At 40.3% G+C, this 1033732-nt stretch overlaps 10 protein-coding genes, 1 long non-coding RNA gene and 6 pseudogenes across 59 annotated transcripts in view; 7 read left to right on the top strand and 10 right to left on the bottom strand.

The window, feature by feature from the left end:
- SLC17A4 (solute carrier family 17 member 4) overlaps positions 1 to 30924 on the bottom strand; it is a 103293-nt gene extending 72369 nt beyond the window's left edge. For 3 of the 9 annotated variants that reach the window (XM_017957641.3, XM_003897144.5, XM_031666976.1), the window contains exons 1-3: positions 25161 to 25248; positions 21350 to 21450; positions 4300 to 5698 (exon numbers count right to left, since the gene is read on the bottom strand). The gene's annotated coding sequence lies outside the window, so the exon portion shown is untranslated. The other 6 variants (XM_031666973.1, XM_031666974.1, XM_031666975.1 and 3 more) reach the window with 6 other exon arrangements.
- The window catches only part of LOC103883540 (histone H2A type 1-A), a 134659-nt gene extending 57816 nt beyond the window's left edge, over positions 1 to 76843 (top strand). For 2 of the 5 annotated variants that reach the window (XR_004184244.1, XR_004184242.1), the window contains exon 3: positions 76101 to 76843. Coding sequence is in view for 1 of the 5 variants with exons in the window: in XM_031666984.1 (XP_031522844.1) it covers positions 31923 to 32318 (396 nt within the window). In the remaining 4 variants the exon portion in view is untranslated. The other 3 variants (XR_001901607.1, XM_031666984.1, XR_004184243.1) reach the window with 3 other exon arrangements.
- On the bottom strand, positions 25158 to 26216 carry LOC101011867 (annotated as a pseudogene).
- On the top strand, positions 26261 to 28331 carry LOC101008831 (histone H2B type 1-A-like). The gene has a single exon (XM_009204551.4). It carries the CDS (start codon positions 26541 to 26543, stop codon positions 26928 to 26930), a length of 390 nt encoding a protein of 129 aa, XP_009202815.1. The 5' UTR covers positions 26261 to 26540; the 3' UTR covers positions 26931 to 28331.
- Positions 30975 to 31669, bottom strand: LOC101008482 (histone H2B type 1-A). Its single transcript, XM_031666985.1, has one exon. It carries the CDS (start codon positions 31519 to 31521, stop codon positions 31138 to 31140), a length of 384 nt encoding a protein of 127 aa, XP_031522845.1. The 5' UTR covers positions 31522 to 31669; the 3' UTR covers positions 30975 to 31137.
- SCGN (secretagogin, EF-hand calcium binding protein) lies at positions 57075 to 109574 on the bottom strand. The gene is made up of 11 exons (XM_003897140.3): positions 106443 to 109574; positions 105460 to 105530; positions 97257 to 97349; positions 93868 to 93957; positions 89760 to 89816; positions 89250 to 89327; positions 76698 to 76753; positions 69227 to 69272; positions 68913 to 68972; positions 67327 to 67395; positions 57075 to 57637 (listed from the first exon to the last, which is right to left on the bottom strand). Exons 1-11 carry the CDS (start codon positions 106522 to 106524, stop codon positions 57509 to 57511), a joined length of 831 nt encoding a protein of 276 aa, XP_003897189.1. The 5' UTR covers positions 106525 to 109574; the 3' UTR covers positions 57075 to 57508.
- A 106-nt stretch (positions 109575 to 109680) lies between these two features.
- Positions 109681 to 110357, top strand: LOC101007411 (annotated as a pseudogene). The gene has a single exon (XR_645796.4). The product of XR_645796.4 is annotated as a 39S ribosomal protein L27, mitochondrial pseudogene (transcript).
- Positions 110358 to 140464: 30107 nt separating this feature from the next.
- CARMIL1 (capping protein regulator and myosin 1 linker 1) lies at positions 140465 to 482488 on the bottom strand. 10 transcript variants are annotated; one of them, XM_009204528.4, is made up of 39 exons: positions 482207 to 482488; positions 476608 to 476705; positions 339378 to 339428; positions 333815 to 333874; positions 324252 to 324373; positions 312215 to 312312; positions 311801 to 311871; positions 311510 to 311583; positions 296190 to 296265; positions 290927 to 291015; positions 289629 to 289723; positions 280391 to 280477; positions 274207 to 274310; positions 270947 to 271024; positions 270714 to 270790; positions 267629 to 267733; positions 262669 to 262738; positions 255213 to 255224; positions 252847 to 252928; positions 251981 to 252080; positions 251825 to 251879; positions 246791 to 246963; positions 245182 to 245250; positions 242284 to 242377; positions 232108 to 232206; positions 222659 to 222787; positions 220571 to 220702; positions 209493 to 209668; positions 206486 to 206573; positions 203228 to 203377; positions 178747 to 178813; positions 178292 to 178488; positions 166545 to 166657; positions 160325 to 160757; positions 156136 to 156217; positions 154757 to 154969; positions 150921 to 151052; positions 148213 to 148362; positions 140465 to 141544 (listed from the first exon to the last, which is right to left on the bottom strand). In XM_009204528.4, the coding sequence occupies exons 5-39, from the start codon at positions 324371 to 324373 to the stop codon at positions 141408 to 141410; spliced, it is 4029 nt and encodes a 1342-aa protein (XP_009202792.2). In that variant the 5' UTR covers positions 333815 to 333874; positions 339378 to 339428; positions 476608 to 476705; positions 482207 to 482488; the 3' UTR covers positions 140465 to 141407. The 10 variants fall into 10 exon arrangements, with proteins under 10 accessions (XP_009202792.2, XP_009202787.2, XP_017813123.2 ...); XM_009204523.4 differs by lacking the exon at positions 482207 to 482488 and adding an exon at positions 481620 to 482188; XM_017957634.3 differs by lacking the exon at positions 482207 to 482488 and adding an exon at positions 481620 to 482188 and having other exon boundaries at positions 148213 to 148359.
- LOC101007063 (cytidine monophosphate-N-acetylneuraminic acid hydroxylase) lies at positions 310313 to 661609 on the top strand. Of its 13 annotated transcripts, XM_009204538.4 has the most exons (17): positions 310313 to 310467; positions 390179 to 390312; positions 581997 to 582056; positions 602899 to 603102; positions 614715 to 614806; positions 627593 to 627702; positions 628914 to 629104; positions 632550 to 632697; positions 633073 to 633154; positions 633939 to 634076; positions 636124 to 636259; positions 645061 to 645201; positions 648579 to 648753; positions 650265 to 650381; positions 655367 to 655482; positions 658078 to 658174; positions 660792 to 661609. In XM_009204538.4, the coding sequence occupies exons 3-17, from the start codon at positions 582046 to 582048 to the stop codon at positions 660807 to 660809; spliced, it is 1776 nt and encodes a 591-aa protein (XP_009202802.2). In that variant the 5' UTR covers positions 310313 to 310467; positions 390179 to 390312; positions 581997 to 582045; the 3' UTR covers positions 660810 to 661609. The 13 variants fall into 13 exon arrangements, with proteins under 13 accessions (XP_009202802.2, XP_009202803.2, XP_021792324.2 ...); XM_009204539.2 differs by lacking the exons at positions 310313 to 310467; positions 390179 to 390312 and adding an exon at positions 539015 to 539355; XM_021936632.2 differs by lacking the exons at positions 310313 to 310467; positions 390179 to 390312; positions 614715 to 614806 and adding an exon at positions 539015 to 539355.
- On the bottom strand, positions 324456 to 324577 carry LOC116275606 (annotated as a pseudogene).
- Positions 376445 to 376544, bottom strand: LOC116275513 (annotated as a pseudogene).
- Positions 566667 to 567094, bottom strand: LOC108585386 (annotated as a pseudogene).
- A 43510-nt stretch (positions 661610 to 705119) lies between the features above and the next one.
- Positions 705120 to 954010, top strand: RIPOR2 (RHO family interacting cell polarization regulator 2). 12 transcript variants are annotated; one of them, XM_017957633.3, is made up of 23 exons: positions 705455 to 705551; positions 817434 to 817938; positions 879898 to 880024; positions 881923 to 882078; positions 882766 to 882844; positions 884812 to 884835; positions 886584 to 886637; positions 890302 to 890451; positions 894773 to 894836; positions 903664 to 903707; positions 905548 to 905673; positions 906306 to 906454; positions 908120 to 908249; positions 913216 to 913908; positions 917785 to 917966; positions 921171 to 921339; positions 924607 to 924742; positions 926322 to 926483; positions 928994 to 929152; positions 931886 to 932088; positions 934969 to 935052; positions 936569 to 936659; positions 942920 to 945114. In XM_017957633.3, exons 2-23 carry the CDS (start codon positions 817725 to 817727, stop codon positions 943018 to 943020), a joined length of 3297 nt encoding a protein of 1098 aa, XP_017813122.2. In that variant the 5' UTR covers positions 705455 to 705551; positions 817434 to 817724; the 3' UTR covers positions 943021 to 945114. The 12 variants fall into 12 exon arrangements, 11 of the variants coding, with proteins under 11 accessions (XP_031522822.1, XP_031522829.1, XP_017813122.2 ...); XM_031666961.1 differs by lacking the exon at positions 705455 to 705551 and adding an exon at positions 953933 to 954010 and having other exon boundaries at positions 817748 to 817938; positions 942920 to 943026; XM_031666970.1 differs by lacking the exon at positions 705455 to 705551 and adding an exon at positions 908583 to 908732 and having other exon boundaries at positions 817748 to 817938.
- Positions 705438 to 726150, top strand: LOC103883533 (annotated as a pseudogene).
- LOC103883534 lies at positions 805337 to 819855 on the bottom strand. 2 transcript variants are annotated; one of them, XR_645789.4, is made up of 4 exons: positions 819765 to 819855; positions 819477 to 819602; positions 815371 to 815578; positions 805337 to 805669 (listed from the first exon to the last, which is right to left on the bottom strand). It is a non-coding gene; the product is annotated as an uncharacterized LOC103883534 (long non-coding RNA). The 2 variants fall into 2 exon arrangements; XR_004184241.1 differs by lacking the exon at positions 819765 to 819855 and having other exon boundaries at positions 819477 to 819650.
- On the top strand, positions 949392 to 954455 carry ARMH2 (armadillo like helical domain containing 2). Its single transcript, XM_003897136.5, has 2 exons — positions 949392 to 950775; positions 953933 to 954455. Exons 1-2 carry the CDS (start codon positions 950478 to 950480, stop codon positions 954358 to 954360), a joined length of 726 nt encoding a protein of 241 aa, XP_003897185.1. The 5' UTR covers positions 949392 to 950477; the 3' UTR covers positions 954361 to 954455.
- Positions 954456 to 966338: 11883 nt separating this feature from the next.
- Positions 966339 to 977806, bottom strand: GMNN (geminin DNA replication inhibitor). Of its 3 annotated transcripts, none has more exons than XM_003897131.4 (7): positions 977623 to 977806; positions 975394 to 975469; positions 971877 to 971954; positions 971008 to 971152; positions 968535 to 968617; positions 967837 to 967947; positions 966339 to 966751 (listed from the first exon to the last, which is right to left on the bottom strand). In XM_003897131.4, exons 2-7 carry the CDS (start codon positions 975442 to 975444, stop codon positions 966590 to 966592), a joined length of 630 nt encoding a protein of 209 aa, XP_003897180.1. In that variant the 5' UTR covers positions 975445 to 975469; positions 977623 to 977806; the 3' UTR covers positions 966339 to 966589. The 3 variants fall into 3 exon arrangements, with proteins under 3 accessions (XP_003897180.1, XP_009202784.1, XP_009202782.1); XM_009204520.3 differs by lacking the exon at positions 977623 to 977806 and adding an exon at positions 977438 to 977596; XM_009204518.4 differs by lacking the exon at positions 977623 to 977806 and adding an exon at positions 977063 to 977400.
- Positions 977807 to 1033732: the final 55926 nt, after the last annotated feature.

Raw genomic sequence — 1033732 nt, 5'->3', positions numbered from 1 at the left:
AATGATCATTGGCTCAACAATGAAATCAAGATGAAAATTTAAAAATTATTTGAAATGAACGACAACCATGACACAACCTATCAAAACCTCTGGGATACAGGAAAAGCGGTGCTAAGAGGAAAGTTCACACCATTAAATGCCTTCATCAAAAAGTCTGAAAGAGCACAAATAGACAATCTAAGTTCACACCTCAAGGAACTAGAGAAACAAGAACAAACGAAACCCAAACCCAGCAGAAGAAAAGAAATAACCAAGATCAGAGCAAAACTAAGTGGAAATTGAAACAAACAAACAAAAAAATACAAAAAATAAATGAAACAAAAAGCTGGTTCTTTGAAAAGATAAATAAAATTGCCAGACCACCAGCAACATTAACCAAGGAAAAAAGAGAGAAGATCCAAATAAGCTCAATTTGAAACAAAACGGGAGATATTACAACTGAGACCAGAGAAATACAAAATATCATTCAAGACTACTATAAACACCTTTACGCGTGTAAACTAGAAAACCTAGAGGAGACGGATAAATTCCTGGAAACATAAAACCCTCCTAGATTAAACCAGGAAGAAATAGAAACTCTCTGTGCAAAGGAATGGGGAGGGCAGGAATGGCCATGCAGGAGTTGAACTTTGTCTTTGTTGTTTACATGTGTGACAACAATAATGTAATTTGAATTATTACTGTAATTAAAAATAAATTTCAGGGACACAGGTAGGCTGAGATGAAGAAGGTGAGTGTTTTAGAGTCAGTTGCTGGTATTCTCTGTCAGGTATTCATTTTCACTCCAGGAAAGAAATGAGGAGGGCACTGCCCCGTCACTTCAAGTCAAATGATAGGAGCTGCCCGCAAGGGGGTCATTCAGGGAGCTTGACCTATGTCCCTTATGTATGTGTGCTTGTGTGTATGTAAAGGTGAGTGAGACATGCCTCAGAATCTAAGGGCATGAGGTGGTGACTCCTGGTCTGAGGCTGCAGAGCACAGCAAAGGTCTACACCGCACTGGAGGCTGTGATACATTCCACAGCAGCAGGGGTGAAGACGCACAGGTAGAGACCAGCAGGTCCCTTATGAACCAGATATGGATGACTCAGGAAAAATCCAGTTTACAATCTCTTAAAATGAGAACTGTCTGGAGAGGCCACATGACCCCAAAAGAGAGGACAGACTATCTGATGCCCAGCACCTGAGAAAGGAACCCTAACTGCTGAGTTAGTGAACACATATCACCCCTGACATGGGAGGACTAATGGATGCCACCACTGGGGTACAATAAAGGATTCAGCATTGAACATTCATCCAACCCAGAGACCACCAATGCCAAGGCACAAGAGTTCCGGCTAAGAAAGACACTTCCTGCTTCTTGCTTCTAACTCCCTACCCACCAGCCATGGAAAGATCAGAAGCGACAGCTAGCAAGAGGGGTGAGAGTAGTTGCTGACAGAGAAAGGGAACAAGAAGCCAACCAAATGATCCCTTCCCTCCCCAGAACCAAGCTGGAGTGGTGGGTGGCGGGGCAGGAGAATGAAGGTTTACTTTTAGATCAAGTTTGGAATTTTCTGGTTTTCACTGGACTGGATCCATTAATTACAAAATGAGATTATTTGAAGACTACAAATAAACAATAAACCCATTACTACTGAAAATGATCAGAGAAGTTACAGCACCAAGCAGATATAAAGTTACAGCACCGAGCAGATGTAAAGGATACGATGAAGTTACAACACCAAGCAGACGTAAAGGAATAAAATGTAAAGGGATAAGCAGTAGGTGCTGGTGAAATGAAATCATTTTCCATGTGCTCTCTGTGAAGGACTCTTCTTATTAATATAAAAGAAAATAGACCTGATCCTTTGGTGCTATTGTGTTTAAAGATAAGTGGAAATGTTACATAATGTCACCACTAAAGTTGATAAGTGAGCAACTGACAGAGAAGTTGCCTCAATGATGTCCTTCAAAACCACAGATGTTAGACCATGGAGCCCTCTAGTCTGCACTGAAATTCAAAAACACACTCAAAATTGAATTAAAATCCAAACAAATACTCGTTGGCAAATGGAATAGTTCTAGTAACTCTGAAAAGAAACTTGGTAAAATGAGGGGACTGAATAGTCTGCTGGAAAAATAATTTGCTTATGATTTATTTTCACACCTCAGGGCAATTAGTTGAATTGAAAAACTCGTATCAGTCACAAGAACTAAAGACATAGCCTTCAGGGTAACATTTTTTCCCATAGGCTATACCCATACAGACTCTTCTAGTGTCCCAACATCTAAGAGTTCACTGACCACAAGTTCATTCATTGATTCAGTAAACATTTATTGAATCAATGAATGCAATGTTGTGCTTTCATAGCTCCATCTCCTGCATGACTGAAGGACTTAGTAATCATTAAATTGCCCTCTCCTTGTGCTTATTATAACCAGCAATCAATTGCCAGTTTTTTCAGTAATGGGCGATCATGGTTTTGCTGACGTTAATGAGAGCAGTGGGAACAGACAGCCGAGGGCGAAGGGAGGACAGTGCTGTTGTGGAGCAAGGGATGCAGGCACAGACAGTACACCTGTGAGAAAGTTACATCCCAGGAGGGGCACATATGAAAAGAAAGAAGTAAGAATGCCACATGGTATGAAAAAACAAGAGTAGCACTGACAGAAACTAGGTCATTAGCATCAGGAGAGGAGGGCAAGCACTCTGCTTAGTCTAACCACTTTACCTAGTGTGGTTGTGTGAAATGGTTATATTTGAGCTGAAATGGAAACACTGAGAAGGAGGCAGCACTGAGCAAGAACATGCCAGGCAAAGGAACCAGCAAGTCTGTCACGTTTTTCTAGGCAGAAGGTAGTCCAGCGTGGCGATGCAGAGTGAATGAGGAGGTTAATGGTAGGTAATGAGATCAAAGGGGTGGGCAGGGACCAGACCATTTTGGGTCTTATAGGCCAGGTAAGGGGACTGGATTTACTATGGCCACTGTGTGGCACATGGGCTATAAAGGACAAGATTGAAAACCAAGAGACTGAACAAGAAGCTGTTTCTTGACCTGTGCAAGTGTTGATGGTGGATGGGCTAGGCTAGCTGTGGTGAAAAAGACCACATTCAGGACCTGTTTTGGAGATATGCCACTAAGACTTGCTAATGAGGTGTATATGGGAACAAGAGAAAGGGAAGAATCATCAGAGACTTCCAGACTTATGACTTGAGCAAATGAGTGAAAGTGTTGCACTCAAAGTTGGGGAAATGAACAGGGAGGGCAGCAGGTTTCAGAGGAAAAGCAAGAACTTTATTTTGGACATAGGGGTTGAGACTCCTGTTAGACTCAGAAGGGAAGATTGACAGGTGAGTTTTGTGTCTGTGAGTCCATAGCTAAGAACAGAAGGGCCTTGGTAGAAATATAAATTTGTAAGTCATCAGCCTTATCTATTTATTTTGAAACCAGGTAAATGAGGAAAAAACAGCAAAGAAATGTAGCCAGCCATTCTTATATCAATTTCTCATCAGTTTTTCTTGTCAAGACTGCTTGTATCCGTTCTTTTTGGATTCATATGCATCCTGTTCCTCTGCTAGTCATCAGTTCACTGTAGAATGAGACTTTTCCTTAAGGTGCTGTGCAGAGCTATTAATAGCTCAAATGTCGGCTTATGTGGTCTCAGCACTGAACATTTTTCCTCCCTATGAGAAACAGCCCATGGCTCTCACTCACAGTTTGCAAATAAAGTCCTCTGCCCTAAACTCTTCATCATTAACCACTTCCCAAAGCCAGGTTAGATTTCATTTATTTTGCTTTCCCATAAATTCACTGGAACCAAACCAGAACAGTTTGGTTTTGACTGATATTTTAGGCATGATGAAAATCTTCCTCTGTGAGAATTCAGTATTGGCATTTATTGTTGCACTGTGGATTTGATCAATGCTTAAAAAAATTAATATATTTCACAAAAGCAATCCAAATATATCATTTAGTTTTTCTCTCTCTTCTTCTCTCTCTCTCTTCCTCTCTCTGTCTCTTCCTCTTCCTCTGTCTCTCTGTGTGCCTGTGTGTGTGTGTGTCTGTCTGTCTGTCTCTGTTCAGCTATACTTTTAGAAAATTTCATTCTCTTGAATTTATTCCCTGTAGTTCCATGGCACTTAATGCAACATCCCTTCTCACTTACCAGAATTATCTCAGGACACAGGCATTCTCTTCTCCACTCCCACAGTCTCTGCCCCCAAACAGCAAATTAAGCTGCTCTCTAATGGAAAAAGACCCATTCCCATCATCTCAAAAGCAGAATATTAAGTGTAAAAGTTTGAAAGCTAACTAACCTGAGGGAGGAAGAGTGCAGGATCCTCATTCCTTTCAAATAAATTTCTCTAAGCTCTTTGCAATTGTCTAATTCTGGGAGGTAAATAATTACCCAAAACCTTTAGCCCTTATGTTACCAGCTTGGAGGATTTTATTGGCTCAGTGGTTTAACTTTTAACTTTACATTTTATTGTTTGATTGATAAGCAAATCAAGCTCATTAAATCTTCCTCATGCTTCAAGCCCAGCTGAGGTCACCTATGTCTTCCCTCATCCTTAATCAGAATCAATGTCCCTTCTTATAAGGATCCTGACACCCCACATGCCTCACTGACAGCACTGTGCCCTTCTGGGGTCTCTCAGAGTTATTATAATCTTCATGGAGATGGGGTATATTTGTTCCCTTTGGGTCCCTTTTCCACCATCCTCCTATTTAATAGAACTGAGTTTTCCAAAGAGGAGAGACTTAATACATTTTGGTCGACATGAGTGATTTTTGTGGTTTTCTGATTGTAACTTTTTGCACAAAGGCCAATGAGTTTTCTGTGAAAATTAACTCTGTGATTCTCCTCCCTTTTATGGCAAAACATTTCAGAAGACTCATACATATTTGCATTCTGTTTCCCCACCTCTAGTTTTCTCATGAATCCATCAGCAACAAGACAGCCCTTAGCAAAGCCATCACCAGCCTCTCTGCCAGCAAATCCAGCAGTCACATCCCAGGCCTCATCTGTCAGTGCTTGACAGATTCCATCACTTGTTCCTTCTTGATGCCTTGTTTCATTTGATTCCATCGGATCTGATTTTCCTCGTGTCTCATTGGTTGTTCCTTCTCAATAAGTTTTGCTGAATCCTTACCTTTTCTCTGGTTTCTACTGTTGATGTGCCCAAGACTCTGTCCTTGAATTTCCTCCCTATCTAAACTCACTCCCAAGGAGATCCCAGCCAGTCCCCTTTCCTTTCACACCTGATTCTGACCTCTTCTCTGGGCTTCGACTTCAACTTCATCCGTCTCTCATTGAGTACCCATTAGGTATCACAGTCTTATGATGGCAAGCAGAACTGAATCCCCCTCCAACCCTACTCTTAGCCCAGGATTCCTCATCTTGGTTAATGGCATCACCATTTCCCTGTTAATCTTGCCAAAAAAAATCAGCCTTCATTCTATACTTTCCATTAACATTCATTCCAACAGTATGTTCTATCAGTTCCACCTTCATCTCTTTCCATTATTTTTTATTTCCTCCATTCCTATCACAATCATCTATCACCAGGGTAAATAAAATGATTACTTACCTGGCCCCACTGTTTCAATTCTCTCTCTTTTAATCCATCTCGCATAGCAGGCACAATATTGGAAATATACATATGCTCATGTTACTTACTGGTATAAAAGTCTTCCAAAGCCTTCCCAGAGAACCTAGGACAAAAGAGAGCAAATTGACCTTCCTGAAGGTGCTCCAATGCCTTACATCACCTCGGACACACCAACCTTACTGACCTCTGCCCTGTTGTTCTTCCCTCACTAAATTCCATCCAGTTCTGCCTTCTCCATGAAGTTCAAGGCCTCTGCACTTGCAGTTCCTCCTGTCAGTGATGCCCAGCTCCCCAAGATGATTGCAAATGTTTTACCAATGTTGTTAGAAAAATAAAACACATGAAAATAGATTTTCCAAGAAGCCTCTAATATGGTCTTGATTTTGTGTCAGTCTAGGCTAACTTGCGTATTTATGTCTTAGTTTTAATAAATATTTTTTAATTTTAAAAAATTAAAAATAGATCAAAGATTATAGAATAAGGGTATAAAGAAAATATTTTTGTATAGCAGTACAATATGTTTGTGTTTTAAGCTGTTATTACAAGAGTCAAAAAGTTCAAAAGCATTTAAAAGTTTATAAAGTCAAAATGAAATAGTAAGCTAGAATTTATTATTGAAGAAATAAATTTTTTTATAAACTTAGTGTAGCTTAAGTGCACAGTGTTTACAAAGTCTACAGCAGTGTACAGGCATGTCCTGGGCCTTCACATTCACTCACTGCCTCAGCCGGAGTAACTTCCAGTCCCACAAGCCCCTTTTATGAAAAGTGTCCTAGATGTACCATTTTTTATCCTTTTACTATACCTTTTCTATGTTTAGATATGTTCAGATTCTCAAATATCACTGTTTCAATTGCCTACAATATTCAGTACAGTAACATGTGGTACAGGCTTGTAGCCCAGGAGCAATAGGCTAGACCATGTAACCTAGGTGTATAGCAAGCTCTACCATCTAGGTTTGTGTAAGTGCGCTCTATGGTATCCACACAACAACAAAACTGCCGCACAGCACATTTCTCAGAATGTATACCCATGGTTAAGCATCGCACGATTGTATTATAGCAAATATACAGCACATACTCTGTGGGGAGAAGAAGCAGTAGATGAGTTTCTGTGGCTGGCACTATTAATTGGTTAAGCCAAACTACATTTCCAAGTTTCTGTGCCGTAGCTTGTATCTACTATAAGAAATACAGAAACAAAAACTTCATTTCTGTGGCTTCCTTGAAACAAATGGGATCTACACATTTCTGGCCATTGATGCATAAAAAGAAGTAGGCCTGTGTCTCATCTTTTTTTCTTTTTTCTTTTTCCTTCTGCCTTAACAGTGGATGTCAGGTCTCGAGGTGTGGCAAGTACCTGATGGCTCATGAGTCAAGAGCAAGATGAAAGCCAATAAACTGATGGTGGCTGTATCAGTCAGGATAAGCTAAGTTACACTGGGATAACAAATGACCCAAAAATCTCAATTGCTTATAATAACAAAGTTTTATGTGCTGTTCACAATTCATGACCATTGTGTCTTGGCTACGGCTTCTCACCATGTTTTCCTCACTTCAGGGCCCAGTTTGACAAATCAGGCTTTATTTGGAACACGGATGGTCTCATGGCAGAAGTAAAAGAGAAATTATGGCGAGCCAAGTGTTCGCTCTTACAGGTTTTGCCTAGGTGTCACTTCCACTCAAATTTAATGGGGCAAAGCAAGTCAGATGGCCAAGCCCAATAGAACCAAGATAGAGAAATATAATTCTTTCCAGGGGAGGACCAGGGAAAATTTTTGAATAATAATATAAGCTATCACTGTCCGAGCTTCAATTCAAAATTATTTAGTTAGTTAACTATCCCTTCTGCACACAAAACATACTTACTCCCTTCCTATGAAAAGTCGATTCAAAGTCTTATTTAATTATAGCTTCAGGGCTAATGTTGACAATTTTATGATATTCTCTCATCAGGTTGAATATGACTTGTCTTGCTCCAGAAACTCATGAACTAATGAGACAAGGTGTGTGCCTACACACCCATGCACACCCAATGTGTCATGCTAGGACACAGAAAAGATAATTGCAGACAGAATTGCACAGTAGTTTGTAGTTTAAAGAAATCTGAGATCATGTGGGTAGCTATTTCAGTCTTCGTCCTATCTCCCCACATGAGATAGTCGCTAATAAATCTGTGGCTGTGCACATCATGAGTAATTCCCCCAGGATATTATTTTTCACAGGTCTTGGCTTCACGCTCTGGTCAGTCCTTCCTTTTCCAATATCTCCTTTGACCATATTTGAATAGTCCTTGCAGACTGGGCAGAATGCTTAGCCCATTGCTGACAAAAAAAAAAAAAATTTTTAAAGAGGACACCCCACACACACACAAGTGATGTAACCCTTGATGAGTCACAGCCTCCTTTATCCAGGCTGGTAGTTCTGTGGTATTATGTCACTCAAAATCATAACCAGTTTCCTATATAAGTGCTTCTCTCTCCCTCCTTTCTCTCTCTGTCTCTCTCTCACTCTCTCTCTCTCTCTATGACATGGGTTACTTTGAGCCTACCAGACTTCAATAGAAAAGCCATCACCTTTGCTTCATTGTTTTTATGAATGGTTACCACCTTGGTTTGATGCTTGCACAAGGCCAAGCTTTAAAAGGACTTTCTTACTTAAATCATTTGTCAGTTTTAACTGTTGGGAGTTGAGAAATAGTGTCTTTCAACTCAGTAAGTCTAGAGTTTTTAGTTTCTCTCAATTTCCTTCATTCTGATTTTCAAACCAGCTAATTACTTTGTGAGATTATGTCTTGTCTTATTATACTTTGTTAAATATAGTCAATAGTAAATCACACAATTTATATTAATTATGCCAAGAATTTCACCAAAAATAGTAAGCTCAATAGGGAAATTACCTATAAATTAGTTTCTAAAGTTTTCTAAATGTTTCACCTGTGCAAATTAAGTACTACTGCCCTTCTAAACTCTAATAACAGCTGCTTTTCTGCTTCTATCCCATCCCTGAAGCTAATGCCTCAAAAATGGTGGTGCTTTGTCTTATTTTGTTTTTAATTTATGGCAACACCCTATGCTATACCTTGTACTAATTTCTGTATTGGTTAGAAAAGGAGAGTTATGCTGTGGTAAGATATGAAGCCTTAATTAGTGGCATACAATGTAATTTTATTTCCTGCTTCAAGATACATGTCTAGCACAGACCAGCAGCAGCTGTGATCCACATCATCTTCCTGTTGAGACCAGGCTTATGGACAGCTTCCATTTGAAACATTGCAGCCAGTCTCATGGCACAGAAAAGAGAGAATATGTGTAAAAACTTATGGCTGGAAACATGTTATTTGTAATTAAATTGAATTGATCAAAGTAAGTCACATGATCTAGATGGACATTAATGCAGCCAAGAAGTATGAGGAAGGCAGCAAGTATCTGCGAACAATAATATATTCTACCATGGGGTCGAGTAGAAAAATAAAAAAAAAAACTTGGGTCCCTCAGGCTTTATTGAACTGGTATACCAGTTCTGAACTGCCTATAAATTGGGAAAAATAAAAATCTATTTGTTTAAGCCATTACCTGCATACAGTTCAAGAAGTAAGCAGTGTCTACTTTGGTATTAAACTCACTTGTATTGAGTTTTATTTTCAATGCCTTCATTTTTTTAGGTTTTATTTGTCTCCTTGTAGGGAAAAGAAAGATCAGACGACATAGACACAATCAGATATTGTGTCTATGTAGAAAAGGAAGACATAAGGAACTCCATTTTGACCTGTACCCTGAACAATTGCTTTGCCCTGAGATGCTGTTAATCTGTAACTTTGCCCCAACCTTGAGCTCACAAATATGGAATCAAAGTTTAAGGGATCTAGGGCTGTGCAGGATGTGCCTTGTTAACAAAATGTTTACAGGCAGTATGCTTGGTAAAAGTCATCGCCGTTCTCCGTTCTCGATAAATGCACAATGCACTGCGGAAAGCCTCAGGGACCTCTGCCTGGAAAGCCGGGTGTTGTCCAAAGTTTCTCCCCATATGACAGTCTGAAATACGGCCTCATGGGATGGGAAAGACCTGACCGTCCCCAAGCCCGACAACCGTGAATAGTCTGTGCTGAGGAGGATTAGTAAAAGAGGAAGGCCTCTTGCAATTGAGACAAGAGGAAGGCTTCTGTCTCCTGCCTACCCCTGGGAATGGGTAGGTATGAAACCCGATTATACGTTTGTTCAATTCTGAGACAGGAGAAAAACCGCCCTGTGGCAGGAGGCGAGACATGTTGGCAGCAATGTTGCTTTATTATTCTTTACTCCACTGAGATGTTTGGGTAGAGAGAAGCGTAAATCTGGCCTATGTGCACATCCAGGCATAGTGCCTTCCCTTGAACTTATTTGTGACACAGATTCCTTTGCTCACATGTTTTCTTGCTGATCTCCCCACTATCACCCTGCTCTCCTACCGCATTCCCCTTGCTGAGATAGTGAAAACAGTAATCAATAAATACTGAGGGAACTCAGAGACCGGTGCCAGTGCAGGTCCTCTGTATGCTGAGCGCCTGTCTCCTGAGCCCACTGTTCTTTCTCTATACTTTGTCTCTGTGTCTTATTTCTTTTCTATCTCTCATCCCACCTGACGAGATATACCGACAGGTAGGAGGGGCAGGCCATCGCTTCACTCCTCCCATTTTTTCCCTTTTCTTTATAGTATTTATAAATAGTTTATTAGTGTTTTATATATCTACTTTCTTAGTTTCTGTAATTTCTTATGATGTTTTATTATCTGAAGATCTGGAGAAGAATGTCCAATCTTTTTGTGTTCTCCTGACTCTTGCTCATACGTGATTGTTTCAGGTGTGTTGTGTAATTTCAGATTGTGAGTTCATATTTAATGTTTCACCTCAGCTAACCCTGCCATGGATTGAGAGATTGTTTCTCCAGAGAGGTGTTGTGTTTGCCTCTGTTCAGTAACACCAATCTGAGACCTTTTGTGTTCCTGACTGTCATAGATATAGTACTGATATTTCACCATAAAACAAGACATTGGGGTTTAGGTTAAGATATATTTGGCCCATGTATTACGAATAATGTTATTCTTGTTTTACTAAGAATTTTTTCATGTAAAATAAGTAACAAATATACACATCTGCCCTTCTAGCAAATTTTGAGTTTTTTGAATTCACTTTTTTTAATCTTTTGGCTTGGAATTATAAATTCCATATTGTAGATTTCCAAATGTCAATATATCCTAGGCATCTTAGTCAATTTGGACTGCTGTAACAGAATACCATAGACTGGATGGCTTAAACAACAGAAGTGTATTTCTCACAATTCTGAAGGCTGAGAAGTTCAAAATACTGACAGACTCAGTATCCGATGAGGGCACATTTCCTGGTATGTGGACAACTGTGTTCTCCAACTCCAGAGAGTTGTATCCTCCAGTGGTGAAGAACAGAGAAAGCATGCTCTCGTGTCTCTTCTTATAAAGGTACTAATCTCATTCATGAGGAATCCAGCCTCATGACCTAATCATTTCCTAATCTCATCCCACTGGTGGTTAGGATTTTAACATATGAATTCGAGGGACACTCAAACATTCAGTCCATAACAGTAGGTTTCTTGGAAGAATATTTCTGGCTAAAAGATACTTGAAGAATTTGTGCAGCTTTGGAGGTGTAGTGTTATTTGTTGGCTGATTTACTGACATCCTAGAATCATATTCTCCAGACAGCTGAGCTAAAGGCTGCAAGTTTACAAGCCTCCTTTCATTGCTTCTAATCCAACCAGCATTTAAGCCTAGCTCTTACATTGTGGACATGCAAGCCCTAAAATAAGATTTCCCCATGGATCTACCATGATCTACATATTTATTCTTCTTTCTCAGGAACTGTGCTGTTGTCAGAATGTCAAAACAATTGCACTTTGCTCCTTTACCCTGAATGCCCTAACCCGGAAGAACGGCAATGTTGCTGCAGGAATACACTGGGCTGATTGCTCTGCTAACTGTAGGAGGTGCTAAAGTAGATCCACTTTGATACTGGCATCCTCTCTGCACCTTAAACATCATGAGTTTCTCTGTTGGTGATATTCTTGGTGAACCGCTTTGAGAGGCCCCTGTCATTACAATCGAAGGTACTTTTTAGCATACTGTGAACTTATAAAATAAGATCTGTGACAAAGTACTCTTTTTATTGTCAGTCTATCCCTGATGAATCAGTCAGTGGCTTTGTTGGCTCTGTTTCCTACTTTGTGACTAAAAGAAGTTATATTACGCATTAAAACCTAACCTCTAAAGTGGCATACCATCAATCCTGCCATATTGTTTTTCATTGGTTGCGCAGCCTGGTACAGGGTGAGAAGGGGATACACAGGGTTGGAATAGCAGGAGGCAGGAATAATGGGGTGCCACCTTAGAAGCTACCTATTATACTAGGACTACAATTAAGTCATCCAAAAGTATGATATTGTCTTATAGTTGACCATGGCTAAATTCTATGCTTAATAACTTGTCTAATATTCCACAACAAGGCATATGGTGGTGATAAGAGTTTGATTTTTTTTGAGGTTTCTGATTCTAATGGCAATAAAACTATCTTACTACTGAACTCAGGATGCTACGCCTTCTTTTGGCATGTATTCATTCAACAATTTTTATAATTTATCCCAATACCCTTAGTTTATTAAGAATTTTAAACTTTAAATGCATTTTTAATGCATTTTAGCAACTATTGTGAGGAATATAATATTTTATCAGTATTGACTTATTTAGTTAATTACCTTTATAAATGTTGTTATACCAGAATCATGGATGTCATTGCATTTTGAAGAACTCCATGAGGACTCCACCTGAAAATAAGCTGCTGAAGGATCATCAAAACTAAAGATTTTTTCAGAGCAACTAAGTTTTAAAAATAAGAGCTGTGATTTAACTATGGTTTCCATATTTATATGCTATTTATGAATCATACAGTTAATTTGATAAGACAGGTAATACAGATAAGACATGATGCATTTTTGTTTTAATTTATTATCTGAAGCTGCAGTAAACATTTAAGTTCACTAGACTGATAACAGCTAATACTATTTATTGTTAGGATTGCAAAATCTGCCTATGAGTGATCCTCTCTGTCTTTTAAGTCAAATATGTGAATTTGCTTCCCAAGTATATCTTTAAAGACTTCTGAAGCAATCTTGTGCAACGACACTTTTTCTACAAAGCCTATCAGGATCTGTTGGCTGAACTTTACAGATGAAATATGGTAGAACCAATTTTTCATGTAAGGGAGAAGCTCTGAAGAGACAAGCTAATAAATGCCCTGATGATGCCCAAACTCACATGGGTTTGGTCCCTCAGAACCTTTCAGCCACAATATCAGAGTATTGTGAGTAATGGATTAGTTCCTTCTAGAAAGAGGCCAGATCATCTGTTTTTGTTACTTTGATGATTCATTATTCTGTAAGTCTGAAATGGAAAGACCTGGAGCCTAAGAAAAGGCCTCCACCTTAGGGAAGTCTGTAATGCAGACTGAGCAAGTTTTACTTTTTCTCTGTGTTTTTTAGTGAGGGGAAAAGGTGTTCTTGCCATGATCTGGCATTACACCCATTGGAAAACATGTGTGAATTTCAGACCAAAGACCAAGTAAATGTTAAAGTATTCCTTTCTCTCTCATTGTCCTCCATACACGTATTTCATTTGGAGGCCTCTCTCAAATGTATAGTTTGTAGATAGTTATGTGCTGGTACATTTTTAACAACTGGCTCTAAGAGAAAAGTGAATATGCACATATACACGCACAAAACATTTACACACCTATATCCATACATATATATGTTAATAAAATCCATGTTACCACTTGCAGGTTAATGTAAAAACTTCCACTAACATTTCTGTATATAATTTGAGAAATAAATTTTAAGCTAAACTGCTTTCTTGATTTTCAGTTTAGACCTATAACTTCAGAGGAATTACTATTTCTTGTAAAAATGTTATCAATTTTAGAATTTTATTGCCAACAATAGTGTCACAAAATCAGACTGCAAACTGCTTGATTCACTATCTGTTTGATCAGAGAAGTCACTCACACATTAACTAATGGGTGCAGTCCTGACATAAATGTTATGTGCTTTTATTTCATATTTCAAAAAAATGAAGGAATATGAAAGTATGTCAAAACTTTGCTCAGACGTCAATGGCATGAGCAACTACTTGCTGAACTGGATAATAGTTTTTGGGTACTGAAATAATATTTCTATAATATTTTGGTCTATTCAGAATGTAATAGCTACAGATATGTCACACTTTTAAGATTAATCTACATTATTAACATTTTCTCCAAGATTTTCTTAAGTCTAGACAATCAACAATAAAGTCCTAATTTACAGTGTTTGTTGATTTCCATGGTGTGAGAATGTCCACCAGGCTAACTTCCAGCTACCCATACATTAGTGAATGCAGATTTGGGAAGAGATGCACAATAGCATACCACTAAATAGCATTTCTACCATTCAGATAGAATTGACATAAATAACCTCAAGAGCATGGAGAGCAAATAGTAAAATGTACTGTATTTTCATCTTTCTAAATTTAATTTAACTGTAATTTTTTATAATTTAATTTTTAATAATGGTGGTGTTTAACAACAAGGTTGCAAAATTCCTGCAATTTTAATAATTGGTCCTCGTGAGTAAGATTGCATTCATTTGAGCCAGCTCCAGCACAACCCTGGCTCTGTGACTGCTTATAGAGATTAAATGACTGCCTAAGAGAATCCCAAATTTCTGTTTCAAGCAAACTGGACAGGTGTGTTTCCTTATACTTCACCAGTTCCCCATTACAATCTATCCACATTGATGCCATCAGTTTCTTGATTACTCACACATCTGACCATTCACTCCTGTACTCAGAAGCCTTGGATGTCTACTTTTTAAATTAGAGGTTCCAGTATCCTTAGCATGCCACACAAAGGTTTGTGTCAACTGACATCAAGCTGCCATCCAGTCATATCTCCCCACTGTATGTCCATGTTCTCTAGTCATATTAGATTAGTCTTTACTACTCAAAGAAGCCATGGCTGGTCACACCTTAGTGCCTTTGATGACTCTCTTCTATCTCCCTGAATGGACCTTGCCCTTTTCTCTGCATGGAACTTAGTGACACCCTTTTCCAGATCTGACTCAAATATTCTTCCCCTTGGGAAACTTTTCTCACCCTCTTCTCCCTCCAGTCAGAACCATATGCTCAACCCAGTAATTCTCATGAACTTTTGTATATATATATATGCTATAGCACAGCTTTCTTTCACATTTATGATTTTCTGAAAGCATGTGGTTTATTTATTTATCCATTTTATTACACAAAAACTCCTTGAAATATTACCTAATTTTCCCAGGCCAGAAGCAGTATCTGTCACACGTGCATGCTCCGTAACCCTTGTTTAATGTGGATGACATTTAAGACCTTAACTATATTGGCATTGCAAGCATAAACCAAGTACTTTCACAATTAGTTTTTTCTTAATAAACTACTTAATGGAATTTCATATTATTCTGCTTAGTACTTCTGCATCTACTCTAGTAATCGAGATTAGCTTCAGGTTGTCTTGTGTTTCCTTCATCTAGTTTTGATTTCATGGTAACACTAGCTCACAGAATTACATAGAAGGTGCTATATTTTCCTATACTTTGAATTGGTTTACAAAACCTGAAAGTTTTTTTTTTTTAAAGTTTCTGGCAGAAATAGAAGGCATCTCATAAAGACTGTATCATCAGAGAACTATATTCAAAAGTCATTGGAAATAATCTATTCTCTGTGTAGTCATGTTGCCAATACAAAATACAATTTGTTTCATTCATTTCAGTTTGCTTATTTTCCTTTTGATTTAATTTTATTTCTTGAACCTGTAAATCATTAACATGGTTTAAATTGTTCCTCCTTTTTACCAAAAAAAAAAAAAAAGTAGTACTCAATACACAGTTTTTTCACCTTTTTTATAAAAACTTCAAATATATCATGGAGATTTCTGTACCAACACATGAAGATGATTCTCATTCATTTCCATGGCTTTCCAGGTGTTCTACTGTGAGTCTGTTCTAGACATTACTCAACATTTCTCTGTGGATAGACTTTAACATTATTTCCAATTTTTTATACTACAAATAATCTGCATGTACAACCTTGTACATCTTTGTTGTTTCATATATGTGGAGTTTTATTTTCAGGGTAGATTGCTAGAAGAATTCCTGGGTCCATGGTTAAGGCATATGTTATTTTGTTAGGTTTTACTAAATTCCCCACGAAATGTATTAATTTATGTTTTTATTTTATTATTATTTTTTGAGAAATGGGATTTTCCTCTGTTGCCCATTGCAGTGGCAGGATCATAACCTACTGCAGCCTTGAACTCCTGGGCTCAAGGAATTCTCCCACCTCAGCCTCTCGAGTAGCTGGGACTACAGGTGTGTGCCACCACATCCAGCTAAATTTCCCACCATACATATTATACCATTGTACACTTCCACCAGCAGCTGTATGAGTGTGCCTATTTCTATTCCAGTCTTGGCCTCCCCAGTAACTAGGATTACAGGTTCATGCCACCACACCCAGGTTTTTTTTGTTTTGTTTTGTTTTGTTTTGTTTTGGTGAAACAGCATTTCAGTATGTTGCCCAGGCTAGTCTTCATGGTCTCAAGCCATCCTCCCTCCTTGACCTCCCTAAATGATGGAATCATAGGCATGAGTCACTACACCCCACTGGATTTTGGTTTTATGACAAAAGTTTCCTGCCCAGGTTCCCACTCAGGGCCATTTATGCAAATAAAGATTTTAAATTCAATTAGTTCTGATTGATGAATGTAACTTAGCTCTGATTGGTCAATACAGTCAAGTCCTGATATGGCTGAACTCTGATTGGCTACCATTGCTGAACACTGGTTGGCTTCCAAGCCCAGAAGTCTCTGTTGGATGATCCTTTTAACCTTGGGAGTGGTTGCCCAGAGGCTCTGGCTGTAGTTTTACTTTGGCACCAATAACGACTGTTTTGGCTTGATTGTAGAAAGGGAGGCTTTGTGATACTTTAACAACATTTTTCTGAGAACACAGAGTATTTGAACACTCCCTCACCCAGCTATGGCTCTCTGGTTCTGTTTGAAGTTTTGAGAGCCTCAGTTTGTCACAGGGAGTCCGTTTTGTCTGCCAGTCAAGTGTATACTTCAATAATGTGATATTTTGTAGACTTTTTTTTTTTTTGAGACAGAGTCTCACTCAGTCTTGGCGTGATCTCCACTCACTGCAACCTCTGCCTCCCAGGTTCAAAGGATTCTCGTGCTTCAGCCACCCGAGTAGCTGGGATTACAGGCATGCACAACCATGCTCCACTAATTGTTGTTGTTGTTGTTGAGACAGAGTCTCGCTCTGTCGCCCAGACTGGAGTGAAGTGGAGCTATCTGGGCTCATGGCAACGTCTGCCTCCCGGGTCCAAGCGATTCTCCTGCCTCAGCCTCCCGAGTAGCTGGGATTACAGGCGCCCATCACCACGCCCAGCTAATTTTTGTGTTTTCAGTACAGACAGGGTTTCACCATGTTGGCCAAGCTGGTCTCAAACTCCTGACCTCAGGTGATCCACTCATCTCGGCCCCTCAAAGTGCCGGGATTACAGGCGTGACCCACCATGCCGTTTTGGGTTTTTTTGTTTGGTTGGTTGGTTTTTTTTTTTTTGTATTTTTAGTAGAGACGGGGTTTTGTCATGTTGGTCAGGCTGATCTCAAATTCCTGACCACAAGTGATACACCCACCTTAGCCTCCCAAAGTGCTGGGATTTCGGGTGTGAGCCCCAGAGCCCAGCCATATTTTGTATACTTTAACAATGTGGTATTTTGATACATGCATTCAATGTGTAATTATCAAATCAGGGTAATTAGGATATCCATCGCCTCAAATGTTTATCATTTCTTTATGTTGGGAACATTACAAATCTTCTCTTCTAGCTAATTTAAAAGATATAATAAGTGATTGTTAACTATAGTCACCCTACTATACTATCAAACAGTAGAACTTATTCCTTCTATTTTCTACCTATTAACCAACCTCACTTCATTCCCCACCACCTCCTCCACCTTTCAATCTCTGGTAACCATAATTTTACTTTCTATTTCCATGAGATCTACTTTTTTAACTCCCACATATGACTGAGAACATGTGATACTTTTCTTTCTATGCCTGTCTTATTTCACTTAACATCCTCCAGTTTCACCCATGTTGCTGCTAATGACAGGATTTCCTTTTTAAAGACTAAATAGTATTGCACTGTGTATATATAGCACATTTTTAAATTGCAGTCATCCATTGATGGACACTTAAGTTGATTCCATTTCTTGGCTATTGTGAGTAATGCTATAATTAACATGGAAGCGCAGACATTTTATATATTTTCTTAATGTGTTAGAATTGAGATGGGTTTTTTGAACCATTTCATTTTCAGGATTATCTTTGTAAAAATCTGAGAATAAACTCACTTTTCTGAGAAAGGAACTCATCAGTAACGTCAGTATCTTGCATTCCATATAGTCCATTCTTTGGTGGTTAAATTTTTTGCAACTTATATTTTATTGTAATTTTAAACCACCCCCATGGTTATTTATTCTTTTCCTAATGAAATTAGAAGTTCAGTCTAATAACTGTTGTAATCCAACAAATATATTAATCAGTAATTTCTAATATTTGAGAAACCCACATTTTTTTTTAAAAAGTGACTTCATAGATGCTTAAAGTTGTTATATCTTGTAAATATCCAGGTGCTTTGTTTGTTTGTTTTTTGCATTGTCTGGAGAATGTGGATCATATTTTAGTTTTCCAAGTAACTAAGGTTTAGGATCATTGTCTTCCCTTGTATCAGTCAGTTCCTGCTCCAGCCTGTGACTTTACATTTCTCTTCATAAAATTTTAATTTATTTTTATAATGTTATTTCATCCCAGATTTCTCCAGCTCTGGCTTTTTTTAAACCTAGTAACTAATGAATATGAGTTATACTGTCGCCTCGTAGCTAAAAGGGGCTGGTTTTCTTTAACTTTTTGTTTTGAAATAATTATAGGTTCACAGGAAATTGCAAGGCTAGTATATAGAGGTGCCCTGTATCCTTCATTAATTTTATCCCAATGGCCTTATCTTAATCACTATAGCACAATTTCAAAATCAGGCATGTGACATTGGTACAATGTGTGAATAGTTCCATATAATTTTATCACATGTGTAGATTTGTGTAACCATCACAATCAAAGTACAGAACAATTCTATCATCACAAAGATCTCCTTAATGTTACACCTTAATAACCACACCTCGTGCTATCCCGTCTGCCTCACTATCCCAAACCCCTGGAAACCATTGAGTTATTCTCCATCCCTATGACTTTATTTTGAAAAGTTATATAAATGGAATCATATAAGTATGTAATCTTTTAAGATTGACTTTATTTTCACTCAACATAATTTCCTAGAAGTCCCTTCTACTTGTTCTGTTTACCAATAGCTTTTCTTTTTTGTTGCTCAGTAATATTTCATGGTATAAATATACCACAGTGTGTTTAAACTTTCACTCATTAAAGGACATTTTAATTGTTTCTAAGGCTTACCTATTAAAAACAATCTGCTATGGATATATGCATACAGATTTTTATATGACCATAACATTATAGACTGAATATTTGTGTCCCTTAGTTCATATATTTGTGTCCTCTCAATTCACATGTTGAAATTCTAACTTCCAGTGTGATGGTATTAGGAGGTGGAGTTTCGGGAATGTTATTATGTCATAAGTGTAGAACCCTCATGAATGAGATTAGTGCCCTTATGAGAAGAGAATCCAGAAAACTTGCTTTCTATCTCTCTTCTCTCTCTGCCACGTGAGGATACAAGAAGGCTATCCATAAACCAAGAAGAGTGCCCTCACCAGAGATCTGATCTGCCAGCAACCATATCTTAGACTTCCCAGATTTCAGAACTGTGAGAAATATTTTTGTTTGTTTAAGCCACTCGGTCTATAGTATTTTTGTTGTAGCAGCCCAAACTGACTAAAACACATACATTTTCATTTCTCTGGGATGCATGTTCCAGAGTGGGAGTACTAGATCACGTGGTAAGTATATGTTATGATTTTTCAGAAACTGCAAAATATTTCCCACGGTGATCTGTACCATTTTATAGTTTTATCAGCAATGTATGGGAGATGAAGTTTTCCCATATTCATGCCATCATTTGATGTTGTCAATTTTTTAATTTTAGTTGCCCGATAGGTATGTAGTGGTATCTCCTCCTAGTCGTAACTTACACTTTCCTAATGAGCATTAATGTTAAACATCTCCTCATGTGTTTGTTTGCCCTTTGTATGTCCTTGGCAATGAAATGTCTCTTCATGAATATTGTTCATTTTTTACTGGAATAGTTTGGTTTTTTATTGTTGCGATTTGAGAATTCTTTATATTAATATAGATCGAGTATTTTGTCATATATATGGTTTGCAAATATATTCTGTAAGTCTGTAGCTTGTTTCTTCTTTGAGGAGACTTTCACAGAACAAAAGCTTTTACTTTTTTTTTTTCTTTTCTGGATTGTTTTGATTTCACGTCTAAGAACTTTTTACATACATCTAGACTCAAAAGACTTTTCTCCTACATATTTTTTCTAAAAGGTTTATAGTTTTACATTTTTCATATTTAAATATATGATCTATCTGAGTTAATTTTGTGCAAGGTGTAAGGTTTAAGTCAAGATACATATTTTTGCCTATTGCTGTAGCATCAGCTATTGAAAACACTTCATTAAATGGCTTTTTAATCTTTGTCAAAACTCAGTTGGTCATACTTGTGTAGGACTATCTCTGTGTTCTCTCTTCTGTTCCATTGATCTATTCTGCCATTACTACACAATATTGATTACTGTATTATATAGTAAGTCCTGAATTTGGTTACAGTGATCCCTACCACTTTATTCTTTTTCACAATAGTTTTAGATGTTCTAGTTCCTTTTCCTGGCACTTTTTAAAAGATTTATTGTGATTTTTCACATAAACAATCATATCATCTGTGAACACAGGGAGTTTCATTTTCTCCCAAATCCATATGCCTTTAATTTCTTTTTCTTGCCTTATTGTACTAGCAAGGATTTCCAGTATACAGTTGAATTTAATTGTGAGTGAACATTTTGCCTTGCTCCTGATCTTAGATACCAATCTAGAATCCAGGTAGAATCTGAATGTCTAGGATTAAGGGGAATCAGAAGAAACATGTTAAGAATGAAACACTTTATATAATGTAGGACTTATATTTCTCTGTAGTAACAATGGTAGAGAAGACTCTTTTGAAGGAATTCCTAATTTTGTTATTATATTTTGAAAGGGGGAAATTGTCAGTTATCTAGTAACATTGTTATATTTCATTGGAAGGCAGTAACTCATATTTCCAAAATCATATTATTTGGGTGCCATATGATGGTCATATATTACTGGTTGTAATAGCAGTTGTAACCACCCAATGAGGTTTTTTTTTCTTTTGCCTGCTGCCCAGATAAAGCCAATTTATCAGTATAAGGAAATTGCAATAGAGAAACAGTTTAATACATGTAAAACAGGCTAGAATGTAGACTGGAGTTTTATTATTACTCAAACTAACCTCCCTGAAAATTTGGAGGCTAGAGTTTTTCAAAGATAGTTTGGCAAGCAGAGGGCTAAGGAATGGGTGCTGCTGATTGGTTGAGAATGCAATCATAGGGATAGGGAAAATGACCTTCCTGAAGCTGAGTCCACTTCTGAGTAGTGGCCATAGGACCAGTTGAGTCAAGAGTCATGGGTCCAGTGGGGCCATCCAGTCATCAGGAATGCAAACGCCTGAAAAGACATCCAAAAATCCAATCTTAGATTCTACACTAATGACATTATTTACAAGAGTAATTGACTTGTCACCTATAGAATAATGGCTAGTAATGGAATAATGTTTTAACTACAAATTAAGACCCTCTCATCCTCCTAACCTGGTAGGCTTTCATTAGTTTAACAAAGGTGGTTTAATTTATTGAGAAGGGCTATTATAACTTAAACTACAAACTAAATTTCTCCCAAAGTTAGCTTGGCCCATGCTCAGAAATAACCAAGGGCAGTTTGGAGGTTGGTTAGGTAAGATCTAACAAGATCTAGCAAGATGAGGTCAGTTAGGTCAGATCTCTTTCACTGTCATAATTTTCTCACTCTTACAATTTTTGCAAATGTGATTTCATAATGAGTTCAGTTGGACCATGTAATTTAGTACAATTTAAGATGGAAAAGGTAATAGGGTATTAATTTTATTTTTACTGTGTAGAAAGACCTTGAGAACAAATTTAGTTAAATATGGTCCAGTTCTCATAAATTTCAGGATTTCAAAAGAATCTTGGTGTAACAGAAGACACTGAGAGTCAGACCTGCCCATCCTACTGGTCTGATAGGGCTTCTTAACAGCAGAAGGGAAGGAATGGGTTAATGACCTCACGGAAAGGAGTCAAAATGTTCTGAGGATTCAAAAATCTTCTCAAAGCGCCAGCCATACCCCTTGTTTGGCTCTAAATTTGTCTTCTAATTGGTTTACAGTGTTAAAGGAAAGAGAAAAGTTCCATCTTTTAGCTTAATTTCAGGCTTCTTTCTTATTCTTCATTTATCCCTTCTGGCACACCCTGATTAAGAGCAAAGCCATTTAATATCACCAACATGAGTACTGAGATATGGGGCCATGATTAAAGACCAAACACACTTAACTGACTATGATTTTGGGGAGGGGTTTTATTGTGTCAAGCTGAAAATTTTTGCTTAAATTTGTCAGACAGATGTGCTTACAAAAGAAACTCATTATTGAGATAAATTAAGGAGGAAAGGGTGGGGCCCATTAATGGTTCTGTTCTGGGGTAACTGTAGACTGGAAAGAAAAACTGCTGGGACTGAAGTCCTCAGAGAGTGGAATCTGAGATACACAGACATTCCCCCTACCACCCCACCCCCACTACCTTCTCTTTGAACAGCCACAGAAGTTTTTATTTCTGATGTCACCTTTATTTTTTAAAGTGCTCCAAGAGCAAGAGATTCAGCCACTGGCAGCTCTGGATTAATTTCCTAACATTTTTGATTTGTCCTGCACCCTATAAATGTGTCTGTTCAATCTCCAGGTCTGAAAATATCAGAAAAGATTCTTATTGGCTCAGCTTGGGTGGCATGCCCACCCTTTGAACCAATCATGGTACCCCAGTGAGTGCAGTTCCTTTATTGACTAAACCTGAGTGCAGAGTGGACTATCCTGATTGACCATTTTCATCATCCCAGTCTTGTTTGGAACAGCAAGTCATGAACCACTTGTGAAATACAACATACAAGAAAACAATAGAACACAACACAATAATTTAGAAAGGAATGTCAGAATGCTTCCACCATAGCATATTGTTTTTGAAAATTTTTGTCTTAGCTCTTGGTATGTGCATGTTTCCCTAACTGTGACTTTGGTCATGCAGTAAAAGGTATTTCTTAAATGTTTTTTGTAGTCAAAAAAAAAAAAAAAAAAAGGTGAAAAAACTTTTAGCTCTACTGTATAGTTTGGGTACTTGCATTCTGTCAATGTTGATGTTTCCAGATTAGGAGTTTGTGATGTGTTACAGCAGTAAGACAGTTCCCTTGTTTGGTCTTTTGCAGAACAGACTGCATTAGAGCATGATTGCTCACTTATTCACTGCTTATTCTCTGCTCCTCATTCACCCACTTTGGAGGATAATCAGATGTACTTATTTCCCTTCTGGGTTTTAATACCAAGTATTATGTGTCCTTGCTCATTCTCAATTTCATTTGTCTTTAATCCCCCTACATTCCCTATTTTCCGCAGTGTAATTACAGTAGAAAATTGTCATTTCCTTTAGTAAATGTTTACTATGGCTTTCTGAATTTATAAATGAAAAGCAGCCAACACTCACCAAAAATGTTCTGTTTTACTTATTAAAGTCCCTTGTCATGTAATACAATTTGCATGAACTGAGGATGACAGATTAATGCCATCATTTTGAAGCAGCTGCAGTTACTACATTGAACATCAGTGAGTTACTGAAATGATATTTTTTGAAACTTGATCACAGCTCCTTTTCTGAAAGGGTGTATGGCTCTGAGGAGAACTGATGATTTCCAATAATTATTTCTCAGTTAATTGTGGGGCATTGCCCTGCAGATGTTACTTAAATCTGATTTTATTTCCTTCTACCAATGTAGGAGAATCTTTTTAGTACCCTTTTTAAAGATTTGTCTAATCATCAAGAACATTATTAAATAACAGTGATTTTAAAAGTACTCTAACAAGAACTACCAGTATTCCACTAAGAAATAAAGATTATCCATCTAAACATATTAACAAATGTCTTTTAAGTATCTACTGAGTTTAAGATTTATTTTTCCTTTAGCAAATAGGTTTGCATTTTACTCAGCATTCAAACATCCTTACACTCATAGATGGATCCTGGTTTATCACTGTTAACTTTTTAATTGGCTATCAGAGTTGGTTGCTCATATGTAATGGAAGATTTGTGCATATTTACTTCTAACTGAGAACGTGCTGCACTTAGTAGCATGCCTTCTTCATTCACTTTTGGGATTTCTTAAATAATTCGAAACCATTTCATTGGCTGTAGATTTATCCTTTTCTTAAATGTCTAAGAAGAAGCCTGATATTTGAAGATGTTAACTCATTGGTGACCTCATTTTTTCCCCATTCATCTTAGTCCTCACTGCTTTCTAGGTTTAATTTAAGCAATTTCTATTTTTTCAGAAACTCTTACATTTCTTCAATATTTTTAAAAATGTTAACATAGGTTTTTTTAAACTGTGTTCTTGTAACCTTAAAACAATTCCTAAATATCTCTATCTAAATTAAGTTCCCAGAGGTTTAATAATTGTTTTCAACAAATAGTTCTTATGTTTATTTAATTCTATAAGTTTGGAGTAATAATTTTATGGACACAAGCATTATGAAGAAAATAACTTTTGGCCGTGCGCAGTGGCTCACGCTTGTAATCCCAGCACTTTGGGAGGCCCAGGTGGGCGTATCACCTGAGGTCAAGAGTTTCAGATCACCTAACCATGGTGGTGAAACCCCGTCTCTACTAAAAATACAAAAAAATTAGCTGGGTGTAGTGGCACCTGAATGTAATCCCAGCTACTCGGGAGGCTGAGGCAGGAGAAACGCTTGAACTCAGGAGGCGGAGGTTGCAGTGAGCCGAGATTGCACCACTGCACTCCAGCCTGGGCAACAGAGCAATACTCTGTCACACAAACACAGACACACACACACACACAGAGTACTAGGCTTTGATTTGGGATATAACCCACATATTAAATATTAGTATCTTTATTTATTTATTTATAAGTATTTATAAGTATGAAGATACTTATATCTCAGTGTGTCCGTTATATCTCAAACCAAAGCCTAATTATGGGTTTGTATCTTAGTGTGTAGCTTATAAACCTTATAAACATTATAAACTTTATTATAGTGTATTAAGCACTTTCACATAAACAAGGTATCAAATATCCATATGTACCTTTTATCTTTTGCTTTATTAACATGGCATGGCTACGGTCTTCTAGACATATAACCATCCTAGAATTCTCGGAAGGAAATTCTTTGGCAGAAGAAAACATGCGCCCTAGCAGTATGTTTAGATATGCCCATTCCTTGACTGAGTAGAGGCACACTCTCCCAACAAGAGTTGTACTGAAAGCTGCAAGCTTACAAATCTTCTTCCTTTGCTTCTAATCAGTCTAATTCAACTCACTAACTAAAATTCAACTCCCAAAATAGGATTCCCCATCTTCACATTATTTTTCTCAGGAAAGGTTGTCACGATAACGTCCTAATTTGTTTGTTCATTTTTCCAAGAAGGATGGCATTTCCCCTTCCAGGAGCCTGCTATGATGACTGCCCTGCCTACCTGAAGTAGGTGCTGAAACAGTTTCCCCCAGAAACATCAAGTTCTGCTGTCAATACTACCGAGTATTAAAGGAAACTGCTTCGGATACCCCAATAACCAGAACTGTTCTGAGTCCTGTTTATGAAAGCTGTAGTCTTATTGACGAAACAGCATTTTGTAATCCTTTTTGTAAACTAGTTCTTACTCAGAAATTGAGTGGCTCTGAAAAGAGCCTTTGATTTCAGCTTTGGGTTTTTTTTCTTTTTTCTTTTTTCTTTTTTTTTTTTTTCCTTCTTCTTCTTCTAGACATTAGACATTCAAGTCACTTCGCTGGCTTTTACAACTTGCGTGGTTATTCACACTGGACTTTGTGGTAGTGACTCCCAATCTTTTGGGGCAGCAGCACAGCTTGGATGTTGGGCAAGACGTCACCCCAGGCCATTGTCACTCGGCCCAGCCGCTTGTTGAGCTCGTCGTTGCGGACGGCCAGCTGCGTGTGGCGTGGGATGATGAGGGTGTTCTTGTCCCGACGGCGTTGCCCACCAACTCCAGGATGTTAGAGGCCAGGTACTCCAGAACCGCAGGCAGGTACCCTAGCGAGCCGCCCCCGACCCGCTCAGCATAGCTGCCCTTGCTGAGCAGCCGGCGGACACAGCCCATGAGGAACTGCAGAACCTCTCTGAATGAAAAGCGCCTGCCTTTTCCCCGAGCTTCCCCAGTCTAAGACATAGCTTAAAAATAAAAGTTATAACGGAAAAAGACACCCGTTAAAACGGGTAGTCAGCGTATTTCTAGTCTGACGGCAGATTGTGGCTTATTATCTGACTGATTGGCTGATAGCCATCTATCCAATCAGAGAACCTTACTGCTGTTGCCTTATTTACATACTTCCTCCACCTATTATCCAATCAGATGTTGGATGCAAATGACGTAGGTTGAGGGCCATCCCTGTAAATATCACACTTCGCTCCAGTCAAACGTCACTTACTGATCTCCCAGTGAACTTGTAAGATGAACATGCTGCAGCTTGCTTCAAAGGGCACTATAACTTCCAAAAAGGGCTTCAAGAAGGCAGTCGCTAAAACTCAAAAGAAGGAGGGTAAAAAGCGCAAGAGATGCTGCCAAGAGAGCTATTTTATTTACATTTACAAGGTGCTGAAGCAGGTCCACCCGGACACTGCAATCTCTTCCAAGGCCATGAGTATCATGAATTCTTTTGTTAGTGACATTTTTGAGCGCATTGCAGGTGAGGCTTCCCTCCTGGCGAATTATGATAAGCACTCGACCATCACCTCCAGGGAGATCCAGACGGCCATGCGCTTGCTGCTGCCCGGGGAACTAGCCAAGCATGCTGTGTTGGAGGGCACCAAGGCTGTCACGAAGTACACCAGCTCCAAGTAAAACATAATCCAGCCAGCAGATGAGCTCCACAAACCAAAGGCTCTTTTAAGAGCCAGTGAAAGCTTCTAATAGGGCTGTAGAATGTTTATTTTATTATAGGGTATGCGTCATTGCCAGACTGATAAACTTTTTTCCTGGACTAGACATACATGGTTATCTTTAAGTCTAAACTTCGCATTAACTCTTTCTGCAGCAGTTTGGGTGAAAGCTAAAATCTCACAGCTGAAGCAATCCAAGAGGAGCTCCCATAATCCTGGGTTCATGGGGATATTCTTTCTGTGGATAGTGCCATGGGGAAATTTGACATTTTGTCTACGACTTTTTCTACTACAAACCCTCTACGATGACAAAAAAGGCCCACTTAGGGAAGTCTGGCACTGAGCATTAGGCTCTTTGCTTTTTCTTGACTTTGGCCATAATGTGTGCAAAACATCCTCCAAGTCCGGGTGGACCTGATCAGCACTTTGTAGATGTAAATAGAATAGCTCTCTTTGCAGCATCTAGATTTGTGCTTTTTACGCTCCTCTTCTTGCACTCTATGAAAAGTGATCAGGCTAACTCCCCTTTATCTGCTGGGATTTGAGGTTTAAAGCCGCAGGTTTCTGCGTCTCTGTGAACTCCAGTAAACTGCTTACTCAATATCACAGTTCTTAATGTTGCTTAGCTACTTAAGAATTCTCTCCACAGGGATTTCCAGATGATTCCAACAGAACTCTTTCCTGGATATCTGTGTTCTCTATATCCATGAGTACCACCCTATTCACATGGTTGTCCAAACCAGAAATGTATTTTTTCTCTAATAGTCTCTGTTCAACTTCTATCCACTTCAATCTCTCAAGATATGGTAATTTTACTTCCTACATATTTCTGTTGTCTGATTATTCACCATCTCCACAGCTACCATTTTTGTCTGCATACTCATATCTCTCACCTGAATTACAGTTTCTAATTAATCTCACTGCTCTTAATCTTGCCTCCCTAAAATCCACTCTCCGCCCAACTATTTTCATTTCTTAAATTGACAAATAAAAACCATGCATTTACTGTGTACAACATGATGTTTTGAAATATGTATACATTGCGGAATAGCATCAATCTAATTAACATATGCATTACCCCACATATTTTTTGTTACGGAAACACTTAAATCTACTTTCTTTGCAATTTTCAAGAATAGAACATATTGTTACCAACTATAAACAGCATATTGTACAATAGAGCTCTTCAACTTATTCCTAAGTGAAATTTCATATCCTTTGACCAATATCTTCCCACCACTCCCCAGCTGTAGCCACTGGTAACCACCACTCTGCTCTCTACTTCCAGGAGTTCAACATTTTTTAAATTCCACTTATGAGATCATACAGCATTTGTCTTTCTGTGCCTGGCTCATTTCACTTAACATCCTCCAGGTTCATCCATGTTGCTGCCCATGACAGGATTCTTTTTCTTTTTTAAGACCAAATAGTATTCTATTTTGTATATATGCCACATTTTCTTTATCCATCTGCTGATGGACATTTATGTTCTCTCTACATCTTGTCTATTGAGAATAATTCTGCAATGAACATGGGAGTACAGATATCTCTTTGAGAATCTGATTTTATTTCCTTTCAATATATACCCAGTAGTAGGATTGCTGGATTTATATGGTAGTTCTATTTCTAATTTTTTGAGGAAATTCTATAGTGTTTTCCACAATGTATGCACTAAAATATAATTTTCAATCTTATTTGAAGCACAAATATTAGTATATCACAGATTTTTAAAAATATTTTGAAAACTCAATCTGGCATTGTTTCATTAATAATATTAAACATATTTTATTGCATGTACATAGAAATTTATATTAAGCTGTGTATAGGATCAGCTAGACTAGGAAAGAAATCCATAATACAATAAAGGTTTTGAATTTTGGAGCTTTTTGGGTTACGGATGCTCAACCTGTATTGCAGACATGTAAAACTCAAGAAAATCTACCAGGAAACCAATAGCAAAGTAAGTCAATTCAGTGAGGTACTAGAAGGATATAAAAAATAATAAAAATGCACAGAAAGCAGTGTTACATATATAACAACAAAATGTTAAAAAATAATGAATAGGAAATACCTCATTTACAGTAACAACAAAAACAAAGTACCCAGAACTATATTTAACTTTTTAAAATGCCAAGTATGTATGAAGGTAGATGATCAGTTCACACCCATCCTGTGGTCTTCTGTAGGTGAATGACTCAGGCAGCACCTGAACTAGGCTCAGTTCTAGAAAACGGACCTGAGAGGAATGGGGTCCTCTGGGAAGACTCCTTTTGCTCTCAATCCAAGACCCAGTGGAATAGAGTGACTCTTCCTGCCTTTACTTTATCATCTCTGCATGAACACTTGGAACTGTGACCAGTATGATGGCAAAATCACAATGGGGAGAAGGGCAGAGGCAAGACTGCAGGGTAGTGGAGCCAGGGCTGTGATCATCCTATTGGTGGAACTTCTCTGCCTTTAGGTTGTCCTGTTTGGTTGCATTACTTATTATCTCAACCAGTCCAGCTAGCATTTCCTGTTATTTGGAGCCAAAATACATCGATATAAAAGCTACATGAAGTTTAGTCTGAAAAAGTTTTTATTTGCTGGTATTCCTACTTATCTATTGCCCAAATAAGCCTAAAAGTCCTTGGATAATCAGGATAGTCTACTGACAGTGGTCACAAAGTTGACAGGTTATTTGGCAGTTATGTGATACCTGCTGTTTTCCAAGGTGTTAGAGAAGCATGAATACCTGACTGGAGATGATCCCATCCCCAGTACAAGGTGAGCATAGATGCTAGATGCACCTTCCCCCCAATTTGTCACCTCCTTGGAAGATTTCCCAGCTAAAGCACGCAGGGGCTTTGCAGGAACTGCCTTACTGTTCACAAAAGTGTGGGGGCACTTATTTTAACAGGTCTTGTACATCGATATATTCTTTTGTTGTTGTTTCTGAGACGGAGTCTTGCTCTGTCACCCAGGCTGGAGTGCAGTGGGATGATCTCGGCTCACTGCAACCTCTGCCTCCCAGGTTCAAGCGATTCTCCTGCCTCAGCCTCCTGAGTAGCTGCAATTACAGGCCGTGCCACCACTCCCGGCTAATTTTTTGTACTTTTAGTAGAGACGGTTTCACCGTGTTAGCCAGGATGGTCTCGATCTCCTGACCTCATCATCTGCCCTCCTCAGCCTCCCAAAGTGTGGGATTACAGGCGTGAGCCACCGCGCCCGGCCGGTACTAACTTTTTAATGTAAAGAAAGCACATACACACATCCAAAATTTCATTAAAAGGTTAAATGAACATGCGTTAAACAGATTGAGAATTCCCGCTAACCAGGTTTCCAAGAAGTAACATTTGATTCGTTTTTAAGGTGGCTGAAATCAGTTTAATGCTTGAGAGCCCTTACAGATGGAGGTCAACAACCAGTTAACACGACAATTAAGGAAACTATTGTAAATTTAAGAAAATTACAAGACACTTTAAATCTGTTTCATTCCTGCAAATCAGATTTGTGAGTTCTCCAGAGTTCCCAAAATGATTTCCACACCTTGACTTTCCTGTGGCACAAAACGTAACTTCCTCTCAACTACTGCCTTTTTGGGATGTCTATAGAAATTTGGAATCATAATGCAAGTTACATTGTCTACGTGGCTGCACTTTGTAGTTTAATATACATAATGCTAACCTTAAACATACCAATATCGATCAAGATGTAGCTTTTATACAAACTACCGTTTTTGAGAGAGTCTCGCTGTCACCAGGCTAGCGTGCAATGACGACCTCGGCTCACTGCAACCTCCAGCTCCTAGGTTCAAGCCATTCTCCTGCCTCCACCTCCCAATAAGCTGGGACTACGGTAAGCGATACCACGCCCACCTGATTTCCGAACTTTTAGCGGAGATGGGAGTTTCAGCTTGTTGGCCAAGATGGTCTCCATCTTCTAACTGCGTGAACCAGCCAGCGTCCGCCTTTTCAAATACTGGGATTACACAGGCGTTAACAACGGTACCCCGCCAGGCTGGTCTTGTTGGCACTAGTTCGTCTACCTTAAGCCCACAGCTGATTATCTTTGAATGGCTTTACGAAGACAGCCTTCACAGAAACATACAGTAAGTCCACAGCTCTTTCAGTATGTTTAAGTGGCTCTGAAAAGAGCCTTTGGGTTATAAAGACGTTTACTTGGCCGGCTTATTTGGAGCTGGTGTACTTAGTGACAGCTTTGGTGCCCTCAGACACAGCATGTTTAGCCAGCTCTCCCGGCAGTAGTAACCGCACTGCTGTCTGGATCTCTCTAGAGGAGATGGTGGAGCGTTTGTTGTAGTGAGCCAAACGTGATGCCTCACTCGCTATACGCTCAAAGATATCAGTGACGAACGAATTCATGATACTCATGGCTTTGGAAGAGATTCCAGTATCTGGATGGACCTGTTTCAGCACCTTGTAGATGTAAATGGAATAGCTCTCCTTGCGGGTTCTCTTGCGTTTTTTGCCCTCCTTCTTCTGCGTCTTAACGACAGCTTTCTTAAAGCCTTTCTTGGAAATCGTAGCACCTTTAGATGATAACTCCGGCATAACTGCGGCGCACTTCTGCAGTGTTAAGCAGCTCTTTTAGGTGTTAAACAGCTCTTTTAGGTGTTAAGCAGCTCTTTTAAGTGTTAAACAGCTCTTCAGTGTTAAACAGCTCTGTAACACCTCAACTCCCACCGTCACCAAGTAAACGAATAGCGCTGCTGGCTGAAAGGTGCGGTATTTATAGGCACGGCCCTCAAATGCCGTGTTGGGCATCTAAAATCTGATTGGACAATGCGAAGTGGCGTGAATGCAAATAAGGCGATTCTAGTAAGATTTTCTGATTGGGTAGAAGGCCATCAGCCAATCAGATAGCAAAAATTCCAACCTCAGTCAGACTATAAATAGGCCCAGTAGCGCCGTTAGGAATGATTCTTGTGTTGCTGTGATTGCTCTGTGTAGAAATGTCTGGACGAGGAAAGCAGGGGGGAAAAGCACGCGCCAAGGCTAAGTCTCGCTCCTCTAGAGCAGGCTTGCAGTTTCCCGTAGGTCGAATTCACCGTTTACTTCGTAAGGGAAACTATGCAGAGCGGATAGGGGCAGGCGCACCAGTGTACTTGGCGGCGGTGTTAGAATACCTGACAGCAGAAATTCTTGAATTGGCTGGCAATGCATCTCGTGATAACAAGAAAACTCGCATTATTCCCCGCCACCTGCAGCTAGCCATCCGCAATGACGAGGAACTCAATAAGCTCTTAGGCGGCGTGACCATTGCACAGGGCGGGGTCCTGCCCAACATTCAAGCAGTGCTGCTGCCCAAGAAGACTGAGAGTCACCACCATAAAGCCCAAAGCAAGTAACTTCGGGCTGTCGTTGGTATAGTGACTTTTAAGTGTCAGAAAACAAAAGGCTCTTTTCAGAGCCACTTACCATCTCAGAAAAGGCTGTGCCTTACAGAACGTTAAGTGCTGTTAAGCAGCCATGTTAGCTGGCACCTGTCAGAAGCAACACCCGTTTAAGGGCATTTCGGGAATGTCAGCGGATTGAATGAATTTTCAAGGATCGTTGCATCAACCATTAGTCTGAGGTAGTTTTGATTATACGTGTCACTGGGCGAGGTAGCTCACGCTTGTGAGCAGTCAGTACTTGCACCGAGGTTGAAGTGGGAGGGTCGTTTAAGCCCGGGGCTTAACCATTAACATAATTGAGACCCTATCTCACAGAAATTAGTCGGGTCTGGTGGTGCAGGCGTGTAGTCCCAGCTACACGGGAGGCTGCGGTGGGAAGGTTGTTTGAGCCCGAGAGGTGAAAGTTACAGTTAACGTAGATCGTTCCACTGCACTCCAGTCTGGGTGACATGAGCGAGACTGTATCTCAAACTAGTTATGTATGTCATGTTAAGGGTTACGTATGGAAGTGAAGATTGCATTACAAACAGAAGAGGTATAACCTTAGAGTTCAAGTCTAGGCGACATTAGTCTGGCTGGTTGCTTAAAGTACATTTTAGAGAAGAATTTCCTTTCAAATATGGCAGTCTCACGAAATACTCAAATGTGACGTGTAAGTAAAATAAGTTAATCTTAAAATTTGGGTAAGCATATATATATTTGATACCTGTGGCTTCATGCACTTTGTAAAGAATAATAGAATTATTTCTTAAAATGTAAATAAGATGTTAAAAAGAAGCCTTACACCATATGTGATGGTGAGATACTAGTGTCAGACTCAGGCAGGAATAGGACTAGAAGGCCTAACATAACTTGAAGTTTAGAAATTTCAGAACAGTATATGCTTCAAAAGTTTTGACTACTAAAAAGAGGCAAAATAGTTTGTTGAAAAGCAAAACCCATTCAGTAACGCTGCCAAATAACTAAAAATTACTGTACGATATTCAACAGCTGCCCTTACCTCAAAAAAAAAAAAAAAAAAAATCTCATTTGGTTACCAAAAAAAAAAACTGCTAAACACTTAATATCTACACATAATAAGGCATATATAGAAGCAAGTAAAGTTCTATAAAATAAAACATGCCAAGTAAGGACAATCAAGTCACAAAAGTCAGTCATCCCTTGAATTAACCTGCATAAATAATAAGTAAGGGATGCAATTAGAGAAGGAAAAAACTGAAGATCTTTGAAAACAGAAATGGCAACTATATGTTGAATAAAACTGGGTAATATTTAGAACATGGCAAATGTGAAACTTCAGGATATAAGATAAATCTAAACAGATGAATTCCAAGTAATTAATGTAGATATACTTTGTCAAGGAAGTGGCACTTAACTCTCCAGACGTGCCAAAGCAGAGTATGGAAAGGCAGAAGAAGAGGGACTTGGCTTTATAGGAGAGAACTTTCATATTCTTTTATTCCAAATGCACTACATAATACTTTTATTTCCATATCTAATGCAATCCTATTAAAATTACATTAAACTAAATGTTTAGATAGAATAAAATGTATAAAAAATGGTAAATACATGTTAAAGGAGACATGCCCCTTGATTTTTCAAAACAATTTACTTATAGAAGTTTCTGATTCTTCTCTTTTTTTGGAGCCAGAGTCTTCTCTATCACCCAGGCTGGAGTGCAGTGGCACGATCTCAGCTCATTGCAACCTCCAGCTCCCAGGTTCAAGTGATCTCCTACCTCAGCCTCCTGAGTAGCTGGGATTACAGGCGCCTGCCACCATGCCCAGCTAATTTTTGTATTTTTAGTAGAGACGGGATTCCGCCATGTTGGCCAGGCTGGTCTCCAACTCCTGACCTCAGGTGATCCGCCCACCTCAGCCTCCCAAAGTGCTGGGATTACAGGTGTGAGCCACTGCACCCAGCCTTGATTTCTTCTTACAGAACTTTCACACATTTCATAGAATTTATCTCCAGCTATTCTTTTTTATTAGTGTATTTTGGGGAAATATTAGAAGGGTTTCTTTATTATGTTTTCTGATTGACCATGTTTTACAGATAGAACATTCTTGATTTTTGTACTGATTTGTATTTCCTTCCTTATTAAATTCTGTCATTTCTGTTGTCTAGCTTTTTTCCTTTGTGGTTTTCCAGGTAGGCAGGAAAATCATATAATTTTGCCCTATTGTTTTAAATAGTTGACTTTCTTGTCTAAATGCATTGTCGAATAGTTATAAGTGATAACAAATAAAAATGGTGATATTGACTCTTCCCCCCCCCCCCCCCCCCCCACCCCCGACAGACTTCCTCTGTTGCCCAGAGTGCAGTGGCCTGATCTCAGCTCACTGCAACCTCTGCCTCCCGGATTCAAGCGATTCTCCTATCTCATTCTCCCAAGTAGCTGGGATTACAGACATATACCATCATGTCTGGCTAATGTTTGTAGTTTTAGCAGAGATGGGGTTTCACCACGTTGGCCAGGCTGGTCTCGAACTCCTGACCACCCACCTTGGCCTCCCAAAGTGCTGGGATTACAGGTGTGAGCAACCATGCCTGGCTGACTTATTTTTTATAATCAGACTAATATGACACTTTTAGTGCCTAATGCCAGGTTTTTATGTGATTGGTGTAATTCCAAAATTACTAAGAGTTGTTAATTAAAAATAAATATTGGCTATTAACAGTAAAACTTTAGCAGCAACGGAGACAAATATATGCCACTTTTTTCCTTTTGGTTTTTTTTCGGGGGGCGGGGATGGAGTTTTGTTCTTATTACCCAGGCTGGAGTGCAATGGTGCCATGTCAGCTCACTGCAACCTCCGCCCCCCTCCCCGTGCTTCAGGCAATTCTCCTGCCTCAGCCTCCTGAGTAGTTGGGATTACAGGCGCCTGCCACCACACCCAGCTAATTTTTTTTTTTTTTTTTTTTTTTGTATTTTTAATAGAGACAGGGTTTTGCCATGTTGGGCAGGCTGGTCTTGAACTCCTGACCTCAGGTGATCCGCCTGCCTCAGCCTCCCAAGTGCTGGGATTACAGGCTGGGATTACAGGCATGAGCCACTGTGCTCGGCCTCCTTTTACTTTTTATGATAAATCACACTGAAGAAATTCAGAACACACCACTCCAAAATATGTCACTCTGACATATTGACTATTTGGAATTAAAGACACTTGAAAAACAGCAGGTGCACAAACACTCTGACCTTCCTTTTGTTTCTTAAAAGTAGGAGATGAAAGATGCCCTTCCTATACCAGAAGGAAAGTATCATTCTCATCAAGGACAGAAAATTAAGGCCAAGGAAAATCTGTACAAATAAACCTTGTTACACCAACCCTTATCTCTCGAGTCACTTCTCCACCTAATTAATTACTGTAACCCAACCCACTTTGTTTGTCACATTTTCACAGCTTACTGCACTTTGTCAAATTCTTCATATAAGCATTCCATTCTTTGTCTTTGTCCTACTTCTGTGCCATGTAAAACTTGCATTCAATAAATTTATATGCTTTTCTGCTGTTGACATCTCTTATGTCAATTTAATTCTCAAGCCCAGCCAAAATATCCTGAGGGCAGAAGTAAAGTTTTGCTTCCTCCACTACAACATTATGGATTTCTCATCAGAAATCACAGAAGTCATGGAATGATAGAATAATACCTTCAAAGTTCTAAAGCAAAATAGCTCTCAATTTAAAATTATGTGCTCAGATGAACTGTTTTTTGTGTAAAGCTGAAATAATTTTTGGACAAAAACTGGAAAGTTTTGCCACTCACAGATTCATACTAGAAGAATTAATGCTAAAGAATGTACTGAAATAAAAAGACTGAACTCAGAAGAAAGACTGAGATGCAATAAGCAATAATATTACCAAGGAAGGGGTAAAAGTATAAATCCATCTAAATAAATATACTAGTTGTAAAAAAAAAAAAATACTTACTAGAATATTAAGAAAAAACAATGAACCAAAAACACTAGACAATAGTTACAGAAGATGAACAGGGCTGAAACAAATTAAAGCATGTTGATGTCCTTGTATTGTTTATAAGGAGGGCAGACATACTGATTGTTATATTTTCTTAAGTGAGGTTTATATTTTATGTTAAATGTAACCACTAAAATAATAAAATTAATGTAGACTAGAAAGAAGGGGGTAATAGCAAAAAAAAAAAAAAAAAAAAGTCCAATGGAAAGCAGGAAATCAGAAAGGACTGGCATGACAAATTAGAATGCAAAGTCAAATATAAGACATGAGTCCAAATATCAAAATGAAGGTTACCCAATTAAATTTGCCATTTAAAAGACAGTATTTGACTAGGAGTAAAACACAGCTATCCCTTGGTTATAAAATACCTAAAATTTATTGGCACAGAACACTTAGAAGTAAAGGAATGGAAAAAATACATTCCAGAAAAAACTGTCCCCCAAAAAAATTGTTTTGCAAAATTAATAGCAGAGATAATATTTAATGAAAATATAATTTGCAAATTAAAAGCAGAAAAATTATCTAGGTAGATACCCTATTCCTCATTGCATTAACACCCAAAAACAACTTTATAGAAAACGAACAGCAGCGGTGTCTCAAGCCTGTAATCCCAGCACTTTGGGAGGCCGAGACGGGTGGATCACGAGGTCAGGAGATCGAGACCATCGTGGCTAACATGGTGAAACCCCGTCTCTACTAAAAAATACAAAAAACTAGCCGGGCGAGGTGGCGGGCGCCTGTAGTCCCAGTTACTGGGGAGGCTGAGGCGGGAGAATGTCGTGAACCCGGGAGGCGGAGCTTGCAGTGAGCTGAGATCCGGCCACTGCACTCCAGCCTGGGCGACAGAGCGAGACTCTCTCAAAAAAAAAAAAAAAAAAAGGAAACGAACAGCAGAAATGTATGACAAAGAATGCATTCACAATTATAGTGTATATTTTAATATATCTGTCTTGGAAAAAGGTAATCACCGCTACCACATATTGGAATGTTAAAAACACACTAAAGCATAATTCATGAGTTTAATAGCAAAACCATAAACCTTTTACTGTGTGTCTGTCTGTCTCTGTGTTAGTCTACGAGTTTGCCTCTGTTTCTATCTCTGTCTCTAAAATGTATGTTATTAATTGTAATATATATGCTTAAGAGTCCCAAAGAAACCTGAGTCCTCTACCCTAAACTTCATTTTTTTTTTTGAGAGACGGAGGTTCGCTCTGTTGCCCAGGCTGGATTGCAGCCACACTATCTTGGCTCAATGCAATTTCCGCTTCCTGGATTCAAGCGATTCCCCTGCCTCAGCTCCCCAAGTAGCTGGGACTACAAGCTTGTGCCACTACACCCAGCTTTTGTATTTTTAGTAGAGACAGGGTTTCACTATATGTTGGTCAGGCTGATCTCGAACCCTGACCTCGGGTGATCCGCTCGCCTCCACCACGCCCGGCCTCTTCCCTAAACTTTAGAGTCATAGATTTATGATTTGTTCCACAAATATTGAGAGCTTACGAAGTACCAGTCACAGTTCTAATCGTTTTACTATTATAAATAATGCTGAAGCAAACATCTACATGCATGCGGTGTTTTCTTTCTCCTGCAGTGGTTCTTTGATAGATATTTCCAGCATTGGATAGACAGTGCTGTACAAATCAGATGAGATCCTGTCCTCCTGGAGCCCAAGTTCCTTATTCTCACTCACCACCCGTATACCCGCCATCATCAAATCTTAAGGTCTTTTCTCCCTTTGCCATTTCTCCGATTAACATCTCTCAACTGCTCCCCCTAGCTGTCTCACCAGGCTCTTACCACACTCTCCTGTGCTGTGGTCGTAACCAATCTACTTGCAGTTCCTTGAACCCATTGCGCTTTAATTCACTTGTGTCTTTATGAGTTGTGTAACTTTTCTAGAATGTTCTTGCTGTTCTTCGTTTAATTAGTTTCTATGCGTCCTTCAAGGATACACTTACACATTACGTCATTTGTGAAACTTTCCTTGACCATTTCCCCCCATCTTAGAGTCATTTAGATGTCCCTCTGGTGACCCTGTTGCACATTCTAGTTAAAGGTGTTAATGTTTATGCTTGTCTCTTCTACTAAAATATAAAGCTTTTTATATTTATGAAACTATAAAGTTTTTTATGAGAATGTTTTGTTTAGCCAAATTTTGCAGTGCCTAAAATACAGAAGACACCAATTAATGACTGGTTGAATACATAAATAAAAACACTTTTTTCTGGGTTCCAGCTGCTTATGTTTTAGTATTTAAGTGATAATAGTAAAATAGAAAATTCAGAGTGGAAAGGTCATCAATCATTTCCCATTTTGACATATTTATTCTTATTTTTGTATTTCTTCCAATATTTATGCTTAGAACATTTTTCTCTTTCAATATCATGTTTTTTAAAATATATCATAGCATTAGATTTTTAAGTGGTTATGTAATTTTATAATTCTTGTTTTTTAATTCTCAGTTTCGATAGCTGCATCAAGACATATACTGAGCACTTACTTTGTACCACACATTTTTTCTGAATGTGTTATGCACTTGATCTTGTTTAATCCTCAAAACAATCCTATAGCTAGGTACTACTATTATACCCACTTTACCAATGAAGAGATTAAACTTCTTTGGAGCTGTCATGGGCGTCCGTGTGAAGAGACCACCAAACAGGCTTTGTGTGAACAATAAAACTTTTTAATTACCTGGGTCCAGGCGGGCTGAGTCCAAAAAGAGAGTCAGTGAAGGGAGATAAGGGTGGGGCCGTTTTATAGGATTTGGGTAGGTAAAGGAAAATTACAGTCAAAGGGGGGTTATTCTCTGGCGGGCAGGAGTGGGGGTCACAAGGTGCTCAGTGGGGGAGCATTTTGAGCCAGGATGAGCCAGGCACAAGATAATGTCATCGCTTAAGGCAAGGACCCGCCATTTTCACTTCTTTTGTGGTGAAATGTCATCAGTCAAGGCGGGCCAGGGCATTTTCACTTCTTTTGTGATTCTTCAGTTACTTCAGGCCATCTAGGCATATACGTGCAAGTCACAGAGGATGCGATGGCTTGGCCTGGGCTCAGAGGCCTGACAGGAGCCACAGAGCTAGCACTGGTGCCAGCATTTCAACCCAGATAGTCTGACTGTAACGCCCACCTTAATTGTGACTATACTAAAGTGTTTGTACCATAATTTAGTTAAATATACCATCTTTCATTGTTTGGGGGGGATTTTTTTTTTCTTTTTTTTTTTTGAGACGGAGCTGGAGTGCAGTGGCACAACATCCCCCTCACTGCAACCTTGTCTCCTGGGTTCAAATGATTCTCCTGCCTCAGCCTCCTGAGTAGCTGAAATTACAGGCACGTGCCACCACGTGATGATTGACCTGCCTCAGCCTCCCAAAGTGCCGGGACTACAGGTGTGAGCCACCAGGCCAGGCCGAGCTGATCATTGTTAACTACTTAGGCTGCTTCCAATATTTTATTATTGCAATCAATGGTGTAATGAACATCTATGCAAAAATAGCTTTCACTCCTTCTGAAGTACTTGTTTAAACCATTCCTAGATACGGGATGATTAGGTCAAAGAATACATAAGATTTTATGCCTTTTTCTGCATATTGTTACTATTCCAGATTATTGCACCAGAAGGCCAGTAGCAAAGCATGACGGCGTTTCTATTTTATTTTGCCCTCACATAATTTGGTGTTATTTAAAGAAAAATTTGTTTAGTTGGTGGAGTACACCATTACCACATTATTTTAGTTTGCACTTCTTTTCATCAAAGTGAGACTGAACATTTCCATATATATATATATATATATATATATATATATATATACAGTCACACACATCTATCATACATATATATGTGTGTGTGTAACACACATCTATCATACATTGCTCAACAGGGATACACAGTCTAAGAAATTTATCATTAGCTGATTTTGTTGTATTAACATCAGAGTGTACTTACACAAACTTAGATGGTAGAGCCTATTACGCACCTAGGCTATAGGGTATAGCCTGTTTCTCCTGGGTTTCTGTACAGCATGTTACTGTGGTGAACACTGTGGGTAACTGTAACATAATAGTAAGTATTTGAATATCTAAACATAGAAAAGGTACAGTAAATATATAGTGTTATAATATATGGGACCACCATAATATATGTGGTCTGGCATTGAGCAAAACATTGTTATGTGGCTCATGACTGTATATGTTTGTTTTTGCCAGTTACTCCCATATTCTGAAATGTCTCTTTGGGTCCATAAAAAATAATTTAAACAACAAATTCAAATTAGTTGTTTTGTAACATTATAAAACTTAAGTTCTATTAGGCCCTTAAATATAATATTTGTAAAATCTGAATAAAACAATTTTATAATGTAGTCAATGAGAGCCAGTTGAATTTTTAAAACTGACTCTTAGAGAAAGTGCTCATTAATTTGAAATGCAGTCACACATGAGCTCCTTTGAAGTCAAATATAATCAAAGCTAACACCAGGGGGAGCCCAGTAGTCATTTCCTGTGAAAATACATCTGACTTTTAATATGTTTCTGAAGTGACACTGGAGAAAATATACAGTGAAACTATGAATACTGCATTTAATAGTCCTACGGAGAAAAAACAGAAGTCAGTGCTTAAAATATACATTCAGACTTCAACCTTTTAGTAAACTGAAAAAGACACGAGAATGATGATTATGTGAACAACAGTTGTAGAACACCCACGAATGCCTGTACAGATCTTGTTTCCATTGTTATTTCTGCCTCTTGTCAGCATAGGAATCAGACATGTCTACTTCAGAATCCAGCTCTGCTACTTCTAAGCTGAGTGTTTTTGAACCAGTTACATAATCTCTCTGTGACTCAGTCTCTTCACCTGTACATGGTAACACCTACCTCACATGGTTATTGTGAAGATCAAACTGAGATCATATCAATAAAGCATCCGGCACATAGCCCAGGCTCAGATGTGTTAGTTCATTTCTTCATCTAAATCAGTGATTCTCAACCAAGGCTGATTTTGCTACCAATGGTCATTCGGCAATGTTGGGAAGCATTTTTGGTTGTCACAACTAGCGGCAGGTCCGGCATCTCATAGTCAAGGCCAGGGATGCTACTAAACATCTTACATAGGACAACTCCCCAAAACGAAAAATTATCGGCCCGCAAATGCTAAAAGTGCCAGGGTTGAGTAATCTTTATCTATCTGGAGAAATCTAATGTCATCATTAATACTCCTTTGCTGAGAGCCTATTCTATGTTGGATTCAATTTGAGTTTCTGGAAATACCATGAAATATAAAGATCTTGCCATGCAGGGGATTACAGTCTAATAGTGGAACTATGGCTTTTCACCGTCTGCGAGTTTGGGGATGGGAAAGAGTGAGGAAAGTTCAGAGAACACCCCTTTTCAGTTTAGAGTAAGCACCTTCAGCACCTCCACCTCTGTGAGCACAAGGTTGCAGAGCACCCTGGGTGCCCTCTGGCTGTCTCCATGCTAGCGGAGCAATCCAGAAGAGTTTCCTTCCTGGGGTTTGCTATCCCTTAATTTAGGCTTGCTTCAGAAAGAAGTGCTGGTCACTTCCTCAGCCCTTCGTATTCAAGTGCTGGCCTCTGCTGCGGTAGATGTTGGGGCACAGGGGCTCTGCCCTTTCCTACAGAATGGGCCTATGTGAGGGTAGCTTTCACCTGCTGACCCTTCAGCACATCCCCTCCCTCAGCCCTGAGGCATTTCCTGCGGTTAGCTACGGAGGAGAGTAAGAGCCACTTCTGCCCACCGCACATGGCCAGTGGCTCATGAGAGAAAAGGCTTTTGAGTCCGAAGTCCTGTGTGAGTCCTGGCTCTGCTTCTTTCTTCCTGAGGAGCCTGGGGAAAGTCTTGATGTTTCTGGCCTCCACTTTATAGCATGGAAGGAGGAATCTCTCATGAGGTTTATGTGAACTTTATTTGGTGCTTTGTAAATATAAATCATAATCCCCCTCTGGGGGGGGATTTGCTTATTGAGTCCTCCCTGCCCAAAAGTTCTGTAACCAAGCTCAGAATTTGCCGCAAAATTACTCTAGTGTGGCCTTATGTTGACAGCTAGAGGCAGATGGAATCACGCTTAAAAGCACCTACTGTGTGTCCATTCTGAATTCATCACTTCGTGCCTATTGTTTAAGACACAAGTATGGAAAAGCACTCTAAGGGAGGCTACGGGGCTGAGTGAGCTGAATGCCTGGGAGCTCACTTACTGTCTCCTCCACCGCCCATGCTTCTGTCATCAGCCAGGTAGGGAGCTCAGTTCTCAATACACTCCCTTTCTAGTTTCATGTTTTTCTAAAAAGAAAGCAAACGCCTATATCATGTATCCAAAATGCATAACATTTGTAGTTATGACTGTTCCATCAGATCAGAAAGTTACCGGAAACATTTAATGAAACAGTAAGAACCTTACTGGGCCTAATTTTATGGATGTCCTTCTGTGCAGCTTCTAAAAGAAATCGATTTATGTGTGGTGTTGTGCAACAATAGTAAGGAAGCCAATTGGTAGACTCTCAGAGAAGGACAGCAGAGGCAAGTTTTGGGCTCCCTGCCTGTGTAGGAGAACAAGATCTGAGTCAGTCTGACCCCACACCTGCTGGGAAAGAACACCCTTGAAACTGACCTATTACTTCTAGAGCAGATGATCCAAAGGAAATGTACAGGCATTTTATGCAAACATACATTTTAAAATGAAATTTTGAGTAAAATAAACACTCACTTGGAGAGCACTTTCTCTTCTTGCAGCATCTCATAATTGACTCCACTGAAGTAAATCCTGCATCCCAGGCAGCAGCTAAAGGACTGAGGGAAAGGCCACTATACCTTTCAAACATTAACTCATGAATTGTGCTGGGTCATCTGGCACTACAATCCCTCCAACAGACTGTAAGCTCTTTGCTTACAGCTTGTCTCCTTGCCTAGCTTGGTGCCTCACTGAAGGAAGCCGTTACAGTGTCCCCACTTCCCCCAGAGAGGAGCCATCAATTATGTTTGGGTCTTCTCTCCGCTCTGCTTCCACTCATATATAGGTGTAAAAAGCGTAATAAGACAGCAGAAAATAAAAACGATAACATATGGAATCGAACATATGCATCCACTAAGCCACAGAACTAGGTAACTACCTACACTAATCCTTCCAAGGATTCTGTGAGTAGTTATTTCGACTTTACCTCTATTTTACAGGTCGGGAAACTGAGAGGGATTATTTTTTTTTCCTATGGGCCCTGTTACGGGTTGAATTGCATACTCTCCAAATTCATATCCTGAAGTCTAACCTTCAGTACCTCAGAATACAACCTATTTGTAAATAGGATCATTGCAAATGTACTTAGTTAAGATGAAGTCATACTGGCATAGGATGGGCCCCTAGTCCAATATGAATGGTGTCCTTATAAAAAGAGGAAATTTGGATACAGAGCCAGACATGCAAACAGGGGGAATGTCATGTGAAGATGAAGGCAGACATCAGGGTAGCACTCCTACTAGCCAAGGAACACCAAAGATTGCCAGCAAACCACCAGAAGCTAGGAGAGAAACGTGAAAGAGATTCTCCCTCATAGCTCTCAGAAGGAAACAGCCCTGCTAACACCTTAATTTCAGATTTCCAGCCTCCAGAACTGTAAAATGATACATTTCTGTTGTTTAAAGCCACCTAGTATGTGATACTTTCTTATGGAAACTCTAGGAAACTAATACAGTCCCTCAGTGAGTTCTTAGCAAAGCTGGGATTTGGGTTTAGCCCTTCTGATTCTCAGTCTAATGCTCTTTTCTTCATAGAGCAGCTGTCTCATTTCCTGAGGGGAAGTGACCACTTCCATCTGATTAATCAGGGACTGCCTCCTGGAAGAAGTGAGCTTTGAGCTGTGCTTGAAGGTGAAGAATGTTTTGATGTGTGGAAAAGAGAGTGGAGACTGAGGGTCACACCAAGAGTTAGGAAGGCTCCAGGCAAGTTAAGGCTAGAACAGAGAACCCGTATAAGGAAGTATATCTGGTTAAAACTTTTGTGTATGCTAAGTACTAGCGATATGGCCTTGCAGTGGTTTATAAATCTGCTGGAGATAAAAGTTGTGACCAATACAAAGCCATTTAGGATTTCTGTGAACCTGAGTGTGCCAGTAATTAAAGGATCAGGCTTTGTAAAATCAAGTTTTTTCTTTGGCTTCCTAATAAAGGCAGGATGGGAAGTAGAGAGGGAGAAGTTCCATGAAATACATCAAATAGCCCGGTCCTACTGCTAGCAGACACTTCTCTCCTGAGTCAGTTACTTGAATCTTTGACTATTACAAGTGATCCTCTGTCTCTGGAAGACTTTTTTGTGTACCTGTGTTAAGGTAAAAATATTAGGCAAAACATTTGAAAATGAAGTTTTCTTATCCAAAACAGGCAAAGGGAAAATTTTCAGAAAGTGTTGAAGGGACTGGCACAAACGAATGATTTTGGTTAAACTGATCCCTGGGATATCCAAGCATAAGATCACTGATGGGGCTGGCTAGTGTGGTCCTTTAAGAGATCTCAACAATGACTTGTTGTATCTCAACAGTAAGCCCAGAAAATGCTTACTCAAATGGAGATAAAAACATGACGCAGCCAGCTACAAAACTTGGTTCATTTATCTGCTTTGGACTGAAGGGTTTATATATTGAGAATCTACATCTGTAAAAGGTCATCCCCAACTCCTGAGCATGTGACCCAGGCCTGCCAGCCCCCTGGTGACAAACATGTTTAATCTAATTGCAGGCTGCCCTCTTTGCCAGCTCTTTTTGACTGAACAAGTGCTGGCTTTTTCACCCCTGCCTTAATTTGTGGTTGCACAAATGCTGTAATCCTGATGCAGCAGCTGAGAATGGCTCTCAGATAATCACTCTGTAAAGCAGTATCATTAGCAATATGAACGCTTGCCTGTGGATTGCTATCATTGTGCATGTAGTAATCAGTGATGAGTCAGAATGGCACAGATTTATTAAAAAAAAAAAAAAAAATACAAAGTGTGCACCAAGTAAGGGTTCCACACAAACTATCCTTCCCTCTCCCTCTTCCCAACTGTGTACAACATTCCCTAACTCAATTTTGCTACCATCTGCACTCAAATAACTAGGGGTGTAAAATTTTGCTTCATTGTCTAGAAAAAAATGGGCATTGTATTTTGACAGATGAAGAAGAGCTGTTTGACACTATTTGTTCTCAGATTCTTCTTTGCTATGCTTGGGTCACAGGGAACCCTGATGTGACACATGGCAGTCTCCCCTCCAACAGCTTGCTGTTTCCCTGGGTTTCTGTTATGAAGCTAGGCCCAATTCCACTGCTCTGGGACCCATAGGCCTTTCGGTCTTTCTTTCTTATTCTAGCTAAGGGATTTTTTTTTTTTTGGTTGACAGGAGCCCAGGTTGCTCTCCTGGTTCTCTAAGATCTTCTGATCTTCCCCCAAATCCTCTTCTTTATTCTATATCTTTTCCACAGACGAAGTTCTTAGGAACAACCTGGGAGACTTGCAGACCAGGGCTATGAACTTCCCAGGATGCAATGGGGAGAATTCAAGCTGGTAATATTTCTTGTTTTTTGGAAACGGGGTTTTGCTCTTGTCGCCCAGGCTGGAGTGAAATGGTGTGATCTCAGCTCACTACAACCTCCACCTCCCGGGTTCAAGCAATTCTCCTGCCTCAGCCTCCTGGATAGCTGGGATTACAGGCATGCGCCACCACGCTCAGCTAATTTTTGTATTATTAGTAGAGACGGGGTTTCACCATGTTGGCCAGGCTGGTCTCGAGCTCCTGACCTCAGGTGTTCCACTCGCCTCGGCCTCCCAAAGTGCTGGGATTACAGACGTGAGCCACTGTGCCTGGACAAGCTGATCATAATTGATTAACAAGGTAACTAAAAAATGCAAAGTTGTCAGTAATAAATATGAAACTGAAAAAGCCAGTCCTTCAAGATGGATCCTTCAAGATGGATCCCAAGTGGTTAACTGGACCTGAATTTAAAATAGAGCCAAGGACCAGTTGCTAACTAGAGATCACAAGGAGTACTCTGAGTTCCCAGTAAACCCACACCTCTGTTCAACTTTGGAATTTTCAGAGCTCACCTGAACCAACCAATCAGGGATTATCTGTATTGACCAATGAGGGCTCAGCTGTATCAACCAATCAGAACTAAACAAATTTGAATATTTTATTTGCATAAACAGACCTGACTAGGAACTTGGGTGGAACTTTTGCTATAAAACCTGTATTAAGGTATATAAGCCCCATTAAGTATGTTAGTACATAAAAGTAACTTTCAGCTCGGAATCTTCTTTAGGGCAGTTACAGTTTTGCAGTGGTGATTTCAATAGCACATAGCCAAGTGGTGGGCTCAAAAATTTAACTGGATTCATATACTTTCTCTCTCATTTACGTAGGTTTTTTTTCCTATCACATGTTCTTCCTGACCTGAAATATCCTAGATCTTTTCTAACTTTGAATGGATTTGTTTGGCCCAAATGGCTTGCATCTGCCGTATTAATGTATACAGGCCCCGTGAAGAATGTTAGTGCATAAAAGCTACTTTCCGGTCTGAATCTTCTTTAGGGCAACAATTATTAGCAAGTAGTTTTAAACAACAATATCTATAACTAAAGTACAAAATGAAAATATTGGCATACTTTTCCATCAGGTTATTAATTCTTCAACATGTGTTAGAACTGGAAGAAACCTTAGAAATCAATCAGTCTGGCCTTTCATTTTACACAAGCAATGTAATCCTGGGAGAGTCAGGTGACTTTGTCCAAGATAAAATGGCTTAAGCTGGAATTCACATTCAGGATTCCAGACCCCAGGTTCAATAACTCTTCCACCACACTATGTTTGTCAGAGGGAAGTTTCCAGCCCCTCGTAGAAGAAGATTCTGTATATATCAGATAGTCTCACTAGATGTTAACTCACCAGGCAATACCAATTACCAAGTGCTGCCCATTTAAAATTGAGCAGCCTTGTGGACCACTCATACATTTATTCCGGAAAACATCAATCTGACAGCCAAAAAACTTGAAAATTTTAGTCATTAGAACTATTTCAATAAACATCAAAGGAGATTGCCATAAATAAAAACCCAGTGAACTTTCTTAAACTTCTAGCAAAAGAAATTGTGCCAAAGTGTTGGCTTTGATCCTGTTGATTGCAAATAATGAAGTCAAATTAGTAGTGAAGGATCATATTTTCACTACCATGAAGTTTTTCTGGTAATAGGTAAGCACTAGATGGCAGGCAAGCCGTTGGCTATTGTGTCTCTTTTTATGATGGTATGAGAAGAAAGATGTTCCCTTGACTGTAATCTGGAGTGCAAAGGAAAAAAAAAAATGGAGTTTATCATTTCATGCTCTAACAAATTAGTGAATACAGTTATAAATCCCTGGAAATGATTTCCCTGTGAAAATGATTACCTCAACTCTGTTGCAAACGCCATCTTCATTTTTACATACAAAAAATTAAGTTGAGAAAATGTTTAAAACTAATTAGATTCCAGGAAAGCCAATTAGGCAAGCACTAATTCTATATTTAAAGGAAGATAATAGATAGATTATTATGACAAGATAAAGATGGATGATGGAAGAGGAGGAATCACAGCAGAAGAAATACCACAAAATGCATCAGGTTTTTTGAAGGTCGGCCCCACCCAACCCTCAACGTTCTTGCATCTCCATTGTCAGTCTCCACAGACAATTGGGAGTTTTTCCTTGTAATTTTTTTTTTTTTTTTTTTGAGACGGAATCTTGCTCTGTTGCCCAGGCTGGAGTGCAGTGGCACGATCTCGGCTCACTGCAACCTCCGCCTCCCTGGTTCAAGAGATTCTCCTGCCTCAGCCTCCCGAGTAGCTGGAATTACAGGTACGTGCCACCACACCCAGCTAATTTTTATTGTATTTTTAGTAGAGACGGCGTTTCACCGTGCTAGCCAGAATGGTCTCGATATCCTGACCTCGTGATCCGCCCGCCTCAGCCTCCCCAAGTGCTGGGATTACAGGCGTGATCCACCTCACCTGGCCTTTTCTTTCTAATTTAACATAACGGAATAGAGTCAAAATAGACCCATTTCTTTTTCCTAAAGAGTATCTCTAAATTGCTGGAATGCTACTTCTAAAATAGTGAATAATCTGAGCTTTACTTTGGGTGTAATTCCTAATTCATTCCTGTCCACTTTTAGTAACTTTTTGTTTGTACTCTTAATGATCTTAAAATGTCATTGCACTTTTTTGAGTTGCGTAATACTGGTATGGAGGGAAAGCGCATGGTCCCTTTAAATGATACCGAAGCGAAAAGAGAAGTGCAGGGTACAGGAGGGCGTGGTCCTTGGCTAGGTGTCCCCCCGCCCCCAGCCTGTGCCCACGGACCTAGGTGAGAACAGGCATTGTTTTTCCCATGACCAAATGTTGCATTTCCCAAGACCTTCTTGGCCTGCCACGCCCCCATCATGTGCCTGTAAAACCCCCCCCCCGCGAGACCGTAGTGCGTGCACACTTAGACAGGTGTTCATTCGGAAAAGTAATCTGCTGGGGCAACGCAAAAACGGGTACCAGTACGCCACCGGGAAGTTATCTACTTGGTTAGAAAGAGGCGGAGTTTGTTCAGAGCAACCAGTAGAACCCAGATTGTTCAGCGGGAGCTTAGCGCCATGGTAGAGCTTTATCGTTCCAGTCTACGACATTATATTTCTGCTGCGTTGTCAAAACTTTGCACTCGTTCTCCAAGCCCACCTACGCGTACACCAAATCAAGAATTTGAGAGAAACTTCTCTGTCCTTAAAGTAGAGAGTTTAATTGAGCTGTTTAACATAAACCGCCTATAGACAACAAGACAAACTACAGGGACCTGTAACAAGTCGGCTGGGGCTTCGGGAGTTGTAAACATTAATCCTCTAGGCACTGAGTTCCACAACCTGACCCTCTGTACTCCCCTAGAGAATTAAGCAGCGGGGCACTGAAGAAGCAGGCCACTTCATCGCATTCCCTGCCAGAAGGACAAGGGAGCTGCTCCTTTTCAACACTATACCTTGGCCATCTTTTTAAAGAAAAATATTTTAACCTCTACTCCCAGGAAAATAACAGGCCACAAAGACAGTTTCTGAGATTATTATGTAATACGTGAAAGACAGCTATTTAGGCCGGGCGTGGTGGCTCACGCCTATCCTCCCAGCGCTTCCAGAGGCGGGCAGATCACCTGAGGTACGGAGTTCGAGACCAGCCTGGCCAACAATGGAGAAGCCCCATCTCTACTAAAAAATACAAAACTATGGCGGACACCTCTAATCCGAGCTACGCAGGAGGCTGAGACAGGAGACTCACTTGAACCCGGGAGGTGGAGGTTGAAGTGAGCCGAGATCGGGCCACTGCACTCCAGCCTGGGCGACAGAGCAAGACTCTGTCTCAAAAGAAAAAGAAAACACCAGCTGTTTTAAAAGTCCAGATTTTTAATACAAATGAAGTGCTACAAAGGTTGGAGTAGCACTATTGGGCATCTTGGTTGTTTCTATACTTTCATATGTTATAGTTGGTACTGTAGTGAACATCCTTACAAATCAATTTTTAGCCAAATCTCTGTCCATTTTAAGGTTTAAATATTTTAAAATCAATTACCATACTCTATGCATCCCACACTTCCTTTTGGATTTAGTTTTCTGCTTAAATATAGCATTATCTAGTTCTTAATAAGAATATACGGTGGAAGTTGAGTAAAACCCTCAAAATATTTGTCTATGTAAAGTCTTTCATCCTAATTTTGAATGATAGTTTAGATAGGTAACATTTTAGATAAACAGTTATTTTCCTTTCTTACGTGGAAATACTCCGCTATCCATTTATTATCTGGCTTTGCTGATAAGAATCTACTGGCAATGTAGTTATTATTTAGTACATAATTTTCTCATTTTTCTCAGCTTTTGAGGTTTCTTTAGCCTTTGTTTTCTACATTTCAATGTAAAGTTTCTGGTGTGGGTTTATTTTTATTTACCAGGTTTAGAATTCACTATGTATTCACATTTGGAGGATTCATGTCTTCATTTCTGGAAACTCAACTGTTATCTCTTCAAGTTGTATTGATCCACTATTTTTATTCTCTTTGCAGTTGCTATAGACATATGTTGTCGACTCTAAAAACAATTATCTTCTTTTTAATTTTTATCTAGTGTGTGTCTGTGTCTTCCTATGTGAATTATCTGCAATATGTGTATTCACTGATTCCAACTGTGACCGGTCAAAAGTTATTTCTTGCACTAATATTATTTCAGTAATTATATATTTTATTTTCATGATTTTAATGGGTTCTTATTTATGTCCACTTGTTTATATTTCATTCTGCCTATTTTTAAATAATTGTTTTAATTATTATACCTTTATTATTGTAAGGGTTCTAAGCAAACATATACTGATATTATAATTATTAAATTTTATATTTATATATTTGGTTAAGTAGATAATACATTCATATGGTTCAAAATTCAAAAGGTACAAAGAATATTCCGTGAAGTCTCCTTCCTACTCTGTCACCCAGTGCCTCTTCCTGGAGGAAAGTAAATTACAGATTCCTTTATAAACATAAGTTACATATATTTTAGCAAACACAAACATATCTATTTTAAAGGTATTTTTATATGGCTGTATTGTTTTTATTTCATTTGTTTACTCCCTGAATATTGATTTTGTAATACTCTCTTCAGCATTAGCTTTTCTCATGAGCTTTTTTCCGAATGACCTTAAAAACTTTTTGTTTTATTTATTTTTAAAATAAATTGTATTGCGTATATTTGGGTCTTACAACATGATGTTACGGGACACATATAGATAGTAAAATACTTACTATAATGAAGCAGATTAACATATCTATCATCTCACATCATTTTTTGTGACAAGAGCAGGTAAAACCTATTTATATAACATAAAATCCTAATACAATACAATTTTATTAACTTTAGTCCTCATGTTGTACATTAGATCTCGAAATTTGTTCATCCTAGCATACCTGCTATTTTATATCCTTTGACCTACATCTCCCCACTGCCTGTGCCCTCCCCTCCTCATCTCCCAATCACTGTTTCATCCTCTATCTCTGTGTATTTGAGCTCTTTTTTACAAAACCTCAAATATTCCACATGTGAGTGAGATGATGCAGTATTTTTCTTTTTTGTGCCAGGCTTAGTTCACTTAGCATAATGTCCTCCAGGTCCATTCATGTTGTGGCAAATGGCAGGCTCTCCTTCCTTTTTAAGGCTAAATGTATATACCACATTTTCTTTATTCATTAACCTGTCAATGGACATTTAGATTGTTTCCATATCTTGGCTACTGTGAATAATACTACAATGAACATCAGGGTGAGATATCTTTACAAGATGGTGATTTCTTCTATTTTGGGCATATACTCAGAAGAAGGATTGCTGATAGTTCTGTTTCTAACCTTATGAACTTTAGAATTAAAGTTTGCAGGCTTATGTGAATAATGATCTCTTTTTTTCTCTTTCTCTTTCTATTTCTCTGTCTATTTCTCTTTCTCTCTCTGTCTCTTCTAAGTTCTTGTCAGGTAGTTTGGTGCTTACATAAGATTGGCCTCTTAGGGCCATAGCTAAAAACCTACATTTTGCCCTGGGGGCCTATGACTCCTTCCCTCTAAAAATACTCTGAATATTAGAGGTTGCATAATGGTGTAGTGGGTGACTTGGCACAGGTCCAGCTCCCTAGGTTTGAGGCACTTGTAAGCCTTTGGCCCAGCGGTGCCACTCAGCTTTTCCAGCCTCTTTTCATGCCTGTGAAGTCCATCTCCAGCCCCTGGTTTTGAGCAATGAGACCCACTCCTTTCTCCCTGCTCAGGGACCTTCCTGGTGCCTGCTGCTGCTCCTTCTTGCCTCAGAATCTGGAGCCCAGCAAGACCTCAGGCTCTGCTTTATCCTACAGGAAAAGTCTCGTCTTATTTGTGAGCCTTATTTTTTAAAATTATTTCTTATCGCTGATTCTGACAGTGCTATGCATTTGGAGTGGTGGCCTGGCAAGATGCTTTCTCAAATCCTGAACATACAGCATCATTTTCACTGGAAGTCAGTATTATTTTTCAGATAAGGAAATGGATATATAGAGAGATTTGTTGGTTTTCCCCAGGCTATACAGCTAGCAAAAGTCAGAATTGGAAATAAATACCAGGGAACCAGCCTCAGAGGCAAGGCTTTCTCCATCGCTCGGTGAGGAAAGTTTCTCATCCATGCTGGTAACTGTGCTAGGAGATGTATACTCATATAGTGGTCTGGCAGGGCCAGTTGGAGTTGCTACCAAAGTCTAAAACAAGGGTTTCAGATCTTACTGAAAGGTTTTCACCTCGTTGGAGATGACAGAGCCCCACAGATACAGCAACTACAAGAGAATCATGATTGAATTATGGATATTAATTAAAGAATAATAGAAATTGAGTGAAAAGAGATATGGAGAGTGGAGCAGATTTATGGAAAACTTGGGACTTAAGAAGATCCAAGAAGAAAGGGTACATTTTAATTGGTCAAGGGCAAAAGGGATGAAGTGGAAGGTGGAAAGAAGAGACTAGAAAAAGATCAAGAAGAGAGACTAGGGAGCTGTGAAGTCACTGCAGAGAGAGGAGCGAGGGTGGAGGGATTGTGGGAGCAGAGGAGAGTGGAACTGATTGATGTCAGTGGAAGGAGTCAGGGAGACTAAGATGGCCCAGAATGTTAAGAAAAACAAGGGAAGGTCCACAGTCGAAATAATTAGTTCCTTTAACCCTGGAGGGAATGAAGAGAGAAGGTCCTTGAGAAGGCAGAAGCAGGAGTTTATCTCCTAGGTTGTGACTGTTTGTTATTATAGTTAGAAACTCAACATTGTCCTAAAAGTCTCATAGAGGAGGTTATGGCTGTAAGTATCCCTAACTCTCATAAAGCAAAAGTAAGCTAACTATTGCTAAAATAAAAACCTGTAAGCTTTTGCCTTCAAGAACTTATAAACAAATAAGCAATCAAGAAGCAAAACGGAAGCTTATGGGTCTGGCAGTAGGGCCTCTGAAGTTGTTTTTACACCAAGCTTTGTCTAGGTTTAATCAGAAAGTCCGTTACTTGTGTTATATTAAGTCCACTCCAGCTACTGGGTGTTATAGAATTTGGGGCTGAATTGACCAGAAATTGCAATATCAAGAGATAAAGTAAAGCTGGATACCCACATCAATTTTACTGAAATTTTACAAAAATGAGTGATTGAGATCTATCACTTAACTATTTATTTTAGGCTACACTATGCAGCAAATATGATTACATTTTTATTTTGCTTTATAATCATGTAGACCCAATAAAAGATTACATTAAGCACTGCCCAATCCTCAACTATGTTGTGCAGTAGATTCTTAGTCCACCAACACCATCATCACCACCACCACTGTCAACAGCATTCTTGATTACAACTAAAATGCTTGATATACAAAGGACTGCAAGACACAATTCCTTGGTATCAATAACTTTACAATCCACTTAAGAAGAAAAGTATCCATAAATATAAATTAACACTATTTGGAGGTATAGTTGGCAGATGAGTAGGACAGTGACTACCTGGGATCATAATTCAGGGGAGGGAGTGGTATGTCTGAGGGCCTGACCAATTGAAGAAGGCTTCATTCATTCTTAATAGGTATTTGTTGAATGAATGGATGAACACACATCTTTGGACCAAAGCACAGCTTTCAGGATGTCATTCCACTTTTTCCCAACCCATCAAATACATACTACATGGGCTCTGATAAGAGACTTCTGCCTACTAGAAGCCTCTACTTCAGCTCCCTGATCTGCCTCTGGTTTTTCAACAAAAACCTAAGTCCGTTTATCTTCCTTGGTCATCCATAAATGAATCCACCAGCACCTACATTATAGGATATAGTTAACTCATTCCTCACGTGGAACAAACCCACCCTCTTGCTATTCAAAGATCTTCACCAGCTCTTTCTTTGCATGCTTGGAAAGGTCTTCATCAACTTAACATTGTAATAGAGCAGGAAACCTGAGGGCTTCTGATAGAGTTTCAGCTATGTGCCATGACTGAAAGCTTGCTGGTGCTCAAGGTATGTAGCTTCTTTCAATGGATCTGAACAAGTTATTCCTAAAAGAATAAAACATCCCTTCCCACCCTTATCCTCCACTCAGCCACCACTAGGTAGACACTGAGGAGGATGCACATCCTTAGCTAAGAATGCAGTACACCCATTGCAGGAGCAGCAAACCTGAAAGATTCTCTTCATGTAGCTAAAGGAAGAGTCATAAATTACATGGATGTGGCTCAGCCTTGGGTCCAGTTCTGATTTTTGCCAGTTCCATAAAAGCTCTATTTAGGAACAGGAGATTAAAATTAGAGCCTTCATACATTGCTAGTGGGAATGTAAAATGTTGCAGCTATATGGAAAACAGTTTGGCATTTCCTCAAAAAGATAAACATAGAATTAATATATGAACCACCAGTTCCACTCCTACGTATATACACAAAAGAATTGAAAACAGGGACGCAGATGTTCATATGACAATGTTCCTTGCAGCATTATTTACAATAACCAAAGGGTGGAAACAAACCAAGTGTCAATCAACAGGCAAATGAATAAACAAAATATAGACTACTCATGCAATGGAAAATAATTCAGCCATAAAAAGGAATGACATTCTGATATGTGCTACAACATGGATAAATCATGAAATTACAATGCTTAGTAAAGCAAACCAGACAAAAAAGGACAAATATATGATTCAACTTATATAAAATATCTAGAATAGGTGAATTCATATAGACAACATAGATTAGAGCTTAACAGAGAATGGAGAAGAGGGAAATTGGGAGTTATTGTTTAGTGGGTACAGAGTTTCTGTCTGGGGTGATGAGTAAACTTTAGACATAGTGGTAATCATTGCACAAGATCGTAAATGTAATTAGTGTCACTGAATTATACACTTAAAAATGGTTAAATGGCAATTGGTGTGCTAAAAACACACACACATATGTATCTATGACTACAATTATTTTAAAGTTTAAAAAAGTGATAGTGGAAGAGAATGCATTTGTGACATATAGAGTGGGTTTTCTCAAACCAAACATAAAGTATGTTGCGATAAATAAATATAAAATAAATTCAACTATGTTAAAATAAAAGGCTTCTTCTGTTATTTAAAACACAACAAGAAAACAGGAGATTAAGAGGAATTAATCACTGCAGAATAATGTGATGTCGTGGAAATAGAGAATGTCTTTTCCTCTTTGTGGGTTCAGGCGGTCTCAATTCTGAAAATAGTTGTTTGTCCTGTGAAGGGTGTATGTGTGCACAGTTAGCTCACCATTTGGACAATCAACAGAAGAATCTGGCATGTGTGGCTCACCCTGTGGTGCTTCCTGAACTCTCTTTAAGCTCCCACAAAGTGTACTCCAGGCTGAATGACCCAGACTTGGAGAATTGTCCTTCTGGGAGGTGTGGCAGATCCCACTGTGAGAAAAAACCTGCAGAAAGGGGCCAAGGCTTCCTGAAAGGTGCATGAAAATTGTCTGTTGTTGGCCAGGCATGGTGGTTCATGCCTGTAATCCCAGCACTTTCAGAAGCTGAGGCGAGTGGATCACTTGAGCCCAGGAGTTTGAGACCAGCCTGGGCAACATGGTGAAAGCCCATCTCTTAAAAAATAAATAAATAAATAAATAAAAAATAAAATGGTGGTTAGGAGCATGGGGTTCCAGAGTCAGACTCCCTGACTTCCCACTTGTAAGAGCTGTGATAACGAACATGTTGTTTAGCTTCTATCTACCTCTGTTTCTTCATCTCTGAGTATCATGATAGTACCTATCTCACAGGGATTTGGTGAAGACTAAATTACTTAAGGTATGGAAAGCACCTAGAAGTACCTAGCACATAGAAAGCACTTAGTAAATAGTAGTTCTTCATATGAATTATCTATATGTTGGAGGTAAGGGAGACCTGAGGGGAAGAAAATCAAGTTACGAAAAGGGTGTGTAATGAAGGGAACCCCTGTAAACAGAATTCTTGGGTTATGAACAGCTCTAAATACACTGTTCTACACTAATTTTTCTGAATTATCTATAACACTTCACGAAACCTGAAATTACTGCACAGTCTAGTATAAGGTAGGGGTGTCATGAAAAATAAAGGGTGAAGACAGTAAGGGAAAGTGGGGCCTGCCCCACAGAAACTCTGCCCTTGCCCCAGCAGTCTCCTTTCCATGGGGATGGCATCAGAGTTCCAGGAGAGAAGAGAGCAGGGCACATGTTGGGGCCAGGAGCATGCAGAGGCACCCATGAGAGACACTCAGGTACCTAGAAGAAGGCTGCCGTGGTCCCAGATTTGCTGGACAGCACTGTTGGAAAAGGAAGGGATGGAGAGGGGAGCCTGGGTTACTTGGGAAACATTTTCTTCATATTTCTTCTCTATTTCTACCTGCCTAGCCATGTGAGCTCACCAAGCACTTAAGAACAAAACCCAGTCCAGGATGAGTGTTCTGGTCTCCTCCTTCCAATAAAAAGTGATTATTGGCAGCTCTCACTTTAATGCCAGCTCACCAGGAAGTCAGTCCTAGTGAGGGCATGTGAGAACTATAGAAGGATTGGTGGTATGGATTTCTTTTAAGATATTGCCCTTCCCTCTCCTTCTCTACCCTTCTCCATTACGTCAGGGGTTTGTTAGTCAAACCACCAGCTAGAACATTTCAAAGGTCACAGGACAAAAGCAATTACCAGTACATTTTTGTTTCCAATTGCAGATTTATTTCCACACACACTAAAAAAATCTATGTTGAAGTTACAGAATTGCCATGAACGCTACACATCATTCAGACTCAGCAGAAAGCCCACAAGAAAAGCACAAAATGAATGCACTCAGCTGCCCCTGTCCCCCTGGTGACCAGGGAAGGACAGGCAGAGCCATGTAACAGGGGAGCTGACTCTTTGGGAGGATAGGAAAGCCCAGGGTCAAGGCGAAAACAACACAGACACTGCACAGTGAGGCAGGGATAGATCATGCCGGTGGAAGGAAGGCCCTAGCGTCCCTCCTCTTGCCCAATAATAGCACACCATTTGTGAGTTTGCCCACTGTGTCCCCAACAGCAATGCACAGATACAATTCTACCAGCAAGAGCACAGAAACACAGTAAGAGCAAAAGGCAAAGCAGTTTGGGATTATGGGTTGATTTTCAGCCCAAGACACAAAGCCAGCTCAGACTTCTGAATTTTTCCATCCTTGTTCACATCGCAGTGACGCAAGAGAATCTCGCGGAACTTATCAAGGTCCACCCCGCTGATGCTGGGCTGAGGGCGACAAAAGCAACATGTTAACAGGCAAGCCAATGGTGTTCCCACCCTTTAACACCCTCTCTGATGCGCTCTAAGCTCAGGGTGTCCTGCCTTGGAGGAGACAGGCCACGGGGAGTGAGGGAATGAGTCTATCGCCTCATCCCACCAAATGCTGCCAAGGATAAGTTTTCTGCCAACAGTTTCATTTCTCAACATGTCCCTTCAGGCCAAAAAACCTTTACTTCCACATCACTTCCCTGCAGTTCTTAGAGAAACACTGCCTTATTAGCAAGCATAGTAAAGATACGTTGCCTCAAAGTAGAGAATTATAATCATAAATTTCTGCCTTGCTGCACTGATGAGAGAAGACACATTTCATTATCTCCCTGTAGGAGATTTTTGTGCCTGTGGTTTAAAAAAAAATGGTTATACTGAATATAAATCTAAAACATGTGGTTGAGCTAGGGATGTAACATTTACTCCAAGGGATATGTTAGGGGGCAAGAAAGCATGTTAGCTAGAAATATGACACATGTTAGCTAGGAAAAGTTTTTTACTTCAAGCTCAAAGGCCTGCAAAAGTGAGAAGTGCTTTAACATTGATTCTCCATAGGTTACTTCATTTAAGCTTCACAATAATGCTGGGAAGTAAATAATTCCACCTCTTTTACAGATTAGGAAACAGAGGTGCAGAGAAAGCTTAAGCTTCCTGCCAAGCTGGAAAGTTGTGGCAGCATTTTTGAGCCCAAGAATAGTCCAACAGTCCTCTGACAATTGGAGATAGTCCTCAATAGTCCTCTGATTCCAATTGAGTGCTCATTGCAAAATTTCATACCATTCTTGTGGAGAAAAGGCTGGCCTAAAGAAACTACATGAGTGCTGATGCAACTGTGAATAAACGTCAAAATCAAAGAGCCCATCGTTCAAAATGGATCTCACGTGGCTCACTGGCCCTAAATTTTTTTTTTTTTTTGAGACGGAGTCTCAGCCGCCCAGGCTGGAGTGCAGTGGCAGTGATCTCGGCTCACTGCGACCACCGTCTCCCAGGTTCAAGCGATTCTCCCCTCTCAGCTTCCCAAGTAGCTGGAATTACAGTCACCCGCCATCATGCCCGGCTAATTTTTGTATTTTAGTAGAGACACAGTTTCACCATGTTGGCCAGGCTGCTCTTGAACTCCTGACCCCAGGTGATCCGCCCACCTTGGCCTCCCAAAGTGCTAGGATTACAGGCATGAGCCACCGTGCACAGCCACTGGCCCTAAATTTAAAATAGATCCAAGTGGTCCTTTTTTGACTAGAGATGACAGCTTACTCAAGTTCCCTGAAAACCAGCACCTTTTTCTTTTGGGGGCTTTCAGAGCTCATCTGAACCAACCAATCAGAACTCAGTTAAATTAACCAATCAGGGCTCAGCTCTATTGACCAATCAGAATTCAGCTCCAACAACCAATCGGAACTAAGCAAGTTTGAATCCTTTATTTGCATAAACAGAACTCGCTGGAAACCTGGGTGGGCACTGACTGTAAGATTCAAACCCCCTTTTGTTCTCTGCACCCTGGTTTACACTGAAAAGTGTGTCCTCCATTTTCCCGTTTTTTCTTTTTTTTTTTTAGACGGAGTTTCACTCTTGTCACCAAGGCTGGAGTGCAGTGGCTAATCTCAGCTCACTGCAACCTCCAACCTCCACCTCCCAGGTTCAAGCAATTCTCCTGCCTCAGCCTCCCAATTAGCCGGGATTACAGGTGCCCACCACCACACCCGGCTAACTTTGTATTTTTTCCATAGAGATGGGGTTTCACTATGTTGGCCAGGCTGGTCTCAAACTCCCGACCTGAGATGATACACCGGCCTCGGCCTCCCAAAGTGCTGGGATTAGAGGCATGAGCCATCATGCCCAGCCCCATTTTCAAACAATTAACGGGAGTAAAGCCTTTCCACCAAATTCCTTTTCAGAAAACTTGTGTTCACAAATCTAAATTTAAAAGTCAATATACAAAGAGAAAAAACAAAAAACAAATTTAGTCAAATTTCCAAGCCCCTTGATTACCGGAGTAGTTTTATGAGTGAACAGAGAAGGCAGCCACCCGCAGGTTTGATTTCAGGGGCTCTGGGAAGCACTCTCCATTACCCAACCCTGCCCCAAGGTTTTTTTCGTTTCCAAAAACAAAATCACTAAAAACGTCATCAGTAGGGGAAAAACAAACTGTCCCTTAACTAGCAAGCCACATTAAGACTCGTTAATTTGCACTGTCCAATGGAGCAAATGACTGACACCAAATCTATTATTGATAGCAGTTTTTAAATAGGAGGAAGGAGGAAACAGCAAAGGAAATTGGGAGCCAGACGGCAGAGCGGGAATAATAAACACCGGAGTAGGGCTGGTGTTCAGAGAGAGATCAGGAGCTGAAAGTCTGGGACCAGAAGATAAATTTGATCAACTTCACTCTTCTGTGGAGAGTGCCCTGAATGATTAGACTCTGAGGCCACAATGTAGCTCGACCTGTCAATAGGTTCTCTTGTAGTTCTCTGCCAGTACCAGGCAAGTATAGATGTGGCCCGAGGAAATGGGGCTCAGAGGTCCTGAAAACAGGCTGCATTCTGAGACCCCCCTGGTGGGAGTTCATTTGTGGTACAGTGCAATGTGGGAATTTTTGCTTTTCACCATCTTCAGTGACTTGTTGCTAAAACTTTTCTCCACTAAATGGCCCCAGGATCCTTTTGGCAAATCCCAAGATTAGAAAAATACTCAAGTGGTAGTCATTTACACATTAGTGTGAATTAATTTGCCAATGTATTTACCTCATTCAAACTATTCTAAGTTTGTTTTTGTTTTGTTTTGTAATTGAAGAATAATGGGCTTTGTTTCCCACCATAGTAATTATTTCCTTCCAGTGAGTGGAAAATATTTTTGGTGTATGAATGTATGTGTGTTAGGGGATGTGGAAATGAATGCGGATGTATGTAAGGGAAGTTCCTGCGGACCTTTTGAGTTATGTTTTTAATATTGAACAACTCAATATGAGTCAGGAGACCTAAATGCCACAGCTCAAAAAATGCACGTGTCACTGAAGACACATCACCAGAAACCCTTGGAGCCTCAGTCTTAACAAGAGTTTTTATAACAAGTGACTAATATAATTGCAGATAGGTTCCTGAGGTAAAAACTCTAATCTTCAGAACAACCCTAGGAGGTTGTATCTACTTTCATCATTAATTCATAGATGAGTAAACTAAAGCACAGAGAGGTTAATTAACTTGCCCACTGTCACACAGCTGAGCCATGTCAGAACCAAGATACAAATCCAGGCAGGCAGGTCCCAAAGTGTATATTTTTCATCACTACACTGTATCATAACCTTTCATGTAAAAGTGTAATTTTTTCCTCATTCATCTCATAGGACAGTGTGAGAGTGGATCTGAGATAAAATTGATTGAAAAATGCTGACCTGTTTCCCTTTAATCCTGGCAGTTGGGGGACCTTTGGGTCTGGCCTTCTCTTCCCAATTCTTGCCCGTAGTAGATACTCAATTATATCTATGAAATTAGTGAATGACTATCCTCAAATGCAGCCTTCCTGTTTTTGTCATACAACTACCCTTTCCTGTACATTCCAATTCTCTTAAAATAATTAAAGTTCATATCCAAGCCTTCTGTTAACCAGCACTCCACAAATCTCTATCTTAGAGTCATCATGACTCCAACACTGGACCATATTCTGACCACTAGAGGAACTGAATTAGAGTTTCACTGATGGTAAGTGCATTTTATTGTAATCCACTTAAAATAATTCTCTATCAATCAAAATATTTAATTAACCAGAAACTTATTCTCTAACCATGCAAAATTACAACATGTTTTCGGTCTCCAGTTAACTATTTATTGGCCACAGTGGTGTTTTAAAACATTGAGGCGACAGGCACAAGTTAAGATATTATTGCTTTAGATATCTGTTCAGGTCTCTACCAACAAGCCTCAGCTTGTTTACAAATTATCACCTGCCATTGCTTTTTAAAATGAAAATAAGAAATTACATTGGTGTTCCTTTAGGATCACTTTACTAGGCAAATGGAAATGTCTGCTCTGATACTGGGAAGTCTCCTAGCAGTGTTGTAATTTGAGAAGCTCCAGGAAGAACCTCTTCAATCTTCCAACTTTCTTCCCATCACTAGTTCCCACCACCCCAGATATTCTTTTGTTAGATATTCACTCTTTGGGATTACATTTTCTTCTCCTTGCCACCTATCCTCTCTTTTCAGTTTTTCATCACTCAAGAGATGGCAGCACTTTAAGTCCCTAACTTAATAGTGTGAAAACATATACTATATATACCAGAATGCTATCTTCCTTGATAGACAAAGCTAGGTCAAAATGAAGTCATCATCAACTTTCTGGGTAGTGAGGGGAAGAAAAGTCAGGTTGGAGGAAAGGACATTGAAGAACGAAATGGGAAAACACACCTGCTCTTTCTTCAGATGTTTGCTAAAACTTGACAATGGATCCCAGGAATTTTAAAGCATGCAAACCACTTGATTTAGTAATTTTATTCCTGGGACGAGGCCAAATATAGAGAAAGATTTTTGCACAAAGATATTATTGCATTATTGTTTTGAATCACAGACATGGGACACTATCTAAAGTATTAGTAATAGGGGAATGTTTAAGTAAATTATGATCTAACCACAGGTGAAATATTATGTGGTTACTGAATGACCATTACTATTATTCTATAATAGGCTATATATAGTATACTCTATATTACATATAATATACTATTATATTGTAATGTCTATTATTCACTATAATCTCAACCATATAAAAACATACATAGGAGAGAAGTCAGTTCACAGTCAGTCTGTTAGAACATAGAAGTTATGCTTCTGTTTTTTCTGGTTTCTGTTTTCTGATTTCTCTATGACACATGTATCATTTTTACAATTTAAAAGTGAAAAGAAACATTTTTGCGAAGGGCTAGCTCTTTAGAGAGGCACATGTTAGATTCAATCCTTTATTGAATCTATCAATAACAAGAGGTATTGTCCCCTCTTACCAACCATTTTCCTGTCAATAGCAGAGAAAAAGCAAATGGGGTGTCCATCAAGGAAAAGAAAGAACTTTAGGGAAGCCTGTGGGCAGGAACTCCCATCACTTCCAGGCAGCCAATTTATTTGGCTTCCGATGTTACCGTTCACATTTATACCTTCTCTTGGGAGATCTTGAATTTCTTGCCATTCTACTTTCTAATTTAAGTTGTGGATTTTTGTGTTGATTTTTATGCTGCTCTGAGTGAGCTACGGATTGTTAAAAAGTCTTGTAGGCCAGGCAGAGTGGCTCACGCCTGTAATACCAGCACTTTGGGAGGCTGAGGTGGGCAGATCACTTGAGGTCAGGAATTTGAGACAAGTCTGGACAACATGGTGAAACACCATCTCTACTAAAATTATGAAAATTAGCTGGGTGTGGTGGCGTGCACCTGTGATTCCCAGATATTCAGGAGGCTGAGGCAGGAGAATCACATGAACCCAGGAGGTGGAGGTTGCAGTGAGCCAAGATCACACCATTGCACTCCAGCCTGGACAACAGAGTGAGATTCCATCTCAAAAACAAACAAACAAAAATCTTGTACAGAAGTTATTGTGCATATGATTAACAATATTGTATACTTGGAAATTTACTATGAGGGTAAATGTTATGTTAAGTGTTCTTGACATAAAAGAAAACAAAACAAAACAAAAAGACAAAAAAAAAGGTGGAGGGGGTGGCTAGAGAAATGTTTGCAGATAATGGATAAGTTTATGTCATTGATCATGATGTGGTTTCATGGATGTATACTTACATCCAAATGCATCAAATTGTATACATTAGGTATATACAGTGCTTTTTTAAGTGTCAATCATATCTCAATACATTTGTTGGAAAAAAAGAAACCGTGTTTATTCCTCAGGGACCTGCTATCTTATCAGATTGACAGAGGAAAGACTTGGGTGCCATTTTTCAGAGCTTGGGGAATGAGGTGTTTTGATAACCAAATAATCTTGTTCATGTAAAGTCAATATATACATCATATATGATTGTCCAAGAATTAAAAGACTATAAGATAAGCTTACTTCAGAGTTATTACTGCAAACACCAAAAACCCTGACCCAGACTTTGTAACTGGGCCACGTTCCTGCTGACCCCATGGTATATGCTCTCTGACACCGTCTTTTAAAATAAATTCCAAATACTGATTTGTTTACTTCTCCCATGGCCCTTTTTTATAAAATGAAAATAAAGAAAAAAGTCACAGGAAAGACTCTGTTTATAAAGCCAAGAAATGTGAAATTCAACTACTGGTCATCTTTTGACTACAGCATACAAATTATATGGTGAGTATTTTTAAAGAAACCTAGAAGACTAAGGAAGGTCCAGTAAAGACTAGGAAAGACACAGTAAGTGTATGCACCTTCAATTATCGGAGGAGAACATTAATAATGAACTACTGTGTACATATGTTTTAGCTCAACAAATCATCTGGAGAATCCCAATAAATTCCTTCCGAATTACTGACCACAGTCTGACTAGGTCCCTAGGAACTAGCTCTGTCTCAAATTGGCCTGATGCTTACACTGAGAGGTGCCTTTGTGCTGCCCCAGCAGCTCCACAGAAACAGAGAGGCAAAAAGGGACAAGGATCTTCACCTTCCCATAGAGGTGATATAAATCCATTGAAGAATGAGGCTGATCTCTGCTTCCAACTAATTTTTTGCATGGTCTAGTATTTTTCCCATCTCTTTCATTTTCTCTGGAAAAAATGTCTTGTCTGCTACATTGTTGGTTTGGATTTTCCTCCTACTGGCCTTTGGAAACCATTGCCAAACTCAATGACAACTGAAAGGCAGAGTTATTGAAGATTATTAAGATTATCCAGATTCAAAAATCATGATTTTTTTACGAAGGGATCCAGTAAAATTACACTGATTACAGATATCTGGGCTTTCTCTTAGAAAAATCATATGGAAATAGCAAGTATCATAGTCACTAAAGTTATGACAGTTATATCACTTTCCAGATCAATATGTGGTAAAGCCAATGTTTTCTGTTTTTAATAATAATTTATTACCATGGTATTAATTAGTGAAGTAGCACAATATTAATTGCCTTATTCAGATTTTCCTTCTGTAATCTTCATGGCAACTTTATGGAAGTAGGATCTATGACAATTTCCATCTTCCAGATGAGAAAACTGAGGTTTGGAGATGCAAAACAACTTGCCCAAGGTCTCATGGCAGGGAGTGGTAAAATCAGGCCTGGAACCCCGGGGGTCAGCCTAGAATCTGAATTCTTAGCTTGAATTCTCGTCAGCTTCTTAACTTTTACTTGCCTTTATTTTCAACATTTTTCTATAGTATGCAGAGATAATTTTATAATCAGAAAGGAAGCAAAAATGTTCAAGCTATGCATACTAAAATATGTTAGTTAATTGCCATCTGACATACCTATCTTTTAGAAGTTTTCTTTTGTACTGGCTTTTTTTACATTATTGTTTTGGACAGGAATATCCAGTAGAATGGCATAGCCATGCATTGAGCTGCTGATTCCTTTTATGAAATTCTCTTTCAATAACTATTCTCAAGCTCAGAAATGTACTCCAAATATTACACCAGCTTTGTTCTAAGAAAATAACAAAGACTATTACTTTTGGGAATCATTCGATATCCCAGGGTCTGTGATCAGTGTTTATGTTATTTCTAGTCAGCACGCAACCTTGGGACGTAAATATTGTGCCCATATAACAGATGAGAAGACAAGTATCAGAGAGATTGAGTAACTTGCCCACAGATATACAGTTCATAAATGGCTGATCTGGAATTAAAGCTCAGATCTGTCACAGTCCAAAGCAACTGTCTCCCATTTTACACTGCCTCATCTACAAAAAAAATTCCAGTTCTTTTCATAGCGAGGGAAAAGAGAAAGAAGGGAGAAGAACTAAAATGAGGTTACCAAAGAGGAAGAGCAGCAGCCACCCCCAACCAAGGCAGCCCCTCTGGAAACCACTGCTTCAAATTCTGTAAATCAGATGTATTCTGATTCAAGCAGAGCCTAATCCCTCAGCCCAGCCCAGCTGCCTCCCACAGCCTGGCGAAGACGTGGGATGCCGCAAAACTGTTTTCAGCAACAAATGACACCTCTGACCTGAGAAAAAATTATTTCCCACAAGTTTGAGACTAAAGAAAAGGGGGAGCAAAGAAGAAGGGAGGTTGATTTGGTTAATGACTGATTGCTCACTGTGACTGTGCATCCACACTCACAGCTGGGCTGTGTGTGTGGGCCATGGAAGAGCAGAAGGCCAGAACCTCTGTGGAGGGTGGTGGGGTAGAGTGCAGTAAGGTTCCAAAGCCCCCAGGCTCTACACTCAGGCAGTCACTGCCCTTGGATCCAATGCATAAGAGACCAGGCAGCTCTCAAAAAACTGTCCCATTCATTCTCTCAAAAGCAAATTAAAACTCTAGTTCAGCAAATGCTGCCATGCAACTTTAATATTCCTATAGATAACTGCTCAGTTTCTATTACAGAAGCCATTCTGGCATTAAATAGATAATGGGTGAAATGGGATTTTCCTCTAGCAATCAATATAAAAAGCAATATCACACCAATACCCATCAATTATTCTGGCTGTGCAAATGCCTGTAAAATCTCCAACAGGAGCAACAAGAGAACGAGGAAAAGAAGAGGCAAGGGACCCGTTGGGATGAGAACAACAAAAGAAGGGAGTCACAGAAGACGTCTCATCAGGCTAATTAGACGTCAGAGAGGGTTTTATCCACGCCTGCTCTATCACAGTACACAAACTTTCTGGAGATTCATGCAAAAATTGATATCTGGACATTTTTCAGCTGCAAGGCTCCATAGTGTTAATCGGATTTTCAAAGAAGTCTGGAACTCCACAAACAGTTCATAATTGCTACTCTAATTTTTTGCCATCTGGGCTGACCAGAAAAGAATCATTGTGTTCTGAACAACTCAAAAACTCCCTGAGGATACAAGACTACTATATTCATTGTCTACACAATCCCATGGAAATGGAAGAATTGGAAATGATCTGCTGAACTGGATCATGTAGCTGGTCAATACAGTTCAACAGGACCTCAAAGGAAATTTTTTAAACGTTGTCTATCCTACATAAAACAGCTGTGTGATATAAATATAATCTAAATTTCATCCGCCCCCACCTCAGCAATGTCTTAACCCATAAACAACCATCTTAGGCTAGGTATTAGATAAGCCTCTTAGTAAAAATAAATAAATAAATAAATATATATATATATATATATATGTATAAAATTCTGAAGATCAGTTTTATTACATGAAATTCAATTAAATGTTTTAGTTATTCTAATAACCAAGTCTAAAGGGAAAAGGGACTTTCTATAACCAAAAAATAGAACAGAAAGATATTCAGTGGCACTGCGGTCCTTCGGTAAAATAGCTGGCCTTTAAATGATGGTAAAAAGATACCTGTATGATAACTTCAAGTAATTTAAACTACAATCTTAAGAAAGTGAGGGAGGTTTGTTGGGTTTTATAGCAATTCAAAGGTTATTCAATAAACTGCATCTCTAGATTTTATCTTTGACATTAACCTTCAGTCTCACTGATTCCCATACATAAACAATGGAATCAACCAAAATGACAACCCCAGTTCATAATAAGAAGAACCTGCACTCACCTGGACAAGCTCCATCATGTCTTTGACAAACCCATCCACTTCTGGACCTTCTAGGGCTCCCGTTTTACTCTGAAAAGGAAAAGATCCAATTGCCTAAAAATCATTTTCTTAAGCCAAAAAGCAAAGGAATAAATTAGATAAATAAACCGTATCAGTATTCTTGTGTGGCCGCAAATAGATTTAGAAGTGGCATGTTCCAATTTATGTTCTCCATGCAGGACGTGAATGTTCCACATGAATTAAAATAACTCGTTGAAAACTGCTCCATGTAACCAAATGAGAAGTCATACTTTTGAGTTCCTCGGCTTTTGTAGATTGCAGTCGTATGTCATATATTGACTTTATTTGCTTCCTGAGTCCTAGGCTTCAGTTTAGATAAATGTTAATTGTACATAATATTAATCCTTTGAGGTATAGGTTGAAACTTTTTTATCTTGCCCTATAATTTGGCAATGATATGGTGATTACTAAAATATTTATTTTAAATCCAGGGAGACTACATTGAATGAACATGTTAGAATTATCATTTGGTCTGTACATGAGACCCTTTATTCCCATTTTATAACACATGCAAATATGAACATCTATAAAATACAATACATATTAAAGTATTTGTTTATTCTCTAAAGTTCCACTATAATAACTCATCTGCTCTCTTTGTGATTTCTTAATCCTGAGCCTTTCACATATCATTTTAAAAATTCCATTCCCTAGTGTATTTACCAAACACTTACATAGTACTTATCAGGCACTCTCATAAAAGCTTTCTAAACCTGAATTCATTTAATTCTCATAACATCCCCAGAAGGTAGGTATTATTATCCTTATCACCCCAATTTTACGAATAAGGAAAACAAAGCACAGTGAGGCTAAGGAACCTGCCCAAGGTCCCATAGGTAATAAGCCATGATTCAAACCTAGGTAATTGGTCACAGAAGTCACATGTTTAGCCACCTCTATGCTAGACTGCCTCTCCCAGGTGATGCTGTTTTCTGCTCAGAACATGACACATAATTATCTAGTCTGATTAGTTTCAAGGAAACATCCTTATAATCTTTCCCAACTTTTTTCTGCTTTTCTACTTTTCTTCCTTCTTACATCATACTATCATGTCCTTAGGAAATTTAATCTCTTTGCCATACTTTGTACTTATAATTTTTATTTTCTCCCCTTTTCATCAAATAATTGGTTCTACAAGAAAAATAGTTTTTATGATAAATAGGTATGACTTGTCCTCTATTTCTTTGGGTTGAATACTGGGTTGGGGGGTTGTATGTTTTTATGCATGATATTATAAATGAACTCTTAGTCCTACAAGGAGAAAACTTGTAGTTTGGGTCCGAGGAGCCAAAAAAAAAGTTATCTTTTTTTTTTCTTTTCTCAACCATGTGTACTCCTTTGGCTCTTTTTACTCTATTCTCAGAAGGTCTATAGAGAAGTTGAGGGTACCTTGACCTAGAAACACACAGATGGCATTGGTATTCATCATGTAAGTTTAGGGTCTGTTGGGTAAGATGGTTCCACGTAGGGGCTAAACAAGTTTCCTACTCAAAGATGGCCAGCACAATATAAAGAGGCACACTTACAACATCATAGTGGGCAAAGATTTTCTCAAAGTCCCTTTTCCTTTCTTCAGTAGAACAAGCCTGTGTAAGGAAAAAACATTATGTCAGTCCAGCAATGTGACAATTCAGCTGTACAATTCTTCCAGAGTCCTGGACAACTTTTGTAAACTTTGAGTCAATGACCTTTAAGATCCCTTGATTCCACACTGAGCCTTGTCTGTTTCTAAATAAGTTATAAAGTAGAGCAAATAGATGCCTTCCCTTCTTCTTTCCTGCTCAAATCCGTAGAGAAACAGCAATGACATAAACCCATCTATAGAAATGTCACTACTTACATCCATTTTAAATTGGAGAAGGAAGTTTTCCTGAAGAGCCAGAATCCTAAATTTAAAAAAAAAAAAAATCCACATAAGGATCGTTCAGCTCTCAGTTATATGAAAATTTATAGCCCTGGTGTGTGGAAAGTACAGACAATTTCCTGCAAAACAGAATAGGTACTTGAAAGACAGAACTTCTTACATCACAAAAACAGAGAAATTAATTGGGAAAAACTCGTAGAGATTAGTAGTCACCACAGACTTTTAAAAGTTCATCTCGGTGGAAAATGCACGTTATGGCCTTCTGGAAATTCTCTCCTCCATAAAACAATGAGAAAACTGGAAAAAATAGTCAAAATAATTTTCCCAGAGCTCTGGAAAACAATTAAAGTCTTGCAGCAATCTGGGGAGTGTTTACTTTGAAAAAAAACAGCTAAATCTTTTTTTTTTTTGAGACGGAGTCTCACTCTGTCGCCCAGACAGGAGTGCAGTGGCTGCATCTTGGCTCACTGCAAGCTCCGCCTCCCCGGTTCACTATTTCTGCCTCAGCCTCCTGGAGTAGCTGGGACTCAGGCGCCCACCACCAAGGCCGCTAATATTTTTGTATTTAGTAGAGGCGGGCACTCTGGTCTCGATCTCCTGATTAGGATCTCAGCTGGCTCTCCCAGTGCTGGGATTACAGGCGTTGAGCCACCACGCTTAAGACACAGAGTTCCCACTCTGTCGCCTAGGTTGGAATGCAATGGTGCTTATCTCGGCCACTGTAAGCTCTAGCTCTCCTGTTCACGCTTATTCTCCTGCCTCTAGTCTCGAGTGGTTGGGACTAAGGTGGTGCCTCGCTACTACCTCAAGTAATTTTTGTATTTCTTTTAGTAGAGATGGGGTTTTCACTGCAGTTAGCTAGGATGGCCCCTCATCTCCCGACTCCGCGGATCCTCCCGCCTGGCCTCCCCCAAAGTGCTGGGATTACAGGCGTCAGCCACCGCACCTGGCCCCCAAAATAGCTGAATCTTGCCGGAAACCAAATGACCGCAGCTACTCAACCTGCCCCACCACACACGTTCCAAGCAAAGTTTGTTTTACCTACCGGTCCAAGACATTTTAGAAAATCTCTGTCCAATCATGAACTGACCATTGAACTAACCTAGCAGAGACTTCAGTGGACACACCTGACAAAGAATATAGACTTCATAGAATTAGTTCAGAAAAGTCACCAAATAAATAACAACAAAAATCATCAATACACCAAAAACATGACCTATAAGAAATACTAGAGGGAGTCCTTCAGGTTGAAATTAAAGGACACTAGACAATAACGTAAATCCACATGAAAAAATAAAGAGCACCAGAAGCAGTAAATATATAACCCAATATAAAATACGGCATAAATGTATTTTTTTGTGTGTAACTTTTTTGCTATCTGATTTAAATTACAATTTCATAAAACAATAACTAAAAATCTATGTTGTTGAGCACACGATATATAAAGATATAATTTTAACAACAGAAAGGAGGAGAAAGGCATTTGAACTATATAGAAGTAAAATTTGGGGTATAATATTGAAATTAAGTTGTTACTAATCCACAATTAGATTTGATCTAAATTAAAATGTTAATTGTAATCTAGCAGACAACCGCTAAGAAAATAACTCAAAAAAATAGCAAAAGAAAAATAAGGGAATTAAAATAATACATTTGAAAATGTCTGTTTAACGTGCAGGAAGCGGTAATGGAAGAATAGAGGAATTTTTAAAACTTAAGACAAAGAGAAAACAAATAGCAAATATAAATCCTACCTTCTCAGTAATCACGTTAAATATACACATATTAAATACTCCATTAAAAGCACAGATTGGCAGAATAGAAAGAAGTAAAACTATCTCTTTATAGATGATACAATCTTGTATATATAAAATCCTAAGGAATCCAACAAAAAACTACTAGAGCTAATAAACAAATCCAGCACACTGGCAGAATGCAAGATTAATATAAAAAATTCAATGACATTTCTATACATTAACAATGGCCAGTCCAAAAGTGGAATTTGGAATACTAATCCTTTTATGATAGTATCAAAAAGAATAAAATATTTAAAAAATTTAATGAAAGAGGTTCAATTTGTAGACTGAAAACTACAAAACCTTGTTAAAACAAATTAAAGACTTAAGTAAATGAAAAAACATCCCACGTTCATACATTGGGAGACTTAATATTTTTAAGGAGACAATGCTCCCCAAATTGATCTGCAAGTTCAAAACAATCCTCATCAAAATCTGAATTGGCTTTTTTGCAGAAATTGACAATCTGGTCCTAAAATTCATGTGAATATGCAAATGAACCAGGATAGCCAAAACAATCTTGAAAAAGAGGAACAAAGTTTGAGGACTCACATTTTTTGTTTCAAAATTTGCCTACAAATCTACAGAATCAAGATAGTGTGTATTGGCATAATGACAGATATGTAGATAAATGGAAAAGAATTGAGAGTACAGAAATAAACCCATACATATGGTCAATTGATTTTCAGAAAGGGTGCCAAGACCATTCAGTAAGGAAAAATATTCAAGAAATGGTGTTGGGACAAGTAGATATCTACATGCAAAATAATTAAATTGTGCCCCCACCTTACACCATATTAAACAATTAACATGAAACGGATTTACATAAAACAGAAACTTTATAATTTATATAACTCTTAGAAGGAAACAAAGGGGTAAATCTTCATGAGCTTGGATTTTGGCAGTGGCTTCCTAGATATGATATCTAAAACACAAACAACCAAAAACATTAGACAAATTGGACTTCATGAGAATTAAAAACATTTGTGCTTCAAAGGACATCATCAAGAAAATGAAAACACAACTCTCAAAATGGAAAAAAGTTTTTGCTGATTATACATCTGAGAAATGTCTAGTAAACAGAATATACATAGAACTCTTACAGTTCAATAACAAAAGGACAAATCACCCAATTTTCTAATTGCACAAAGGATCTGAACAGACATTTCTCCAAAGAAGACATACAAATGGCCAATAATACATAAAAAATATTCAAAATGCAAATCACAATGAGATACTACTTCACACTCACTAGATGTGAAGTAGTATCTTCTTTTTTATGATTAAAAAAGATGCAAACAATAACAAGTACTAATTAGAATATGGAGAAATTAAAATCCTGATACATTGTTGGTGGGAATGTAAAATGGTGCAGCCACTTTAGAAAACATTTTGGCAGTTCCTCAGAAAATTAAATGTAAAATTACTATATGAACCAAAAGTTCTGCTTCTTAATATATAACCAAGAGAATCACAAACACATATTTAACCCAAAACATGTAGCAACATTATTCATAATCTCTAAAAAGTGAAAATAACTCAAATGAACATCAACTGATGAATGGACAAAATGTGATATGTACATACACGGGACTATTACTCAGCCATAAAAAGGGATAAAGTTACAACATGGATGAACCTTGAAAACATTACTCCAAGTGAAATAGCCAGATAGGAAAGGCACATATTGTATGATTCCATTTATATGAAATGCCCAGAATAGGTAAGTCGATAGAAAGAGAAAGTAGATTGGTGGTTGCCAGGGTCTTGTGGGAGGAGGAAGAGGGGAGTGACTGCTAATGGGTACTGGGTATCCTTCTGGCATAATGAAATGTTCTAACATTAGATACTGGTGATGACTGGACTTTATGAATATATTAAAATCTACCAAATTGTATACTTTAAAAGGGTAAATTTTATGGTACTTAAATTATATCTCAATTTTAAAATAATCTTGTTTTTGTTTTAGAAAGCAAATATGTCTGTCTTTTCTGTATAATTATAATTATACTTTAATAGGATACAGTCAGTTTCAATAGATTCAACATTAGATTCATGTTGTATTCATAGTCGTGAGGATATATAGAAAAAGTAGAAAAAATGTAATACAACTATGTGGAAAATCTTTCCTCCTCCAAATGCTCAGAATAGAGGGAATTAATTTGAGCCAATTAGAAGATAGAATATCCTGGAAGTCTGCAAGGAATATTGTTCTTACTATTTGCTGGCCCCGGGCAGCCTAAATCATGTTGCCAGTCACAGCACATATACTTGGGAGGTGCTTTTATGTAGAGGAATTGAGCTGCATTTCAGAGCTGAAAGTAGAGAGAGAAAATTCCTATCTGCAAATGTTTTAAGGCCTCTTTGTTGTTGTATTAGTTTCCTAGTGCTGCTGTGACACACTGCCACAAACATAGTGGCTTCAAATGACCATAATCATTTACAGCACTTGCAGCTGAAGTCTGAAATTGATCTCACTGGGCAAAATTCAAGCTCTCAACAGGGCCACATTCCTTCTGGAGGCTCAGGGAGAATCCCTTCCCTTGCCTTTTTTCGGGTTCTAGAGACTGCCTACATTCTTTAGCCTCTTCTTCCACTTTAAAGCCAGCAACTAGCATTTTCAAATCTCTCTGTGACTCTGACCTTCTGACTCCCTCTTCCATATTTAAAGGATCTTTGTTATTACATTGGGCCCAATGTGGATAATCCAGAATAATCTCTATTTTAAAGTCTGTTGATTAGCAAACTTAATTATATCTGCAACTTTAATTCATTCTTGCCTTGTAACATGAAATAGTCACCAGTTTGGGTATTAGGACGTGGACACCTTTTTTTTTTTTTTTTTTTGAGATGGAATCTCGCTTAGTCACCTAGCTAGAGTACTGTGATGCAATCTTGGCTCACTGCAACCTCTTCTTCCTGAGTTCAAGCGAATCTCCTGCCTGAGCCTCCTGAAGAGCTGGGACTACAGGCATGCACCACCACGCCGGGCTAATAATTTTTTTTTTTTTTTTGTATTTTTAGTAGAGACAGGGTTTCACTATGTTAGCCAGGCTGGTCTCGAACTCTGACCTCAAGTGATGCACCTGCCTTGGCCTCCCACAGTGCTGGGTTTACAAGTGTGAGCCACCGCACTCAGCCTAAGATGTGGACATCTTTATTCTGCTTACCACAGTTCTCATTTTCAAATTCCATATCAAACTGGTTTTGAAATACACTTGGCACCCCATATCTGTGGGTTCTTCAGGGCCAACTGTGGGACTTGAGCATCCGAGGATTTGGGTATCTGGTATCTGCGGAGGTTCTGGAACCAATCCCCAGAGGATACTTAGGGAAGACTGTACTAACTGATTTTGCTGCCTTGCATCTTTATTCAGTGCTACTGTAACTCCATCAATTCACAACTACTCATTGAATCCCCCTCATTGCACAACACTCCACCAAGTGAGAAGTTATTCAAGGGGTTAAGGCATAGTCCCCGCCCTACCAGCAGGACCATAGCAAACCCGCCTCTACAGAGTGTTTGGACATATGCAGAAGGCCCTATTAGTTATCACAGTGATAGAGGGGGCACAACTAGCATTTTGTGCATAGGGCCAGGGATATTAGGTTTCTGGCATTACATGGAAATTTCCACAGAATGAAGAATTGTCCCATGTCTCACTTGAATTTCAAATGTCCAGGGGGGCAATCGTGTCTGTAAAAATCCTGCTTTTAATTATTTGTGCTTGGAACTGAATTCTTATTTGCATAAAAACTCAAGGTTTGCATAATTTACTACTTACATAAATTTTCCACATGGTAGATGAATTGTGTTGAGAGATGAATGTATTTTGTCTCATTTGGAACTCTGTCAATACTTATTTATTATTTCATGAAATCATATCAACAGCACCTGACTTACCAAAGTGCCACAATTGTATCAGTTAGCATCTCAGCTGCCCCATTTATAATTCTACACAGGTGAAAGCATGTGATCACTTCATTATATCTTCACTATGATTGTATACAAGCACTTATACACTAAAATGTGCGTTATTGTATAATTAACTGCTTTCCTTTTATTTCGCCTTTATAAGTTACAGTCTGTGCATGATGTTAGTTATTTTAGCATTGTAAACATAGGTAGGTCATATTGGATATGGACTAAGAGGGCAGAGAGCAGTCGCTCTGAGCCCTTTATTAACCCCAGCCTCTCAGGGCACACAGGGCTCCTCAACTCTCACTACTCTGAGGTGTGCACAACTGAATCAGCGCATGGATGAATAGATGCTTTTGGTGAAGGGAACCACGAGATTGCAAGCTTTTGTTTTCATCTAGATTGTCATCTATTGAATGAATTCTTTGGTTGCTTTGGGATTGGCTCTCTCACATAGCTCTCTGACCTGTACTTGAGAGGAACCCTGCCTCTATTGACCAAGAGAACCAGATGGGATCCAGGGAGCAGAGGCAAGATGCCTTCTGTGCCAGGCCTGATGGAGAAACACTTTTGTCCCTCTTTGGCTGGTCCCTCAGTGGCTCTTCTATATCAATGTGGCCAAAATTAGAACGAAGGTCCTAAAAAAAGTAGCCAAGGAGGACACACAGGCTGCCTCGCAATTCCTATGAGGCACAGATAGAAGGCCATTTAGTCTACTGAGGTCAACATCCTGGCTGTTACTGAGGAGATATTCTTCCTGGTGAGTCCCCTTTCACAGATATCAAAACCTGGCTGAGGTAGCTGCCAAGAAAGGAGATAGCTGGTATGGGATTTGGTGATTCTGGACTCAGGTTAATGTCTACTAAGAGATGAAACCAACATCTTCTTGTGACTTTATCGAGTTACCTCCTCATCATTAAAAATTTGCCTCAGTCCTTGGAATTCCTCCCTCCCAGCTATACTTGCTACTGCACTGCAGCCTGTAACTGCTGCGCCATTTACAATTACCATCGAGCGCTGCCCTGAAGTACCTGGTATTATATGTAGCTGCTCCCCTATAACGGGTGTATCTGTGTATTCCAGATCCAATTTCAACTCTGACTATTTGCTCAGAATGTCTTTCTCTTTTTTGTAGACAACTCCATGCTGTTTGGGATCAGCTGGACTTGACAAAACATACTGACACACCAATCACATGCCACAACACCAGACTCTCAAGACAACATTTTCATGGACACAGAGCCACTTCTGCTTTTATCCTGTCCTCCTCCACTTCTAGCCTTCAGGCACTTGGTGCCTCCCTGAGGATACACCAACACTTCAAGACCACAGAGTGCATCTGGCGTCTGGCTCAGTAGTCCTGTGTCCTGAAATAACTGCTCAACGTTCCCAGAGCCAGTGAATGGGATTTGGGACATTTTTGTCATGAAGTCACAAGGTGAGACTATAAATGTCTTGCCTTTAAGGGTAGGGGGATTTTCCCATGACCCATCCATAAAATTTGTGAAAATGTTATGCGTTGTACATTTTGGAGAGACGAACTTTTATTATCTTCACGAAGGAATCTGTTACCCTAAAAGATTTAGAATCACTCAGCTTATTTGGTAAGATGTGCCTATTCTTTTAGACTCCAGGTGAGGCTTGATCTCCAGTCTCAAAAGGAAATATATGATGTCATCAGGCCCCTAGGAAGGTATTTCTGAATGTATGATATCATTTCCATGTAACTCACCTTGCTAAGTCATTTAGATCCAACCGACCATCTTTATTTCTGTCAAAGATCTTCATCTGAAATGCAGAAGGGAAAATGGTTGTACTTGTAACAGGAATTAATTCTGAAAGTTATTAAAACACTTTACTATTTTGCTCTTCTGATTACATATTTGCCTAAATTGGCTGAGGAGCCCACTTGCCTGGGGGAAAATTAGTATTGGTCACAGAAGGAATTGCATGTCAGCCTCTCTGTTAGGATGAGTCATAGGAACCAAACCTCCTAAATCTCAGTGGCTTAACACAACACAGGTTTATTTTTCACTCATGTTATATGAGAATCAAGGGTTAGCTGGCAGGTCTACTTCATGTTGTCTATACTCTGGTGACATGGAATGACAAAGTAGTGACCGTCTGGCCACATTTCTGATTGTCATTGCAGAAAGAAAGAATAGTAAATAATTTACTTATTAAAATTGTATTCTCCAAAGCAGATCCCTGGTCACACCCACCTTCAAAGGGACAGAATAATAAAATCCTACCATGTGAGGAAAACTACTTATTTGGAGGATAGCAGCAACAACTACCAGTCTCTGACAGGCAAAACAGATAAAAATCTTTTATAAAGATTACAAGCTTGAAATGTGGGTTCTTTGTTTGAGTCAAGGTTTTCTGAAATTATTTTATAGCCCTCATTTAGCATATCAGCCACCAAGGAGGGCTTGGAGGGCTCATATCATAGGGTACTGTCATAGGGTATAGGAAAAACCTCATGTTTCCATGAAGGCAAAAGGTGTTGACGCTGAACCTTTCCTTTCATAGAGAGACTTAGCATTGTCCAAAGAAGTTGTTTACATTATTAGATCAGACTAAACTTTAAACAATATAGGACTAAAAGTTAAAAATTTGTGCACTAACCACAAATTAGAAACACAAGATTGGTTTGGGCAAAATAGACGAGATAGATTTCTTTGCACATCTGAGTTGAAATGTGAGTGAATTTTGTGACTTTACAACATTTTAATGCTACAGAATATCTCTAAACATATCCATATAAGGAGGCTGCACAGGGAAAAAGAGGGAGCGAGATAATCTGAAAATATATACAACAGATTTTTGCTTTAAAAGATACATTAGTCCCCCATCCTTCCTCTCTCTGCAAATACAGTTTTTTTAAATATTTAAAATGATTTTGAAAACCCATTATCCCTATTTTGGCACCAAAAATGTGTATTACAGAATTAAAACACAGGTTATATTTTTATACATTTGGACATATTACATGTCCAATTATGTCCCTTAAACATAAACACTATACAGAATCCAGTAAAAAGTCTGATGGGGATACACTTTGCTAGAAGATGAGCCATGAGTTATTTTCTGTGACACTTTCATTATGAGAGGTTCTATCTTAATAGAAAGCTAGGTCAGCTTGAGCTTTAAGCAAGTAACAACTCACCTTGAAAGACGTGGGCCTAAGTCCATTGCTGTGCAAACTTACTCCAAGAGAAAACAATCCCGTGCTCGAAATTGGCCTAGGATGAACTAAACATCAGTGTGCTAAATTATGCTTCTACCTATCAGAAAATTGGCTATGGCTCAAATAAGAATGAGAATCAGGAAAAAAATCATTTGCCTAATTTTTCCATCTCTGAGTGTATACCAGTGAGAATGAATGGCACACATATTCCACTGTATCTGCTCGTCTACTTTCTTGGGGCCTCTGTAGCTCTAAGTTCAAATATTAATGATGAGGGAATCTTGAAGCATGCCTGTAGCAGCAGACTAGAAATCAAATCCTGTGTGACATTAAGACATTATGCTTCTTTGCAAGCATAACCTTTAGTGAATTTTTGAATGCTTGGCATATTTGTTTGAGACATAATGGCTTCTTAATTTTTAAACTATAATAAAGACCATTTATGAGGGCTCAATATTACATTTAATTATCACAACATCCTTATAAGGTCAAAAAAAATCTGCATGTAACAAATAAGGAAACTGATATTTAGAAAGATTGAAGTAGGTTGTTTAAGAAGCAAGATTTTAATCTAAGCATATCTGTCACCAGAGCTCTTTCCATAAAACCAGGCTCTTAGCTCTATAAAGTCTGGGTATCTCATCCTGAATTTGATTTGCTTCATGTTTGGTTATGAAGTAAAACATCTGGTGCAGGCCGGGCGCAGTGGCTCACGCCTGTAATCCCAGCACTTTGGGAGGCCGAGGAGGGCGGATCACAGGGTCAGGAGATCGAAACCATCCTGGCTAACATGATGAAACCCTGTCTCTACTAAAAATACAAAAAAATTAGCCAGGCGTGGTGGCAGGCGCCTATAGTCCCAGCTGCTGGGGAGGCTGAGGCAGGAGAATGGTGTGAACCCAGGAGGTGAGCTTGCAGTGAGCCAAGATCACGTCACTGCACTACTCTAGCCTGAGAGACAGAGGGAGATGCCATCTCAAAAAAAAAAAAAAAAAATCTGGTGCCATAGAGCATACCAGAGATGTGGTATTTACCTTTTCTAATTGCCTCTTTTTAGAAAAAGACTATGTGGATTTCCCTCCAACTCAGTAGTCTGAATTTCCTCTAAAGAAATAGAAACTTCATGATAGTTGAGTCAACTCTAAGACTGCCAATTTTCACTTCACTGGACTCACGCTTATATAGTTCATTTCTATCTATTTTCTCTACCTTTGACTATAAACCAAGAGATATAAGCCTAGTGCCTGACAACTGCTCCAGGCAGTAGTGGCAGGTTGGTCACAGCCTGAGTTCCATGAGCAAGCGCCCCTGCCAGCCCTCAGCCCACAACCCAGCTCCCCTTCAATCCCCTGCACACACACCCCTTCCCACTGGGCTCCATGCCCTGAAGCTGCACGGGTGCTCATTTACCCTGGCTGGAATGATGATGAAGTATTCCCAGGCCAGAACAGGCTCCAGAATTTCTGAAACCAAATGTTCACTGCCTTGTGACATTGGTGCTCAAATTCCTATAGCAAACATGTTCTGACCAAAAACATAGAATATGAGGAGGTGACCCCTGCCCAGAAGCTCCTCTCCCAGTGACTCCTGACCAAGACCAATGGGATGTCCTGCTAGACTGAGTGGCTATTTGTTGCCAATGATGCTCACCCAGTGTCCATCCTGGAGGACTCTACCGGGCACCCACAGAATCAGAAGTGATCACCTTCACCTGTAGCATCAACCATGCCAAGCTGATGGTGGTGGAGGAACGATGTATTTACTGTGTGAACTCTGAGAACTGCACTAGTCCGAAATCCTCAGGGAAGCCTGGGTGTTCTCTAGCTTATCTAGTATCTCCAGAGCTATCCAGGAACTTGGTCATGCTCTTTTCAAAAACAACATGATTGTAACTGTGAAGAGTTTTCAGTATATCTTGGCCAAGCTGCCAGATGATGCACCTTCCGAAACACCTGCTGGGACAGCAAAGGAAGCCAAAGGGAAGGCAAAGGAGACAGCACTGACAGCTGTGGAGAAGGCCAAGGACCTAGCGAGCAAGGCAACCACTGAAATGCAATAACAGCAACAGTGCATGTAGCCAGCCTGGGCCCTGCCCACCACCGCCACAGCACCCCTGATGACCTGGTTCAAATCCCTCTGCCCTTTTCCAATTTACTTCCAGCCCTACCTACTGCTTGGGTTGTGGGTTGAGGGTGGGTGTCATGTTGACATCTACAGAACACCAGGCACACCCATATCTGAGCCAGTCCTGCTTATTTCCCCATTGGGCAGCTGAGGTCAGAAGCACAGAGAGGTGTGGTGACTTGCACAGGATCACAGACGGGATGCAGATAAATTGGTAATAAATGCTAGACTGCAAACTCCATGAGGGCAGGGATCTTTGTTTTGTTTTGTGATATGCCCCCAAGTACTTGGCACATATCTAGTACATAATAGGCAGTCAATAATTATTTATTGAATTTTTTAAAAAAGAAAATAAATATAGGCCTTATTTTTTCCTCCCTCTTTATCCTAATTCACTGCAGGAGGGCTGTGGCAGTTGACGATGGCAGCGGTAGGGGGCGTGCCTTCCATTCTGAAGGGCAATCGCTGAAAGGTGGAGAAGAGCCCTTCATCACTCTTCTTACCTCTACCACTGCTTTTCCAAGACTTGCACTCATACTCCATCCACACATTTTTGAGAATTAGCTACCTGAAAGGTGCTATCAAGGCTCCTAGAAATGGAACACAATGTCTTAATAACAAATGCCTTAAAATTCTAAGTGTGGTAGTTCCCATTCTCTGGCAAGAGACTCCTCAGGGACTTTGGAGTTACTCAGAATTCTCCTTAGATTGAATAATCTTTTAGTTTTTCAAACCTTTGTAGGTGCAGTAGCGATTGTAAAATGCAAAATCACTTAAAATCATTACTGGGTAACTTCCTGTCAATAGATATTTTCTTAAACAGTAGATTCAAAGTACAACTACTGTCATGTGGTGGGAGAGGAAGTCTGTGACTTTTTAAAACAATTCTTAATGAAGAATTTTAGTATAACGCCTGCCCATGGTGAAAAACATGCAAATAATTGAGCAGAGTCAAGAGTGTGAGTCCCTCCCTTGCCTGTTTTAGTGGTAACTACCATTCACAGAGTCTTATAGATCCTTCCAGAAACTTTTTAAGCATACAAGTATATGTGTATATATGTACACACACATATATCACATCTATCTAGTTTTTTGATGAATGGACCATATGCAATATACTATTTTGCAGCTTCCTTTTTCTATTTAATAAATTATTGGAAAAATCATTCTTTAGCAGTTCTTTTTTTCTTTTTTTCTTTTTTTTGTTTTTTGTTTTTTTTTTTTTGAGATGGAGTCTCGCTCTGTCGCCCAGGCGATCTCGGCTCACTGCAAGCTCCGCCTCCCAGGTTCACGCCATTGTCCTGCCTCAGCCTCCCGAGTAGCTGGGACTACAGGTGCCCACCACCACGCCCGGCTAATTTTTTGTATTTTTAGGAGACAGGGTTTCACCGAGTTAGCCAGGATGGTCTTGATCTCCTGACCTTGTGATCTGCCCGCCTCAGCCTCCCAAAGTGCTGGGATTACAGGCGCGAGCCACTGCACCCGGCCAGCAGTTCTTTTTTTAAAAAAACTTTAAAGGAGATCCTCATTCCTGCCTGGAAATTATTGCCATATGCTATTCCAAAAAAGATTAGAACCCCCTCCCATATTATCAATTGAGAATTATTTGTCAGGTAATTACTATGTCTAATAACATTCTACACACTATGGGACATCCCAAACAATTATTAAGATGGTACATGATTTTAGGAGTATACAATTGTAATTGAAGAGTGAAAAAGAAATATCTGAAATATACATTAACTAATAAGATTCAACATTATCTCCTTAACCCTGAGAAAAAGAGACAGAGCAATGTGACAGGATATTGGAGGAGACTGAGGAAGGAGATAAGAATTCAGGTAAGTTCTGAAGGAGGGATAGGATTTGGAAATGAGGCAGAGAGAAGAGAGGAAGACATTATAGACTAGCAAATGTAAGAACAAAGGCACCGAGATAGAAATTCACATGATAGCAATAGGTTAGCCATAGAGAGTCACCAGGGAGGACGAGGGCTGTTCTGGGAGTGGAGGAGAGAAGTTAGAGTGGGAGAGAGAATGGGACCAGATGATGCAAGAGCTTGAAAGCCATAAATAGAAGTTTAAACTTTTGTAGATCCATGCACAGGTGACTGACATCATTCATTCATTTATTCATGCGTTCATTCATTTAACAAATATTTATGGAGTGCCTACTATGTGTCAGACACTGTTCTATTTACTGAACAAACGAAAATTCATGCTCTCATGGAGCTGATTTGGAAAGAGGAGATGGAAGGGGGGAAGGAAAATAAGACAGATAAGTAAAATACTGACTGCTTTACATATGTAACGTGAAATATACATGTTACCTATGTTAAATGCTCTGTAGGAAAAATTAAGTAGCATATAGAATAGCAAGTTGGGGGTTACAATTTTAAATAGAATGGAAATGGAAAGCCTCAATTAAAAGGTGGCTTTTTCATAAAGACCTGAAAGAGATGAAAGTAAATCAAATGCATACCAGGGTTAAAAATATATTGGCAGGGATATGGCAAGTGCAAAGCACCTGTGGCAGCGCATACATGCATGTCAGAGTAACCAAAAGTATGACAGGCAATAGTGTGGCAAGACTAGGACTGGGGAGGAGATAAAAGGAGATAAGATGGGAAAGGTGATGACTTGGGGTATGAGCAGGTGGTGTAAGAACTTTGGCTTTTTCTCAGAGACAGAGCCTTTGGAGGTTTTTGATATGAAAAATGACACAATCTGACTCATAGTATAACAGGATCACTCTGGCTGCTGTGTTTCATAGAGATGGTAAGAGACAGGAGTGGAAATAGGGGGATTTGCTGGGAAGCATCTTACAATTCAGTTGAGAAATAATCATGGCTTGGAACAGGGTGAGAAATGATCAGATTTAGAATGTAATTTTAATGTGTTCAATAAGATTTGCCAGTTAGATGTGGAGTGATAGAGAAAGAGGCATCAAAGATGGTTTCAAGTGTCATGCCTTGAGCAACTTGAAAGCTTGAGGAAGACCAGTAGTGGAGCAGGTCTTTGGGGAAAGGTCAGAATTTCAATTTGAGACATGTTGAAAATGTATATTAGGCATGCAGTTCAAGTAGAGATACACATTTAAGTGTATCCAAGAAGTTTAGAGAAGTGGTCTGAGTCAGCCATATAAATCAAGGGTGGTCAGCCTTTAGCTTGTATTCAAAACCATGAGACTGGGTGAGATTACCGCGAGTGAGAGTGGACATAGAAGAGAAGAGATCTGAGGACTGAGCCCAGACGAGCGTCAGGTTGGCCTGGATCACAGTGATGAATGCCTAGACCCAGAGAAGGAAGCAGATATGAGCTGCTTTAACCCAGGCATGAAATATGAGAGCCAAGACCAGGATCATGGATGGGGACAAGCTTAAACTCGTATCATTCTCTTTGTCTGCCATTGTTGTGGGATTTAGGAGGATGAGAGTGACCTCGGGTTGAAACAGAAGAGTATTAAGTGCACTCAGGCCCAGCTGACTCATGTCCAAAAGACTGGGATCGGAATAAAGACAGCACTTGACTTTTACATACACTTTACAAAAGGGGATGGGCTAGCTTGAAGCAAGCTTACAGTGGCGTGAAAGCAGGGATACAGAGGCAGAACAAACTTAGGATTGCACATAACTGTTACCAAGCAACCCAGGTGTCCATTATCTTGGTTTGCCTGGGCACAGGCTTATCTCTTAACCTTCACTATGGTACCCAGGCAGCTGTAGTTCAAGCCTACTCAGGCTTCTTATGACCTTTGTTGTACTTCTTAGATAAAACAGAATACCTGAAGTCACTAGTTATAGAGAACAGGAATCTATAAACTCATTCCATAAAATAAAGGAAAATTTGTTTTTCTTCTCCGTATGTTGAGGGAGTGCTGGGAGAGTCTCCAGAGCACATTAGATAGTATTATCAAGACTTTTCCTGGGTCTGGGCTGTGCTTATTGCTGCCTCTGGGACAAGTCAGCCTAATACAGGAAAACTTATTTCTCTTTCTTTTTATTTTTCTTTAATTTACCACCTCACCATAGTCTCAGATTTAAATGTGTTATTTTATAAAAGTTCAAGTTTCCTGCTCTAATTTAGTATGTGATTTAACATCAGCCAGAAATATTAGCTTACATTTAACAAAAGTAAGTATTATCTAAAAATATCCTATCCAGACAGCTAAATCTTTCCTCCTGCCTGGCGTTGGCAGCACCTCTAAATTCAGTACCATAATTTGATTTTTAATAATAGGCTGTCTCCTTCCTTGTCCAGAACATTAATTAGGAATCAGGATAAGACAAGATGTGCAGACCTCTGCTTCTCTCTCCTGATTGGTCATTCTGCCTTAACTCACTCATTAGTCATGCTTCAGCCAGTTTTTAAATGTGCCAATCCTTATTCAGATCAATTTGAATTCATTTAATAAGTTACATCTCTTAAGTAAAGCATTTGATGCTAAACCTCAGAACAAAATCTTTAATACAGTATTGCCATGATTATGTCCATTGCTCAATAAAAATCCATTAAAGCAGCAATAACGTGATTTCACGCTTAGTATATCAGAGCTCAGGATGTAGAAGTCGTTTTTTAAAAAGCTAAGTTCCTAAAAGTTAGTACACCCAGAAGTTTCTAGGGAAATGTAAAAAGTCATTTAAAAAATCAACTATCAAGTTCCAAAATCTGTTTGTTGGAAAGTATAAGTCACCTCTATGACTTAGGGAAGAAAAATGAAATCAATTGGTCAAAATTTCGTTGAACTCATTTTGTCTTCTAATCAAACTCAAATATTTGGGTGGAAACTCTTTCACCAGCTTCCTCCACACTTGGCTGTCATCTCAGTGCATAAAAAGTCAATGAGAAGCTGATATAGCTTGGATGTCTCCTGTAAATCTCATGTTGAAATGTAATCCCCAGTGTTGGACGTGATGAATCATGGGGGCAGATTTCTGATGAATGGTTTAGCACCATCCCCTTGGTGCTGTCCTTGCTATAGTGAATGCTTTCTCCCAGCATCTGGTTGTTTAAAAGTGTGTGGCACCCTCCTCAGCTCTCTCTCTTTTGTTCCTGCTTTTGCCATGTGATGTGCTTGCTCCTGCTTCACTGTCTACCATAAGTGAAAGCTCCTGGAGGCCTCCTCAGAAGCAAAGCAGATGCCAGCATCATGCTTGTACAGCCCGCAGAACCATGAGCCAATGAAACCTTCTTTTATAAATTACCCAGTCACAGGTGTTTCTTTATAGCAACACAACAATGGCCTAACACAGGGGCCATTTGGAGTTTGTTTGATTATGGACCTGTCTCCATGGGACAATTTAGAACCAAAATGAGTACTTAACTGCAGCACACATGAGCAGAAGAGCTATGAGGTGCTGGCAATGAAACAGACATAGAATAACAGGACTGTCTTGGCCAATGGACAGTTCTCAAACTAGATACTTAAACATTGGGTAAGATCACTCTGATTTCCCTCAGCTACTTCCCAGGACTCTAGACTTACGAATCTAAGCTAAAAATGTTGCATACTGCCAAATTTTCTTGAGCTCAGGACATCCCATTGTAAGGTGATGCCAGCCTGAAGCTTCTTTAATTTAAGCCTGATGGCTGTAAAGGGAAAAGCTCTGGGCAACTGGCCTGATTTGTGATGTGCATCATCTTTCTTCAACCACATACTGCACCCTTTCTGATTCTGCCCTGGCAGGTTTGGTTTAAAGGAGAGGAGAAAAGGAGAATTTCAGAACATAAAGCTCTGCTTGGGGAAGATTGGGTCTGTGCAAAATGCTGAAATGTGCAATATGCAACCCTCCAAGCAATATGCAATATGCTCCCTCCAACCCAAAAGGGAGCAAGAGCCATAATAGGGGCACAGGGTCATAAGAAACACTGACAGGGGAGATAGGAGGTTCCCAAAGACAAATGTTCCTTATTTTGTCATGGTTTCATCATAGCTGGCTATTAGGTAACAACTGAAAGTTCAGTTTAATATGCATTAAGTAGCCTACTACGTGTCAGGTCCCATGTGAGGGCTGGGACAAGAAGGTTAGATGCTGTCCTCACCCTTGAGGAGTCACAGGCTAGTGGGGTACAAGAGCCATAAACAGATAACATCAGTGTCATCCTTGACTCCCACGTGATTCATCAGGAAATCTTCTCAAGTTTATCTTCAAAATATATTTAGTTCTCACCTCTTCTGCCACTCCAACTGAGTCTAAGTTGCCATCCTCCATCACCTGGATGGCAACAATGGCCTCTCAGCAGATCTTCCTGATTCCATACTTGCCCATTGAGGACTCTTCTCAATCAAGGGGGCAAATCTTGACATCCTCTGCATCATAGCCCTCTAGCCGTTTTCCATCTAACTAAAACCCAAGTCCTCACGATGGGCTAAAAATCCCATGATGGTCTGGCTGCCGTTTAGTCTCATCCTTTCTTGCTCTGCTCCAGCCATGCTGGTCTCCCCCGTTCTTAAAAATCCCAGGCGCGCTTTTGCACTAGGGGCCCTGTGCCTCCTGTACCCTCAGTCCCTCCTCACATCTCACCTTCTCAGAGGAGCCACCCTGACCACCTTATTGAAAAGTACCCCTTCTTCCCAGTCCCCTACCCCAACTGCTCCTGCTAGCACTGCCATTCCTGGCCCAACTCCACTTTTTAATTTTTTCCATAACACTCATCTCCCTCTGTTATGCAATATAATGAATTATTAATTACGTTTATTATTTGTTGTCAGTCTCTCCTTTGTCTATTTTGCTCACTGTTGAATCCCTGTTGACTAGAATAATGCTTGGGGCATAGTAGATACGTAATGAATATTTGCGGAATGAATTAAATTATTAAGAAGCTAAGATGATGATATGCACAAGGCACTACACAGGCACAGAGAAGGGGTACTGGGCTCACCGTGGAGGGAAGGCTACAGAAGATTTCTTTTAGGGCAAGTTGATATCTAACTGAATATTGAATGATGAGCAAGAACCAGGTGAAAAAAGTGAGGGGAAAAAAGCTGAGCTATATTAAGAAGTAAAAGAGTAGTGGTTTAGTATGGTTAGTTGGAGGTGGGGGCAAGCTCCTCAGAGTCAAAGATAGTCAAAGAAATACTGGCAACATGCTGGAGATTCTACATGAAAATATATTCATTAAGTAGGTCATGTTTTATAAGTCGATAAAATCGAGATAACAACAGCCAGTGTTAACATTCTGTTAAATCAATGTTAAAAATATGCTGAACTAGAAAAACACCTCCTTATTGTTCTGTACCCCAAGCAGTTTCCATCTAATTTCCTTTTTCATAGTATTCATTCTATTAGAGGGCTTCACTGGAGCTTAGGTCAAAAGGAACCTAGAGATTCTCCTGTAGCAGGGAAACTGCTTCCCACTGCTGGGGGATTTCCCACTTCACCCTTTGGTGCTGAGCACATATTTACTCAGGATTTCAGACATCATTTTGCATGCTATTAAAACAAATCAACATAGTAAGAGGCTGAATAATTTCCTTAATTGAGATCCTGCCCTGAGATTTGATTCTCTCCTTGGCATTTGCTTTCTCCTGTCTAGGCCAATTACAAGTTACCAGGGTCAAGAGCACTTGCCTCCTTCCCAACACAGACTCATTTGACTGGAGGCACATTCAGAGCAGAGTACAGAGGGAGAGTAGAGAAAGCTCCAGGGCTGAAAATCAGGGGAGCTTAGCTTCCAGCTTAACAGATGCCTTTAGCTAAGGAACATTTTTTCTCAGTTATCTGATCTTTAAAATGAGCTTAAGAACTCAACCTGGTGGTGACTTAGTCACTTAAAACGCTTTCTTAGCCTTAGTCATCAGATATACAAAATTGCATGAATAATACCAACACTGTAGAGAAGTTGTTGGAAATATTATAGTATTTGGAAATACCAATTAAAAGCCCAAATAGGTCAACATGGTGGTACACATTTTAACAAACTCTTCTCAGTAATATGTATCCCTGACTTCACCATAAGGCTCAATGAGGTGAAACTGCTCAATAACTCTTTATATAATAAATATAACAATCCTACAAGTAATTAAGGCTTTATCTGCAAATTTCCATGCTTACTAACTAAGAAACCTGAAGATTTTTATAGGAATGAACCACACACCTAGGGATGAGAAAGGGATAGGGGAGGAGAAAAGACAGAGGAGCCAGATACAATTTAATACAAATCATTGATGAGTACTGGGAGAAATGCATCAAGTTAGGTGTTGAAACAGAACATGAGGATGAGTTCACCAAAGGCAGCTTCCTACTTCACCACTTTCCATGGAGCTTGACACAAAAATAGTCTCAAGGTCACTTGGAACAACGATGACATGAGGGGATTGTGAAATAATGACAACTACTGCAATAAGAGCTAACTCATTGTATTCTGGATAGTATGCAAGTCCTTCAAATGCATCAACGCATTTGCCCTCACAGGAATTAGGTACTATTCATTCCCATTTTATAGGAGAAGTAAATAAAGTTGAGAGGCTTGACAGTTTTCTTACATCATAGCTGGTAAGTGGCAGAGGTAGGACATGCATCCTCCATCTATCTGACTCTCCAGCTGCACTAAATCAACATGCTAAATGAGGAGAATCATCCACTGTGGTGAGAGGCAGCTTCCATCTGTTTGGTACTGATTGTCTAAGTCCATGTTTACTTGCTTCCATGTGACTTCAATTAACATTGAGGTTATTGGCCTGGTGCTTAGAAACCTAATATTGACTGAACTTTTCAGGTTTCCCCACAGACTGGTGAACAGCTTTCTCTCTCAAATAGATGCAACCTGGTCACAAGAGAGAGGCTACAAGAGTTCAGTTTTAGCCAGTGTTTTTCAGAGTTGAGGTTTCCTCTTGCATTCATTTAGCCTTCAAATTCTCAAGGACGACCTCTCTAGCAGACACTGTTTCTGGGGTCTGGGGAGGGAGTGGGGGAGCTGTCCTCATGGAGGTAATTACTCATGGAGTAGTGAGTAATTATTCATTACTTACCATGGTGCCAGTGTATTCTTCCAGTTTAGCCTCAGAAATGGCCTTTCTGTGGTGAAGAAAGAGGTCTCGGAGGAAGTTCTGTGGCGCCAAGAGAAGAGTCATACTTCATATAGTGAGCAAATAAACTGCAAATGTCTTAAAAGGCCTTATTTCAAGAATTGTGGGTTGTTTGTTTCCAGGAGGAAATAAAATGCTTTTAGCAAGCAATAAATCCAAGAATTGAGGGCTGTCGCTGTTTATAGGGAGCTCACGGGGCCCAGGGACTAGCTCCATCATGAAAAAGTTATCATAAATGCTCAATTATGCTGCTTTTCCAGAGACAGCAATGTGACTTGCACTTTCTAAACATTTTAAAAATGAATATATATACATATATGTACATATGTATGTATTTTTTGAGTAACATATTCAAATACATCTTTCCTGGGCCCACAGAAATCAAACTCATGATACACACATATCAAATTCCCAATGATAAACAAACCCACCCCTTCACCCAGTGACACTTACGCGGAGCTCAGCAGCTGATATAAAGCCACTGCTGTCAGCGTCATATTTGCGCCAAATCTGAAATACACAAAAGTCATTAATTCATTTATCCTCAGATAAGTTGGAATAATTATGTGGTATCTACTACAGTTCAGCATCTGAAAACAGTACTTAACTGAATGGAAATTCCACTTTTGATGGGAAACTTTAGGCTTTCTTTGGTGACAGCAATTTTGGGCAGAATCCACCAGAAATGGATCACTGCATTCACTTGGAGCCACTTAAGGAGGGCCACAGTGGTTTCAATGAAAGCCCACTGAGTGGGCTTTAATCGAAAGGATTCTTTTGGAAAGTTCAGAATGGAAAGATACAAAGTGATGAACTTCAATTTGGGGCAATATGACAAACTAAGAAACCTCCTCAGTACTAACTACCTAAAAATGCAACATCCTATGTAAATAACTTTTAATTACATTGCATAGATCACAAGAAAGTGAAAGGACTCCTAAGAGACCCAACATGATAGGAAAGCACAAACTTAGAGTGGTAATGTAGGACTGAAACCAAAGCCTATCCCAAGTATATCTGCTGGTCCCTGGCAACAAAGTCTGCAGTTTTATGAGAAAACTGCACATGTGGTAGACAGGGAATAAATCATGGGACCCACACAGGTGGAAAATCAGATCAAGGTGCCCGCTTTAAACTAAAGCTTCAAAACTAAAACCTTAATGAAAGATGAACTTTAAAAAATTACACTGCAGAAAAGTCCCCTAAGAAATCTTGCCTGTGTGGTCTTGTCTCTGATGGAGGGAATAAAATAACTGATAATTCCCAGTTATAAGCTACTCCTGTCATTAGTGTGAGGCCAGCATTCATCCAACTGAAGATGCAGTTACTGAACTGGAAGACAGAACAGCTGAAACTCTTTGAGGAAAGCACCGAACTACTTTCTTTAATAAATTCTGTTACTCTCACCACCTCTGATTATTCCATGGACAAGCCTCACATCAGTTGGCAAGCTCCCTAACTCTTGTACAAAATGAAAGGTTACACTAAGTTGTTGTGGTTTTTTTTCCATTGACAGATTTTTCTTAGATCCTAGATGGATTGCCTGTGTTCTGTGTTAACCAACTGCAGGAACCTTAATTATTAACCACAATCAGTGTCCTGAGCTCAGACTCTGCAGGGATAGTAGGAGATGTTGATACTGATGCTATGTCGACACTGGTGCTGATATTTAGTGATAACAATTCAGAAATGTCACTCCTTTCAGACCCTGTCATTTATGTCTGAATTTAGTCCAATTTACACAATCAGTGAGTTAAATGTGATTTACATCTTTTATCATATGAATATGCCAAAACTATGAGAATTTCAAATAATTTTTAAAATTTTTTGCATGCTTTTTAAATGCCATTCTCCAACAATTTCCATCTAAATTATTGTGTAGTTTTACTACAGCTGAGTCATTGGAGAGCCAAAGATTTTTGTGTGAATATTCAGCAAGCCTATCTTTAAAGAATAAAAACAAAATAAAGACATTTCCAGACAAACAGAAGCAGAGTTTATTACCAGCAGACTCTCAATAAAGAATATACTCTAGGAAGAAGAAGGAACAGGAAGAAGGAAATCTGAGATACACAAAAAAGGAATGGTGAACAAAGACAATGGTAGCAATATGACATGTGGTGACACATGGGCAAATTGAAACAAATCTTGACTGCATAAAATTTGTGGGATTAAAGAAAACAAGATAGAACTAATATTCTGGACAATAATGGCACATGAGTTGGTGAGTAAGAGTTATAGTGTGTTAAGATCCTGTGGTTCAGGGGAAAAGTTAGAATTTCTTAAAATATGTAGAATGTAATGGGATATAAGACAGTCAATTCTTAAAAACGAATAATTTACAATGATAGTTTTAAAAACTGGGTACAGAAAGGGAAAGCTCTTCTTTACAGATAAAATCGACAAACTACAAAGGCAGGAAAAGTAGAATTAAAAAAAAAAAAAGATAAGAAGCCTCCATAGGGCCATGTGCTTTTCCCACTTCTCAAGGTTATTCAAGGCTACACTAGGCCTAACATTTTAATACTATTTTTCTATATTCATGATTTTTTTTCTGAAATCATGTTCACTGTACAAAATGAATGAAATACAAAAAGAAAAAATTTATAATCTCCAGAAATTCCTCTCCTGAGATAATTACTTATTGTTTCTATGTGTTTCATTTCTATCATGTTTCTACAACATACACTAACAAACAGAATTGGGGTCATATTATCTATACACTTGGGCAGTCTCTTTGTTATTTTTATTAAAAATGTTATCTGAGTGTTTTTAAACACAATTAGAATCATTTTGAAAATGTCTTAAAATACATTTTAAATAATTATGACTTTATACACAATTGGAAAATACAAAAGTACAAAGAATAAAATCACCTGAAATCTTACCACTTACGAACAACCGATATTTATTTGTGTATACTTACCTATTATCTTATTTATTCAGGCCTCAGGGTAAACAACTTTTAAACAAAGTTAAGATCAAATTCCATATACAATTTTGTTTCTTAATATTATATTGCATTTCCTTCATGTCATTAATTATTTTTTGAAAATTTGATCTTCAGTGATCAATAATGTTCAATACTGTAGTTTTTTGCTAATGAATCTGCAGCACCTAGAACAGTGCCTTGCATATTACAGTGCTGATAAGAATTTGTAGAATGAATGAATTATATGAATATATCATAATTTAACTAACTTTTCCACTATTGTTACACATTTATGTTATTTTTAGTTTGAACTATAAGTGACACTGCAACATTATATGAACATCATTGTACAGAAAACTTTTGTCTACATTTCTGATTATAGCCATAAAATAGATGCCGGAAAAAGTAGAATTTTTGTGGTTTTTTTTGTTTGTTTGTTTGTTTTGAGACCAAGTTTCCCTCTTGTTCCTGAGGCTGAAGTGCAATGACACGATCTATGCTCACTGCAACTTCTGCCTCCTGGGTTCAAGCAATTCTCCACCCTCAGCCTCCTGAGTAGCTGGGATTAGAGGTGCCCACCACCACGCCCAGCTAATTTTTGTTTTTTGTTTTTGTTTTTTTTTTTTTAATAGAGATGGGGTTTCACAGTGTTGGCCAGGCTGCTCTTAAACTTCTGACCTCAGGTGATTCACCCACCTTGGCCTCCCCAAATGCTGGAATTACAGGTGTGAGCCACCGTGCCCAGCCAGGACAAATTAAATTTAAAAAAAATAACTGTGGATAATGAAATTTTAAAGGATCGTGATTGAATTTTTCCAAAATTACTTTCCATAAAATTATTGCATTTCTTGAGTTACTGGCATAAATTCATGGTCCATTCAGAACTTCTTCTGTAAATTGCCTATGCAAAACTTATTATCTCCTAAATGGGGACATGGTAACTGTATCCATTGTGGGGCCCTGGATGCAGTGGCTGTCTTGAATCTGCTGCTCTGGCCTTGGGGAAACCCTTATCTGCCCTTCCCTTGTTGTTTTTCACCAACAGAGCAGTAACACTGAGAGGCTGAGAGAAGGGGTAGCCAGAGGGAAAGTGGTAAGAGAGGTTATTGATGTTGCCTTTAGCTTTTACTCTCCCATGATTATAAACAGAAGGCCTCCTGGCTGGACCAGCACTCTAATACATTATGTTCTGTATCATCATGCCTTCAAAACTAAAATTAGTTGCCGCCATTTTCTAGAGTCTAGATTTCTAGACAGCATTCTCAAAAGGCTGAAGCTCCATAGGGATATTGGCTTCAGATGGGGCACCTGCTCTCCTTTCCATAGTCCCCCACCTCCCCTCCCTCTCCATTCTTCAGTGTACCTGCCTGGCCTCTTGTCTAAAGTTTCCTCCAGCCCAAACTAAAGGAGCCTGTCAGCTCAGGAGCACCCCAGGACAGTACTGAGAGAACACTGGGGTTTGGGACCAAAGTCCTCATTCATCACTAAGGCATTTTTTGCTTGGTCTTATCCTCAGTGCTCAGCTCTCCCTTGACCACTGGGCAGGAGTGGTGGTAGCCACAGCAGGTGGCTAAGATCATAGCCTTGTCTCCATCCTCTTTCTCCATAAAGACATAACCAAGCACTCACCTGCATAAACTCCACGCTGCTGTCCAGTGGGTTTTCCCGACGAAAGACCAGAAGAAAGTTTTCATCCTCAGATAAGAACATACCAGCAAGCTAAAGGAACAGAAAAAATAACAGTCGGGGACCCTGGCCAGTGTCCATTTAAGAATGCTCTCTGGTAAAAGGCATGGTGGTACGTCTTCCAGGGCGGAAGGTCTCAGATCTTCCAGGATGAACAGCTCAGTTTGCAGTTCTGTGCTCTTGATTGACATTCTTTGATTCATTTATTCTTTCAGAAAGTATCACACTCCTACTAAGTATAAATCGCTATGGATATCTGCCTTCCACGAGCTTAAAATCTAAGATAATGATGAATATAACATTAATATCAATAATAAATTTGTTAAGTGTTGATATGTTCCAGGCACTATTCTAAGAACTTCCAATACTGAATTAATTTAATTCCATAGTAACAGAAGATAAAAATAGCAAATAATGCTTATGTTTGCCAGGCATTATGCTAAATGTTTGCATATGCGAATTCATTTAATCCTAATAACAATCTATAGGGTGCACAACATACCATTACTGTTATTTTCCGGTGCAGGAAACTGGTCTATACAGAGATAAGGAACTTGCCAACATTTTGTAATTAGTGTGTGGTGAAGTCAGTATTTCAGCTTGGCGATCTCAAGCCCACACTTTTAATCACTATGGTTTACTGGTGAGATGCTGTATATATACAGTACTTCAGTGCAAAAGCAGGAATAACTGCTGCCTGGCTTGATACTTGAGTGTTAGCTATGGTTTATATTCTTTTACATTATTAGTGTCTATAAGATACTACAACAGTTGACTCAAGTATGATAAATTCAGCCAATCAGCTTTTTAATATGAGCACCAGTTTGACTGATTTACTTCATGCACTCCCTTGAACAAAGGTATAATAATATCTTGTTCCCCTATGTAGTTATAATACTTTTTTCAGGTTTGGCTGTGTTCATTGCCAAGCCTAGGGTATTGTAGTATATATTGTCTTCTTTCTGAGCTGTTCCCATAGACAATGGTCATTTCTTCTCTAACTGAGTAGTTTGCTCAGTGTCTTGTACAATACCACAGAGTGAGTCCACAGCAGATGCTCCGGAAGGGATTTCGGTGTAATTAGCTCACATTCTCATTCACATTTTCTAATTGGATGTGGGTCAGCTCGAGGACACATCATGTTAACAATAACTACCAGATTTGGAGTGCCTGCTACATGGCAGGTACCAGCAAGATGCTTTTTAGTTATCATCTCATTAAGTCCTCACACCAGTTTTTCAGGATGAGTATAAATATCCCCTTTTTGTCAATGGGAGGCAGTGCAGTTCAAAGTGTAAATGATAGGCTTTAGAGTGAAATTAAATTTCTTCTCCATTACTTACTAATGATTTGACCTTAGGTAATTTAGTTAGTATATCTATGCCTCAATTTCCTCATTTGGAAAATGGAGATAATAATATTGATATCCTGGTCCAGATGGGAAGACTAAAAGTAAGATGAGCCAGTATTTATAAACTGTTTAGGAAAATACCTCATACATATCAAATAGTCAATAAATGATGACTGCCGTGTTGGTGAAGATGATAAAATTGAGGCTCAGAGAAATTAAGTAACTTGCCTAAGGTTTCATATTCCACCATATTGACTTCATGCTTTTCCCATCAACCTACACAGGGTCAACTGGAACAGGGAACTGTTCTTTGAGACTAACGGTGGCCTTTTTCCCATCTTATTTTTTACTAGAAAATCCAACATGAGCCAAAGTGGGCTGATTTTTATGTCACGACTACCTGTAATTGGAGTAAGTGAAAAGGTCAATAGTACAGCAAGGGAATGTAGGGGAAACAAAAGGCCTTGCTGCTCCTTAGACTCACAGACTCATAAGGTTTTAAGGAGCCTTGGGAACGATGCAGTCATGCACCATCAGCTTTCGTACAAACAACAACTTCAATGACACTCATATGCAGAATTACAAGACAAAAATGGTTGGCCAATTACTGGGGAATGTCTTCTGTTATTAGTAAGATAATGACATAGTTTTCAGTTATTTGCTATGTTTTGCTCACTCATTAATTAGGTCAAGAAATACTGAGCCCTACTATATGCTATGCTCTGTTCCAGGGTCTGGAAAATTACAACAGTGAACATATAGTTATGAATCTTTTGTTTAGTACACCTAACTTGCTGTTTGCATTTACTGTTCTGTTGATGCACACATTGATACTTTTACATCCAGTATAATCATAATTTTTGGTTACATATACAATTTTGCCTTTGATTAAAAGTTTGGAAACAGCTACACTCATAAATCTAGAGTTTAGTTTATTCGTTTTCTGAAAAGGCAGTCTCCTGGTGAACATGCACACTTTTTATAAAGGGAAATTATCCTGCGCTATTAACATAACTTCCTGAAGAAATTGTCCTATTATTCTCTTCAATAATATGGACTGCTCAGATATGGCAGTGTCACAACATCAAGAGACTAGCTCTCCCATTGTCAGGTAATATGTCTAACAGGCAGTTTTGACTATGAAAAAATATCTTAGTTTCAGATTGACTCATTTTCACATACAGATTTATAGCTACATAGTATGAACCTGTATAGATTCCTATCTATAAGCAGAGTTCCACTAAAACCATTGCCACTTATTTGGTCATGTCATTCTAGGAAAGTAACTCAAGTCCTTATCAGCAAAATAGGAATAATGTTCCATGCCTATCATCATCTTAACTACTACGGGAATACAGTAATAAAATATATGTGGAAGTACTTTCTAAACTGTAAACATTTTTGTAACTGGAAGGAGAAATGATCAGGTAAGTTGTAGACCATCCACAGCGCTGCACACGTAGCATAGTTACATGCTTTAGTATGTGCTCCATAAAAGTGGATTAAGTTGAAGTAAAGACAGCTATTGTCTGTCATGCTTTTAATGATCTTAGGGATAGATCTTTCCCATCTCCACTGGGAGCTGATGCTGAAGTTTAACCTTATTTATTTTCAGTAAGTTTTTCCTTATATCACTGCTCAGTTTGAACAGGACACTATATAAAGAGACAAATGGCGGATAAAGTAATTGCAAGGCCTCTATCATTTCAATTCCCCAATTATAAAATAAGTACAAATATTAATTGACCTAAATAAAATGATAAAAGAATTGCACACTCTTTGTTACTAAGTAGATGAAAAAGGAGAGATGATTACTTTTAAAATGTTATCTAAGCCAACTGCCTTTCAGAAATCTCCAATTTCCTGATCAAATGTAAAGTTTCCATTGTCTTCCAAAGAATATTACAGCCCAAGATGACAAAGTAAAGAAAAAAACAGTCAAGAAGAGTAGAGCCATGAAAGATACAGTCATGAAACGTACCTCTTTCATCTGAATGTGACCATCTTTAGAAGCATCTCGGGTAGTCATAAATTGCTGTTTCACCTTGTGCAAATTTGCTTTCATGACTGTGTCCTGCAATTGACCAAACAGAGCCACATTAAAGCCACTGGGATCTCAAAGATATAGTTGGGATAGCAAATATTCAAAACACACGGCATGATAATTATGTTTTTCGAACCTGGAAAGCAGGTTCCTTGGCCATTTAAAGTGATTTTATCCTTTTGTAGAAGAAAGAGCAACGCTGGAGATTTCTTGAGCAACCAAGCACTAATCAGAATCTTGACTAGGTACAATTTACAGTTAATTAGTTATTAAAATATTGATAAAAAGAAGCTTAGAGACTAGGGTGCTGAAAGAACAAATTTGAACAGTGTTATATTTGGTTGTGACAAAAGATTGTATTGTAATTACAGGTTTTCTTCCCAGTAACTCAGAGGTTTTACATTTTTTAACTGAAAAGTCTAGTTGTTCTGGGCCTCCAAGTGTATGTAACTCCTTTTTAATCTTCTTTTGTATTCTCTAAGGAAAAAAAAATAATGAGAAGGGAGAAATAATTAAAGAGGAGACCAAAGTAATAAGGTAATTGCTGAGTTAACCAAAGATGTTACAACTCCCTTCTACGTTGAACCTTAATTGTCTTCTCTGGTGGATTTTATGGTTACTACAGTAAAAGTGACATATGTAACCAACAATAAATAATGAATTCTGATGCAAGGGTTGAGAAGCATAGATAATCCCAAAGAGTGCCCAATTCTAAGATTCTAGACTTGCTGAAATTTATGCTAAATTCATTCTCCTTAATACTATCATGCTATCTCTGGTCCCAAGCCCTCCAGCTGTAAGTTAGAGGGACTTAGAAGAGGTAATCCTGTTGATTCACTACCCTCCCTGTTGGTGTTGGGGGTGGAAGTGACTCAGCCTTCAGGACACTCTCTGGATGCATCATCTGTGCACATGTGTACAGCACAGTTATCTGGGTGGCCTTGGGCTGACTCAGTTCTTCTGCTTTTCTTACTTGTATTTTTCAAGAATAACCCTAGCATGTGCTGGTGATGCAACATCCTGAGATAAGGAAAAACTTGCCAGAACAACCCAGGTTCAAGACGTCCTAAAACACTTTAGCCCACCACATGTTGCCTTCAGGTACAAAACTCAGAAAACACTGCTTTCTATCAAGCACCTACCATGTGCCAAACACAATTCTGGCCACTGGTGACATTATAGTCAGCAAAAGAGACCTGGTCTTTGCCCTCCATCACAGGCTGGTGGAAGGCATCTTTGTCTAGCCTTCCTTTCCACTGGGACCTCTCCCTAATGGAAGAAGAGAGGAGATGATGGAAAGAGAAATGTGGTGGGGAATTAACAACTGCTACATCCAATTCACAAGAATAGGAAAGAAGAGCAGGTAAATAAACATTTTTGGAGTGCCAGCCAGAGGATGGGCTCTAAGCCATGCTCTTTAACAAGTATTATCTCCCTGGATCTTCACAAAGGCCCTGGGAGGCAGAAAAAAATGTACTATACCCTTCAGCCCCTGGCTTCCTTGCTGGCCTACTAGCTTCTTCCTCTTTGGGAAACTTGTTTTTTCTTTTGTGCTCCCGCTTCTTACATGGAAATTCTCCTTTATCATTTTCCCATCACTAGCTGAGAAAATGTTTTTGGTTTTTTTGTATTCTTGACTCGGAGAGGCTGTCAGTCCTCACCTCTTCCCCTCAGGCTGTCATCGCTTCAGTTGACCTCTTGCATATGGCAAAGAACTTGCCAGAACAACCCAGGCTCTGTTTTAGTCCTTCCTAGAACAAAATGTCCTAAAACACTTTAGCATGGCACCACATGTTGCTCTCAGGAATAAAACCCAGGGAAGACTGCATATGGCAAATGTTTTTCAGGGAGTAGAAAATCTAGTAGAAAAGTAGTACAAACTCTCTACCTTCCAGATCTTAACATATGAAGACTAATACTCAAATTCATGATAATTTTATCCATTGCTGCACTATAAATCAAAACATATGATTCATTCAGATTAGTCTTCGTGATTTAGAAGCAAAAGAGTAAAGGAGAAAAAAATCAGAGGATGCTTGGCAATCTTTTCTAAGGATCTGAGACACTCCCCTTTCATTTTACTGATGAGAAAATAGGCCAGAAGGGTGATGCTGCTGAATACTGGCAGAACAATCTTGAAACCAGCACATTTGATATCTGGTCTAGTGCACTTTCCACCACACCTTGTTGTTGCTTGAGATGAGGCAGAGAACACCTAATGGAGTCATTGCATTCCAGCATTAAGTTGTTAATAAATGAGAAATGGTTCAAACAAAATGCAAGGAAAGCTTGATGACTTGCTTTGGGGATTTTTCAGGATAGGTTCTGGCAACTAGTTAGATAACCAGATGCTTTAAATATTATAAGAGCCTGAAGGTTTGAAAGCCTATTCTTAGAAAACCAGGGAACACTTTGGTCAGCAAGAACAATTTTAATGCTAGGGAAGTTCCTGGGCATTATGCTAGACCTCAACCCCTGACATTGGCATCCATCGTGCCAACTCATTGTAGGAGGTGGGTGCATAGCAAATGTTCAATGTAAGGTAGAAAAGGTGCTGTGAGCTGATATAATTTAAGCTACTGGATCCTCTAATATCTGATTCTCTAAAATTCCAGGATTGGTGTGGATACTGGATATATAGGGAACTGCCAAGTTTCATGTCAGTCAGTAGTTTGCCTCTTCCCTGTTCAATCATACACAAACTTTTGTCAGTAAGTATAAAGATAGAATTGTACTTCCTTTTTTTTTTTTCTTTTTTACTTGTTGCCTTTTGCTGCAGGGGATGATAAATAGATGAAATTCATGCAATAGAAAGAAGTTAATGAATTAATGGCTTGTATAGTTCCCAAATGGATAATAAATAGTGATCAATAAACTTTATTTGAAATAAATTGTAGTGAAGGTGAGTCTCTAAAAAAAAAAAACAAAAGTTATATGAATAAGAACTAAAAAATAGCATCTATATGTATAGCTATTTTTTGAAGTTATAAACCGAAACCACTAGCATTTGTGATTGAGATGATGTATCCATCAAATGAATCTGTGTATCCTAGCCATATCAAGGTCATCTGCTGTTTCTCTGGCTTTGGTCCTGTATTTAGAAACCCAAAATGATTAAAATAAGAGGACTTGGACAGTCTGACTCTGTAAACATCAACCAAACATATTCATATGGTGATTATAAATGGGGAACAGTGAAGGGTCTAGTTAAAAACAAAAAAAAATGAATACCAGCCGGGCGTGGTGGCTCACGCCTGTAATCCCAGCACTTGAGGGAGCTGAGGTGGGTGGATTATGAGGTCAGGAGATTGAGACCATGCTGGCTAACATGGTGAAACCCCGTCTCTATTAAAAATACAAAAAATTAGCTGGGCGTGGTGGCACGTGCCTGTAATCTCAGCTACTCAGGAGGCTGAGGCAGGAGAATCGCTTGAACCCATGGGGCGGAGGTTGCAGTGAGCCAAGATCGCACCACTGCACTTCAGCCTGGGCAACAACGTGAGACTCCCTCTCAAAAAAAAAAAAGAATACCTTTCTAAATGAACACACATCAGACTAAAAATGTGAAAAAATAAATTAGTGATTTGGAACCAAAGCATCAAATGAAGAAATGAGAGATAATGCCTGTATCATTTGTCTAAGACAGAGCAAGTCTAACAGGTCCCTGAGATGACAGTCTGTCTGTTGTCTTCTGTCTTCCTTTGAGTAGCCTCCTTTCCTCATGAAGGACCAAAGGTAGTGGTGAGTATGACTTAAGGCATCCTAGCTTGGAAAACTTGCTCTCATAAACTGGAAATCATATATATATATATATATATATAGATATAGATATAGATATAGATATACACACACATACATATATATATATGCGCACACACACATATACACACATATATAAATATATACAGTATATATATAAAATCTTAAAAGCATTTCAGTGTTTAAGAGAGTAAGCTTCAATGATCCTGTGTGGGATAACCGCTTGGTGGATCTGTGGCAAAGTGGGGCGTAGAATAAACACTGGGAAAACTAAGGACCCAAGAAGATATTGCATCAGCATAAGAATATACACGTTGGGTATTTTTGCAACTAAAAGCACCTTTCACTTATGTTATCTTATTGGTCTTCACTGTGAAACAGGCAGACCAAAACATTATTCTAATAATTATTATTTTATGGATAGGAAAATTGAGACACAGGAGTTTTAAATGGCATGTTGCTATCACGCAGCTCTAGGTGCAGAGATAGGGAATGAGTATCGGATTTCTGCCTCCACACATAGTTATCCTTTCCCCAACCATGAGCCTTCTTTGGAGTGGGCCTTCAGAGACAAGAGGCACATTTTTTTTATTCTCTGTAGAAGGTGAACAGGTTCTTTGAGACTCCAGGATCTTCTGTCAACCAGGTTTCCTCATGTGACACCCCACTTAATCATGGTGGGATTAACCTGTCTAGTCTCAGCACCAAAGATTTTGTGTGTGCTTACATTTGAGTGTTCATGTACCATACAGGAAAAGCACAATACTCAACAGGAAATCACTCAACAGGGTCGAACTTCACTTTGAATTTCAGCTTGATATTTTAGATTAAGAACTCCGCAAGTATAGCATTCATTTATTTATCTCTGGAACACAGGATCTGTTGGATGAATAAATGATTCTTTATGATGGGCTGGGCATTCCCAAAGGAAGTTAACTAACATGGGTCATGTTGGTGAAAAATTAGATTTTAAAGTAAATAAATGTGAAGCCAAATAAGCAGTAGCCAGATTCTACATTACCTTTAGTTTGAGGGCACAGAATCTTGGCTTCTATCTTCTCAGATCCCGAACCCCAAAGCTCATGACTATCCCTTTGACCTAAAGCAAAAGAAACTGGGGCTTCTTCTGTTGTAATTTCCTATCAGTCCTTATCTGAGACACTAGGCTCCAGCAGGGTACTTATAATCCCTGAAGTATTGAAAGAGGCCCAGGATGTGCTACAGTCTGTACATGAGGGGTATGTACACATAGAATCTGATGCTTATCCATGGACTGGCTAAAATCTCAGCATTTTGAAAGAAAAGGTTTGCAGGGAGTAACAGAAACAGCAGCAATTGCAGCTGATGGTTCCATTAAGTCAATCCCCTCCAAGGCTCTGAGGAACAGGTAATTACAAGCAAGCTGGTTGCTCTCCTGGATAGACTAGCAGGCAGCTTGCTGTTAGAAACCTCAAAATACCTTCTTCTGAGGTCTCTGTGACCCAGTAATCAGCAGAGGAAAGTAGAGCTATTCATGCCTTTGAAGGATGGCTTACCACTGCTGAACACCAGAGCGAGGGGCTGCCTGATTGTGGAGGCCTCCCTGCTGCTGGATTCTGTACTCACTGGGCATTACCAATCAAAAGTAGATGTCACAGTCAAATGGTGACTGTTCCTCAACTGAAAGGGCTTCCATTTTGGAAATCCTGCCCTATTGTTAAGAACTTCCTTAAGGCCTGCTTATTACTCATCGGAGACAAAACCCAAAATTAGGAATAGCTTCCTTAATCATGGTTGTCCAGGTAACATGGAGTGCCCAGTGAAGGTCCCTGCAAGCACACTTCCCAGAGTAGTGCCTCAGAATTTTGAAAGGCATCCAATGGCAGATGATATCATTTCTAGTTAAGAGTTCAAACTTATCATCCTGGCTCCAAAAGCTTTCTTCCCAGCCAAGTGCTCATGAGATGTGCCTGGGGCTCTTGCCACAACTCAGTGGGATTGGCCTAATTATATTAGAACCCCCTCTCCAAAAGTCACCGTTCCTGGAGGAAAAGAGGGTAAAAAAACATGCAAACTGACTTTGAGTGCTTTTAAAATGAAAGATCCTTGGCAGACCCCAAATGTACTTAAATACTTACAGGATGAGACCTAGGGGTCTGCATTTTAACAAAGAAAATATAACTCTCAGGCACACTGAAATTTGATTTGATTTGCACTAGGCTAAGGATTATGAGACCTTCCAACCCCCTTTCCAGCCTCAGGGACATTTGCACTGAATGCAGTTGCGCAGGACACCAGTGAGTCCTTTGTTATCCTCTTTCCTCAAGGATTATGCTTGCCCCTGTGTAAGAGCATTAGTCCATGGACCAGGTCTGAGATAGGGGCAGTGATAAAAACAGTCAAGCTGCAAGAGATGACATCCCTCTTTTCTCTCACAAAGGCAACAATGCTTCTAAGGTTAGCCAAGGCCTCAGATGAAGATCTCTCACAGCATCCTCAGCTTAGAGCAGACCCCAACTCGATGAATGAAAATTAGATACTCCAGCTTCAACACTGATAGCAATTTTTCTCCTCCCTTTTATAAATCACTAGAGCAAGGAGCCCTCTGAAAAGGTGAGAAGTCCAGGTCCCTGATGATAGATTTTTAGGAGCTGACCATCCCATTTATTCCAAGATTTTGAATGGTTTTAACTTTGTCTTTTTGCCTTCCTCAAATACCCATGTTCATGATAGATAAGATGGGTTCCTGGAGCACAATGAGCCTTACATTTACAGATATAAATAGAAGCCCTATGGACAAGGCTGGTGGGCTTCACCATGGGCTGCTGGCATGTGAAACTGGCTGCAAGATTGAGGCAGAAGCCTCACTTGGTGGAGGCTTCCTCAGCTCTACCTGTAGCTTGTGTAAGTACAAGAATGAAGGATAAAAACGAGTGTGTGCAAGTGGTCTGACGAGAGGAAAGAAGGGACTCATGTCTCTATCCTTCTCATCTGCTGATCCTTTCACTTCACAGGCTGCACAGGGTAAGGGGTGGAGTGCAAGCAGACAAAGAGCAATAAAAGGTAGAGAAAAAGGGAGATAAGAGGCAAAGAAAAGGGTGAAGGAGAAAATGATGAGGAAAGAAGTGAAAGTCAAAAAGAGAGATAAGAAAGAAAGAAGAAAGGAGAAATAAAAGACCTGGGAAAAGGAGAGAACAAAAGAGCTTTGAGAAGCAGAGAGACTGGAAAAAGAGTGGGAAAACAAAGAGACAGACAGATGGAGAAACAAATGAGAAACAGATATAAGAAAGAGACAAGAAAGATGAGCGACAGAGAGGTCAGAGAGAAAGGAAGAAACAGTGGGAGATGAGAGCCATGAAACACAGAGATGAGAAACAGAAGTGAGCAGAAAAATGACAGAGACAGACATAAAAAAGAGAGACAGAATATGAGAGGCAGACAGAAATAGAGGGGGACCAAGAGATCTGTGCGGCTGAAGGGGGCAGATGTCAGCCCCTTTGTTTCTGAACTGGCTTCCTTTGCACCCCCATCCCATACCCTTTCCATGTTCTCAACAGTGGTGAGGAGCTCCTTGTTCCCTCACTGAGCTCTCACATGAGAATGTGATGCACTTCTATTCTTCAGATAAACAGCTAAAGGATAAGGACAAATTATCTCCATCATTCATTTAAATTCAGTTGTCCCTAGAGCGTCTCCTTCTACTATGCATGCCCTGCTGGAGCTTTCATCATATCGAGCCCATCCCCAGGCTGGCCTCTGCTCATGTGTTTCTGTGTAAAATTTTTCTCTGCTTTGTTACAGAGACTTTCAAGAGTTCACTTACATCTCCCAAGGACAGATTTACCATCAGATGGACACTAGATAGATTGGCTTCCATTTATATCTGGGCTCTGGGTATGCTGGCTGTTTCCTGGTTTGTCATTCCCTGAAAAATCTGTAACCTCTTCTAATAAAATGAATAATGGAAAAATGATTTTAAATGGTTTGTAGTTTGCTATCAGAGGACTATCATACATATGAAACACCCAGAGCCTTAATGTGCTTAACATCTTTTCCAGCTTTTTGAACAAATTGGGCTACTTTATCCCCAGGTATAAATCAATTAGCAGAGACATAACCAAGGAGACATTCAAAACCAAGTTAACTGAGTCTACAGTTAAGATCTCTGAGTGGATGACAGATGTTACACTGAAAGTCAGTGACCAGCATGTCTAATGCTACAGTTGTGCCTTTTATAAAACCTGCCTAAATCCCTCTATGTTGCTAGGAGAGGGGGAGAAATTACATACATGCAAGGAAGAAAAGAGGTCAGATGGAATTAATAGGTACAAATCAACATAAGACTTGGATGTGTGTATCTTACTAAGAGGCATACATTAAGGCTTAGTGTGCAAGTACTTACATCAGTACCCAGTTTCATCAACATGTGGAGAAAGAAAGCATCAAGTTCCTTCTCTTCTATGTAACCTTTTTCTAAATGCAAGAAAATAAACATAAATAATAGTAACATATAAAATAACACATGACAGTATTTATCTAAATATGTTTTTACTCTCACAATTTATAAAGCTTCCATCAACACTATTTTTGTTATTCCAATAACAAAGTGCCAACACCTACCTCTAGAAGATATGGGTTTGAACAGTAAACACCGTTCCAGAATAAGTGCTTTATGCTAGGGTTTATATTAGTGTTTGGGAAAAAAAGGCTATTAAGTCCATGGATTTTAATCTACGAATAAACGTGAACTTAACAATAAAATGTAACCCAGAAATTTCTGAAGCCTGGAGAAACTTAACAGGTGTAAGTATTGAATCCCAGTTTGCAGAGTTAAAACACATCTTTTAGATATTTTGTTTCTTTATTAATAAAAACAGATATTAAGTAGTTTCATTTTATTTTCAAGTAGTTTTTTGGTGGAGGAGTCTTTTTTTTGGCGGAGGAGTCGTTTTGAAAGTTGATAAAATTTATCCTCATTTTGAGAGAGTGAAGGGTGTACAACAAAGTCACTGAGTGAAAGTGAGCCCATTTAGGGAAGGATGACTTCAAATAGCTGAGTCCCACAAGCCTTGAATGTATACAATGATATTAGTCATGATATAAACAATATATATGTTTGTCTACCATATATATGGCGCGCGCACACACAAAGAGAGATTGGAAAGGGGAAAGTGGAAATTCTACCACTTAGAATTTTAACAAGGTATATAGATGTGTATCACCAGTATGCCAAACGTCTGTTAATGATACTGTATTAGGTACAATGCATTAACAACCCAGGTCGATAACTTTCCCTACAGTAAAGGGGAAACTCTAGGTCCTTTCAGTGGGCTGAGCTTAGAGCCACGTCTACACCTGAGTGTGCAAGTAGCTTGTTCTACTCACCATCCGCATCAAAGCGCTGCCAGACCTGCCAGAAGCAAGCGGCGTCCAAGCGCCCCGGAGTCGGTTCGCGGGCGCTGTCCATGGTGTTGACGACGAAGACCAGGCACCGGCGCGGAAGGACCTAGACAACTTTGGTAAGGACTCCTTCACGGAATTTCTTGACTCCCTCTCCTGCTTCTTTCGCTATCTGATTAGCTTTGAGTAACTGTTGCTGTGGAGGACGCTAGCGCTGCTGGCCGTGGCGTCGCTGAGCCGTCCCTCAGCCCTCAGCAAAAACCAGCTGCTGGAAGCCCGCCCCGCTCCTGGCGCGCTGGTCCCCGCCCCGCCCTGCGCGCTGTCCTAGCAGATCCTGTCTGTCTCTGCGCGTGGGGGATTCAGGAAGAAAGAAACTGTCTCCAGGCGTCCACGGCTCACTGCTTTTGCCCTTTAACTTGTTTGTCAGACTCAGAGAAGACATCCCTCTTACGTTTGACTCACTTTCCAAACTTGTGTCTCAAGGGGTTTTCTAGGGAGAGCTGCCTCATTTAAAGGGTTGCAGAAAGTGTCAGTGTTAGGGCCCTTTGGGCTTGAGGATTTAGAAATGTAGTGTGTGGGGAGGGTAGGTGAGAAGAGATCGTGATGGTGGTAAGTGGTTCCCTTTAAGCAAGGAGTAAGTCAACAGCAATTATTGAGTCCTGATTGTATAGGACATACACATTGCTGTACTATAATGCACTATAAGGACTTGCAACTAAATAGGGATACTGCAAGTCACTGTGATTTAAAGTAGCATCATTAGGATGCTGAGGAAAAATAAACTAAGCCGTACTCTGCCAGAAGAGAGTCTGGGGGAGATGTGTCTGCCTGCAGGGTACTTAGGTAGAAGGCTTAGATGATTGTGTTTGGCTCCTAAGAGCCACATTAAGACCAAAGGATAAAAATCAGTTGGGGGAACACAGAGCTTTCTAACAATCAGGACTGTTCAAAATTGGGCAATGCTTTGTGAAAACGTGTACAAACTACACTGATACCTTTTGACTATATGTTTAGAACCTTTCGTTGGATAATCTATAGAAAATGCTTGGATATTAGATATTAGATAAGAAAGTTGAACCAGATGTAGATCTTCTTTACGGCACCCTGACTCTGGTTTTAGCATTCAGAATTATTTATAAAAAGCACACATACATAAGTCATCTAAACCAGAGTAGTGAAAAGAACATGACACTCATGGTCAGATAGTCCTGGGTCGGGATCCGAGTTCCATTATTTACCAGCTTTGTAACCTGCACCATTAGTTCTCATCTCCCTAAGCCTCGATTTTCTTATCTGTAAAACGAGAATTAAAACATCTGTTTTGGAAGGTTGCTGTGAGGATCAGAACCATACATAGCAATGTCCAGTGAATTATAGATGCTATGGTGTTGTAGTTGATGAGGGGTGACTCTATTAGAGAAAACAAGTAAAGTCTAAGAGATTGTCATAGCCAAGAGGAACCTAATGGATCATGACAAAGAAATGTAATGTTTTATCCTGGACATGATGCTGGAACAGAAAAAGGCCATTAGGTAACAATTAAGAAAATTTGAATAAATATGGACTTTAGTTAATAATAATGAAAAAAAATTGTTCAGAAGAAAATAGTTCTGGGTTCGGGGCCCAGCTTTGCCTCTTACTAGTTGTGTGTGATATTGGGCAAGTTACTCAAAAGAAGCCTCACTTTCTTTGACTGTAAAATGGGAATAATAGTAGTATTTACCCTGTGTTATTATCATAAAGGTCAAATAAAAAATCACATAAACCTATTGTCACAGTATATACAGTAACATTCAGTGTAAGTTAGCTACTAAAATGATGAATCTTCCATACATACATATTTGGAAGATGATGAAGTAAACTTCAGGATTTTTGAGGAGTGTGGCCTAGCCTAAAGAAGGAAAAGCAGTATCATCACCAATGAAACAAGTGCTGGATACAAAAATTGGAGAAAAGAATATGTAGCATAGGAGGGGTTAAGGGTTCAGTATCCATAATTATCATCTGTGACTTTGGTAAATTATTGGATACAATGTCAAGCACCAGTTACAAAAAGCAATTGGTATGAACTCACCAGGGCTGATCTTGTTTTCTGATAAGTAGTGGAAAAAGATAAAACAAAGCAGATTTCAGAAGTAATAATCAAGATCTAATGTGGAGGGATGGTTAAATAAATGATAGTAAATCTCTATGATGGGCTTTGCTGTATACACAAAAATCTCGATTTTGAGCTTGATGATCCAGAAAAATTCTCAAAACATAAGGTTAAGATTAAAAAGCAAGTTTCAAAAGTGTACATATATGATGACTCAATTCTGTAAAATAAAATCCATGTTTCTACACATAGAAAACATGGAAGATATACACTAATGACATTAATGATATATTTCTCTGGAGTGGTGAAGAGGGAGGCTCACAGATTATTTTAATTTTGATATTTGTAATTCTTTTGTCTTAAAACTTTAGGCAGTAGGCATATAATGCAAGCTATTATAACTTTTTAAAGTTGTGAAAGTGAAATGTAGGGAAAGAAGAAGAAAAGTACAGCCACAAAGATTATTGTTCTCAGGACTGGAGAACAAACAGATCTTGGAACACTTTCCAGGAACCTGTCATCTGGAGCTCTCTGGGGAGCTGCAATCTCCACTTGATAATTTATTTCCTGTTTTCTTTGCGTCCAAATATTTATCATGGCACTAGGTAGGTAGATACTGCTTAGGTATCCTGCATTCTCTCATATAAAGGTTTCCCTTTTAGAAAATCATCCAAGCCCTTAACAGAGAAGAGAGCCAGTAGGAAAGTATTTAAGGATCGTGTATCAGGAAGGAGACACCTGTAAGACTGTCTCATTGGAAAAGTTTTCCTGCCTAAACTGGAGTGATGGAGATGGGGATGAAGGAACCAGAGGTGGTTTATCAGAGTCCCTTCCTGTCCAAAAGGAGAACTCAGTGCAAAGCAAATATTCAGCAGTTGGAATCAAGTTGAAATACATTATGCATCTTATGGATTAATTAGCACTTTCCACAGAGATTCTGATTTTAATAGTTTGGAGTAAGACCTCTACATTGATTTTTTTTTTAAGAGTTCCCCTAGGGATTACATTAGAACCTCTGACTAACCTTCTGTCTATAAGTTTCCTGCTGCTCATATTCTGGTCATTTTATTAATTAGGTATTGTGTTTCTGAAGGATAATCAAGAAAAGGAAAAAACTTCAAAAGAATTAACATTACTTTCGAGTGAACGCAAACATGGCGTCTGTGGTGCTGGCGCTGAGGACCCGAACAGCTGTTACATCCTTGCTGAGCTCCACTCCTGCTACAACTCTTGCTGTCAGATATGCATCCAAGAAGACGGGTGGTAGCTCCAGAAACCTTGGTGGAAAGTCATCAGGCAAACGCCTAGGCATTAAGAAAATGGAAGGTCACTATGTTCATGCTGGGAACATCATTGGAACACAGCTCCATTTCCGCTGGCACCCAGGTGCCCATGTGGGTCTTGGGAAGAATAAATGTCTGTATGCCCTGGAAGAGGGGATAGTCCGCTACACTAAGGAGGTCTACATGCCTCATCCCAGAAACACGGAGGCTGTGGATCTGATCACCAGGCTGCCCAAGGGTGCTGTACTCTACAAGACTTTTGTCCACGTGGTTCCTGCCAAGCCGGAGGGCACCTTCAAACTGGTAGCTATGCTTTGATGTCCTGTTTGAGGCCATCAGACAGAGACTGGAGCCCAGGTGACAGGAGATGGTGATACCAGAAGTCAAGGGTTGGGGCGACGACACGGCATCCCAAGGAAGAGGTCTGCTTGATGGTGACTCTGCAGGAGACTCTGAAGTGACTGCTGGGAAACCCTTTGGGAGACCTGACCTGGGGCCAAAAATAAAGTGAGCCAGAGTCATGAACGCATGCTATTTAGGGAAAAAAAAAAAAAAAGAATTAACATTACTTTCTTATTAATATACTGTCTCTTCCAAGAAGAGGTTAGAATTTATACTTATATGTCATCCTGGTAAGTTTTGACAGTTGATGGCTGAAACTAGCGAGCAAAATCAGTTGTATTTCTTTTTTCCGTACTGATTTCATTTTCTCCTGCAATCATTTCCTGCTTTTCTCATTAGCATAGCTAATTGATGGTTAGTTGCACAAGAAGCGGCAGTGGTCTATAATCTGAAGCATTGCTAATTAACCCTGATGCATCCATTCAATTCTAAGCTAAAATATCTGCATCTTTTTACAAATTCAGAATGATATTTCTAACTGGAAACATAAACAGTACTCATCTTCCAATGTTGTTGAACATTCAAGCATTGTAGACACCTCACAGACTATACAGTAGACCTTAGAATTCAAAGAGACAGCCTTGCTTTAAGGCCACGTCAGTTCCAAAGGGCCATGCAAGCAGAACAAAAGAAATTGGACAGTGGTTTTCATAAGAAAATAAGAAAACACTAGAAATAGAGTCAATGTTTTAAAAATATATACATTTTACTGTTTCCTTTGCAATCACATGAATAGTACAGGTAATTTAAACAATATAGATTAGAAAAACTACAAAACAAGAAAGAAAAGCTTCTTCCATAATTTTGACACTTAGAGATAATCAGCAATAATAACGTATGGGTTTATGTCCTTATAGTAATTTTTTATATGCACAAAAAGTAGATTATACTGTTCTGTAACTTGCTTATTTCATTTAGTATTACGAAGCATGTCATTAAATATTCTTCTATGATATTATTTTAATGCTGGTATTATCATAATTTGTTTAACTAATATCCTCTTTTTAGACTTTTTAATTGTCCCTAGGTTTTCACAATCATAAACCTCTGCTGTTACAGCTAAATGTTTGCACACTCTAGTAATTATTTCTTCAGGATAAAGTTCTAAACCCACAAGTGCTGGGCTAAACAATGTATAACATCTTACATCTTTAGTAACATAAGGTTAAAAGTGGCCTCCAGCTGAATTTTACTGATTTATACTGCTCTTAGCAGTGGAAGAGATACCTTTTTACACCATTATTAATAATAAAAATAAAAATCTTTGAATAGTTTAACGTAGTAGTTAATAGTGATTTTATGGGTGGTTGTTTGGGTTAATTTGGGAGTTTTGAAGAGGTAGGCTGAGTGTTAAAGTTAAAAGCCTATCACACTTAAGTGGCTCTTCAAAATTTCTTGTCCTCTCTTCCCTTCCTACCCAACAGAACATAGCATCTGGCACAGTGTCTTTCAAACAGTGGCTATTTAATATTCTATATTACACCAATGATACCACCTTTTCTTAATGAGTTGATACACTAAATTATGAAAGAAGACGTTTGTAACTTATACTAAAGCACAAAACCAGTTCTTTAAAAGCTCTACGTCTCTTAAAGTAAGTTGAAACTAAGTATTTTTCCAGCCACTTAGACAGCCATCTTCTTACAAACTTAATAATACAAATGCATAATATAGCTTTTAAAATTTATTTTCTTCCTATTTTTCCCCTTCTGGGTCTACATTCCTAAATTACATGCAGGTTTATCTCAGCACCAAGTCTGATACATAGTACTTACTAAACAAATGGTAGGCATAGCCAAATCTAGGTGTCTACACAGAATAAGGACATTATTATATTTAATTCCCAAATAGTTTGTAAATTTTGTTCATGAAATATTGATACATTAATAACCATTTCTTTTTTAACTTAAATACATGTTCACTTAACTTGCTAATTTGCAGCTTTTTAAAATACAATCATTTCAAAGCTATAAATTTCCTTCCAAGTAAGACTTAAGACACATCCTATGAGTTTTGTTTAATTATAATTTTCTTCTGATTCCTGCTGTGATTTCCCTTGGCCCATGAGTTAAAATGTTCCTAAATTCTAGGCCGGGCGCGGTGGCTCATGCCTGTAATCCCAGCACTTTGGGAGGCTGAGGCGGGCGGATCACAAGGTCAGGAAATCGAGACCACGGTGAAACCCCGTCTCTACTAAAAATACAAAAAATTAGCCGGGCGCGGTGGTGGGCTCCTGTAGTCCCAGCTACTCAGGAGGCTGAGGCAGGAGAATGGCATGAACCCGGGAGGCGGAGCCTGTGCAGATAGAGCCGAGATCGTGCCATCTCAAAAAAAAAAAAAAAGTTCCTAAATTCTAAATACACATGGTTTATGTAACTATTTTGTTATTGATTTTTAAATCTAATTGCATTGTAGGTGGAGAACGTGATCTATAGCAGCCATCTTTTGAAATTTGTTGAGGATTGCTTTATGGGCCTTTATAAAGTAAATATTCATAAATTTTTAGTGTGTGCTTGAAAAAAATATGAATTTCTCCATCTGGGGATGTAGTGTCCTATATATGTTCATCACATCAGGTATGTTAGTTACATTGTTTAAACTTCTATATCCTTACTGATTTTTTGCCTGCTTGATTTAAAGATTATGAAGAGACATGTTTAAGTCTTCTGTTCTGTTGGTGGATCTGTCTGGTTCTTCTTGTCATTATTTGCATTTTTTTGTTTTATGTATTTCGAGACTATGTGACTGGGTGAATATTGATTAAAAGTTATCTGTTCTTGGTGAACGGATTCCTTTTATTATTGTGTAGTGACCTTTTATCTCTTGTAAACATTTTTGCTCTATTAAAGTTTATTTTACCTAATATTATTATAGGTGCATCCACTTTCTTTTGTAGTATTTGCTTCATCTAGCTATTTTTATCCATTTACATTCATCATCTTGCCTGTTTTAGATTGTATCCATAGAATATGTAGCTATTTTTACTTATGGTAATTACTGATATATTTGGATTTACTTCATGTTATTTTTCCTGCCTTCTGTATGTTTATTTTTCCCTTCTGTCCTCTCTGCTTTTTGCTTGATAAAGTTTTTTCTTTCATTTGTTTTTTCTTATTTATTAACTTGGAAATTATACATTCATCTTCTGTTTCAGTTTTTTTAATCCTAGAAGTATCAACATGCATACATGACTTTTAAAGTAAAAATTAATACATTTACAGCCCTTGCACATAACGTTAAAACCTTAAGATATTTCAGAACTGTCCACCCCATTCCAACTTACATACTATTGTTATTATGTATTTTAAGTGTATTTTAAATCCACAAAATATTACCATTATTTTTTCATCTAGTAATATTTGTTGAGATTTTCCCGTATATTTGTCTTTGTTTTTGCTCATCTAATTCTTCTTGCATTTCAGAAATTCCATCTGGGATTACTGTTATTCTTCCAAAAGTGCATCCTTTAAAATCCCCTTTAGTCAAGGCCTGTTGGAGGAAAAGTCATCATCTGTCTGAAAATGTCTTTACTTCACCATTGCTCTTGACAAAAAAAAAACGTTGTCAGATATTGATTTTTGTGTTGACAGCTACTTTCTCTTAGAACGCTGAGATTATCTTTCCCTCAGGACCTTCTGAATTCCTTTGCTGCTGTTGACAAGTCAGCTGTTTGTCTTTATGTAATTCCCTTATAGGTCTCCGTTGTTTTGCTCTGGCTGCTGTAAGGATTTTTCTCTGTCTTTAGAGTTCTGTGGTTTTAGTACAATATGTCTAGAGATTTTTTTTTATCTTGCTTAAAATTCATGGGGCTACTTGAATCTGTGATTTGATCTCTCTCATTAGCTCTAGAAAAGTCTTAGCCATTAACTCTTTAATTTCTCTCTCTCTCCACTCCTTCCCTCCCCCTAACCACCTCTCTCCGCTTTTCTCCTGGGATTCTAATTAGAAATATATAAATCCTTCTCACTCTAAGTCTCCTCCTCTTCATTACTATTCATATTTTCTGCCACTTTGTTTCTTTGTGCTGCATATTGCATAATTTTTTCAGATCCATCTTTTAATTCACTGATGCTCAGTGCAGCTGTATTTAATCAATTGTTAAAGTCATCATTTAAGTTTTTAACATTGTATATTTTGTTCTTTTTTAAATATGTTTGATTATGTCTCGTAGTTTCTTCTTCTCTCATATTTTCCATCTTTTACTGATTTGAACTGATTAAAATTAACTATTGAACATTCTACTTCTCATTTTTCCCATCTCTGAAGTCTGATTCTACTGTGTGTTATTCCTGCTAGATCTCACTAATAGTGACATATTTTCTTATGTTATTTTTATAATTTTGACTGTATACATTCATAAGTCTTGGAACTATATCTATGGGAATACTTTAAAGCCTAGGCTGAATTTCTCCAGAGAGGATTTGCATTAGCTTATACCAGATGTCTATGGCATTATCTGCCCAAGGCAACTTTAAACCAAATTCATAGACTGAGGTTTTTTTGTTTTGTTTTATTTAACACCCAGTTAGAATGAATTCAGGCAGCAAATATGTATGAGGGCCAATTTGTGGTTAGAAATTCTTATGTTAGGTGATTTTTCTCTTCCATCTGCACTGCAGTTTGGAATAGATATTTTTTAATGAAGTCACTTGGGCTTTATTATTTCTAGATTTCACTAACATTGATAGGACTCCTCCTTAGGCTTTGTCTCTTGATGCTGTGAAATTTGAAGGACAAATTCACCTGATTTGCTAAATATTTTCAAAGCAGAAACTAGATCCAGCGTACACTTACCTCTCTGCATTTCTATTTTCACTTAGCTGAGACCCTTAATATCTTTTACCAAATGGTCCGTGCATCAGAGCATTTTTGAGTTTGAAAATAGTCTATCAAACATTTTCAGTGTTTCTTCAGTGACTGGGTGTGATGGTTAATACTGAGTGTCAACTTGATTGGATCTAAGGATGCAAAGTATTGATCCTGGATGTGTCTATGAGGGTATTGCCAGAGGAGATTAACATTTGAGTCAGTGGGCTAGGAAAGGCAGACCCACCATTAATCTGGGTGGGCACCATCTAATCAGCTGCCAGTGCGGCCACAATATAAAAATAGGCAGAAAAATGTGAACAGGCTAGATTGGCTTAGCCTCCTAGTTTACATCTTTCTCCTGTGCTGGAAGGTTCCTGCCCTCAAACATCGGACTCCAAGTTCTTCAGCTTTGGGACTCAGACTGGCTTCCTTGCTCCTCAGCTTGCAGACAATTGTGAGACATGATATTGTGAGTTAATACTACTTAATAAACTCCCCTTTATATATATGTGTGTGTGTATATATATGTATACACATATAATACAGTGGGTGAGTCAGCATACTTCATCCACCACATTGTTAGAGGTCACTGAGTTCTTAATGTCAAGACTCCTTGTAAAAATTTCAGTTTTTCTGTGTAGATGCTAAATTAAAAAGTGTGAAACTTTATTTTTTGTAAATCTCAATCATTATAGTGATGAACAGGTTTGGTGTGGCTTCTTTCCTTCTCTCTCTTTCTTTCTTTCTTTCTTTTCTTTTCTTTGTCTTTTCTTTCTTTCCTTCTTTCTTTTTCCTTCTTTCTTTTTCTTTCTTTCTCTCTTTCTTTCATCCTTCTTTTTTTGTCTTTCTGTCCTTTCCTTTCTTTTTTCAACTCTGTCAAGTTCTTCTATCCGTGGTATTCTTTTTGAGAATAGAGTAGATGCCTGAGGCTAAAGACATGACAAAGGAGAAGAAAGTGATTTATAAAATTTGCTTGTCAAATGAAAGTGTCTTATCTTTGTCAGTCTTGGAATTTCAGAGATATTATCATTACAAACTGAAACATCTTCTGCAAACCTTTGAAGACTCAAATAAAGCCAGCTGGTGAATTACCATGCAGGATGGAATAAGTACAAATTTACCAGGTAATCTGGATTTAATTAGCTACTTGGCTTCTGCTAATTACAAACCTCCCCCACAACCCCACTAGGAAGGAGCTGCCCACAGTTAAGTCCTCTGAATGCGTAAAGGTGGAGAAAGTTGGACTGACAGCTACTGTCATGCTAAATTCAGATGATCCACCTAAAACTTCCATCACTAGATCTGGAAAGGATTTTTTCTTTTTTCTTTTTCTTTTTTTTTTTTTTTTGAGATGGAATCTCGCTTTGTCGCCCAGGCTGGAGTGCAATGGCGTGATCTCAGCTCACCGCTGTCTCCGCTTCCTGGGTTCATGCCATTCTCCTGCCTCAGCCTCCTGAGTAGTTGGGACTACAGGCGTCCGCCACCATGCCCGGCTAATTTTTTTTTTTTTTTTTTGTATTTTGAGTAGATACGGGGTTTCACCGTGTTAGCCAGGATGGTCTCGATCTCCTGACCTCATGATCCGCTTGCCTCAGCCTCCCAAAGTGCTGGGATTACAGGTGTGATCCACCGCGCCCATCCTGGAAAAGATGTTTTACAGCATTGAATTCAGTGTTTTCCAAACCTTCCCTGCTCATAGTCTAATTTGGGTTAAGGGTAGTCTAATTTGGGTTAGGGGTGCTCATACAATATAAAGATTCCGATTTGCTATCCAAGATCTGATGGATTAATATTCCTAGAGCAAGGGCCTGGAATCTGTATTTTAAAAAGCCATCTAGGAGATTTTAATCATCTATAAAATTTGGGAAACACTGATCTAGCATTGTTGAGAAAAACAAGACCCAGAAAGATGGGATGCCTAAGGTCACCCAGGCTTCCCGACTAGCTGTCTTGTATCCTTTTCTTGACATCTATGGAAGGTTGTGAGGAAGGATAAAACTGACTTGTATCATCTGCTTCCAATTGCCCAGTCATGGCAGTGGGCACATGTGAGCACTTGGACAAGTTAAGAGAGCACCAAACACATATGCGTTAGGATTGTACCTTCCCTAATCATGAAGGATCTTTTAAGGATCCTTATGAAAGATCCTATGGAGGATCTTTTAAGGATCCTTATGAAAGATCCTATGGAGGATCTTTTTAAGGATTAAGCAGAACAAACTACTCCATTCTTCAAATCCTAGTGGTTGAGAGTGAAGGTCAACAGGATTTCACTGGGTTGCTTGTTTTCTTCCAGTTTCTACCTCATTCAAACTGGAAGTCCTTCGCACACAAAGCCTTGCCTAGTATGATATCTGCTGATGCACATTTAAATGCCAGCCAAGGCTTATGCTTGGTAACTGGAGTTTTCTACGTAGAGAAAGGTGAGTGGCTTTAGGGCATGGTATTGTCTGTATGCCTATTAATGTCTAGAGCCAGCAGTAAGTGCCCAGGAGGGGTTCAAGTTTTCTGCTTGGGACTGAAGAGGACACTTCCAAGGAAAGAAAAAAGTTGGGGCATACACAGGAGGGCTCTAGCATTCTGACCTTTTGTGCCTGTTTTAAACTGGTATTTTCCCAAGAATGAATGCATTTGTGTGAAGCATGCCAAGAGTTGAGCCTCTTTTCAGAGAAAGGTTAATATTTTTCTAGGTGCCTACCCAAACTTTCATGGGAGAGTCCAACTTAATAAATTCCTCAGATAAACAGAACAAACAAGGGTTCACTTGTTTCCTGGGGATAGCTGCCTCTATGTTGAACAGAATGCATTTCATGAGGCTATAAGCAACTGCTGAGATGTTTGCATTTTCAGAAAGCTCAGAGATTCATCAATATTTACCTGGAGAGATTTCAAGTTGTTTTGCTGACATTATGTGGACTAATATTTCCTTGATAGAAATTTGGCAAATCCAGTTGCCAAATACCTCTATGCTAAATTTAAAAGGAATGGCAGAGTAACCCATGGGTAACAGTTTCATTCCAAGCATGAACTTGTTTTGTATCTAAAAGCCAAGCTCTTTGGGCCTTCTATTCAGACATAGACAGAAGGAAATACAGCACAGGACTGAAAGAGGGTACGATCTTAGAAGGAGCTCATGTTTCCAGCTTCTTCCCCTGTTTGTTTTAGGGAATTCATTAAATAACACCCCCTTTTCCCCAATTGAGATATACAACACAGAGCTAGGTGAAAAATCAAAATACTAGCTTTATCACTAATAAAAGCTAGAAAAGAGGATATGGCTAATATGTGAGCATCATAGGCTTCCTAATATTTTCTGATTTCCAAACAAAATGTACCCACAAGCCACAGGAAGAGCTAAGCAGCCACAGGCATCTCCATCATAGGAAGAGGCTAAGCTTATCATGTGGTACAGAAGAGGCCAGAGTGCACCTCGGGATAGGCAGAGCTATAGAGTCAGCATACTCATCCCCTCACAATTCATATGTTGAAGTTCTAACCCCCAATATGGCTGTAGTTGGAGACAGGGCCTTTAGGGAGGTAATTAAGATTAAATGATGTCATAAGGATGGGGCCCTAATCTGATGGGATTGGTGTCCCTATAGGAAGAGGAGGCAAGAACAGAGATTGAGTCCTCTCCCTGTGTGCATAGATGAAAGGTTATGTAAGCTCACAGCGGGAATGTGGCTGTCTTCAAGTCAGGAAACGAGGTCTCACCAGAAACCAACCATGATGGCATCTTGATCATTTTAGCCTCCAGAACTGTGAGAAAATCAATTTCTGTTGATTAAGCCACCCAGTCTGTGGTATTTTGCTGTGGCAGCCCAAGCAGACTAATATAGCCCCTTTTTCTAAATTCACCAATTTATAAAATCACTAAATTCACCAGTGAGAAGGTGAGAGGAGACACATGTGCATCTGAAGAAAAATGGCAATTATTTAGTCCAGATTTCTCCTTTTGGGGTATGGAATGGAAATAGCCTCCCTTTTGTGGAAATTTAAGGAGAGGAGAACAAGCATTCCTCCTTAACATGCTCCCCATGGGAATGCTGCCTCTAATTATTTCTGACAGTGGTGTGTCCAGCCTCTGACCCAAATACCAAGGAGAAAGTCCGTTCCTCCTGAGGCATCCCACTCCATCTTTGGAGAGCTCTGACTCAGGGAAAATTGCCTTCAATAAAATCTACGCCCTGCAGTGCTCCAACGTAAGCCACAGAGATTTGGCTGAAGCTTCCCTCACTTCACAGATTTACAGACATTTAAGGATACCTGTCTTTTATCTCCTTATTCTTCCTTTTCTTGAGTTAAACACACATGGGTCTCTTAATAGCACCAAGTGGTCCCCAGGACACTCTAGTGGGTTTCTAGCCTTTAGGTCCTTCTGCTGGGGACCTTCAGTCAATACTCTAGCTCAGTCTGATTGGACAGGGATGGGGAGAGTTCTTTGTGCTACTTAGTTACTACACAAACATTGAGGCGAGACTCAGGTGTACTTGCAGCCCCAGACCGGCCGAGTAGTTTCCTTCCATGCTCTGAACGTAGAGCCCTGTATTCACTGGTGCCCAGCTTAGGGCTCACAGGGCCCTGGCCAAGTGTTTCAGGTAAGTAAATATTTGGTCTGTTATTCACCTCTTAGTGAATGTTCTGCCATATTATTGAGAGCCCACAGAGAGATGTCATTGGCCATAATCTCCAGGTCTCTGACCACCAAGTCACCCTACTCTATTACTGTGCCCTTCTTTTTTAAACCTAAATGTAAGACTTTGGTTTTGTTCTGAATACGTTTTAGCACTTTGGTTCCAGTCTGATTATAGCCCTTTCTTTCAAAGTCCCAGCCTCAAATTCCCCTCACCTCCACTTTCTTATTCCATCCTCCTGCCTCCTGTCAACAGAGGATCTATTCCTAATATTTCACACTGGGTGTGATGTGGGCACTAAACAATCAGAAAGGACACTAACACAGTGCAGGGGGCTAAGGGAGGTGCCCGGGCCCCCTGCTGTACCAGGCTTTATTCCTTTAAGGGGGGTGGGGCTGGTGTCTAGATTACAGAAAGATCTAAGGGGTCCTAATGGAGAGGCTGAGTTTGCTCGGCTGGTAGGGGAGGCAGCCTGCAGGTGTTCTGGACAGTGGTTATTACCAATTGGTAAGGAACCACATCATATTATATCAACTGTTGTGGGAACAGCTGATGGATCTTTTAAATTTGAGTTCTTCCTAGACTGAGGCAGCATGACCCTAATGCTCCTGGCAGAGAAACGGAGTTCAGAACCGTGACTTGCTCACGGTCCACGGGCAGAGAGTGGCAGACTCAGGATCCTAACTCTGATCTCCAGCTTCCACGCTCCTGCCTGTGGCCAAGTTCCCATGATTTGCCAGTGAATATGACCAGGCAAGATGAAGTATAAGAGAAGTAACAGAAAATGAGCAAAAAATATTTTTCCCAGAAGCCAGACACAAAGACACCTACTATATGATTACAATGTACATGAAATTTCTAAAAAAGGCAAAACTCCACAGACAGAAAGGAGATCCATGGTCATGTCAGGGATATCTACTTTTTTGACAAAAAACAGGCAGGATGGAACTTTTTGGGAGATGGAAGTGTTAAAAAAAAAACTGGATGGTGGTGCTTGCAAATCAGATGAATTTACAAAAATTCATCAAACTATATTTAAAGTGGGTGAATATTATATTATATAAACTCTACCTCAGTAAAGCTGTTGACAAGGATTTTTTTAAAAAACAGGCCTGGCGCAGTGGCTCACACCTATAATCCCAGCACTTTGGGAAGCCGAGGTGGGTGGATTGCTTAAGGTCAGGAGTTCGAGACCAGCCTGGCCAACGTGGTGAAACCCTGTCTCTACTAAAATACAAAAATTAGCCAGGTGTGGTAGTGGGTGCTTATAATCCCAGCTATTGGGGAGGCTGAGGCAGGAGAATTGCTTGAACCCAGAAGGCAGAGGTTGCAGTGAGCCGAGATCGTGCCACTGCACTCCAGCCTGGGCGACAGAGAGAGACTCCATGTCAAACAAACAAACAAACAAATAAAATTTTAAAAATAAAAAAAGAAGGAAAGCATTTGCCAGCATGAATTCTACTCCATTCTATTAGTACATATTGTTTCACAGTTCTCTAAGCACAGAAGTTGGGCACTTTAGGGTTGGTGTTAACTCTTTCTCACAAGTGATCTCAGTTTATAGAGCCATTTTAAATGGCCAGTTTATTTCTAGCTGGTCCATAAGAAAAGAATTGGCCCCCTGAAATCCCTTAGGACAGTGGTAACTCACATTATACTCATTCAAGAAGTCAATGAGGTTCAATAGTCTAAATTTTTACTGATAGCCCACCCAGTGACAGGCACCTTTCAGGGGCAGTCTGGGACAGCTGCTGACAGCAGATAGTTGGCACTAAACTGAAAATAGAAGACTTGAGGTTTGTGGCCTGGGAGCCAGAGTTTTAAGGAATAGTAACCAAGAGAAGCAAACATAGTGCATATAACTTACTAATTAGTAAATGATCTGCAAAGACATTCTTTTTATTTAACATAATATGTTTTCAATGATTTTTTGACAATAAACAGCATGTAATACAAGTGAAGATTCAAATAAAAAACCCAGATCCAAGTTAATTAAAGTTAATTACTTAAAATGATAAAGCTTCCTGTTTTGAAACAGCAAACATTGAAATTTTTTCTTGCTTACAGGATGACTTAAAACTCATTTTCAGGTCTGGCTCCTTATTGCCAGACATTTCTCTCCTCAACACCATGTGTGTCTTGCTCTCTGTTCCATCTATGGCTTCCTTCCAACAAAGCCTGCCTGGTATCTGCCTCAGAGTTTGCCCAAAAGAAACTTGGCACCGAGGTATGTCCCATCTCTTCACCCGAACTGCAGCTTCTATGCAGTGGTCTCTTCCATTATTGATTGCTAGATAACACAGCATAGAGAACAGCAGTCATTTACTTGCTCACAAGGCTGTAATTTGGCCCAGACTCAGCAGGGGAGGCTTATTGCTGCTGCTTGTGGCATCACTTTGATTGGGCCTAAATGGCCTTGGGAGAATGGCCTCCCTCACCTGGCTCGCAGGTGGTGCTGTCTGTCAGCCAGGAGCTCAGCTGGAGCTGTCCAGCAAAATGGCCCAGTTCCCCTCCATGTGGCTCACCTGGGATTCTCATAGCATGGTAGCTGGATTCTGACAGATTCTTTACTTGACCAAACTTTTGACAGGCTCCTAAAACTTCTCCTAGGCTCATCTATACACTTTTTGTAAAATTCACTTTTAGCAAGAGCCTTGCTAAGTCAGTTTAGCAAGACCGTCCCTTACTCCTTTCTGGAGATCTGATCACTCTCAGTATCTGACTGGTTCTTCAGCCTTCACCATCCCTCAGATAATGTCTGATCATCCTGGCCTGCCTTCAGCAAGGAATCCTGTTAGGTCAAGTTAGTCAGAATCTTCCTTAGCCCCTTATGTCTTAGTTTAGTAAATTTTTATTCACTGACATCATCTTGCTCCTTGGAATTCAGAGTTGAGCCCAATCTCTTCCCCACAGCAAAATTCTATTACAGTGCTTCCTATACCTATAGAGCACACCCCCTCCGTAAAGTCTATAAAGTCTTTCCTACCATGCCTTAAGTGTTATTTAATATTGTTTTAATATTTAATATTTCCAAGCCGAAGCATTCTAAGAGACAAATATGGAGGCTGTAGATAGGCCCAGCCTCATAAATTGCACCACATCACTATTGCCACATTCCATTGATCAAAACAGGTTGCAAGGCCAACCCAGACTGCCTTTCAAAGCAAGGCATTGTAAAGAATTTTCAGCTACCTTTCCTCCACTGCAATATTTCTGACTCTAAAAAAAATACCTGTTCTTTTAAAATAGATTTCTTTTTTTTTTTTTGTCTTGTGGATTCTTTTTTCTTTTTAAATATTTACTTATTTTTAACATATTTATTTTAAGTACCATTCAGAATGCTTTATTATCACTGGCAGGAGGGTTTCCTTGTTGCTTTATAATCTTTGTTTGTGACTTCATCTTCATGAGAATCTTATGCCTGTCGCTTTGTTCATAGAGGCAGTCCCATATTGTGGATAAATCTCCAGTCCAAGGAGAAAGTTTTTTTACTGTACGCATACATGGATAGAACAATCTCTTTCTGGCTCCTAGATTTTTGGTGTTAGGTGTTAGGATGGGAGGGAGGGCTTCCCACATCTGCTCAGTTCATCATCTTAATTTGAAGTTCCCATGATAATCTCTTCTCAATGACAAATTTAAATCTCTCTTTTACTAGCTTGCCTCTGCCAGTATTTGCAGTTTCTTCCCAGATTTAAAATCATACCTAAACACTGTAGTGATTAATTTGAAAAGTTAGTAGTGGTTTGTTCACAGGTAGGAAGAAAGTCACTCTACTAGGATGAGGAAAATAGTAACACTATGCACTTAAATAATGAGGTGGCCAGTTTCTGTAATATAAGTTGCAAATATTTTTCCCAGTTTGTCACTTATATTTTAACTATCTTTATGACCATATTTTAAAATGTTTATGTATTAAGAGTTGGAATTATTAAAATGTTCTTTTCTGGCTTCTGGTTTTGTGAGAAAAGAAGGTTTTGATCATTTTAATTATTCTCATCAGTGTCTTAGCTATCGGACCAGCTTCCCATTTACTCACTGTATAGCACTGTGATCTTATTACTTTGTAAAATTGTTGTCATGGTTTTTTCCTATATTATGTGATATAAGTGAGGGTTATGATGCATTTCCCGAGCATGGGCACCATAAGAACATACTGTTTTCCCTAAAAAAGAACCAAAGCATGAAAACAGAAATACCACTATCATGGAACTTCAACTAACTAATGATACACTCATCTTCCCATGTTCCTTTTGATTTATTCTTCAGTCTCCATTTTCTGCACACTCCTCATCAGACAGACTGCTGGGGAGGCCAGAGGCAGCTTCTGCTGAAAGTCTCTCTTGGATGCTTGCTGCTGCCCCAGAGGAAGAGGGTGCAGTCTGCTTTGTCCAGACCTTAGGCTAAAGGTCAGCAGTGGCCTTTTTCACTCAAATGTGGACAAGCATGAGTCACCAGGATCAGGGGACCCATGGATTAAGAGCCAAAGGTCCCTAGAAACAAGTACCTTTTATTGCCTACCATTGTTCTCTAAGCTTAACTCCCTCTGGAACTTATCAAGGGAATCAGCAGTGGACTCAAAGACCTTAACTGGTTCAGGCCTATTGCAGTCACATAATGGCCCCTATGGCTGATTTTTTCAGGAATCATTTGTTGAAAAAAACAGGAATACATTTAAACTAGTTTAGGTAAAAAGGGTTTATTGTATACATGGGACAGTCACAGATATGGAGCACAAGCAAGGCTGATGTGTCTCACGGGGAAGGTTGTCCGGCCCTTTCTGCCCTTTCTTTGAAATGCTTGGTTCTTTTCTGCTTCTCCTGGCAGTCGCTCCTTCATGCTCTCTCTCTCTCTCACTTCCATGTCCCTGAGCGCAGTTTCTTCTGTTCTGAGGGCACACCACAGCCCTCCTGCCTCCAAATGGTGGTCTCAACCTCCAAGTCTCTGTAAACTTCTTGCTCTGGGGTTGGAAAGCTTTGTCTGTAAAGAGTCAGATAGTAAATATTTTATGCTTCCTGGATCCATAACATATCTGCTGCGACTATCAACAGTCACAGACTTTATTAAACTAGCAAGCATTGCCAGATTTGGCCAATGGGCAATAGTTTGCCAGCCCCTGAACTAGCTCTTCTCAACTTTTCCAAATTATCTGGAGAAGGAACCTGACTGATCCCCTGTGGGTCAGATGTTCATGCCAGTCATTTAGGGGAGAAGGTTTAGAATTGCCCCTTTGGCCTATGGGCTGGGAGGAAAGATGGACTTTTCCAGCAGAGTGGCTCAATTTTGCTGTCTGAATGGGAGCAGAGAGAGTGTGCATGGCTCATTTCCAGGCTTCAATATGAGTGTGGATGAGAAAAATGTCCTAAATACTGGGTCTGGGGCATGCTGGGTCTACATTAAGCTATATATACATATACATAAATATATATATACACACACACACACATATACAATCTAAGCAGTCCCAATTCAGAATGCTCAGATCCCTATAGTTGTGGCCTAAACCCAAGCTTTTCCATGTTTGCAGATGGTCAACAGAGCTACAGGGACCTTCAGCTGGCTGCATAGGTCAAAGAATGGAGTCTCTGGTGCAAGAATAGAGTTTTTTGACTGAATTGTTTTCATGCATCACACACTTAGATGTAACCTAAAAAAACCTTTTATATCTTCCACTTTAATAACATATCCATGTATTGAGTACAAGGAGTATGTTTGCCACAACTCTGACCCTTGGATCCTGTGTCATCTGTACAGGATGGAGAATGGAAGGAACTGAGGCTCAGAATGTGCTTGGTGTGTTACTTCGTTGGTAATCAAAAGTAGTACACTTACATATTGACACATCGAAATGTTCTTTTTGTACATTGCTGCAGGTTAAGAAAGACACAGCAGGACCTGTACAGAGTCAGAGAAGGGAAAAGCAAGTATAGTCTGAGAAGGGAGGACTTCCACTCCTAAATATATTGCAAAAACCTACTCATCATCTGCTGGGTGGACAGAGCCTGGTTTGTATCACAGGAAGGGACATGGGAACCATGATGCTGTCACCAAATCAGGTATCCCACAAAGAATGATCAGAGGAGGTCTTTGGAAGCTGAGAGGATATAGATGAATTTTAGGGAAGATTAACATCTCCTGTCTACACAATGGGAAGAAGTTAGCAGAGGTCTTTTACCTGGAAGAGCTGTACTGGCCAGCAAGTGAAGTGACTATGCTCTCTTCCCAATTCAAGTTCAATAGTTATTTATCTATGCAAGGCACTGAGAAGATGCAAAATCAAGTGGCTAGAGAAACAGAACCACATTTGCTGAGTACTTACAGTGTGCTGGATGTTCCTCACGTTATCTTGTGAATCCTCCAAACGGTCTTGAGATGTAGATATTAATTTTCCTGTTTTTAGAGATGAGCCAATTGGGACTCAGAGCGTTTAAGTAACTTCCTCAAAATTACTGTCAGTATGTAGCAGAGTGAGAGCTCAATCTTTGGTCTTTCTGAAGTCAAAGCTTGTTTTCTTTCTGCTAAAGTAGCCGTTTTCAGTCCCGTCAGACCCAAGGCCCCTTTTTATGACAAATATCTTGTAAGGTCTTCTTTACTACCCTGAAAAAAATCATTGATTTTTTTTCTTTCTTTTTTTTTTTTTTTTTTTTGAGATGGAGTCTCACTATGTCGCCTGGGCTGGACTGCAGTGGCATGATCTTGCTTCACTGAAACCTCTCCCTCCCAGGTTCAAGCGATTCTTCTGCCTTAACCTCCCGAGTAGCTGGGACTACAGTTGCGTACCACCACACCTGGCTAGTTTTTGTATTTTTAATAGAGACAGGGTTTCACTATGTTGGCCAGCCTGGTCTTGACCTCTTGATCTGACCTCATGATCCGCCCTCCTCGGCCTCCCAAAGTGCTTGTATAACAGGCGTGAGGCATCACGCCCGGCCTGAAAACTAATCTTACGTATAGTACTTGGGTTTTTGTTTGTTTATTTGTTTTGTTTTGTTTTTCTGAGACAGGGTCTCACTCTGTTGGCCAGGCTGGAGTGTAGTGGCAAGATCATGGCTAACTGTAGCCTCAACTTCCTGGGCTCAAGCAATCCTCCCACCTCAGCCTTCCAAGTAGCTGAGACTACAGCTGCACACCACCATGCCTGGCTAATTTTTATTTTTTCTGGAAATGGGATTTTGCCATGTTGTCCAGGCTGGTCTCAAACTTCTGAGCTCAAGTGATCCTCCCACCTTGGTCTCCCAAAGTACTGAGATTACAGGCATGAGCCACTCTACCTGGCCTAGTACTTGCTTTTCTTAAAAAAGCAATAATATCTACATAAAAACTTGTACACAAATGTTTGTAGTGGCATTACTCATAATAGCTAAAAAGTGGAAACGCCCAAACATTATCAACTGGATGATGGATACATATAGTCTATTCATACAGTGGAATATTATTCAGCAATAAAAATGAATGAAATATTGATACATGCTACAACATAGAAGACTCTTGAAAACATTATGTTGAGTGAATGAAACCAGTCACAAAGAACAATATACCGTGTGGTTCAATTTATATGAAATATCCAGAACAGGCAGATCCATAGAGATGGAAAGTAGACTAGTTGTTGCCTAGAGCTGGGGGATGGAGGGACAGGGGGTGAAATCGAAGGAGAGCAGGATTTTTTTTTTTTTTTTTGAGATGAAGTCTCACTCTTGTTCCCCAGCCTGGAGTGCAATGGCATGATCTCAGCTCACTGCAACCTCCACCTCCTGGGTTCAAGCAATTCTCCTGCCTCAGCCTCCCAAGTAGCTGGGGTTACAGTCACCTGCCACCAAGCCTGGCTAATTTTTGTATTTTTAGTAGAGATGGGGTTTCACCACGTTGGCCAGGCTGGTCTTGAACTCCTGACCTCAGGTGATCTGCCCACCTCGGCCCCCCAAAGTGTTGGGATACAGGTGTGAGCCACCGTGCCCGGCCGAGCAGGATTTTTTTGAAGGGTGTAATGAAAGTATTCTAAAACTGATTGTGGTAATGGATGCACAACCGTAACTATACTAAAAACCATTGAGTTGCATACTTTAAGTGGGTAAATTGTATGGTGTGTGAATTATATCTCAATAAAGTACTTTTTAAAAAACAATAAAATAATGTCTTGGCTGTAATGTAAATGAAACTAATTCATAATAAAACAACATAAACTATAACACGTAACAACATGCACAGCTACACCAGAAGACATGATCAAGTAGTCAGGGGCTTCAGCCTGTGTAGAATCCCCATAAATGTGACATTTACAAAATACAGACTGAATTGGTGTTTCATGTTGGTCAGTCAACTGTCATGAGCAATATTGCCATTCATGAAGTGATTTTCCAAAATGATGAGCGATCCTTGGGCAGGCAAACAATTTGCTTGAGTGAGTATGCAGCTTTCTCTCTTTCCTGCCCCCCAACTCAAGGTTTGTCTGGGTATTTCACTCTAGAACTACTTGCCTCCCCTGAGGGTGTTGTGGGCTAGAGAAAACTTTAACCTGGCTAAAACCATCTAGGGCCATTCTGCTCTGACATTCTACTGTCATCAGTGATAGTGTAGTAGTAGTCACTATTGTCATCATCCAAGTGGTAGTTATTATTTTTTGAACACTTGCAATGTGCCAGGCACTTTTTATAAATGTATGTTCAATTTTCACTGCAATCTTAAGAGACAAGTAGTCATTATTCCCGGTTTCCAGATGGAGGAACTTACCTGTGGATTTAAATAACTTGCAGAAGTCCATTAGTCACTCCTAGTACAGAGTCAGATTTCCTAGTCATTCCTCTTTTGCACTTGCAGGAGAGGGACAGTCTATGGTCTCTGCATACGTCCCTGCTCCCTTCTGGCATCTCTACCCCTTATACCCTCTGAATTCAGGACTGTGCATCACACACCTTGTCCTTCTTCCCTTCTTTCCCCATCTTATGACAGCCACTCCCTTAGCAAGGAGAAAAGCCAACATTCAGTGGCTGCACCAGGCAAAGATCAGCCGCTCTGCCCTACCGGCTGCCAGAGCACAGAACACAGCCCATGCTGAGGGCAGGTGGCAGAGCCACTGGACACATACAGCTGTCTCGATGCCCTGCTTTGCTCTGGACACCTTCCATGTTGTGGAAGAAAAGCCAAGTAACTTCTTCAAGTTCCCACAAGCTAGCTCGCACAGTCCCTGCACCAGCAAAGGGACAGGAGCCATGCACCCAGGGTGCTCCACCAACATGGTCCAGTCCTTCCTTCCCACCTACTTTCCTGCTCACTTAATCCCCACTGAGTGTGTGTCTGGAGAGTCAAGCAAAACTCTCCACACTGGGCTTTTAATTTTTATTTTTTTATTTTTTAAAGAGAGGACAGACATTTGAAACATTTTCTCCAAGTCTCCATAAAAAGCACTTTATGAAACAATCTAGGCTTACAGGCCTTGACATTTCCCAGCTTCCTGGACTTAATCACAAAGGTGGATGAGGCCAAGCCTCGGGGGGTAGAGTAGAAGAAAGTACAGGACTCCTTTGATGCCACCTACACATGTTAAATGGACCACTTCTCTACTTTTCCTTGTGAAGAAGTTTAAGTTAATCAATGTCCCTTCTCTGCATGAGATCAATACTAAAGCTACAATCAGTGCTTTTACCAGCGTAGCTGCCCTGGGCCCATGGGGCTCCTGATTGTAAGGAAATAACCTTCTTCTGGATGAGCCCTTCCTCGCTCCACCTCTCCCAGTGGGATCTCTCATTACAGAGGAAATGCTGGAGGAGGCTGGGATGTGATCATTTAGAGTGTACTTAGTGCCACGACACCAGTGAGAAAGGGCTTTTTTTCTGGCCGGAGACAGGATGCCCTTTACAAATAAGTGCAGTGGGGTAAACCTTGGGACTTACCTGACTGTGCACTTTCCTGTCACTCCCAACTGCTTCATCCTTTGCTTCCCACAACTCTGGAATGTCAATCAGCAGATGGGCTGGCATAACATGGTGCTTAAGAGTGAGTGGTTTCGGCAATAGACTGTGTGGGTCATGAGCTGTGTGACCTTGAATAAGTTACTCAACTTCTCCGAGCTTCAAATTCGTGATTTGTAAATGGAGGTGATAATACTACCTACTTCCCAGGGTTGCTCTGAGGATTAAATAAGTGAGAAGGTGTATAAGGTGCCAGGTACATAACCAAAGTTCAAATGTTTCTTATTCCTATTATCATCTTCTCCATCTTTCTGAAGGACTTTCAGAAGGCCCTAACCATTCTCTTTCTGTTTCTTCACCTGAAAATTATGGATTATAGTGCATTTGAAAACATTTCACAGGCCGGGCGCGGTGGCTCAAGCCTGTAATCCCAGCACTTTGGGAGGCCGAGACGGGCGGATCATGAGGTCAGGAGATCGAGACCATCCTGGCTAACACAGTGAAACCCCATCTCTACTAAAAAATACAAAAAACTAGCCGGGTGAGGTGGCGGTGCCTGCAGTCCCAGCTACTCGGGAGGCTGAGGCAGGAGAATGGCGTGAACTCCGGGAGCGAGGACAGTGAGCTGAGATCCGCCACTGCACTCCAGCCTGGCGACAGGAGGCCAGACCAGCCTCAAAAAAAAAAAAAAAAAAAAAGAAAGAAAAGAAAACATTTCACAATAGCCAGAAACTTTTAAGTATTAAAACCATCATATTGGCATATATCATAGAGAGTAGCAAGAAAACTGAGGGATAGAGGCTAGCGGAGGACCCACTGAGAATAGGAAGCTACTGTGGCCAAGAGAGAAAAAAATGACATGGAAAGAAACAAAATGGCAAACTCGAGCTGAGGGGTTAAGACCCTTCAACCAACTCCAGCAGCACTGGACAGGTTTATCGAGTTCTTTGGGGTGGTTCTCTGGTTGGACAGGTCTCTGGTAATGCTGGACCAGGTGTGGTTTCCAGGGAGAAGGGAGGTTCATAGGCTGGTGTTTGGCATATAGCAGATGCTCTGTAAATATTTGCTAACATTTAATGAAGAGAGCACTGCCCACCTCTTAGAGAGTGTCGAAGAGATGGCAGCAGCACTGAGGAGAAGGTGAAAGGGAACTCTTGGATGTTTCCAGAACCTAACGTATGCAGCATCTGCTAATGGAAGATGCATTTGCTCACCAAGAAGGCTTCCGGAGAAGACCTTCTCCAAAAAGTGCACCCTGACTCAGGCCAGGAAGCGCCAAGAGTCTGAATAAGAGGAGCAGGCTCTTCAGGTCTCCCAGTGCCATCCTGGGAAAAGGAACTGGATGCCCGTGTTTGCAGGCGAGGAACCCAGGTATACTAGGAGTTCGCAGAGCCTTGTTGAAGCCTATCCAATGAATGTTGAATATGAACTATAAATATATCCTGTTATATAAGTTCAACATAAATTTCAACCTCTTTAAACTCATTTTTTCAAAGTTTTCACAGGTTGGGTTCACCAGAAAGCTAGCTCTGAGATGGAGACTGGTGTGCAAGAGGGTTTTTAGGGGTGCTCTTGGAATCAACAGCTGTGGATGGGAAGGAAAGAAAGGAGGCAGGATTGGGCAAAGGGAAAGTTGAGCTGTGATGCTGTACCAATGGAGGCCTCAGCCTACCTGAGTTCTGAAGATGGGGTGACCTTTCACTGCTGTCCTGAGTTGAGGTGAGGGGTTGGACTTTCATGTTTCTGCATTGATTAGGTATTAGATGAGCTGCCGGGAAAGCGGTGTGACCTTGAGCTAGCTGGCTCTCAGCCAAGGCAAATCCCTCAGGGAGCTGACAGCTGAAGTTATCTGCCAGTGGCAGCTGAATTTACAAATTCATTATTCCTAAAGGGACATCTGAGTGGTGCATCTCAGTGTCCACCACAACTGGGGAGCATAAATTAATAGAAAATTCTAGTGAAGAAAAGCCCTTTCATATCCAAATTATTGTCCTAGCCATTGCCTAGTCCCTTGCTCTGCAGAGCATTTGTGAAATTATGTCATTCACTAATTTGTTTATATTCTCTCAGCTCCATGAATCAAAGCTCCATGAGCCAAAGGATGGGGATTTGGTCTGAGGTGACCAACACTCAGACCATATCCTGGTACATAATAGGTGCTCAACAAATATTCAACAAGCTAACAAAATGAGAAACCATAACTGGCAAAAAGCTTGATTTGTATTTGAGGTATTCTCAGGAGTCAGGGAAGGAGAGAGGGAATATGCTCCAAGGCCAGATTCAATGGAACTATGGCTGGGGGAATCGTTGAAACAGATTGGGTCATAGATATGCAAAATCTAATGCTGTGATTGAATGATGGCTGTCCCTTCCCTCTTCAGATGTCTTGTGTGGTTCTTCGGGCTTCTCCAGGAAAGGGAATGAGACAGTAAGGCACATTATCTTCCTCCCTTTTAATCCACAGTGCATCTTGTCATAGTAACAATGGCACCAGTCTTGTCTACCATCAAAGGGGAAATCTCAGCACTGGTGGACATTCAGCCTTGTTCCTTGTAGCCTGAACACCTGGAATTTCAAAAGCAGCATGCTAGTGTAAAACTTGCAAGAAGCTCGCATGGCACATGGGATTTTTGTGGCTTAGCTTGTGTCAGTTGCTGCCATTGGGGCTCCCTATGTATGAATGCTAATAACACGGGCAGTGCCAGGCATCTGGGCTGCACTGACATGCCCTCATTAACCTCAAGGTCTTGCTTTGTTTGCCTTTCAGCAGTGATTGGAGAGCTAACTTCTTCCCATAATTCAATTAAATGAAATTAGATTCAGGGAGAGGAAGTTTCTTCCTTTTGTCTTTTCCAAGAATAATCAATCTAATTAACATGTTCATGCCCCCAGAACTTTTTAAAATCTCTCCCTCCTGTTTCAATTAAACTCATTAGTGACACAGATTTCTTTTTTAAGTTATTAGAAGGTTGGAGTGGTTTGCAAGGCCTATTCGGAACAAGCCATTTGAATAGTGATAACGCCAGAGTGGGTGCTCCTGTAGCCAAAAGATTAAATCAATTGCTTTTCCTTCTTGAACAGGTCAAACATGGTCAACCCCAAAGTATTCTTTGGGCCAGCCACTTCTGGACCATAAGGTTGCCCTCAGACCCAAAGGCACTCAAGGGTGTTGGTTTCTAACCCTCTGCTCAGGCCTCAGAGGCACCTGGGACCCCAAAAGCCAGCAAAGCTGAGCTTCTTTTCCACTCGCAGGAGTAAGTGATATGGTGGAGGGCAGGAAGAGGCCAGGGTGCTGGGAAGATGCTCTAAAGACCTATTTCCATCTGAACATGGGGCTCTGCAGGTCCTGCATTTGTCATGGCTCAGGTCTCTACTAATGGATATTAATTCATTCACCTAAGAGACTGCAAGGGCACACCCTCTCCCCAGAACGCACCGTCACTTCAGCCAGGAATCCTAGGTGGCCTCTGTATTAATTACTCCTTTTGATTTTCTGTAATTCTTTTTTTCTTTTTTGAGAGGAGCCTCACTCTGTTGCCTCTGTAGTACAGTGGTGTGATCTTGGCTCACTACAACCTCTGCCTCCTGGGTTCAAGCAAATTCTTGTGCCTCAGCCTCCTGATTAGCTGGGATTACAGGTGAGTGCCACTGTGCCTAGCTAATTTTTGTATTTTTATTAGAGATGGGATTTTGCCATATTGGTCAGGCTGGTCTCGAACTCTCCGCCTCAAGTAATCTGGCCCGCCTCAGCCTCCCAAAGTGCTGGGATTACAGGTGTGAGCCACCGCGCCTATCCAATTTTCTGTAATTCTGTATCTTGGGGCTTTGCTGACCCTAAAGGGACTGTCTCTCCCAGGGCTAGCCTCTTCTCAGAGATAGTAAATGAATCACCTGGAAGTGTGCCTTTCATATGCAAACTAACCAATCCAGTGCCTCCCCATCCCACATCCTCCTCTAAGTGGAAGTGGGCTCTCACACTCCTGGCTACTATTCCCCACCGTAGTCACCCCAAGGACAGGTACTAGACAACTCAGGACAGTTGCTCTACTCTGAACCTTCTGAAATTATTCAAGCTAGCCAGTCCTAAGCCTGGTTACCTGACCTTGCCCATTCTTTCTCATAGGAAACAAAATAAGAGCACTTGCTCGCATTTCCCTCTAGCTCCCGCCGCCTCCTGACCAAACCTGCTGCTTCTCCATGTGGCCCTGCTTGGTATGGTGCGCCCTGTTTTCCTGGGAACTGTGAGGAACTGGAGATCTTTTCAATAGAAGTTGTCTCTTGATCTATTGACCTCACTATACCTGAATACTAATAAAACCTACGTTTAAAACAGCCTCCTAGGCCCTCTCTTGGAAGACAAAGTCCTGTAACCATTCACCATGGTGGAGGAGAGCCATCTCTCTCCCTGTGTCTGAACAGGGGCCGAAGGCACACATAGCTGAGCCCACTTCACACCCCCTCCCCACCAGCCACGAAGGCCATGCCTGGCAATGAAGTTTGAGATCCTGTTCCAACTTTGGAAACATTTTCTCCTCATAGGTACTGACTTAATTTTTATACATTTCCAAGACCCATTGAAGAAAATCCTCAGGGGCACATATGGTACAGGAGGATAGGAAACAGCTTGGAAGACAACAGAAAGGAATATGTATCCACAAGAAGAGCCTTTTCCAGTTCATTTCCAAAAAGAACTCCTCTCCTGCCCGGCTGGGCCTGGGGCCGCAGCTCTTAGAGCTGGTTTCTAACCTTGCTTGGACCGTCATCTCTCTGATAGTCTGATGAAGTCTCAGGACCCCTTCTTATCGTAAATATTTTATACAAATAAAGTAGAATACAGGGTATTACAGAAGAAACTAATAATATTGAGAATACAATTATTAGAATATTTTAAAACAAACTTTGATTTAGAAGTTAATGCACTGCTTTATTAATTCTTTAAATAACACAATGTAGTAGATGGTCTTATAAGTACCATAATTTTGAAGTAGTGGTGAGTGGGATAATGTATCACAATATCTGCAGTGTAAACTGATCTAAAAATGTTTATGATTTCCATTTTCCCAGGCACGGTTAATACTATTATAGTTTGTTGCACATATTCATAACTGAAAGAAATGCTAAATTGAAAAGGAGGCTAATGAAAATAAGTCATTTTTTTTTTTTTTTTTTTTTTTACAATTCAAGCTCACAAACAGATGCCCAGCATTCTCCCCAGCCCATGGTATGCAGGATACACACCCTGTATAGAGCTTTGAAAATTAGTAGCAGGCAGAGGAGCTGGTCTCCTCTGCTGAGTGTGCCTGAGCCACAGTAGTGCTGGCTTCAGCTGGGAAGTGTCCATTAGGAGCCCAGTGGTTTGGGCCAGCAAATCATATTCTTATTTGCAAAAGGTCCTCCCTTCCCTCACACCTAGTTATTGTAAGCAATGAAAGCTCCATCAGGGTGCCTGGGATAGAGTAAGAGCAAACTAGCTTAGCGACCTTTGGGCAAAGTCTGTCTCTGTTCTGTAGAAATGGAAAGACATGGGGGTTCTGGCCCTCTGTCTCCAGTGAGAGCTGAGTCTTATGAGCCCTGGAGATCTCTCCAGGTGTCATAAAATTGAATTATCTCATTTCCAGGCATGGAGTATGGTCACCCTACGCTCATGAATTATCTGTATTACATACAGAATTGCTCATGCCCATGGGTCACCCTAATGATGCTGCATAGAGACGGAGCTAAAGCAAAAGACGAGGGAGACATCACTGCAAAGGTGGGAATTGTAGCCTTAGAAGGGAGTAAGGCCACCTGGGGAAATGAGAAGAAGGTGCATCATGAGCCAGCCTCAAAATGACTTGATCACAGAGAGGACAGGCTTTGGTGAGGGTTGGTCAGGTCAAAAGGTCAAATGTCCATTTGAATTCTTTGCTCTCAGTAAGTGGAAAGCAGCCTGCCTTTTCTCCCCCTCCTCTGAGGACCTGAGGGAAGAGCATGGGAGACCTGTTGACCCTTTGGGAACAGTCTAGGAATGTCCCCAAGATGAGCTCCTGCCTGCATCGACACCTCCCATTCCGCAGGACCTAGACCTAGGGCCCTTCTTCCATGTCCTTACTGCCATGGGTTAGGACACTCCTGCATGGAAGAATCCCTGTGCAGTTCATGTCTGAATTCTCTGCCGGGATTCAATGTCTAGAAGTTCAAGCACATCTTCCCAGCAGTGGTTTTTCTGCATCCAGGCCCCTCTGATCACATGGTAGGCAACTTGAAGTGGCCTCTACCCTGACAATGCTTCTGTCTTTGAGATAATTCTTTTCTTCACACCTCCAGAGACTATGGTTAAGTGTATGCTCTTACTGTCAGAAGAGAGCTCATGATCACTATATGTCATGGGAGGTGCAAAGTTGTGCCTAATCCTCAAAGTAGTGGTTTGGGTGTGGATGCATGAAACAGGCCCCAGTGTAAGCTGTGTGTACACAGTGTAAGTGATGGCTTCACTTTGAGTTAAACCTAATACAAACTGTAATTGGAAAGTATAAATGGATTACCCTGGTCTTATTCAAATGTGCCACCACCCAATAACAGCAAGGTCAGTCCCCCTGGAGAAAACACATTTTGTTTCTAATGAGTTCAAGAAATCTCTGACTAGGGAGAGTTTCTAATTCATGAGATAGATTTTCAAGTGTGGCTAAGAGACTTAATCTCTATTATGTTGCCCTAAAAAGGGAAGGAAGCTACACATTTAATTTGTGATTATGAAATAACATACAATCTGACCTCAGACTAAGAAATTCTGAGATGCAATCTGTACATCCCAAATGTTTTGCCTTACATTTTGAGACTTAGTGATTTTGGTGGCAGTGGCACACAGTGATCAACATTTCAAAACCCAGGCAGACCACCTTGGCTTTGGGCCAATGATAACCACTTGCACAGAAGCTGAATTCCCCCATTCTCCTATGTCTGTATGTGATGCAAACACTGCATAGCTCTTAACTCACCTTAATTATAGCATCAGCAGATTAAATTATGGCCCATTTCAGTGAACGGAGACTTCTCCTACTCTCAGCTTTGTGACGTGTGACGTGTGAGCCAAGAGTCACAGAAGGCTGAGATGTTAAAATGATGTGGCTCACTGAGCAGACAGTTTGCCCAGCCTATACCATCAGAGGGGAGGAGAGACCAGGCTGCCTCAAAGCATGGCTTTTAGTTAGTTTTGCCTCATTCAATCAAACCTCAGGAGAGACAAACAAAAAATCAAAACACAAGAAAGAGGGAGAGGAAACATTATCCTCCTTCCATTGCTCTTTGTGCTCCCTACTTTGCCTCCCTGCTCTGGTTTTTAGCAGTTTGGCCAAGGGGTGGGGTTCTGGGCTAAAGAATTTAGGAAGGTAGGGTTCTATTTGGAATAATTTAGGAAAAGCAGGACTCTAAACATGGCAATGACAACAGTGAGCATCTAGGAAACCTCTACTGTTTTCTTAGCACCTTTTAAAGAGTAGAAATGAAGGCCAGCATCACTACAGCTATTGAAGGCATTGGTTCATGTTCTTGCTCTGAGGGAAAATGTAAAAGAGAGACTGAGAATGAATAAAGGCCACATCGTTTTTACTGCAGGGCCACACTGGGGCAGTGCTTTCAATCTAGCAAGTAAAAAAGTGATAAACAGAAATATCCTTTCAAGGCCACCTCAATTTAGGATTTTCACACTTGGGACTGAGAACAGGTATAATGTCTCAGTTGAAAATCAGGGCCGTTCTGCCTACTGAGATTTCCTGTTGCAATCCATTTATTTCTTCTCTGCAAAAAAAAAAAAAAATATATATATATATATGTGTGTGTGTGTGTGTGTGTGTGTGTGTGTATATTTACATTTATATTCTGTTTTCCCTTCAGTTGAAAAGCTGTTTTCTCTGGGAATGCTGTTTTGCAAATGGAGTGTTACAGTGAATAGTCAACAAAAGGAACTGGATCACCTGGGGAAATGAGCCAACACAGGGCAGGGTCAAAGTCATGAGAATATCTTACCCACTGCAAGCTGTTCGCCCCTTCCTAATTGAAGCACGTGCCCGTTATCCTCTTCTGGGATTTTTAGTTGCCAATTTTTAATTGCGATTGAGTTCTCTCCAACACTTGACACATGCCTGATCAACTGCTGGCCAATGGCCTGTGCTAGTAGACCCATACTGACCAATGTTAAAGAAAAACAAAATTGGAAAGTCAGCCTGTTGAAAAGCTGCACAATGAATGCATTCCCAAAATAAGTGATCAAACAGTTCCTAGATTATTTGGCCCCTGCTTAGTATATCCGAGAGGTGATTATGAAATCTCTCATTCTTTTTTGTGCTTGTGTTGATATTTTTTTTTACAGTCTGCATTAAAAAAATTTTTTTTTCTTTTTTATTATACTTTAAGTTCTAGGGTACGTGTGCACAACGTGCAGGTTTGTTACATATGTACACATGTGCCATGTTGGTGTGCTGCCCCCATTAACTCGCTGCCATTTACATTAGGTATATCTCCTAATGCTATCCCTCCCTCCCCACCCCAAAACAGGCCCCGGGTGTGATGTTCCCCTTCCTCTGTCCAAGTGTTCTCATTGTTCAATTCCCCAAAGGATTATAAATCATGCTGCTATAATGACACATGCACACATATGTTTATTATGCACTATTCACAATAGCAAAGACTTGAACCAACCCAAATGTCCATCAATGGCAGACTAGGATTAAGAAAATGTGGCACATATACAATTCATTATGGAATACTATGCAGCCATAAAAAAGGATGAGTTCATGTCCTTTGTAGGGACATGGATGCAGCTGGAAACCTTCTCATTCTTAATTTAGGTCTTGTGCATGGCACAAACAGAAAAAAGAATATGTGTGGTTTAGTATTCTAGGGGTTTTCTAGGAGGCTTCAACCCTTGCTCCATGACCAGCACCCCCCACCGCCATCTGGCTGGTCCGAGTGGGCTCTCTGGGACCTGCAGCTCCTGATGGGCTCCACTGCTGCTCCAGCACTTAGCTTCACTGGGTTCCTGGGTGCAAGAATGGTTCTCTTCAATTCTACTGGCACTCTACAACGGTAACGGGAATCAAAGTGGTATCTGTTGTGTCAAAATCCCAAAGGGCGTCGAGAAGTCAGTTAGTCCACTCTGCCTTAAGGGCACCTTTCTTTTAGGGACATAGCACAAATTATAATATATTCACAAAACAAACACAAAGGCCCACACATTTTGAGGAAAGATCTGCTAGTCACCAGCACAGCAGATGTACATGGTAAAGCTGCCTTTCCATGTGTGTGGTTTTTTTTTAAGACGGAGTCTTTGTCACCCAGGCTGGCATGCAGTGGTGTGATCTCAGTTCACTGCAACCTCCGCCTCCCAGGTTCAAGCGAGTCTCCTTCCTCAGGCTCCTGAGTAGCTGGGATTACAGGCACCCACCACCAAGCCCGGCTAATTTTTGTATTTTTAGTAGAGATGGGGTTTCATCATGTTGGCCAGGCTGGTCTCAAACTCCCTATCTCAAAGTTCATCCATCCACCTTGGCCTCCCAAAGTGCAGGTATTCTTGATCTACAGTGACAGAATATGGAGAAGTATGTCAGTTCAGGTTCTCCAAGAAGCATGTGCCCAGATGGGATTAGACCGCAGAATATTTATTTACTGGGGGAAATCGCTGTGAAGGATAAAAGTGGAGGGAGCAGTAGCAGGGAGTGCCTTCAGACCTTATTCAGGTTGATCACCTGTAAAAGAAGATTGGGAAGGAGGAAAGGAGATGTAGGTAGGGAGAGCTTTGGTGCAGCTCTGAGAAAGCCTTGGCCAGACCAGAGGAGGGCCCTAGAGCAAAAGTTGCTCAGTAGAGTCCTGTGTTGGGCAGCTCTAGTGAACCAACCATCCTCGGAGGTTGGCAGGGAGAATGGGGGTGGCCTAGCCGCAGCATGACCACTGTAAAGGGTCTTAAGGTGTTGCAGCTGGAAGCTGGTAGCCATGGTCGGCCCCCACGTGCTCCCCATAGCCAAGTTCTCTTAAAGGAGCATCTGAGTGGGCACCTCTTGACCACCATAAGGAGAGGGAAAATGATTAAGAATCCTTGCTCAGCCACTTCACTGGATGCCTACCTCTAGTCTATAGGGTTTACCTTTATAATCTTAGCTCTGATTGCATTATTGCTTTAAAAAATGCAATGGCTCCTACTGCATAGAATCAGGATCCAACTCCATAATAAAGCACCAAGGCTATTCACTACCTGGGCTTCTCTCGACTGTCTCTTTGAGAATAGTTCTCATGCTGAAACCCAGAGAGAAGTGCTAACCAGCAGCATGTGTGCCTTTTACCACATAGCATTCTAAATGAAAGTGAACCTGATTGCTCTGTGAGCACTTTCTGTTTTATGACAGCAGAGCTACAGCTGGAGGAAGCAATCTTGTGTCTTTCTGCCCTCATGAAGTCACGCAAAGGCAGCAAACCATCTGATCTACATTATGGGCACTTACTCACATGCCAGGCACCTGAGTTGGGGAGAGGGCTAGTGGAGGATGATGAGGGAAATAGTCATGTCATGCCAACCCCACCTTCTATCATTCTTCTTTCCAATAGATAACCACTGCTTGCAACTCTTCAAATCACACTTCTTCGCTCACACTTGCATCCCTCATATGACCCTTATGCATGGTAATGGGAGCTGGATCAAACGCATAATTCTATATTCTTCTGGTAAATTTTATCATTTTTCCCAAGGGTGAAAACAGGCAGTGGCACTGGTAAGTGATCTTTATTTTGAAGGTAATGGTTCCCAGATTGCTTATCTGAGAACATTGATTATTTTGGATTTTGGAAACAAAACCAAAGTTCACCACCCTGAGCCAGTCCAAACTAAAAATGTAACTGGAGAAGACCCCAATTCCACTTGTAAAATCATTTTATTGGTATAAATATACATATGAATAAAATACTTCCAGCCTGTAATGTAAGTGAATATTTGTGAAATGTCTTATAAAGAGTAGTATTTTGATTTTTACAGGTGTCAAAGTATTCTCTCTTAAAATTACACATTAAAAGCTAATATGCAGACAGAAATTAAAGGCCTTCAAAAACATGAATATTCATAAAACCTCATTCCAGTCAACTATATACATTAATTTGGGCACATGGTAAAATCAGCCGCAGGCCTCTCTCACTCTGTTCTTAACTGTGCTCGTTGACGGTATGCAAAGGTCACCGACCAAGCTTTAAATGTACAATTCCACATCAGGAAGGACGAAGTTCCCCATGGGAGAAGGTAAAAACCATACCCAAGATCTAATATATATAATTTATACAAATTATTAGTGTGCTCTGTTAATATAATTACAATGTGCAATTGCATACATCAAGAATAAATTGCTATATTGAGTCCTGTGTGGATTTGACACAGGTACACTCAGCAGTACTCTGAGGTTTGCTGTGGTGTTACTTGTGTGAGTGTGTGTCCAGTTATTTCATTTATCTCCAAAAACTCATCTTGCAGGGCAATCTGTAGCTGCCTCAGAGAAATTCAAGTAGGGCCCATGGGATAATTGCTGGCTTTCATTAAAGGCATATGAAGGAATGTTTAGAAATCAAATGCGAAGGGTTGGAGGAAGACCAAACAAATGTGATTTGATTACCAAGAAATGGATCTGTTTCTATACAAAAAAAAAAAAAAAAAAAAAAAAGCAGGGGAAGGGAGTAGGGGGAGAAATAAAGAAAAAGAAGAGAATAAAGCACCGAGAGAAGAACGCCTGGGAAGAAGAGGTGGTGCCCTTGGTTCCTCTCTGATGGCTACCAAAGCACCCTGCACAGAAAGACTTCTGCATGGGTGACCTTTACACAAAAATAAACTCTTTTTCTGCTTCTTCTCCAGAGTCACTAGATTTGCTGCCTTGATGGCCATCTTTACTGGAGGACCGTTGCTTTTGTTCTTGATACTCCTGGGCCTGCTGGCCCCAGCTTCTCCTTGAAACTGAAATAAAAAGAAAAGTCGCACAGTTTATTGACAAAATAACACCACTGGCCTGACTGACAATGGGCTGAGATGCAGTAGCCTTGAATGTTTGCGGGAGGAGAGGGGAACAGCGTGAACTTTCTCAGAAACAAACTTGCTATTATGTTTAGAGACTCTAGACAGAAATGTAAAACTAACCAACAAAGCAGAAACAAAAAGAGAAAACACACACAAAAACACAGTCTATGACAGGGTGAACCTCTCATAGATGTGGGCAAGAATCTGAGGTGAGGACCCCCCAGGCAAGGATGGCGGGGAAGTGGAGGGAGATGCCAGGAGGGAGGAGGGCTTTGAAGTGGTTCTGCCCCAGGTGACCTCCTCAGTCGTAGCTGCCCCCTCATGCAGCAGAGAGAACAGGGCAGACAGAGCCTTGAGGAGATGCTGGGCTGACAGATGTCCCATTCGATGCCTTCTGCAGATGACTTGGGGTTTGTCATTCCTGATTGTGGGGCAGGATATCAGCAAAGGCCTCAGGAGTCTTTGTCAGACCTTTCTGTGACTCAGAAAACCTCAGTTTCACCCTCTAGGAAATAAATACTGTAAAGTCTAGTGAAAATGCATTAAATATTGTCTATGACACAATCAACCATTCTGGAATCACCCTCCAGGTAAAAGCATTACCATTATTGTTGCCTGCTCTGATTACACACAAATTTGAAGAATCCACTGAGGCTTTATAAAGCAACGGTGGGAGAATCATTACTGGAACGGAGCCTCTGTTATGTGTCAGGCACTCTCTGTTTTATTATCGCTATTCCTCACAATTACCTTCTGTAAGGTAGGTTTTGTAAAACTTGAAACCAGGATTTAAACTAGATCTGTCTCTCCAAAGTCTATGGTCTTTCCAACTACAACATGGCTTCACTGCTGTGATACCTTGGGAAAAGGTTCGGATGCTGTACTCCAGCATAGCTATTAAGGATTATTAAATACTATTCATCTTGTCTATTGTATAGACAGTTCTTGAGCTAAAAATACTAAACCTATACACTTTGTGCCAGCTTGAAGGAAGAGTACAGCTACCTCATCACTTGGAAGTTCAAATGATCTAACCAGGAACACACTGTATCAGTCCTTCAAAAGCTATAGGATTCACTTGATGCTTCTAATCACTTGATTTTTGCATTCTGCTAAAAAAAAACCCCAAAAAACAAAACTCATCTTGCCAGGAGCTGGCTATTAAAATGTTGAACCCACTGAAGAGTGTTTCAGGAAGTGAAAGCTCATTAAACCTAATAGTCAAAATGCAAACCTAATAGAGTGCTTCTCTTGCCAATACTGGTATTAGAGCCAGATTCTGCTATTTAGACAATAAAAATTTAAATTTTTAGTTAATGACATTAAATTGAAATGACTCAAAACTCTGAAAAGAAAAAAACCTTTCAAATCTGATAATAAAAGTAGGTAATTTCTTAAATTATGACTTCTTTTTGTCCAACAGATTCAGGCAAATTCTCAAATCGGGGGAAGAAAGCAACAAACAAATATTAGCATTGATTTCTATTATTTTTTCTTTTCTTTTTAGAAATGAGGTCTTGCTCTATCACCCAAACTGAAGTGCAATTTCTATTTTTAAGTTTGTGTTTTTAAGCTTGTATTTTTAAGCTTGTGTTGGGTAAAAAAATTAAATGCACTTGTGTTGGGTAAAAAAATTAAATGCACTTGTCCTTTCAAAGCTGTCAGTAAGCCAGGTTTGGAGAATGAAGGTGCATAAATATCTATAAATATTTTGCTCTTTATCACAAAACCAATTTGATACTAATAGACAAAGAATCCTTTAATTACTAAGAACAAAAGAAAGTAGGGAAGACTTGTATTATCTTCATCCTGAAAACTTTTTACAATAAACCCAACCTCAAACTAGAGTATTTCCTTTGGTGTCTTCTAGAAAATATTTTTCATTGTTTTAAAACCAAAATAAGTTCTTCCTCTATATTAAATGACTCAAAAATACACTACAGGTTCAAGGGAAGAAACAAATACAATATACTGCTCTTTTGTCTTCAGAGCAAATATATTTGTTCTAATTCTTAGATTTAAAGGATAATCAAACTTTCCATTCTTCCCAATATTTTTGTTTCCTGGCAATCTTGGGTCTAACTCATGTTCTATGACATGACATAAGAGTACTTTCTAAAAATGGAGAAATTCAAGAAACCAAAAATGTTTATGTCACAGATAAAAAACTGAGATAACCCTATAGACCAGGGTCATTAGAGCAGGCATGATTAAAATTCAAAGAAATCCAACATATAAATCTTCCTGCTAAAAGCAGGTTGTCCTTCAGTCTCCACCTAAATGCTGATTCTTTTGAGTCACTGACACTGGGCTTCCGAATTCTCCAAGACTCAGGGATTGTAGGAGGAAAAATAATATATACTTTCAAGAGGGCTGTCAAAGAATTTCACTATGGTGGTGACTTTATTTAGAAATTCATTCTAACTATATTCACCTCCATTGATTAAACTCTACCAACTGTGAATGTGCATGTGATAATGAGACTAGTACCAGGCTGACATGTTCTTACTATAGTAGGTAAGCACCATTCAAGGACAGGAAAATTAAGGCACAGCGAGATCAAGGACTTAAAGTTAGGCAATTAATGTGATGAGTTTGAAGGTCAAAGCACTTGGTCTTCTAGTCTCCAGCCTTATTAGTCCAGATGCCTAATGTGAACAACTTTGTAGGGGGAATGTTCTTTGCCGTTTGCTTTCCAGCCCTTAAGGGAACATCTATTTGATTGCATGTAATTAAGATGTTGACTACAACTATATTGAAGTAGGTTTAGTCAGGCTTCTATTAAAAGATGGTCTCAATAGAATTACGTCCTTTTGAAACTTAAAACTCCAGAATGTATGCATGTATGTATGTATGCATGCAAGCATTTATTCATTTATAGATACTGAGTCTCACTCTGTTGTCCAGGCTGGAATTCAGTGGCGCAGTCATAGCTCACTGTAGCCTCAAACTCCTGGGCTCAAGTGATCCTCCTGTCTCAGCTTCCAGAGTAGCGCAGACTACAGGTGCACCTTCTCAACACACCCAGCTAATTTTTTATTTTTATTTTTGTATAGACAACTCATTTGTTGCCCAGGCTGGTCTCAAACCTCTGGCCTCAAGTGATCCTCCAGCTTCAGCCTCCCAAAGTGCTGGGATTACAGATGTGAACCACAGTGCCTGGCTAGAATTTATTTTTAAAATACTTATAAGATTTAGACGTTTTACAAATTCAGACAGACCTCCTCTTAGGCAGCTTGAGTTAATGCTTGCTTTTACACAGGGTGAAAAAAATCCAGTTGTTTCACAAACACTTCTTCAATGCAAGTATTTGTTAAGAGTGCTGGAGCATCTCTATGCATGTGTCTATATACATATTTATCACTATTTTAAATACCATTAAAGTTAACTAATAGAAGATACTCAAGTAAATGAACAGGTAATTTATTCAACACAAACACTCCATGTATATACACATCCTGTCTATAGTGGCAATAACTGGTACAGAGAGGCTCGAACATGAAGTCTGTCATTCTTGAAGATGATTTGATATTGCATATATGTGATAATTTTAAAGCTTCTGAAACATGCATATAAATGCAGAGTTAGAGGATCATATGAAAATTTGGTATTTTCTCCATTGTAAGCTCCACTGACATCCATATTTTCCAGGAGAAAAACACTATGATGACCTGAAAATAGTATTCAGTAGTTGGCCCTGATTTTTTATACTTTCTAGCAAGAGCCCAACATGCCAACTGTTAAATTTATCTTTAAGAACTCACTTAGTGGGAGCAGAACTTGAATCTGGTGGAAAAAGTAGAGCAGAGCACTGGCTTACAGACTGCAAGTCACAGCCAAGTATTTATTGGCTGTAGCTTGGATTATGGAAGAGGCAAGTGATATATAAAAGGAATCTTAGAATCAGATGCCCTGTACAAACAGGGGCCATTACAATGCACTCAAAGCCAAAATCAACTATTTTCTTCAAGAAAATAGGATATACTCTTATAAAAATATCACAACGTATAATTAAATGCAGAGAGGAAATAATATGAAATGGAAAAAGATGTGCTTACAAATATTTCTAGTAAAAGAAATTAAGCATTTTGTCTGTCAAATCAATATAATAGCCACACAAAACATAATATTCATGATAGAAATATGCAGCATGCTTTGAGAACAATATTTGAGAACAATAGCCTCTGTTTGTTTCATGAATACATACTTTAGGAAAATAAGGCTGTTTTAGCGTAAACAAAGCTGCTCTTAAAAGACTTAAAAGAAAGTACATGCAATTATTTAATAGAATTAATCCGCTAAATGTTATTTTTTTAAGCAGGAACTATTCAGAAAGCAGACTGCTACTCAATTCTCAAAGGTGAAGACAGTCAAGTGCTAGGAATCGGCACTAACAAAACAAAATTAAAATATTATGCACAAAATCACTTTAATTGAAGCTCCTGTAAAAATTACTTCTTAATGCCTGTCATTATTTCAAGAAATTAAAGCAGAAAAGTAAATACAAGATGGTCCTATTTAATTCCATCAAAATTTGACCAGCTCCTCACAATGAGAATTTTAAGCTAAAGAGGTTATGAACAAATCTGAGACAGATATAGAATCTCTTCTCCTTGCTTTTCTATAATGTGGGTTATCTCTGTGTTTATCCTCTTTTTACTCTAACGCAAAGCCTCACTGGATGATCAATAGGCACTGGGTGGCAGGTGGCAGGGGAGCATCTCTTTTTGTTTTGTATGAAGTGTTTTTAGTGGCCTCTTGAAGAAGGAAAATTGCATCAATGATGCTTTGTTAATAATCAAGTGATATAAGTCAATGAAAACAATAGTTCAAATGTAAAGCTCCAGAATCCAGAAACATCTATGCAACCTTAGGTGCCCTTAACAAAAGGGGCAAGATAGAGACAGAGATTCTGGCCTAATAAATTCTCAAAAATAACTCGTCAGAAAATAAATGTCTTAGGTATTCATTTATGTAACTTTTCTAGGACTGAAGATAGAGATTTTCTTGGCAATATGAGGGAAACTTTCTTGTAGAGAGGAGCTACTGTAACTATGTATCTATAAACAAATCCACTACATAGGAATTCTGTAAAAGTAAAGGGTCAACTCAATTGGCTTTCTCTAGGGCAGGAGCTACCCAGCCCAAGCAGAATGTTTTATCCTTATGTGTCCTGCAGACTTTGCTTTATGCTCTGAGAGGTATCTTTAACCCACCCCGCCACCTAGCTAGTACATGCTGGAACCCCAGGCAAGTGAGCACACGTGGCTGAGCCCACCGCACTGGCAGAGAAGGCAGGCTCCAAATATTGTCCCTGGCAGGCAGTTGGTAGATGCTTTTTTGTTTTAAAACCTGTATCAAGGAACGTTCTCAAAGACAACAGTTCCCACTTCAGGTGTCATAACTCATTGGGCTGTTAAGCTGTGAAGTGTATCACAAGAAGTTTATTATCAACAATAAAGTGTGAAAATTCAAGAATAGTTTATCCCTTTGCAGTAAGAGAATAAGAGAAGGTATCCCTATAATAAGGTCACTCCCATTAACTTGTATTCTGAAATGCTTTCTTGGGAGGCAGTGAAGGGCATGGTGTTACAGCCTGAATGCTGGGCCACACCTAATCCCTGGGAGCCTAAATACATGCATCTACTAACTCCTGATAGTTTCACAGAAAGAAAAGAGCCTCATTCCAAGAGCAGAAGTCCTTTAAAGAAATCTCACATACCAGAATATGTTACATTCTTTACAGGTACTAAGATTTCCTTTAATGGATTTTTGAAGTCATATTTATAAAAAAATTATTGTATTAACCAGGGAGGAGATGAGTACTTTAGGCACAAAAAAAGACATTTTTTCCTCTGAGTCAGCAATACTTGTTCTTAAATTTCCCATTGGAGGGCAAAGCTGATTTGAAATCTGTCTCCTTTCTGTCGCTTGGGATTGTTCTCACGTGAACAGTACATTACAGAATTTACTACAGGGCCAAATGAAAGACAGACGTCAGAGATAAACTTCTAGAAAATGGAATAAATTGTTCCTGAAGGTTGACAAGTTAATTGGTACTTTTTCTTTCTTACTAAAGGGTGATAAAATGTCCACTGAAAGATCATGTGCATGACCCAACGTCTGCATTGAGTCAGTGACTTTTTATTGATCCTTTTCTGAAAGAATGTAAGATGTTAGGCCAATATTCTCTAAGGATATAAACTCTTGTCATTCTAAGAATCTCTGATCCAACCACAGTTGAAACCTAACAGGAGAGTAAAGATATAAAGGAAGAGAATAGGAGGTCTAACCCCAATTATAAAAATAAACTTGCATGATCACAAAAATTTGAAAGGACAAGTCACCAAAGTAACTTGATCTTCCTCATAAGAATTTCTAATTTTAGATTTTTAAGTCAATATTTTTTATCCCAAATAAAAGGACCATCCTGTTGACATTTAGAAAAACCAAAAACCAAAACCAAAACCAAAAACAAAAAAACTCTCTCGTATGACTCTCTTGTATGACCCAGTCCCACGACAGAATTTACTCAATTACAGTTTGTTTTTGTTAGTGCCAGTTCATAAGCTTTGGGTCAGTGAGGGATGATAATCGAAGGCTCTAACCATTTGTTGGCTGTGACTTCCTGTGCCCAATTGCATTCACTTCCTCTTCTGCAATGGTGGAGTACAGTTTTGAAGATCTTTTCCCTCTACTGGAAGGCTTGCCACTGTCATGATCTGAATGTCTTTTGTAATAATCTCCTCTTTGCACTACTGAGGAAAAGGGATTTATTTTACCCTTTATATTAGCACATACATCAATGTGTTGACATTAATATTTAAAAATGTAAATATTAAAAATTAAATATCAGCTTACCCACCCCACTTAGGATTCAAGGAACCTACAGTGCTGGTCCTGGGCAGATATACATCATTATCTACAGAATTCAACAGCCAACATTATGGAAATGTCGTGCAAAATGAGGTGAGCTCTGATTCTGCCCCAAAAAAGTATTAACAAAAAGGCCCCAGTATTATCATTTTGATTCCATGATGGATTAATGAAAATCACATTCACTATGGAATAATCCAGAAGAATGATAGCAATTTACCTGCTTCAGAAATTAGTTGGGCACGCTAGTCCAAAGGGAGGCAAAGAACAGGGAAATGAAGTAACCAGCATGAATAACAGATAAGAAAACAGAAATGAGCACAATATGGACAGTTTATAAAGAAAAAGATAGGACTCACAAATGGCTGCCACTTCTGGGCCACCTTAGCGGACAAGCTGATAAAGTCAAAATCTTACTACCTCAGACATTTATAGCCTGTTCCCAGACTTCATGTATATTTTCAGTCCAATTTCTATACCAAGTGATAACATCAGGATGATGTCTTTGATTAACTTATTCTGGATCCCAGGTGGGAAAGTGATGGTCTCCACAGCTCAGCCATCCCTACCGTTCAACTGGAAAGAAGGGCGTGGGAGCCATTCCTAAGATTTGCTACTAGGGGAGGGAGACGGATGAGGAAGGGGATCAAACATCCACCCCTAAAGCTCTGAAACATTTAAAGAGCAACACATTCTATCTCTAACTTTCTGGGGAAAGAACACTCGACTTTTTCACAGCAGCTAAAAGCCTGCAGCAGTATCCACTATCTCCCCGACTTTGTTAACTAGAGAGGCTCCATGATATATATTTGCACTTGTTAGGCTGGTGGTTACTCTAGGCCCTGTTTTGATCATTTATAGGCATCTAGAAAACATCGTTTTCCAGAAATGTTAAAAGAATGATTTTTGTATTCAACCTGCTGATCTTTTTTCTACTTTTGTAAATCCTTCAATATTTCAATTGCTTCAGACAAGACAGATGAACATTCCTACTTAGCACTACCATCCCTTCCTCACCTTTCTTTTTCTCTCCAACTGAATTCTTTCGGGCATTTTCAACACTTCCTTAAAAGTAAAGATGTAAAGTTAGCAGTTGCAGAAAGGATGGAAAATTAGGGTAGGAATGGGGGAGGCACTTTGTGGTGAGAATTGGACTGTCAGAAAATACCTGCCGGCTCAAGTCTCTCTGAGCTGGCACCACCAAAGGTCCTTCCTTTTACAGCAAGTCTTCCAAAGGCTTCGGTTATAATACTGAACCCTGTATTTATTTACCTCATGTAAAATGACTATAGATACCAGCTACTTTTCGAAAGCTTTAGTTTCTCTATTTGGCAGAAGTGGTTTAGCAGCTTTGGTCTCAACCCTACCATCTTTTATTTATAGCAAATAGGTGAGTAAAGCTTCTACCCAACAAATAAATCTGTAGGATGGAGATGAGAAAGCAGGCAGTGTTACTGTTTTTATTAGATTTCCAAGCCACAAAGACAGTACTATGCTCAGTAACACTTTCTATTAACTTCAGCCCAATACTATTATCAATAAAAGAAAAAAGGCCATTGTAGGAAGAAAACAGTCAGAGAGATCAAAGGATTCTAAAGCATTAAATAAATCTAAAATAAAACACAGCAACTCCAAACCACAATGAGAGCCTTCTGGGTGTAGACGACTTGTGTAGCTCTAGAATTTCCTTATAGGTGGGGCTCAGAGATGGCATTTACACTATACATTACATACGACAGAACCCCAAAGTCGATCATACATTTAAAAGAAATGGCATGGGTGCTGAAGCCACAGCCATGCCTCACCTCTGACAGTAACTGGTAACAGCTCAATCTGATTTGGGAAGAAAGCATTCTTGTCACAGGATTAGCTTGCTGTGCTTCTACCTCAGCAAATTAGAAGGAGCAAACTGGTGCAAAGTCGCCTTGAGAATGTCCACGTCTGCACCACACTTCTGAGAGTGAGGAACATCTGACCTTGTGACTCAGCGAGCACCGTGAGTGAGCTGCAAGGTGGCTCAGGCCCGGGGGTGCTGCTGCAGAACTACTGCAGTAGTGATTTACCACAAGTAGGAAAAGATTTCGTTGAAAATAATGGGACTCAGAAATCTGTATTTAGCCCCAAATATGTCATAAAATCATGTTTAAGGAGCTCCTAACATGCTGGAAGTCAGTTCAGAAGCATCTAGAAATTACTCTTGCAAATAAGTTAGACCTTTGGTTGGGTATCTCAGCTGCTTTTTTCATTTGTCATTAAGATCCAATGTCACCAATCATGCTGAATCGTTTCTGAACTAAGAAACTACTCCATTTCCAAAAATTTAACCCAAGGAATGTTGACTTTAACAAACTCTAAGATATTAGTAAAGTCCAAAATGAATTCCTTTATTTTGAAATGTCCCTCCTTGGGGAGAGCTAATCCAGAGAAAAGAAATCCTTACCTTCCTGTGAAAATGTCCTGGGGCTGGGCTGGGGGCTACTCTGGCCATCTCTCTCCTTGTCTGAAGGAACTTTTTTCAGGACAGGTGGAAGAAGAGCAACTTTCGGGCTAGATGGAGAGTCTGGAATGTCATCTGAGGAGACACAAACACGTGACTCAAACCATCCTACAAACTGGATTCCAAGAACATAAAGCCTGGTAAATCTATATATATAAATAGGTCATTTAAAAAAAAAGCATCATAGAATTTTTCTGGCCAAAAATTAGTTTTATGTCTTTGCTCAGTGAAGTTACATCCACAAACAAAAGGGAAAACCAATGAATACTCATAAAAAGTTAGTATCTGAAAAGATATGAATCTATCCTGTAGATCAAGAATTTCAATGTGCTGATATTTGAAAATTAGACTGTAAGTAAACCACATGTTCCTTCTGACTTAAACACAAAGCCTGTTTGGTTTTCATAAAATATGTAATACTTACAAGACACTGCCTTTACCTGTTGTCAAACCCAGTACAACAGTCACTATACATATGTGTGTATGTGTATGCATGCATGCATATATGTAGGTCACTAACAAAAATTTGGAATCATGGTCTTTTAGAACCAGAAAAAACTCTGGTCACTGGACAAATGAAGAGCTTAAAAATAAGAAAGATGACAAAATAGCTAGGACTAGAATTCTAGTCTCTTTTCTTCCTTTTTTTTTTTTTGAGACAGAGTCTTGCTCTGTTACCAAGGCTGGAGTGCAGTGGTGCGATTCCGGCTCACTGCAACCTCTGCCTCCCGGGTTCAAGTGATTCTCCTGCCTCAGCCTCCCAAGTAGCTGGGATTTCATCGTGTTAGCCAGGATGGTCTCGATCTCCTGACTTCATGATCCACCCGCCTTGGACTCCCAAAGTGTTGGGATTACAGGTGTGAGCCACCGCGCCCGGCCAATTCTAGTCTCTTAATTCAAACACCAGGGCTGTTTCACCCTAATTGAAAGGATCTACCACAAGCTTGTCCAACCCATGGCCCACAGGATTGGACAAGGATGCGGCCCAGGTTGGCTTTGAATGCAGCCCAACAAAAACTTGTAAACTTTCTTAAAACATTACAAGATTATTTTGCCTTTTTTTTTTTTTTTAAAAGTAATCAGCTATTGTTAGTGTTAGCATATTTCGTGTGTGTCCCAAGACAATTCTTCTTCCAATGTGGCCCAGGGAAGCCAAAAGAGTGGACACCCCTGACTACTGGATCTTGCTCCTTCCTTTGCTGTTACCAGCAAGGTGGTTCTTAAGTTGGTGTGTGAGTGTCTGTGCACGTAGAAGACAATCTACAGCAAGGTTCTCTTCAGTCTTACACTTCCAGTTGCCTACTTGCTTAACCAAAATAAGCAGGGATGTGATAAGACATGTGAAGATAACACTATCCACCTTCACAAGCTGTCAGAGCTGTGGCGGAGAGGAAATGAGATGGTGTATTTGAAAATGCCTGCTGAATTCCCAAGCTCTATAAAAACATGGGTTTATTAACATAATTCTTGATACACTAAGTGCTATGAAATAAATGAACACATTTAGTAAATAAACAAAATAAAACTGCTTGCAACAGAATATTGGGAATTCAGCTAGTTTTATATTCAGCATTAGAAACTAGGGAGTGGTCCCCCTTTATCCACATGGGATACAATCCAAGACCTCCAGTGGATGTCTGAAACCATGGATAGTACTGAACCCTACATAAGCTGTGTTTTTTCCTACACATACACCTATAATAAAGTTTAATGTATAAATTACGCACAGTAAGATATTAACACTAAAACCCAATAATAGAATAATTGTAACAATATACTATAATAAAAGTTATCTGAATGTGGTCTCTCTCTCTCTCTCTCTCTCTCTCTCTCTCTCTCTCAATATCTGCACCATGAATAACTGAAACTGTAAAAAGCAAAACCTTGGATAACAGGGGCCTACTGTACTCTACAAACTAGTTACTCTACAAACTAGATTCATTTTATAAGAACTGTTTCTTTATTGTAGACTAGAGACACACCTAGCTGATGACAATGCTAGGAGCAAGCCTCCTTTTGAGAACTTATTTGCTTTGCTTTCTATTAAAACATTTTTCCATTTTCTCTGCCTTCATTCTCTCCACTCCTTCTACATGAAGACATTGTGTGCGTACCAATAAATTTTTTGTGTTCCCCATCATAAAGAACTTTGGTTTGGGAAAAAGTTTGAGTAGACTCAGGAAGTACTCAGGGGTTTGTTTCAAGGCTTAGTTCCTTGAGGTAAAGCCAGTATACCTCTTTCTTTGTGCTTCTCTTTGGAGATGGTTTACTGGTTTTTTCAAGGGACCAATGGACTATGAAGACCAGGGAGTGTCATCCAGGCTGGCCACCCGGGAAATGAAAAAAATACATGAGGGAACATGGGAAAGAACCACAAGTGGAAGAAGTTTGGACACACAGGATTCTACCTTTTTGCTCATTCTACCCAAATCATCTGCACATTGATAAATTATTAGGATGACCTGCGCATCTTACTTTACAATATGCATGTCCATGGGGGAGAGGTCAATAGAAACACAGTAACCAAGACAGTTGGTGGAGTCAGAACATCTGGCGGCTACCCAGACACACCAGCTGCGTGACTTGGCAAACTCAGTATCTCTATGCCTCAAATTCCTCATCTGCAAAACGGAGCAGTGATGAGGATATTGAGAGTTCATCAAAAAGCACTTACAACAGTGCCAAGGACACAGTTAAGTGCTCAAAGATTAGCCATGATGATGATGTGACTATATTATTTTTATCCCTGTTTGACTAATTTTTGTGGGAGAACAAGGGGAAGAGGTGAAGAATTGATGTAACTTTCGTTATATTACGTATCCTACTTTTGTGTATGTTTGAAAATTCTTACAATGGAAAGTTAAATGAAAAAAAAATTGCGTGTGTGTGTGTGTGTGTGTGTGTGTTTAAGAGATAGGGTCTTGTCACTCAGGCTGGAGTGCAGTGGTGTGGTCACAGTGTGATGACAGCCTAAACTCCTAGGCTCAAATGATCCTCCCACCTCAGCCTCCCAAGTAGCAGGGACTACAGGTGTGCACTACCACACTAGGACTTCTTTTGTGCAGGAGAGAATAAGGTGAAGACCAACCCATTTCTAATATTTTTAAGTTTCTTCTATCATTAGATTTTCTAAACTAATAGTCAGCAAACTTTTTTGTAAAGGGCCCAAGAGTAAATATTTTACATTTTGCAGGCCATATGGCCCTGTTGCAAGCACACCATTCGGTGACTGTAGCACAGCCACAGCCCCAGATGACACCAGTACAAATCGTATGGTTGTGTCCAGGAAAACTATTTACAAAAACAGGCCCATTGTTTGCCAAGTCTTGTTCTAAACCCTTGATACATCATAGAATACGGCATAAAAACTGAAGAGCTTGTGCTTTCCCCGTTTGTAGCCTTCATCCTTAAACTGCTGCTTTTCAGTGTCTGAACACCCTGGAGACAAGTATCAGAAAGCCAAGCCAAGCACTGCAGATGGGTCAACATGACAAAAGACGGATGTCCCTGTCTTGCCTACCAACCAACCTGTACCCCTGAAAGCAAGGATAGTCTCAGAGTCCCCAACTCTGACACATGGTGGAGCTCAGCATTGAATAAAGGAATCCCTCAGCTCTCATCACTTTCACAGCTTTGCACAGGTTTCTTGTGATCCCCTCCTGCAGAAGCCGCTGTACCTTGCTCACTAGCTGCCCCTGAAACAACCTGCAGCGTCTGATCCAGCTGGCTCTGGGAAGCTACCTGGTCACAATGCAACTCCCTAACTGCAAAACTCTTACCAGGCCGTGAGGCGGTTCTTGGTTTCTGCGGGATGACGGGCCGTGCTGCCAGGCTGGGTTTGGGGGACTGCAGGAGGGGCTTCGGGCTTGTAGGTGTGCTGGATGAGCTCCGAGACCTGGAACCTGCTTCCACTTTGGGTTCTGCTTTGGTATTCTTTTCTGGTGTTCCCAAACCAAAGCGGTTCTCTGGAAGACCTGGGTGCAGTTTAGGCACTAAGACGAAAAAGGCCACTTTAAAATTAATCAAAGGTCAAAGAAGCCAGTAACTTGAAACTAGAAGTCTGGTACAAACCGCTATAATCATTTACCATTGTTTCTCATCACGGATGTTTTAAGAATATCTTAAGAATATACTGTTCTAGCATGTTTTTAAAATCAAAACATGCTGGAGGAAGAGTAATGTTCTTTGTAGAAAAGCAATAAACTTTTTGGTTCTTTTCTGATCACCCCTGACTATTCCAGGGTTGACAAGCTTTTACATTTAATAGTGTACAGTGCTGTAATCACATACAAGGAGAACAGTGGTTCTTCAGGCATTTGAAGTGTTCAGGTCTTTCTCAGATCTGGCACAAGGTACAGGTATAACCAAATGGAAGTGCCTTGGTTCTGGACAACAAGCGGTTAGGGCTCTGGCTGCAGGTTCTAAGAGAGGAGGGCGATGCTGATGGCTGCAATCTCATGTTTAGTGAGAACAGCTCCAGAAATGTCATCTCATCCCCCACCTCCATCCATACTGCTGCCTTAATTTAACAAGACAACTGGTAAAAATAAGCCCATAAAATGTGATTTATCATCCAACTCTTACTGCACCAAGATACTGTAGCTATGCATAAGAATCTCAAATAGCAAAATGAGGATTCTATCACACAGTTAACACATTACTCTCCAGTTTTCATCTAAGGTATTTTCTTATTTTATTATACCTAAAAAGTCAGAGGGACAAGTGATATTGGATTTCATGTATATTCAAGCTGCAAGGGAAGCATATTTTCATACCAAATAAGACAGCCACCCATCTTCCATATATCATGCATGTCTTATTCTTAAATACATCAGCCATGATCCTGTATGCTGCCCCCACCCCTAACTTTGCCAAAATGCTCCAAGTTGAGGAGTTTGCAGTGAAAAAATAGTCAGGATTTCCTCCCTTTGGGAAATCAAAAAGTGCCCTGTCCAGGCACAATGCTACAGTGGGGCAGGATGCACCCCAGGGGAAGGTAGGTAAGGGATGTGGTCTTTCAGGTGGTAGCTGAGAACACACAACAAAGAGATCGGTTCTTGCCTCCCCATTTAAATTTTTCTTCTGTCAATCACATGTGACTCCTGCAATCAGAAGGTAAGCACTTTTCCGAAGGGATGATGGCAATTGCCTGACTTACCTGCCCCACCTCCATCCAACCGTTCTACGCTGCTCAAGGCTGGGCTGGAAGAATCCTGGGATACGGCATCATTCCCAAGCTTCTGAAAAATTTAAGCACCATCCCTCAAAAAAGTGCACATTTATTTAATGCAAAAGTGAAAAAACAATGCAGGTAATAAATGACAGCAAAGAAGGGCTCTTTAACTCAGCTGCTGTTACGGTGACTGTGCCTGACTTGCCTCCGTAGGCTCTCCTACTGGGACAAAGCTGTGAGAAACACATTCTATTCTGTGTTTACAGTCAGAGCCGTGGGGTCCAAAGTGTGGCCGGTTTGGTTCCTCGGAAGGCTCCTCACAGGAGAGAAGTGCACGGGACCAGGGAAAGTCAGTGGGCTCGGTGACCTTTACTGTTTTTCTTGTTGAACATCTATGCAGCTCTGCAGCCCCTGAAGCTTTATGTGATGAGGGCCCTTACACACTAGAAATTGACAGAATCTGCTCTAGGTCTGGTTTCCAAAACTCTAGTTTTGGCTGGGTGCAGTGGCTGTAATCTATCTCAGCACTTTGGGAGACTGAGATGGGAGAATTGCTTGAGGTCACAAGTTTGAGACCAGCCTAGACAACAAAGTGAGACCCCCCCCACCCCCATCTCTGCAAAAAATAGAAAAATTAGCCAGGCATGATGGCATGCATCTGAAGTCCCAGCTACTCAGGAGGCTGAGGCAGGAGGATCACCTGACCAACCCCAGGAGTTTGAAGCTGCAGTGAACTATAATCGTGCCAGTGCACTCCAGCCTGGGTGACAGAGCAAGACCTTATCTATTAAAAATACATATATATATAATTTTCAAAGCAGCAGCAACCTTTCCAACCTCAATGATAATATAGGTGAAAGCGGTCCTGAAACAGGCAAGGTCTTCCTTGCTTTGAGGCAGAATCACAGGACACAGATCTATTATTTAGGAGGCAAATACAGATGAACAGGACTGAACAAATTTTTTAAAAATCTGCAGGTGGGAGGAATTAGTGATGGCGAAGATGGTGATGATGGGGAAAGTAAAATGCCACTGTCTTGGGGTAGGAGTGGAAAGTTTAGAAAGTCTACACTAGACTGAGGCATTTAGATACCAAAAAAGATATAGAAAGCAAAGTCTGGTGTTTACGTCATAATATCTAAGAATTATATTGACAAAGATGGTCTACATCTACCTCTTATCTAACAGGCAAAAACAAGGTGGACCAGTAGACCAGGAGGCATGATGATTCCCAAGGCAGTCTGACCTTCAGACTACTGGTTCCTGCTCATCTCATGCTTCCGACAAACCTCAAAAGCTCTGCAGCCAGCCAATTCCTAACTTTAAACTGTGTTTGATGATACAGGAAGGATTATTTGAAATGCAGGTGAGAAAAGCCTCACTCCCTGAAATCATCAATCTACTCCAGTCACACACTCCCCAGGAGTGCCGGCTCTATCAGAAGGAAGCACCCAAGGGGCAGGAAGGCTGAGGAATTTCTCAGGAAGATGACAAAAGTTCCACTGTCATGAGTGCAAGGTGCTGAACAGGTGTTCAGGAGGAAATGTGTCTACAAGCACTGCAGCTAAAACAGGCACATTATTTGGCTTCACTATGGAAAAGTGATCTCCTAAAAAGGAGGCCCCATGCCAGCCCTCTGTGCCCAGGACAAGTGCCTGGAGGACTGGGCTGGGGACCATCCATGAAGTCCCCTTCCACATCCTTCCCTTTCAGGTTCCTCCAAGTGCAGGGCAGGCACCTGAAAGTGAGGACCTCCTTAAACTCTGTACCCGGGGCACCTCATTTGCCTGCATCTCTAAAACAATCCTGGGAGTTGTTTTCTTTTCCCTCCCATATTTTTAAAGTTGTTTATAAATCCCAAACTGACTGTGGGGAATAAGGATAAAATAATATAATGCCCACGGCCTTTGTGTGTAGACAGATGTCTTGGAGGCCCCAGAGGAAAATACATGAACTTTAAGTATTCACTGATTGTTTCTTTTGTCAATAAATGAAGTGTCATATCTTCTATATACATATATAGAAAAAGAACTGTAAGTATTATATATATATATAAATATATTTATATGTATTTTTATATATATATATAAAATGCCAAATATATAAAATGCCAACAATGCAAAGAGAATTGCTCAGAGGAGGGTGAGGACATCATATATTTTATCAACAGTATACTGATCATTGATGCTAATTGTTGCTACCTTTATAAAGAATACAGTCATGGTACTTTAGAAAAAAAATGTTCTAAAGCAAATTTTTGAAAAACTGTATTATTTAATGATTTTGACAGAAGACCCATGACTGAATTTTAAATAGCAATAATTTTTAACAATGGTGGTTTAAAACCCACACTAGATGGCGCTAAGAGATCATTAATACTGTGTAAACCCTAAACAAATATAAAACCATAAAGATTTTGTCACTTTAAGCTGATTTAGATATCAAATCCAAAGTACATGAATAAAACACTCTAGCACATGTCATCTTTACACCAAAAAGAAACTGTTAATCATGAAAAACAGAAACAGCATATTAATGAAAACCGCACATTCATTGTTATAAAGAAATTCACAACATACATTAAAATTTTAACATTTCCTTTGGCATCTGACTCACTAATGACATGGTTGTAGTATTATCCAGAATTCTGACCAGTGAGGGTCACACCATGCCTCCTTTGTTGAGCGAGCAGGATGTAGTTATGTGGTCTCTCCCAACTCTAAGGGTTTCTCAGTGCGTTAGGAGGGATCTATAATTAGAGAATTGCTAAATGATGTTGATGTTGGTGGGAGAACTTTGGTGAATAGTTGTAAGATCAGGTGGGAAGTGGAGTTTAATTTTTAAACATTGGTTGTTTAGAAGCCATATAAAAGAGCTCCCTACACCTGCCATTAGTTAATTGCTTACTTTCTGAAAGTCAAGGGCTCACCGGGATGAACTGTTTTATTGTGGTACTTCAAATAAAATAGACAGGTGATATCCTTTCTTTGGAGAACCAGTTGTGTAAAAATAATGGAGCTCAAGATAATGCACAGAAGCCATAACCTGACTTACACATGGGTATGTTCATTTTATCACACGGATACAATCCTTCGTGCAGTGACAGGAGAAAACAGAGGTAAAAAGGAAAGTGAAAAAGACTCCTTACACTTTAAAAGGAGGTTCGAAGAACAAATAATGTTTTAAGTCAGATTTTGGGGGAACTCAGCAAATTTTAAACTATGAAGTTTTTCTTTGTAGCAACAGATGATATATATCAGTGGTCAAATATTCAATTAATTCTAATAGAATACCTTGACTGTGATTTCTTTTGTCTTTTAAATCTGGAATATAGCAAGGCATTCTTAGGTTTGAAAAGAGAATAATTTTTAGGTTTGAAAAGGGAATAAGTCAGAAAATAGTTTCCATTTTTATATATAATCTAGTTTCAGTGTTTTTATTTCCCTCTGGTAGTTCACCTATCTTCAATATTACCTTCAGTCTTCCATTTGGATTCAGTTGACTGTCTTTTCCCCCAGACATGAGCATTTCCCCTGACCCGGGAACATCTCTGACATGCTTCCACGACATGCACAGGAGTCCCCTGGGCAGGTGGGAAAAGACTGGGGTCTTCAAAGCCTACCTTAGAATGCTGGCACTCCACAAAAGTGTGACCCTCAGGCCACAGTGAAAACGTGGCCATTTCTTTAGGGTCTGTGCTGCAGGTTCTTTAGCAGTAAGTTATAGTTTTGGATTTCTATTTAACCAACAGGCTATTTTTATTTTCTCACCCAAATAAACCAAGTGAGGGCAAAAACACAAACAAGGACAACCAAGTCAAAAATGAACCCCCACTTATCTCACGAAGACTAGGAGTAGATTGGGGGCTACCAGAGGGCAGGAAGTGTGGGGGCATGGGGGGAGATGAAAAGAGGTACAAAATGGGTACAAAAACACAGCTGATAAAAGAAACAAGATCTAGTATTGGACAGATCAGTGGGGTAGCTCTAGTTAACAATAATCTATTGTCTATTTCAAAATAGCTAGAAGAGAGTAATGTGAATATTCCCAGCATAAAGGAAAGTTAAATGTTTAAGGTGATGGACATATATAAAAATATCACATGCACCATGAAAATATATGCATCTATTATATATCAAAAAAATGAATTAATTAAAAAGAGGCCCACCCTTACCTTCTGTGCACATGCAGCTCTCTTCTCTTGCTTGGCTTTCATCTCTGCCAGCAGACCACTGCCCATCACCTGGACCCCATACCTCCGCCCTCCCTGTGGGCTGCTCTTGCTGTCACTCCGTTCCACCTTCCCTATTTCTTCCCCTTGACTCTCTTCAAAGGAGTCAGGTGTTTTTATCTCCTCTATCCGTTCAGAATTGCCATTGTGCTCGGTGGCCTTTGTGTCCTTCCTGGGACAGTCCACAGGTGGACTTTTGACAGCCCCTTTTGGTGAGGAGGGTTCTTCTGTCATCAAGATCGTTGGTGGCCGCTCAGATTTGGACCGGGATTTGATTAAGTTGAGAAAGCCACTACTTTTCCGAGAATCTCGCTTTTTCTTTTCATCTCCTCCTTCATTAAGTTCATGAGACTCTGAGCCTCTTGTTGACCATTTCCTGCATTTCAAACCAAGACACAGATCTGTTGTTTTTACTGTAAATAAGTTCCGGCAAGAATCAGTCAAAATATAAATATGGAGATTGCTACATATACAGTAACCATTCAGAAGCACATTTAAAAGCGGATTTGAGTTACTACCTTTAGGAAACAGAAAGGAATGTGGAATATCATCATCATATTCACATGTGAGAAAATTGAGGTGCGCAAACATTATGTATGAAAGATGAAAATATAACTGGTACAGCCAGTGTGCTAGCTTACTCTAAAAGTAACTCCTCCCTCCCTTTGTTTCTTGTTTTATATATGTATCTAACTACCTGCTCTGCTTGAGGATTCCAAAGAGTAATCTTGAAACAATCCAGGCATAAAGCAGAGGTGGTGGTGCAATTTTCTCCCTTCCGAGAAGAAATTGGTACGTAGTTAATCCATAACCTAACCTCTGTCAAGAGGAAACCAACCAGACCTCCAAATGGTCCATTACTCAAGATAGTCATCAGAAAACAACTAACACACCGGCATCCCACACCACTCCTGTGCATAGTTTTCATGCCTGCCGCCTTTCACCTTAAAACCCTTTTAGCCAGCCTGAAAATTTTGAGATGGCTTTTTGGGACTTGAGTCTGGCCATCTCCCAAGCTGTCGTCACTTGCATAAATCAAACTTCGCTTCGCACGTGTTTGGCTTTTTGAGCGGCAAGCAGCTAAACCTGAGTTTGGTTCCAAAAAGGCAGAGAGTATGCTCTGGGAGAGAGTTTTCAGAGGGAGAATATGCTGAAACTTGGGAAATGGAAAGGGAGAAACAGTCAATGAAATGAGCTAAGTAGGAAATATCACAGACAACTGTCTCATTTAAAGCTGGCAGACTGAATATCCACTTAGCTCCCCTGAATCTCCATTAAAATAATAGCAAAGGATTTATAAAAGAAAGTATAAGCCCTATAGGGGAGAAAAGGCAGAAACAACAAAATTTGGAAGCCAAAATACGCTAGATATGTGTGAAAATTGACTTAATAGATCAGAGAAAGCTGAAACCTAAGCCAACAGTCGGAGAGACCCAGAAGCATGTGATTTGTGCTGGCTCCAGAATGAGGAGATGCAGGTACCTCTGCAAGTGGACATGAAGGGGAAATGAAGACAGGACGGTTCTCTTCTTTGTGAAGCCTGTTCAGAAATTCATCAGATCCTCTCCCTAAACCACAGAGCCAATGATGCCCATCCCAACACCCAAGTTCACTCTCCGGAGAGAATGAACCAAAGAAGCTGAGCTGGGGGACACCAAATGCAGCTGAACTGAGTGAAGATCACGAAACAGGCAGGCTCAAGAAAGCCTGCACAGTGAGCAGTGACACCCCCGGGACCCTTTTTCTCACTCTGCATGCCAGAATCAGGCAGGCAGGTTTATACCTGCCAGGCAGGAGATTGAAGTTTCCAAAGCTCAACAGAAAAGACCTAAAGATTCTGAGAGTCAGGGATACCCCCTCCCCCAACAAAATGGTCCAGGAAGACCACCATACATTGAAGCCCACCAGTCGATAAGCTCTACCCACAAATTTCCAAGAAGCTCTTCGGTGCCCCATTCCTTTTCAACATGGAAGAGAAAAAAATATTGTGTCCACCAACATGAATAATAGCAAAATGTGATAGCAGAAGTAGAAAACTCAAGGTTGAAAGACACAACTGAGGAAATATTCCAGAAAAAAAAAAAAGGAATATAAAGAATAAAAAAAAAAAAAAATAGGAGAGAACAGGTAGGAATCAGTGGATTAACAGAGGAAATAAAAAATCTGAATAACGGCCTGGGCATGGTAGTTCATGCCTGTAATCCCAGCACTTTGGGAGGCTGAGGTGGGCAGACTGCTTGACCCTGGGAGTTCGAGACCAGCCTGGTCAGCATGGGAAAATCCCATCCCTACAAAAAATACAAAAATTAGCTAGGAGGGGTGGTCCATGCCTGCAGTCCCAGTTAAAAGAGTCTGAGGTAGGAGGATCACCTAAGCCTGGAAGGTCAAAGTTGCAGTAAGCCATGATCATGCCACTGCACTATAGCCTGGGTGATAGAGTGAGATGCTATCTCAAATAATAATAATAGAAGTTTAAGAAAAAAAGTACAGAGAAAAAAGGAAGAAATTATGAAATAAATAATTTTTAAAAATTCAGCAACAAAGGACATGAGTTTCCAGATTGAAATGGCTTATAAATGCCTGGCAAATCGGTTTTTTAAAAAAATTAAAAAATAAAAAATCCACCTCAGGGCACATATCATCATAAAATTTTAGTACACTGGGAATGCAGAGAAGATCCCAAATGCTTCCAGAGGAGAGGGAAAACAAAAGCAAGTCAGAAACAAAAGATCAGGACTCAAGTCGACATCAGATTCTCGTAGCAACACCGGAAGCTAGAAGATAATGGAGCAAAGCTATCAAAATGCTAAGGTACAAGGAAAACCAACCTACAGTTCTATACCTAGTGATACTATTAATCCAAATGAAAGATATGCAACAGTTACAGAAACTTGTTTTCCAAACTTCTCTTAGGAAGCAATTCAAGAATGTGCTCCACCAAAACAGGGGCATAAACTAAGACCAACATGGGCCAATGGAAACAGAAAAATGACACAGATGAAGTGAAGGGAATCCCCCAGCAGATGATGAAGGGAGATCCCAGAAGACAGCAGTGGGATGGACCTAGAGGACACACTGGAGCTGGTCAGATGCTGGTAAGACGTGTGTCAAAAAAAAAAAAAAAAAACTGAGAATACTTGAACAAATTGAAAGGAAATTTATATCTTTACTGGACATTTAGGAGATAAGTCAGTGAAAGGAATGCAGAAAACAAAGCAAATGAAAAAGGGGACAATTATTAACACCAAGGAAAACAAAAAATTCTATAGAAAGAAAATGTAATCACAGTATACAATCTAACACAGTTGTTAATATTTACATGGTTAGAATGAAGCAAACACTCAATATTGATCTAACCAACTGCTGTGGTTTGTCCCCATCAAAACTTATGTTAAGACTTGGGCTCAACATGACTTTTGATAGTATTGGGTGTTGGTACCTTAAAGAGGTGATTAGGTTATTAAAATCAATTACTGAGACTGGATTAGTTCTCATGGGAATGGATACGTTCTTGAGAGCCTGGGTTGTTATGAAGTGAGTCAGCCTCCTTTACCCCTCCTTTCTTTTTGCACACACTCAATTCTCCTTTCACTTCTCTGCCATGCCATTATGCAGCAGGAGGCCCTCACCAGAAGCCAACCAGTGTGGCCACCCAAACTTGAACTTCCCAGCCTCCAGAACCATTAGCTAAACAAAATAAATTACCCACTCACAAGTATTTTGTTATAACAACAGAAACAGACTAAGACACTAATCATGATAAAATTAAATAAAGAAGATGAGGCAAGGAAAAGTGTGTGTGTCTAAGTACATGTGTGTGCCTAAGTACGTGTATATGTGTGTGTGTGTGTGTGTGTGTGTGTGTGTGTGTGTGGTGACAGAGTATATAGGTTGAGTATCCGCAATCCATAATTTGAAATGCTCCAAAATTTGAAACTTTTTCACCACCAACATGATGCTCAAAAGAAATGCTCATTGGAACATTTTGAATTTCAGATTAGGGATATAAAACCAGCAAGTATAATACAAATATTCAAAAAAGAATCCCAAATATGAAACACTTCTGGTCACAAGCATTTCAGATGAGAGATATTTGGTCTGTATTATCATCATCTAAGAAAGAAGTTAATGGTTATAGTACTACCTAAAAATGAAACACAGAAAGAAAAAAGAAAGTATGCTATTAAGACAAATGGAAGAAACAGCTAAGGAATAAAAACTAGTTGCTTCTGAGGAATAGGGAGTGGGAAAATAACAAGGAACTTTTTTTAGGCCTTCGTAGAACATCTGACACTTTATGAGCATGTATAACTTTGATTTTCAAACTTTCTTCATACTACTTCATGATTTTACCTATCCCTTGAACTTTAAAGACTGGACTGACAATCTATTTATAAAAAATTTTAAAATCACAACCTAGTAGATTCCATCATATTATTTGATGATGAAAATTGATGTATTTAGTTCTATTTGTGCACTGAAACAGGAACAGAATCTTCCTTGAGCAATATCTTTATTAAAAAATATATTTTATACCTTACAAAATTTACCCAACTTTCATTCAGAGACTATTAAAAAAGAAAGTAGCATTAACGGGAGAGGAAATCACACTGGGGCAGGTTTAACAATACGTACAGTTTGGATCGAATGCTTATAAACCATCCCACTAACTGAATATAAATTTCAGAAGTTTAAAAAGATAAGAGCAAACAATGGTATCTATAAATTATATGGAGACGAGTCAAGATTTTCTCCACTCATTCAACCATCACTAATTGAGGACAGACTATATATTATGGGCTGTGTTAGACATTGAAGCTATAACAAAATAAGGCCCAGGTATTGCTCCTTAAGAATAGCATTCTATTTGGGAAAAAAGACTTGAAAGCAAATAATTAACAGCAATTTCCCATTTTGCAATATGTTTGTGTTGGTTTTTCTTGAATCTTTTACATTGAAAACACATTCATCTATTCCTTAAGTCGTAAAAAAATTAAAAATCCAACAAACTCTTAAAGGATGACGTAGGCTTTAACAGATGTGTGTGAAGGATGGAAAGAAAAGTAGTAAGTTAGCAGTAGAGAAACGGCAATTAATTCAGGGGTGGGTGGGAGGAGCAGTCCCAGAAAAGCTTCAAAGAATAAATGATATTTAGGTTGGTTCTTGAAAGATAGGAGAAGAAAATTTTGCTAAGTATAGTATGCTAAGCTTCAAGGCCAGTGTCAAAGAAGACAAATAATTGGGTCCTAAAGGTTGTAAGATTCAGTAAGTTACACTGTTATGGATATAAAAATTTAACTCACTGCCACTTCACCATCCCGCCGAGGCAAGTTAAGGCACATCCATCTACTAGAATTGATTAGTTGCTTCCCTACCTGTGCCCAGCCTGACGCCTTTGGCTTATCTGGCTTACATTTGTTCCTGAATTTGGTATCTCAAGGTGAAGAATCTTCATAAAGACAAATCCATGTTAAGAGCGTAGTTTGGGATAGATTTGTATTTAGTTGAGGATTAAATAACGTGGTACAAATCATGCTTAAAGACTGAAATGTTTCAAGTTAAAGAAGTGTTAACAAAAGTACCACTGAACTATCTTCTAAGGGAACTGCCTCAGTAGCAAGAAGACAGGAGAAAACTCTTCAGAAAATGCTAACTCTGAGGGCTCTTTACTAATTTTGCTGTCATTTTGACACTGTCTGTTAAATCATGCCATTTAGCAATGACTTAGCCCCCCAACCCCATAAATCAAATTATGAACAAGGAGAAGCTCAAAGTAAGTAATTCCAGCATAGCCATGATCAGTCCCCAGTAATGGAACTATCCAAGTGATGAAGCCCTGGAAGAATCTTGGGGTGGGACATTTTGTGGTCTGGTTTAGAATCGTACAATAGGTCTCAAACTGGAGCATGCCTCAGCATAACCTGGAGGGCTTATTAAAATATAGATTGCTGGGCTCAACCTCCAGAGCTTCTGACTCAGTAGGTCTGGGGTAGGAGTTTGAGAGTTTGCATTTCTAACAAGGTCCCAGTGGACACCGGTATTGCTGGCCCAGAGACCATATTTTGCAAGCTGTCAGAATAGTAATTTCCATATATAAAATGCAACTGTTACTAATTTAAATATGAATTAAACAGCATTATTAGTGAAATTACTCTGAACTCACTTGGAATCCATTTTGGTCACCTTCTTGGTGAAAAATTCATCTACACCTTCATCTACTCTCCCCATGAGACCATTCTGTTCACCATCTTGGGAGACTATGTTGGCAGCACAGACCTGCAAAACAAACAGCTGTAATGTTAATTCACATGCACCTTGATTTAGCAATCATTTATTACTAGATTTAAGACACTGTGATTAAGGGCTATGGGAGGGACAAGGCTCACTAAAATAGGGACCACGTAATCTACAGGAATAGAAGCCATATGTACAATCATAACATAGACAGGAAGAAACAAAAGTGAGGGATGCACTATAAACACCATGCCTTGTGGAGGATTCATGCTGACTGGTGCATCAGAAGCTGGGACCTAACAGATATGACGAGTTGAGTGTTTCTAAAGGCAGTGAAAGGCACTGCAGGTGTGTGTAAGGGGAAAGGGAATGCATGGAGAAATGAAATACGCACTGACTTCTGAGAGTGGTGATGACTCCAGGGGGCCTGAAGTGTGTGGGTGGGGCTGGCTGCTAAGGATGGAGCATGGCAGATACTAATACTGGCTTCCCCTAACCCTTTCCCCTGCCTACTTTCTTTCTTGCTGGAAGAGTCCTAGGGTCAGATTATGGATACTGATTTGCTTAAGCTACAGTCCCCTTCCTCTTGTCTGTGATTAATAGGCATGTGAGTGGGATATAATCCTGGTGTGTGAGATAAAAGGGGAAATTTGCTAGGGAGCTCATGGGGGCAGGTTTTGTCAGGAGGAGAGAATGTGTGTTTCCGCAGTTATGTGAGGGAGATGTGATGTCTGAGCTGTGGAAGGCCACTGGCATTCACCAAATGGGGAGGCCCAAGGATAAAAGGCCGCATGCTGGTTGACAATAACAAAGCAGAAAGGGGAAAGCACCTGGGTACCTATGCTCTGCTGCTGAATAAGCCAGGCCTGGATCCTGAGGCCTCTGGATTTTTTGTTAGGTGAGAAAATAAATATTTCTCATTGTTTAAGTCACTTTTGAGTGAGTATTGAGTATTCCATAATATCCAGTTGAATACTTTCCAACTAATAATACAAAAACCCAAAAGGAGTCTTATGCTAAAGAAGAAGGAATTTACTCCTTAGATGATAGGGAGACACCAACGCAGCAGCATGGACCAACCTGAATTCTGGGGAGGTAATTCTGGGGCAGCATGAAGGACCAATTGGAGACGCCAGAGAATATAAGCAGGAAAACCTGTTCAGGGGCTGAAATCAAAGACTCTTGTAGTAATTTAATCTAATCTGGAGGTGATGAGGCACACTAATGAAGTGGAGAAGTGAGAACGGAAAGACAAGAGCTGCCCAAGATACGGTCAAAGTTTCTAGGCCAGGTAAATGGGGGCATGGTTCCAGGGAACACGTTACAAAGATCATATTTGGGGAAAAAGCTGTGTCTTCTCTTCTTGAGTGTTTGAGGTATTGTGGGATATCCAGAAGCAGGTGTCCCGCAGGCAGCCAAAAACTCTGATCTTACGAGAGAGGCTGGTGGTGAGAAGCTATCATAAAGCTATACCAAGTTAGCATGTCTCTTTGAAAGGACAACTCAGAGTGAGCTTAGTCAGATGCTTGATTTGTGTCTGCAATGTATATTACTATTTCACAGATAGGTTGTGGATGACTGAGAAAAAGCATGCATCTTGCCCATGCTGTTGGATACAAGGACAAATTTTCATGTGGTTGGGATACCTGGTCTAGATGTCTTGCCATAGAGCGGTGGGAAAGCTGTTTCCTGTAATCTTGATTTGCAAGTCTCAAGGTGCCTAGGGGGAACATGGCTTATGTCTGTATGGAAATTGCTTAAAGAAAAAAAACCCTTGAACAATCATCCACTTCTTTCATCAGGAAGCTCTCATTATGAAAATGAACTGTGTGTTTGAATTCATGTTTGTGACATGCTGAAAAGTGAAGAGACAACAGATAATAGACAAAGAACCCTATGAAATAACAATTATACCTCTCATCTGAATGGTGCTTTATATTGGAGCAAGGATTTCCTTCATGTTGCAAAAGAGCAGAAAATTCGCAAAGTTCTATAATTCCGTTATGCAGAGAAACAAAGCTCAATGAATAACTTTTATTTTGATTACAAAAGATAAAGTAGTACAGAACTTGCTTGTATTATATTATTTTTCCCTTTTGGAAAAGAATGGAGCATAGAATCTCTATCGCAGTAACAGCTCCTTAAGTTAATATAGTACTTGATAGTTTACATGTGTTTTACACATTATTATGTCACCCCTACGTCTACCCTTAAACTGAAAGAGATAGTACTATCCTACTTTTTGGTTAGTCACAGATCAAACAGTGACTCAGAAGGTTAGTGGCACCCACACTGGTCACCTAATTAATGGATGAAGAAAGATGTGACCCCAGGACATACAGTCCTAACACACGGCTTCCTCCCAGCTTCCCCCAATGGCTCCTCTTTCCATTTTGGAAAAAAAAAAAAAAAAAAGGTAAGTTTTACTTGCATAATTTCTCCCCTCAGGAAAAATTTTTCTTTTCCCGCCTGGAAACAGAAGTCACAGCCAGCACAAAAGGTTCTCTGGGGATGTGGGGTACATCAATGGGTTTCAGTGATGGAGGCACAGAGCTGAACAAAGCAGTCTGCTTTCCTGCAGGACAGATCAGCTTTTAGGGCTGGACTGGCCCCTACAGATCCTCCAGTCCAACTCTGTCATTTTAGAGATAAAGGGACAGAGAGCAGACAGGTTAAGAGAAGTCCAGTATCACTGGGAGATCTTCCATGAGACATGGTTTAAAATGCATCTGTTAAAATAGGAAGCAGGAGGTGGCATCAGCCTACATGAAGAGCAGTAGAAAAACTGAAGACTGAATTGAAATGTAGTTTGCAAAAGAGTTCAAGGTCAAATGCACATGCTGTTTCAGCTCCTTTTCTAACAAAAGCAAAGGAAAAGACAAACAGTTATCAGAAGTTCTCAAAATCCTATTTGCTTTCAGTCTTCTCTGTCAAGGAAAATACATTTCAGACTGAAAAGGGTAGCACAGCTGTTGGAAAGGGAGTGAGCAGAAACCTCAGCAGTGAGCCTGGGGCCAGAACCCACTGCATTTGCACTCAGAGAAAGGTTTTTACAAATAAAATCAGGAATCGCTGTTGTTGATGTTTGATAAAGAAGGTTAAAAAAAAAAAAAAAAAAAAAGAAGGTAGATTTTGCACCGCCAGTGTGCAAGTGCTAAAAGGATAATTCGTGAATGGTGAGAAAATAAGGTGGTGACTGTGAGGACTAAAGACAATTCAGACCACCCTCTGTTTTCCCTCTGCCAGGATTATTACAGTGAATACACCAGGGAAAGACAGTAGGCGGTGCGCCTGGATTTTGATGTGGCAGCTGCCAAATCTCTCACAATGTCTTCATAGGCTGGATGGAGAGGAATGGACAGGAAGTAAGGACAATTAGGTGTATTAGTAACTCTTCGAACAAATATACCAAGGAGTGCTAATTAGTGAACTGAATAATCATGGAATGTTATGTGCATATATTAGAATGTAAAAAACATGGAAAATTAATTAGCTAAGCAGTCAAGAAATAAGGAACCCAAAGGAAGTAAAATGAAGAGCATATAATAAAAGAAAAAAATTAATGAACTTGAGAGGATTGATAAAACAGTTGACTCTTAGAAAAAGACTAATAAAAGAGATAATGACAACATTAAGAGAAAAGGCATTAAAAATAAGTTAAAATGAAATGGGACATAGCTATATAAGAGATTAAAGCTATTGGTATAATAAATTAAAAACTTAAAGGAATTTTATAAACAATTAAATGAACAATTAGACTAAATGGAAGATATCCTAAAAATACATAATTTATCAAAATGATCTTAAGAAGAATTAGGTAACCTGAACAGATCTATGACAAAAGAAATAAAATCCTTAGTAATATATCTACATACAAGTATCACATGCACACAAGCATATAGACAACACTTAGGGCCCATATAGCATCCCAGGAGAGGAAGAGACAATCTCTATTACCTGTAAACCGTTACAGAGAATAGGAGAAAAGAAAGAGCTTCCCAACCAATTTTATGAAGATAGTATAACTTTGAAAGTCAAACTAGATGGATGGTTTAGACAAGAAAAATAAACATGTTAAGTCTCTCTCATTTATGCATATAGATGCAAAAATTCTCATAAAATATTAGCAAACAAAGTCTAGCAGTGGATTAAAACAAAGTAAAAAATCATGATTAAGAATGTTATAACACTAGAAAAAGTATGTTAATGAGATTCACCCGAATTTCACATTAAAAAAGAAAAATTACCAGTGTCAACAAATACTGAAAAAAAGAATCAAACTACCATTCATTCCAAAACAAAATCAGCAAAACAGAAGAAAACGTTCTCACCTGAATAAATTACAGCAGAAACTGCTTTGTGTCTATTTAGTGTCTGTTCGCTCTTGTTGACTCAATAACAAAACCCTGACTTATTTGGAATATCAATGTGACCAAATGGCTATTTATCTTCCTAGATTTTTTTGTAGCTGGGGATGGAAATATGGTTCATTTCTGGCCAGTAAGATGCAACTGGAAGTATACTAGGACTTCTGGGTAGTTCAGATTCTCTGCTGCATGCACCCCCTTTTCCTCTGTCTGAAATATATGTATAAAAATAGATTATAGGCCTTGCCTGAGAATAAGATCAATACCAGTCACCTGGATGATACAGCCATTTTAAAGGTGAATGCAACCTGTGGTTGAATAAATAGAAGTGTCCTATTTAAAAGGAGAGAATCAATGGGATGGGTGTGGTGACTCACACATGTAATTCCAGTACTTTGGGAGGCTGAGGCATGTGGATCGTGTGAGCTCAGGAGTTTGAGACCAGCCTGGGCAACATGGTGAAACCCTGTCTCTACAAAAAATACAAAAATTAGCAGTGTGTGGTGGTGCGCACCTGTAATCCCAGTTACGTGGGAGACTGAGGTGGGAGGATCACTGGGGCCTGAGAGGGGGAGGTGGCAGTGAACCGAGATCACACCACTGCTCTCCAGCCTGGGTGACAGAGTGAGACCCTGTCTTAAAAATAAATAAATAAAAGGAGAGAAGAGATATGGCAGATCTTATTAAAGTACTCTATTTTGTCTTGGGTGCCACATTGCAATTTATTCAGAACAGAGTAACAAGACTTGTAAATGGATTCTAGACAATTTCATATGAAGAACATCGAAAGACCTGAAGAATTAAGATTTGACCCACAAATACTGTAAAGTCTACTAAGTGGAAGAGATTTGGATACCACGTGCCACTCCAGAAGACAGAAACAAGATGGCTAATTTCAAGCTATGCAGTTAAGAGTTTTAGCAACACAAAAAATAATTTGCTAATAATTAGAGCTTTAAGAACATGGCAGCTTCAGAGAAAGAAGTCATTGTGGATGGAATGGCCAATGAACAGCTGTGTAGGGATTTTTGAGCACCTGATGAGGGACTGAACAAGATGACTTCAAAATCCTTTTCAGCCTTATGACACTATGATTCAATGCATACAGGAGAAAACCTATTACCCAGGAGTTAGTCTATTTTAATTTGAGTTGGTTTGTTTCATCACTGGGCCGACTAGTGTAGGGCTACGCCTTATGCCAATATACGGCAAACTGACTGATACTGACATATCACACCAAGTGAATCCACTGCATGGTATAATATTTCAGAGAATGATCAAAGACAAATCAGTTATCTGCCCTGGACTTCATATTCCCTTGAATATTGAGTAATCTTTAAAATTCCTTCCACTAGGAGATGATTCCAGTTAGTGGTAGAGTCAGCATTATATCCCAGTCCAGTGTTTTATCCACACCTCTATGCAAATTTTTCAATGATTTTTCCTTAAAGGAATACTTTTCACCTATAGTTATGTTAGGAAAAAGTAGAAAGGAGCAATAGCTAACTGGCAGTGGATGAGTGAGTATAAGCACGCCTCCATCCCTGGTGGGTGTCATGGTTAGAATGCTCACTTGCAGTTAGCTGGCCACGTAGCCAAGTTCTGGAAAGTGGTATTCAAATGAATATGAAGCTCATCCTTTCAGACCTGGCCCATGAAACCTCAGGGGTATGAGCCTTCATGTTTTATGTCATCCTCCAGCTGAATGCATATGACTCGAAGGACCAAAAAGGAAGGTAGAGCCACAAAGTAAAAGTAGCCTGGATCCCTGACAACTATAGCATCCCCTGGCTGGAAATACTCACAATGGACTACGATATGAACAAGAAATAATCTCCAAAATATCAGAGATTTAACATAGTAAAAGTTTATCTCATATAGTAGCTAGTGTTACCCCACCTAATAGAGCTGAACTTCAGTATCAGAGGGGGATTGGTTCTAGGACCCTTGAGGACACAAAAATCCATAGATGCTCAAGTCGCTGCTATAAAATGGCATAGTATTTGTGTATAACCTACAAACATCCTTCTGTGTGCTTTAAATAATCTTTAGATTACTTATAATACTTAATACAATGTAAATGCTATGTAAATAATTGTTACACTGTATTTTAAAATTTATATAGTTTTTTTCATTGTTGTGGTTTTTCTAATTGCCTTTTAAATAAATATTTTCAATCCAGAGTTGGTTGAATGCTCAAATGCAGAATGTGTGGATATGGAGGACTCACTGTACACTACACATTTTCCCCTTTTTCTCTGCTGTAGCTGGAACATTCTGGTACCTGAGAAAATGGCATTTCCACTCTTAAATTATCCATGTGACGCTCTTTTCCCAAAAGCAAAGACTTTCTGACAGTCAATTCAACTGAGGAAATAATTTTTGAATAAAATTTTATGTAAAGTTAGCTAATCTGTTTCTTAGTAAACATGGGTAAGAATCCCTTTGAATTAATGAGGGTAAATGAGTGTGGTATTAAATCAGTTTCCAGGAATTTTTTTCTCTTCCTCCTCCATTTAAGTATAGAAAAGGGAGAATAGGTACAAAGGCAAAAGCAAATATAAGATTTATATTGTAAAGATAACTAAATTAATAAAATGGAAATACTGGCTTTGAAGAACAATGCTTTTACGTAAAGGATGGCATATTTTTATCCTATTTATTTCAATAAAATATCCTATTTTATTTCTATTTTATCCTATTTATTTCTATTTATCCTATTTATTTCATGACAACTCTACGATGTAGGCAATGCTGGTATTTAGAAACAAGTTGGCTCAGGTTTTTTAAAAAAAAACCCACAAGCCTCTGTCCACATATACACCGTCAGGGAGTGGGAGAGCCCACTGGCTGAGCCTGGCATCCTGCTCTTACCACTACAGTAGAAGGTTACACTCTATGGGCTAAGCAGCTATAATGTAATGTTTAAGAATTCTTTTATCTACTGAAAGAAAGAAAAGAAATGAAAAGAAAAGAGAAAAGAGAAAGAAAGGAAAGAAAGGAAAGAAAAGAAAAAAAGAAAGAAACATTCTATCTCTTGTTATTTAAAAAACATCTTTGTTTTTGTTATTGGAGTGGTAGAGGTGGAATTAAAACATATAACTAAAATATCTATATCCATTGTTCTTAAAACGACTGTGGTTTGATCTAAGGTTAAATTTTTGTGCCTAGTTTCTTGTTTTAAAAATAGGCTATCTACACTTCATATTTATATAAATATCTATTTGTACATTTTTGGCACAAAAATCGGTCATTACAACATGTTTGGCCTGGAAGAAACTGGCATGCTGGCATTTAACTCAGCCTTGGCGTTGAGAATTCTGACACCTGGAAAAGTTCATTTGAGGCATTAGGGTTCAGAGACAAACTCTAGAAAAGCTAAGACAGGCTTTGGATGAACTGATTTTACTCAATCATAGGAAGAAAAACAACGATAATTGTTAATAATTGCTCTTACTAAACACTAGTAATAAAAGTAAGCCACAGCATCCTCATTCTTAACTGAAAAATTTAAATAATGGTGCCTGTGTGGCAGCTTCACAGGGCTGTTAGACATGAAAGCACTTTGGAAATTGTAAGCAGTGTGATATCATAAGGTAATATATTTTCACTATGAACTCAAATAAAGGTGTGCTAATCTATACTTCTCAGTCCACCAGTACTCTGAGAAAAAGCCAGATCTATTTAGACCTCTGGCCATAATACATTATTTTGGGACTTACCTTTGTGTTACACAGTCCCTAAGGGAAAACAGCCTAGAGTATGCCAACCCTGTGAGTCCTGGCTGCATTATGGACAAAGGTGAAATCTCTCTAGAACAGAGTGATGAGGTTGGGACATGTTACCCCAAAATATAGCGCCTTGGCATTTGAGGAAATAAAAAAAGCAGGAAGGCCATTCTCATCTTCCCCTTGCCTTTCTCCCTTGAGGCAGGTCATAAAAGTTTCATTCAAGAAGCACCCTCCCTACAGGAAGATAAAAGAAATGTCCTCCCTATAGCCAGAAAAAAAGAAATGTCTCTGAAGACATGGGGAGAGGGAGAAGAGTCTGAACAAACAGGCCTTGCTAAGTGCCCCCAGTTTATTACCATTAGATCATATCCTCTTTGTCTAATCCTACTTCTCTGTAACTATTCACTTCATCAAACTTAGCATAAAAATACAAAAATACAAAAATGTTTCTTTGAGTTTGCATTTCTGAAGGTTTCCATGTCGTATAAAACTTACATAAAATAAATTCTCTTATGCTTTTCTCTTGATGACCTGTCTTTTTTTACAGGTGCTTCAGCCATGAAACCTAGTGATAGATGAGAAATATCTGTTCTCCCTTGCAATATCTAGTACGCACCTCAGATAGGACTCTGCCACAGCTTCCTTCCTTTCTTTCCTATTTTTCAAACATTTAGGGAAAAAAGGCTGGTATGGTAGCTCATGCCTGCAATCCTGGCACTTTGGCAGGCTCAAGCAAGAGGGTAGTTTGAGGCTAGGAGTTCTGAGATCAGCCTGGGCAACATACCAAGAGCCCACCTCTACAAAAAAATTATTTAAATAATTAGCCAAGCATGGTGGCATGCACCAGTAGTCCCAGCTACTCAGGAAGCTGAGGTGGAAAGATTGTTATTGCTTGAGCCCAGGAGTTCAAGGCTGCAGTGAGGCATGACTGTGCCACTGCACTCCAGTCTGTGTCACAGAGTGAGATCCTATCTCAAAAAAAAAAAAAAAGAAAAGAAAGAAGTACACAAGATTACCTCCTTCCATGAGTCACCATTTTATTAAGGATAAACTTAAGCCATTTTGCAGACAAGTTATATTGTTAATGTTATTCCATATGGAAAGATCCATAGAGAAACCATTTACTCAGTAACACCCTAGAACCTAGGTGTGTTCTAGAAAGTGTGGGTTGTTGTTGAGCGGGGGTGGGGACGGGGGTTGTCTTTTTATCTACCTACAAAAATCTTTCCCTTATTTTTAAAAAAGAAAGTATATCCCTATAAGGATATGTAATAATGGACTAAAAAAGTTAAAAATCAGTAAATTAGAAAACAACAAACTAGAATTTTTTTTGTATTTTGAAATGGTGTCAAGCTATTTGGATTCAAATGAGAGAAATTAACCAAACACAACAAAAGCCTGATCTAAAGTGAGGAAATTATCAACCAGGCAGGTAAGTTATTGTGACCTTCATCCATCTATGTCTCCAGCTATCCACCTACTTATCCAATAAGTATTGTTGAACCCCTACTATATTCAAAACCCAATGTAAGCACTGAGCATATTACCATGAATAATAAATCACAGGCCCTGCCTACGCAGAACTTAGAGACAAGGAGGAAGCTGAGAAAACTCTGTGGGATGAGAGCTGTGACAGAGTAAGCATCAGGCACCAGAGGAGGTGGGGCCTCCATGGAGAGTTGCTCAGGCTGTGCACTGTGCACAACCAGTCTGTGAGAACAACTTTCCTGGTGTCATGTGACCCTAGCTCTGCGGGAACACAGTGGGAGGGATGAGGAGGGCTTCCTGGAAGAAGCCTTGTCTTCTTTAGAAACAACTATGATCTAATGGTAATAAACTGGGGGCACTTAGTAAGGCCTGTTTGTTCAGATTCTTCCCTCTGTCCCCATGTCTTCAGAGATAAGGACATTTCTTTCCTCTGGCTATACAGAGGGCACTTCTTGAATGAAGGTTTTATGATCTGCTTCAAGGGAGACAGGCAGGGGGAAGATGAGAATGACCTTCCTGCTTTTGCCATTTTCTCAAATGCCGAGGCACCATATTTTGGGGTAGCATGTCCCAACCTCATCAATCTGTTCTAGAGAGATGTCACCTTTGTCCACAATGAAGCCAGGAATAACAGGGTTGGCATACTCTAGGCTGTTTTCCCTTAGGGACTGTGTAACACAAAGGTAAGTCCCAAAATAATGTATTATGGCCAGAGGTCTAAATAGATCGGGCTTTTTCCCAGAGCACTGGTGGACAGAGTATAGAGAAGTGGATAGTTCTCCACTATCAAAAGAGACGTAGTGGAGATGTAAAAAATCTGAAAGTAGTTCTCAGCCCAGAAGATGGAGGGAAGCAATAAGAAAAGAGATGCAGCGTTAGAGGGCTGGAGCTCAGGATGGGAGGTAGCCATAGCAAGGAGGAAGAGGGAGAGCTGGTGATCAGGATCGTATTCCGCTTTCTAACCTGTCAACTGATGATGTCCCAAGAAGAACAGGGGATATGAGAAGGGCAGGTTTATAGGGAAAGGTGGGATCTAAGTTTCAAATTTTTGAGCCCAAGGTACTCATTCAAATTTAGGAGGCAAGTGGATATCCAGAAATCTACAGTCAACAACAGAGACTGAAACCATGAGTTCAGATGACATCACCCAGACGGACAATAAAAAACTTAAATGGGTCTGACGGGAAAACTGAAAGGACACTGCTGGAGAGGTGGGTGGAAAAGAAAGGAGTGTGATGACTCAGAGATCAACGGGAAATCTCCTGTTGGGAATGACAGAGCTTTCTGTGTCAAGGAACTGCTGAAACATCAAGTAAGATGACGGACAGCTGAAAAGAGCCCACGGGATTTGGTCTGGAGTGACCTTGGGAGGGTGGTTTCAAGGGTGGGTAGATACAGAAGGAAGATTTTGGTAAATTGTGGAATGACAGGAAGGTGAAGAAGAGAGGCAGTAGAGACAGTTGGCACAAGCGAACTTTTTTAATGTCTTTATAAAGGAGAGAAAAGACATTAACCAGAGAGAGACACGGGTAAACTAAAATAAGGTTCATCAGCACACACAATTGAGTCTTCTACTGGAGTAGAAAGAGCAGGATGTCAAGAATCACACACCGGGGCTCCCACTTAGGGCTCTTCTCCAACACTTCAGTTACATCATTTTGTGGACGGGGGAATGCATGTGTGCACTCCAGAATCAAACAATTTTTAATTACCAATTAATTCTTTTGTTACTTGTATCTTTTTTGCCCTGACACTGTAAAGTGCTAGAGACATTTATCTAGAATAAGGATTTCCTACCCTAGATAATCCTTATCTATCTAAGGATTTCCAAGGGCAGCTCTGTTCTGAAGAATTGGAAATTTTACAGCATTGTCTTCTCCACAATTATGTTGTTTTATTTAAGTGACACAATCTGTTCATTCTCCAAAATTACTGAGCACCAAGTTGAGATACTTTGTATATCTCATGCAAAGAGGTTCTAGTCTCCTCAACCATAGCTTTCATGTTTGTGCAAAGCACTTTAGCAAGACCCTCCAAGTTTCCCCAGAGAAGAAAAAGTGTGAGAGATGGGGCCTCTCCAGTCCACCTACCGCTGCTTGGGTGGGTTGCTGCTTCTTATTCCTTTTTGGCCTTAACTTGGTAAAGTGTTCCAGCTTCTTCCCCTCTTCAGAAGGCAACTCAGAGATAAATCCCGAGCTCCGCTTCTCCTGTCTGAGGGATGGGAAGGGTGGGTCTTCGATGTGAATTGGTACCTCTTCTAGCGCTTTATCTAGATCAAACTCCATTTCTAAAATTAAAAAACAAAAAACAAAACAAAAAAAACAGCCCAAGGCCAAAGCTTAATGAATGGAGATGGATAAAAAATTCCTAAAAGTAATTTTAAGTTTAGCATAGAACAGCAAACACCCATTCACAGATCACTTAACTCTTTCTCAATAATTACCCATGCAGTGCATCCATAAGGAACATCCCTAAAATGGTCTAAGGTCTTGCTGAGGGTGCTTCACGGTGCCAAGAAAATGACTGGCAGCAGCAAAACACTTACCAAAAGCCCTAGAAACAGGCCGCAGCATTCGGCTATGGATACTCTTCCTTTTGGATTTAGGGGTCATCTAGAAATGAAATAACAATAATTAAAAAAAAACACTTATGTAGCCACAAAAACTCGCCTTTCAAACTTCTGAAACATTCTGGATCGATTGTTTAACTCAGTAGTTGTTTCTCTGCTTTAGAGGTTGATTGAAAGCCTGACTGAAAAGATCAAACTATTTCTAAATGTTTACAATTTCTCAAATGATACAGCTAACCTCTTTCTTTTGTTCCCCTATCCCTAACCAGTTGAATTCCACTTATATAGCTGAAAAGAACAATGAATGAATTTAATTCCAAGCTGTATAAGAGGATGTTAAAATGGATACAAAAATAAAAATCAAAGACTGTAAAAATCAGTCACGAAAAACTGAAAACACTACTATTCACTGATCACTGTCACAGTAACATCAGTGTAAGCAACCCTGACCTCTTTCTGTGTCACGTCAATGATTTAAGCAGTTTCACTCTCTTGTTTCACATTTTGCCCCCAAGATTTTGATCTTTACATCATGGGCAAAGACCAGGAAAAGGTGCTAGGATTCAAAAATCTGTATCTGTTGGCACTTCTCAGTGAAATGTCTTTGATCCTGTCAATCTTCTAAAAAATGAAACCCAAACTCAAATCAAGGGCTGAGACTGAAGAGCACTTTCCTAGCACTGGTGTCAACTGTTTACGGTGCAAAGCCAACCCTCAGAAAGGCACTATCTTCTCCCTCAATAGGATGACACAAATGTCAAAGATGGAGGGAAGCTTTGCCATCACCTACACAAATCAACTCCAAGGATGAAATCGAGTTACAGAGGTGACAAAGGCTAACATTCATGTTGTCAGAAGGAGCAGAGCCATGGACAGAACCCAGTGAGGAGGGTCAGGCCAGCATCCTTCCTGCCACATAATTCATGACCCACACACAGATGAACAGATGTTAGGGATGTTTTCACTGGTTTGATATCAGGAAATTGGTATGTGTATAAACTAGGAGGTAATGTAACTGAAAGAACTTAGTTTGCATACTTTCATTTCATTTAATAGGTTTTCATCTAATGCTTCCTCAAAAAAAAAAAAAATCTACATGATTGAAAAACATTTTTTAGCTCCAAGGAGAAACTGGCTGATACTGATCTTTAAAGCAAACAAATCCATAGTTTTGACAATTATGTCAGTTTTAATAATAATATCATTTTGCTATTATGTATTGTTGAGAGAAAAAGGAGAGAAAAAAATGATTAGCAATTGTATTGAAATCCAGACTTGTTTTCCTAAAATACAAAATGAAACTTGCTGATTTGACTTTTTTCAAGGTTTCGTTAAAGGCAGACAATCTGAGAAAAAGCTATTTATAAAGTAACAGGCTTTGCGGGTTCAATAAAAACTCAGCTAACCCAATGCAAATGGAAAGGAATCCAGTTTAAGGCAGTTCTCCCCAAAGTTAGCCATACAGTTGGCTGAAGAAGTTAGTGGCCTGCCTGGTCTATTCACAAGTGAAATCTCTGAAAATAATTCTCAGGAGATACAAGCTATCAAAACATATGCTGTGTTTGGTTGCAACAAGTTCTTCAGTATTCTATCCATCTTATGCACAACCGTGGTAGGTAAAATAATCAAGAAGTAGCTCCAGATATATTTTTTAGCCAATTTCATTTAGATTGTCACAAATAAAGAGGAAAGATGTTTAAAAATGCATGGACTGAAGATGTCTTTTTTTATTTCCCTGACTCTTGATTAGATTTTACAGAAAGTGTATTCATGGGCAAAAATAGTCTAGTTTAAGTTTCCATATCATGAAAGCCTTTATGATACCAAACACATGTAAAACATATAAAAATTATATTGCATATATATTACAATTTTAAACATATAAAAATATGTACTATATATAAAATAAATGACATAATATATAATATGTACAGAAAGAATCACATTTACAAACTCATGTCTATCTGTGAACAGGTTATTCAGCTTAATTTCATTTCATAGACATAATTAAGAAACACACAAAATCATCAGGATAATTTGACGGTTGATATCACTCAAAGGGGAGCTAGTTTTCTCCTCTTGGTCTTGTTTTCCAGTGCTTCAAAGCCCAATATAGGAAGCTTGAATATCAGAAAAACTCACTTCTAATGTATTTCACTTGCTTTCCTTTACTTTGCGTGCTTTTTACAAGGGTAAGTAATTTCTAATTACATTTCCCATAAAACTATACCCATCATATCTTTTAGTTCTGAGGTTCTGGCGCAGAGTCAATGGTCTTTTGTTAAAATAGAATTTGTAATCAGGCTAGTTTCTACAATTGGTATTAAGAAGGTAACCCAGCTTCTGTATCTTTCCCTCATGGGATTTAAGTGTGACAACAGAGAAAAAAAATCAATCTCATTTCTCTCATATTTTTATTGCTTGTCTTTGGAAGTAATTCTTCCTTAGTTTTACAGAAAATGTGGACTTCCTTAATCTTATTGGCTTATTCCTACAATGCCATTACATATAAACCTAAAGCAAGAGGAAATATAAAAACGTACTATAATTATCCACCTAAGGGTATATTTAGGAGCAAATTTTTAATGTTTGTCTAGAAATTTGGTTTATTTGAACTCCTTCCTCCTCCTCTCCACAACTGTTGGGTTGTTGAATTACATCCCAGAAAAAGGAAACAATCTGACTTTACCATCTTCTTTAACACGGTTAGCTCTCTTCTCTTTTGGTACCAAAATGAAAGGTCAATTTTTTCTAACTGTTTCTTAGTCCTTATTGACCTTTCCCTGACATCTGTTAATGCCTAAGTATTTTCTGAGTCAGAGAAATCACAAACAGTTCATCAGATGAAGGGGGTCAACATTTGAAAAAGAAGAGGTACATACTGCAAACGGACCTCTCATCAATCAATGGTTAACACTGTCAACTTGAGGCCTAGACAAAATTAACTTATCTTAAAAAATGCATCTTGTAAGCAATAAGGTATAATTTTCAATACCCATATCCTAAAGAAATATGAGGAAAAATGTGTTAAACCCTTATTTTAAATGTAATTTTAGCAGGAAAATCTTAAACACAGACTTCTTTCTTGTCCTAACATCACAAATCATCAATAAATCCTCATTGTGGCAGACACTGTGAACAAAAAGGTCATAACTCTATTTTCTGATAATCCAAAAGCATCAATGTCTACATTACTCTGAAATTGTACTCCTTTGATCAAATTTTTATAATAAATTTTAAACTATTCTGCACATAGCTCAATTGAGATATGTCTACTTTTACTACAAATTAAAGACTAATCTTGGAACCTTACAAATAATATAACCTTTTTCTTCCTGTCAAACCCACTTTTAACATGTAATTCCTAGACACGCTTTTTTTAAAAATGAGAGTCAGATCGCTGATGTCACTACAAAAATATAAAGAGATGCTTTGTTTTTGTCACCATTTGCTCAAAAAATAATAAATAACACTCTCATTCAAAGCTGAAGAATCCATAATTACTTCCCCCTCACCACCAAGGCTGTAGAAAGAAAAAAAAATCATAACAATACCAGTTGAGAAGAAGATTAGGAAAGTTCTTCTAATATAAGAAGCAAATTATAACATCGATTTTCTACAACCCTGGGCCCAAAACAAGTAATATGACAAGAATCAGGAAAAAACCTTAAAAGTAATGTTATTATTATTATTATTATTATTATTATTATTACATGAGTGGAATAAGCACTTGTCTCCTCTTGAATGTTTGTATCCTCTTCATCAACACTCTGCTTGCTTTCAGACACATGGCTGGAGATATTTTAAATTCATCGCCTGTTTTGCTAGCTGAACCATCTTGTAAAATCCAATCTTGTCTCTAAATTGTTGCCTATTTCATTCAGGATCTGCAGATGGACGACGACACTACAGTCTCCTGGGAGACCAGCCAGGCAGCACAGAAGCAAATGGAGCACAAGAATATAAAGTAGTAGAGCCAGAAACTGCAAAGCCACCAAAAAATACTTACACTTGTACAGCAGAGAGTCTCCATGCAGCAAAAAGAAAGAAAAAAATATGAATGGAAAAGAGATAAAGCAACAGCATTACTAGAAAAGGGGAGGGAGAGGGATACCATTCACAAACAAAGAAACAGAAAAGCTAAAACACATAAAAAGCCTTCATAGCAAAGGAATAAGGCAGGAATGAGGCCAACATATTAATGGCTTAAGACATCCAAACTGGCTTTTTATAAGCAGAAGCACAATTACAGCTTGAAAAATTTCAGAAACTCCTAACCTACAGATATTATTTCTCTCGCTAAATGTGTCAAAGTGATATTTACCAACCCCACAAGGCATTAACCTCATTCGGGGGATGGTGGCTTTATTAGCTCCAAAGCACATAATGGACAGAGCAGAGGATGGTTATTAAAGAACCCCATGCAAGTCCTGGCTCCTGGACCACAGGACCAGTCTCAAGAACTACGTGGGGACAGTGAATCTGCAGGCATGTACAAGAGTCTCTTCTGGGGCCATTTACATCATTCTGTGCTCACACGGCATTTTAGGAGCAGTATCTTTGAATTCTTTTGCCTCTTTAGTCATTAAAACTTTTCAGGGGGCCGGGCGCGGTGGCTCAAGCCTGTAATCACAGCGCTTTGGGAGGCCGAGACGGGCGGATCACGAGGTCAGGAGATCGAGACCATCCTGGCTAACACGGTGAAACCCTGTCTCTACTAAAAAATACAAAAAAAACTAGCCGGGCGAGGTGGCGGCGCCTATAGTCCCAGCTACTCGGGAGGCTGAGGCAGGAGAATGGCGGGAACCCGGGAGGCGGAGCTTGCAGTGAGCTGAGATCTGGCCACTGCACTCCAGCCTGGGAGACAGAGCGAGACTCCATCTCAAAAAAAACGAACAAAAAAAACCCCAAAAAATAAAACAAAAAAAACTTTTCAGGGAAAGATCTGATGCCAGGATTCAGCACAAGTTACCTACCTACAGTGTAATTCAATATTGATGATACCTTATACCTTAGTGGGAACTTCAGTCACCTTACATTTTACATTATACCTCTAAGTAAGTTATTTCTTTATTTTCTTTCCCTCTCCTTAGATGAAAAAAAAATCTCTAATTTTTAAAACTCCATTGGTCATCATTAAATTTTGTTAGGGCATCCTCTTCTTATTCTGAACATTTATAAAATAATTTTTAAAAACAAAAAAGAAGTCCAGTTATAGAATGTCAGTCTTCGTGAAAGCAAAGTGTCAGGGGTTGAGGCATCCTTTCCAAACCTCCTGAGGAAGGCCACCTACTCCTTCCACCTGGAGCTGGGGCTTTCTTTTTTCCAAGTTCTTTATTTTTCTCATGTCAATTGTTTTCAATATAAAATGGGATAGAAATACAGGGCTCCTCAATTTGTGAATGTAAATTATTTGTGTCTCTTTAAAGTAAAGGCAGCACATAAGTAAAAAGCATTCCCTATAACCATCACCATCACTGGCACCAGTATTACGTGCTTATCAGAAAGGCTTCCACTGGTAAAGTCCTGAAAAATTCTCGTTCTTCACATTTCTGATTTCATACTTGATAAGGCAATTTACTTCAAATGTAACTCATTCTATGACCCATTAAATTAGCATGAAAACATCCTTGCTGGATGAAAGGAGAAAAAGTAAAAATATCTTTTCAAATATATTTTCCAGATTTGCCCAAAACAAAGACTCTTGCCCTTTCCCAACACATAGCCCTCAGAAGCATTCTTAAAGGTATGACTACGAACACATACATAAGAGAGTTACAGTTGATGGTTAAGTCCCACAGATGACTTTTTACTTTCCTTCTCCTTGTGAAAGATTAATTCAACAAGATAAGTAGTCTGTCCCAATTATCTACCTAAAGATCATTGTAAGTGATAGTGAGGAATCTTTCAATTGATTCAACTCCTAAAATGACAGGTGAGCAAAACATGTGCCCATGAAGATGGAAAGCATGGCAACAGACATTTCAACTTTTTGACAGAAGGAAGATCGTTAGTTCATTGCGCTACTCTTGTCCACTTTTTGGAACTCATTTAGGCCACACTGACTTCAACATCCCTCCATCAGGACGAGGGAAGGAGTATGTCTCATGCTCATGGCTTCGGCATCCAAGAACTGGGCTTGAATCCTGAACCTGCCACTTCCTGGGTTATGGGACTTTGACCAATGTTTTTGAAAAGTCAGCTTCCAGTTTTCTAGTTTGTAAAATAAATTGTGAAGATTAAATAAGCTAATAAATACAAAGCGCTTGGCACAGTGTCTGGCAAACAGTGCCAATCAGTGACCTCTCAGTGCTTCAATAATTGGCTGTGATTATGAGAGATTAATATTATCATTTTTAAAATGCTTCTATTCCCAAAGAGAGAGAAGAAAGGAGGGGGACCATTAATAAGAAGCAGATTTATAACAGCAAAAAAGTCAGAACAATCGAAAAGCCAATCAGTAGAATGAATAACTAAAATGAAATATTTTAAATGAAGAAACATCAGTTAAAAGGAAAAATAAACGCTACATGTAGCAACATGAACAAGTCTCAAAATATAATATTGAGTGAAAAAAGCAAGTTTCAAAAAAGATACACGTGGTACAATACCATTTATGTAGACTCTAAAACATGCAAAACAATACTATACACTGTTCATGAATACATGTATGTTTGAACACAAAAAACAAACAGGAAGTGTCCAACTGAACTCATGAGAGTGCCTCTGGAGAAAGGGGGAGAAGTGTGGGACTGTTAGTAGTGATCAAATGATGCTATTACATTATCTGTGATGCCCAGTATTATTCAAGATTCAACAAATGCTACCGAGCACCTACTGTGCATCAGGCATTCTTGGAGAAAGGGGTGGGTCTAGCAGTGAATAAGACAGATGAGCTCTTGCACTTCTAGTGTGTGTGTTCCAGTGTACCTTGGCAAAACAAACATTCTAACATGTTAACAGGTGGCTCTTCAGGGTGGTAGGAACACAGGTATTTGGCATTTGTGAGTAATTTTTGTAATTTCTTAGGAATGCCCCAAAAATTTTATTTAGGAATACTTAAAGAAATCACTCTGGTCATAGCATTGACCGATTATCTGGACTTACACTACTCTGCAGACACTCTAATAGGAGCCTGTCTGAATGACCATAGACTTTCACCACCTTTGCTACCTCCTGATGGGTAACAATGACAAAAACACCAACCAGATCATAATAGCTTGGGGGTGGAAAGTGATCAACTATAACACATGGAAAGAAACTTTAAAGTTTCTTAAAGTAACTTGGAGTTCTTCTGTATGTGTAAGTGTTTGATAAGCATTAGTGCTATTCTGTGGAAGTGTTAAAAAGTGGCTGGCTTCCTGATATTCAGGAACTACTGTTTTCCAGAGACCAAGAACTCGAATTAAATAAAAATCCCAGTGCCACATCCTCCTTCTTCATGTTCTTTATCATGAACCTCACATGTAAGGAATTTTTTTAAAAAAATTAATATTAACCTTAATATAATTCACTCTATCAGAAATACACAAATGTTTTGCCAGTCATTTCAGCACCTCCTTTTAATACATAACTGAGATGGAGACATGATGGTCAGAACTGGACAGACTAGGTGAAGTGGGAAAAAGCCAGTTAGTTAGAAAAATAAGGAAATGAAGGGTTTACCTCTAAGTAAAAAAGAAATAAGCAAAAAAAAGGATTTTTTTTTTTTGCTTAGCGGTAAACCCTCCATTTTCTTATTGCTGGCAAAAAACTGGCAGAGGTGTCTTTTGGCCACTGTCTCATCAGTCCTCCCTCAGTCTCCAGGGGAAGAAAAAGCAGAAAACCTACAAGAATTTCAACTACAGAGTCACCTCATCAAGTATATTCACTTTAAAAAATGAGTTCAGAATAGAAACAGGAGGCGTGTAGGCAGAGATACATTCTTTTTATCTAATGGCCAACAAATTTACTATAGGATCCTTTCACAAAAAGTAATTTTTTTTCATTTTAAATGAAAATGGTTTTCATGTAATATACAGCAGAACACTTTTTGAAACATCTTAAGCAGTGTGTCAAAAACACATGATAGATAAATGGGACTAATTTGGGTGACATAGGGGAATGCCTAGAGAATGACTCAAAGGATTTCCTTTAGGTGCCCATCCCCTTCCTGATCCCCCTGGTCATCCCTGGGGAAGACAAAATGAACATCTCTTGGGTGAAAAACACAAGCCAGGATTCTGTCTTGTTCACCTCTAGATCCCCAGAGCCCATAGAGGACTTGGCATATAATGGGCCTTCAAGAAGTGTGTGTTTGAATGAATGAACTGAACACTGCTTTAATCCAGTGCGCCCCCCACATGCAAGTTCTATAGACTTGTTTAAAAACAAATATTACCAGTACTAAACATTGTTACCAAAAAGGGCATTTAGGCACAAAGATAAAATAGTAAGGACATGTTTATTATAAAGAATAGTCCTTTAGAGACATTTATTTTCATGAAAAATCTGGCATATTTTTTCTATTTCTTATTACACGGACAAAAACTTCCTCATGGACCCTAGTGGTTCATGTATTCATGTCCACCTCTTTATTTTTTTATTTTTTAATTTTGAGACAAGGTCTGGCTCTATCACCTAGACTGGAGTGCAGTGGCTCAGTCTCGGCTCACTGTCCAACCTCTGCCTCCTGGGCTTAAGCCATCTTCCCACCCCAGCCTCCTGAGTAGCTGGGACTACAGGTACGTACCACCATGCCCAGCTAATCTTTGTATTTTAGAGACGGGGTTTTGCCTTGTTACCCAGGCTGGTCTCCAATTCCTGAGTTCAAGCGATCCTCCTGCCTTGGCCCCCTAAAGTCCTGGGATTACAGGCATGAGCCACTGTGCCCGGCCATGATGTCCACCTCCTTAAACAATACACTTTTCAAATACATACACCCACTCTTTTTCCCCAACTATTTATTTTTAACATATTCAAATTTAGCAAATTAAAAGGACAAGGATAGTCTAATAAATACAAGTATACTCTTCACTTAGATTCAGCAATTGTTAACATTTTGTCACATAAAATTACTTTATTTCCTTCATTCTCATCTCTCTAACACAAACACAGAAAAAAAATTCTGAACCATTTAAAGGTTGTTGACATCTTGACATTTCTCCCTTAAATACTTCGGCATGAATATCCAAAGAATTATATTTTCCTATATAACCATACATTATTATCAACATCTAAGAAAATTAACAGCAATTGCATAATATCTAACGTACACACTATAGTCCATATTCAAATTCCCCCAACTGTCCCTCAGGTGCCTTAAAACATCCCCTTCCATTTTGGGATCTTAATAGAGAATATACTCATTATATAGGGTAATGTCTCTTCAGGCTCTTTCATCTAGCACATCCTCCCTCCCCACTCCCATCCCCACCTTTCTTTTTCATAATACTGACTTTCTCCATGAATCCAGGCCAATTGTTTTATAGACTTCCTCACACTCTATATTTGTCTGATGGTTTCCTCATAATTAGATTCAATGAAACATTTTTAGCATTAATACCACATAGGGGACGCTGTGAACTACTGAATGAATCACAGTGATTGGCATATATGTCAGGTTGTTCCAATACTGGTAAGACTGACCTTGATCCCTTGATTAGCATGGGGACTCTCCAGCTGTGCTCCATTGTAAAGTACTGATTCCCTTGGTAATTAATAGTAACTCTATGAGGTGATACGTTTAGTCCATCTGGATTTTAAAGCAACTATTGGTAATCCTTGCCTGAATTAATAGATATGATTGGAACTGCAAAATTATAACTTCCTACTTCTTTCATTATTCTTATATTTATTAGTTGCCATTCCTCTGAAAAGAGAAACATTTCCTCTCTTAAAATCCTCTGTACTGGCATTTCGATGTTTTCTGAGTATTACTACGAATGCATGGATCTCTATTACTTCAATGTATCTTAAACTACTATTCATTATTCTTTTTGGTGCTCAAAATGTCTCAGTGAAGCCCTTTCAACTGGATTTTCTGAGCTTTGAAATTGAATTTAGAGCTAATCATTGCTTTTTGATACAAAATATCCTAGACCTACCTTCCCTGTTTAATGAACTAGATTATAAAAACTAAATACTTACTACTAGCTTTTCAGCTCAAGGAGAAAACTCAGTAATTTTTAGTTGACTTTTACCCTCAATATCTAGCCAAACAGTATTATCACATTTGTAGTTTAAAAAAAGTAATTTTTGTGCACTTCCATTTAAAAAAGTCTGAGATGGTGTAAATCTTACTGAGAAAAAGAGATACCTAATTCTTTCTAAGACAATTGTTGGACAGCATAAAGTCTTCCTTTGCAAGCCTAGAAAGAAAAGGTATAGGGAAGTCATAACTCTGAGAAAGCTGCAATAAATCGATGGACAAAAGGAGGAATGATATGTAGAGATTTAGTGATGTGTCACATTTCCTACTAAACACAACATTAAATCCAGCTATTCATGTTACACTCATTAACTTTTATATCCAGACTCTCATTTCACATAAAAGTTAAACTGGCATCATGATGTTAAAACAAAAACATTTAGGGAATAGCACTGATGAGAGACTATTGTAAAGATCATGGTAGAGAACTATTTTGAAATTAAAATGGTTTGTTTCCTTATTTTCCAGATCTGCACAATTTTTTGATACAACAAAAATATTTATCTTCCTAACTTTGTCACGTTTTCTCCAGGAAACAGGAAATACCTCACTTTTTATTCCTTGTAACTCATCTTGCAACTGATGCAAAAGTGAAAATTCATGTTTGAATATTCTCCTTAAAAAGCGAATAAAATTTAATACATTTTTCTTAAGAGAAATCCAAAAACAGAATTCCCTGGCACTGATTCCAAGCAAATATCTTGCCACCACAATGTGTGTGACTCCTGCTGGGCACAGAAGCATGATGTTTATTACTACAAGATCAGGTATATGTCCCTGTAGCATTATAATTTTTTAAAAAGTGGGAAAATTCTTTAATTACTTTGTTGCACTATTAAGCATGATGTTAATCTAATGGTCATAAAAACTTGAATAGCATTTTAATATTTTCTTTATTGTGAAAACATAAACAAAGGGGGAACCCCACTGAGTATTAAACTTGAGATATTTTAAGTCGCAATCTTGGAAAATCCATGTTAAAATGGAAGGCAAAAATCAGGAATTTAGGAGAAGATTTAAATACTCTTCTTTAGAATGGACATCATTGTTCAGTAACATCAAGATGAATAATCAAAATTAGCCTAAATTCTTCAGGTAACACATTTGCTCCCTTCATGGAATATCAGCTTTATAATAATGACAAAAATTAATAAATTAATAAATAATAAAAATTAAATAAAAAATAATAAATTAATTTAATTAAATTATCCTAAATTGAATAAAATATTAAATTAAAAATAATAAATAATAAAATAATAAAAACTAATAAATTTATAAATTTAAATTTAGGATCCTAGTTACACAGCTGTGGTAATGAATCAGTAATCAGAAGATCTGGTTCCTATACTTTTTAACACAGAGCAAGTCGTTCCCCAAGCTTTACTGAAATTAGGTCCTCAAATCCCAACTCTTCAACCTCAAACAGAGCTTCAGGGAAAGATGGCTTACCACCAAAACTCTGAAACCTGCTCCAGCTTGGAAACCAAGATTTTCATCATGCTCAGTTTAACTCCTTTTAATCAACATCCCTACTAAATGAATTCTAAAGAGAGATTCTCAAAAGAGTGAATTCTCAAGACATCCCTCTCTAAATTACAGATCAATTATTTTGATAGCTATTTTTCCATAACTTCAGATCACCATTCATACACTCTATTCTACCTATGAGAACATCTGTCAAAAACAATAAGCAATGTTGTTTGCTGCTTTTGATCTTTGGTGGCTTTGATCTCGTTTTAAAATGAATTATCGATTTAGAGCCAACGTATAATGAAAAGTTGGGTACATTTTCTATCAAACATATGACTTATATGCCACTAGGGCATTATTTTCTAACAAAACAAAACTGGCTTTCGGAGCATAATGAGGGCAATCTCTTAGCTGTTGTTTGATTTAATGTTAAGTGGAACAAACCCCATATGACTCTTCCATTGACATTCTCCAACTTTTAAAGTTTCAACATCAAATAACCACAAACAGGTGGCCAATTCATTCAGTTACCTACAGGGAAAGAGGCCACACAGTGCACAACCAGAAGCATCACTAAGGTTTTGATGGACATGATAAAGAATGCTCTGAAATCTTTTTCAGAAAAGAGTCACTTTGGAATTGTTGAATTGAGTTTGGCATTTGGGGATTTCCATTGAGTACACGGCTCAAGGGCTGAAGTGGATTTGAAGCTGCTTTCAAAGAAAAACCCTGTCTCGATTTGCAGGTACCCACCCAACAGCTTGGCTCTGGCTAGAAGGTCTTCTGTCTGGACAAGAGAAATGATCACTTACCCCAATTTGGATAATCAAATGCTAGATCTAAAACTTGCAGCACTAGTTTCCAGGTTAAGGCTCCACCCTTAGCCAGCAAGCAGAAGAGAGCACCATGTGGTCCTAGCTGGGAATGGATCCTTAAGATTGCTGTATTAGAACCCCCTCAGGTTTTCTTTCCTCTTAAAACTCTGTTCACCCCACTTTATCTTTTTAATTTCTATTAATTATTAAATCTGCTACCTAAAATAGTTTCTCAAAGAAGTCAGAAACACATATAAATCCAAGAAACACATTTATATAAGGCTATATAATCTAGACAAGAATTTATAAAAGAAATCCCTTGCAGTTATATTTGGAGCATGGAAGTAATTTTTTTGGTCTAGTTTCCAAGTGTGATTTTTCAGAATGAAAGTCAATGTGATTTTCTTCAGCACATACATTAAAGGCCAAAGCTAAAAACCATTTATTTTATATTTTGATTTTTTTTAAGGGGTAGGCTTGTGATAGAGGTTTGACACTGGCCCTGAGAGATGGGAGAAATCTTAAATATAAATTCCAGTAGTGACAGGTTTCCTCTGAGGCACATTTAGGGAAACTGAGAATTTCACAGGCCCACTTCACTCTCTGAATGTCTACATGTGAGCTGAAGAATGACGCTTAACTCATCCCAACTTTAATTGATGTTTCTAAACTATAACAGTATAATTAGAAATTTAGACAGAATCACTTAATTTATCTACTGTGACCTAATCTTAAATGGTCAAAAGCATAATGTGGAGTGGAGTCATACATTAGTTATCTTTCTCCCTCCACCCACATTTAGGCCACTTCTTTTTGTCATTCCCAAATTTCAGCCCAAGTAAATCCACCCTACTTGTCCCCTCCTCAGAAAGTATTTAATCTCAGGGAATATTTGGTTAAACCTAAGATTCTATCAGGCAAGAAGGAAAACTATCAAATTCAAAGTTAGGGGAAGAAGTGCAGCCTGATTAACCACAAGGGCTGAATTTGGAAGGATCACATGTGTTATTGCATGTATGGGCAGCTTCCAGAAGCAGAGTCCTCTACCCCGGATCTTTCTGCTGTTTCCATCAGTTCAGGCATCTACAATCCACGCCATTGCTTGCCCCATAATTGGAGGAGGTATGGATTTTTTACCATATGTTAATATCTTCCCCAGTTCCACTGAGAATAACAATAAACCTCTATAAAGAAATAATTGGCCTGTGGGAGTAAAGATACTATCTGCTGAACACTCAGTGTAAGCCCTCAGTGCAAAGGCTCTTTCCCACCACAAACCTCCCCTGAGTCTTTGTTCCTGTGATTCAGGCCAGCCTGAAGACCATGAGTTCTGCATACAGAGAATGTGTTTGAGAGTCAGATCGTGTGGAGTTGGGCTCTCAGCTGCAGCTACTCCTTATTGCAATGCGATGGGGGAAGGTGTGTTAACATCTCTGACTTCTACGAGTCTCATCTGAAAAATGGGTTAAAATAGCTACCACACCTGGCTGCTATGACAAAACACTGGTTACAGTGGGTGGGTGGTTTTAATCTCTTTCTCCTAAGCAACTTGCTGACAGCTTGGTAATCTATAATCTTCTCATTAATTGAACCACATCAGTTTAAAGATAACTTTTCCATGCAAGAATTATTTTCTATAGCTCCCAGATTAATCTGCTACTACTGATAATTATTGATGGCATTAGCTATATAGAAATCAATAACATGGCCGGGCGCGGTGGCTCAAGCCTGTAATCCCTGCACTTTGGGAGGCCGAGACCGGCAGATCATGAGGTCAGGAGATCGAGACCATCCTGGCTAACATGGTGAAACCCCGTCTCTACTAAAAAATACAAAAAAACTAGCCGGGTGCGGTGGCGGGCTCCTGTAGTCCCGGCTACTCGGGAGGCTGAGGCCGGAGAATGGCGTAAACCCGGGAGGCGGAGCTTGCAGTGAGCTGAGATCTGGCCACTGCACTCCAGCCTGGGCGACAGAGCGAGACTCCATCTCAAAAAAAAAAAAAAGAAAAAAAAAGAAATCAATAACATGTAACTCCAGTTCTTTCAAGAAGCATGCAAAGAAAACTCATGCAGGTAATTACAATTCAAAGCCAGGAGGAGAGAAACGAACTTTACTGAACAATTTTGTGCCAGGCACTGCTCTAGATACTGGGGATATGTGGTCAACAGCACAAAGTCCCGGCCCGCCAGAAGCTTATACCTTCACGAGTAAGATCACTTCAAGTTCTGATAAGTGCTAAGATAATATAATACGCAAGGTGACTGGAAGGCTTCTTTGGCTCAGAGGATCAAGGACAACTTCTGAGAAAGAAACACTGGAATTGTGACCTAAACAGTGAGAAGACAGCCATGGTACAAGTTGGTAGAGAATATTCCAAGGTGAAGGAACAAGAGCTGAGATGGGAGCCTGGGCAAGTTCTAGGGAAAAGCAAGAAAACCATCAGTGGCTGGAGGGAAGTGAACAAAGGAGAGACTAGAGTAAGATTAGGAGACAGAGACAGAAGGCAGACCATGTAGGACCTTATGGACCAGGAGGCTTATTCTGCGTACAATGTGAAGCTATCAGAGGATTTGACACCTTAGATACCGATCTGATTTCCATTTAGAAAACTCTTCTGGATACTGAATAGAGGATAGATTGACTGCAGAATCAACAGTGAAGGTAGGCGTGTGAGGTACAAGCCTGTTTCAAGAGTCCAGACAAAAACCAACATATCTTGGATGAGGGAGGGAAGACAGATTTGGACAGTGAAAGAACAAGAGAGATACTGAGACTGACAGGTAGAGTTGGGAACAAATGGGTAGAAATAGAAAGTCATAAAGCTGACGGTGAAGTCTTAGGAAGGGAAGGCGGGAATGCAATGATTCTATTTGGGACATACTATATATGAGATACTTTTTGAACAGCTAATTGAAGATGTCAAGTAGGAAGTTGAATATATGTACCTGTAGCTGAAGGTAAATTTTTATTTTTAATTTTTTTGAGATGGAGTCTCGCTCTGTCACCAGGCCAGAGCGCAGTAACATGATCTCGGCTCACTGCAACCTCCGACTCCTGGGTTCAAGCAATTCTCCTGCCTCAGCCTCCCGAGCAGCTGGGATTACAGGCATGTGCCATCATGCCCAGCTAATTTTTGTATTTTTTGTAGAGACGGGGTTTTCATCATGTTGGCTAGGATGGTCTCAATCTCCTGACCTCATGATCTGCCCGCCTTGGCCTCCCAAAGTGCTGGGATTACAGGCGTGAGCCACCGTACCTGACCGCTGAAGGTAAACTGAGATAAATTTCATGAATGTGGAAAAAGAACACTGCTGACAGAGCTGAAGAGGCAATGATCACTTCAGGGAAGGCAGTCTGGTGAGCGCATCTGTACTGTGGCTTTACTTGGGCATGGCTGACTCCTTATTCAGACTTGACTACTGAGCCCCAGAGCTACTTCTGGACACTTCAACCAGGGCCTTGTGAGTACCTCAATCTCGATGAACAAAACAGAAGTCACCACTGTTTCTGCAAAAACCTAGCCCATCTTACAGCTTCCTCACCTTTGGTGGCTGCTTGCTGCCTTAAAAATAAACAAATAAATAACAAACAAACCCTTAAGTGAGATCTACCAGGTTCTGGTGATAAGGCTCATGCCTTCCCTTCCAGCCTCCCCATCTAATCCCCTCTCCTACCCTTTATTCCTATTATATCATAATACTATACTAGTTCCTCAAATTGCACTGTTCTATCTTCACTCCAGAGTTCTATATGTGCCACTCTCCCTACTAAATTTACTTACTTATTTTCCTTCCAGCGAACTTCTCTTTCTCATGCCATCTCTCATTGTACCAACAGCTACTGAGGGCCTGGTATGTGCCAGGCATGATGCACAGAACCTTCCTCCAGGAAGCCTTCCTTAACAACACCCCTCCCCTAGGCTGGGCTGGACACCAATTCTCTGTGCTTCCATAGCAACCTGCCTACCTCTATCAGAGCACTTGCCCACCATATCTAATTTTTCACTTTACTAATGTATAACCACTTCAGTCTGAAAATGAGCTGAGGCCCATATGTAACAGCAATATTTTTTTTAATGAGTAAATCAAGACAATGAAGAAAAAAATGAAGCCAGAATTACAGCTTAATACAACAAACTATACTTCTTCAGGCACTGCACACTTTTTATAGGTCAAATGCACATTCAGTTCTGAGCCTCTCAATTAACAATACCCAAGCGAGACACACGGCACAATCCATCGTGTCCGTAAGACAGAAGGTAAACTACTCAGAACGTCTACTACCCTTGCCTGCAATCTCACCTGGATTTAGCTGTAACAATTGCACTTTAAGATAAAACAGGAGTGACAGTAATAGTGGTACAAACAGTATAAAGAGTATATATGGTAACGAATTTCATAGGGATATTTATTAAAGTGGTCTTCAATGAAGATCAACAACATAAGGCAAAAGCACACTTCAGTAAAAGTGATTCCATGGGAGTGCAAAGCAATGAAACAAATGATGAGCCTATGTAGAAGAGGCTCTCCAGGGTACCAAATCCTCTTCTACTCCTGCGTCTCTGCTCAGGTCCTTTCCTGACCTGAACAGTGTAGTGGAGAAATAATAAGATCATGCATGAGCTGCTGTGTGCCTAATATTTTGAGAAAGCTGAAACACACCAGGGTAGAGAGAGTTATTATAGACTAAAGTTTCTCAAATTTTTTTGACTGTGACCTATTTGTAAGACGTATATGTTATTATGTCACACCCCAATTTACATATCCATGTATGCATAACTGAAACAAACATTTGGTGTAATATGATACTTATGGTTACATTTTGTATGTTACTTATGATACTTAGTATGACACAAAATATGTTCATACTTTATGTTAGATCATTTTTTTAAAATCCTGGTTGCAACCATTATACTGATTTAATGACTCCCTAGTGGGTTGTGACCAAAAGCTTGAAAGATGTAACCTATATGAATTCAAGCCTTTCTTGATGACCTCATTTCAGTGGTAGACTCATAGCTTCCAGCATCCAAGCAAATTCAAGTGATGGATTTACACAGATGGTGGTTCTGTGATCCACCAAAACTACCTTGCCACATCTGCCCCTCAATGTAGCAAGCTTGGTGGGTGATACAATGGTTCTTTCGCCTTCCATTCCTAGCAAGAAGCCAAGAATACCTGGTATACAGTGGATGAACAATAAGCATTTGTTGAAAAAATGAACGGCTGTCTAGCCTATTCTTGGCTTAAGGGATCTTCTGATAGCTCATCGCTACTTAAGACTTCAACATCAAGTACAACTGCCTCCTCCTCTGGGCTCTGTTGAGAGCCAGCAGCCACCTTCTTCCAGATGTTTCTTTTACCCCATCACCTGGGTAAACAAGTCCTCTTTAAGGACTTCCCATTGGGCAGGTTCTCTCACATACATATATACAGATAAGAAATACATCCTTAGTATCTAAAAACATTGTTTTCTCCAATTTGAAAATTGTTTAACCAGAAATTAAAGAGGAAACCTTTCATCCCAAAGGGATTTGATCTTTTATTCCAACTGGAAAGCAGTGATAATTTGAAGCTTTTCTGACATAAGAGAAATGTTGTTGACACAAGTGTCATCATGGCATGTTGAAAAGCACAAGGTTTCCAAGGGAGGAAACCTGAGACTGAGTTTAGAGAAATTATTTCACTTACTATTGGTTCTACTGTACTACACCCAGGAGTCATTAAATCTGTGACTGCTTATAAATAACTTATTTCATTTAGACTTCATTTAAAATTTTTCCGTATACTCCTACCTATATCATTCATACACACACACAGAACAAATCAATGGAATGGTTTCTGCTTTATAAATCTGCAGGTCACTAGAGACATTTAATATAGTTCATGTCTAGTTTACGATTACAAAATTACCTTTTATAATGATAATTACATGTCAAAATTAAGCTCCTAAGCATCACCATTCCCAATCAACAGGTCAGATGCCCAATTTGGGTGCTGGTTTTGGAATACCCCGAGTAGTCACAATTGGCTCATATTTGAAGTCATTTTGTGGAGGGATTTATTTAGTATGCCCCAACTTCTATCTTAGGAGTTTAGCTCCTACTGGGAGCTTTAGGGCTTTAGGGGTGAAGCCTGCTCTGTCACCTGCAGGGCAAAGGTGTAGGATTCATCTCTTTCTAGAAATAACTGCAATAAGAGGGAAATCTTTTGTCTCCCGGGTGGTCTGTGAGGGCAGTCAACACTGTACCTTAGGCCTTGTTTTAATCCTTTAAAAAAGATGTCTGGCTGGGTGTGGTGGCTCATGCCTGTAATCCCAGCACTTTGGGAGGCCAAGGCAGGTGGGTCATGAGGTCGGGAGTTTGAGACCAGCTTGGCCAAGATGGTGAAATCCCATCTCTACTAAAAGATACAAAAATTAGCCTTGCGCAGTAGTGGGTGCCTGTAATCCCAGCTACATGGGAGGCTGAGGCAGGAGAATAGCTTGAACCTGGGAGGCGGAATCTGGAGTGCCGAGATCACGCCACTGCACTCTAGCCTGGGTGACAGAGCAAGACTCCGTCTCAGAAAAGAAAAAAAAAATGTCTGAGTCAGATCTCTGGAAGCTCCCTGGAATAGGGCCTCTGATAGTGGTATTCATGTAAGTTAAAAATTAAAAGATTAACTCTGGGTCTTGAGGCAAGAATGAACTCTTCAGGGATAGGACATGTGTTCCTGGCTTTTCCACAAAGGACTGTAACAAATATTATTACATCAGAACAAGGATCTCTGAGGAAAGAAATAATAGTAATAGTAAAATAAAAAATAAAAAAACAAATATTATCACAAACTTTGAGGAACACACATTAACCATTTTAGTTGGACTCAGAGAGTGCACTAAAGTTCTGAAATTTAGAATTTGGAAATAAAGGCTTTTTAATCAATTGCTTTCTACTAGTTAAAAAGTTAACTCTGCTTTCAAAAGTAATATCAATAAGAAAAGGACATTACAGAATAAAATTATAAGAGAAAATTAATAATGATGACTTGAACACCCCTCGGCACATAGTTAATATTAGTGTAAACCATTTTAAATGAAACATATTGACTCAATAGTCTGTGTTTGGCAACACTGTGAATAGATTAGTTCAGTTAATAGCTGTTGGTACTTGAGAATAAGGCTGTCTGTTTAAATTTCTTCTAAACAATATTATTTTGACCAAGTCAAATAGACTTTTGCTGAATTTTAGTCTGTATTAAAAAACTTAAAATACATATATAGAAATTTGAAGCTGAATTTGTTAAAGGAAAATAATTGCTATTTTGTCATTGGAGACAGGATTCACAAAGATGCATTTGGTAATAATTCAAGCCTTTTAAGATTCTTTTCCTAGGAAATAGCAATAAGCAGACAAACTGCTCGTCTGCATGAATATCTTTTGATTTAAAACTGGTATGATGCTCATTAAAATAATTGAAAGAATTACATACAATTAGTAAGCTAGTTATGCCTAAGGAGCAGACACTGGCTCTTTACTTACTTGGCATACTACTTAAATCGCAAACTTCGGCTATTTTTAAAAGATGGTATGCTATATATGGAGATAAATTAAATATTTAGAGATAACTAATCAGTAGAACTAAAACTGCATCCTTCAATACCCCAAGGACCAATAAGACACCAAAGTTCAAAGATATGGCTCAGAATACTGATTTTCTAAGAGCATCCGACTGCAGAAGAACAGATGGTCTGTGAACAATAAAGATTCTAAAGAAATACACGTTTCAGCATGACATATAAAGCATGTGGGCTGAAATGATAAGCATATAGGAAAACTAATTAATCATTGTCACCAACAAAATAACACATAGAGAGGCTCAGGAGGTTTCTGGTAAGCCAAAAGTGGGCAACTTAATTTCTAACAACTGGATAACAATTGAGCACAGCGGATATTTGACACAGTTGTTTCCAACAATGTTTAAAAACTACAGGCTTCCATTATGGTTATACGACACTGCGCCTTTTACTTGTGTTTCTGTTCACATGTTCATTTCATCTGGGGCTAGTAAGTACCTATATTACAGAAATCAATGTGGTATAACTAAATTGAATGCAAATTTTAATCCTTTGGTAAGAAATACCATAGATGAAATCCACAAACTCATTATAGCAGACTGGTTAAATGCAGACTCTGGCACCAAACTGCCTGCCTGTGGTTAATCGTGGGTTACTTACCTTTTCTCTCCTTCAGTCTCCTCATTTATTAAACAGAAGGTATTAATAAGACCTTATTATTCAGGTTGCTATGAAGACTGAACTGGTTAACAGTGATAAAGAGCTCAGAATAGTGCCTGCACGTCACAGGTACTACATAAGTGTTAAATACATGAATAAGAAGGCTTTTTAAACCATCTGATTTTCTGCCCTACAGTTAGGGAGATACTACACTCTCCGGGACTAAGAGAATAGACACAGGCTAAAAAACAATGCCGGTTATTTTAATAGTTTGTGTTATCTTCCTCCCCACTATGTCCTACCACCTGAACTAGATTACCTCTTAGTTTCTTCTAGTTAAAAGGAAAAGATCATTTATCTTACTGGAAACAAACAAAATTCCCTTTTCTGACACTCGGTTTAAAAAGAATAGCCTTTTTCTTTAACTTTATAAAATTAAGTTTGATTAGCTTAGTTATCCTCCAGTAGATTACAGGTCCCAAGAAATCACTCAATCATTCTTACTTCAGCCTTCGTTTAGTCAAAGCAAAAGTTTAATTGTTGTTGACTAAGTGATGAACTTCTTTAAAAGAAATCAATCGTATGGATTATCGTTTCGAACTCCAGGAAGGTAAACGTTAAATCTCAAATTAATATAAATTTCTATACCTAACATGCCCTTAAACCTCCCCTAGTGCAATTACAACTATTGGTTTTTTAAAGAGACTTAAGCACTGAAATGGAATTGACATTTGGACCAGGGAGAAATGGAAGAAAACATGAAGATGGAAATCCAGGGGCAGGGGACAAAAGGGGTTCCCAGAATCTCTGCCCAGTTTCCTAAAGAAATGAGTTTAGTAGCTATGAACATCCTGCACAAAAAGTGCCAGGATCTGTGAACAAACTTAAATCTGTGAATAGCAGGTTGGTGATGTGTCAAAGTTCCTTTGGAATTCATAGGGAAAGTTTCACATCTTTGGGCTATAAACAAACATTTTTGCTAATAGTAAAATTACAACATCTCCCAAAGCAATCAAATTCAACAGTGCTGTAGCTCCATCTGTGGCACAAATTCTACCCACCAGGGTAGAATTTTTTTTTTAATTCCATGAGGGAAAGGTTGCATGCATGTACTTATGTACTTGCCCTTCTGATAGTTTTCTACACAACAGTTAATCTTGAGTCCTAACTTTCTGGATCACTTAAGATAGAAATGCTGCCAAGGAAAATGCATACATTCATTTTGAAAACCATCACGAATTAAATGCACCTCCCTTTGAAATATGGACTGCAAATTTTTTGCCCCAATGGTATCATATGAGGGTCACAACTTGAAATATCTGGTAATGGATGTCGATAACAAACAATAATGGTTTGCTACCTTGATTATGAAAGGAAGCATTAAGAGACCAATCTATTGCTCTACTCCTTCCAAATTAGCTATGAGTTTGTACCACCTAAAGCTCAGAAAATAGATTTCCTTTAGGAGAGGGATCCCTGCGCTTGGGGCAGCTGCTGCCATGTGAATGGTTCTGTCTTTGGGTGGCTTGGAATTGATGGTTAGGCTGAAAGTATACAGGAAATCATTATCAATAGTATAGAATCCAGACTTGCACTTTTTATGCACAAAAAATATTCTTTTTCATTACACTAACAGCAAATTTAACTCTGGTTTTCTACTACTTAACAACTTATTAGCCTAGTTAGAATAATGAATGAAGACAATATTTATTAGAAAAAAAGCTACTTTCATGACTTAAAAACTCATGCCTACCTATATATTCTTTTTTTGATGAAGAGCTCAGCCTCGTGTTTCTCTGTCACTCCCTCAACACCCAGGGTCCTGCTCCTCACCCCAGGACTCAACACATGCTCATCTCAGGAACTGCCCTCCCTGCTTATCTCCTTGGCCCTTTAAACCAGATAAAGTCTACCCTCCTAACTTGGCTTGTCCTGAGAGTTGAATTCAAAGAGACCTGCATCTACTCCTGCCTCTTTAGGCATCATGGCAACATGAATGTTTTTACAATGGAAGCTGCCTCACAGGGGCTGTGCCTGCTGCAGGGCTGTCCCTTAAGTTCTGAGGGTGGTCTTCCAACTGCATTTTAAAAAATTATTCCTTTCCTCTACCCTCAACTCACTCACTTAAAAAACAAAAACAAAACAAGAAAAGAAAAACCTTTTTCTTCCTTTCACAAAACTAAACCAAATTAATAAAAACAAAAACTTACTTCCAAACAAAGCTTACACATTTAAAATCAACGTTACCGTAGCTGAGTCGGTCTTTCATAACCATTTCCTCATTCCAAACCACATCATCTATAAACCCAATAAAATACATTTTACTAGCTTGTTTTTTCCTTCACCCTTTTCCAATTTACACATGACCAAATAAATTAGGAAACGTGATATGCAGAATTAATTTCAAATTTTTAATTCAATTCTATTTCCTATTATTTATTTTCTTTTAGGACTAGTCTAAGAGCTTTCCAGAACAATTGTCCTATAACATAGTGTCCAACTTCTAATGCCTCAAAAGGCAAACAAACTCAAAATACTTATGAAATATAAATTTTATAATGAGCTGGACAACCAAGTTTTTAAAAACTTGACAATTTCCTCCACGCAGATTAAATATATGTGTAGTTTTATATAATTATATAGAAAATTGTTTTTCAGCTTTATTTAGTGATATGAGGATGTTGCTTGAAATCTTGGATTATACATTAGGCTTTCTTTGCTATTCTCCTTGTATAGGACAGGACTTTACATGGAGAACCCTCAAATATTTTATTCACAGACTTTAAAACACGGTAACAGTGGTTTATAAATAAGTAAACTTCTTAACACACTACATTCTCTCCTAAGCTAGGAAAGTAATATCGGCCATATCAGATCCTTGGTGTTCAAAGTTAAAACAAGTACTGTTTCTTAACAATGGTTTCATCTAAAAATTACTAAAATCACAAGCTAATGTAGAAACATTTGGACATACAAGTAACCAAAATCTAGTCTTACCACCACCACCTCAGATTATAAGGAATTATTAAAAAGCAAACATTTTGTAAAACATAAACATATTAAATACAGAGGATGATACAGACACAAACAGTTGTTTCATGGTAAAGTGAGAAGTAGCTATGCTGATTAATATAAATTTTAAAATAATGAAATAGGATTCAGATATAATTTTCCTCAGACTGAAAAGGTATTAACGACCTACATACTCTAGTTATAGGGCCAGATGGATATGTTACATGAAATTTAGAAAATGGATAAGAAATTAAGACCTACAGTTAGGTAAACACTATGGTGTGCATTCGATCTTCTAAAGCACATCAAATCAGGTTAACGAAACACAACCTCATCTAAACAGGAAGCCCAAATTTAAGGGTTTGTCAAAAAATTGTGTAACAAAAGAAAACCGGTAAGACCAAGAAAGTCACCCTATATATATTTTTTATTTGAAAAAGTCTTTCTCCACATTTTTAATGGGTTACTTATAATTTTAACTGATGATATTTTCCTGTCACAAAAACCTTTAAGAGTTACCTAATCTATTTTTCCTAATTAGGAATTTTCCCACTAGGGATACCAGGCTTTAGACGGGTGCTAAAGCTTCAGCTTATTCACTTCATTAATGGCCTCTTTAGGACTTTTCTGAAAGAATTCTCTGGGGGTGGGGAGAGTGTTTTATTTGGTCTGATTTCAAAAACTGAGATTTGTTTAAAAAAAGAAATGGCACAATCCAGTGAATAGGGTAACGGCGCCACCAGAGGATGTGTCTTACCATACAGGTATCCAGATCTTCCAAACGCTCTATCTCTGTTAGCTCCTCCACTGTGATGATGGAACGTTTAACTGGCTTCTCCTCAGTCAGCTCGATCTCTAAGGATTCTTGTTGAGGAAGGGTCTTGCCACGTCTGCTGAAATGGTCAGCCTAGAAGGTCAAGACGCATATGAGGAGAAATTAAAGCACAGAGACCAGAAGCGCTGGTTAGCTGGATTTCTGAAGACATATTCCACAAGATGGCGCAGTGGAGCACAATGTTGACAAGTGATAAGGACAATTCTTAATATATGAACAGTACAGTAACTTACCTCTTTTATTATCTTTCTTTGGAATCAGAGTGTTTTAAGCAATAAATTATAAATCTCTTTTAGTAAATGAAGAGACAACTTAGTAGTGTTTTTATTAATTTTGATATTTCCTCTGAAGAAATTTCCTTCTATATCTAGTACTAAAAAGTATCTGAGAGCAATAAAACAATTCCAACTTTCATTATTTTTAAAGGAATGAAAGGAAGGAAATTACTAGCAAAACTTTAATTACTGCTAGCTTTCATTGTTTTCATATAATGAATACCATATTTGATATGATTTCTTAATTTCCAGTGTTACACTTTAGGTAAACATAACAAATTAAATAAGAGGTAGAATAAACTTAGCTGAAATTAATAAACTTCAGTGCTGAGCTGATCTGACACCAGAAACTTTGATTTAATTCTGAAACACTGAAAACCAGTCGGTAAGTCTATGGAAACTTTGAGAATGTTTACAAACTTAAGTTAGTGAAAATGGTATCTGAAAGTCATTGAAAACAAGGTTTCATTTTGAAGATAGTATTTCCTTCATATGGGACTTAATCTCTTTCCTTACAATCTAAATCAGCAGTACTAATGTTAAAATGAAATGCAAACCAAAAGTGCATTCAGCAAATTTTTTCTCAATTAAAAAAGTCAATACTTTCTGAGTAAATTCTTTAAGAAAAAACAAATGCAAAAAAGTGAAAAATTCAAACCTTCAGTGTAGTTCTCACATGAAGATTTCTGTTAGTATAATATGTAGTATTTGTGTCATAAGCATTTTAAGGCCATTCCTGGAGCTATGGGTTATCAATAAACTTTCTAAAAAAAAGCTTATTTTAAAAGGATGCTCTAGGCCAGGTGCAGTGGCTCACACCTGTAATCCCAGCACTTTGAGAGGCTGAGGCAGGTGGATCACTTGAGGTCAGGAGATCAAGAAAGGATTTCACATGGTGAAACCTCATCTCTACTAAAAATACAAAAATTAGTCAGGTGTGGTGGTGCACACCTGTCATCCCAGCTACTCCGGAGGCTGAGGCAGGAGAATTGCTTGAACCTAGGGGCGGAGGTTGCAGTGAGCCAAGATCACACCACTGCACTCCGGCCTGGGCGACAGAGCAAGACTCCCATCTCGAATGAATGAATGGATACTCTATTGCTTTTGTTGGTACTTATTTACAAAAAAGAAAAGGCTGAATTAGGAGCTCTAAACAATCATGTAGCTCTTTACTGTGCCAGGAAATAGAAAACAGTGTTTCTTACATTCAATGTGGTGATAAACTGTTTTTTTATATTTCCAATTTAGCACAAAACAATTTACTGTTAAAATACAATAAAAAGAAAAATCAGAAAAATAACATGTGTTTGGAGACTCTATCTTTTTTTGGTGCTATAATGAAAAAACACATTTTTTCATATGCACTGATATTGGAAGCTCAAGAAGTTTTTGGATGCTTCCTCTGGGGAACCATCCATTAGTGGGCCACCTCTGGTCCACAGGCAGCACTTGAATCGTGCTATTAGAGATGTCTGTCTTGTCTTTTGGATTTTAGAAGGCAGTCTTGCACATTTTTCTCAAATGAATTTTTCAAAAACATGCATTTTGTCTGCTTCATGTAGAAGAAGCTGTTGCTACTCCTCCCATTTTAGGATTCTCTAGTGTCAACCAATAATTCAATACCATGAAACTGGCATCTCCATCCCACACAGTTAAGAAAACATTGAAGAGTTATTTTTCTTGAAGGAAACATTGCTATAACTTTCCTGGGAGACTTCCACTGCATCATATTGAGACATAAGATATAACCAGTTATAAAAGCTTCATCTGTACTTCAGAGAACTTCCTCAAGTTTGCGAAACATTGAGTTTCTGACACATTTTTTCATATGCACTGATACTGGAAGTAAAGTCCCCTACCTAATCATGCTGCTATAAAGACACATGCACACGTATGTTTATTGCAGCACTATTCACAATAGCAAAGACTTGGAATCAACCCAAATGTCCATCAGTGACAGACTGGATTAAGAAAATGTGGCACATATACACCATGGAATACTATGCAGCCATAAAAAAGGATGAGTTTGTGTCCTTTGTAGGGACATGGATGCAGCTGGAAACCATCATTCTCAGCAAACTATCGCAAGAACAGAAAACCAAACACCGCATGTTCTCACTCATAGGTGGGAACTGAACAATGAGATCACTTGGACTCGGGAAGGGGAACATCACACACCGGGGCCTATCACGGGGAGGGGGGAGGGGGGAGGGATTGCATTGGGAGTTATACCTGATGTAAATGACGAGTTGATGGGTGCTGACAAGCTGATGGGTGCAGCACACCAACATGGCACAAGTATACATATGTAACAAACCTGCACGTTATGCACATGTACTCTAGAACTTAAAGTATAAAAAAAAAAAAAAAAGGCACAATCCAGTGCCATTTTCTAGAGACAGTGCCAGTCTCTAGATGAAGAAAATATATATTTTTTTACCTTGGTTATATCCAAGGCACCTGTTGGGCAGTCAGCAACTATCCATCACTAAATTATGCCCATTTTGTTCTTGCACTTTCTTTATTCAAATATTTTTATTTTCTACCATATTTTTAGAATAGTCCATTATCAGATAATCATATCAGCAACAAATGAGCAAAGATACATTAAAATGTTAATTTTTAGACCTCAGTCTTAACATTTCTTCCCCAAACTTTTGACCTTCATTATAAATAAGATTTCTGGATATAATCAGTTCTGCTTTCCCTTATCATTCTCTCTGGAGAAGTTCTAACATGCTCCAGAATGGCTAGAAGCAACATAGAAGAGAAAGGAGGAAAATCAAGATCACAAACCATAAAGCTGTAATAGTGTGAAAGAAATCACATTCCCACACCGGAAGTCATCTTGCATCAGAGCAGAGATGAAAAAGGAGGTCCTGCTCAAGATGTGCACAGCACTCACCAGTTTATGATGGCAATGTGAGAGTGCATCCAGGATTTCGTCCACAATTCGATCAGACAGGAAGGAGGCCACTGTCAACTTTACTTCACTATGTGAAAATCAAAAGGACAGAGTATTATTTTAATTTGTGCAAGGGGGGAAAAATCATCCATCCTTGCTGCTACAGTGATAAGGTCAATTGTGATTCCATTTCTGTCTTTGAAAGTAGAATATAAGAATGTGTGAACAGGACTAAGGATTTCCAAAAATAAACCTTAAACACTGCCATAAACACACAAGTAATAGACTTTCTTTACCAATTTCAACCTGCCTCTGCAATTTCAAAACTCAAGATTTAATGGTAGAAATGAAAAACATCTGGATAAAGACAAAGTTAATGGGAACCATATGTACCATGTGGTGAGGAACAATTCATCCATTGACATAAAGGAAAACAAACCTGGGCTGGAGTAAATTAAGAAAGTCTAGCCTGGTTGTTAAGTCTTAGTTACTGCTTTAGTATGCATATCACTCACCCTTTTAAAAAACTTTTCACCAATCAAATGATACCGTAACTGCGTCTGCTTTGACTGACCATCTTACTTTGAATATTTACAAAATCATCTACCCTTAACTTTTATGAAGACAGGTTACTGAAATTTGCAGTTCTGGTGCCTGTTGCCTGACCTCAGAAAGTTGTCTACACAGCAGAAAGTGGCTTGTTGTTTTTACTAATAAACAGACCCAGCCACTAAGAGTCTGTCAGATGGCTGGTATTTTTGTTTGCATTTTTGCAATTTGGTATTCCCAAGAATTCCACTTTTATGTGTGTTCTCGGTCTGAATATCTTAATGCACATATGTACAAATGTACATTAAGCACAATATATTTAAAGGTAAATATGTGAGAGAAATACATACCTATATTCCAACATTGTCTCATAAGCTAACGTTGAAAAGATATTCGTGTAACACGGAAAAAATCTTGCCAACCTAAAGGCAATAATTTGCATGGAAATTTCTCTGCCCGGGGAGATTTTTGAATAGAAGTACTTTTTACTTACAGTAAAAATTATCTTAAGCTAAAGATAAAAAATACGTTTAATTTCTGCCCCTGAAACAAGGTATCACTAGCTATTTGCTTTATCTGATACTTTCCTATTCCCCAGAGGTGTCTACTGATACAAGATTCACCCAGGTCTCATATTAAAAATACAAGTTACTGGTCCCACTCCAAACTCTCAGAGGCACCTGAAAATCTAGTTTTAAGTACTTCCTCTGATTCTTTTTAGGCATGTTTAGAAATTATACGTCCTCATAAAACTATAGGTTCAATAGCTTCTCCTTCTCTCTGAAAGTGGGTAGGAGTGGTTTATCTATTTCAAATTGTAGCACCAAAAAAGATAGAGTCTTAAAAACGCAATTATTTTTTTAATATCTCAGGATCGTTCTATCATTTTGCTATTGGATACTATGCTTCCTTACTGGTTAAGCTTCCAGTCTGCAAAGCTTTTAGAGGAAAAGAGTCAACTTAACCTCCCCATGCAAACGTGCATATTATATGAATGTATACATACATGCATGTGTAGGTGTAAATATTTTCCTTCTATCAATGTTCAGTATAATGCATTATAAAAAGCCAAGTAAGGAGTTAATGGACATAAAATTGATTCATTGATGTGTGTTCTATACTGCTGTTCAACTTTCAGAATCTGCCTGTTTTCAAAGGAAATGATCATATTTGACAGAATTTGATACTCAAATAAAGCTATCAGAATAGGATCTATTTGTGGCTGAAACCATTATTATGAAAGAATAGTAGCCAATATATTATTTTCTCCTTAATGTTTAGGCATCTCCAACAAAAAAAATTCTGAAACCACCGGTTATAAGAAAATGTGAGCACACTCAGTGAAGGGCTAGAGTTTATAAGGTCACTAATCTATGGGGTCCTATAAACCCTCTATAAGTCTTTTCTAAAATTTCTCAAGTCCTTCTAATTGCCTTACAGTTCAGATGAGTAGGATTTAGGGGCTTTAGTTAAACAAAACAAACAAACAAACCAACAAAAACAAGACCTGAGATTATTCAGTTACCGCAGAATTTCTGAATCCTCAAAGTTCTATAATCTGGATTTAAAGTCATCAGCCTTTGATATCTAGTTAACGACAATATAATTTGGGGCTTGTTTTGGTTTTGACTCATTTTTCTCATGGATTGTCACTTAGCTATATCATTGTGTGTTAGTACCACCCCCAGCTCTATAGACAGGAGCTATTATTTCTGCTACATCTAAATATCTTTATCAATATTCAAAAATGGTTAAAATGGAAAATTAAAAAATGTTTCTGAACTTAGTTTTTAGTCATCTGATTCCCCAACTAAGAAACATTATGAGAATTAGCTGAGCTGTAATGTAATATTGGTGATGGACCAAGAGTCTCTATGTAAAAATTCAGAAAAGTTTGCCAGTAATCACAGCTTCTAAATATTTATATCTTATCATATTTTTCAAACTTTTTCAAACAGAAATCTAGGTAAACACTGCAAAGACACCATTAATACACACATAGTATTACGGACCCACCAAAATAACCCAGAAGGAACACATGCTAAGGTCAAAGTGGGCCTCTGCCTATTTATAGGCTGTGCATTTGTTCACAGTTTATGGTGGTGAAAAGCAAACTGATCTCAATCTTCAAGCTAGTGACTTATAAAGGTGAAAGATAAACTTCAGAAACAGAAAACAGGGATTACAAACATGTACCCCCCTCTTAAATATAAAACCCTTAAACAGAGCAGATAATTCTATGTCCTTAAGTAATGCAGGCATTTACGTGATCATCTTATTTTGGAAATGTATAAAACCTATGCATTTATGCACAGTTATATTTATATACAGTTTCTGCCTATTAAACATGCCTAAACATATTATATATGGATACAGCCAACAATAACCCTCTTTACAGCTGCCTCCACTGCGTTTACAGAAATTGCAGCTCCTAGGTTTATTAACATTATAAACCTACCTAATTTTGTTAAGGATATCAATTCCAGACTGCTCCAACAGGACATTTTTAACAAAGGTACGTGGAATAGAAATCTTTTCGGTGCTGGCATGAATCAAGTCTTGTCGAATGTGGGCTTTTTTCATCACATTGGGACAAAGATTCTCAGCAGCATCAACCATGGACTCAAGCAACGCCTGCAATGCAGCACAAGTGAAGGGAAGAGATGATGACACTGCACCAGAGACGCCCGCCATAAAACTGAAAGGTGGTAATATATGATACGGAGCCCTCAGAGAACAGGAGCACGACAGAGTCCCAGAGCACAACCAAGAATTCTGAGCTGCCCCGGAGTGACTTGTGACTGTTGGATGATCATTGATCTCTGGTAATCACTTTAAATCGACACTTGGCAGAACCAAGCAAGCTTCACGCTGGCATCTGAAGTGTTATGGTGTGTCAGCTGTATTTAACACAAAGCCATTAAGGAGAAGATTAAAAAATACAAACATCAAGCCTTTATACACACCCTTACCACAAGAAATTGTTTTCCCTGGTACTAGAAAATAAAGTCACAGGCAACCCTAGCAAATATATCATATTTGAATGTTTCTGAGATTCTACAAATCACAGAAACCCCAAATTAGGGTGAACCATTCAATGGCTCTATCAAAACAGCAGTAGCAGAAAAATCACAGAAACTACTGCCAATTTTACTCTTTTAAAAGAAAAGCTTTAGTGTTAGGTAAGATATTAATTATTATGACAACAATAAACAACATGAAAAATAACAGACAAAAACATCAACAGCACTTTATAGACAGCATTAATAGTAACAGTTGAAAGACATTCATACAGCACTTTAGAGTTTGAAAAATGTTCTGCACATTTTATCCTTCCAACATCTGTGAAGATGGGAAGGGCAGCTATTCATGAGATCACCATTTTACAGTTGAAGAATGTGAGCTAAGGGAAGTTAAATGATTTGTCTGAGATGGGTGATACGGTTGGAAAGTGTGGAAAGGGCATCAGCGTAGGTCAGATCTAAATTTGAAATCTAGCTGAGTGACATCGGACAAAGTTACTGATCTCTCCATTTTACTTTCCTTGCCCATAAAATGACAATAAAAACGTTCTCACCTTATAGGATTATTGAGGATAAATAATATTACATGTGTAATGTGTTCCATAGAGTGTCTAGCACACAATAAGAGCTCAGTATATCACAGATATTAAAAGCTCAATATATCACAGACATTATTATTAATCTGATTTCAAAGACTGTTCTTAATGATAAGAAACCCAGTTTTTGAAAGTGAGGCTTGGATCCTATTAACTGGTCCAGTGTGAGTAAGGACCAATGAAGCACTATTATCGAAAGACGAGTACAGTGGTTTATCTGCTCACATATTAAAATGCAAAGCACAATCCACCAGTAAAATTTCTCATTGCACTGCAGTATGAGCAGCAGAGTAGCACGCTGTTTACAAGGATCATGTGGAAAACCAGGGGAAGAGAGGAGGGAGGCAGCTGTTTGAGAAGTTTCCAAAAGCCCTTCCTATTTTGACAGTGGTCTGTCCCCATTATAACTCTGGTTGAATAATCACTGAAGTAGTACATTTTCCAAGAAAGCTCCTATACCAATCATCTGCAAGAGATGCAAGGAAGTCAGTTTAAGGCAAATTAGTTTCCTCTTTGACACTGAAATAAACACATTCTGTTCTAGATGGAGTAATAGTCTGGCACTCCTGATACGAACAACCTGAGGAATCAATACTCTGTTTTAATTCTGTCATGTTCTTCAACATATCAGTTACTTTCTGAAAGGTCTCCCTGCATGACAGTGCTAATTCAGTTTGAATGAACTCCACACCTAAAGGGAAGAAGCCTGGCTTCCAATGTAAACTCTGACATGAAATTTCTGTGGAATGTTAAGTAAGTAGTATTAAGTGAATAATCTGCAGATCTCTGCATTTCAATCTATAAAATTATATAAGGTCTCTTTCTGCTCCATGAACACATAACTTTGACCCTATAAAAAGGAATTTTAGCCTGTCTTAGGCATTTAATTAATCCAGCAAATATTCTGCAGTTAGTTCCTTACCACCACCTTTATCCCAACAGTACAATACACCACTTTAAAAGTAACTTCATCCAGGATTTCCTTTGATCCACACAACTACTCTGTAGGTGAAGGTAGACTTTAGATGAGGGAACTGGGGCTCACAGGATGTAAGTGACTTGCTCAAGGTTGCTCAGCTGGTCACTGGACTTGGTGAGATGGGGAATCAGGTCTTCTGTTTCCTACTCTTGTTTTCTGTTCTACCCATCCTCATTTAATGGCCCTGATCAGCAGCCAAAAGAATGTGCCTTTCATCTCTGCTTTATTACTTATAAATTTGTTCCCTTGTTCTCTTAAGTAAACAGTATCTAGGGCTGCCAGGGTGAACTTTGCAGTGGTAGGACTGGGAGGAAGATGAGAGAGGACTGTAGCCTCTCCTTCATGCCCCATGGACCTCTGCACACCAGACCCTGTTCAATATCCATCCTTCCCATGGCTTCAGAGTGTTACTTATATTCTAGTGAGTCTCAACCAAATGTTTATCTACAATCACCTATACAATACATATGACACATACACAATAAAGCCTAGGGAACTTTTCCACCTGCATATTCTGCCATGGAAAGTTCAACTGCAATGTGTTGTCCTCCCTTCCCCACTCAAACAATAACAACTACAACAGCAAAATCAGACTTTCTTGCTAAGTTCTTTACTGTGAAAAATGGTATCAAACTAGGTGAGAAATCTGCAAGTCTCACTAGACTCTACCTACCCCAACCCCTTCCACCACAACTATCTCCAAAACATGCCAAATTTATTCCTAGATATTTCCTCAAAAGTGGAAATATGTCAAAATTATTATTCTTTAGCACAGAATAAAAATCCCTGAAGTATCTGGTAGATGCTGAGCTTGCCAGCCTCATTTCATGACATATCTCTCCATTTCCTTTATAACTAGTCATAATCCAATCATGGTTGTAGCTCTCCATATGATCCAGGCTCTGTTTCCATGCTTTATACACACTGTTTTCTTGACCTAGATTCCTCCATTTCCCCCTCTGGGCCAGAATAAAACATCTGTACTCCTCTGTACTCAGTTCAATATTTTTCTTTGAGAATATTTTCTTTCTTCCCCTACTCTCTTCACACTCTAAGCTGTATTTGATGACATGCACTCTTTCCTGATGCCATACAGTGGGAACCTCAGTAATCAAAAATAAAATAAAATAAAATAAAATGCTCAAGAAGTTAGTGATTTTTACCCATTTTTGGGTCAAGACACTCCTTTGAGGATCTGATGAACACTTATCCAGAAAAATTTATATACAATTTTAATAGAATTCTGGAACTTCACGGAGAGCTAGAGTCATCAGACTCTAGATACAGAGTTAGAACCTGGTGACAATTGTGAAACCCACCTTACATCCCCAGGGCCTGGCACACTTCTTAAAACAATCACTAAGGAACATATTAAAAAGTATTACAGGCCCAAGGACTCACTAAGTATGAGTACTATATAGTCCATCTTTTCTGTACTAAACTTCAGTGCTACCTCTGTCATTTCTAACATCTGAATATATGTATCGGTCTATTTCTGGGATCTGTTTTTTGGTTCATCTACCTCTGCATATTGTCCTAATTATCCTAAGTCTTAACATGTAGTAGAACAAGACTACCAACCTTCTTGTTCTTTATATGTGTCTAGGCTATTTTCGAGCACTGCTTTTCCATATGTTTAGAATCAACTTTGTCAAGTTCTATTAAAAATCTATTGGAATGTCTATTAGAACTGTCAAATAACAGATAAAGTTGGAGAAAAACTGACATCTGTAATAGCAACTTTTCCTACCCACAAATACGACACATATTTTTATTTTAGAATTTCTTTAAAGTCTCTCAATAAACTTTCTCCATTGAGGTGTTAGAGATTTTTGTGTGATTTATTTCCTAGGTACTTTAGATTTTTCGGTTATCATTTTATTATTATTATTATTATTATTATTCTGAGATGGAGTCTCGCTCTGTCACTCAGGCTGGAGTGCAGTGGTGGCGTGATCTCGGCTCACTGCAACCTACACCTCCCGGGTTCAAGCGATTCTTCTGCCTCAGCCTCCTGAGTAGCTGGGATTACAAGCACCTGCCACCACGTCTGGCTAATTTTTTTGTATTTTTTTTTAGTAGAGATGGGGTTTTGCCATATTGGCTAGGCTGGTCTCGAACTCCTGACCTCAGGTGATCCACCTGCCTCAGCTTCCCAAAGTGCTGGGAGTACAAAAATGAGCCACCATACCAGGCTCTCTGTTACTATTTTAAATGGTGACTATTTTTAATGACATTTTCTAACTAGTTGTTGCTGACATATAGAAACACAATTATATTTATATTTATTTATTTATTTATTTATTTATTTGAGACAGGATCTCATTCTGCCACCCAGATTTGTATGTGTGCAGTGGTGCAATCATAGCTCACTCCCACCTTGCTGGGACTACAGGCACGGGCCACCATGTCCAGCTAATTTTTAAAATTTTTGTAAAGATGAGGTCTCACTGTGTTGCCCAGGCTGGCCTCAAACTCCTTGGCTCAAGTGATCTTCCAGCCTCAGCCTCCCAGAGTGCTGGGATTACAGGTGTGAGCCACCATGCCTGGCATCATTTTTTACATATTGTTCTACATCTAGAAACCTCACACAAATTCAATAACTTACCTGCAGATTCTTTTGGGTTTTCTATGTAGGACATCATAAAATCTGCAAATTCTGATAATTTTTCTACCTTTTTAATTCTTACATTTCTCATTTCTTTTGCTTATCATATTGCACTGGCTAAGACCTTCAGTATAAAGCTGAATAGAAGTGATGAAATAAACATCTTTGCCTTATTCCTGACTTTAAAGGAAGTATTTCCCCCATTAAAAAAAAAAAAATCTAGACCTAGCAAAAATTGGAAAAAATAGGACGAAAAACATCTATTACCCTAACTCTTAAAATTCACCAGTTGCTAATAATTTGCAATATTTGTTTCTCCCTCCCTCTGAAACACCTGAAAGCATGTAGGCATCATGACCCTCCCTACTAACTTTTTAAGTTATCCATTAATAGCTCATTAGTTTTCATCCTCTCCTCACTTCCAATATTGGTACTTAAAATTATGTATTTCACCCTAAGTACTGGTTTAGTTGCCTCCTACAGGTTCTCATATTACTATTTGCATTACTGTTCAATTCCTTATATCCTCTGATTTAAATTATGTCCTCCTCTTTGACCCATGAGTTAGAAGTAATTTTTAAATTTATAAACATGTGGGGTCTTTTTTTTAGCTATCTTTTGTTATTAATTTCTAACTTATTTGAATTGAGACGAGAAAATATGGTCTCTGAAATTGTGCAGATGACCTTAATGACTTCATGGGCATTTTTCATAAATATTCTACGGACACCTGAAAAAAATTTCACATTCTCCTTTTGTTGTGCACTGATTGAATAGTTGCATTAGATTGCAATTGAGATTTCTGTTGTTCAAATCTTCGTCATCGTTTTACTTGATCTATCAGTTATGGGCAGTTATTTTAAAAGATCTCTACCACAATGGCAAATTTGTCCATTTTTCTTTGCAATTTTGTCCACTTATTCATTTATTTATATACAAGCCATATGATTAGATGCTTACACACTTGAAATTGTTACATATTTCTGGAAAACTGGACCATTTGTCATTATTCACAGACCTGTTTGTCTCTGGTGATACCTCTTCTATGGCCATTTGGGTGGGATCAATTCTTCTGGCTTGGAACTCAACCTTGTATGATATTTAGGATTACTGTCACCTGCCCATGTCAGTCACTATGACACCAAAAATAACCCAATATTTCCTAATGCTCTTCTAGAAATGCAGCATAACTTCTAGTTTAGTGCCTCTGTTTTAGTGATTATACTAGGAATTTTAACATGCGTATTTTACTTCATGTGTAAAGCAACACAGTCCAATAGAACTTTGAGATGATAGGAATATCTGTGCTGTCCAATAAGGGAGGCAACAGCCACATGTGGCTACTGAGCTCTTGAAATGTACATAGTGCAACTGAGAAACTGAATTTTAAATTTTGTTTAATTGTAATTTTAATGGCTACATGTGGTTAATGCGTTAACACATTGGACAATGCAGTTCTAATGCTGAATTCTTAACACTTCTCCAGAATAAAACTAAGACCTTGGATTGCTTTAACTGACTTTCTACTAACTTATACACTCACTTTCAGTATTTGCTTTTTAAAATTTTACAGCACATTAGACATTAATGTCATTGTTTCATGTAATGTTACCATTTCCTCATATTTGGACCTTCCCGGCTCATTAGTCTTTCACAATTGTAAGCTCAGACTACATTTTTAGATAATTTTTCTTTGTCCTAAAGTATATCCTTTAGTGTTTGGTGTGTGTGTGTGTGTGTGTGTGTGTGTGTGTGTGTGTGTGTGTGTGTAGCCCAGTGACAGTAAATGATCTCAGTTTTTGAAGTGATGAAAATGCTTTCACCTTCATTTGTAAAAACCAGGTCCATTGAGTATATAATTCTAGATTGCTATGTTATGTACTCTCTAAAGTTTAAAGATACTATTTCATTGTCTTCTGGATTCCATTAACTATTGAGAAGTGAGCTGTCAGTCTTAATATTGGTCTTTTTTTAAGTAATAAAAAAAGAGCCTCTCCCTGCCTGCCCCCAACCACCAACTCTGGCCTCCTTTCAAGATCTTTATCTTCAGCACTCTTCACTTTTTATTACAACGATTCTAGATGTAAGTTTGCTTTTATCTATCCTGCTTTAGGTTTCACTGCGCTTCCTGCATCAGAAGATTCTGGTCTTTAATCCATCTCTGAAATTCTCAGCTGTCATCTCTTCAAATGTTGCCTTCCCCTAGTCTCTGTTTTCTTTTCTGGGGGGAAATCTAAATTAGGCTTATGTTAAATTTCTCATTCTATCCATATTTCCTAACTTTTTTTTATATAGCCTTCATTTTGTTAGTCTCCCTGTTTTATTACCTTCAGACAACTTGCAGTGAACAGGCCCTGTTTTTGAAATACGATAATCCAATTTTGTTTTGATGTATCTCTAATGACAGTTATGAGGGTCTATATTTCTTAACTGAAAAAATAACTAATGGTACTTAGGAAACCTGTTTAATATTTGTAAAATAAATTGGATTAATATCCTTAACATGGCAGCTATGCTCTTATATTCTTGCAGTGAGCCAATGACTTGTAATTCATTACCAGCAAATACAACTTCCATAGTAAAATGCCCTGAAATCTTCCTTTCTTTTGCTTTGGAAAATATAAAGTCTAGAAAGAAGAAAACTCAGAGAACTCTTCTGGCTAAACTGAGTTAATAGTTGACAAAATGTCACCTAAATCCCTCAGGCCTCATATCCTAAGTAAAGCTGAAATTTACCAGTCAAGTATTTTACCATTTAAGCCCTGAATGAAATTAAGAATTTCCTAGGCCAACACAAATACCCTAGACTTTAAGTCCAGAAGGGAGAAATGAATGTTTCCTTATGTTAAAACATTCGATTCCCCTTTGTTCATCTACTACTACTCCAGGAATGAACGTTAGGATCAAAACAGGGAAAATAGGGGACTGTTGTCATTCTGAAATACCTAAAACAGGCCAGTTTAGAGAAAACATCATCTCCTTCAAAGAAGGAATTTCTCCAGACTTACTGCTTTATTCTCCTCCAGGAAGTATACTAAGAAGGCTGGCTTATCTGGCCATTTATTTTGCTTTCTGAAATAATACTTTGGAAAGATGGCTTAAAGAGTTATTTGAACTTATTCTCATTCAATGTTCAAAATGTCTATGACTGGCCATGGTACAGGATGATCAAATATTAGAGCTGGAATAAATCCCCCTGATTATCATGAGGCCAAGATAATCTTGCAGAAGGAAACGTGGTCCAAAAAAGTTAGGCAACTTGTTTAGAGCACATAGCAGGAAACCCAGGACACAAATCTAGGCCTGCTGGCTTCCTTTTTTTAATCTACCACTTCCTATAATAAAAACTATTTTTACAAAATAACTTTTAAACAAGATAATCCATCGACTTTAGCTCTTGTGAGTTTAATATGTTAATTTTAGAGAATGTGGGAAATAGAAAAAGGAAACTTTTTAACTAGGAAAATTTGATAGTAGTAGTGAATTCAATAAGAGACACAATAGTTTAAAACTGAACACTGGTTATATTAAAAATACACTTTGCCTACATAATTTTAAGAAAATCAATGCATTAGAAGTTTATATAAATAGATAAATGGTATTTTTTAAAAAATAGTAAAAGGTTGTCCATTTGTCATGTAAACTGGAAGGAAATATAAGGAAGTCCATTAGAAGTATCAAAACTGAAATGTGCACCCAGTTAAAAGAACATTTTAAAATACATTTAATTAAGATGTTTTGGTTGAGGATTTTCTCTGCTTCATTCCAGACATCCCCAAAGGAGAAGAAACTTGAAACTCAGAAGGATGGAGAATAATAAAAACAAGTAAGTAGGGAACAGGAAAAGGTGGGGAAAAGGCCATTTGGAGGCCCGGGACCTTCGAAATAGTGAGAATGAGAGAAAAGCATGCTACGATATTTGCAAACAAGGAGGCGATGATGAATGGAGAACAATGGGGATGTTTAAAGAGGGGTCAGAGAAATCGGCCTGAAAAAAAAAGTAGGAAATGCCTATTTACAGAAAATATTTTGAACCCTAAATATATTTATATTATTTTAGGCTTTTAAAAATACATATAGTTATACTTCGGATATTCTCCTTCTGCTCCCTCCTAAGAAAGAGACTGGCAAGAATCCATTTCAACAATTCCATGCAATGAGAAGAAAATGAACACCAAAGATATAAGGGGTGGTTTGTCGTTTAGACCAGTTGAAATGACAATTTTGAAGCTGTTTGATAGGAAAGGTCCTGTTACAAATGTTTCATGCCCATTTAAATTCTAGCCAATTTTCAGTATGGAATAAGTTCTCACAAATGAAACAAATTAGGCAATAGATATGAATACATAATTTACAGAAGAAGAAATACAAAGGGGGGATGAAATTACTTGATGCATCACTGAGTTATTGAAGAAATCCAAAAAACACAATGAGGCCGGGAGCGGTGGCTCATGCCTATAATCCCAGCACTTTGGGAGGCAGAGGCAGGCAGATCACTTGAGCTGATGTCAGGAGTTTGAGACCAGTCTGGCTAATATGGTGAAACCCCGTCTCTACTAAAAATACAAAAATTAGCTGGGCATGGTGGCCGACACCTGTAGTCCCAGCTACTTGGGAGGCTGACACGGGAGAATAGCTTGAACCCAGGAGGCAGAGGTTACAGTGAGCTGAGATCATGCCACTGCACTCCAGCCTGGGTGACAGAGCTAGACACCATCTCAAAAAACAAACAAAAAGACACAATGAAAAAATTTTTTTCCCCATTACATTGAAAAATATTAAAAGGTTGATAAACTTAGCGTTGTTAAAGATGTGGCAAAATCAGCAATTGCCTGCACTAGTGAATAGCAGTGTGTGAATACATATGAAAGTATAATACTATTTGACATAACAATGGGTCAGTTATAGACATTTACCCTAACTAAATTAATCAGAAATTATAAAATAAATTATGCTGGTACATCTATGCAATGGAATACCACATAGCCATTAAAAATGATTATTCATCAACCTATAATTGTATTCATGACATTGTACCAAATAGAATAAGGTTACCAATCAGTATGTATAGTATGATCACTTATATAAAAAACTGTTTATATAGGCACAGAATGTCTAGAAATTCACTAAGATATTAACAGAGATACTACCTCTGGGATCTTAGGGAATTTTTTCACTTTCTTTTATTCCCTACATGTTAGTATTGGTTAAACATTTCACAAAGAGTAAGTCAGTTTTTACAGTTAAAAATAAACAACAAAGCCAATTTTGTTTTAAATATGTTATCCTTCATGGAGGATAAAACAAGTGCTATTAATTAATAAATGGTCTAGCAGAACTCTACCATCCACTCCTTTTTCTGCCCATTTGTCTCTGCTCAGGATGGATTAAAAACAACCATGATTAAATAAAATAAAAATGACACACAGAGTCTCTCTGTATCATATGCACAGGAAGACAGGGGATTAAACTCCTTAAAAAGAAAACCCCACATTTTCTCCTTCATTAACTTAATTTTCAAAGAGAGTAATTAACATGCTGCAAAGTTATTACTGATTTGTACTTCAAATCCCTATATGCTGTAGTTAATTGTGTTCTCAGAAGAAAACCGGCCAAATACTTACACAAATTCAGACACAGTTTTTACAAGCTGCCTTGATAGGCAGATTGGAAGTGATGAAAAGTTTCTGAACGTGAAATTTATCTAGTGTAGGTGTTTCTTGAAGTTACTTTAAGCAAAAGCTGGTCTTAGATTAGTCTATTCCCCTAAAATTTCAATAACTTCTTTTTTTTTTTTTTTTTACCTTTTTTTCACCTTTTTTTCAGTGAATCTATAGGCAGGTCTCTGCAACTTTGAGTACCTTGTAATTACATTTAAATACCTTTCCTAGTCTTTCAACCAGCTCCTTACAAGATTATCTATTCACCCAGTGGCAGACTCCCCACATAAGCACTATCTAGGTAATGTAAATGTACTTACCATCATTTTTCCCATTCTCTAAATCAGATGTTAATAACAGAAGGTATTTTTTCCTGAAGCACACTTCTCTTTCTACTCCCTTAATAGAAATCAATCATTCCTTTATCAGTGGCAACCCATAATTTATTAGGTACATTTAGAGGTTTGCCATCAAAAATGATTATGTAAGAAGTCTTTCCAAAACTTATAATGAAGCTGCAAAAGACACAGTATTCAATTTTTACTACAAGTACATCTTTGCAGCATGCACACATACAAATCTATAAAACACAGATAGCTATGGAATAAAATGCTATCACACATAGTTAAATCTTAACAATTTCATTTCCCAAATAACAAATCCCACAAACCTTTAGTTGTTCATCTACTACTCTTGTAACTTCTCCAGCCATTGATTCCAGGGTCTCCTGAATTGGACTGGATAACAAGCCACTGGCTCCCGCCCAAGATGCACCACCAACATGGTATAAATTTGGTAACAACTGTGAGAGAAATAAAAAAAAAAACCTCTTTATAACTGAGTAAATATTTCAATCAAAGCCATTGCAGAGTGAATGAGAAGGGTGAAGACATACTGTTAGGCATAATCTCTTCTCAGTCAAAGGCTCTTTGCACGGATTAATAAACTGATATCCAGACTATGGGCATTCATTTTTATTCAATGAATCATGGCAACCCTAAGAAACACTAGACTGGGTATTAGGAGACTTTCACATTGACCACTTCTGTCATTAAGCAGCTTTGAAACCACAGGAATAATACATTACCCCCTCATGTCTTTTTTTTTTTCTTTTAGAGATGGAGTTTTGCTTTTGTTTCCCAGGCTGGAGTGCAATGGCACGATCTCGGCTCACTGCAACCTCTGCCTCCCGCCTTCAAGCGATTCTCCTGTCTCAGCCTCCCGAGTAGCTGGGATTACAGGCACATACCGCTGCACCCAGCCCCGCTTCGTGTCTTAATTTCTTTATCTGAGGTATGAAAGCTGAGCTGCTTTTACTTACAACACTTCTGTCACCAAAAGTGTAGGTGTTTGCCACACCAGACAAGTCTCCAGTTCTCTGCAAACACTAAATAGGTGTCCTACAAATCTATTCAATTCAATTCTGACACTGTCTACCCAGAGTTTGCCTCGGATCCCAAAAGTGAAGGACTCAGTCTCACCAGACTATCCCCAATTCAGATGGCAGTCACAGGTCCCAGGTTGTTACTGGTACTTCTAACAAGCCTTAAATTCAAGGGGCTCCCATAAATCCTTTCTCAGGTTCCGTAATTTGCTAAAATGACTTACAGAACTCAGCCAAGCATTTTACTTATGATTACTGGTTTATTATGAAAGATACAGCTCAGGAGTAGCCAAACAGAAGATGTATAGGGTGAAGTACGGAGCTGGGGGAGCTTCGGGGGCACTCTCCAGTTATACAGCCCTCCCAGCATGTTGATGAGTACATCAACCCAAAAGTTCTCTGAAGACTACTGTTTAGACATTTTATGGAGGACCCATTACATAGACATGACTGATTAAATCATTGGCCATTGGTGTCCATTCAATCTCCAGCCCCTCTCCATTTCCATGGATTCCAGGGGGTGGAGCTGACAGATTCAGTTCACTAATAACATGGCTGGTTCCTCTGGCAACCTTCCCTATCCTGCAACTTTCTAGGGGCACAGGAAGAGTCACCTCATTAGGATAAACTCTGGTGTGATGAGAGGGGCTTTTCATTAATAATAAAGATGCTATTATCATCTCTGTCACTCAGGAAATTACAGGGATTTTAGAAGTTCTGTGCCAGGAACCAGGGACAAAGACCAAATATTATAACAAAAGATGCTCCTATCATCCCTATCACTCAGGAAATTACAAGGGTTTTAGAAGCTTCATATCAGGAACTGGGAACAAAGACCAAATATACATTTCTTATTGTATCACAAGAGTATCTGATTGATCTACAGATTCCTCATACTCATGACATTCAGTGATTGTGTGATTCTAACGGCAGAACCAAAACCAGATCTCAGTTTTTCTGACTCACAGTTAAGTCCTTGCTCTACTAAGTCACACACTGGGAACCAAAGTCTAATGTGAAAGAAACTTCCTTTTAGAGGCAACAGAGGGGAGTTTCATGTTATCAGCTTAGAAGCAGAATCATTTTAAATGAGCTGTTACTCATTTAAACTACAGCTCCCTTTCAGTTGTTGAGGGCCCAATCACACCCTCTGGAAATCACACTGGCCCTCTGCTTTTTATTCTATATCTTGATTATTGGTAATCAGCACAGGTACAGAAAGGAGGTCAAGGCTAATTCAGTTCACTTTGCCACTTGTTAGTAAACTTGGAATTGGGTAGAGAGAGAAAGAAAGTTGAAACTGGTTTCTAAAACTAAATTTTATTAAACGCTTTTATTACACCAGACTCTCACACAGCCTGAAGTGAAACTCACCGTTTTAGAGTTCTTAGCATCACGCATGAGCCGCTCTGCTGATTTTAAATCTTCCTGGATAGCATCTCCCCCACAGTTTCGTAAGGAGTTGAGATGATCTTGTACTTTCACACATATTCTGTCAATCATCTGCTCCAAACCAGAAAAAGGCAAGCATCCAAGTCAGCCCCGCCGATATTCAGATAGAAGGAAACACAGAATGAAGGAGTATGAAAACAACTTCAGCAAACCACAGAATGCATGAGGATGAAAACCTCAAACCCTTCTAACTGGAATCGTTGAGAATGCTGCTTATAAGCAATTATTAATTAACTTTATTCATGCAAGTAACCTTTGGCAACTTTGACGCCAGAAAAACATTGAAGGCATTTCAGTTCCCTTTCCTGCCTTAGGGAATGCAGCACCTAGAACAAAAGTGAACACTTCTTGATGATTCAGAAGCTCACTTGGTGACATTCTGCTAGATACTAACTCCTTCATTAACTTTCAGTGAGCACCCTCTATGTGTTAGACATAGAGTTAGGTACTGAGGAAACAGAGAAATAAAATGTGCAACACTGAGACTGTTGCGATGACTACAAAATGATGCCCGACAGTCAGTTGGTCTCAATACTATAGAAACCAGAGTAACTCTTAAAAATTGGTATTTTAAAAATTGATTCAATTACATCAAGTATTTTTCTTTGTAAACTAAGAGCTACCAAAAAACAAAAACAAATTGAGGTTTTATTAAACTGACATAGGTAATAATAAAGTCAATATCGTCTAATTTACAGTAAGATGCCTCCCCTGCCAGGTTAATTGCACCTAAATCATTCTCAACTGTTTTACGGATATAAATACAAAACCCAATGGGAGATGGTGGATCCCTATGGTAGACAAAAAATATTACAAAAGGTAAGATTATGCTCTTCTATACTTATACAAAAAAGCATGAAGGAAGCCAAGAAGTCTGAAGAAAAAGATAACCACAGTGTGGTTTTAAAAGTGTCTCCAATATTTTCGTCAGAGCTGCCGGTTGTCTATTTATTTCATGTTCTTAAAAAAATTATTCATGCTTCAAAGACCTTACATGTCAAGAGTCCCCTTCCATCTGATAATTCATTTGGCAGAGGAGACAAACAATATTCTTTTTTTAGTTAAATTCGCACTTCTCTATTTTGAATTATTTGATATCATAACTATAGGAAACTAAAGTTTGCCCTTCTTCCTCCATAAATTTCAAAATGATAAGAGACTTTTACACACTATTCTGAAGACTTCAAGTCTGATTACAAAGCCCATGTTTACTTGCTGCAGCACTGCCATCTCTCTTGCCTTTTTCTTTGTAAAGTCAGGTTCATAATATCTACCGCACCTTCTTTACTAGCGTGTTATGAAGACAATTCAGTAAAATAACACCATTCAAAGCACCTATTACTGATAAAGGGCCAGTAATGCCAAAGTTCATGTATAATAAAAACAGCTCCTATTGCTGTAAAATATATTGAGGTTACATAAGTTAGTATCTTGAGATCCCCATAGGAAAAAGAAGTTATATGAATATTGCTTCTCACATCAAATTCTCTGCCTAAAATCCCTAAAATTTAAGATAAGAAAGTTATGATTCCTGCCTATGATTGTAGGCAGAAATCATATCTTTCTGCATTTACACAATGCCCTGAATAGAGCTAACTATAAGTTTTTAAAAATCTTAATTGATAGAAATCATAACTCTTCTAACTATTGTATTGATCTGTGCTTCCTGAAGCAAAAAGAGTCATCAATAATTCATATTTTACAAAGAATGAATGCCCAATTTCAAGAGACAAATAAGCCACACACTAAGAAAGAAATTGATATACATTTGGGGCCGCAATAGGCTAATTTGAGAGGCATGTGGATGAGGCACTATAAAGCTGATATCTTTAATCACCAAGAGAGACCAAAGAGATGCTTGAAATGTATGCATTCACCAAAGAGACAGGGTTTACAGGAACTTAACAAAAACGGTCTTTAAGTAGAACATTTTAAAATGTCATCCAAAAGAAAAATCAAAATTAAGTTCTTCAATTCAAAGGAGACATAAAAATCTCACGTCTCCAAGATTCTTCTGAGCATAGCTCAACAGACCACATGTAGATCCTTTACCATGAAAGAGCTCAAAGCTCAGAAAAGGTAAACTATTTAAGATGACATACAATGATTACACAGAGTACAAATTGAAAATTTTGAAAAAAGTAAATCAAGGGTTTTATCAGTTCATAATTCATCTCTCAAGTACATAAATATGAAAAATAAATGAGATGCAATCTGAAAGGCTATAATCTCTTGGGTTACTCCGTTAGAAGACCTCATAGAAGACGGTTGTGTTAGGGCTGTTTAGTTTAACCTCTCTACTTCACCCTAACCCTATAGTGTTCAGTTTCTCTAAGCTACACAGAAAAGTTGTTGACTGCCATAGTTTACGAAGTTCAATTCCTCCCAAGAAAATGTACCCTGTCATTCCCAGACATGGTTTTGAGTCTCAATCTGTCTTCTTACATCCATCCTGCAGTTCCCATATCTTCCCCTTGTGAACACCCTGCACAATCATATGATCTCTTCCAGTGACAGTCTTGCACATATTTAAATACACCCATCTTTTCTTCCTTAGCGTTCTTTTCTTCAGGTTTAACATTCCCAACTTCTTTTCCTATGCCTACACTGACACAGTTCTGCAGTCCTTGACCTCCTTTCCTGTAAGTCACTTCTGTATTCTGTCTTCCACCTAGAACCTCATGAAGTATGCCCTCCTCAGTGAAATGGATTGTAACATAAGAGTGGACTGGTAAGCACAGAGCTGAGCTTCCTTACTGTAGAAAGTATACCTTCATTAATACAGTACAAGTCAAATTGGTTTCTTTGGCAACTATGTCACACCATTAACTCATATCATACTTGCTGGTGACTACCTAGACTTTTTCAAATATACTGGGCTATTGAACCCACGTGTAAGAATTACAACTATTAGCGATAAATGTCATCTGTTGTTGCTCACAAGTTGATACAACTGATCTTACTTCCAGCAAACAGCTTATTCATAGAAAATTTTATCACTCTCCACATCTGTTTCTTTATTCCATTCAATAGAAATAAACTGAACACCTGGCATAGAGGAGATACAGTGTTGAAAAACGTTACCCCTTGCCATCAGCAACTTAAAAACCTAGAAGTGGGAAGAAATATTGACAATTAATAGTAACGTAAGACACAAAGTGCTACATAATATAATATCCACAAGGACATGAACATTTTATTTTCTTCACTGCTGAATTCCTATTTCTTAAGATAGTGCCTGCCATATCATAGACCTTTACAACTGTTTATTCAATGATAAATGAATGATATAAGCTTTTAAAAAATTTTAGCCACAGGAGGAATCACACCTAGGTGAGGTTAAAAATAACTTTTATTTATTTATTTATTTTTAGCTGAGTCCTGAAAGATTTGTACAGATTGAGAAAACAGAAGGGATTGTTAAGCAAAAGAATGAACCCAAGCAGTGGTACATCCAGACACTATGACTCCTATCTCCTGGTTAGGAACAGAGGCACCTTATAGTGGGAGATCAGATTGGAATGATGGGTTAAGGTAGGATATTATAGCACTCCAGTGCAGGCTAAGAGGTTGAACATGGTGTCCAAGGCACAGATTGCCACTTCCCCAGCTCTCCCCCACAATTGTGAGCTCTAGAAATCCCTTACCATAAAAACATTCATGGTGGCTCAGCTTCCCTGATACAAAGGGCATGGGGCTGTGGAAAGCAGGAAGAGACACGGAAGATGAAAAAACTAGTTCTTGCAGTTCTTGTTAAAAAAAAAAAAAAAAGACGTAGAAGGTAGTTAGTAAAAAGACCTTAGCAAGAGGGCTGGTAGTATAAATAAAAACAAAAGAAGTATCTTTTGCAGCCACTGGACAGTATATAATGGGTAATGGATGGGGAAAGCAAATGAAGAGTTCAAGATGATTCCAAAGGTTCAACTCTCAGTGACTGATGATTTTCCTGAGTGAAATGGCAAAATCAAGAGTTCAAAAGGATGAGTTTGGTCTTAATGACTGGTATCTCAGAATGCCAAAGGAGTGGAGATGCTGAAAAAAATAAGTGGCAAGATAGGGCTCTCTGGAAAGAAACAGGGACTGAATGGTTAGATCCAGGAGTCATCTACAGATGAGAGAGTTAAAACAGAAGTAAACAGCCAAAGGAAAAGAACACTAAATACAAAGCTTTGAAAAAAAATCCTGCATTGGGGATATGAAAAGAGAAAGAGTTGTGTAGAAAGCAGAAGGTAAGACACAAGACTGGCAGAACATTCAGAATGGCACATTGTCCAATGAACTAAGAATTGAGTTTTAAGAAAGATGAGATGGTCCATAATAATGATAGTAACTGTAATAATAAAAATAACAGCCCAAAAAAACCATTAATGTTTACTGGTAAGAAGCCAAATACTTTTCAAGCATTATCTCAGTTACTCTTTACAGCACCTTCATAGATGGGTACTATCATCATCCCCAATAAACAGATGAAAAAACTGAGGCTTAAAGAGGTTAGTAAGTGACTAACTTAAGTTCGTACAGATAGGGAATAGCAGAGCCTGGATTTACATCTGGGGTCATCTGACTTGACAGCCCAGATTCTTAACCATAATATTCTGCCTCCTTTTATCAAGAGACGAAGAAGGAGAAAAGGCCCCGGCACTTTGTGACAAAGAAACCAATGAAAGAGCCATTTCAGTAGATAAAGAGGGACAGAGGCCATTTTTCAAAAGGTTGCAAAGTGAGTGTTTAACAAAGTTAGGACTGCAAATGTAAAGATGTGCACATGAAAGAGGAAAGGGAATATACCAAGCAAATAGCTGTAAGCAGTAAAGCCCCCTCCCCCGCCTCCTCTTTCTTTCTCTCCTTCTTTCCCTCTTTCTTTCTCTTTCTCTCTTTCTTTCTTGGTGAGAAGGCTAAATAGAAGAGCGTGGCGAGTGGCAGGCAATTCTGGGCCTGTTTTTATAACTACGGTTTTATTGTAACACTCATTCATTTACATATTGTCTGTGGTGGCTTTCACCGTACCACAGCAGAGTTGAGTAGCTGCAACAGAGATCCTATGGGCTCTAAAACTAGTAAAATATTTACTATATGGCTTTTTACAGAAAAAGTTTGCTGAGTCCTAATTAAGAGGCTTTCTCATCTGGAAAAGAAGGTATCAAAAATGAAGGTAGAATGTTGAGTCTTACAAAAATATTTCCTAATCAAAGTCACTAGACAAAAACAAATACAAGTAGTTATGAGACTTCAATATTTCATTAAAACATTCTTTAATGCCTTTGATGTCACCTGAGAATGATGACTGAGAATGATGGCTATTAAGTTGGCAGGGGCATTAGTCACAGAGGGTCTATCCTTTCTATATTCAGGTTTTTGGAATCTTCAAGGTAAATCTCTCCTGAAGTGACTAAAATGATTAAAGTCTAAAAACTGCTAATCATAATGTCCTAAGAAATTCCCAAAGTGTAAAGGTGGCAATATACCTACTACATAATGACTTAGATAATTCAGAATAATGCCATCTATGCAGAATTAAACATCCACCAACTGCTCTTGTGTACAATTTTCTCTCAATTGATGAAACGTACTTTTAAGAATAAGCATTAAAGGGTGCTGCTGTAATTTCTTTTGGATGGGCAAAATCTGCTCTGAATTAGGGGGAAAAAGTTGGAAAGATATTATATTAAGAAAAGAAAGGCTGAGGCAGGAGAATCGCTTGAACCTGGAGGCGTAGGTTGCAGTGAGCCAGGATCGCGCCATTGCACTCCAGCCTGAGCGACAAGAGCGAAACTCCGTCTCAAAAAAAAGGGAAAAAAAAAGAAAGAAAAGAAAAGAAGTCTTGGGCCGGGCACGGTAGCTCACACCTGTGATCCCAGCACTTTGGGAGGCCATGGTGGGTGGATCACTTGAGGTGAGGAGTTCGAGACCAGCCTGGGCAACATGGTTAAACCCTGTCTCTACTAAAAATACAAAAATTAGCCGGGCATGGTGGTAGGTGCCTGCAATCCCAGCTACTCAGGAAGCTGAGGGAGAAGAATTGCTTGAACCTGGGAGGCAGGGGTTGGCAGTGAGCCGAGACTGCGCCACTGCACTCCAGCCTGGGTGACAGAATGAGAAGTCTTCATTATTGTAGCTCAAAAAGGAACACAAGACAAAGTTTCAATGTAACTATCACTGCTTTTCATATTAAACACAAAAACCTGTTAATAATAGTAAACCATAAAATACTAGGCTAGTATTAGTTCTTTGCAGGAAAATAAATTAGATTTTTAAGGGACTGGTAAGGTCAAAATAATAGCTTTCTTTATCAAAAGTCCTGCTACTTCACCAGTACAACTTTTCTTCTCAACACATATTGGTTTACTTTTTCTTGCTTAAACAATGCATATTTACTGTAAAACATTCAAACCATACTGAGAAGTATAAGAGAATAAAATACACCTTTCATATCACCTAAAATAACCATCATTAATATTGTGACGAACACCCTTTCACATGTCTCTATGCCTATCTATATAGTCATCCATATTTTACCTAATTGGAATATTATACATGACATTTTTATTATGGACATCTTTCTTTCATTCTCTGTTAAGAAGAAGCAACAAAAAATTAAATAACATTTTTAACAAGGTAAGAAAATAATGTGAGTCATTCAACATGGTCTAAAATGACAAAAATTTCCCTACTAGTCAATTCTTTTCAATTTGCAGAGAAAAATTCTTTTTTTTTTCTAAAGCCTCTAAATTTCTAATTTCTCTAATTTCTTCTAAGCTTCTAATTTCTCTAAAGCCTCTGCTCCTTTAATTCCTCTGGTGGCTTCCATTTTAAATTTAAATAGGATACTTATTTTTATGTTTTTGATTTATGAATTATAGAAAATAGCAGTTAATTCCATGAAATAAAAACTAAACATTTAGCATACTTACAATACCATTCAACTTTCTCCCTCTTAAACTTCTAATTTTAGTATCTTTCATTACCTTTACATTATTGTGATTTTCAACATTTACAATCTGTTATGTAGCAATAATTAAGATTGCCATTCGCATGGATTAGAGACTTAAATGTTAGACCTAATACCATAAAAACCCTAGAAGAAAACCTAGGCAATACCATTCAGGACATAGGCATGGGCAAGGACTTCATGTCTAAAACACCAAAAGCAATGGCAACAAAAGCCAAAATTGACAAATGGGATCTAATTCAACTAAAGAGCTTCTGCACAGCAAAAGAAAATACCATCAGAGTGAACAGGCAACCTACAGAATGGGAGAAAATTTTTGCAATCTACTCAGCAGACAAAGGGCTAATATCCAGAACCTACAAATAACTCAAACAAATTTACAAGAAAAAAACAAACAACCCCATCAAAAAGTGGGCAAAGGACATGAATAGACATTTCTCAAAAGAGGACATTCATACAGCCAACAGACACATGAAAAAATGCTCATCATCACTGGCCATCAGAGAAATGCTTGTCTAATATTAAAATTTTAAACCCTCTAAAATGTAGTTATAAAGTTGTGATTATGGCTGCCCCAGAGAAAGACATGCCAATCCCATGTCCCTTAACCCCGTAGCTCAAAGTAGATTTTCCCAAAGCAGCGATTTTTAAAAACTTTCTTTCAGCTTGTAAAACTTCTACGATTTCATATCTGCTATCATATCCTATTTATACCTCATATTGCATACTTTCCTGTTTGAGAATTTATTCAAGTAACTTTTTTTCATATATGGAATACAAAGGGAATAGATTTTCTGAGTTCATGTCTGAAAACCGCTAGGTATACGATTCTTGGTCCAGAATAAATCCATTTCCAAACTAAGAAGACATTACTTCGTTTACATATACTAATTGGGATTGATGCTAAGAAATGATTCTAGTTCCCTTGTAAGATAGCCCATTTACTCTTTCTGGAACTTTTTTTTTTTTTTTTTTTGAGTCAGAGTCTCACACGCACTTGGCCCACTGCAACCTCTACCTCCCAGGTTCAAGTGATTCTCCTGCTTCAGCCTCCCAAGTAGCTGGGAGTACAAGTCTGTGCCACTACGCCTGACTACTTTTTCTTTTGTACGTTCAATAGAGACAGGGTTTCACCATGTTGGCCAGGCTGGTCTGAAACTCCTGACCTCAAGTGATCCACCTGTCTCGACCTCCCAAGTGTTGAGATTACAGGCGTGAGTCACGGCATCTGGCCCGAACTCTTTAAGATTTTTTTTTCTTTATTCTAAGTGTTCTGAGATTCCACCAAGATATATTTAGGTGTGGATCCCTTTGCCTACTCATTCTGATCAATTCTAGTGGGCTATATCAATTCCAAGACTCATATGAAATGGTTTTCTATTATTTTCTGTTCTCTAATATCTCTCATTTTTATAATAATTTTGAAGCTCCATTAGAAGGCTGTTGATTATTCTAAGTCAATTAGCCACTTCACTTACTTTGCTTTCCTATTTTTAATCTTTGTCTTTTTTTTATTATAAGCTATAAAGATTTGCTCTACTTTTTCTTCCAGAGGACCAGCTTAGTTTGGTCCTATCAGTTTATTTAATTCTGTACCAGAGTATCATAATTTTAATTGTTAAGCACTGTTCTTATTCTCTGACTACTCCTGTTCATAGCAGCCTATCCTTATTTTATGGACATATCATTCTCTGTAGTCCCAATGAACTTACAATGACAATTTTTTTTTAAAGCTCTCTGCTGTACTCTGCATTATCTGAGCTCAATTCCTTTGTTCATCTTGCTCTTTGACACATAAATTGCTTTCCTCAAATAGCTTGTGATTTTTGGTTTTGGTTAATTTTTTGAAAAGAAATAGTTCACATTTTTTAAAATTATTATAATTCCATTTCCTCAGTAAAGCTGGGTAGAGCGAAGAGGAATGCAGTATAAGAGAAAAACACCTCAGTTTCTCTTCAGCATGTGTTAATTAACATTCATCAAACTTTTCTTCAAAAGAATCTCGGAATTTTTTTTTTCTTTTTTTAATGAACCTGACATTGTCAACATAAAATCTGAGAATCTGTATTCTACCCATGGAAGTGTGAAGGAATAATGAGAAAGGAACAGAATGTCTCCAAAGTAGCAAATTTGATCACTTTCAGATTTTGTTATCTATTATAAACAAAAGTTCCTAATATTTGTATAGAAACCTATCTTACTGGCAATTGTTGACTGATAATTAAAAGTGCATATTTAGCATTAGAATTAGCCTACCTTTTCCTCCTTCAGTATCTTCCCTAAAACTCTACTTAGATTTGTTGTCATTTTCAAAAACTAGTTCTTATTGACCCGTTGGAAATGATTCAAACGCTAGAAGTCTTTTGCTCTCAGAGGGTCAGTTAAGAACAGAAGGAGAAGTCACAAGCACTGGCTCGCTTACCTGCTGGGTGGTGCTGGTGACAATACCCTGCTGCAGGCGGTAAGCCTGCTCTTGAAGGTATTTTCTAGTCTCGTGATTTCGTAGCAGGTAGTTTTCTATCTGGAAATAAAGCACAGGTATCCCTCAAGAATACATTTCAACCCAGCAGAGAATAAAGTACAAGTGAAACAGTCAGTTGCTGAACTTAAAAACCAAAGCGCTAATACACAGATCCTGCCAGTGCCTTGACCCCACAAAACACATGGGATGGAGAAACTGGCTTTCATTGTGAGTACTGGTGGTTTTAGTTAGAGATTCAACTTGCAGGTAATTGGAGTAATTTTTGTGTAACTCAGTAGCTGAAAAAGATAAGCAGGTTTTTAATTGCCTGCAGGGTCAGAGACCCCACTTCGTGACTTTTCATCACTTTCCGCACACAACCTCAATCCTTCTCTCACATGAATTTTTAACTACCCAACAGTTCAGAAGTTAAATAAATATCCCCAAGGAATAAGGGTAGTGCTCTCTGAATCTCTTATAGCCTTATTCCAGCTGTAGAATGTATCAGCACTTAGAAAATTCTTTATTTTAACGTAAAAAGAGACAGAGAGAATCGCTAATACATTTGAAGGATACAGGCTGGTACAACTCAAAGACATATACTAATTTCATTAACCCATCAAATTTTCATATTTTCTCAAAAACAGGACTGAATTATTAAAATTATAGCAAATAAAAAATGGATTTCTGTATTTTTATACATAGATTATCTACTACGAAAAATTCAAAGGTACAAATAACTAGATTAAAATAAGCATTCAAGAAGAACAATATGTAATAAATATTTAACAAAAATGCAAGGTTAACTATTAAGAATGATAGGTACTATAAAGACGTTTTTAAAGGAATAATCTGAGGTTGGTAAATTTTGTCATCTATTTTTAAAAATTTGTTCTTTTTGTTTGTTTTTAATAACATCACTTAACCATTTGGCTTTTAATTTGTCACAGCAGTTCCCTGGTTAAGAACTTCTAATAACTGCGAAGCTCTAAGTATTTTTACATTTTAATTTTTATTTTCCATATGCTAAAATGACTACTACTTAATATCAATTAGAAACTATTAAAATACAGACTATAATTATGATCATCCCTTGAAAATATAAAGCAGAACAAAATGTACCTTTCCATTATACATAAACGAAGAAATTATAAAAACGAAAAGATACCTGAAATGAAACATCATTAAAGTGACACATTAATGCCTTGATAGTATATTACATTACTTTCTCTTGCTGCTTCCCAAGAAGTCATCTCTTTCCAAGGTGACATGACTATCAGTGTAAAATATTTTGCTGAAAAGATTCTTGCCTGAAATATATGACAGGCACACACCACCATCCAGCTTCCGGTCCTTTTGCTTTATCAATTCTTATACATTTGGCCTCACTGCAGCACTGGCTGTGGCCGGCTCTGAGAGAAGTTTGCTTTTTCAGCAGGCTCATCTCACACATAGGCAGTGCATCCAAGGCTGGCTCATGCCTTCCAGCCATTTCCCCAGATGCACCAGTGGTGCTTTATAGACTTAAACCAGGAAGGAATTTTTTTTTAACAGTAATACTCTAAAGCTTGCTTCTAAAAACCAGTTCAAAAGGAAGAAACAGTAACAATTTTCAAGTGACTTTAATATCAGGCCTGTATACACCACTACCAAAATTATTTGCATCTTAGATTAATAGGGTAAACTTTGCTTGCATGTACCATTTCAGACTAAGGACAGAAAACCCACCTCCTGAAGGATCAAAGGGGTCATTATCATGTTTACTGGGCTCCCCTGGACAGCTGAGAGCAAGCTGGGAGATAACCTAGAGCTAGTTAGACATCTCTGGTCCCACTGCTGAAAACAGAGCAAGAAGCAAAAATGAAACAAAAAAAAAATCTGTATTTTAGTAAAGGAATCGTGTGTGTGTGTGTGTGTGTGTGTGTGTGTTTTTTAAGATTGAGTACTGAATCAGTATTTTTTTCTTCAGCCGAGTAAAACTAAATAGTCATATTTTTTTCCAGAAGACAAAAATCTACCTGTTAAAATAAAAACAAATATATAAGAACACAGCAAGTTTTACAAGAAAAACCAATAGGCTGGGCGTGGTGGCTCACGCTTGAATCCCAACACTTTGGGAGGCTGAGGCAGGAGGATCACTTGAGCCCAGGAGTTGGAGACCAGCATGGGCAACATAGCAAGATCTCACCTCTACAAAAAATTAAAAAAGTAAGGCATTATGGCTTACTCCTGTAGTTCTAGCTACTCAGGAGGCTGAAGTGGCAGGATCACTTGAGCTCAGGAATTTGAGGCTACAGTGAGCTATGACTGCGCCACTGTACTCTGGCCTGGGCAAGAGAGTGAGACCTTGTCTCAGAAAAAAAAAGAACAGAAGAGGAGAGGAGAGGAAAAGGAAATGAGAGGTGAAGGAGGGGAGAAGAACAGGAGAACGAGAGGGAAGGAGAGGGGAGGGGAGAGAAGAGAAATCAATAAATACAAGCTTTAAAGTCACCTATTTTTTATTAACAAAGCACAAATGTTACAGTTAACATAATCTGCATACTTTGTCCTGAATGTCCATTTTCTGTACCTATTTTCAATTTTCTGGCCTGTCAATTATGTGTTAATATAGTAGGATTCATATCTACCATGTTTGTAACTGTTTTCTATTTATTACGTTTGTTCTTTGTTTCTTTAAGCATTTTGTATGGTTATATTTCTCTTCTCTCCTAGTTTATCAATTATAGTCCTTTTAAAAAAGTTTTTAGTGTTTGTCTTAGTGTTTGCAGTATGCATTTATAAATAATCCAAGTCTACTTTCAAATAATGCTATATTGATTCATGAGTAGTGTAGGTACCTTAGAACATAAGATTGTCAGTTCCTTTTCCATCCTTTATACCACATTCACCCAGTACACTGTGGTTATTACTACTCTGAAAAAACAGTCATCTATTATATCAATTCATAATAAGAAAAATATAATATTACCTTATTTTATTCCCTCTGATGCTCTTCCTTTCTTTATGCATATCCAATTTCTAATCTATACCATTTTCCTTCTCCATGAAGAATTTTTAACATTTCTTGCAAGACAGATCTACTAGTGCTATATTTCCTCAGTTTTTGTTTATCCTAGAAAGTCTTTATTTCTCCATTACTTTTGAAGGATAATTTTCCTAGATACAGAATTCTAGGCTGCTGGGGGTTTTTTGCATCAACACTTTAAATATTTCACTCCACTTTCTTCTTACTTACATGGTTTCTGACAAAAAGAGTAATTCTTATCCTGGTTTCTCAATACACAGGTTTTTTTTTAGTCTACATTCTCTAAAGATTGTCTCTTTGTCGTTGGTTATCCACATTTTGAATTTGCTATACCTATGTGTGCTTTTTTGGTATTTATCCTGCTTGGTGGTCTCTGAGCTTTCTGGATTTGTGGTTTAGTGTCTGTTGTGAATTTCAGAAAATTATCAGCCATTATTACTTCAGATATTTCTTCTGTTCCTTTCTCTCTTTACTTTCCTTCTGGTATTCCCATTAGCTGCAAGTTTCATCTTCTATAATTATCCCACAGTGCTGGGATAGTCTGTTCTTTTCTTTTCTTTTTGCAATTCAGTTTGGGAAGTTTCTACTGAAGAATCTTAGAGCTCAATTATTCTTCCCTCAGCCATGTCCAGTCTACCAATAACCACCTCATCAAAGGCATTCTTCATTTTTGTTACAGGTTTTTTATCACTAGTATTTCCTTTTAATTTTTTTTTTCTTAAGAGCTTTTATCTCCTGCTTACATTATCCATCTGTTTTTATATGCTGTCTGCTTTTTCCACTAAAGCCCTTAACAAGTTAATCATGGTTATTTAAAGGATCTGATAATTCCAAAACTAGTATCATACATAAGTCTCGTTCTGATGCTTGTTTTGTCTCTTTCACACTGTGCTTGTTGCTTTTTAACATGCTTTGTAATTTTTGGCTGAAAGCTGAAAATGATATATCTGGTAATACAAATTGAGGTAATCAGCCTTTTAGTGTGAGGTTTTATATATTAACTGGCTAAGAGCTGGGCTCTGTTTAGTATTTGTTGTAGCTGTATGTGCCAGAGGCTTTGATTTCCTCTAGTGTTTTTGCTTTTGTATCCCGTTATTTTGGGGTTTCCCTAGAAATTCTTTCTTAATTACAATCTGTGTCTTGCAGTTTGCTCAGTTGTAATCCACTGTTACTTTATTTGATGTGGTGATAAGGTGTTAGGAAGGGGAAGTATTCTATAATCCTATGATCAGTTTTTATTTGTTTGTTTGTTTGTTTTTAAGTAATCCTGGTCCCTGGGCTATGGCTTTCAGAAATATTTCTTATTCTTTTTAACCCTATCCCTTATGTGAGACAGAAAGGCTAGAGAGGGAGGGTTGTTTAATTATCTTTCCCCTGTTCAGGTAAGATCCTACTAAAGTGGTTTCTTTGGCTGGTAGACCTTTGTTATTTAGAACAAAATGCTCTGAGTATATTTCAAAATAGTTATTTTCCTCTTCCCCCTGCCAGAAAAAAAAAAGGAAATTTCTCTCCAATCTTGACTGCGATAGCCTGATGGGACTCGAGGAAGTAAAATCATGAAAGGGTGGGGGTTCCCTAAAACTGGACCCCTAGGAGTTTTTAGCTCTCAAGCTAGTCTATGCTAAGACTCTGGCAATTCATCACTTACTGTTTACATGCTCCTATAAGTTATTATTCTACTAGCTTCTGCTCCTGGCTATCTTGGCTAGGATTCACTGTGATTGTCTGCACCTCCCTTTCCAGTCCCCAGTTTTCAGGGTGATAGTTTTCCTTGTGGCTTAAGTTCTTTGACAGATCTAAGGAAAGTCATTGATTTTCTGTTTGTTCAGGCTTTTTTGCTGTTTTGAGGATGGGAGTGATAACTTCCAAGCTCTTCAGAGTTCAAATCTGAAACCAGAAATCTAGTTTCTCTAGAATATGTCATTTTTTCAAAGCTGATTAGTATCCTATTGGAAATTATAAAGATATCTAATATTTTTATGTAGCTTTTCACAAACGCCTTTTCACATATACTGTGTCACTGGATCCTCATGGTCACCTTAGGCAAATTAATCTTCCTGCTCTTTGTTTTCTGTATCTGTAATAATAGAACCTACTGCATAGTTTTTTAAGGAATACATGTATTAATGTATGTAAAACATTTAAAACAGTGCCAGACACCCAGTAAGAATTATATATTGTCAGCTAAACCGTTATTACATAGTTTTATTTTTCCTATCTATATAGTTGAAAAAAAATAAAGTTCAGAAAAATTGAGTGACTTATTGAAGGTTATAGGAAGAGTTTAATTTTAAGTCAGATATTCTAAATTCAAATCTTGATTTATTTTGCCATACTACAGCTTTTCCCTCTCCCATCTCCAATCATATTGTCTTCTATTCAACATATGCCTAAAAAGTATTCAAGTGACCAGGCACAGTGGCTCACGCCTATAATCCCAACACTTTGGGAGGCCAACGCGGGAGGATTGCTTGAGTGCGGGAGTTTGAAACCAGCTTGGGCAACATAGCGAAACCTCATCTCTATAAAAAATTTGAAAAATTAGCTGGGCATAGTAGCATATGCTTGTAGTCCTGGTTGAGATGGGAGGATCACATGAGCACAGGTAGTTGAGGCTGCAGTGAGCCATGACTGCACCACTGCACTCCAGCTTGGGCAACACAGTGAGACCCTGTCAACCAATCAATCAATCAATGAAATATCCAACCATACACACCAGGCACTGTGCTAGCTGTGAGAATAAACAAGATGAAAAAATACATAAGCTCTGCCTTCAAATAACTCATAGACCATTAGGAGAAAAAAACATGGAGCCAGGTAACTTAAATCAATGTTGCAAGGCCAATGACAGAGAGGAGCACAGGAAATCCAAAGACCATACACCTAGGGAAGGAAAGGGCCTCTGAGAAGCCTTCCTAGATGAGCTGACACTTATTTCAATCTCAACAGACCTGCATGGTAGTCAGGAAAGAAAAAGGATGTCTGGAACATAGCAGGGATTCTCAAACTTTACAAACACCAGGAAAGCTTGTGAAAACACAAATGCGAAGTCCTACCCCAGTTTCTGAGGCTTAATAATTTGCTTTTTTCTTTGACAAAATTCAACAGCCCTTCATGCTAAAAACTCTCAATAAATTTGGTATTGATGGAACTTATCTCAAAATAATAAGAGCTATTTATGGCAAACCCACAGCCAATATCATACTGAATGGGCAAAAACTGGAAGCATTCCCTTTGAAAACTGGCACAAGACAGGGATGCACTCTCTCACCACTCCTATTCAACATAGTGTTGGAAGTTCTGGCTAGGGCAATCAGGCAAGAGAAAGAAATAAAGGGTATTCGGTTAGGAAAAGAAGAAGTCAAACTGTCCCTGTTTGCAGATGACATGATTGTATTCTTAGAAACCCCATCGTCTCAGCCCAAAATCTCCTTAAGCTGATAAGCAACTTCAGCAAAGTCTCAGGATACAAAATCAATGTGCAAAAATCACAAGCATTCTTATACAACAGTAACAGACAAACAGAGAGCCAAATCATGAATGAACTTCCATTCACAATTGCTTCAAAGAGAATAAAATACCTAGGAATCCAACTTACAAGGGATGTGAAGGACCTCTTCAAGGAGAACTACAGACCACTGCTCAACGAAACAAAAGAGGACACAAACGAATGGAAGAACATACCATGCTCATGGATAGGAAGAATCAATATCGTGAAAATGGCCATACTGCCTAAGGTAATTTATAGATTCAATGCCATCCCCATCAAGCTACCAATGAGTTTCTTCACAGAATTGGAAAAAGCTGGTTTAAAGTTCATATGGAACCAAAAAAGAGCCTGCATTGCCAAGACAATCCTAAGTCAAAAGAACAAAGCTAGAGGCATCACGCTACCTGACTTCAAACCATACTACAAGGCTACAGTAACCAAAACAGCATGGTACTGGTACCAAAACAGAGATATAGACCAATGGAACAGAACAGAGTCCTCAGAAATAATACCACACATCTACAGCCATCTGATCTTTGACAAACCTGACAAAAACAAGAAATGGGGAAAGGATTCCCTATTTAATAAATGGTGCTGGGAAAATTGGCTAGCCATAAATAGAAAGCTGAAACTGGATCCTTTCCTTACTCCTTATACGAAAATTAATTCAAGATGGATTAGAGACTTAAATGTTAGACCTAATACTATAAAAACCCTAGAGGAAAGCCTAGGTAATACCATTCAGGACATAGACATGGGCAAGGACTTCATGTCTAAAACACCAAAAGCAATGGCAACAAAAGCCAAAATTGACAAATGGGATCTAATTAAACTAAAGAGCCTCTGCACAGTAAAAGAAACTACCATCAGAGTGAACAGGCAACCTACAGAATGGGAGAAAATTTTTGCAATCTACTCATCTGACAAAGTGCTAATATCCAGAACCTACAAAGAACTCAAACAAATTTACAAGAAAAAACCCCATCAAAAAGTAGGCAAAGGATATGAACAGACATTTCTCAAAAGAAGATACAGCCAACAGACACATGAAAAAATGCTCATCATCACTCGCCGTCAGAGAAATGCAAATCAAAACCACAATGAGATACCATCTCACACCAGTTAGAATGGCAATCATTAAAAAGTCAGGAAACAACAGGTGCTGGAGAGGATGTGGAGAAATAGGAACACTTTTACACTGTTAGTGGGACTGTAAACTAGTTCAACCATTGTGGAAAACAGTGTGGTGATTCCTCAAGGATCTACAACTAGAAATACCATTTGACCCAGCCATCCCATTACTGGGGATATACCCAAAGGATTATAAATTGTGCTGCTATAAAGACACATGCACACATATGTTTATTGCAGCACTATTCACAATAGCAAGGACTTGGAATCAACCCAAATGTACATGAGTGACAGACTGGATTAAGAAAATGTGGCACATATACACCATGGAATACTATGCAGCCATAAAAAAGGATGAGTTCGTGTCCTTTGCAGGGACATGGATGCAGCTGGAAACCATCATTCTCAGCAAACTATCGCAAGAACAGAAAACCAAACACTGCATGTTCTCACTCATAGGTGGGAACTGAACAGTGAGATCACTTGGACACAGGAAGGGGAACATCACACTCCGGGGCCTATTATGGGGAGGGGGAAAGGGGGAGGGATGGCATTAGAAGATATACCTAATGTAAATGACAAGTTAATGGGTGCAACACACCAACATGGCACATGTATACAAATGTAACAAACCTGCATGCTGTGCACATGTACCCTAGAACTTAAAGAATAAAATAATAATAATAATAATAATTTGCATTTTTAATGAGTTCCTCGACACAGGTCAAAACAAAAGAGTTGGCCAAAGATGAAGTAGGAAGTGTATAGGAGGTAGATTCTGAACAGAATTTCCTGCTGTGTTACGGAGACCCGGCTTTATTTATCCTGAAAGCTACTAGGAAGGGATAGAGTGAAGATTTTAGTCTGCTCAGATTTACCATGAAATAGGATGGCTATTTTTTTTATTGCAACATGTAAAGCTGACAAGAGGAGGTAAATGTGGCAATAATCCTGGTAAGAAATGATGAGACTTGAAGGAAGGTATCCATAATGGGAACAGAGGGAAGAAAAGCTAATGAAGGGATTTATGCTACGTGATGGTAGACTTGCTGATTGATAAGCTAAGGAAGAAATGAGAGAGGAAAGTCAACCCTGGAAGACTAGATGGAAGGTGGTAACACTGTGATCTGAGCAACTCCTTCATCAACTAAGATGGACCCTAAGGTTAAGGAAACAAAGTTACCTATGGGGTAAGGGTTCAGGGCCAGCTGGCAAGGCAAATTTCTAAATTTCTATAGCTCTAAACACCCTAACAACAGGAACTATCAGATCCCTTCTATTCTGATTTACAACCCAGACAACTACGACTCTGACTGGACAGAGGGCTAGCCTTACATTCTTTTTTGATAAGTAACTGCAGACCTGAAACTAGTTTCAGCCAGTGTACAGAGGCTGCACACAAACTGTCTTCGTGTACTATAGTTCTAACATAAAGAACCAAATTCACCCTCATTTTAATGCTAAAACCTCACCCCAAAGTGAATATGAGATGTATGTTACATATGTTTACCCATTGCACATGCACTCTGCTCCCCTCATAAATATGTGTAGCTTCTACCCAAGCCTGCTGAATATGTACAACTCGACTGTATGATGCAGGCCTTGTGAGGCATAAAACTCAAACTGCCCTTCCCTTCTTTGAAGAGAGGAGCACATTCAGCACACACTAGAGGCTGTCTCTTCTTAGTTTGCAAATCATCATTAATGAAGCTATCCTTTCTAAAATTTAGCCATCTTGGTGGTCTTTCGGATGACATCACCAAGGAGAAAGAACAAAGCGGGAGGAAAAGTTCAAAGATTCCTCAAATAATATCACAGTGTGAGTGGAGCAGGCTTCTTCAGATGGGAAATATTTGAGCACATCTAAAATGCAGAGAAAGGTGGCCATAGAAAGAGAAGGATGAAGATATGGGAGAGCAAGGGAATGATTCAGAGGTTTCTAGCACAGGGCAGAATAAGGGAGTCAAATGCACCACGGAATGGCTGGGCTTTGAAGTGGAAGGTACCTCTGAGTTTGCCAGTACAGAGGCAGGAATGGGTGTGGATTTATATACATTTATAGATGAGGATGGTAAAGTGAGAGCTCAGGAATACACTAAATTTCTTGATGAAGACAGAAGAGAAGGATCCATCTGTTGAGGATGAAGAGGAGGGAAGCTGTGCAAACTGATATTCAGTTCCACACACTTCTCCGACAGCCAATCAGGAAGTTAACTATACTTTAACTATACTTCAGCTCCGGCATGTTGATGTTGTAAGAATGTTAATTTATTCCACTTAAATTGCATGACAAGCTTTAGTGTTCCTTAGTTTACTCCTCCCCCAGTCGTGCATTACCCCAGCTGTGGTCACAAGAACGCAAGACAATGTGAAAAAAATAAAATAAAATAAAAAAACTTTGTAAAATAACAAAGTATTGTTAATACCTTCAGGAACATAACCACAATTTAAATGTGAATTGCTTATAATTAAGCTACTGATTCTTTAATACCTTTTGCAGAGCCTCTTCTGTTTTTTCAGGGTTTGTTTTCAGGGCTTGAGAAGCATCATACATAGGAATTGGCATAAATCTTAACGTGTAGTTCCTAGAAAAAGGAGAAAGTAATATACTTATTTAAAAATAACTTCCTATTACCTTAATTAGTACTCTTTTTTTTAAAAAAAAAAAAAATCCAAAAGGATAGCTGTAAGAGTAGCTTAGAAAATTCCAAACCACCAGACCATTTAGACCACTAGATTGCAGATTATCCTTTGTAATAACCACAGGTCCAATACCACAGGCAACCACATTAATTCACACTACCTACAAAACTGACACAACTTTGAGGAATGCAGTTTTGTTGTTTTGCTTTTAGTTTTGGATTCCATCAAGGGCAGAATTTTCACACTAGGATTGAAAAGATGAACAGAGGGCAAGCCTAGGGAAAGTCCAACATCAACTTGCTACATGGGTTTTAGTAACCAATAGACCTGACTGTACCTGGGTCCCCACAGTGATTATGTGTGACAACCAGCCCCAAACTGGTAGAAGGAAAAACAGAAATAAAAACAAAACATTTGCTTGCAAAGCAAGCCATTAGCGCCCACAAAACAGTCTGTTAAGTTTCTGGGCTCCATTAAATGATGAGGTTCAGCACACATAGGATTGTCTCTTTTAAAGCTGCTAGGAAAGGGTCTGCTGCCTGGCTAAACACTCTGACCTCTGCAGGTCCTTTCAGCTGGAGTTCAAGAGCTGCTGTCCACCAGGCTCTAGAAACCAAATGAAGCAACTGTTGATTGCTGTATATTATCCCATTGCTACTGGCAGGCCTATTAAACACAAACATGCAGGAGTGAGCCATTTTTGTGTGAGGAAAACACACAGAACTCTGAATCTGGTCCCTGGCCTTTGATCTCGACTCTGCTGCAAACTGCTATGTGCTGAAATGACCATTAACACCTGCTCACCTACCACAAACTCCAGTATTAGAGATGACTTCTGTCCTCCACCCCAAAATGCATCTGTCCATTTCTACAACACGGTGTTCAGGAAGAGATCAACTTCACCTTGGGCTACTTGGTAGCAACTGGGACATTAAAATTGCACAGTCAGCTGCCTTGTTTTAGGACTCTAAACTATCAGCAGCACTCACAGTGTGCTTCTGGGGCATATTTAGATGACATCTATTGGAAGAATAAATTAGCAACTAACTCCTAAAATAAGGTACTAATAAAGAATAAATAATAAAACCATCAACTTAATAGTAGCAGTCTAGATGGACTACTGAAAAAAAAAAAAAATTCACCCAGTCCAACTTATAAGGTAGCTTCATGTAAAATAATCAGACAAACAGAAAGTTGCAATTTCTATAGCTCTGATTTTTAACTTAGCTTTGTTTTAGCAAAATTGTTTTTGTTTGCCTTCAGAAAATCCAGCCAAATGAAACTAAGAGACAATATGTCTTTTTTATGGCCTTCACAAGTCTTCTTTCCCTCATCCAATTTTTATCATGTTACAGACCAGCATAGTTTATTTAAACCAAATGTGATTTTGAAGCATTGGCATCTTGGAGCAGAGCATACGTAATCGACTGTGATCAAGGGAGTGTGACAGTCTATCTGGAAATGTTGAGTATTGGTTGTCCATGCTCCTGGCTTCTTCCAAACACCAGCCTGAGCTGGCAGTCTACAACATCAGGGTGGCAACTGTGCTGTCAGCATCCAGATGCAGGGTAAATAAATGTTTCCATTTGGGGTTTTGTGGTGCAACAGGAGTAACCATAGGGGGGTCTACAATCATGCAGTGGCAATGCTAAACTGATGGTCTAAGCTGCTTAACCCCTATTTAGTGATGGCCTGGGGTCAGTACAGAGAAGGCGCTGAGAGATGAGTCTCTGTGATTTTGTAGTGGCAGTAACTTTGAACTCCTGGCTAAAGTAGAGCCACAGGATTTAGAAATGGAAGGGACTTGGAGATCATTTATCCTAATCCTCTCACTTCATGAAAAAAGAATTAATCAGAGAGATTAAATGACTTGATCAAGATCATAGGCTTGTGGGTGACAGAACTGAAGACTGAATGAAGGACTCCTGATTCCTAGTCTAGGGTTGTACCACAATACCATGTCAGGCATGAGAGGCCCTCCTGGGAGGCCTCATATATACAAGGAATCTGAAAAAACACAAAATAATGAGCATTTCCTCCCCTTTCCCAGGGAAACGGCTTCTATGCTATCGGCCCCTTATTTTTCACCCATATTTTATAGCCTCTCATTTTTAATGGTATAAATCTGCTTTGTTCACTTCTGTCTTTATAATACAATATGAGGACTGAAAAGCCCAGAAAGAACCACATTCCTAGTTTTACTTTCAACTAGGTCTAGTATTATTTTCTCATTTAGTTTACTGGGAATGTAAATTCAACAATAAATAATAACTGCAGGCTTTAGTTACTGAAGTAATGAAGAAAGTCTTTCACAGTAATGACACAACTTAGCCCTGGGCTTACCATTTATCAACTTCATCTTTATTTTCTGGACCTCAGCTTTCTTCTCACCAGTGAATTCAAAGGTGTCACAATAGGCAAAAGAACAAGACCCAGTACAGATTGTGAAACCACAAAGGGGAAAGGAAACAAGGCAAGTGTCACACAGCCCCTTGTTTAATTTTCACGACAGTGTGGTGTTTTTAGCAGAACAGGCATCTGTGCCCTCATTTCATACATAAGGAAACTCCCACCAGGGAAAATTCAATGTCTTCCAAGATCCCATAGCTGGTTAGCTGTAGACTAAATTCAGACCCAGATCTTCTGATGCCCAATAAACAGTTGCTTCTGTTACCCCACAGATAATACATATACCATTGGTTTTGTTTTTTTATTTTCCTAGAAAGAAATCCTAATTCAAACTTACTTTTCCATAGCAACAGCTATATCCTGAAAGCCTTGTGCAGTGATGTTGTTCTTGTCCCATATTACAGTCCTGTTTGAAAACCAAATCACATAAATGATCAGACACTTAGAGAAAATGATTCTCACATTGAATATAAACCTCTTATAGACAGCACTGTCTAGATATTTCAGTACAGCCACATTATATGAGCAAGGAATAATGTTCATCTTCATTTCTAACAAAACAAGGATAAGCATTTCCCCCAATATTATATTCGTAACACATTTACCATGCAAGTAGTGTGGAAAAACTGTACTTAAAAGCAATAGCACATATATTAACTTACTATTATGTTATCTAACTTTCACTAGACAGAAAACTCTAAATTCCAATATTTCTCTGATATTCTCCCAATAATATTCTCATATTTATGTCTGAGGTGGAAGCTTTTACAAAAGATGCTAACCAGTTCCATGCCCAATATAAAGAATTTCAGCTACTGAGATTTTCCCCCGTAAACAGTAAAACACTAGTGTTTCTAAAACACTAGAGAGAATCTGTCATAGTTCCTTGTGTTTTCATTACTTCCCTGACATGGCTTAATTAGTAATCCTAGGAATTTCCTCACTCTGCTGGCAAAACATCAGTTACTATAAACAGGTAATGTTACTGATGTTACCTGTTTATAGTTTGCTTATAGTTTTGTTTGCTTTTTAAACACAAAATGTATTTGGAGAGAAAAATACTACTTTACCTTCAGAATGTGTATACTTCAGAGATATTTAGGATTTGTCAGTTCACCCTGACACATAAAATAGCTTTTATTTGTCTGGATGATCCCAGCCTCACAACTTTCACTGCCTTCCCTTCCTAATCTCGATGACCTTCTTTACACACATACTGACCTTCAAAGAAACTGCTGCAGATTTTGGCTTTTGGCTTCAGTTTAGACAGAAAACTCAGACTTTTATGCCAGAGAATAGAAAAACTTCATAAAAGAGCCCTTGAGGAGCAATGTGAATTAACTCTTCATTCACCAGACTGTTGACCTAGGTAGCAACTCCAATCTCTCTGAATGATGGATGGCAACGAGTTAACAGTGGATCTAGTCCTTGAGAAAAGCCACACTTAGGAAACATGGAATAAAACTGCTAAAGAGAACAGCTAGCACCCAGTGTGAGTCTGGTTTTGAACCAGCAGACCTTTCGTGCCCCTTGTTTCTAAGTCTTTATATTGGCAGGGATGAGCAAGGGGGTTAAGACCTTGCGCTCACAGCAAAGCATGGGCTCTGCTCACTTAGTGCTGCCTACAAAACCCTCGTAGCTTTTCACTGCCTTTACCCACACACTGGTCAGCTATCAACACTGATGTGAAATAGGAAATCGTGGCAGTTCTCAGTCAGGTTCTACCTTTACAATAGAACTATAAGACAACAGACCGAAAGAATCACGATGTCTAAATTTGGGAACACCCTCCTCATTATTCTGACAGAAGTCTTGACATTGTCACCTCTTCTCAGCTGGCCTCATGGGAAGCTCAGGTCCCCTTGGGCCCAGCGGCTCTGCAATGCTTGCTGTTCAGAATCTGCTCCAAGCCTTCCTCATGAGCAGGGAGGGCAGGATCTCCCTACCTGAGCTTAGTGTTGATCTGCAGTGCTTTGGCCAGCATCTTCGCTCCCATGTCCCCCATTCCGTTCCCGCTAATGTCCACTTTGGTCAGGGAGGTGTTGCTTCCCAGGGCATTGATGATGATGGTGACTTCAGTCTTGAGTTTCGAGTCAGCCAGGGACAAGGACTGCAGAGGCTGTGGAGCAAACAACATGCGGCACTCAGCAGTCTCATCAAAGCAGCATCCGCTCTCCACGATACATCTCGTGGAGAGTGACAGGGGATGGACCCACTGCACGTGTCTGATTTTAGAACTGCTACCTAAAAGACACCCATGGATAGAAACTGAAGGTTCTGGCACAAAATGGACCACTGGAGTCAAAGATGGAGAACTTGTGTTTTAATGCTGAATACCTACCACTTCTCTCTTAAGGGAAGCCAGGGAAAGACAAGTAGGCTGACAAATGCCAGCTTTAAGCAGAGGATAGGATGAAATTAAAAAAAAAAAAACCATAACATAAAAATTTCTCAGCTTTAGTATGATCACCCTTTATACCCATTTTATTTTTATACAAGGTGAAATGATACCTTAAAATACTAATAGAGGGCAAATGCAAGATAAAAGCCAGCCAGGATTAATAATAGCTGACAATTATTGAACAATTACTATGTGTAACCACCATTTAAGCTTTTCATGTGTATTAATTCACTTAATCTTCCCACTAACTCATTACTTAGATGCTACTGCTATCCCGTTTCCCAAACCAACAAACAGAAAAGTTAGGTGACTCAACCAAGGTTACATTGTTAAAAAGGACCTGAACTAGGATTCAAACCCAGATGTACTGGTTCCAGATTTCATGCTCCTAACCTTATACCACATCTCCCTATTAGCTTATTGCAGATCTTTTTGATCATCACCCTTTAATTTTACCTTTTTTTTGAGACAGAGTCTCGCTTTGTGAGGAATGTACAGGCTGGAGTGCAGTGGCACAATCACCACTCACTGCAGCCTTGACCTCTTGGGGTCAAGCCATCCTCCCCACTCAGCCTCCCAAGTAGCTGGAACTACAGGTGCGTGCCACCACGTTTGGCTCATTTTAAAATATTTTTTTTGTAGAGACAGGGTATCACTATGTTGCCAAGGCTGGTCTCAAACTCCTAGGCTCAAGTGATCCTCTCACCTTGGCTTCCTAAAGTGCTGGAATTACAGGCATGAGCCACCGCACCCAGCCTTAACTTTAACTGTTAAGTTTCAATCAGAAGATACATCTACAATTCTTTTTTTAAGTCAAACTTGTGTGTGGCTTTTTTTTTTTTTTTTTTTTTTTTTTGAGACAAGGTCTTGCTCTGTCCTCCAAGCTGGAGTGCTGCAATGGCATAATCTCGGCTAAATGCAACCTCCACCTCCCGGGTTCAAGCGATTCTCCTGCCTCAGCCTCCCAGCTACCTACCACCATGCCTGGCTAGTTTCTGTATTTTTAGTAGAGACAGGGTTTCACCATGTTGGCTAGGCTGGTCTCAAACTCCTGACTTCAAGTGATCCACCAGCCTCAGTCTCCCAAAGTGCTAGGATTAAAGACGTGAACCACCACACCAGGTCTTGTGTGACCTTTTTATTTGACCATAAGCTGTATGGTGAATCCAAACCAGCCCACTCATTGTCCATTTAAACCAGATATTGAAAGCCACTCAGCCTAAAGGCAGGTTTTGTTTGTCCTGCATGGTATCTGACCAAAATAATAATAATAATAAATTAATAGAGCTTCCTACTTACACCCAGCTCACTTTACTAGTTTATGTTGCGTTCCTAGCCCTGTGGACATTTGAGTTTGCATTCCTTGATTTAAGCCATAACTTACTGAAGTGGGGTAAGAATTCCAGGTTAACCAGGTTGAACCAATGTGGCTCTAAATGTCAGAACTCAGACTTCCCTGGGAGATCTGGATGTCTCCTGGGTTGCGTGGAGTGCTCTATATTGTCCTAGCCATACTAAACAAATTGTATGGTTATTGCATAAGCAGTCCCAACATTACAGGAAGTAGTGATAGAAGCAGCTTCTGCAGTAATCTATGACCAAGTTCCACAATGGCCTGGGGATTGGAGCTCTCAAGGTGTGCCTGGGTGGTCTACATGACAGCCCCCACACACAGCCTGGGGTTTATCTATGTCTACTCAACCACTTAACACTGACTACCAAAGCAACATCTGTGAGAGGTTCATCTACCAAAGGGCTACAGGAGACAGAATGAGGGTGTTGATGGTTTCAAGACTCAGATATCAACAAAGCATTATTTTATGCATGTGGTTGGTACCAAGAGACAATATTATCGTCCTTATCATCCAAATTTACCATGGCTTTCAAAGTTAATACGTTTATGGTAAAATCAAAAGGTAATGCTGTATTAATCAGAATCAAATTTATAAAAGTTAAATGGCCTGGTAAGTGCTAAGGCAATTAAAACCTGGGCCAAAAAGTCTGCATGCATTTAGACTCAAGTGGGTTTAGCTTGGTTTCTTCAATTTTCTTAACATCCTACATACAGGTAAGCAGAAATGACAACTAAAAATGCTTCAGGCTCAGGAAACTTACTGTTTTAAAGAAAAACAAACACAATATGCTTTTAAAAAGATGTAATCACATCTTTCATCATTTCAATAATCTTTAATATTGGAAAACTGCCAACTCTCTGAGCTATCAAGCATCAATTCCAGGACTATATTCAAATTCTAATACACCCCAGTTAATACTTAAAAATAATAGATAGTCATTAATGTGAACAGAACAGCCTGAACTGCATGCATATTTATAAGGTCATCCCTTCTTGATTTATTGTACTTCTGTGTAACATTACTATTTGAAATCTTACTATTTCTTTTTCATAGCTGAACATGCTTAATTTGAGAATCTGTCTCCTGGCTACAGGCACTCCCAGGAGAAACACATCCTGTTCTGCTGGTTACAATATGGGTTCATATGTATAATACTTCAGAACAAACTCCCTGTCATCTTGGCCCCTCTATGTTACTGTCCCATGACTCTGGGTGCAGCAGCCTGAAAACCACTGTCTATAGAGGAAGGTGACACTGGAATCCACCAGCATCTAGGTTTTTCAACTGAACATAATGTACAATACTGGGTGAATAAGGTATTCCATAGGCTTGTCAAAGAACAAGCTCTACAAACACCAGGTCAGAATGTAAAAAGCAAAGAGATTACTTTTTTAATAGGTAAAACTCATAAATAAATAAAACAAAAAATGATCCCAATTGTACCAAGTATCGATAAAATTTTTATCATCACAAGACTCATCTCCTAATCATTTCAAATTGTTTTGCATATTACCGATTTAAAAGTAGAAAAAAATAGAAGGTAACTGCTTTCTGAAAAAGCCATCTACTTTTCAATGGCAGGAACATAAAAAGCTTTTCATTGTACAGCATTACGAGCAACACTCTATTCACACTTCTAACTTGACAAAATTCACATTCATAAAGCAAACTTCATCATCTGCAAATATGGTTTTAGGTATATTTTAACTATTATCTTTAAGTAACAGACTTCCAGAATTATAGATGGTTTGAAGAACCTCACGTAATGACCAAAACATAAAATTTATATACTTTTAATAAAAATACAAATTTTCTTAAAGTATGTGTTAAGAAAAAAAAACATTTTGGGGTGAATATTAAGTATAATTACATAATATTAGCTTCTGTAATCTGTTAAAACTGGGCCAATACTGGAAAATCAGAAACTCAGACAAAGCAGAGTGATGCAAAGTCAAATTAAATATGTAAAGCAAACAGCATAAACTCTGAGAAGTCTAAATTACATTCTAATTATATCCCTAATTTCAATAACCCAGCATAAGAGCAACAAAATGTGGGGTTTATTAGCAAATGAGGGTAAGGAGAAGTGCTAAATTCATTAAATAATAATGAGATTCATTTTCTAGCCCACAGGTTGAAAATTACATGCACAATGAAGAGGAAACAGAACAGAATTTTCTCCTGCCCACCAGCTCAGAGCCCCGCCAAAGAAGTGGGGGCAACGGCAAGTGAGGAAGTGTCCAGTGTCCATCCCTCCTGGTCTCTTAGCTTTCACAGAAAAGTCAGCTTACAGCTGTAACAGAATTTGCTATTCCCTGGTATGAATTCAGAAGGGAAAATTACACTTTTTCAAAATGTGACATACTCCACATGATTAATATAAAAATCACCCTCATGACCTACAAAGGCAGCTATTACAAAACACTAATAATATAACTCTTCATAGTAGGAATACAAACTGATCTGAGTTTTAGGAACTGGAAAAGCTGAGTCTGGTGACCAAATAGGACTTTGAGAGGAAAGGGACAAAATTGTAAAGAGCATCAGTAAAGTATAAGGTGTAACACACCAGCTCTAAGTTAAATGGATTCATGGTAGACTGCTTCTTACTTTGTCCATAAAATAACTTTTCTTTCTCCTAATCCATTTTAAAGGGCAGCAAAATAAGATACTATTTGAAATTAAACTTCTTTACCCTGAACTAAATTTTGGTCAGGAGCAACTAAAGGGAATTAAAAATACAGAGCGCTACTAGACTTCAAGCAGCAATTAAAGATGAAAGAAAACTTCCTTGGTCTCCTATAATGCCACATAATTATTAGATGAAATTCAAATTAGCAATATGATATTTCTCAGCATTATATAAGGTCATGAAGTCAACTAGATTGTAAAAATTCATGCCTGCAGATTAGATTATTAGCTAAAGTTAGGAAGTAGTAAGGCTAATTAAAAGATAGGCCCAGGAGTCAATTTATACTTCTTTCTATCTATTAGTGACAATCTTCCTTTAATTGACAGTGAGTTGAATGAAGTAAAAAAGTGAGTTTTTAAATACATTCTACAACTCTACTAAAGCATATTTATTCCATTTTTAAAAGGTAATGGAAAATGTACACATTGATAACACTATCTGAAAGGATTTCAGAATTAATCCAGTAGAAATAATCAGTAAGAATGGCAACAAACAGAAGATTTTAGTAAAAAATGTTTAACATAATACTCACTGATTCTTCATCTTGAATCATCTGTACTAAGTTGTCCAATACAGGTGTCAGATTTCTAAAGAGATTTTAGAGATGTGGACAGTGGAATCAAATCAAAAGCTTTCAGGAGGTTGGTTATTTTCATCATTGTCATATAAAAAAATTCAAAACTCTTACTTGGATTTCATATTATTAAAATTTTTGCCTAACGCCAGGTGTTGTATTGATCTGTTTTTACTGAGCCACACTATTAAGGTAGATAGGTCAGATTCTAAACCTGGAAAGAATCAGAGTAAATAAAGCATCAAAACACATGTGTATAAATTAATTCTCAGCTGGAACACAATTAAGCAAAGGTGACATGTAGTTGGATGACTTCCTTTACCTTCCTGAGGGGCCTGGGATTCTAATCTTTCATTTTCAAAGGCACTCTTTGCTCTCTTTTCATGTCCTATTATTTCACAGGGATAAACTCATTCTCTACAAAGACTTATCTAAATCTGTTATACAATCAGTGGCTAAACCAAGTCAGCAGGAAATGGGATGAATAATGGCAGAAAGTTTCATCTCTCCCCACCACTCTGTTAGAGAAGATTCCAACAAACTGTTCACTAGGGGGTAAGTGGAGTTAAAGTTGTCTATGCAAATTTCACAGGTTCATACTAACATGATACTACAATCAGCAGAAATGAAGCTAATGAAATAAGCTTCTGAATAAATAAACAAGAGTACAATTTTATTATCAGCAAGAATGCAAAAAGTTGGGCTCAGACCTTTTTCAATGTACTGGTGATATTTTTGTAACTGAGTTGTTTTACTGCATAGACTTTGCATAGTTGGCCACAGAATCAACTTAGTAAGACTCTGGCACAGTTTTATTCTACAAATAAATCCTATTGTTAAATTTAAAAGCCCTATTAGTTAAGAAATAAAATAACATTTTTATTAAGGTATGTCTGGATTTGGGTAGAAGATTATTTTCCCCTTATTAACTTGCTTCAAAAAATATTTCAGTTTCGTTTCTTTTCTGATACCTGACTTACCATTGTCGGAGATGTCTAAGCTGGTGATGTTGTGTATTTCAGCAATGCAACCTTCTAATACTTGAGCACCTCCTGATCTCAGCTGGAGAAACACAAACCAAACACAGAGTAAAGTCTTCACTCTACTGGAAGTGTAATCAAAATATTAAAAATAGGAGAGATAGTCAGTCTTAAAATAAACTTAGTACCAAAGAAAAAGTAAAAGCTTATCAACTCCAAAGAAGCCTATCACTAGCCATTGCTGCTGTAAAGAGCCTATCACTAGCCACTGCTGCTGTTTCCTGTGCCACATGATCCCACATTAAATCCTAAAACCATTAGAAAAAAACAAAAGAGAAACAAGATGACCACCACGCAGGCCACTATAATAGCAAAGCAGTGTCAACCCGGAAGAACTTCTTCATTTCTGACTTTTGGAAATCTAATAAATTCATTGTATACATGAGAAAGTTACTGTTTTATTTGACTGTTACCGATTCCAAGGTATAAACTCTCCACCCAACCAAAGGAGACAATAAAGACTTACTTTGATTGTCAAACATTTCAGGAAGGACCCATCCCTACCTGTTCTAAGAAACGAGTGTGAGTTCTCACTAATAATTAGCTAACTAAAGATGACTGCAAAATGATTTGTAGAAATGCTTCGAGTCATGGAGGGAAAAATGTTGAATTAATATAAAATATCATTATGATGATTATTTTAGAGCAAAACTAAGTGCAAATGATTATTCTCACTTCATTTGCAATTTTATTTAAAAGAGAAAAACAACCTGAAAAACCCAATACAGCACTTTTCATCTTTTCCTATGAAACCAAAGCATATTTTACAGGAGTCATAATATCTTTGTATTTTCCATTCAGCAATATTTGTTGAGTTCCTACTCTGTGCAAGACACTGTGAAGGATGCAAAGTTCCCTAAGCTGTGGCCCTTTTGCTCAGTAAACTTATTATCTAATGAGGAAAAACAAACTATCATTTATTGGAAACCTGTGAACCAAGGAACATGGCAAGTCCTTTACTCATGTAGGAAAATTAAAATTTATAAAAATGTTGACAACAAATTTACAATACAAGGTGCTATTTTCCACATGTCTAGGTTTTGATGTAAGAATTAGAAGAATCCTCATTTCCCTATTTTGGATGCAATATTTTGCTGTTCCTTGGATAGAACTTGCCAACTTCTCTGGCTTTTTGTATGGTAAGCAGAGAGTTCTGCACAGATCTTTGAGAATGCTCTCTATTCAGAAGAATTTCGGTGGGGATGTTTACATTCAGCCATTCTTACTTTTCTGAGACAGTATCTCATTGTGTTGCTCAGGCTGGTCTTGAACTCCTGGGTTCAAACAATCCTCCCACCTCAGTCTCCCAAGTAGCTGGAATTACAGGCATGTGCCACCGCATCTCGCCATTTCTACTTTTTAAGGTGACAGATTGCTCTAAGGTGAGCTCTGAAGTAGAGTATTGCAGAGAGGCAGACCTCTCCAAGGGACTGGTTTACATACTTCAGGGAAACCAAAACCAACTTCACAGCTGAAGGGCTTCTAACCTGTGTGTGAAGCTATTGTCAGGAATGAGTGGCGGGCCCATTTCACTACACCTGTTTGTTTTCTCAGGAGCTCTCCAGCTTACCCAAATGCCCCATCAGGCCTGTCTCATCATGACACCTGGACATCTTCCCCAGCACCTTGCTACTCAAAATCTGAGATGAATAAGTACAGAAATTGAGTGTAAAAATTTTTAGAAACCTTAGTAGTAAACATTTTAGATCTGTTGTATCTAATCATAAAAATTGGGGGATTGCATATCTCACATCTTTCTAAATCTTTCTTGTATTTTATTCTTATTATATTTTATAAAGGTATTGGTTTATGATAGATTGGAAGTTTAAAAAACATAAAAATTTATTTACTACAGATAGTTCTGAAAAGCATGGCTCTTGGTCACAGCTTGTTTAAACTTGAAGAATTAAATGTGTACATACATTATGTCAAAGCTAAAACAAGAACTAATTTAAGTAAACACTTCTCCAAAAACAATTTGATTTTTAGAGCAAGAAAAAAGTATGCTTTTGAGAAGGTAAGTGTAAATGCGCAAGTCTTTACAATTTCATATTTGCTGAGAGTTATTTACTCGTTGAGAAATAAAATTTCTGTTAGAAAATGTCTATGTTCTATCATTGTAAAGTATAGTAAAAATATTCCATTTATAGAAATAGAAAATATAGGTAACATTTAAAGGTTTAACTTTGCTTATACATACTCCTTACTGATAATATTTGCAGCATATATACATAAAACATATTTTCCAATACTTAAAAAATAATCAAATGTATCAATATATTCTAATTGATTCATAAAGTACTTACACAATGGCCAAGCTAATGAAAGCCCAAGGAGAAAAAACAGAAAACATTATCAGCAGTATGCAAAACAAGAATAAAGAAGAAGCTAAAGTCTCTATCAATACAAAACGTAAAAAAGCAGAGAGTCAGGAAAAATACTTCTAACTAAAATTTGCTCCCAAAACAAAAATTTAGATACAAAAATAACTGCGCTTCAGTTACCAAGAACATTCAATTTAAGTCACAGGTTATTAAATGTTTAAAATTCTCCAAAAGCTAAAGCTTTCCCAAAACAGTAAAAGCTTTTTCATTACTGTAAATGAAAATCCTTTTAAATGAATTTGCATAATTAGAGGTTGTCTGCATGTGTGCATGTAAAACTGGTTTTTAAATTACCCTTATTTGGATCCCACACACTAGCATTATTTAAAAGAAAGCAAGATCAAAGAGAAGTAAATGTGACTAAAATGACGAACACTTTTTGAACTGTTAAAAATAAAATCACATTTCTTTCAAGAGAGTAGTATCCTCTCACTCAAGGAAAGTGGAACATTTCTGATCTTACTCATTACTAAGGAAAAAGTAATATCAAACACTCAAATATCCATAATGGGGATAAGGACAGCAAGGAAAATTAAAATCTAGAAGGAACTTTCAATAATTTACTTTCCTTCCTTAATATCATTTATCATTTAAAAAGATGCAGCAAAAATATAAAATGACCCCCAAATTATCTACTATTCTTTCATAGGGGTTCCAATAGTAATTTTTTTAAATTAATTTTTATCCTGGGAAATTTTCATACATAAAACTGAATGGTATAGGTTTCTCCAAGGACAGAAAAAATGATTAGACAACATCCAGTTCATAATGCCCACTTTCTAGCAGGATTTGATGCCAAATAACAATCTAGTACCTAAGAAGGATGTATATAAATACAGTTGTTTTCTTGTTTGTTGGTTTGTTTGTTCGAGACAGACTCTCACTGTCTCCCAGGCTGGAGTGCAATGGCACAATCTCGACTCACTGCAACCTCTACCTCCTAGGTTCAAGCAATTCTCCTGCCTCAGCCTCCCAAGTAGCTAGGATTACAGGCGTGCACCACCATGCCTAGTTAATTTTTGTATTTTTAGTAGAGACGGGTTTCACCATGTTACCCAGGCTGGTCCTGAACTCCTGACCTCAAGTGATCTGCCTGCCTTGGCCTCCCAAAGTGCTGGCATGACAGGCGTGAGCCACCATGCTCAGGCAAATACAGTCATTTTCAAGGTGCAAATAGGTGCAGATATTCATTGCTTTCATATATGCATCCTGTCACGTGAAACATTTGCAATTCTGCACTCCATACCTGGCCTAACAGGGAAGTGATAGGTGAGGGGAACTACAATGATGCTTGCCTCAAGGTTGGTCGAATGATTATCAAACGGAATGAAACTGTAAAAGTTTCTATTCAATTGCTGCAAAACTCATTACAAATGTCAGTATTTGATGTTCTTTTTTCTACTCATCATGAATTGCAATAAACTGTAGGATCATCTTCAGAAAAGTTTCCACTTCAAGAAACTAACTCCCACACCCAGGCCTGCAACTAAGCCACAACTATAATTAATTGCCCTTTGCATCTTCTCTGAAGTATTAGAGATTTTTGTCTCTCATTTGGAGGGAGATTAAGTTTGAAGAATTTAGTCCCATCATTTACCAATTCTTCTCTTAATGTATAACTATGAAGTTATAAGATTTTTAAACATATAAGAATGCACATGGCCAGGCACAGTGGCTCAGACCTGTAATCCCAGCACTTTGGGAGGCCGAGGTAGGTAGATTACTAGAGGTCAGGAGTTTGAGACCAGCCTGGCCAACATGGTGAAACCCTATCTCTACTAATTATATAAAAATTAGCCGGACACAGTGGCATATGCCTGTAATCCCAGCTACTCAGGAGGCTGAGGCAGGAGAATAGCTTGAACCCTAGAGGTGCAGGTTGCAGTGAGCCAAGATTGCACCACTGCACTCCAGCCTGGGTGACAGAGCAAGACTTCGTCTCAATTAAAAAAACAAAAGAATGCATAGATCCATTGCCTCTCTTCAGATACTTGGGTACATGGGAAGAATACTCATGAATGACAATATCACTACTGCCATATAAAATGGTTTTGAAGCTCTTCAGAACTAACCTAGAGGGCAATGGAGTACACACATTTCTCTGAACATCTGTACTGACACTAAATCCTAACCCTTTGAGAATGAATAAGGATCAGCCACAGGCCATCCTGAAGCTAATCTGGCCATGAAGTATAATACTGTCTTGTGTCAAAAAAATCAGGTTTCAAGAAGAATTTGTCTCACCAATAAGCTGATGAGAGTAATCCTTATTGAAAGATGTAAAACAGCTTTGAAGGCAATTCCCAAAAATTTTTTGGTAAAGATTGAATATTCATAAAGCTGCTAAATAAAAATTTTTAGAAGGGCAATACTGACCTATGATACCAATTCTGACATTCCAAATAAAGCTCCTCCATCGCAAACCTTTTACACCCTAGATGATGGCTCACATATGCTGGGCTGGCGTAGTGACATTGTGCCAGACGCTAGCATTGAAAACCATTATTTCCATTCAATAGATGAGCAACAAAGGCTGAAAGAAGGTGAGTCACCTAATAAGCCAAGTAAGTGAGCCATGTTTCAAAGGGGGCCTTTTGATTCCAAAGTGCTCACCCTTGGCTCACTCTTTTGCCTCCCATAACTACTTTGAGTCATTTTCCCATACAAGACAGACTCCTTTTCCATACTAAAAGACCAAGGGAAAGAAACAGAGGTGATGATGTCATTAATGCAAAATGCCTTAAGGAACATAGAAGTTTTTTCCTATAAGTATAGAAGTTACCTGAAAATGTAAGGTTAATTTCAGTGCTTATTACCTTAGTTATCACAGATCCAAAAGACTATAGACCAACATTTTAGATTTAATTTTCCAAATAACAATGATGTTTGTATTGTAAGAAAGCAACTCCATACGTTCTAAATACCCACAGGGCACTTTTTTTTTTAATAGCATGAAGTGTAAGTCTCCTCTCTCATTCAAATTAATGAGTGTGAAATGCCTATTTCAGGGGAATAAAGAATACCCTGAGAACTACGAGCCAACTTATTAGGAAAGGTGAGAACGAACAGTAAAGGAACCAGCATATGGCAAAATCAAAAATAATTTGCTTAAGTTATTCTAAGCTCCCTGTCCAAACACTTTTACTTCCTACTTTAAGACTATTTTCCCTTTCCTCCCAATAATCTCAACTACCATATTTTACCATCATTTATCCTCTATAACACTCATACTAATCTGATTTTAAAATCCATCACTGGATTTATTCCTCCTACCAGGAGAAGAAATAAATCTGGGTCAAAAATTATTTACAGTAGCCAGGCGCGGTGGCTCACGCCTGTAATCCCAGCACTTTGGGAGCCCGAGGCGGGTGGATCACGAGGTCAGGAGATCGAGGCCATCCTGGCTAACACAGTGAAACCCCATCTCTACTAAATATACAAAAATTTAGCTGGGTGTGGTAGCAGATGCCTGTAGTCCCAGCTACTCAGGAGGCTGAGGCAGGAGAATGGTGTGAACCCGGGAGGTGGAGGTTGCAGTGAGCTGAGATCACGCCACTGCACTCCAGCTTGGGCAACAGAGCGAAACTCCATCTCAAAAAAAAAAAAAAAAAATGAAACTGCAGGACTGCAGGACTGCAGGACAAACCCTCCCTATCCGTCTCCATCCCCCCAACCCCCGGCCCTCCCCACCTCCTCCCCCAACCCCAGCAGGATGATCAACACCTGCCAGCCGAACGCTCTGGACCTTGACTTGTCCCAGGTCTGCCAGCCCCTCAGCCTGAGTAAGTCATCCTCAGAAAAGTAACTTCCCAAGATGACAATGGTATCAAGGAGAAATTTCATTTCTTACCACCTTTTGGATTTTAAGACTAGATTTATATGATCATCGGGAAAAGTCAAGGGCTGAAGCTGCTATGATTTTGACTGGTATGCTAAGAGTGGAGAGGGTTTGTAGTTAAATAGAGAACAGGCAGAAAGAAAATATACATATTCATGATTTTAAACTTCTGTGATAGAAAGAGCTTCTAAGAGGATTACATAAACTCTGCAATATCAAATACAGATGATTAAAGACTCAAATAGTTAACACTCAAAGTGTCAAGCATTCCAGCATGAATTATATTGGAAATCCAAACACTTTTGGGGGGAGATATATTATATCATGAAGAGAAGTAAACTGAAATCTACTTAAATGTGGACATCTAGGCCTAAGAAACAAAATGTGATAAAATACTATGACATAGTTTAGAAAAATAATTTTGTGTTTTACCAACTTTCATGAGCACCAACATAACATGTGACTTTATAAATGTGGTCGCCAGTACCGTGATTCAAGTTGTAAGTGGGGAGAACATGGTACTACAATACTTTTAAGACTTCCCCATATCAGCAGTATCAATTTATCATATAATGCATAAGTGAAAGGCCAAAATGAAGTTGGAATTATCATAACAATACTGTTCAATCCCATCATCAGAGATTAACCATTTGACCTGAATTCCTGGCTTCATTAAAAAAAAAATTATAAAAGATTAAGTCTACTAGCAATTAGGTTGAACTTTACGAAACCGCCAATAGTCTGCAATTTTTGACATGCAAAATATCAGTTTTATACAGTTCTTCTACTATAACTATCTAAAAGTTATTCTCAATAGATCACAAAGGAGTTTAAGGAACAAGGTATATAGCAATCTTTGGGAACACGGCCCCTATCAATTTATTTGAGAAGAAAATACCTAACCATACTTAGTAGTCTAATAATTATCACTGTCAATATAACTATTAGCAACAGAGAATCAGGACAGTATTTTCATCATGGGTCTGCCATTGGTAGTTATATTATTTACACCTCTTTTGACCTCAGTTTACCTATAATTAAGGAACTATCTCAGTTTTATCACAGAACTGAATAAAAGATTTTAGACTGCTGGCAGTCACGATATTTAATCAGGACTGTAAAACCACATTAGAAGTTATTGCTAATTTAGTAGTTTGATCTAATAGAGCAGTAAAGTTTACACCAACTTGCTTTTTTGTTTTTTTGAGACAGAGTCTCACTCTGTTGCCCAGGCTGGAGTGCAGTGGTACAATCTCAGCTCACTGCAACCTCCGCCTCCCAGGTTCAAGCAATTCTCTGCCTCAACCTCCTGAGTAGCTGGGATTACAGGAGCCTGCCACCACTGCCAGCTAATTTTTATATGTTTAGTAGAGACAGGGTTTCACCATCTCGGCCAGGCTGGTCTTGAACTCCTGACCTCGTGATCCACCTGCCTTGGCCTCCTAAAGTGCTGGAACTACAGACATGAGTCACTGTGCCTGGCCTGTTGTTTTTTTTTTTTTCTTTCTTTCTTTCTTTCTTTCTTTTTTTTTTTTATACGGAATAACCTATCCCACTGGCTTCGTCTTTTACTCCTCCCCCAATTAAAAATAAAATTACTGGCCGGGCGCGGTGGCTCACGCCTGTAATCCCAGTACTTTGGGAGGCCGAGGCGGGAGGATCACGAGGTCAGGAGATCGAGACCATGGTGAAACCCTGTCTCTACTAAAAATACAAAATATTAGCTGGGCGCGGTGGCGGGAACCTGTAGTCCCAGCTACTCGGGAGGCTGAGGCAGGAGAATGGCATGAACCTGGGAGGTGGAGCTTGCAGTGAGCCGAGATTGTGCCACAGCACTCCAGCCTGGGTGACAGAGGGAGACTCTGTCTCTAAAATAAAATAAAAAATAAAATTACTATTGGCATGCCCCTCAGTAAACTGCTGGCAAACAAATAATTAATTAGTATTACCAGATTTGGTTTCTACTATAGTCTATTTTTACAAACGAAAGATAATTAATGTGCATATGAAAATTCCACAATGTAAGATTAGTTTTTTTAGGGTTCTATTGTCCGGGTTTTTTTTTTTTTTTTTTTTTTTTTTTAACAATATGTCTTTCTGTATTGTTTTTGGCTTTTCTTTTTTCAAAACAATAAGACTGTTAAATCACATAATTGGTGTTCACTCCAGCTTGAAACTAATGAAAAATACTACACTAACAATTTATATGGTACAAATTCAGACTTGTCCATTTCTAGAATTTTCATAGAGGCAAAGCATTAATTTTACTCAATATTTAGTATGGGCTTGGTGCCTGGCATTTTGCTAGGAGATTGGGGAAATACAAAATATAGTATGACATATATACTGCCCTCCAGAAAGTTACATCCAAGCATACAGGAGTTAATTTAATATCTATGCAAGGTACGACTGGCGCTTTAGCATCCAAGTGCATGCTATTATCATTAAGGGTTAGATAATTAGAAAAGATCAAGATCACAAAGGCTGAAGCAGGCAGGAAAGAAATTTGGCAGACAGATAGGAAACCAGCAAGAGCAAACAACTTTTCTGCGTACCAGATACCCTAAGAAGCACTTTTCAAAAAGAGCTCCTTTAAACTTCATAACAACCCCTTGGGAGAGGTACTATTATCTCCATTTTGCAGGCACAGAAATTGAGACTTAGTGATAATAACCAATTCATCCAGGATTGCATAGCCTAGGAGGCTGATGCACGTATGCAGGAGACTGCACGTGAGTTAATTCCTCAAAGAGAGGGAGGTCTTGGGGAGGTGGAGGAAGAGGGACATGGTAGGAGTGCTGGGGAAGAGAGAACAGTGAGTGTAAAGGCCCGGGAATAGGAATAAGGAGACTTCTATCTCCTTTCCTGGGAAGAAGTGGTAAAGTTTGACATGTTAAGTCAGGCTCTGAACAGGCCATATAGTTTGTATCTGGGTATCTTCTTACTAGCCACACAAAGTAAAAGTTTCAAAGATAGTAAAAGTTTAGGTGTCCTGTAAAATATAGACACTTTAGTCTCAATTCTTCTCTATGAGCTCTTTGATAGGAAGTGTTAGAAATTGCTGTACTTTTTAGAGGTATGTTAATTTTCTTGTTTTAAATCAAGATATTACAAAGTAAAATTAATAAGACAGCCACTCTCTTTCACGCTCTACAAAATCCAAGTTAAGTTATACACATTTATCCCCTGCAACAAATGCTGCATGTTTCATTTTCATGATGGCAAAGCAAGTCTATGGTTTTATATCTCAAGGCTTCATCATAAAATACTCAGCCATCCGGCACCAAGAATGGAACAACAACAACAACAACAACAAAACCCAAGTCATTAAAACCATACTTGAAAGTTTTCTAAATGGTGTTCTGTGGCTGTCTGTAGAAGAAACTTGCAAAGTACAGAACGTTATAAACTTGTATAATGTATTTTTCTGCTTCATTTACACCCTGTGGAATCACACTATCTATCACATTTTATCCAGGAAAAAGACAAAGCGGTTGAGGCTATTATCTATTCCAGTATACAATCTAAGGGTGTTCTTACCTCACAGTTGCTGAGATCCAGAGAAACCCCCTTCAAGTTATGATTACAAGCCAGGCCCAATAACAGTGCTCTGAGGGGAGGAAACACATATATTAGATACACATTCCACACATTGCCCAAAAGAAAAAATGTAAGCACACTGAATAAAGTCTAGAGAAAGCAGACTGCCTTTTCTGAATCACAGGTCAAGCACCAAGCACCCTCTTACTTTTTAAAATGCCAACTGCATTTCTGCCTCACAACAACAGTGAAAGACTGACTCTGCAGCATTCTTTTGCCTGACAGGCAGTGAGCCCATCATAAATGTAAAACCTGGCAGGATTGCTATTCCTATGCAAATAAACCAACAGCACACCTCTAATTGCATATTGAAATTAAATTGTGCTCATCACAGATAAATTCCCACCTGCATCTGCTTGAGAAGGGCTTTAATAATGTTTAGAATATTATTAAGCAATTGTTATTAGAGTTGCAAAGTAAAGCTAGTTTTCCCTAAGGAACATGTAAGTGAGGAAGTCAGGCTCCATAGTATACCAGGATGTGAAATTACATCTAGATGAGTTTATTAAATGACCTACAGTAGCGGGTGGGCAAGGGTATAAAACAAAGCACATGTCTTGAATCGCAGTCCAGGATCCTGCCTGTCCAACTACCTGCTGAGCCGGGACAAATCATATATCACTGCTCTGAAAAGGAATTTTCTCATCTGCAAATTGAGGAGATTAGTCTAATCACTTGGATCCACTCTGACAAGTCAGTCCTATAAAATCCAACACCATCAAACAAGCTTGAAACAGAAAATTCACACAGGCACACACAACCACTAAAGTACACTAAGTGGACAGAAGACCCTAAATCAGACTTTGTGAAAAAGACAGAGATGAGCATAAGATGGTTCCTGCTCTCAAGCAAGGAAAACAGATAGGTATGCCAGTAACTCTAACACAAGGCTGCCAGTGGTAAGTACTAGAAGAGTGGAACCCAGGTATTTATTAACTGGGGGTGACTACCTGTTTTCCATGTTGCCAGGAAAAGGACCTCTACTCAGCATACCCCAAAAATACCCTAGGGTAAGGGTGAGGTGGGAAGGTAGGGAATTATTTTATGCCCAAGTCTCTGAGATTTTCTCTTCTAGTGATTCTCTGGCTTTATCTACTAAGAGAGAACCCAGCAGTGGCATGGAACACACAGGGGCTTGGCTGCCTCTAGCTATGAAAACCCACCTCCTCCCACTCCCTGACCCTGTTGGGAGGCTGGAAGTAAGTGCCTTCCTTTTCACTTTTTAAATTCAGTTCACTAGTCCCTTATTCTAAAACACTGTCCTATGAGAAAGGCTGGGTATATCTCATCTATGTACTTGTTCAAATACTTATTAAATTGCTTCTCTTTCCTAAAAATTACTTATGTGCCCTTTCTTTCATGGGGGCAGTATTGAGTCACTGAAAGCGCTGGACGCTGAAAACCAAAAGGCCAGTCCTCATGTCCCAGCTCAGCGGCTACTGGTTGAATGACCTTAAGCACATCACTTTTTGTGTGTGTCTTAAGTTCTCATCAGTAAAATGAGAGAGTTAGGATATTACCAAAGAGGCCCCTTTTATTTCCAATATATGCTGAGTTTCTAGGACTTAGACACATATTTCAACATTGTATTTTTATGATGCTTAGACGGAAGGAAAATACTTCCTACTTTTCTCACATGTGAATTAAGGCCAAGAAAACAAATGATATGCTTTAAGGCATTTAACTACAGAAGGCCAATGATTAGGAGACAACAACTCATGAGACTAGTAAAAATAAATAACCCATAGAAACTGTCCCTAGTAACATAAAAGAATAAGTACAATAAAGCATACTGGGCACTGGGGAAAAATTCTATAGCAAAATATGATGTTTATTTTAACCTAACGATGGCAAAATTGCCTTAACAATCATCTTCTAATTCCCCAATCACTATTGCAAAATTGCTTAAGAGAACAATTTGAATTTAATTCTTCCAGCTCTAGATCAGTGGCACTGGTTATAATTTCAGGGTGGCACATTCAACAGGTTTATGAAAAATACTCAGCCAGAGAGATGGGGTCAAAGAGAAGGGGCACCACATGGCAGGGAGAAAGGGGATGTCCAGGAAGAAAGACTTGAGGGAGGGAAAACAAAAGACCAAGAATGAGCAGTAAGCAGGAACTCACACTGCACTCTGAGTGATGCTGGAGCAACGAACATCCCTGTGACACACATGGACCAGACTATTCTAGCAATTTTAGAAAACACCAAGGAACAACGTCACCATGTTCTCTAACCCCCCTTGAAATACATTAACATGGACCAAAAAAGGCCTCAAAGGAAAATCGCAACAATAAAGTAAGCAGTCATATTCTTTGTCTTCCTTCCCACCTCCACCTCCCGCAAGACACTCTACTTCCCCAATTTGCTTGTAAAAGAATCTCAAATTAAGTGGGAAACTTGTGGGGAAAAATATTGTTAGGTCCAAACTTAAAGCGTTCTCTCAAACGTAATTGTGTTGTTTTAGTTTATTCTCTCACTGCTACTAATCCCAAACCCTTAGAGAAACAAGGGTTTCTGCCCCTCTTGGTGTAGTTGAAGGCGGAATGAGGTAGGGAACACTGCTGAGCCCATGACACTGCTAGGCACTTCCCAGAACCCACTCTGGGTTCTTCCTCTTTACTGGAAGAGCCTCCCAGTGCAACTTCTCCCTTCTGTCTGATCCTGCTTTCTCGATCCCTCTTCACCGATGGCAATCCCAAGAGAATGTCCTTATAAATATCCTACTTGCTAATCTCCATCTCAAAGTTGGCTCCTCAGGAAACCCAATCTCCAATAGTGATTTGGGACAAATTACTTAGCTTCCCTGAGCCTCAATATCCTCAGCTGTAAAATGGAGATAATGATACCAACTTCTCATCACTGTCATCAACATTAAAGGTGATAGGCCATATGTAAGCACCCAGCGCAGTGTCTAGTTTAGGGTAGTACTGTGCAAATTCCTTTTCATCCTCACCCTCTCACATATAAACCTGAGAACTTCAGTTTTGTGTTGTTTTCAAATAATTATATCACATTAAATGTGTATGTGGAATTTTATTTACATAATCTTCAGCCATGAAGCCTTTCTCCCCATATTAAAATTTTTACTGATTAAAACACAGAGCTGAAGAGACTACTGACTTAACATTATCAAACATTCACACCAATAACATCAGGTCCAAGATTTAACAATTACAAAATATCTCTGAAGTACAACATTTACAGGTATACTTGTGCAACAAAGTACATTAAGTCCAGCCTTGTTGCAAAGTGAAACATTCCACAAAATCAGTTACACTAACCAATAAAATGTTACTCTATATTATACAAAAGTCAATAAGATTGAAAGAATTAAAAATAGAAAACTATTTGAATATGCTAATTTCCTGCTGATACATTACCAGGACAAGGACCCTCTCTGGTTTTGCTTCCTACTCTGCCATCCAGTGTCCAGCACATTGTAGATGCTCAATATTACTTGAATGAATATGTAAATGAGTATGATTATAATGGAACTTTAGAATATGATTCTCATAGCTTTCTTAATATCCATACAAACAGCCAAATCATGAGGTGTTTATTATTTGTGGCTATTATATTTAGGGATCCCAAATATATTAACTCAACATTTTTTAAGCCTGCTATAACATAACATCAGACTTTTTTTTTGGAGATGGAGTCTCACTCTGTCGCCAGGCTGGCATGCAATGGTGTGATCTCGGCTCACTGCAACCTCTGCCTCCTGGGTTCAAGCGATTCTCCTGCCTCCAGCCTCCTGAGTAGCTGGGAATACAGGCATACACCACCATGCCTGGCTAATTTTTGTATTTTTAGTAGAGACAGGGTTTCACCATGTTGGCCAAGCTGGTCTCGAACTCCTGACCTCAAGTGATCTGCCCACCTCGGCCTCCCAGAGTGCTGGGTTTACAGGCATGAGCCACCACACCCGGCCTGGATCTACTTTTTTAAAGGCATCCATTGTTTTGATCATCTGGTACTATATGAAAACAATAACCTCATACCTCTTAAAACAGAAATAAAAAAGGAAAAGAAAAGATAATTTATAAATTAAATGAAGCTTAATTTTCTAGTAAGATGAATAGCAGACATTAATTTTAACATTTCATACACATTATAAGTGAAAAATTAAATGCTGATTTACAGTCAGCTGGGAAGGGAGAAATCCATGCATATAACTGAACATATCTGACAACTTTCATAATCATTACTTCAAAATACCTTCTTTAGACTCAAAGAGAATTTGACCCTAAAGTCAAATTCACTGAACTTGTACAGTAAACTTTTGACTATTTCTGGCAATAGTGAACGGAAATCTCAAGGATAATAAATTATTCTCAAACCTCAATTTAACTAACAATTTTAACTTCACCACTACACCTACACTAGGGATATTAACCCATAAGTTGGCTGCCAAATAAAAGTGCCAAATAGCCCATACTAACCTCAGTAATTCAGAAACCAAAGTAGCTAAAAATTCATTCTGTTGCATACATACAATGTGTTTAGAGTTTATTACTATTAGTAGAAAGATTTAGAGTAAATGTTAATGAAAACACGCACATACACACACACACACACGCATGAATATGCCTGAAATGGAATGAACAGAGGTTAATATAAAAGCAATAGTAAGTACCTGGGAATACAACTTTTGTAGATCAGTGACTCCTGCCAAGGTCATAAACCAAAAGATGTTTTCTCTTAGAAGATGCAATAATATCAATAGTGCACGATGTATTTTTTAAAATTTTAATTTATTTTTCTGCCCCACAGTAAAAAGGTATTCTCATCTGTGGTTTTTGTCTTTGGATTATATATCTTTCTCCCTTGCCTCAAGCACATTCATAAAAACAAGTTGAACTTTAAAAGCTCTGGAGAAAGTGAATTAACCACTCACTTTAAGGGCTCAGGAGACAGTTTTGTGCCTGAAAGGTTGATGTGCATCAAAGCCAGAGAACTACTAAAAAATTGCTTGAAAGATGGAGGTACTTCTTTTCCTTTCCTGAAAAAAACACCAGAGTTATACAAGCGGTTATACCTTCATCAAACATATTCATTGATTATTCAGACACTATGAAATCTACAAATCAGTCATATTCTCTGTAGAAATTTAAAAGTAAATAGAAACAAATAAATGTCCAAAACCTAAAGCCATAAAGCCAATATTATTAAAGGAACCACTTAAGTGAGGTAAAGAAATACTTAGTTCATAAAATAATTCATTGCTATTCTTCATATCCAATCAATTCATTGTGTTTTACCTCTTGATCAGGAAACTCCATGTTTGGAATTTTTAAAAATAGGAGGTCAGAGAAGATGTATATTTCTCACCAATTTAAAAGCTTTCCCACTGGGTGGCACAAAATGTTAGAGATCAATACCTGCATTTGGCAATATTTTTAGATGTAGCAGGTTTCACATGCAACAAGATTGTGATCTGATGTTGAGCTAAAACAGCACAGAAAGTCCAAATGGCATGAAGCCTGCATTACAAATAGCCTATTCAGCTACTATGTCCATACCACAAACCTAATCATTTCAGGCCAACTATTAGAACAGTTAAAGACAAAACTACAAAATAAAATGGCTATAACCTCCGAATACATCCCCTTGCTATTATGGAGAAAAGTATGTGGATCAAATCATACAGCCCAATAATGAGGTAGCATCCACACTATATGATAAGGGTTTAAGAAAAACAGGATTCAAGAGTCCAAGATGGAATCTGAATGAACATTTTGCTTGTTCTGTTCTATCTGATAGAAATGATGGAAGGATTGAATAAGTCAGTATATATAAAGCACTTAGCTGATGCAGAGTAAGCACTCATTTAATGACAGTTATTCATATTCTGTGGAGGGACTCATGGAATCTCAGGGCAGAGAGCATCCTAGTGGTTTAGCTCAATCACATAATATTCAATAATATTTAATGTACAGAGATCTGGGAAAATCTGTCAATATTTGACAGTTGTTTTTTTTTTTTTAAGTTTTAAAACAGGACAATTGAAGGCTATTTGAGAAGAAAAATCGAAACAACAAAAATCTCTATCTGAGAAGATGAAAAATAAAACTAAGAGGAAAGACAATTCTGGTAGACTGTGTGATATAAGAAATCTCAAACAACTCTGTTTCCATATGGTGGAACAATGTAAGCTTGTATATTTTTGTTCACTTTCTGCTGAGAAAATACTGTTAACTTACTCTAAATACATTTCTCCTCCTACTACTCTGTCTTAGTGTTGAGTATTCCAGTGTTTCCAAATATTCACTGCCCCTTTTTGAAGGAGGATGATGCTTCATCCCTCCACTGACAGCAGGCTTGGCCACGTGACTCTCTTTGGCCAGTGAGACGTGAGCAGAAATGATGTGTGTGACTTTCAGAGAGAAGCCTTGGGAGCCAGTATGTGCACTGCCATGATCTCTTTTGCTCTGCTATATGACCATGAATGTTCTAGATAGGAGGCCACTCTGCCTCCTGGAGTGAAGGTTATATGCCAGCCCACAATGGACACGTCACAAAATCACTGTTACTGAAAGCCATGGACACTGGGGGAAAGGGGTCACTGTTACTGTGGAACAATCTAACTTATTCTGACGGATACACTTATGAAATTATCTGTGAATAAAAGAATGAAAAGCCTGGCTGACAATCCACACCTCAATGTAAATGCAGTAATTTCAAGAAAATTACTAAGGGCTTTCTACAACTATATCTAGGTAAGGTATTAGGTATTAAACAGTTTAATCACAACCTTTCATGTGGAAGACAAGACAATTTGTTAGCGCAATTCTGTTCTATAAGCTTAACAGCTCTACTGAAGACCAGTCATCACAGAATTCACAGTATTGTGAACTCAAAAGTGCTGATTATACAAAAACCTTTATAGTCTGTGCTTTCATCTTGTAACCCAGTTCCCCAGTCAATTACTGCTCCACCAAAGCATGGCTTTATAAGCTGGCTTCAAATATATGAGTTGACTAGGTTTCAATTAAAACTCTCAAATGTTCCCCAAAATATAGTTACCATGGAAAATTCTACTTTTCCCACCATTATATTTTCAGACGTAACACTCCCTAACTTTAATCTATGGAGGTATTTGTGGCATATTTTTGCTACTGTAAAGATTTAATCAATATTGAAGTAATAAAAAATAGTACTTTAATATACAAAGTAATTGATTTGCAAGGCACAATTATGGAATAAAGCATGCTACAAAACTGAATTTTCCAAATAAGTGAGGGTTATCCTTTTAAATATATAAGGCCTTTACAAATTAGCAAAAATAAAAATATTTCTAATATTTACCAATACCCATATTATTTAAAAGCATATAATAACTAAATATATTTATAATTTGTGGTCATAATTATAAATGCTAAGTGTTGAACTGTATTAATTCTTTAGATATTCCCAGATTCCATACCTATACAACCCATGTACTCTTCATAATTCCTCTGATAATTCCTCTACAGTCTCTTTGCATTCTAAGTTGCTACTCTTTGTGAATCCTTGTTGCTTCTAATCTACTGCCTTATTCTGCAAACAATTATAGTCAGGAGTATATAAGTGAAGTAGTCAGACTGGCCCTCAATTACTTTTACAAGTAAAATTGCATGACTTTGAGATAACTATTCTCTTTACTCTCCAAAAGTAGTTTATACCTACATCCAACCTCATTCATGCAAAATACCTATAAAAGTTTCTAAAAGGGTTTTTCCCATATTAAGACAGATTGCCTGACCACATATGAGAAATACTGCGCTATCACATAGTTCACGTAGGCAGGCTGGAATTATTGATAAGAACATTAACCTACATTAACAAAAATGTTCAAGGCCTAACATTCATAAATAATGCTTAAAGCCGCCTTCTTTCATACACAATATTCACCCTTTATCACTCCATTTTCCTTATCACTACAAGTTTTTCTCAGAAAAAGACACTTCCAGATGACAATGAGAGCAGAAATAAATCTATACCGGTGAGAGAAGACAGTTCTGGAGAGGTTGAGCACAGCTAAATATTGAAGGCATCCACGGAGAAGAGCTCCACAGACCTGAAAAAGAAATAAGGTACTCTTCTTTTCAAATATTTCTAGGTCCAGGAGAATCTTTTATTAGAGGTCCCCTACATCCCATCTAAATAGCTCTTCTGAGACCCCTCAGAGCAATATATACATATATATATGTGTGTGTGTGTGTATTAAATTTACCATGTCCAGGGAACATTCGGTATTGGATAAATCCAGATGAGCAATGGCATTTGGCTGGGCCAAAAAATTGTACATGTGCTGGAAAAAAAATAAAAGATACATGTTAGGATTCTAGAAACACATATACACACAATGCAAGTTAATGTTTTAAAAGGAAGTTGCCAGAATTTCTTAGACCATTCTCTGCTCTTCCCAAGGGGATTACCAGAATTTTCTGTCATTCCTTTACATTCCCTGATGTGAAAATCCCAAGAATAGTTAAAATTATGTTTGAGTGAAAAAGGCCAAATGGAATCTTGAAAACCAAACCCCCATTTTGTTACACATGACTTAGTTTTCCTGATTAGTTTAATTTTTATTATACAATTTTGGAACAGTGCTAATTCATTTTAACTCCTGAGATTAAAATACCACCTGGACTGCAGTCACTCTATCAAAATGCTAATCACTTTTGAAAGTGTTTGCAGAACCACGAATCTCAATTTGAACCATAAGATGGTCTCAGGCTATCCTCTCTTCTGTTCAACATAATGATTTTCCTACCCTTAGTTACTTCTCAAAGCTAACAAGAATGACTTGGCAGTAATATGAGTGCATTGTAAAAGTTTTCACTAATAGCTAAGACACTTCCAGTTTCAGGGGGTCACAATGCCTAAATTTCCCCAGTCCTCCCATTCAAGGCCATCAAAATAATGAAACTGATCAACAGATCAGTTCAACTGAGATGTTGAACATCAACAGAGATGTTGTTCTGGAATTACCCTGTATGTGTAGCAACTGCCAGAGCCCACCCATAAGAAACTGAGTCCAAGCTCCCTGCCACCAGGCAAATAGCTTAATTCTCCTCTGCTTCACTGGATACCACTGGATACTTGCAAAAACAAGCAAGCTTATACTGAGTATGTGCTTGCAAACATTTACTATGTGTAGCAGTTTGGCTATATGGTGCTTCAGAAGAATCCTATCAAGGAATTCAGAAGAGCAAAAAAAATAGCCTATAAACACTTAACACTTTAAAATAACCATACACATAGAATGACTTTTCTTTCTCCCCTCCCTTCCCGTCCTCCCTCCCTCCCTCCCTCCCTCCCTTCCTTCCTTTCTTTCTTTCTTCTTATTCATTTATTTACTTATTTATTTTAAGACAGGGTCTGGCTCTGTTGCCCACACTGGAGTGCAGTGGTATGATCTTGGCTCACCGCAACCTCCACTCCCGGGCTCAAGCCATCCTCCCACCTGAACCTCCTGAGTAGCTGGGACTACAGGCATGTGACACCACACCTGGCTAATTTTTGTATTTTTTGTAGAGATAGGGTTTCACCATGTTGTCCAGGCTGGTCACAAACTCCTGGACCCCAGAGATCACCTGCCTTAGCCTCCAAAAGTGCTGGAATTCTAGGTGTGAGCCACTGTACCCAGCCATAGAATGGATTTCATTATGAAAAGTTTTGATTCAGAAAAGTCATTTTGCTCTCACATGAAGATCCTCTGCCTCTCTCTCTGTTTGCCTGGCAAAAATTGTCTCAAGAGACTTTTAAGTTTACTGTGGCTTTGCTCCCAGCCACCAGCTGGGGGAGCTCTTATCACCATGAAATGGTGACAAGACTATTTGGCCACACTTCTCCAAAGAGGCCAGGCCCTGTTAGGCTGCTTTCCCTGAGGGCACAGGGTCAGGTAAACTCCTGCACCTGCTACCAGGCTCCTGGAACTTTCGTCTTTCTCACCCACTCTCCCTTCCAGCCCACTCTCACTCAGGCCTCATCGTTCCACTCCCCAGAAGCAAGCTACAATAGGACCCACCCTGGCCAGAAAAAGAAATCTTGAGCTATTTTGTTGTTTTAGGTGACTATTAATGTTCCTATTTTAGCTGAATCTTAATAATCTTTAGCCTCTCCTTTCACCCTTCCCTCTATTCTTCTACTTTGCCACAGTATTATTTTGGTGGTTTCATATTGGCCTCCTTGTTTTATTTTGGGAGGGAGCAGATTTATGAACCGTCAGTGAAGGTAACAACAGAAACTGGAAAATGAATTGAAAAATCATGGCACACCAGGAATCAAGTATTATTTAAATAATTTTAAGTGCAAGGGAGAGGAAAAGGAAAAAAATACAAAAAGGCCTTCATTTGTACTTCCTGCCTTACAGGTAAACCAAAACAAGAGAAGTAAGAATAAATTTCACAGTGTTTTTCAGCCCTGTGGCAAAGCAGTGGATTGCAAATTAAGGCCCTCCAAAGATGGCCACTGGGTGTAGGCCATGTTGTTAAAGAAACAATTCTTCTAAATTCTATCTTGGTGACCAGAGGGGATCATTCGCCTCATATGGAAATGAGATCATACCTAATCCACTGTGTCAAAGATCTGCCAAATATTACATTATTGATTCAGTTACATCAACAATTTTATTATAATTGAGGGAGTAGTTTTTGTCTTCACACTCAAACTCTGAAGAAATGGCCCCAGGTTATGTGTAGACCACTCTTCTCCCTATTTTATTCACAGAATAGACGAGTGCTCAGGTTTCTCCCAATACTCCCTTTCAATTGTAACCTATAAAAAAACATCAATCTTCCCAGTAACAATAAAAATAATGAGAAAGTTCAGTTTATGTCCCCAATCTTCCCTACCAGGCAATTTTAACCTGTAAGCTAATGGGTTTTTGTTGCTGTTGTTATTGTTTGATACGGAGTCTCATGCTGTCGCCCTGGCTGGAGTGCAGTGGCGTAATCTCGGCTCACTGCAACCTCCACCTCCAGGGTTCAAGCGCTTCTCCTGCCTCAGCCTCCTGAGTACCTGGGACTACAGGCACATGCCACCATGCCTGGCTAATTTATGTATTTTTAGTAGAGATGGGGTTTCACCATGTTGGCCAGGCTGGTCTCGATCTCCTGACCTCGTGATCTGCCTGCCTCAGCCTCCCAAAGTGCTGGGATTACAGGTGTGAGCCACTACGCCCGGCCCCTGTAAGCTAATGTTTTTAAATGAAGAAAAAAAATTCTTCAACAGCATTACTTCCAAAAAAAAATGTGAACTTCAGCATCATTAAATGAGAAAAAAAATAATTGTGGTGATATATGACATTTAATTAATGAAGGCTCTGGAATTTTCAGTAAAACACTTCGTAAGCTCGTTACTAAATAATTCAAAGGTGTCATGCTAAAGAGAGAGGCAGGGAAACGCGCTACAAAGTCACGTTTAGAATTATTCCAGGCTTACTAAACACAGCTTCTTCGAAGATGGAATAAAGAAAGAAAAACTTACTGAGAGGTCATCTCCACGAAGGACGTTCCCTGAGAGGTCGAGATGGACAAGGGTAGAGGCGGTCAATGGATTGGCACTGAGTGACTGAGAAAGGCTGTTCACCCCTGCAACATCAAGAAAATCCAGGCTCAGTTTGCACTCCAGGAAACAAAATGAGGTTTGTGTTTCTATAAATGGCCCAACAGTTCCATCAAATTGCAGGACTGAGGTTAACCATGAGCACTGTCCCCGAAAGGTGGCGCTATGATTGTGTCTCCTTTTGACACACCCTCAGGAAGAACAGGTTGGTCAAAGATACAACCCCCTCACTGAATCGGAAGGAGTAATGAATTGGTTTCCCTTTGCTCCATGTCTTCTGATGTGTCCAAGGACAGAAAGGATTTTAATCCGAAGCCTTAGAATGATGAAAGCAATCTAGTTGACAATGTTTATCCTTCTCTTAATCCTGCCAGGTGATTCTTGAGTTAGTGCCTGGTATTTAAACGATGCCTGTCCAAATTCAGATAATTTAGGCTATTTAAAGTATTGGGAAGTTAAAAAGAGAAGTATACAGCTCTTCTTAAATGTATTACATTCAAGGAAACATTTGGATTAAAATGGATTTCACAAAGAATCAGGAGATGATCTGTATACCATGTAAGATGCAATCATAAGGAAAAATGTATAATTAACATTCTATACACTCTTTACACACAAACATAAATGGCTCAAGTTAACATAAACTGAACTAAACTGACAAATCCACCTCAGAAAACAAATAATGAATATGTGAGGAGGCTGCTTATTCTGTATGGATAGAACTAAGTTCTCTTACAGGTGGGTAACAATTATTGATGGGCCCGCTAGTCATGGTTGTCTAGTGGGCCACTTCTTTTCAGAAGGGAATAGGAGCTCTTTGAGGTGTGTCATTATCAAATGGGAGCCCAGAAGGGTCTAATCACTCACTGAGACTCAATCACTCACCACAGCACTGATGATTTTACTTAGCATAATGGGAATGTAAGAGATAGCAAAGCTCTTCGTGTTTCTACCCAAAAGTCCATGGTTCCAAATTATATACTTTAGAAATATGGCTATTTCTTAATTGGGTACACTTTTATAAATTATTTTGTTTTTCTTAGTTTTCAGCAAAATTTTTTGAAAATCTCAACCTATCAAACTGAGACTCAAGTTCTTAAGTCAACTACTCTAAAGAGAACCAGGAAAAGATTTTCTTTCCCCTCCACATTTGGGCAGACTCTTCATGGAGAAGAGGGGCCAAGGTCAGGGCTGCCAGTAAGAGACAGTTCTGGTCATAGCAGCAGGATCTGATGAGGGTACTACAAGAGCTATGGGTTGCAGGTAAAGCCTCCCACTGGAGCACCTCCCTGATACGAGCTTAGAACGTTCAGTGTGGGGCTGATAAAGAGGCCATTGTCTTCCCCAACTTCAGAGAGTTATAATAAACTGATTCAAGTGTGTGTCTGATAAAGGTTACTGAGCCATTTCTCAAAGTGGGCGCATATTTGGGTGGGTATACAGGAGACCGAGACTTCGAATAAAAAATATTTAAGTGCAAAGAACTTCTTGGCTGTCAACTCACCATTTACTAAATGCTAATAAAATGCTGGGAATTAGGAGATAAATATAAATAAGATCTTTTTCTTTTTACCCTCAAAAATTGCAAAGACCATTAGGGAAAAACTTAGACTCTGCAATGAAAAGTCAGTGCTACACAAGGAATATTCATTCTAATAAACCTTTACTGAAATCCTACTGTGTACCAGGCAGGGTCTTCTGAGATACCATCTTACTTGCTGAAGGCCAGTGGAGCGGGAGACATAGACAGCTGAATAATCACTATCCAGAGAGGCAGTAACTATCAATGGGGCAAGAACAAGAGCTTGGCAGTAGAGAAGCAGGAAATGTGATTAATTGTGTTAGATAAGAGGAATGTACGGTGGCTTATAACAAAAGGTTATTTTCTGGAGGTTATCTTCTGTAACTGTTTAAATGACTAACTTCCTTTAGTTTGTCCTGATATTAGTATTAATGTATTTTTTAATGGAATAATTGAGTCCAAAACATAGGGCCAATATCAGATTCTCATCAAGAAAATCATTTGTAAAATCATTTCCTTACTGAGGTATAACAAAACTCAATAAATAAATTCCAAAAATAGAAGGCTAAATTAGTCCTGACAGCAAAATGCTCCTTGACAAGTGCGGGCACTTGGCAGTTGTCCAACATCTGAATAGACTCGAGAGAGCATCATGTTATCAGCTCAGCTTCATGCTACTGAAACAGCACGAAGGATTTCCTCTCCTGCCCCCTGAGCCCATGTTCACAGGAGGCCTGTGTTAATAAGCCCACGAAGAGTGGAGAATTATAAAAGTATAGACCTGAAAAAAAATCAAGGCTCTTACAGCCCTGACTAAACACATTTACATGCCTTTCTCGATTCTGGCTGTCTAGCGATTTTGACCATTCTCTGTTATTTATTATTGTAGTGTTTACAGCTGGAAAAAGGTGGTACCAGATGGCTCTGCCTTGACATAATCTGGCAACCAGCAGGACATTTGCTAGAAATCCAGAAAACTATCAGTTAGTTAACATCTGAGATAAAGAAAGGGTATTTGGAGGCAGTGGCGATGTCATGGGGAGTTTTTTTTTTTTTTTTTAATCTGTCTTGCGTTATCGAGCCATGAATATAAATGCTAGTCTGATTCACCAGAAGTTTAACACTGCAATGTAACTCCAGTCATTTTAAATCTGCGAATCTTTCAGATCCTATGTAAAATACTTCAAGAAGTCATTTTTTTTAAAAAAGTAAACAAACATTTCAAGATATTTTTGTTCTAGGGCAATTTGAAATTACTCAGGCTGGGCATGGTGGCTCCTGCCTGTAATCTCAGCACTTTGGGAAGCTGAGGCAGATGGATCACCTGAGGTCAGGAATTTGAGACCAGCCTAGCCAACACGGCGAAAACTTGTCTCTACTAAAAATACAAAAATTAGCTGGGCATGGTGGCACATGCCAATAATCCCAGCTACTTGGGAGGCTGAGGCAAGAGAATCGCTTGAACCCTGGAGGCAGTGGATGCAGTGAGCCAAGATCATGCAACTGCACTCCAGCCTGAGCGACAGAGCGAGACTCCGTCTAAATAAACTAAAATAAAATAAGATAAAAATTCTTCAAGTCATGTTATAAAACAATGCTAATTCTTAAAACACATATTGTAATATATACATATTTTATTGCAAGTAAGAGATAAATGGGAGGACCCTTATTTGTAAAGGGTATAGGCAATGTGGAGCTGTCCTCATCATAAGGAGGTGAAGAAGCCCAGCTTTGCCCATAGGACCTCCCCACTGTTACCACTCTAAAAGGGACAGGGACATCAGGGAGAGGTGGCACTGAAGGTCCTCAGAACCAAACTTGCCCTCGGAAGGATAAATGATCACTACATCCTTTTATTTGTTATATAGTAATGAACAAATGAATTAAAATAAATATAATCAAGGATTATTAATATAACCAGTTTTCTATTTTTGTTTTTGTTTTCTAAAGAGACAGGTTCTCACTCTGTCACCCATGCTGCAGTGCGGTGGCACTGTCATAGCTCACTGCAACCCGAAACTCCTGGGCTCAAGCATCTTCCCACCTCAGCCTCCGGGGTGGCTAGAATTACAGATGCAATTCATATAATCAGGTTTTTTAAAACCACTCTATCTTATAAAAGACTTAAACTAGACCTATGGAGCACACAATAAATAATGAATGCTTTTAATATGTACAGAAGTCATATAAACTTTTTTTAAAAAGATTAACACTATAAACAGAAAACTAACAAAGGATATAAACTTAGTGATTTCCCTAAAAGAAATACAAATGACTAAGGAACAAGGGACTTCAGAGGGGGTCTGCCCTGTTATTTATACTTTTTAGTATCTTCTAAATCTTTATCATAAATGTGTACTACATTGATAATGATCAGAAAAAGGTTTATATAAAATGGATTTGCTGAAGTAGAACAGTGATAATGTAAAGGAGTTAAACTTAGCTGTAAGATCTGTAGATGGCTTCAGGCACTAGGTCCGAAAACACTGACTCCCGGGGAAATCCCTTTGGTAATGTATTTTCATGCCTTAATCTTAAATATGTGTGTATAAATGTGTGCACATAAAATCATGGTACTTATGGAACTAATCTCAATTTCAAACCATTCTTAATTTAACTGCATGTTCAGAATAATGTATGATGGTATGGATATAAAATCATCAAGGGATGACTTTGCTTTACTCATTTATCCAAGGCACATTCAGTGAGAGACTGAGAAGTGCTAGGACACAGCAACGAATGAGGCAAAGCCCTTATTATTCAGAAATGTACAGGCTAAGGCACAATCAAATGCGATGGACACATGCTAAGATAGAGGAATTTACAAAGAGCTATGGAACACAGAGAAAGGGGCATCTAGTCATACAAGGTGTGGTGAGAGGGGGTTGTCTGAGAACGTTTCAAAGAGAAAGTGAGATAGAAGCAGCCAGGCGCAGGAGCTCATGCATGTAATCCCAGCACTTTGGGAGGCTGAGGCAGGCAGATCACTTGAGCTCAGGAGTTCGAGACCAGCCTGGGAACATGGAAACCCTGTCTCTACAAAAAAATTAGCTGGGTGTGGTAGTGCGTGTTTGTGGTCCCAGCTACTTGGGGGGCTGAGGTGGCAGGATCACTTGAGTGCAGGAGGTGGAGGCTGCAATAAGCCAAAATCGTACCACTGCACTCCAGCCTGGGTGACACAGCAAGAACCTGTCTTCTAAAAAAATAAAATTAAAATAAAAATCCACCTCCAATAATTTTTTTTTTTTTTTTTGAGACAGAGATAGAAGCCGAATCTGCATAGGATGCACGGTACTTCATGAGACATTCCAGGTAAGGACACTAAGGTTGCTCCAGGTAGAAACTGAGGCATATAAAAACATAAGACAGCTCAGGATGATAATTATGATGATGGTGGTGGTGGTGGTGCTGGTGCTGGTACTGGTGGGGGTGACGGTAGCAGTTTACTAAGCACTTTGTGACAGAAACCATACTGTACGTATATTAAATCATTCAACTCTAACTACCTGTGTAGAAATAAGATACTGTTATTTCTGTCCTACAAATGAGGCACCTGGGAACAAAGACATTATATATAAATGCATGACACATAAGTAGAAAAGTCAGAATTCAACTTTGGGCAATCTGACTACAGAACTGACACTTTCAACCACTATACATACTGTTTCCAAAAGGCAGTGACCTTCTTAAGAAATGGCAAGATGTTCAAGAAACTTTTGTTAAACAGTAGTCCAGGCACAGTGCCAGGTGCCGCAGATAAAAAGATGAGAGAAGCACAGGCCACAAGGAGAGCCCCAGTGTAGCAGGAAAGACACAATATTTATACAATAATGTTACGTATGTGATCTTGAATACAAAGGGAACAGTCACTGATTCTGTGTGGCCTTGGGAACAGGGAACACATCTCAGCAGAGTTTATCACAGATCAACAGTTTTATAAAACAAACTGAACCTCTCTGAGAATATTTGGAGATAAAAAAATTTTTTCAGGCATGCAGGGCAAAATGTGAAGATATACAAAGGCACAATGAATGCAGGATAATTTCTAATATTATTATTGTGGTGCTGCTGTGGCAAAATAACAACAGAATTGACAGGATTTGATGGAAAAAATGAAGGTGAGTGAACTTATGAACTCACCTGGAGAGAAGATAAGGAAATCTCTAAAGACAGAACTACAGAGAGGGGAGCTACAGTGGTGATCCAGCAGTTAGGCCCAACAGTTTTCTGTAAAGCAGACAGTCTGTCTGACAGTTAGAAAGGCCAACTTGTTGAACCAAGATAAACACAACCAGGTGCATCTAGGAATGTGAGGCAGGAGGATAGAGGCAGACAGGAGAGTGTTCCCTGACTCAAAAGTTTTAAAAGTTAAAGACTGCATGTACATATCAAAATTATTCTCTACACTGACAGCATTTCACTTCAGAGCATCAAACACTGAATTACATAATGTCTTTATCTTCAAACTGCCAGAGTAATATTATATTTTTAAATGTAAGTACATTTACAAATAATTCTAACTAAGGTAGCAGGCGCAGCAGAAATATTTCAGACACATTGTTAGGTAAACAAGAAATACTGTACCTTTAGGTGATAATGAGGTTTTAGATAAATTTAAATGCTTTAATCCCTTCGGGAGTTTGGCAAATTGAATACTTAAAGAGGACACACCTGAGAAAGGAAAAAAGCGATTAGAATTTTCAAGTTCTCGGAATTGCATTTTGTACAATGAATGAAAATTTATTTTGATTCTGAATGAAGTGATCATATTTTTCTTTCTAATATCAGACTTTGTTTTCTAACCATTTACCATCAAGCCCCCTTTTCTTTCTGTCCTACCTACAGGGTAAGAGAAGGGGAAGATATCTTATTCGGCATACAACATCTGAAACTTTTCCATTGGAGATACTTTTCTTGGGGCCAAGTGTCACTCTTTTTCTCATAGTTCTAGTTAAAATGCAAATCCTCTTGGAAAGGATGTTAACTCCTTTTCTTTTTAACCTCTGTCTTAACGAGTTGATTGCTCTTCTAGATGAGCAGATGTATGCTATTTAATTATTGTCAAGAAGAATGGAGTAACATTAACTATTCTGATAACGGCAGATGGATTCCTATACTTAATTGGCTTACAGCTAACAACCTCATACAGAGCTTCGGAGCATGTTTTAACTTCTTAAAAGTAGATTTTGTAACTTTGGCTAACTCACCAGGAATTTACAGTATTTAAAATCGGATATCTTCTAAATTTAATAACCAGAGTGGGAGATTGAGAACACCAGCTCACCCATCCAAGGACTGCAATGAGCATAGACTGTTTTCTGGGAGGAAATAAGTAATACACAAATGTATGTCCTTCATACAAGTCCTTCAACTGACCTGCTGTAGATGAGCCATCATTTCCCCAGGGGCATGTTCTTCAGAAGGCTCCTAAAACAATGTTAATTCCTGCTCCCTTAGGCTAATTCTCAAGCTTCAGGCAGCAACAAGAAATTACTGTGCTGGTTGCTGTCCTACTATATAACCCCAAATTATCTATAAATCTTATCACAACTTCTAAGAAACAACATGGAGGTCATGCAGCTAGAGTAAACCTCTACATGGGCGTTTCCCCTAGAATAGTGGGTGTTCTGGGAGCCTCTATTTCCCCACTGTGTTTCCGCAGTCAAAGAAGTTTGAAAATCACTGGATTAAATCACGTTAAACAGGTTTTTATCTGATTATTTCTAGATACTTGAATATGCTAATCCATTTTGTAAATTACAAGAAGAGGGCAGCCTTGATATTTAGCTGATACACTCTTGTAAAAAAAAATAATAATAAGTGACTAACAAGTTGATGGAGGAAAGGGGAAAGACAGAATAACTGTTAAAACTTGATTAATCTAAAAGGCAAAAAAGTGAGGAAAAAAGGGGACAAATAAAAAAATGGACCAGCACTTTGGGAGGCCGAGGCATGCGGCTCACAAGGTCAGAAGATCGAGACCATCCTGGCTAACACGGTGAAACCTTGTCTCTACTAAAAATACAAAAAATTAGTTGGGCGTGGTGGTGGGCGCAGGTAGTCCCAGCTACTCGGGAGGCTGAGGCAGGAGAATGGCGTGAACCCAGGCGGTGGAGGTTTGCAGTGAGCCAAGATCGTGCCACTGCACTCCAGCCTGGGTGACAGAGCAAGACTCTGTCTCAAAAAAAAAAAAAAAGAAAAGGAAACAAATAGAAATACAACTTTTCACCCAAATATCTGAATGATTACATTAAACATAAATTTATTAAATATATTTAATTTACATTTGTATTATTTAAAAATATTATGTAAATATAAAGATTCAAATTACAAATCAAAGATGATTTACTTGAATAAAAATATCAAACGTTTTCAAGAGATACACCTAGAGATATATGTATTCAGAAGTGAACGTAAAAGCATGAAAAAAGATATGCTACAAACACTAACCAAAAGAAATCTGATGTAGCTGCAATGAGACAATTTAAATTTTAAGAAGCATTACTAAAGATAAATGGAATATTTCATTAATTAAGAAGATACAATTACTCTAAATCTATGCTCTCATTAACATCATCTGAAAATATATAAAGTAAATCTGACAGTAACAAAAGGAAAATACATACATTATTACATAAACACACACATATATATAATAATAGAAGTTTTCCAACACACTTCTATTAGTAGCTAATAAATGAACAGAAAAAGTCAGTAAAGATATAGAGAACATCAAAAGCATAATGAAAAAAGATATAATTGATATATTTAAAATGCTGTACCCAGTAACTACAGAATACATGTCTTCAAAGTCCACACTGAATATTTTCCAAAAGGAATCAGATACCGAGCCATAAATTTAGCAAGTCTCAACAAATAATAGAAAGTTCCTTAGTACTGTGAATTCATACACAGAATATTTGTACACTCTCTGTTACCACTACTGCAATTAAAATACGAATTATAACAATAAGATAATTAGAAAATCCCCAAATAATTATAACACAAGCAATATATTTCTAAATAACAAAAGAGCCAAAAATCACAATGGGAATTTTAAAGATCTTTTGAATTAAATCTAAAAACTATGGTATTAAAATTTTTGGGATCTAACTAGAGCCATGCCTAAAGATAAATCAATAGACCTAAATACATATTTTAAGAAAGATGAAAAACTGGAAAGTAATTATCTAACTATCCATCTCAAAAAATAGCAAATTAATCCTCACCCACCTCTGTAAACAGAAGGAAGGAAAAAAATAAGAAAAAGGGAAGAATCCAATTAAATAGATAGCATCCATAAAAATAAGTAAATTTAACAAAGTTGGTTCTTTAAAAATACTAACAAAATTAATAAACTCCAGCAAGACTGGTAAAATAAATAAATGAGAAAGAGATCAAATTATCAAAATCAAATCAAAAAAGAATGTAAAGATCTTACAGGCATTGAATTATAACTTGAGGGTATAAACAAATCTGTAAGTCAAAAAACTATCATTTTAATAGAAAGGAACAAATCCCTTATGAAAAACATGATAGACCAAAACTAATGTAAGAAGAAGTAAATAATCTCAATAGTTCGCTATCTATTCAAGGAAACAAATCTATTATTAAAAAATCTCTCCATAAAGAGAAGCAAAAGAAGCCAAACACAAAGGAGTACATAGGCAAAGAACAGGCAAAGCTCATCCATCATGAGAGAAGTCAGAATAGTAGTTATCTTTTCCAAGTGGTAGAGGACAGGGCTGGTAATCACTGGGGCAAACCACAAGGTAAGTCTGGAGAATACTGGGAACATTCTGTCTCTTGATCTTGGTAGTGGCTTCTGGGAGAAACAAAAGACCTCTTCTCTGTTAGAAAGCATACAGATTAGAACGTTGTAGATGTCAGAGCATAGGTGAGTAAAATTTTTTACAGTTCCACCCATTTCTATAGCTTTCCTGGAGAGTTCAGAAACGCTAAGAAAAGTAAGTGAAAAAGCAAAATACAATGAAGTATTTCCATTTCAAACATAAGGCTGAGAGGAAAAGACTTGGAACCAAGAATATAAGAATATAGGGATACTGGAAAAAATTGAGTCAACACTTCTAACTTTTAAATGCCCTAAAATCTAAATCTATGCCTTTTTCTTTTTTTCCCCCCAAGATGGAGGCTCACTCTGTCGCCCAGGCTGGAGTGCAGAGGTGTAATCTTGGCTCACTGCAACCTCCTCCTCCAGGGTTCAAGGATTCTCCTGCCTCAGCCTCCCGAGTAGCTGAGACTACAGGTGCGTGCCACCACGCCCAGCTAATTTTTTGTATATTTAGTAGAGACGGGGTTTCACCATGTTAGCCAGGATGGTCTCGATCTCCTGACCTCGTGATCCACCAACCTCGGCCTCCCAAAGTGCTAGGATTACAGGCATGAGCCACGGTGCCCAGCCATTCTATGCCATTTTAAAAATATTGCTTTACCTGTTTAACCATGAAAATATCAATTATCTCATTTAATCCTTGGAACATTCTTATTTGGTAGGTACTATTATTTATATTTTCAATATAAGGAAGCTGAGGTATAGAGAAGGTAGGTAACTTGTCCAAGAACACTTAGCTAGAAAGCTGTGAAGCTCGGAATTAAACCCATGTGTTTCGACTCTGGGACTCACTGATATACACTGAGACATGAAAGATCTAAAACACCAAGAAAAATAAGCAGGAACCCTAGAATCTATAAGTCTCTTGTCTTATTTAGAAGATCAAATCAGAGCCACCACCAAATAGCTGGGAAAAAATATGAGCATACTTCAGGTCAACAAAAAACACTAGAGCTAGGATTCTAAATGGTGTCTAAATGAAATAATCGAATTTGGAATAAAGTGAGTGGAGGAGCCTGGGCAACATAGTGAGACCACATCACTACAAAAAACATTTAAAAATTAGCCAGGTGTGGCAGTGCACACCTGCAATCCCAGCTACTTGGGAGGCTGAGTGGGGAGGATGGCCTGAGCCCAGGAAATCGAGGTTGCAGTGAGCCATTATTGCACCATTATACTCCAGTCTGGGCAACAGAGTGAGACCTTGTCTCACCAAAAAAAAAAAAAAAAAAAAAAAAAAAAGAGGGGAAAAAAAGAGAAAAAGCAATTAAAAAAAAAAAAAAAAAAAAAAAAAAAAAAAAGTGAGGAGAAGAAGTGAGGACAGACATTTCTGAAAAGGCTAAAATCATAAGAACTAAGGTAATTGGGACAGATAACTAGGAAAAACAGAACACAGAATTTGTAATGCTTAGAGAAGTAAAGCATAAATGTACATATATTAGTATTAGAAAACTAAAACCAAAGTTTCCCCTAAACAACGCACTCTGACATTTCTGTTCTATTCTACTGCTTTTTTTAAAAAAAATGCTTGTCATGAACTATTAAATTGATTTCACGGCCAGCTAATGGGTCTTGACCCACAGTCTGAAAAAACACTGTGTTAGATGAAGACCATGAGCAAGCTGGTGAACAGGCATGGCCTGGCAACAAGGATAAGAATAGTCTGTGTATGTGTGTGGTCTGTTCACCATCTTGTGTGGCTCTTGCAGAAAGAGAACAGTAGGGCAACTAGCATTTGAAGGATTACTCATACACATTATACCTCTGCTTACTAAGTCATACTCGAACCTCCTTTACCACAACCCCCTCAGCAATCAGAAGACTACAGGCCTGGTCCTCTATACATAGATATGAAAATAACAGTTTTGCTGCATCAACATTCATATCATACAACTCTTGGAGAGTTTCCAAATAAGTTCCTGAGTGGAAGGTTTAGGTACAAAACCACATTCCATTTGCAGTGTAAATTCCTCAGAATTCTTGGCCACTTAACTGTTAAGACCTTATCTCTTTTTTTTTTTTTTTTTTGAGACAGAATCTCTCTCTGTCGCCAGGCTGGAGTGCAGTGGCACAATCTCAGCTTACTGCAACCTCCGACTCCCTGATTCAAGCGATTCTCCTGCCTCAGTCTCTTGGGTAGCTGGGATTACAGGCACATACCACCACACCCAGCCAATTTTTGTATTTTTAGTAGAGATGGGGTTTCACCACGTTGACCAGGATGGACTCAATCTCCTGACCTCATGATCCCCTCGCCTCAGCTTCCCAAAGTGCTGGGATTACAAGCATGAGCCACCGTACCCAGCCCCTTGTATTTCTTTGAGCTTCCTTACAAATAATAGTCCTGGCTTAGTCTTTTTTATATTCTGTATAACTTAATTACAGACTCCTCCTTCACCCTTTTTATTACTTTCAAACACAAAATACCATCACTGAAAACCTTGGGAACAAAAATTACTAAAAGTTTTCTCTAGATTGAAATTTCAGTAAATATTTTACACTCATTTAGATTTCTTGTGGAATTTCCATCCATGAGCAGAAAAGTTACCAATCCTTCAGGTAGTTAGCCTGAATGAAAAGAATAAAGAATTTGTGTTCAGGAGGCTCATCCTGCAGAGTAAAGAAAGATGGGAGATACGAATGTTGGCAGTTGTCTGTGAGCACTGGCAAATACAGCAATGAATGAATTTAGAAGGGGCAGAAATGAGAAAAGTCTTGGTCTGCGAAAATATTTTCAGGATGTTAAAATTTGAAGGTATATGAGCAGAAACCACACTACAGACTTGGCAGGAATATTCAAGGCTATCCTTGGAATGATTCATGATGACAGCACTGGTGAATGGGCTGCAGCTAGATAAAAAGACACAGGTCTCAGAAATAGGAAAGCAGAGGGAAAAAGTAGGCAAACATCATCTTTGAACACATGGTCTGACTCTATACAAAAGAAATCTCTCAAACTTCACCATAATTTTCAAGTGCAAATAAAAAAAACTATACAAGAGAATTAAGATGGAATACAATCAAATAAATCAAATTCAATTTAAAGAAAATATCTGTTGATTGTGGACCAAGTCTTACACTAGATGCTTTGCATCTTAGGAAACAAGGAAGGGGAGACAGAAAACCCAGAAAGTGGGGATGAGAGGAAGCAAGGTGCTGAAGCATGGGGAAAGAAATGTCCACCTCTAGTTCTCATGTGAGCAGAGTGAAGTAAGTGCTATTACGGAATTTTACATGGGAGCTCCAAAGTGAGGGCAAGACAAAGGAAACTGCACCTGCGGTGACAAGTTGTCCAATGTGGCTGCACCTCAGAGAACATGAAGTGGACAACGGGAGAGAAAACAAAGGGCCTCAAATTCATTCTTCCTCTTCCATCTCCCCAAACAATGTGTGGTATTTTAGGTCTGGCTTCTTTCACTTAACAGTGTTTTTGAGGTTCATCCATGATGTGGCATGTGTCAGAATTCCATTCTCTTTTGAGTAGTATTCCAATGCACATATTATATACACCATATCTTATGTAACCACTCTCCAGTGATGAACATCTGGGATGTTTCTACTTTTTGGCTATTATAACTAATATTGCTACAAACATTCATTCACAAGTCTCTGTGTGGACATAAGTCTCCTTTCACTTGGGTGATACACCTAGGAGTAGAATTGCTGGGTTATATGGCAGGTTTGAGTTTAACTTTTTAAGAAACCGTCTAGCGTGTTTTGCATGTGGCTGCACCATTTTACACTCCCACCAGCAATGTAGGAGTTTCCATCTCTTCACATCCTTTCGAAGACTTATTTTGATTATTGCCACACTACTGCTTTTGAAATGGTACCTCACTGTGGTTGTAATTTGCATTTCTCTAAACACTGAGAAGTGTCCCCATCCTGATCCATCTGAACTCTGGATTTCATTTGCTTAAGAACCTTCCTCAAACAACTACCTCCCTCTACAGAATTTTTTCCTGTATGTTGATAAATATGACTGAGTCCCTCCCATCTTAAAAACAAAACCAAAAATAGCCCTTCTGTCTATAAAACGGTGATCACCATGATTTCTACTTTGTCACATTCACCTCTCTGTAGTATCTAATAGAGAAACATTTGTTTTTCCTAAGAATTGAGTATACCCTAGAGAAACTCCTATTCCAGTACTACGCATCCATTAATTTCAGCTTTGGCTTATTCTATGAGGGTACTTTTTGCGTGATCTAGCTTTCTAATTCAGTCTCGACCTTCCTGTAGATTCACTACTTTAGATGATAAGTCACCCTGGAGATTTTTGCTTGAATACAACCTAGGTATCTTTGTCAGCACCAAACAATGACCATATTAAGGACAAAAAGAAAAACTGAACATCTATATCAGTATCTTCAGCTCAGTTTAATAATTAATACTCTTCAAATATAACACTGAAAGGTGAAAGGCCGTATTCAACAACCTGGAAAACATCTGCAACAGAAAATGAAAACAAAATAGTCCCACTAGAGATAAACCAATTCCTTCTTAAACCTTGTCCATCAGTGTTCCACTAAGAATTCAAATTCTCGAGTTTCCCTTTCTAAACCTACTGACTCCTCTCTCTACACATCCACTTTTAATAAAACATTCTGACTCTTCGTGAACTCTAGTCCTTCATCCTTTCCCTATTCTCACACTCAAATCTTGTTAAATATTAAAATATAATAGTGGTAAAGAGAAATCTAAGATAGTCCCCAAGATTCTCACCCCCTGGTGTATACGCCCTGTGCAAATTTCCTTGAATATGGGGGTGGGGAGCAGTAAATATACTGTTGACTCTTGAACAACATGGGTTTGAACTGCACTGGTCCACTTCTGTGTGGATTTTTCTCCACCTCTGCCACTGCGGAAACAGCAAGATTAAGGCCTCCTTTTCTTCCTCCTCCTCCTCAGCCTAGTCAATGTGAAGATGACCAAGATAAAGACCTTTATGATGATCTACTCCCGCTTAACAAATAGGAAATATATTTTCTCTTTCTTATGATTTTATTAATAAAATTTTATTTTATTTAGCTTAAAGAATACTATATAATACATATAACACACAAATTACACGTTAGTCAACTTTTTATTGGCAAGGCTTCCAGTCAACAGTGCTATTAGCAGTTAAGTTTTGAGGGAGTCAAAAGTTACATGTGGATTTTTGATGGCTTATGGTCAGTGATTCTCACTCTTGAGTTGTTCAAGGGTCAACAGTAATGAGACATCCCTACCACGATTAGGTTACTAATCACTTGACTTTGAGTTCATGAAAAACAGGGAAATTGTCATAGGTGGGTCTGATCCAGTCAGGTGAACTGTTTAAAAGAAACTAAAGCATCAGAGAGATGTGCTCCAGCTAGCCTCACACACAAAGCAAACTGCTATGTTGTGAGATAAGGGGGTCACATGACAAGAACCCTTCTAGGAGCACGGCCTCTAGGAGCTGCGAGTGGTGCCCACTGGCAGCTAGCAAGAAACTGGGGACCTCGAGCCTATAGCTCCAAGGAAATTAATTCCACCAACAACCAGTGAACTTAAGGAGGACTCCAGGTCACAGATGAGAGCACAACCTCTGCTGACAACTTGCTTTGTCTTGAGAGACCCAGAGCACAGAACCCAGCTAACTCGTACCCAGACTCCTGAGCCAAGACACTATGAGATAATAAATTGGTATCATTTTAAGCTGCCAAGCATGTGGTAATTTGTTATGCAGGACTATATAACTAATAAAATACATTAAAAATAATATCTTCCTTTCCTTTTGTTTCACTTCAAAAAAAGCTAAGCAGATCATACAATTTTAACATAAGTATTTATATGAAAGGGTGGAAAGAACTGGAAGCCAACAGGACAATCAACAGCACTTATAATTACAACTTAGCTTGATACAGCTCTTCAGGCATGGCTAAATTAAAATTCTCTAATCCTCTTACAATTCTGGCATCAATGATAATGAGAACCCCGCAGTACCTCTATCCTCCAGTGGGTTGCCAGCAAGGTTAATTGTGTGGAGTCCTGAGTTGGGATTATGCGCTAGAGCACTGGCCAGTTTTTGTGCAAAATCTCTGCATGTAAACAAAACAATAAGATTAAGCAACAAAATGTAAAATGTAAAACCAAATGTAAAACCATTCGAATGGAACATTTAAAGCTTAGAACAGAGTGAAATCTAAATAGAGAAACTTCCCTTACAATATTAGTCTATATAGCATATATTTCTTAATACCCATTAATACCTCATTAGAGAATTTGTAAAGCCACAGCCAGAAAATGGTTCATTCTGATTGGCCAAAAGTGAAAAGAAAATATATAATTGCCCCTTTAAAGGCACTCTGTTGTATGCTATTAATAGTACTTTCTGGCCCCTCCATAATTAAAAAAAAAAAAAAAATCCTGGATCGAACCTGCTTTTCATGAAAATTATAGTATTTACCATATCTTATTTCTCATTTCATGCAACTGTGAATGCAAAACTGATTACACTCATTATTAAGTTTAAAGGTTACAATTGCTAGCGCTACATTTTGGCAAAAATTAAAACCATTGTTTTAGTTATGTTTAACTTGAAATAATGTACTAAGTGCTATGATTATGAAACTGTCAACCATCCTCACTTAGCAGCAGTGAAATCTTTATTCTACTAGATTCTAACTCTTATGCTCTTAACAGTAGGCTTAGGTAGTGACTACTAAACCACTAGATAAAGACTATGCAAGCATTAACCTGAGAAAGAAAAAAATGACTAAAACTGATCAAAGCAAAGCAGTAAAGTCATATGAAATACGTTATCACTATGACCACCAGTAAGGATAATAAAACCTACATATACCATCTACAGAGTAAAAGGCACTTTGTCAAATATTTTACATATATTAATTCATTTACCCTTGCAATTTTAATTGTATAAAATAGGCATTATTATTATCCTCATTTTGAGAGTGAAGAGAATGAGGCACAGAAAGCTTAAGCAACTTCTGCAAGGCCATGAGAAGTCTGGCTCAAGGATCCATGCTCTTAAAAACGATACTATGTACTCGCAAAAATATCAAGTGACACCATATCAAGAGATGTTACCAAATTATTAGGCTTCATGATGATGGGAATTATACGGATTTTTTTTTTCCAGAAGGAAAAACATTGCTGTATATGTGATCAGCCCAATTTTAAAAAAAAAAAAAAAAAAAAAAACCAAAACTATGAATTAATTAGAAGAGCAAATGGCACAGAGTTTTAAAACAACATATTTATAGATTCAGGAAAATACTCACGTTCTAAGTCCAGCATTTTCCAACACCAATTCTTCCAGTCGATTGGACCTACTCACCACCCTCAAGATCTGTTCACAGACATCAGTGGACTGTAACAGAAAACATTCTTTGACTACTCCATAACTCTAAAGAAGAAAAACTTTACTGTTATAAATCTATGCAATGCAAAGTTTTAATTAAGTAAAACATCACTCATTCAACAAACCTTGAATGAGCATCTTCTACTATGCACCATCGTGATGAAGATCCTGGAAACACAATGTTATAAAGGAGAAAGTCCCTGCCTTCAAGAGTGTGCCATCCAGCAGGGTAAACAGACAAGAAGAACACTATGGTCAGAGTTTGTGTCCCCCCTCCCAAAATTCATAGTTAAAAACCTAATCCCCACTGTGATAGCGTTAGCAATTAGGTGCCTTTGGGAACTGACTAGGTCATGGTGGTGGGGCCTTCATGAAGGAATTAGTGCTTTCATAGAAGAGGCCCCAGAGAGCTATCTTGCCCCTTCCACCTAGTAAAGACACAGCTAAAAGGCACCACCTGTGAACAACAAAGTGTGCTCTCACTAGACACCAAGTCTACTGGAGCCTTGATCTTGGACTTCTCTGCCTCCAGAACTGGGAAATAAACCTGTTGTTTATAAGCTACCTAATGCATGGTATTTTGTTATAGCAACCTGAATGAAATAAGATAAAAATATACAATTATGATAAAATAATAAAAAGACCATTTTGGTAGTGCTATGCATACATATAAGTGCACCTAATCCAGGTTCACAAAACCAAGAGGACTTCCCAAAGAAGGTGACGTTCAAAATGGAGAACTGAAGACTAAATGTTAGTGATGAGGATAATGATGTTGAAAATATCTTTGCTGAGTTCTCACCATGTGTCAGGCACTGAATTAAGTCCTCTATGTGTATTTCATTATAAAACCATTAAAGATTATTATTCCATTTTCATAGATAAGAAAATTAAGGTTTAAAGATGTCATAAATTTAAACAGGAAGGCTAAATAAGTACTTGATGAATGCTAGCTGGTATTAGGATGTTCCTACTGGAATGTAAATAGGATAAAATGGGAAACAACCTAATAATACGAAAAAGTTTAATAAATAATAGTCTCATGTTAATAAACATGTTTTCAAAACAACCATTATATAGTTGTATAACTATTATGCCTATATGTTAAACAAGATTACAACAATTAAAATGAGTAATATATAACAACATTTTGAGGGGACTATGAAAAATGAAGAGTTGTGCCCTGGTGGTAGAATTGTGCATATTTTTAAAAAATACTTATTAATGTTTTTATATTTATAACCTGCCTCATTCCAAAACTAATTTAAAGTGGTTCTTGACCTTAATATTACTTATACATTAAAAAGTCATTTTGGCTCATGTCTGTAATCCCAGAACTTTGGGAAACTGAAGAAGGCAGATTACTTGAGCTCAAGAGTTCAAGACTAACTTTTGGAACATGGTGAAATTTCATGTCTACAAAATATACAAAAAGTAGCGGGGTGCGTCCCAGACTGCACGCGCCTGCAGTCCCAGCTACTCAGGAGACTAAGGTGGGAGGATCGCTTGAGCCCAGGATGTTGAGGCTGCAGTGAGCCGTCATCGCACCACTGCATCCCAGCCTGGGCCACAGAGTGAGACCCTGTTTCACACGTGCACACACACACATACACACACACACAAAGTGATTTTAAAATTCTCCTTGCAACCTAGTGTGTACTAAATACTTCATGATATTAAAAAAGAAAGAGTGAGAGAAAGAAGGCATGTTCTGTGTGCCATAGCATACAATATCAAAGCACTTTCTTTTCATAAAATATCACATAAAAATATTACAGTACTTTGACTTATCATATAACAAATACCCACTGGATTAATCATAATTGGAACACAGTCTGAATGTGGCACAAGTTCTCTAGTCAAGTATTTTTAAGAAAACCTAACTTAGAAACACCCCAAGTCCCACAGCATGTAAGGCTCTCATAATTCTTATTTGCTGTTTGATTCCATTCTGTCAATAATGCCACTTTCACACTATTCCTGGGTTTCCAATGTGTCCCACTGATTAAGGAAGAAAGAGAAAAATTAATTCCAATTGACCTGATGCCTGCAATTTACATTATGCTGACAGTGATGATATTCAAAATGGTGACCCCCCTATCAGTACAATTCTTTATCTCACAATGTACATACAAGGGTCTTATTCTGTGCTGTCATGATAAAAAGTGACTACTTAGATAATGTTTTTGCGGATATTATCCTAATTACCAGAAATAATTCTTGGGATCATTACCATTTCTGGGCTACCTTGCAGTGCACCCAGAAAAGTAATTTACCATAATGCTTTGAAGATTTACAGCCCATTGGGGTATAAATACCATAACACAAATTTATTAAGGAAAATGTATGAAAGTGTCTCCAACTTTTCTTTAAAATGCCAGTAGGGGAGATGTATAACAAATCATTCATGACTAAATTAATTCTACTAATTTTTATTGAGTGCCAGGTACATTAAAAGCATCATTTTCTACAGGGATGAATATAAGGAAATGAAACTTTTAAAGGGAGACACACTCAAACCTAGCTACTAAGTATAATGTGATAATTCCAGTAGTATTTTCCAAATGTCTACAGCATGTGCAGCACTATGTGCATCAATTTAGGAAATTTTTTAAAAACTGGATACAGTGACTCTCCAGGAGCTTGCATTCAGTTAAAAAATGAATGTAAACAACAAAAACTAGAATCACTATAGAGTAATAAATGAACTATTGCAAAATAAATTAATTTTTTAAAACTGGAACTTTAGAACTGAAAGAAACCATATACATTATCTCGTCCCACCATGTCATTCCCTAAAGACTAAAAAAAGATGCGATGATGCTGACCAATTTGCCTGAGCTGCAAAACAGAAGAAGCTGAGCAAGACTCCAATTCTACTATTTTTTTAATGAGTCAAGAATGTTGGCCAAAAACATGGTCCTAATTGCATATTCAGTACCATTTTTTTAAAAAATCCTTGACTCAAATTAGAAATACTGATTGCTAATTTGCTTCATAAGATCAACATAAAGTCATATTTTTCTTGTGGCACCTTAGCACAGGAGGCTTTTATGGGACTAGTAACAATCTTAACCCAGAGAGCTCATATAACTTGAGAAGCAGCCACTTATTTTTGCCCTTGCACTTCATGTTTACAAAAATCCAAAGACGTGCTTCTTCATATTGTCCTTTTCTTTGAATAAACCCAATGTTACACAGTGCTCCGAGACTGCCCACTTCAGTACCCATCAAAAGAGAAAGTATCATTTCAACTTTGGGTAAAAAACATGAAGAATTTAGTATTCTTTTTGAAGACCTGTAGAGTAATATCCACAAAGATCACTTCATTTTAAAATACCAAATATTAAAAATATATGCAACCTGTATTTTGGTGTTTAAATCTCAGTTAATAGAAAAGCAGCATGAGCAGTCCTTACATCCTGTCACTCCACTTCCTTCCATCCCAGGACACCCAAGAAAGCATAATAGCATTTACCTGCTTTGTTTTGCCAGGACTGAAATGATTAGGTGCATATTTTATGTCCTAAACATCTAAGGCAGCCGAAAGGAGATGATACCTGGGAGGAATAATGACAGAATGGCAGCAGCAATTGCCTGGACACCTTCCTGTAATCTCCAAAAGCGAGATATCCACAACCTTCCTGAAACCCTCTTGAGGCCCCATTTTGAAATTCACAAGCTTATGTAAATGATTGAATGAGCCAGAAAAACTGACATGGTAGCAAACCATTGTTCTCTCTGATCCCACAACCCCTGGACTAATCCCCTTCTCATTCCTCCAATGGCTCCCCTTTCCCACCTGTACTCTTTGCTGGCTCAGGCCTGGAAATGGTCCCATCCCAGCAAGCAGCAAACAAGGGACATCTATTCTTAGGTCTCCCATCATGGCTACCTGTCTGCTCCCTGAGGGCTCACCTGGCTCCAACTCATGCCAACCCTCACTCCATCATCACTGCTCAGACACAACTCTTGTTTGAATTATATAGTTCACATAATTCATACTCTCATATATGTTCATTTCTCAATCTCTTTGATAACTTATTAGACATATACTTATTAAACCAATTTTTATTAAATAGTTACTATGAGTCACACACTCTCATAAGTACTGGATAGAGATGAGTAAGAAATGGTTCCAACTAGCTCACAATAACAGGTATGCAGGAAGCTGAGGCCCTGGAAGGTCAGGTAAGTTATCTAAGGTAACACAGCCTTATAATAAAAATCAGAATCTGAAATCCAGGTTTCTCATTCCAAGTCCAAGCATTTTCCTCTACCATATTGGCTCTTAAGGGACCCCAAATGAGTTTAGTCCATTTTCATACATACAATGTTTTAGGCCACCCCTACGCCAAGCAAATTCAGAGAACCAAGTCGCCTGCCCACTAGCCAGTCTCAACCCTCCATGTCCTACAGATCCATGTCTTACTACAAGTCTGATGTATTCACTATGAAAATCTTAAACCCCCAGATCCTATGACCTCTGAAAGTTAGAGACTTAAACATGAGAGTCTCCAGGAAAACATACAAATTCTTTCTTATCCCATAACAAACACCAGAGAGTTAATTTATGGATAAGCATCCATCCATATGACTGATATGAACTGGCAACAACCCCAAGACAGCATCTTATTTCCACTAATAAAATACACCAAATATTTTTCTCCTTCGTACCTTATGAAAACAGATTTCACTTTAATTTAATTTTGCTTTCATATAAATCTACCCAAAACCCATCTAGAAAATCAACATTAACTATCATTACTCGACCAGGGGAACTCTACCTGCTAATGTTTTCCTAAATTCTTAGGAAGGGAAACTTTGTAGACACAGAGTGTAAGATAGGAATATAAAATCTGCTATTTGCAGCTGTGCAAACGTAACTTTAACAGTTTTTGTCAACTGAATGGTTTGTACTAAAGGCTACACTAAATGTATCTTTTTGTTCATCTTCTTAAATTGCCTGAAACAGCTGAATACATGAGGAAATACTTGGAAGCATCTCACATCACAAATTTTACTAAACGTTATGCAAATCATTTAAAGGAAAATATCTCCTCAAGAAATAAAATGTATATAGTTTACCAGTACAGTAAATTTTTTTTTTTTTTTTTTACAATTATTGGGTTTTTGAAATTCAGCAAAGCCAAGCAACATTTGCTGCATGTTTGATTACTTACCAGTTTTAGATCCTTAGAGGACAGCTTTGTGAACCACTGATTATATTCCAGAGCAGCAATGATAGGTATTAAGTCCCTGGAAACAGAAACAAAGTACATGAAAGTGCTCCTACAGTAGCTACACTGACACTTAATTTTTAATCCATGACATCCAAGTTCACCTGTTAATTTCTGTTGTTCACAGATACATCTAGTAGGCCATGAGACAACAACTAAGTTCTCAAAGACTGATCTTCAAAGTTCCCAAAAGTTAAAGTAAATTGTCTCCAGGGACTCTTTCCTACTTGCAAAGGAAAAGAGGCTGGTATCAGAATTTGCTGGAAGAACCTCCTTGCTCTGAGAGATATCATACCTCTAAGTCCATACCAATAACAAGTCTTACTTCTTTAGACCTCTCCTTCATAAAATCTTTTTTTTTTTTTTAGACAGGGTTTCACTTTGTCACCCAAGGTGGAGTGCAGTGACATGGATCATGGCTCACTGCAGCCTTGACTTCCCAAACTCAGGTGATTCTCCCACCTCAGCCTCTCAAGTAGCTGGGACTACAGGCACGTGCCCCCACGCCTGGCTAATTTTTGTACAGATGGAGTTTCCCCATGTTCCTCAGGCTAGTCTCAAACTCTTGGGCTCAAAGCAATCCACCCACTTTGGCCCTCACCCAAAGTGCTGGGATTACAGGTGTAAGCCACAGTGCCTGGCCTCCTTCATAAATTCTTTAACCATCAATTATCTCATATAGTATTCTCTAGTCAGAGGAGTTCATATTGCAAGCGAGATACTGCCTACCCTGACCGTAAGTGGCACTGGATGGATGCCCAATGCTTAGCAAGCATTTTGCAACCATTTGGTCTTTTTTTTAGTTCCTACTAGTGATTACATCCATAAGATAGCCCAGGTGCATTTTTGTCTTAGGCTTCATATCAGCTCTTCGACCACAGAGTGAAGCTATCTGCATGACAGTTCTGCCTCCATTCCAATTTTGCAGCCTAAGCTCCCACAACTCATCCCATGCTCAAGACAAAAAGCTGACAACTCATTACTCATCTAATATGATGTGCAATTTCACATTCAGAATAATCTTTTACTGCTCTGTTATGAAAATTTGTGTGTCCTTAAATGCCACTACTATCACACATCCTCACCTCCTTAAGTCCTCCCCTGGTCAAACCCCACCTCCCTTTTTAGCATTTATTTATTCTATCTTATATTATATTTTGTTGCTTTAAGCATCCTTACCACCCCCAATTATTAAGTTCTTTGAAAACCAAGCCTTTGTCTACTTCAGTTTTTTAGCTTTAGTGAGGTAATAGCAGTTTTATACTCAGTGCAGGACAAGTAGCAGATACTCAAATTTTTACTGAAATAGAAAAGAAAGGCAGAAGGTGGAAAGAGGTCTGAGAATCAATATTATCTCATCGCTCTGGGTGTCGGCCCTGTGCTTGGCACTCTACATAGGCCAGTTCGTTTAAATCTCAAAACAACCCCAGGAGTTACTGTTGTTTACATCTTACAGATGAAGGAACAGATGCTCAGAAAATAAAGTGAAACTAGGCCAAAGGGACAGAATTGCAGTCAGAACCCTGGCTCTGAAGCACCACGTGTCTGCAGTTTCAATCGACATGCTTTAAAAAGATGAGATGAGTGCCCACAGGTAGTAGAAAAAAAAAAAAATCCAGAGAAATAGGTAGGCTCAGTCATGTGTTTCCACATGCCAGGTTTTCTACTGACAAGCCTCTTTACTAACTTTGCCTAAGTTTAAATTTTTTTTTAAGTTTTAGATTAAAAAGGAGAACAACACTTTCAATAGTTATTTTACGGTCTTCACTCGCCTCGTGCCCCTCCACTGACATGCTCTCTGGGCTCAGAACAAGGCCCTGTATCTCTCCCTGTTGCCTAATTACAGGTTGTAGCTTCTCTAACGGTGATTCCACCTTATTACAGAGTCCCCAAAGCCCACGCTGAGAGTTCTCATGTATATTTCAACATTCAGAACTATGGCAAAGCAGTCTCATCGCATCTTTTTTGTGGATTTAATGTCCAGGAGTGACCACACTTGGGAACCACTTTTTTGTGTAGTCTGTTCTGTCACATGATCTGATTTGAAGTATAACTGGCTTTTGTCATAGATGAAGTCATTTTCAGGAATTGAAGGGCACATCATTTCACAGAATCATGAAGGCAGTGGGTAAACAGCATCATCTCTACATACGACAATACTTAACACTAAAAATGCTTATTCTTCAATATTAAATTTTTAAGGTATACAGCATTCTAAAGTGTACATTTGTGTGATATAATCAAGAATTGGGATTAATAAAATCTACATATAAAAAAGATACAAATGCTAACAAATATAGACTTTTCTTAAGAAAGAAATACAACCAAACGTCATAAGGATACCGTGTTAGCATTAAAGGTGATATTAATTTCTTCTAACAAAATTATTATGTTTTAAAATTGCTCTATGATTCATATGCATAATCTATTTTACAAAATTAAATCGTCTATGGATGATATAAACAAAATTTTGCTCTAGAAAAAATTATTCATGAGGAGGATGGAGACTAAGTATATTGGCATGGTTTGCCTACCATGTTTCTCTAAATTGTGTTAATGCCTAGGCTTTTTATGCTAAAAAACAACTAGAAGGAGACAATCACATATTATATTCAGTAGATATTATTTAGTCCTTAGTACTAGGCAGGGTTATTAGGCTCTGAGAGCTAAGAGATGAAAAAGAAGCATAGCTCTTATTCCTCTATCACACTCCAGTGGTAAAGAAAAACTCCTACTCAACTATCTGTAATACAATAGGAGATGTGCTGAATAGGGAAAATGTTAAAAAACAAACAAACAAAAAGCCCTAAGAGCACAGTAGGAGAGCAAGTAATTCAGCCTGAAGTAAATGGGGAATGGTTCACCGGCTTCAAAGATCAGAAGGAAACCAACCAGCCAGGGAGACAGAGTATTTTAAGAAATTAGGAATAGCATATACAATGGCATGGGAACCTGAGCATATCCAGCAATTCCATCCATTCTTATGTTCAACAAATGCCAGCCATCGTGCATGAATCACTGGGCCTGATGCAGAAATGAACACAGAAAATGGTCCCTGCCCTGTAAGACTGATGGCCTGGCAGAGCCTAGCAGGAGACTCAGGAAGGAAAAAGCAGCCATAATACAGTGAAACAAGCCCTAGTGAGGTAGGGGGAATACAAAATACTATGTGTGCAAATAAAAGGGGTGCTAATCAAGACAACCAAGTTGAGAAAGAGGATGTTACTGAGCCCTCAGAGTGGGATGAGACACATATTCTAAGCAGAAGAAATGGGCAACAAAGTCAGGTATGGCTTAGTCTAAGAGTTTTTAGAGCTCCGAAAAGCACAATATGAAAATTTAAAAAAAATTGATAAACTGGACTTTATTCAACATTAAAAACTTCTGCTCTATAAAAGATGTTAAAAGAAGAAAAAGATAAGCCACATGCTGACAGAAACTATTTACAAATCCCATTTCTGAAAAAAGAATTGCATCCAAAATGCATAAAGAACTATCAAAAATAAAAAACAATCACCTCAGTTTTTTTAAACGGGCAGAAGATCTAAACAGACACTTCACTAAATAAGCACATGAATGGATGCTCACAGTTTTTAGCCATTAGAAAAATGCATTAAGGAAAAACCAAAAAGTGATGCATGGTTTAAAAAAGAGAAAAAAAAGTTTTTAAAAAACCTGACAATACCAGTTGCTAACAAGGACCCAGAGCAACTGGAACTCTCAAATGTGGCCGATGAGGATGCAAAATGATACACTCAATGGAGAAAACCGTTTGACAGCATCTTATTTAGGTTTAACAGATATTTGACATCTGATCCAGCAATCCCATTTCTAGGAAATTACCCAAGGAAAATCAAAATTTATGTTCACATAAAAATGTAGACAATTATTTATTTTTAAGAGCTATGTTCATAATTACCAGAAACTAAGAACAATACGGATGTCCTTCAAACTACAGGACTGTCAAGGCTAGATTAGAAGAGGTAATAATACAGCTCTATCCAGCTCCCTCTCATGGCAAGCTCACCCATGGAACGCAGCGCTGCCTTGCAGCAGACAGCCAGCATCGAGCACCAAACTCGTGAATGAGGAACGCTTCATTGTGACTCCTGACTGTTCTTGCTGTGGCCATTAAGTTTGAGGGGCTTCGTTACATAGCAATAGATAACCAGAACACTTGGCACCTAGAAATGAGGCTTGAAAGCTACAGTTAGGCCGGGCGCGGTGGCTCGAGCCTGTAATCCCAGCACTTTGGGAGGCCGAGACGGGCGGATCACGAGGTCAGGAGATCGAGACCATCCTGGCTAACACGGTGAAACCCCGTCTCTACTAAAAAATAAAAAAATTAGCCGGGCGAGGTGGCGGGCGCCTGTAGTCCCAGCTACTCGGGAGGCTGAGGCAGGAGAATGGCGGGAACCCGGGAGGCGGAGCTTGCAGTGAGCTGAGATCCGGCCACTGCACTCCAGCCCGGGCGACAGAGTGAGACTCCGTCTCAAAAAAAAAATAAAAAATAAAAAAAGAAAGCTACAGTTAGGAGGCTTGACTGCATGCATGCAAAGCAGTCATAGAAAACTTTTGAACAGAAATGTTTCAGAAAGTTAATTTCTGCAACATCAGTGGGAGTTATCAGTAATAGTCTCCACAATGCAGACATGATGTATCAGAGATATAGCAGGAGTCTAAGGCAGAAGGTGGGTGTGGGTTCAGAGGCTAGAACAAGGACCAAGGCAAAATAGTAATTTTTTCCAAATTGATTTATAGATGCAAGTAATATAATGCCAATCAAAATAGGTATACTTTTGTGATAAAACTATAAAGGAACACAAAGATTACCGGAACCATTATTATAACTGGGCAGGGCAGGTGGAGAAGGAGGGAACCGTGATTGAAAATTGATATATGTAAGTCTTTTAAGGAGAGGTAGTAGCCTATTTCTTGCGTTAAATGGTGGACATAGTAGTTAAATTTACAAAGATTTCCATCTTGGTATATATCTGCATACTTTTCTCTAAGGAGACAAGTACAAGGATGGCCTTAGCAGCATTACAGGTAACAGACAATACACTAACCAAAATGTCTGACAAACATTCAGCAGAATGGATAAATTATGGAATGTTCATACATTAGAATACAAAATAGAAACAAAAGTTAATACATTATAGCTACACATACCAACATGTAAAACCTCAATTTCTTAGATACTTAATACCTCTCAGCCTGGCCGCAACATGCTGAGAATGAGGAGCTTACAGTGTAAGACCAAGTGCCCAGGAAGTACTTCAGCAAACGCTTTATGTAAGAGGCAAGGTCTAGTCTAGAGAGACATTCAGGACCCCTAGAATTCACTACTCTCTGGGCATCAAGTCACCATGACAGCCAGAACAAACATGAAGACCAAGGATCAGGGAGACTCAGGCCTGCATGGGACAAACAAGTTTGCATACAATAAAAAAATTACGGAGCCAGTAATAATCAAGACTCTGATGAGGTCTCATTTTAATAGAAAATACAAAATACACAAGACAGTAGGTAACTAATCTCATTTCTGAGAGTTCATCTTCCTGGATGGCTTTCTTAGGACACAGTAATAAGTGAGCACATAAACAGATCATGAATAAATATTTAATCTGACATTTGCATGGGCCTCCCTACTGCTGTGCTGATACCAACTCACTGCAAAGGACTACCTGATTTTCCCTGGTGGAGTTTATGGCAGGACCGATCCTTCCTCGTGTTTTCAGTAAGTGCTGATGCAATTAATTGACTTAAGAGGAAAGGTTTCCAAACATCAGCCATTGTCATATTAACTGATTTCTCTTAGTTGGAAGTGGTAACAACTTTTTACCATCACCAGTCCATCATATTTATTTTACATTCCCCACTGTGTTTTGCTTTGACATCCTAAGAAACTCCTAATTATGATGGAACCTTTGATCTGAAAAGTAAAGTCAGCCTTAAAAGAAGTGATAACAGTTGAGGGAACCCTCTCATGAGTCCTGTCAACATGGCAACACAGCATTCTCCTGTACATTTCCAAACATTACTTATATCATTTCCTTAAAATGGTAGCAAAAACATCTTAAGACTACAAACCCTGAGGAGAAGGATCCAGTATTAACATCTTTTAGAGCCACGTCGCACAGTCATTTCTTACATGACACTGAAGAGAGATGAGACAGTTAATATTCACTAACTTTTTCCTGTTGTAAATTTATTATACATAGAGTTTTTTTGGTTTTGTTATTAGTCTAATGACTTGTTGGGGAGTGTAAAAAATGTTGGGATCCAGGTCAGGTGTGGTGACTCACACCTGTAATCCCAGCACCTTGGGAAGCTGAGGCAAGTGGATAGCTTTTGCCCAGGAGTTCAAGACCAGCCTGGGCAACATTGTGAAACCCCGTCTTTACAAATAAATCATAAATCAAATGTAAAAAATTAAAAATATAAAAATTAGCCAAGCATAGTGGTGCATGCCTGTAGTCTCAAGCTACTAAGGATGAAGTGGGAGGATCAACTGAGCCCAGGAGGTCAAGGCTGGGTGATACAAGACCCTGTCTTTAAAAAAAAAAAAAAAAAAAAAAGAACAAGTTGGGATCCCTATTTCTCGTGTCAGTTGACACTTCAGAATAATAGAAACCTCCCCTTAAAACTCAAAAGAATCAAGTTTTTCTCTTATACCTTTCCAGAAGAAAAAGCCATCATAAAACTGATAAAGAGTATCACAGAAAAAAAACCATGAACTAGTCTCAGGAAATCCAAAATTTTCTGTAACATAGGGATTCACTAACTTCACTTTTTTTCAATTAAGAAAACTTGTCACTTTAGATAACTGTTCATTTTTTTAAAAGGAAGACCTTTAAAAGATATGAAAATAGCAAGCATTTATTTGAATATGTACTAATACAAAGTGCTTTAAATATATTTATCCATATAGTCTTCATAATTACCCCAGAAGAGAGGTATAATTATTAACCCCATTTTCAGATGAACACTCCGAAGGCACAGGGAAGTTTGATGTATGCACAGTTACAAGGCTAGCTGAGGCAGAGCCAGGATTCAAAAGCAGCCAGTGTGACTCATGATCCCATGTCTTAACCACTGTGCTGTCATCTCACTCATGACTAACTTGCCTTCCATACCATCAAAAAAGTCTTCATACTCTACAGAGGAAACCAGGATGGTATATCCACAGGTTTTCAGATCAAAGGATCGAAAACCCCTTCCATCACAATTAACCAATCATTTGGTTTCTGATTTTAAAGTTTTGTTTTGTTTTGTTTTTGAGACGGAGTCTCGCTCTGTCACCCAGGCTGGAGTGTAGTGGTGGATCTCGGCTCACCGCAACCTCTGCCTCCCAATTCAAGCAATTCTCCTGCCTCAGCCTCCCAAGTAGCTGGGATTACAGGCGTGTGCCACCACGCCTGACTAATTTTTTGTATTTTTAGAAGAGTATTAAGATGTATTCTGAAGTTTCAATTGTACCATCCCCTTTTTTTCTGAACATCAAAAATAAACTGCTAATATGTGGGGGCTAATTTATAATAAAAAGTTAAAATGCAAAAACAAAGAAGTTGGCAAGGGATTGAGAGTCTAGATCTCTTGCCAAATTCTTTGCTACTCTACATTCTAGATAACCCATTAAACCTAGATTACCTAGTTTGATTCCATCTTTTTGATCTGTATGACTTTATAAGAATTTAATTTTCCTAGTTATTATTATCAGTACAAATTTCCCTCCTTACTCCCTTTCCCCTGCCTGCCATCTCTCTGAAATTTTAAAAACACTGTGTAAACACAGTGTTAAATATACCAGGAAAGTGTTAAAGAACAAAAATAACTGACGGATGTTAAGGACATCTAGCAAGTCCCACAACCTGCAACATGAGAAAAGCACAAATAGAGCAGTAATTCAATGAACAACATCATGATTATTCTTAGTATATCCACCTACCACAGGAGTGAAGATTTCCCTCTAATAAATCTTACAAACATTTAAAGGCTCAAAGGAGGTGTTTTAATGCAAGAATGCACAGCCTTGCCACTCTTCATGCTCCATGCATGCACACAATAGATTATGCACTCTCATGGAAAGGCTGGTAAAACTCAGAGCATATTCATTTGACATATTCATTTGATAGCCTTTCTGGGAATAATTTAGACTTTCCTCCATTCCATCTATTTTGGAAATGAGAGTTGGAGAGTTTTAAAAAGTTAAGAATGTCACAAATGAGCTATTCCTTCCTGCTATTCTAACTTATATGTCCTGTATATTATTAAATCATTAGTGGAACCACTCATCAACTCTGGGAAGGATGTAAATACCTAAAATAGTTCCCAGATGAGGACATTCCTAGAGGTCTAAATGAGTGGTCTCTACATTTTTTTATCATTCATCCCCAACAGCAAAGAATTTTGAATATTCCCCCCTCTAAAAAATGTGTTAATCTATAAATCATACACATGTACTGCAGCACTAATATATTAAGCTCAGTATAAAACATACACACATGCATAAATAAAATGAATAAGAAAAATTAGACAAAAATCAAGTTCTACTATTAGCGTCACATCCCCAACATATCATCATCTTATTCGCTCCTTAGAGTTCATCTCACCCAGGTTGAGGACTATTGGCCTACAGAACTATTTCAAGAAATTCAGGACTGGAAACAGAAGCCAATGGTGTTCACACCTGATTCCACTCTCCAAACAGCAATGCTTTTATAAATGAGACAAGGAATTAAAAAAAAAAATGGATCTTTGATTAGGAAAAGAATGACAGCAGTGTCCTCAGGACAACCTTGCCAAACATAATCCACACTCAGAACTCTTTCCTGATAGTATCACACTCAAGAATGTCACCTTGATCAGTAAGAAATATGACAACACAAAAAAGCATGAATCTGCTGCCTGGACTCTTGTGAGCCAAGTTGAAGCTCAATGATGCATGTCATGGAGTCTTCAAACAATTCATGAGATTAGCTCCTCTTTAACATCTTTCAGGAACACGAGAAATCAATGGAGTTATAGCTATATATTTTCTTCTTCTTGGCACCAGTACCTCTACCTTCATAATTCCCTACCACTCCAAATTACAGGGTAATTAAATTTTTTAACATGTCAGCTCACAGACCTTTGAGAAATCCCATGAGAAATTTACAACAAATTTTCAATCTATGCTTTTTTTTGGCCTACTGATAACCTAAAACAGAACAAACGGAAAGAATATACTTAAATAAGATGCCAACTGGACATTTTATAAATAACAACTGGAGTGGGCATTTTTCCAAGTACTTCCTAATTACGGTTCTCCAGAGATTAACTGGCTAGATCTAGCATGATCACTGTCATCCTTATTCCTGAATGCTTATTCAGCAACAACAGAGGGACTGGTCCTAGATTCAGTTCTGATAGAACCATAGTAAATAAATAAGAAAACATTATCACAACATTCAAATTGCTTACAAATTACCATGAAGCACCTAGATAGATCTAATTGGTTTTAGTGAAGTAGCAAGATATATAGAAACAGGAAGCCAAGTCCACATTGAAAAGAGAACAGCAAGCTGGATGACTGATAAAGCAGCCCCAGGACAGGACGATGCACCTGCCTCTCCATCCTTCGGTTCCTGTGGCTATAGATCACATGATATAAGCGGCACAGTGTCCTAACACTGGGCCTATGTCTGAAGAAGAGCAAATCCTAGGCAAATCAGAGGGGTGAGGACAGTAGTAGGGGCTCTTGGTGACAGAACAATGACCAAGGCACTGCCCTGTCACCACACCTGGACCTTCTAAAACCATGTCTCATGTGTGGTGATGGGGTCCCACACAGACAGAATGTTGCTTCCTCCATCTCTGTGCTTCAGATGAGCAAGGTGCCAAAACCATGTTTCATCCTCTCAGACCTGTGACATTAACATCAGTGCCTCTCCCATGACTCAAATCCCCGGCTTTGAATCTGAACTGGTCCTGGGAAAATGGTAGTTACAAACCTCTAGGCAGAAGAAAATAATGACCTGGATGAGTAAACTAAAAGAAACAAATGGAACTGTATAAGAATCCAGATAGAATTTAGCCATGGCTTCAAGCAAAATGGGGTTAAGAATGTCATTAAAGCTATAACTGCCGACCTGAGCAGGGTAGTAAACAATATTTGAGTAATCTGACAGGCTTTCTAGAAATAATCCTACCTCGCAGGATTCTCCACCAGAGCAGATCACTCACTGTCCCTTAAAAATCCTTTATTCTGGGACAATGGCTTGACTGTAGAGTATCACATCACAGAGCATGAGCAAGACAGACACAGCCTAGCCCTCAGTGAATTTCCATTCCAGAAGCACTGATAGTTTTAAGGACTGTTACAAATGGATGTTTCTAAGTAGGAAGACTAAATATAATGGCAAGAAAAAGTGGAATGAAAAAATAAAGCTAGCCGGGCGCAGTGGCTCAAGCCTGTAATCCCAGCACTTTGGGAGGCCGAGACGGGCGGATCACGAGGTCAGGAGATCAAGACCATCCTGGTAAACACGGTGAAACCCCGTCTCTACTAAAATACAAAAAAAAAAAAAAAACTAGCCGGGCGAGGTGGCGGGCGCCTGTAGTCCCAGCTACTCAGGAGGCTGAGGCAGGAGAATGGCGTGAACCCGGGAGGCGGGGCTTGCAGTGAGCTGAGATCCGGCCACTGCACTCCAGCCTGGGCAACAGAGCCAGACTCCGTCTCAAAAAAAAAAAAAAAAAAAAAAACCTAGCTGGGCGAGGTGGCAGGCGCCTGTAGTCCCAGCTACTCGGGAGGCTGAGGCAGGAGAATGGCGTAAACCTAGCAGGCGGAGCTTGCGGTGAGCTGAGATCCGGCCATTGCACTCCAGCCTGGGTGACAGAGTGAGACTCTGCCTCAAAAAAAATAAAAATAAAATAAAATAAAAAAGCTTTGGATGATGGCCAGTCAGAAGAGTTTTTTTATTGACTCTATGAAATAAGTACAGCTTTCTACAAGGAACTCTAGCTGTAATATGAAGTTCACAGATCTTGACATACAAATGCATGCAGAATCTAATTTTAATAAATACAAGTGGCAAACACGGTTGCGTGCTTGTATCTGAATTATGTTCAAATAGGGGACATATGTTCAAATATGCTCAAAAAGGGAACATAGGAACTAATTGTCATAGAGGGAAAATTAATGTATACATATGAGAATGTCTCCCCATTTTTGCTAACAAACTCCAGCTCAACACATTTAATGTCTTCTCTGACACCTCCACATTTTCTAATTCCTCTTCTCTGTATCTCACACCTCAATGAGAAAAATACCAGTAGAGGTTAAGAGAATAACCCACACACATCACATCCACTTATGCCACAATGAATCCTACAACTGTGGCATTTAAGTGCAGACTGATGTCTTCATGAATTAGCATGTTCAAGTTTCTACTACATCGAAATATTCAGCTAATAAAATGTAATTCAATTAGCGAAATACTATCAAAGCCCATCTAAAAGGACTGAGAGCAGTCTCTTTATATATAACCTGGCTCTAATTTTAATAGTAAAACTAGCAAAAAACAGTAAAAAAAAAATTTGAGTACCATCTTGTTTTTTAATATTTAGTTATTGCATTCCAAAGACTACAATAGTAATATTTACACACATATTATAAAACAAGGAGAAATGTTAAAATGAGTCAATAATACAAAGTTCCACTACTTTTTTGTAGCCCACCTTGGATTTTTCTCTAGATACATACATTTCACATTAGAGGCGGCTGATCTAGAGCAGGTATCAGCAAACTACAGCCCATGACACCTATTTGTGCAAATACAGTTTTATTGGAACATAGAAATACTCATTCATATATTGTCTAGGTCTGTTTTTAAGCTACCACAGTGGAACTGTATAATTGCAACAGCAACTGTCTGGCTCATAAAGTCTAAAATATTTACTATCTGGTCCTTGACAAAAAAAAAAAAAAGTTTTCCAAATCCTCCACTAGAGTCTCAATAATGACAAATGTCCTTCTAGCCCCTTAATTAGGCAAGAAAAGTAGATTATTTGGGTCTACCCCACTAATGCAGTCTTTACTGATGAAATGAAAATTCTCCAACTAAAGAATTAGTAAATAATTTTTCTAAAAGGTTTGACAAATTTCTCATGCTACATATTTCAGGTAACTGTATTTAGTGGCTTATTTAAATATAGTTTCCCTTTGCCTACAGATTAATTAAACATGGTGGGTTAGTTGCTGGATGAGACCGAATTAAACATGGATTAGTTGAAAAGTTTAGCACTGACCCTATACATACCTACCAATGGTATAAAAACCACTATGGCATAATAAAGTAAGTCAAAAAAAAAAAAAACTCTCCAGCTGCCCTATAGTGTCTTCACTCCCATGGGCCAGATGTTCTCCAAGGATGGACCCTTGGGGACCCTGAGATTCATTCAGGAGGTTCACAGGTTCAAAATTGTTTTCATAACAACACTAAAACAAACCTATCCTTTCACTGTGTTGACCTTTGCGTGGAAGGTACAAAAGCAATGGTGAGGAAAACTGCTAGCACCTGAGCACAAGCCCAGGCGGGCGTCTTCACTGGCACAAGCTCCTAGTTTTTTAAACAAACGTCGATTTCATTTTAGAATGTCCTCAGTGAAGCAGTAAACATTACTCATTTTATTAAATTTTAGCTCTTAAGTACAAACGTTTTAATATCCTGTGTAACAAAATGAGAAGTACGTTCAAAATGAGATGTTCCTCTATATATCAAAGTGATCACTGTCTCAATGTAAAGTGTTTGTGTGACAGTTGCATTTTAAGCAGAACTAGCTCCTTTTTTTCAGTGGGCCATCACAAAAAAATGACAACATACAGTTATTTAGATTTGGGATTTGGTAGACATTCCCTCTAAAATGTAAGAAGTAATCTGGTCACTTAAAGATATAACTTCACCTGATACTACGGTTTTTTTGTTTTGTTTTGTTTTGTTTTTCCCCAATAGTAAAATTGTATCTTTCAAGCAAAAATTTAAATTTTGGAAAACTTTTATCTGCTACTATGAGCTCAACAGCTCTGAAGTATTTTTAAAAAGTTTTATAAGATCAGTGATGATAGTTATCAAATGTCTTTCTTTTTTCTTTTGCTATTGTACAAGAGGAAGATACTTGAAAACTATGTATAACTCGATGAACCAATATTTTCTAAGTTACCAACGTACAATGCTACAAAATTATGTATGGATAAGACCCAGTGGAAGGATAAGATAGACCAAACAGACTTTAATGTAAAAAAATTTTAAAAAGTTCATTGATACGGTTCTGATTCTACATTGCAACTTACCTTTAAGAAACCACCACTTACTGAGTTGTGGTGAAGTACCAAGGAAGAATAGCCACAACTATGTGACAAGGCTATTGAAAATACTTCCTTTTCTAACTACACATCTTAAAGGCTGGATTTTCTTTTTATACTTCAGTCAAAACAACATACCACAATTTTGTGAATGCTGAAGTAGATATGAGCATCCAGTTGTCTTCTATTAAGTCAAACATTAAAACGATCTGCAAAAAGATAAACCAATGCCACTCTTCTTGCTGATTTATTTTTGTTTTGTAAAATATATCTACTTTTTCATAAAAATGGTACCATGGTGCTATGGTACTATGTTAGTACGTAATGGTTTGGTTTATTAGTGTCATTTTTTTAAATTAATATTTCAAATTTTAGTTTTAATTTATAATATTGCAAATACCAATGTTTTGACCCACAAAAAGCAAAGATCAATCATTTTTAAGATTTGTAAAGGGACCAAAAATGCTGAGACCAAACACTGGATGACTGTGAAGTTCTATCTTATTCTACATGCAATTTTCTTGTTTTATTGGAAAATACTTACGAAGAAAAATATTTTCCCTTTTTCTTTCTCAGTTCACTTTTTTATGAGCTACACAGGAAACATCTTGCCTAAATTTGAAAGTATAAAGTTGCCTCACTTATAGGAAGAAGGAGAACTGCTCTAAGCAGGAAAAAAAAAAAACATTGCCTGAGAAATGGAGGCTTGAGGCACATCAGCCACAACTACAGACACAGCTGAGCCTGCTTCACCATCTTCCGTAGACCCAGGCTGTGTGAAGACGAGGTATTTCCAGCTAGTATACTTTTTCCCTGCCCGATTCAGTTGGCTAGAGCTCTTCAGGGACCACACTGCAATTCTGGATTTCCTGCCAGGTAGGTGGAAAAATAATTCAAAACGGTATTTTGGGGGGCAAGATGCTGGTGCTGAGACGACATATGGGCAACAACAATCCTCTGTGACACTCCAGTTGTCCAAGTGGCACAAGTGATATAGCTAGAATCCCAGATTTCTCTCTCAATTCCAATCGGAGGGAAAAGATGTATTGGGTTGGAGTTTATTAAGCAGGGGGCTGACCTCTGCCTACCTACAATAGGTAGCAGCATATCCAGGGCTGAAGAGATTGGGATAGGCAAGATAAACTCCCAGACATTCTGGAACAGGGCCGGGCTCGACTGTCAGAGAGCAAAATAAATTTGCCAGGTCTGCTCTTGTTAAGAGACATGGGGAGCAAATGAAGCTTTTCTCTGAGGCCTGAATCTCATAAGCCATACCCCTAAATATATTCAAGTCAAGATCTTAAACCTCAAAGTTTCTCAAATAACTTGTAACAGGTTTCATGACTTTATTATCACTATCACATGGCAGATACTGGCAAACTGATTTTCACCAACATACACACATACACCCTACCAATGCCCAATTCATAAAGAAACTCTGAACTAAAAGTCATATCTTAGAATTTCAGTATGGAAGTTCCTCCTTGAAAAGATGTTCTAAATGGCAATTAGGTAAAATAATACTACATTTTATAGACAGGGTAGAATAGACAGACTTTTGTAGGCCGATATATGAACCTAAGAATTATACTGTTTTTATGGTAAAATTCAGCACATTTTCTAACTATGAACTCTGGATTTTGGATACACACATGCACCTCCACAAGTAATCCACAGTGATAAACATATTTGAAACTATAACTTGAAAGGCAAAAATCTAGAGATTCTTAGATTGTCCTGATTCCTCTTATAAAACAATTCTTTGGAGATAATGTACAGCCCTAAGTGCCAACAGAGAACTGCAGGAAAGGAGAAAGGAGAGGAGAGGAGAGGAGAGGAGGAAGGAAGGGAGGAAGGAAGGGAGGGAGGGAGGGAGGGAGGGAAGGAAGGGAGGGAGGGAGAGAGGGAGCGAGCTTACCTGTGGTCAAGATGACTAAAATCTTGTAAATTCAATTCCCTGGTGTCTTGGGTAAGATAAATTGTATCCACATCCTATTTCAGTCATGTAATCAGTCCATGCAGATGACCAGGGAAGCAAGAGAGACAGTGAGAATTAGACAATGACAATGTCAGGTTTTTATGTAATCTGAGAAATGAAGATTTTAAGTGAAAAATAAATGAAGGGAAAAAAAGAAAAATAAGCCAGTCAAATATTACCATATATTCCAGGAGTGTGTGTGCTCACGCACACGTAAACAGACATTCTTACCCATTGTACTTCTTCCCTGTAAGAAAATCCAAGCCAGTCACAAACACAGGCATACATCTGAGAAAATCCACCTGAAACATACAACAAAAACACTGACAGGTCTTTGGCAAAATGATTTTTAAATTAAAATTTTAAAGCTTAAATATGGCCAATGTTGACAATACTGATTATCCTTTTCCTTTTTAAGGGGGAAAACAGCAAAGATTCTCCTCCCTGTTCTATAGTAAGTACATAGCAGGATGCAATACAGCTTAAATATAGGACTTTTGTCCACCAATCTAAAGTCTGTGCGCTGCTAATTACACCTTGAAACTAATTGCACCTTTACAGTAGCACACTAGGAATAGACTTAACTTCCTGGCAGGGGGATATCCATCCAGCTATTCACATTTCAGTTTGAAAATGCATGCTCACCACAGGGGCCCTGCTCAGCCACGGTCTGGCTGTCCCACAGAGCCTGGAGACTAGCCAGGCGCTCAGGCGGCTCCATGGAGACTTTTTTCATGATTCTCCTGTAAGATCAACAACAACACATTTCACAAACCACATTTTTCAACTGCACATAGAAATAAATGTTGTCACATTCCTTTTCTTTAAACAAAGATGAGTGTCACTTCAATTTCAGTAAATATAATTTTATTTTTTGAGCACTAGAGAGCTGGAAATCTAGAAAACATAACAATAAATCCCTATAACTTTCCTTTGTAGATGAAAGGTATTTAGCAATATAGTCTCCATGTTATAGTTTTATAATGTTAGATTTTGTTAGAATAGTTTGAAAAGTGTGTTCCACTTAATGAATTACTAGATTACATGTATACCAAACATAAATTACTAATTTTCAATTAGTTAAAGTAAAAATCTCTTCTGTCTTTCTATAGTGCCTTGCACAGATGTCCATCAAGAAACTGATCAAGTCATACTGGAATAGTTGTTCCTTTTGCTATCTCTTCCCCTGGGCCATGATTCTTCTGGGGCAGAGAACATGTGCAGCTCCTCCCAATCCCCCATCTTCCTCTTCAGAACCTAACAAAGTTCTTGCCCACACATGCAGAGACAAGTCAGAGTAGTGGTTAGAAGTACAGCCAACCATGCCAAAGTTTCCTTATTCAGGAACTGACACATTTCTGAATTTGTCAGTTTCTGAGATGCTATCCCATAGAGTTATTGTGAGAAAAAAATAATAATAGTACCTATAAAGTTATTAGAATAACACCCCCAGGGCTGAGCCTGTAATCCCCGCACTTTGGGGGGCCAAGGCAGATGATTACTTGAGCCCAGGAATTCAAGGCCAGCCTGGGCAACATGGCGAAACACCATCTATACAAAAACTACAACAATTAGCCAGGTGTGGTAGCATGTGCCTGTGTCCCAGCCGTTCAGGAGGCTGAGGTGGGAGGACTGCTTGAGCATGGGAGGTAGAGGCTGCAGTTAGATTGCACCACTGCACTCCAGCCTAGGTGACAGAGGGAGACTCTCTCTCAAAAAAAAAAAAAGAATCCCTGGTGTGTGGTAATGTCAATGTATGTTAACTGATACCATCGTTAGTTATCACAGAGTAATCGCTTAATGAATAGTTTATAAATTCATTAATTCACTCAAAAATTTTTTATGAAAGATCTACAGAGTGCCAAGACCCAAAACCAGGTACTAGGCATACAACCATGATTAAACACAGATGCTACCCCTGCCCTCGCAAAGCTAGCAGTCTACTGTGAGAAACAGACGAATAACCAGGCACTAGTGGAAGAGAACTAACACAAGGAAAGTTCAGGGTGGAAGCGCGGGCAAAGAAGGGGCACTTAGCTTATTCCCTGGCGAGGAGAAGGGGTGGGACGTAGGGAGTTGGAAATGCTCTTTGGTATAAGATATCTCTCTGCTAAGACCCATAAGAGGGCAAAAAGAGACAATCAGGTGAAGCATGGCAAGAGGAGGTGTGAGCTACGGGCCAGGAAAGTGTTTCAGATAAAGGAACAGCACACCCCCAAAGATGAGAAAGCCCATGCTTACCAGAAACTCAATCTAGTTCAAAATAGTTGGCAAATGATGTGTAATAAGGAGAGGAGTAAACAGAACAATCTGGGGAGCTAAGCAAAATCCCAGGCCATGGTGAGCCTCGCAGGTCAAATAAAAGGATTTAGATTTTATTCTCAGGGCAATGAGGAGCCATGGCAGACTATAAACAGAGGAGTACATGATGATTAGATGGGCACTGTGAACAAATATCTGCCTGTGTAGGTATTTGCTCTCAATTTTCTGCAAAATTGAGAAATAGAAAACATAGCTTGAGAAATAAAACAGAACTTTCCAGGACTGTTAAGAGTCCAGCTGAGAGTGAAGGTCATGGATTCTTGGTGGTTCAGGGCTAAATAGCTGTGGGATTTTCTCCTGCAGCCCTCAGCAGCCCAAATGTATATGGAGAGGTGCGCAGCTGGCTTGCTGCAGGATATAGGATTTCCAGGTACGTGTGTCAGAAAAACAGTGGGGAAAGAAGGAGCAGAGGATATTGATAAGGCCTAGATGAAGTCATGGATGTTGTGGGCTGAGCAGTTAAGAACAGACAGGAAGGCAGGACGGGGGTGGCAGAAGAAGAGAAAGCCAAGCCATCCCCAGTCTGGAGGCCTTGAAAAAGTCCAAATACTGGTACTTCCAAGGGAGAGGAAGTGAAAGGCTGTAGTCAGACGCGGAGGGCTAAACTGCTTTTTCACCATGGAATAAGCTGTTCCAGGAGATGACGAGGTCATGTGGCCACAAAAGCAAGTAGAAGTGGAGTAGAGGTAAAGGGGCCATGAGCTGTGAGGAAGGGTGTCAGCATGTCAGTCACCCAAAACCATGACAGGACGTGGGTGAGAGGTGGTGAAATAAATATATTAACTCATACTGAATATAGTTTCATCTTTAATGATTTCAAGGCACTCTGCTACATACAATGCTCTCAGTCATTCTTACGAATTTCAATCACCTTGTAGAGACTGGAAGAAAATGTTCCCAGTTATTTACATTTTCTGATTGAATGGATGGATTCCAGATAAAATATGCTAGGACCTGAGAGGTTGCCTGGTTGGGTTCTACTCCTGGAGAAAACCTCAAACACGTATCAAATCATTTAAGTACAAACATTCTGTCAGCATGGAAAATATTCCTCCTACTTCTTTGTAAGTTTTATGACTATGGCATAATCAGGTTCCGACATACCTCATTTTATTGTATTATACTCACAGGTATTGTGAGTGCCTCACGGGTATTGCATTTTTTGCCAATTGAAGTTTTGTGGCAACCTTGCATTAAGCGAATCTGTCAGGGCCATCTTTCCAACAGCATGTGCTCACTTCCTGTCTCTGTGCCACATTCTGGTAATTCTCACAATATCTCGAACTTTTTCATTATTATTATATCCGTTTTGGTGATGTGATCAGTGATCCTTGATGTTACTATTGTAACTGTTTTGGGGGACCATGAATCACACCCATATAAGACAGCAAACTTAGCTACTTAAAAGTGTGTGTGATCTCACTGCTCCACTGACAACCATTCCTCTCTCTCTCCCTTTCACCAAGCCCCCCTATTACTTGAGACACAACAATATTGAAATTTAGGCCAGTTAATAACCCTGCAATGGCCTCTAAGTGTTCAACTGAAAGGAAGAGTCACACATCTCTTCACTTTAAATCAAAAGTTAGAAACAATTAAGCTTAGTGAGAAAGGCACATGGGAAGCCGAGACAGGCTGAAAGTTAGGCCTTTTGTGACAAAAAATTAGCAAAATTGCAAATGCAAAGGAAAAGTTATTTAAGGAAGTTAAAAGCGCTACTTCCATGAACATGTGAATGATGAGAAAGTGAAACAGTTTTATTCCCGAGATGCAGAAAGTTTTAGTGGTCTGGAATGAAACATTCCCTATGCCAAAGCCTATGAAGGCTGAGAGAGGGGAGGAAGCTGAAGTTGGAAGCTACCAAAGGCTGGTTCATGAGGTTTAAAGAAATAAGTTGTCTCCACAACATAAAAGTACAAGATGAAGGAGCAAGTGCTGATGAAGAAGCTGAAGTAAATTATCCAGAAGATATAGCTAAGATCATTGATAAAGATGGCTACACTAAACAACTGATTTTCAATGTAGATGAAAGAGCCTCCTATTGGAAGAAGATGTCATCTAGGACTTTCTTAGCTAGGGAGAAGTCAATCTCAGGCTTTAAAGCTTCAAAGGACAGGCTGTAATCCCAGCTATTTGGGAGGCTGAGGCCGGAGAACAGCTTGAACCCAGGAGGCAGAGGTTGCACTGAGCTGAGATCATGCCATTGCACTCTAGCTTGAGCAATGAGAGCAAAACTCCGTCTCAAAAAACAACAACAACAACAACAAATTGCCACAGCCACCCCAACCCTTAGCAACCACCACCCTGATAGTCACAGCAGCTATCAGCATGGACACAAGCAAAATCTTCTCCAGCAAAAACATTACAATTCACTGAAGGCTTCGGTGACTGCTAGCATTTTTTAGCAACAAAGTATTTTTAAGGTATATATATTCTTCTAGACATAATGCTACTGCATACTTTAGTAAACATAACTTTTATATGCACTGAGAAACCAAAAAGTTCTTGACTCCCTTTACTGCAATGGTCTGGAACCAAACCCGTGGTATCTCTAAGGTATGCCTGTTTACCTAATTCATGTCAGATGTCATTAGTTTCTTCAAATTCCATGTAAATGCACAAGATCTACAAGTGTAGCATGATTTTTGTCTATTTTACCCAAAGGAACCTGTGATTAAGAACCATTATTTTAATAACTTGGGGTAACCATGTTTGAGAAGACATTATAATTAAAGTGATATTACAGAATCTGAAATTTGGAATGGTTCATCTTGGTTCAAAACCATCATCTGGCATTTTAATGGCATTATATTCTGTCTACATCAAGACAATGAAGCAGATGTTATGCAAAAAACCAGCAAGGCTGTCAGAAGTAGATTCAGCCATTATTCGACTCAATTAGGTAAAGCTTGGACACAGAAAGCTGGACTTCTGTCTGACTTCATCTAGGATCACATTTCTCTTTTAAAATTCTTGCTTTGTCTCCATAAAACTGCAGACTATGCTCTTTTGATGATACATAGGGGGTTTAGCTACTCAAACACAGGAAGAAAATACGGCAAAAATCTTTGACCGGAAGCTGGTGGGATTAAAAACAGGAAGCTGGCGGTCTACAATTACCAAAAGAAATAAATTAATCTTGATGGTAGATTTGGAAACCAGAGCCTCCGTTTTACTTGAAAAACAACAGTGGACATTCACACTCAGGGTTAAGGGGAAATCAATCAGAGAGTAAGGGAGGCAGCCGCTAGGGCAGACATCTGTGCGAACCAACCTGCCAACGTGTCCAGCGGGGCCTTTTCAAGTAGCTCCGCTTCTTTACAGTTCTCATTTTTCTTTTTTAACTGAGATTTCAGGAGCTAAAGGAGTCTCATGAAACAAGTTTATTCATTTCCATAAGATATAAAGTTGTAGGAACTAAATTTCCAGAAGGTGGGAACTGTTTCTTATCTATGCTGACACTGTGCATACAAATAATGAGTGAGAGGAGAATCCACTCTACAGAAGTTGCTTTCTGCCTGTAGTTAAATGACAGCAAGGAGCCACATCACTGTATTTGTTACCGGGCACCAGCTCACACACACATACACACACACACAGTGTTACACAGACAGAAAGACAGAGGATTTGTTGTCCAAATAAGTACCACAAAAGGTAAACCAAAATCCCAAAACAAAACATAAGCAAGACATGTCTCTCACAAGCAGGCAGCACTAGTGCTGATTCAGCATTTGCACTATATGCATTTGATTTGCACAAGACTCAGAAAATAGTTATATGTGGCAGCAAGAAATAGCAAACTAGATAACAAACACACCAACTCTCCATGCAAATCTCATGATAAACTATTGACACAAAAAATTATATTTTAATGTACTTACACTAATTGATTTAAAATTCAATTCCAATGCTCAGCCTACGCAACATGGCAACTGTCTCCAGAATGGCACATGCTTTAATGCTGCAAGCCACACCACAACAAAAGGCTACCTACTGCTTTGCAAAGTGAAGAGACTACCAAAACACAGCAACTACCTTTCTCTTGTTTATATATAAACTCCTATTTCATCAGCTTTCTCTGTAATAACCTCACATTTTCATACCTCATACCTGTATTAACAATATCATTTAATACTAAAAAAAAAATCTAGCTTTGTTTTGGAGAACAGTCAAGGTTCTTGACAGTCGAAAAGCTGAAGGCTGTAACACAGAACAACTTCCTGAAGAGAACTGCCATCACAGACAACCCTGAGAAAACAGATGACAACAATGAGGCTCTAAACCCTTCCCTAGTTCAACCTGTAGGGCTGTCACTGTCTGAGAGGTGAGGCCTCCAAGGACAATCTATAGCAAAGATTGGAATGTTAACAAAACATACGATAACAGTGATTTGAGTTGGGGTGATTTTTAAATTTAACTTACATTTTCTTCTTTATACTTTACATGTTCTCTATATTTTGAATTAAACTTTCCATATTTAATGAGGAGAAAATGTCATCTTAGAAGGGAAGGAGAGAGGGAGAGAGAAACATCCTAATATATATTTGGAGACAGGAGATGGGGAGAAAATATGACATGTAAATACTACAAATTTTAATTTAAATCCTTCATTTTTTTCCAACCTGCATTCTCTTGACTATAAGAGCTGATAACATATACATACATACATACACACACACACACACAGACACACATATATATGTTTGTGTGTTTTGAGATGGGGTCTTATTCTGTCACCCAGGCTGGAGTGTAGTGGTGTGAGCACAGGTCACTGCAAGTTCAAACTCCTGGGCTCAAGTGATCCTCCCATTAGTTGGGACTATAGGAATGCACCAGCACACCCAGCTAGTTTTTAAAATTTCTTAGTAGAAATGAGATCTCACTATGTTGCCCAGGCTGTATATTTTCATACATTTGATTTGGATGATGGATGTTATTTTCAGAATTATATATGGGTAAAATCAGAAATTCAGATCTTTAGAGTTATAGGTTCATTTATACAGAGTCATTCATAGACTATTCAATAACTGATTACCCAAACTGAGAATCTTCTGGGCTCTAACTCCCCCTGATTCACCTGGTTCCTAATACCTCCTCATGAGGCCCTTTTCTGTTCATCAATCACCACCAGAAGTGCCCTAAGCAAGGAAGGAGATGAGGGTCCCCACGACAGGCTCAGAAAACAAATTTGATGGGACAAACGAGTCATACAAGGTCTAAGGATTCTAAATATAGTTTCATATTCTCCAGTTTATCATGAGTGGAATATATGACATTACTGGAAATATATTTTGTTTTGCATGTTCTATTGTGCATTATTTATATAAAGCAAATATTCCCCTGACTGATAGCTTGGACTTAAGGCATACTGGGTACCCATTTCTCCACCCTCTCTAGTCAAAACAACCAAAACCAATAAAATTATATGTTTCTCCTGCCAAAATCATGTAATGTAATCTAGGGAACTTCAAGAGTAAAGGTATAACATAGAAACCACAAAATATTAGGCTTATGATGACAAACTAATTGTGTGTGTTGGGTAGGAAAGAGGAATGCCAATCAAATACATTTAGGTAATTTAATTCTCTGCCAAGGTATTTTCCAAATTATAATCTGTACCTTCTCTCCGACTGGTCTCTTCATGTGAATTGCCTTCCTTTCCCTACTCTCTCCTCTGATTTCTCTCCATCCATTTGCAGTAAATCTCCTTTGCAAAGTCAGCCTGTGCTCATTCATCTCCCACTTACACCCAATCATCTCCTGTCTCATCTGCTTCAGGTTACCTCAGCTAATGAGTTCATGGTTTGAAGGCAGGGCCACTGTCTTCTGACTTCTCTATGCCCCGTGGTACATCATCCAACAAGGTACTGGGCACAGAGTAAGTGTGAAGTGTATGTGCTCATCCAAAACCTCAGTCAGTACCTACTATGTGCCAAGAACTAGGGATTTAAGATTAATAAAAACATGGTCTTTGTTTAAGCAGCTCCCAGCCTAGAAGGAAAAACAGGTGTGTTTTGTACCGTGCCTCTCACTTTCTCAAGGATATTGCTGATTTATTTATTAGGGCAGTCTCCAGCAACAAATCCCTCTTTCTACTGATCATTCCCCTCATTACAGCCATATGGTTTAAGCATATGCTTTTATCTCCCATTTTAAACACAAACAGAAATCCCCTGTAATCCCTCAGAGTGCACTAGCTACATCCAATTTGTCAGTTCCCCTTGATAGCTGATCTTCTCTATGAAGTTGTCCATACATGCCACATCCACTTTCTCACTTCTGAGTTCATCCTTCAACCACAGCAGTCTGCCCCTCCCAACCAGACCCCTAGACCTGCTCTCATCAAGGTGCCTGTGTTATCCATGTCACCAACCCACTGGACACCTCTCTGCCTGCAGTTTGTTCAGCCCCAGCATCATTCTGCAGAGCCACCACTCCTTCCCAGGCCCTGGTTTTTCACTGGTCTTCTTCCTACCTTGACAGCCAGTCCTTACCCAACTCCATTTGTGGCTCTTCCTAGTTTACCTGACCTCTAAATGTTGAGCTCATTCCAAGTATGCCTCATCTGCACATCTTTCTCCAAGTGATGTAATCAACAGCCATGCAGTGAAGACCATCTTGTACTCATGGCACTCACCTTTGCTCCATCTCCAGACCTCTCCTCCAAGCCCCAACCTCACGTATTTGCCTACCTTATAGCCTCACCTAGATGGAGCTTGGAGGAGAGGTCTATGGAGGTCTTGTAGGTCCTACACAAATAGATCTCAAATTCCACATGCCTAAAACAGAATGGCTACGGATCCCACCCCCCAGAAAAAACTTGTCCCCCACCTACCCCAGGCCTTCTCTGTCTTGCTGTCATATTGGTCACTCAGTTATTAAACCAGAATCTGAGAAGCCATCCTTGTTTTTCTTCTCTTTCTTTCCTCACTGCCCTTACCCACACTTACCTAATCCATCAGCAACTCCTGCATCTAAAATAAAGCTTACATCTACTCTCTCTATCTTAATCCCTAATGCTGCTACCTTTCTCCTGGCCACAGTCATCTCTTGCCTAGATTACTACAAGTGTCCAAATTAGCTTTCTACTTCTGCTCTTGCCCCACCACCAATCTATTCTCTTTAGCAGAAAACAAACAAACAAAAGATCTTCATAAACTATCTAAAGATTCATCTCCTACCCCTAAAATGTTACAGTGGCTTCCCAGGAAAATACTCCTAAATCCCAACCTCTTTCCCACAAGGCTCTACATCAACTCCGCCTATATCACCAGCGCTAGTGCTAGCCCCCTCTTGCATCATTCCTCACTCCTTCCCAACTTTGTTCTTCATTATGCCCCAGCCAAAGTGGATATCTTTCAGTTCCTCAGAGATACCAACCCCTTTCTAGGCAGGAGAAATAGCATGAACAAAAGCCCTGGGAAGATAATATTCTTTGCCCTCCTTTTATAGGGCAGGCACTTTCTCTTCCACTAGGTCTTTTGAAGTTATCATGGCCACAGGGAGGCCTTTGGAGACAGAAGTTTATTCTTTATATTAGTCCCATCTATTACTCTCATAGCACTTACTCAAAGGTACTGTTACTTGATTTATGTATTTCCCTCCCCCAAGTTAAAATGTAAGTTCCATGTGGGCAGGGACCATGTTCACTGCTGGACCTCAACACTTAGCACTGTGCCTAGCATATAGTAGAAACTCAATAATACTCATGGAATATTTAAGTGTATGAACAAGCATTTACAACACAGTATGATGTGTACTAGTGCAGGAAATGATCCAAAGTTCTTTGGAAACATGAATAAAGACTCTCTTTACAGATGAGAAGATACCCGAGTTAAATCTTTTGGAATTTGTCAGGATTAGAGCTATGATAATGGTGCTGAAAATATGAAAGAGCCTGACTGTGTTCAGGAAGAGGAAAACCATGGTGTTCTGTGTCAGGCTATACAATTTACATTTTATCAGGAAAGCCAGCCATTTGAGAGCTTAGGCAAAGAACAGATACTGTTTGAATTATAAAAAGATAACTCTGATGACAGTATGAAGGATCACTTGCAAGAGAAGAACTAGAAGCAGGGAGACTAACTAGAAAGATGCAAGGAAGAAAGTGACTATGGCAGTGGAAATGAAAACAAGGAGAAAGAACCAGACTATGAGATATTAAGATAATATGTTTAAAAGCTTAGCAACCAATCGAATATGACAGTAAGGACCAAGAGATGAACATGGCTCAGCTTTTAACTTGTGAGACTATGTGAATGACAATGCCATTAATTGAGATAGAAATACAGAATATAAGCAATTTTTAGGGGGGAAAGTGAGGAGTCCAGCATGGGACATAGTGAGTGTGAGGTGCCTGGGGCTATCCTTGTGGAGATGCCCAACAGGCAGCTGGTAAGTGGGGATGAAGACCTGGGTACAGTAGAGGTCTTAGATTTAGAAATCAACATACACATGGGAACTTTCTTCCTAGAAACAGAGGTGATTAATACTTGTTTAATATTTGCCTGAAGATTTTAACAAGAAGTTAAATGGAAGCTAAAAGTGAAAATACTATTCTTACTCAATGTTCTCTGGGAAGAAAAAAAAATGGAAGAATCCAAACTAAAAATAAAAATGGTTAATTTCTCTGAAAATCCTACAATACTAAACAAATAAGGCTGCCTTTTAAAGAAAATAGAGATTCTAAATATTGTTCTGAAGTGTCTTTAAAGTCCAGGGTATTATAAGCTCTTGCCAAGTAAGGTGGTGCTTAATAATTTTTTTTTTATTTCATCAGTGTTAATTTAGAAGGAAAGCGAGCACATTATAAAGAAACACATGTACAAAGTCACATTACTGAAATGTAGTTTAAGGAAAATGGGTTGTAGCTATTGTTAACTCATGATTACCCCAGCTAGTTCTCTGTTGGCTCTAAGGATGATGTCGAAACCATTCCTAAGAAAGTTTTGCTTCTTGGCAATTCCCATTGCCACCATGGATTCACTTCTTACCTCATCCTGCCACCCACTGCTGCCCACACTTCTTCTCCAGAACTGCCCGTGTGTGTGATTAGAGACCAGGAGAGCTTGCCTTGAAGACACCTCATACCTGAAATTCTAGCCAAGCAGGAGTCAGAGGGCAGTCCCAGCTCACCCTCTCCACTCCACTGAAATGGAGGCTAGAGACACTTAGCTCCCCCAGCAACCAGCTACCCTGATAATCAGAGAACCACAAGACTTAAGCTTCAAGAAGGAAGGAGCCCAAGGTGAACAACCAGCAAGCACAGGGCCAGCCTTCCATTCTGGTGCGTTCACCTCCCACCACGTGGGGAAGAGAGAGAGCCCTGCGAAGGGCTGTGAAGGGAACTGAGTAGGGCCAAAGAGCTTGAAAGGGAGTGTCTGTCCCCACTGAGCCACTTTTAGTCATCCATAAGGTTTAAATGACTAAAAGTCTAGGTTTTCCTGCTGCTTTGTCCCTCAACTTGCAGGCAAGGCATGGCAGGAGGAGCATGTTCTATGAAGGGCAACTGTTCCCAAAATTCCCCTCCCACCTCCACCATGCAAGGAACACAGCTACCATGCTACACATGTCTACAAGGGGCCTCCAGCCCTTCCCTGTATATACTTCTGCCTTCTGGGAGAGCAATGGGAGGGAAATTCTCTGCCATCTGTGAATCCTGTTCTTCTTTCAGGAGGGTATTTTGACTATAACTATTATTTTAGGGAGCTTTCAGACATAAGCATCTCTCTGCCTTTCACCTCAGTCAATCTAATTCCCGCATCCCAGCAACTCACACACCCCACAACTACAAACTCAGGTATCCAAGCCCATAATCCTGACTTTAAAAGCTTAAAAAAAAATACGAGGGCATGGATGAACAAAATTTACTAATACGCCTGATGGGTATTTCAGAACACTAAGAGGACAATGAAAAAAAGGGATTTTTACATTCAATTTTTTTAGGTTTCTTGTTACTGAAAATAAAAAAGCAAAGAAAATAAAGCCCTCTCTCTCTTCATCCACATTATATTTGGTGCCACAATACAAAGTATGCAGCCCCTGGCACTCTGGTAATAAGCTGTGAGTAAAATTCACACTCGTGTAAATCTGGAGTTATATTAAAAGGTTACTGTTTTAGTCTTATGCGAAGTTAAAGGATTGCCAAATCCCTTCATCACTCAAGCTCTTTGAAGAATAAGACACAGTCTTGTAGAAATCCTCAGACCAAAACACAAGGGTTTTGATATTTAATGTTTAAGAGGAGGAGAAAGTCTGAGAGAGGAACTAAGTGAAGGGGTAAAAAGAAAGCATTGTTGTATTTGCCGTTTTGAGGAAGAACAGGTTATTTGCTCTCCTCACCCTGCCCAGGGAAACTCACACTGGAGAGAGGCCAGGAAATATCTTCCTCAGGCAGGTGCCTATGTGAGCCAGCACCTCACTCACGTCCTCGGGCGATGCCATCTTCATGGAGATGTTGCACTTCTCAGTTTCCACAACCATCTGCAAGAACCGGGTGGGACACTTCTTAAGAATGAGTCCAGTTCCTTCCGTTTTAAATTATTTTCAGTACTGTAAACTACATAGTCACACAGATATATACTAATACAATATTAGCTGTTTTTTCTTTTAACAAGGTTCGAGGGTAGCACATCTCACATACGTGCGTGAACACCCAACCATCACGCTCATGAACTACAAAAGAATCACAGCATTAGCTTTTCAAGAAGCACTTCCTTAAAATGACACACTTAATTTAAGACTCAAAGAAGTGTTTGGGTAGCGGGTGTAGGTGTTGTCAGAAACATCTAGAAACTGAAGCAAGTGTTTCCAAGGGCCAAGCTGGCAGATTCAAATAGACTCCCATATGATAGAGACTGAATTCCCACATTCAAACATGACTCTCCTTTTACCAAGATTTTGTCCTGAGCTGCAGTATTACAAACTTTTTATATCCCTGCTATGCAGTATAAGTATGGCTATATCTTTCTGTGAGTACCCATGGGCAATCTAAAAGCTACCTTTAAAACACACACACACACATTTTAAAAACAAGAAACCTTATAATATGCTTAAATAAAATGTTAAAACCTTTTGCTCTTGGGAGCAAAAGAGAAATGCTTTTAAAAGTTTCGATCGGCAGGGTGTGGTGGTGAGCTCACACCTATAATCCCAGCACTTTGGGAGGCTGAGGCAGGTGGATCACAAGGTCAAGAGATCGAGACCATCCTGGCCAACATGGTGAAATCCTGTCTCTACTTAAAAAAAAAAAAAAAAATTAGCTGGGTGTGGTGATGCGTGCCTGTAGTCCCAGCTACTCAGGAGGCTGAGGCACAAGAATCACTTGAACTCAGGAGGTGGAGGTTGCAGTGAGCCGAGATCGTGCCACTGTCCTCCAGCCTGATGACAGAGCAAGACCCTGCCTTAAAAAAACAAAAACAAAAACAAAAAGGTTTCGATCTTTCTAAGAAGAGGGGATACTTGGAATATTAAGGTAACATGTTAATAAAATGTTTGGTGTTAGGTTTAGTGTCAGGCTAAGACTCATTCCTATAATTAATTGCTGGAGATGTCCAAAATACATGTCAAAAAATGTTGAGACTGAGACAGCTAGTCCTCTAAATAAGTATAAATTAACTTGTGAGAAGGAGGGCAGGTCACAAAAGGGGCAAGAGGTTGAAGATGTACACATTACAAATAAGAACTTCAGCCACTTAAAAAAAGATGCCATTTTATTTAATCTCAAAAACACTCATGTAAGCTGGGTGTGGTGGTGCATGCCTGTAATCCCAGAAACTCAGGGGGCTGAGGCAGGAGGATCGCTTGACCCTAGGAGTTCAAGACCAGTCCAGGCAACATAGTAAAACCCCATCTTCCCACCCCACAAAAAATTCCCATAAAATTCAATCCTCTTAGATTATCACTTATCAAAATATCCTCACACATTTACTTCCTGTTCTTACTTTATCTATACAAAAATATGATGGAGAACACTGTTTATAATGTGCAATGCAGTTTTTAGATTTTGCCTTAGATTTTCCTAAAATTAGCCCAAACTGAAAATAATAATAATGTAAGTATTTCAACATATGCCTGTTAAAAGGAAAAGTAATGCAAGGTATGTCAAAATGATGAGATCAAAGGACATAAATAATGTAAATGTTTAAGATGTCACTTTTTCATAAATACCTCCAGAAGAATCTGTCAATAAGTATTCAATAAACACCACTTCTGTGCTAGTTAGTTGAACGTAAAAAAAATTAAAATTCCTATTTTTCAGCACCTTCCTCAAGAAATGAAAGGCAAAGCCTTTAAAATTCTCTAGGCAAAGGCTCCATTTGTCTTCTAAAAGCTGGTTCAAGAGATATTCCTCTTGCAAAAGGCACCAAGCATTATTGTACCTGGAGACTAAACAACCCAGTAGTCTATAAGATGTTTTAAGTAAGACTAAATCTACTTAGTGCAATTAGGCTCATAATTTTCATATGCACATTATCTGTGCATACGCATGTTTTTAAAAGCCAGACACTTTTGATTTGCCATTGTGTCTATGCTCTGCACCCCACCCCCAATCTTCCCACCATGGGTAATTATATTTTTCACTACAGGGGTACTTTTACATTCTTCACATCTAGCGCATCTATTCAGTTCACAGTTTGGGTGCGAGTAATTAGTAATTAGCTTATTCTAATTCCACTTAATCTTAACACCTAATCATCTTTAATTGCACAGGCTTGAATAGAATGACAGAGAAGGAAAAAAGGTGACAGGTGGAGGAAGAAATGAGGCCTTCAATTCAACCTTACAAGCAAGCACTCACAGAACCCTGTGTAAGATATCACCACCTTTGCATAATGTAAAGACTGCAACAAAGTGATGGAGGTGAAACCAACACAATAAGTCACCTCATCAAAAAAAGAAAAAAAGAGTTTCCTATCAAATACTCTTTTCCCTCCCACTTCAGCTGGAGAGGAACAGAATGTTTGAAACACATTTTCCTTAGACACCTAGCAGGATATAACCCATGATATCTAATACACATTTAAAATAATAATCAGAGACATAAGCCATAGTAACTTATGTATGATTCAAATTTCCCACCCCACTCTACCGCCTTTTTTAAGGTCGAACAACCTGATTAAACTTTAAGGGCAGCACGTTTTACTAATCCCCAGCTAACAGACCTGTGAGTTGTTTTTCTCTCCTCTATCAGAAATACCCATGGGTGGGCCTGGCGCAGTGGCTCACGCCTGTAATCCCAGCACTTTGGGAGGCTGAGGCGGGTGGATCATGAGGTCAGGAGATCGATACCATCCTAGCTAACACGGTGAAACCCCGTCCCTACCAAAAATACAAAAAATTAGCTGGGCGTGGCAGTTGGTGCCCATCGTCCCAGCTACTTGGAGGCTGAGGAGAAGAATGGGGTGAACCCAGGAGGCGGAGTTTGCAGTGAGCTGAGATCATGTCACTGCACTCCTGCCTGGGCAACAGAGCGAGACTCCGTCTAAAAAAAAAAAGAGAGAGAGAGAGAGAGAAAAAAAGAAAAAAGAAATACCCATGGGTGGTGGGTGGCTTATCAATATCATTCTGTGACATAGCAAACAATTAACCCTATAATTTAAAAAAAAAATCATAGCAGGTATTCAGTTGTACAAAATAAGGGTCCAAAAATTGTATAACTACAAAACTATATAACTGTTGGCCTCAACTTAAATACCATGAAGGCAACAGAAGTCGAGCACCAGAAAATAATGTGGCATAGAGACTTGTAAAATAAGATAAAGGTTTCCCACATTTCTGAAGAAAGGGGAAAATACCAACAGTAAAAGTCACATTTCACTAACTCTATAGAGCAATCACTCACTCTTACACACAATGCAGTGGGTAAGTCTCAGGAATTTTTTCCGAGTTGACGAACTATAATTAAATGATAATAAAAAATAGCAAGGAGAAAAAAATAAATCCCAGAGAACATTATAAAAGAATTCCTAATCAAGGCTAGATTCTGAGTGCCACTGGTAGACACTCCCATCCTTATGATTTTATGTAAAAGAAAATTAAAACTAGAGACTTCAAGGAACCAGTGGTTACACAGGTCACTGGTTCTTAACCTTTGGAATGCAACAGAATCAAATGGTACACTTGTTCAAAAAAAAAAAAAAAAAAAGGTCCACCGCAGACGTATGTTATCGTTAACTGTCCTATGTATATGCTGTGTGTGTATGAGGAGGATGAGGAAGTGTGATGTGACAGAGAGAAGGGTACTGCTGAAAGTATATTTTTAAAAATAATCTCAGGCAATTCCAAAACACAGCAAATTTTGAATACCATTAGGTTACTGGTATTGCCAGTCTCTGAACTGCTAGGCCATTTACAGAAGCAGTGCCAATATCCACTATAATTTCATCTCAAAGGTCCATAGTGTGGGACAAAGTTAAATTGAAGCACTGTTGTAAATCTGTTCTTTTGGTATTGATACTGACAGGGGCTGAGACAGACGGCTTTATACACAGTTCCTCGGAGTGGTAGGCATATTGAAAGGGGCAAGACTACAAGTGTGGTAAGACCAATTTTGGCAGCCACATGGGAAAATTAGTCTTGCTGCATCAACACCCTTTCTCATAATTAAATAGCACAGTGAAATCATATTTTGAACATAACCTTGGCATTAACATTTCGCTAATGCCCTTCTGCTCCCATCCCAGCTCTCAAATCATAAACATAAACATTCCTGAATTAAGACTAGCAAGAAGACCCTGGTTATGTCATTATGTCATCATTCATGAGTGATCATTCACTTCTGCATATGTTTGACCATTTGGGCAAACATATGTTGCTGTGATTTTTCTTTCAAACTCCAGTTTCTGGAAAATGATAAACACGTAAGATAAAACATTGCTTTAAGATGAACTGTGGAAAAGTCCCAAAAGTTTGTATGAAATCTCAAAAAACACAGTGACGATTTTGACAATTTTAAAGAACATTACCAACAAACTCCACACACACACACACACACACACACACTGTAGTTTTAAAAGCTAAAACAAACAGTAGAAGGAAAGAATAAAGATCAGAGCAAAAGTCAATGAAATAGGAAATAAAAAATCAATGAAATCAATAAAGAAAACCAATGGAACCAAAAAGAAAGTTGTTTGAAAAGATCAAAAAATTTGGTAGACCTCTAACCTGACTGAAATGGAAAGAGATAGAGATAACCAAATTACCAGTATTGGGAATGATATTCCCAATACTGTTATACTTGTTATACAGGTATTAGAAGTATAACAAGTGGGTATTGTTAACAACTTTATTTCAATAAATTCAACAAATTACATAAAATAAATTTCTTAAAAGACACAAACTACCAAAGCTCATTCAACAAGAGAAATACAAATGGATCTATATCATTAATGAATATTAATAGAATTTGCAGTTTAAAACCTTCCCTGGTCAGGCACAGCGGCTCATGCCTGTAATCCCAGTACTCTGGGAGGCTAAGGGGGGTTGATCGCTTGAGCTCGGAAGTTTGAGTCGAGCCTGGGCAATGCAGAGAAACCCTGTCTCTAGAAAAAAATACACAAATGAGTCGGGCATGGTGGTGCAATGCCTGTAGTCCCTACTTGGGAGGACGAGGTGGGAAGATGGCTTGGACACAAGAAGCCAAAGTTGCCATGAGCCGAGATTGCACCCCTGCGGCTCCTGCCTGAGCAACAGAGTGAGACCCTGTCTCACAAAAAAAAAAAAAAAAAAAAAAAAAAAAAACCTTCTCAAAGAGAAAACTCAAGGCCCAAATAACTTCACCAGTAAATTCAACCAAACATTTAAGACAAAAATTAATACCACCTACCACCTCAACAGAAAAAATTTAAGAGGAGGAACTACTTCCTCCTCTATAGAGAAGAAATATGTAGAATCATTCTATAAATCCATGATTCTCTAATAGAGAAGCCAGCCAAAAATGTTAAAAAAAAAAAAAAAAAAATGACAAACCAATCACTCCCACAAACATCGATGCAAAACACTATTCACAAAATTTTAACACTTGGAATTCAACAATATATAAAAGGAATAATATATCGTGACTCACGCCTGTAATCCCAGCACTTTGGGAGGCCGAGGCAGGCGAATCACAAGGTCAGGAGATTGAGACCATCCTGGCCAACGTGGTGAAACCCTGTATCTACTAAAAATACAAAAATCAGCTGGGCTTGGTGACGCGCACCTGCAGTCCCAGCTACTCAGGAGGCTGAGGCAGGAGAATCCTTTGAACCCAGGAGGCAGAGGTTGCAGTGAACCAAGCTTGTGCCACTGTACTCCAGCCTGGTGACAGAGCGAGACTCCATCTCAAAAATATATATATAATAATAATAATACATCATGGCCAAATGAGACTTACCCCAGGAATAAAATATTTGATATTAAAAAAAATTATCAATATAATTCACCATTTTAAGGAGCTTAAAAAAAGAAAGAAAACCACACAATAATCTCAATAGACAAAGAAAAAACATTTGCCAAAATCCAACACTAATTCCTGATTAAAACTCTCAGCAAACTAAAAATAGAAAGAAACTTCTTAAAACAGATAAAGGGCATCTATTTTAAAAACCTACAGCTAACATCACACTTAATGGTGAAAGAATAAATACTTTCCCTCAAAGACGAGGAAAAAGACCAAGAAGGTCTGATCTTGCCACTTCCATTCAGCACTGTCTTGTAGGTACCAGAACAATTGTCAAGGTCTGAGATTTTACCCTACTTGTAAGCCAGTAAGTTAGCCTATTACTGTTTCATTGATGCTGCCGAAGACAGGAGACACCTGGGTCAGAGACATATGATTAATGGCACAACAAAAGGCATGTGCACCACATTTGGATAGATTCCCCTGCCCTCAAAGTCCCACATGGTGACATGAAGGGATTCAGATGGATGCCTGCACACACAGTAGGCTGCTTACAAGAAAGGAACCCTTGGACATTGGAAATCTACTGTTTTCATAGTAAGAAGTAAGCAAGCCTGTTCTTTGTTCAACAGGGAACTATTCCACCATCCCACAAGGATGCTCACTGCAATCAACCCTGAGAAATAGCCTGGGCAAAGAGTAGTCATGGCACTAAATTCCTGGCATACTCAGCAAAATATGTAGGAGTATGACACCAATAGAGGAATATCTCCCAACAGCAGTAAGACTAGACAAAGAAATAAAAGACACCCATGTTAAAAATAAAAGGTACCCATCCATATTCACAAATGACATTTTTGTAAATACTGATGAAATCTATTTTTAAAAGCTACTAGAACTAATACACGAGTAAAGCAAGATAGCAGGATATAAGGTCAACATGCAAAAATCAACTATATTTCTAATACCAGCAAGGGACAACTGAAATTAAAAAATAACACAATTTATAGCAGCATCAAAAAATATTAAACACTTAGGAATGAATTTAGAGATGTGTAAGACCTGTACACTGAAAGCTACAACAAAATACACTCAGGAAAAACTGAAAAAGACCTAAACAAATGGAGAAATATATAGTTTTCTTAGGTCAGAAGACTGTACATTACATCAGTTCTTCCCCCAAAGTGATTTAAAAATTCATTGTAACATCAGCCAAAATTCCAGCCAGCTTTTTATAGAAACGGAGATGTTTCTAAAATTCACATGGAATTGCAAAGGACCTAGAATCACTGAAACAATTTTGAAAAAGAAGAAAAACGTTGGAGGAATAACACTCTCTGATTTCAAACTTTGTTGTAAACAAGCCACAATAATAGAGTACAAGAGTGGCATGAAGATAGTAGCAAAGAGACGGGATTCAAAGAGTGCAGAAACAGATTCACACTTAAACGGACTACAGAATTTCAACAAAGGTGAAAACAAGCTCAGTGAGGAAACAATAGTCTTTCAAACAAATGTTACTGGAACAAGTGAATATAATATAAATACGAGAAAAAAAGACAAACTAAAAAAAATTTTGATCTATACATAGCTTTATATTCAAAAATTACTTCCAAAGGGATCATAGGCCTACATGTGTAACCTAAAGCTGTAAAACTTCTGGAAGATATAGAACATGCTGTGACCCTGAGTTAAGAAAAGATTTATTCAATATGATACTAAAAGCACAATCCGTAAAAGAAAATATTGATAAATTGAACTTCATCAACATTTGAATCTTCTATTCTTTGGCCAGGCGTAGTGGCTCACGCCTGTCATCCCAGCACTTTGGGAGGCTGAGACGGGTGGATCACGAGGTCAGGAGATCGAGACCATCCTGGCTAACACAGTGAAACCCCGTCTGTACTAAAAATACAAAAAATTAGCTAGGCATGTTGGCGGGCGTCTGTAGTCCCAGCTATTCAGGAGGCTGAGGCAGGAGAATGGCGTGAACCCGGGAGGCGGAGCTTGCCCTGAGCTGAGATCCCGCCACGGCACCACTGCACTCCAGCCTGGGCAACAGAACAAGTGACTCCATCTCAAACAAAAACAAAAACAAAAAAAATTCTCCTCTTTGAAAGACACTGTTAAGGGAATGAAAAGACAAGCCACAGACTGAGAGAAGATATCTGATAAAGGCTTTGTATCCAGAATGTGTTTTTTTTAAAACTCTCAAAACTCAATAAGAAAACAAACAGCCCAATTTTTGTAATGGCAGAAGGAAATACATGATGGCAATTAAACAGATAAAAAGATACTCAACATGTTCTGTCACTAGGGAAATGCAAATTAAAACCACAATGAAAAAGCACTACATACCTGTTGAATGGCTAACATTAAAAAGACTGACTATACCAGTGTTGGGGAGGATGTGGAGGAACTAGAACTCTCATATGCTGCTGGTGACAATGTAAAATGGTACAACCACTGTGGAAAAGTGTGACAGTTTCTTAAAAGGTTAAACATATAGCTATCATATGATTCAGCCATTCTACCCCTAGGTAATTACACATGGGAAATGAAAGTACATGTCCAATCAAAAACTTGTACTTAAATATTCATAGCAGCTTTATTCAACACAGCCAAAATGGGAAACAATACAAATGTCCCTCTCATCGGGTGAATGGATAAACGAACCGTAATACAGCCACACAATTAAACACTACTCAGCAATGACAAGAATAAACTATTGAGACATGCGACAAAATAAATCAATCTCAAAATAATTAAACTGAGGTTGGGGGAGGGAGAATATTAGGAAAGATAGCTAATGCGTGCTGGGCTTAATACTTAGGTGATGGGTGGATAGGTGCAGCAAACCTTGGCACACATTTACCTGTGTAACAAACTGGCATACCCTGCACATGTACCCCAGAACTAAAAATAAAATAAAAAATTAAAATAATAATAATTAAACTGACTGAAAGAAGGTAGACAGGAAGGAGTATACATTGTATGACATCATTCATATAAAATTTTTGAAATGCAAACTACTCTACAGGAATCAAAAGTAGATACCTGCAGATTGACTGCAGATGGGGAAGAGGGCCGAGAGAGTCATACATATGTCAACACTTATCAAATTGTACACTTTAGTTTACTGCAGTTAGTTATAGCCCAATAAAGCTACTTTTTAAAATCTGCATTTTATTAACTCCAAAAAATTATCACTATATTCCCACTAAAACCTTATATAGTACTATGTAATTGCTATGAAATTTTAGTGTCAAAGCATGTTGTACAAACTCTATAAGGAACAGTACTCTCACGTTTACATTGCCAGTTATAAGAGCTAATTAGTTCTTCACAAACTGAGTTATGGAGAATGTGTTTCCCTTATCAGAATGAATTTCCAACTCCTGTCCACACAGCCAGTGTTTAGTCTCTCATTTTGAAAATTTAATCTTCCCTAACCTTGTTTATCCACATTGTCTCAAGGAACATTTTAGGGTTTCAGGAATTCAAGAAAGATGACCTTGCAGTGATCTGTTTTTCACACTCACCTGAGCTGACTTGCTGCAGATGACGCCATGAATCTCCAAGTAGCTGAAGGTTAACTCAAGCTGCAATTGAGGGGAAAGGAGGAAAGAAAAGACCTGTAATGAGGGTTTTAAAACATAAAATTCAAGGTAAAAAACAAATCCTACAACTAGAAACAGTCCAAGAGCAAATAAGACATCGGGCATCTTCTGAAGGCGGGCTGGTTTAATATCTCCATTCATTCAACAAGACAGAAACATGATTTATCAAATTTCAGAAAAAGTATTACTTACTTTACTAAAAAAGAAAAGAAAAGAAAGGAAGCTGCATGCCCAACTTTTAAAACTTTATCCAGAGACAAACACAATAGTAGAAGTTGGTGTAAAAGCAATCACAGTTTTTGCCATTAAAAGTAATAGCAAAAAACGCAATTACTTCTGCACAAACCTAATAAGTTTTTGCACTTATACACTATTTATTCACTGAAAAATGAATGTATGGAAGGAACCATCTAAACACTTTTTTCCCTTTTTCACTTCAAAATTTTGCCTCAGAAAGTCCTATCAGGATAAAGTCAATGTTGGTTTTCCCTTCTTTCTAAACCTTTAGCTATTTGTTACACTCTGACCACTTATCAGAGTCAGCCATCCTTCTACTGTCTTCCATAAAAATTCACAGTTTGAATGGATTTAGAGAAATAAATCTATGTTTACCCAAATTAAATCCATATTTACACAAATACAATATTCAGGAATTTTAAGTTGTGCTTAAATGAAATGCACAGAGTTAAACAAAAGTCCTCTCTCTCTGCATGTAAACAAATGATTGTTTGTATCCTTTCTATTTTAACAAGTGCCCCTCTCTTCTCCTGTAATCAGCAGCGTTTTTTTTTTCTTTAAAATATCCCCAGTCTTTCACTCTTTACCTGTTTTTCCTGATAAAGAGCCACTAATTTTTCTTCCCAGTTTTTCCCATTTCAGCAAATAATCACAGAGCATGGAGCTAGAGACAGCGGGGGACCAAGTTGAATCAATTTATTTTACCCTCCCACATTAAACCTAAACATATAATGATAAAAGAACACATCCAGAACCAAACCCACAAGAGATTTAGTTCTGCTCCCTGGTGGCATGTTGTACCATGATACATTGGTAGAATAAATTTTAGAGCAGAAAAACCCTGAATCTCCAGTTAAACATCTCAAAGTATACTGATGAAGTTATTATTAATAGTGGGGAGGGAAGTAAATACTGGGCAGAAAACCCCTGAATCTCCAGTTAAACATCACGAAGTATACAGATGAGCTCTGGAAGTAGAAAGAGAACTCGCTCATTCATTATTCACTTCGTCAACTGACAAACACTTAGGAAAAGCCTACTGTCTGCCAGTATTGGAAATACAGAGAGGATTGAGACATTTGTTTTGTCCTCCAAGAGTTAAATGCAGCATTTAAGGCACACATTTAAAAGCATTAAATTAGAGTAGAAGTTTTCTTACCTATGATTATCAAGATTTATACATAATTTGGTTTTGAAAAGTCATTTAAAGCAGGGAATTATTTTCTAAAAAGTATACATACCTTCCTTATTTTAATTTAAAGTTTATGAATAAATATTCATTCACTATCCTTTAATATTGCGCCAAAGTTTTTCTTTGAGTTAAGCCCACTGGCTGGCCCTCCAGTGGCCTTTCTGCATAAGCCATACTCACAAACATGGCTTCCAGCTTCCAATTTAAGTCTCTTTAAAAATGCAGAACTGCAAAATACTTGCAAAGCAGTATGACGGCAGACATTTTCTCAATTATTATGCTCCTCACCACCCCTCCCCCAACTATAAAGTTGTCTAGTCTTTAAAACAGCAATTTAAGTAATTCATTTTTATCAATATTCAATGTCATAGATATTCTTCTTTTGCACTCATATTTCATTGCTACATAAAATATCTTTCACTAAAATGTTTCACTAAAAACATTTGCTATTATAACTGCTTTAGGAATAAACCCATGACCCTCAATGAGCATCTCATTCAGTGGAAGGGAGCAGGTGTGAATAGGTGTGAGCACGTACCCTCTCTTACATGCTAACAGCTATGAAAATGCAGCCAGCATCAGTCAGCATCATCAGGGATAGGAATGGCCACCTTTGGTCAATTTGGCTCATCAAGATTAGTTGGAGGTCAACTAAGATGCTTCTACTGTACCTCAGTGCTTTCCCTGGAGTAGAATAACAAAGTGCTGGGGAGGCAGGAAAGAGTGGTGACATTTCATCTAAGCCCTGAAGAATGACTTCAAGTTCCTCAAGCAAACATGGAGTGCAGAGGGAAATTCAGGCAGAGGAAAACGAATTTGCAAAGGCATTGAGGTGTTAAAAGAACTAGGACAAGGAAGAAACTAAAAGGAGCAGATCCTGCAGTATTAGTAATCAATAAGGATGACTGGCTGAGTCTGTGATTAGTCGAAGTCCCGGGTTATTATTAATAGTGGGGAGGGAAGTCTCTAAAACATACTGAAAGACGTCACGGAAAGGTTCAAATCATTCTCTTATCTCACCTATGGCTATTTTTATTAGGCCTTTGCTCCTAGTCCCCACAACCCATCATCCACTCCACTTCAACCCACCCAAAGACAATTTAAACAATGTCACTGGATTAGATTTATGGGCAGGAAGAAGCAGGAAGACTAGTTAAGAAGAAGCTGAGGCAGACGTAGGCTGCATGAAGAAGACTTGAGGACATTTTTCAGTTAGAAATTATACTCATTAAATATCACCACAGAAATTAATGAATTATTAGATAAGAGGAAAAACTTAACCCAGATTGTCAATAGCCTTTCCACCAATCTCTTGCTCACCTCACACCCACACCCTGGCAAGACAGTGCCCATCCCACAAGCAACAGAGCAGATCTAAATATGATAAAGAGGCTGTCTTCAGTAACTCCCGCTCTTCCCCAGGCAGCAGTCCACGCTTCAGCCCCTCAGCCAGGCCTCAACCCTGACTGCCTTGCTGAGCTGTTTCCCTCCCACCACTGCCTCCTCCACAACCCTCAGCCCGCACTCCAACTCCCCAAATGCACTGTGGTCTTCCAAACTGCTAAGCCTTTTGATCAGTATAAAACCCCTTATTTGCCTGGCTGATGGGTGATTTTTCAACCCGCCCTCTCTGCAAACCCTTCTTTGATCTCATAATTACCCACCCCCTGAAAGAAAAGTTAGGGCCTTCTGGGATGACAGGACAGTTCTATTTCCTTATCTGGGTGTGACTGCAGAAGTATTTGCTTTGTAGTTAATTACTGAGATGTACATCTCTGTTTTGTGCGTTTGACTATACATGTTGTATATTTCACAATAAAATGACAAGAGAAAGCATGTTTAATTAATCAGCTCCCAAAGAGAAGACATATATGTCATAGTCAATGCTTTACACTAATGTTCTAAATATAATTATTTCTCCAGAAAATTATTATTGTTGACATTGGTTTTACTTCTCAGTCAAGACATAAGGTGGCACATTAAAACCAGCCTTTTCTAAGGGGGAAAGCTGCAAAGCTGCAGGCAGATCACTTTGGAAGAAAATCTGCCTTTCTTTATTTGTGATGTTAACAATATCAGAAATCAGAACCAATGTTCAAATTACCCTGGCCAGGGGCTGGCTCTGAAACATTATATATATCACAGGACGGAGCCAAGCCTTTCCTCAGGGGCAGAGCAAGGAGGCAGCAGAATAAAGTCATCCAGCAGAAGGCAGGCAGGTGACTTCACAAGAGGTAACACACTTCCACTGTGTCACAGCGTGTTAGGGTATGCATATTATTTAGGGGTCTTCTATTCAATAGGGTGCTTGAATATTTTCCTAAGCCCATAAAATTTCCTTCTGTAATTAATTTCTTACCAGTGGGATAATGTCTAATTAAAGTCCTCATATCATGCCTTCAGGTATTTTAATGTATAGTTTAGTCTAACTTCATCGACATAATAATTTATTTAAAAAACATAATAAACATATAGGCTCACTTTATATTATCTAAAGGGGCTTGGGCCAAAAGCCTCATTTCTTGGAGAAACTTTATAAAAGTTAACATTTGTATGATCAGAAAAAAAGAAAAAAAAAGGCCACAGATATCCTAAGCCTATAACTAGCAAACACTGCATTGGCATCTTCCCAAAAGTCTGTGCAAATCATGCAAATCATAAGACTGCAAGTCCCAAAAGATCCATTTCATTTGTACCAATAACATTATAGCGCCCTAACTTGGCACCTAAGTCAGAATTTACAAAACAGTGGTTACACGTTAAATTTCAAGAAACAAGAAAAGCCTAATGAGCAAATAACACTGCGGCCCAAACATCATAGCACGATAAGGCTGAAAGCATCTACCAGACCTTACCCATGTTCCTGGATATGCCGGCAGGGGAAGCAGTTCAGCTCAGTAAAAAGTCGAGATAAGTAGGACATGGTGAGTCTAATTTCTCTTTCTCCCATTCATTATTTGTGAATCTTTAGACTGGCCAACTTTGCATCTTTTAGCTATTTTCTAATCACTCACCTACAAGGTTACTGTGAGAATTAAATGAGACTGTATACTTATATACTTAGTAAATAACTTATTAGATTCTAGCAACAACAGAAGCAGAGGCTTTGCAGCCAGCCTCCCTTGATTAGAATCACTCATGTGCCACGTATTAGTGGAAGTTTAACCTTGGTCAAGTTACTGAACCTCCTTGGGCCTCAGTTCTCTCATCAATAAAAGGGATAATAATAAGACTTATGGTTCTCATGAGATTCTGTTAAGGATCAAGTTATTTACTAAAACAACACCCCAGTAAATGTTATCACCTTTTTAGGAAAAAAATCCCAATTTCCTATGACCATTCAGTCCATATCCTATAAAAATGATAAACTCCTTTTAGTTAACACAAACAAAGTAAGTCATTATTATGATTAATTCACAAACTATCAGTTTGAATTCCGCACCAAGTAATGAAGGACATCTCATGAAAAATGTTATATATCTCTTTTAAAGAACAGAGTGGCGCCTTGTTATTTCTTATAGGCAACATCAGAGTAGATGGAGAACAGCTGAGATGGTTACATTTCTGGTAATGTACTCTTTGGAGTTATGAAGGTTATTTCCCACATGTCTACAGTCTTAGAAAAACCTGCCAGTACTGATCCAAAGGAAATAAGAAGTAGACCTGAATAAAGTGGAAATCAAGCCCCAGTTGAGAGAGAAAAATAACTGGGACATGGAGCCTTAGGGCCATACAGCACAAAATCCTTCACTGATTTTCTTGGGATGCCTTTACACAAAGAGAGGGAACAAAGGAGTAAAAAAGATGTTTGTCATTACAGCCTTTAGGTGCTTCTGGGAAGAAGTAAGGAAAACTTGAATGTGCTAAGAAAAATCCGAACACAGCTTAAATCAAAAGTCTATGTAAGTGAGGCGTGTGTGTGTTGTGTTGCAGTATGTGAGTGTGTATGTGTGCACACATGTTTAAGAATGCATGAGTGACTATGCATGAGTGTGCATGTGTGAGTCTGCACTGAGTGAGTATGAGTGTTGAAGGAAGGACTTCATGAACACCTACCTTGGTGGGGATTCGCGCTGTTACAAGGAAGGCTCGGCATGATGTAAGCACCTGTAAGACAGAAGCAGCAGCATCAGTATGTGCCAAAAAGTGGGCCCAGCGGGCTTTGGTGTTTCCACGGGGCTTTAATGATACTGAAGCCTCAGAAGGCCACGTGGCTTGGCTCCTGTCATGTAAGAAGAATTAAGACCTGGGACAGCTTCTTGGTCTCATAGAATTAGTTTTAACTTAAAGAGTTCCTGTATCAAAGTTCTTTTAGAACAAATCACAGGTGAAATCTCAAGAGGAGAAGCCTGTCAGCAGCCCAAAAACCCAACAGATTATTCAGATTAAGTAAAACAGGTCTCTGTGATACTAAAATGCAGATATATAGTCACAAGTCTCACTATATCAACAGTAAACTTAATGGAAAAAAACAACTAAGTACTCATTTGCACTTCCCAAATTACAACCACTACCCACATTTGCCCTCTTGCTTTCCATTCTTTGTACTCCAGCTAACAGAGCAAAATCAGGCTTATATATATATTATATAATATACATATTATATAATGCACAGAGCGAAATCAGGCTAAGCTTCCAAAAAATCATCCCTAACTTTGCTTCTCAGCTGTGTCTCTCTCAGTCTTAGAACATTTATGGAAGTTTCCTTTTTGATGCTCAGCTAAGAACATACATACAGCCTGTGGGGTCCCATATGCCTATAGGCTCCTTTACTTAGCAGAGGCCCTCATGAATACAAAGGGGCTGAGCTAGGAGTTCAGATTTTAAGCCAGGATCCCACATCCATGAAGCTTACTGCAAAACTTTCCATTCTGCAACTTTGAGATTTGGGCAGGCCTCATGAGTCTTTTCAATAAAGAAAGAAAACTCCAAGGCTTCTCAAGCCCTGATGGGAGAATTGCCCTTTTTTCATTTTCCAAATAACTTCCTTGTCACTAAGCCTGTATTTAGCAAGTGGTGCTTATTTAGCAAGTTATGCTTATGTGCTACTTTAAGAATGCTAGATTAGAACAAAACTGTAGAAAGTCAAGAACACTGGGACCTCAGGTTGTTAAAGGACTTATCCAAAGTCAAACAGCTTTACCCAGACACAACCCCGGGCTGGAACGGCTAAGCTGAGCACAGAAAATGAATCAAGGCTGTGCCCCTGTGGCGTGCTTTATGCCTTTCCCTAGTCTCCCAACTCTGAATAGAAACAGTGCATTTTCTATAAAATCTTTCTTTGAATAATCGTATGTCATCACAGTAGGGGATAATTCAAGTCAGAACCATTTATGAGACAGATGAGAAGTAATCTGACACTGGCTGGGAGAATGTGGTAAGAGCAGGTGGGGAAGATTGAGGGAAAAGACAGAGCCCATTTCAAGACCTTTCACCCAAATGCCACCATCACAGTCATTCACAGGATCAATTTTTACCTGGTATCATTTTTGCAGCTTGATTTTAGAGTTGGCATGCCCTAGGAAGCCATTAATAAATGACTTCTAAAAGTGCAGGCAACAAGTGCCTTCTCAATGCTACAGGCAGTGTGTCAGTCTCATAAAAGTGTGGGTAACAGATGATGTCTATCTTTGAATATTCCATACGCTGTGAGCCAAATCACAGCTTTTCCCTGAGGAAGTTATCCTTTTTTTTTTTTAATACCCTACTAAGGCCCTGGGGGCAAGGAAATGGGACAAAGCACCAGGCAGTAGAAAGGAGAGGGACAGGGAAGAAGTATGGCCAGGATGAGTGTGTGGAGGTCAAGTGTAGCCCGGTAGTAGCAAGACTGGCTACATCATCTGTAGGGACATTGTTCAAATATGATTAAGAATTTCAAGACGATAACAATAAGGCATTAACCCAATGCAGGGAAATGATGAACTCACTTCAAGGTCATATAATTAGGGGAGAAACAGAATTCACATGCTTGGGATGGAAAGCATCCTGTTTGTAGGGTGTCCAGCTCTTTCTGTTTGCACAAGATGTTTCCAGTTTCAGGGCTGAGAATCTTGCATCCCGGGAAACTGGGACTGTTGGTCAAGCTACTAGCTTGAATTTTGGAATCAGAAAGACTTACATTCAGATTCTGGCTCTGCCACTTTCTGGCTGCATTTACCTGTTAACACCAAAGCCTGTGTCCTTAACCACCACACTATATCTATATATTGCTACTCAATCGTGCCTCCTTGTGCTCTAGACGCTGGCAGACGTGTCCTGTGCAACTGCACAGATTGCAAGCCATAAAGCTGTCCCTGAGTCGTTGCTACTCTTTATCAAGCATTTCCTATGTGCCATGAATAGGTGAATATCATTGAGGAGAGTGGCACACTTTAATCCTCACAACAAATACATTTGATGTCATTATTCCCATTTTACAAATGAGTAAACTGAGACTCAGTGACGAACTCACTTCAAGGTCATTCAATTAGAGCAGAAATCGTTTATAAAAGCATCAGAGTTCAAAAGGTTCTTAAGAAGAGTATAATTTAAATCTTACAGCTTTGTTAACACCAGAACTGATGTTCTTAACCACTAGGCTATATTTACATGTTACTACTCAATCCTGCTTCCTCATGCTCTAGCCCCTGGAAGATCAGTTGCAGTGAAGGCAGGAAGGGATAGCCCAGGGCAGCCATGACTGGGAGAGATCCACAAAGCTCTCAGCTTGAAGGAGTACCTTTTTCAACATTCCAACAGTTTTTAAAATGCTCTTTTTAAATCCAAGTATGCCCTGGAGAACTGAACTGTTCTGTCATCAGCACTAGTTAATCTTTGGCTAATACAGCAGTACTCAGGGAATTAAGAGTTTGCAGGCCTTTTGCAAAAGGGCAAGAGAGCATTTTGTTGCATGAGACACACAGGGTTGGGTAACAGGCATCAGATAATCAAAAGAAGCATGGCAGTAATAAAGAGGAATTTGGAAAGGGAGATAAAAGGCACTAGAGAGAGGCTTAGCTTGCACTGCCATTTGCCTAGGTCTAGGGAGCGGAATACGAGATTAGAACTCATCTTAAAGGATGAAATCTTCACCTTCCCTGAACTAAGCTCCACAGTGCATCTAGCACCTTCTACTCCACTTTAGTACCAGGATATGACCCCTCTTTCAAATATTGCTCCTCCCCCATAGTGGAAAAGAAAAGAAATAAGATAATAATGCTGACAGCCACGATCATAAGCATGGCTATAGGAAGCCAGTCCCCTATTCTCACCATTTCTCCCTTTTTATTATTTACAAAGCAGCACACACATTTCTCTCTCCCAGGAGTACTGGTATGATCAATCCCCAATCTTTCCAAAAAGCTTAGGTCCACAAAACTTCTGCTTAGAGGTGATATAACAGACAAATCCTAAAACTCGCATGCCAGAAAGGTCCCAATATCACATGGTTAAAGACCTAAAATTCCCTGAGTTTGTGTATAATCTGACAGCAGGTCCAGAGAAACTCATCATCTCACAGCTAGTCAGTGGCAGAGCTGGAACTAGAAGCTGCAACTCCTCACTCTCAGTCTATTAACTCTCCACTCTCACCTAACATGAGCAATAAGGTTCAAGGCCAAAAGCCACAGATAGGAACTTGTAGCCTCTTCAGTATTCATAAAAATATATTTAACTCTGTGAACTTTCCTTCAAAGGAATCCAGGATCCTTTCACAAACATAGTAATAATTGCCAGTACCTGTTGAGTACACTGTTCTAATAGGTTTGCATATGTTACCACATTTAATCCTCACAGCACCCTATAAGGAAAACACTATTATAATCCCTACTGAAGAAACAGAGGCACATAGGGATTATGTAATTTGTGCAGGTCACCCAGCAAGTTGGTGGCAATTGGGATTCAAGCCTGGATGGTCTGGCTCCAGAGACGGTGTTCCTAATGACTTATACTGGCTGTCAAATCTCACCTTTCCAAAAAACAGATTCCTCAATAGTCCACACACATGGAAACACAGATGAGTCATGCAGCTTTAAAGCCAGAAAGAAGCAAACATGTAAAATGACTAGCAGTACAATGAGAGATGTTTGGATATCATAAGGAAAAGGATCAATCCCTACTGGTCTGGTGTCTCCTTCTGTCTCTTTCTATGCACTCCTATCAACTGTTAGTGTCTATCTCTCTGAATTTCTCTCTAATCTCTGTTCTGTATCTGTCTATATGATTCTACATATGTATCTCTCAGTCTATGTGTGCCTCTCCTCACTGGCTCCCCACTCCTCCTTTGACCCCCCTCTTTGCTACTGCTGCCAGTGTCCCCCACACCCCACCCTATCTTGCTCCATCTCCTTTCTCTCTTCCAGAGCCCTCCTCCCCTGCCTTCATTCTGCCCTCCATTCCCCAGCCCTTTCTCCATGAGAATCACTTGAGAACTTGCTATTTTATTTATGCCTTTTGCAAGACAATAGACACCAATCACAGAAGAAAGATCGCATTCTGGAAAAGTATTTCATTTGTAACACAGTTACAGAAAAATGTGAACAAAGTATGAACCAAAAACAGATACCTTTTGACATCATTACACAATAAGCACATTGGTAATTAAGTGATTACAAGGTCCCCTGTGTGAATCTAATTAATAAGTCTTAAAAACTAATCTCAAACATGCACCCAAACAACTGAAATACAACAGCAATCACTAGCACAAGGAAACAGCCGGCCATTCCACTCTTTGACAATTGTTGTACTTTAGGGAATAACTCTCCCACTACCAGTGGGGCAGTGGGGGGGGGGGGGATGGGGAGTGGAGAAGGGATGGAGTTAGGTGACCTGCTTGTCTTCTCTTGACCTGCCCTTTCCAGAACAATCACCATAGGAAGTTTCTAGAGGCCACTGACAGGGTATGAACTAGGGTCATAATATTTAAAACAAGAGGAGAGCTGGACATGGTGACTCACACCTGTAGTCCCAACTACTCAGGAGGCTAAGGTGGGAGGATCTCTTAAGCCCAAGAGTTCGAGGTTACAGTGAGCTATGATGGCACCACTGCACCCCAGCCTGGGTAAAAAAGAAAAACCCAACTCAAAAACTCAAAAAAAAAAAAAAAAAAAAAAGAAAAAGGAAAAAAAAAAAAAAGGAGAAAAAAGAAATCAGAATGTTCATATGGATTCATCTTTTGAGTAAAGATTAATTTTGTAATAATAGGGTTCATGATCTGTGACCCTCTGTGTCAACTCCCTTTCTTTAAAAGTATTTTACAGGCAGTGGAAGTACACAGTGTCCTTCAGAAGTTGGATACAGATTAAAATAATTTGTCTGAAAAGAAACACATCCATAAGGGAGCCCAAGCTTTGAAGGAAGACTGATAAGCCACAAAAGCTTTGTGCAGGATGGTCCCCGTTTCTGGTGGTCAGTGAAAGCCTCCAGAGGCACAAAGAGTTCACAGAAAATGTGGAAGGGGATAGGGGTTGGAATAGATGAAATCTTCCAAGTTTTCCTAAGACTGTACCCACTTGTGGGTACAACAGGGCAGCAATATTTTAAAGCAAGAGTGAAAATTACAAATACTACTGTTACAAGCCAGATTGTGACTCTTGTTTTATCAACACAAACTGAGCCAATTAATGGGGCTGCATTCATACTAGAAATCCCAGTGAACTCAGTCTCCCAGGCTCTCTGTTTGGCTCCAAAATTGCCCTAGGATTTAAAGCTTCAGAGGATTTATAGTGCACACACATGGTTTCTAGCAGGGTCGGGGAAGTTGCATAGGACACATCCTCTGTGACTTACCAAAAAGTGTTTCCTGAAAATGAGTACTTCTTCAGCGCTTGGGATGGGAGGCATCCTGCTTATAGGGTAACCAATTCTCTGTTTGTACAAGACGTTTCCAGTTTCAGGGCTGAGAATCCCGCATCCCAGGAAACTGGGACTGTTGGTCAATCTACTAGCTTGAATTTTGGAATCAGAAAGACTTATATTCAGATTTTGGCTCTACCACTTAAACCTAATAGATTTTTGTTGATCTCTAGAGAGTCAGAGATTACAGAATTACAGATGAGCAAACTGAGGTGCCTCATACAAGAGGTGCTCAAACAAGAATATTCCTCTGCAGACTGTTACTGTTGTGCGGATTAAATAAGATACAAATGCAGACTTTATCTGGGTAGGGCTTTACCCTACCCCAGACTCTAACATGTCTTTGCTAAATACCAGCTCTTCTTATAACTTAACTAATAGCATTTTAGATTTAGTTTCGCAAAGTACGATTAAGTTGTTTCACCCTACTGAATTTTTAAATAATTGTTTTTGTCAAGAGAACAAAACAAACAAAAAATACAAAGATACTGAAACTTCTCCTAGGCTGAAATTTTCTGTTCAATGCACATCTTTGGCCTTGAAGGAGAAGAATTTTCTTGCAAAGTTAAAAAAAAAATTAGGGTGCATCAGATGGAGTATGTGTGCTTAGCCAAGGAACCTTCACCACAAAGGGTAAGCTACAACTTCCCTCCCACCTCCCCTGGGAAGGCCCATTTTTCCACTACAGCCTTAACATGCAAACCACATTTTCAACCTCTGTAATGAATTTCCTCTGCCTTTCATTGAAATGCAAGCAGCAGCCAGTTCCCTCTGAGACTTCTTGGTTCAACTGTTAACTTTGTAATTTCACTTAGAAACATTTATAAAAGTCCTCCTTACTGTTAAGACTCACAGTTTAGCAGAGAAGTCTACGTTTTCTTATGGAGATGACATAGAGGTCAACTATGGAATCTGCTTATTGCACACTTATTAGAAACTGAAATAAATAAATACCATCTTAAATAACTCCATTGCCTAAAGCCTGCTGCAGCACAGGCAATCCACACATTCATGCTCTCTAAATCCATATTCTCTCATGCAGATTACCAGGAGTGTCTTTCCTTTAAAATTGGACTCTACGTGCCAAACATTCAACAAACGGTCTTACACCCCTGAAGCACTCTCTAACTTGCAAGCAAACTAAATGATGAATGCCGTCATTCCCCTTCTTAATACTTTCCCCTTCCAAACTCCCAGCTCTAAGTACATTACAGATAAAACCTCATTAATCCAAGACATATACCTAGGTGAGGGAGAAGGGCAGGTGGTGAGGCTCATTATCACCACTGCAGAGAGTTATAAGTGGCAGATGATAAGGGACTTACGCAAGGTCACCCAGAAAACTGAAAGAGAATAAAACCACTCCCCTGGCTCTGAGCCTCCCAACACAATACTCAGCTATGATGAACACCATCCTTTCTGGCAGGAGGACGCTTCACCCAAAAGGAACACCAGAAAAGTACAACATTTTAATGTAATTCCTGACCTCCAATCCTTTTTAAAATTAGAGTTTCACTCTTCATGGGCAGCTGTGGGATACACTGATATTAATGGTTGTGCCCCAGTGAGGCTATACAGTCTAGTGTAGGGTTTGCAAACTACAGCTCATAAGCCAAACCCAGCCTCTTCCCACTACCCCCCGCAGTGTTTTATGGCTCATAAAGCCCAAGATATGGTTGCCGACCCTTGGTCTAGTGGTTTAGAGAACAAACTGTAGAATTTGACTGCCTGCGTTTGAAACCAAGCCATGTATATTTAATATATACATGGCTTAGAGCAAATTACTAAACCTTTTCTGTGCCTCAATTTCCTCCTTTTTTCTTTAAGATACAGGGTCTCACTCTGTCACCTACAGTGCAATGGAATGATCATAGCTCACTGCAGCCTCAACTTCCTGGGCTTCAATAATCCTCTGGCCTCAGCCTCCTGAGTAGCTGGGACTACAAGCATGTGGCACCATGCCCAGCTAATTTTTAATTTTTTACAGAGATGGGGTATTGCTATGTTTCCCAGGCTGGTCCCAAACTCATAGCCTCAAGCAATCCTCCCAGCTCGGCCTCCCAAAGGACTGGGATTATAGGCATCGGCCATCAAGCCACTGCAACAGGCCCTCTTCTCTAAAAATGAGAGAAATATTTCTACTTCATGGAATGATGAGGGTTAAATGAGTTAATATACCTAAAGTGCTCAGAAGAGTGCTGGCACATAAGAAGTGCTACATGGTGTCTGTTATTGTTATTTATATTTTAATATCATAATAAAATTTTATGTCCATAATGGTATTAAACCAAGAAGAGAGTTATTGAGATTTAGCCTGAGTCTGGCCTCAAGTTAGCCAAGTGGCCTAACCATGAACAAGTTACAATCTCTGTAGACCTTACTTCACCCAAATTTAAAATAAGAGGTTTGGTTGAAACAGGTCTCGAAGTCACCTCCCTACACTTGAGCCCATGACTTACACCCTCTCTGGGATTCTCCTCTAGCCCCACTCTTTTTGGGTGGACTTCTAGGAATGACAAGCCCCCAGTAAATATTTGCTGAGAGGAATTAATTCCCCCTTAGGTCTCTGCTCCCTGGACCAACAGGTGCTCCTTCAATAGCAGGGCAAGAAGTCACTGAGTTCGGTTTTCTATTCTGATGTCTAGTTTCGGAGGAAATCTATGTACTCTAACACCTGTGCAAATCCATTTCTTTTCACCTAATTCATTCCTTTTCACATTATGTAGAAATGGAATGTTTACATACAGCATGCCAGACACAATCACTTCAGTCTTTCCAAAGTCCCACTATTGCAAGTTGTAAGGTGTTATCAAAGCATAAAAGAAACAAACATGTCTAATGTTCCCCCACAGGTGAACACAGGGGCCAGTACAGATCAGATCCTCTTTTCAAAGCACCAGCTGATACAGAAGTCTGGAATCTCCCATAGTGATTCTGTTAGAACAATGTGTTTTAAAGTCAGAGTAATGACACATCTTCTTTAATGACAGCACTTTAGCAGTGACACACAAACATGAATGGGCATCTTTAAGTGGTGGCAGGATGATAATTCTTAGCATGAGAACAAGTGTGAAGATGAATGAAATACCCAGCTCCAGGCCCACAGGGTCCATAAGGATTTTATGCTAAGAACTCACATGTGGCAGAATTCCTACCCAGGCCTTCAACTATTGAGTGAGCAGAGAGCAGGGGACTCACAGGTCTGCATAGGGCATGTGCGCTAAGAGACCTCATCTAGTCATCACTGTCATTTTTATGTTTTAAATAAATTCACAAATAATAGAGTCACAGTTTTCAGGGAATACAGAAAAAATATAACTATAAAGTTCATATTAACCTAATTAATTACTAAAACTTCTGCTTCTCCAACACAGGGCCAGCCAGCCTCTTTTAGAGCACGTCCATTTGAGAATCACTAGAACCCAATTCTAGCTAAAGATGAGAGAGTTAAGAGGGGTCAGGGAATACGTGTGCCCTTTTCCTTTATTTTACAGATGAGGAAACAGGAAGAGTTAAATTATTCCTCTGTGCCTATTAGGGCTCATTCTTAGTTTCAAGCAACAGAATTTTAAGAATAAATAAATTTACTTAAAGGAAATGGAGTAGTTCTTGTAATCAAAAGAACAACCAGAACTCAATAGAGACAGAAACCAAATGAACTCTAAAGATGGGAGAAGCAGGGACTAATAAGGAGTTCCTCTGGCTGCCCTTGTGGAACGAATTGACTCCAATCTTTCACTCTCTAGCATGATCCCTCCCAAGATTCAAAACCTAGGGGGCAAAAGTCCCCTGTCCTGGGCCTGGCACCCAATAAAGACCACATGGAATTACTCAAAAGTGGAGACAAGTGGCAGCTATGGCCTAGTGACAGTGAGCACTGGCTCCAGAAGTCTGGGTCTGAATTCCTGCTAGACCACTCACTACCAGCCATGCAATCCTGGGCAGGTAACTTGGCCTTCCATACCTCTGTCTCCTCACCTGAGAGAATATATGCAAAATACAAGTACCTGGCACACGAAGGAGTCCAATAAATGCTAAATGGCAGAGTTGGAATAAGAAATCAGTTTCACTTTTCCTTTACTGTAAGTCTATTGCCGCAGTCCCTCCCCAGCCTACGTTTCAACTTGTCTGTGTTTCCTGGCCTTACATTCTCATCTTCTCAAGCCAAGGAAACACAAATGTCACTTCTTTCTCCCTCCTTTGTCATATTAGCATTTTCATCAAATGAAAAAAATACATATTTTCTTTCCTTCTCTCAGAACAAAGTAATAAAATAGTTTCCCACTTGGTAGAAAGGTCGTTGCCACATGGCGGCGGGAGGGTTGATTTAGATTTAACACCATTACATATATAATCAGAGAGATAGTCTTCATTAAATTCAGAGATTAAAAAATAAGGAGAGAAGGAGAATGGAAGATTTGGGGTAATCATATCAAGAAATTAAGGTAGGCATATAATTTGCAGCAGTGCTTTTCAAACTGAGGGCTACAACCCATCGGTGGATGGTTAAATCAATTCATTAGAGTTTAACGAGCATATTAATACAAACTGACTAAACTGAAGTGAAAAGGAAAAGAAAGCCAAGGCACAGCAAGCAGAAAACAAAAGCATTATTTCATAAAACTTGTTTGAGTGATGTCAGTATGTACATGGTACTCATATGCAAATGTGTGTGTGCACACTTTTCGAAATCAATATAAAATGCATGCCTCACTCTGGATTCAGGTTTTGAAAGTTTGATAAATACCAGCATATGGTACCATATGCACCTGTAAGCAGGATCCACCATGAGGCTATAGAAAAGGATGAGGCAGCTGGTAAGATGGCAAGAACATGAGCTTTAGAGTCAGACACACTTCGGGAGAAATCTCAGCTTTGCCATTTTGTGGACTGAGAGGTATTAGGCATGTTGCTTGCAATCTCCAGGCCTCAGCTTTTTTACTTCTAAATTGGTGACAATCTGTATCCTAGTGTAAGTACTAGAGATAACCTATCAAGCGCTGAGCATACAGTAGATACTAATATAAAAAGAGCCGTAATAATTGTCCTTAAACTTATAAAATATAGCTCTGATAATGATCTACAGGGACAAAGGTATGAGACCTACAGAGATAGTGTGCAAATTTACTAGTTAGAAACAGAGCCGAGCCCAGAAGCCTGGTCTCCATCTTGTTCATAACACATCATCTTCAGTATGTGGCTTGAGTCAGTGCAAGGGGGAGATTACTCCCATGGTAACTATAACCTATTTAAGAATTAGAAGAGACTTTCCATTTCTATATGGTGATGGGATAAACTTCGGTATAAAGGAAGAATGGGCTTTTAATCCAGACCAATTTAGATCAAATTATCAACTCCTCCATTTATCAACTACCTAACCTCCTAAATTTTATTTTTCTTACCTGTAGAATGGGTATGAAATAGACTCTGTTGGACGGTTGTGGGGATTAAATGGGATAACAAGTAAAAAGCCTAGTAGTACTGGGCCTAGCACTCTCCTAGACATGCTGAACTTCATTCACAGGTGATGCTAATATCTGGCTCACAATTCTTTTTTTTTTTCTTTTTTTCTTTTTCTATTTTATGTAGAGACAGGGTCTCACTATATTGCCCAGACTGGTCTCAACTCCTAGGATCAAATGATCCTCCCACCTCACACTTTCTATACAGCCCCAACTTCTCTCATCCGAGGACAATACGGCATCCAATCACACAGAGCACTAGGCTTTGAAACTGTACCACCCCAGTTTGAATTCTGGCCCCACTACGTACAAGCAGGCATGATTTTGAGAAAGACCTCTGTGTGCCTTACTTTCCTCATGTGTAGAATATGGGATCGCAATATACCTCACTGGAGGCTGTCATAAGGATTAAAGAAGGTAATACACGCAAGGTGCTTAGAAAAGTGTTGGCGATAATCAATGCAAGTCATCATTAATCCCTAAAGATGATGATCAGGAAGCCTTTTAATTCTTAGGCCTTCTTGTTCACTCTGTCATACCCTGGGCCATGTGAGTTATCGCTTGAGATTATGCCATTTCAAAGGATTTATAATTCAGGCATCCCAGTCTCTGCCCGAAATCTTTTTTTTTTTTTTTTTAAGAGACAGTGGGATCTTACCCTTTCACCCAGGCTGCACTGTGGTGCAATCGCGGCTCACTGCAGCCTCGACCTCCCAGGCTCAGGTGATCCTCCTGCCTCAGCTTTTCAAGTAGCTACTACAGGCACGAGCCACCACACCCAGGTAATTTTTAAAATTTTTGTAGAGATGACGTCTACGTTGCCCAGGCTGGTCTCAAACTCCTCAGTTCAAGTGATCCTCTCACCTCAGCCTCACAAAGTGTTTGGATTACAGGCATGCACAACTACACCTGGCCTTCACAACCCTTTAATTTCTCCTCAAAGTGTGATCCACGGGCGGGAGAGGCTGGCATGACAGGAACTTGTCAGAAATGCAGAATCTGAGGCCTCAGCCCACACCTGCTGAATCAGAATCTGCATTTTACTAAAATCCCCAGGTGATTCACATTAGCATTACAGTTGGAGAAGCACTCATAGCTAGTTCCCTATTCAGGTACTCCCACTACCCTGTTTATTGCCCCCTGACACTGCCAGGTCATTCTCCATCAGCATTAACCTATCTTCATTCCACTGAAACGCCACTGAAACCATTCCTCCATGTGTTAATGTCCTTAGCCTTCGTGTTGCTTGTCCTTTTATTATTCCTACAGAGTAAAACCTCAAGCTTGGCTGAACTTACCTAGCGGCCTATTCCATGCTTGCAGTGGTAGCTGCCAAGCACAGCTGGAGAACTGATCTTACCCAGCAAGCTGATTCCACTCCCTTCAACTGGGAAGATGACTTTCCCTCCTACTTCACAGAGAAAACAGAAATTTTCAGAAGCGTATCACTTACCATCCCACTCCAAACCTCCACATCTGCCTGCACCTGCAGCTGTATCCACCCCCTCCTCTTCCTCTCCTTCTGAATGCTGGAGATAAATGTCCGTCCCTTCACATGGGCTCTGGGTTACATCCCACCTGTCTTCGCAGTAACCTTAAGCAACTAAATATGCTTTCCCTTCCATCTCTAAATATGGAAACGTAGAGACGTTTAGATCTAGAGCTATATGCCTGGATCCTACACACCTCTTGCAGGTCTCCTCTGTCTCTACTCTTTGAGCCCAGCTTCTCAAAAAAGGTATCCATACTCAGTGTCTTCATATTCCTGCCTCCAATGCATTCATCTAGTGTTCAAAATTGGCTTCTGTCCCCACAACTCCACTGAAATTGCTCCTGCTTGAGATGCCAATCTTGGTTGCTAAATCCAACCTCATGGCTGCTAAATCCATGCATTTTCCAACCAGATTTCTCCTTAGCACTGGGCATGGCCCTTCATGCTTGATGTTATCATTTCCATACATTTTCAACTGGTCTCTCTCGTTACTCCTAGTCGAATGTCCATTCCCCACTCCCTGCTACCATTCATTCTCTCTCATGACTTCAGTCCATCCCAGACGACTCCCAACTTTGTGCATGGCCCAGATCTCCCTTCGATCATCAGATCTATTGATTTAACTTCACCTGTATGTTACTCCAACCCTTAAATTCAGCATGTCAACAACTAAACCATGATCTTTCTTTCAAAATCTGCTCTTCCCACAGTAGGTCTGGCTCAGGAACAAGGATGGTCATCCATATGGTTTCTGAAGCCAGAAATCCAAGCATTGTCCCCTTCTCTTCCTATCTCAGTCATTCTCCAAGTTCAATGCAGTCTACCTCCCTAAATACCTCTTACATCCATTCACTTCTCTCCATCTCTACTACTATAATACTATTCCAAGCCACCACCATCTTGTTCCTGGACCACTTGTAACAGCCTTCTAACAGATCCACTCTTGCCCCCTCAAATCACCTGCTCGTGTAGGATCTGAACACGATCTTTTAAAAACCCAACCATTATTATGTCCCTTCTCTGCTTAAGCTCTTCAGTGGCTCTGCACCACTACACTGGCCTCTGCCTCCACCTCCAGCCTCACTTCAACACAGCCACACTGGCCTTCTGTTGCTCTCCCAAGAGGAAGGCTCCTGCCCTACCTCTGCTTTAGGTGCTCTCCCTTCCCCCTCTTGCTTTACCTTCACCTGGATCATGCCTATTCATCCTTCAGGTAAAGGACTTCCCTAAGAAAGTCCAGACTATACCAGGTCTCCCTATTACATACTCCCACCATATGTGCACATTTTCTTAGGAATACTTATCACAGTTTTAATTAACAGTGGGATTACATATTTAGTATCTACCAGCCCCATTAGACCACAAGGTGCCTCGGAGCAGGGACCACATCTGTCCTATTCAAAGCTCTATTTCTCAGTGCCCACTACTGGCACAAAGCAGGCGCTCACATATCTGTTAAGTGAATGAATGCAACAAGTTTTACTGATCTTTCTCACCCTATTTCCATCTCTGAAAATTCAGGAGTTTAGAAGCAAAAAGTTGCTACAGTCTGTGAATCTGATAATAATTCTGTTCTGCCTGTTTTATTCTGCTGCCTACCACATAATTGACACATCCTTCCTGTTTAACAGCCATATCCTATAAGGGAAATACCTAAAAATCTGTTGTTTGCAGTTTACCCACTTAAAACAGATCTGCTAGCTAATTCCCAACTCACCTGCCAAAAGGAAAAGAAATAGAACAATAAAAAGATAGCCTAGTAGAGGAAAGGCATAGAAGTGTCAAGTGCTGACATCCCAGCCTTTTGCCTCCTGTGTTCAAAGAACTTCTTCGTTCACAAATTCATTACAGAAAGATAGGGTTCCCGTTCCAGAATTCTGCAGCTCTAACAATCTGGGAATGTCATTTCTAACAATGGATGTAGGGTAAGTAAAATCCAATTTAATAAAGGATTTCAGGTATCCGATGACTTTCTGGATCTTCATTTTGCCCTCAATTGTGCCAATAGGACTACAGGGTTAAATCCACAAAACTAAATAATTAGTAAAGGGTGGGCCAGGGTACTGATGAGGCAGACCTTATATGAGGTATACAAATCACCATGTATTATTTCAGTGGCAATGAATAAGACAACTCAAACATAAGGCAGCCCATCTTCTAAAGCCAGGGCATACAGAAAGGGCATGCTCAAGAGAGCAAAGCTATTTTTAAAAATAGAGAATATTTTCTTTCTCAAAGCTTCAGGTAAATGAGATCAGCTAGTGTTTCGCTCAGGGAACATAGAAACATCACTGATTTACTAAAATAACTCCATCCAGTACTTTGACAAACATCTCCAAGTTTCAAGAGAAACTGAAAGTTCAGGCAGTTTTTTAAGCCAAAGCCGGTCTTCACACAACGGGAGGAAGTGAAATGTTGACGGGTTTAGTCATAAACACTGCTGCTGCTCCACCTTTCAATATATAAATTAGCAACCCGGGCTCTCTGCACAGCTGTGCCTCCTCCGCCATGCCTCGGTGGGAACCAACAAACTGTAAGTGACTCCTCTGTCTTTACTGCTACAGATCCCTTTCCAAGCTTTCCCTTCCCCTGCACTTTGCCAGAAACAGGCTGGGTGCCCCAGTTTGGCATTAACCACTTCCTAGCATGAAGCAGAGAACACTGCACTTCTATTTTTTTTTTTTTTTTGAGACCAAGTCTCACTCTGTCACCCAGGCTGGAGTGCAGTGGTACGATCTCAGCTCGCTGCAACCTCCGCCTCCCGGGTTCAAGCGATTCTTGTGAATCAGCCTCCTCAGTAGCTAGGACTACAGGTGTGCGCCACCATGCCTGGCTGATTTTTGTATTTTTAGTAGAGATGGGGTTTTACCATGTTGGCCAGGCTAGTCTCAAACCCCCGACCTCAAGTGATCCACTCACCTCGGCCTCCCAAAGTGCTGGGATTATAGGCCTGAGCCACCACGCCCAGCCTCTATTATTTTTAAAGCTCATCACCTCCCCTCCCAAGACAGCAAACTCCAGGTGGGTCCTTTACCCACGGTCCCTACTTCGTCCAAACAAACATATACCCAAAGCGGCCCTGCTCCAAAACCCATAAGATCCCTTCTTGCCTCCTTTGAGAATGCTGGCATGGTGGCAAAGGACTGGCCTGCCAGCAAAGGGACCAGTCAACACGGGAAGCCCCAACTTCCCTCTCTCAGAAGCTGTCCACAGACAACTCCCTGAAGCCCTGGTTCAAACTCCCTTCTACGTAGCTCCTCAAGTGCAAGCAGGAGAGCTCCTCAAGTGCAAGCAGGAGAGGCCCCTTGTTGAGTCAGGCAGAATGCAGAGCCTGAAACCAGAGTAATCTTAGAAGTGGTGGGGGAGGCAGGGTTACACCAGAGGATGTCTTCCTGACTCTCTATCTCTTGCTAAAATGAATTTCAATTAGATTAGCACTCTTTGTTTTCAAACACTGTCATTAAATATTTGAGTAATTCTTTCAACCAATAATTACTGAGTGTCTACCTTGTGGTAGGCACCAAGGATAAAAAGACATAAAGCTCTGCCTTCAAGCAGCTTATATTTCACTCAAAGGAGATTATACAGGAAAAATTAGTAAAACATATGGTATAGCTATGCTGATAAGTGCTATGGAGAAAAATGTAGTACAAAAAGAGAAGAGAGAGCGCTTAATGCCTGGGGGTTATGGAGAGGCGTCGTGGGTTAGGTGGGTGGCATTTTGAAATAGCTTGGTGAGATGTAATTATGAAGTGAGGTCGAAAAAGATCTAAGGCCGGGCGCGGTGGCTCAAGTCTGTAATCCCAGCACTTTGGGAGGCCGAGACGGGCGGATCACGAGGTCAGAAGATCGAGACCATCCTGGCTAACACGGTGAAACCCCGTCTCTACTAAAAAATACAAAAAACTAGCTGGGCGAGGTGGCGGGCGCCTGTAGTCCCAGCTACTTGGGAGGCTGAGGCAGGAGAATGGCGTAAACCCAGGAGGTGGAGCTTGCAGTGAGCTGAGATTCAGCCACTGCACTCCAGCCTGGGTGACAGAGCGAGACTCCGTCTCAAAAAAAAAAAAAAAAAAAAGATCTAAAGGCCGTAAGAGAATGAACCATATGGCTATCTGGGATAAGCATGGTCCAGCCAGAGGGAATAGCAAATGCAAAGGCCCTGAGGCAAGAATATGCCTGTAGCAACTGAAAAACAAAGAAGCCTTGGCTTGAAGGGAGTAAGCGCAAGGGAGGTCAGAGGGGTGGTAAGGTGGGGATGAGGGGAGCCGGGAGGTCTATGAGGCTTTATAGGCTGTTGACTACACTTTGTTCTGACTGATAATTGCCTGAAGGCCAATCTCTGACTGCCATGTTGTAAGCAGACTGAAAAGTAGGTGACAGAAGGAGAGTGGAAGCAGGGAGCCCAGACAGAGGCCAACAGCAATAGCTTGAGAGAGATGGTGATGGTTAAGCCACAGGAGTTAGCAGGAGTGCTGAGAGGTGGTCAGACCGGATATACACTGATGATGGAGCTCACTGGTTTTGCTGATGTAGTGAAATTGGAATATAAGAGAAAACTAGTTATTTTGCTAAAGGTAACAGTTTGGTTTACACCCATGAAATAATTACATAGCAATTCAATTTAAGTGACTCCTGGATTGGTCTAGGTACTGGGTTACCTAGGTAAAGTTAAAAAAAAAAAAAAACTTTTTATGGAAGCAATGCAACTTGAGAGGAAAGAGCTGGTTCCAGAATTTTCCAAGGGTCATTCTGAAGATTATCAAATTATGTTTGTCCTCACTAGGGGAAAAAATGATCTTGTGGAGTTGTGCTTTCCTGCTCAACCACCACCTTCATGCTTTAATTTCAAATGTATATTGTAAATATAATACCTATAATATATAACCTGAGATTCTATTTAAATTCTAAAAAGCAACTTTGGGGAAAGGAGGAAAAGGGACAATGGGAATGGGAATATCCTTTCTCCTTTTCTCCATTCTCCTAGAATAGTGTTCTCTCACAGAACTTTCTGGAAATGTTCTGTAGCTGCACATTTGGATACAGGAGCCACCAGCCACGATGTCGTTACTAAGCACTTGCAGTGTGACTAGTGTGAGTAACTAAATTTTTTATTTAATTTAAATTAATATAGCAATTATGGCTAGTGGCTATCATATGGACCACACAGCTCTAGAAGAAGAAAAAATTACTATACAGTAAAACATTCATGAATCATACACTATACTTTCCTCTTAAAATTGAATTATAAAGTAAGTACAAAATAGATTGGCAAATCAGAAAGCACATGTTCTTGTTTTTTATTATGCCCTAGAGTTATCACCTAATTCTCCTATTCCTACATATATTCTTTGAAAAGAAATAGTAGCTGCCTTGGTCTTAACAGTTTTTAAACACATTTTCTTGGTTTTTGAATGCAATTCCAATATCTTACAGGCCATCATTCTAACACTGTCATTCAAAATGGGATTTTCTTCCTTGATGCATGTTCAATGCTAACATTTTAAATGTCACATAAAAATAAAGATAGAAGAGTCTTATTATAACTGAACTGCCCTCCCGCTTTAAGTTCAAAGCGCTCTCTGACATCAGGTATCTCTTTTTTTTCCTCCCAAGATCACCATGAATGAAAGGGCTGGTATTAGTTTAACCATTTTTCAGTTGAGGAAATCAAGGCAGAAAAAGATTAATGACAGTCAATTTCACAGTGTAAATCTATAGCTTAGAAAAGAAGAAGAGAAATTAGGAAGGCATAAAAAGGGAAATTAATTGAAAATGAAAAAAAAAAAAAACTACATGCAAATCCTTGGTTGTCAAATTCATTAGGCTGAGAGCTAGGTCTGAGAAATGCGGATTGATGAATAGAGTTGGTGGCATTGTCTGTCCTTCCGGCTGTCCGTCTCAGACCTTCCACATGTCCCAACAATGTCCCTGAGGTCTGGCAAGTTGCTGGCTACACAATTGGAAGGTGAAGAGGATAAGGCGGTTTAGTTGGGATCGATTAGCGAGGTGGCTGTCAGTATAATGGGATTCATTTATTCATCAGCAAACCCTACCAGATTCAAATGACAGGGCAACATTTGTGAATAATCTCCTAACCCGACAGCTGGAGAATGAGCTTCCATTAATCTTGCTTTGAAACACTCAGGCTAACCCTAGTTATATCGCTGAATTGCATGACTCAAAAGATTAATAAGGCAATTCAATGAGTTTAGAGTTGATCCTTGAATTCATCAAATTCCTTCTTTGAGAATGAAGAAACTGAGTCCCAGGAAGACTGTGACACTTGCATAAGAACAAAATTTTCTTCACTTTACAAGCAAGCAAGCTTGAGTTCCTGTCTTGTATAAGCAAACATAGGAGCTGACTATCCTTGCTTTTTACTCCAATATATATACACACATAATGTCATATACACATTTTATATATGTGTATCTATATGCACATACATTTTGTGTGTGTATGTATATATACATACACATTTTGTGTGTGTGTGTGTGTGTGTGTGTGTGTGTGTATATATATATATATAAAAAAAAACCTTTCTTCCGGAGGGAGATACTAAAATTAGCAATTTCATCCCTGAACAACATTATTAATTAAGAGCTGAGACATAACAATGTTACAAAAGCAAAGGTGAAACAAATGTAAACCGTCAAAATAATTCAAAACTGTATAAATGTTATTAGAGCCTGTGAAATAAGCATAAATGTACTAAATATGTTACATATGGAGATAAAAGTACCATACAATATTTAGGAAAACCCTAAAACTAGAACTATATCATAAATCTAAACTAAGTATGTTAGCTATTTAATAATAAAAAAAATTCTTTTGCTTCTTGGAATTTAGAAAGATTTCTTAGGGATGGCTTGGTTAGCCTGGTCCTCTTAATGAGTCCAGGCAAGTCTGAGCGTATGGTTCCTCTCAGTGAGAGGAGACATTCAAACAATAGACAGAGGCTTTATATATGTTTCATGATGACACTGAAGATTCTAGGGACGATTGGTTTTTGAAGTGCTAACGTAGAGAAAGGCAGACTTTCCTCCGCTATCGGTTACCTTCCTTAAGAAGGTTGCCAGCTGTGTGACATCACTTGGGTAATCATTCTGATGGCCACTATTAGAGAAAAACCCATTTCCTTCTAAAATGACTTTGTTTTAGTTCCCCAAGTTAGAAGTTTTTAAAGGAGCTTTGGGATATGAATGCAAAAAATTCCCAGTCTTAATTCTGAACTTTTTTTGGCCAATACCATTAAGCACAGCTGGTGGGGGGATGGATATAATCTGTTTATTTCTCATCTATAGAGCATTTTACAATAAAAGGTGATTAGTAAAAATTCCATCATTATGCTTAAAAAGTCCCTCTGATTCCCTGGGAAACTCATGGAAGGAAGACTGATTCTAATTCTTCCAAATCATGCAGGAAGGAAAAGCATCCAGGAAGATGCACATTCATCTAAAGCACAGAAGATAAAGCAGTCAGAATGGGCACAGGGAGAACCAGGAGCTGGGTGTGGACTTTTCTTTATAGGCCTTATCCCTTTTCCCTGAAAATGTCAAGTGGGTGCACCACAGATTGTGCTAGGTTAGCATGATTTACATGGAGATTTTAAGGTAAAGATAGAGAACTAAAGACAGAGAGGAATTGAGGCTAAGGACAGAATGGAAGCTGCACAGATGTACTGCATGGATTCTGCAAGTCAGACAATACCTACAGATGTAATTGTAAGGTGGATGGTACAGCGCTTCTCAAGACAGACACGCCTGGGCCAGCTCCACCATTTACCAGCTGTGTGATTTGGAGCGAATTATCAGATCCCCTACACCTCACCCTTGGCTGTAAAAACACATAATGTAGTATCTACCTCCTATAAGTGTCATGAAGATTAAACAAGAGGATGTATATAAAAACTTTTCAGCACACAGCCTAGCTAACAACAACTTAAAAGATACTAGTTATCTAATGAGAATTAAAATAACAGTCACAGTTCAAACAGTAATAACAGCTCTCTGAAAGGCTGAGCTAAATATTTTTTAATTCCCTTAACATATCAGTAAAGCAACTGAAATTGGAAATAAAATTTCCTCCAGGCATAATTTGATTTACACATTCTCTAGCGATTACACGAAGGCCCCACACAGAACAGGTTCTATCCAAATCATCCCTTCACATTCATTAGTGTCATTTTTGAATTCAGTAAGTTAAACAAAACTTGTATTTTTCACTTCTGAGAATGCCTTAAGGCTTAGTTTGATATCTGGTTTCAATGCCTCTGATATTTTTGCCAAACTTGACCAATTTGCAACCATTCCCTGAAATCTGCCTCACATCCAGTCACCAAACATACAACCATCCACAACAGACTTAGAAAGTTCGGGTCTCCTATTAGCTTCCCTAGTCAAAGAGACCATGGCTGTTGAGAGTCTTCTCTAATGCAAGGGTTGCATCCTCACCTGGGCAGGTAGACAACCACATTCTGGCAGAGCCAGACAATGGGAAGTCCAGAATCCTGAGCAGAAACACTTGGAATGACTATCATAGTAGCTGTGCAGCCCCTACCATCTGTATTACACCTGCAAAACCACGGGCCTAAGGCCTTTTTCTAGCCACAAAAGGCTGTGCATCCTGGATCGCTTACATAAGTATCAAAAGGTATCCTTCCAGACGCCTTCTTTCCACACACAAGTTCCCAATAGCTCTTCCTTTTCTGAACCATCTGTGAGTGGGGAAGAAAAGGGGGAAGTTTTTGAAATCTGCTGTAAACCAGAAGTGGCAAGGCACTTACCTTACCACATTTAACCCCGTGAGGAAGGTACCATGATTCTCTTGTTATAGATGAGGAAACCAAGACTCAGAGAGGTTTATAATAATTTAACTTGTCCCAACAACATTGATAAGAGTTAGAATTTGAACCCTCAATTATCAGCTTCAAAAGCCACAATCCCTGCAGCACCCCATGGGGTGAGCCTCTCCCTGCTAATGCTTCTCATCAATACCACAGACCAGTTCTTAGGGCTGATATCCTTGGTTACATTATTTACTCATAAAAGTCTTCTCATGGGGAGCAATAATTTGCATGATTCTGGAAGGGCTTGTTCATGTCACACTTCACGCAGCACAGTGTCTGCTATAAAGAAGACAATTGTCTGATCTAACTCTTCTATTCCCATAGCCAGAATATAGCCAGCCTCTGTCCTCTGCATATGATTATCACATAAACAGGACTTGCTAACACCAAGCTTTGGAAAACAAGCTTCTTCCCACCCACTGACAGGCTAGTTGGTAATTAAAACGCACATTGATTTATCACCATAAGCACTTTACACAAGAAACTGATTAACTAGAATCAAGAACACTCATGACACAACTGTATGTGAGACCTTTGGGGGAGAAGAGAAATATCCATTACTTTAACATACTTGCTGATTTCTCTATTTGTGAGTTTTCATCACTGATGATGTTTCTTTGCCACTGGTCATCCAGAAGGCTTATCATAGTAGTGAATTCTGAATACAAACAAATGAATTATCCCTAGTTGAGAGCTCTTAGTGGAAGAGGTCCTAGTCATGACATCACTGGGTCTTACTATAGGACGTACAAAAATCCACCCATATCAGAAAAATATAAAATTACCTTGTTCATTAATTTTTAAATAGTTCTTCACCCAGTTGTTTCTCTTTTGCAGTAACCCAACATTCAGAGATACGGCCCCTTTTCTAATTCTTTTTTTTTTTTTTGAGACGGAGTCTCTCTCTGTCGCCCAGGCTGGAGTGCAGTGGCCGGATCTCAGCTCACTGCAAGCTCCGCCTCCCGGGTTTATGCCATTCTCCTGCCTCAGCCTCCCGAGTAGCTGGGACTACAGGCGCCCGCCACCTCGCCCGGCTAGTTTTTTGTATTTTTTAGTAGAGACGGGGTTTCACCGTGTTAGCCAGGATGGTCTCGATCTCCTGACCTTGTGATCCGCCCGTCTCAGCCTCCCAAAGTGCTGGGATTACAGGCTTGAGCCACCGTGCCTGGCCGACTTTTCTAATTCTTTAGAAATTGCAATCTTTTCCCCTCTAATATTCTTAAATCCTCCAAATTTGCATTAAATAACATCAATATTAAGTGAAATCCAGAAAAGATGTCAGTATCTCCTCACTGCATGCACATGTACACACAAACACAGAAAGCATGTGCTATTTGAATAAAAATAAACCTAACTGTATTTTAAATCTATGTATATGTTAAAAAGCTTATTTGCCCAATTTTAGATGTCTAAAATTAAGATTTCACATTTCATGGATTCTCTGAGAAAACTAAGCTGAGTGATGGAATGCCTAGGAGTCCATTAGTGGAAAAGAGATGATGTCCCAAGGAAGAAACTATACTAGAGTTAATCCAGACACCACCATCCTCTATCCAGATAACAGCACTTCTCTAAGCAGCCCTGTGAATACCATGCTATTCACTTGACTGAAAACCCTCATGTGTCAAATAATGGCCTCTTCACAGGCACTGTGATGGCAGATTCCTTAGATAACCAGTGGCAAAACTGCGTGTAAAAATACCCTTTGTTTGGCAGCTATGGCCACAACTTTCATTGCTTACCCTCTACCTCTTCAGACTCCCTATCTGCCCCAGCCCATGCACCAGATGTCCCCATTCCTATTGACTGCTTGTCCTCCATGGTCTACTTGCTGCCATTTACCAAAATCATCAAGATTTTTATTCTGACCACCTGTTTGAAGATGCCCTCTTGAAATGGGATTTGGACCACAATTAGCCCAACAGCCTGCAAGGCCCCCTTGGTAGACACCAGCATTTCACCATGTATTAGGGCTTAACCAAGAGGGACTTGCTTTTGTGGAGTTGGGGAAATATAGGGTTTTTTGGGAAAAGAAGTTCAAATGACTGAGCTAGAAAGAACTTTAAGAAGGTTTAATTCTTTGTGGCACTTAGCTGTAAATATGCCTGCAAACCCTTTTCTGGAGTGTTAGCCTGAGGGCAGGACAGTGTCTTAATCATTTTCATCTTGGTATCCCCCCTCAACAAGTGTTTGCTGAATGGCAACCTCCTCCATGATGCTGCTCTCATGAGCTAGGTTGTACATGAAAATTGTTAATCAGCTGGGGACACAATGGCTTAAAATAAGTGGCCCCGTGTGTTACTGGACTGGCAATCAGAAGACAAGTTCTCATCCCCACTCTGCCATTAAATAGCCATTTAGTGTTGGGTGAGCCGCTTGTCCTTTCTGAGCCCATTTCCACATCTCTGCACAGAGTGAAAAATGCCCTCTCCAAGGACGCTGTGGCTCCATTATTATTCTGTGGCAGTTTTAGAAACAGAAAACTGTACTTTTCTACTGACAGAAAAGGTTAATACAAAAAAATAAACGAAGTTACCACGAGTTAGAGAAACTACCTTAAGATCAAAACATGGCCGGGCATGGTGGCTCATCCCTGTAATCCCAGCACTTTGGGAGGTCGAGGTGGGCAGATCACTTGTGGTCAGGAGTTCCAGACCAGCCTAGCCAACATGGTGAAACCCCGTTTTTACTAAAAATACAAAAATTAGCTGGGCATGGTGGTGGGTGCCTGTAATTCCAGCTACTTGGGAGGCTGAGACAGGAGAATCGCTTGAACCCGGGAGGCAGAGGTTGCAGTGAGCCAAGATCATGCCATTGCACTCCAGCCTGGGTGACAAGAGCAAAACTCCATCTCAAAAAAAAAAAAAAAAAAACACAAACAGAAAAAAAGAAAGATTAAAACATGATTATTTATTTTCCCAGAATGGTTTTGCTTCTGGTGAAGATCTCTTTCAGCTCTGCAGCTCTGTAATTCTGTGAGCCAGTGAGAAATTTTGAAAGCAATGTTACAATTCTACTATTAAATTTAGATGTATTTATAATGTTGTGGCTTATAAAATGAAGTAGACAGTCTTAAAAAAAAATGCAGAATAATTTTAAATTTTCCTGGAAAGAAATGGGGCAAGCCCTCCAGGCAGTGCTATCAAAATAAACCTGCTCAGCTTTTTCACAGGGAGTCCGCATGCCCTGAAGAGGATGAATCTCATATAAGGAAAAGCTTGAGTGCCACCCTGCAGTGGCAGTAGAGAAATAACCACAGGGCAGAAAAGACTGGGAGGAGGGCAAGGCACAGAAACTATATGCAGGATCTATGACATATGGAAGTCACAAGGACCCCCATGATCCTAGGAGCCATCCAAGTGGACAAGTCAACACACAACAGTATGAACAACAGGCTTCATTCCCCAGCAGGAAACCACCTTTCCACTTGCTTATGTCTTACCTCAATAGGAAGACAAATGCAATTTTCTCATTTCCTCCATCCTCTATGTAAAACTATCATTTATAACAGCAACTTTCGAGGAATGCTAAGAGTGACTTGCAAATGCGTAGGCAGGTCACTGATTCAAAAAGCGAACAATACTATATGAGCAATCATTAAAGAAGGTCCCAAAATGTAACTTATGTATAACAAAGAGACTTTTAAAAATTAATGTTATTTTTTAAATTTTGTAACAAGAAAAGTAAGTGAAAACAAAACTGTCATTATCTCTATTTCTGCCAGAAGATGCAGAAATAGACATTGTTCAGTTAACAATCTTATTCACAGAGATATTGATCAAGGAATGGCCACAAAGAGAGTCAATTAAAAATAGTTTCTTTTAACTTGAATTTTTAATTTAAAAAGATTTGCATAGTCCAAAGAAAATAATGCTGCTACTGGAGCAAGATGTTTCTAAATTTTCAGCAGTGTCAACCATTTATAACAGAAGATGCCTTATTTACTCTGTCACTCAACCAATGTTGACTAATGATGTCACAGCAGTGACTTATTTCTGTATGCTGTACATCCTCTCCAGGATGTTTCTCCTTGCACCACCGTCCCAACAATGCATATTCTTACAGCACATGGGCTTGGGACAGCAATGCACAGAAATACGCCCATGCTTACATGGCTTACAATGATGTAATGGCCAATTCAACGAGCTTCTAGTCCCCAGTAGGGTTTTAATTTTCATTTTTCGTGATGTGCTGCTAAATTTAGACAAAATCATGGAGAGAAATAAAGGGAAAAAATTTGAAGGGACAATATTTTTTAAAGTGCCTTAAATAGTCTAAGAGTTACCATTAATTGGAATATATTTTAAGGTTTCCTGGGTGTATTTCTTCCAAATTATTTTTCTCTAAGGCAAAAGGAAATAAGTAACGTATTTACTTATGAACAGTGAGACATTTCCAAATAGGTAGTACTCATGTGCTGGAATAATTAATCTTCTCACAGAAACCCCAAAATAGTATCTGTTAATGTATAAACATTTAAGTAAAATTAGATAGGTAACTCTCCTTTACTGAAACCCTTCATTTCTAACACTTTCTGTAAGGTTATTTATATTAAAACATCAATCCAACAACTCATAGTGGCTCTGTCCATTAGACTGGCTTGAGAGGAGAGACCCTGACTTAACCACCTGCACAAACCCAGCACTTGGTACAACTGCCACAGAGGAGTCATTAAACCAACCTGAATCACAAAGAGCTGCAGTGGTTATTTTTCCTATTCCTAAATGGTGTCTTACTTCTTTTTTCACTAATTTTACAGATTAAAAGCAAACAAACAAACAAGGCTTACTCAGGTGATTACCAGATTTCTGACTTAGCCCCTCACAAACTGTGTAATATTGGGTAGATGATTTAACCTCTCTGTGCATCAGTTTCCTCTTCTGTAAAACAGGAATTAATTTTAGCACTTTAGCACTTGTCTTCTAGTGTTGTTAGAAGACTGAATGAGTTAATAGTGTGCTGCTTTGTGCTGGCTACTGTGTTATCGTCATAACCATCATTATCACGGCCAAGAAGATGAACAAAATCATAGTGGGAAGGCCTCCATTTCCCAGGGAAAATAACTACCATGCATCTTTCTCTGTAAATACAAGTGTGTAAACACTGGCTAATGACAGAGGGATGGAGAGATATGTGATAAAGCAAGTAAAATGTAAATGGTAGAAAGTAAGTGGTGGTATGTGGGTGCTCACTGTAACACTCTTTCAGGTTTTCCATATGTTAGAAAAATTTCATAAGAAAATGGCAAAAGAATTGCATAAGGGAGAAATAGGTGAAAAAGAAAAGGGAACTTAGCATGGAAGATCAGCCACACTACCTCCCCAAGAAAGTATTATTCATGAATAACAATAGCAACAATAATCATGATCTTTTTTTTCTTTTTTCTTTAAGAGATGCGGTTTCACTGTGTTGCCCAGGCTGGAGTGCGTGGCACAATCACAGCTTACTGCAGCCTCCAACTCCTGGGTTCAAGCGATCCTCCTGCCTCAGCCTCTCAAGTAGCTAGAACTACAGCTAATTAAAAAAATTTTTTAAATTAAAATGTAGAGCAGGCCTTGTTTTGTTGCCAAAATTGGTCTCAAACTCCTGGCTTCAAGTGATCATCCCACCTCAACCTCCCCAAATGCTGGGATTACAGGCATGAGCCACCATGCCCAACATAACAACCTAACTATGATTTTTTTTTCTTTTTTTTTTTTTTTTTGAGATGGAGTTGCACTCTTGTTGACCAGGCTGGAGTGCAATGTTGCGATCTCGGCTCACTGCAAACTCTGCCTCCCAGATTCAAGCAATTCTCCTGCCTCAGCCTCCTGAGTAGCTGGGATTACAGGTGTGCATCACCATGCCTGGCTAATTTTGTATTTTTAGTAGAGACAGGGTTTCTCCATGTTGGTCAGGCTGGTCTCGAACTCCCAACCTCAGGTGATCTGCCCGCCTCGGCCTCCCAACGTGCTGGGATTACAGGTGTGAGCCACCACGCCTGGTCTAACCATGACCTTTATAGAAATCTCACCTATCATTTTGTTTCTAAGTCTTACAACAATCCCATCAGGAAGCTACTCCAAGTATCATTGACATTTCAGAAATTCAGAAACAAGAATAAAATGAAAGACCTACTGAGGATCATGCCATTCATAAGTTATTGTGGAGATCTGAACAGAGTTCTACTGCATTCTTCCCATTGCCAGAATAATTAAATCACTCATATCATGCCTCTCACCATGAAAGAAACCACTCTGTTCTTCATCATTGTGACCCTAGTGCCACAGTTAGTGACATATATAACAAGCACACAAAGATTACTCAATGGATGGAATGAAGGGAGGGAAAAATGGAGGGAGGAAGATCAGGAACACTGTTGTTTTTTCCCATCCACTAGACCTAAACTCTACCCAATCCAGTAATTATAAAGAGGGGTATTACTTTTATCAAAATGGTATAAGAGTTTCTGATTATAAAAACAACACATTTATTACAGACAACGACATTTCCTCTTACCAAAGAAAACTAAATCAATATATTTCCTACACGTGGATAGTGGTAGCCATTTTTTGCCTCAAGACTTATTCAGATTTTCCAAATGTATCTAGTATGACATCCATTCACATGAAAGGCGAAATGTTCAGTTACACAGATCTGAGCCATCCCCTGGAGTCGGTCCAGGAAGAAGCAAGCAGGGTGGTGAGCAGTTTGCAAAACATGTCACATAAGGAAAAGCTGAAGGAACTAGGTCTGCTTATCCTATAGGAGAAAAGACATAAGAATGACAGGAAAACAGACTTCAAATATTGGCAGGGCTGCATATGTCAGAGGGAATAAATATTTTCCTGTGAGCCAACTGGGAACAATGTACAGAAATTATAGGAAGAAAGATTTTTGCTTGATATAAAGAACATTCCAAGATCAATTTGAAGTTGTGGAAAGAAGTGAACTCTTTTATAAGGCAGGGCTCTCACCATGAAAAACCTTGTCAGGAGTACTACACATACGTACAAGGTTAAGCTAGGTACCTTCAAAAGTCCTGTCCAACTGCAATACCCTGAAATTCTAGATCCCATATATATATATATCTATGGTTTGGGTATCATATATACCAGGTTAGCAATGTATGGCACAGGTGGCAAACTCCCACCATACCACATGTGATACACATGCACATACACACACACACACATACACATGCACATGCACACAGACAAAAAAACAGCCTAAGATGAATCACAGATCCTTGTAAAACTAAAATTATGTGGTAATAATTAATTTCTAACTCTGTCACTGAGTTTCTCACAGTTTGGAAGAAGAACGTGGCATGCCAGGGACAAATTTTTTAGTTCAAGTTGTACTACCCAAAACTGAAAGCCTGCATGACATAAAAGAATAACTGCTAAACTAGTCCAAACACTTGGTTTGCACTGACTAGCCACATGACTTTGGACAATTCACCACACCTCTGTAGATGTCAGTGTCCAATAGAACTTGTACTGCTATGCTTATCACTAGCCATATGTGGTTTTTTGAGTCCTGGCAATATGGCTAGTGCAACAAAAGAATTTGTAATTTAAATATTGTTTTAATTATATCTCACTGTCATTAATTTATTAAATTCAAGCAGCCTCATGTGGCTAGTGGCTATCACATTGAACAGTAACTACTGCTGACAAGGCCACTGAAGAAGAAAGTCAAATTCCAGACCAACCTCAACCCATCATCTTCTGCAAGATCTCGATACCATCTAGACAACTGCGACAAAAGGAAAAGATAAAAAATCTGAGGCTCAACCTCAGAAGGTCCTTAGGGCTCCTGTCAGCTATTGTCTAGCCCATTCATTATCACTCCCATAACCTAGGATAGACAGCCCAGTGCCCTTTTATCCTTTGACTGTCCAGGTTTGGATACACAGCCAAGTATAGCAGTGTACTTATCAACATTCCCTGAAAAGATGACACGTATAGAACAATGTCCTATGGAAATTATCCCCACCCAGCCAGCTACCCTATTATAATGACATTAGTGGAATATTAGTGAAATATCTGTGAATAATTAGTGAACATTATTGAAAAATACTATTTCTTGTAGAGTACAAATAGCTACCTTTAAATTAGTTAACTATCTCTTATGAAGGAAACCATTCGATTTATTTTAGCTTTCAAATCAAATCACGTGACCAATTTTAAAAGTTCTTTCACAAGCTTGAAAACACACAAATATTAAAAGCCAGAAAGTTCATACTAGATGCCCAAACCTCACCATTATGCAACACGTCCAAGTAACAAACCTGTACATGTACCCCTTGGACTTATAAAAATAAATAAATAAAAGCAAAAAAAAAAAAAAAAAAAAGGCAGAAAGTGGCTGGGCACAGTAGCTCACACCTGTAATCCCAGCATTTGGGGAGGCTAAGGCAGGTGGATCACTTGAGGTCAGGAGTTCGAGACCAGCCTGGCCAACATGGTGAAACCCCATCTCTACTAAAAATACAAAAATTAGCCAGGCTGATTACAGGTAGTGGTGTGCACGCCTATAATCCCAGCTACTGGAAAGGCTGAGGCAGGAGAATTGCTTGAACCCAGGAGGCAGAGGTGGCAATGAGCCGAGATCACACCTCTGCACTCCAGCCTGGGCTGACATACCGAGACTGTTAAAAAAAAAATAAAAATTTTTAAAAAGCCAAAAAGTGTGACTTTTTGAAGAGTTGCCTAGGTTGTTTTTAAAACATATATAAAAAATCTAGGCGGGGTGCAGTGTCTCACGCCTGTAATTCCACCACTTTGGGAGGCTGAGGCAGGCAGATTGCTTGAGCCCAAAAGTTGGAGACCAGCCTGAGCAACATGGCAAATCCCCATCTCTACAAAAATGTATAAAAATAGCCTGGCTTGTTGGCATGTGCCTGTAGTTGTAGCTACTTGGGAGGCTGAGGTGGGAGGATCACTTGAGCCCAAGAGGCGGAGGTTGCAATGAGCCAAGACTGTGCCACTGTACTCCAGCCTGGGTGACAGACTGAGATCCTGTCTCAAAAAAAAAAAATATATATATATATATATATGTGTGTGTACATATATATATCTGTGTGTACATATATGTCTAGAAAAATTTATTTTTAAAAAATTACTAAGTAATGTCAATAATAGCCATATTCCAGAGGCTTAAGAGAAGCTTGGCAACAAATTTACTAACATATATTAGTAATATCGATCATTCTAGCACCAAAGGATGAGATCTCAAAATAGCACATGTGAAAGGGCAGTAAGCTGCCTAATCACAACTAATTTCGGGAAGTTCATAGTGCATCTAGGAAAGTATTATTATTTTTACAATACTTTACTTTTGCAATGTTTTAAAGTCTATTTGTTTTTTTTTTTTTTAACTAGGCAATTGCCACCAGAAAAATCTTAAACAGATGATTAGTTCAGAATGTATAACAACAGAGTAAAATGCTTCCTAGCACGTAGTTCAACACCAGTGGCTAGTCTCACACAGAAAATTTCCCTAGGCAGGAAGCTCAGTGTCTCCTGATTCTTCATTCCTAAACTGTATTCTGCTGATATTGCATGCCCTCTTGTAATTATCATGAGTCCTACACACACAGAACAACGCAGACAAAATCTTCATTGCTGCGGCCCACACCAACATTAGCTTGCCTTCGCCTGCTTAATTGGCTCTGATCACTGGGCAGAAATAACTCATTGCTTTTTCCTTTTCACATGCTGACTCAAGTACTCCTAACATCATTAGTCATGTTTCATAGTATCTAGAATAAAAACACACTGACATCCAATTCCAGCAATTATTCCATTTTACACTTTGGAGAAAAGAAGTGATCGACAACTTCCAATCTGCCTAAAATCTCAAGCAGCTAACACTTTTGCAAAACAATTTGACTATGCCACATGCCTGTATCCCCAGCTTCCTGGAAGGCTGAGGCAGGAGGATAGCTTGAGCTCAGGAGTTCAAGGCCAGCCTGGGCAACACAGCAAGACCCCCCCATCTCAAAAAAGAAAACAATACAATATGACTAAAAGAAGATTTAAAGTTATGCAAAACGTGTAATAGACAGTATCATAATTTTTAAACCAATGAGAAGCTGAAAGATTCTTTTCAAGTTTGCTTATAGACTCCGATTAAGAAATAGAAGTCCTCCTCAGGTCTTCTCAATTAAAACCATTCCATTTTCTACTGGCAGAGGATCTATGGATGAGATAAGCACAGTGCCGGGCACTTGGAAATGCTTGGTCAGCACTGAATGTAAAACATGGAAATATGGGTTTCTCTAGTAGTAGAGGCAGGAAATCCCCATCAATAAGGAGTGAAAGCTAATTCCCCTTAGGGCAGTCATTCCTACTCTCCTGGTTGTGCCTGTTAAGTAGAGCCAGGTGTGGTGGTTCATGTCCGTAATCTCAGTACTTTTGGAGACCAACACAGAAAGATCGCTTGAGGCAATGAATTCAAGACCAGCCTGGGCAACAAAGAGAAGCCTCCACAACTTTACCAAAAAATTGTAAAAATTTGCTGGGTGTGGTGGTCCCAGCTGCTACTTTGAGAGGCTGGGGTGAAAGGACTGTTTGAGCCCAGGAGTTGCAGGCTGCAGTGAGCTATGATCATGCCATTGCACTCCAGCCTAGGTGATGGAGCAAGACCCTGTCTCTTAAAAAAAAAAGGCCAAGTGCAGTATCTCATGCCTGTAATCCCAGCACTTGGGGAGGCCAGGGCAGCTGGATTACAAGGTCAGGAGTTTGAGACCAGCCAGGCCAACATGGTGAAACCCCATCTCTACTAAAAATACAAAAAAATTAGCCAGGCTTGGTGACACCTGCCTGTAATCCCAGCTACTCCGGTGGCTGAGGCAGGAGAACTGCTTGAACCCAGGAAGCGGAGGTTGCAGTGAGCTGAGATCGCTCCCCTGCACGCCAGCCTGGGCAACAGAGCAAGACTTCGTCTCAAAAAAAAAAAAAAAAAAGTAGAGAAATCCACATCTAAAAGAGAAAACGTAATAAAACTGTTGTCTGTGCTAACTACTTTCATTTCTATTACATAATAGTAACTGTTTTAACTAAGGCAGACATCACCAAAAGAAACATTAGCTTTTCAGTACTCTCCAGCCTTTACCCTCCTGTTGTAGAGAGAATAATGATGCCAATTCCAACATTTATCAACTTGAGGACATTAAAAAATGCTTCTCCATCAAATGGGTTTCAAAACACCCAGAACACCTGCAGACACATTGCAGGTGTAATGCTACAATCGTAACATGGTTCAACAAGGTCTGGAGGACCCAAGCAGTGAGGACTTTGACTTCCACTTACCTATCTGCTCAAGATCTTTTTCTCTTTTTTTCCTATGAACTGTTTCTCTCATAGTTCTGTTCCATCCTTTTCTTTCTTCCAACAGACACCCATAATGACAGAGCCCATTTGCCAACTCACAGCTAGAGGCAAAGAAATCATTACCCACTAGGAAAAGGGGCCCATAATCGCATCTGGTGATTATTCTCCATTTCATATGATGCTTTTCCCTGGGGCCTCAGTCTTCTACTGAAAATATTTTAATTGTAATTATAAAGTCATGACCATCCACATGTATAGCTGGTTTGCTTCAATTAGAAGTCACTGCAACTAAAAAACAAAGCACTTTCCGTTCCTCACCCTCATTGTGTTTAATATCTCCATTGGCTGAATCTCATGAATGGCTCACTGAATTGAAGAAATGCCCCCAAGTAGGAATTCTAAATTCTGCATCTTCAAAAGATGGTCTTCAAAATCACAGAAAGAAAAGCTGCTGAATTGCAGAATATATATTACTATTTAAAAGGTTATAAATCTTTTAACTTAAGGAAGGGTAGAATTCTTCACTTAGAAAATTCAGAACAATTTACGTTAATGTTTCATTTGTCTTGAACTAGAAACTGTGAGCATAGTGTTCAACAGATTCAGCTATCCACTTACTGACTTTTAAATCTCTGCATATGCTCTCCAGACTATTATCTGGGGAACTATCAAAGAAAGGTTGTGGCCCAAATGCTGGATTTGCCTATTCCTCAGTTCATAACAAGTATTTTTCAAATGTAGACCTATAACTATAAATACTTTTAACTTTCCTTGAACCAGAGCTTTTAAAAATGTATACAGTCTGTACATTAAATGCATTGTTAGTGAACAACGCACTAACAACGCATTAAATGCATTGTTAGTGACATCATAGAGTGTAATCTAGTCTGTCGTGATTTTCTTTTTTTTTTTTTATTGAGACAGTCTCCCTTTGTCACCCAGGCTGGAGTGCAATGGTGCGATCTTGGCCTCCTGGGTTCAAATGATTCTCCTGCCTCAGGCTCCCAAGTAGCTGAGATTACAGGCACCCACTATCATGCCCAGCTAATTTTTATATTTTTGTAGAGATGAGGTTTCACCATGTTGTTGGCCAGGCTGGTCTTGAACTCCTGACCTGAGGTGATACACCTACCTCGGCCTCCCAAAGTGCTAGGATTACAGGCATGAGCCACCACAGCCGGCCTTGTGATGTCTTCTATTATCTAGTAGTATCGTGATTTTCACCTATTGCTTATTACTTTCATGCAAATTCAAATTGACTTTCAAAAGTAAACTCAATAAAAATGACCAGTGTTTATATGACATTTACTATGTGTTGGACATTAGTCTTCGCTTATATTAACTCATTTAACCCTCCTGACAACCCTATGAAGTGGGTACAGTTATTCCCTCAATGTCCTGGGGGGTGTTTGTTTTCATTTGAAAATTCCTACTCCTAAACTATACTAACAAAGTACAAGTAGCAAGATATCAGATTATAAACCACAGGCCAGGCATGGTGGCTCAGGCCTGTAACCCCAGCACTTTGGGAGGCTGAGGTAGGTGGATCACTGGAGGCCAGGAGTTTCATCAACATGGTGAAACCCCATCTCTACCAAAAATACAAAAAGTTAGCCAGGTGTAGTGGCAGACACCTGTAATCCCAGCTACCTGGGAGGCTGAGGCAGGAGGATCACTTGAATCTGTGAGGCGGAGGTTGCAGTGAGCCAAGATTGAGCCACTGCACTCCAGCCTGGGCGACAGAAAAAGATTCTATCCTCATCCCCCAACACACACACACACACACACACACAAAGATTATAAACAACAAAATTAATTCCATGTCCTTATATCCTACCAAGGTAACTGCTTTGACACTGCAAATAACCAGTGTGATTGGTAAAATAATTAAATGTATTATTAAATGTATTAATTCTTGGGCTATTTGCCCACACCAAATTTCCAAAGTTAATCCTACCCTTCATTGTGCATGAGGCACACACACTCAGATATATCCAGACAGCAAGTTAGCTACGGTTGAGAGAAAGCAAGAACTGCAGGCAAGAACAAGCCCAAAAACAATCTGTAACCTGATTTTGAAACCTAAATATTAATTTCATCACCTTCTTTACCAAATCTTCTAACAAGCGGCAAGTCAGACAGAAGTTTCTCTCCCTTCCTCTCCATTCTTTGGGGTGCTAATGAGCAGAAAATGAGAGTCTAAGGCTCAGAATAATCTACGGACTGGAATAATCAGTCTTAGAAAAACTCAAGAGCTGAAACTAAGGCCTTACTAATTTGCACCATGAAAGAGGCCATTTTTTATGTTAGTGCTGACTGATCCAAATCCAAAATAAAAATACCACCAAATCATTATATTCCTCTAGAAAACATGTATTCAAAAGTTTGTCATGATCAAAGCAAACCCTGTGATTTATTTGGTATCTATCCAAAAAAAGCTACTACTATTTATCTCTTTTGTTTATCTATGTGAAAATAAATTCCAAATGACTAGAACAGGGCATGGTCCATAGTAAGTGCTCAATATATGTTTACTAAATGAAATGCATGCATGAATCATTAGGACCCTCAGCATTCTCACTTATCTACTCTGTCTCCAGTCCTCACTCCCTGAAAACCACATTGCACAGAGCCACCAGAGGGATTATTCTAGAACACAAATATAATCATGCCACTCTACTGTTTGAATCCTATTCAGACTTCCCCACACGTCACCAGCAAACTGAAGTTCAAACTCTGTCACAGAGCACCTTTGTTACATCTCCAGCCCATTCTCTCACCACTCCTGGTCTTGAATATATGGCAATAATAGTGAAATTCCCCTCGCCTACATGGTGTTCTCTCCTCCCTTCTATGAACTGGATGTCTTAGATAACTGTTCTCCTGATAAGTTGTACATATCTTTATAGCTGCACTTAGTTCACCACATTACTATCTGCTTTAATGTCCAGCTTTCCTCTCTCAACGAATATGAAAAGATTATCTTATTAATCATTGTCCCTCCAGCATCTAGAAGAGTACTCGGCACATAGTAGGTACTCGATAAATGTTTACTGGATGCTTGGATAGATGAATGGGTGGGAGAAATTAAATAGTATTACATCTATTCAAAAGGAAATTCACAGTCAACCATGCTTTTGAGGATGATGATGTTAGGCTTGCCGAGAGGAAAAAATAAACAAACGTAAGTGGCTTGAACAAAACACTCTATTATTAGCAAAGATTATAGAATTTATAGTCATCAAGTAAGACAGCACCTACTGGAACTTTCGCTTATTTCTCAAGGCAGTGAGGCTTGGATATCCCTGAGAACAAGGCAATGAGGTAGAAGCTATACATTCTTGGATTCTCTGCCTCATAGGTCACATTCCGAAAGCAAATCTAAAAACAGCAATGTTTTTAAGGAAAACAAGCTGGTGTCCATACAGCGCCATGTGGGCATACACAGCTTCCATTGAGTGAACCAGCAGAGGGGATTGGCTCAGAGCAACCTCAACCATCACCCAACAGACACATGAGTCCAAGGCCACTCTTGTGGCAGAAGAAAAGCAAATGAAACCTGTTGTACACATGGCTGGTACCACAGAAACTACTATAAAATTAGAATTTTTGGTTTGTGTCTTAATTGAGGCAGCCAACTTTGACACAGGTGCTGGGTATTGGTGGCCACAGAGGGATCTGAGCATCAACGCTGGCAAAACCAACAAAATGTGCTGTTGCTACGTGTGGGCTGTGTTGGCAGTGGTGCCAGTAATGTTCCACCATGCTGTCCTCCTGTGTCTCAGGCTCTGTCCTCAAACAAAGCATTGGGGCAATTGGGCTGTCTTTCTTAAAAACAAGCATTCTGAAATTTCACGTCTTAAAAACCAGCCGGGCGTGGTGGCACATGCCTGTAATCCCAGCTACTCAGGAGGCTGAGGCAGGAAGAATCGCTTGAACCCAGGAGGCGGAGGTTGCAGTGAGCCAAGATCACACCACTGCACTCCAGCCTGGGCAACAGAGCGAGACTCCATCTCAAAAATTAAATAAATAAATAAATAAATAAAATGTAGATGGAAAGTTTATTATCCTATTTTTGCGTGTATTTAAAAGTTCCCATAATTATTTGTTCTCAAGAAGTTTTGCATAATACAAAGTTTGAAAAACACACAAGCCACAATTTTGTTTTAAAAAATATGAAACATTTCACAAATTTGCATGTCATCCTTGCACAGGGGCCATATTCATGTCTTTATTGCTCCAGTTTTAGTATATGTGCTACCAAAGCAAGAACCACAGTTTTTCTATTTCAAGATATTAACTTCAAGGTAATCAGAACACAAAAAGCAAGAAATCAAGGTTATCTTACTGAAGAGAAAATACCAAAATACTAATACCAGTAATTTAAACATAGATTTCATCCACCCTGGCATAAAGTATCTCAATTAATGTCACCAGAAGGAGACTACACTCTTCTCTATGGATTGTTATATGTTTACGGAAATTATTTGTATTTTTAAAATATATTATTTTTGTTTTTCACTTCAAAACAACTTTAGAGTGGCATCATTCTTCCTTCTACATCTATGTACGTTTGAAACCTTATAAAGACATTTCTTGGCACCCTCAAAAACCACAATCCGAGCCTACCTTATTCCCAACAGCAGACCCACTTTCTCATGCCACTACCCAAGTTAGGGAACAATCTTCTATCTTTTCTGTGACACTGTTACGTTTAAATGTCCTCATGGCTCCTGAGGTACCCACTACCAGATTCATCAGAACCTGTCCAATCAAACCACCCCATTTTACTCAACCCAACCCACTCCTCAGGGCCAGAGAAGTCCACATTCTGCCTTCATTTGGACTTTAGAGCTTCTCTCGTTCATATACTGCCTTCCCTCACCCCCATCCAACTCCCCTGTGATTTTATGATATAATAAGAAATATAAGGCCAGGCATGGTGGCTCATGCCTGTAATCCCAGCACTCTGGGAGGCCTGGGCAGGTAGATTGCTTGTGAGAGGTGAAGTCAGCTGGACTTCCTGGGTCAAGTGGGGACTTGGAGAACTTTTCTGTCTAGGTAGAGAATTGTAAACACATCAATCAGCGCTCTGTGTCTAGCTAAAGGATTGTCAATACACCAATCAGCACTCTGTAAAAATGCACCAATGAGTGCTCTGTGTCTTGCTAAAGGACTGTAAATGCACCAATCAGCACTCTGTAAAAACGCACCAATCAGCACTCTGTGTCTAGCTAAAGGATTGTAAACCCACCAATCAGCACTCTGTAAAACGGACCAATCAGCAGGACATAGGCGGGGACAAATAAGGGAATAAAAGCTGACCACCCCCAGCCAACAGCAGCAACCCACTCAGGTCCCCTTCCACGCTGTGGAAGCTTTGTTCTTTCACTCTTCACAATAAATCTTGCTGCTGCTCACTGTTTGGGTCCGTGTCACCATTAAGAGCTGTAACATTCACCACGAAGGTCCGTGGCTTCATTCTTGAAGTCAGTGAGACCAAAAACTCACCGGAAGGAACCAACTCCAGACACACTTGGAGTCAGGAGTTTAAGACCAGTCTGGCCAACATGGTGAAACCCCGTCTCTACTAAAAATACAAAAATTAGCCAGACGTGGTGATGCACACCTGTAATCCCAGCTACTCGGGAGGCTGAGGCATGAGAATCGCTTTAACCAGAAAGGTGGAGGTTGCAGTGAGCTGAGATTGAGCCACTGTACTCCAGCCTGGGCAACAGAATGAGACTCTGTCTCAAAAAAAATAAAAATAAGGTCTTCATCCCCAGTTCCTAGCACAGAATTTCTAAAACCTTTGGAAGTTCTTGGGCAATAGGAATGAGAAGAGTGTCTCTTGTTCATAATAAACCCATTTTCAATCATACCTGAGTTTAGGCAAATGTGATGACTCCTGGTGGGTCCCTAGAGAGTTTCAGGATGAGGGCTGGTAGTTGCCAGGGGAACCAACCATGAAATTTGAGGAATGAACTTTCAGCCCCTGCCCCATTTCTGGGGAGGGAAGAAGGGATGGAGATTGAACTAATCACCAGTGACCAGTGATGCAGTCAACCATGACTATGTAATGGAAGCTCCACAAAACCCCTAAGTTACAGAGTTCAGAGAGCTTCTGGATTGGTGAACACATGAAGGTGCTAAAAGGGTAGGCATCTAGAGAGGGCATGCCCTTCCTCTATACCTTGTCCTGTGCATGTCTTCCATTTGGCTGCTCCTGGGTTGTAACTTCTGTAACAAACCAGTAATAGGAAGTAAAGTGACTTCGTGAGTTCTGTGAGACTTTTTACAGAGAATTACTGAACCTAAAGAGTGGGGCTCACAGAAACTCAAGATATATCATCTCTTGGTCGAAGTATAGGAGACCTGGACTTACAACTGGTATCTAAAGTGAAGAAGAGTCTTGTGGGTCTAAGCCCATAACCTGTGGGGTCTGTGCTAACTCTGGGTAGTGTCAGAATCGAAGAATTGGTTGTTGGTGTGGAAAAAATCCAGCCATTTGTGTCAGAAGTGTTGTGAGTAGAAACAGATCACAGACCCACCCAATGCGCAAGGGCCAGAATGGCTTAGTTCTAAAGGAAAACATTCTAGAGGAGCCGTTAGACTTAGGTGACACAATTTTTTATAACTGCCTATTTCAATACTATTAAGATATAACCTTCTGCAATTTGGTGGTGCTTGTTTATAATTTGATAGGCAGAACTTAAAGAAACTCAAAAACAGAATTAAGGCGACTCAGTGAAAATTTTAAAGGGCAGGAAAACACAACCTCTGGAATCAAGACTAGGAATTTTGGCAACTAAGTTATCAAAATATTCTCACCATTTATAAATTCTAGCAGACTTTCTCTAACAATATGAAAATAAAGAGAAACAAAAATATAGCAGTCCAAACACACTTACAGCAGAAAGAGAAAAAAAGATGAGTGTACCATCAAAAAGTCCCTTTTCCAATGCAGGTTTCTTGCTACTTTAGACCAAATATTTCGTGTGATCCAAGGCATGAGTCCACATCTGGCAGGAAAGAGTACACAGTCTAGACTGTGGCTCCTTAAAGGAAAAATGTGTGTCTAAGTTATTTGTAAATTTCCAATGACCTACACAGTGCCTGGTGCAAAGAAAACAATAAATGGTTGATTAATAAAGAGAGGCTTGTTGTGAATCACAGGCCTTAGATTTTAAAAAGGAAGAACTATCGATAAAGGTATTTGGAATTTATTTACAAATTCATATCAAACATGAAATCTAATTCAAACAGTAGGAGGTATAAGTATTTTTTTTAGTTTTTCATAGAGTTCATTATCTGGAAATTTTGTAATTCATGTAATTTTAATTTTCCATTTACCTTCCCAATCCAACAAAATCTCTTTCTCTTTCCTTGAGGGCAAGGGTCAGCAAACTACTCCAGAGAGCCAAATGTGACCCACTATTTATTGTTATAAATAAAGTTTTAATGCAAAATAACCACATCCATCAGTTTGTATACTTTCTATGGCTGCTTTCACACTACCATGGCAGAACCGAGTATCTACAACAGAGAATCTGCCCGCAAGCCTAAAATGTTTGCTATCTGGCCCTTTAGAGTAAACATTTGGTGACTTCTTCTTTAGAGTATCATATAATACCAAATACCCCATAAAATACTGTGTTTTTAAAATAACTTGGGAGATTTACTAAGCTAAAGTTATTTACAAGATAATTGGATATGCTATTCACTTTTGGTCCATATGGCTTTATTTACATCCTCACAATTAAAATATACCAAAGACACAGCTTTAAAAGAAGAAAAGCCTAATGATACAGAAAATCCTTTCTTGCCACCTAATTTATGCCATGATCTACTATGCCTTTGAGAGTCCTTAAAGGGCAGAATAAATTCCACAGAGGTAAGAAAAGGAAAGAAAAAAGTGCATAAAGAAGTTCGAAAGAAATGTAAAGCTATACAAAGTAGAAGCAGGGTACAGGGTCACACATACAATATCTTGATCACTCCACATATTGAGTAAATGTGATATTTAACAAGATGAGTTCCGAGTAATGTTAAAGAAAAAGAAACAGCAGAAAAAGCAAGGGAGCCTTTTGGTTTACTTAACCAGGCTAAAAGGCTATTCACAGAAAAGTGCCCTTTTGGAAATATGGCAATCCCAGCCCTTGAGGAGACTCAAGGAAGACAACGTGAAGAGATCAAAGGCATTTCACCCTGACCTGTACCCATTTCAGCAGAAGGTTCATTCCATCCACCTTTCAGTGATCAGAAAGAAGCAAAGCCCTGGAGCCACCTCAAGATACACAGCCTGACTACCTCTGCTTAATGTAGAAAGTTCTCTGGCCAGCTGAGAGATCTCATCGTCCTCTGAAAGAATCTTGTTTATTCCTACCAAACCCAAACCCAAACCCAAAACCCTCCTTCTTCCATCTACCCAAATTCTACACATCCTTCATGGTCACACTCAAAATTCCAAGCAGTGCAACTGTGCTACTCCAGAGGGACCCATTCTCAAAGCTGATGTAAATGGTGTCCCCTGGCATTGTACAACACAGTGGCCCCAATCCCAACTCCTCAAGAAAGCCTCTCCCAACACATCACAGCAGGCTGACATTCCCTTTCTTTCCTCAATATGTATCTTACGGCCCTACTGGACTGTAAGCTCCTAGAAGACAGGACAATATATAGCTCTTTAATACAAAGCTAATAATGGCACGAACACCAAACAGCACCTACTGAGTCAAACTTTGTGCTAAATGCTTTGTATGCATTATCTTATTTAAGTCTCAAAATAATCTTATGCGTATGTGTTATTTTAGTTTTACAGATGAGGAAACTGAGACTTAAAGTTTTAAATTTGCTGTAGTCCATACAACCAGAAAATGGCTGAGCTAGCAGTCTGACCAAGGTCTGTCTGGTTCCAAGAATAATGTTCCTAAATTGTACACTAACTCTCACCCCAAAGGTACCCAATAAAACCTGCTTTTTTTTTTTTTTTTTTTTTTTTTACCCCTAAGATAGTAGATTGGAGACACTGTGAGAATGCCTCTACCACTTGGAACGACAAAATAGTATGGAGAGATGCACACTGTGATTTTTTTTTTTTTTCAGGAAGAAACATAGGAACTTACTATGAGGTAGATGGAAAACTCTAAGTCCCCAGAGTGTGAGAGGAGAATAAACTGCCTCTAGGATATACACTCCTACTGGGGAATCTGGCTATCCAGGCCACAAGGGAAGCCCTCAACCCTATCCAGCACTAAAGCTGATTCAGTGAGCTGTGGGGAGTATATGAGAAGGAGTAGCACTGGACAAGCTTTCAGTGCACTCCCAGTCTCCAGCAAGGACAGAGGGAAGCCACTGCTGATCCTACCTCACAGGGGACCTCGTGGAAGTCAGCCAGCTAACTCAGCCAGCAATCACAGGTTGAGAGAAGCTCAACTGAGATTCACGATATGAGTGGGAACAAGTTCCCTTGGGCAGAACTGAGGGGCAAATGGGAAGTGTGCTGCAGCCATAAGACAGCACAAGGGTTGGCCGCCCCTGCTATTTGGGGAGACCAAGAGAAATGTGGCCTGAAGGCCATGCAAAGGCTAATGGCCTGGGGCAGTTTTGAGTTCTGAGTGCCAACTATCTGGAACCCAGCTAGCTGCTGCTAGTGGTACCCTGTGGCTGTGAGACCTGCCTTGCCAAGTGCATGAAAGCTGAGTAGGGCTTGCTGCTACCTGCTACTCCCCACTCTCCATGCAGACTCTTCAGTGCAGCAGAAGCAGCTGTGCTTTTCCTTTGAATATACCCCAGCAGCCAGAGAACTGCCCTCTGATCCTCACTGGGACCGCTGCTTTTGCCCGCATATGGAGAGCTAGAGCACAGACTTGCCTGACCCAGCCCCAACTTGGCTTTGCCCCTCAATCCTACCCTGTTAGCTTGTTCTTTGGAGAACAGAAACTTTTGGGAGCTCTATGGCCCCACCAATTGCCTGAGACACCAGAGTACCTCCCCTGGGTACATAAGGCAAGCACAAATCCTACCACTACCACAGCTGGTGCTCTTTTGCAAGCACCACCTTCTGATTGGAGGTCAACTGACACAGGCCATTATAGCATCTTCAGGCAGAAGAACACAGCATGCAGGAAGGAGAAAACTCATGTGTGACCTCAGCAATCACCATTGCCTGCAACACCCTGGCTAACCAAGAGATCCTGAGTCTGTCCATGTGACCAGTTCATCTACTACTACAACCAGTATTTGAAAAAACCAACACACTAAGGCTTTTCATAACCAAGGAATCTCACAGCACTCCCCTGCCATCCCCATCAGAACTGGTGCTGGTACCCACTGCTGGGATACTTGAGGATCCACATCACTGGATCCCTTGAAGACATCCCCCAGCACCACCCTGGAGTGTAGCAGCCCCACTAGGCAACTAGACCTAGATAAAAGTTTCATTCACAGTAGTCTGGACTTCAGGGACTTCTACTCCTAAGGGAAAAAGAAATGCATGACATCAAGGGAGCACTCCATGAAACAAAAGAATCAAGATGGCAGGCCTTGAGTCCCAGAACTTTCCATTTCTGGGAAGTTTCTTTTAGCAGAGACACAGTTGCAGTGCTTGGCTCAGCAGAAAATGTCTGTGGCTCTACCCCAACAGCCAGTCAGCCCTGGTGCTCATGAAGGGTCTTAAAGAAGGTGATTTCTTCTCCCCTTCATCCACCATCGACATAGCTGAGGCTTCCCCCATGGGAGCTCAGCATGGATGTACCTGTAGACATTCTTTCTGGGATACTTCAGGGTGGCTGCATCCACATAGAAAGAATGTCCCCTAGGTTCAAGCTTGCACAAGGGGTACAATCCTTTCTATGATGAACATCAACATTCCTACAGACGAAAAGAGGTGCCTGATCTGAATAGCTGGAACGCTGAGTCAGGAGTGTAATTGGAAGGTGGATCACTTTCCTGCTAGTCTAGTAGGGAAGCTGAGGTGGGTTCTTCCCTTTCCCTTGAAAAAACCTCAGTGCATTTCACTGAGAGCTGCCCCAGCTGCTTCTATCAAGGCTGAGACCTCTGCCCACCACTGAGTATTGCATTTACCAACCTGCTTTAGCCACAGCTGATTTTTACCCATGGACATCTCTCCTACTGGCCTGAAGCCTAAGCTGTTCAACTCAGTAAATAAAATACTGCTGAAAAAAATAAATTAATTAAAACGTGTACACCACTGGGGAATGAGATCAGCTTTAAGAGACCTCTGCAATTCCAACCCCACAGGAGACAATGAACCTTCTCACAACCAAGCCCTATGCTACTACAACCTGCATCTGAGAAAGCTATCATGCAAAGACTCTCTGTAACCAAGGAACTCATACAAAGTCTTCACCCCTGAAACCACCAAGAGCTGAATTAGGCTATAATAAACTATAAACATTAAAGTCACATCCTCAAGGGGGAAAAATTTTTTTTAAGTCAAATCAAAAATAAATTCAAGAATAATTAGAATAGCCTACCCAAATTAGAAGGAACTAGAAAAATAATTCTGGCAGCCAGGTGCGGTGGCTCATGCCTGTAATCCCAGCACTTTGGGAGGTTGAGGCAGACGGATCACCTGAGGTAGGAAGTTCAAGATCAGTCTGGCCAACATGGTGAAACCCCGTCTCTATTAAAAATACAAAAATTAGCTGGGCATGGTGGTGGGCACCGTAAGCCCAGCTACTTGCAAGGCTGAGGCAGGAGAATCCCTTGAACCCAGGAAGCAGAGGTTGCAGTGAGCCAAGATCGTGCCATTGCACTCCAGCCTGGGCAACAAGAACAAAACTCCATCTCAAAAAATAATAATAATAATTCTGGCAATATGACAAAACAGGGTTCTATAACAACCCCAAAAGATCACACTAGATCTTCTGCAATGGATCCAAACCAAGAGGAAATCTTTGAAATACCAGATAAAGAATTCAAAAGGTGGATTATTAAAGCTATTCAAGGAAATACAAGAAAGAGCATAAAGAAATTGAAAAAACAGTTCACGGTATGAACAAAAAATTTTCTACAGAGCTAGATATTCTGAAGAAAAATCAATCGGAACTTCTGGAAATTAAAGATACACTTAGGAAATTGCAAAATATAGTGGAAAGTTTTAATGTTAGACTAGAACAAGTAGAAAAAAGAATTTCAGAGCTTGAAGATAAGCCTTTCAAATTAACCCAGACAAAAATAAAGAAAAAATAATTAAAAGAAATGAACAAAGTCTCCAAGAAATGAGATTACGTAAAACAGTCAAGCCTTAGAATCAATGGTGTTACTGAGGGAGAAGAGAAAGCAAAAAGTTTGGGAAACTTATTGGAGAAAATAGGTGAGAAAAATTTCCCTGGCCTTGCTGGAGATTTAGGTAACCAAATGTAAGAAGCATAAATAATTCCTGGGAGATTCACTGCAAAAAGGACATCATCAAGGCATACAGTCATCAGGCTATCTAAAGTAAACATGAAGGAAAGAATTCTAAGAGTAGTGAGACAAAAGTATCAGGCAACCTACAGGGGAAAACATACCAGACTAACAGCAGACTTCTCCGCAGAAACCATACAAGCCAGAAGGGACTGGAGTCCTATCTTTAGCCTCCTCAAACAGAATAACTGTCAGTCACGAATTTTTTATCCAGCAAGACTAAGTTTTACAAATGGAGTCTTTTTCAGAGAAGCAAATGCTGAGGGAATGTGTCACTACCAGACCAGCCCTATAAGAAATGCTAAAAGGAGTTATTAATCTTGAATCAAAAGGTTGATATGCACCAAAATAGAACCTCTAGAAAGCATAAAACATATAGGATATATCAAACCATAATACAATGAAGAAAACCAAGTACCTATGTAACAACACGGTAACTGAACAATACCTTGCATCTTGAGACTAAATACTCCATTAAAAGATATACTTTGGTAGAATGGATAAAAAGTCACAAATCAAATATCTGCTGTCTTCAAGAGAATCAACTAACATGAAAAGACTCTTATAGACTCCAGGTAAAGAGGTAGAAAAAGATATTCCATGTAAATGAGAATCACAAGTGAGCAGGAAAAGCAATTCTTCCATCAGATAAAACAGACTTTAAAACAACAACAGTAAAAAAAGACAAAATATGCCATTATATAATAATAAAAGGATCAATCGAACAAGATGGTATTACAATTCTAGATATATATGCACCTAAGTCTGGAACTCCAGATTCATAAAACAATTACTACTGGACCTAAGAAAAGAAATAGACAGCAACATAATAATAGTGGCTTCCATACTCCACTGACAGCACTACATAGATCATCAAGGAAGAAAGTCAACTAAGAAATACCAAGCTTAAACTATACTCTAGAACAAATGGACCTAATATATTCACAGAATATCCCACCCAAGAACTGCAAAATATACGTTCTTCTCATCAGAACATGGACCATTCTCCAAGACACACCATATGACAGGCCACAAAACAAGTCTCAATACATTTTAAAAAATCAAAATCATACCAAGTACCTTCTCAGACCACAATGGAAAAACCAGAAATCATCTCCAAAAGGAATTCCCAAAACTATACAAATACACAGAAATTAAACAACCTACTCCTGAATGACTTTTAGGTGAACAATGACATCAAGATGGATATTAAGAAATATTTCAAAATGAATAACAGTGACACACATCATCAAAACCTCTGGAATACAGCAAGAGCAATGCTGTGAGTTAAGTTTATAGCACTAAATGCCTACATCAAAAAGTATGAAAGATCACAAACTGACAACCTAACCTCATACCTCAAGGAGCTAGAGAAACATGAAGAAACCAAACCCAAAGCTAGCAGAATGAACGAAATAACAAAGAGTTTCTCATTAGAGCAGAACTAAATGAAACTGAAACAAACAAACAAAAAATAAAAAAGATCAAGGAAACGAAAACTTGGTTTTTGGAAAAGATAAAAAAAATCAATAGATGATTAGCTAGATTAACCAGGAAAAGATTCAAGTAAGTTCAATTAGAAATGAAAATGGAGGCTGGGCGTGGTGGCTCAGGCCTGTAATCCCAGAATTTCGGGAGGCTGAGGCAGACAGATCACGAGGTCAGAAGATTGAGACCATTCTGGCCAACATGGTGAAACCCGGTCTCTACTACAAATACAAAAACATTAGCCAGGTGTGGTGGCACATGCCTATAATCCCAGCTACTCGGGAGGCTAAGGCAGGAGAATCGTTTGAACTAGGGAGGCAGAGGTTGCAGTGAACCAAGATCGCACCACTACACTTCAGCCTGGCGATAAAGCAAGACTCTGTCAAAAAAATAAAATAAATAAATGAAAATGGAGACATTATAACCAACAGAAATGTAAAAGATCGTTCAAGACTACTACGAACACCTACATGCAAACAAACTAGAAAATCTAGAGGAAATGGACAAATTCCTGGAAACATACAATCCTCCTAACTTGAATCAGGAAGAAATAGAAATCCTGAATAGACCAACAAAAAGTAGCAAGACTGAATCAGTAATTTTAAAATTGCCAAAAAAAAAAAAAAAAAGAAAAAGAAAGCACAGGGCCACATAGATTCACAGCTGAATTGTACCAGACATTCAAAGAATTGGTACCAATCTGCTGAAACTATTCCAAAAGATTGAGAAAGAGGGTATCCTCTATAACTCATTCTATGACACCAGTATCACCCTGATACCAAAACCATGAAAGGACATAACAGAAAAAAAAAAGACAAAGAAAACTACAGAACAATATCCTTAAATCAACATAGATGTAAAATCCTCAACAAAATACTAGCAAACTGAATCCAACAGCACATCAAAAAGATAATTCACCATGACCAAGTGGGTTTCATCCAGGATATAGGGATGGTTTAACAAATGCAAGTCAATAAATGTGAAACATCATAAACAGAATTTTAAAAAAACAAAAACCTGTCGATCATCTCAATAGATGCAGAAAAAGCATTTGGTAAAATCCAGCATCCCTTTATGATAAAAATTCTCAACAAACTAGGGAAGAAGGAATATACTTCAAAATAATAAAAGCCATATATGACAAATCCACAACCAACATCATACTGAAGGGGAAAAGTTGAAATCATTGCCCTTCAGAACTGGAACAAGACAAGGAAGCCCACTTTCACCACTTCTATTCAACATAGCACCAGAAGCCCTAGTCAGAGCAATCAGGCAAGAGAAAAAAATAAAGGGCATCCAAATTGGAAAAGAGTAAGTTACACTATCTCTGTTTGCCAGTAGTATGACTGTATACCTAGAAAACCCTAAAGACTCCTCCAAAAGACTCCTAGATTTGATAAATGAACTCACTGAAGTCTCAGGTTACAAAATCAATGTACACAAATCAGTAGCACTGCCATACACCAACAACAATCAAACTGAGAATCAAATCAAGAACTCAATCCCTTTTATAATAGCAGCAAAAATAAAATAAAATAAGTTACCTAGAAATATACTTAACCAAGGAGGTGAAAAATCTCTTCAAGGAGAACGACAAAACACTGCTGAAGGAAATCAAAGATAATACAAACAAATGGAAAAAATATCGCATGCTCATGAATTGGAAGAATCAATTTCACAAAAATGGCCATACTGCCCAAAGCAATCTAGAGATTCAATGCAACTTCTATCAAAATACCAACATCATTTTTCACAGAATTAGAAAAAAAAATTCATATGGAACCAAAAAGAACCCAAATAGCCAAAGCAATCCTAAGCAAAAAGAACAAACATGAAGGCATCACTTCAAATTATACTACAAGGTTATAGTTACCAAAACAGCATGGCATTGGTATAAAAGTAAATACAGAGGCCAATGTAACAGAATAGAGAACACAATAATAAAACCAAATGCCTACAACCACAATTGATCTTCAACAAAGTATACAAAAACATAAATTGGAGAAAGGACTCCCTATTCAATAAATGGTGCTGAAAAAACGGGATAGCCACATGTATAAGAATGAAACTGGATCCCTATCTCTCACCATATACAAAAATCAACTCAAGATGGATCAAAGACTTACATCTAAGAGCTGAAACCATAAAAATTAGAGTAGACAACCTAGGAAGAACTTTTGGACATTGGTCTAGGTAAAGAATTTATGACTAAGACCCCAAAAGCAAATGCAACAAAAACAAAAATAAATAAATAGAAACTAATTAAACGAAAAAGCTTCTGCACAGCAAATCATCATCAGAGTAAACAGACGACCCGCAGAGTAGGAGAAAATATTTGCAAACTATGCATCTGACAAAGAACTAATATCCACAATCTACAAGTAACTCAAACAAATTAGCAAGAAAAAAAAACAATCCCATCAAAAAGTGGGCAAATGACATGAATAGACATTTCTCAAAAGAAGATATACAAATAGCCAACAAATATACAAAACAATGTTCAACATCACTGATCATCAGGGAAATGCAAATTAAAACCACAACAAGATACCACCCAGCCAGAATAGCCATTACTAAAAAGTTAAAATACAATGGATGTTGGCAAGGATGTGGTAAAAAGGGAACACTTACTTATACACTGCTGGTGGGAGTGTAAATTAGTACAACCTGTATGGAAAACAGCATGAAGATTCCTTAAAGAACTGAAAGTAAATATACCATTCCACCCAGCAATCCCACTACTGGGCATCTACTAAAAGGAAAAGAGGTCATTCTATCAAGACTCGTGCACACATCATAGCACCATTTGTACTTGCAAAGACACAGAACCAACCTGAGTGCCCATCAACTGATGGTGGATAAAGAAAATGTGGTCTATATACACTATAGAATACTACTCAGACATAAAACAGAATGAAATATCTTTCACAGCAATTTGGATGGAGCTGGAGGCCATTATTCTACGTGAAGTAACTCAGGAATGGAAAACCAAATACCATACGTTCTCACGTATAAGAGGGAGCTAAACTATGGGTACACAAAAGCATATAGAGTCGTTTAACAAACTTTGGTGACTCAGAAGAGGGGAGGGGAGGGGAGGAGATATGAGGGACAAAAAAACTACATATTGGGTCCACTATACACAGATGATGGGTGCACTAAAATCTCAGACTTCACCACTATACAATTTGTCCATGTAACCAAAAACCATTTGTACCTCAAAAGCTATTGAAATTTTACACACACAGATATATATATATATATATATGTATATATATGTATGTGTATATATATATATATCTCTCTCTCAACTAAAAAAAAAAATCTAGTGAACAAAACTCCTGGTTCAACCTACAGTTAGTCCTTTAGACTTTCCACTTCTAAGAGAGAACAGCTCTCAGGGTGGAAGAGTTACGAGGCAGACAAACCCCATAGTGCTATCATCCCACACAAATGCAGGGGCTGTATGACTCCATCAGGGCAGTACAAAAGACAAAATATTCCCGTCCTTTGCTCCTAAGAGCAAGCACATCATGGCAGGCAGTTTACGATTATTTTCCACATGTCTTCTTTACTAGCCAGGCCATTCATGTCTTTATATTTGACAACTGGCTACACACCCTCAAAAATAAACACAGTGATGGAAAGGTTGCTCTGTTCCCTGCTAATACATGTGTAATAAAGCTACTCTTGCAGAAGCTTGGTGCTGTGGTCAAAAGGAACACCTTCCCCCTCCTACCCCCATAAAGATGAAGGTCTTGAATAAAACAGAAGCCACCCAGAGTCCAGTTCTGAAATGAAAATATCACACTCATAAAAGCATTAAGAAGGTTCCTTATTGAGCTGGTTTCAAATGTTTAATTACTGTAATTATATGCATACATACTTTATCACTGTTTTCTAATGAGGTTGGCAAGGAGATAGAAACTTGGCATTTTATTCCTAGTTTAATGCGCTTGTTTTTATGCTTACTGTAACAGCTTGCTAGAAGAGCACTGAAGATAGAGTCGGATACGCTTTAAAGGACAAGGGAAAACAGCTCCCAGTGGATGGTACACACATGGCAAAAGGCCAAGACTAGAAGCACTGTCATTAGGAAAAGGAATCAACCAAGGTAAGCAACATCATTCACAAACAGGAAAATCTGGACTGTGACCTACCTACCTTCTCTCCTCACTTCAAGTAAGACTCTGAGCTTTAAAAACAAGGAGAGTGGCTGGGAGGGGGAGTCACAGCTGCTTAATCTGAAAGCACCTTTCAGTTTCTTTGCAAAAGTTTCCAAGTCAAGGGGAAAATTCAATACCCAAACATACAAAGCAAGCTCCAGAGGCAAATGTGGGCACTTCTGAGAGCAGCAGTACTCCAGGGTTGGTTCCTAGCCTACAAGAGTTCTGGTGAAAGAGGCTACTGTGAACCAAAGATCCAGCCTTCCTGCAGAGGAAGAAAGTCAGCAGTTTACTTGGGAATTTGCCACCTCAATACACAGCAAGTGAGGAAGCGGTGAGAGGTGGCAGATGGAAAGGGGTAAGGGGGGCGAGGGGCACAAGCTAGACCCAGACAGCTGTGGTGTTATAAAAATGTAGCAGCCAAGCAATGTGGAAACGGGAGTCTTAAGCATCTGATTAACCGAGAAGCAGCTGTGGTAATTTCTGGACTAGCTTAAAAAAAAAAAAAATCAAAATACAGCATTGCATTCAACTGTTAAGCTGACTGCAAGAGCGATCAATGGGTTGAGAATAAAACTAAAGCTCGAGACACTGAGCCTTGCTCTAATGGTGTCGATGGCACAGGGCCATGCTAAGGGGTAAAACCAGGTTATGATGAGTTCCCCGTCTGAGACTTCCAAGAAGCATTCCCTAGAACAGGATCCAAGACAGATCCACCCAATATTTAAATCCAGCCTTTAACAAAGGCCCTGTATAGACACCAGACTAACTAATTTGAGCCTGAAAGGAGACTCCTAAAAGTTTGGATAAACTTAGTTACTTACACTCCTCTATTATAGTAGAAATAGACATGTGACCTAATCATGTAAGGGGTTTTAAATTCAGCCAAAATAACTGGCAAATTTTTCTTGCTAAAATGGTGAAAATGAACTCTCCTAACAGAGTTCCTCCATTGAAATTCTTTACAGTAAATCAATAAGTACATCATTCTGTATAACATATTGATAAAGACAACATATTTTGACCAATTAAACATTTTAGTCAAAAAACACGAGTCTGGAACAAGGAAGAATATACATACATGAAGCCATTTATCATATTAAAATACATAAAGCAAGAGTGTAGACATGTAAAATCTCATTAACTCCACATCTAGATATTTCAACCATTTCTGAAAGGTAGACAGAGGACTCCAGAGTAAAGACTACAGGACTTAACCATTTTAGTAGAGATTTTAGGGAGATTCACAGAACTGCCAATCAGGTGGGTCTTGCGTTATTGGTTATATCATAATCATCTGGGGTTCTATGAGATTCTGGAGTAATGTCTGTTTTGTCTCTCTAAATTGAAAGCATGTCTTTGATTTCACTTGGAAACACTGATCTGTATGCAGCTGGTGCTTATTAGGAGGTGTTAGCTGTCTGTTCAATGTGCTGTAAGAGTGATGTACTGGGCTAATTTAACCCAAATAGCTTTATAATTCTGTCACAACCTCTCTGCAGCCGCCTACTTTTCCTAGGGCAGGGAAATGTAAATCATTTTAAGAAATGGAAAAAGTGTGATTTAAGTAATTCAGCTTAGTTTACTTCCCTTGGGAAAGGACAGCTAACAACTACTCTCAGAAACTAAACAAGTCGTGTCTGATGTCTATTAGTTATTTAAATTTAGCCACACCTTTAACTAATAAAGAGAAAGTGTCCTAGTCAACTCCAGTAAGGATCAGGGTTCTCTGCTTCTGGCATATCAACTGACTTGAACTGAATTTCTCCCAGAGTTGTGCTCAGAATTTTACTGACAGTTCAGCTGACATGGAAAGGTCTGAATGTGGCCGGGTGCGGTGGCTCACACCCGTAATGGGAGGTCAAGGCAGGCGGATCACTTGAGGTCAGGAGTTTGTGACCAGCTTGGCCAACATGGTGAAACCTCATCTCTCTACTAAAAATACAAAAATCAGGCAGGCATGGTGGTGTGTGCCTGTAATCCCAGCTACTCCGGAGACTGAGGCAGGAGAATCACTTGAACCTGGGAGGCAGAAGTTGCAGTGAGCCGAGATCGCGCCACTGCACTCCAGCCTAGGCGACAGACCGAGGCTCCGTCAGGGTTTGGGGGAAGAGTCTGAATGCAGCACAGGAGAGATGGTCTGTAGATAATGAAGCCAAGTGTGGGCTGTTTGGAAGTCAAGTGTTCACACACGGGAACCTGTCCCAACATATGAATTACTTCCTTACTGTATTAACATTCTCCCTCCTTAACTTTTCCCTCCCCAAGTCTTACCCTCCTTACCTTCCTCTTCAAGCCTTAACAGGACTGAGTACCAGTAAGGGCACACACAGCCACACCACACACAGCTGAGTGTTCTGGGGGCACTGGTGGTGTTGGTTCGCTAGCTCTCCCCTAGAAGGTCCTTCCAGACACAGCAGCAACCCCCACTTTCTGCTCCTCAATGGCAGCCTCCCTCCAAACCACTCCCAAACCCCAAATCAGCCCCAAGGAGACCAGGTCTTCACCCCACTCAACAGCTTACATCCCACTCGACCAAATGTTGTCAATGACAACATTGCTTTGTTTGTTTTTTAACCAGCATATATAGGGATACCCTCAGTATTCTTAGCACTAACAAAAACAGCTCCAAAGAGAGAAACTGAAACCAAAAGTTTACATCACGGATCCCCCTTCCACCAAAAAAGCAAATGTTATGCAGCACTAGACCACACCCCCACATCAAAACTGCAGCACAAGCTTTTCTGAACATTTGAGAGAAACCAATTTTCACAGTAGCAGCCAACATGTGAAAATACTTTTATTGCAAAATTGAAGAGTGCAGTTCAGCAAATGCATACTGGAATGCTGCTATGAGTAATTACACAGGTGGTTATGCAAACACTGAACTGATGCATCAATTTGGCAGAAGTATAAACATTTCTAGAATAGTATGCAAGGTTCAGTTACCTAGATCTGCTAGTTAACTTCCTTTACCTCTGAAAGAGCTCCCCCAAAGTCAATCATTTTCCAAAGGAAAAGTCATAGTGAGAAATACATTTAAGTAGGCAAGAAAAGAACACACTTATGTTAAACCGACACAATCATTTTTAAATGAGCATCTTACCAGGGGCAGACATGATTATTCTCTTGTGTCCTGTAAGAGGGTGCTGTTGGTTAACTTAATTCAAACAAATCTTTAATCTTGAAAACTTTCATTTATTTGTATAATGCATTATGAGATCTAGTATGTACTAGGCACTATTCTAAAAGGCTGGATATACAGCAGGGAGCAAAATAGGCAAAAATCCCTGCCTTCAGGAGGTTTACATTCTACGAAAGAGAAAACAATGCATAGACACATAACAAAGCCATGGGGCATGTTCAAAGCTGATCAAAGTGTGATGGAGAAAAATAAAGCAAAATGGTGTGAGGGTGAGGTGTTACAATTTTAAATGTCAGGTACAGACACAGAAAAAAGGTAACATTGTACAGAGATCTGAAGAAGGTGAGGAAGTGCCCCAAATTGCATGGAAATCTTAGGAAAGTTTTCCAGGCAGAGAGAACAGCTAGTTCAAAGACACTGAAAGGCCAGGTACGGTGGCTCATGCCTGTAATCCCAGCACTTTGAGAAGCCAAGATGGAAGGACTGCTTGAGGCTAGGAGTTTAAGATCAGCCTGGGCAACACAGTGAGACCACATCTCTACAATTTTTTTTTTTTTTTTTTTTTTTTTTAATTAGCCAGGCATGGTAGTACAGATTTGTAATCCTAGCTATTTGGGAGGCTGAAATGGGAGGACTACTTGAACCCAGGAGTTTGAGGTTTCAGTGAGCTGTGATACTGTCACTGTTGCTGGAGCAACAGAGCAAGACACTGTCTCTAAATACATAATACATACATACATAAATGGACACTGAAAGAAGAGAATGTCTAGGCAGTTCAATGATCAACAAAAATCTACACATTTTGCTGTTTCCTAATCTTAAATACTACATCCCACATACATTTCAAAAGTACAAATTTCAAAAGACTTATGGCCAGGCATGGTGAGTCACACCTGTACACCTGTAATCCTAGTACCCTGGGAGGCCAAGGCAGGCGGATCGCTTGAACTCAAGAGATCGAGGCCATCCTAGGCAACAAGGCAAAACCCCATCTCTACTAAAAAAGAAAATGAGGCAGGTGCAGTGGCACATGCCTATAGTCCCAGCTACTCAGGAGGTTGAGGCAGGAGAATCACTTGAGCCTGGGAAGTGAAGGTTGCAGTGAGGTGAGATTGCATCAAAACACTCCAGTCTGGGTGACAGAGCCAGACCCTGTCTTAAAAAAAGTGAGGTGGATAGGGGGTAATTCTTCTCCAATATTGGAAGTTTTTTCTTAAATATACAGCATCTGGCACTACTGTGATAAATAGAAATGTATGCATTTTGCTTTCCCACTATCCCTCAGTGCACTGACAGCTTCTTGTCTGTAGTGAGTTAAGTCCCAGAGGCACTGGGAATATGTTTAGCACCAGAGCAACCAAGGCTAGTAGGCTGAATACAGCACTCAGATGGGCTGCAAGCCAAAGATGCCTATACACGGATTCAAGAAATGATGTGCAAGAATCTCTACCTTTATTCTCTACCCTACAACCATCCTCATCATTGTGGCAGCATCAAGGTGGTGAAGGAACTCAGCACAGAAAACACTGAAAATGGTAACAAGACCAAAATAGAGCTGGACGGAAAAAATATCCAATCTCTGCACTTCCAAAATAATAATGTGATCCAAGCTTCTTTTTTAAAATTTAAGATTTATAAAAAACAAAAGAGACTTTATTTTGAGTACAGAGGAAGAGAAAAGGAGAACTGTGTCGGTAGAAACAGAATGTGAATACTGGGAATCAGGATAGAGAAAGGCCAAGGCTGAGTGAAAGGAGTCAAGGCTGAGAATCAGAGGTGCTTGGGCCCCCTCCTCACTTCCTGGTCCACTAGTGGTATAGCCTTGGGCATGACACTGTACTCTTCTGGGGTTTCCCTTCCTCATCTACTAAAAAGAATTCATCCCAGCCCTTTGGGAGGCCGAGGCGGGTGGATCACCTGAGGTCAGGAGTTCAAGACCAGCCTGGCCAACATGGCGAAATCCCACCTCTACTAAAAATACAAAAATTAGCCGGGCGTGGTGGCAGGCACTTGTAACCCCAGTACTGGGAAGCTGAGGCAGGAGAATCATTTGAACCCGGGAGGCGGAGGTTGCAATGAGCCAAGATCGTGCCACTGCACTCCAGCCTGGGCGACAAGACAGAAACTCTGTCTCAAAAAAAAAAAAAGAAAAAAAAGAAAAAAAAGAAAAAAAAATTCATATAGGATTGCTTTAAAAATTGGCAACAGTGGATTAAAAGCAGCTAGGATGTTAAAAAGCCAATCTCAAAAGGTTACATGTTGTCTAGTTGCATTTATAGAGACTACTTAAAACGACAAAATTATAGAGAAGGAGAGAGTTGGCTATGGTTATAAAGGCATACCATTTGGGATCCTTGTGATGGAACTGTTCTGTATCTTAACTGCAGTGGTGGTCACATAAATTTTCACATGTGAAAAATTGTACAGAACTAAATGTACACACACAAACAAGAAGAATGTGTGTAAAACCTATGAAATCTAAAAAGCGGCAGGGCATAGTGGCTCATGCCTGTAATGCCAACATTTTGGGAGGCCAGGCAAGAGGGTCACTTGAGCCCAGGAGTTCAAGCCCAGCCTAGGCAACATAGTAAGACCCCATCTCTACAAATTTTTTTTTGTTAATTACAGGCATGGTAGTGCATGCCTGTGGTCATAGCTAGCTACATTGGAGGCTGAGGAGGGAGGATCGCTTGAGCCCAGGTGGTCAAGGCTCTGCTGAACCATGATATTGCTACTACGGTCCAGCCTGGGCAACAGAGTGAGACCCTGTCTCAAAAGAAGAAAGAAGAGAGGGGAGGGGAGGGGAGGGGAGGGGAGGGGAGGGGAGGGAGAAAGAAGGAAAGAAAAGAAATCTAAAAAGTGTTAAAGTGTTGATGACTATATCAGTGTTAATTGCCTGATTGTGATACTGTAATACTGTTACGCAACACGTTACCATTGGGAGAAACTGGGTGAAAGGGACACAGAATCATTCTGTATAATTTCTTACAACTATATATCAATCTATGTATAAAACTATACATGATCTTTAAAATCTCTTCACCTTAAAATGTCTGGCATGTTTGGAAATGATCCATAAATGGCATATTGGTCAAGTTATCCTCTCACCTAAAAAGCAGAACTGCTAATTCGTACTTCCCACTAATGAGATTCTAGAGGAAATGCTCAGCAATGTAGCTGGCACCAAGAAAGAGCTCACTCAATGGTCATTATCCTGGCCCTTCAAAACCTCACAAATACCCAAGGAAAATGCAAACACTTTTTTACATAACCAGTGGAGAAACTTACAGAGTTTGCTGGCTCTGAATAATAAACATGTACGCACCAATATAAAAGAGCCCTCTAAAAGAGAGGAAACAAAAAAATTTTCCGTGGTGTAGAACAGCCTTTGTCACAGTGTTCTCCATAGAACACTAATCCTCTGAGCTGCTCCTAAATAAATAAATACATGGTCCCTGGTCAAATAAATTTGGGAAATGCAGCATATACCATCCCCCTTTGGAAGCACCAATAAAAAAGAAAATCCCTATCCAACTTCACTTAACCCATTTTTCTCCAAATTTACTTGGTCAAAAACAATTTTTAATACCTACTGGCATCCTGAGAAATGCTCCCAAGTCTGGAATTTTAAGTCTTTCTACACCGGTCAGGTACTCACTACCTCATTTCTTCACCCATTATGTGCTTGCTTTCTTTGTTTTAGAAACAAACTCTCACTCTGTCACCCAGGCTGGGGTGCAGTGGCGCAATCTCGGCTCACTGCAACCTCCGCCTCCCAGGTTGAGGCAATTCTCATGCCTCAGCCTTCAGAGTAGCTGGGATTACAGGCATGTGCCATCCTGCCCAGTTAATTTTTGTATTTTTAGTAGAGATAAGGTTTCACCATGTTGGTCAGGCTGGTTTCAAACTCCTGACCTCAGGTAAAGTGCCTGTCTTGGCCTCCCAAAGTGTGGAAATTACAGGTGTAAGCCACACTTACAAACTCAAGGGGCTGCATCTGGCGAGGGCCTTCCTGCTATGTCATAACACAGCAGGGAGCATCATATGGTGAGAGAGCAAGAGCATGCTAGCTCAGGTCTCTCTTCTTATAAAGCCACCTGTACCATCAATGGGAACCCCCATGATGACCTTATTTAACCTTTATTATGTCCCATAGGTCCCACCTCCAAATGCAACCAACATGTGGATTTAGGGATTAAGTTTCCAACACAAGAAATTTGGCGGACAATTTCAAACCATAGCAAAGCTCATGACTAAAAATATCCCTACTTATAACTATAAATCCTGAAATTCCTTTAGCAGGATACAAAGCCTTTCATACCAAGAAAAATAAGAAAAAAGTTCTGCCTGCAACCATTCCTAAAACAGGTAGTAAGTTAAAGATAAGTCATTTTCATAAAGATGACTTAAGATTAAAGTCATATAAATGAATTTTGGAAGTCAATGAATTTGCTGAGATCAAGCTTGGAGGGGTGGGGTGGAAGGAGTGTACAGGGGGAGAAAGGTAAAAACTTTTCCCTAGAAGTAGAAGATAAAACTAGTTTCACCTAATTCACAGGCCCTTTAAGACCAAAAACACTGTTTCTATTTAGAGGAATGACCCATATTCTAACTTGCAAAACCATAAACTACCTGCAAAATGTTGCCAGTTTTAAAAGAAAAACTAACCAGAATAATAAATAAGAAAAGAACGTTCTTAAATGCAAACAAGATTTGAGGGAAACCTCAAAATCTATCTTCTACATAAAGCTCTGGAAACGAAGACTTTATCATAAGCCCCTAACATAATGAAAACAAGTCTCAAACACTCAAGGGTAGGAAAGCATACTCACCAAGCACACCCCGCCCAAAGCACACTCAGGAATTTTTTAGGAACATTTCCAACATGTTTGAAAACAAAATGGGTTTCAGATAAAACCTTAACTTAACTGGGACAGCCATGCTTCCTAAGCATTCTAGTTCTTGAAGGTTGCTATGTAAAAGTGAGTGATGGTTTGGACATTGCATTACACTTAATAATCCTAAAATCACATGCATATGGCTGTCAGCATATCCATTCCTCAACATGAATAAGGGGGTCTAATCACAACATTTCAAATTAGCTAAGACATCAGTTGGGAAGCCCAGGCTGCACACTTCCCACTATGCACGTTACTCTTTCTCAACAGTCCCCCTGCAGTATCACAGGGCCAAATCTCTCCTCTTGGATGCAATAATTTGAGCAGCATTTGCCTTGGCTATCCCAGCCTTCTCCTCTCACTGGCCAGAAAACATGACAGAGAAAAAAAAATTGCCAAAAAAATATTTTCTGGTAGTTGAACTGAATTTGACACAACAAAAAAGTATGTAAGGTTTAGCAGCAATCCCAGTGGGCTTCCAGAAATCAAAGTCCCCACAGACTAAACAAGTTGGAGACAAGAAAATTAAAAATCTGCCTGCTGAATAACTGTCTATGAAAGTTTTCTTACCAGGAGCCCGGTTATCTTTTTAAATTCTCACTCCTCACTGCAAGATGTTCTCCTCTGCATTTCAAAGACAAAGTCAGGCTCTCTTTTCTTCCTTCTTTCCCTCCCCCACTCCTACTACAAGAAATAGTGATTTTTCTAAATTCCTTTTAAAACTGATGGAAGGAGGGAGAAGCCTAAGTATTCCTCCTAATCCAATGTTCTATTAATAGGATTTTTAATGCAGTGCAGGTTTTACAATACTGTAAGGGGAAGACAATGAACAATGACTGTATTGTGCCACACCTGCTCCCCCACCCCTCGGGGAGGCTGAATGATGTCTTACCTGGCTGGCATCCCCCATTTGGACACTGATACACCTATGACGTGACAGGCCCTGCCAAACTGCAGAAAAAATTCTCCCTTTCACTCTGTTAACACACCTAACATCATTTAGTCCAATAATACCATGTTCAAAAAAAAAAAAGTTAAACTTTTTTTCCTTTTTTTAAAAACAAAGTGCTTTAGTTTTTGCAAAAGACTAAACCATTCAGCCAGACTTGGCCAAACCTTCAATTTACACAGTGGGACACATGATAACAATTGGCCCAAATACCCCTAAGGGAAAAGCCAGACTCATGGATTCAGAAATGAGAAAAATGCCTCTGACTTGCCTTCCCGGTTCCGCCCACTGTGCACATCAGTGCGCCTGCAGGAAATGATTCCCATTTCAGTTTCTCTGTTGCAATAGTCAAGGGAATGCAATCCCAATATCAGGAAAAAAAATTAGCATGCCACTGGAGCGCAAAGGCTGCTGGATCATCAGAGTGCTTCCTCTCAAATTCCAAACACAAACCCACATGCCCGAAACGCTACACTGAAAGTGGCTGTGTGCCTTTGCCTCAAAGTTACGCTCTGCTGAGCATCTTCGTATTTATCTTTGAGCCCTGTACCAGCTTAACAGCTGATCCTTCTGCCCTCTTGGGTCCAGTGTCAAATCTGCCAGGAGAACCTCATCAACAGGCAGAACGAGCTTCAGTGAGCTAGGGGAAGCCAGAGATCAGAGAATTATGCATCTGAGAAATCAGCCTGCCCTGTCATGAGGTTCTGAAACACCAGCTCACTGAAAAGCACATTAAAGGGTTCCAACAGCAAGGCTGAATGGATGTCAGCACAAACCAGTGAGTCCAAGTCCTTCCGGCTTCCTTTCCTGGCCAGAATGGGAGAGACTTAGCTATAATGGCATTCACAGACTTCTGCCCAGCAGAGCAAGCCAAGAGAGAGCTTTCTATTAGCAGCACCCAAGAAGCCTGTGACCATGGTGCCCAGTGTCCATCTTGGCAGAAAAAAGACACGCTGTGATCCCAATAATAAATGCACAACCACCACAGAATACATTGTACACAGAATGATGATACTTCATATTTAGCTTCCAAAACTGAGCTAAATGATCAGTATTCTTGGCCACAATGACCATATAATAAAACTGTCATAGTAAGATATTTCTACAGTGCAATGCCTTCATTCACATGATAGCTATTCCCATCTTTGAATCCTTCTTAAGCTGTTACGTTACTTAATTGCATATATACCAAGTACACCTCTTTTGCAGTGCATTCCCAAGCATTATTTCTCAGAAATGCATGGTACACATTTCCACTGTTTGCTACTTAATACTTCAGCAATACATCACTTCTTTATAATAAAATAGCTCTATATCCTCTATCATAGAGTATGGGGATTCACCAAATTATTTTCCCCCTTAGAAACGTTGTTTGACCTGGGTGAAGAAAGTTCATAATGACCGCTTTATATATACCTTATGATATGCTTTGTAAGTATTGCAATGTTTAAGTACAATAGGAAACATCTTACTTAATTTTCTAATTTTGAATCTTCTTTATCTGTAGCATGTTCTCTAACCCCACCCCCCAAAATAATAGAAAACTTTATATACTTTTTATGCATCACATTAAAGTAATGCTTCTCCTACCTGTATATTCCCACTTCTTTTCTATTGCCCACTCATATGTTTTTTATGCATCACATTGAAGTAGTGCTTCTCCTACCTTTATATTCCCACTGCTTTTCTACTGTCTATATAATATGACCAGAAACAAAAGTATAAGCCAATTACAATGCTTCGCCCAGACATGAAATCTATCTTTTACTCTGTGGAAGAAATACTACAGTCAACATAACACTGTCTGCTAGTGTTTTTTAAGACCACAGCCAACACACAAGACAAACTGTGCTCACAATTTTGCTCAGAAATGGTTGGCCCACGCATTAGGTACGCTAAGTTTATTCTTAACCAATATTAATTTTTATTACCAAAAAGTTATTTTAAAATGCATGTGAGTTACTTCTGTGGTACTCCGTATATGGACAAAACCAGTAAGAAAGATAAGTCAGCCCAAGCTGTCAGGCTAAATGCTTACAGTCAGCTCAGTTATCACTGAAAAGGTTCATCCTGCACTGACACCAAATCAGAAAATGTAAGATTTCAAACTCTGAGATAATCACACCTAGAAAATGCAACCGAAAGTCATGTACCTGCCATATTGCATTATTTCCACCTTACTGATTAAAGTCGAAATAGGTGTGCTAACTTCACTGACCATCTACTTGTTGAAAACGCACTTTTAACTTAAGAAAGTAGTTCAAGCTTCGTATTTCATTAACCACAGAACTATAGGTTGTTTTACACTGTAGGGAAAAGTTTATCCCTACTCATGATGGAGCAAACTGCAGCTTCTGAAGGCTTATTAAAATTAAAGAATTGGAATAATAACTCCATAAATATCTTTTTTTTTTTTTTTTTTTTGACACAAAATTTCACTCTGTCCCTTACGCTAGAGTGCAGTAGCACGATCTTGGTTCACTGCTACCTCTGTCTCCTGGGTTCAAGCAATTCTCATGCCTCAGCCTTCCAAGTAGCTGAGATTACAAGCATGCACCAACACACTCGGCTAATTTTTTTTGCCTTTTTAGTAGAGATGAGGTTTTGCCATGTTGGTCAGGCTGGTCTCAAACTCCTGGCCTCAAGTGATCTGCCCATCTCGGCCTCCCAAAGTGCTGGGATTACAGGCTTGAGCATCTATGTACTTCTCGACTGTTTTGAGTCGAGAATTCATGAATCTGAAATTTCAAGTGCTTTCAAATTGTAGCAAGGAAACGGAACCTGACAACAACCATCTCTGTAGGACATTCCAGTAATCTAATTAATTAAGTTTATTTTAGAGGTGAGTCCTCCTGAGAAAAAATTTCATTCAAATCACAGAATTTCCTCAACCCTTACAGAGTGCCACAAAAACAAAACAAAACAAAAACAAACAAACAAACAAAAAACCACCACAATCACTTCTGCTGAGACTCAGAACACAGTCTCCATCCCACTGCAATAGTTAACCCCACTAAAAGTAGCCATTCAGAGGTTAAGACCCACACCCACCTGCAAGATAAGAGCTGGAAGTAAAGAAAAGGCAGTCGTTTAAGGGTACTGGAAGAGGATTCTGTTTTTCCCACCATCATTCACTAAGGACTGCACAAAGAGTATCCGTCCAGTCCAAAAGAAGGTCTGCTGGACAGACCACAGATTGCCAGGGTGCCTGCCTGCTAAACACGAATTAATGACTAATTCATGAATTCAAGAAAACACCATTCAAGACTCTAGCAGGAAAAAGTTCAATTAGCTAAAAATTTAACAGCACCCAACACCTGTGATGTAGCTCCCCAAGATAAGAACTTGGCTGCCATAGGACATTAAGAACTAAGGGCACAGCCGGGCGCGGTGGCTCAAGCCTGTAATCCCAGCACTTTGGGAGGCCGAGACGGGCGGATCACGAGGTCAGGAGATCGAGACCATCCTGGCTGACACGGTGAAACCCCGTCTCTACTAAAAAAATACAAAAAACTAGCCAGGCGAGGTGGCGGGCGCCTGTAGTCCCAGCTACTCGGGAGGCTGAGGCAGGAGAATGGCGTGAACCCGGGAGGCGGAGCTTGCAGTGAGCTGAGATCCGGCCACTGCACTCCAGCCTGGGCGACAGAGCGAGACTCCGTCCCAAAAAAAAAAAAAAAGAACTAAGGGCACTACCATATGGGCTATTTGGAAGGGAGAAGTGCCAGGAAAAACAACCTTGTACATCTTTCCATGCTGGGACCTTGTACTAAATTGAGAAAATATTTTCAGCTGAGTTACTTGGTGAGGTTTACACCCTAACCACATAGAATCCTTGCTGCTCCCCTCCCAGACATTCCCTCTGTTTAAACCAAATCTCTGGTTTTCCAAACCCACCTCTACTTAAGCATTCAACTAATGAAATGGTAAGGACTGTAAGAGGACTTGAGCAAACTCACTGAATGGCTGACACAGAAGTCTTAGAAGGAGGAAAGTCCAGCCAAAGGAACCTCTTTCTTGTACTTTCTTGCACTATAAACTAGGGGCATTTTGTGGGAGGAGTATAGGTAGCAGGGCAAGCAGTGAATGAACAAGCGTATAAAGGCATGGCTCACCCTACACTGCCATAAAAGACAGTCAGCAGACGAGATGGAAAAGTTCCAGAGATCTGTGGCACAGCAATGTGAAGATATTTTACTGAGCTGCACAATTAAAAACAGTTAAGATGACAAATTTCATGTGGGTTTTTCTTTTTACCAGAATTAAAAAATTGTTTAATTAAAAGAAAGTTATTTAGCAGAAACAGCTCTCAGGCATTTATTCTGAGAGGTTCCTTTGGTTTGGGTTTTTTTGTTTTTGTTTTTGTTTCTTTTTCCAGACAGGGTCTTGCTCTGTCACCCAGGCTGGGTTGCAGTGGTGCGATCATAGCTCACTGCAGCCTTAAACTGCTGGGTTCAAGTGATCCTCCCACCTCAACCTCCAGAGTAGCTGGGACTACGCAACTACTCTGGACTGCTACACAGTAGCAGGTGCACACCACCACACTCAATTAACTTTTTACTTTTTCGTAAAGACAGAGTCTCCCTATGTTTCCCAGGTTAGTCTTAAACTCCTGGCCTAAAGCGATCCTCCAGCCTCAGCCTCCCAAAGTGCTGGGATTACAGACATGAGTCACCTTTGCCTGTCCTTACTCTGAGGGTTTTTGAGGCACTTATTTATTTGTGAACTGGATTGAAAATAAAGGTAGCAAGGAGGAAAGTAGTATTCATGGTGTCTTGCCCAAGACACAGAGGAAAGATTAAGGGCAGTCAAGCCACTGAGAGTTCCTTCTTGGCTCATTCATGTGGTTATATCAGAAGCATCTAGTATATTTATGTTGACTCTAAATCCTACGTAGGAAACCAAAAGACTTGGGGGTCCCAGAGGTCCCATCTTTTCGTTTTACTAATGGCCTCGCCTTTGGACTGTGGCTCTGAAGAGCTGCCCAAGGAGAGGGTATTATGTTCTAGATGTACATCCCTCCAGAGTATTTGGAAGAGGGTGTCTGTCAGTAGACTCGCCAGCTTGATCTGGATGACTTTTCACTGACATCTATGAAAGTATAAGAGTGATTGTCCAGGTGACTCCCGGGTCAGCATCACACTGGGTCCATGAGCAGAAGCTTCAGGGGTCAAATTTCACTCACTGTAAGGGAGAACTGTTGAATGGATACAGATCTGTAACAAAATTAGACTCCGTCCCAAAGCTGTGGATTATGTCACCAGAAACGTTGGAGAAGTCTTTGATGAGGTCAGGCTGGGCTTAATTCCTTCCCAACTCAAGTTTCTGTGGTCTGTTAGCTCAGGAATGTGTTTGGTTACAAGCGAGAGAAAACTCAAACATTTTTTATCTTTTCACTTCACCACCCTTAGCATGCTGACTTTTATCTTCATGTTTGTTCCCTCTTGGTCACAAAATGTATGGATATTCTACCTCCAGGTTCAAACTCATGTTGAAAGCAGAAGAAGCTGAAAACATGAAGGGGCAATCCTCTCTCATGAAAGCATAATTTTCCTAGAAAGCCACAGCAGGGCAAGCATGGTGGCTCACTCCTGTAATCCCAGCTCTTTCAGAAGCCAAGGAGGGAGGATCACTTGAGGCCAGGAGTTCAAGACCCTGTTGGGCAATATAGCAAGACCCTGTCTCTACAAAAAAACAAAAAAAAATTAATTAGTCAAATGTGGTGGTATGCAACTGTAGTCCCAGCTACTCAGAAGCTGAGGCAGGAGGATCACTTGAGTCCAGGAACTGCAGGCTGCAGTGAGCTATGATCACATCACTGCACCCTAGCCTAGGTGACAGAGCAAAATACTGTCCCAAAACAGAAAAGAAAGCCACAGCAGACCCTTCCACTTATATTTAATTGACCAGAACATGTCATATTGCTACCTCTAGTCCAGAGTTTCTCAGCCTTGGCACTATCGACATTTGGAACCAGACAATATTTTTATCTGTGGATTATCTATTTTTATCTGTGCATTATCAGCATTCTGGCCTCTACCCCCTAGATTCCAGTAGCACCCCATTCCTAGTTGTGAAAATTCAAAATGTCTGTCTCTAGACATGCCAAATGTCCCCTGCAGGGCAAAACTTCTTCTAATGGAGAAGCACTCTTAGACTAATCACTCCAGAATCTACGATGAAAAGGGCAGTGAATGGTGCAGGGTCAGCCAATCGACAGTGTCAGTAGCAAATTCTCTATGTCTGTTTCTTAAATGTCTAGTTCTTAAATTTTTCTTAACGAGCTTACTCACTACCATGCTAAGTATGTTGAAGAATGTAAGAGAAACATACAAAGTGCCCTCATCTTAGAAGTACTAACAATAAAATTTGGAAAATCAAGTTTGATGCACAAGAAACAATCAGAAAAAAATACATTATAAAAGGCTAGCTAAGCCATAGAGACAAGCAAGACATCCTTCAGCTGGCTCAGAGCAATGGGGATAAGAGCACGTAACATGTAGCCTACAGTCCTTAATGAAAATGTCACTTCAGAGGTAGAACTTGAGTTTGAAGACTAGAAATATTTAGACACATGGCAAGAGATCAGGAAAACAACATAAACAAAGATCAGAAAACAAGCACTGTTAAAACCTCAAGATCTACTCTGATAGACCTGGGTTCTAATCTGAGACTTTGGGACAGCATTTACCCTGTCTGCCCCTCAGTTTTATCATCTGAATAACAGGGATAATAACACGTCTCTCCTAGAATTGTTGAGAGACTCAGAACAAATCAATTACAAGAGCATCTAGCACACAGTAAGCAATCAGTTGTTAGCTTCTATTATTATAATCATAGATATCATAGTATTTAACATAATCATAATTTACAAAGAGGGGTTATATATCAGGAATCAGAGAATTCTTGCTAGAGAGCAGCTGTCATATCCTAAGCAGGACAGCCAGAACCTATAGTTGATGGGTAAAGCCAGGCTGGTGATGGCCAAAAGATAGCTCCTGAGATTAGGCAGGGCAGCAGGAGAAGCTACACAGAAGCATCATCCATACCTGCAACAGGTAGTGGCAGGAGGGGTTGACTGGAACCTGTGGATGAAATCAAGTGAGCTTCATAGCCAGCAGCCATGGTCAGGTTAGTAATAACACTGTAGTTATTAAGTGACGTTAGCTCTCAAAGCATTCTTACATATACTATCTGATTGATTTGGATATAACAAGACTGTCTACAGGTAAGAGAGAGCTACTCCAGCAAGACAGTTTTTTAAATTACTTGAAAAATCACTGCCAAGCAAAGTGGCAAGAAGTGGGAAATATAAGACTTGCCTTCTATTAGTACAAGAGACGTCAGTGTGAAGCAGGGAATGACTCACGTAGTGTCTTTCATAGACACACAGAAAATAAATAAGCTTTAAAAAACATTTACCAGTCTGTGCACTCTTACATGTCAGCAGGCCACCAGTGGGCCTTCTGAGTCCCAAGTTCCAAGCTTCTAGGTCCCAATTCTTTTATGATCAAAGGAGAAAGATAAAGTCCACTCGAAACTATCTTCCTGGTATCCTATTTTTCCTGTCAAGGTTTCTCTAGTAGTTAACTTACACAGGCGCTCCCCTAAGTTATATACATTAGTAGTACACTAAGTTTAATAAGTTCCACAAGCAAATAATAAAAACTTGAAGACACATAATAAAAGTTTAGCCTTACCTCAAAAAACAAACAAGGTACCCCATAAGTACCTGAAAACCACAAAGAGAAAGCGCAAGATGACCAGGTTGATGGTCCCCATAGCATGGTTTTCGTGACTGCTCCCATCCTCCATTGTCCAGTTCCTGTTATCTGGGGTCCTTTATGTAGCCACCTATAGATGAATACTGTTTTTTTTTTTTTTTTACTGTATCCAGTACATGTTTTCAACTTCTGTGAAAATTCAAGGTGCCAAATATTTTCTTAAACATTTAGTCCTTGCTGGGTTTTAATAAATATTGAACATCAACAACAAAAAGAGACTGATACAATAAAAACCTATGCCATGAAACTAGTGAATAGAAAAAAAAAATCCATTTATTATAAATGGTTTCTGATTGACCCAGTATCACACCACGGAAGCAAAAAGGAGCCATTTCCTGAATGTGGGGGCAGACTTACTCCTAGCACACAGAAGTGCTGAATAAGATTTTTTTTTTCATACTGTCAGGAATAATAATCATAACACAGGGCACTTTACATATGTTATTTTCCATAATAGTCATTCACTGGGGTGCATCATCACTGTCCATTATTTATAGAGAAGAACAACAAGGCTCAGGGAGGTTAAAATAATTGACCCAAGGTCAAGTAGCTGGGCTAGAATTCCAAGTAGCAACTGTTTAACTTCAAGTCTCTTGTTCTGAACCATTGCATAACACCACTACACCATGAATACAACAAAGGAAGTGAAAAGGCAACCTCACATCCATCTAAATGCACCAAAAACCCTAAAGTGAACAGTTAAGTATAAACTTTATTAAAGGCAAGAGGTGTGAAAACAATTTACGATTTGCAGTCTCCACATTTGTTCTTTGTACTTTGCTTTACCAAGGTCTAGACAACAGGCTGCTCACCCTTTCTCACCATCAAATACAGCAGAATCTAGAGCAGCTCTGTCCAACAGAAACAGAATGTGTGCTGTGTCTGGAAGTTTAAATTTTCTTGTAGCTACATTTTTTAAAAAGATGAAAGTACCTTTAATAATATTTTATTTAACCTCATATATCCAAAACATTATCCTTTAAGCAAGTAATCAATATATAAAATTATTAATGAGAAATTTTACATCCTTTCTTTCACAGCAGGTCTTTGAAATCCAGAGTGTATTTTATACTCACAGCACATCTCAACATAGACTAGCGTCTTTCAAGTGCTCAGTGGCCATATGTGACTAGCAGCTACCATACAGGGCCACACAGATCTAGACCCTTAAGAGTTACACATACATACAACACCCCCTTAATAATCTCTTCCATGTTTCTTTAATGATCCAAAGAGGGAGTGTTCTACTCTCGTTTCTATGCTGACACACTTCTGGGATGAAATTACAGGGATACCATCCAATGAATGCCTGAAATTCCACCATGGTAGCTTCCACTCAATTCTTTAAATATACTCTACTTCAAGTTGTGTTTAAACAAAAGTGCCCCGAAAGGGAGAATACTCTAAGCTAATATCTATCATTAAACCTTAGGTTACATGAAGGGAACTGACAGCACATCCAGATAGAGCCAGTAGGGGCAGAGAAGACAAAAATTAGATGGCTGACTTTTGGCAAACTTCATCTCATATTCTATTACAAGTCCCTGTTCCAAATTCCCTCTCTCCTCAAGAACCTTAAAGGAATTACTTCAATAACTCCTTGTCAAGAATAACTATTATCAAGAAACACAAACAGGAAACTACTGGGGCTTCTCTGATTTTCAACCTAATAACTTGAGGCAAACACTGCAAACTCAAATGCCCACAGGAACCTGGGCGGGCCCCAAAAATGAGAATAAGGGCCAGATGAGCCTGGGCCCATCTGAGGAGGCAGCCTTGACCCCAGCCCAGGAGCCCATGCCTGGTGAGACGGTGGCCCCAGTGCTGCAGGGCATCTGATTTATCAAAATACGTCACAAACCCGGATTTTCAGGCTCATCACTTGATTTTTACCATTAGTAACTCATAATACTTTAGATAACCACATACAAGTGAACAGGAAGTGACTACAAAGCCAATGCAGCCCCAGGCACCAGTCTGCAAACTCTAGTATTTGAGGGACACAAGCAAAAATACTAAGAATGGGCCTAGACCTGGAAGGGAGTTAATACTGCATCCTCTTTTAGCTATCATCTTTGCTGCCCAAAGAAGCCAAAAGCATGCTCGCCCAGCTCGCTCTTAGACCGAGAGGAGCAGCGAAAGGCCAGACAAGGCGAGGTGGCTTTCTGCCACTGTGCTGGTCCCCTGAGGCATTTCCATTTATAAAATGAGGGGGCTGGTGGAGGCTGGACGTGGTGGCTCCCACCTGTAATCCCAGCACTTTAGGAGGCTGAGGGGGGTGGATTACGAGGTCAGGAGATCAACACCATCCTGGCCAACGTGGTGAAACCCCGTCTCTACTAAAAATACAAAACTTAGCTCGGCGTGGTGGCACGTGCCTGTAATCCCAGCTACTCGGGAGGCTGAGGCAGGAGAATAGCTTGAACCAGGGAGTTGGAGGTTGCAGTGAGCCGAGACTGCACCACTGCATTCCAGCCTGGCAACAGAGCAAGATTCCATCTCAAAAAAAAAAAAAAAAAAAAAATGAGGGAACTGGTTTAGATCAGGGCAGTACTGGGAGGATGGGATCCTTGCCCATGGTGAAGGGCCCCCTCAGGGCCACATGATCATCCCTGGTGGTAAACACAAGACCTCAGGCAGCAGGAACTACCAATCTTTTAAAGAGAAGCCAAAAACATAAATTTTTCTGGAAAACTTTTTAGTCATTAAATTTTGGCAAATTCAAATCATATTTCCAACACTATATGAGCCCCACAGGCCCACCTGTCTGTAGCCCCTGGATCAGAATGTCTCCCAGCCCCAATAGTCTATCTGCCTTAAACCTATACAGCAGGTTCTTGAATAATGTCATTTCATTTGGTTAATAACATTGATGAGAAAAAAAAGAAATCAATTCCTGACTGGGACCACTGTCTGGTGTAGAGTTTGCATGTTTTCCCCATGTCTGACAGAGTTTTTCCAGGTTTCTAGTTTCCTCCTACATTGCAAAGCCATGCACATTAAGTTCACTGGCATGCCTAACTGTCCCAGTCTGATTGAGAGAGTGTGTGTGCGTGTGTGTGTGCATGTGTGTGTGCACCCTGCAGCGGAATGGAGCCCTGTCCAGAGTTGGTTCCACCTTGCGCCCTGCCTGCCAGGATACGCTCCAGCCACCTTCAACCTCGAACTAAAACAAGCAAGTTGAAAAATGAATGAAGGAAGGAATGAATACAAATTACTGTCAAATTTAAATTCACCAAGTAGACAATAATCATACAAATACTCAACAATAAAGATGAGGTATGAAAGCACTCAGCAAGCTCAATATATTTGTTTTTAAAACACGTGATGGTAGGGAGGACTCTTTACAATTTTCATTCTGCAAACACTTACTCCTTGATTTAACCCATCACCAAGATGACTGTTATCACTCACTGATTCACCAAAAATTGGATAATTATCTTGTTTCTATTTTTTTATTTTTATTTATTTATTTATTTATTTATTTATTTTTAAGACAGAGTCTAGCTCTGTCACCAGGCTGGAGTACAGTGGCACGATCTTGGCTCACTGCAACCTCTGCCTCCCGGGTTCAAGTGATTCTCCTGCCTCAGCCTCCCGAGTAGCTGGGATTACAGGCACACACACAGCCATGCCCAGCTAATTGCTGTATTTTTAGTAGAGATGTTTCACCATGTTGGCCAGGATGGTTTCACCGTGTTGGCCAGGATGGTCTGGATCTCCTGATCTCGTGATCCACACCCAGCTCGGCCTCCCAAAGTGCTGGGATTACAGGCATGAGCCATCACACCTGGCCTATTGCTCTTTCTTAAAGGTATTGTATACCTCACATTTATTTCCATGTTTAAGATTAGAAGTGCTTTTAATGGCCAGGCACGGTGGCTCATGCCTGTAATCCCAACATTTTGGGAGGACAAGGCGGGCAGATTACCAGAGGCCAGGAGTTCGAGACCAGCCTGCCCAACATGGTGAAACCCCATCTCTACTAAAAATACAAAATTAGCCGGGTGTGGTGGCACATGCCTGTAATCTCAGCTACTCGGGAGACTGAGGCAGGAGAATCGATTGAACCTGGGAGGCGGAGGTTGCAGTGGGCCAAGATTGCACCATTGCACTCCCCCCTAGAGCGAGACTCCATCTCAAAAAAAAGAAAAAGAAGTGCTTTAAGTGTTTATATAGAACTTTGATGATCTTTTGTAACTAGAAATCTGCAGTAGGAACTTAATTGTTTTTTATGTCAATGAGCCTGTGGTCAAATTGGTTTCCTTACATGATGTTTCACTTAAAGTCACAGCTTCCAAGGCCCTATCGATGACGTTAAGTGAGAACTTACTGTACACTGTCATGACTTCACCACAGCATTAATTTAACCTCCTTTCTCTATCCATGTAAGTTTGAAAGTGGTGCTACTACTGATTGTAAGACTAAAAGACAAATGAATAAGTAAAACATGATATCCTGGATGAGAACCTGAAATGGAAAAAGAACATTAGTGGAAAAAACTGGTAAAAATCTACAGAAAGTCTGCAGCTTAGTTAATAGTATTGTACCACTGTTGATTTCTAGGTTTTAATCCATTTACTACAGTTAAATAAGATGTTAACATTAGGGAAAGCTGAGTAAAGGGTACGTGGAACTTTCTAAACTACCTTTACCATTCTTTCATATATCTAAAATAATTTCCAAGTAAAATGATTTTTCAAAAACTCAAAGAACTATACCCCACTCAAAAATGTTAATTTCATAGTTTTTTTTTTAATGAAATGTTTTTGAAAACTTACTAGAAGCAGAAATATCAATTGCTCTGAATCTTCTTCAATTTGGTTAACTAGGAGACCAAGGGAAACCAGAAAAGACTAGGAGAAAAACCAGAGTGCACCAGCCTGGGTTCTGTCCTTTGCTTTATAGTTATGTGCAAGAGCCAGTGAGGCATGGCATCAATAGGCTGTTAGTGAAATATCACATGGCTAAATTTAGGTAGTTGTGATTAACTTGACCTTGAGAAATTGCCACTCAATTGCTTTTTGCCTTATAATATAAATTAGCTTACATTTAGAGGACTGGAGACATTATTTCCCAAACAAGAGAGGCAGAACTGAAGTAATAAATACAAAAGCTTTGGCATGGAATGCTGCAAACTGCACAACAGACAGATATCAGTGCCTCTTAGAGAGGAGATTATTGACATAAATAATGTACGGTCTAAACATTTGAAACAGCACATTAAGTTGCAACATCCTTACATCATCACATTTCCAAACAGCTCCCTTAAATCTTTTTTTTTTCCTAATAAGTCAAGATACATTTAAATAAATAAGCTGACATATTTCCAAATGCATGTAGAGAGAACTGTACCATGAATGGGACTCACTTAAACAAAGCAGCATGAAAAGCTGTAGGAACTCTTCTCTATTTGTATTCTGTCATGCCTAATATTATGCTTTTAAATTAATTTGACATCTATAATAAATATACTTTAAGAGGGAACATGAAATAAAACAATTAGCTTTATTAGTGCATTGTGACAAGCAGATTTACAGTGACTTTAAGCCAAAATGTGCCTAGAGCAAGAAATAGTTATTTTTCTCTTAAACAAATACTTATGACGCCCTACCATGACACAAACTACTCCCTAGTTCCTGGGAATGAGCAATGAGCAAAACAAAGGTCCCTAGCCTTGTGGAACTTACACTCCAGTAGGAGAGAAAAGAGACAAGGAATAAGATAAACGAACAAAACATATACTCTATTACATTAAGCTAAATACTAAGGAATAATAAATTAGGCAAGGGAGAGAGAAAGTGTCGGGAGGTTGTGTGGAAAGTTAAGATTGGTGGCCAGGGAAGTCCTCACTGAAAAAGTGACATTTGAAGAAAGACCTGAAGGAAGTGAGGGAGCGGGATAAGGGATCATGAGGACATGGATAAAGGGCAGGAAGTTAAAGGGAATTCCAGGCAGAGGGAAGAACAAATGCAAAAAGCTCTGAAGTAGACTCAGGCCTGGACTGTTTTAAGAAACAGCAAGACCAGAGAGGGGGGAAACAAGGAAGCAAGTGGGCGGGAAGTGGGAGATGAAGCCAAGGGTAATGGAGGGGTAGGGCACACCACAGTGTGTCGGTCACAGTAATCACTTCAGCTTTTACTCTGAATGAGATGGCAAGAAGAGTGACATAATCTGCACACAGTTGGTAACAGACTGAAGGGGATAAGGCTGGAAGCTGAAAGACCAGTTAGAAAGATATTCTCCTAATCCAGATGAAAAATTATGGCAGCTTAGACCAGGGTGATAGCAATACAGGTGATAAGAAATCAACTCTGGATATATTTTGAAGATAGAGCCTATAGGATTTGCTGATGGGGTTTGTGAGAAAGAGAAATCAAGAATGACACTAGACTGGGTGCAGTGGCTCACGCCTGTAATCCCAGCACTTTGGGAGACAGAGGTGGGCAGATCACTTGTGGTCAGGAGGTCAAGACCAGCCTAACCAACATGGCGAAACCCCATCTCTACTAAAAATAAAAAAATTAGTTGGGAGTGGTGGTGGGCGCCTGTAATCCCAGCTACTCAGGAGGCTGAGGCACAATAACTGCATGAACCTGGGAGGTGGAGGTTGCAGTGAGCGGAAATCACACCACTGCACTCAAGCCTGGGCAACAGAGGTAGACTCTGTCTCAAAAAAGAAATAAAAGAACGGCACCAAGTGTCTTCTCTCAAGTAAGTGGAAGAGCAGGATGCTATTAACTGAGATGGGAATGACCGTGATGGAAGCAGATTGGAGATAGGGCATGTTATGTTTTGAAATGCCTGTTAGACGCATCCCAGGAGAGATGTCCATCAGGCAATCAGATGAAGGGGTCTGGAGTTCAAGAGAGAGATCCAGGCTACAAATACAAATGCAGAAGTCATCACACAGGTGATATTTAAAGCATTGAGTGTAGTGTAGATACAATGAGGAACAAGTACCCCGATGCACTTTGGTTAGAGTTTGGAGAGATAAGGAATTAGCAAAGGAGACTGAGAAAGACCAGGAAAACCAAAAAAATGACATGCATGTGTGTCCAAGCAGTCCTGTAAAGAACGTATTTCATGGAGGGGAATTATTGACTGTGTTAAATGCTGCTGGCAAATAAAGTAAGAAGGGAGTGGGCCCTGACCATGGGCTTCAGCAAGGAAATGCCACCAGTGGCCCCCAAAAGCACAATGCCAGTGGAGTATGATGAGTTAAGGTACAAACTCGACTGTGATGGACACGGGATAGAACGGGAGGACTCATTCAAACGTTCTGCAGTAAAAGCAAGAAAAGAAACTGGCTAGTAGCTGGAGGAAAAATCAGAGTCAAGAGAGGATGTTTTTATGTAACAAGAAAAATAATAACTCATATGCCACTGGGAATTTGGTAGAAAGAAGAAAATTGATGACATAGGAAAGAGAGGGAAAATTTCATGCAGCAATGTCCTTGAGAAGGTACGTGTGGATGGAGATAGAATGTCATGCCCAAGGAGGTGGGAGCATGGGCACAGACGCAGGCAGGTGGTGGGTGTGCTGGTGGCATTCTCTACTGATTATTTCTGGGATTTTTGGTGAAAAAGGAAACAACCAAGAGTAAGGAGACCATGGATGTTTGAACAGCAAGTAGAAAGTATGCAACAGTTGTCTGAAGAGTGGTGGGAATGAAGAAACAGTGGAAACACAATGAGACTGCCAGGGGGCATCAAGGGCCCACTTAAGATCTGTGATCAGCTTAGAGTGAGACAACCAACATGGTGGTGTGGTTTTCTCCAGGCCCATTTGGCCTTATGGGTGCAAGCACAGAACAGGTGAAGAGAGAGAAGGATTTAACCAGAACTGTGATTTAGTCAAGCAAGAATGACCAAGCATGAGGGGTCAAGGGTGATAAGGATCTATGCCATGGTCGAGATTACAGTGGTTGATCATGGACTTCAAGCTGGGGAAGGGGAGAAGTGAGGACATAAGGTGAGTGGTGGGCCGTGAAGATGTGATGGATTCAGTGGACTGAAAATCCTGGTGGGTCAATGGACTATTGAGGTTGGAGGTACCACACGAGGCTTGAGAGAGAAGAGGAAGTAGCGATAAGAGTGGAATGTTTCAAAGTGAGTGATAGAGGCACTGACGTCACTGGTGATGAGAGGATCAAGATATGACTGGGGGATGGAGTGAACATGAGGACTGAAATCCTGGAGAACCCAAGGAGTAGTGTTGGAGAGAGGAACAGTGAACCAGAAACAAAATTTTTCAAAGAAAGAGGGGAATGACCACGTGGAAGAGCAGAGGACTTGTGACAAGGAGGCAAAGTGGGCTATGCAGAGACCTGAAAGTCAGAGGAGGTGGCATTTCAGGAGGAGGAGGAGCAGCAGTATGAAAATAGCATAGAGGATGCTACCCCAGCTCTACACATGGCGCATGGGAAAGGTGAAAAAGGGCGGCCATTTGAGAGGGCTGAAGGAGAGGCAGTACTACCAGGAGAGACCCAAGTGTCCAATAAAGCAAGAAGGTGAAGGGCAGGCTCCCAGACAAGGTGAGGAAGTGGGGGTTTTGCCGATGACTGACGGTGAGCACACAAACTGCACAGTGAAGGGGCTTCATGAGTTCCCTAAGGGAGGGAGGCAGGATTGGAAAACCTGAAGTAAAGAGGCAAATGAGGATCAGGACATGGGAGTGAGAGATGACACAGGAGTCCAGGCTTCCTATGGTGACTGACATAAATGGGAATAAAAAGTGTGATGAGATTGCTTCTGAGGGTCAAGCAGAGATTGGTGAAGAGACTGAGAATACAGAGGGTCCTTGCCAGGAGTAGCATCACAGGGATCCCACTTGACCCCTACTAAGGAAGGTAAGTGGCTGAAGAAGGGATATTTTGTAAAATTTGGCTTGTCCAAAAAATAAAGCAAAAACACTTACTTTTTTCCGAGCAATTACCTTCAATCCTCTATGTGCAAAATAAATTTAAATCCTCTCTAATCCCTATTCTGCATTTTTTCAAATTACAATTCAAACTACCCAAAATTTCATCAACTCCAGGAGAGTGCAGGAAAGCACACACCGCTTTAGAGTGATGCACTAGTCACTGGATACTATAAAACATGCCACATTGAGGAAACACCCAATGAGGTGCATTCTTTAAGTGCAATCTTAAAAAACACCAGAACAAGAAGAAACGGTGCTTAGCCTGGAGCGCTTTAGAAGGATTCTTAGAAGGAAGCTGTGTGCTTGTTTTGTGTCTGGAAAATAAGATCAGACAAATAGTTGCATCAGATTTCCTGACAGGATTATTAGAGTGTGGTTACCACAGTAACCAGTAAACTACATGTGCAGCTGGAGGAGGAGGAAGGTAGAAGGCATCTTTTTCAAAAACAATTAAATCCTATAATTTTAGAGCTGGAAAGGATTTCTAAAAGCCCTATGGTTGAATCCTTTGCCTAAATACTCTAGATAGTAGAAACTATTTAAATATAGAGAAACTATAAGAAATACCCTTATAAAAATCATCCAAAGAGAAAAACAAGGTGAAAATGAAACTTTTTGGTCATCAGTTGGGAGGTGCTAGAAAACTTACTATAATAAGTACATAAAATAAAGAAGGATTTCAGGCCTAACTAAATGTGGGCTGCCCACTAGCTAATGAACAGACTCACTGCAGCTTTCAACAACTAGCCACGGTAAGTTGCTAGCAACTAGCCCTAAATATTTAAAGATATCAACTTCTTTCAAACAATGCTTCCCAACCTTTCCCGCACCCAAGTACAGATGTGCCCACTCCTCCGCCTTTCCAGTGTTATTTCTGCTCTCTGTGCTTCCTCACAGATCATCATGCACTTGGTTGAACAATCTGGATCCACAATGTTCTCAGAACCCTGTGGAGAAACTCTGTCAGGCTAAGAGGCTTAAATTCATTTAGAAAAACTACGTCTGTCCTATTACTTCTCCAACATATTTTTGACATTCTGAGTTTGTTGTTGTTGTTGTTGTTGTTGTTGTTGTTTTGAGACAGAGTCTCGCTCTGTTGACCAGGCTGGAGCAGTGGCGCGATCTCGGCTCACTGCAACCTCTGCCTCCCTGGTTCAAGTGATTCTCCTGCCTCAGCCTCCCGAGTAGCTGGGACTACAGGCATGTGCAACCACGCTAATTTTTGTATTTTTAGTAGAGACTGGGTTTCACCATGTCAGCCAGGCTGGTCTTGAACTCCTGACCTCAGGTGATCCACCTGCCTCAGTCTCCCAAAGTGCTGGGATTACAGGTGTGAGCCACCACGCCTGGCCGACATTCTGAGTTTTCTATGTATAAAAGATAGACAGACAACAGGAGTTAAAAGGCGATGCTCTATAACTACCCACAGCCACCATCAGTTCCACTAAGATGCAAATATATTCTTTCCTTATGACTCTGAACACTTCTTTCAACAACTTTTTTTATTGTCCCTGGCACCTTCTGCAAGTCTGAGATGTCTCTGGAATCTGACTACCTCAACTTAAATCCCAGCGCAGTTACTTAACTAGCTGTGTTAATGACAGCAAATACCTAAAAGCCCAGAGCCTCCTGTTTACTCCTCTGTAAAAGGGCAATAATAATACCACCTACTTCATAAAGTTATCATGAGATCAAACAAGGACACGAGTGCTTAGAACACTGCCTGACACACAGTGTGTTAACATGAGCTAAGATCACTGCCAGTCCCTCCTGATTGTGAGCCTTCTATCTTGCGTGTGCTTCCTTTAAGACCTAAGTTCATTAGAAAACTGCCACATTGTGACACTCCTTCCTTTTGGTACTTACCCCTTATCTTCCACAAGGGAATCATTTATTACATGGTCAGAATTTAAATATCTGAGAATTTCCTAACTCCTCTCCTGACTTCTGGACTCTGATCTGTCACCTAGCAATTCTTATACAACTTTAAAAAAAAAAAAAAAAAAATCTTCATTGACAGCCTTCTCCAGCATTCCTTTGTGAGGTTTCTTCTACTGACCCACCATCCTGCACACTGAGGCATTTGGATTTCTCCTCGTAGCATGTAGTTCATGGTCTGCTGATCTGCCCAGAGTAATTAATGCTCCTGTGGCCAACAGCATACATCTCAAAGATAGGTGGCCAGGGTTTTGGGTTCAATCTTACTGTTACGGAACAAAGTTACATGAATTGGCCTATCTGGGCATTACGTAGTCTGCTCTTTGGTCTCTTTAAGTGTTGTGCCCTAAACCAATGATCCAATATTCTTGGCCTCCAACCAAAAGCAATACATTCTAATCAGATTGTTCTTAGCCATTTATAAACTCCTACAAGCTGAGGGTTGTCTAATAAGGAATATTCTATACTCAAAACGTTGTGACAAAAACACTGGTTCAAAAATAGCAATCATTTTAGAAGACATTAAGCCACACACTGAAACACTGAAGGTTTTAATGGAAATTGACTTTAGAAATAAGCAGAACCCTCTGCTTCACCATGTGGCTTGAAAAATAAATGACACTCTAAATGAAGGTCTGCCCAACTGGGTTAATTGGGGAGAAGGTCAGATTCAGACGCTCAATCAAATTTCTCTTTTAGTTCTATTTAGAAAATAGTCTCTGACTAGGGTAAGGCTAAAGAAAATATCTTAAGGATATGGGCAATGGGTTTGCAAGAATGGAAAAGTAATAAGGAGCCGAAGAAATTACGAAATCGATGATTTCTTTATGCTCCACAAGAAAGCAGGCAGACTGGACATGATGTTGGGATCTTGGAAAGTGGGGAGGGGCATCTACAGCGAATTCTATTTTAATAAAATCACCATAATCTCCACCACATACTGAGTACGTGCCAGAAAATGACTATGTGAAGTGTTTATATTACACCTCATTAATCTTTATCAAGGCCCCAATGGCACAGGTTATTGAGGCTTAACACAGGTAACTTGCCCAAGGTCACACTGAGCAGGGCTGAGATTCAAACTCCAAAGCCTTTAATCACTGCCCTGCATCTACACCAGCTTCCCTGCATCTGGACACCCACTGCCCAGCCAGAGGCAACCTGACCCTGCTGAGAACTGAAGCTTCTATGTGGTGTCCTTGCCAGTACTGGACAGCACAGCCAAAAAGACCACAAATCTGCCTAAGCCCACACTGCTGGAGATACTTTGCTACTCAAGGAAGAATATCTGAGATATCTACTATCTGAATACCCACCAAACAAGCAAGAATACTGAAAACTGGACAGACTCCATGATAGGAATCAAAGTCAGCCTAGAAAAGGATCAGGCAGAATTCATAAAGAGGAAAAAGACGTCCTTCCCCGGTCTACATTAAGGGAATAACGTTGTGTCAAGGAAGACTCTAATTGACCTTCCACAAATCTCACTATGGAAGAAGAGAGAAAATAGGGAAAACCTAACCCCACTCTCATACGCTAGTCGGAACCAGCTAGTTATCTGCAATGTCCAGAACTCACATATTCAAATGACTTCGCAAGAGGACTCAAATAGCTTAGGACAGGAAAATATTTTCCTTCCCAGGCTAGGCTTATTGGAGATAGTGGGTGTGCACAAGAGAGGTGACGCTACTCACCTGTCCATAACACAAGTAACAATTTCTTGATTTTCACCTCCTTGAGTTTGCTGCAGTCATTTTATTTTATATTGATGGGGACAAAAATGGGAACAAACTAAGAAAAAAATCGTGAAAAGGAAATTCTACATTTTTTTCATTCATAGAATGTATAAATTTCATCAAAACTATAATATAGCCTTTAGGGGCCCTCTATGGGAGGATTAATGCTAGCAGAGACTCAAATTCAGAAACAATGGGATCACCCTTCAACTTTCAACATATAAAACTTATGTGCTGGTTCTTTTCATTTTATGTAACTTTCAAAGTACAAAAAAATAGCACAACCCAAGAAGCAATATTTAAGTGTAAAATCCTTCCATAAACAGAACAACTCATTCATCAAAATAGTTTGTTATAACCGAATCAATGGCCCACTCATTGGAAAAGTGCTCAACACAAAGAATTTCATTGAAATGAAATTTTCTGAGCTGGCTCTATAAAGTAAGTGCAATAATTTACATTTGTTCATAAGTAATGACATAATGGCAAAACTACTGCCAAAAGTGTAAATTCTCCTAACAAAACTAGTCAAGAAATTAAAAAAAAGTAGGACCAGCTTTTTTCAGTAAAACATATAAAAGAGCTACTAGGACAATCTGTGGTATAATCTGCATGCTATTTCCATCTTATACACAGAAAATGAGGACTACGATCGGACAAGAAACCTGTGCAAGACAGAGTCTACCAAGGGACAAAAGTTCTGGAGACAGAGCTTAGCAGCTCACTGTCATAGCAAATGGAGCATTGTACTCCAGTCACATTAATGACTGAGTATTTGTAACTATAAAATATAGTACCCCTTTTTTATGCTAACACCTTTATTTTATTTTTTGAGACAGAGTCTTGCTCTGTTGCCCAGTCTGGAGTGTAGTGGTGCAATCTCGGTTCACTGCAACCTCTGCCTCCTGGGTTCAAGCGATTCTTCTGACTCAGCCTCCCAAGTAGCTGGGATTATAGGCATGTGCCACCACGCCTGGCTAATTTTTATATTTTCAGTAGAGACGGGGTTTCACCACGTTGGCCAGGCTGATCTTGAACCCCTGACCACAGGTGGTCTGCCCGCCTCAGCCTCCCAAAGTGCCATGGAAGAAGAGGGAAGATAGGGAAAACCTAACCCCACCCTCATATGCTAGTCAGAACCAGCTAGTTAGTTCCTAAAGCCAGATTACAGGAGTGAGCCACCATGCCCAGCCACTAACACCTTTTTGTTAAAAAATGTTTTTCATATTTTTAACTGAGCCAAAATATTAGTCGCTAAATGAAGAGTTTGCAAAAAACTCTTCACTATATATCACGTCCATTCTGACCACACACGATTCTTTGTTAAGAGAACATTGTCTAGTACTTCATTTCACTATGCAACAAAAGAATCATTCACTGCATTGTCTTCATTCCTGGCTGGCCTCATTCACTCCACTTGAGGAGCCTCAGACCCGCAACCATCACAATCGCCCTTCACACTTGTGTTTTCTCTATAGCACCTTTCAGGGAACACCACCATACAGTGCAGATGTCAATGATGCCATTACGGACACGGACCTTTTAGAGGATGCTGACTGGTTACACCATTGTGTGATAAGACAATTAACTTGACATTCAATTTCTTAGAGTTGGTCTAGATTTCATGTGTCTTCCAACATCCTTATGTTATATAGAGGTGAGATCACCGAGCTCAGAAGACATGTGCCCGATTACCATAATACAACTAAAGAAACAGAAATGTACAAGGAAGTCTCATAGTTCACAAATGTTAAATGGGTCTTATGCAATCTTCAGGAAATGATACTGAGTGCAAATATATATACATAGGAGAAAATACTGGAAGCTCAACCAACAATATGTGAATTTTAAACAGATACAGGGCTGATGTGCAATAAGATACTTATTAACTTAGAAGGAGAGCTGTATGGCAATAAGGAAGTAGAGAAATGCATTTGGCTGTCTCTACTTTGTTTTAAGCACAAACAAATGATAAGCATTAGTTTCCTCAAGCCTCATGATATCATACTCCAACATAACATCTGTCCTGACAAATAAGTACTACACTTATTCAAGCAGGCATACAGTTTAAACACAATATATTCATGTTCAATCGATACGCTGTCTTTTAAAGGGCAACTGTGCCAAAACTACAAATGTTAGTGGATAGAGAATTTCAAAATGAAATTCCAAACAGCTTCTGAATCTGAGGAAAATATAGATTTTAAAGTTTACAGATATATACATTGCTCCTTAAGGGGTACATCTAAAAACCTAATTGAAATAAATCATTTTCTGGAACAAAGCAGGGCATAATTTAACAAACACTAAAATAAGTGTTCTGTGTTTACTGACTTTTTGTTTCACTTTTTCATGTAAGTCACATTTATTGAGTGCCTACCATGTCCTATGTACTATAAAAGGGGCCTGAGGGTACAAAAATGGAATCAGACTGGTTTTCCAGGCTTAGAAGCTAGTAATAGTAGATTGTGAGCAACAGGATGTTTGTATGTGCACTTTCATGAATGATTTACATCCATTAACTCATTTAATCCTAAAACAACCTTAAATACTATTAATTAGAGATGAGAGCTGAAGCCCAAAGAAGTTAAATGACTTGTCCAACGTCACGCAGCTGGGAGCTGGGTTCAAACCCAGGCAATCTGAGACCACAGCCCACACTCTTCGATACCATACTGCCTAGGCTGCTCACGGGGGAGGTGAGTAGAGTAGTCTGTCACTGGAAGGACTTCCTAGGGAAGTACATACAGAAGCTGAGTCCTAATGGCTGAAATGGGGAGAGGAAGGTATTCTGGTCATAGGATGGTGCAACAACCTACAAGCATGGAGGGATGAAACCTGTCACTGTCAAGACAGCAAGTGGTTCCTAAAGCCAGATGAGAAGGGCGCGTGCAAACAGGTCAGGAGAAACAGCTAGAAAGTGGGGCAGGGGGCAGAAAACAATATCTAAAATCTGGGGGTTGGGGGAGACATTAAAAGTTTATTTTTATTTTTTTCTCCTGGGAATATGGAAGATGGGTGGAAGGGGGATAAACTAGGAAGCAAGTTGCGAACAATCTAGGACCTAAACTGAAGTAGTCGAATGGCCGAGAGACTATTTCACTGGGCCAGCACAGTAACAGCGCTGTAACAATGGCCAGCACAGTAATAGAGCAGATAGAGATCCCACCAGGAGTGATTAACTTAGACACACATACTCTTCCTATAAAAGACGTGTACAATTCCATATAAAGTGAGTTTCATTGCCTACAAAGGATGTAGAAACTAGAGACAATAAACAAAAATCTGGATGCCAGCACGGGGCAGGGGAAAGCACACTGAGCATGGACTGAAGGCTTTAGCACCCACCCTGCCACCCCACAGTGAGCACAGCTCACCTGGCCACTCAGGTGCTGCGTTCTCTGAAATCAGTCTAGAAATGGACTGTAAGAACGCTTCTCGTACAGACAGCCTCTGAATACCATTTCTCACTTGGGGACACGTCAGAATTAGTAAAACATGTAAAATATCTCATCCTATTTCTCTCCTTTATTGGTTTATTTTAAACAATTGTTCACATTTAAGCACAGCTTCAGGAAAATCACAAGGCGAATAGAAATAACAGTACAACTATACTCAGAAAACATATCTTTTTAAATACACATTGCCTCAAAATCGAAATTGCTTAATAGCATTTTCCAGAATATAGAATTTTTAGAAACCTCATTTCATTTTCATAATTTAACACGTCCTTATAATTTAAAGCCAGGAACCCAGAGTGATTATGCATTCCCTATCTTATAACAAAATTAACTCAACAGAGCTGCGTGCTTTTCGGGATTTTCATGGATTAACTACCCATCTATAGAGAAAGCCTTCGTAATATACAAGAACTGGAATTACAAGTTGCAACACAAATTGCAATTTAAAACACACACACAGAGATCAGCGCATATGATTCCCAGGGAGACTTCCTATGCTTCATTGAAAGAAAAAAGCATAACCCCATGCAGGACAGTGAAATGAACATAAGAGACAGGAAACTGAGTTTTTCCTCTAGATCAGCTCTTATTTGCATGACCTCAGGCAAGTATCTTAACCTATATAGAAACCTTTGTAAAGACAGGCTATTTCCAAGGACTGTAGCAAAGATGAAATGACAGAAGAGGTGTGAAGGTCCTATGGTTTCAGATTGTTACTGTTCATGCTTCAGAAAATGTCACCATCTCCAACAGCTCACTTCCCAACTTTGATCAGATGTAGTCAAGACCGGCAATCTAAAGACTTGCCAGCAAATTGCATCCCTTAGATCTGTGAGAAGCTGGCCTTTCCAAAGACCTCAGGTTAACACTGTGCTTAGTAGACTGCCACAGAAGGGGGCTGTTAAAGGTTCATCTCAGAACTAAGACTTTTTCAAAAGAAATGACAAGATAAATGTCTACCAACTCAGCAAATGACTAAATAATATAAATTATTTAATTTAAAAAATTATTAACAAGAACTATTAGATCAAGTACCTAGTTTAAAAGGTTTTAAATGATAACAAAATCTACAATGAGTTATCATCAAGGATCTGGGTCAGTAACAGGGAGAGAAGCAAGTAGTGTTGGTATGGAGATTATTTAAGCTGATAACTGCAAATTCCCCATTTCATTGAGATGTTAATGGTTAGGTAGAAGAAAACAGAATTTATAAAAGCCAAAAAGCAATTTATCCTCAATACAAATCACCAAGGCATGAGAAGAGAGACAGCCAGGGAGTACAAGTTCACATAAATATAATACATTCACTCTCTCTAAGTAATTGATGGCCTAAGTGAATGTTATGAGGGTGGGGAAACCAAGGTATTCTGTGTGTCCAGAATCAGGAAGGCCTCTGGCCCTGTGGCCTCTTTGACTCTGTTCCAGATACCTCTGCCTCAGGTAGCCGCTATGAGCTGCAAAATTGTCTAACTAATTTTTCATCTTTAATACCAGGATCACTACTCAACCCTGAGCCACCAGGGTTCAGCTGAGTCTTTGAAGAAAGAATAACCACTTTAAGTGTTGTCCTGCACACACATACACGTGCACTCACAAAACACCAGCAGAGGAGAAAGAATACAGGGAGAGTACATTCTAGGATCACTTCTGAAACTTACCATTGGTGTTTTGCTGAGAAAATCTCTGAGCCAAAATTCATACCTAAGCATAGATAATGTCTGGTACTAACATGTTAAAACACTAGGAGAAGAAAAAAGGCTTCTGTCTCCTTAACAAGCTATAAATGATCAGGAAGTAATGATAGTTATATGGAGCCTTCCAGTTTTCCCAGAAATAAAGAACAACTCACCCATCCCCACTATGACTACCAAAAACATGACAACGTGTTGTAGCATTTCAAGCAATATTTCAAGCTGGGTTCCGAGTGAGAGGTATTTATAGATGTCTCATTTAAAACCAAAAAAAAAACCTCCACTGTCAAATAGATTTGGGGAACACTGTTTACTAATCCTCCTCTTAAAGAAGCACAAAACATATTTTTATTTATTTTTTACACAGTGTCTTGCTCTGTCACTCAGGCTGGAGTGCAGTGGCACAATCTTGGCTCACAGCAGCCTTGACCTTCCAGGCTCAAGCGATGCCCCTGCCTCAGCCTCCCAAGTAGCTGGGACTACAGGTGCACCCATCACTGATTTTTTTTGTATTTTTTGATTTTTTTTTGCAGAGATAGGGTCTTGTGATGTTGCCCAGGCTGGTCTCGAACTCCTGGAGTCAAGCAATCCACCCACCTCAGCCTCCCAAAGTTGAGGAAGAAGGGATTACAGGCATGAGCCACCATGCCCAGCCGCATATTCATTACAAAGGCTCATCTGAAAAGTTTTGCTGTCAAGAAATTTCTTTCTTTAAATTTATTTAACCAAAGAAGTTTTATTCACTTAACACCTTTAAAGCTGGCATTCCAAGGGATCCAGTGTAGCAAACGGCAGGGAGAGGCCTTTCCACATTTCTGGAGAATCTCTGCTTTTCTGGGCAAGGTCATCAGTCTGTGTACTATTCAGATGGGCTTCCTCCACGTAGCAGGAATCATAGCACAGCCATCTGAGTGTAAACCATTTAGTATCTCCAGCAGACAGAGAGGGCCTCTCTCTTCAAGGCAGTATTTCCCTAGACCCCAATGAAGGACTCTTAGGTCATATGTCCACCCCCTAGACTAATCACTGTGGCCAGGAGACTACAGCACAAAGGCCAGCAGGCACATAAGTATTAGGTCTTCTGTGGCTGAAGAAGCTGAAACCATAGTAGAATCACATGGTTGCCGCGGACATGAGAAGTTCCCTAACTTTTATGCGTGTGTGTGTGTGTGCGTGTGTGTATGCATGTGTCCATGGTGGGTGGTGCTATGGAATGGAGACAGAATCTCTACCCTGAGCTCTGGAAAACCTAAATGACATCTCCATTTGGATATGTAACAAGTATTACAAATTAACATTTCCCAAACGTTTTCAGCTCTCCATCCCTTCTTCCTCAACTTTTTCCTCCCTCAGTTTCAGCAAAAGTCAGTATTACATACCGAATCAAAACCTAGGAATCGTCCTGGGTTCCTGTTTTTCCCTCACTCCCCACTTTTGATCATCAGCAAATTCACTTGCATCTACCTTAAAAACATATTTGGAACCCACCCACTCCTCTACACCTTCACTGCAAACACTCATCCAAGCCACTATTATCTCATACCTGGATGAGCACAATCCAACCACTTCCATTTTTGCCTACCCATCGTATTCACTACACCATTCTCAGTGCCCGGCACCTGACAACCCCTCAAAAAATATTTGTAAACAAATGAGTAAATGGGGAAAAGGCTCCTAGGCTGGAAAGACAAAAACAGCAGATTTCCAGTTGATCACTACTTTTATGACTATTATGACAAATCTTTAGATTTGAGGCTCCTGGCAACAAAAGTAAAAAAGCAAATACACAATAGTCCCAGTGATTCGGGAAGCTGAGGCGAGAGGATCACTTGGAGTCCAGGAGTTCAAGGCCAGCCTGGGCAACATAGTGAGACCACCCCCCATCTCTTAAAAAAAAAAAAAAAATTCTTTTTTTAAAAAAGCAAATACCCTATTATTTTAATTGATTTTTTTAAAGGAAGCATACAAGATTTTTAAATGAGAAAAGTTCTTTTTTCCTGGCACTAAATGCTAAAAGCAATTTAGAATATGAACTATTCATTTAACAATTACTCATAGGTCCTTAAAGAAAGCACTGAATTGCAAAACAGACATATGATTCCTTTAACAAACAACATGGACCTGTACTTCACAGTTGGCTTCTCATATCAACTTTGTAAAAGCCAAAGGCAAGCATCAAAAATTAAAGTAAGTGGGCTTCAGGGATTGTAGAATAATGAGGTCCAGCTGCGTAGCTTTCTAGAGACCTAATAGTAAGGGCTGAACTTTGACTTCCTTGGGGCATGGATGCCTCACGGGTCCTGTAGGAAGTGGTGAGGCAGAGTAGAAAGACACAGGCTGCAGGACCAGGGAGACTCACATTCTTGCCTTCCCACTCCCAGGGATTAGCTCCGGGGAACTGCTGAAGGATTTTAAGTAGGAGAATGATACACTTGGATGTGCAGTTCAGAAAATCACTCTGGCAGCTGTATAGACAATGGATCAGGGTGAGGCTAATTAAAAGGGAAATGAGGATTCCTGGAGAACAACGATGACGGCCTGAACTAAATTTTAATAGAACTTAGTACCCACAAAATCTCTTTAGCCTATCATGGGCTGCAGCATCAGTGGAGCGTCTACCACAGAGGCAGTGCCTCAGGAACGTGCAATCCTTTCCCAGTAAATACTGTGCAGGGCTTTTCCCCCCGACCTGCTACCGAGGTCCTGGCATAACACAGAACATTTGAGTCGTGCAGCTCCTATATGAAAATAAACAGAAGAAAAGTTGTTTTGACAGCAGGAGGCTGGAAGGAGGCTTAGAATCAACTAGTCCCAGGGTACAAGCAAGGGAGATACTTCAATCCTCAACTTCCTCAGGGGCAGAAGAATATACTGAGTGCCTCCTCCCAGGAAGTTTGCTGCTTGTTGTTGAAGAATGATTTCCTATAGAAACAATATTACAAGCAAACAAACTTGTTCTTTCTACAATTTATCTTGATAAACATGATTCACTTCTGGGAAACTTGTAGCAAAATTATGTTACAATAAGTTCCCTTCTCCTCCTTCCTCCTCAAAAAAAAAAAAAACCTCTTGAAATATAAATGTAAGCAGCAAAATAATAAAATTGATCAACCTTCCTCAATCTAAGTCCATAATGGAGCATCTAAAAGCTGGTTCTTCAAAATGGCAAAACGTCAGTACTTCCAAAAAGTGTCTCACCTAATGAGGGGGTAAATCATGGCTTGTGCCACTCCAGATCCCATCCTTTTTTTTTTTTTTTTTTAAATAGAGACAGGGGGTCTTACTATGTTGCCCAGGCTGGTCTTGAACTCCTGAGCTCAAGAGATCCTCCTGCCTCAGCCTCCTAAAGTGCTAGGATTACAGGCATGAGCCACAATACCCAGCCCCTCACTGCCTTCTATAACCAAAAAGGATTTTCTAACTTGGTTGAAACCTTCCTGGTCTCCAGCCTCCAGTTCTGCCACACTGTAATCCAGTTACCAAATTGCAATCAAAATGGAAATCTGATCATCTCTCCTCTTCTTCCCTGGCTCCCCAAAATCTTCATCAAAGCCTTCCATATGTTAGCCCTTCCTGCATCATCTCTGTTCCTTAAACTGAACTTCATACTTTAAATCCCTCTCCCTCTTGTCATCACTGCCTGGCCAGCTCATTCGGGCCTTAAGGCTCAACGCAGTCATCACCATGGAGCATCCCTCTAGCCCTGCATTGGGCCAACACCAGTCTATAATCGCACAGTACCATGGGCACACCTCTTACCACACCGTACTGTTCGAGTCTGCATGTTCTCTTTGTCTTGTCTTCCTGCCTCTAGTAGCAGCCTAAAGTCTGACACATCAGGAGCATTTGATGTTTACTGAACTAACTCCAGAATGAAACTCTCTTCGACTTGCCCTCAACTCCCTACCTTCAATTTCCTGACCTGCAACAATGTCCTCAATGTGTTCTTTTAACAATGAATCCCTGATGCTGAATAGGATCACGTGCTTTGCACAAGTTTATCATTAAACAACTCATATCAGAGACTAAGGATAATGAGCTGACGCCCAGACTGGGAACTGAAACTTTGCAAATATCTTCTCACATGCTGAATCCCCTGAACAACTCTGGGGGACAGATATCCCTGTTACCATTTCACTGTTTTCTTCAACCCTATCTTTCAAAACATACATACAACAAGAGCTGAGATACTTTGAGTATCTTTGAAAAATTCTGTCTGAAGCAAGAAGAAATCCGCATTTAGGTATGACTGAAGAGGTAATGAGAATTCTTGTTTGACTTCTCCAAAAGATCCCTGATGCATTCAATTTAAGTATGTGCTTCCTCTCAGCCATATCTTGGTCTGAATACCAGCAATGTCACTTACTAGACAGACTTTGCTCATGTGATTTTACAAGATAATACAAACTTCTGAATGTGCCGTGTCCTGATCATTTAGGCTAAGGATCAATGAACTCAAATGTATAAGGAGGCCAAAGTAGCTTTGTCAAAGAGCAAAGCCGGCTCTGTGGAAAAAACGACAGCCTTCAGAACAATGACAAATTACAGTCAACATGGGCATCACGGCCAATGAGAAACACTAGGGTGCTTTTGGGGTAGCAGAAAACTGAAAAGAGCTTGCCACTGCTAAAAGAAAGAGCCTGGTCACAACCCAGCTCTTTCGATTCCTGCTAAGCACAAACATAGACCTAGTGTTCCCAGGTCTTTTTTTTTTTTTTTTTTTAAAGAGGGGGAGGATCTAGATTTATGGCTGATATCTCCCAATTTATAAATATTGGGAACCAACATCAATTTTTTAAATACTGTATATTTAAAGCACAGTATAGCAGGCTGCAAGCCACCAGCTTGTGACATCTGGCTTTAGGCCTAAGTTGCTCATTATCATTTTAAATGGCCCACTGATTCTTATAAACTTTTGTCTTCTCCAACATGACAGAAAGATCTTTTGTGACTAGAAATACATATGACCCTCCTAAGACTGGCACCCATTGTAGAACCCAAGATTTGATGTCCCGGACCCAGGAACAGCTGGATTAAAGCATCCATGTTAACTAACATGAAGTTTTGTCTAGCTCATCAATCCAGGAGATTTTTCCCCTCTCATTTCTTTAATTTTTAATTATTATGAGTACATAATAGTTATATATATTCCTCATATCTCAATTTAATTACCACAATCACTGTTTTTACAAGGTCCCAGGCAAGAAGAGGTGAGGCAAATGGAGGCTCTTAGGAAAGTGGCCCCAAAGCCTACATGATGGAAGATAACTCTGGAAGAGAAAGAGATGACGTTCCCAAGTTTGTATAGCGAAACTTGAGAAGGTAACGAAGATGTAACATCTGAACCAGAGAAAGATAACTTCTATAGAAAAGAAACAAGGCCGTGCAGCTCTATAAGGAACAGTAAATAAATCAAGCATGCACACAAGAAGTAAAAAACTATATCCAAGTAGAAAGGAAGCTTTTAATGAAACGTCCACAGAGCTCATGGGCTGTAGTGACTTTAATGCAAGATTCAAGGCACTATCTAGAAAACTCCTACCCAGTCTTGAAGGACCAAGCCCTACGTTAAGCATGTACAGACTCTTTTTGTTCCATGCAGTACTTGCTAACAAAACTAAATTTAAATACCTTGCCATGATTCAGTCTCTTTTGAAGTACCTCATTAGTCCTTGATATCCCTTTGCTGTATCTCTGGCTTGTCTTGCCACTGCTCTGTGAGCCCCCACAACTCCTCCTCCACACATAATCTTCTCTCAAGAGCTTGGCACAGAATAAAAATCCATTTTAGATCTGGATTTAAACAGTTTTCTTTACTAGTTCATTTCCTTATCTACTAATGAGGAAAATACCACCTATGTCAGAGTGGGAATTAAATGAAATAATAAACCTAAAGACCCCAGCTCAATGGGGTCTTTAAATAATGCCAAATATTCATTCCTCTCTCTATACCCGTATCCTACCACCAAGTCCCAATGTTCTATAGCTTATGACCCAAAACGTTAAAAGTAGAACATTCTAAAATGTTGACCATATTAACAGAAGCTTGAACAGATATGCAAGCGATAAATCTCTTTTTGTTCTTCCTCACCAATATAAATTTGCTAAGTGACAGATTAAAAGACAGTCAATTCCAAGAAGCTGGATTCAATAACATGACATGAGGCACAAAGTAGCCCATATCAATAGCCAGGAATGATTTTATTGCAGATTGTTATGCTAGTTGCCAGGAATTTTTTTTTAATCTTGAATGTTGCTTTAAATATAGTAATAAGAGAAAACATGACCGGCTGTTGAAGCCCATATGCTGCTCCTTTTCAGGACTACAGAATGCTCATTCAGAGTTTGTTTGTGCACAGCAAGTAGTAGCCAGAGGGGAGCCAGTGAAATCAATGAAGACTCGCTGTTTGGAAAACTAGTAAATAGAAAATTGGGGCTGTGTTTCTCTGGTTTCTTCTAATCTAAAACCTGTGATGTAAATCAAGTTGATTCTTGACGTTTTATTTCAATTTCACTGACATTCCAAATAGAATGCCTAGTGATCTCTATGCTGCAAACCTGCGCTTCATCATATGAATTAAGCACAGTTGATCACTCTGTTCCTGAAGTATTTCCCCACGAAACCACATTTTCCTGATTTTCTTCTCTTCTCTCCCTGGCCGTTCTTTCTGTTCTTTTGCTGGCTCTTGCTCCTGTGAATGTCAAGAGTTCCTTCCAGCTTGGTCCTTTGCCCGCTCTTGCACTCTCTCTCCTCGCTATCTCTCTCCTTTGGTGATATCACACCTATTTCAAATGCTTTAAATACTCCCTGTACACTGGCAAGTCCCGAATTCCTTTCTGGAAACTATATCTTTCCTCTGAGCTGTATTTGAAACTACATCTTCCCTCTGGGCTGTATGCTCATTTTGCCATCAACAGGCCAACATCTTCACTTGGAAATTTCATGAACACTCCAAACGCAATGCGTTCAAAAGTTATGTCCTTTTGCTACCCCTGCCCCCACCCCAGTCTCCCTCATCACAATAAACAAGGTCTTTATCAGGTTGCAGTGAGCCAAGATCGTGCCACTGCACTCCAGTCTGGGTGACAGAGTGGGACTCCGTCTCAAAAAATTAATAATAATAATCATAATAATAATAAGTTCCGGCCGGGCGCGGTGGCTCACGCCTGTAATCCCAGCACTTTGGGAGGCCGAGGCGGGCGGATCACAAGGTCAGGAGATCGAGACCACGGTGAAACCTCGTCTCTACTAAAAATACAAAAAAATTAGCCGGGCGAGGTGGCGGGCGCCTGTAGTCCCAGCTACTCGGGAGGCTGAGGCAGGAGAATGGCGGGAACCCGGGAGGCGGAGCTTGCAGTGAGCTGAGATCCGGCCACTGCACTCCAGCCTGGGCGACAGAGCGAGACTCCGTCTCACAAAAAAAAAAAAATAATAATAATAATAATAATAAGTTCCTTATCTACCCAGGTGCTCAAACTAATCACTGATTTCTCCTTTTCCCTCAGCTCCCATATACAAGTCCTATCATTCCAACCTTCAAAACATATCCAGAATCCATCTACTGCTTACCATCTCCTCCAGCAATCCCTAGACCAGTGGTTCTCAAACTTTTCTGTTTATCAGATCATCCAAAGGACTTGTTGAAGCAGATTGCTGAGTCCCACCTCCAGTTTCTGAATCAGCAAGTCCATAATAAGACTTGAAGTTTGCATTTCTCACAGGTTTCCAGGTCATTCTGATAGGGCTGATCCTGAGACCACACATTGAGAAGCACTGCCCTAGACCAAGCCTGACCTCTCACCCCCACTACTGTTAACAGTGTAATTCTCTACTTAGAAGCCTCAGTAATCATTTTAAACATACCAGATGACGTTATTTCCCCATTAAAATCAAAGCCGAACTCCTTACTGACCAGTATATGTAATCCAGCGTGACTTCTTGGATATCCCCTGATGCTCTTGCCTCACTGTTCTTTAGATCTTCACTAAAACCACACACTTCCTCAGGGCCTTTGCACAATCCATTGAATCTGCCTGGAAACCCCTTTCCCACACTTTTCAAATGGCTGGCACTCTTTTCCTTCAGGCCTCATCTTAAATGTTATTTTCTCAAAAATGTCTCATCTAGGCCGGGCATAGTGGCTCACGCCTGTAATCCCAGCACTTTGGGAGGCCGAGATGGGCGGATCATGAGGTCAGGAAATCGACACCATCCTGGCCAACACAGTGAAACTCCATCTCTACTAAAATACAAAAAATTAGCCAGGCATGCTGCTGCGCACCTGTAGTCCCAACTGCTCAGGAAGCCAAAGCAGGGGAATTGCTTGAACCCGGGAGGCGGGGATTGCAGTGAGCCAAGATCATGCCACTGCACTCCAGCCTGGCAACAAAGCGAGAATCCATCTCAAAAAAAAAAAAAAAAAAATAGTATCATCTGACTATCCTACACAGCTCCCCACCCCACTCCAAATTCCCTATCACTACACTCTTTTCAGTAAGTTTTAGTCCTTACCATAATTAGTATGGATGTGTATGCATATGTTTGTCTCTTGCTGCCTAGCAAGACTAATCAAGCCATATCTGTTATATTCGCTGTATCCTCAGCACACTGTCTGCTACACACTACATGCTGAATCACTTTTGGTTGTATAAATGGATAAATTAATGAATAAATAATGAACCTTTCAGTAAAGGCAAAAACTTCTAAATTCTAGCTAACATGATTTTTTAAACTTCTAAGATTCTTTGAATAATTCCCTTTAAGCCAAGCAAATTATGTTCCAAACAAGTCAAAACAATACCATATGAGAGCTATGGAGGAAAAAAATGCTACTGAACACAAATCATTTCCACGAAAACAGACTCACAGCAAAACCCTAAAATCTGTAAGCAAATTGTCTTTTCCAGTATTTTTTAAAGATAGTTAAATATCAGCCTTCACACCAGATGACACTTTTACAAATATTCCCAGATTAAGCAGCTCATGGTATGTGACAATATGTCAGCACCCTTTCATAGAATATATACTCCTGCCTCACATAATGGCAAGTATTCAAGTTTCAGTGAATTCTCTATCACATGAATATAGAAAGCTCATCTCAGGGCACAGCTCAACAAATGAGGAAAGGGCCTTTTATCTACCACCCATCAACAGCTAAGGTCTAAGCAAGAATCTTTTAGTTTCCAAAAGTAAGTTTTATATAGAACTTTCTATTTTCCCACTAATATTCATCACACTAGAACTAATGCTGCATAGGAAAGCAAGCTGCAAAGCAAATGAAGGGGAGACCACTGAGAAAGCTCAGGACCTAAGAGGTCCTGCATGGCCTGGCCCCTGGTCACCCTCAGCCCCACATCCCTACCCTAGCTCTTCCACTTCCGCCCAGTGGTCCTCTTAGGGCTCACTTCCTTGACCCAGCCAAGCACACTTCCACATTAGGGGCTACATTCACACCTGTGCCCTCACCTGGAATGTCTTCTCCATCACTTCAGCCTCTACTAAACACCCGCCCTTCCCTGACACATTATCTACAACAGCACCCACCATCCTACTCCATCTCCTATCCTCCCTGCTCTTATGACTACCAGATACTTTATCAGATATTTCTTTTCCATCTCCCCAAAGCTTAGGGATTTGCTTTGCTTGTTGCTTTACTCCCAACTCCGAGAAAGTGCTTAGCTCACAGTAAGCACTCAAATATTTGTTAAATAAATGAAGGACAAGCTACATTCAGCCCAGTATGAGAGGAAAAACCATGAAACTGAACAACATTCTTAGGATTGCTGTGCCAGGCTTAAGCATTCTGCAAAAATTTGCTGCTATTTCCTGACATCAGGAATTTGCTTCTCTTTTTCTTCTGATGAGGGTGTTCAATATCTAAGAGAGCTTTGCTCCTATAATCCCTCTATGAATGGGCATTCATGTTTAAGGCAAAAAAAAAAAACTTGTTGAATCTTGAGATGTCACATTCTTCAACATAATTACTGCTTTGCACTGGGAACTCTGACACCATTCGGGGCCTCCCCAGCTCTGTAAGTGAAGTGACTGCAGCAAAGTGTCCCTCCAGGGACATGCCCAAGTCTCCTCTCCATGACTAGCATGGGATTTGCTACCCTCTGTGGCAGCTGCAGACAGGAGGAGGTGTTCCTACAGGTCTGTTCCTTTGTGGGGCATTAAACAGGGTTAACTCCCACAATTCATGATTACCTGGAGTATTATCTGAGCCATGGGCTCCCAGATGGAGGATCTAGACTTGGGATGCCAGCCAGAATAGGCTTGTCCTCGATCTCTTTTCTCTGTGCCTTTTTGCCTTCTGCCATAATAGTCAATTACCACAACTGATCACTGCTCTTCCATCCTTATTTTATGAGCTAGAAAATCAAAATACCCTGCTGGGCACGGTGGCTCATGCCTGTAATCTCAGCACTTTGGGAGGCCAAGGCAGGCAGATCATGAGGTCAGGAGATCGAGACTACAATGAAACCCGTCTCTACTAAAAATACAAAAAAAAAAAATAGCCAGGCGCCGGTGGCGGGCACCTGTAGTCCCAGCTACTCAGGAGGCTGAGGCAGGAGAATGGCGTGAACTCAGGAGGCGGAGGTTGCAGTGAGCCGAGATCACGCCACTGTACTCCAGCCTGGGTGGCAGAGCGAGACTCTGTCTTAAAAAAGAAAAAGAAAAAGAAAAAAGAAAATACGCTAAATCCTAAATTCTCTTTAATCTCTTATAATTTGATCATTTACATGTGAAAACTATAGTTGAAAGGGAAAAAAAATGAAACAAATGAGTAAACTGTGCTTTGCACAGTGGGGAGTGTGAAGATGATGAATGGAACAGTCCCAACTTCCAAAGGTTTACACTCCAGTGACTACCCATAAAATCAGCTATCATGTTACTTTACTGGATAAAGTAACCAGGAACCATAGAAACCATACATTTATGATATTCAGAAATGTTCGCAACCATTTATAAATTCTTTAAGGACAGTTTCAACTAAGACAAATAACCAAGCTTTTTATGCTGGAGTGCAGTGGTGTGATCATAGCTCATGGCAGCCTCAACCTCCTGGGCTCAAGCAATCCTCCCACCTCAGCCTCCCAAGTAGCTGGGACTATAGGCATGTGCCACCACACCTTGCTAATTCTGGGGGGGGTTTTTGCTTGTTTTTTTGTTTTGTTTTGTTTTTGTAGAGACAGGGTCTTGCTCTGTTGCCCAGGCTGGTCTTGAATTCCTGGTTTCAAGCCATCCTCCTACCTTGGCCTCCCGAAGTGCTCAGATTACAGGTGTGAGCCACTGTACCAGGCCTTTAGTTCACATTGTTTTACTTGTTCCTTCTCCTTCTCACTGAGAATATTCTTTTCTACCAGTACTTTTCCAGACACTGAACCAGGTCAGGCACACAAGATAAAAGTCACTAAAAAGTAAAAACCCCACCTACCAAGCAGATTTTTGTGTCTGTGCGTCTGTTAGAATTCGAGAACTACCTAGACAGCAGGCTACTGAGAATGAAGCCTTCCAAACGAATCTGGAATTACTTGGGATATCTGCAAAACAACCGAGTGGGGAGGAAAGGGTGCACCTGGAAAAAATGAATTAATCCAGCCATCACAATTCCAGCCCTCCTCTGAGTCTTCCCCTGATACACATGGACCATAAATCATCATGCTGCCTTTGAAGCTAAATGGAGCAACCCAAACACAAAGAGATCATGCCTTGGACTGTGTGGAATGCCACTCTGTTAAAAGATGAGATCCTGGCTTCACACTTGAATCAGTCCTATGAAAACTGTGTGAATATTGAGAAGAAAGAGCAAAGAAATATAAAAATTGAGCTTACAGGGTAACAGTAAGCTACCTGCACACCACAGAAACTCTACTCTTTGGAGAGCTTCAGTCCAAGGCTATTAACCCAGTAACTCCTTTGATCAATTCTAGTTGGGCTGAAGAATGTACCACTGCAGTGTAGCATTTTTCAGGTGGTCATAATGTGGAGACAGTTAGTAAAGGGAAGGTTACAAGCTCAGGAAAAAGCAGCATTCACTGACAGCCATGCACATTTATGTTACCTAAACAGTGTGTGTATTTGTGTGTGTGTATGTATGTGCATGTGTGTGTTTGTATGTGTGTGATCCAGAGGACTTTAATAATCACTCTATTTATTCCTTCGTATAAAAGCACTGGAAGCCAGGCGTAGTGGCTCAGGCCTGTAATCCCAGCACTTTGGGAGGCTGAGGTAGACGGATCACTTGAGGTCAGGAGTTTGAGACTAGCCTGGCCAACGTGGTGAAACCGTCTCTACTAAAAATACAAAAATTAGCTGGGTACGGTGGAGAGCACCTGTAATCCCAGCTAATCAGAAGGCTGAGACACAAGAACCATTTGAACCCAGGAGGCAGAGGTTGCAGTGAACCGAGATCATGCCACTGCACTCCTGCCTGGGTGACAGAGCGAGACTGTCTCAAAAAAAAAAAAAAAAAAAAAGCACTAGATTTCTTTAAAGTTAATTGAAAGAGAGCCAGGCATGGTGACATGGTGGTATGAGCTATATCACAGCTACTTGGGAGGCTGAGGCAGGAGGATCACTTGAGTCCAGGAGTTCTAATGTAGCCTAGGCAACACAGCGTGACCCAGTGAGGCCAAGACAGGCGGATCACGAGGTCAGATCAAGACCATCCTGGCTAACATGGTGAAATCCCATCTCTACTAAAAATAAATAAACAAACAAACAAACAAATAGGGCCAGGCGTGGTGGCTCATGCCTGTAATCCCAGCACTTTGGGAGGCCTAGGCGGGTGGATCATGAGATCAGGAGATCAAGACCATCCTGGCTAACCCGGTGAAACCCCGTGTCTACTAAAAATGCAAAAAATTGCCGGGCGCGGTGGCTCACGCTTGTAATCCCAGCACTTTGGGAGGCCGAGACAGGTGGATCACCTGAGGTCCGGAGTTCAAGACCAGCCTGACCAACATGGAGAAACCCCGTCTCTACTAAAAATACAAAATTAGCCGGGGTGGTGGCACATGCCTGTAATCCCAGCTACTCGGGAGGCTGAGGCAGGAGAATCGCTTGAACCTGGGAGGCGGAGGTTGCGGTGAGCCGAGATCGCACCATTGCACTCCAGCCTGGGCAAAAAGAGCGAAACTCTGTCTCAAAAAAAAAAAAAAAAAATGCAAAAAATTAGCCAGGCGTGGTGGCGAGCACCTGTAGTCCCAGCTACTTGGGAGGCTGAGGCAGGAGAATGGCGTGAACCTGGGAGGCGGCAATTGCTGTGAGCCGAGATTGAGCCACTGCAAGGTGACAGAGCAAGACTTCAGCTAAAAAATAATAATAATAATAATTAAATTAAATTAATAAATAAGTGAAATACATAAATAAATATAATTAAAAGAAAGAAAGGTTTAAAACAGGACTGAATATTCAAATTTCCTGCATTTTGTTGATTCAGTTATCATTTTTAGATAGTATTTTTGTTATTTTATTTGGAAAATTACCTTAACCTTTCTTTTTTTTTTTTTTTTTGAGATGGAGTCTTGCTCAGTCGCCCAGGCTGGAGTGCAGTGACCAGATCTCAGCTCACTGCAAGCTCCGCCTCCCAGGTTTACACCATTCTCCTGTCTCAGCCTCCCGAGAAGCTGGGACTACAGGCGCCCGCCACCTCGCCCGGCTAGATTTTTGTATTTTTTAGTAGAGACAGGGTTTCACCATGTTAGCCAGGATGGTCTCGATCTCCTGACCTCGTGATCCGCCCGTCTCGGCCTCCCAAAGTGCTGGGATTACAGGCTTGAGCCACCGCGCCCTGCTGGAAAATTACCTTAACCTTTCTATTTGTGTAAAGTATCAGAGGCCGTAACATCCCTGAGCTTTATAATAACAGTGTGCATTCACCATTAATGCATTAATTCAGATGCCACCTTCCCCCAAAACCTTCCTTGTCTCCTCAAGGCTGAATCAGACTCTCCTCTAGGCTTTGGAAGCATCCTGTGTGGCCTCTAGCAGCGCTCACCAGAACACCCAGCTTACCTGTCTGTGCCTACAAGTCTGAGAACAAGTTAAATGCAAAGACTCTATTCTTGTTTTGCCACAGGACCTCCTAAGTTCCTCCAACCCCATGGGTGGGTGCTCAATAAAGACTGAAAAATATTAAAGGATCACATTTTACTAGCCAAATACCATATACTATGCTACAAGGTGCTGTAAATCTCCCCTCAAGGGGTAGTTTTGGAAAGACAGGTACTCAGCTATTCAGGCAGAGGCCAGACAACCAATGTGTGGAGAATTCTGAATGTGTGGGGTCGGGGCTGGGGGAGGCAGATGAGTAGTTCAGAACGGTCTAGATAAAGCTTGTCCAATTCATGGCCCATGGGCCACATGCAGTCCAGGATGGCTTTAAATGCAGCCCAACACAAATTCATGAACTTTCTTAAAACATTATGAGATTTTTTTGGCAATTTTTTAAGGTCATTAGCTATCATTAGTGTTAGTGTAGTTTATGTGCAGCCCAAGATAATTATTCTTCTTACAACGTGGCCCAGGGAAGCCAAAAGATTGGACACCCCTGGTCTAGATCTTTAAGGTCCTTCCCATTCCTGGGATCCTTTGAAAAAGCCAAAGTCCACCCCTCCCACCTGCACTCCAGAGCAACGGGGAAGCAGCTTTCAACAACATCACCACTTCCACCAAGAATGCTAAGGAATGTTATCTCAAACATCTGACCAGCCTGCAGGAAGAGGTCACTGCTTTGTTTCCTTTTCATACCTCACCAAGGCCAACTCAAACCACCCCATTTGTTAGGGGTAGGGGGGATAAAATGAGTTGTTATATGTGAAAGGCTCAGAAACAGCTCCTGGCAAATGATAAGCACTCAATAGCCTTAGCTATTAAACATGTGTTTTCCATTTAGTCCAAATAAAGGTAAAATAAGACATTTTGGTGACGACCATTTTCCTTATTTCTGAAGTCTCCGTTACATTATTCAGCCACTCATGCAAATGAACAAACCTGGGAAATCACAATCCTCAAACAAGCAAACAAACAATACCCTCCTATGCAAGTCTAGGTCTTTGCTTTGATGGATGCGGTCAAAGAACCAGGTACTGCTTTCTCTAACCCCACTAGAAATCACCCAATGTTCCCACTACTCCTCCAAAACCTGTCTCTAATTTAGACAGAGGGATGGGCAGGAGGAAGAAGACAGAGAATTACCTACCTTGCTGGAGTGTTTTTTCTCTTCAGAAAAATGTCATAAACTACCACAATTAACACTATACTCCAGAACATTTTGAGTCTTTAAGCAAGACTGACCATGTTCATCGACTAGTTCTCATTGACTAATCTTCATTGACTAATGTCCGAACACAACATGTGCAAGTAAGTTTTCTTGATAGGCAGGGTAAACAGTACTTAACTAATCCACTTTCAGGGAGTGATAATAATATATTTCTTTAAAGAGGTGAAAATAGGCTGACACACGAGAATTGCTTGAACCCCGGAGGCAGAGGTTGCAGTAAGCTGAGATCTCGCCACTGCACTCCAGCCTGGGTGACAGAGCGAGACTCTCTTCTAAAAAAAAAAAAAGGTGAAAATATGTAGAGATTCAGTATTTCTCAAATCACAATAATGTTATCTCACTCAAGAAGTTATTCTGCAGAGGTTCCTAGCTTCTAGGAGTCATCTACTCCTTTGAAAATGTAATAAAAGCTATGGGCCCCAGAAAAAAATGTATATTAAATGTGTATGTACCTTTCATGAGATTAGATTAGTACAGTTAGACTAAAAAATATAGGCTAACTCTCTGTGTGCACTGCCCTCCCCTACTGAAAAGACTACCATTCTCCCTTCATTAGCTACTGCCAGATTTATAGGCGCCTTTCTGTTAAGGAAATCAAGCCCTTTGAAACTAGCACAACTTTTAATATCAAAGGGCATGGCTTAGAAGAATGCACGCTACAATACACATCAAAACCTTACCTAAATTATTTTCCTAAAATTATTAAATATTAATATTAAATATTATTACACTGTCTCAATCATAAAAAGATATTGTATTACTTGCAAATATTCATAGAAAGTCAGAACAAGAAGTCAGCCACATGATGCCCAGTACAGCCTGCAGAGCAAAGGATTTCTCTGAATAAATCAGATTAATTCACAATTCATCTAATTAATTTATTCAACATGTAAGCTAAGGAAGGCTTCTGTAGGCTCAAGTAGGGCCCTTTAAGAACAGTCTATCCTCGTAGTAATTTTAAACACAGCAGCTCCTTCTCATTTGATTTGCCCTCCTCTACCCACATTAAATTGCCTCCTAATGCATGAGTAAACAGCTAGTAAGAGCTCATGGAAGTCAATGAGCCCAGCCTCAGAAAAGCACAATTTTCAAATTTTGGTTGTCACTGAGTAAGGCTGCACTAAGTACAGGGTCCCATTTCAGGTCCAAAGAAAAAGAGCATTTCATCCTTCTCTGATTGCACCTGTCCCCGCTGTTGAGAACCTCACAAACCAGGGCAAACAATGGCTTTGAGGAGATGGGGCTGGGCCGATATCCAGACCCCCCAGGACAGCCATCTGTTCCTGACTTGCCCTCCTAACGCAACTCTCAGGAGCATCTCCCTGGCAAACGGAACGCAGCTCCCACGTGGGGTCTCCTGGGTGGCTGATGGGTCTGGAGTTGTATTAGAAAATGGGATTCCCAAAAAATGAAAGAGATCTTGCTAAGGAAGTTCAGCCCACCTCTCCTCTAGTGGTAGAGAACTTGAGGTATGAGGCAGAGAAAAGGGAACAAGCACAGGTTAGGTGCCTTCTGCAGCCACTTCTCATTTCCCAGAGTAGGACTGATGACAAAGAGCTCAGAAAGATCAAAACAACAAAAGTCCAAGGCTTAGTTTATCAAGCTCCCCAGATACAAGAAAAAAATATCAAAAACTGGAGAGGATTGTTCTCAAAGCAACATCAAGGCCTGATAATCAGGGTCACATATATTCATCCCTGTTCCTTACTCTCTGCACCTTACCCGTTGCCCAAATCAGTCCGCTTTGTCCCCAGTCTTTCCCTTCCTGACCCTCTCCTTTCCAATTTCAGCATGGATGCTGTAGTCTGAGACCACCAAGGCAGATGCCAAACGGATGCCCTCCTGCTCCCCTTCCAACCCACTGTGCGCACAGCTGTCAAGGCAATCCTCCCAAGCAGACCTCACTCTTGCCCAAAACTTCCTCAGCCCCTCAGCTCTGAACTGAGAACAAAATTAGAGACTGCTTGGTCTGGCACATTGCAAGCCCAACAGTCCTGCATATGGTTGATGCTCACACAAGGTTGAGTTCACAAAACAGAAATAAATTGAATACGCTTTATGGTTTCTACACAAGGCTAGTATTTACTCCCTCACTACTTCCAAAAGGAATTTGAGATGACTTAAAATAAAATGCAGATTCTAAAAAACACAAGCATTAGACAAGAAGGAAAAGGAAAGTGAATTAGAAGCCCTAAATAGGCCAAGTGCAGTGGTTCATGTCTGTAATCCCAGCACTTTGATAGGCTAATGCGGAAGGGTGACTTGAGGTCAGGAGTTCTAGATCAACCTGGGTGACACAGCAAGACCACTTCTCTACAAAAAAGAATTTTTTTAAATTAGTCCAGTGTGGTGGTGAGTGCCTGTAGTCCTAGCTAGTCAGGAGAATAAGGTAGGGGTTGATCCCAGGAGTTGGAGGCTGCAGCGAGCTGTGATGGTACCACTGCATTCTAGCCTAGGTGACGATGAGATCCCCTATCTCTATTTAAAAAAAAAAGCCCTAAGTAAAGGAAAGCTTCCAATATATAGTTTTTTTTAAAAAAGCTTAGGAATTTCCTGAAAGATGAAAAGAATATGGAAATAATAATATGTTATGGCTCTCACTAAATAAAAGCATTCAGGGTAGGGTGCAGTGGCTCATGCCTGTAATCCCAACACTTTGGGACTTTGGGAGGTCAAGGCAGAAGGATTGCTTGAGCCCAGGAGTTCAAGACTGGGCAACATAGGGAGACCTCACCTCTAAAAAAATAAATAAAAAGGCATTAGCTAAGCATGGTAATGCACACGTGTAGTTCCGGCTACTCAGGAGGTTGAGATGGGAGGACTGTTTGAGCGCAGAAGGTGAAGGCTGCAGTAAGCCACAGCACTTCAGCCTGGGCAACAGACTGAGACCCTGTCCCAAAAAAAGAAAGAAAGCATTTAGGAAAAAATCTTCCTAACTCAACTTTGAGAGAAATTTCTTCCATGGAACTGAGCATTGGAGAATAAACAACATGCTCAGTACCCTCAGTGACAGCTTTTAGTTTTAAAATTATAGTAACAGTCCTCAAACATTCCCTCTCTGCTCAACTTCCTAATTAAAAACTAAGGGCCTAATGCTAAATCTTACTTTAGAAAGACAGCTCTCAGACAGGAGTACCCCGTCTCCAGGTGCACTGCTTTCTAGTCACCTAACAGGACTCAAGAGTAGCAGGATAATGAGGATTTAACAACTGGCCCTCTGGCTAGTCTGCAGGCTGTGAATTATCTCCATTGAATGTTCATAGTAAGTTACAGGCAGAACTTCTTGTTCTTCTCTTTCCCTCTTCTCACTAGTACACTAGACTAGTCTTATAAAAATAATAATAATAATAATAATGGCCAGGCATGGTGGTTCACATCTAATTCCAGCACTTTGGGAGGCTGAGGCGGGCAGATCACCTAAAGTCAGGAGTTCAAGACCAGCCTGGCCAACATGATGAAACCCCGTCTCTACTAAAAATACAAAAATTAGCCAGGTGCAGTGGCACGTGCCTGTAATTCCAGCTACTCAGTAGGCTGAGGCAAGAGAATTGCCTGAACCCAGGAGGTGGAGGTTGCAGTGAGTGGAGATTGCGCCACTGCACTCCACACAGAGTGAGACTCCGTCACCAAAAAAAAAAAAAAAAAAAAAAAAGGGCCTCTGGAATATAAACAATCTCATCTAAAATCACTAAGACAATTCAAAACTGGGACCCTGACAGTCCCTGGGAAACAGTTGTCCATGAGGCTTGAGGACTGAAAAGGACAGTGATTCTTGACAAACGCAAAACACCTGAGTGCTGCGTCTGTGCCCACTCCTCACACCATGCAATGCTTCGCCAGGCAGGCAGTGTTCTCTATATAATTTTAACCTGTTTTACAGTAATCACTTCAATTTATTAACGCTACTTTCAATTCTATCTTCCTGGTCATTAGAAGCATTTCTCAGTTTAACGTCAAGAAACATTGCTCAGTTTAATGTCATCTACAAACCCTATCAGCACCAACGTCATTACTAATAATGGCATTGAAGGTTTTCAGCTGTGACCAAGTCACAACATTTAGCTTAGGAAGAAAAGGACAGAAATAGGGTAGGTTTACAGTGTTTCTTAAGTGTAATGTGCAAATAATTATGCACCTGCAGATCTTGTTCAACCACAAGACCTGGTTCTCTAGGCCTGGGAGGGGCTGAGATTTTGCAATTCTAACAAGCCCCAGGTAATAGCAATGATGCTGGTCACGGGCTACAATTTGAGTAGCAAGGGACTAGAGGGTGCCTATTACTTTTTAATTCTGCTGTATCTGGTTATCTGTGAGCACAGTGAAAGGAAAACTAACAGCCGAGAATATTGATGAATCAAATCCTGCCAATTCTCAATTTGTGGGAAAGGGTTCCTTCATTTATATGACAACAGTGTGAAACTAAGAATGCATTTTGTCATAGAAAGAATAAGAGATGACCTGAGGTGGAATTAACTAATCTGCCTGAAGGGAAACACAAAAAACAATGGCAGGTGGGGGAAGAGACGAGAGGAAAAAAAGCAGGCAGTGGTATGGAGGAGGCTGTGGAGACTCAGTGCCCTGCTCAGGCCCCAGTCTGGCACCTGCCGCCATGGGTGGGCATTTGGGGAGCGCTTAGGGTAGACCGCAGAGGGAGCAACCAAGCTGCTATGTTTGCAAAGGGGATGTTTATAACTGAGGAGTGCCTATCATCCTCACACAGTGAGCAGTAAATGAGGAGAGAAGATGCCTACCAAAACAAAGGATCAAAGTGGAGGCTTAGAATTGGTACGTAAGAGAAAACCTCTCCACACCACAGGGTTCCTAGAATTAAACAGGATAGACTAGGATATTTTCCTTAATGCAATGGAAATGAGCACTGTCCTTATAATCTGAGACATATAGCCTCGTCCACACTCTGTCTCTCATGTTCTGCAACTTTGGGAGGACACCTAAAGACTCTGCCTTCACTTTCTTCATCTGTAAAAGGAAGATAATTAGGACCCGCCTCACACAGTTACTGTAAGGATTAAAACAGATAATACATATAGTACTGACATATAGGAAGCTTTTAATAAATGGGAGCTATTGTATTTTTCTCCACTGCTTTCTCACAAAGCAGGGGCAAAGGCTATCTCTGTAGTTCCATTCCTACTATAACACCCTCTAAGTCAGTGATACTTTTTCAGTGACCTCTCAGAGTTTGCTGCTATTTTTCTGACTCTGAAGCAAATTAGTATATACAGCAAAACCTTAAATATGCAGGCAAAATCTAACCATCATAAAAATAAAAATTATTTTGGGGCATCTATACACAGTACATCCATCTGTATCATAGCCAGGTCCTGCAATAAAGCCGAGTACATACTCGACTATTGGTAAATATCTGAAAGATGGAAATGGTCTCATTAAGGAAACAGCTGGATATACCAGGAAACAACATGGACATGTGACAAACTGATAGGCAGGGCAAAAACTAGCTTAACTATCATTTTGAATACATATGTGCATGTGTGAATGTATACATATATAGTGTATGAATATGTATATATGCATATGTATGTATTGTGTGTGTGTCTGTGTATATATATAATTTTTTTTTTTTTTGAGACAGAATCTTGCTCTGTCTCCCAGGCTAGAGTACAGTGGTGTAATCTCAGCTCACCTCTGTCTCCCAGGTTCAAGCAATTCTCCTGCCTCAGCCTCCCAAGTAGCTGGGACTACAGGCGCACACCACCACACCCAGCTAATTTTTGTATTTTTAGTAGAGACAGGGTTTCACCATGTTGGCCAGGCTGGTCTCGAACTCCTGACCTCATGATCCACCTGCCTCGGCCTCCCAAAGTACTGGGATTAGCCACTGCGCCCAGCCATATATATAATCTTTACGTTGGCTTCAAAATTCAGGCAGAAAGACTTGCCAAAGAGTTTAGAGTTCACACTTCCTCTAGGATTTCTTATATCCTTTCACGTAGCACATTTATCTCCCTATATTCAAATATCTTACCCACTTTAATCAGAAAAAGACTGACTACAAAGAAAACAAAATCAATAATTGAACATCTAATTGTAAACTCTCACTGGACTCACTAGTTTTCATCACCTCTTCCCCTCCTAGTCTCACGGGGGCATGCTTTAGCAAAACTGACTCTATGTTTCTACATCCTGTGGTTTCTCGTGCCCACTCTGAGAAGTGAAAAAAAAATAGTTGAAAGGCAAGATGTCAGAGAGGGAACGGAATAGGCCAACCTCCAGATAAGTGAGCTCTAAAACACATGTATTTGGAAGCTTAAGGCATCCAATTTTTTTAAATACACTGTTTCTAGTTTCTCCCAAATAACTATAGAGAGAGAGAGAGAGAGAGAGAGAGAGAGAGAGAGAGAGAGAGACAGAGAGAGAGAGAGAGCGCGCCTTCCCTGGGTAAAGATCTTTAAAATGCTGGCGCTATTAATGTACACAAGAAGGTCTCTGTCCTCAACTATTTGCCTGACTGCTAACTAGTTAGCTGTGGCCCTGGCCCTGCCCCTCATCCTCATGCTGCCCAGAGTCCCTCCAAATAGGTTGTAGGCTCAGTGTCCTCATCCCCACATCTTTCTGCCCACTATATATCTGCAGCCTTATAGGACCAAATCTACACTGGCACAAAAATATAAAATGATAAGCATAGCAACTTGAGCAGGGAAGGTGCACCAGGGAAACAGCCAGGCCTATGGGCAAGTCTGGAAGAGCAGCCAACAATTCCTGTCTACCCAAAGAAGAAACCCATTCTTCCAGGGCAGGCTGCAGGCGCTGGCAAGAACAAAGTGAAAGGAGGAAGAGAGCCTCCTCTCCCTCTAGGCAAAACTTCAGGTCACCCAACTTGCAAATCTAAGTTTGGCTTTTTTTCTTAATCATTCCCACACTCGTGAAGATAACTGTGTTTACTATGTGGGGAAAATTTTTCATTTTCAAAATAAAATTGTGGGAGGTAAGCTCAGCTCATCCACAGTTTTTGCGGAGTTCTTACTGGCCAATTTGGGAGGAGAGTTTCTCTGAGTTCATCACATGCTGCTATCAACTAGAGGACAGAAGCATGACTAAATGTAAACCTTGATAAAAGCTTTCTGCAACTCAGAAAGGGGAATAAGGGTTTCTTCTCCTCTCCACTCATTCCCCTCCTCTGGCTTTTTTTTTTTTTTTTTTTTTTTTTTAACTGAGTCATGCAAAGGAAATTTCAGGCACTGGCAGAACAGAGGTGGGGCATTACAGAGATCTGCCAGCTGTTTCCTTAAATAATGCAGATCTCCTTACAACATGTCAACATTTCAAACTGTTTTCACTAATTTCTCAGGGAAAGAAAAAAAAAGACAAGAGTAATTTGAAAGTGGGGGAGATGGAAAATTCTAAAAGCTACCCCAATAGTAATACTGAATGACTGAAGGAATAAAACAACATAAACTCTAAAAAGAAAGTTTCCCCATCAGAATATTAATCTCCCAACCAAGTAAGTGACCTCAATTAAAAAGACTTACATATTTGAGTTTAAAAAAACAAAAACAACAAAAAATGAGTTAGGAATTAAATGAAAAATCCAGAGTTACTATGGGTGTGGCCCTCAAGAAAATTTACTTTCTTACATCCATGGAGTTTGGCCTTTTTACAAGCTTATGTTTTGCAATCATCCTGGCTATTTTCCCAGAAGAAAAAAAAAAATGGTGGAACAAGGGGAAGGATGCCTAAAATTTGGAAATCATCCTTGGTATCTTAACCAGGGAAAAGCTCTCAAGGCTCTTGTTTTGGGGAATATACTCCTGTACTAAAGCAGTCAAACAAAATTTCAACAAGTTTATGACAAATAGGAAGCCCTGCCTTTGGTGAGGCCGCTGTCAGGAGTTCTATAAACCTTGGGTGCTCTAAAGTTTATTTGAACACACTCAGATGGAAGGGGGTGAGAGGATGGGACAGAAAGGTTTTTAATCCTTCACCTTGACGAGATGTCTTAATTGGAAAGTGTTTAACTTAGAATGTATATAATCACCAATAACTAGATTTGAAGTTCCATGAGCACAGGACAATATTTTACCCTTTTGTTGTCTTTGTTGCCTCCCACAAGACCTAGCACATGATACATGTGATGGATGTCAAACAACTTTTATAGACTAACAGAAAAATAATGTCCCAACAGTTTGATAGGCGGCTAATGCCTCCTGGGACAAACTCAGCGGCTAGTAATCCAGAACGGGATGGGAGAACTGCATCTTCAAAATCACCTTGGAGATAACTTTCAAACTATTTATCCCCTTCCCCTCTAAGATCATGACACACCCACAGGGGTTTGCCCACTTTTCCCTTCTAAACTCAGTGTGCCATTGTTTCTGATGGGTGTGTATCATATCTATTAGGTGTGTACCTTTGCAGGTTGGGGGATGGATGGCTAATGATTTACAGCTTTTCACAATAGAACCTTCAGGGTGAGAGGAGGGGCAGGCACCTGGATCTGATGGGTGGGGGTGGAAACTGGGACTTAACAGCTTTTATAGATCTCCATCTAATGCTCTTTTTTTCAGCTCTATATCCTAGAGCCTTATTCAAGACCTAGGGCTTCCAAATCCTGAACTTTTCTGGAGTTTTATGGCGCGAACTGGCTCACTTACTGACATCCTCTTTGAGATCTTAGAGTCCAGCTTCCGTGACTCCTTCCAAAGACATGTTAACAGCAATTAACTGCTGTGATCTCCTCTCCTATTCTCCTACCTTTGAGGTGCCTGTGTCTTTTTTATTTCATTGCTTTCTCATTTTAGAGACATTTTGGAAAAACTAAAGATATTTATGCGTTCAGCCCATCATGGTTTTTTTTGTTGTTGTTTTGTTTTGAGTCTTGCTCTGTCACCCAGGCTGGAGTGCAGTGGCGCTATCTTGGCTCACTGCAACCTCCGCCTCCTGGGTTCAAGCAATTTTCTGGCCCCAGCCTCTGGAGTAGCTGGTATTACAGGCACCCACCACCACACCCAGCTAATTTTTGTATTTTTAGTAGAAACGGAATTTCACCATGTTGGCCAGGCTGGTCTCAACCTCCTGACCTCAGGTGATCCACCCACCTTGGCCTCCCAGAGTGCTGGGATTACAGGCGTGAATCACCACGCCCAGCCTCAACTCACCGTGTTTTATAGAAGTCATTTTAATTGCTTGTACATCTTCCCTGCCAGATCCCAAAAGAACCAAAATCACACAAATCTTATGTACGCTCCCAGAACTTAGGGCAATCTAGGCCTATGGTAGATATTTTAATATTTGTTGAACGAATTATTTTAAAAGTGTAAAAATCACAGAACTTTAAGCTTTCAAAGAATCTTCAGCTTTCTAGGTTCTCTCTCCTGTATCTCTCCAATCTTCTAGTGGAACCATATTTAAAGCTCCAGATTAATAAATAATCTCCTTTTTAAAAATCCCTAGAGCAGTGGCTTTCATATTTTTCTGATTGCAACCCAGAATATAGAATACATCTTACATCACAATTTGCTATATGCTCTCATATAGCCAGTGAAAATAAATTTCATGCAACAATTTCCTTAGCACATGGAATGTCCTCTAATATCTACTATTCTATTTTAGTTCACCTCCTTAAAAATGCTGGCCATGACTCACTAAATTGAATTCACAACCTACTAATGGGTGATACAGCTGCAGCTTGAAAAACTTTTCTATTCAACCTATCTTTCAAGCCACAGCTTGGATATGGTGACCTCAGGGGCAGCCTTCCCTGACTCCCTAATTAAGTCTACATGTCCCTCCATTATGTTCCCATGGTATATGATTCTTCTACATTTTTCTGTGGTAGGCCTGGATCTGTGGGATAGGCAAGACATCTAGGGGATCAGAGACTTGAGCACATATACCCACACAGAAACTTGTATGCACGCTCATAAAAGCATTACTCACATAGCCAGAAGGCGGAAACAACCCACAGTCTATTAGTGAAGGAATAGATTTTAAAAAGACGTGGCCGAGCGTGGTGGCTCACGCCTGTAATCCCAGCACTTTGGGAGGCAGATGTGGGTGGATCACGAGGTCAAGAGTTCAAGACCAGCCTGACCAAGATGGTGAAACCCCCATCTCTACTAAAAATACAAAAATTAGCCATGTGTGGTGGCACGCACCTGTAATCCCAGCTACTCGGGAAGCTGAGACAGAATTGCTTGAACCCAGGAGGTGGAGGTTGTGGTGAGCCGAGATCACACCACTGCATTCTAGCCTGGGTGACACAGCAAGATTCTGTCTCAAAAAAAAAAAAAAAGATGTGGTATATTCATACAGTGGAATATCATTCAGCCATAAAAAAGAATGAAGTTCTAACCCATGCAACAACATGGATGAACCTGGAAAATATTATGCTAAATGACATAAGTCAGACATGAAGGCCATATATAATTCCATTTATATAAAATATCTAGACTAGGCCGGTCCATAGAGACAGAAAGTAGACTAGCTGTTGTCAAGGGCTGAGAAGGATAGGTGGACTGAGGATAAGTGTTAAAGGGAAGAGGTTTCTTTTTGGGATTAAAAAAAAAAAAAAGGCTCTAAAATTGATTCTGGTAATAGATGTACAACTCTGTGAATATACTAATAGCCACTGAGTTGTACACTTTAAACAGGTGAAATTTATGGTGTGTGAATTACTTTTTTCTTTTTTTTTTTTTTTTGAGACGGAGTCTCACTCTGTCACCCAAGCTGGAGTGCAGTGGTATGATCTCAGCTCACTGCAACCTCTGCCTCCCGGATTCAAGTAATTCTCAAGTGTTGGGATTACAGATGTGAGCCACCATGCCCGGTCTGAATTACATCTTTAATAAAGTTGTTTTAAGAGAGAGGCTAGGTGCGATGGCTCATGCTTGTCATCTCAGCACTTTAAGAGGCCTAGGTGGGAGGATCACTTGAGCCCAGGAGTTCATGACCAGCCTGGGCAACACAGTGAGACCCTGTCTCCATTTTAAAAATGAAAATAAAAAAAGAGAAAAATCTAGGGGAGACCTGGAAATTGGACTAAGTTGCAGGAGGCAGGTGCAGAATTTATCTTACTTATCCCTGGCCTCTAGCACAAGGCTCACAGGCACAGCAAAGGCTCCATAAGTATTTGTTGAATTAATAATTGATTCTGTAACAATGAGTGGATGGGCTTTCTCAGTCACGTTAAGCTTCCACCTTGGGGTACTCCCATGTTAACCATTCAAAGAAGGAAAAATGAGCTTCCTTTTTTATTAAGTGAACTTCCACCTTCACTTACAAGATATCCAATACTCCTGATGATTATAAACTGAAGAATTTTTTAAAGTTAGAAAAATATTATGTTTCCCTGTTTCACTGTTAAAAAAATGGCCAGTGCAGTGGTTCACGCCTATAATCCCAGCACTTTGGGAGGCCGAGGCAGGTGGATCATGAGGTCAGGGGTTCAAGACCAGCCTGGTCAACAAGGTCCCCATCTCTATGAAAACTACAAAACAATCAGCCAGGTGCAGTGGCACGCATCTGTAGTTCCCTGTACTCAGGAGGCTGAGGCAGGAGAGTTACTTGAATCTGGGAGTCAGAGGTTGCAGTAAGCCGAGATCATGCCATTGTACTCCAGCCTGGGTGACAAAGGGAGACTCCATCTCAACAACAACAACAAAAAAAAATGGTTGTACAATAGTCTTTCTCATGGAATCTCACAGAAATTCTGTTAATAAGAGCTTTCTCAGGCACAGTGACAAAGCAATGCTGTTGGAAACTGTGTTGCTCAAAGTTTTATCATACTCCACAGCTGATTACAACCTCAAACTGATATTTTAAGCTTAATTCCTGCACAGAAAGTTTCAGCTTAGCTATAGACAACAGCTAGCCACCAAAAGAGGCAAGAAATAAGGGCTAAGAGAAACTAAAAACACAAAAGCAATGCACTGTTAACGTTTGTTAATAAAAGTAGAACTTTATATCCATGTGAAATATGTAGCTGAATCTACACACAGTCATTTTTAGCCTATAACTGGATGGCTACCTTGTTTAAAGTCTTATCAGTGCCTGTTTGAATGCCAACATCCACAGCCACCTGCCATAACAACACTTGCTTGCTATAAATAAGTGGATAACATTCTCTCCCAAGAGGAAAAAATTATGGTTGTCTATTAAAAACAAAACCAACAACCAAAATAACCCATCTTTCACCCTCATTTATCAAATAACCCATTTATCAAAAAACAAAACCAACAACCCAAAATAACCCATCTTTCACTATCCCTCATTTATCAAAAAAGAGACTTACACTTCAGATGTAGATGCCTGCAGAGTGGTCCCCCAAAAAAGCAGTGTCTAAACAAAATAAAGACTAACACAGCACAGAACTACTCTAACAATAGCAATTCTCTTCCCACAATATTTCAGCTCCCAGTGGAAGCCTTTCCCCAATGTCCAAATACATCTCTGTTTACTTCCTACATCTAACATTTATTTTTAACAGCAGGAATACTTTTCATTCCAAAACCAAGATAAATTAACAAATAATACCAGATCTTAACTTTAGCAAAACAAAACCTGGAAATAATTCCAATGTGCTTCTTATAAACGGATCTCTTTTTTTAAAATAATACTTTAGAATATGTTGCACATCTAATCAATTTATCAACAAACATTTATTGTTGTACAAGGTAGAAAAAAGGTGGACAAAGATGGAGAAACGCAGATCAGGTCAAGGAACTTCTAGTAGAGTAGGAAACACACACAGGTATCCAAACAACAGACATTCAGGAAACACAAATAATGAGTTCCATGACGTAACGTAAGTACATAAAGTGCTAACAAATAGAATCTGTTCACTTTTCTAAAGTTGCAAAAAGTTGATAAATATTTGTAAACACTCTTACAAGCACAGGTATTACTGCCCAGTTTCAAAATGACCAGGGCGGCCGGGCACGGCAGCTCACACCTATAATCCCAGAACTTTGGGAGACCAAGGCGAGTGGATCACCTGAAGTCAAGAGTTCGAGACCAGCCTGGCCAACATGGTGAAATCCTGTCTCTACTAAAAGTACAAAAAAATTAGTCAGGCGTGGTGGCAGGTGCCTGTAATCCCAGCTACTCCAGAGGCTGAGGCAGGAGAATCACTTGAACTGGGGAGGCAGAGGTTGCAGTGAGCCAAGATCATGCCATTGCGTTCCAGCCTGAAGCGACAAGAATGAGACTCTTTCTAAAATAAATAAATAAATAAAATAAAAGCCAAGGCACTGCAGGAAACAGGTGGTTAAACACAGAACTGCCATATGATCCAGCAATTCCACTCCTAGGTATGCACTCAAAAGAACTGAAAGAAGGAGCTTAGATACAGCAATGTTCAGCCATACAGCAATGTTCACAACGTTATTCACAGTAGCCAAAAAGTAAAAACAATTCAAGTGTCCATTGAAGTACAAATGACTTTTTAAAAAATTGGTATATGCATACAACAGAATATTATTCAGCATTAAAAAGGAATGAACTTCTGACACATGCTACAACATAGAGGAACCTTGAAAACTATGCTAAATCAGCAGTCCCCAACCTTGTTGGCACCAAGGACTGGTTTCCTGGAAGACAACTTTTCAATAAAAGTTGGGGGAGGAGGGATGGTTTCAGGATGAAAATGTTCCACCTTAGATCATCAAGCATCAGTTAGATTCTCATAAGGAGCATGCAGCCTACATCTCTTGCATGCACAGTTCACAACAGGGTTCTCGTACCAATGAGAATCTAATGCCACCACTGATCTGACAGGAGGTGGAACTCAGGCGGTAACACTCACTTACCTGCGGCTCACCTCCTGCTGTATAACCCGGGTTCCTAAAAGGCCATGGACCAGTACCTATCCACGGACCCGGGGTTGGGGACCCCTTTGCTAAATGACACACACCAGACATAAAAGGCCATGTATTATATAATTCATTTATATAAAACATGCCAAATAGGGATATTTTCTGTTTCCACGGAAACAGTAGATTAGTGATTGTCAGGGGCGATAGGGAGGTGGAATGAGGAGTCAGTGTTTGATACAGTTTCTGTTTGGGATGAAAAAGTTCTGGAAATGGATAGGTTGCATAACATTGAGAATATACTTAATGCCACTGAATATATATGTATTAACAGTGGTTAAAATGGTAAATTTTATGTTATGTATACTTAATGGCAATTATTTTAAAATGAAAAAAAGGTATTTTTAATGGCTGAGGCATATATTGGCTTGATGACCATGTCTTCAGTGGTAGAGACAGGAACAGGCCTCACTTTCCCCACCAGGCAGCCCTTAGGCCAGTAACCTATATATCACCTACATATTTATAAAGGATGTCAGTTCTCTCCCAGTCCCCATAAGAAAAGTGTTGTATTGCTTTATTTGGTGCACCATTAGCTAGCAGGGACAACTTACAAAAAACTTCAGAAGAAGAAATTATCAATAGTTTCCGTGGGATGAAACTCACTAAAATTTAAGGGTCCAAAAGCCGCCGATGAGACAACAATTCTTAGAGCTGCAGACCATATCAGAGAAGGAAGAGTACGAATTAACTTACTTATCAACTTGCTATTTGTTTTTTCTGCTCAGCAACATCCACGTCAGTTAGTGCAATGATAGTATTTACAGGAAAACTCTACAATTCACCTGAAAGACAAACTAAAAACCCATGGATTGTCTTAACTTTTGAAACCCAAAGAAAGGAGGACTCTGAAAGGAGAAAACTTTTCATGTATTATTAATTGAAATAGCCATGCGCTTTTCTTCTAAAATTCTAAAAGCTCTACTTCCCACTTACTCTCACTATTTTCCTGGAAAAAGGCTTTTTCGGCCCCACACTACTAACTAAAATTGCAGAGAACATTTTAAAGCATTAGCAGTAACCCTCAGGACTGCTGATTCTCAAGTTCCGGAAACTAGAATGGCTCTTTAAATGCCCGTGTATCTGTCCCCAAAGAGACAAGCAGACAAAGTCCAATGTCTTCTGCCACCAGGACGGCAGGAAGAGAATTCTCCTCAGAGTTATATTCAGAAATGCCAAAATCAAACCTTGCTAAACCTGTCCAAAAAGCTTCACATATCTCTGCTGAAACTAAAAAGTAACAAACCCAGCCAGCAGTCAAAGGGACAGACCTCCTAATTGGATTTTAACCTCATCAGAATGATATCATGTACTCAATCCTAGGACATAGAACCAATCCAAACAGTCACTGTGGGACTCAACTGTCCTTAGCAACTGCTCTGCCTTGGCCTCATAATAGAAGTTTTAAGTTCTTGACAGTAAAATTGTGACATTCAATAAGCTCTAGCTAAAATACATCATTTGATATATGAGCAGGGAACATTGTAAATTTCAGAATCTTGGACCAAAGGAAGTATTTTCCTACTTGAATGCTCTATAACGGGTGTCCCCAAACCCTGGGCTGTGGACCAGTACCAGTCTGTGGCCTGTTAGGAACCAGGCCACACAGCAGGAGGTGAAGGGCGGGTGACCAAACATTGCCACCCGAGCTCTGCCTCCTGTCAGATCAGCCGAGGCATTCAATTCTCATAAGAGTGTGAACCCTATTGTGAACTGCACATGCGAGGGATGCAGGCTGCACACTCCTTATGAGAATCTAATGCCTGATGATCTGAGGTGGTACAGTTTCATCCCAAAACCATCCCCCCACCCACGCGGTCTGTGGAAAAAGTGTCTTCCACAAAACCACTCCCTGGTACCAAAAAGGTTGGGGACAGCTGTTCTATAGGACATCCTACTTAAGAGGGCAAGCAATCCATACTTGAACTTGCCCAGCTGCAAGGAATTCAATCCCCCATCCTCTACCCCCACCCCCACAATAAGCACATTCTATGAGTGGACAGCTCTGTTAGGAAGATTATTCTGCGTTTCAAGCCAATCCTCCATCCCCTGTAGTTTTTATCAATTGTCCCAGTTCAGGACCAAAGATAATAAATCTACGTCCTCTTCTCTGTGATGGCTCCTCCCATGTGTGAGCACAGCTCAGCACCTGTGGAGGTGGCAGGTTCATAATATAAACTGCACATAATCAACAAGAGTAAATGATTTAAGGAACCTTCCCCAATCCCATTTCTCAAGACTTTTAAAGCAGAGTGATCTGAAATCACCTTAAACATGTACAATGAGGAGACTAATCTTATCTGACTTGTTCTTCTCAAGTCAAACTCATTGATGAAGTTCCCTGGACAAAGGACTTCTCTGACTTTATTCCAGTGCATTCCCAAGTCACCAGCTTCTTCCTTTAAAACACGTGTCCTTTACACACAGATAGTGCTGAATGATTGTTAAATTGAATGTTTCAGTAATCTTCCTAAAAGTAGGTTAGGTGATGGTGTCTTGTTCCCCCATTATTTGACATATATTTTTCCAGTTGGCTAATTTGTAAAGCGTTAAAGCAGATATGACAAATTCTAAACACGGTTCCTTTGTGTAAAAGATAAAACACTCAAATAACTTGTCAGCTTTTCTCCAAGTTCCCTGGAACACCAGTGTCCTGGGAGATGACAATTGGTGCTTAAAGAAATGTACAACATATATTAAATATAAGAACACCAAAGGTTCTAAGAATAGAGAAATGGAGAAACTTGTTTAAGTTTGGAAAATGAAGGGTCAAAGTCCTTGAGCACAGAGCACTTCTCACCCAGCACACCTATTCATATCTTGGGAACAGGGTCTGTTACTTCCCCAATTGAGGAAATAGGCTTAGAGCTGCACAAGGCTTCTGATTTGTACACTAAAAAGGGTTGCTCATGGAACCAATAGGAAATGAGATGCTTTCTTAGTTTTCTTACCCAACTGTGGAGGAAATGTTAGGTGACAGTTTTACTTTTTAAAAATAATAAAATAAAATCACACATTATAATTTTATCACATGGAAGAAATGAAGTGTCATCACTGAAAGCCTAAGAAAACAAATCTTTTCATTCAATCAGCATAAACAACTCTCACAATGGGAAAAAAAAAGGAGAAGCCTATAACCAGCCAAAAGTTGAAAGTACATGCAATTTCTCTCTCATCTAAATGACAGCAAGCCTTCGCAAACAGGAAATAAATCACTCTCTCTAAAATGACGTGCAGAAAAGGAAACGAGAGAGGCAGCTCATTTGCACTGTGATTCACATTCCTGAGGCAGTGGTACAAACACTACTCAGCACCACAACAGGGAGACACGACACCCTTTCTCCTCAAGCATCTGTAATCTCCTGGGTTAGTCGTTGAGTGTAGTGGGAAGCAGAGCTCAGAGGAACTAGTCAGAGAGTACTTAATGGCTCTCCAGACTGCACTAATCATTCTGACCAAGGCAGAGTTCAGTTCAAGTGCTGAGATGGGCGGCTGTTTGCAGCTGGCCATTCTCCTTCCCTCCCTCCCAGCATGGCTGTTATTGATCCCTGCATCATGAACAAAGCTAAATTAAAGATGGGCTATGTCAGATAACGCTGCTGAGTAAAGAGACTTGCCTGGCCCCTGAGGAAACCAGCTTGGGCTTAAAATTTGTACTCTAGGCTGAGTGACTTACTGGGCAAATATTCTGTGTATATCACAAACAGATTGCTTTTAGGGGTAGAGGTACTTAACATAAAAGTACAATAGGTAAACAGTCCTGGACTCTCGAGTAGTTTACAATCTCCTCAAGGATACTAGGTTGGAGAATAAGAGAATCCTGATTATGCTCTCAGTCAGGCCCCAAATCTTTTAAGCTGGCCTTGAAAACAAGCACTGGACCACATTCCCAGAATATATTACTCTAATGGAACTCTGCCAACCATCTGAGCAACAACGTACTCTGTATCTTCACTCATTCCCCTCTGGACTGATTTGTGTCAGAGAATCCAGTAGATTTGCTTCATGAAGGTACTTGTATACTTTCCTTGGTTCTAATAGGAAAGACGGAAGAGGTGACGAGCAGGATAAGGGAGGCACTGATCAACTAGATAGGGTCAATGCCGGTAATTCAAAATATAAAAACTTCTTTAGACTTACTGTATTTTCAGAAAATGATTTACAAGGCTGATTTCAACACTCTACTGCACATATTTTTAATGATTTTTTAAGGCTTTTCAAACTCTTAGCATCTCCCTCAAAAGAAATGGTACCCAGAGGCCCTAACAGGAAATGTTAAGAGAAAATGTTACTGGAGGCAAAGCAACACATCTCTGGAATAAATATGGTGAGCTGGCTTATTTGGTCTGATCTAAGGAAATGAATGAAGCAGGGCCTGAGGTTTTCTGAAGTATGCCCCGTGCAGCTTTCTTTTGGGAAAGTCAACCCATCGACAAGCTGAAAGGAACAGGTTCTGTCTCCCATTCTCTCCTGTAATATAGACTTCAACTGCCCGTGAGAATCTCACATACAGAGCATTTTTAAATAAACAGGCAGAGGCTACCCAGGTGTTTCTGAAGCAAAGCCAGGCTGAGAGTCACTGCTTTAATGAAGCAGCGTGCCATGAAACCCACCTGCAACCCATCTGAAACCACTTGGTCTTCTAACATAGGTATATATTCAATGGGCTCATTCAGGCAACAAGGAATAGACATAATATGAAACTGCCTCCGTTAATGATTTAACATGAGGCGCCCTAGAGAAGCAAGCAAAATAGGGAAGTACAAAATAGGAACCCCTATAAGCAGCTGCCCAGCTGGGCCTTCTAGAAAACTAAAACATACTGTGCACGTATTAGTTTAAGTAGCTTGACTCAACTTCGATTCTAAAAGTCACCCTTTCCAAAGCAACCATCCTGTGCTCTGTCACCCAGTTCCACCTCCTATTGTTCTTGTTACCACTGGCTCATTAAGAGCCTCTTCATCTCCTCATGGTTTCTGCTTAACTAAGGGCTTTTATTGCCTCATGCCTTTTGCTGTCTTCCCATTTCTTTGTCTCTCTATCTGTCTCAAACTCCTAAGAGGAACAATCTCTGCCCAATATAGGCTACCAGTTAGCCTACAGATGCTTACCCTGGGAGTCAGGCATAAGCATACCTAGTTCCAGCAGCCATAGCCACCAAACTGTGGAGCTGCATGCACCAAACTTGGGGATACTGACAAAAGGAAATCCTATAAAGAAAGCTGTGGACATGGCAGGTTCTTGCAGGGAAGCCAATATGACCAGCAGACACTTAGCATGATCTGTGTGTTAAAAGTCATTTTCCTAAGCAGATTTCAAAGTTCTGTATATAGCAGGTTATACTTATTTCTCAATAAGGTTTATTCTATGGGTCTCTAATTGCAGCTAACTTAATTATCTAAGTAACTTAGTAATATACTTAGTTACCTAGTTACCTAAGTAACTAACCAAGTGTTTCTCAAACTTCAGTGTGCATCAAAATGACCTGAAGGTCTTGTTAAAACAGATCGCAGGGCTCCACTGCCAGAGTTTCTGATTTAGTAGGTCTAGACAGGTCTCCTATGCTTTGATTTTGCTTTCTTGTTTTGTTTTGTTTTTTTGAGAAAGAGTCTCACTCTGTCACCCAGGCTGGAGTGCAGTGGCGCGATCTCAGCTCACTGCAACCTCTACTTCCTGGGTTCAAGCGATTCTCATGCCTTAGTCTCCCAAGTAGCTAGGATTATAGGTGTGCGCCTCCAGGCCCCGTTAATTTCTGTATTTTAGCAGAGACAGGAGTTTGCCATGTTGGCCAGGCTGGTCTCCAATTCCTGGTCTCAAGTGATCCGCCCTCCTTGGCTTCCCAAAGTGCTGGGATTACAGGCATGAGGCACCACGCTTGGCCTGCTTTTTGCATTTTTGATAAGTTGTCAGGTGATGTTAATGCTGCTGTTTCTCAGGACCAAATATTGAGAACCACTGCTCTGATCTTTTAGGTATCTTAAAACAAGACAAATTGCTATATGGTGGGATTTGTTACTCTTGTTACATAAAGATTTAGTTATCTAAATACTTCAAAACTAAGCATTTTAAATGCATATAGATTTGTAGGTACATCAACAATAGCTATGTCATAAAATTGTACATTTTGAGACTTAGACATAACTCTAGAAGCTAAATATAAGATACACACCTGCTCTCCGACATTTGAAACCCACTGACCTAAACCAATGATTCTCCGTGAGGGGCAATTCTACAATCCAAAGGACATTTGACAATGTTTGGAAACTTTTTTTTTTTGAGATGGAGTCTCACTCTCTCACCCAGGCTGGAATGCAGTGGCACAATCTCGGCTCAATGCAACTTCTGCCTCCCAGGTTCAAGCAATTCTCATGCCTCAGCCTCCTGAGTAGCTGTGATTGCAGGCACCTGCCACCACACCTGGCTAATTTTTATATTTTTAGTAGAGATGGGTTTTCGCCATGTTGGCCAGGCTGGTCTCAAAGCTCCTGATCTCAGGTGATCCGCTCGCCTTGGCCTCCCAAAGTTTTGGAATTACAGGCGTGAGCCACTGTGCCCGGTCTCTGGAGACATTTTTAATTGTCCCAACTGCAGGAAGAGTGGGTGATGCCCGAATCTAGTGGGTAGGGGCAACAGATGGTAATAAACATCCTATCATGCACAGGACAGCCCCCACAACAATTGTTTTCACCAAAATGTCAATAGTACTGAGACTGAGATACCTCAAGGCTGGTTAGAAGGTGAGAGTCCAGCACAGCCTGGAGATTAAGAATCCAGCATAGACTGGGTGCGGTGACTTAGGCCTCTAATCCCAGCACTTTGGGAGGCTGAGGCGGGCAGATTACCTGAGGTCAGGAGTTTGAGACCAGTTTGGCCAATATGGTAAAACCCTGTCACTACAAAAAATACAAAAGATTAGCTGGGCGTGGTGGAGGGCACCTGTAATCCCAGCACTTTGGGAGGCTGAGGTGGGCAGATCACCTGAGGTCAGGAGTTTGAGACCAGTCTGGCCAATATGGTAAAACCCTGTCACTACAAAAAATACAAAAATTTAGCTGGGCGTGGTGGCGGGCACCTGTAATCCCAGCTATTCAGGAGGCTGAGGCAGGAGAATTCCTTGAACCCGGGAGGCAGAGGCTGCCATGAGCTAAGATTACACCACTGCACTCCAGCCTGGGCAACAGAGTAAGACTCTTTCTCAAAAAAAAAAAAAAAAAAAAGAATCCAGCATGCCCAGGAATCCTCCTGACTATGGAGACACAGAGCCACACACACCAATCAACTCAGATAATGGACCCCGAACCCCCGATCGAGGACCGGCTATAAAACAAAAGCAATCGGCCAGGTGCAGTGGCTCATGCCTGTAATCCCAGCACTTTCGGAGGCCGAGGTGGGCAGATCACCTGAGGTCGGGAGTTCAAGACCTGCCTAACCAACATGGAGAAACCTGTCTCCACTAAAAATACAAAATAAGCTAGGTGTGGTGGCACACGCCTGTAACCCTAGCTGCTTGGGAGTTTGAGGCAGGAGAATCGCTTGAACCCAGGAGGCGGAGGTTGCGGTGAGCCGAGATCGTGCCATTGCACTTCACCCAGGGCAACAAGGACAAAACTCCATCTCAAAAAAAAAAAAAAAAAAAAAAGCAATCATAACTGAAATCCAAGAGGAAGCAATCTGAGTGAGGCAACAGGAACAGACAGCAGTGCCCCAACAGGAGCAAGAAAGCCATAAGTGAAGGAACAGGCACCAACTACTGATATTTTCTTTTTTTTTAACTCTAAGTAACTGGGAAGTAAAAGAGGGACTTGAACATATATCTAAATATATTCAGATTTGCAATGAAAGCAAGATGAAAAACACATACCCACTGGAAGTGCACAGTGTTGTCTTCAGAGACAAATTTCTCAACACTGAACTTGAACCCTTTCTTTAAAAAGATTTCTCAAAAGCAGTGTACCTTCTTTAAGAACAGCAGAGTGAAAAAAAAAAATTCTAAACCCATTTCTGTAGAGTCTGTACTGGCTTAAAATAGCCCTGAGCAGAGAAAACATAACAACATGTACCTTGTACAGGGCCAGGAAGACATGCAAACTTGAGGTATTCCTTTTTAAATATTTACATAAAATATATCTGAATAATCTGTGACTCAAATATACAGTTACATTCTTTTAATCAAAGCATTTAGCATTATCACTACACTACCCCTGACAATAACAGCTAAGACTTACTCACGACTTACTATGTGCCAGACACTATTACGAAATATTTTGTAGTAATATCCCACTTAATTTTCAAAACAAAGCTACAATGTAGTTTTTTGTTATTATACTCATTTTACAGATGAAGAAAGTAAGGCACAGAGAAGTTAAATAACTTGGCCAAGGTTAAATGTTAGCAAATGCCATTTCAAAATTTAAATGTAGACACACTTACCTATTAACACAGAAAATGGGAGGCGTAAAATGTGAAGACATTGAAAAAAGAAGCCATTCCTGAATTTAAGGCTAACTATATCACCACAAGCATCTCTCTAGAATATTAAAATGTAAAGCCCTACCCTCATGAATAAAGAAGTTGGCCATTCCCAGAGAACACAGAAAAAAGGAAGTGAGCATAAAGCCTTCCTGCATATACAGTGTTGCTGACACCACTTGTTCAGTTCTGCGGACAACCTGCATATGTCAGGTGTAAAGACAGATGCCACTTTAATTAAATCTCTGCAGCAAGAACACATAAATGGAACAATGCTTAAGAAACTCTAAGTGACAAGGTGCTAACAGCCTTTCCTTTGCTCCAGACGCTTTATTAACAAGCAACCCTGGACAGGAAAGATTGGACCAACTTCTTGCATCCAGGCTTTGCCAAGAGAGAGAGAGAGAAATATTGAACAGAGAAGACCCAACATATTCCCCACAGAGACCACTTCAGAGAGAGTAAAATGATAGATGGTTAAGTGCTATTTAAACTCCGAAAGTTTTTTTCCAGAATGGCAAACTGTTGAAAAGGAAATCGCTCCCAGAACTTTACAGTTAATTCACAAACAATGCATTTGGGGGAGATAAAATTCTGATAAGGAGCAAGATATCCCAGGTGCTTGAAGGGAAACATCTGTACACCCGAGCCAAATATTTGACTACGTCACTCTGTGCAGCCTAGTTTTGATTATCAACAGCAAAGCAGTGACCGTGATTCAGTGAACAAAGTTGTACAAAATGTTTCCCCAAACTTCAACATTTGTGCTGTCCCAAGGATGACAGCAAATAATATAAATTGGACCAAGAGATTTAAAGGAAAAGGAGCTGGGGCTGGGCATGGTGGCCTCTGCCTGTAGTCTCAGATACTCAGGAGGCGGAGATGGGAGGAGTGCTTGAGTCCAAGAGTTGGAGACCAGCCTGAGCAACACAGAGAGATACCACTTTTTAAAATGCTATAGATAGATAGATAGATAGATAAATAGATAGATAGATAGATAAGATAAGATAGATAAGATAGATAGATGGATGGATAGACAGATAGATAGGGGTAGATATTCTTTTTCTTCTTTTTTTTTTTTTTTTTTTTGAGGCGCAGTTTCGATCTTGTTGCCCAGATTGGAGTGCAATGGCGCAATCTCGGCTCACCACAACCTCCACCTCCTGGGTTCAAGCGATTCCCCTGCCTCAGCCTCCCTAGTAGCTGGGATTGCACGCATGCACCACCACGCCTGGCTACTTTTTTTATTTTTAGTAGAGACGGGGTTTCTCCATGTTGGTCAGGCTGGTCTCAAACTCCCAGCCTCAGGTGATCTGCCCACCTCAGCCTCCCAAAGTGCTGGGATTACAGGCATGAGCGACCACGCCCGGCCCAGAGGTAGATATTCTTATAAGAAAAGGAGCTGGAGGCCGGGCGCGGTGGCTCAAGCCTGTAATCCCAGCACTTTGGGAGGCCGAGACGGGCGGATCACGAGGTCAGGAGATTGAGACCATCCTGGCTAACATGGTGAAACCCCGTCTCTACTAAAAAACTAGCCGGGCGAGGTGGCGGGCGCCTGTAGTCCCAGCTACTCGGGAGCCTGAGGCAGGAGAATGGCGGGAACCCGGGAGGCGGAGCTTGCAGTGAGCTGAGATCCGGCCACAGCACTCCAGCCTGGGCGACAGAGCGAGACTCCGTCTCAAAAAAAAAAAAAAAAAGAAAGAAAAGGAGCTGGAATACTCTAATGCCAAACTGAACTGCCCAAGACTTAGCAAAAAACAAAGCACAGCTGCTTCTCTTCAGGTCATGCCTATGACAGATAAGATCTCTTTTTAGTTGCTAGTGACAGCTGAATTAAGACAGATGGATTCAGGAAACCAAAAAATGGCCACTATAACATCCACTGGCCTGGACTTCTCCTGGCCACACCTTAGCTCAGATTCTGCAAGTGAGTGTGGCTGTGACCCATAAGGTATGGGAGTCAAGGCATCAAAGAGCAGAGAGACTGCCTTACAAGAACATTGCAAGATTCTCAGTCACTTCCCCACATCTGGGCCTCTTTATTTTCCTTTTCTGTTCTACAGGGTAACTAAGAAAGTCTTCTGTGCTTGTTTTCTGAGACAGCCAGTAAGGAGGTCCCTGGGGAATATCATCCTATCTGCCAGTCTTGGAAGAAAAGACAGTCACAAGCAGCATGGTACACAATGGTAGCTTTGAAAGGATAGAGAAAGGCAGGCTGAACTCTGGAGGGCCTCAGCAAGGAGGACAGGGCTCCACAAGGAGCTCCTCATGGCAGAAAAGAGACCATAGGTCCTCATCACCTGGACACCCCTCTCCCAGGACAGGGAGACAGTGAAAGGGTCAGGAAACGGGGATAGTAAATAAGAATGGGAAGGACTACTCTGCAGCTTCTAGTGGAGTGGGGAAGGACCATGAGACTTAAGAAATTGTTAGCACTTTCGGAGGCCAAGACGGGCGGATCACGAGGTTAGAAGATCCAGACCATCCTGGCTAACATGGTGAAACCCCGTCTCTACTAAAAAATACAAAAAACTAGCCGGGCGAGGTAGCGGGCGCCTGTAGTCCCAGCTACTTGGGAGGCTGAGGCAGGAGAATGGCGTAAACCCGGGAGGCGGAGCTTGCAGTGAGCTGAGATCCGGCCCCTGCACTCCAGCCTGGGCGACAGAGCGAGACTCCGTCTCAAAAAAAAAAAAAAAGAAAAGAAATTGTTGCTAGCTATACAGATGAAATTAACCGCCTTCAGAACTGTCCGGGAAGAAAAACAATGTCTCCTTTCATTATGATACTAAATTATCTTCTAAGACATTGGAGTAGTTCTACATGCATATTAGCTTACGGTTCTTGTTAATTACATTTCATCTAATGAAAGTGCCATGCGCCTTATCATTTGCAAATCTACTCAACCACCATTTATAAGAGCATTCAAAGACCCAAGGTAAGAAAGTCTCACGACAAGGGCAAAGATCTGAATCATATAATACAGGTTCACATCTACCTAGGGTTCAGCCAAGGAAAAAGCTATGGCTGATCTGCCAAGACAATGATACTTAGGAGCTGCGACTCTGAAACCACAAGTGAAGTCATGAGACTTTCCCATTCCAGGAAACATACTGTAGTAGAAGACAACACATCCACACAGGCAGATCTGAAAGAAACCTAAATTGCATGAAAAAGGTTTGCCTTAGGAGCTAGGGTCCAAGGAGCACTGGTCTAAGAAATACAAGGATGTGAGCAAAGAGAACAAGCCATTCTGCCAAGTACACTCTTGTTTAAGACAATGAAATTGATGAGGTGGAGGATTTATTCTCTATTGAGACTTCCTGAACAACAATCAGGTGAAAAAATGCATCCTTCATAATGCCTATTAGGCAATGATGGCAATGATTCCACTTCCAGAAATTTATCCAAGAGAAATAAATATGAGGATATGGACATTTATAAGGCAAAATATTGGAAATAACCTAAATTATCTGACAATAAAGGACATGGTTAGATAAACTACAGTACTCCTCTACAGTGGATAAATGGAGTACAATGCTTTCTATTGTCCTAGAAAGCTTTGACCCCAAAAATTAAATTTTAAAAGTATATCACAAAATAGTAGAAGTCATTATTCCATTTTTTAAAATATATCATATATTTTTATGAAAGTTGGCACAAAAAATATGAAAAATACTGATTTTTTTCCAATGATTATATCTAAATTGATAGGATTAGGTGATGTTCGCTTTTTCTTTCCTATGTTTTATTATTGTTTTAGTAATGCAAATATCAGGGATACTTCCAAAATTTAAAAAACAACAACAAAACCTTTGTCCAAGCAATGTGTAGGTAGTATTCTTCACCAGACAGGTTGCACTTAGATTGATGTTCCCCACCCTGTCTGGAGGAACACAGATGCTATGATACCATAGGCTCCATACCCTCTTCAAAAGGCACAATCCACAGGTGCCCATTAAAGACTCTGAGAAAGTTTGTTTAATTCAGTTCAAGGGTGTTTGCCAAGCATGTGTGATCCCCAAACACCAACAGTTGTTTAAAAGGTTCACAGACAAAGCTAGGTGATTCCAAAGCAAGGTGATCAGAATAGTGATAAGTCTGAAAACAACGTCTTCCAAGGACTGAGACTCCAGGATGTGAGCCTATTTAGCCTGAGGACTATGAGATCAAAGAAAAGTATGATAACCTTCTTCAAATACCTGAACTGCACTCATGGGTAGGAGGGAGAAAAATTGTTCCGTGATATTCCGGTAGACTATGCAAGAAGAAATGGAGAGTGAGAAGCAGATCCCAGACCAAAAGAAGACAGGGCTTTTGGGAGCTTTTGCTTTTCTCATCACTGGAAATAGTGAAGCGAAAAGTAGATACCTAGCTGTCAGAAGTGCTATAGAAGAAACTTCTCCTAGGTTAGGACACATGGTTAGATGGCTATCAAGAGTCCTCCAGCCCCAAGATCCTCAAAGCAACAATCAATGAGGGCAAGGTCTGAATAAATTTCCCCAGAGTCTGTTTAAATCAATCTGTCTACACCAGATGCCATCTGGTGGATATACCTACTAAACTCAGTCAATATCCATAAATGTCTCCTGAGACTCCAGGGCCCAGGGATCAGCAGAAATAGACACATTTGCCTCCTTAGCAGGAACTAAACACATTTGGCTCAAACCCTTGCCAAAGGCTGGAGACGCTGTAAGTACAGCTCAGGACATGTGTAGTTGCCTGCTTCTACCTCTAAGAGGACGTCATGTGCATCTACACATATCTAAAGAAACCAAGATACTTGCTGGCCAATGTTCATCAAGTGATAATGCTTCAAAAAAAGAAACACCTTGGGTTGGGCACAGTGGTTCACACCCATAATTCCAGCACTTTGGAAGGCCGAGGCAGGTGGATGACTTGAGCTCAGGAGTTCAAGACCAGTCTGGGCAACATGGTGAAACCCCATCTCTACAAAAAATATAAAAATAAGCCAGGTGGGGCAGCCCATGCCTGTAGTCTTAGCCACTTGGGAGGCTGAGGTGATAGGATCACTTGAGCCTGGGTGGCACAGGATGCAATGAGTTGAGATCATGCCACCGCACACCAGCCTGGGTGACAAAGTGAGGCCCTGTCGAAGGGGAAGGGGAAGGGGAAGGGGAAGGGGGAAGGGAAGGGAAGGGAAGACCAGCTCACGTACGTAACCTCACCACTTGGGAAGGCTAAGGTGGAAGAACCATTTGAGCCCAGGAGTTTAAGACCGGCCTGGGCAACAAAATGAGACCCCATCTCTACAAAAAAAAAAAAAAAAAAAATAGGCATGGTGGCATGTGATTGTAGTCCCAGCTCCCAAGAGGCTGACACAGGAGGATCTCTTGAGCCCAGGATATCGAGGCTGCAGTGAGCTGTGTTTGAACCACTGCACTCCAGCTTGGATGAAAGAGCGAGACACTGTCTCAAAAATAAATAAATAAGAAAAACCTTCTCCTAAGAAACAAGATGAGGAAAATAACCCAGTGAATGAAAGTGAACACTCTTTTACCTACTGCTACTACTACTACTGCTATAAAACACACACACACACACACACACACACACACACACACACACACACACGCCAAGCATCCTTCTTTCCCCTCTTTGCCCCTCTTTCCTCAAAGAGCTGGGGAAAGTGGTCTACTGAGAGAGAAAAAAATAAAGAAAACACAGTAACGTACAGATTTAGACAATGATATATCCCGTATATACCAGTCCAAATTCTTATACTCTATTTAAAACAAAAAATAAAAGCATTTTACAAAGCAGAGGGGATAAGAGAGGGAACAAAAATCTTTTATCGTTCAGATTGTAGCTTCATTTTTAATCTATGTTAACAAAGATATTAAGAGTGTTTCCAATGAAATGAAACCTAAAATTGTTACAGTAACCTTTTACTAAAGTCTTTATTTTCTCTGTAACTATTTTATAACTATGAAAAAAGAAAAGATCTCCTTATTCATTACATATTTTGATTAGATTTCCTGGCTCCTTAATGTCCACAATGTCCCTTTCATGCTACTCTCCTACTTCCCCTCCTCACTTACCTTCCTCCCCTCTCAGGGTATACCTAACTGCTCTGGTCCAAGGGTGGCTAAATCCCAGAGACTGGAAAAAGAGTATCTTTTTAGAACAATGAAAAGTTACACCGAGCCTGGTATATGTTCAACTGGCTTCCTTGCCCAAGGTCATTTGACTCGCCTATCCTAACTACAGTAGAAACTGGGGCAGTTGCAGATGAGGAGAGAGTAGAACGTAAATGCAGCTCAGGTAACAAGTTCAAGTCAGCCAGAACTGCCTCCTGAAAATGCACGCCCAGGGCCGGAGTCTGCCCCCAGCCCCTGCCCAGAGATTAGTGGAAACAGGTAGGAACTGACTCCAGTGTTCAGTTCAGGTAAATTGTGAAGTGCTCAAATATGGATTCTTTTATTTTGAAGTTCCCAGAATTTTTGCCAGGATCCTTGGCAACAATGCATGTTCTCTGATAACTCACTCCCAAAGACCGTTTCAATGTTGTTGCTGTTTTCTAAAGCTCAATTTTCTAGAGCCATGTAACTTCACCCAGGTGCTTTGAAAATCACCTATGCACAGAATTGTAAGTGATCCTTAAAAGTTGAGACTCCTAATGGTACCACAAAGGGAACTGTTCAAATTACCCAACAACCGGTACAAGAGCCTCTCACAGAGGGATATAAACCTGGGGGCCTAGAAAAATGATTTTCTGACAGCATTCTTCAGAAGACATTGCAGTCTACAAACATTTTATATGAATTTGGCTTATGTCTATTTTAACTACTGGAATAAAACACCAACACGCACACACTCAGATGTGTTACACCAAATTTTACATATCAGAGAACAACTACGAGGTATATTGTGCTGCCAGGATAACCCACTTTTGTGCAGATCTCAGAATGAAGCTTCCCCTGCCATCTCTATTTACTTGGAAAGCATCCTGAGATTGCAAGACTAGCTATTTTAGAAACTGTGATATCTGTACTGCTTAACTGGTGAATCGGGAGTCTCTCTATTCCACTGCAACCAGAGCAAAAACCAAATCTCCCCTTCTATTTCTAATTTGTGTTCATTAAAACAGCCTCACTGAAATCAGTGATTAGGTTTAAACTATTATAAGTTTAACTATGAACTCACAAAATATAATCCCAAAACATTACTACATTATGGGTTCCATGAAAAAAAAAAAAATGTTTTAAACAGGCACTAAGTCTGAAAACCACTGGCCAAGGCTGATGTTGCCTTAAAGAAGCTGAACACAAATTTCAGCATGAATATTTGTCTGAAAAGTGACTATGGCACAGGTCATGCTGCTGAATCAAGTTAGGTACTAAAGACTGGCAAACTAGAAAAGCATTAAGCAGACTGGCCATGCAAAATGAGTATGGCCTACTGAAAAAGAACAATAGTTTCCATATTGCAGAATATCTGAGATTGAAAATGATTTGTGACTGATTAAGTAGGCCAAATACCTCCAAAACTTCTATATGAGAGGTACTTTTTTTTTCATGTCCTCTTAAAAAAAAGCAGGTAGAATAGAGTTTATACTTTACGTTAATGAAAGACAGCACTGCCACCAAAATATTTTAGGGATACATGTTGCCCAAAATAATACCCCTATACCTTTCAACATTTTTTTAAATTAACTTACAGTTATTCCAATCCAGCCTAATTAAGATGTTCAAAAGCCATAAATAAATAGCCAAGGGAAAAAATATATATATATATGTTAAAGGGATTTCAGGCCTGGCGCATTGGTTCACACCTATAATCCCAGCACTTTGGGAGGCCGAGGTGGGAGAATCGCTTGAGCCCAGAGGTTCAAGACCAGCCTGGGCAAAACAATGAGATTGTCTCTAAATAAATAAATAAACAAATAATAATAAAAAAAATTTAATTAGGCAGGCATGGTGGCATGTGCCTGTAGTCCCAGCTACTCGAAAGGGTGAACTGGGCAAGGCTCAATTCAAGTGATTGCAAGAGGCAATCACTTGAGCAAGGCTCGTGACTGTGATTGTGCCACTGCACTCCAGCTTAAGCAACACAGTGAGACCCTGTCTCAAAAAAAGGTGGGGGGGATGGATTTCAGATTAACTTTTCAAAAGAAAACAAATGGACAACAGATGGGTAGTTTTAAAGAGAATAGGTAAACAAAACAAAACAGTTCGATTTGTATGCCACTTCCCCTACCCGCTCAGTTTAAGAAGAAAGGAAGTCTTGCTTCTGACCCATTTTATGAAGGGTGTGGAAGAACAAGGGGTTGGCAAAGATGATGTAACCCAAATTCCAAATCAAACAGAAAAAACCAAAGTGGAGACTAGGAATGACTTTCCATACCCTTTAAGTCCACCATCCTGGAGAGAGGAGTGCTACATTCCTCTCCCCCAAACAGGCAACAGCAGAACTGTGGGTAAGAAGAGGTCATCAGGGTTCTTGCCCCCTCCGGACATTGTTTTTCCTTCAACTAGTAGTTCTCCAAAAAAGAAAAAAAAAAAAAAAACAATCCCAGCACTTTGGGAGGCCAGGGCAGAAAGCTTGCTTGAACCCAGGAGTTCAAGAGCAGCCTGGGCAACGTGGTGAAACCCATCTCTACAAAAAATACAAAAATTAGCCAGGTGTGGTGGCACACGCCTGTAGTCCCAGCTACTTGGGAGGCTGAGGCAGGAGGATCACTGAAGCCTGGGATACTGAGGCTGCAGTGAGCTGTGTTCGTACTCCAGCTTAGGTGATAAAGTAAGACCCTATCTCAGAAAAAAAAAGTCCAGACAATGCGAAATGCTGCCAAGGATTTGGAGAAACTAGATCACTCATACATTGCTGGTAGAACCATATAATGGTACAGCCACTCTGAGAAACAGTTTGCCAGTTTCTTATAAAAGTAAACATGCAATTCCCATGCAAACCAGCAATTGCACTCCTTGGCATTTATCACAGAGCAAGGAAAGTATGTTCACTCAAAAATCCATACACAAATGTTTACATCAGTTTTATTCCTAATAGCCCAAAACTGGAAACACCTCTGATGTCCATCAACTAGCCAATGGGTAAATCAAACGTGGTACATCCATACCATGAAGTACTCCTTAGCTAAACTGATACAACTTGGATGAAGGTACAGGGAATTATGCTGAGCAAGAACAACCAATCCCAAAAAGGCATATACTATATGAGTACATTTATATAATGTTCTTAAAATGACAAATTTATAGAAATGGAGAACAGATTAGTGGCTACCAGGGATCAGAGAAGTGGTGAATGCTAGGTATGGCTATAAAAAGGCAATGTTAGGGGTCCTTGTGGTGGGGGAAATCTGCATTTTACAGTATAAATCAATGTCAGTATCCTGGTTATGACATTATACTATAATTTTGCAAAAAGGGAAAACTAAATGAAGGGCATAAGATAACCTCTCTGTATTATCTGATATAACTGCAGACAAATCTACAATTATTTAAAAATGAAAAAGTTTAATTTTAAAAAATACATGAGTTAAAATACATTTTTTACACTCCAAGAACTATAAAAAATTGGGTAAAGATTAATTTATCAAATGGGAGAAGGGAATAAGAGTCAAAGAAACACGGAATCACTTTCTAATGACATCCCCTAAAGACAACAGAGAAAGGTATTTCAACAACATATGACATGTCAAGTCAATGTAGCCCAGAGTGGAACTATTCACAACATAGATTTTAAAAAACATGGGCTAAAGGACCATTCCTCAGGAGAATGATGGATAGCCTATTCAAGCCTGTTCTATCTTTTCTTAACTGTCCCAAGAGGCATCATCTCTGGCCTGTTCCTTCTTAGCCCATGGTCATTAGGGTCTCTGGCCAAATAAGTTTGGAAAAAACAGCATACTTTATCCAATTCTTAGAAATTTACAATGCACAGGGGTGTATTAATGGCTCTGAAAACTCATGCAGTAAAGAAACTGATTTATCTTTAACACTCTGATTGCCAAATTTATTTGAGTATAGAACACTCTTGCCCCAGAACATCTAGCATTTCTGATTTCATTTGAGGAGAGCATACCTTAGGAATTTTAGATCCAGCCTGTTACCCTCTATCCTGTTAATAAGGTGCCACAAATTATGAATAAACCCTCTTGGCCTTATGGTGAACTGACCTCAACCTGTCAATGGCGGACACTTAGGCTTCAGAAGGAGTGGCATTTTCTGCACCATGGAGAAAACAGAATGAAGCACCCCCTTGTTCCTCTTGCCTTACCATTTTTTGGGTGTTTGCTGCATGCAGCCACTGTGCTATGCAGTATTTAAATAAATTCCACTTAATATGCAAAGCAACCACATACCAATAGATACTGTTATAACATAGGTTTCATTAGAGAAAAAAAAGAAAACTGATTCTTAACATTGTCATAAAGTTGCTGAGCAACACTGTGAACCCCGGGTTAACAGCCCTTAACCACTGAGCCTTAATATTTCATTACATACAGGTGGCAAGAAGAGACCTGTTTAACCAGTCCCAACTTTCACCTGATATCCCAACTGCAAAGACAGGACTCAGGCTTTACACCTACCCATTCTCTACCCTGCATATGCCTTACCCCAGCTGTACCTTAGTACGTTTCTCTAACATAAGCTCTCTCAGGCTTCCAGGCATATTCTGTTCCCTTTGTCCAGAATATGTCTCCACTCTCTTCCCCTGGCTAACTCCTACTCATTCAGTGAATGCCAGCGTAAGCTTATCTTCCTTCTGAAGTCTTCCCTGATTTTCAGGCCTGAGATGGGAGTTCCTCTCCATGCTCCTGAAGGCCCGATTCATCCACCCATAGCACATCTCAAACCACTGCCTGGCTACATGTTTATCTCCCCAACTAGATTGTAAGCTTGGAGTCCTATGAAGTCAAAGACTAGGACTATTTTGTATATACCATGTGCCTGGGACACAGCAAGTACTCAATAAATATTAAACTAGCGTATAAATCAGTCAATCAAAGACAGAGAGACCCTAAAGTCCAAATCTCCCCTATCATTGTTTGAAGTTAGCAACCATGGAACAAAGTAACGGCTGCTTTCTTTTTGACCACAGAGGCAAAGCAGATAGGCTCTGAATGAGGCAGAGCTGGGTTGGAATCCCAGCTGTTATTAACTAGCCAAATGATGTGAAGCGATTTACTTTGGCCTCTCCAAATCTCAATTTCCTCATCTGTAAAATGCAGATGTAAAAAGTGCCTACCTCATAGCGTTGTAGTGGGGATATAACAAGGCAATGCATCATTAAGTGCTCAGCATAGTCTGTAGCACTTGGCCAGGGTTTAATAAATATTAGCTATTATGATCATGGCTGGTCTGAGTGTAGGGGTGTTTACAACTAATTGATCACAACTCATTATAGATTTCTTTGCTCTTCCTCCACTCCCACTGCTTCACTTGACTAGCCTTCAAAAACAGATTTTTAGAAATATTAGCTATTATGATTATAGAAAGATGAAGATAAGCCCTCTACAAAAGACAAGCTAGAAATAGTATACAGTCTCAAGTATAAGAAGAAAGAACCACGTAGCATACAGCACACTCCTACTTTTATAAGAAGAAAAGGAATGAATAGTGGGCAATGGGGAAAGGTAACAAAAGCACAACTCAAAAAAGCGTATTGTAGATATTCAGCCAACTCATTTACGAACCATTTTAGTATGCTAACAATGGATTAAGCAATTAAATTTCTCTAAACTCAGAAACTCAGAAATCCACAACTTTGAGATTACTTCATACATCTTCTTGTTCTAACTTGAAGCCTGTCAAAGAAAGCCAGACCTTGAGTATTTCTGTTAATAATTCCTGCCCATGCAAGTAAGTAACAGCCACAATGAGTTCCGATCATGCTCCTAGAAACTTATATTCTATATTTGAGGAGATAAATGTTTAAACTCAAATACATTTTTAATTTGGATACAACTTCAATCAATTCCAGCTGTTAGATGAGGCCAAAAAACTTACAATTAAGTACTAATCATAACTATTTTTAAATAGTGCTAATAGGAGATAAATGCTTAAACTCAAATACATTTTTAATTTGGTTACAACTTCAATCAATTCCAGCTGTTAGATGAGGCCAAAAAACTTACAATTAAGTACTAATCATAACTATTTTTAAATAGTGCTAATTTTATATTGGACATTTAAATGTGTCTTTGAAATTTTAACATGGTAAATTGCACTCATGACGTGGGTTTGTTCTTAGCATAATAATCATTTCCATATCAAATAATACCAAGTCCCAATTTTTTAGACTGTCATAGCAACCACTACCTGATATTTAAGTTGTAGAGAAGTTGATTCATCTTATAAAATTACTACATTATTAGAACTTACTTTAAATTTATAAAAAAGCAAATGACAGAAACAATATTTCTTCTCTACACTCCACTTCCAAAACAATAACACAATCATTGTTGAACAACATCAAGAAAAACATAACTTAAGGAAATTTCATGTTTACTGAAGCTAAATAAAAAAGAATAATGGCACCACTCATTTCTTCTATTGATAACTTAATCACGCAGTTTACATAAGCACATTTTGTTGCTGGGCAAAAGCCACTCAAGTTTTCCCACTTCAATGCCTTTACCATCCCGACTTGTGTATACAGACAACATAGAAATAGAAGTCATCCATCACGAGCATAATCCTTACTAACAAGAAAAGACAGTCACATATCCTGGGGTTAGATATTTTAGAAGATTCTCAAGACAGATGTGATCAGAAAGATGCTTCAAATTCTTTGGCAACTTTGAAGAAATGGAATATTAAAAATATTCTTTTTCAGCCAAGCACAGTGGCTCATGCCTGTAATCCCAGCACCTTGGGAGGCCGAGGCAGGCACATCGCTTGAGTCCAGGAATTTGAGACCAGCCTCAGGAATATAGGGAGACCCTGTCCCTACAAAAAATATAATTAGCCAGGCATGGTGGCTCACACCTGTAGTCCCAGCTACTCAGAAGGCTGAGGTGGGAGGATCACTTGAGCCCAGGAGGTAGAGGCTGCAATGAGCCGAGATCATGCCACTGTACTCCAGCCCGGGCAACAGACTGAAATCCTGTCTCAAAAAACTTTAAAAAATTAAAAAAGTATTCTCTTTCAATAACATATACCTGAGATTTGTTTTAAAATTCTCCAGAGGCAAAAAAAAAAAAAAAAAAGAAAAGAAAACACCACCAACCACCACCACCACCACCACCACCACCATGGGGAAGATATTTAGTATTAGTAAAATGCTGAAAATGGTTGAAGCTGGGAAGGACAGGTACACAGCGTTCGATATATTATTCTCTGTTTTTTGCATATGTTTGAAAATATCCATGTTAAAAAGTTAAACAATATTCTCTCCATCAAAATATTCTTTCCACCTAAGCTTAAATTTAGATTTGCCACAATCTCAACCTAGAAACCATTAAAATACCACAACATGTTTTCACCTCTCTAAAGGTACAACTCTGTCACTGACACCTCTCTAAGAAGTTTTCTGCAGCAGGGCCCAATCCCTCAGCCCCTCAGCATCTCCTCTCACAAACTGGAGGGAACCCCAAGTCTAACCGCAGCACTAGCAGGTACTGCCTTCAGCAGGAGTTTCCCTCCAAAGCACCAACATCCTATGTAAAATGGCAATGCTTTGTTAGCTCATCACCCCTTAGATGGACTCATATATAACATCTGAGAAAATCTAATTAAGTAATTAAACTAACATGAGATGAACTTTTTAAACTCCTCCATAAGACTTTATGAATAAAGTCATAGGATCAGCCACCACACACAAAATTTAAAAGTTCCATTTAACATCAAACTCTGAATATTATGAAAACAGACTCTAAGAGATTATCTAAATATAGGGGGGAATTACAATTTTCAAAAATACAATCTAAAAGCCTTTGATCTTTAAAATTCAAAGTACATTTTTAACTTTTGACAAAGAAATATTCCAATTAACCTAAGACAAAATGGTCATCAGAACTTTTGAACAATATATAAAACACAGAAGTAATGCTGCATGAAAATTAAGTAATCTAAACAATGAAAAGACACTTTCATTTCTAGACATTTTAATAAAAATAAACAGTAATACTTACCAGCACTTTGTTTTCAACTTTGTCTCCCTTAACTTCCAACTTTACTTTCTTCTTCACTGAAATTTTTATCTTTCTGCCAATAACATCCTTTATGCTTTCTGAAAAAAAGGAACAGTTTCATTATGTTATTAGTAAGAAAAAAAAGCATTGGGGAGGAGTAAACATTTGGAGGAGTATATTTGGTTGTTTTTACTGTTGTTGTTTGCCTGGTTTTTTTTTTTTTTTTTTTTTTTTTTTGAGACAGAGTCTCACTCTGTCACCCAGGCTGGAGTGCAATGGCGAGATCTTGGCTCACTGCAACCTCCGCCTCTTGGGTTCAAGTGATTCTCCTGTCTCAGCTTCCCAAATAGCTGGGACTACAGGCACGCACTACCATGTCCAGCTAATTTTTGTATTTAGTACAGACGGGGTTTTACCATGTTGGTCAGGCTGGTCTTGAACTCCTGACCTCAAGTGATCCGCCTGCCTTGGCCTCCCAAAGTGCTGTGATTACAGGCATGAGTTACCGTGCCTGTTTGTCTTTTTTTACCTGTTTTGACAAGTTGGATGGTTATCACCCATCAAGTATTTAATAAACACCTACTTTGTACCTCATACTGTATATTGATATGCTGAGGCAAACATAAAAGCATGACATAATACCAGCCCATGCAAGGCATGATATAATCTTGTTTGGAAAATAAGATACAAGAAAAAACAAAAAACAGCAAACAGTGAAGTCGGACAGTATGATGAAACACTACATTGCATGCAGAACACAACAGGAATTCATAAACTCCCTCTGCCCTTGGCTGGTTACCTCTGGGGCCCAGCAGCCTCTGGGTTCACCATAGTGTCAAACAAATATTAGCACTCTCTATGAGTAAGTCTTGACATGATGGTTGGGGAATACTGCAAAACGAAACAGAACTGGGCCGGGCACGTTGGCTCACATTTGTAATCCCAGCACTTTGGGAGGCTGAGGAAGGTGGATCGCTTGAGGCCAGGAGTTTGAGACCAGCCTGGCCAACATGGAGAAACCCTGCCTCTACTAAAAAACAAAAAAATAATTAGTCAGGTGTGGTGGTGCGTGCCTGTAATCCCAGCTACTCCAGAGGCTGAAGCATGAGAATTGTTTGAACCCGGGAGGTAGAGGTTGCAGTGAGCTGAGATGATGCCACTGCATTCCAGCCTGAGTGACAGGGTGAGACTCTGTCTCAAAAAAATAAAAATAAACCAGAACTATACCAAATGATTTAGCCAAAGGAGGGCACTCCCAGCCATCTGTCCTTCCAAAATCATCACAGCACAATACCCCCAAGAAGTAGTCAAAGGCAATAGAAGAAGAAATCTGGAGACTCGACATTTCAGATGGTGGTGGAAAAGTCTTCCTAGGGCTCCCATGAGCACCTCAAAATGAACATGTCTGAAATCAAACTCATTATCTCCTACTCTGGACACTAATGATGCTGGAAACTGCTTATCTCCAACTCCTTTCAGACAGCAAGTCAGTCTCCTAAAATCTACCTCCTCCACAGCTGCTGACCACCTAGGCATGAGTGCAGTAAAGTCCATGACCTCTAACCCATCAGCCCACCATCACCTCCATAATCACGTTGACTCTTCCAAAACTGCGAGACTCATCATGTCTCTCCCAGTCTATGAGTTGCAGTCATTTTTGAATAAACCCAAAACGCACAGCATGCCATTCAAGGTCTTTCACATTTTTTTTCAGTGCGACTTCTCAGCACATACCTAAAGATCCAATTATCCCTAATATCTTCATCTTTACACCCCTAGGATTGTGTATCTATTATTCTTTTTCCTGGAATGCCCCTTCCCTATTGTCCTCCTGGTTATATTCGACTTATCCTCCAAAATACAGTACCCTCTCGATGCTCCCATACCTCTGTATTCTGTATTACAATCATTTTGGTCTATTCACATGTTCAACAAATAAATATACATAGGAGTACCTCTTGTGTGCTACTAGGTGCTAGATAGAGATGGTCCTTGCATTTCACAGGAGTTTGCAATCTAGTGGAGGTCACGGACAGATGTCATAAATCAAATTCACACACAATGCATAGGATCATGGATTCGGAAGCACGCGAAGGTTTCAGGGAGGAGGGCATCCCTGAGCTGAATCTTGAAAGCATAGGAAATAAGACCCCTGGTTTCCAAAGTAGAATGTACAATACAATCCATTGAGATGAAAGAAGAAAATAGAATTTTCACTTCTACTTACAATGTGTGTTTCAGTTTGTGTTTCAGATTATACACACTAAATGGAGTATGTAGTTTAACAAATATATGTTTATTAAAGGGTAATCAAAAATTTCTTCTTGGAAACACCACCATGAAAGTTTAGAGCTGCTGAGATAAAGAAGAGTGAAAACGGGGAGAAAAAGACAGTGTACGCATAAACAACAGCATGGAAACCTGAGAAAACACAGCCTGTTCAAGGAACAGCAAGGAGGTGGAATGTTTGGGGCGAGGGAACATGTGGAAGAGCTCAGTGCGCTTTGAGTTCTTCACACAGCTTCTATCTTATCAGAACTCCAAACAAGCACAGGCCACTCCTCCCTCCCCTAGAAGAATTGTGGGAAATGGGCATCTGAAATTGACTTAAGAACATATACACCTGGAAAGAGACTGGAAAATCATACACCCAAAGATTTAAAATAACTACCTCTACGTGGTAATAGGAGTGATATATATTCTTCTTATTCTTCTCTGCATTTAAATTTTTTCTACAAAAAGTCTGTAACTTTTTTTTTTTTTTTTTTTGAGATGGAGTTTCGCTCTTATTGCCCAGCCTGGAGTGCAATGGCGCGATCTCGGCTCACCGCAACCTCCGCCTCCCGAGTTCAAGAGATTCTCCTGCCTCAGCCTCCCGAGTAGCTGGGATTACAGGCATACGCCACCACGCCCAGCTGATTTTTGTATTTTTAGGAGAGACGAAGTTTCTTCATGTTAGTCAGGCTGGTCTTGAACTCCCGACCTCAGGTGATCCACCCGCCTCGGCCTCCCAAAGTGCTGGGATTACAGGCGTGAGCCACTGCGCCCAGCCAAGTCTGTAACACCTTTTAAATATCTTGAGGGAATCTTAAGGGAAAACACAGAGGTTTTAATGTGGACGGTCGCCATTTTGAATTGATCAGAGCAGAACTCTTGTGAGCACTTGAATTTAGAGGAAAGCAGGTGCAGGGATTTATTCTATCCCAGCCTAACTTGACCACTGAAAGGTACAGAAAAATCATATCAGGCATAATATGTCACTCTGTTGAAAGATATATGATAGGCAATACTTAATAAAAACAAAAATTCCATTTCAAGATAAAGGTCAAATTCAATTTTTAAAATATACAAACTATTCCTTTTGAGAACCATGAATAGAAACCCAGACACCTTATTTCCACTCTATCCTTCACTCTTTCTCTTGGGTCTAAGTAATTACCTATACTTTCCATTTCCAGACTCAAGGACAACTCCTTATATAAATTAAAAATCTGCCGCCCACTTTAGCCATACTTATCCCCTGACCAGCCAGGCAAGTCCTGCCCTAAACTCATTCTCAGGACCTCTGGAAGCATCTTCAGAGCCTCTGGCGTTTGCTTGGGGTGTTGGAAAGGTCGCAGCCTCCCAGAAGCGGATGGGTCACTCACTCCAGCAAAAGATGCAGACTCCACAGGGTTGGGGAGAGAGAAGAGGGCCTGCTGGAATCATGTAAGAGGTGTGTGCGTGTGTGTGCGCGCGCGTGAATAACTTCATACTGTAAATTCTGGTAAAAGTTCAGGTTTGTCTGTAATTCAGCAGAAGTAGAGGCTTCCATACAAACCTAGCAACAGCCTCTCTACATCAAGTTTTGCCTGCTGAGTTAACAGTCACCAATGGAAGGGCATACACAAATTCCTCCAAAGTATTATTAGCTAAAAGGAACAACAGAGGGGCAAATTCCACACATGGAGATGAATGGGTGCTCAGAACTTCCGCTTGTTGACAGCACCGATTAAACATCATCTTTGTGAGCTGTAGGCTGTGTAGTGTGCCAAGAATGGTACAGTAGGGAATATAGGTCACTAGGGCTCAAAACACATCTGCACACAGACGCACATACCTTGTTACAATACAACATGCTACCCACATATACATGCTTAAACGCTAGGTTTTCAGAACACTCTCCCATCCTATTTCAGCTCTGCCATTTTAACCCTCCAGATAATTAAGTTAAACCCCAAGACTTAACCAGGCCCGCCCCCACCACCACCAAAAAAAACCCTCAAGGTACTCAAACAATGGGTCACCTTGCACAGGGTAACACACACAGGTTCCCTAAGAGATCCCCGGTAGGGAGAATCGGTAGGTTAATCATTATTAAAATAAGGCTTTTATCATTAACCCTCTATTTCCTGTCCCGAGTCTGCGTCAGCCCTGTAACCCTTTCGCTCCCAGATGACTACACCAAGCCACGCCTTGCCAGGCCCAGTCATTTTACCAGACTAGCGCCCACTCCCCGAAGTCTGCATGTCAGAAGATCACCTCCCGCGGGGCATTTTCAGGAAGGCGCCTGACACGTGCCGGAGACGACCTACTGTGCGCTCTCCACCTGTCCTTCCGATAGGCTTTCCCGGACTTTCTCGAGTTTGGGGCAGTGGGCTGGGCGCCGTAATGGGCTCCCCTCGCTTGCAGAACTCCCAAGTCTAAGATGGCCCGCCCCCTTCTTCCACCAACCTGGACCCCCGCGTCTGGGCAGGAGGAGGTTCCCAGGGCTCACAGTCGAGACCCCCCTCCCACCAACCTCCTGAGGACTCCCGATTCCTCCCCGACGCCTTCCCTCTCCGCACTTGGCTCTAAAGGCGGTCGAATGGGAACAAACTTCCCAGCGCCCCCCAGTGACCCTGCCCAACACCACTCTGCCCTAAGGGGCGCCGAGACTTCTAGGGACCTACGGGAAGGCAGAGGTGGGAAGGGAGGTGGAGGTGAGGAGTACGCAGAGGAAGATGGAAAACCAACAACCGCGCGAATCTTACCTATCAACTCCCTGGGAACATCAGAGCTCTCCTCGGTCATGGTTGCCCTGTAGGTGCGGGGGTTATTGCAGGTCCAACTCTGATTTATGGCCCCCTGCCCTTCCCTGAACACCTTTAATTTTTTTAGAGAGGCAGATGCAGCTTGCAAATGGGAGTGGGCAAGAAAAGGGGGGCGGAGATACAATTTTGCCGCGCGCCCCCCGCCCCACCAAAAAAAAAAAAAAAGAGTTGCAATGCGAGGCAGATTTGCTGCTGCTGCTACATGACGCCTCCTCACAGTTCCCGGGGGCGGAATAAGGAGCGGACAGGATTACGAGCCGGCGCGGGTCGCCGGGCTGCTGTGGCGCCTGCTCCTCCTCCCGGCTCGCTGGTCCCCGGCGGGGCTCGGGCCAGCGTAGATCCCGCCCAGTCTCCGCGCCGCACCTACAGCCCTAGGTGAAAGCGGAAGGCGTGGGAGAGGGAGGGGAGAGCGGCGCGGGGCGGGGGGAGTAGGTTTTCCTTGCGCTCCTGACGGGCTCCGGCTGGGCGGGGGCAGCTCCGGCCCTCCTCCTTCTCCTTCTTCTCTTCCTCCTGCTTTTCCTTCTCACCTCGCGAGAGCCGGCCTCCGCACCGGTGCCAGGCCGGCCTCCGGTGCCCGCGCGCTGGGTCCCCAGCGTGGGGCTTACCCCCAGGAGAGACGCTGCGCTGTGCTGCGGTGGTGGCGGCGGCGGGCACCGCGCCCCTCCTTGCAGCCTCCTTCCCAAACCGCAAAAGCCCTGCGTCTGGAGAGGGGGCGAGCGAGCGCGCAAGAGAGCCCGGGAGCCATCTGCTGGCTGCGAGGGAGGAGAGCCTGCTGAGCCGGGCTTTCTGATTCCTTGTCCCCACCTCGGGGCGGGCCAAGGGACCCGGAGGACAGGAGACTGCAGATTTTGCAGACCCGTCTATACGGAAGCTGGTTCTTTTTGGGACCCTCTTACGCACTTTTTGTTTTTCAGCCCTCCCGGTGACGTGTCATTTCATCAGCGCTATTCTTCATTTCTGGTGAGCTAGACGAAACCTGTGAACACTAATCATGCGGTGAGAAGACACTTTTTTGTGTGCGTTCAGCGGGTGCTCTGCGGCCGCACTTCGCAATCTCAGCCACTCCCGTTGAGAGCGCCTTGGAAAATGCCTTTCACTCAAAAGTCTCTTTTATCCTCGGGGCACATTCGGGAAGCTGAGCTTTAATCACTGGAGCCTAAGTAAGCCTGCGGATAGGTCTGATCCTACCTGGGCCCAGACTCCCTATGACTTCCCTGAGCTCCATCCCCAGAGTGAACCGTTCAACTTCAGGGCCAAGAATACTTTGCCTCAATCGCTGCTTTTTAGCCTAGGGCTATCCTAGCCCTAATCAGGTTCTGCTTTTAAAGGACAGAAAAGGAGGAAAGTAAAGGGAATCCATGCACTTGGCCATCACTGCTGTTGACCTTGGATCCCTTAGAATAATCTTCAGCCCCACAGCCAGGCCTTACCACTAAGGATTTGCTAATCTGGCCCGTTCCCACCCTCCTTAACCTCTCCCACTCCCCTCTATTACAGCCAGATTCACTGTTTGCTTCCTCCTTCCTAGTAAGGTTATCTGATTCTTATCTGTGTTTTCAAGCCCATCCCAACGGTCTACCTTCTTTGTGAATATTTTCCAGGGATTGTCAGATTACTGTGCCTCTAGAATATGCCTAGAATATCCCTATGCCTCTAGAATATATATTGTCTGAAACACACTTTTCTAAGCCCAACCATACAGTATCTTGTTTCATTGCTTGTCTATTTGTCTGGTTTTACTATCTAACTCTTGCATTGTCCCCTGAGTTTGGATTTTTTCTGCCCACCTAGACTGTAGGTGAGTTGAAAGTGGGAATTTATCTTAGACTTTTGAACTTCTTCAACAGCCTAGTTTAAAGCAGGTGTTCAATAAACATTTGTTAACTGATTTTAGAGCTTTGGACCTCAGGCCTCCAACCATTCATTTCAAAAGTGGGCAATTTATTTAAGCTAGACATTTCCTTAATGCATTAAATGTATTTTTTCCTGCAATAAATGGAAATTAACATCTCAAACTTCTTTCATTCAACCGGGTGTATTAAGGAGGGCTTTTCTGGCACATACCAATGAAGTTTCAGAAATGCCCTGAAGTTTCCAAACCATGTGATAACTTGTGAAAATAAGAACAAAAGTTTGTCTTTTTTTTTTTTTTTTCTGTGGCCTGGGTGATGGAAAGGATAAAGGGAAGGCTGTATGACAGTTCTGTAATTCAGTACTCTTTGGCTTCTTTTAAAGGAAGCTGGGGTTTCAATAAAAGAATCATTTTCACTGCAACAGGATCCTGATTGGCTCCTGCATCTCTAAAGAAGTGAATTCAAATGAATCTCCTATCGCAACACTGTAAAATGACTGATTTTGGAAATCAAAGTCATTACTTCTCGGTTGCAAAACTTAAATGTGTTTAAGAATAGCAAGCAGAGAACTCCAAGGAGCACTGTTTGTAAAGCTGTAAACCCAACAAGCAGTCAACACCCCCAACACCATAAAACCTTGGTGCCAGCTTAGACAATACAGTTTGCATTTTGAGATGGGTGCTTGTTTACTGAATCTACCTACCCCTCCTACTGCTACTGCTGCAAAAACAAACTTTTCTCACTCCATCCCTCCAACTTCCTCAAATTCATCCGTTTATATAGTCTTGAAGAAAAGAGTGATTAAACCCCTACATGAAACTGATTGCATTACATATGTGATTAGCCATTACTTCATCTAAGTAAGTATTTACATGTGGCTGTATTTAAGCCATACAACTAGTACCTATAATCTGAAAGCTGTTAGTAGGATAAAACTTTTTCAGAGAATCCCTACTGCATTTGAATCTGTAAAATGTTAAACATTTAACATATAGTGAGTGGCAACATTATTTTGAAAAGTTATCCCTGGATTTTTATTTTTAATTCTGAGCATATATTCACATCTATATAGTACATTTTGTAACATATTATGGTCAGAAAACACTCTGAATAAAAAAAGTTAGCAGAAAATAGTGTCTCTAAAATGACCCAACATACTATCATTAGACCCATATCATGTAATGATTAAACCTATGGAGACAAAACAAACAAAAAAGATAAGAAGAAATCAGCATTCTAACAAAAAAAAAATCACAAACTTACGTAGGTCCCTTTCTGATCTTGTCTGCTGCATTCAGAACTGGTTTTAAAATGGAAAGGTATTCAGAAATGTGGGACCCACCGGCATTTTACTCCCTAAGTAATGATTTTAAGGTTACCCCGACCCCCAGTAACCACTGGGGAAGAGGCCTTCTTAAGAAAGTGTGTTTTTCAACTTGGTTAACAAAGATCTTTCAGGAGAGTATGCAATGTGAACTAAGCTTGCAAACACCTCTAAGAAAACTTAGTTTATCTCTGACTAGAAGACAGTGGAAGGTAAATGGCTATTAAACAGTACTCCTTTAAAGTATTTGCAAATGAAATTATATGAGACCTGAGATTTGCTTGAAAATAGCCCATGGGGATGTTGGGGGGTGGAGAGGATTGAGTAGTGATATAGACGAAATCAGAGTGACCCTCTTGTTGATTTTTGCTGCAGCTGGATATGAGATCCATGGGAATTCATTGCTTTCACTTTTGTATGTGTTTGCAATGTTTCATAACAATAATAAAACAGAACACATCCTTAACACATATGATTGAACAAAAAGGAGGAAAACCAACTCAGTCATTAATTCAGAACACATCTGTTTGAATGTGCCATAATTAGAGCTCCCAGTTTTACAATGGTTTTCCAACTTCAGAGCACTTGAACACTTCAATAGATAACATGTTGTCTTGATTCAAAGAAACATTTTCTCATGTTAAAGTTAATGAAATCTGAATGCATTTTATAATTGGTATAGACAGTTAAAATCATGCTTCTCACACGCCATCGCCAACACAAATGCAAAATACATTATGAAATCCATGATTCATCTGGCAATAAGTGACCTGTGACAAGTGAGGAAATAAGGGTTTGACATATTGGAGCTACCCAGTGACTCCTTGGGTAAAAAGTATAATTACTATATCTTTATCACAATGAGGAAATAAGTTCACATTTGTGGAGTGACTTGGCCAAAGTCACAGCCTTAAGAGTCAAAGATTGAACTCAGAATTTGAGATTTCCAGGTAAATGTTCATTTTACTGTAGTTGTTGTTGTTTTGAGACAGGGTCTTGCTCAGTTGCCCAGGCTGGAATGCAGTGGCACGCGATCTTGGCTCACTCCAACCTCCGCCTCTTGGGTTCAAGTGATTTTCTTGCCTCAGCCTCCCGAGGAGAGTAGCTGGGACTATAGGTGTGTGCCACTACGTTGGGCTAATTTTTATATTTTTAGGAGAGACAGTGTTTCATCATGTTGGCCAGGCTGGTCTCAAACTCCCAACCTCAAATGATCCGCCAGCCTCGACCTCCCAAGTGCTGGAATTACAGGTGTAAGCCACAACGCCCGACCCATTTTACTATAATTTTTATGCTACTCTACAGGCTCCTAGACTAAGTTCCCTGGGAAGCATACAGGTGACCAGGGCTCGGCCCCACTCACCTACAAGGAGCTCCTTCTCTAGGAGGATGATCAAGATGAGCTTCGATCGCCCTGCAACTAGCCCAGTGCCAGCCACATAGTAGGTGAAGGAAAACTCCTTTAGAAGGGTCAATTAAGCCAAGTCCTTTTATAAAATAATAAATGCAAAATATGCTAGATGTCAAAATGTGTTCAGTAAGTGCTATAGAATCTTGTAGGAGGGGGAGAGAGGAAGCACTACAATGTGGAAAGGTTCTTATATAAATTGACACGGCAAATATGAGTTGAGCACTTAATATTTGTCAGAGGTTATAATGGTAGATTATGTGGCTGCTTCATGCAACCCTCATGGAGCAGTCTAGAGGAGAAAGAGAGCAAGACTAACACACACACACACACACAGACACACACACACAAAAAGCAACATCTTTTATAACTTAATCTTAGAAATGACATACCATCACTTCTGTTCTATTTTACTGGTCACATGGATCAACCCAGGTCAATGGAGGAAAGTGACACACAAGAATGTGAATACCGAGAGTTGGGGATCATTGAGGACCATCTTAGAGAATGGCTAAAGGAGAGAGAGAGAAAAAAAATGGCTAATGGCTAATGTAGAGAAAGTAAAGGATCAATGATTAGAGTAGCTGGGAATCAGGAAGGTAAGATGTCAAGTTGGGAAGTTAAGAAAAAAATATTTCAAGAAGGGAGAAAGGGTTAACAGTGTCCTGTGCTGCTTCAAAGTCAAATTTGATAAGGAATAATAATGCATTACTTGAACTTGGTAATAAAGGAGGTATTGTTTTCTGTGGAAAGATACAGTTTAGTAAAATGACAAGAAGATAAAGTGCCATGGGTTGAAGCACGATCAGGAGATGGAAAAGATGAAGGGAAAAAGGGAATACACATGACTCTAGAATTTTGAGGGGGACAAAAAGGAGAGAAGTAGCCAAAGGCCTCCATAGAAGACTTTCTGTTAACCCTGGAAGATTTAATACTTACATTTATTTCTGCCACTTTCCAATGAGAGGAGAAAAATAAAACATGCATCGAGTCTCTAATGTAGATTGTGTCAATATTATTACTTGCTCATTACTTGTAACAAATGTACCACACTGATGCAAACAATAATAAGGGACTCCGCCGAGGTAGGAAGCATATGGAAACTCTCTGTGCTTTCTGCTCGATTTTTCTGTAGACCTAAAACTATTCTTAAACAAGAAGACTGCTCTTCCTCTCAGTTCCATATTGAACTCAATTTGGAAAAGACAAGTCCGGGCTCAAAATGGAGGCATATGATCCAAAGGAACCAGAGCACTTCAGAAAACTGTTTACTGGTGTTCTGAGCTTTGAAAATACAGATGATAGTTTAAGAGAACATTTTGAGAAATGGCGCCTACTCACAGACTGTGTGATAATGAGAGACTCCCAAACAACACGTTCCAAAGGCTTTGATTTTGTGACTTACTCATGCGTTGAAGAGGTGGATACAGAGACATGTCCTCAACCACACAAGGCTGACAGGTGTGTACTGGAACCAAAGAAAGCTGTTTCTAGAGAGGATTCTATAAGGCCTGATGCCCATCTAACTGTGAAGAAAATCTTTGTTTGTGATATCAAGGAAGATAGAGAAGAATATAATTTGAGAGAGTACTTTGAAAAGCATGGCAAGGCCAGGTGCAGTGGCTCACATTTGTAATTCCAAATGTTTTGGGAGGCCAAAGTGGGTGAATTGCTTGAGCCCAGAAGTTTGGGACGGACCAGACTGGGCAACATAATGAAACTCCGTCTCTACAAAAATTGCAAAAATTAGCCATGCATAATGTCACGTGCCTGTGGTCCCGGCTATTTGGGGGGCTGAGGTGGGAGGATTACTTGAGCCTGGGAGGTAGAGGGTGCAGAGCCAAGATTGCACCACTATACTCCAGCCTGGGTGACAGAGTGAGACCCTGTCTCAAAAAAAGAAAAGAAGGAAAGTGAGAAAGAGAGAGATAGAGAGAGGAAAGAAAAGTATGGCACTATTTAAACCATAGACGTTATGGAAGGCAGGCAGTGGAAAAAAGAGGGGATTTGCTTTTTTAAAATTTACTTTTATTTATTTTTTATTTTGAGACAGGATCTCCCTTTGTCACCGAGACTGGAGTGCAGTGGCCTGGTCATAGCTCACTCAATCCCTTGGGCTCAAGCAATCCTCCCACCTCAGCCTCCCAAGTAGCTGGGAGCAAAGACATGTGCCATTACACCCAGCTGATTTTTAAATTTTTTATAGAGATGGGGTCTCCTTATGTGGCTCAGGCTGGTCTCAAACTCCTGGGATCAAACGATCCTCCCACCTTGGCCCCTAAAGTGCTTGGGAGGAGTAAGCCACTGCACCTGGCCTTGCCATAACTTTTTAGGATCATAATACAGTTGATAAAGTTGTAATTGTCACAGAGGAAACTTTGGAGGCGGTGGAGGTAATTTTGGTGGAAAAGGAGGCAATGGTGGTGGAGGTGGCAGCAGAGGTAGTTGTGGAGGAGGTGATGGCGAATATAATGGATTTGGAAGTGATGGTGGCAACTATGGTGGTGGTCCTGGTTATAGTAGAATAGGGGGCTATGATGGTAGTGGACCAGGACATGAACACCAAGGTGGTGGATTTGGTGGCATTGGTGGAGGATGTGATGGTTGCAATGAAGGGTGAAATTTTGACAGTGGTAACTATGGTGGTGGCGGGAAGTATAATGATTTTAGAAATTATAGTGGACAACAGCGATCAAATTATGGACCCATGAAAGCAGGCTTTCTGGGTGGAAGAAGCTTGGGCAGTCCCTATGGTGACGGTTATGGATCTGGTGGTAGAAGTGGTGGATATGATAGCAGAAGGTTCTCAGCAAAAAAGGGCTTCAGTTCCTAGCAGGAGATAAAGTGAGGAGTTACCAAGAAAGCAGCAGGTTACTTTGAGACAGTCGTCTCAAATGCATTAGAGGAACTAGAAAAATCTGCCATAGAAGGAACAATTATCCATAGTTAGAAAAGTTACTGTAGCTTAAATAGGAAACCCTTCTTGTTCAGGACTGTCATAGCCACAGTTTGCAAAAAAGTACAGCTCTTGATTAATGCAATGTAGTGTCAATTAGATGTACATTCCTGAGGTCTTTTATCTGTTGTAACTTTTTATTTTTCTTTTCATTACATCAGGTGGATGGCCCTGTAAATTGTGGTAGTGGTACCAGGAATAAAGAATTAAAGAGTTTTTAACTTTTCAAAAAAAAGAAGCCTAATAATTTATACGAAAATGCATAAAGCGGCCAGGTGCGGTGGCTCACACCTGTAATCCCAGCACTTTGGGAGGCAGAGGTGGGTGGATCACGAGGTCAGGAGTGCGAGACCTGCCTGACCAAGATGGTGAAACCCCATCTCTACTAAAAATACAAAAAAAAAAAAAAATTAGCCAGGCGTGGTGGTGGGCGCCTGTAATCCCAGCTACTCTGGAGGCTGAGGCAGAACTGCTTGAATCCCAGGAGGCAGAGGTTGCAGTGAGCCGAGATTGCGCCACTGCACTCCAGCCTGGGTGACAGAGGGAGACTCTGTCTCAAAAAAAAAAAAAAAAAAAAATGCATAAAGCCACAAGGACAAAGAAAACAGGAGATAGTAGCGAACAAGAAAATTCAACATTTTGGAACTGAGAAAGCTAATAGAGGAATGGTAGGTTACTTAGCAGACAGGTTAAAGATAAACTCTCCAGGGAGAGAGTGAATAAAAAGCAAGTTAATTTCTATAGCAGAATCCAAGAAAAATCTCAGGAACTAGATACACAAGTTATCTCTAAATGTGGAAGTACAGAATGAAGGAGGATTGGTAAAGAATTTAAAAGCTCTAGACACTCCATAGATTCCCTCCCCTACCTTACAAAGCCAGTCTACTGCACCCCCTGCACAGCTGCCTCAGATGGGAAGTTAACTCTTTGGAGAGGTTAAACCAAAAAAGACCTAGTCTTGGAACAGCGGAGGGTAAAAGTGAGAAGCCATACCATATGGAAAGGGAAACATTCCTAAATATAAACCCCTCAAAAATTCCTTCTCTGTTTAGTTATCAGAAGTCTAGCAGCAAGGCTTATAATCCCATTCAGAGAATTGGAGAATTCCTCTCCTATGTTATTAATCATCTTTAAATGAAAAACCAATGAGATACTGGCCTACGGGGACTGGCTAGTGAATAGGTCAAGTCCCCACCTGTCCCCCTCAATTGAGACCCACCATTTGACAAACCCTGCCCATTCATGTAAAGCTTCAGATCAGCTTTGTTATGCCTCACTGTAAATATAGACATCAAAGGCACACTGACGTTTGAGGACAGCCTCTACCATGAAAGCCAGAGACCAAAACAAACAAACCCCAACAAGGGACATAGAAGAGCATGGAAGTGAAAGAAAACTTCAAAAATCTGTAGTGAAAGACATTCTGCCTCTGGCTGCAATGGAATAACAAGGATTGGACATTCTCTCCCACCAAAACCCAGAAAAATATGCAGAACATAAAAAGCTCTTATTTTTTCAAACATTGGACATCAGGTAAGACAAGACTTTAATCACTAAAAGAAGTTGAAACAAACAAGGTGATCACTCTGATTGCCCCTGATTTCTTTCTGGAAATAACCAGATTGTGGATGCAAAGAGGGGGATCCTAAACAGAGTCTACTGAGTCAAGGAGATGTAGGGATCAGAGAGGCCAAGGGGGCTGAATGTTTCGAGGTAGAGTTCTAGGGAGGAGGGAGCTGTGCTGAAAAGAGCTCCAGAAATCTGCAGAGAGGTCTCTTTGAGTCTTTGCTGTGTATGTGGCCAGCCAGGCATAGGGTGAAACTCTACAAGGGCAGGCAAAAACCACTGGAGAGTTGTAAGGTGAACTACTTCTAGAGCTTACACAGGGCAGAGAGATATTTGAGTTCTGACCAGTCCAAGTGGGAAGTTCTCTGTTCTCATTCTGGGCATCTAGTGGAGACTTTGAGAAGCTGGAAACAGAAGAGAAAATAAAATCCAAACTAAATAGAAGAAAGAAAATAATACAGGTCATAGCAGAAATCAATGAAATTGAAATTGGACCCATAATTTTTTAAAATTAGTAAAACTTAATCTGGGTCTTTGCAAAAAAAATATTAAATTTTATGCAACACTTGGTGGACTGATCAAGACAAAAAGAAGACACAAATGACCAATATTAGGAATCAGAAGGAGGGGGACATGATTACAAATATTAAAAGGGATAATATTGGAGCTATTATGAAGAACATTATGTCAATAAATTTGACAGGTTAAATGAAACCTACACATCCCTTGAAAGATAGAAATGTCAAAAGTGTCTCAAGAAGAAATAGAAAAAATCTGAAAAACCCTATATATACTAAAGAAATTTGAATTTCAAAATAAAAACCTCCCCATAAAGAAAAGGAAAAACAGTCACATCAATTATCTCTATAGACACACACACACAAACAACCATAAGACAAAATTCAACACCCATTCAAAATAACAACTCTCATTAACTAGGAATAGAGGATAATTTTCTCAAATTAATAAATTGAATCTATGAAAAACCTATAGCTAATGTTATATTAAATGGTGAAAGCACTTAGTCCCCCTTATGCTTCCCCACTTAAATCAGAACCAAGACAAGAGTATCTACTTTTCCTACTTAAACTCAATATTATGCTAGAAGTCTTAGCCATTCTAATAAGGCAAGAATAAGAAATGAAAGACATAATGGGCAGAAAGGAAGAAAAGCCTGTCTTATTTGAAGATGGCATGACTGTATACATAGAAAATTCTAAGCAGTCCAGGCGCGGTTGCTCACTCCTGTGATCCCAGCACTTTGGGAGGCCAAGGCAGGTGGATCACAAGGTTAGGAGATTGAGACCATCCTGGCTAACACAGTGAGACCCCGTCTTTACCAAAAATACAAAAAGTTAGCCGGGCGTATTGGTGGGCACCTGTAGTCCCAGCTACTCGGGAGACTGAGGCAGGAGAATGGTGTGAACCCGGGAGATGGAGCTTGCAGTGAGCCGAGATCATGCCACTGCACTCCAGGCCGGGCAACAGAACAAGACTCCATCTCAAAAAAAGAAAGAAAAGAAAATCCTAAGCAAACTACCAAAAAAGCTACTAGAAATAATAAATGAGTCTAGCAAAGTTGCAGGACACAGGTCAATACACAATGAATTGGATTTTCACATACCAGCAATGAAAAATTGGTAACTGGCCGGGCGCGGTGGCTCACGACTGTAATCCCAGCACTTTGGGGGGCCGAGGCGGGCAGATCACGAGGTCAGGAGATCGAGACCATCCTGGCTAACACGATGAAACCCCATCTCTACTAAAAATACAAAAAATTAGCCGGGTGTGGTGGCGGGCACCTGTAGTCCCAGCTACTCGGGACGCTGAGGCAGGAGAATGGCGTGAACCCGGGAGGCAGAGCTTACAGTGAGCCGAGATTGCGCCACTGCACTCCAGCCTGGGCAACAGAGCGAGACTCCATCTCAAAAAAAAAAAAAAAAAAAAAGTAAAATTGGTAACTGAAATTTTTAAAAAATCATTTATAGTGACATCAAAGTATTTAATAAGCAGGGATGAATTTAATAAAACAGACACAAGACATGTACAGTGAAAGCTACAAAACATTGCCAAGACAATGTAATGAAGAGCTAAATAATTCTACAACATATCAGTTTCCATGGGTTGGAAGACTCAGTCAATATGGTTAAGTTACCAATTCTTAAATTGAACTACAGACATTAATGAAATCCCAGTAAAAATATAAGGAGGATTTTCTGTGGAAATTAACAGGATAATTCTAAAATTCATATGAAAATCCAAAGGATCCAGCCTGGGTAGTAGTTGGACCCCTTCTCTAAAAAAATGTTTTAAAAAAATACCCAGGCATGGTGGTGTGCACTTGTAGTCCCAGCTACTCAGGAGACTAACGTAGGTGGATTGCTTGAGTCCAGGAGGTTGAGACTGCATTGAGCCAGGATCATGTTGTTGCACTTCAGCCTGGGTGACAAAGTAAGACCCTGTCTCAAAAACAAATAAACATTGTATTTGTGAGAGGTGTCATATTGTTTAAAAAAAAAAAAAGAAAAGAAAAACAAACAGAAGAATAGAAAATCCAAAGGAGTTAAAATAGTCAAAGCAATTTTGAAGAAGAACAAAGTTACAGAACTTATACTACCTAAATTTGAGACTTACTATAAAGCTGTTACAATTACAATTACATGTATCTACATGATATTGGGGTGGGGCACAGTGGCTAACACCTGTAATTCTGAGGTAGGAGGATCGCTTGAGTCCAGGCGTTTGAGACCAGCTAGGGCAACATAGTGAGACCTCATCTCTATAAAATAAAAAAAGAAAGATAGTGACATTGGCATTTTATTGTATGTATGTATGTATGTATGTATCGAGACAGGGTCTTACTCTATCACCCAGGCTACAGTACAGGGATGCCTTCATAGCTCACTGCAGCCTCCTGGGTTCAAGTGATCCTCCTGCTGCTTCAGGCTGCCAAGTGGCAAAAATCACAGGTGTGTGCTACCATGCCTGACTAATGATTTTTATTTTTATTTTTTGTAGAGACAAGATCTCACTGTGTTGCCTAGGCTGGTCTCAAATTCCTCAAATTCCTCAAGTGATCCTCCTACCTAAGCCTCCCAAAGTGTAGGGATTTATAGGTGTGAGCCACTGAACCCAGCAAGAGAATAGATTTATAGATCAGCAGAACAGAATAGAAAGTACAGAAATAGTCCCACACATACTTGATCTATTGATTTTTTACAAAGGTACCAAGGTAATTCAATGAGAAGGAGTAGTCTCTTCAACAAATGGTGCTGAAGTAACTGATTATCCATATGGAAAACAATGATCTTTGACCTTTGCCTCATGCCATAACAAATATTAACTCTAAATGAATCAAAAGCTATACATAAAGTTTAAAGCTATAGATCTTCTAGATAACAACATAGTAGAAAGTCTTCATGGTTTGGGGTACACAAACTTTTATTGAATTGCATTCATAAAGCACAAGTCATAAAAGAAAACAAACTGATAAACTGAACTCCATGAAAATTAAAAACTGCTGCCCCTTGAATTACACTGTTAAGAAAAGGGAAAAGGAACACATTTTCTCAATAACATATATTTGACAAAGGATGGGTGTGGAATATACAAGGAATTCTTATGACTCAATGATAACAATGAGCAAAACATTTAAACAGGCATTTCACCAAGAAAATATACGGATGACCAATGAGAATATGAGAAGGGGCTCAATACCATTAATCATCATAGAAATGCTAATTAAAATCATATTGAGTTTGAAAAGCTAAGGTGAGCAGATCACTCGAGCATAATCAGGAGTTCCAGACCAGCCTGGGCAACATGGCCAAACCCCATCTCTACAAAAAATTAAAAACTTAGCCAGGTGTGGTGTTGCTTACCTGTAGTTTCAGCTATTTGGGAGGCTGAGGTGGGAGGACTGCTTGCGCCTGGGTGGCAGAGGTTGCAGTGAGCCAAGATTGCTCCACTGCACTCCAGCCTGGACGACACAGGGACACCACGTCTCCAAAAAAAAAAAAAAAAAAAACACTGGGTGTGGTGTGTGCTTGGGGTCCTAGTTACTTGGGAGACTGAGGTAGAAGGATGGGTTGAGCCCAAGAGTTTGAGGCTGCAGTGAGCTATGATTGGGCCACTGCACTCCAGTTTGGGTGACAGAGGAGAGCGTGTCCCAAAATAAACCAATCAAACAACAACAAAAATACTAAACCATATTGAGGTACCACCACATCCACCAGAATGGCTAAAATTTAAAAGGCTGACAATATTAAACGTTGGTGAAGATGTAGAGTAAGTGGAACTCCCATGCAACTGATGGTAGGAATGTAAAATAATACAATTACTTTGGAAATATGTTGTCAGTTTTTTACAAAGTTAAGCAGATAATTAACATACAACTTTGCTATTTGCCTCTATATATTTACCTAAGTGAAATAAAAAAACATATGTTCCCACCAAGACGTATGTATGAATGTTTACAGCACTTTTATTTGTAGTAGCCGAAAACTAGACTGAAGTAAAATGCACACAGCAGATAAATGGATAAACACATTTAGCATATCCATACATTAAAATAAATACTTGGTGGGGCATGGTGGCTCACACATGTAATCCCAGCACTTCGGGAGACTGAGATGAGCAGATCTCTTTAGCCCAGGAGTTCAAGACCAACCTGGGGAACATGGCAAAACCCTGTCTCTACAAAAAATAAAAAAAATAAAAATTAGGCCGCGCAGTGGCTCACGCCTGTAATCCCAGCACTTTGGGAGGCCGAGGCAGGCGGATCACAAGATCAGGAGATCGAGACCATCCTGGCTAACACAATGAAACCCTGTCTCTACTAAAAATACAAAAATTAGCCGGGTGTGGTGGCAGGCGCTTGTAGTCCCAGCAATTCGGGAGGCTGAGGCAGGAGAATGGCGTGAACCTGGGAGGCGGAGCTTTCAGTGAGCTGAGATAGTGCAACCACACTCCAGCCTGGGCGACAGAGCGAGACTCTGTCTAAAAAAAAATAAAAATTAAAATTAAAAGTTAGCTGGGCATGGTGATGTGTGCCTGTAGTCCTAGCTAGCTACCTGGGAAGCTAAGGTGGAAGAATCACCTGAGTCCAGAAGGTCGAGGCTACAGTGAGCCATGATCCCACCGCTGCACTCCTGCCTGGGTCACAGAGTGAGATCTTGTCTCAAAAAAATAAATAAAATAAAGAGAGAGAAATACTCAGAAATAAAACGAAAAGAACTGATAATATATATGGCAATATGGATGAATCTCAAAAACATTATGCTGAGAAAAAGAAATCTAGACACAAAAGAGTATGTACTTGTGGTAACAGGAGGCATACATTTGTCTAACCTCAGATTCCATGGGGATTCTATTTTTGCAAATCAGAAAAGATAAAATAACTCTCAGAATTTTATATGTATTACCAGAAATGTTTATTTCTGGAGGTTATTGGGAAGAATCTGCTTTCTACCTCATTCAGGATGTCAGCAGAATTTAGTTCCTTGTGATTATGGAACTGAAATCTGTGTTTCCTTGCTGCTGTCACTCAGGGCCCATTCTCAGCTCCTAGGGCCAGCTTACTTTCCTGGGCATGTGGCCTCTTTTCATTTTCAAAGTGAGCAAAGCTAGAATCTCTCTTGCATCAAATTCCTCTCATGCTTGTAACCTCTTTCACCAGAAAGAGACTTGTCCTTTTTAAGGATTCACCTAGACAGGTCAGGACCACCAAGTATAGTCTCTCTTTCTCTTTTTTATTTTTATTTTTATTTATTTATTTTATAAATAAATAAAATAAATGGTTGCCCAGGCTGGAGTGCAGTGGTGCAATCTTGGCTCACGGCAGCCTCAGCCTCCCAGGCTCAAGTGATTCTCCTGTCTCAGCCTCCTGAGTAGCTGGGATTACAGGGGCACACCACCATGCCCAGCTAACATTTTTGTATTTTTAGTAGAGACAGGGTTTCACTACATTGCTTGGGCTGGTCTCACACTCCTAGACTCAAGAAATCCGCCTGCCTTTGCTTCCCAGAGTGCGGGATTGCAGGCGTGAGCCACCGCACCCAGCTAGTCTCTCTCTCTCTCTTTATTTTTTTTATTATACTTTAAGTTCTGGGATACATGTGCAGAACGTGCAGGTTTGTTACACATGTATACAAGTGCCATGGTTATTTGCTGCACTCATCAACCTGTCATCTAGGCTTTAAGCCCCGCATACATTAAGTATTTGCCCTGATGCTCTCCTTCCCTTTCCCCCTCACCCTAGTCCCTCTTTCTTTTTTTTTTTTTTTTTTTTTTGACTAAGTCTCGCTCTGCCGCCCAGGCTGGAGTGCAGTGGCCGGATCTCAGCTCACTGCAAGCTCCGCCTCCCGGGTTCACGCCATTCTCCTGCCTCAGCCTCCCGAGTAGCTGGGACTACAGGCGCCCACCACCTCGCCCGGCTAGTTTCTTGTATTTTTAAAGTAGAGACGGGGTTTCACCGTGTCAGCCAGGATGGTCTCGATCTCCTGACCTCGTGATCCGCCCGTCTCGGCCTCCCAAAGTGCTGGGATTACAGGCTTGAGCCACCGCGCCCGGCAGTCCCTCTTTCTTAAAGTACTATGTATAACACAACCTAATAATGAAAGATTCCATCATATTTACAGGTCCCTTCCATGCTTTAGGGGAGGAAGTATACTACATCTGCTACCACAATAAAGTTGGCATAAAACAGAGAGAGAAAAAATTAAGAGAAATTTCAGCAAATCATTGTATTGTGGATACTGAATGATGGGCTATACATGTTTTTGTTCAGTTTTACTGAACTTTGGGGGAGGTGTGTGTGTGTGTGTTGTATTTTCAGCATATTGATCAATCGCAAAAAGAATATTAAACTACTTTTATTGCAAATGTAATTATTTTTCACATTCCTTTTCTACTTTATTAATATCTATATACTCAGGATTAACCTTTGTTGCTTGCTTCTCTCCTCTGGAACCTGATATCTGGGGCAATTTTAGGAAGTAATTTCTGAAGTGGGGGCAATAAATAAGTCAAGCTAAAAAAAAGAAAATAGCAGTTTGAGAAATCTTTCCAAATTTTCTGTTTAAAAAATCTGGCCACATAAGAAGTGAAAATGACAATAATAGCCATCAATGATGTAAGCCACTGACTCATTTCATCAGCATTGCTTACCTTCTGTTTTCCCCTTGTTCAGTGTCATCACATGAATTGTCATAAAAATAAGATGATTATCGTTCAATTGCTCATTAGTTCAGTCTGTGGAGATCTCCTAAAAAGGATAACTTATCTTGTGAGACCTCACTATTTGTTACTAGAGAAAAGTGTGGGATGTTTTGGATTGCAAATGGAAAGTTTTCCTCTTTAACTGAACTCTTGAGATTGTAGTGAAATCATCCATGCCCTGAAGCATCATAATCGTTCCCATATGGACGAATTCATTCAAGAAACAGTTATATTTGCATATATAGATTATCCCTAGAAATACTTTGTCCCTGTTTCGGGAATCTTTGAGTTCAAACAGCTCTCAAGGCTATATAAGAGGATTTTACTCCTCCTACCCACCTCCCCATTACAACTCAGTTCCCTAGTGTTTTCCTCCAAATATTTTTAAGAAGTGAGGTAAGCTGGCTCTGAGGCTTCTAAATTCTGAATTCTGGCTCATTTTCACTGAGTCATTCTGGAGGTCCTAGACTTGAAACAACTTCTTTTTTGTTCCAATAAACAATAAGCTTAAGAAAAAAGGTTAACTGTCTAATAGCCCCATGATTCCCTTGGCTATCTAGCTAGAAACTCTGTTTGCAAATCTGCTACATCTTTGATGAATAGGAAATTTACAAATAATTCACAATTATGTTGAGTTAGTGCAGGTAGGGAATTATCAGACAGCCAAGTTACTTTAAAAGTCACCTGTTGGAAAAGTAGTAATTTAAAAACCTGCTCAGTTTTTAGCTTTCTTTCTGGTGATTACCTTAATATCGTATTGCACCCTTTGTTATCTTTTCAGGTATTTAGGTTTTCTTTTCTTTTATTGCTGATATTGTTATTGCTCTATGAAGCAATACAACTATTAGCCATCTGCTTCTCTTCCTCTTTTGGACAATTGACATTTTGTCAAATGGCAAAAAAACAGTATCGACCATACTAAGTAATAACTAACATTTATGAACCCTTCCTTCACGTTGAAGACAAAGCACTTTAAGTGTTTTATCTCATGTAACTCTCAAGACAAGAGGTAGGTGCTTTTATTATCTCTAGTATTTAAATAGGGAAGCTTCACCCCACACGGGTTAGGTAACTGTTTCTAAGTCACACATGGACACCACAGAGTAGTTCTGATTACAGGTTGTGGTGCTTCTACACATTCCTAATCTAAAATGCCAGTAAAGAAGTGACTGCTACTGCCATCTGCTGGTATCTAGCAGAGTTGCTAGCTACTTTTGCTCATGCTGCAACTAAAAATCTGTACAAATTAGTGTTTGCAATGAGAGCTCTCTTCTGATACACGTTGGTGTCTCATGATGCCATCTCTCATGCTCGTGTTTAGAACAGTCCCTGACACACAGTAGGCACTCAGTATTTATGGAATGAACAAATGGAGATCCCAGGAGAGTTTTTGTTGGTAAAACTTCTCAAGTTGTCCTGAAAGAACATAGACGCTGTCTCCACACAAAGCAATGGTGGTGTTTTTCTTCCCTTTTTTCTTGAGATGGAGTCTTGCTCTGTTGTCCAGGCTGGAGCGAAGTGGCGTGATCTTGGTTCATTGCAACCTCCACCTCCTGGGTTCAAGTGATTCTTCTGTCTCAGCCTACTGGGTAGCTGGAATTACAGGTGCGTGCCACCACACCTGGCTAATTTTTATATTTTTAATAGAGACGGGATTTCACCATGTTGGGCAGGCTGGTCTTGTACTCCTGACCTCAGGTGATCCACCCACCTCAGCCTCCCAAAATGCTGGGATCCCAAAGTATTGGGATTATAGGCATGAGCCACCACACAGCCTATGATGCTGTTTTTCAAGTATTTACTTCGTTCACTGTGCTGTCTCTGCATTTACAATATCCTTTGCATTTCCTTGCTATAACCTAGTTTACAAGTGGAGTCTCACTCATATTTAAATCTAACTTTATCAGTTACATTGTATAGGTTTTAAAGGAATCCTAGTTTCAGAACTGAAAAAGACCTGAAAAATCCTGGCTAGTGTTTCCCAAGCCCTGTTTCAAAAGACGGTGATTTTTAGAAGTTTAATAGACAAATAAGTTTCAGAAACAGTACAGTAGATACATTTCCCTTTTTTTTCACTGTAGAACTTCTCAGAGTATTTAACATGCTACTGTGCATTAGAAGTCTTTGAGAAGGGTTATACATAAAACCGTATTTGGCAGCTTGGGCTGCCATAAAAAAATACCATGGGCTAGGGGCTTAAACAAGAAAAATTCATTTTCTTACAGTCTGAAGGTTGGAAGTTCAAGATCAAGGTGCTGACCAGTTAGGTTTCCAGTGAAGGCTCTCTTCCTGGCTTGCACATACCTGCCTTCTTGTTTTGTCTTCACAGGGTCCTTCCTTGGAGGATGGTCTTGGAGAGAGTGAGAGGTGCTCTTCTTATGTCTCTTCTATTAATGACACTGATCCAATTGGAACAGTTCTGCACCCTTATGACCTAATTCAACCTTAAATACTTCCTTAGAGGCCCCATCTCCAAATACAGCCACAGAGGAGGTGAGGGCTTCAAAATATGAATTTGGGGGGACACAAACATTCAGTCCACTTCCCAAATAGTACTTGATTACAGTTTCTTTCTCGTTTAGCTCCTATTAACATCCTAAGGGACATTAGTGTTTTGTGGAACTCACTTGGAAATTTCCAATATACCAAACTCCGGTTACTACAGATGGAGCCCAGTGAGAATAATTTTCCTAATATCATACAGCTAGTTATTGGCAGAGCTAGAACTCTCACTTTAAGTCTTGTTTTCATGATATCATGCTTGTTCTATTTTATTTTTCCATATGAAAATAAACACTAGTACTGCCTTTGCAGAACTTTACAGTTATAAAGAGGATATGAACTAACATTTATTGAGTGCTACTATGTGACTTTTCTACCCTCCCCCATGCTAAATGGGTTAAACATTCCAGATTTTATGACTGTTGCATTTCACATCATGATTTAATAAATGCTTAAATGATAGTCTCTATGGGATGAGTCACTGAGAGTCCGCCCTGAGAGGTACATCTTGCTGATTTTCTATGTGTCAGGCACATAGAAAATGTTTCTTTTTTCTTTTTCCTTTTTCTGAGACAGAGTCTCGCTGTGTCGCTGTGTCGCCCAGGCTGGAGTGGAGTGGTGTTATCTTGGTTCACTGCAACCTCCGCCTCCTGGGTTCAAGCAATTCTCCTGCCTTAGCCTCCCAAGTAGCTGGGACTACAAGCACCTGCCACCACACCTGGCTAGTTTTTTTTTTTTTTTGTATTTTCAGTAGAGATGGGGTTTCACTGTGTTAATCAGGCTGGCCTAGAACTCCTGACCTCGTGATCTGCCCAGCTCGGCCTCCCAAAGTGCTGGGATTACAGGCATGAGCCACCGCGCCTGGCAGCCTTTTTTTCTTTTTTAAAACATTTTAATCTTTTAAAAACTTTTAAACTGACAAATAATAATTGTACATATTCATAGGGGTATATAGTGATGTTTTGAAACATAATGTATGGTGATCAGATCAGTGTAATTAGCATATCCATCATCTGAAACAATGATCATTTCTTGAGTTGGGAATATTCTGTATCCTCCTCCTCCTCTAGCTATTTGAAACTAAATATTACCTACAGTGGTATAGAACAATAGAAGTTATTCCTTCTATCTACCTGTAATTTTGTCCTTTAACAAATCTCTCCCTGTCCTGCCCCCGACCCGCCCTTCCGTTGACCCTTCCCAGCCTCTGGTATCCTCTGTCCTACTTTTTGCTTCTATGAGCTTAACATTTTTTTTTTTTTTTTTTTTAGCTTCCACATATGTGTGAGAACATGTGGTGTTTAACTTTCTGTTCCTGGCTTATTTCACTTAACATAACGTCCTCCAGTTCCAGCCGTGCTCACATTGGCCTTTTTTTAATGCTCTAGAAAGTTATATTGTTTTCTGCCACAGACTTTATAATGCTGTGTTCTTTTCTACTCTTCCTTTTTACTTCCCACCCTGTTCTCCTGCACTTCAGATGCATAGAATTGTGTTAACTATAACCTTTGGGTGTTAATTTGCCATCATCCTTGATCCATTCACAACACCGTTCAATAATATAATAAACATCCAATTCAATAATCAGAATAAGTAACCTATATTTATCTATCTACATGTGCCTTTCTTGTCTCATCCCATTGGATCTCCCTCAAATAACATTTTGATCCTAAATGTTAGATTTATCGTTTGTTTGCTTTTTGTTGTTTTTACTTGCCTGACCACACACACCACCACACACACACACACAACCTCTATTGGTTATATGGTTTCCTGGTTTTTTGTTTTGTTTTGTTTTTTTACAGTCCAGAGGTCTTTTATTTTATTTCTTCAACACCTATTATGCATGAATTCATAGGGAAGAGATTCCAGCATTCCAGCAGCTCAGGCGCTTTCCCATTGGTTCTCACACAGTGTGCTTCTCTGGGTGGAGCAGGCTGGTGCTTCAGTTGAACCTAGGTACTTTTCTCTTTGGCTTCCTTCTTTTTCTGATCATTTTCCTTCACACGTTTCAGGAAGCTACATCGGCTCTTAGAGTGTTTAGTGTACTCAATACGCACATTAATTCTCTTGGCAAGAATCTTGCCCTTAACTTGTTTGTTTAAAACAATGCCAAAAGCATGCTGGGTAAAATTGTAGGCTCTTCCAGTTTTGCCATGGTAACACCTGTGGGGCATTCATTTTTGAACAGTACCCATTCCCTTGATGTCTACATTATCACCTTTCTTATAGATTTGCATATATGTGGCCAAAGGAAAAACTCCATGTTTTCTCAAAGGCCTAGAGAACATATATCCGGTGCCTTTCCTCTTTGCCTTTGTATTCGTCATTTTGACAAATTACTGGAAGATGAGGGTTCTGGCCAAAAGGCTGGTTTTGTTTTTGGGTCACATTTTCTTGCTTGTCTGCATGAGAATCTTGGATTAGATGATGGACATTGTGAAGGTTATATCATTTACTGTCTAGACTTTGTAATCTTCCTTTAAACATAACAATATTATTTTGAGTTTTTTCTCCAGCAGGCTTACTGATTCTTTCAAAGGATTTGTTTGTTTGTTTTATAAAAAACTGGATCTGCTATATTACCAAGGCTGGGCTCAACTCTTGGGCTCAAGTAGTCCTCCTGCTTCAGTCTCCTGAGTAGCTGGGACTACAGACACGCATCACCATGGCCGGCTTAAAGGTTGTTGTTAATCTTTGTTAGGGTTGGTCTGGAGTGCCCTATACTACTAGCTATTTTAGTTTTGCTCCAAAGGTGCAGCTTTTCTGGGGCCTTTAGTGAATACATGAAGTATTTAGCAAGGTGTTTCTACTCTACTTGGTCAGAAATGTAACATCTCTCAGTCCTCCGAGAGTTGTTTAGCTTCAGTTACCTGGTAACTGTTCTTAGTAGGATTCATCCATGCTATAACATATGGTTTGTATTTATGTTTGTATTCACTTTTACTAGTTACTGTGCTAAATTCTTTCTATGATTTTTCATGTGGTGGTATTATCACTTATTTTATAGATGGAAAATATGAGGTGCAGAGAAGTGATGGAAAAAAGAGAGGATCAGGATTTCAGTTTTTTCCTGCATTTCTCATCATCCCATGAAGTCTCTGGATAACATAAGCCAAGTTTTCATATCCCTTGATGTGTATGATACTTACATGGTGCCAAGAACAAGATGCATACTCAATAAATATTCATCACTATAGGCAAAAGTGGGCACAGATGGAAAATAAAATTATTTGAAGGTAAAGAACACTTGATTAAGAATTAGTCAGCAAAATAACATTGAATCAGAATAAATGGGTTCTAGGCTTCACCCCATTGTGAATGAATAATGTATTACTTTTAGGCAGTGTTCTCCTATACTTGTTTACGTTTGCTCCTCATGAAAACCTGCTGAGCTAACCTAGGGTAAGGTCTTGGTAGGAAGACATTCCAGAGTCACAAGGCAACAAACACATGATAAAGGCAAGTTTTAAAATCAGATCTTCTGAATGTAAAAAATATATATATATATTTTGGAAGGGTCTCACTCTCACCTAGGCTGGAGTGCAGTGGCGCTGTCATAGCTCCCTGCAGCCTCAAACTCCTGGGCTCACGCGATCCTTTCACTATCTTAATCACTTTGAGTCTCAGTTTTCCCATCTATAAAATGGGGATATCACTTAGTTCACTAGGTTGCTCTGTTGTTTAAGTGAAATAAATAAATATAAATCATACTGAAATACTTAAAGAATTCAAGAAATGTTTATTATTAGGAAACAAACATATGGTAATTTTTGAGCCAGAGTCTTGTTCTGTTGCCCAGGCTGGAGTGCAGTGGCACAATCTCGGCGCATCACAACTTCCGCCTTCTGGGTTCAAGGACGTCTCCTGGATTCAAGCGATTCTCATGGCTCAGCCTCCTGAGTAGCTGGGACTACAGTCGCACGCCACCACGCTCAGCTAATTTGTGTATTTTTTCTAGAGGCGGGGTTTCACCATGTTGGCCAGGCTGATCTCGAACTCCTGACATCAGGTGATCTGTCCACTTTGGCCTCCCAAAGTTCTGGGATTACAGGCATGAGCCACCATGCCCGGCCAAAAAAAAAAAAAAACTCAAACAAACAAAAAACCCAACAGGGTTTATGACTCCACATCCTGCCAACCATCAACCACACCGTATTGTACCTCTCACCATATATTTTTACTTAAATTACCTAACATTTCTTAGCCTTGGTTTTCTCACTGAAAACAGGGGAGGCTGAACTTAACTATACATAACTCTTCTGCTTCTAAATGTGTCTGAGAGAGAGACTGAAATAAGCAAGGGAGAGTGGATGCCCTTCTTGCTTAAATATAAGATTTTCATCCGAGATGAGTTTAAACTTCCAGTCCTGTGAATTTGCTACTCTTTTTGAAGCTAATAACAATTAAAAAATAGAGCTATCTTTAATTCAGCAAAAAATAATTATTTCTAAATCCTGAGAGATCAATGAGACTGCAAATCTAACAAATTCATTTTTAAGGATGAAAACCCTAATTTTATCATAAGGAGGCAATGATAAGATTCTTTTATTTTGTATAAAACATCATAATTTATCATTTTTAACAAAATGGACACCACAAGTTTTCCTTTTGGAATAAATGTTTTAATCACCCTTTGGATGTGATATCTTTCGATCAACAGGAGTTTTTGGCATCTCTAAACACTCTTACAAATTATTCAGGGCTCACTTTGGTTTTTAAAATTAACATTTGATTCATTTAAGTAATAAATGCAAAAGCCCAGTTTCCCCCTTACATTTAAGTTCATTTTACACATTTTAAAATTCAATTTATAAATAAGGTAATATTATAAAATTCACTTTTAAGGTGGCCTTTGATTATTGCTTAGTCTGATTTGCAAACTTCCTTAAATATTTTAAGCAACCTATGCATTTATTGTTTTCAAATTTTTAAAGTTCTTTAGTTTTCTGACTTACAAGGAAACCTTCCTAGGTATTTAAATAAGCATAATAAACCTAATAAGTAATCTTGTATTTATGCTAAATCCTTATAAATTACATAAAATTATCTTAAGCCTTTCAACCTAAGAGAAGTCTGGATCAATGGTGATGTTTCACATTTTAAATTTAGGGCCATTTGGCTAATCTATTGAATAATTAACATATTCAGAATTTCTTAAACATTACATTACTTAAAACTATCACAGTCACAGTTTATCCACAAACATAAACCTGAAATATTAGAACTAATATTTTGCTTTTCAAAAAGCATTCCTCTACTAAATTCTAGCTCTTTTTAGGACTAATTCACTTCCAACAAAAAAACAATTCAGTCTACCCACTATCATACCAGAGATTTCGGTAAGGAGCTTAAGCTGAGACATCCAAGACAATTTCCCTCTCAACCATGATGGGCAGGTGGAAGCTTCCATGGCCACGCCCTCCATGTGGAGCGGACTCACAGCCCAGGGCCACTGAGACCAAGGAACATGTTACATAAGTGTCAAGGCTGGGTTAATTTGGCAACTCATTCTAGATTGTTTTATAATTTGATTATATTAACATAATTTAAGATTAATTTTTTTTTCTAAAATTCTTTTCATGTCTCCTAATTGAGACCTGGTTAGATTCCACATATCCCTCTTGTCTTATCCAGCTCTAAGTCACAGTTCTGGGGACATTTTAATGATGCCTCCAAGCACATACAGACATTGCCAGGAACCTGGCTGCTCACTAACAGATGCTCCAGTCCTTGGACACCCCACATTTGAAAAGGCAGCACTGTCTGTGAGAAAAGCATAAATAATTTAAACAAAATAGGAAGAGCTAGAATGAGAACTAGTGTGAAAAGTCAAGAAAAATCAAAGTATATTATTGGAATGTAGAAGTGATCTGCAGTGAGACCAGAGTCTATCACATGCACACATAGAAAATGATTATATTTGTTCAGCACATCAGCATAAATAGATAAGGTAGCTCTCAACTGAAGGAGGTCTTCCCAAGAGATCCAGCACGTCCCCAGGCCCTGCCTGGCTGCCCTGTGGGCTGAGAGAATCAATATGTCAACACATCTGATATCTATTCACTGTATGACAGCACAGATTATCTGGGCTAAGGGTTCTTGTAATTTAAAAAATATTATTTAAGACAGAAGTGTGATAAGGGAGCCTACAACTTGTATGGCCCCCATGGACTCATAGTAATTGTTGATATGTTTAAGATCTGAGGCCAGCTCCTTAGTGACACTGAACAAACATTTCAGCATCAATCAATTGCATAACCATCACCTAAGTATCAATGTCGTGAATATCCACCCACTAATATGCACATGTAATTACATATATTTTACATCTTAGAGTGCAGCAAAATTTATTTTTTTAAAGCTCCTTCATCATCTTTTAAAAACATTTATTCTCGTTAGGCATTCTGATTCACTTTTACTAACATGTAATAGGAAATGTAAGTTTCTTGTTTTATTTATTTGTTCAACAAAAGGAACACATCTAGTAAATGAAAAAGCTAGTACTTGAACCCAGGTTCTTAACTATGGTCTTATCGCATTAGTTGCTGCTGAGACACACATTATTAACTATCATTAGTAGGTAAGTTTTCTGCAGAACTAAAGAGATATCCAAAGACAACAATAGCCAATACCACCATCAGAATTGGTCCCAGAAGAATAGGATCTTGGATATTTTATTTTTGCATAAATACAATTCAAGTTTCAACTCAAAAGAAAAGAGAGAACCTGGAGAAGTTTCAGTGTACAACCATAAAGTTTGATTTTTTTTTTTTAATCACATGAGGAAAGCTGAATAATACCAATTTACTTAGCTTGAGGGTGAGAAAAGCTCTCATGTACAAGAAAGCCCACATCCCTGGCTTAATCTTAAATGATATATCCGTGTGATTTTTATTTTGACAGAGTTTTGCTCTGTTGCCCAGGCTGGAGTGCAGTGGTGTGATCTCGGCTCACTGCAACCTCCACTTCCTGGTTCAAGTGATTCTCCTGCCTCAGCCTCCTGAGTAGCTGGGACTACAGGCACACACCACCATGCCTGGCTAATTTTTGTATTTTCAGTAGAGAGAGGGTTTTGCCATGTTGGCCAGGCTGGTCTCAAACTCCTGACCTCAGGTGATCTGCCTGCCTCGGCCTCCCAAAGTGCTGGGATTATAGGCGTTAGCCACCATGCCCGGTCATGATTTCTTCTTTTTTCTTTTTCTTTCTAATTTTTTTTTTCTTAGAAACAGGATCTCACTCTGATGCCCAGGCTAGAGTGCAGTGGTGCAATCTCAGCTCACTGCAGCCTTGACCTCCAGGGCTGAAGTGATCCTCCCACCTCAGCCTGCTGAGTAGCTGGGACCACAGGTGTGTGCCCCTACACCCAGCTAATTTTGCTTATTTTTTATAGCGACGAGAGCTCACTATGTTGCCCAGGCTGGTCTTGAACTCTTGGCCTCAAGTGATCTTTCCATCTCGACCTCCCAAAGTACTGAGATTACAGGTGTGAGCCACGGCACCTGGCCTATTTGTGTGGTTTCTTACTTAAAATGATAAGCCGGTCGGGCTCAGTGGCTAAAGCCTGTAATCCCAGCACTTTGGGATGCCGAGGTGGAAGCATTGTCCATGGCCGGGAGTTTCAGACCATCCTGGGCAACACAGTGAGACCCCTGTCTCTACAAAAATATTTTAAAAATTAATTTAAAAATCTTTCCTTTCACCCTCTCTCCCTCCCTTCCATCTACATGCATTCAAGTACATGTGTATTTTAGGAAAATGTACATGTTTATTGTAGACAAAGCAGATAAGCCAAAAGAAGAATATAAAACTTCCCGTGATCCACATTACAGGTAGATGTACTCTGTGTGTGTGTTAAGGGAGGCTGTGTGCGTGCTTCTAAATCAGTAGTTCTCAGCCTTAGCTTACTTGGGGAGCTATTGAAGTAGATGTCTAGGACACCCACTCAGAGATTCTGACTTAATCAGGCTGAGATGCAGTTTGGTCACTGGATGTTTAGCCAAGGCGGGTGGATCACAAGGTCAGGAGATCCAGACCATCCTGGCTAACATGGCGAAACCCCGTCTTTACTAAAAATACAAAAAATTAGCTGGGCGTGGTGGCACATGCCTGTAGTCCCAGCTACTCGGGAGGCTGAGGCAGGAGAATCTCTTGAACCCAGGAGGCGGAGGTTGCAGTGAGCTAAGAGCGTGCCACTGCACTCCAACCAATGACAGAGCGAGACTCCATCTCAGAAAAAAAAAAAAAAAAAAAAAAAAGGGTTCCCCAAGTGGTCCTTACTGTGCAACCAGTATCTGCTATAGACTTTTTTCTATCTTCATATCATATTTGCACAAAATAAGCTCATAGTCTGCCATTTCCCCTTAATATGTTGTGAAGATCCTCTAATGTAGATAAATGAACTTCCATAAAATAATTTTTAAAAGCAAAAGCCAGAAAGAATGAATTTATTCAAATAAAAGAAACTTAAAAGACATAGAACTAGAGATATTAGAAATCTGCATGCAGTAAAAAGGTGAATATAAATTAGCTAATTCCATAAACATTTCAACTTAAGTATCTGCAAAGTAATATGCACATCTTTTCTTTCACAGAGATACAATATACACGTTCATGTCATGTTGAGTCTGGCAAAAATCAGAGAAATCAAAAATATTCTTGAGTTTCATAAACTCTGTGAAGCTAGTTTCAACAGCAACATTCTATATGAATATAAAACCCCAATATTTCATAGGTGTATTTTATCTTGTCAGAAGCATAATGGTTTTAATTTTTAATGGTTATTTAGCTAATAGCATATATTAGCTTATTAATAATATTGTAATCAATGCCATTAATATTTTTCTTACATAATATCTCAGTATAAATTGAGAACAAATATGAATGTTGATTATTTGTTATTAAAAATATTTTAAATATTTTTCAACATAAGAAAGTAGCTATACACATTTAAATGTTTTCTTATAAAATAATAGTAAAACTAATGGTGATTGCCGTTTGCTGTTTCTGGTAATAAATGCTGTCTTTATGGAAGTATAAATTATGTTCTTGTGCAATATGAGGGCATAGTATTCTGTTTTTGGTGGTTTTTTTTTTTTTTTTTTTTGAGACAGGGTCTCACTCTGCCACCCAATTTGGTGTGCAGTGGCACAATCATGGGGCTCACTGCAGCCTCTACCTCCTGGGGTCAAGTGATCCTCCCACCTCAGCCTCCCAAGTAGCTGAGACTATAGGTGCATGCCACTACGCCCAGCTAATATTACAGACAGAGTTTCACTATGTTGCCTAGGCTGGTCTTGAACTCCTGGTCTCAAATCATCCTCCCACCTTGGTATCCCAAACTACTGGGATTACAGGCATAAACCACCATGCTCGACCAACACAAAGCATTCTTAAACAATGCTAGAAATTTCATTGGAGGAATTTTTCACAGTGCACTGTCACCTCATTGAGGTTGAAAATGTTCTTTCAGATGTTTTTCCACTTTGCTGTGAAGTAGATTGTTGTTTCATTGGTGGTTTCATTATGTGGCTTTAAAAAAAAGGTTTTGATTCCCTCCACAGTTCATAGTTCTCCGAATAGATATCTTTCCATAACCTATATATTTTGAGATATTTTGAATAATCGAACACCCTTTAGTAGGCAAAGCCTTTCAATGAAACCACAATAAACATGCCTTTACATACTTAGCCATATTACTAGAACATTCTGAAACCAAAGTAAGATGGTCTTCCCATTTCCATATTTCATTTGTTTTAAAATCTTACCATTTTCATCACATTTGGTTTGGTCCTTTTAAAAATAACAGTTTAAAGTAAGTTTAGACAAATTATTTTATATTCTCCATTTACTTCTGGGTAATGACTTTATAAGAGGCAACAACTCAACACAACAGCAAAGTGAGATTTGTCATTTTTCTTTCTGATTATTGATGAGCATGAGAAAACAAACCAACACAACACCAAGAGCACTACAAAGTTCACTTACACGTCTCTTCCTCTAGAAGTTAAAGCCACATTCAAAGTTAAATTCCAGAACTTGTGTCATTGATTCACGGTTATGAAAAGCCTCAGAAAAATACTCACTATATTTTTATTATGGGCCCTCTGTGATGAATCATAACCACTTCAGTTAAACTTCAGTTTATGAAATAATTTCTCAGACAGGAGCCTCCACAAGTTATGTAATTTTTTTAGTTACCAGGTTACAGTCATAACTTCTAGGGACTTTTTTTCCTTCTAACAAGATTTTGGAAAAGAATGACAATTTTTTTTTTTTTTTTTGATCCTTGTGTTAGGCCCAATCTCTTAAAGTATATTTCTGTATCTAGAATCTGGGTCTACAAATACAGTCATTCAAACACAACTGTCCAGTCAGCTGGGATTACTCTCATTTGGGCCTATACCAAATTATTTTTTAATGATAGAATATCATTCCACTATACCATAATTTATTTAACTCAATAACCTGGCATTGGGAATATAAGTTATTTCTGAATTCTGACTTATATAAATTATAATAACTCTAAACATATTCCCTTATTCTAGAATAAATTCTCTTTGAAGTGAATTGGTAGGTTGTAGTATGTACATATAATCATTTGATGCATAAAGATACATCTTATTTTCATTTGTACTTCTTTAATTGTAAGTTTGAACATTTGTTTCTGTGTGCTTATTGGCCGTCTATATAAATTGTCTGTTCATGGCCTTCACCCATTTTCCATTTGAGTTGCTCATCTTTTTCTTATTGTTTTTATAAGTATTTATTTTGGGCAATTAGGTACAGATGAGATACTGTAACAAAATTTTCCAAAATAGATTGGCTTAAAAAAAAAAAAAAAACAGGAGTTACTTTTCTCTCATGAAACTGTTTAAAGGTGAGCATTCAGAGTTAGTAGGATGTCTCTGATGCACATGACCTTTTAGGGACTGGAGTTTCTTTCATCTGTTTGCTCAGCTATCTCCTAGCTATCCTTATCTGCATGGCTAAGTTAAGAATAAGACTGCCTGTACTCCAGCTCTTAGAGAGAGAAGAAGCATGGAGAATGTGTGTGTGTGTGTGTGTGTGTGTGTGTGTGTGTGTTTATATAGTTCAAAACTTAAAACTATTAAGGCCAGGACCCATACATGGCAAATTTCACTTATTTTCATCTAAGTGAGAACTTTGATATAGCCATATCATATCTACGTACGAGGGAGGATGAGATTATATTTTCTAGCTGCATAGCTATTTAACCAACTATGACTATCTTCTATGGAACAGATAGAGAATGGATTCAGGTAGACAACAGGTAGTCTCTACAACAATGGATTAATTTTCACTTGTAAGTCCCTAAGATTTGGCTAAATCCTCACTTTCTCTGGGAAGTGTCCTATAATTTCTCTTCACTATCAGAGTATACTGAGTTACTCCTTTTTCTATGCTGCCATTTTACCTTATACCTATATCTACAATAGTAAAAATATAATGCTGTTATTTAATTATGTATTCTTCTTTCCAGCTAGAATTATGAGCTTCTTGTGAGACCATGTTTTCCAATCTTATATTCATTTCTCCCACTCACCTCCTAGCAAAGTGTCTAGCATATATTAAGTATTCATTAAGTGACTTTGAATGAATAAAAGGACTGCTTTTTATGTAAAGCACTTTGCATCTTGAAAGTGCTTTATATAAATATTATTTCACCTGACCTATATAAGAACCCAAAGAAGTAGCCACTATTATCCCTAAGAGATATTAAGTGAATTATCTAAAGTCAAATAGCTAGTATGATCTAATATTAAGATCAATTTTTTCTGTCACTGCAATAAACACCAATTTTTTTCCTTTAAAAAAATAATTTTTTTTTTTTTTTTAAAGACAGAATCTGGCTCTGTCACCCCAGGCTGGAGAGCAGGGGCACTATCTCGACTCACTGCAACCTCCACCTTCTGGGCTCAAGCAATCCTCCCACCTAAACCTCCTGAGTAGCTGAGACTATAGGCAGATACTACCATGCTGGGCTAATTTTTGTATTTTTTGTAGAGATTGGGTTTTGCCATATTGCCTAGGCAGGCAGTCCACCTTCCTTGGCCTCCCAAAGTGCTGGGATGAGGCATGAGCCACTGTGCCTGGCTGCAATAACACCAATTTGGGCTTTTTTAATTATTATTATTATTCTGAGACAAAGTCTCACTCTGTCGCCCAAGCTGGAGTGCAGTGGTGCAACCTGTGCCTCCTAAGCTCAAGTGATTCTTGTGCCTCAGCCTCCCAAGTAGCTGAGATTACAGATGTGCGCCACTACACCCGGCTAATTTTTGCATTTTTAATAGAGATAGGGATTCACCATGTTGACCAGGCTTGTCTTCAACTACTGTCCTCAAGTGATCCACCCGCTTTGGCCTCCCAAAGTGCTGGGATTACAGGCATGAGCCACTGTGCCCGCCAATAAACACCAATTCGATTATGTTGCCCATAAGTGGATTTCCACTTGTGGAAATAGTTCATGGCCTCATAGTGCTCCTGTACAACAATCAGAAAACTGGATACATTTTAAAATCACATTTTTTAAACATCAAAGCGATGTGAGCGCAACACAGACTAGATGAAATTCCAGAGAGAACGAGAAGTCCTTCTGGAGTAAGCTGATAGTTACCTGCTGTTTTCTTCAGTTATCCATTTGCTGAATCTAAGCACTGAGGAAGCATCAGGCTTAGCTATAGAGTGGGACTCTGCAGGAAGAAAGAGAAACCAATAAAGCTTTGTGCAAGGTTGATATGACAGATTGGAAATTTGGAGAGCGGCAAATGTGGTTAGCGTCCCTGTGAAATATTAGTTGAATTCTGGGGTTATTAGAAAGAAGCTGAGAGGCTGTATTTGAAAAAGTAGAATGTATTCAATAATTCTGCATTCTTTAGGAGACAAAATCCTGCTAGAGAGAAGGGGCCTGCTTCAAGCACCTAATTGGATTCTACCTCAAGACAATCTGCCATATTTGAAGCTCAGAATCTTCAAAGAGCAGAATAGAATGTGCCGTACTCGTTCAGGACTAAGGAGACAAAGACTTCTAGGGTCTCAATTGAAAGCCTTGGAGGACTATGTCTAAGGAATAGGGGTGAACCAGAGCAGACCTAGCTTACTGATATTACAATGTGGTCCCAATCCAGCTAAACCCCTGGTTGGGTTAAGGTAATCAATCTCTCACCCTATCTACAGAAGAAAAGAGAAACTCACGCTGCAGTAAGATGCCATCTGGAGCTTCTACGATTCATTTGTATATATCCTACAGAATACAGTCAAAACTGCTAGACATGCAAAAACACGGGAAAAGGTGATTTAAAAATCAAGAGAAAAACAGAAAATAGAAGTAGACACATTATGTTGGAGTTAGAAGACAATGATTTGAAAATAACCATGATTGATATGTCAAAAATGTATGAAAATTGATTAAAAAAAGAATAAGATGCATGTTAAAACAAAATTGGAATCCATAACAAAAGAACCAATTAGATATTCTAGAAGAGAAAAATACAATATCTGAAATTAAAAACTCATTGGATCAATTCACCAGCTATACTGCACATGCATGTGGGAGACCTAAAGAACGTAGTAAAAAAGCAGGCAGAGACCAGAGAGAAATTTACTTTCAAAAAATAGAATGACACAGAGTAAGATCAATGAATTTTCTGCTTTTCAGCTGAGTGTATTTATTTCCCAAGAATGTACAGCTCAGGTAGCAGAAAGCTAAAGCCTTGCAGGCTTGATGTGTAAGAGAACAGAGTCCAAAGTTGGCAAAGAAGTTAGAATTGAGGAGGCATCCTTAGAAGCAAGTAGGTTACAGAGAAGCCATAAAGTCTGAGTATATTCTCTGTTCAAATATTTGGTTCACTAATAAATTATTCAGGAAAAGCGGAAACCTCTCAAATGGCCAGGGTTTTTTAAAAGCAGTAACTGGAGACTATAAAAACAGGCGGAGGTATTAGCAGTTGAATATAGGGAAGACAAAGTTTGCAATTTGATTCCAGGTGAGTTAACTTCCAACTGCCTAATACAACAAATGACTTCTATAATGTCCACTTTTCAACCAAAATTTATTAGACATCTGAAAAAACAAGAAAGTGTGGCCCACATATAAGCAAGACAATCAATAGAAATTGACTGTAAGTGGACCCAGACGTTGAATTTAACATAAAAAGACTTCAAAGCAGCTATTATTAAAATTGTCAAAAGATTAAAAGAAAATATATTCTCAGAATTATAGGAAAATATGAGGGGTAGTAAACAGATAGGAAATCTCAAAAGAATAATGGAAACTATTAGAAAATAACAAATTAAACACTAAAATAAAATAATAGATTAACACAAACCAAAGCATGAAAAGAGAAACAAAAAATAACTGAGCAAGTAATCAATAAATAGCAGAATGGCAGATCTAAATACAGCCATCTCGGCCGGGCATGGTGGCTCACACCTGTAATCCCAGAATTTTCACTTTGGGAGGTTGACGAGGGAAGATCACCTGAGGTCAGGAGTTCGAGGCCAGCCTGACCAATATGGTGAAACTCCATCTCTACTGAAAATACAACAATTAGCCAGGTGTAGTGGCATGCGCCTGAAGTCCCAGTTACTAGGGAGGCTGAGACAAGAGAATTGCTTGAGCCGGAGAGGTGGAGGTTGCAGTGAGCCAAGATCACACCACTGCGCTCCAGCCTGGGCAACAGAGCAAGACTGTGTCAAAAATAAAAGTAAAAACAAAAAAATAAATACCACCATCTCAATAATTATATCTGTCTCAGGGGTCCCATAATCACCCACTAGTCGGGTGATTCACTGGAGGACTCAGCACAACTTAGCATGAAGTTAAACCGGATAGCTGAAGTTTATCACAGCAAAAGATACAGTGCAGGAACAGCAGGAAAAATACATACATAGGCAAAGACTAGAGAGATCACATGCAGGTTCCTGAGTCCTCCCTTTCTAAGATTATCACACTGGTGTAATCCTCTCTCCAGCTTCAAATTGTAAAGACAAGATTTCCACATTCAGGAAAGTCCATTTGGGGCTTGGAGTCCAACATTCTTGAAGAGAGCTTGTCACATTAATACATAACTGCCACATCAGTAGCCATGGTGCAGACCCCAAACCAGGTACCAGGTGCGCATCATGAATCCACACGTTTACTTTAAATCTGCTGACAACCTGGTTCATCTTGACCCACTGGATTTGGTGTATAGAATGACATCATTACCTAGTACTAGGTAAACATTACAGTACTTTAGTTCTTAGCATTAGACCAAGAGTCAGTTATAGCTACAGCAATAAGCAAGAAGTAAATAAAAATAATCTGCTGTGTTAACTTTCTTTGTAGCATTAATTTTTGTGTGTGTGTGTGTGTGTGTGACACAGGGTCTCACTCTGTGGCCCAGGCTGGAGTGTAGTGACATGATCTTGGCTCACTGCAACCTCTGCTGCCCAAGCTCAGGTGATTCTCCCATCTCAGCCTTCTGGGTAGCTAGGACTACAGGCGCATCCTACCGTGCACAGCTAATTTTTGTATTTGTAGTAGAGATGGGATTTCACCATGTTGCCCATGCTGGTCTGAAATTCCTGGGCTCAAGTGATCTGCCTGCCTCAGCCTCCCAAAGTGTTGGGTTTGCAGGTGTGAGCCACCATGCCTGGCCTTTGCTGCATTAAATGTAAATGGACTAAACAACCAAAAGGCAGAGATTATTGTAAGACTGAATTAAAAAAAAAAATCAAGAACCAATTATAAGGTGTCTACGAGAGATGCATTTTAAATGCAAAGATACAAATAGATTAAAAGGATAGAAAAATATGTAGCATAGAAAACTGGAGTGATTTTATTAATATTAAACAAAATAGACTTCAATAAAGAAGTATTACTAGAGACAAAGACAATTCTTCAAAAATATTTTTTGTATTGTAAGATCAGAGAAAATGGTTGGATTCATTCTGAGGTGAACATACTATATGGTGGCAAAGTGAGGATAGCAGTTCTACCTTCACATCCACATCCCACACTAAACAGAAAGAAAGAAACGTGTTCCAGAATTGTCAGCAAAAATCCTGAAATTCACACCTGACTTAAACCACAGACCCATGACTGATCTAATCACTGCAATCAGGCAATAAGACTTTCTTGGGCACAGTACATGTCATTCATTTTATCCTTGAAATAATGGGATAGTTGGGGGTAGAGTAACAATAAATTTCCAATAAGAGTATAGACTGTTGGGAAAGTTTAAGTGGGACATGGATACCAGAGCGTTAACCAACAGGTGAACAACAGGTGAATAATACTGTATTTAACATGGTCTCTCTCTTTCTCTCGCACATACACACACACATACACACAGCAACGAGCAGTAACTAACCAAATAAATGAAACATTAATCATTTACAGAGTATGTTAGAGCAATATACTCATATAGAAAACAGGAATTTCATTAAATTACAAAACTGTTGTTTGATAAACTAGAGAGGATAAATAATACATAATATTGTGATAGTTTTTCTTTTATCTTTCCTGTAGAAAGTTATGTGTGAAAAAAGAACACTGACTTTCTCTTGTACTTAAAGTCTTTAGCATTTGGGAAATTTACTTTTATTCTCAAGTATAGTCACATTACATCAGATTTCAAGCCAAGACTTAATTTTTAAAGATGTTCTAAGAGGCATGGTGGCTTATGCCTGTAATCCCAGCATTTTGGGAGTCCGAGATGGATGGATCACTTGAGGTCAGGAGTTCGAGACCAGCCTGACCAATATGGTGAAACCCCAACTCTACTAAAAACATCAAATTAGCCTGGCATGGTGACACATGCTAATCCCAGCTCTTCGGGAGGCTGACTTGGGAGGATCCCTTGAGCCAGGGAGGCAGTTTTGCAGTGAGCCGAGATTGCGCTACTGCACTCCAGCCTGGGCAAAAGAGTGAGACCCTGTGTTAAAAAAATAAATAAATAAAATAAAATGTTCTAAGAGTGTTCCATGCTCATGACTGCATAAGCATTACTGAACATGGCATTCTGCTCTTGTCTCCTTCATTGTTAGATTAATGCTCACATAAAAACATTTCCATAATTATACCACTAAAGTGTTGGACATTCTCTGTGACTATAAAAGGAAAATTAAGGCATAAAGAAAATATGTGGTAAAGAGGAAAGGGCCTGGTTGAGGAATGGGTGATAAGTCCAGGTTAAAACTCATTGAATATAAAAGTTAGAATTACTGAGCTCGAAAGGATCTCAAGAGATCATCTGGTCCAGTCTGCCTTCTAAGCAACAGCACAGTTTAAAATTATTGAAAACTAACAGTTAATTGTATTCTGTGTAGCACTTTTTTTTTTGGCTTTTGAAAAATTGATCAAACAGTAGGGATAAAGAAAAGCCTAATTAATTCTTAATTCAAAGCTTACTGTATTTTATGGTTCTAAAATATTTTGAAAAGGTTTTAAAATGTCAAATCCCTGCCAGATAGAAAGCAGATATTCCAAAATAAATATTTTACTGTTTTCTCTGTCAGTGTGATATGAGACAATAATTTCTTTATTATCAGGAAAGCTAAGGGAGGCCCTTGGAACCAGCATCAAAGTAATAATCCTGTTTCTCTGAGACTTTTGGCAGACAGTTTGTTCTTTAGGTTTCCTACAGATTGTTAAGCACACAATTCAACCAAAACACTAACAATTCAAATTAATTATATTTATCAACAGCTGTCACATACTTTAGGAAAGTATATTACTCTTCTGCATATCCTATTGATTTGTTAACATAATTTTGCACCACACTATTTGCTCTAGCAACTCAATTTCTACCACTAAACGTTTATTCTGAAGAAATAATCATAGATGCAAGCAAAGATTTGTATACAGTTGTTTATTAAAACATTTCTGACCAGGAGTGGTGACCCATGCCTATAATCCCAGCACTTTGGGAGGCTGAGGTAGGTGAATTGCTTGAGCCCAGGAGTTTCAGACCAGCCTAGGCACATGGTGAAATCCTATCTCTACTAAAAATATTTTTAAAAATGTATCTGGGGATGGTGGCATGTGCCTGTAGTCCCAGCTACTTGGAGGATTGCTTGAGCCTGGGAGGTGGAGGTTGCAGTGAGCCTAGATCACACCACTGCACTCAGGCCTGAGTGATGGAGCAAGACCCTGTCTCAGAATAAAATAAAATAAAATAACCCAAACCCCCCCACATCATTTGTAATATTAAAAATTAGAAACCACTTAAATACCCAACAATAGAAAATTGGTTAAATGAACTATGGTGCGTGTCTATACAACAAAATACTACCTAGCCATTAAAATTATGTTATCAAATATCCAAGGTGATGGGAAAATGTTTATGATGTGTCACTGTGAAAAAATTCAAAACATAAGAAGTATGTATAGCATGATCTCATTTCTGAAAACAAACAATATGATTGAAAGGAAATATACCAAAATATTAGATAGAGTTAAACCTGGGTGGCAGAGGTTTAATTTAATTAAAAAATGCAATACACGATTGCATTTTCCTCTTTCTCTTGTATCATATTTATTTAGTGATTATATGTCACTTTGATAGAAAAAAATCTATATTTTTAAAGCTGTACCTTTTAGCTTTAGGACGCAAATAGTTAAAATAGTCACAGTTTCTATATATTACAAAGGATGTACATAGATACATATATTTATATTTCTTCCTCAGTCTACACATAAGTAGACTGGCCACCATTACCATAAATTGTTATATACATTGTTTTGAAGTAGTTATATGTGCTGGTGCTTGTATTTCTAATTATTCTTTCAAATATTTTTTCACTATAGTAATGTTTTTCATTTTTTCAGTAGTGCTTTGAGGTTCTTTAACATTGTTTTTCTATTAGATGTGGTGTTGCTACAGGTATCAATTCATTCTGAGAGAGAAATACTTTCTACCGAGCTTCTCTTCTATAACATTATAGGCCTCCTTGGCAAGACTCATCAATTCCTTACTATGACTGGAACTCAAAGATCATTTCAGAAGATTTCATTTTTAAAAAAGTCTTTACCCTGGATATGATATATTGTGTTGACTCCAATAAACACAGCTTTCTTTTTACAAGGCCATGTATCAGTGCTGCTTGACAGTGGAATTTTCAGTGAAGGCTTTCTCTTGTAAATTGAAAGCATATACTTGTACATTAAGAGCACACTATTCCAGCACACTCACCTGACTCCACCGTAAGTAGACCAGGTGAGATCATGAAGAATATTTTAGCTGTCCTAAAGAGCTATAAAATAGGCTTACTTATGTTCCAAATTGTCTCAAAGATATTTTAGTTGATTCATGCCTTCCTTCTTGATTAATTCAGTTCAAAGTCATTAAGAAGGGCAGAGTCAGGTAGGTCTTGGGCAGGAGTGGCAGCAGCCCAGTATGAGGTATTGGAGTCCCAGTGGAGTGAGGAGGGCATCTGTGTCTGGGCTTGGGGGTATCAGTAGCAACCCAGTATTGGGTTTTTGAGCCAAAGAAGGGTGAGAAGAGCACCCACATGGGGGGCAGTGACAGGGGGCTCACACAGGATGTCAGAGACCAAGTGGGGTGAGGAGGTCACCCACACCCACATGAGATTGAGGGATTGTGGTGGCAGCACCAATGAGAGATGAGTAGTTTATAGGCAATGGGGAGGGGAAATTAGCCAGTAAGTGAATATACAGAGGATAAAGGGAGCCTGATTTCTCACTGTCAGAGAAGAAAGTTATAAATATGAAAAGGGAGAAAACTAGAATGAACCTGTGTTGTCGTATTCAAACTAGAGGTATCAGTGTAAACTCATGATTTTCAAAATATATTTGGATATATAGATATAGAAATAAAGATGTCAATATGTATTCAAGTATACAGTCCAGCCCTCTACACCCATGGGTTCTGCATCTGTGGATCAAAGATATTTTTAAAAAATGGATGGTTGCATTTGTACTGAATACATACAGACTCTTTTCTTTGTCATTATTCCCAAAACAGTACAGTATAACTAACAACTATTTATAAAACATTTACACTGTGTACTAGTTTGTTCTTACACTGCTATAAGGAAATACTTGAGACTGAGTAATTTATAAAGAAAAGAGGCTTAACTGGCTCACGGTTCCATAGGCCCATTGTTCCATACAGGCATGGTGACATCAGCTTTTGGGGAGGCCTCAGGAAACTTACAATCATGGTGGAAGATGAAGGGAGAGCAAATACTTCACATGGCCAGAGTGGGAGGAAGACACGGTAGGGAGGTGCACACTATATACTTTAAACAAACAGATCTCATGATAACTCACTTAGTCCCTATCATGAGAACAGCACTGAGGGGATTGTGCTAAGCCATTCATGAAGGACCACGCCTATGGTCAAATTCACCTTTCACGAGGCCCCACCTCCAACACTGGGGATTACAATTAGACATGAGATTTGATGGGGACACAGAACCAAACCATATCACACCATATTAGGTATTATAAGTAATCTAGGGTGTACAGGAGGATGTGTGTAGGTTATATGTAAAATACTATACCATTTTATATAAGAATCTTGAGCATCCATAGATTTTGGTATCTGGGGAGGGGTCCTGGAACCAAGGCCCCACAGATGCTGAGGGATGACTCTATATGTAGATACATACATATATTCCTCAGCTCTGTTCACTGAGAGGGTCTAGGAGCAGCAGCAACATGGCAACACTCCAATAGCCATGAGCACACCCGGTGCCCAGATATAGGTATTTAAATATCACAGTCCATTAAAATGAACCAGGGCTTCCTAGAGAAATGGCTGATCCCAAGACAGTCACAGGGAAAGTGATCCTGGAACCTCTTGTGCCAGAAAGTGAGAAAGTGAGCAAAGAATGATGGGGTCAAGTCAAAAGGACATGGGAGTGAGTTAGCTTTAATGAGGTTTTCATTGGTGAAATCTGGGACAATTTAGCTTCAAAATAAATAATGACAGTAACAAATTATATCCCATTGAATAAACTCGTAACCCACAAGTCCATACTAATATAAATAAATAAATGGGGAGGAGAAAAGATTTCTTTTCCTTGCAGTAGGATTCCAACTAATAAATAGAAGGAATGTTGGAATTAGGAAATCACCATTTGGCAACCACCAAAGTTAATAATTGAGCCAAGAAATATCAATGGATGATAAAACTGGTAGGTAAAATTTTGATATCTACATAACCTTAGCACATGTATTCCACCATTGAGAATGAACTCCTGGGGCCCACTGTGGCTAACAACGAAAGCATATTTATGTGTGCCTGCAGTGTTACTGGTTGGTCACCAACATCTCAGTGTCCTCTGACTCAGGATTTATGGTCCACAGCACAAGCACTGGTAATTTCCACTAAGAGGCCATATATTGAACAATTAAATGTATATATATATTCCAGATCCTAGAGCCTTTGCCTAAACTAAGGGGTTCCAGATATCTTGGCTGGTCCTTCAGGATGGGGTGATAACCCCTCAGCACGTCATAAAGATTCAGTAGACACATAAGTCTCCGCAGAGGGGTGTGCCCCTCCAGCAATCCTCAGTAACATTCTAAGGGAGCACTGTCCAGTTGAAATATAATCCGGTCCATAAATGCAAGCTACATTTATAAAATGAAATTTCCTAGTAGCCAAAGAAAGCAAAATAAATGGTTAAATTTAATAGTGTATTTTATTTAATCCGGTTGTATCTAAAGTATCATCATTCTAACACATAATGTGAAAATTATTAGTGAAATATATATATTCCTTTGTTAAACAATGTATTCAAAATTTGGTGATTTTTTATATTTAGAGCACATCTCACTTCTAACTAGCCACATTTTAAGTGCTGGGGAGCCATGTGTGGCTAGTGGCTACCTTATTGAACTGTATAGCTCTAAGATCTTCAGAGTCTGTTCACAGTAGCAAAGGGGTTCTTGGAAACTCTTTTCTGAGTAGTGTCAGCATTTTCTGATGTAACTGAGGGTTAAGAGTAGACTTCCCTCATGGTCTTTCTTAAGCTCTTTAAAGCAGGGATTCTTTCCCTAGGGCCTCAGGTACACATTCACTGGCAACTCCCAGAGCTTAAAGAAACACATCAGAAACATTGCCTAGGATTGGGAGGATGTAGTTATAGTCCATCCTCCTGGGTTAGACAGAGCATTTGTTATGTGAATTGGATTTCGGCAAAGCCATGAGATTAGCTAAAGGAATTTTGGTTAAAAAAAAAAAGCAGTAGCAAAATACATAATGTCATGATAGAAAAACAAGAAACAGATGAATGTGGCATGGAAGAGAGAGTCTGGTAGTTTTGGGAACACAGTTAGATCAGGTTCCAAGGGATGAGGTAGACCCAGCAAAATTTTGTTGCTCGGGAACATTTGGAACAGAAATGTTTAATCTGGAGTTCACGTTCTCTTAGAAGGGCCAGAAATGGGCTTCAGTCACCTATAGATCTCCTGAAACGATAAGCAAAATGTTGTGTTACATGTATGTTAGGGGGTGATAGATTCTCAAAGGAGAGCATTACCCACAAATGACTGAGAATCCTGTCTTATGGATTATAGGACCCCTATTAACTTCAGTAGGGATGACACCAGGTTCACAAGACTGAAGAAGAGACATGGAGCCAGCAAGTGAAACATAGGGTTTATTTGGGAACTTACAGGGCAGTCCAGTGGCTGTGGGTTGGTCAGAACCACCACCACTTAAAAAAAAAGGCATGCTGTTTATATAGCATTTTTCCTTAACACTCCTTCCCCCAACCCCACCTCCTTCCACACAACCTCCACATGGCAACCCTCATAACTTAAGTGAAGTTATGCTGTCAGGTGCATCTGCCATACAGAGTATGCTTAAGTTAAATTATTGCTGTCAGGTGCCCCTACCATACATAGGGCCACCAGGTAGAAAGTTAAAAATGAGAATTGTCAGCCAGGTGTGGTGGCTTATGCTTATAATCCCAGCACTTTGGGAGGCTGTAGGTGGGAGGATCACTTGAGCCTAGGAGTTCAAGACCAGCCTGTACAACGTGGTGAAACCCCTGTCTCTATTTAAAAATAAATTGTTTTTTAAACAGTGAGAACTGTCACTTGTTCAAAGCCAGGAGAGATCTTGGGCCTCTGAATAAAATCTCACTTTTTAGTGGAAAAAATGAAATACAGAGATGTTGAGTTACTGGGCTAAGCAAGACTTTTCACTGACAACATATTGACTGACATACAGAAATACAATATTTAGGGACACTAGAGGACCTCCAAGACTCAGAAAAATTAGGCATTCTGGACCGCAGAAAAACCCACTTAAAGAATTCTTGAAAACTTTGATCATCCCAACTGGATGTGGTCTTTCTTTCTTTGCTCTGCCGGAGCACCTGATTTGTATCACACAGAAAGCACCACACTAATTACACTCAGAGTTTCCCACTCTTGGTGCTGTTGACATTTCAGGTAGGATAATTCTCAGTTGTTGGGGGGCTGTTCTGTGCATTGTAAGGATGTTTAGCAGCATCCCTGGTCTCTACCCACTAGATGCCAATAGCATCATTTCCATCACTGTACCCACAGTTGTGACAACGATAATTGCATGTAGACGCTGCCAAATGGGGGAGAAGGGGGAACAAAATCACTCCTGGTTAAGATCCACTGCCTTATACCAAAGGTATTTTAACATATCTCAGAATTCTAATTGAATCTTGCATTGGCACAGGCTGTACCTCACACAGCTTGAAGCAATCACAGTATGTTTAATATACTGGATAAATAAATGTTCAGGTTTTGTGTTCATGGATTCTGCATGCCACATAAGCTCTTTCCAAATAAACAATAGGTTAATGGTTTCAAAAGAGAAGAAAATAAAAAAGGAAACATTTCATTCCACTTGCTCTTTTAGGAGCTCCTGAGTTCTGCATCAGAAACAAGTTGAGCCTTGTATTTTCTTTTTTGAGTAGTAAAATATAGGTTGTCAGCTTCTCCTGCACGACACGGAAGAATACAATTAGAATCTTACACAAATGAAGTTTTCCTTTAGCCTCACACAATGCACTCCATTTAGAGTTTGTTCACAAAGAGAACATTTCCCCCTACTTCCTTCATATTCTTTTAACAGGGAGTTTTTAAAAGGTCCAATACTCAAATTTTTTCTTAAAAAATGTACCCCTCTTAATTGTTACCTCTGAAAATAAGCACGGTGGAAAACAATTTTTAAAAACCTACTTTCCAAAAAAAAAATTAAGCTATGCTCTTATGAAGTATTTCCACTAAAGTCGATGAGACCAAAGATCTTTCTTTAACACCTCCTCCCCACAGTGCTTTATATTGTGTGGTTCTTATGGTAGACATACACGCAAAGAATATAAATAGAGAGGAAATACATTTCAAGCCAAATCTTAGATGTAGGCAAATCAACTCCACATGATTTCAATCTTGAAGTCTTCACCAGATGGAAATCGTTTCCCAGGAGACAGAGTTGCGGGGCAGGGGCTAGAAGCAGCAGCCTGGACGTGCCGGCACCAACGATTACGCACAGGCTACGTATAAAAAGTCCCCGAGGGAAGGAAGCCAGTGCCAAAACCCGATCCTGAAGGCTGCTGCAGCGAGGGAATCTCCAACTCATGGTGGCTGAGCTTCTGCGTGAGAGGCCGGAGCCTGAAGAAGAGGTGGGATCAGAAATAAACCCACCTGGGAGACCTGCAGGCAACAGCAGGTCATTCTCATTTATTTATGTTTAATAAGCGTTTTAGTTTGGAATAATCTGAAATGATTTAAAACTGCAAATCAAGTTCAGCGAGTTCCCATATACTTCTTATCCTGTTTCCCTCATTGTTAACATCTTACATTACCGTGGAATATTTGCCAAAGCTAAAACATTGACATTGGCATTATATTAATTTATGAGACATGGTTTTGCTTTGTCGCCCAGGCTGGAGTGCAGTGGCACGATCTCAATGCAACCTCCGCCTCCCGGGTTCAAGTGATTTTCCTACCTCAGCCTCCTGAGTAGCTACGACTACAGGCACATACCACCATGCCCGGTTAATTTTTGTATTTTCAGTAGAGACGGGGTTTCGACATGTTGGCCAGGCTGCTCTTGAACTCCAGGGCTCAAGCAGTCCTCCCACCTCAGCCTCCCAAAGTGCTGGGATTACAGGGGTGAGTCACTGTGCCTGGACGGCATATTATTTATTTTTAAAAAGTTAAACGATTTCCTTTAATAGAAAAACATTCAACACGTTGGTTCGAAGTTTCATATGTTTGAGGTGTAAGCTAGTGGTTCTTAAGAGCATAGAAAAATTCTTCCTGAGGGCAGTTTATTAGATGCTCCTGTTGCTTCCATGCTAAAGAACTAAACCCCACAGGAAGGCCTGTTTCCCAACATTTGGAGTAGTTCTTTGTGTCTTCCAAAATTCCGGTTATAACACCTGTAGGGGTATGTGGCACCTCAAAGGGAGTTTGCTGCTTGTAAGATAGCAGGGTGGGAAGGGGAATTTCCCTAGGACTTTGCCTGTGGTTTTCCTTGGGGTGCCAGGTTAAAATCTGAAGAATGGAGGGTCTCACGATCTCCATCTGGCCATGCCAGAGGGGCTGGTGGCAGCCCACTTTCTTCCCTCTTCAGAAAAATCCTGGGCTTGGCTCAAGGAGGCAGGTGTCATCTGGTCCTCAAAGGCCAGTTGTGCAGCTGATGGAGCCCCTGGGGTAGGATCCAGGTTGGAGGCTACCCCACCCCTTGTAGAAAGGCAAAAATCTCAGATCTCAATGATTTATTTTAGTGAGAATTCTCTTTTATTAATATTTGCTATAAAAATGAGCTCCACCCACACTTTTGTGTCTAAGAACCACCCAGGGAAGTTGCTGACAGGCAGATGCCTAAACCTAGATTTGGTGGGTCTGGGTTAAATCCTGGAGATCTGTTTCTAACAAGCATCCCAGATGATTCTGATTCAAATAGATGGCACTTAAGTCAGATACACTGTTAGTCTGCTCATTCTAGATTAACTACGAGAATTTGGATTGCTGTCAGCTGGGGGTATCTTTTTAGCATTCTCCAGAGGGGCTCTTTAATTCAGAATGTTATGCATCTTGTTGTCATTCATTGATAGTAAGTGAAAACATACAATGTGAGAACTAAGTAAAATTCGCTTAACACTGAAGCATGAATGTATATATCACAACTTGTAGACAGTGTCATTCGAGTGATAAATCCCCATTTTTCTCTATTACGTGCAGCCAAGTTGTAGTGTCTGATTCTCATAGTCGGTACCTGTGCAAGGAATATAAGTAGAGAGGGAAATCATTTCAAGCCAAATCTTAATGTAGGCAAATCATCTGTTCTGGGTCTTGTTCCGTTCAGGGACCTGGCTCCTGGCTTTTTGCTGTTTTTCCAGGATCTAGGTTGTCTATTTATCCTTTTATATACTGTAGGTGAGTCTGTCCTAAAACGATCATTCTTCTTTTGAGTTTTCTAATATCAGTTGACACTTTTTACTTTAATATTCAGAGACTCAAATCTGGGACCCTGTTCTGAGTGACAGCAAGTGCTTGGACACACGCATTCTTGAAGATACTGCTTTTCACTTCATTGTTCTGCTCAGCTTCTCCACTGCTCCCAGCGTCTCTGCTGTGCCTCTTCTGGACATATAGAAGTGATGTATTCTTCATATTCTAAGAGCCTAAGCAATATTTATAGCAATCTTTAATTTCCACTTAGTATTTTGAACTTATGAAATTCCTGTAAGTGAATTTTCGGTCATGCCACGTCTGCTCCACCTTCCGAAGTCTGCTCACGACGACCTTTTAGGTACAATAGGTACAATGTGTCTAGTGTAGATTGTCTAATCTAGATTAATAGAGATTTTTCTTCAGTTTAGAAATATAATTTAAATGTCATTAAAAACTTAATATTTGACTTTTCTTGTGTTTCTTATTTAATATAAAACCTCAATTTCTAGTAAAGGCATCCAGTCTTTCAGTTACTCTTAGCATGCTGGCCTGTGGAAACTGAAGAACTGTAAATATGCTCCAATTCACATCAATCTGACATTTGGTATTTCTGAAGTTGCCCTGTTTCTACTTTTCAAATCCATGTGATTTTTTTTTTCATTTAGAATATAATTCCAGATACCAATTATTTTATCTGATTTCATAACTCCCAGTAATTTCTTTTGCTGTCTATTTGGCCTGTCTCTTCCTTCATCCCAGACCTTAGTTGGCTTAGTTATCTAATGACCACAGGGTGTGGTTTTACCATCACATCCAGCTCTTGTATCTGTGCATGAGTTTGGGGGACTGTAGGACTTGCAATTTTAATTGGTGGCAAGGGAGTATGCAGTTCATGCATGTGACTTGAATAATAAGATTTTGCTCTCCTTTTTCTCACATAATATCTATTCAATGAAGTTAACTGTCTTCCTTGCTATTGCAGCCTTCTCCAGGCCAATCTGTCACTCCTGTGGTTTCTGGTTTTGCTCTTCATCCTCCCAAGAATCACTGTAGAATTTAAGAAATTTTACTGAAGACTTGAAAATAAGGTCAAAGACCTGCAATGCAGAAAGGAAAGTCTGTGCCTGAGTTGTCCTCAGATCCCATTGCTCTTGAAACCTTTCAGTCATGGCCTTTTCACAGGACGATCCCTGGTCGTCTTTCTACCCACCTTCTGCCACTCCCACCAGTGTCTCCAAGTTACTGGCTGTCTTAGTTTGTTTCAGCTGCTATAACAAAAATACCATAAGCTAGGTGGCTTATAAACAACCTTTACTTCTAATAGTGCTGGAGGCTGGGAAGTCCAAGATCAGGGCACTGATGAATTCAGTGTCTAGTGAGGTCCTGCTTCCTGGTTTGTTGACAGCCATCATCTTGCTGTGTCCTCCCATGAGAGAAGGGACAAGGCAACTCTCTGGGGTCCCATGTAAGAAGAATACTAATTCCACTTATGATAGTTCTGCCCTAATGACCTAACCATCTTCCAAAAGCCCCACCTCCTAATACCATCACCTTGGTAGTTAGGTTTCAACATAAGAATTTTGAGGGGACATTCAGACCATAGCATTGGGTCAGCCTCCCACTTGAATAAACAATTCCCTTGACTCTCTCCGTCATAAAGTCCACAGCTCCATCATCATTTCTTCTTAGTATAGCCATAGGAGAATTGGAGTTAAGCTCATGATAATCTGTAGGCACAGGGCCAGAATGAAAGTAAGGCAATGATGCATGAGGCCACAAGTTTTTTGTTTTGTTTTGAGACGGAGTTTCGCTCTTTCACCCAGGCTAGAGTGCAGTGGCACAATCTTGGCTCACTGCAAGCTCTGCCGCATGAGGCCACAAGTTTTAACAGAGCACCAAAAAATTTAACAATTAAGAGCAATAATATGTTAATGCAATATTTTAAAAATTAAAATTAATGCCAAAATCGATAATAAAATAGCAATAGTTTAAAAGCAGGCTGTTTGTTTTGCAACTCTGCATTTTTGTGCAATAAAGCATAGTTGTTGATTAGCTCCAGGTTCCTGGGCCCACAAAGCTAGGTGGGTTTATAAGGGGTGATGATGGTGTGTGAACAGATTGGACAATACGGTGCTTTATATTTAGTTATATTTTTGAATTGTAGAACTTTTATTTATTTGGTTCAAAATATGGGGGGGGTACTTTGTATGTATATATAAGGGTACATATTTATCCTTTTGCCTCAGGCTCCAATGTGACATTGCTCACCAGTGTTCTATCCACAATGAGAGGAGAATTTTATATTACCTTCAGAGCAGGATTCTGGGCCCTGCTATGCACAATTAAAATCTATTAGTGGCCCCTCCACCTGAAAAAGAGAAGTCTTCCCCCAAAATGGAGTCTGCCACCTTTATAGTAATATAAATTACATACTGCTTTTTAAAAAATGTGGTGAAAAACACATACTATTTACCATCTTAATCATTTCTAAGTGTAATGTGTACTGTTAAGTACATTGGTTGCATAATGTGAATCTCCAGAATGCTTTTCATGTTATAAAACTGAAATTGCCCACCAAACAACTCCCCATTCTCTCATCCCCACAACCACTGGCAATACCATTCTACTTTCTATCTCCATGAATTTGACTACTTTAGGTGATTCACATAAGTGGAGTCATACAGTGTTTACCCTTTTGTGACTGGCTTATTTAACTTAGCATAATGGCTTCAAGGTTCACCCATGTTGTAGCAAGTATCAGAATTTCTTTCCTTTTTAAGGTTGAATAATATTCCATTGTATATACCATATTTTGTTCATTCCTCCATCAATGGACATTCGGGTGGTTTACACCTTTTGGCTATTGTGAATAGTGCTACTAGGAACACAGGTGTACAAATATCTCTTCACTGGCAGCTTTTGAAGATCACAGAATCATATCTCACAAAATCCATTCCACCAACGACTATTTGTGAATTGGGTTTCTGCTCTGCACTCTTTGTGGTAAGAGGAGGAATTTTCTGCAAGCCCCTGGCTCTTTGGTGGCAAAAGTCATTCCTAGATTGAGGTGCAGAAGTCATTAGAATCTTTAACACTCCACCTGACTTGCAACTGTGGTTACTGTTTAATCTTTTCTTGCCCACTTCCATGAAGGCTACACTTTCCTATACAGTATCATATTTAATCTTTCTTTATTACAAATCCGTGACACAGATGTTATAATTCCCTTTTTATAGTCAAAGAACCCGAGTCTCAGGGAAGGTAAGTGACTTACCTAGTTAATAACCCATTTGAGACCTGACATATAAGGATCTAGTAAGTACAAGTAAGCTAGCACTGTCCGCATAGACTGAGTTTTGCTAAATCTATAAATCTTTCTGTTTGAGCAAAATAAATGTAAGAAGTTTTCAGAATTCATAACTCTACTTAGCGATTTCCAAAAGGGGCAGTTTCCAAATTATTTTATATAGAAGGAGATGCTACAGTCTTCCTTAGGAACTCAATCTAGTGATTGATGACTAATGTACCCCTGGGAGGAAAAATCATCTTAATACAGATTAGTTTAATAAGACAATAAGACAATCTGATAAAGTTAAAACTAGGGTATGGAGGTTAAAGTTTGACATATGGCTCCTGCACTGACAGACATTTTACTTTCCTACTATTCTGATGGTCCTTGCCTAATGACCGTGGGTGTGTGTGTGTGTCTGTCAGTGCTATCCAACAGAGTTTTCTGCAATAATGGAAATACTTTTTGATTGTCCAATGAAGTAGCCACTAGCAATGTGGCAATTGAGCACTTGAGTGGCGACTAGTATAAAGGGAAAATCAAATTTTTAATTTTATTTAATTTATATTTAAACAGCCACATGTAGTTATAACAACAGAATATCGGACAACGTGGGGGCTATAGAATGGGTGTAACAATGTTGTATTTCAGTTCTTCTGCCAGTTCTTCGGATTCGTTTTCTTGAACAGAGTCCAAAATGGAATATTTTACTGTGAATTCCGGGTTGGAATAGGTAGGATTACAGTGAAACTCTAGCATTTAGTCACATGGATAAAAGCTGAATGAAGACAAAGTATTTCAAAGAAGGATCATATGTCAACAAAGAAAGATAATCTGGCCCAACAAACCAGGTAAATTGTGTGTTTTGGAACACTCTAGTGTATTTTATTGCTAACACCCATTTAGTGAATGGATTGATTTTCCTGTTAGAATGTAGTGGGAACATAATCTGAATGCCTTTGACTCTGAAGCCTATTGTAGCTAACAAGAACAACATCATTTGTATTTCTTTGGCCCAGACAGATTATGATGAATGACTGGATGAACACATTTAAGTTGAATTTATGTAGCACAGTGCTTCCCATTATTTTTTCTTATCGAGGAACTATTTTATGTTCTATTAAATTACACAAATATAGTTTTATTTTTATAACATTACTTCCTTCTATCTCTGAACACCTGCATCTTCTCTCACAATGTCATCCTCTCTTTGTATTGCAATTTGGCTTCTGTAACTACTGTTCTTTTTTTTTTTTTTTTTTTTTTTTTGAGACAAGGTCTTGCTCTGTGGCCCAGGCTGGAGTGTAGTGGTGCAATCTTGGCTTACTGCAGTCTCGACCTCCCAAGCTCAAGTGATCCTCCCACCTCAGTCTTCAGGTTGCTGGGACCACAGATGCACACCACCATGCCCAGCTAATTTCTTGTATTTTTAGTAGAGACAGGATTTTGCTATGTTGCCCAGGCTGGTCTCGAACTCCTGGGCTCAAGCAATTCTTCTGCCTCAGCCCCCTAAAGTGTTGGGATTGCTGGTGGGAGCCACTATACCCAGCTTGTTTCTTTTATTCTCAGAATATTCTTAATATTCTCAAGAATATTCTTGGCCTCCCTTCCCTGCCATTTATAATGTTTCCTCCCTTGGTTTCTTTATTTTCCTTCATTCATACTCTGATAGCACCATTCAGTTTGACTCAATTGTAGTCAAATTCAACTCACAGGCTTGTTAACCTTAGTTTGGTGAATATAAGAATTCTTTTGGATGCTGGCTGGAAATGCAGCTCCTCAATGCCTAACACCAACATTTAAGCAGTCGAAAGAAGAGGAGCAGCCCATGGTGAAGGCGACTGGAAAGGTCAGAGACCTGAGTGGAGATACGATGAAAGTTATCAGTGGTGCCTAATGAAGAAGAGCTGTCCTGTGAGACAAGGACTGAGAATGCTCCTCATGAGGACATCATCGATGACCTTAGTGAGAACAGTCAGCAGAAGGTTGAGAAATTACTGGGAGTTGCTGAAGCTGCCACCACAAGTACAAACCATGCTTCTGAGAGAGTTGAATGACGAGAGAAGGAGAAAGTGAAAAAGGGCTCTGGGTAGAGAGGCTTTTGTTTAGGATGGGAGAAGCCGGAGCGAGGCTGGGGCCTCCCTGGCTCTGTGACATGTTGGTCCATCTTTGTAAACTTGGTCCAAAGCCACAGTCCAAGATTCCTGTCACGATTTCCCTAAATTTCCAAGGCTTGCTCCCTCATGCTTCTCTTTGTGTCCACTACCACATCTGTACCTGTGGTCTCAGATCCATCTTGTGGCACCACAGTGCAAATCTCAGCCTTCTCACCAGTTTCTTCAGAAATAAACACATTCATGTTAATAGTAGTCTATTGAATTAACAATTTCACAAGGAACGTGAAGGTAGTTTGGAGGTGCTCCTGGAGAGGGGTTATATGCCCAACCACACTGCCCTCTGCCATCCTGCCCGCTCTTCCTCCACTTTTCCCAACTTCCTCCTCCTTTAGAGCAAGGAATTGCTTTTCTTGTCTAGAACTGAGTGATCAACCCACAGTCAAGGTCTCATTTTCAACCTCAATGGGCTTATCCATGAACTTTTCTAAGAAATTGCCAAAACGAATTTTCATGCCGTTTGCTAAGAGAATCGATTGTCCTGTAGTCATATTAGCATTCTGGGGGCGGCGGTGGGGCAACAAGTTGATGTAGATACAGAAATTGATGCATGTGGTAAATGCTGGGAGACACCTGGAGGGGAGAGGAGGGCAGCTGTTTTATTTCTTGTGATTGGTGGGACAGGAAGCAAGAATGAGTGAAAATGAAGATAAACCTGTATGGGGGAAGGATGTGTATGGGGGTGGGATGGGAGAGTGAAGATTTGAGGGTTTGTGGTTTGTGGGCTCAATAGTCTCTGTGGGGGCAAGATCACCTGCTGACAGGGGATGGACAGAACTGAAGGTGTGAGATTCTCACTGTAAGGGAGGAGTAGGGAAGGAGAAGGGATGAGGAGAGAGATGCTGTTTTTAGATAAGGAGAAGTATTAACAAGGTGAATTGAGTATTCTGAAGTTGGAAAGTATACCTTTGTGAAGATACCTGTTCCCATAGTTGTACTTCTCTCTAGAATCCCTAATTCACAAAGATATAGAAGCAGAGAAGGGGGATTTCAGGATTAATCTAGGGTTGGAGCTTGCAGAGCAGGATAGTGTGAGTTCTAGTGCTTTATTCTGAAGTCCTGGTGAAAAAGGGAAGATTGAGTAGGAAGAAGCCTGCCCATTAGCACTGGGTTGACATTCAGCTCCACTCTGGACCATGTTACCTTGGTGATAATAAAAGTGGAAGGAGGGACGCTTTTCTACCAATTTTATCTAAGCATCTTGGGCAATTTTAATTTAAACGTATGATACCACCTCCATTTTTTCCTGCTATGATTCCTTTCATTTACTTAGGCTCTATTGGTGGAAAGTGGTTGATCTTTGATGACATTATCTCCTGAACATTATTATCCCTCCCGCTCTGGTTTACAGGTTTTTCCTGACTCTTCTCCTCTACATTACAGCTCAGGACTGCCACCCAGTGGCCTGTTAACATAGAGCTCTGGAAATGCTGATTTTTCTTCAATATAGCCACAGAATAAGACAGTGAGAAAATATTTGCTTCCTTGTTGGGGAAAGTAAAATGCAGAACTTCCTATTTACCAGCCAAACAAAAGAAGAATGCATTCTCTCAGGACCTCAGGGACTGTCAGAAAATAAGCAAAGCTTTTTTGACCTTAGTAACCTTGGCATGGTTCTCTGAGAGCTAGTGTGTTTAGCCAGGAATTTATACTAAACAGGGAATGGAATGAAAGCAGGATCAGGAGTTTGAAGAAAAAGACCTTTCAAACTGGGGAGAGTTAGGCAAAGAGATTTTGAATGTAGTCATTTGGGGGAAGATGTAGGCCCTTGGATAAAGCATACCTTTTTTGCTTTCCTATTTTTCTTTTTTCCTTACCCTTTAACACACGCAAGATGGGTCCCTGTGTATAAGGAGTTGTCAGATTGCAGTTGTTTGAGTTACTTTATTTATTTGGAATTTCTGGATGTGAGAAGCTATGGAAGCCAAGTTCAGGTTCAGCCATTCTAATTCTCTTATAAGATTATCCTCTATGAAACAGTGATGTACATTTCAATTTCATTTTTGTAAAAATTGAGTGTCAAAATTTTAAAGTCTTACATATTTTATTATCAAAAGATAACTTATAGGCATAAGCTCTGGTATAATTTTTAATTTTTTGAATTGTAGATTATCGTTTTCTTTTTTATCATGACACTCTGAAAGCTAATTGGGATGACAGAGAAGAAAAAGAGAAAAGAAAGAATCTAGAATAAGAGGCCCAGTGGCCTCACTAGAAGGAGAAGAAGATAAGACTTGCTCTAGAGGAGGAAAAATGGCAGCTTCCTTGCCCACTAAGGGGAGCCACAGAGACCCTTGAGTGCAATGTAGAGTATCCTTCCTTAGCCCTTATACTGGTTCTTCAAAGTTGCGACTGTTCCTGTGAAAGTTATTTACAGCCTGGGACTTCATTAAGCCAGAATATTTCCCTGAACACTACTAGAGATGTGCTCTGTAATAGTAGCAAGGTATTGTTGATACCAAGGGAGGGAAAGTAGGTGAATATCTGTGCATGGCTCTGGAGGCATACCTAGGGCAGTATGGGTGGAGTGCCAGGCCCTGTTAAGGATTCTCAGTGGGTCAGTCACAAGCATATGGAGTGATGGCTCCTGAACAAGGACTGGACAGAAAAGTGGGCAGGAGAGAATGCTAGAAATTGGAGACAGAGATAAGATACTAAAAACAAACTTTTCCACTTTCTAATTTTGTCTAAGATTAGAAGATTCTAAAAACAAATTTTTCCACTTTCTAATTTTGTCTAAGTCCAGCCCTGCTTGTATCCAATGGAAAAGAAAAGATTTAAACTAGAGATTATTTTCAACAAGCGTGAATTGAGGACCTACTATATATAATTGGTTTATTGAGCAGTCTTGCTTCACTGGACAATGAATTTTATTTTTTCCTGTCGTTGATTTTACCTGGGCTCTGCAAAATATCCCTTTCCTGCCACTTAATGAAATCTTGGGGAGATTTAATAATGTCAGAAACAGTTTGGTTGTTAAACACCATTTTGTTTAAAACTCCAATCATATCCTATTCAAATTTCAAATATTACCTTACCTCACTCCTGCCCCGGGTACTAGGTCACAAAGAAAGTCTTTAAAGTCAAAATGTTTAAGAATCTAAGTTATATGAACCATATTATCTGGCTATATTATAATAATCATATAAGAAATATGAGACTTAAAAAGAATCTAAATCCTATACTGTTATAGGTTAAAAAAAAAAAAACTGTGAGGCGTTTACATTAATAGTGAAGAAGGGAAACATTGATATTTTCTTTTCATAAAAACACACTACTTTTTAGCCTCTGAGATAGAAACAAGCTAATAATAGGGAGTTTTTGACTTTTAACTTTGTATTTGATATACTAAACTAGCAGCCCAGAAGTTCAAACTCCATGTGTTTCATTTTTATTCTGATATAATAATTTAAATAGAGAAAATTCTGATTTAAAGTATCTTAAAAGCTCATTTTTCCCCTCAAATAAATATCTCATATAACATGGTGATCAGAATAAGGTGAAATGCAATATGTCGCTGTTTGTAGCAGCAGTTTCTATTTAATGGCTGATGATTTAAATTTTTATTTTAAAATTTATATATATATCTACATTAAAATAAGGTAATTTTATTTTATATTTTTATTTTAAAATCATCTTCTAAGATTGAAAACAACAATTTGCTTTGAAATGACAGTACAAGGAATGTGCATCAGTGCCTCCATGTGAACTTGCTAACACTGAATGTTGAGTTTTATTCTGCAACCTTCTGCAAGCTAATTTCTACATCATCCAAAGCTAAGGCGAAAATCAGGCCTGGAGTTAGAAGAACTCACTGGATGTCAATCTGGTTTCTGATGGATAACAGAGGCTGAGGACATATAATAGTCCGAGGGTTATTAATGCTATTCAGCTGAATATGTTTCATTGAAAGCAACTTGTTTTAAAATGTCTGTGAGCTTGGAGTTGTATTTATATTGCATCAGATCCACAAAGGTGTGCAGTTTCTGGCTGGCACTGATCTGTTGACATGTCCTTGGCATAACACACTTGAAAAGTTACCACAATAGGCTGCTTTTTTCTTCACATTCTTGGTTTTCAGAAACTTATAAATAATTGACCAAATCTTCTAAATTAGAAGTAGCTGAATATGGCCAGGTACAGTGGCTCATGCCTGTAATCCGAGCACTTTGGGAGGCTGAGGCAGGCAGATCATGAGGTCAGGAGATCGAGACCATCCTGGCTAATACGGTGAAACCCCGTCTCTACTAAAAATACAAAAAATTAGCCGGGTGTGTTGGTGGGCACCTGTAGTCCCAGCTACTCGGGAGGCTGAGGCAGGAGAATGGCGTGAACCCGGGAGGCGGAGCTTGCAGTGAGCCGAGATTGCGCCACTGCACTCCAGCCTGGGCAACAGTGCATGACTCCCTCAAAAAAAAAAAAAAAAAAAAAAGTAACTGGATACTAGCAATGATTCAAAACTTCCTACAGGGAAGTCCAACTGAGTATGCTTGGAATGTTGTTGTGACACAGCCTGAATACAGGCACTAAAGTTCTACATATGAGGCCTAGTATTAAACTCAGATTTGTAGGGAAAGTGTGATTCGTGGCACAGAAGTTGGAAAAGACCTGATACTGTTGTAGGTCTTGCTGAGGACATCCGCAAGGCATGGCCTGATTAGAACTCCAATCCATAAGCTGCCATTTACTTTCTATGCCTCATTTTCTGACCCAGTTGCCGCTGCTTCATCTCATGAATTTGTTGGTGCTAAAGCTGTTGGGCTGGTTGTAACTACCCTGTAGCTTGAGTTGAGAACCAGGGAATGTTGCTGCTCATGCCCTGAATACACAAAGGTAGACTTGTAAAATAATCTTGGATATAAGTTAGGATTCCATCTGTTATGCCAGTAGATAAAATCCTCACCAGAAAGTCAGATCTGAAGTTCCTTATTCTGCTGGTTGTATTTGATATCTTCAAAGTCAATGTTTAAGTTTTTCCTAGTCTTGTATTAAGTCATTATTATTATTATTATTATATGGAAGGAAACGTCCATGATCTCCACAAAATGTCAAGTTCATTTGCTGAGATGGATCAATAGATTCATGTTTTAAGACATTGCCTTTCTGCATTTGGCACAATATTATCTTGCTAATTACTGCCTTCACTCATAGATGCATTTAAAAAGCTCTTTCAAAGGGTGCAGTATTTGAAACAGGATAAAACACCCAGACTCATTTTGTTGCATCATAGCCCTCAGAAGGGAAGTAGGATTAATGGAATCCTTATTTTGAGCTAATTTGGTAGCAGAGTATTTTCCAATAGTGCTACTGTTAGTCCTCATTAGTAAGAGTTCCATCATGACAGGGAAAGGGCTGATGATCTCATCCATCACGGCTTCTCCCGCAGTAAACATGATAAAAGATAACTTCTATTTTATTTTTGTAAATGCTCTGTTCCTTCTTCATTTGGGAGATGTCTTGAGTTGCACTGATACAATCTAGCCTGCCATTTTAAAAACAAAGATTGTGTTTAACTGAACCCATGTCCCCCATGTCCATTGCTTTTTTTTTTTTTTTTTTTGTAGAAAGCCTGTATATGCTCAGGCCTCTTTCTTCAGGCTTACTCATCTAAATATGGTTTTTGACTCAACAAAGTGTATTAGCAGCCTGATCCTCCATGAACACAATTTTGTTTCAGCATATCCCAGAACAATTTTTCTTTTTGGCATCCCAAACTGTAGGTGTAAAATCTAGTTTGTGTTTAGTTTTAGGTTTCTTTTTTGGTTTAGGTTTCAATATGAATGGAGGTTGAAGTATGGCTGGATCAACTACTGTATAAAAGCCAAGGGAAGTGGAAGATTCATCTTTCTCTTTCTTGTCTGTCCATTAAGATACTTAAACCACTCTTGGGAATTTATGGCCAGAAAGTCTATTCAGCAGACTTCCTAATTGGCAGAGGAAGCACATTTCCATAAAAGAGTTTCTGGAGGAAGCTAGCAGCTCCATTAGTTCTGCTGGGAGACAGTGCACTTGAAAGGTGTTTTTTGTTTTTTTGTTTGTTTGTTTGAGACAGAGTTTTGCTCTTGTTGCCCAGGCTACAGTGCAGTGGCACAATCTCCGCTCACTGCAACCTCCACCTCCTTGGTTCAAGCGATTCTCCTGCCTCAGCCTCCTGAGTAGCTGGGATTATGTGCTCCGTGCCTAGTGTGGCTGACGCTGAAGCTGAGCTCTGGCTTTGGTGCGGTTCAGTTCATACATCTCTGATGTTGACATCAGAAGCGGAAACCCTGGAGAATATTGTATAGTAGAAACACAAAAGATTTATAGTGATAACTAATACCAAGCCATTCAGAGCCTGATACATGATACATGAAGTTTCCTTCCCTGTTCAGGCTTTGAGTTCTGCTCTCTGGTATTCTGGCCTCTATTTCTGTTAGCTGGGAAGGATTTTAATGTAGCGTCAAGGAAACTTTTCTCAGGTGTGTGATACTGAGCCTATAAACTGTCTGCTCAGCTTAGTAATAAAATCTTGTGAAAAAGGTGTCATGCTATCCAAATGGGTAAACTCTGTAATAGGAGAGTCTCTGACGCCTGAAATATTATAGTTTGCTTTGATTCCCTCAAACTGGTTTGGTTTGATGTTTTCTGCCACTGGCGTGTACCCGCCTGCACCTGGGGCTGCGGGGTCCCTGCGGGCTGCAGGCTCCGGGTTGCCGCGGAGACGCGTCTGCTTTCCCTCCGTCTTCGCGGGGGAGGCCAGGGCGCCTCGAGGCCTGGTCACATCCAACAGCTCCAGCAGGCTGAGGGCGAGCCCAAACTGGGGCAGAGGACAGTATATCTGAACGAAGACGCACCTGAGACGGTCTATACCCGTGGTGTCGCTGCTCGAAAGTGAGAGAAGGCTGCTCTTTCTAGCTGGAATCCAGGCCTGGGTGCTGCATGGTGGCGCCCCTCCCCGTGACCACCGCTGCGTTCTCTCGGGGTGAGAAAGGTGCCCCCACCATGTCCCTGCCCCTGGGCTTCTGGCCTGAGAAGCTCCAGCGTCCGCTACCTCCCGGGGAGGGAGTGGGGTGGGGCTGGGGGTGGTGGGGAGCAGGACATGTTCTGGATTCTCAGGTGGCCCCCTGCACCTTCCATTAACTTTTAGTATGGGACATGGAGATACTAAACGGCGTCTCAGAGAATCTCCTGGCTTTAGACACAGACTTCCCTAGCCCTGTTGTTTAGTAGCAATCTAATTTCCCTTCTGTAATGAGGATCTATGGCTGCAGCAATTGAGAAATGCTCTTCTTTGTTTCAGTGGCAGGAGAAGCCCCAAAAGGCCAGGTGCTTGCTTCAGCTGCCAGTTCGAGAGCCCCATTGTTGTTGGGCTCAGACCAACAACCGGCAGGGCTCAGAGTTGTGGGGACAGGAAGCAAAAGTCCTGCAACTGAGTTGTTAGCTATGAAAGAAGAAGGGGAATCCCCTCACGGCCATTCCTTGATCCTGGGCTGGTGGAAGAAACAGTACCATGCATCAGTCCCTCTCTCCCTCTCTCCCTCTGGCATTCTGTAAGATAGAATCTATCCTTTTAGGGTGTTGTCCCCTAATTAGTACCATCTGTAGCTGAGTTTTTGGTACTCTCTTATCAGCTTGTTACCATGACCCATGTTTCGTAGTCATGGGTTACCTGGTAAGGCCAGTGAATTTCAAGGGCATCAGTCCATCACTGTGCTGTTTTGTGAGTGCAGATGGTGCTGGTTAGTACATATTTTGGCAGGGAGAGCTAATCCATATTCAAAATAGTGTCTATTCCAAGGAGGACAAATCAGTTCTCTTTCTGTGATGTAAGCGGCCTGATGTAATCAATCTGTCACCAGGTGGTTGGCTGATTTTCCCTGTGGAAAGGGTGCTATATTGGAGACTCGGCTTTGGTCTCTGCTGTTGGAAGATCCCACATCTGGTAATGTTGGTAGCAGGCCTCAGAGAGGGGAACTCACATTACTGATCCCTGCCAATATGGCCGCTTTGCGTAAAGAGGCTGACTGAAGGAATGTGATTTTTTTTTTTTTTTTCTTTGAGACGGAGTTTCACTCTTGCTGCCCAAGCTGGAGTACAATGACACTATCTCGGCTCACTGCAACCTCCGCCTACTGGGTTCAAGCAATTCTCCTGCCTCAGCCTTCTGAGTAGCTGGGATTACAGGAGCGTGCCACCACACCCGACTAATTTTTGTATTTTGAGTAGAGACAGGGTTTCGCCGTGTTGGCCAGACTGGTCTTGAACTGACCTCAGGTGATCTGCCCGCCTCAGCCTCCCAAAGTGCTGGGATTACAGGCGTGAGCCACTGCACCCGGCCAGGAATGTGATTTTGTCTACCTGTCGAGGTTGCCCTTTGGTGAGTATGCACAGAGGACGCAGATATCCACATCACCCATATACCTCTTTGACTGGAGACATTCCTATTAAAGCCAAAAATAAGACAAGCATGCCAGCTATCCCCACGTCAGTCAACATTGTAGAGAGAATTTGGTTAATGTAGTGAGACCAGAAAAATAGGAAGTGTCTACTATAGACACTGGTTGCTTGAGCTCATAGGACTTGCTCAGAAGCCTTATGAAGTGCATCTCAGAACTGTCTGCATAGGAGAATAAAGGGGAAAGTACTTTTCCACTTGCCCCTATTCCCCATCTGTCAAGGATTTCCTCCTCAAGCATTAACTCTCCCTCCCCTACCCCACTTCTGGGTTCTCTGTGTGAGTGCTGCTGAGCAAATTTCCAGGGCAGGAAGAATTTCCAGGACATAGTAAAGGTACCATCAGGTTGCACCTGGGTGGCAAAGAAGTCAGAAATGGTGAGCAAGACATATCCAATATTAAGTGTATAATAATTAGGAAGAGAAACTAATTTACATAAACATGATTATTAGAAAATTCAAAGAATATCATAAACAGAACTAATAAGAGGCCTCAACAGCATTTCTAGATTGACCAATGTACAAAAATCCATAGTGGTTTTGTATATTGATTAGAAAAGGCAATCAAAGGCTAGGTGCAGTCACTCACGCCTGTAATCCCAGCACTTTGGGAGGCCGAGGTGGGCGATCACTTGAGGCCAGGAGTTCAAGACCTTCCTGGTCAACATGGTGAAACCCCGTCTCTACTAAAAAGGCAAAAAGTGATCCGGGCAGGGTGCAGGCCTTGCAGGCTTTGCAGGCCAGTAATCCCAGCTACTCGGGAGTCTGAGGCACGAGAATGAGCCTGAGGGGAAGGTTGCAGTGACCTGTGATTGCACCACTACACTCCAGTCTGGGCAACAGAAGGAGACTCTGTCTCCAAAACAAAGCAAGAAAAACCAAACAAAACACAAAACCTTAAAACTCCCCAAACTCTTATTCCTGAGGCAAATAGGCAAAATACTAAATTATGATAAAACATAATGGAGGTTCAGGGATGTTCATTACATTATTTTCTACATTCATCTTTATGTACAAAAAAACTTAAGTCCAGTTAAGGCCGATTGGTTTAATCTGAATTCTGACTTTATTTCTCTGTGAGAATTTGAGCTTTGTTCTCCCTTGTGTGCCATCTTTATTCTCTAGTCCGCTTCTGTGGTCACAAGATGGCTGCCAGTAACATCTGGGGCTTCATGCATCCTTGTTCACATACAGAGAGAGACCTCTCAGAGCTATTGTGAAAATTTTCTGAGCTTCTCAGAGTATCTTGGGTCAGGTGCGCACTTCTACATCAATCCTGGTGGCTGGGGGAATTCCATGCCCTGACTAGCTTGGGCAGGACTGTGTAAATTAATCAATATGGCAAGGGGGATGGGACTACCCTCATTGGCTGAGGTTGTCCATCCCATTAAAACCACATAGCTACTACACAGTGGTGACAGACGGAAAGAGTATTGGGAGGGTCAGGTGCGGTGGCTCACGCCTGAAATCCCAACTCTTTGGGAGGCCAAGAGGGTGGACAGTTTGAGCCCAGGAGTTCAAGACCAGCTTGGGCAACATGGTGAAATCCCACCTCTATTAAAAAATACAAAAGTTAGCCGGGTGTGGTGGCGCACACCAGTAGTCCCAGCTACTCGGGAGGCTGAGGTGGGGGGATCGCTTGAGCCTGGGAGGCAGAGGTTACAGTGAACTGAGATCGCACCAGTGTGCTCCAACCTGGGTGATAGAGCAAGACCCTGTCTCAAAAATTTTAAAAGAGTATTAGGAGACAATGACTATGTATGTAGGTATAGTTTTATTTTTTTTAAACATATGAATTTGAGACCATGCTATATGTATGGCTAAAATATATTTAGAATTTTTTGTTTAGAGCAGGATTATTTGTATCAATAATAGTTTCTAAAAACCTGGATTCAACCAAAATACTTAACTAAAAGGGAACAAAAATATGGGCTATTATGCCAGTATTAATAATGACAAATCGTAGACTTAGCTTTTTCAAAGCTTGGCAATGACTTGGCAGTGAAGTAAATAATAAAAAGTCATGTTGATGTGATTTTTCTGTCCAGTAACCTCAGATAATAATTTAAATCCATCTTTACTATGTCTTCCTGATGAAAAAGTGAATGCTTTGGGCAAGAAAAACAGTATTCAGTGGTTCAGTGGGTGCTTTATTAGATGTAGTCACAACTCCATTATTCCCTTTCATGGTTCTCATGTTTTCAACATCATGAATGTTTCAGGACTTTTTTTTGTATTCCGATTATGTCATTTTTTTATTTGTCCTCTTGGTCCTATAATTCCCCCCTGCATCAGAACATTAGAGTCTACCTACTTTACTAGGAAGCAGTCTCAACAAGTTGAAAACATGAGTGGAAAAAAGTCATGTGCCAATGGAAGTGGGGCAAATATATAGAGTTTAAATTCTGCTGTTTCACTTAACACTTCCTCATAACATTAAATATTCTCCAAAATATGTATTTTTAATATGTTTAACTATTTTCCTATTGTTGGACATATAGGTTGCATATATTTATTTATTCATCGAGACAGGGTCTCACTGTGTCACAGGCTGGAGTGCAATGATGCGATCATGGTTCACTGCAGCCTTGGCCTCCTGGGCTCAAGTACATGCCTCCCACCTCTAGGCTAATTTTTTGACTTTTTTGGTAGAGATGGGGGTGTCACTTTGTTGCCCAGGTTGGTTTCAAACTCCTGGGCTCAAGAGATCCTCCCGCCTTGGCCTCCCAAAGTGTTGGGATTACAGGTGTGAGTCACAGTGCCTGGCCATATTACTTTATTATGGAATGAAACAAAATGTTAAAGATGACATATGTTAAGAGTACAATGGAGTTACATACCAGGTGCTGAAAAGACTTCTCAAAGTAGATGGCTGTGCTCGAGCTGATTTCTGATAGTTGATAGAGTGCTGAGTCGTTTCATTAAGAATGGAAGAGAGAGGGAGGGAAGAAGACAAAGTAGGAAAAACAGAAGGAAGACAGAAATAAAGAAGTGGGGGAAGGAGAAGAGAAAAAAGATGAAGAAAAAATCATTAGTATCATGCTTAGCAGCTGCTCAACATATACAGCGTTCTGAACCACCAGCCCATTTCTCCATCCCATCTTTAAAAGAAAGATCTTTCCAATGTAGTTCACTCTTTCCTTCAAAATGTTTTTTGTTGTTTGAATTTTACTATTTTTAGCTGATGAAAAGCCAAACAACTCATGGAAAACTTTCCTATGAGGTAGTAGGAGGAACCACTGAACAACATTCCAAATGTCTTATTTCAAGTGATTACACGTAAGATTTGTTTTTCTCCTACGCTCTTCCATTGGATAATGAGGAATATATACAGATGTTTATTTTGTAATGGCTCCAGCTCCTCTTGTAGATCCTATCATGGTGTATCCTCTAAAATCTAAACATACTTGGCAGGTGATTTTTCCTCTTTTGACCTCCCTCCTTTGAATGGCCAACGACAGAATATTTCCACTTCCTAAGTTTGGCTCTTTTACTTCTTTTTTCTTTCTTTTCTCCTCTCCCCTCCCCTCCCTTCCCCTCCCCTCCCGTTTCGCCTCCCTTCCCCTCCCCTTTCCCCGCCCCTTTCCCCGCCCCTTTCCCCGCCCCTTTCCCCGCCCCTCCCCTCCTCTCCTCTCCTCTCCTCTCCTCTCCTCTCCTCTCCTCTTCTTTTCTTTTCTTTCAAAAGGGTGTTACTCTGTTGCCCAGACTGCAGTGCAGTGCAGTGGCGCAATCTCGGCTCACTGCAACCTCTGCTTCCTGGGTTCAAGCGATTCTCCTGCCTCAGCCTCCTGAATAACTGGGATTACAGGTGCAGGCCACCATGCCTGGCTAATTTTTTTTTTTTTTTTTTGGTAATAGAGATGGGGTTACACCATGTTGGCCAGGCTGGTCTCCTGACCTCAAGTGATCCACCTGCCTCAGCCTCCCAAAGTGCTGGGATTGCAGGTATGAATCACCACGCCTGGCCCTTTTTTTATTTTTATTTTTTTTTTAATGAGACAGGGTCATACTCCATCACCCAGGCTGGAGTGCTGTGGTGTGGTCATGACTCATTTCAGCCTTGACCGCCTGGGCTCAAGTGATCCTCCCATCTCAGCCTCCCGAGTAGCTGGGAATGCAGGAGCACACCACCATGCCCGGTTAATTTTTGTATTTTTTGTTTTATTTATTTTTTTTCTGAGATGGAGTCTCACTCTGTCACCCAGGCTGAAGTGCAGTAGCACTATCTCAGCTCACTGCAACCTCTGCCTCCCTGGTTCAAGTGATTCTTCTGCCTCAGCCTCCTAAGTAGCTGGGATTACAGGCATGCGTCACCACACCCAGCTAATTTTTGTATTTTTAGTAGAGACAGGATTTCATCATGTTGGTCAGGCTGGTCTCGAACGCCTGACCTCGTGATCCGCCAGCCTCGGCCTCCCAAAGTGCTGGGATTACAGGCATGAGCCACCACATCCGGCAAATCTTTGTATTTTTTGTAGAGACAGCCATTTGCCATGTTGCCCAGGCTAGTCTCAAACTCCTGGATTCAAGGGATTCATCCACCTTAGCCTCTCAAAGTGCTGGGATAACAGGCACGAAGTTTGGCTCTTTTAAATATACCTGAATTCTCCTTCTCTAGTATCCCACTGTCTTCCTACTGAATACCATTTAAGAGTAAAATATATTGGAGATCCTCATTATTTCCTGCTAGTCTTCTAGCATCATTGATTTGCACAAAAGGAAATTACTTCCTAGACTGTTCTAGCTATTGTAGTTCCCCATAGTCTTTTCAGGTGGACCTAGTTCTTGCTCTAGTTTACTACAACAAGGTATATATTCTTTCTGTGCACCATTTTTCTTTTCTTTTTGAGACAGAGTCTTGCCATCTCAAAAGTGAGATGGAGTGCAGTGGCGCCATCTTGGCCCATGGCAGCCTCTGCCTCCCAGGCTCAAGCTATCCTCCTACCTCAGCCTCCCAAGTAGCTGGGATTACTGGTAGCACAGGCCACCGTGCCTGGCTTATTTTCATATTGTTAGTAGAGAGGGAGGGGGTTTTGCCATGTTGGCTGGGCTGGTCTCAAACTCCTGACTTCAAGTGATCCATCTGCCTCAGCCTCCCAAAGTGCTGGGATTACAGTGTGAGCCATCACACCCAGCTCTGTGCATAATTTTTCTTATCTGAAACATGGGTATAAATTTACCATGCTGCTTTCTGAAGGAGGCTGTGCTAATCAAATGGAATGTGTGTAAAACTTGCTTCAATGGTCAAAAGTGGTTGATGTCATGTTCATTACTAATAATATATATAAATAATGATAGCTGCCATTCAATTTAGTCTTTGATATGTACTAGGCCCTGTGCTAGGTGCTTTATTAACATTATCTCACTTTTAAAACAACTCTATTATTCACATTTTAGAGATTAGGAATTAAAGCAATTTACCTAATGTCATTCAGAGACAGAATTCAGGTCTGTCTGAATCTGTAGCCTAAGATTTTATACATTATATTGAATGCTTGTCAAGAATATTTATTGAATGTACAGTATGAAATGTGATAATGAAGTTACCTGAATAGTCTCCAAATAACAGCAATCTATGATTGCTTAGGTGGTTTCTCCACTATTGGTTTAGCCACAAGCTAGCATTAATAATAATAATTTTAAAATACCTTGTTTTTGTATAGCATTTACTGTATAGACATTTAATTCAATCAACACTGCATTAACCAGGGCAGATATTAACTTCACTTTGCACGTGGTAAAACGATACTTCTGAGAAGTTGATAGTCTTAGATCCCACAACTAGCTGAGTGCCAATGCCGGATCTTCCCTTTTTTATGTTCGTTACTGTAACTTTGTTGACCTGCAGTAGCTTTATTTTTATTTTCTTTTTAGGAAATAGAAACGACAGTCAATAGTAATACTTAAAAATATAATTATCTGACAGATCAGAAGTCCCATTTCAGTCATTCTTCAAGATATAATGTATGTATTATGTTAATTCTCTCATGCTAATGGTTTTTGTCCTTGGGGCTGTATTAGTTTTTTGTGGTTGCTGTGACAAATTACCACAAACTTTGTGATTTAAAACAATGTACATTTACTGGTCCACAATTTTTTAGGTAAGAAATCCAACACGTCTCTCACCGGACTAAAATCAAGGTGTTGGCAAGGCTATATTCCTTTCTAGAGATCCTAAGGGAATAATTCATTTCCTTGCCTTTCTAGCATCTAGAGACTGCCCATACTCCTTGGATCATGGCCCTTCCTCTATTATCATAGCTAGCAAAGAAGGGTCAAATCCATCTCACATGGCATCATTCCGATCTCCTGTTTTTCTTCCTCTTCCACTTTCATGGACCCTTGTGATTACATTGGACCCACCCAGACAATCCAGAATAATTTCCCTATCTTAAGGTCAGCTGATTAACAACCATAATTCCCTGTTGCTATGTAACATAATAATTTATTATGATTTATTATTTATTATTATGTTATAACATAATAAATTATTATGTTGTAACATAATAAATTATGTTGTAACATAATAAATTATGTTGTAACATAATAAAATATTATGTTGTAACATAATAAATTATTATGTTATAACATAATAAAATATGTTGTAACATAATAAATTATTATGTTGTAACATAATAAATTATTATGTTGTAACATAAATTATTATGTTATAACATAATAAAATATGTTATAATAAAATGTTGTAACATAATAAAATATGTTATAATAAAATGTTATAACATAATAAAATATTATGTTATAAATAACAAAATATTATGTTATAACATAATAAAACAGGTTTCAGGGATTAGGATTAGGACATGGACATCTTTGTGGGACTATTATTCTGCCTGCCACAGGGGCTCATTTATGTTTACAATGAAGGACAAAAGTGATTAGCATAGGTAGTTGCAGTGACTTTCTTCAGTGGTCTGTAGATCTGTCTCCATAACAGGAAGAAGAGAGCTGTTAAACTGTGGGTTGGTGAGCCAATGGGTTGGGCATGCTCACACACAAACTGCTTGGTAGGGAAAGGAGCAGGCGCATGAGCAAAGGATGGCCCTGGTGGCCAGGGTAAGGATTTTACTTTGTGCTGAGGCATTCTAGACGTTTTGGGTTTGGAAAATAAGTTTCAAATCACTGAGCTTGGCCAGTAAGGTTTTTCATAATATAGCCCTTGCTTTCTTTTCAAGTCTCAATGAGTTACTTTTTCCAGCTTAAACGAGATATTAAATATCAAAAACTTGGTATAAGGTAGATATATTAGTCAAGGTACTTAGTTATAAAAGCAAAAAACAAACCTACTTCAGTTAGTGTAAGCGGTAAAGAAACTTGTTAAAGAATAGTAGAATCTTGAGGGCAGGACAACCATGCCAGGTGGAGGAGCAGGAACAAAGTCCCAGTTTATATTAAGGAAGGCTTCAGGGCCTGGACACAAGCCTGAACATGGGATGCAACTGCTGGGCTCTCAGCAAGTGCTGCCTCTGAAGGCTGAATGCTTCCTTTCCATCCTGGTGAGAAATGATTCTTACCAGCACCTCCTTATTCATGTCACTCTTTTAATTTGATGACGTAGCTAGGTAGTTCTGATCAACAGAGTCCAAGTCCCATACCTGTATCCCACCCACAAACGAGGTTAAATAGGTGAGTTTTTGACTTCTGTACTGGAGCGGCTGGGATTCCAATGGTAGGGAATTCTCAAAATATATGAAAGTTGTTAAAAAGTTGCCAGAAAACATGACAAATATTCCAATAGTAGGTAGTCAATAAATAGTACCTCCCTTCTCCAGGGAGAAGAACATACTAGAATGGGTACATAAACATCCATTAACAGGTTAGGTGAGTGAAGTTCACTATGAAATTTTATTATGAAAACTTTCAAATACATACCAAGCTTCAACTTTTGTCAGCTGATGGTCTACCTTGTTTTAGCTCTACCTGTACTCATTCCTTCATTTCCCCTACCTCCACTATTGTGAAGAAAATCTCAAACATTAAATATTTTCAGTCATAAATGTTAACATGCATCTCTAAAACATGAAGATTGCTTATGAATTGTGGAGAAGTAACGTGGCATAACCACATTTCTGAGTTTAGATAAGGATTCATATTTTTCTTCAGGGCAGAAGTGTTGATCCAGTCCCCACTGTGTGGAAGATATAGTTAGTTCACATTCTTTAAGAGCTCACAACCCATTTATTTATTCATTTATCCATGCATTCATCCATGAAGCAGGAAAACAGGTAAGTAAGTACCAGCTACCTTTTCAACACTGGGCTCAACACAGATCAATCAAAATACAGTCACTGTTCTTAGGAAATTTTGATAAAAAGCAGATAAAGGCCTGAAGCATTAAACAACAAAGCTGAATATAAACCATTAGCAAGCAATAGACAGACATGATAAGGCAGTAGGTGAGTGATCACAAAATGAATTAAGAAATAGTAGGCAAAATTATCCACGTTTTTATAGCAGGTTTTTGATATGCTCATTCATAGTTACAGGGTTCATTTTGCATTGCTATAAAGGAGTACCTGAGGCTGGCTAATTTATGAAGAAAAAAGGTTTAATTAGCTCCCAGTTCTGCATGCTGTTCAAGCATGGCACCTGCATCTATCTTCTCAGCTTCTGGTGAGGCTTCAGGAAGCTTTTACTCATGGCAGAAGATGACGGAGCAGGTCGCATGGTGAGAGAGACAGCAAGAGAGAGAGGGAGGAATGCCATGCTCTTTTAAACAACCAGCTCTTATGTGAACAAACAGAATGAAAACTCATTCAGTACTGCAGTCAGGGCACCACACCATTCATGAGGGATCTGTCCCCATGACCCAAACACCTTCCGCTGGGCCCCACCTCCAACACTGGGGATCACATTTCAACATGAGATTTGGAAGGAACAAATATCCAAGTCATATCAGTTACTCCGCAGGTAGAAATGACATGGGTACTCAAGATAATTGAGTATCTTTGTGGATTATTCAATCACAGAAATTTGAAACAAATTGTAGAACAGAGAAAAATTTGCCCAACATATTTGTTAAACTTTCCTGTCAGGGCATTACATCAAAGCGCGTTCATCTCCTCAAACATATTGCCAATTTGTATTCAAATATGAAGTGGTATCTGGAATTATGTCAGTCTCTACGGCTGTACCTGTGCAACTTAAGTAATTTCCAAACCCAAAGAGGCACACATCTAACTCGTAATGGCTATAACAAGTATGTACGTGAAGAAGAAATACAACCCTTTACATTTATAAGTAAAACATGGATAAATACTACCAGAACTTAACTGAGTTTTTGAATTTTTATTAATTTCATAAGTATAGTCAATCTTCCACTCCTCTGTTTTTATCATTTTCAGTAGAAATCGAATTGCAAACAAGGAAAGAACTCTGTGGACTAGACAAGTTGGTCTAGTGCTTTGGGCAATAAGCTAAACCTCAAATTGCTTAACTCTGAGCATATTATGACATTCATCAGATAGCATATCTTAAATTGACACTGTGCAAGACACCTTGGGTGTGGGTGCTGGGTGGTATGAAGTTCTTTATTTCATGTAAAAAGCATGGGGTAAAAAGTTATCACCCTAAAAGTCAGGCTAGAATTTCTCAAGTATGGCAAATTAACATGAGAGGAACAGTGTTTTCTGAGTGATCAGGCACATGGCTCGTTTCTTTTGAAACCTGCCATTCTAAGTACAAGTCATTGACTTAGAAATGGATATCAAAGAGAAGGTCATAATAGTGATGAAGAAGCTTACACTCAAATCTTTTTAAAAAGAAACCCGAGAGCGGTAAATGTCAAGCCTGTAATCAGCACTTTGGGAGGCGCGGGCGGAGGCTGGGATCACTGAATGGAGACCAGACCATCTGTGCCGGTGAAACACGTCTCTACTAAAAATACAAAAACTGGCGAGGCGGCAGCGGTGGCGGCGCCTGTAATCCCAGCAGCTGGGAGGCTGAGCCAGGAGAATAGGCGTAAACCGGGGAGGCGGAGCTTTGCAGTGAGCGAAGATGTCCTGCACTCCAGCCTGGGCTGACTAAGCGAGACTCTGTCTCAAAAATAAAAATAAAAAAAAAAAAAAAAAAAAAATCTTTTTTAAAAACCTTCAACCGGTTACTGAAAATGAAACAAAATATCAAAGGTCTTCCTCTGCATGGGCAATCAGATAGGCGCTGCTATCATCATGGGGAATCTGTTTCCTTGAGATATTTTGTGTTTAAACTTCCTTGGAAGACGCTGTGAAAAGTGAAGAAAGGGATAAGAACTGCAGTGCCTTTGGCTAAGAAAAGTAGATTTGAAAGGGCTGTCGGGCCTATAAACGGACGACACTAGGACTCTGGAGGAAAATTGTTATTTACTGAAAAGAAATAATACTGAGTGGCTTTACCATATTCACTATGAACACAAGCTGGAGGCTGCTGATGTAATTATATTTTCATTGTGCACTTGACTCCTTATAATTGGAGGCTATACAGAAAAGAGTTGGCATAAAGGCCCAAGTGCTATTCTTTGACAGGTCTGATTATAAGGCTGGCATCTGTGAACTTAGGTTGTGGGAGGCTTCCCGTGATTAACTGGTAGAGTGGCTCACTGTACCTAAGCTATTTGAACAATGTGGTTATGGTGAACACGTGATTTTCTTGTGGGAATTTAAGGTTTGAGTATGTGCCAAGCAGAGGATGCCTACATGACTAGCCCCCAATAAAATCCCTGAGTGCTGAGTCTCTCCTGCTTGGTAATATTTCACAGGTGTGCTTTCAACTTATTGCCAGGGGAATTACATACATCCCATGTAACTGTTGAGAGAGGACTCTGGAAACTTGTGCCTAGTTTCCCCCATGCTTTGCCCCATGTGCCTTTTTCCTTTGCTGATTCTGCTTTGTATCATTTCACTGCAATAAGTCATGGCTATGAGTATGACTATGGGCCGAGTCCCTCAAACAAATCATGGGATGCTGCGTGGTCTTGGGAACTCCCTACACAGTGGCTCTGAAGAGAAACATGAGAGGATGATGGCCTTGAATTTTGGAATATTGCTTTTTTTTTTTTTTAGTACATTTGTTATATTTAGTAGGGTAGAGGCAGTATGCTATAGAGCAAACTTGTCTAATCTGTGGCCCACAGGCTGCATGCAGCTCAGGACAGCTTTCAGTGTGGCTCAACACAAATTCATAAACTTTCTTAAAACATGACATTATGAGATTTTCTTGCAATATTTTGTTTGTTTGTTTTAGCTCATCAGCTACTGTTAGTATTAGTGTGTTTTATGTGTGGTCCAAGGCAATTCTTCTTCCAGGAAATCCAAGAGATTGGACACCTCTGCATAAAGGGTGAAGTTGTGGGCCACAGCATGAAAGAAACTAAGGTTTGAATCCTAGCTGTGACTTAAGCAAGTGACTTTGTCACTCTAAGCTTCAGTTTCCTTACATGTAAAATGTAGACAGTGGTATTTATTCTGGAGATTAAATGGGATAAAGCTTATGTCTGTGTCTGTCATAGAGTCATAGTTCAATATTGCTGTTGTGAATTGAGGAAGATCATTAAGGTGTATCTTCAAATATTCTTCCAATTGATAACATTGTATCTGTGGTAGAGTCAACTTCAAATTATTTTTGATATTACAGAAAGATTGAAGAAAGAAAATCGTTTATATAATAAAGTTACATAATATTTCATCATAGAAGTATATTTTTTCACATTATAAAGCTAATATACACTTAGTATATAAAGCATTTAAATGATACAAAAATGTTAAAAAGTAGAAAGTGTAATTCCTCCAGAATTTTACATCCTGCCCCCATGATTTGGTGCTTATTCTTTGAGATTTAAGTGTATCTAGAAACACATTGTTTCTAGGCAAAAATAGAACACATTATTCATACTATTTTTGTATTCACCAATATACCTGGGCATTTAGCATTTTCACATTGTTACAGATAGAGTGACCTCATTATTTTTAAATGTGGCATAGTTTCCTATAGGTTGGGCATAGGGTAGTCTCTTTAGCCAGGCTCCTTGGTGGACCTTTTTAGTTCCAATCTGAAGTCACCATAAACAATGTTACAGTAAATAAACTCTACATTTTAGAAAACAGTTGCTACTTTCTCTACTCTTTGAGAAGAAATAATAATAGCATTTTTTAAAAGGCCTGGATAGTTTTTCTTAATGAAATTGCAAGATATGCTTCTTTAACCTGAAGATATGGGCTGAGGGACACTGAATCACTTCAACACTTGAAACTATGGCAGCTTCAGAACATAGATGAGCTTAGACTACCAAAGAAAACTAAAATGAAAAAACTGTGTTCAGTGTACACTGCTCAGGTGATGGGTGCACCAGAATCTCAGAAATCACCACTAAAGAACGTATTCAAGTAACCAAACACCACCTGTTACCCAAAGAGCTATTGAAATAAATACGGTGGGCGTGAGTGGCTCAAGTCTGTAATCTTAGCACTTTGGGAAGCTGACGTGGTTGGGTCACTTGAGGTCAGGAGTTTGAGACCAGCCTGACCAACGTGTTGAAACCCTGTCTCTACTAAAACTACAAGTATTAGCTGGGCGTGGTGGTGCATGCCTGTAATCCCAGCTGCTCGGGTCACTGGGACACGAGAATTACTTGAACTAAGAGGCTGTGCACTCTAGCACCACTGCACTCCAGCCTGGGCAATAGAGCGAGATTCTGTCTCAAAAAAAATAATAAATAATTACAAAGAAAAAGCTGTGTTCAAACTTCAAACTGAGACTATAAAAGTTTGGGCAGTTACTGTAATCTCCTTAAAAATTTGGCCAGAATGTACAGACCACGTTTGGATCCTGATTTGATCCAGAAATAGATGAGACAACTGGTGAAACTTGACCATTGACTTGCTATTTGAGGATAGGAAATAATTTTTAATAAATGTGTTAGGTTTGATAGTGATATTATGGTTATCGATCTTCAGAGTCCTTATATTTTAGAGAAACAATAAAATATTGCAGGATAAAATCATATGTCTGGGGTTGGCTTTAGAATCATCCAACTAAGGAGAACAAAATTGTGTGAGGTTGTGTGCACGGATGTGAGGGTGTGTGGGCAGAGATGAATTGTTGAAGCTGGCTCAAGGAGTTTCATTATATAATACTCTCTACATTTTTACATATATTGTGAAAATTTTCATAATAAGTTGAAAAAAAGAAAAAAAAAACAACTTAGTTTCAATGGCTAATTGTTTCTACTGGGGTGGAGAGAAGTCATGAAAAGGCCAGAGGGAAAAGGGTGTTTTTTGTCAGGGCTGACTAACCTTAGCAATGGATTTTCACTCCTGGCCTTAGTCCAGGGGTGAAGAGCTTTGGATTCTTAAGGTCACTGACTCATCGGAAGAAAAGAAACAAAATGAGGACATATGTTTTTAATTTTAAAAATTTAAAAAAAATTGTTTTTAAGACACTGAGAGCACTAACTTTGCAAATTTAAGAAATTAAGAAAGAAATCGCAGGATTTGAACCACTAAGTAATTGTGATAATAAGTTGATGTCTTTGAGTAAAAAAACCTTTCTTTCTTTCTTTTTTTCTTTTTTTTTTTTTTTTTTTTTTTGTGGCTGCTGGGCTTTCGCTACCTCTTTTTAACAGCACTGCCAATTTCCATACATATCCATCCTATCATGTACAGCCTTCGTGGGAGAGGAAATCCAGTGGTCTGCCTCTTACATTATAAGCTCCTTCTTCTCATGACCTGGCTGAGGGAGGTCACTGAGATTTTCACAAACGGTTTACCCCAGCAGTGACATCCTTGACCAGACTGTTCCTGCTGGGAAACCAATCCTTTGGCTCCCACTTACTAGTCGTTAGAGCTACCCCGGATCCTGCCAATCTCCAAGGCCCATTCTCTTAGTTTGCCTACAGATTCTCATTGCTACCAAGCTTCTTATACTAACCTGTCTTTTGCCGTAAGTAGCCAGAGTTGGATTTTTGCCATTAGTGAGCAAAAAGTTTATTCCTCTGTTGTGAGTTAAGGTCAATTAAATGCCATCAGAGAAAGAGGCTGTCAGCCAGAAAGAGGAATAGAAAGATTAAGGGAGCAGCTGGAGAAAGAGCAAAGACGGGGTTTGTAGGAGCAAAATTCAGCAGAAAGCTATAATAGATGAGGCACTGGAGAAAGACAGGAAGACCATTTTTTTTGCCCATCCTTTCTCTGCCTCTTAACAAGAAACCAGATTCCCCTCTACCACCTTACCCCAATTCCTTCCAAAGCCCTCTGTTGCTCTTCTTCAGATCCTACCCCTCCCACTCAAGGCTGCAAACTGTCCAGGGTCAATCAGTAGCTTCACAGGCACATTCCATCCCTGTACTTCCCCACCCAGCCAACCAGGAACCTCATCTCGGCTTACTTGCCATGTACCCCACCCCTGCCAACTCCCTGCCCAGCAGGGAGGGGCTGCACTCTATCTGCTGTTATCTTAGACCTGCTTTGTCTCTGTTTGATTAATCATCATAGGTTGAAATTCTCTGAGGATGACCTAAATAGAAAATTAAAACTTGTATCTTTTCATAGAAACTCTTTTGTTTTAGAGCTAGTCAAGGGTGGGTTTTGGAGGAGACAATGTCAACAATAACCCACAACCTTTGAACCAACTCAAAAATGCCCTTTTAAAAATATAGCATAAGTCTGTAAAGTAATTGCTTTTTAAGTAAACATGAATTTAAACAGCCAAGCAAATGTAGACCCTATTAAAATAATGTCCTCAGAGGCTACCAGGTTATTCTAACTATGCTGCTGTTTCTTCTCATATTTTTGAAACTCATTTCTGGTCATTTAGCATCTAAAGCCTGATTTTTCTCATTCAATGAATATGTTCTGAGTGTCTATCATGTTACAAACTTTGGGCCAGGGACTGGTGAAGAAGAGGTTATGGTTTTTAAACTCCTAGTCTCAGAAAGGACACAGATACAAAAGCACTTATAAAAAGCAAGAGATCCAGATAATGAATTTCTAAATAATCAAGTGCTAAGTGCTTTTACGACTGTTTACAGTTTGAAGGAAATTCTTTACTGCATCCAAAATTGAGCAAATGGACATTCTTTTTTTTTTTTTTTTGAGATGGAGTCTCACTCTGTTGCCCAGGCTGAAGTGCAGTGGCATGATCCCGGCTCATTGGGACTACAGGTGTGTGCCACCACACCCGGCTAATTTTTTTGTGTGTTTTTAGTAGAAAGAGGGCTTCACCATGTTGGCCAGGCTGGTCTTGAACTCCTGACGTCAAGCGATCCACTTGCCTTGGCCTCCCACAGTGCTGGGATTACAGACATGAGCCGGCCTCAAATTGACATCTATCCTCTAGCACCTAGATTGTGGTTTCCAGACACCTTTTCTAACAAGAGGAACCAAAACTTTTAGGAGAAATAGCTGATTCAAGGTGTCGGACAGAAAATATAAAAGAACATGAAGTATCTTGTTATAGGAGAGGCAAGTAAATATCAAATACTATTGGGGTCATCTCAAAATGACTCACCAGGGCCAGCTTGAAAAACTTCCTACTTACCACCTCGCACCTGTTAGAATAGCTATTATCAACAAGATGAAAGGTAACAATGTTGGTGAGGATATAGAAGAAAGGGAACCCTTAAACTGCTGGTGCAAGTATAAAATAGCACAGCTGTTATGGAAAACACTACGAAGTTTCCTGAAAAATTAAAAATAGAGCTATCATATGACCCAGTAATCCCATTAATGGGTATATATTCAAAGGAATTGGAGTGAGTGTGTCAGAGATATTTGAAAAGAGAATATCTGCACTCCCATGTTTATTGCAGTATTAGTCACAATAGCCAAGATATGGAATCAACCTCAGAGTCTATCAGTGAATAAAAGGATCGGAAAAATGGAATACTATTCAGCTTTAAAAAAGAAGGAAATGCTGTCATGTGTGACAACATAGATGAAAATAGGGACATTATATTAAATGAAATAAGCCAGCACAAAAAGACAAATACAGCATGATCGCATTTATATGTATGTCTTAGTCTGTTTCATATTGGTATAATAAAATATCATAGACTGGTAATTTATCAACAGGAATTTATTTCTCATGGTTCTGGAGGCTGGGAAGTTCAAGATAAACACTGGCAGGTTTGATATATGGTGAGGACCCAATCTCTGCTTCCAAAATGGCAACTAGTTGCTGCATCCTTTGGAGGGGAGGAACACTGTTTCCTCACATGGCAGAAGAGCATAGGAGCAAGAGGACTCTCTCTTCAACCCTGAGCTCTTTTATAAGTGTGCGAATTCCATTTGTGAGAGCAGAGCCCTCATGACTGAATCACCTTCCAGAGGCCACAGCTCTTAATACTGTTGCATGGGGATTAAGTTTCAACATGAATTTTGGAGGGAGCACCGTCATTCAACATAGCAATATAGGATTTTAAAAATTCAAACTCAGTGGGGCGCGGTGGCTCACGCCTGTAATCCCAACCCTTTGGGAGGCCGAGGCGGGTGGATCATGAGGTCAGATCCAGACCATCCTGGCTAACACGGTGAAACCCGTCTCTACTAAAACATACAAAAAATTAGCCGGGTTTGGTGGCGGGCGCCTGTAGTCCCAGTTACTGGGAAGGCTGAGGCAGGAGAATGGCATGAACCTGGGAGGCGGAGCTTGCAATGAGGGGAGATCACGCCATGGCACTCCAGCCTGGATCAAGGCAGAGAGTAGAGTAATGGTTACCAAAGGCTAGGAGATAGGCGAATTGGGAAGATGTTAGTCAAAGGATATAAAATTTCAATTGGACAGGAGAAACAAATTCAAGAAATCTATTGTGCATCGTGTTCACTATAGTTAAAATATACTTGAAAATTGCTGAGATTAAATTTTAAGTGTTCTCACCACAGAAAATAAGTATGTGAGGTAATCCATATGTTAATTAGCTCTATTCAGCCATTCCACAATGTATGCACATATCAAAACGTCATGTATACTCTAAATATACACACTTTATTTGCCAGTTAAAAAATAGGCTTCTCACTGACCAAAATGGGATGCTATGAGCACTAATACAAGTAATGAGTGGATTCAAACTCATCAAATATGTTTAACACAATATGTTCATAATGTAACTAAAACAAATTAGAGGGTCATAGGAAACCAACTCCTTATTTTGAAAAATGATTAAAGAAAAAATATTATGTATTCTTTGCAAACTGTACAACTGGGTAAGCAAGTTGTAGGTAAAGGGAAATTTATCTTAGGATGATAGTTAATGTATGAAAAAGAAGTGATAGGGTTTTGCCCTTTTACAAGCCCCTAATGAAATAATAGATCATAGAATTGAACATTAATGGTTGGCAACATCAAACACAAAAAGAATTTGACATCATGGGCATCCTGATAAATGCCAAATTATCATTTGGCTGCCTCTAGGGACAGATGTCAGAGATAGAGCAAGGGAGATTTGACTTGACCTTAAATACCCTCTTTTTTTCTTTTTTTTGAGACAGGGTCTCGCGCTATCGCCCAGGTTAGAGTGCAGTGCTTTTCTCCATGCTAGGTTATTATATTTGTTATTTTTTTCTCAATTAAAATTTTGTTTGTAAAAATAATACAATATTATTTTAGGAAATTTGTAAAAATATAGGACAGCTTAAAGGTTTAAATATACATCTTAGAAGGGATGACATTCACTGAACTTGTTTATTCCTAGGAGCCAGGATAGAAAGCAGGCAGTGTAATGAATAATCAGTATTTGTTAGATGCTCTCTTTGTTTTTGTGATCTGTATCTTCAAATAGGTTACCCCAGCCAGTAGGTTATTCATTCAGTTTAGCTGAAGTGGGTGGCAATATAGTATGATAATAAGGGTTTTGGGTTCTATTTACTGCAAACCACATAGAAAGCATTTGTAGGGCAACTACTATGTTTGTAGTGAGGTGCTGTAGGGAAGATTATGGTCATGACAACTAGTGCCGTAGGGAAGATTATGGTCATAACAACCATTCAACAAATACTGAAAGTGTGCCTGCTAGGAGCCAGCCATCATTGTAAGCACTGTGGATACAGGGGTGAGTGTGGCAAAGTTCCTTCTCGTGTGGAGCTTATGATACAGTGAGACGGGATGGGCACGGTGGTCCACACCTGTAAACCCAGCACTTCGGGAGGCTGAGGCAGGCGGATCACCTGAGGTCAGGAGTTTGAGACCAGCCTGGCCAGCATAGTGAAACCCCGTGTCTACTAAAAATGCAAAAATTAGCTGGGTGTGGTGGCATACATCTGTAATCCTGGTTACTTGTGTGACTGAGGCAAGAGAATCACTTAAACCCGGGAGGCAGAGGTTGCAGTGAGCCGAGGTCATGCCATTGCATTCCAGCCTGGGCAACAAGAGCGAGACTTTGTCTCAAAAAAAAAAAAAAAAAAAAAATGCAGTGGGACAGAAAGAAGAAAGATAATATGCCTTCCCGCGCCCCCTCCCCCCCCACACAATATAATGTCAGATACTGACTAAAAAAAGCTGAAGAAAAAGCGGAGTATATAGATATAGGGCTGTTGCATTCCAGTCTGGGCAACAAGAGTGACACTTTGTCTCAAAAAAAAAAAAATACAGTGGGACAAAGAGATAACTCACACCACCCCCCCCCCCACCCCCCAACAATTTAATGTCAGATATTGATTTTAAAAAGCTGAAGAAAAAGCGGAGTATATAGATATAGGGCTGTTATTATCACATACTTAAGCTTATGTGGCAAGTGTAGTATGAGAAGCTTTATATTCATAACCTCATGTAAACCCCATAACCTACATAGAGTAGGAGTCATTATTTCTCTGTTGCAGATGTAGAAAAGAGACTTTAAGAGGTGAAGTTCATATATCAAGTAAATGGAAGAGGTATTGTATTTAAGAGCCTTTCCCTCTCTCTTTTCCAAATTTCCTCTGGATCTCTCTCCTTTTCTCTCCCTCTTGTTCTCCCTCTCTCTCAATTTCAAAACTTAACGTATTAATCAGTATGATGGAGGCACAGTAGAAGATGGAAGGTCATGTTAATACATGAAGAATGACCTCATTCTCAATAACAATGGTCATGTTATATAATCTGTCTCAATTTCCTCTTCTGCAGGATACCTGCTACATAGTTTTTAGGATGACTTGAGAAAATATGTATAAATCAGAAGGAACATACCTCTTATCAAAAGTCCTCAGTACATATTATATTGCTAAATATAATTGATGGGCATGTGGTGAGGAAACTGATAAATAATTGGGAGTCGGCGAACTTTCTAAGAGGTACAGGTGGGGCCTGATACCCAAAGCATAAGTATATGGAGTAGATTGGGAGAGGCCTCAGTGTTTGGAGAAGGATTAGGAGGACACCAAAGCAAACCTTTGGTAGACAGTGTGAAGAAAGATAGCACCTCGATATTCAATACAATTGTTTTCCAAAGGTCAACAGCCATGAGTGTTGTAGGTTGCTTTTTTGATCAATGAGAAGAATCTCAACTGTTGCTTCAATAGTGGTTCCTCAAATTGCCTGACAATCCAACTTACCTGGGAAACTTCTTACAAAGACACATTCAAAGTTCTGTGTCTTCCAAGGTGGAAATTTCCATGGTGGGGAAATTTGGGGGACCACTGGTATAAAAGGAACAAACCCATTTGTTCACTGGTATAACCCCAGAACCTAGAGCAGTGCCTGGCATATGTAGAATATTCAACTAGTGTTTGTTGACTGAACCTCCTTTATATTTTCCTCCTTCCTATCTTCCTTTTCTTTTCCCCAAACACATAGGACATTCCCCCAACACCTGTGAAATGCTCTGTGACTGCCCTGCATCTTCCCAGGGGTGGATTCTGTGTAGAGAAAAAAGAAGTCACTTTGTCTTTGTTGATGGGATTTAAGGGGGCATGGTCAAGCCTGCTTGCTCCAAACTCTTCCTCGCTGTGTTTGCTAGCATACCAGCAACATCCACATGGCAGCTATTCTGTGTTGAGATCATGTGTTTCCTGATAGCCTCTATTGCTACTACATAATGCATTGCACTGAGAAGGACAGTGACTGGGTGAAATCACTTTAACTCTTCCTAGCTTCTCACTCATTTGCGCAGATTAGGCCACGAGAAGGCTTGCTGCCACTTTGAGTAGCAGAGGGGCCAGGTCCTGAAGGAATGAGACAGGGCAGTATTGATGGGAAACAGCAGGAAGGAAAAGTCCCAGGGCTTAGGGGTAGCAGACTAGGAGGAGTACCCAGAAAGATGGCTGGTGTGGAGGGAGCTTTTGGGGGATGGTGGGTTAGTGGTAGTGAGCATTTGACGAGTACGGAGAGGTGTTCCCACTTAAGAGAGACATTCCTGAGCAACACTTTGAGTTAGGTTGGTAGGGTGTTATTAATGGCTCCAAGTGCTTGGTACACAGTTGACTTACCTGCTGAAACACTTGCTGAGTTAGCGGTTCAATTTCACAGATGTTTTTAAGTCTTGGGTATGCAGAGAGTGATCTGTGTGTGACTGTCATGGAGCATGGCGTTCCAAGGAGACAGAGTCACAGGTTTTCACCCTTTCTAGCACTATGTGAGCTCTGATGATTGTTTCCTCATGTGAATTTAGTGATTCTTCCCCTGACCTTGGGTGTTTTCCCACACACATGCACTGATCAGCACTTAGCTGACTGTTTGAGGGGGACCTTCTGCAGGTCTTCAAGTTCTCCCAGGGAGGCTCTCATGTCTTTGGTACTCTGCCCTAGGCACTCTAGCCATCTCACTCTCCAGACTCGTGGCTATCTCCTCAGCTCCAGGACACCTCCACAAAGGTGCCTCTTCCCTGCCCTGTGACCTGAAAAAACTTCCTCCAAATAGTATACTGGGGCAATCATTAGCTCACCTCATTTATTTCCTATTTCTTGGAGATCACCATTCTTCATTGTCTAATTTGTTCTAAGAATCGCTGTTTCATGTATTTGTCTTTTTGTTGTTGTTGTTTCAGAGAGGAGGATAAATCTGTTCTCTCTTACTGCATTTTGGCCAAAAATGGAAATATATGAGTCATTCTTAATGCTTTTGTTTTCTACTCACTTTTGGTTTTATTAATTGACTAAAACTAACTCCAATGACTAACGATGTTGGATACTTTTTTATGTGCCCACTGGCCATGTGTCTATTCAAATCTTTTGCCTGTTTTTTAAAATAGACATTTATGACGAAATGTCTATTCAAATCTTTTGCCTGTTTTTTAAAAACTTGTGTTGCTTATATTTTTATTCTTGAGTTGTAGAAATTCTTTGTATATCTGCCACCTTTTAAAATATGTAATCAGTTTAGTAATCAATTTATTACACAGATTAGCTCCAGAGGAGCAATTGGATCTTTAAATCTACACAAGTATTTCTATCAAATGGATTTTCACCCTTATGTACACTTAGACCTAAGCGATTAAGAGCGTAAGAAAAATAAGAGCTAGTTTGGGCAGACACCAAGCTAGCTGCAGGAATTTTTTTTTTTTTTCATACCCCAATGGCGCCTGGAATCACAGCAAAACAGAACTGTTCACTCCCCTGGAAAGGGGGCTGAAGCTAGGGAGCCAAGTGGTCTGGCTCAGTGGGTCCCATTCCCATGGAGCCCAGCAAGCTAAGAACCACTGGCTTGAAATTCTCACTGCCAGCACAACAGTCTGAAGTTGACCTGGGAAGATCAAGCTTGGTGGGAGGAGGGGCATCAGCCATTACTGAGGCTTAAGTAGGCAGTTTTCCCCTGACAGTGCTAAGGAGGCCTGGAAGTTTAGACTGCACAGAACTCAACACAGCACAGCAAAACAGTTGTGGCCACACTGCTTCTCTAGATTCTTCTTCACTGAACAGGGCATCTCTAAAAGACAGGCAGAAGCCCCAGTCAGGGACTTATAGATAAAACTCCTATCTCCCATGGGACAGAGCACCTGGGAGAAGGGGTGGCTGTGGGCGCAGCTTCAGCAGACTTAAACGTTCCTGCCTGCTGACTCTGAACAGAGCAGTGAATCTCACAGCACAGCTCTTGAGCTCTGCCAAGAGACAGCCTGCCTCCTCAAGTGCATCTTGACTCCCATGCTTCCTGACTGGGAGAGACCTCCCAACAGGGGTTGACAGGAAACTCATGCAGGAGAGCTCTGGCTGGCATCAGGATGGGGCACCTCTGGGACGAAGCTTCCAGAGGAAGGAGCAGGCAGCAATCTTTGCTGTTTTGCAGCCTCCACTGGTGATACCCAGGCAAGTAGGGTCTGGAGCGGACCTCCAGCAAATGGCAGCAGACCTGCAGCAGAGGGGCCTGACCATTAGAAGAAAAACTAACAAACAGAAAGCAACAACATCAGCATCAACAAAAAGGACCCCCACACAGAAACCCAATCCAAAGGTCATCAGCCTCAAAGATCAAAGGCAGATAAATCCACAAAGATGAGGAAAAACCAGCACAAAAACACTGAAAATTCCAAAAACCAGAATGCCTCTTCTTCTCCAAATGATCGCAACTCCTCCAGCAAGGGCACAAAACTGGATAGAGAATGAGTTTGATGAACTGACAGAAGTAGGCTTCAGAAGGTGGGTAATAACAAACTCCTCTGAGCTAAAGAAGCATTTCTCATTCAATGCAAGGAAGCTAAGAACCTTGACAAAAGGTTACAGTAACTGCTAACTAGAATAACCAGTTTAGAGAGGAACATAAATGACCTGATGGAGCTGAAAAGCACAGCATGAGAACTTCATGAACCATACACAAGTATCAACAGCCAAATCCATCAAGGGGAAGAAAGGATATCAGAGATTGAAGATCAACTTAGTGAAATAAGGTGTGAAGACAAGATTAGAGAAAAAACAAAAAGGAACAAACAAAGCTTCCAAAAAATATGGGACTATGTGAAAAGACCAAACCTACGATTGATTGGGGTCCCTGAAAGTGACAGGGAAAATGGAACCAAGTTGGAAAACACTCTTCAGTGTATTATCCAGGAGAATTTCCCCAACCTAGAAAGACAGGCCAACAATCAAATTCAGGAAATACGGAGAACATCACTAAACTACTACTTGAGAAGTGCAACCTCAAGACACATAATTGCGGATTTCTCCAAGGTTGAAATGAAGGAAAAAATGTTAAGAGCAGCCAGAGAGAAAGGTCAAGTAACCTACAAATGGAAGCCCATAGACTAACAGCAAATCTCTCTGCAGAAACCCTACAAACCAGAAGAGGGTAGGGGCCAATATTCAACATTCTGAAAGAATTTTCAATCCAGAATTTCATATCCAGTCAAACTAAGCTTCACAAGTGAATGAGAAATAAAATGCTTTCCAGACAAGCAAATGCTGAGGAATTTTGCCACCACCAGGCCTGCCTTACAAAGAGTTCCTGAAGGAAGCGCTAAATATGGAAAGGAAAAAGCAGTACCAGCCACTGCAAAAACACATCAAAATAGAAAGACCAATGACACTATGAAGAAACCGCATCAACTAATGTGCAGAATAACCAGCTAGCATCATGATGACAGGATCAAATTCACACATAACAATATTAACTTTAAATGTAAATGGACTAAATGCCCCAATTAAAAGACACAGACTGGCAATTGGATAAGGAGTCAAGACCTGTTGGTGTGCTGTATTCAGGAGACCCATCTCACATGCAAAGACACACATAGGCTCAAAATCAAGGGATGGAGGAATATTTACCAAGCAAATGGAAAGCAAAAAACCCACAGGGGTTGCAATCCTAGTCTCTGATAAAACAGACTTTAAACCAACAAAGATCAAAAAGGACAATGAAGAGCATTACATAATGGTAAGGGGATCAATGCAACAAGAAGAGCTAACTGTCCTAAATATATATGCACCCAATACAGGAGCACCTAGATTTATCAAACAAGTTCTTAGAGACCTACAAAGAGATGTAGACTCCCACACACAGTGGGAGACTTTAACACCCCACTGTCAATATTAGATCAATGAGACAGAAAATTAACAAGGATTATATTCAGGACTTGAACTCAGCTCTGGACCAAGTGAAACTAATAGACATCTACAGAACTCTCTACCCCAAATCAACAGAATATACATTCTTCTCAGCACCACATAGCACTTATTCTAAAATTGACCACATAATTGGAAGTAAAACACTCCTCAGCAAATGCAAAAGAATGGAAATCTTAACAGTCTCTCAGACTCAATCAAATCAGAACGTAGGATTAAGAAACTCACTCAAAACCGTACCAACTACATGGAAACTGAACAACTTGCTGTTGAATGACTACTGGGTAAATAACGAAATGAAGGCAGAAATAAAGATGTTCTTTGAAACCAATGAGAACAAAGACACAACATACCAGAATCTCCGGGATACAGCTAAAGCAGTCTAAAGAAGGAAATTTATAGCACTAAATGCCCAGAAGAGAAAGCAGGAAAGATCTAAAATCGACACCCTAACATCACAATTAAAAGAACTAGAGAAGCAAGAGCAAACAAATTTAAAAGCTAGCAGGAGACAAGAAATAACTAAGATCAGAACAGAATTGAGGGAGATAGAGACACAAAAAACCCTTAAAAAAAATCAATGAATCCAGAAGCTGGTGTTTTGAAAAGATAAACAAAATAGACCACTAGCTAGATTAATAAAGGAGAAAAGAGAGAAGAATCAAATAGACACAATAAGAAATGATAAAGAGGATATCACCAGTGATCCCACAAAAATATAAACTACCATCAGAGTACTTATAAACACCTCTACACAAATAAACTAGAAATCTAGAAGAAATGGATAAATTGCTGGACACATACACCCTCCCAGTACTAAACCAGGAAGAAGCCATATCCCTGAATAGACCAATAACAAGTTCTGAAATTGAGGCAGTAATTAATAGCCTACCAACCATATAAAACAAGGCCAGATGGATTCACAGCCAAATTCTACCAGAGGTACAAAGAGGAGCAGGTGTACCATTCTTTCTGAAACTATTCCAAACAACAGAAAAACCTATCACATTTGATGTACTAATAGCTCCAATCCATATAAATGTTGTCCAGTTAAACTTAGACCTTAAAATACAGGATGTGGGTAGAGTTTAATCTGGTTGGTCATAATTTTTACCTAAGATGTAGCTCCTTTGCAATAAAATGAATACAGAAACAGCTTCAGTTCACTTTACTTTTCACAACTGTCTTGACTATAGATGGATTCTACTGATAAACAGTTTCCTACAGGTGAGTAGAGCTTTTCTCCTCCATCCAAGCACACATCATACCCACCACCCCTCACTGTTATCCAAATTTAAGTCAATGAGGAAAGCTTTTAGTCTCACACCTAGGCTATGCCTGTAGAACTGGCTTGTCACACACACACTTCTCTGCTAGGAGGCAATGTTGGTACAGATGTACAGCATTTCTAGTATGTTGTTCCAAGTATGTGCAACATGCAGCATTGCTGTATCAGGTTGTATATACAGGGCAGGGTGAGGTATGTACTCATGGAAGGCAGTAAAATGGAAATCAAAAGAACTTTTTTTTTTTTTTTTTTTTTTTTTTTTGGAGACCGGGCCTTGCTCTGTCACCCAGGCAAGAGTGCAGTGGTACTATCATGACTCACTGCAGCCTTGAATTCCTGGACTCAAGGGTGCCTCCCACTTCAGCCTTCTGAGTAGCTGAGACCAAAGGCACATGCCATTATGCCTGGCTAATTTTTAAATTTTTTTGTAGAGACAGTGTCTCACTACATTGTCCAGGCTGCTTTTGAACTCCTGGGCCCAAGCAATCCTCCTGCTTTAGCCTCCCAAAGTATTGATATTATAGGTGTCAGCCATTATGCCCAGCCTAAAAGGACTTTCTCTTTGAGAGTGCCCCTGTCTTTATTTGTAGAGGATATTCAATTTCTTTAATTACCTGGCATACTTTGAGTCCATCCCTGAGCTATTCTGCTATACTTTTCTCTATCCTTTCTGTAGATCTCAGCAACCTCAGTCACTAGAGGATCATGTGGATTGGAATCACACAATAGGGAACAAATGTTCAAGGGTACTTTTGAAATAGTGCTGGAGACCACTGTGACCATAGAATATCAAAACACATGCTGCCATTACTGTTACTATTTGGATAATACATTCCTGTAAATGCAACCTTAGGGGGTTTAAAGGGGTAGTCTGTTGGGAAATGAATTGCAAGAAAAAAATTCCACGCTGATAGGGACTGTCACTTCACCTCTTATTGCAGCTTGCCAGTGGGACATGCCATCTCCAACAGGACTGGCTGAACACTCTGCTGGAACGGGGGGTCCTGTGCCAGGTCATTCAATTCCTTGTGGGTTCTCTTTGGAGCTTTGGTGGGAGGCAAGTGGTGTTCCCTCCAACCCCTGGGACCAGGATGAGGACAGGGAAGGGGCGGGTGAGGGAGCCTGAGGCCACCTCCCAGCTGGAGAAAATGGGGAGTTGGGGTGAGGGGGTCCGGGGAGACAGGATGAGGGCTGGGGATGCCTGCTGAGTGGCCACCATGTTACTCTGGGCGGCCCCTTTGTGCACTGCAGCAGCTTAACTAACTCCCTTTTCTCTGGTAATATTTGTTGCTTAAAAGAGGATGGATTTATCTTTCTCTTAGTTAATATGTTAATAATTAATATGGCTATATCAGCTTTCTCTTGGTTAGAATCTTTTTCTATATCTTTCTCATATAGTAGATACAAGCATATAAACAGGCATATTTCAGGCTCAGGTGTATAGAATTGATCATAATATTAACTATACTATTGTGGGTCTGTTTTATGTGTATATAATCTGTTGTTTTTGCTAGCTCTTGTTCATTGTGCCTTGGCTGTTTAATTATTTTGTACCATGAGCTGCTTCATGGTTTGGAATTTTACTTACAGAAATTCTCGTTAGCTAGCTTAAAGATGGGGTCCTTCAAAGAGAATTTTCCCCTTCTCCTACGTTTACGGGAACTGTTAGTCCAGGGGCCTCTAAATTAAATGTTCAGCAAGACTTTTCTCCAGTTCTCTCAGGTAATGTAAATTCAAGCTACAAACACTCATAAAGACTAGATTTCTCTGGTTTTTAGTATTTAGAAGGCTGTTTCTTTTCTCGTTTCTGCTTAGCACTAAAATTTGAGCTCATAGATTTTCTTTTCTTTGGAGCTGGAGGTAAGAAGGGAGAGGTGCAGTGTTGGAGACTATTATGGGTTTATTTCTAGTTCTTTCTAAAAATAGATGGTTTAACCCATTATGATCCCAACTTTTTTTGCGGAAGATCTCCTTTTAGACACAGTTTAATTTTGCTGACCAGTAATGATTCAGTGAGGGGAATTTTGCTTTCTTTTAACAGACTCCACAACGTGGGCAGACCCTGGGCTGTGTCTTCGGTGCCTTTGAGGTCATAAAATACAAAGCTCAATCTCTTCTTCCTCGCTTCTCTCATTTGACAAACGGCTGGCTCCAGGCCTCTCACAGCTTCCCTACAGTGACTCGTCTTCACTTAGTCCCTGATTTGAGAATTCCTTACTTTCTTACTTTCATGGGCTCTTTTAAGATTTTCATCAGTTTTTTTTTTTTTTTTTTTTTTTTTTAGTTGTTTTAAACAAGAGAATCTGTTGATGTATTTAGCTCACCACCTTACTGGAAACAATCTAAATTTAGTAGATCACACTTCAAACTCTGTTGAATTGCTTCTTTATGCTTTTTCCTCTTAGGTAATTATATCTCAGTATATTACAGTCATGAATATTTGTTTTTTAGAAATTCCAGGATATAAATTTGTTTTTTATAAATTCCTAAATTCCAGGAAAAGACACTGGGAGGGTGGTATGCTCTGGTTGGTAAGTGGTAAACATTTTAGTTCCAAGCTTGAGTCAGCGTCTTTAAAAGGATATCACAAAGTTCTGAAACAGATACCACAGACTCCTTAAATCTGTCAGCTTGAAACTGCACATGAAACTGCCCATTTTCTATTTTTAGCTTTTATTTCCATTCAGTTTATCTTTTGCATTTACTTCTGTTGTTTATATTTCTGCTTTAGTAGCTTTCTTCCAAAATCAAAATCATACAAACAAACTGTAGTGAGTTGAGTGCCCCCGTCCCCAAAGCTATGTTCACCCGGAACCTCTGAATCTGACCTTATTTGGGAAAAGGAACTTTGCAGATATAATTAGGCTAGGAATCTCAGGATGAAATCACCCTGGATTATCTGGGTGGGACCTAAATCCAATGACAAAGTGTGTGTCCTTATATAAGAGGAGAAGACACAGGGAAGAAAAAAAAAACCCCAGAAAAGATGATGTGAAGATGGAGGTGAATAAGGCAATGCATCTATAAGCAAAAGAATGCTGAGGATTTCCAGCACCCACCAGAAGCTAGGAGAAAAGCCAAATCAGGTTCTCTCCCAGAGCCTCTGGAAGGAGCCCACCCTGCTGCCACCTTGATACCATGTTCTGGCCTCTTGAATTGTGAGAGAATAAATTTCTATTGCTTTTTTAAGGCACTCCATATGCGGTCATCTGCTATGGCACCTTCAGGAAACTAATCTACAAATTTATAAATTCCCTCTGCCCTAGTAATTTTTAAAAGTTTGCAATCTAGTTTTCCATCAAGCATGATCAAAGAATGACAGTCAGATGAGAGAACTGGATTTAGAACGTCTCTGGAGGCTGGATTTCAAGAGTTTCCTGGTTGTGAGGATCAAATACACTGTATGTGCTTAAAGCATTTAACAAATGTGAGAGCTTCCGTAAGATGACCATTGCTTTTTTAAGAAGTCCAGCACTCATGCTCAGTGCTGACCATCAGCTCCCGCTTTGTTCTCAATTACAGCAGTGGTTTTAATGTTTGACACTTCCACCTGTCTTTCCTTTACCCACTGCCCCTCCTCCTTCATACACACTGAAATTAGCTCTCTGAAACTTCTCAGAGCAAGTCTGAATTTTGTAGAGAAGTAGTTTTTTTCCAATGAAGAGTAGCAACAGAACAAATAGCCCCTGGAATGTGTCTACCAAATTACAATGCCCCTCGCCCCAACAATTTTGGATACTTTGTCATCATAGCAGCTCTCTGAGATAGGTATTGTCATGAACATTTTATATATAAGGATAGTTTTTCTCCAGTTAGAATCGAAGAACTGGAGTTGGAGGGAGGTTTGGAATTGCTAGCCTGTTTCATCAATTAATTAATTAAACAATTTTTGAGTAAATATGATGTACTAGACTCTAAGATGCTCTGGGTATTCAAATATAATCAGTCTATTCCAGGTGTCATGTGCTGATAAGTGAAATAATATATCACTACTAGCAATAGTGTAGCAATTTTATAGCACTAATAAATTTGAAATTTTAAACCATTATTATAAGTAGGAATTTTTTATACACCACAAGTGAAACAGTATAAATCAATAAAAATGTGTTCTAAAGCCCTACTTATGGTTGTTATAAAGTAAACTGAGGCACAATAAAATTTTAGAGTTTATCTGAGGAAACAATGATTCATGAATGGGACAGCTCCAAACCAGAAGTGGCTTAGGAGCTCCATGGAGGGAACACAAGAGGGCAGCTTTTATAGGGTGAACACAGAAGTAAAGCAAATAAAATATTTGATTGGTTACAGTTAAACCTACAGATAGCCTTATTTGGTCTATTCCTTTGGAAAGCCCCTAGTTACATAGGTTTATTGGCTACTTCAGATTGGCTGAGCATTTATAAAATATAGCTCAAGTTTCTCTTATGCTTGTAAATCAAGCAAGGTTAGGATGAGGCATAACCAGTTTTGTCTGCTCAAGGATTCTTCAGGCCTGGTTTTCATTTTGCTTACTTTAACATTTTAGTACCTATAAATTTACTTCTTTCTTTTTAACTGCTGCATAGTATTCCACAGAAGAATGTACCATAATGTATTTGCTCATTCCTCTGTTGATGTTACCAATATTTTGTTGCAATGGACATCTTTTTGTATAAATGCCAAAGTATTTCTTTAGAAAAACAAATACTTTAGAAGTAGAATTGGTGAGTCAAAGGATATTCACATTTAAAAGTTATTATATAGATTACAGATGGTCCTGACTTACAATGGTCCAACTTATTATTTTTCAACTTTATACAATGATGTGAAAGTGATGCATATTTAACAGAACCTGTGCTTTGAATTTGAATTTTGGTCTTTTTCCAGAGCTCTAGTGGTAAGTAGTATGATACTCTTACCTCATATATTCAACATTTATTATAAAATAGATTTTAAATTAGATGATTTTGCCTAACTGTAGGCTAGTGTAGTTGTTCTGAGCATGTTAAAGCTAGGCTAAGCTATGATGTTCAGTAGGTTAGGTGTATTAAATGCATTTTTGACTTAAGATTATTTTCAACTTACAATAGTTTTATCAGAACACAACCTATTGTAAGTCAAGGAACATCTGTGTATAGATACTGTCAAATTGCTAAAAACACTCTATCGATTTTTATTCCTATCAGTATTATGAGCATATACTTTTTTCAAAGTCCTCACACAATATTATTCATCATTAAAATTCTGTCACTACAAAGGTAGAAAAATGACTCAATGTTATTTTAATTGGTTTGTGGGGAGGGCAGAAGAGCAGGTTAAGGGAGACTTTCACTTTGTTTCTTCACATCTAATGGGAGACAAATCTGCATGACCTGGCCTTAGGTGGACTGAGCCAGTCTGAGACAGGGCTGCAAAGCCTTTGGTAGATGTCAGCATTCTTGAAACACAGAGGCTCTTCAAGGCTGTTTCCAGTGAAATTTTAAAATTGTGGTTTAAAAACAAGGATTACTAATTGCATTGATATTAATATAGCCAAGACTTGCTCTTTTTTGTTTAATGAATGCATGGTGTATCTTTTCCCCTTTCTTTTGCTGTCAAGCCACCTGTGTAATTGAAGTTGAAGTGAATTTCTTATAGATAGCATATTGTTGGAACATGTTTTTATTTTTATCCCCTCTGCAAATTTCTGTTTTTTAATTCGTATATTTAGACCACTTACATTTAAGGGAATTGTTGATATGTTAGGACTTATATCTGCCCCCCTACTTTTTCTTTTTGTTTCCTCTATTTCCTGTTCCTCTGCCTCTCTTTTTTGTACCTTCCTGTGGGTTACTTGAACATGTTTCAGGATTCAATCTTAATTTATTTGTTTTATGTTTTTAAATTGTAAGAGGGAGGATCTAGGAGGAATGGGGCTTTCCATCATGGCTGGAGCTGGAAGTTGTTGAGTAATTATTTTTTATTGTCATAAAATGTACATAACACAAACTTCATCACCTTAGCCATTCTAAAGTGTGCGAAGAGTGGCTGTGTAGGGAGAAACTCTCTCAAACTGTGTCTTCACTCTCATACCACAACAATCAACACAGAAGACTTCTATGACCAAATATGTTGGGGGTTGGTTGCCACGCTTTAAGCAGTGGACACCAGCCAAAGGTCCTCCAATTCAATTCTTACACTATCTACCTAGAGATGGCGTCAGACCCCAGGAGTTGGGTCTCAGTCCCCAAGACTGTCTCCTCTATACCAGTTGTAAGTCTGGGCCTCTGAAACTTCTGACCAACTAGCTTGAAGTTAAGGTTCCCAGGAATTCCCTCTTTGGGTTTGATTAATTTTCTGGAGCAGCTCACAGAATTCAGGGAAACACTTACATTTACTTGTTTATTATAAGGAATATTACTAAGAATACAGATGAAGAAACATGTAGGGAGAGGCATAGGAGAAGGAATGCAGAGTTCCATGCCCTCCCTGGGCTCCGCCCTCCAGGAGCCTCCATGTGTTCAGCTATCTGGAAGCTCGCTGAACCCAGTCCTCTTGGATTTTTATGGAAACTTCATGACATCAGCATTCCTTCCCCCAGGGTACAAGGCGAAACCCTCATGGGGGAGACTCTTAAGACCCACAGTCAGAAAGACAGGGAACATTAGAATCCTGCCTTGGGTCAGGTAAAAGGAATGCAGGAGAGAGGTTATTTCCTGAGGCCTGCCTCTGAGACCTAACACACCCAGCATTATAACAAAAGACTGTAACAAGGGATATGGGAGTTATGAACCAGGAACTGTGAAGGAGAACATCATCGACTGTGCCAGATGGAGCTCAGATTTCCAGGCAGGGGCTGACTAAAATGCATTATTTGAATATCATGATGCAGAAGATAGCTAGCTAGCTAGCTAGATGAAAACAAATATGTATATTTTCTATAATGTTCTATAACACGAGAAGTTTCTCAAACATTTATTTATATTGTTTGTTTATTCCCAAATATTTATATTTCCCAAATACGACAGCAAGGAGATTGAGAAATCACAAAGGACAGATGAGAGCAATGTTGCTTAATGCCACAGAACAGGATATCATTTCAAGGAGTTACTCGAAGTGCTTCACTTCTGCCATTATGAACTCCTAAGCCCCTCAGCAGTGTGGGTGGTCGCGGGGAGGTGTTGAGGTTAGCAGCACCCACAGGCTTCTCTTCACACAGGATATGCTATGTAGTGAATCGGTGTCAAGACTGGAGGAAGGCAAGAGTTTCCAGAAAACCACCTCAGGCCGTGGTTTGGAGTAGTCTCATTGAAGTTTACAGAATCACAAGTCACAGATATTGTGCACATGTACTCTAGAACTTACAGTATTAAAAAAAGAAAAAAAAGTCACAGATAATTAGGAGGCATTGAAATAGAGACCTGGTTTCTTTTTTTCTTTTTTTTGAGATGGAATCTCACTCTGTCACCCAAGCTGTGCACCCAAGAGTGCAGTGGTGAGATCTCCGCTCAACCTCTGCCTCCCAGGTTCAAGTGATTTTTCTGCCTCAGCCTCTCAAGTAGCTGGGACTACAAGTGCACCCCACCACACCCGGCTAATTTTTGTGTTTTTAGTAGAGACGGGTTTCACCACATTGGCCAGGCTGGTCTCAAACTCCTGACCTCGTAATCTGTCTGCCTCAGCCCTCCCAAGTGCTAGGATTACAGGCGTGAGCCACTGTACTGTGCCCAGCTGACCCCATTTCTATGACTAGTTTAGCCACAAAGTAGACATGTAACCCGAGGAAAGTGACTTAACCTCCTAGGGCCTCAGCTTCCCATATTACACACCCCTGGGTGGGGATGACAGGAAGTGTGGCGGGGTTGAGCTGGATAATATAAGGTTCCTTACTGCTGTAGACATTTATGAGTTAACATTTTTTTATGGATTGCTGCTGCTTTTTTTTTTTTTTTAAATGTCAAATTCTTGTGTATATAAGGCCTTGATTCTTTCACGTCCGGGTTGTATGGCCATGAGGTAATTCCGGATGACTTATTCTAGAAGCAATTGTTTAAGTATCCTTTACTTAGCTAAACATATGCAACATAAATTCATCTAATATAACGTATGTTCTCTCATAACATGCTACTGGCCAGAGTTATTAGATTTTGTTCACACCCTAGATCCTGCTGTATTTTATAGCACTTCAGAATAACAATCATTTGTTAAAAACCCTTTGACCCACCTTTGCTGTTCCTGTAAATACACCTGTCCTTTACAAGCATCTGGTTCTTTCTATCATTCTTCCTCCAGAAATCATAGTATTATAGATTTGGAAAATGCTAAGCCTTCATTTTCTTGTTATAGACTGGCTTAGGTGTCCCTCTTGATTATTCTTAATGCATTCAGTGTATTAATTCATTTCTTCATTCATTAAAAATATGCCCCATGCCAGGTGTTGGGGACATTGCAATGAACAAGACAAGCATGGTCCCTGCTCTCATTCAGTCATGTCTAGGGGTAAAGATAAACATTGGATAAGTAATAATTGGGGTGCTGACTGTTACGAAGAACTACAGTGCTATACAAGTTACAAGTTGTAGGATCATATTGGGCTTTAACCAATTCCTTGGGAATTAGATTTCTAGATGAAGTGGCATTTAAGTTGAAATCTGAGTAGTGAGTAGGAGTTAGCCAGGCAAAGATGAGGAGGGGGGAACCACCCCAAGCTGAGAGAACAGCTGAAATGAGAAAGTCCATGGAATATTTTTGTTTTACTATAAGAAGGTCACACTGGCCAGAATAGAGAGAGGGCTGGGGAGGGTGATTTGACCTGAGTCCATAGAGGTAAGCACAAATCAGACCAGGATGCTTATGGCAGGCCATACTAAGGATTTTGAACTTTATCCTCATGGAAGTTGGAAATCGTTAAGAGTTTAAAGAGAAATATGATCAAATCTGATATTTTAAATAAAGCTCGTTTGGCTGTGATGTGGCAAGTGGGCTGGAGGCAGGGTGGTGAGAAGAGACACAGGAAGTTCAGTTGGGACATTCCTGCTGTGGTTCAGATGAGAGCTATGTGGGCTTGGACTAGGGCAGTGCGTCTCCTTCAAGGGGAAAGGGTTTGGTGTGTTGTGGAATTTGGGGAATGAGGGAGGAAGAAGGGTCAAGAATGGTTTCATGAAGCCCAAGGGGAGAGTGTTTTTAAAAGGAGGACTTCATCAACTGTGCCAGACGGAGCTGAGATGTCCAGGAAGGGGCTGACTACACTAGAATGCATTATTTGAATATCATGATGGGAAAGATTTTTTTTTTTGAGACGGACTTTTGCTCTGTTGCCCACACTGGAGTGCAGTGGCGTGATCTCGGCTCACTGCAACGTCTACCTCCCCGGTTCAAGTGGTTCTCCTGCCTCAGCCTCCCGAGTAGCTGGGACTACAGGCATGCACCACCATGCCTGGCTAATTTCTTGTATTTTTAGTAGAGATGGGGTTTCACCATGTTGGCCAGCCTGGTCTTGAACTCCTGGCCTCAAGTGATCGCCCACCTTGGTCTCCCAAAGTGCTGGGATTACAGGTGTGAGCCACCACACCCACCCAGGAAGATATTTTTGACTTCAGGAAGAATACTTTTGGTGCAATGATGAGGGTGAAATCCATACTGTGTGGCTTAAGGAGTGAATGGAAGGAAGAGGAGGAGAGAGAGGGAGAGAGAATACACCTCTTTCCAGAAGTTTGGCTCTGAAAGTAAAGAGAAGGGGTTAATACTAGAGGGTAATATTGAAAGAATTGTAGTTTTATAGGTGTTTTTCTGCGTGTATGTGTGTGTTGTTGTTGTTGTTGTTTTTTTTTTGAGGCAGAGTCTCACTCCGTCACCAGGCTGGAGTACAGTGGCATGATCTTACTCACTGCAGCCTCCTACCCTGGGTTCAAGCAATTCTCCTGCCTCCCTAGTAGCTGGGACTACAGGTGCACGCCGCCACGCCTGGCTAATTTTTTTGTATTTTTAGTAGAGATGAGATTTCACCATGTTGGCCAAGATGGTCTTGATCTCCTAACCTTGTGATCCACCCACCTGGGCCTCCCAAAGTGCTGGGATTACAGGAGTGAGCCACCACGCCCAGCCAGTTTTACAGTTTTTAAAATGGGAGAAGCTTGCACATATTTAGATGCTAAAGGAAGGAACAGATAGGAAAGACTTAAGAATCAGGAGAGGAAGAGACAATAGCTTAAGGTTTCCAAGACTATGGGGTAGGGGAGAATGCTTAGAACCAAGATGGAGGAATTGGTCACTTGTCACATTTGCTGACATTTTACTGACATTTTCTGGCTGGATGTCTGTCTCCTCACCGGGCTGTAACCTCCTGAAGGTGAAGGCTGAAATCGTATTTGATTTTATACCCTAGCACTTACTGTAGGACTTAGCACAATAACGTGCCCTCTGAGTGTTTGGCTGGGCTGATGTGTCACTTGTGGTAGGAAGGTCTCCACAGGTGTGTTCCCTTAAGGATATAGACCGAAGGCCTTGAAAGCTTAGGAAGCTGGGGATTGACTTGAGGTAGGGCTTCTTGGATAGATTTTTTAAATGAGAACTATGGAATGGCAAAGTTGTCTGGCCTGTTAGGCTAGTAACTTCGGCTGTTTATGCCTGATCCAAAGGCCTAGGCTAAAATTAGTCATGGTAGAGATAAAGAGCAACCTACAACATGCAAGTCAAGAACTACCACAATGAATTCCCTCCTTCTTGGCTATCTCCTCGGTCTAGAAAGAAAGATGAACCCCACAGCAGCACTCCACAAGAAGAGAAACAGTGCTCACTCATTTGAGTCCACTTCTCTTCAGATCTGATGCAACTTATCTGCACAGGCCATGAATGGAACAATGAAAAGATGACCTGTAATCTTTCCCCATTCAGTTGCTGTTAAATTTAGCACAGACATAAAAATTAAGAAATTCAGTGAAACAATTATGTTGCATTTGTATTTTTCTCCTGCACTGCCATTAATATTGGTTGGTAAAAATTATTCCATACTTATTTCCAGGAAATTTGAAAAGACTTAAAACTGCCTGATACTTTGGTGATATTCTTCCAGGAATGAGAAAATGAGACAGAAATGGCCTTTGGATGTTTTCAGGAAGGCAAAATGGCAAAGGAAAACTGGATTAAAAGGTGTTACAAAAGCAAACTAGTTAATACTTCCAAGAAATGAATATGCTAAGATTTTGTTTGCTAATCAACATTTATTAAACATTTACTGTGTGCCACTGATCTAGGCTCTTGGCCTGATATGAGCAACAAAAAGAAGGTAGTATAGTGCTTGACTTCCAAAATCTAGTGCCGTCCTAGAATGAATTCAGGTTTCACTAAGGCTACTTAGGGAGGAAGTTCTCTATGTTCTAGCAATTAATGCAGGCACCCACATAAAGACTCAGTGGTGAATGGGTGGGAAGAATGATTTTTATTCATCAGCACAATATCTTAAAAATCCCAGGGTAGCCTTCTTTGATAAAAGACAGTACATGACTTGAAAGGCTTAAGAGGGGTCCTCTACTGCCCATTCTGGATTTCTGTTTTGAGACTTGGATGTTCTAAAGTGCTTGCAGAGGAGATTCTGAGGCCCACCAGTAGCCTAAAAAACTCCAGGCCTGCTCCCCTCACTGCCCCCACTCCTGGGTGGAACACAGAAGTAGAAGATGCTATTCAGCTCAGTGACCCTGCCCACGATGCACTTGACCCTGTGAATGCCTGTGGCCGTTCAGGTTAGTTCGTCTTCCTTCCTCTCCCACACCATGGAGATACAGGAAGAGAAGGAGGATAAGTGTTTTTTGTGTTTTTCTCTAGTGCTGACATTAGAACCTGAGGCTCCAGCCTTGCACGAGGCCCGATGGGCTGAGGTTTCTATGCTGGGTTTTTCGAGATCTCTTCGGACCCTTCCAGCAAATTCCTCTTTTGACTCGAGGTGGTTTTGGAAACAAATGAGTAAGACAGATATAGTCTCTGTAATAAGAGAAGAATGGTGAGTCAAGGATGCCTGGAAAACAGCAATAGCTAAGGTCAGGCAGAAGAAAAGGAAAAAAAAAAAAAAAAGACAAAGCAAAAAGAGCTCTGGAGACACAGGAGAATCTGGAGAGCTGAAAGCTTCAAGAACGAGGTAGCCACAGTCCTGAGTGTGATAAGGTGCACCAATAAGGTAAGGGCTGACACGGCTTTTTGGGATTCACTGTGTGGAGGTCACTGGTGGCCTTTGTGACCTCCTGGATTGTCATAGAGGAATAAAGTTAAGAAGTGGAGAGGAGGAATAAGGGAAACAAAGAAACTTGGCAGATGAATAAAAAGAGGATAATTGCTAGAAGAGCAATTATCTCAGGTAGATTTCTATTAGGACGCTGTTTCAAGGTCTAGAAAAAAGGTGTGCTGTGTGGGCGAGAGTATCTAAAACCTTTACCAGAGAAGGCTGGAGGGCCTCTTTGGGAGATGAAGCTCTCTGTTAGCTGGAGATTCACCAAAGACTCTGAGGCTGAGAGGACCAGTATACTGTGGAACTGATTTCTGAGACCACAGTTGGAAATTGTGTGTTCAGAGTCCTTACAAGTCTGAAAAGGCCTTTATTTTACAGCCACACTTGAATTACCATTTGGCCGTAGAATTCTCCTTCAGAATTCTGTAAACATCACCCCATTGGGTCTCCTGGCACTTCATTTCCAAATGATACGGCAATGTCCACTGGTTTATTTGCCCTTGGTGGACACCTGATTTTGGTGAAGGGGTTGGGATGTCTTTTGTTGGGAGAAGTGAGTGTGAGGAGGGTGGGGGAGTGGTCTGGAAGTTTGTAGGATTTCTTGTAGGATTCTTTTCTGTCATTTATAAATTTCATCAGATTATCTGTAATATGACTTTTTTCAGTATTCCTGCCCAACAATCCTTAGATTCTTTAAATATGAAATCTAGATTTTCTTCTATTGAGAAAAATGTTAACTTATTCTTGATCATTCCTTCATTTGTTTTCTGGAATTTCTGTTATGTAGAAGTTATATATTATTCTTCCTGTTTCTTAATTTTCTTTCATAACTTCTCTTTTAGGAGATTCTTAAATTGGTTATCTGTTTCACAGATGCCAGGTTTGGTTTTTGGCATATGATTCTGCTACTTAAGGCCTCCACTGTTTTTTTGTTTTGGCGCCCATGATTTTATTGGAAAAATCCTTTTGTTCTCTCATTACCCCTTTTCATTTATGTGACACCTTTCTGAAAATTACCCCTCCCTTTGAGATTTAAATAAAATGTCTGGCTCTTCATCCCATTCTTGATGGGAAACTTAATGCCTCCCCTAACTTGTGTTTTTGATTTTTTTTTTCTTTTCAATTCCAAGATGTTTTGTACTTGGCCCCCACCTAGGTCCAATTTTCTTTGTCCTCGATTTCCTAATTGTACCTCTTCTTATAGTCTGTTCTTATACTTTGTCCTGGTGCAGACATAGAACACACCTTTTTCCTTTGTGTTCCCCAGATGGCATTCTTCAGCACACTTTGCTAAAAGTCTGAGGTAGTGAAAAGGGTGGCGTCACTGCTCTCCAGAGAGCATTCATGTGTTTTAAAAAGTCCTCCATCTGCCCCATTACCAGGGATTTGTCACCTATCACCTTACTAACAGGGCTCCTCTGCTGCTCTGTTGAAAGGAAGAGTCATTAATGGATGCTAGCGGAGCTTAATACCTAGGTGATGGGAAGGTCTGTGCAGCAACCTGCCATGGCACATGTTTACCTATGTAACAAACCTGCACATCCTGCACATGTACCCCTGAACTTAAAAGTTGGAAATCAAAAAAGAGAAAGGGGCCTCTGTTCTCTGCCTTTCTTGTCTTCCTGTTTTCAGACAGAACTCCCTTTACCTGAATTCTAAAGTTCTCTTTGTTTCTATCTGATATTTAAGTCAAAAAGATGTTACCACACCTGTTCTCTCCTTCAGAGAATTCAGGTTCCTGCTCTTATAATCCCTTTTTATGCCTTGATGCATTAAATTTCTTTCTCTGAAAATTCTTCCTTGTTTTCTTTACTAAATCTATCTTGTGGAAAGGTATCTTTGCCCTAATTGTTCAGTTTGTGATTATTTCTGGCAGCTAATTTTCCCCATGTGTCTAATGTTTCTTGTATAAGAGAAAATAGATGGCTTTTATTTCTAATCAGAGGTCTATTTTGCTCAACATTGGCAACTCCTGTGGGTTCCCTAAGCAATTGTACATGTCAGGGTTCAGTTCTTTCTGGTGGTTTCCTGCTTTCTTTTCCTATGTGAGACTTATGTAGAATTTATTTAACATGCAGTAAATATGCACCCTCCAGCAATAAAATATGCACATAACATGAAATATGTTTACAATATGGAAAATCCCACAATCATAATGGTAGGAGAAAGGCCAGATACAAAAGAGCATATGATTCCATTTATACAAAATTTAAGAGTAGGTATAACCAGTCTATGGTGATACAGATTAGAGGAGTGGCTATCAATCGAGTGGATGTTGACTGGGAAGGAGTTAGCTGGAGTCCTAGAAATGTTCTATATCTTGATGTGGGAGGTAGTTACATGAATGTATACCTGTGTAAAAAAGTCATAGAGCTATACATTCAAGATTAGTGCATGTTACTGTATGGAAGTTATACCTCGCTTTAAAAAATGTCATGTGATGTCGTCTAGAACTAGGGAAGGAAGAATTTGAGAGACCTTCTTGATTTGGAGAGGAAAAGAATACTTTTGAGGGCAGGTGTTACTTAGAAGAATTGCTTCACGTAGCAGTCTTTTCTTCCTTTATCCTACTACCAGACATTTCTCCAACTAGAATAGATGTGGTTACAACTGTCCTCTTGCTCTTTCCTGAGAATTTGTTCAGTTGTTTCCTACACAGCATTTTAAACGTTGTGGCAAATACAAGGTCAAAGTCACGTTGCCAGTGCTTCGGAAACTTACAGTCTAGTTGGAGAGACGAGACTAACATGAAAGAGAATTTAGTGTTGCTGTCTTTTTTTTTTTTTTTTTAAGCACAGATTTTTGAGGCACAGAATTCTCCAGGGATTCAGGAGAGAGTGCACTTAGTGGGAAAAGGAGGAATTGATTTTAATGAAGTGGGGAGAACTTAAGGTGAGTTTTTGAAAATACATAGGCAGGCACAATGCCAGCTAGTTCTTTACTGTATTGTGTTTGTTGAAAGAACCACAGAACACCTGCTTGCTAGAGCTGAAACAGTGACTGGACAAGACAGGATGTTTATCAAACTGGGGAAAATAAACCAAGAGGCATACAGATGTCTCAAGAGATTTAGACTTGGGCCACTAGTCTGAGCCCTCAGGGTTGAGAAGACAGAAGTACAGTCAGGGGAGGGTAGGGATCAGGAAGGAACAGAGGCCAGACCTAAACTGTACGCCCCAGTGGGAAATACTATACAGAGGTCTTTTCTTTTATAATAAAGCAATTCTTATTATATTACAAAGAAAACCAAAATCCGTTTTTGTGACAGGATGACTCACAGAAGGATACATAAAATTAGGAAGTAATATATTAAGTTATCCTTAATATTTTCTCCTCATACACCACATTCATGTGTCTGCAAAACATACATGTGCATTCAGGCACACATATGTATGAACACACATACACACGCACACACACTTCATACTCCTGTGCTGGTGGGGAATTCGGAGTTTATCTAAAGTGCACCATCCACTTGCTAGGCTCTATGGGTGGAGCTGGAAGGGTAATAGAAAGGTTGGCAGATATATGAAGACAACTGAAATTCATATCAGCAGGCCGAGGGTTCATGTCACCAGAAGTCTGACTCGCCTGCTGTGCTCTTGCCTCTTGTGCTCTCGTAATTGCTTTTGGAAAGGTTTTCTGGCTACAATAAAATCTGATTAAATTTGTTACCAAGCAAATTGAATTGTTCAGGCTGCAGCCTTTCTAGAAGTTTTAAACATTATTTAAAAGAATATTTCAACCTCACTCCATTTCAGCTATCTCTGAGGAGCTGCTCTTGTGCTGTTTGGCCCCTGCCTACTCGGAATGGAACAAAGGTATGGTGTGCATTGGTTTTCTACTGAATTTAGGATATTTATTTTTGATGGTTTGTCTTTTCATCTTCTGTGACTAGGTATAAGAATTGAGAGTTCTTGCTGGGGGATGGGGAAGGATTTATGATGTTAAAACAATTTTCGAATATATAGTATTTGCTATCTTCGGAACACCTGATTTACAATTCACCCAGTTACTTGGGTATAGAACTTGCTTGTATCGCACCCTGCTTGCCCTTTATATTCTATCTACTTGAGCCCTCTTTGCAACCCTGTCCACTTTACCCAACACCCTTATCAGCAACACTGCCTTTTCTGTATACTTCCCTTATTTTTTTCTCTGGCCGCTAGCAGATCTTGTTTTTGGAGCTTTCCTTCTGTCAAGACATTACTTACTGCTTTGCTCAGGTCTCAGAAAGCTTTGGGATCCAGAGAGATACTAAAGGATTGGGGCTGAAAAGGCATGGGAGACTCAGGGTTTGAACTTGAGGGGTGCTATGGACTAAATGGTACACTGAATTCATGGATCAAAAGTTCAGTCAGTCTTAAAGCTCCAATCAATACAGTGTTGACTACTTCATGGGGTAAGTAAGATTTTTGTGGGCTGGTTAGAACTTACTTGCCATTTGCAACTTGTTTTTATGGGAAAATATCAAGTGCAGTATAAAATAAACATTTAGACCACTACCTGGTCATAAAGGGGGGGGGGGTGCTTTCTGTAGTACATTTAATTAAACACATACTATTATAACACTTTGCTAAGTTCTAGTTCTCAAGTAAATATAAAGCTGTTCTAAAGATATTTTAGGAATGGTGACATGTTTAAATCTCAGGTTTATAAAAAGTGTAAGAATGGCTGTCGTGGGCCATTAGTTTCAATGCTGATTTATTCTCTCAACAAATATTTGTTGAAATCCTCATGCGTGCTAGGCTGTGGGGTTGCAACAGAACCCTAACACAAACATGGTTCCTTCCCCTGCATGGCTTACAGTTTTCTGGGGGACACAGATATTAATCAACCAACCTCATAATTAAAAATGAAATTATTGGCCAGGCATGGTGGCTCACGCCTGTAATCCCAGCACTTTGGGAGGCCGAGGCGGGTGGATCATGAGGTCAGGAGATTGAGACCATCCTGGCTAACATGGTGAAACCCCGTCTCTACTAAAAATTAAAAAACATATATATATATATATATATATATATATATATATGTATAGCCAGGCATGGTGGCGGGCACCTGTAGTCCCAGCTACTTGGCAGGCTGAGGCAGGAGAATGGCGTGAACCTGGGAGGCGGAGGTGGCAGTGAGCTGACACTGCGCCACTGCACTCCAGCCTGGGGGACAGAGTGAGACTCCATCTCAAAAAAAAAAAAAGACAAAAAAAGAAATGATTAGTTTGATAAGTGATGTGAAAGAAAAAGACATAGTGCTGTGAGGCTGTATCACAGTGGGATTTGACCTTATATGGAGAGTCAGGGAATTCCCAGTGGGGCTACTGATTGAACTGAGACCTAAAGTATAAGGTATTGGGGGAACCTGCCCCCAATATTTCAACATAGTTTCTTTCTATTTTCCATAAGCATTAGCTGGCTGAGAAATAGAGACAGTACAAACAGAGGAATTTTACAGCTGGGCCGCCAGGGGTGACATCACATATTGGTAGGACTGTGATGCCCACCTGAGTCTCAGACCAGCAAGTTTTTATGGAGGGTTTCAAAAGGGGAGGGAGTGTAAGAACAGAGAGTAGGTACACAGATCACAGGCTTCAAAGAGCAAAAAGCAGAACCACTGATAAGGGTCCAACAAAGATCAAGTGCTTCTGAGGGGAACAGGGCAAAGGGCAAAAACAGAACCACTGATAAGGGTCCAATAAAGATCACAGGGCAAAGGACAAGAGCAGAACCACTGATAAGGATCTATGTTCAGTAGTATTGTCTTGATAAACATCTTAAACAACAGAAAACAGGGTTTGAGAGCAGAGAAGTGGTCTGATCACAAATTTACCAGGGAGGAATTTTCCCAACCCTAGTAAGCCTGAGGGTTCTGCAGGAGACCAGGACGTATTTCAGTCTTTATCTCAACTGCACAAGACAGACATTCCCAGAGCGGCTGTTTATAGACTTCCCGCCAGGAACACATTATTTTCCCAGGGTATTAATATTAATATTCCTTGCTAGGAAAAGAATTTAGCAATATCTTTCCAACTTGCACGTTTGTTTATAGGCTCTCTGCAAGAAGAAAAATATGGCTCTTTTTGCCTGACCCCACAGGCAGTCAGACCTTATGGTTGTCTTCCCTTATTCCATAAAAATCACTATTATTTATTATTCTGTTCTTTTTAAAGGTACATTGATTTCATATTGTTCAAACACACGTCAATTTGTACAGTTAACACAATTATTACAGAGGTCCTGAGGTGACGTACATCCTCAGCTTACGAAGATAACAGGATTAAGAGATTAAAGTAAAGATAGGCATAAGAAATTATAAAAGTATTATTTGGGAACTGATAAATGTTCATAAATCTTCATAATTTATGTTTCTGTGCTGCAGCTCCAGCCGGTCCCTCCGTTTAGGGTCCCTGACTTCCCATAACAATAAGGAGAGTTAAATCTGTGAGGAAGGGATCAAAAGAGAATATTCTGAGTATAGGGTTGTACACTGAGGAAATGAAAGAAGGCCAGATGTCATTAGGAGGAAGAACATAGTACAAAATAAGCTGGAAGAAGTACATAGGGGTCATTATATATGTATCACCTCCTAGGCATGTTAGGAATTTTGCTCTTTCTCCTAGGAACAGTGACGGGAGACAAGTGAAAAAAAAGGTTGATAGGGTGGAATTATTTTAAATTTCCATTTAATCTATGTTATTCTGCCTCATTCTTCATGATGTGATTATTAAGCATTGCGTGCCTGTGTTAAAACATCTCATATACCCCACAGTTACACACATCTATGTACTCACAAAAATTTAAAATTAAGTAACTATGTTATTCTTGGTCATCGTGGAAAGAACAAATTAGAGAAAGAGTGAATTTAGGGTGACCAGTTAAGGATCTATGGCAGTGGCTCAGAGGGCTATGGGAATGGCTTAGATTAGGGTGACAGGGAGGATGGTCCTGAGAGAGATTTAAGAGGTAAGATGAATGGATTTGACTTAGCTATAGGGTAGGGAGAGAAAGGGAGTTGTTGAAGATAACAGGTTGTCATGAAGTACATTTGATGGATGAGAATGAGTGAGATGCACTGAGCTGAATTTTGGATATGCTAAGTTTCAGGTGTCTTTAAGACATCCAAATACATATGTACAAAAGGTAGTTAGCTATACAGATACAACTTTGTGGCTCAAGGTCTACTCATATATGTGTTTGAGAGTCATTTGTGCTCAGGAGATAATTGAAGCCAAGAGTATGGAGGAGACTCTCTAGGGAAAAACTGTCAAATGAAGAGGTTGTAGAACTGAGCCTTGAGGAGCTACAATATTTAATGGCCAGATAGAGGAAGGATCCATCTACAAAGCAAACAAAAAAGGACTGAAAATGTAGGAAGAAAACTAGTAAGCTATTAGGTGTGCTGAAACAACAACCACAAAAAGTATACCTGGCTATAAACGAAGGGAGAAAGACAACTAGCTGGAGGGTCTTTGGGGTTGAAATGCTTAAAAAAAAAGAAAAGAAAAAAGAGAGAGAGAAAAAAAAGGTTTGGACGGTTTAAAAAAGCAATATAATGTAGATTCCTTCTACATACCATTCATGAAATGACAATATTATAAGGATAGCTGGCAAATCAGTGGTTGCCAGAGGGTATCAACAGTGGGGATGTGACTATAAAGGGTAGTCCTTGGGAGCTTCACTGAGGAAGTTTCTTGGTGGTGATAGAAGAGTTATATGTCATTTTGTTTGTTTTTTGAGATGGAGTCTCACTTTGTCAGCCAGGCTGCAGTGCAGTGGTGCAATCACAGTTCACTGCAACTTTGAAATCTGGGCCTTAAATGATCCTCCTCCCTAAGCCACCCAAGCTGTAGCTGGTACTACAGGTGTGCGCCACCATATCCTACAAGAATTATGTATCATTTTGTTCTTCACATTCCTGTCAGACACTTTATAAAACAAATGGATCCAGTAGGGAACAAACACAATCATTATGCTGACTGTAGTGAATACAGAGGGAAAGAAAAAAGGTTCGCCTTAAAGTATTTGAAACCCACTGACTGTATGAAAATGCTACTTCCAGGCACCTGGGCTGTGACTCAGATGCTGATATTAACACAACAGAAAGGTCTCAATTTAGTGACTGTCCCACATGCTCCAGCCTTCCTGATGTTATCTCTCTGTATTTTTGAAATGACAGAGTCTGAACATCGTGGACAATGATTGAGGAGGAGGATCAGAGAGCCCAGCCAGACAAAGTTAGAATAGACTTGGGTCTTGCAGGCTATGCCTGGTGAGATCTGAGTTCTTGAGAAATGTGTCACATTCAGGAGCCTGCCTTCACTTTTTCTGCTGCTTATTTTGTAATGGAAGAAACAGACCACCACTGTGTGAGAGGCGTCCTTCCTGGCTTCCCTCCTCACAGCTGTGTTTCAAAGGGGAAGAGGTCTGTGAAGGTCAAGCACAGGCACAGCCAGAGCCCACAGAGTCCACTGGGACCAGCATGGGGACAGTCAGAGTCTGTGGTCCTCCTGCCTACTGCATGCCCTACACTATCTTGTGGGGGTTGGGGTGAGGTAGCTGCCGTGGGGAGGAGCACTGTGACTGAAGGAAATGTCTTTTCTCAGCTGTGGTCATGCCTAACCTCTGTCTCAAACCCAACTCTGCCTTTCCCTTGGAGTGTCCAGAAAAGACAGCAGGAGCCAAATGACAAGCCAAAGTTAGTGTGACATTTCCATGGAGTAGGGGTTGCAAAATTCCCATTGAAAAGAGGAGAAATAAAGGCCATGGAAAGAAACTCCAGGGAAATGACAGGCCTCATTCACAGACTATGTCCAGAATAAAGGAGCCCCAGGGTCAAGGATCAACAGTAGGCCTGTTGGAAACTAGGGTCCCACTGGAGTCAGGAAAACAAAACAACAACAACAACAACAACATAAAAAAACAGTAGGCCTGTTGAAACTAGGGTCCCCTTGGAGTCAGGAAATAAAAAATTCAAGTCATTCACAAAAGTCTTGAAAGGCATGACAGTTTCTAACAGTTGCTAGAAATGGTACCAACTCTGGGTTCTTGGGCTGTTAATGCACAGAAATTGGCATGAGGCTGAAAGTTTCCCCAGACAAGTCTTTATTGGAACTTATCTTATACCTTGACATGAGAGGCAGCACAAGAGAGAAAGAGAATTCCCTGACTGAAGCCAGTAGAGCTTTTTTTTTTTAAATTAGGCAAAGCGTGGGAATTGACTTGAGGGGTAGGGTAGGCAGGATGGGCTGGGCAAGTGTGAAGGGTAACCAGTCAGCATATCTGGTTACAGTGGTTATCTTCAATAATGGGCAACCTGGTGATCTGGCTGGCTGTAACAACAGTGTAAATCAGTGGCTCAACATTCCTTACCTATGTGGGATACTCAAAAACCTTGGTTATCTCCTAAGGCCAGTTTCCGGATTTAAGTAAAAGGCATGGTTCAAGTATTATGGCCTGAGTGAGGTAGTACTGTGGGTTTTGTGGTGAGTGGGGATGCATGAAAGAATGATCTAGTCAATATAGGCTGAAGCCAGGCCCCATTCCTACTTGGTCTCAGAAAAAGGCAGTTTTCTCTAGTATCCATTGGCCAAGAAGTCAAAGTTTTGTAAGCTTGCTTGACCAACTATCGCTGCTTCATTGTGATCTCTTCCGCCACTGGGAATGGATTTATTAACTACAGGACTTTGCTTTGTGGGAGAAGATTTAGTGATTCTTTTTTTTTTTTGAAACAGTCTCGCTCTGTCATCTAGGCTGGAGTGCAGTGGCGCCATCTTGGCTCACTGCAAGCTCCACCTCCCAGGTTCACATCATTCTCCTGCCTCAGCCTCCCAAGTAGCTGGGACTACAGGTGCCCGCCACCACGCCTGGCTAATTTTTTTGTATTTTTTTTAGTAGAGACGGGGTTTCACCATGTTAGCCAGGATGGTCTCGATCCCCTGACCTCGTGATCCGCCCGCCTTGGCCTCCCAAAGTGCTGAGATTACAGGCGTGAGCCACTGCACCCAGCCAAGATTTAGTAATTCTAAGAAAGGAATTTACTTTTATTTAAAATAGGTTAATAATTAAAACTTCAAAGTGCTACCCAGCCATAGAAGTTTCCTGAAGAAAGAAAACAGTCACTGGCCATATGAGGTGGAGATGGTTTCATCTGAAGCGTGGGAAAAAACAGATAGGCTTGAGCTCTTTCCTGTGGCAGGTATGGGTAAATGTGTCCCCCCCCGGGGGCCTGCCCTTGCCCACAGCCCTACAGTGTCCTGCAATGTAAACATTTTCTTTTCCAAGGATCTGGCGGGGTGGACACAAAGTCCAAGGCTCATAACATAGGAAGAAAAGGCGGTGGCCTGGGAGTTCCTAGCAGTCAGGTCCTCCTCATACTCCTTGTATTTCCAGGGTAGGGCACAGTGCTTCACACATAGTAGGAGCTCCAGGAATACTTCTTGAACCAAAGAACAAAGGTAAAGAGAAGAAAGGGAGTTCAGATGGATGAAAGCACATGACCAATTCAAAAAGTAGACCCCCTATGAAGATGCCTGCAGTGATCAGTTTTACCACCAGCCGGCAGCACAGAGAAACATTCTGGCCAGGGCAACCTCGAGGTTCCTGAACCTCTGCCCCTTTTCTCAGCCTGGGACTGAACTCCCTGTTTTGGAGATCTCTAAACCAGGCATACACCTCATCGTCCCCAAAACAAAACAAAACAAAAGTGCAGTCTTTTGGCATTTTTAAAATGTGAGTTCCAGTGTAGCTAAAAACTGCCCACCCCTCAGCCTTGCTTAATGTTTTAATTTTAAAAATTTAAATAAATTTTGTTCCTTCATACTTTACACTTCGGATTTTGGTGCCCGGCAGAAGGACTAGTCTGTCGAGGGAGAAAGACCATGATACAGGTGGCGATTTGGCCGCTGTCCTCTTTGGACTTGAGGTCCACAGTGATCTGGTCGTTGGTGTTGGGGATGAACTTGAAGAATGAACTTGAATGTGCGCGCGGCCCACCTCCCCCATGTGGCTGACGGAAATGTAACACCAAAGTCCTGGGTGGCACTCAGGAGTCCTCGCTGCAGTGCTGGGGACAGGACCAGTGCAGTAGCGCTCTCCAGCAGGCGAACTAGGGGTGAGGCAGCCTGATAGTTGAATTTCCGTGGCGGCCCTGGGAATGTTGCAGCTACACAACCTGTTCTTGTGGTCCACGCTGCCCTTGTGGCCTGCCACTCTCACCCATTCCACGTTTTCAGTCACTATGCCCCCTCCTTGCCCAGGCCACCCTCCTACAGACGGTCGCCCTCTACTGCCATGAACCCCTTCTCCACTGCCCCATCGCCTTTGGAGAGAATTACCCAGGACACAGCCTTGCTGCCTTCCATCTGATAGGTCACCCCTCTCCCATCGTCCACAGAGTAGTTCTCCACCAGAGACATTCAGATCCGAGAGCTCCATGCCGCTCTCCACTTTCTGCCAGGTGGGACTCGAGGATGCAGTGGTCTTTGTCTCATTTCACCACCACCCTGTCCCTGCTGTCTGATAGGGTTGGGTAGCCCCTTTTCAGGTAACTGAACCAGGTGTTTTCCTCTTGGGCCCTTGACCTTGTGTCCAGGTCGGCAATGACTGCTACTGGGTATCGAATCCTACCTGGCGTCCTCTAGAAGGCAGCCCAGGGGGTAAGTGTCATTGTCCATGGCCTTGGTCACAGGCGCCAGCACAGGAAGGCCCCGCACACTTATCTGGAGGGAGCGCACAGACTCATTCCATTCCAGGTGGTCAGAGGGCTGGACAGGCATTAGACTGAAGGGCAGGTGGGACCAGCTGGGTCTGGGGCAGGCAGGGCCCAGTGGAGCAGGGAGGCCGACTTCCACCCTTAGCAAGCTTACCTGGACTGAGTTATGTGAGAGTAGTGATGGCTACACAAATTAAACACAGAATAAAATTTCATAGAACTGTATACACACACACAGGCAAATAGATGCCTGTGAAAACTGGTGATGTGAGAATAAAGTCTGTGCTCTAGTTAACAGTATTGTACCAATGTCAATTTCCTGGTTTTGATATTGTAATACAGTAATACGGTTACATAAGAGATCACCACTGGGGAAGCTAACTGAAGGGTACAGGGGACTCTGGAGTATTTTTGCAAATTTCTGTGAGTCTGTGATTACTTCCAAACAAGATGTTTTAAAAAGTCAATGAGAGAATGAAAAATATGAAATTTACAATGACTTTTTCTTTAGTATTTTGCCCTTTAAGTGTAATCTAATTATTACAATCATCATTATTATTCATGCATTGTGTACAGGAAGCACTTCTCTTATTAAAATATAACTCAAAACTTCCAGAACTTGTCACTGGAAGGCCCTCATAGAGGAAGTTTGGCTGACTTGAAAGTCAAACCTGTTTGCAGTAGGACCTTCCTTAATTATAGCAGATTATTGCTTGATTATAGTTGATTATAGCTGGTTGCAGGAATGGGCTGCTCTCTCTTGAGAGGTCAAACTTTACTTACAGTTGTACATCAGAAAAAGTGAGGAGTGAATATACTTTGAAAAGGCATATTTAAAACCAGTTTCCCCATTATTTTTATTGTGGAATATAACATACAGAGCAGTTCAGAAAACATAAATGAAGAACACTTAGAAAATGAACACCAGTTTAACCTTGGTTAAAAAAAAAAAGTCATATTATCTGTAAGCACCCCAGAAATCTCTCATGTGCTGCTTTCTTTCTTTTTAAAAATAGCTTTATAGATATATGATTTACATACCATAAAATTCACCTGATTTAAGTGTACCATTCAATGGTCTTTAGTATACTTATGGAGTTGTGCAACCATCTTCACAATCTAATTTTAGAATTTTTCCATCACCCCATGAAGAAACCATGCGCCCTTGATCAGTCAGTCTCCATTTTCTGTCTACACCCCCACCATTGTCTCTGATAACCACTAATCTGTCTCTGTGAATTTGCCTATTCTGGACATATCATATAAATTGAATTACATAATATGTGGTCTTTGTGTCTGACTTTCATTTAGCAGAATTTTTTTGAGATTCATCTACTGTAGCATGTATCAGTAATTTATTCCTTTTTATTGCCAAATAGTATTTCATTACTTGGATGTATACATTTTATTTATCCACTAATTGAGACACATTTAGGTTGTTTGCACTTTGAGACTGCTATCAGTAATAGCGAAGTGAACATTCATATACAGGCTTTTTTTGTGTGTGTGTGGACATATGCTTTCAGTTCTTTAGGTGGAGACCGAGGAATTGAATTGCTGGATCAACAGAAACTCTAACATGTTGAGAATCTGCCAAACCTTTCAAAAGTTTATCAACAACAGTGTTTGTTGGTTTCTGTTTCTCTGCATCCTCAGCAACACTTGATATTACCTACATTTTTTCTTATAACCATCCTAATGGATGTGAAGTGCCATCTCATTGTAGTTTGGTTTGAGTTTCTATCATGACTAAGGATGATTAACCTAGGTTAACTAAGGATGATTAACCTAGGTAATTCACGTGCATTACTGACCATTTATATATCTTCTTCGGAGAAATGTCTGTTCAAATCCTTTCATTATTTTATTTTATTTATTTAAAGATGGGAGTCTTGCTATGTTGCTCAGGCTGCTCTCAAACTCCTGGGCTCAAGTGATCTTCCTCCCTCAGCCTCCTGAGTAGCTAGGGCTACAGATGTGCACAACCATGCCTGGTTCTCCTTTGATTATTTTTAGTTGGGTTATTTTCTTATTATTGAGTTTTAAAGATTTTTTGTATATTTTTGATACAAGGTTCTTATAGATATATAATTTGCAAATATTTTCTCTCAGCTTGTGGGTGATTTTCATTTTCTTGATGGTGTCATTTGAAATGCAAATGTTTTTAATTTCAATAAAGTCAAATTTCTCTTCTTTTCTTCTTTTGCTTGTGCTTTTGGTGTTGTGTCTACGAAATCATTGCCTCACCCAAAGTCGCACAGATATATTCCTATTTTTCTAAAGTATAGGTTGGTGCAAAAGTAATCATGGTTTTTATCTTTAAAAGTAATGGCAAAAACTGCGATTACTTTTGCACCAACCTAACAAATGACTCAGAGATGTTCTCTATGTGTTAGCTCTTCGGTTGTTTATTTCTTCACGGCAGACTGAGATCCATTAGCTCAAAGGCTGCCAGCACCAGACTTAAAATTGTACACATACAATTGTTTTAAACATAGCCCAAATAAGCAGATTTTTAGCCATTTAGCGCCTGATCTGCATACTCCATGAAATTGGCAATATTTACTATCCATAGATAAGATAAGCCCCAGTGTTACAAAGATGCCAGGCTGCTGCTGTCCTTTGAGTTCACTGACCCTGAGATTCCCTGCTGTGCCTCTGACTTATCCCCTTTCCTAGAAGTTTCCTTGCTCTCCTTCCCTTCTGAATGGTGGTCCCTCCAAGACTGGATAGTTTCAAGATGTGAAGGACTCGTTCCTCCTGCTTACTTGCTAAAGCAGCACCCTACTAAAGCTTGTGCGTGCTGCTGCCAACTCATGATATCTTTTTCTTCGATCAATCCAGAAATCCTTGAACTCACTCCCTACAGTTTTCCTCTAAAACTTTTATAGTTTTAGCTATTATATTTAGGTCTATGATTCATTTTGACTTAATTTTTGTATGTGGCGTGGGATGGGGTACAATTTATGCTTTTGCGTGTGGCTATTCAGTTATCCCAGCAGCATTTGTTGAAAGTTTTGAAATGGAGAAGTATGAGTTCTCCAACTTTGTTCAAGATTACTTTAATCTGAGTCCTTTGTGTGTTCTTATGAATTTTCAGATCAGCTTGTGAGTTTCTGGGATTTAAAAAGGAATTGCATTAACTCTGTAGAAAAATTTAGGGAGGCCGGGGGCAGTGGCTCAAGCCTGTAATCCCAGCACTTTGGGAGGCTGAGATGGGTGGATCACGAGGTCAGGAGATCGAGACCATCCTGGCTAACACGGTGAAACCCCGTCTCTACTAAAAAATACAAAAAACTAGCCGGGCGAGGTGGCGGGCGCCTGTAGTCCCAGCTACTCGGGAGGCTGAGGCAGGAGAATGGTGTAAACCCGGGAGGCGGAGCTTGCAGTGAGCTGAGATCCGGCCACTGCACTCCAGCCCGGGCAACAGAGCGAGACTCCGTCTCAAAAAAAAAAAAAAAAAAGAAAAATTTAGGGAGTATTGCCTTCTAACCTTCTGATCTATGAACATGGAGTATCTTCTTCTTTATTTAGATGTTTAATTTTAAAAATATTCTGTAGTTTTCAGTGTACAAGTTTTGTACTTCTTTTGTTATACTTATTCCCAAGTGTTTGTTGTTCTTAGTGACGTTCTGAATGAATTTTTTTCTTAATCTCTTTTTTGAATTGTTCATTGCTAACATGTAGAAATGCAATTGATTTTTGTATATTCATCTTGTATCTGACACTTTGCCTAACTTGGCTATTAGCTCTGGAAACTTTTTAGTAAATGCTTTAGGATTTTATATATACAAGATCATGTTGTCTGCAAATAGCTTTACTCTTCCTTTCCAAATTGATGACTTTATTTAGCCTAATTTTCCTGTCTAGAACCTTCAGTAAAATGTTGAATAGAAGTGGTGAGAGCAGATATCCTTATCTTTTGATTTTAGGGAAAAAGTACCCAGTCTTTTGCTATTGAGTATAATGCTAGTTTTGGGTTTTTCATAGGTTCCCTTAATTAGATTGAGAAAATTACTTTCTATTAGTTTGTAAAGTGTGTCTTTGTGAGGGTTTGCGGGTTAGTCATGAAAGGGTATTAAATTTTTTTCAAAATTTTTTTCTGCATTATAATTTCTTTTGAGACTATTATGTGGTTTTTACCTTTTATTCTCTTAATGTGGTATATTACATTAATTGATTTTCATGTATTAAATCAATCCTGCATTCCTAGGATAAATCCCACTTGATCTGGATGAGTTTATGGACTATCAATGCTAATTTTTCTCTAAATGTTTGACAGAATTCACCAGTGAAAGCTCTGGGCCTATTTTTTCTTTGAAAATACTTTAAATTACTGATTCAATATCTTTTCCTGTCATAGATTTGTTCATGTTTTCTATTCCTTTATGAGTTCGTTTTGGCAATTTGTGTTCCTAGTATCTAATTTGTTAGCATATATTTGTTCATACCATTTACTTATAGTCCTTTTAATATTTGTAGAATTAATGGTAATATCTCCTCTTTCATTCCTGATTTTTTGTAATCTGTGCTTTTTCTCTTTATCTTGGTCAATCTACCTGAAGGTTTGCCAATTTTGCTGATCTTTTCAAAGAACCATTTTTTAAAATTTTACTGATTTTCTATTGTTTTTTGGTTTTTCTACTTCTTTTATTTGTACCCTGTTATTATTTTCTTCTTTCTACTTGTTTTGGGTTTTGTTTGCTTTTCTTTTTCCAGATCTGAAGTTGAAGTCTTAAGATTATTAAGATCATTCTTCTTTTCTATTATAGCTGTTTAAAGCTACAAATTTGCCCTATGTCTTGCTTTAATTGCATCCTACATAATGTGCTCCTTTCTGATTAAAACTCTCTCATTAAAGATATATACTACCCTGACTCTTGTAATATTTTCCTCATTTTCCGAAACAATACACTTTAGTTTTCTTATTAGGGAACTTTATTTAAATGGAGTCACATTGCCTGTGTGTGTGTGTGTTTTGTTCTTTTTATCCAATATTATGTTTGGACACTGCTGCATGTTGTTACAAGTAATCTTATTTGGTTCATTTATATTTTTGTATTCCACAGAATGCTACCTCACTGTTATAGTGTATAATTTGTATAACATATAAATACATAATTTATCATTTCATTGTTGATAAACATTTGCATTGTTTCCAATTTGGGGCTAATGTGAGTAATGCTGTGATGTACATTCTTGTACATGTATCTTGCAGAACATATGCACACATTTCTCCAGTGTTGAGACTTAGCTAGTGTAGATTGTTAGGTCACAGTATATGTGTATTTTCTGTTTTAGTGTAGAATGCCACACTATTTTGCAATGAGATTGAACCTCACTACATTGTCATTAGTAACATATGAGAGTTTCTATACTCCTATTTATAAACATTTGGTGCTTGCAGTTGTTTTAATTTTAGTTATTCTGATGAGTATAGTGGTACCTCATTGTGGTTTTTATTTTCACTTCCTCATTGCTAGTAAGGCTGAGCTCTCTTTATTCACGATTTGGATATTCTATTTTGTGAAGTACCTGTTCAAACATTTTTGCCCATTTTTCTTGTAGATTGTCTTTTTATTATTGATTTGTAGACATTCTTCTATATTCTGCCTAGAAATCCTTTGTCATATTTATGTTGCAAATATTCATTATGTGTCTTACCTTTTTATTCTTTTATGCTGTTTTGGGGTGTATATGTTCTTTCAGTGTAATCTAAAATTGCAATAATTTTCCTTTTTGGGTAGAGCTTTTTGTGTTTTCTTGAAAAAAATCCACTTGTCCCAAGATTATAAAAATGTTCTCCTAAATAACTTCCAAAAGCTTGATTATTTATCTTTTAAATGTAAGTGTTTAACTTGTCTGAAATTGATTTTTGTCTGTGGAATAAGGAAGGAGTCCAATCTATTTTTCTAATATGGGTTCCCAATTACCCCACCAAGTTTAGTGGAAACATTTATCCTTTCCCTAGTGATCTCTACAGTGTCACTTATCAAGTGTTGGTGTATATGTGGATTTGTTTCCAGGCCTCTATCCTGTTCCCTTGATTATTTTATCTACCACTAAGCCAACACTATACAATCTTAATTATTATAGCTTACAATAAGTCTTGATATTTGCTAGAACAAATCCTCTTTCATCTCCCACCTTGTTCTTCTTGAAGAATGTTTTATCTCTTTTTGGCCCTTTGCATAGCTTAATAAATTTTAGAGTAAGTTTTTAAGCTGTAAAAAAAAAAAAAAAAAAATTCTGGGGGCTTTATTGAGACTATAGTAAGTCTACAGATACATTTGGAGTAAATTGATTATCTTCATAATATTGAGCTTCCAATCTATGAACATAATATAATTCTTCATTTATAGATACACTTAATATCTCTCAATAGAGTTTTATAAGTTTCTCCATAGAGATCGTTTGTTCAATTTATTTCTTGATATTTCATTTTTTTATGCTCTCTTTTAATTTTTATTTATTTATTTTGTTTTGAGATGGAGTTTTGCTCTTGTTGCCCAGGCTGGAGTGCAGTGGCACGATCTTGGCTCACTGCAACCTCCGCCTCCCAGGTTCAAGCAATTCTCCTGCCTTGGCCTCCCGAGTAGCTGAGATTACAGGCATGTGCCACCACATGTAGCTAATCTTGTAGTTTTTGTAGAGATGAGGTTTCACCATGTTGGCCAGGCTGATCTCGAACTCTTGACCTCAGGTAATCCACCCATCTCGGCCTTTTCTGGTATCTTAAATTATATATTTTTAAATTCAATTTTTGTATTTTTTATTGCTGGTGTGAGAATAAATTGATTTCTTAAACTATTGATTATATATCTAACAGCTGTACTAAACTCTCAGAGTCTTATAATTTGAGTCTTATAATTTATATGTGGGTTCTTCTGAATGTTTATATATACAGTCTAACTATCTTCAAAAATGATTTCTTTCTTTCCATCCCTTGTGTGTTTGACTTTTTTTTCCTTGTCTTAACGCCCTGAGTAGCTTATTCAGGTCTCTTTACTTTTACCTAATGTCTTTTTCTGTTTCAGGGTTACATCTAAGACACCACATCACATTTAGCCATCATGTCTCCTTAGGCTTCTCTTGGCTGTGATATTTACTCAGACTTTTCTTGTTTTGGATGACCTTGAGTTTCAAGGAGTTCTGACCATGTATTTTATAGGTTACCTCTCTATTGGAATTTATCTGATTTTTTTTTCTCATGATTAGACTGGGATTATGGGTTTGCAGGAGGAAGACTACATCATATTAAAGTTACGTTTTAACATAATTTGTCACTGTTGATATTGATGGATTGTCACATTTCCTTACTGTTAAAGTTACTCTTTTTTCATCATTTCCATACTGTACTCTTTGAAAGGAAGTCTCTATGTGCAGCCCACATTTAAGAATTGACTATTTCAGATTTTCTACATAGGCAATCATATTATCTGTGAACAAAAACAGTTTTCTTTCTTTCTTCCCAATTTGTATACCACTTATTTATTTATTTGCCCTATTTTATCATCTAGAACTTCCAATGCAGTATAGAAAAGCAATGGTGAGAGACAACATCCTTACCTTGTCCTTAGTAAGAAAGCTTCTACTTTCTCACCATTAAGTATATGTTAGCTGTATGTTTTTTGTAGATGTTTTTATTAAAAATTTTTTTCTTTCTTTTTTTTTTTTTTTTTTAAGAGACAGGGTCTTGCTCTGTCTCCCAGGCTAGAGTGCAGTGGTGTGATCAGAGGTCAACCCAGCCTTGAACCCTGGGCTCAAGTGATACTTACATATTGGCCTACCAAGTAGCTAGGGCTATAGATGCATACTGCCATGCCTGCCTAATTTTTTTGTGTGTATGTGACGGAGTCTCACTCTGTCACCCAGGTTGGAGTGTAGTGGCATGAGCTCAGCTCACTGCAACCTCCACCTCCTGGGTTCAAGAGATTCTCCTACTTCAGCCTCCTCAGTAGCTGGGATTACAGGCATACACCACCACACCTGGCTAATTTTTGTATTTTTAGTAGAGACAGGGTTTCACCATGTTGGCCAGGCTGGTCTCGAACTCCTGACCTCAGGCGATCCACCTGCCTCAGCCTCCCAAAGTGCTGGGATTACAGGCATGAGCCACCACACCTGGCTTTTGTTTTGTTTTGTTTTGTTTTAAGCAATGGGGTTTTGCTATGTTGGTCTTAAACATAGCAGGCTGGTCTTAAACTCCTGGCCTCAAGTAATCCTTCTGTGTTGACCCCCCAAAACACTTAGATTAATAGGTATGGACCACTGTGCCTAGCTTAAAGTTTCCCTATCAAGCTGAAGAACTTTCCCTCTATTTCTAGAGTGCTGAGAGTTTTTATCATGAATGTTGGATTTTATCAAATGCATGTGATCATGTGACTTTTCATCTTTAGCCCATTGATGTGATACATTATATTAAGTGACTTTTGAATGTCAAACCAGCCTTACATGCCTGGAATAAATCCCATTTGGTCGTAGCATATAATTCTTTTTATACATTGCTATATCTGATAATATTTTGTTGAATATTTTTACATCTACGTCCATGAAAGAAATTAGCCTGTAGTTTTTTTTCTTGTTATAACTTTGTCTGATTTTGGCATTAGGGTGATGGGCTCATAGAATGAGTCAGGTAATATTCCCTCTGTTTCTGTCTTCTGGAAGAGATTTTTGAAAATTGGTATAAATTCTTCTTTAAAATTATAGTAGAATTCACCAGTACACCCATCTGGGCCTGATGCTTTCTGTTTTAGAAGGTTCTTAATGATTCAATTTATTTAATGTATATAGTTCTACTCAGATAGTCTATTTCTTTTTGTACAAGTTTTGGCAGATTGTGTCCTTCATTGGTCTGTTTCACCTAGGTTATCAAATTTGTGAGTGTAGAGTTTTTCATAGCATTCCTTTATTATCTTTTTAATGTCCATAAGGTCTGTAGTATTGTCCCTTCTTTCATTTCTGATATTAGTATTTTTTTGTTTTTGTAGACACAGGGTCTGTCTTTTTTCTTTTTTTTTTCTTTGAGAGAGGGACTCACTCCTTCACCAAGGCTAGAGTGCAGTGGCACAATCTCAGCTCACTGCAACCTCTGCTTTCTGGGCTCAAGTGATTCTCCAGTCTCAGCCTCCCAAGTAGCTGGGACTACAAGTACAAGCCACCAAATGCCTGGCTAATTGTTTTGCATTTTTTGTAGAGATGGGGTTTCATTGTGTTGCCCAGGCTGGTCTTGAAGTCCTGAGCTAAAAGCGATCTGCCCACCTCAGCCTCCCAAAGTGCTGAGATTACAGGTGTGAGCCACCACATCTGCCTTAGACACAGGGTCTCACTATGTTGCCCAGACTGGTCTTGACCTCCTGCGCTCAAGTGATGCTCCTGCCTTGGCCTCCCAAAGTGCTGGGATTACAGGCGTAAGTCACCGTGCCCAGTCTGATATTAATATTTTTGCATCCTCCCTCCCCACCTCTCTCTTTTAAAATATTAGTTAGCCTAGCTATGGCTTATCACTTTTTTGATCTTTTCGAAGAACTGGCATTTGGTTTTGTTGATTTCCTCTATTAGTTTTCTGTTTTCAATTCCATTGATTTCTGCTCTAATTTTTCTTTCTTTTTTTCTTCTTGCTTTGAATTTACTTTCCTTTTTCTAGTTTCCTAAAGTGGAAGCTGATTTTAGATATTGAGTATCACAGGGTACAGTAGGTGAATTTTTCTTCTTTTAACCATGGAGTACACATTTTGTTTTTGTGAGGATATTCTTTCATTCACTAGATATTTACTGAGCACCTACCGTGGGACAGGCACTGTAGTCTTGGCCTTCATAGAGTTTACCTTTTCTTGAACAGAATAATGAACATCTTCCCACTGAAAACAAAATACCTAAGAAATTATGGGGAGCAAAATGTACATACAGACTGAAAATTCTGCATGAGTTGCCTTTTCTTCCTCCACCCTTTTTCTCAGATTTTAACCCCCTGGAGGGTTTCTAGTTTCATGAAAAGTAGTCTTTATTTGGGCTCCTTGCCCTGCTTGGACTGAAAGTATAGTTGACATTTATATCATTCCTATCCTTGCCTCTCCCTCAGCTCTGAGCTTAGAAGCCCCAGTCAGTAGCCTTTGAAGAGATCCTCAGGGTATGTGGTGGCATCAGAGCATGAATGAATGACAGTTTTACCTCATAAAACTCTACTCCCCTGTGTATTTTTTTTTTGAGGTCTAGATTTTGAATTTTCAAAGTAAGTTTCAAAAGCATCACTGTTTGTTCCATAGGCCCTTGAAATAGTAAACCAATGACATTTTCATCAATATAGTTATTTTCTGTGATCTCTAGTGAGGTAAATTTTAAAAATTCTTTTGTTACACACTTATATCTGGTTCCTACTAATCTTCAGAAAAAGAACAGGATGGAGATAATTCAGGCGAGATACATACATTGCCTATGAAGCTGACTTCTAACTAGTTCCTAGTTTAGATCATCATTAAGCATCAGAAAATAACAGAGCCCAGGATTAGGGTGAGACAAGTGAGACAACTTTTAAGTTGTAGAAAATTTAAGGAATGTAAAAAATAATCTTGATTAAAATGGAAATTATTTTAACACAATATTTTTTCATTTTAGTGTTTTTTCTTTTGAGATGGAGTCTCACTCTGTCACCCAGGCTGGAATGCAGTGGGGTGATCTCAGCTCACTGCAACCTCCGCCTTCTGGGTTCAAGCAACTCTCCTGCTTCAGCCTCCCATGTAGCTGGGACTATAGGTACCCGCCACCACACCTGGCTAATTTTTGTATTTCTAGTAGAGACAGGGTTTCACCATATAGGCCAGGTTGGTCTCGAACTCCTGACCTCAGGTGATCCTCCTGCCTTGGCCTCCCAAAGTGCTGGGATTACAGGTGTGAGCCACCACACCTGGCCAACACAATATTTTTTAAGGCCAAAATGAATGCACAAATTCCATGACAAACAAAATATACAAAACTTAAAGACAGGATGTTATACTGCCACACTGAGCCACTACTTCTGAGGCAAAAGGGAAAAAGTGTGCCCTGTATAATGCATTTTAATTGTTATTTTTCAAGAATATTAAAGTATTTGAAAAAAATACTGAAACATTAAAAAGTAGGTGTATTAAAATTCATTTTAGTGTTAATGTTTTACTCATAGCAAAATAAAAATTTGCTACAATTTTATTTTTCTGATTTTGATAGAAGCAAATTCATTGATATCTTTAAAAATACTTTGGGGAAAAGCTAATCATTTAAAAACATATATAGAAAAGCATGTATATAGGTGCACACATTTTTTTCTTTTGCCTTCTGTTCCAATGTGACTTTCAAATGGAACTGAGTACAAAAGTGTGGTTAAGTAAACCTGTTCTACATGGTTGTGATATAAGTTGAAATCTAACACAGAACTTTGGCTATATATTCCATGGAACAACAAAAATCTAGAGAGGTTTGCCTTTTTTACTCTTAGACTAATTATTCCAGGAATTGCCTCAGTGCTTGTGTTAGCTTGGTGTCAGATATTTGTACTCGTAAGAACAAAGTCAAAAAAGAAGTCATGATATTTAGAATAGATTCTTCCTATCAAATACATTTAGAACATATTTTTGGAATAATTTCAAGTCCATTGGGAACTCAATTACTAGGAATTTGGGACAGAGGTGACAAGGAGAATCTGCTTTAAGAAAGTAGATCATAATATTACAGAGCCATGCCTTCATCAGCTTAAAATTGGAAGTGGTTTCTCTGTTATTTTCTACCCTGGAGTGTTTTTAAAATTATTTTTATCCCATTTAAGAAATTTGCAGTGCTTCTAAAAAGGAAAGTGAAAGTGCCACAAACATGCTTGTGCTGCAAATCAGTTTTAAGTTAACACGCAAAGAGAATTTTGGCTACTTTTTTGTTTGGAGTCAAATATAAAACTAAACAACATGTGCCCAGATTTCCTACCATGATTTTGCAAAAGATATCTTGAAACCTTTCTTGGCAAAAATAACATTCCGTTATGATTCAGTGTTGCACTGTAAACAGAGTGTTTAGAAATTGGGGTTTGAGAAGTATAACGGCTTGTTTCCTTAAAAAAAAAAATTCAAATGCTTCATTTGCTGCTGGAGCTTTTTGTAAATTAGTCAAATTGAGTGCAGTGGGGGGATGACTCATTAAGTGGAGAGCTAGTGAAGACATAGCCTGTGAAAGGCAGTCGGCTAAGTGGTAGGGGCAGAAGGAAGATAGAGTGCTTTCAAAAGTGCCTATGTGTAAGTAAACAGAGCAGTGTGCCAATTACAACGTTATAATGTTCTACAGAAGAGAGATGCACACCAAGAATGCTAGCCTGGACCTGGGGTGTGTCTTGGAAGGCTTAACCAGGAAGAGGACGATTCAGTTCTATTTGAATCAAGACTGATGCTGCGTGGTGGAGAGGAACTGCGTTCTAGGCAGAGGCAGTCCAGATGCAAAAGAGCAGAGATGGGAGGGACAGCACAGTGGCTTCTCAGAAGTGAATATAGTGTTAGGCTTCTAAAAGAGCTGTGGTAGAGGGAGAAAACTGTCAAAGGAAATCAGTAACTGTTGAAGGAAATACCACAAACGCCCTCCTTCCAGGCTGACTAATGGCTTATGGGAGCAAATGAGCCACAGAAACGATACGAGCAACTGCTGTTCTTTCAAAATACCCGGGCAGAGGAACTGGCAGACGATGGGCAGGCAAGTAAGAGGGATCTTAGTTCTCTAGAAAAGTGGAGAGGTATATTTAACAAGTAAGATGTATATTTACAATTCATATCAAGGTGGGGAGAAATGCATCCTCAGGTAGCCACCAAACCTGGGTACTTGGAACGCAAGGGGCTTACGAAGTATTTTAGGGAAAAGGGGTTTTGAGCTGTCAGTTTGAAATGATTATCTCTTAAAACCTTAACATTATTAACATTTCCTCTCAAAATGTTTGCCTTTTCATAGCACTGAACAAACAACTGAGATCCTGTTGTGCCTATCACCTGTAGAAGTTGCCAATCTTAAGGAAGGAATCAATTTCTTTCGTAATAAGAGCACTGGCAAAGACTACATCTTGTACAAGAGTAAGAGCCGACTGAGGGCATGCAAGAATGTGTGCAAGCACCAAGGAGGCCTGTTCATAAAAGATATCGAGGATTTAGCTGGAAGGTACCCAGAGTCCTTTGCTTTCTCACTGGTTATCTTTCTTGCAGTTAGATTTGGCAGGAAATGTATTCATCTGGAAATTTTAAATGAACCAATCAGCAAATTACTTCCCCTAGAAAATTTTACTCTTGCGTGTTTAAGCCATGTGTCTGATCTAAAAGTTGTATGTTCTATTTAATTTTCCTCTCTCTTATAAGAACTCTAATTTAAAATTTATTCCTGGCTTGATAAATAGTAAAACCTCTCTCTCTCTCTGTGTGTGTGTGTGTGTGTGTGTATGTGTGTCTGTGTTTGGGTGTGCATAGGGAAAACACACATTTTTTTTTTTTTTTTTTTGAGACGGAGTCTCGCTCTGTCGCCGGGGCTGGAGTGCAGTGGCCGGATCTCAGCTCACTGCAAGCTCTGCCTCCCGGGTTTACGCCATTCTCCTGCCTCAGCCTCCCAAGTAACTGGGACTACAGGCGCTCGCCATCTCGCCCGGCTAGTTTTTTGTATTTTTTAGTAGAGACGGGGTTTCACCATGTTCGCCAGGATGGTCTCGATCTTCTGACCTTGTGATCCACCCGTCTCGGCCTCCCAAAGTGCTGGGATTACAGGCTTGAGCCACCGCGCCCGGCCGGGAAAACACACATTTAACTGGTTTTGTATTCAAAGACCCAAGCCTCCTATGGGTATCTTTCCCCTCTCTCCCAGAAGAGTGTGTGTGTGTGTGTGTGTGTGTGCATGCTCCTGTGAGTGTGTATGTGTGTATGGGGGGCTCTTTTCCAAAGCCTGCTGGAGAGCAGACAGAATTTTCACGGGAGGCTAGTTGTGATTACTAAACAAAAATAGCAGATCCCCAGCTGTTCCTGACCTGAACAGTGACTCTTCTGGTCATTTCTTAGAAGAACTGATGCTGTTGCCAACTTCCCTCCCATCCCCTCCCCTCCTCTACTGTCCCTTCCCCTCTTGTCCTCTACTGTCCCTTCCCCTCCTCTCCCCTCTGTATAGATCACCTCTCCCCAGTGCAGCAGCAATACCAGGACAGGATTGTTTTGTTAGTTTTTTCTCAATGACTGCCAAAGAAATAACAATAGTGCCCAGCAGAGCCAGATAGGGCTCTTGGGCATGTGCTTTGTCAGTCTAATTCTCAACACCAGTAATGCTGTATTTACCCCCACCTTTCAAGCTTTGCTTTAGCCTAATTTGCCCTATGTGGCTTTAGTCACTTGGTGTTAGGCTTTTTTCTTCCACTGTGTTGTCAGTCTTATTTCTCAGGTCATTTTGGGGTAGTTCAGTGCTGGTGTATTCAGAGTGAGAGCTGAGTAGTTGTCCATGAGTTACCTGTTACCCAAATCTAACAGGTAACTCTAGAATGTTCTCTAATGTTCACACAGATTTACTTCGCTCTATACCTACTATCATGGCCCAGCCCTTCAGGTTATTTGATTCTTAAATGCTAACTAACCACTGTGAACCCTGAAGACCTGACACAGGTCTCAGTTAATTTAGAAAGTTTATTTTGCCAAGGTTGAAGACATGCACCCATGACACAGCCTCAGGAGGTCCTGACAACATGTGCCCAAGGTGGTCAGAGCACAGTTTGGTTTTATACATTTTAGGGAGACATGAGACATCATATGTAAGATGAACATTAGTTCGGTCTGGAAAGGTGGGACAACTTGAAGCAGGGAGGGGGCTTCCAGGTCATAGGTAGATAAGAGACAAATGGTTGCTTTTTTTTTTTTTTTTTTTTTTTAGTTTCTATTTAGCCTCTCCAAAGAAGGCAGTGATATACGTATTTATCTTGGTGAGCAGAGTTCAAAGTTACCTTGGTAACTGAATAGAATGGGAGGCAGGTTTGCCCTAAGCAGTTCCCAGCTTGACATTTTCCTTTAGTTTATTGATTTGAGGGGCCCAAAATACTTTCCTTTCACATTTCCCCCTTTTCTTTTTAAAAATCTGTTGGAGAAAGCATTTTAGAAGAAAATGAGTCTCTGGCCTCAGGTTTCGTCTGATCTCTCGTGGCTAGGATGGTTTATACCTAGACAGGTAAGTCCCGAGTTATTAGGAAAGCTCATTTTTAGAAGGTTGTGAAGTCTCATGTCCTATGAAGAGAAAATAGGGGGAGAAAAACAACAAACAAAAGAACAGTTCTGGAAAATAGATATAGGCCACATTACTCTGAAGTCCATACATCAGTAGGCAGGTATGAAAGTGGCTTATGTACGTAAATAGGTCCCTGTTATTTTCTTCTGAAGTTTAAGTTGTCTAGCTTCATTTCACAGTGCTTTATGAAAGCACATTTTAGTTTCCAGTGACTCCAAATAAGGAAAAATGGAGGAAAAAAAAGAAGGAAAAAAATTGAAAACATTGTTTTGAAGATATGTAGTCAGGAAAAATTAGAATTCAGTCCAAACTGTAGAAAATAATAAAAATTGAAAAATATTACACAAGACTAGAATCTAACAATAGGTGTACTATAGTTTTTGAAACATAATTTTTCTCTCTCCACTTTCCCATTTTTATTAAAGACAAATCCGGCAGGACTGGTTTTCTTTATTGTACTTGGCCTAATTCTTTGTATACAGTGCCATAAGAATAATTATTTTTTACATAAGCTTTTAAATTGGCTTTGATGGAACTTTGTTCCACAGAAGGAATCTCAGAGAAGACTTTTTTAAAGCCCAGCCCATCCATGAATTTGTACCACGAAATACCTATGAGTTGAGTGAATTCCTCTCCTTTTGAGCTCCTAAGAAAAACTTGGAGCTCCTGGGCCTGTCAGAAAGTGACATTCTTTACTTACCACAGGTCAGGAATCCTGTACAGGGACTGTGGAGACAAAGGTATGAGGCTAGTTTTTCCAAGGGGCTTTTTATTGGCTCCATAAGTCAACTTTAATTCTTTAAAGGAAAGCACACTATTCCAGTCAAAGCCTTGATAAAATAACCAGTTTCTTCAATTGTGTCCTGTTACAAATGACAACAGACTCTTATCGCACTTACGCAAATAACGTTGTCATACTCTCAAATAGATTTCAAATTCTGTAGAAATCAGGTAGAGAAAAACAAATATGCTCCAAATTTTGTTCATAGGAGTATACTCAATTGTTAAAAAGCTGTAAATAGCTTAAAAGTTTCTTGATTCTGAAAAACAAAGTATCAGCAATGTTTTAAGCAAAAAATTAAAAAAAGATTACTTCACACTTTTATTAGTTTAGTCCATGCAGTTAATTCTTGTTCTGTGTGATATTCATGAACATTTCAGCTCTCCATGAGTCCTCAAAGTTTTTTCTCTATTTTGATGTCACAGTCTCCAAAGTCATCAGAAACAAGCATTTAAGAGCGCCTGTTAAGGGTTTCATAGCTGATTATAAAATCATCTTCTGAAATGGACCACAAAAAGACAATTGTCTGTGAATAATGAAAAGTTTTAGGGCAGCCATAGTCAAAGACATTTTGTTACCTCTGTGGCACACAATAATTTAACATAAAATTATAATTATTACTGATAACATACACTGTGTCATATCAGAATAATAGGAGTTTCCCATAATTTTGGAATACATACCAATAACATTTATACAAATACAGCCCAAAGAAAACCAAAACCATTTCATATTGGACAATGTTTCCTGTATAATTTTCATACCAAAAAGCCAAATACATCATTTTTGGACTTTAGAGAACCCATTAATAATATCTTAAAGGACTAATTAGGTCAGAAAAAGACATAATTTATAATTTGATTTTGGGAAGTTTGTCAAATATCAAAGATTTTAAACACTTGATATCACAAAATAGGATTACAGGTCATTGCAAAATAAGTCATTCATTTAGCCAAAATGATAAGGAAAAAAAAAGGGCAAAAACCTTCATTCTTTGAGAGAGGACACTTAATTTTCCAAACATTAAGCCCTAATAAAAAACAGCATGAAGCCGATTAAATTTGTTTTTCAAAATTGTATAAATAGTCCATAAAGGTTTAATCTTGATCATAAGATATACCTTCCTTGAACCTTTTATATCTTTGTAACCTCTATTAAGCAGTTGCTTAATGTTTCAAGAAAACCTTGTTAATTTGACACAGGGGTTGATATACTGGTCTTGCGTCAGTGTGCCTTTGACATTAATGGTTAATTTATAAAGAAACTGAACTTATTTTATCTCTTAAAATTAACCCTTGTGATCTCACAAGCCCACCTCTTCTGCGATAGCCCCTGGGCCTTGAGGAGTTGAATGCCTTTAATTTCTGCCCCTGTGTCTCAGGAATGCAGTTTATTTTGGTTGGCATCTTCTAGGGGGCCTGGAGATGAGGTTTTAATTGCTGTCAGTGTTTAAGATTTAGCAGGACTTGGTGTTCTTTTTAGACCCAGGAGTCAAAACCCTGTAACTCAATGTCACAAGGACTTTAAAAGTACATACAGGAAGATACAAGAATGTAATAACCTTAATTAAAAAAAAATTAAATCTCAGTTTTTCCTAAGCAAACCAAACTTAATAATAATGTCATAGGGTTATTGTGATAAATGTAAAATCTGTTAGGCCAGTTACCAAAAGGCCAAGAAAATACCTTCTGCAGTGCACAGAATATTATGTTGGAAGAAAACAATTCCTTTAGACCTTTAAGAAAATGTTGGTAGCATCAGGCCACCAAAAAGAGAACCTGAGCAGGGAAAAAACTTATATGAGCTGAAAATGAGTTGAAGGAGAGTGTTACTATTTCATACCTTTTAAAAGAGGAGAGAAAACCAAAACCAGTGAGATGCAATGTAAGTGTATAAGTGGCATTTTTTAAACATCAGACCCAACCTCTAGAAAGACCACTATTATTTCCCTTTAATCATGGGCAACTTGATCATATAAAAGTTTTTGTTTTGTTTTTTAGAAATCCTCTTATTGTGACTTATACAGACTGTTCATGACATGCTTAGGCTTTCTGGTTTGTCTTGAACTAACTAACTACCTTCCTTCCTTTCTCTCTTTCTCTCTCTCTCTTTTTCTTTCTTTCCTTTTTTTTTTTTTTTTTTTGAGATGGAGTCTCACTTTGTTGTCCAGGCTGGAGGGCAATGGCACAATCTCAGCTCACTGTAACCTCTGCCTCCCGGGTTCATGTAATTCTCCTACCTCAGCCTCCTGAGTAGCTGGGATTACAGGTGCATACCACCGTACCCGGTTAGTTTTTGTACTTTTAGTAGAGGCAGGGTTTCGCCGTGTTGGCCAGACTAGTCTTGAACTCCTGACCTCAGGTGTTCCACCCACCTCAGCCTCCCAAAGTGCTGGGATTACAGGCTTGAGCCACTGCACCTGGCTGAACATCCTTCTTTCTTAAACAGTCATTTTACTCTAGGACTAAATTTACCATACAAGATTCTTTCTCATATGAAATTATTTCTCTTTAAGCTTTTTTACCAAAAAAAAAGCTCTTTATTTTGATAACTTTTTTTACATATCTTTTATTTCTTGGTTCCTTTTACCTTGTTTTATACATGCCCTTTAAATAAGCTTTGAATTAGACAAAAATTGTTCACCTTTTTTAAAAGGACATACTTTTGTTTTTAGAAAGAATGTTTTTCTACAAATATATTTTTATTGGAAAATGCCCAAATAATGAAATATCTATTATTAATATAATTTTTGATTCTAAATTATAATGAGTTTGTCTACAAGTATTTATCCTATTACATTTACCTAATTATTTTAATCATTTACCTAGATCACTTGTAGAAACTACGATTGTCATTATTTGAAGTTATGGAATTGCCATTGCAAAATTACAACTGAGACAGTGAAAAAGATTTGACCTAACTGACTCCATCCTGCTCTTGCTTCTAACCTCCAAGCTGTTCTTGTTCCTTCCTGGTTGTAGGTAAGCCAAACTAAGTTTGGGAGGAACTTAGTTTATAGTTTAGCTTTGAAACAAAGATGGTAACAGTCCTTTCCCAAAACAAACCTTACTACTCGTGAACTAGACTGCCTAAAGCAACAAGATTAGAAGTTATGGTAATCTTACTCAATTCAAGATGTAGCTATTTTTATTAAACTAATATCAATGTCTTCTTTATGAAAGATTACACAAGCAAAGATCATTCTGTCTTGGGCAGGATTTATAGTTTTATAATGCCTATGCCAAAGTTTGACACTTTATAGTATCTGGCAGGCAAAACTATGAAACTGCTTGATTAATGTAAAAAAAAAATTGTGCTGGCAATTCTTAAGACATTTCTAATATTATTTATAATTTTTAAAGCTAGCTTCTTTACTAAAAATTTTACTTAAGTTATGTAAAGTTGAAAAAGCATTTTACTAATCTTTTCTTCTCTCCTGATAAAGTATTTGATGCAAATGCTTTTATTTTATTTTATTTTATTTTATTTATTTTTTAGAAAGAGTTTCACTCTTGTTGCCCAGGCTGGAGTGCAATGGTGCAGTCTCAGTTCACTGAAACCTCTGCCTCCTGGGTTCAAGTGATTCTCCTGTCTCAGCCTCCCACGTAGATGGGATTACAGTCGCCCGCCACGATGCCTAGCTAATTTTTTTTTAAAATTTTTAGTAGAGAAGGGGTTTCACCATGTTGGCCAGGCTGGTCTCAAGCTCCTGACCTCAGGTGATCAACCCACCTCGGCCTCCCAAAGTGCTGGGATTACAGGTGTGAGCCACTGCACCCAGCCAACACTTTTAGTTTCTTAAGCCAATTAATTAGAGCTCTTTTATATATTTTCAGTAGTGAAACACTGTGTACACAACACGTAAATACATAGATATATTGGGCATGCTGATAGAAGTACATCTTATAGATTTATAAAAACCTTTTTTTCCCTTTAGACTTTCAGATTCCTGATAAACTGTTTCACAACCCCAGGCAGTTGTCAGCTAAATAGCCTTAAATTTGCATACTAAAGGAAACAACTCAGGTGAAAATCATATAGCAAAATTTACATCATAAGGTACAGAGAGGAAAAAGTCTGGTGATGTTAGAGGGAGATTAAAAATGGATGCCAAATTAAACATAAAATTATAGAAGTCTATCATAGGATTCTATAAGGAGACTAATTTTATTTAGGTAGGGACTGACTACCTATCTTTTAACTGGATCTCTGAGCTCTGGGCAGAGCCCACACTGAATCCTGGGTCTCCAAAAAGGAAGAATTAATACGAGATTAGACCACGTGGTGCTTACACAGTGCACTCAGAAAAAAGAAAAGTAAACAAAGACATTTCTAAGTGTCTAAACCACACTCTTCCTTAAAAACCCAAGAGTAACCTCTGCTGCAATAACTATTTTAGTCAAAAAAAAAAAAAAAAAAAAGTAACACAATATAAAAGTAAGCTGTTCAAGAACTGAGACAAACTTGTTTGCTTACATTCTTGAAAAAACTCGTTTTCCCTGGAAAGGGAGTCCAGTGCCTTCTCCATTTTCTTTAAGGAACCCCAGGGTATTATAAACTATTTTAGGTCCTCCATGCAGCAGAGGGTGCAAGAGAAAGGAGAGATAGTAGAAACAAGTGAAAAAAACAGAATTCTGTCAACTGAGAATAAAAAAAAACTTTTGAACGTTGGCTCAAAAAAAAAAAGGTCCCAGGAGAAAAACAAAAATATGAAGGCCTTTTAAATACAAACACACATATATGTGTGCACACACACACATACACCTTGGATGTTAGGTTTTAATTAAGCTGATTTTTAACCATTGAACTCCTTTAAAAGAAACTTTTAAAATCTTATTACCATATTTCAGCTAGGACAAATTGCTGCTATTTCAGAAATACAGCCATTGCTCTTTCAGTTTGGCCCAGCTAACAGAAAGGTGGCCTTGTTATATAAATAAAGCCCCTTAGTCAGAATCAAAAATTTTTCCTCTTTTTTTTTTCTTCCACCCCATACCACGTGTGTGTGTGTGTGTGTGTGTGTGTGTGTGTGTGTGTGAATTTAGCCACTTCAGAGGCCTTGTTCCCCAAAATTTGGAATTTCCTTTGGATTTGATCAAGTCGGATAGAGTTGATCAAACCCAATGGGAAAAAGTCCAAAACAACAATGAAAACAGGAACGAACAGCAACAACAACAAAAACAGTTAAGCAAAACAATCACACAACTTATATCATTACTGAGCACTCTAATAGTAAGGAGAAATTAAGACCAGCTGGTTGTTGATCTTAACTTTAGCCAAGACAAACCCCAATTCAGTTACTTACCTAGGGATAGGTCTCAGGCTGTAGACTGCTCTCTACCATCCTAGAAGCAGGAAAAAAAAACTCATCTTTCCTGTTGGAAGCGATCTCAAACTCCATAAAGGAGTTACCTGTCTTTCATAGTCATGGAAACAGTAAATCTTGCCTTCCTTTTTGGAAGCAAGTAAAACTTTTTCTGGAGTTTTACTTGCTTTTTTTTTTTTTTTTTTTTTTTTTTAACAACAAAATAAACTTTAGATCTCTACGACATTTGGGGAGATCAGGGATTCTCTGGAGGGGTGCTCTCAGGCCTCAGCAAATTGTCCTGTTGGTTTGAGCCATAAAGTCAGCTCATGCTGGTACCAAGCACTGATAGGAGATTTGTCAAAGGTCAGGGGCATCTCCACTCAGAATCCCTTCATGGTTGCCAAAATGTGAACGCTGAAAATCTGAGACAGGTCTCAGTTAATTTAGAAAGTTTATTTTGCCAAGGTTGAGGACATTTGGCCATGACACAACCTCAGGAGGCCCTGATGACATATATCCAAGGTGGTCAGAGCACAGTTTGGATTTATACATTTTAGGGAGACATGAGACATCAATTAACATGTAAGATACACATTGGTTCGGTTTGGAAAGGCTGGACAACTTGAAGCAGGGAGGGGGTTTCCAGGTCATAGGTAGATAAGAGATAAATGGTTGTATTCTTTGGAGTTTCTAATTAGCCTTTTCAAGGGAGGCAATCAGATATGCATTTATCTCAGGGAGCAGAGGGGTGGCTTTGAATAGAATGGGAGGCAGGTTTACCCTAAGCAGTTCCCAGTTTGACTTTTCCTTTTAGCTTAGTGATTTGGGGGGCCCAAGATATTTTCCTTTCATAACAGTGTTGCACCTGTAGCTTGCTTGGCTCCTCAGATAGGGCTGCCAGCTTGACCAATAAAAATACAGGATGCCCAGTTAAATGTGCATTTCAGATTTTAAAAACTAATGTATTTTTAGTATAAATACGTCCAAAGTAGTTAATGGGACACCTTTTTAGCTGGCAACTGTGCTGTAGGAGAACCTCTAGGTAATTCCCTGAACTAAGTTCCTCCCAAAATTAGTTTTACCTACCTACAACCAGGAATGAACAAGAACAGCTTGGAGGTTAGAAGCAAGAGCAGGATGGAGTCAGTTAGGTCAAATCTTTTTCACTGTCTCAGTTGTAATTTTGCAATGGCAATTCCGTAACTTCAAATAATGACAATCGCAGTTCCTACAGGTGATCCAGGTAAATGATTAAAAGTGATCTAGGTAAATGATGCCCATTTTGATGTTCTTCCATCTTCTGGGTGGATTCAAGTCAGTGAAGCCTCAGGCATAGTTCTGTCACTGGTAAACTTCTGTCAGCACTTCAAGGTGTTGGAGTTTTCTCTTCCAACGATTGCAGCTTTGAGACTCTGGGTTTCCTCTCCTCGTTTTTTAACTTAGTGGACCATTTCACAGAGTGCCACTTAGCCAGCCATTTAAGGAGTCCTTAAAGTTTACTGATTAAGAGCATCATCTCTCCTCATAGACTACCTGGTTTAGAAGCCTGAATCCAGCACTTACTAGCGAGGTCATAACCCTGGACAGGTTTCTTAGCCTTTCTGGACCTTGGTCTTCTCATTTCTAAAATGAAGATGAAAATATTACCTAGTCTGTCAGGTTGCTGAGAGGATTAAGTGATGTCAAACACATAAAAAACACTTAAAAGAATTGCCATATGGTGGTATATGGCGAGCACCCCAGAAAAGTGAATTACAGTTACTATTTTATTTCTCTGCAATGAACTTCTTGTGTAGCTTATATAGAGGGACTTATTTACAGGAACTCAGATTGTTTTTGTATCTTATATGCTCATCTAAGTATAGTGATTGCTTTGCCACAGGCTAGCCTTTCTCTTCTTCATTCAAAGCCTTGCGGGTGATTGACCTATTCTGTTGACACATTAGTCCTCCCCTCTTAGCTCTCCTGACCATGAGGAAGTAGGTTCTGCTAGCTTTATTCCCAGATGCAGCTCACCAAGCATTTGTATGTTGAAACTGCATTTCTATGGTAACTTACGCTCTGTATTCTCCCATTCACTTCTCTGAGTTCGGTAAATTATAGTTGGATTCTCTTTGTAGCTATTTATCTGAAGAAACCGTCTTTTCTAGCTTCTAGGTTCCAGCCAAGAACAGAGACCTACCTGTTCTGTTCTACCCATCATTATTCAGCCATTTTTCTTCTCAACACAACCAAGATCATCAAATTTTATAAGCCATGATTCTCATTTTTAAAGCCTATCAGTTTTTCACAACCTCCTCTACTTGAAAGCTGTTGTCTCCCTATCACCTGTGAGCACATGGTTCTGCCAGTTTTCCCTTTCATGGCCTGGCATGCTGAATAGCTACAGTTGGAATGTTCCATCAGAATTAATTGAAAGGTTGTTGGCTACTCATCAATGAGAAAGGAGTCATAAAATAATCCTTCATAAACTGAAGCACTGAATAATGCTTTTTGCGTCATAACGTGGAGAACGTGAGATAATTCTGGATATAATGAAATTCAGAAATGTCAGCATGATTCATTTACGTTAAAGTAGATGTTTTTCGTTTTAAAAAAATTTAGTGTTTCAGGTTTGAGACAGATTTCTTTATTTTAAAAAATTCTTTAAGTCTTAAAACCAACAAAACATCACCAGAAAGAAACACCACCAAAATAGAAAAAACTGAACTATTTATATCACACCTCTAGCCACTCTGTCTCCCTCAAAGTTGTGGTAAGATGGGGAAAAGATACTGAGCAATCTGTTTTGTTACAATCTGGTTCTCATGCTAAAACCGGGTTGCTAGTGTTAAATAAAAATATAAGACCCTTGGTTAAATTTAAATTACAGATTTATCAACAAATTTTCAGAATAAATATGTCTTAAATATTATAGAAAGCATATTTAAAAATTATTCATTATCTGAAATCCATATTTAACTGAGCATTTTATATTTTATCTCACATATATGCTCTAAAATCTTAAACTATAAGATCTTTTCTCTTTGAAATATGTAACCTTTGGTTGACTATTCTAGGGGTCAAGGATTTTAGAGTGATATAAATTATAGATATATATTTACTACTACAGTTTTTCCTTGTATTGGCCCCAGTTGGATCTTATCCAGCTTGGCTTATAAAAGAGGTGTTTCTGAAGACTTGTTTATTCTGTTGTCTCTGTTCTCTAAAATGTGTCATTTTGTGATATGGAGTTTAATTTATTTTATTTATAAAATTACCTATTGATGATTAGTCTTTTTTTTGAATAAGTATTAGCTATTGATAGTTTTTGCTTTATGTATTTTGTGTTCAACTAATTCCATTATAATTTAATATCATTATGAAAGAATACATTTAAGCCTAATCAAGATTTTTATTTTTACCATTTCATAAACTTAAGTACAATTTTTCACCCAGGTCTGTTAGATGCACAAAGCATAACTGGAAATTAGATGTGAGCACCATGAAGTATATCAACCCTCCAGAAAGCTTCTGTCAAGATGAGCTGGGTAAATACCATCAATATCAATAAATGTATTCTGCTATTATTGTTATTGTGGTTCTTGTCAACTTAGTTCTAATCTTACTTGAAGCTTAGGATACATTCTGATTTTAAACTGTTAGATCTCTTAAGTACAAGGAGACTTAAAAAATTTTGTGGAAAATGGAATTAAGAGATAAAAAATATAAGCTGTATTTCTCAACATAGGCTCCATCAAGGCCAAGATGCATTTGTAAGCGATAATATCAGCCATTTTGTCTGTCCCTAAAGAACTCTGAGAGTCCTGGGAATTTAACCATGTAAATGCAGTCTTTTTAAAACTATTAACCAAAGAAAAATGGGTGCCCTTTAAAGTTTTTTTTTTTTTTTTGACAGAGTCTTGCTCTTGTCACCCAGGCTGCAGTGCAATGGTGTGATCTTGGCTCACTGCAACCTCCACCTGCTAGGTTCAAGCAAGTCTCCTGCCTTAGCCTCCCAAGTAGCTGGGATTACAGGTGCCCACCACCATGCCCAGCTTTGTATTTTTAGTACAGACAGGGTTTCACCATGTTGGCCAGGCTGGTCTCGAACTCCTGACCTCAGGTGACCCACCTGCCTTAGCCTCCCGAAGTACTGGGATTACAGTCATGAACCACTGCACCCAGCCTAAAGATTGTTTTTTTTAAGATTAAGAAAGAAAAAAGGCAGAAGCAGCCAAATTGGGACCGTAACCAGGTGGATGCCTAATGATTTCCCACAGAAACTCTCACCAAATTGCCCTTGTTTGATGAGAGAAATGAGCAAGAGACACTTGTGTGGTGTGATTCTGGTGAAGCTTTCCTGGGCAATTTTCTGCTAAACCTTTGGCTAACTTTCTCAAAACACTCATAATAAGTAGATGTTACCACTCTTTGTCCTTGTAAAAATTCAACAAACAAAATGCCTTGAGCATCTCAACAAACTGTTGCCACGACCTTTGCTCTTGAGCAGTCTGGCTTTGCTGTGACTGGACCACTTCCACCTCTTGGTAGCCATTGCTTTGACTGTGCTTTGTTTTCAGGATCATACTGGTAAAGCCATGTTTAACCTTCTGTTACAATGCTTTGAAGAAATGCTTCAGGATCTTGATCCCACTCGTTTAAAATTTCCACTGAGAGCTCTGCTCTTGTCTACAGCTGATCTGGATGGTTTTGGCAGCCATCAAGTGCAAAGTTTGCTCAACTTTAATTTTTCAGTCAGAATTGTGTAAACTGAACCAATTAAGATGCCTATGGCTATTGTTTGTGCTGTTAGTTGTTAGTCCTCTTCATCTGGGGCATAAACAAGATTAATTTTTGCTTTGCAAATGGATACGGATGGTCTGCCACTGCAGGCTTCAACTTGAACGTTGTCTTCTCTCTTCTTAAAATGAGTTATCTATTTGCAAACTGCTAATTTCTTTGGGGTATACATGCACATGTAAAATTTTCAAAAAGTACAAAATTAAATAGAGTAAAAACCAAATTTTCTCTCCTCTGATCCCTAGTCACCAAGTTCCCACTCTAGAAGCAACTACCATTATTATTATTTTCTTGTGGGTCCTTCTAGAGGTATCTTTTGCATTTATAAATTAGTACATATTTATAATATCCCCTTCCTTAGTAGCAGACTATATACATTGTCCTCCACTTTGCTTTTTTTTGAATGGCTCTTGAACTTAGAAAGTAAAAGAAAGATAATATTGAATATCTCTAAGAAGCAAAGTGTTGACCCAGAAGCTGCTAGTGAGACTTCAACTTCTCTTTCCCTCCCATCCATTAATGTAAACAGAGGTTTCTATTTTGTACCTGGGCATGAGGGAGAAAAAGGAAGGGAAATTGGGTGGTGGAGTCTGTGGTTTGTGGGGAGCTAAAAATGAGAATTGTTCTGGCCTGTAGACCGGGTCGGACTGCCCAAGCCCAGGAAAGTGGCAATCAGAAAAATAATGGCACTATTTTCCGGAGACAGTTGGAGGATTCATGGGAAGTAGGAGATGGCCAGAACTTATTATCTGACAAAGAAGAGCCATTTCACGTCCTGGTGACCACATGTGGCACACAATTGGAGAGGAGGCTATGTCTTCCACCTAGCCTTGGAACCTAGCAATGATCTGACACTCCTCAAACTTCTAGGCAGACAATGTGGAAGATTATAAGCCAGAGTAGGAAAAGAGGGAAAAGCAGACACCACGCAGTTACAGATCGGGTTGTGGGCATGTGTGTAGCATACTTTTGGGGAAGTCCCCAAAATACGTTCGGGACACTTGAAAATGTGCTAATTTCTAGTCAGCAAAACAGTTAGGGCTCTTGCCATCATTTGTGCATAAAGATAGACTGCAACTTTATTTTATATTCTCAATCTGGTGAGGCCTGGGAAAACTGGGTTATTTGTAAAAATGGAAAATGCTAAATATACAACATATGCAATACCTTGTAACAGGATGGTGAAATGGAAGTTGGGGTTGCAAAACAACAGATGCCTATTCCAAAATGAAGTTCCGAGAAAGGATTTACAAAATAAGAGGCTGAGAACCAGTAGATCATTCTTAAATCCCTCACCCTTATAAGGAATACTAAAGCATAGAGGAGGAGTTTGAAATGTAACTTCTTAGGAAGAGTTATTTGGAAAGCTGTACTGAGAGTCCATGCCCCTTGCAGGGGCAACTTCTGAGGGATGCCTGCCCCTCTCCTTAGGCCAGACGTTAACTGGACCACCTAGAGAGTCTGATATGTGTTCTCCAAGGTTGAGGGACACAGTGGACTGATGTCTGATTCTCCCCTGAGAAATCTCAAGGGTGAAAGATTGGCCGTGTAGCTGTGACAGACAAGCTGAAGGAGAAGAGGTTGTGTTAGGCACCCTGGCACTCCCAGAATTCAGTGCGGCTGGAACAGATGAGTGTTTCCTATGGATGTGATGTGGGCCATGATTGGGAGGGGCATAAACCTAGAGTCATCCTAGGTCCAAAAGGCCTGCAGAGAACAGTTGGATGTATTGCTACCTTGCTGGGGCTAAGGAAAGCGTATGTAACTAGGTAGCATAGAGATACCCAGGTGCAGAGAACTTCAGGTGGGTGTTTCCAAGCAATTGGGTGGATTCTCACAATAACCCACTGAGGTGTCCCTTACAATCAGCCTTAAGCAAAAGCCAAGCCCAGATGGTGCTGCTGCTCTGTGACCAAAGGACCCTTGCTCTCTTTCTTAAACTCTCCTTTTTCCTCCAGCTCCATGTCTGGAAGGGTCAGGAACCTTGGATGAAGGAGTGAGGGGAGAGGAGGAATAGAAGCACTGGGTGAGGCCAGGCACGGTGGCTCACACCTGTAATCCCAACACTTTGGGAGACCGAGGTGGGTGGATCACCTGAGGTCAGGAGTGTGAGACCAGCTGGATAACATGGTGAAACCCTGTCTCTACTAAAAGTACAAAAAGTAGCTGAGCATGGTGGTGGGCACCTGTAATCCCAGCTACTTGGGAGGCTGAGACAGGAGAATCGCTTGAATCCAGTAGTCGCAGAGGTTGCAGCAAGCTGAGATCACACCATTGCACTCCAGCCTGTTTTTGATACACAAAGCAAAAAAAGCATGTTAGAAACATTATAAATAGAATGACTCAATTATTTTTTTAAAAACATGCATAAGCACATGTGGGTGACATAAAGGCAGTCTTAGATTACCTGTGAAGGGAGCTGAGCTGGAAGCTTCCTGGGCCATGCCTCCAGACTGTGGGCTTTGAATATAATGCCTTTAAAAAATTTTTTAGGCTCAAATTATTACGGGCATACGATATAGGTGTGACCACTCTCACCCATGTGTCTCTGTGAGACCAACTCCAAATGCCTTTTTAAACAAGAGTGTGTTGCCAGCATTTCTCCCAGTTCCCCTACAAACAGAGGTGTTACTTATTGAGGTATGTGTCCTTTGCCATTCACTACAAGGAAATAGAATGCTATTTTGGGGAGAGTTGCTAAGTGTTTTGACTACAAATTCACCCTCCCTCCACGTCTCAAATAGGACACCTGGACCACTAGCTATTTTCTCCAGTGAACTCCACCCTGAATCTGTTGACTTAGCCCAGAAAGCCTGCCAGCTGCCTTATTACTGGGAGGTGGTTACGTGTGCTGTATAAATACTGCTAAATTTATTTGACATAAAACTGATAATAAACATGGGTTTGTACATAAACACTGTGTAAGTGAAAGGACGAGAGACTATCAATTTTATGAATATATAACCAAGTAATCTACAACTGCTTTTAGGGGCTTTTGTGAAAATCTCTAAATCTTTTGATCAAGACCTTTACAGAGACAGTGTAGCAAAGCGTTAAGAGTGAAGGCAATGGGGCCTTCTCGCCTGGGTGCAGATTCAGGCTGCAATACACAGTCTGGGGACAATGGGCAATTTGGTCAATCCCTTTGTGCTTTAATTTCTTCAAATGTGAAATAGAAATAAGATTTTTAGTAGCCATCTTACAAAAAACGGGTTGTTGTAAAAAAAAAAAAATTAATTGAATGCCTGTTAAATTCATGGTAGGTAGTACACAGAACATAATTTATTTGCATACATGTGTCTTAAATAATCTGCATATATCCTTGAGCCTGGGACCACAGGAGCAGAGATGAGGGATTTCCCTCCCAGCAGGAAGTGGGATGCATTGGAAAATTAGATTAAGGCTACTGTTAACCACCATGCAGGCAAAAGGCAGGAGCCAGAGCTGGCAGCAGGGTCAGTAGGAGGGCAGGAAATAACAAACTCCGGGAATTTCAGCGTTAGCTGGAGTGAAGACACTGCCACGAAGGGAACATTTGTTAACAGAGCTCACTTTTTAGTCCAGTGCTACCAACGCTGTAGGGATTTCATACCACATTCTGAGAAAGATAAGGGCTTGATCCGCCTGGGGACATGTTATCAACGTTGAGCATCTGGTTTTATTATTATTATAAAAAATACTATAGGGTAACAATTAAAAAGTTGGAATTCAGAAAAGTAGAAGGAAGAATCTCATTTACACTTATATCACCTAAAATGTTTTAGAATATTTTGTTCTGGTGGTTGCTGTCCTCCGTCTCCCCATCTCCCTCCTCCTTCCTTTTCTCTTTCTCCTCTCCTTCGTCTTGATGAGAAATAACCCATGTACCACAAAACTTACCCTTTTAAACTGCACACATTAATCCTTTTTTAAAAATATTCACATGTTGTGCAACCACCACCACTATCTCATTCTGAAACATTTTCCACCACTCCAAAAAAAACCCTGTAATGATTGTCAGTCCTCATTCCCCTTTTCTCCAAGCCCCTGGTAACCACCAGTCTTCTTTCTGTCTCTATGGATTTTCCTATTCTGAACATTTCATATACTGGAATAATACAATATGTGACCTTTTGTGTGTGGCTTCTTTCACTTAGCATCTTGTTTTCAAGATTCATCCATGTCGTAGCATATATTAGTACTTCATTTACTTCATTTTTATGGCTGAATAACTTTCCTTGTATGGATATACAACATTTTGGCTATGATGAATACTTTTCCTATGACTGTTTATCTACTAATTTTTATGTAGGCATATGATTTTTGTTCTCTTGGTTATAAACCTAGGAATGGAATTGCTGGGCTATATGGTAACTCTATGTTTAACTTTGAGGAACTATAAAACTGTTTTCAAAAGCACTGCATCATTTTACGTTCTCATTACCAATGTATGACCCTGCTTATCCTCATCCTCACCAAGACTTGTTATTGTCCATCTTTCTTGCTGACATCTTTTGAAGCACAAAAGTTTTAAATTTTGATGATGTCTAATTTATTTATTTTTTCCTTTGGATCATGTGCTTCTGGTGTCTAAAAAAGTATATGGTTAGAGTAAGTCTTTTATTCTAATATATTTATTAGACTAACATACACACACATAGATAATAGTCTAAGAAAGAGAGAGTCTAAGAAATATATACATTTTTTGAGACAGAGTCTCACTCTGTCACCCAGGTTGGAGTGCAGTGGCATGATTATGGCTCACTCCAACCTCTGCCTCCTGGGTTCAAGCAATCTTCACATCTTGGCCTCCCAAGTAGCTGGGACTACAGGCACACACCACTATGTCTGGCTAATTTTTGTATTTGTTTGTAGAGAGTGGGTCAGACTGTGTTGACCAGGCTGGTCTCAAACTCCTGGGCTCAAGAGATCTCCCCACCTCAGCCTTCTAAAATTCTGGGATTATAAATGTGAGCTACCACACATGGCCAGTCTAATAAATATTATTTAAATTGCCTAATCCAAGATCATGTAAATTTATTCCTATTGTTTTAAGAGTTTTATAGTTCTAGCTCTAATATTTAGGTCTTTGATCCATTTTGTGTTAATGTTTGTACATTGTGTGATGTAGGGGCCCAAATTCATTCTTTTGCATGTGGATCAATTGCAGTACCATTTTCTGACAGACTATTCTTTCCCTTATTGAATTGTTTTGGCATCTTTGTTGAAAAATCAATTGATCATAAATATAAAGGTTTATTTTTGGACTCTATTCCATTGATTTATATGTGTGTCCTTCTGCCAGTTCCACACTGTTTTGATTACTTTAGCTTTGAAGTAAGTTTTTCAAATTGGGAATTGTGAGTCCTCCAATTTTGTTTTCTTTTTAAAGATTGCTTAGTTATTCTAGGCCATCTTGTCTTGACTCTTTAGGGTCAGCTTGTCAATTCCTGGCGGGTGAGGGATGGGGGTGAAAAGCAGCTAGAATTGTGATTAAAATTGTGTTGAATTTGTGGATTAATTTAGGGAGTATTACCATCTTATCAATACTCAGTCTTGATCTGTGAACATGGAATGTCTATTAATTAAGTCTTCTTTAATTTCTTTCAACCATATTTTGTATTTCTCAGAGTATAAGTTTTATACTACTTTGATTAAATTTATTCCTAAGTATTTTATTCTTTTTGATGCTATTATAAATGGAATTGTTCATAAATTTTATTTAAAAATTAATGGCTAGCATACAGAATATCATTGATTTTCAAAATACCTTGTATCCGTTGAAGGCTTTAATAGTTTCATTTGTAGATACCTTAGGATGTCCTATATACAAGATCGTGTCGTCTATGAATAGAGACAGTTTTACTTTTTCCTTTACAGACTGGATGCCTTTTATGTCATTTCCTGTTCAGTTGCCTTGGCTAAAACCTCCAGGTAGAAATGGAGGTTTTAGCCAAGGAAACTGCTTGTCTGGTTCCTACTCTTAGTGGGAAAACAGCTGTCAGATTTTCTTAGATGCCTTTTTATTTTTTTATTTTTTATTTTTTTGAGACAGAGTCTGGCCCTGTTGCCCAGGCAGGAGTGCAGTGGCGCAATATGGGCTCACTGCAACCTCCGCCTCCCAGGTTCAAGAGATTCTTCTGCCTCAGCCTCTGAAGTAGCTGGGATTACAGGCATGTGCCACCACACCCGGCTAATTTTTGTATTTTTAGTAGAGACGGGTTTTCACCATGTTGGCCAGGCTGGTTTCAAACTCCTGACCTCAAGTGATCCACCCACCTTGGCCTCCCAAAGTGCTGGGATTACAGGCATGAGCCACTATGCCCAGCCTATTCTTAGTTTTCTGAGTGTGTTTTATGATAACAGATGTTAGATTTTTGGTGATGCCCTTTCTGTGTTAACTGAGATGATCATGTGGTTTCCCTCTTTGTTCTGTTAATGCAGTGTGTTACATTGAATGATTTTCAAATGTTGAATCAGCCTTGCATCTTTCAAATATTGCAGCAGTGTAGCATGAATTCCACTTGGTCATGGTATATAGCCCTTTTTATTAATGTCATTAAATTATAGTTGCTGATATTTTATTAAGATATTGTACATCTATATTGATAAGGAATATTAGTCTGTAGTTTTGTTTTCTTGTGATGTCTTTAATTTTGATATCAGGGTAATATTGACCATATAAAATGAGTTGGCAAAGGGCCGATATGCTTCTGTTTATTGAAAGAATTTGTGAAGGACTGGTGCTAATCCTACTTTAAACCTTTGGTCAAATTCACTAGTGAAACCATCTGGGCCTAGAGTTATCTTTGTGGGAAGCTTTTTGATTACTAGTTTAATCTCTTTACTTATTATAGGTCTGCTGAGATTTTTCTATTTCTTCTCAGGTCATTTTTGTTAATTTGTATCTTCATAGGAATTTTCTTATCTAGGTTATCTAATTTATTGGAGTACAATTGTTGATAGTATTATCTTATAAACTTTTTAATTTCTGTAACATCAGTAGTAATGTCTACTCTTTCATTCTTAATTTTGATAATTTAGTAATCTCTTTTTTCTTGGTCAGTCTAGCTAAAGATTTGTCAATGTGTTGATATTTTTGAAAAACTAACTTTTGTCTTTCTTGATTTTTCTCTCATTTTTCTATTTTTGATTTCATTTCTAGTCTAATTTTTATTTCCTTTTGTTTACTTTGAGTTTGCTGTTATTTTTCTAGTTAAGGTGGAATATTGGGGTTTTTGTGATATTTCTTCTTTTTTAAAATAGGTGTGCACAGGTATAAATTTTATGCATACACTGTTTTAGCTGTATTACATAAGTTTTGGCATATTGTGTTTTAGTTTTCATTTGTTTCAAAATGTTCTCTAATTTCTTTTTATTTCTTAACCAATTTGTTATTTAGAAGTGTGTTGTTTGATTTTGCAACTTTCTTCTCTTATTAATATGTAATTTCATTTCAATGTGTTCAGAGAAGATACTTTATTTAATTTTGATCCTTTTAATTTATTGAAACTTGTTTTATGGCCCAAGGTGAAGTGTTCTGTGTATGTCCATTAGGTACAGTCAGTTTATGGTGTTGAAGTCTTCTATTCCCTGTTAATCTTCCATCTAGCTGTTCCATTCTCTAGTCTTCTTGTTAGTCTTAATTTTTCACAGTTCTTTAATGTAAACCATTTTTGCATCTTGTCAATATGATATTAGACATAAGGTCAGATTCTATACACATATAATTTTATGTTCACATTAAATATTAACTAATATATTTAGCCATTTTTCTGTTAGATTTTAAGATCTTCATAGTTTTACTTAAAACTGGTATTTTTGTGTTTAAGAGCTTCTCTGTATTTGGAGTTGTTTCATACAGTAGTTGAATTACTGGTAAAAGGGTATGGCAATTAAAGCATTCACCAATAACACTTTGTATACTTCAGCCTAAAGGCGGGCTTCACTTGGCCCAATAACCTTAATGTGAAAGTAATAGAAGAAATACAGGAGTATATTTTTGCAATCTAGAGATAGTGTGGTACTTCTTCACTCTTCAGATAACACTTCAAAAGTACAGCTCATAGGGCAAACAAAAATGTCAAATATGGATGAATATGATTGTATTAACACAATATTTCTGCTTAATGAAGGACACCATGGACAAAATTAAAAGACATAATGACAGTTTGAGAGTTTTTTGCAATGTTTATAATCAACAAGGGATTAATATCAAGCATAGAGTAGGAAATAATGCAGGTTGACAAGACAGACAATTCAAATAAAAAGGGAAGAAAGAGTATGAACTAGAATTTTACAGAATAAACCCAAAGGCTATTAAACATATGAAGATACTTACTAAACTAAGTAGTAATCAGAAAACTGCAAATGAAACAAGCAGGTTTCACTTTACATCATTTAGAGCGGAAAAAAACTAGAAGCTAAGATGGTGCCAAACGTTGTCAGTGACGTAGAAGTCCTCATCCATGTGACGGGAGTGTGGCTGTTGCAGCCATTCTGAAGCGTAATCTGGCAGTAACTAGCCAAATGAGTTTTTGGTTTGTTGTTTTTGTTTCTTTTTGTTTTGTTTTGTTGTTTTTAGGGCCAGAGACTTGCTATGTTGCCTAGGTTGGACTTGAACTCCTGGGCTCAAGTGATCCTCCCATCTCAGCCTCTCTAGAAGCTGGGAATATAGGCACGTGCCACTGTGCCTGGCTCCTGATGAGGTTTATGAACATACTAGCATCCATAAATCCTGCTCTTGTTTATACCTCAAAGAAATTCTGTTGTGGCAGAATCTAGGAGTCTACCTCTGGGAGAGTGAATTTGTAAAATGTGATAGACATGAACCATGGAATACTCAACTGCAATTAGATGTGGGCTAGAGGTACACATGGCAACATCATGGGTGTCAAAATCATAGTGTTGAGTGAAAAAGAGTAGGAAACAGACTGGAGGCCTAATACCATTTATATAAATTAAAAATGCACACACACACAATATAATGCATATTTTGCACGAACATTCAGAATGGTACCTTGGAGGGGAGGAAAATGAGAATGGGAACTAGAGATAAAGGGAATAAATAAATAATATTAAAAAGAGAAGAGCTTTGCATGGATCAAATACATGTCATGAACTGGAAGTTATGACTAACACAACCGTTTCCACTTAATGTCCTAAACGAATGAATGAATGAATGAATGAATGAGTTCATCATATGTTCCTTCTTTAATATGTATTGCATTAACATCCATTCTTTGGCACTGACAAACTTTTGCTCCCACTGACTGGTATATAAGCATGCCTTTTCTCCCCATACCTTACCAGCTCAGAACATTCTTAGTCTTTCAGACTGTTCTCATTTGAGGCAAAAATTGCATCTCATTGTTTTTACTTGCATTGTTCTATCAAATATGATGCTAATATTTCACTAAATATGGTTTGGCAAAATGTGTTTGCCAAATTTTTTTGGTGTTAGAACGTCTTCATTTTACATTTGTATCTATTCAGATTTTCCATTGGAATTATTTCTGTTGCTGTTAAATGTAAAAGTCCTCTCATATTTAATATTCTATTTTATACATTTTTATGACTTGGTCACTTTGTGTCTTTAATCAACTAGAATGCTTAGAGAACTAATTGCCACAGCACCATGTTAGATGGTCCACATATTTGATACCTTCTTTAGAATAAACAGTTAACATAATTAGGATCCACTTTGTGGCTGACCTAATGTCCATAATCAGTGATTTGATTATTATAGTTTTATGGTATGCTTTTGTTCCATTTCTCCTTCATTATTCTTCCTTTAAAAAGATTGTAGGGACTACCATTTGTTTTTTCTGGATAAAATTATAACCCAAATGATCTAGATTTTATCAGCTTGTAAGGTTAAATTAATACTATATTCTCATGAATTTATTTATAATAGTTGGCAGATGTCACATTCTTCTTTGCTGCATCTATGCAATTTATCTTTGTGCAAGGGGCATAGAGAGATCTTTATGGTAATTGCTTCAGAACAATGATTAAGAGTTACAATTGCTTCCTGGCTAAGATCAAGTAAAGAATTACAGACTTATTTTTTTCTGCATCTCTTGAAAAAGAAAAATTATGAAGACGGGGCAGGTATCAATGCAAGAGTTTCCTGAGGGTCTCCCACAATACAATTGTATTTTTCTAATGAGTTGGCTAGTATATAGGTTTGTTTGTCCTACAATGAACTTTTAAAATTCTATATATTCCTTTATGTATAAAATAATTACCAAAATAATATTGTTTATTAAATGCCTGCTCTGTTCCAAGCATGGTGCTAGACACTTTAGGATCTATTACAACAACTCTATGAAGTATGTATTATAATTTTATAGATCAGAAAACTGAGGCTCAGGATACTGCTAATAAGCAGCAGAAATAGGATTCCCATCCAGATGTTCCCAAAACCAGCATTTTTTCTAGTTCATGACACTAATTTCCAGCAATCATATAACCTCAAAATAATAATATGTACCTTTATTATACCACTCACAATTTCAGGAACATAGTTCAATAATAATGGCATTCTTTATGTATTCCTGATTTTATTAAGAAAGTCATTTGTGTTTCACCATTAAATAAGCTGATAGTTATGACTAAGAAAAATATTTTTATTAAATTTCTTAAGCAATGTTAAAAGGTATTAAAAATTAAGTGAACACCCATGTACCTAGCACCCAGCTTAAAACATAAAACATTAACAACACAATATATATCTTTCCTTGATTATATCATGTATCCCCCCACCCATGCCCTGGAGGTAATCACTTTTTTGAATTTGGGGCTTCAGGACAGCTATTCTCTATTCCCTCAGCTTTATTGAGGTATAATTAACAGAATTGTATACAAATACTCCTCAACTTACATAACTCATCATAGGTTGAAAGTAGTGTAAGTCAAAATGTAGTTAATACACCTAGCCTACCAAGCATCGTAGCTTAGGCTAACCTACCAATGCATGCTCAGAACATGTACATTAGCCTGCAGTTGGGCACAATCACCTGGCAACATGGACCACTGTAGAGTATCTGGTGTTTAGCCTTGTGATTGCACATGGCTGACTGAGAGTTGCACCTGCTGCCACTGCCCAGCATCTTACTGTGTATCACCAGCCCAGAAAAGATCAAAATTCAGAATATGGTTTATACTGAATGTGTGTCATTTTTGCAGATCAGATGCCCCTCCCTGTGCATTCCTATAGCGCCTCGAAGTCATCTCTATCAATCATTCATTTCGTTGTAAAGAAGTCTTATTTGTATGTGTGTATCCCTGACATGACTGAGACTTCATAAATTCTGTAAGCTCAACATGAATAAAGAAATGAATTGGTGTTCATCTTAAGTTGTAGTCTCTGCAGATATTGTTTCATCTAAGGGAGTGGTCTTTGTTTGATTTTGTTCCATCAACAAAGGGTGCTGAACACCCTTTGTTTGGATTTTCCTTTGATTTTTGGAAAACCATGCATTTCTATTTCAGTGATGCTTTTAAAAAGCCATTTTTGTCATTAATCCAGATTTGTTCTCATTTGATTCTAGTTGTTGAAATGGATGAAAACAACGGACTTTTACTTTTAGAACTGAATCCTCCTAACCCTTGGGACTCAGAGCCCAGATCTCCTGAAGAGTTGGATTTTGGAGAAGTCCAGGTAAGGAAATATTAAAAGGATAATATTATTAAACACAAAAATGTAACTAAGATGTCCATTTAACATCTATATCTGTAAACATCCTATATTACCTTGAATACTCTTTGAGGTGGGTATTTATGACATATGATAAAAAGTCAATCAAACAAATTCTTTAAGGAACCCCCAGAACCTGGCAGGGATTACAAGGAAAAAAACAACACAAAACTTTGGGAAAATCCCTAAGGAGACTCATGCAAAACTATTTGAGATTACCCTTGATGCCAGATCACTACTGGATAGAATGGGTAGTTGTATTTTCCAGCTTCATAAGAGAATTTCCTTCAGAGGAAACACTTCAATAGTTTGGGAGAGGTACACAATCAAAAGTTAATTTTTCTGTGTATTTAGAAAGATTGTGTATTATTTGGGCAGGTACTTTAAGGAAACAAATGAGAACCTGCCTGGAATAGACGTAATAAAAACTAATCTGTGCCTTGACCTTTCCTCACCCACTTTGTTGGCTTTTCACATGACGTTCCTGCTATCTTATCTCTGCTTCTGAATACATTCCTTTTTCTCTAGAGGTGCCAAGCTGTGGCAAGAGAATGAGGAACGGATTTGGAATCCCCATGGTGCCAGTCTCTAAGTCATTCTTTGTATCCATTCTTAGAGGCCCTGGCATCCACGAGTAATTATTTAACAGGTAATTTAGAAGAGAAAGTCTTACAAGCCTGTTTAGCCAGTTGTCAGTTGAGTCTGCATGGCTATGCCAACCCACCAAACTCACGAGAATCATCCATTCATATTGCTATTCACAGCCACTCTGGCATTTAAATCCCCAAATGTTTGTGATAACATCTCTAACTGCCTTTCCTTGTAAAGTTTGCTTTAAAGGACTGGTCACAAAATATGTTCTTCAGTGTGGACCGTAAATAACTGTTTAGGAACTAATTTAAATAAACTAAAACTAGGTAAACCAATTGGTTTGTCATCTAAAACTAACCATGAGAATTTATATTTGAATAAAGTCATGACCTGTGCTGGGAACTGTGTTCTGTGAAAGGCTCTTGTTGGATTGTATTTGAGTCCGAGATTTTGCCTGATCATGCTTGGGAGCAAAGTACTCCAACCTGTGTACTTTGTCAGCCACCCAAACCAAACATTTCCGTTCATTGTTGCTGACCAGTAATGAACAATTCAATAATAGGAATCTCACTCTCTTTTAACAGATAACATACCTCACTCACGCCTGCATGGACCTCAAGTTAGGAGACAAGAGAATGGTGTTTGACCCTTGGTTAATCGGTCCTGCTTTTGCCCGAGGATGGTGGTTGCTCCATGAGCCTCCATCTGATTGGCTGGAGAGGCTGTGCCAGGCAGACCTCATTTACATCAGTCATCTGCACTCGGACCACCTGAGGTAATGAAGTCCTGAGCACACAGCTCCTAAGCTCATGCTGCAGGGAAGGCATCAAATGTTCTCTAATTCTTTTGCAATCACTGCTGACTTTGAAGTAGGTTCAGCTGGGATGATGAAAAGAGGACTAATTAAGATAAATATTTATATTTGCATAGAAAGTTTATACTTTTAAATCTGTTTCCAGAAAGACAAATATGGCATGTTCTCACTTATAAGTGGGAGCTAAATAATGTGCACAAATAGGCGTAGAGAGTAGAATGACAGACACTGGAGGTTTAGAAAGGTGAGGGGGTGGGAAGAAGGTGAATGATGAGAAATTATTTAACGGGTACAATGTACATGATTAGGATTAATAATGCTCTGATTTCACCACTGTGCAATCTTTGGTTGTAACAAAATTGCACTTGTACCCCATAAAATTATACAAATGATTTACACTTTTCTACACTTTACACCATTGGGAGTGAGGAAGGAGCTATTGTAAGGAAGCAGGAAAGGATGAATAACCCTCTCACTTCCCACCCTAAGGGAACACACATTTTCTCTAAAGGGCCAGAGCCTAAATATTTTAGGCTTTGCAAGCCATACAGTGAGAGTTGCCACCACTCAACCCTGCTGTTGTAACCCAAAAGCAGCCATAGATGGTCCTGAATGAGACTGACTGTGTTCCAATCAAATTTTATTTATGGATAATGACATGTGAATATCATATAATTTTCATGTATTACAAAATATCATTGTCCTTTTGATTTTCTTTACAACCATTTAAGAGGTAAAAACCATCCCCTCCGCTGTGGGCAAGCTTCAAAAGAAAAAAGAAGCCACCCTTAGCTTGCAAGGTTGTACATAAACAAGCAGCAGCAGGTTGGATTCAGCCCAAACATGGTTTGCCAAGCTCTGATTTATAGTATCCTAACACTAAACACCCAACATAGTAATCCTGACTCAACCTCACTCAGTATTTCATTGGAACCAGAGTAATATGATGCTAATGATAGCAACTGAAATTTTCCCTGACCCAGGCAATTAAAAAAGAGGGAGAAAGGAGAACTTTAAGTTAAGAAACCACACGTATTTGCGAATGTACTGAGCTATTAGAAGAGGGAAGCACATATTGCCGATTCCTTTGCTTAACTATAGGGTCATATTTCTTCATCATTATTTTGAAATTTGTATCACTTCTGCTGGATTGCCAATATAAACACATAACAATGCCCATAATGTGCTACTCAAGCAATTCAACTTTGTTTTTCTGTGCCCCTACATGACAAAATGGTTAGAGATAACATGTTGGTTGCTGGTTGACTGGCCCCTTAATTTTTTATTCTAAAGCATATGGGAACTCTAAATAGTGGATATGCTCTGATTTATTTTTCAGGGAAGTGTTTTTTTTTTTTAATTAACTGATTTAGTAACAAATTGCCTGCAACACACTTCTTAACTGATCACAACCCCCTAGGATACTGTGGTACTACAACTAAAATTCCACTTTATATGATACCTTTGTGCCACACTACCTCCTGGAACTACACTTGCATAATTTCAGGATTACAAGAGCCCTGAGTTCATTTGTTGTACAATAACAGTAATGTGTGGTAGTAATTTTGTATAGCTTGTGTAGGGACAATAGCACATAAATGATGTGATTGCTTTATAGTGTCTAAGATGCAATTACCTAAAGTTTTAATGAGAGACATTCTATGGGAATACACTAAATTTAGGGAGGGTAAGAACTCATTTTTTGAATTATTCTTTAACTACTGTCCTGAAAACCAGTTTAGCTTTCATTTCACAGGCTTGTGTCGACAGTTGTCTTGCGTTAAAACAACAGTTTTCAACTATAGTATCATAACACATCGGTTGTGCAGTGTGTTGCAGATAGTTTATTATTGAAAAGGGGCCAAAGCTTGTGATTTTTTTTACTCCTTTGGGTCTATTTCCTTGAAAGACCCTTACTTTTTGACTCTTCCCTAGTCAACTAGTAAACATCAAGATTGTTTGCCCCCAACCCTTCTGTCTGACCTTTATTTACTGAATAAAGCCTCCCTGATTTACAAAAACAAGGGAAAAGGCCAATGTACTTTGGTGGATTGCCAGTAAGAATTATTAGCAATTGAAAAATCCAAAGCAACAAACATCCATTTTAGAATAACTTATCCTAACTCCCAAAGTCCTTTAAAATGCAGGATTTCACTGCTGAACCCAGAGACTGAAGGTACATTCAAAGAATCATTGATTTTTTGAATCTTTTTTTTGGGGGGGAGAAAGTTTATTACTTCTGTCACTTCCTTCCAGATTCTACTTATTTGGATAGCTTTTAACGCAATGCTGGAACTTGAATATTAGTACAGCTAAGTGCTGATATACAGATTTTTAAAGTACTTTTCCTATGATTATATATATTATTTTGCCTGATCTTATACTCTGTGTACAAGTCTGATTCTTAAACCAGATAGTATATTCGTTAAAGTTAGAAACTTTCTTCTTATAGAAGCACTAGGTTTAGAATCAGAAAACCCAAATTTGAATACCGATTTACTGTGTGTTGTGTATTTCTGAATGTTTCCTCATCTACAAAAACAAAAAAATTCGTAGCTTTTTTGTAGGAATTGAATAACATAGTATGTAAAACTGCCCCAGCACCAAGTTTGAAATAATAATAGATGTGTAATCATTTATTTGTTTATTCAACTTTCTACCACCCCCTACAGTATAATAACTCTGTTATATAATGAATGCTCAATAAATAAAATCTGACTTAATATGTCTAGATAGTCAAAAAGACTTGGATGATTGATTGTGTACTGAGTTGGGATTACTACAATTGTGGAATGTAGTTCCTCAACACTAAATTTCACTGTCTTGCCTAGCTGGTAATTCTGTCCCTCCCTTAAGGGTAAATAATATAGTCTGTTAAAGTGTGGCTTTGATATACAACATATATTATTTATCCTTAAAAAGGGACAGAATCTTTGAAGGTTGAAAAACCGACCCCCAAAATGGTCCTGGGGGGCTTTTGTCCTGTACTATGTCCCAGTCCTCTCTCTTACTGCGAGCTACTGCTTGAGGAATGCAAAGAAATGAGGATCTCCATGATCTTCATTTCTTTTCTCTACAGCATGACTTTTTCTTGTCTGTGTCTACTGTTAGAACTACCCCTCCTTCAAGCAGCATCAGTGTGGAAAATGGAACTTGCATACCTGGTTGATGTCCACGCCATGAGCATATGATATGTTCTAATAACAAAGATGAATCCCCTCAGAATCTCCCATCACTTTCACAGTCAGCCTTGAACAGAAAAACTTTTCTCTGGTCTTTGGGGAGAGTTCAGTTTTTCAATTCCTCACTTCTCTGTCATATATGTTGGTAAAAGGAACAAACTGTCTCTCATACTAGATGACACTATTTTTTTCTCCTTTCAACCTTTCCATCTGTCTTATCCTAGTTACCCCACACTGAAAAAGCTTGCTGGGAGAAGACCAGATATTCCCATTTATGTTGGAAACACAGAAAGGCCTGTATTTTGGAATCTGAATCAGAGCGGTGTCCAGTTGACTAATATCAATGTCGTGCCATTTGGAATATGGCAGCAGGTCAGAAATCTGTTTTCTTTCCATGCTTTCCAGTTATGCTTTCTGGGATGAATGTTATGTGAGATAGTCACCATAAGATTAAGTAAAAAAATGGGCCAATGTGGTCTGTCCCTGATACTACATAAACACAACCTCTATTTGAGCTTCAAACGTTAGGCAGACTGTCCTGGGCAAAGATTATTTTCTTTCCATTAGCCCATACTATTATAGTATAACACTACAGAACAGGTAATAAATCTAGTTCTGAATAAGGAAATTTCCTCAAATATGAGGTTCAATTGACCATTCTTTCCAGAACAGGTGATTACCTTCTCAAATATTGAATTAAAAACCAAACTGAAATTCACAGTTGTTGGTTTGATTGTTAAATTCCAGGTGGACAAAAATCTTCGATTCATGATCTTGATGGATGGTGTTCATCCTGAGATGGACACTTGCATTATTGTGGAGTACAAAGGTATGTTTTTACCCCCATTGACAATGAAAAATGGAAAACATTCTTAATAGGAAGGATAGTAATATCTATATGAAATTTCATCACATGTTCATCTTCTAGCTCCATTTTGAAAGAATATAGCATATTATATCCTTGTCCTAGAAATATGGAGCTACCTTTCAAATAATTTTTCCAGAAAACAAATTATAAATAATGTCATCTAGATTGTGACAGGAGCAAAGCTTTCTTTCATAAGGCAATAAATATTTTACACTCCACCTATAGTGATTTCTTCAAAACTACCTTTATTAAATAAATGTCTTTTATTACTTTCACCTAGAAATATCATGTAATATAATCATGCACTGCTTTTCATATGAAAAGATGGCCTTACTGCCCCAACAATCATTTGATTATGAACTTCGCATGTAATTTGCAAAAGATACAGGGAAGTATGTTAATCCACTCTTTTCTGATCCTTTGGGCTCAACACCTGGAAAAAGTTGACTGAAGAAAGCAGTCTATGAATGAGCTAGAGTGGAATTAAGGTAAATGTCTTCATGAGACACTTAGAATCCACCAAGTCAAATAGGATGAATTTAGTCACTTGAAAATTCAGAATATACTATTGAAAACTTTAAGTTTTAAAAGCTTACTGTTTTCCCTTTAATATAATCAATTCTTCTATAATCAAATAAGTTCAATTATACAGACTGTACACGGAAGACTTTGTCTTGGAATTTAAACCATTCATGGGTGTTCAAGATTTCACCTTGAATACCTATACCTCTTTGTTTCTCCACAGGTCATAAAATACTGAATACAGTGGACTGCACCAGACCCAATGGGGGAAGGCTCCCTACGAAGGTTGCTCTAATGATGAGTGATTTTGCTGGAGGAGCATCAGGCTTTCCAATGACTTTCAGTGGTGGAAAATTTACTGGTAATATTTTATATGAAAGTGATACCAAGTATCAGGCATGGCACATTGCTAAATGCTGTGAGAGTAAATACAAATGTAATTGAGACATAGTCCCTCCCCACAAGAAGTATGCAATCTTATTGGGAAACGAGACTTGTAAGTTGCAGATTACAAACTAAGGTTTCTAGCTCAAAATGTGATGCAGCATGAAGGAAATGTTGAGATCTGAGAGCACCTCAGGAGGAGCCAAGAAAAAGAATCACTTGGATTCACCATGTAGACCATAGAGCAGAACAGGAAAGGCCTGAAATGGGTCATCCAGGCTTAGGTGCTCTTGGAATATGGTTCCTAACGGGGTGTGCACCTCAACCTGTGGATGTTCATATCAGGGAGCAATGCACCCACAGAGGGTCCTCTAGTCGGGGACCTCTGGTGCACCCAGAGGAGGGTCCTCTGGTTGGGGGTCTTAGGCAGGAGCCTTTCTGCTCTGGGTCCAAGAGTGGGGTTGGGGTTGGCTTGGGGGAAGTGTGTATCCTCAACACTAGCATTGTAAGTGCTCAATAAATGTCCACTTAATAAATTAATATATCTGATAAGTGATCCCTGTCTAACAATGTGGCAGAAAATGCCCTGTTTTACAATATGAAGATAACCTTTGTCCCGTTCTTTGCTTTCTTCTCTAAGTCTATATTCATTGCCTCCCAGAGTGTGTAACCACATGAGAAATAGAGGGAAGGTTCTGTCCTTAAGAAGTTAAAAGTGTGACTGGGAAGGTAAAACATACTTATTAAAGGTTAACTGGCATTATCCCATTGTGTGTGACAGTGAGTTTGTGTGTGCGTGTGCACGTATGTGTGAGTACACGCATATACATTTAAAAAGGTCTTAAATATACCATAATGTTATGTCTAGGTGATGGGTAGCTTGTATTTTTTTTATATCCTTATCTGTGTTTGTCAAATTTCATAGAAACATTAACAGTAACAGCTCCCTGATCTTGTACCCGATATGCTCTGAGTCCTGTCTAATTCCTCAAGTTCCTTCACTGCCTGTCACTCTGATGCTTGCTATATATCAACCCATCCTGCCTTTCGTTTCTTAGACCCAAAGTGTCAAGTGCACACCTGCCCTAGGTCTTTCCGTTTACTGTTTCCATTGCCTGGAGTGCAGCTGGCCCTGATTTGCCTGTGACTAGCAACTTTTCATCTATGTCTCAATTCAAATGTCATCTCTTCACTAACCATCCTGTCTAATGATTCCCTCCATCTCATCCCACTCACCCCAGCCTCTCTGTTCTGTTGCTGTTTTATTTTCTTCATGGTGCATCACTCTTTGCAATGACTTTACTTGTTCATTATTTGCTTCTCTCACTAGAATGAACACTCCATGAGAGCAGGGACCTGCTTTGCCTTGTTCACCACTTTATTCCCAGTGGCTAGAACCACGTCTGACAGAGTAGGTGCATAATAAATATTGGTTGCGTGAATGAATAAGCAAATGAACAGCGCTGTGAGAGAGGCATCATGACGCCATTTACAGAGAAGATATAGACATGGAGAAGTTAGGTAGTTTGCCCAAGGCTGCCCAACCAGTAAGTGGTGGGTCAGGATTTTCATCCTAGGTGATTCCAACATCATGCTCTTAATCACTGTGTATTGTCAGATTATGTTGAACACACCTGTTATAATCTACAAAAATAATGAAGCTATTTCCATGTTAGTAAAGAGTTAACAATTTCAAGAATTACAATACCCTTAAAATGCACATGCACACCAACTACGATGATGCATGCTACCCTGTGTATTCAGCTAGGGTCCGAATGAATTGCCATATACAAGGAGAAAGCTCAGTGTCTTTGGCTGGCTTGGTAACATTTTCCTAGTAACCAATTGAAATTTGCAAGATAAAAACTCCGGGGAAATCCTCCACTAATGACATGGAGCCTTGTTCTATTTCTGCCTTAGTTATCTATCAATTTTATCTCCTGAAGGAGTTCCAATCTGCTAGAACATGTGTTTTTCTGTGATTTTCCAGAGAGGAGAGTCTAATTTAAATCCTGTCATTTCAGAGGAATGGAAAGCCCAATTTATTAAAACAGAAAGGAAGAAGCTCCTGAACTACAAGGCTCAGCTGGTGAAGAACCTGCAACCCCGAATTTATTGTCCCTTTGCTGGGTATTTTGTGGAATCTCATCCATCAGACAAGTATGGCTAGACACTTTTGTACATCTTTATATACAACTTAATGTATGTGGAATGAGCGACTTTGCTGTGAAAGCAATGTGACGTGAGAAGGAAAGTGATTAGTAGGTGTCTAGAACTTCTAACAAGCTGCTGGAGAACACAGAACACGAATAAAAGCCACACTGGGCAGCCAGGAACTCTTTCAGGAGATAAAATAACAGATATTCTCCAAAAGGATCCCAGGAAAGAGGATGGCAACTGCCATTTCCTATTTGCCAGGAAGTGAACTGGGAACTTTTAGCTAAGCCATCTAAGTTAATCTCCCAATAGCGCTATGCATAGGAAAGGGGGTATGTTCCTTTTTTGCAGATAGGGAATCTGAAACTCAGAAAGGCCAAGGGACGTGCCCAAAGTCACCCTGTTGGAAACATGAGTTGAGAATGGAACCCTGGTATGCTTAGTTCCAAAGCTCTTTTCTCTACACCATACTGCATTCCAGAATAGAATTGTGTCATTAACAGATTGAAGCTGTCTTCTCATGTTTTAGGTACCTCGTGTGATTTTTCTTGCAGCAGTATAACTTGTGCAAATGCTATGAATCATCACCAATTTATGGGATTGTTGAAAGAAATAAAAGACCATGAATTTGATCTTGTCCCCTTTGCCAATGCTCGGTTAAGTCAAGAAAACCTACATGATTAATTTCAAGATTCTCTTGAAACAAAAGAATTGCTTGCCAAATATGCAGGAATCAAAGATAAAATCTGGCAGTGTGGTTTGTTTTTTGATCTGATATCATAATGCTTATGGAAAAACTCATTTTGAATTTCATCCTAAGTCTGACTCCAACGTCATGCTCTTAATCACTATGTACTGTCAGATTATGTTGAACACATCTTGTGTTTGAACACAATGAAAGGAAAAGCTTAACTGTGACTTAGTTATACGAGGAGAAATATTTTATTAGGTTCCTAGAGCTGTTGTAACAAAGGAACATAAACTGGGTCATGTAACAAAAATTTGTTACAACAGCCCTAGGAACCTATTACAATTTTTGTTAACAAACATTTGTTAAGTTCTAGGGGCCAGAAGTTTGAAATAAGCTGTGGGCTGAGCCATGGTCTGTTTAAAGCCACTGGGGAAGGATTGATCCCCGGCCCTCTCCCAGCCTCTGGTTGCCTCAGACACTCCTTGGCTTGTAGATGACCATCTTTACTGTCTCTTTACATGGCATTTTCCCTGTGTGCCTATCTGTGTGCAAATTTTCCTTTTTTAATAAAGACATCAGTCAGATTGTTTTAGAGCCCACCTACATGACCTCATTTTCACTTGATTACCTCCATAAGGACCCTATCTCCAAATAAGGTCACATTCTGAGGTACTAGGACTCAAGACTTTAACATTTCATTTTTGAGGGGAAAACAACCCATCACACGTATTTATGTTAAAATGGAAACTTGTCATGGCACCAATTCATAATTTTATACATTTTTAAAAAATAAACCAATAGGCAGATTTTATTTTAAATTGACAGCATTGAAATTCCCTGCAAAGTTGAGCAAAATTTGAAGAATATTTCATTAGTATTGATAATTTATAGTTGAGTTTTGATTTATGTAATACCCCTTTGAATTCAATGTTAATATTAATGAGTTGACACAAAAGTTAGTAAATTTACTAAACTTGGACAGGCATAGTTTTGAAACTGTTATGCTTTTGCTTCAAAGCCAAATCAGTTCTTCTAAAAAAAAATATGAACCAGTTGTGTCAATGTGGATTTGAATGTTACATGAAAGCACATTTTTAGTACTTGCTTCTTTTTATTGGGAAACTTTTTGGGTATGTGTGGAACAACTTGAGCATGAGAATCTACTTTTTGAACTATACATTTTATAAAATCTAAATATAGATCAAGTCTTTCGGATGAAAATGTACGATCTAAATTGAGATGTACTCTGTTTAAAATATACATTGGATTTCAAAGACTTGATATGCAGAAAAGAATGCACAATATCTCAATTTTTAAAACTTGATTTCATATTAACATAACATTTGGATTAAGTAAAATTATTAATTTTACCTGTTACTTTGTACTTTTTTAATGTTGCTACTAGAAAATTTAAAATTACACACATGCTTGCATTGTGTTTCTATTGAACAGAGTTTAATAATTTTTGGCATCACAGATCTTTTAATAGAGTAAAATCTCAGCTGTATAGAACTTCTGGGAACTTGGGCATTCTAAATAATGAAATCATGCTAGGTAGCACAGTTTTCTGGATAGCTATAGTTTATCTCTCTAGATGTGAAAATTTTATGATTTAGGTATAATTGTCTTCTCAGAGTATTAGAGCATAATTGATCTTTTCTTGGTATCGTGGATTCATCATTTCAAAGTTTTAGAATGTAATAATAACAGCTTGATGTTCCTACAGTTCACTGGAGGATGTTATAACAGGATATGTTTGCCCCTGCACTAAATGGCCCCAGGCAGTAAAGCATTATATCTGCTTGTTACAGTTTAGCTAAGAGGCTGTTAGTGATCATTCTTCACTGCTGTAACAAATCTTTACCAGAAGTCTCAATCCTTCTTTTGATTTGCTGCTTCTAGCCACCTAAGTAATTAAAAGTCAAAAATTAACTTGCTTTCACTTTTTGCATATATGCTTATGAGAGAGGCCCTGAGCAACTCTCCTGGTGAAGGACTGCTAGAAGCCTTGTTCATAGAATACATTCCAAGGAAAAAGAATCGTTTTCTCAAATCAAAGCAATTTTGGTTTCAATAATGCGAAGAGAATCCTTGTTGCAGTTTTTTCTGTCACTAACCTCTCACCACTTTGCCCCAGAAGCGTATGCAGTTTTCAGAACATGCACAGCAGAACAGGGAAATTGAAGCCCTGGCTTTTCAGCCAGAAGATGAAGAAGGGGACACCTGGGAGGCAGAAAAATACTGGAGAGATTTCAGATAGGAGGAGGCTTAAGAAAGTGAGCCCGTAAAATTATGGATAAACTCCTGGGTTAACTCCGAAGCTGCACTGTGCATATGGATCTGACCCTAAACAGGATATCAAACAGAGTACATATGCTTAAAACTATAAAACAGATGAAAGAAATCAAAGACTCTAGATAAATGGAACAGTGTACTATATTCATGAATCGGATGTGTAATATAGTTCCTATCTTAATTATCCTCAAACAAATTTGTAGATTCAGTACAATGCCCTTCAAAATCCTAGCAGGATATTTTATGGCTCTAGATAGTGTCTAAAATTTATAGGAAAGGCAAAGGAATTAGACTAATCAAAATAATTCTGTAATAGAAGAGTAAAATTAGAGGAACATATTCTCTACTTTTAAGATTACTTGTAAAGCTGCAGTAATCAAGATAGTGTGGTACTGGTGAAGGAATAGACACAGACATCAATGGAACAGAATAGAGAGTCCAGAAATACATCCACACAGATATGGCCAATTGATTTTTGGCAAAGATGCAATTTGGGGAAATGTGAATGAAAAAAGGCTTTATTTTTTATTTGAGAGGGAGTCTCACTCTGTCGCCCAGCCTGGAGTGTAGTGGCATGATCTTGGCTCACTGCAGCCTCCACCTCCTGGGTTCAAGTGACTCTCCTGCATCAGCCTCCAGAGTAGCTGGGACTACAGGTGCATGCCACCTTGCCCAGCTAATTTTTTGTATTTTTAGTAGAGACAGGGTTTCACCATGCTAGCCAGGATGGTCTCAATCTCCTGACCTCACAATTCACCTGCCTTGGCCTCCCAAAGTGCTGGGATTACAGCCCTGAACTACGAGCCACCGCGCCCAGCCCGATAAAAGGAAATTTAATGGAGAAAGGGTAGTCATTTCAATAGATGTTACTGGAGCAATTGCACACCCATACGCAAAAACAAAAAACAAAAAACAAAAAAAACCTACCTCGATCTGAACCTTATGTCATATGCAAAAAGTAAGTAAAAATGGATTATAGATATAAATGTTAATACAAAACTATAAAATTTTTAAAAGAAAATATATGGGAAATATTCCTGTCTATGGGATAGGCAAAGACTTCTTAGATGTTGCATCAAAAGCATGATCTATTTTAAAAATTAATATATTATTCTTTATTAAATTTTAAAATGATTGCTCTATAAATAGGAAACATTAAGAGGATGAAAAGGCAAACTCTAGACTCTGAGAACATTTTGCAAGTAGCATACCTGACAAATAACTTGTATCCAGAACATATAATGAATTCTCAAAAATCAGCAATAAGACTATGATTTAAAATAATTTTAAAAATCAATAGTAAGAAAATTTAAAAATTGACAAAATATTTGAGCAGACACTTCACCAAAGAAGATATATGGATGTCAAATAAGCATATGAAAAGATGCTGAATAGCATTAGCCATTAGGAAAATGAAAACACCACAATGGCATAACTATTAGAATTAATGGCACTTTGGAAAATTGACAATACCACCTTATGTCAAAAACCAACGGCCCTCATGCTTTGCTCTTAAGGATGCAAAATGGTGCAGTCCCTCTAGAGAACACTTTTGCAGTTTCTCTGAAGCTAACCTTACTGTATGATCCAACAGTTCCACTCCTGAGTTTTTGCCCTAATTAAATTAAAACTTTTATTCACACAAAAAATCTATATGCAAATATTAATAGCTCCATTCATAATCACCAAATCAACCCAAATAGCCTTCAACAGGTGAATGGATAAACAAGCTATGGTATAGTCATACAACAGACTACTACTCAACAATAAGAACTGCTGCATACAACAGTGTGGATGAATCTCAAAGGCACTGTGTTGAGTGACAGAAGCCAGTCTCAAAAGGTTACATACTAAAAGATTCTATGTATATGATTTTCTGGAAAAGGCAAAATTATAGGAATAGAGAGTAGATTCGTGATTGTGAGGAGGTAGGGGTTAAAGAAGAATTTTACTACAAAGTTGCCAATGCAAGGAAGTTTTGGGGGTGATGAACTGTCCTGTATCCCAATTGTGGTGGCAGTTACACGAATCTATATTTGCGTTAAGATCTATAGATCTGTGCTCCCTTAAAAAGTTAAAAAAAAAAAAAAACTCAGTAAATTTGAAAAATTAAAGATCAAAAAAGGCAAACATGGTGATTCTTAAAGAGCATTTTGGTAGTTAAGGCAAGCGTATTGGTTTTTTTGTTTGTTTGTGGGTTTTGTTTTGTTTTTTGGTAGAAACAGAGACTAGCTCTGTCACTCAGGCTGGAGTGCAATGGCGCAATCTCAGCTCACTGCAACCTCCGCCTCCCAGGTTCAGGGGATTCTCCTGCGTCAGCCTCCTGAATAGCTGGGACTACAGGCATGCACCACCATGCCCAGCTAATTTTTTTTTGTTTGTATTTTTAGTGGAGATGGGGGTTTCCCCATGTTGGCCAGACTGGTTTCCAACTCCTGAATTCAAATGATCCTCCCACCTTGACCTCCCAAAGTGTTGGGATTACAGGTGTGAGCCACTGCACCCAGCAAGCATAGTTAAGTCATATTTGTGATACAATCAAGTTATATTACATGCACATTTTATGGACTTCATAACCTCTTGCAAAAGCAATACATATAATAAATCTACCCATTTTGTGTTATTTGGAGCACAATTTTTGTTTTAAATGCTAAAGCAAACTTTATAGATGTTTAAACTGCTTTTATGAGATTCCCTTGATTGTATATGGAACTTATTTGATCCTGAGCTTACGCAGTGACTCATCCCCTAGCTATAACATTTTCATGAGCAATCATCTGCTCCACAAAAAATTTATTTTATCATACAGTTACTGATATTTTGTGAACAAAGGGCAGGGACTGTTTATGTGCAGGCAGGAAATGCATGTGTCATTTTACCGTGAAAGTACACTTACCTGTATTTGTCTGAATTTATTGGATAATAAGTCAGTCCTCGAGGCGAGTTTTCGTGACAGTAATCGTGTTAGGACTGCCCATGACTTCTCATCAACTGGAAGCAGCAGGACAGTAGGAGGAGTACATGGGATTGTGGTTTTTGTTCTACCACCATCTATCTGACTTCTCTGCACTTCATTTGTCTCATTGTTAAAACTTGACATCACTTTGACATTCTATGGTCTCTTGCAATGTAGCTACAATGTGTGTAATTGCTTAATGTGGTCTCTTGCTGATGTGTTTCTTTTGAAACTTCTTGTTGACTTTATTTAGCTGTCTGGTATCTTCCAAATTTTTTCAGAAAAGATTGGTCTAAGGTTAAAACATAATTTCTTTTGATCAATGCTCTTCGTTACTCGTAAATTCATTTTTCATTCACTGAGTGGCACTGTGCTAAGTACTGGAGAACTAGAGATAAAATGATTGTCTGTTCTCAGAGTGATGGTCTATTAGAAGAGAAGAACAATTGTAATGCAGAATGATCAATGCAGGCAAGGGGATACAGATGGAGAGGAGACGAACATTGGATGAGTCTGTGAATGCTGCATTTTAGAGAAGGAGTAGGAACTGACCAGCAAAGCTAACAAGGTGCTGCAATGAGAGATTGCAGGTCAGAACAGGAGATAGGGGTTGTATGAGCACTTTAGGACATGCTACGTGATTTAGATTTTTTCCTGGAAGGATAGGGAGCCTGATAGTCGGGTGAGGAACAGGAATGTAATCAGATGTGCACTGGAGGGGTTTGTATGCCTGTGTGATGGCAAAGGGAAAGGGAGGCCAGTTTGGAAACTGTTGCAATAACCCAGGAAGGAATAATGAATGGCAGTGGGGAGTGAGAAGGGAATGCAGATTCAAGAAATATTAAGTAGGTTGAGTTGCAAGGATGTGGAGAAGAATTGGAGGTGGTGGGTACTTGACCACTTAATGTGATGCTGCAATTTAAAGCAATTAAAAGCTGCACTGTTGCATGTAAGTAGTTGGCAAATACTTTCACTTCCCACAATACCCCATCTAGATATTGATTTTATTTTTATTTTATAGAGAGACAAAGACACATCAAGAAGTTACAGAACTTTGTGACCACCACACCTTATGTTTTAGGAAGAGTAATGAATAGTAACGTGATTGGAGAGGGGAAAGTTGGAGGCAGGGGGACCTGTTAGTGAACCACATAGAGACTAAAGGCCAGAAGAAGATGAGACACGGTGGTGACTGTAACAGTAGGAGGATATTAATGTGTGTAAAAAGGGAAAAGCTACTGACGTCTTTGGTGCAGTGACAGCATCCTCACTTGTGTCTATAAAATTGATTCCAAGATCATAAATGTGTCACCTGAGTGCTATAGAAATGCAAATGATTATGTGCTTTTTGCTTATCTGACTAAACATATCTATCAAGTCTGGGTGACCAATTTGTAGCTCAAGAAAGTAAAATTCCCTTTAGCAGAAATGTCTGTCTATAAAACCCATGTTAGGTGAATCACAGTGGCAAATCCTCTTTCTCTGGATCTTTCTCTTTCTGCTCCAACACAACCACAATCACATTCTTGTATGACATTGAAATTGAAGAGTTAAGGCTTTTCAAGAAAGATTGTGATATGGAATTAGATTTGGGAGACACCACGCTTTTATCAATGCCACAGTTAGAAATTAGATCTCAGCCAGATGCGGTGGCTCACACCTGTAATCCCAGCACTTTGGGAGGCCAAGGCAGGTGGATTGCCTGAGGTCAGGTGTTCGAGACCAGCCTGGCCAACATGGCGAAACCCCATATCTACTAAAAATACAAAAATTAGCCGGGCATGGCGGTGGGTGCCTGTAATCCTAGCTACTTGGGAGGCTGAGGCAGGGAGAATTGCTTGAACCTGGGAGGGGGGTGGTAGCAGTGAGCCGAGTCATGCCATTGCACTCCAGCCTGGGCGACAGAGCAAGACTCCGTCTCAAAAAACAAAACAAAACAAAAAAGAAAACAAAAAAATTAGATCTCAGAGCCCAGAAGTTGAGACCAGCCTCAGCAACAAAGTGAGACCCCATCTCTACAAGACATCAAAAAATTAGTCTGGCATAGTGGTGCATGCCTGTAGTCCCAGCTACTTGGGAGACTGAGGCAGGAGAATTGCTTGAGCCCGGGGGGTTGAACCTTCAGTGAGCCATGTTCATGCTACTGTACTCCACCTGGATGAAAGAGTGAGACCCTGTTTCAAAAAGAAAGAAAGAAAAAAAGAAATTGGATCTCAAGATGGGTTGCAACTGAGGATGTATGTATGTAACAAGTAGATTTTTAATGGTTTTGAATGTAAAAGCTTTTCAGATTTTACTCCCAAAGTTTTGTGGCATCCTGTGAGGGCTGAGCCTTCACTGGCTGCACAGCCTGTGTTGGACAGCTGGGTGGAGAGCTGGAGCTGGGCTGACTGCTAACGGTATGGCCTCGAGCAAGTCATATGTCCTCTCTAAGCCTTAGTTTATCTCTCTATCAAATGAGCATCATAATAGTACCTCGTGGGGCATTGTGAAGGTAATCAGTTAGTTAATATTAAACACTTAGTATAATGCCTGCCAAATAAGAGTTAATCCATATATTAACATTAAACACAGGAGTGTGCACTTCCCACCTATTTTCAGTAGTCAGTCTTGCTACATCTAACTTCAATTCCAATCACCATGCGATTATACTTAAAAACAAAGTATAAATACAATCTTCTTTGACTGACACTTCTTCTCTAATTAGGGACATTAGCCCAAATACAGTATTTTTCCATGGAATAAGTGGAGGAGGATTGGAAAGTGAAAACGTGGAGAAAATAAAACAAATCTGTCATTGTACTCATCAGACTGTGCACTTGAGAATAAACTTTCTTACATGGGAGTGCTCTTATTTCTCAGGTACATCAAAGAAACAAACACCAAAAATGACCCAAATGAACTCAACAATCTTATCAAGAAAAACTCTGATGTGATAACATGGACCCCTCGACCTGGAGCCACCCTTGATCTGGGAAGAATGCTGAAGGATCCAACAGACAGGTTTGGCTTAAATATTTTTAGAGGATAAAAATGTTTTATAATATTTTTTCAATACTATGAGAAAATAAATGGCTCACCTCTGGCCTCTTGACAGGTTCTTATTTTGTTTGTTATACAGTAAAATCCACACATCACTTTCTATTTTATTTTTTTTTTTGAGATGGAGTCTTGCTCTGCCTACCAGGCTGGAGTGCAGTGGCACGATCTCGGCTCCCTGCAACCTCTGCCTCCCAGGTTCAAGCAATTCTCCTGCCTCAGCCTCCTGAATAACTGGGATTACAAGTGCATGCCACCGTGCCCGGTGAATTTTTGTATTTTTAGTAGAGACAAGGTTTCACCATGTTGGTCAGGCTGATCTTGAACTCCTGACCTCATGATCTGCTCACCTCCACCTCCCAAATTGCTGGGATTACAGGCGTGAGCCACCGCGCCCGGCCTAGGTCACTTTTTAAAAATGGAAGTCTTACCATTTAAATAAAATGAACTATCCAATAAGTATCTCACAAATCTCGGGGAAGACTGAATTTTTTCCTAATCTTTTCATCCTGTATAACAATGACTCAAATGTTTTCACCATCTCAGAACCTTTCTAGAGGGTAAACAGTGAATAATCTTTTCTTCTATTAAGGGCCATTGATACAGCTCAAAAATAAATTATTTTATGAAAGTAAAAAGCAGTAAGAAAATTAGTTTTCATGTCAGTGCAAATATTACCCAATTTCCCATTCCACAGATAGTACATTTGAACAAGTAACAATAACACACTGGAAATGCAATCCGAGAAAATTAACATGATGTCACAAAGCTATATTTTTTTGAATACTACTCTGAAGCCAAATGAAACCATCATGGGCTGTTTGGAAATGGACTAACATTTTGGAGAGTGGTACATGCAATTACCAAAAGCTCACCGTCTCCCAGCCTTGCCTCTGCAAAGTCAGTATGAATGGTAAATCAGCTGATTCTGTCTTTTGCTAACTTCCCATATCAAACAAGTTATCAAATCTGGTCAATTCTCCTTCATAAAGCACTCACAAATCCATCACTTATCTCCAGCCTCTTCTGCCCTGGCCTTAATTCTGCCTCTCAAAATTTATCACCTAGACTCCTGCAGTGCCCCCTGACTCCCGCACAACTTCCCTTGACCCATCTTCCGTGCCAGTGTCTTCAATCTGCTGGTCACAATCCATTGGCGAGTCATAACATTAATGCCATTGCTCACAGTCAATGTTTTAAAAATGAAATATAATAGAATAAAATGAATAGACTAGAAAATACCTGAGTACATTTCATGTAACAAGCGTATCATTTCATGAAACTTTTGTTTCATAGGTACCCTTGGTAGGTGGACTCCAGGGTCCTAATGTAAAATATAGTCTTTACTGGGATGATAGGCAAAATGTTTGAAAGCCCCTGCTCTTCATTGCTGACAAAGTAACCTTTCTAAAGTGCAAACATTCCTGTTTAAAATTCTGCAGGATATCCTTAGTGCCTCCAGGATAAAAGTGTTTCTAATTTTATTTTCCAGGTCTAAAGGTTTTTAATTATTCCAGTTCTTAGCAACGTATTCAAGAGCCTTTGTCATTTTACATTTGCCTAACTGCAAAAATCATCTCTTTCTATTGCCCCAGCAGTAATTTTCAAGCTTTAATGAACATCAGAATAACTGAAGAGACTCACGTAAATCCAGATCCCTGGACTCCCTTCCCCCCCAGATCCGGATTCAGTAGATCTGAGGCAGAGCCCAGGAATCTGCATGTGTATCCTTGTGCCTCACCAAAGCATTCTGCGTGACTAGAAAGTCAACACTGTTGGGTCTCAGAGCTAAGACAAAGTATAGGGGACACACAGAGACCAAGTACTTTAACTGCCTTGCAAGGGGAGGAGGAAAAAAATGTGACCAAGGAAAGCTTAATCTGGATCTTTGGCATTTAGAGATGAGGAGGATGTCACAAGTAGAGAGAAGAAAGAGATTCTAGTCAAAAGCAATGGGATGTGCTGGAGACGGCAAGTGTACAATGGGTTTGGTGAATGCGGATACCCATAATGAGGGCATAAATATATGTCATTCATTGAGAAATGATTTATTGAACTCCTTCTGTATACAAGTCATCATCCCAGGTATAGGGATACAGATGTGAAGAGGCTTTTGTCCTCATAAAGCCATCTGTCTTCCTGAGTAGAGGGCTGGTGAGTGAAAGCGGAGGAAAAGGGTGAGATGGATAGGCGGCCAGGCTTGGAGAAAGGCCCCAGAAGCCAGTGTAGGGAATTTGTGCTGTGAGTGAGGTGAGGGGAGCTGCAGAATGTTATAAAGCAAAGAAGGGACATTACTGAGTTGTGTTTTAGAAAAACCATTTCAGCTTTGCAGAGAATGGATTGGGGAACAGGTAGAACCACTGGAGTAAGGGAGGGTGGTTGGGAGGGTGTGGCTTTCTATAGAAAGAGATTAGTGAAGCTCTAGACTGAGGCAAGGCAAGGAGTTGCAGAATAAGATTTGAGATATATTTAGAAGTGAGAAGCTTTAGGATTTGTTAAATAATTTTTTTTTCTTTTTTTTCTTTTTACAGAAACCAGTACATCTGTAGCTTAGGGCATATAAAAGTATAGTTTTGAGAAGAGGGTCAGCTACCGCCACCTGCCACGTCTTTATGAGATGGGCACCTATTTCCTTCCTTATATTTTCTTTATCCAGATCACATCCTATTCCATTCTCGGGATTTAAAATTCCGCATTTTATGCAAGGATACATCTTCATATGAGATGGACAGAACTCTAGGATTGTCAGAGAACTCTATTATCCACATTACTGGCTGGGTTTAAGGATAAAAACTTGCATCTGTCTATTGGCTGTGCTTTGATTAGGACAGCAAGAGCACCATATATTAGAGACACAAAGTTCTGGGAATTTCTTAAAGATATGCTAAAGTCATCCATATATCCAACAAATACTTATTGAACACCTGCTATGGGTTCAGCCATGGTTGCTACTTTCACCAAACTTATATTCTAATTGGGGTGGGGAGGCACAAGTGTGCAGGCATCCACAAGATCATATGGCCAGATTATAAGCAACATTTCCATAATTTACTTATTTGGAACAAAGAGGCCCAAATTAGTGGTTTTCACACGTTTTTTTCTAGACATAGACTTCTTTCTTCAAATGAAATCTGACTTAGAAACCTATCACACTAGACAATAGGAGCTGCTCTGATTTAGGCAATGGTGGGACCACTGAGGCACTTTTGTGGGACCCCTTGTGAATTATCTGAGCAGTCTCAAAGCTGCTAGTCTAGTTGACTTTTACTACTTAAGTACTAACTTTTGCCTTCATTACTTGTTGCTTTCTTTCACCGTTCTCACACCTTTGTGTCTTTAAGCAAGGGCATCATAGAGCCTCCAGAAGGGACCAAAATTTACAAGGATTCCTGGGATTTTGAACCTTATTTGGAAATCTTGAATGCTGCTGTAGGAGATGAAATATTTCTTCACTCATCCTGGATAAAAGAATACTTCACTTGGGCTGGATTTAAAGATTACAACCTTGTGGTCAGGGTATGCTATTGTTTTTCTTTGCTTTCTTGCATAATGGAAATACATGAACACCCCTTTGTTTTCCAATAAGCATTTATTAAGTCCTATCAACTGCCTAACAGAGAACAGATTTGACAGTGTGATCAGCAATCTCTTGTTGAATATTTAGAGAATGTTCTGAAGTCCCTAAGTTTTTCTTTTGGAACATCTTTTATCTCCTATCACCACATGTTTTTTGTTGTTTGTGAGTGTTTAGGCTTTGTTTTGGCATGGCAGGAACAGCTATTTAAACTGTGAGGCTAGAAGGTAGGATCCACCCAAAGAGGTGATGGCCTGGAGCAAGGTGAGGTAGAAGCAGGTAACCCTTATCTGCAGCTATACTGAGGCTGAATTGCACAAATTAAGAACTAGGCCTGGGTCTACAGCTTAAACTAGCCCTAACACATTCATACAGAGCCACAAGCTAAGAAAGAGTTCATGTTATAACCTAGTCACCAAAACTGGACATATCTCCAGAAGCAAACTAAATACTAGCAGACAGAGGGTGCAAGACAAAGAGGAGGTCTGAAATGGGACAGGAGTAACTGCAAAGTCAGCAAGTAAACAGCCACCTGTGGCTTATATGAGATGCCTGAGGATGCACAGGGGAGCAAATTTAGGGATGTCATCAGGAAATGGACAACACTCACACTCTTAAGACACGAGTATTCATTACCCTCAGGGTAAGAACTACTCCCAAGTTTATCTTTCAATTTCTGAACACTAATGCCAGATACTACTTACTATTCTCAAAAGCAATGATCCCCAAAAACCTAGCTGGGGCCCATGGCCAGTCTGTGGCAAAGTTTTTGCTGGCAAATAGTGAAATAAATAAGAGAGCAGGTATGTATGTCAACTCTCTTTTCTTGGGATGAATTGCTATTATTCCATGACTAAGTCCTTTCTATTTGGGTATTAAAACATTCTTTCTTCAATAAAATAAAAGGGTAGCAGAGGCAAGATTTTTTTCAGTCCTCACTTAGCCAAACAAATGGTTAATATCTATATTAGTTCCCAGATAATTTCTAGAAAATTGTCTTTGAAATCTAATGACCTAGGAAGCATTGGTAAATGATATTTTCATTAGGATAATTAGTATGAAAAAGAGAAAAACTTTTGACAGTTTTTTTTATAAAACATTTTCAGTGAAACCATTTCTATATAGCTGGTATATGACAGTGAGAAACATTCCACATTTATTTCCTCACCTGCAAATTCATGGTGGGATTTGATATCTCATTAGTAATAGTACTTCAGATAGAATAACCAGCTCTATACATTTGGTGTTATTGACATGAAGCTGTTTTGCTTATATAGACTAGGATTTGAATGTTACCGTTCAGGTGAGAGAAGAGACTCTTAATATTAATTTCCAGTTCATTGCTATCATTTATCATTTGAGAGTGTTTGAGTCTTACACATTCTTAGAATTTTTTAAAGACTTTGACCACTTGATTGATATTCTTCTCTTTACCATGTTGTCATTTGCACAGATGATTGAGACAGATGAGGACTTCAATCCTTTTCCTGGAGGATATGACTATTTGGTTGACTTTCTAGATTTATCCTTCCCAAAAGAAAGACCACAACGAGAACATCCCTATGAGGAAGTAAGCAGCAACACTGGTGGAAGTCTGCTTTTCTTCCTTCTTTCCATCCTTCCTTTCTTCCTTCCTTCTTCTCTTCCTTCCTTTCCTCCTAAATAAACTTTTAATTTTAGAATAACTGTAGATTTACAGAAAAGTTACAAGGATAGTACAAAGTACTATTAACAACTTACTTTACTATGGTACATTTGTCACAACTAACAAACCAATATTAAAAATATTGTTATTGATCAAAGTTCACACTTATTTCTTTATGAGCCATTCCCAAAGATTGACTTCTCTGTCTGCTTACTTCCAAACACCTGCTCAACCTAAGCTGTTATTAGACCTGTGAGCATTGATCTCTGCCTTCCGTTTCCTCTGCCCCTCCCAATGGGTGTCTCTGGAAAGGGAGTTAGATCAACATGAAGCATCACGTATTGATTGCATTCAAATTCTGAACAAAGCTCTCGCCAGTGGCAGCATTATGTAAAAAGCCGTGGCAGTGGAGACAGTGTCAAGATGGGGATTGATGCCCCTTTCTGCACATCATGATTCCTGATTAGGAGGCTTTGAGCAGTTATTTAAGCTGTCTGAGCTTTAGGGGTTTTTGTTTTTGTTTGTTTCCACAGGGCTTGCTCCCACCTTACCAGTTTGTCGTGATAGTCAAATGACATAATATATGTGAGCATGCATTGTAATTTAAAATTGTCTATGAATGTCAGAATCATTAGTTACAAGGATACACAGTCTGCCCTTAAACTTATTGTATGTGCCATTTAAATGTGTGATGCCCTAAATGTAGAGGTTTAAATATACCTTCACCTAATAGATGTAATAAATGTGCTCTTAAACTACGTTTTAATAAATTGACTAGTATTTCTGTGTTTACTAAAATACTTGCTATTGAAGAAATCCTATATTGAAACTTCAGTAAAACTAATAGTCTACTACCTGATTTATAGGTATTTAAAAAAAAAAAAAAAACTGGCACTGGGCACAGTGGCTCACACCTGTAATCCCAGCACTTTGGGAGGCCAAGGCAGGTGGATTGCCTGAGGTCAGGAGTTTGAGACCAGCCTGGCCAACATGGTGAAACCCCATATCTACTAGAATTACAAAAATTAGCTGGGTGTGGTTGTGGGCACCTGTAGTCCCAGCTACGTGGGAGGCTGAGGCAGGAGAATCGCTTGAACCCAGGAGACGGCAGTTTCAGTGAGCCAAGATCATGCCATTGTACTCCAACCTGGGTGACAGAGCAAAACTCGGTCTCAAAAAACAAACAAACAAACAAAAAAAAACAAAACAAAACTCGAGTTTTACATGTAAGAAAATCCTGTGTGAGACACCGTATAGATGATAAATAGGCTTACACCTTTTTAGACAAAATGACTCTTTGCATTTATTGCTTTATATATCAAACTCTTACCTAGCTTGCTTTATGCCAAGCACAGTGTTAAACACTTTGCAAATATTAAGACATTTAATCCAACAACAACCCTATGAACAGATATTACTATCTGCCCCCATTTCATAGATGAAGAAACTGCGGTTATAAGAGTTAGAATAACTTGCCCATGGTTGTACAGCTAATGAATGGTGGTGCGGGGCTTTAACTCAAGCAGTCTAGCTCAAAGTCTATGCTCTTAGCCACTGTGTAGCCTTTCAAATCTGAATTTACAAAACCTATAAATTGAGATGTCTGTCAGCCTCAATAGATTCACCTTTGAAAATTTTTAAATAACTTCATTTAAAATATTTAATTTGGAAAAAATATCACTTTTTCACAGCTTTCCATAATGCATCTGCTGGAGAGAGCAAGTAGCAGCTCTGTTGCAGATTTAAATACACCATGGGGCAAATCACGATGCCATCTCTGCACATGGTGCTGTTATAATGTTGCTTGAGGGCTTTTATCTCCCAGGATTTTAGGGAGAGTTCTATATGCTGAGGTTTGGTTAAAGGGGTTATGCCTATATATGGAAGAGCTCCTTTTCTTGCTACCTGGAGCCTTCTTATATTGCCTCCCTCCTGCCACCTTTTTGGAGGTATTAATTGCCTTTCAAACTCATCATTTCTATCACACTGACTCTCCATTCTTAAATGCATGGCTCCTGTAGCTCACCATCCTCCCACACCAATCTGGAAGGGCTCCTCTCTAACTCTGCTGCAAATCCAGCTTTCACTGCCTCCAGACCCCACCCATGCCTTTCCCTTCCTTGCTTTACTTCTGTGTGGGACTTTCTGCTTAACTGTCTCCTGCCTCATGGTGTGTAAGTTTCAGTATGTAATTCTGGGTGACTAATCATATTCCATAGACACCCGAAGGTATTGCTCCTTTGGCTTCCCGTTACAGACAAGGTTGCTCTAAAGAAAACTTATACTAGGTTGATCCTCCTTTCTTTGTGGGTGACTTTTAAGAATTACAGGATTAGTCCATATTTACTGATAAAAAGACTTTTTTCAGCTGATTTGGGGCTCTTATGTACAGGTGTAGGATCTGTCATTCCATAGGCTCTACTTACAGAGGGCTTGCACACTGGTGCAAGGCACATCTCGTAAACTGGTGAAGCTGGGTGCAGATTGCATCAAGTAGAATGCAGGAGGAGAAGGGGGCAGGCCTGCTAAACTCCAGCTGATCTGAAATTTCCAGAGAACTTGAAAATCTGGATTTTCATGTGAAATACCCAAATTTATAAATGTAGAAAGCAGAGTCAATGTTCTTAAAGAGCTGTAGACTACATGAAGTGAGAGCTAGGCTGTATTTGGCCAAAGGATCATCAGTATGCTTTAAGCTGTGAAGGTGAGGAGAGGGGCCAGCTAGTAGGCTAGGGGACCCCTGAGTGCCAAAATGTGGTGGCTCTTGCTTTCAGCATCACAAATACACTACCTTGTTCTCCCCTCACTCCAAAATTGATTCTATGTATTGAGATAACTGTCTAAATATATTTGACCTGGGAGCCATATGTAGTATAGGGACAGGGCCAGCTATCTCATGGACATACTTTTGTGCTCGCCCTGCTGTCATCCACAGTACCTACTTCTCTTCCCTCCACATCTGAACGCCCCTCCATGTACTGTCTGGGATTCTACAGTCTCTGCCCTGCATCTTTGGTTTCCATTTGTCTGCACGCTTTGTAGATTCACGTAATTAGTTGAATTCTCCTGTCAATGAATCACTTCCATTTCTTTTCACTGTGGCAGTTTATTCCTGCATAATTGCTTGGCAACATTTTAGTTGGATCTGGAAATGCAGAGGAGATAGGTTATGCACACAATTTGTCCATCATTGTGAAGCAATAGTCTTCTCCTTAGCCCAGTGACAGTACCTCCTTGTTTTCCTGAAGATTCTTTTGCATTCTTTTGGAGTTCCTCTTTCCCCAGGCGCTGCTTAAGTCTCTTGTTTCCTTCCAGGACTCTGTGTTCATTCCACTGTTCTTCCCAAGTCTCTTCCTGGGTAAACTCACCTGCTAACATCACTTCTCTGCTAATGACTCCAAAAATAATCCATATGTCCAGCCCAGAGCTCTCTCTGGCTGCCTCTAGTGCTGTCAAGCTTTGAGTTCTTCCATAGTCAACTGTCTGCTAGATATAATTGTCTGGATTTCTGAATCCTTAGCACCTAATTTTCAACTTGTTCAAAGTTCAACTCCTCATCCTCCTCCTTTAAAATGTTCTTTTTCCTTTTTCTATCTGATCGTGGGTAATATCATTCCCCAAGTCAGTCAAGCTAGAAACAAAGGAGTAATCTTTGGTTCTTCCCTTTTCCTGCATCCCCAAACCTAATCAATAATCTAGACCTTTCCATTTTACACCCCAAATATTTCTTCAATCTACTTCCAGTTCTCCTGTGTGCTCCTCTCCCAGCTAAAAGGCCAAGAAAGGCCATTTACCCTGCACTGGGAGGAACCAGGTCCTGGTAATGCATCTTAGCCAGGCCGACCTTAACCTGACCAAACTGTGGAATCATGTTTCTAAACCTCTGTTAGCAAAACTGTGACCTATGTTTGTAACCTCAGTTCATAATAGATATAATTGTTTTATATAAATGGTGCAAAAAAGAGAAATAGATCTAAAAATGCCAAACTTCCAATCAATCTGTGTCATTTAATAGCCTCTCACTTATGAAAAGTTTGCCTCTACTGGTATTGGCATGATATTTACCAGGGGAAAATGTGATGCAGACACTGAAAGGGCTCCTAACACTGGTGCTGATGGATTGTTAAAACTAAGTCCAACCAAGGACAACTTCTCTTTATTTTCTTTATATAAATTATCTCATTTTTTTCTCACAATCGTCTCATAATAGAGAAACGGAGGCTTAGCAAGCTTAAGGTCACATAATTAGTAAGTGCAGGGCTGAGACTCAAGACCATCTCTGCTTGTCTCTTAATCCTGTGCTGCTTTGGCTCTTCAACAGCTTAAAAGTTGGGATTTTTTTAAGGATAAGGATCTTGACCACATGATTTAAAGTAATCCTGTTCTGTGACAGGCCAGAAACTACAGACTGTTGTGAGCTTGCAGGCTCTGCTTTGCCTCTAAATGTTCAGGTGCAGACTTGAACACTCGGCTTTTAGAATGACAATGATAGCAAAGATTTCTTGAGTGCTTACTATGTGCCAGGCTTTAAGTGTTGTATATACATCCTCACAACAATCCTATAAGGCATATTCTATTATTCTCTTCATTTTATAGATAAGAAAGCCAAGGCACAGAATGGTGACCAAGATCACACAGCTAGAACCTGGATTTGAACCCAGCAATCTGCAGTCTGTGCTCTCAGCCAGATACTCCCCCTGCTCTTAATCCATTTCCTGTTTTCCTTCTTTCAAGTCCTGCTGCACTTAGCTTCTTTCCTTTTCTCCTCAGCCTGTGATATCTGCTCCCAGAGACTTCTCCTTGGCTCTCCATGCCTCTGCCATCATGGGCAGCTGCTTCTCCCAGGGACAGGAGGGATCCATACTCTGCTGCCTGGGTTGCCCCTGCGAGTGGTTCCATGTCTATTTCAGATCCGTAGCCGGGTGGATGTCATCAGACACGTGGTGAAGAATGGTCTACTCTGGGATGAGTTGTATATAGGATTCCAAACACGGCTCCAGCGGGATCCTGACATATACCATCACCTGTAAGTCTGGAAGCACCTGGCGCCCCCAGGCCATTGCTGAGGCTGCTGTGGATATGCATAAGCAGTCAGTGACTGCCTAAGCCCCCAGATTCTGACTAATATGTGAGATTCCACCATTAGCGCTTCATTCCTTTGTTAGTTGGTTAAAAAGCAATTCTGGTTAAGAAGGTATAACATTAAAGAGTCATTTATACATTCATATGAATGTGTTCCTGCACCCTTCTGGAAGTGGGTTTTGGTGTAAGAAAGAGAAATACATTATAAGAGGGAAAGGGTATGTTTGCCAAGACAAGAATGAGTATTTGTGTGGCAAAGACATGGTCATTGAATTAGTGAATTCCTGTATCACATTTTTGTCTGTGCTCAACTCTGAGCATGAATTTGGTAGGCTAGTTGGTTTAAGGGAATGGCCCATGAGTTTCTGTCTGCCTGCACTTCAAAACTGTTTAAGTCATTAGGATCATATTTAGAATATTTGCACTGATATCTCAGAAAGGGCAATTTGCCATTTTTATATTTGCAAAATAATCAAAGGAAAGAGTACTTTTTCTCATTACCACAGATCCTCTGAAAAAATGCAGAAATTTAATTTAAAAATTCTAATTATTTAAAATGTATAAGCAAAAGTTTGTACTCTGAGCTTGCAAGCAGAGGCATTTATTAAAGTTTCTTTTTTACTTATTTCCTTTTGAATGTTTTTAAATGATATGAAAAAGTTTAAGAATGTGAAGCTATATAAAATAAAAAGGAAGTAACCCCACCAAGTCCCTCTCAGGAAACCCTGTTTCCTGCCCTTCCTTCCACCCACTCTTATGGTAACGTTTGATAATAGCTCAGTGTGCACCCTCACAGGCCAAGCGACGTTTCTCTAAATATATTTGTTTTAAATAAAATGTTCCACATAGTTGGTGGTGAGGGAGTGTTATTGTTGCTGTTTTTTTTATTTTTTTAATTTTGGCAAAGCATGCACCACCTTTGGGATGTTGCTATTGTTTTTAAATGAAACCCTAGTACATATGTTCTGCAACTTGCATTTTTTACTCATCAATATATCTTAGAGAGCCTTCCACATTGGGACATCCAGGTCAACCTCAAATCTTTTAATAGCTGTAAAACATTCCAAGTTTTTTTTATCATTTTCAACAGATCATATACCTAACTCTTGTTCTAGAAAGAAAGGAATCTGGCAACTTTTGAGGGGATCTTGGGGATTTTTTTCCTTAAGAAAATAATTCCATCTTGGAAACCACTAAACTCTATCTTGTTCCATCGTGTTTTGGTAACAAGGGTCACAAATGTAAGAAGATGTCATCGTGAATATTGGGAAGCAGTCACAGCCCACTTTATCTTGTTGCTCTGAAAATGGGATTTGTGAATTTACTAAACATTCTTATGGTTATAAAAAAAAAATACATATCCACTGTCAAAAATCTGAAATATATATATTTAATATATAAATGTGTGTGTGTGTGTATGTGTGTGTGTGTGTGTGTGTATATATATATATATATATATATTTTTTTTTTTTTTTTGAGACGGAGTCTTGCTCTGCCATCAGGGCTGGAGGTGCAGTGGTGTGATCTCGGCTCACTGCAAGCTCCGCCTCTCGGGTTCACGCCATTCTCCTGCCTCAGCCTCCCGAGTAGCTGGGACTACAGGTGCCCGCCACCACGCCCGGCTAATTTTTTTCTATTTTTTTTTTTTAGTAGAGACGGGGTTTCACTGTGTTAGCCAGGATGGTCTCGATCTCCTGATCTCGTGATCCACCCGCCTTGGCCTCCCAAAGTGCTGGGATTACAGCCATGAGCCACCGTGCCCGGCCTGAAAAAAATATTTTAAAATGAAAAATTAAAACTACAAATAATCCCACTACCCAAAAAGAATAATTTATATTTGGGTGTCTAGCTAATCTTTCTTTTTTTCCTTAAAAGCACATATACCCTACATACTTTTCTACCTGTGTGTTTATCAAAGTGATTTTCCACAGTATTGTATTTTCCTACATCATTTTTAATGCCTGCCTACCTGATACCACATACCTATATTAGTATTTTATTTAACCTCTGTGACCTTGAAGTCATTTCTAACTTTTTACTATTTGAAACAATGGCAGATAATCATGTGGATGTGTCTTGCACACATTCATAGTGACTTCTGTAAGTTAAATTCCTAGGAGCAGGGCTGCTGCATTCTATGAATACAGTGTCTAGGCTTTTAGTGCCCTCTACCAAATCGTTCTTTGGGAAGCCAGTTCACCTTTCCAAAAATAATGTATGAGAGAATACATTTACCTGTACCTTCACTAATACTAGATTCTATTACTTTTGTGTACGGGATATAGATCTAGATTTTCACATATGAGGATTCCTTAAAGCAAGGAACATCATAGTACAGTAAAAATAAGACAAAATCATCATGTTCTGAGGGACTATCTGTGTTCAACACCCCGAAAGTTCTGAGCTACATCAACAGCTGGAACCGTACAGAAACACTATCTCTTAGGGAGGACAGAGTACCAGGTACCAAATAGATCCTGGCAAATGAACAGGCATGAAAGTTTCCAGAGCACATTCCCATGCTTTATCTCTCTTACAGGTTTTGGAATCATTTTCAAATAAAACTTCCCCTCACGCCACCCAACTGGAGGTCATTCCTGACGTGCTGTGAGCAGAATGGGCCTGGGATTTCACAAGTAAGGAATATCCTGTAGGTTTGGGAGCCATCCTACCATGCATCCTGTGACACTCTCTTTGACACCTAAATTAAGCAGACACCCTGCCTGACAGAAACCTGACTTTTGGGGGACTGAGAACAGCTAACATTACAAGAACATTCAAGTGTTTTAAAAAGTAAATTAACAGGCTGGGCGCGGTGGCTTACACCTGTAATCCCAGCACTTCGGGAGGCCAAGGCGGGTGGATCACCTGAGGTCAGGAGTTTGAAACCTGCCTGGCCAACATGGTGAAACTACGTCTCTACTAAAAATACAAAAATTAGGTGTGGTGGTACTTGCCTATAATCACAGCTACTCAAGAGGCTGAGGCAGGAGAATTGCTTGAACAAGGGAGGTGGAGGTTGCAGTGAGCCGAGATTGTGCCATTGCACTCCAGCCTGGGAGACAAAAGCAAAAGTCCATCCCCCCACCCCCACCACCAAAAAAAAAAAAAAAAAAAAATGTAAATCAATAGTGCATCCAGTCCAGAGTCCATAGAACCTTTGGCCTGGTTGAGGTAAACATACAGCCTATAAGTAAACAAAACCAAAACTCGTCCAGGTTTTGAGTATTTGAAATGTAATCCTGAGCACACGAGGGAAAACAGCAACAAAAACTGAAGAGAGACAAACTAAAAACCGAGGGTGAGATGGAAAGCAGCACCTCCTCATTTCTAATAGACCTCTCTCCTCTTTTGGACTAATGATGATGAACTTGCTTAGCACAAATCAGATTTGACATTCCTTTCCTACAGCCTGAGATACGATTTTATTAAGTGAATTATAAAGCCTGTCTCAGCCGGCGCAGTGACTCATGCCTGTAATCCCAGCACTTGGGAGGCTAAGGTGGGCAGATCACTTGAGGTCAGGAGTTCGAGACCAGCCTGGCCAACATGGTGAAACCCCATCTCTACTAAAAATACAAAAATTAGCCAGGTATGGTGGTGGGTGCCTGTAGTCCAAGGTACTTGGGAGACTGAGGCATGAGAATCACTGGAGCTGGGAAGGCGGAGGTTGCAGTGAGCCAAGATTGCACCACTGCACTCCAGCCTGGGCCACAGATGGAAACACTTGTCTCAAAAAAAAAACCTGTCTCCTATGCTTCTGATTGAAGGGACCATATAATATGACTGCAAAGACAGTAAACTCTTTGAGTCATGCATTTATTTGTTCCACAAACAGCGATCCCATCCCATTGTGTTATAATCTATTTATTAATTGTCTTTCCCAATAGATACTGAGATTCTTAAAAGTAGGAATTGTCACCTGGGTAGCCCTAGTGCCTAGCACAGTGCTGAGCACACATACAGTTTTATTCCTAATATGAATTCAAGGAAGGAAGGTACAAGTGAATTTCTCTTTCCCATTGTCAGCATGACTTGCCTCTTAAAATAGGCTTCAGTGTCTTCACCAGCAAAATTGAGGTTTGAATTAGAATATCTTTTACATCCTTTCCAGTTGTAAAGTTATTTGTTCCATACTCTAATCGACCATAAGGCACTGGGCTAGAACTTCTAAGTTATAAGTTAGAAGGGATGCTAAGGAAATTCACATGCAACTTTATTACAAGGCTGACTCTCATGAGCACCGTATTTGTTGTACAAACAGAGTATCAGGAATACTGAGGAAAGAAAGATTGCAGGTTTTGAGATGACCAGGAAGAACGTTGTAGAGAGGTAGCATTTGGGGAGTAAGGGGTAGGGGATTGGCTTAAAGATTGGGAAAAGTTTTAAACAAGCTAAAATAGAGGAGAGAGATGGTAAGAAGAATATTCCAGACAGAAAGAGTGGGTGAGGTTAAAAGGTGGAAAAATACAAGGTGAATTCAAGCAATGGCAAGTCTTCCTCATATGACACCGAAGTAAGGGGAACCAGGAAAGGGGCATGAGTAGAAACTGGGAAAATAAGGAGAGTTAAGAGGGCTCAATGCAGATGCTGAGCAGGGTTTAGCTGTTGTGAAAAAGCAAGAGGAATAAAAGAAAAGGAGGCAGCAGATAGAGCAACAAGTCCAAGCTCTTAGAGATGGAGCAGTTTTAAAAGAAAAGTTAAAAGTGTTTCTGTATAAGTGGGTGAATGAAGCAGAGCAGAGCAGAGATAAAGGCAATAGGAATCGAGAGGTCACTGTGTGCATTTGGACATTGCTGTATCAAGGAGACTTGGAGTCTGACTTGAGTTAAAATTCCAGCAATGTCACATACCATATGACCTTGGGAAAATTATTGGATCTCTTTGTGTTCCAGATTTCCACCTGTAAAATGAATGTAATAATAGCATTTACCTCACAGGGTTGTGTCACAGTATGAGGCATGTCTAGAAAAGTGACATGCCACGGAAAGTGAACAATAGCTATTGACCATGTCAGCCCCACGAAATAAACAGGAGCACCATGTGGCCCACAGTCAGTTGGTAAATCCTTAAGAACTTAGGAGGAAGGTCATATTCCAGTTCACATTCCTGTTTTAGATTCTCGCTTATCTTAAAGCATTATAGACCTTGAACTAAATAAGAATAAAAATTTGCCCCAATGCAGTAAGAAAATGAAAAAGCATTGAAATGAGACTCATACTGTTGTTCATTAATAATATCTTCATTTCACAGGAATGCAAAACCACATGAAAATTTCAAGAATTCACTGATGAATGAAAAACAACATAAAAATTTATCATTACATCTTGAATACAGGAAGCTTACAGCAAAGAGACTATGCTTTATGACATCAGCAATGGATAAATTCTATGTTGCCTTTGTGATTTGTGTATATAGCTTACATTTATAGATCACTACATAGCCAGATTAAAAAATATTTTATTCCATCCACAGTTCTCTACAAAAAGAACCAATGAACCCAATAAGAACAAATTATCTGTGGAAAACAAAGCATAACTGTAGTAGATACGAATCCAATCACCAAGGAAACAGGAAGAGGAAAACATCCAAAACTACAATGAGGATAGGAAATGGCCTGTTTTTGTGATATTCGTATGATTAAGACACAAATTTTTTCCTAGGAAAATGTGATTGTTAACTAGGATTCTGTTTTACATGTTGACATTTCCAACACACACACCACTGATTTGAATTTCAAAATTTATTTTCTGATTATATATGATACGTCTGATTCTGAAGATACAAAAATTCAATGGTGGAATTTGTTTCCTGAAATTTCTAGATTCATACTTAGTAATAGAAGTGTTTATTACCAACTTCTCATTTAGATTAACATCAATGATGTTTGATTATTCTGGTTAACCACACACATTATGCATAACAATAATGCTAGAAATTCAGGAATTATATTTTGTGATTTATACTGTGTGATAAATTATTCAATTTTCACTGAAAATAAATATAATGTATATCAATATAATGTAGGTCAGAGTGTCTATGGTGAATAAAAGATTATTTTAAAATATGAATTTTTCTCATACTAAGTCTATATTCTCATGCTATCTTTCCAGTTCTCTCTTTCTGATATCCTGATATCACCAGTTCCTTGACAACCAGACCACCAATTCACTGACCTGATATCAGCTCCTATGTCCTCACTTCCCTTTGCACTCTTCTTGCATATATCCCCATATCTCCTGCTCTCTCCCCATCTCTAGTATCTCATGTCTCACTTCCATTACTTAAATAAAAAACCATGAAATCATCTTTCTACTTGGCTCTCACATCCACTCTGTCAACAAATTGTCACCTCCACCTTCAGAATATATCCAGGGTCTGACCAACTTCTACCACTTCCACTGCTACCAAGATCAGAAGAGGAAGGGAACTCATAAAAGTACGATAATCTTGGCATCAGGGACTGATTTTCCTCCGCAGACATCTGCCAATTCCATAAAAGGTCAAGAAACTGAATGCCTCAAAATCTGCTCAAAGCCATTTACTGGGAGATGTCTCATGATTGACACGCTCCTAGTGTGAAGTCACCCTAAAGAGTGCCAGGGAAGCTGCTAGCTCTTGGGCGCTGCCACCACACCTGGCCCCCTAACTTGTTTTTTGAAGCAAAAATATTGACACCAACACATGACAAGAACATGTGGGGAAACAAAAATTTCAGGACAATTTCAGAAATGAACACAGATGCAAAATCCCAAACAAAGTATCAACAAATCGAACCTAGCAATTTATAAAAAGGATAATTTATTACAACTCAGTTGGCTTTAGTCTCAATGCAAAGTTAGTTTCACATGTGAAAATCAACCACATTAACTGAATAAAGGAGAAATTTTAGTCTGGACACGGTGGCTCACGCTGGTAATCCCAGCACTTTGGGAGGACAAGGTGGGAGGATCACTTAAGCGCAGGAGTTTGAGACCAGCAATTTCAGACCAGCCTGGGCAACACAGTAAGATTCTACAAATTTTTTTTTTTTTAATTAGCTGTGCATCATGGCATGCACCTGTAATCTCAGCTACTCAGAAGACTGAGGCAGGAAGATCACTTGAGCCCAGGAGGTGGAGGCTTCAGTGAGCCAGGGTCATGCCACTGCACTCAACCTGGGCAACAGAGTAAGACCCTGACTATAAATAGAAGAAATTATATAGGATTATGTCAATATATGTACAAAAAACATTTGATAAATGCTTTAATAGCCATTCGTGAACTTAAGTGAATAAAGAAACTCATAGTAACTGGGAATAGAAAAGATCTTTCTCTGAAAGAAACACTACAGCAAATATTTTAGCAGTGAGATGTTTAAACCTTCCCAGATTGGAAGTATTGCAATATAATGAAAATTCTAGTCAGTGCAATAAGGCAAGAAATACGAAGTATAATTATTAGAAGAAATAGATTAGTTGCAGACAATATTCTTGTGAACACAGAAAATTCAAAACATTCTACAGATAAGTAGAAATAATGTTTAGCAAGGTTTCTGATATACGGTCAATATACAGAAAAAAACTAATATTTATCAGTGATCAACAGAAAATAAAAATTTTAAAAGATGCCTTTTATAATAACATCAAAATATCAAATACCTAGGAATAAATCTAATAAAGTATGTGCACTATCTCTAAACAAAAGCTACAAAACAGTATTGAGCTAAACCTAAATATCAAAGATGTAATAGAGGGACATGTCATGCTAATGAACTGGAAGACTCAATCTTTTTTTTTTTTTTTTTTTTTGAGACAGTCTTGCTCTGACACCCAGGCTAGAGTACAGTAGCCCGATCTCAGCTCTCTGCAACCTCCACTTCCAGTGTTCAAGCAATTCTCCTGCCTCAGCTGCCTGAGGAGCTGGGATTACAGGTGCCCACCACCACACCCAGCTAATTTTTGTAGATTTCATAGAGACGGGGTTTCACCATGTTGGCAAAGCAGGTCTCGAACTCCTGACCTCAGGTGATCCGCCCACCTCGGTCTTCCAAAATGCTGGGATTACAGGTGTGAGCCACCGTGCCCTGCCAAGACTCAATATTTTTTAAATGTCAAATTTACCCAACAAGTTTTAAGCCTTTCAACAGGTATTTATTTTATGGAAATTGAGAGGCAGTTTCTAAAATGTGCGTAGCAATAGAAAATTTCAAGAGTAACCAAGGCACTCTTTAAAGAAGATGAGGAATAAGGAGGGTAGGAAGAAGGGGAGAAGGAGGTGGAGAGGGAGGAGTAGAAGAAGACAGTATATGTTCTACTGGATAACAAAACTTATAGTAATTTGACAGTAGGGTAAGTGGCTCAAGGGAGACAGATCAATATAACAGAATGGAAAGCACAAAAACTCAGGCAAACATGGAGACTTCCTTTAAGACAAAGATGGTACTGCAGATCAGTGGAGAAGGTGATTTAAACAAATGTGCTAGTTGAATTGGATGTCATATGCTTGGAGCCTTGACCCCTATGTTATAACAGAAACAAGGAATCAATGTGAGGTGAATTATAGATCTAAATGTGAAAAGCAAAACAATAAAACTTCTAGATGATGATATATGGAAATATCTTTGTGACCTTGCTGACAAGATTTCTTAAACAGAACACAAAGCAGCCCTAACCATCAAGAGAAAAAAATTGAACAATTAGACTACAGTAAATATAAACTCTATTCATGGCCCAGCAATCTCACTCCCAGCTGTTTACCCAAGAGAAATGGAAATATGTTCACAAAAAACTTAATAATGTTTGCAGCAGCTTTATTCAGAATTACTCCTAAACTTGAAACAATTCAAATACCTTTCAACTGGCACATGGCTAAACAAAAGCTAGTGCATCTGTACAATAGCATACTATTTCATAATTAAAAGGAATAAACTGTTGACACATGCAATGCGAATACATCTTGAATGCGTTACACCACACGAAAGAAGTCAGACTCAAAATACAAATATATAGTTTGAGAACAAATCAGTGGTTGTCAGAGTTTAGTGGGAAGAAGAGGCAGTTACTATGAAGGAGCAGCATGAGTAAAATTTTGGGGGGGATGGAACCGTTCGGTATCTTGATGGTGGTGGAAGTTACACAACTCTATGCATTTGACAAAACTCATAGCACTGTGCATCTAAAAGGGTAAATTTTATTATATGTAAATTTCAAAATAACCTATTAAGCTATTGATAATCTATTCATAAGCTACTATTAACCTATTAATAACCTATTCACTGAGAATGGTATTAAGAGAATAAAAAGGTAAGCCACAGGGTGGCTCTTACAAATTTAAAAGACCAATAATAGAGTAATAGAAAATTTCTAACTACTCACAAAAGAAGCTTTGAAAAGATGCTCAAATTAATTACTCCTTGCAGAAAGGCAAATTAAAACTCCACTGAGCTATCACTACCCATCTACCAGAATGGCTAACATGAAAAAGGCGGCTTCAAGTGTTGCTGAGGATGTGGAGCCATAGGAAGTCTCATACTCTGCTGGGGGAGTATAAATTAGTACAATCCCTTTGGTTAATCATGAGGCACCCCTAAAGTGAGCATACATGTAATCTACGACTCCACAATCCCCCTCATCAGTATATACCCAACAAAAATGCACACATGTATTCACAAAAACATGTTATCTATAAGAATATTCATAGCATCCCTTTTTCTAATAGAAACCTGGAAGCACCCCCAAATGCCCATTAGAAGATTAAATTGTGGTATATTCATACCACAAAATTCTCCGCTGAAGCAATTTTTTTTTTGAGATGGAGTCTCACTCTGTTGCATAGGTTGGAGTGCAGTGGCCTAATCTCAGCTCACTGCAACCTCCACCTACCAGGTTCAAGTGATTCTCCTGCCTCAGCCTCCTGAGTAGTTGGGATTACAGGCACCTGCCACCACACCTGGCTTTTGTATTTTTAGTAGAGACAGGGTTTCACCATGTTGGTCAGGCTGGTCTCAAACTCCTGACCTCGTGATCCGCCCACCTTGGCCTCCTAAAGTGCTGGAATTACAGGCGTGAGTCACCGCACCCGGCCTGAAGCAATTCTTTAAAGTGATGATCACAGATCCATGGAGGTCCCCAAGACCCTTTTACAAAGTCCTTGAGGTCAGAACTATTTTCAAAATAATACTAAAATTTTTTGCCATTTCCTCTGCTTGTTGACCCTTACATCACAGTGTGTATAAGTGCTGACACCTTATGCCGGACGGAGGCAGAGACACCAGACCGTGCTAACAGTCATTGTATTAGGTGCTTACAGTAAAAAAAATAAATAAATAAAAATAAATAAAAAATATATATATATTGTTTTATTTAACATCCATGATGATGCAAGAAAAAGCACTGATTTTATTAAATGTATAAATTTAATAAGGATCTTGAGTACGTCTTACAGGAAGAATGAGCACAGCACTTCTGCCGTGTAATCAATTGTGACAGTTGTCCCGAGGGAAGGAGCCTACGTTATTGAGCCACGAACTACACTGGCCACCGTTTTTCGTGGAACACAATGTTGCTTTGAAAGTAAAACTGACCAAAAAAACCTAACCAAGCATGGTGGTGCAGGCCTGTAATCCTAGCTACTTGGGAGGCTGAGATGAGAGGATCACTTGAACCCAGGAGTTAATAGAAAATTATCTAAGGAAATATAAATGGCCAATGAAAAGAAGCTTAATTTACTAATATGGTACACTGAGATAAATGTACAAGATAGGGCACTGGCAAAATTATATATCATTTTAGAGCTTAGAAGAAATAAGCATCTATCAATTAAGAAATAAATATATTAGAGTAAATCACATTATGTTAATATATAGTGGTTAAAAACAATGAAGTAGCTCTATGTTTATTGATCCAGAAAGACATACAATGCACATTTTTTTTATTATTATACTTTAAGTTCTAGGGTATATCTGCGTAACATGCAGGTTTGTTACATATGTATACTCATGCCATGTTGGTGTGCTGCACCCATCAACTCGTCAGCACCCATCAACTCGTCATTTACATCAGGTATAACTCCCAATGCAATCCCTCCCCCCTCCCCCCTCCCCATGATAGGCCCCGGTGTGTGATGTTCCCCTTCCCAAGCCCAAGTGAGCTCATTGTTCAGTTCCCACCTATGAGTAAGAACATGCGCTGTTTGGTTTTCTGTTCTTATGATAGTTTGCTGAGAATGATGGTTTCCAGCTGCATCCGTGTCTCTACAAAGGACATGAACTCATCCTTTTTTATGGCTGCATAATATTCCATGGTGTATATGTGCCACATTTGCTTAATCCAGTCTGTCATTGATGGACATTTGGGTTGGTTCCAAGTCTTTGCTATTGTGAATAGTGCCACAATAAACATACGTGAGCATATGTCTTTATAGCAGCATGATTTATAATCCTTTGGGTATATACCCAGTAATGGGATGGCTGGATCAAATGGTACTTCTAGTTCTAGATCCTTGAGGAATTGCCATACTGTTTTCCATAATGGTTGAACTAGTTTACAATCCCACCAACAGTGTAAAAGTGTTCCTATTTCTCCACATTCTCTCCAGCACCTGTTGTTTCCTGACTTTTTAATGATTGCCATTCTAACTGGTGTGAGATGGTATCTCATTGTGGTTTTGATTTGCATTTCTCTGATGGCCAGTGATGATGAGCATTTTTTCATGTGTCTGTTGGCTGTATCTTCTTTTGAGAAATGTCTGTTCATATCCTTTGCCTACTTTTTGATGGGGTTTTTTCTTGTAAATTTGTTTGAGTTCTTTGTAGGTTCTGGATATTAGCAATTTGTCAGATGAGTAGATTGCAAAAATTTTCTCCCATTCTGTAGGTTGCCTGTTCACTGTGACGGTAGTTTCTTTTACTGTGCAGAGGCTCTTTAGTTTAATTAGATCCCATTTGTCAATTTTGGCTTTTGTTGCCATTGCTTTTGGTGTTTTAGACATGAAGTCCTTGCCCATGCCTATGTCCTGAATGGTATTACCTAGGCTTTCTTCTAGGGTTTTTGTAGTATTAGGTCTAACATTTAAGTCTCTAATCCATCTTGAATTAATTTTCGTATAAGGAGTAAGGAAAGGATCCAGTTTCAGATTTCTACTTAATGGCTAGCCAATTTTCCCAGCACCATTTATTAAATAGGGAATCCTTTCCCCATTTCTTGTTTTTGTCAGGTTTGTCAAAGATCAGATGGCTGTAGATGTGTGGTATTATTTCTGAGGACTCTGCTCTGTTCCATTGGTCTCTATCTCTGTTTTGGTACCAGTACCATGCTGTTTTGGTTACTGTAGCCTTGTAGTATAGTTTGAAGTCAGGTAGCATGATGTCTCTAGCTTTGTTCTTTTGACTTAGGATTGTCTTGGCAATGCGGGCTCTTTTTTGGTTCCATATGAACTTTAAACCAGTTTTTTCCAATTCTGTGAAGAAACTCATTGGTAGCTTGATGGGGATGGCATTGAATCTATAAATTACCTTGGGCAGTATGGCCATTTTCACGATATTGATTCTTCCTATCCATGAGCATGGTATGTTCTTCCATTTGTTTGTGTCCTCTTTTATTTCACTGAGCAGTGGTTTGTAGTTCTCCTTGAAGAGGTCCTTTACATCCCTTGTAAGTTGGATTCCTAGGTATTTTATTCTCTTTGAAGCAATTGTGAATGGAAGTTCATTCATGATTTGGCTCTCTGTCTGTTACTGGTGTATAAGACTGCTTGTGATTTTTGCACATTAATTTTGTATCCTGAGACTTTGCTGAAGTTGCTTATCAGCTTAAGGAGATTTTGGGCTGAGATGATGGGGTTTTCTAAATATACAATCATGTCATCTGCAAACAGGGACAATTTGACTTCTTCTTTTCCTAACTGAATACCCTTGATTTCTTTCTCTTGCCTGATTGCCCTAGCCAGAACTTCCAACACTATGTTGAATAGGAGTGGTGAGAGAGGGCATCCCTGTCTTGTGCCAGTTTTCAAAGGGAATTTTTCCAGTTTTTGCCCATTCAGTATGATATTGGCTGTGGGTTTGTCATAAATAGCTCTTATTATTTTGAGATATGTTCCATCAATACCGAATTTATTGAGCGTTTTTAGCATGAAGGGCTGTTGAATTTTGTCAAAGGTCTTTTCTGCATCTATTGAAATAATCATGTGGTTTTTGTCTTTGGTTCTGTTTATATGCTGGATTACGTTTATTGATCTGCGTATGTTGAACCAGCCTTGCATCCCAAGGATGAAGCCCACTTGATCATGGGGGATAAGCTTTTTGATGTGCTGCTGGATCTGGTTTGCCAGTATTTTATTGAGGATTTTTGCATCGATGTTCATCAGGGATAGTGGTCTAAAATTCTCTTTTTTTTGTTGTGTCTCTGCCAGGCTTTGGTATCAGGATGATGTTGGCCTCATAAAATGAGTTAGGGAGGATTCCCTCTTTTTCTATTGATTGGAATAGTTTAAGAAGGAATGGTACCAGCTCCTCCTTGTACCTCTAGTAGAATTTAGCTGTGAATCCATCTGGTCCTGGACGTTTTTTGGTTGGTAGGCTATTAATTATTGCCTCAATTTCAGAGCCTGCTATTGGTCTATTCAGGGATTCAGCTTCTTCCTGGTTTAGTCTTGGGAGAGTGTAAGTGTCCAGGAAATTATCCATTTCTTCTAGATTTTCTAGTTTATTTGCATAGAGGTGTTTATAGTATTCTCTGATGGTAGTTTGTATTTCTGTGGGGTCGGTGGTGATATCCCCTTTATCATTTTTTATTGCATCTATTTGATTCTTCTCTCTTTTCTTCTTTATTAGTCTTGTTAGCGGTCTATCAATTTTGTCGATCTTTTCAAAAAACTAACTCCTGGATTCATTGATCTTTTAGAGGGTTTTTTGTGTCTCTATCTCCTTCAGTTCTGCTCTGATCTTAGTTATTTCTTGCCTTCTGCTAGCTTTTGAATGACAATGCACATTTTTAAAGAACCAAGGTATAATAATATCACTTTTATGTTTAAATAGCACTTTACAGGCACAACTTGTTTTATTATGCTTTATTGTACTTCACAGATATTACGTTTTGTGTGTGTGTGTGAATTGAAGGTTTGTAGCAACTATGCATTCAGCAGTTTATCGAGCCATTTTCCCAGCACCAGGGGCTCACTTCATGTCTCTGTGTTACATTTTGGTAATTCTCATTTTTCAAATGTTTTCATTATTATTATATCTGCTATTATGATCTGTGATCAGTGATCTTTCACGTTACTATTCTAATTGTTTTGGGGCACCACAAACCCATATAAGACAGAAAACTTAATAAATATTGTGTGTGTTCTGACTGCCACACCCACACTCTGTTCCTCTATCTTCCTCTCTTCCCTCTGGCCTCTTTATACCCTGAGATGTGACACTCTTGAAATTAGGCCAATTAAGATCCCTACAATGGCCTGTAAGTATTCAAGTGAAAGGAAGAGAAGAGTCACACGTCTCTCACTTTAAATCCATAGCTAGAAATGATTAAGTTTACTGAGGAAGGCATGTTGAAAGCCAAGACAGGCCAAAAGTTAGGCCTCTTGCACCAAAGAGTTAGGCAAGTTATGAATGCAAAAGAAAAGTTCTTGAAGGAAATTAAAAGTGCTACTCCTGTGAACACACAAATAAGAAAGCAGAACAGCTTTACTGCTGATATGGAGAAAGTTTTAGTGGTCTGGATAGAAGATCAACCCAGCCACAACATTCCCTCAAGCCAAAGCCTAATCCAGAGCAAAGTCCTAACTTTATTAAATCTACGAAGGTTGAGAGAGGTGAGAAAGTTGCAGAAGAAAAGTTTGAAGCTAGCAGGAGTTGGTTCACGAGGTTTAAGGAAAGAAGTAGTCTCCATAATATAAAAGTGCCAGGTGGACCCTTTCCTTACACCTTATATAAAAATTAACTCAAGATGGATTAAAGACTTAAAATGTAGGACCTAAAACCATAAAAACCCTAGAAGAAAACCTAGGCAATACCATTCAGGACATAGGCATGGGCAAAGACTTCATGACTAAAACACCAAAAGCAATGGCAACAAAAGCAAATTTGACAAATGGGATCTAATTAAACTAAAGAGCTTCTGCACAGCAAAAGAAACCACCATCAGAGTGAACAGGCAACCTACAGAATGGGAGGAAATGTTTGCAATCTACCTGTCTGACAAAGGGCTAATATCCAGAATCTACAAAAAACTTAAACAAATTTACAAGAAAAAAACAACCCCATCAAAAAGTAGGTGAAGGATATGAACAGACACTTCTCAGAAGAAGACATTAACATGGCCCACAAACATATGAAAAAAAGCTCATTATCACTGGTCATTAGAGAAATGCAAATCAAAACCACAGTGAGATACTATCTCATGCCAGTTAGAACAGCAATCATTAAAACGTCAGGAAACAACAGATGCTGGAGAGGATGTGGAGAAATAGGAACACTTTTACACTGTTGGTGGGAGTGTAAATTAGTTCAACCATTGTGGGAGACAGTGTGACGAGTCCTCAGGGATCTAGAACCAGAAATACCATTTGACCCAGCAATCCCATTACTGGGTATATATCCAAAGGATTATAAATCATGCTACTATAAAGACACATTCACATGTATGTTTATTGCAGCACTGTTCACAACAGCAAAGACTTGGAACCAACCCAAATCCCCATCAATGATAGACTGGATAAAGAAAATGTGGCACATATATACCATGGAGTACTATGCAGCCATAAAAAACAATGAGTTCATGTCCTTTGCAGTGACATGAATGAAGCTGGAAACCATCATTTTCAGCAAACTAACACAAGAACAGAAACCAAACACCACATGTTCTCACTCATAAGTGGGAGTAGAACAATGAGAACATATGGACACAGGGAGGGGAACATCACACACCGGGGCCTGTTGTGGGATGGGTGGCTAGGGGAGGGATAGCATTAGGAGAAATACCTAATGTAGATGATGGGTTGATGGGCACAGCAAACCACCATAGCATGACCTGCACTTTCTGCACATGTACCGCAGAACTTAAAGTATATTAAGAAAAATAAAATAAAATAAAAATAAATGAAATAGTGGCATTCACACAACCTGGATGAAACTGGAGACCATTATTCTAAGTGAAGTAACTCAAGAATGGAAAACCAAACATAGTATGCTCTGGCTTATAAGTGGGAGCTAAGCTATGAGAATGCGAAGGCATAAGAATGATAAAATGGACCTTGGAGACTCGGGGAAAGGGTAGGAGGAGGGTGAGGGACAAAACACTACACATTGGGTACAGTGTACACTGCTCGAGTGAATGGGTGCACCAAAATCTCAGAAATCACCACTAAAGAACTTATTCATGTAATCAAACACTACCTGTTCCCCAAAAACCTATTGAAATAAAAATAATAATAATAAACAAAATTGTGCTGGAAAAAAACAGTCCAAAGCAGTAAGTGCTGATGTAGAAACTGTAGCAAGTTATTCTGAAGATCTAGTTAGGATCACTGATGAAAGTGGCTACGCTAAACAACAGATTTTCGATATAGATGATACAGCCTTCTATTGGAAGAAGATGCCAACTAGGACTTTCATAGCTAGAGAGGAGAAGTCAATGCCTGGCTTCAAAGTACAATGTGAATCTTTTGTTCAGGGCTAATGCAGCTGGTGACTTTAAGTTGGAACCAATGCTCATTTACTATTCTAAGAACCTAGAGCCCTTAAGAATTATGTCACATTATTGTGCCTGTCCTCTATCAATGGAACAACAAAGTCTGCTTTCAGATAACATATTTGTTTTCAGCATACTTTACTAAATATTTTAAGCCCACTGTTGAGACCTGCTATTCAGAAAAAATATTTCTTTCTAAATATTATTGTTCATTGACAATGTGCCAAGTCACTCTGGTGCTGTGATGGAAATATACAAGAAGATTAAAGTTTCATGCCTGCAAACACAACATCCATTCTGTAGCCCATGGGTCAAGAAGTAATTTTAACTTTTAAGCCTGATTATTTAACAAATACATTTCATAAGGCCATAACTGCCACTGATAGTGATTCCTCTCATGAACCTGGGCAAAGTAAATTTAAAACCTTCTGAAAGGATTCACCTTTCTAGATGCTACCAAGAACATCTGTGATTCATGGGGAGGAGGTAAGAATATCAACATTAACAGGAGCTTGGAAGAAGTTGATTCCAACTCTCTTGGATGACTTTGAGGGGTTCAAGACTTCAGTGTATGAAGTAACTGCAGGTGTGGTTGAAATAGCAAAAGAACTAGAATTAGTAGTAAATCCTGAAGATGTGACTGACTTGCTGCAATCTCATGATAAAACTTTAACAGATGAGGATTTACTTCTTATGGATGAGCAAGGAAAATGGTTTCTTGAGATGGAATCTACTCCTGGTGAAGAGGCTGCAAACATTGTCCAAATGACATCAAAGGATTTAGAATATGACATAAACTTAGTTAATAAAACAGTGGCAGGATTCGAGAGGATTGATTCCAATTTTGAAAGAAATTCTATGGTGATTAAAAGGCTATCAAAGAGTATCACATGCTACAGAGAAATCCTCTGTCAAAGGAAGAGTCCATTGATGTGGTAAACTTCACTGCTGTCTTATTTTAAGAAATTGCACCAGCCACCCTAACCTTTAGCAACTACCACCATCGAGGCAAGGCCCTCAACGAGCAAGAAGATTACAACTCACTGAAGGCTCAGATGATCACTAGGATGTTTTTTAGCAATGAACTATTTTTTAAATTAATATATATAATTGGTTTTTAGACATAATGCTCTTGTACTTATAATGGACTATAATAGAGTATAAACATAACTTTTATATGCACTGGGAAACCAAAAAATTTGTGTGACTGATTTTATTGAGAGATTTGTTTTCTTGTGGGGTCTGGAATCAAACCCACAATAACTCTGAGGTATGCCTGTTAATAATATATGATGTGTGTGTGCAACATATACATTACATGGGGGTGTGGGTGTGTGTGTGTGGGGGTGTGGGTGTGTGTGGGGGTGTGTGTGTGTGTAACTCCAAGGACAAAGATGTGAAGCGCTTACTATTAACAGAGAGAAGAAAGACAGGAAGGTAATAGGATCTTCTACCTCTTACTCTATATGCTTCTGTATCATTTAAATGTATTATTATAAAGAATTTTCATATTTGTGGAATTAGAAAAACAAAAACATTAGTATACATAACATTGTAAACCCTTAATTCCACCACTCTAACTCAGTCATAATATTTTTAGTATTCTTTTCCAGCTGTATTAAATATTTCTATTTTTACTTAGATATTTTATATCTTCTTAGGCATTTTTCCATATTACTACATGTTAAAATAATTATAATATTCCGTATTCTGAATGAGCTATAGCCTCAACTTTTCTTCAGTTGTTGACTATTAAACAATCTTATGAAAAATATCATCCATATTACATTTTTCATGCTTTTAAATTCTTTTCTTGCAAGAAAATTCTTGAAATTGGATTATGGGATCAAAGGATCTGAACAATTGTTCTGAAGCATCTCCGTCTTCCAGTGAATGTGCAGGCCCATGTAATATGGACAATCTTCTGTGCCCTACCTAAACATATTTCCCATGGTGCTCCACAATGTGAATTCTGCAGAAACTGCCACTCTGCTGTTTGCAAATGTTACTCGTACGCTCCTACTTTTCCAAAAATGCCTTCAACACCTTTAGAGTGATAATGTTTTCTGAGAAACCACAAAAACCTTATTCAGTGCCTCTATATATTCTAAAACATTAACCAAATGTAAGAAAAAAGATATCAGAACTTTGCCTCCTTGTTATGGCCATGTTATTATTTTAACAGCTAAAAATCAAGGTTAGTTGAACCAAAAACATAGCTAAGCTAGATCTGTAAGAATAAGTATCTTCCCTGTGGACTCAGTTTTAATTTGAATGGAGAAAATGCGACCTTGAACAGTTGCAAGTAGGTACATTTGGAAACTGCAATGAGCCTATATCGTCGACAGGTGGCGGAAGAGGACCACATAGAACCTGCGGCCGGCGCACTAGTTTCTTTTTGCCCCTTTGAAAGCTGTAGCTGTGGACTCCATGAGGACTTCAAAGTAACCAAAGCGGCTGCCTTTCACCTTTTCAAGAGTCTGTTTCATCTGATGCATCTAGAAAAAGAGGGGATTCCTTTGGGGTTCCAGTGGTCCCTTGGAAGCTCTCCCTTGGGTCTTCACACAGACACCCCCTCCACCCTGTAGCCGCCTGTTCACCCCACCGCCTTGCAGGCTGATGTGTGGCACGCTTCACTGAAGCTTTCGGGTAATTAAGGACACTACGGAGCAGAAGGTTAAAAATTAAAGTTTTTTGCTAAGTATGACTTCCTCTTATTTTGGTGAAAAACCTTCCCTCCCTCCCTTTCTTCCTTCCTCCCTTCTTCCCTCCCTCCCTCCCTCCCTCCCTTCCCTTCCTTCGCTTCCCTTCCTTCCCCTCCTTCCTGAATGAGATGGAAGATCTCACTATGTCTCCCAAGCTGGCCTCAAACTCCAAGCTCTATCAACGTTCCCACCTCACCCTCCCTAGTAGCTGGGACTACAAGCATGCCCCACCACACCCACCCTAAGGCTCCCTTCACAGGAGGGCTCCTTGGGATGCACACAACTCCTAATCATTCTTTCTTGCTCTTAAATCCAGCCCTCTTTATAGGCAGAGGGAAAAAAATTGTCTCTCCTTCCTATCTCACCCAGGCATTCTTCACCCAAGATTTAGGAGACCCCCTTCCACTCATAGGAACTCATCCTAGGACCATGCCTGTTCCCAGGCAGTGCATTTCCAAATGAAATATTTACACTAATAATTCCTCAATGACTTCATAGGTGCAATCGGCCACCACCTTTATCACTGCAAGACCCCGGGGTCCATGGCTGAGAGGGAGGGAGCCCTGCTCCCTCAAGGCCTCCTGGCATCCAGGGCAGGCAGGTACACTCTTAGCATGGCTGTCTTAGAGATCTTCCCACGGCTAAACATGCAGGTGAAGGTGAACTCAAACCCACAGACCTTTGAGCAATAAATGTTTATTTTCCCAGAAAGTTGTCTCCATTTTTAGGAAGGAAAGGATATTTTCCTAACTTGCCAAGCAGAGGAGTTCAAACTTCACTTTATTAGACAAAGCAATGTTACTTCTTGTGTTTTGAAGTCACTTCTTCCCACCCACCCCCCAAGCTCTGCTTTTTTTTTTTTCCAAATTATGCATCTTTAGGCCAACCAGGAATAGGAAAGGGGCCTATGTCTAAGACATTTATTTCTTAATGAACATTCCCTTCAGTACACAAAAGCTAGACTCCCTTAACTTTGAAATGCCATCTTGTAGGGGGTAGGTTCTTAGAGTCCTCCTTAGCCTCAACCTTTGGGCAGATGGGAGTTGAGTAGTTTTTTTCTTTCATTTACATAATTAAAAAACCAAAATGGGAGGATTGGACTGCTCTGTGTAACCACAGATATCACGCCATTGAAGGGTGCGGTCTGAATGAGAGAGCCTCATGTGTTAATAATTATCTGCTACTCACAAAATGGTAGCCCTGCCCAGTAATCCAGCTAACGGAGCTAAGAAGAGAATTTTTCATTTTTGAGGCATGGACCTACCCAATCTGGACCTGTGGAGAGCCTGTTTCTATTAAAACAGCATTTACCAACCTGGTCATTTTAGTAGCTGTGATTGGCTTGGGTGAATGAGACTTAGCAGTAAAAATTTTCATTTATCCCTTTTGCATGGAAAACCTCTAAGACTGGGGTAAATGTGCTTCCACAAAATAGGTCAAGTGAATTCTTATAAGGCCAAGCAATGAAGCAATGTTTCCAGGGGCCTCAGGCCAATAGTTCTGTGGAAAAAAAAAAAAAATTAAAATATCGTGGCCTCACAAGCCAGGAACAAACATTTTGTTGCCCTCTGGGTAGCTAGATGTTATTAAGCATTAAGTTCAACTAGACATTTGGGACTCAATGATTAGGGCATTTGTGACCATTGCAACAGTGAGTCCCAGCGGCCCGAACCCCACCAGCTAAAGTATCCACAGCTCTGGTGCATCTCTGTAGAACTTACAGTGAATTCTGAAAATGGTACATGCCTAATAATTATTATTATTACGTTATCATTGTATACTTTCTTTTCTTTTTTACAAAGTGTGTATGAAGCCAGACATGCTTCAATAATATTACCTAGGAAATGTAGCATTTGTGCCCCTGCCCAGAAGAGAACTATTTTGAGCTTGGTTGGGTCCCATCTGGAATTGACTTTTCCCGTTAAGAGGACAAAATACCAAACTTCACTCTTATTTCTCACTAGTGACTTGGGGCAGAAAAGAGGCAACTGGAGAAAAAGTGTCCAGATTAAGGAAAAAGAGCAGTACTACAAAATTGGACAAAGGGAGAAATCCTTCTGAGGATAATAATTCATCCTGGGCTTATATTTTGTAAAGCTTATTACAGAAAGTAAAAACTGCTTAGGGATATAATTGCAAAAACACTCTGAACTTATAGTGCTACACCAAAATGAAGAATTTTCTTTGATGTATGATGAGTTTTAGTATTTATCCGAGTTTGGCCCCCTGTAGAATAACTGTGGACACAGAGGAGGTATGAACTGGATAGCCAGAGATAAATAGAAACACAAATCAAAACAGAGCAGAGTTCATTCTTATCACCATACTCAGCTAAGGGTTTTCATCAGTTTATATTGGAAATGAATGAACAAGTCATACTAAAAACTCATAGTATCATTTACAGTTTATCATGTATAACGTTCAAAGTAACTATAAGGAAACCTACAACTGATTCTCATTCCACAGTGTGGATTGGATTTCTACTCCTGCGCTAGCGTTTATAGGCTCAGGATTTGAAGAACCCTTGGGTGGTGGTCAATGAGATGACTCCTTTAGGGGGCTCTGCCTCGCCACTGAGACAAGATCCTGGGTCTCAGATAGAGTAGATCAGGTGAGGTGAGCTCCTGTTCCTTCTAGAGTGTCACACACCCCATTCCAACAGCACTCCTTTCCTCTGAGCCAGTTATAGCTCCCATTAAGTTTCTTCTTTTTTTGCATCTGTCAAGACCTCCACCATCCTCAGTGCTTACCTCCATGGCATCCCCAGCCTGCACCTCTCTTTCTCCAAACCCCCATCACACCACACAACTGAGCCTCTGGTTGATGGCTGGCCATTTAAGGTCAGTTAGTGTTGACTCCTCTGCAAGCGCTGGAAGTCAGGGACTACATCTTATATTCTGCGGTCATACTGCCTAAGGCAGTGACATTTTCAGTTAATCCTTAGCAGTAACAGTTAGCATTTATCAACTTTTATGATGTATCAGGTACTCTGTGAAGCATACAACATTGTTTCTTTTAAGATACAAAGATTTTGTTATCTCTATGTTGTCAATGAAAAAACTAAGGCTCAAAGAGCTAGTTAATTAGCCTGCCCAGTGTCACACTATCCATATGAATCCACTTGTGTCTTCCTCTACATGAGTCAGGTTTCTCCTATGCCCTCTGCCTGGGTGTAGGGGAAGGTGGTTCCGGTGATTTCATCTGGTCCCAGGACCTTTGCAAGTTCGTAGTGTACTCCCAGTGTGCCCATAAAACCTGTGCTTTGCAATGCTAAAGGTATTTCCGGAGACATGAGAGTGGCTAGTTGGGAGGGGAAGGGCTCAGGAGGCCTGGAAATGAGTTCCCAAAACACAAGCATTGGTTTAGGAGGAATTAGGACAGATGATTGAACAACGATTCTCTCCCTCCCCATCCTGTATTTGCTGCTTCTTCTCCACTTAGGACACTTTAAAAATAAATAAATAAATAACAGTCTGGGTTTAAGTATACGTGTGGATATTTTATTTTCCCAGCTGCAGCAAGAACAGCCTGGATGTTTCAGATTCTTGAGGCTGTCAGAGACGGGTCATGTCAACAATGCTGTCCTCTCTTAGGATATTAAAGAGTATTAAAGGATTTCATTCACAGGGTTCTCCTGACATATGGTGGATTAGAAATACGATCCAAAGTATCCAAATTACAAATGTAAGAAAACAGTAATACTGAATGTTAAATTACTATTAGGGACTTACATTTGGGCTTTCTACTGGCTTTTCAGTCAATATGCTATGCTTTTTTTTTTTTTTTTTTTTGAGAGGGAGTCTCACTCTTGTCACCCAGGCTGGAGTGCAATGGCATAATCTCAACTCCCTGCAACCTCCACCTCCCGGGTTCAAGCAATTCTCCTGCCTCGGCTTCCTGAGTAGTTGGGCTTACAGACACCTGCCACCACGCCTGGCAAATTTTTGTATTTTTTAGTAGAGACGGGGTTTCACCATGTTAGCCAGGCTGGTCTTGAACTCCTGACCTCTGGTGATTTGCCCGCCTCAGCCTCCTAAAGTGCTGAGATTACAGGTGTGAGCCTCCACACCCAGCCATGCTAAGTTTTTTAATAGTCATAATGACTAGTGTTTATTGAGTGTCCATTATGTGACTGTTTTGCATATATTATCTCTAATCCTCATAACAACTCTAAAAGATATGCATTATTCAACCCATTTTACAGACGAAGGCTCAAGGAGGCTCAGTAACATGTCCAGAGTCACAACAGTGGCAGGCCCAGAATTCAGATCTGAAGTAATTTCATTTAAAATATTAAGTATTTGGCCATTTTCTCCCCACCCAGCATTGTGGCTGCTAGCCATCCTTTATACAAAACATTCATCTAAATTACTAAAAGTGGCTTAAACCTATTTTCTCATGCTAACATGAATATATACATCTCTGTTCGCAGAAGACACAAGACTACAGGGATCAGAAAAACCCTTGAATGTTGCAGGCTGCCCCAGTGCAATCAGACTTCAGATGTGTGACTCATTTTATTTTTGGACAATATGCATAAGTCACAATAATATATCCCCTTTTTCCAAGGAAGGATGTTTAATAAGAATAAAGATGGCTGGGCGCAGTGGCCCACGCCTATAATCCCAGTATTTTGAGAGGCCGAGGCAAGTGGAATACCTGAGGTCAGGAGTTCGAGACCAGCCTGACTAACATGGTGAAACCCCGTCTCTACTAAAAATACAAGAATTAGCCGAGTATAGTGGTGCATGTCTGTAATCCTAGCTACTCCAGAGGCTGAGGCAGGAGAATCGCTTGAACCAGGGAGGTGGAGGTTGCAGTGAGCCGAGATTGCGCCCCTGCACTCCAACCTAGGCAACAGAGGGAGACTCCATCTCAAAAAAAAGGAAGAAAGGAAGGGTCTAATATTGAACTTCACATACAACGGGCCACAATTAACCAATTTAATCAGGTGGAATATGCTAAGCTTTTAATAGGCATTGTCTCATTTAATCGCCAAAAACAGCCCCTGTAGAATTGGTATTCTGACCTCAAGCAAGTTACTCTGTCCCACTGAGCTCCAGTTCCCTGGTCTGCAAAATGGAGGTAATGATAGTACCTGCTTCCTAAGGTTACGATGATATTAAAGTAAATAATCCACATAAAGTGCTTAGCCCAGCACCTAAAACAAAGTAAAAGCTCAGATAGTGTTTGCTCTTGTCCCTGTTTTACAGATCAGAAGCCTGAGACTCACAGAAATTAAGTATTGTGCCCAGTCACATCACTGAGATCTAAACTTCAAAGTGAAATTCACTAACCACTCTGCTATACTGCCTTGCTTAGCTAATGGTTGGTTTAATTAAATAAGTTAATTAATTATTGAAATTGTGTCTTTTGTCCCCTGACTCTACTGTGTCTGGAGATAAACTCTGTTGGTTAGAGCACAGAGCTACAAAGACCAAAGCTAGTTAATACATTCCTCACCAGCCATCCTGCAACCCCAAAAGGATGATGGATGGAGGGGCTGTGGACAAATCCATGTATATCTATCACTGCTATCAGAAAACAATCCCAGCCCTACTGTTAGTAGCCCCAGTTAGAGTGACCCTGTGTTCTGGTATGCCCAAACCAGTCTTGGCTTATTGCTGTCTTCCCAGTACAATTAACAGTGCCCTCTCAGTCTCAAAAGGTCTTGGTTTCGGCCAACAATTATGTGGCCACTCCCCTCATAGTGGTATCATCGTTAGCAAACAAAGAGCAGCACGTTCTCATCATCCGCTGCCTCCTTGGTCCTGTTCACAGACTGTCAACAGCTATGTCTTGTACACTGGGACTTTTCCCCTACCCCTGTTGGCTGATTGCTTTAAACCTTGACCTTTTCTCCTTGAAATTCTCCCCTCCATACTTTCTCAATTCTTCCTGGCTTCAGCTATTGTATGGAGTTTAAAGATGTTGGCTAGAACCCCCATGACTGGAGTCGGTAGCCTGGCCCCACCACTGACAGACTGGAAAATCACTTCATCTTTCCCTAAGCCCAAGTGTCCGTATCTGTAGAGCAGAAGAATAGGCTGGCTCTCAGGATGTTCTAATAATATCGTGCTTGGAAAATGTCAGCTGCCCATCAGTCATACTATTATCTGTTTGTGAAAACAACAAAAAAGAGATCATGGAATAGTCCAGCACAATTGTGCCTGCTGGGCACCAATTCACATGAACATGACTAAGGATCCTTGGGGGATGATACAGAAAAGCATGAATACACTATTTCACTCCTGTTAAAGAAGGATGAAGGCTGAGCCTACCGTAAATTGGGGGAAGCTTGTGGGTATAAATTGTGAGTGACATTGCTGGCCCCCTGCCTGACACTTGTCAAGCTACCTAGGATTCTCCTGCTACTTTCCACAACCTCTGCCTCCTGGGTTAAAGTGATTCTCCTGCCTCAGCCTCCTGAGTAGCTGGGACTACAGGCATGTTCCACCATGCACAGCTAATTTTGTATTTTTAGTAGAGATGGGGTTTCTCCATATTGATCAGGCTGGTCTTGAACTCCCGACCTCAGGATCTGCCTGCCTCAGCCTTCCAAAGTACTGAGATTATAGGCATGAGCCACCACACCCAGCCCGATCTGAGAGATGTACTGTTAAGAATGTACTGTTAAATCTCAGAGCCCCTGGGTTCCCCTTAGCTCTTCAAGGAGCCCTAATGCAGTATCCTCCAACCTGCCTGCTTTCCTAGTAAGATGCCCCAAGCTCTGGACTTGTTACCATCTCTACTATGTCTCATCTTGTAGGGAGATGCTCTCTGCTACTATTACCTTGGTGGTATGAAAACTGCTTAGTGTGGTAGACAGGTGTTGGTATTGCCTTCCTAATATCCAGTTTCTCCTCTAACGGTAAGAGCACCTGAAATTTTCCTTGCTCAACAGCCCCCTCCCACTCTCATTATATGTGGCTTGGTTGGGGCTGACCCTTCTTTCCCACCCCAGCCATTGGCACAGGACTATGACCTCATCCATTAGTGTCACAGTGATTGGTTTATAGAAGACCACATGGCTCCATTTGAGTCAAAGGGACAGTTTTGAGATTTGGGCTGGAATGACAGGGAAAGAGCCACTCCTTTCTTTGGGTTGCTAAGTGAGTAAGAAGTTACCAGAGGCCATCATTGTCCCCGGAGAATGAAGCCAACCGAGAAAAACAGAGTTGGCAAATGAAAAAAAGATTTCTGATGACGTTGTTTTGACACCTGATCTACCTGAGCCTCAAGCCATCTACCATAATGATTGAGCCAATTAAATTCTGTTTATGCTTGTACCATTTTAAGTTTCTGTCACTTACATCCAAAAGAGTCTGGTTAATGCAACAAGAAAATGTGTGATCCCTCTCAGAAGGTTTACATTTTAGCATTCGACAGGTATTCAATCCAAAAAGATGAATTTGTGTGGTAGAATGTTAGTCACTCATGTTAAGCTGAGGTGGTCAGAATATTCTGAAGTGAGGTTAAGAACTAGGGACACTCATACCCTGCCCTATCTACCAGTGACTGGCTCATCTGCCTGGCACCAAGGCTGGCGCAGCTCAAAGGACAGACCCTGTTGGCCCAAAGGAGCTTCTTGTTGGCTTCAGACCTGAAAAGGCAGCCAGCTGTGTGTTCTCTCCATTAGAAAACGTTTCTCACTGAGATCCATTCAAAGCACTTCTCCTTATCACCAGCAGGAGTAAGCTCTGCAATAGGAGTGAAGAGTGTCACTAAGCGAGTATCAGCTACAGTGGCAGCTCGTCCTAGAAATGTCACATCTCATCCTGCCTCCGTGTGCTGGTCTATCCACGTTCAGGTTTCAGGCAGGCAGCTGGACTCAGCAGGAAGAGTCTCTTTTTCTGAAAGCTAAAATGGCTCTTCAGCTGTAAGTTAAATAAGCCTAGAGGATCTAATGTACAGCAAGGTGACTCTAGTTAATAATATTGCCTTGTATACTTCAATTTTGCGAAAAGAGTAGATTCTAAATGTTCTCACCACACAGACATATACACACACACACACACACACACACACAAATGGGAACCATGTGAGGTGGTGAATGGGTTAGCTAACTTGATTGTGATCATTTCATAACATATAGGTACGTTAAATGTCACATTGCATACCTTATATTTATACAGTGTTGTCAACTATAACTCAATAAAGCTGAAGGCAAAAAAGAAATAAGAACATTGTTTTTTATGTGTGGTTAAAATAAAAAGCAGCTTGCAGAGTAATATATGCAGAATTATTACATCTGTTTAAACATATAAATCTATATTTCTATTTGTACATGAATAAAGTCCAGGAATAAGCATATCAATACAAAAAAGAAAAGGCTCTCGCGGCTGACAAGGGGAAGTGGGATTGGGGGCTTGGTGGTAGCTGGGGAGCAGCAAAGAAAATCAAGTCACATACCAGACTAACCTCTCTTTTTTTGTCTGTTTGTCAAGTGAGAGCGGCTGTCCTCCTTGTTTTCTTTGAAAGAAGATCATTTTCTGAAGACCGAGAGATCCAGGCTCTCCAACAGCCTCTCTCCGTAGGTGAGACCTGCCAAAGAATGCAAGGAGGAGAAACAAAACCAAATCTCGGAGGAATGAAAGAATCCTTTTCACATGGACATTAGTTATATTCGTTAATGGCTCACACATGAGTTCAGGCCCATGTTTTTTTGATCCATAGGATTGTTTTCAGTTGAGCTCTAGAAACAGACCCTGAGATCGGGATTCCAGTGTAAGTGATTTACTTAGAAAATACTTCCAGGGGAAGCCAGATAGAGAAGGGGAAGAACGCAAGTGGAGTGCCACCCCAGGCAAAGTGCCAGCCTCAACCTGATCCCACAGGGGAGCTCTGGAGGGCAAATTATGCCTCTGAGTTGTCCCCACTCAAGGCAGAGGAGCTGGGCTTTCAGATGCCTACACTGGCAGTTAGCAGTCTCTGGTGAAGGGCTGCCCTGGAGGAAGGGAACACATAAACTCCCAGGCCTTTCTGGCACTCCACACTTGTGAGCAAAATGATTTGAGAGATTGAGGGCAGAGCAAAAGTGCACAGAGCGGGTGAGGGGGGAGCAACACACAGGTATGGCATTGGAAGGATGGAAGGTGCCTGGGATGAACACCAAGAAAGCCGTATCCATCAAGGTTCTCTAGAGAAACAGAAGCAATAGGATGGGTGGATAGATAGATGATCAATAGATAGGTGACAGATAGATGGGTGATAGGTAGGTAGGTAGATAGATAGATAGATAGATAGATAGATAGATAGATAGATAGATAGGTAGATAGATAGATAGATAGATAGATAGATAGATAGATAGATAGATAGATAGATAGTTATATATTATGAAGAACTGGCTCATGCTATTAGAGAGTCCCATCATTGGCCATCTGCAAGTAGAGGCACAGGAAAGCCAGTGACGTAGTCCAGTTTGAGCTGAATGTCTCAGAGCTGAAGTTTGATGTCCCCAGTCAAGCAGAGGAAGTAAAATCACCCTTCCTCTACCTGTTCGTTTCATTCAGGCCCTTAATGGATTAGATGATGTCCAGCAACATTGATGAGGGTGATCCTCTTTACTCAGTCTATTGACTTAAATGCTAATCTCTTCTGAAAACATCCTCACAGACACACCCAGAAATGATGTTTTCCCAGCTATCTGGGCATCCCTGAGCCCAGTCAAGTTAGGCTTAAAATTTACCATCACAAGTGCTTATCAAAGACGTATCACAGAAGACTACAAAATGCAGGGTTGCTGGGCTCACCTATTTTGGGATAATTAACCAGCCAATAAAGATATCCTTTCTTTCTTAGAGGACTACAACTATCACCTCCACCTGCTACCCCTCGCCACCACCCCCTCCCCATTCCACACACACAATTCAACCCTCCACAGCTGAGTTCATTTGCCTCCATGACCACAGTTGAGCCAAGGAGATTCTTCCTGCTAAGAATTTGGTTTGGAGACCAAGAAAATCACATTCCATCTGGCTATTGGCTTGGACTGGCGTGGTGTGGACATAGAAACTGAGGTCACCATGCTGAGGTTGCCAGGCTTGGACATCCAGGGAAACAGAGCAAACCAAGCCCCAGAGAGCAAAAAGAACACAAACCAGATCAACAGCTAATGATTATTCAGTGCTGGCTATGCAGCAGGCCCTGTTTTCACACAGAAGAGCTCATTTGATTCTCACCACAATCCTATGAGATAGGAACTATAGTTACTCTTATCCAAGGTCCAGGATACTCAGGCCTAAAGCGGTTTAGCAAATTATCTAAGGTCACACAGTTTTAGAGTATGCTCCGGAGTAAGTCCTCTGGTTTAACTCCACAGCTGTGTGCTACCCACAAGGCCAGGAAGACAGCTGAGTGCTGAGAAGCCCACATTAGACTTCATGGCTCCTGAGAGCAGGAGAAGGCCGGGCAAAATCTGATAGATTGCTGCCAGGGTTCCCAGTGGCCATCCTCATCCTCAGCCGTCTAAACGTTTGTCTTGTTGTAATATGCCTACCCTTTTTTTTTCCTGCTAAATGATAATGTGGGTTTTTTTTGTTTTTCTGTTTGTTTGATTTTAGAGACAGAGTCTGACTCTGTTGCCCAGGCTGGAGTGCAGTAGCATGATCAGAGCTCACTGCAGCCTTGAACTCCTGGGCTCAAGCAATCCTTCCACCTCAGCTTCCCAAGTATCTGAGACTACAGGCATATGCCACCATGCTTGGCTTTTTTTTTTTTTTTTTGAGACGGAGTCTCACTCTATTGCCCAGGCTGGAGTGCAGTGGCATGATCTCGGCTCACTGCAACCCTGCCTTCCGGGTTCACACCATTCTCCTGCCTCAGCCTCCCGAGTAGCTGGGACTACAGGCACCCGCCATCATGCCTGGCTAATTTTTTTGTATTTTTAGTAGAGATAGGGTTTCACCATGTTAGCCAGGATGGTCTCGATCTCCTGACCTCATGATCTGCCTGCCTTGGCCTCCCAAAGTGCTAGGATTACAGGCGTGAGCCACTGTGCCCGGCCCTGGTTATTATTTCTTTAATTTTTTGTAGAGACATGGTCTCACTATGTTGCCTAGGCTGGCCTTGAACTCCTGGCTTCAAGTGATCCTCCTGCTTTGGCCTCTCAAAGTGTTGGGACTATAGGCATGAGCCACTGTGTCCTGCTAATGTTTGTTTTTTAATGTCAGCTTCTACTTGTTCATTTCTGGTAATATAAGGAAGTGATTGCCAATATCATACTGAATGGGCAAAAATTGAAAGCATTCCCCTTAAAAACTGGCACAAGACAGGGATGCCCTCCCTCACCACTCCTATTCAACATAGTGTTGGAAGTTCTGGCCAGGGCAATCAGGCAAGAGAAAGAAACAAAGGGTATTCAATTAGGAAAAGAGGAAGTCAAATTGTCCCTGTTTCCAGATGACATGATTGTATATTTAGAAAACCCCATCATCTCAGCTCAAAATCTCCTTAAGGTGATAAGCAACTTCAGCAAACTCTCAGGATACAAAATCAAAGTGCAAAAATCACTAGCATTCTTATACACCAGTAACAGACAAACAGAGAGCCAAATCATGAGTGAATTACCATTCACAATTGCTTCAAAGAGAATAAAATACCTAGGAATCCAACTTACAAGAGGTGTGAAGGACCTCTTTAAGGAGAACTACAAACCACTGCTCAGTGAAATAAAAGAGGACACAAACAAATGGAAGAACATTCCATGCTCATGGATAGGAAGAATCAATATCGTGAAGATGGCCATACTGCCCAAGGTAATTTATAGATTCAATGCCATCCCCATTAAGCTACCAATGACTTTCTTCACAGAAGTGGAAAAGACTACTTTAAAGTTCATATGGAACCAAAAAAGAGCCCACATTGCCAAGACAGTCCTAAGCCAAAAGAACAAAGCTGGAGGCATCATGCTACCTGACTTCAAACTATGCTACAAGGCTACAGTAACCAAAACAGCATGGTACTGGTACCGAAACAGAGATATAGACCAATGGAACGGAACAGAGCCCTCAGAAATAATACCACACATCTACAACCATCTGATCCTTGACAAACCTGACAAAAACAAGAAATGGGGAAAGTATTCCCTATTTAATAAATGGTGCTGGGAAAATTGGCTAGCCATAAGTAGAAAGCTGAAACTGGATCCCTTCCTTACAAGTTATACAAAAATTAATTCAAGGCCGGGCGCGGTGGCTCAAGCCTGTAATCCCAGCACTTTGGGAGGCCGAGACGGGCGGATCACGAGGTCAGGAGATCAAGACCATCCTGGCTAACATGGTGAAACCCCGTCTCTATTAAGAAATACAAAAAAAAAAACTAGCCGGGCGAGGTGGCGGGCGTCTGTAGTCCCAGCTACTCGGGAGGCTGAGGCCAGAGAATGGCGTGAACCCGGGAGGCGGAGCTTGCAGTGAGCTGAGATCCGGCCACTGCACTCCAGCCCGGGGGACAGAGCAAGACTCTGTCTCAAAAAAAAAAAAAAAAAAAAATTAATTCAAGATGAATTAGAGGCTTAAATGTTAGACCTAAAACCATAAAAACCCTAGAAGAAAACCTAGGCATACCATTCAGGACACAGGCATGGGCAAGAACTTCATGTCTAAAACACCAAAAGCAATGACAACAAAGGCCAAAATTGACAAATGAGATCTAATTAAACTAAAGAGCTTCTGCACAGCAAAAGAAACTACCATCAGAGTGAACAGGCAACCTACAGAATGGGAGAAAATTTTTATAATCTAATCCTCTGACAAAGGGCTAATATCCAGAACCTATAAAGAACTCAAACAAATTTACAAGAAAAAAACAAACAACCCCATCAAAAAGTGGGCAAAGGATATGAACAGACACTTCTCAAAAGAAGACATTTATGCAGCCAACAGACACATGAAAAAATGCTCGTCATCACTGGCCATCAGAGAAATGCAAATCAAAACCACAATAAGATACCATCTCACACCAGTTAGAATGGTGATCATTAAAAAGTCAGGAAACAACAGGTGCTGGAGAGGATGTGGAGAAATAGGAACACTTTTACACTGTTGGTGGGACTGTAAACTATTTCAACCATTGTGGAAGACAGTGTGGCAATTCCTCAAGGATCCAGAACTAGAAATACCATTTGACCCAGCCATCCCATTACTGGGTATATACCCAAAGGATTATAAATCATGCTATAAAGACACATGCACACGTATGTTTATTGTGGCACTATTCACAATAGCGAAGACTTGGAACCAACCCAAATGTCCATCAATGACAGACTGGATTAAGCAAATGTGGCACATATACACCATGGAATATTATGCAGCCATAAAAAAGGATGAGTTCATGTCCTTTGTAGAGACACGGATGCAGCTGGAAACCATCATTCTTAGCAAACTATCACAAGAACAGAAAACCAAACAGCGCATGTTCTCACTCGTAGGTGGGAATTGAACAATGAGATCACCTGGACACAGGAAGGGGAACATCACACACCGTGGCCTGTTGTGGGTTCAGGGGAGGGGGAGGGATAGCATTAGGAGATATACCTAATGTAAATGACGAGTTAATGGGTGCAGCACACCAACATGGCACATGTATACATATGTAACAAACCTGCACATTGTGCACACGTACCCTAGAACATAAAGTATAATAATAAACAAAAGAAAGAAATGTCAAAAAAAACCCATAAGGAAGTGATTGACTTTTGTGTAATAACCTTGTATCCTGTGTCCCTGCTGTAACTGCTTATTAGTTCCAGGAGTTTTCTTGGTTAATTCTTTTGGATTTTCTACATAGACAATCACATGATGTGAAAATAAGGGCAATATTATTTCTTTCTTCCTAATCTGTTTACCTTTTGTTTCCTTTTCATCCCCCCACCTAAAAAAAAAATCAGTTTATAGTTGTAGTGGATTTGTCTTGCTTGCAACTAAAAGACCCTTAGTGAGGATACCACTCTTGATGAAATGAGAAAGAAATGGAAATTTGTTTTCAGTTCTTTCCAACTTCATAAGTTTCCTTTTCCACTCCCATGTCCCAGGTTTGATGCACAGGGATTTCACCCAGGTTAGGCTCTAGGGTCAGAACAAGCAATGCCTGGGCCCTGTGATATCAGCAGCCCATCACATCTCTGCTACAGCCTCACCCTTTTGCCCTGTAAAAGTGAAAGTCAAAATCCCTCCAAGAGAGAAAATTCCCTCAAGAGAGACAAGCCTTTTTAGTGTGGGTGGTACAATGAGGAACCGCACATTCTAAGAATTGTTCAAGAAATCATGCTTTGTGTTGTATTTAAATTATGTCATGGTGGCTTTATTTTCTTTCTACAACTTTAAGAAAGTCCAACCATAGTGTTCTCTAACAAGAGAATGTGAACAGTATGTAGAGTAGAAAATACCAAAAGGCTGATCACAGACTCATCTGGAGTTTAAGTGAGAAGATTTAGTTTCTTATAATATTCATTTTCTACAGCCAATTGAACAAACATACTTTCCTATTACAAACACATATTACAATTTTTATATAGGACTAAGCAAAATTTCATTCTCAAACTATTGAATATTAAAGGGAAGTTGTAATCATGATTATAAGAAATAGGATGTATAGATTTAAACTTGAGTAAGATCTTCATCCCTGTTGCCTAGTCACTTTGTTTATAATACTCTTTGAATATAATATACACATACTATAATGTGTAGATATGTAATAGTGAGTATGTAACACTCACTAGAATGTAAAATATCTTTTAATCTTTATTTTTACTAAGCAAGAAATTTTCAACAGAGCATTTACATTCTTCAAGAATTTACATCAACAATTATTCAGTTCTTCATATGAAAGACAGTTGTAACTTATATTTCTAAAATTAAGGTTAAAGAAATATGTCTAAAATTTCTGATTTCCAGAATTATCAACACCTTAGCAGACAACATCTTAAAAGGACAGTATGGTTGTAAAACAAAAGAAAAAATACATGATTTTGTCAATAGTCTCAACCACAGATGGCAAAAGTCTGATGCGAATGCAATTCTTCTGTCTCTGGGACCATAAAAGAGGTTCTAATGCATCAGAGCAGTTTTTCTCACTAAGCCTGGATGAGGTCTCAAAATTCTTTTCAATGCAGCATTCCAGGAAGCCATTATTAGGCTGTTGATGATGGCATCCTATATACCATCTGTATCAGGCTGTGCTTTTTTGTTGTAAATTACAGAATCCTCTGGCTACTTTATACAAAAGGAGAGTTATAAATGGCTACTAATAGCTCCATAAAATCATTGGGAAGGCTGAAGGTACACAATCTAGACTGAACCTCTCAAAAGAACTGGTATACTAAGGAAGCTGTTGCCAGCAGGGCCCCCAGAAGCACTAGGCCTCTGCCATGATCAGGAAGTTGCTGGGTCCATAGCTACCCTGCCCCTGCTGGCTGTTGCCGATATGCTTGCCAGAAGGTCCCCTCTCCCTACACAAGGCTGACAGCTCTTTGCTCACTCGCTCCTTCCAAGACTCACATCACTGCATCCGCTTAGCAGAGGCTAAGCCACATGAGGAGCTCGAGCTGCAAGTGAGTCTGGAGAATGAGCTTTCCCCTACTACAGGGCAGGAAGACGCATGAGAAAAGGGAATGGAATTGGGTGAGCCAATCTGTAGTTCTGCTTCACCATCAGTCCTCTCCACAAGTAAGCCCTAAAAAGAGAAGGAAACTTTGGGCCATTATAACTTGATGTAGAGTGATCAATTGTCCCAGTTTGCCTAGGACTGAGGGGTTTCCTGGAATGATTAGGAAAGCCTTGGGCAGACCAGGACAAACTGGTTACCCTAACTCAATGACAAGAACCGTCAGCATCCAACAACTAGCTCACTTGGTTCCGAATCCACTCTCACCAAGCAAATTTTGGATTGTGATTTGGCCTTCCAGGTGTGTGACTCAAAAACCTTTAGCACAAAGTCTGGTGTATAGTAAGCGCTCAATAAATGCTTACATTTCTGTATTTTTAAAAGTTTGTTTCATTTTAAAATATGTTGGCCAGTTAACTGAAATGTTTCATTTTTCTTGCTAGTTTTTCTTCCTTTTTTACACGCCAGCATATTTTCTTTTGGATGTGGGTGTACATTGTTCTGTTGAGATTTTGCTTGGTTCGTGAGGTAGTTCCCGGTGACAGGTCTTGTCTTGGTGCCTTGTGTCGTAGGCACACTCTGGACCACACCTTAGAGCGTGAAGGCTCCATTAAGGCTTTCTCCCCTCTCTGAGGCTCTAAGTGGCAGCTACTGTTCTCTCCGGATATCACCTTACTTTGATCCATTTCCATGGCAACACCCTGTGGTATGAATGAGTATCTGCCAAACCCCCTGCTCAAGCCGGCTGTGGTGAAGAGAGGAAGCCTGAGAACCGCGGTCTCCTGAAGAGGAAGGGCACCCCAGTGGTGAAGGAGGCCCACGATGCCAGGGCTAGCTTCTCTTTCTTTACTGCAACTAGAAAGGCTGTGCTTCCTCCAGCAGTGGCCTCCCATCAGGCTTGCCTTTGGGTTGGGAACAGGCTGCACCCTCTGTTCCCAACCTTCCCTCCTTCTTTCATCCCATTCATAATGGTACATCATCTTCCCTCACAGACTTTGCTCTTGAGTCTTTGGCCAAGAATGCCTTTCTCTTCCTTCCTCTCCACTCTTGGATTCATTCCCCATCTTTCGAAGTATCGCTCAAACAACACCTCCTCCCCAAACCTGCCTTGAGTTTCCTCCTCCTGTCAGAACTGGTTCTCCATCTTCTGGGTGCCTAAATGACTTACTGCTGCTGCTCTGACACCAATCACATTGAATCTGGTAATATAGTGACATGTCGTCTCTCCGTATCTGTGAAGAATCAGTTCTAGACCCCTGAATACACCCAAATCCTCAGATGCTGAAGTCCCTGATATAAACTAGTGTAGTACTTGCGTATAACCTGCGCACATCCTACCATATACTTTAAATATCTCTTGATTGCTAATAATACCTAATACACATAAATACTGTGTAAATGTCCTTATACTGTATTTTTTTATTTGTATTATTTTTATTGTGGTCTTTTTTTTTTTTCCCAAATATTTTTGACTGAGGTTGGTTGAATCCTAGTATGCAGAAGTCACAGATACGGAGGGCCGCCTGTATTGTATATCTTCTACATTCTCCACTGAATTTTAAGCTCCCAGGATAAAGGGTATCATTCATCTTTGTATGCCCAGTGCCTACTACATTTTTTTTTAAGTGAATTGAATTAACTTCAAAAGGAAGAAACCTTTAGACTTCTTGGACAATTTTCCTCAAGTAGGCTGGACACTCCCATGAGTCAAGGAGCCTTGGCAAAGATGTCAAGGAGAAAAGACCCCTTATTGTTCCTTTCTATATCTCCCTTTAATTGCTTCCTCCTCCATCCTAAAAATGTGTAAGAATACATGTTACTCTAATCAGATGGCCTTTTGGGAACAAGCTGCATGAAACTTTTGAGAATCTCTGGTTTCATAGCATAAGTTTTAAAAGATGGTCTTTGTCATGATGGTTGCTCACACATAAAATATAATGTTTAAAACATTGCTGAAAAACACGTATATTTTATAACTGGAAAGTCTGGTTTGCAATGGTTTGTGAATATGGAAAGAGCCTTGGGCTATGAGTCAGAACAACTATTAATAATGCCTTAGGAACTAACTAGCCTTGTGGCTGTTGACAAGACATTTCTCCTCCTGAGACTCTGTTCCCTTTATCATGAAATGAAGGTATGGGGCAGTGATGTCTGAGGTCTCATTGGCTCTGAAGTTCTGGGAGATTCTGATTTAATGGTTTACTTATAGGTAAAAAGAAGAGAAGCTGACTTCGGATGGTGGAGTCTTTCACCCCCTTCCCTTCTGCCAAGGCTGAAAAGCATCCAAATCTCATGGCACTAAGGTCAAAGAAAAGGTGACTTTTTTAAAACTAAGTATAATAAGGAAATATTTCTCCTCTACATCTAGATATTTCTCCAGAGGGAGCTCACCACAAAAGTTAAACAGATCACTACTTTAAAAATGGTTTTCTGTTTAAATCGGGGCTGTTCCACTGGGGCTGATTTAATCCAGAGAGAGAACAGACCTCTCTCTTGTCTCTACTCTGACTCATAAAGGCAACTCTGCTCCACTGATGTCAATCGTTCACTATTTGCATAATAAGTTATTCTAAAAGTTAAAACATCAGGCCCTTAATCACAGAAGAAAGGAAGACTTTTCAGTGAGGCCTTCCAGTGATTGTAGATTTAGAGGGCTCTTGGGACAGCCACTGGGTGGCTAAATTAATAAGTTCACACCTGGTTACTATTGATAGGAACAGGAAGCAGGGAAATTCTGGGCAGAAGACAGCAGGTCTCTGGGGAGGTCCCCACTCTCAAGCTGAAACTCTTGATACTGCAGCCCAAAGTGAGACCTTACATCCCTGTTGCCCTGCTCAAATGTTGCCTTTTCCAAAACCACCCATAGCCCACCCTGCTCCTCATCCTGTGCCCATAAAAACCCTAGGCTTGGCCAGCAGAGAGAGGAGAAGCAGCTGGACATCAGGGACTACGATTGCAAGTTGGGGAGAAGCAGCTTGACTTCAGAGGGACAGCCTGACCACATAGCTTCAGAGAGGAGTCTGACTGGGGATAGCCAGACTTCAGGGGAAGATTACCTTCACGCTCCATCCCCTTTTTGGCTCCCCTTCCTGCTGAGAGCCACTTTCACTGGCAACAAAGTCCCCTGCATTTACCATCTTCAACTTGTTCGTGCAACCTCATTCCTCCTGGATGCCGGACAAGAACTTCGGTGCCATGAGCGTGGGCACAAAAGGCTATCACGCTGATGCTCCACTGAACTATTAACACTTAAGCTGTCTGCAGATGGCAAAGCTAAAAGGACACTGTAACACTCCTACTGGGGCTTGAGAGGTCACAGGCGCCAGATGCTGCCTTGGGACCTGCACGGAGTTTTGCTCTTGCTGGTGCCCAAAAGCACTTGCCCCAACTCCTGCAGCTGCTAATCTGTGTGCTCCCCCTCCCATGAGTGAGTGGAATTCACCCCTGCCAGGGCTGAAGTGGTTGGCTAGTTCAAGTGCCCCTGCACTCCAGTTCCCACTTATTAAGGGGTCAGGGAAATATCATAGTTATTTCTGTGTCTGTTTCTCTGGGCAGTGTCTAGATTTCTATCTTCTGAAGCTTAAACTCAATGCATAGGAACTTTCTTTTGTGTCTAAGTGATGAAACTAGACTCCTGGGTGTTGTAAACCAAAAATAAAATTCTAAGCCTCCCAACCATCTGAACAGACCCCTCCTCTTAGCCAAGGGCATTCCAAAGTTAACCTGAAAAACTAGTTCAGGCCATGATGGGAAGGCGGGTGTCAGACCTGCCTCATTAAACCCTCCTCCCTTTTGGAATTCAGGAAAAGCCGACCAGCATTAACGTCAACATAGACCTTAAAGCTGATAAGAAACATTTACAATCTATTCTCTGCTACCCAGAAGGCTTCATCTGTTTGATAAAACTATGGTCTCCACAACCTTTTATCACAACCCAGACATTTCTTTTCTGTTGATCCCAGGCCTTTTGATAAACTCAATTGTCAACCAGAAAAATTTTAAATCTACCTATAACTTGGAAGCTCCACCTCTCCTCCCCACCACCCCAACTTTGAGTTGTCCTGCCTTTCTGGACTGAACCAATGTAGAGCTTCAATGTATTAGATTGATGTCTCATGTCACCATAAAATGTATAAAACCAAGCTGTGCCTTGACCACCTGGAGCACATGTTCTCAGGATCTCCTGAGGGCTGTGTCACAGGACATGGTCACTCATATTTGGCTCAGAACAAATCTCTTCAAATATTTTACAGAGTTTGATGCTTTTCATCAACAAGTAGGAGGCAGAATCAGGTGGGTCAGTTGTTGGTTTGAATGCGGGACATGAGGGCTAGGAAGCAAGGAGTAGCACCTAGAGCACTGTCTTGATCAACTGGGTAGAAGGTCACCAAGACAGGAAATGCTGGTGAAGCTAGTTTGGGAGGAAGAAAGAGAAGGAAGGAGAGAGGGCAGTAATGGGCTGTGTCTGACTAGAGGAGAAGAGATAAGATGCAGACACTGTCCTCTCTCTAGCCTCATAGCTTCTTCTTTCATACTCCAAAACTGTCTGCTTTGATTCCACAAAAACTGTCTCCCAAAAGTGTTCTAAGCCTTTAAAATCCCTTGAAATCTTTTATTGGAGCAGCAGTGAAAAGCACATTGTATTGAGGACTGGGGAGAAGGTGGGGTACAACTTGGTCCTGGTCTACCAACCTGCTGTGCCAACTTGGAGCTGTCTCCTAACCTGAGTGTCAGTTTCATTTTCTGTGAAATGGGACATTTGGATACGAGGTTGTCTAGGGTAATTCTCTAATAGTTGTCCAATTTTCTAATTCCTTACTATTCAATAATCGCCTTTGTCAAAGCTGCATGGTACATGTTTTAAAAATAGAATGTTATGAATGAATGGTTACACTGCAATGTTTATTTACCTAATTTGAAGAGTTAATATAGGTTGTGGTTAAATATTTGAGCTCTAGAGCCAGATTACCTCAATTCAAATATCATCTCAGCCACTTGCTGGGTGTGTGACCATGGCAAGTTACTAAACTTCTCTGTGCCTCAGTTTCCCTATCTGCAAAATGATCATGGGATTATTATACGACAATCATATGAATTAACACAAATGAAGTACTCTATGTATTTGATTATTATTTAGAGTATTCTTTAACCTTCACTTTTTTATATGTAAAATAGGATTGCTAATAACTCATGAATAAGAATGTAGGGGAAATAAAATAAAACCACTTGTCTATTAAGAGCATGCAACACATAGCCTATCTCTCCATAAGTGCTCAATAAATGTGTGTAAAGAGACAGCCAGATGGCCACAGCTAGAACCTGACCCCCACTTCCATTTCAATTTCCAAAGAGCAAACTGAGACCTCATGTTCTTTTCATATGTATTTGCCACAGAAGAGAAATAAATCAGGTGCTGTGCTATCGTTTTCCTCCTGGTGCTTGATAAGCTTTTATTTTAAAATGATGCCAAGTTTTCCTTGTTGACTTTCCATAAAAGTCACACAACGTACTTTGGCTCAGCAGTTGCCATTCTCCACTGAGTAATTGAAGGTCTGTTTCTCCCCAGGATGGTTTTAAAGTAGAAACAGACATGCTGATGCTTTTTCTCCTGAGTCTAACATCTAGCTTCCATTTATTGAAAATGAGTTGAAGGAAAAATGAAGAAAGGATCACATAATTATGCCTTTTTCCCCATATTCTCTTACACACATTGCTCCTTGCAGACTATACATGCTTCCCCCATGAAATTCTGCGATTTATGAAAATTTAATAGCAACGCAAGCCCAAGAAAGAGTAAAAATTGATAACGTACACTTAACACAAACAAAAATGTTCTCTGGGAGAATAACACCCCACAAGGCTATTTATTCCAGGCATTTATGAGTGTGTACTTGATAAAAGAAAATATAAAGCATGAAGAGTCAGAAAACGGAGCCCTACGTAGGAGCCATGGATCTTCAGCGTTGTCAACCTGACCGGAAAGAACAACAAAAGATGGAGGCAAGTCCTCCGCTTCTTGTTCCATACGCCCACCCTGCAGTCTTTCTATGATTATAATGAGGAAACTGGCAAGATCTGTATTTAAATTCACAAGAGCAGAGAAAATGCAAACTTTTCAACTGCCTCTCATTTTAGACCTAACTGTACTTTCCGCCCCCTCTGGCCTGCTGTTCTCTCTCATCTGCTATTGTAAATCATGTACATCAGAAACGTTGGTGACTCATGCAGCAGAGGCTTTAGGAAATGTGTGGCTTAATGAGGAGGAAAGAAGGTCTGATGCTGATTGCAAAAAAAAAAAGCACTTGATTTTTTTGTATCACATCCTCCACATTCAAGTTCATTGCTTGCACAGAATTTCACGAGCCATATAATAAAAGAAGGTGATGGAGGGAGCATAGTCACACTACCGTGACAGCTTCTCTAAGATTTCTCTCATCTCGAATTTGCCTACTTGGCAGCTATCTGATTTGATTTATGTTAAGTGCCTTATAGAAAAGAAAAGTGTTGCAATTAACAATTGTAGAAACCAAGAAGAGAGGAGACTGTTAGAACAATATCCATTTCTAGGTCTCCCAAATATAGTTTTCTTTTCTTTTCCAACTTTTATTTTAGATTCAGGGGGTACGTGTGCAGGATTGTTACCTAGGTATATCGCGTGATGCTGATGTTTGGAGTATGATGATCCTGCCACCCAGGTACTGAGTGTAGTACCAACAGTTTTTCAAACCTTGCCCTGATCCCTCCCTCCCTGCTCTAGTAGTCCCCTGTGTCTATTGTTCCCATCATTATATCCATGAGTACCCAATGTTTAGCTTCTGCTTATGAGAACACGCAGTCTTTGGATTTCTGTTCCTGCATTAAATTGTTTAGGATAATGGCCTCCAGTGGCATCCATGTTGCTGCAAAGGATATGATTTCACTCTTTTTTATGTCTATGTAGCATTTCATGGTGTATATGTACCACATTTTCATTATTCTATCCACCACTGATAGGCGTCTGGGTGGCTCCATATATCTTTGCCATTGTGAATAGTGCTGTGATGAACATGTAAGTGTATGTGTCTTTCTGGCGGAACAAGTTGTTTTCTTTTCAGCACAGAGTAATGGGATTGCCAAGTGGAATGGCAGCTCTGTTTTAAGTTTTTGAGAAATCTCCAAACTGCTTTCTACAGTAGCTGAACTAATTTACATTTGCACCAATGGTGTATAAGTGTTCCCTTTTCTCCACAGCCTCATCAACAACTGTTGTTTTTTGACTTTTTAGTAACAGCCACACTGACTGGTGTGAGATGGTTTCTCATTGTAGTTTGGATTTGCATTTCTCTAATAATTAGTGATGTGGAGCATTTTTTCATGTTTGTTGGCCACTTGTGTCTGTTCATGTCTTTTGCCCATTTTTAACAGGGTTGTTAATTTTTAATGGGGTTATTGTTATTATTATCATTTGCGTGTTCAATTGTTTAAGTTCCTCATAGATTCTGGATATTAGACCTTTGTTGGATACATAGTTGCAAATATTTTCTCCTATTTTGTAGGTTGTCTGTTTACTCTGTTGATAGTTTCTTCTGCCATGCGGAAGCTCTTAAGTTTAATTAGGTCCCCCTTGTCATTTTTTGTTTTTGTTGTGCTTGCTTTTGAGGACTTAGCCATAAATTCTTTTCCAAAGTCGGTATCCAGAATGCGCCTCCTAGGCTTTCTTCTAGGATTCTTATAGTTTGAGGTTTTTCATTTAAATCTTTAATCCATCTTAATTTTTGTATACGGTGAAATGGAGGGGTCCAAGTTCATCATTGTGCATATGGCTAGCCAGCTATCCCCACACCATTTACTGAATTTTCTCCATTGCTTATTATTGTTGACTTTGTTGAAAATTAGATGGCTGTAGTTATGCAGCTTTATTTCTGAGTTCTCTATTCTGTTCCATTGGTCTATGTGTCTGTTTTTGTACCAGTACCAAGCTATTTTGGTACTGTAGCCTTATAATATAGTTTGAAGTCAGATAATGCGATGCCTCTGGATTTTTTCTTTTTGCTTAGGATTGCTTTGGCTATCTAGGCTCTTTTTTGGTTCCATATGAATTTTAGCATAGTTTTTCTCCAATTCTGTAAACAATGACGTTGGTAGTTTGATAGGAATTGTGTTGTACCTGTAGATTGCTTTGGGCAATATGGCCATTTTAATGATACTGATTCTTCTAATTCATGGGCATGGAATGTTTTCCATTTGTTTGTGTCATCTGCGATTCCTTTTGGCAGGGTTTTATAGTTCTCCCTGTAGAGATCTTTCACCTCCTTGGTTACATGTATTCCTAGGCATTTTATTTTTGTGTGCGTAACTATTGTAAATTGGATTGCATTCTTGATTTGGCTCTCAGCTTGAACGTTGTCGGTGTATAGAAATTCTACCAATTTTTATACATTGATTTGGTATCCTTAAACCTTGCTAAAATCATTTATCTGTTCTAATAGCCTTTTGGCAGAGTCCTTAGGGTTTTCTAAGTATAGAATCACATCACCAGCAAAGAGACATGGCTTGACCTCTTTTCCTATTTAGATGCCTTTTTTTCCTCTTGCCTGATTGGTCTGGCTAGCCCTTCCAGTACTATGCTGAATAGCAGTGATGAGAGTGGGCATCTTTGTCTTATTCTAGTTCTCAAGGGGACTGAGTAAAGGTTTTGCCTGTTCAGAATGATGTTGTCTGTGAGTTTGTCATAGATGGCTCTTATTATTTTAAGCCGTGTTCCTTCAGTGCCTAGTTTCTTGAGGGTTTTTTAAAATCATGAAGGGATGTTGTATTTTATCAAAAGCTTTTTCCATGTCTATTGAGATGATCAAATGGTTTTTGTTTTTAATTGTTTTTGTGATGTTATATATAGATTTGCATATGTTGACCTTGCATCCCAGGAATGAAGCCTGCTTGATCATGGTGAATTAACTCTTTCTGATGTGCTGTTGAATTTGGTTTGCTAGGTTTTTTGTTTGTTTTTTTTTTTTTGTTTTTTTTTTGGGTTTTTTTTTTTTTGTTTGAGACAGGGTTTCACTCTGTTACCCCCGCTGGAGTGCACTAATGCAATCATGGCTCACTGCAGCCTTGAACTCCTGGGCTCAAGTGATCCTCCCACCTTAGCCTCCTGAGTAGCTGGGACTACAGGCATATGCCACTATGCCTGGCTAATTTTTGTTTTTGTGTTTTTTTGTAGAGATGGGGTTTCGCCATGTTGCCCAGGCTAGTCTTGAACTCGTGAGCTCATGCAATGCACCTGCGTCAGCCTCCCAGAGTTCTGGGATTATAGGTATTAGCCGCTGTGCCCAGCCAGTTTGCTAGTAGTATTTTATTAAGGATTTTTGCATCTATGTTCATTCAGGGTATTGGCCAATAGTGTTCTTTCTTCGTTGTGTCTTGGCCAGGTTTTTGTACCAAGCTGATGCTGACTTCACAGAATGAGCTGGTGATATGGTTTGGCTGTGTCCTCATGTGTCAAGGGTGGGGCCAGGTGGAGATAATTGAATCATGGGGACAGTTTCCCCCATACTGTTCTCATGGTAGTAAGTCTCATGAGATCTGATGGTTTTATAAATGGGAGTTCCCCTGCACAAACCCTCTTGCCTCCCCTCATGTAACATGTGCCTTTGCTTCTCCTTTGCTTTCCGCCATGATTGTGAGGCATCCCCAGCCATGTGGAACTGTGAGACCATTACATCTCTTTTTCTTTACACATTACCCAGTCTCGGGCATGACTTTATTAGCAGCATAAGAACTGACAAATACAGCTAGGGAGGAGTCCCTTCTCCTCTATTTTTTGGAATAGTTTCAGTAGAATAGGTACCAGCTCTTCTTTGTACTCCTGGTAGAATTCAGCTGTGAATCCATCTAGCCTGGAGTTTTCTTGTTTGATAGTTTTATTTTAATACAGCATATCAATTTCAGAAGTTGATATTGGTCTGTTTAGTGTTTCAATTTCTTCCTGATTCAATCTTAAGAGACTCTAGGAATTTTTCCATTTCTTCTGGATTTTCTAGTTTGTGTGCATAGATGTAGTCATAATAGTTTCTGATGATCTTTTGTATTTCTCTGGGATTAGTTGTAGTGTCACCTTTGTTGTTTCTGATTGTGCTTATTTGTATTTTCTCTCTTTTTTTTTCTTTGTCAATCTAGCTAGTGGTCTATCAATCTTGTTTATCCTTTCAAAAATCCAACATTTGCTTTCACTGATTCTTTGAATGGATTTTTGGGTCTCAATTTCATTCAGTACTGCTCTCATTTTAGTTCTTTCTTTTCTTCTACTAGCTTTGGAATTAGTTTGATCTTGTTTCTCTAGTTCCTTTAGGTGTAATATTAGATTGTTAATTTGAGATCTTTCTAACTTTTTGAATTAGGCATCTAGTGCTATAAGCTTTCCTTTTAACACTGCTCTTGCTGCACCCCAAATATTTTGGTATGTTGTGTCTCTGTTTTCATTTATTTCAAATAATTTTTAAATTTCTTCCTTGATTTTGTTGTTTGCCCAAAAGTCATTCAGGAGCAAGTTGTGTAATTTCCAAATGTGGTTTTAAGAGATCTTTTTTGGTATTGATTTCTATTTTTATTCCACTGTGGTCTGACAGTATGGTGGGTATAATTTTGATTTTTTAAAAAAATTTATTGAGACTTGCTTTATGGCCAAGCGTATGGTTGATTTTGAAATATGTTCTGTGTGCAGATGAGAAGAATGTGTATTCTGTCATTGATCAGTGGAGGATTCTGTAGATGTCTATTAGGGCCAATTGGTCAAGTATCAAGTTTAAATCCAGAATTTCTTTATTAGTTTTCTGCCTCAGTGATCTGTCTAATGCTGTCAGTGTGTTGTTGAAGTCCCCAACTATTATTGTGTGGTTGTATGAGTCTTTTCATTGGTCTAGAAGTACATTGTACATTTTTATAAATCTAGATGCTCCGATGTTGGGTGTGTATATATTTAGTAAAGTCTTCTTGTTGTATTGAATTCTTTATCATTGTGTAGTGCCCTTCTTTGTCTTTTTTATTGTTGTTGGTTTAAAGTTTGTTTTATCTGATATAAGAAGAGTGATTGCTTTTTTTCCTAGTTTTCCATTTGTGTAGTAGATCTTTTTCCAACCCTTTACTTTGCACCTATGGGTGTTACGATGTGTGAAATGGGTCTCTTGAAGACAGCAGACAGATGGGTTTTTTTTTTTTTTTAATCCAATTTGCCACTCTATGCCTTTTAAGTGGGGTGCTTAGGCCATTTACATTCAAAGTTAATATTGACATGTGAGGTTTTGACCCTACTGTGAAGTTGATACCTGGTTGCTTTGTAGCTTCTATTGTGTGATTGCTTTATTGAGTCTGTTGGCTATGTACTTAACTCTGTTTTTGTGGTAGCAGGTATTGCTCTTTTGTTTCCATGTTTAGAACTCCCTTAACGATTTCTTGTAAGCTGTTCTACTGGTTAAAAAAAATAAAATAAAAAAATAAAATCCCTTAGCACTTGTTTGTCTGGAAAATATTGTATTTCCCTTTTCTTATGAAGCTTAGTTTGATGAGATATGAAATTCTTGGTTGGAATTTCTTTTCTGTCAGAATACTGAATACAGGCCCCCAATCTCTCTTGGTTTATAATGTTTCTTCTAAGAAATCTATTGTTAGCCTGATGGGGTTCTTTTAGTATTTTTTTCTCTAACTTTCTTCAAGATTTTTTCTTTATCATTGACCTTGGACAGCCTGGTGACTGTATTCCTAGGTGATGTTCATTTTGTATAGTATCTCACAGGTGTTCTCTGGATTTTTTTTTGAATCTGGATGTCTATCTCTCTAGCAAGATTAGGGAAATTTTCTTGAATTATTCCACCAAATATATTTTCCAGGTTGTTTATTTTTTCTCCTTCTCTCCCAGGAATGCCAATAATTCATAAATTTGGTTGCTTTACATAATCACATATTTTTTGAAGACTTTCTTCCTTTTTTAAACTTCTTTTTTCTTAATTTTTGTCTGACTGTGTTAGTTCAAAAGACCAGTCTTTAAGCTCTGAAATTCTTTCTTCTGCTTGGTCCAGTCTACCAAATGTAGTTTTCTTATGCTGCATTTGCCATTCTAGGGAATGGTGTTCAGTGTCAATAGTCAAGAAAACCTCACTGGCTACCTTACATAGATTTTGTCTTAATTTTGGTCTCTACCTTTCCCCCCTAATTCAGAAAATGAGTCTTGGGGAGCTGGCACATCATGAGGGATCAGGAACCATGAGCAATTATCAAGACCAGGAATGTCCCACATGACCTGCAATTGCCAGTTAATGTAATGGCTGAGTGGTGGTCTCTCAGGTGAACAAAGACATTCTGCAAATAGATTTATATAATACAAAGGGCCTTTACAAGCTAGAAAAGGCAAGGAACAGATCCTCCCCCAGAGCCTCCAGAAGGAATGCAGCTCTACCTATACCTTGATTTTCACCCTATGAGACCCATTTCAGACTTTGACCCCAGAACTGAAAGACGATAGATCTGCGTTGTTTTAAGCCTTTAAGTTTGTGGTAATTTGTTATAGCAGCAGTAGGAAACTAATACACAGAAACTAATACACAGAAATGAATGTGTTGCAGGAAAGGGTGGACAACAAAGGCAGAGAGTAGGTAACAACCCATTGGGACACTCACAGTTGAGCTGGCGTCTCCAGATCCTGTCCTTGTCTGAGATATAAGGTATCTCAGACCCTCTCATATTGCAGATAAGGAAACAGAGGCCCAGGGAATTTGCCACCTTCATGAAGTCACGTGGCTAGTTAATAATAGCTGCTGACAACATTGAGAAATTCCTCTATGCTAAACACAATTCTTAGTCCTTAGCATGTATTTACTCATGAAGTCATCAGCATAACCCTAAGGCAGCAGCCCTCATTCTTATCCTCATTTTACAGATTAAGAGACTGAGGCATAAGTATGTTAATGTCATGAAGATACTAAATAGGGTGCTAACAGTTTGCACCCAGGCATTTCTGCTCTGGAATGCACTCTCTTTACCACCAGACATAGTGACAGAAGAGGAGCCTGAGGTCTTGGGTGCCAGTCCAGTATCCTACTAACTTCTAAAGAGTTACTTGATCTCATTTTCTCTTGACAACTCTGAAATCTGTAGGTCATTCCCATTTTAAGTGAAGAAAACAAGTCACCAAGACTAAGAGATGTGCCTAAAGCACTCATCTGGTCAGCTGCAATTACAAGCCTCTTGACTCCCATCTCTTGGTAGTTTCCCCCAGTCCCTCTGCTTGTGGCATCATGAGAGACACAAAAGATAAATGACAGAGTTTCCGCCATCAGCAAGTTTATGGGTTATCTTGGGCTAAATTTGGGTGTCACTTTTTTCAGTTCCATCCTCAGGGCAAGACTACTCCTGAGGCCTTGATCAATAACTGTTTGTTCTCTGGAGCAATCTGACATTGCACAGAGGAGAAGCTTGGAACAAAGTAAGCAATCAGCGTACTGAGCTTCCTCTGCCAGGGGCAGCTTTAGAACATCTGTGTAAGAGAAGCTTCAGCCACATATTTGGAAGAGGCTGTAGCACCTAAGGGTGGTATTATAGCCAACATAATGTATTTAGTTAGAGTGTATTTTTACTTGGGGAATTTTGAGGAGGAGCTGATGGAGATTTGGGGGGTTGACTAAAACTGCCCCAAACCACCCCTTGAAGTACCACTTCCCCATGTAAACCCCTGTATGTTGCAGCTCAGAAAGAGGAATATACAGTTCTTGCCACCAAGAAGCTTACTCACTATTTGAATGTGGTCAATTTTTTTTTCTTTTCTCTTTTTTCTTTAGACAGGGTCTTACTCTGTTGCCCAGGCTGGAAAGCTATAGTGCAATCATAGCTCACTGCAACCTTGAACTCTTCTCTCAGGCAATCTCAGCCTCTTGAGTAACTGGGACTACAGGCACACACCACCAATACCAACTAATCTTAAAATTTTTTGTAGAGATAGGGGCCTGCTGTATTGCCCTGGCTTCAAGCGATCCTCCCACCTCAGCCTCCCAAAGCGCTGGGATTACAGGTGTAAGCTACCTCATCCAGCCTGGATGTGTGGTTTAAAAGAATCCAGAGAACAAACAAAAGGCCTAACAAATTTGGGCAGTGCAGACATGGGCCACCTGCAGGTGAGAGCAATAGGTGCCTGGAGGACAGCCCATGTCTATGGCTTCAGGAAAGTCTCATGGGAAAAATGAGGCTTTGAAGTATGAATGAGTAGGTGAGGGGCAAGTGTGATCGTAGGTGGAGAAAAAGAATGGGTGAGAAAATTCAAATAGACATATTTGAAGACAGTTCACTGGGCAGATTAACTGGTGAAAAGGAAGGTATGATATCACTTATGTTGGTTATCACTGGATCATTCTTTCAGTCAACAAATATTTATTGCTCACCTACCAAGTGCCAGGCACTATATTAGATACTAGGGACCCAGCAGTAAATAAATCATGCGCCCTAAAAGGTAAGGCGTGTTGCTCTGATTCAGCTCCGGCAGCAAAGCTCGGCTCTTCATTTCTGCCTACAGAGAGGATTCCCATTTCAGGCCATTCCTGCGTGCAGTCAGACACACCTGCCCTCCCCCTGCCGTTGCACAGCTCCTCTGATGCGAGGGCAGACACAGGAGACCGGTGATCGTCTCTGCTTGAATAAATTACCGCCCCATCATCTTCATGCATAAAACATGGCACAGGAGGCTAGGGCAGCCCAGCACAGCAGCTGCCTTCGGGCCAGTCGGGAGTTAAGGGAAGGAAAGGCAAGACAAGTTACAAGATAAAAAAAGTGAACGGAAGCCTCAAATACTTTTTTTTTTTTTTTAAAGAAAAGAAAAAAAGAGGGGGTGTTATGTTTTCTTTTTCAATTTTTTACGTCTGGACTTAACTTCCGTGATCGCTGCAAGACCCTTTTGTTCCCTTGCCATGAGCAGGTTTTAGGCCGCTCTCTTGGGACCATGGTGTTACCTTCGCGATTACACTGGATCAGAAACAGGCCATGGAGGGACAGGATCCGGAGGCGCCAGCTCAACCGTGAGTGTCCCGATGGGTTGTTACCTACTCTCTGCCTTTGTTTTCCACACTTTCCCGCAACACACTCATTTCTTGCCCTCTGCAAATCTTCTCCAATCTCACCCCTTTCCTCCTCTCTTCCACCTTCCTGTGCTCCCTTTTCCAATGGACTTTGGTATTTTTTACCGACTCTCTCTTCCTATTTCCTTCCCAGCACTATCCTAATTAGAGGTAACTAGATACATTTTGTTTCAAGTGGTGAGCAAGACAGGGCCACAGGGCCTCTTTTCTTTATTTCTCCAACTAGATGGAAAATACAAATAAATATTTACATTGATCGAGGAGTCATGTGAATTGGAATTTTTGTTTATTACAGTAGGGAAAAAAATGGAACATCTGAATCAAACAGGTTATCAGCAGTGTAGCTAGATAAGGTGAAATTCAAGGATCAGTGAGTCATATTTCCTTCAAACGACCCAATTGTATGGTTCTTAAATTATCAGACTCACAACTGTGTAGACAGGAACTCTAACCAAAAGGGAGTTTTTAGCATTGGAGTAATCTGAGAATGAAAAAGCATTTCAAATGTATGCCAAAACCATGTCTCATAAACAAGTAACAAATTCGTGTGTGTCTGTTCTTGGAGATGTTTATTTATCTCAGATGTCAGCAAATTCAAATGGGTGGAGGGGCTGGGCTGCTGAGAAGACTGAGTGAAAGGTATCTGTTTTCAGGGGTAACGAATAGTTCACTTTCTTCCTGTCTCTGTTGTGAGAAAAATGATAGTGAAACCACGATGATAAATAACAACTGACATTTGGCCTCAGTATGAGGTAGCAATAGGGAGTGGTAGAGAGTACAGCAAGTGGGAAAATATGTGTCCCATCATAGTGGGACACCCACCATTCAATGCCATCAGATTGTTTCCATGGGGAATGGGGTACAGGTTGGTAGATTTTCCAATTTTTCAAAAAAAGTGGGCGGATGCGGTAGCTCACGCCTGTAATCCCAGTACTTAGGGAGGCCAAGGCAGGCGGATCACGAGGTCAAGAGATCAAGACCATCCTAGCCAATATGGTGGAACCCTGTCTCTACTAAAAATACAAAAATTAGCCAGGCGTGGTGGTGGACGCCTGTAATCCCAGCTACTGGGGAGGCTGAGGCAGGAGAATCACTTGAACCCGGGAGGCGGAGGTTGTGGTGAGCCGAGATCGCGCCATTGCATTCCAGCCTGGGTAACAAGAGTGAAACTCTGCCTCCAAAAAAAAAAAAAAAAAAAAAGAAGAAATACTAATTTCTATGTGAAAGCTCTCAAGTTTAAATGTTGGCAGTTTATTCTTTGAATTTTAAATATATAACATCAATGTTCTGAGGCAACGTGTGACAACTGTGGATCACCAGTAGCCAAGCCCTGGTTTATGTGCTAGGTGTTGTTCTCATTAGAAGTCCATCACACAGGCCGGGCGCGGTCACTTATGCCTGTAATTCCAGCACTCTGGGAGGCTGAGGGGGGCAGATGACCTGAGGTCAGGAGTTCAAGAGCAGCCTGGCCAACATGGTAAAACCCCATCTCTACTAAAAATACAAAAATTAGCCGGGCGTGGTGGTGGACACTTGTAATCCCAACTACTCGAGAGGCTGAGGCTGGAGAATCGCTTGAACCCAAGAGGCAGAGATTGCAGTGAGCAGAGATCGTGCCATTGTACTCCAGCCTGGGTGACAAGAGCAAAACTCCATCTGAAAAAATAAAATAAAATAAAATAGAAGTTCGTCACACAGTGTTCTTTATGCCTAGTTACACGTTGGCAACTCTTCCTTATGTGTTACAAGCCCCTGGTATAGACAGTTAAATTAAGATGAATGAGTGGCTTAGGAACATGTATCCAACATAGTCACAGTCTACTAGTTTTGGAGGCAAGCTGGGCTGGTTGGTTTCCAAATGACAATTCAAAGACAAGGAAATAATTTACATCAAGCAAAATACTTCCTTTTCTTTGATATAATTAAAGAAGCCATCAGTTTTCTCTGGGCCTTTACTTTCTTGATCATGTTTCTTTTACTTGCGTGTACCTTAAACTCCAGTTTTTGTGAAACTTCATTCTATATCTATAGGAAAATTGTTGTGATCCTACAGTTTTAATACAATATCTCCATTATGGAATCCGTCACTGAGAAAAGCTGGATTATTGATCTACATGGTTTCACTAGTATGGATGGGAAGTTGCTCTATACTCTTAAGAATTATGAGAAAAGCCTGCTTTACTACAGACATTTCACTTAAATTTTGAGACTAACATCTGACTATTGTGCTGATTTCTGCATGGTTTTAATATGAAATGATATATTAATAGATGTTGAATGTAAGCTCAACATTAAGCAGGCTGGTCCTGAACCTCTTTGGCATAGTGTCTAAGGAGGGAATTCTGATATTCTTACAGGATGGTCAAGAACCCTGCTGCATGAGAGTCAGTGTGAGTTAGAAATAGGAACAGGATCAAATAACATTTTTGGAGGGTTGCGTTTTTAACTCACAAAAGACCTGTACGTGTTTGCAGGCAGCAAATTAAAGAAAGTGGAAAGGGAGAAAGAGTGAAGACACCTTTGAGGGAAGGCAGCCTATCACTGCAAATGTCAGCCTGCAAGGGTGGCCCTCAGCAATATTTTGCAACTGCTAAAATCTGCTTTGCTAACGTTTCCTTTCTTCTTTCTCTGAAGCTTTTCTCATAGGTCAGCATTTCCTCCAACTTGGAGACTCAAGTTATATAATCCTTTGGGGTTATTCTGTCCTTAAGAAAAATAAGTTAGTAAACCCCTTTCATTTAAATACACAGAGGGACCTTGAATTGCGATAGGAGGGACATGTGCTACCACTCTCCATTTCCATGCCCATGCAGACATTGCTAATCAACCACAGCTTTCTCTTTATCCCCCAAGGAGACCAGGCCCTGCCTTGGAATCTTTTCTAATATAGTGTCTTAAGGTGCCATGTCTAATCAATTAGAATTGTCTCACTGGTTGAAATTTATATTTGTTTTCTAGTGCTTTGTAACAAATTACCACAAGTTTATCGCCTTAAAAAAACATACATTTTTTATCTCACAGTTTCCATGGGCATGAATTAGCTGGATTCTCTGCTCAGGGTCTCCCAAGGCTGCAATCAAGGTGTCCTCTGGGGCTGCAATCTCATCTGAGGCTCAGGGTCTTCTTCCAAGCTCAATGGACAGAATTTAGTTTCTTGCAGTTGTAGGCCTGAGGCCTTCAGCAACTAAAGGCCACCCATTGTTCCCTGCCACATGACCCTCTCCAGAACATGGTAGTTTGCTTCCTCAAGGCCAACAAGTGTCTTTTGCTGCTTATAGACTCTTCTTTAAAGGGCTCACCTAATTAGGTCAGGCCCACCCAGGATAATCTCTTTTGATTAGTTAAAAATGGACTGATCAAGGACTTTAATTACATTTCCAAAATCCCTCATTTTGGCCATATAACATAATCTAATCACAGAAGTAAAATCTCATCATATTTATACCCAAGGTGCAAGAATTATACATGGCCTATATGCCAGTGGGCAAGAATCATGGGGCCATCTTCGAATTCTGCTTACTACAAAACCTAATTGTCATCTTTGCAATAGAACTTCGATTTTGAGCTACTGGAAAGCTTTAAGTTTTTTTGTTTGCTCATTTGTTTGTTTTTGTTTTACTTTTTATTATGAAAATTTTCAAACATTCAGTAAAGTTGAGAAAATAGTATAATGAATCTTATGTATCTATCACCTAAATTTAACAATTATTAACATTTTGCCATATTTGCTTAATCTAATTTCCTATTGAAACATTTAAAAATAAATCAGACATTATGACATCTCCACACTAAATATTTTAGTAAGAGCGTCTCTAAAATATAGGGATATTTTTCTACATAACTGTGTAATAAAATTAACAATGATCCCCACATACTATTTAATACCCAGACTATATTCAAATATCCCCAGGTAAGAACCAATCCTTAATATGCTCTGCATGCCTATAACCCTTAGCAAAATACCTGGCACCTCATCTACTCAATAACCGTCTGGGTTCCATCAAAATTAAACTCATATTAAAGCGATTGATCCCAAAGTCCATCTTCCCTAAGCCTTCCTCACTTCTTCCTTTCACCCCCAGAATCTGTAATTAAATATTTAGATTATTTTCTTTTTTAGTCCATAGCAATATAGTGGGAAAAAAATAATAATCAAATCAAGGTATGAGAACAGTAATATGTTACCCGTCTTAGGGATATTTGAATTTTAAAAGAGGCCAAAGATCACTGCAAAGACACACATGTGTGACACTGAGCAGACATTCGGGAGAAGGACCTATCTGGTGTCCTGTAAACCCTGTCAAACTGCTTACCTGTGACCTGCCCAGGTAAAGAGGAGTACAGACAGAGCAACAGCTCCGTGGGTACCTGGGCCTTCCACATGATGACAGCAGGGTCAGGGCAGGGCATGGGAATGAGGGGCGGGTACAGATAACTGAGTGCCCTGAGAGCCTTTCTTTCCTTTAGTCTGCCACAGTTGGGGTGGGGGATTAAAGGAAAGAAACCCTAAATAGTATATAAGCTTTGACAACCGGGAGATTTGGCTTCAAATCCTGTTTCTATAACTTCTTAGCTGTTGGCCTGTGGACAATTTATTCCACCTCCCTGAGTGCCCACTTCCTCAACCTTAAAATGGTTATTACAACAATACCAAACCTCCCAGTGTCATTGGGGGGGATTAAAAGACATAAAATGTCAAATGCCTAGCACAGTTCCTGGCAATGTAGCTATTGGGAGCTGAGGGCCTAAAATTGGTAATAGTGGCATTTGAGGCAGTATGAAGGGCTTACCATTGCCACCCGCACATTTTTTCACAAAATAATTGGAGAAATGTCATACTGGAGAAGGTATCCCCATCTTCCTCAGCGATGCACCCCACCCTCACATGCAGCTGGCTTGCACCACACCACACAGGAGGCAACACAGATACACTAGGGAAAAAACAATCTTGGCCCCTAGGGGTGTGACTCCTGTTCTTCTGGGAAAATGGAGTGTTTGCCCCTACAGAGGATCTCCAGGCTGTTTTCAGTACAAGTAAATGCAACCAGATGACAGAGCCCATTTGGAACTTACTGTTTCACCTCTTTAAAAAGTTGAACTCTGGGCCGGGCGCGGTGGCTCAAGCCTGTAATCCCAGCACTTTGGGAGGCCGAGACGGGCGGATCATGAGGTCAGGAGATCGAGACCATCCTGGCTAATACGGTGAAACCCCGTCTCTACTAAAAAATACAAAAAACTAGCCGGGCCCAGTGGCGGGTGCTTGTAGTCCCAGCTACTTGGGAGGCTGAGGCAGGAGAATGGCGTGAACCCGAGAGGAGGAGCTTGCAGTGAGCTGAGATTCGGCCACTGCACTCCAGCCTGGGTGACAGAGCAAGACTCCGTCTCAAAAAAAAAAAAAAAAAAGTTGAACTCTGGCCTGGTGTTGTGGCTTACACCTGTAATCCCAATGCTTTGGGAGGCTGAGGTGGGAGGATCACTCGAGGCCAGGAATTAGAGACCAGCCTGGCAACACAGCAAGATCCTGTCTCTATAAACAATTTTTTCTTTTTAAGTTAGTAGGCATGGTGGTGTGTGCTTATAATCCCAGCTACTCAGGAGGCTGAGGCAGGAGGATTGATTGAACTCAGGAGTTGGAGGTTACACTGAGCTATTACCTTGCCTCTGCACTCCAGCCTAGGTGACACAGCAAATGCTGTCTCAAAAAAAAACAAAACAAACAAACAAAAAACAGTTGAACTCTGTTAAGTAGAGCTTTGATGGAGGCGACCGCTGGTTAGCACTTTTTGTGGACTCCAATGAAAGGAATGGAAATGACTTTTCTCTGTCCCACTGAAAAGACAACAGTGACAAAGCTGATATGCACTTGAGATTAGGGAATCCGCTGTCTCAGAGATACCACTGGCGACTTCCTCCCAGTGTCAATGTGACTTAATTGTCTTGTTCTGCTTCGTGAGCCGTTCTCCTGACTCAGTGTGATGGCATTCTTAATTGTGACTGGGCAAGGGGACCTGGTCAGGCAGCAGTCTGAATCCCACAGACCATGCCCTGGACTGTGGTTGGGGCTGTGGGACTTCGAAGGAGGGCTTTCCTGTCTGCCACCAACCTGGGTTGACAATTCTACACAGGGAGGTAAGAACCCAGCTGGCTATTCCTCACTGCATGTGCAGCTCTGGAAGGCACTCTGATTCACAGAAAGAGTCTTAGATTTTCTTCTAAATACCACTGTCTTCAGATGAGAACCTGAAGCCAAGATCTAAGGGAGACAGAGGGGCTTGGGATAGGAAGAATATGTGGACATCTTTCCCAGAGTCCTCCATCTGCACAAGGCTACCCACTCTGCAGATGGCCCCTGCTTGCAGAGAGATCCAGCGTCAATTTACAGAGTATCCCAGCTTCCTATCGGCTTTCTGTCCTGGCTTACCTGTTATCTGGCAAGGGTCAGGCCTTGACAACACTCATGTTTCTCCCCTGGTCTCCTCCCCTCTGGGATTTTGTACCAGCATGGGGAGGCACTATGGTTGCAGATTGAGCTTTTCAACGTGGATACAAACACCCAAGTGTCCCAGACCACAGCAGAAACCGTGTTGCTGCCTTTTCCAACCTGCTGATTTGGTCTCTTGCTGCTGTTCTGACCATCAGAATCGCTACTGACTGACAAATCCCTTGTGCTGCGATTTTAGGCTTCAGGCTGGGCTTCTCTGCTCTGAAGTGGAGAAGAATATACCAGGCAAATTGCTCTCTTGGTTTCTATTTCCTTTAAGCTACAAGCTTAAAGATTTGAGAGGAGGTCAGTGAGGGGCTTACCCCAAGTACAAAAAAGAAAGAAACCTTTTAGAACATTCTGTATAATTCATAGGTCACATATTTTCCTGGGTTTCAGTCTAGACACCTGCTAAATTTATCCATTAACAGCCTCATCCCAGACAACAGGCGGCTGGGCCCCACAAGGCCTGGGTTTCTCCCCAGTTCCGAATCTTGTTTACCAACAGCTCTGCCAATTACAGAGAATGCTACTGCATTTTGTTTTAGGGACCCTAGTGTTTATACTGGCATAAAATTATTTATATACCTTCAAACATGTTGTTACCTATTTTCTCATCATTCAGAAGAATACTTGCTTCTGTAGAAGGCTTACCCTCCTCCTTCCTGCCTGAATGATTAAATCCATGGGTACAATTGCCAAATGTCCAATTCCAGTTTATACTGTCAAGGAAGAAAAATGATGGGAAACTGGAGAATGGAAGGTACTTTGAATAATTCAAGGAGGTCCGTTGGTTGAGAAAGTGTTTTCTTTGTATGTACATGATCTGGACAGATATTTTAGCTGTCTCCAGCCAAGGATGGACAAAAGAGAGGGTGTGGAGGGAAAAGGAAAGGAGAGGAAGCAGCAGCAAATACAAAGACAGCTAATAAACATAAAAAAGAAAATGAAACCAACAGAGGGATTAGAGAACTCAGAACCTCGAAGGATTCTGAAGTCTGTAATTCTCAGGTTGTTTGTTTGATGAGGGATCTAAAGAGCCCCAAAAGTTAATCGCTAGAATGATAACTTGGTCTCTGGTTGGTAGCAGAAAATTACCAGAATAGCAAATTTTCTCAGAAGCATTAAGCTAGTGTATCAAGTTGGGGGTAAGGAGGATCTTAGGGAATGGAAAGCATCTTGAAATATGTTAGCCTAGATCCAACCCACTATGTGAGTACCAGTTTTTCCTCTGAAATAGCAAGATCCAAGAAATGGTTTCATTGTGTAAGAACATGTTAATTATATACACACACCTTACCCCCTCCTACCCTCCCTACACAGTTGTCAAAACTGTAAACTTGGGCAATAGCACTGAAAAATATGTCTTGATTTTGTTTTCATCTGATACAAACCTAATATACCCATGTTGTATAAAAATCAAACAATATAGAAACATACAACAGAGAGAAAGTCATCTAGAATTCCCAGCCCTCACCCCATGCAGCATAGCACTCCCATTTCTTTTGTAAAATATGCTAAATATATATACATATAACCTTTTTGTATAGTTTTTGTTTTAAAATGTTATCAATTCTCTATACATTCAAAAATAAAATTAAATAAACAAGTATGAGAAAAAATGCAAATTGAATGCAAACAGAAACCAATGAACTATATTTCAAATGAATAGCACAACTACATGGAAGAAAATGAAAAGAATTAATCCAAGTAACATTTGAACACAATACTTTGGCTAAATATCCTCAGTCAAAAAGCAAAAAAAAATAAAGTAATAAAAATAATCTTAAACTCTGTTTAGCAGATTTGTTTTTTGTAGACCACAGTTATAACAATTCTAAAACTATTTTGTGTATTGCAGAACTAAGCAAACAAGTACCTACATGATGTGTTGGGAGCCAGAGTTCTCACTGTGGGAGAAGGCAGATACAAATATAAAATGAGTGAAGACAAAAAAGAATCCGATTTGTTGCCCTGGAATTAGAATAATCTAAATAGACAGACAGACACAGATATTTCCTAGCTCTGTCCACTAAAAGGATCTAGAAGCAGTAACACCCAATAGCAATGAGCGACCTAGTACCCAGATCTTAGTTTTTGAATATCAGTCACACCAAAAGGAATGAGGGCTCATTGGAAAAATTCTGATCCCAGGGCTGCAGCAGTTAAATTACAAGATTAGGCTGAAACACCTTGTGCCAGAAAATAAAGAAGTGCTAAAAAAAAAAAAAAAAAAAAAGAAAAAGAAAAGAAAAGGAAATCTGTCAAAAGGATTGGGGAGCTGCCTTGGAGGGGCTTCTACTGGCAAAACTGGGACAACGTGAGCATCAAATAAACAATGATGTTAATAGATTATAGCCCATTAAGTTAAATATCCATTTTTAAACATTAAAAATAAGAGCTAAAACCTAAAACTTTTTTTTTGAGATGGGGTCTCATTGTGTCACCCAGGCATGTGGCGCCATTGCAGCTCACTGGAGCCTCACTGCAGCCTCGAACCTCTGGGCTCAAGCCATCTTCCCACCTCAGCCTCCCAAGTAGCTGGGACCACGGGAATGTGCCACCATGCCCAGCTAATTTTTTGTAGAGACAGAGTCTTGCTCTGTTGCCCAGGCAGGTCTTGAACTTGTGGGCTCAAGCAATTTTCCCATCTTGGCCTCCCAAAGTGCTGAGCTAAATATATTTTTTAATGGGATCAGAATAATACCATGTTCTACAACTTACTGTTTCATTTCACAACATAACTTGGGTACCTTTTTATGTCAATAGAAATAAATTTCTTCAGACAGGATCCATATACCCAAATCCAAATGAAAGCTTGTAGAGCTTGAGACACTTTAAGTGTATCTAATCTCATTCACTTAAATATTAAAAAATGATTATAATTGTAAAGTGGATTGTATTGGTTGGGAATTGAACTATCCATGTACTTACTTATGGAGGCTGGACATCTGTGACTCTCCAGTCACGCTGTGCTGCTCTTTCTGTTTCCAGCTGGAAACTGGGCTATTTTAAAGGTCACGGTAATCGGGAGAAGGTATGCATATCTATTTTCAAAAACCTATGCCTCACACACTCTTTGAAGGGGAGATCTTTTCATCCTCCACCAAACAGAGGGTGATTTGGAAACAAGACCATTTCCAATCCCATCAAGGGTTGGCTCTAGGGGTGCCTGGTTTCTGAGGCATCAGAGAGGTTCTTGTGTTTGGGAGCAGGTGGCTTAGTTCTTACCTCCATTGCAGGGTGGGATGGAAAGAGGCAGGCAAAGCCTGAGCCAGCAGCAAGAACCAGGCAGTATCAAGAAAAACGGAGACTGAGATACTTGCTAACACTTTGAATTGCTCCTGCCCAAAGCTTGTTCCCTGAGGTTTGTTACAAATTGAGTGAAATTAATCCATTCCTTCCATTTTCAAGCAAGTAAAAAACAAACAAACAAACAAACAAAAACACCATAAAGGATTCGCTTGCTGATACTGCATCAAAGGGAGGACAGTAAATTCATGTGAGTCGGCAAAGAACCCCAAGAGCTCTTCCCCTCTGTACCAAGGGGAAACTTTACTCCTATTAGGATGGTTTGAAGGGGAGAGGGAGAGTACTCTTGAACTCATTAGAGAGTATGAAAGCAAGTGTATGGGTCTACAAGCAACCCTCTAAATGGCATAGATGTCTGGTGAAGAAAATGCATTAGATGTATTTTTAAATGTTTTCCAACATTTTGTTATTAATACATTTCACATATAGAAAAGTTGAAATAATTATACAGTGAATATCCATGTAACTACCACCTACATCACATACCTAACTATGTATCTCTCTATAAATCCTTTAATAAATCTTATTTTTAATGCTGTCTAAATAAATTACAGACATCTGTATACTTTATTCTAAACACTCCAACATATATATCAGTCAATCTTTGTTAATAGTTTAAAAAAAATTTAGTCATGTTTATTGAGGTATAATTACATAGAGTACAGCATACTTTTTAAGTGTGCAGTCCTATGGGTCTTGACAAATACAGTCGTGTAACCACCACAACAATGAAGATATAGAAGAGTTCCATCACCCCAGACATTCCTTCATGCCCATTTGGAGTCAATCCCTTTCCCTAGCCCTTGTCAACCAGTGATCTGTTTTCTGTCCTTATCGTTTTGGCTTTTCCAGAATGTCTCATAAGCTGGGTACAGTAGCACATGCCTAAAGTCCCAGCTACTCGGGAGGATGGCTTGAGCCCATGTGTTCTGGGGTATAGTGTGCTCTGCTGACTGGGTGTCTGCACTAAGTTTAATATCAATATGGTGACCGTTTGGGAGCGAGGGACCACCAGGTTGCCTAAAGAGGGGTGAACCGGCCCAGGTTGAAAACAGAGCAGGTAAAAACTCCTATGTTGATCAGTAGTGGGATCCTGCTTGTGAATAGCCACTGCACTCCAGCCTAGGCAAGTGCAATAGCAAGACCCCGGCGCCAGACGCAGTGGCTCACGTCTGTAATCCCAACACTTTGGGAGGCCAAGGTGGGTGGATCGCCTGAGGTCAGGGGTTCACGACCAGCGTGACCAACATGGAGAAACCCCGCCTCTACTAAAATACAGAATTAGCTGGGCATTGTGGTATATGCCTGTAATCCCAGCTACTTAGGAGGCTGAGGCATGAGAATCGCTTGAACCCAAGAGGCAGAGGTTGCAGTGAGCTTAGATCACACCAATGCACTCCTGCCTGGGCAACAAGAGTGAAACTCTATCTCAAAAAAAGAAAGAAAGAAAAAAAAAACCAACAAGACCCCATCTTAAAAAAAAAAACAAAACAAAACAATATCTCATAAACTGAATCATACAGTATGTAGCCTTTTGAGTCTTGCGTCTTTCAACATGATACATTTGAGATTCATTGACGATATTGCATGTACATTTGTTCCTCTTCGTTGCTGAGTAGTATCCCATTATTGGATGTATTCTTATATAGTATAGTTATTTGCAAGTGGTAAGATCTCTAATCACCAAAAAGCATGAGTAAACATGGTCATCAGAGGGGACAACCCCCGAGTTCTGGGGCACCCCCATTCTATCCATAGCTCTGGTCCTCTCTCAGGGGAAGCTCTGAGCAAACGAGGGACTCTGAACCCTCTAAGTCCCACTTCACCTCATCTGTACCCTGGCAATGTCATCAGTGGCAACTACGCAGGGATAGTTTATTTAATAAGCAGTAAATGATTATGATTCACAATGTATTAGGCCAGTCATCAACCCTACTTTTTCTTTGACATTGTATATGATTATACAACCTGTACACAAAAACAGAGATCTTTCCCCCCATTTAAGACCTGAGCCAGGATGACACAGACAAGCAGAGGCAGGAGGATACAGAAGAACAAGGATAGGAAAAAGGGGAGAGACACTATAGTGGAGGCTGTAATGGTTCTGTCAAGCTAAGACCCAGTTGTGGAGGAACCAGGAGTCCCACTAGGTTTGAAGAGCTTTCTGGCTGTCTGGTTCTCCCACTCCATTTTCTTTCCCTACCTTGAGTTAAAAGTCTGTGTTTTCAATCTAAAACAATAATATCCTGCACACAGAAGGAAAAGAATTAAAGAATATCTTGATCTCTTAAGAAAAGCATATAGTTTGACTTCATGTTTTTTACCCAGCTTTTAACTGAGTAACCCAGACATCGTTATAATTCCCTCAAAGGACCAAAAAAAAAAAAAAAATTGATTTTCTTCTATTTCCCCACAACAGTTAAAAAATGAAGATACCGGGTTTTTGTTTGTTTGTTTGTTTTAAGATGAGAAGCATAATCTTCAGGGTAAGGTTACGTATTTTTTTTTTCCTTCACCCTCACTCCCAATGCTGTCTCTATTTCTGTCATCTTAGGAGGTGATGTGGGGCACGGAGAGTCCCAGCTCAGGGTATGGGACTTGTTTCCTGGTCTTGCCCCTGCTCATCTGTGAGGCATCAGTCAGACCACTCACTGTCTCAGTACAGTCAGTACGTGAACATTCCTTTGTGTCCAGGCCAGAGTTCGTTCTTGGTTTCCTATCCACTCCTTTTCTCTTACTTTTTTTTTAGACAGAGTCTTGCTGTGTCGCCAGGTTGGAGTGCAGTGGCATGATCTCCACTCACTGCAACCTCCACCTCCCGAGTTGAAGCCATTCTCTTGCCTCAGCCTCCCAAGTACTTGGGACCACAGGGGCGTGCCACCACGCCCAGCTAATTTTTTGTATTTTTAGTAGAGACGGGGTTTCACCATGTTGACCAGGATGTTCTTGATCTCTTGACTTCATGATCTGCCTGCCTCAGCCTCCCAAAGTTCTAGGGTTACAGGCGTGAGTCACTGTACCCAGCCCTCATTTCTCTGAGGGCAACCTCTCCTTGCACTCTGCTGCCTCCAGTTGTACTAATCAATGGTGTCTTCTTTCAGTCTTAGAGCACAATTCTCTGGGCCTTTCCTTACCTCATCCTACATCAAATCAGATCCACTCTTCCCCATACTTTCCCACCCTAATGTGGACTAGATGAAGGGCCCAATGTCAACCTGATAAAATTGATTAAAACTTCACATTCTTAAGGGTGGAAGTGACTTCACATTCCTAAGGGTGGAAGTGATTTCACACGCATTATCTCATTGGAGACCCACAACTACCCTGCAGAGCTAGAAAGATCTGTACTATCCCTGCCCCCCAATTTTTTTCTTGTATGGAAACTGAAGCTCAGAGAGAAAGGAGTAAGACAGTACATCTGTCATTTATTAGGGGCAGTATTAGTATTGTGTCCAGAATTGGGGGGTTCTTGGTCTCACTGACTTCAAGAATGAAGCCATGGACCCTCACAGTGAGTGCTACAGTTCTTATAGATGGTGTGCCTGGAGTTTGTTCCTTCAGACATTCAGATGTGTCTGGAGCTTTTTTGTTCTGGTGGGTTCATGGTCTCGCCAGTCAAGAGTGAAGCTGCAGACTTTCGTGATGAGTATCACAGCTCTTAAAGACAGTGCGTCTGGACTTGTTTGTTCTTCCTGGTGGGTTTGTGGTCTCGCTGGTTTCAGGGGTGAAGCTGCAGACCTTCCTGGTGAGTCTTACAGCTGACAAAAGCAGCATGGACCCCCCAAAAAAACAGCAGTAAGATATGTTGCAAAAACCAAAAGAATACAAATTCCACAGTGTGGAATGGGACTGGAGTGGGTTGCCCCTGGCTGGTCCCGGCAGCCTGCTTTTATTCCCTTATCTGGCCCCACCCACATCCTGCTGATTGGTCCATTTTACGGAGAGCTGATTGGTCTGTTTACAATCCTTGAGCTAGACACAGAGTCACAGAGTGCTAGTTAGCTAGATACAGAGTACCAATTGGCCTATTTACAAATCTTGAGCTAGACACAGAGTACTGATTGGTGTATTTACAAACCCTGAGCTAGCCACAGAGTGCTGATTGGTGCGTTTACAATCCTTGAGCCAGACACGGAGTCACAGAGTGCTAGTCCTCCAAGTCCCCACTAGGTTAGCTAGATACAGAGTACTGATTGGTGTATTTACAAACCCTGAGCTAGACACAGAGTGTTGATTGGTGCACATATGATCCTAGGCTAGATATAAAAGTTAAGTCCCCAGCCAGTTCAGGAGCCCAGCTGGCTTCACCCAGTGGATCCTGCACCAGGGCTACAGGTGGAGCTGCCTGCCAGTCCGGAGCCCTGCCTGCACTCCTCAGCCCTTGGGCTGTCAATAGGACCCGGCACCACGGAGCAGGGGACGGCCTCCATAAGGGAGGCTTAGGCCGCCCGGGAGTCCACCGCAGGGGGAGGAGCTCAGACATGGCGGGCTGCAGGTCCCGAGCCCTGCCCCACCTGGAGGCAGCTAAGGCCCAGCCAGAATTTGAGTGCGAAGCCGGCGAGCTGGCACTGCGGGGGGACCCGGCGCAACCTCCGCAGCTGCTGACCCGGGTGCTAAGCCCCTCACTGCCCTGGGCCGGCGGTGCCGGCTGGCCGCTCCGTGTGTGGGGCCCGCTGAGCTCGCGCCAGCGCCCACCGGAACTCATACCGTCCGGTAAGCGCAGCCCCGGTTCCCACCCGCGCCTTTCCCTCCACACCTCCCCGCAAGCAGAGGAAGGAAGCTCCGGTCTCAGCCATCCCAGAGAAGGGCTCCCATGGTACCCTGGCGGGCTGAAGGGCTCACGTGCCGCCAGAGTGGACGCCAAGGCTGGAGGCCAAGAAGGCACTGAGAGTGAGGGCTGCTAGCACATTGTCACCTCTCAGTATCAGGCATTGTGCCAGCTCCCCAATTGGGCATTATCTCACTTAATCCTCAGTCCAACCCTATAAGGTTGGTAATTGTATCCATTTTGCAAGTGAGAGGCTGAGGCTCAGAGAAGTTAAAGGACTTATTAAAAATCACAGGCCACAGTGTGTCAGAACAGAGCCAACATTCAGACACAAGTCCAGAGCGGGTTTTCACTGCTAGAACTCTAGGACTCAAGCTCAAATCAATCAACTCCTAATTTTATGGTTCTTCCAGTGGCCACGCTGTCTAGTCAGAAAATGCACCCTACAATCTCTCCCCAAATCTCAAAACATGGGCCCGGTTGAAATGCACACAGCTCTGGGGGTCTCCTAGAGGCAGAACAAGGGCTGGCGATGTCTGAGGGCAGCTAAGGAGATATTTGGAAATTATTGGAAACTGCATCTTCCTGCGCTGTGCTAAATGTCCAGGTATCTGAGAATACAGTGAAGGAAAATTAACCGAATATTCAAATCTCTACAGAATGCCTACCTTGAGTCCCTGAATTCTTTTTTATGCAGGACGAGGGTGGTAGGGGCCACTCAGAAAGAAATCTGAACACGCAGAACCCTTGGACTTAGAGCTGGTGGGGGGGTCGTAGGCAGCCAGCCCACTTCCAACGGACGGTGTCCACTACCTTTTCTTCTCAGAACCGAGCCAAGAAGGATGGCTCAGAGGCCCGACTGGAGCACCTCTGCCTTCCTCGGCTGCTGGGTGTGTCTCCAGGGATTCCTGTCCACGGAACTTGCCTCTTCCCTGTTGTTCAGTTGGTTTCCCAACCTGGGAGCGTCTGCGGATCACGGTATTTGAGAGGCTGGGCTGAGGTGGAGAAGAGGGTGGGGCAGGAGCACCTAAGTCGCTCAAGGATTTGGTGACTCATACCCAGGGAGAGGGGCCCTCTTTCTCCCCAGCATTTGGGGCGCCCAAGGCTGTTCCCACCCTTAGCGGAGGATGCCCCTGTCATCCCCCAAGGTGCCTGCTCGGAGTGAGCCAGCTTACAGCATGGCCACCACGAGGCCGGTTATGTATTTATTTCCTGCCAGAACTGAACCCCAAACGCTTTTCCTTCTGTGCTGTGCGTGAAAGAAACAGAAACCGCTGCACAGCATGTCTATATTTAGACCCTGGGCCCTGACCCTCTCACAGAGGTCAGCTTGTAGACTTTGCTTTCGGAGCCTGGGGATGGGTTTGTACTTCACCCTCGAGCGCCTCCCCCTGGGAACCCGCAGAGGGCTGGGTGGCTCTGCAGTCCTGTGTGCTAAGTGCTTTTCTTCGCTTCTCGGTGCTTGGGCCGTCTTGTAAGCAAAAGTAGGTGAATTGAATCCACCCCTACGCGATTGTCGTTTGCATTAAGATAATGCACGTGGAAATCTTTTGTGAGCTATGCAGTATCACCCAAATTATTTTTTATTATTTTAAAAATAGAATGCATCAGCAAGTTCTTTATGAGCTTACTCTTTTGTTTTAACATTTGGAAATTGGAGCAGCTACTTATAGGAGACTTGGGGATCCCAGAATGTGCCGTTTACCTGAGTGGTTTCTTTTGCACTTGCTGTGTCAGGACTTGTGAGGCCGGTGATGTCAGCAAATCAGCAAACAGACTCACACCTGAGCAGCCCGGGAGTGGTCTAGGGCCTGTGGAGCAAGCCAGAGTGGCCCCTTCTCAGCCTCCTCTCCACTGGAGAGCACTTGAGTTATTATTTATTTCCTCCAGACCTCAGCCTCTTATCTCCTGCCAAATTCCTTTCAGAGGCATTCGTGCTGTATGCCCCAAGATTTTCCTCTGTTTACCTTCTTTAAAGTTGGCATAGTCTTGAATTTTAGACCACCGTAATCTCCATCTGACAGTGAACGTTCACAAATTCAAAGAAATTGCAGGATTCATATTATGAAATTCATGTAAATGATTTCTTTGTGAGTACACATAAAACTCCTTTCTCTAATATACAGAAAAAGAAAAATGTACAGCTGTTCAGGGTAACAAAGTATTGCCTTCTAGAAATTCTCAGGCTTCTTGTCTTTAAGGATAAACAGGAAGCATTTATAATTAGTGTCTCCATTGTTTGCATATTGAGCTTCCAAAATGCTTTAGAAGGTTCATCTTTTCAATCCGCCCTTCGCAGTCCTTTATTTTTCATTTGCTAAGCAGAGGTAAACTTGAAACCATCTCTATGTGACTTACCATAAATCCCAATTAGTGAGACCTCAAATAATGAACTTGGCTCTCATTTATACACGTGACAAAATGTATACCTAAATAAATATCTAATAAAAGTTCCCTAATAGCAAAATAACCATGAAGAGAAGCAATTTTCCTCTCTTTTTCACACGATGGCTCTAATTAATCATACAGTACAGAAAAATAAGAAACCTTTTATGTAGCTTTTAGTGGTTTTGTTCATTTAGTTTCCATCTGTGAGTAGCATTCATTTATAAACCTGTCTTGCTGAGCATGATACTTTTAAAAATGACTTGCTTGTGACTCAAAAACAAAAAAACCAACAATCTTTGTAACTTTTAATCTCATGCAATTTTTTCAGTTTCTTTTGTTGGTGAATACACGTACAACTTGGTTTTGAAATACCATATATCAAAGCACAACCAAATCATCCCTTGGAGTCGTGAAGAAGCTCATCCATGTATCACAGTCTTTTGGTCAAGCCCATATTTCAGTGTCTCCTACAGCTTTGATTCTTGACCTCTAAGAAAACCCACCCTCTCACTCTTCCTGAACAGTTGCTCACTAGAGGACTAAGTGAAGGGAAAGATTGCTTCTTAAAGTGAAAAAACAATGTTTTCCAAAGCCATGTTGAATACGCATATTCATCATATCACAGGAAGTTTTTCTTTTAAACCTAATGTGCATTTTCTTTAATTTGTATGGTTTTCTCAAGTTCAACATTCAGTTTTCGTTTTAATCAGTTATATTCTAAAAACAATGAAATTTTTTTCTCCTTAGAAATTCAATTCAAATTAAAAAGAACTTTTGTTTTTCCCTTCTTTTAAGGCACAAATAGTGCTGGGAGGGAGCGAGGGTAAACTTCTTTATCTGTCCCTGTCATTTTTTTTTTTAAAGGTCCTGTTGCTTTTATACTTCTAACCCTAAAAAAGCCTTGTCATGCACCCAGTCTTCCCCTAGCTCTGGGCTTCCAGAGCACTGTTATTCAACAGAGAGTTTCTATGTAAATCCAAAGTACTATCTCCAAATAGCAGAAACCTTACCACCACAGGCTCTTATTGGAATTTGTCTGGAAGAATCCTAAAGCTAAATAAATAGAAGCTTCTAAATTACCTTTTTCCCCCCTTGAGTAGATCAAATTCTTAGAACTCCTGCCACCCACCTGTACACCAGGACCTGTGGGTGGGAGCGGGCGTGAGGCAGAGAGGGCTTCCTGTTACCATTAAATGGTAAAAGAGACCTCTACATATCAACTATGGCCTCTTTTTCTTGATTCTTCTCCCGTCCATTTAGTGTGAATATTTGAAGGTTAAACTGAGCGTGGCCCCACATGTCTGATTGCTCACCCATCGACATACAACCTGAAGTCACAAATTTGGCTTCAGAGAATGTTGTGGAGCCGAAAGGATGGCAACTTCAATTTTCAATAAATAACTAGAAACAGAGAAAATAGCTTTCCAAGTCATCAAAGAAAACCCATGGTGAGAAGGATATCAATGGATTAAAACAGGCATAAAGAGGAAACTGAAGGCAAAGCATTGACAAAATCTAGAAACGATTATCAGCCTCAGCTAAATCTGATACTCACCTGCTCCGTGGACAGAGTAGGGAAGCAGCAGTTACAAGTTATGAGAAACAGTGCTGCAGTATTGTCGGGAGGCAAGGTGAGGGCTTTCCTCCCTCTTTGAGGGTCAGTTGTCAGTCTGGGGCCACACTGCTTCCAAAAGGACACAGAACTGTAAACCTTTAACAATGGTTTAAAAATCTGCATGCTCCTGCTCTGTTGCCTGCCACTGCTGCCTGACCGAGTGGTTCACTGCACTATGAAGACAGGCTCCAGATGCTTAGAACTAGTGCCTCCAATCCCAGATGCTAGGTCCGGCAAAGGCTCCATGGTTCTGACCTATGGTGGTGGCCTGGACACCTCCTGCATCCTCGTGTGGATGAAGGAACAAGGCTATGACGTCATTGCCTACCTGGCCAACACTGGCCAGAAGGAAGACTTCGAGGAAGCCAGGAAGGCGGCACTGAAACTTGTGGCCAAACAGGTGTTCACTGAGGATGTCATCAGGGAGTTTGTGGAGGAGTTCATCTGGCCGGCCATCCAGTCCAGCACACTGTGTGAGGACCGCTACCTCCTGGGCACCCCTCTCGCCAGGTCCTGCATTGCCAACAAACAAGTGGAAATCGTCCAGCAGGAGAGGGTGCCCACGGCACCACGGGTAAGGGGAACGATCAGGTCCAGTTTGAGCTCACCTGGTACTCGCTGGCCGCCCCCCCCCCCACCCAGATAAAGGTCATTGCACCCTGGAGGATGCCCGAGTTCTATAACCAGTTTAAGGGTAGTAATGAGCTGATGGAATATGCAAAGCAACACGGGATTCCCATTCCCGTCACTCTCAAGAACCTGTGGAGCATGGACGAGAACCTCATGCACATCAGCTAGGAGGCTGGAATCCTGGAGAACCCCAAAAACCAAGTGCCTCCAGGTCTCTACATGAAGACCCAGGAACCGGCCAAAGCCCTCAACACCCCTGACATCCTCGAGATCGAGTTTAAAAAAGGGTCCCTGTGAAGGGACCAGCGTAAAGGGTCCCCGTGAAGGTGACCAACGTCAAGGATGGCTCCACTCACCAGACCTCCTTGGAGTTCTTCATGTACCTGAACGAAGTCGCGGGCAAGCACGGTGTGGGATGTACTGACATCATGGAGAACCGCTTCACTGGAATGAAGGCCCGAGGTATCCATGAGACCCCAGCAGGCACCATCCTTTACCACACTCATTTAGACATCGAGGCTTTCACCATGGACCAGGCGGGAGGTGCGCAAAATCAAATAAGGCCTGGGCTTGAAATTTGCTGAGCTTGAAATCTGCCGGGTTTCCAGCACAGCCCTGAGTGTGAATTTGTCCGCCACTGCATCGCCAAGTCCTAGGACTGAGTAGAAGGGAAAGCGCAGGTGTCCGTCCTCAAGGGCCAAGTGTACATCCTTAGCCAGGAGTCCCCACTGTCTTCCTACAACGAGGAGCTCGTGAGCATGAACGCGCAGGGTGATTATGAGCCAATTGATGCCACCGGGTTCATCGACATCAATTCCCTCAGGCTGAAGGAGTATCATTGCCTCCTGAGCAAGGTCACTGCCAAATAGACCACTGTACAATGAGGAGCTGGGGCCGCCTCACTTTGCAGCTACCCCAAGTACAGGTGCTAACTGTTGTGATAATTTGTAATTGTGACTTGTTCTTCCCAGCTGGTAGTGTAGTGGGGTTACCAGGCCCCAGCTTTGTCCCTGGTCCCCTGAAGCCTGCAAACATCGTCATTGAAGGGAAGGGTGGGGGACAGCTGCGGTGGGTAGCTATAAAATGGCAATTAAAAGATACACTAGTAAAAAAAAAAATTGCTCTGAAAACGAGTCTACTGGGCAGTGACATTCACATTTCTAAAATTAATGCATACTCTATTTGCATTTTCTCTTTTTCCTGTCATCACCTTTCTTTGTCAATTAGTAAATAAATCCCTAAAGCTTGTAAATATTATTTTGGGCTAGCCATGGTTGCACCATCATGCCTGTAATCCCAAAACTTTGGGAGGTGGTGGGGAGAGGACTGCTTGAGCCCATGAGTTCAAGTCCAGCCTGGACAACACAGTGGGACTCTTATCCCTACAAAAAAATCAAAAACTTAGCTGGGTGTGGTGGCACACACCTGTAGTCTAGCTACTCAGGAGGCTGAGGTGGGAGGATGGTTTAAGCCTAGGAGTTTGAGGCTGCAGTGAGCTGTGAACACACCCCACTCCAGCCTGGGTACCACATTAGTTATATGTGTTATGTTAAAAGGAAATATTTGTCCTTATGAATTAGTGATTAAGCAAACTGTATATCCATACAATGAGATATGACTAAGCAATAAAAACAAATGAACTGATGCATGCAATCACATGGATTATTCTCAATGCATTATCCTAAGTGAAAGAAGCCAGACTCAAAAGGCTACATACTGTATGATACCACTCATAAGACAGTCTGGAAAAGACAAAACTATTAGGACAGAAAGCAAATCATTGGTTGCCAAGGGCTGGGTAGAGAGGTTGACTACGGAGGCATGAGGAAACTTTTTTCATATGATGTAACTCTTCTGTATCTTGATTGTGGTGGCGGTTACACTACTGTATACATTTGTTACAACTTGTAGAACTGCGCACTAAAAAGGGCTAATTTTACTCCATGTAAATTATACCTAAAAACAAGTGTGTCTAATTCCATCAAATTGATGGGTTCATTTCTACATAGTTACAGACCTTTTTTTTTTTAAGTTTAATATTTATCTTTCCCCTGGCACCAACTTTCTCTTATAAACCAATTACTTGATCTGAAGCATTAAGGAATTTAGGATTGTTTCATGTAATAGGGTGGATTTCAATCTGGTCTCTCACTGACTCAGACTATAGACAAACTCCTCAGCTAAATGTTGGGACCCTCCATAGTCTTGCCACATTTGCCACAACTTTAATTTCCTTTTTTTAAAATCTTAAAATTTTTTTTTTTTTTTAATTCTATAGGTTTTCTTGGGAACAGGCGGGATTTGGTTACATAAGTAAGTTCTTTAGTGGTCATTTGTGAGATTTTGACTCATCAGTCGAGGAGTATACACTGAACCCAATTTGTAGTCTTTTGTCCCTCAACTCCTTCCCACCCTTTCCCTCTGAGTCCTCAAAATTCTTTGTGTCTTTCTTATGCCTTTGCATCCTCATAGCTTAGCTCCCACTTATGAGTGAGAACATACAATGTTTGGTTTTCCATTCCTGAGTTACTTCACTTAGAATAATAGTCTCCAATCTCCCCCAGGTCGCTGTGAATGCCATTAAGTCATTCCTTTTTATAGCTGAGTAGTATTCATCGTGTATGTATACCACAATTTCTTTATCCACTCATTGATCGATGGGCATTTGGGTGCCACAACCTTAATTTCTATAATCCCCTTGCATGATCCTTCTTCTTAAACAGAGCTGGTCTCCTCACTGCCTCTAGCACTCAAAGCTCATACCTTTTTTCATATAGTCACCCTGTCCAGAAATGCATTCCTCTCCTTTCTTCTTCCTCCTCCTCATGTCACTTCTATCATCAATAAATACTCACGAAATGAGCACTGTCCTATATGCAAAGGAAACAAAGATTAAACTAGCTGGACACAGTGGCTCACACCTGTAATCCCAGCACTTTGGGAGGCCAAGGTGGGTGGATCACCTGAGGTCAGGAGTTCGAGACCAGCCCGGCCAACATAATAAAACCCCATCTCTACTAAAAATACAAAAAAAGTAGCCAGGCATGGTAGTGGGCACCTGTAATCCCAACTACTTGGGAGACTGAGGCAGGAGAATCGCTTGAACCCAGGAGGCGGAGGTTGCCGTGAGCCAAGATCACGACACTGCACTCCAGCCTGGGCAACAGAGAGAGACTCCGTCTAAAAAAAAAAAAAAAGAAAAGAAAAGAAAAAAATTAAACTAGACATGAACTTTGTCCCCAAAGAGCTTCCAGGAAATAGGACTTATAACAGCATGTTAAAAGTTGTTTTGACAATATTATTTGTGAATTTTATTTTCTTTTATCTCATTGGAACTATCTAATTTTGGACATTGAATACCTGTTTGGTAGTACGAGGGTGAGGCAGAGATTAAGGATTAATAAATGGTTTGGACTAGAGGTTGTTAGACTTTTGGAAGTGACAACTAGACATTAGGATATCAAAAATCAGAGATTGCCAGTATCAGAAAGGAACTGGTGGGTGGAGATACCTTGTGGAATCTCATTACAAATGGCAGATACATCCATCTTAATCTATGTTGATGCTCTCATTCACAGTAAGAATCAGGATGAATATCACATTGACTTATTGGATAGCACAGGGAAAATTTACTCTTGAAGAAGCCTAATTAATTGCAATGAGCAGATTCTAGGAGGAAAAATATAACCTATCTCAGAAAGGCTCCTGCATGTTTTATTTCAAATCCTGCTTAGTTGTGTTTTCATTCTTTAACTAACTCAGAAGGATCTTTTGGCTGAGGGAAAAGTGTTCTTTTTTTTCTTGCAGAATTTTCACTAACACATAAGGAGACATTCTGCTTGTTTATTATAAACTATTTACTTGGTTGTTTATTCCAACAATAGCAAATTAACATTGTCCAGAAAAACCTTTAATACTAGCTGATTTTTAATAGGACATATTGTAATACATAATCTTGGAAATAATTTTTAAAGTAAAGAACAATACAAATGAGACATAAAAATATCCTGTAATCCCACTATCCAGATATAACTATTAATATTTTGAAGTATGACTTCCTAGTCTTTTGTTTATATACATATTATGTATATAATTTGGTATATATACATATTTTGGTAGTCTTCTTTCAATTAATGTAATATAAAAATATCCCCATGATAACAAGAATTCTTCAAAAAACTGGATTTTTAATATGGTAGCTATAGTATATCATCATACTTATTCACATCTTTTTCTTTTTTCTTTTCTTTCTTTCTCTTTTTTTTTTTTTAATTTTTTTGAGACAGAGTCTCACTCTGTTGCCCAGGCTGGAATGCAGTGGCACAATCTTGGCTCACTACAACCTCTGCCTCTCGAGTCCAAGTGATTCTCCTGCCTCAGCCTCCCAAGTAGCCGGGACTACAGGCGCGTGCCACCACGCCCGGCTCATTTTTTGTATTTTTAGTAGAGATGGGGTTTTTCACCATGTTAGCCAGGATAGTCTTGATCTCCTGACCTCGTGATATGCCCGCCTCAGAGCCTCCCAGAGTACTGGGATTACAGGCATGAGCCACTGTGCCCGGCTGACATCTCTTTCTAACTTTTCACTAGAATTAATATCTTTATACAATTATTAGCTATGTTCCTGATTATTTTCATAGAAAAGACAGCTTTATGTTTGATCCTAGAGTATAAATCAAAGGGCATACATTTTTTAAGGCTCCTAATACATATTGCTAAATTGCCTTCCTTGAAAGTGGTAATAATTTATTCTGAGAACATTACAGTATGCCTGCTTTCCTAACAACTATGCCACATATTAAGAGTATTTATGTTAAAAATATATGCATTTGTCAAATGTGGAACCATTTGGGCATCAACAAGAATAATGCTTGCAATGGGTTAAAATACATCCAATATAAAAATCTATGAATTCCTAATGAAACACAAAACATCACTGCTCACCTTTGAAGGTTGCCAGGACACTAATTTGTTATTCTAAATATATATTTTAAAGAGATTGATCACATATTTGTTCTTTCTTTCCTGTTTGAACTGTATTTCAAGCTAACTAAATAGATGATGAGAAAATCCCAGCTAATAGGTATATAAGTAATAATAAAACTTATACCATCACTATTTTGCAATCCTCATGAAATGATGGATGGAGACAATGATCATCAATAGATATCCACACTCTCAACGAAAGGTTATTGGGGAACTTTATAATAGAGAATTCCAACTGACATTACCTGTACCCGCAAATCAATCTTAATATCACGTTAAGGAGGACAACTAGGCACGTGCTTCAAGATTTGATTAATATAGCATCATACAGTGTCACCTATTATCTTGCCAAAAATAGAACTGGGATTTAATCAACTCTAATCTAATCTAGATCTTACTACTAGTTTACAGGAAATCCTAGGAATAGAAACAAGTTAGGCAGCACTGGAGGAAGCAATTAGTGCAAACCAAAATGTGGAAAATTCTACAGGGCAAATGATAGATTTTTAAAATAAATACATTGTGTTTGTTGGAAGGGGTGAGAGGTATAATCAAACAATTGGTTAAGGAGAGTTCTATGTAGAAAAAATATCTGCTTTTAAAGGAGAAAGAAAAACTGGACAATAAAATCTTATTTATTACCTATTTGAAATCTAATAGTATTCAATGAATATCATATGCAAACTGTTTTGGTGGTAGATTATTCTGCATACGAGAGGGTTTGCTTCTGTCAAAATTTAAAACATTTTCTTTGTTTCTGATTTTCCAAGAGGAACATATTTCAATTTGCTCTTTTCACGTAAAGCATTAGGGAAAAGTCTTCTGAGCTAACCAAGATCATTTATTACATTTGAAATTGCAAGGTCAATTCAGGCACTCTGGGTAGTAACCATCAGGTGGTGCCGCTTTACAGCTTTTCTCAACCCAACATGAAACACTTCAGACTTTGAAATAAGCAAGGAGATAAGAGTAGTCACAGGAAACTGATACAGTCACCAAATACTTAAGCTCAATGCTATGGCTTCCCTAGGTGATATTATGAAATTACTTGTATTTCTATGTTCGTCCTACCTGTTGTCCTCCCTCAGTACTTAGAGATTTTAAGCAGAAATGTGTTTTAACTATTCTACTAAGAACCAAAATACCAATTTTGAGCTTCCAAGAGAATATTTCCATCATAGGAGTCTTAAAGACTTTACAGAACTTTTCATTTTCCTTTTGAAACCAGTGCAAGGCCACTGGGCTGTGCCGGGGTCCACTCCGTCACTTTGCTAGTTCCTGCATTCCCATCTGTCAAAAAACTGTTGTGAGCTAACTGAGCTCCCACACCACAACTACCGCTCTCCTGGGTTAAAACACAAGAACAGTGAATCACAACCTGGCCCTCTGGGCGTTTGCCACTTGGTTACTCCTGAACAAATTAGAGAACAAGTAAGAACTAAAACTGAAGGGCACTGAATAAGGGTCATAGGGGTGGTCAGGTGAGACCAGAGGGCCAGAAGGGCTTTGTGGAAGAGGGAACACCTGAATTAAGTCTTAAATAGATGGGTTGATTTGAATACATACCAAAAAGAAGAAAATCTGGGGAGCATCAGCAAATGTGTGCATAAACTGCTAACTCAAAGCCCGTAAGCAGGCAACAGAAATAAGCAGGCAATCTAGATATAAGACAGTAAAGAATGGGGAGGACTGTGGCAAACAACTGAGCTTTTGCTCGACCTAAAAGGCATTTATGCCATTTTTCTTTTTTTCTTTTGAGACAGAGTCTGTCACCCAGGCTGGAGTGCAGTGGCGCAATCTCAGTTCAGTGCAACCTCCGCCTCCTGGGTTCAAGTGATTTTCATGCCTTAGCCTCCCACATAACTGGTATTACCTGGTTAATTTTTGTATTTTTAGTAGAGATGGTGTTTCACCATGTTGGCCAGGCTTGTCTTGAACTCCTGACCTCAGATGATCCAAAGTGCTGGGATTACAGGCGTGAGCCACCGTGCCCAGTGCCATTTCTTTTAACACTGTTCCAGTCCCTACCTCCCCACAAAGTGTCTGTCAGCTGGGTGCATGCTGGTTTGCAATCTCTGGGAGAGGCTGGCTACTTTCTTTAGATCTTTTGTTTCCCTATGTTTTCAACTTACCATGTCTAAGTGAAGCCCCCAGAACGTGAATCCCCAAGAAGATGTATACAATGAGAGGGTCTTTCTCCCTAGCTTTTATTCCTGGAATTTTTTAGAAACCCAGAACTAAAATTGGAATTAATAAATTTTTCTAATTATGAGATAGAAAAGCAGAAGTAACAAGAGTTTGAAATTTTAATGTCAGAGCTTTTTTGATGAATGTTCATAATTATAGCAAGGGAAAAAGTGATGAATCAGTTGAGGAAACTTTATTATCATCAGACACAAGACTTTCGTCGTGTGTTGCTTGCGATGCTAACTCCATCTCTAGTTACTTAATGTTCCCAGATTCGTGACTATTTTGTCATTCAAAGATCAAACACTTTATTTTCCTGCCTTCTCTTTCCTCTTAGGTATTTCAGCAGCAATTAAGTCATGCTGTGGAATGCTTAAGTGCAGTAACAAATGTCATGAAAAGTGAACATACAGCTAATTTTACTTCTCATGAATAGAGTTCCTGTGGTTTCACTTCAAGACTAATGGAGGGGATGCATTCCATCCTTATTCTCTACTTTAAATCGCTGAGATTAGTTTCAGGGATCCAGCTTCCACTCGGCCTAAATTTTTCAACGTTGTGGGCTTATTCCATATAGTTCTGATCTATTGTTGATGCCGTATGCCTCAGGAACTACTGGAATGAACTGTTATTTTTTTATTCATTTTTAGAATTGCATTTTTAGGGCTGGGTGCAGTGGCTCACACCTGTAATCCCAGCACTTTGGGAGCCTGAGGCAGGTAGATCACCTGAGGTCAGGAGTTCGAGACCAGCCTGACCAACATGGTAAAACCCCCATGTCTACTAAAAATACAAAAAAATTAGCTGGGTGTGGTGGCACATGCCTGTAATCCCAGCTACTCGGGAGGCTGAGGCAGGAGAATGGCTTGAACCCGGGAGGAGGGAGGTTGCAGTGAGCCGAGATCACGCCATTGCACTCCAGCCTGGGTGACAGAGAGAGACTCCATTAAAAAAACAAAACAAAACAAAACAAAACAAAAACCCAGCATTTTTAAGGGAAGGCTTTCCAACCGTGATTAACTTCATTTTCTCTAGGCCCATGAAAGACCTCCTCCTCCTTCTCCACCTCCCTCTACAATATATAAGTATGCTACAAAACCTCCCTGAAAAGCTAAAGAAATGTACTTTGGGAGGAATAAGCAGGAGAGGGACCTTCTTTATTTCCCAATTACTATAATACTATTTGGCATCAATTAGTAAACAAGGTTTGAAAAGGAAATAAGGATTTGGTAAAAGTGACTGAACTGTCCCACAGTTTATACAGAATCAGGAGGATCCTATGAATTTCCCACTGGGTTAAAAACATGACACCATCCAAAGAGACAGCATGCCCACTAGAGCCGTGTAGACGGTCGTAAACACCGTTTCACCAGGCTGCACAGATGATGCCGCTCTTCCCTTCACCTCCCAGCCTGTCGAAAAGGTTTTGTTATTTTCTACTCATTTCAGAAGCTGATGTGTAAATGGTGTGTATGTCTGTTGCCATGACAACCCAGCAGCAATTGGCCTGGGCTTCTTACCAGAGTACAAATGTGCTCTTGACATGATGCTTATCAGACTTTGCCAGACAATTTTCCCTCCTGGATTCACACAAAAGGTTTCGAAGACTCCTAACTGCATTTAGAGGAGAGACAGGCTGAAATCTCGCACTTGGCTCCCGTGAATGATGAAGCTCTAAAGCTCTGATCCCCTGCTGAAGTCATCGTGTTCTAGTCTATCATTTCAGTACACTGGTGGCAACTCTGTATAATTAAAGAGGACCAAGTATAAATGCAGCAAAAAAATCTTGCTGATTACTGGAACTGGGCTTTTATTGATGTTTTAGGTGACACATAACCATCTCTGCATTTAATAAAAGGTCACTGTGAGTGCGTGTGTTCTTATTCCTATTTTGGCTTGTCAGATTTGTGTGTAGGTGCCATACCAAGAGAAAAACAAAACACAACAATGCAAACAAACTGAATGATCCCTCGGGCCCTTCTCACACACTTGTGGGCTCTGTTTTGTCCTTGTCCCTAGTGACCAAAAGATTTCAACTCATAATAATTTGTGCCATGTTACACACAACTTTTGATCATTTAGGGATGGACTGTGGACTGTCTAAATGTTGGAGCTCTTTGATGCCTTCATTTCTCCTCCTTGTCCTTCCCACTACTGCTGTATCTGCCATTTTGCCAGCATCTCTTTCAGAGGCCATATAGAGGAAATGAAACACACATTGGTTAATTTGACACTTATTAGCACCCCTCCAAAGGGTTTTATTAGGACAATGGGAACTAGTGAAATGACTTGTGGGGATTATCTGTGGTTCATGCCAACCCTGTTTCCAGAATCATGTGCACTCTGTAGTTGGCTCTGTTTTGAAATAACTTCTATTAGTTATCTCATTAATCCAATAAGGTAACTCATGAAATCAAATAAATACCAGCTGCTTCTTTAAAAAGAAATCTTTGTACCTCTCAAAAAATGAGAGCTATTGAAATGTGAGGTAGAAAAGACTATAGGGTATTTCAAGGTGATTGTAGTTTTGTTTGGATCCTACTTACCAGTTGCAAGTTGACCCGCTGAAAGGAAAATTAACTACATTAGGATTCAGCCACAAATGTCAGCCATGTCTTCAAGCAAGTGGTTTAAAGCTCACAGATTTCAGTTCCCTCATCTGTAAAATAAGAGAATCGGACAACATTAATTCTAAGGTCTGCTCCAGGCCTAAAATTCTGTTTCCCTCCGGGAATTCTGGAAAACCTAAGCCCCAACCTTGCTGATGCATTTTGATAAATTAGGATTAAAAAATACTAGGGGTAGCCATAAGAGAGAATCATCAAAAAAAAAAAAAAAAAAAAAATCAACATTGATGCCCCTTCCAGGCCTAAATTTTTGGCCTGCTTCCCAAAACTTCCCTCTACCTCCATCTCTTTACCTAACTCCTCACTCCATATTCTTTTAAAATAAAAAGGCAATGAAGAAACTGCAAGTGTCTGGCTTGAATTATTAGCTTCCTTAAATTCAACGTGCCTATTGTAGAAAGGAGTTTAACATGGAGTGGGAGACTGAACTACAGGAACTCCAAGCACCATTTCAACACTCACTTTCTGATTTGAAAATGTGATATTAATTATACAAAAGAGCCAGTGCAGAGAACCCCTATAGACCCAGGTCACAAACTTGTAGTTTATCAGCCCACAGTATCTTTTGTTTGCCACACAAGTGATTTACATTTCCTTTGAGTTTGGTTGTCAGCATTTAAAACATAAAGATTTTGCATAAAAAAATTCAGGTGTTCAGTGTCTATTTGTAAAACTGGCAGAGCTGATGAAGGTGGGCTCAACTCCCCACAGTTCCCTGGTGCTCCAGGGGCTGCCCCTTCAGGCAAAGCACGTGCTCCCCCTTCAGGCTGAGTAGGTGCAGCCCTCCTAGTATACCATAGTCCACACCCCGCTATAGCCTCATTCATTCCCCCTGCCCTGCCCTGTGCACAGGGGAGTTGCAGATGCTTGACTTACTGGCTCCTCAAGGAACACCCACGGTCTTCAGACCACCACTGAAGAATCACTGTTCTGGAAAAAAAAAAAAAAAAAAATTCACTGACCTTTCAGAAAATACATCCTGAGAATTATCCAATCAAAAGTTAGAGCTTCTTTGGGGAAGTCTGTGCTTATTTAATGATGTTTTAAAAACAAAGAAAAGAAAAAAGCAAAACAGCAATCTGAACATCAATGACAGCTATTCGGTAGGTGAGATGCTATTTTTGTTTATTCTAATGAACACTCTGTGTTCTAATGAACATCTAATGAGCATTCTGCAGATGCTCACCTCTCTGGAAGAAAAAGAGAGGGAAAAAAAAACCCAGAGGTGGAGTACTACTTAATCAGACTACTCTCTGATAAAAGAATGACTAGTGGTCCTGGTCTCTCATTACCCCCGTATGGATGCAGGGATTGGGCAATCCTTTTTTTTTTTTTTTAAACAACTTTGTTGAGATGTGATTCATATACCATAAAATCTGACCTTTCAAAACATACAATTCAGTGGTTTTTAGCATATTTGCCAAGTTGAGCAGCCATCATCACTATCTAATTGCGGAATGTTTTCACCACGGCAAAAGGAAACCCTGTCCCCATTAGCAGGCACTCCTCGTTCCAATCTCCCGTTCCCTCAACCATAGGCAAGCACTAATCTACTCTCTATCTCTAAGGATTTGTATATTTTGAATATTTTATATAATCGGAATCATATGATCATAAGTAGCATTTTGTGTCTGATTTGTTTCAATCAGCATAATGTTTTCCAAGTTCATTTATTTTGTAGCAGGCAATAGTACTTTCATCCTTTTTATAGCCAAATCATATTCCATTGTACAGATAAACCACATCATGTTTATCCATTTTCTCATCTGATGGACATTTAGGTTGTTTCTTTTTGGCTATGATAAAAAATGGCACTGTGAACATTTGTGGACAGGTCATTATGTGTATATATGTTTCCATTTTTCTTGGGTTTATACCTAGAAGTGAAATTGCTGGATCATATGGTAATTCCATATTTAACTTCTGGAGGAACTGCTAAATTATTTTCCTCAGTGACAGAAAATTTATATTCTCTTCAGCAATATATGAGAGCTTCAATTTCTCCACATTCTCAAGAACATATGTTATTATATTATCTATCTTTTTTAGTTTAAACATCCTACCAGGATCTCATTATGGTTTTAATTTCTATTTCCTTGATGACATATGACTCTGAGTATCTTTTCATGTGATTATTAGCCATTTGCATATCTCCTTTGAAGAAATGTCTATTCAAACTCTTTTTTTTTTTTTTAGACGGAGTCTCGCTCTGTCGCCCAGGGTGGAGTGCAGTGGTGCGATCTCGGCTCACTGCAAACTCTGCCTCCCGGGTTCACACCATTCTCCTGCCTCAGCCTCCCCAGTAGCTGGGGCTACAGGCGCCCGCCACCACACCCGGCTAATTTTGTTGTATTTTTAGTAGAGACGGGGTTTCACCATGTTCACCAAGATGGTCTCGATCTCCTGACCTCGCGATCTGCCCGCCTCGGCCTCCAAAGTGCTGGGATTACAGGCGTGAGCCACCACGCCCGGCCTCAGAGTCTTTGCCCATTAAAAAAATTTGGTTATTTGTCTTTTTATTGTTCATTTTAAGAGTTCTCTATATATTCTGGACACAAGCCCCTTATCAGATATATGATTTGCAGATATTTTCTTCCATTCTGTGAATTTTCTCCTCATTTCTTAATAGTGTCTTCAAAAGTTTTGATTTTCATGATGTCCAACATCTATTTTGTATTTTGTCACTTATGCTTTTACTGTCATGTCTAGGAAATCATTACATAATGCCAGATCACACAAAATTACTCCTGCATTTTCTTTTCTTTCTTTCTTTTTTTTTTTTTTTTGGTGAGACGGAGATTTTCTCGTTGCCCAGGCTGGAGTGCAATGGTGCGATCTTGGCTCACATCCCATCCTCCTCCTCCCAGGTTCAAGCGATTCTCCTGCCTCAGCCTCTCGAGTAGCTGGGATTACTGGTATGTGCCACCACACCTGGCTAATTTTGTATTTTTAGTAGAGACGGGGTTTCACCGTGTTGCCCAGGCTGATCTCGAACTCCTGACCTCAAGTGATCCACCCGCCTCGGCCCCCCAAAGTGCTGGGGTTACAGGCGTGAGCCACTGCGCCCGGCCTTACTCCTGCATTTTCTTCTAAGAGTTTTATAGTTTCAGCTTTGACATTTGGGTCTATGGTCTATTTTTAGCTAGTATTTGTCTATGGTGTGAGACAGGGCCATGCAGTCCATTTTTAATAGTTAAGAACTTGCTTCCTTTCACTTATGTTCCAGCCTGTGCTTTATTAAAGAACATAAAAATATGAGAATGTAATCCCAAGAAACAATAAGCTTTGCTTGGATTCTCGATGTAGTACCATCCAATTCCCTTCACACATTAGAGTGTAACACAGGCCAACTAGATAAAGTTTTCCTTTGTGGAAGAGTAGACTAAACTGTGGTTTGATGACTATGTGACATATTCTAGAGTTCAGATACAAGATCCAAAGTAATGTGGCAGTGATGCCTGGAGCCCTGGCCATCCCCGTGACATCCCCAGTGTCTCACCAGAAGACTGGATCCTGGGAAACTGCTCCTCCTGGAGACTTCCTTTTAATTACAATGCACACACGTATATGTACACATTATATACATGCACACACATATATACCTATATGTACATATACATATGTGTATGTATATATAAACCCAATTCCTAATTTTTGAAATTTATCAAATGTTAAAACATGTAACCATCATTTCTGTTGGCATCCCTAGACTCCCTCCACTGCCCCATTGCCAAATTTTTCTTTTCCAATGAGTCATTGTAAAAAAAAATTTTTTCATAGATTCTGTAGATGAAAAAGTGAAGAACAGGATGAAGTAACATGTGAAGATATCTGAAGGCAGAAGATATAAGGGACAGACTCAAGCAGGGTCCCAACTGGAGAGAACAAGCTTTCCCAACCACCCAGGCAGAGAAGCCCTTCTTTATCTGTGTCCCTATGCTACTTGCACACACTTCTAGTGTAGCATGCACTGGGATCATTTGTTGGCAGTGGTGTCTTCCCCTATAACCTATATGCTCCTCAAAGGCAAGAAGTCCATCTTATTTATTTTTATATCTCATCCTGTCTAGTGTCCCTTGTAGCACCAGAGACCTAGCAAGCACTAAAAAAAATGCTGGCTTAATAAACGTTTACGGAGTGGAAGTGGAAGGAAATCTTTTCTTTCCTGTTTGCCCGACTAATATAGGATCTATAGCACAGGCTCCTACTTATAAAGCCCATATAAATCCTGGTGCTCCCATAGCCCAATCCCAGTATAGAGTTCTAGTCAAAAAATGCCATCTAGCAAGAAAAAGTAGTTTAAAAAAATTCTAATTTTCACTTGAATCTCTTGAAAGACACTGTCTTAGTTCATTTTGTTTTGTTCTAAAGGAAAAACTGAGTCTGTGTAATCTGTCAAGTAAAGAAGCTTACTTGGCTCGTGCTTCTGCAGGCTGTACATGAAGCCTCGCACCAGCATCTGCATCTGGTGAAGTCTTGCTGGTCAGACTGCTTCCGCTCAAGGCAGGAGGTGAAGGGAAGCCAGCTCTGTAGAGCTCACAGGGTGAGAGAGGAGGAAAGCGGGAGGGAGGAGGGCCAGGCTCTTTCTAACAACCAGCTCTGGTGGGAAGAAGGGACTAATACAGTGATGATTCAATCATCCCCAGGGAGGGCACAAGACTGTTCATGAGGGATCTGTCCCCATGGCCAAACACCCCCATTAGGCTCCACCTCCAACATTGGGATTAAATTTTAACCTGAGGTTAATGGGGGACAAACATTCAAACTATAGCAAACATTAAAAAGAATTAAACTCATAACCTACTATGACATCTGTAAACATGTTCCATTTGCTTCCTCTCCAGTTTTCTCTTATCTTGAAGCTCTTCTTGATCCTCTCTCTCTCTGAACTGCTTCCTCCTAACTCTCTCCTGGAAGTTCTTCTGGGCACTCCATTCTCCCATGCTCTCCTGCCTCATGCCTCACCACAGGGCCTTTCCTGCTGGCCACAAAACCCGCCTGGCCCAGGACAGTAGAAGGCTGTGTGGCCTCTTTGCTTGGAGACAGTTGGGTCCCCACCTCCATCCACAGGAAGTACAGTTTTTTCCTTATCCTGCTTTTCTCCCCCCCCAAAAAAAAAATCATAAATAATTTCTGGAATTCTATTCTTTGTTAATATTACTTGTTATCTCATGAGTTAGATAGACTTTATGAAAGACCTTGAAACTTGGCCGCCATTTAAAACATGGTTTCTGTGGGAAAGGCTACCATACATACTGAACAGCTGATTTACAAGCCAACTTTTGGAATACAACTTATTCATAAGCTGGGAGCCATCTGGGTGGTAACTAGCTTTGTGGTTTCTTACTCTTCTTTTGGTTTCATGGTTTTGAATGAGGTTTGGTCAAAGTTAAAATGGAGGAAACATTTCCTACTAATTCATTGGTATTTTCGTGAACCTTGGAATCTGGCAGAAGTAAATATTTCTGGAGAAATATGGACTTCAGAATCGTAAGATGATTTCTAAGGGATTTCTCTTATTTAATCGACCAAATTAACATCTCAGGCTGGAGTATTTAGGATTGAGTTACTAGAAAGAGAAAAGTGAATTCAGAGAAATTGTTAATCAAGATAAATGTTGAAAGGCGGAGAAGCAAGGGATAAAGAACACTGCATTCTGTCTGACCTGCTTACGGAAGCAGGTCTTCTCTTGTTTTTGACACTGGTCTTAGTAAGCTCCTCTTCCCTTTGTGCTCCCTACTGCTAGGGAAGTACCTTTCCCCATGAGACCAACATCACTCACCCATGCTTTTGAAGCCAAGAGCAGTGGGATACCACCAGCAAGACCCTGCATCAATCAGAGCTCCAGTCCCTGCTTTTGTTGCCTTCTCTGAGGTGAGGCAGCAGTAAAGCATGGACCAGAGTCATCCTGCATCAGTGTCCTGGCTCCATCCCTAACAAGCTGCATGAGCTCAAGCAAGCTATTGACCTCTCCCTGCTTAGTCTCCCAACAAACCAAGCGGAAAGTAGCACCTGCTGAATTGCCAAGAACAGTGCTTCTCAACCCAGGCACTTCCCTAGAGGGAACGGCAGGAGACCCACAAATGCCAACAGCTCCCCCAGAGTCATCATCTTGCCTATCTCTTCACCAAATTTCCTTGGCACCCTGACCAATTTCTACCACTTTTACTCTCTCTCTCTTTTTTTTTTTTTTTTTAATTTGAGACAGAGTCTTGCTCTGTCTCCCAGATTGGAGTGCAATGGTGCGATCTCGGCTCACTGCAACCTTCACCTCCCAGGTTCAAGCGATTCTCCTGTTTCAGCCTGCCAAGTAGCTGGGATTACGGGCACCCGCCCCCACGCCCAGCTAATGTCTGCATTTTTAGTAGAGACAGGATTTCACCATGTTGGCCAGGCTGGTCTTGAACTCCTGACCTCAGGTGATCCACCTGCCTTGGCCTCCCAAAGTACTGGGATTGCAGGTGTGAGCCACCATGCCCGGCCACCACTTTTATTCTTGGAGCAGATGTCAGAGAGGCCACTTTCTTTGGAAATCGTCTCCTGCTCCCTTTCATATCTAAAATCTCTTATTGTATTGGTGTCTTATTGCTACTGTAACAAATTACCCAAAATGTAGTGGCTTAAAACAGCATAATTTTGTTATGTTTTATAGGCCAGAAGTCCAAGTCTTATAGGCCAGAAGTGCAAAATGGATCTTACCAGGCTTAACTCAAAAGCTACATTCCCCTGAAGGCTCTAGGGGAGCCTGTTTCCTTGCCTTTTCCAGCTTCTAGAGCCACCTTTGCTTGTGGCCACAGCATTTCAGCCTTTGTCTCTGTCCTCACATCTCTTTCTCTGACTGACCCCTCTTATAGGGACCCTTTTGAGTACATTAGGCCCTCCTGCATGATCCAGGGCCATCTCCCCATCTCAAGACCCTTAACTTGGTTGGGCACGGTGGCTCACACCTGTAATCCCAGCACTTTGGGAGGCCAAGGTGGGCAGATCACGAGGTCAGCAGTTCGAGACCAGCCTGACCAACATGGTCGAAAAAAAAACCCTTAACTCAATTCCATCTGCAAAGTCCCTTTTACCATGCAGTTCTAGAGACTAGCACGTGGATGTGTTTGGGGGACCATCATTCAGCTACCATGTGTGTCTTGGCATCACAGTAAAAAAATGAGGCAGATTCTTAGTACTGAGTTTAAGAAAAATAATAATAACGAGGCAGAAAGAGTTCCATTTGACATTTCCATTGGAGGTATTTCCAGTGTTTTCAGCATCGGTTGCCTGGGATGATGCCACTAAACATGATAGGAAATTGAGGTCAGGGGCAAACTAGGGGTGGGGGCTGGTGTGACTACAGCGTGCTTATTTGTTGGTATGTTGTATTTGAGGTCCCTCCAGGAGATCAATGTGGAAATGTCTACAGCAGTTGGAAGAACAGGTCTGCAGCCCGGGAGAAAAGCCTGGGCATGGATGGAAATGTGGAGTCATTGACAGACGATACAGTTGAAGCCGTGGGGGTGCCTAAGATCACCGAGAAGGAAGATGGGGAGGGCAGGGAGGAAGCGCCAGGAGTGCAAGGTGTCTGGGGAAGAAGAATAAGGTCAGAAAGCATAGGACTTTTAGAGAGGCCAAAGGAAAATGAAGAATAATTATAAAAATAATAATATCCTGTATATTGGTAAAGTGAAACTTCATTTGATCATATCTTGCTTATTACGTACATAGGGGAAACCCACTCATTTTATTTATGGTTACATTTTTCAGTATGTCACATTTACAAAACTGACCAAGTGAGGATTTGTTGTAGTATTGAGCGCCCATGGTGGACCAGGCAGTGTCAGTGATGAGGATATGAAAATGAATCAGCAGGGCCTTTGTGCTCACTTATTCAACCCACAGGATAAGACCAACAGTAGCAGAGAAGTAACCTCCTCTGAGAAGCAGACCACTACTCTGGTGGACAAGAAGATCCAGCTTACCGTGTAGACACAGAATATCCTCTGTTCATGGTATTTGCCTTTAATAGCCTTTTCTTTATCTATTGAAGATGTTAAGATACTGGCTCTTCTCTCCAGTATTAAGAAGACTAATAATAATAATAATAATAATAATAATAAAAGTCCATGTCACCATAGCCAAAACAGAAAACAGAGCAGAAACTTGGTGAAGTTAATCAAATAATTGCTGCAGGCCCTTGGCTATGGAGAACTCTCCCTGCTTTTAGTTGAGCAAGAGAGCCTCTCAGAGCCTGGCACTGGGATTCACACAGCGTTCCGTTCCAGGGCCACAGGGTCTCAGCAGCAGCACCACACAGCATTTGAGCTCCAGTCCTCTAGGCTTTCAGCCATGGCACCCTTTGTTTGTTTTTCCCCAAAGCAAAGTGCTGCCTGGCAGCTGAAAAGAGTGCATGTTTCCTCCTTCTCAACCCGGCTTCTTATATAGCTGTGCTATATTTGGCAGCTCAGTCTTACTTCCTGTTCCAAATGCTTCCTCTTCCTGTGGGTAGGATTCTCAGAACTCTCGTGGCTCTGGTAGGTGTTATCAAAAACTTGTGCAAGGCCACTTGGTGGTACAGTCTGTGCTCCACAGAGCCACCTCCTAGCTCAGTGACTCACCTGTGCCTGGAGGACACAGGGGGTGAACTTTTCAAGAAGGAACAGAGAGTTCCAGGACACCTCTCACTTGAATTGTGATGAAGGTTTATTAATGAACAAAAAGCAGAGGGAGATTGGAATTTGTGGGGATGAGGTGGTGAGAGAGGTTTGAAAAGACAGATGAGACTTTAAGGCCCAAAGACAAATACAATTTATTCCTCAAAGAAAAAGTAGTAATTACTTGTTTAAGATCTATCTTCCCCTGTAGGCTGTAAGAATCATGAGAACCATGAAAGGCCATGCCATTTTTTGTGCATTGTTTTAACTCTAGTATAGTGCTAGCTGGTGTTACAGTCGGTGCTCAATTAATGTCTATTGAACAAATGAATAAATGAATGAATGAAGGCAGAAAGAGGCATGAGCATTGAAAAGTAATCCTTTAAAAATTTATGTTGGTATACGGAAAGAGAAAGAAAAACTGTATATATGTTAATAGTGTTTATTTCTGAGTGGAGGGATTAGAGAGTATTCTAATTGTTTTCCTTTTATGATTTTCTGTTATAGTCTCATTTTCCTATAATTATTTCTCATGCTTGTTTAATAGAAATATTTTAAAATAAGGATTCAAAATTTAAAAAGCCTGGAAGGAAATATATAACTTTAGAGCAGCTTTTGTGCTGGGCATAGAATTGTAGAGTTTTATTTTATTTTCTGAATGTTCTATTGCTTTCATCAGCTGAGAACACTTTTGAAATGAACAAGTTAGTTAGTCACCATGGCAGGAGAGCACTATTGTAGGAGGGCTGGGATCCCAGAACTCAGTGATCAAGAAGAAAATGTCAAGTTAAAGAGAAGAAGGTGATGTATATAATGGCCTATCTTTTGAGAGAGATATATATATCCATAGGAATTTTATTTTTGAAATGCCCCTTGGAAACACCTGTCACATTCACCAGAAGCTAAATTGGTCCTGCATAATTTCTTCATTCCCACTTCTGAGAGGCTATGTCTCTGACTTTGTTCACAGTTAAGGATAATTTTTTTTTTTCATTGACTGAGATGAGACATAGATTTCTTATGCTTCTTTCAAATGAAAACTTATAAACACCAGCTATTTGGGGATATTTTACAATTGCACAGATAGGAAAATCAGAACACAAAATATCATTGTTGTACAGATGCTATGCAGACCTATGCGGGTGGCTCTATGACACTTATGGATTAATGGGGAGTTTTGTCAAATAAATTGATTTGTAATCTGATGGAGAAACACTTTGAGCTGTATTTGGTTTGATTAAGGTGGAACCTAGTTTAGACTACAGACAACCCGGTCTACAGACAACCCGGTCAGAGTCAGCCTCCTAGATAAAAACCCCAGGGCCTCCTTCAACCTCTGGTGACCAGAACAGTGCGAAGTGTTACTGCAGCAGTAGCCACTCCAATCCTATTAGCTCTACCAAATAGGGAGATAGGCAGGGAAATTCTCCTGGTGCAAAGCTATCAGCTGTAGCTCAAGGGTTAATTACTACCATGATGTTGGGGATAATAGAATGGATGACACAGCAGAGTGTGTGTGGTCTGTGTGTGTCTGTGTGTGTGGGCTATTTGAATACATTTGGGGTACTAGCTTTTGATTCAGATCGTAACATATTTGGATGGTTGGAAATAAAACAACAGGGAATTAAAATGTGAGAATACTAAAGCACCTTAAGGAAGGAACTGGAAAAATGTCTCCCTTCAAAGACAGCAGATTTACATGCACACATGCGCGCAGACGCGCGCGCGCGCGCGCACACACACACACACACACACACACACACACACACAAACTAGGTGCCAGTAAAAAAAGGAAAAAAAAGCATGACTTCTCTCCAAAAAGAACCCATACAAACTCTAAAAGGGCATCCTTCAATTTTCTGCCTCCACTCCAGGACAAATAGTCCCTCAGCAGCCCCTTGCATAAGGGGATCTCTCTGATTGGCCTGCTGAGCAGGGATACCTGGCTCCTAGAGTCCTGATGCGGCCTACCGTCAAATCAGTGCTGTTTGTGGGCGCTCATCTCCCTTCTTGGCAGGAGAAAACCTGAAGAGGAGGCGACAGGGTGGAGAAAAATCCAATACAGGGGGTGAATGGTGAACATAAAGGAGAAGCTGTTACCCTCTCCAGGCCAAAGAGAACTGCTGTAGAAATGCTACGCTGTGACCAAGCAGCAGGGATTACGAGGTATACAGAGACATTTTTTTAACTTGTGTGATATTTAGTTACATGACCTTGGTGGTCTAAAGCCTGTCTGTGCTTTGTTCTTTTTTTCCGTATCCATCCTTCAACAACCGGATCCTATCAGTCATTCCATTTTAATTTCCATCTTTCACTGAGTTTCAGTATCACTGTGGTTTGTAGGTATTTTAGCCAGATTTAGTGCTTTTTTGTGATATTCAGAAACTGTCTATAAGTCTCAGGAAGCTGAGACAATGAACACATCACAACCATAATTTCCCTTGGCTTGGTTCTACTCAGTTATTCCTTTTCACTTTGTGCTGCTCAAATCCCCATCCAGATGCACTATTGTGTCTTTAGGACATATAAAATACCACTGGAGCTGCTTCTATTTGTACTTTATTCACACAGTGACATGACACATGAAAGAAGAGTGGTAAATGGTCATAACTGAACTGGGGTCAGATTTATTAGACTATTTTTAACATATGAATTCAAAAATAGTATTTGAACAAACAAGTATCTAAAATTTGCACTTACCTGTTGGAAAAGCTAAGACTGGAGCACATTCTACTGAAAGTGTAAAAGTGTTAGGTTTGGAATAAGGGGTAACGCTACCTTTAAAGGAGATTATAGGCCAGGCATGGTAGCTCATGCCTGTAATCCCAGCACTTTGGGAGGCCAAGGTGGGCAGATTGCTTGAGCCCAGAAGGTGGAGACCAGCCTGGGCAACACAGTAAGACCCCATCTCCACAAAAAAAATAGAAAAATTAGCCAGGTGTGGTGGTGCACGCATGTAGCCCCAGCTACTCGGGAGGCTGAGGTGCAAGGATCACTAGAGCCCAGGGAGGCTGAGGCTACACTGAGCCACTACTGCGCCACTGCACTCCAGTCTGGGCAACAGAATGAGATCCTGTCTCGAAAAGGAAAAAAAGGAGATGATAATAATAATGTGTTAATTCTGAAAAACTGATAATTTATGTAGACTTCTTTCAAAGAGAAAAGAGTTAAATAAAAATAAATCTTGAGATACCTGTTACCCAATGATACACTCAAAGGCTGAAGTCAAAATATGTTTTCCGCATTTTCTTCCATGATTGCTGAATGGTTTTGTGTTTTAGGAATGCATGTTCCGAGAAAGGTTATTGAGAAAGTTTTAAAGATTCAACCTATGTAAATGGTTGAGAAGTGACTCACCAATCTTTTCTTTCTACAATCTAATCTGCCTGGTAAAAATAAAAGTAAATTGTAAACATGTTTTATAAGACCTGTTCCATGCTTTAACCATAAAATGTTCCACGGAATGTAAAACATAAAAATTTTCCATGTTTTAACTGTAGAAAAATTCACAGGAGCTGCAACCCATATGAACTTGTCTTAAATCACTTTTGTACTTGGATCTTTTGCAAATTGCAGAAGGCACATTGCTGGCTGCAACTTTGGATAAACCACGCATTCCATTTCAAGATGGCTGTTTAATCTTTCTCAGACTTGACAATGCTCAGGCAGTTCTCACCATGACGTTCATTCGTCTCAGGCTGCCACTTTCCTGTGGCTATCATCACTTCTACATGTTGCATTTTCGATCCACACCGTGCCAGGTGGAGCTGAGTCCGTGCTTTCTTTCTTGCCCAGGGGTTTTGTGACAAAAAGCTGAATGTGATCCAGAAAGCAATAACATGTTGTATACCTAAAACACTTGGGTGTCTTTAAAGGTCACTGTTGCTTCTGCAGGTACCTTCAGTATTTGTAAGGGGAAAACATGAAATACAGGTTTTGCTTTCTATGGGAAATGTGCAGGAAGTCAAAAAGCATCCATTTCTTGAGTTCTCTGAATAGATAAGGAAATATGAGTGATTCACAGTGAACCTTATTTCCTAAAGCATTTCAAACATATTTAAACAACAAAAAGATGAACAATGAAGAAATACCTCTGACAAGTCCTTCTGTAAATAATTAATCTGACAAAGGAGGACATGACACTGACCAGATAACTTGATGAATGCCACCAGATCACAGGACACTTACACACACAGTCTGTTGAGCACACGAGAATCTGACAGAGAAAGCAAGGCCCACAGGCCAGGCGCAGGAGCCACACTGGTCTCAGCACTTTGGGAGGTTGAGGTGGGCAGATCACAACGTCAGGAGATTGAGATTATCCAACATGGTGAAACCCCCATCTCTACTAAAAATACGAAAAAAAGCAGGCATGAAGCACTCAGTCCCAGGCTACCTGCTGGAGGCAGGAGAACCCCAGAGGTGGAGGTTGCAGTGAGCCAAGATCACGCCATTACTCGGCAATCTGGAAGCCTGGGCATGAGGATACTATTAAACCAAAAAAAAAAAAAAAAAAGAAAGAAAGAAAGAAAAAGAAAAAGAAAGTAAGGCCCACAAAGCCTAAAATACTTACTCTGTGATTTTTTTTTTTTGACAAAGTCTTGCTCTGTTGCCCAGGCTGGAATGCAGTGGCACAATCTCGGCTCACTGTAACCTCCACCTCCTGGGTTCACATTCTCCTGCCTCAGCCTCCTAGTAGCTGGGATTACAGGTGCCTCACCACTGCCAATTTTTGTGTTTTAGTCGAGACGGGGGTTCACCATGTTGGCCAGGTTGGTCTCGAACTCCTGACCTCGTGATCCGCTGGCACGCCTCACTCTCCCAAAGTGCTGGGATTACAGGCATGGGCCGCTGCACCCGACTACTCTCTGATCTTTTGCAGAAAAAGTTTGCTGACCCCTGTCCTAAGTTATTAAAATTTTAGGACTAAAAATATGTATATTGTCTCTGTATTTGTATGATTACATAAATGCATATGTATATACCTATATGTAGCTACATATGCATATATATGTATGTATGGTCTACATACACATATGTAAATATATAAATATGTGTATAAGCACATAGATACACATGAGTATATGTGTGTTTACATTGTATATATGTGCATGTATATGTACATGTGCCTCTGTGTGTGCACATGCACAAGATTAATTGAATTCTAAGCAGGACATCGCTAGGGAATGGTATCTTTAATTACACCTGAAAAACAATCAAGGTCTACAGCCCCTTTCCTGAACATACTGTCTGGCTCTCCTCCATTTAAGTGGTAAATGATGCCTGGTCAATATACAGGAATTATGTTCTTTGCCTCCTTCACTTATGGGTCTGTCTCTGGAGAAAGCATTTCTCCAAGGATGTTTATAGCCAAGAACTTGAGTCACTATTTCCTTGCTACTGGTCCAGCATGCTGAGGAACAACAAAAGCAGCACTGCTGGGGAACTTCAGGGCAGCAGGCTCAGAGCTGGATTCCTTGGTGAGGACCTCGTACTTTTCCACAGAGTTACTCAAGGCCCCACCAAGAGCAGAAAGAAAAGCCAGCATGGGAAGAAAAAAAAAGGAAAAAACAGTACAGAAAGAAAATAGAGAGGCTGGCTGTATGTAAAAACATGAACAATGTAGCCCAACATTGTTAACTAATTTTAGTTTGGGAAAAAGAAGCGCTGCATTAATTGTAGATTTAAAATACAGATATAAAACCCTTCAAGCCAGATATTCATGAGTTCACTTATTCATTTAATAAATGACTAATTGAGCATTTACTACGTGTCAGGGACAGGGTTGGGCTCAGGAGATACAACAGTGCACAGGATACAATCCCTGCCCTTACAGACCTGACAGTACAGTCGGGGAAAGGGATGGGTGAACTCTTACACTGGAGTGAGTTGTGTGAGTTTTCATGAGTGGTCAGCATAGAGTGCTACAGAGCTAACACGAAGGACGCCCAACCTTCCTGACACCTTCAGTGGTCAGGAAAGGGTTCCTGGAGGAAGCATCCTCTAATGGAGAGTGAAGTGAAAGTAAGAGTTGTCTAGGTGAAAAGACACCAGTAAGAACTTTCTAGGCAAGAGAGCCAATGTGTGCATAGGACTAGACTTGAGAGAGACCATGGTATTGCGGATATGCAAACGGCTCTGGGTGGCTGGGGCCAAGAAGACAAAGGATGAAGGGTGGCAAGGAATTGAGGAAGGCATACTGGAAGCTAAAAATCTCAGTCAGCTGACTGACCTTCTCTCACCACCACCTGATGCTGATGGGCTCAGAGAGGTCCCCAAACACAGGTGAGACCTCGACTCCAGCTGGTGTCCAGGCTCTTGACACTGTTGCAATAAGGAATTCAATGATGAGTCAGAAAATAGTGAAAGTACAGAGATTTGTTGCAGAGGGAAGAGTACACACTCAAGAAAAGGGAATTTTGTTGTAGTCAAGAGTCATGCACAAGGGGGTTTGGAGTTGCTACCTTCATGGGTTTCTTTAACCAAAGCAAGGGGTAGAATATTCATGAAAATTCCTGGGAAAAGGTGGAGATTTTTCAGAATTGTCGTGCCACCCATTTTTCCAGCAGATATAGATGTTCCTGGAACTGTCTTGGCACTGGCAGGTGTGTGATTTGTATGTTAATGAGCATATAATAAGGTCCTAGGTGAAACCTAAGTAGGATCCAGCTCCATGTTGGGTCCAGTCAGTCTCAGTCAGCTTGGTCCACATCTGGTTTTTCAGGGTCTTAACAGCCCGTAGCCTCTATTCATGTGAAACTGCTGCGTGGAATTTGTATTCTCCTGTAACCACCCTATATGACTCCTGTCTCACATCCAAATCAACATCCCCAAGGTTTCCTCTCAGCCTTCATTTGATCTCCCAGATCAATTTGGAGGAACGAACACTCTGATTCAGTGCTATGTGGAGTCACACTGGATCCTGAGGCAAAAGAAATATACATCTGTATAGTGTACACTTACCCAAAAATGCTTCTATAGTTTGTGGAAGAAGTCAATACAAGCTCTACAAAAAAAAAAAATGACTGCATATAAAGTTCCACATTGTCCATGCTTCTATAGTTTGTGGAAGAAGTCAATACAAGCTCTACAAAAAAAAAAAATGACTGCATATAAAGTTCCACATTGTCCAGTCTGTTCCCGTGCCATTGTCAACTCTCATGACACTGTCTGGCCTGGCCTTTGGCTGATTTGGAATCTTAAGGTACAATAACCCAGGGTCATAAAACCAATAACAGCAGCCTGTCTTCACCTAATTTTTTGATAGTTTGTTTATTGTAGTTTTTTTTGCCCATAGTCTATAGATGAGAAATATTTAGGATCCAGGTGGTAAAAAATGGTAAACAGTTTGCATTTTGTATAGGGGTAATGGAGAAATGTTGAAAGGCTTTGAACATGGAAATAAAGGAATCAGATTTTTCTGGGTTAGAAATATCACTGTAGTTGCAGATTTGAGGGTAGATTTGGGATGTTAGATTTTCTCATAGAAACATCTGTATTTATAGTCACCAAAAATATCCCTTGGGGAATTGCTATTAACTTTATAAAAATGGTTCGCTATATAAAATCCTTGTAAATGAGAAATACATTTGTAAATATGTGCTGATTTGTACATATGTCTGATGGTAAATTTGATTATGCACAACTTTTCAAAAACACACTCCTGTGTTTTTGCAAGTGATCATTTTGTTGAGATTCTCAAAGAATTACTTGAGCAAGCTGATGAACACATCATGGAGTATAAATTGCAGAGGAGAACGTTTTCCAGCCAAAACACAAGAAAACAAACAGATTGAGGAAGTTAAGGGGAAAAAAAGGAGAAAAGGGGGCTTGGCAGTTTAAGAGTGTGGGCTAATTTACATCTGAAAATCCTCTCTCATGCTGTTCTCTGCACCTGGAGTACCCTCCCCACCGCCTATTCAATTTCAAGGCCCAAATCAAGCTCTATTCCTAAGAATTTTTTGATTGCTCCAGTGCATCCAATCTCCTTTTCCCCTTTAGTTAGTGGCCCTGAAACCTAAGTGTGAGAATCACCCAGAGGACTTACTAAAGCAAAGTTTTGGTTTCGGTAGGTCTGGGGTGAGGACTGAGAATGTTTTTCCAACAAGTTCCCAGATAGTGCTGATGCTGGTCACGGACCACACTTTGGGAAGCACTGCTTTAAACCAGTGCGTGTTTCTCAGACTTTAATGTGCATACAGATCACCTGGGGGTCTTGCAAAGGCTGCTACACTGAGATTTATATCAGTGGTTCTCAATAAAGGATGACTTTACTCCCAGGGAACATTTGGACATGTTGGACATTTTTGTTTGTTATATACTGTGGCAGTGGGAAGTGAGGAATGCTTTTGCTTGTTACTGGCATCTCGTGGGTAGAGGCCAGAGATGCTTCAAAACATCCTACAATGCAAAGGACAGCCTCCCACAATCAAGAATTATCTAACCCAAAATGCCACATTGGGAAACTTTGATTTAAATGATACAATTTAGATACCATCACCATTTGCTATTGCTCATGGAGGTTGTAAGCATTGCAGTTTCCTAAAAGCAAGCACTATGTCTAATACAGAAATTCTGAGGCTCTTCCTCTCTCTGGGCCAAACACTACCTTCCCATCCCACCTCCTCTCCAAATGCCTAACACAGTGTTTACTACATAGTGAGCATACAGGAAAAGGTTTTTTAAATTAACTACCTAGGAACACTTAAACTAGTGGTTCTCAGGCTTGACTGTATATTAGAATCACCTGGGGAGTTTTTAAAACACAAATGCCTGCGTCCCACCAATAGATTCTGATTTCATTGTTGTATGCTATGGACTGCATATTGGGAGTTTTAAAAGCTCTGCAGGTGAGCCCAATGAGCAGACAAGGTTGAAAATCATTGAACTCCATCCTCGCTAATGAGTAATTCACACTCGAAACTGTGAGAGTGAGAAGGAACACTTGTAGCTGCTTGAGCACATATATGATTGCCGCTAAGGAAAACCCATTCCAAAACAAGTTAGACCCATAAAGTATCATTAATTTCCACGTAGTTGCCGTGTACCGCCTGTGAGTTGTCCATTATACTATGTGCTAGGAATACAAAATTGAAAAGTATAAGGGCTCTGCCTTCTAGGGACCTCCTAGTGCAATGGAGAAGTTAACTATGAACAATACAGTAAGTGCTGTAATAGAAGCCTGTACAAAGTGCCTGAGTCATGCAGAGGAAGTATCACACTAAAGGAAGTGGCTTACTTTTTCTCAGGGGCTCAGGAGAATTGGGGAAGGGGTTCTTAGAGAAGCCTCTCACCTGGGTGTTGAAAGTAAACAGTGTTGATTGGAAATGTCAAGTACATCAGCATGGTTGGACACAGTTGGACTGGCTGGTGTTAAAGGAAGCAGAAACAGTGGTGGGAGAGAAGGGAAAGGGGCCGCACAGGGCTTGAGGGCATAAGGCCATTCATGAAGAGCTGCATGTTCAGGGGGTCAGGACTGTATAGACGAGAGGCAGCCAGTGATGGTTAAACAGAGAAGTGATATGAGGAGGTAAGCTCACTGTGATCCCCACCTCCTTTACACACTTGAGGGCTGTAATTGAAAGATGCATTCATCAATTCCTGTTGTGCAGTAACCCAGGGTTGTAAATCAAATAATAGCAGCCTGTATTTATCTAATTTTTTTTGATATTTTGTTTATTGTAGATTTTTTGCCCATAGTCCATAGATGAGACCTGAGAAATACATAGAATCCAGGTGGTGAAAGACCACATGAAAAATGATAAGCAGCTTGCACTTTGTCTAGGGACAATGAAGAAACATTGAAAGGCTTTCAGCATGGAAATAAAGGAATTCGATTTTCTAGGTTAAAAATATCACTCTAGTTGCAGATTTGAGAGTAGATTTGGGATGTTAGATCTTCATAGAAACATCTGTATATAGTCACCAAAAATATCCCTTGGGGAATTGCTATGAACTTTATTAAAATGGTTCACAATATAAAGAATTACTTGAGAACATATAAGAGGTGCCTTGTATGTTGTCTTCTCTGTAAGCAGAGCTTTGTGGAGTTGTGTGAGACTGCAGCCCTGCCACCTTCATCCCAAGTTCACTTCCCTGATGCTCCTACGGCACAGAATCGAGAGAATGACAAACTGTGTACAAGGGGTGGATTGAGTTGCAGGGATTGGCAGTTTCCCAGGCAAGGCCTGGCTGTCCAGAGTCCTCCCTCCCTGTGGCCGCTTGCCCCTACTCCCCTCCCTCAGTGATGCCGCCCAGGAATAGCACACTTGATCCAACCAAATGGCTTCCCTCTGGGACCATTTCTCTTCTATCCTGATGGACCCTTTGAGACAATTCATTGCCCCTTCAGCAGCTCCTACTGCTGGAGCCTCACCCTCCTCTGCAGGCACATCCACCCCAGGGAAGGTCTCTGTGCACTCCCAGGCTGAGGACCCCTTTAGAGGGAAAGCAAATGGCAGAGCCGGAGAGCCTATTAAGGCTGGGGTCCTGCTCTCCAGCACAAAACCCTCATAATAAGAAGAGAAGATGATGCAGAGAGGAAAGGAAAAGCCCCCACACTGGTAGCTCAGGCCTGGTTCCCAGCCATTCTTCCTCAGAACCAGATGGCTCCCTGGATTTAGAGTATCCCCTAATGACCTCAGCAACCAAATTCTGCATGGCAGAGAGGATGGTTGGCCACAGACACTGGGGGCAGCACCAGCGGTTATCACAGTACAACGTCTAAACAAAATGTGAGCTCCATTGGCTGTCAGAGTTCACTGTGAACCAATACATCCAAGAAGTGGGAAGAGAGAGACAGAGATAATCCTCATTTTAAGATAAATATTTAAGCTTAAGTAGAGATGGGGCAAGTGTAGACCAGGTTAAGAGTATGTTTCTGGTATGCAAGGTGTGTCATGGTGCTATTTGTCATTAGCACTGGCCCAGGGAGCCAGGGAACATTGTTCTACCCCAGGTTTCAGAACCCAAAACTCTGCCTTATGGTGGCCACAGACACCCCAAACCATGTCCCATCGCTCTCATGAGTACCCCAGTGTCTTCTCCCACATTCTTCAAGTCCCTTGTTCTTTCCTCTTCTACAGGTGAGAATAAAGGTAGAAAAATCAAAACTCGGCTAGGGAGCAGCAGTGGTGATCAGAGTCATTACAACAGATCAGAAATGGTTTCAGCACCACGTTACCTGCAAATGGCTTTCAACATCCCAGTTTCCTCATGGCTTATCACATGGTGTTTTTGAGGGAAATAAGGTGTTATATTGTGATGCACTCTAAGATGCTTCAAAGAAACGTGATCAAATCTTCAAATGGTATTACCTGACCTGTACTTTCTTTGATTTGTGTTGGGCCAGACCTTCAGTAATTTACAAAATAGAAACTTAGTCTTCTCTCTCCTTAACATCCCCTTTAAATTCCCTTAACCTCTCTGCGTGGTATATCCTCCTCAGTCTCAGAGAGTCCAGTTCCTTATATCCTCTTATTCCCATCACCTTAAAAAAACCTACTCTTTGGAAATTATCTGTTTCCCAATTACTATAACTCAGAAATTACTGTGTGGCATACCTTTGGGAGCTTACATTTTAACAAAGAACAATACATTTAGCCAAAGGAAGGGCACTCTGAGTGAAATGTTAGGTACCAGTTGACTCAAGAATCAACTCTTATCTTGGGCTCAACTACAAGTTAATTGATCAAACAGTCTGTTAAAAATTTAATGAGATTTTAAAAATGATACCAAATCAAAATTTAAAGCAGGCATTAGCAGAATTGCCCTCAAAGAGTCAGATGGTAAATATTGTCATCTTTGGGGGATAGGCAATTTGTGAGACTGTTCAACTCTGTCATTGTAATGTGAATGCAGCCATAGACAATACAACAAATAGACATGCCTGTTTTCCAGTATAACTTTATTTACAACAAGCAAACAATTGGCAGACTGAATTTGGCCTTGCCCTCAGGTCACAGTTTGAAGACCTCCGATTAAGGATACTTCTTTGGATTACTGAAAGTGAGCATGTGCACAGGCACATGTGCGCACACACCCACACACACACACCATTAACCTCTTCCATGAAAATCAAGTTATTGGGCTAAATGCATCACTAAAAGGCAGAGTGGTAAGCTGGATAAAAAAGCAAGACACAATGGTATGCTGTCTTTAAGAGAGCCATCTCACACATAATAACACTCATAGGCTTAAAATAAAAGGATGGAGGAAAATCTACCAAGCAAATAGAAAACAGAAAAAAAAAAGCAGGGATTGCACCCCTATTTTCAGACAAAACATATTTCAAACCAAGAAAGATAGAAAAAAAAAAAAGACAAAGAAGGGCATTACATCATAATAAAGGTTTCAATTCAACCAGAAGGTCTAACTATCTTAAATATATCTGCACCCAACACAGGAGCACCCAGATTCATAAAGCAAGTTTTTAGAGACCTACAAAGAGAAACCATTCAAAAGATCAATGAATCTAGGAGGTGGTTTTTTGAAAAAATTAATAAAACAGGCCACTAGCTGGGCTAATAAAAGAGAGAAGATCAAATAAACAATTAGAGATGCTGAACAAAATGTTACTGTTGACCTGACAGAAATACAAACAACAAAATGTTACTATTGACCTGACAGAAATACAAACAACAAACAAATTTGTCTTCCATTCAAAGATGTCCTTATTGCAGGTGTTTTACAATAAAGGCCATTCCCTCGTTTGTTTGTTTGGCTCATAGGATATTTAAGTTTGAATTGCTGTCATTGTTTTAAAATCGTGAGGTTTTACGTGTAAATCAAGATTTGTACCAGTACCATGTTGTTTTGGTTACTGTAGCCTTGTAGTATATTTTGAAGTCTAGTAATGTGATGCCTCCAGCTTTATTCTTTTTGCTTAGGATTGCCTTGGCTATTGGGGCTCTTTTTTAGTTCTGTATAAATTTTAAAATAGTTGTTTCTAGTTCTGTGAAGAATGTCATTGGCAGTTTGATAGGAATAGCATTGAATATGTAAATTGCTTTAGCCAGTATGACCATTTTAATGATACTGATTCTTCCTATTCATGACCATGAGATGTTTTTCTATTTGTGTCTTCTCTGATTTCTTTGAGCAGTGTTTTGTAATTCTCATCGTAGAGATCTTTTACCTGCCTGGTCAGCCATTTTCCGAGGTATTTTATTCTTTTTGTGACAATTGTGACTGGGATTGCCTTTCTGATTTGGTTCTTGGTTTGGCTGTTGGTGGTGTATAGGAATCCTAGTGATTTTTGGACATTGATTTTGTATCCTGCAACTTTGCTGAAGTTGTTTATCAGGTAGAGGAACAAATTCGTGCATATTGGAACCATGCAAAGTGAGGAGTACCTGTAATGTCTTCTGTGTGATAAGACAAATTATGAAAATTTCATGACAGCTAAGATTTAGAATGGACCATAAAGGTCACTCAGGCCAAGTGGACTCCAAAGGAAGGATCTCCTCCTATAGTACCTTGTTTTGTGGCCATTTGCAGAGCTCTTGAGAAAAAACCATCATCAAATGCTTTCCTAACTCAGTGCACTGATTCTTAGCAAAAGCCTGTTAATACAACACTCTGACCACCAGGTGGAGTGTCAGGCTCCCTGTCTTGCCCCCTAGGGCTTTGATGTCAAGAGCCAAAGCTTTTAAAATATCATAGTGGATGCAAAATGAATTGAAACTCTGAGTCCACGTGGTGAATTCTCTCTGTGGAGCTCTCTTATCTCAGAAATCAGGTACAAGAAGAGGGCTGTAGGGCTGCTTCCTGCCTGGATGGGGTTAGCTTCCCTCGGAAGGTCTGGAGTAAGCAGGTTAGACCAACTCACCTAACTCTTCCCTTGACTAGCTGTCTCTAGGATGCTATTCTTTTTTTCCTTTTGGGGTTTCATTAAAACCCTTTAAGCTGAGGTTTGGATATAGGTTTGGGAGATATGGAGGCCACTTAACCAGTTTTGGTGGCCACCTAGTCTAAGCAGAGGACTTCTCAGGGGTCCAAGAGGCCCAACACACTGGGGGCCCACAGTGAGGTTTGGTTGTGAATTCCATAAACCTAAACCCATAGGTAGGATTTCATGGATGGCGTTCGGCCACTGTGCTAGATGTCCCTTGGTTACCTAGCAGGGGGACATAATCATAGTAGTTAGCTGGTTGAGGTTTCCAGAATTCTGGATCCTATCTGTCTTGTGGGAAATTACCTTGTTGTAGTGTACCTCCTAGTATACCACCAAACAAGCTACCCAAGAAGTCACACAACAGAATGGCTCACAGACTAAATTAAAATTCTCAAATTATAGAGTTTATTAAAACAATTTAAAATACATAACAAGAAGAAATCTGGTAAGGTAACATAAAATAGAGAGCAAGCAGGGTGAAAGGATAGTATTATCTGAATCCTAAGGTGTACAAAGTTTTTATGTCCTCTCTCTCAGCTGCATCAGCCTTCAACACTGAAGCTATGATTATAAAGACCAGAACTACCTGAGGTTTTAGCAAGGGCTCTACAAGCAGAAGGTTCCCAGGGCTAATGACACATGCTTGTTAGAAAGACACAGGAACGGCGCCATGTATGCTTGGCTGCAGTTGTAGCTTATTGATTAGACTTTTGAACAGTCATGGGTTTTATTTGTGCCTTGGACAGAGAACATGTGGGTCATGATAGGTACCACCGTTGGCTGGCCAAATTAAAGTGTTATGAACATTGAGTGTGCATGCATATTTTATGTATCCTGAGCATTTGGATTTTATTGTGTATTTAGCGCTTCATATGTCTGATGTACATTTAGTGCCCAAGTGCCTCGTGTATATTTATGATCTCATAAAATACTAGGATTCTCCTGGCCCATCCATTCTTTTCTATTTATATTTAACATACACGTGCTCTACTAACTGCTTTACTTAACACATCTTATGAGCTTATGACATATCCTATTTCTTTTTCTCCTTCTATAGCATAGCTGAATGTTCTCAAACAATGCAACAAATGCACACTATGAGTCACCCTTAGAGTATTCAGATCTCTCATTCTAATACATCATACAGATAAGTTTAAACTCTAAACCATCACTGTCATCGTAAACAATATTAAAACAGCGGCTTTTAAACTGTTCACTCATATCAACGTAAGTCCAATCAGTCCACTTTTTTCAGAAGCCCCAGGGTATGACGGTTGTGGCTTCTTGAGACCATGAGGCCATATGAAGCTCTGAGCATCCAGGTATCACATCTTTGTCATCAGCTTTTATTGTCTGTAATGTCAGAGTTCCTCTTTTGGTATTGACTTCTTATTTGCTGATTTATCTTTTGCACATCATTAGAAGCATTATCAGTGATGTTTTTGCAAATATCCACCTATTAAAGCTGATTTGGTCTTGTCCTTTGACACGTCCAGAAACTAAGACCTTTATCTTTTCAGCACATTAAGACATTATTGCCTTTAAAAAAAGCACATGTTACAATATGACTACAAATGTCATTTTGGATAAGCCAACTCTTTCATTTGAGAAAATGTCCAGGAACTGAGAGTGAGGATTTTATTTTTGATATAGTATGTTTTGTTGCATTTGCCCTGTTTTGTTTATATTGACACAACAAAAGGTATTGAATTTTTTTCTTTTTTTATTTTATTTTGAGACAGAGTCTCACTCTGTAGCCCATGCTTGAGTGCGATGGCGTGATCTCGGCTCACTGTAACCTCTGCCTCCCGGGTTCAAGCGATTCTCTTGCCTCAGCCTTCTGAGTAGCTGGGATTACAGGCACCTGCCACCACGCCCAGGTAATTTTTGTATTTTTAGTAGACAGGGTTTCACCATCTTGGCTAGGCTGGTCTTGAACTCCTGACCTTGTGATTCACCTGCCTCGGCCTCCCAAAGTGCTGGAATCACTGCGCCCGGCCAGGGTATTGAATATTAAACCCGTGCAAATAACTACACACACAACGAAAAGTAAAGAAACTTAGTAAATGCACTTTACATAGTGTTTAACTGCTATTCTAAGGAGTAAAATCAATCAATATGTGATATCTTTTTTATTTTATAAATCTTATAATTTTAAGAAAAGTACAAGGCAGGGCGTGGTGGCTCACACCTGTAATCCCAGCACTTTGGGAGGCCGAAGTAGGCGGATCACCAGGTCAGGAGTTCGAGACCAGCCTGGATAACATGGTGAAACCCCATCTCTACTAAAAATACAAAAAAATTGCTGGGCATGGTGGCACATGCCTGTAATCCCAGCTACTCGGGAGGCTGAGGCAGGAAAATTGCTCAAACCCAGGAGGCGGAGGTTGCAGTGAGCCGAAATCACACCATTGAACTCCAGCCTGGGCAACAGAGCAAGATTCCATCTCAGAAAAAAAAGAGAAAAGTACAATTAGTATAAGTAAAATATATACTTATAAGTATTACAGATATAACAATTTTCCTCAAAGAGGTTTAAGATATTACATCCATGAAAATGAAGCAATGATCCTAGAAATTAAATATGAGTTTTGATATTAAAAAATCAGATATGTATCACCAATAGAATCTTTTTGAAAGAATGACGATAGCATAAACTTCAACAAAATAAATAATGAATCCAAGAAAGATGAAAATGTAGGGTTCAAGAATCAGTGTAGAGGAAAGAAACTACTTGACTTGTCTAAATGAGATGTATATTTAAAATTAATAACACAACATTAAAATCTAGATTAGACATTGGCAAACGTTTTCTGTAAAAGGGAAGATAGTAAATATTTTCAGTGTTTGATCCATATAGTCTCTGTTGCAACTACTTAGTTCTGCTGCCGTAGTGTGAAAGCAGTCATAGATAATATGTAAATGAATGGGCAATAAAATTTTGTTTACTAAAGGAAGAAGCAGGCTAACCAACCCCTGTTCTGGATGATTGTAACATAAACATGGCAAGGTCAAGGCATGATGGAGAGATAGGAGGGAAGTTCTAAAAGCATGATAAACACACACACACACACACCACACACACACACACCCCCGATGTCGGGAAAAAAGTCAAGCCAATATATGATGTCTTTTCTACACAATCATTATTCTTTGAGTTTTCTTGACAGTTTATCAGATCTTTTATAAGATATTTATTTTAAATCCAATGGGTCAGTTGAAACGAGGTATCAATTGGAAGTGTGTTCAACTGAAAGATAAAGATTAAGAAGCTATTCACAGTAGCCGGGCGTGGTAGCTCATGCCTGTAATCTCAGCACTTCGGTAGGCTGAGGAGGGCAGATTACCTGGGGTCAGGAGTTTGAGACCAGCCTGGCCAACATGGCAAAATCCTCTCTACTAAAAGTATAAAAATTAGCTGGGCACCTGTAATCCCAGCTACTTGGGAGATTGAGGCAAGAGAATTTCCTTGAACCCAGAAGGCAAAGGTTGCAGACGAGATTGTGCCACTGCACTCCAGCCAGGGTGACAGAGCAAGACACTGTTTCAAAAAAAAAAAAAAGCATCTATTCACAGTAGAACGTTAACTGTAGTGTGGTCAGTTATTTCAGTCCTAGGTTAATTAGTTCTTATTTTGTTGATCTTGAGTTAAGCTCTACTTTCATGAAGTCTACTTCTGAACTGAGTCTTGAAAATCCCAATTCAGTCCTCGAGTACAGTCTGACGTTAGGTATCATCTGTTACTGAGATTCTTTGTTGTTTCTTCTAAAACAATTTTAGAGCTGCAGTTTGTAGCAAGGCCCCTTAAATAAGTATGAGGGAAAAACAGGAACCATCTGTTGATGACAAGGCAGTATAGGCTTGGTTTATTATTATCGGCATTATCAGTTTGGAGTTTAGAATCTATTTAGAGACAATATTATGAACACTGAAGACACTGACAAATCTCTGAGGCCTTCTGATTTATCCCATGTGGTATATGTCATATTGAAAGGTAACAACGTGCTAGCAGCCCTCACTCGCTCTCGGCTCGTCCTCGGCCTCGGCGTCCGCTCTGACCGCGCCCGAGGAGCCCTTCAGCCCGCCGCTGCGCTCTGGGGGCCCCTCTCTGGGGCTGGCCGAGGCTGCAGCAGACTCTTTCTCCTCATGGGCAGGTGTAGAGGGGGAGGCGCGGGAGGAAGCCCGGGCTGCGAGCAGCGCTCGCGGGCCGGCGCGGGTTCCGAGTGGGCGCGAGCTCGGCGGGGCCCGCACTCGGCGGTGTCAGCCAACGCCTGCTGGCCTTGATCAGGGTACGAGCTCCCTCTGGACTGCCAGAGTGCCCGGCCCAGGTGCCGGAGAGATCCTCGAGGACCGCCATTGAGAGGTGAGGCCGACTGGGCTTCTGGGACGGGTGGGGACTTGGAGAAGTTTTACGTCTAGCTAAAGGATTGTAAATGCACCAATCAGAGCTCTGTGTCTAGCTAAAGGTTTGTAAACGCAACAATCAGCGGTCTGTCAAAACGGACCATTCAGCTCTCTGTAAAACAGACCAATCAGATCTCTGAAAATGGACTAATCAGCTCTCTGTAAAGTGGACCAATCAGTAGGACGCGGGTGGGGCCAGATAAGGGAATAAAAGCAGGCCACCCCCCAACCGACTGAGGCCATGTGTGCGGGTTGTCTTTGATGTTGTGGAGGGGCTGTTGTTTTGTTTTTGGGTGTTAAGTGTTCATGCAGATGTTTTGGGTGTGTGCCGCGTTTATGTGCTGTGACACTCATCGCGAAAGTTTGCAGTTTCATGTCGAAGCCAGCGTAGACCACGAACCCACCAGTAGTAATAAACAATTCCAGACACACCATTTGTAAGAATTGTAATATTTGCCACGAGGGTCGGCGGTTTCATTTTTGAAGTCAGGAAGACCAAAAACCCACCAATTCTGGATACAATATGTAAATAGCTAAATGGTAAGAACATTTATATACATAAGGACATGATCAGGTTTTTAGCAGTTTAGTGTCAGTCTTTGTGAACATTGCATATCCCAAGTTTTATGTAGTGGGCCTTCCACGTCACAACCCCATTGTAAGTATCTTAATGGACTCTTACCCTTGTTCCTTCTCATCTCCTTATGTGTTTTAAAACAATTTAATATGTGATTGAGCCTTTTAATTTGGCCTGTGAGCTTCTGTTTCATGACCTCTGAGATAGTTTGTCTTGCAGCATTATACTTGGAGGCGTCTGTTGCATCAAGGTAATTTTCGACGTGGCACCACCCGTTAGTCATAGGTCATTAAACGTTTCTCTAGTCTAAATTTATAGAACCCTACGCAATGTGTGTCATTATCTCTATCTGCTGAGAAAGCAGACTTTGCTGGCATGTAAGTCGCATAGCTAGTAAGGGGCAGGCCCAGGACTTGACTGTGGTCTTTGGACCATACTCTTTCCACCAAGCCACACCTGTCCGCCTGGCTGTGCCAGGCAGCCATGATTCTTGATCAGTCAGCTGAGAGTTGGGCATTCAAGACTTCACTATTGGCCAGTTATATTCTAGAAAATTCTCCTTTCTCGTGAGCTGAAATTTGCTTCTTTGTAACTTTGATCTGTTGATTCTACTTGTATTCTCTAAAGCAAGTCTGCGCAGCCCATAGCCTTTGGGCCAATACAGCCCAGGATGGTTCTGAATGGGGCACAACACAAATTTGTAAAGTTTCTAAAACATTGTGAGATTTTTTTGCAATTTTTTTTAAGCTCATAAGCTACCGTTAGTGTATTTTATGTGTGGCCCAAGGGAAGCCAAAAGGTTGGACAACCCTACTCTAAAGGAACACAAGGCAGTCCTTCAAATATTTGAACAATTTAATCTTCTCGACTCCTCTCCAGACTACACATTTCCAGCAACATCAGCTGTTCTTCACATGGTAGTTGTGTTTAGATGTTTCATTGTCTTTGGTTTGTGGCACACTTTCCAGCCTTGAGCAGAGCGTTTCAGGTGAGGTCAGGCAAGGATAGAGCACACAGCAGTACAACTGCATGTCCTGAACAGAATGCTGCTCCTGCTGTGAAAGAGCAATATTTCAGTTTCTTTTTGTTCTGGCAACTACATTATTTGATTGGTCTTGATTAGAGTCAAATAACCTGTTTTGTACTAGTTCCTAAATTAATTGTTTGAAGAAACACTGGTCTACCAGATGTAATTGCCTTTTTAAAAAGTTTTCAGTGCTAAAACAACAATGTATCAAATCCTAATTCAAAGTTCAACAAGTTTGTTTACTTAGGAGTCCTTCAAAAGGCATCAATACACAGTGGTTAAGAGCATGGACAGTGATTTAAATCCCAGTTCTGCAAACTGTATGAACTTGGGCAAGTTACTTAACCACCCTGTGCTTCTACTACTTTGTAGGTAGACTGGAATTACAATAATAGTACCTATCAGAGAAGGTTGTTACAAAGATTAAATGAGTGCACATACATGAAAGCCTTAAAATAGGGCCCAGTATGTAGTAAACATTCAGGAAAATACCAATTAATATCATACAACACACACTACAAATCTCCTGAAAGAGAATTCTGTGGAAGAGGGTTTGAATAGTGTTTCCCTAGGTCTTTATCACACTGAACCATTATCAAGACTTTGCCCATTCTCTGTTCATGCAACTGATACCTGGAACCCAAATGCAGGAGGTTGTCATATATATTAATATATTTCATCCTATTTTCAGTACCTTATTCCAGCCTTTATATACCCCTGGAATGCTGATTCAGTCATTCATTCTATTAACTACCACCTCAAATCATATAAAATAAGCTAAGTTTCCCTGAGTGACTTACTGCTATCAGTAAATCTAGTTTGCAGTTGGCTACATGGAAGGACCCTGTACATCAGCCCAAGTGTTTCTTCACCTAGGACCCATGGATAGTTACAGGATTTACATCAGCCAGGGGTCTGGGGGTCCCAGCATTCCCTACTGCTCATTCTCAAGTTGCTGTAATGGGAAGTGTGAAGGGAGCGGGGGATACAAATTCATCCTGTCAATGTCCCTGTCATCACCTCATGAAGAACATGTCAGAGCAAGCCAGCTTGGATGTCCTGAGTAACTGACTACCTTCCATTCTCAGGTTTATAATCCACTTGGGTTAGGGTTTCCAGAAACAATGTGCTCCTGCTGAGACGTTCAGGGCCAGTCAGCAACTTCTTGTTGAGAGATTTTGATCACTTGCAGCTTTCTCTTTTATTTTAGTGGTTAAAAAAAACAAAACAAAACAAAACAAAACAAAAAAAAACATCATTTGGTGTATGGAGCCCCTGGTCCCACCTCTTGCCTTTCAGAATCCACTTTATCTCAACTGCTATCCCTGGTCATTTCCTGGCAGTGTTAGAAGATAAGAAGCTTTTGAATTCCATGCAGTAACTAGTCCCTTTTCTCCCACCAAAACCCCGCCTTTCTATCCTATTTGATAACGGTTTAAGGAGTGCTGTTTCCTTGTGGTTGTTGGTCAGTTCTCTGTTAACCAACTGGAAAGAATTAAGATCTCTCCAGTTTGGAATTGTTTACAACAAAAAAAATCTATTGCCAGTCACAAAAGTTGTGCACAGGGAACATTTCCTGAGTTGGGGACCCAAGTCCAGTGCTCTTTTATTTCATTTGGAGTTGCAGCCCTTAAGTTGACCTGGCAGGTGGCAGAGGGGCTCACAGGGCCTCTCAGGGCCCCAGTGCCAGCCTCAGCAGTAATGATGGGATACACAGAGCACCAAGAGGAACCTCAACCAGGCTGCCTTGTTGTGATGCCAGGGTACAAGGGAAAAGGGGAGGACCATGAGGCCCTCTTTTCCTCTATCACTACAACATGTCCTGTCGGTTCTTGGACTGATTATATTTCCTAAATCATGGGTGAATTCATGTAAATAATAATGATAATTGAAGCTTACATTGAGCATTTACTGTGGGACCAGATACAATGCCAAGTGCTTTCTTTATTTTTTAGGTTTTTTTTTTTAGAGATGGGGTCTCACTGTGTTGTCCAGACTGGTCTCCAACTCCTGGGCTCAAGTCTCCCAAGTTGCTATGACTACTGGCATGCACCGCTGGGCCCAGCTCCAAGTGTTTTAAATGTATTATCTCCTTTAGTCCTCACAGCTCTTTAAGATAGTAATTATTATTCCAATTTTACAGGTTAGAAAATTGTGAGTAATTTGTCTAATGTATCCAGTAGGATTAGCCCTAGATATGTGTGTTAGAAAAAAGGGAGACAAACAAAATGTAGAAGTTTATTTATTTTTGTCTCTCATGTATAAAAAGGCTGGAAGTAAATAGTGCGGGGCTGACCTGGTGCTCCAAGGTGTCAAGGTCTATAGCTCCTTCTGTGTGGTCACCCACTATTGTCCACATGTAGCTTCTTCCTTGTGGTCCATGAGGACCACTCAGGTTGGAGCTAGCATGTCCTTATTCTACCAGCCAGATAGGAAGCAAACCAAAAAAAGGGGTGCTCCACCTTTTAGGGATGCTTCTCTGAAGTCCCACATAATATTTCTCTTTCTGTACCATTGAATAGAACTTAACCATGGCCACACCTAGCCACAGAGACTCGGAAAAGGCTAGTCTCTATTGCAGGCAGCCAGGTGCTCAGCTACTCCACTGATACTCAGGGCTTTTATTTATTTATTTTTGAGACAGAGTCTCGCTCTGTCGCCCAGGCTGGAGTGTAGTGGCATGGTCTTGACTCACTGCAACCTCCGCCTCCCAGGTTCAAGCCTCCTGAGTAGCTGGGACTACAGGCACCTGCCACCATGCCCGACTAATTTCTGTAGTTTTAGTAGAGATGGGGTTTCCCCTTGTTGGTCAGGCTGGTCTCGAACTCCTGACCTCAGGTGATCCACGCCCCCCCCCGGCCTCCCAAAGTGCTGGGATTACAGGTGTGAGCCACCGCGCCTGGCCTCAGGACTTTAATATTAAGGGATAAGTGGAGAATGGGTACTGGGGGACAACTAGCTGTCTTTGCCATAATTAGAACCCAGATCAGGTTCCAAAACTTGTATGGTACTTGCCTTATGTATACATATATATTACAATTAGTCATTTTGTTTAAAAAGATCACGTTCTGGAAATATAGCCTCAGTAGTGAGGCCATATATACATATATTTGTATATATGTGTATATATATGTGTGTGCCTGTGTGGGGGTGTGTGTGTGTGTATATATATACATGTTCAACCTAAAGGAAAAAACCTGAGGCGAAATTAATATAGGTAGAGAGTTTGGGCCAAGTTTGAGGACTGCGTCAACCCAGGAGCATAGATTCTAGTCCCCTGAGTAGATCCTCCAATTAGCAACAGTTACAAGCAGGTTTTTAAAGGGAAAAAGAAGAGGTAGTTCCTAAATTGTTTACCAAGAATTCACATTAAAATAACCTAAGCTACTGATTGGCTGTACATTGTTCTTCGTATCACAAATTCCAGAAACAGGAAGACAATGGGTGAGACAGGGAAGAAAAGAGAGAACAAAATGTCTTTAAACAATTGCTCCCCAGGCATAGGGGGCCCAATGTAACTGAAATCCCATACTCTCATCTCTCTGAGCCTGGTAAATTTCGCATACCTTACATAATGCAGCCTACTCTGAGCTCTTTTTCTTTTCGTAATATTAGCTCGTTTTTAGTGGAGGTATTTCACATTTATTAGTACCTTATTATGACTATCTTGACAAGCGATATATTGTACCCATTTTATATGTACAGAAGCACAGGCACATGAGCCAACTACTTTTATTTGATTCTTAGGAAGCCACAAAGTAAGCAAGTCATTGGGCTCAAACGTAAGGGAAAAAAATGTTATTTGGCTTAATAAATACTTGGTGTCTGAATAAGTGATAAGCTCACTTGTCCTCAGAAATATGTAATTAGCAAAATGCAACATCAGCAGAGAATGAATCTTACTAGGGCGATAGTTACAAGGCAAGCTGAGTCACCTAGAAACTAAAAAAGAAATCTGCGCTAAATTAATTTCATTCACATTCAGTCACACAAACTACTGAATAATTCATTTTGTTTGAATAGACAGCAGAACTAAAAGAATGTGGATCCTGGAAGCAGCAACAACCAAAGAAAATTATTATTCCTTTATTTTCCTTTGTACAAAGCCGATGATTGTTAACAGCCTTTGGAAAATGGAATTTGTTGAGAAATGCTTTTGGTTTTCATTTTCTATACTTTATAGACAAAATATATGGATTTTTACCACAAATATGTTTTCTTTTATTACTTAAAAAAGAGATCTCTTGGAAGTTAGAGATTGCTAAAACATTGTTAATCTTTAAAAAGTTGCTATTTAGACAGGTACCCTGGATTAGGGTCATTTTTCATCAGTCCATTCCTCATAAGGCAAAAAGTTGAAGGGAGGCCCAGCTCAGGGTCTGTGAAAGGTCTGCCAAACTCTGCTTTTGCAGTGCCAAGGGACAAGGTGAGCCCCCTTCCTCTCTATGCTCTGCTACGTGTAAATAAAAATAATTAGCATTTATTGAATTTTTGTCAGAAACCCTTCTAAATCTCTTTCAAGTAGTACCTCATTGAATCCCTTCAGCAAGGCTGTGAGGTAGCTGTTACTGTAATCTCTATTTCATAGATGACAACACTGTGGAACAGAGAGGTTACGTGACTTGCTGAGGCTTGCACAATTAGCAAGTGGCAGAGGTAGGAATTCGACCCTAGATAATAGGCTCCAGAGTCTATAGTGTTACCCACTAAAGCGAAACATACCAGAGTGCGGGTGACTCAAGGCTTAATCGGTTGAAGGGCTGGCCAGGAGACCCTGGGCCCACTGAGTACAGATTTATACTCCCAGTTCTGGAACCAGAGCAAGCTCAGTAAAGGCCTAGCTGGCTAGCCTAATCGGGTGCCGGGCAGTAGGGGATGCGGGCGTCAGGAGGTGGGCAGCAGATGCCAAAGGCAAAGAAATGTTCCCTAGAAGTGGAGAGAGAAAGCCTTTGCCTCCATTAGGTTTCAGTCTTTGTCATTCAAACTTATCTGTTTCCTCCCCTACATTCAGAATTCCTTCTGCTTTACAGAAGAAAAAGTGTGCAGGGTATGCAAGAAGTAATGCTGACTGTTTTCATTTTAGTATCCACTATGGCTCTATGGGGAAGGGAACCTGGGAAAATATTTGTTTGGGTTGATAAGTGCTTTCCACTTACCCACGAGGCAACTCTAGGCTCACAGGACATAGAAAGCCATTGAAAGCCTTATCCAAAGATAAAATTCTTTATAACCCTGTTGGTTTTAATACAAACTCTACACCCTTTTGTTCAAATGAAGGAGAGCAAAGGCAGTGGCAACATAGAAAAGAATTTCAACTATTTGAGACCCACCCTTGTTTTTGTATCTCCTACAGAGGTGGAGAAAGTTATCCCACAGAGAAGTAAAGCAGAGGAATTTGAGATAGAAGACTGGGACAATGAATGAATGTGTTCATTCAGAGAACCAGAGAAAGCATGTGTACCCCAATCGCCATTCCCCTGTTTCTGTCCAGCTTCACTCACCTTCTCTACTCCCATCCTGGATAAGCTCACTGACCTTCCCAGAGCCCAGCTGCATCAGGCCGGAGGAAGCCTCTGATGATTTGGCGGCAGGGAGATGGGAGTGGAGCAAAGCGCCAGTGCCCAAAAGCCCCCTGTGACTCCACAACACACTTGCCTTTATACTCACTCGCACCTGGGGATGTGGCAGGTGCTTCTGTGCACCTGGAGAGTTAGAGCCGTGTGTACACACGACTCCTCATTCACACTTTACCATATAGGTGTGAGGGGCCAACTGCCTTCCTAATTCACAAACCATGGTTGCACCTATGGCTCTGACAAGAGCACGGAGAGAGAGGGAAACCATGGGCTTACTTATGAACTTATCTTCACATCAGGGAGTACACAGTATTATTTTAAAAATCCATTTATATAAAAATGCATGTATTTGTAAAAGAGTATGTTGGGTCACATTTTAGATGACCAGGTGGCCTGATTTCACTCCCTGTTGGTGATATGGGAAAACATAGATGTCCAAGGAAGCTTTCCCACTATAACAGGCACAACTCATATCACTTCAGTAGATAAATCGGGAAGCATATTATTGCTTTGTAAATTTCTGAATCTGGACAAAGCTGAAAGGAAAGTAATTTAAAGTCATTCATGGTGTTTACTGAGATTCTTAGCAGCTTCTCAAGGGCTCTAGAAGCAACAGTGCTGAGTTTATGGAATGGCAGAGAAAACTTGGATTGCATTAAATATTCAAGGCTGAGGAGCCTATCTAAGATGAGATTCTCTAATGCTCTAATGCATCCTAGCAAAGGGCTTTAAACTAGGCTTCTGTAAGTATGGGCTGTCCCTCTTCCACTTGCTCCCTTTCCTACAGTGTTATATTTCATGGTCAAAAACATGGTCACTAGCCAGCCTAAAGCAGTATAATTTATTAAGTTCCCACTGTATGCTTGATGCTTTCCTTACATAACTTCATTTAATTTATATGAAGGATGTATCTCTGTATCATGCAGAGCTAAGAAACTGGTTACTTACAAAGCCAGTAAGTAGTTAAATGGAGATTTGAACCCGGATTTGTCCGTTTAAAAACCTGTGCTTTTAATTATCATGCTATACCACCAACTTGCTTCCAATAACTCAAACTAGCCTTGAATTTTCCAAATTAAAACTCATATGGATGACAGATGGATCATTTGTTTGGCTCTGGGTCCCAGCATGGTGTGGAGGAAGTTATGAGAGCTGGCCTTTCCTTCCCCAGCAAAGCAGAACTGGAGGCTTCCCATTAACATGCATTAATAATTCTTGCCCAGAATTCTGCGTATTTTTTAACACTAGATAGTTGGTTACAGTGAAAATAATGAGATCCAATTCATATTAATTCTATCAGGACCTTTTCGAAATGGGAAGCTCTTTGTGTCAGGTTTGCAGAAGACACGTTTTTGCCTGGTAGTGTAGGCTCATTAATGTGGACTGGGATGACTTGGAAGAGGGTGTGGTCTCTCGCATAGGACAGTTAATGTGCAGTGTGTCTTTTAAAATCAGAAAAGGAATGTCATGTCAGGGCTAAGAAACCAGCAAAAAAAAAAAAAAAATCCGTATCATTTCAAGCAACTATTGCACGTTCCTTCTGTGGTTTTTGGTTTTCCCAGGAATAGACCAGTGGGAGTGGAGCAGAGAGGGGATCTTTGCAACCTATAGATAGGATGCACGACAGCTGAGAGGAAAATTAAGCCCATTGTTTCTCATTCTCTCATAAGGAGTGATAGGAAATGGTGAGAGGCCAATTATAAAAGGAAGTTAGGGATAGGAAGGAACTAGTTCATGGAATAGAGAAAATAATGTTAAACCTTTCTCCAAAGATATGTAAGTCTCAGTAGCATGCACCTCAGGCCTAAGCTAATATATGCAGTAGGTAAGGTATATATCAGTTGCATTCTGTCACGATTTCCATTCTGGGAACTTTTCATATCTTGGCCTGAGGTGCTCACATGGCTCTGAAATTCTCCCACCAGAAGAAATGGGAATGGACGTTTACTGAGAATTTACATGTTTCATCTATTTAATTCTTATAACAACCCTATGAGAGCGCAACTAAAATTACTCCCATTTTATGAATGAGGACACTAAAGGATAGATTGATTAAGTATCCTGCCGAAGGCCTCACAACTAAGTAGAATTTAGGATTCAAACCTAGGCAGTCTTATCCCAGAGCAATATTCCCAACCTCCATTCACCATGAAGCATTAGTGACAAAAAAAGGATCAAACTTAACCCTAAGTAATAGCCCTCTGAAGACAGAATTTCAGAGACTGTACCATCTGGTATGAGAAGATACGTGGAGGTTGGGGAGAGAAGGGGACACTTTTTCTTGGCCATTTGGTTGAGCCAGTTGGCTTTTACATGCAAAGACCTTTGGTATAAATAAGACCCTGATTCTAAAGTAGTTACTTAAAGTGATATATATTTATATACTCATGCGAGAGGTGTGGCGGCACAGAGAAGAGTGAATAAACATGCTTGTTTCGGTGAATTCTATCATTTTAAAACTTGAAAGCACTCTTACATTGGAAATGAGGACATTCAGGCTCAGTGAAGTGAAGGGATATGCCTAAAACCATACCGCTGGCGACCTTCAGCTTAACAAAAATATTTCTGCAACTCCAATAAGCTGGCCTGAAAAACAGAGCCTGTAGAATGAAAAAGACTCAGTCACACTAGATTCATATTTGAGCAATACAGTAGTTTTTAAAGCAGTTCTCACTTTAAAAGATTTTCTTACTTACTCTTACTTATTCTAATGAGAGATCAAAATCCCACTCCGGCAGTAGCAGGAAAGCTTCAATTCACACAACTTAACAGACTGAATGCTGCTTTTCCTTCCTGAGCTCATTTCAGAATAAACACCTGGCCCTGACTGTCCTTGTGTTATCCCTATGTCCATGGAGTTTTGATTGCCATTCAGACTGGCCACCCAAAATCCTCTGCTGATATCACAGCTTTAGATGAATACACAGAGGTAGGGAGGGAAGCGTCCTCTGCCCTTCAATAAGCACAACTGTTTTGGAAATTCTGATGACTATAATTCTCAAAACTTTTACATCCCGAATAATTAGGATTTCAAGAGCAAGATGTTTACAGAAACAACAAAACATCAGGGCAGCTTTTCAACAGGACCATAGCTACCCTCCCAATCACTGATGTGCCAGCGACGGGACCTGGCTCTTTTCCTTCCATCGAGATTATTAGCAAAACTAGAAAACGTTTATTACATGATTCTCCTGAGTTTTCTTATATTTGAACAATAAAATATGGAACACTATGCTTTATTTCAATATTGGAGATAAATATTTGGTCTCCATTTCCTGTTATGTATCTGATAGAATAGGCTCTTAGATGAAGTTGAAAGTAGCTTGTGTTCTGAATTTCTGTTTTAAATTAAACATGTACCTTTATTATGATTTAAAAGGCATACCAAAAAAAAAAAAAGGTAAGGGGGGACACATAGTCACTGTAGGCCTTTTAGAATAGTCAGAGAAGTTTTGGCTGGGTGCGGTGGCTCACGCCTGCAATCCCAGCACTTTGGGAGGCCGAGGTAGGCAGATCACGAGGTCAGGAGATAAAGACCATCCTGGCTAACATCGAGGTCAGGAGATAAAGACCATCCTGGCTAACATGGTGAAACCCCGTCTCTACTAAAAATACAAAAAATTAGCCGGGCATGGTGGTGGGCGTCTGTAGTCCTAGCTACTTGGGAGGCTGAGGCAGGAGAATGGCGTGAACTCAGGAGGCGCAGCTTGCAGTGAGTGGAGATCGTGCTACTGCACTCCAGTCCTGGGCGACAGAGCGAGACTCCATCTCAAAAAAAAGAAGTTATAAAAAAAAAAAAAAGTTCAGAGACGTTTCAAGCAAAAAAATTGAAAACATTGGTAATCCTACCACGATTTTTTTTTTCTATATGTATGGCTTATTTGCCACAAAATTGGTGTCATTGTATATATATACAGTGAGTTTTTTCTTGTTTCTTAACATCATATTTTCTAGAATAATTTAGTCATTTTTAAAAACATAATTTAAGTGGTTGCACAGTATTTTAAGGCATATATATGTTCTAATATATGTAACTATTATTGTCATACATTTGACTGTCGGCAATTTTTTGTCATTATAAATAATGCCATAGTAGTACGTTTGCACATATTCTCTTTCCTTATTTTCTAGATATAAAATTATTCCACCAAAAAGATGACTTTTTAAAATTATTTTAAAATATTACTATTATGACATCCAAAAAGGCTGAACCAGTCAACCTTTGCACTAGCACTTCTTTAGCTGTTAATAAATTTGACACTTTTCTCTTTTCAAAAATTTTTAACTGTGGCAAAATACACATAAAATTTAGCATGTTGATCATCGTTAAGTGTATGTAGTTCAGTAGTGCTAAAATATATTCACGTTGTTGTACAACCAATCTCTAGAAGTTTGTTTTTTCCCAGCTTTACTGAGGTATGATTGACAAAAATTATATGTACTTATATATTTAGGGTGTACAACGTGATGTTTCAATATACGTACACATTGTGAAACGATTACTATAATCAAGTTAATTTACATATCTATTACCTCACATAGTTACTTTTTTTTTGTATGCTGAGAACAATTGAGATTTACTCTCTTAATCAAATTTCAAGTATACTATGCATTGTTATTATCATTATTTTATAGATGGAGTCTCACTATGTTGCCCAGGCTGGACTTGAACTCCTGGGCTGAAGTGATCCTCCTGCCTCAGACTCCCGAGTAGCTGGGACTACAGGTGTGCACCACTGGGCCTGGCTAACAGTACATTATTATTAACTGTAGTCACAATGCTGAACATCAGGTCTGATAACTGAATATTTACCCTTTAGTCAATGTCTCCCCTTTCCACCATCCCATGCTTTTCTGAATTTTCTGTTCATCTGTACTTCTCTTGTATATTGTGTCCTTTGCCTAGTTTTTTCTTATTTATTTATATTTGTTTATTTGGAAGAGTTCCTTATTAAAGTATATTTCCCATTCTCTGTTACACATGCTGTAAATATCTGTAAATTCTCTGTGTTTAAACTTCTACAATTAAAAGTTAGTAGTTTGGTGAAATTTACAAATGAAGATAACTAGAGATTCATTATTTATTTTAGCTGTATTGAGGTTTAATTCACATACCATACAATTCACCAATTTAAAGTGTATAACTCAATGGTTTTTAGTATATTCATCGAGTTATACTACTGTCACTATGATCAATTTTAGAGTATTTTTATTACCCGGAAAAGAAACCCCATACCCATTAGCAGTCACTTCCCATTTCTTTCACCCCAGCTCCTGGCAGCCACCAATCTACTTTCTGTCTCTGTAGATTTGCTTATTCTTTACATTTTATTTCAGTAAACTCACACAATATGTAGTTTTTTGTGACTGGCTTCTTTCACTTAGCATAATGTTTTAATGGTTCATCTATGCTGTAGCGTGTATCTTTTTTTTTTTTTTTTTTTTTTTTTTTTTTTGAGACGGAGTCTTGCTCTGTCGCCCAGGCTGGAGTGCAGTGGCCTGATCTCGGCTCACTGCAAGCTCCACCTCCCGGGTTCCCGCCATTCTCCTGCCTCAGCCTCCCGAGTAGCTGGGACTACAGGCGCCGCCACCTCGCCCGGCTAGTTTTTTGTATTTTTTAGTAGAGACAGGGTTTCACCGTGTTAGCCAGGATGGTCTCGATCTCCTGACCTTGTGATCCGCCCGTCTCGGCCTCCCAAAGTGTTGGGATTACAGGCTTGAGCCACCGCGCCCAGCCTGTAGCGTGTATCAATACCTCCTACTTCTTGTGGCCAAATAATCTTGCACTGTATGACTATACCACACTGTATTCATCAGTTGATGGACATTTGAGTTGTTTGCTTTTTTGGCTATGATGAATAATGCTTCCACGAACATTTGCACGCATGTTTTTGTGTGGACAGATATCGTCATTTCTCTTGGGTATACAATTGAGAATGGAATTGCGGAGTGCTGTGGTACCTTTTGAGAAACTGAAAAGCTGCTTTCCAAAGCTACTGCACCATTTTACATTCCCACCAGCAATGTATGGGGCTCCAGTTTCTCCACATCTTCCTCAACGCTTGTGATTATCCGTGTGTTGTAGCCATCCTGCTGGGTGTGAAATACTCTCTTGTGGTTTTGATTTCCACTTTCCCTGATAACTAATGATGTTGAACATATTTTCATGTGCTAATTGGCTATTTATTTATTATAATTTCAACTGGGATTTTTTTTTTTTTTTTTTTTTTGAGACAGGATGTTGCTCTGTCACCCAGGGCTGGAGTGTAGCAGAAGCACAGTCATGGCTCACTGCAACCTTGGAACTCCTGGGCTCAAGTGATCCTCAATAACTAGGACCACAGGTGCTCACCACTGCATCAAGCTAATTTTCTTTTTTTTTTTTTCCTTGCAGAGAGGAGACCTCACTATGTTACCCAGGCTGGTCTCTAACTCCTGGGTTCCAACAATCCTCCCACCTCTGCCTCCCAAAGTGCTGGGATTACAGGCATGAGCCACCACCCAGCACAACTTCTATTTTAGACTCAATGAGCACATGTGCAGGATTGTTACATGAGTATATTGTGTAATGCTGAGTTTTGGGGTACAATTGACCCAGGTCACCAGGTAGTTAACATAGTACCCAGCAGTTAATTTTTCAACCCTTATCCCTCTCCTTCTCTTCCTCCTCTAGTCATCCCAAGTGTCTGTTGTTCCCATCTTTATGTCCATGTATATCCAAGGGTTTAGCTCCCACTTATAAGTAAGAATACGTGGTGTTTGGTTTTCTGTTCCTACATTAATTCACTAAATAATGAATTATCCTAAATAATTATATTATTATTATATTATCCTAAATAATGATCTCCAGCTGTATCCATGTTGCTGCGAAGGACATAATTTAATTCTTTTTTTGTGGCTGCATTGTATTCCATGGTGTATACATACCATATTTTCTTTATTCAATCCACCATTGATGGGCACCTAGATTGATTCCATGTCTTTGCTATTGTGAATGGTGCTGTGATGAACATGCGAGTGCCTATGTCTTTTTGGTAGAAGGATGATTTTTTTTTGTTTCTATTTTTGTTTGTTTTTTGAAATGGAGTCTTGCGCTGTCACTAGGCTGGAGTACAGTGGTGTGATCTCAGTTCACTTCAGTCTCTGCCTCCCAGGTTCAAGCCATTCTCCTGCCTCAGCCTCCTGAGGAGCTGGGATTACAGATGCACGCCACCACACCCAGCTAATTTTTTTGTATTTTTAGAAGAAACGGGGGTTTCACCATGTTGGCCGGGCTGGTCTCGATCTCCTGCCCTCGTGATCTGCCTGCCTCAGCCTCCCAAAGTGCTGGGATTACTGACATGAGCCACCATGCCTGGTCTAGAAGGATGATGTTCTTTTGGATATATACCCAAGTAATGAGATTGCTGGGTTGAATGGTAGTTCTGTGTTCTTTGAGAATCTTCAGACTGCTTTCTATAGTGGCAAAACTAATTTATATTCCCACCAACAGTGTATAAGCATTCCCTATTCTCTGCAGCTAATTGGCTATTTAAATATCTTCTTTGGAGAAATGTTTATTCAGATCAAATGAATATATGTTAATAGATGCTTTTTTTTTCCCTCCCTCCTTCCCTCCCTTCTTTCCTTCCTTTCTCTCCTTTCATTACTTTATTCTCAAATTTGTGCCATAGATAATTAAAAGAACTGGGATGCGTGTATGTCCCTCATCAGTAGAGCAAGCCCATCTCCAGCATGGCTACAGATCCAGGATTCACATTAACAGATGTTTTCGATAAAGAAATGCTCTCCCTGTCTCCACCCATAAAATAAAGTCATTACTCAGCATTTCATAATTTATTAGTAAAACAGATTTTTCAAGGGTGAAAGAGCTTTTAAAATTTGTCCAGACTTAACCACCCATGAGTTCCTCCCGTAACATACGCTGCCAAATTATACACACATCCAGTGACAGGGAATGTATTACCTCCCAAGGCAGTCATTGTAAGGCTGAACAAAGAAGTTTATTCCTGGAGAGTTCTTTGTTATATAGAGCTTAAATCTCTCTCTCTGAAGCTTCCTCCTCCTAGCTTCACTCCATGAGGCATTATAATATCCCTCTGAAACATTATAAAACCCCTGAAGCCTACCCACATATTTGAAAACCTCTGTTGTATTACCCTCCTCTGAGACCTCTCTTTTTCAGGGTAAATGAACTGTTCTTCTAACATGATGGTTTGTGTCTGGGCCTTCACCAACCTCCTCTGAATGGTCCAGTCTCTGAGTTCTCTGTGAGTGTGACTCCTGAGATGAGGGGTGTGAACCGACCAGGAGCAGGAAAAATGGAAATGTTCTAAGTTATGCAGGTTAAGATTGCATTTAGCCCTGTTTTGTTGTTGCTGACTACATATGGTTGATTTTTACATTGAGTTTCACTGTTACCTAAAATGCCTACTTTTTTTTCTACATAGACTGCTAACAAATTCCACATCTAATTGCATATCTTTGTAAGATTCAAATATAAATTTTTTTGTTTACCCTGTTGCATGCCATCTTGCTGAATTTGGTTCGATCAAGTAAAGACAATTAAAGGATAGAATGTTTTTGGTTCTATCAAGTAAAGATCATTGTGTAGTTGTCCTACCGCTGCACAGTGGCAACATAAACTCTATGGAAATGTCACTTTTTTTTTTGCCCCTTATTGATGATGATAATATGTTCATTATTCCATTTTGATTTGCACAAATGCTCTATGAAGTAGGTACAGTTAATCTCCTCATTTTATAGTTGAAGAACTTGAGACTTGGCAAGACTCATTAACTTGCTCGAAGTCATAACTATATTTGCTGATTTTCAAAGCCAAGTTCTCAAGTGATCGATCTCATTTCCTCCTGGGCTTTGGAGTTCAGTGCTCAAGGCTCAACAAGTCCCTGCCTACCGGCGTTGGGATCTGCCTTCATGGTTCCATCTAGCTCCCAAGTTTTCAAGCCACAGAGCCCTAAATGTTCATACCTGCTTCAGGAAATGAGGGGAACCCTCCTCAATGCCATCAAATCCTTTAGTCAAAACAGATCTGCTTTCATCTGTTTTGTATTCTGGGCTTTCTATTAACCACGCATAGGAAGAAAGAAAAATGTTGGTGCCAAAAATAAATTTGCAAAGCACCCATCCTGAACTATCATCAACATTTTGAAAGGAGCAGTGATAGAAAAGAGCCATAACAGGCTGCCAGAGGGCTCCTGCCAGGTCGGCATTCATCTAGTTAGTCATAACCTGCTCAAGTCATTCCTGTATCCCTATATCCAGCATGTGTGTCTCCATGTCTATGGGATATCCTAAAAGTGTTTGTCAATGACTTGTTAAATCCAGAGACAACATGTCACCCTGATCTCCCTGATCGAAGGCTTCTTGGCAGTAAGGCAGTGATGGCAGGCTGCCTTGTCGCCCATAAACCCATGCTGTGCTATGGCCAGTGTCCATTCTAAATGGAAGGAGTCAGCTGCAGTGGCTATTAATTATGGTGACTGCCTTCACTCTTGCTGGTAGTTTTTTGCTTCCTCTTCTAAGTCCCTATGAAGCATCCCTTTTGTAGTCCACTTTTAATATCTTGTTCAACCACCACAATAAGAAAAATACTCTCATAACTAGGCTTGACCATGTTCCAGGCACAATTCGGGTGCTTTACATGACGATTATCTCATTTATTTCTGGCACTAGCACAAAGAGGTGAGTACTGTTGTCATTCCCACTTTCAGATGGGGAAACTGGAGCTTAGAGATGTTAAAAAATTTGCGCAGTATCTCATAGCCACTTGCTAGTGACTCCAGAATTCAAAGCCAGGCCATCTGACTACAGAGTGCAGACTCCTACCACTACACAATGGCAACATAAACTCCATGGAAATCTCATTTTTTTGTTTTGCGATTTATTGAAAATCAGCATGATATTTCCCTGGTTTCAGAATCTCTGTCCCTTTCCCCACCTCACAGTTCTTTAAACACACACTCACGAAGGCTCAACAGTCTCTCTTCTCCCTACTCTTAATACATTAGGATGTCATTCATGTGAACCCGGAGGCTATAAACTGATTGACCCAGGGTTCCACACAGATTACCAAGACAGCTTTTAGTTCACCGTATTCTCGGCTTCCTCCCAAGGAGGGTCCAGCTCAGTAGGCCTGCAGTGGGAGAAGGTGCAGGAATTTGAATTTGAAAAGTCCCCTAACTATCCACCCTCCCCTGTTGCTCTTGCTTCGTAAAGCCTGTCTCTTCTCTTTTCAGCCCTGTGCCAACTTGTATGCAGAATTCAAGACCTCTTTGAGTTTCCCTAAATAATTCTCTACTGCCTCCGCTCATCTCGCAAAAATTATCATTGGGTGGTATAGAGGCTTACTGAAGACTTCGTAGGGGAGAAGGAGTAAGGGATTCATAACACCACATGCCATACATGGTGAACATCTGAACCAGATGTTTGTGTTTGTCAGGGTCCTACATGCTCTGACAACATGATTTTTTGTTGTTGTTGTTGTTCCCTCTCCCCTCCAACTTTGATGAGGCACTCAGCCCTGAAGGTCTCTTTCCTTCCCTTTCCCAGGCTTCCCATCCAGGAACTTCAGAGTCCTCTTGCCTCTTCTATAAAGAACATTTGAACCCCACTCCCTCTTAGCTATCCCCAGACTCATTTATTTTGTTTATTCAACAAATATTTATTGAACAGCTACCATGTGCAGCACAGCTCTAGGCACTGGGGAGAGAGCAGTGAACAGACAAGGTCTCTGTTGGCTCTGGGAAGTTCTTCAGGAGGTGGCATCTGGTAGAGAGTGAAATGTCAACAAGGCGCCAGCCAGGTGTGGTTCAGGAAAGGTGAGCATGAAGCGTAAAGGACTTGAGGCTTATGAGCTCAGCAGGTGGGGGGCACAGTAAGGGGCAGGGCAGTGGCTATATGGCTGGCCCCACAAGTGAAGGGGAGAGTGGAGGGAAGTGAAGTTGGAGAGGGAGCAGGGCCAAAGAGCCTTATCAGCAAAACCCATCCTGCTACTGGTTACTAGGGCTCAACGACCTTAAATGGCAGCCCTAGTGGCTTAGAGGGCCCCTCAGCAATTCAAGTTTGCACATTGGGGTCTCACACCCCACTCCAACAAGTGACCCATACTGTGAAAATAAGTGAGTAAAAAGTTCTTCAACTCAGTATGTCAAAGAGCTTCCTCGGGTTATTCATTAAAATATGCAACCAGAATGGAAAACTACTGTTTTAGATCCCAGCTCCCTAAAATTTAACCTGCACATGATTCACTCCAGGATCTTGTTAAATGGCAAATTCTCATTCTCACCCACAGTGGCTCGACAGGAGTGGGCCTGAGAGTCTGCATTTCTAAGTTTCCTGGCTGATCAGATATTGCTGGTCCTTGCACTACTCTGAATAGCGAGGCCCAAATCGTGGTTCTCACCTGGAATAACAGTAACAGCATCACCCCGGAGCACATGCAAATTCCCTGGCCTCCTGCCAGGGCTACTGGGTGGGGTGCAAAGATCTGTGGTTTAACAAGCCCTGGAGGTGATTCTGATGCAAGCTAAACCACTGCCCTAGATTACCTAAGGGCATTCTCACAAGCACTTTATATTACTTGTCTAATGATGGGAAGGTGGTTGAAAGTCATGAAAAAAGAGAAAAGCAAATGAGATGATTAAACGGGTCACCTACAGAGGCAGCCAGGAGTCAAAGGCACTGCCTCTGAAAGGTGTAGCTAGTTCAGTATAGGTAGGCAACCAGCAACATAATGTCCTGCAGGGTTTCTATTGACAGTTTGGGCTGCATAATAATTTGGTGGTGAAGACTGTACTGTGCATTGTAGTGAGAGGTGACAACATGCTAGCAGCCCTTGCTCTGGACACCTCCTCGGCCTCCGCATCCACTCTGGTGGCGCTTGAGGAGCCCTTCAGCCCGCCACGGCATTGTGGGAGCTCCTCTCTGGGCTGGCCGAGGCTGGAGCCGGCTCTCTCTGCTTGCCGGGAGGTGTAGAGGGATAGACGCGAGCGGGAACCGGGGCTGTGCGCGGCGCTTGCCGGCCAGTGCGAGTTCCAGGTGGGCGTGGGCTCTGCGGGCTCCGCACTCGGAGCGGCCGGCCGGCCGGTGCCGCGGCCCTGGGCAGTGAGGGGTTTAGCACCCTGACCACTCCCGAGGGTGCGCCGGGCTGCGCTCGAATTCTCGCCAGGCCTCACCTGCTTCCCCGCGGGGCAGGGCTTGGGACCCACAGCCAGCCATGCCAGAGCCCTCCCCACCACGCCCGCCGTGGGCTCCTGCCCGGCCCCAGCCTCCCAGACGAGCGCCACCCCCTGCACCGCAGCGCCAGGTTTTGTCCACCACCCAAGGGCTGGGGAGTGCCAGCCAGAGGAGCGGGACTGGCGGGCAGTTCCACCAGCAGGCAGTTCGATCTGTGGCCCTGGTGCAGAATCCACTGGGTGAAGCCAGTTGGGTTCCCGCCTCTAGTGGGGACTTGGAGAACCTTTGTGTCTGGGTAAGGGATTGTGAATGCACCAATCGGTACTCTGTGTCTAGCTCAAGGTTTGTAAATACACCAATCAGTACTCTGTATCTAGCTAACTTAGTGGACTTGGAGAACTTCTCTGTCTAGCACTCTGTGTCTAGCTAATGGATTGTAAATGCACCAATCGGTACTCTGTGTCTAGCTCAAGGTTTGTAAATACACCAATCGGTACTCTGTGTCTAGCTCAAGGTTTGTAAATACACCAATCAGTACTCTGTATCTTGCTAACCTAGTGGGGACTTGGAGAACTTTTCTCTCTAGCACTCTGTGTCTAGCTAAAGGATTGTAAACGTTATCAATCAGCACCCTGTCAAAATGGACCAATCAGCTCTCTGTAAAACGGACCAATCAGTAGATGTGGGTGGGATCAGATGAGGGAATAAAAGCAGGCCTCCCAACCAGCAGTGGCAACCCGCTCTGGTCTATTTTCCTAGTGTATAAGTTTTTTTCTTTGGCTCTTTGCAATAAATCTTACTGCTGCTTTGTTTTTGGGTCCATGATGTGTTTATGGGTTGTAACATTCATTGCAAAGGTCTACGGCTTCCCTCGTGTAAGCCAATGAGACCATGAACCTACTGAGAGAACTGAAAAACTCTAGACATGCCATGTTAAGAGTTGTAACACTCACCGTGAAGGTCTGTAGTTTCACTCTTGAAGTCAGTGGGACCATGAATCCACCAGAAGGAAAAAACTCTTGAACACATCTGAACATCTGCAGGAACAGATTCGGGACACGCCATCCTTAAGAACTAACACCACAAGGGTCTGTGGCTTCATTCTTGAAGTCAGTGAGACTATAGAACACGGCAATTCTAGACATGGTAGGACATTTAGCAGCAGCAGCCAGGGACTGAAGTGAGGCCAGGAAGATACTAGGGCACATGATTTAAGGAACGACTCATTCTCAGGGTTCTGCAAGTGTAGGCTTAGCTTTTGTGTGATTCTGAATGTGCCCTCCTAAAATTTCTCACCCTAGTCTAGACACTGTTTAGCAGCATCCTTGGCCTCTACCTACTAGATGCCAGTGGCAACCTTTCATTCCCTCTCCACAATTTTTGACAGTTGTCTCCAGACGTTGCCAAATGTTCTCTGGGCAGCAAAGTTGTCCCAGCTGAGAACCACTGGCTAGTGGAAAGCACAGTATTGGTTGCAGACTCATGTTCTCATCCACAGGTCCTCCAACTGGAGACTGGGTATACGTGGTGCATCCACTCAGCAGGGAGTGACACCAGCAGAAGTGGAGGTACAAAAGACCCCATAGGTGCTTCCTGAAGTGGAGGGGTCGTCTCTGCCCTCCTAGTGGCAGCAGTATCTCAAATCATTGTCAGATAGAGGAAAGGCAGTCAAGGCTCTCATTTGAAAGGTATCGAGAGGTCAAAGTGCAACATACAGAAGTTAACTGCATATAAGATTGGTGTCTTGGCCGGGGCAGTGGCTCATTCCTGAAATCTCAGCACTTTCGGAGGCTGAGGCGGGCGGATCACCTGAGATCAGGAGTTCGAGACCAGACTGGCCAACGTGGGGAAACACCATTTCTATTAAAAATACAAAACTAAGCCGGGTGTGGTGACACGTGCCTGTAATCCCAGCTACTCAGGAGGCTGAGGCAGGAGAATCGCTCCAACCTGGGAGGCAGAAGTTGCAGTGAGCCGAGATCGTGCTACTGCACTTCAGCCCGGGTGACAGAGCGAGACTCCGTCTTCTAAAAAAAAAAAAAAAAAAAAAAGATTGAGATCTTGCAACCAAGACATGTGGTCCATGGTCTCAGGTTTGAACACCTGGGCTCTTGATCACAACTGAAGTCCCAGGTACTTAGTCTGTAAGTCACATAACTTCTTACACCTCAGTTTCCTCATCCACAAAGGAAAATAATGAGAATGCCTACCTTTCAAGGCTATTTTGAGGATTAAATTAGATCATGTATTATTACACAGGAAAACAACTAATAAATTCTTTAATTCATTCTGTAAAATGGAAGCTTTATGCTGGTTAGGAGAGGGACCAATTATATGTTATAAACAGATCCTTGGATTTCTCAGGTACAATCATATGGAAAATGCATCCAGGGCATGTCAGAATGCCTGAGTTGCAGGGACCACTTGGCTGCTTACCAGCTGTGTGATCTTGATCACTCTTGCCAGCTCTCAATTTCCTCATCAGTGAAATGAAGAGGTTGGAACAGATGGTACCAAGGCCCTGCTTCCTTCTACCATACTGTGATTCGGTGCATATTGGCAGTAGATAACACATGTTTATTCTTTATACTGTACTTGGACAATATCTTGGACCAAACTTCCCCAACATGCTGCTGCTCATTCCTCACTTCCACACATCCACACACTGTCTCCTTCAAATTCACATGCCCAGAGCCCTGTGAAAATGAGCTCACATGATTTCTCAAGCCGTCACATGCTCCTTCCCTAGACAGAGTTCTGAGGTTCCATAATGATAAGACTGGTTTAGGCTCTGTTAGCTTTCTTCAAAGCCTTCTTCAAAGATTGACTCACTAGCCCTTCTAATTATGTACCAGTTCCCAGTGGGGAGACACTCCTTTGGTCAGCAACTCAAATCTGTAGAACCAAGTAGGGGGAAGACATTCTGTTCCTGTCCGCATTGCCTCCAGGATATTGAAGGAAAGTGGTGGATTTGAAGTAGCTTCACCTCTGTACAGCTCCTGAGACCACCTTGAAGGACTTGTCATAAAGAAAGAAACTAATATCTATGGCGTTCTTATCATGTAGCAGATACTCTGCCTTTTAATCCTCTTTGAAGGATAATGGCATAAGTATATATTTAATTAGATACAAATTCTTTGAGTGGTCAAGTACAGCAGAGAGACTTCATTAAGCTCATCACCTGTCCTTATTCTCCCCCTGGCTGCTAATGTGGGTTCACATGGCAGTGCTGTGCTTTGGATCATGCCTCACTCTCCATTGTCCTTCCCATTTAGACAGAAATAAACACAGGGATGAGCTTCCCACATAACATGACTTCATCATGCATAATTGTTGGAATGAAAACCTCCTGGTTGCATATCTGCACAATGCCAATGATTACAGTGATTAAATCAATCAAGCCCAATTTCATAATCCTCAAATGTATAATTTCCCGACTCGGCAGGGACCCAACACGTGGCATCCCAGCTGTCTGATACAAGAATCAAAAATGCAGTATTAAAGAAAACATTTTGGGGAGGGAGGCTAGGTAATTTTGTAAACTTAATATATTAATAAGGATGATGAAACACAGTACTATTCCATGAAAATTTTGTATTATGATAGTGAAATATCTAGTGATAGCTATAGTTATCTAATGAGCATTGTGAGATGCATTCTCTGGTCCTGCAGAGAGCTTGATGGTAATCTGTCCATCTGATGTATGTGCTGCTTGATCCTTCTGGGGTTACAGGTTGAGATCTTTAAGCATCATAAAGTGAGGACAGGCTCAGATGGGAAGCATGGTCCACAGCTTCTGTTCCTTCTCTATAAAGAGAAGAAATTGCACCAGAGCCAAAGGAGGAAAAAGAGAGATTGTATATCCTCTTTCATGCTTTTCACCCAATCTCATTCTGTTTTTCTAATAAAGCAATCATTTAATTCCCTGCTGCAGCTAGTTTTGTACATGTTTCAGAGTCCTCAGTTCATTGTGTTGTGATCATCTGAGATCTTCCAAATTTAGAGAGTTTGAAACCCTTGCGATATAGGGGAAACGAATTTGTCCATAGTTGTATGTACCATGTGATGAGTACATTTGAAAGTTACTGATTGGGATTGAGACAGAGCACATGGAAGGGCCTATACAATGGCGCTTGAAATTCAATTTCTAGACTTAGGTGTGAATAACAATAGTGTTTTCTTTATAATAATTCATTAGCTATACATTTGTTTTGTGTATAGCTTTTCTTTATCTAGGTTTTATTTCCAATAAAATGTATTTTTTAAAAAAAATCATTGATCTGCAAACAATTGTAAAAGAAACTATGTGTAGTAGGTAAAGACCCACAAAGACTTCAGACGTCATGTAATTAAGTTATCAGACACAGACTATAAGATGGTCATATTTAATATGTTTAAAGAAATACACAAGTTTGAACAAGTTTGAAAATATATGCAGGAAACCAAGAACTATATAAAACACACACGCAAACTTCAAAAAGAATGAAGTAGTACTTCTGAAAATGAAAAACGAGGTAGCAGAATTAAAACTTTGCCAGGTGTGGTGGCTCATACCTGTAATCCCAGCACTTTGGGAGGCAGAGGTGAGAGGATTGCTTGAGGCCAGGAGTTCAAGACCAGTCTGGGCAACACGGTGAAGCCCTGTTCCTATAAAAAGTACAAAAGTTAGTTGAGTGTAGTGGTGTGCACCTGTAGTCCTAGCTACTCACGAAGCTGGGGTGGGAGGATCTCTTGAGCTTGGGAGGTGGAGGCTACAGTAATTGTACCACTGTGCTCCAGCCTGGGCAACAGAGCAAGACCCTGTCTCCAAAAATTAAATAAATAAATAAGTGTAGCTCAGAGAGACAAAGAAATGGAAAATTGAAAGAAAGGTTAAAAGATGTGGAAGATAGAGTAAAAAATAAAAGATGACAGAGCAAAGACAGTATCCAAAATATATAAAGAACTCTCAAATCTTAGAAATAAGAAAATAAAAACCCAATTCAAAAATGAGCAAAAATTTAAACAGATACTTCACCAAAAAGGGATGCAGATGGCAAATAAGTACATAAAAAGATGTTCAACATCACTAGTTATTAGGAAAATGCAAATTAAGACCAAGATGAAATATCAATACACATCTACTGGAATAAGTAAAATATACTGGCAATAGCAAATACAGGTGAGTATGTGAAGAAACTGGATATTTCATACATGGCTGGTGGGGGTATAAAATGGTATAGTCTCTCAGGAAGTTAGCTTTGCATTTCCTCAAAAAACTAAGCATTCACACATCAGCAGTCCTCTGCCTTATGATACAGAAATTAACATTTACATCCACACAAAAACCTATACAGAAATGTCCATGTAGTATTATTTCCAATAGTCAAAAAATGGAAACAACCAAAATGTCTCCCAGTAGGTGAATTGCTACACAAACTATGGTGTATATCTAGCCATACAATATACTCAGCAATAAAAAGGAGGCAACTATTAATAAACACGGCAATTTTAATGGACCTCGAGGTCAACATGCTGAGGGAAAAAAGCCAATCTCAAAAGGACACAGGCTGTATGGGTTCAATTATACATTTGCAAACATTGTAAAACATCTTATAGCAGGTTAGGAGTTGCCAGGGATTAAGGACAGAGATGGGAGGGTAGCACGTGTGGCTGTGTGGCTATACAGGGGTAGTGTGAGGGAAAGCTCTATGGTGATGGAACAATTCTGCCTTTTGATTGTGATGGTAGCTACAGGGACCTACATATCTGGTGAAATGGCAAAGAAACACACACACACACACACACACACACACACACACACACACACACAGCCAATGTCAATTTCCGGGTTTTGATACTGCACTAAAGTTATGTAAAAAGTAACCATTATAGCCAGGTGGTGGTGAGCACGCGTACCTAGCTACATGAAAGGCTGAGGTGGGAGGAGGGAAGGATAGCTTTAGCCCAGGAATTCGAGACCAGCCTGGAAGACCCTGTCTCAAAAAATAGAGTGAAGGGTACATGGGACCTCTTTGTACTATCTTTGCAATGTCCTGTGAATCTATAATTATTTCAAAAGAAAAATTAGAAAAAGAAAACACAACGTATGAGAATTTTCCAGAAGATCAAAGACACGTATTTTTACCCAAAGGCTAAATGAATGCCAAGGAGGATAAAGACACACACATTCACATGCATGCACAAACATACGTACAACTTTTTTAAAAACTGAAGTAGAATTGTGCTATACGTAACTTTTCTGCAGCTTGCTTTTGCTCCTAACAATGCAAATTCCATGAAAGATCTTTTTTTAATCCTTGTCTTCCCAGAAAAATGCCTTAAATATTAATATGTACATATTGGTCTATATGTGTACTTATGTACGTATGTGTCCATTTCATGACAGCTACATATATTCTATTTGTTGTATTCTATTATTTTACACTTGTTCTTAGGTATCATCTAGAGATTTAAGACTCTACCAACATTTTTATAAAAAGAATGAGCACTAACTTTTCCTCTAAGTGCTAGGTTGGATTATTTGCCCAGTGCAAACCTCTTTGTAGGGGTTCAAAAAGTGGGATAAACACATGCGGCTGGGTGGGATGGCTCACGCCTGTAATCCCAGCATTTTGGGAGGCCGAGGCGGGTGAATCGCTGAAGGTCAGGAGTTTGAGACCAGCCTGGCCAACATGGTGAAACCCCGTCTCTACTAAAATTACAAAAAATCAGCTGCACGTGGTGGTGGGAGCCTGTAATCCCAGCTACTCCAGAGGCTGAGGCTAGAGAATTGCTTGAACCCAGGAGACGGAGGTTGCAGTGAGCCAAGATCGTGCCATTGTATTCCAGCCTGGGAGACAGTAGTGAAACTCTGTCTCAAAAAACAAACAAACAAACAAACAAAAAACACACATGCATTCTCTGCTGTGGTTTGCATAACCAATCAAAGAAAGGGATAGACACAGGAGAACTAGAGAACCCTGCTCCAGTGGGATTTGCAGTTTCGATTCTCCCCGGCCTGTCCTCCATCAACAAAGATATCTTGAGTCATTCATTTTTCCACTTCCAATCAATGAATCCCAAGTGGAGACCTCATGCAAATTCGCTCTCCAATAATACTTCTAGAGAATTTGTACAGGTGTATGCTATTCTTCAAAGAGATTTTCACAAGACTAAGGAAGCCAGGATGAATTATATCACCTTTTTATGCATATCAATGTACAATCACCTTTGTGCTATAACGTACCTCCTTTTCAAATGCTATTAAGTGGCTAAAAGCTCAAAGCCTACCATACTTAAAAAAAAAAATGAAGTTTCTTTTATCCCACCTCTCCTAAACAATACATGTTACCATGAAAACCAAATAAAAAGATGATATGTCCATTGCATTAAATACAAGGATAGACTAGTAGATTAAACATTCTTTAATGGAGTGAATATTCTTCTCATAGCAGTGTCTTTCAAACCCATCTCTCCCTTTACATTCCCAATGCACCTGCCCTAGATGCAAGCTTTATGATTGCCTTCTAATTATTCTCCTCTACCTCCACAATCTCTCCTCCCAAAGCCATAATTTATGTCACAGGAAGAATAATCTTCCTAAAATAGCTTTTTACTTACCTCTTCTATAAGGCGTTGCATGGCCACCCAAAACCTATAATTTTAAGTCCAAACAGCTTGTTCAAGCAGCAAAGCAGTAAATCTAAAAGAATCTCAGTTGCCGCATATTCTTACTTTTCTTACTCTGGTGGTCAAGGTCATCCCTACCCTATGCAATCACATCTCCCACTGCAACATCCCTCGATAAACCCACCACCTTACGGCTAGTTAGCATAATGGTTGGAAGCATAGGTTCTGGCCCCAGACTGCCTGAGTATGGATTTGGCTGCTGCTTCTTGCTAGCTGGGAGACTTAGAGTGAGGTGCTTAGCCTCTCTGGACCATACTTCACACGTGTAATGAGGGTAATAAAAGTACCTGCCTCAGGTTAACATTTAAAAAATGCTTAGAATAGGTGAGGCATGGTGGCTCACGCCTGTAATCCCAGCACTTTGGGAGCCCAAGGCGGGCGGATCACCTGAGGTCAGGAGTTCAAGACCAGCCTGACCAACATGGCGAAACCCCATCTCTACTAAAAATACAAAAAATTAGCCAGGCATGGTGGCAGGTGCTTGTAATCCCAGCTACTAGGGGAGGCTGAGGCAGGAGAATCACTTGAACCCAGGAGGTGGAGGCTGTGAGCTTAGATCACGCCACTGCACTCCAGCCTGGGCAACAGAGTGAGACTATCTCAAAAAAAAATAAAAAGTGCTTAGAATAACAACTGTACCCTAAAGAAAGCAGAAAATAAATAGGAATTTTCTTACTTATTGCTTTATCCTTACTGCCTATGACAGCAGCCACCCCATAGACAAGGAAAGTGAGGCTTGGAGAGGTTAAGTGACTTGCCCCGGGGCACAGAATTCCCGGCTACGTGTTTGACTTCAGAGTCACCCAATGAGCACCACATTACACTGTATCCATCAGCCCCTGGCTTTTCACATGCCAGGGACTTCTTAAGTGTAGCTCAAATTGTTTACTAAAATATCTTGAACATGCTAGCACCAGTCCCTTTTCACACACTGTTCCCCTAGCCTGGGATACTCCCATCTCCAACAAGTATCCCCCAATATTTTATCAGTTCAAACTGTTCCATAGTGTTCTCTTCCTCTTCTGAATATTTATGGCACTTTAACTACCTATAAAACTCATTGGCACTGGTCATATCTTGTCTTGTATCGTAACTTTTCTTTTTTATGGGGCTTGTTTTGCAAACAAGACTGTAAATCTACTGAGGATGGGTGGTGTTTGCCTTACGGTTCTTTGTGTTCTCGACGGGGTCCAGTGTGGCACTTTGCCCAGAGCCGACTCTCCTCAAATGGTTGCTGACTGATAAATAGGAGCAAAAGTAGCTAGAAATGGACAAAGTATCCCCTGATTCCCACCAACATCCCTTTTTCTGCTGCAGCACGTTCCACCCCTCACACATGTGACTGGAGACAGTCTTGGGGGCTGGAGGTTGGAAATTTGCCTCCAAAATTCATGTTGAGGCCAGATGCGGTGGCTCATGCCTGTAACTCCAGCACTTTGGGAGGCCGAGGCGGGTGGATCACTTGAGCCTGGGAGTTTGAGATGAGCCTGGGCGACATGGAGAAACCCTGTCTCTACAAAAAAATGGAAAAATTAGCCAGGCGTGGTGGTGCACACCTGTTGTCTCAGCTACTTAGGAGACTGAGGTGGGAGGATCAACTGCACCAGGGGAGGTCAAGGCTGCAGTGAGCTGAGATTCCACCACTGCTCTCCAGCCTGGGTGACAGAGTGAGACCTGGTCTCAAACAAACAAACAAACAAAAAATTCAAAATGTATGTTGAAGCTTAATCCCCAGTGCAGCCGTGTTACGAAGTAGGGCTTTTAAGTGGTGATTAGGTGATTTGACCATGAGGACTGGACACTCATGGATGGGATTAGTACCTTATAAAAGGGCTGGAGAGAATTAGCTAGGCCCTTCTATCCCTTCTCTATGAGAGGACACAGCATTGAAGGCACCATCTTGGAAGCAAAGACCAGGCCCTCAGCGGACACCTAAACTGCTGGTGCCTTGACCTTGGACTTCCCAGCCTCCAGAACTGTGAGAAGTACATTTCTATAATTTGTAAATTACCCAGTCTCAGGATTTTGTCGTAGCAATACAAACAGACAACAACATGCATCCTCCATACCCTTTTTGGTGTCTGTTCCATACCTGGTTCTTACAATGTAGAGGAAGTAACTAAAAATGAACTAATTGTATCCTCTTCTGGAGGTTCAAGAATGCCTAGAGGGACAACCTTTTTTCTCCCTGAACTTGTAACACATTTAGACTTAGAGAAGGAGGTAGACAAAAGAAAATTAAAACATCACCTGTATTGTAGGAAATTTAGACACATTTTTAATGTAGATAAAAGCCAGATTGGAGAGTGTGGCTTAGGTCTGTTGGCCAAAAGATGGCATAACATCAACCCCCCAGAATTAGTGTTTGTTTCCCACTAAGTCATAAGCAGCACAAGACAACCACAGACCTTCCCTGTGGAGTTTTGCCCCAACACAGTTTAGTGTGTGGAGAAACAGAGGACATGCCGGCAGTTGGCTACAAATAGGAGAGAAAAAGGCTAATTGGGGTATGCTCATGGCCTTCTTCCAAAATTTACCGAGAAGCTAGGTTGCTCTTAGCTGAGGAGGATGAATGAGGGAGTGATGAGGACAGAAGCATTTATCTAATGTGTGTTCCTCCATGTGGAAACATAAAATCAAGGAGAGAGAGAGAGAGTCCCCAAACAGCCTGCAGCTGTCTTTTCCCTTTGTGTTTAAGCACTACATCTGTGGTTAACCAGAAGTGAGGCCACCCTCCTGGGAAGAAATATCAGCAGTCTATTAAAGCAATCTTATCCTACTTTCATGGACAATTCCTCCATTACCAGCCCCTTTTCCTGCATGGATCCTCCTAGGACCTGTCATGGACATCGCAGATTTTGCTCTGAGAAAATTCTGAAATGAAACTGTGCATTAATTACACTAACTCCAAGGCTACCAGTTATGAGTTGAATTTTGTCCCCATAAAAGGATATGTTGAGGTCCTAACCTTCAGTACCTCAGAATGTGACTTCATTTGGAAACAGGATCATTGCAGATGTGATTAGTTAAAGTGAAATTATACAGGAATAGGGTGGGCCCCTAAGAAGACACAGAGATGCAGGGAGAATGCCATGTGAAGATGGAGGCAGAAGGGCCAGGAACAGTGGCTCATGCCTGTAATCCCAGCAGTTTGTGAGATTGAAGCTGGAGTGTGGCTTGAGCTCAGGAGTTCAGGGCTGCAGTGAGCTATGATTGGCCACTCCACTCCAGCCTGGGCAACTGAGTGAGACCCTGTCTCAAAAGAAAAATAGAGGTAGAGCTTGGAGTGCTGCATCTACAAACCAAGGAACACCAAGGATTGATGGCCATTTCCAGAAGCTAAGACAGAGGAGGCATGAAAGGGATTTTCTCTCAGAGTCCTTGGATGACACCCACCCTCCTGACACCTTGATTCCATACCTCCAGCCTCCAGAACTGTGAGAGAATAAATTTCTGTTGTTTTCAGTCACCCAGTTTGTGGTACCTTGTTACAACAGTCCTAGAAAATGAATAAACCATCTTACACCCAAGAGTGAAAGTTCACTCTGTTTCTCACCTCAAATTATATGCAGACACGTTTCCAGTGTAGCTCATCAAGCATCAGAGAGATAACACATCACTGGGTGTTGATTATACTTCTCAGGAATAATAATTAATTTTAATAGCAAAATTCTAAGAAATCTTTCATTTCTTCTAAGTGTTTATTCTCCCCCTCCCATGCTAAAATAAGGAGTTAATGTGCTGGGGAGTAACTAAGTAAAAAATGTGTTGAAGAAATAGAAAGGTGTTTCTTTTGATTTTCAGAAAGGTTTATTTCAACTTTCATTTTAATTTTAGGTCACTTTTGTGAGAGGACTAAAAATAGATCAAATGGATATTAATATTGTGCTAAATTAATTTTGAGTATAAGAATCCATCCATCCTTAGATCATTTTCAATTAAGGTGCATATGCAAATTCTGCTTTGCACATGTCAACATTATTTAGTAGATGCATTTGTACATATGCCCATACTACACTATAATAACCATATTTATTATTTAGTATTCTATAGTGTTTCCTTGCAAAACATAGTTTTTTTTTCATTCATTCTCTGATTCTTAGGCATTCGGATATTTTTCCATTTTTGCCTAAATAACACATCTCTATGTATATTTTTTCTTCTCTTAGATTATGTCCTTAAGTTATTTTTCAAAAGACATTACTAGATCAAACTATAAAGAGTATGTTACATGTCACCATCATACACTCAAAAAAGACTGATCCGGTTTACAATACCACCAAGAGTGTTATCAGAAGGATTTGTAATTTTTAAAGTTTCGTTGTTTAAAAGTTTAAAGTTTCATGTGGCAAATGTATACTACTAAACATTATGCACTTCATCACAAACCTTTTATTAAAATTTGGCATTATAATCAAATGACCTATGCAATTAAACTACATTTGCTCTTGCCCCAGCACGCAGATAATTTCTCAAACATATCTGACACATAAAACTCTTGGAAAAATTATTTGCTATTTTTATGAGACTTTCACTTCTCTTCTGGAGCTAAAATTCACCAAATAGTTCCGCTGTCACAAACTCTAAAATGGCGGGACTTGAGAAGACACTAGCTATTTTGACACTGAGCTGAAGAAAAAGGAATAGTTTGATTTGGTGTCAGAAAAGAAACCTAGCTAACTCCAACTCAACTGAATCTTTGGTGCATACACGGTTCCTGATGATCTATTGCTTCTTCTGTTAAAAAGAAAAGAAAAGAAAAGAATGTGAATTTGGCAATTCTTTTTCTTTCTTTTCTTCCTTTTTTTTTTTTTTTTTTTGGTGGGGGGTAATTTTGGAAGGAGAAAAGATATAGTGAATGAAATTTAATTTGGGCATGCCAAGACAATTCAATGAAGAAAGAATAGTGTTTTCAACAAATAGCACTAGGATAACTGGATATCCACATGCAAAAAAATAAATTTGAACCTCTATCTTATACCATATATAAAAATTAACTCAAAATGGATCATAGCCTAAATGTAAGCGCTGAAACTATAAAATTCCTAGAAGAAAACATGGAAGTAAATCTTCGTGACTGGGGATTGGGCAATGGTTTCTTATATGTAACACCAAAAGCCCAAGTAACAAAAATTTTAAAAATGAATCTCATAAAATTCAAGATTTTGTGTATCAAGGACTTAAGAAAATACAGCCCACAGAATGGGAGTATATATTTGTACATGATGTATCTGACAAGGGGCTTATATTCACCATATTGAAGAAACTCTCACAAAGACAACCTAAGTTAAAAGTCAGGAAAGAATTTGTGTAGATATTTACGCAAAAAAGATACACAGATGTCCAGTAAGCACACAAAAAACTGCTCAACATCATTAGTCACTAAAGAAATACAAATCAAAACTACAATAAGATACCACATCATACCCACTGGAATGGCTAAAATGAAAAAGAAAATAACAAGTGTTAAAAAGGACACAGGGACACTGGAACCCTCACACGTTGCTGGTGGGAATGTAAAATGGTACAGCCACTTTAAAAAACACATGTCAATATGAAAACTTGTACATGAATGCTTATAGCAGCTTTATAATAGCCAAAAGGTGGAAACCAAATATCCATTATCTGATGAATGCACAAACAAAATGTGCTATATCCATACTATTATTCAGCTATTAAAAGGAATTAAGTGCTATCGGATGATATAAAACGAGAATGTCCAGGCACAATGGCTCACACCTATAATCCCAGCACTTTGGGAGACCAAGGCAGAAGGATGGCTTGAACCCAGGAGTTGGAAATCAGCCTGGGCAACATGGGGGAACTCCATCTCTACAAAAAATACAAAAATTAGCTGGACGTGGTGATGTCTGACTCTAGTCCCAGTTACTCAGAGGGTTGAAGCAGGAGGCTCACTTGAGTCCAGGAGGTTTAGGCACAGTGAGCCCTGATCCCATCACTGCACTCCAGCCTGCATGACAGAGTGAGACCATGTCTCAAAAAAGTAAAATAAAAATAAAATGAGAACGGACCTGAAAACATTATGCTAAGTAAAAGAAGCTAGTCACAAAAGACAGCATATTATATGATGTTATTTTATTTATTTGTTTATTTATTTATTTATTGAGATGGAGTTTCGCTCTTTTTGCCCAGGCTGGAGTGCAACGGCGTGATCTCGGCTCACCGCAACCTCCGCCTCTCATGTTCAAGCGATTCTCCTCCCTTAGCCTCCCAAGTAGCTGTGGTTACAAGCATGCACCACCACACCCAGCTAATTATTTTATATTTTTAGTAGATACAGGATTTCTCCATGTTGGTCAGGCTGGTCTCGAACTCCCAACCTCAGGTGATCTGCCTGCCTCGTCCTCCCAAAGTGCTGGGCTTACAGGCATAAGCCACCGCGTCCAGCATATGATGTTATTTATGTGATATGTCCAGAACAGACAAATTCGGAGGCAGAAAGGACATTAATACATTGCTTGGAGCCAGGGTTAGGCAAGGAAATTGGAATGGGGAGTGACTGCGAAATGGGCACAGGGTTTCTTTTTGGAATTATGAAGATGTTCTAAAGGTACATTGTGGTGTTGGTTGCACAATTTTAAATATTCTAAAAACCACTGAACTATACACTCTAAATGGGTGAATTTTATGGAATGTAAACTACATCTCAGTAAAGCTCTTTCAAAAAAAAACTGTTTTAATTATACATAATTATGCCCCCAAAGATACTACTTTTAACATTTACCATATTTATAAACTTTGTAGACCTTCCTTAATGAGAGCTTAGTGAGTGTGAAAGGAGAAGTCTTAAGAATGTCATGATTAAACTATAGGCAAGTCATTCCTTCTCCTCTATGTATTATATGGATATTAAGTCTAATCTATTTACTATCCACATTTTTATCACTGCCTTATGCTATGGTTTGAATAGTTGTCCCATCCAAAACTCATATTGAAATTTAATACCCAATGTGGCCATATTGAGAGATGGGGCCTTTAAGAGGTGACTGAGTCACAAGGGTTCTGCCTTCATGAATGGATTAATCCATTCATGAATTAACAGATTAATTGGTTATCATGGGAGTGGGACCAGAGGCTATATAAGCAAAAGGAGGGAGACCTGAGCAAGGATGTTAGCCTGCTCAGCCCTCTTACCCTGGAACATCCTGCCCCACATTGGAACTCCATGGAATTCCCACCAGCAAGAAGGCTGCCAGATGCAGCCCTTTGCCCTTGGACTTCTCAGCCACTGTAACTGTATGAAATCCATCCGTTTTCTTTATAAATTACTCAATTTAATGTATTATGTTATAAGCAACAGAAAATGGGCTAAGACACCTTAGATGTTAATATGGGGACTTATTAGTCAAGCCAAGAGCCAAGTCATAATCACTGACTGCTCTTTTCACCTATGGTCCAGTTAAGTTCCTGCAAGCACCTGAAGTCTCTTGTTTTCTTCATCTCATTTCTACTGCCCTATTTAAAGCCAACATCATTTCTCACCTAGATTGTTGCAAGAGCCCCTTCCAACAGCGTACTCTGCCTACACTCTTGCCCTGTTGATATGTTGATACGCATACTCACCCAGCAGCTAGAGTAATCTCTCTCCTGCTTACAACCCTTCAATATCTCCTCTTATATTTAGACTACAGTTAAAATTCCTCAAAGTGTCTCCCAAGGCTTAAGATGATGGGCTTCTGTTGACCCTTCCAACCCTAGGGCTTTCCACCTCCCACCCTTCTTCCCCACCCAACACTCTGTTTCAACTATACTGCATTTCTTTCAGCCTCTAGCATACATTCTCTCTTTCTCTCTTTTCTAAGCCTTTGTACTACTGCTTTCTCCGGGTGAAATATTTCTACTGCTACCCCCCACTTACCACTCACAGTTCTCACCAGCCTGTGTCCAGCCTACTCCTTCTCATTCTTTTTTTTTTTTTTTTTTTTTTTTGAGACGGAATCTGGCCCTGTTGCCCAGCTAGAGTGCAATGAGGCAGTCTCGGCTCACTACAACCTCTGCCTCCTGGGTTCAAGTGATTATCCTGCCTCAGCCACCCAAGTCGCCAGGATTACAGGCACCCACCACCACACCCAGCTAACTTTTCTGTATTTTCAGTAGAAACAGGGTTTCACCTTGTTGGCCAGGCTGGTCTTGAACTCCTGACCTCGGGCGATCAGCCTGCCTCAGCCTCCCAAAGTGCTGGGTTTACAGGCATGGGCTACTGCACCCGGCCCTCCTTCTCATTCTTTAGGAATCATTTGGCCATCACTCCCTCCAAAAGTCTTTCCTGACTCCCATGGCTCTATTAAATGCCCTTGCTAAGATCCCACAGAACTCTATATTTCCCCTATGATAATGACACTCATTGCATAAAATTGGAATTGCCAGTTAACTTTTCCCAACTGCCCATTTACCAGCTATGTAACTTTGGACAAGTTACTTAACCCTTCGATGCTTTATTGCCTATAATATGAAAAGTGGGGATATAAATAGTACCTACATCATAGTCTTGCTATGAGGATTAAATAAGATAACATTTGTAAATCACCAAGAACAGTGCCTGGCACACCGTAAGTGCAACTGAAGTGTTTCTTAAAAAGAGTCGTATACATCTTTAGACAGTGAGTCCCAAGAGGGATTTTAAAAAATCTTCCTGTTGCACCCTTTATAAATGCTACTTAATGAATAATGCATCAATCAATTAATTAAGCAAATGTGCCAATAATTCAAAGCTACCTCGTATTTTCAAGATCAGGAGAAATGGTGGATAATAAATGAAATTGGTTTTCAAAGAAGTCAAGAGAAGACAGAAGCAGAAACAAAGACCGCAGTTTAAGTTGGTGGAGAAACGAGAGGTCGTTCAATAAATAAAACTTGGATCATTTGTTAACCACTTGGAAATAAACCGAAGTGAGAATCCACCCACAGCATAAACAAAAGTAATTCTACATGCAACTGGTAATCGAAAAAGAAAATCTTAAAAGGACTACAAGAAAACAAAACAATGTTTATCTGATTCTGAGCTAGAGTAGATATTTGCAGGCAAGGCACAGAGAGGATTTATTGATGTGGAAAGACGTTCTCTATACACTGAGAGCTGTACAGATGAGTTAGTAAAACTCCAGCCTCTGGAGGCAGACTGCGTAGGTCCATAGCCCACCTCTACCACTTAAAAACTTGGAACAGATTACTTAGCTTCTTTAGGCCTCAGTTTCCTCATCTAGAAAATGGGGATTACCATAATAATTACAACTACCTAGTGTGTCATGAGGATTAAATGAAATATTTATATATCACACATGATGTAGAATGATACCTGACTGAACTTATTTTTATAAAATAAATTTATATAAAAATTATGTCAGCTCATCATATCTCAGAGTTAAGATGATAAGTATTTAAGTTTTTCTCCCTTTTAACAAAAGTCTAATGGTTCCACAATAAGCATACACTGTTTTTAAAATAAGGAAAAAGTTATTTTTAACCTAAAAAATCACCTCAAAATCTCATTGTAGAACATTTGTAGTCATGCAAAAATATTTATGATCTATTGTAAGAGGGAAAGAGAGATTTATGAAATAGCGTGTGCAGAATAATTTCAATTGTGTAAAAATACTTATTTAATGTGCAGAGACACACAATCGTGTGGAAAAAACAAAGAATCTACAATGCCAGCAGTAATTGTCTCTTAATGTTTGAGTTACATGTGATTTTTATTTTCTTCTTTGGGTCTTTTATATTTCCTAACATTTTCAATATGGATGTGATTAATTATAAAACCAGAGAAAAGTTGTAAATTTTTATTTTATTTTATTTTATTTATTTTGAGACGGAGTCTCGCTCTGTCGCCCAGGCTGAAGTGCATTGGCTGCAATCTCGGCTCGCTGCAATCTCGGCTCACTGCAACTTCTGTCTCCCAGGTTCAAGCAATTCTCCTGCCTCAGCCTCCCAAGTAGCTGGGATTACAGGCACCTGTCACTATACCTGGCTAATTTTTTTTTTTGTATTTTTAGTAGAGACAAGGTTTCATCATGTTGGCCAGGCTGGTTTCAAACTCCTGAACTCAAGTAACCCACCCACCTCAGCCTCCCAAAGTGCTGAGATTACAGGCGTGAGCCACTGCACCAGGCCTGTAATTTTTTTTTTTTTCTTTTTTTGAAGGAACAGCATGGACCTTAGATGGGGTAAGAGATAGGTTTTCAACTATAACAGAGGGGAAGAAAAGAAAGTGCAGATTTAAAAGTGGAAGAGAAAAGAGTAAGAGAATCATGCTTGATGGTCTGTATTTTCTCTGAAATAGGAGGTGAGATAGCGAGAATGGTTTAAGCTTTGAAATAGTGGTGGGGAATGAAAAGGGGCTAATTAGAGATCTTTTTTTAAAAATTGTGAGCAGGGGTGAAGGGCCTACTGTGTTTTAAAATTAACTTAATATTGTGTGAGCTGTGAGCCTTCCATCCCCCAGGGCTCAGAAGCCCTGGTCTAGGAAATGGAGACAGATTAATCCAAGGCTGATGAGAGGTTACAAAGAAAATACGCCATGCATAGCAGAAGATCTGTAAAGTTCTAAGCCAAAATATTAACAGTGGTTATTTCTGGCTCTTCAGACTATAGTTGGATTTTAAACTTCCTTTTTAAATATTACTTGCTTTATTTACAATGGACAGGTATTATAAATTGATAAATTTTTTGACAAAAATTTAAAAAACAAACAATACAAGCAAACATATAGAAGTAAACTCTCCTCCCAAAATATCTAATCCAGAGATAACATCCTTGTTCACATTTTGGCCAACATCCTTTCCTCTAAGCACATCTACACATACTCAGTATATATATCATTACCTGTTCTACAAATCACAATATAAATGGCCACAACTCTTAGTTCTTCTACTATTTTCTCATGTCCATATATACCACATTAGGAAGAATGCCCTGAGTGCTGCACAGCCACCAGAGTGTCTAAGAATCTCAAAGACTTTCTCGTTCTACAGGGCATACGTTTTATTATCAATGCTAGGACTCTTGGGAATGAGAAAATGTTATTAATCCAATGTGTGCTGTTTATTTCTTTGACATGAGAAACCACTATTAAAGACTAGGGCCTAAGGCTGAGTGCAGTGGTTCACACCTGTAATCCAGCACTTTGGGAGGCTGAGGCAGGAGGATCACTTGAGCTCAGGAGTTTGAGACCAGCCTGGGCAATATAGTGAGATCTTGTCTCTACAAAAAATTAGCCAGGCATGGTGACACATGCCTATGGTCCCAGCTACTTAGGAGGCTGAGACAGGAGAAATGCTTAAGCCTGAGAGGTTGAGGCTGCACTGAGCCGTGATCACACCACTGCATTCCAAGCTGAGCAACAGACTGAGATCCTGTCTCAAAAACAAAAAAACAAAACAAAAAAATGAGAGATTGGGCCTGCACAGTTCACCAGCTGTGATTCCTGTGTTGCAGTGGCAGTCACTGGTCACCAATCCTCACCTGCCCTGCTGTGTTTCTCAGCTTGGGCTACAAAGTTGGAGTTCTCCCTTCCCCAGTCAACATTCACCAAGGATGATAATTGTGCCAGGGTGTCTGCATCTGAAGACAGTGACTAGTGATAAGAGAAAATATTCATGAATAGGGAGAGCTACTTGCTAAGTGCAAACCAGCCTGCCTCTGAGCATCCTCAGGTGCTTCTGTTGAGTCCAAGTTACCAACCTGCTCTCCAGGTAATTTTATTTAGGCCTCTGTATTAGAGTGCTTGGGCTGCCATAACAAAACAGCCCAGTGGCTTCAACAACAGAAATTTATTTCATCACAATTCTTGGGGCTAGAAGTCCAAGATCATCAATGTTCCAGCTGTAAGGAGAAAGCATATCTTTCTTTCCCATCACTAGGTACATGACTGAGGCTCCAATAACAAAGGACAGATTAACAAGAGAAAAGCAGACAAATTTAATGAACGTAAGTTTTACGCGACATGGGAGCCTTTAGAAATGAAGACTCAAAGAAACAGAGAAGCTTGTGTATTTTTATGCTTAGGTTTGATGATGAGGAGACAGCCATGCAGATGTATAATTGGACAAAGGGATCATCTAATGGTCATAAACTGGGGCAAAATTTTGGGGACTGTTTGTTCAGATTCTTTGTGTCTTTGTGGCTTAAGAAATAAGGGCCTACCATTCCTCCAGGTATAGGGAAGGTACTTCTCAAATGAAAGCCTTCCTGCTTCAGCAGAGAAGGATGAGGGAAAAGTGAGAGCGACCTTCTTGCTTCTGCTGTTTTCTCAAATGCCAAAGTACCATATTTTGAAGTAGCATGACCCGAACCCCTTCTCAGCTGATTTGGTTTCTGGTGAGAGCTCTCTTCCTGGCTTGCAGGAACCTGCCTTCTCACTATGTCCTCACATGGTCTTTCTGTGGGGAATACACCTGGAGAGAGAGAGGGCTCTCCAGTGTCTCCTCTATAAGGACACTAATCTTAGATCAGGGCCCCACACTTATGACTTCATTTAACCAAATTTTTTTTTTTTTTTCTTGAGACAGAGCCTCACACCCAGGCTGGAGGCAAGGCATGATCTTGGCCTCACCTAACCCTCCGCCCCGGGTTCAAGTGATTCTCCTGTCTCAGCCTCCCAAGTATCTGGATTACAGGCACCACCACCTGGCTAATTTTGTATTTTTAGTAGAGAGAGGGTTTCTCCCATGTTGGAATGTACTGGTCTCAAATCCTCCTACCTGCATCCACCCACCTCAGCCTCCCAAAGTGCTGGGATCACAGGTGTGAGCCACCGCACGCAGCCATAACCTTTTATTAATACTTCCTTACTCCAAATACAGCCACGCTGGAGATTAGGACTTCCATATATGAATTTCGGGGAGACACACACATTCAGTGCATAACAGGTTCTCACTGTGCTGCCCACTAATTCTATGCCCAGCACTTTCCCCTATTGTATTATCACATTAACTGTATGGCTACTACTTATTTACATATGTATGTCTTTCTTTCTAGATTTAAAAAAGACTTTTGTAAAGCAGACAGTATACATCGTTTCTGTCTGTCTAGTGGTGTGCTGGAGTCAGCACATAACCTGCTTATGAGAGCCAGTCGTTAGTTTCAGAAATGTTGTGAGCTGTTTGTTAAAATAGCCATGATTTAAAATTAAATTATATAAGTGTGCAATTAAATAAATTACATTTAAAATAATGCTAACAAATACTCAGTACTCATCAGCTCCTCATTACTACATTTTGTTGTTATCTGTGCACTGGAAGTTATTTACATCGATTGTATCTGGTTGGTGGAAATGGTGTGCTACTGTGCATCTCTTCCCAACTTTGCTTCAATGATGTCACGTTAGTAGCTTGAAATTAGTCATGGTAGGAGTGTTAGCACTATGAAAATCCATAAGCACTGCAAATCAGCTCCTCTTCCTCAGAGCTATTTAGTTTTTACCAGCATACTACTCACAGTCTATATCCCCAGCAGCCGCGTGACAGGATGCCCAGTAAATGCAGGCTGACTGGCTGGATGAATGGATGGATGATAGAAAAGGATAACAGAAAGAGAGCAGTACAGTTTAGGAGACAGGAATAACAGTTGGCAGAGGATGTTGACTAGGTGGGGCATTTACTATTCTGCCCTTTACCTTGCAGCCTGCCCAGCCAACAACCTCAGTTGTTCTATTTCCTTCTTTTGTGGGTTTCTCATGTTGTGTTCTTACACATTGTGCAAAAGAGTGCAATATAGTACAGAAAAAATGGGGTCATCCTATGTTGCTTCATCGCATTTCAAAAGTATAAGTTTTACATTCTGGTTCATTCCACTGGAGACAGTGGTGTGGCAATGTCCACTACAGAATACAGGAAGCCCCACGTTTACCATTCACTACATATTTACGACTACTGTGGATCCAGCGGAAGGTAAGCAGGGTGGGGTCCTGTTGTGGCAAGGTAGTCTTTACCACAAGTTCCGTTCTCATATGCCCTCATCCCAGTGTGTAGAAAGAAAGGGGAACTAAATACTGCTGCCAAAGCTGATTATTCTGTGAATTAGGGACCAGTGAAAAAATCCTACCCAGAAAATGCCAGAAGCAAGGTCTGGATTTCTTTTTCTCACCAAACCTTTATAAACTCCGCCCCCACCAACCATGACATTTCCCTTGTACCAGTTTTTAATGTTCCTATGAAGTGTCTTACACAGTTTTCTTTTAGCGCAAGAAAACAGGAGAGAAAATAGGAAAAAGAACTAGAGTAGCAGAAGCCTGAGGCAAAGGAACTGGAAAGTAAGTGGTGGAGAAACATTTATTGTTATAAACACAGTTGCTTCGGAATTCTCTTTAAGCTGCTTTCAAAGGGATCCTTTTATGGAAGTCTTATCTTTGTCAATAAAACTTGAAGACGCCCTATTCCATTAGTTGGCAGACAACACCATGTAAAGACAGCGATTCGACTGCAAAACTCGTGGATGAGCTGATTAATTTACGTGAGAAAATGTCTATTTGCCCCTCTCTTACCAAAGCCTGGGGGCTGCAACACTTAGAAGACAACACAAGATCCCCCGGGCATAAAAACCATAATCAGTCTCTATGTGATGGTGATTCCTCTGCTTAATATTGGGAGGTAGAACAAAGGTCACTGTAGGGCAAAGGAGTGTTCCAATCACCCTGACACCTGTGATCTGGTGACCACTCACTACTCTCAGGTGTCATTCTACCACTTCCATGTTGATATGAACTTCTAAAGTCTCTGATCGCTCTTGCCTAGAGAACTACTGGAAATCAATAAAGTCATTCATTTTAAAAATGTTGGCTGGGCGCAATGGCTCACGCCTGTAATCCCAGCACTTTGGGAGGCCGAGGTGGGTGGATCACGAGGTCAGGAGATGGAGACCACCCTGGCTAACACGGTGAAACCCCATCTCTACTAAAAATACAAAAAATTAGCCGGGCGAGGTGGCGGGCGCCTGTAGTCCCAGCTACTCGGGAGGCTGAGGCAGGAGAATGGTGCGAACCTGGGAGGCGGAGCTTGCATTGAGCCGAAATCACACCACTGCACTCCAGCCCGGGCTACGAGCGAGACTGTCTCAAAAAAAAAAAAAAAAAAAAAAAATTGTGGGACATTGATTCCCATCAGGCCTCATGCAAAGGTCTTGGTTGACCTTTGTCTTCCGGGATGTCACAGTCTAGCAGGGCATGCTGTCTTCAAAACTGACACACAAGACCTAGATCCTATGGCTGCAAGTCTAATGCCTGGACTGTGTTCTATGGGACTGCAGAGGTCAACACAGAAAATAAAAGATTTGAGAAATCAGCACTAACGCAGCAAACCCTATGCACCCAACACCATCCACCTCGCCTGTTAGATAACTGCACTTTAGGGCTTGTTGAAATGAATATATTTTCCTTTTGTTTAGATGGAACAGTTCAGTCATCCCTGTAAGAACTTTCTGGCATGGGTTTCCACAGGTTTGACTCACTGGCTCTTCGAAAGTGTTTTGACTTGCTCTGGTGACCCTGCCATGTTTCATGTCCCCTACTGCCCATTCGCCTAGATTCTTTGTCCTTAATCTCTACATCAGTAAAGTGAGGAAAGACACACTGAACTGCCTTTTACTTCGTGGGGAAAATAGGAGGATAAGCCACACATACTCCCAAGTGTCTTAGGGAAAATGTGCCTTTATTGACATTAATGTTGTCATCATAAGCTAAGCCATGAGATTCCAGGATTGTGCAAGAGTGAATGCAGAACCCACATTTTTCCCAGGATGAAGAAAAGATTGTTGAATAGGAGGGAGTGAGGGAGGAAGAAAAGAGAAAGAATCTTCCATTTAAGACAAGCATTGCCAACTTTCTGCCTTCACAGAGTAATCTGGCCCAAACAAGTACTTGACAGGATTATTATTATCAGATAACAATATATTTTTATAATATATTATCTGATAATAATTATTATCAGATAATACCTATAATCAGCAATACCTTATTACTTTTGCATAAAGTTTTAATTAGATACCATCCAATGAAAGAAATACTACTAGGTGCTCTTCCAGGAACATTGGATACTCAGCACCCTGGTTCATAGTAGCACCAGGTATTTTTACTGCCCTGTAAATAGCAACAACTGAACTACGTGGATGCAACAGGCAGCTGGTTGTATTTGCAATGTTTTTGACATTAGGTCATCTCTAGGATAAGCAGTGAATATAGTGAGAGAGGAGCCACCCCTTCCCCGCTCTGCTTCCTCCACCTCACTCACTCACAATACTTAACAACTCTCCTATTTGGTACTTTGTTAAAACTTTGGATGAAATCTCGTAAGAAAATAATTCACCCAGAATTCTAACATTTCTCCAGGGTCTGCCCTTTCCAGGGGGTGGGCTGTGGCACCCAGGGGCTTTCCCTGAGGGACAAGGAGCTAGGCCCTGGTGAACTCTTGCTAACCAGCTTCGGATCTCTGAGGGGCTGCTTCTTCACCTCAGGGTGGCTAGTGAGCCCTTCGCCCCATCGCCACCACCGATTTCCATATTAGAAGATGGGAATCTAATATTTATACTGTTTTTGGCACTTGCCAAGTCCCCCCTGGAAAAAGCACACTGGCATACCTTTATTTACTCCTGCCCGTTTTCTCCAAGGTTGCTTAGAGCCCCCAGAAAGTTGGCCCAACCTACCTATTTCACAAAACCTGACCCTAAAGCCCTGGAAAGCCCTGATACCCTTCATATGCGGAGATGGGGAGCAATCTAATGACTCTACTGCTGACTTTGCAAGGATTCGGGTTTATAACCGTTGGTAAGGTGAGAAGTCTCTAAAATCTGCTGTAAAAACACCTCTTAAAGGCTTCAACCTCGTGATACTTTCATGAGGTTTGAGTTCTGGGTTTTGCTTCTTGTTTTTTATAGAGCTAGCGGCTTTCTGCTCCCCTCCCTCTTGAAACTATGGTGCTTCTATCTTCTCGCTTTCTCCTCCTCTGGCCCCGCGTGTTCTTTGGTCTACACCCTTGTTTGTAAGTCTTGGTTCACTGCCTCCGGTGCTGTTTGTGGTCTCAGAGAGGATGGGTGGCGCTTTTCAAATTGTTGTCACACCAGACATGGTTCTAAGAAAAGTGGGGGGAGAGAAAGGTATTATTTTGAAGAGTTGAGGAGAGCATGACATGGATGTACAGAGATGAAATGAGCCCTGGATTGTTTTTGACACCTCTCTGCTGAAGAGAAGTCAGGGAACAGGGACAAGAGGGAGAAGGATGGAGAGAGCAGGAAAAGGGGCCGGGGTCAGCGCCAGCACCTCAGAAGCTTGACCAATTGGTCATAACAAAGTTTCCCTGTGGTCAACCTGAACTGACATTTAAAAGGCAAAAAAATGTTTGAAATAGCAGAGTGGCTGGGCGTGGTGGCTCATGCCTGTAATCTCCGCACTTTGGGAGGCCGAGATGGGTGGATCACCTGAGGTCGGGAGTTTGAGACCAGCCTGACCAACATGTAGAAATCCCGTCTCTACTAAAAATACAAAATTAGCTGGGCGTGGTGGCTCATGCCGGTAATCCCAGCTACTCGGAAGGCTGAGGCAGGAGAATCTCTTGAACCCAGGAGGCGGAGGTTGCGGTAAGCCAAGATTGTGCCATTGCACTCCAGCCTGGGCAACAAGAGCAAAACTCTATCTCAAAAAAAAGAAAGAGAAAGAAATAGCAGAGTGATTAATAACTAACAACTCCCATGAGCAATCATCTGAGACAGACAGAGCAGTGAAGGAGAGGAATCTGGGCTCATCATCTTAATGCTCAGAGGTTCTCTTCATAGTCGGCTATTCTGGGGATTGCATCTGTTTTGAGGCCCAATGAGGGGATAGTTCATGAGTGCAGGAAGTCTTCGGATGAGATTAATATACAGATGGGGATCTCTATTGGGAGAACTGTTCGATTATCAACATCAACGAGTCAAAGTTCTCCTGGCTTTAAGCCTGCTGTTGGGACTATGTAAGAATTGAAGCCTAATTCTTCACAGTCTCTATATTCATTGCTTCAATATCATTGGTGGCCAATTGCTTTGACAGTGAGAGAAGGGTTGTTAACCTCATCTGTTATGTACAGAACATGTAAGGATAGGAGGGCAATTAACATTAAGATAATGGCAGGTAAAATAGTTCAGACAGTCTCAATTTCTTGGGTATCTTTGATGCTAGTATGAGTTAATTTTGTTGTGAGTGTTAGGAAAATAATGTATAGGACCAGGGAACTAATTAGGAAAATAATTGTAAGAGCGTGGTCATGGAAAGTGAGTTCTTCTATAATAGGGGATATAGTATTTGAAGGCCTAATTGAACTAGATGAGCCATCAAGACATGTGAGATTTAACTTATAAATTATGTAACTTATAAATTTAACTTATAAATTAAAAGTTGAGGCAATACCTCATTTTTTTTCTTTTTTCTTTCTTTCCTTCTCTTCCTTCACTGCTGCTTTCCTTCCCCTTCCCCTACTCCTTTCCTTCCCCTCCCCTTCCCCCTACTTTTTCCCTTCTCCTCCCCCTCCTTCTTTATTTGAAAGAGAAGAAAAGGTAGAGCCCCTTTTTGAAGATCAAGGCTGCTGATTAAACTGTAACGAATCAGAGGAGAATTGCACCATCTTCTTTCTCCACCAGTCCCAGGTCAGGAAAACATGGCACTTTTCTCCCTCCTGAGCAGGACTATTCCATAATTCGGTCCACAGGACACATTTTCTTTTCTTTTCTTTGGGGTTTTGTTTTCACTGTTCCATTCTTTATTGTAATTTATTAATACATTTCAGACATTAAAGTAGGAAGGTGCATTCAGGGTTGAGCCTGCCAGTACAGAAAAGAGGAATGGTGATTTTTTTACTCTATAATTCTTCATTTCCTCCATCCAAATTGACCCAAATGCATGTAGTTCTTCCTGGATGCCTGACAGAGCAGAGTTGGAGCTCATCTAAGGTGAGCCCAAAACCCGAGACGGAGAGTTTAGGTGTGTTTCAGCCTTATTTGGGCCTACGTCTGTCCTGTAGCATTGATAGGCACCCAGAGCCGAATTTGTGGGAGGGAAGGCTGAAGTTTTAAATCAACGAGTGTCTCTGGATATCCTCCCACGGAATCTTTAAAAAAAAACAGACACAATCTGGAAGTATTTTCCTTCCAAAAGAAGAATATTCTGCTCCTCCTTCATGTTTTCTCTTTCTTCCTCCTTTTTTCATTCTTCTTTCTTTCCGTCACATAGACTTCAAAAGATCTCTTTCTCCAAATTGTTTCTCTGTCTTCTGTATAGTCAGAGGTCACTGAAACACATATACTGAAGAGAAGCCACACCAGGAAGAATTTTCAAAAACACTTGGCCAAAATCAACTTCACAAGTCCTGAATTCGAAAACCTTGTTTTATTCTTTCTTTGAGGACAAGAAATTCAGAGGCCAAAAAGAAACAGGTCAGGAGAGACTGGGTCACTGCCCACAAAGCTAGTATGTGCAAAGGGATGGCACTGCGAGGCCTACTTCCTGCAGGGAAGTAGCCTCCTGAGTAGCTGGGATTACAGGATAAAAGGTTTCCAATGTGTGAGGGTATGTACTTTTTCAGAATCTACTTTGGGCTTTAAAAATGAGATGGTTGGCTCACACCTGTAATCCCAGCACTTTGGGAGGCTGAGGCAGGTGGATGGCCTGAGGTCAAGAGTTTGAGACCAGCCTGGCCAACATGGTGAAACCTTGTGTCTACTAAAAATATAAAAGTTAACCAGGCGTGGTGGTGGGCACCTGTAATCCCAGCTACTTGGGAGGCTGAGGCAGGAGAATTGCTTGAACCCAGGGCTGGAGTGCAGTGAGCTGAGATTATGCCACTGCACTCCAGCCTGGGCAACAGAGTGAGACTCTGTCTCAAAAAAAAATTAATTAAAAATAAATAAATAAATAAATATCATCTTCTAGCATGAAATCAAAATTTTATTAGAAATGTATCTCTTGGCTGGGCGCGGTGGCTCACGCCTGTAATCCCAGCACTTTGGGAGGCCGAGACGGGTGGATCATGAGGTCAGGAGATCGAGACCATCCTGGCTAACACGGTGAAACCTCGTCTCTACTAAAAATGCAAAAAAAATTTAGCCGGGCGTGGTGGTGGGCGCCTGTAGTCCCAGCTACTCAGGAGGCTGAGGCAGGAGAATGGTGTGAACCCGGGAGGCGGAGCTTGCAGTGAGCCGAGATCGCGCCACTGCACTCCAGCCTGGGCGACAGAGCAAGACTCCGTCTCAAAAAAAAACAAAAAACAAAAACAAAACAAAAAAAAAGAAATGTATCTCTTAATGAGATGAATAAGGTTGACTTTCTTTCAATGAGTTCATTTATCCATGGATGAATATTACTTTTGCTACAGTGAGACAGGAGTTTGTAAAAATAATCTTATATTTTATTTATATAGGTGTAAGCACTAATCAGCCAAGTTCACATAAGAAAGTTAATGAGAATAAAAGAATTTTTTTATAGAGGTATCACTGAATTATTTGTGTTAAATTGATATTTTTCTAGTTTATAATTTTAATTTTTCTATTGGTTCTTTTACTATACTTTTTATTTATTTTCTTAGTGATTGCCTTGGGGATTACAATTAACATCTTAATTTATAGCAATCTAGTTTAAATTAATACCACCTTAATTTCAAGAGAATATAAAAACCTTTATCCTCCATCACTCCACTCATTTCCCTCTTCTTTGTGCTGTTATTGTCATACAAATTACACCTTTATGTATTATATGCCCATCAACACAAATGTATAATTGTTGTTTTATGCAGTTGTCTTTTAAATCAGATGAGGGAAAAGATTTACAAACAAGAAATACCTTTGTACTGTCTTTTATGTTTACTTATGCAGTTACTTCTACCAGTGCTCTCTATTTTTTCTTATGGCTTTAAGTTACTGTCCAGTGTCTTTTATGTCAACCTAAAGGACTGTCTTTAGCATTTCTTACAAGGCAAATCACTAGTAATACACTTCCTCAGCTTTTGTATATCTGGAAATGTATTTATTTCTCCTTCATTCTCGAAGGATAGTTTTACTGGGTATATAATTCTTAGTTGAGTTTTTTGTTTTTGTTTGTTTTTGTTTTTTACTTTCAAGACTTTATATATGCTGTCCACTTTCTTCTGCCTTCTATGGTTTATTTCATTTTTAAAATTGATATATGGTAATTGTATATATTTTGGGGGTACATGTGATATTTTGATACATGTGTGGAATGTATACAAATCAGAGTAACTGGGGTATCCATCACTTCAAACATGTATCTTTTCTTTGTGCTGGGAACATTACAATTATTCTTTTCTAGCTATTTTAAAATATATAATAAATTACTGTCAACTATAATTTCCCTACTGTACTGTCAAACACTAGAACATATTCCTTCTATATAACTATTTTTGTGCCCATTAACCAACTTTTTTTCATCCCTTTGCCCTCTATTGCTTCTAATGAGAAATCACTTTTTAGTCTTATTGAAGATCCCTTGTATGTGGTGAGTCACTTTTGTTTGGATGAGATTCTCTTTGTTTTTGACTTTCCACTGTTTGATTATGATGTGTCTAGTTGTGAATTTCTTTGAGTTTATCCTACTTGAAATTCATTGAGATTCTTAGATTTATAGATTAATCTTCTTCATCAAATCTGGGAAGTTTGCAGCCAACATCTTCTGGGCTTCTTTAGGGAATTCATATTGTTTATTTTTCCTGTATATAGACCATACTTTCTGGCTTCTTTGCATGTTTCATAATTTTTTGCTAAAAACTGGACATTTAAAATTATATGGAAACTCTGGAAATCAGATTCTCCCTACTCCCCCAAGGTTTTTGTTGCTGTTCTTGTTTTTTGTTTAGTGACTTTTCTGAGATAGTTCTGTAACGCCTATATTGTTTGTCATGTGTGTCCACTGAAATCCCTGCTTGATTAGCTTAGTGGTACACTAATGATTGAACAGAAATTTCTTTAGATACCTGGGACCAATAAATCTTGCAATCTTTGCCAAGGGGTTCTATATGCATACTAGGACACACTTTCAATGCTCAGTTAAGCACTTTACAACTCTGCCTTAGCCTTTACTTCCTGCTTCTGCAGAGCCTTAAGGTTAGCCAGTGGTCAGACCTCAGGGCCTTGCCAAGTATTTTCTGAGCATATACAGAGCTGTGGTTATGCACATAGACCTATATAGGCTTAGCCTTCTAGATTCCCAGGAATATGTGGGAGCTTTTCTAAATCTCCTATGGGCATCTCATTCCCAAGCTTTTTCTTTTAAGCTTTTTGGTTAGCCTATTGTTTGCCCCCAACTCTTATCCACTGCCTCAGGCAGCTGCAGTATTGACTATTTGCCTGTGATTATTTTCAACAAACACCCCAAGGAAAAGACTGTTCACACTTGGCAACTCTAAATCAGGTTAAATAAAAACAGCCTTCTGAGTGAGGTCATCCAGAGAACCACCAGACAGGTCAAATAGTGACAATTTTGGGGGAATGGGACTTTGAAGAAGGTTTATCTCCATTCTGCAACCATTCCAATAGCTGCCAGGCTGTTGATTTTCACTGTGATTGCAGGCTGCTCATTTTCAAGGCTACCACAGAGATAAGGTGAAGTGTGTGGAAGTAGGTAAGTTAAAATGCCATAAAACTCATTGTTCTATTGAAATTCAGCCATTTTTCTTAAATAAATGTTCCCTGGATTGCTGTCAGCATTTGGTTAATTTCCAACCTTCTGAAAAAGTCGATACTGACCATTTTCCCAGTTTCTTATTGCTTTTATGGAGGAAAGTCTTTTTAAAGATCTTTATGTCACCATTTTCTCGAATATCCAATCTAACTCTTTTAATATTTTGTCAATCATATGTCAAATATCATGTAATAAATTATTATTTAAAAATATGTTTATTGATCTCATAGTATTAACTCGGTAAGAGTGGTTTCAGTTCCTTGAAAACAAATAACTAGAAAGTTTGTGATTTACCAAAGGATCAAGTACTAGTCATTAAATAAAATTCATTTTTTCAGTAACAATATTTTATATTGTCTCTTATTTTGCCACCCAGTGACTTATGTGCTATCAAGCAATCTTTCATCATAAGATTTAAGGTGCACGAAATGCATGCCTTTCTTTAAAAGTTGAGAAAGTTATACCTTCTCATCTGGCCTTCTTTGGCTGTCTTGGGTCTGGGGTCACATTCTGGGAGGGAGAATTGTAATTCTCCTTAAACTCTCCCCACATCTCTCACAGACATGGAAGACTGTTTCTACCTTCTTAAAGTTTACTTTCCTGTGTATCTTTTCTCCACCCCTTCTGTCACTTTCTGTAGCTCCCACACCAAGAAATTTGTCTTGAGGTTAAAAAAAGGGGAGGAGGGGCAGACTGTACAGTGATCGCTGAAAATGCTTTTAAAGTCAATGGTAGAGCCATAGAAAAGGATTCCCATCTCAATTAATGTTGCCAAACCCTGAGAGGTAAATTTTATTATCAGTAGCAGTTACAGGATTTCTTTATTGGAGAGGCTTTGTGATTACATTCTGGTTGAGACAGAGGGTAAGGTCAGGGACTAGGGACTGGGTCTTGAAGTTGTGTTTGCATTGATAACACAATGTGTTAATGTAGATTATATTTTAATTAGGGGCAACTTAGTGGGAAAGGGCTGAACTATCACTTAACTAAGTAATTGATTATTATTATTCCATTTTACCAATTCAAAGTGAAATTATTAACTCTAGTCAAAGAGCTAGATAGTAACAAAGCCAAGATTGTAACTCAGCCCTGTCAAATCCCAGAACCAGTGCCTTTATATGCTTTTCTTTTTTTTTTTTTTTCTGTTTCTAGTTGCAAGCTAACCACTCCCAGCAATCATACCCTTAACCCACAGTTATGACCTTACCAACCATACCCAATGTGAGTCTTGCCATAGAACTCTTGTTTACTGGGTTCTTATCCTTCTTTCGTAAGTGGAAGGAATGGATTCCTTCAGTGGGCAATTACCCTCATTATATTTAGTGCCATTGAAGGAAACTGTCCTGGACTTTGGTCAGGCTTCCCCAGCACCTTCCGTAAATGACTCTAAGTGTGGCTCCTGCAGTCTAATGATGCGCCTGAAACTGGGGGAGGCAGGCAGGAAGACTTCCAAAGGCTCTGGGAGGGTTTTCCCCATGAGACAACCCTCATGAGATTGTACCCATGAGATTGGTACCTCCTCTGTGCAACATGAAAACAGGAATACTATTAAAAAGCATGTTCCAGCCAGGTGCAGTGGCTCACGCCTGTAATCCCAGCACTTTGGGAGGCCGAGGCGGGCAGATCACTTGAGGTCAGAAGTTCAAAACCTGCCTGACCAACATAGTGAAACCCCGTCTCTACTAAAAGTACAAAAACAATTAGCCGGGCATGGTGGCACATACCTGTAGTCCCAGCTACTCTACTCAGGAGACTGAGGCAGGAGAACCACTTGAACCCAGGAGGTAGAGGTTGCAGTGAGCCAAGGTCGAGCCCCTGCACACCAGCCTGAGCGACAGAGCCAGACTCTGTTTCAAAAAAAAAAAAAAAAAAATCATGTTCCTTTTGTCCCAGCTCTTTAGACGTGGCATTTTACAGTTAGACAAATTTTTAGGTGCATCTTTACTGGCAAAATTACCCAAAGATAAGATTATTTCTGACTCTGTGGTTTTTTTCACCTTTTTCTTTCCTAATTCCTACCACTCCTCCCAGTTTCAATTCCTCTCTCCTACTTTGTTCTCCTTTCTGTTTCAAACATTTTGCTCCTAATTGCTTCAGATTTTTCTCCCTGTTCGGAAGTTTGTATATATGAAAATTAAGTATTTTAAAACACTTTCTGAAGGAAGTGGGAAATTCTCCAGAAGCACAGAGAGAAGATTGTGAGGCTCTTCCGTTGGAATAAAAGCCCACGTTGGATGATGAAATCTTTCCACTAGCATGTCTTCCTCCTGTACATGCTTCACAGATGGTATTTTTTTTAAAACAGCAAACTATGCAGAAATATTTTAAATTAATAAATAAATCATTGATTATTATAGCCTCAATTCTCATAACTCAATACTATATTGATTTTCATGTGTTCAACACAACACGTGCCTTGTCACTTATATATTTACTTAAATATTTCACACTGTACCTGAAATGTAGTAGGTATTCATTATTATTCTCCAAATGAATGAACACACGAATGAGTGAGTAAAGTTCCACAAAGCAAGGACCAGACCTTTCATATCACTGTAATTCATAGACCTAGTAGGGCATAAAGTGGGCACCAACTGTTTGGAGTATAAAAGCTTTGCTATGTTCCTGTGTTTATGATCTTGATGAAATTCTTTTGTTAAATTTAGCACAGGTTGTCACAAATCAGCATTTGATCAAAGTGGTTGCCTTATACTGGTTCATCTATACTTTTGTTCTCTTCCCCACATCCAATTATTGGAGCTGTTAGCCTCAATCACTGAAAAGCAAGATTCTTTCATTGTCATTCCAGACTTACTCCTCATTTCTTAGTGAAAACTACTCTCTGTGACCTACATCTCCCTTAACTAAGCACTGAATTTCCCTATCTTTAGTCTTTCTTTTCTAATATAGATTTGAAGGGGATCAGAATGTGTCCCCCAAAATATGCTACTTCAGCATAAGTACTATTTTGACCTATTTTTGAGAAAGAATCTTCTGCCCTTCTCCTTTCTGCTTTAAGTGCTATAAATTTCCACTTGTAAAGGTGTTTCATTCCCCATCTTGGGTGACTAAGTCTCATGGTCCTCTTCTTGATATGAGAGATGAGTCTGCATAACAATCCTTAGCTATCATACGTTCCTAGTTACCTTCCCACAATTCACCACTCTTAGGAGCCCATTCCCCTACTCTGCCTCCTTTGTCTAGTCACTTCTTCACAGTTTATTGCCCTTTGTTAAAATTGTATATAAACTCAGCATTCTTTTAGACTTCACATAGATAAGAGATAGTATAACCTGGTGTTTAAGAGTTTGGACTCTGGGATCAAATCTCAGTACCTTTACCACTTACCAAATGTATGACCTCAGGAGGATCACTTCACCTCTTGGGCCTTAAACTAAAATGGAGATAATAAATATATATATATCTTAGGGTTGATATAGGAATTAAGTGAATCAAGGCACTTAGAACTGTTGCTGGCACTCTGTAAGTGTTAGCAATTATTTACATTTTTTTATTTGCTCATTTTGTACACTCATAACAATATAATCATACTACTTATAATTTTCTGAGACTTTTCAACGTCAATATTATGTTCTTGAAACTCATCCATATTGATGCATACATCTGTAATTTATTAGTTTTTCTTTATAGTTAACACATCATGCATGTATGTCATATCTCTCTAAGGAAATTGTAAACTTTGGAGAGCAAGAACCATGTTTTCTATACTCTGTGCTTTCAAGAAGTTCATGGTGGCATTTGTGATTTGTTCTTTGAGATGGTTAGCTGTGTTTCTGAGATATCTAAATTGGAGAAGAGGAGACTGAGGGAAACTTCCTAAGGGTTATTGAGGTTTTATATGGAGCATGGTGACTTCTCATTCTCTATCCCCATTGAGGCTTCAATTAGGTAAATATCCTAAGCTTCCCTGTGAGAGATTTACGTGTATAATTGTAACTGGGTATTTACTGTGTACCATGTGCTGTGTCAGCTCCTTTACATAATTTACCCCACTTAATCCTCAAAACAAACCAAATGAGAAAGTATATTAGTTTTCTAGGACTGCTGTAACGAACTACCACAAACTGGGTGGCTTAAGCAACAGAAACTTACTGCATCACAGTTGTGGAGGCTAGAAGTCCAAGGTCAAGGCGTTGGCAGGATGGGTTCTTCTGAGGGAGGTGAGGGAGAATCTCTTGTAGACCTCTCCCCTAGCTCTTGGTGGTTTACTGGCAATCTTTGTTGTTCCTTGGCTTGTGGATCTCTGCCTTCATCTTCACATGCTATCCTCCCTGTCTGTATGTCTTTGTCTACCTCTCTCCTTTTTAAGAGGAAATAAGTCATATTGGATTAAGGACCTATCCTCCTCCAACATGATATGAGTTTATCTTAACTAATTATATCTTCAATGGCCCTATTTCTAAATAAGGTCACATTCTGAGGTACTGAGGGTTAGGACTTCAACATATGAATTCAATAGGGGTGACACAATTCCACCCACTTAAAATAATAAAATAGGCCTAGAGAGATTATGCTAACTTTTTGAAGTGGAATGGCTGGGAGCCCCCAGGTTCACATGGTAACCAGGTGGTTCTGAGGTAGGAGGTGAGGGAGGTAGTGCCAGTCCCCAAGAGCCACGGGGATGCTGCAGTGACCCAGACTGTGTGCAGTCACTCCCATAAAGTTACCTAGACAAGAGGTAACACAGTGAGCTCTGGAGTTAGTCAAATCTGCCACTCACTGGCTGCCTGATCTTAGGAAAGTTTTTCAAGTTCTCAGAGCCCCCATTGCTTCATCTGTAAAATGGGATAATAGCACCAACCTCATGAAGTTGTGGAGATTAAAGGACATGGGACAGTAGTTGAGAAATGTAGTGATTATCAAAATGGACACCCATCCTCTTATCCCAGCCACACAAAAGACAGCTCTAGTCCACATCCAAATTTCCTATACCTCGGCCCATTTTAATTAATTTAATTTATGTAACTAAGTGCAACCCTTGGCCAGAAACATCATTCAAGTGGGGTGGTAGAAGGGTCAGAAAGGGGAGATGCAAAGGAGAGCTAGAGAAAAGGATAACTACAGCTCTCTGCCTCTCAGTGTGTCTCAAGGTGGGCATTATTGATATTTGGAAGGGGACAGTTCTTCCTGTAGAGCCACTGTTCCATGCATTACAGTAAGGTTGACATCCCTGGGCCCCTGAGTGCTAAGACATTAAATACCAGTAATAACTCCCAGTCATTGTGCCACCCAAAACACCCCAGACATTTCCAAGCTCTCCTCTAAGAATGGTTGCAGCCCTGATTGACAACAATTGGTGATCCCAGCAGGACCCAAGCTGTACATTGTCTTTGGGAACTGCTGCAGCCACCAATGCAGGGATGAACTGACTGTTGCTGCTCAATTAACCCTCAGTGTCTGATTCCTGAATTCCTCTGGGCTGATCCCTTCTCACTGCTGGATTTCTCCAACCCTGTTGTCCATAGTCTCTTCTGGGAGAAAATGGTGCAATTTCAAGGTTGCAGTTACAGGAGGAGGGGACAGTTTCTCTAAGGTAACACTGGGAGTATCTTCAAAACCATGCAGTAAATAAAGTGCCAAAAATAAATACCTTGGGCCAACAGCTCCTCACTGTCATCTCCATTTGCATTTTCTAAGCTTCTGGCCACCTAAGAGATCTTACAACACAATGGAGTGGTCTGGGAAACCCCAAAATGAAGTCTCAGTATTACTCAGAGAGATGTGTGTTTGTTTGTGCAGCCATACAGAATTTGGCACACGTTGGGTAGCTCGATATGGTGACGCCAGCCAATGGTGCTCACGTAGAAGCTCAGTGATTACTCATCCCTTTGGGAGGACTGCTTTTTGAGTTACATTTTCTTCTTTCTCCTTTAGTGATACGGTCTGAAGTATCAAACTGAGTAAATATCGTGAAATGTAAGATGTTTGACCAAAACTAGTTATCTATTCATTGACTATAGATTTAATTGAGCCACAGAAAGCCTAGATATGGTTCAATTTGGTTTAAATGCTGTAAAGTTTCCAATCCTTAAATGCAAGAGGTTTGAAAAAAAAAAAAAAAAGGAAAGAAAAATGCAACTATTACTGAGCAAAATAAAAGCTCTGTCCTCTAAATGCCTGTTTTGGTTTAACATAGTGGCTTGCTTTACTTTCAGATAAATTGTCATTGAAGCAAAACCAAGATATGAGAAATGTGAACTCCCTCTTTCAACACAACCCATTGTGTTCAAATTCATAAGCAAGAAAGTTAAGCGCCCACCTTCCTCTTTAAGGAAATATAAAAGTTGTTGCTTTGAAATAGAATTCACTGCATTCAGACTTTGAGTGATAACTGTATTCACATCCAACCGGATCTGCAGCCCCCTTTCAAAAATTTCTTTCTCCTCAGTGGTGAGAATTACCCCACCTGGGATTCACTCTTCAAAAGGCTCAAGAAGCCTATTCATATGAATGAAACTGCTTTCTTCAGGGCAGATGCGGAAGCTGCCCTCCAGAGGGCTTGGGCAACCCAAGGAAAGGAAATCACCTCCGTTGGCAGTGTGGCTGCTGAGACTGCCGGGGGCTGCTGCCTGCTGCCTCTCGTGCCTGTCCTCTCCAAGATGCAGTTTTTTGATGCTGAGGAGCTCCTGGTCGATGAAGAGGATGATGTTTTTGGTGAAGGTAAACGCATCTTTCTGGCAGGAGCCTCTCTGGCCTGCTTTGCTTTGTTTTGACACTACTGGACGCTTTTGCCCAGCTTGAGCAAGGACTTGAGTATTTTGAAATGATAAAAACGAAGCATTCTGAGTGAGATAGTAGCTGCAGATATCAACTTAGGCACTGAAGGAATACACAAGGCAAGGAGTGGGACAAGGGGTTGAGTCATTCCTGCAAATACATTTTTTAAAGACATTACTAAAATAAAGGTTTAGTTTAGGCTGGAAAATATTACTAAATTTTTTGCCTTGTCTCTCTTCTGTTCTATCTCTTGTCTAACACCTTAAGGAAAGCCTGTCACAGTGGTTTAAGCATAGCAGGGCTGCTAAGGTAGACGTTGAACAAATGGACCAGGAGTGGTTTTCCATAGTACCATGTTGCTTTGATTTGCACTTCTCTCTCCCTTCCTTCCTTCCTTCCTTCCTTCCTTCCTTCCTTCCTTCCTTCCTTCCTTCCTTTCTTTCTTTCTTTCTTTCTTTCTTTCTTTCTTTCTTCCTTTTTTTCCTCTCTCTCTCTCTTTCTCTCTCTCTCTCTCTCTCGGTCCTTCTCTCTTTTTTTTGTTTTTTGAGACAGAGTCTTGCTCTGTTGCCCAGGCTGGAGTGCAGTGGTGCAATCTCAGCTCACCGCAGCCTCAGTCTCCCGGGTTCAAGTCATTCTCCTGCCTCAGCCTCCCAAGTAGCTGGGACTATAGGCGTCCACCACTGTGCCCAGCTAATTTTTGTATTTTTAGTAGAGACGGGATTTTGCCACGTTGGCCAGGCTGGTCTTGAACTCCTAACTTCAGGCGATCCACCCTCCTTGGTCTCCCAAAATGCTCGGATTACAGGCGTGAGCTACCATGCCCAGCCTGGGTCCTTCTCTCCTACTCTTTCTCACACGTACTTGGCACTCCAACCCTCCATTCCCTTTTCCCATTTTCTTTTTTCCCAAGTTGGGATACGGGAGCCCTGGTAGCTTCCAACCCCCATTGGCACTGCTCAGTTTTCTATTCTCCTCTCGCTGCTCTTCCATGACTTGACCTGTCCACTAGAATTTAACTTAAAGGTTGCGATTTTAAAGGGATGATCTAATTATGGACGGATGTTTTGTTCAAGTGCTGCCTATGAGATTGGGCCATAGGCAAAAGCTTTTCTAGAATTTGGAGCCGCCGAAATAAAGGAAATTTGGACTCAAGAATCTCATGAATTTGGTTACTTTCCTCAAGAAACTATGTCTAGTAATTTTTTTGAAAACTCTATTCAGTAATTTTTTTAAAAGGAGCAGTAGTAAGGTTTTTGTGTATGTGTAATTACCCAAGCAATACAAGTTCGTTGAAGAAAAATTACAGTGTCACAAAGAATCCCTTGTAATCTAGTCATGTAGAATGTAATCATTGTTAATATTTTGATGTTGTCTTTCTGCTATGTTGTTCTAGCTACAGAAATATTTAAAATCATAAGTTGGGTTTTTATCACAACTTAAATCAGTTTGAAGAATATCTACTGAGCTTCGCTGCTGCTTACCAAATTATCATTCTGTTGCGTTACTTTGATGGCAGGTATTTAGAGCCACCAATACCTTGAAGTTTGATCTTAGGCCCCATTCTTCAGCTTTCACTTCTTAAAGATGTTTCCTCTTTAAGCAAACACCTTAAAGAGAAAATTTGTACTGAGATACTAACTCCTTTTAGGATCTGAAAAATGGTCACAACTGTGAAGATAAGCGTAGAATGGAAAAATTGGCAATCATTCACCCACACCTCCCTCCAGGAGTGGCATTCCAAAACGCCCAGCCCACATTTCTTTGCCTACAGGAATTTTGCTTTTTTACATCTGGCTATGATGCTTAAGAGCGCCCTCTATAGGCTGATGCCCTGCACTCTGGATTACGCGTGGCCCCATTCTGAAGGGAAGCGTTAAGACCAAGCAGGGCTGGATGAACCTGTGTGTTCTCTCTCCTGAGCATTCATCATTTCCAAGGTGATTATTGTAACCTCAATAACCATGTTGTTGTGGAATGGCTGGGGTCCCCAGGTTCCAGGTAGCTAGGTAACCAGGTAGCTCTGAGGTGGGAAGTGAGGGAGGTAGTGCAGGTCGATGAGTTGGGAGTCAAACGAGATTCAGACTCAAATTCTGGTTCTGCCTTGTGGTACCCATACAAGCTAACTTTGGTCTCCTCAATGGTGAAGTGGGACAGTAATATCTATCAGCTATACAGACTGTCTTCATAGTAGATTCATAATATTTGCGTTGCACTTCAATGTGGTATGCTTTATCCTTTTCAAGTTGATTATCTCATTTAACTTAATCCCTAAAGATTAAAAAGAAAATCATTGCAAGGCCAACATCCACTGTATTTTTATTCAGTTTTCAGAGCCGTGGCTCATGTTTGGCAATTTATGTGAAAGCATGTCCAGCTGGTGCCTCATTTTAAGCAAGCTCTGTGTGGGGTAACAGTCAAAAGCTTCAGCTCTGGAATTGCACAGTCTGGGCTTTGCCAACCAATTCACTTGTGACCTTAAGCAGGTTACCTAATGTCTCTGTGCCTCAGTTTACTCACTTATAAAATGGAGTCCAAACCTCATATGGCTGTATGTGGCTTAAGTGCTATGATAGGGAAAGCTTTTAGAATAGTGGTCAATACTCAATACATATTAATCCCTATTGTCTATTTACAAAAACAGGTTTATAGAATAGTGACCATTTTTCACATGTCTGGTTAACCTCAAATTCAAAATAGGACTTATTTACAGAACTTCAGTTTATAAATAACTTTTCAGAGGTTTAATATGGCAGACACAGCACTGAACAAGTTGTTTGGCATCTGAGTTGTAGCCTTGCCCCTGCTGTGGTATAGCTGGAGGATCTTGGGCAAGTCATTTACCCTCTTTGAGCCTCATTCTTCATCTGAAACAAGGGGACTGATTACACATTCTCTAAGCATTATACTAGCCAGTCTTTACTTCAGAATGATGTATCTACCTATAAAAGTTCATGCTTGTTCTAGGATTCATGCATGCTTTCAGCTCCCTTAACATGCCTAAGCAGAAAGCTTTTGGTACAATGAGTTTTCTGTAACATAAAAAAAGGAAAATGCCCAGAAGCTTGTTATTAGGGCAACCACATTTCCTTGCAAGTGACACATTTTTAAAATCCCTTTCCCCCAGAGGTTGCACAGATTTAGAATTTTGGTTCATTTGCTTAAAAGTATATATAAATTCATTTAGATATATGGACACTAAAAGATCTGGGAAGAAAAAAAATGAGTCAATGAGTCATGCTCACAATGTATTTTTTAAACAGCCTTTCTGAGATCCTGTTTGTTTCAGCAATTGTTTTTTGTGGTTAAAGGAAATGTTAAGGTTCACAGAACTTCGGAGCATTGGTGTGTAACTGCTCTTGTTCTAAAACAGGGTTGCATATAGCGAGAGAGAAAGAGAAAGAGAGACAGAGAGAAAGAAAAGGCATTCACCTACACACGACAAATCCCAATGTCTGTTCTCTCTCTGTCTCTCCCTGTCTGTTTCTTTTCTCTCTCTCTCTCTCTCACATACACACACACACACACACACACACACACACACAGCCTTAAGTTTGCTTTCCTAACAACATCGTCATGTCATTTAGAATATGGTTACTATCAAGTAGGCTTAATCTTTCCTGGAGAAATTATTCATTTGATTATCAAGGAATTGAAAAACCAGTTGTTAGTATTACAGACTCTTTTCCCATTGTTGTTTCAAACTTATCAAATTAAACAACTTTCATCTGTTTTGTCACTGTGATCTTGACAGCCAGTCTGGTCAGTGTTAGTGGAAATAACTGGATGGGTAATAATGGTAATGACTATAAGAATGCTGCTGCTGATGATGATGACAATGACAATGATGATGACGATGACAATGATGATGACAATTGAAAAAAGGAAAAAGGAAGGGCCATGCACAGTGTAGGTTCCTATCCTGCTTTCAAGAACAGAACAGAATTCATCTGTGGAAACAAACGACTCACCAGGTGGTGGTCAGTGAGTATTTTAGAAGCCAAAATTACTCCTTAGCACAAGTTAAAGCTCCAATTGCTTCTTTCCTTAGAAATGCGACCCGTCCCTGCCTCCATTTTCAGCACTGCTGAAAAGATTAGCATAATAAAACACCCCAACTTCATAGTAAGTGTGCGAAGTATTTCTCAGGTTCTTGTATTTCCTGGATACTTGCATGCCTTTTAGGATTATGCTTGAAGATGACAAGAAATTACAAATCATTTGTCAGATTTTCAAATGTCCCCCAGAGCTGACACAGTGCAGCTGAGCATGAGAATACTTCTCCTGTCCTGGATAACTGTGTCTGAGAAAGTTGTTTCAACCTCCACAAAGGAGGGGAACTCTCCCAGATGGAGATGAACTGGCAAAAGGAAGTCCACTCAACCATTAGCTGCCCGTTGCCTTAAAGAGACTAACAGCTGCTTGGAAAAAAATTGCCACTCACTTATGAACCAAGCCTCCCTCCTTTCTCCAAGCCAAGTAAGTTAGCACTTTTTCCCTTTCAAAGGGAACTTCAGGTCAGAGGGAGCAAGAAGACTACAAAACACTTACCAAAAAAAAAAAAAACAAATTGTACTTAGGATAAATACCTATTTTTTTTTTTTTTTTTGTCTTTCCATGTAGGCTGTTTACAAAACCAAGATAGTATTTTTCTTTTAATAGGTAAATAATTATGCAATCTGGTATAATCTGGAATATTTTGATATTGTTTCCTGAATTGTATTTGCCCCTTCCAAAATTAATAGAAAGAAGAAAGGGGAAAAAAGCAATTAAATAAGTATTATGTACAAAACTAATAAATGCTGAAAGTTCAGACGGGTTAAGTCATACCCTCCGTGGAAAAAGTAAGAGAAGTCAAATGTAAAAGTATATGAGCCTTGGCTAGAGAGGATTGGAGATTTTTGTGTGATTATGCCACATTTTATAACATGTAAATAAATACAAGCATTGCTATTTAACTATGCTGAATCTTTCTCAAAAAATATCTGGGTTTCTCGAGTGGATCCAATAATGGGATTGAAATGCCCTAGTTTCCTGGGTTGAAAAGAATTGGTCACTCTTTGCTTTCACGATTTTGCCAAGATTGCTTGGATCAATTTCCACCCCCAAATTCCTGGATAAATGCTTTAGTTGGAAGTCACTTTCCCTACTTTATTTGTCCCAGGGTCTGGAGCAGACAAAGACCTCCCCACAGTAATTCATGCTTGTGTGACCTCTGTCTTGGATTACTGCAAAACATTCTCTTCCCATAGATGTCTAGGAAGCTTTCTTTGGCTGGTGCCAAAGAGATGGTGTCATTGCAGGGGCATAAACTAAAATAGCACATTGCACTAAAGCTATGCAGGCTGTCTTAGCCACCAGTCCACCCCCCTGATTTATGGCCCCCAGTGACCTCAGAGTAACCTGTTTAGATCAGGCCAATGCCAAAAGGGGCCCAATATTACAAGTAAAACATTTTAGATGTTTATTTTAATATGTCCATGAGCAGCCAGCCAAGTCTTAACTTTTTAGGAATGGTGAGTGTAAGATATACTAGAGTATGTCTTCCATAGGGCTTGAGTTGAAAACTAAAAGTGCATGCATACTCATTGTAGCTATGACAGTTTTTAAAAAAGAAAAAGAAATGTGTAGTTGTTGTGACCAAAATATTAAAATAAATTTCGAGGGTTGCCCTCCCACCTCTCTTTTTGATAGAAGCCACTTCAGTTACACAAGCCAACATATTTATTAAAAAGATGTGATTTATCTAGTTAACTGTGCCTCCTGTATTTTTTCAAGAGACAGGGTCTCACCCAGCCTGAAGTGCAGTGGTGTGATTGTAGCTCACTGCAGCCTCAACTTCCTGGGCTCAAGGGATCCTCCTGCCTCAGCCTCCAAGTAACTGGAACTACAGGTGTGCACCACCATATCCAGCTAATTTTTTTATTTTTTTGTAAAGCCAGGCTGTGACTATGTTGCCCAGGTTGGTCTCAAACTCCTTGCCTTAAGTGATCCTCCCGCCTAGGCCTCTCAAAGTGCTGGGATTACAAGCGTGAGCCACCGTGCTTGGCCTGCCTTGTGTATTTTATTGTGCTAAGCAAATGTCAGTTTATTCAACTTCTCATTTATTTTTGGATGGCAAAATCGTGTCTACTAATTACTTGCCAAAAGCTGTGATGTTTAACTAAAATGTTTAAAATGCAGTTGATTTTGGAAGATATTTTAAAGGAGAAAAGGTATTAGTTGAGACAAATTAAAGTGACTCTTTCAAGTACCAGAAGGACAGAGAAAAGTTGGAGAGGAAGAAAAGGACCTAGTAAATGGTACTACAAGTGAAAATGGAAAGAAGAAAATGAAACTAGAAATGCAGGTGTTGATGAGACAGTAACCACTCTTATAATTCCTCATCATTCAGTATGGTCCAGGCTGTGTCAGGTGCTAGTTTCTGGGACCCTGAAATGTGGATGTGCTTGGCTGACTCTGAGGGTGATGATTCCATAGCATCTGCACACCCTAGATTGAAGAGGGAAGTGTCAAGAACCTGAACTGTTTGATTCTTGTTGATAAACAAATCAGGTCATGTAAGCTAAAAACCCACTTTACTTTGTGCTGTGTAGCCAGAGCATATCTTATCCTTTAGAATATTCCTTCCTTCCAAAAAAAAAAAAAAGAACAATTTACTTTATCCTTTTCAGATATTTTTAAGAGAAAGATTTTGACCTATGCTGTGATAGCAATCAAAAGCCAGATATAATGGGCAGTGTTTCTCCAGAAGGCAAATTAATAATAATTTATATCATCATTCTTTCACATGTTGGCTTTCTATAGCTTCAATTTTTTCATGTCTCAGTTTGCTTAAGAAATGCTTCAGGCAGGAGATACTTAAGGACACAGTGTTGGATACAAAGTAAATCTCCTGGAACTTAAAATATAAATGTGAGAAATGTGAACTTTTTGGGGTGGGTAAGGTGTCTCTTTTCCAAACTGAGGAAGAGAGGAAACACTCGGATCTAGCTTTGTAAAGATTTTCATTAATAGAGAACCTCCTAAACAGAGAAGAGATCCTGGGGTTATTCGTCTGCGGCTATATTACAAGTTTAACTCTAGACAGCAATTATTTCTAAATAAAATAAAGAGAAGAAAGAGGTTCCTGCCTTCCGGAAAGTGATGAGGTTATGGTGCCACTTTTCACCACAGACTTTTCTTTCTTTGCCTTTGAATTATTGGGAGTTAAAGGTTTGAATATTTATACTATACCACTCACACAGCAGCAGCATAAGAGCAGCTGGTCCCTTCTCCCTCTTGACTTCATTCTAAACTGTTCATTCAGTGTAAGAAGTAACAAAAGGATAGCTTGCCTTTCAGATCACAAGATGAGTCAGCTGGCTGAGCCTTTGAGTATAATTTTTTTATGTGAACTTCCGAAATCTCTGAGAGAGAATAAATATGAAAACATTTTCTACGGTGGGAATTTTCTTTCTATTGATAACAGCAAAATACACTAGTAGAATGATATTTAAAGAAAAATATACCAAAGACTCAAATAAGCAGATATGATTTGTGGAAGGCACTCTTAACTCTCTTAACTGCCTTCAGATAAATGACATGACTAAAATATTAGGAAAAACAAACTCTTCTTCAACTTGTGGTTCATATGCTGAGGGGTACCAAGAATGTCTTTGAGGTAGGGCGTGACTCACACCCCTATTAATCTCCACAAGCATCTCTAAAAACTGAAAAAAGCAATTAAAATTTTAAATCTTAATAGAAAGCATAATAGAAAGCTTTTTAAATAAAACATTGCAATTTTGAGTGGTCTGCATTCTACAATCTGAGTAAAAAATCACGTGTTGCTCTGCAAACAGCTTCTAGAGAAGGTCCAGACCCCTTTTCTAACCATATTGCTGTATTGGGTACTTTGCATACAGAAATTCTGAAGTCATTGTTGTTTTCGAATCTTTGATTTTTAGCTTCTAGACTTCTAAACTGAGGGAAAGTAGCATATATGCTGTGGAATGAGCAAAATATTTGAACTCATAAAACTTAGTTCAACTTACTATTTGTTTGGCTTTAGGCAAATTACCTAACTCCTCAGAAGATTCAATTTCCTTTTTCCAGTGAAAATGATGATAATAGGCCGGGTGTGGTGGCTCATGCCTGTAATCCCAGCACTTTGGGAGGCCGAGGCGGGCGGATCACGAGGTCAAAAGATTGAGACCATCCTGGCTAACATGGTGAAACCCCGTGTCTACTAAAAATACAAAAATTAGCTGGGCACGGTGGTGTGCACCTGTAGTCCCAGCTACTCCAGAGGCTGTGGCAGGAGAATCACTTGAACCTGGGAGATGGAGGTTGCAGTGAGCCAAAATCGCACCACTGCACTCCAGCCTGGTGACAGAGCAAAACTCCGTCTCAAAAAATAAAATAAAAATAGGGTGCAGCACACCAACATGTCATAAGTATACATATGTAACAAACCTGCACGTTATGCACATGTACCCTAGAACTTAAAGTATAATAATAATAAAAAAATAAATAAAGTTTTCAACGATTCCCCATTTAGTATAAAATAAACAAATACATAAAAAATAAAAGAAAATGATGATAATAAAGGGATGGTAGTGGTGGTGGTAGTGGTGGATGGTGGATGATGGACAGGATGATATTGATGGTGGTGGTAGTGGTGGATGGTGGTGGTAGGGAAACAGAGATAATGGTAGTGGTAGGGGCGATTGACAATGATAACAATCCATGATGATGGTGGTGGTAGTGGTATTGGTTATGATGGTGATGGTGGCGGATGGCCTTAGTGGCGGTTATGGCGGATGACGACTGTGACGGATAATGCCGGATGGTGGTGGCGGCGGACGACAATGGCGGTGGTGGCCGTAGCCAGTGGCGGTGGTGATGCAGTGGCGGTGGAGGAGGATGATGACAATCATGATGCAGGCGGTGGTGATGATGGCGGTGACGATCAGGCTCGTGGTGGCGGCGGCGGATGGTGGTGGAGGTGATGATGACTGGCTGATAATCATGATGATGGTGGGTGGTGGTAATGATGATGATGGTGGATGGATTGTGGTGGATGGAAGGATGGACAAATGGATGGTGGATGGATAATGGAAGGTGGTGAGGGGTGGATGGATAACATGGTGGTGGTGGATGATGGATGGAAGTCAGAAGTGGTGGTGTAGTGGTAGTGGTGATGGTGAGGTGATGATTTATGATAATCATGATGATGGTGGATGGATGGATGATGGTGGATGGATGGTGGTGGATGGATTAGCTGGTGGTGGTGGATGGATGGATAATCAAGGATGGATGGAATGGATGGATGGAATGGATGATGGAATGGATGGTGGATGGATAATGGAATGGATGATAATGGTGGAATGGATGGTGGAGGATGGATGGACAGGGATGGATGGATGGATAAAGAGGGATGATGGATGGACAACTGAAACTGAAGGGAGATAATGTATGATATACTTGAAAACCATAAGGGCTTACTACATAAGTATCAGTTATTATTTAACTGTGATTTTCTCAGCTCTCTCAGCCTCCCAAGTCTATACAATTCCCCCCTCTTCTATTCTTGGCCTTTGTTAGGAAGAGCTGGCTTAATAAAAGACACAAGTTGATTAGAGCAGAGCTATTGCGACTGCTCACCTCAAATGCTTTCCTGAGAATATAGAGGTACTTCTGGCTCATGAATTAGCAAACCTGGTTGCTATCTGATCTCCACCATGTGACCAAGGCAGGGCTCAGAATAACCCCATTGCTTGGCACAGAATACATACATGATTGCTTACCCGTGTGCTATTGCTTTAATCAATCTGGTCTCTGCCTGAAAATTCTCTGGGTATCAAGGGAGAAACACGTACTATGGCAGTTTTATTGTGTAGAGGGGCCCCTTGCCTCGGAGGTGAAAATCATATCTTTAACCGTATCTTTAGCTCTTTAGCAGTATGCAGGACCTATTTCCTGAGTAAATATTTACTTGTGGTAAACACATCAGAGGCACTGCCTCCCCCATCACCACTTTACAGAGTTCTTTTAAAAATGTAATCTGAGAAAAAGCTGAACTTTCTGTATCTGTTAAAACATTTCTAATTTAAAGATAACACCCACTGAAAACTTTAATGTTGTATATGTTACAGTATTTTAGGACAGCAATTAAGATTTTAAATGAAGCCTCTACGATGTTCCCTCTAGTGGTGTTTTGTTTTTGTTTTAGATTCCATTGTTTTAAAAATATTTTCAGTGGTAAAACTCCCTGAAAAAAATGATAATCTGTTTATGTGTATTTGTGTGTAAACATTAATTTTATACAAATGTACAGGACAAACATTAGCTCTGTTGCTTCATAATAATACTACATGGGACAGAGAAGGAGTGAATAGAGTCAACCCTCTGTGAGCTCATTGACAAATACTTATTGAGTACCACTCATAAAAGTTATGAGCAGGGCACATACTTAGTTGGTTCGGTTGGAAATGGTACCAGCTGCAGCAGAGTAGACCAAGAATGGATGAATCTAAAATTTTTTTTTTTTTTGAGACCGAGTCTCACTCTGTCACGAGGCTGGAGTGCAATGGCACAGTCTTGGCTCACTGCAACCTCCGCCTCCCGGGTTCAAGTGATTCTCCTGCCTCAGCCTCCTGAGTAGCTGGGATTACAGGCACGCAACACCACGCCTAGCTAATTTTTGCATTTTTAATAGAGACAGGGTTTCACCATGTTGGCCAGGATGGTCTTGATCTCTTGACCTCCTGATCCGCCCGCCTCGGCCTCCCAAAGTGCTGGGATTACAGGCGTGAGCCACCATGCCCGGCCTGAACCTAAATTCTCTACTCTTCTGGAAAGGCAACTGATGGCGGGTCAGAAGCATCATCTGCCCTATGCAAAAAGACAACACAGCTTGTCCTTTACAACAAGGACTACAATGCAGAAGACAGAGATAGCCCTGTGGGTCTTCCTAATATTGATAATACACCTGGAAAAGTAGGTGTTTATGCCTTATGACCCACCAGGTAACACTGAGAACTGCACACATTGAGTCAGTGGCTTTCTGCACTGCTCTTCGTCTAGGCAGAGACGGATAAGCCATGGCCTCAGGCCAGATCCAGCCAATTGCCTGTTTTTGTATTGCCTGCAAGATAAGAATGATTTTTTACAGATGAACATTTGCAATTAATTTGGTGATAGGGATCACTAACCTAGAATCTCAATTAAGCAAAACATTATCCTAAAGGAAAAGAATTCCATTCTTGTCCTTACTAGACCATTTTTTAAAGTACTCAATTATATTTTGAATTTTGTCAATAACGATATGTGAAATTTTATTTTCTTTCTTGTTATATGTCTTTGTATAATTTCCTCATTTTTGTCACTTGGCCCACAAAGCCTAAAATATTTATCTAGCTTTTTACAGAAAAAGCCTGCCAACTCCATGTCATCAACTTCCAAATCTTAAGGTCATTGAGAGTTTTGTAATCATCTCTTCCTCTTCCCCTTTGGTATCATCTCTTCCTTCCTTCTCATGTCTGCTGGGAGGGTCTTATCATTATTAAATCCCCATGTAGTAAGGGACTTATCCCTTCTTATGGTTATTTTAAAACTCTTTTAAAAAGAATATCTGTCATTATATTACATTGCTCTCTAATATCAATTGGAAGGATGATGAAAAATTGGTGGCTAAGACAGAATGCCTTGGGTTTGAGGAGGGAACAGAAGGCAACATCCTATAAAAGGAGAAACACCGTAAGACTAAGGATCTTTTCTGTCAGCCCAACAGTAAATCAGGTGAAAGAAGATAGCACACAGCAAGTGTCCAAGGAGTCTTTTCTATTTACACCTCTGCAACATTTCAAGGGACTTCTTTCCCCCATGTGATGCTTCGAGTACCCACATCTCCAAGATCTGAAGCCCTTAGACCTAACCATAATGAATGATAATGAATGATAGGCAAGCATGACTCAAAGTTGTCTTTTGGCTTTTGCACACACGCAAGTCCCAGTTTACCAAGGAGTGATGGTGCCAGGCCTCAGGGGGCATCTCCCAAAGAAACCACAAATTGGAAATGCATTACCTTACGTTAGGAGATTACATGGGATTAGCAGAGCTTTGATCATCCCAAAACGGTGCTGGCTCTTGCCCACTGCCCCATGTCTGTAAAGCAGACCAGCGTGTGTCTGCTCAGCCTGCATGTTAATTCAAGAACAAGGAAGCCTTTTCAAAACAGACACAACGGGAGAGCACTAAAAGCACTGCCACACACACCCATGCACATTTGGAGGGGCCACACGGCTCCTGGTTGCTACGCATTACAAGAGGCAGGAATGCTGAGCTCTGTGAGGCATTTCTGAGCGGTTTTTTTTTTTTCTTTTTCGCCCAGGCTGGAGTGCAGTAGTGCGATCTCGGCTCACTGCAACCTCTGCCTCCCAGGTTCAAGTGAGTCTCATGCCTCAGTTTCCCAAGCAGCTGGGACTACAGAGACATGCCATCACACCCGGCTAATGTTTTGTATTTTTAGTAGAGAGGGGATTTCACCATGTTAGCCAGACTGGTCTCAAACTCCTGGCCTCAAGTGGTCTACCCACCTCAGCCTCCCAAAATGCTGGAATTACAGGAGTGAGCCACCGCGCCCAGCCTCTGAGCAGTTCTAACTTGCTGTGGGGGAGAAGAATCTTGCTATTAAAAAGAGTTAGGAAACTCTTGGCCACTGTTGGTGGGGATATAAAATGGTACAGCCTCTATAAAAAACAGTATGACAGTTCCTAAAAAAAATTAAAAATAGAATTGCCATGTAATCCAAAAATTCCACTTCTGGGTATATACCCAAAAGAATTAAAAGCAGAGTCTTGAAAAGATATTTGTATATCATATTCATAGCAGCATTGTTCGCAATAGCCAAAAGGTGGAAGCAACTCAAGTATTCACCCATGCAAAATGTAGTACAGTATATATATACAATGGAATATTATTCAGCCTGCAAGAAGAAACGCTGACACCTGCTACCATATACATGGACCTCGAGGACATTATACTAAGTGAAATAAGTCAGTCATAAAAGACAAATACTGTATGAATCCACTTCTATGAAGTACCAAGAGTAATCAAGTTTATAGAAACAATAAATAGACGGTGGTTGCCAGAGCCTGGAGGGAGGAGAAAGTAGGGAATTGCTTTAATGGACATAGAGTTTTAGATTTGCAAAATGAGAGAGTTCTGGAGTTTGGTGCAGAACAGTGTGAATATACTTTACACTACTGAACCATACACTTAAAAACAGTTGACATGGTAAATTTTATGTTATGTGTATTTTACCTTTTTTTTTTTTTTTTTTTTTTTTGAGACTGTCTTGTTCTGTTGCACAGGCTGGAGTGCAATGGCACCATCTTGGCTCACTGCAACCTCTGCCTCCCTGGTTCAAGCAATTCTTGTGCCTCAGCCTCCTGGAGTAACTGGAACTACAGGCACATGCCAACACAGCAGGCTAATTTTTGTATTTTCGGTAGAGACAAGGTTTCACCACATTGGCCGGGCTGGTCTCGAACTCCTAACCTCAAATGATCCACCTGCCTCGGCCTCCCAAGGTGCTGGGATTACAGGCATGAGCCACCATGCCTGGCCCCTTACCATATTTTTGGTTTTTTAAAGACTTCAGAATGGGTACACAAAACACTGGAAAGTACCAGGCCATTCCTGAGGGTCTGCAGAGCAGTTGCTTTTTCTTGAGCCAGGTAAATTTAACAGTAGGGAACTGAATTTCCACAAAAGATAGAAGTGGTTCTAGGGAGCTGACGCTGACCAAGGCTAAGCATATCTGATACAATCTTAGAAAGACTGGTTCCTTTATAACAGCATATGTGAGAGTTACGTATGGGATTCTTGCTACTAATTTCCTCCTAGCTGGGCATCAGTTTCAGGAACTCTGCAAAAATACTTTGAGATTAGCACTTACTGAGGCTCCTCTAGAGATGAATAACATAATTAGAAGATGTGTCTCCCTTGGGGGCTTATGAGATCTTTAGGGATATAAATAAGGTTTTTTTTTTTATTACTCATTTAAAGAATATCGGCCAGGCCTAGTGGCTCATGCCTATAATCCCAGCACTTTGGGAGGCCGAGGAGGACGGGTCACTTGAGGTCAGGAGTTCGAGACCAGTCTGGCCAACATGGTGAAACTCCTTCTCTACTAAAAAATACAAAACTTAACTGGGCATGGTGGCACACATCTGTAATCCTAGCTACTTGGGAGGCTGAGGCAGGAGAATTGCTTGAACCTGGCAGGCGGAGGTTGCAGTGAGCTGAGATCACGCCATTGCACTCCAGCCTGGGCAACAGAGCGAGACTCTGTCTCAAATTTAACAAAAATAGAAAGAATATCAATTGAAAGTCTTCCATATGCTTGGTTGAGTTCTATTCTGGCTCTCAGGATACAGCAGTGAATATAACAAAGTCCCAGCCTTGTGAAGTTATATTGCAGAGAAGAGAAACAGACAATAGGCAAGCCTGTAAAAATACAGTACATCGGGGGAGGGGGGCGATAAGTGTTACAGAAAAAAATTAAGTGCAGAGTGGGCAGAATAGGACATGGTGGTCGGGGAAGACTTTACTGACAAATTCCCAGAGGTTTGAAGTCAAGGTCTGAACATACGGAGGTCTGGGGAGAGTGTTCCAGGAATAGTAAGGAAACCAATGTGAGCAAGGCAGAGAATGGTAGAAGATGAGATCTAAGGCTGGGCATGGTGGTTCACGCCTGTAATCCCAGCACTTTGGAAGGCCAAAGTTGGAGGATCACTTGAGATCAGGTATTTGAGACCAGCCTGGCCAACATGGTGAAACCATGTATCTACTATTTAAAAAAAAAAATTAGCTGGGTGTGGTGGCACGTGCCTATAGTCCCAACTACTTGGGAGGCTGAGACAGGATAATTGCTTGTGCCCAGGAGGCAGAGGTTGCAGTGGTCTGAGATCATGCCACTGCACTCAAGCCTTGGTGACAGAGACTCTGTCTCCTCAAAAAAAAAAAAAAAAAAAAAAAAGAAGAAGAGAGATCTAAGAGGTTTTGGGGAGTTCAGCTCCTATAAAGCCTTATAGGCTACTGTAAGGATTTGAGTTTTTACTCTATGAGATGGGAAGCCATTGGCCAGTGTTGAGCAAAGTGATGCAATCTGATTTACCTTACAAAAGGATCATTCTGACTGTTGTCTTGGAAAGAAAGATGGGGGAATAAGGGCAAGGGCAGGTTAGGAGACCATGGGCTTATTCCAGAAGAGCTCATGGGATCCTTACCTGGCCTGCTACTGGCTGAATACTGGGGGCATGGGAAAAAGTGGTCAAGGATGATTCCAGGGCTTTGGCCTCAGAGTCTGGAAGGATAACATTGTTCTTTACTGAAATGAAGATGGCTGCTGGAGGAGTAGACTTAAGGTGAGGAAGGGTATTGCTGTGATGCAGAATCAAGACTCCAGTTTTGGACAGTTAAGTTTATAGTATACACATAAATTGTGGATGACTTCATGAAGTCCCATTCTAAGTACTCAGAATAGCGAACACTCAGGAAATAGTTGTTGAAATGTTGCCTATAAAGCAGCCTATACATAATTGAAAATTATACATAGATTTATCTCTGGCTTATAGGGATTGGGCCATATAACCTGTATGGTTTGTTCCATAAGATCATGGGTTCAATAATACAATGCAAACTGTTCAGAACACTAAAGGGCAATTTAGGGAAAGACCAGAGGGAAAGGGCTGGAATAATCTGAGCAGGCTTCTTGGAGGTGAATATTTGAAGTTGAGAGCTTAACATCCTTGGAAGCAATGTTCTGATAAACACGATAATTGTAGGAATGCATCAGGGAATGCTTTATCTTCACATACTCTCCTGCATTTGGTGCTATGCATACCAAGTTCACATGCTTGCATTTCTTGCCCTTTTGCTCCAACGCCATACATTCATAGAATCTCAGCTGGAAGAGACCTAAAGAGGTGTTTGGTCTACCTTCCTAACAGAAGGCTGGCAAGAATCAGCCCCAGTGCTCAGCTCCCTCCCTTTTTCCCTCCAAAGGAGATGTATTTGTCTTCACCATTTACACACCATTTAACAGTCAATAGCTAGCAGGCATCACATTTGCTTTTATTTTAACTCAAATCCCACAGGTTATATCTTCAATCACTTCTCTTTATTCTAATTCTGAGAAAGAATTGTTCTTCCTTCTGCAAGACAGTCCTCAAAAACCATTAAAATAACAGTAACACCAATAACTCTCCAAACACTGAAATCGCCAGTCCAATATTTGTATTCCACCAGGCACTTGAGTCGAATAGTATCTACTGCCGACAAGAGGGCGAGTGTATTCTCAGTGGTGAAGAGGCCTGAATGTCTGTGAATTAGGATATGAAATGCAGGGGCACACGGCCTACAGCTGTTGAACTTGAAGTCCTCTGTGAATGCAAACCCCACAGCTGAGAGGCACTTCTCAGAGAGGCCTGTGTACGTTTGCTCTTCTAGATGTCCAGGGCTTATCCTCATTGTGACTTAGCCACTGTCTTGTGTGCAGAGAACAAACGAGAGCAGGTGTTCACATTTATCTTCCTCAAGCAGCCCCTTGAGGCTCTTTGGGGGAGGGTCAGGGAAGGAAGAGGCTGAAATACAGCCTTCCATCCCCCAACTCTCACTCCTGCCAGCAGACAGCTGTTTCAGTCTCTTCTTGCTGCTGCTAATGAAAACATAGCTGGGACTCAATAAAAGATATTTAATATGGGATTGCTTGGAGAAGCCACTTTCTTTGGAGATTTGCTTAAACCAAAGCTCTTGGATTTGTTTCCATTGCTGTGAAATTTTCACCTCCAGCAGCCTTAGCATGAATGACCTATTTTGAACGTGACAGTGATTACACTTTGGTGGCGTGAATAATTTATTAGGTGCAAGAGCACTGTCAACGTAGTGATATTACAGCAGTCTTGCTTGCCTGGCTAATTATGGAAGATGACAGCACTCTATCCTGTTGTCACAGCTCCTCTCCAAAGCTGCCAGGGATGTGGATTCTATGTGAGCAGAGAAGGAAAGAGGGGAAATGGGGCCAGGTTCCTGCTACCAAAGAAGGCTTTGTGGGTTGAGCAGGCTGTGCTGCTGGAGTTAGATTTCCACTTTCACCTCTGCAAAGTGAAACTGTGCTGGGCCCATGGGGATGAATCTTGTATCCAGTATCCTGATTTTGCATAAAATGTGTGTTAGTTGGGGGAGGTGCAGGCTGTGAAAGAGTGACTTAGGAAGGAAAGAGGCATTAGATCCTGGAGCTAGCTAGGGTATCTAATGGTTTCCAGGCTTACAGAGGAGGCACAGGCCTTTTTAGCATGCAGCTGGATTCAGAGCCTAGGAGCAGGAGTATGAGAGAAAGGAATAGAGCACAGCCAGGAGGAGCCCCAGTTATGGCTTCAGAGTGTGTTCCCTTGTATTTTAAGCTACCTTGAGACTCTCTAGAGCTTTCCCTAGCTTTGCCTGAGTATTAGTGACAGCTCATTTAACCTTACTGAGACCTCAGTTCCAGATATAAATTAGGCTCCAAAATAATGTCCATGAAGATTTTGAAGATTAACAGTCAGTGACAAAGTTTTAAGCAATAGGGCTTCTGGGCCCGTAATTCCTTCTAAAATTACCTCCTGAAGTTAATGGTCCCAGCTTTATGAAATAGGGATGAACTAACCTTTGGGAAGATCTTTGCATAGGTGGGGGCAGGGAGACAGAAAAGAATTAAACAGGATTACATACAGTAACATCACAAGCCTACAATGGAAAGAGAAATGAAAATTAAATTAAATTAAATTAAGGGAGCTACCTGAAGAAGAAATATTTTTAAAATATGAATGACTGGATAAAAGCAGATACTTCAAAATTTTCAATAATAGGTAATGATTAATGACTATCAATCAAGCCAATGTCAGGAAGCTGACGGCTCCCTCAAGTTAGAATAATTCAAGGAAGCTTATTTACAATGAGACGAGTTACAAGGGGGATGGGGATGCTGGGGATAGTGGGGTCCAAGGTGACCTCATAGGGAGGAGCCACGGAATGCATATTCTCACCTTGCTTTCATCTCCTGTTGGGGATCCCCGTTGGCCAGACCCACCTGGATATCACAGGGCGGCCACTGATGTGGTCCCTACAGGTGAACCCACCAGGAGAGAGAAGATGGAGATGGACAGAAAGGGTCAACATGGGATAACCTGCAAACCAGGGACTGCATCAGGCCCAGGGACACGGAATGAATAAATCACCTTGGAGGACCTTTACAGATACATCTCTTCTTTTTTTTTTTTTTTTTTGAGATGGAGTCTCGCTGTGTCGCCCAGGCTGGAGTGCAGTGGCCGGATCTCCGCTCACTGCAAGCTCCGCCTCCCGGGTTTACGCCATTCTCCTGCCTCAGCCTCCCGAGTAGCTGGGACTACAGGCGCCCGCCACCTCGCCCGGCTAGTTTTTTGTATTTTTTTAGTAGAGAGGGGGTTTCACCGTGTTAGCCAGGATGGTCTTGATCTCCTGACCTCGTGATCCGCCCGTCTCGGCCTCCCAAAGTGCTGGGATTACAGGCTTGAGCCACCGTGCCCGGCCTACATCTCTTCTTTTAATGTTTCCCCTGATCATGAGAGAAAAAGGAAAGATATTGTGAAGTGAAAGTCAACTTAGAACCTTTAAAAAAGCCTACTACAGCTGGGCGCGGTGGCTCACGCCTGTAATCCCAGCACTTTGGGAAGCTAAAGCGGGCGCATCACAAGGTCAGGGGTTCAAGACCAGCCTGGCCAACATGGTGGAACCTCGTCTCTACTAAAAATACAAAACATTAGCCAGGCCTGGTGGCACGCACCTGTAATCCCAGCTACTCAGGAGGCTGAGGCAGGAGAATCGCTTGAACCCAGGAGGCGGAGGGTGCAGTGAGGCAACATCGCGCCATTGCACTCCAGCCTGGGTGACAAAGCAAGACTCTGTCTCAAGAAAAAAAGAAAAAAAAAAGCCTACTGCATATCAAGTACTTAGCATTGTGCTTACACATAGATATTGATACTCTCCAATCACTTCTTCAACTGCTTTGAATCATGTTATACTTATTTTAATATCTTTGTGCAATAATACATATTGATTAAATGTATGCCATTTACTTTCAGCCTATGGTGTTTAGAACTATACCAATTTGTAAAGTTAACATTTTGCCAACATTTTTGTCAGTCTAGATCACTGATTCTCAAAATGTGATCTAAAGACTCATGAGGTTTCCCAGAACCCTTTCAAGGGGTCCCTAAAGTCCTCAATATTTTTTAAAAGCATAAAATGGTCTTGGGACCAAAAATTCAAAAAGGCTATTCTAGATTATAGTATTGTATCAATGTGTCTTGAAACCAAGGAAAGGGTCGGGAGTACTACTGGCCTAGATTATATGATTCCAGAAAATGATCTCTATATGTAATATAATAATAATATGTGAGAAATCCAATCTCAAGTTTCTGGAGAGAAGGAGACTGCTATATTTAGAGAATATTTTATTTCCCATCAACTTTGAACATTTCACTGATTGTTGTCTACCCATGCAGCCTTACAGGTCACTTGGTGTGGAAGCTAGAAGTGGGGGTGGAGAGGAGGTTTAGGGTCAGGATAATTTACCCAAGTACAGGAGACTGATTTCTGAACCTCCGGGACATTCATTCTTGGGACATACTAAAATGCTAAGGGTGTTGGCTAAACGAGTTTCTCATTGTGCAAGCAGATACTTGTGACAATAGCAAGGAAACAGCCTGAGATGTCCACTCCCTTGAGAACCTTATCATGGGTGCCAGACACGGGCAAAGGATAACAGGGTCTTTCTCTCAGCAGTTAAGAAAGCAGTGAGCAAGACCCAGCTGTCACTTGTCAGGGTGAAATATGCTTCTGTAGGTACAGTTCAGACGCCAATAAATGCAGGCTTGTTATGTTCTTTTTCCAGGGGAAAAGGTGGCAGAAACCAGCAGGGACAGTGTATGCTCTCATTCCTCATTTAGTCAATATTTATTGGCTATCCTCTACACTCATTAATATAGAGGTTACTATCCTGTATGCAGCACAAAACATAGTTCCTGACATCGCAGAGCTTATAAACCAAAGAGAAGTGTATTAAATAGCTACAACAAAAGGAAGATGTGTGATTGAGTCTGCACTCGGGACAGATGACTTACAAGAGGACTCAGGTAGAGCACAGAAGGCCAAGGAAAGTGTCATGAAGGAGGTAACGTTTGAACAGGGCTTCATAGGCCAGGCAGGATTTTTACAGCCAAACATTAAAGGTAGGAGAAAAAGTGAGAGGCAAGGGCTCAGCAGAGAATTTCCAGGCAGTAGGAATGGCCTGAGGAAAAAGGTGAAATCAGGAATTGTCAAATGTTAGCGCCAAAGAAAGCTTGGTGATCAGGTTGTCCAAACCCTTCATTTGATAGATGAGGACATAGGTCCATGAAGGCCCCTGAGTTCTCTATTGGCAACACTAAAATAGAACCCAGGCATCGACTCTGAGTCCAGGACTTTTTCCAGGCTGTTCCCTGGATGCAGGGTGAGAAGAGCCAGAGCTGAGAGCCTGCATGGCAGAGTGGCGGGGATGCAGCTGGGAAGGCTTTTGGAACCACACTGCAGCGCCAAGGGGGCTGGGTGCCTATTTGGACTTGGTTCAGACCAGTGTTTCCTAAAGTGCATTCTGAGATGACTGTGCCAAAACCATCAGTGTGCTTGTTAAAACGACATGGGGAAAGGAAGGGGACCTAAAAATCTGCATGTTAAATTCCTTCCCAGGGTGATTCTTATGCACTTCATAAGCTGGAAAATAAAAAATACAGAGAGACAGTGGCTGGGCACGGTGGCTCACACCTGTAATCCTAGCACTTTGGGAGGCCGAGGCAGGTGAATCACGAGGTCAGGAGTTTGAGACCAGCCTGGCCAACCTGGTGAAACCCCATCTCTACTAAAAATACAAAAATTAGCTGGGAGTGGTGGCGGGCGCCTGTAATCCCAGCTACTCACTGAGGAGGGTGAGGCAGGAGAATCACTTGAACACAGGAGGTGGAGGTTGCAGTGAGCTGAGATTGTGCCATTGCACTCCAGCCTGGGTGATAGAGCAAGACTCCGTCTCAAAAAAAAAAAAAAAAAAAAAAAGGTACAGAGAGAGGGAGAAAGACTGGTCACAGAGTCAACTGAAGAATTCAGTAGACGTGAGCAATGTGGAGATCAAAAGATTATACTATTAGAAAGAAGTGCAAAAATCTTAGAACTGGCAGCATTCCAAGCCATATTTTGGCCTTAGATCTGGGTGGCCAAGTGCCTATAGAGAAAGGTCATAGGAGTAGAGAAAAGACTTTCAAAGCTGTTAGATCTGCTGTTCATATGGATATGAAGTATCACAGTTATAAAGAGAAATTAGACCTCAGTTGTATCTGCTTACTTCTCTCTAGGATTAGTCAGCTAGTCCAAGAGTAGAAGCCAAAATTCACCAGAATAATAGACACAGGTAGATACAGAAATATGGTTTTTTATTTCTGCCGGGAATGCAGAAAAAAAAATATGTGGTAGACAGATAGATAGATAGATAGATAGATAGATAGATAGATAGATAGATAAGGGTTGCTAGGTACAACCAAATCTCTAAGTGACCTTCTGATTAGACCTAGAGCACCGACTTCACTTCATAACAGCAGTGGTTCTTCAGGCATGGCCTAAGTCCTTTATTACATATGTGAAGCTCTAACCAATTAAATTGGTTGCATTTTGGCTGCTGTTCTGCTTTCTTCTGATGAATTGTGTATTTACTAGGACTGATTGATGACAGTAAGAACAATAAGGCTTGTTTGATTGAGTCTGTTCTTCAACCACACACTGGCTTAAAATGTGCTCATGAGAGGAGAATGGGATACAGTTCAGTTATTAAAAGAGGCCATTTTCAGTGCTGCTGAAGTTCAAACACCTTGTTTTATGTATAAAAAATAATCACAGTTCCCATAGCACCCATAGTGCTGCCTCCTTCGTAATACACCATCCCACTTATTTACAACTGTCCTCATCGCCAGACTCTACAAGGCAGGTTTCACGACTACTGGGCTTACCTCTGTCTCCGGCCCTTAACAGAGTGCCTGGCACCTGGGTGGCACTCGATTATTTCTTGAAATAATAGCTATTATTAGTACTTAGGGGTGTTTGTTTGTTTGTTTTGACACGAAGTCTTGCTCTGTCACTCAGGCTGGAGGTGCAGTGACGCGATCTTGGCTGACTGCAGCCTCTGCCTCTTGGGTTCAAGTGATCCTCCCACCTCAGCCTCCTGAGTAGCTGGGATTACAGGCACCTGCCACCACACCCGGCTAATTTTTTGCATTTTTAATAAAGACAGGGTTTCGCCATTTTGGCCAGGCTGGTCTCGAACTCCTGGCCTCAAGTGATCCACCCACCTCGGCCTCCCAAAGTGCTGGGATTACAGGCGTGAGCCACCATGCCCAGCCATTACGGGTGTTTTCAATTAAAATTTATATATGAGGGGGGAAAATACCCTGACTTGTATTAAACGATTTCTTCTTTGGAAGGAACCATTCCTTTTCATTGACCTGAAAGAGCAATGCAAGTGTCTCGTGGGTGGGAGTGGGGAGGTTCCCATTCTATCCCCACCCATAATGCCTGTCAAGCTCTAGGCTTCACTGTTTCCCTGGATGAGGTTAAAAGGACCCAGCCAAGATATCTGAGTGCTCTGCTCAGTGAAGTTTTGGGGATAAAGAATCCTGCCTAAGGGGTGAACAGCATTGTAAGAGAGAGAATGGGCACAAGCAGAAATTAACTAACCAAGAACGAAGACTCTGGTGACCACAGCAGGAGCAGTGATTGGAGAAGCGGTGTGAAGACCTCTAGACTAAGCTCTAGGAGACCTGGTGTGGGCTTTGTATTTGGTTATATGACCTTAATCTCTGGGATTTGGACCAGGCAATCTAGTACACAGTGTGTCGTGGTTGTTTAGATCTGTGCTGCCTGGTCCCTCAGTCACATATGTTCCTGCTCTCTGGAGGTACTCTGGGAGGAACTGTGGGGTCTACAAAGTCACCCAGGACAGATCCCAATTCCCAGAGCTTCCAGTCTAATGCAGTCAGTCAGGCCTGCGTTGGCCCTTCATCTTCCATACTCCACACGTTCTGCTCCCTTCCTAAGGAAGCTTGCTCAAGGGGAGACGCAGCTTACTGTGCCCTCTTCATTCCTGTTCAGAGCTTCAGTCCTAAATCCACAGCGCTGAGTGGGGCAACCTCATGGAATCTCTAAAGGCAGCAGCTTCGGGAGCCACTCCATGCTTCTTTCTGATCTCTGCTCTGTATGTACACACACACACACACACACACACACACACACACACACACATCATGCCCACAGTCATGCCCAGACCTCAGCAAGATACCCCTCAGCCCAATAGGGGAAGTTGGGGGTGGGAGTGGAATGTGCTATAGTAAAAAGAGCACTTGATTTGGAATCACATCTGACTTTCAACACTAGCTTCATCTTTGTGATCATCAACACAGAGTATCAGTGTTCTTATCTTTCAAGTGGAGGCAGCTATGGGAAAGAGATGACAGGCTTCAGTGGGATAATGTCTGTAAAGTACCTAACATCATCTGCCTCTTCTCTCTTTCATCCTCTTCCCCCTCCTTCTCATAAAATGTTATATATGTCATTTACAACAGCGCCATTCCTGAGTCAGGAAGGTGATGGGAGTGGGAAGGTGGGGAAATCCAGTTGGTGTCTCTCCAGGGTGGGTGTCAGGCCCTTCTCCCTCCAGATTCGTCCTATGAGACCATTAGTATTGTCCTTATCTGCAGTAGTGCTTTACTCAGTTCTCCCCAAACTTCTACTGCATATTTGTACTTCTTTCCATGTCTCTTTCTCCAGACTTCAGTAAATAGAGAAATGTTTGGAACCATCCACCTCTACACAAATAGGCATGATACAAAGTGGAAGGTGCTAGGCATCTGGAGAGTAAACTAAGGTGCTATAAAAGCTCTGAAATGAAAGGGCAAAAAAAAGGCGGGGAGGGAGGCAAGGGATCTTGGAAAAATGGATGTAGATTAAGGTATTTAAACTGGATCTTAATGAATAGATGTGGGCTATTTGGAAATGGGCAAAAGCTATGTGGTTGCAGATAAGTTTCAGGGTGAGGTTAGCAAGGGAAATAAAAGGATCAATGTAAGAGTGAAGGGGTACTTCAGAATGACTGGGTGATCCATCTTTCATTCAGTATGTAGCTATGGAGCTCCTGCTCTGTACTGGGGACACCGTATATCAGACAGAGTTGGTCCCTGCCCTATGAGCTCACACTCTACTAAGACAAGAAATAAACAAAGAGGCAAATAAAGTTTTTACAATTTACAGTTGGTGCTATAAAAAAACACAGAGCATTAAGAAAGAGAATAACTGGTGAGGGAAGGATATACTTAAAGATGTGGTCAGGAAAGGCCTCTCTGAGAAGTGGCCTGGAGTGTATAAGGAACTGAGAGGAGAGAGAAGAGAGAGGCATGAGTGAGGCTGGAGGGACTGGCAGGGGCTTGGTAAGCATTGGTGTGGAGTTTGGCTTTTGCTCTGTACTCCAAATTGGGAACCAATGCAGGGTTTCAAGCACCACAGTGACCACAATACAGTGCATATTTTTAAAGATGTTTGTTTCTGTGGTGTAGATATTTTCATTATCTCTTGCTGCATAACCCCTTCTCACAGTCGTTTAAAGCAACACATGTCTATGATCTCACAGTTTCTGCAGCTCAGGAGTCCAGACACAGCTTAGTTGTGTCCTCTGAAGGGTGAGGATCTGGGACAGGTTAGTATCACCATAGCCCATGTTTGTGGGTGTCCAAACCCAGGTTTCGAATGTGTATTTAAAGTTGGTTAACCTGTGTCATCTTGGACAAGTCATGTGAAGTCTCTTGAATCTTGGTTTCCCCATCTATAAAATGGGCACGATAACACCCACTGGAGGATTATAATCAGGAATAAAGGATACAATGCTTGTAAAATATCTGCTCTGGAGCCTATAAGATAGCTGATAAACTGTAGTGTTCAGCAGTGTAAGGACAGACTCAAGTCAACGAAACTCACCAGAGACTCATGTGTTGACCAGAATCCCAATATTAAAAACATATGAAAAATAACTCACTAGGCTGCCTGACATATACATGCCATGTGGTCAACACATTTTCTCCTCCAAAGGAATGCCTACATGAGGAGACTAAGTGCTGTCAGAAACTATTTTGTAGGTTGGAAGAAGGGTAGAAGCTGTAATGAGGGCTCAGGCTGTCAAGGAACTGCTCAGGCCACTCTTTATGGTCTAAGGCAGAGACATGGTGACCAAGGTATGCTCTTGGGCATTCTTGCTGGGCATCAAGTCGACTTTGCCCTTTCTGTTGTATTCCTAGGTGGATTATGACACAGTTTATCAGGCGATGGTTCTGGCTGCTTGGTATTTCAGCCCAAGGATGCAGTGCCCAGACTATGACTGGTTGTGGGTGTTTCCCATGTTGACACGTCTGCTAGTATGTTCCCTTTCGGTTAACGTCTCAGCTCACTGATTCTTACTGATCCTTTCACAAGGTGACTGAATCTCAAGTGGTGTGGGAGGGAGTGGGTGTGTCTTGTGGTATTTTCTAGTTAAATATTCTAAATACACAATTTATTCATTATGATCACTTAACAGATGAGGAAACTGAGGCACAGCAGGGAATCCCTGTGTAAGGATGGAGACTGAGTCAGGACCTTGTCCCTGGGCCCTTGTCGACTCCCAGTTCCATACAGTTTCCACTCCAAAAGGCCCTTTTTTGGGAATGGCTGTCTATCAGGCAGACCCATGCTTTTCCCAAAGGAAACCTTTATAATTCAAATCCACCAGAACAAAATAAAAAACAATTCTGCTTCTGCCATCTTTATGAGAGCTGTGTCCAAAGCAGCCCCGGTAGAGAGAATGCCCTACGAAGCAGCCCTCCCCAGCGGGGCTTTCCAGCACAACGCTTGCCGTGGGCAACCAACCTCACCCCCACACCGCCCCCACCCCACACACTACCGCCTCATTTTTTTCAGTGCACAGTCCAGCCTGTATAAAAAGATCCCAAAACGTTAGCGGAAAGGGCCTTTCCTTGCGTCGGCTCCTTTACTCTGCCGTCTCCCTCCAGCGCGCTTGATCCACCGGGCTCGCTCCCCGGCGCAATTCCACGGATCACTCCAAAGCTGCCGCGCCAGCTCTTGCAAAGAAGCCTGGCGTGCCGGCGATCAGCTGGAAGCAGGCACCGAAGCGCAGCCTCCTGGAGTTGGGCTGAAGTAGCTGTCAAGCAGCTGTCTCCACCCGCTCTCCCCTCCCAGCACAAGTGACGCCGCCGGCCCCCGCGCCGCGCCTCCCCCTCCTCACGGCTCCCGCCCCTCAGCCCGCTCCGCCGCTCTGGTTCCGCGCTCCGCCACCCTCTCGCCCGCCAGCCCCGCAACTTCAGCCCGCGCGCCGCAGCTGCTGCGAGCGGACGCGGCAGGGCAGCCGGCGCTGCGGACAGCTCGCGTCCACCCGACTGCCTCCCGGGGTCCCCTTCACCCAAGTGAGCGAGCTCAGGCTGTCTGCAAAGCCGGAGGTGCGGGCAGCTCCGGGCGTTGCATTGGTGCGGAGGCTTTTATATGCCATGCCAGAGAACCCTGAGTGTGCCCCTGACATGACAAGGAGCCGTCGTCGTTAGGTAGGTTCACCTTTTCATTTCTCCTTTTTAGCTTCTGATTTTGCTTACAACCCGGTGAAGTCTGTGTGGGGAGGGGTGTCCTCGACTTGAATGAGCGTTGCATGCTAAGCAGCTGTTGAAACTGGAGCGTCCTCGGCTTCCACCACCCTGGTGGGTTCGGGCATCTGAAGCCCGCAGGGTACAGTCGGGAAGTTGCTAAGCGAAAGGGGCACGCGCACTTTTTGCAAGCAGAACTGAAGGATGCCCTGGAGAGTGGAGGAACGGGCCAAGGTTAGAGGGGCCCACAGCATTGTCCGGCGTTGGGACATTTCTGGGGCGAGGAAGCGCCGCCCTGGGAGTCAGGGAGGGGTATGTGTGCGAGCGCCCCCAGATGGGAGTCCTGGGTGGCCCCCTGGCACGGAACGACTTCGGCATTCGCAGAGCCTATGGGGAATCCGGCTCAGGGCTGATGGCAGTCTCAAGGGTCTTCACTTGCCCCCGGGCTGCCCGATTGAGCTGGACTATGAACCAGCTCCTTCCTCACCGTGTGTGAGTTCCAAATTGGCCAGGTGGAATGGGAGGATGAGAATTGGGAAGAGGGGCAAGAAAGGAAAAAATGTGTTGCTTCGATGCCGACCTGTGTCTGGAAAGATGGGGGGAGGGGATGCACCTGAGGACAGGAGCACCCTAGCAGGTATCCGTGGCGTGGGAGGGGGCTGGCCAAGCGGAGCATGTGCAGCTCTCTTGCCGGAGACGATGACCTTCTAGCTCCCTCTCACAGGGCAGTGGGCAGCAGATAGAGACCCCTCACGTTCGAAGGGAGTAGGTGCATTTTGAAATTAGGTAAGCAGAAGTCATCAGCTGCTAAGGTGGCAGAGGTGCTGTGAGAAGTGACAGCTCCCTGGAGAGCAAGTGGAAAAGCAGGAGAATCGGGCTAATTCTGCTGGGATGGGGGTGGCGCAGAGTGACATTGGTAGGCTCCCAGGTCCTTGTCTTGGAGATACCTACATGTTGCTTGAGTGACTGAGGAAAAATGTTCAAGCTTTTGATCTGGGAAAACAGTTGTGACTGTCTTAAAATAAATGTTGGAGCTGTTTCCTCCCTGCTCCCCACTTCTTACCCTCTTATGTCCACACACTTGGTAGAAGATCTAGGATTGTGACTAATCACTGCCCCCATTCTGAAGAAATTGTACTTGGCCATCTCTACGGGACTGGGGGCATCCTGTGTGAGCGTCTGCCCGATTGTTACCTGACACACAATCATTTCTTCCCTTTTGTTTTCTATCGGGTCTGTCTTGCTCTAAGAGTGTACCCACCTCCTTCCCTCCCCTACCCGGGTATTCCCACTCATTCAATTCCCCTCTTCCCCTTGCTCCTCCAGCCATTTTGGACCAGCCTCTGAGCTTGCCCACTCACACCATCTACCTTCATCAAATTGTATTTTAGCTGCTGTCACAGCAGGGGTTGTCAGCCATGAACTCTCCGAGAACCAGCACCATCAAGGCTATTCTCCAGTGGTTAATTAGGAAGCATCAGTAGTTATCCTTCTGTAGGAACAAACTGCAGGGATGTGCCAACTTAGGGAAACAGCGGCTTGAGGAACTCCCCTATCTGAAGCCTCCATCTCCCAGCACTCGGGATTAGCTTTCTGTGCTCAGCTTCCCCTTCAGTTACAATAGTGTCAAATTGTGTCTTTTCCCCAGGAAGGTAATGCATCTGCCTGTCCAAAAATTTACTGCATCCAAACATTTGAAAACTTGAACATTGGAGAATCTGTTTAGTAAAAACATACTGCACATGTTGCTTTTCCAAAGGACCCCCCAGTTGCTGTTGCTTCCCTCTTCCTCTGACACTCTAATGTGAGATTTCTCTTTGAATATTTTATCCTTAGTATAAATATAAAGAAATACCAAGCTAGAGAGAAGGAAAACCAAAAGCATGCACTAGGGACTTGCATAGAATTCTGATTACCCAAACACAATTCCAGAAATGGCTCTCCTTCCTTTTGTTAACTGCAAAGTGAAGTTATTTCCAGCAGACAAGGGACCCACCCAAGGTTGACCTGGAGAAGCCAAGGAGGCTGGGGGTGGGTGGAGGGAGGTATTTATATCTGTGGGTCTTGTTAGCTAAACTCGCATAAAAATTCTGCTCTTTAGTATTGATACCCATTGACCTGGGGCCCTGCTAATGACTGCCAAGTGTCCTTCTCTAAATCTGAGGTCACTAAAGTGGAAACACCCCTATTATGATAAAACCCCACAGCCCAACTGTTATATCAACCACATGCCCACTTCTAAGTATTACCAAGACACTTCTCTGTTACATTTTGTGTTAATTCACAGATTATTGGTTCACCCCTCTGTCAAGAGACTAAAATATAGACAAAGGCAACTGTGCAGGGTGAATAGCACAGATTTCAGATTTTATATTAAATAGCTGAATTGTACATACAGCAGTCCCTTGGGTTGAAGGGTTTGCAAACCAGAGTTTTATTTAATCATTTATTGCATTCAATAGATTATCTGTTTTCATTCTGAAAAGAAGTCAGAAGTCTAAAAACAGTTCCTTGCTTTTCTTGGGAGGAACTGGTGATAGAAGTGAAAGTCCATTTTATTTACACAATGGGTGCTCCTCAGGGCAATGGCAGATTTGACTTTCTACTTGGGCTTCCTGCACTGGTGGTCCTGTGAGCAGGGCCTCGTGCTTGTGAACAGCTCCTTAAACAGGGTTATTTTCATCTGCCAAGCTGAGCTCCATGAGCTGGGAGAGATAGACAGCTTGTGTTTGTGGCCATTCAACCAGAAAAGAATACCAGCTGAAAACAGACAATGGAGCAAGGGAATTGGGGTGGGGGTGGGGAGAGGAGGTACAGATAGCCCAGTCGCTCATAATTGGCTCCCCAAAGGCAAACCTAGGTGTAGAATGGTGTCATAAAGCAGTTGTCATGTAAACACCCTGCAATGTGATTATTAGAAAGATCTGTTCAGAAAAGGAGAATGATCATGAGTATATGCCTTTTCACCTGGAAGGAGCCCTTCTTTTAGCTTCGTTTCTTCATTTCATTTACTTATAGGCAGTTTCTTGAAACGACATTTTCCCCCTGAAAACGAGAACCTCACTGTTATGCATATGGAAGCCTTCAAGTTGATTCCATTGAACAAAATCACTCAATGCATCATGTATCTCTAGAGAATTAAGCATGAAACCCTCACATGTCCTCTTCCCTCTTCTGTGTCTCCTCTCTGCAGCCACCGACTTCTTCTGTAGGTTCACGGTCCAGGTTTTTGTCTTGTTTTGTTTTGCTTTTTGGTCACAGTAAACTCATCTCACTTAGGTTGGAAACATTCCCTAAAAATAATCAATGTTTTCCTGAGTGCAGCAGGCTATCTAGAAAAAAGATCATTTACACATGGCCCTGTGCTGGATTTAATTCCCTCAAAGGAAACCCGGAACACTATGAAGAAAAGAAGCTGCTCCAATTTATTTTATTGTGCACTGTTTACATGAACTGATGAGTGCTGTGTGGAGGGGATGAATGTTTTCACAAGTTCATTACATTAATTAAAAAGGAAATTAGATTTTTTTTCAACAGTGAAAGCAAATGAGGTGCAATATTTCTATGTTGTGTTCCATTAGATCAAAATGAGTTCTCTACCAGACCAAGGAGAGAGGAGTCTCAAAGGAAGTATTTTTTACACCATTTAGCATTCTAAAACTGATTTGCAATCATTTTTAATTCTGAGGTGGATTTTAAGTTCAAGTCTGTAATGTTATATAATTTAGGAGAATCCCACTTTTGTTTCAATTTAAGCATGTGCTTACTGGGCAATTATTGTTCTAAGGTCTGGACAAAGTTAGACATCTCATTCAACATAAAAGTATAATATATTGGCCGGGTGCGGTGGCGCACACTTGTAATCCTAGCATTTTAGGAGGCTAAGGTGGGAAGATCACTTGAATCCAGGAGTTTGAGACCAGCCTGAGTAACATGGTGAAACCCCATCTCAGAAAGGGAAGGGAAGGGAAGGGGAGGGGAGAGAAGAGGAGGGGAGGGGAGGGGAGAGAAGAGGAGGGGAGGGGAGGGGAGGGGAGGGAAGGGAAAATTAGCCAGACATGGTGGTGCATGCTTGTAGTCTCAGCTACTCCGGAAGCTGAGGTGGGAGGATCACTTGAGCCTGGAAGGTCGAGGCTGCAGTGAGCAGAGATAATGCCACTGTACTGCAGCCTAGGTGACAGAGTGAAGCCCTCAAGAAAAAGAAAAAGTGTAAGATATTGATTATACCTTCTAGGGAGCACAGTCTGGTGGAGAAGTAGGAGGAGCACAGTTGAGTTGGATAGTGTGCTGTGGGTGACTGGATGTCCTGGTGTGCCCCATAGACACCTGTTTTTGCAGCATAATTATTAATAGCACCACCTTTCACTCAGAAGTGTTGCAATCACATAGTCACCCTAGAGAAAAGGACTATGAGAGGTCAGAGGAAGAAGGCTGTGGTTGGAGTAGTCAATGAAGATTTCATTCATGTGCCTATTCTAAGATTACAGGTAAACTGAAAGGAAAAGGGAATAGTTACCAGACAAAAAGACTGGGAAGACTGTGAGCTCCCTGAAGGCACAGAGGATCTGTTTTGTTTGTTCCTATATCCTTGGGACTTGCATGCTGCCTACCTGATGATGGGTATCAACTATTAACTAACTGCCTGTGAACCTAGATTTAAGATCAAGACTGAAGGTAGGAAAGTTAGGGACAGTCAAAAGGCATGTCTTGCAAGGAAGGTCAGATAAGAACAATTGTGAAACAAGGCTACTATTAATGATGATGATACTAGAACAAGGTTGGCCAACGACCATACCGAAAACCAACTTTATGTACAGAAAAACAACAGTGTCTTTTAATTCTTTCTTGTATTTGCCTCTTAACTTTTGGGTTTAATGTTATTGGCCTTTACCTCTACCCCTGGAAGTGATCTCTTCCTTCTCAAACAAATTGTTTTGGATATTAAATGAAGAAACAATGACTCCATTCTCTTCAAGCTTGTCTCCTTCTGACCTTGGCTTCCAGGTGAGCTCTTGGAAGGAAGGCAAGGGCAGAAAAGTGGGGAGAGTACCTGAGAAATACAAAAGCAAGGCAGAGAAACACTAAAAGCACCCGTGATTTTCCTCCTCCTACTAGGAGAAATAAATTCAAAGTGACAGTTTCCTGGAGCCCCTGGAGCTAGTGCAACTCCCAAGAGGTCAATCCCAGTATGACATTTGATTTCTCTACTTTTTGCTACATATGAAGTCCTGGAATGACTTGGCCTTGGCCTTAGCTGTGACAGTCTACCTTCCAATTAATGTATACTCACACAAGGTGCCCTGCTGATATGCAGAGGTTCAAGGTTAACCTATCCTATGTGAAGATTCCAAGATAACTACCAGCTGTAACCCTTGAATTGCAGTGCCATACTTTTAGTTTATAAGGTTATTGGCACCATTTTAGCCATTTTGATCTGTATCCTCCCAAGTTCTCGTCTAACCTAAAGTTTTCTCGGTGATGCTTCATCCTGAGAAATAAGTGGAGCTTATAAAAAAAGAGAGATGAAGCTGAGGTGATGGACACCCACAGGTGATCCAACATTCATCAGGGCTCAGTTGCAGAGATTAGAGTCTACTCAGCAGAAAGGATCTAAAATAAAATGGGTTACAGGATGGTTGGGCCAGGAAGGCCGACTAAACACTCTCTAAGTTGAAGGATAAGGAAACACACTCTAGGTTGAGCTTTTTGGAACACCTAAGAAAAGTACATTGTAAAACAGGGCTACTGGAGCCACTGTGTAACCTATACTCAAGAAGCTGTGCACTGGCTGGGCACGGTGGCTTACACCTGTAATCCCAGCACTTGGGGAGGCCGAGGCGGGTGGATCATTGGAGGTCAGGGGTTTGAAACCAGTCTGGCCAACATGGTGAAGCCTCATCTCTACTAAAAATACAAAAATTAACTGGGCACGGTGGTATACGCCTGTAATCCCAGCTACTAGGGAGGCTGAAGTAGGAGAATCATTTGAACCTGGGAGGCAGAGGTTGCAGTGAGCAGAGATCACACCACTGCACTCCAGCCTGGGCAACAAATTGAGACTCCATCTCCAAAAACAAAAGAAGCTATGCACTGATTTGAGAAGCTACTGGCTCCAGAATGAGACTACCACTAGCATGGTCAGGAAAAAGCCAGCCAGGAAGCCACTACAGAAAAAGCAGATACTCCATGAAGGTGGCTGCCAGCAGTGACAATAGAAGAAGCAGAAGTCTGCTATGGTAGGCAAAATAATGCGCATCCAACCCCCAAAGATGTCCATGTCCTAATGCCTGGAACCTGTGACTATGTCACCCTACATAGCAAAAGGGACTTCGTAGATGTGATTAAGTCAAGGACTTGACAGTATCCCGGATTACCCAGTTGGGCCCAACCTAATTCTATTTGTCCTTAAAAACAGAGAACCTTCCCCTGCTGTGTCAGAGGGAATGAGACTATGGAAGGAAGATCAGGGAGATGGAACATTGCTAACTTTGAAGATAGAGGAAGGAGCCACAAGGGAAGGAATGCAGGTGACCTCTAGAAGCTAGAAAGGGCAGGGAAATAGATTTTCTCCTCGAACCGCCATAAGGGAACACAGACCTGCCAACACCTTGATTTTAGTCCAGTGAGACCCGTTTTAGACTTCTGTCCTCCAGAACTGTAAATATGTGTCATTTTCACTTTAAGCCAGTAAAATTGTGGCAATTTGTTACAGCAGCCATCTGAAACTCATACACACAAGCCTTGCCCTCGCTTCTACCTTCAATCTTGTGCAAGTGCATTTGACAGAGACCCCAACTCACACATGGAATCCTAGTTGCAGGGGATTCTGGGCAGTGCAGTTTTCAGCTTCCCAGCTCCAGTAAAGAAGGCAGCAAAAAGGGGTTGAGACGATGCTGAGTGCCGATCACTGTATCCGGTGCAGCTGCCAGTGAAAGTCATGAGGAACTCGGGGAGCTGCAGGTGTATGTCCATGGCACGATCCTTCTCTGAGGGACAGTAGCATGTGGCAGAACACAAGTGGATGCCTGAGATTTTTAGGAAGTTTAACAAGTGTTAAGTCATTAAGATACAAAGGGGAGGTAGGGGAGAGGCATCAGAATAGTTGCCTGTTTTACCACATTAGAAGTTACTCTCTGGAGGATACCCCAATTAACCTTGATGTAATTATTATTTATTGTGTGCCTCTATCAAAATATCTCATGTATCCCCTAAATATACACACCTACTGTGTACCCATAAAAATTTAAAAATAAACAAGTAAGTTAAAAAAAAACCAAAAAAGTTGCTATCTGGAGATTAAGGAGAGATTTTATGTAAGTATCCATATCAGGGATAAATACTGACTTTCTGCAATTTAACCTTTAACTACTTACAGCCCGTCCATATGGCAGATTGGCAGATTATATTTTCCCAAAGATGCCCTCAGTAATGACTCCCACCCCACATGATCTTTCAATAAAGTGACTCTGATATATTGAGAGATGGGGGTTTATTTTCTCTCCCCTCAAAACTGTGGCTTTCTCAATCAATAGAGAATGTGATTTCTAAGGCTAGATCATAAAAGAACATTCAACTTCTACCTTACTGGCTGGAATACTAACTCTTGAAGTTAGCAGCTGCCATGCAAGCAGTCTGACTATCCTGAGACTACCATGCTAGGAGGAAGCCCAAGCTACCTCTCTATGATCACATAGAGAGAACTGAGAAGATGAGAAAGAGGAAGATGCCTGGCCAGCCCCCAGCTCCTCCAAACCCTGCTGTTCCATGTCCAGCCACCATCTGACTGAGGAGAGACCCTGAGCCAGAACTGTCTGGCAGAGGCCTTCCCAATTCCTGACTCACTGCTGTTGTTTCAGGCCACTACATTTTGGAATGATTTGTCACACAGCAATAAATAACTATATCGGTTTATACGGCCAGACACAAAAAGGTCAAATATGACCACAGTCTTGTGTTATTCCTATCAAATTTCTTCCCTGCGAGGTAAATAACATGATAGTAGCAGTCACAGAACAGCCAAATCTAAAGCTCATCTTCTCCGCCTGCAGAATATTGGTCTAAGAAATCCATTCTTAAATTGTATATTAGAAGCAAACTGTTGCCCATTTTGGTTTGTTTGTCGGGGGAGGATTTGGGAAAGTGGAGTTGGTACCATGGAGAAGGAGTTTAGTTTCAAACTGGCTAATCTAGCATGTGAACAAACAGGAATCCAAATAACTTCTTTTCAAAGCAGATCTTTCTCAATGTAGCAAGTATAGGTAGTACAAACCATACTTCAGGTAGTGTCCTCAAATTGGGGGCCCACTTAGGAGATGCAGAAAAAGAGAAGAAAAGAGTGCCAGTAAGAAAAAGTGCCAGTCACAGTGACTTGCTCCTGTAATCCCTGCACTTTGATATGCTGAGATGAGTGGATTGCCTGAGGTCAGGAGTTCAAGACCAGCCTGGCCAACATGGTAAAACTCCGGCTCTACTAAAAATACAAACAAATTAGCCGGGCGTGGTGGCGGGTGCCTGTAATTCCAGCTACTCAGAAGGCTGAGGCAGGAGAATCACTTGAACTCAGGAGACAGAGGTTGCAGTGAGCCGAGATCATGCTACTGTACTGTAGCCTGGGCAAGAAGAGTGAAATTCTATCTCTAAAAAAAAAAAAGCGAAAAAAGAAAAGAAAAAGAAAAAGTAATTGGATTATTGACTATGCTGTGACACCTGCAGTACATTCTGCCACAGCTGGCGATCCCTTACTTCCTCCAGCCAGCTGACTGCTGCTGTTTCCTTTTCTACCACTTCTTTTTTTTTCTTTTTTTCTTTCTTTTTTTTTTTTTTTTTTTGAGACAGAGTCTCGCTGTGTCGCCCAGGCTGGAGTGCAGTGGCGCGATCTCGGCTCACTGCAAGCTCCGTCTCCCAGGTTCACGCCATTCTCCTGCCTCAGCCTCCCGAGTAGCTGGAACTACAGGTGCCCGCCACCGCGCCTGGCTAATTTTTTGTATTTTTAGTAGAGACGGGGTTTCACCATGGTCTGGATCTCCTGACCTCGTGATCCGCCCGCCTTGGCCTCCCACAGTGCTGGGATTACAGGCGTGAGCCACCACGCCCCGCCCTTTTCTACCACTTCTCTTCTGCACAACCCTTTTTCTTTGATACCTAAAGTCTGCTGTTCCTCAAGTTTAAGTTCAAAGTCCAGTTGAGGATAGTCATCACGATACTTTAGTCCAAGTGATAGTGCCTTATACCTCTGTGGATTTTTGCAGTTTTCAACAGCTTTTACAACCATGGTCTCATTTAAACCACAGAACAACCCTGTGATGTAACATCAATGTCTCTAATTTCACAAATTAGGAAACCAAACGAATGGATTAGCTGGTTAGCGCTGAGATGTTCTGACTCCTCACTGGGGGCTCTCCACCCCGGGAGGTCCACTTGGCCAGCCTGGAGGCAGCAAAAACCAGTGTTTCTCTGAAGGGAGGAGAGGTGATTTGTTCTGCCTGCCGTCCCTCTTCAGTCACCAAACTGTGGCCTATTCGAAGTATGATCATTTTCTCTTACAACATGACTCATGTCCTCAGTTGGACACTTGGTTTTGCAAATGGAAACCTGCCCCTGTAATGACATAAAGGTCAGGAATTGGCTCCCTTTTCAGGCTCCCATGACATTCCAAAAAAAGTTTGCCCTTTGAATTTTGTCATAATGGTCTTTGGCCTAAAATAGGATAGAAATGGCACGTGGTGTTTCTTTTTTAAGGGTCATTTTTTTTTCCAGATCCTCAATGTGTATTTCTTCACATTAGGATGTTTTCCAGATGTAATTTTTGTTTTGTTTTGGTTTTGTTCTTTGGTTGTCACAAAATGGCTCTTTCCCTCACTGATGGAAGAAAATAGCCGAAGCAGGAAGGGACTAAGGGGCCACATTAACTCAAGATGTTTTCATAAATGTGAATATACAGTAATCAGGCTAAAGGTACTGAAAAAGGCCCTATTGAAAGGATGCATACTTTTTCGTGTCGGGGACTCGTTTCACTCCTTTATAATCCAGCTGGGGGAGTATAAGCATGACCAAGCCTGGCACATAAGATTCTACATATGGTAAAAATGACCTTCCCTCTATCATCTCCCTTTAGGTCAATCATAGGATCCTGAGTATAGGTACAGAGGCGAGGCCTTCCTGGACACAAGAGGAGTTTGAAGCCATTGAAATTTTCAAAAACAATACGAAGTCTAAGGCAGGTGTGGTGGTCTGTGCCTGTAGTCCCAGCTACTCCAGAGGCTGAGGTGGGAAGATCATTTGAGCCCAGGAGTTCAAGTCCAGCTCTGACAAGCCCTTCTCTTAAAACAACAACGACGACAAAAAGCAAGACAAAAAAACCCAACAAATAAATGCAAATTCTGAATTACAGATATGTGTACACATATCTCATATTGCATATTGACAGAAAGCTACAGAGTCTCACTCTGTCACCCAGACTGGAGCGCAGTGGCCAGATCACAGTTCAATGCAGCCTCAATCTCCTGGGCTCAAGCAATCCTCCCCCTTCAGCCTCCTGAGTAGCTGGGACCACAGGCTAATGCCACCACACCCAACTAATTTTTGTATATTTTGTAGAGATGGGGTTTCACCACGTTGGCCAGGCTGGTCTCGAACTCCTGGGCTCAAGCATCTCCGCTGCGTCAGCCTCCCCAAGTGCTGGGATTACAGATGGGAGCCACCACGCCTAGCCAAGCTTCTCATACAATGAAACACCCAATCTAAATAAACATGTTTTATATTATTATAAAAGTAATAGTTATCACTAAATATCACTAAACAGCATTGCTAATGTGCCAGGTACATGTACTAATTCATTGGGTGCTCATAACACCCTGAGGTAATTACTCCATTTTATAGATGAGAGAATGGAGGTTCTGAAAAATTACTAAGAGGCAGAGCTTGGTTCTAAACCTAGGCCGTCTGGCATCAGAGTCTGGGCTGTGCTGCGACTGTGGATGTAAATACACAGACTCCAAATTCAGAGCCACAGTTCCCACAGCAACTGCCAGTTTGTAGCATGTTCAAAAAGACCGAGTTCTCCCACATAACTTAGCTGAGTTGTGGCTGCCAGATCTTTTGGCTTAGCAACTTGAAACAGAGACTGTCCACGCAGGCTGAGGTTCTCAGTTGCTATCAAGGTGTTAATGAGACTCTTCAGGCTTCTATTATAATCAAGAAGATTTTTCACATCCTCTATCTGCGAGGTTCATTATTCCAGCTGGGTAAGCAGTGTGTCTGCAAAGATGCCCTATCATCGGGAAATGACATGGGCACTTTTTCTCCAAGTAAGCAATGCATCCTGATAAATAACGCCATGTCAGTGGCGTGCCTTCTCCTTCCTCTTGCAAACGATTGACGCCTCAGAGATCTGATCAACCCCACAAAAGGGGAGGGAAATGGAGAAAAAACAAACCTGAGAGAATAAAGGAATCATTCCTTGTCTTTTGTGAGGACTTGTGTCTGATCCGTGCCCACATGTAAAGTATCCCTTGATCAATTTTGTCTTAATTACTGAATGTAGGAAAACAAGCTCATTGTTAATTCATGCAGTTTTAATTTATGCATAGGAGAATTATGCAGGATAATTACCTGCAGTTGAAGGAAAATGAATAGCGTCAGATGTGGTTAATTCACGCATGGTTTACCCTTCTATCTCTCTATCAGAAAAGATTTAAAGTGGTAACCAATCTGAATGATATGCAAAATTGCATTGGTTTGCTAAGTAGAAGTATTTTTCTTTCTTTGATTTGCATCACAAATAGAGTTCTCGGATTTGGACTGACTAGATTTGAATATAATTTCCAGAACAATAGCTGTGATTCACTGACTTAACTCATATTTTATCTCTTCCAGAAGTGCCCATTTTTCAAATCAGTGCAGGAGAAGTTATCTTCTTGGGCCCCATGTTAGCCTGAGTACAACTTCCTTTATGGGGATAATTCAATGGGAATGATGAGTATTTCCTTTATCAAGATTTATGGGAGATTTACAGTAATGATCACATTACTTGTTCCCACATTGTCCCTGAACCTCCATGATCCAGTGGCTTCCAAAATCTGAAACAAACAGCTGGAACAAATTATGGGGCAATGAATGGACATCAGTGGAAATTTCCCTGTGACTTTTGTCAAGCAATAGATAGCTGCTAAGGCCTCTTTGAACTCACACCTAGTAATTGAGAGAAGACTAAGAAGAGGTGGTTCAAGTTTACTGAAAAAACAAAAAACAAAAAAAACTACTCCCTGTTGCTGAGTTGAGACAGGTTACAATAATGAACAATTTTGAAAGGAGAATACCAGTATCAAAACAAGGAGCCAGAGAAAGTAAGTATGTTCTTGTTATGACAGAGCAGTAAATTTTACTCTGAGCTTCCTTGTAACCAGGCAGAAAGGGGAACATAGGAAGTTATCACCTAAGTTACTGCTAGCAGAAAGATGGGCATACAAAACACAGCAGTTCCTTAAAGGACACATTCCCTTAGTGATGAACTGTAAAAGTAATATCCTATATGGGAACGTATACACGGGAGGTTAAATTGAGCTAGTTCATTGCAGTGAAGTTCAAGAGGCAACACCTTGCACGTTGATCTTCATTCTTATTTTTCTTTTTTTTTTTTTTTTTGAGACGGAGTCATGCCCTGTCGCCCAGGCTGGAGTGCAGTGGCGCGATCTTGGCTCACTACAAGCTCCTCCTCCCAGGTTCACGCCATTCTCCTGCCTCAGCCTCCCGAGTAGCTGGGACTACAGGCGCCCGCAACCGCGCCCGGCTAATTTTTTGTATTTTTAGTAGAGACGGGGTTTCACCGTGGTCTCGATCTCCTGACCTTGTGATCCACCCGCCTTGGCCTCCCAAAGTGCTGCGATTACAGGCGTGAGCCACCGCGCCTGGCCTCATTCTTATTTTCTTATCCCTCCATCAACCTCTCTAAAGATCCAAAAAAGGCCAACCAAAGGCAATTTCACGAAGAGAAAAAGGAAGATCTCTATTTGGCCCTCAATAGCCCTTTTTTGAGAAAAAGTGATACAACTTATCTAAGGCAACTTTACTTGCCATAATCAGATTTTATCTGCAGAAAATATTAGCAGGGTGAGTTGAAGATGACTTACCCCTTGCCCCACACCCCCTCACAGAGGAGCTCAGCTTAGACAGTGGAGTTGCAACTTCATAATAATCTTATTACTGTGCCAGAACTTATCGCTTCAGGTTATAGATTCTAGTAAGACCAACTTAATTAGGAAAACATAGCAAAGCATAAAAACACAAAGCTTTGTTTAGATAAGGCCATTTGTCTTTTTACCCTTGACCTTAGTGATGATGATGATAATAATAGGATAAGAGGTGTCATTTAACTGAGTGCATACTTTGTGCCTAGCACTACACTTTGGCTTGATTTTCTTTCCTTCCTTCCTTCCTTCCTTCCTTCCTTCCTTCCTTCCTTCCTCCCTCCTTCTTTTCTTCCTTCATTTCTTCTTTCCTCTCTCTCTCTCTCTTTCTTCTGGGTCTCCCTCTGTCACCCAGGCTGGAGTGCAATGGCGCAATCTCTGCTCACTGCAACCTCCACCTCCACCTCCCGTGTTCAAGCAATTCTCCTGCCTCAGCCAGACATGGTGGTGCGTGCCTGTAGTCTCAGCTACTTGGGAGGCTGCGAATCCCTTGAGCCTCGGAGGCGGAGATTGCAATGAGCCCAGATCCCGCCGCTGCACTCTAGCCTGGGCAACAGAGCCAGATATCGTCTCAAAAAATAAGTAAACAAGTAAATAAAAATAAAAACACTAACTGTGACCATCTTTAAGATTCTCTGTAACTTCAGGCCCTCTGTTAATGAGCGGTATGATGGCATGAAATTGCCTCAGAGTCAACTCTCAGGAAATATGTCATATATACACATGTAAAGTTTAGGCGAACTTTCATTTACTAAGACAAATGCCCTTATTAAACAATTTTCCTTGACTCTGGAAGTGCTAACAGAAACCTAACTGGTAAATTTGATACTTGCCATTTCCTGCTGCAAATATTAATTGTGGCACACAGTGTAATCCGGAATCCAAATGTGGAGGATGGCAGAGGGGGAGGGGTGCTATGACTGGCTGTGTGCAGCCACCTGTCCACGCTGTGGCCCCTTCTCTCTTCACCCTGAATACCCCAGTCTGAACAGTTGGAGGGCATCTGCTCCTGGGGCTGGAACACCCGCACTGCTGACTCAAACAATAGACTCATCCTGCCAAATGATGTATTTTTGGTACAGAAAAAATTTCTGGCCCTCCTAGGAATCGAAATGCATTCTTAAGTGAATGCATGTCATTTGTGAAAGACATTGCCTAGTTCACACTCTGAACTCTGCTCATCTCGTTTGATTAGACTCAACACCCACATTCATGGCTCCCTGTATTTTCACTTCCAATGTCTTGGGATGAGGGTTGAGAAATACACAGTGTGAATGGCGTTCTTCAAAAAGAAAATGTTCAGAGGAGCTGATTATCTGGAGGGTTTCAATGAAAAGCTCACAATCATATCAGAGAAAATTGACTCTTCAAAATCCCTCCTTCTGGTGGTAAAATACCCTGGGATCCTGTGCCACATTTCATACCAACTTACTTTATTTATTTATTTATGTATTTATTTTGAGATGGAGTCTTGCGCTGCCACCAGGCTAGAGTGCAGTGGTGTAATCGCAGCTCACTGCAACCTCCGCCTCCTGGGTTCAAGCGATTCTTGTGCCTCAGCCTCCCGAGTAGCTGGGATTACAGGCACGTGCCACCACACCCAGCTAATTTTTGTGTTTTTAGTGGAGATGGGGTTTCACCATGTTTACCAGGATGGTCTCGATCTCCTGACCTCGTGATTTGCCCACCTTGGCCTCCCAAAGTGCTGGGATTACAGGGGTGAGCCACCGTGCCCAGCCTATTTTTTAATAGGAAGAGCTGATGATTTTTGACCTCCTGATATTATGTAGTCTCTATAATTGAATCTCACCTTATTAATTCAACTTTCAAGGGAGTTGAGAATGCACAGTAGTTAAAAATGACAGCCCAGGTACATGATAAAATTCATGAAATCAACCTCCTTTGAAGCTTTTTTTCCTCTAGGAGATGCGCAGGAAGTCTCAACCTAGACTTTAGTAAACTGGAATTGACTTGATAATATATCCTCATCACTGTAACAAGAACAGCAATGAACCCTTTCACTGTTTAAGCACTTTCTAGTAATTGACCTATATAATTTTCATAGCGACCTACGAGTTTGGTTCTTTTATTATCCCTATTATACAGATATGTCTGGGAAGCTTAAGCAACCTGTGAAACCCACACAGTATAAAGTGGTGCTGCCATGCCGCAAACCCAGGGAGGCTGGATTCTTTGGTCTCAGCACTGCTGAAGTAGAAGGCTTTTGTTTTGTTAGTGAAACACTGGAAAACACAGGAACAGATGACAACAAATTCCAATCCTGACACGGGGCTCCTTTTAAGTCTTCACAACAATGCAATGAAGAAGTTCTTTTAAATCCTAAGATTCCCAGAACCATTCCTTGTATGGGACTGAATGAGTGATACAATTTTATCCTGTTTTTCTCGTAAATATTTGTAATGCCTTTTTCAAATATTTTTTGTAGTGAAGTTGAAGCCAAGTGACTAAAGAACATGAATGACTCTTTTTTTTTTCTTTACCTGTTAAAAGAATGGGAGGCAAATGTGACATGATCACTGCATGCTGTGTGTATGGAGAAAAATTAAACCCTAGGAAAATTTTTTTTTTTTTTTTTAAGTACTTATGCCCAGGCCCCACCCCAGACTAAGTCAGAATCTCTGGGAATGAGGCTTGGGCAATGACATTTTTAAAAAGCTCCCCAGGTGCCAGGCGTGGTGGCTCACGCCTGTAATCCCAGCACTTTGGGAGGCTGAGGCAGGCGGATAATGAGGTCAGGAGTTTGAGACCAGCCTGACCAACATAGTGAAACCCCGTCTCTGCTAAAAATACAAAAATTAGCCGGGCGTGGTGGCGTGCGCCTGTAATCCCAGCTACTTGGGAGGCTGAGACAGAATAGCTTGAACCTGGAAGGCGGAGGTTGCAGTGAGCCAAGATGGTGCCACTGTACACCAGCCTAGGCGACAGAGCGAGACTCTATCTCAAAAACAAACAAACAAACAAACAAAAACTCCCCAGGCAATTCTAAGATGTGGCCTGGTTTGAGAACCTCTAAATTAGACAGTGCATTATATTAGGCTCTTTCTAGAGGTTATTGACAGTTATATCAATAGGAAGATGCAGAGATTGGGACAAGGATAAATATTTTAATGTAGCAGATGTCTTCAAATAAACCCATTAAATCCATTTCTAACAGTCAACATGACTGTGGATTTAACCCTAAGAGTATAAGTGCAGGATGTTACTCTCTGAATAGCAAAGATGACCCATTTATCCATTTATTTTTGTTGAAACTGAAATGCTGTTATTATTGTTATACTGTGTTGTTGACCCTCAGTGAGCACCTAGTGGTGGGGAATGGTATGGGATATGAAAGTAAAACGCCTGGGGACAGGGAACAGGAGGTCATAGTGAGACCCCAGTCACTGTTCTTAACCCATGTGAGCACTGAATTGGATTTGTACTGATTGATGATGTTTGTGGGGCCACAGGGCATTCTGAGAACTGATGATCCTCCCCTCCCAGTTGACAGAAAATTAAGAAACGGGAAAAGGAAATTGTTATTAGTAAGGGAATTCTGCATTCTTAGCTAAAGGAGAACGGAGATAAGTAGTAACAAGACCCCATCTGGACGATAGAAACCCTCATTCCAGTTTCAGTTCTGCTAACAATCTTGTTGGAACAGTTGCCTACAGGTCAGTTTCAGAATACAGATGAATTTCCCTTCTATGCAACCTCTTCTTCCTGTAAAACAGGAATAATAATCACTGTCCTACCTAACTCACGGGTTGCTGTTAGCATATAGAGTAGGTGCCAAAGCATTTGGAAAAGTGCAATCTGCAAACATGAAATATTGTCCTGAATGCCCCTCGTCAATCAAGGGGTTTCTTTGAAGTTCCAAGTAATATTTGAGATACAGACAGCTGTGTAGCCACCAGAAGATGAACCTTTCTTTCTGTTGATTTTGATCTCTAATGGGTCACCTGCTCCTCCTAGCACCTGGTACTACTAAATTCTTTGGTAGCTCGCTATGGTGGAGAGGGCCTCTGGCAGTTGGTTTGAACACCTAACTTCCCTACATGGAGATTATTTCATCTTTTCATTTTTGCATGGCTGCCGTGACCCAGTTCAGTGCTTCCAGTTGGCTCAAATTGTGCATTTGTTTCTTTGGATCCTGACAGCCTAGGACCTCTCTGTTCTCTTGTTTATGGTGAAAGTCCCAGAATATCCCCACACGCTTCTGCCTATAAACCAGATGATACAGGCAAAATCTAAGGTTCCCTGACAACACGATTCTCTTCCCCTGTTGATCTGGGTCACATCCAAGAAGGATGCTCCCCAGTTTGGTTGGGGCTTCTGTATTTACACAGATGTTGGCCTGAGTGGAATGGAAAATTAGCTAGATCTGGAATTTACTGAAACCAGTTAATTTGAGCACCAGTGTGGTCAGATTATAGGCTTCTTGTTTGCTTTGAAGTGGGATAGAGTAAACGCACCAGGCTAAAAGGCCAAACCAAATAATCTTCTAGAGAAAATAGACGCATTCCCCTTCTCCATGGCCTCATCTTTATCTGCACAGAGACCTGAGGAGGATAAGGGTTTTCACATGTTGCCTACAGTCTATGTCCCCCATTCTTACGTTCACTGTGTCCTAAAGCACTCCATAAAGGGGGTAAAGGTTAAGAATTACTGTCTCTGAGACTACCCTCACCTACTTTCTGCTAGATGAGTGCCCTGATACTCTTAAGCTATTTGGGATTGTCTTTTTGTATCAGCAGTGGGCTGGTAGACACCCAATAAATAAACTTTTAAAACATACACAGGAATAGAGTAAATGAGGTAACAAATTCCTGAATATCCATCACCCAGTTACAAAAATCGGGAAGATTTTTCCATGCTCGATCGATCCCCTTGGTGATTGTTGCTGTTGAAGTATCTTAAAGCAAATTCAGACCTCTGGATTTCACTTCTACCTACTTCCACTGTATCTCAAGAGTATGCACACTTTTGTTTTGGTTTGGTTTTTTAGAGACAGGGTCTCACTCTGTTGCCCATGCTGGAGTCAGTGGCAAGATCATAACTCACTGTAGCCTCAAACTAAGTATGTACATTTTCTTGCATAACCCTAGGGCCGTTTTACACCTGACAAAATTAGTAAATAACTCCTTAATATCATCTAATATCTAGTACATATTAAAACATCCCAAGTATCTCAAAAATGACTTTTCAGTTGGTTTGTCATCATAATCCAAACAGAATCTACACATTGCCTCTGTTGCTTTGTCTCCTGCGTCTCTTCTTGTTCTTCTCCCACCCTTTTTTCCCGCGAATAAATTCTTTGATTAGTAAGAATTCTGAGGCCCTGTGAAAATCTTTCCAGACAAGATCTGTTCCCTGCTTTATTTCTCCTAGGCTGTCCAAAGAATCAGCACCTCTTACTCCACTATTTATAACTTCACCCAGGCTGATGAGATGAGGACACAGGAAAATGAATGAAAACTACTTTCTCCCCAGTGAACTAGAAAAAAAATGGAAAAGACAAGGGCCAGAAGAAGACCAGGCAATAGAGTGAGATTTGAGTCCCAAAAACTAAAAAGTGGCCTTCAAACAATTCTTGTGTGACCCAGAGGATAGAGTACATCCTGGGAATAAGCATAGGGAATGATGTAGGAGAAACAGGATTTAAAACTGGTGAGTGTGAGGTGATGGAGGGTACATTAGGGGAGATGGGAGTCTTGGGAAAAGTCTCCAACCCTCATTTTCTTGCTCTGTAAGAATGGATGTGGCTCACACCTATAATCCCAGCACTTTGTGAGGCTGAGGCAGGTGGATCACTTGAGGTCAGGAGTTCGAGACCAGCCTGGCCAACATAGTGAAACCCCGTCTCTACTAAAAATACAAAAATTACCCGGGGTTAGTGGCACGCACCTATAGTCCCAGCTATTTGGGAGGCTGAGGCACGAGAATCACTTGAACCTGGGAGGTAGAGTTTGCAGTGAGCCGAGATCACACCACTGCACTTCAGCCTGGACAACAGAGCAAGACCCTGTCTCAAAAAAATAAAATAAATAAGAATGGATGTAACTCCACTCTAGGTAAATTGGCTAAGGACCATAAATAGGCAAGAGGATTGTGAAAGCTAACTCACTAACCTAAGTGAGAGCTTGGTGTGATTATAGGAGTTACGTGGGCCTCTGAGAGGGGAAACAATGGGATAGTGCCTTTTGGGCTCAGAATACAAGTAATACGGCATTTCACACATGTACAAATATGCCTCTAATATATTCTTTTGTCTTTGGTGTTGGGAATTTGCTGTATGTTGATGGATCCAGTCTCAGATGCATAAGCATTTGTTCTTTCTTTGTGCTATATCGTACTTAAAGATAAGAATTAGATGGCCTTTTTTTTATCTCGTTACTGTCGTTACAGCTTCAAATCCTTTAAACAAAGAATAGTAAGAAATTATTAAACACCCTTGATATACAATAAAAAGGAACATAATTCTGTTTTGTTAATAATCTAGATATTTGCACGTAGCTATATCTAACTGTTTTGCATTCTAATGACAAATTATTTGTCTTTGGCAACCAAAAATAACTCAGCAGATGTTATACATGTGGCTACCTTTTGGTATGCAGCAGCTAGGACCAGCAATGAAACCACTATTCCTTTTATGGCAGTTTAATTTACTAAAATTACCATGCAGAGGACATGTGTAGAGGCCTCTGGGAAGCCACTCAAGTTTGCAACTGCTGGCATATGACGGTACACACGTACATAGCATTGCCTTACTTTGTTAAGATCCTGGAATAACTCTTTGACACTGGGTTGTTCTGCAGTGAGTCAGTTTGTTATAGTTTTCTTCCTCTACTTTTTTTGGTCAGCTATACTTTGTTCAGTAATAATTCACGTGACTTTATACAAAACAGCACACATTTAGAAAGACCAAGATAATTTTTTTTTTCTTTTTTTGTATAAATTTATGGGAACCAGGTGCAGTGACCCACCCCTGTATTCCTAGGCTGAGGCAGTAGGGTCTTTTGAGCCCAGGAGTTTGAGACCAGCCTGGGCAAAATAGCAAGACCCTATTTCTACAAACAATTTTAAAACTTAGCTGGGAGCGGTGGCATGTGCCTGTAGTCCTAGCTACTCAGGAGGCTAAGGGGAGAGAATCACTTGAGCCCAGGAGTTCCAGGCTTTAGTGAGCTATGATTGCACCAGTATACTCCAGCCTGGGCAACACAGTAAGACCTTGCCTCTTAAAAAAAAAAAAAGAAAAAATCTATTGGGTACCAAGGTCCAAGTGTAATTTTGTTACATGCGTAGATTGCATAGTGGTGAAGTCTGACTTTTAGTGTATACATCACCCAAATAACATACATGGTGTCCATGAAGTAATTTCTTAATCACTCCCCTCCCCTCTCCCCACTGTCCCAAGTCTCCATGGTCTATCATTCCACACCCTATGTCCATTTGTACACATTACTGAGTTTCCACTTCTGAGTGAGAACATGCAGTATTTGTCTTTCTGTGTCTGAGTTGTTTCACTTAAGATAATGGCCTCCAGTTCCACCCATGTTGCTGCAAAAGACATTTTATTCGCCAGGCGCAGTGGCTCATGCCTGTAATCCCAGCACTTTGGGAGGCTGAGGCGGGCAGATCACGAGGTCAGGAGATGGAGACCATCCTGGCTAACATAGTGAAACCCCGTCTCTACCGAAAATACAAAAAATTAGCTGGGTGTGGTGGTGGGTGCCTGTAGTCCCAGCTACTCGGGAGGCTGAGGCAGGAGAATGGCGTGAACCGGGGAGGCAGAGCTTGCAGTGAGCCAAGATCGAGCCACTGCACTCCAGCCTGGGCGACAGAGCGAGACTCCGTCTCAAAAACAAACAAACAAAAAGACATTTTATTTTTTATGATTGAATAGTATTGTATTGTGTATATATACCATATTTTCTTTATCACATCAACTTCCGATGGAAACTTAGGTTGATCCCATAATTTTGCTCTATTGTGAATAGTGCTACATTAAACATGCAGGTGCAGGCCAGGCACAGTGGCTCACACCTATAATCCTGGCACTTTGGGAGGCTGAGGCCGGTGAATCACCTGAGGTCAGGAGTTCAGGACCAGCCTGTCTAACATGGTGAAACCCCATTTCTACTAAAAATACAAAAAATTAGCCAGGCATGGTGGCGCACACCTGTAATCCCCCAGCTACTCAGGAGGTTGAGTCAGGAGAATCGCTTGAACCCGGGAGGCGGAGGTTGCAGTGAGCTGAGACCACACCATTGCTCTCCAGCTTGGGCAACAGGAGTGAAACTCTGTCTCAAAAACAAATAAATAAAATAAAAAATTTAAAAAAAAAAACCATACAGGTGCAGGTATCTTTTTGATGCAATTATTTCTTTTCTACCAAGGTAAAATTATCAGGGAAATTTATTTCAAGGCAGAGAGAATTAAACACGACAGATAATTTTCAACCTACTAATACATAATAACTGGAAAATGCCAACATTCAACTAGCTTGTTTCCTTAATAAAAACATCTACGTATAGGGACATACATTGTTTTAAAGCAACTAGCTGCTTTTAAAAAATAATATTTTAAATTTAACAAGCATTTAGATGCTTTTATCAGAGGATAGTACAAACACAATAGGTCACTGATCCATGTAAGAGGTTCACTCCAACACATTATCTCTTTATCAATAATTAATTTTCATAATAATTATGTGTTATGAATTTCCTTCTATAAAGTTATATTCACATAAACAGGTCATTCCAGTAGCTAACAATAAGCAACTAAAATCAATCGGAACACATCATCACTTACAGCCTTTTAAAAACTGCATGACACAGGCTATAATCAAGAAAATAAAATACTTAAGGTCATGGGTGAATTTCTTATTCACAAATGAAACCACAGAATAGAGGCTGTGAATAATAATTTGTATCTTCCCACATAAATTCTTTAAGCTTCCCTCCCTTGGATGAGCTCTCACTCCCCTGAGGGTAGAAAAAAGCAAAGTTACTGAGCTCTAGAGGACACAGCAGAGAAAGGAGTCCAGGTGTTCCAGCTGCATCTCTTGATGATCACCAGGCCCCCTTTTAAGCTCCTAGAAACAGCACTTTATACCCTCATGTATTATTTTCCAGTCTATAATAAGATGCCTAAATGTTAAGCATTTAAAGTGCTGCTTTTTAAAGTGTTGTCATAACAACAGGAATAAAATGACGAATGTAACTGGAGTTTGAAAGGGCTGACTTAGTTTTAAGTCCGTTGCTTTACCTTCATGTTGCAAGGGTTTAACTCTAACCTAGCTCAAACAAAGGCCGTGATCATAGAATATTACCATATTTGAGTAATGTTTTCAGCTATTTTTACCATCACATAATTGCCAGTCAATTCTCCATCAATTCAATTTACTTGTTAGGAGGGACAGAAAGAAATTAATTGGCCATATGAAAAATCTATTAGTGTGATTATGTAAGCCACATCTGAAATGCTTTCATTTAAGATAATTTCTTATCCTTTCTCTGAGATGAAATACAGCGTGTAGCTTTATTTATAAGGCTCAATTCAATTTCCTCCTGGACCCTCATGCCCATTAATAAACACCAGCATTAATTGCACATGTTGGGCAAAGGAAACAAGCACATGGTGTGTAATTATACTTCCAGCACACTGTTGGGTACATTCTCCTGAAACCTAGTGGCTTTTTCTTTTTAGGATTCCCAAAGATGTAGCTTGGTTGTAATGAGAACAATAAAAAATATTAGCTTATAAAAATGGTAATTTCAGTAAAGTCAAACACCAAGAGAAGCGAGGATGTCAGTATCATTTTGATGCTGTTCTGAAGTAAAGAAGTAGTAATCGCTATTAGCTAGAAATGAGTTGCCAAGCTCTAGGGAAAACAGGCTGCATGCAAATATGCCTGAAGGAGCTGATAATACCAGGAATGGGGCCATTTTCTTCTATATGGCAGTGTTTTTTTTAACCTGGTGATCAAAAAATGAGGATCCTTGCTGGGTGTGTTTTTCTCTTAGCAGGATCAGCCAAGCTGTCTCTGAAGATCATGGTCTCAAGAGATGTTCCTTTTTTGATATGCATGGGTTTTTGCTGGGTTTTTTAATAGCTAAATGTACTTATTATTACAAATAGCATCAGCCTTCATTTAAGTGTAAAATGCTTTTTCTGTCTAATAAGGAAACAGTTGGTCCTGGTTTGACATGTAGTGTGCACCAAATGAAGGTCTACAAGTGTTCTAAACTTTGCATTTTAAAATGAGTTATGACAACATTAGTCAAAATCAACCCAACCCCTCATTAGACTTAAGCAAGTTTTATGCCCTGAATCATTTCTCTTCTAATGATCGTGAGGCCAGCTGCTACTCCCTGCATTTATTTAATCCACCAGAAAAGAAGAAGAAATAGTTTTCATTTTTCCCCAGGGCTAAAATGGTGTCAATTATCCAGAAGTTCCTACAATTGACTGTCCCAGTGAATAGAAATGCTATTAACATTTCTTCTTTACTCTTCAAATGACTCAGCCAGACCCTTAAAATAGCTTCAACGTACTTTGCTATCATTGCTTTGAAGAGGAATAAAAGAGGGGAAAGGGAGAGCAGTAATGTCAAATTACTTCATCTCTATGTATTTCTTCACCTGTGAAATGTGCATGGGTTTATTATTAGCACATTCCATTTGATAAAAGTCACATATCTCTCAAATTGCAAGTCCTAGTTAGTAGAAAAGACCATTATTCCACATGAAGTCTTTTATATATGTTATCTCATTTTCTCTTCAAAACACCCTTGGTGACTTAGGTATGATCATCAATTTATTCATAAGAAAAATTAGGGCTTAGAGAGAGCAGGTGACTTGGGTGAAGCCTGGATCACCCTGGCTGCAGAGCCAATGCTTTCGGTATCTTTCCCTGTACCAAGCATCAGAGAAGTTTCAAAAGACAGCTGGTACCCCCTTTCAAGATGGGTGTAGCTTGGTTAAAGAGATAAGACATTCGGGAAAATAACTAAAATACAAGCAAGGCCCTGAATATGTTAATTCCCCCATCAGTAATTCAAAGTTTTGAGGTTCACAATGTGAGATCCCTCTGGCCGTGCTGCTCAGAAAATGCCTCTAGAAAACAGTTGGCTTTTGCATCAAATGATAGTAATGGATTGTAATCCATTGAGTAAAATAAGAATCCGTGAGTCCATACAATGACAATAAAGAAAGAAATGAATGAATAAAAGGATTAGAAAAAGCTCCGTCTTTACAGTAGAAGAAATGATCGAGTTTAAAGAGTACCATTTTGCCATTATTATAAGAATAATTGATTTGGGCAGGAGTCATCAATGGATGCTAAAACTCCTGGGTTAAAGAAGCAAGATATTTGTACAGCCTCAAGGTACCTCCTTATCAACTACACATCAATTACAAAGGCAAAGATAGTAACTTTCAATAGGAGAAACTGGCCAACAACACTTTAACCAGCTGATCAAAGTTAACATCACCAGTAATGGCACCAAGCAACTACTTGAGCCTCTGATGCAATGCCTTGAGAAGGACAATATCACTTATGTGGTATCACTGCCAAAAATGCATAGTCTGACTCTTTCTCACAAGAAAACAGCAAACAAACCCAAATTAAGGGCCAGTGTACAAAACAACTGGCCTGAATTCCATTAAAATGTCAATGGCAAAGACAAAGAATCACCAAGAAACTGTCCCAGATTAAAGGACAGACTCATGACAAAACAGGGAGCATCTGATCCTGTTTTGGCTCCTGGAATGCGGGGAGGAGGGACAATACATGGAACGTTATCGGGACAATTGATGAAATTGGAGTAAGGTCTGTACATGAGATAATAGTATTGTATTGATGTTACATTTCCTGATATTGATAATTAGACTATGATAGTCAATGAAATGTCAGCAAATGTCTGTGATTTTAGGAAATACACATTGAAGTATTTAAGAGTAAATTTGCATCACATCTGCAAATTACTCAGTGTGGGGGAGGAAATGTATATAAATACATATGTGCAAATTACTCTCATAGGATTTGGGAAAAAATAATGTGCGTGTGTGTGTATTTGGAGGAGGAATGACAAAGTAAAATGTGGCAGATGTCGATGAATGAATCTGGGTGAAGGGTAGATGAGAACTTTCTGTACTTTTCCTGCAACTTTTCTGTAAGCTTCAAATTATTTCAAAATCAAAATCTTTTTTGTAAAATTGACTTTCGAACTGCACATCCCAGGTACCCATATTTATAGTCCTTATCAATCTATGCTTTTTAATTACCTAAAAATTTCTGTCTTCGAAAAGATGCTAGTTTCTAGCTTCCTTAGCATTACCTAAACTTGCCTGGCTATTCCTGTCTTATGTATCTCCCTCTTTTTTGATAAAACTCCTTATTATTTAAATTATTATTAACAGCTAGGCTTATTAAACACCTACTACATACCAGGGCTTGTGTGTATTATCTCATTTGCACCTCACGAAAATCCTCTGAAATGTTAATCCTTTTATATAAATGAGAAAACTGGGATTCAGAGAAGTTAAATAATGTGCAGAATTTCAAACAGCTGTAGCTGTAGAACCCAAACTGAATGCAGATGTGTCTGACTCTGGATTCCACATTCTTATTGTCTCTGCTGTGTTGCTTTCCTTGGAAGATTAAGAAAGGTACCACTTTGACCGGACACAGTGGCTCACACCTGAAGTTCTCACACTTTGGGAGGCCGAGGCAGGAGGATCGCTTGAGCCCAGGAGTTTAAGACCAGCCTGACCAGCATAGCAACGCCTCGTCTTTACTAAAAATCAAAAAGATTAGCTGGGTGTGGAGGCACATGCCAGTAGTCCCAGCTACTCGGGAGGCTGAGGCAGGAGGATTGCTTGAGCCCAGGAGATTGAGGCTGCAGTGAGCTGTGATTGAGTCATTGCACTCCAGTCCTCCAGCCTAGGCAACAGAGCAAGACTCTGTCTCAAAAAAACAAAACAAAAACAGAAATAGGTACCACTTAAAATTTTACACTGTTATTTCTTACATCAAAAATTGTCTCCAATCTGCTTTATGTATAGTCACGTTATCTTCAATTGTTAAAAATTTTAAAAGCAGAGCTCAGTCTTAGGTTGTCTTTGGATATTGGACAACACGTAGTATCCTGCCAGTGCTGAGTGTATAATATATACTTAAAAATTATGTTGATTGATGGAGTCTTAGAAAACATGGAAAGAAAATTATCATATCACTTTCCAGAGATTCTGAAAATTAAGTTTCTTTTTTTCAAGTGAGTTAAAACTAAGTATTCATTATAGTAATCTGTGGTTTCTCAAGCACTTTGCCTTTTGTAAAGCACTTCGTCGTTTTCTCTGTGTTTTAAAGCAGAAATCCAGCCATCTACAGAGACGGTGGAAAGTCAGTCTACATGTCCAAGTAGTCTTGTGATTGTTAGATTGGATGAAACTTTGATCTCAATTGAACCTTACAATGCTTGCCTGTTAAAATGGGGAGGAATTACTTCTTTTACAGATACAGTCTGAGGCTGAGTTTAGGACTTGCCTAAGAGGCCAGTTAGAACACCTGGCCTTGGTTCTTCCATCCCCTTGCTGAGGAGTGAGGCTCTGTTGAGTTGGTCTACACTTTTTTTTCATGCATTCGCATCAGTTGTCTTAGTCAAGCAGTGTATCATGCATGCATTCATCACTGGGCTGACAAACAGTGTTGACAACTGAGAAGCAAATATTAGCATTGCTTTATTTTAAAGCAGCCATATTTTTTCAAGGCCAATGACATAAATATATTTACTTTTTAAAAAAGATTAGTCAACTGCTCTGTAATAGGTACCTTGTAACCATATAATAAGCAGACACCTATTTTTAGTATTCATCTTAAATAATCATTTTGCATAGCAGGCTATTTACATCTGGCCCACATGCCTCTTTCAGACAACTCAATTATACATCTGCTCTTGACCAAGATGTGGGGGAGCATAAACAGGATGGCATTGTTAGGGGAAAAAGAAAGGAAGAACCTAAATCTGGCATGAAGAAATGACTCAGAAAGTGCAATGAGGGCAGGTGTTACATCTTATGAAGCCTCGCTGGGAGACAGGATCAAATCACGAAAGCAACTCTCAGCTGGTTGCTTACTGATTCAGCTTTTCCAAGTCCTGATTTCTTGGCACTTCCTCTTGCAGAAGGAATGATGACTTTTTCTAGAAATTGGTAGTGATTTTTTTTAAACAGCTTTATTGATGTACAATTCACATACCATAAAATTTACTCATCTTAAGTGGACAGTTTGAGTTTTAGTAAATTTATACATTTGTGCTACCATCACCATGATCTGGTTTTAGAACACTTCCACCACCCCCAAAAGTTTTCCCTGCTTCCTTGCCTGCTCCTGTCCCTGGCCTTAGGCAAACACTTAAATTGATTGTGGAATTTTTTACTTTTGCCAGCATGTCACCCCAGCTACAGCCAACTGATCTATGGGTCAATTGTCTTGTCTCAGAGGGGTTGGTCTCAGTCTAGCTTATGGAGATGGCATAGCATTGTAACTGTGACAACTATGGGTTTTGAAGTTGACGTTTGGCCCCCATGAGAAATGCCTTGGTGAGAACTGAGATATCCTTACTCATGTCATTCAGAAATCACAGATGTCTCTCATATTTTCTATCAGTAAGGCTCTCTCAGAATTGCCTGTTTGTATTCTTAATTCGATAGAAGATTTGGTTAAATTTTTAAAAAAGGAAAACACCATAAGGGTTAAGACAGTAGCATCTAGCTATTGTATTTTTGTTGTTTTAATTTCATGATGTTTGATGTCCTGCAACTCAAGCAGGAATAAATGATCACGTGGTCTCTTGCTTCTCATAGAAAAGCCCTGGTCTCATCCTTGCAGGAGTTTTCTTTTGCTTCTGGCCAAACTGCCATATCTGAAAAATCAGAAATAAAAGGCACATTTAATGTGGACTGGTTGGTTTTCCTCTTATTATTCAAAGGAGCACATGGAATATGGGGTAGACTTGAGTATCCTTTTAAAGATAGCTTTGTTAAAAAGCTAATTTATAGCCCCCTCGGCATAGCTCTAAAAAAAGAATCCGATAGAAAAAGCAGGATACAAAATTTTGCGTGCAATATGCTCAAATTATTATGCTTTATATGAGAAGGGAAGAGCTGGAGAAAATTTAACAGAACAAAATTCCCCCGGTGGTTGTTTTTGTATGGTACAAACAGTATGGTTCTTCTCTGCTCCCTACACTGCCTTCTTTCTACTTTTCTGTGTTTTCCTAATATGAGAGAGTGTTTTGTGCTTGTAAAAACTAAAAATAACCTACTGAATCGTATTTTCTTTAATGAGTCTCAGTATTCTTAACTCTAACAATTAACTAGCATTCCTTCTAGCTGACATTGCCCAGTTGCCTTACAGGTTAATCAATGCCTCCAGCACTTCTACTCTGAACAAGTGAGTTTGAAGATTCACACCTGGCAGATGTTGAAAGGAGGTCGGCCACTGGCCTGGCAATCAGGATTCTTACTTTAGCATACCTAGCCTTACCCGTCTCCTGGTGAAATTGTTGAAATCTGAAGAGAGAGGCTTGCTAACTCAAGCTAATCAAACACACATGAAAACATAAGCCAGAATGCCAGTTCATAAAAATATAGGGAGAAGTAGAACCATCACCTAGACCAGACGTTCCAAACATTTTCCCATCACTTTTATACTTCTACTGGGGGTACTACCATGAGCTGCACTTTAGGGCCTACTGCACAGGCCTGCTACATGACGGATGTCCTTCATCACCCATCCTCCAAGCAGCCCTCCAAGATTGATTCCTGTCCTTTATTCTTAGTAAACAGGTTATCTCCAAGCTCTCCAAGGAGCTGCAAATTCTTCCCCTGAACTGCAATCATATTCCACCCTTTATTTCTGGTCCAATCAGAGCCCGAGACCTGATGGGTGAGGGGAAATCCCTTGTTCTCTTTTTATCTGCTTCAGCCCCCTTCTATCTTCAGATTCAGTGTTCTTGTCCAAAAACCGCCTGCTGATTTGATGAGCTACCTTCTAATTTAAATAGACACAAGATGTTTGGGTCAGGCGGTTGCTCATAGCATCCACCAAAGCCCAGTGTACCTGTATCACAGCATTCATGTAAGAACATATAAAATCTTATACTTACTATAATTTCAAAAGACCCTGATATGTGTTTAATTGGAACTTAACAGTGCATAGTCAAGAGAGAAGGCAGTGATTTTCATTGTATGAAGAAATCGGGAAGAGAAACAGCTGTGGCTTTCAGGGTTCTGCGCCTAGAGGCTCAGCTCGGAATGGTAGGATTTGTTCAACCCTTAGTAAAGGTGCTTGGGATTCCTTCCAGAAAGACCCTGTTGTGTTGTTCTCATTGGTTATAGAAATGGCAGGGCATGGGTGGCAACCTAGTATGACAGCCAGGGCCTCCTGCAACAAAGCCAAGTGAAGAGCAAACCATAGCAGCCTCACTGTTTGCCTAGGATTTGAGTCCTTTCTGGGATTTAATGCACAAAAATGAATGTTAGTTATGCTGGAATTTTCCAAAAGAACAGGTGAGACGTCAATAACTTAGAGACTGGAAACATTTTTCAAAGCCCCAGCTGCCCAGGCTGGAGTGCAATGGTGTGATCTCGGCTCACTGCAACCTCTGCCTCCCAGGTTCAAGCAATTCTCCTGCCTCAGCCTCCTGAGCAGCTGGGATTACAGGCACCCACCACCACGCCCAGCTAATTTTTTTGTATTTTTAGTGGAGACAGGGTTTCACTATGTTGGCCAATCTGGTCTCAAACTCCTGATCTCATGATCCACCTGCCTCGGCCTCCCAAAGTGCTGGGATTACAGGCGTGAGCCACCGCACCTGGCCTGAGTTGTGTTTTATGTGGGATTTCTTGCTTAATAGATATGGCATCTGGTGAACTGGTGAACACAGAGTATATATCGGGTATATATCAGGTATAGTGCATGTTACCAGGGGTACAAGCCCAGCTCTAAATGTTTTGCAGACAAAAATATCGAACTGGTTACATAGCTCAGAACTCATAATAAGGACTTCATCAGGAAATCTAAATAGTTCTGATGTAATCAGAATTTATAAAGCCTATACAATATTTGTTGGCAATCGTATATCTCCTCTGCAAGGCTGATAAATATAAACAATTACATAAATACAGTTATTACTCAACAGTTATGTGATCTTGTTTATGAGCTCTGTCTCCCCTTCGCTTCCATTTCTAGGCAACTCCAAATGTCTGCAATTTCAAAACAGAATTTTACATTATACGAATAATACACAAATACATTTTCTGTATAAAAATACAATACAGAAAAAATTAAAATGTTTCTGACTACCACTCAATCCCACCTCTCCATAGACTCTGTATACTTTCAGAACTTTTCTATTTGTGTTCGTAGTTTTATATAGTTTTGTTTTTAGCATTCATGCTATCACACTCTGTTTCATTCTGCAATTTATCCTGAGGATCTTTCTATGTGGCCATGTTGTTTTTAACTGCTACATAATGTTCTCTCCCATAATTTTGAGTGTCAACCATTCCTGTAATGACTAACATTTATATCATTTCCTATTTTTCCATTACTATTAACATTGCCTGTGATGAATATCCCTGTATATGCCTCTTCATGCATTTGGGTATTTCCCTGGAAGAGCTATCAAAGAAGTGCCCCGTTAAAGGATTAGTATGTTTTGCAGCTTAAACAGATACTGCCAAATTGTTCTTCAAAAATTTAATTCCACTTTACATCCCTACCAGCAGTAATACTGCAATTCTACTGTAGTCCTTTCTTTAGGTTAAGGCTTTTGGTTCAGTGGAGCACCGGCTATTAAAATGCAGATTACTCTGGCAGGGGCAATGAAATCCTTCAAACCTGAAAATTTTAGAGGCAGTTTTGCTGAAAGCTGGGGACAGACCAGGTCTTTGGGACTTCTAGGAAGCCAGGGAACAACCTAAAGATATAAGGCGCTAAGAGGTAGGAGTGGACTGGTCAATAGAATGACAGTTGATAACGAAGAGGTGCAAGATCAGTTGCAACTGGAGAAGAGCTGGGGAAGCTGGAAGAATAGTAGCAAAGAACTACCACCCTTCCATCAGACTTGGGAGGTCTGGGGAAGGGAGTGTTTTGTATACTTTTGTCCCTAATACCTTCTACACTACCCTACCCCAACCTCCTCCTTTTATTTCATCCAGAGCCAGACTTTGTGTGTGTGCATGCTTGTTTTATGACTCTCCTTAGGCCATGTGTCACCTTTTAGGGGAACTGATGTCAAGACAGAGAGATCTCAGCCTAAACCAGCTCTGGGCCAAATTCTTTCCTGATAGATAATGATCATTTCTAAGACAACAAAGACAAAACAAAACAAAACTGCTCACCCCAGTCACATTCCTAGTGGCCGTCATTTCCATATGTAAATTTAGTGAAAAGTTTCTTGATTATTTATTTATTTATTTTGAGATACAGTCTCACACTGTCACCAGGCTGAAGTGCAGTGGCGTGGTCTTGTCTCACGGCAGCCGCCACCTCCCAGGTTCAAGCGATTCTGCTGCCTCAGCCTCTGTAATCTCAATAGCTGCCATGTTGGTCAGGCTGGTCTCGAACTCCTGACCTCAGATGATCCACCCACCTCGGCCTCCCAAAGTGCTGGGATTACAAGCATGAGCCACTGTGCCCAACCATAAATTTAATGAAAAGTTTCTGAGCATTATTCCCCCTCCCAAAGCATTTGACAATCTTAGGATCCTGGGCAGACATTTGTTCTGATTTTGAGAACCTTGTTCACCTGTTACAAAAAATGAGGAAGAAGGAAAATTATTTTACAATCTGGTACATATGTTTTACTCTCCAGTGTTTAATTCATTTAGTGAAAGAGTTGGAATTGATTAATTGTAGCAGATTATTTTAACAGAAGTCTTAAATTTGCAGTGAACTTGGTATTTTTCTTTTCTTTCCTCTTTTTTCTGCCTATCACTAGTGCAACTGATTGTTCAATCAAAACTCTGAAGTCAGTGCCTCCCAAACACTGATGAACATCAGAATCACCTGGGGACTTTACACACCTCCCCATACCCAGGTGATACCCCATATTAATTAAACAGTGCCTGGGGATAGGAGCCAGCCATCAGTAATTTAAACTACAGTGATCCAATGGATAAGGGGGGTAAAATTGGCTTGAAAAATATAATTTCTAGGAGGTATGAGATAACTATACAGTTAAATATTTCAAATACTCTAAGTTTTTTCCTTTGATCAAAGAGTGTCTGTGATACAATAGATATATTGAACAATAATTTACAAAATAAGATAGAATACTAAAATTTGCCAAATTGAGACATTAAGGTGGGTGCTTGGTTGTCAAATTGAGTACAGAAAGAACAGAAATATCAAGAAAGCACTATAGTTTATTAGAAGTTTGCATGGTATACAGTGATACCACAGGCATGCTTTATGAACCTAAGAAAGGTCCCCTCAAAGAAATGTAGACAGATTTCTTAGTAACCAGCAGAGAGCACGGAGGAGAACCTCATTAAGGATTTAAAGGAATTGTTAAATATAGTGAACCCCAAGTTTCTCTTTGAAGAATCAGTATGTCAGTGTGTTCAGCTCTCTTATTCTTTGATTCTCCATTTTAAAGTTTAACCTTCTGGTTGTCTTTCTCTCCTTGCTCCTAGTTTCAGTAAATAGCTTTACCACCAGTCCTAATCAGTAGTTCACATTTGTTCCCCTGGTCACCTGCTCCGTCCTGACTCATCCTGGTCACCTGTTTGACTTGAGTCACACCTGGTCACCTGCTCTGACCTAAGTCACCTTTAGTTACCTGTTTCTAACCATCCCTCCTGCCAAACTACCCACCCCACCACTCTGGCTCATACCCTTACTCTCTTTAAAACAGTCAATCAGAATTGGCTTAGACTGTGCAGTCCAACCCTAGCCAATAGGGGAATGACACAGCAGTAGGGCCCTGCATCAGGAATAAGAACTCCTGCCCCTCCCCTGTCCAGGTGTGCTCTCACCATTACTCCATTCGCAAGTTGCACCCTTCTATAGAAGTAAAAATTGCCTTGCTGAGAAAATTAAATTTATGTTCAAATGCTATTTCCTTGTGGTATCAAAAAATTATTTATAACAGAATTAGGAGTTTTTTGAGCCTTGAGACTGGGGAGAAGTAACCAGAGAGAACCTTATCTGCACCTGCATTTTGTCTAACCATTTGTGCCCTACTTATTACTTTTACTGCTCATACTTCTTCATTATTTCTAAAATTCTGGAGAATGCCCTAAAATGTAAGCTGCTCCTCCCCAGCTAGTGTGGGATTTGCATCTCACCCGGATGAAAGAGCAACCAATTGCCAGACCTGTAGCCAAGTGAGTCAGCACCTGTACCTCGCAAGAATGCATACAAACTCCAGGGCTGCTCTCTCCTGGAGAGGGAGGGAGGGGATTTAAAAACCTGCAGTAGCATGGGGGAGGGGTCTGTTTGTCCTTCTGTCTCTGGGGAAGTAACTCGCTCAAACTGCCTTCCTTCCTGAGCTGCTTCGCGCAGCTTTGAGGAAGGTCTAGTGAAATTGGTCTTTCCATTACATCTGGATGTACTACCAGAGAGTTCTGCCGCTGTTGTTTTTTTAGCTTTTCTTTCTTTTTCATTGAGTCTTTAAAGGGCAGTTGTCGACACTCTGCAAACATACCGATTTGGTGTCTGCCCACTTTGGAGTCTTCAATCTGGGCCGTAACTATTTCCCCTTTTTCCTGCTGGCCAATCCCCCTCTCTGGATTGAAGTCACCTGCTAAGACAATGGTATGTGCTTTGACTCCTGATCTAAAAGGAATAGAATTACCTAACAGTTCCAGGGGCATCCTTTGGGGGAACTAGCCCCGGGCTTCTGTTCAGCTGAAGTTGTGTTTTGACAATGCTTCTTGGTCTGTTGTGGTAAGTCCTCACAAAAGCCAAGCAAACGACTGAAATACAGGTTGTGCGCTTTCTGCTGTATTTTCCTCTTACCTTCCCCTGGCCCTTGTGTTCTTATCTAACCTAGATTATCACTTCTTTTGTGAGCACTCCCTTTACCCTTCTTACTTTGCACTGTCATAGTAGTGGCACAATCTTACCTTTCAGAATATTCTTAAAGATAGAAAGGGAGAGCTAGTTTAGTAAGTTCATCTCTAAGGAAACCTAGTGTTTTAGCCTTGTGACCCCTAGGTGTAGAATTCCGCCTTAAGACTTGACTGTGTTTTCAGTTTGATGCATGATTTATCTGAAACTTTGACTTGGCCTATTTGTGTGTTTTTATTGTCGAATGGAGGTTAATGTTGCAACAGTTTTCATGTTTTTGAGGGTGTGGCTGAACTTTGTTTAAAAAAAAAAATCTTGAAGGAAACCTAGAGTGATGGGCAGTTTTGTAGTTTTGTATAATTTATATTTACTTTTTTTTTTTTTAGACAGAGTTTTGCTCTTTTTGCCCAGGCTGGAGTGTAGTAGGGCGATCTCGGCTCACCGCAACCTTCGCCTTCCGGGTTCAAGCCATTCTCCTGCCTCAGCCTCCCGAGTAGTTAGGATTACAGGCACGTGCCACCACGCCCGGCTAATTTTGTATTTTCAGTAGAGACGGGGTTTCACCAGGTTGGCCAGGCTGGTCTTGAACTCCTGACCTCAGGTGATCCACCCGCCTCGGCCTCCCAAAGTGCTGGGATTACAGGCGTGAGCTGCTGCGCCCCGGCTATATTTATTTTCATCTAGGTAGATAGGTATCTTTTTTATTCTTTTGAGAGTTGAGCCCTTTGTCTTCAGGACACTCCATAATAAAGAACCTCACAAGCACTTAACAGTCTCATGGCTTACTTTACAGCCTTTATCATTATTGACAAGCTTAGTGCATCTTCTGTCTGAACCTGCCTGTAAATTGTCATGATCTTTCCACTGTCTTCTAGGACTACCGACCAGACTCCCGGAAATCATGTTGGTAGGATCCCAGTCTTTTTCGCCTGGAGGGCCCAATGGGATCATTAGAAGCCAGTCCTTTGCGGGTTTCAGCGGCCTCCAGGAAAGGCGATCCAGGCAAGTACTGTGTGGTTCTCTCCCGGGGTGCAGCTTGCCAAGGAAGTGAACTTTGATGTTGTGAAGAGGGTCTGTGTGCATTCGGCCTCATCAGCCTCCCCCTGCGCCCGCACCCACTATTTTAATCTTTTTTATGGAAAGGATGTACCAAAAATTAAGTGCTATAGTTTATTTTCTATCATTTAGAATTCCTCCTGCAAGGATGATGGCTAAGGATTTAGGACAAACCAGTGATATATGCATAGACCTCTCACTACCCCTACTTCCACCCCTTTTTGAAGCGCATTTTCCATTGCACTCAGACTTTGGCGACTATGTGTGCTATGAAGTCGTGCAGTGGATAATGACTATGCCTCTGCAGATTGACTCTGGGGAGCAGGTGTCATTCACACAGGGTTGCCAAAGTGAGTCTTTCTAGTTTTGTGAATCTCCTCTCATCTGAACTAGGACTTAGGGGAACTCAAGAAAGAAAGAACAGATAGTGAATAAGCAACATGTAACCAAGTTTATCTTCAGTTTTTCTGTTGTCATAAAGGTCTTTGCCCTCTGAGGGTCCCTATGTGCTTTGTTTGACCTGTATTGTCCCAGTTGTGCACACGGTGATGGCAGGGATTATAACGAATAACTAACCTGGGAGGGGTGCAGTAGGCAGCTTCCGGCCTCGGAGATCTCGGCTTTCCTGCTGATAACCGGGTCAGTGAGTGGCCTAGCCTCTGCATCTCCTAATCAGATCGGTACTCTGGTTTTAAGTTATCAGATATCCATCTTACCGCTGCAAGCTGTATCCCTGACACTACTAGAGATGTTGAAATTTTATAAGTTATACCTAGTCAGTAATTTACTTCCTAAAAATAAAGCTTAAAAAAAGCTACATGTATTTTAATGTCATATAGAATTAGCTATTTGTCATGCTTATGGTCCCTTATCGAAAAGGATTTATTCACATCCTCGTTGAATTTCATAGACACTTGTACCTAAAATTGCATAGTACATGTATTTTTTTAGTTAGATTATATCCTTCTGCCTGTTCATTATGTCCACCTGGAGCTCTTTGCCCTTAACTTCCTATGACGTTTTAGAAAAGCAATACATTTTCACTCAGAATACACATTCCCTGAAGCCAGACTTTGACTCTAGGTAGCCTCTGCCCAACAAAGCTTTCTGGTTTCAGCAGTTAACAAATCTAATACTAAGAAACTAAATGCAGGATGGCTCAGATCTGAGAACATTACCTTCTGCAAAGGACACTAATGTGAACACAAGATGATTACAAAGACATTTCTTGGTCAGGCGCAGTGGCTCGTGCCTGTAATCCCAGCACTTTGAGGGTCTAATGCTGGAGATTGCTGGAAGCCAAGAGATCAAGACCAGTCTGGGCAACATAGCAAGACCCCATCTCTACAAAAAAAAAGTTTTTAAAAACAGAGGCCACAGCAGGAGGATTGCCTGAAGCCAGATTCTATCTCTACCAAAAAAATAATAATAATAATAATTAGCCAGGCATGCTGGTGCATGCCTGTGGTCCCAGTTCCTCGGGAGGCTGAGGCAGGAGGATCACTCAAGCCCAGGAGTTCAAGGCTGCAGTAAGCTATGATCACACCACTGCACTTTACCCTGGACACCAAAGTGAGACCCCCTGTCTTTAAAAACAACAACAAACTATTCAGCTGGGTGTGGTGGTACATGCTACTTGGGAGGCTGAGGATCGCTTGAGCTCATGAGCCCGGGAGTTCAAGGCTGCAGTGAGCTATGATCACACTACCACACTCCAGCCTGGATGACAGAGGAAGACTGTCTCTAAAACAAATAAGTAAATAATAGAAGACATTTTTCTTTGGTCAAATCCTTTTGGAAGCCCAATCCTCACAATTTCTTCTGTTCTTTTTTTCTTTCCATAGGTGTAACTCCTTCATTGAAAATTCCTCCGCTCTCAAGAAGCCTCAGGCCAAACTGAAGAAAATGCACAATTTAGGCCACAAAAACAACAGTCCCCCCAAAGAGCCTCAGCCTAAAAGGGTGGAAGAAGTCTACAGGGCCTTGAAAAATGGACTTGAGTAAGAACTTGAACCTGATAATGTACTTTAAGGAAAGACCCAAGGGGTCAGAGAAAAGCTGGTCTTATGAGATCATTTTTTAGATGTATATTTTGGTAGGACGTATTTTATTCTTGCACCTGACAATTAGGGAAGCCTGACGTAAGTCCCAAAGATGGGAAATATGTTGGTATTCCACATCATATTCATGACATTGATGGAGTCCTGGAACCCTGTGCAGTATTGAGTTTCACTTAAACAATGATGGACAGACATATCCATTCTAGAGATTGCTGAAGGAGGGTTCTGAAACCTCCCTGATATCTTACAGGGAATGTGAACCCAGAATAAGACTTCCCTACTGTGCAGTGGGACATTCACTATTTGTTCTATTTGACTAGATAGAATTCTGTGAGGCCAGAGCCAGGGCTGACTCTGCAGACATCTTGCCCCTTGCCTCCCACATTGGTTTTTCTTTTCTCGACTTTCAGCCTTTTTCTCCTTTTGTACTTTCCCAGCTGGATAGTATCCAGTGCCACTGCTAGAGCTTTCCAAATGTTGAAAGATGGGGAAAATACAAAGCCTCCTCCCCAACTACAGAGCAAGGTTCAATTCTTAATCCCCTTTGAGAAGGAAAAGTCAGCAACAGCACCAGATTCCACTTAACAGGCGCAGAGATTACGATTACATCTTGTCTTATCTTTGCAGTGAATATCTGGAGGTTCACCAGACGGAGCTGGACAAGTTGACAGCTCAGTTAAAAGATATGAAAAGAAACTCTCGCCTGGTAGGTACTATCCAGTCATTAGGATGTTAACACTGTTCTTTTTAGCCAAATAACTTATTTTACTCGATGGGGCTGGGGAGGAATGTTTAAGAAGAGGAGATCCAAGGGGCAGAGTACTATCTGCATCCCCCAGTATGTCTTAGAAGGAAAAAGAAGGGTATGTTTTCTTCTTAATGTGTTCTACTTAATACTTTTCAATATTTTCCAAGCATGTTTATGAGATCATTTTTTAAATGTCTATCTTCATGAAACTTTATAATCAGGAAAAAAAATTTTAATGTTCTCTACCACCCTCCCAAATAATATAACGAAATGAGAAGCTGAAGTTTTCCTAGCATATTGTTAGTACATACAGAATTTGGGTCCAGGCACAGTAGCTCATGCCTGTTATCCCAACACTTTGGGAAGCCAAGGTGGGAGGGACGCTTGAGGCCAGGAGTTCGAGCCCAGCCTGGGCAATAAAGTGAGACCCTGTCTCTGTTTTTAAAAAATATAAAAAATTAATATAAAGAATTTGGAATCTAGAACTTTTACTTTGTCTCCAATTTTTAAAAATATAATCAGTCAAATCAGGGAGGGAAAAGAGGCTGAAAGGTGTAACCACTACGAGAAGTTAGAATTCTTAGACCAGATCAAGTACATGTTATGTTGCAAATTTCTTCTATTCTAATGAATCTGTGAGGACTTGTGTGATTGAAGAGGTGGTTCTAATGTCTACACTATTTTAAATGGTTTTGTTCAGCTCTAGATATTATACCTTACTGTTTCAAGAAATCAGCCCAAGAAAACTCAACGTATTCCTAGGGGGTGCAACTAGACACTCATAGCTGCTATCTTTTTCTTTTGTAGGAAATGTGCTCAAATGTATACTGTTGTCCTTTTCAAAGGCTTAGAGATTCAAGGCTTTATCAATGTTAACAATTTTTATGTTCTACTGATGTTAGGATATAAATTGCCTGCATCTGTGTGGAACCCCTTGTGTCAGGGCTTTCAGAGCTGGTGAATGCCCTTGACTATCCTCAGTGGCTGCAAATGTCCCTCCTGGAAAACAATGGTGAACAAACGCAGGGGCTTCTGCCAAGACCTCCTGTTCCTTAAAAATCCTTCAATTGGAGGATACAAGGATAGTGCACTGATTATACTATGATATTGTGAGCACACAGGAAATGAGCTGGCTTTAAAAACAATTTGAGAAAAGCTTATCACAGCCTCAGGGACTCTTCTTAAGGCCGGGCGTGGTGACTCATGCCTGTAGTCCCCAGCACTTTGGGAGGCCGAGGCGGGTGGATCACCCGAGGTCAGGAATTCAAGACCAGCCTGGCCAACATGGCGAGACCCTGTCTCTACTAAAAATACAAAAATTAGCTGGGCATGGTGGCAGGCACTGTAATCCCAGCTACTCGAGAGGCTAAGGTGGGAGAATCACTTGAACCAGGGAGGCGGAGGTTGTGGTGAGCCGAGATCACGCCACTGCACTCCAGCCTGGGCAACAAGAGCGAAACTCTGTCTCAAAAAAAAAAAAGAGAGCTCTTCTTAAATATCAATTTTATTTGCTTAGACAGCGAGGCAAGTATTTTTTAACACATACGCCACTGCTATGTTTTATATTCATACCATTTATTTTAAATTTTTTTTAATGACCGTGAATTTCTATGCCCCTCAATAGGTAGGATAGGAGAGCTCAAAGCAAGTGAAAACTTTCAAGATCGCAAGGGGCAGGGAGGACTGCATGCAATGCTAGAAACAGAGTGTAAATAAATGTCAGCTCTTAAATGTACTCTTACTGGTATTTAAAATAACCCAAGTTTTTATTCTTTTAAAGCAAATGTAAAATATCCAGTAGAATTTTGTAGAGCTGATTATTATTTCCACAGATAATGTGGAAATGTGTGCTAAATCATTCTGTTAAGATGGGTAACCTTTTGGAGGATGATGTTTAAATGCAGATATTCCTTTTTTTATTGTAGGGTGTGCTGTATGAACTAGACAAGGTAAGTTGCCATTCTGTGTTGGGGTGCTAATAAGAAAAAAATTCTGCATCCTTGCTGGGCGCGGTGGCTCACACCTGTAATCCCAGCACTTTGGGAGGCCGAGGTGGGTGGATTGCTTGAGCCTAGGAGTTCGAGACCTGCCTGGGCAATGTGGCAAAATCCCATCTCTACCAAAAAATGAAATATAAAACATTATCCAGGCATGGTGGTGTGTGCCTGTAGCCCCAGCTACCCAGGAGGCTGAGGTGGGAGGATCACCTGAAGCCAGGAGGTCAAGGCTGCAGTGAGCCATGATTGCACCCACTGCACTCCAGCCTGGGTGAGAGAGCAAAACCCTGTCTCAAAAAATAAAATAGAACTCTGCATCCTTGAGAAGTCAATGGGAGACCTTCTTAGGGACAGTAAAATCCTAGAGAACTGATAGTTTTTCGAATCCTGGAAAAATGCATACTCTTGTCTAATGAGGATAATACAAGTACTGTGATCTATAGATTAAATAAAGTGTTTAAGGTCACGTCCATAAAAATGCCACTGGGTTGTAGTGTTTTGATAAGTTTGTGTTTTGATAAGTTTAAGAACTTCCCAAGCGTTTGGAGGCCTTTACCTGTGTTGTCTCTGAATATAAATTACTATACTTCATGAAATCTAAGTCATCGTTGATTAGAAAATGAACCATTATTTCATGTGCCATGAAGAGAAAAAAAGGATTCCAGTTAAAATCTGACAGTTGTTTCATTTCACCTAAAATTTGTATTTTATAGTTATCAAGAAAACTGTTAGGTCTATTTAGACACAGATTTTTTTCTTTCTTTTTTAAAAAATTTATATATGATGCTGCTCCATGCCTTCCTATGTGCACAATAATTTTATTTCAGTGCTGAATCATAGTGTATTCTTTTTGAAGACATTTTAAAAGGCGATTAAATTAAATGCATATAATAATAATTACAACTCAAAGAGATGACACATGAACAACTATGATTATCTTTGAGCTTGTACAGACAGCCGTCTGCCAGTAGCAATTGTAAAATGCACCCCAATTTCAGAAACACTAAAATGTGAATGGGAAAAAAAAACAATCTTAGAAGATAAAATATATTATTATGAAGAAATTTAAATATACTCCCATATGATACTATTCTGTGAGAACCTAATGACTTCCATCGGATTGGCCTTTCTCCTTGTTAAACACAAGGATTCCGATAACTAATTCAAGTTCACATCTCAGAATATTTATTCAATATTACAAAAATAAATTTCCAGGGCCAGGCACAGTGGCTCATGTCTGTAATCTCAGCACTTTGGGAGGCTAAGGTGGGTGGATCACCTGAGGTCAGAAGTTCAAGACCTGCCTGGTCAACATGGAGAAACCCCGTCTCTACTAAATATACAAAAATTAGGCAGGTGTGGTGGCGAGTGCCTGTAATGCCAGCTACTCAAGAGGCTGAGGCAGGAGAATCGCTTGAACCCAGGAGGCAGAGGTTGTGGTGAGCCGAGATCACGCCATTATGCTCTAGCCTGGGCAACAAGAACAAAACTTTGTCTCAAAAAAAAAAAAAAAAAAAAAATCCAAATTGGTATTAGTGAATCTCTAAAATAGCATCAAAGATAGGAGGAAAGGGGAAGGAAAGGAGAAATATATTGGATTTTCTAGTACTTTTGAGTATGATATAATAAAGATATTCTCACAAGCCTGAGTCAAATGAACTATAAATGACTGTACTTTTTCAAACTTCTTTTAATTCCAGCAAATTAAAACAATTGAAAGATACATGAGACGCCTGGAGTTTCACATTAGTAAGGTAATTGAAGTTCCTGTTCTCGTTGCCTGTTTTTCAGTTCTATTGCTAATCAAGTACACCTTTGGTCTGATCGTAGTATCTAGTGCATGGAGAACTTCCTATCCAATTGACTGTCAAGCTGACTAGCAATTAAGTCCTCAAATGGGCACTAAAGATGGAGGAACAATAAGAATGGAAGGCCTGATGACCCGGCACAGTTTTGGCTCTACCTCAGTTCCACAAACATTTATTAAGTGCTAAGTAACAGGCACAGTGCCCGGTGGAGGACTTCCAGCCTCAGTGTAGTGTGCTTAAACTATCAATCAAACTAGCCCTACAAAAAACTTCATGTTTGCCTGACTTTACACTCTGGTTCCACATAACACTTGGTATCCCATAAACTTCTTCATGAAGGCCTTGTAACTACCAAAAGATCGCTGTCTCAGCGCCTCCCTCAATCTCTCTCAAGCCCTTGGTTCTTTCCACTCTCCCTCATATAGCATGGTTTTCAGGTGCCGTGTTATCCCCTCTGCCCTGGATGTGCACTAGCTTGCCAGTGTCCCACACTCAGCCCTGAACCCTATAGTTCACTGGTGGTACAATGAGGCTATCACCCCCTTGTTCTGGGCACTGTCAGGAGTTACTGGTGCCAGCTAGAAAACATCTACCTTTAGAGGCAGCTAAATCACACAATTATCAATTCCTGTTTGTCTATATCCATCAGCCTCTCTTCCAAGTGGGAAGCCTGGGAATTTTAGCAGATCTCTCTGAGTCAGAAGCCCTAGGTTCTAGTCCCAGCTCTGCCACATACTCGCTTGCTATGTCATCTGTGTGAATCTTGGCTTTCCGCTCTGTGAAGTGGCGCTGGGGAGGTACACAGATTTGATCTACATGATCCTAAGAATCCTTTCCCATTTAAAATTCTAGGACGATTTGTATGTGTGAATACACATGTATATGCTACTGCCTTTGTACATTCTTGCTTTGAAAGATATTTACTACCTAGGCAAATCTGAAATTGCTCCTATTTCTGCTAAACTCAATAAATAAAACAATGACATCCATCAGAAGGTACTTATGTGGCAGGCAAGCTTTGACCTATTATTGTTTAATTCAAAAAACAGCAAGAAAACTATCAGTATGAAGTAAGGGTATATTTATCAATATTGTATCCATGCTCGTTAGATAGAACAATCCTAATGGTTTTCAAAGGTCAATGGTACTCTTTCTGTTTGCAGCATCTTATATCCAGATGCCTAACAAATGATATGTAATTGAATGATTCAATTAATCAGTTTATTTAATAAGCCATTGCTGACTCATAGGTAAGATAAATGCTTGCCTACAAATGGCTTTCTGCTAAGGTGACTACATAGGTATACTTCATCCAAAAGTTTAATTCTATTTGGCTAGGATAGGTTGATATTTAAGCAAAAACAAAGAATAAACTTTCTCGCTACACAAAGTAATAGATTAAGTCATTATGGCTATACCGATGGTCCTGTGAGCACTGTCTCCTTATTGAAAAGATAACAAGCTCAGAAACTTTGGCATACCCACTAGTAGGGAAAAGGGTTGCAGGGGCAGTTCCCCCAAAAGACCACATGGGTGACATAGCCTGACCTGCATTGGAAGAGATATTAGCACTTGGGTTTCTAAAAGTTTTGTGGGGATCTCCCACATCAGAACAATTTGCAATGTTTACTTAAAATTTCAGATTCCTGGCCCAGCCCTAACCTACGGAATCAGCACCTCAGAGTGGGGCCTGGGCATCAGCATTTTAACAAGCTCACCAGATGAGGCTTAGCTTTAAAGCATGGAAACCACACTCTATGCCAACCATCAACCAAAAGATGTCATCAGCAGATAGGACACTCCTTGAGTCTTATATCTCCCTCTTAATTAGAGATAAATCCATTGACCCTGAAGATTAAAGATGATTCTTTTCAGTTTCGTCATTCTTCTCAGTGGAGTTGAGTGCATTGTTGAAGTAAATAGCAACAAAGAATCCTTTAATCAAGAGAATAATTTTTAGTCTCTTAATGTTTGCATTCTAAGCTAAGTGTCATTGATATCTGTGTAGAGAAAGCAATTATGGAAAATTGTACTCCTCAGACAGGTTATAGTAATGCTTTTTAGTAAGCAGCCAAAAGTTTGCCTTCAGAACAAAAGGGGACTCTTAAACTCTGAAATCTAGTATATGCATCTCCACCTTCTGGATCTATAGTTAAGCTTCCTTTTTGAAGAAACAAAGTTCATACTGAACTGAAAATTCAAACAGTGCTAGGTAAGTATGCCTCCCCAAAGCAATAGGTTTTATTTGCATTTGACAATGCCTGATGGTATTGTTGTTTGTTATCCGCCTGAAAATTATTGTAGTTAACTGCAGTCAATTAAAGATAGTGCCAGACTTGTAGAGATAAATATCATTAGGAATAACTTTAGAACAGGTTTTTTTTTTTTTTTTTTTTTCCAGCTAAGCACAGTGATGTGCACCTGTAGTCTCAGCTACTTGAGAGGTTGAGACAAGAGGATCACTTGAGCCCAGCAGTTAGAAACCAGCCTGAGCAACATAGCAAGACCTCATCTAAAAAAAAAAAAAAAAAAAAAAAAAAAACCTTTTTTTCAACCCTAGCACTGCTGGCATTTGCAGATAATTCTCTCCTGCAGGAGCTGTCCTCTGCATTATAGGATGTTTAGCAGCAGGCCTGGCCTCTACCCACTAGATGCCAGTAGACCCCTGAGGGTCAAAATTGCCTTGGGTTGATTGAGAATCACCTCCTTAGAAGAATTAGCTGATTATCAGGCTTATATGAGTATAAAATCAATAGTCATTTGAAAAGGGTATATTATTATTATTTAGAAGCATAAGTGTAGATGTGTAGCAAAAGAAAAGTTCATTTATATTGCTTCCATTTATTTTTTTTGTAATTGTCATATAATTTACATGGAAAAGAGTTCAGTTCTTAAGTGTTCAGTTTGATATATTTTGACAATTGTGTTTTACCCTAATTTTAAGAATAACTTTTTCTGTTTACAGTTGAGCCAAGACTTTACAAAAATTATCTTCACTATATATCCCCAAGTTACCTTATGAAATACTAAATCCGGATATGTAATTATCAGGATTACAAATCCTAATATTGTGACACTACCTCTTAAAGTGATATTAGCCTAGGATACTACAAAGTTTTCACCTTGGTATGAAATTGTATAAACTCTTTCAGTGTTTGTTCTATAAACAGAAGGCTCTCATCTTCCTTATTTAATACTTACAGTCTTATTTAATACTTACTTATTTTTATTATTTAATACTTATTTAATAATTTAATACTCACAGAAGGCTCTCATCTTTCTTATTTAGTACTTACAGTCCACCCATGGACCCACAAAGTCACCTAGGAGTCATTTTAAACAATTCCAATGATGGCCTCAAACAATGCAAGAGAGGCGTTTCCCTTTTGCATAATTTGAAAACAGGATTAGAACAAAATCTGTTTTGAGACAAAATGTATCACAGTGGCTAAAATAAAAGTGATCGGTCCCTATCTAAAAGGATAATACTTCTACAGGATTCTCTTTGTAGAGGTCAGAAATTATAAAGTACGTTAATCATGTAACAATGATCTATGTATTTTCTTTCAAGCCTGACATTTATTTCTGTTTCCTGTTCTGATTCTGGCAGGTAGATGAACTCTATGAAGCTTATTGTATCCAGCGACGCCTCCAGGATGGTGCCAGCAAAATGAAGCAAGCCTTTGCAACATCCCCTGCCAGCAAAGCTGCCCGGGAGAGTCTGTCAGAGATCAATCGGAGCTACAAGGAGTACACAGAGGTATAACCCACTAACCTGCTTAAGTTGCCGAATCCCATCTGGCCTGGTGTGAATTGTTGGTAATTGCCAAGAACAAGGCAAACAGCAACCCACAACCTCATTCCACCCTCTAGAAAGATAGGTTCTACTGTTAGCCTCAAAAGTATGCAAGAAAGGCAATCGGTGGAATTGCTTAAAATGAATGAATAAGCTGGGAGTGGTGGCACATGCCTATAGTCCTAGTTACTCAAGAGGCTGAGGCAAGAGCATTGCTTGACCCCAGGAGTTCGAGGCTGCAGTGAGTTACGATCGCACCACTGCACTCCAGCCTGGGTGACAGAGTGAGACCGCATCTCTAAAGTAAAATAAAATGAATGCGTAAGCCACATTGCCCTGATTTGTGTCCTTGAAACACACTTCTAAATATTCTAGTGTAAATCGAGCCGAGTTTTATCCCTGGAAGTGGAGCAGACCCTATGGTTCAGATAGCTACACTGGATGTCAGTGTTGGATATCAGTAACACTCTGCCTACCATGTTTTTTTTTTTTTCATTGTGAGAAATTTTTATCATAAAGGAGCCAAGATTAAGAACCGTGAAGTGTGCTTTCCTGGTTTCCAGCTCTCTGGAAGAGGTAGAGAGGTCTTCACTCCTCCTGGGGTCACCTAATACCAATGTCTTTGATGAAATGACTAAATTATTAAAGCAGCACTCCTCACTATCCCATGAGTCTTTGTTCAGAGATCAGATTTCATGAATGAAGTCATCAGCCTGTAGAGGGTCTGTTGGACAATTCCCAGAGCTGAGCATCTGTCTCAGCCCTGGAATCAGAGGGACAGCTTGGATGACTGTCAGTAGGATCCCTTTGTGTGTACACTCCCACGTTGCCTCTTGTCTAAACCAAGTTTGTCTCTTTATTTCACTTAAAGCAGGGCTTCTTTACCTAACTTCCTCCTTTAGAATTATTTATTTATTTATTTATTTATTCATTCATTTATTTATTTTTGAGAGATGGAGTCTTGCTCTGTCGCACAGGCTGGAGTGCAGTGGTGCGATCTTGGTTCACTGCAACCTCTGCCTCCCGGGTTCAAGTGATTCTCCTGCCTCAGCTTCCCAGCTAGCTCTCCTGCCTCAGCTTCCCAAGTAGCTGGGACTACGGGCGTGTGCCATCACACCTGGTTAATTTTTGTATTTTTAGTAGAGATGGGGTTTTACTATATGTTGGCCAGGCTGGTCTCGAACTCCTGACCTCAGGTGGTCCGCCCGCCTCAGCCTCCCAAAGTGCTGGGATTACAGGCATGAGCCACCGAGCCTGGCCTAGAATAATGTTTTTTAAATGCATAAAATAAAATACATAGGAATTGAAAAGAAGAAAATATATTGAAATATAGTTATTTCAATATCATCAGTACAGTTTTCAAAATATTTTAAAAGCCAAATGTGTGACATAGTTCTATGCTGCTGCTTTATTAATACATCAAATTATAAGATCTAGTAGTGGCTCTAATAACTACTGAGACGTCAAAGTAATGAAAAGTATAAATGATTTTTTAAAAAGTTATCTGCAATAAATGATGGGACATGAACATGTATGTGATTTCTATCAGTGTCAAAGTCACAGGTATGGCTAATACTGCTGTGGCTCGTTTTCTACCTTCATCATCCCTAAACATGTTTAATTTCAGTTAAATGTTAGTGAAAATGAAGATCTGACTCTTCCTACCCTCCCCTATCCTACTTTATAGACCTGCAGATTGAAAATCCCTGGCCTAGAAGCAATCTTAGTTCATGAGACCCCATTTCTGCAGATCTCTGAAATCAGGGGAACCGTTTCCGATTATAGAGGATGTTTATAGGACAAATGCTGATAACTGACCAGCAGCATGCAGGGACTGTCTGTGTTGGCATATTTGCAGGTCATTTCAGACAGAGCCACCCTTGATGAAGTGTCAGGGCATGGCATCATGACCTTGCTCACAAATTCAAAGACATAGAGTGCAATTTAAACTGCCTTAGAGAAGAAAGAAGTCCAGGACTTCTGTAGCCTCATACCACATTTGGTGTCAGGTGGTTTTATATCCTCACGGCCGGGTGCAGTGGCTTATACCTGTAATCCCAGCACTTTGGGAGGCCAAGGTGGGAGGATCACTTGAGGTCAGGAGTTCAAGACCAGCCTGGCCAACATAGCAGAATCCCGTCTCTACTAAAAATACAAAAGTTAGCCAGGTGTGGTGGTGTGCCCTGAAATCCCAGTTACTCAGGAGGCTGAGGCAGGAGGATCGCTTGAACCTGGGAGGCAGAGGTTGCAGTGAGCTGAGATGGAGCCACTATACTCCAGCCTGGGTGACAGAGCCAGACTCTATCTCAAAAAAACAAAAAAGCAAAAAGACAAGAAAGAAGTATATCCTCACATAACCACAAAAGCCAGGATTTTGTTATGATGAGGGTTTAAAATGAGGATTTAACAACACGGTCAAGGTGGCTCAGGTGCATTTGCGTGTGCAGCAATGTTCATCAGTGGTTGCGGGGGTGGAGGGGTGCCAGGGGGTGGGGGTGGGGCAGAATTAAGACTTGTCCTCAAGTCTTAACCTAGCTGCTCTCAAGTTTTTCAGAGATACTGGTAGCAATCCTGACATGCGTGATAGCGTAGTTGATATTTCTGGAAACTGTTTCTTCACAGAGGTGCCCAATACTCTGAGGAAGTAAATTGGTTTATAATACTGAGGCTTTGTTTTCAAGGCTTTCAAGCTACACAGAGCTCAGACTTCAGAAAGTTTTCCCCAACCTTGCTAGCTAGTTCACATAGTGAGAGCTTACAAGGGAAAAAGCAAAGCCATTCTCTTTGCATCCCATGAGAGTGATCATTTGGAGCAGAACAAAGAAACATAGAAGAATCAGACCCTCTAGGCTGAGGTCCTCAGCATACAGAATTCAAATGGAAGCAATATCAGCCTGCACTAATCAAGCTGGCCATGCTTTTGTCAGTGAGGTCACCCTCGAACCCCTAGCCTTGTGGGAGGCTGGCAACTGAGGAAGAAGCCTGCAGACATCACCCTGCATCAAGCTTCAATGGAGACGGCTGCTTAGCATAGCAGCAGCAGCATCCAGATTGTAAGGCTTACACTGGGAAGCCTTACATGCGGCAGAAGGTCAAGCAACAGAAGGGCCTCCCTGGGACTGCCGTGGCCGCAGCACTTTCCCTTTTCATTTCTAACTGCAGTTGTTCTATTTAGGTCCTCAGGTATTGAGGAAGTAGGGTGAGGGTAGTTATGTATCTAACCACACGTGCAGATGGTGTTACTCCTTCTCTCTATCCTGTTCCTTCAACATCAAAGAGAGGACCACTGCCAGACCCAAAAATTATTTTTGGGGTGCTGTGGCATTGCAGCAGGAAGTTTGCCTTACTCATTCGAGCAGAATTCAACTCTTGTGCTCTTTTGGTCCCACATTTTTATTCAGAAAAATTTCAAACCTATAGAAAAATGGAAAGACTAGTACATTGAACACCATACGCCTTTATCTAGATTTACCAATCGGTAATACTTGGCCATATTTGCTTTCCCTCTGTCTCATATGATCAAATCCCCCCTCCATCCCCCTCAAGTCATTTGACAGTAAGTGATAGACATCATGACATTTCACCCCATAAATATTTTAACCTGGATCTCTTTTTAAAATTTATTTGTAATTCGCAAGTAAAACCTGTTACATATTTATGGTGTACAACATGATGTTTTGAAGTATGTATACACTGAAATATGTAATACAATGGCTAAATCAAGTCAGGGATCTCTTACTTGTAATAACCTATCTACATTTCCTACATAACCACATACCACTACCACAAGTAAGAAAATTGACCTTCATCCTATAGAATTATATAACATATTGTCCATTTTCAAGTTTTCCCTATTTGGATCAATAATGTCTTTTATAACTGTTTTGATTGATTTACTTTCAAATCAGAATGTAATCAAGGTTAAGATGTTACATTTGGTGATTATGTTTGTCTAGTCTCTTTATCTAGAAATTATGATACTGCCTTTTTGTAGAATGCATGCTAATTCCTATAGTCTACCCCACATTCTGAATTTGTCTATTTTTTATATAATCTGACTTGCTCTTCTATGCCCTAAATTTCCTGTACACTACAAGGTGGGCTTAGACTCAGATCAAACATTTTGTCAACAATGTTTCATAGGCTGTGCTGTGTTGGGCAAACGGGTAAATGCTTCTTGTTGTTCATGCAGTCGTGCTCCTGTTAAAATGTCGTGTGCTTTAAAATGTCGTGTGCTGCTGGGTGAAAGGCCAGTTCTCATGCTCATCTCCTGTCCTCTTTGCAGAATATGTGCACCATTGAAGCGGAGCTAGAGAATCTGCTGGGAGAATTCTCCATCAAGATGAAAGGTATTCTTTTCCCTGTTTAGAGAGAATAAGGAGCCATCTCTGCAGAGCGCAGAGCTCCTTAAAGTTTGAGAGCCCATGCTATTTTTATTTTCCTTGCAAAGACGCAGTGCCACCCACTCTCAACCCTCCCCACTTTTGATAGTTTACTGATGCTTCTCATGCTGAGGCTTACCTACACACACAAAAATATTATGACAGAATCTCAAACATACACAGAAGTGGAGAGAACATTATAATGAACCCCCTATAAACCCATCACCTAGATGTAATAATTAGCAAGATTTTGCCACGTTTGCTCCATCTCTTTGCTTTTGTTTTTCCTTTGATAAAAGAGAAGTCCTTGGATGAAATAAAACCCAGATATGTCAGTCTGCGGCTATACACTTCAGTATGCATCTCTTAAAGCATGGGGTTGTCATCTTACATAACCACGATGCCAAGTACTGTCACATTTTCACAGCTAACAAAAATAATAAGCCTTGGTTATTAACCCATTCCATTATCAAATTTCCCCCATTGTCTCAAAAATGCCTTGTACATTTGATTAGTTCAAATTAGGATCCAAACAAGGTCCATGCATTACAATTGGTTGTTAGGTATATCTTTTAGACTTCCTTTAATCCAAAACAAACCTCTCCCCCCTTCTACCCGCTTTTTTTTTCTACCCTTGACTTGCTGTAGAAACCATTGTACGGAATGTCCCACATTCTAGCTTGTCTGTTGGCTTCTTTGTGGTGATGTTTAAATTCTTCCTTTAGCTCCCCATGTTTCTAGCAAACTAACTATGAAATTTTATAAATTTTGGTGTTAAACCCACAGAGAATTTTTCCCCTCCCAGTGCCTTTCTGGTATTTATTCCAGAAAGGTCCAAACTAGACACATGATTGAGTTATACCACAGCATCTTCAGAACAAAAACGAAGTCTGATTTTAGAAAACAGAGCATTGCTCAGGTGTTGTCAGGTTTACGGCTCAGTGGCCAAGCATGGCTGTCAAATGAGTGGCCATCACAGCAAGTCAATTTCTCTTCCGAGTTTTGGCCCATTTGACTGCAGCGAAGAGGGCTGGTGCTTATGCAATTCTGAGGTTTCTTAGCAGCTTGATCCCTGGGTTGCTAATGGGGATTTAATCACCCTCTTTCTACTTTCTGCAATTAAGGGAGTAAAGAAAGGAGACTTTTTTTGAAAGGGCTCGACAGGAGGGCTTCATTTTCCAATGAATCATCTAACTCAGGAGGGAAATTACTCTGTCAAGCACTAGGCACTGACATGTGAGAGCCTGTCTGAGAATACCTGGAATAAAAATGACCTTGACCCTCAGCTTCCCAAATGGCTGCATGCTTCTCTTCCGGCAGACCTGGTAGGGAATCAGTTTAATATTCAGTGTTAAATTTCAACACTTGCTTTGCTACTGAGTCTGGCATCTGTGCTTTTTTCCATTTTTTAGGTCCATTCTCTACATTTTTGGGTCCTCACTTGAGTCAGTGGTTCCAAAATCACTCAGGTCCATAGTCCCACAGTGGGCCCTGGAATTTTTATTTTAACTTGGAAGATGATTCTATCAGCAGCCTGATCGATCCTGGAAAACAACTGCCCTGAATCAGTGTTTAGCAGAAAACCTTCCCTCTACTTCCCCCAACACTCAGACGCCACCCACACAGACTAGCACAGTCGCAGAGTCTCGCAGCCTAACGGTAATGCAAATCATGCACATCGCCTATCGCTGCTAATATTAATACGTACTGTATTTCTCCTGTTTCTGATATTCAGTATTAACAAATGCATCTACTTTTGTGGGATGGTAATTTCCTGATTTTACATATGGGAAATAGGGGCCTAGAGAGGCTAAATGACTTGTCCCAGGAGTCACACATAATTGGAGTCAGACAAGAAACTGAATTCCAGGGTTCTTTGTTCCTAATGCATTCCCACCTCTAACTCCATGTTATGAGGGAAGTTCAGAGCTGAGCAGACAACATAAACCATTACTCAAAGAATGGTCTCCCTTATGGGCAGATCCTCTTCAACCTAGCACAGAGGCACGCACCCTGGGAGTGGGATGGGAGGAAAGGGACCACCCTCGGACCAGATCTGGAGCTTCAGGCTTGGTGGTCAGTGAGGGGATGATGCTGGAGTCCCTGCCACCTACTGGGGGACCTGGCCACCCCGCTACATCACAGCCCTCATGGGCTGATGAACTTGCTGTGGCTCCCACTCCTCCGTCTCCCCCTCTCTCTGTTGTTCTTGCTCTCCTGCCTGATCTTCCTGAGAGTCTACCTGAACACTTGGTTTCTTCCATGGGGTTTTTCAGGCCTGAAACGGAATCTCCTTCCTCACTGATAGACTCCTGTCTCCTCCACTGTCCTCATCTAACATGCAAATTCAGAAACTACATCTGTGAAGCCTTTCAAGGGTAAACGCCCCCATGGAAATCTTTCTCTTCCTCCATAAAGAGAAAGGGAAACCGTCTCATGCTGCCAAGAAATCCTATTGTCTTTGCAATCCGCTGCTTTCTCATCTGTTATTCATTCTGGTAAAAACTACTTCCAACATACATATTGACAAACTGAGAGTATGTCATAATACTCTCAGACCCAGGAAACCCCAACTTCCTTGCACCACACCCTTCCTCACTTCCCTTTTGCCCCACCCTCAACACTAGACAACAACTTTTTGGGGTAGTGATGTTAAAGAGAATAGAGCAAGTACTTACCAAGTGCCTGCTATTGGCTAGGCACTAGACTGCATTCTGATGACTGGTCCCTGGCCTTGAGTTCCACATGGTCTACCAGAGAAAAGGGACATATGAGGCTGTGCATTCTCATCCAATGGAATGAATGACCACCTGAACAACAGTGTGACCCAGTTTGCTACAGAAGCAGGAGGGGAGAGGAGGAAAAGGTTGCCACTCACCTCTCCAGGTGGGGAGGGGAGCAGGAAAGAGGAAGGCTTCCCAGTGTAATATATGGTGAACAGCACCAGAATAGCATTCACCAAACAGAGGAAAGCCTGTTCAGAGGTGACAAGTAGACCGGTGTGGCTGACGTGCTTGTCGGGAGAAGAGCTATGGAGAATTAGATGGGTCCTGATTATAAAAATCCATGAATGCCAGGCCGAACGGAGAGCACTTAATCTGCAAACTATCAAACAGGATGGAGGTAAAGAGATGTAGTTCCTTAGAGCAAACTAGTTCTCCAAATTATTACTTGGTTCAAATGAAGTTCCAGGCAGTGTATATATCCAGTCTCTGCTGGTCCTTACAGTTTCCAGGGCAGATCAACATTCCTGAGAAGGAAGAACCACCACTGAGCTAGTAAACTTGCATTATTTATGCCTAGTCAATAAATCAGTAAGGCCTGTAATAGGAGCTCCTGACTGTATAGCTACTTGGTTGGTTGTCTTAAAGTAGGAAGTGTGAAGGGAGAAATGATGGAGAGTGTTCTGGCAGAATGGTGTCTGAGCAAAGGAAGGCAGGCAAGAGTAGGCAGCTGCTGTAACACCCTCCAAACGAGGCTGTGGAAGAGGTATGAGATCAGTAATATGTGAGTGCCATGAAACATCCAAAGGTATGACCCCTGCAAGCCCCCATGCCCACCCTCAGAGGTAACCCCCATGATGGGTTTTTGAGTGAAAGCTAGAAAGCTTTCATTAAGCTTTCTAGATCATGCACTAGTAATCACAAACTGTTGAGAAAACTTGCAGCTTTTTCTAACCGTGAAAATGCCAGCAGGCCCCCAGACAAGAGCCTGAAAGAAACCTGGCCAGGCCTCAAAGACAGACTGTAACTGTCATTGCCCCACTGTTAGTGCTAATTCCGTGGCCAGTACCACCAGTGGCTTACACAGCAGACAGAACTTTAAGAAGCACGGCACAAAAGCTGTTTGTGCCTGGATAGTGCCATTGTGCTACATTATTGCTACAATCAGAGGATCAGTGATGCCACTACAGCAGTTCCAAGAAATTTTGCTTAGTAACGTGGGCTGAGATGTGAAAAAAACATCACTAATAGTACCTTTCTCATATTCAGTTTTCTTCAGATATAAAATTTCTGGTAATTTTAAAGGTGGGGAAACAAATACCTTCAAAGGATTTCCCCTTTATCCACCTTTATCTAGTAACAATGCCAGATCAGTTTCTTTTCAACCAGTCTTCCATTGTAATTACACAAATAAACAGACAATAAATTAATCCTGAACTAATTTGCAGAGGGGTTTTGTTTTGTTTTTGAGACAAAGTCTTGCTGTGTCACCCAGGCTGGAGTGCAGTGGCACCATCTCTGTTCACTGCAACCTCCGCCTCCTGGGTTCAAGCGATTCTGATGCCTCAGCCTCCAGAGTAGCTGGGATTACAGATGCCCACCATCACACCTGGCTAATTTTTGTATTTTTAGTAGAGACAGTGTTTCTCCATGTTGGCCAGGCTAGTCACAAACTCCTGACGTCAGGTGATCCGCCCACCTCAGCCTCCCAAAGTGCTGGGATTACAGGTGTGAGCCACCACGCCCGGCCAATTTGCAGAGGTTTTTAAAGAGTACTTTGGATTGTATTAGAATTAGCATGTCCAGTTTAGGATTTACAAAAGCCAGTCGATTGTACTTTCTTTCAGAAGTATTTTTTAAAAGACTAACTAAATGCTCCAGAAAATTATTAGTGGAATACAGGCTTCTTCAATTCTGCTCTTATTTCAGTAAGTCTTTTTAAGTGACTTGTTGTGTTCTAATTATTAGTGAAAGCTGTTCTTAAATGTACTGGCTCCACGGGCAGGAAGGCACGGACGAGCTGGTGAGTTGCTGCCATCTACTGACAAGTGATGGTAACAGCACGTGCTTTTTTTTTTTTTTTTAAGCATCCGGGGACCTTTTTTGCTGTCAGCTTACCCATGCAACGTCCATCAGTCAGGTGAAAGTAGAAGCATTCATTTAAGACTCTCAACTTAATTGGGTTTTTTGCTTTGTTTTGTTTTTTGAGTCGAGGGTCTCGCTCTGTCACACAGGCTGGTGGAGTTCAGTGGCTCCCTGCTGCCTCAAACTCCTAACCTCAAGCAATCCTCCTGCCTCAACCTCCTGAGTAATTGGGACCATGGGCGCACGCTGCCATGACTGGCTAATTTTTAAACTTTTTGTAGAGATAGGGTCTCACTCTGTTGCCCAGGTTGGTCTCAAACTCCTGGGCTCAGGTGATCCTACTGCCTTGACGTCCCAGAGCGCTGGGATCACAGGTGTGAGCCACCATGCCTGGCCAAGAATCTCCAGCGTACTAACAGGGCTATTCATAGAAGGCAAAACACATTGTGTGATACCACCCACAGCATCTTTATATGGGTAAAATCACGTTTAAATAAATATATAAACAACCTTTGTGTTATAAATAGTGTTATAAATGGCAAAGGTTATAAATAGCAACTCAAGGAGGCTGAGGTACTAAGGGACCCATTTGTCATATGGACGTCTTTGTGTGGGAACAGTCTAGGACTCACAGCTGTTTCTGGACCAGCTCATCAAAATTATTTCCTCGGACTGCCTCTAAAAAAGTCACTGGGTAAACAGGGAGGAACTGTTCGTGTCTTCTTCAATCTTGACGTAAACACTTTGAAAGTAGTACCTTCTTGTTTTTTTAAAACATTGAGAAATATAACCAAAAAATTAAAATCATATATAATCGTTCCACCCAGTGCTAAGCTTTATTAAAATTATTAAAATATCCAACCAACTTTTCTGTGTGTACACACTGCCTGCCAGGGTGTGTGATCTTTTTTACATCTTTTTTCTGTATTACAAAATAAGTATATGATCTTTTTAAAAATCAAATAAAAATTATCACTTAATGACAAAAATTTAACTTTCTCCTTAATTCTACCCTACCAGAGATCATTATTGTTTAACAGTTTGGTATGGTTTTCTAGACTTTCTTCCCTGGGGATCCATTTATATATAGCCGAGGTTATACTCTATGTAAGGCTTTGTGTCCTTCCTTTTTTTTTTTTTTTTTTTGAGACGGAGTCTCGCTCTGTTGCCAGGCTGTAGTGCAGTGGTGTGATCTCGGCTCACTGCAACCCCCGCCTCCCAAGTTCAAGTGATTATCCTGCCTCAGCCTCCCAAGTAGCTGGGACTACAGGTACCCACCACCACACCCAGCTAATTTTTGTATTTTTAGTAGAGACGGGGTTTCACCATGTTGGCCAGGATGGTCTCAATCTCTTGACCTCGTGATCCACCTGCCTCGGCCTCCCAAAGTGCTGGGATTACAGGTGTGAGCCACCGCACCCAGCTACCTTTTTTCTTTTTATACTTAATATTACATTATAAATCTTGCCTTTAACTAAAAGTTCACTACAAATATTTGTACTGAATTCTTTGCTTGTTTTTTTGGATTTTTTCTGAAATAGAGTCTCGCTCTGTCATGCAAGCTTGAGTGCAGTGGCGTGATCTCTGCTCACTGCAACCTCTGCCTCCAGGGTTCAAGTGATTCTCCTGCCTCAGCCCCCGAAAAGCTAGGATTACAGGCAAGCACCACCCTGCCAGGCTAGTTTTTGTATTTTTAGTAGAGACAGGGTTTCTCCATGTTGGCCAGGCTGACTTGGAACTCCTGACCTCAGGTGATCTGCCCGCCTCAGCCTCCTAAAGTGCTGGGATTACAGGCGTGAGCTACCACATCCAGCTTGTACTGAATTCTTAACTGGAAATCTTATAAGACTTTATTTTTTTCCTTCAAAAAAATTTTAAAGGATAAAGATTTTTAACCATTTTTATTAAATTTGTTTGGTTCCTTGAATAAAACTTTTAGTCTTTAGGCCCCAATGAATGTAAAGGGCTTTGCTTTGTGATTGGCACGAAAACAACTTAACAGCTGACTAAAGCCAGAAACAACTGATTAAAGTAAAGCTGGGTCACTGACAAGCCTCTGTGGATGAGATTAGTTTCCTCATTTGCTATGCACATGTGATTAGCACACCTTCCTCCTCACACCTTTATTCATGCTTGACACAGTAGACATTCAAGAAACATTGTTGAATACACACATGTCATTCACTCAGCCTGGAAGTATCTGTATACCCATGTCCTCATTTTACTGTGGTGAAACTTTGTTATTCAAATGCTGCTTTCTTCTATGAAACTATTCTACATTAAATAAGATAGTCTCTGTTTTTTTCATTTTAATTATATAGTAATACATTCTCATAAAAATACAGAAAAAAGCAAAGATCTCCTTCTGTCTCTCCACTGCTGTTTCCCTCCCTGATGCATATCAGTTTACTGTGTCCCTTCCCTCCCCTCCCCTCCCCTCCCCTCCCCCCCTCCCCTCCCCTTCCCTTCCCTTCCCTTGCCTTGCCTTCCCTTTTTGAGACAGAGTCTCACTCTGTTACCAAGGCTGGAGTGCGGTAGTGTAATCACGGCTCACTATAGCCTAGACCTCCTGGGCTCCAGTGATCCTCCCACCTCAGCCTCCGAGCAGCTGGGACTGCAGACATGCACCACCCCACCTGGCTAATTTTTTTTTCTTTTTAGTAGAGATGAGGTCTCACTATGTTGCCCAGGCTTGTCTTGAACTCCTGAGCTCGAGTCATCCTCCTGCCTTGGCCTCCCAAAGTGCTAGGATTATAGGAGGGAGCCAATATGCCAGCCTTGTGTCTTTTCATATAGATTACATCTTTCATTAAATAGCAGATGGCATGTACTCAATAAATAGTATTATCCCACTCTTGGATATATCATCATTACCACGTATTAAGGACCTACTATGTGTAAGATGCCATCTGTTGTTGTTACAAACAATTCTATGAAGTGGACACTGTTATCCTATTTTAAAGGTGAAGAAACTTGAGTTAAGTAAATTTTCTAAGAGTAGGATAGCCAGTAGACAAACAAATTAACCTCAGATGTAACTCCATCTTACCGTCTGCAAGTCTTTGTCTGTTTCATTTCTGTGGGCTTTAACCGTATTTTGTTCTATATCATGGGGATCCATATAATCTTTAATTTCCAAATTATTACCCCAATGCCTAGCATAGACCCTTACATACAGCAGACTCTCAGTAAATATCTACCAAAGGAAAGAAAAAGACTGGACAAACCCAGTATTCCTGAGATGGCCTCAGATGGGGACCATCTAGTCTGATAAGATTTGTTTTTGCTGCTGCACCAGAGAGAGATCTCAAATTGAGCAGATCCAGTTAGACATGACTTGCTGGGTGGCACAGTAGAAGTCCCATCTTTCTTTTGGGGGTGTATCATTTGGTTGGTTGGATTGATTTTGTTTTCTTAATCACTAGCTTTGTGTAAGTAATAATCCATTTTCAGGGATTTCATAACAGCAAATTGTATGATTATACCAGATAAAAAGGATAAAGAAAACATCAGAATGAGTAAATTGGAGGGCAGCAAGGGAAATACCTGCATGGAATCTTAACTCAAATGGGAGGCACCTAAAAATTACACATTTTAGGACAGAAGGGAAAATAGGAGACCAGATTATCTTCATGGGAATATGTTGGATAAATAAATAAATCTTTCTGGCCCTAATACCCTAACCCTGGAATCTGCTTGGATCTTAAATCAGCCCAAGATGTACTGAGCTCTAGCTCCCCCTCTTGCCCAGCCTCCCCTACCTTGGAAACCACCTCTTCCATCACTTCATCCAGGAATGTCTTCTTTACCTGTGATAGAAGGAACTCCCCCAAAACAGTTGTTCCCCAGGAATGGCCCCAAAAAGTGTCATGTGAGTTTGCACAAAGTTCTGACACTTCACCTGAATTCTTTTCAACATGCCAGTATGTGTCTATAGAGAGGGGAAATAATGTTCTATACCTCACTTTCCAATTGCTTGGTTCCAGGTCTGGCTGGATTTGCGCGCCTCTGTCCTGGAGATCAATATGAAGTAAGTATTGTCTTGGTCTGGGTACTGGAATTACGGACCTGAAGGGTAGGGGCCAGTTGTCATGTCATTTTGCTTCTCAAGTTGTCTTTTTTTTTTTTAATTTTTAATTTTGAAAAACATTTTAAGCCAATGAGAAAGTCTGGAAATGGGTACAGGACTTCCCATAAACCCTTCATCTAGATTCACCACTTTGTAACATTATGCCACATTTGCTCTGTCATCATCATTATTGCTGTCATTGTTACTGTTATTTTGCTGAACCATTTTATTTATTTTTATTTATTTTTGAGATGGAGTCTCACTCTGTTGCCCAGGCTGGAGTACAGTGGCATGATCTCAACTTACTGCAACCTCTGCCTCCTGGGTTCAAGCGATTCTCCTGCCTCAGCCTCCAGAGTAGCTGGAACTACAGGCGCCCGCCACCACACCCGGCTAATTTTTTGTGTGTTTTTAGTAGAGATGGGGTTTTACCATGTTGGCCAGGCTGGTCTCAAACTCCTGACCTCAGGCGATCCCCCAGCCTTGGCCTCCCAAAGAGCTGGGATTACAGGTGTGAGCCACCGTGCCTGGCCCCTGAACCATTTTAGAGCAAGATGCAAACACCAGGACTCTTTATCCCTAAATTCTTCTTCTAAGAATGGAAGAACATTCTCTCACATAGGCATTACTAAGCCCTCAACACCAGTGAGTTTAAGATTGGCTCTTCAGCTAATGTCACCTGGAATTAGTCTATGTTCATATTTTGCCAGATGTTCCAATATTGTACTAGGTAAGCAGGGTTTTTTGTTTTTTTTTTCTTTCCTGATCCAAGAGCCAATCCAGGATCATGGCTGATCATAAGTACATGACTGAAGAAAAATAACATCTAGATCTTTCTTTGTAAAAATGTGCTCCAAAAAGTAAAAATAGGCTTTGTTTCTTTCCCTCTTCAAAAGGAAACTTACATAACCATTTCATCTGACATCTCCTCCAAAACCCTCTATACTCATACTTCTTAAAGCAGGGGTGAGGGTATATCTTCCCTTAAACATTAAAGCAGTCTGACCAAGGAAGTATTGCACACCTTCCCCCAAGAGTACGTTGGATTTCAAAGTTCTTGCCAGCTCCATCTCCCTATCCAGAATAAGGATGTCTTTATTTCTTGCTTAAGAGGGTTTTAGCTGATACTTATTCCTCTCACTAAAGGAGCTGGGTTGTGTGAAGAATTAATCCCAGTGGCTGCTCTATTGAAGCAGAACTAACAAGAGAGAGAACTGCTTGGCATGAGTGAGCAGAAGGGCACCATGCAGTGACCTTTTACTACAGAAAACCTGTACCCCCTCTGTCTCAGACAGGCAGAACTTACTATGCTTTGAAAGTCTCGGGCCAGGCATGGTGGCTGTTGCCTGTAATCCTAGCACTTTAGGAGGCCAAGGCAGGTAGATCACGTGAGGTCAGGAGTTCGAGATACCAGCCTAGCCAACATGGTGAAACCTCGTCTCTACTAAAAATACAAAAATGAGCTGGGCATGGTGGCACATGCTTGTAGTCCCAGCTACTTGGGAGGCTGAGGCAGGAGAATCGCTTGAACCCTAGAGGCGGAGGTTGCAGTGAGCCAAGATCATGCCATTGCACTGCAGCCTGGGTGACAGAGCGAGACTCCATCTCAAAAGAAAAGAAAAAAAGTCTCTTCCCCACTCATCCCCAGCTCCACCCACACCCAAGAGTAAGGGGGTGGAGGGAGAGTGAGGGAGAAGGGGAGGGCGGCAGTGGCGTTAGTTCTGTCTCGTTTTGATCTTGGTGTTCTGGTGGAGAAGGGGGTATGGCAAGACATGAAGGCCCTTGGATGTCTCCTCTCCAGATTTTCATGAAGTATGGCCGGCAGCGGTGGAAACTGAAAGGCAAAATAGAAGTAAATGGCAAGCAGAGCTGGGATGGAGAAGAAACAGTTTTTCTGCCCCTGATAGTTGGGTTCATCTCCATCAAGGTACAGTATTGTCATTGCCTGTTGTCTTTCATGGTGCCACAGCTGGATGATCTATTGGTGGGACCTTTACCCGTGACCCCTGCCTGTCACCCCTCCATCCCAAGGACTTCTCTGCACTACAAGTCCATTACAAAGACTGTTGCTCTCACATCAGAGTAGGTAAAGTCAATCTAAGATACACTTTTGAAATATCCACCTCTGGCCAGGCATAGTGTAGTGGCTCACACCTGTAATCCCAGCACTTTGGGAGGCTGAGGTGGGTGGATCACGTAAGCCCAGGAGTTGGAGACCAGCCTGGCCAACATGGCAAAACCCCATCTCTACAAAAGTACAAAAATTAGCCAGATGTGGTACGTGTGCGTGTAGTCCCAGCTACTTGGAAGTCTGAGGTGGGAGGATCACCTGAGCCCAGGAGGTCAAGGCTGCAGTGAGCCATGATCACACTACTGCACTATAGCCTGGGTGACAGAGAGAGACCCTGTCTCCAAAAAGAAAAAACAAAATCCACTTCCAATTTCAGATATGATTCTGAAGGAAATGACCAACCTAGCTCAGTAAAAAAAATGACACATTATCCTACCTTTCTCCTCTGCTGTGATGTAAGGCCTTTCCCCTCCCACTCTCTCTGCTAGGTCACGGAGCTCAAAGGGCTGGCAACTCACATCCTGGTAGGTAGCGTGACCTGTGAGACCAAAGAGCTGTTTGCAGCCCGACCTCAGGTGGTGGCTGTCGACATCAATGACCTTGGCACCATCAAACTGAACCTGGAAATCACTTGGTAGTAAGTGCCTCTTCCTCTTTTATCTCTTTATATAGGAATATCTGATACGGGCTAGTGCTATTCAAAGCTGGTGCATGGACCATCTGCATCACCAGGGAGCTTGTTAAAAAAGCAGAATCTTGGGCCCCACCCCAGAACTACTGTGGCAGGATTGCTCAGGCCCAGAATCTGTTTAACAAACTCCCCGGGTGAGGTGCACGCGTGTTAAAGTTGGAGAAGCCTGGATCATATCACCAATCGCCTCTTCTACTTTCTATTTTAAAATATTTTTTCTGTCACCTTCCTTCCCTCTCTACCTTTCAATATATAAGAGAATATGTCCTCTCAAGTAAACTAATTTGAAAGAAAATATCTGTCCAATAGGAGGTACTTTGACCTCAGAAAAATCCTGATTCTCACTATGATGCTTTAAATGCTTATTCCTCTTTATCGCATAACTTCATGCTGCTCTGGAAAATTATGAGTATCCTTAGTTCCTCTGCACTGTATTTACTGAAATAGAACATCCCCAAAGGGCAAGAGATATCTTTTTTCAAAACAATGAACTTAGAAATGGTTTTCCAAAGTCACCCAGTGAGAAAGGTCATGGTAAGTTATTAACACCAGTAGCGCCGGGCGCAATGGCTCACACCTGTAATCCCAGCACTTTGGGAGGCCAAGGAAGGTGGATCACCTGAGGTCAGGAGTTCGAGACGAGCCCGGCCAACATAGTGAAACCCCGTCTCTACTAAAAATACAAAAATTAGCCGGGCATTGTGGCAGGCACCTGTAATGCCGGCTACTCGGGCAGCTGAGGCAAGAGAATCGCTTGAACCGGGAGGCAGAGGTTGCAGTGAGCTGAGATCGTGCCATTGCACTCCAGCCTGGGCAACAAGAGGGAAACTCCATCTCAAAAAAAAAACAAAAAAACAAAAAAAAAACCCACTAGTAGTTCACAATGTTTAATGTAATGCCCCTGGTATATTGCTGAGTTGACATGTTGAGTATTCATGCTCAGGGTCTCATTTACAATATAGAAAGCCAGGTGTGGAAGCAGCAAAGACACTCTTGCCTCGTCATCATCAGCACGCATTACCCAGCCCTTCCCTCCCCACAATCTGCAGTCATTGACGTCTCACATGCAAGATCATTCTTCTTGCTGGATGAATCAGGTGCCATGATATTAAGTGGCATCATGGTGAACAGACTGTTACTCTCTTCCCACACAAGAGGCTCTGTGTCAACTGAAATGAATGGGATTCTATTTTTGAGTGTTTTCTTTAGAACAGAACAATAGTCTGTCGATGTCTTATACCATTAAGGTATCTAGCCCCACAAAGTTCAGATAATTTTTATAGACTTTTCAACATCTTGTTTTGTCGAAGCAAGCATTCATAAGTTTGTGTTTCTAATGTTAGTGAGGAACGGGTGTATCTAAGTGTATAGATAAATTGTGCTTAGAGCTGTGATAATATTCTGGGGTCCCTTGGGTGAGTCTAGACTCAGTTTTCTGCTCCACTTTTCTTTTATCCAGGTTTATTTTCTGCAAACCAGTTTAGCTAAAACCAGCCCAGTTCCCACAGGTTGAGTTTACTTTTATGTAATGAGGTACTCTCTCAGCCTGTGGTCTGTTGATGATAGGTGATTTTACCAAATGTGCATACATGGGGTCCTGTTGTTTTGCAGTCCATTTGACGTGGAGGACATGACCGCATCCTCAGGCGCTGGGAACAAGGCGGCAGCCCTTCAGAGGAGAATGTCCATGTACAGCCAGGGTACCCCGGAAACGCCCACCTTCAAAGACCACTCCTTCTTTGTAAGTTCAGTGTAATTTCCCGAGTAGAATCAATGCACCTGAGCCAGTGCTTGCACCCAGCATTTGAAATTCTTGAGAGACAGTGCTGGGAGTTCTCAGTAATTCTATCAGAGGTGGTAAGCCTCCTGTTTTTCCTCTCTCCTTGCCCACCTTACCTATTGCTGTGATGCTAACATGTAGATTTTTCTGAACATTCTCTAAGATCAGCCTTTTAAAGAAGTTGATATAAATAATAGCCGCTTGTTTTAATCAAAAATGCTCGCTAAAAAGCTAACAAAACATAGTAACCTGATTCTTCCCACTAACTCCCCCATCTTGCTTTCACTTCTGAAGAGGTGGCTGCATCCTTCCCCAGACAAGCCAAGGCGGCTGTCTGTCTTGAGTGCCTTGCAAGACACTTTCTTTGCCAAGCTGCACCGCAGCCGCTCCTTCAGTGACCTGCCCTCCCTCAGGCCGAGTCCCAAGGCCGTGCTAGAGCTCTATGTGAGTGTGGCCTGCCGGGTATGGAGTGCTTGACTTTGGGGGGGCTTGTGGCATGTGTGACTCAGCATGTCTCTTGTTTTATCTTCTCTGTCTTGCTCACTGGGTAATAGTTACAGCTGTACTGTCCTTGGGGTGGGAAACTTGGTCATGCATGTAACTTTGATAGAGACACAGTTTGTCCTTCTCTTCTAATAATCCCTGTTTTTGTGCTGTGATTTTTCTCCATTGTGGCAAAGATATCCATGGTAACAAGATTTTAAACAAGTTTAAGCCTTTCAAAAACTGGCATTCGGCCCGGCATGGCGGCTCACACCTGTAATCCCAGCACTTTGGGAGGCTGAGGTGGGTGGATCACTTGAGCTCAGGCGTTCAAGACCAGCCTGGCCAACAGAGTCAAACCCTGCCTCTACTAAAAATACAAAAAGTAGCCGGGAGTGGAGGCATGTGCCTGTAGTCCCAGCTACTTGGGAGGCTGAGGTGAGAGGATCACTTGAACCCAGGAGGCAGAGGTTGCAGTGAGCCGAGATGGTGCCCTTGCACTCCAGCCTGGGCAACAGCAAACTCCATCTCAAAAACAAAAACAAAAAAAATTGGCATTCAAGGAACTCAGAAGGATTTCAATGAGTTTTATTAGAGCTACTTCTATTTGAAAGCTTCTCCATCTTAGTTTATTATAATGTTTGTTAATTTTGTAACACTTTGACAAAAAGAAATCCTTAATTCGCAGTCAGGAATACAATAAGTATTATGTAGTATACATTATGTCATGAGAGGATATACACACACACATGCATGCACATGCACATGCATGGAACATCCTGCTCTTCACAGACGTATAAAAGGAAGCTTTGAGGGAGGGGGGAGGGATTGCATTGGGAGTTATACCTGATGTAAATGACGAGTTGATGGGTGCAGCAGACTAACATGGCACAAGTATACATATGTAACAAACCTGCAGGTTATGCACATGTACCCTACAACTTAAAGTATAATAATAATAAATAAATAAATAAATAAATAAAAAAAAAAAAAGGAAGCTTTGAGTGTCAGCAGAGGAAAGGATTAAAAGTCTTCGAGTTAATAATAATAATAGTTGCATCTTTTTCATTGAATTAAAAAATGCAGGTGAAGGCTGAACATGGTGGCTCACACCTATAATCCTAGCACCTTGTGAGGCCAAGGCAGGTGGATTGCTTGAGTCCAGGAGTTCAAGACCAGCCTGGGCAACAAAGTGAGACCCTGTCTCTACAAAAAATTTAAAAATTACCCTGGTGTGGTTGTACACACCTGTGGTCCCAACTACCCAGGAGACTGAAGCAGGATGATCATTAAAGCCCAGGAGGTTGAGGCTGCAGTGAGTTATTGCATGACTGCAGTCCAGTCTGGAAAGCAGAGCAAGACCTTGTCTCAAAAGGCAGGTGAAAAGGACCAGGCTAAACTCTGGTGGACTTTTATTTTTTTTAATTTTTTTATTTATTTATTTTTTTGAGACGGAGTCTCGCTCTGTCGCCCAGGCTGGAGTGCAGTGGCCGGATCTCAGCTCATTGCAAGCTCCGCCTCCCGGATTTACACCATTCTCCTGCCTCAGCCTCCCGAGTAGCTGGGACTACAGACGCCCGCCACCTCGCCCGGCTAGTTTTTTGTATTTTTTAGTAGAGACGGGGTTTCACCGTGTTAGCAAGGACGGTCTCGATCTCCTGACCTTGTGATCCGCCCGTCTCGGCCTCCCAAAGTGCTGGGATTACAGGCTTGAGCCACCACGCCCGGCCCTCTGGTGGACTTTTAAAGGAAAATGGGAAGAATATATGGGGGAAATACACACGAAAACATGAACCAAAACACAAAGAGCTAACACAGCTGTACACGCAACCATTACCATAACATGTATATTCATGCTCATGTGCTACAGGTTGAGGGTTGTGGGTGAGAGTTGGTAGAGGTTTCATGTCATAATTTAAATAAGAACAAGGTTAGAAAACAACTGGATGATTTTCCTGATAAAGCCTTTTAGATAAACGCAAAGGTCCTCAGAGCGGCTGTTCCCATCTCGCTACAGCCCACCACAAGCCCATCTCACTTTTCCACTCTCTGTCCTCTGCTGGGGCCCCTTGGAGCTTCTCAGTGTCCTCGAAATGCACCACCTCTTTTCAGGAGCTCATGTCTTCGCATGTTGTTCCTTCTAGAATGCACTTCCTCTGCTGCCTGCCCCCTACCTCACCATCCTCCACATTAAGCTCCAGGACTGGTTCTTTCTCAGGCGGCAGCCACCCCCTTATTGGGGCCCTTCCCTCATGATGTCATCCCTCAGTTACAGCATGCACACCATTGTACTGTTGTGTGCTCATTGTTAGGCTCGTCCCCTTGGTAGACTGCAAGTCCCCTTGGGCAGGGCATCTCGATTTATTCTCACCAAATATTTGCCACTTAAGTAGGTGGAAGTTGGGCTTGAGTCTTGGAGTCTCAAGAGAAATGGCTGGGAAGGACTTTGGAATTGGAATAAGAATCCTGACAACCCAATCTCTCCGCCATACCCAGTGTCTCCCACCTCCCTCGGTGCTGCCATGAGATGTGTGCACAGATCAGATGAGGCTCAGTGGGACCATGTGGAGGACCCACAGGTTCTAGAAGCCTAAGGGACCCCCATGGATGAGGTCTAGGGAGAAGGCTCCAGGCATCCCTCATCCCTCCCCTAAAAGATTCCTTTTATCTTTCCTAGAGACATAAGGTGTATATGAGGTGGGGGGTGCAAATACGTGAGGGAAGAAACTGAAATACACAAGCTGGGAGGGGAGGAAGAGGAGCACCAGAGCCCAACACCCCAACAACATTGTGGACCACAGCTCAGTAATCACTCACAGAGTAAAACATCCTCAGTTTTGGAGGTAAAGAGACTGAGCTTGTAGAGGTTACTCAAGTGTCCAGTGACACATCATTTTACTCGCCTGCAGTTAAAGTAAATCGTCTTCCAACCATGCTACAACAATGGACAGTTTGGGTGGAACGAACTGCATGTGTCAGGATCTCATGGCCTCAGATGCAGCAGCAATGGGACCAGGGACCCAGCTGGAGGAGGACGGGGAGCCTTTATCTTCCTGTCTGTTCGTCACTGCATTTGCTGTAACATTTTTATTTGGCGGACTTATTCCCAGCAAATTTTGAGAATTTGTCAATTTCTATATAATTAAAACAATTATTAGCATAATGCTTACCATTTATTTACTTCAAAAACCGAATCTGGAATCTGAGAAAATTAACCATTTTGGGCCGGGTGTGGTGGCTCACGCCCGTAATCCCAGCACTTTGGGAGACTGAGGCAGGCGGATCACCTGAGGTCAGGAGTTTGGGACCACCCTGACCAACATGGTGAAACCCTGTCTCTACTTAAAAAAAAATACAAAAATTAGCTGGGCATGGTGGCGCATGCCTGTAGTCCTAACTACTTGGGAGGCTGAGGCAGGAGAATCACTTGAACCCAGGAGGCAGAGGTTGCAGTGAGTTGAGATCGTACCATTGCACTCCAGCCTGGGCAACAAGAGTGAAACTCTGTCTCAAAAAAAAAAAAAAAAAACCAGAAAGAAAAATTAACCATTTTGAAGGGGTTAATCTCAATAACTAAAAAGCCCTTTCCACAGAACAGCATTTGGCATTTAGGCATTATACACAGACCACAGCACAAGGAGAGCTGACTTAGAAATGGAAATGCCTGAATAAATGAATGATCTTGGTTACCTGGATATTTCTGACCTCTGTCTTCAGAGTTCTGCTTCATGAAGCACAGGGCGTACCTGTGACACCACCCGCGTCTGCTTGACAGATGACTCAGTGTTTCTAGGCAGCCTGAGAGCCCTGGGGTGTACCTCCTGCAAGATTGATGTTCCATTTATTGGTCTTTTCCTCTTATTTCTAGAGAAGTTATGCAAATGTATGGCTGGCCTTGAATTATTTATGGCATGGTTACTAAATTAATAAAACATTTTCCAGAGCTTGGGATTTGTGGGTAGAGATTTTCAAAGGAATAATTTTTGAGAATTGAAGCAAAACAAAACATCACATCTTTGGAACTAAATTGCATGGACGTTGGAAAGTTTTTTAAGATAGTTGCCTAAATAGAAAAAGGAATTGGTAATGTTATTCATAACTATGGCTGCCAAATATTATGAGCTCTTGGAATTCAGAAAACAAGCCCCTCCCCCCATGCAACCTTTTCTTTTGAAAAATGTCAAACCTTGAGATGATTGGCATGAACTTTCACCTAGATTCAACAATAGAAACAGTTCTTGACGGTCTGTTTTCTTTTGCCAGCCACACAGACACACACACACACACACACACACACAGAGGCATCAACAAAGAAAATGCTAATATTCTGAAAGTTCTGGGTATTTTCACTGTAATTGTCTTACACTCTGTCTGGAAATAAACCATGCCAAGCCAAATGCGTCATTTGTATTGAAAATAATAATGAGGTATCTTTTATCTACAGTCGAATCTACCTGATGACATCTTTGAAAATGGAAAGGCAGCCGAGGAGAAAATGCCACTGTCGCTCAGCTTCAGTGACCTGCCCAACGGGGACTGCGCCCTCGCCTCCCACTCAACAGGCTCCCCTTCCAACTCAACAAATCCAGAAATTACCATCACCCCTGCAGAGTTTCACCACAGCAGCCTGGCCTCCCAGAATGAGGGTTTGGATGACACCAGCTCAGCATCTTCCAGGAACTCCTTGGGAGAAGGCCAAGAGCCAAAATCACACCTGAAGGAGGAAGACCCAGAGAAGCCCAGGAAACCTGCCTCGGCCCCATCTGAGGCTTGCCGCCGACAGTCCTCAGGTGCTGGGGCTGAGCACCTGTTCCTTGAGAATGATGTTGCAGAGGCACTTCTGCAAGAGTCCGAGGAGGCCTCTGAGCTCAAGCCTGTGGAACTGGACACTTTGGAAGGAAACATCACGAAGCAGCTGGTCAAGAGGCTCACATCTGCAGAGGTGCCAGTGGCCACAGACAGGGTGCTCTCAGAGGGCTCTGTCGGGGGAGAATCCGAAGGCTGCAGATCCTTTCTAGATGGAAGCTTAGAGGATGCTTTTAATGGGCTTTTCCTTGCATTAGAACCACATAAAGAGCAGTATAAAGAGTTTCAGGATCTGAACCAAGAAGTCATGCATTTGGATGATATTCTAAAAGTAAGTACCTTTTCAGAGAAATTGGATTAGGTTTGGAGAGAAGTGTCCTAGGCCAACATTCTGTTTAAGATGAGGTATCATTTAAAAATAAGTCCTGTCCAGGCTGGGCGCGGTGGCTCACGCCTGTAATCCCAGCACTTTAGGAGGCCTAGGAGGGCAGATCACGAGGTCAGGAGATGGAGAACATCCTGGCTAACACCGTGAAACCCCATCTCTACTAAAAATACAAAAAAATTAGCTGGGCGTGGTGGCGGGCGCCTGTAGTCCCAGCTACTTGGGAGGCTGAGGCAGGAGAATGGCATGAACCCAGGAGGCAGAGCTTGCAGTGAGCAGATATCGCGCCACTGCACTCCAGCCTGGGCGACAGAGCAAGACTCCGTCAAAAAAAAAAAAAAAAAAAATTCTTGTCCAATCATAGGATTAATAGGTCGTCATCATTTTAAATGGCACTAATATGCCAGTAGTACATATTAAGTTTTATTTTCCTGACAACAGATCAACTTATCTAAATTGATTAGGATTTAAACAAAGAGCTCTAGAGAATGTTGAAATTCCCCCAGTCCCCAAGTGAATCATTCTAATCCCATATGTGAAATAGTGGCACTTTGATGATTACAGTCTCACAGGCGTTACTGGATAGGATCCCTCTCAGGGGGTGGGGAAAGCAGGGAGCCCTTTCCCTGATTGGAGTCAGAGTAATCCAGTTCCATTGTGAGAGCCATGAGCCACTGCCTACTGGAGGAGACTGCCTGTTCTCACAATTGGTCCAAATAACCAAGTCAGAATCTCAGATTAATCATCAGCAAAATAATCATCCGTTCTACTCTAGAGCGGGGAATCCATAGACTCTCCAGAGATACCCTCAATCCATGGGGATCAGACAGCCCAGGGTGCAGGTGGGAGGGTAAGATGAGAAGGATGATTTCCTCACAGGCGGGAGGTCCTGATAATGAGATCATTATTGCTGCATGAGAATGTATCTGCCTCGACCTGCATACAGATTAATTTTTTAAAAAACACTGCACAAGAAGACAGATTTGAATTGTTGTCCCAAATCTCACTGCCACTTCTTGTATTCTTTGCTGCTCTGATTTATATTGTTGTATAAAAGAAAAGAGAACTCAGATCCTTTTTCTTAAAAGAGCAGTTGGTTGGGGAACCTGGTCTCTAAAAAGGCTTGAAAGTAAGGTTGCAGGGGCAAGCCGAGAACCAACCCACAGAAGGCTATTGCATCCCTTTCTAAGACTGTTTTCCTGGCTGAGCATGGTGGCTCATGCCTGTAATCCCAGCATGTTGGGAGGCCAAGGTGGGTAGATGACTTGAGCCCAGGAGTTAGAGACCAGTCCGGGCAACATGACAAAATCCCATCTCTACAAAAAATACAAAAATTAGCTGGGCGTGGTGGCACACACCTGTAGTCCCAGCTACTCGGGAGGCTGAGGTGGAAGAATCGCTTGAGCCAAGGAAGCAGAGGTTGTAGTGAGCTGAGATCACGCCACTGCACTCCAGCCTGGGCGAAAAAGTGAGATCCTGTCTCAAAAAAGAAAGAAAAAAAGAATATGATGATTGTTTAATACATGCCCAGTGGCATCTGAAACTGCATTTCCAAGGCTTTTTGACCATCTTATCCTTCTCTCCTCAGTCTTGCTGACCTAACTCTAGAGGAGATTTGTGCCTAAGGCAGATGATAATTCAGGCTCTGACTCTCCAGGTCTTCAAATGCTCATGACAGTTCAGTTGATGGCATAGCCTCTGAGAAACAGAAGGGCACTCTGAATCTACTTTCTGTAAAATATCAGTTCAAAACCATCAGCTCAGGGTTTGTACATGCAGGCTGCTTGTCTAGTATTCCACTAAGCACCTATCTTTTCTGCACAGTTGACCAGCTTTGCTTTGTGGGCAAAAGGTATTCATTTCAAAGAGCTAAGACACAAATTGATGCCATCTAAAGTGAATTCCTTAGAGAAATCCAGTAGTGATAGCAGCTCCCATTCCAGGCATCTAGGGTGCTGCTAAGTAGCTCAATCCGCAGGAAACACTAGGCATTATTAAAAACTGGTGACCAGAGACTTCTTTCCAGAGTATTATTTCAGTCTGCTCTCGTTCTAAAATTGTCCTGCTACTAAAATCCTCAACTGCCCCTTTCTTTGTCATGACTAATATTTAAACACATCCATACTGTACAAGATCAAATTGTGCAGACATCTTGCTTAGGAAAAAAGACCCTAGAAGCAGGTGAAGTCCAGACCGACTCCCTCTCTCCCCCTGAGACTGCTGAAAACGTCACTAGTGAGTGTGTTTAGGTCTGGGGCAAATGGCTTTGTATCCAGCCAGAATTAAAGCATCAGCTGGACAAAGCTTTCTCTTTTCTCCCTCCTTCACATTCCTAGGATGCTAAACATCTTGACCATCAGAAACTAAATGGTGCTGCCTCTTGGACGGAGATCACTGAGGGTGAATGAGACAACTGTGATTTAAAAGACTGAAAGACGTTTTCCCATGTGCTTTTGTGCCATCTTGAGTGTCAGAGACAGATCCCTGCAAGGACCTTTCTACCTTGCACTAAGAAATCAGCACGGAGTGTCACCTAACTGGATGGAGGACATTTAGTGCTTCTAACTTGCAGAATTTGTCCCATTCGACCCACCCCAGCATCTTCTTGAATATTTGGAAATACTTCTCTCCAACTCTGTGCCTGTAGCAACTGGCATTGTTTTGCTTGTAATGTTTCTGCATGTGGCCAGCATTATAGAATGCTCCAGGCCAGAGAATGGGATTGTTCCCATGATGCCAGGGCCTGGTCAGGGAAGTGATGGGACTTGTTCCCTTTGAGGCAGAGCTACAGAGGAAGCAGGGCTGCTTCTTGTCATGCTCAAGGCATTCATTCTTTCCTCAAAGCTCAGAGGAAAAATTATATGCTGTGAGTAGGTGCGGTGGCTCATGCCTGTAATCCCAACACTTTGGGAGGCCACTTTGGGAGGCCAAGGATTGCTGGAACCCAAGAGTTCAAGACAAGTATGGTCAATATAGGGAGACCCTGTCTTTACAAAAAGGAAAAAAATTAGCCTGGTGTGGTGACACATGCCTGTGGTCTCAGCTACCTGGGAGGCTAAGTTGAGAGGATTGCTAAAGCCCAGGAGGTTGAGGCTGCAGTGAACTGTGATCACACCATTGCACTCCAACCTGAGTGACAGAGCAAGACCTTGTTTCAAAAAAAAAAAAAAAAGATGCAGGGCTTCTTACGTAGGGAACATGGGCTAGGTAAATTTGAGCCACTTCCTGTTTCTGGGATTTGTTTTGTTAGTCCTTTAGAGCAGATGCCTTAGATAGCTAGCACCTTTTGTAGAACACTGAAGACATTGCCACTTGGAATTAGAGATTGGTCAGTATTCAGCATTGACTCACGACTTAAAATTTGTCTGCTTGTTGTATTTTATTTTGGGGTGAGCACTAGGCAGAGGGATATAGCAGTTCTGTTTCCCAAGGCTTTGTGGTTGACTTTTTTTGTTTTGTTTTGTTTTCAACTTTTTGTTACAAAAATTTCAAACAGAAGTAGAGAAAATCCTCTAATGGATCCCAGTGTGCCCATCCCTCAACCTCCCCAGTGATCAACTCATGGCCAATCTTGTTTCCTATTCTTCAACCTGCTTACTTCCCTCCGGATTCTTCTGCAACCAGTCCCAGATATTGTGCCATTTTACCCATGGTTGTACTTCTTTTTTGGATATTAAGATTTTTAAATGCATTTTTAAATGCTAGCAAAAAATAAAAACTTGAAACAAAAAAAAAAGTGTGGCATCTCCAATTGAGCATCGTGTGTCCTGTTTCTCTTTCTGGATGTGTTGATGTTCTCCCTGGTGCCTTCTGCCTTTACAGTGCAAGCCAGCAGTAAGCCGCAGCAGGTCTTCCAGTTTAAGTCTTACAGTTGAAAGTGCTTTAGAAAGCTTTGATTTCCTGAACACCTCTGATTTTGACGAGGAGGAGGATGGTGATGAGGTTTGTAATGTTGGCGGAGGTGCTGACTCAGTATTTTCAGACACTGAGACTGAGAAACACAGGTAAGTCTGAAGTTAGTGTCTCCTTATATTTCTCCTATCACAGCTGATACAGTAGTTCTTTGTTACTGTCAGAGGGGACCTGGTACACATTTCCAGGAAGATAAAACTCTCCACATGAGTGACCAATTGGCTTACAATTCCTTTTTATTGTCAAGTGCAATAAAAGCATCAATATTATTCATCTCTTTGGGGTTGCTTAAGGGAAAATAAATATCTTTATATTTCCTCTTTATAAATAGGAAAATTTTGTATGAGAGTGTTTATATACACATACATGTGTACACTTTTTTTTTTTTTTTTTAGGAGAGAGTCTTGCTCTGTCACCCAGGCTGGAGTGCAGTGGTGCAATCTCAGCTCACCACAACCTTCACCTCCCAGGTTCAAGCAATTCTCCTGCCTCAGCTTCCCCAGTAGCTGTGACTACAGGCGCTTGCCACCACACCCGGCTAATTTTTGTATTTTTTTAGTAGAGATGGGGTTTCATATGTTGGCCAGGCTGGTCTTGAACTCCTGACCTCAGGTGATCCACCCGCCTTAGCCTCCCAAAGTGCTAGGATTACAGGTGTGAGCCACCACACCCAGCCCTCACATGTGTCTTATAGGGTTCAGTGTCTACAACTTGACCCCATGCAATTAATTCCAAATTAACTAGGTATACACATTTCTGGAGAACTCTTACTGGATGACAAATTTGGACCTGGTTCTCCCTGGTTTGCACTTTACTTCCGTTGCCTTTGTTTTGTTGAGCTTCCCTTTCCCAACCCTTTATGCTTCCTTCAACCCAGTGAGTCTTTGCATGAGACTGAGTTCATCAAGGCATGCATCAAAGCCAAGTTTAAGTCCCATGGTGCATATTTCTCTTAGAATGTAGGAGAGGATGACCGATGACTGCCACTGGTTCTGCAGCAATCTAGGTGGAGAATGTGACCTTCTCTGGAAGCAGCGGATGAAGGTGAAGCATTGTCACCTTCACCATCAGGTGTCCTTGTGCAGCCAAATCGCATTTTGAGAACTAGAGCCTGGGGTCCAATTTTATAACTACAGATAAAGCAAAATAAGTACAGTGGAACGTACCCACCTCCACCAATTACTGTGAAAGAAAACACACTTTCCCAAAGTGGGGGTGGATTGCCTGCTCATCTTTACCTTTGGCACAATATGACGTAAACAGGTTTCAAGTTACAGCAAGCTATGACTTCAACCTTCACAAATCTCTCTGAAAGATGTTAGTTTTTTGTTGTTGTTGTTGTTGTCCCTGAAGGGTTACCTTTTTCAAAATAAAACCAGGAAAAAAACCATGAGAACTTGAATTTACCCCTTAAGCAAACTGGGGACATGGCAAAGAAAATTTATTAAATTAATGTAATGTTTAAATTATCCTACATTTGGCCAGGCATGGTGGCTCATGCCTATAATCCCAGCACTTTGGGAAGCCAAGGCCAGAGGATTACTTGAACTCAGTAGTTCAAGACCAGCCTGGGAAACATGGCAAAATCCCATCTCTACTAAAAATACGAAAGTTAGTTGGGTGTGGTGGTACGCACCTGTTGTCCCAGCTATGCGGGAGGCTGAGGTGGGAGGATTGCTTGAACCCAGGAGGTCAAGGTGAGCTGAGATTGTACCACAGCACTCCAGCCCGGGCAACAGAGCAAGAGCTTCTCTCAAATAAATAAATAAGGCAGGGCCTGGTGGTTCACTCCTGTAATCCCAGAACTTTGGGAAGCCGAAGAGGGTGAATCACTTGAGGTCAGGAGTTCGAGACCAGCCTGATCAACATGGTGAAACCCCATCTCTACTAAAAATACAAAAATTAACCAGGCATGGTGGTGTATGCCTGTAGTCCCAGCTACTCAGGAGGCTGAGGCAGGAGAATGGCTTGAACCTGGGAGGTGGAGGTTGCAGTGAGCTGAGATCGAGCCACTTTGCTCCAGCCTGGGTAGCAGTGTGAGACTCTGTCTCAAAAATAAATAAATAAAAATAAATTGTTCTGCCTTCATATTTTTCAGCTTGATAGAATGTGTGAAATGCTTCTTATCCAAAAATTTTTCTGCATACTTGTTACCTTAAGCTGTTACAGGATATAGCAAAGTCAGGCATCAATCTAAACTTTTTTTCTTCTTGCTATAAGAAACATTTTAACAACAGAAATATCACAGATTTTATAAATGTTAAAAATCTATATTAAATATGTCTAATTTGATCAGTGTCATTGTATGTCATCAGAAGTATTAGAGAAGAGTGTATGTGTGTGTGTGTGTGTGTGTGTGTGTGTTTTAAATATATAACAGCTGCTATGTGTGGACTGCCCGGACACAAACTGAGTGTTTTCCCCTTGGAGGCAAATGTAAATCAGAATAAAGCATTCAAAGCCTCTAAGCTCTGGTGCTGATCTTTTTAAATTGTGGACACCAGAGAGTGTGAGGCTAGAAGCCCAAATCTGCCCTGTCCTGTCTAGCTGGGTGAACCAGGACACTCTTAATATCCCTGCTAATCATGGGAAACAAGATCACTCTTGCCACCCTCCCCAGGACGCAGGTTTATTTTAAGAATAAAATTAGATAATCAATGCAAGAGATTTTTTAAAATGTAGGTGCCTATCATGATATAACTTCATACAGTTCAACAAGGAGGTTTAAACAAAGCATGAGAAGCAGAACTAAGCTATTCCTCTAAATACTCAAACACCCTTTTTAACTTTTGTCCAGAGTAGAACATCATGTCTCTCTTCTTGGCAGCTTTCCTTTTTCCTTTTATTCAAGTAGCAATTGATGTGAGGCCAGGAAAAAGCCGTGACAGATTATTTCTTAATGGTATTGCCTTTGGGAAACCACAAATATAGAGGACAGTTTAATCCCAGAAAATTTGGCAGATCACCCTGTCAACAGAGCAGGAAAGTGCAACACATTCAAACTGAGGGCATGTTTCAAAGACTTCTGGGTGAAACGACTTCATAAGTGGTTCATTAGGCTTAAGAAGCAGAGAAAGAACTTTGAAAGCAATTTGTTTGCATTTCCTTTTAACTCTAGGCAATTTGGTGACCAGGCAGAATTAAGTAATTTTTGAAAGGTGTCTCTATTTTTCAACATAGCCAAGTGAAAGACTGTTTTCAGGGGGTGCTGCTGGGGCCTGATGCAAACCATGTTGACTTGACCTGTGGTTTGTGCACAGAAAAAGAATAGCTAATGTTTTGCCCACCTTCAATAGTTACAGGTCAGTTCACCCAGAAGCCAGGGGCCATCTCAGTGAAGCGCTCACTGAAGACACAGGAGTTGGGACCAGTGTGGCAGGAAGTCCTCTCCCACTGACCACAGGCAACGAGAGCCTGGACATCACCATCATCAGGCACCTCCAGTACTGCACCCAACTCGTGCAGGTAGGATCAGCGATGAATTTGTGTTTGAGATGCCAGGTGATTTACATACCAGGAAGTGTGCTTTCAATTTTTAGTGTTGCCAGGGAAATGAGAATTCAGGAATAAGAGAACAGTCTTGCTCTGGTTTGAGCCAAGTCAAAAACTGATGGGCCTGCCCAACCCTCTACAACCTTGGGTTTTTCATCTTCGAACCTAACTCTCCAGACCTTAACAGTAGTAGGTGGAATATGGTTAGCTCTCACTGTTGTCTCATTTGGTAGTAAATGAGAATAATATGATTAAGGGGGTGGCGAGGGGGAAAGCATTTGTATTCCACCATCTGCAATGGAGTTTGAAAGCCAGTAGTACTGAATATATATTAATGTGAATGTCAAATGAATTACTTTTTCACCACCTGGAGAGCTAAAAGAAAGTGTTAAAGAATCTAACCACAGTCTCCTGGATCTTGAATAAGTACTTCTTATTAGCAATGCTAAGAGATATTTCTCTAGGCCATCATCATCACCATTTAGCTTTCATTCTGGGACACCACAGAGCTGATTTTTCTTCTCATCCCAAGCTGTTTACCACTTAAGGTTTTTCCACAGTGGCGCAAATGTTCTGAAATTCTTTTGTTGCAGGAAGGGTTTCAGCTGTCTTGAACAAAGCATTTTTCCTCAAGCATCTACTTAAGAGCTTTCTCCTTGCCTGGTTGCTTTTCTTCTCCTAATATCATTCTTCTCCCAGCTTGCTTGGATGTATGTGAAACAGGAAGAGAACGCAAAAGCTAATATAATGGTTCCAGACCAGGCACAGTGGCTCACGCCTATAGTCCCAGCACTTTGGGAGGCCAAAGCAGGAAGATTGTTTGAGCCCAGGAGTTTGAGACTAGCCTGGTCAACAGAGTGAAACCTCATCTCTACAAAAGATACAAAAATTAGTCAGGCGTGGTGGCACACGCCTGTGGTCCCAGCTACTCAGGAGGCTGAGGAGGGAGGGTTGCTTGAGCCTGGGAGGCAGAGGTTGCAGTGAGCTGTGAAGGCGCCACTGCACTCCAGCCTGGGTAACAATGGTTCTACTGCTTTCTGTGTCTCTCAGAGACCTGTCTCGATCACCTGATAGGCACAGATGCAGAACATGGACCTGTACTACCATGCTGAATTGTCTAAGGTATTTGGACTCTAAAACAAATAGGATTTGCAAACCCAGCACTTTGGGAGGCTGAGGCCTCATTTAAAAAAAAAAGAAAAAAGTGTCAAGGGGATCAGCCAAGCAGGAAGGGTGCAGAAAGAGGAGGAATTGTTGTAACCCAAAAGCACAGAGCCTGTTGGAAGACAAGAGTCAGGGTGAGGAGCCAGGGGTCCCTTGGGAGCCCAGCAGAGGGGCAGGGTTGCCTCCTTGGTAACACACATGTAAGGAGAATATGCTTCTCCACCGGAGATGAAGAGCATCAGAGAAGCCTCAGACAACTGTGTGCTGTAGGAGACTGGTCGGCAATTATAACTCCTGCCACTTGGTTAGCCAACACTTAGTTGAACTCTTCTGTTGAGTTTCAAGGTCAAAAACCACCAAGGTCTCACAAACCATGAGACTGACAACCAATCTGGTAGAATGTGCAATTTTTTTTTCTGATCAAAATAGACAGGGATTTTTACTTATGTATAACTGTTTTCTACTCACCAACCATTTGAACGAGACAGCTCTTTGTCCTTGCTGACCTTGATACTACGCCAAGCAAACTACTTGTTTCTCTTTTAGAGAAAAATAGCTGTTTTGTGAGACATAAAAGAATTCTTGTCTATGAAGGAGTGACTGTTTTCTCGCAAAGACTAATTGGCATGTTTTTAGTGTAAGCAGTCAATGAAGTGTTTCTCTCAGTAATAAGGCCATGATTATAATAATTCAGCCTTTCTGTGGGGATGAGCAATGGTACAAAAACAGAAGAGGTGGATATAAAGATGTAGATTGAAGGAGTGAGGATTAGAATCTTCTCACTTGCATTGATTCATGTGTGAGCTTACTTATTTGTTAGGTATATAATCACAGAGAGATAAAGATGTGCATTTTCTAAGAATCATAATCACTACAATTATTTTCAAAATAAAGCAGTTCATTGCTATTGTATTTACTCACAAGAAAGGTGTTAGTACATAATTGCTGCACTAGACTTTTTTTTTTTTTTTTTTTTTGACAGAGTCTTACTCTGTCACCCAGGCTGGAGTGCAGTGGCACAATCTTGACTCACTGCAGGTTTCAAGCGACTCTCCTGCCTCAGCCTCCTGAATAGCTTAGACTACAGGCCTGCACCACCACGCCTGGCTAATTTTTGTATATTTAGTAGAGGTAGGGTTTTGCCATGTTGGCCAGGATGGTCTCAATCTCCTGGCCTCATGATCTGCCTGCCTCAGCCTCCCAAAGTGCTGGGTTTGAAAATCCTATTTGTTTTAGAGTCTCAATACTTTAAACAATGCAACATAGTAGTACAGGTCTGTGTTCTGCATCTATGCCTACCAGGTGATCGAGACAGGTCTCTGAGAGACACAGAAAGGAATAGAACCATTGGGCAGCAAGTGACTTATATTCTTTCCTCTCTTAGGCCTTCTCATTCTTGTGAACTGCACACAAATGAACCCACTTACAACTTATGTGACCTTGGGCAGGTTGCTTAACCTCTCTGTGCCTCAATTTTCTCATCAGTAAAATGGGGATATCAATAGGACCCGCCTCACTGGGTTGTTATGAGAAATAACATAAGCTAACACTTATACAGGACTCAGACCAGTGGCTGGCACATAGTAAGCACTCATTTGTTATCAAGAGACAGCTCTGATTGTAATTATCATTATTATTTAACCTGCCCTTAACTTTCAACTTGAACACACACACACAAAAATAAAACCATGCTGTGAAAAATTACTGCATTTGTAAGACAAATCTATTTCTGCTTACACACCAAGACACAGCCTAAACTGCCACTTAACGTTTCAAAGGGGAAGATCAGATTCATAGTACATAAAAGGGAAGGCAACTTTATAATAACATTGTAGACCTACTACTGAGAAAGTTCCAGAATTTATGCACACATGAGGAAATGCAAAGCAACAAAAACATGCCTGATTTCATCAGATGTTGTAACTGGCATGGAATGAGGATCATTATCAAGCTGGAAGAAAAACATTGCATGAGTTTATTTAGTATCATCACCACATTCAGGGAGGATGAAGCTGGGTAGAGAAAGCTCTACTGAAAACAACATAATTGAAACAGTGGTTTTGTTTGTTTTACCAGCAAATTGTTTTCTCAAGCAAAATCCCATTTGTGGCAAGAAGTCTCTTGGAGAAGCTTTCTAGGCAGATCCAAGTGATGGAGAAACTCGCCGCTGTCAGTGATGAGAACATAGGAAATATCAGTTCTGTTGTGGAAGGTAAGTATCTGCCAATTACACCGCTATTCATGTAAATAATGACACCACTAGCCCAGTCCACTCCCTATGCATGTTCATTGCTTTGTTGGAAAAACAGAAAAGCATTCTTAGGTCACAGGATTGAGAAAGGTCTCCAGACAAATTGGACTCATTAATGTCACATTTCGGCTTTCTGAGTCAAAGCAGCAGACACACAGTTTTTTTCCAGAGGGCCTCCACCTCCGAAAGTCAGACACAGAAACAGAAACAGCACCCACTTCACAGGCAGAGTTTCACACACTTTCTGCTGGTGCGGTTCCCTTTAGGGACAGATGACTATAGGATGTTCTTGCACCCTGGAGGTGGCTAAGACAACTCCTATAGTGACTGTCAAATGGAAGATCCTGCCAGACCCTGCTCGGGAAAGGTACAAATACATGCATGCAAACACCTCCAGGAGAGTTCCTGATTCTAAGAGTTTTAGATGAAGAATTTGACATGGGAAAGATGCCTTTGAATTTGTGTGATCTGGCTATGGGGCACTTTTGTAGAAACCAGAATTTATATCTTTTTTCATATCAGATATTCAGCAGAAATAGGGTCTTCCAGGTAATCTCTGATTAAACCTAAAACTTCCTCTATCTTATTCTCCCTGTACATTTCTGCCTCCCACATCCATTCCCAGTAGAAGTAGGTGACCTTGGCCGGTCTCTGAGGGGCATGAAGAGGGGCAGGACATTCAGGCTGTGAGTGACTTGTGTCCTCTCCTCTCCCAGCCCCCTCCTCATGATCATGACACATACAAGTGAAACATTGTTCCTATGCCACCTGGTACCATGCTGTTCAGTCATTTCAGTCAGGGAACCACCTGGGCAGGGTAAAAATTTCCTCCAGCCACCTACACGCTACCTCCCATCCCCTTCAGGAAACGCTCCTCAAGTTTGAGTCTTCGATCCTGTATGATTTCTGCTGTGGAGTTATAGGAAAACCCATGATTGGAACGTTTCCCAAGGGTGGAGCTCCTGTGTTTCCTATCACTCACAGCAAGCAGCCTTGTGTTTGCTCTGTTTTCTTTGCTGCCCAGGCAGGATGAGTTCCTGTCATAACTTCTTTACCCTTTGGGCCGTCTGCCAACCACAGAGGAATCTGCTAATTCCATCTGAAAACTAATCGCAGTCTTATGGGGAGAAAAAAGGTCCCTAAAGACCTCCCCCGACACACCCTTTCCCCAACACGTCTTTATCTGCTTCATTTAAAATGTGTTATAGCCTGGCGCGGTGGCTCACGCCTATAATCCCAGCACTTTGGGAGGCCGAGGTGGGTGGTTTGCTTGAGGCCAGAAGTTCGAGACCAGCCTGACCAATATGGTAAAACCCCATCTCTAATAAAAATACAAAAATTAGCCAGGTGTGGTGGTGCATGCCTGTAATCCCAGCTATTTGGGAAGCTGAGCAAGAGAATCACTTGAACCCAGGAGGCGGAAGTTGCAGTGAGCTGAGATCATGCCATTGCACTCCAGCCTGGGTAACAGAGCAAGACTCTGTCTCAAAAAGATAAAATAAAATGTGTTATGAGATGGGGGGTTGCTCTTCTTTTCCAGCCATACCAGAATTTCACAAAAAGCTGTCTTTGCTGTCATTCTGGACCAAGTGCTGCAGCCCTATTGGTGTCTACCACAGCCCAGCGGACAGAGTGATTAAGCAACTGGAGGCCAGCTTTGCCAGAACCGTCAACAAAGAATATCCAGGACTTGCAGACCCAGGTACGAGGCAGCAGTAGAGAGAGAATTTCTGTCCTTCGGTGTGAGAGTGGGCTTTGCAGCGGGATCCGGGGGCAGGGGTTCCTGCTACCACTTGCCTGAGGATGGGAAGCACACAAAAGGCCAGCCCTGAAAAAAGAAGTGTACTGTCCAGGGAAAACATCATCTACTCAGATTTAAGAAAAGAAAGATGTTGAACTGTTTTAATTCAGAATATCAGCAGTGACATTTAAAGCTACTACATTTTAGCCAGGCACAGTGGCTCACATCGGTAATCCCAGCACTTTGGGAGACCGAGACGGGTGGATCACCTGAGGTCAGGAGTTCGAGACCAGCCTGGCCAACATGACGAAACTCCGTCTCTACTAAAAATACAAAAATTAGCCGGGCATGGTGGCCCACGCCTGTAATTCCAGCTACTTGGGAGACTGAGACAGGAGAATCGCTTGAACCCAGGAGGCAGAGGTTGCAGTGAGCTGAGATCACGCCACTGCATTCCAGCCTAGGTGACAGAGTGAGACTCCATCTCAATAATAAAAAAGCTACTACGTTCTTAGGTATTGTTATTTCTATATGTGTACTTCTTTCATTACAGTTTCACCAGTTTGAGAGTGTCAAATGGTATGATCACTTTGGAAAAACTGTTTGGCAGTTTCTACTAAAGCTCAATAAACCCCCTACCCTTGGATCCAGCACATTCACTCCTAAATATGTAAAGACTAATAAGTGCTATGTTCACAAGAAAGGACATTTAGGGCCGGGCGCGGTGGCTCAAGCCTGTAATCCCAGCACTTTGGGAGGCCGAGGCGGGCGGATCACGAGGTCAGGAGATCGAGACCATCCTGGCTAACACGGTGAAACCCCGTCTCTACGAAAAATACAAGAAAATTAGCCGGGCGAGGTGGCGTGCGCCTGTAGTCCCAGCTACTCAGGAGGCTGAGGCAGGAGAATGGCGTGAACCCGGCGGGGCGGAGCTTGCAGTGAGCTGAGATGGCGCCACTGCACTCCAGCCTGGGGCACAGAGCAAGACTCCGTCTCAAAAAAAAAAAAAAAGAAAGGACATTTAGAAGGTTCCTACCAGCTTTACTCACAAGAGCCAAAAATTGGAAACAACCTAAATGCCCACAAGAGAATGGATAAATTGTAATATACTCATAGCACAGAGTATTACACAGCAATTTTTAAAAACAAAATACAGACAAGGTCTCACCCTGTCACCCGGGGGAATGCAGTGGTGTGATAACAGCTCACTGCAGCCTCCATCTCCTGGGCTCAGGAGATTCTCCTGCCTCTTCCCCTTTTGTACTGGGACTATAGGCAGATGCCAACACACCTGGCTAATTTTTGTACTTTTAGTAGAGACGGGGTTTCACCCTCTTGCCCAGGCTGGTCTTGAACTCCTGGGCTCAAGCAATCCTCCCTTGGCCTCCCAAAGTGCTGGAATTAAAGTTGTGAGCCACTACTCTGGGCCAGCATTTTTTTTTTTTTTTTTTTTTTTTTTGAGATGGAGTCTCATTCTATTGCCCAGGCTGGAGTGCAATGGTGTGATCTCAGCTAACTGCAACCTTCACCTCCCAGGTTCAAGCGATTCTCCTGCCTCAGCACCCCCAGTAGCTGTGATGGCAGGCACATGCCACCATGACCGGCTAATTTTTATATTTTTAGTAGAAACAGCGTTTTGCCATGTTGGCCAGGCTGGTCTTGAACTCCTGACCTCAGGTGATCCACTTGCCTCAGCCTCCCAAAGTGCTGGGATTACAGGAGTGAGCCACTGTGTCCAGCCCTGGGCTAGCAATTTTAAAAAAGAACACATTGTTGCTATAATCAATAATTTGAATGAATCTCACAGATACTTTGTTGTGTAAAAGGAACAAGACACCAAAAGTACATACCATATAATTACATTTACATGAAGTTCAAGAACAGGTGAAACTAATTTATGTTGATAGATGTCAGATTGTTAGTTGCCAATTTGTGCCCTTCCCTTCCTTTCTCTTCCCTTCATTTTTCCTTCCTTCTTTCCTTCCTTCCTTCTCTTTTCCTCTCTCACTTGTCTCTTCCTCTTCCTTTTTATCTCTCTTCTACACACACATATATAATATTTATTCGTTATGTATGTTATATATAAGGGAAGGGAAGGGTGGTTATGGACTGGGAAGGGGCACAAGGAAACCTTATGGAATGCGGGCCGTCTTCCATATCTTGATCTAAATGGCAGTTACACAGGTGTGCACATGTGCAAAAACCATCCAACTGCTTACTTTACCTACTTCACTGTATCTTCAACCACAATAAAAGATAAACAACTTATTGAGCCAGATGTGATGGCTCATGCCTGCAATTCCATCTACTTGGGAAGCTGAGGCAGGAGGACTGCTTGAGCCCAGGAGTTTGAGACCAACCTGGGCAACAAAGTGAGACCCTGTCTCTCAAATAAAAATAAAAATAAAAGTTATTGAATGAATGAATGGTCATATATCTAAAGCTGCTTTGTGTCTTTCCCTTCCGAATAGTGTTTCGAACCCTGGTGTCCCAAATTCTGGACCAGGCTGAGCCTCTGCTTTCCTCCAGCCTGTCCTCGGAAGTCGTCACTGTTTTCCAGTATTACAGTTACTTCACCAGCCACGGCGTCAGTGACCTGGAGAGTTACCTGAGCCAGCTGGCAAGGCAAGGTGGGACATGTTCTTTTGTCACATTGTAGTGGTGGCTCAATTTGGCGATATCTCTGGTCTTTTAAATCATGGCTTTTGGCAATGATGGCCTTTTATTTTTCAAGTCCACAGTAGAGGTGCAATTTGCCTTTTAAATGACTTTTGGACTTTTAACATTAGTGAGTCCCTTGTTAATGAACCAGGGATTCACTAGAAGCAACTCAATTATCTGGCAGAGAGGCACCATTTACGGGATGTTGGTAAATGATTTAAGCTTTCACTGTAATTTATTTCCTTCAGTAATGTATTTGCCATTAGTCGGATCAATCCTACAGGCAATACTATTTTATATTGCCCTTTTTGGTGAGGCTTTCAGTAATAATAGGAAGAAATGGGGTTTCAAAGAAGGCAGGTAGGTAACATGGTGGGAAGGGAAAGGAGGAAATGGTGGAAAACTAACTCTAGGGCTACATGTCCAGGGAACAAGAACAGCTGCCAGTGCAGGCGTGCACCAATGAAGCCGGTTCTTGCCATTCCACGTGGCCCTTCAGAGACTGGAAATAAAATAACAATCTGAATCAAGTGAAAACTCCACTTTGGGAGTGGAGCCAGGTAGTGAGGGGCTGGTTTCTGGTTCCCAGGTTTATGCTCCATAAATCCACGGAGACTTGACAATGCAGGTTAAAAGGGACGGGAGGAATGAGGTGTGTTCTTTGGAGCTAGGTGAGTCTGGCACGGCACCAGGCAGCAGCAACCTGTCTGGCACAAGCCCAGGCTTACCCCTTCTCTCTCCAGAACATCAAATCCTGCAACAACACAGTCAGCACATTGGGTGGCATCATAGTGAAGGAAGCAAAATCTTCCTTCACCCAGCACTGTACCAGCACGGAGCATGAGAGAGAGTCTGAGCATAACCCCTTACGAGGCAGACGCCAGCACAGAGGACCAGGAAGACAAAGCATGGGCAGAAAGACCTTGTTTTAGGACCACAAAGTCTTATTTTATATTATAATCTTCATTTCTTGATACCAAATTTGCCCCAACTAAATCAATATCCTGAGAAAACGTTTCTATTACTCAGATTATATCAGTGGCAATTTACATCTCCAGCCTCTTATTACATGGTCCCCAAGAAAGCCTATTCATTTACTAACAGAAATGGGAAATGACAATGAAAAAAAAAAACCCTTAACCTTTTAAGTGTCTCTTTTCTTTCACTATAAAAGGGAAAGTCTTCATTATTTAAAATATATATATATATAAAACAGAGAAGTATAAAGAAAGAAATTCCAATCTCTCCTTCCCCTACTTTTTAAATTGAATGTATTTTTCAGTTGAATGTATGTGGGTTTTAGATTCAAAATTGTAATTATGCCTTACAGAGTATTGATCCTGTTTTTTATTTGATATTATGTTCTGTGTTATTAAGTATTCTTTGAAAGCATTTGTATTAGATTATGTTAGTTATTAGATTAATAGTTCTGCATTTGAATGTATACTAATGTATTTGATTATATTGTTGAACATTTAGGCTATTTTCTGCTATTTGTTAATTTAGATGTTATAATCCACAATGCTGCCTTGAGGCTTTTTACTAGGGTGTTTATTTACAAAGCAGTGAAATTGATAGAGCATCCACAGCAAGGAAAATAGGAAATTAAAGCAAAAAAAAAAAAAAAATCTAAACAAGTCACACATTTGTCTACTGTGTAGAGAATATTGCTTTATTCATGGCATGAATTTTGGCTTTTATGTTTCCATCTGTACTGACCAGACACATCCTCATCCCAGGGTTTTTGTGACTAACGGTTGGTCATGCTGGATTTCTGGTTAGGGAGTATAGTATACTCTTTATTCAAGGAACATGGTTAATTTGTCCAAATGGGACTCAAAACCTTATTTTTTACTGTATTGTCTTCATATTCCAACCAACAAAACGGGTTGCTCTGGCCAGGCACAGTGGTTCACACCTGTAATCCCAGCACTTTGGGAGACCAAGGCGGGTGGATCATTTGAGGTCAGGAGTTTGAGACCAGCCTGGCCAACGTGGTGAAACCCGTCTCTACTAAAAATACAACAATTAGCTGGGCATGGTGGCATGCACCTGTAATCCCAGCTACTTGGGAGGCTGAGGCAAGAGAATCACTTGAACCCAGGAGGCGGAGGTTGCAGTGAACTGAGATCACACTATTTGCACTCCAGCCTGGGCAACAAGAGCAAGACTCTGTCTCAAAAATAAAAGAAAGAAAGAAAAGAAAAGAAAAAAATTAAATAAATAAATAAATAAATAAACGGGTTGCTCCATCAGTGCCCAGTTGCCTCAGTGAAGACTTGGTTTCTGTACTGGGTTCACCCAGGATTGGGGTTTTGCCAAACAGGTTTGACTAAAAGAGGAGCAATTGAGTCTGCCATACATATATTAAGAAGATAGTAAAAACCATCTACCTGTATTTTCTTCTGTATATTTTTACATTGGGCTAATTCATCTATAAGTTATTTTTGTAGCCATTATGAGATAGAAACCCACCTTCACTTTTTCCCATGTGCTTTGCCCATCACTGTAATGTAGTTATTTGAATAGTCTGTCCTTTTCTCACCAATCTGAAATACCACCTTTATCTGACGCTAATTTTTCATATGTATTTGAGTTACTATACTATACTTTCTTATGTACTTGAGTTCTATTTATATTTGTAATGAGCTCGTTACTTTAGCATGTCAGAACATGAAATCTCCTTCCTTCTTACCCTCTAGTTTCCATGGTTCAGACTCTGCAATCACTGAGAGATGAAAAACTGCTACAGACCATGAGTGACCTTGCTCCCAGCAACCTCCCGGCCCAGCAGGAAGTCCTCAGGACTCTGGCTCTCCTATTAACCAGAGAGGACAATGAAGTTAGCGAGGCTGTGACGCTTTACTTGGCAGCAGCCTCCAAAAATCAGCATTTCAGGGAAAAGGTAAGACACTAAACCATGGCCATTGAGCCAGAAGCTGGTTTAATTTTCTATCATTTACTACTAATATTTTAGCATTTATTCTTTTACAAAAATAATTTTTTCTGCTTATTGATAATATGTGCTCCATAAACCAATCAAAACTAAAGAAATGATGGGGTCCTACTTTGCTACCCAGGCTGGACATGCACCACCCAGGTAATGCAATCATAGCTTGATACAGCCTTGAACTCCTGCCATTTCCCTCTTTTACTCATTTCAAGGGCCTTCAAGGTTCACTATCAAACCCAGGTTTACCCCTTACCAAAACCACATATTCCAAGACTTAAATGGGTGATGATAACTTCAATTGTCCTTCCTCTCGGGCATGTTTGCATTATAACAATGCTTCAATAGGGATGAAATGCTAAAGATGACCTTGGTGTATATCCACCTCTGGAAATGGGAGCTTTGGAGGGGGTTGATGGCAAGTGGCACTTCAGGGACCTTGTTCCTTTTGTACGGGAGGCTAGTCCCTGTGTAGCTGCCCAGCTGTGGATTGAGGGTTATTTCCTCCCCTTTTGGATGCTAGGCAAAGAAAAGGGAGGGGAGGGGGGCTGCCTATGCTGATGTAATGCATGCTGGAGGAAGGGGGTCCCTCATTGTTAGGCACGGGGAGCAGAATGCTGTGGTGATGGCCCAGTAGGAAACTGAGACCTCCAACAAGACCTGAGACCATGGAAAAGGGATAAATCTAAGAAATATCATCATATAGCCCAGGCACGGTGGCTCATGCCTGTAATCCCAGCACTTTGGGAGGCTGAGGCAGGAGGATGGATTGGTCCCAGGAGTTCGAGACCAGTCTAGGCAACATGGCGAAACCCCGTTTCTACAAAAAAAAACATTAAAAAACAATTAAGCCGGGCATGGTGGCACATATCTGTAGTACCAGCTACTTGGGAGGCTGAGGTGGGAGGATCACCTGAGCCCAGGAGGTTGAGGCTATAGTGAGCTGTGATCATGCCACTGTACTCCAGCCTGGGTGACAGAGCAAGAACCCTGTCTCAAAAAAATAAAACAAATGGCAGAGCAATACCACTTATTGATTCAACAGATACCCTTTAGTATGGTGATCTGACTTGAGTTATGCTTTTAAAAATAAAAGTAAACCGGGCACGGTGGCTGACGTCTGTAATCCCAGCACTTTGGGAGGCCCAGGTGGGTGGATCACCTGAGGTCAGGAGTTTACAACCAGCTTGACCAACATGGTGAAACCCTGTCTTTACTAAAAATACAAAAATTAGCTGGGCATCGTGGCATCCGCCTGTAATCCCAGCTACTAGGGAGGCTGAGGCAGGAGAATCACTTGAACCCAGGAGGCGGAGGTTGCAGTGAGCCAAGATTGCGCCATTGCACTCCAGCCTGGGCAACAAGAGTAAAACTCCATCTCAAAACATAAATAAATAAATAAAAATAAAAAATAAAAGTAATTCAGACAAATAGCAAGAAATGCACAATATAGCCCAACAAAATCAAAAGTTAGTCCTCTCTTTCCACCCTCAATTCTCTTCAAGAGTAATTAAGTTTCCTATGAACCAATATGACATATAGTGATTCTTATTCATTTGAATTAATGTTATAAGTACTATACATTTTATCAACCATTTAGGAAAAAATTAGCTTGGTAAAAATAAGACAATTGGCTGGGTGCAGTGGCTTACGCCTGTAATCCGAACACTTTGGGAGGGCAAGGCGGGCGGATCACAAGGTCAGGAATTCAAGACCAGCCTGGCCAATATGGCAAAATCCTATCTCTACTAGAAAAAAAAAAAAAAAAAAAAAATAGCTGGGTGTGGGGGTGGGCACCTGTAATCCCAGCTACTTAGGAGGCTGAGGTAGGCGAATCGTTTGAACCTGGGAGACGGAGGTTGCAGTGAGCCAAGATCATGCCACTGCACTCCAACGTGGGCCACAGAGCGAGACTGTCTCAAAAAAAAAAAAAAAAAGACAATATACTTTTATGCAGAGTTTTTTTATACAGAGCATTAATTTGCCGTGTATCAAACTCAGCAAATCTCAAACTGACATTACCACCCTCCTCACTGGAACGTACTGCCTCCTCCTGTCTTCCTTATTTCTGCCTGAATACCTTTTTTTCAATCAACTTCCCCGCTGAAATCTAACCCATCATTTCCATTCCAGTTCAAACATTTTTGTGAAACTTACCCTGGCCCTCCATAAAATGTCTCTTCTTCAAGTGACTGACTTACCTTGTGGATTTCTTATGGCACCTAATACATTTCTTCTCTTCTGTTCCTTCTAACAGTCTTAGCATTTCTACTACATCTACAGGCTCCTTAAAAGCCAGAACCATAACTCTCTATCTCCCAATTTTATTTAATAAATTGATCCCTTATATTCTCCTAGAGTCATGGACTCTAGGAGAATGTTTCAAATCTTGGAATGACACATGGGACAAGGGGCAGGAGCTTGCAGGCCTTTATGATGGGACATATAGAAAGGGATTAACACCTTAAAAGAAAAAGTTAATGATCTGGGATCAAAAACAGCTCTGAGAAATTTTGCCTTCTTCATTACTTGGTTAAAAAAATTACCTTTAGGTGGCCAATAAAAGCCCACCATGATTATGTTACTCAATAAATTGATCCCTTATGTTCTCCTAGAGTCATAGGAGATCTAGGAGAACATAAGGGATCAATTTATTGAATAAATGACTCTTTTAATTAACATGAATCTCAATGACTTTTTTTTTTCTTGCTCTGTAGGTAGTGCAAAATGTGTAGGTTATATGCTATAGTTTATCTCAGAGAGTGAGAACGAGGTATACCTCTTAAACTACAAACAAACCAAAATGCCTTCACGAGATCCCTCCTTCTCTTTCAGGCCTTGCTCTATTACTGTGAAGCACTAACAAAGACAAACCTCCAGCTCCAGAAAGCAGCTTGCCTGGCCCTGAAAATCCTTGAGGTAAAGCCCAGCCTTGGAACTCCCCTGGCAGCTCAGCTTGGAGCCAGGCTAAGCTGAGTATATATAACAGCTTTTCTTTTATGTTTGAAAGTACTTTTTTTAGCAGTGTTTCTTGTCTCCTTTGCACTGTATGTTAGTTTTAGTATTTTTCTCCCTTAAACAGTAATTACATGTGACTTTGTTTTGTTAGTCAATAAGTGGCAGAAAGCAATCATGTTTTGCACTAGCCCAAGGGAAACGGTTTGCCTTTAGGTCAGTATTAGAAAAGTATGTCATATTGGCTGGCACGGTGACTCACGCCTGCAATCCCAGCATTTTGGGAGGCCAAGGCCAGTGGATCACCTGAGGTCAGGAGTTTGAGACCAACCTGGCCAACATGGTGAAATCCTGTCTCTACAAAAATTAGCCAGGCATGGTGGCAGGTGCCTGTAATCCCAGCTACTCAGGAGGCTGAGGTGGGAGAATTGCTTGAACCCAGGAGGCAGAGGTTGCAGTGAGCCAAGATTGTGCCATTGCACTCCAGCCTGGGTGGCAGAGCCAGACTCTGTCTCAAAAAAAAAAAAAGAGAAAAAAGGAAAGTATATCTTAAAAGGGAGATGAGATGTATGGTGATTTCACTCACTTTTATTGTGAACAACAAAAAGCAGGGACAAATAAGATTTGAAAAGAAGTACTAAAATTCAGTATGCTACTGAATTCCCAGATCCTTCCCCACAAGCTCTCTTTATTAAGCAGAGAACCAGTTTTGATTGTCATAAGGTGTCGTGAGCAGGGAGAGAGCTAGAATGTAAACAAGTACGAAAAGACTGAGAACTCCTGACATGGAAGTTTCCCTTTCAGTAGGCAAGATGTAATGTTTGACCTACCTTCATCACAAAAAAATAAGACAAATCAGTCTTGAGAAAAGAATGAGAGAAAGCCACACCTTAGAACTTGCCAAAATCTTGGAAAAGAGGCAGGGACCTGCAGGCCTGATAAAGAAAGGGATTAATACCTCAAAAGAAAAAGTTAACGGCCTGTGATTAAAACCAGCTCTAGGGCCAGGCATGGTGGCTCACATCTGTAATCCCAGCACTTTGGGAGGCTGAGGCCGGTAGATCACCTGAGGTCAGGAGTTTGAGACCAGCCTGGACAACATGGTGAAACCTCATCCTTACTAAAAATACAAAAATCAGCCAGGCATGGTGGCACACACCTGTAATTCCACCACTTTAGGAGGCCAAGGCAGAAGAATTGCTTGAGCCCAGGAGTTTGAGACTAGCCTGGGCAACATAGTGTGATCTCATCTCTACCAAAGATTAAGAATTAAAAATCAGTCTTGGCTACTCAGGAGGCTGAGGCAGGAGAATTGCTTGAGCCCAGGAGGTCAAGGCTGCAGTGAGCTATGATCGCTCCATTGCACTCCAGCCTGGGCAACAAAGTGAGGCTAAAGTTCCCACCAGTTGTTAAATGCCAATTCTCATGGAACTCTAGACCTAAATATCAAAACACGATGTAACCTATTTTTCCCCCATAGGCTACTGAAAGCATTAAAATGCTGGTGACATTGTGTCAGTCTGATACTGAAGAAATCAGAAATGTAGCCTCCGAAACCCTCTTGTCTCTGGGTGAGTTTTATTGTTGTTGTTGTTGTTTACATGATTGTGTGCTTCTGGCACTCTCAGAGGGATGTTCCCTTTGAGATGTTCCCTTCTCCAGTAAGGAGAAGTTTCGTGTACCCTGTCTTAGCAGTTTCGCTGCTGTAGGCCGTCTTCTCACACAGAGTACGAAGAACTGATCAGTGTCCATCTCACCCCAGCTCCTCGTTCTGTCTGGATGCTGAGAGTGAAGTATATTCTCTGGAGCCTTTCTATATGGACTGATCAGTCTGTATACTATTTGGAATCAAGAACACAGAAGTCAAACCATAAAGCAGAGGCAATAGGAATCCAGGCTGGGTTGCCAGGGTGGGGTTGACACTCCCTGGAGGACAGAGGTTGGGTGAGGTACCAGAGATGCGTCCCAGGGAATGCTGTAAAGCCCCAGGTATCTCAGCCTCACCCTGAGTCCCAGGTTAACCTCTGACTGCCCTGTAGCCTCTGCCCATCTGAGCCCTGATACCTAAGAAAATAATTGGAGTACTTATTTTATTCTGAAATATCCAGAGAACCCTTCCTCTTTACTTTATTTTATGAAGGTTCATGCCTAGCAGACATTATACATTTATTCTTTTTTGGGGGACTTGGGAGGATAGGGAAAGCCTTTCTTAATTCTGAATTTAAAAGTATAAATAGCTGGGCTTGGTGGCTCACCCCGGTAATCCCAGCACTTTGAGAGGCCAAGGTGAGTGGATCACTTGAGGTCAAGAGTTCGAGACCAGCCTGGCCAACATGGTGAAACCGTGTCTCTACTAAAAATACAAAAATTAGCCAGGCATGGTGGGGTGCCCCTGTAGTCCCAGCTACTTGGGAGGCTGAGGTAGGAGAATCACTTGAACCCAGGAGACAGAGGTTGCAATGAGCTGAGATCATGCCACTGTACTCCGGCCTGGGTGACAGAGTAAGACGCCCTCTCAAAAAAAAAAAGTATAAATAATCATTATAAATAATTTTACTTCAACAACACACTCTTAAAAGTGTAAAAACTATGCTCCTAGAGCCGGGTGCAGTGGCTCATGCCTGTAATCCCAGCACTTTGGGAGGCCAAGGTGGGCAGATCACCTGAGGTCGGGAGTTCAAGACCAGCCTGACCAACATGGAGAAACCCCGTCTCTACTAAAAATACAAAATTAGCCGGGTGTGGTGGCACATGCCTATAATCCCAGCTACTAGGGAAGCTGAGGCAGGAGAATCACTTGAATCTGGGAGGCGGAGGTTGCGGTGAGCCGAGATCACACCATTGCACTCCAGCCTGGGCAACAAGAGCAAAACTCTATCTCAAAAAAAAAAAAACAAAAATTATGCTCCTAGAAATCCTCAGACATAATCCAATCAATAATGCAGCTTAGAAAAAAAGCCACCCTTGTTTAGTGATAGTAACTAAACAACATGAAGAAGATTCTCATGGCATTTATAATCACTGTGAAAATCCCATTTATTGTTAGGCCCTCTTTCTTACAATTATGGGTTTAACAAGGCATCATTCTGCTATTGAATATATTATTTCTTCCACAGAAATCTTAGCCAGTATATATTTGTTTAAAGGATAAAAGTTATTCCTTATGGCTGTATTAGGCATAGAAATTGTTTAATTCTCCAAAAATGTACCCAGGTATTATTAGTTTAAACTCCTTTATCCCTTCGTATTCTAAAATAACCATGAAGGTAAGCCAGGCGCTTACAAAGCATAGCCAACGAAGCTTCTATTTCCAGTGTAATCTAAGGAAGTTGATCCCAAAAGAATGTGCCCCGGGACTCACTGGAGCTGTGCGAACAGCAGTATCTCCAGAAGCCATCACCATACCTGCTTCACCTTAGCTCTTCATGCACACTGCTCGCATCAGCCCTGGGCCCTCTCACACCACCAGTGTGCAGTGCTCGACACTGGCTGCTCATTCACCAGGGAAGCTTAAACAATCTATTCCCAAAGATTCTGCTTTCATTGGTCTAAGTGTTCCTTGGCATCAGGATTTTTTAAAGCCTCCCAGGTGATTCTAATACAAAGTTTGAGAACCCCCTGAACTCAATATTATGAATCTTCTTTGACCCTAATGTACAAATACTGGCACATTTTTCTCTCACACAAATGACTGAATTAGTATAGTGAAAATAGTATTTTCAATAGGAATTGATAAAATGCCCTATGACAAAGGGCAGAAGGTCATTGTGGGCACTTAAAGGACTCAGGGCTGCAACTATTTACCAACCAGTATGGAATGATTTGGATATTTTAACCTAGAGCTGTCCGGTAGATCCCTCCATGGTGATGGGATTGTTCGATATGCGCACTGTCCGGTATGACAGCAGTCATCCTAAATGGCTGTTGAGCTGTTCACATTCACCACCATGATTGAGGAACTGAAGTTTTAAGTTTACTCCATTTTGAGGACAGCTGCTCCTTGACTTACAATGGGGTTACATCCCAATAAACCCATTGTAAGGTGAAAATACTGTTAAGTCAAAAATGCACTTAATACATCTTACCTACAGAACATCATAGCCTAGCCTAGCCTACCTTAAACATGCTCAGAACACTTACATTAGCCTACAGTTGGGCAAAATCATCTAACACAAAGCATATTTTATAATACAGTGTTGAATATCTCATAGATTGTATTGAATACCATGCTAAAAAAGTATGGTTTCTACTGAATGCATGCAGCTTTTGCACCATTGTAGTCAAAGAATCATAAGTCTAAGCCATTGTCAGTCACAGGGACCATCTGTAATTACCATTTAGATTTAAATGTGGTTGGTGGCCACATGTGGTTGGTGGCCACTATGTTGGACAGAAACAGAACAGTTTTCACCATGACCATGGCCATTTCATTGTGTCCTAGCTGGACCTCAGACCTGCTTGGAACCATACTCCCTGACTCCCCAAAGCTATAGCTCTCTCCCCTCCAACACTCTGCCTACTTCACAAGGCAGTTAAAGGATTGGCAGAAGGCTGGCTGCAGTGGCTGATACCTGTAATCCCAGCACTTTGGAAGGCCAACACAGGAGGATTGCTTGAGTGTGAGAGCACAGGAGTTCAAGACCAGCCTGATCAACATAACAAAACCCCATCTCTACAAAATAAAAATAAATACAATTAGCCAGAGCTGGGCGTGGTAGCTCAACCCTGTAATCCCAGCAATTTGGGAGGCCAAAGTAGAAGGATTGCTTGAAGCCATGAGTTCTTGTTTTATGGGTTGTTTTGTTTTGTTTTTAAACAATTTTATTCTTTTTAAAAAATATATATTTTTCAATTTGATAGAGATGGGGTTTTGCCATGTTGCCCAGGCTGGTCTCAAACTTCTGGCCTCAAGAGATACTCCCACCTCCGCCTTCCAAAGTGCTAGGATTAAAGTCATGAGCTCGGGCGCGGTGGCTCAAGCCTGTAATCCCAGCACTTTGGGAGGCCAAGACAGGTGGATCACGAGGTCAGGAGATCGAGACCATCCTGGTTAACACAGTGAAACCCTGTCTCTACTAAAAAATACAAAAAACTAGCCGGGCAAGGTGGCGGGCGCCTGCAGTCCCAGCTACTTGGGAGGCTGAGGCAGGAGAATGGCATGAACCCAGGAGGCGGAGCTTGCAGTGAGCTGAGATCTGGCCACTGCACTCCAGCCGGGGCGACAGAGCGAGACTCTGTCTCAAAAATAAATAAATAAATAAAGTCATGAGCCACTGCACTGGCCGAGGCCAGGAGTTTGAGACCAGCCTGGGCAACATAGCAAGACTAGGTCTACCAAAAAAAAAAAAAAAAACTCATTTTTTTCAAGTAGCCAGGCATGGTGGCATGAGCCTGTAGTCCCAGCTACTCAGGAAGCTAGGTAGGGGGAGGATCACTTGAGCCTAGGAGGTCGAAGCTACAGTGAGCTGTGATTGTGTCACCACACTCTACCTCTAGCTCTAGCTAAAAAAAAAAAAAAAAAAAAATGACTAGCAGCAGAGCAGATCAAGACACTGAAAACTGAATAAGAGTCAGATACCCAACCTACTCATGTCACTGTAGTAATATTGGGTAACACCCATAGAGGACTTGCTCCAGACCAGGCACTGTTTTGAGGGACCTGTATGGGTTAACTCATTTAGTACTCAAAACTAGTCCATAAAGGCAGATGTGCAATTAGTTCCATTTTACAGAAAGCAGGCTGAGGTTGTGTAACTTGCCTATCGGCACCCAGACCTAGTCAGGCACCAAGATGGAATCTTGCCACTCTAGGCCACTGTACCCTGTGGGACTCTGGGAGTAGAACACAACACCTCTAAACTAAAATCTCTTCATGAGCAAACTAGGAACTGGCCTAGTAGATGTGGTTCTTAAAGTCGCATTTCTTAGCTTGAGGCATCCATAGCGGGGTGTGCGTGAGTGGGCAAGGAGGGAGCACGTGAACGACCCTAACTCAGGCCCTCTGTTGCTCCATCTTCTTCTGCCATCAACTGGAAAGGTCCTGTGTTTAATCTATTTAATATATCAGGGTTTTGTATATCAACATTTTGTTTCGAGTAAAGGGTTCTACTCCAAAGTAATAAAAATTTGAAAACTACCAAACTAGAAAAAATGGAGCATTGCCTCTGAAAAGTCAAGGCATGCAAAGACTGTTAAAAAAAAAATCTCTTAACGTTAATAAGAGATGGCCACGTACAGTAGCTCACGCCTGTAATCCCAGCACTCTGGGAGGCCAAGGAGGGCAGATCATCTGAGGTCAGGAGTTTGAGACCAGCCTGGCCAACATGGTGAAACCCTCTTTCTACTAAAAATACAAAAATTAGCCAGGCGTGGTGGTGGGCGCCTGTAATCCCAGTTATTCGGGAAGCTGAGGCAGGAGAATCGCTTGAACCTGAAGGTGGAGGTTGCAGTGAACCAAGATAGCGCCATTGCACTCCAGCCTGGGCAACAAAGTGAGACTCCATCTCAAAAAAAAAAAAAAGGCAGGCTTTTGCCTATAGAAAAGCTCACTCTGCAAGGTTCTTTTAAATATAGGCAGGTATCTGTTTTTGTATCTAAGGTGTTCCTGAAAAAGTTAAATGTATGGGGGGAAAAAACCCTAACCAGACTTTCGCTTTACTGAAATGTTTCTGTTTGGAGAGACTCTAATGTATTATAAAATCCATAATTACAATAATTACGCTCCTTTTCTAAAACCCCCTCATGTCAATATAATTCCAACATTTTCTGAATCTTTTTTTTACTTTTGTTTTCCTTCACAGTGAACTTCTTTTTTTCTTTTTTTGAGATGGAGTCTCACTCTATCACCCAGGCTGGAGTGCAATGATGCAATCTCATCTCATTGCAACTTCTGCCCCCGAGTTCAAGCGATTCTCCTGCCTCAGCCTCCCAAGTAGCTGGGACTACAGGCGGACTCTACTACACCCAGCTAACTTTTTTTTTTTGCATTTTTTGGTAGAGATGGGGTTTCACTGTGTTGATCAGGCTGGTCTCAAACTCATGACCTCAAGTGATCCACTCACCTTGGCTTCCCAAAGTTCTGGGATTACAGGCGTGAGCCACCACGCCCAGATGAACTTCTGATTAAGCACAACTATTTTCATCTTTGTCTCACTTGCGTTACATTTATGAAAGCCTGTTTCTTATCACTTGTCTTTGTATTTTATTTTCTCATTTTCTAATCATTTTTTAAAGTAGAAAAATAAAACAAAACATTAAAATTATTTACAAATGCATCTTAACTGTTCAAGGTGGTGCTACAGGCAAAATGAACTAGCTGGTAGCTGGTAGACGGCATCTCTATATGTTTACATAGTAAAGAGTAATTTTTAGCTGAAGTTTGAAAGCCTAAGATTGATTTTACCAATGATCATTTAGATGTATCAATATATAATGTATACAAGTAAAAGTTATGTAAAAGTTCAATGCATTAAAAGATCAGCCATATTGAAATCCCTAATGTACTTAAAATATAATCCATACAATTGCTCTGAAACAAATCTATTATGTGAAATCATCAATATCAAATGGCCATGAGACTTCTACTCTGTTTCATACCCTGGCATTCTTTTGGTCTCTGGCATTAATTAGCTCAAAAGTTCTTGGTGGTTCTAAGCGTCACCTGGAAAACAATGACATAATTAGGAATAACAAAAGATAACTTTTCCTTACCAAAAGTTAACATAGCATATTATAGCAGTCCATACCTAAACAATTGGCACTATGTTACTTTGAGTAATAAATAAAAACGTTAAGTTTGAATTTGTATTCATATTTAATGTTCTATATTTAGGAGAAGATGGGCGGCTGGCATATGAACAATTGGACAAATTTCCTCGAGACTGTGTCAAAGTCGGAGGTCGTCATGGAACTGAAGTTGCCACAGCCTTTTAATTACAGGTTAACTGCCTAACAGCTGTCTTAATATCTGACCCTTTTCATCAAGATGGTGCTGTGGTTTTGGCTGGAAATTGTTTAGAGCCTGAGAGACACGAAAACTAAAATAAAAATGTAGGCTGGATGCAATGGCTCATGCCTGTAATCCCAGCACTTTGGGAGCTCAAGGCAGGAGAATTGCTTAAGCCCAGTAGGTTCAAGACCAACCTAGGCGACATAGCAAGGCCCTGTCTCTACAAAAAAAAATTGTTCGATTAGTCGGGCGTGGTGGCGTGCACCTATAGTCCTAGCTACTTGGGAGGCTAAGGGGGGAGGATTGCTTGAGCCCAGAAGATTGAGGCTGCAGTGAGCCATAATTGTACCACTGCACTCCAGACGGGGTGACAGAGCAAAACCCTGTCTCAAAAAACAAAACAACAACAAAAACATGTTATAGAAAGAATTCAGAGTCTCATTTCACAGTACCTATCTACTTTTCCTTTGGCCAACATAGGATAGGGCTATGGTATAATTCAATAGATTACATCGTCAATTGTGTCTGATAATACTCAGTGAAAGAGTCCATCTTATCTTAATATGTATGAAATTTAAAAATAGCCATCTTTGTACTTTTTTGCAAGTTTCTCTATAAGCTTGAAATAGTCCTGTGATACTTCGATAAACATCATATGCCTTGCAGTTTTTCTCTGTCGTGGTCTCAGGGTTGAGTTGTTCCCTTAGCTACCTAACTTTACTTTCAATACAAAGCACAAAAAAGAATCTCTTCAAATAAAAGTTTGCCTGCAGAACCTGGCAAAATGACCCATTGTGAGAGTTTAGATGTTTTAATTTTATGTGCTCCCAGCTATTCTGGAGTCTGAGGTGGGAGGATCGCTTGAGGTAGAGGTTGCAGTAAGCTGAGATTGCACCATTGCACTCCAGCCCATGTGACAGAGGAATGAGAGCCAGTCTCAAAAAAAAAAAAAAAAGAAAAGAAAAAACTCCCACAATTTATTTTGCTTCTTTTCCCCATCCTGAAAATTCCAAAATCATGTTTCCATTATGGAAAAAAGATAAGTACATGACTAAGAACTACCTTAAGTTTATACCTATACACTTAAAAACAAACAAAAAACTCAAAACTTACGCTTTTTTTTTAATTAATGAGAGCCGTTTTTTATGATATTCTTACCGTAGGGGTATTTTGCTGCTAAGACAAATCAAAACCAAAAGCTGTAGATTCACAAACCTGTGATGCTCTTTGAGGTGGAGGAACCTAGAGGTCGGAGAAATCCTAATGGAGTAGGAGTGGAGGGACATTTAAAGTGGTCCCTCCTTCTGTAAAAATGACCATGGGATTAGAAAGAAGGACATCCTGAGGGGTGGTTACAGCCCCCAGGGAAATCACTCACTGGTAGGATTCCCTGGCCAAATAGTTCAAACATCAGGTCCCATTATTGCTTCAGTATCAGAGATGCAAGTTCATTAAGCAAAGTACAAGACCATTCAGTAGCTCTCATTAAAATATCTTTTCTTCCTCTAAAGAGTATACAAGGTGAGGTATGCCAAGGTATCAAAACAATATATGTGAGTGTAATTTAAACTGTGGGATATCAACTGTACTATGGATGTGTTTGTATCATTTAGATGTCATTTTAAATATTTACATTTTAGCAAGACTTTTAAAAAGGACTCATTTCATTTCAAAGTGCAAATTGTTTGCCAGGCTTCTGGCAAATAGTTCTTTCAACTGTGAAGTTATAATGTATATATCTGTATATTTATAAATATTATATATATTCATATATCCTTCACTTTAAAGGTACATTGTACAGGCTGTAGTTAGTATGTATAGTCTATAGTTTATGTTAAATGGTTGAAATGCTTCTTTTTATAGAAAATCAAACACAGATGTTACAGGATTTTGTGTTTGGTTTGTCTTTTTTTTTTTTATTTTTTTGACTATTGCATGAGTAATTAATTTCAGATCTTTTGTATTCACTTCTGTATTTTATGTTTGGTTGAGGGGGTGCTTTCAGTTTTGTGGCATTTGTATTCATTGATCTTTCAGTCATGTAAGTTAAAATAAAAATTATTTTTGAATTACTAGCATCATGTGCAGGGTCTGATTTTTTTTTTTCACATGCCCTTTCTGAGTTGGTATTTATGGAACACACTGCACCTCATTTTCACCTTGATTTTATTTTATTTATTTATTTATCTATTTTGAGACAGAGTTTTGCTCTTGTTGCCCAGGCTGGAGTGCAATGGTGTGACCTCGACTCACTGCAGCCTCCACCTCCTGAGTTCAAGCAATTCTCCTGCCTCAGCCTCCTGAGTAGCTGGAATTGCAGGTATGCGCCACCACGCCCAGCTAATTTTGTATTTTTAGTAGAGATGGGGTTTCTCCATGTTGATCAGCTGGTCTCGAACTCCCAACCTCAGGTGATCTGCCTGCCTCGACCTCCCAAAGTGCTGGGATTACAGGCATGAGCCACCACAGCTGGTGATTTTATTTTTAAATTGAAATTCCTTTATCTCTAAATAGAGATAATAAATCTCAGATTTGTTGTAAAGCTAATTGGACAGCTAAGTTTCACTGTTGTGGTATCTACGAGCAGAGACTATGAGCTCCTTGAGGGCAAATAGGCACGGCGGCTCACGCCAAGATCGTGCCACTGCACTCCAGCCTGGGCAACAGAATGAGATTCTGTCTCGGGAAAAAAAAAAAAGTTCCTTCGCTGATTTGTGTATGTTCTGTTCCCACTCAGACCCCACTAGCATCATCACAAAGGAGCCCTTGACTTTCAACTCTCACAGTATTTACCACGTGACTCATTAAATACCAGTGATTGCTTTTACTGAGTCAGTGGTAAAAACATTTTCCTCTATAAGGTTTGCTACTATACTGTTTAACTAAATTGCCTTAGTTACTTTACAAAATTATAAAGTAAAATTGTAAACCTTAGTTCACTGAAAAATGCCAGTACTTCTTGCTGTATCAGAAAAACTCAAATAAAATATTTTTATCCCTGACCTTTCCTGGAGATAGTACTTCTTAGTAAACAAATATTATCTTTTGATTTTGAGGCAGTCCTAAGTACACCTTGTTCAAGGAATAATAATTGTTTGCTAAAAATTGGATCTCTAACTTCTCATGCATTCAACAAGTATTTGTTGCTTACTTACTCTGAACAAGGTGTATGCCAAGGACTGTTCTTGGCACTGGAGATAGAATAATGGAGAAAAACAAAAGAAATAACAATCCCTGCACTCCCAGGCCTTATATCCTGGCAAGGGAAGAGAGCAAAGCAGAGAAGGGGAAAAATGATTGCACAAGGTGAGGTGAAGAGAGACACAGGGAGAAAGCAAAGGTCACAGGTTTGAAGAGAGTAGTCAGGGGCCGGGCACAGTGGCTCACACCTGTAATTCCAGCACTTTGGGAGGCCAAGGCTGAGGATCCCTTGAAGCCAGTAAATCAAGACCAGCCTGCATGGCATACTGAAACTCCCAACTCTACAAAAATTTTAAAAACTAGCCGGACGTGATGGTGTGCACCAGTGGTCCCAACTACTTGGGAGGCTGGAGCGGGAGGACTGCTTGAGCCCAGGAGTTTGAGGCTACAGTGAGCTATGATCGTGCCACTGCAGTCTAGCCTGGGTGACACAGCAAGACCCCGTAAAAAAAAAAAAAAAAAAAAAAAAAAAAGGAGTGCAAAGGCCTCACAGAAAATTATATTTGAGGAATGATCCGAGGAGCTATTGGGATGAGTCACGTGGATTATCTCTGGGACGAACATTCCAAGCAGAGGCAACTGGAGGCAACTAAAATATTCCTCCCTAAAATGCTGGAGATTATAGTGAAAAGGTTAAAACAGTCTCCTTTCTGCCTTGGTCAGCTCATAACCAAGGCTCAGAGACAGCACTGCCAGAGGACCCAGGAACAGACTTCACTCTTCCCATCAATTTACCTTCCCGCATTTTCTCACCTTTGGGAAGCCTGAAGATGGTCTTTTCTTTGTCTTGTCACTAGATAGGATTCGTGGCTCTTTGTTAAAATACTATTTAAGCAAAGCCCTTAAGCCACTGCTTAGAGAGAGAAATACTTTTGAACTGAAGGCTCTCCTGTGCGTTGGGTACGACACACATTAATAAACTTCCGTTTATTTTTCTTTTGTTAATCTGACTTTTATTTTCAGGACAGTGTCTCAACTAAAAACCTAAAAAGGGGAAAAAAAGAAATTGTTTTCTCCCCTGCACAACAATAAGTACAAAAGCCTTGAAAAGAGGCCACGCTTGGTGTTTTGGATTTTCTAGTACCCACACTTAAGACAAAGAAAAAAGAACAGAGGATATTAACTGTAATAATATATTTTATTTAACCTAATATAAAATATTTCAAAATATGATCAATATAAAAATTATTGAAATATTTTACATTTTTTCCTACAAAGTCTTCAAAGTCCAGGGTGCGTGTTGCACTTACAACACATCTCAATTGAGACTCGTCACATTTCAAATACTCAGCCATGTGTGGCTACCTTATTGGACAAGGAAGGTCTGTTTTTCCGAATTGTCCCAGTAATACCCTTTACAGCATACACACACACACAAACATACACACACACAGACACATACACATGTATTTATGTACAGAATCCAAGCAGGGATTACATTTTTATTTTTATTTATTTACTTATTTTTCAAGATGGAGTTTCACTCTTGTTGGCCAGGCTGGAGTGCAATGGCGCAATCCCGGCTCACCGTAACCTCTGCCTCCTGGGTTCAAGCGATTCTCCTGCCTCAGCCGGCTGAGTAGCTGGGATTACAGGCATGCGCCACCACGCCCGGCTAATTGTGTATTTTTAGTAGAGATGGGGTTTCGCCATGTTGGTCAGGCTGGTCTTGAACTCCTGACCTCAGATGATCCGCCCACCTCGGCCTTCCAAAGTGCTGGGATTACAGCCATGAGCCACCGCACCCGGCCATTTATTTTTTATTTTTTATTTTTTGAGGATGGAGCTTCACTCTTGTCACCCAGGTTGGAGTGCAAAGGCCAGATCTCAGCTCACTGCAACATCTGCCTCCCAGGTTCAAGTGAGTCTCCTGCCTCAGCCTCCTGAGTAGCTGGGATTACAGGCACGCACCACCATGCCTGGCTACTTTTTGTATTTTTAGTAGAAAAGGGGTTTCACTATATTGACCAGGCTGGTCTCAAACTCCTGACCTCAGATGGTCCCCCTGCCTTGGCCTCCCAAAGTGCTGGGATTATAGGTGAGAGCCACTGCACCGGCCTACATTTTTATTTTAGTTGTCATGTCTCTCAGGCTCTTTTAATGTAGCAGAGTAACCCCAATTTTTTAAGCCTTCACATATTAATATATTTGAAGAGCATATGCAGGTATATTCTGTAGACTGTCTCAAATTTGGGATGTTTTAAAGTAGAGCCAATACATTCGTTGATAAGTTGAAAATGAGATGTTAGATAGGTAGAAGCCAAGGATGAATCTAGAATTTTTTACCTGAACAACAAGGAAGATGTAATACCATCTTCCAAGATACAGAAACTGAGAAGCAGCAGGTCTAGGGAGGAAGACCTGGAACTCAGTTTTGGACATGTTAAAACTGAAAAGCGTCTTGGACATTCAAATGGGGCTATCAAGCTTATGACTGAATATGAGTCTGGAGTTCAGGTGAGAAATCCAGTTAAAGATATAAAATTGGAGCAGGCGTAGTGGCTCATGCCTGTAATCACAGCACTTTGGGAGGCCAAGGTGGGAGGATTGCTTGAAGCTAGGAGTTCAAAACAGACTGGACAACATAGTGAGACCCCCATTTCTTAAAAAAAAAAAAAAATTTAAAAACTTGCTAGGTGTGGTGGCCTATTGTCCCTGCTACTCAGGAAGTTGAGGCAGGAGGATCACTTGAGCCCAGGAGATCAAGGCCGCAATGAGCTATGATTGGGCCACTGCACTCCAGCCTGGGAAACAGGGCAACATGTCTCAAAAAAAAATTATATATACATATAATTAATATAATATATACATAATATATATAATTGGGAGTCTTTAGCATATGGGTAATAGTTAAAGCCATAAACTGGTTTATCTTATCTAGAAAGTATAGATAAAGAAAAAGGGCCAGGCATGGTGGCACGCCTGTAATCCCAGCATTTAGGAAGCCTAGGTGGGTGGATTGTTTGAGCCCAGGAGTTCAAGACCAGCCTGGGCAACATGGCAAAACCTCATCTCTACAGAAAAATTAGCTGGTCATGGTGGTGTGCACCTGTGGTTCCCAGATACTCAGACGGCTGAGGTAGGGGGATCACCTGAGCCCAGGAGGTCGAGGCTACAGTGGGCCAAGATCATGCCACTGCACTCCAGCCTGGGGGACAGAGAGACCTAGTCTCAAAAGAAAAAAAAAAAGAAAAAGAAAAAAAAAAAACACATACAAAGACTGATGAACCTTGGGGCCTCTAATATTTAGAGGTCATAAAGAAGAAGAGGAACCAGTAAAGGAAAATGATGAGTGGCCAGGAGGAGAAAAATTAGGAGTGTGATATCTTAGAAGCTGGATGAAATGTGTTTCAGAGAGAAAGGAGTGTCAAATGTCAAAGAGTGACAATTCAATGACCCTAACAGGCAATGTCAGTGGAGTCATGGGGTTGAAATCTTATTTGGAATTCATGTAAGAAAGAATGAGAAAGACTGGAGATGGGGAGTATAGCAGCTCTTTAAAGAGCTGTACTGTAAAGGGGAGCAGGGAAGTGAATGTGCAGTCGCTGCGAGGAGAAAGTAAATGAAGTCAAGAGAGTTTTCTTTCTGTAATGAGAAAAAAAGTATAGCGTGTTTGTTGATAATGCAAAGGGTCCAGTTGAGATGGAAAAATTACCAAGATAAGAGAATTGTAGAGCAACATTCTTGAGGTGAGAGGAACTGATTGACATCTACTGCACAAACAGAGAGAGTATCCATAGTAACAGGAGGAAAGTCAGAGTCTATGGGTACCGTAGATGCAGATAGGTGGGTGAATGCACTGGTAAGAGTTATGCAAGGTGTCTTTTCATTGCTCTATTTTCTCAGCAAAATAAGATAAATCTATGATGTAGAGAACTCTCTTTGGGTAGCAAACAAGCAAAAGAGGTAACAATACTATGAAAGATCGATGGAAAGAAGCAAAATACATGTTGGAATAATCAGACTAGAATGGGCAAGTTCCAAATATACCCTGCCTGAGCAAAGGTTCAAAGACAATAGTGAGATTCATGTGCATTAGGGGAAACAAGTTTAAGTTGAGGTTTTGTACACCAGAGAAATGAAAGTAAAATTGGTTTAGTCCAAATAGTAGAAGGCCTTCAATGACAAGCTGAAGAATTTAGGCATCTATTGCTTTCCCTGGTTTGTATATTCCATTCCACAGTGTTGCTAAGTGATGTATTCCAGAGTTCTTGATTGTGAACTCCTGTGACTGCCAGTGATGCACCTGAAGGACCATTGGCCTTTTTCCACAATGGCTAACAGCCGATTTTCTTGTAGGCAAATTTGGGTTAAGATGTATGGGTATTTTGCGGGGCTGTGTCGGCATTTCCAGAAATACTGCTGTGCCACTGTTAAGGGCTTTTTTGTTAAGAAGAAGGAAAAACAAATCCCTTCAACTGAGACTTATTTTCATAAGGAAAAAATTGTTGTACTTGGTCAAGTGTTGATGAATGAATCCCTACCCATTGAGAGGAGAGCTCAAGCTGCCCAGAAAATTGGACTGCTGGCCTTCACAGGTACTGATCTAACTGGCTGTACTAAAATGAGTGTTTCATGACACTCATTTTATAATGCTGTAGTTTAGTAATTTTTCTTAGCTGTAATCTTAAAATTCTGATAACATTTCATTGGATGAAATTTTTTGTCTTTGTGCCAAAAATATTACTAATTATTTTATCCTCAAGGATCTCATGTTTTAAAAGAATGTGCCCATCAAATAAACTACTAATTAAATGTCTCCCATTTTTATTAATTAAAATATATATGTACTAAACTGCCTATCAAACTTCTCATTAACATTTAAAAAAATCTTTGATATAATTTCAACCTAGTGATATGATTCCAATGCAGAGTAAAACTACCTGATATTTTACTTTTTATTTTATGCACTGTACAGTAAATATCTTAGAAAAATCAATAAAAACTTAATACTCTTAAGACACTTACTAGGTAGGCCAATGGGGCATTAGTGACAGACAATTAATGTATACTTGGCTAGAAAGCAAAGTGGAAAATAAAGTGGTAACTGTTTGAACACACATTGCTCTAATAATCATCAAGTCCAAACTCACTCCATTTTTTCCTAATTGATAAATTTTAGGATGTGTAATGAGATTTTATAGACTGTCCTCAATAACACATTTCCTAACAAGAAGCTCTGGCTGGTGGCTATAAGAGTCTTTGATTATGTTTATTATTATTATGTTTTGTTTTGTTTTGTTTCATTTTTTTGTCTTTTTTTTTTTTTTAGACAGAGTTTTGCTCTTTTTGCCCAGGCTGGAGTGCAATGGCACTCGACTCACTGCAACCTCCGCCTCCTGGGTTCAAGTGATTCTCCTGCCTCAGTCTCCCAAGTAGCTGGGATTACAGGCGGCTGCCACCATGCCTGGCTAATTTGTTTTTTGGTTTTTTTTTTTTTTTTGCATTTTTAGTAGAGACGGGGTTTCGCCATGTAGGCCAGGATGGTCTTGATCTCTTGACCTCGTGATCCGCCCACCTTGGCCTCCCAAAGTGCTGGGATTACAGGCATGAGCCACCGCGCCCGGCCTATTATTATTATTATTATTATTATTTTGAGATGGAGTTTTAATCTTGTTGTCCAGGCTTGAATGCAGTGGCGTGACCTCGGCTCACCGCAACAACCTATCCCTCCAGGGTTCACGCCATTCTCCTGCCTCAGCCTCCCTAGTAGCTGGGATTACAGGTGCCCGCCACCACGCCCAGCTAATTTTTTGTAGTTTTAGTAGAGACGGGGTTTCAGCATGTTGGCCAGGCTGGTCTCAAACTCCTGACCTCAGATGGTCCACCCACTTCAGCCTCCCAAAGTGCTGGGATTACAGGCAGGAGCCACCACGCCCAGCCCTTAGACTGAGTTTTAAGTGGGAAGATGAATTACTTAGATGTAGTTTGATAGACTAAATCTTTCAAAGAATGGAGTTCAGGAAAGAAAACAGTGAAAAGAGTCCTTGTTGCCAGAATGGCTGGGAACCACTGGCACAGAGTTAGAAAGGAGACAGGAAACATAGGAGATGCACCCATCTGAGTAGGGGTTAAGGGCTCCCCCAACATGGCGCAGGGTGAGTTTCCTGTGTAGCTATCTTCACCATTTGTGGGAAGAGCTAGCTAATTATAAAAGGATCAGAATTCCTTAATTTGATGGTATTTAGCCTTAGCTGTTCTGGTAGGAAGCTAGGGAAAGGGCCTCTGCCTAGGCTTCAGGTAAAGCTTTAATGTTGAATAGAATATTCTTAGGACCATGGAACCGTGGAGAACAAGTAAGAAAAATCCAAGTGGGATCAAAACTCCAGTGGCGCCGAGCATGGTGGCTATATCTGCAATCCCAGCACTATGGGAGGCGGAGGTGGGTGGATCACCTGTGGTTAGGAGTTCAAAACAAGCCTGGCCAACATGATGAAACCTCAGCTGTACTAAAACTACAAAAATTAGCCAGGTGCGGTGGCACATTCCTGTAATTCCAGCTACTCGAGAGGCTGAGGCAGTAGAATCGCTTGAACCCAGGAGATGGAGGTTGCAGTGAGCTGAGATCACGTCACTGCATTCCAGCCTATACAATAGAGTGAGACCCTGTCTCAGAAAAAAAAAAAACAAAAACCCTCCAGTGGCAAGAATCCGACTAGCTTTGTCAGCTACTCCTTACCACCTAAAAAGTCTTCATCCCGTGTCCTCTTGGCTAGTACCTTGTTGGAGTTTGAGATTTGCACTGGGGCTCAGGTATATGGTGAAAGTAGAGTCTAGGGCCAGGCTGGGTCAGTGGCTAAACAAGAAAAATCTTGTAAGGTCGTGTTAGTCCCATAGCTGCAAAAGAGTTGAGGCAAGAAATGTGTAAGGGGAACAGGACAGCAACGAACAAAAACTCAGGAAAACCTCCCTCCCGCCAGTCAGTCCCTGACAGTGCTGCTCAATCTTTCCATTTGCTCTTGGCACTAATGCTCTGGGATCCTTCTTTTTTTTTTCCCCACCAGTACTAAAGGCAGATAATCCAGAATGAGACCACGAGGGATATTTGCTAAGCGAACACAGCCAGGTTTTATTCACCTTGAAATACTCACTCTTGGCCAGGTGCAGTGGCTCACGCCTGTAATCCCAGCACTTTGGGAGGTCAAGGCAGGTGGATCACCTGAGGTCTGGAGTTCGAGACCAGCTGATCAACATGGTGAAACCCTGTCTCTACTAAAAATACAAAAAATTAGCTGGGCGTGGTGGTGCATGCCTGTAATACGAGCTGCTTGAGAGGCTGATGTAGGAGAATCGCTTGAACCTGGGAAGTGGAGGTTGCAGTGAGCTGAGATCGTGCCATTGCACTCCAGCCTGGGCAAAAAGAGCAAAACTCTGTCTCAAAAAAACAAAAAAAAAAAAAAAGGAAAGAAAGAAATACTCAATACTCACTCCTGGGTGCTTGCTTAAAGGCACCAGGGAGGAGACCAGCAAGCAGAGACCTTCCCAGGCTTTTCAAATCACTGCTTGCTTATCAACACACACTTTCTTGTCTTCATGGCAGCAGCATGGGAGGTGACGGAAAAAGACAGGAAAATTCAAAGTATCCAAAGTATCCTCTATAGGGCAACAAGAATATGAACATATAGGAGCATTCAAAGTGTTATTAGCTACTAGATACACCAAACACTTCTGGAAATGCAAATGTTTGTTTTACAGGAGGACCACCTGCTGGGAAATTTGCAGCTGAGTACATGAAAGAAGTGGCTCACTTGTTGCAAGATGAGGAGGTGGCACCAAAAATAAAGATCCTGCTGCTCCAGAGTGTGGCATGTTGGTGTTACTTAAACCCTGTCAGCCAGAAAAGAGCCCAAAGTCTGCAATTTATTCCTATTCTCGTTAGTTTTTTTGAAGGCAGATTCGAGTCTACTATCAAAAGTGAAATAAACAGCTACCTCCTCCTTAAATTTTGGACTTGTTACGTTCTCTCTGTCATGACATGCAATAACTTGTCTTACGTCAAGGAGCTTAAAGAGCACAGGGCTCTAAAATACCATTTGCAAATGTTGGCTGCTGAGAATTGGTCTGGATGGACAGAGAATTTTGCAGAAGTGCTGTATTTCCTAATTGGTTTTCACAGGAGTTAGTTTCTCTAAGTCCAGTTACATGTTGCAGCTCTCTGTGCCATTGTATTACCCTGGACAACTGAAATAAACAATAAAAGTCGATGTTTTCCTTTGTAGTTGAAGAGTTCTGTATAGATTTTCATACAGTTAACGGCAATAATCAAACTTCAGAAAAACAATGCTGTTTAAAATACCTCGTAGAGAGAGCCCATTGAGCTTGCTCATGAGTGTATTCTTTCCCATTGGGAAATAAAGATGTTAAAGCACGCAGTTAGATACAACGGGGAATATGAATGAAACCACCTTTGCACAAATGATGACAGTGAGAAAAATCTGACAGCAAAAGAAAGCTGACCTGACACCACCTTGCTTCTAACCTCTAAGCTGCCCTTGTTCATTCCTGGGCATAGGCCAAACTAACTTTGGGAAGAATTTAGTTCATAGTTTATGAAACAAAGATGATTACCTAGACTCTTCCCTGAAACAAACTCCCTCCTTGCTTGGGGACCAGACTGCTTCTATAAAACTAACACATTAGCCACAGACTGGAAATTATGGCTCAGGAGTCATGCAGCCAAAGGCCACCAGATTCCAACCTCCCCAGTTGCATCTACAGATTAGTATTGAAAAACCTAAGGTTAGTATTTTAGGTATTTTTCAGATCCTGCATTCTGATGGATCAGCTGGCACCACCCAGACTGCCAAGCTGGTTTTTTTGATCTTATGGTCACCAACCAGCAACTGACTCAGCACAAGAGGACAAGTTCCAGCCTCCTATGATTTCATCCCCAACAGAACCAATCGGCATTCCCCATTCCCTAACCCCCTGCCCACAAAGCTATCCTTAAAAAACCCCAGCCTCCAAATTTTCAGAGAGGCTGATTTGAGTAATATTAAAACTCTGGTCTCCCATTTAGCCAGCTCTATGTGTATTAAAATCTTTCTCTATTGCAGTTCTCCTGTCTTGATAAATCTGCTCTGTCTGGGCAAAGAGCAAGAAGAACTCTTGGGGCAGTTACATGAACACTTGTAAAATTACAGAACTGGAATATTATTTTTTGCCACCTATTATACAAAGGAGAGAGAATGTATATCCTCAATGTCTACCATTAAATCATGAAACTCTTATTTTCTAATATATCTTTTTTGAAGTTGATTAAAAATATGTATTTTATAATTGATTTCCCATTGGAAAAAAATATATGCTGGTATTTTATTTTAACCATATGCTTCTGTGTGGTAAAAAAAAAAAAATTATTAAAAGTTAAAAAAGACCTCATAAAAATTAATTTCATAAAATTGAAATTCATCAGAAGATGCATCATGTATTTAACTGTTAGGAGCAATGGTGCACTTTGGGAGTTATTAGATGACATTAAACCAAGGCACCCAGAAAAGCCAAATCCTAGCCCCACCCACAGCCAACTCCTTCAGCAGGCACTATTGACCCACCTGAATCCTTTCAGCCCTATTTCAGTACAGAACCTCCGGTGGCGGTGCTTTTGAGGTGGTTCTCGAGCTATCAGAGCATGATGTGGTTGCACATAGGGCTGACTGAGTTAGCACTGGAATTGGCACTCTTCTTGCCTACCTCCACCTGCAGCAGCCCCGCAACTCCACTGGCACGAACGTCTGGATGGAGATGGAGCACATGTGTGCCAATGACTAAAGTTAGGTAGGCTCTTAGATTTTCATAAAAAGATGTTATTCTCTCTGTTTTGTCTACTAATCTGCAACAGAATACCTGCACTCTATGTGTGTTAACCAACCTCATCAAAAATTTTATTCGAAAAAATAATATTGGCAGAAAAGTGCCTAAGGGATATGCACCTGATTCTCTAACTACAGTTAGAGAATCTAGCCTCTCTAGCTTCAGTTGCAACCATAACATTGAATTATGTACTTTCATCTTTCACAGACTTGCTTTGACTGAGCTGTGCTATAGTGTTAGACACAGAGGGGGCTATTAAAAAAAAAGAAGTAACGTAGATTCGTGATCCTCACTTGTATTTGGGACAGGAATGTTGTGGAGGATGCCAATCACATCATCAGATGGGGTTTCCTTAAGAAGGATCTGGAGGGGAATTTTCTCAGATCTTAGACCAGAAAAAGCTATGTTCTGCTGAGCATTTCCATTCTTTGTGGTTTTGTGAAGTGTGGAATGTAGAGTTTCTCAACTAGAATCTAGTTGATAGGAATAGATTAAGGGTTGGAAACTGGAAGTTCCATTTAGATACTGAATTACTGTCAGGAATTACTTTTTTTTTTTTCGTTAATTTTATTTATTTATTTATTTATTTTGAGATAGCCTCTTACTCTTTCATCCGGGCTGGAGTGCAGTGGTGCAATCATAGCTCATGCCACTGAGCTATGAACCTTATCAAGACAGGGGAATTGCAATAGAGAAAGAGTTTAATACACGCAGAGCTGGCTAAATAGGAGACCAGAGTTTTGTTATTACTCAAATCAGCCTCTGAAAATTTGGAGGCATAAATCATACATAACCTTGAACTACTGGGCTCAAACAATCCTCCTGCCTCAGCCTCTCATGGAGCTAGAATTACAGGTGCAAGCCACTATGCCCTGCTAATTTCTTTTTCATATATGTGTATATATGTGTGTGTGTATATAGATATGTGAAAAGTTTACACACACGTTTTTAAAAGAGAGATGGAGTCTTGCTATTTTGCCCAGGCTGATCTCGAACTCCCAGGCTGAAGCATTCCCTCCTGCCTTGGCCTCCCATAGTTTTGGGGTTACAGGTGTCAGCCACCACATTCAGCCTTTTAATGCTTTTAAAATTAAGTTTTTATTTCAAAGAAATGCACGTACACAGTTTAAAAAGTCAAATTAATGCGAGGCCTCTAGTGAGAAACAGCAGCCCCTGAGTCCCCTCCTCATTTACACTCCCAGAGGGAACCATCTGAATTCTTTCAGTTGTTTCTTCTGGTATTTGTTTACCTCCATATTTCTAAATAATTTATATACATTGTTAATTCTTTTCTTTTTTTTCAGTTTTGGAGATTTTTGTTCTTCCTTCTGAATAGGACAGATGGAATTTGGCACTCTAACACTCATCTTGCCTACCTCCACCTGCCTTCCTCTTCCTCTCGATGTAATTATGTCACAGTTGTTGATTTAAAAAATATGAGAGCTGGGCACAGTGGCTCACACCTGTAATCCCAGCACTTTGGGAAGCTGAGGTGGGAAGACTGCTTGAGGCTAGCTTGGGTAACCAAGCAAGACCCAGCTCTGTTATAAATTAATTAATTAAAACGCAATATGATTAATTCCATATTTTTCAAGGTTAAGTCATACGGGATACTATGATTACACTTCCTTCTTTCCACAACTCTGTTTTCTTTGGAGTTCTTTTGTTTTGTTTTGTTTTTGAGATGGAGTCTCGCACTGTCACCCAGCCTGGAGAGCAGTGACACGATTTCGGCTCACTGCAACCTCCGCCTCCCAGGTTCAAATGATTCTCCTATCTCAGCCTCCCAAGCAGCTGGGACTACAGGCACGCGCCACCACGCCTGGCTAATTTTTTCATATTTTTAATAGAGACAGGGTTTCATCATATTGGCCAGGCTGATCTCAAACTCCTGACCTCGCGATCCACCCGCCTCCACCTCCCAAAGTGCTGGGATTACAGGCATGAGCCACTGCGCCCAGGTGGAGTTTATTTTTAACTTAGTTTTCTGAATACCTATCACTACTTTATTCCCACACTTTCCTCTATATGTCTAACATCTCTCAATACAATCATGCATTGAGTAACTGTTAGCTCCAGCTCCACCATCTTCTTGCTCCAATCTGGGCCTGCCCTATAGCTAACAAATACAGTATTTTAGGGGTTCCCTTCAACATCCAGGACCCCCCATTACCCCTCTCATCTTGAAGCCTGTTTCCTATATACTATCTCTTCCCTTTTTCTGGTTCATTCCAACATTTTAATTTGAAAATTTTTCAGTAGTTTCCTGAGAAAGAATGAAGGGGAGGTACATGTTTTGAGCATTTGCATGTCCAATGATGTCTTTATTCTTCACTTGATTAATAATTTGAGTTCAGCCTGTCCCTGAACCAAGAGAAGCAGCTGAGAACATCATCAGTGCTCTGTGCAAGCCCTCACTCCCCAGACAAAGAAGGGAAGAGCTGAGGCAAGCCCATAAGGTTTGTTCTTCCCAAAGTCACTAATCAGGTAAGTCCCTCATCTCCACTAAAACCAGGAGTGTTGCAGCTATTGGAGCTGGAAAAATATTAGATATGGAAAAGAAGCATACATGCAACCAATTAAAACGTATAAACTCATGTAAGGATAAAAAGAAAAGAAGAAGTAGCTTCTTCTGTATCTTTCCAAAAGTATTCTATCTATATACGAGAAAATATACATTTATCCCTTTCTTCGTCTTTGTTTTAACATATACTAGCATTCTATACATACATAATTTATTTCACACTTGGTTCTACATCTTAAAGAGTTTGATTCTTTTCTGCTGCTTCAGAGTATTTCATTGTATGACTGTACTATACAGTTGACCTTGAACAATATGGGTTTGAACTGCTCAGGCCCACTTATACGAAGATTTTCTTCTGCCTCGGCCACCCGAGACAGCAAGTCTGCCACCGAGACTCCTCTTCAGCCTACTCAATGTGAAGATGATGAGGATGAAGACTCTTATGATGAACCACTTCTGCTTAATGAATAGTAAAAAATATTTTCTCTTCTTTATGATCTGCTTAATTCTTTTCTCTAATTTACTTTATAAGAACACAGGATATAGGCCAGGTGCGGTGGCTCACACCTGTAATTCCAGCACTTTGGGAGGCTGAGGAGGTTGGATCATGAGGTCAGGAGTTTGAGACCATCCTGGCCAACATAGTGAAACCCCATCTCTACTGAAAATACAAAAAATTAGCCAGGCATGGTGGCATGTGCCTGTAGTCCCAGCTACTCAGGAGGCTGAGGCAGGAGAATCGCTTGAACCTGGGAGGCGGAGGTTGCGGATCGCGCCACTGTGCTCCAGCCTGGGAAACAGAGCAAGACTCTGTCTCAAAAAAAAAAAGGACAAAGGATATAATACCTATAACATACAAAATATGTGTTAATCAACTGTTTATATTATCAGCAAAGCTTCCAGTCAACATTAGGCTGATAATTAAGTTTTGAGAGAGCAAAAAATTATATGCAAGGCTGAGCATAGTGGCATGCCTGTAATCCCAGCTACCTGTAAGACTGAAGCAGGTGGATCACTTGAACCCAGCCTAAAAAACATAAGACCTTGCCTCAAATAAAAACTAATTTCAGCGGGGTGGGGTGGGGCTCATGCCTGTAATCCTAACACTTTGGGAGGCCTAGATGGGAGGATTGCTTGAATCTAGGAGTTCGAGACCAGTCTGGGCAACATAGTGAGACACCTCTATAAAAAATAAAATCAGCCAGGTGTGATGGTGTGTGCCTATAGTCCCAGCTACTTGGGAGGCTGAGGCAGGAGGATCGCTTGAGCCCAGGAGGCAGAGGTTGTAGTGAGCCAAAATTGTGCCACTGCACTCCAGGTGACAGAGTGACACCCTGTCTCAAATAACAATAATAATTTCAAAGCAGAAAATTTATCTAGGTCGGTTGTGGTGGCTCACACCTGTAATCCCGGCACTTTGGGAGGCTTAGGTGGGCAGATCACCTGAGTCCAGGAGTTCAACACCAGCCTGGCCAACATGGTGAAACTGACGTCTCTCCTAAAAATACAAAAATTAGCCAGGCATGGTGGTGTGTGCCTGTAATCCCAGCTACTCGGGAGGCTGAGACAGGAGAATCACTTGAACCCAGAGGCGGTTGCAGTGAGCCAAGATCACGCCACTGCATTCAAACCTGGGTGATAGAGCCAGACTCCATCTCAAAAAAAGAAAATTTATCTAAATTTTAAAAGCAGAAGATTGCCAAAGAAAATTTTGAACCAGGCATGGTGGCACGCGCTTGTAGTCACAGGTACTCTGGAGGCTGAGGCAGGAGAATCTCTTGAATCCAGGAGGCGGAGGTTTCAGTGAGCAAAGATGGCGCCACTGCACTCCAGCCTGGGTGACAGCGCCAGACTCCATCTCAAAAAAAAAAAAAAGTGGGGGTCGGGGGCCGGGCGCAGTGGCTCAAGCCTGTAATCCCAGCACTTTGGGAGGCGGAGGCGGGTGGATCATGAGGTCAGGAGATCGAGACCATTCTGGCTAACACGGTGAAACCCTGTCTCTACTACAAAAATACAAAAAATTAGCCGGGCATGGTGGCAGGTGCCTGTAGTCCCAGCTACTCGGGAGGCTGAGGCAGGAGAATGGCGTGAACCCGGAAGGCGGAGCTTGCAGTGAGCTGAGATCGCGCCACTGCACTCCAGCCTGGGCAACAGAGCGAGACCCCGTCTCAAAAAAAAAAAAAAAAAGAAAAAGAAAAAAAGAAAAATTTATATGCAGATTTTCAACTGTACAGATGTTGGCTTCCCTAATGGCTGCCTTGTTCAAGGGTGAACTGTCATTTATATAACCAGTCCTATACTGATGAACATTTAGGTTATTTCCAATATTTTGATAGTTCAAAGTTGTAACGAATAACCTTAAATATGTGTGATTTCACATGTGTGAGTATATCTGTTGAATAAGTTTCTAGAAATGGGATTGCTCAGCCATACTTACATCATTTGCTTTTGTTTTATTCTGTTCCCTGCATTGTGACTTTTGCCTCACTTTCTGTTGACTCTGCTTTGTCAGCACGGGATTATGTTTTTTACAGCTTACTGTCATTTTAATAAGGTTTCGGAAAGACCGAAATTAAATGGCTCTGTTCAATTGACATGTTTAACCAGAAATTGCTGAAGGCCTCTCTGTGACAATGTTTAGAGAAATTTTGGTTAACATTTTATCTACAGAAGATTAGCTTATAAGGTAATCTAATAATATGTTCTACTCAAATTCCTTTTTGGTATCTGGAACCCCTTTAAGTTGAAGGAAGTAAGATACAAGATTTAGATTTGAGCTGAGGCATTTTTACTCTAAACTTTGAATTTTAAACTGGCTTACCAAAGCTTTAACAACAGTGATTTTGTCTTCCTTTGCTGTCCCTTCTAAGTTCATCTCTCCCAACATTTGAGTTTTCCTAGAAGCAAATCAGAGGATTTGCTTAAGAATTTGAGATATTATTTGGGAGGTGATCTCAGGAACTAGCAATAGGGAAGGGAAGAAAGCCAACAAAAGATGTAGTATGAAGAAAGCTGCCACTGTAGGTAAACGGAAGCTTAATCCTGCTGGGAAACCATCTGGTAAACACACAACACATACACTGTAAGAGTTATTTCATCCAGAGGTCCCAAGGAGCTCAGATATGTATACACCAATTCTTATCCTTCTTGGTTGACCTAACAACCTAGTTAGTCACAACCTAAAAGTCAACTGAAATATCTTGAAGGGTGCGGGTCAGACAAAGAAATTTTCTAAACAAACCAAAAGTACAAGGGCCCTAAGGCAGTGTGGTGGACGTTTGTTGCTTTTTGGCTCACTAGAATTTATTCTTTCTTCTAATACCACTTCTGTTTATTTGGGGGAGATATGTTACCTATGGTGTAGTCTTAAAATTCATTTCTAGCTGCTCTTGGATTAGCTTTTCTCTTACCTTCCTACAATTATCCTTCATTTGGTCTTATTGCATCAACCTCCAAAAGAATTGGAAATAATTGTGGTCCATCCTTTTCTACTCTTGACCTTGAAACTAAATCCAAAGCTTCACCATTAAGCATTATGTTAAACATGGGTAGCGTAGTTTCTTTCAGGTTAAAATTTTATTTTCCTAGCTTACCAAGAGTTTTTACGAGAAAGGGTGTTGGATTTTTTCAATGCTATTTTACCATCTATTAAGAGGATATGCTTTTTCTCTTTTAATATAAATAACTTCATGTTTACTAATATTGTAGCAGTCTTGCATTCCTGAGATAAACCCTAACTTGGTCATCATTTTGTCTTTTAGTAGATTAGACTTGCCATTTTATGTATGATTTTTCAATCTATATTAATAGGGCTCTAGACTCCCCCACTCCAACCTTATGGTCCATCCTCATAATCTTTTTTTTTTTTTTTTTTGAGATGAGGTTTTGCTCTTGTTGCCCAGGCTGGAGTGCAAAGACGCAACCTCGGCTCACTGCATCCTCTGCCAGGAATCCTGGGTTCAAGTGATTCTCCTGCCTCATCCTCCCAAATAGCTGGGACTACAGGTGTGCACCACCACGCCTGGCTAATTTTGTATTTTTAGTAGAGACGGGTTTTCACCATGTTTGTCAGGCTGGTCTCGAATTCCTGACCTCAAGTGATCCACCCACCTGGGCCTCCCAAAGTGCTGGGATTACAGGTATGAGCCACCACACCCAGCTGGTCCATCCTCAAATCTTGCTATCAGTTATGCTAGCCTTGTAAAACATATTGGCGAATTAGTTCAGTCTAATCCAGACTTCATGCATACTGTTTTTCCAACGGATTCTTATCCATTTGCCATTTCCTTAAGGAAGCTCAATTGCATGTTATTAAACCAACTTCAAAGAACTTGTTCTAACTGGCCAGGCTCCCTGACCCCTTCTCCAAGTTATTTTCATTGACATGGTTTTCTTTGCTTTATTTTTTGAGACAGACCCTCACCCTGTCACCCAGGCTGGAATGCAATGGCGCAATCTAGGCTCACTAAAACCTCTGCCTCCCATGTTCAAGCAATTCTTGTGCTTCAGCCTCCCGAAAAGCTGTGACTACAGGTGTGCGCCGCCATGCCCAACTAATCTTTTGTATTTTTAGCAGACACAGCATTTTGCCATGTTAGCCAGGCTGGTCTCAAACTCCTGGCCTCAAGTGATCCGCCTGCCTCAGCCTCCCAAAGTGTAGGGATTACAGGCGTAAGCCATCACACCTGGCTGACATGTTATACTAACATTTGATACCTAATTAAAAATCAGACTCACCTTCCACAGGAAATTCCTACAAATTCTCCATCACTAGGGTCAGTTCCCAGGGACGAGAAGCTTAAAATGTCCCCAAAATGAGCCCCTATATGACCCCTAGGCAACTACTAATCTGCTTTCTCATTATACTTTGTAGTTTTGTGATTTTAAATAAATGGAAGCATACAGTATATATTCACCTGGCTTCTGTCACACAACATTGAGATTCATCCATGTGGTGTGTACCAATTTTTAATCCCCTTTTTTTTTGAGACAGAGTCTCGCTTTGTCCCCCAGGCTGGAGTGCAGTGGCGCGATCTCGGCTCACTGCAAGCTCTGCCTCCCAGGTTCATGCCATTCTCCTGCCTCAGCCCGCTGAGTAGCTGGAACTACAGGTGCCTGCCACCAGGCCTGGCTAATTTTTTGTATTTTTTAGTATTATTAGAGACAGGGTTTCACTGCGTTAGCCAGGATGGTCTCAATCTCCTGACCTCATGATCTGCCCGCCTCGGCTTCCCAAAGTGCTGGGATTACAGGTGTGAGCCACCGCGCCCAGCCTTTTGTCCCCTTTTTATCGCTAAATAGTATTCCACTGTATGGTTATACCATAATTTATCCACTCAGTTACCAATGGATATTTTGGCTATTACAAATAAAGCTAAGAAAATGTGCGAGCTACTCCTCATGTGGACATATGCTTTCATTTCTCTTGGGTAAATATCCAGGGGTGGAATGGCTGAGTCATATAAAATGTGTATGTATAACTTTCAAGGAATTGTTCAGCTTTTCTACAGCAGTTGTAGCATTTAACATTGCCACCACCACTGCAGGAGGGTTTCAGATGCTTCGCATCCTTAACACTTGATATAGTTTTTATTTTTCAAACTTAAAACTAATTCTGAAAGGTATGTAGCAGTTACCTGGTTGTCATTTAATTTGCACTTCCTTGATGACTAATGTTGAGCATTACATTAAGCATCTTTTCATGCACTTATTTTCCATCTCATATATATCCCAGTTCTTTACAGATACAAATACTTTGTTGGCTATGTTCTACAAATATGTTCCCCCAGTCTGCTCTTGCCTTTTCATTTGCCTGTCTTTCAGAAAGTTTTTAAAATTTACAAAGTTAAATTTAAAGTTTATGCTTTTTTGTTTCCTATTTTGAGAACTCTCTGCCAAACCCAAAGTCACTAAGAATTTTCTATATAATCTTCTAGAAGTTTTATGGTTTTAGCTACTACCTTAGTTTTTTAATCCCCTTCAATTCCCTCTCCTTTTGCTCCACACCATCAAATCCTGGCATTTTACAAAAATACTTTCTATTTGCCGAGTCCCTATTCTACTTACCTATTTTCTTTCTTAAGCATGCTAAAGGCCTCTCAGCTGATTCTCCTCGTGCTCTAATCCAGAATATTCTTCAATTCCTTTTTTAAAATTAATTCACCTATTCTTTAATTCTATCTTTAGGCTAGTGATCCAAACCTGAAACATACAGAGCCACAATAACGTAACTGCCACTAGCTTCTTGTAGTGACTTAAATCAAAATGTCCATACCTCATTCACGCTAGCCACACTTCAAGTGCTAAACAGCCACACAGGAATGGCTACCATACTGTACAGCAGATATTCTCATCATCCCAATAAGTTCTACTGGACAATGTTGTTATAGATTAATAATAGCTTCCATTTTTAAGGCACTTAGTCCAGACACTAAAGGTTTTAATCTTCACGATAACACTTTATCTCAGTATTAAAGAAAATTAAGGCCAGGTGCAGTGGCTCACGCCTATAATCCCAACACTTTGAAGGATGAAGCAGGCGGATCGCTTGATGCCAGGAATTCAAGACTAGCCTGGGCAACGTGGCGAAACGCCGTCTATACAGAAAATTAGCCGGGTGTGGTAGCACGCACCTGTAGTCTCAGCTACTTGGGAGGCTAAAGTAGGAAGATCACTTGCGCCCAGCAGGTGGAGGCTGCAGTGAGCTGAGATTGCACCCCTGTACTCCCGCCTGGGTGACAGAGTGAGACCCTCTCTCAAAAAAAAAAAAGAGAGAAAATTAAGGTTCTGTAAGGATACTTACCTCAAACAATCCTTTCAAAAGCTTGAGGCCAGGCGTGGTGTCTCACACTTGTCATCCCAACACTTTGGGTGGCCAAAGTGGGCGGATCACTTGAGGTCAGGAGTTCGAGACCAGCCTGGCCAACACGGTGAAACCTCGTCTCTACTAAAAATACAAAAATTAGCCAGGTGTGGTGGTAGGCACTTGTAATCACAGCTACTCTGGAGGCTGAGGCAGAATCACCTGAACCAGGGAGGCAGAGGTTGCAGTGAGCCGAGATGGTGCCATTGCACTCCAGCCTGGGCAACAAGAGCAAGACTCCGTCTCAAAGGGGGGAAAAAAATGCATAAAGCATGACATTGCTCTTTATTGCCAATTTATACAAAACTACTTGTATGCCTCTCACAGAACTTTAATTCCAGTGCTGCATACCCCTAGTTTGTACTTTTCCTCCTTTAAAACTTAGTATATATGGGAAATCCCTGATGAATCTGACCCTACTCTTATTCTTCAATATTTACATACTTTGCACTACACCAATATGTGAAATAGAAAAGCTCCGTAATTTTCAGCTATTCCTGTTTTTTTCTGTCGAACTTTCACCCACTCCTCACTTTGTTTCTCTAGGATTATTATCATCATCCATCATTTTAAGCTTCCAAGAATAGTCTGATCCTGCTAGCCAGTTGAGCCTCTCACTGGCTAATCACATTCACTTGAAAAGCTTTTGGAAAATAGATTCTCATGCTCCATTCCATAAAACTACCTGTTAATATCAATAGTGTCTACAGTGAGCTTGAGGTACAACAAAGTTTGGGAGTTAAAACCTCAGCTATCTCAGTCTAAATACTTTAAGTTCGTTTTTTCCTTGTTTTCTCCAAGGTAGTTAGCAAAAGAATGGAAAGAGAACAACATAAAAGCATAGAAAGACAAATTTTCTACACATACTCCTTATACTTCATTATTCTAAGTTATACACAATGTTCAACAGGAGTTTGAAGTTTATTTAGTAATATACATAAGTCATGGCTGACAACTGAGAAAATCCTATTTACATAAACCATCATAGTTTAAAAATACATAGTATTTGTACTTTAATACAATAGGGTCCCAGGATTCAAACAAGGAAGCTTGATTCCAGAATTGGCATTATGTAGTTACGTACTCTGCTACAAAGAACTAGTGGAGGTAAACTTCGGCAGTAAAATTCTCAACAGTCAAATATTAATGCATTTCATAGACATGGCTTTGCATCCGTAGAGGAAGATACAATTCCTTCAGCACATGTGCCAATTTCTGAGTCTTCCCCTACAGAATCCTCAACAGTATCTTCTTCAGAATCAAATTCCTGATTATCCAGTGATTCAAATTTATCCAGAGGTTCACCATTCAGTCTCTTAAAGAATAAACCAATAATTTATTGTAAAAATGTTAAAACCTAAGTTGATCAGCATATTGATATAGCTGACCCGTATAGCATACCAATATAGCTATGAGATTTTTTTCATCTTGCCCCTCAATAAATTCATTTATCAACAGTGTGATATCAAAGTCTCTACCACACTAGATTATAGTCAGCAAAGTGTTTAATAATTTGCCTTTTTTTAAAAAAGCACTGAAATGATTGCAGACTATAAACAGGTACTTTCCCAATCGGCTGCAGGGACAACTAGGTGTTCTACATTTCCAATCAGCTGTGGATTAATACTTTTAAGGCAGTTAAGAGAGTTACCATAGTATTTCCAAATGAAAACTTCAAACATTAATTCTAGCATGGGTCTCAAATGTAAGGTCACAATTCAGTTACATGAAAAGTTTTGATTGGAAAAACTTTCTTCCTATCAGCAAGACAAACTTTTTGCAAACATGAATAAATAAATCTTAAAACCTTTTTAAGGTCAAGTCTGATAAAGCAACACTTAACAGGCTAATTCTTAACAAACACATTAGCTACTTACAAAATGTTTTAAAGTCAGATAAAACCACAAAACTTATTTAGTGTACAAATTAGCAATTTTATAAATGACAGTAATGTCAAGCTGGTATTAAAATTAAAACTATCTAAAAATGTGTCAACTATGAAATAATTTTCTATACCTATTTTCCAGGGATAATTCCTTTTAATAACTCTTCCAAAAAAAGATGGTCTTTTGCTTCGTAATAATAATTAAGTTACTGAACTTTTACTCTCTGCAAGTACTCCTTGCAACTGTCCATCTATTATAACTCATTTAATTCTCATAACAAGTCTGTAAGGTAGGCATCATCATTACTCTCATTTTATGGATGAGGAAGATGAAGCCCTGACCGGATAAACCCACTCTACCCAGCAAACTTAATGGTGTTAGGAAGGAAGTTAAGTCTCAAATCCAGGAAATCTGATTCCAGAGCTCACACACTTCAAAGGGATCACACTATAGACTACCCGAACTTTATAGACAAATACATAAATTTGAACCAGGTAACTATTAAATTACCTACCTCTATTAGCTCTGCCATATACTGTACATGTTCTGCTACTTCTGCCAATTCTTTGTTCTCCTTTTTCAGGCGGGCAATTTCGTTGTCCTTTTGTTCGATTTCTTTATGAAGCTATATTACATAAATAAAGTTCAGTATTCTATAGATTTGCTGTGCTATAAATCAAATTACATGCCTCCAAGTATATAACATGGAAGACATGCAGCATAGAATTAATTTTTTTTTTTTTTTGAGACAGAGTCCTCGGCTTGTCGCCTAGGCTGGAGTGCAGCGGCCGATCTCAGCTCACTGCAAGCTCTGCCTCCCAGATTCACGCCAGTCTCCTGCCTCAGCCTCCCAAGTAGCTGGGACTACAGGCGCCACCACCACGCCCGGCTAGTTTTTTGTATTTTTTTAGTAGAGATGGGGTTTCACCGTGTTAGCCAGGATGGTCTCGATCTCCTGACCTCGTGATCCACCCGTCTCGGCCTCCCAAAGTGCTGGGATTACAGGCTTGAGCCACCGTGCCCGGCCAGAATTAACTCTTAACACAACAGGATTCATTTTGTGTAATTCTGTCAAGAGCTGCCTTTTTACTTAAACTTTTCTTAAGCCAATATTAAAGCCAGCTCATATTGCTCTAACAAAATATGCTAAGCAGCAAGAGTAAAACAATCCTGGAATTTTTTAAAACGGTACAAATGATACTCAATACATACTTTCTCATTTTCCTTAAGTGCTTCATACAGCGCCTTCCTCCGTTTTTCTGCCACTTCTTTCCAATAGTGAGAGGATGGATTTTCTAAAATAATATTTTACATATAACTTTAAAAATCATTACTGTCAAAACCCAGTAATTTGTTTCAAAAAAATTTCCAATCTTAGTACCCTCCCATATTGTTTAGTAATACTCATTTTTAAAAGATTAAAGTTAGAAAATAAAATCAGTATTCTTCTATTTTCCCCAACATTTCAAAGATTTCAATCCTTCAGAAGAATTACAACAAAAGTACAATAGGTATATCTCTTCCACCTAGATTATTAAAGATTTTTGCAACACATTTGTTTTGTGAGGTCATGTCTTTTTATGTAACAATGACATTTTTACAAAGTCCAATCAGTTATTTTGTACACTGTCCTGAATTTTTTATTTCTATCTCCATGATTAGATTCAAACTAAACATTTTTGGCAGGAATACTATATAAGTATAGTATAAGAATACTATGTAAGTATGTATCCTCAGTGTATCATCAAGAAGCACATGCCAATTTGTCATGATATTGAAGATGTTAAATTTGATCATTTGATTAAGATGCTATCTATCAGATTTCTGCCTTGTAAGGATAACTTTTTCCCTTAGTAATTAACTAATGATCTGTAGAGTAAAATATTTGAGACTGTGTCAATACCCTGTTCTCCAACAACTTTTTACCTAAGTTTAATTCCATTGATGATTGATGTTTCCGGCTTTTATCTATTACTTATACAGCGGATGGAAAATCGATTTTTTTCACTTATGTAATTCCTTCTACATGTAGTAGTTAGCATTATTCTGTAAATAAAAACTTTTCCTACCCCAATTTAAAAGAAAATTTATCAGTATGGACTCATACATCCTTTTGTATTCAATGCATTATAATCCATTCTTGTCGTTATTCATTTTGATGCTCAAATTTTCCCAACTTTAGTCTGTGAGAATCCTTCCAATAATCCATGATCACCTAAAGTTTCCCTGCCCCTGACCTGGAATCAGCAATTTCTCCAAGGAACTCTAGTGAAGAATAGTGTTTACAAACCAAGAACTGGATACAGGGTGTGCTCCTTGCTACAGAGGTGTAGTGTGTTTCTACCTATTTAGGGGCAGTGTTAGGAAATGTAATACTTCAACATGTTACTCATTTGCTCAATCCTAAAATATACACAATTTTTTTTTCCCCAAAATTACAATAATACCACTGCCAACGAATATAACAAAGTTCAAACAACAAATGTAATAAAGTTTGGGATTTCTTTGCAATTATTTTAATTTTTACCATATATGCCAAAGGGTTACATGGATAATGTTTTCCACCTGTGGTTATATTAGCAGTATGATATATAGTTATTTGTCTTGATATTTAACTTTAGTTTATTTTAACTAATCCTTGATGTAATTTTTAACTTAATCAGATATGAGTGTCACAAATCCTGCTCTTTAATCTACAATATTTTTAAAGAGCTTCTTTATTTCTATCCAGTCAACCTTTCCTAATTTTTCCTAATAAAAATCGTACTGTCTACTTCTCTTCTTCCTGTCTTCAAGGCAATTCAAAATGAGCCCAAATGTTACTGTGACCTTGAGCAAGTCAATTAACTTCTCTAGGCCTCAATTTTATTATCAGTAATTAACATCCAATGACCTATAATTCACACAGAAATAATAATCTTCCATAATGCTTGTAAAACATCAGTTGCTTCTTCTGATGTATACTGCCATTCCATTAAAAACTAGTATTTATTACAGGCATAATTCTTCTCATTCATCTTCACTCTCTTCATCCATATTTTTATTGGTTTCCTTACGCCATACTCTCCTGGAATATTCAAATTCCTTTCATACTTCAACTTATTATCTAAACATTTTTCTTCTAAAAAACCTATTTCCAAGTCTTGTAAACTCTTACAAGGCAATCCAATACCAGAGCTGTCATATTAATAACTATCCTTTCCCCCCACCCTTTTCTTTTCCTTCAGAGACTGGGTCTTGCCCTGTCTCCCAGGCTGGAGTGCAGTGGTGCTATCATAGCTCATTGAGGCCACAAACTCTTAGGCTCAAGTGATCCTCCTGACTGAGCCTCCTGAGTAGCTGGGAATACAGGCACAAGCCACCATGCTCCGCTAATTTTTTCATAGAGATAGAGCCTCACTGTATTGTCCAGGCTAGTCTCAAACTTCTAGACTCAAGCCATCCTCCTGCCTCAGCCTCCTAAATTGCTGGGATTACAGGCGTGAGCCACTGCACTGGGCCTCCTTTTCCTAACATTTCATCCACACATGGATCTTGTCAAACAAATGGTCACACAAAAACATTTATAGTGCTGTTATACTAACCCCAGATTATGGTAATTGGCAGAATTCATAATAGTATTAACAAATTCTTCCTTATATCATAATTTAAAATTTTAATACAAAAGTTATCTATTTTTTTGTACCTTTAATCATAAGATCAAATGACTCCTGGGTGACTCCTCCAAGATTTTTATTTTCACTAGATTCTGGGACAATAACCCCAGGGCTGGAAGTTGTAGATGTTAACTGGTCATTCCGATGTTTCCTTTTGGACAAGCCTGTGGACGGCTATAATGAAAACACTTATCAACTGTATTTACTTTGATTTAATTAACAAGAAATTAGGTGGTTTTTCATTTATGTATTAAAAAAAGGGAACGCGTATCTTTTTTACATCTCTGGATCTCTAAAAAAGTTATACAATTAAAAATTCTACCAAAATGTATAGTAACATTTTAGGAATTTTATTTGCAACAATTATTTTGGATTAGACTGGGGTCTAGAGCTTAGCTGAAATTTTTTTTTTTTTTTAATTTTAATTTTTTTTTTTAGACGGAGTCTCACCCTGTCACCCAAGCTGGAGTGCAGTGGTGTGATCTCGGCTCACTGCAACCTCCACCTCCCGGGTTCAAGTGATTCTCCTGCCTCAAGCCTTCCGAGCAGCTGAGATTACAGGTGTGTGCCACCACACCTGGCTAATGTTTTTGTACTTTTAGGAGAGATGGGGTTTCATCTTGTTGGCCAGGCTTGTCTCAAGCTCCTGACCTCAGGCAACCCACCCACCTCGGCCTCCCAAAGTGCTGGGATTACAGGCGTGAACCACCATACCCGGTGAAGTTCTTAAATTGAACAATTAAAACCAGAATCACTTCTTTGGGAAATATATAATTGTTATTCCCAAATTATTTTCAAATTTCAACAATTTATGTGTTTCTGACCAAGAAAATAGTAGAAATGTTTTTAATGTAGACATTGTATCACCAGTACCCCATTTTAGTCATATAGTGCATACCTCATTTTCTCTTCCAACAAGAGATCCAGATGCAGAAGGCTGAATCATCTTCAGAGTTCTTCTTTGGATAGAACTATTCTAAAAAGTCAAGATAATTCATTATCTTGTTACTGAGTTGCAATATGGTTATTTAGTTACTGAGTTTCTGTATGGAGTGTTACTCTTAGTCCTTCTATAATTTAGGGGGGGAAAGAAACACTAAGAATACAAACATTTGGTCAGCTATATAATTTTATAAGGTGACCTATGAACAAGACACTGGTTTAATCAACTGACAAACTTATTTCCAAAAATTACAATAAAGTTTAAAGAATTCTTAAGAATGAATCATATTACCCAAACTAGACACAAACACACGTAACTTCTCTCATTTCAATGTATGCTCTTGCTATGGTCATTTTGTTAATCATATCTAGTTAAAACAAACATAACAAAATTCCTCAGCTCCAATGAACAGTTCAAACCATGTATGACAAAATTCTAATACAAGAAGGATATCTGTATTGTCTCTGAAAAATCTTCCACACAAAAACTAAAATCTTACAGGTACTCTTTCATAAAACCAAACATCGTAACATTTATGGTATGAACTCACCAAACAGGTCAACTGGGAGAAAAGGTTAATCATTTACACTGTAAAATATTTCTTTCCCTAATCAAAAAGATTCATCTCAGGCCTCCTTAAGTCATGAATATCCCCCAAATACTTATATGTACTCACCGAAATAATGTAATTTTCCAGAACATACTTTACACAAAACAAAGTACATGTGTAATAGACATCCCCCCTCAACCATTACCTGATAGTAGAAGCAGTTCTGCTTCAAGCCCATTCATTAGAAGGCGGCTAATATGTCAGTGCCTGAGGCATACTAAACTACTCTAAAATGCCCAAGCTATTGTTTTGGTAAAAATATTGCCTTCCTTGTAATATGTAAATAACTTCCTGTATATTTCATGACCTGAAAGTTCTCTCTTATTTTTGCAAAATATCATTAGTTATACTGCCACCATGGGATAGCAAACAATGGTGAATACTCAAACAAGGTTAGCAAGAACATGATACCATACCAGCGTGAGAAAGTTACTGATTCCACACTGTACCTCACATGACAAGAGTTCACCTTTCCCACGGTAAAGTTTCTACTGCTGATTATTATCTCATCATTTAACTGAAGGACAAACGCCAGCTACTGTGAGAACAAATATTATACCAACATTTCAGATATAATTTAGATTATAGATTAGCCAACAGTCTGCAGACAAATAAAAGAAAATGTAACGTTGGAACCTTACTAGTAAGAGGTGTTAATTTATTTAAATGCTTGCTGTTAATAATGGTCAAAGAAGCAAGCTAAATTACTGTCACCAAAAAAAAAAAAAGACCATTTCCAAGATTTAACTTTTATTTATATAAGCTGTATAGGCCCAAAACAATGTAATATTATTATTATTATTTTCTGTATATAGAGTATGCATTGGAATAATAGACTCTTAAAGCCAGAAAGTTTCTTGTATATTAATGGGTCTTAACCTTTTTGGAAAACTATTTATGTGAATCCTCTCCCCTAAAAAATTCACATAAAAGCACATTCACACAGAATTTTGCATACAACTCACAATGATCTAGTTCTAGTCCAGTTCCCTCAATTTACAGATGAGTAAACTGAGGCTGAAATGCTAACCCACCCAAGGTTTCAGTTTTGGAGGTAGAACCAAAACCAAACAGAACCCAGTAACCTTTATATTCAAGATAGTTTTACTGTAGCTAGTAAACACAAGACTTTTTTAAAAATGTAATCTGCTGGAAATATATAAATTATTTGGCTGTGATTTGCTTCAAACTAATCCACTGAAGGAAAAGTGGAGTAAATAAGGACACAGATGAAACCAAATTGGCCATATAGTGGTAATTGCTGAAGTTGAGGAAGTAAATTAAAATACTGACTCTACTTTTAAATATTTCAAAAATTTCATAACAAAAATTTTAAATAATCACACACAAAGCACTGTGGGAAGATGCCATCATCCTAAATGGAAGCTAATGGAATCAAATTCACAAATTGTCAATGCGAACTATTATTCAAGAAGAATAATGTAAGAATCCTAAGAAAAGCAAGGCAAACAAAAAACCCTTCAAAAGGTACTTGCTTATACTTATCAATGGCTTTTAAGTACTCGATTTAGCTTACTTAATATTAAAACTTTTTTTTTTTTAGGTACAGGGTCTTACTCTGTCACCCAGGCTGGAGTACTTGCTTATACTTATCAATGGCTTTTAAGTACTCGATTTAGCTTACTTAATATTAAAACTTTTTTTTTAGGTACAGGGTCTTACTCTGTCACCCAGGCTGGAGTGCAGTGAAGCAATCACAACTCACCGAAGCCCAAACTCCTAGGCTCAAGCAATTCCTCCCACACCTCGGCCTCCCAGTAGCTGGGATTACCAGTGGGTGCCACCACTGGTAAAAATTATGGTTTTTTAGAAACAAGGTCTCCCTTTGTTGCCCAAGCTGTTCTCAAACTCTTGAGCTCAATCAATACTCCTACTTCAGCCTCCCAAGTAGCTGGGATCACAGGCATGAGCCACCATGGGCACCTGGCTCTTTAATTTAAACCCATAAATTGATAATTTTCCTGAAGATGTGGTCCAATTCCCAAGGTATTCATACTAATTTGTATGGAAGGACCTAGCTAAATTGTAAATTCACTTAGAACCATAAATATGAATCTAGTCAAAATTATAAACCCAAAACTAAACAAACTCTGTCCTGTTGTCGTAACAATAAATACTTGGAATAAGATTTCCAGTGAAACTATCATATAGGGATTCAAAAAGTATTGCAAATCAAATAGGTTAGATGGTAATGAATACGGTATACTCTAGAAAAATGTGTAATATAATGCAAAACATGTCTGTGGTCAAAGACCCTTAATTCTGAAGATATACACAAGGGATTTTAATAACATCATTTCATGAAATATAAGAGTAGAAACAAAGGAGTAAATCTTATACATAGAAAATCCTAAAGATACTTCTGGAATCTTCACAGAGAAAATATAAAAAGAAAAGAAAATCCTGAAGAATCTACTAAAAAACAATTAGAACTAATAAACAAGTTCAGTAAGGTTTCAGGACACAAAATCAAGATACAAAAGTCAACTCTTTTCCTATGCAGTAGCAATGACCAAATGAGAATGAAATTAAAGAAACAGTTCCATTCACAATAACCTCAAAACGAATACTTCGGAAAAAATTTAACACAAATTGTGTAAAATTCATGCTCTGAAAACTACAGACTACTGTTGAAAGACCAAAATAAGAGACAACCCACATTCTTGGGTCACACTTAATATTCTACCGTAATTAGTTTTTTTAAAACGTTCTCTATTGTTACTCATCCTCTGACTAACTCAAGGCTTACAGCCAGGCTAAATTTGGCTAAATCATGTCAAAATACTTTTATTTTAACCCCATGCTTTCTACAAAAGAAATTAAAGTTATTCAATCACATACCTTTACATTCTCTTTGATTTCTTCTTGTTTCTGCTTCATACTGGGATTCATTATGTAGATGGTACAGCACAGAAGACTAGTAATTAAAAAACAATATGGTTTGCACCCCTGAAAGTGGAGTCTAGGTTTAAAATACTTACAATCATAAAAATTATACTATTGTACAGTAGAACTATTATTTTTTCTCTCTTAATCCAAACTCAGCCCTGTCAATGACTAAGGTGACTAAAGTTAATGACTCTTGATATCTGTATTTTACATATATACACACATAATAATTATGTCTGAAAAAATGAAATTAATGTATTTTAAACCAATTTTTAAAACTGGTTTAAAATTTCTAAACGTATTGTCCTGGATTAAATACAGGGCTCTCAAAGATCTGAGAAACAGTCACCAGAAATAGCAAAATATACAGACACTAGGGTATGCCCAGGTCCATCCTAAAGAGCAACATCTTAACTTTCCTGCTTCAAAGACAGATTTAAGGTATAATAAACTCGGCTCTGACAATAACTTAATACTGACTTAATATCAGGTCAAATGAGATCATGCATTTACATCTGTAGGAAATGTTTAACCAGTAACATGAACTGAAGTACTAACAAGCAAGAAAGAGGGAAAAGGTAGAAAGGGATATATGTAATGTGATTAACTAGACCACTGGCCAAACTCACAACAAACTCAGCATCTGAACTGCTCCTCCACTGCCCACTACCCACTGCCCCCCACCGAGTCTGCGCCTGTGCCTACTCGATAGATGTCCCTAATTTTTGTGGCCATGCCTTTACTCAGTGCAGTGGCTTTTCTAACATTAATACATTTTACCTTGTGTCCTGGCGCGCGCGCACACACATGTGCAAACAAAAAAGCTGAGGACAGGCCGGGCGCGGTGGCTTACATCTGTAATCCCAGCACTTTGGGAGGTCGAGGCAGGCGGATCGCCTGAGTGATCACCAAAGTGCTGGGAGGTAGAGGCAGACGGATCACCTGAGGTCAAGAGTTCGAAACCAGCCTGACCAACGTGGTGAAACTCCGTCTCTACCAAAAATACAAAAATCAGCCGGACACGGTGGTGCTCGCCTGTAGTCCCAGTTACTCGGGAGGCTGAGGCAGAAGTATCGCTTGAAGCCGACAGGTGGAGGCTGCAGTGAGCCGAGATTCTGCACTCCAGCCTGGGCAACAGAGTGAGACTCCGTCTCACAAAAAAAAAAAAAAAAAAAAAAAAAAGCTTAGAAAACAAAACAATCTAATTTGTGCAGGCACCCTGCTATTTTCTACTGCATTTAATGTTAAGAAAATGCGGTTTGGGCCCCAGTAAACAGACCCCAGGCAATGTTCTTCAAACTGTGGGTCGCGGGTCGTGATCTCAAAATCATTTAGTTAATCATGAGCAACACTGCTTAGAAAAATGCAACTGAACAGAATGGAATTGAAAAGATGAGAAATAGTGCTTCCATCAACGTCTCAGTTGGTTAGATGGCTGTGTCCTAGGTTGCGATGTAAAATGTACTTTAGTATGAAAAAAGCTGAAAACCACTTAGCAGTCTAATCCTTCACAAGTTTCCCACGCCTATCAGCGACCTTGCACCCTTACTTGCTTGTTATTCTCTAGTTTCTTTAATAGCTAGATTAAAAACCCCTGCATAGGACAGGGATCCATGCGAACCTCGTATCAGCAACGCCAGTATCCGTTTAATGGGAGACGCAGGATTCAGCGACCTCTTCCCATGAGCCAAATTTGCAGATCCCTCAGATCAGGACCAGCCACTTAACTGCCAAGAGGATGGATGCCTCGCCTCATCCCCACAGCTAGGCACGCCCAGGCTGAGTCCCTCACCAGCGTTGCACTCCCCAAGCTCGGACCCAGCCAGCTGGTCCCGGAGGCCCAGCGCCAGGCTAGGGGGCGGGCAGTGTGGCCCCGCGCGCCCGACCTACCAACCGCGGCGCGCGACCCGGGAACTGCGCCAGCCAGCCAATAGGAAGCGTGGAAGTGAGAGCGCGCCAAACCCGACCCAGCCAATGGGGCAGTCCCTTGACTCACCTCCTTACCCTGCCGCGCCACCAGCGACCGTTCAACAACCCCTTCGCCCTTACCCCGGCCGCGGCCCCGCAGCTGTCAAAGTAGCACGCGGCTTCAGAGGGTGGCCGGAACGAAACCGAGTCGTCTAGGGGCTGTGCACCTTGGGCCCCTGCGTACCCACTTCCTGCCGCCTCTTGCACACTTACTAGGTGGAGACGCTCAATCCTCGTAGCGAACGCTGTGGCTGCAGCACCTCGAAAAAGACTACAGCTCACCTACGCCGATCCCCACTGTCGCTGGAGTGTCCGGCGCGCTCTGCAGTAAAGCCCTACCAACTCCGCTTGCCAGCTCCGAACAACCACGTGACCAACTGACGCAGCGACAGGCGGGGCCTCTGGAATCCCGCGAGTCGCCTCTCCCCTCGGTCCCGCCCCTTCCTGCGCCTGCGCAGTCGACGGTAGCGAGTACTAAGACCGTGGGGATTTTCTGCTACCTGGGAAGTCTGTGCCCTTTGACCCTCCCCTCCGACCCAGCTCTCGGAACTTCCTTAAAGGCCGGGCGCGGTGGCTCAAGCCTGTAATCCCAGCACTTTGGGAGGCCGAGACGGGCGGATCACGAGTTCAGGAAATCGAGACCATCCTGACTAACACGGTGAAACTCCGTCTCTACTAAAATACAAAAAAAATTAGCCGGGCGAGGTGGCGGGCGCCTACTCCCAGTTGCCGGGAGGCTGAGGCAGGAGGCCTGCAACCCGGGAGTAGTGGCTTGCAGCAGCTGATCCGGCCACTGCACTCCAGCCTGGGCAATGCGAGCCAGACTCCGTCTCAAAAAAAAAAAAAAAAAATGCAAAGTTTTAGCCCTTCACGAAAGGGAGAAAGATTTGCCTCCATTAGTCGTTAACACTGGAAGAACAAAATGTTGTATGTGCATATGTATTAATATGTAGTACACGACATACATTTGTGTAAAGCCCTGGCTCCACGGACTCGTAGTTGTATTAGGGGCTTTTATATTTTGGCTTTTTGTGTTTTGACTATGGTATGGGCAGAGGAATTGTCTAGGAGTACAACATCAGTTAATCCTGCAGCTATTCACAGCTCTTTATAATGCAAGCAATTACTACTGTTCTAGGCACTGAAATTACAACTGCTGTTGCAGTTTGAAGGAGCAGAAACATCTTGGTAATAATTACGTCTAGCTTTTTATTTGGTTTTTTTTTATTATTATTTTTAATTGAAACCGAGTCTCGCTCTGTCACCCAGGCTGGAGTGCAGTGGCACGATCTCGGCTCACTGCAACTTCTGCCCCCTGGGTTCAAGCGATTCTCCTGCCTCAGCCTTCCGAGTAGCTGGGATTACAGGTGCCTCCCACCACCGCTAATTTTTTGTATTTTGTGAGACAGGGTTTCACCCACCTGGTCAGGCTGGTCTCGAACTCCTGACTCGGGTGATCCACCACTGCCTCCCAAAGTGCTGGGATTGCCCGCCTCCCACCGCTCAGCCTGCCTTTCTTTTATTTCTTTTTGAGACGGAGTCTCGCCTGTTGTTCAGAAGCGCGCACTGCTTACTGGCGACTGCTTCCCTCGGTTCAAGCGAGCTCTTTCGTCTCAGCCTCCGAAAGGATTAGCATGCCCCACCACTGCTCTGCTTTTTTTATTTTATAAAATTATCAACCAGGCTTGGTGGCTCACGCCTGTAATCCCAGCACTTTGGGAGACTGAGGCGGGTGCAGCACCTGAGGTCAGGAGTTCGAGACCAGTCTGGCCAACATGGAGAAACCCCGCCTCTACTAAAAATACAAAAATTAGCTGGGCATGGTGGCAGATACCTGTAATCTCAGCTACTGGAGAGGCCAAGGCAGGAGAATCTCTTGAACCTGGGAGGTAGAGGTTGCAGTGAGCCGAGATCACGCCACTGCACTCCAGCCTGGGTGACAGAGCAAGCCTCTGTCTCTGAAAAAAAAGAAGAAGAGGAAGAGGAAGAAGAGAAGAAGAAGAAGAAGAAGAAAGAGAAGGAGAAGAAGAAGAAAATCATATTCTTAAAGCAGACAATCCATTGACTGGAAAACTATCAAATGACTGGGTTTCCAGAATAAGAATTCTGGTTAGCAGGCAGTCGCGGTGGCTCACGCCTGTAATCCCAGCACTTTGGGAGGCTGAGGCAGGCGGATCACGAGGTCAGGAGAGATGGAGACCATCCCGCTAACACGGTGAAACCCTGTCTCTACTAAAAAATAGAAAAAATTAGCCGGGCGTGGTGGCAGGCACCTGTAGTCCCAGCTACTCGGTAGGCTGAGGCAGGAGAATGGCGCGAATCCGGGAGGTGGAGCTTGCAGTGAGCCAAAATCTTGCCACTGCATTCCAGCCTGGGCGACAGAGCGAGACTTCGTCTCAAAAAAAAATTTTAAATAGGAATTCTGGTTAGCAGTGGTAAGCAAAAGCAATGTTGTCTGACTTTGAAACACCAACTAGTCAAAATAGTAAATCTAACTTCCACAGTTTGTTCATTCATTCATGATAAACATAAAGCTTATAGTTCCTCTTCTTGCTATAAAGGAGTATTTTCATTTTGGGTTTCAAAGCAGTGAGTATTGATTCTGAGAAGTTTATTATTGCAAAAGACATTTTGGTCTGCTAGTTGTTATATTTTTGTTTTCGAAGAAAATCTCTTTGTTCTAATTAACTCACTAACAATAAAATCACAACAACTGGTTTAAGGAGGCCACACAAACATTTCCCCAGACCCAAATTCTATACCATCTCAATGAAATTCCACACAATAGGAAAATCTTCTTCCATTGCAATTCTGAAACAAGAAAGCTATGAATGACAGAGGAAAGGTTTAAATGATGGTTTTACACTTTATACCTTCACTATCAATTATACTTTTATGCTAAATTAACTTGATCATGAGAGCTAGTTTTCCATTTCTTCAATTTGCACTTTTTGATTAGGCTAATCTCCCTATGTCTCTGCACATCTTCCTTCTATGCACGTCTCTATGTTCGAATTTCCCCTTTTTATAAGGACAACAGTCAGATTGCATTAGGGCTCATCCTAATTAACTTCATTTCAATTTGATTACCTCTGGGGTGTTAAGACATCAACAGGTGAATTTGGGAACACAATTCAACCTGTAACAGAAAGCTTTTCAGTTTTTGCATTCTACACTTCTCAATTGCTTGTTCCTCACTTCAGAGTGGGAGGAAACAGTATAGACTGTACAAAGAAACTACCTGTGCAGTTCTTCCCAGTTGTGTGGACCTCTTCCTTTTTTATGGTCACTGCAACTTTACTGTCTGTGTAGCATGCTGAGCAGATCCTACTTGTTAAAGAGCTTTCAAGAGGTGAAAACCCCCTCACTTTGAAAGTCTGTTTATCATGTTCATAATGAAACATAAGAATAACTTCTGAGAAAGTTTCGATATGTGAGATCCAGATTTTAAACTTTTGACATTATACATCACCAGTCTCAGGAAGGTCTGTCCTCTGTAGTAATGCTTGTGAAAACACAGGATGTATTCCAAAAACAAATTTGTCAGAAAATTTTTTGAATAATGTAAAAATAATACAAGAGACATAGGCTATTATTCATGGACATTAGGAAAAGGGGGGAGGATCATGGAATATGAATGGAAGTAACAGCATATGTGTAAGAAACCAACAAAAATCTTGAGGTAGGCTGGGTGCAGTGGCTTACGCCCATAATCCACTGTCAGAGGCGTGTAAACCGGAGCAACTCTATCTTGACTAGGAACTGGGTAAAATAAGGCTAAAACCTATGGGGCTGAATTCCCAGACAGTTAAGGCATTCTAAGTCACAGGATGAGATAGAAGGTTGACACAAAATACAGGTCATAAAGACCGTGATGATAAAACAGGTTGCAATAAAGAAGCCACCAAAATCAAGATGGTGACGAGAGTGACCTCTGGTTGTCCTCACTGCTACACTTCCACCAGCACCATGACAGTTTACAAATGCCATGGCATCGACAGGAAGTTACCCTATATGATCTAAAAAGGGGAGGCATGAATAATCCACCCCTTGTTTAGCATATAATAAAGAAATAACCATAAAAATGGTCAACCATTAGCCCTCAGGGCTACTGTGTCTGTGGAGTAGCCGTTTCTTAATTCCTTTACTTTCTTAATAAACTTGCTTTTAACTTTATGGACTCACACTGAATTCTTTCTTAAGAAGGAAAACAGCTGAGGTCAGGAGGTTGAGACCAGCCTAGCTAACATGGTGAAACCCCATCTCTACTAAAAATACAAAAATTAGCCGGGTTTGGTAGCACCCACATGTAATCCCAGCTACTCGGGAGGCTGAGGCAGGAGAATCGCTTGAACCCAGGAGGTGGAGGTTGCAGTGAGATGAGCTTGTACCACTGAACTCAAACAAAGGAGAAAAAGAAAAAAAAAAACAAAAAAAAAAAAAAAAAAAAAAAAAAAAGGGAGAAAGAAAAGAAAAAAGGAAAATACTGAGGTAGTTCAATATTTAAGCAAAATACAAATTTATGAAAAATGATCAAGTATTAGCAAAGACAAAATATGGCTTAATTTTTTCATTGTGAAGTGTCATAATGACTAAGTTAATCTATATTCTGAAAGCAAATGGACAAGAGTTTTAGTTCATTTTGTTCACTTACTTGTTTTAATGCTGGGGCTGTGTAATTCCTATAGAATAAGATATGAAGAACTGTTACAACCATGAAGCTCTGGCTACTGCTTTTGCTGTGTGCATTACAGTCCTTGTCTCTGACCCAGGAATCTCATAGAATAAGGCTAATCGATTCAATATATTCTTGTTTTCTTTCTTTCTTTTTTTTAAGACAAAGTGTCACTCTGTCACCCAGGCTAGAATGCAGTGGTGCAATCACGGCTCACTGTAGCCTCGACCTTCTCAGCTCAAGCACTCCTCCCATTTCAGCCAACGGAGTAGCTGGGATTACAGATATGTGTCACCACACCTGGCTGATTTTTGTATTTTTAGTTGAGATAGGGTTTCATCATGTTGCCCAAGCTGGTCTTGAACTCCTGAGCTCGAGTGATCCACCTGCCTTGGCCTCCCAAACTGCTGGGATTACAGGCATGAGCCATCACACCCAGCCCAATTCTCTTTTTAATTTGCTTGTTAGTTTAAGGCAGTTGGAACTTTAAAATTTCAGATCTTCTCACTTTTACATTGGACACAAATGCCTGCTTTGAAGCATATATCTATGGTTTGAAACTTATCAAAAAAGAAGCCCAAAGCAAAAAGTGCCCTGACCCCCAAATCTATCTTTGGTAAAATTATGGATTTTATTAAATAGCTCTGTGAGGAAAAGATCTTGGCATGAAGAAATGTAGCGTCCTTTGGTTAAATTCCCTCAACAGAAACGAGAAAGAATCTCAGCACTTTTAAGCACAGATGCCATAGTACTAGCTAGAAGGGAGCTTTATCTAGAGATTTCCAACTGTTAGGTATTACGCTCAGGCAGATCACAATCGCTCAGGCAGATCACAATCATCAAACATCCCCCTTGTCTCACAGTGAATGTTCTTCAGAGTTACATTCCCAAAGATGGACCTGAGCGTCTCTGCCTTTACACTCCTGAAGCAAATACAGCATAAGCCTCTGGTGTCTGAGTCCTAATGATGTGGTGCTGAGCCTGACTTGGAGTCTGGCTGCTTTGCCCTTTCCTGAAGCTTCTAGACTGGCCTCTGTCTGCAGAATTACTTCACAAGCACTAAGTATTAACAGGAGAATTTGGAGAAAGCTTACTCAGCAAAGTTTTTTTCTACATATTCACCTGCAGGACAGTGGTTGTTCCAACTGGTTGCAGCTCCAATTTTTTTTTTTTTTTTTTTTTTTTTGAGATGGAGTCTTGTACTGACACCCAGGCTAGAGTGCAATGGCACAATCTTGGCTCACTGCAATCACTGCCTCCCGGGTTCAGGCGATTCTCCTGCCTCAGATTCCCGAGTAGCTGGGATTACAGGCACCTGCCATCATGCCTGGCGAATTTTTGTATTTTTGTAGAGATGGGGTTTCACCATGTTGGCCAGGCTGGTCTTGAACTCCTAACTTCAGGTGATCTGCCTGCCTCAGCCTCCCAAAGTGCTGGAATTACAGGCATGAGCCACCACACCCAGCCCCAGTGACTTTTGATGTGTTGATCCCTATGCATCTGTGTGCTCACACAGAAAGACACTTATACTCCTTTAGAACTTGGTTCTTACAAAGTTCTTACCTCTAAATAATAGCATGAATGCCTTGTTTTAAATCATATTGTCCTTTCAGTGTCCCTAGGGTGGAGTTTATTATCTTATACCCAAGAAATTAGATCAAAATTGTTGAGAGGCTGTCAGGAAATTAGAAGCCATTCATCTTGGTCTCCAATTGTCTCCTTTAGGCACTGGCCTATAAGTCAGGAAATTACAAAGGACTCTGTAGGCTAAGGTGAGTGCCGAGAAGGCCCATCATCCCAAGTGAAGTGTCCATCTAAGAAAACTACTGAGAATATAAGATCTGAAGGTGCTCTCCGCTCCTAAATCTTCTAATATGAGATTGTCAGAGTTCAGAATTTATTTCCCAGATCACCCAGCTTATACTTAGAAAGCAAAGGTTCACTGACTTGTTTCCTGGAAATCTCCCTTTAAAAACAAGTATACCACTTGTACCAAAAATCAAATCTGAATTGGAGATTTACTGCTAGTCTGAGGTAATATTGGGGAACAGAGAAATATGTTAAACTATACCATGGGGATGCCATCAGCAAAATCCAAAGTGTAGGCAATTCAACAAGACAAATAACCTGGTTCTTCAACAAATAAACAGCAAGATGGGAGGTTGTAGGAGGGGGAGAAGAAGGAGCCAGTCATGGTGGCACACACCTCTAGTCCCAGCTACTCAGGAGGCTAAGGCAAGAGGATCGCTTGAGCCCAGAAGTGTGAGGCTGCAGTGAACTATGATTACACCACTGCATTTCAGCCTAGGTGACAAAGGGAGACCCCATCTCAAAAAAATAATTAATTTTAAAATATTTTTTAAATAAAAAGCAGAAGGAAGGTGTTATCAAGTACAAATAAGGGACATATTACCAAATGCAATGTATGGATCTTGTCTGAACTAAACACTGTATTTTTAAAAAATACCCAAGGGAAATTTGAACACTGACTGAATATTTTGGGATGGTAAGATATGAGTTAAGGTTACCTGATTAGCAATGGGTTAAAAAAAGATTAGTTATAATGACAATATTATGGGTTTTATTGTAATAGCTTCTACCTATAAATGGTAATTATAGATGAAATTTTGTACCATATATTTTCTTTGAATAATTATTGAGAGAAGCAAGGGAAAAGGTATAAATCAAGCTTTCTCAGCATGGGCACTATTGACCTTTTAGACTGGGCAAAATGTTCGTTGTTGGGGGCTGTCCTGGGCATTGTATCCTGTTCAGCAGCATCCCTGGCCTCTACCCTCTAGCTACCAGGAGTACATCCCAATTGTGAAGACCAAAAATGTCTGCAGACATTGTCAAATAACCTTCTGCAGGGCAAAATCATCCCCAGTTGAGAACCATTGGTATAAATGAAACAGTTTTGGCCTTGTGTTGGTAACTGCTGAGGCCAGTATGGATGAGAACATGAAGATTTTTTATTCACTCCCTTTACTTTTATATATGTTTGGAACTTTCAATAATAATTTTTATTTTATTTTATTTTTTTTGAGATGGAGTCTCGCACTGTTGCCTGGGCTGGAGTGCAATGGCGTGATCTCGGCTCACTGCAACCTCTGCCCCTCAGGTTCAAGCAATTCTCCTGCCTCAGCCTCCCAAGTAGCTGGGATTACAGGTGCCCGCCACCACACCCAGCTAATTTTTTGTAGTTTTAGTAGAGACAGAGTTTCACTGTGTTGGCCAGGCTGGCCTCGAACTCCTGATCTCGTGATCCGCCCACGTTGGCCTCCCAAAGTGCTGGGATTACACACATGAGCCACTGCATCTGGTCAATAATAAAATTTTTAAAATATTAATTTAAAAAGGATTAAATGATGGAATAGGGAGGTAGCAACCACTGGGTGCCATGGCTCACGCCTGTAATCCCAGCACTTAGAGAGGCCAAGGCAGGCAGATCACCCTTGGGTCAGGAGTTCAAGACCAACATGGCCAACATGGTGAAACCCTGTCTCTACTAAAAATACAAAAATTATCCAGGCATGGTGGCATGTGTCTGTAGTCCCAGCTACTCAGGAGGCAGAGGCAGGAGAATAGCTTGAACCCAGGTGGTGGAGTTTGCAGTAAGCCAAGATCACACAACTGTACTCTAGCCTGGGTGACCGAGTGAGACTCTATCTCAAAAACAAAACAAAACTTTAGCAACCACAAATATTTGCACCGATTTTTTTTCATTTTTGTTTTACTTCAGATTAATAAATAATAATTACATTGCACCAATTTATTTTTTGACAAACCATTTCTTTGATGAGTATAAGCACAGCTAAGAAAAGTGAAATGATGAAACACATTACTAATGAAGGTTTTGGGACTTGAGACTCAGATGATGTTAATAATAATATACTCAGGATCTTTAAGGGATTATTTTAGTACAGAATTATTTAAAGGATTGAAGATGGTCTAGAAGGTGGCCCCTGGGCATTAAATATATTTTGTTTCATATACACAATGGTGGTCTACACATTGTCTTAAAATGGAAATTGTCTGTATTTTAAAAATCAGATGATTTCCATAAGCAAAGACAAATGATAAAGTAAGAGAAAATATAGGGAATTTCTTTCACAAATAAAAGACTACATTCCCTAATTTTTAAAGAGCTATAAAGCAATGAGAGGGGGAAGCCAACAGCCCAATAGATAACGGGCAAAAGACAGGAATGGACAGTTCACAGAAAATGATAGAGAAATGGTCCTTAAGTATACAAAACCATGCTCAACTTTACTGAGAATAAGAAACATGCAAATTAAAACTCTGAGAAACCATTTTAACTATCAGACTAGCAGCTACAGAAAAGTTTGACAACATACTTACAGTAGGTAGAATCCTAAAATGCCACCCATTATCTCTGACCTCTGATATTATGCCTATGATTAGGTTATTCAATAAGGCAAAGGTGGTGGGATTTTATAATTGTAATTAAGGCCCCAAATCAGTATACTTTAAATTATCGAAAGGGAGATTATCCTGTTGACCTTGATTTAATCATTAGGATGTCCTTCAACAGAGGGCTTAGACTTTTTTTGACGTATCTCTTACTGGCCTTGAAGAAGCAAGTGGCCATGAGTGTTACGTCTCCAAAGAAATGAATTCTCCCAATAATTGGAATGAGTTTAGAAGCAAATCCTTCTCCAGTGAAGCCTCTAGATAACAATGCACTGGCCAGCAATTTGTTCACAGCCCTGTAAGACCCTGAGCTCAGGGCCCAACTGAACTTTGTTTAGATTCCTGTGGTGCAGAAAGTATGAGATAATACATGTTTTGTCTTAAGCCACTAAGATTGTGGAAATTTCTACAGAGCAACAGAAAACTAATAAAATACTCTACTGATGAGGCTAGGAGAAAACAAGGACTCATATACATGGCTAATGGGAGTGTCAAATGTTAAAAGCCCTATGGAAGGGAATTTGTCTGTATCTGACAAGGCATTTTCTTTCTTTCTTTCTTTCTTTTTTTTTTTCTTTTTTTTGAGATGGAGTTTCACTTTTGCTGCCCAGGCTGGAGTGCAACGGCATGATCTCAGCTCACTACAACCTCTGCCTCCCGGGTTCAAGAGATTCTCCTGCCTCGGCCTCCCGAGTAGCTGGAATTACAGGTGCCTGCCACCACACCCAGTTAAATTTTTGTATTTTTAGTAGAGACAGGTTTTCACCATGTTGGCCAGTCTGGTCTCCAACTCCTGACCTCAAGTGATTTGCCTGCCTTGGTCTCCCAAAGTCCTGGGATTACAGGCATGAGCCACCATGCCTGGCCCTGACAAGGCATTTCTACAATTACATGCACATTGACTTTGGATGTAGCAAATCCACTTCTAGGAATTTACTCTGGACTTTCTCACTGTAGCATTATTTATAATACCTAAATATTGGAAATAACCTAATTGCACATCTATAGGCACTGAGTTGAATAAATTACGGTATATCTGCATAAGGTAGTATTATAGAACCATGAAAAAAATTTAAGATCTCTGACATGAACAGATTTCTGGGATACATCCTTAAATGAAAAAAGCAGAGTGCCCAGCACTTTGGGAGGCCAAGGCCAGCGGATCACGAGGTCAAGAGATCAAGACCATCCTGGCTAACATGATGAAACTCAGTCTGTACTAAAAATACAAAAAACAAAATTAGCCAGGCATGGTGGCGGACACCTATACTCCCATCTACCACTGCACTCCAGCTTGGGTGACAGAGTGAGACTCTGTCTCACAAAAAAAAAAAAAAAAAAAAAAAAAGCAGAGTGGAAGAGCATACATACTATTCTACTTATTTTTTTTCTTTTTTCCTTTTTTTTGAAATGGAGTCTTGCTCTGTCATCCAGGCTGGAGTGCAGTGGCGCAATCTCGGCTCACTGCAAGCTCCGCCTCCTGAGTTCATGCCATTCTCCTGCCTCAGCCTCCCAAGTAGCTGGGACTACAGGCGCCTGCCACCACTCCTGGCTCATTTTTTGTATTTTTAGTAGAGACGGGGTTTCACTGTGTTAGCCAGGATGGTCTTGATCTCCTGACCTCGTGATCCGCCTGCCTCAGCCTCCCAAAGTGCTGGGATTACAGGCGTGAACCACTGCACCCGACCTCTCCTTCTTATATAAGAAAGAAATAAAGACACCAGGCACAGTGGCTCACATCTGTAATCTCAGCAATTTGGGAGGCCAAGGCAAAAATACCACTTGAGACCAGGAGTTTGAGACCAGTCTGGGCAACATAGGAAGACCCTGTCTCTGCAAAATAATAATAATAAAGTAAATAAGTAAATAAAATTAGCCAAGCACAGTGACATGTGCCTGTAGTCCCAGCTACTCAGGAGGCTGAGGCAGGAGGATCACTTGAGCCCAAAAGTCTGAGGTTACGGTGAGCTATGATTGTGCCAATGCACCTCTAAAAAAAGTTTTTAAATGAAGGACAGAAACAAAGAAGAATATGTATATGTATTTGCTTATTTTAAAAAAAATAATAATAAAGGCCAGGCGCAGTGATTCACACCTGTAATCCCGGCACTTTGGGAGGCCGAAGTGGGCAGATCTCCTAAGGTCTGGAGTTCGAGAGCAGCCTGGCCAACATGGTGAAACCCCATCTCTACTAAAAATACAAAAAATTAGCTGGGTGTGGTGGCGGGTGCCTGTAATACCAGCTACTTGGGAGGCTGAGGCAGAAGAATCTCTTGAACCCTGGAGGGCGGAGGTTGCAGTGAGCTGAGATCGCACCATTGCACTCCAGTCTGGGCAACAAGAGCAAAAATCTGTCTCAAAAAAGAAAAAAAAAAAAAGAATTTATTCAAGTATATTTTTGAACACATAATTCTATAACCCCCTTTAGTGGGATATATTATAAGGACAAAAAAATTCAGAGAAATTTTGAACTTTTCTTATCAGAAATCTCTGCTCACTTCATGATAAGAAGTTAGCTGGAACTCCTGCGTACAGTAAATACCAGGCCAACAGAATTCTTCCTGAACTAGTCTGTTTAGATTCAGTTTCAGAATGTTGATAACCTTATTCACAGTAATTTACCAAGAAATATTCATGGCATGTAGTTCTGTGAAGAATTTTGTACTACCCACTAGGTGGCAATGCTATCTAATGTAATTAAAGCAGATCTTTAATTTGAAAGACTCATTCATCTAACAACCTGTATTGATCTTTCTCACCTACTGAACCAACTAGACTTTCATTAATGTTTACGTAATGTTCTTCGGAATTTTAATAAAAAAGAAAAAAATGATACCATTTCTGCACACAGGAATATATTAAATCAAACTCAGAATCATTGGATTGGTAGGGACCTCCAGAAATCAGCCAGTCCTTTTGTCTACCTCCAAACAGAATAACCCTCCTACTCTATAATTTTTTGTTTGCCTGGGAAAGTTGACATTTCTCAAAGTTCTATTCCAACATTTAGCATAAAGTCATGTGGTTCATTCAATCATTCTTCATAAAGCAAGCAATTTCTGAGCAATTACCATTTGCCAGGTAGGGAACTGGGTATTGGGGGTATGCTGGTGCCACAGACACAGTCCTGCTGCCCTCAAAAAGCTTATTATCTATTGCCCTGGCCATTGGCCCTCTTGGGAAAATGGAAACATTGGTGTGGGTCCTAGTGGCATGGTTTGTTCTACTATTCTCAGCTCAATCAGAGGAGAAATCCTTTAAGAAAGGGAGGCCCAGTGGGGAAGAACAGAAAAGTATGTTTAATTGTTATTAGAAGACAATGTGAGAAATGCAAGAGAGTAGGTAAAAGGTATGAAGGACCCGGGAGAAGGAAGTCTTAGGAGTAGGTAGAAAAGTTTCCCAAAGTAACATCTAAACTGACACGTGAAGGATAAGTAGGTGCTAGACAGGCAGGGGCCAGATGAAATGGGAGGAGAGAGGGAGGGCTATGCAGGTTGCAAAAGTTGGAGGGAGAAGGATAAGCATCCCATTTGCCTCTGTATCCCCAATGCTCAGCACCACATCTGGCACACAACAGACTTATGTTAAACAGAATGAACTAATTCTGACCCTTACTCTTGCTGCTATCACAGTGTGACCCTGGAAAGATCGCCCCACTTCTTGGATCCTTGCTGTCCTCACTCTGAAGGTGAAGGAGATCACTCAGGGAGACTGTGGAGAAGGAGGTAAGAGGGCTCAGGACAATCCTGAGGACCACTGATACTTAAAAGACAGGCAGAGTAAAAGAGAGGTAGCAAGGGAGACTGCAAAGCAGGATCCTGAGAGGCAATAGAAACCAGTAGAGTGTGGCATCTTGCATGTGAGGATTTTAAGAAATAAGCAGGCCAGGCACAGTGGCTAAGGCCTGTAATCCCAGCACTTTGGGAGGTCGAAGCAGGCAGATAACTTGAGGCCAGGAGGTCGAGACCAGCCTGGCCAATATGGCGAAACCCTGTCTCTACTAAAAATACAAAAATTAGCCGGGCATGGTGACACGCACCTGTAGTCCCAGCTATTCAGGGAGCTGAGGCACAAGAATCACTTGAACCAGGGAGGCGAAGGTTGCAGTGAGCCAAGATCATACCACTGCACTCCACTTGGGCAACAGAGCAAGACTCTGTCTTAAAAAAAAAAAAAAAAAAAAAAAAAAAGATCAACTGTTAGAAGCAACAGTAAATATGGAAAAAAGTCAATTACTTTATTAATAAGAAGTTGCTGTTGGACTTTGTAAGAGAAAGTCAGTGATATGGGTTCAAGGATCACATTGCAGTGGATTGCAGATACAGTAGCAAGTGAACCTATGGAGTCAGCAAATACAGAAACCCCTTTAAAGAAATCTGGCAGTGAAGCAAAAGTCAAGAGAGGAAAACGTTTAAACATGCTTGAGCATGTTTAATTGTTGCTGGAAAGGAGCCACGAGATAGGGAAAGGTTGAAGGTGGTGAGGGAGAGGCAGATAAGGCTGTGGAACAAGTGTGGCATTTGAAAAGGCAGGAGAGCACGGGAGTAAAACCAGGTGGGCTGGAGGAAGGATACCCAGAGGTGTGCTGAGCTTATTAGACATCCACCCAGGGGATAATTTTTAACACACAGATCCCTACTCTATGACAAAATTATCTTCAGAAATAATCATGAAGAAAATAATAAAATTCCAGAAAGTAAATGCAGAAAGTGACATTTTTCTGTTTTTGAACTCCATACATATAATTATGTGAGTAAAAAAATTGTTTAATAGAAAACCACAAGCTGGGCACGGTGGTGTGTGCCTGTCGTCCCAGCTACTCAGGAGTCTGAGGCAGAAGGATGCCTTGAGCCCAGGAGTTTGAGGCTGTAGTGAACTATGATCATGCCACTACACTCCAGTGTGACAGAGGAAGACCCTATTTAAAAAAAAAACAAAATTGCAATAAAAAAGAAAACAACAATGCATTAATACTTCTGTGTTACAGGAAAAAGATAAAATTTAGGGAATAATACTAAATCATACTACTGACATGGACATGTTCATGAGTCACTAGTGTTTTTTGTTTGTTTGTTTGTTTTGTTTTTGAGATGGAGTTTTGCTCTTGTTGCCAACGGTGTGATCTCGGCTCACCGCAACCTCTGCCTCCCGGGTTCAAGTGATTCTCCTGCCTCAGCCTCCCAAGTAGCTGGGATTACAGGCATGTACCACCACACCCGGCTAATTTTGTATTTTTAGTAGAGATGGGATTTCTCCATGTTGGTCAGGCTGGTCTCGAACCCCAGACCTCAGGTGATCCACCTGCTGCGGCCTCCCAAAGTGCTGGGATTACAGGCATGAGCCACCAATCCTGGCCTGAGTCATTAGTTTTAAACAATAACAAATGTTACTATTGACAAACTCAGTAAAATATTTCAAGTATGAACTAAAATTTTTACTTTCCAAACAAAATATCACAACTCTCAGTCCACACTCTTTGTTTTAAATTTTAAGCATGATATATATCCCAAGTGGTCACATACAAAATGACAGAATTGAAATAACTCAAGTTCTCTTTCTCTACCTTTACAGTCTCTGTGCTTTCATTATTTTGAATCTAGTGCATAAAAGCAGAAATAGGCCAGGCAAGGTGGCTCATGACTGTAATCCCAGAACTTTGGGAGGCCAGGGCAGGTGGATCACCTGATGTCAGGAGTTTGACAACGGCCTGGCCAACATGGTGAAACCCCGTCTCTACTAAAAACACAAAACTTAGCCGGGTGTGGTGGCAGGCACCTGTAATCCCAGCTACTCAGGAGGCTGAGGTAGGAGAATCACTTGAACCTGGGAGGTGGAGGAGGTTGCAGTGAGCTGGGATCACACTACTGCACTCCAGCCTGGGCGACAGAATTAGACTCTATCTCAAAAAAAAAAAAAAAAAAAAAAAAAAATACATATATATATATATAGTACCTCAGGGAGCAGATACAGAAACTTCATCCAGTGTGAACTAAAATGATTCCATTAGAAACTTACTCTCCAAACTAATTGTGAGGCTGAGGCTGGGTTTATTGGAGCCAACTATATAACAGAGTTCTCTGAATTACCTTCCATGTAGAATGCAATGTTTATTAAAGGTGGAATAATAAAAATGTGCCAATTTCAAGCTAACACATTGATTTAATCCATTTATGTAGGTACAAAATAACACCTGAGGCTGGGTAATTTACAAAGAAGAGAGGTTTATTTGGCTAACAGTTCTGCAGGCTGCACAGGAAGCATGGTGCCAGCATCCGCTTCTGGTGAGGGCCTCAGGCTGCTTCCATTCATGGGGAAGGTGGAGGTGAAGCTGAGATCTGCTGTGTAGAGATCACACCGTGAGAGAGGAAGTGAGAAAGGGAAGGGTAGGGGAGAGGAGAAGGTGCTGGGATCTTTTTCACAGCCAGCTCTTAATGGAACTATAGAATAAGAACTCACCCTCCACCCCGCCCAATTAATCTACTCATGAGAGATCTAATGTTCTAATGATCATTGGTTCTAATGATCCAAGCATCTCCCAGTAGGCCCCACTTCCAACACTGGGGACCAAATTTCAACATGAGATTTGAAGGGGTCAAACATCCAAACCATAGCACACATACGTGAAGATAGTAACTGCCGCAATTGTGCAGAATTGACTAGCAAAAGACTATTTTCAGGCAATAGTGATGGCAGTGGCTGCTGTTATCACGTCGGCTGCAGCAGGGAGGCACGGGGTGGGGGGGCGCTGCAGACTCCATGCAACTGGTGGGAGCCACACCCTCCTGGGCGGGGCTACAGCTGCCCAACTGTGGCTGTGGATGGAAGCCTCCCTGTGCTCTGGGAGGGGGCCAGGAGCAGGCAGGATCTGCCCTCTTGAGTGCAACTGCAGCCGCCCAACCTGTAGCTGCAGACCTGGGCCTCCCACTTCACAGAGCCAGCAGGAGTCGGGGAAAAGCAGAAACTCCGACCCTTCCTAATTGGTGGGGCAGGAGCTTTGCCGGTGCAGCTGTGGCTGCCCTCCCAGGCTCAGGACCTGGGCATCTGTGCAACTTGCACCCTCAGGAGCCTGGGATGTTCCCTCCCCCGAACCCCACTCCCTTTGAGGGCATGGGATACCCACCTTGGCCCTGCCCCATCCCTGCAGGCGCGGGGGTGTCTACTCTCGCTACCTGGCCTCTCTGCTCCTGGTGCCAGCTCTGATCTCCTAGCAGGGTTGGGGCCCAGCTCCAGGGCCGTGAATAGCAGCAGCAGCCAGATTAATTCCTGGACAAAAGGGGGCAGGTCCCCAGTAAGGCCTCACCTTCAGGCCAGGGAAGGCCTGAAGGCTGGGAGCCAGGTTGCCAGTCCCGCGGACCAGAATGGGGACTCCTGGTGCCTTTTTCGGGGCTGCCCATGGCAGCCCATGGGCCAATAGGCATGCACTTCCTCCCCTCTGAGGTCCGTAAAGCCCTGGGCTTAGCTGGAGCAAAGCAGAGGACGACCAGAGAACAAAGAGGACAGACAGAAGACGGGACAACGCGCTGTGCAGATAAGTATTCTCTCTGCTGGTAGCTGGAGACGACGACGACGGGACGACCAGCTCCAGAGAGGATAACTCACTTTTCTGAGAGCTGCAGAAACTGCCGGCAGAGAGGAGTACTCTCCCTGCTGCGAGCTTAGGTGAACTGCAGAAATGGAGCTCTTCTCTCCAGGGCCTCCTCCCTGCAGACAGCTGAACACTACACGGGATGACCTGCCTACAGAGAAGAGCTACCCACTCCCACTCCTCTCAGCCGTTCTAACAGTAAACAAAAAGCGTTTTGTCTGCGTACCACGGCCACAGATGTTTCTGGCCAGAAAAATCAACTTCCCAGAGATCCTGTAACAGTATCTTATCTGCCATGCTTTAGTACGGCAACCAATGCTTTTTATGATGGTTTTATTATGGTGATACTTAAGAGCAGATAAACCAATTTTGTTTTAAAATCTCAACGGACATCACATATCTAATTGCCTGCACCTGCAGCAGACTGCGCCAACCCCTCTTCCCCATGGTAGGCCACTCGAGCTTCAGTTGTGCCAGAAGGAAAAAGCCTAAAGGAAGGTAGCAGGGGCAAACTTGGCCTGGTGGTATGAGCAAGGTCAACCATCAGGAATGAGGAGAAACTGGTACTAGGTCAGGACTGCAGCTGAGCGTGCATTTTTTTAGGGCCCTCACAGACTGCAAGAAAGATGCATGTGGGGTTGTATTGCAAGGATGCACAAGGCCCAGAAATGGGATAGACCCCCTCAGCAGATGACCAGTCACTCTGTGCCCTTGTACTTCTAAACTTGAGGTTAACGAGAGACCTCAGGAAATTGAATAACCCTAGTTTTGGAGAGCTCCCCTTAGGAGATCCCATGAGCTTTATTTATTTATTTATTTTTGAGACGGAGTTTCGCTCTGTCGCCCAGGCTGGAGTGCAGTGGCACGATCTCCCCTCGCTGCAAGCTCCGCCTCCGGGTTAATGCCATTCTCCTGCCTCAGCCTCCCGAGTAGCTGGGACTACAGGCGCCCATCACCACACCCGGCTAATTTTTTTTTTTTTTTTTTTTGAATTCACGTGTTAGCCAGGATGGTATCCATCTCCTGACCTCGTGATCCGCCCACCTCGGCCTCCCAAAGTGCAGGGATTACAGGCATGAGCCACGACGCCCGGCCCCCATGAGCATTTTTACTCACTAAAACAGTCTGACGGGAGGGGTCAGCCAATATTCACTGCAACAAGCATCCCTATTGCGTCCAGTTCCCCGTGGACCTCTCTGAGTGGAAGGAACTCACTTTGAGCTGGGCTGCCTTGACTCCTGACCGGGGCAGCCAGGTTGGCTTATAGCAAGCGGCGCAAACCACAAGCGTTTCACCTAGAAAGGTCAGTGGTTAGGACTATAGCCTTGCCAAGAACGGAGAGTGCAATGGAGTGCTCCTAAACTTGGTAGAAATGGCTGCTGTGGAGAGAGAGAGAAAGAACCAGGAACTATGGGATTAAGGGACCAGCGAGTGTTGAAGACCACAACTAAAGAAAAACTTTAGACAAAACAAATATAACAGTTTACTTGAGCAAAGAACAATCTGCATACTGGGCAACTCTTAGAACCAGAAGTTCAGATAATTCAGTTCTGCAAACTGGGTAGTATTTATAGAAAAAGGCTGAAGAGGCAGGGAGCAGTGGTTCACGCCTGTAATCCCAGCAGTCTGGGAGGCTGAGGTGGGCAGATCACTTCAGGCCAGGAGATGGAGACCAGCCTGGCCAACATGTGACACCCCATCTCTACTAAAAATACAAAAATTAGCCAGACGTGGTGGTGCACACCTGTAATCCTCGCTACTACTCAGGAGGCTGAGGCGGGAGAATCCTTGAACCTGGGAAGCAGAGGTTGCAATGAACCGAGATTCTGCCACTGCACTCCAGCCTGGGCAACAGATGGAGACTGTCAAATAAATAAATAAATAGCCAAAGATAGCAGAAACAAAGAACAGAGACTGGTTGTTTCACAGTTACTTTCCTTATAAAGGTCAAAGCAGAGGGGACTACCTTGTCATGCTGGCTAAAACTGGCCTATTTGGGGATTTGGACTTCCTGATTTCTTGGAAGGTCAAGCAAACAACTTGATTTTGTCTTGGTGGCATGGAATTATTTTTATTTTTTATTTTTGAGACAGTCTCGCTCTGTCGCTCAGGCTAGAGGGCAGTGGTGCGATCTCCACTCACTGCAGCCTCGGCTTCCAGAACTCAAGGGATCCTCCCATCTCAGCCCCCCAAGTAGCTGGGACACCAGGTGTGTACCATCATGGCTGGGTAATTTTTTTATTTTTTGTAGAGTTGGAGTCTCCCTATGTACCCTCTGCTGGTCTCAGACTCCTGGGCTCAAGTGACCCTCCCACCTTTGCCTCCCAAAGTGCTGGAATTACAGGCCTGAGCTACAGCGCCCGGCCAAGGTGACCTAGAATTTTAGCATAAGTGACTCCATTTTGGTATGATCTGCTGAGGCCTAGTGAAGGAGCTCAGTCTAAATCGATGGGCTCCTATAAATTTAATTTAACAACCGCAAGTTTCTTTATAGCTTAGAGTAATTTTTTTCTACTTTGACTTCCGTGGGGAGGGAAGGCAAATTACTGCTCTCTAAATCAGGAGGTGGCAAACTTCTTTTTGTAGAAATTCAGATTGTAAACACTTTAGACTTTCTGAATCGCATACTCTTTGTTCATTCATTTGTTACAAGCCTTAAAAATACATAAAAAGCTTTCCTAGCTCCCAGGCAGGCCTGTTTTTGGCTTGAAGACGGTATTTTGCTAAACTTTACTCTAGATAATACATCCATTGGAGATAGTAAAGTTTCTTTTCTTTTTTCTTTCTTTCTTTTTTTTTTTGTTGAGATGGAGTCTCACTCACTCCAGCCCAGGCTGGAGTGCTGTGGCTGGATCTCGGCTCACTGCAACCTCTACCTCCAGGGTTCAAGCAATTCTCCTACCTCAGCCTCCTGAGCAGCTGGGATTATAGGCACATGCCATGACACTGGGCTAATTTTTGTATTTTTAGTAGAGACAGGGTTTTGCCATGTTGGCCAGGCTGGTCTCAGACTCGTGACCTCAAGTGATCTGCCACCTCAGCCTCCCAAGGTACTGGGATTTAAGTGTGAGCCACCGCATCTGGCCGAGTAAAGTTACTTTCTACCATTCCAAGAAAGGCTATTTTCTTGAGAAAGACTGGATAAATAATTTAGAAATTGGTTTGTGAATCATTTTCCTCCTACCTGAATGAAGAGGGAGTGCTAGTGGCAAGCTAGGTGTAGCTACGTAGACTTATGAAAATAACTAACATACCTTCAGAAGAAGGGAGAATTAGGGGAAGTTACATGATTTCTTATTTGTGTTATACATTTGCTTAATGCATTTTTCTTTTGGGAATTTATGAGTTAGATATGAAGTATACCTTTGGCAAACAGATTCTAAAAATTCAATGAAAAGAAGCAAAATCTATCCCATGATTTAAGACTCCAAAAGTGTTTAAGAAAATTAGAAAACAAGCTCTAGTTTAAATTTCGAAAAATCCCAATGTGAGTACAAAGTTTTCTTGGGAGTTCAGAAATGTAAAAGATTTATACAAAAGATGAAAGAAAGAGTATCTTTCCCAAAACCTACGTGAACAGTGTTTGAAAAGCTAAAACCAAGAACAAACTGAAACTTAAATCCTCCTCCTTAAAAGGAAGTGTTTTTTTAGAAGTAATGGTGGGATTGAGTGCAGTTAATTATCAGGATTGGGTTAGGACTGGCTGCATAATTTTTGGAACCCAGTGCAAAACGAAAATTTGAGTCCCCTTGTTAAACAAAAAGTATTGATAATCAAGATGGCGACGGCAGAACATTGTATGGAGCCTTCTGAGCAAGAGCTCAGTTTACATGCTCATGAAGAAGGTGTAAACCAAAAATAAATTCCAAGGCCCCCAACCATCTGAATGCACTTCCTCCTAAGCCAGGGCACTCTAAAATTCAACCTGAAAGACTGGTTCAGGCCATGACACGGAGTGAGGGTTAGACATGCCTCATTATACCTCTCTGTCATTAATATCAACACAGATATTAAGTCTGATAAGAAACAATTAGAATCTATTCTCTCTGAAGCCTGCTACCTGGAGGCTTCATCTGCCTGATAAAACTTTTGGTTTCCACCACTGCCTCCGAGATGTACCGTCTTCCTGGACAGAACCAATGTACAGCTCAAATGTATTTGACTGATGTCTCACACCTCCATGAAATGTATAAAACCAAGCTGTGCCCTGACCACTTTGGGCACATGTTCTTAGGACCTCCTGAGGAAGGACTGTGTCACAGGACATGGTCACTCATATTTGGCTCAGAATAAATCTCTTCAAATATTTTACAGAGTTTGACTCTTTTTGTCGACAGAGGCCCTCAGCTGGGGACTCAAGAATACCCAAATCCTGCCTCAACCCAGCCATCTCCACTTCCTTTGAGGTTCTAGAAGGAGGTTTGAAAGATACAACAGCATGTAAGATACCCTAGCAAGTACCCCTTTATTTTCAAGTGGGTTCCTGTAACTGCCTCTTTAGGGATCCTGGATAAGCTATGCTGCAGCACAAAATTTTGGCTCAGGACGTAAGTAGAGTCTTTCTGCCACGCAGAATTGAGGATTCCTGAAGGTTTAGAGAAATAGAGGAGAGAAAAAAGAGCAAATGTCTCTGCCTAGAAGGCACCTGCTGTCCCAGGAGAAGTAAAAAGGACAAGTGCACTTTAGTGACCTCTCCCCATAGCAGAAGTGTGCCATTCACTATTTTAGAATCTCATCAGATTAGCAGCGCCTATTCTAGGACAGGGGCAAAGATGGAGATTGGAAAAGAAAGACTTTCTCCTGTTCCTTCTTCACCCTATTGTGAGGGAAGGGCTTTTAAAACTACATTTGAATTACATTTGAATTTTAAAAAAATAAACAGGATGAGCAGTATTATCTGCTGTTTTGATGCAGTTAGCATAAATGCTAAGAGATAACAATGAGCAAGGAAAATCACCATTTATTTTCCTTCATCTTTTTTGTAAAGCAATAGTTAGTAATCTGCAGTTTTATCAAAGAAAAAAAAGAAACTCAATAAATGAGTATATAAGAATAGGCCAGATGTGGTGGCTCACACCTGTAATCCCAGCACTTTGGGAGGCCAAGGCAGGTGGGTCACTTGAGGTAGGGAGTTCAAGACCAGCCTGGCCAACATGGTGAAACTCGGTCTCTACTAAAAATACAAAAATTAGCTGGACATGGTGGCGGGTGCTTGTAATCCAAGCTACTCAGGAGGCTGAGGCAGGAGAATCGCTTAAACCCAGGAGGTGGAAGTTGTAGTGAGCCGAGATGGAGCCGCTGTACTCCAGCCTGGGTGACACAGCGAGATGCCCATCGTCTCAAAAAAAAAAAAGAGTATATAAGAGTATCAAATAACAATGCAGATGTTTGAAAAATGAATTTAAGTGTCTAGAACTAGACAAAACACAGCCCTACACCAGAGGCGTCTGAACCAGAGCAACTCCATCTTGAATAGGGCTGGGTAAAATAAGGCTGAGACTTACTGGACTTCATTCCAGGTTAGGCACTCTAAGTCACAGGATGAGATAGGAGGCCAGCACAAGATATAGGTTACAAAGACCTTGCTGATAAAACAACATGTGATAAAGGAGCAGGCTAAAACTCACCAAAACCAAGATGGAGATGAGAGTGACCTCTGGTGGTCCTCATGACTCATTATAAGCTAATTATAATGCATTAGCATGCTAAAAGACACACCCACCAGCGCCGTAACAGTTCACAAATGCCATGGCAAAGTGAAGAAGTTACTCTATATGGTCTAAAAAAGGGAGGAGCCCTCAGCTCTGGGAATTGCCCACCCCTTTCCTGGAAAACTCACCCCTTGTTTAGCATATAATCAAGAAATACTAAAAGTATAATTAGTCAAGCAGCCTACACTGTTGCTCTGTCTATGGAGTAGCCATTCTTTTATTCCTTTACTTAACAAACTTGCTTTCACTGTACTGTGTTGACTCGCCCCAAATTCTTTCTCACATGAGGTCTACGAACCCTCTCTTGGGGTCTGGATCAGGGACCCCTTTCTGGTAACACCTAGAACACTAAAGAGATAGGTATATGTGCTCTGGGTTGCCATAATTATTCTGAGAAGTTATAGGACACATAAAGAGAAACCAAAAGACTGAGGGGGAGAAACTCAAAAAAATTTTTTTTGAGATGGAGTTTCACTGTGTGGCCCATGATGGAGTGCAGTGGCACGATCTCAGCTTACTACAACCTCCACCTCCTGGGTTCAAATGATTCTCCTGCCTCAGCCTCCCAAGTAGCTGGGACTACAGGCATGCACCACCACACCCAGTTAATTTTTGTATTTTTAATACAGATAGGTTTTCACTATGTTGGCCAGGATGGTCTCGATCTCTTGACCTCGTGATCTGCCCACCTTGGCCTCCCAAAGTACTGGGATTATGGGCGTGAGCCACTGCTCCCAGCCCTCAAAAAGTTTTAAAAAGAGGAAAAAGCGTAATCAAAATTGGAATTAGTAAACTTGGAATTGACTGCTGGTAAATTGTGAACAAACACCACTGTTCAAGCACTTTGCAAGGACTTATGTAAGATGAGATGACAATAGGAGCCACCCTATGTGTTCTGTGAGCAAACCCTTTCAATTGAGACTCTTTTTTAAAAAAAAAAAAAAGTTGGGGTGGTGGGGAGGCACAGTTATGGTGGTAAATCAATGAGTAACAGAAATAATTCCAGCAAAATGATGAGCAAAACTTATCATATTGTCCTTGGAGACAGGATGAAGAAACGTGATAGGTGACTCAGCAGTTTGAACAATCCAAGCAGGGTGAATGAATTAATACATCAGGGACAACTTGACCAAGAGTCACTGTGACATCTCACAAAGCTCTGCCTCATCACTGTCCTGTTTGGCAACATTATCAGTAATTTATATGCTGGCACAGAGGCATGCTTATCAGGTTTAAAGATTACCCAAAGCTAGGAGGGATAGTTAACATAATGGCTTCACTAAAGAGTCACAATTACCTCCACAGGCTGGAATCTCAGTCTCAAATGTCAACAGGTTGACATTTTGACTAGAATAAACGTAAAGGATATTTTTAGATTAAAACAAGTTTTTTTGTTTTTTGTTTTTGTTTTTTTTGTTTTTTGTTTTTTAGTGACCAGGCTTGGTTGCAACTCATAAAACAAACAAAAAAAGTAAAGTTTCTTTTTGAAACGAAGATGAAGTATAGGATGGAAAAAATTATGGTTTTGATTGATTATGCATTAAAACGAACTAGCTCTACAATGCAGCTGTTGAAAAAGTTAATACTGCTTTGGACAAATCATTAAAAACAATAGTAGTCATTTATTGAGAGGGAATTATGAACACTGGCTCTGGAGCTAGACTGGCTGGGTGACACTAGACAAATTCTTTCATCTCTTTGTGACCACATTCCTCCATTTTTAAAATCAGGGTGATATGGTTTGGCTGTGTCCCCACCCAAATCCCATCTTGAATTCCCATGTCTCATGGGAGGGACCCAGTGGGAGGTGATTGAATCATGGGGGCAGATCTTTCCTGTGCTGTTCTGATGATAGTGAATGGGTCTCATGAGATCTGGACGGCATTGCTCGTGTGGCTCTCTTCTTGCCTGCCACCATGTGAGACATGCCTTTCACCTTCCACCATGATTATGAGGCCTCCCCAGCCATGTAGAACTGTAAGTCCGACAAACCTCTTTCTTTTGTAAATTGCCCATCCTCGGCTATGTCTTTATCAGCAGCATGAAAACAGACCAATACAGGGTGGTAAGAATAATACCTACTTAATAGGGTTCTTTTGAATAACTCAATGAGATAATACATATAAAAATTTAGAACAGTGCTCAATAAATGTTAGCTATTATTGTTCTGTTCCAGACACTTCACACACATTTGCATGTGTATGTATGTGGCTTTTTATTTAATTACAGGTATTCATTGAAAAGTAATACACATATTAAAACAATACTAAAAGATATACACTGAAAAATTATCCCTTAATTATCAGTCCTTCTACTGAGAGATTAAATTAAAATGCACCTTTCATTTTTATATACAAATGGGTACACAGACTGCACAACACTCTGCACATTTCCTCTCCACATGTTGTGTATCTTGGAGATATTTCCCTATCAGTATATGTAGATCTATTCCATTCTTTGGTTTTGTTTTGTTTCCCTCTGAAGACATGGGGTTTCACTATGTTGTCCAGGCTGGTCTCCAATTCCTGGGTACAGGTGATCCTCCTGCCTCAACCTTCCAAGTAGCTGGGACTACAGGTGTATACCACCACACCTAGCCTATTCCATTTTTTTTGTTGTTGTTTTTTGAGACAGAGTCTTGCTCTGTCACCCAGGCTGGAGTGCAGTGGCATGATCTCGGCTCACTGCAAGCTCTGCCTCCCGGGTTCACACCATTCTCCTGCCTCAGCCTCCCGAGTAGCTGTGACTACAGGCACCCACCACCATGCCCGCCAATTTTTTTTGTATTTTTAGCAGAGACGGAGTTTCACTGTGCTAGCCAGGATATCTTGATCTCCCTGACCTCGTGATCTGCCTCGTCTTGGCCTCCCAAAGTGCTGGGATTACAGGCGTGAGCCACCACACCTGGTTCCATTTTTTTTTTTTTAATACTTTGAGTTCTAAGGTACATGTGCACAATGTGCAGGTTTGTTACATATGTATAGTGTGCTGCACCCATTAACTTGTCGTTTACATTAGGTGTATCTCCTAATGCTATCCCTCCCTCCCCTACCCCTTTTTTTTTAAGTTGCATAGTATTCCACTGTGTAGATGTGCCACAATTTATTTACCAGATCCCCAAACCACAGTTATTTAAGTTCATATTCAGTCTTTTTTTTCCCACAAACAATGCTGCTATGAACTTCCTTGTAGCTCAGATACTGGAGTCAGATTGTCTGGGTTAAAATACCTGTGCTGTCACTTATTAACTGTGAGCACGGGTAAATGTCTCAGCTTTACCAACCTTGACTTCCTAAAGTGTGACATAGGGATAATAATAGTGCCAAACTCATAGGGTTCTTGTAAGGATCAAATGGACAGTACCTTGCTTGATGCTCCTACATAGTAAACTCTCAATGAATATAAAATACTTCCATTTTTAACTTTCCAACTTTACGTACATTTGAGTTTGTAGGTTGAATTCTTAGAATTGCAGATTCAAGGGTGTTCGTTTAAAACTGGCAGATAATATTAAATTGTCCTTTGTGTTGGATCATGTTTTCCTCTCTAGATACATACTCTATCTGTCCTGACCCTACTCTGTATTCCAGGAGGCTATAAACCTCTAGCAGCCAGTGTCCGTTCAGGACTTCTGTGAGAGACGGGAGGGCAGAAGGAAGGAGCCCCAGGCCTTTGTTTGGCACTGGCTATATTCCCTTACCAGAAGCCAGCTTCCATTAAGCAGCTCCTCCCCAGTGGCTACTAAGTCCACAATGTTCCTTTTCAAAAAAAATATTTATCTTTAATAAGACAGGGTCTCTCAGTTGTCCAGGCTGGAGTGCAGTGGTGCAATCACAGCTCACTGTAGCCTTGACCTCCTGGGCTCAAGTGATCCTCCTGCCTCAGCCTCCAGGGTATTTGGGACCACAGGCGTCTGCCACTACATCCAGCTAAATTTTTAAAATATTATTTGTGGAGACAGAGTCTCCCTGTTTCCCAGGCTGGTCTCAAACTCCTGGACTCAAGTAATCCTCTTCTTTGGCCTGCTGGAGTGTTGGGATTACAGGCATGAGCCACCGAACCTAGTCCCCACTATGTTTCAAGAAAAGCTCTCTCCCTTTGCCCTCTCAGTCAGATCGGGTAGAAACTATTTCCTGCAGTTGCTTGTCCCTGGATCTTTCACCAGTCCTTGCAAGTTCCCCTAACCCTGAGCACATCTCTATAAATAATTCTTTTGCCAAACTTCCTTCAGCTACCCTTTCAACATGCCATCTCACTGGCACACTATCCAATTCACACTCTCACCGATTCACTATGAGAATATTTGTTTTCCTACACTCTTGCTGATATCAGCATGTCAAATTTTTTTTGGTATTTAGATTTTATATAAAAGATTTTATACAAAAGACTCCTTTAATTTTTTTTCTGGGCACCAGTGCCATTATTTATCTTTTGTCACTGGTAGTGTTTCATTTTAAACTTCAGTTTCTTCAAGGCCTTTGCATAAGTATAGATACTCATTATTTCCTCAATATTGTATTAGTTCAATTAAAAATATCAGAAAATTCAACCAAAATAATATGAAGAACTATTGCAGACATTAAAAACTTTACCCCAGGCTGGGCTCGGTGGCTCACGCCTGTAATACCAGCACTTTGGGAGGCTGAGGTGGGCAGATCATGAGGTCAGGAGAATGAGACCATCCTGGCTAACACGGTGAAACCCCATCTCTACTAAAAATACAAAAAAATTAGCAGGGCGCAGTGGTGGGCGCCTGTAATCCCAGCTACTTTGGAGGCTGAGGCAGGAGAATGGCATGAATCCGAGAGGCAGAGTTTGCTGTGAGCCGAGATTGCGGCCCTGTACTCCAGCCTGGGCAATAGAGCCAGACTCTGTCTCAAAAAAAAAAAAAAAAAAAAAAACTTTACCCCAATAAAATTTTTTAGGTATGATGATGACTTGTTTTTATCCTCTAAAATCATTACAAGTAAAATGGTATGATATATTAGATTTACTTCAAAATTCTCCAGAAAAATAGACAATAGAGTGTGGGGAATACATGGAAGAAGACTGGGAAAGTGTAGGTAATTGTTGAAAGTAGGTGATGGATATGGGTGTGTCATTATGTCCACTCTTTCCCATTCTGTACCCATTCATTATCTCCATCCTTATGTGCTAAAAGTCCCAAAATAAGAAATAAACCAACAAACAAAACCAATAGCAACAATAAACAAAGAAATAAAAAGACAACTAAAAATCCAAGTTGAGGAGAAGTATAGCCAGTGAGATCCCCAGGCGAGGCAGTTGCTCCAGCACTGCCCAGCCAGGATCAAGGTGACCGTCACCTTCAACAACCACAGGAAGCCACAGCTCTCCAAGTTCCACCAGCTCTACAGTGAAAACACACAACAGCAAATCATCAGGGAGACTTTCCACTTGGTATCTAAGAGAGATGAAAATGTTTGTAAATTTCTAGAAGGAGGATTATTAATTGGAGAATATGACAACAAACTGATTTCTAGACCTCACGTAATATCATATTTTGTCTTCTGTGTGGGTTCTTCAGAAAATGAATTTGGTATTTTAGATCTAATTTGAGTACTTATGGAAATATTAGGCAAGTGTTTTTGAAAATGTGAACTGGATTTCATTTTCCATGTGGCTCACATTATTCTTGTAGAAATGATATTGGGGGAATGGTATTAGAGACTGCATTAGTCTGTTTTCACACTGCTATAAAGACATACCTGAGACTGGGTAATTTATAAAGAAAAGACATTGAATTGACTCACAGTTTCATATGGCTGAGGAGGCCTTGGGAAACTTACAATCATGATGGAAGGGGAAGCAGGCACGTCTTACATGGTGGCAGGAGAGAGCTAAGAGCAAAGGGGGAAGAGATCCTTATAAAACCACCAGACCTCATGAGAACTCACTCACTATCATGAGAACAGCATGGGGGAACCTCTCCCATGATCCAGTCACCTCCTTCCCTTGACATGTGGGGATTACAGGTCCCTCCCTCGACCTGTAGGGATTATAATTTGAGATGAAATTTGGGTGGGAACACAGAGTCAAACCAGATCAGAGACCAACAAGAATGAGATTGTTACACAAATCAATGTGCAAAATAAGTTGAAAAAAACAGAGGTTGGCTTTGCAGGAACCTAACAGCCCATGCTGTATCAGCTGTGTAGAATATAAATCTTCCCAAGATTCCAAGAAACATTAACACTGGTGACATCAGTATAAAAGTGCCAAACCTGCCCTCTTTTAGACAAAAAATTTAAAAGACTATTTTCAGTAAAATCCAGGGGAAAAGGTCATCCAAGTTTACCTTGTAGTTGTTCACCAAAAATAAAGGAGAGTCTTAACTTTTGCCCTTGGATTTAAGTCAAAGTACTGTACAGAAGTTGTATAAAATCAGTATGTGAAGTTCAATGTACCTTTTCTTATTCAGTGATTTTTAAAGAAATCAAATCGTTCCAGTGTGATTTGTTTTCTTTTCTAAACTTTGTTTCTATGCCCACCAAAGGCATTCCCTATATATTGGCTACTATGATATTTTGAAAAGTGTTTGTGATCTTTCTTTATGTATCACCCAAAACATTGGTATTTTGTATTGATTACAAGTGCAGCATTCCTTAATTCTTTCTGCTATTTGTCACAATTGTCACTTAAAGAACCAAGTGTATATTGCGTGAAAATACTATGACTTTGTTCTTTTTTTTTTTTTTTTTTTTTTTGAGACAGAGTCTCACTCTGTCACTCAGGCTGGAGTGTCATGATGCGATCTCAGCTCAAGGCAACCACTACCTCCTGAGTTCAAGAGATTCTCATGCCTCAGCCTCCCAGATAAAGGAACCTGTAATCCCCCCATGTTAAGGGAAGGAGGTGATTGGATCATGGGGGAGGTTCCCTCATGCTGTTCTCATGATAGTGAGTGAGTTCTCATGAGATCTGATGGTTTTATAACCAGAATTACAGGCATGCACCAACACATCCAGCTAATTTTTGTATTTTTGTAGAGACACGGTTTCATCAAGTTAGCCAGACTGGTCTCGAACTCCTGACCTCAAGTGATCCACCTACCTGGACCTCCTAAATTGCAAGGATTACAGGCATGAGCCACCACATCTAGCCATGACCTTTTTTCTTAGTTTAAATAAACTCCAATAAAAAAATTCAAGTTAAACAGTTTTTATAGGTCTAATACAATATTATCTGCAGTCCATTAGGTTAGGTATGGCTGTGAATATTTAATCATAACTTTTCAGTTGCAATTTTGTGTTCACATTGTATTTGGATATCTCTCAATATTTTTAAAAGAAAATTTTCAACCATATATGGCAGGTCCACAGATTTGTCACATCCCCTTTGTTTTGAAAGTTTTCAAATATATATGAAAATGGAAAGAATATTATTATGAAAGCCTGTATACTCTCTGCCTAGATTCAACAACTGTCATCATCTTGACACATTTGTTCAACACTCTGTATATCATTTTTTTAAAACTAAACCATTTGAAAGTCATTATGACGCTTCTGCTTCTTCTAGTTCCTCTCCCTCCTCCTGAGTTTTCAGTTTTGTTTTCCGACATCCTATACGTGGGTTCCTTTTTCTATCAACCTTACATAGCCTTCTTACAAAAGGAGGAAAGTTCTCCTAATTTTATGTTCATCTCCAGCTACCACCATCTGTCTCTTTCTTTCTTACAGCCCACTTTCTCAAAGGAGAGTCCACACTGCTGTTTCCACTTCCGCCCTCTCAGTGGGTCTTGCTGGACTGTGCTGTGCCCTCCACACTTCACTTCGGCACCATCTGGGGCCTCACGAATGGGAAACTCAACAGAGGCCAGGCTCCTCTTTTTGGCATATTTCATACTGTTGAGCTCCATCTTGAAATCCGTTCCTCCTGCCAGGGCATCGTTCACTTCTGACTCACCTGCTTTTCTAGCTGTCCCTGCTCAGGACCCTTCGTCAACTCTCCTTTCTGTTTGCCTCTTGAATCTGGGCATTCTAAATGGCCCCATCTCTATCCTTAGTGTCAAATCAAGAGCTAAACCATTTTGTCCCTTATTACCGGAATTTCATGCATCTGTAAGAAGATGGAGAGAAACTCTTTATGTGAGAGAACCCATGAGGATGTCTGCTTCATGAACTGCTTCCTTTTGATCCTCCAGTTATGGGTCTTCTGGCTTTTGCAGTTTTAATAAAATCATACCCAGAGGCTATTCAGAGGAAGCAATGTAGGTAAAAGGCAAAAATGATCTTGCTTGTTAGTGACCTAGAGAAAATATTTGATGGAGAAAGAAGCAGAATGTTGTCTTTTTTTTTTTTTTTTTGAGACGGAGTCTCTCTCTGTCACCAGGCTGGAGTGCAGTGGTGCAATCTTGACTCACAGCAACCTCCACCTCCCAGGTTCAAGCGATTCTCCTGCCTCAGCCTCCCAAGTAGCTGGAATTACAGGCACGTGCCACCACGCGCAGCTAATTTTTGTATTTTTAGTAGAGACGAGGTTTCACCATGTTGGCCAGGGTGGTCTCAATCTCTTGACCTCGTGATTCGCCCACATCAGCCTTCCAAAGTGCTGGGATTACAGGCATGAGCCACTACGCCCAGCCTGTTGTCTGTCTTTATTATGAAGTTGTAGGATGTTATTTATCCGTGATAAAGTCCTATCTCCCCCATTTCTACAGCTGATTTAAAGTTGACTATTAGAAACCCTATTCACAGGTCAAACACAGACCACACACATTGATTTCTAGCCAAAATGCTTCACAGAGCTAATTAGTCTGTTTTGCTTGCTTGAAAGATCTGTATCTAATTTTTTAAGCATCAAAAGAGAGAAGCATATTCAACTTCTTGTAATACCCAAATGGCAGGTGAATGTTCCTTTCAGGGAACATGTTGCTACTGAGAAAACAACATCTGTATTAAGAATTAAGCCTGGGATGAGCATCTGTGGACTTTGAGACTAAGAGAGAAGAAGAATCAGTAGGCAATGGCTTTTGTTGTTGCTTCTTTTGTTTTTTTTTAGACAGAGTCTTGCTCTGTTGCCTAGGCTGGAGTGCAGTGGTACGATCTCGGCTCACTGCAATCTCTGCCTCGATGGTTCAAGTGATTCTCCTACCTCAGCCTCCTGAGTAACTGGGATTACAGGCACACACCACACCACCATGCTCAGCTAAGTTTGTATTTTTAGTAGAGACGGGGTTTCTCCATGTTGGTCAGGCTGGTCTCGAACTCCTGACCTCAGGTGATCCACCTGCCTTGGCCTCCCAGAGAGCTGGGATCACAGGTGTGACCCACTGCACCTGGCCTATTGTTGTCTCTAAATGGAGTAAGAAAATTGGATACTTAAATCAATAAAATGCAGAAAATTAATTAGCTTGTCAGATGAACATTCATAAGCTTTTTCTTTCTTTCCTTCCTTCCTTCCTTCCTGCCTCCCTCCCTTCTTTCTTTGTCTTTTCTTTTTTTTCTTTCTTTTTTTGAGACAGGATCTCACTCTGTCACCCAGGCTGGAGTGTTGTAGTGACACAATCATGGAGTCTTGAACTCCCAGCCTTTAACTGCAGCCTTGAACTTCCAGGCTCAAGCAATCCTCCCACCTCAGCATCTGGAGTAGCTGGGACTACAGATGTGTGCTTCCATACATGGCTAATTTTAAAAAAACACTTATTGTAGAGATGGGGGTCTTGCTATGTTGTCCAGGCTGCTTTTGAAGTTCTGGCCTCAAGTAATCCTCACGTCTTAGCCTCCCAAAGTGCTGATATTACAGATGTGAGCCACTGAGCCAGCTCATATAACCTACTTTTAATCTAATTTAGTTTAGATACTAAACTAATTACTGATCCTTTATGCCTGCTTTATCATAAAATGACAGCCCAGTTGTAACAACTTACGCTGATTTTATTATCAGAAGTCTAGTACAGATGAAATATAAATGAAATCTGGAGTTTAGTAAATAGTATCATGTCAATGTTAGGTTTCCTATTTTGGCAGCTGTACCATAGGAATGTAAAAATGTTAACATTGGGGGAAACTGAGCGAGGGTTATATGGAAACTCTATATTTTTGCAAGTTTTCTGTAAATGTAAAATTGTTGTAAAATAAAAAGTTTAAGAAAACAAGCCTAGCATGTGGCAATGATTATAACAATGGATGTCTGGATAATGACCTGCTCAGTGTTCTCCAGATGGTTACTATAGTCATTAAAGTTATACATAATAAAAAGCATAATGCCAATTTTGGCACATTCCAAGTAAAATCGGTGTTTTAAAAATCAGCTCAGGTTATCCATTTAAACTAACAAACAACTGATAAAGCACAATCAGACCAAGAACAGTTCTCTAATATTTTGTAGAATATATGGAAGTCCTGTCTTTCCTGAGGCTACAATAAATTGGACGAGACCAGTTGACTAAGAGAAAACAATCTTCTGCCAGTTTCTTTTGCATTTCTGGCTTATTTGGAAAGAAAGACAAAGAAGCTGAGTGGATCAGATGCTCATGTGCTCCTTCTTTTTTCATTCTGGTACCTGGATATGCCTGAGTTGGGGTAAATGGTAAGATCCCCAAATCCATGAGTCAGGGCTTGGTGGTTCATGCCTTGTTTAACAAATAATTTGGAGTCAGGCTTGGTGGTTCATGCCTGTAATCCCAACACTTTGGGAGGCTGAGGCAGGTGGATCACCTGAGGCCAGGAATGAGTTTGAAACCAGTCTGGTCAATATAGCGAGAACCCCATCTCTACAAAAGGAAAAAATTAGCCAGGCATAGTGGTGCATGCCAAGCCTATAGTCCTAGCTACTTGGGATTTGAACAATACCCGCGTAGCTAGGACTTGCAAGAGGATTGCCTGAGCCCAGGAGGTCAAGGCTGCAGTGAGCTTGGATCATACTACTATGCTTCAGCCTGGGCAACAGAACCAGCCCTGTCTCAGAAAACAAACAAACAAAAAACACCCACATATTTTTGTAGAGCTCATTAAGGATCTTATATCTTCTCTGTAAACAAACAAACTAACTAAAGAATCTCTGTCCATTATGATTCTCATTGATCTTACCTCAACTTTTAACATTTAGTTTTATAGACCAGTCATTGGCAAACAATGACCCACAGGCCAAATCTGCCTCATCTTCTTTTTCATTACAGCCTGGGAGTTAATGTTTTTTGGGCCGGGCGCAGTGGCTCATGCCTGTAGTCCCAGCACTTTGGGAGGCCGAGGCAGGTGAATCACTTGAGGTCAGGAGTTCAAGCAGCCTGGCCAACATGGGGAAACTCCATCTCTACTACTAAAAATACAAAAATTAGCTGGATGTGGTTGTGAGTGCCTATAGTCCCAGCTACTTTGGAGGCTGAGGCAGGAGACTTGCTTGAACCTGGGAGGCGGAGGTTGCAGTGAGCCGAGATGGAGCCAATGAACTCCAGCCTGGGCGACAGAGCAAGACACAACCAAGCTCACTTGTTCACGCGTTGTCTATGACTGCTTTCCTGACACAATGGCAGAACTGAGTAGTAGTGACAGAGACTACAGGGCCTGCAATGTCTAATGTAATTATTATCTGACCCTTTACTGAAAAAGTTGGCCAATTCTGTAACAGACAACTTCCTACACACACACAGATCTCCCCCTTGGTTTTCAGAGCAACATTCTCATCTGGCTTTCTACTTTCTCAACTGTCACTCTGGGATTTAAGCAGTGATATGATAGGGGTTGTGTGGTGAGGACTAGACTAGGAGCGTGGCTAATCAGGAGGCTGGTGAACACTATAGAAAGATGAGACGTTGAGTACCAGAAGAGCTAATTAATATGCAATTAAAGAGGTAAGGCAGGTCCTATAAGATGTGGGAGAAGGGAAGTTCCATTTTAAGAAGTGAGCTGAGGAATAGGAGACATGAGGCCTGTGTGGTCTAGGCAGACAGTCTAGAAGGTCAGCGTTTGCGGGAACTGCATAAACAAGCAGGGTGAAACCAAAGCTGCAGTCTAATCTTAGGGCAAAAGTGATTTCCCCATTTTATACTGCCCTCTGGAATTGGACAGCCTTAGGTCCAAATCTACTTATGACATTCAGAAGGAAATAAAAAACCTGAGGTAACCCCACCTTCTCCACAGATTTAACTCCTGTGATGAATGCTGAAGAAAATCTACATATCTCTCCCCTACTAGATTTTCCTCAAAATTCAGTTCCACATAGTGCTGATTACTTTATTTATTGATTTATTTAGAGATAGATCTTGTTATGTTGCCCAAGCTGGACTCAAACTCCTGGGCTCAAATGATCCTCTTGCCTCAGCCTCCTGAGTAGCTGGGACTCTGTGCCAGCACACCTGGAGCTGATATTTTTACTTTTATATCTCATCAAAATAACCTTGGGTTAGAAGCTTGTCCTTCCTTCATGACCAGGCCATATGTTTGGTTCCATTATCAAAGTGAAAGCCATCTCCTTTCCAACCTCCTATGAAAGAAAATCTCCCTTATATGTCAGTAAAAGTACCAAGCACCTACATTCTTTCTAATTCTCACCTATTATAAAGAAAGTGTAAAACAAACAACAGTGGGGAGAGAAAAGGTGACGAAGAGAGGGAGGTAGTTTAAGCTGTGCTGATTAAATCATTTTAATAGCCAAGGGTGAAAATAGATCATCTAAAGATGATAAATCGAGTACTTGGCAAAAACCACAATTACTTTTGCACCAACCTAATAGAATAAGTATATTTAAAAATGCAAAGATAAAGGTCAGGCATGGTAGTTCATGCCTATAATCCCAGCACTTTGGGAGGCCTAAGTGGGTGGATCACTTGAGGCCAGGAGTTCAAGATCAGCCTGGCCAACATGGTGAAACCGTGTCTCTACTGAAAAAAAAAAAAAAAAAAGAAAAAAAATGCAAAGATAAATACTAAGAAGAGCAGAAAAAGGGAAGTGGTAGTGTGCTAATTTCATCAGTGTTCACAGTACGGACTCAACTGGTTCTGTTTGAAGAAAGAGGATTAGGTGTATTATGTAAACTTGTAGTTATAAGGTAACCACTAGAACAAAAATTTATTTACCTATAAACTATTAGGGAAACACACACACAAACACAAAGAAAATACAGTCCAGTAGAGAAATGTTCAAAAAATAACAACAAAAACCCAGAAAACATCATACAAAATTTGATACAGAATTAAGACCAAACTTATATGTATAAGGGCTAAATTCACTGTGAATAGCCCATATACATATAAGTTTGGTCTTAATTCTGTATCAAATTTTATCTAAACTTTATGAATTCTGTATCTAAATTCAACTGTGACAGATACTGTTGCTTACTCAATAGCCATTTCCCTGCTCCTTCCCCACTGCCTTATTTTGTCTGGGGAATGTACCCAGCCCTGGCAGATGAGTCATTATTGGCTAAGCCAGTCATAGCCATTCTGTGTCCCTTTGTCAGCCTTCCTTACATCTAAGAGTAGCCAGTTACATGGCAAAGAGATTTGAGGGGAATTCTACTACAGGGCTACTGGGAAAGGTAATCTTTCCCCTGATAAGAGTAGCCCCAGGAGGATAAAGACTTTTACCCTGACTACCCTGTTTTCTGCCTTTGAACTGTGATGTTGGGAGCTGTGGCAGCCATTTTGAATTTACGAATTAACAAGAATAAGGACTGGCAGGGCAGAAGGAAGGAGCCTGAGATCTGCTGACATTGTTGAGCTCCTGAATGAATGCCAGCTACCAAGTTGCAGCATGACTCATATCTTTACTTCCCACTTTCATTTCTTTCTTCAGGCTTATATTACAAAGAAGTCATGACTAATCTCACTTAACAAAGTATTCCTGTCAAAGCTTTTAGCCATTTGCCTTTGCAGACAGTTTAGATATTTCACTTGGAGCAGGGAATAGTTGATTTTGTGCTAAAAGTCTTCCTAGCAGAGACTCTTCCTGGCTTCAGTGATATCAATGACCTTTATTTTCAGCTTGTGGTATAGAATTCCAGAACTCTGGAAACAGCAAAGCAATAACAGAAAATGATTCGGGAAAGAGCTTCTTTAAGGTCACATACGTGGATTTCGTAAACGGCCCAGATTGTCTTTAGTTCTTTGTTATTTCTTCTGTTTTACAGATGCTTGAGCTTTTATCAGTGATTAGGTATTACCATTGCTTGGTATCTTTTACTGAATTCTTATGAAATTCTTATGAATTTTCACTCGTATGAAATTCGTAATCTTACCAATGGGTTTTCTTTCTCTCCTCAAGCTTTCCTTCCATTCCCTTACCTCACATTCAATGAATTTCTCGTGTATGCCACTACCAAGTCTCGAGCTCCTACAATCATTCTAATTTCTACTTCTGTATATTGCTACGCCATCTCTCCACCTTGCCTCCTACCTCTTTGGGAGTCTTATCCCCCTCCTTTCTAAAATAAATTCATCTACGGTGTTCCCAACCATCCTAGGCAAACCTTTAGAGGACTTCACTTATACTTGGTCTTCCTTCATTCTCCCACTTCGTTGGTTCCTTCCCCATTTACCTTCAGTGCTACAACAGGTCTCTGTGGATAGTCATGCCCAGCCCCCAGCACACTGTTTCTGTGGGCTACCTAAGCTCTTAAATGGATGGTAAATGCCTTGGGGTTGCATTTGTTCTCTATCCATACTGTCATCTACCGCATACTTGGCAACGGGGTTTCCATCCTCCCAGCAACACTGAAACTGTTTTCTAAAAGGTCAACAAAGACCTCTTTTTAGTTAAATCCATTATTCATTTCTGGTTTTTCTTTCTCTGTACCTCTCTACAGCATTAAAAAGAAAAAAAAAGAAAAAGATTTCTCCTACCTCAAATGCTTAGTTTCCTTGGCTTCCGTCCTATTTGTTAGCAGTTCCTTCCCTTTTTATTGCCTTATTTCTCTTGCCATTCCTTTGCTACATATTCCCTTGCTCCCTATTCTCTCTATCCTTTCACTCCAGAGTCACATTATCTTCCCTGTAGCCATTACCTCTGTGGTTAAAAAGGCCTGTTCTGTTTTCTATTTTTTTTTTTTCTTTTTTTGAGATGGAGTCTTGCTGTGTCGCCCAGGCTGGAGTGCAGTGGCTCTGTCTCAGCTCACTGCAACCTCCGCCTCCCAGGTTCAAGCAATTCTCCTTCCTCAGCCTCCTGAGTAGCTGGGATTACAGGCATGCACCACCACACCTGGCTAATTTTTGTATTTTTAGTAGAGATGGGGTTTCACCATGGTGGCCAGGTGGTTTTGAACTCCTGGCTGCAGGTGATCTGCCCTCCTGGGACTTCCAAAGTGCTGGGATTACAGCCGTGAGACAGCATATTTCACTGGTGCTGCAATTTTAAATTTTATTTTATGTATGTATGTATCTATTTATTTTAATTTTTTATTTTTTGAGACAGAGTCTCTTGCTGTGGACCAGGCTGGAGGGCAGTGGTCAGATCTCGGCTCACTGCAACCTCTGCCTCCCAGGTTCAAATGATCCTCCCACCTCAGCCTCCCAAGTAGCTGGGATTACAGGCATGGACCACCACACCAAGCTAATTTTTTTGAATTTTTAGTAGAGATGGGGTTTTGCTATGTTGGCCAAGCTAGTCTTGAACTCCTGACCTAAAGTGATCTGCCTGCCTTGGCCTGCCAAAGTGCTGGAATTATAGGCTTGAGCCACCATGCCTGGCCTTATTTACATGTTTATTTTTGAGATGAGGTCTCACTGTCACCCAGACTCGAGTGCAGTGGTGCTATGATAGCTAACTGTAGCCTCAAGCTCCTGGGCTCAAGCAATCCTCCTGCCTCAGCCTCCCAAGTAGCTGGGACTACAGACACAAGCCACCATGCCCAGATAATTGAGAAGCTTTTTTGTAGAGATGGCATCTCACTATATTGCCCAGGCTGGTCTCAAACTCCTGGGCTCAAGCAGACCTCCCATGGCTGGGCTCAAGGCTTGGCTTTCCAAAATGCTGGGGTTATAGACATGAGCCACTGTGCCTGGCTGGTGCGGCAATTCAAAAACACCTCCCTTCTCCTCCCTTCTCCAACTAGCTCCCCTTCCCGCTTTCCTGCCTGTGGTCATGGCACGGTCACTTTCTTAGTCACTGTCTTAGTCTGCTCAGGCTGCCATAACAAAACACCACAGACTGGATAGCTACAATAAAAGAAATTTATTTTCTCACAGTTCTCTGGGTCAGAAGTTCAAGATCAAGGTTTTGGCAGGTTTAGTGTCTCCTGAACTCTCTCTCTCCTTGGCTTGCAGATGGCCATCTTCTTGGTGGGTCCTCACATGGCTTTTTTTTGTCGTTTTTGCACCAGAAGCAGGGTCTCATTCTGTTGCCTCGGACTCCCGAGCTCAAGAAATGCTCCTACTTTAGCTTCTCAAGTTACTGGGATTACAAGCGTGCACCACTGTACCCAGCAATGGCCTTTCTTTTGTGCATGTATTTCTGGTTTCTCTCCCTTTTCTTATAAGGACATTAATCATATTGGATTAGAGACCACTCTGATAACTTTTCACCACTCTAATAATTTTTTTAACCTTCATCATCTCTTCAAGGTCTTATCTCTAAATACAGGCACATTCTGAAGCATACTAGGGATTAGGATTTCAATATATGAGTTTTGGGGAGGCACAATTCAATACATAACAGTTACTCACACCAAAACTTGGGTGTCCTCTTCACTTACCTCTATCATTTTCTATCCAGATATTTTACTTTCTAGATTTTTTTCTATTAAGTGTTTAAATTCATCCTTTTATAACCATTGCCAGTGCCATTTTCAGGCCTTAATCAACTCTAAATTTCCCTGCCTGGTCTTTTATAAGGCCCTCTATAATCTGACCCATCTTGTCTTTTCTTTTAGTGCTTTTATCATGTACATTGTAGAAAATACAACACTAAATTTTTGTGTCTGGCTACTTTCACTAAAAAAAAAAAAAAGCAACAGTCCTCTTCCCTACCCCAGACCCATTTCCCAGATGCAGCCTTCAAACAGTTGAAAATTCAAAAGGTGCCAAAGTCTACACTGTGAAAAATCTCCCTCCCACAGGCAACCAATGTTATTAGTTTATTGTATATTCTGATCTATAGATAGTTTGTACCCATGGGTATGTCTACTCATTTTCCCACAAATGGCAGTGTATTAGCCTGTTCTCATGCTGTTATGATGAAATACTCACAATTGGGTAATTTATACAGAAAAAGAAGTTTAATGGACTCACAGTTCCATATGGCTGGGGAGGCCTCACAATCATGACAGAAGGTGAAGGAGGAGCAAAGGACACATCTTAAATGGTGGCAGGCGAGGGCACAAATGCAGGGGAACTGCCCTTTATAAAACCATCAGATCTTTTGAGATTTATTCACTATCACGAGAACAATATGGGAAAAACCCACCCCCATGATTCAATTACTGCCCACCAGGTCCCTCCCACGACACATGGGGATTATAGGAGCTACAATTCAAGATGAGATTTGGGTGGGGACACAGCCAAACCCTATAAGGCAACATACTGTAGACACTGTTTTACCTATACAAATTGCAATTTTCGTTTAATATAACAAAAATAGCAAGCAGTTCTTGAGCACTGTCTATTTTACTATTACTATTCTGAATGCTTTGCATGTTTTAACTCATTTTATCCTTGAGATAACCTCCTGGGGTAACAGCTATTATAATCCCCATTTTACAAATGAGAAAATTGAGACACAAAGCCTAGGATTGGCAGAACTAGACTTGAACCCATCAGGCCAGCCCCTAGAGCTCAGTACTTAACCATGATAGCATGTTACTATGTCTTAGGGATTGTTCTATATCTGGACATAAAGAGCTTTTGCATCCTTTTTAAACTTTTCTTTTACTGGAGTGAAACATATGCTCAGGAAGGTGCACAAACCATGTGTATGATGAAGGAATCATTAGACAGTGAAGATACCTGTACAATCACCACCTAGCTCAAGAAACCAGAACCCCAGAAGCACCCTCTCTTCTCACGTGCTCCTAATTAAAGCTTACAGCGATTTTAAAATATAGTCCCCAAATACTTTGACACCGTTCCTCACATCAAGAAACAGCATCTCTATCTCCTGCCCTTGAATCTTGACTCAATTGACAGCTTAACCCATAGAGTACTGAGGAAGTGATACTGTGCCAGTTCTCAGACCGGGCCTTAAGAAACTGGCAGCTTTCTCTCCTCTTTCTTGGGATGTTTGCTCTTGGAATCCAGCCACCATGATCAAGAAAAACCATGCAGCTACATGAGAGGACACATGTAGGTATTCTGGCCAACAGTCCCAGAGGTCCCAGCAAATAGTCAGCATTAACTGTCAGACATGTAAGTGGGCAAGACTCCAAATGATTTCACCTCCAACTCTCAAGGCCCCAATAACACCCACCCTCACTGCCCCCAGCCTTTGAGCTGTCCAAGCTTATGCTGTTGAGGCAGAGATGAGCTGTCCCCTCCAAGCCCTGCCCAAATTGCAGACTTGTTGGCAAAGCACATTGTGGTCGTTGTTTTAAGTTGCTAAGTTCGGAGTGGTTTTTTACGTACCAGAAGAAAACTAGGGCACTATTTTCTTTTTTCCTCCCAAGGGTAATCACTATCTTGACTTCTGCTACTGTAGATTAGTTTTGTTTATTCTTCAATCTATATGAATATAGTCTTATATGGTTATATAGTTTGTATTATACAAACTTATATAGTTAGCATTATTTTGTGTTTGGCTACTTTCACTCAATATAATGTTTACGGGCTTCATCCATGTTGTTGCATGTAGCTATCATTTATTATTGTAAAACATTTCTTTGTATGCCTATATTATATCACAATTTATTTATCCATTCCACTGTTGATGGACATTTAGGTTGTGTTTTATTTGGACCTACTATGAATAATGATGCCTTAAGTATTCTTTTTTTTTTTTTTGAGATGGAGTTTCGCTCTTGTTGCCCAGGCTAGAGTACAGTGGTGCAATCTCGGCTCACCGCAACCTCCACCTCGCAGGTTCAAGCAATTCTCCTGCCTCAGCCTTCCGAGTATCCGGGATTACAGGCATAGGCCACCACACTCGGCTAATTTTGTATTTTTAGTAGAGGTAGGGTTTCTCCATGTTGGTCAGGCTGGTCTCGAACTCCTGACCTCAGGTGAATCACCCGCTTCGGCCTCCCAAAGTGCTTCCAGGACAGGCGTAAGCCACCGTGCCCGGTCTTTTTTTTTTTTTTAAATATATAAAAATGCTTTATTTTACTCTTTCTATCCTGAATAAAAGTTTAGCCAGTTATAGAATTGTGCTTGACATTTGTTAACCTTAGTACTTTGAAGACATACACACTTTGGCATTCATTGCCTTTTTTATTCAAACATTTTTCTATTCCCTGGTGGCACTGATTTTTTTTTCTTTTAATTTGTTAATTTTTAATTTATATATACACATGATAATTGTGCTGCCATGAATATTCTTAATTCCTTACAAACTAAAATGAGATCATTTGTCTCCTTACTCTCCCTTTCATGTATCTTTCCCCTTCCACATTCCAACTTCTGTCAGCTATGTCTTTAGTTTCACATTGTCAAGAGGGATAGCATTTATATTCTGTGCATGACGATATTTAAGGAGTGTATGTTATTTTTACAGATTTGTTTTAAGAGTGTAATGCCAATATATAGGGTTGCATTATTATGACTATGTAAATACTGTTCACTGTAGAGCAAAATATTGTGCCGGGAATAATGCTCTCCCCGCAAGTTCCATTATCACAATGCCTGGGCCATTCACAAGAAAGTGTTTTTTTTTTTGTTTGCTTGTTTGTTTTGTTTTTGAGATAGGGTCTCACTCTGTTGCCCAGACTGGAGGGCAGTGGCATGATCTCAGCTCACTGCAACCTCTGCCTCCTGGGTTCATGGAATCCTCCCACCTCAGCCTCCCAAGTGGCTGAGACTGCAAGCACACGCCACGATGCCCAACTAATTTTTGTATTTTTTGGTAGAAACAGGATTTTACCATGTTAGCCGGGTTGGTCTCAAACTCCTGACCTCAAGTGATCCACTCACCTCAGCCGCCCAAATTGCTGGGATTACAGGCAAGAGCCACTGTGCCCTGACCACAATAAAGTGTTCTTAACATCCATCCAAATAGACCCCCTTTTCATTCAGTTGCTCAAAAATCATGCCACAGTTTTAGCTTGCTTCGTATTTGATATTTTTTCTCAGCATTTTAATTTTTTTTTCTTTTTTTTGAGACAGGGTGTCACTCTGTCACCCAGACTGGAGTGCAGTGGCGTGATCATGGCTCTTTGCAGCCTGGACCTTCTGGGCTCAAGCAATTCTCCCACCTCAGCCTCCAGAGTACCTGGGACTACAGGCATGTGCCACCATGCCTGGTTAACTTTTGTAATGTTTGTAAACACAAGGTCTCACCATGTTGCCCAGGCTGGTCTCAAACTCCTGGGCTCAAGAGACCTACCCACCTGGGCCTCACAAAATGCTGGGCTTATAGGCAGCCTGTGTTTCTAATTGCTATCTTTCTTTATTTAGAGTTATATTAGTTTCTTAGAGCTGCCATAACAAATTACTGGAAAGTAGGTGGCTTAAAAAACAGAAATTTATTCTCTCATAGTCCTGGAAGCTGGAAGTCAGCAGAGCCATGCTCTCTCTGAGTTCTAAGGAGGAATCCTTTTCTTTTCTTTTCTTTTCTTTTTTCTTTTCTTTTCTTTTCTTTCTTTCTCTCTCTCTTTCTTTCTTTTTCTTTTCTTTCTCTCTTTCTTCTTTCTCTCTTTCTTTTTTCTTTTATTTCCCTTTTCAGGAATGAAGGGAAGAAGGCTCTTCCTAGCTTCTGGTGACTCTCAGCAGTCTTTGGCATTTTTTTGGCTTGTAGCTTCAGCACTCCAATCTCTACCTCCGTCTTCACATGACCTTCTTCTCTATGTATCTCTGTGTCTTTTCCTCTTCTTATAAGTAACCCAGTCATTGGATTTAGCGACCACCCTAAATCCAGGATGATTACATCTTGAGATCCTTAATTAATTACATCTGCAAAGACCCTGTCTCCAAATAATATCACATTCTGAGGTTTCAGGTAGACATGAGTTTTGGGTATATACTATTCATCCCACTACAAGAAGAAAAATATGATTTGTTCACTATGTGATTAATATCTCCCTTACACTAAGTAATGCAAAGAAAAAGGGAATTTACAGGGCAGATAACTAAAAAGTCCAAAGATTAATCCAGGAGCTCCAACAATGTAATCACTGCAATGTTTCTTTCTCTCCATATTCTGGTTTTGTTTTCCTTTGTACTGACTTTATTCTCAAGCAAGGTCACTTCATGTACTGGCCAATAGAGGTATCAGCATCCTTCTAGGCTCATCTCCTCTTCACAAATTGTGATCCTAGCAAAAATAAAAACAACTCTCCTGATAGTTCCAGCAAAATACCTGTGGACTGCCTGATAGAACTTGCTTGATGCATTTCTGAACCAACCACTGTGGCCAGGGCCATGAAATAATTTACTTGGCCAAACCTGAGCCATAAGCCCACCCATAACGTTGAGAGATGGGAATATCCCACCTGAAGTACAGGAACTAAGCGTGGGGTAGGGATGGGGCCCTAAGAGATTCTTGGGAGGCAAAAAACACATGTTCATTATTCCTTGAAAAACTAAAAAATAGCGTTATGTTGCTCTAACACTTGTTTGATAGTTTAGCTGAATGTGAAAGTCTAGGTTTATGATAATTCTCTTTTAAAATGTTGAAAGCAATATTTCATTGTTTCATTTCTTCTTAAAATTTTATCATGAAAAGTTTCAACGTAAAAGTTAAAAGAATTTATAGTGAACACTTATATACATACAACTTAGGTTTACAAATAACATTATAATATGTTTGTTTTACCAAACATCCATCCATCTATCTATCTCTCTATTCATCTGTTGACCCATCTTTTTTGTGCATTTCAAAATAAATTGCAGTCATCACTATACTTTACTCTCAAACACTTCAGCATGCATATCATTACTTAGACTTCAATATTTGTTTATAATTGTTTTCATTTGAGCTAAAATCTGTACACAAAATACACAAATATTAAGTGTACCATTCAATGAGTTCTGACACTGCAACCCAAATCCATATCAAGATACAGAACATTAGATATTCCCTTATGTTTCTTTCCAGTGAATCCCTGCACGGTGTGACTTCATGAGGATGTGTGACTTCATGAGGATGAATTCGTATAGCATTTTCTTTCTTTTCTTTTTTCTTTTCTTTCCTTTTCTTTTCTTTTCTTTTCTTTTCCTTCTTTCCTTCTTTCTTCCTTTCTTCCTTTCTTTCTTTCCTTCCTTCCTTCCTCTTTCTCTCTCTCTTTCTCTCTTTGTCTCTTTCTGAGACAGAGTCTTGCTCTGTCACCCAGGCTAGAGTTCAGTGGCAAGATCTTGGCTCACTGCAACCTCCACCTGCTGGGTTCAAGTGATCCTTGTGCCTCAGCCTCCTGAGTAGCTGGGATTACAGGCACCTGCCACCACACTCAGCTAATTTTTGTAGTTTTGGTAGAGATGGGGTTTCACCATGTTGGCCCAGCTGGTCTCAAACTCCTGACCTCAAGTGATCCGCTGCCTTGGCCTCCCAAGCATTCAATCTTTTCTATATCGTTCTTTTATTCAGCATGCTTTCAAGATTCATCCATATTGTAGTCTGCATTTATTTCACTGTATGACTATACCACAGGTTATTTATCCATTCTCCCACTGACGGACCCATGGGCTGTTTCCAATTTTCAGCTATTATGAGTAAAGCTGCTATAAACATTTTTGTACACATCTTTTTGTAGACAGAGTTTTCATTTCTCTTGAATAGACACCTAGGCATGAAGTTGCTGAGTCTACAGGGTAGGGGTAGATTTCATTTCATAAGGAACTTCCAGATATTTTTCCATGTGGCTGTACCATTTTATTTATTTTTTTGAGAAAGGGTCTTGCTTCATCACCAAGGCTGGAGTGCAGTGGTGTGATCATAGCTCACTGCAACCTCAACCTCCCAGGCTCAAGTGATCTTCTCACCTCAGCCTCCTCAGTTGCTAAGACTACAGGCATGCAACACTATGCTGGGTTAATTTTTAATTTTTCTGTAGAGATGAAGTCTTGCAATATTGCTAGCTTGAGTTTGTACCATTTGATAGTCCATCCATAACATATGAGAGTTCTGGTTGCTCCACATGCTTGCTAATATTTGATGTTGTCAGTCTTTTTAGTTTTATCCATATTGTTGAGTATACCGTGGCATTTCAATTTCATTTCTGTTTTCATTTCCCTGATGTTCAATAATTTTGAGCAGTTTTTGTGCCATTTGTATATCTTTTTGGGGGTGTATCAGTCTGTTTTCACATTGCTAATAAAGACATACCAAAAACTGGGTAATTTATAAAGGAAAGATATTTAATGGTTCCTCATGGCTGGGGAGGCCTCACAATCATGGTGGAAAGCAAAGAGGAGCAAGTCATGTCTTACATGGATGGTGGCAGGCAAAGAGAGAGAATTTGTGCAGGGAAACTCCTCTTTATAAAACCATCAGATATCTTGAGACTTACTCCCTACGACAAGAACAGCATGGGAAAGGCCCACCCCCATAATTCAAGTACCTCTGACTAGTTCCTTCCCACAACGCATGGGAATTGTTGGAGCTACAATTCAAGAAGGGATTTGGGTGAGGACCCAGCCAAACCATATCATTCTGCCCTGGCCACTCCCAAATCTCATGTCCTCACATTTCAAAACCAATCATGCCTTTCCAATAGTCCCCCAAAGTCTTAACTCATTTCAGCATTAACTCAAAAGTCCACAGCCCAAAGTCCCATCTGAGACAAGGCAAGTCCCTTCTGCCTATGAGCTGGTAAAATCAAAAGCAAGTTAGTTACTTCCTAGATACAATGGGGAACAGGCATCAGGTAAATATATCCATTTCAAGTGGGAGAAATTGGTCAAAATGAAGGGGCTAAAGGACCCATGCAAGTCTGAAATTCAGCGGGGCAGTCAAATCTTAAACCTCCAAAATGATCTCTTTTGACTCCATGTCTCATATCACATCGGGTCACCCTGATGCAAGAGGTAGGCTCCCAAGGCCTTGGGCAGCTCTGCCCCTGTGGCTTTACAGGGTATAGCTCCCCACCCGGCTGCTTTCACAGGCTGGCAATGAGTTTCTGTGGTTTTTCCAGGTGCACAGTACAAACTATAAGTGAATATCATTCTGGGGTCTGGAGGATAGTACCCCTCTTCTCACAGCTCCACTAGGCAGTGCCCCAGTAGGGACTCTGTGTGGGGGCTCTGACCCCACATTTCTCTTCCACACTGCCCTAGCAGAGGTTCTTTATGAGGGCCCCGCCCCTGCAGCAAACTTCTGCCTGGACATCTACATGTTTTCATACATCCTCTGAAATCTAGGCAGAGGTTCCCAAACCTCAATTCTTGACTTCCATGCATCTGCAGGTTCAACACCATGTGGAAGCTGCCAAGGTTTGGGGCTTGCAACCTCTGAAGCAACAGCCTGAGCTATATGTTGGTCCCTTTTAACCATGGGATGCAGGGCACCAAGCTGCTAGGCTGCACAGAGCAGGGGGGTCTTGGGCCCAGCCAACAAAACCATTTTTCCCTCCTAGGCCTACAGGCCTGTGATGGATGGGGCTGCCATGAAGATCTCTGACATGCCCTGGAGACATACTCCTCATTGTCTTGGCAATTAACATTTGGCTCCTCGTTACTTATGCAAATTCAAGCAGCTGGCTTGAATTTCTCCTCAGAAAATGGGATTTTCTTTTCTAATGCATCCTCCAGCTGCCATTTTTCTGAACTTTTAACTCTGTTTCTCTTTTAAAACTGAATGCTTTTAACAGCACCCAAGTTACCTCTTGAATGCTTTGCTGCTTAGAAATTTCTTCTACCAGATACCCTAAATCGTCTCCCTTAAGTTAAAAGTTCTACAAATCTCTAGGGCAGGGGCAAAATGTCACAAGTCTTTTTGCTAATACTTAGCAAGAGTCACTTTTACTTCAGTTCCCAACAAGTTCCTCAGCTCCATCTGAGACCACCTTGGCCTGGATTTCATTGTCCATGTCATTATCAGCATTTTGGTCAAAGCCATTCAACAAATCTCTAGGAAGTTCCAAACTTTTCCACGTTTTCCTGTCTTCTTCTGAGCCCTCCAGACTGTTCCAACCTTTTCCTGTTGCCCATTTCCAAAGTGACTTCCATATTTTCAGGTATCTTTACAGCAGCACCCCACTCTACCGGTACCAATTTACTGTAATAGTCCATTTTCATGCTGTTAATAAAGACATAACTGAGACTAGTTAATTTATAAAGAAAAGAGGTTTAATGGACCCACGTTTCCACGTGGCTGGGGAGGCTTCAGAATCATGGCAAAGGCAAGGAGAAGCAAGTCACGTCTTATATGGATGGCAGCAGGCAAAGACAGAGAAATTGTGCGGGGGAACTCCTCTTTATAAAACCATCAGATCTCTTGAGACTTGTTCACTATCATGAGAAAAGCATGGGACAGACCTGGCCCCATGATTCAATTACCTCTGACTGGGTCCCTTCCACAACACTTGGGAATTGTGGGAGTACAATTCAAAATGAAATTTGGGTGGGGACACAGGCAAACCATATCAGGGGGTGTCTGATTAAATCTTTAACTCACATTTAAAAATTGATTTTTTTTATTAATATGTTTTAGGGATTCTTTATACATTCTGAATTCCAATCCTTTGTCAAATACATGTTTTGCAGAATTTTTTTCCCAAGTTGTGACTTGCCTATTTATTTTCTTGACAATGTTTTTGATAAACAAATGTTTTAAAAGTTGGTGATTTTGATTTGCCAATTCTTTCTACCAAGGTTTTGCTTTTAGTGTCTTATCTAAAAAACTTTGCCTACCCTCAAGTCATGAAAATATTTTCCTGTGTTTTATATATTTTTGCTTTAGCTACTACATTTAGGTCCAAGAGTCATCACAGTTTTTGCACATGGTTTGATGTAGTGGTTAAGATCCCCCACACCCCACCCAATATGTATACCCAGTTGTTCTAGCACTATTTCTTGAAAAGATACTATTGTTTTCTGATATCTGATAATTCTAGATATTTAGCCTGTTGTCAGTGTGATTTTCATTCCCTTGTGGGTGACCTATTTGTCTCTGTTCTGGGTGCCTTCTGAAACTTATCTTTTTCCTTATTTCATCTACCATTATCTTGTTTGTCTTTCAGTATGCCCTTTCAATCCGAAGATTCATGGGTATCTCAACTTTGGCATATTTTCTGCAGTAACTTCTATTCTTGCATTTTCTCTAGGTTTTCTTTCTGGAATTCCTATTGGTTAGAACTTGAACTGGGATTAGACCTCTAGGAGTTTCATATTTTCTAGTTTTTTTCTTTCTCCTTTTTTCTAATGTCATATTGACCAGTTTTGAAGTGTGACAAGCTTATTATTAATTTCCAAGTGCTCTTTCATGTTCTCTAATTGTGCTTTATTTGTAGCATCTCATTGTGATTTCATGTATTAATTGTGTTCTAAACTACCTCTGGGAATATTAACTAGAGGCTTTAAAAGTTCTTTTTCTGTTCCCAAATTGTTTTTTGTATAGTCAGTCTTTATTTTTGCTTCTTCCAGTTTTCAAAATTGCATGTAGCTGATTTTCTTCATGTGTCCAGTGATTTGGGGATACTTTTTTATGTTAAAAAGAAAAAACGGAAATTAGGTGATTTTCCTGTGTGTTTCCTCTATTATTTTATACAGAGCTGTTTTCCTGCTAGTTAATTGTCCAGAAAACAGAAGAGGCTGACAGGAAGTTCAGTTTTTTTGTTTTTGTTTTGTTTTGTTTTGTTTTTGAGATAGAGTCTCGCTCTGTCGCCCAGGCTGGAATGCAGTGGTGCAATCTCAGCTCACTGCAACCTCCATCTGCCGGGTTCAAGTGATTCTTCTACCTCAGTCTCCTGAGTAGCTGGGATTACAGGTGCCCACCACCACGCCCGGCTAATTTTTATATTTTTAGTTGAGATGAGGTTTTGCTATTTTGGCCAGGCTGGTGTTGAACTCCTGACCTCAGGTGGCCCACCTGCCTTGGCCTCCCAAAGTGCTGAGATTGCAGGCATGAGCCACCAAGCCCAGTATGACAGGAAGTTCTAATCAGCCAAGTAGAGAGTGCTAAACAGAAAGGCTTCCCTTTAGGGAAAAGTGGCAGGGAGCCAAGAAAGAGGACTTTAACTGGGGGGTCAACACCAGCATCAGTTTATGAGCACTTAATTAAAAACTATTGTCTGCTAATTGTCCTCCTTCCATTCTTTTAGGTGTTCTGGCTTTGTTCATTTGAAAATTATTTATTACTCTTCTTAATTGTGTATTGTGAGAGAGAGAGAGACCAAAGAGTGTGTTCAGGCTGCCATCTTGAACCAGAGCTTCATTCTATCTTTTCCCAAGCATTTTCTCCTCTTTCTAAATGTGCATCTTTTGTTGTATTTAGATTGATATCTTTACTTTATCATGGATATACCAAGCTAATATCCACCTTCGTGCCCTCAGTTATTATGTTTCCTTTTCAGAAATTTCATTCTTCTCTTCCCTCTCTTCTTCCACTGAAATCTAGGAAAATTCTTACCAACTTTCAAAACTTGGGCACCCTTCCTTTGTGAATCTCATTTAACTCAGTTTTCATTGACCTCCTACTTATCTTACTGTTATCCTGCTCAATGCCTGACATTCACAGTTCAGTTCTTAATTATACAGTCTAGTATTACTCACTCTTTTTAGATATTTATTATTATTTTGGTAACTACTTAAAACTCTTTGGGAATAAGTGTTTATTTTTCTGTAGCCTTCAAAACACACAGCACAGTGTGATTATATAGTAGATGTTCAACAAATATTTGTAATTGATTAACTTCTCTATTGTTGTATAAGAGGAGGTAGATAACTAACTGCCTATATTTCTTTTTTCTGGAAACATTAGGAAGCCTGTTTTTGAATTGGAAGTTGAATAGTGAAGCTCCATTTCAGCCAGAAAAAAAAAATTGCTATGTATTCTACATTAAGAATAAACTTAAATTTTATAGCATAAATATTGTCTGCTGAAAGCAATGACAATAGATAGATTCACAAGAGTTGAAGCAAGTAGGACAAGAGTGGTTTGGGGAAAAGCAAAAGCAAAATGTGACTAGAAATAGACTTTATAGTCTAGTGTTTCCACAGTGAGTTCTCCTAACATTGCTAACAGTGTCAGCTTCAACTAAAGGTTTGGAGGTAAAACAAGAGCAAAAGATTTGTAAATAGTATGCTTCTAGTATTCATATCACCAAATATATCTGCTTCACCACCTCTTTGGGCACTTGGTAGGTTTGTATTTGTATTTCCTTGATCTCATTAAGTTAGGGGTAGTCATGTGACTTGCTTTGGCCAAAGAAATTAGAGTGAGATTGTTATCACTTCCAGGTGGAAGCTTTAAAAGTCAGTGTGGGATTTGTCATGCCTCTGTTTTCCGCCTCAGGGATTGTGGAAACATGTTATTCTCCATAATTCTGAATTCCTGAAAGCCTATAACTCACTCATCGTGAGTGAATAACAAAGCTTTGTTGTTTAAGCCACTGAGATTTTGGGAGTTTTATTTCAGTATAATCTAGTGCAGGGCAACCTGTAACCTGCAGGCAAGCTGCCTGTTTTTGTACAGTTTTGTTGGAACACAGGCATATGTATTTTTTTATGTATTATCCATGGCTACTTCCATGCTACAAACGAGTTGAGTAGTTGAAACAGAGATTGTATGGGCTGCAAGCCTAAAATATTTACTTCTACCATTTAAGAAAGTTTTCTGACCTCTAACCTGGTCTATGCTGACTATGACAGACCTAGAGGTCTCTGGTAAATGCCTTTAGATGGCTACTTTCTATTTTGTACACAACATAAAAGATGTTTATAGTAGCCAGTGTCTAAGATCCCTCTAGTGATCCCTGTCTCTCGATATTCACACTCTTGTGCAGTCTCTTCCTACACTGAGTAGGGTGACTTGTATAACCAATATGGAAACGATGGAGTATTGCTTCTTTGCCCAGGTCATCAAAGACATTACGGCTTCTGTCTCCCTCTCTCCGAGATCATTTACTTTGAGGGAAGCCAGCTACCATGTTGTGAAGCCCAAATGGTGAGAAACTGAGGACTTCTGCCAAAAGTCTTATGAGTCAAGCCTTCAGATGACTGGTGCCTTGGCCAAAATCCTGACTGCAACCTCATGAAAAACTCTGAGGACAAATTGCCTGGTAAAGCTGCTCCCAAATTCCTGATCCACAATTAATATGAGATAATAAATGTTTGTTATTTTAAGCTGCAAAATTTTAGGGCATTTTGTTATGAATAGATAACATGCAGTGTTCAGATGAAAAAGTCTACTGGTACTGTGTATGCTTACATATGTATATATTTGCACATAGGCCTACATATATATACACATGTATTATTACTGGACAAAGAATTAATGGACGTCCATAATTACAGTATACTTAAATGATTTTAGATAAGTGGAATTACCTTACCTGTGGAAGGAATTACTATACATGTATGTATCTTTCCCATTCTTTTTCAACACCAAATCTTCGTGGAATAGAGAATGGAATGTATTCTGGGAAGGGAGGAAAAAATTTAGAAAACATTTAAATTTTCCTTGATATGTTAAGTGCTCAAATTTGCCTTAAATTCTTTGTATGTGGGAATAGGGTAAGAAGAGTGGCACGAACTCTGTAATATTTTAACATTTTCTTTCTAAAGATGATGATGGATTTCTAACAAAAGTGTCAGCAGCTCACTTTTTCAATTTATCACTATAACCTTCCTAGATACGTTAAATGGAATAGTAAGAGCATTTTGAATCGTGGAAGTGACATCCGGAATCTAGAAAAATATTTGAAATGAAATTAGGAAGTAGTCAAGGAGCAAAAGTCAGTGAGAGCCCAGGGTCAAGGAAAACTAAATAAAAGTGTGTTTGATAAGAAATTGAGACTAACAGGCAAAGATAATGGGTAAAAAAATTCCTTATTAAATGGTACCAGCAGATTTGTTTGGACAGCAATCTGTATAGCTTTAACCCCAAGTGTAAACAAATGGTGTCTAATTAATATTTTCTGATAACGCTGGTGGGCATAAAGCATGAGTAATTGGAAAAGGAAAAAAGAAAGGCAGGCGGGAGAAAAAAAGGAACAGGGGAAAGAAGAAGTTAAAAAATAAAGAAAATACATGGTGGGATAGAAGTAAATGCCTCTGGTTCTTTTTTTTTTTTTTTGAGGCAGAGTCTTGCTCTGTCACCCAGGCTGGAGCGCAGTGGCACGATCTCAGCTCACTGCAAGCTCTGCCTCCCAGGTTCACACCGTTCTCCTGCCTCAGTCTCCTAAGTAGCTGGGACTACTAGGCGCCCACCACCACGCCAGGATAATTTTTTTGTTGTTGTTCTTTTAGTAGAGATGGGGTTTCATCGTGTTAGCCAGGATGATCTCCATCTCCTGACCTCGTGATCCGCCCGCCTGGGCCTCCCAAAGTGCTGGGATTACAGGCATGAGCTACCGCGCCCAGCCGTGCCTTTGGTTCTTAATTCTGTCCCAAGCTCCAGGACAATGGCTGCTACCTGGCCAAATCTCATTTTTCTTTTTTCTCTTTCTTTTCCTCCCTCCCTCCCTCCCTTCCTTCTTTTTTTTGAGATGGAGTTTTGCTCTTGTTGCCCAGGCTGGAGCAATGGTGCGATCTCGGCTCACTGCAACCTCCACCTCCAGGGTTCAAGCGATTCTCCTGCCTCAGGCCCCCAAGTAGCTGCGATTACAGGCGTCCACCACCACTCCTGGCTAATTTTGTATTTTTAATAGAGAGGAGGTTTCATCATGTTGTCCAGGCTGGTTTTGAACACCTGACCTCAGCTGATCCACCCGCCTCGGTCTCCCAAAGTGCTGGGATTACAGGCTAGAGTCACTGCACCTGGCTCAAATCTCACTTTTCAAGCCTACAATTTGTTTTAGGCCTTCAGTAAATATTCAACTATCAACCTGCAAATAAGCACGGACCTCTATAGTTTGGGCTAACATGAAATAAGGGTGAGACTAAAGAAGAAACTACCAAGCTATCCCCTGATGCCCCTAAAAAGGGTGAGAAAAGCTCTCAAAACAAACATAGTTTCTCCTTTTAATACCCTTTTTGTTTCATAACCATGCGGCTCTGCTGTGGATGGGAGGTCTGTATGTGCTGGAGTATGTGCTGTGAAAATCCCCATTGGACTGTGAAATTTTATTAACACATAATATCATAATTATCTTAGATGGTAAATCTGTAGGGTTGAAATCTGGAGACAAGATCCTTGGTGTGACTGCTTTCAGGATCAAACTGTAGAGCAATAGAACTTGTTCTCAAGGCCTGTAGAGTATAACCATAAACTTGTTCTGTTGTTGATGTTTATCATGCTTATTGAACTGTTAATCATAAATATGGCCAAAATTTATGTCTGACAAATTTCATAGCACTAATGAAGGGACAAAATATTTGAGAACCCCTGAGAAGTCTAATATGCTTGAGCCATGTTGAGAAAACTAGATTTCTGTAAAAGAAGAGCATGTGTGTACAGACAATGAATGTTTTAAAGGTAAAAGAAAAGGCTGGTTCTTTTTAGAAAATTGAAGACCAATTGTTAAATACTTTATTGTCTATCTTATTGTCATTTATTTAGGCTATGTAAGCACAGGTTTGAGAAATCATTTCCTAACTTGCTATAAATGTCAGAGACTGGGAGTATCTGAGGTTGTCCTTTAAGATTGGAAGTTAACACAGGAGCCCTCCCAAGCTGGTCTGGATTGTGTTTCTTCAGAAAGGAGGCTGGCACAGAATCTTTATAAAGTGTTATTTCATTAAAATGTAACCTTCGCAGTGGTATCTGCATTTCAACCAGGGAAATTTCAGTGTATCCAATGGTATAATGTAAAACTCCAAAAGGGAAATTAAGCAGATATTTTTAGCCAAGGTGCCACCATCATCACTCCACAGATCCTATTCTGTTTGAAGCAGCCTAATCCTAAGTAAGCCATTTCTAACATAATGAAATGCATTTTTCCACAGTTATAGAAGATAAACCTTAAGTGAGTGCTCTCTGACTTTTATCTGAATTTCCTTGAGAAATGTTTGGTCATGGCTTTTCAAAATTTTAGTTCCTTTGATAACCTTCTTATTTTATAGCCCTTTCAAGTTACAGAGAAAATTGAGTTAGCAGTGTTTTCTTCCTCCAGGGGACATTGCTGCTATTTCTTGGCTCATCTCATTAAGACCTAGCACAGTCCCATAACACACAGTGTCATAGGATTTGCTCAGCTGTGACCAGGTGTTTCCAGTTCTGTTTCATAATAGTTGAAACTAAAAACTTCATTTTTTTCCTCAACATCTGCTCCGTACTGTTTTTTTATGATCATTATAGTAGTGAAAAAGTCTTCAATGGTATATTAGATAAAACAACAAAAGCACAAGGGACAAATGAAAAACATAGATAAGTTGGACTTTATTAAAATTAAAAACTTCTGTGCTGCAAAGGATATCACCAAGAAAGTGAAAGGACAGCTCACAGAATAGGGGAGCATATTTGTAAAGTATATATCTGACAGGGAACTTGTATCTAGAATAAAAAACTTCTACACCTCAATAATTTAAAAAACGATTTTTTAAACTAAAAATGGGCAAAGGCTGAGCTTGGTGGCTCACGCCTGTAATCCCAACACTTTGGGAGGCCGAGGTGGGTGGATCACTTGAAGTCAGGAGTTTGAGACGAGCCTGGCCAACATGGTGAAACCCCGTCTCTACTAAAAATACAAAAATCAGCCAGCATGGTGGCAGGGGTCTGTGGTCCCAGCTACTCAGGGGGCTGAGGCAGAAGAATTGCTTGAATCCAGGAGGTGGAGGTTACAGTGAGCTGAGATCATGCCACTGCACTTCAGCCTGGGCAACAGAGGGAGACTCTGTCTCAATAAATAAATAAATAAATAAATAAAAATGGGCAAAAGTTCTGAATAGACATTTCTCCAAAGAACATATTAGAATGGCCAATAAGCACATGAAAAGATGCTCAACATCATTAATAGTTGGGGAAAGGAAAATCAAAACCACCATGACATACTTCATACCCACTAGGATGGTTATACTAAAAAAGACATAATAACAAGAATGTGGAGAAATTGGAATACACTGCTGCTGGAAATGTAAAATGATGCAACGGACTTGGAAGACATCTGGCAGTTTCTCACATGGTTAAAGACAGAGTTAACATATATCCCAGTAATTCTACTCCTATGTATATGCCTAAGAGAATTCAAAACATATGTCTACACAAAAGCTTTTAAGTAAATGTTCATAGCAGCATTATTTATAACAGCCAAAAGGAAGAAACAACTCAAATGTCCATCAACTGATGAATGAATAAATATAGAATATTCATACAATGCAATATTATTCCACAATAAAAAGGAATTAAGTACTGATACATGCTACAACATGGATGAACCTTGAAAACATTATGCTAAGTGAAGAAGTCAGTCACAAAAGACCACACACATATTAAATGATTTCATTTATGTGAAATTTCAGAAAAGGCAAATATATAGACAGAACATAAATTAGAAAGAAGAGAAGTGACTGCTAATGGGTACAGAGTTTCTTTTTGGGGTAATGTGATGGCTGCACAACACTGAATATATTAAAAACCATTGGATTGTACACTTCAAGTAGGTAAATATGGTATGTGAATTATATTTTAATAAAGCTGTTATTTTAAAAATTCTTCCATGAAGTTGATCATGGATACAAGCCAGGGCCAGGTCAAGAACATATAAGCCAGCTGGGAACGGTGGCTCATGCCTGTAATCCCAACATTTTGGGAGGCTGAGGCAGGCAGATCACCTGAAGATCATACTGGCTCG

This window comes from Papio anubis, chromosome 6, assembly GCF_008728515.1.
Source record: "Papio anubis isolate 15944 chromosome 6, Panubis1.0, whole genome shotgun sequence".
Taxonomy (NCBI): Eukaryota; Metazoa; Chordata; class Mammalia; order Primates; family Cercopithecidae; genus Papio; species Papio anubis.
This window is presented reverse-complemented; position numbering and strand designations above follow the sequence as displayed.

What these genes read in the sequence shown, in the direction of transcription:
- LOC101008831 (XM_009204551.4), top strand. Translation starts at nt 26,541, where the DNA reads ATGAACATGCTGCAGCTTGCTTCAAAGGGCACTATAACTTCCAAAAAG.
- LOC101008482 (XM_031666985.1), bottom strand. Translation starts at nt 31,521, where the DNA reads ATGCCGGAGTTATCATCTAAAGGTGCTACGATTTCCAAGAAAGGCTTT.
- SCGN (XM_003897140.3), bottom strand. Translation starts at nt 106,524, where the DNA reads ATGGACAGCGCCCGCGAACCGACTCCGGGGCGCTTGGACGCCGCTTGC. An exon ending in TATCAGCTGCTGAGCTCCGC is followed by an intron (nt 89,328 to 89,759) that starts GTAAGTGTCACT and finishes TTGGCGCCACAG; the next exon opens with AACTTCCTCCGAGACCTCTT. An exon ending in AAGAATACACTGGCACCATG is followed by an intron (nt 76,754 to 89,249) that starts GTAAGTAATGAA and finishes TCTGCATTTCAG; the next exon opens with ATGAAGATCTTTGACAGAAA.
- CARMIL1 (XM_009204523.4), bottom strand. Translation starts at nt 481,659, where the DNA reads ATGACCGAGGAGAGCTCTGATGTTCCCAGGGAGTTGATAG. An exon ending in CCGAATGTTCCCTGGACATG is followed by an intron (nt 270,791 to 270,946) that starts GTAAATTTAATA and finishes TTTCTTTTTCAG; the next exon opens with GTCTGTGGAGCTCTTCTCCG. An exon ending in CAGGACATTTTCACAGGAAG is followed by an intron (nt 148,363 to 150,920) that starts GTAAGGATTTCT and finishes CCTTTTCCTCAG; the next exon opens with TAGTGCAAAGAGGAGATTAT.
- LOC101007063 (XM_009204534.4), top strand. Translation starts at nt 602,570, where the DNA reads ATGAGCCACAGAAACGATACGAGCAACTGCTGTTCTTTCAAAATACCC. An exon ending in GAATCTCATCCATCAGACAA is followed by an intron (nt 636,260 to 645,060) that starts GTATGGCTAGAC and finishes CTTATTTCTCAG; the next exon opens with GTACATCAAAGAAACAAACA. An exon ending in ATTACAACCTTGTGGTCAGG is followed by an intron (nt 648,754 to 650,264) that starts GTATGCTATTGT and finishes TCATTTGCACAG; the next exon opens with ATGATTGAGACAGATGAGGA.
- RIPOR2 (XM_017957633.3), top strand. Translation starts at nt 817,725, where the DNA reads ATGAATGAAACTGCTTTCTTCAGGGCAGATGCGGAAGCTGCCCTCCAG. An exon ending in AACCTGGAAATCACTTGGTA is followed by an intron (nt 906,455 to 908,119) that starts GTAAGTGCCTCT and finishes GTTGTTTTGCAG; the next exon opens with TCCATTTGACGTGGAGGACA. An exon ending in TCCAGGACTTGCAGACCCAG is followed by an intron (nt 926,484 to 928,993) that starts GTACGAGGCAGC and finishes CCTTCCGAATAG; the next exon opens with TGTTTCGAACCCTGGTGTCC.
- ARMH2 (XM_003897136.5), top strand. Translation starts at nt 950,478, where the DNA reads ATGCACCTGAAGGACCATTGGCCTTTTTCCACAATGGCTAACAGCCGA. An exon ending in TGGACTGCTGGCCTTCACAG is followed by an intron (nt 950,776 to 953,932) that starts GTACTGATCTAA and finishes TTTGTTTTACAG; the next exon opens with GAGGACCACCTGCTGGGAAA.
- GMNN (XM_003897131.4), bottom strand. Translation starts at nt 975,444, where the DNA reads ATGAATCCCAGTATGAAGCAGAAACAAGAAGAAATCAAAGAGAATGTA. An exon ending in AAATCAAAGAGAATGTAAAG is followed by an intron (nt 971,955 to 975,393) that starts GTATGTGATTGA and finishes TTGACTTTTTAG; the next exon opens with AATAGTTCTATCCAAAGAAG. An exon ending in TTGTTGGAAGAGAAAATGAG is followed by an intron (nt 971,153 to 971,876) that starts GTATGCACTATA and finishes TTTTCATTATAG; the next exon opens with CCGTCCACAGGCTTGTCCAA.